The 1097445-nt window shown below is 43.1% G+C and overlaps 3 protein-coding genes and 1 long non-coding RNA gene across 12 annotated transcripts in view; 1 reads left to right on the forward strand and 3 right to left on the reverse strand.

Moving 5' to 3' along the window:
* Positions 1-128454: 128454 nt before the first annotated feature.
* Positions 128455-973084, reverse strand: grm4 (glutamate metabotropic receptor 4). 3 transcript variants are annotated; one of them, XM_033042492.1, is made up of 11 exons: positions 972377-973084; positions 863037-864036; positions 728656-728872; positions 587118-587253; positions 586041-586195; positions 558098-558238; positions 447638-447838; positions 364126-364265; positions 348888-349823; positions 164189-164435; positions 128455-128989 (listed from the first exon to the last, which is right to left on the reverse strand). In XM_033042492.1, the coding sequence occupies exons 2-11, from the start codon at positions 863562-863564 to the stop codon at positions 128940-128942; spliced, it is 2751 nt and encodes a 916-aa protein (XP_032898383.1). In that variant the 5' UTR covers positions 863565-864036; positions 972377-973084; the 3' UTR covers positions 128455-128939. The 3 variants fall into 3 exon arrangements, with proteins under 3 accessions (XP_032898383.1, XP_032898384.1, XP_032898385.1); XM_033042493.1 differs by lacking the exon at positions 972377-973084 and adding an exon at positions 971638-971720; XM_033042494.1 differs by lacking the exon at positions 128455-128989 and adding an exon at positions 137648-137753.
* LOC116986797 lies at positions 306331-316657 on the reverse strand. The gene is made up of 3 exons (XR_004415572.1): positions 316647-316657; positions 314449-314452; positions 306331-306398 (listed from the first exon to the last, which is right to left on the reverse strand). It is a non-coding gene; the product is annotated as an uncharacterized LOC116986797 (long non-coding RNA).
* A 54064-nt stretch (positions 973085-1027148) lies between the features above and the next one.
* LOC116986799 (ubiquinol-cytochrome-c reductase complex assembly factor 2) lies at positions 1027149-1040148 on the forward strand. Of its 7 annotated transcripts, XM_033042503.1 has the most exons (6): positions 1027151-1027444; positions 1029188-1029262; positions 1030887-1030956; positions 1032180-1032212; positions 1036269-1036319; positions 1039988-1040148. In XM_033042503.1, the coding sequence occupies exons 1-5, from the start codon at positions 1027307-1027309 to the stop codon at positions 1036277-1036279; spliced, it is 327 nt and encodes a 108-aa protein (XP_032898394.1). In that variant the 5' UTR covers positions 1027151-1027306; the 3' UTR covers positions 1036280-1036319; positions 1039988-1040148. The 7 variants fall into 7 exon arrangements, with proteins under 7 accessions (XP_032898388.1, XP_032898392.1, XP_032898394.1 ...); XM_033042497.1 differs by lacking the exon at positions 1036269-1036319 and having other exon boundaries at positions 1027149-1027444; XM_033042501.1 differs by lacking the exons at positions 1036269-1036319; positions 1039988-1040148 and adding an exon at positions 1034742-1035666 and having other exon boundaries at positions 1027150-1027444.
* The window catches only part of itpr3 (inositol 1,4,5-trisphosphate receptor type 3), a 196339-nt gene continuing 136865 nt past the window's right edge, over positions 1037972-1097445 (reverse strand). Inside the window, exons 30-58 of the mRNA XM_033042496.1 lie at positions 1094240-1094440; positions 1092202-1092453; positions 1091584-1091709; positions 1089715-1089840; positions 1088213-1088333; positions 1087010-1087191; positions 1086439-1086587; positions 1083244-1083352; positions 1080840-1080930; positions 1080001-1080176; positions 1077690-1077867; positions 1076580-1076752; positions 1074633-1074833; positions 1073329-1073439; positions 1070676-1070771; positions 1069081-1069182; positions 1066323-1066406; positions 1065777-1065878; positions 1063232-1063424; positions 1062497-1062622; positions 1060618-1060790; positions 1058501-1058665; positions 1055765-1055957; positions 1052422-1052523; positions 1048737-1048861; positions 1045361-1045526; positions 1043096-1043256; positions 1039873-1040034; positions 1037972-1038606 (exon numbers count right to left, since the gene is read on the reverse strand). Coding sequence (XP_032898387.1) covers positions 1038514-1038606; positions 1039873-1040034; positions 1043096-1043256; positions 1045361-1045526; positions 1048737-1048861; positions 1052422-1052523; positions 1055765-1055957; positions 1058501-1058665; positions 1060618-1060790; positions 1062497-1062622; positions 1063232-1063424; positions 1065777-1065878; positions 1066323-1066406; positions 1069081-1069182; positions 1070676-1070771; positions 1073329-1073439; positions 1074633-1074833; positions 1076580-1076752; positions 1077690-1077867; positions 1080001-1080176; positions 1080840-1080930; positions 1083244-1083352; positions 1086439-1086587; positions 1087010-1087191; positions 1088213-1088333; positions 1089715-1089840; positions 1091584-1091709; positions 1092202-1092453; positions 1094240-1094440 — 4239 coding nt within the window. The 3' untranslated portion in view covers positions 1037972-1038513. The remainder of the gene's footprint in view (positions 1038607-1039872; positions 1040035-1043095; positions 1043257-1045360; positions 1045527-1048736; positions 1048862-1052421; positions 1052524-1055764; positions 1055958-1058500; positions 1058666-1060617; positions 1060791-1062496; positions 1062623-1063231; positions 1063425-1065776; positions 1065879-1066322; positions 1066407-1069080; positions 1069183-1070675; positions 1070772-1073328; positions 1073440-1074632; positions 1074834-1076579; positions 1076753-1077689; positions 1077868-1080000; positions 1080177-1080839; positions 1080931-1083243; positions 1083353-1086438; positions 1086588-1087009; positions 1087192-1088212; positions 1088334-1089714; positions 1089841-1091583; positions 1091710-1092201; positions 1092454-1094239; positions 1094441-1097445) is intronic.

The following is a 1097445-nucleotide window of genomic DNA, read 5'->3' on the forward strand; positions in this document are numbered from 1 at the left end:
CCGCGCGCCACCACAGCTCTTCCCACTCCGAACACAGCCAGCTCCGCGATGTCAGGTCCGCAGGCTCCGCGACTGGAGCTCTCAGGCCGGTCCCGGCCGGAGGCCGCCGCCGGCTCCACAATGTTAGGCCTAACGACACCGGAGACCCGACAGTGAAAAAGTCGGGTCCCCGTACAGGGAAGAGACTAACGTCCCCCACCCCACCTCACAACCCCCACCCCACCTCACAACCCCCCCCCCACCCCACCCCCCCCCCCCCCCACCCTCCCCACATATACACAGCTAAAGAAAAATAATAAAAACTAGAGTCAAGGCGTACATTTAATAAGACAAAATGTTTTAAAAAGACAGATGGAATGTAGTCGAGCTGCTGTGTGTGAGGTATTTTTCAAGTTTGCAGATGAACTGACTTGGGAATACATTCATTATCCTTGAGCAGCTGACTTGTCTCAATTTTCTATGTTTTTGACTGCCCTGGTTTCACCCAAGGGTGAAAATTCAGTACAATTTAACTGACGACCAAGTCTGAGAAATAATTACTTGAGGCTGCTCTGAACTTGAGAAGATAGTGTGTTTGGTTTAGCAATGGGGAGATAGGAAGTGATGGGGAAGAGCAGCTAACTGTCATAGAAATAAGAACAAAATCAAACTAACTCCTAATGTCAGGCTCAAAAGCAATGAAGTATATAATCAAAGGACATACAGGAGCACGTTGTTATTTAAACCCCTTTGGGCTAATGACAAATGAGTCTAGCTAATCACAGTTGGAAGAAAGTAATGTTTTGTGAGGGTGCCTGACATTATTTCTGGAACACATATTGAAAAAAACTGTACGAGCAGCATAGTGGTGCAGTGGTAGAGTTGCTGCCTCACAGCGCCAGAGACCCGGGTTCAATCCTAACTGTGGGCGTTTGTACGTTCTTCCTGTGACCGCGTGGGTTTTCTCCGGGTGCTCAAGTTTTTCCCCCACACTCCAAACACGTATGTTTGTAGGTTAATTAGCTTCTGTCCCTTGGGTGCAGGGTGGGCCTAGTTTGTACAAGTGATCATTGTTAGCGTGGATTCAGCGGGCTGAAGGGCCTGTTTCTATGCTGTATTTCTAAACTAAACTAAGTTAAACTGTACCTTAGAAGGAGAAATTAAATGTACTCTGAATATATCGAATGAACCAGCTTTAAACATGAGAAATATCTGAGAAATTCACTATATTTTCCTACAACTGGAAATGTTTAAAGAATGTTTTCTATCTTAAAACACTTTTCATTAAGATTATTAGTATTTCATTATTTGCTTAATCTTGCTTTCAGTTTTCCACAATTTAATTCAATAATGCAATGAACTAGACTATAAATTGTTCCTTGCTCTAACATTATACAGTATGTCACTTTGACTGAGACTATTGGAAGAAGAGGAAGACATCTCGTTTGTAAACTTTGTCTTAGGTCTTCAAGGGCTGAGTTTATCTACGATACTATCAATCACAGTAGCTAATCAATACCATTTTTTAAAAAAACACAGAAAGCCACAAACAGTTGCCAATTATTGTTACTTCTCTGGGCTGAGACAGGTAACCAATGAAAGCTTGACTATGCTTCACGCTGTGTGAATATCATTGAACAACATTATTGATTATTGCCCAAAACCACCTTCTCATAATAACAGAAGATACTTCAATTTGATGAGGAATTTCCTACTGGGTATCTAAATAACACATAATTTCACTAATAGGTGAACATCAATGACCAACTGACAATTAGTCTGACCCGATCAGTCTGAAGAAGGGTCTCGACCTGAAAAGATGCCCATTCCTTCTCTCCAGAGATGTTGCCTGTGCCTCTGAGTTACTCCAGCATTTTGTGTCCACCTTCGATTTAAATCAGCAGCTGCAGTTCTTTCCTGATAATTATATTTTCTTTCTCCTGCCTCTGCCTCTGGCGGTGCTGTGGCGGCGGCGGAAGTGGCGGCGGCGGAAGTGGCGGCGCTGTGATACGGCTGCGGCTCGCCTGCAGTCTGTCTGTTTTTACTTTTTTGTGTTGTTTTTTTTTTTTGTCTAGTTTAGTAATTTTTTTGGTTATTAGGTGGTGTTATGTGTGTGGGGGGGGGGTGAAACAGGGCTTTCTGTCTCTTCCTTCGGGGGAATGCGACTTTTTTGTCGTATCCCCCTTCTCTTCCCCCGTCTGCGCTGAGGCCTAATGGCGGAGCTGGCGGCCTCCAACCTGCGACCGACCTCGAGGGACCGGAGGTAGAACCAGCCAGGACTCACCAACGCGAGGCTGGCCGTCTTCGAGCTGTGGCGACGTCCGGGCACCGGCACGACTCGGCGCTCCGGTGAGGGCGGACGGCGCGGGGCTGAGACACTCCCATGCGGGCGGCACGGCTACCGGCTGAAAGGCGCTCCCGTGTGAGCGGCCTGGGTCCCGGCTGGAAGGCGCTCCCGTGGGGGCAGCCCGGTGCGGGGCTGAGACGCTGTCGTGTGGGCGGCCCGGTGCGGGGCGGTGCTCCGGCGGCTGAGGCGGTGTTCTGGCGGCGGTGACCTGGATCCGGGGCTCGGTCGCGGGCCAGTGGATGACAATGTCGGGAGCTCGCAGGTCACAGGTTGGTGACCTGTTTTCCGGAGCACCCGTTGCAACAGCTGCGTCCGCTGGACTGGAGGGCGGTAGCTTCGACCACCCCCCGGGCCGCGGAGCTTGAACCACGGGACTGACTTACCATCGCCCGGTGGGGTATCGCCTCAGCGTAGAGGGAGAAGAGGAAGGAAGAGACAGCAACCCTAAGACTTTTGCCTCCATCACAGTGAGGACGTGTTTGGTGAACTCACTGTGGTGGATGTTAATTTGTGTTTATTGTGTGTTGTTATTATTATTATATGTATGGCTGCAGGCAACAGCATTTCGTTCAGACCGAAAGGTCTGAATGACAAATAAAGGATTCAATTCAAAAAAATAAAATAAAAGGATTCAATTCAATTCAATTCAATTCAATTCAATTCAATTCAATCAAGGTTTGCTGGTTAGGTTGTAAAAAGAAACAATATGTGTAGGAATCTGCTTTGCTCGTTTAAATTAGGAGGAGGTTGATTTCAGGCAATTGCCCGGGAGTTCTCAGAGCAGAGTAATGCAAGCACCTGTAGTCAGAATCAAAACCAGGGTTCTGGCGCTAGAAGGCTGCAGCTCCACCGTGCCACCCATGCAGAGTGTATGGGTCGAATGGCCTCATTCTGCTCCTATGTCCTATGGTATTCTGGATTTTGCTTATGGTTCTTCCTTTGTCTAGTTATTGGGTGACATGCAAGTTTCTAGACATTCATAACGGTAAATGTCCAGTCAAGTTTCTGAGGCGGCATGATTCTACAGTGCATTCAGAAAGTATTCAGACTCCTTCACTTTTTCCACAATTTGTTATGTTACAGCCTTATTTTTAAATGGATTAAACTATTTTTTTTTAATTTATCATCAATCTACACACAATACCCCAGAATGAAGAAGCAAAGAAGGTGTTTAGAAATGTTTGCAAAGTAATTAAAAAGAAATAATTGAAACATCACATTTACATAAGAATTCAGACCCTTTGCTTTGACACTCAAAACCAAGCTTAGGTGCATCCTGTTTCCATTGATTATCCATGAGATGTTTCTACAACTTGATTGGAGTCCATCAGTGGTAAATTAAATTGATTGTACATGATTTGGGAAGGCACACACCTGTCTATATAAGGTCCCACAGTTGACAGTGCATGTCAGAGCAAGAACCAAGCCATGAAAATGAAGGAATTGTCCATAAACGTCCGAGACAGGATTGTGTCGAGACACAGATCTGGGGAAGGCTATAAAACAATTACTGTAGCATTGCAGGTCCCGAAGAGCACAGTGGCCTCCATCATTCTTAAATGGAAGAACTTTGGAACCACCAAGACGCTTCATAGAGCTGGCTGCCCGGCCAAACTGAGCAATCGGGGAGAAGGGGATCAGGGAGGTGACCAAGAACCCGATGGTCACTCTGGCAGAGCTCCAGAGTTCCTTTGTGGAGATGGGAGACCTTTCAGAAGGACAACTATATCTGCAGCACTCCACCAATCAGGCCTTTATGGTAGAGTGGCCAGATGGAAGCCACTCCTCAATAAAAAGCACATGACAGCCCGCTTGGAGTTTTGCCAGAAGGCACCTAAACAAGATTCTCTGGTCTGTTGAAACCAAGATTGGACTCTTTGGCCCAAATGCTAAGTGTCACATCAGGAGGAAACCATGCGGAAACCAGGCACCGCTCATCACCTGGCCAATACCAAACCTACGATGAAGCATGGTGGTGGCAGCATCATGCTGTGGGGATGTTTTTCAGCGGCAGGAACTGGGAGTGGTCCGGATCGAGGGAAAGATGAACTGAACAAAGTACAGAGAGAGATCCACGATGAAACCCAGCTCCAGAGCGTTCAGGACCTCAGACTGGGGTGGAGGTTCACCTTCCAACAGGACAACAACACAAAGCACACAGCAAGACAATGCAGGTGTGGCTTCGTAATAAGTCTGTGAATGTCCTTGAGTGGCCCAGCCCGAGCCCGGTCTTGAACCTGATCGAACATCTCTGGAGATACCTGAAAATAGCTGTGCATCGACGCTCCCCGTCCAACCTGACAGAGCTTGAGGGATCCTCAGAGAAGAATGGGAGAAATTACTCAAATAATGGTGTGCCAAGCTTGTAGCGTCATACCCAAGAAGTTTTGAGGTTGTAATCGCTGCCAAAAGTGCCTCAACAAAGTACTGAGTAAAGGGTCTAAATTATTATGCAAATGTGATATTTCAGTTATTTCTTTTTAATTACTTTGCAAAAATTTCTAAACCTGTTTTTGCTTATTTATTATGGGATATTGTGTGTAGATTGATGATTAAAAAAAAGAAGAATCCCAGAAACAAGATTTAGTTATATGCAGGCGATGTACTTTTATACATTACTAACTCCCAAATTAGTATTCCAAATGTATTAAACCTTATAGAACAATTTGGTGCCTTCTCAGGTTATAGAATAAATTGGAATAAAAGGGAAATTATGCCAATAAAAGCTCAAGATCCTTCTCAACTCAAAAAAATTCCTTTCAGAATTGTTACTGAAAAATTTAGATACCTCGGAGTTTACGTGACTAGAAAATACACCTCCCTATTTAAAACAAATTTCCCACCACTAATTACTAAACTAAATGCCCACATTCAATTCTGGAAAACACTCCCTATTTTCCTTATAGGTAGAGTAAATGCCATAAAGATGATCTTCTTTGCACAACTCCTATATTTATTTCAATCAATAATAATAATAATATAATGGATGGGATTTATATAGCGCCTTTCTAATACTCAAGGCGCTTAATCAATACCGATATATCTTCCCAAAAGTTTTTTCAAAAAAATTGACTCTATTATTACAAACTTCATCTGGGACTACAAAACCCATAGAATACACAAAAGACATTTTTGTAAATCCAAAGAAAATGGAGGATTAGCTCTTCCTAACTTTCTTTACTACTATTGGGCGACTAACATCAAAAATATAATTTTCTGGATGGATGATACATGTCAACAGGTAAATTGGTTAAAAATGGAGAGGGAAGATTGTTTGCCCTTTAACATAGGCGCGATTCTTCTTTCTCCAATACATCTGAATAAATCAACGTATGAGCAAAATCCGATAATACACAGTACCCTACGTATCTGGAAACAGTTGAAATTAAGTCTCAAACTGAGAAATTTGTCTCTCCTAACTATTGCTAACAATCCCTTGTTTAAACCGTCTACTTTAGATAAGGCCTGGAAAAATCTAGGAATTAAAACGGTGGGAGACCACTATAAGAAGGGGACTTTCCTCTCTTTTCAAGAACTACAGGAGAAATATCATTTGAAAGCAAGCAATCTTTTTAGATACCTTCAAATCCACGATTATGTAAAAACATACACACAAGACTGTCGTTTTATGGGTCCAGATATACTAGACGATTGTTTGAATAGACATGCCGACACAAGTAAGATAATACCTTACATTTATAACACTCTCTTAAATGTGGATACCCCACCTTCTGAGATGTATAGGCGAGCATGGGAAGACGAGTTGGGTTTATTAATTTCAAAAGATATATGGGAGGTAAGCCTACTATACATACATTACTACTCTCTCAATGTCAGGCGTTCCCTGATACAATTCAAAATACTGTATAGGCTATACTATTCAAAGACTAAATTGAATAAGATCTTCCCAACTGTCTCCCCTATCTGTGATAAATGCCACCTCCAAGAAGCGACCTTAACCCTTTCCTTTGCATCCTGTATAAAGATACAAAACTTCTGGATGGGAATATTCGATATCTTCTCTAAAACACTTAAAATTAAACTGGAATCAGATACAAAACTAATAACTTTAGGTATGTCAGAGGGCTGTTCTAAGTTAACGATATTTCATAGACGCTTCCTTGACTATGGCCTAATAACTGCAAAAAAACTCGTACTCAAATTCTGGAAAAAGACAACAGTTCCCACAGTGAAGATGTGGTTTACTGACATGTCCGAGACACTACATTTAGAAAACATTAGGCTTGCTTTGGCTGAGAAAGCAGACCAATTCTTCAAAACATGGTCTCCTTTCACTGAATTTCTTTAACAACAGTATGGTTGAACACAAATTTAAAACCGATGCTAGGGATGGGTGAGCGGGGGGGAGGGGAGGAGGGAGGAGGAGGGGGGGGGAGGGGGGGGGGGGGGGGGGGGGGGGGGGGGAAGGACAGTGGGGCATATCTCCATCTTCTTTTTTCTCATTACTCTTTTTTCTTCTCGCACTTCTTTGGTAGTTCGGGGATCTTTTTTTCTCTCTCTTTTGCATTTTTCTTCATTCTTTCCTTTTTCTCTTTTTTTAAATTTATGTATTAATGTTAAAAATGAAGCTGTACGAAAACTGTATAACTTTCATGTTGATTGCTTTATTCTTGTAAAATTGCTTCTAATAAAATTAATTCAAAAAAAAGAAAAGAATTTAATCCATTTTAGAAAAAAGCTGTAACATAACAAAATGTGCAAAAGTGAAGGGGTCTGAATACTTTCTGAATGCACTATATGTTCTATTTAGCCCAACAGTCATTGCAATCAAGTCTACACAAGCTCCCAATTAGGCATGGAGAGATAAATATTGCAAAACTCTTGCTTTCTTTTTGTTCTCTAACTTCTCTTAGAAATGCAGACATATTTATCTTTGCATCCTCCAGCAAATAATTTAAAGTCAGCCAAACATAGGTTCACAACATATTCTATTATCAAGACGTTGTGTACCCATAAGATATTGTACCACTCCATAATTTGTTCTTCTTTTGAATGAATGGTGAATTTGTCAAGATGAGTTGAACCAGACTATTCATTGCAGTCACCACATGCATTTAATTGGAGAGCAGTGTGGAGTATTGCCAGGTAGAATGAGTGAGGATTCATTTACACATGTACATTAAAAGCTCCATCTAAACCATAGCTTCAATGGTTATCTCCATATTTTAATCAAAGTGTAATGTATTAAAATAAAGCACTGAAGCACGAACACCTGCAGAAACCAGATTTTCCATTCTAATTCATTCAATTATGCACTTAATTTTATGATTAGGGTGTGATAAATTAAAGTTGGTCCTGTATTGGTTTAAATATCTGTTTTGTGGTTGAATTATTGGAAGAAGATGTTCTATTTCAATGAATAGGCCTGAATGTGATTATTCCCCTTCATTTGCCTGGGTGTAAATGCTCCATTAAAAACCATCATGCTTAAATTTGAATTGCATTATCTTAAATCAAAATAAGCAGATGTCCCTGTGATGAAGGATTTCATTCATCTTATATTGCACCTCTGGAGTGAATTTAGTACTTGGATAAAAATTTATGGTGGTTTCAATTGTGAAGAAGATTTTTGTGACTGTTTTCGAAGACATGAATAACTTTAACCTGAATAAGTTGGATCAAAGTTTGTCCCTTAACCAGGAAACTTTGCCATAGTAGGTTGTAAAACTTACAAGTTATTTGACTGAAATTAAACACAATTCTCCAATGTGGACTATTCAGGGACAGTTTCTTCCCAACTGTTATCAGGCAGCTATCATCCTATCAACAACTAGAGTGTGGTCCTGACCTCCCAGTTACCTCACTGGAGCCTCTTGGACTATCATTAATTGGACTTTACTGGACTTTATCTTGCACTAAATATTATTCCCTTTATCATGTATCTGTACAATGTCTTAATTGCTGACAATCTTTCTGCTGACTGGTTAGCATGCAACAGCTCAGTACACATGACAATAAACAAAACTAAAAATAAACCAAACTATCAACGTGTTGCACAACTGTAACATAACACCTAGCTTTTATACACGATACCCTGATGGTTGAAGCCCACTATAACAAACACCTTCTTGACCACTCTATCTACCTGGTTCGCCACCTTCAAGGGACTTCTTGCACTCCTAGGTCCCTCTGCTCTACAACACTCCTCAGAGCCCTGCTATTCATAAGATCATAAGTTCATAAGATCATAAGATCATAAGTGATAGGAGCAGAATTAGGCTATTCGGCCCATCAAGTTACTCCGCTATTCAACAATGGCTGATCTATCTCTCCCTTCTAACCCCATTCTCCTGATAACCTCAGACACCTGTACTAATCAAGAATCTATCTATCTCTGCCGTAATTATATCCACTGACTTGGCCTCTGCAGCCTTCTGTGGCAAAGAATTCTACAGATTCACCACTCTCTGACAAAATAAATTCCTCCTCATCTCCTTCCTAAAAGAAAGTTCTTTAATTCTCAGACCGCTAGTCTTAGACTTTCCCACTAGTGAAAACATCCTCTCCACATCCACTCTATCCAAGCCTTTCACTATTCGATAAGTTTTAATGAGGTCCCCCCTCCAGCGAGTACAGGCCCAGTGCTGTCAAACGTTCATCCTATGTTAACCCACTCGTTCCTGGGATCATTCTTGTAAACGTCCTCTGGACCCTCTCCAGTGCCAGCACATCCTTTCTCTGTTGAGGTCCTGCCGTGGTTTGATTTCCCAAAATACAGCATCTCACACTCATTTGCATTAAACTGCATTAACCACTGACGTAACAATCATACAACCACTTTTTACGCCGGAAATAACTGACTCATATTTATAAAGTTTTGAAAATATTAAAACACAAAAGAAACTCAAAACAATTACTTTTGGACAAATACTGGACAAGTGATCTAATTTGATTATTTTTGAAATTCCATATCAATTTTTTTAATTCAATAATTCATAATATACTCAATAGTTGGGGATTGGTTCATTAAGATTTTGATAACTATTGACGATCTCTAATCTAATGCATTGCTCCTGTCTTTTCACTGTACCGTGTGACAATAATAAATCTAAATATAAACCTATCCCTAAGTCTAAAGTTTGAAGAATGGTCTCAAACACAAAACGTCACCAATCCATGTTCTCCAGTGATGCTGCCTGACCTGCTGAGTTACTCCAGCACTTTGCGTCTTTTTGTGTAGTAAGCTGCATCCGCAGCTCCTTGTTTCTACATCTAACCCGGAAGCTAAATCTATAAGCATCTACCTGACTGTTAAGGGCCTGTCCCACTTGGACGACTTAATCCACAAGTTTAGAAGAACCTAGACGAGTTGAAAAAAATGGCAAGGTCGTGTTGACTCGCCAAAGTAAAAGACCTCCTATGACCTCCTATGAATATGTCTACGACCTCCTACGACTATGTCTACGACTATGTCTACATCCTCCTATGACCCCCTCCCTCAACCTCAGTCTTCCACACCTAAGAACAACTACGACTAGCTACGAGTGGAAAATGATCACATGATAAAATGATGTCAGGTTTGCATTTGGTTTCTCGGGCCAGTTACCGACCTATGACTACCTACGACTACCATCACGACGTACTACGACCTACCTATGACCTACCTACGAGTAAAAAGTATACATTTATTCCATGCCAACCTTTTTTTTACTCTTGGACATTTTTCATCAGGCTGGAAAAAAAGCCGCGACCTACTTGAGGCCACGAGTACGAGGAGACCACTCACGAGCATGAGGAAGAATTACGAAGACCTCCTACGACCTCCTATGACCTTGTAGCGACCATGCTGCGAGAATGAGTCAAGGGCAAACTTGGCAGAGGTCGCCAATTAAGTCGTGAAAGTGGGACAGGAGCTTAAATCTATATTGCCGTGTCAGGACTAAAAAAGGTGATCACCACGAGTTGTGGTCCAGAACCAGGGTGAACCAGCCCTTTATTTCATCCAAAAGACAGAACACACTTGTAGGCTGAACAGAGACATGATAGAAGTATATCAAATTATGAGAGGCATACATAGACAGCTAGAATTTTCTCTTAGGATGGAAATGTCCAAAAGACAGAACACACTACAACACACTTGTAGTTTTCTTTTCCTTCCTCTTTCCACCTGTCCTGCATCAAATTTTTGACCTAGATTATAGGCGCAAGTGTATGGAGAGGAAATTGAGCCTACAACATTCTGACATTAAGTCTATCATGAACAAGAACTAAATCTTGGCATAAAGGTTAATTAGAATGTCACTAACATAGAAATTCTGTCTGCCTTACAGGGGTTTATGCTTTAGATGGAATCAGATGGCTTCAGTTACAATACAAATGATCCTTCCGCCCCAGTTTCTCTCTGTTCAATTTCCTGAGGCAGTTCATTGTTCACTGTGCAATAATTAGAAAATTGACCTTCATTGTTTAAAGCTGGAGGATAATCATAGACTTCTGAGAGAGATAAAATGGAAAATTACATGTTGTTTGTTCTAGAAACATTTTCTAACTTCCCTTATGCTTCATTTGTGATGCATTATCCAAATCTGGGATTGGGAGTTGCAACACTTTGGTGCTGCCACCCCCCACCCATGTGGGCCTGGATCACACTACCAGGCGTGGAGATGGAGGCAGATGAGATAGTGGTGTTTAAGAAGCTTTTAGATCGGCAGATGGAAATGCAGGGAATAGAGAGATATGGATAATGTACAGGCAGATAAGATCAGGCAGATCAGTTTGACTTAGCATCATGTTCGGCACAAATATTGTGGGCCGAAGGTCCCGTTCCCGAGCTCTACTGTTCTATGTTCACGAGTTCTCTGTATCCCACTTTCTCATCCACTTCCTACACACTAGTGTGATTTACAGAGGTGGATTAACCTACAAATCTTTGGGATGTGGGAGGAAATTAGACCACCCAGAGGTAACTCCGGGAGAACATGCAAACTCCGCGCGGACAGTGCCTGAAATCAGAATCAAATTTTAAAATTTAAAAATTAACCCGGGTTCTGGCGCTGTGAGGCAGCAGCTCTACCAGCTGCACCACTCTAGCACCTATTGGTTGGCTTTGTATTGGATTTTAATTTCATATCTCAGCCTTTGCTCGCAGACAGGTTACAAATTTAATTTTCATTATTTGCAACACTGAAGAAGGGTCTCGACCCAAAACGTCATCCATTCCTTCTCTCCAGACATGTTGCCTGAAGGGTTTCGGCCCGAAACGTCGCCTATTTCCTTCGCTCCATAGATGCTGCTGCACCCGCTGAGTTTCTCCAGCATTTTTGTGTACCTTCGATCTTCCAGCATCTGCAGTTCCTTCTTGAACAACATGTTGCCTGTCCCGCTGAGTTACTCCAGCACTTTGTGTCCAGCACTGAATAATTCAAGATTTATTCTTAGCTTCATAAAAATAAAGTAAACCTAGTAGAGAGATTAGATGCTGACCGAAAAGTCAGCTAATTAATCTAAAGGTTGAATATCCAACAATTGTTCAGTAAATTTATCCACCTTCTCTACAATAGCAAGCCAATTATTCAAAGTTTATTTACAGTTCAGGAATACCGTAGGGATAATTGAAGTAATTTGCACCCAAGGCCGTTAGCGGGAACTATTGGAACAAGTCTTTTGTCCCGAAGGTCGACACAAAATGCTGGAGTAACTCAGTGGGTGAAGCAGCATCTCTGGAGAGAAGGAATGGGCGACGTTTCGGGTCGAGACCCTTCTTCAGTCTTTTGGCCCACTGTGACTGTACCCTCACATACCAGGTACGTTGAGTTTTTGAACGGTCTTTCCATAAGGGAGGATATAGTTCTGATTTTACACCTTACCTCTTTCCAGACGATGGATTTTTTCACTGCAAATATTAGGGAGGCACGGTGGCACAGCGGTAGGGTTACTACCTTACAGCTCCATACACCTGGGTTCAATCCTGACTAGGGGTGCTGTCTGCATGGAGTTTGTACGTCCACCCTGTACGTCTTCCCACTCTCCAAAGACGAACAAGTTTGTAGATTAATTGGTTTTGGTACTGTATAGGATAGTGCTAGTGTACGGGGGATCGCTGGTCAGTGCGGACTTGGTGGGCCGAAGAGCCTTTATCCGCGCTGTATCTCTAAACTAAACTAAAGTAAACTGTTACGCTACAATGCTTAGAATCTATATTCTGCACTCAGGTATTTGCCTCTTCACTGTTATACTTGAGTGTGGCTTGGTTGTATTCCTGTTTAGTGTTATGTGCTTTGATTGGGTTGCACGCAAACAAAAGCCGTTCATTGTATTTTGGTACAGGTGACAATATTAAATCAGGAGCTTGGAGTACAAAAGCACTATCTGCAATCCAATCATCTTCCTGGCAGGCTAATGTGGTTCATGATTCCTCCAACTGTTCCCAACAGCAGAGCTTAACTTGGAACGAGGAATCAGACGAGAAAGTAAGCAAATTGCTGACTTATGCAATATGAGTATTTTCATCTTCAGCAAGAATTCCTAGTTGAATTTCCTACTGGTATCACTGCATTAAATTATTTAAAATCAGGCACCACCCCCCCCCCCCCCCCCCCCCCCCCCCACCGCCCAACCCCTTGTGTACTACCTCTTCTCCCATCTCTAGATTCAGGAATAGTTTCTTCCCAGCTGTTCATGGGCAACTGAACCATCACATCAACAACTAGACAACAGTCCTGGAGCTAATATCTACCTCACTGGAAACACTTGGACTATCCTTAATCAAACTTTTATCTTTTATCTTGCACTAAGCAGTATTTCCTTTATCATGTATCTGTACATTGTGAATGGCTTATTTGTATGGTCTTTCCACTGACTGGTTTGCACGCAATATAAGCTTTCCACTATGACAATAAACTGAACTAAACAAACTAAACTAAATTTCCAATACACTATTTCTGCTGTGTTAATATACTGCAAACACATTTACACGTGAGGATTTTTGTGTATCAATTTTATAAGAGTTATATCATCAAGAGTGCAAATCTCGATGTCCTTTCTCATGAATTCAACCGTTCCTTACAGATGTACGACTACACTTATTCTAAAGCTCTTAAGAGAAGAAATTGATATTTAGTATGAGAGTTCCACATTCAACTGTATCTGGTACATATAAATTAGTTTCAGTAAGCACGGCAAATGCTCTCAATATACTGCTTTGTCTCAGAATTTTTTATTTCGCATTAACATTTATCACACATGAAGTCCTCTAATAATTCCTGAGATTTTCCTAGCTTTAATGAGTTTGGTGTAAATTTTGCTCCAGATTGTATAACTTGTTTTATTCTTGTCAGAAGCTTCAATCATAATTTTTTTTCAACAGTGCATGATTTTTTTGGTTGAATCACAATTTTGTTTGCCTTGTGTTGTAACTGGCACACCTTATGACCAATATCTGTATCAATTTCTTGCAGCTGCCAACTCTTAACTGCATTACTGTGATCACAGTAGCAATGTGCTTCAAGGGACCACTGCATGCGTCAATCCATGCAACATTGCAGCAAATTTTCAAAAGTATTTAGTTTAGTTTAGAGATACAGCATGGAAACAGGCCCTTCGGTCCACTGAGTCTGCGCTGACCAGCGGTCCCCGCATATTAACACAATCCTACACACACTAAGGACAATTTACAACTTTACTGAAGCCAATTAACATTCAAACATGTAATTCTTTGGAGAGTGGGAGGAAACCAGAGCACCCGGAGAAAACCCACGCAGGTCACTGGGAGAACATGCAAACACTGTACAGACATCATCCGTAGTCAGGATCGAACCCGGGTTTCCGGCGTTGTAAGGCAGCAACTCTACCGCTGCGCCACTGTGCCACTACCCCCCCCCCCCCCCCCCCCCCCCCCTGTTACAATATAAAAAATGAGAGGTGATGGTAGAAAACATTTCCCTAATTCACAACTTGAGGACTGAAGATACGAACGGAGCAGATTCACCCCCAGTACAGTGTATGTAATATTGGTTGGGAACAGTGACTGTCTCTTTAAGGCTGGCATTCCCTTTCCGTGAATAATGTTCTCTGAATGCAATAATGTTCTTAGAAAGATCCAGAGAAACAGTCTGTAAACTGTAAATAAATCATAGCCTCTTTCTATTCTGCTTGTGTAGCATACAACCCAATGCTATAAACATTAAATACACTCATTGTAGGTAATCTCTAACCTACCGTCCCCAAGCCTCTCCCCTTTTCTACCCCCGTTCCCCCCCCTCCCCTCCCTTCCCCACAAGCACAAATCTTTCAGTGACTTGTCCAGTTGAATTTTCAGTGATGTGCGATCATCTGGAAATGATCATTATTTTCAAAAATTTAACTTCAGAAAATTTGATTTTCAATCACATTTTTTTTTTTAAAGCAGCACTGTGTGATTGAATTTCTAGCACCAGTGATTTTACAGGGCATTCCAAAGGCAATAATGCCTTTAAATCGATGCGATGCGTCACACGCTGGGAGCAATCATCTGAAGACTATCTTTCTTGTGAAAGTTTCTTCACCACACCTCGGCTGACCACAGTTTTACAGCAATAAAACGGCAACATGCAAAAATGAGTCAACAGCATGTTTTTAGCGCATAAATGCAAACTACACACTAACCTCGACTCTGAGCCTATGTGGCTGTCAAAATTTAAAAACAAGGAACTGCAGAATCTAGTTTACATTAAAAGACACAAAATGCTAGAATAACTCAGCATGTCAGGCAGCATCTCTGGAGAACATGGATAGGTGATGTTTTGGGTTAGGACTCAATTTCAGTCTGAAGAAGCATCCTAACCTGCATCGTCACCTATCCATGTTCTCCTGGGATTCTGCCTGACCCGCTGAATTACTCTGGCATTTTGTGTCTTTTTCTGTGAATGTGTTTGGTTGCACTGAGGTCTTCTGTTCTTTTGGCAATAGTGGTGTAGTTATTAATTTAGTGGTTTTTGTTGTTTATTATATACTAGACCAAGAGTAGACCAGTTGGGTCTGCTCCCCAACGCAAGATTCCACCACTCACCCATTCCCCCATTACAAGCCGTTCCCCCAACGCAATATTGCACCACTCACGCATAGCCCCCAACTGTGCAAGTGCGGCTCATTTCTCCTCATCCCCCAGCACTCCCTTCTCCTCTTTAAGAGAGGGAGGGGTTAGAGAGGGAGGGGGTAGAAAGTGAGGGTGGAGGGTAGAGAGGGAGGGCAGACAGGAAGGGGGTAGTGATGGAGGGGGATGGGAGTAGAGAGGGGGGGTAGAGAGGGAGGGGGTAGAAAGAAAGGGGAGGGGGATTTAAGTAGAGAGGGAGGGGGTAGAGGGGAGTTGAGAGGGAGGGTAGAGGGGGAAGAGAAGGAGGGGGTAGAGAGGGAGGTGGGTAGAGAGGGTGGGAGTGACGGTAGATAGGGAGGGGGTAGAGAGGGAGAGGGAGTGTAGAGAGGGAGGGGGGTAGAAAGGGTGGGAGTGAGGGGCATCTCCCTCCTCCACCCCCCCCCAATCGCCCTCTACCACCCCACTCCCCACCCCATCTCCCTCCTCCTCATTTCCTTCATCCTCATCCTCTCACTCCCATTCCCTGCCCCAGGACCTACCCAGGTCGTAGAGCAGCGGCAGGACCTGGAATTTGGCCTGGATCTCCACTGCCACCTGTGTTCCAGTGGGCTGGGCCCTGAGCACCACCCTTCCCGTCGGACATTGGGCGCCGGTAGCGGCCGCCACGTGAGTGCGCGAGTGCGCTGGAGTGCCCCTCCCTCCTGGTGTGTCCTGTCCTGCCTTGCGAGTCGCTTGTGACGTCACTCTGGGTTTTTTTTTCCGAAATGGGTGAGTTTTCTGGCTTTCTTTAAAAACTTTCAAGGATTAAAAAGTCCGGAAATATAGGTGGGAATGCGACGGGAAGATGTTTATCGCCTCGACGGGAAAAATGTGAGTAGAATGCGTGAAAATGGGAAGGTTGTGGCCTAGCGTTTGGAAGAAAATAGGAAAATAGGAATTGACACACACACATACACACACACAGCCACAAACAAGATAAAGAGTTTTAATAGATAGATAGATAGATAGATAGATAGATAGATAGATAGATAGATAGATAGATAGATAGATAGATAGATAGATAGATAGATAGATAGATAGATAGATAGATAGATAGATAGATAGATAGATAGATAGATAGATAGATAGATAGATAGATATAATTTATTGCCACACAGCCAGGCTGGTGGAAATTTGGGTTGTCTGCAGCGATACAATAATAAAGCACACACAACCACAATAAAACTGTAACACAAACATCCACCACAGCATTCATCACTGTGGTGGAAGGCACAAAATTTGGCCAGTCCTCCTCCATTTCCCCCCCGTGGTCAGGACCAGAGTCCAGAGTCAGTCCAGGATCGGCTCTTCCTCACCGGAGACCGCGGCTTTAGATTGTTGTAGGCCGCAGGCCGGCGGTCGAGATTTAAAGTCCCCGCCGCAGCCAGAAGCACCGTAGACCGCAGGGCCGGCGGTCGAAGCTCCCCTCCAGGGGTGATGGTAAGTCCATGCCGGACCCGCGGTAGAAGTTGGCCGCGGGCCGGCAGTGATGGCTTCTTCTTCCCCCGGGTCCCCAACGTGAGATCCCGGGCTGTAGACGCCGCACCAGCTGGAGCTCTGCAGACCGTGGCTTCAGGCTGCGACTTCAGGCTGCCGGCTGCCCCGGGCCAGCGAAACGGAGCGCTCCCCTCCAGCGAGCCCCAACGAGGGCTAACCCGCTCCACGACGAGAGTCTACGCTGCGCCCGCCGCTGAAGCCCCGGGCACGTCTCCGGGAAAGGCCTCGCCGATCCTTGATGTTAGGCCACGGGGGAGGCGACCTGGAAAAAGTCGCCCCTCCATGGAGGAGGCGACCGAAGCGGTTTCCCCCTCACCCCCTCACCCCCCCACACCACCCCCCACACAAGACACACAAAGAAACATTAAATACAGACTTTAAAACATACTAAGAAAATAAAAAAAGTTGAAAAACTGACGAGCTGCATGACATGGCTGCTGCCAGAGCAGCGCCCCCTCCGAAATATTATAGGGATTATATTTTATCAGCATAATATATTATTATATATTATTATATTATATTATTATATATTATACATATATTAGCAGCGCGTGTTGCATTTATAGGGTGATTTCACGAAAGGTCACTGGAGCGTAGATCCGCACCCACGTGACCGAAAATTTTAACTGGGGGACAAGCGTCACTTCCGGTACATGTTAGTGAATGGGAAAACACGCACTTTCACACCCGTTAAAAACATCGAAAACGGCCAGGTTTTGAGCTGCAAGTTACTGAGCCAGTCGGGGTGACCGTGAGGCACAGCTACCTAAATTTACAGTAAAAAAAAAAGATAGAAACTAAGGTAAATACAAGAGGGAGCTGAAGGGGCAAAATAAGCGGAAGTTGATAGCGGACATTTTTCGTGGAGATTTAAAGATCCAAAATATCGGGAATTATCGCGTTTGCTCGCTGCATTTCATCAAAAGTAAGGCATTATTGACTTTGTTATCTTTATTCATTTGTTAGATGAAAAGTATTAAAAGTTAGAAATCCTTCAGTAAAATTGCAAAATCGCCCATGGTTCTCGGGTGGGTTTTAACATGCAAAATGAAAACGCTTCTGAAGCTCCATTTACCATTTAAATTATCTGTGCCTCTGCCCCCCCATGCTGCAGATAAAAATGAGATAGCACCACATGGTGTAATACCTATCAAGAATTTGATGGTGTTATGGTGCTTATAGTTAGACCAAGTCTGTGCGCGCGCCTCTAAACTCGTAGGTCTATCACAAAATAATTCAAAGCAATCTATGATCACTGCCACACGCTTTCCAAATGTCCGCCGAAATTGCATGGGCATGGTTTTCCACAGAACATCTCTTTCAGGCCAAATAATTAACTTGGATATGCCGTAAAGGGCATCAATCCCACTAGTGAATACACGCGATACTGTGGCATTACTAGCGAGGAATCGATATGCAAGATCTTCATGAGGCACTGCAAGTCGCAGCTTCATCAAGACGATCAGCAACTGCTGAAAATGTGTTAGTGATTGTCTTTTGGTGAGCTTGTCCTTAACATAATAGAAGACCAGCATCAAAACTGCAAATGTTGGTAAACCTGTGTAGACCCTAACCTTTTTGTCATCCTTGGAAAGGCTTTCTTGTGTTAACTTAATTTGGGCTGCTTCTTGTCTAGCTTTAGTGAGCTCTTTATTTTTATTGTCTAGTTGTGCTTCCAGGACATTTTTTGGCTAATAATAAAATGTCCTGATTTTGTCAAATGAACAGCTGACAATTATACCATTCCTTAGCTTGCATCTGAGTAATTTATTTCAAGACGCATTTATGATTCACGGATATTTAAATGGTGAATGTAGCTTCAGAAGTGTTTTCATTTTGCATGTTAAAACCCACCCGAGAACCATGGGCGAATTTGCAATTTTACTGAAGGATTTCTAACTTTTAATACTTTTCATCTAACAAATGAATAAAGATAACAAAGTCAATAATGCCTTACTTTTGATGAAATGCAGCGAGCAAACGCGATAATTCCCGATATTTTGGATCTTTAAATCTCCACGAAAAATGTCCGCTATCAACTTCCGCTTATTTGGCCCCTTCAGCTCCCTCTTGTATTTACCTTAGTTTCTATCTTTTTTTTTTACTGTAAATTTAGGTAGCTTTTCCTCACGGTCACCCCGACTGGTACAGTTAATTGCAGCTCAAAACCTGGCCGTTTTCGATGTTTTTAACGGGTGTGAGAGTGCGTGTTTTCCCATCCACTAACATGTACCGGAAGTGACGCTTGTCCCCCAGTTAAAATTTTCGGTCACGTGGGTGCGGATCTACGCTCCAGTGACCTTTCGTGAAATCACCCTATAGGCTGCAGATAACAATTCCATTCTTCTGTGAGTACATATGACAATTAAAAACTCTTGACTTTCTCGATGACTCTTGATTTAAAGATAATACTGGATGTACAAAATACTTTCAAAAAAGTAATATATTTTAAACTTCCTCCTCCAACGAAAATAAAAACTAGGTTGATATTATAATATGTTCGACAATTTGTAGTATTTTTCAGGTGCAAATTTAATTTGAAGTCACCATGTTCATTCTTCAAATCTAAGATTTTCCTAAATTATTACTCATGCCTGCCTCATAGCTATTGGCTAAATTTGCCATGACAAATTATTAACTTCGGGTCTCAAATGATGCTTGCAATTGAGTAGCTTCTAACCTTTAGTTCCATCATTCAAAATACTTTGAAATTCTTTCATCCAGAAAATCATATTCATTTAGTCAGGCTACTGAACACTTATTTTCAGGTACATTTTACACTTTGCAACGAACTCATTATTGAATACACCAAGGCCTCATATTAATTCTAACTTGACTGACTGTACTTATTCATTGAAATGTGAGTCATTGCAGTCTGGAAACTGTGATTGCAATGGTAGTGAAATCATCAATGACCTCTTTCTAATCAGATCAGTCTGAAGAAGGGTCTCGACCCGAAACGTCACCCATTCCTTCTCTCCAGAGATGCTGCCTGGCCCGCTGAGTTACTTCAGCATTTTGTGTCTATCTTCCTAAACCAATCTGAGCTTCACATCTGCTTTTAGAAGACTATTGTCATCCACGTTGTTAAAGAAAACAAGGAAGTGCGCCTGTAGAAATAAAGAACTGCAGATGCTTAGTTTCGTTTACTTTAGAGATACATTGCGGAAACAGGCCTTTCGGCTCACCGAGTCAGCGCTCACAATGATCACCTGTACACTAGTTCTATCCTGCACACAAGGGACAATTAACAGAAGGCAATTAACTTATAAACCTGTACGTCTTTGGAATGTGGAAGGAAACCGGTGCACCCAGAGAAAACTCACGCGGTCATGGGGAGAACGTACAAACTCCGTACAGACAGCACCCGTAGTCAGAATCGAACCCATGTCACTGGCGCTGTAAGGCCCATAACTGTTCCACCCTATTTGCTCTGCCTAAGACCAAAATAAATTATAGAGAGTTGTGAATGCAGCCCCAAATATTATAAAAACCAGCCCATCCCTCCCCCCACATCAATTTTATTTACGCCTCACTCTGCCCCGGGAAAGCAACCAATTTAATCAACCTAATCCCCTCTGTTATTAGACAGGAGAACTTGAAGCAAAAGCTTGAATTTGTGTTGCACCGGGTTCAGACACCTTCCCGTTGTTATCAGCCTACTGAGAAGATCTCTCGCGTGCTAAGGATATATTCCTGATCTCCCAAACTATCTGGTTGCGGCCTTTGCATTTTGTTTTAACGTGTACTTTCTCTATGGCTATAACAATCTATTTTGCAATCTAATAAAAATGAACTGCAGTTGCTGATTTATACCAAAAACAAACACAAAATACTGGAGTAATCAGCAGATCAGGCAGCATCTCTGGAGAAAATGGATAGGTGATGTTTCATGTTTAAGAAGGAACTGCAGATGCTGGAAAATCGAAGGTACACAAAAGTGCTGGAGAAACTCAGCGGGTGCGGCAGCATCTATGGAGCGAAGGAAATAGGCAACGTTTCGGGCCGAAACCCTTCTTCAGACAGGTGATGTTTCATGTTGGGTCTGAAAAAGAGCCCTAACCCGAAAATCACCTATTCATTTTCTGCAGAGATACTGCCTGACCGGCTAAGTTACTCCAGCATTTTCTGAATATTTTTAGTTTACACTCTGTTTCTTCTTCCTCGTTTGCACTACCACAATTGAGATGATTTGTTATGTGATTAGATTTCAATTTCCTGACAACACCTGGGAAAAACTGTCCCTGAATCTGGAGGTGTGCGTTTTCACACTTCTATAACCTTTTGCTGATGGGAGAGGGGAGTGACTGGGTTAGGACTCGTCCTTGATTATGCTGGTGGTCTTGCCGAAGCAGTGTGAGGTGTAAATGGAGTCAATGGAACGGAGGTTGCATTGTGTGTTGGCTGGGCTGTGTCCACAATTCTCTGCAGTTCTTGTGGTCTTGAATGGTGCTGTTTCCAAATTAAGCTGAGATGCATCCTGATAAAATGCATTCTAGGGAGCATCTGTAGACATTGGTGAGAGTTTTACATTTTGCATTCTAGTGGCAAATAAAGCAAGAGTTTTATAGTTGATTTGATGTTCAACCTTGCTGGACTTCAGTCAAATAGTAATAACAAGGATAGTGAAGCTGTTTAGAACTGTTGCCAGATGATTCCTTCAGTCATCTGAGTTCTGGATACACTGATGGACATTCACCCCCTGAAGGTGAATCAGAAAATATCAGCGAGTCTGGTCCCCTGACCGCACTCAAACACACAAAGCAGTCACTTGGTGCACAGATAATAACCTCTTACTCAACACATCAAAAACACACAAACTCATCATTGATTTCAGACGTAAGGCACAACCCAAGACCCCCCTACTCATCTCAGGCGAACCCATATCCACCACTGACTCATTCAAATTTCTTGGCACTCACATAAGCAATAACCTCAAATGGAAAATCAATTCAAATCACATCTACAAAAAAGCAAACCAAAGACTCTTCTTCCTCCGCGAGCTCAAGAAGTTTAGAGTAAGGAAACACCTTCTAATCAAATTCTACACAGCCATCATCCAAAGCATGCTCACTTCATCAATTACAGTCTGGTTCAGCAGTTTAGACACTCACTCCCGTAATAAATTACAACGCATAGTTAACAAAGCATCCAAAATCATCAGCACTCCCCTTCCATCAATAGAATCACTCCATCACAAACGGTCTGTGTCAAGGGTGAAGAAAATCATCTCTGATCCCTCCCACCCAGCTCACCACATCTTCCACCTGCTGCCATCAGGAAGGCGCTACAGCTCACTGTCCGCCAAGACATCTCGATTTAAAAACAGTTTTTACCCACACGCAATCCGAATTCTGAACACACTATGATAACAGCACATATCCGCCCCATGCATGTACTGTATATTGTATGATGTTGTGTTTTATGTTATGTTTGACGGGAATCAGCCTACCTTGTAACATCCTGTACTGAACCTGAATTCCACCAGCTTGACTGTGTGGTCATTAAATAATCTAATCTAATCTAAAGTATTACCTTCTGAGAAACCTATTTCGAACAAAACTGGAACATCAGGTTAGAAGATCACATGTAAACAATATTTAAAGAAGATTGATGGTAGAAAGTTTTTCTATGTACAAAATATCCCTCATAGAGTATTAGAAGTGAAAACCCTGAAAATGTTCCACAACATGATGGGAGATTAGAGGATATGTATACACTATATCATACTTAAAATATATATTTATGTATGAAGCCTGCCAAAGAAAATGGAAGGAAAGTTGATTTGGTCCAGATTTAAATAAGATGCAATGAATACAAAGGAGAATTGTGGGGAACTGTGCATCGGAGATGTCCTCATTCTTTAGGGCATTGGAGATGCCTCATTCTTTAGATCTCTAGAGAAAATGGATATGTTACGTTTTGGGTTGGCACCGTTCTGTAGGGCAATTGCATTAGGGAGTAAAAACTGGAAGCAAAGAGAAAACAGGACAAAATTTGGCTGGCAACAGATGACCTCAGGCAAGGAGGAACCCTGATATAAACACAAAATGTGGGAGTAACTCAGCTACACAGGCAGCATCCCTGGAGAAGGAAAGGGTGATGTTTTGGGTGGAGACCCTTCTGAATGGTACAACTTCGGCATAAACCAGCATCTGCAGTTCCTTCCAACACAACTTCCCTGATCTGCTGCCTGGTGGCTAGTGACAGGCGTGAGCCCAAGATGGATACATCATTACAAACTGTGGAACTAGTTAACCAACCCTGAATGCAAGATGGTAAAGGAGTCTGAAAACTGTAATGTCCAGGTTCAGGAACAGCTTCTTCCCTATAATTATCTATGGCAAACTACAAACTCTGACAAAACGCCGTTCAATGAACTGCCTAGTTGCACTATGGACTTTGGTCTTTGTTTTTGTTTTTACACTATATATTTTTTTTATTTATTGAATTTTTTTGTTGTTTATTGTGGTATCTACTGAGTACTATGTTTACATACCTCTTGGCTCTTGACTGCTGACTCTTGACATGGACAGATTTACCACCCATTTGCTTTGAAAATAGTCAATAGTTGGAATTGGAGAGTAGATTGCTTCACTGCCAAATTTGGAGGATATTCCTGAAAGGTAACTCCAGAAGGCTAAATGATTAGTTTGGGTCAACAACACAAAATGTGGGTTACTGTGCTGTGTCAAAGAGATCATGGGAATTTTCTTTGACGATTAACAATAATTACCACCAGGTAGCTATTATGTTTGGACATATCAATGCCAGTTTCCACATATTAAGCTGGAAAGGGTGTAGAGACGATTTACGAGGATGTTGCCAGGTCTTGAGGGGCGGAGCTATAGGGAGAGATTGTACAGGCTCTGTCTTTATTCTTTGGAGCGCAGGAGGCTAAGCAGTGATATCATAGAGGTGCATAAAGTCATGGGAGGATAGGGTGAATGTGGAGAGTCTTTTTGCCAAGACAGGGAAATTAAGAGTTGGAGGGTGAAGTTTAAGGTGAGAAGGAAACGATTTTACTGAGACCTTGAGGGACATTTTTCTTACAGAATCATAGAATCGCACAGTACAGAAACAAACCTTTCAACCCACATTGCTCATGTTGACTCAAGACCAACCTGCCCGCATTTGGCCTTTTCCATTCCATAAATAATCCAGAGTGGTGGGTATATGGAACAAGCTTCAAGGCTAAGTAGTTGAGGCAGGTTCAATAACAGCATTCAAAAAAAAATTGGACAAGTATATAGATAGGAGAAGTTTAGTGGCATATGGGCCAAATGCAAGTATGTGGGACGAGCTTGGATGGGGCATCTTGGTCAGCACACGGCCATGTTGGTCCAAAGGTCCTGTTTCTTAGCTGTCTGACTGTATGACTACATGACTCAATAACACTTTCATCCTGACCATGATTGACATTTCAATGATTACATGACATGTTGATTCTCACAATGCAATGTCTGCCCACAATAATTGGAAAGTAAACTGAACCTGAAACAGATAATTCTTGATTCCTAGTCAAGTAGCTCTAATCCAGTCTCTGATATTTTCACAGCTAATAAACAAAATTAATCTTAGAAAGTGGAATCTACACACAAAATGTTTAAATTACCCTTATAGTTATTTGTCCAGATTATTAACAACCCAATTAAGAACGTTCGGTTTAGAGATACAGCATGGAAACAGGCTGTTCAGTTCACCGAGTCCACACCAATCATTGATCGCCCATTCACACTAGTTCTATGTTATCACACTTTCTCATCTACTCCCCTACAGACAAGGGGCAATTAACCTACAAATCAGGGGGATGTCGAGGGAAACCGGAGCACCTGGAGACACCCCAAAGGTCCCACGGAGAACATGCAAACTACACACAGACAACATCCGAGATCAGAATCGAACCCAGGTCTGTGGTGCTGGGAGGCAATAGCACTACCAGCTGCGACATTGTGCTGTTGATCTGTCATTTCCATTGAAGACAAGACAATTTTGTGAAGTGTGATAAAAAACGTTCATTTAATGATCAATCTGTCTAAAAAGGAAACTTTAGGGGTCGTATTGATGATGATCATGGATAGCTGTGATAAATTGCTTCAAGAAGTAATGGGTCAATGAATCCATCTAAAAGATAAAAATGTCAAAGAGAATCGTGGTGAAAAATGAGGGCATTAATATGCATCTCAGTAAAAAATGACAATGTGGTGAAAAGTCTTTCTGAGGAAACAAGTGTTCCTCTTGTACATGTCTGCACACTAGAGAAGTTTGAGAGTGAATAGATGAACATGAAAAGTCTCGCTGAATTGAGAAGGAATGTCACCATGTCACCATGACTGAATAAGAGAAACTGGAGCATCAATATTATTAATTATTTTAAATGTGATTAATTAGTGTTAAGCGAATCCCTTAAAAAAAAACAAATCTGCTGCAACAGACAATGAAGGAGGTTTAGTTTAGATGTCTGTCAGTAAAATGTGCCCTCTGTTACAATTTTTAGCGAAGCCAATTAACATACAAACCTGCATGTCTTTCTTCTTCTTGCGTTTGGCAGCATATGTTATGTAACACCCTCCAGGTGCTGTAGCCAGTTGAAGGTGCTGTTATCGAGGGCCGTGAGGTCTACCCCTCCACCAGGGGGCGGAGGACAATGCAGTCGATAATGGCACGCTGCGCTGTTTTCTGGTCTGCTCCACACATGCAGGCTGCTGATGAACGCAGCCCCCAGCGATGTATGTTGGCGTTGAACCGGCTGACCCCTGTACGGAGCCGTTTCAGGGCGACCCACTCTTTGCAGGGCAGGTCCGAGCTGGGTGGGGCTGTGGTGTTCGGTGCAACAGTGAATTGCGGAGGTCGAGAAGTCTGTTCCCAGCTGGTTCTCCATGGTCCTAATGTGTTGAAACTGGAGCCACAGAGGGTCGCTGTGTGATGGCAGAAGGGGCGACGAGATAACAGGCGTTGAGGTCCCAGTTGCTGTGAGTCCTAGGCGAGGTGGTGAAAAGGATATTTGGTGTCCAATGGGACCTTGCTCACCAGTTTATGAGTGAAGTACTCTCTGCGAAGCTTGGCGGGTGTGATACCTGCGAGCACCGGCAGTAGATCCGTCAGAGTAGGGCATAGGCAGCCAGTGATGATCCGCATGGTGTCGTTGAGGATGGCGTCTAGCTTGCTAGAATGAGCGCTGCATGTCTTTGGAGCGTTGGAGGAAACCGGAGCACATGGAGAAAAGCCACATGGTTGCAGGGAGACCTCCGTACAGACAGCATTCTTTGTCAGGATCGAACCCGGGTATCTGGCGCTGCAAGGCAGCAACTCTAGCGCTGTGCCACTCATATAGCTATGCCCTGTAGTGTTGAACATTTCTATCCTGGGGAAATGGTTCTGAAAGTCTATCCTATCTATGCCTCTGAATAGATAGGATTCTTCCCAGCTGTTATCAGGCAACTGAACCATCCTATCATCAACTCGAGAGGGGTCAGGAGCTACTATCCGCCTCATTAGAGACTATCGGACTATCTTTAATTGGACTTTACTGGACTTTTTCTTGCAATAAATCTTATTCCCTTAATCCTGTATCCATACACTGTGGATGGCTCATTGTAATCATATATACTCTGTCCACTGACTGGTTAGCACGCATCAATAACTTTTCACTGTACCTCGGTACATGTGACAATAAAGTATACTAAGCTAAACTGTGGTGCTGCAGGCACGTCTCTGATCATTCTATTCCATTTACCTTTTCCTCCGATTTACTCTGACCCGCATTGACTCTCCTCATTCTCCACATTGTGTCATCTTCCTTGGGGAATAATGACCAAGGCAGCATGACTGGGAGCAGGACTACATTGCCAAAACCATCATGTGAAGGCACACACTCATCCTTCTGCTTCACCACTCCGGCAGTCTCCAAATTGCCACAAAACCTGGAAGCTCCATACACTGCCTTATTCAAACCAAAACAAATCTTCAAGTATCTATTGGTCTCTACTAATAAAAGGTCGGCTGTCTATACATGTTGAAACTTTAATTTGAGTTGGATCTATGCTGTTCACATTTGTTTAGTTTAGTTTAGTTTAATTTATTGTTACTTGTAATGAGGTACAGTGAAAAGCCTTTATTGTGTGCTAACCAGTCAGGTGAAGGACTTTACATGATTACAATCGAGCCATCCAGTGTACGGATACATGATAAAGGGTTCAGTGCGAGATAAAGTCCAGTAAAGTCCGATTTAAAATTGTTCAAATGTCTCCAATGAGGTAGATAGTAAGTCAGGATCACTCTCGAGTTATCAGCTGAGAGGAAACTGTCCCTGAATCTGGAGGTGTGCATTTCATGTTTCAATACCTTTTGACTGATGGGAGAGGGGAGAAGAGGGAGTGACCAGGGTGTGACTCGTCCTTAATTATGCTGGTGGCCTTGCAGAGACAGCGTGAAGGCAATGGAAGGGAGGTTGGCAACAATGATGATAAGATCATAAGACATATGCGCAGAATTAAGCCATTCAGCCCATCAAGTCTTCTCCAGCATCTAATCACGGCTGATGTCCACTCAATGTTATGATGGGGTTGAGATTGCAATCTCTCTTCTCTGTATACTTGAAATAGTTTGTTTAGTTTAGAGAGTAAGCGTGGAAACTTCAACCCACTGAGTCCTCACCAACCATCAATCACCCACGCACTAGTTTGATGTTATCCCACTTTCGCATCCTACACACTAGGGACCATTTACAGAAGCCAATTAACCTACAAACCTGCATGTCTTACATACTGCACAATCTATGTTATCCAACTCTCTCATCCACTCATTACAATTAAGGGCATTTATTAAGAGGAGATAATTAACCTACAAAACCCACCGTCTTTGGGATGTGGGAGGAAATCGGAGCACCTGGAGAAAGCCCACGTGGTCACAGGGAGAAAATACAAACTCTGCACTGACAGCATCCGTAGTCAGGATCGAATCTGGGTCTATGGTGTGTGAGGCAGCTGCTCTAACGCAGCGCCACTGATGATCAAAGGTGTGCCGGTATATTTTCCAATATGGTGAATGATAGAATTTCTGCTAAATGTGTAGACATGCACATATTATAGCGCTATCCAAACAGTGAACTATGCATACCATAATGTAGTCATTATGTGGGAAGAACTCCAAATGTTTCCAGTTCTAAGCCACTGGAGCCAAAAATTCTCTGAACAATATTATGTGAACTCGCAATCATTGGCACTATTTACTTGATTAATTTCTAGCCTTATTTCAATTTTATTTTTCAAAAAACAAAACCATGGCTTCCCAGTACATCAAGTCCCAACCAAGAAATGCCTTAAATCAGAATGACTTTCAGAGTGAAGTCAGTCATTGTAACTCATGACTAACTATTTAGAAATGCATTATTTATTCAGTGTATATCAACTGCCAACCATGACAAAACAGGCAGTACTTCTTGATGAGATGAATAATATTGAGTTTGCATTAGCCTTGTAATGGACTTCACCTAGATAAAGTACACAGAAGGATATTTCAAGTTGCACACAAAGAATAAGATTTTTTTTAACTAAATAATTCCCACAATGCCCAATGTCAAATGCAGAGTTACAGATCATCTGTTTTGATGATATTGGCTCAGGTTTGATTAGTACGGGTGTCAGAGGATATGGGGAGAAAGCAGGAGAATTGGGTTGAGATGGGAAGATAAATCAGCCATGATTAAATTATGGAGTAGACTCGATGGGCCAAATGGCCTAATTGTGCTCCTAGAATGTATGAACTTATGAATACATATTGCCAGGGAATTGGGACCATTTAATCCAAAGCACCTTTCATGTTTCACTAAGAAAGAAAACTGGACCTTACTTCAACATCTTACTGGCAATATTGAAGTGGCATATAAATCTAAATTACGTACTCAAACCTCTGAGTAGACATACAAACCTGCAATTTGCTAAATGGATGTGGAGTTTTTAGTTGGATCAAATTCCAACAATTCCTACTTGACAGGGGGCCACAATAGCACAGCTGGTAGAACCGGGTTTGATCCTGACTTTGGGTGCTGTCGGTGAGGAGTTTGCTCGTTCTCCCTGTGACCGCGTCGGTTTCCTCCGGGTGCTCCTATTTCCTCCCACAGCCCAAAGACTTGCAGGTTTGTAAATTAATCGCCCTCTGTAATTTACATTTTGCAGATAAATTATCTCCAGTTAAAATAAGATGAGAGAGTAGGATGGCATAGAGCTAGTGTGAACGGGTGATCCATGGTTGGTGTGGGCTTGATGGGCTGAATGGCCTGTTTCCATGCTGCATCTCAAAACTAAACAACACTGCAGGATAGCTTTATCCCACTGTTTTAAAGAGCTTTCTGTACAATGGATATGAGGTTGATTACATTATTGATTAACATATTAGTGCTAATTTAATCAGCCCATTCTCTATACTTGCCAAGGGCTGGATGGACATAGAGAGTGAATGGAACGATTCAGACATCCCACAGTGGTGGTGACCTATCTGTCTAGTTTAGTTTTGTTTCATTTAGAGTTATAGCGTGGAAACAGACCCTTCGGCCCACTGTGTCCACGCCGAGCAGCAATCACCCATACACCAGTTCTATCCTGCACACTGGGAACATTGCACAGAAGGCAATTAAACCTACAAAGCTGCGCATCTTTGGATTGTGGGAGCAAACCAGAGCACCCATAGAAAACCCAGGCAGTGAAAGGGAGAACATACATACAGACTGCACCCGTAGTCAGAATCAAACCCAGTCTCTGGCACCGTAAGGCAGTAACTCTACCGTTGCACCACTGTGTCACCCCTGTCATATGAATATAGACTAATTCCTCACTATTTCAGAAACTTATTCAGAGAAGAATAATGAGATGTTTATCCTTCCTCAGTAGTATTAAAAACGTATTGTAATAATTTAATTGCCTTGTTCTCTGTTTTGGAAATTTGTTCCATTCATTCCAAGGATGGTATCAAACCTTTGTAAAATGTCCGTAATGATCTGCTCAGGTTAGAGATAACTTTTGCCAATCCAAAACTAGCACGTTAGCCATAACATGGTCAATGATATGGTAAGATATTGGGCCATTTGATGTACATCGATCAAAATCTTTGTGTGATAGCATTAGGAATTAATGAATGAATAATGAAGCTAACAGAGTCTTAGAATCATACAGCATGGAAACAGGCTCTTCAGCCCAATTTGTTTGTGCTGACCAAGATGTCCCATCCAATTTAGTCACATTTATCCATGTTGGGCCCATATCCCTCTTACCCTTCATATAGAAACAAATAACTACAGATGCTGGTTTATACCATAGAGGGACACAGAGTGCTGGAGTAACTCAGCGGGTCAGGCAGCATCTCTGGAGGAAAAGGATCCTTTTTCTCACGCATTGCCACCTGGCCGGCTTAGTAACTCCAGTACTTTGTGTCCATCTAAGCCTTTCCTACTCACGTACCTGCGTACAATAAAAAGGTTTAAGGTAAGAGGAATTGTAAAGTTAAATAGACCAAGCAGTTAATGACAATCATTTAATTTAATAACTTTATGTCTTATCTACTTCAGCGTTGAACTAAATGAAAGCAGTGGCACAAAAAAAATCCCACATAACCACCCTGTGAAGTGACATCCACGGAGATATTGTAAAGAAGCTCAACTCGAACAACTTTGAACAGATGAGGATAGCGATCTTAAAATGTGTTTTGCCTTACAGCATTGCCGCTGATACCAGGCAATAACTGAACTATTGATTTCTCTCATATTTCCCCTCATAAGATGGAAACCTTCATCTTCAATTGCTTCAGGTTAGCGGCACCCTTATTTAAAGGTGAAAATAATTGCTGTAAATTATAAAACAAGTGATTTGATATTTTTGTGAAATACTTTTATCTGTCAAGTATTGCCTTTTTAATCTTGTGACAGGGCTTATATCAAAATCAGCTTGAAAATCAATCAAGTCCACACTTGAACGTAAAAGATGGTTTCGCTATTTCTGCTTCCAGCCCTTCCACCTGATAAAACATTTTATTTCAACTTTCTGTATTCTGGATTTGATCTTTGATCTTTAAATGAAGATATCTATTAAGATTCTGTTGCAGAGTGCTCTGGGCACCTGAGAGTAGTATAAAGCAGAAAAGGCAATGTCGGAATGTAAAGGACTGATTAAACAGGTAGATTGGAAGGACACTAGGATTTGTGAGTAGAAGTTGTCAGATTTTCAGGTCCCTGTTTGATCAGGTCCCTGTTTGATCAGCCATAGAGTCACACAGCATGGAAACAGGCCTTTTGGCCCAATTTGCCCATGTCAACCAACATGCCCCATCTACATGAATCCCACCTGTCAGCATTTGGCCCATATCCCTCTAAACCTATCCTTTCCATGTACCTATCCAAATGTTTTTTCAAACATTGCAATAGTCCCTGCCTCAACTACCTCCTCCAGCAGCTCGTTCCGTACACCCACCATCCATTGTGTAAAACAGTTGCCCCTCAGATTCCTATAATGGTTATAATGGTTTTCCATCTTAGTGTCACTGACCTCCCCCATGTAGCTTTGTGAAACTATAATGTAGCCATAAAGCTCTGAATTGGGGATATAAGATCCTTGGTTCAAATCTGAGCTACAGACAATGCTTGGCATCATGTCTGGTAAGGAAAATGTGGGCTGAAGGGCCTGTTCTTGTGCTGTACTGTTCTATGTTCTATGGTCTAACTTCATAAAAGAGAAAAAAAATAATATCCCAATGTAAATATTTGCAAATGTTTACTTTAGTGATTTGATACATCACAGCATCCTATTACAAATACTCTGAGTATTTACTCTCACAGCATGATTTATTAAGTTTTATAAACTATTAAAGGGGTTTAACTACTTAATAAAATAAGCAGAGAAAGTGAACATAAGCTGTACCTACAATTAGGGTCAACCATTTAATTTAATCTTATGTCAATACCTCAGTCAATATTAGGCAGCAGAAAAGTAATTTTCTCTGAATTGTTTGTATCTCATTCACTGCTGTAAGTTTGAATTAGAATAACAGTGTTAACATTTCACTGCTGTCTGGCATTTTATTACAATGAATGGTCTATGCTCATGCATCGTCCATGAATGGTACTAGCCCTATTCTGTCTTTATATTAAGTCCTCAATCTTAAACCTTGACTAATTATGAGAGGAATAGATCGGGTAGATGCAGTCTCTTGCCCAGTGTATCTTAGGGGTAACGTTTTCACACAAAGGGTGGTTGGTGTATGGAACAAGTTGCCAGAGGAGACTGTTGAGGCAGGGACTATCCCAACAGTTAAGAAGCAGTTACAGAAGTATATGGATAGGACAGGTTTGGAGGGATATAGACCAAATGTGGCAGGTGGGACTAATGTAGCTTAAATATGTTGGCTGGTGTGGGCAAGTCGGGCCGAAGGGCCTGTTTCCATGCTGTATCGCTCTATGACTAAACACTGGAAATTCTCCCAGTAAATACAATAACAAATTCAGCTCTTATGACATAGAATTCTTGAAGGACAGAGACATATGCTCAGGCACATCGGTATAACATTTAAAAACATACAAACCAGACATGGAAATTAATATTTAAATAAAACCTGTACCATATTACTGTAGAGTAAAACAAAAGTAAGCTGAATGTATTAGTGTAGATAAATGTTTCCCTTTGATGGTAATTAAAACTTTTACTCCTTATTATTTCCAGAAAGTTTCCTCCATTAGTGCAGCACGGTGGTGCAGGGTTTTAGAGTTGCTGCCTCACAGTGCCAGAGAACCGGGTTCGATCCTGACTACGGGTGCTGTCTGTACAGAGTTTAGAATAGAATAGAATAGAATATAGAATAGAATAGAATGTCTTTTATTGTCATTCAAACAGTTTGGTTTGAACGAAATTGCATTTCTACAGTCTTAATATTACAAAAAAAAACAAGACCCACACTTAACACAATTTACACAAACATCCATCACAGTGAATCTCCAACACCTCCTCACTGTGATGGAAGGCAAGTCTTATTTCTTCCCTTTGTTCTTCTCCCACGGTCCAGCAGTCCAACTGCAACGTTGAGGCGACTGGGGCTCCCGATGTTAAAGCCCCTGGCGGGCGATGGTAAGTCCCATGGCCGTTTAAGCCGCGTCGGGCGATGTTAGGCCCCGCTCCGAGTCATTTAAACCCCGGGATTCCGGCGGGAGAAGTTGGAGGAGCTCCGAAAAGCGGTCTCCCACCAGGGACCTGCGAGCTCCTGATGTTCCTGTCCACCGGGCCTGCAGCTGGAGCCTCCGAAGCTCCGAAGTCGGGTCACAGCCGCGCTCCGAAGTCGGGTTGCAGCTCTTCCCGTTCTGAAGTCGGCCAGCAGTCCGCAGGCTCTGCAACTGGAGCCCTCAGGTTGGTTCCGGCCAGAGGCCACCACCGGCTCCATGATGTTAGGCCCAACGACATCGGAGACCCGACAGGGAAAAAGTCGGGTCCCCGTACAGGGAAGAGAATTAAACGGTTACCCCACCCCCCACATATATACAGCTAAAAAATAATAAAAAACTAGAATCAAAAACATACATTTAACTAGACAAAAATTTAAAAAAGACAGACGGACTGCAGTCAAGCCGCTGCCATTCGGCGCCGCCACACTCCAGAGTTTGCATGTTCTACCAGGTGGTTTTTCACCAGGTGCTCCAGTTTCCTTCCACATTCCAAAGATTTGCTGGTTTGTTGGTTAATTGGCTTTTGTAAATTGTCCCAGTCTATTTCTGCATTGTTACAGCCATCAGGCGCCTCTGGACTGATAAGGGCTTTCCCCAGGGCACTGAGTACAGGAATTGTAATGTCATGTTACAGCTGTACAAGACGTAATGTAAGACCATACTTAGGCTGCTGCGCACAGTTCTAGACTGCTCTGGGAAGGGTGTAATTAAACTGGAAAGGGTGCAAAACAATTTGCAAATATGTTTAAGAAGGAACTGCAGATGCTGGAAAATCGAAGGTAGACAAAAATGCTGGAGATAGGAAATAGGCAAATAGATGATGTGAGGGTGGGGGGAGGGGGAAGAAGAAAGGAATAGGAGGAGCCAGAGGGCTGAGGGAGAGCTGAGAAGGGGAGGAGACAGCAAGGAGTCAAGGACTACCTGAAATTAGAGAAGTCAATGTTCATACCGCTGGAGTACAAACTGCCCAAGCGAAATATGAGGTGCTACTCCTCCAATTTCTGGTGGTCCTCACTCTAGCCGTGGAGGAGGGCTAGGACAGAAAGGTCACCAATATGTTACTGGGACAGGAGGGTTTGAGTTGTAAGGTTGGATAGGTTAAGCATTTTTCCCTTAAACGCAGGAGGGTGAGGGATGACCTTACAGAGGTATATAATATCATGCGGTGTATTGATAAGGAGGATAACAATAGGCTTTTCCCCATAGTAAGGGCATCTAACACATGAGGGCATAGATTTAAGGTGAGAGAGAGAGGAAATAATTGAAAAGGTCCTGTGGGAGAACCTTTGCACAAAGGTTAGTGCATATAGTAAACCCTCATTTTCACAGACCTCTTTATAAGGGATTCTGGTTATGGCGGATGGACGTATCGACCTTCACCGCCAGACCGGACTGCCAATGCCATTCCCAGGCCACACCTCCTACTGCGCCAGTTTCTTGGCATGAGGGTAGATATCGTCATTTTGATTTGATCATTTTAATGATCAATGAGGTAGATGGGAGGTCACACACCCTAACTAATGAGAGGACGATTCAGTTGCCTGATAACAGCTGGGAAGTAACTGTCCCTGAATCTGCTTGTATGCGTTTCAAACTTCTGTACCTCTTGCCTGATGGGAAATGGAAAGGAAGAGGAAGGGGTGATCAGGATGAGAATGGTCCTTGATTCTTGCCGAGCGAAGAGTAGATTGAGTCAATGGAAGGGAGGTTGCTTTGCATGATGGTCTGGGCTACGTCCACAACTCTCTGTTCATACATTATATACATGGGGAAAAATATGAATGCTCTTTCTGTGCCTAATTATTACTGGGCGATGGTGTGTTGGGGGACTGTACCTCTCTTGAGCAGAATACAGCATTTACTGACATTTAAGTATGTTTACTGAAAACTAATTTTAAAAATATTTTAAAATATGAAGGTGGCATAATGTACCAGCAGGTAGAGTTGCTACCTCACAGTGCCAGAATCCAGGGTTCAATCCTGACCTCAGGTGCTGTCTGAGTGGAGTTTGCACTTTCGCCCTGTGACCACATGGGTTTCCTGTGGGTGCTCTGGTTTCTTCCCACATCCCAGGGAGTGGGTGAGAAAGTGAGATAACAAAGCATTAATGTAATCAGGTGATCAATGGTCGGCGTGGATTCGATGGGCCGAAGGGCCCATTTCCATGCTGTAACACTAAAACTAAAATCAAAATTCCCTGCAATCTATTCAATATATCAAAGCAGAAATCAAAAGATTAATGTAATCAAAGCTGAAAAGCCTGACTGTTCATAAAAAGTGTACTAGAAACATAGAAACATAGAAAATAGGTGCAGGAGGAGGCCATTCGGCCCTTCGAGCCAGCACCACCATTCATTGTGATCATGGCTGATCGTCCCCTATCAATAACCCGTGTCTGCCTTCTCCCCATATCCCTTGTACTGTAGAACATACCTTTAAAAGGGGAAAGAAACAGTAGTTAACTGCAATATGAGTCAGAAATATATTATGATGATTATGTGCCATGTTAAGTTAATTGCTTAAAACTTTTAAGAGTTAGTTTTTAAGAATTAGCAACAGAAAATGGCAGTCGGTTATGATGCGCTAATAAATATTTCACAAGCTCTGAGCTGGCAAAGTGAACCATTTCCCCAACACAGATGTTTGAATGTGTAAACATCTGGCCAATCCAATAAAGAAAAGCAATGTATAATAACTGTACAATTAATTAGCAACATGAGGCATTGAAAGCACTGACAGAGACATGAAAGAGATCTCCAAACTATTAATAGCAATAAGGGTAGACTTTGTAACATCGAGTTTCATTGAGTGTCGAAGTCATTCAGTACAACTAGATTATGTGACATTTATATTCAACAATTGCCTCGTCTCATTCTTAAACCTGCCTTTCTCCTTATATAGAAACACAGGGAACTGCAGATGTTGGAATCTTGAGGAAACTGCAAGTGCTGGAGGAACTTAGCGGGTCAGGCAACAACTGTAAAAGAAAATGGACAGGTGACATTTTGGGTCAAGACCCTTCTTCAGACTGGACACAAGGAACTGCAGACATTGGAATCTTGAGCAAAATGCAAAGTATTGAAGGAACTCAGAGGGATAAGCAACATGTGTAGGACATGCAATCTGCAAAAGGGCGGCATGGTGCCTTGCCTTACAGCGCCAGAGAACCGGGTTCAATCCTGGGTCTGTCTGTACAGAGTTTGCACGTTCTCCCCATGACCTGCGTGGGTGTTCTCCGGGTGCTCCGGCTTCCTCCCAGACTCCAAAGACATATAGGTTTGTAGATTAATTGGCTTCGATAAGAATTGTAAATTGTCTCTAGTGTGTAGGATAGTGTTAGAGTACGGTGTGATCACTGGTCAGAGTGGTCTCAGTGGGCCGAAGGGTGTGTTTCATTGCTCTAAAACTAAAAACACTTAAAACTAAGTCTCCTGATGCGAATCATTGCCTGTTCATTCTCTCCACAGATGTCTCCTGATCTCTTGAGTTCCTCCAGCACCTTGTGTTTGCTTATATCCTAATATACCTGTTTTCTTCTCTTACTTATCCAGCTTCAGCTTCTCCTCAAAATGCATCTTTGACGTCTGCTTACTGTTTGGTGCCGTGATTCACAATGTTACTGATCCCAGTCAAGATGTTTCTTCCGAGTTCAATATTTCATATATTCCATATTCCAAATTGCAGCTTCAAATATAATTGGATAGGTACCTTATCGCTGTAGCCTCTGGCAATGGATTCCCTTGTCTTAAAGATCGAAATCAGGACAGCTCAGGATGTTTTATTCTATGAGAAAAGGTGTCAGCCTACTCAGCTTTCCTGAGAATTAAAGTCTAATAAATCTAATAGCATTTTGAATGATCTGCTTGGTTCTCTTTTTACCACTCTTGTAGAGTCGTAGAGTCATAGATTAATACTGTGTCGAAACAGGCCCTTAGGCCCAAGTCGCCCACACCATCCAACAATGTCTCAGCTACCCTAGTCCCACTTGCCTGCGCTTGGTCCATAACCCTCCAAACCTGTCCTATCCATGTACCTGTCCAATTGTTCTTTAAACAATGGGATAGTCCCAGCCTCAACTACCTCCTCTGGCAGCTTGTTCCATTCACCATTCACTGTGTGAAAATGTTACTTCTTGGATTCCTATTAAATCTTTTCCCCTTCACCTTAAACTTATGTCCTCTGGTCCTCGATTCCCCTACTCTGGGTAAAAGTCTCTGAGCATCTACCCGATCTTAGAGATTTTTAAGCCATTTCCACTCCCTAAGTTCCAGTCAAATCTCTCCCTTCTCACCTTAAGCCTATGCCCCCTAGTGTTATAATCCCCCCCCCCCCCCCCGGGAAAAAGACTTTGAGCGTTCACTTTATCCATACCCCTCATGATCCTGTACACCAAATAATGAAAGGCCTATATATCGTGGACGTGGAGAGGATTTTTCCAGTAGAAGAAGAGCCAAGGACCTGAGGGCACAGCCTCAGAATAAAAGGATGTGCCTTTAGAATAGCGATGAGGAGGAATTTCTTTAGCCAAGTGGTGAATCTGTGGAATTCATTGCCACAGATAACTGTGGACACTAAGTCATCTGGTATATTTAAAACAGAGATTCATAGATTTTTGATTAGTCAGGGTGTCAAAGGTTACAGGGAGAAAGCAGGAGAATAGGGTTGAGAGGGAAAAGTAGATCAGCCATGATCTATGTGCCGAATGACCTAATTATGCTCCTCTGTCTTATGATCTAATGATCTTATCAATCACCTCTCAGCATCCTCTGCTCCTTAGAAAAATGTCCCAGTTTATCCAACTTCTCCCTTCAACCCAAGCCCATGCAACATCCTGTAGAAACTCTTCTGGACCCTTACCTGTTTATTAAGAATTTTAGTAATTAAACTAGACCAAGTGGGACCCATTGGGCCCCATCCCCCAATGTGGGAGGGCTGGTCCCTGAACCAATATTCCACCTCTCACCCATAGCCCCCAACTGTGAAGGCACGGCTGACGGGTTTCCATTGTGACATGACCCCCCACCACACACACTAACCCCACTCCCCCAAACCAACCCCACCCCCCACCACACACTCAACCCCCCCCCCCAGATTTGCTGCTAAATGAGATTCTATTGTGATGTACCCATTCCCCCAAAGCAACCCGTTCCCCAATGCAATAATCCCCTCCCTCATTTTAAATTAAAAAAAATAAAATCCAATTGCACTAAGATTAATGTGATATAGGTGCCACCGACAAGGCCATCTTTTGTTATCCAAATCTAATCATTAAACTTTGCTGTGCTGGGTTAGGCTGGCAGATTCTTTCCCCGAAGGACATTTGCTGTGAAGGACTCAGTGTTCTGGGATAGAAACATTGTAGCCGGTAGGGCATTATATAGAAACACAAGGAACTGCAGATGTTGGAATCTTGAGGAAACTGCAAGTGCTGGAGGAACTTAGCGGGTCAGGAAACAACTGTAAAAGAAAACGGACAGGTGACATTTTGGGTCAAGACCCTTCTTCAGACTGGACACAAGGAACTGCAGACATTGGGATCTTGAGCAAAACGCAAAGTATTGAAGGAACTCAGAGGGGTAAGCAACATGTGTAGGACATGCAATCTGCAAAAGGGCGGCATGATGCCTTGCCTTACAGCGCCAGAGAACCGGGTTCAGTCCTGGGTCTGTCTGTACAGAGTTTGCACGTTCTCCCCATGACCTGCGTGGGTGTTCTCCGGGTGCTCCGGCTTCCTCCCAGACTCCAAAGACATATAGGTTTGTAGATTAATTGGCTTCGATAAGAATTGTAAATTGTCTCTAGTGTGTAGGATAGTGTTAGAGTACGGTGTGATCACTGGTCAGCGTGGTCTCAGTGGGCCGAAGGGTGTGTTTCATTGCTCTAAAACTAAAAACACTTAAAACTAAGTCTCCTGATGCGAATCATTGCCTGTTCATTCTCTCCTAACTGCCTAACTGCCAGTGCAGATTTGAAGAAATCCAACTTTTAAATGTTACTTTAAAACTTTTTTAATCTCCCCCACTACATCCCTCTCCTTACAGCAATGTAAAAACACTCTCATAGCTTACAATGTAAAAACTCTCTCATAGCTTGTGTATTGGCAGCAGAGATCACATTGTGAAGTCATTTTCGGTTTTCGGAATCTTCATGGCAGCTTGTATAAATGGGATCCCATTGTGATTGGACGACTGTGAGATGGCATTGTGACATCAACACTGGAAGCTGCTGGAAGAGTCTCCCTTTCAAAGACAGATATTATTTTCCGTTAGCTTTTTTAAACCTTTAAATATCAATAACTTGTGAAATATAGCATCAAATCTGAAGGAAACTTATTACATCAATGACGGGAAAAAGCTGAGTAAGGTTCTGTAAAAATGGTCATGCTATTATGTACCGTTTTGGCAAAAATACAATCACACACTCACACACACACATAGAAACAAAATGAGACTTATAAGTATATAGTGAGAGGGGATCTTATAGAAACTTACAAAATTCTTAAGGGGTTGGACAGGTTAGATGCAGGAAGATTGCTCCCGATGTTGGGAAAGTCCAGGACAAGGGGTCACAGCTTAAGGATAAGGGGGAAATCCTTTAAAACCGAGATGAGAAGAACTTTTTTCACACAGAGAGTGGTGAATCTCTGGAACTCCCTGCCACAGAGGGTAGTCGAGGCCAGTTCATTGGCTATATTTAAGAGGGAGTTAGATGTGGCCCTTGTGGCTAAGGGGATCAGAGGGTATGGAGAGAAGGCAGGTACGGGATACTGAGTTGGATGATCAGCCATGATCATATTGAATGGCGGTGCAGGCTCGAAGGGCCGAATGGCCTACTCCTGCACCTAATTTCTATGTTTCTATGTTTCTATAGATAACAATAACGTGATATTACATTTTGTAAGCTTCATACCATCTCTGCACTACTTAGTTAGCAATAAAAATTCTAGAGCAATAGGAAGAAATTATATAAAATGATATCCGTCGATTGAAGTGTTTATTGATTTATGAGATGGATGAAATTCCTTGGGGTCATTCTTAAGCCTTTCTCAGGGAAGTGGAGACAGAATAAATGACCGGGGACACCATGAACATAATAGCTATTTAGAAATGGAATGTCTGAAAGTATCGACTTATTTTTCCATATTATTAACTATCCTGGCAATGAGCTACTATTGTAAGAATCTCTCTGGTTCTAATTTACTGTACTTTATCTTGCACTAAACATTATTCAAGTTATTCCCTTTACCCTGCATCTGTACACTGTGGACAGCTCGATTGTAATCATATATTAGCACGAAACAAAAGCTTTTCACTGTACCTCGATTCACGTGACAATAAACTAAACTAAACTAATCTAAAACTAAACTAAATTGTTTATACATTTTTTCTGCATAATCTTTCACACCCATCTGTTGTGTTATAAATACTTAAGCTCATTAAGTTTTATTTTATTTTATTTTATTATTTCAGGTTTCTCTGCCGTGTTAATTTCACTAATATTCTACTGTGTTCCTTATAAGGTGGGAGTAGACAAACTTTGGACCATTTATAGACTTTGAAGGTCTTGGGATACAGACAAATCATTGTCTCACCTATAATTCAGTTTATTTTCTGGGTTTGTCGTACAGTCATATAGCATGAAAACAGACCCTTCAGCCTAACTCCTCCATGGCAACCAATATGTCCCATTTGCATGCTTTTGACCTACATTCCCCTAAACCTTTCCTGTCCACATTCCTGTCCAAATGTCTTCTAAATGTTGTTATCGTACCTGCCTCTACTAGCTCCTCTGGCAGCACATTCCATATTCCCACCATCCTCTGAGTGAACGAATTGCCCCTCACATACCTATTAAAAACTTGCCCCTCTCCCGGGTCAGCATAGTGGCGGAGTGGTAGAGTTGCTGCTTTCCAGTGCCAGAGACCCGGGTTTGATCCTGACTATGCAAGCTGTCTCTACGGAGTTTGTGCATTTTCCCTGTGACCTTGTGAGTTTTCTCTGGGTGCTCCAGTATCCTCCCAAATTCCAAAGACCTGCACATTAGTAGGTTAATTGGCTTCTGTAAATTGCCCCTAGTATGTAAGCTAGAACTAGTGTAAGGGGGTTACTAGTCAGCGCGGATTCATTGGGTCAAAGGATCTGTTTCTACCCTGTATCTCTAAACTAAACACCTTTTAGTCTACTTTCTGGGTGAGTTTCATTTTTTTAGTGCGAGTAACAGCCAGTGCATAGAATAATTTTAATACAGGGTCATCATTTAAGATTCAGCTGGTGTTCCTAATGAATACATCCCACTGAACTGCAACATTTGCAAAAACAAATACGGCAATCCAGTTATTGAAGTCTGTGCGATCGACTGCTGTGCTGAAATAATGGCAAGTTTACTGCATTTAATTGGGTTTGGGAAGCTGCAGGAGACATGAACTGAAGCATTCAGTCAAAGACTTTCACACATGAGAAGAAAACTATCTCATCCTCCATCTCACAGTTGACTTCCACCTTATCCCATAATCTCTTGAGCTTTGTAAGATTGTAAGATTCAGATCCCCACACTTACATCGTCCTTGCCTCTCATTATGCCCTTGTATTTTTCTCATTTCAGTTAAGAAATCCCAATGGCAGAGCTCAGCAGATGAGGCTATAGAAACTAAAGCATATATGGGACCACTACCCATTTTCCTGCACCCTTTGTTCCAGAGCCACAAAGCTGGCCAAGGAATACGGCTATGGGAACGGGTCTGCCGGCTCCGGCCGGGCCGGAGTTCCATAGCTGCAGCCGCAGGCGGCGGATTCGACCCACCGATCAGTGTGGGTGTCCCGATGAGGTCGTGATCAGCCGCCTAACCCGGTTTAGGCACCACATTTATGGGGGGAAACCGGGGGGGGGGTTTTGTCTGGATTATAATGGGGGCCGGGCCACCAGTCGCTAGAAAATCGATGGTGGACCTGTATATAAAATAATTCTGCCCAGCACTCACATGCAGCATATCAGGTTCTGATACTACAGTTTAGAAGCAGTTGATGTACTTTGAGGGACGGAAGCTCATGCCAAGGTCGGGTAGATTGAAATCCTTGAAGGGTGAAATGAACTTTTCTTTGAATTGACAGTAAGCAACCAAAAGCTTTTCACCGTCCTCAGTACAGATGACATTAATAAACTAAACTAAACCAAACCAAACTAAACATTACATTTGCTGTATCACTCCTAAAGTGGTCAAATTTAAATTCCTGCATATTCTGTGTGATGAAGTCAACTGTTTTAAATGAAGTGTAATGTGAAGAACACAGATAAAAGCTATGGTTTAACATAGCATCAAATTAAATTTAAACATTAAGGTTTTTTTCTATTTTAAATGTGTACTCTATGGTGCATTTTAAACATTTCAACCATAAAATGTTAAGCACCTAGTTTATTCTTAAATCCAATAAATTGATTTAGATTACATTGGTTTATCTCAGATATGTATAACAGTTTTCAAAGTGTTTTTTTGGGAAAGGAGTGTAAAAGATAGTAAGAAATGTACTGATACTCTACAAATTCCTTCTATTTCTTTTTAGTAAGTGTTTCACTTTGCTTGCTTTCTTATTCAGGCATTTAATGTTAAATGTAAACACCAGGAAATATGTTGACAATAGAAATGGATTTTAAGGTCTTTACCTTTCTGAATAAAATGTATTAATTTGCTTAAGATGGACACAAAATGCTGGAGTAACTCAGCGGGACAGGCAGCATCTCTGGATAACCATTCCCGTGACTTTCAGTCTGAGGAAGGGTCTCGACCCGAAACGTCACCCATTCCTTCTATCCAGGGATGCTGCCTGTCCCACTGAGCTGCTCCAGCATTTTGTGTCTATCTTCGGTGTAAACCAACATCTGCAGTATCTTCCTACACGTATTAATTTGCTTGACACCTTCAATGTTGCAGGCAGATACTGCTGCCACCTTGATTGTCACAAACAAATGTAATTGAGAAAATTGTAAGGAGAGTAAATGTCCATTTTTGTCATGGTTACTGCAGATCATCGTCTTTCCTGTTTTAGATGTTGAATGGTAATTAATTTATCAAGTACTGACAACTTAAATCCTAAAGTATTTTGAGATTTAAGAAATGTTGGATGTTTAAGGAAGACAATCCAAGTGCAATTAACTAAAAATTGATCAAATTGAATTTGGTAAGGCTTAATCTGCTTTCCAGTGGGGTGTGACACGAAAGTATAGACTACCTACCATTAATCAGAATAACATTAACATAATTTTTATGGTTTCATTTGTAAATTCAAAGAAACATTCTCATAAGAAACTGGTCTCTGCTCCAGGTACAGAAATTTTCTCAATAGTAAACATTTGTAGTTTTAGTTTTAAATTTTAAATATACAATATGAAACAGGCCCTTAGGGCCACCCAGTCCGCATCGATCAACAATCTATCCTACACATTAGGGATCATTTACTGGTCAATTAACCTACAAACCTGCACGTCTTTGGACAGTGGGAGAAACCGGAGCCACTAAAGTTGATGAGTAAACATCATGGGGTCTTACATTCCACACCCTCGAAGATGTTCTGAACTCAGTATAGGAGGTGCCCTGGGGCATGGAGGCTGAACTTAACAGCGTGAGGTGAGGGACGGTGCGTTCACGGGTCGACGTGTTTGGTTTGAGGCATTGGTGGAGTGGACCATGGGAGAGTGTGAAGCAGAAGCCCTGAATGTGATGTCGCAGGGAGATGAGCAGTGGCGGACTGGCCTGGGTGTCAGCTTGCCCGATGGCAAGTGGGCCCCTGATGAAGTGGGCCCCCTATATCAAGTGGGTCCCTGATGAAGTGTGCCCCCTTTGTCTCCTGGCAACCAATATTTTTAGACCCAGTCCGCCACTGGAGATGAGTGTAGAATTTGGGATGAAGATAGATACAAAATGCTGGAATAACTCAGCGGGTCAGGCAGCACCTTTGGAAGAAAGGAATAGGGCAGAGGTGACGTTTCAGGTCGAGACTGAAGAAGGGTCTTGACCCGAAACATCTCCTATTGCAGGAATGTTGAGAGAATTCCAAATGAAGCTGGAGGCTCCATTTAATCAAGTAGATGCCAGGAGACTATGGCGGGGGCCTGAATACATTTCCATGGCTAAACATAGCCATCATTAGGTAATAATGTGAAAAATAAGTATCAAAATTAGTATCAATATAAATTAGATTATCCATAGCAAATTGCTATTAATGAACCGTTGCAAATGCGGGAAGAGGGATATTGCTTTACTTTAGGTTGTAACAACGTCAGGGGTTGTGTTTAACTGAACTGCTGTTCAGTTAGATTAACTTTAATAGCCTTGGCACTCTCCGGGGGTGAGTTTACTATCAGTCAAGAAACCAGTTCCAGCAATCACTTCCCATAAGCAATTAATCTGTCTGCAGGAATATCTACTTCATTGTTGCAGCACAACTCAAAGAACAATTGATCCCTGCCAGGAATTATTTCATCTGTTTCTGTACCTGAACATATTGGCATAGAGCTTGCTTTCTAGTTCAGCTAGGGACCAGAAAAGGAAAAATAATAAATATGGATGAACTCGTATGTGCGTTACGCACTTATTTGTGCAATGTTTGAACTGCCATTCTTTAATGTGGTAATTTTTTATCTCATTGACCCATGTGTATTGTAGCTTATAAAAGTGGCTAATTCCCATGGAGCTAAAGAGTGGCAAGCTTCCTACAATCATATTCATAAGGTCTTAAAACGTAGCAACAGAATTTGGCCATCGAGTCTGCTCCACCATTCAATCATGGCTGATGTATTTCTCCCAATCAACCCCATTCCCCTGCGTTCTCCCGTAACCTTTGACGCCTTTACTAATCCTGTTGATCTCCGCTTTAAAAATAACCAATGACTTGGCCTTCACACCCATCTCTGGCAATGAATTCCACAGGTTCACCACCCAAAGCCTAAGAATTCTTTCCTCAATATTAATTCAAACTGGTATATATTTGAAACCTAGAATTTTAAGTGGAACAGAAAGCAGTCATCTTTTCTGATATTTTACAGCACTTGAAGTATGAAATGTCTTTTTTTCTAAGCATGTCCGAGTTTTTTGACTGTCTGAATATATTTTCATGGCAACAACATAGCTACAATAAACATGTACTAACATTTAAAATGGTATGTTTTTAAACATGATCACCCGTTGCCCCCAAAAGGGTTTACTGAACTAGCAAAGCAATAGCTCGCTATAAGTTGGTGCCAGTGGAAAACCCACGTGGTCACAGGGAGAACATACAAACTCTGTACAGACAGCATCCGTAGTCAGGATCAAACCCAGGTCCCTGGTGCTGTAAGGCAGCAACTCCACTGCTGTACCATTGTGCTGCTCCTGAACATATCCATTATCCAAGAAATTGATTGAAACCATGTACCTGATTGAATATTCTTTAGAATATTATATTTAGTTTAGTTCCAATGCATTGTCAGAATGCTGAGTATATTTTGTTTTGCACTGTGTAAATAGATTTTACATATTGTGTCTGCAATGCATATTATGAATAATTTAAAAAACATAGACCATCAATCAGTTTCATCATGAAAGATTCTTAAGCTTCTGTTTACAGATAACACTCATGGTTATCCATCACCGAATTCTTCCATTTTAATTAACACTCCCACTGTTTCCTGACCATCTACCCCCTTTCCACCTACACACTATATTTCTACCACTACAGGCGGCACGGTGGCGCATCGGTAGAGTTGCTGCCTTACAGTGCCAGAGACCGGGTTTGATCCTAATAACGGATGCTGTCTGGATGGAGTATGTTCGTTCTCCCTGTGACTGGCATGGGTTTTCTCCAGGTGCTCCAATTTCATCCAACACTCCAAAGACGTACAGGTTGTAGATTAATTGGCTTTGGTAAAATTGTAAATTGTCCCTAATTTGTAACGGATCGCTGGTTTGCATGGACTGGGTGGGCTGAAGGGCCTGTTCCCGCGCTGCATGGTAAGATACGATACGATTAATTTTATTCATCGCTGGAGGGAAATTGGTATCACTAAATTAAACTAAATTAAACTAGAATAGGTAGACAACCCCCACTTCTACCCAACAGGCCCCTTCCACTTATATCCCTCCCTCTGGCTTTACATTTCAATCCTCACCTTCTCTCCTTATTTGACACCCTTTTGTCTCCTCTACATCTCCAGCTTTTATCACCTACTACACCCATCTGCCAATCACACTTCCCCCTCAGCTGTATCCACTTGCCTGGATTTGTTCACCACCAGCTCTCTTTCCCACCTTTGTCCATCCTGCTACTAATTCTAATTCATTGCCACAGCAGGCTGTGGGGGCCGCTAATGGATATTTCGAAGGCGGAGTTTGACAGATTCTTGATTAGTCCGGGTGTCAGGGGTTATGGGGAGAAGGCAAGAGAATGGGGTTGAGAAAGAAAGATAGATCAACCATGATTGAATAGTGGAGCAGACTTGATGTGCCGAATAGCCTAATTCCGCTCCATGAACTTATGAACTTATGAACTGAAGTCATGTCCTGAAACAAAATATTGCCTGTCCATTCCCTCCACAGATGTTGCCTCACCCATTGAGCACCCCAGCACTTTGTGTTTTACCATATGAAACTGACCCATTTACCATCTATTCCAATATTCCACCCTGTTTCAAAATTACCTTCTTCTTCTTGCGTATGGCGTGCACAGCCTAAAGTTGAAGGACAACTTGTTCTATTTGATCTTATTTGATTGTGCACACCAGGTTGATTGCATTCGTCGAAACAGGGCGGACCACGTGAAAGCTGCAATCTCCCATCCCAAAATTACCTTAATGGGCCTGTCCCATTTAGGCAATTTTTCAGCGGACTGTCGGTAGGTATGTTACAATACTCACCTTCAGCGGCGCTGCAATTCTGCCACTGGCCGTGTGCGCGATTTTGGCGCGTTTGAGGGGGGGGGGGGCAGGGTTAAAACGGGGGGTTTTCCCGACATGATCCTGAATTATATTTTGTTGGAGTGCAAGATGTTGCTGAAGAATCGTTCCTACGGCCGTTCTGTGTGTTTTTAAAAAAATTCACCCGACAAGTTAATCGCTGGAATGATTTTAAAATCAGCTTCTGAAGCCGTCAATGCCGACAACGGGGACGGATTTTATGGAGGACCAGGTAAAAGAAAGTAGTTTATTTTTATGTATAAAAGTGTTTCTTAAGATGTATTTAATTCACATTTTAAGTTGCGAAACTGTGATTTTTTCCCCCGAAGAACTGGCAGTGTATTTGCTGCCGATATGGGGGACTAAGTTCACCGCAGCCTGAACTTTCCAAATGGTCCCATTCCAGAAAATCCCACTCGCAAGCTGATTTAAATGGCCATTAATTTACAGGTATTAAACATTAAATTCCTTCCATTTGGCCTATGAGATTTTAAAATTATGTTATATTCTGAATTCTTGTGTGAATGTTATTTGGACACAGGCTATTTAAAAATGTTAATCTATTCTTAAGAAATGGATAGATGTTTAGATCTAGTAATTGAATTTTGTATTTAGCTACAATTAGGTAACTAACTAATTATATGCTTTAATTTCAAGTCATCTAAGTAAGATTGTTTCATATTTGTTTCACAATGCTTCAATCTACAATAACTGAAAATGTATTTCAGTTCTCTTAAATTTTAAGAAAGTTATCGGCTTTTAAATGTTCTCGATCACAGCTTTTGTGTTAAGTCAATGAAAAAGCAATACGGAACAAGATGCCAATTTCCGAGTATGAAAATGGCTATAACTTTTTTAATACTGAAGATATGAAAGTGAATTAGGTGTCAAATTAAACTTCTTTTTATGCTTTAACGGATGGGATAAATTAAAGACTTGATTTTTAAAATCTCAAAATTTTGTAACATTGCTACTCTCGGCAGCTGTCAAGTTGCTGGCAGTCACCAGAAAAACCGGGAATTGGAACGGCGACTGTCAGAGTGCAACACACACACACACACACACACACACACACACACACACACACACACACACACACACACACACACACACACACACACACACACACACACACACACACACACACACACACACACACACACACACACACACACACACACACACAATGTGGGAACTACTCGCGACCATGAAGGAGACTCACCAGATACCATCAGCGACCATGTGGCGAGCGCAGAGTCTCCTGCACGCGCCTAAAAAGTCGACTAAGTGGGACAGGCCCATAAAGGTTTAGATACAGTGACTGACTCATATTAAATCTAATAAAATTGACAGTATGTAATTATATCCCAAATAAACCTGAGTTTGAGGTCAATTCTTTGGGTATTTTTAAAGCAGAAATTGTTATGTTGTTGATTAGTAAGTGTGTCAAAGGTAATAAAGAGAAGGCAGGAGAATGGGATTGAGAAAGATAGATCCGCCATGATCGACTGAAGAGTAGACTCGAGGGACCGAAAATGAACTTATGTTCTGACTTTTGTGCAAAGATGAAGCATTGTTTGATAACGAGTTTTTTTATGCATTGCATCACTGTAGAATTCAATGTACGAGTACAATTGTAACTAGAATATAAAGAAAAATCATTGTGCTCATAAATGCAACCACATAGTTCAAGAGATCTCTAAATATGCAGGAAAATGTAATAAAGAAGGAACATATCACCATGTGGAAAACCACCACCATAAGGTAAAAATTCTGATGGCACATTTGGGTCATTTTGTTCTAGAACCTTCCAGCTGTTTTTCTTTACCGTTCACTTTAGTTTAGTTTAGAGATACAGAGCAGAAACAGGCCCTTTGGCCCATCGAGTCCGCACCGACCATCGATCCCTGCACACTAACACTATCCTACACACTGGGGACAATTTACATTTGTACCAAGCCAATTAACCTACAGATCTGTACGTCTTTGGAGTGTTGGAGGAAACCGAATATCTCGGAGAAAACCCACGTGGTCATGGGGTGAATGTACAAACTCCGTAGAGACAGCACCCATAGTCAGGATCGAACCCGGGTCTCTGGCGCAGCAAGTGCTGTAAGGCAGCAACTCAACCGCTGTGCCACCGTGCCGCCCTCTCCAAGGAGAGCTGTTATCTGAATCTACAGTCTAGTCCTGTAATTTATGCTTCATCCCTATGACCCTTTTAGTAAATGCGTTTTGCAGTGTTCAGAGGTTTTCATATATTTCAAAATATGCGGTGCCCACTATTGAACAGATTATTCAAGTTACAGCTGAACTGGTTTTTACTTAAAAAAATAGTGTTGCCTCTATACTTTATTATATTATACTTCTACTTACAAAGCCCAGACTCCCATGTCTCACCTGATGATATCACAAACCATCTCAACTCCACCTTGTCTACCTCCCTTAACATTCTGGCCCCCCTCAAAACAAGAACCGTAACTTTCAACACATCTTCACCCTGGTAGACACCTGCACTTCGTAAGCTGAAACAGACTGGTCGCCGACTTGAACGACTCACAAATAAATCATCTCTCACAGTCCACCATGAAGCTTACAAACTCCACCTCACTGACTACAAAGGTGCCCTCATTGCTGCAAAATCTGCCTACCTCTCCTCCATATTCACCGACCCCTGCCTAAACCACAGAACCCTCTTCTCCACAGTGGGCAACCTCCTCAAGCCTCGAGCCAACATTCTCCCTACCTCTACTCCGGATTTCTGCAACTCATTCCTCCACTTTTTCGCTGATAAAATCAGCACCATCTATCAATCTTTATCCCCTGTACCCGACTCCCCAGCATCTACTCCACCACCTACCAAGGCCTCTCCTTTCAACATCTCCACTGACCTCCTTACCCCTCCTCCACACTGTTTTCTCTCCCAGTTTGACCTGGTCACCCCTACTGAAATCTCCAAACTCATCAGCTCTTCCAAACCCACTACCTGCTCCCTCGACCCTCTGCCCACTCCCCTGCCTCCCCGTTCTCTGCCCCTACCTCACTAATCTCTTCAACTCCTCATTGTCCCAAGGAATTGTCCCCTCCGCTTTCAAAACTGCTGCTGTCACACCAATCTTAAAGAAACCTGGTCTTGATCCATCCTCTCTCATTAACTACCGCCCAATCTCAAACCTCCCCTTTCTTTCAAAAACCCTGGAGCGTATCGTTGCGTCACAACTTCATTCCCACCTCCTTGCGTATAACCTATTTGAACCTATCCAATCTGGCTTTCGCCTCCTCCATAGCACAGAAACTGCTCTCCTCAAAGTCCTCAACGACCTCCTCACCTCTGCTGACACTGGTTCCCTCAACATCCTCATCCTCCTCGACCTGAGCGCAGCCTTCGATACAGTGAACCATAACATCCTGCTCACCAGACTCAAAGACCTCGGCATTGAAGGCTCTGCACTCAGCTGGCTCCGTTCCTACCTTTCCAACAGATCCCACTTCATCTCTCTCCATAACCACACCTCTGCTACAGCCACAGTCACTCAAGGCGTTCCCCAAGGCTCCGTACTCGGCCCCCTCCTCTTCATCATCTACATCCTCCCTCTTGGTCAGATACTCCGCCACTTCAACCTGGACTTCCACTGTTACGCCGATGACACCCAGATCTACCTCGGCACCAAACCCCCTCACAACCCCGCCCACCCCCCCCCCCCCCCCTCTCCCATATCAACTCCTGTTTGTCAGCTATAAAAACCTGGATGCAACATAACTTCCTCAAATTCAACAGCGATAAAACAGAATTCCTCCTCATAGGCTCCAAATCCACACTCAGCAAAATCAATAACCCCACTCTCACCATCGACGGCACCACTGTCTCCCCATCTCCCCAGGCCCGCAACCTTGGCGTGATCTTTGATTCCACCCTCTCCCTTGAGCCTCACATCCGCCATGTCATTAAAACCTCCTTCTTTCACCTTCGCAACATCGCCAAAATCAGACCCTCTCTCACACCTCCCGCTGCTGAAAGACTCATCCATGCCTTCATCTCCTCCCGACTGGACTACTGCAACTCACTTCTCCTTGGCATCAGCTCCACCTACATCAACCGACTCTGACTCATCACCCACACCAAATCCTGGCATCACATCACTCCAGTCCTCAAACAACTTCACTGGCTTCCCATCTCCCACCATATCACCTACAAAATCCTGGTCCTCACCTACAAAGCCCTCCACCATCTGCCCCCCCCCATATCTCACTGACCTCCTCTCCCCCTACCAACCCTCACGGTCCCTCAGATCCACATCAGCCGGTCTCCTCTCCATCCACAAGTCCAACCTCCGCAGTTTTGGGGACAGAGCCTTCTCCAGGGCAGCTCCCAGGTTCTGGAACTCCCTCCCCCAACTGATCCGCAATTCCGTGTCCCTCACCATCTTCCAGTCCTGCCTCAAGACCCATCTCTTCACTTCTGCCTATCCTTAGCCCCACGTCCCCCTCCCTTTTCATCTGTGCTTGAATTGCCTCATATTGTGTTTTGAACTGAATTCTGTCTTTAATTTGTGTACTAGTCATGTCTCTACTATTTATTTCATTCCCTTACATGTTTTTCCTCTACTTGCTAAATTTTTGTAAGGTGTCCTTGAGACTCTTGAAAGGCGCCCATAAATAAAATGTATTATTATTATTATTATGTCCTGTTTGACGGTTTACTAAACTTATCTTGCCACTTATAGATATCAATTTCCTTGCCTTTCTGAACCTGCATCTCTTGAGAATTACAGTTTAATCACATTATCTGTTTAGACCAAATTGTGTCACTTTGCAACTCGCTGTTCGATATCATCTGCCACATTTTTGCCCTTCTCCGGAGTGCAAAGATGTGGCAGTGCTCCCGAGTGCTGGGACTGCCAACTTTGACTCCGGAGTGCTCCGGAGTGCTGGGTCTGCCAACTTTGACACCGTTGAGCTGTGGTCTGCGGAGCTTTCAGCCGCGGGCGGCGCTGACTTTAACATCGTGGAGGCCTGGGATCTTTCGCCAAGGTCGCCAGTGTTGGAGTTCCGCCCAGCTCAGCCTGTGGACTTCGGGAACCGCGGTCTCCAGTAAGAAGCGGCAGTTTCGGAAGTCCAAGCCGCTGAGAGTGTTCTTCCGACACTGGAGCTCCTTCATCCTGGCGAGAAGGCCTGAAACATTGGGCCATCCATAGCGGCGACTGCGGAGGCCTCATCAGGCCCGACCACGGATGAACAAGGGGAAGAGGACTGAACTTTTATTGCCTCCCCTCACAGTGGGAAACGTTGATTCTGCTGTGCGGGATGTTTTATGTTAAATTCTATAGTGTTGTATTTATCTTATTTGTGTACTGCATGGTAACTCAAATTTCACTGCACAAATTGGTGTATGTGCCAATAAATGTCCTTTGTCCTTTGTTCAACACTCCATGGCGTCTTGAAGTCTCTCACTATTTATCGCATTCACTGATTTTTGTAGCATCTGAAGATTTTGAAATCAGACACTGAAGATAGACATAAAATGCTGGAGTAACTCAGCAGGCCAGGCAGCATCTCTGGAGAAACAGTATTAGGTGACGCTTCGGGTCGAGACCCTTCAGTCTGAGAGTTAGGGGAGAGGGATGCAAAGGTACAAAGAACAAATGAATGAAAGGGACGACAAGGACAAATGAAAGCCAGAAACAATGATCAAGTAATACACTATTCAGGACCAGGACCAAATCATAGAAGTGATCTCAACATTTATCCCTGAGGAATGCCACGTTGTTCTTTCCATCACCACAAACTAAAAATCTGTCCATTATTATTGTATGTTTAGTTTAGTTTAATTTACAGACACAGCGGCCTACCAAGTCAGCGCCAACCAGCAACCACCCGGTACACTAACACTAACACTATCCTACACGCTAAGGACAATTTACAATTTTTACCAAAGCCACTTAATCTACAAACCTGCATGTCTTTGGAATGTGGGAGGAAAACGGAGGACCTGGAGAAAGTCCACTGATGGAACATTTGGGTCAATTTGTTCTAGAACCTTCCAGCTGTTTTTCTTTACCGTTCTCTTCTCTGTTATCTGAATCTACAGTGGTCACAGGGAGAACGTACAAACTCTGTCCAGATAGCCCACGTGGGCAGGATCGAACCCGGGTCTCTGGTGCTGTAAGGCAGCAACTCTACCGCTACGCCGCTTTTTTTGGTGTTTTTTGTGCCAAAGTTAATTTTGCAGCCATGCCCATTCTTAGAGACTGGATATCTTAGTTCAAATAGTATCAGATTTATAATCTGACTAACCAACGTTCAAGTTCTTATTTACCATTTAATTCCGTGAACTTCTTGTTAGTAACAATCCATTGTGTGCACTTTGCCAAATGCTTACTGCAAGTTTGTATACTGCAGTGTTTCCATTAACTCTCTTTTTTTCCCACCAGAAAACTTATTTAAGTTAGCATGAACTTCCTTCAGTAGCCAAGAGTGTTTTATTGCTACATGTACCGAAAGGGAACAATGAAGTTTTTATATGCAGCTGCACAACAGGTTTGTAAACACAGTAGGCCATTGATAATATAATAAATAAACATAAAAAAGACATTCAATAAATTAAAAAATTCCCAATATAGTGCAAAACAAAACAAAGCTCAAAGTCCCGAGTGCAACCAAGGCAGTTCGTAGTTTGAAGTTTAGTTGGAGTTTATAGTCTTCAATAGCCCGATGGTCGATGGGAAGAAGCTGTTCCTGAAGAAGGGTCTCGACCCGAAACGTCACCCATTCCTTCTCTCCAATGATGCTGCCTGTCCCGCTGAGTTACTCCAGCATTTTGTGTCTATCTATGGAAGAGAGAAGGGGCAGGCCAAAGGTGGGCAAATAATAGGTGGAGATTAAAAGCCAAAAAGTAAGAAATAAGAAGGATAGGAGGGGTGAATTGCGAAGCCAGAGAGTAATGAATATAGGTGGAAGGGGGCAGAGGGAAGGGGAAAAATGGGTGTAAATTCAGCTAGGGTAAGGGGGGGGGGGGGGGGGGGGGTGAGGTGATGCGGGACGGTGTTGTTTGTAGGTTAGTTACTAAGAATTGGAGAATTCAATGCTCAAAGGATCCCAAAACATCACTCATCCATTTTCTCCAGAAATGCTGCCTGACCCACTGAGTTTCTCCAGCACTTTGTGTCTTATTTTTGCAAGCGAGCATCTGCACTTCCTAGCGTCTCGGAGGATTAGAAAATCATGGGTAATGCCTCCGCGATTTCCAACCTTGCATTCCCCTGCAAATTGGGATGAATTCTACTTAAATCTAACCTTGTTCTTTTGAAGTGTGTGCAGCTATATGTACCACGATGTGTCTGACACCGTCATACCTTGTTTGGCTGTTAATTGGGACTCGAATTCCAGACTAGCTTTGCAGACACATTTGCTACAGCACGGACAATCTAATTTGTTTCATTTGGAACCCGTTCCGCTTTTCTTATTTCAGCGTATGGATTAGCAGAGCTCTCTGGGTGCATACACCTATTAAACCATTCAGTTCTCAATTTAGTTTCCTGAAATGTCCTCTCTTCTCTTAGCTGGCACATTGAGACTGACATTTGCCATTGCTTGCATTACTTTAACATATTGTTACTGGCATTTACCCTGGGTTTTATTGTGACAGGATCTGACAGAAACAAATTGCACCTAATACAGCGATGAGCTCATTGCATTTCATTATTTAAACTCGTTGTTTTGACGTGCTTGCACACAAATCTGTTAACAAACAACACAATACAAATGATAGTTTCTGCAAGATATTATAAACGTGGACAATGTGGCAATGAGGTGCTGAGACCGCAAGGGAAAAGAGGAGAAAAAAATGACAGTCTCAAAAATGTTTGATGTCTAATTCAGTGCAAAATTGCCTATTTGGAATGTGGCAATTAATTCAGAGACATTCATCTGACAGCAAACACAACGATACCTGCTACCAAATGAAGATTTATTGTTTAACTGAAGGAGTAGGGGGGAGGAACACTAGCAACTTTGCAGATGACACAAAGCTGGGTGGCAGTGTGAACAGCGAAGAGGATGCTAGGAACATTGAATGCAGTTTTGGTCTCCTAATTTGAGGAAGGACATCCTTGCTATTGAGGCAGTGCAGCGTAGGTTCACAAAGTTAATCCCCGGGATGGCGGGACTGTCATATGGGGAAAGATTGGAAAGAGTGGGCTTGTAATCACTGGAAATTAGAAGGATAAGAGGGGATCTTATAGAAACGTATACAATTATTAAAGGATTGGACAAGCTAGATACAGGAAAAATGGCCCCAATGATGGGGTAATCCAGAACCAGGTGACTGCATGGGGTTTCTTAGGGTACTCTGGTTTCCTCCCACACTCCAAAGACATACAGGTTTGCAGGTTAATTGACTTGGTCAAATGTAAAATTGTGCCTATTGTGTGTGGGGTAGTGTTAGTAGGCTGGGGTCGGTGGTCGGTGCGGTCTCCATGGGTCAAAGGGCCTGTTTCCGTGCTGAAACTCTAAACTAAACTAAACTAAAGTGATTGAGTTGTGGAAACAAGGAATACAGATATATAAGCAGTAATTCAGTAGGTCAGGCAAGTATGTATATCTGATGTATTGAGTCAGGACCCCTCCTCAGACTGATAAGATTCAAGATTCAAGAGAGTTTATTGTCATGTGTCCCAGATAGGATAATGAAATTCTTGCTTTGCTTCAGCACAACAGAATATAGAAGGCATAAATACAGAACATATCAGTGTGTCCATATACCATTGTATAAATATATATACACATGAATAAATAAAACAGATAAAGTGCAAATAATCTGATAATGGGCTATTAATGTTCAGAGTTTTGTTTGAGTTGAGTTCAATAGCCTGATGGCTGTGGGGAAGTAGTTGTTTCGAAACCTGGACGTTGCAGTCTTCAGGCTCCTGTACCTTCTACCTGAAGGTAGCAGGGAGATGAGTGTGTAGCCAGGAGGATGTGGGTCCTTGATGATGCTGCCAGCCTTTTTGAGGCAGCGACTGCGATAGATCCCCTCGATGGTAGAGAGGACAGAGCCGATGATGGACTGGGCAGTGTTTACTACTTTTTGTAGTCTTTTTCGCTCCTGGGCACTCAAATTGCCGAACCAAGCCACGATGCAACCGGTCAGCATGCTCTCTACTGTGCACCTGTAGAAGTTAGAGAGAGTCCTCCTTGACATACCGACTCTCCGTAATCTTCTCAAGAAGTAAGGCGCTGATGTGCTTTCATTATAATAGCATCAGTGTTCTAGAACCAGGAGAAATCTTCAGAGATGTGCACGCCCAGGAATTTGAATCTCTTGACCCTCTCCACCATCGACCCATTGATATAAAAGGGACTGTGGGTCCCCATCCTACCCCTTCCAAAGTCCACAATCAGTTCCTTGGTTTTGCTGGTGTTGAGGGCCAGGTTATTGTGCTGGCACCATTTGGTCAGTCGGTCGATCTCACTTCTATACTCTGACTCGTCCCCATTAGTGATACGTCCCACAACAGTAGCGTCGTCAGCGAACTTGTTGATGGAGTTCGCACTATGACCGGCTATGCAGTCATGAGTATAGAGTGAGTGCAGCAGGGGGCTGAGCACGCAGCCTTGAGGTGCTCCTGTGCTGATTGTTATCGAGGCTGACACATTTCCACCAATTCGAACAGTCTGTGGTCTGTGAATGAGGAAGTCGAGGATCCAATTGCAGAGGGATGCGCAGAGACCCAGTTCTGAGAATTTGATAACCAGCTTGGAGGGGATGATTGTGTTGAATGCCGAGCTGTAATCAATGAATAACAGCCTGACATATGAGTTTTTGTTGTCCAAGTGGTCCAGAGCGGAGTGGAGAGCCAGCGAGATCACATCCACCGTTGATCTATTGTGGCGGTAAGCTAACTGCAGTGGGTCCAGGTTTTTCTCGAGGTAGGAATTGATTTGCACCATGATCAACCTCTCGAAGCACTTCATCACCGCTGGTCGATAGTCGTTGAGGCACGTCACCTTGCTCTTCTTGGGCACCGGTATTATTGATGCCCTTTTAAAGCAGGTTGGAACCTCGGACCTCAGAAGTCAGAGGTTGAAAATGTCGGTAAAAACTCCAGCCAGTTGGTCCGCACAGGTTTTTAGAACACGACCCGGTATACCATCAGGTCCAGGCGCTTTTCGAGGGATCACCCCTCTGAAGTATTTTCTGACACAGGCCTCTGTGACTGTGACTGAAATACCATCACAGCGAATGGGGGCTCGAGAATGCACATCAGTATTCTCCCTATCAAAGCGTGTGTAAAACACATTGAGCTCGTCAGGGAGTGATGCTACGCCGACATTCGAGCTACCTCCTGCTTTCGCCTTGTAGGAGGTGATTGCATTCAGGCCCCGCCACAGTTGCCGAACATCTGTCTCATCCTCCAGCTTGGAGCAGAAGTCTCTTGTGGCCTTTTTGATGACCTTACCAAGGTCGTATCTTGACTTCTTGTAGACCTCTGTGTCCTCAGATATGAATGCCCGGTGTCTGGTCTTCAGGAGAGTGCGGATCTCAAAGTCAATCCAAGGCTTCTGATTGGGAAACACTCGGAAGGTTTTTGTCGGGATGCGGTACGCCACATGTTTCTTTATGAAGTCTGTAATGACTGTAGCGTATTCGTTCAGGTCCATTGCCGAGTCCCTGAACATTGCCCAGTCTACAGACTCCAAACAGTCCTGGAGTTGTTCCTCTGCCCCCCACCCCCCCCCCCCCCCCCCCCCCCCCCAGCTCTGTACAGTCCTCACCTCCTGGGGTGCGCTCTTTAATTGCTGCCTGTAGGCAGGAAGAAGCAGCACCGCGGTATGGTCAGATTTACCAAAGTGAGGGCGAGGGATAGAACGATAGGCATTCTTGATGGTGGAGTAGCAGTGGTCGAGGATGTTTGGTCCTCTGGTGCAGCAGGAGACATGTTGGTGGAAGTTAGGGAGCAATTTCGTAAGGTTTGCTTTATTGAAGTCCCCAGCTATGGTGGTGAACGCCTCGGGGTAAGATGTCTGGTGTTTGCTGACCTCGGGGTGCAGTTCCTCCAGTGCCAGACGGACGTCTGCCTGGGGTGGGATGTAGACCGCGGTCAGGATGTTGGAGGTGAATTCCCTCGGAAGGTAGAAGGGACGGCACTTCACCGCCAGATGTTCGAGGTGTGGAGAGCAGGAGTTGGACAGGACTGCCACGTCTGAGCACCACGCAGAGTTGACCATAAGGCAGACGCCCCCTCCTCTCCCTTTCCCAGATGCCTGCGTACAGTCCATACGGTGGATGGAGAACCCTTCAGGCTGGACCGCTGAGTCTGGGGAGCTGGGGGTGAGCCATGTCTCTATGAAACAGAACACAGAGCATTCCCTCAGCTCCCTTTGATAAAGCAGTCTTGCCCTTAAGTCCTCCACTTTTATCCTTTTATCTGTGTACAGTAGATGGCTTGATTGTGATCATGCATAGTCTTTTCATGACAGGATAACATGCAAACAAAAGCTTTTCATTCCAAAAGGACGTTCCTTTTGGAAGTTGGCTGGGCGAGGAGAGGGACCAGATGCCCAGCCAACTTTGTGCCCCAGGGGCTCCTTCTGCAGTCGACATTGAGGGCGCCGAATGTAAGACCTAGTTCACTTTCCTACTGGCCTTGCTAATCGCAACTCCTGCCAGTGGATAGGCCATTTACCCAAACCAATCCTCTCATAAGGTTATACATCTCTATAAGATCAGCCTTCTTCCCCCTGCACTCCAAGTAATAAAGTTCTAGCCTGCTGAGGCATTGAGTTCTGACAGCATGTCATAAATCTTCTATTCAGATTTGACTATCTGATTTTATTATCAGCCTCAATGCTAAGGCAGAGCCTTGGCAGTAATGTTAATAATTCCTTTCCCTCCAGGGACACAGTTTGACCCGTTCATTTCTTCCCGCGGTTAGTTTAATGTTCCAGATCAAAGCAGTCATAGTGATGCAGTGTGGAAACAGCCCCATAGGCCCAACTTGGCTCACACCAGCCAACAAAGTCCCAGCTACACTAGTCCCACCTGCCTGCGCTTGCTCCATATCCCTCCAAACCTTTCCTATCCATCTACCTGTCTAACTGTTTCTTAAATGTTGGGATAGTCCCAGACTAAACTATCTCATCTGGCAGCTTGTTCCATACACCCACCACCCTTGGTGTGAAAAGGTTACCCCTCAGATTCCTATTAAATCTTTTCCCTTTCACCTTCAACCAATATCCTCTGGTCCTCGATTCCCCTACTCTGGGCAAGAAACTGTGCATCTAACCGATCCATTCCTCTCATGATTTTATACACCTCTATAAGATCACCACTCATCCTCCTGCGCTCCAAGGAATAGAGTCCAAGCCTACTAAACCTCTCATAGCTCCTGAGCTATATCCTGAGCATTTGTCAGCACACTTTTAAAAACATCCCACTTGGCTGATGTTCCTTTTGACTTAAATAACCTGCTCCAGTCAACTTGAGCGAGACCTCTCATATCCTCAAAGTTGGCCTTACCCCAGTTGAGCATTTTAACACTCTCTGTTGGCCCTCTCTGTCCCTATCCATAACTATCTTAAACCTAATTGAACTGTGGGGGCCTCTACATACTGCTTGATAAAACTCTCATGGACACTTTTGAGGAATTGCACCCAATTTAAACACTTCACACCATGATTTTCCCAGTCAATATTGGGGAAGTTAAAATCCTACAACATCCTTATTTGACCTTCAGCTGTCTACAATCTCTTGTGTCTCCTTAAGCTATTTAGCCCTTTATCATAATACTCATAGAGTCATACAGCATTGAAACAGGGCCTTAGGCTTAACTTACCCACACCGACCAACATGCCCCATCTACACTAGTCCCAACTGCCTGCCTTTTGCCCATATCCCTCTAAACCTGTGCTGCCCATGTACCTGTCTAAATGTTTCTTAAACATTGTGATTGTCCATGCCTCAACTACCTCCTCGGGCAGCCTGTCTCATATACCCGTCACCATTTGTGTGAAAAGTGTTCTTATTAAATTTTTCCCCCTCATCTTAAACCTATGTCCTCTGGTTCTTGATTTCCCTACTCTGAGCAGGAGACTCTGTGCCTCCCATCATTTTGTACACCTCTATCTTCTTGTCTTGTCATCACGTTTCTAGGTTTAATTAGTCCAAAGATAAAAATGGCATCCGGGTAAAACGCTGTTGGATGCTACGAGGTGGTGGGGGGTGAAGTGGAAGAGGGGGGAATATGGTAGCTGCAGTATATGGAACAGGGTGGTTAAGTTTGCTCCTTCATTTTAAGCATGCTACTGTCTGACATTGGCAATGCAAAGGAAACCCTGTGTCATGACAGGGTAAATGCACAGAGACTTTTACCCATAGTAGGGGAACCGAGAACCAGAGGACATAGGTTCAAGGTGAGAGGGGAAAGATTTAATAGGAATCTGAGGGACAGCTTTTTTACACAAAGGGTGGTAGGTATCTGAGCAAGCTGCAGGAAGAGGTAGTTGAAGCAGTTTAACTATCACAATGTTTAACACTTAGACAAAGAGAGGATTAGGTTTAGAGGGATAAAGGCCAAATGCAGGCAGGTGGGACTAGTTTGTTGGCGTGGCGTGGGCAAGTTGGGCCGATGGAACTGTTTCCACACTGTATAATTCTGACTCTATAACTCTATGTTTACATGTTTAAGGATACAAGGAACTGCAGATGCTGGTTTACAAAAAAAGGCATAAAGCACTGGAATAACAATGGCATCTCTGGAGAACATGAATAGGTGTTCTATATGCTTTAAGTTTTTTACCAAAACTGTTTTAATATGAGTTTCTCGCAGTAAATATATTTAAAATGTATGCATACATTAGGTGATAGAATTTATCAAGTCCTGTTTCTATCACAAGGTACCCTGATTTTTTCAGGGATACGAGAATCACATACTATCATTTAAAATGAGCTCTTCCACAAAAAAATGCTTTGGAGTAAGTAGTCTCAGAGAAATGCATTGGTTCCTGTGAAAATCTGCCAATCTGCAGTGATTGTGGGATTTTTAATTGTGTTCTATTTTGAGCCAGACCTTTGAATGTTTAATGAACACCATTGAACTCGGCTGAAACTACCGAATATTCTCAAGCTATTGACTTGATATGTCTTCATACTAATTCAATTAGAAAGGAGGGCTCTTTGTGGTATTAGATCAGGGATCTTGATTTCACCAGAGATTTTTAAAGTGCTGGAATTTTGCACAGCCTTGAATATTTAGTCTAGTTCAATTATACATCCTCACAGCAATCCCAATTTTGAAGAGGCCATTAGATCCTGACAGTCCAATCTGTCTTCCGCAATTATATTAAATCTATTAATGAGTTAGATCATCTGGTCCCCAGGCTGAATGAAGTTGCATCATTCACAAGTAAAATGTGGCAGGAATTGATAAAATCTCACAATGATGTTCTTCCTGTTAATAAACCATCAACTCAAATCACTTCACGTATAAATCCTGGTTTCTTCTTAGCTCCTTTCCCTGACAGTCCCAATTCAGTCTTCATATTTAATACCTATCAACTTTCATCAAATCTGCCTGTTACCATTCGTTGCTGTGGTTACATACAAATTATGCTGCTGTGGCTAGAGTATCGTGAAAAGCATCTCTAGTGTACAGAAAAAATGTTCATATCAGAATAATGGCATTATGATCAGTGGCCAAGAATTTTTGGTTTATAGTGGTTCAAATCAATGTTTGAGTTTGAGTTTAGTTTATTGTCACATGTACCAAGGTACAGTGAAAAGCTTTTGTTGCATGCTAACCAGTCAGCAGAAAAGCAATACATGATTACAATCGAGCTGTCCACAGTGTACAGATACAGTACATGATAAAGTTTAAGGCAACATAAAATAAGTAAGTTCTGATCAAAGATAGTCCGAGGGTCTCCAATGAGGTAGATAGTAGCTCAGGACTGCTCGCTAGTTGGTGGTAAGATGGTACAGTTGCCTGATAACAGCTGGGATGAAACTGCCCCTCAATCTGGAGGTGTGCATTTTCACAATCCTATACCTCTTGTCTAATTGGAGAGGGGAGAAGAGAGAGTGGCTCAACATTCAGCAGCAGCGATGGCTTGAAGAATGTGTAAACTTTGGATGGAATGAAGGAAAAGCTACAGCATTAAATTTTGGAAACATCAGCAGTTTTGTAACTCCTCTGTACTACCTGGGTGAGGTCTGCTGTATGATTTTAACGGGCCGTGTGCAGAACAAAGCACCTGGGTACCTAAGGTACATGTGACAATAAAGTATAATTGAATTGAATTGAATTTGAAGCAAACACAAGGAACTGCAGATGCTGGAATCTTGAGCCAAAATCACAAAGTACTGGAGTAACTCAGCCGGTCAGGCAGCATCTATAGAGAACATGGGTAGGAGATGTTTCGGGCTGGGACCCTTCTTTAGACTGAGTGCTGTAAGCGGTGAGAAAGCTGGAAGAGTGGTGGAGGTGGAAGAAAGCCTGGATACAGTGGGGCTTGGTCAGCAGATAGGTGGACAAAGATGAAACAGCTGTGAGATGAGGAGAGAATGGATGTTAAATGTGAGGCTAGAGGAACCGGTATATGTGGAAGGGGATGTGGGGGGGAGGAGGGGGAAAGGTGGTGGTGGTATCATTGTGGTAGAAATGGGTGAGCATCTAAGTAGGAATCAGGGAGGAGAAAAAGGATGAACGAGGGGGTTGTTATGTTAGTTACCTAAAATTGGAGAATTCAACTTTGATACCATTGGGTTGGAAGCTACCCAAGTGGAATATGTGCTAACATTATTTGAGTTGGAGGAGCCCATATTTTAGATTGGTGGCATATGAACTAGTTTACTAAATTATACTGGCCAGGCAGGTTCTCAATTCAGTCCCTGAGAAATATCTAGTTTTCAAATTATTTCTCTACAGATTTAAGATAATTAAAATGGCGGCACATTGGCGCAGTGGTCGTGTTAATGCCTCACAGCACCAGAGACACGGATTTGATCCTGACTACAGGTGCCACTATTCTGTGTTTCCAAGTTCTTGCTGTAACCACATGGGTTTTCTCCAGGTGCTCTGGTTTCCTCCCACATTCCAAAGACGTGCAGGTTTGTAGGTTAATTTGCTTCGGTAATTTGTCCCTATTGTGTAGGATCGGAAACTGGGATTACAGAACTAGTGCATGGGTAATCTTTGGTTGGCAAAGACTCTGTGGGTTGAAAGGCCTGTTTTCCCACTATCTCTGAACTAAATTAAACTAAACTAAACTAAACTATCATATGCTGAGAGAATGGAGCGGCTGGGCTTGTATACTCTGGAATTTAGAAGGATGAGAGGGTATCTTATTGAAACATGTTAGATTATTAAGGGTTGGGACACGCTGGAGGCAGGAAACATGTTCCCGGTGTTGGGGGAGTCCAGAACCAGGGGCCACAGTTTAAGAGTAAAGGGGTAAGTCATTTAGAAAGGAGACGAGGTAGTACTTTTTCACACAGAGAGTTGTGAGTTTGTGGAATTCTCTGCATCAGAGGGCGGTGGAGGCTGGTTCTCTGGATACTTTCAAGAGAGAGCTAGATAGGGCTCTTAAAGATAGCAGAGTCAGGGTATATGGGGAGAAGGCAGGAACGGGGTATTGATTGTGGATGATCAGCCATGATCACATTGAATGGTGGTGCTGGCTCAAAGGGCCGAATGGCCTACTCCTGCACCTATTGTCTATTGTCTATTGTCTATTGTCTAAACTAAATTAAAAGAAGGATTAGAAAAAACCTTTCTGATGAAAACCTGGCTTTATTTAGAAATAAATTATATATGATTGCCTTTATCAAGAACAAAAATGTGATACCATTACTATCATGATGTTTAAGAAGCATTTAGTAGTATCACAAAATTTAAGAAGCATTTAGACAGGTCCATGGATAGGATAGGTCTGGAGGGATATGGGACAAACGCAGCAGGTGGAACTCGTGTAGCTGGCGTGGGCAAGTTGGAACAAAGGGCTTGTATCCATGCTGTATGATTCTACAACTCTGTGACAATATGATATTCATTTAAACGTTGTATTGGCCTGCATTAAGGGCTACATGACTTACTCTTATTTCATAAGTTTCATAAGTGTTTATAATAAGAATGTCATTGTTCCGTTGTTGGTGCATACTATATGACAATCAAGCACTTTTACTGTTGTTCATTTTGAACAATCCCTGTTGTTCATTTGGCTCTACACCCCTCCAAATCCCTGATGCGTGCCGGTCCTGCTGAGTGCCCCCCCATGAACTGTCTCCCTCAGATGGTCACGTCGCACATCGACCCGGCACAGACCTATTAGCACTTTATACTGCTTTAACTGTTTTTTTAATCTTGTTTCTCTGGGTGTCAAAATTTTTAGCTAATTAAGTCATTACATCGGGTGGAAGTTGCATTCCAAATCTCGTTGTACCTCTGTGCAATGACAATGACAATTACTATTATTACTATTATTATTATTATTACTATTATTATTACTATTATTATTATTATTATTATTATTATTATTATTATTATTGTTATTATTCTTCTTCTTCTTCTTCTTCTTCTTCTTCTTATTATTATTATTATTATTATTATTATTATTATTATTATTATTATTATTATTATTATTATTATTATTATTATTATTATCCTGTCCAAATGTTTGATTCTGTCCAGGACAGATGAAGTAGGGTGTCGGCCAGTCATGATACAAACAAAGTTAGCAACTTTCCGCTGGCTGATGATATTATAAACACAGTTTTGGTTGAGTTTCTCACTGGGATTGAACAGTCACTTGGAGTGTGAATCAGCTTCAGACACTTAAGCCGGGCATCGCTCATCACAATCGGAAAGCTTGTGAACTCGAAGGGACTCTGTTTGGGAAGGATTAGGAAGGTCAGTTAAGGTGGGAGGAAGAAGATTTGGAGTGCAGAGAAGTGATTTTTGTTTTGATGGTTGAGCAAAGATTTAAGAAAGATTAAGTTATTCAAGATCAAAGCTGAAAAAGAGCATTCATGGTGCTCTCCAGAAGTTAATTAAGTAACATAAGCTTCTGAGCAACGAGACAAGAATTATAGTATTATAGTATTATAGTATAGGTCGGCAGATAGAATTATACAGAATTAGGAGGAAAAATACTATGGGCGGCACGGTGGCGCAGCGGCAAAATTGCTGCCTCACAGCGCCAGAGACCCCGGTTCGATCCTGACTACAGAATCTGTCTGTACAAAGTTTGAACATTCTCCCTTTGAACATGTGGGTTTTCTCTGGGTGCTCCGGTTTCCTCCCACATTCTAAAGGCATGCATGTCTGTAGGTTAATTAGCTTCTGTTTATTGTCCCTAGTGTGAAGGGATTTATCGGGGTCGCTGCCTCAAAAAGGCAGCCAGCATCATCTGCGACCCACACCATCCTGGCCACATGCTCACTTCACCCCTGCCATCGGGAAGAAGGTACAGGAGCCTGAAAACTGTAACGTCCGGGTTCATGAACTGCTTCTTCCCAGCAGCCATCAGGCTATTAAACATTACATAAGCACTGAACTACAATAGACTATTGTTATTATTATTATTATTATTATTATTATTATTATTATTATTATTATTATTATTATTATTATTATTATTATTATTATTATTATTATTATTACACCACTATTGGGTTTTTTGTGTGTACGTATGTATGCGTGTGTACATGTATATATAAAACACTCTTGACTATTGACAGCACAGGCGATCACTGGTTGGTGCAGACTTGGAAGGCCATAGGGCCTGTTTCCACGCTATATCTCTAAACTAAATTAACCAAAATTATGCAATATTACAGAGAGAAGAGGCACAAGAAACTTCAGATACTGTAAAACATAAAGTCCTGGTAACTCAGCAGGTAAACCAAAGTAACTCAGCAGGTCAAGCAGCATCTGTGGAAAGAATGGATAGGCAACGTTTCAAGCCGATACTGTTGCTCAGACTTTTTCAGGTCTGGATCCCTCCTCAGATTGCCTGAGGATAGGTCCAAAACTGAAACGTCGCCAATCCAAACCTTCCACAGATGGCGCCTGACCCGATCAGTCTGAAGAAGGGTTTCGGCCCGAAACGTCGCCTATTTCCTTCGCTCCATAGATGCTGCAGCACCCGCTGAGTTCCTCCAGCAATTTTGTGTACCTCCGATCAGTTACTCCACTGCTTTGTGTTATTTTGGAGAGTAGCATAAGTTACAAGGGAAGAGTTTAGTAAATTTTCTATTCATCGCCTTGAAACTGAAAATGCAAGATAATTAAGCTGGATAGATCACGTCAATAAGAGAAAACAACTGGCTCTTCATTCATTTAAGGTTATAGGATTGGGCATGACTTTTCCTTCCAATGTTCATGTTGGAATTGTTCAAGTGCAAATAAATTAACTGATTGAATGATTCAGCATTGAAACAGTCCCTTCATCCCACTGAGTCCACACTGTTCATCGTTCACCCACTCACACTAATTCTATGTTATCCCACTTTCCCACCCATTCTCTAAAAATTAGGAGTTTATACATTAAACGTACAGAGTTTAATGTATAAACTCACACATCTTTGGGCTGTTGAAGGAAACCAGAACACCCAAAGGAAACCTATGTGGTCACAGGGAGAACGTGTAAAATCCACAAAGACAGCACCTGAGGTCAGAATCAAACCTGAGTCTCTTTAGCTGTTAGGCAGCGGCTCTACCAGCTGCGCCACTTTGCGCCAAATCTACTTCACAGTTCACAGTCTGTGCAGGAGATAAGTGTGATAGAATGAATAAATAAGAGACAGCACTGCATATTGGAACTTATCTAACAAACTTGAATCCCACCATGCGGACAGAAGGATTGATTGTGCTACTCAGCTGATTATACAAGCTATTCGGTTCTATAATTTTGTTCATAATTAAAGATTCAAATAACTCACTCCTGACCCATTCATGCAAAGCTACCATGTTCCCCAGCCATTTTGCCAACACCATTAGCATTCTGCCTGGTACCATCCATGTTTGCCTTTTGTAGTCTTCTAGCTATGATGTGTTAATACAGTCAGGAATTGATTGTTGGTCATTTAAACTACTTTACAAAAAGCCATTTCCTGTTCTCATCGTCTATCGTAAACCTGAAATGATGGTGAGTAAACAATAGCTTTTGTACAAAGTTGAAAAACCATCCCTACATTTAAAAAACGGGGATGTGTTCCTGAAAAATATTGTGTTCAGCAAAATGTCACAAATTACAAGGGATGGGTAAAATAAACCAGGGGTATTTTGGTACAGTATTATGCCAGGAGCAAAGAAAGCCATCGTATGTGTTAGGATGAAATTAGATTTGTTATTTAAAAATAAGTGGCATAAAAACAACAATTGCTCAAATGAACATTTATAAATACAAGAAAAACCAATTAATTCTTGTATGTTTACTCTACAGGACCTTCACCAGCACAGATAAATATACAATTTTGGTTGAAAGAATAGACTTATAGGAGACCTTTGAACTTTCTTTAATTGGACTTTATCGGACTTCAATGTAATATCTTTACACTAAATGTTGTTCCCTTTATCCTTTGCAATGTGGATGGCTTGGTTGTACTCATGTATAGTCTTTTTTACTAGATAGCACACAAACAAAAGCTTTTCACTGTATCATGTGACAATAATAATAAACAAAACTAAATTAAATTAAATTAAACTAAACTAAACAAACTATGCTTATGACATTAGTTTCCACAAGTGGGAGAGTCCAGGACTAGAGGGAGCAACCTCAGAATAAAAGGACGTACCCTTGGAAAGGAGATGAGGAGGAATTTCTTTAGTCAGAGGGTGGTGAATCTGTGGAATTCATTGCCACAGATGGCTTTGGAGGCTGAGTCATTGTGTATTTTTAAGGTGGATATGGCAGATTCTTGATTAGTAAGGGTGTCAAGGGTTAAGAGAAGGGTTGAGAGGGAAAGATAGATCAGCCATGATCGAATGGTGGTGTAGATTTGATTAGCCAAATGGCCTAATTTTGCTCCTATGACTAATGAACGTATGCACCCATGAAGGCAAGCATAACAAATGCCTTGTTTACCACTCTCTCTACATGTGTGGCCATCTTCAGGGAGTAGTCTAGAAGTGTGCAAACAAATAAATATCATGTGAAAGTCATGTTCAGGAAAAAAAACTTTGTGCATCCTGTTTTTCCACAGATTTGTGCTAACATGGCAATATATGGACAATCATGCCAGTTGGAATAGCACTGTTTACCTGTCTGACCCACTGAGTTCCTCCAGTGCTGTTTTCTTAATAATGTTGCTGCTTAACTGAGCTATTTGATCCTCGATAAATGTAAAAGGGTCCCGACACAATACATCGCCCATACATGTACTCCAGATGTCAGGCAGCATTTTGCTTTTGTTTCCTATGTCTTCACAGCAGAATATACCAATTAAAAATATGGGCAGACATTTTCATATTTCATATTTCCTAATGGCATATCAAGTAGCCATTTGGCTCACTGAGTGTATGTTGGCTCAAAGTCCCATTCTCAATCCTCTGCTTATTTACTCTAAGTCCAAACAGAAATATTGCTGTTTAAATCATCTGTATCACTGCTGCTGGAAATTCTGGGCCAATATGTGCGAAGAAATGATTATCAGATAGTTTTGTACAGCATCTGAGCTAATCGAATGTTGCCATTGATATCAATTGTCCAAGTGAAAATGACTCTTTATTATTGTCAATACTAATAATTGAACAGTGCACAATATAGCTACTGCACTATTTACAACATCGATTGCATAAATGAACAGCAGAATTCAAATTTATCCGGTGATTATTCCAACTGCTCCTGAAACTGTTATTTCTTTACTTCAAGATAACACATCAAAACCACAGCATAGTCTAATGGGACGATACAAAGTGCTGGAGTTACCCAACGGATCAGGCATCATCTTAGGAGAACACGGATAGTTAGTTAGTTAGTCTGAACAAGGGTTTCGACCCGAAATGGTGTCTATTTCCTTCGCTCCATAGATGCTGCCTCACCCGATGAGTTTCTCCAGCATTTTTGTCTACCTTAGTTAGTTAGTTAGTTTAGTTTATTGTCACATGTAATGAGGTACAGTGAAAAGCTTTTGTTGTGTGCTATCCTGTCAGCCTATACATGCTTACAATCAAGCCATCCACAGTGTACAGATACATGGTGAAGGGAATAATGTTTAGTGCAAGATAAAGTCCAGCAAAGTCCATTTAAAGACAATCTAAGAGTATTAAATGAGGTAGATTGTAGCTCAGGACCACTCTCTAGTTGTTGATGGTGTGGTTCAGTTGCCTGATAACAGCTGGGCTGAAACTGTCCCTGAAACTGAAGGTGTGCTTCCAAATTCAGGGACAGTTTCTTCCCAGCTGTTATCAGGTGACGTTTCAGCTGGGGAACCTTCTTCAGACCTGAAATGTCGCCTATCCACGTGCCCCTGAGATGTTGCCTGACACGCTGAGTTACTACAGCACTTTGTGCCTTCTTTTGTAAATCAACAACTGCAGTTCCTTGTTTCTACCAGATTAATGTGCTTCAATTTAGAAAGCTGGATAGGACCAATGAATTCTGGTAACCTCGAAAAATATTCCTGTGCAATACCTTCAATAGACCAGGCTCATTTATAGTCAGAAGTATTCAATCTCTTAGCCCAATGTACACTAATGATCATCTTAATCATCTCGATATTAGTTTAAATGTTAATCAACAAATACATTAAGATACTTTAATCAACTACCTCAACTTGTTTTTGTTTTATTTATTTCTTTATATAGATTAGTACAAGAACATCAGTTTAAGATTGATTCTATTATTAATATTTGGAATGATTGGTTAGCTATGACATGAAATTTATTCTTCCTTTATATTCACTCATTTCAATTGATCTGTTAATTTCATTGAGATTTACATTAATCATTGATTAATGCATTTTACAACTCCACACAAGATGAACAATAACACTTAGGAACTTCCTGCGTTAGTAATGTCATGACGTACGGAAATTAGACTTTATGGAAATTTCCCCAAACATTTTAAAGGATTTTTCACTCGAGTTATAATTCTAATTAAATGATTCATCAATGACTGGATACAGTATATATTCCAATCCTTTAATTATGTGTGGTGTTGGGATGATTATTCAATGAAATGAAAGAATTATAGTAAATGTATGTCGAGTGATATGATATGGGTAGCTATAAACATCTGATTTTTTTTAAAATTTAATTTAATTTAGAAATACATCATTGACACCAGCCTTTCGACCTACCAAATCCATGCCGACCAGTGACCACCTGTACACTCGTTCTATCCTACATGCTAGGGACAATTTACAAACTTGCATTTTACAAACTTGCATGCCTTTGGGATGTAGGAGGAAACTGGAGCACCCAGGGAAAGCCCATGAGGTCACAGGGAGAATGTACAAACTCCATACAGACAGTACCCGTAGTAAGGATCGAACCCAGGTCTCTGGCACTGTAGGGCAGCAACTCTATCATTGCGCCATTGTGCTGCCCACACTGTACTTGCTGGAACCGAAGTCTAAAAGAATAATCAGATTCAGTCTTCTGTATTAAAATGGATGAAAATAGATCATTGACAAAATTGAGACTTTCAATATTTTTGGAATACATTTGAAACTCAGATCATGACTAAATCATGACTGACTGATTGTTAGATTAAACAGCAATACCTTTCCTGAAATGAACAGTATGTACTTCTTGTTTAAAATAAAAAGTTATCAATTATGAGGAATGAAGATAATGCCTCAAATGAACTCCAGTCATATTGGGAATTATAATATGTTATATACTAGTCTGGAATAAATGTGGAAATCAATGTCCACAAAATTAACTGAGATTGTCTGCTCCATAACACAAAGCAATGGCATCCTAAAAATGGTTGTGATTGTCTAATCAATCCAGTCTTGCTGCAAGTATCTTTCCCTCAACCACTGCTGGCATAACACCCACAATACTGGACTTAGCAGGTCAGGTAGCATATCTGAAGTACATGTGTAGGAAGTAACTGCAGGTGCTGGTTTAAACTGAAGATGAACACAAAAAGCTGGAGTAACACAGCCTCTGGAGAAAATGAATAGGTCACCAGAGAAGGTGCTTGGGAAGCTGAAAGGGCTGAAGCTGGATGTCACCTAGACCGGATGGACTGCATCCTAGGGTTCTGAAAGAGGAGACTTTAGAGATTGTGGAGGCATTGATAGTAATATTTCAAGAATTACCAGAGTCAGGAGTGGTCCCAGATGATTGGAAAATTGCCACTATAACCCCGCTGCACAAAAAGGGAGCAAGGTAGAATAGTGGGAACTATAGGCCGGTTAGTCTGACATCGGTGGTTGGTAAGATTTTAGAGTCCATTATAGAAACATAGAAAATAGGTGCAGGAGTAGGCCATTCGGCCCTTCGAGCCTGCACTGCCATTCAATATGATCATGGCTGATCATCCAACTCAGTATCCCGTACCTGCCTTCTCTCCATACCCCCTGATCTCTTTAGCCACAAGGGCCACATCTAACTCCCTCTTAAATATAGCCAATGAACTGGCCTCAACTACCTTCTGTGGCAGAGAGTTCCAGAGATTCACCACTCTCTGTGTGAAAAAAGTTTTTCTCATCTCGGTTCTAAAGGATTTCCCCTCTATCCTTAAGCTGTGACCCCTTGTCCTGGACTTCCCCAACATCGGGAACAATCTTCCTGCATCTAGCCTGTCCAACCCCTTAAGAATTTTGTAAGTTTCTATAAGATCCCCCCTCAATCTCCTAAATTCTAGCGAGTACAAGCCGAGTATCCAGTCTTTCTTCATATGAAAGTCCTGACATCCCAGAAATCAGTCTGGTGAACCTTCTCTGCACGCCCTCTATGGCAATAATGTCCTTCCTCAGATTTGGAGACCAAAACTGTACTCCAGGTGTGGTCTCACCAAGACCCTGTACAACTGCAGTAGAACCTTATAAAGGATGAGGTTTCGGAGTACTTAGAAGTTCATAATAAAATAGGCCGAAGTCAGCATGGCTTTGTGAAGGGGAGGTCTTGCTTGACATATTTACTGGAATTATTTGAAGAAGTAAATAGTAGGACAAGGGAGAGTCAGTAGATGTTGTTTACTTAGATTTTCAGAAAGCCTTTAATAAGGTGCCCCACGTTAGGCTGCTAAGGAGGATGAGAGCCCATGGTATCAAAGGACAGGTACTAGCATGGATAGCAGGTTGGCTGGATGGCAGAAGGCAAAGAGTGGCAATAAAGGTTTTTTTTCCCTGATCGGCTGCCAGTGACTAATGGAGTTCCTCAAGGGTCAGTACTGGGGCCGCTACTCTTCACATTGTATATTAATGATTTGGACAAGGAGATTGAAGGCTTTGTGGCAAAGTTTGCGGATAATATGAAAATAGGTGGAGGAGCAGGTAATGTGGAGAAAGCAGTGACTCTGCAGAAGGACTCGGACAGGTTGGGAAAGTGGGCAGAGAAGTGGCAGATTGAATATAGTGGAGCAAAGTGTGGAGTCATGCATTTTCGTAGTAGGAATAAAAGCGTAGACTGTCGGAGGTGCAAAGGGACTTGGGAGTGCTGGGTGCAGGATTCCCCAAAAAATAATCTGCAAGTTGAATCGGTAATAAAGAATACAAACTCAATGCTAGCATTTATTTCAAGAGGGCTTGTATACAAAAACTGGGATGTAATGTTGAGGCTCTATAAGGCTGCATGTGGAATATTGTGAGCAATTTTGGGCACCATATCTGAGGAAGGATGTGCTGGCTCCGGAGAAGGTCCAGACGAGGTTTACAAGAATTATCCCAGGAATTAGTTGGTTAACATATGATGAGCGTTTATCAGCACTGGGCCTGTACTCGCTGGAGTTTAGAAGAATGAGGGGGGGATTGAAACATACAGAATAGTGAAAGGCTTGGATAGAGTGGATGTGGAGAGGATGTTTCCACTGGTGGGAGAATCTAAAATTTAGCCTCAAAATTAGGAAGGAGGTGAGGTGAAATTTAATTTGAAGGAGGGTGGTTATAGGAAGGAGGAGGAGAAATGTATTTTGTCAAAGGGTGGTGAATCTGTGAAATTGCAACTGAAGACTATGGAGGCCAAGTCAGTGGATATTTTTAAGGCAGAGATAGATTCCTGATTAGTGCAAGTGTCAGAGGTTATGGGAAGGCAAGAGAATGGGGTTAGGAAGAAGAGATAGATCAGTCATGATTGAATGGCGGAGTAGACTTGATGGACCAAATGGCCTAATTCTACTCATATCCCTTACGACCTTATGACCTATGGAGTACATGGATGGGCGATGTATTGGGTCGGGACCCATTTACAGACTGATCCTTTCCAAAGACGCTGCCTGACCCGCTGAGTTACTCCAGCAATTTTTGTCTTTTTTTGTAAATCATCATCTGTATTTCCCAGTGTCTACATCTTACATGAAGAATACATGTATTTAAAATTAAGGTTCTGTGGCGATGACTTAGAAAGTATATTAATTGTCATTTTGGATCAAATACCAACATAAATACCAGCACCAGCACCAGCACAGTGTATCTAGTATATTTTCAGCATGGGGAACCCATAGCTAAATTAATTATGGGACACTAATGTCAAGGGGAATTGATTCAAAATCAACTTCACTTACTCTTGGTCTTTAGTAGGTATCTGGATGACTGAAGTTCATTAACTGATGTCCTACAGGTAAAATCAATGCGTTCATGCAACTACAACTTGAAATGAAACTACAGATTCATTGTTGCTGCGTAGTCTCCAAAATAAGTCATAGAGTCATAGAGGGTCATAGAGCCGTACAGCATGGAAACAGGCCCTTCGGCCCAACTTGCCCATGCCAACCAACATGCCCCATCTACACTAGTTCTTGCATTTGGCTCAAATCCCTCTAAGCCTATCCTATCCATGTGCCTATCCAAATTTTTCTTAAACATTGTGATTGTACCTGCGTTAAATGTTGTGATAGTACCTATGTTAAAGCAGTACATGAGATAGTACCAGTAATGCAGAAACTGGAAAATGAGTTGAAGTCAATTGAATAAATGTTGAAGTCAACGTCTACGAGATTAATTCGGAAGGGAGAGGTGGCGAGTAGGTATCCAGGAGGGGGAAAACGCACATTTGCCAGTCAACAATCGGAACAACCTTGCACCCATGAAACCCTCTCTGTCACCAAAGCCCAGGACTGGTGCGACAAGCTTGATCTCTCCGCCCAATTTTCTTTCCATCAGTAAAACTCTCGTCCTTTCACCATGCGGGTTTGTAGGTTAATTGATCTCTGTAAACTGCCCCCTTGTGTGTAGGAAGTGGATATGAAAGTGGGATAACATGGAACCAGTGTGAACAGGTGATCGATGGTCAGTGTGGACTCAGTGGGCCCCAGGGACTGTTACCATTAATCAAACATCTTATTGACATGTGCTGTAGAGCACACCTTGATTAATGCAGCCAATACAATCTCATATTTAGTTCACCAATTACTTTTTCAACAACACTTCTGATGCTCTTCCTGTCCCCTGTTTGTGGCCACATTCTCAAAACTTAGATATTTTTAATCATATATGTGCAATCATTAGTGATGTGTCCATGAAGAGATGTGAAAATCAAAACTACATGGAAGGTGCCAGCCTCAATGATTACAAGGCACCTTAATCATGTCAACTTGTTTATTCAGAAGAGAGAATATGATAAAGTCTCTGTTAGAAATGCAGACATTTTTTATTAAATATACTACATAGCTAATGACGAGAGATTTGTACAGGCATTTAAAGATCAAAAAGGCAAGATTTGTAAACTCATTAACCATTTTTATTTCAAAACTAACTCAGCAGGTCTGGCAACATCTTACGAGAATATGGTGGATAGGGTCAGAACACTCCTTCCACCCTAACCCGTTGAGTTCCTCCAGCACTTTGTGTTTTGCTCAAGATTCCAGCACCTGCAGTTCCTTCAATCTCCACCAATTCTTGTTTGGATGGTTTTAATATAGCTTTATATATTAGTTTGTATATTTTAGTAAAACATCGAGTTTACTGAGGAACTTGCTAAGTATAGAAAAAGAGAACTGCAGATGCTAGTTTACAAAAAAGAAAAATTGCTTTGTATGTTTTGAATAAGTGCCATAATTGCAGCTAAAAATCTAAGGGTTACTAATAGTGGTTTTATCAAAAGTTTAATAGTGTTTTATTTGTCGCACATGCAACTGCTCAGTGAAATTCATTTTTCATACATTTTACATGCTGGCACTACCATTGTTGGTGCCATTATTATACAATATACCATAATATTCAAATTCCTATCTGGGTAATTAACTATATAATCAATTGGTATTTATTTATGTTTCAAAGGTTCAAAATGTATTCGTCATAAGGTGCAGTGAAATTAATTTACCATGCACTGTTACAATTAAATAAGGACACAATACACAACATAATTCAACAGAGACATCCACCACAGCATTCTTCACGGTGGTGGAAGGCAATACAGTTCAGACAGTCCTCCTCCTCCTCCCTTGTTCACCCGTGGTCAGGGCCCTGACCCTTCATAGTCGCCGGCCCGATGTTCAAGCCCTCTTGTCGGGATGGTCGGAACGCTGACGACAGGACAGGTCGAGCACACCCCACGGCCCGGAGCTCCCAAATCAGCCAACTCCTTATCGGAGACCGTGGCTTCAAGATGTTGTAGGCCGCAGGCTGGCGGTCGGAGCTCTTCTCCGGCGATTCCCGGCGAGGGATCGCCCGCTCCACGATGGAAGGTCTGCTCCATGCCTGCCGCCAGAATCTCCACAGACTGAGGCTCCAAGATGTTGTAGGCCGCAGGCCAGCGGTCAGAGCGCTTCTCCGGTGACCCCCGGCAAAGGGTTGCCCTGCTCCGCGATGTTAAAGTCCCCGCTGCGCCGCCGCCGAAGCTCTGGGCCCAACACCGGGAAAGGCCGCACCAAAGCAGCCTCAGTTTTTGCATAGCATTTTCTTGAAACTCCCACTATTACAAGTACCTGCAATCCCAGAGAAAAAGGTATGAGAAATACTGTATCTCTTTGCCGGACTATACAACAGAAGAAATATTATAGTGATGTTTATCATCATTGATTAATAATTGGTGTTAAAACCTGTGCCAAGGCAGAAAATTAGCTGAAACTGCTCTTTTTATGTATTGCTCTCTATTTCCCTGGGAACGAATTAATTGATAACAAAACTAAAAGAAAGGTGATTAACAAAGCCTTGCTAATGAGTTTTCAGAGAAGATGTGGTCAGGTAGACATAATGCGGTAATTATTTCACTATCTGGTTCATTGTTGCTGGTGTTAGGAAAAAACTCACTGGCGTGTACAAGCCTCATTACAGACTAATTAAAAACCAGTCCCATGGATGTAGCTTTTAAGAAAATAATCCATTTTAAATTCCTCTTTCTCGTTAAGATGTGAAAACTGCTGCACTCTCTACTCAGACATGAGAGGAGATTTCAGAGTTCAATTTAATGATAAGGATATATTATCAAGTGAAAGAAAATCTTACTGTGTCAAGACTATTTTCTTTGTGTAATCTTCTACTTGTGGATGGAAATCCTCTCTGGGATACTTTGCAAAAACAATATTGAGATTCAGAGGATATAATACAACGATACAATTCTTAACAATGTGCTGCTCATTTTGGAGCGGCACAGTGGCGCAGCTAGTAGAGCTGCTGCCTCAGAGGGCAAGAGACACAGGTTTTACACTAACCTCAGGTGCTATCTGTGTGGAGTTTGCATGTTCATCCTGTGACCATGGAGCTTTCCTCTGGGTGCTCCAGTTTCCTCACACATCCCAAAGACGTGCAGGTTTGAGGGTGAATTGTAAATTGCCTCTAGGGTGTAGAGAATGGATAGGAAAATGGGGTAACATAGAATGAGTGTGAACAGGTGATTGATGGTTGTGTGAACTCTGTAGGCCGAAAAGCCTGTTTCCGTGCTGCACCAATATTGAAAGTTTTGATCGCAAAAGATTGATCAGACTAAGCCCAAGACCAGTGTTGGGTAAGAGATGAATAGGCATTGAGGTAGATAAATCACAGTTACCCAGTGCAGTATAGTAAATACACGAATGACTATTTTATTAGCTGATTATTGGAGGTCTGAGTCAAGCAGGCTGATGTTACAAAGGCAGAAAATCCAATTTTATTGGAATGAATATCTGATTGAAAGCAAAAGTTTAAACAATCTGAGACACAAGAAACAGCAGATGCTGGAATATTGAGTAAGACACAAAGTGTTGGAGGAACCCAGTGGGACAGGCAGCATCTATGGATGGAAATGGATAATATATTAGTGTGTAGGGAGGTCAGTATCTGTGAATGACTGGAGGGTGTCCACCATCTTTGTAATCTCCTTCATTCCTGGGCATCCGAGTTGCTGAACCAGGCGGTGATGCGAACAGGCAATATGCTCTCTACTGTAAACCTGCAGAGGTTCAAGAGAATATTTGTAACCATTCCAAATATCCTAATCTTCATAGGCAGTAGAGGTGTTGATGGGCTATTCTTTATGATTGCGCATGGGTGATTTTTCAGGTCAAGACCCTTGTTCAGACACTGAAGAAGGGTCTTGACCTGAAACGTCACCCTTTCCTTCTCTCCAGAGATGCTGCCTGTCCCGCTGAGTTACTCCAGCATTTTGTGTCTATCTTCGGTGTATAACCAGCATCTGCAGTTCCTTCCCATACACATCTTCAGAGATATGCACACCCAGGAACTTGAAGTTGTTGACAGAGCAATTGCCTCTATTATCCACCTCTACTCTCTTGAGTTTAGGAGAAGAAGAGATGATCTTATTGAAGTGCTCAAAATGCTCACTGTTCAACCTAATTGCCTGTCGCATTTGTATGTTAGCTTTTAGTACTGGCTATCTCAAAGTAATCCAAAGTTACATTATTGATCTTAAGCATTCAGTGGATCCATAAGTTCCACATGCACATTCCGCATTCTAAAACATTTCTTTCGGGCATTCTGAAGGAAGCCATCTATTTGTTCTTATCCAATATAGACTCCATTACAGAGCAGTTCCTCCCTCTCACTTTGGCGATCTTTGAAGGCACCATCCATTAGAAAGCCTATCTGTTGATTGAAATTCCATTTGTAGAAACAAACATACCTTCGGCAATAAGATAGAACGCAAAGGACCTGGAGAGGTATCTTTAACGTGGCTCACTGTGGTTAATGGCAACTTAATGGAACTGTTCTTAAAGACCAATTAATTTCCAATAAATCTGTCAAGATTGATTGAACTTGATTTATGGTGATGATCTGGTAGTCAGGTTTACTTAATTTTAACAGTGCATTCCAATGAGAAACCTAAAACCACAAGTTTAGTTTAGGTTAGAGATACAGAGCAGAAACAGGCCCTTTGGCCCACCGAGTCCGTACCGACCAGCGATCCCCACACACTAGCACTATCCTACATACACTAGGGATAATTTACCAATTTACTGAAGCCACTTAACCTACAAATATGTACGTCTTTGGAGTGTGGGAGGAAACCAGAGCATCTGGAGAAAATCCACGCAGGTCACGGGGAGAACGTACAGACTCCATACAGATAGCCCCTGTGGTCAGGATTGAACCTGGGTCTCTGGCGCTGAAAGGCAGAAACTCTAACACTGCGCCACTGTGCCGCCCCTAATAACATAAGATGTTATTTATTTGCTTCAAAGTCATTGTAGAATTTGCAAAGAGAAATTTCTGTCATAATGTTATCAATAATGGAGAACTACATTTGTTTTCCTCATTTATTTTCTCCTATATAGATTGAAAGGTAATGTTCATTTATATTCCTGATGTGTTTTTTTATGAACTAAACCCATTAAGGAATGTGGAGTAAATGTGTGTGACAGACCCCATGAGAAAATTACTAACTGAGTGGAGGGACTGGTTCTAGGAGCCTGTGCCTGCTGCATCTACAGTTCGATGAACAGTCAACTTCTTCGTAGCTGCTACCCACATTCGACAAATCAACCTGTATCATATCACATCAAACTTCAAGTTCCAGTTGACTTACTCAATCTGTTGTCAGCTCGCTCGATTGTTCTGTGATAATCATAGGTCAATTCAGAGTTTACTTTAATTTAGGTTAGAAATACAGCCTGGCCATAGGCCCACTCCACACAGACAGCAGCCGAGGTCTGGGTCTTTGGTGCTGTGAGGCAGCGGCTCTACCGGCTGTGCCATTGTGCAATTGTGGAAGATTAATATTGACAGGTCCTCATTACTCTTTTAGCTTTCATTTATAGATACAGCATGGAGACAGGTCCTTCGGCCCACCGAATCCTCGTCGACCATTGATCACTCGTTCATGCTAGTTCTGTGTTATCCTACTTTCGTATCGACTCCCTACAGTCTAAGGGTAATTTACAGAGGATGTTTAACCCACAAACCTGCACGCCTTTGGGTTGTGGGAGGAAACCGGAGCGCACAGCGGAAACCAATGTGTTCACAGGGAGAATGTACAAACCACACAGAGAGGACCCGAGGTCATGATCGAACCCAGGACTCTGGTGCTGTGAGGCAGAGGCTCTGCCTGCTGTGTCATTGTGTCGCCCCCTCAACATTATTTCTGCTTTATCTAATTTTATTCTTTTCTCCCTTCAGTCCACTTTCCCCATCATTGCACCTATTTAGAAACTGGCATATCTGAAAAAAGGTTACAGTTCTGATGGAAGGTTGTTGGTTTGAAACACAGCTGCTTTCTGATCTGCTGAATATGCACAGCATGTTAGAAACATAGAAACATAGAAATTAGGTGCAGGAGTAGGCCATTCGGCCCTTCGAGCCTGCACCGCCATTCAATATGATCATGGCTGATCATCCAACTCAGTATCCCGTACCTGCCTTCTCTCCATACCCTCTGATCCCCTTAGCCACAAGGGCCACATCTAACTCCCTCTTAAATATAGCCAATGAACTGGCCTCGACTACCCTCTGTGGCAGAGAGTTCCAGAGATTCACCACTCTCTGTGTGAAAAAAGTTCTTCTCATCTCGGTTTTAAAGGATATCCCCCTTATCCTTAAGCTGTGACCCCTTGTCCTGAGATAAGGGTCTATTCTTGAGATAGACACAAAATGCTGGAGTCCTTCTTCTCCCCTCTCCCATCAGGCAAGAGGTATGGAAGTGTGAAAACACAGATTTCCAGATGAGTTCCGCGCCCACCATGACTTGGAGAGCTTCTACCGTCGTCTCCGCCTCACAGCGCACTTCCATGGGAAGGAGTCCTCGCCCCCTAATGATGACCCCTTTTCCCGTCTCCAACGCACCCCCTCCTCGTGGAACCCCCCTCAGAAAGTCCCGGCTCTGGAACTCTTCATTCAGAACTGCCGCCGCGACGTCAACCGCCTCAACTTCTCCACTCCCCTGTCTCACTCCAATCTTTCCCCCTCTGAACGCACTGCCATCGAATCTCTCCGCAAAAACCCAGACTGGGTCATCAAACCAGCCAACAAGGGAGGTGCCGTGGTAGTCTGGCGCGTCGATCTCTACAAAGCTGAGGCCACGCGCCAACTCTCGGACACCTCCTCCTACTTACCCTTGGACCATGACCCCACTGACGAGCACCAGGCCACCATTTCTAGCACCATCACCGACTTCATCAATTCCCACGCCCTACCTGACCAAGCCTCCAAACTCATCGTTCCCCAGCCCCGCACGGCCCGTTTTTACCTTCTCCCTAAAATCCACAAACCCGGCTCTCCCGGCAGACCCATTGTCTCTGCGTGTTCGTGCCCCACCGAACTCATCTCCACATACCTTGACACCATCCTATCCCCCTTGGTCAAATCCCTCCCCACCTATGTTCTAGACACCTCAGACACTCTCCGCCGCCTCCACGCATTCCACTCTCTGGGCCCTCACCCCCTCATCTTCACCATGGATGTCCGGTCACTCTACACCTCCATCCCCCACCAGGATGGCCTCAAAGCCCTCCGGTTCTTCCTCGACCAGAGGAGCAACCTTTACCCAGCCACTGACACTCTCCTCCGCTTAGCGGAGTTGGTCCTCACCCTCAATAACTTTACATTTGACTCCTCCCATTTCCTCCAAACACAAGGCGTAGCTATGGGCACACGCATGGGCCCCAGCTACGCCTGCCTCTTTGTCGGGTACGTTGAACAATCCTTGTTCAATGCGTACCAGGGCCCCATCCCCGACCTCTACCTCCGCTACATTGACGACTGCTTTGGTGCCACCTCCTGCACCCACACACAACTGACTGACTTCATCCACTTCACCACCAACTTCCATCCGGCACTCCAATACACCTGGACGATTTCCGACACTTCCCTACCATTCCTTGACCTCACCATCTCCATCGCAGGGGACAGACTCCTGACCGACATACATTATAAACCCACTGACTCACATGGCTATCTGGACTACACGTCTTCCCACCCTGCCCCCTGTAAAGACTCCATCCCTTACTCCCAATTCCTCCGCCTACGCCGCATCTGTTCCCAGGATGAGACATTTCATACCAGGGCATCGGAAATGTCCTCGTTCTTCAGGGAACGGGGATTCCCCTCCGCCACCATAGATGAGGCTCACACCAGGGTCTCATCCATACCCCGCAACACTGCTCTCTCTCCCCATCCCCGCACACGCAACAAGGGCAGAGTCCCTCTGGTCCTCACCTTTCACCCCACCAGCCGGCAAATACAACACATAATCCTCCGCCATTTCCGCCACCTCCAACGTGACCCCACCACTCGCCACATCTTCCCATCTCCCCCCATGTCTGCCTTCCGCAAAGACCGCTCCCTCCGCAACTCCCTCGTCAATTCTTCCCTTCCCTCCCGCACCACCCCCTCCCCGGGCACTTTCCGTTGCAACCGCAAGAAATGCAACACCTGCCCCTTCACCTCCCCCCTCGACTCCATTCAAGGTCCCAAGCAGTCGTTCCAGGTGCGACAAAGGTTCACCTGTATCTCCTCCAACCTCATCTACTGCATCCGCTGCTCTAGATGTCAGCTAATTTACATCGGTGAGACCAAGCGTAGGTTGGGCGACCGTTTCGCCGAACACCTCCGCTCGGTCCGCCTTAACCTACATGACCTCCCGGTGGCTCAGCACTTCAACTCCCCCTCCCATTCCCAATCCGACCTCTCTGTCCTGGGTCTCCTCCATTGCCAGAGTGAGCAACAGCGGAAATTGGAGGAACAGCACCTCATATTCCGTCTGGGGTCCTTGCGCCCCTATGGCATCAACATTGAATTCCCCCAATTTGGCTAGCCTGTGCTGTCCCCTCCCCTTCCTTCACCCTCTAGCTGTCTCCTCCCACCCGCCCATCCGCCCGCCCTCGGGCTCCTCCTCTTCCCTTTTTCCTTCTTTCTTTCCCCACCCCCCATCAGTCTGAAGAAGGGTTTCGGCCCGAAACGTCGCCTATTTCCTTCGCTCCATAGATGCTGCTGCACCCGCTGAGTTCCTCCAGCAATTTTGTGTACCTTTCCAGATACATGGACAGTTTCTTCCCGACTGTTATCAGGCAACTGAACCATCATATCACCAACCAGAGAGCGATCGTGAGCTACTATCTTCCTCATTGAAGACCCTCAGACTATCTTAGATCGGACTTTACTGGACTTTATCTAAATGTCATTCACGCTATTCCCTTTATATTGTGTCTCTACACCGTGGATGGCTCGATAGTAATCATGAATTGTCTTTCCGCAGACTGGTTAGCACGCAACTAAATCTTTTCACTGTACAGGCGACAATAAACTAAACTCGACTCAACTCAAAATGGATAAGTAACATTTCGGGTTGGGACTCTTCTTCAGACAGAATTCTTTAATTATTAAGAAAGTAATTCTTAAATCACTTTTCATGCTGTGTTAAAGAGTAAATGGGGAAGTGAATAAATCTAATTAAGATTCATATGTCTTTAATTAAGGAGATAATTGAATAGTGTGGAATACACTAGTTCCTAGATTATTGATAAAATGGAAAAGCAAGCAACAAAAATATACAAAGAAGAAATACAAAATTATTAAATTTTGTTTAATTTGAACCTCTGATCAAGTCACGTCAAGTTGAGTTTATGGTTACATGTACAAGAGCAGAGCAGTACACATACATTGCTTGCAGCAGCAACACAAGCACATAGACTCAGGCAACCGAAAAAAAGAATTATGCATAAATTACATCAATTCTAATTGAAAATACATAATCTCTACAGGACATTGGAAAGAAAAAAAAGGAAAACAATGGCGTTTCTGCAAAACTCAATTAGAAAACAAGGGCAGCACAATGGCGCAGCTGGAGTTGCTGCCTTACGGCGCCAGAGATCCCGGTTCGATCCCGACTATGGGTGTTGTCTGTACGGAGTTTGTACGTTCTCGCTGTGACCGCGTGGGTTTTTTTCAGGTACTCCGGTTTCTCCAAAGGCTTGTAGGTTAATTGGCTTCTGTAAATTGTGTTTAATTTGATCTAATTAGATCTAATTTGTATTCTATGTGTTGTGAGGGGATGGCAGATTAAATTAAGCAGTCAGGTCATGGAAGTTGGGTGTCAGGAGAGAGGCATCAGAGACCAACAAAATTTAGCTGCTGAATGTTTCTATAATCTTGTATGATGATGAGCCGTAGTTTTCCTGTTAACTTCATTTCGTTTCGTTGTCTCTAACTGAGACAATGACAATACATTTGAATACAACTTAGAATGCCCACCATCGAAGGGATCTACAGAGGGCGCTGTCTCAAAAACGCAGTCAGCATCATCAAGCATCCACACCACCCTGGCCACACTCTCATTTCATTCCTGCCATTGGGAAAAATGTACAGGAGACCAAAAACTGTAATGTTCAGGACCAGCTTCTTCCCATCGACCATCAGACTATTGAACACTACGAACTCCAACTAAACTACGAACTACAAACTACGCTATGGCTGCACTAGAGATTTCAGGATTTGTTTTGTTTGTGCACTTTTTGTTTTTTTTAATTTATTTAACTTTTTCTTTTCAGTTTATAAACCTGTTGTTCTACTGCTGCAAGTAGGAATTTCAGTATTCCATTTTGGTACATATGACAATAGAACAACTTTGATTCTTGGCACTTGACTCTTAAAGTGTAAGACCTGTGTGTAAGCTTAGTGGTCCCAAATTTAGTTCAGATTAGTTTAGAATTGTAGCATGGAAATAGGCCTTTCAGCCCACTGAGTCCATGCTGACCATCGATTACCCTTTCACACAAGTTCTAGGTTTTCCCACTTTTCCCATCCACTCCTTTTACATTTGGGGAAATTTCACAGATGTCAATTAATCTATAAACCCGCACATCTTTTGGATTTGGGAGGAAATCCACAGGGAGTAAATGCAAATGCCACACAGGCATCACCTGTTGTCAGGATGAAGCCCAAGCCTCTGGCACTGCAAGGCAGCAGCTCTACCCGCTGCTCAACTGTGATACCCCCATTACATCCGCACTTCCTTACATTACAAAAGATAACAGTTCCTTTAATGGATCCTTGGTAACATTGATTGGGAACGAGTGATCCTTTAATTACCATTAGAAGAATTTAGTATTATTTCCTGATGCGTTTTCTAACACGTTTACTTTTAAAATGTAATGAAAGTTTGATCTCTCCAGCTGAATGATCAACGACTGGTTGAAATGTTATCATAGTTTTAATTTTCAAAGACAGCTTAATTAAAATCCTATGGTCAAAATGTTTCAGATTTCTTTCCCTGTGATTTATTGCTTTGATTTGTTAGAACTTGTTTCCATTTATTTACTTTTCCAATTAAATGGCTTGGCTTCAGTCCAAGGGAATAAGCAGAGAATTATGGTTTGCTAGATCACAACAGCATGAAAGTGAGGAAAATAGCTTGTCTAATGGAAATGTACATCAGCATAAATTATTGTCAAATTACTGTTGGGTAAACAGATTATAAAATAGTTTTCAGATCAATAGCTGGATCATATTCATATCTGGTGAAACGAGATTGAATCAAAATGTTGCTTGCAGACAATAAATCAATCAGGGTAGTGATGAGGGAAGATTAATGATGTGACTCATCAAATGTGTTAAAGTGAAACATGCTGTTTTCTATCAAAGGTAAGTTACCAAGTGTATAGGATTTAACAATTATAATAATCTTTCAAACAATTTTGTCTCAGAATGTATTAGGAAAGTTGGTGGAAAGTACTAATAACTGAATTGAATTACTAAAGTATAATTTTATTTTATAACCTGATTTTTTAATTTTACTTTAGACTTCAGGCTTTAAAGATACAGCATGGAAACAGGCCCTTCGGCTCACCGTGTCCTCGCCAGGCAGCTCTATATACTGGCTCTATCCTACACAGTAGGGACAATTTACAATTAACAGCAGCACGGTGGCGCAGGATGAGAGTTACTGCCTTACATCGCTTTCAGCGCCAGAGACACGGGTTCGATCCTGACTACAGTAGCTGTCTCTACGGAGTTTGTACATTTCCCCCATGACCATGTGGGTTTCTTCCGAGATCTTCGGTTTCCCCCCACATTCCAAAGATGTACAGGTTTGTAGGTTAATTGGCTCGGTATAAATGTAAATTGTCCCCAGTGTGTGTAGGGTAGTGTTAATGTGTGGGGAACGCTGCTTGGTGCAGAGACGGTGGACCGCAGGGCTTGTTTCCACGCTATATCTCTAAAACTAAAGAAGCCAATTAACCTAAAAACCTGTATGCCTTCGGAGTGTGGGAGGAATGCTATACATAAATACAATCAAGTCAAACTCAAGTACATTAGAGAGAGCAAAGGGGAAGGTACAGAGTGCAGGATCTAGTTCTTAGCATTGCAGCACATCAGTTCCAGAGATACCGAAGAAAGACACAAAATGCTGGAGTAACTCAGCGGATCAGGCACCACCTCTGGAGTAAAGGAATAGGTGACGTTTTGGGTCAAGACCCTCTTCAGAGTCGAAACATCACCTATTCTTTTTCTCCAGAGATGCTGCCGAACCCGTTGAGCTACTCCAGCATTTTGTGTTTATCTTCAGTGTAAACCAGCATCTCCAGTTCCATCCTCCACGCTTTTGGAGTAAATATCTAAGTCCACTTTATATCATGAGAACATTTAGAAATGTTGCCAGATCTACAGGTAGAGAAGAGATTTGAAAGAGTGATTGCCTCAGATGACAATAGATCCTTCTCTGGGACTAGCATGTAAAGAGTCGACACACTCCAGTGCCATTTTAGTGTTTGGAATTTTATCAAGGACATTGAGCTATGCTGGGATAGGCTTTCTGTTTTTATCTGACTCAAGCACTGATCAACAAATCCAAGAATCATACAAATATTTCAGCAGGTAGACCTTGGGCAAGAAATTAGAAGTATATAGAATTTGCAAGAATAGTGAAAAATGAAGAGTGTTCGGAGTCGAGAGTATTTCATTGTCATATGTCCCGCAACTTGCAGCAGCACAACAGATACATAAACACAGGTCTCAGTAAACACCATAATAAACAACAACAAAAAGTTTGCCTCTCTCTCTGACGTGAGTTCTGTAAGATTTCCCCTCTGTGATTCCTGCTGCTCTCTGATTCTATCACTGTGCTTTAATGCAGACTTCGGTCTGAAGAAGGGTTGCAACCCGAAACGTCACTCATCCTTTCTCTCCAGAGATACTGCCTGACACGCTGAGTTACTCCAGCACTTTGTGTCCATCTTCACTAGAAAAAGTTCAGTATATTTATATAATAAAATAACCGAAACAAACAATAGTAGCGCGTAGACAAAAACAGTGCTCCCAAGTCTACTGTATGTAGTTTGGGGCATAATTGGAGGTTGTAGTGTTTAATAGCATGATGGGTGTAGGTTTGGCATCTTTGTTTGATGACAGTAATAAGAAAGATTCACCACCTGAATGATTGATGACTTTCTTCCAAAGATGTGTCTGATTTGATATTGTAGTGGCCATTTGGCCTATTTTGCATGTCATTGTGGATGGCATGTTCCTTTAAATTTTAGCCAGCCCGTTATAATGTGGGTGGGATTTTATGACGTGTCTTGGGGCGTGTTTATGCAGCTTAACTGCTTGCGTGTTAGTTTAGTTGGGAATTCGTTTTGGACAGGAGAGGGAGAAGGTTTATCCTTCGACCATGTCAAGCATGTCAAGCCTCATGTGAAGAAGAAGACACAAAGAGTTTTCTAGTATCTGAAGCAATGCGCTGGAGTTCGAAGAAGATAGCTGGAACAAGTCGGAAAACCTTGGATGTATCTTACTGTTTTATATCTACAATAAAGAAAATATTCATTAAAAGACTGTGTGCTGAAGCTTTATGAAAGTAGAAGCTCTGTAAGTCTCTGAGGCAGCTTGCATGCGTACCGAAGATATTCCCCTTATCCCCTCTCAACCAATTAGTGGCTAGGGAGTTAATTTCCTGAAAGATCTGAAAAATCTGCCGCTACATTAAGTCGAAGGATACCTCCAGCAGGGGGTAATTGCCAGTCCCAGAGATTGGGACAGAAGAAGAAGAAGAAGATAAGTAAAAGCGAACCTCCGGCGGGGGTAAATACCAGTCCCTGAGATAGGGACAGAAGATCGAAGTGCGAAGGCTGAGACCTAGGAGAGGTGCGGCCAGAGCAGGACGAAGGCTAAGACCTCGAAAAGGCGCAGCCAAAGAAGATTGGTTCCAATCGTGGAACTGAAGAAGATCTCGGCCAGGAGGAGCCTTGAGGTCTATCAACAGCATCGGAACGCATCGGAAGACGTATCACTGGATTGTGAGTACGAATTGATTATTACCTTTTGAATTAAAATTACGGTTTTAATTGAAAGAATTCTGTAATAGAGCTCAACAAGCTGTTTTCTCCAGCGTGTCTGGGAAAGGCAGACCGACCTTGGATTGTTTTGAATCAAAGAGATAAAGGAGCATTCCATTGGAATTAGCATCATTTATTTTGCACCTGGAATTAGAGAGAGGTTCTCTACATTATCAGTATGTTTTAGTTTTGGAAGAAATTGTTGATAATAACAAAGTCACTCAGAAGCAGAGACTTTTTTTCGACTAATTTAAAGACTTGGCAATCTGCCAAGACCTCTTTTAAATCATGAAGGAAGATGAGGGCAGAGCTATGCCAGAAGAGCTACATGGTGGTGAAGAAAGACCAGCCAGACAACTTAAACTCACTGAGAAAGGTCGAAGTTATGTTCTCAAGGAGGCTGAATTGGATAGGAACAAGTTGGGGAAGAAGATTAGAAAGCTGTTTGAAAGTGTGAAGACACTCATGGAATCAGAAGAGAACCAGGACAAGGTGGAAGAGAAATTACGCCTGATAAGTAGCCTTAACCATGAGCTGAAAGAGAAGCAGGACACACTGCTGGAGGCAGAGCGTTCTCCAGAGCGTGAAAGACATTTTAAGTGGGATTGTGAAAATACGGAGTATTATGATGAATCCAAAGAAGTTGTAGAAGGATGGTTAGAGCAAGTTAGCAAAAGTAAAGGTAGCAGAAAAGAAGATACTAAGCCAGAAGAAGAAGGTGATGAAATAGAACCGGAAGATAGTATCTCAAATGTATCTTCACAAAGATCAGGCCGTAAATCTGGTAGCTCAGCCAGTTCGGTTTCATGGGCTTCTGCTCGTTTGGGAGCAAAGGCTGAGTTAGCAGCGCTCTCAATAGAAGCGGATGCTATGAAGAAAAAACATGAGATGGCCCGACAGCAAGAAGAGATGATGCAACAGATGGCCCGACAGCAAGATGAGACAAAGCGACAGCAAGAAGAAATGGCGCGATGTCAGGAACAACTGGAATTAGATACAAAGTTGAAGGTGGCTAAAGCCAGAAGGGACATACTGGAAAGTGAAGGGTCTAGATGCAGCTCTAGATCATCAAAGGCGATAAGCTCTAGACAGAGAGCCAGACCTGCTCAGAGTGATTTGGCAGTTGAATCGATTCCACGGTCAAAGTCCACAGGATACCTTGGATTGGAAAACCTAAATAGGTTGAGTGAACCTTCAGCTCAGCAAATGGGTGCTGGACCGAAACTAGCTACTATAAGAACATCCGTACAAACTCGAGAAGGACCAGTGGACCAAGGAGAAGGGAATCAGGTTGGTCTATTGGCACTGCTACATAAGCAATCTGAATTCAACGAGATTATAGCTCGACGAAATAAATCTCTCATTTTACCACCAGTTGAAATTCCTACGTATGCTGGAGATCCTTTGGAATATGAAACTTTCGTGAGGGCACTGGAAGAGGTATTAGAGAAGAAAGTTATGGATGAAAAAGAGCGCTTAAGGTTTCTGGTGAAGTACACACAAGGAAAGGTGAAGGGGCTTGTGGAAAGTTGTCAGATGGAGCCAGACAACCAGGGCTATAAAAAGGCGAGAAGATTATTGAAGGAACGTTTTGGTGATGAACAGAGGATTGCGAATGCATACATTGAAAAGGCCCATGATTGGAAAGAAATCAGGCCAGAAGATGTGGATAAATTGAGTGAATATGCAATATTTCTGAGAAGATGTTGCAGCTCGATGAAAAATCTTGGCTATATGGAGGAAATTAATCTTTCAAGTAATATGAGAATCATCATTAGCAAGTTGCCCAGAAGAATGAGAGAAAAGTGGAGAGATAGGGCAGGTGAAATACGTGATAAGAGCAAACAAGTAGCCAGGCTACTAGACCTGGTGGAATATTTAGAAAGAGAAGTACGGTACATGTCAGATTCATGCAGCGGGATTATTGAAGAAGCCAAGCCACTTGCAATTTATAAGGGTTCTACCTATGTCAAAACTAAACAAAAGACAGGGCCTAAGAAAAGCAATTTTGCTACCAATATAATACCTGAGAAGGTGTTAGGTGGTGCAAAAGAGGATGCACCGACCAGAAAGAATGAATTCTGTCCATTTTGTGATGAAGTAGGTCACACCATAAGATGGTGTCGTAAATTTAAGGAAAATAAATATGAAAAAAAGATGGACTTTTTAAAAAGGAATGGAATCTGCTATGGATGTTTAAAGAAAGGGCACATGGTAAAAGACTGTAGGTGTCCAATAATTTGTGACAAATGTAAGCAGAATCATCCTGATGTGCTTCATACTGTAAAGAAAGAGCCAGATCATACTGAGCAGAAAAAGGAGTCAGCGGATGTAAATGCTATCACCTCGCCTCAAGTAACTGCACATATTGGGGCCGGAGAGAAAGCATGCATTTTCTCTATTTTACCAGTACAAGTGAGAAATAGGGAAACTAATGTAGTGTTGCAAACATATGCATTTCTGGATCATGGGAGTTCAGCTACTTTTTGCACAGAGAATTTGATGAGAAGGTTGGACATTACTGGAGAGAAAGTTAAAATTCAAATGCGTACCATGAATAAAGAAAAGGATTACCCTAGTTATTATATAACAAATATGGAGATATCCAGTTTGGATGAAGATAATTTTATTCCAATTTCAGAGGTTTTCACACATGAAACAATGCCTGTTGGTCGTCAAAATGTACCCAGATGTGAAGACTTACAGCAATGGCCTTACCTGAAAGAAGTCAAAATAACAAAGATAAATTCTGATATTGACTTACTTATTGGAACGAATGCCCTGAGAGCATTAGAACCTGTACAGATAATTAGGAGCCAAGGGGATGGACCGTATGCTATGAAGACCCTACTAGGATGGGTTATTTATGACTCCTTGGGTAAGAATAAGGAAAGCACCAGCAAAATGAATTGCCGTGCTGTTGCTGTTAACCAAATATCTACAGGTAAATTGGAAAAGCTGTTAATGAAGCAATATAATCATGACTTCAATGAAAGTACCAGCCAAGAACATGAAGAAATGTCTAGAGAAGAATTGAAATTCTTAGATATTATGAACCATTCAGTTAAGATGAAAAATGGACATTATTGTTTGGATTTACCTTTCAAGAAGGAAAGTGTCAATTTACCAAATAATCGCTATATGGCTGAACAGCGTATTCATGGTTTGAAACGTAAATTTGTTAAGAACACGAAATTTCAAGAGGAATATACATCCTTCTTACAGAATATGATTAATAACGATTATGCTGAAAGGATACCAATGAATCAACTATATCGAGATGATGGAGAGATCTGGTATATTCCGCACCATGGGGTGTACCACTCGAAGAAAGGGACATTGAGGGTGGTCTTTGACTGCGCGGCAGTCTTTAAAGGGACATCACTTAACAGTGAATTACTGCAAGGTCCAGACCTTACTAACTCGCTCCTTGGAGTTCTCATCAAATTTAGGCAAGAACCGATAGCTTTGATGGCTGATATCAGAGCAATGTTTTATCAAGTGAAAGTAACTGGTAAACATATTGATTATCTGCGATTCTTATGGTGGCCTGAAGGGGATGTGCAGCAAGACCTTGTTGATTACCGAATGAAAGTACATCTTTTCGGAGCAGTGTCATCTCCAAGTTGTGCGAATTTCGCTTTGAGGAAAACCGCAGAGGATAATAAAGATTATTTCCCAGAGGAGGTAATTTCCACTTTGAAAAATAATTTTTATGTGGACGATTGCCTAAAATCCGTATCTACCGAGTTAGAGGCAATTCAAATAGTGAAGCACCTAACCTTTCTCTGCAATAAGGGAGGATTTGTACTTACCAAGTGGGTCAGCAACAGTCGTGCTGTTTTGGAAAGCATTCCACCAGATGACAGAGCCGAAGAAACCAAGGTGATGGATTTAGACAAAGACAACTTGCCAATGGAAAGGGCACTGGGACTGCACTGGTGTGTGGAAACGGATGTGTTTAAGTTTAAATTGTCAATTCAGGAACGACCATGCACAAGAAGGGGTATCTTATCTGTGATTGGTTCAGTATATGATCCTTTGGAATTTCTGGCACCATTTACACTGCTAGCCAAGTTAATTTTACAGAATCTGTGTCGAGAAAAACTTGGTTGGGATGAGAGTATAACTCAAACATCCTTGCACAGTTGGACAGAATGGTTAAAAGACCTCCAAAAATTGTCAACGTTTAAGGTAGATCGGTGTATAAAGCCTAAAACCATTGGTAATATCGGAAATATCGTTAGGACGTCACGACCGCCGGAAGGGACGTCACGACCGCGGTGCCACAGGTCACAGGTTGCCACGCACTGCAAGGGAGCAGTGGACCAGACAGGAAGAGCGGACGGAATTACCACGGAATTACTACAGACAGCCAAACCAGTAGGTAATTTACGGCTGGGGTGAGTACTTTCCCATTTATAGGAGGTAGGATTATATAAATAAGGGGTGTATCAATACAGTAATCCGGGTAGGGGATTCTTAAATAGGACCAGTTAATTACTTATATAAGATGGGCGGCCAGGAGATGTGCCAATACTGTGAGATGTGGGAATTTGTCGACACCATTGATGTAGATAATCCCTACAGCTGCAGTAAGTGTTTGAGGCTAGCGGAACTCGAGCTCCGCATTGATGAGCTGGAGACCCAACTTCATACGCTGCGGAACATCAGGGAGGGGGAGTATTACCTGGATGTTTGGTGCCAGGGGATGGTCACACCGACCAGTTTAACTAATTCCGTAGTTAGTAAGCAAGGAAAGGAAGGTGTGGCCATAAGCGAGGCAGGTAGGGGGAACCAGGAGGAGATGCGGCAGGAGCCACAGCCCTTGTCCCTGACGAGCATGACCGAGGCTCTTACTCAATGTGAGGACGGGATCAGGGGCTGTGGGAGGGATGAGCAACCTGGCTGCAGCACCGTGGATCAGGGGGCCATTCAAGAGGGGGGAGTTAGAAGAAATGCCGTTGTGATAGGGGATAGTATTATTCGGGGGGTAGATAAGGTTCTCTGCGGCCAGCAGAACATGTCCCGAAGGCTGTGTTGCCTACCCGGTGCTAGGGTTAAGGATATCTCTGCAGTGCTGGAGAGAAATTTGCAGAAGGAGGGGGAGGATCCAGTGGTCGTGGTCCATGTGGGGACCAATGACATAGGAAGGACGAGGAAGGAGGATCTGCTGAAGGAGTTTGAGCAGTTAGGGAATAAATTAAAAAGCAGAACCTCGAGGGTACTGATCTCCGGATTGCTACCTGAGCCATGGGGCAAATCGGCGAGGGTACGTAAAATTAAAAAGCTGAATGCGTGGCTCAAAGACTGGTGTGGGAAAAATGGGTTTGGTTTCTTGGGCCACTGGCACCAGTACTGGGACAGGGGGGATCTGTTCTGTAAGGACGGACTTCACCTGAACGGTGCTGGGACTGGGGTCCTGGCAAATCATATAACTAGGGCAGTAGAGAGGTCTTTAAACTAAGTAGCGGGGGGGAGGTATCAAGGGGGGGTAATAACGGCAGGGGTAGAGGAAATAGAGCAGGGTATCAGTGGGGAAGCGGAAAATCAAAATGTGACAGGAGGATCCAGAATGTGTGAAGATAAAGCTCTAGATGTAAAAGGGGCAAAAACGGAAAGGAAGGGTAGTAAAAATCATCTGAAAGTGCTTTATCTAAATGCACGGAGTATTCGAAATAAGATAAATGAATTAACGGTGCAATTAAGTATATATAGTTATGATATCGTGGCCATTACGGAGACATGGCTGCAAGGGGATCAGGACTGGGAGTTAAATATAGAGGGGTACTCGACAATTAGAAAAGATAGACAGGAAAGAAAGGGAGGAGGGGTGGCCCTTTTAATAAGGGAGGGAATAACGGCAATAGAGAGGAAGGATATTGCGTTGAAGGATCAGGATAGTGAAACAGCTTGGGTACAGATAGAGAATAACAAGGGGAAAAAAACACTAGTGGGTGTAATTTATAGACCTCCAAATAGCTGTGACGCTGTTAGTCAGAACATAAATCTGCAAATAGTTGACGCATGTAAAAAGGGAACTGCTGTAATCATGGGGGACTTCAATTTTCATATTAATTGGGCAAACCAAACTGGGCAGGGTAGACTAGAGGAAGAGTTTATAGAATGTATTAGAGACGGGTTCCTAGAACAGTATGTCGCAGAACCGACAAGGGGGGAGGCAATCTTGGATCTGGTCCTGTGTAATGAAGCAGGATTAATTAAAAATGTCATAGTTAGGGACTCGTTGGGAACAAGTGACCACAATATGGTCGAATTCCATATTCAAATAGAAGGGGAGCAGGTTGAAACTCAGGCTAGGGTGCTTAGTCTAAATAAGGGGGATTATGAAGGTATGAGGACTGAGCTGATCAAAGTTGACTGGGATAGCAGACTCAAGAATAAGACGGTACATGAGCAGTGGTGTACGTTTAAGGATCTACTGTATAACCTGCAAGAAAAATTTATTCCTATGAAGAAAAAAAGGGGTAAGGGTAAGAACAGTCAGCCATGGCTCAGTAAAACTATAAAGGATAGTATTCGGCTGAAGGCAAGGGCATATAAGGTAGCCAGAGATAGTGGGAGGGCAGAGGATTGGGAAGCATTTAAAGGTCAGCAAAAAATAACTAAGAGATTAATTAAGACGGGGAAAATAGACTATGAAAGGAATTTAGCGAACAACATAAAAACTAATAGTAAGAGTTTTTATAGCTATATAAAAAGAAAAAGGGTGGCTAAGGTGAACGTTGGTCCATTGGAGGGTGAGACTGGAGAGTTGTTGGTGGGGAACATGGAAATGGCAAAGGCATTAAATGAGTATTTTGTATCAGTCTTCACCATAGAAGACACAAAAAATATTCCAACGCTGGATAAACAGGGGGCGGTAGGAATGGAGGAGCTAAATACTATTAAGATCACCAAGGAGGTGGTATTAGGGAAATTAATGAGACTGAAGGAGGATAAATCCCCTGGGCCTGATGGATTACATCCAAGGGTCTTGAGGGAGATAGCGGTGGGGATTGTGGATGCATTGGTGATAATTTTCCAAAACTCCCTGGAGGCAGGAACGGTCCCAGTGGATTGGAAAATGGCCAATGTAACACCTATATTTAAAAAAGGAAGTAAACAGAAGGCGGGTAACTATAGACCGGTTAGTCTAACATCGGTGGTGGGTAAAATGTTAGAGACAATTATTAAAGAAACACTAACGGGGCACTTGGATAAACATGACTTCATCGGACAGAACCAGCATGGTTTTGTGAAGGGGAAGTCCTGTTTAATGAATCTGCTCGAATTCTTTGAGGAAGTAACAACCCGGGTGGATAAAGGGGAACCGGTGGATGTGGTATACTTGGACTTCCAAAAGGCTTTTGACAAGGTGCCACATAAGAGACTATTGCTAAAAATAAACAATTATGGGATTGGGGGTAATATATTAGCATGGGTAGAGGATTGGCTAACAAATAGGAAGCAGAGAGTGGGGATAAATGGTTCATACTCGGGATGGCAACCGGTAACTAGCGGGGTTCCGCAAGGGTCGGTGCTGGGACCCCAGTTGTTCACAATTTATATAAATGATTTGGAGGAGGGAACCAAGTGTAATATATCAAAATTTGCAGACGATACAAAAATGGGAGGAAAAGTAGGGGATGAGGAGGATAGGAAGAGTCTGCAAAAGGATATAGATAAGCTAGGTGAGTGGGCAACAACTTGGCAGATGAAATTTAATACTAATAAATGTGAAGTCATTCACTTTGGGAAAAAAAATGATAGGGCAAGTTATTTTCTAAATGAGGAGGAGCTGCGTTGTAATGCAACGCAAAGGGATCTAGGGGTATTAGTACATGAATCACTAAAAGTTAGTATGCAGGTGCAGCAAGCAATCAGGAAGGCCAATGGAGTTTTGGCCTTTATTGCTAGGGGGATTGAGTATAAAAACACGGAGGTCTTGCTGCAGCTGTACACAGTATTAGTGAGACCACATTTGGAATACTGTGTACAGTTCTGGGGTCCATACTTAAGAAAGGATGTACTAGCCCTGGAGGCAGTGCAGCGAAGGTTTACAAGATTAATTCCTGCAATGAGGGGATTGACATATGAGGAAAGGTTAAGTAGGCTGGAACTCTACTCTTTGGAGTTTAGAAGAATGAGAGGCGATCTCATTGAAACATATAAATCGTGAGGGGCCTTGATCGGGTGGATGCACCGAGGATGTTCCCAATGATCGGGGAAACTAGAACTACGGGACATAGTCGCAGAATAAGGGGGGGCTCTTTTAAAACTGAGATGAGGAAGAACTTCTTCACCCAGAGGGTGGTTAATTTATGGAATTCACTGCCCCAGGGAGCAGTGGAAGCAGAAACGTTAAATATATTTAAGTCTAAAATAGATGTTTTTTTAGCTGCCAAGGGGATAAGGGGCTACGGGGAGAGGGCAGGGATATGGACCTAGGTATGGTTAGTATAGTAAGACCTGAGTGATCTCCTGGACAAGTGTCGATCGCCTGGATTGGGGTCGGAGAGGAATTTCCCGGATTTTTTTCCCGAATTGGACCTGGGTTTTTATCCGGTTTTTTGCCTCCCCCAGGAGATCACGCGGTTCTTGGGGTGGAGAGGGGTGATAGCGGTATAAAGGGGAGGGTAGTGTCTTGTGTTCTGTGTCTTGTGTCTACTGTTTGTGGGTAAGTGTGTCTGTTTAGTGTTCAGCCATGAGCGAATGGCGGTGCGGGCTCGACGGACCTGGTGGTCTACTCTCGCACCTACTTTCTATGTTTCTATGTTTCTAAATGCGCAACTGCATCACTTTTCGGATGCCAGCGAAAGTGGTTATGGGACTGTTTCATACTTAAGACTACAAGATGTAAAGGAAAGAGTGCATGTTGCATTCGTAATGGGAAAAGCCAGAGTAGCACCATTGAAGCAAAAGACGATTCCCAGAATGGAACTTACAGCAGCAGTCTTAGCTGTGAAAATTGACATAATGCTGAAAAAGGAACTGCAATTTCAACTGGAAGAATCTACCTTCTGGACCGATAGTACTACGGTTTTGAAATACATTAACAATGAAAGCAAACGTTTTATGACATTTGTTGCAAATAGAGTTTCCTTTGTACTAGGAGCTACTAATGTTTCTCAATGGAGATATGTTAATACAAAGGAAAATCCTGCGGATGAAGCCTCTAGGGGACAAACAGCAAATTGCTTTCTTAATAACAAGAGATGGATCAATGGGCCAAAGTTTCTTGGTAAGCCAAGTAGAGAATGGCCAAAGCTTGAACTCGGATTTGAAATCTCTACAACAGATCCGGAAATTAAACAAAACATTTTGGTGAATGTGATTGAAAAAAACTCATATGACACCGTGAATAGTTTAATTACCCACTTTTCATCATGGAATAAATTGAGAACATCGGTAGCCTGGTTTCTTAAAATAAAAACAAGATTGTTGATGAAAATTCGGGAAAAGAAACAAATAACAGAAAGTATCTTGGAGAAGAATCCTGCGGAAAGGGAAAAGGAAATCAAATTCCAGACGCAAGTTTTTGAAGCTTCACCTAGCCAACAGTGCCTATGTCTTGATGATCTCCTCAAAGCAGAAAATGCGATCATTTCTTTCTGTCAAAGGCAGAAATACAAAGAAGAGATATTAACATTACAAGCTGGTGGAGAAGGGGTAAAAAGAAGTAGTCAATTGTATAAGCTCGACCCAATTTGGGAAGGAGATCTTCTGCGGATGGGTGGACGCCTAAACAGATTGGCAATGCCTGAAGAAAGGAAACGTCCTATCATTCTCGCTAAGGACTTTTACATAACAACATTATTATTACGGCATATTCATGAACAAATTGGGCATGGAGGAAGAAATTACATGCTATCCCAACTTCGTAAAAAATATTGGGTTACCAAGGATAATTCAGCAGCAAGAAAGATAATAAAAAATTGCATCATATGCACGCGAGAGCGTGGGAAACTTGGTATACAGAAGATGGCAGACTTGCCTTTGGAGAGGATCACTCCAAACAAACCTCCATTCACAGATGTGGGGGTGGATTATTTTGGTCCTATGGAAGTTAAGAGAGGACGTAGCCTTGTGAAAAGATATGGTGTGATCTTCACTTGTATGGCGAGTAGAGCGGTACATCTTGAAGTTGCATCTACACTCGACACGGACTCATGTATTCAGGCATTAAGGAGATTTATTTGTCGACGGGGTCAAGTTACTTCGTTAAGATCGGATAATGGTTCGAATTTCGTTGGAGCGGATAGGGAACTAAAAAAAGCACTCAAAGACTTAAATCAGGTTAAAATCCAATATACTATGCTTCAACAAGGCATAAAATGGAACTTTAATCCTCCAATGGGTTCCCATCATGGCGGTATTTGGGAACGATTAATTCGTATGGTACGAAATGTGCTGCGCTCCGTTCTGAGACAACAAGTTTTGGATGATGAAGGGTTACAGACACTGTTTTGTGAAATTGAGGCGATTTTAAATGATCGACCTATTACGAAAGGTTCTGACGATCCTAATGACCTGGAAGTACTCACACCAAATCATATTCTTCTGCTGAAAACCATTCCAACACTTCCACCTGGGCTTTTTGTAAAAGAAGATTTGTATATGAGACGTAGATGGAAGCAAGTACAATATATGGCAAATCTTTTTTGGAGTAGATGGATACAAGAGTATTTGCCTTTAATCCAAGAACGACAACGATGGCTAAGGATTAAAAGGAACTTTGTTCCAGGCGACATTGTGTTGGTGGCTGACTCTACAGCATCTAGAGGTTCTTGGTTAATGGGTAGAATACTGGAAATCATGCCTGATGTTCAGGGTTTGGTACGTATAGTGCGACTGAAAACAAAAAACAATGTTTTAATAAGACCAATAACTAAGTTGTGCTTGCTTCTAGAAGGCGAAAGCGAAGATGGAAGAGTCGAGAAAGAATTGTGATTGCAGATATAGTGCATGCTATTTTTTCCTCATTAGTATGGTGGTTAGTATCCACGCCTGGCATGCGGGCGATCGCGGTTTGATTTCCTGACGAGGGAGCCACAGGGTTTTATTCCCTGATATTTTGATTTTGATTTTGATGTATGTTAAGCCTTAATGGCCACTTTTTTGATGTTATTTGGTAATTGCCTCATTATGTATTCGGAACAATTAGGGGCCGGTATGAAGTGGCCATTTGGCCTATTTTGCATGTCATTGTGGATGGCATGTTCCTTTAAATTTTAGCCAGCCCGTTATAATGTGGGTGGGATTTTATGACGTGTCTTGGGGCGTGTTTATGCAGCTTAACTGCTTGCGTGTTAGTTTAGTTGGGAATTCGTTTTGGACAGGAGAGGGAGAAGGTTTATCCTTCGACCATGTCAAGCATGTCAAGCATGTCAAGCCTCATGTGAAGAAGAAGACACGAAGAGTTTTCTAGTATCTGAAGCAATGCGCTGGAGTTCGAAGAAGATAGCTGGAACAAGTCGGAAAACCTTGGATGTATCTTACTGTTTTATATCTACAATAAAGAAAATATTCATTAAAAGACTGTGTGCTGAAGCTTTATGAAAGTAGAAGCTCTGTAAGTCTCTGAGGCAGCTTGCATGCGTACCGAAGATATTCCCCTTATCCCCTCTCAACCAATTAGTGGCTAGGGAGTTAATTTCCTGAAAGATCTGAAAAATCTGCCGCTACAGATATAGCCAGCAGTTTTAGATTATTTTTGTATTTCCATATCATGAAACCTCTTTGAACTGTGACTTCAATTAATACCATGCATAATTACCAACCCATTTCCTTCCCAATTGCTTTCCATGACAGTGATGTACGTCTGTAGGGGAAGACCTGCAAATGAAAACCATCCATATATTGTTAATGCTGACGACAGTAGTGTCTCCTAGAGATAAGTAATATTTCACAATTATTTTTGCATAAATCTGCAATGAAATTGCTGTTAACTTGTTTGATGAAGATAGACACAAAATGCTGGAGTAACTCAGCGGGTCAGGCAGCACCTCTGCAGAAAAGGAATAGGTGACGTTTCGGGTCGAGTCTCTTCTTCAGATGAAGAGTTGAAGGAGAAGGAAATTAGAGGTTACGAAAAGGTACAGAACAAACCAGAGCCAGCACTACTCACTCAAGAAATGTGGCACGTGGTGGTACATGGGTAGGATAGGTTTAGAGGGATATGGGCCAAATTAAGGAAGATGGGACTAATGTAGATTGGGCATGTTAGTCAGCATGGGCAAGTTGGGCTGAAAGGCCTGTTTCCACGCTGTATGGCTCTATCGCTCAGCTAACATGACATTTACCTTCATGAGACCAGCTTTTTGCCAAAGTTTACATCTTGACATGAAAAGCCAAAAACCCTTGGAATTACAGAGACTAATTTATGCAGGGGCACTTGTAAATAATTGAAAGAACAAATGTTGCAGTGTCGTAGCTGCCACTTGTTAGCCTCTTTGGCAATTCATAGCTTAAGGAAAAAGTATCCATATTACTTCTAAATTAATCCCCCTCAAGAGGAGCAGTAATGGATCTCCAAGGCCAGACTAATGGTAAGCTTTCCTTTATGATTGTCTTCCTTTCTCTCCAGAAGCGAATCAAGGAATTTGAGTTTGGTGCAGGGAAGTGGTGCAGAGGTACACAACAGATCAGAAACAAGGACTGTATGTCCTACTCCTGCTCTTATCTCTAATTGCGATAGTATCTGCATATGAAAGAAAACATGACAGTTCAACTCTGAAGCAAAATCTGGTCCTATTTGGAACAAGTAAACACAAGGAACCGCAGCTGCTGGAATCGTGCAGAGAACACAAAGTGCTGGAGTAACTCAGTGAGTCAGGCAGCATGCTTGGAGGGTATATACAAATGATGGAGCAACTTAGCGGATCAGGCAGCATCTCTGGAGGACATGGATAAGTGATGTTTTGGATCGGGACCTTTCTTCAGACTGATTGACTAATCATCTATCCATGTCCTTCAGAGATGCTGCCTGACCTGCTGAATTCCTCCACCTTTGCATTCTACCAATTGTAAGTACATTTGCTTCAGCTTTCTTGGCATGGTAATGGTAATAGACAATCAGAGATTGTGCTTGGCTGTCATAATGATCTTCTGGTTATGCAAATGTGAACAGAGAATGGTCTAGTGTATAATTCATGGTAGGCCTAAGGGCCTAACCAATGAACAATTCTATAACTATCTCCTGTTGAACTAGAGGACATAATTACAGCCAGTTTCCCTGAAGGAAGTGCAACTCAGAATTTATTGGCAGAAAGTAGCAAACATAGATGCCACAAAATAACAGTAGGACCAACAGATAATGGCGAAAATTATCAATTCCGTCATTCTCAATCATGCAACATGCATAAGCTCAAATTAGTGTCACTCATTCTCTCTGGAGCAATGGCATTCCTCATCGTTTCTAAAACCAATTTAAGTTGTGTTTGCCTGTAACTATTCCAACTACATTACACTTCACCTTAATTGGGGTGGTCTAGATTTAACTAGCAGACGTTCTCAGTAAGGTTGGCTTCAACGCTGCGTATCGCCCATGAAAAGCACAATTAGAGTTAGCTGGGCTTACATATTACCACCCAAGGATTGTCTTGCTGCCTGCATTAAGTTAAACGGTCACAAGTTAATTAAACATTGTTAATCCTCATCATTCTGTAGATTTACTAGCATCCTTTAATTGGATGTATTTTTTCATCCAAGATCTTATAAAATATCCCATTGTGTGGCTGGGATTTTGTTTTTGCTTCTTCGGGGACTGTGGAATTTACAATGCTATTTAATTCTCCATCTGCATGTCTCCGTAAATTGTTATATGATTCAGTTGCGGAGAATAAATATCGATTTAACATGCATATATTTCCTGCCTATATCTGCTTAGTGTTGCTGTCAGAACCTGCAGTCTTAAAGGTTTACAAACTGCAACGTTTCTTAGAAGACTCAAGGAACTGAAGGTGCTGGAATCTTGGGAAGAACACAAATGCTGGAGTAACTCAGGGGGTCTGACAACATCTCTGGAGGACACAGAAAGGTGATGTTTCGAGTTGGGACCCTTCCTCAGACTCCCGTGGATAGGTGATGTTTTGAGTCAGAACAGAAAGCAGATTTTCCCACCCCCAGGAGAGTTTAATAGAACAGTGCATCACAAGCCTTTCAGCCCACGACGCCTGTGCTAAACATGATGCTAAGACCATCTATTATCTACCTGCACATAGCCAATAACCCTCCATACCCTGCATTCACACGTCTACCCAAAATAATTTTAAATGCCACTGTTGCATGTACCTCAACCACCAACCCTGACAGCACATTCCAGGTACTCGCCAATGTCTGTGTAAAAAAAAACTTGCCTCGAACATCTCCTTTAAACTCTCACCTTATAGCCATGCCCTTAAAGGGCCTGTCCAATGAGCATGCGCCTGCATGCGGCAAGCGCGACCTAATGTGGTCGCTTGAGCCGTACGGCATGCGGCAAGCGCAACCAAACCAGAAGCGGGAGCCGCGCGGAGGTCGAGTGAGTGACACGGTGTTGAGGCGGCTGCGGGCCGGCGCATGCTGGTGGGACCGGCCCTTTAGGTCGCTCTTGCCGCATGGAGTCGCATGCTCGTGGGACAGGCCCTTTAGCGTTTGATTCTTCCATCCTGGGAAAACATTTCTGACTGTCTATCCTTTCTATGGCTCTCATAATTGTGGATGTTTGTAAGCTACCTGGAAATAATTTACACCATCAACTCACCTGAATTGAGGACTAGTTCCACAACCAGAGTCTGAAGAAAGGGTCCAGAACAAAACATCACCTATCCATGTTCTCCCGACCTGTTGAGTTACTCCAGCACTTTGTGTCCTTTTGTGCAAATCAGCATCTGCAGTTCCTTGTTTCAACATTAATTCCAGATTTGCTTGGCCTTTAATGATTATTGGATTAATTGTTTTCTTTAATTTGTTTTCAAATCTTTATAACTATTTTGTGCATGCACGTTTTGGAATTTAGAAAATTGCAGTGTTGTTCTGTGCCGATTATTCTTTTTTAGAGATACAACATGGAAACTGGACCTTCAACCCACAGAATCTGTGATAACCAGCGATCCCCGTACACCAGTTCTTTCCTGCACACATGGGACAATTTACATAAGCCAATTAATTTACAAACATGCACGTCTTTAGAACGTGGGAGGAAACTGGAACACCTGGAGAAAAGCCACGCGGTCACAGGGAGAACGTGCAAACTCCGTACTAACAGTCAACACCCATAGTCAGGATCGAACGCGGGTCTTGGTGCTGTAAGGCAGCAACTCTACTGCTGTGCCATTGTGCTGCCCTAAGGTCTGCTATTCCTTCAAGTTCTACTTGCAAACTTTACAACATGCTTTCATTGGAGCACTGATTTGGTATTGCCAGTAATTATATATCTGAGAAATCATAAGCCAGGCTGAACTATTGGGACTGCCTCTTCTTCAGCAGTTTCTGGTATATTGTGTGAGAGCTACAGAATGAGGCTTCGGTTCTGATGTGATTGAGATCAAATATCCTGCTGACATCTCATTAGTTACACTGGCATATGAAGAATGACCACTTTATTAAAGCAGCCATGTGCCTCCAGCACCTGATGACTCTCACCAGCTATATTCATGTTTCAGGAGAAAGGTAAAGAATGAGGAGATAAGCATTCCAAAAGAAAAGCATTGCCAGTTTCCACATATGCTTCACAATCACCCTTCCAATTTCTCTAAGTCTCAAAAATGATTGTCTGACCAGAATGAATACTAGGAATACCAAAAATATTGCCTTTGTCAAAATTGTGTTTCCACTAGTGGGAGAGTCCAGGACCAGAGGCCACAGCCTCAAAATAAAACATTGTATCTTTAGAAAAGAGATGACGAAGAATCAGAGTTGTGAATCTGTGGAATTCATTGCCGCAGAAGGCTGTGGAGCCCAAGTCAATGGATATTTTTAAGGCGGAGATTGATAGATTTGTGATTAGTACGGGTGTTAAGGGTTAAGGGGAGAAGAGCCAAGAGTGTTTTATTGTCATATGTCCCAGATAGAACAATGAAATTCTTACTTGCTGCAGCACAACAGAATATGTAGACATAGTACACTGTAAAAAATATATAATAAATGCGAGGGGAAAAAAGTACAGTGTGTATATATGCACATACTCACAAGTACACACACACACACATATATATAATATATATATATATATTATATATATATTATATATATATATATACTTACACATACTCATACATACTCAAAAAAAATCAATAGTAGTGCAATAATAATAATAATAATAATAATAATAATAATAATAATAATAATAATAATAATAATAATAATAATAATAATAATAATAATAGTCTATTGTAGTTCAGAGCTTATTTGAGGTTGTAGTGTTTAATACAAACATCCACCACAGCATTCTTCACTATGGTGGAAGGCAACAAAGTTCAGCCAGTTCTGCTCCTTGTTCACCCGTGGTCAGGTCCATAAATCCTCCCTAGTCGCCGCTACGGATGGCCCAATGTACAGGCCCTCTAGTCGGGATGATCCAAACTCCGACTTCGGGACGGACAAACCCGCTTGGAGGTCCCAACTCGGCATTTTCCTACCAGAGACCAGGATGTTATAGGCCGCAGGCCGACAGTCTGAGCTCCTCTCCGGCGATCCCCGGTGAGGGATCCCAGACTCTGGATGGTAAGTCCATGCCACGCCCGCGGCTAGGGTTCCTGTGTTCCTGCATTTGACACTAACACCATCGTGAAGTTTGCAGACGACACAACAGTGATTGGGCTGATTACCAATGGTGATGAAACAAAATAAAGAGCGGAGGTGCAGAACCTGGCGGACTGGTGCGCACGTAACAACTTGTCACTAAACACCTCCAAGACCAAGGAGCTGATTATTGACTTCAGGAGGTCCCATAATGGAGAATACGCCCCAATCTCCATCTACGGGGAAAGTGTGGAGAGAGTGTCCAGCTTTAAGTTTCTGGGCACTCACATTTCAGAGGACCTCACATGATCCACCAACACCGCTGCGCTGGTCAAGAAGGCACAGCAACGACTGTTCTTCCTGAGGACATTAAAAAAGACTGGTCTGCCCCAACAGCTGCTGACAACCTTCTACTGCTGCACCACAGAGAGCATATTAACGTATGGCATCTCTGTGTGGTATCTCAGCTGCACGGAGGCGGAGAGGAGAGCTCTTCAGCGCGTCGTCCACAGAGCGCAGAGGATTATTGGGACACAGCTACCAGCCTTGGAGGGCATCTACCACACACGGTGCCTCAGGAAGGCCGTCAGCATCCATAAAGACTCCTCGCACCCTTGTAATGGACTGTTCGAACTACTTCCCTCCGGCAGACGTTACAAGGCCTTCTACGCCCGAACCTCCAGACTAAGAAACAGCTTCATTCCCAGAGCTATAGCGGCTCTGAACCGGCCCTGCTGAGTGCCCCCCATCCCACCTGGACTGTCTCCCTCAGATGGTCACGTCGCACAGTTTATTTATTTTTTATTTTTTTGACATCGGTTGGAAGCTGCATACCAAATCTCGTTGCACTGATGTGCAATGACAATAAAAGATATTATTATTATATTATAATTATTATTATTATTATTAGAAGCTCCGCAGACCACGGTCCCATGATGTCAATGACACCAGGCCAGCATTCGGAGCGCTCCTCTCTGGCGACACCCGGCAAGGGCTCGCTCGCTCCACGATGGAAAGTCCACGCTGCACCTGCTGCCGATGCTCCGGGCCCGACTCCGGGAAAGGCCGTTCCAATCCACGGTGTTAGGCCGGGAGGGAGGCGACATGGAAATAGTCGCCTCTCCGTTGAGGAGGCGACCAAAAGCTGTTCCCCCCTTTCCCCTCCCCACCATCCCCCACACAAGACACACCAAGAGACATGTAAACTAACATTAGACACACACAAAAACCCTAAAAAAGCCAAAATAACGAACACGCTGCTGGCAGGGCAGCCGACTCGCAGCGCCGCCCACCGACCAATTCCGCTCCTGGATGTTCAAGTTGCCGAACCAGGTCATGATGCAACCAGTCAATATACTCTCTACTCTACACCTGTAGAAGTTCAAGAGAATCCTCTTTGACATACCGAATCTCCTTAATTTGCTCAGGAAGTAGAGGCGTTGATGTGCTTTATTTATAATTGCATCAGTGTGCTGGGTCCAGGAAAGATCTTCGGAAATATGCGCGCCCAGGAATTTGACATTTTTGACTCTCTCCACCATCGTCCATGATATAAACAGGATTGTGGGTCCTCATCTTTCCTCTTCCAAATTCCACAATCAGTTCATTGGTTTTACTAATATTGAGAGCCTGGATCATTTTTGGAATATCGGAAGGTAACCCTGAACTAAACGTGTTTCAGAAGAATTTACTCAATTACGGGCTAATAATGGGAAAAAAGCTCATACTTAAATTCTGGAAAAATGCACCTACACCAACAATAAAAATGTGGATATCAAATATGTTTGAAACACTACATCTGGAAGAGATGAGATTCCTCTTAGCAGGCAAAGCAGACCACTTCCAAAAGACGTGGTCTACGTTTTTGGAACTATTACAAGCATAAGGTGCAATAGTAATTTTTAAAATAAATAAATAAATAAATAAATAAATAAATAAAGGGTGCCAGAATCTGGCAACGGGGGGTAAAAAAAAAAAACCCCCCAACAAAAACAGACTTGGTTGGTAGTCCCCTTTCTGCGGAGTTTAATGTTATAATAGAGCGATTGTTTCTCCTTTCTTTTTCCTTCTTTTCTAGGGTCTACTTTCTTTCTTTACTTCCTTCTCTAACTTCTTTTCTAAGGGGCTTTCTTTTCTCAACACTCTCTTGCACCTTCACGACTCTTGCGCACTTTCCTTACTTCCTTTACTTCTATCTTTTTCTTAAAGCTCAAAAAATGAAGCGGTACAAAAAATGTATTAAGACATATGTGTTGTGTATTATTGTAACTTACCGTACTTCTAATAAAAAAAAAAAAAAAATTAAAAAAAAATTAAAAACTAATATTGAGAGCCAGCTTGTTGTGCTGGCACCATTTGGTCAATTGGTCGATCTCACTTCTATACTCTGTAATTTGTCCAACAACGGTGGTGTCGTCAGCGAATGGGTTTGTGAGGGAAAGATAGATCAGCCATGATTGAATGGCGGAGTAGACTTGATGGGCTGAATGGCCTAATTCTGCTCCTGTGACTTATGAGCGCATGAAAACACAAGGAGCTGGAGGAATTCAATGGGCCAAGTAGCATCTGTGGAGGGAATGGGCAGTCCCTTCACTATCTTTCAGCACTTTGTGTTTGCTCAATATTCCAGCATCTGCAGTTCCTTGTATCCCCATTGTCTTTGTCCTCTACCACAAGTCTGGGTTTAGATTTATTATTGTCACGTGTACCAAGGTACATTGAACAGCTTGATTTGCATACTATCCAGTCAAATCAAATAAAGCTATACACAAATATATGCAGGCAAAACTCGTGCAATAACTAGAGCAAAGGGAAAGATCCAGAATGCAGAATATAATTCTCAGCATTGTAGTTTAGTTTAGAGGTATAGCATGGAAACAGGGCCTTTGGCCTATCGAGCCCACGCCGACCATCAATCACCCGTTCACACAAGTTCTATGTTATCCCCACTTTCGTATCCATTCCCTACACATGCAATTTACGGAGGCCAAATAACTTACAAACCCGCACGTATTTGTGATGTGAGAGGCACCTGCAGCAACCCAGGCAGTCACAGGGAGAACGTGCAAACTCCACACAGGTCAGGGATCAAACCCAGGTCTCTGACACTGTGAGGCTCTACTAGCTGAAGCAAGAATTCCAGAGACAGAGTCCAATGACTGCAATGGAGTAGGAGAATTAGACAATACCCCAGTTTGTCACCCTAACATCAACTATCCATTTTCTCCAAAGATGCTGCCTGACCCGCTGAGTTACTCCAGTATTTTGTTTCTGTCTTTGGTTTAAACCAGCATCTGCAATTCCTTGTTATTATATTTTGTTTGCTAAATGCATAATTTGCACAGATCTCAGACTGAACAAAGACACTTTTGGTGTAACTTATATTCATGCATTAACTCTGTGTAACAAGCAACTTAACTATCTGATTTCCTCTGGAGCTGAAACTGATGACATGTCTTGCTTTTGTTTTGACAGATTTATTTTTGTAGATGAACCTTTACATCAGATCCTCCTCTGATTAAAACCTTTGTTAGATAGCTTTTAGGTTTCTTTCTGTTGGGTAGCAATCCTCAAACAAAGGCCAATTGATCTGACAAATGTGTTTTTTGGTTTCAATAAATATCACGCCACCTTTTAAAAGTGTCTCGCTTGTTTCTTTTGCCCTTATGACAACCCGGCTCATTTTTCTTTACAAATTATCATTGAAGCTTCAGAACTGTTTGCAAATCCAATGGCCAACGCTCAATAGTACAATGGTACTTTACGATCACTTGTACCTAGATACAGGGAAATTTCTTCATGGCAGCTAGAGATACAGCATGGAAATAGGCCCTTCGGCCCACTGAGTCCCACGCCGGCCAGTATTCACACATACAACAGTTCTATCCAACAAACTAGGGCATTTGTTATACAGAAATCAATTAATCTACAGACCTGGGAGAAAACTGGTGTAGCTGAAGTAAACCCACTGGTCCCAGGGGAAAAAAACATAGCTCCACACAGACAGCACCCATAGTCAGGATCGAACCCAGTCACTTTTTTGCATGGGGTTCAGTAACAATTTTGCTATACATGGGCACAATCATACTTAAGTTCAAGACTGTAAGAATAGTAAATTACACTTAGGCAGTACACAAGGCACACCACATTTCTGCTGCCATCTTGTACCCTTCAAGGTCAAAGTTGTTAAAAATGTGGAGTCTTAACTTGGCCTTAAAGGCCCGTTGTCCTGGCGACGGCGCTGGGTTGGGGTTGCAGGGGTCGCTCTGGCCAGACGATGTTGTTGATGTCCTCCACCACTGCTCCGCTGCTCTGTGCCACTGCAGGCCATGTCTGACCCGTGTACTCGGCCTCTTGGAGCGGCACCCTTAGCAATCAAGCTCCAGGCTGCTGCATGGCCTTCACTGGCCCACTCTGCTGGTACCTCGATCTGGACATGTCGACCCGCGAACGCAACATTCCCTTGCCTCACACGGCCACTGCTCAGCCTCCCTGCCTCGGAGCACCTCTCACAGCCAACCTCACAACTCCCAGAGCACCTCTGTGGGCATGGTAGGAAAGACCCCAGCCCTCTCACCGACACCATTTCTTTCATAGAGTCACACAAAATGGAAACAGGCCCTTTGGCCCGACTTGCCAATGCCGACTAACATGTCCCATCTGCCATAGTCTTTCCTGCCTTTGTTTGGCCCATATCCTTCTAAAGCTTTCCTATCCTTGTACCTGTCCAAATGTTTCTTAAATCTTATGACAGTACCTGCCTCAAATACCTCCTCTGGCAGCATGTTCCATGCATCTACCACCTTTTGTGTAAAAAGGTTGCACTCAGGTTCCCATTAAATCCCCCCCCCCCCCCCCCCCCCCCCCCCCCCCTATGTTCTCTGGTTCTCGATTCCCTTACTCTGGACAAAAGACTGTGCATTTCTCAATCTATTCCTCTCATAATTCTGTCCCCTTTATAAGATCACCCCTCATCTTCCTGCGCTCCACGTAATAAAGTCCTACCCTGTACAGCCTCTCCCTATAGCTTATGCCTTGGAGTCCGGGCAACATCCCTGTAAATCTTCTCTGCACCCCTTTCAGCTTGACAACATCCTTCCTACAACATGGGGACCAAAACTGAACGAAGGGCTGGAGTAACTCTGCAGCTCAAGCAGCGTGACTAGAGGACATGGATAGGCAACATTTTAGGTCAGGATCCTTCTTCATACTTGATCTTTAGACCTAATTACGTGTTACAATGTTACAAGCAATGGTATGACTTACTCATTCAATAGACCAAAAGTAAGAAGACTGAGTTCAAGTAAATTGGCACGGCGGTGTAGCTGTAGAGTTGCTGCAGACTGCGCCAGAGACCCGGGTTTGATCCTAACTATGGGTGTTATCTGTACAGATTTTGTACGTTCTTTCTGTGATCGGGCGTGGATGTTCTCTGGGTGCTCTGGTTTTCTCCCACGCTCCAAAGTGGTACAAATTTGTAGGTTAATTGGCTTAATAAAATTGTAAATTCTCCTGGGTGTGTAGGATAATTTTAGTGCATGGGGATCACTGTTCGGTGCGGACTCGGCGGGCTGAAGGGCCTGTTTCCGCACTGTGTCTCTAAAACTAAAACTACCTATCTATTTTTGATACAGAGCTTTCAGTGTCTGAGAAACATTGGCAAACACAGACATTCTTCAGAGAAATTAATGGATCAACTGCAAATTAATCTTATAAATGTATATTAATCATATCATCATATTACTACAGTTCTCAATGTATGAATAGTTTTTGCTCATCTTTCTTAGATTGGATCTGCTTTTCTTCTGTTGCTTTTAAATTGTCGTGTTAACTTTGGCATGGAACAACACTCTAAGACAGAAGCAGATTAAGGCATTGTTTAGTTTAACAATTGAACCTTGGCTAATTGCTCAAATGATTAATGGCCAATTATTCATTATCTTTTTCCTCGTCATTTTTAAGGTAAGTGATTTATTACCAGCTCAAGATAATAGATTAGGATTTTAAAGGTTGTTAATAAAGATGTTTTGGTTACATTTCCCACACATCTGATCACCCTGTTTATGAATTTGTACTTTTTTTTTAACAGTCTAGGTTACTAGATTCAAGACTTTCTTTCTTAATTTTGTTTTGTGTGAAATAGTTATTATCAACTTCCAGGTCTTTCAAAATATTGTTTAATTAAATATTGTAAGAGAGCAATTTTCACTCATATTGTAGGTGGAAGGTGTTTGGAGCAAGCTGCAAAGATGGTCATTAAGTCAGGTATTATAACAGTATTTAAAAGACAGGTACATCGATATGGTACATCGATTTCAAGGGATATGGGCCAAATGGGCAAATGGGACTAGCATGGATGGGGCATCAAGGTTGGCATGGATGAGTTGGGCCAATAAACCTGGTTAAATTCTGTATATCTCCATTACCTGAAGACAGCAGCTGTTCTTCATCCATAGTGTTACATTTGGCTAGACCAGGCCAACACAGTACAGTTTAATATTCATCCTGATCAGATCCACCAAGATGCTGTGATATCGGAAGATTCTGCAGGTAGATAGACACAAAAAGCTGGAGTAACTCAGAGAGACAGGCAGCATCTCTGGACAGAAGGAATGGGTGACGTTTCAGGTCGATACCCTACTTCAGACTGAGAATCAGGGGAGAGAGAGTCTGGGAGATAAAGAAGTGTGAGAGTTCAAAAGAGATGATGTTCAAGGAAAATATAGAAAAGATCATTGTTAGCTAGGAGAAGGTGACAACAAAGCAAACAGATAAAATGTAATCAGAGGGACAGTCAGACTGGTCAGAGGACTGGGAAGGGGGAGGGATGGAGAGAGAGGGAAAGCAAGGGTTACTTGAAGTTACAGGTCAAATTCATACCGCTGGGGTGTAAGCTGGCCAAGCGAAATCTGTAGTCACGGTGGCGCAGCGGTAGAGTTGCTGCCTTACAGCAAATGAAGCGCCAGAGACCCGGGATCGATCCCAATTAAGGGTGGTGTCTGTACAGAGTTTGTGCGTTTCCCTGTGACCTGCATGGGTCTTCTCTGAGATCCACGGTTTCTTCCCCCATTCCAAAGAAGTACAGGTTTGTAGGTTAATCGGCTTGGTAAACGTAAAAATTATCCCTTGTGGGTGTAGGATAGTGTTAATGTGCGGGGATCGCTGGTCGGCGTAGACCCGATGGGCCAAAGGGCCTGTTTCCGTGCTGTATCTCTAAACATAACTAAAACAAAATGAGGTATTGTTCCTCAAATTTGCGCTGGGCCTCACTCTGACAATGGAGGAGGCCTAGGACAGAAAGGTCAGTGTGGGGATGGGAGGGGGAGTTAAAGTGTTTATCAACCGGGAGATTATGCGGACTGAGCGGAGGTGTTCTTTCGACACAAAATGTCGCCTATTCCTTCTCTCCAAAGATGCTGCCTGTTCCGCTGAGTTACTCCGGCTTTTTGTGTCTATCTTTGGTGTAAACCGGCATCTGCAGTTCCTTCCTAAACAAGATTCTGCAGGTGTTCAGTTGGGAGACCTACCTACCCACTGGACCTCACTGACAAACCTTCCCCCTCCATTCACTGTTGAGGAGGAAACAGCCATACTTCACAAGAATGTTGCAAAGATTGGAAAATGGTACAAATGACTAGAGTTTGGATATGCTGAGGCTGTTTTCTTCAGAACTAAGGAGCCAGAGAGGAGGCACAAATGAGGTGTGTGTAATATAATGCTGGACCTAAACAAAGTAAAATAAATGACCAATGGACATTTGCAATGGAGGCTTAAATAAGGGAGCATTGGCTGAAAGTTATCAATAGAAGTATTAGTGGGGAGATGATGAAAACAAGTGAGACCAATGATAATACCATAAGATAAAGGATCCAAATTATACTATTCAGCCCATGGAGCCTGCGCTACCATTCGATCATGCCTGATCTATTTTTCCCTCCACCCCATTCTCCCCATAACCTTTGATGCCCTATTTCAGTCAATGGGTGGTAAGTTTCTGAAAGGATGCCAGAGACAATTATCATCTATGGATCAATGGTTCAATGGTACTTTATTCACATCTACCTAGATACAGTGAAATTTGTTTCCTTGCATACAATTTGGTAAAACATCTTACTATACATAGACGCAATCATTCAAGAATGCAAGAATAGTAGATTACACTGAAGCAGTACACAAAAGTCGCCACATTTCCGGCACTATCCCACATCCCTCAAGTTCGAAGTTGTTTAGAGTCTCAACTTAGCCTTAAAGTCGGTGGCGCTGGGTTGGAGTTGGAGGGACCGTCCTGGCCAGACGATGTATCGATGTCCTCCACTGTGCCGTGCCAATGCAAACCGTGCCGGATCCATGCACTCGGACTCTTGGAGTAGCACCCGATCTAATCGAGCCCAAGGCTGCTGCAGGGTCACCGAGGCCTGGATCCCGACATGTCGACCCGCGAATGTGCCGTCCCCTCACCTCACATGGCCACCGTGCCCCGGGGTGCCTGCAACAGTCGACATCACAACCTCCAGAGCACCTCCAAGGACAGGGGAAGTAACCCACAGCCCTCTCACCGGCACCATTCTTTTGCGCCGTCCGCTACTGCCGCCATCTTGAAGGAAACCACCACTGCCACCTCCATCTTGAAGGGTGTCAGAGGTTATGGGGAGATGGCAGGGAAATGGGGTTAGGAGGGAGAGATACTGTAGTTCAGCAATGGCAGAGTTGATTTGATGGGTCGAATGGCCTAAGTTTGCTCCTTATGGAGCAGGGCTGATGAAGTGGCTGCCTCTATGCTTCAGCACTTGAGACTTGTTTAGAAAGTACTTGGTTGTTCACTTGAAGATACCTGAGTGTAGAGCTGAGGACTTAGTGCTGGGAAGTCAGATTACGGCAGATAGCTCTTTTTTTCAATTGGCATATACATGATAAGACTAATCTCGTAACACCAGTACAAGAAGATTAGTTTTAAAAAGTCAGCAAGATTCACAATGTTGGGTCAGAATTAATTGTAGCCAGTGCACGAGCTGATTGATCGCCAATCATTAGTCTGGCAGATACCTATTGAATTTTCATGAGCTATTTCACAGAAAACTGGTATAAGCGAAGAGGGAAATAGTGCAGCTCTATCGTAAAGACCATCTGGGAGCTGGATATGTGAATGGTTATTTCACTGTTCTAAAAAACATGAACACTAGATTAATCTCTTTAGTTTGGAGACACATGATTTTCTCCAGCAGTTTGTTTTTTCGCTCAGCCTATTGATTCTGCACCTTTCTGGGAGGGGATCAGATAGGGATTTGTGGCAGTACAGTGTGGTACAGTAATCACAAACAGTTTGTTGTGTCATGATGCAGCTCCATAGGACTTTGTTTAGGCCACATTTGGATGCAATTCACGTCACCCCATTTTAGGAAGGATGTGAAGGCTTTGGAGAGAGGGTGCAGAGGAGTTTTGCCAGAATGCTGCCTGGATTAGAGGGTTACAGCTACAAGGAGAGGTTGGATAAACTTGAAACTTGTGAGGAGGCCATCATGTCACTCATTCCTTCTATCCAGACATGCTGCCTGTTCCACTGAATTACTCCAATATTTTGGGTCAGTCTTCGGTGTAATTCACCATCTGTAGCTCCTTCCTACACATACCAATGAATATGATATTGATATCCAAAGGAGAACCTAATCGCCTATTGTTCTGTAATAAATTTGTTAAGCTAAACCGTTGAAGTATTTTCTATGTAATTTATGAAATTTTACTTTTATTTTGGAGTCATAATCATACAGCTTGGAAACAGGCCTTTCGGCCCAACTTGCCCATGCCGTCCAACATGCCCCACCTACATGTGTTTAGTCCATATTCCGCCAAACCTTTCCTGTCCACGTATCTGTATAAATGATCCTTAAATGGTGTGAGAGTAATTTTTTTTTAAATGCTGCTGAATGCAACCCACAACAAAAATTCCTTTCTAACTTAAGCCTTTAAATATATGTTAAACTTTAGGCAATATATGTTAACCTTAACATGGCAAAACATAAAATCTAGTGATGAGATAAATGTTGTTGAAAATCCCTTAAATATGCATGCCAAAATAAAATTATCATATGCATTTAGAAAATTAGACACATTTTACAAAGAAGTCAAAATTCAAAAGCAGCTTTGACGTAGCCTTTATGACAAGTGACTTCAGCAAATTACTCTTATTGTATAGAACAAACCGTTCCCATCACAATCTATGCTGTAGGCATACTGAATACCATATTTTATTACATTAATAAAATACCCACAGTCAGAGATTAGAAATCCAAAGGATACTGACATAATTCATGATTTTGGCTATTGGTTTGATGATTTTTTCAGCATTTGCTCATTCTGCCTTTGAAGTCAAATGATTTTTATCCTAAAAGGCTTGCAGATCATTTAAAATAGGAAGGTTGGGTCTAGATATAGACAGATAGATAAAAGGCCTTTATAGAGTAGACGTGGAAAATATGTCTCCAGTAATGGAAGAGTCTAGAGCCCGAGGGCACAGCCTCAGAATAAAAGAACGTACCTTCAAAATAGAGATGAGGAGGAATTTTTTTAGCCAGACGGTGATGAATCTGTGGAATTTATTGCTACAGACGGCTGTGGAGGTCAAGTCATTGGGTAATTTTAAGGTAGAAATTGATAGGTTCTTGATCAGGAATGGCATCAAAGGTTACAGGGAGAAGACAGGGGAATTGGGTTGAAAGGGAAAAATAGATCTGCCAAGATTGAATGGCAGAGTAGACTCAATGGGTTGAATTGCCTAATTCTATTCGTACGTTTTATACTTACAACTTTGCAGGATCTTATACATTTAATTGGGAATTCATCTTTTGATAAATCGTATTGGTGTTTGAACTGGAAACTTAAATTCTATGCATACCATCAATTAAATATATCATATTTAATATAGTTACAATCCAGCCAAATTTAATACGGTGCCCTATGAAGAATACAATCATGATTATTACATTATATGAATTAACCATTTAAATTAAATACTATGTGAAAAGTTTCAAGAGCAAGAGTAACAAATCTATCGCCAATAGAAAGTTGATCTAAATACCAACAAACTGTACAGTAATCCTATAATATCCTGTTAAATTACTATCAGTTGCTTTGCCTATCAATTTTATAGTTTTAAAATGTCAGTGTTGAGAGTAGATACAAATTTAATGGGGTTTTTTCTGTGTTCCTATGTCCAGCAAGTTTACATTCTCAAGCAAAACCAAAAATCCTTTCTGGGCATCACAGTGGCACAGCAATAGAGCTGCTACCTCAGAGGGTCAGAGACCCGGGATCGATCCAGACTACGGGTGCTGTCTGTACGGAGTTTGTACATTCTCCCCGTGACTGTGTGGATTTTCTCCGGGAGCTCTGGTTTCACCCCACATTCCAAGAACATGTAAGTTTGTAGGTTAAGGTAATTATCTTCTGTAAATTGCCCCTAGTGTGTAGGTTGCGAAAATGGGATAACATAGAACTAATGTACAGGTGATCGAAGGTCATTGTGGAATCAACGGAGACTGAAGGGCCTATTTTGATGCTGTATCTCTAAATTAAACTAAACTAAATTAATACAGGGACTATCCAGGCAACATATTTTACTACTCAATTAAATACGTCTTATTCATATCAGACCAAATTACATTTCAGAGGAACACTTTGTGGACTTTACATTGTTGTCTCCGCCATCATTAACTGTGCCTTCTCCAACAAATTATTATCCCATCAACTGATTCCAACATAATCCTCAATCTATTTTAAGCTTGTCCAGAACCTCAGCATTCTGTTAAGTTAAGATTCCGCTAAATTCCCTACATGACAAGGACAATTTCCTACTCCTTCTGTAATGTTCTCACCTCTGTTCTGCCTCAACCTATGTGCCATTTAAATTCTCTCTGCTGTTATCCAGCTTTGACGATTCGAACATTCTTCTCCCATCTCTAGGCATTCTTCTCCCATCTCTATGCATTGTTGAGTTATCAAAATTTATTCTTCTACAGTAGCGAAAGCCCCATTTCACTGTAACCGAGTGCATGTGACAATTGTAAACCAATGCTGATATCAATTTCTGTAGATGCACCAAATCAACCTGGCATTTGGAGTGTTGCATGCAGTTCTGGTTGCCCAATTACAGGAAGGAAGTGGAGACTTTGCAGAAGAGATTTATGAGAATCTGTTTAGTTTAGTTTAGTTTATTGTCACGTGTACCAAGGTACAGTGAAAAACTTTTGTAGCATGCTATCCAGTCAGCAGAAAGACAATATATGATTATAATCAAGCCATTTACAGTGCAAAGATGCATGATACATAGATACATAGAAAATAGGTGCAGGAGTAGGCCATTCGGCCCTTCGAGCCTGCACCGCCATTCAATATGATCATGGCTGATCATCCAACTCAATATCCTGTACCTGCCTTCTCTCCATACCCCCTGATCCCTTTAGCCACAAGGGCCACATCTAACTCCCTCTTAAATATAGCCAATGAACTGGCCTCAACTACAATCTGTGGCAGAGAGTTCCAGAGATTCATCACTCTATGTGTGAAAAATGTTTTTCTCATCTCGGTCTCAAAGGATTTCCCCCTTATCCTTAAGCTGCGACCCCTTGTCCTGGACTTCCCCAACATCGGGAACAATCTTCCTGCATCTAGCCTGTCCAACCCCTTAAGAATTTTGTAAGTTTCTATAAGATCCCCCCTCAATCTCCTAAATTCTAGCGAGTATAAGCCGAGTCTATCCAGTCTTTCTCCATATGAAAGTCCTGACATCCCAGGAATCAGTCTGGTGAACCTTCTCTGCCCTCCCTCTATGGCAATAATGTCCTTCCTCAGATTTGGAGACCAAAACTGCATGCAATACTCCAGGTGTGGTCTCACCAAGACCCTGTACAACTGCAGTAGAACCTCCCTGCTCCTATACTCAAATCCTTTTGCTATGAAATATGATAAGGGAATAACGTTTATTGCAAGGTAAAGCCAGCAAAGTCCGATCATGGATAGGCTGAGGGTCATCAATGACGTAGATAGTAGTTCAGGACGGCTCTCTGGTTGTGGTAGGGTGATTCATTTGCATGGTAAACAGCTGGGAAGAAACTGTCCCTGAATATGGAGGTGTGCATTTTCACAATTCTTTACCTTTTGCCTGATGGGAGAGGGGAGAAGAGGGAGTGGTCAAGGCGTGACTCGTCCTTGATTATGCTGCTGGCCTTGCCGAGGCAGCATGAGGTATAAATGGAGTCAATGGAAAGGAAGTTGGTTTATGTGATGGTCTGGGCTGCGTCCGCAATTTGCTGCAATTTCTTATGGCCCTGGATGAATACTGCCTGCTTTAGAAGACATTAGCTCTGAGGATAGGTTGATCAAACCTGGATTGTTTTCTGTAGAACATCGTAAGTTAATAATAATATTTTTTTTAAATTGTCATTGCACATAAGCGCAACGAGATTTGGTTGAGGGCAGACCCGATAGAAAAATGTAAGATTATGAGAAGCATAAATAGGGTAGATGGTCAATACTTTCTTCCCATAATGGAATGTGCTATCAGGGTGATATCAGTACCATTCCAATTGCACTTATTGATCGACACTGGTTAGAAGTCCACTCGTCCCACAGTGTTAATGTTTTCACCTTTATGTTCAAACCCTTCCTTTACCTCAACATCATGCCCCCACCCACCCTTCCTCCATCTCTCCATGGAGTTTGGACGCCCTCCCGTAACCTGCATGGGTTTTCTCCGGGTGCTCCGGTTCCCTCACACACTTAAAAGGCATACAGATTTGTAGGTTAATTGGCTTTGGTGGACTGAAGGGCCTGTTTCCGCACTTTGATTATAAAATTTAAAAAAAATAAACTACCAAAATTAGAGGGACAATTTTAACAAAAAAAATCCTAAAACAAACACAGGTTCAGGAGTACTCCAACAGTAAAACTAAGTCTTGAATACAGAACGGAGGTCACAGAAAAACTTAATTAGGTAACAAACTAGGTCTTGATTACAGAACAAAATGATTATCCACAAGTTTAACTTAGTTGACAGTAGTTCCAATTTTCTATTCCAATGATGGGTGTATGCTATTACATAATCAATGAAGTCCCTGAAACTTGGGTGTCATCACTTGGGTGAACTTTTGTTCCGCCTTCCATCACGGTGAGGAATGTGTAGGAGTCACTGTGGTGCATGTTAATGTTAAAATGTATATTTTGTGTTCCGTTGCTTTTTATTTGTATGACTGACTTGGCAAATGAAATTCCTCGTATGTTGCAAAACATACTTGGCTATTAAAGTATTATTGTGATTGTGATTGAGACCACTGCTGCATTCTATGTCTCTGCTTTTAGGCTTTGTCTGGGGTTCCATGTCACCACATTAGTCCAATCCATATCGCTTTTTACAAATTATTAAGCCTATTCTTTCCCCTATATGTCCATTAAAGCCATTCCTTCCATTGCCTTTTCAGTAGCTGCCTGGTAGATATTGTATTCAAAAGGGAACTGCAGATGCTGGAATATCGAAGGTACACAAAATTGCTGGGGAAACTCAGCGGGTGCAGCTGCACCCGCTGAGTTTCTCCAGCAATTTTGGTAGATATTGTAGCTGTTTCAGCTGAAAGATGAATTATTGCTCTCTCCATTATCTAGCTGGTAGCCATTATGTACACAAGTATGTTATAATGCCCTGGAAAATATCAATGCTTTACATGGTGGATGGTGGGAACTCTTCTCCCTTCCACCTTTTCATCCATGCCTCCAGCGTAGCATTGGAAAAGTTTGGAGTCAGCTCTCAATTGTGATATTCCTTGCTTATTTGAACAAATTAATCAGAGCTGATAATACATGGAAATACAATCAAGCCTAGCTCAAGTACAATAGGTAGAGCTACAGAGTGCTGAATATAGTTCTCAGCATTGTAGCGCATCAGTTCCAGAGACAAAGTCCAATGTCTGAAATGTAGTAGAGGTGAATCGGGTAGAACCCTAGCTTATAGAAGGACCATTTAGAAGCCCAATAACAGAGAGTAAGAAACTGTTCCTAAGTCTGATGGTGGCATTAAGAGTTCCAAGTATTCAAGTGGAAAATTGCTTTGGGAGACTAGTGTGTAGAAAATAGTTCTCAGCATTGTAGCGCATCAGTTCCAAAGACTAAGTCCAATGTCCATAATGGGGTAGAGGTAAACCTTAGCTTACGGAAGGACATTTCACAAGCCTGATAAGAGAGGGGACCCCAGTTTCCGAGTCTGGTGGGCCACCCTTTCAAGCTTCTGTATCTTCTGCCAAATGGGAGCAGGGAGAAGAAGAATGACTGGGTTGGGACAAGTCTTTGATTATGCTGGGTGCTTTTCTGAGGCAGCGTTAAGTATGGATGGAGCCAACGGTGGGAAGTTGGGTCTGTGTGATGGACTGGGCCACATGAGCATTTCTCACTGTGTGCAAGATTCCCCTACATCACTTCTGTCTCAATAGCAAAGGTTCAGTCATATTTTTCTCATGATATCTAATTTTCTGAAAAGGTATTTTTAAAGGTTCAAGGTTGCTATAAATCAGCATAATGTATTCTTCTGGCTGCTGCTGAAATGATTTGAACAGGACACAATGAGTTATTATTGTAATGTTGTTTACCTGCACATATCTTGCTCTGCGAAAATGGCTTTTCCTCAGGTAATAATGGTGTAATGTATGTCTCAGTTCTACTGCAGAGCCGAGATGGGTAGTGATTACATAAAGCTTTGATGAGATCAGTCGGAGAGCACGGCTTCGGAATAACTGCTCCGAGATCCATTTATATTGCGGACACATCAGAATTGCTTCGAACTTCTGAAAAAGTATTTTTCATAACAAATCCAAAATATAAATCCTGACAGTTCTTGAGTTCATCCAATGAATAATTGATTCTGACATACAAATTAACCTACAAAAAAACATACTTTTATTTAATGAAATAAATATCCTGAAGTAGTTTTATTCTCACCTGTGCATAGTCAACAAAACCAAATTATTGTTGTCTAATTTCATTGATTTAAATCCTCTATTATACAACTGCAGTTTCTGGTCGTAAAGTCATACAGTGTGAAAACAAGCCCTTCGGCCCAACTTGCCCATGCCAATCAACAAACCCCATCTACTTTAGTCCCACCTGCCCGTATTTATTTGGCCCAACTCCCTCTCAACCTATCCTATCCAAACCTGTCCAAATGTTTCTTAAACATGGTTTTAGTGCTAACCTCAACTACCTCCTCGTCCCATACACCTACCACCCTTTGTGGAAAAAAGTTGTCCCTCAGGTTCCTATTAAATCTATCCAATCTTACCTTAAACCAATGTCCCCTGGTTCTTGATCCTTACCTAAATTGTTGCTACACCTGGAAGATACAGGGGCGGCACGGAGGCACAGCAATAGAGTTGCTGCTTTACAGCACCAGAGACCCAGGTTCGATCCTGACTACGGGTGCTGTCTGTACGGAGTTTGTACGTTCTCCCTCCCTGTGGCCGCATGGGTTTTCTGTGGGTGCCCCAGTTACCTCCCACATTCCAAAGACGTGCTGGTTTATAGGTTGATTGGCTTCTGTAAATTGTTTCTAGTGTGTCGGATAGATCTGGTGTACGGATGATTGCTGGTTAGTGCAGACTTGGTGGGCCGAGGGGCCTGTTTCTGTAAACTGAACTAAACTAAATACAAGGGATGGGAGGCCTTTTAAAAAAAAAAATTCAAAATGACGGTGATGTAAATCTGCGTATAATGCACCTTAACAAATTATATATCTGCCAGGAAAAAACACAAAATATGAACAAAGTAAGATTAACTATAACTAAAGACAGAATGCTGGAGTAACTCATCAGGTCAAACAGCATCTCTGGAGGACATGGATAGGTGATGTTTTAGGTCACGACCCAAAATGTCACCAGAGATGCTCCCTGACGTTGAGTTACTCCAGCACTCTGTTTAAAAAAAACAGCATCTGCAGTTCCTTGTATCGCTATGATTAATTATTATCCTTTCCGCGTCGCAAAGTGTGCTGCAACATTTTCCAATCAATCATTAAATTTTACAAGGTGTTTTCAACAAGCTTCTTCATGGTTTACTTGTCAGACTGAAATAATAGTTGCAAAAGAAATCGGCAAAGAAATGTGTTTGTAGTCAGAAACATTAAATGTACTTCCACTTGCAAGATTCAATTCCATTGCCGTTATACAGAGAACATGTTTTACTAACAACTAGAGATTAATTTGCAAGCAATATTATGTAATGTAATAGAATGATTGCAGAATTTTTGTCTGAATATATTATGCTGTTGATGAAGAGGTAGAGTGACAGATAATGTGGATGTGGAATGGGTGTTTCCACTAGTGGGAGTGTCTAAGACCAGAGGGCACAACATAATGTGTGGGAAGGAACCGCTAATGATGGTTTAAACCGAAAATGGACACAAAAAGCAGGAGTAACTCAGTGGGTCAGGCAACTTCTCTGGAGAAAAGAAATAGGTTTCGTGTCGAGAACCTTCTTCAGACTGAGGATCAGAAGAAAGAGAGACAGTGATGTAGAGTGATATAGAACAAATGAATGAAAGATATGCAAAAAAGTAACGATGATACAAATCATCTTTCGGGAACAGGGGTTCCCCTCTCCATCATAGATGAGTATCCCTTACTCACAATCCTCCGTCTATGCCACATCTGCACCCAAGATGAGGTATTCCATACCAGGACATCGGGATGTGCTCATTCTTTAGGTAACGGTTGTTCCCATCTTCCTTCATTGATGAGGCCCTCACTCGTATCTTCTCGATATCCCAGTTCTGCTCTTACTCCCCCTCCCCCTAGTCACAACAGGGACAGAATCCCTCTAGTACTTACCTTTCAGCCCATCAGCCATCGCATTCAACATGTAATCCTCCAACATTTTCACCACCTCCAACGGGATCCCACCACTAGTCACATCTACCCAGAGACCCTTCCCCCCACAACTTCCTGGTTAACTCATCCCTTCCCACCCAAACCACCCCCTCCCCAGATACCTTCCCCTGCAACCACAGGGGTACCTCCTCCCTCGACTCTGTCCAGGGACCCTGACAGTCCTTTGAGGTTAGGCAGAGGTTCACTTGCACCTCCTGCAACCTCATCTACTGTATCCGTTGTTCAAGGTGTGGACCCTTGTACATTAGCAAGACCAAACGTAGACACTGTTTCACTGAACACCTTCACGCAGTCTGCCTGGACCTACTTGATCTCCCGGTTGCCAAACACTTTAATTCTCCTTCCCATTCCCACACTGGCCTTTCTGTCCTAGGCCTCCTCCATTGTCAAAGTGAGGCCAAATGCAAATTGAAGGAACAGCATCTCATATTTTGCTTGGGCAGCTTTCAACCCAGTGGTATGACTACTGATTTCTCTAACCTCAAGTAACTCTTCCATTCCCTCTCTCTCCATCCCTCTCCCACCCAAGTCATACCAGTTTCAAAGTATTCTCGTTGAATCTCATTGTCTCTACTCATTCTCACCTAGCACTCAGTTAACAATGGCATGTTTGCTTTATCATTGTTACTTTATTTGCATATCTTTCATTCATTTGTTCTATATCTCTCGTTTCCCTTTCCCCTGACTCTCAGTCTGAAGAAAGGTCTTGACCCGAAATGTCACCTATTCCATTTCTTCAGAGGTCTGGCCCATTGAGTTACTCCAGCTTTTGTGTCTCCAAAGGGCACAGAATAAAAGGATGTATCTTTAGAATTGAGATGAGAATTTCTTTATTCTTTAGTCAGAGGGTAGTTAATCTGTGGAATTCATCGCCAAGCCATTGGGTATTTTTAAGGCAATGATTGATAAATACTTGATTAGTAAGGGTGCCAAAGATTACAGGGAGAAGGCAGCAGAATGAAGCTGAGAGGAAAGAAATATCAGCCATGATTTGATGGGTTGAATGGTTTAATTCTGCTCCTATACCTTATTATCTAAATGGTGGCCGACTAGGAAAAGGGGAGATGCAGCGAGACCTGGGTGTCATGGTACACCAGTCATTGAAAGTGGGCATGCAGGTGCAGCAGGCAGTGAAGAAAGCGAATGGTATGTTAGCTTTCATAGCAAAAGGATTTGAGTATAGGAGCAGGGAGGTTCTACTGCAGTTGTACAGGGTCTTGGTGAGACCACACCTGGAGTATTGCGTACAGTTTTGGTCTCCAAATCTGAGGAAGGACATTATTGCCATAGAGGGAGTGCAGAGAAGGTTCACCAGACTGATTCCTGGGATGTCAGGACTGTCTTATGAAGAAAGACTGGATAGACTTGGTTTATACTCTCTAGAATTTAGGAGATTGAGAGGGGATCTTATAGAAACTTACAAAATTCTTAAGGGGTTGGACAGGCTAGATGCAGGAAGATTGCTCCCGATGTTGGGGAAGTCCAGGACAAGGGGTCACAGCTTAAGGATAAGGGGGAAATCCTTTAAAACCGAGATGAGAAGAACTTTTTTCACACAGAGAGTGGTGAATCTCTGGAACTCCCTGCCACAGAGGGTAGTCGAGGCCAGTTCATTGGCTATATTTAAGAGGGAGTTAGATGTGGCCCTTGTGGCTAAGGGGATCAGAGGGTATGGAGAGAAGGCAGGTACGGGATACTGAGTTGGATGATCAGCCATGATCATATTGAATGGCGGTGCAGGCTCGAAGGGCCGAATGGCCTACTCCTGCACCTAATTTCTATGTTTCTATGTTTCTATGTTAATGGTGTCAAGTTCAAAACTTCTCAAATTGTTCAGTTCATTCCAGCTTCCTCAAAGCATAATTTTTATTACTTAAACTTTTCCATAAGATTCCATAAAAATCATCACAGGAGATCACATCGATCAACTGCAATGGGTATTTTGCATATTTCAAAATGCAGAATCATTGTAATGACAAGCTAAAAGGTGCAATTACATTTATAATGTTTTATATGGTTATTAACCTGGAATTGCTTATGTTGTTGTGGTCTTATTGCTTGTCAGATTGCAGCATTACATTTTGAAAGGAAAAGTGATCTTGAAAGTATACTTTTTTAAAATGGTACAAAAGACCATAATAGCTGCAAAATTGGCCATTTTATTAGTAGCAATTTGCCTCCAAATTTCACTGAGGTTGGTGATCCATGGCAGTCTGCAAATTAAAGAGAGTCACGAAGTGTGCATCGGGCAGCATGGTGTCTCAGCGGTAAAGTTGTTGCATCACAACGCCAGAGACCCATGTTTGGTCCTGAACAAGGGTGCTGTATGGAGTTTGTGCATTCTCCCTGTGACTGCATGGGTTTTCTCTGGGTACTCCGGTTTCCTCTCACACTCCAAAGGCGTGCAAGTCAGTCAGTCAGTCTGTCTGTCTGTCTGTCTGTCTGTCTGTCTGTCTGTCTGTCTGTCTGTCTGTCTGTCTGTCTGTCTGTCTGTCTGTCTGTCTGTCTGTCTGTCTGTCTGTCTGTCTGTCTGTCTGTCTGTCTGTCTGTCTGTCTGTCTGTCTGTCTGTCTGTCTGTCTGTCTGTCTGTCTGTCTGTCTGTCTGTCTGTCTGTCTGTCTGTCTGTCTGTCTGTTCCCCTGTGTGCAGGATAATGTCAGTGTATGAGATTCATTGGTTGACCCGGACTCGGTGGACCAAAGCAGGGTCGGGAAAACCCGGGGAGGGGCCAGAGGGGACACGTCCCCCCCATGTTTTGAGAAGTGGGGGACATCCCCCCCAAGTTTTTGTGATCCCGATTTTAAAATCTCCGCTTTTAGCGCTGGATTGAGCCTCCAAAGCCTCGAACGTGTGTGTGAGTGTGCGCATGCGCGCGTGGCTGCCAAGAAATTGTGTCCCCCGTCCCCTCCATGTTTTGATAGCGAGTTCCGCTCTTGGACCAAAGGGACAGTTTCCACGCTGCATCTCTAAAGTCTAAAGTGTGCATGCACAAAAAGTAAGTAATATTAGCAATTAATAAGGCTTCACAACAGCGGCTTTGCTATCCAAAGATAGACACAAAATGCTACAACGGGTCAGGCAGCATCTCTGGATAATATGGGTAGGTGATGTTTTGGGTTGGGACCCTTCTTCAGACTGATTGTAGGAGGGGGTTGGAGTAGGTGGGTGGAGCGGGGAGGTAGAAGCAAGAAAACACTAAGACATTATCTTATTAATAATTATTATTCTTATATTATTAATAATAAACCAAATAGTAGGATTGATGTCATAACTTCAATTTTTCAATATCCTTCTTTCTCAAATTCATATGTTACTCTTCCAGTAAAGTATTTTGGGGCCGAAAGATGTGAATGCGGTAAAGTCTCACAAACAGCAAAGTTGACAAATGAGGAAGTGAAGGGATAACCATGATTGCAAATGTATCATATGACTCTTTACTGGCAGGTTTAACATCTGACCTCAAGGATGCACCTCCAACTGCACAGCAATCTCTCAGTACGATACCATGTAAGGGATCTTGGGGGTTCAAATCCATAACTCGGCACACTCGGGGCAACACATTGGCGCTTCGGTAGAGTTGTGACTTCTGACCTCTGCCTTCTGACCTTGAGGACAGATCCATGAATAAGACAGCACTGAGGGACAATAGCTGATGGGCTGCGATTAGGTGGGTGGGAATCTATGGCATTGTCAGAATGTATATGGAAGTGAGAGATATTTGGTATCATGAAAGACGTGTGTGTGAGTGTGCATGCGTGTGTGGGTGTGTATGTGTGTACCTGTGTAAGTGTGTAAGTGTTTAGTCACTAGTGCTTTTACGTTGGAATTAACTAGCAGATTCATTGAGGTGACTGCTCATGGATGTCAAATTAGATGTGATATTATTGTCACCTCAGATCATTTATGCTGAAGAAACTATGATTCATTTTATTTTAAGTAAAGGGAATTAAGACCCATTAAATATTCATCAAAAATTATGCAAACGTTTAACATTAATTAAGTTCAATTATAATTGGTTCAAGATTATTGGATATTGTTCAGAATCTCAGTATGAATGTTTTTCACCTAATAAAACTCAGTATTTTCTCTGGATGATCCTTACATACATCCTTACATTGATCCAACAAAGGTTTGTTGCATGCACAACTCCACACTACGAGGGGCAGTTCGTCTGCAATAAGACTGAACAACTTACTTTAACTTTATGAAAATATAAAATTATTTTTGACTCACTTTCTGGGAGATACAGCACAATTTACAAGTGTGCAAAATAGTTGCAATAGTGCAATGCAGTAAGAATCTTACAAAAACATAAAAATAACATCAGTATTTAAGAAACGAAAGCAGCATTTCTTTCTAGCGGTGATGATATGATTTTCTCCAGGCTAGCAGAGGGTTACTGAAGATATGTAAGCTTGCAGCTTTCGTGTGTCAAAGATGAAGAACACGTCTTACCAATTTTCCGGTATTAAGCTAATAACTGTATCAAATGGAACCGGTAATGGTAATAAGTTTGTGGATTTGCTGAGGTATTGAACAATATCCAATAATCTTTAAGCAAAAGTAATTCAACTTAATTAGTGTTAACCATTTGCATAATTTTTGATATTTAATAAGGGTCTTAATTTCCTTTTCTTAAAATTAAAATGAATCATTGTTTCATCAGCATAAATGATCTGAGGGGCAATAATGTCACATCTAATTTGGTATCTATGAGCAGTCACCTCAATAAATCTGATAGTAAATTCCAAAGTAAAAGCAATTCATATCTACAAACCATGGATATTAATTATCATGGCACTGGCATCTTAATCATATTACACACACACACACACACACACTAGTATTAGATTCCAGCCATTCCTGGTGCCAAATGTAAACATCTAATTATAAGTGTGCTACCTGTTGGCCCACAGAATGCAAAGGATTCAATTGCACTATTTAAAGAAAAACAGGTAGGTGGAGGTCCCAAAATAACATGTCACCAAGTGCAGGCAGGCGGGACTAGTGTCAATAAGGCATGTCAGTCGACGTGGACAAGTTGGGCCAGTTTCCACACTTTACTACTCTATGCCTCCACTGATGGATTTTTGATTAGTAAGGGTCTCAGGGGTTATGGGGTGAAGGCAGGAGAATGGGGTTGAGAGGGAAAGATAGATCAATCGTGTTTGAATGGCACAGTAGACTTGATGGGCCGAATTGCCTAATTCTGCTCCTATAACATGAACTTTGAGAGATTTTGGTCCAAAGGTTAACTGTCAATTTTTATTTTTGCACAACTATGGTTAAAAAGCCCTTTTGAATAATTTAAAGATATCTAATGTGCTGCAATAAATAGTTTATTACTTTCTATTCATACCTGATCCTTTGAAAGTCTGCCATGTCTAAATATCTCCTCCTAGTCCAATTATTACATTGAAATTGGGCCTAATAAGGCCAGTTATGTATTACTCCACCAGGCTCATTAACATTCTAGCAATGATTAGACAGTCACGGCCCACTAAGGCAGTGGTGATTGCGAGAGAGTGGGGACGAGAGAGAGAGTGAGAGAGAGGAAGAGTGAGCACGAGAGAGAGGGTGAGAGAGCGGGCAAGAGAGAGGGGGTGGTCGAAAGAGAGGGGGGGGGGGAAAGAGAGAGGGTGAGAGAGAAGGGAAGGGGAAGGGGAGGGGGAGAGAGCCAAAAAGCCAGAGAGAATCAAAATCGGGATGCCAGGAACTCAGAGAGGCAATCAGGAAGAGATGCAAACACACTCAGCTACGGTTTACATGTTCCTCATTCAAGCAATTATTTGAAACACTTATCTTCTTAAACTAAAAGAGGTTAGTTATCGCAATTTTACGTTCTCCTCCCATAGAGAGAGAATAACTAGTGGGAAAACACGTCCCATTATGTAGAATGCATCCATTCACTGGAACTTATTCACTGCAAAGAAATCGCACAGACTTGCAAAACACTATTTTATTAGAAATGTTTTTTGTATAAAAATGAACATGCTCTACACTTTCCATTACGTATTCATAAACAACCAGGCACTGTACTTTTCATTGGTCAGGACATAAAGCAGACATTTTTTTTTCAGTCAGTTTGTGACATACATTGACTTGCCATCTATTTGGTGAGCACTTAGACATATTTCATTTCGCAACACATAGATTAATTTCAAAATCAATATAAATAAAAACAACTCTGACACAATCACGGACAACTTCACAAGATTTAAAGGGAGTTAATTCTGGTGACAAATCATCAAGGAATCAAAAGATCCAGGAATTGTCATCCTCCTTCCGTGCAGTTTGTCATCTTGGTATTTTGGGTCTCCAGGTGAACGTTAAGCTTGGATACAATCCTTTTACCATCAGTCTGTTGGAAACTCTGTAATGGCCCTTGTTAGCATCTGTAACGGGACATCCAGACCAACGATGCATCTGTCTTTCTTCAACTGTAAATTCTTGACAGACCCTTCTGGAGTGTCTTGTTCATTCAGATTGCATGATTACTGTAGCTGACATATGTTTGCTTGGTAGCCAATGCTGTAGAGAAAAAATAAACACCAAAGACACGTTAATGTCTTCATAATTAAAAGGAAACAATTCTGACACAATCAATTGTACAAAGTAATGAAAGGATAGATCAGGTAGATGCACATAATTTCTTGCCCAGAGTAGGGGAATCGAGAACCAGAGGACATAGATTTAAGGTGAGGGGGGAGGAAGATTTAATAGGAACCTGAGGGGTAACTTTTTCACACAAAGGGTGGTGGGTGTATGGAACGAACTGTCGGAAGAGATAGTTGAGGCAACGTTTAGACAGGTACAGTACATGGATAGGACAGGTTTAGAGGGATATGGGCCAAACGTAGGCAACTGGGACAAGAATAGATGAGACATGTTAACCGATGTGGGCAAGTTGGGCCAAAGGGCCTGTTTCCAAGCTGTAAGACTCTACGAAAGTAGCAGAGTCCCTCTTACTGATGTAAGTTATAAAATACTTTACAAAGGGAAATGATTGCTTGATTCTTCAGAAATGTCTCAAACAACTGTGCTACAAAAAACAAACTATATTATGAAAAGTTTCATGTATTGTATGATTATACTGGATTGTAAGCAAGTCAAAGCATTTCACTGTTCCTGGATACATGTGATTGTAAAGTAACTATTGAACCATCTATTTAATTTAAATTAGTTAATTCCTGAATGATCCCTGTGAGGCAACACATTTAATGAAAGTATTCGAAATGTTTGGTATTTGTTTATGCTGAGGTTAAATGAAGGATGTGATGTTTTCTATAACTAATTGATTGAATTTTAACAATGTCTTGATGTTCTCATTAACAACATCTTAATTGGAATCAAACGTTCTAGGTTACCATAAACGAGTGCATTGATGACCAGACAGAAGTCTGAAATGAAAAAGCTCCATAAAAAAAGATAAAAAGTAAAGATAAAAAGAAAAAGAGCACAAGATAAAAGAAAGACAAATTAGTGCTCTTTGATAAATTGATAATCCTTTAGGCTTTACTTTAGACTTCAGAGCGGAAACAGGCCCTTCAGCATATCTAGTCCCCGCCAACCTGCGATCACCCCGTACACTAGCACTATCCTACACACTAGGGACAATTCACAATTTTACTGAGGCCAATTAACTCTGTACGTGTTTTGGAGTGTGGGAGGAAACCAGAGCACCTGGAGAAAGGAAGGAAGCATAAGAAATACAAGTACAGTAATGGGACAGATAGAGTAACTGGGTGAAATAATATGGGAGTGATCAACTAGAGTATGCAGCAAAAAAAGATTCTGCAGGACGATAGGGAAGCGTTAAGAGTGCAAGAGTGTTTAATTTATAAGTCATGTTCACAAGTTATAGGAGCAGAATTAGGCCATTCGGTCCATCAAGTCTACTCCGCCATTGAATCATAGTTGATCTATCTTTCCCTCTCAACCCCATTCTCCTGCCTTCTCCCCATAACCCCTGACACCTATACTAATCAAGAATCTATCAATCTAGTGATGCTTTGGGTCAGGACCCTTCTTCAGACTGATCTAACAAAGCTAACATGAAGTAGGACTTCCTGGTTTTATATTTGTGAATGAAGCTAAGCAGTTGGAATGAGTAGCAATAGAAGAACCTTTTGGTGACAATAATGTTTAGTTCACTTTGATCTGGAATAGTCATGGAAAAGGACAAATCAAATTCCAGTGAAAAATTTCACAATCTGGGTTAAAGCTACTGTTATTAAACCTGTGATGTGACTCACCAAGGGTGGATGGGGGGAGAGCTATATGAAGGTGCAATAGGCAACATTCAGGAAGAATATAGTGAGAGTTTAGAGTAAATAGATCACCCTCTAAGAAACAAAGGAAGTCCCAAATATAAACCTTCCGAGATGTCATGAAGATTACAGGGGAGTATAACACCAAGAAAATGAAGCCAAATTCACCCTGACGTTGACATGAGTTACATTTCTTTCACTGTCCCAAATTTATATAATTCTACCAAAGAAAAATGCTCGATAATGCTTCGCAGCAGTAAATATTCAGGTTTCCGATAAATATCTGAATATAACATTAAGGCGTTTACATTATGGAAGAAGGATATTTTAGAAGGAAGAGATAACATTTCTAATAATGGGATGGTTAAAGGTACAATAATTACTGGCACTTTCATCATCTAAGATGGAATTGCAATGAATTAAAATCTCTATCCGTATAACTTTGGAAAGGTGATGTAACTAATGTTGAGCACAGATAAGCATTATCATGTAAATGTGGTGTATAATTCAATATAATGATGAGAGCCTTGTAGTAGTAATACACTTAATGGAAGAGTTGCTGAGAAATTAATGATAAGGCTATCAGCAGAACATTCCATGCACTAAAGCAAGATTTTTTTTTAGGTATAATGAATAGTAATTTTGTTTCAAAATGGCATCTAGTGCAAGCACTCACTTATGATGCGTACGTCACAGCTAATACCCAGCGGCAGTATACAAGGCAGTCTCACAGAGATCCCAAATTTTTATTCTTTTACTTTTGCACAGCTGAATATCCATTAATAACCTGGACAATACCAGTGCCATTAAAAGCAATCAACAATTACTTGCTGATTCCCTTTAAGGAAACCCCTCCATCCTCCTTCCCTTTCTTCACCACACCCACCTGGACTCGATCCAATTTCTCCCCTCCTCCTCCACTCCTCCTCTGGCTTCACAATTCGCAACTCTTCAATCCTTTTGTCTCACACCTTCTGTTTTAATCTCTGGCCTTTGTCCAACCATCTGCCTATCCTCTCGTCTTCGTCTTCCATATAGCTTTGCCCAATGCAATGCAAACTTGGTGGCTGCAGCCTTGCTGGTGGGAGGCCCCATCCGTGCATTGGAGGAGACCAGATGATATTGGTGATAGATACAATGTGCTGGAGTAACTCAGCGGGTCAGGCAGCATCTCTGGAGAAAAAGGATGGGTGACGTTTCGGGTTGGAATCTTTCTTCAGACTTAAATGCCACCCAAAACATCAACCATCCTTTTTCTCCAGAGATGCTGCCTGACCCGCTGAGTTATTCCAGCACTTTGTGTGCATCTGTAGTTCCTTCCTGCACAAATGATATTGATGTGTGACATTGATCAGCCCTGGATCTAGAATATTCTTCAGTCTGAAGAAGGGTTTCGGCCCGAAACGTTGCCTATTTCCTTGGCTCCATAGATGCTGCTGCACCCGCTGAGTTTCTCCAGCTTTTTTGTGTACCTTCGATTTTCCAGCATCTGCAGTTCCTTCTTGAACTCTAAAATATTCAACTTCAGATTGTTGCAATTTATATTGGGCAACAATAGTCTACTTTATAAGATCATAAGACACAGATTAAGAATTAGGCCATTCAGCCCATCAAGTCTGCTCTACCAGTCGATCATAACTGATCTATTTTTTCCCTCAACCACATTCCCCTACTTTCTTCCTGTCACATTTGACACCCTTACTAATCAAGTCCCCTATCGATCTCCGCTTTAAAAATACCCAATGACTTGGCCTCCACTGCCGTCTGGGACAATAAATTCCACAGATTCACTGCTCTTTGGCTAAAGAAATTCCTCCTCAATATTAATTCACACTAGTATACATTTTAAACCCAGAATTTTAAGTGGAACAGAAAACAGACTTGGCCTCCACCACCGTCTCTGGCAATGAATTTCACAGATTCACTACCCTCTGGCTAAAGAAATCCCCCCTCATCTCCATTCTAAAGATACAGCCTTTTATGTTGAGGCTGTGCCCTGAGAATAGTTGGGTTGGTTGACAGACAAGAGCAAGAGTTTAGGTAGATCAGCAGAGATAGAATAACTCACATTATAATGCTGACAGGTTGGTGTTCTATGGTACCATTACCATGGGTGTTTTAGCTATCTTTGAACTCTGTTGTGGGATTGCTGTAATACCCTTTGAACATTGCTATCCACAGCAGCAATGCCAGCAAAATCACCCGGGATGTTTAAAAATAATCATCCCTCAGTCAGTAGATGGCTTACCCTTGCTTTGTAATGGAAACTGGCAAGCCAACTATCAGACACTATATAATCGTCATGGAGTCCTATATCACCAAAATAGGCTGTTCAGCCCACAACATTGATGCTATCCCTTTTAATACATCTACACTAATGCCATTTGCCTGCATAGGTCTGTATCCTTCAATGTCCAACCTAACAATTACTTGCATTCTTGAGAGCATGTTTTCTAAGCAAAGACTATGATTGCAGGCACCTATCAGATAGTGAATGCACCATGCATTTCAAGAGTCAATTCCAAACATCTCATACTCCATCCTATTCCTATTCCTAACCCTGATCCTTGTCCCACTCCAGTCATTCCTTCTTCTCCCTGCTCCTCTCCGGCAGAAGATACAGAAGCTTAAAAGCAAGCACTGCCAGACACAGGAACAGCTCATGCCTCGTTGTTATCAGGCTTCTGTACAGTCCTACCATAAACTAAGGTACTCTCCGATTCACCTCTACCCCATTGTGGATACTGCATTTTGGCCATGAAACAGGCTTATTACAATGCTGAGAACTATATTTTAAACTCTGTATCTTTCCCTTTGTTCTATCGATTGTATTTGAGTTTGATTTGATTATATTTATGTACGGTGTTATCTGACCTGATTTGATAGCATGCAAAACAAATCTTTTCATTGAAAACTGTATTATTGTTATTTGTACCTCTAGCTAAATAAATCCTTCCTCATCTCCATACTAAAGATACGTCCTTTTATTTTGAAGCTGCTCCCTGAGAATAGTTAGGTTGGGTGGTAGACACGAGCATGCGTTTAGGCAGACCAGCAGGGATAGAATTGAAAAACTTTCATTGAAAAACATTACTATTGTCATTTGTCCCTCTAGCTGCAGAAATGCCTTTTCATGTTAGAATGGAGATGAGGAGGAATTTCTTTCGCTCGAGGTAGAAATGACAATAATAACGTTTTTCATTGAACCTCGGTAAAATGACAATGATAAATCTAAATCTATTGGCGACAAGTTGACAACGCATGTTTAAAAGTAACCATGCCTCAGTCATTAAGATTCAAGAGAGTTTATTGTCATGTGTCCCAGATAGGACAATGAAATTCTTGCTTTGCTTCAGCACAACAGAAAAAAGTAGGCTTAAATAAATGCAGAATAGAACTGATCAGTGTGACCATATACCAATTAATATATATATATACACACATAAATAAACAGATAAAGTGCAATGGGCTGTTAATTATCAGAGTTTTGTTTGAGTTGAGTTTAATAGCCTGAAGGCTGTGGGGAAGTGGCTATTCCTGAACCTGGATGTTGGACATTTCAGGCTCCTGTACCTTCTGCCTGAAGGCAGCGGGGAGATGAGTGTGTGGCCAGGATGGTGTGGGTCCTTGATGATGCTGGCAGCCTTTTTGAGGCAGCGACTGCGATAGATCCCCTCGATGGAAGGGAGTTCAGAGCCGATGATGGACTGGGCAGTGCTTACAGCACTTACCCAAAGGTTACTTCTTCTTCCATTGTATTGGAAGCTGGCATGCCAACCATCAGATGTGATAACACAATGTCACGGAGTCCTACCTCACAAAATCAGGCCTGTCAGCACATTGCATTGATGCTAACCTTGCCTTGCATAGGTTCATATCCCTTAATATCCAGCATGAAAAGTACTTGCATTTTTGAGAGTATGCACTCCAAGCAAAAACCTATCAGGCCAGTGAATGAGCCATGCATTTTATTAGCCGATTCTAAACATCTGCTGGCTAATCCTAATCTAAGTCCTCATTTCAATCCTTTCCACAGATCATAAGTGAAACATCATCATCCAGCAAAAGCCTTACCCTTTACGGGCTCAAAGTGCTCGAGTAATTCAGCGGGGCAGGCAGCATCTCTGGAGAACCTGGCTAGGTGATGTGGTGTATCAGAATCCTTCTTCACATTGTCCCAAGAGGAGCACTAACCAATAACATCAGCTATCCACATTCTCCAGAGATGCTGCACATAGCTACTGCAATACTTTGTGTCTTTTTGTTGTTGTTGTAAAGCAGCATCTACAGTTCCTTGTTTCTATGTTTCCCCTTTGTCAGCCACATACCACCTGCAGCCACTGAATTATGCAAAATGGTGTTATTTTCTCCACCATCAGTGTCTTCTTGCTCTTCCTCCATTACCGGTCCTGTTGTGCAAGTCTTGACTGCCCAGATGACTACAAGGATGAAGATGTGATGAGAGGATAGGGGGAAGAAAGAGGTGCATGTATATGCTAACAACAAAATCCAAACCAGATTGTATGAAGCAGGAAATTGGATTGTGAGAAGGAGTGGTCATCACGCTATTTGCTCTCGCTCCAGTAACTAATGACAGCCAACAACTTCCTTCGTAAATTCATAAATCATAGGAGCAGAATTAGGCCAATTGGCCCATTAAGTCTATGCCACCATCCAATCAAGGCTCTTCTATTTTCCCCTCTCAATCCATCTCATTTTCCTGCCTTCTCCCCGTAGCCTTTGATACCCTTCCTAATCAAGAACCTGACAATCACTTTAAAAATATCCACTGACTTGGCCTCCACAATGAATTCCACATATTCTGGCTAAAGAAATTCCTCCTCATGCCCTTTCTAAAGGTACGACCTTTTATGCTGAGGCTGTGCCCTCTGGACTCTCCCACTAGTGGAAACATCCTCTCCACATCCACTCTATCCAAGCCTTTCACTATTCAGTAAGTTTTAATGAGGTCCCCGCCTCATCCTTCTAAACACCAGTGAGTACAGGCCCAGTGCTGTCAAATGCTCATCATACGTTAACCCACTCATTCTGGGAATCATTCTCTTAAACCTCCTCCGCATCCTGTCCAGTGCAATGCTAGCACATCCTTCCACAGATATGGGACCCAAAACGGTTCACAACCTCCCCCCCCTCATCCTTCTAAACTCCAGCGAGTACAGACCCAGAGCCATCAAGCACTCTGGGTGTAAGGAAGTAGGTTCCTCCATAGTTATAAGTTATGCTGACCACTTTCCAGTGATGTTGGTCAGTCAAGAGACTGTCCTCTGCCAAGGCATGCATTAAGGTAAGCATTGGTGCATGCTGCGAACATGTAACTGGCTGCACCATGCAGATTGTGTACTGCCTTCAGTGGATGGATTAAACCCGCACCATAATCCAGTGTTGCAGGCAATTGCATTCAACTGCCTATGATTTGTGGCAGGTTTACAGTTGAACTATAGTTGTGCTAACCAAAGAAAAATAAATATTTTTGGTCGTTGATCGTTCTGAGCTGATTCAAAACGCATCCCTCAACATTGTGTAGTTGTGATGCAGGTCATACAGTGACACACATGCTAAATGCTTGCCCACTGACCCAGGCTTCAGAGCTACATCTGGTCAGCAAAGAAATGCCACCCCTTGGCTTATAACACATGCAAACACAAAATGGATACATGAATAAATAAATAATGTTGAAATACTCACCTGCAAAGCTGTCAAAACTCACCTCGTTATCCCTATTGCTGTACCCCAGGACACCATGCTGCGTGTTAAATTTATTGCCAAGTTCAAAACAATTTGAAAAGGACTCATTAATGTCTCTTTAAAGCATTAAATGAGTCAATAATTAGCCACCACCTGCAATAATTAAAACCTTGACTAGCTTTTAACTACACCTCCAGTAAATCAAGAAAGCGGCTAAGTTGCAGCTGAGTTCCAAAGTTCAATAAATTCAATCCTTGCCACCTGTCAACAAACCTGTTCTCGTGAATTAAATCCAGCAGTCACCATCTACCCACATACGTTGCCTCAAAAGCTTAACAACATCAAATCATAATTAAGAAGTCGCTAGTGAAGCTAATAACATGCTTTATATTCTGTAGATGTCAAGCGATAAAACAAAAGTGTACAATCTTCAGACATGAGAGGAAGTCAGTGGGAGAAATGTAACACCTTGCTAGTGAAAGTGACATGCGTTCATTTCTCTTCAACCCGATTAATGATTTATTCCTTCCAAAGCATGAAATGTTGTTCCAGCCTCAATAGATAGCACGATTCAAGGTAGTGGTGCATGAATTAAATGAAATCAATAAAAACGCAACATGATCTTTTACTAAGCTTGAGGTGGAACGGTGAAATTAGTACATTTTGTTACATTATTCATAAAGCCTGATTTGCTGTCAGGAACAATTAGACAATTTTTCAAAAAGGTGGCAGCACAAATAACTGCAAAAAAACTCAAGTCCTGTTGTTTGCAACTGATCTTGGACTATTTGCTGTCATGTTGGGTTGCAAGGTTTTAAATCAGAGTATCTTTCATTGATCTGGTGTCAATATTGAATTTGTCTTATATTCATCTCCAAAATAGCAGAATATCCATATATAGCTGGAGGAAAAACATGCAGAAGCTGAGAATCAGAAACAAAAACAGAATATAGGGTGGCCCAGTGGCACAGCTGGTTGAGCTGCTGCCTCACAGCACTAGAGGCCCACTTTCGATCCTGATCTCGATTGCTGCCTGTGTGGAGTTTGGATGTTCCCTCCATAACTGTGTGGGTTTCCATCAGGTTCTCTATTTTGTCCCACGTTCCAAAGACATGCGTGTTTGTGGGTTAGCTAGCCTCGGTAAATTGTCCCTAGTGTGTAGGGAGTGGATGCGAAAGCAGGATTACATAGAATTAGTGTGAACAGGTGATCGATGGTCAGTGCGGACTCAGTGGGCCAAAGGGCCTCTTTTTCATGCTGCATATTTCAATCAATCGATCAATCAAACGTTGCGTCAGCTGTGAAGCGCTTGAGTAACCCTGAAGGTGCAAAAGATATAAAAGTCCATTTTATTTTTAACTTCTCCATCTGGCATACCTTTGATAACAACTTTTATTTTATGTTACATATTCATTATGAATATGGCTGTGAATTATTAATTCCAATAATATATTCAATTCATAATACATGCAGTATATACAATTGTGACGCGTCTTTGTCTATGTTCATTTTATCATCAATGCAATACATTTTCTCACCAAGTGTCAAAGCCACTCAAGCATTCTTTCTTAAAGAATGCTGGCATGAAGCATTCGAGAGGCTGGTAAACAGGCCCTAGCCTCTGGCAGACTCGGCGACCGTTTCGCCAAACACTTACGCCAAGGCCTACTGGATCTTCCAGCTCCGAACCATTTTAACTTCCTATTCCCAAAATGACTTTTCTGTATTGGGAACCTATTCAGGGTGAGGTCACGTGCAACTTGGAGGACCAGTACCTCACGCTTGTGTAGCTTCCATCCCAACTGTGTGAACACGATTTCTCCAATTTTAGGTAACTGCTACAAAACCCCTGCTCCTCTTTCTCCCCTCCCCCCTCTCTCCCCTGTGCCTCACTTGCATTTGCACCCATTTCTCCCCTTCTCCTTCCCTTCCACCCACCTCCCTTCCTCTGCCTTCACATTCACAACACTTCAATCCTTTTGGCTGTCACCCTCAGTTTTAATCTCGGTTCCAACCATCTGCCTATCAAACCACCCCCTCGCCTATGTCCACCTATAACCTAGCACACTTTGTCCCTCTCCACTCTCCCAGCTTTCATTCCCAAGCCCTCCTCTGCGATTAGTCTGAAGAGGGATCCCGACCTGAAACGTCACCTATCTTGCCCTCCAGAGATGATGTCTGACACATTGAGTTACTGCAGCACTTTGCATCCCTCTTTGTGTCCTGTGGTTGCTGGGTCGCAGTTTGAAATATTTCAGTTTGTTCCTCAGTTCATATCCCAGCACCTTGGTAGACACAAAATGCTGGAGTAACTCAACGGGTGAGGCAGCATCTCTGGAGAGAAGGAATGGTTGACGTTTCAGGTCGAGACCCTTCTTTTGTGTCTACCCTCGATTTACACCAGCATTTGCAGTTCTTTCTTACACATTTTGTCCCAGCACCTTGGAATGTTCCAACCTACAGCCTTCACTTGCCAACGTCCCTTGCACTGGAAGACCAACAAGTTGCAGGCAGACCGAAGTATGGCCGTTCCCTAGTTGATGATCTACTGTTGTTATCAGTATGCCGAGAAACATTGTGTAGGAATGAACTGCAAATGCTGGTTTGCACCAATGATAGACACAAAATGCTACAGTAACTCAGTGGGTCAGGCAGCATCTCCGGAGCAAAGGAATAATTGACGTTTCGGTTCGAGATCCTTCTTCAGCTGCTGCTGGAAGATCAACAACTTGGGAACAACTCATAGCACAGAAGTTTTTGCTCCTCATTGGAACAGTGGTTCCCATGTCTTGGACCTTATGTGGTCCACCAAAAGGCTCAAAGGCTCGTCGGTCGTTGTGGTCTGTCCGATGACTCGTAGGTTGGCGGGACGGGGAACCCACCTGAAGGCTCGTCGCGCAGCGTAACCGGGAGCTAAGAGTGGGAGGGTGAACCGTGGTATTGAGATGGTCGGGCGAGGAGAGGAGAGAGACGTCGGTTCACGGGAACTGCTCCAGTACATCGAGCGCACGGGCTGACTGGACTTTAGACTTTGAATAATGGTGTTAAAAATGGTGGCGCCTGCACGTGTGATATTTGCAAAAAGAATTTCACTGTGCAGTTGCATATGTGACATATAAAACACTATTGAACTCTATCCCTGTTCAAAAGTAAAATACCACAAATGCTGGAAATTGAACGCGAAACAAACTACTGGAAACAGCCAATTAGTCCAGCAGTCATCCACGGAGTGGGAAATCGAGTTAACATTTCAGGTTAATGGTCTCACGTCAGAATGAGGAAACAAAGTTTTACGTGAAAATAAAAAGGAAACAGCGGAGAAGGCCCGAAACATCTCAGCAGGTCAGGCAGCATCTGTGGAAGGAGAAACAATCAAAGGTTTACATCTGAGAAATTGACAGAGGGAGGAGAGAGGTGCAAGCCAGCGGTGTTTTAAGTTACAAGTTGCTTCAGAATGGAGGGAGTAGGGCAAAGAACAAAAGGAGAAGAGACTAAACAGGAAAGTGGTGAGGGAGTTCATATGAAATAGGAGGAGAATTAGGCCATTCGGCCCATCTAGTCTACTCCGCCATTCACTCATGGCCCATCTATCTTTTCCCTCTCAACCCCATTCTCCTGCCTTCTCCCCATAATCCTGTACTAATCAAGAATCTGTCAATCTCCACCTTAAAAATACCCATTGACGGCCTCCACAGCCGTCTGTGGCAAAGAATTCAACAGATTCACCACCATCTGACTAAAGAACGTCATCATCTCCTTTCTGAAGGTATGTCCTTTTATTCTGAGGCAATGGCCTCCGGCCCTAGATTCTCCCACTACCAGAACCATCCACTCCACATCCATTCTACCCAGGCCTTTCACTATTTACTATACAGAGTTGGCTGATTAAGGTTTGAAGGGACTACTGAATATTGGTTTGGTGGAGTTGTAAATGGGAAAAGATAAATACAAACTGAAGTTAACAAATTGAAAAAAAACTCACAAATGGTAACAATTGGAGTTACAAGGCCACAGTTGAACTTGTGAAAGCTGTCTTATTCCCTCTTCTTTTTCCATTTATTCATATTTCCTTACAGCAAAGGAGATGTTTTAACCCATGACGTATTGACCTGTATTCTATTCCCCCTCACATGTTTAGTTTAGTTTAGTTTATTGTCACATGTACCGAGGTACAGTGAAAAGTTTTTTCTTGTTAAGTGCTATCCAATCAGTGAAAATACTATACATGATTACAATAACGGGAATAACGTTTCGAGCAAGATAAAATCCAGTAAAGTCCGATTAAAGATAGTATGAAGGTCTCCGATGATGTAGATGGGAGGTCAGGACTGCTCTCGCTACTGACGGTGCTGAAGTAGAGATGGTTGAAAGCTTCATTTACCTAGGAGAAAATATCATCAATAACTTGTCCTTACCCACCCATATGAAAGCAATGGCCAAGAAAGCACACCAACGCCTCAACTTCCTTTGAAGGCTAAGGAAGTTCGGTATTTCCCCAACAACTCTTACCAACTTTTACTGATGTACCATAGAAAACATATTATCGGGATGCATCACAGCATGCTTTGGGAACAACTCCATCCAAGGCTCATATCTGAGGAAGAATGTGCTGGTGTTGGAGAGGGTCCAGAGTAGGTTTACGAGAATGATCCCAGGAATGAGTGGGTTAACCTATGATTAGCATTTGATGCCACTGGGCCTGTGCTCACTGGAGTTTAGAAGGATGAGGGGAGAATTGATTGAAACTTTCTGAATAATGAAAGGCCTGGATAGAGTGGATGTAGACAATATATTTCACCTAGAGGGAGAGTCTAGGACCAGAGGGCATAGCCTCAGAATAAAAGAACGTACGTTTACAAAGGAGATGAGGAGGAATTTCTTTAGTCAGAGGGTGGTGAATGTGTGGAATTCATTGCCACAGATGGCGGTGGAGGGAAAATCATTGGATGTTTTTAAAGCAGAGATTGACAGACTCTTGATTAGTATGGGTGTTAGAAGATATGGATAGGGAGAAAGCAGGAGAATGGGGTTGAGAGTAAAAAATGGATCAGCCATGATTGAATGGCAGTACTCGATGGGCCGAATGGCCTATTTCGGCTCCTATAACATGATATGAAAGCATTGCAGGGCTGATTTGAAGCCGCTTTTGGTGCAGCTGTAAGCACTTTCACAATCTGCAGTACGTGTCCCTTTTGATACATCTTTCTCGATTTCCAAAGGCCTCTGTTGTTCGATTTAATTTCAAATGAACATGGCTGGCTAGCATTACATTGATCCAATTTATTTACTTAATTTACTGAATTAATTATTTAAAATCTAGCACCTTCGGTGGACTACATAAGAAGTGTTACACACAGTCCCTGGTACATAAATATAAGTGATAAATGGACCTTGTGGCAACATTCAGATGACCATAAAAAGGAAATATGGAGCAGATAATCCACAAAAACTAAAAACTGGATGTTCATCTGCATTTTATTTGCAATTCGCAGCCAATTTGTGTGAGCTAAATAACGTATTAAGCATGTTTTGCCATATCATGCTACACAAAATCCCAATTCCAACATACTTAAGTTATAGATCACAATTGTCTCAATCGGGGGAGCATTGGTTGAATGCTAATCAAGAATGGCTTAAATGTTGTTATGCTTAAAATCATTGACTGTGATGGAAAAAAGTTACCAGCATGTGCAGTATATTTGTATTTTCATAAACAGAGTTTCACATGTCATGTAATCTGCATTTTAATGAAAATTTGTCTGCTGTTTGTCTCTGAGCAAATTTGCACTATTTTGTAAATTGCATAGTTCGGGAGCTTTAATCTACATCAGAATGCACAAAAGCGCACATTTCCTGCATTTCAATCTCAATGGTTGAAGAGTCCATCTAAATATATGGTGGAACTTATTTTGATGTATGGTAATGTTCAAGCTTTATTTTTAATTATCTCACAACATGTATTTAATCAGTTTTAGCCTCAGTTTTAGTTATAGAGAAATACAGCATGGAAACAGGTCCTTCAATCTAGCAAGTCCGTGCCACCCATCAACTATCCTTTTACACTTAATCTACATTAAACTCATTTATTAATCTTTCCTCATTCTCATCAATTCCTCCACATACACTACTACTCACCTGCACACAAGGGACAATTTACATTGGTCAAATAGCCCACCAACTTGTATGTCTTTTGGGATGTGGGTGGAAACCGGAGGACATGGGAGAAACCCACATGGTCACAGGTAGAACGTGTAAACCCCACACAGACAGCACCCGAGGTCAGGATTGAATCCAGATCTCTGGCGCTGTGCCACTGTGTCGCCCCTGGATAATTTCCTAAAGAAAAAGGCCATTTCACCCATTGTAACTATGCTGCTGCTAAGAGAAGACATATCATCTCGCATCCAGTCCAATTTTCCCACCATCCTGCCCCTCTTTCGCCTTCCACCAACATCCCTCTCTCTGGCTTTACATTTCATTGTTACCCATTGTTATCCTACCACAAACAGAGAGCAGTACTGAACTACTATTTGGTGTATACTCTTGGTGTAATTGTATAGATGTATACAACTATACTATTTGGTTATATGGTGACCCTCGGACTATCCTTGATCGGATGTGTCGGAAAGAACTGCAGGTGCTGGTTTAAACTGAAGATGGACGCAAAAAGCTGGAGTAACTCAGCGGGACAGGCAGTATCTCTGGAGAGAAGGAATGGGTGACATTTCGGGTCAAGTCCCTTCTTCAGACTGAAAGTCACGGGAAAGGGAAACGAGGAATACTGTTTAGGCGATGATGTTGAGAGATAAAGAACAATGAATGAAAGATATGCAAAAAAGTAACGATGATAAAGAAAACAGGCCATTGTTAGCTGTTTGTTGGGTGAAAACAAGAAGCTGGTGCAACTTGGGTGGGGAGGGATGGAGAGAGAGGGAATGCCGGGGTTACTTGAAGTTAGATAAATCAATATTCATACCACTGGGCTGTAAGTTGCCCAAGCGAAATATGAGATGCTGTTTCTCCAATTTGCGTTTAGCCTCATGGGCCTGTCCCACTTACGCAACTTTTTTGGCGACTGCCGGCACCCATCATAGGTCGTTACAGGTCGCCGAAAAATTTCAACATGTTGAAAATCCAGCGGCGACCAGAACAAGGTATGACTCTTTGGGCGACTACTCAACACCATACAGGCTTCACCCCACGACATGTCACCAGGGTGTCGCCTGTATGATCGTGAGTAGCCTCCTCAGTTGCTCAACGAGTCATAGCGCCTTTCTGGTCACCGCTGAATTTTCAACATGTTCAAAGATTTTCGCCAACCTGCACTTTACTCTGACAATGGAGGCGACCTAGGACAGAAAGGTTAGTGTGGAAATAGGAAATTAGCAACTGATCGATCAGGTAGGTTCAGGCGGACTGAGCGAAGGTGTTCAGTTGGAGTTTCTTCCTATGTATCTGGACTGAATTGAACTGAACTGAGCTCACAATGGTCTATTTCATACCTTTTCATACGTCTAGTTTCCCTCTCCCCTCGCTCTCAGTCTGAAGAAGGGTTTTGACCCAAAACATCATCCATTCCTTTACCCCAGAGATGCTGCCTGTCCCATATTTTTGTGTCTATCCTTGATTGGACTTTACTTGCTTTACCTTGCACTAAACGTTATTCCCTTATCGTGTATCTATACAATATATTGTCTTTCTGCTGACTGGATAGCACGCAACAAAAGTTTTTCACTGTACCCCAGTACACGTGACAACAAACTAAACTGTAATCACAGTAACTATCTCCTTCTCATTGTGGTCTGAATACTTTCTTAATGCACTGTATAGACACAAAATGCTGGAGTAACTCAGCGGATCAGGCAGCATCTTTGGAGAAAATGGCTAGGTGATGTTTCAGGTCAGGATCCTTCTTCACATGTCTTGACCCAAAACATCACCTAAGAATTAAAAAACAAATTCAAGATCAGAGCTCTGTTAGAAAAACAATAAACGTTTGACTGGCTTGGAAGATACTGAGGAATAGCCATACTCAGAGAGAAAAACTTCAAGCATCACACATTTTGACAGCTCTCCATAAACTGATTTGTGGCCTGATTTAACAAAAAATGCTTCCACTTGTACTCTGCATTGAAAACACCTGTCTTCTAAACTTCAACACATCAATGTCAATAGTTGTATCTTTCCTGCTAAAGCAGGTTCATTTGTTTCAAAAAAGTCTTGACAAGATAGAGTGTGGTTCAGTGAGTAAAATTAGATACACTTCATGGAGGCACAAGGCACTAGAGATGTTGGAATCTACAACTACACACAATCTGTTGGAAGACCTCAATGGGTCATTTCTGTGGAGGGAAATGAGCAGTAAGCAAAGTTAGGGGCGGCATAGTAGCGCAGTTGGTCGAGCTGCTGCCTCAAAGTGTCAGAGACGCGGGTTTAATCTTGACCTCGTTTGCTGTCGGTGTGCAATTTGCACGTTCTCCCTGTGATCAGATGGATTTTCTTTGGGTGTTCCAGTTTCCTCCCACATCCAAAAGATGCGCGGGTTTGTTAATTGGCCTCTGTGAATTGCCCCTGGTGTGTAAGGTGTGAATGAGAAAGTGGAATAATATAGAACTAGTATGAATGAGGAATCGATGGTTGACGTGGACTCGGTATTGGGCCAGCATTGGGCCTATTTCAATGCTGGATCTATAAGCTAAACAGAGTACCCCATCCATCTCACCTCTTTATGCTAACTATATCTCCCCTTTCAACCTGCAGTTCGGATGAAGGACCCGACCCGAAATGTCAACTGTTCATTTCCCTCCAAGGAAGTGACCTGACCTGCTGAGTTCCTCCAGCAGATCTTTTTGTTGCTCTATATTCTATACTATATATGTGTTTGTGTGAAGGAATATAGTTGATGTAATAGAGTTAGCAACACATCGATTAACGTGCCAAACACATTTACTAAGTGGATTTTTCAAGATAAACTGGTATTGGTTATGACATCAATTCTGTGTAGCATTGGTAAAGGCGTTTCCAGATTTCAAGTTGCAGATGAATGGATTATTGCGATAGAAATGTATTGATATTGAGCTGCCATTGAGTCTGTGCTCACACAGAAGATGAGGTGTTCCTCCGTATAGGTGGCCATAGATAATTAGGTAGAAGTAGGAGTGAATATGAGTGCTATTTTAATTTTTTATCCCACTCCCCTTTGGATTAAACATCAAATTCTACAAGTTCAGGTAACCCGCATCCACTATATCAGAATTAGTTGGGTCATCCTGGATAGGACCATCTATCTCTCGCCATCACTGCCCCCCATTAACTAATCCATGAAATGATAGTGGTTCAGTTTTATCTCGTCATTACTTAGCCACTGGGCATGCTCTGCAGCACTATATTTAATAACTTTAACAGTCACTTTCTAAATGCTGGGGAAAACACAGTGGCGCAGCGGTAGAGTTGCTGCCTTACAGCCCCAGAGAGTGGGGTTCAATCCTGACTATGGGTGCCGTCTGTATGGACTTTGTACATCTTCCCTGTGACTGTGTGGATTTTCTCCAGGTTTCCTCCCACAATCCAAAGATGTGCAGGTTAATTGATCTCTATAAATTGTCCTTAGTGTGTTGGATAGTCTTAGTGTATGGGGTGATCACTGGTTGGTGAGGACTCGATGGGCCAAGGGACCTGGTTCCACATTTCGATTAACAATGTGCCAGCTTCTCTCCCCATCACCGCCAATATTAACAAACCCACCCAATAACGTCAGGTCCAGCTTCTCCCCAGGGCAACTCACTCACCCTATTGGAGATATTTCCTTTGCCCAGTCCTTTCCTCCCATCCCCCCTTGCCACTCAAACTAGTTTTCTTCTCCTTTCCACATATGACAATAAGTTGAATATCATTTGTTGAAGATCTTTTGTCAAAAATGGGAAAGAAAGAAACGTTAACTGTTTATCTCTCCATAAATGCTGCATGACCTGCTGAGAATTTTCAGGATTATATTTCAGAGACCAAAGACATTTTGGTTTGTAGCTTAATTGGCTGCTGTAAAATGATCCCCAATGTGTACGATTGAATAAGTGTACAGTGATCGTTGGACAGCGCAGACTCGATGGGCCGATAGGCCCGTTTCCATGCTGTGTTTCTAAGCTAAACTTTAGACCTTAGACTTTAGAGATACAGCACAGAAAGGCCCTTCGCCCTCCGAGTCTGTGCCGACCAGAGATCACTCTGTACACTGACACGATCCTACGCACTAGGAACAATTTACAATTTTAACTAAGCTAATTAACCAACAAATCTGTACATCTTTGGAGTGTGAGAGGAAACCAGAGCACCCAGAGAAAACTCACGTGGTCACAGGAACGTATAAACTCCAACACCCGTAGTCAGGATCTAACCCGGGTCTATGGCGCTTAAAGGCAGCAACTCCATAGCTGCACCACTGTGCCGCCCTTTGACTAAACTAAATTTCCAGTACCTGCAATTCTGATTATTTTCAAAGGTTTGAGTTTACTTATTTATGGATATGGTATTTAAATAACATTAGTTCTGCACACATTGTTTGCACCTACATTTTTTGTACACATTATCAAGGTGCACTCTCTAAATCAGTGGTTCTTAACCTTTTTGGCATACTACGCGCATACGCGAACAGAATACTGTATGTGTTATGAACCTTTGTTAGGTTCCTAAAAATGGGTTCAAAAAATGGATATGTTATTTATGACCCATTCATGTCCCCCGGTAAAGCCCCAAATGACCCCCAGGTTAAGAACCACTGCTCTAAATTAAATGTACTCTTCCCTTATATTTGTGGAGAAATTCATTACTGTTGCAGCTTTGAAACAACCTGTTTGCATTTGTATAAACAAGTTCAATATAATGACTGAGAAACTATGTGGATGTAATTTAGTCTCTGTTCCCGTGGCAGGAATCGCATCAACAGTATTGAATCGAGATATCTCCTTTGTGAATTATTACAATTCTCTTGAATGTCTTGTGAAAAAAACACGCCGCATGTCTAATTTCTTGCCTTTAAAATGACGATCAGATCACATCTACAAGAGGAATAGAATATTAATATGAAATAATTTTTTTGCTGTTCATCTAATTGTTCTGCTAAAAGTAAGTCTAATTACCCAAAACTGTAAAAGAATTGAACAAATCTACAAAAGGGATTTAGCTCCATGATTTAGGATCAATGTAAGTTTCAATGTTTTGATTTGACTAATCCATCTTCAGTTAATGAACACTTTGTTGGATAAGAAATCCTACTCCTGGATCATGTCATTGTTATATTCACTTTCTAAATGCTTTCATTTCACATGCTGCACTGTCATTAAGACTGAAGCTATATTTAATTTCATATTTCACATATCTTCAGAAATTTTTATGCTGTAGAATCCGTACAGAATTGAAAAAGTGAAATGGTTATTGTGTCGGATTTCAAACCTAATAATGAGTCTAAAGGGCCTGTCCCACTAACGTGTCCTTGGCACGCAAATTACGCGACCGCGTGTTCGCGTTGAGGCGCACGGGCATCGTATAGAAACTTATAGAATCTTATAGAAACTTACAAAATTCTTAAGGGGTTGGACAGGCTAGATGCAGGAAGATTATTCCCGATGTTGGGGAAGTCCAGAACTAGGGGTCACAGTTTAAGGATAAGAGGGAAGTCTTTTAGGACCGAGATGAGAAAATTATTTTTTACACAGAGAGTGGTGAATCTGTGGAATTCTCTGCCACAGAAAGTTCATTGGCTATATTTAAGAGGGAGTTAGATGTGGCCCTTGTGGCTAAAGGGATCAGGGGGTATGGAGAGAAGGCAGGGATGGGATACTGAGTTGGATGATCAGCCATGATCATATTGAATGGCGGTGCAGGCTCGAAGGGCCAAGTGGCCTACTCCTGCACCTATTTTCTATGTTTCTATGTATGGCCACGCGGGGCCCGTCCCACTTAGAAGCGCGGAGGGGTATGTAGTTGTGCGCGACATCGCGCGGGGCTCCGAAATGTTTGTAGTGCACGAAATCTTCGCACGCCAACGGACTGTCACAGAACTGACGGCCAAAGTGGGACAGGCCCAAGATCCTGGCACGACGCAACGTCTCACCTTCAACAGCAGCAGAAGCAGGCAAAATGCAGGAGTGACTTAGCGGGACCGGCAGCATCTCTGGAGCGAAGCAATGGCTGACGTTTCGGGTCAAGACCCTTCTTTTCAGACTGAAGAAGAGTCTCGACATGAAACGTCATCATTGCTTCTCTCCAGAGATGCTGCCAGTCCCGCTGAGTTACTCCTGCTTTGTGTCCATCTTCAAATGACGTCATGCGCTCCAGACGGCTGTTCGTACGCATGGAATCGTGCCCGACCTTCGCGGGACCGTCTCGGCTCAACGCGACCACGAGGTCGTGTAATTTGCGTGCCAAGGACACGTAAGTGGGACAGGCCCTTTAGTTTTTAATTGAGACTTTAAAGATACAGTGTGGAAACAGGCCCTTCAGTCCACCAGGTCCGTGCCGACCATCGATCACCCGTTCACATTAGTTCTATGTTATCCCAGTTTTGCATTCTATGCACTGAGGGCAATTTACAGAGCATACAAACCTGTACGTCTAGTTTTAGTTTAGAGATACAGCGCGGAGACAGGCCCTTTGGCCTTCCCAGTGCGCACCAACCAGCGATTACCGCACACGGACACTACCCCACACAAATTAGGGACAATGTACAATTTTAACAAGTCAATTAGCCTACCAGCCTGTACGTCTTTGGAGTGTGGAAGGAAACCGAAGAGAAATCCACGCAGATCACTAGAAGAACATATAAACTCCATACAGACGGCACCCATGGTCAGGATCTAACCCGGGTCTCTGGCACTGTAATGCAGCAACTCTACTGCTGCGCCATCGTGCCGCGTAAGTAAAGTCATTGGAAGGCAGGTGGAGACCGGAGTAAACCCACACGGTCAGAGGGAGAACGTACAACCTCCATACAGACTGTACCCAACATCAGGATCGAGCCCGTGTTTCTGCCGCAGTAAGGCAGCAACTCTACCGCTGCACCACTGTGCCGCCCGGTTCTGAAGCACATCTCAACATCAAACTGGTGGATATCTTCAGACCTCCTCCAGTCATTTTTGTACCTTGTGAACCAAAGAATCTATCTCAGAGTAGAATCTATCCAGACAATTGCTGTTTCTCTACATACAGTTCAACTGGGGGGAAAAACACAGTCAAGATCTTCAAAGAATTTGAAAAGTACAGACAGAAAATCAAATTGTATGCATTAGCTATGCTGAATTCCACCACTAAACAATGAAGAAAGTACTTTGAGATTCTTCAAACCTAGAACGTCAGTGAGAAAGTTCTTCAGCGCAGTTTCCTGGACCAATAGTTCCAGTCATAAGGCAGATAATGAAGATACAGCAAAATCATGATAATTCTAAACTTAGACGATACAAGATAGCGCCGAAACCAGGCGACTCTTTTGCGGCTGGTCCCAGGAGAGGATCTGCAATCATTCATTATAGAGTCAAACAGTCATACAGTGTGGAAACAAGCCCTTTGATCCAACATGTCCCACATATGCTAGACCCACCTGTCTGAGTATGGCCCACATCCTTCTAAACCTGTCCTATCCACGTACCTGTCCAAATGTTTCTTAAATGTATAATACCTTTCTAAAACTACCTCCTTCAACAGCTTGTACCATACACCCTGTAAAAATGTGTAAAAAAACCCTCAGGTTTCTATTTAATCTTTCCCCCTCACCTTAAACTTCTGTCATCTGGTTCTTAATTCTCCTACTCTGGACAAAGACTGTGCATTTACCCGATCTATTCCTCGCATGATTTTGTACACCACTATATGATCACCCTTCATTCCTCTCCAAGGAAAAAAATCCCAGCATGCCCACTCTCTCCATGCAGTGCAGGCCCTTGAATCCTGGCAACATCCTCGTATATCTTCTCTGCACCATTTCCAGCTTGCCAACATCTTTCCTATAACATGGTGACCAAAATTGAACACAATACTCTAAATATAGCCTTACCAACGTTTAATTGCATATAATTGCAACATGACCTCCCAAGTCATACTCAATATTCCAATCGCTCTACTCATTAAAATCTTTAATTCAACTGATTCCCTTCAGCCTGTATCTGTACACTATGCACGGCTTTATTGGAATCATGTCTAGTCTTTTCGCTGACTGGATAGCAGGCAACAAAAAAGCTTTTCACTGTATCCTGGTAAACGTGACAATAATCAACAAAACTAAGAAATAACATTCACAGCCAAGGAATGCCCAAATCTGCAAGAGAGGGGGAAGTTAATAATTATCCCTTGCTGTTCAATCAATTATTTAAACTGCCCTTCCGATTCCCACACTGACCTTACTGTCCTTGGCCTCCTCAATTGCCAGAGTGAAACCACACACAAATCCGCTGCAAAGCACTATACTGTTCATAGTGCCACTTAAAACACACCCTGCAGCAAATCACTGAAATGTACTCGATGGTTTCTCCAACATTATCGATTTGGAAAATGGATCAGTCAAATGGGAACGTCACGATATTCAACTTACCTTCTCAAAGTAGCTTAGAAGCAGGCCTAAGTTGTTTGAATATGGATTGAATTATAGCTATACTAACCCTTTAGTTTAAGAATAAGCGGTAAGCCACAGTTTAAGAATAAGGGGTAAGCCATTTAGAACAGAGATGAGGAAAAACCTTTTTCACACAGAGGGTTGTGAATCTGTGTAATTCTCTGCCTCAGAAGGGCAGTGGAGGCCAATTCTCTGGATGCTTTCAAGAGAGAGTTAGATAGAGCTCTTAAAGATAGTGGAGTTAGGGGATATGGGGAGAAGGCAGGAACGGGGTACTGATTGTGGATGATCAGCCATGATCACAGTGAATGGTGGTGCTGGTTCGAAGGGCCGAATGGCCTCCTCCTGCAACTATTGTCTATTAAAGATACTCTAGGAAAATCCTTCCATAAACTGAGATAATGTCCGATTCACCTCTACCCCAGTGCGGATATTGGACTTTGTTTATGGAACTGGTGCACAACAATACTGAGAAGTTTATTCTTGCCTTCCTTTTGGTCTACCTATTGTAGTTTAGTTTAGATTAGAGATTACAGCGCGGAAACAGGCCCCTCGCTCCACCTATTCCATGACTTCCAGCAACCACCCTGTACACGAGTACTATCCTATACACTAGGGACAATTTACAATTTTACCAAAACCAATTAACCTACAAACCTGTATGTCTTTGGAGTGTGGAAGTAAATCGGAGCATTCGGAGAAAACACACGTGGTCACGGGGAGAATGTACAAACTCCATGCTGACAGCATCCATAGTCAGGATCGAACCCTGGTCTCTGGTGATGCGAAGCAGTAACACTACCGCTGTGCCACTGTGCCAGGAACTTGTACATGTGGAGGTTTTACTGCAAAACCTGCCCAAGGATTCACATTTACAAGACATCCTCCAGGGTTGTAGAGCTCTATTTCTTGGATTCTCCTACCTCTGAAAAGGCATGTTGGAAGGAATATAGTATTTAGTTTAGAGATTTAGAGAACTGTGGGAGAGTCAAGGACCAAAGCGCACAGCCTCAGAATAATAGGACTTAAAGGAATTTATTTAGCCAGGGGGTGGTAAATTTGTGGAATACATTACCACAGATGGCTGTGGAGGCAAAGCCAATGGGTATTTTAAAAGGAGAGATTGACTGGTTCTTGATTAGTATGAGTGTCAAAGGTTACGGGAGAAGGTGAATGGATGGGGTTGAGAGGGAAAGAACAGCAACGATTGAATGGTGGATTTTACTTCGGAGTCACGTGAGTGACTACGTGAAGAGACCCCGTCCAGGCACACACGCATCATATCGTCAGACGCATAGCGACTGCAACCGCGTTGGAAGGAGCAGAGCCCTCCAAGCGGTGAGTGAAAGAAAACCTGAAGATATGTATTTTTACTCTCACTTCAGGCCATTTTTCTTCCGTGGAGACTGTGTGCTGGGAAACAGGCAAGTCTAATTATGGAGAAAAGTGGGAAAAGTAAAGGGAAGCGCACCGCAGCTAAAACTCAAGAGGACAGAGTGTCTGAGAGTAGCGGGCGCCCCGTTAAAAAGTCGGCTGTAGAAAAACCAGCGACTGCAAATACGGAAGAAAAAAGTACAGTTGAAACACCTATAGGGTGTAAGGCCAAAAAGAAAACAAACAGGCCAGTAGACTCGGATGAGTCGGACCCGGAGGTCATGTCAGATCGGGTCTCACAATTGGAATACCTCATGGGGAAAATGATTTACAAAGGCACACTCCACAAGGAGTACAGTTACCCCTACAGGAGAGCCAGCGTATGGAACACCCAGGAGAGGTCTTGGGAAACGTTGGCCTACAAGTGAGCTAGTGCCAAAAATGCCTGATGATGAAGAATATATGTGTTATAGATAGATAGATAGATAGCCTTTTATTGTCATTCAGACCGAAGTCTGAACGAAATTTAAGCAGTCATACATACAATACAATACAATAAAAAACAACAATAAACACATATTAACATCCACCACAGTGAGTCCACCCAACATCTCCTCACTGTGATGGAGGCAAAAGTCTTAGGTCTCCAGTCTCTTCCCTCCTCTTCTCCTTCTGCGCTGAGGCGATACCCCCCGGGCGATGTTACGACTGTCCCGCGGCTCAAACACCGCGGCCCGGGGTGGTCGAAGCTGCCGCTCACCAGTCCTGCTGACGCAGCCGCTGGCCCGCGGCCGAACCCCGGACTCAGGTCACCGCCGCCAGAACACCGTGCAAGCCACCGGAGCATCGTTCCAGCCCCGAGCCGGATCGCCCTCACGTGAGTGCCGTTACCGTCTCAGCCTCGGGCTGGGCCGCCCCGACCGGGCGCCGCTCCTCCCTCGGGCTGGGCCGCCCTGACTGGGCGCCGCTCCTCCCTCGGGCTGGGCCGCCCCGACTGGGCAGCGCTCCTCCCTCGGGCTGGGCCGCCCCGACTGGGCAGCGCTCCTCCCTCGGGCTGGGCCGCCCCGACCGGGCACCGCTCCTCCCTCGGGCTAGGCCGCCCCGACTGGGCACCGCTCCTCCCTCGGGCTGGGCCGCCCCGACTGGGCACCGCTCCTCCCTCGGGCTGGGCCGCCCCGACTGGGCAGCGCTCCTCCCTCGGGCTGGGCCGCCCCGACCGGGCACCGCTCCTCCCTCGGGCTAGGCCGCCCCGACTGGGCACCGCTCCTCCCTCGGGCTGGGCCGCCCCGACCGGGCGCCGCTTCTCCCTCGGGCTGGGAACGCCGTACCTCCCCGAGCTCGGCCACTCCGACGGGAGCACCGTTCCTTCCTCGGGCCGGCCGTCCTCACGGTAGCGTCACAGCCCCTCACGTAAGCACTGTTCCAGCCCCGAGCCGGGCCGCCCTCACGGGAGCGAGCTCAGTGCGAGTCCTGGCGGGCTCTGCCTCCTGAGCCTCGAGGTCGCCAGCTCCGCCATTAGGCCTCAGCGCAGACGGAGGCAGAGAAGGGGAATACGACATAAAAGTCGCATTCCCCCGCAGGGAGAGACAGCAAGCCCCGTTTCAACCCCCCCCCCTCCAAACAGAAACTAAAAACCAAAACTAGACTAACCAAAACGAAAATAAACAACCCAAAAAACACAAAACAAACAGGACTGCCAGAGAGCCGCTGCAGCCAGAGCCGCGCCGCCTAGCAGAGAGCCAGCACCAGAAATGTCTGAAGAAAGACAATACAGGCGTTGGTCTACAGGAGATCCAGCGTTAGCAGCAACCAAAAAAGGGCTGCCAGAGTATGGTTTTATGCAAGAGCCTGTGATACCCGAAAAAGGGTTTACTAAGCGTAGGCCTATAAGAGAGCCAGCGCACGAAACACCTGAAGAAGAAATACCAGGTGAACCCCACTATGAGGAGGAATATCCAGAAGATTCTGATAATGAATCATATGAGGACCAGAGCCCAATAATAGAGCTCAAAGTACCAGGTCTGGCCCAAAAATTCTCAAGTCCCAGACATAAGGGACAAACATTGCCAGAAGAAATAGCAGCAACTATAAATTACCTGCTTTCCCATCACTTAGAAGAACTAACGATGGATGAGACTATCAATAAATATGAAATCCCGCAGAATTGCGCACTGCTAGCAGTCCCAGCAGTAAACAGTGTAATATGGGGCTATTTGGGCACCGCAGTACGCGCACAAGAAATGAGGTTACAACGGGTGCTGAGATTAATGGGGTCAAGTATTGCGGCGTTTGCCAAAGACCTGGAAGAAGGACATGTGACACCGTCACAACAGGATGTTTTGGGACTAATGTGTAATGCACACTTCGAAATAAACTGTATTCGTAAAAGTGCTATAAGACCTAACATACATCCTAAGTTTGCAGGGCTCTGTAAACCATCAAATATACAATTGCCGAACTTACTCTTTGGAGAAGATCTAGCCAAAAGGGTGAAAGTCCTGAATGAAGAAGCAAAAACCGTGGGCATGATTAAACCACCGATGTTTGGCTGATCAGTTCGAATGCAATATCCATACCGAAGGGTGGCTGGAGCTGGTGAAGGAACAAGTCGCTCGTACCCGTATATGCGTTATTGGCGCACTGCTCCAGGACGTGGAGGACATGGCATTCCCACAAGGGGCAAGGTACAACATGTGACACCAGCAAACCCTGAGGTAGGTGGGTCTGGTTCTGAAAAAAACATATTAGATGTTTCACATTCGCAAGTTGGTGAAAAATAACATCTGATGCATTTAGACTGTGCAGTATTATGGGGTTCAGAATTGAATTCTACCCACATTTGAATCCTCCTACTCAACATGTTCCAAAGCGAATGCATGTTTTCTCTAAAGAAGAGAATAGAAACATTCAAGCAGAACTTGACATATTAAGTAGGAAAGGGGTTATTGAAAAAAACAGTTTATCAAAACCACCAATTTATATCTAGTATTTTTTCTAGAGCAAAAAAGGATGGTGGTTGTAGAATCATTCTTGATCTAACAAGTCTTAACCCTTTTGTACAGTATAAACATTTCAAAATGGAGACATTTACTAATGCTATGCAGCTAATTTCAAGATAATGCTATATGGGCAGCATAGATCTGCAAGATGCATATTACTCTGTGGCTGTGCATGGTAATGATTGTAGATATTTGAAATTTAACTGGATGAATCAATTATGACAATTCAAAGCATTGCATAATGGCTTAACCTCAGCCCCTAGACTGTTTACAAAATTGTTAAAACCAGTCCTAGCATTATTAAGAGCCCAGGGCCATTTGATAATGGCTTATTTGGATGATATTTTAATTGTGGGTGACACTGAAGCTACAACAAAAGCATCAGTATCAGAAGTGAAGGTACACAAAATTGCTGGGGAAACTTAGCGGGTGCAGCAGCATCTATGGAGCGAAGGAAATAGGCGACGTTTCGGGCCGAAACCCTTCTTCAGACTGATGGGGGGTGGGGGGGGGGAGGAGAAAGAAGGAAAAGGGGAGGAGGAGGAGGAGCCCGAGGGCGGGCGGATGGGAGGGTGGGAGGAGACAGCTAGAGGGTTAAGGAAGGGGAGGAGACAGCAAGGGCTAGCAAAATTGGGAGAATTCAATGTTAATGCCATACGGACGCAAGGTCCCCAGACGGAATATGAGGTGCTGTTCCTCCAATTTCCGCTGTTGCTCACTCTGGCAATGGAGGAGACCCAGGACAGAGAGGTCGGATTGGGAATGGGAGGGGGAGTTGAAGTGCTGAGCCACCGGGAGTTCAGATAGGTTATTGCGGACTGAGCGGAGGTGTTCGGCGAAACGATCGCCCAACCTACGCTTGGTCTCCCCGATGTAAATCAGCTGACATCTAGAGCAGCGGATGCAGTAGATGAGGTTGGAGGAGATACAGGTGAACCTTTGTCGCACCTGGAATGACTGCTTGGGTCCTTGAATGGAGTCGAGGGGGGAGGTGAAGGGACAGGTGTTGCATTTCTTGCGGTTGCAACGGAAAGTGCCCGGGGAGGGGGTGATGCGGGAGAGAAGGGAAGAATTGACGAGGGAGTTGCGGAGGGAGCGGTCTTTGCGGAAGGCAGACATGGGGGGAGATGGGAATATGTGGCGAGTGGTGGGGTCACGTTGGAAGTGGCGGAAATGGCGGAGGATTATGTGTTGTATTTGCCGGCTGGTGGGGTGAAAGGTGAGGACCAGAGGGACTCTGCCCTTGTTGCGAATGCGGGGATGGGGAGAGAGAGCGCAGTGTTACGGGGTATGGATGAGACCCTGGTGTGAGCCTCATCTATGGTGGCGGAGGGGAATCCCCGTTCCCTGAAGAACGAGGACATTTCCGATGCCCTGGTATGGAATGTCTCATCCTGGGAACAGATGCAGCGTAGGCGGAGGAATTGGGAGTAGGGGATGGAGTCTTTACAGGGGGCAGGGTGGGAAGACGTGTAGTCCAGATAGCCATGTGAGTCAGTGGGTTTGTAATGTATGTCGGTCAGGAGTCTGTCCCCTGCGATGGAGATGGTGAGGTCAAGGAATGGTAGGGAAGTGTCGGAAATCGTCCAGGTGTATTGGAGTGCCGGATGGAAGTTGGTGGTGAAGTGGATGAAGTCAGTCAGTTGTGTGTAGGTGCAGGAGGTGGCCCCAAAGCAGTCGTCAATGTAACGGAGGTAGAGGTCGGGGATGGGGCCCTGGTACGTCTCGAACAAGGATTGTTCAACGTACCCGACAAAGAGGCAGGCGTAGCTGGGGCCCATGCGTGTGCCCATAGCTACGCCTTGTGTTTGGAGGAAATGGGAGGAGTCAAATGTAAAGTTGTTGAGGGTGAGGACCAACTCCGCTAAGCGGAGGAGTGTGTCAGTGGCTGGGTATAGGTTGCTCCTCTGGTCGAGGAAGAACCGGAGGGCTCCGAGGCCATCCTGGTGGGGGATGGGAGGTGTAGAGTGACCGGACATCCATGGTGAAGATGAGGGGGTGAGGGCCCAGAGAGTGGAATGCGTGGAGGCGGCGGAGAGTGTCTGAGGTGTCTAGAAAATAGGTGGGGAGGGATTTGACCAAGGGGGATAGGATGGAGTCAAGGTATGTGGAGATGAGTTCGGTGGGGCACGAACACGCAGAGACAATGGGTCTGCCGGGAGAGCCGGGTTTGTGGATTTTGGGGAGAAGTAAAAACGGGCCGTGCGGGGCTGGGGAACGATGAGGTTGGAAGCTTGGTCGGGCAGGGCGTGGGAATTGATGAAGTCGGTGGTGGTGCTAGAAATGGTGGCCTGATGCTCGTCAGTGGGGTCATGGTCCAAGGGTAAGTAGGAGGAGGTGTCCGAGAGTTGGCGCGTGGCCTCAGCTTTGTAGAGATCGACGCACCAGACTACCACGGCACCTCCCTTGTCGGCTGGTTTGATGACCCAATCTGGGTTTTTGCGGAGTGATTCAATGGCAGTGCGTTCAGAGGGGGAAGATTAGAGTGAGACAGGGGAGTGGAGAAGTTGAGGCGGTTGACGTCGCTGCGGCAGTTCTGAATAAAGAGTTCCAAAGCCGGGACTTTATGAGGGGGGTTCCATGAGGAGGGGGTGCGTTGGAGACGGGAAAAGGGGTCATCATTAGGGGGCGTGGACTCCTTCGCATGGAAGTGCGCTGTGAGGCGGAGACGACGGTAGAAGCTCTCCAAGTCATGGTGGGTGCGGAACTCATTGAGATGGGGACGGAGGGGGACAAAGGTAAGACCTCTGCTGAGGACAGACCATTGGGTGGGGGAGAGGGGGAGGTCGGGGGGGATGGTGAACACTCGGCAGGGGTGGGAGTTGGGGCCAGAGGAAGGCAGGTGGGTAGACTGGGGACAGGGCGATGTGTGGGGGGGGGGGGGGGGTTGTGGGTGTTGGAGGAGTGGTGGGTGGTCAGGGGGTGGGGGGGGAGAGAGGGCTGTAATGTGGATGGGGAAGAGCGGGGGTGACATGGTTGGGGGGGGATGGGGAAGGGTCAGTGGAGCAGCCACTGAGGTTAGCAAGGCTGGGCAGACGGGCGCTAGGACCCAGTGGAGTTAAGTCCAGGAGAGTGGGAGTAAGCAGCGTGGAGGCTGCAGGCCCAGTGCAGAGTCCAGGCTCCAGGTAAGGCGACGGCTGTGGGTTGCTGGAGGGGGGTGGAGTGGCGCGGGTCACCGGACCCGATGGTCGGAGTCCAGTGGCGCGGGTCAACGGACCCTATGGTCGGAGTCGAGTGGCGCGGGTCACCGGACCCGATGGTCGGAGTCCAGCGGTGGTTGAGTCGGGGTCCGCGGGCGATGCGTGGGTGGTCCCGGTGGGCGGAAGGTCGGCGGGTCGGCGGCGAGATGAATCGGGTGCGTTGCGGCGGCCATGTTGGGGGAGCCCCGGTTCGGTGGCGATGCCGGGTCCAGCGGCGATGTCGGAGGAATCGGCGAGGGGGAGAAAGTCCGAGTTACCGTAGAAGCTGCGAGGCTGGGCGTCATCGGTCGGCAGGTGAGGGTTGACGGCGGCATCGATGTGGAGGTCAGTGAAGGCGGCGTCCCGGTGAGTATGGAAGTCGCTCCTAGTGGCCAAGATGGCGTCGCGGGACTCGGGCAGGCGATGCGGGCTAGAGTTGGGGCCCGGAGTCTGCGGGCGGTCGAGTCGCAGAGTGTAGGCGTCGGGAGCGGCCTGGAGTCGGGATAATTTAAGGTCCTTAGTGGAATTAAGGTAGGCCAGGAATTTTTTATTAAAGAGGTGGATCTTCCGGCGGATGAAATACAGCTATGGTCCGTTGCAGGTCTGGGTTAGTGAGGCCTGAAGTACAGGGAGTGTCGATGTGAGTATCAGAAGTGAAACTCGCATTTCAAAATCTGGGCTTTTTAATACATCCAGATAAATCTAGACTGTCTCCAAACAAAACAATTGATTACTTGGGGTTCACTATTAATTCAGAACACATGACAGTGACTTTACCCAAGGACAAAAATCTGCAGTTAATTGAGGGTTGTAACAGATTCATTACAGAGCATCAACTATCAATTAGGCAAGTGGCAAGCTTACTTGGCAAATTTATCGCTTCATTTCCAGCTGTGCAGTTCGGTCCACTGCATTACAGCAGCTGCAGCGAGCAAAGGTACAAGCATTAAAAAGACATTCGGGGCATTTTGATAGGCCCATGCAACTATCAGCAACAGCAATTGCTGATATACAATGGTGGATTAAAAGTGTTTCCTATTCTTCCAGGAAAATTCTGGTTGAATCACCTGCTATCATTCTACAGACTGATGCAAGTGCGCTAGGTTGGGGCGCTACTGATACCATTACCAGCTGTGGAGGTAGATGGAATGTGGAAGAGGAACCTTTGCTCAAAGCACATGGAATTAACTATCAAGAATTGCTAAGTACATTTCATGGGCTTAAAGCTTATTGCTCTAATGCGCAAAATCTGCATGTGCAGGTTCAGAATGACAACACTACGGCAGTAGCATATGTCAATCATATGGGTGGAATCAAGTCAGAAGCTTGTGACAGATTGGCAAACGTTATCTGGCACTGGTGTATTATTCGAAACATTTGGCTTTCAGCAATTTACCTCCCAGGTAAATGCAACATAATTGCGGACACCAGGTCACGAAAATTTAATGATAATACAGAATGGATGTTAAATTGTGACATTTTTTATAACATTGTTGAAACATTTGGAAGGCCAGAAATTGACTTGTTTGCATCTAGACTGAACCACCAATTGCCTCAATATGTTTCATGGAAACCAGATCCAGGTGCAACAGCGGTGGATGCATTCTCGCTAAATTGGGGTGGAATGTCTTTATATGCATTTCCTCCCTTTTGTCTTAGTAGGTGTCTACAAAAGATCAAGCAGGATGATGCTTCAGGATTGTTGGTGGTCCCAGATTGGCCTACACAACCATGGTATCCACTAGTGCTAAAAATGGTCACAGAACCTCTTATGCATATTCCAAGACAAGAAAACCTACTTGTGCACCCTGTAACTGGTGATTTTCATCCTTTACATGATCGTATTGATTTGCAGATTCTAAAAAGGCCATATCTCGGAAGAGGACTATCAGATCGCACTATGGATATAATTGGAGGAGCCTGGAGGGATAGTACCCAGTATGAAATGGGAGGTGTTTTGCTCAAGACAAAATATTTCATACCACACTGCAGACATCTCAGATGTTTTAGAATTTCTGTCAACATTACATTTTGATGTAAATTTAAGTTATAGTGCGATCAATACTGCAAGGAGTGCCCTCTGCATATTTATGGAGAGCATCAGAACAACAGGTTCTAGGATCACACCCCTTGGTCTGTAGGTACATGAAGGGAATCTTCAATGCCAAACCTCCCAGACCCAGATATACAGAAATCTGGAATGTGAGGGATGTGCTCATGTTACTTCGGGAATGGAGTCCCATTTCAAATTTGGCTTTAGACAAAATTACCATGAAGGTAGTCATGTTAATGGCATTAGTTTCAGCACAAAGATTACAGACATTACATAAATAACGTATAGACAGAATGGGAATGACAACAGAGGCAATTACATTCTATGCCTATGATTTACTCAAACAGAGCAGACCAGGAGTCACGGAGTGCAAATTGGTCTTTGCAGCATATCCTACGGATCCAAGACTATGTGTAGTGACACATTTAAAATGTTACATTGAGGCTACCAAGGACTTAAGAGGTGCAGAATCAGCATTGTTTATCAGCCATAAAAAACACATAGGAAAGTGTCAGTACAGACTATTTCTAGGTGGCTGAAGCAGGTGCTGTTGGATGCAGGAATTAATACTGTCAAATTTAAATCTCATTCCACCAGGGCGGCGGCAGAATCGGCGGCCAAGGATTTGAACGTTCCAATAGACCATATCCTCGCGGCCGCAGGATGGGCAAGTGAAAGGATGTTTCACAAGTATTACCATAAAGAGATTACAGACCCTGGTGTATTTGGTGGTGCTGTTTTGGATTCAGTATTAAATGTTTCCCAGTGATAAAAAAGGGGACAAAAGTGTTTTGTTATGATAAATAAAAACCAGTAACTGATTACATCAATGTTATGGTTGTATGTTATTGATTGTTTTTCACTCATTTAGAGTCAATCAATGCAGTGAGACGCCTGGATTGAATCTACGGCATGAAATCACAGAGCTTTAAAATCTTCACGTAGTCACTCACGTGACTCCGAAGTAAAATAGTAAGATTAAACAAGAACTTACCAGTTTGAAGTTTGATCTTTATTTTATGAGGAGTTACGTTGAGGGACTACGTGCCCTCCGCTCCCACCCTAATAAAGATCAACTGTAGGTTATGTTTGTCACGTAGCTTACTATTATGCTTCAGTAACTATCATCTGTGATTTCACACCGCTACTTTGAAGATTGACGCGTGTGCCTCAACGTAACTCCTCATAAAATAAGGATCAAACTTCAAACTGGTAAGTTCTCATTTAATCTTACTATTAAACCATTCAATGGGCTGAATGGCCTAATTCTGCTCCTACGACTTAGGAACATAAACCTGAAAAGACAGGGCAATTGTCTGGCGGGTGACCATCTTCACACAAAATTGCAGTGAAAAAAATGGCAACAGCGCTATGAGTGAATAAATCTTTGGTGCAGAAGGAAGCATTTAATCCCATAAACACTTTTTTTGGGATGGAAGCTGATGACTGGAGAAAAATTAGATAGGGACATTATACAATGTTAAAAACATTTCATGGATACAAAGTGCTTTTGTTGCTGACAGACCCTATTTAGTTTAGTTTATGATACATTTAGAACCAATCACTTCCTTCAGACCCCCTTGCTGTGCAAATTGATTTTATTTAGTGAGGCAAAATTATGTCCTGAAAATGTAGATGATTTGTTGTGTACTATTTTCTCTGGTTGTTGGCGGAAAAAAACCCGCATTATTTTTTCTTCCTCCACATCTTTCCAGTCGTAAGCCTTTGGATTCAAGCCTGACATTCGACCGACTTGAACTTCAACTTGAACAACAAACTTTTATTTCCAGCAAACTTGCAAAGATTTGATAAGATGCAGGAAAAAAAAATGGCCCGTTTTGATCGTCATCACAACCCCCTCCTTTTATACTCACGCCATCCAATCCTGCTAAGATGTTGGAGTAACGCCTACAACCTACATCCCCAGGAGTTCAATTGCTTTAATGAAATTTCCCAAAGGGAATGCGACAATCTTCAAACACTGGCTCTTCCCTAAAGGGTCAACACAGTATTTACTCAACATAAAGAGCATGACCGCTTTGACTGAAGGATTGTGCTAGTGCACGGGGTGGCCAGCGTGGACTCGGTGGGTTGAGGGGCCTGTTTCCATGCTGTATCTCATGTCATAACAAATAGAAGTAGAATTAGGTCATTCGGCCCATCAAGTCTACTCTGCCATTCAATCATGGCTGATCTATCTCTCCTTCCTAACTCCATACTCCTGCCATCTCCCCATAACCTCTGGCACCTGACATCTCTAAAGTCTCAATCTAACTTCTCTCCAGTCATCAACTTTTATTCACAACCTCTCGATGCCACTAATGTTTTGCTGCTTCAGAATGGAATTTGGCTAATCAATGTATGATATGGAGATCTTTAGATGAACCTTTGCAGATCTGAGTGAATGCTGTATGGAGCCCAATCTTCCATAGATCAAAAAATAAAGTCTAGGGCATCTGGAGCAAAGTCTTTAGTGGGATTCGCCGTAAGCATGAAAAAGTTATCATATTTCATACTTAGGAAAACTTATTCACAATGTTAGGAAAAAAACATCCTATCAACAACCAGGGAGTGGTACTGAGCTACTATCCACCTCATTGGAGATCCTCGGACTATCTTTCAGACTTCTAGTGCAAGAGTTTATCTTCCACTGAACATTATTCACTTTATCATGTGTCTGTAAACTGTGGATGGCTCAAATGTAATCACGTATAGTCTTTCCGCTGACAGGTCAGCACTAAAACAAAAGCTTTTCACTGTACCTTGGTACACGTGACAATAAACTATACACAACTAATAAACAATATTCTGAGAAACTGAAGCTGCTGGTCAAAGATCCTACCACTGAGTTACCACTAAACAACCATAACATCAGTGATGACCATTTCCAACAATCCAGTGTCCAACCATCTCAATGGTTTTTTATGTGTGGCACGGTGTGCAGTGGTTGAGTTGCCACTCTTTAGAGATACCATGTGGAAACAAGCTCTTTGGCCCACCGAGCCCACCAAGTCCAACAACGATTTTTTGGTTAACCATATTAACTTAAATACAGTTAATTGTTCCACAGCCTTCCCCATTCTTTCTTATAAAGCATAACCAACGCTTCTTATGGCAACATTCTGCGCAAAGCCTATCTATTTTGACACCTTCACCGAGTCACTTTATTTTCCTCTTGTTTGCAATCAAGACAAATAAATTAAAATTGCAACATATTGTGAGATATTTTTTGTAATTATAAAACAAATTGCTGCATTGCTTATTCAATCTGTAAGAAAACACTATCAAAGCTGAATAGATTAGCATTTTAAGTAACAGTTGGCTCTATTCATTGTGTTCATGCAGCTGGCTTTTAAAAAACATCAATTTAAAAATACCAAAATTATCTCAAAATTATTCCAATTAGAAAATTAACTGTGTTAAATTAAAGGATATTCCTTTTGATGGAAATGGCAGATAAATAACTTTCCGAACAATACATTCAATAATTATGTGGTAATATCTTCATCGCTTTTAAGGCAAATAATATTTTAATGACAAAAATATGTTTTACCTTGGGTTTCGAGATTTTCACATAGTTCGGTTTTGGCTTCTCCATTGGGGCGAAGATTTCCTTTCTGGGTAAACTTGTTGGACATTGTGGCTGCTGTCACGACAGCTTTTAGACTGCGCTTACGTCTCTGCACGTTCTGCTCTGGGTGGAATAGGATTACATAAACTTTGGGCATATACAGCATGCCTAGCGACACAGAAGCACTCAGATTTATGGAGATCGTCAACGTGGTGGTTTGAATATACATCTGAAAGAAAACAAAGGGAGAAGTGCACTTTTGAGTAAATGGGTTCCTGTTGTATGTATTTTGGTTTACAATTAGTTGCAGCAAGTTGTTGAGACGATACATGGATATCTCTTCATTACAAAGCTAACTACAATTCAAAGCATAAACGGAGTGCTGAAGTAATTAAAACATGTCATTCAGTAATCAAATGTAATATATTTGGATCTGTTAAATTGGCACCTAACTCTTCAGTTCACTTGAAAGGTGAGGATGGTATGTAAAAACGTAGAACCAATGTTAACAGCAACTTGTCCTGGACCACCCAGAAGCACCGGCCAATAAGGCACACCAACACCTCTACTTTCTTAGAAGGCTTAGGAAGTTCGGCAGGTTCCCAACAAAAATCTCACCAACGTCTATAGACACACCATAGAAAGCATCTTATCAGGATGCATCACAGCATGGTTTGGGAACAGCTCCACCCAAGACCGCAAGAAATTGCCGAGAAGTGAGGACGCAGCCCAGACCATCACCCAAACCAACCTCCCTTCCATTGATTCAATTTACACCTCACGCTGCCTCCGCAAGGCCACCAGCTTGATCAAAGACGAGTCACACCCCGGCCACTCCTTCTTCTTCCCTCTCCCATCAGGCAAGAGGTATAGAAGTGTGAAAACGTACACGTCCAGATTCAGGGACAGTTTCTTCCCCGCTGTTATCAGGCAACTGAATTATCCTACCAACAACTTGGGAGCAGCCCTGAGCTACTATCTACCTCATTCGTGACCCTCGGACTATCTTTGATTGGACTTTACCTTGTACTAAACGTTATAAATAAAGTTATTATTATTATTATTCACATTATTCCCTTTATCATGTATCTGTACACTGCGAATGGCTCAATTGTAATCGGGTCTTTCCGCTTGGTTAGCACATGATAAAAGCTTTCCACAGTACCTCGCTACATGTGAAAATAAACTAAACTCAAACTCAAATAGGGGACTGCAGATGCTGGGTTATCAAAGAGAGACTCAAAATGCTGGAGTAAATCTGTGGGTCAGGCAGCATCTCTGGGAAACATATTTAAGTTATGTTTTGGGCCGGGACCCTTCTTGCCAGTCCAAAATATCACCTATCCATCTTCTCCACAGATGCTGCCTGACCCACTGAGTTACTCCAGCACTTCGTGTTTTATTCTGTATACCAGCATAAGCAATTCTTTGTGTCTACAATTCAAAACAATTCTTTGGTTCAGCACAATCTAAGATGCTGTACGATTGGAAGAGTATCTTTTATTTCAACCTTTTGTAGCTTTGCATAATGTTTTTTTTTCCTTGTGTGATCTCCATTTTCATGTAACTATATTCAACTTTGCTCTTCTATAATGGCAGTCAATGCAGTAGGAAAGTAATTCACGAAGATTTTGGTTTTCTAAATGATCCAATGTTTAACTATAATCCAGGAAACAGCTTGGTTGCAAACTGACAAATCCCATCACAATCGGGGTTGGCAGATACAACAATCAACCATTCTAAAGTGAGCCTGCAACCATTTAATGGGAGCAGAAATTGTAGCTGGCAGACCTCCAGCGAGCACTTATCCCTCCTTATTTCATTAATTCAACACAAGTTCAGAGAAATGATAACACTGAAATGGACAGAATTAAGCTGGAATCAGCTCAATGCTCATGGCTCCCATCCACACTAACCCAAGTCCGATCAGGAGGATTGAATGTGCATGTATTCCACCCGAAGATTTGGGCGTTGAGGTATAACTAAGGGACAAGGCTTTAGTCTCAGTTACACAAATCACCGTGACAGCTTTTAACAAAGGGATGACTGGGAACAAATGCTCATCTCAAGGTAAACTTGAGCAGTATTTTTCTCTCTATTTCACTTTAACATCTCTGACAATCAAATATACTTAAATGAATTGAAGTAAAAATCATTAAAGAGATTTTTAAAAAAAAAAGAAAAACTTGAAGGTGCAATGAAATAATCGGAAGTAAGATTCACTTTAGAATTTATAGATACGGCACGGAAACAGGCCCTTCGGTCTCCCGTGTCTGCGCCAACCAGCGATTCCCATACACTAGCACTATCCTACACATTAGGGACAATTTACAGAAATTAACTGAAAACTTCTACGTCTTTGGAATGTGGGAGGAAGCCGAAGCAGTTCTAGGGAGAACATACAAACTCCGTACAGACAGCACCCCTAGTCAGGATCGAACCAGGGTCTCTGGCGCTGTAAGGCAACAATTCCACTGTTGCACCACTGTGCTGTCCGACGCACACTTGTGCCTCTTTGCAAGTTTCAATTATCTTTGTGAATATGAGATTTAAATAGTGAATACTGTTAATGTACCCAAATTAACAACATACTTCCACTCTCAGAAATCTTATTCGCTTCCCTAGACCAAACCTATTACACTACATTGAAAAAAAGATGTTAAAACAAATACCACATTAAAACATAGAAGAGTACAGTGCAAGAACAGGGCCTTCAGCCCATAATGTCTGTGTCGAACAGGTTGCCAAGACCAACTCTTATCTATGTGTACATAATTCAATTCCCTTCATATACCTAAATTATCTTAAATACCACTCACATCTGCCTCAACCTCCACCTCCAGCAGTGCATTCCAGGTATTCACTACCTTCCATGTAAAAAAACTTGCCCCTCTCGCCTGAAAGATGTGCCTTCTAGTATTTGATTTTTCTATTCTGGCAAATGACTTATGCAATTATTTGAGATTTGAGATTTGCGATTTGAGATTTTATATCTAAGATTTAACACAGATTAAATCTACATAGATTTAACATAGATTTAAATCAGACGGCAGTAGATTCAACAAAATATTTTTGTGTGATTTTTAACTTTGCATGAACCTGCATTCTGGGATCTTTCTTTAAATCAAGATTCCTGCATAAAAATTCAATCTAGCCAATTACAAAAATTGCCTTGTTTAGAACAACAAAATTTGGGTGTGAGAACATTTCACATCAAAAGTGTACAGAGGAGGTGAAAGTAAGCATGAGTGTACCACTTACAAGATTAATTTACTAAAAATGATTCAACAGTCTGGGATCAAATCAGTTAGCAACTCCAAAGTAGATAAAGGATACCTTACTGTGTTAAGGCCACATAGTTTGAATTTGATATTAATTCAAAATATTTTAATTGAAAAGTAAAACAAACATGATGAACTTTAATGAAAACTTTGTGTAATGGCATATTAAAAGGTCACTGTCAAGGTTAATTCATTTGCATAATTGCACATAAAATGAGCAATCAATTATAATGGCATTATAATTTGCATGTTGAAGTTATTGTTGAAATAATTGCCTGCTTTCCATATTTTCCCCACAGAATTGAATAATATCGTTGTTGATATTTTCTTGGCTGTCCTCAACAATATTCATGCTACCTCAAGCATGATTTATTTCTCATAAAGTTAATTCTACGTTTATCAGTTGTTTTTATTTGGAAAATGTAAAACTCCGGATAACATTTATCATTGTTTATTTTAACCAGGACATGATTTTGCTTCATCAACAACATTATTGGAGTGAATAATCACGCGTGGGCAAAGAAAATGGTATGCACCTTATTCTTTAAACAAGGTATTATTAGATCTTCATACAGTCTTAGTTCTGAATATCTGGGGTTAGTACCAGCTTGTTTCTGTTCTTCTGTTCATTCCCTTAGTTTTGCACCTAATTCTATCCCATAATTTAATTCCCCTTTTATTCCAATCATTTTTCTGAGCCCAAAAGATTGCACTTTTGCAAACTAATCTATATGGCTGCTCCATAATTGTCAGTAAACTGTAATTCTGGAATGTAGTAAGTCATTATGATTACTGTTTGGATTCATTATGTTGCTTGTATTGGACACATCCCAAGACTTACAAGATCTTTAAATTCCTAAATAATAAGAATCATTCAATGGAAACAAAAAGCAACAGATCGATTTTGAAGCAAAGCTACAACTCTGCATGATGTTTGCACGGGTACTGTTTAAAGGGCTATGGACCAAACATTGATAAATAGGACTAGCTTAGATGGGCATCTTGGTCAGCATGGATGTGTTGCATTGAAGGCCCTGTTTCTGTGCTATATTATTCTTCAGCTCTACTATACATGTCGGCATGATAGTTCCTAATAAATCAATCAAGAAAAAGATCATGTAGTATTGGAGGAAAATTAGGACATTCTGTCCATCGAGTCTTCTCCACCATTCGATCATGGCCGATTTATTTCTCCCACTCGACCCCATTCTCCTGCCTTCACCCAGTAACATTGTTTGCCTGAAAAAGAAAGATGATCCAAGAAGTCATTGGATTAAAACAATGCTCCTGTTGGTTTCTGGCCCATATCTCCATGTCTTTGAAGTATCATCTGTGTCTGACTGACATTGGAATATTTTTTAGTCACCTGAAGCAATTCAAATATAAAAAGCAATGCCGTGATATTGTCATTCCATTAAAATATCAAGTTATTTCGCATCCTAAAGGGCCTGTCCCTCTTAGGTGATTTTTCTGCGGACTGCTGGCGAGTGTCAAGCTCGCGGCACTCGCTGAACAACAGGCAAGCGCACACACACACACACACACACACACACACACACACACACACACACACACACACACACACACACACACACACACACACACACACACACACACACACACACACACACACACACACACACACACACACACACACACACACACACACACACACACACACACACACACACACACACGACAAAGGTGGGGGCCAGGGAAAGCGGGGGAGCGCTGTCTGAAATTCACACGGTGCAAAGTCAAGGTGATACTGACACACCGTGATGAACAGGAAGGTTAAGACGGCTAGCACAGTGGACGGTAAGTCCTTTAAACGATCGGGGAGGTGGGGGGAGGGGAGAAGAGGGGTGGGGGAGAAGCAGGGAGAAGGAGTGGAGACACTTTTAAGAAGCCAGACAACTTTCAATAAGCCAGAGATACACAGCTGTGAAGTTTGGCGGGCATTTAACATTACCGGTCGGTTTTGCTTGGTTCTGGAAACTCGTGCTTTTTTTTTCCCCAATGAGCCAATGAAAATGCCCGGTCAGCAAAGGAGATTAACTTAAACTACCTACGACTAGCTTGAATACCTACAACTACATGGCAACCCCACTACCACTGCACCTACGACTACAAAAGTATTGCTTTTCTCCATGGCGACTAATCTTTGGTCGCTGAAAAATTTTCAACATGTTGAAAAATTTGCTACGACCATACTGAGGCCACGACTAGTTCCCAGAATGCGGGAACTCCTCGCGACCATGAAGGAGACTCACCAGAGATCACCAGCGAACATGTGGCGACCATATGGCGATCATGAGGCGAGCGCAGACGCTCCTGCACTCGCCTAAAACGTCGCCTAAGTGGGACAGGCCCTTTATAGTAACCGCAGTCTTGCCGGCAACAAGATGAATATCCCTTTTATTCTCTTAAAAATCAAGAACATCATTGCTAGTTGCAAAGCATTCATTTTCATTCCATTCCTGTTTGAAAATACGTGTAAAGAACCTTTCAATTAGATATTCAAACAGGAAATGTCACTTTTTTTTATGTAACTAAGTATTGTAAAAAGCATGTAGATGAATGAATATATATTTTTAGTCTGAACTGTTTGTTCTGATATGTCAAAATTAATTTAGTTTAGTTTAATTTAGAGATACAGTGTGGAAACAGGCCCTTTGGCCCACCGACTCTACGCCGACCTGCGACCCTCGCACACTAACACCATTAGACACCATTATACACACACACTAAGGATAATTTAGATCATCACCAAGCTAATTAGCTTCCAAGCATGTATGTCTTTGGAGTATGGGAGGAAACTGGATCACCCGGAGGTAACCTGTGAGATCATAGGGAGAACGTGCAAACTACATACAGACGTTGTCAGGATTGAACCCGGGTCTCTGGCGCTGTGCCACCCTTTTGAATCCAGAGTTACGTGTTTTGATTGTTTGATTCCTGTAGGAGCATAGGCTAACAATCAAAATCTTTTGCACATTTATGCAAACGTTGAAAATGAACACAATATCCATGTAAAACAAAACGTTCTGTTTCCATTTCAGCTTTCTTTCCCACCCCCTCACAATCAATTTGAAGAAGTGTCTCAACCCAAAACGCCACCTGTCCATGTTCTCTAGAGTTGCTGCCTGACATACTAAGGTACTGCAGCATTTTGTGTCTATCTTTGGTATAAGCCAGCAAATGCAGTTCCTTGCAGTTCAAGAAACCCTTGCATTCCCTCTCACTGACACTCCCCCACCTTAATCGGCTTGCTAGTTTCATTGTTTGTATCCTTTCATTACCACCTCTTCCACAGCCAACAATAGACCATTGTGGGCTCTACCTTTGTTAGAAACATAGAAACATAGAAAATAGGTGCAGGAGCAGGCCATTTGGCCCATCGAGCCTGCATCGCCATTCAATATGATAATGGCTGATCATCCAACTCAGTATCCTGTACCTGCCTTCTCTCCATACCCCCTGATACCTTTAGCCACAAGGGCCACATCTAACTCCCTCTTAAATATAACCAATTAACTGGCCTCAACTACCTTCTGTGGCAGAGAATTCCAGAGATTCACCACTCTCTGTGTGAAAAATGTTTTTCTCATCTCGGTCCTAAAAGATTTCCCCCTTATCCTTAAACTGTGACCCCTTGTTCTGGACGTTCCCAACATCGGGAACAATCTTCCTGCATCTAGCCTGTCCAACCCCTTTAGAATTTTGTATGTTTCTATAAGATCCCCCCTCAATCTTCTAAATTCTAGCGAGTACAAGCCGAGTCTATCCAGTCCTTCTTCATATGAAAGTCCTGACATTCCAGGAATCAGTCTGGTGAACCTTCTCTGTACTCCCTCTATGACAAGAATGTCTTTCCTCAGATTAGGAGACCAAAACTGTACACAATACTCCAGGTGTGGTCTCACCAAGACTCTGTACAACTGCAGTAGAACCTCCCTGCTCCTATACTCAAATCCTTTGGCTATGAATGCTAACATACCATTTGCTTTCTTCACTGCCTGCTGCACCTGCATGCCTACTTTCAATGACTGGTGTACCATGACACCCAGGTCTCGTTGCATCTCCCCTTTTCCTAATCGGCCACCATTCAGATAATAGTCTACTTTCCTGTTTTTGCCACCAAAGTGGATAACCTCACATTTATCCATATTATACTGCATCTGCCATGCATTTGCCCACTCATCCAGCCTATCCAAGTCACCTTGCAGCCTCCTAGCATCCTCCTCACAGCTAACACTGCCCCCCAGCTTCGTGTCATCCGCAAACTTGGAGATGTAGCATTCAATTCCGTCGTCCAAATCATTAATATATATCGTAAATAGCTGGGGTCCCAGCACTGAGCCTTGCGGTACCCCACTAGTCACTGCCTGCCATTCTGAAAAGGACCCGTTTACTCCTACTCTTTGCTTCCTGTCTGCCAGCCAGTTCTCTATCCACATCAATACTGAACCCCCAATACCGTGTGCTTTAAGTTTGTATAATAATCTCTTATGTGGGACCTTGTCGAAAGCCTTCTGAAAGTCCAGATATAACACATCCACTGGTTCTCCCTTATCCACTCTACTAGTTACATCGTCGTAAGATTCGTCAGATGATTTACCTTTCATAAATCCATGCTGACTTTGTCCAATGATTTCACCACTTTCCAAATGGCTGCTATCCCATCTTTAATAACTGACTCTAGCAGTTTCCCCACTACCGATGTTGGACTAACTGGTCTGTAATTCCACGTTTTCTTTCTCCCTCCCTTTTTAAAAGTGGGGTTACATTAGCTACCCTCCAATCCTCAGGAACTACTCCAGAATCCAAAGAGTTTTGAAAAATTATCACTAATGCATCCACTATTTCTGGGGCTACTTCCTTAAGTACTCTGGGATGCAGCCTATCTGGCCCTGGGGATTTATCAGCCTTTATTCCATTCAATTTACCTAACACCACTTCCCGGCTAACCTGGATTTCACTCAGTTCCTCCATCTCATTTGACACCCGGTCCCCTGCTATTTCCGGCGGATTATTTATGTCTTCCTTAGTGAAGACAGAACCAAAGTAGTTATTCAATTGGTCTGCCATGTCCTTGTTCCCCATGATCAATTCACCTGTTTCTGACTGCAATGGACTTACATTTGTTTTAACTAATCTTTTTCTCTTCACATATCTATAAAAACTTTTGCAGTCAGTTTTTATGTTCCCTGCCAGTTTTCTTTCATAATCTATTTTCCCTTTCCTTGTTGAGTCATCACTGCCGGCTGTGATTTGTTCTGTTACTTTTCATACCTCTAGTTTCCCTCTCCCCTGACTCTCAATCCGAAGAAGGGTCTCAATCCGTAACTTCACCTATTCCTTTTCTCCAGGGTGATGCTGGCTCAAAGAGCCGAATGGCCTGCTCCTGCACCTATTTTTCTATGTTTTTCTATGTTTCTATGATGCTGCCTGACCCTTGAATTACACCAGCATTTGTGTCTATCTGCCGTTCCTTGTTATTATCAGACTTCCTTTGTTTTAGTTTAACATGGCCAAATAAAACTGGATCATGAACAGCTCTTGTTAGTGTGGACTGAGGCACGTAATCTGCATGATTAATATTCAGCCACACACACTGCGTTTCATTCTCTTCTTTATAAATTCACGATTGGTTTAGAGAAGTCTGCATTAAATGAAACCCTCGGGCTCAACCGGAAGTCATGACAAGCAAAGCTGAAGGAGAATTAAACACCTTCACCTAGATACAGTGTTATTTTATAAATGTGATTAGCAGAATGGGAACTTTAATATTGACCAAGTATTTCACAAATGCTTCAGGTTAGAATTATACCCAGTGTCATACAGCATGGAAACAGGCCCTGGGGCTCAACTTGCCCATGCCGACCAACATGTTCCACCTACACTAGTCCCACTTGCCTGCATTGGGCCCATATTCCTCTTAACCTACTTCATCCATGTACCTGTCTAATTGCTTCTTAAATGGTGCAATAGTCCCTGCATCAACTACCTCCTCTGGCTGCTCGTTCCATATACCACCACGCTTTGCGTGAAAGAGTTACCCCTCAGATTCCTATAAAATCTTTCCCTCTTCACCTTAAACCCATACCCTCTGGTTCGGGGCTGCGTCCGCTGGACTGGAGGGCGGCAGCTTCGACCACCCCGGGCCGCGGTGTTTGAGCCGGCCCGTTCGCGGGGTTCGGTGAGCCGCGGGACTGTTTGTGCCATCGCCCGGTGGGGAATCGCCTCAGCGCAGAGGGAGAAGAGGAGGGAAGAGACAGTAACCCTAAGATTTTTGCCTCCACCACAGTGAGGAGGTGCTTGGAGGACTCACTGTGGTGGATGTTAATTTGTGTTTATTGTTGTTTATTATTGTATGATTGTATGTATGACTGCAGGCACGAAATTTCGTTCAGACCGTAAGGTCTGAATGACAATAAAGGTATTCAATTCAATTCAATATTCAATTCAATTCAGAAATTGATTGTAACCTCTAGTTAAAGAACGATGGCAACTGCAATCATCAATATCTCTCTGTCTCTGTCAATTTTTCGCTCACTCTCGGCCTGTCTCTGTCTCTGTGTCACTCTTTCTGCCACTCTCTCGGTCACTCTCTCCGTCTCTCTCTCCCTCTCTATCTTTCTCTGTCTCTTTCTCACCATCAATTGCATAACACCAAAGGCCAAGAGAAAGCCATTGATATTACTCATGTCTTTTCAAACAGTTATGGAACATTTAAAGACATTTAAGCAATATTGGTATATATTTTAAAATTCTAGACGACAAATAAAATTGCACATTTGCATACCTTGAAAAAATGGTGCAATCATTTCAAAAGCAAAATAATTCTGACTACATCTGACTGGTCTGAAATCAGGGGATACATTTGCATCTTATAACTAATTAATACTTGGTTCCCAGGGATTGCAGCGATAATAAATATAGTAATAGAAACTCAGCGGATAAATCCTTTATGTGATTTGTCCTTGAGATAGAGCAGGCACACATCAACAGGGAAGAAAGATGAGTGGATAATATTAGGTAGAATTTATTGGAAATATAATTAAGTGCAGAGTGACTGAGCACTTTGAGGAACCGGAGTTGATTAGAGAGAACCAACATGGATTTGTAAAGATCACATCTCATAAACACACAGTAACTGAATTTTTCATGGAATAAACTAATATTGTGGACTGGGGAATGTTTCCAGAAATCATTTCAGCACTATTCTATAAACAACTGTTTATTGCTATTAAATCTTGTGGAATAGAAGACACCATATTGATGTGGTTGAACACAAAGTGCTGGAATAACTCTGCGGATCTGGCAGCTTCTGTGGAGGACATGGATAGGTGATGTTTAGGGTGGGGAGTGATTTTAGTAGCGGAGCTGGCAAAGAGCTGTGGCGGCTGGACTAAGCCTGGCAAGTATAGAAGTTGGGAGGTCGTGTTGCAGATATATAAAATGTTGGTGAGGCCACATTTAGAGTATTGTGTTCAGTTTTGGGCACCATGTTATAAGGAAAGGTGTGTCAAGCTGGAATGGGTGCAGAGAAGATTTACGAGGATGTTGCCAGGACGCGAGGGCCTGAGCTATAGAAAGAGGTTGAACAGGCTAAGGCACATCATTGGAGTGCAGGAGGATGAGGGGTGATCTTATAGAGGTGTAAAAAACTATGAGAGGAATGGATCAGGTAAACGCACAGAGTCTCTTGCCCAGAGTAGGGGAATAGAGAACCAGAGGAAATAAAGTGAGGAGGAAAAGATTTAATAGGACCTGAGGGATAACTTTTTCACAAAAAGGGTGGTGGGTGTATGGAACGAGCTGCTAGAGGAGGTGGTTGTGGCAGGGACTATTGCAACGTTTACGAAACATTTAGGCAGGTACATGGATTATATAGGTTTAGAGAGTTAATGGCCAAAGACATAGAATGACTCAATTGTGCATTCTAGCTTTGTTCAGTAATGACTGCTGTGTCAGTCTATTGAAACTCCTCTGAGAAATCCAAACACACCACATCAACTGATTCACCATTGTCTATTCTGCCAGGTACTACCTCAAATAAACTGTTGCAAATTTGATAACTATAAAAAAAAAATCATACATTTACACAGCATGGTCAATATCTTGAACACACTGAGGACCTAATCGAATCAGATACAATAATTAGTTTGAGACATTTGGACAGGCACTTAAAGAGGCTAGGCATGGAAGAATGTAGCTCTAATGTGGCCAAATGGGATCAGTGTAGATCGGTAAAAATGCTATCATGAATGAGTTGGGCCAAAGAGCCTTTTTCTCTGCTGTTCTTCTCGATGACTCTGAAACTCAAAAAAACACCTTGTATGACCTTTGTCCAGACCTATGATTGCTTTAAATAGTTTTGTTACCACTTATTTAATAATGAATTTATTAACAATATGGATATACAATAAAGAGCTTCTCTCCGAATTTCCTACATCTTGAGTTTGGTTGTAAGAGAGGGAGGAAAGCTGGAAAAGAGAGCTGGGGCGGGACAAAGCCTGGAAGTGATAGGTGGATAGAGGTAAGTGGGCGGTGTGTTGGCAGCTGGGTGGAGTAAGTTGACAAAAGATATAGTTGAAAAGGGTGTCAGTTAAGGAGAGAAAAAGAGTAAAATGTAAAATGGTGCGATAAAAGTGAAAGGGGACAGGCGGGAGTGGGGAGAAGAGATGCAGGGTAGTTCCAGTCTGAAGATGGGTCTCAACCCGAAACGTCACCTACTCCTTTTCTCCAGAGATGCTCTCTGACCCGCTGAGATACTCCAGCTTTTTGTGTCTATCTTCGGTTTTAACCAGCATCTGCAGTTCCTTCCTACACAGGATAGTTCCTTGTTCTTCAGGCGAATGGCATACCTATTTAGTTCTCTATGTTCCTTTGGACAAATGGAAGATGGCAACATTACAGTGTGCGTAACAGAAGTGTGGGCTTGCACTTTTAATTTCTTATCTAAAGCATGCATTTAAGATGTTGAATGATTCCAAAAAAAAATCCGAGGTAGGACTTACTGTCACAAACAGGTTTTTTTTAATTAAATGCAATTGTTGATTGTTGCCTTTCGTCTCCATATCGACAGGGAAACAAATTAACTGAAAAACGATTTTACAAATTCAATGATTCAACTTTGTTACAATTTGCACAGAGAATAATTGATTATACCTGAGCTGATGAATATCTTTGTCAAGCAAGAAGTCAGTAATGGACTGGGAGATGAATTGCTTTCCTCAGTGAAGTGTAGAAAACCGAATTTACAGACGTCATACAGGCCTTTAACATAATGTTACCTCCTCCAGGGTTATGTACATAACCAAATGAGGTACTGTAATTCAACGGCAAATTTAAAAGGATTATCTAATTTTGACAAATAAATTGAAGAAACGAATCTGGATAATTTATTCTATTTCTAATTTTAGCCCAAATTGCCCACATACATCGTTAGGATACATTTTCAGAATGTGCTTGGCATTATTGCATATAGACTCAGTGGGCTGTTTCCATGCATCAGGCTGCACAGTGGCGCAATGTTGCTGCCTTACTGCACCAGACATCCATGTTCAACCCTGACTGCGGGTACTGTCTACGGAGTTTGTGTGATCTCCCTGTGACCATGTGGGGTTTTCCCCGGGTGCTCTGGTCTCCTCCCACACTCAGATTTGTAGATTAATTGGCTTTAGTAAAATTGTAAATTGTCCCCAGTCTATAGGATAGTGCTAGTGCACGGGGAGTCCACTGGTCGACACAAACTCGGTGGACTGAGTTTGTGTCGACTTATCTCTAAAGTCTAAAAGGTGCTTAACTGGGTATTGTACTTATGTTATGGCAATAGTCTTATGCCCCTGTCCCACTTAGGAAACCTGAATGGAAACCTCTGGAGACTTTGCGCCCCACCCAAGGTTTCCGTGCGGTTCCCGGAGGTTTTTGTCAGTCACCCTACCTGCTTCCACTACCTGCAAACTCCGGCAACCACCTGCAATCTCCGGGAACCGCACAGATACCTTGGGTGGGGCACAAAGTCTCCAGAGGTTTCCGTTCAGGTTTCCTAAGTGGGACAGGGGCATTACAGGTCTGTATGCAAAAATAGAATCTCACTGTACCTTGGTGCACATGATAATAAAGGAATCATTAAACCTTTGAACATACCAAGTTTGAATTAGAAAGGGAAGTGCAAAGATGGCTGAAAATATGGTTAGATTGCCGGTTTTAAGCAGAATTTAGAGAGTTCTAAGAAATGTAGTCAGGGAGCCTGGTGACCTGGGGAGGAATGGAAGAAGGGAGAGGTGACATAAAAAGAACATTAAAAAAAAATAAACAAACACTTTGAGGACTGAATAGAGACCTTCTGGGAGTCATTAGATACACAGCCTCACAATTAAGGAAGTAGTTCCGTCATGAATTGCCGTTGTGAAGATAAATCAGGTGACTCCCAATCAACTTTCTAGGAGGACGTTTAGACCTTTTTTTAAAGAAATTTCACATTTGTTAAGAATTGAATAATTGATTAATAAAAAGATACAGTATAGCAACTGGGCCTTCAGCCCACCAAAACCACACTGACCATCAATCACCCGTTCACACTAGTTCTATGTTATTGCACTTTCGCATCCACTTTTGGGGCAATTTACAGAAGCCAATTAACCTACAAACTCACACGTCTTTGAAGGTCACTTTATATCTTCACTGAAATTTCCCCTTCTCGACAAACCTGCACATCTTCTTTGGGATGTGGGAGGAAACTGGAGCACCCGGAGAAATGCTATGCGATCACAGGGAGAACAGGCAAACTCCACACAGACAGCACCCAAAGTCAGGATTGAACCCAGTCTCCACTTAAGTTTCCCCTTCTTGATTGTTTAGTTTAGTTTAGTTTAGTTTAGAGATACAGTGTGGAAAGAGGCCTCTCAGCCCATCGAGTCCACACTGACCAGCTATCACCCATGCACTAGTTCTATCCCACACACTAGGGACAATTTACAGAAGCCAATCAAACCAAAAGCCTGCATGTCTTTGGAATATGGGAGGCAACTTGAGCACCCAGAGGAAACCCACGCAAACTCCACACAGACCACACCCATGGTCAAGATCGAACCCGGGTCTCTCGCACCAAGGCAACAAGTCTACCAACTGTGCCACTGTATCTTTATAAAACATTGCTTATCAAAGTCTTGGAAATGACTTAGATAAACAGAACGGTAAGATTTAAATGGCGGCATGTACTTTTCTTTATCATTGGTTATTTTGAATCCATCACATTTTCCTTAATCTTAAATGAATTCCCGAGTAAATTTCTATTTGTCCTGTTAATTCACTCCATCCCATATCAATATCACCCTTCACCCAACACGTAGCTTGGATGATTGTTAACAATGCACTGAGCATTTTGGCAATTTCAACTAGCTCTGGGTTACTTGGCAAAGTTTAGAAATATTTTGTTTAAGCCAATGAATTTAAAAACAGTAAGATCCCCACGTGCTGAAGGGGAAACTGATGAGAAGGAGTCCACTCCTATTGCAGCACACTGTTCTTCAATGATAATAGCTCACAACAGGACCTTGGACCAGTTCCCAATTCTTGGCAGGCACTTCCAAACAAAGACAGGCATCAATAACTAATTACACTATCACATTGCCAGATTTGCCTTTGAGGAAAAGATTACTTGAAGATCAAAACCTGAGATGTAGCACAAAATTCCTAGTCTACCAGGCAGCATTGATTTTTGCCCCTTTATTTGCTTCAGAGACTTGTGCCTCCTTCAGTTTCCTTTCAAAGCATTAGAAAATGCCTCTCGCACGGTCTTTGCAAAACCTTCCAAATTAATCAGTGGCACGGTGGCACAGCAGTAGAATTGCTGCCTTACATTCTCCCTCTGATTACATGGGTTTTCTCCAGATGCTCTGGTTTTCTCTCACAGTCCAACTTACAATAAATGACTCCATATGCAAAAAAACCCAGCTATCTGCATATTAATTCTCTTAAAAATAACAACTAATCCTGTAGATGCAAGTATATCATTGGGGTTATCGAGTGGGCACTTCCCTTCATTGGTGTTTTGTTGAGATAGGCCCACAACACCTCAGGAAGGCTCAACAGTTGGTTCTGGCATCCCAGAAAAAACACCCACCCCTTAAAACCTGCTCTCACCACCTCTGCTACCAGTCTACTAAATAAAGGAAGCTGTAGACAATTAGCTCATTCTAACCAATGCTAAACACCTGCATCCTATATTACCCTAATCCTGGCCCATCATTAAGTTCGTAACACCACAAATACCACCCTTGCATAAGATCGGGATACACTTGCACAGACTACAATTACAAAGAAATACACATATTGCATGTCATACGTTTCCTTTCTGCCTCCATCTGACCCAATTTCTTCTCCACCAAATCCACCTACTGCCTTGCTCTGCTGCCTCTGATATTTGCTTTACAGCCTGACTCAAACTCTGTCCACAAATTCCCAGCTCTCCAAATAGCGACGTGGTTGATCTCGCTATGAAACCTCTACAACCCAACTCTACTGGACATACTCTTGCTCTCTATCCTCGTTGATCCACTTCTGCTGCCAACTCTACCTTTTCCTTTCATATACCTCATCCACTAAGTTCTTCCAAGGCGTTGTCAGTTCTATAAAATACACTATCCTTTGACTAACTGACTATAACACTATATTAGGCCTCAAACTAGTAGTAATTATTTCCTGCGGAACAACAAGCTTTCCTCCCAAATCTACCCGCATCTCCCAATCATTGGCTCCCCGTAACTGGCCTGACTCATACCTGTCTGAAAACTTCCCCCCTCTACTTTTCTCTCCCTCATGGACAAAATGAATCACTACACTCTCAGTCCTGATGTCTACTGAATTCACCTGTACTCTCCTCCTCTCAATTGCTGCTGCTATGCACTTCAATACCTGGTTATGCCGCCAAGTATACTGACCCTGAGAAAGACTAGTCCTACATCCTGACAAAATATGCCTCAACGTTGCCACCTTGAAACACATGGGACACGCTGGATCCCCACCTACTCATTGTTTGAGGTTCAGCGGTGTTGGCAGCACATCATAAATAGCCCTTATAAAGAAACTTACATGGCCCACCTCCATACACCACAGGTCCCTCCAGCTAAACCTCCTCTTTTCTACACTTTCCCAGTTCATCCACTGTCCCTGCTTAACTTGAGCTGCTGCCCTTACACACCTCACTACTTTCTCCTGACGATGTACCTGCTCTACAACCAATTTCCTCCTCTCTGTTGGACCTGCCTTACTCCACACTGGTTTCCCTATGCTGAGCCCTGTCCCTGTCCCACTTAGGAAACCTGAACGGAAACCTCTGGAGACTTTGTGCCCCACCCAAGGTTTCCGTGCGGTTCCGAGGTTCCCAGAGGTTTTTGTCAGTCTCCCTACCTGCTTCCACTACCTGCAACCTCCGACAACCACCTGCAACCTCCGGGAACCACACGGAAGCCTTGGGTGGGGCGCAAAGTCTCCAGAGGTTTCCGTTCAGGTTTCCTAAGTGGGACAGGAGCATTAGCCTCCTTTCCCTTGCTGCACCCTACCAACAATGTCTGTCGGCCTCAGACTGCTTGTGCTTCTTCTACTGCCTGCTTTGAGTTCCACTTCATCCCTCTAGTTACACTCGGCTCCAGATTACTAACTAAGATATTCTTACTCCCTGATAATTGCATCTCTAACCAAATCTTAGCACACTTAAACTCCTCTGTTAGGCTGGACAACGGTAAATGGAGAATACCTTTCCCATACAAAGCCACATTAATAAGACACCGTGGAACTAATATATGAACTAACCAATCTCTCTAACCTTTTCACCTTAGAAATTGGCACCTCATATACTGTCTGCCCACATCAACCTAGGGAATAGCCCAAACTGCGAACACCACAACTTTAACTTGCCTGGAAGCCCTGATTTCTCTATCCTTTCTAACCCGTCAGTAACATCCTTTCTAAGATGCTGAACCTGGTCTGTGACATCCAACTTCCTGTTATACCATCTACCCAAACTTTTAACTGTTTTTTCCATTATATACAGGCTTTAATAGGAATCTGAGAGGTAACTTTTTCACACAAGGGTGGGGGATGTATGGGACGAGCTGCCGGAGATATCGCAACGTTCAAAAAACATTGAGACAGGTACATGGATAAGACAGTTTAGAGGGATATGAGCCAAACACAGGCAGGTGGGACTAGTGTAGATGGAACGTTGGTCGGTGTGGGCAAATTGGCTGTAGGGCTTGTTTCCACATAACAGTGGAACAGGAGGGGGGGGGGGGGTAGATGGAGATTATGAGCCCCAAGGGTATCCAAGTGTACCCTGCAACAGTGTCTCCAAGGATAATCGAGGGTGAGATGACTTAGGGGTCAAATTATTGAGATAAGATTAATTTGGGTGAAATTGGACAATGGAGATATCAAGGTGGGAAGTGATGGCATGCATGATATGTTACACCAGGAACTTACTTCAGCACTGCTCAATGTAAACACAATTATTCTGGGAATCAATGATAATCTCTCCCGGAAAAACATGGGCTAATTTCACTGGCACCACACCAATGTGCCAAGTAAGCACATACCAGAGTTGCTGCCTTACTGGGCCACACATCCGGGTTTGATTTCGACTACGGGTACTGTCTGTATGGAGTTTGTACGTTCACCCTGTGACCGTGTGGGTTTTCTCTGGGTACTCCCATTTCCATCCACACTCCAAAGACGAATAGGTTTGTAGGTTAATTGGCTTCGGTAAAAAAAATTCTAAATTGTCTCTAGTGTGCAGGACAGTGTTAGTGTACGGAATGATCGCTGGTCGCCGCGGATTCGGTTGGACAAAGGGTCTGTTTCCGCGCAGTATCTCTAAAGTCCAAAGAAAGGTGTAAAATTTCTGCACCATGGCAAAATGAACTGAAAATAGTTGCAATTGTGTTTCATTACAGTCAAGGTGCATTTTCAATAACATGGCACTGAAACTTTAAAAAAATGTCAAGGCTTTTTTTAATTGCTTTTTGTATTTGTTCTGGTGAAATGTACCATGAAACAGTAGAGTGTAAGTAATAAAAGTACCTGAGTAAGGACATTAATCTCCAATATAAGAACCTGCTAATACTGTACATAATTGTAGGTGATGAGCGTGAGTTGTAGTTTAAGGTACAGCATGGAAACAGGCCATCCAGCCCACCAAGTCCTCGCTAACCATCCATAACCCCTTCACACTAGTCCTATGTTATCCCACTTTCTCATCCAATTCTACACACTAGGGGGAATTTTGCAGCAACCAATTAACCAACAAATCCATGCTTCTTTGGGATGATGGAGGAAACCGGAGCACCTGGAGGAAAACCTCGTGATCACAGGGGGAACATGCAAACTACACACAGACAGCACCCAAGATCATGGAGTCACAGAGTAACTTAGCATGGAAATACTGTGGGCCCTTTGACCTGGCTCAACCATGCCGAACAAAATCCACACTAGTCCCACCTGCCCATATTTAGAAACATAGAAAATAGGTGCAGGAGTAGGCCATTCTGCCCTTCGAGCCAGCACCGCCATTCAATATGATTATGGCTGATCATCCAAAATAAGTACACCGTTCCTGCTTTCTCCCCATTTCCTTTGATTCTGTTAGCCCTTAGAGCTATATCTAATTCTCTTGAAAACATCCAGCCAGTGAATTGGCCTCCACTACCTTCTGTGGCAGAGAATTCCAGATTCACAACTCTATGGGTGAAAAAGATTTTCCTCATCTCAGTCCTAAATGGCCTACCTCATTCTTAAACTGTGACTCCTGGTTCTGGACTCCCCCAACATTGGGAACATTTTTCCTGCATCTAGCATGTCCAATCCCTGAAGAGTTGTATATGTTTCTATAAGATGCCATCTCATCTAAATTCCTGTGAATATAAGCCCAGTCGATCCATTTGGTTCATATCAATTTAAATATTTCCTATCCATGTTCCCAATCAGGATGAAACCTGGGTCTCTGCACTATGAAGCATCGCATCTCTCATCAGTGCCACTATGCTTATTTCAAAAGAATAAGCAAAATAATGCATTTTATATTAGTAAATCAAAAATTGTTTCAAGACTTCTTCATACTACAGTTGCAGAATGATATTGATGATACTGGAATAGGACTTGCATTGGGGATTCTCATTTAATATCAATTGGTTATGGAACCAGCCACCAGATATCAATTTTTTTTAAAAGGTAATCTTCTCACTATAAATCTTCATTACTTCTGAAGGAATATCATATGCCATGCTGACCAATGACTTTCATGATCATTCTTGTTCCAAAAGCTTAAAACATCCATTTATTTTGATAATTTTAACAGAAAAACATCATAATGGATTTGGGGCAAGAGAACTGGTGGAGCACCAGAAACCTGGGTTCAATCCTGACCTGGGGTGCTGTCTGTGTGGTGTTTGCAAATTCTCCGTGACCACGTGGGTTTTTCTGGGTCCTCCGGTTTCCCTCCACATTCCAAAGATGTACAAATTGGTAGGTTATTTGGCTACATTAAATTCCCCCTTGTTTGCAGGTGAGAATCTGGAGAGAATTGATGACGACATGGGCAAGAATAAAGTTGGATTACTATTTCTACCTCATGGGTTCTCGGCAAGGCCAGCAGCATAATCAAGGATGAGTTGCACCCTGGCCACTCCCTCTTCTCCCCTCTCCCATCAGGCAAAATGTACCGAACTGTGTAAAAACGCATACTTCAAGATTCTGGGACAGTTTCTTCCCAGCTGTTATCAGGCAACTGAATCATCCCACGACAACTGTGCTGAACTACTATCTGCCTCTTTGGTAACCCTCGGACTATCCTTGATCGCACTCTGCTGACTTTACCTTGCACTGAACGTTATTCCCTTATCATGTATCTATAAACTGTAAATGGCTCGAGTGGAATCATGTATTGTCTTTCTGCTGACTAGATAGCACGTAACAAAAGCTTTTCACTGTACCTCAGTACACGTGACAATAAACTAAACTAAACTATTAGATCAATGTTGGAATATTTTATATAGGTGATCGATGGTCAGTGTGGACTTGGTGGGCCGAAGGGCCTGTTTCCATGTTGTATCACTCTCTCTGGTAGTTTCTCTTGCACACTGAGTTTTTGACTGAGTCGCCTATGGAGGTCACAACATTAAAATTTAAATCAGGATTTGTGTTAATCAGCAAAATCTAACCATTTGTCATTACGGATTGATCTACCACTGAGACAGAAACGCTTTTCATTTCTGCTCCAGCCTGAAATTACTCAAGGCCAACAACAAGGGCTAAAAGCAATTCTACTTGGTACAAAATTGGTTTGTTTGTCTGGGTTTATGGGTCACATTGAAACTTCCACTTGGCATTGCTGTTGGTGTTTTTCTAAACTCCTGATTGTAATTTGGTTCAATATATAGTAAAAACCTGATTAAATAACATGTCTGAAGAAGGGTCTTGACTAGAAATGTCGCCTATCCATTCCCTCCTCAGATGCTGCCTGACCCACTAAGTTGTTCCAGCACTTTGTGTCTTCTTGTTAGAACCCGCATCTGCAGTTCCTTGGATCTATGTTATGTGATGAAATAGTTTATGCCGTGTGTGAGTGAGTGAGTGAGTGAGTGAGTGAGTGAGTGAGTGAGTGAGTGAGTGTGAGTGAGTGAGTGAGTGAGTGAGTGAGTGAGTGAGTGAGTGAGTGAGTGAGTGAGTGAGTGAGTGAGTAAATGTGTGAGTGAATGAATGAGTGTATGAGTGAATGACAGAATCTCTGGAGGGCATGGATAGATGTTTTGCGTTGGGACTGTTCTTTAGACTGAAGAAAGGTCTCAACCTGAAATGTCGCCTGACCCGATGAGTTACTCCAGCACTTTGTGTCTTCCTCAAGATTCCAGCATCTGCAGTTTCTTGTGTATCAAGAATCCAACTCAACCTGCCCCAGAAACATTCTTCTTTGTACCAGTTAAAATATGACATCGCCTGTTGGGATGGTCTGCAGGAATACTACTCTGAATAAATTTAATATATTCTTTTGGCAATTAGACGGACATTATAAGTCTTCCACGATTGAAATTCAATGAGAGACTGCGGGTTCTAAACTTGATATTGATTGGAGAGGCCTATCCCTACTGCTGCTATTTCTACTGTTGTGGCATTTCACATTATCTCTCATTGTCGAAGAGAATGCAGCAAATAAATATGATTTCATCAGCAGTATCTTCTCTTGTAGATGGGAAACTTATTCTATTAATAGCTTTAAAGTGGTTTTGATTGCATTGCTTACTGAATGTCCTGATTGTGCTGTGTCTCACATCTGTGCCTCGGTTTTAGTCTGACTTTTTGAAAACCAGAACTGATGGGAATGATATCACAGGCTGGGGGAATTCAATGTCTCGAAAATCCCATTTCATTCTAAATGAATCTTATCACAAACCACCTTGCACAGTACAATAACCCTATTCCGAGTCCTGAACCAGATACCAAATATAAGAAATGAGTTAGACAGTCATTAAATTGTTGTTTTCTTGTTATTCACTGCAATTTATTTTTTGCTTATCCAGAAGGTTTATGTTTCATTCTGGCACAAATTTGTTTTTGTATATTGTATTTCTTGGCAGTCAGAAATATTTGGAAACAGCCCATCTATTTAATTCCTTCAGAAGTATACTAATTCCTACAAGCAAGTGTAGAAGCAGTCTGACTGGTACAATGAAAAGTTATAATATTAGAGTCATAGTCATAAAGTAATACAGTGTGGAAACAGGCCCTTCGGCCCAACTCGCCCACACTGGCCAACAATGTCCCATCTACCCTAGTCCCACCTGCCTGCGCCTGGTCCATAACCCTCCAAACCTGTCCTATCCATGTACCTGTCCAACTTTCTTAAACAATGGGATAATCCCATCCTCAACTACCTCCTCTGGCAGCTTGTTCCATACATCCACAACCCTCTGTGTGAAAAAGTTACCCCTCGGATTCCTATTAAATCTTTTCCCCTTTACCTTGAAAGGATGGGGGAAAAGGAGCAAATAAGGTTGCCCCCCCCCAGCAACCGCACGTTGAGGGGACTGGACCCATCGGGTCCCACTTGGTCTAGTATCCCTCCAAAGCTGTCATTTCCATGTACCTGTCTAATTGTTTCTTAAACGATGCAATGGTTTCTGCTTCAACTACCTCCTTTGGGTAAAAGACTCTGTGCATCCACCCGATCTATTCCTCTCATGGTTTTGTATACCTCTATAAGATCTCCCCTCATCCTCCTATGCTCCATGGAATAGAGACCCAACCTCTCCCTATAGCTCACACCCTCTAGTGATATCCTGCCAATATCCTCGTAAATCGTTTCTGAACGCTTTCAAGCTTGACAATATCTTTCCTACAATCAGAGCCTGAATAAAATGCAAGACCTGTTTAAATCTGGCATTTAAGAGACTTTAGGAACAGCACATGGATATGCAGAGAAAGGATTATGTGCTAGTGGGTAAGAACTTGTCTTGGCACAATGTTAGGCTCGCATATTGTGGGCTGAAGGGCCTGTTACTGTTACTGTTCCTGTGGTGGAAACAGGTACCCTCACAACATTTAAGGAGAATCTGGATAAGCATTCGAATTGCCAAAGCTAAGGACCAAGTGCTTAGATGGGGTTTGTAAATTGGTTATTTCCTACTAACCAATTGTAGTGCTTGTTAGTAGTTGCTCTGCCTAATATGCGATGTATATTAAGAGTACCAAGATCTTGCTCACGTAATTCAGTCTGAGTAGCTGCTAGTTACTGTAATGTCCTGCAGACCAATGCTGTAATTGGACTTTAATAAATATGTGTTGTATCTTGATGTGTGTACGACGCGACTCATTACAGGGTTAGTATAAGCATGTGGTCATCATATACTTGATGGGCCAAAAGACCTGTTTCTGTGCTATACGATTCCACGATTGTTCTGGACTCTTATCTGTTATTTTGCCTTCTCCCAGGAAGTTACTTGGCATCCATGATAATTAGGAATTTTATACTACGATGCAAGAAACTTTGGTGTGTGGGGCAGGACCAATGGGCCTTTTCCTTACTAATGGAACATAAAACAGTACAGCACAGCAACAGGCCCTTCAGCCCATGATGCCTTAGCCAAACAAGATGCCAAGTCCAACTATTATCTGCCTGCGCATAATAACCATGTCCATACATTCCCTGCATATCCATGTGCCTATCCAAAAGTCTCTTAAATGCTACTATCATATCTTCCGGATCCACCACCCATGGCAGCGAGTTCCATGCACTCATCACCCTGTGTGTAAAAAAAACTTGCCCCACACATCTCCTTTAAACTTTGCCCCTCTCACCCTAAAGCTATGCCGTCCACTATTTGATCTTTCCAACCTGGGGGAAAAAAAGGTTCTGACTGAACCTTATACATGCCTCATAATTGTATATACTTCTATCAGGTCTGTGGGCTGTGTCTCCAGTTGCACTACAACTTTGTTGATATTTTGGATAAGTATTATGGTTATTAATTTATTGTAATTGTTTTTGTGATTATTTTATTTATCTGTGTGTATTGTGCGTTTCCAAGCTGCTGCAAATGAGAATTTAATTGTTCCTTTGTAAGTACATATAACAATTAAACACTTAACTTTTGATTTGCCTCATGATATTTGTTGTATGATTGAATTGTTTTAAACGATGGAGGTGACAGAAATTATAAATAATTACTAATCAAAACAAAATAGCATAATCCAAAACAAGAACTACATTTTAAATTGGTAACTGTACCTCTTAACTGACAACCGAGCACTAAATAACTACCTGGATATTCATCATTGATAACGCCATCATCACATGAATGCTGATGTACAACATTCATGTGATGAAGGGCTGCAGTGTGCAAAATCACAAGAAGTATAGATTGTGTAGATGCACAGAGTTTCTTGCCCAGAGTAGGGGAATCGAGAGCCAGAGGACATAGGTTTAAGATGAGGGGGGAAAGATTTAATAGGAACCCGAGGGGTAACTTTTTCACACAAAGGGTGGTGGGTGTATGGAACGAGCTGCCAGAGGAGGTAGTTGAAGCAGGGACTATTGCATTGTTTAAGAAACAATTAGACAGGTACATGGAAAGGACAGGTTTAGAGGGATATGGACCAAATGTAGGCAGGAGGGACAAGTGTAGATGGGGTATGTTGGTCAGTGTGGGCAAGTTAGGCAGGAGGGCCTGTTTCCCTGCTGTATGGCTCTATCAGGGATTTGCGGTCAGGGGAGGCAGCGGAGGCAGAGCCTCATCTGTCATACTCCCAATGAAAATAGCTGTTAAGAAAAGTAAAGAAAAATATTAATAAAATAAAATAAATATCAAGATTATTCCACAGATCTGTTATAAATGTCATTTCTATATGAATCTAATCATTTTTGATAGTAAAAATCGCAAAATTTGCGCAGCTCCGCTGCAAATACATGGAGAGATGAGAGGTGAGGCAGCGGAGAGGTGAGGCAGCGACGAGCTGAGCCTCCCCTCTGATTGCGCAACCCCTTAGAAACTGCATGGAGAGCGGGCAATAAGCGTGTGCCTGTTACCATCTCTATGTATGTCACCAAAGTAATTTGTGTAAACCCTTTCATTACATGTCCTTACCTTCCATAGTCCAGGTAACGTATTTCACATATAAAGATATTAAATTTGTGCTCGCTGGTCTCACATAAGACTGCATTGAAAAAGCTCCAGGGGAGGCAGCGATCACATCTGCCTCACAAAGGGGGCTTGTCTTGAGCCCAGTGGAGGAAGCACGTGCGTCAGTTACGTAGGCTCAGCCCACTTAATTGACGCTCCCTCACTCTCCCTCCACGTTAGCTAGCTTCAACAGCGGCGGCGCAGACCAAAGATCATGGAGCGGTACAAGATACCCCACTTGGGAAGGTAGACTTTGTCGGTACATTAGAAAGTTATTAGATTTTTTTAAAATAGGTCTATACTTATCACAATAATAAAGTCATCCAGGTGGCGTTATGGCGACTTAAGACGAGCGCCATTTAGATCCGCTCTGCTAAAATCGGGAAAACGGCCGAAAATTCGCAAGACGGACAGAAGAAAATCGCTTACCGGCAGACTTTGTTGTCGCGTAAGTGATGTCATCAGAAGTCGACCCCGGTATTTTAAATGACCGGTGGACCATACCCCAGAAGACTTCCTATATTTCATAAAGGACCTAAACTACCCAAAGTATCAAGGAAGAAACACCTAGTGGAAAGTGAGGAAGCCTTTGAAGAAGAAGCCTCGACCGAGTATGGAGCATCCCCATGAAAAAGCAGCAAGGCAACCTTTGGTGGAAGATACCAAAGCTTTATTGGGTGGGCAACTTGCGGTTGTAAAGTCGTACATTGCTGCTGGGAGAGCAGAAATCTGCGCAATTTTGGCTTCTCTATCGTGACAGAGTCATGTGCATTACGCACAGACCATGTTTGTTTAATGTCCTCAGGCAGTGTCATATCACCCATAATAATTCCTGTAACCAGGAGTGCTCATGAATGTGTGTTCATCTATGCAAGATTAAAGCTAGGCATTGGCTGGAGTGTTGAGCTACCAATTAGCATTGTGGGTGTCAAATTAGCTTCACGATGACTGATGTTATGACCTGAATAAACATGGATAAATATCACTGGGTTGGTGCCGACCTGTAGGGGGTATGGCTGCCTAGCCTGCAGCTGTCTGTTTTTCATTTATTTTTTCTTATTTTTAGTTAGTTTAGTGTTTTGTCTTTAAGGAGTTCTAGCTTTTTTATGTATGGGGGGGGGGAAGGGGGAAACTAATTTTCAGGGTCCCTACCTGGTCGGAGATGCAGCTTTTCTCCGGGCTGCACTTTCGACCCGTCCTCGCGGCCTACCAGCGGACCTGGAGCGGCGTTTCCTGAGGGGACCACCCGGAGCCTCGGCATCGGCATCGGCGGCGGCGGCTGCGGAGCTGCGGGTCCGAGGAGCGAGGGGACCGCCCGGAGCCTCGGCATCGGCGGCGGCGGAGCTGCGGGTCTGAGGACGGCGGTGCAGCGCTGGAGCGCCATTGCGGGGCGGGCGGTGCCTTGCCTGGGTCGCCGCGCTGGAACTCCGATGAGCTGGGACCGGCGTTAAAAACATCGCGGAGCTGCGGGCGGCGGCGCCGAACTTTACACCGGGAGCCTGGGATCTCGCGACGAGATTGCCAGTTGAGCTCCATTCGGCGCGGCCTTGTCGGCTCCGGAATCCACGGTCTCGAGTAGGGAGGCGGCCGTTCCAGGGTTCCCATGCCGCTGAGAGGACTCTCCCGACGCCGGAACATCATCACCCGGCGAGGACGGCCTGGAACATCGGGCCTCCGTAGAGGCAACTGTGGAGGCCTCAATAGGCCCGACTATGGGTGGACATTGGGGATGGGACTGGACTTTGAGCCTTCCCCCATAATGGGAACCATTGTGGGGGGATATTTTTATGTTAAAGCTATTTATTATTGTTATGTTTGTATTCTTTTTTATGTGCTGCATTGGCAAAAAGAATTTCACTACATCTAGGTGTATGTGACAATAAATCAACCTTTGACCTTTGAACCCCTGACACACCTCCAGTGGGTGTTAACAATGCAGATTTATAACCACACTAATTTGGCAGCCAACATGACGTGCACGTGGGTATTGATTGCTATGAACTAATTGACCTTCTGTACTGCCCAAACAATGCATGCAATCTTGCTGAAATTTGTAATTTGTTTCCTTCCTTATTTCAAAACATCAAACCAACTTACTTCAAACAGGAATGGTCCTCCCAACTTTATAACCAATTATTAAGAATCAATTATTTCCGACTATCAAATGAAAATGTTATTCTAATAGAGAAGGTTGATTGTGGTAGTACAGTCAACGTTGTGTATCCAATTTATTTTTCAAAAAACTTTCTGCAAAGGAGCCACAATGGAAATTTATTGAAAGGTGGAAATTTGTGGAATTAAGAAGGGATTATTGATATAATCTTAATTCAGAGGCAATAGGTAAAGACTTGGAGACACTAAGTGCTGGAGTAACTCAGCAGGTCAGGCAGCATCTCTGGAGAAAAAGAATGGGTGATGTTTCGAGTCGGATCCCTTCTTCAGACGATGAATGGTTGGAACTTTTTTTCATGTCTGAAGATGGGTTCCTATCTGAAAAGTCATCCATTCTTTTTTTCCAGTGATGGTGCCTGATCTGCTGAGTTACTCCAGCATGTCGAGTCTATCCTTGATATCAACCAAAATCTGCAGTGTTTCCTGCACAGGTAAATAATTCTGACACACGGGTGCTTTACAAAACACAAGGTGGCTTGGTTTTCATTAATTATTATTTCCAATTTTTTAATATCATTTAACATTTTATTTATATGCAGTTCTAGGTAACGGCATTATAATATTTGCAGATTATGTAAATGGTAAGTTATGAGTGAAAATAGTAAAAGGTTATAAAGCTGAGATAGACACAATGATGATAGAGACTAAGGTGGGTATGTGAGGAAATTTGGGAGACCTATATAACAACAAATAAATGACCTTTGCAAACTTAAGGAACTGAAATAACTGGTTTACCAAATAAGGCACAAAGAGTTGGATTAACTCAGCAGGTCAGGTGGCATCTCTGGAGAAAATGAATAAGCGATGTTCGGGTTGTGACCCTTCTTCAGACTGATTGCGGTAAGGGGAAGAAACATCCCCCTCACCTTTATCCACCTATCACTTGCCCGCTCGCATCTCTCTTCCCGTTTTCTCCCATTACTACAATCAGTCTGAAGAATGGTTCCAACTCGAAATATTAACTATTCACGTTCTCCCGAGATGCCGCCGAAACTGTGGACTTACTCCAGCACTTGGTGACATATGCAAAGTTTAGTTGAACAAAATGGATAGGAAAGGTTTAGATGGATGTGGGCCAAATGCAGGTAGTTCGGACTAGTGTAGATGGAGTATCTTGGTTGGCGTGGGAACATGAGAAGTTGAGAGAGAGAGGGGAGAAATGGGGATAGAGTGCAGAGACGGGGGTGTATGGAAGGTAGAGTGAGCAAGGATAAGGAAAATATTGTCTCCATATAGTTGGGCTGGCAGCAACATTTGACAGCCACCATCCATCATTCCAGCTGATAAATAGTTGGAAAGTTTCTGAGGCACAAACATGCTGCCAGAACCAATTTTCTTTACCTCAAAGGCTCGAGATCATTGTGATGAAGGAGGAAAATAACAAACAACAATTCATGAAATGCCTTTAGCCACATGTCTCATGTGTTTGCCAAAAAAAGGAGGTGAAGGAAATCAACGTTGAATTTCACCAGATATTGTACAGGACCATTACAATGGATCCATCCAATATAATTACAAATTAAAAAGTGACAATCATATGAAAACTAAACGGGTACAGCATCAAAAATATGTGTTTGCTCCTCCATTGCTCTTCAGTGCATTGTTGCATTGATGTGATTCTGGCATTAAGGTGGAAGATCAAGGTTGAAGAAATATAGCCTGAAGCTATAACATTGAGGTAGGATGATCAAGGAGGCAAAGTAGCTGCAAGCTCTGTAAGGCTGAAACTCTACTGCTGCGCCACCGTTCCAGCCCTACGTTTTCTTGAAAACATTGATGCAAATGGTAAATAAAAACACTCTGTTAAGATATAAGAACAAACTGTAACTATGGACTGAGGAAAAGCTATACAAAGAATAATAGAGCATGGAAACAAGCCCTACTGCCCAATTTGCCCCTGATCGCCAAAATGCTTTATCTATGCTTGTCCCATCTGTGTTTGGCCTATATCCCTCTAATCCTTTCCTTTCCATGTACCAGTCCAATGTCCTTTAAATATTGTTATAGTATCTTGCTCAACTACCTGCTCCGAGAGCTCTGACTGCCACCCTCTGTATAAAAAAGTTGTCCCTCAGATTCTTGCATATCTTCCACCTCTCCCCTTAAATCTATATTTGAAATTTGAAATAATTTGAAATAATTTAATTTGAAATAATTTAATTGTCACACAACCAAGGTCGGTGGTATTTGGGTTGCCAGCAGCGGTACAATAATAAAGAACACAACCACAATAATTTTTTTACACAAACATCCACCACAGCATTCATCACTGTGGTGGAAGGCACAGAGCTTGGCCAGTCCTCCTCCATTTTCCCCCATGGTCGGGACAACCACCCTCCACAGCCGTTGCTGCGGGCATCCAGATGGTAAGGGACAAAGTCAAAGTCAAGGTGAGTCCAGGATCGGCTCTTCCCAACCAGAGACCGCGGCTTCAGGCTGGTGTAGGCCGCAGGCCGGCGGTCAAAGTTTTAAAGTACCTGCCGTGCCGCAGCCGGAAGCACCGCAGTCTGCAGGGCCGGCGGTCGAAGCTCCCCTCCAGCGGAGATGATAAGTCCATACCGCACCCGCGGTAGAAGACGGCCGCGGGCCAGCGGTGGAAACTTCTTCTTCCCCCGGGTCCCCAACGTGAGATCCCGGGCTGTAGACGCCGCACCAGCTGGAGTTCTGCAGACCGCGGCTTCAGGCTGCCGGCTGCCGCGGGCCAGCGTAATGGAGCGCTCCCCTCCAGCGAGGTCTCACCCGCTCCGCGCCGAAAGTCCACGCTGCGCCCGCCGCTGAAGCTCCGGGCGCGTCTCCGGGAAAGTCGGCGCCGATCCATGCTGTTAGGCCACGGGGGAGGCGACCTGAAAAAGTCGCCTCTCCATGGAAGAGGCGGCCGAAACGGTTTCCCCCTTACCCCCCCACACCACCCCCCACACATAACACACAAAGAAACATTAAAAACACACTTTTAAACATACTAAAAAAATAAAAAAAGTTGATAAAAGACGGACACGCTGCCGACAGGCTGCTGCCAGTGGTTCTGGTTCTTATATATGTGGTGGTTCGTGGGGGGGGGGGGGGAATCCCCCCTCTACCCCCCCGGGATTTCCGCCCATGGGCAGCATTATAAACAAAGCCAGTGAAAGGGACATGCCCTGCAGAATATATGCTGTAAATTTGACTGGAGTTGAATAGTTAGCCCCAGGATGGAAAATGGAAACCTAGATTTAGCACATCAAAGTCCCCATTGGACAAATACTTGTTCTAATCTTCTGAAAATGCAATCTGCGGATGTTTCCCTAATGATTAGACCACCTCTCATCCCTTGGCTCTCGATAATAATCTCAAATTAGGTATGTTGCAAAGCCTACCTGAAGCGTCGCTGAATATCTGCCGCTGAGGTTGTGCGCGATTTTGGCGCCGTTTAGAGGGGGCGGGTTTAAAACGCGATTTTCTCTAAGCTGTTCCAATCGAAAATGTTCAGCCTAGTTAATTATTAACGAAAAATCGCTGATAGACCCCGTCGCAAAAGCTATTATTAGGTTTAAAGGCCTTGAATAATAGTTATAGTAGTTTAAAAATCAATCTTTAAACCCGCGACCGTCAGCAACCGCAGGGTCTCATAAAGAAAATAGCAGAAGGTAGGTTGTATATTTTTACATTCAAAAGGGCTTCTAAAGATCCTTTTATACAAAATTTAATATTGCGAGTAGCTCAATTTGGGCCCATTATATCGCGCAGTATTTTTCTCGGCATTTGAGGCACAAATCTACCGCAATGTGAACGTTCTAAACCAGCGCGTTCCACAGGGACCCACTGGAAAGCTGATTTAAATGGGCATTTATTTACAGCAATTGAACACTGAATTCCTTCCATTTGGCCTATAAATTAATGTAAATGAGATTTAAAAATCATGTTTTATTGTGAATTATTTGTGAATATTATTTGGACATTTAGGCTATTTAAAAATGTTAATCATTTATTAAGAAATGGATAGATGTTTAGATCTAGTAATTGAAGTCTGAAATTAGCTACAATTAGGTAACTAACTAATTATATGCTTTAATTTCAGGTCATCCAAGTAATATTATTTTATATTTGTTTCAGAATGCTTCAATCTATGATAACTGAAAATTTCATTCAGTTCTCTTAATTTTTAAGAAAGTTATGGGCTTTTGACTGTTCACGATCACAACTTTTTTGTTATGTCCATAGAAAATCAATAGGGAACAAGATGCTCATTTCCGAGTATGAAAATGGCCATAACTTTTTAAATACTTGAGATATGAAAGTGAATTAGATGTCAAATTAAACTTATTTTTATGCTTTATCTGATGGGATAAATTACAGACTTGATTTTTAAAATCTCAAAATTTTGTAACATTGCTACTCAAATCATCTGCAGTATGCAAGAAAAAGTCAGAAGTCAGCCCAGCTTCACTTCAGTTGGCAAATAAACATTTAGTTTAGTTCAGTTCAGTTCAGTTTCAGTTTAGTTCATTGTCACGCGTACCAAGGTACAGTGAAATGCTTTTGTAGCATGCTAACCAGTCAGCAGAAAGACAATACATTATTACAATCGACCCATTACAGTGTATAGATACATAGACACAGAAACATAGAAAATAGGTGCAAAAGTAGGCCATTCGGCCCTTCGAGCCTGCACCGCCATTCAATATGATCATAGCTGATCAAGGGAATAATGTTTAGTGCAAGATTAAGCCAGTAATGTCTGATCAAGGATAGTCCAATGGTCACCAATGATGTAGATAATAGTTCAGCACTGCTCTCTGGTTGTGGTTGGATGTCTCAGTTGCCTGATAGTTGGCTGGGAAGAAACTGGCCCTGAATCTAGAGGTGTGCGTTTTCACACTTCTATACCTTTTGGCTAATGGGAGAGGGGAGAAGAGGGAGTGGCCAGGGTGCGACTTGATTATGTTGTTGGCCTTGCTGTGGCAACGAGATACAAATGGAGTCAATAGAAGGGAGGTTGGTTTGTGTCGTACTCTAGGGTGCGTCCATAATTTGCTGTGTTTAGTTTAGATATACACCAAGGAAACAGACCCTTTGGCCCACCAAGTCCACGCTGACCATCCATTGCACATTCACACTAGTTCTTTGTTATCCCACTTTCTCATCCACTTCCTACAGCTGGGGGCAATTTACAGAGGCCAATTAACCTACAAACCTTGGGATGTGGGAGGAAACCGGATCACCCGGAGACACAGGATACTGAGCGCCCGCACGACAAGACTGAAAAACAGCTTCTACCATAGAGCTGTGACACTACTGAACTCTATCCCCCTCCCACATTGATCCCCCCCCTCTCTCTCACACACCCGCCAATACTCCTGTATGTTTATGGTTATAGTTAAATTTTTTAATAGTTCTTTTTTTTTTTATTGTATTTTTATACTTATATTCCTGTGCAGCTGGAGGACTGCTCCAACAGAATTTCGTTGTCTTGTACAATGACAATAAAGATTATCTTATCTTATCTTATCTAAAACCCACGTGGTCACAAAGCGGGTCAGGCAGCATCTCTGGAGAATCTGGATAGATGATGTTTTGGGGCAGAACCCTTCTTCAGACTGACACTGACTATATGATCATAAGCCTTTAAGACAGAAGCAGAATTAGGTCATTCAGCCCATTGAATCTGCTCCGCCATATCATCATGGCTGATCTATTTTTCCCTCTCAATCCTATTCTCTTGCATTCTCCCCATAACCTTTAACACCCTCACTAATTAAAAACCTAACAATCTGTTTTAAATATACCCAATAACTATATAATACCTAATAAAAAACACCCAATGATTTGGCCTCCACCACCATCTGTGGCAATGAATTCCACAGATTCACCACCCTCTGGTTAAAAAAATCATCCTCATCTCTTTTCTATTGACTATTGAATTCAATCTAACCAAATATTATCAGCAGGTGCAATGAATGAGCTCAATGCAAATTCCTTAAGCTCTTTCATTTAGTTTAGTTTAGTGATACAGCTCAGAAACAGGCCCTCCGGCCAACGAGTCTGTGCCGACCACCAATCCCCATACACTAGCACAACCCTACAAACTAGGAACAATGTACAATATTACTGAAGGCAATTAACCTACGATCCCAGTGGCGGACTGGCCAGGGTGTCAGTTTGCCCGATGGCAAGTGGGCCCCTAATGAAGTGGGCCCCCAATATCATGTGGGCCCCTGATGAAGAGGGCCCCCTTTGTCTCCTGGCAACCAATATTTTTAGACCCAGTCCGCCACTGTACGAACCTGCACATCTTTGGAGCATGGGAGGAAACCTGAGTGGCTGGAGAAAACCCACGCGGTCACAGGGAGAACGTACAAACTCCATACAGACAGCACCCGAAGTCAGGATCGAACCTGGGTCTCTGATGCTGTTAGGCAGCATATCTACCACAATGCCACTGTGCTGCCCTGGTACGGACGAAGCCCAAAGTGCATCTATCTTTAGCACAAAGTTCTGAATGAAGGATGTCAATCGATTAATGTTTTGCATCGTCTAGGATATCCAAAATTGTTCAAGTTTTAAGCAATTTAATCTTGACTCCACAGGAAATAAATTTTGAAGGCTGCACATAATGTGCACTGCTGCATTATAGCGTATGATTTAAAACAAGCAGCCAAGGACAATTTTTTATCCCTTGGTAATACCGTGTTTCTATTACTGAGGCATTCTTTATGGCAAGGTGGGGGAGAGGATCATTGATGTATTTGTGCAAACAGATGGCACTGTAGAGAGGGACAGGAGAAAATTGATGCAGAGGCAGTCATTATACGGAGATATCAATTGGGGTGAAGAATTGATCGAGCAACAAGGATACTCGAAGCAATAAATAGAAAGAACAAAACAAAGTAATTAAATAGAATTGTTCAAATGCACAGGAGAAACCATTCTTAGAGTGAATGAAGATTCCATAACATGAGCATCAGATTAAAACATGAAGAAGTCAAACAAACGGAATCTGATGAAGGGTCTCATCCCAAAACGTCACCTATTCCTTTTCTCCAGAGATGATGCCTGATCCTCTGAGGTACTCCAGCATTTTGTGTCCATCTAAACAAAACTGAAAGCTGTTTTGTAATTGACAGTGAGGGTTAATCATCAAGTACAGGCAAGTAGGACAAGCATAGATCAGGTCAGCATGGGCAAGTTAGGCCGAAGGGCCTGTTTCAGTGCAGTATAGCTCAATGGCTTCATGATTTAACCGGTTTAAAATAAAAACACATTTCTTAGAAATCTTACAATGTAAATGGATGTCTAGATGCCTGAAGATCGATGAAGTCTGGATACACAAGAAGCTGCAGATCAGGAATCCTGAATCAAACTCAGGAATCCTGAGCAAAATAGAAAATGCTGGAAGGAGTCAGTGGGTCAGGTAGCATCTGGGGAGGGAATGGACAGCAACATTTCAGTGCAGGAAGGAAATGCAGATGCTGACTTACACCGAAGTTCGACACAAAATGCTGGAGTAACCAGCAAGTCAGGCAACATCTCTGGAGAGAAGGGATGGGTGACTTTGCAGGTTTAGACCCGTCATCAGACTGAGAGTCAGGGGGAGTCTAGCCACCCTCTCCCCTGACTCTCAGTCTGAAGAAAGGTCTCGACCCGAAACATCACCTATTCCTTCTCTCCAGAGGCAACATTTTAGATCAGGACCCTTCCACAAGAAAGTTTGGTTTGACCCTATACTGCAGATGCAGTATAATGTGGATAAATGTGAGGTTATCCATTTTGGTGGCAAAAACAGGAAAGCAGACTATTATCTAAATGGTGGCCGACTAGGAAAAGGGGAGATGCAGCGAGACCTGGGTGTCATGGTACACCAGTCATTGAAAGTGGGCATGCAGGTGCAGCAGGCAGTGAAGAAAGCGAATGGTATGTTAGCTTTCATAGCAAAAGGATTTGAGTATAGGAGCAGGGAGGTTCTACTGCAGTTGTACAGGGTCTTGGTGAGACCACACCTGGAGTATTGCGTACAGTTTTGGTCTCCAAATCTGAGGAAGGACATTATTGCCATAGAGGGAGTGCAGAGAAGGTTCACCAGACTGATTCCTGGGATGTCAGGACTGTCTTATGAAGAAAGACTGGATAGACTTGGTTTATACTCTCTAGAATTTAGGAGATTGAGAGGGGATCTTATAGAAACTTATAAAATTCTTAAGGGGTTGGACAGGCTAGATGCAGGAAGATTGCTCCCGATGTTGGGGAAGACCAGGACAAGGGGTCACAGCTTAAGGATAAGGGGGAAACCCTTTAAAACCGAGATGAGAAGAACTTTTTTCACACAGAGAGTGGTAAATCTCTGGAACTCTCTGCCACAGAGGGTAGTCGAGGCCAGTTCATTGGCTGTATTTAAGAGGGAGTTAGATGTGGCCCTTGTGGCTAAGGGGATCAGAGGGTATGGAGAGAAGGCAGGTACGGGATACTGAGTTGGATGATCAGCCATGATCATATTGAATGGCGGTGCAGGCTCGAAGGGCCGAATGGCCTACTCCTGCACCTAATTTCTATGTTTCTATGTTTCTATGTTTCCTGAAATTATGAAATGCCTGTACGATATTTCTGAGGTGCAATGCTAAACTGGTACTATCAATTTGATTTTCCTCCAGTTTCCTCTCACATATAAGACTTTGGCATTTATAGATTAATCGTTCTCTGTAAATTGACCCCAGTCAAAGTAGAAGCGAAAGTGGAATAACATATAACTAGTGTGAACGGCTAATCGGTGTTCGGCGTGGAGAGCCAAGTGTTTCCATGCTGTATCCTTCAATGAGTCAATTGGTTCAAATACTATCTGCTGGTTTATTACAATGCTGAACCACTCCGGTTAGTTCTTGATAAACTTCAAGTGAGATCTGTGCTATATTATTAAGTAATGGTAACCATTGTATTTTTTCTTCTTCCAAAAAGAAAGTGCCTCCACTCATCTGCCAGTATGTTTCCACAGCTCTTACTAACAGATAGATCATGTACAGTATGAATATGCCTGTGAACGTATAGATACGACTTGCTTGCTTATTTTATCACAATAGATTTTCACAGAAACTATTCTTCCCATTTATTGCTTCGAATATCCTTGCCTAAAAAAGGGCTCTGACCCCAAATATCACCTATCCACGTTCTCCAGAGATGCTGCCTGACCTGCCGAGTTACGGTATTTTACTTTATACTTTCACATGAGGTAGAAATAATTTGAACTAAAATCAAAGCACTTTCACGTTCTATTGGTCTGTTGCTCCAATTGCAACCGCAGCGCCACCGTGCGGCCCCTCACCGTGCTGCCCCTCACCGTGCCATCCCTCACCGTGCCATCCCTCACCGTGCGGCCCCTCACCGTGCGGCCCCTCACCGTGCGGCCCCTCACCGTGCCATCCCTCACCGTGCGGCCCCTCACCGTGCCATCCCTCACCGTGCTGCCCCTCACCGTGCCATCCCTCACCGTGCCATCCCTCACCGTGCCATCCCTCACCGTGCGGCCCCTCACCGTGCGGCCCCTCACCGTGCGGCCCCTCACCGTGCCATCCCTCACCGTGCCACCCCTCACCGTGCCATCCCTCACCGTGCCATCCCTCACCGTGCCATCCCTCACCGTGCGGCCCCTCACCGTGCCATCCCTCACCGTGCCATCCCTCACCGTGCCACCCCTCACCGTGCGGCCCCTCACCGTGCGGCCCCTCACCGTGCCATCCCTCACCGTGCCATCCCTCACCGTGCGGCCCCTCACCGTGCGGCCCCTCACCGTGCGGCCCCTCACCGTGCCATCCCTCACCGTGCCATCCCTCACCGTGCCATCCCTCACCGTGCCATCCCTCACCGTGCGGCCCCTCACCGTGCGGCCCCTCACCGTGCGGCCCCTCACCGTGCCATCCCTCACCGTGCCATCCCTCACCGTGCCATCCCTCACCGTGCGGCCCCTCACCGTGCGGCCCCTCACCGTGCCATCCCTCACCGTGCAGCCCCTCACCGTGCCATCCCTCACCGTGCGGCCCCTCACCGTGCGGCCCCTCACCGTGCCATCCCTCACCGTGCGGCCCCTCACCGTGCCATCCCTCACCGTGCCATCCCTCACCGTGCCATCCCTCACTGTGCCATCCCTCACCGTGCCATCCCTCACCGTGCGGCCCCTCACCGTGCGGCCCCTCACCGTGCCATCCCTCACCGTGCGGCCCCTCACCATGCGGCCCCTCACCGTGCCCGTGTCTTGTCATTGTTTGTCTTTGTAAATATTATTTTTTTACTAATTGAATAAATTTAGTTTTGATATTTAAAAAAAGATCAAAATATATTTTAAAAACCTTGGGTAGAAATGGTCACATTCCTGAATATTGTGAATTAAGATAAAAGACTTTGTAGATGACTCTTTATCCTGACTTCACACTGATTGCTTCACTGGCATGGGCCTTGTTTCAGTAAAAGTCATTAACTAAAGACTGTATTCTAATGGATGCAGGTTAATGAGCCAAAACGTCTATAGCCATACCTCCTTGTTCAAACTGGATAGAAGCATTTCAAGATAATTTAGAAATTTCAATATTTGCCCCGTGAATTATTCTTTCCGTTAGCTACAATTATCATATGATAGATACTTCAGAAATATTTGGATGCTAATTTCATAAGTTCATAAGTTACAGCTAATTACGCCATTCAGCCCATCCAGTATACTCTACCATTCAATCATGGCTGATCTATCTTTCCCTCTCAACTCCATTCTCCTGCCTTCTCCCCATAACCCCTGACACCCATACTAATCAAGAAACTATCTCTCTCTGCCTTAAAAATATCGATTTACTTGGCCTCCACAGCCTTACGTGGCAAAGAATTCCACAGATTTACCACCTTCTGACTAAAGAAATTCCTCCTCACCTCCTTCCTAAAGGATCGTCCTATAATTTCCCCGGTTCTTGAATCCTGACAACATTATCATAACTCCTCTTTGCACTCTTTCCATTTGAGCAATGTGTGAGCAACCTAGTTACTACCTCTCTCATCAGTAATATACTGTATAGTGTTGCAATAGACCGAGTGAATCAGATGCAAAGAATCCGCATCTCTTCTGTTCTACTGATGACAGATTGGTACTGAAATATCCAAAGGTGAAATGAGCATTTGAAACAATAACATGAGCTACATCTCTTGAAAATCAGATAAAGAAAATTGGCAGTGAAGAACTGAGATAAGCATAATGGTCATGCGATTGGAAACACCAAGAACAATTGGTGGTGGCCCGTTGTAGACGACAATAGCATGGTTGTGCAGTCTCGTGTCTTCTGTGATCGAGTGTGGCTCACGAGACTGATGCACAAGCCACACACACAGGAGCAGTGGGGGCATATGAAGGCCGCTGTGGGAGGATTTAGGGTGGCAGCCTTCCTCCTATATCTGACCACTAACAAAAGATAGACAAAAAAAGCTGGAGTAACAGGGCAGCATCTGTGGAGAGAAGTAATGGGTGTCGTTTTGGGTCAAGACCCTTCTTCAGAGTGGGATAAAGGAACCGAGAATATACACAATGATGTAGAGAGATAAAGAGCAATGAATGAAAGATGTGCAAAAACGTAACGATGATAAACGAAATAGGCCATTGTTGGCTGTTTGCAGGGTGAAAACATGAAGCTAATGCGACTTGCGTGGGGGAGGGATGGAGAGGGAGAATGCCGGTGATACTCGAAGTTGGAGAAATCCACATACATATCACTGGGCTGTAAGCTCAACCCAAAACGTCACCCATTCCTTCTCTCCAGAAGTGCTGCCTGTCCCGCTGAGTTACTCCAACATTTTGTGTCTATCTTTTGTTTAAACCAGCATCTGCAGTTCCTTCCTACACATTTTGTCTGACACTAATGAGTCAGCTTCAGCGACTGTGGCGATACGAAAGAACAATACACTGTGCCGGCCCTGGGTTGTGTCTTGTCCAAAGTGAAAAATTCCAGCTGCCTTTCGGTAGCTCTCAGCTGTGCATGTTTTTCTCCCTCTATTTCATCCCAGGTTTCATTTCAGGGTGGCACAATGAGCAGCGGTAGAGTTGCGGCCTAACAGCACCAGAGATCCTGTCTACGGGTGCTGTCCGTATGGAGTTTGTACGTTCCCCCTGCGTCCACGTGAGTTTCCTCCGGGTGCTGCGGTTTCCTTCCACACTCCAATGAGGTGCAGGTTTGTGGGTTAAATGGCTTCTGTAAAATTGTAAATTGTCCCTAGTGTGCAGGTTAGTGCTAGTGTACGGTATGATCACTGGTCGGCGAAGATTTGGTGAGTATCTCTGTATTTCTCTAAAGTCTTTAAAGTCTAGCAAATGATTGAGTGTTGAGGACTGGTTACTCAGAATGGCAAAGTTATACAGCATACAACCAAAAATCTGCAAAGATTAGCAATGCATGGAGCGATTTTCTCGAATGGTCCAGGCATAGGGAATATTACTCGCCCATTCTCATGTGCTCACTGACCCATTCTCTGTGCCAGCATGCATTACACCTGTGCACTGGTTGCAGATGGGAATCATAAGCCAAGCTTGGTGGGGGATATATTTCACTGCTAGCTAGCCTGGGGCTTGATGGTTAGAAAACAATAACACAGAGACTGAACGCAGGATGAATGCATCATGACCATTACCGCAGACTTGCACAAAACTCACAGTTTGTGGTCACAAGTATGTCATTAAGCAGGAAAGACTGCAGAGAAGAATTATGAGGATGTTGCCAGGACTTAAGGGTCCTTATAGGTTGGGCAGGCTCGGATTTTATTTCTTGGAGGGCAGGAGACCGAGAGGTGATTTTGAGGTGTATAAATTCACGAGGGAAATAGATAGAGTGAGTGCACAGTCTTTTACCCAGAGGTGGGGAATAAAGAACCAGAGGACATAGGTTTAAACTGTGAGGGGAAAGATTTACCACACAACTTTTTCATTCAGAGCAGTGGGTGTATGGAACAAGCTGCTCGAGGAGGTAGTTGAGGCAGATAATATAACAGAATTTAAAATGCACTCGGACAGGTACATGGGTAGGAAAGGTTTAGAGGAAAAGCGCTAAATACGGGCAAATGGTTTAGTGCCGTTTACAGACAAAAATGGAAATTGACCCTTCAACCAACTGAGACAACGCCAACGATCTATTATCTGTTCACACTAGTTCGATGTCATCCCACTTTTGCATCCACTCCCTGCCTGTTAGGAACAATATTGCAGAGGCCAATTAACCATGCAGCCTAATTTGAGTGGCACAGTGGTAGCGTTGCTGCCTCACAGCCCTGGAGACCCTGGTTCAATCCTGACTACGGGTGCTGTATGTACGGAGTTTGCACGTTCTCCCTGTGACCGCGTGGGTTTTCTCCCATGTGTTCCGGTTTCCTCCCACACTCAAAAGACATACAGGTTTGTAGGTTAATTGGCTTCGATAAATTGTCCCTAGTGTGTAGGATAGTGCAAATGTGTGGGCGATCACTGGTCAGCGGTGGGCCGAAAGGCCTAGTCCCATGCTGTATCTCGAAAGTCTAACCTACAAACCCACACGTCTAATGGATGTGGAAGTAAAACAGAGCACCCAGAAGAAACTCACGCAGTCACAGGGAGAACATGCAAACTCCACAGAGACAGCGCACGAGGATAGGATCAAAACCAGGATGACGCCGCCATGAGGCGTGGTTGTACCAGCTGTACCACTGTGCTGCTCTTAACTTACTGAACAGCAAAAAGGGGCCAGGTCTAAAAATGATTTGTGTGAGATCCTTCAGCAGCCTAATTCTATCACACGTAGCTAAGGTGTCACACATGATGGAACTGACTTAACATAAGAGGATTATGCTTTTGTTGAGTTGTGGGAAGGCTTGGTTGGTGGCTAATAGAGAATGATTAGACATTCCCACTTCCATTTTTCACCCATGGCACAGAAAGTGCAATCAATTTTACGTCCAAATTTTTAACAGTATTTTCAATTGCCCTGCAGTGCATGGTTAACATAGCCTTATTAATTTTGCATCTGATCAAAACTTTTGAAATATTTTAATCTATATCTTTAAATTACTCCTTTAATAATCAGCAGAATATGTGTAAGCTTAGAAATGACAATAGCTTATGAATATGAACATGTTCTGCTGTCCTATCAGAGACATTAAGCCATACAATGTGAATGGATCAATGCCTTCATAAAATAGAACTGAGATATATATATATATATACAAATATTGCAATTATTTCTAGACTATAGTTTAAAATTGAAATTAGGTTTCCATTCCTCAAAGAATGACATGTGAATAGATTTTAACAGCTTTCATGAATTTCAATAAGGTATGAATTAAATTGAAAACCAATTACTTTCAAAATCTATAATCGGCTGAAACTTATTTTTAAAGTCTAACCGCGTGTCAACAACCTACATAGCATGAGCCTCTCTTTGTCTTTCAGGTGCTGACTCATCAGTCATGGGTGTCAGGGATAAACTCTTCTTAGCTCAGCTTTGAGGCAGCATATTAATTTAGTTCTAAAAACGGGATTGAGCTTTTTCAGCGTCTATTAATTAATCCTTTGTTAAAGTTGATCTGCCAAGGGCAACCCACAGGGCATTGTATGTCATGTGAATTTTATTATTTTGACCACTGCAGTTGAGGGCAGCATTCATTGTCCCTCAAATGTCCTTGGGAAGGTGATGCACATCTGCCTTCTTAAACCACTGCAGTCTGCATGAATTTACTTTCATTTTGCTCTCTGGCGGGAGTTTTGGGGTTTGATCTCCTATGAACAAAGATTTGGGCAGCACGGTGGAGCAGCGGTAGAGTTGCTGCCTTACAGCGCTTGCATTGCCGGAGACCCAAGTTCGATCCCGACTACGGGAGCTGTCTGTACAAGTACGTTCTCCCCGAGACTGCGTGGGTTTTCTCCGAGACCTTCGATTTCCTCCCACACTCCAAAGATGTACAGGTTTGTTGACTAATTAACCTACAAACCTTTACATCTTTGGAGTGTTTGTGGAAACCGGCGATCCCGGAGGAAACACATGCAGGTCATGGGGAGAAGGTACAAACTCCGTACAGCCAGCTCTTGTAGTCATGATGGAACAGATGGCTGCCATATCTTGGTGCCAAAACTTCTTGAATGTTATTGTCATTCAGACAATTAAAGAGGACTTCATTGTGTGAATAGTTTCTGGCATGTAGGCAAGAGAATGCTTTGGAGAATGATCAGCGTGTGAAATGCTCATGTGGCCATGACAGTTACATGGAATCGTAGAGCCATACAGCACGGAAACTGGTTTTGTCACCCAACTCATCCAGACCAAACAAGATGCCCCATCATAGCTAATCCCATTTTTCCATCTCTGACCTGTATCCCTGATCACTGATCGGCGTGGACTCAGTGGGCCGAAGGGCCTTTTTCCAGGCTCCATCTCTAAACTGAACTATATCATGTATAACAGTGGGTTTTAGATAAAATCTAAGCACAATGCATGAAGATGTTACTTTAAGCAACTGAATTTCTTGACTGGGGTCTCTTTTACTGTTCGGTCTGTAACTCTGTTGGTTGAGATAAGGACATTTGCTGCTCTCCAGTCCCTTGCTACCACGGCAAGCTACTTAAGCACAACCAAACACAATTCCATCCACCGTCACTGCTCAGCAGGAGCCAGCAAAAAGCAATCTAGAGAAGGAACTCTATTCTAGAAGGATTTATTCTTCTCTTGATTTTCAAAGACTAGTACACAATTGCTTCCAGTCTCACCAAACAGATCATTTAATACCATCTGTGAGTTGGAACATTTTGCACTGTTGCTTAGTACAACACCAGATGTTACCAAGGATCGTGAAAGAGACCTAAATCACAAAGGCACAAAACACAATCCCAACAATGAATCCGGAAAATATGAATACTCAAATGGAATAGGGGATGGAACAGATACATTTTATATTAAATATAAAACATACATTTGATATATTATATTAAAGAAGCTGCTTCTCCCCAATAACCATCGGGCTACTGAAACATCCTATCAACAACTAGACAGCAGTTCTGAGCTGCTAAAGGGCCTGTCCCACGGTACGAGGTAATTCAAGAGTTCTCCCGAGTTTTCCCGATTCGAACTTGGAGAATGTCCGTAGCGGGTCCATAGGAGTTTGTCGATGTCTCGCAGTACAACCGAGCCCACAGTCGGCTGCTAGAGGCACTCCCATGGTACGAAGGTGGAAGATGGCCGGACAAGGAATGGGAGGACAGATGGCGGATCGACTGGATGAAGGCGATGGCTGTAACGGGCCTTTATGGCCATTTGCAGCTAGGACTGTGCTGTGATATAGCGCAAAAGCCTGGCCACTCTTGCATATAGACCCAGTGAGCTGTTTCTAAGCACTCTATACTGAACCAGGGATTGGACTTATGTATGGCAATAATCTTACTGATCTGTATGCAAAAAATGAATCTCACTGTACCTTGGTACACATGATAATAACTTGGACAGCTTGGAAGCCGCGGTCTCCGGTGGGAAGGCGGCCGTTCCTGGCACCCCAAGCCGCTGGGGGTTCTCCTGACGCCGGAGCACCATCACCCGGCGAGAACATCGGGCGCCGTGGCGGCGACTGTGGAGGCCTCAATAGGCCCGACTTTGGGTGGACAAGAGGATGGGGACTGGACTTTGTGCCTTCCCCCACAGTGGGAACCACTGTGGGGCGATGTTTTTGTGTTTTGGTGTTGAACTTCTTGAATGCTATGTTGTATTTTTTTTATTAGTGTGCTGCAAGGACATCTGAATTTCCCCTGAATAAGGGGATTTATAAAGTCTAATCTAATCTAATCTAATAAAGGAACCATTGAACTATTGAGCATTTAAAGGACATTAGAACAGATATAGGAAAGGTTTAGCACCAAACATGGGCAAATGTGAAATGAAGCACCTGGTCAGAATGGAGGAGTTGGGCTGAAGGGCCTCTTTCCATGCTGTGTGACTCAATGATTCCAAATTATTTATCTGATTTTAAAATCCTGATCTGGAATACTCTTTCTCACTGGTATATGTTTATAAAAAGGTGTGCTTTAAGCTGCAATTAAATGTGTCAGTCAACACATCTTTTTTCTTTGGAGTGCAGATCATTACAGTATGTTAAGTGAAAGGGTGTAAAGCATTAGTTTATAATTAAGGTGTTACTCATCCTCTGAAAGTTAATATTCTGAGGCAAAGTCATCACAAATTGTGTCAGTTCTTTTCATGTCATTTTTCACTGTTAATAACAGAACCTTCACTGCTTTCTGTTAGAAATGTTCTTCAGCATTTTGCAGTCTGGATCATAGAATTTAAAAAAATCTGTCATACAAATATAAAGTTTGCAAAAACAAGCCAATTACCAATAAAATTGCATTTATATTTAAATGTAAATGCTCAATTGGCAAAATAAGATTTTCTTTGTAACACCTGCAATCTGGTGAAACAGGAGGAAAACCATTCAGTTCCAGGAAACTGATGTTGCAAAAATATTATGAATACAGAACGTATCTCACAAACAGCAAATCCATAGTGGGAGAGTCTAGGACTGGAGGTCATAGCCTCAGAATTAAAGGACGTTCTTTTAGGAAGATGAGGAGAAATGTCTTTAGTCAGAGGGTGGTGAATCTGTGGAATTATTTGCCACAGAAGACTGTGGAGACAAAGTCAGTGGATATATTTAAGGCAGTGATAGATAGATTATTGATTAGTACAGGTGTCAGAGGTTATGGGGGAAGGCAGGAGAATGGGGTTAGGAGGGAGAGATAGATCAGCCATGATTGAATTGCGTAGACTTGATAGGCTGAATGCCTAATTCTGATCCTATCTCATGATCATATGATCATAGAAACTGAACTATTCCTTAAGACACTCCATGCAAAAAACAATGTTCATTTGTAAGCTGGTATACAGAGAGACAAGCGCAACCTATGCAAAGATGGTTTTCTTGGTGGGCATCTACTTAAGCTAACAGGAAATCATTGCACAAAATATCTAATGCTTTTGGGCTTACAGAATTGTGTATTTAGACTACGGTATGAACTGCAAGGGGAAAGTTATGAGGGGTGACATAGTGGCGCAGCCAGTAGAGCAGCTGCCTCACCGTGCCAGAGGCCCAGGTTCGATCCTAACTTTGGGTGCTGTCTGTGAGGAGTTTGTGCGTTCTCCCTGTGACCACGTGGGTTTGCTCCGGTTTCCTCTCACGTGCCAAATCACATGTTGGTTGGTAGGCAAATTAGCCACTCGAAATTGCTACGTGTGTAGGGAGTGGATAAGAAAGCGGGGTAAGATAGAACTACAGTGAATAGAAAAACTGATAACAAGAAGTAGTCGCCCTCCTAACTTCACTGTCGTCCTGCTTAGTTTCACTGATTATGTCTACTCATTATCACCTGTTCCACAGCCAACAATGGACCATTGTGGGCTCCACCTTCCCTTGACCATCATTACTGGTTTTAATTTGTATCTTTTCTTACCTTTCATTCATTTGCTCTTGATACCTTTTCATAATTCAAGTTTCCCTCTCCCCTGACTCTCAATCTGAAGAAGGGTCTCAACCTAAAATGTCACCTATTCCTTTTCTCCAGAGATGTTGCCTGACCGGCTGCGGTTCTGCAGCATTTTGTGTCTATCATCGGTGTAAACTTGCATCTGCAGATCCTTCCTACACATTTTGTCGACCCATATATAGGTTGGATTGTATACTACATTAGATTGCATATCTCGTTGTGCTCACAGCATATGAGGAGATGCTTTTGCTTATCTTGAGGATTATTTTGTGTCTTTGACACCAAGCAACAATTTGATATTATTTGAATCTGTCCATCGACATGTGCAGGTGTCATGCAGTGACAACCTTGGTGGCTGTTTGCAGTACCAGTGCTGTACAGTCAGTACGAAGTTATCTACACAATGAGACATAAAACGTAGAAGAGTGCTGTACAACAACAGGCCACTTCGGTCCACAATGTCTATGCCGGACATGACGCGAAGATAAACTAATCTAATTTGCCTGCACATGATCCATGCCTCCACATTCCCTGCATATCAATGTGCCTATCCAAAAGCCATTTGGACCCCACTATCGTATCACCACCCCTGACAGTACATTCCAGTCAACTACCACCTTCTGTGCAAAAAACGTGCCCCGCACATCTCTATGGTTTGTGACTGGATTGTCCATCGTTGCTGGAAGTTGTTCATATACAGGCCGTGACCTGACAAGATCCCACCCAGCAAGGCCCACTGTTGCCATGGCAAGCTGAAGCCAGAGAGACTTCATTTAAAGCCACAATGAACTGCAGACGCTGGAATCTTCAGTAAAACACAAAGTTTTGGAATAACCTAGCGGGTCAGGCAGCATCTCTGGAGAAAAGAGGTGATGTATTGGTCTTCAGCCCAGGTCCCAATCTGAAGTGTTCTCCATGTTCTCCAGAGATGCTGCTTGACCCGCTGAGTTACCACAGCACTTACTGTTGGGGTTTTTTTGCAAACCAACATCTGCAATTCCTTGTCTCCTTTGTTGTTCTGTTCTTGGTACAAATTACAATTAAACACTCAACCCTTGCATCCTAAAAATCTCATCAATCTTTACTTGATGAATTAATTCATGCTCATTTTCTTGGCTTCCCACTCAATTACCACCACACAAATATGAAGTTGACAGTTAAGATATACATAAGATGCTGAAGCAACAGATCAGGCAGCATCTCTGGAGAAAATAGAGAAGTGACATTTTCTGTCAGGACCATTCTTCAGGCGTTATCTTATTATATTCAAAGTTAATAGTTCCTTTGTATGTAACACATATCTTACTTTTGGCTTTTTAAAATAGAGGTCCACCACCGATTTTCCGGCATCCTTGGTTCCTTAGCCTTTCTGGATTATCCGTTTTGCTGGACCAACAGAGATCACGGGCTCTGAAAGGAGTCCAATGATATCAGAATGGTCCACCTAGGTGGCCGAGGAGCCAAGATTTGGCCTTGGAAGTCGGCTATGGGAACAAATCTGCCGGGTCTGGCTGGGCCGGAGGTCCAGAGCCCTGACCACACGGGCAAGTTGCATGAACTCACCACAACCACACACACAAATTGATGGGCCGAGTGGCCTAATTCCGTTCCTACAACCTCTGAACCTATGAACAGTTAGCTTAGATACATGTGGTGTCAATTTCTATCCCAACAGGAGCCTTTTGAGTTTAGTTTGGTGCTTTATATTTTGAAATTAAAAGGGAATGCTCTAAAATAATTACAGATTTGAATGTCAACTTTTATCCGAATCCTAATTGAAATTCTGTGCTCTTCTCTGTTTTATATTTTTTCTTGAGATAAAGGGGAAAAATATGGAACAGAGTACTTAACTCACAAGTGAACCTTTTTCCCTTGAAGATATTGAAACTATAAAACTCCATAAATTAAATCTACCACCTCGACATAAATCACAGCTTAGATCTGAATGCAAAAGAGCTTTCTTCGTGAAAGAACAAGCCAGAACAACATGTAAGTAATCATTCCACAAAACAGGACAATTTACTTGAAAAAAAAAATCTGTTTTTTAATGTGCCTATTATCCTCAAAGCTTATATTATGCAATAACCAGGGATAATTAAATTAAAAGCATCTTAAAACAAGATATGAAATTACACTCTGCCAATTCATATTGACACCGTATAATTGAAAAAAAACAGGCCAAGTTGATGAGGAAAATATCTTGTCTTTAAGTAACTTTAAATGTTACTTAAGTGAATGTCACCTTTTATTGACTGTGGTAGTCAATTATTTTTCTTTGCTCTGTTTTATTTAGATCTGAATTTTGTTTCAGACAAACCTTTAATGTGCGAAAAAAATTGCTACTAATTAACTGAAAATTAAGTACAACCAATTCACCTTTAAGGCATATTTAATACTAAATGAGTAGATAAGTTCAAACTAGAATTAATACTTTCTTGTGATGATCATTTGGTATCATGGTTTTCATATTTTGCTTTATCTTATTTCTTGTTGCCTAATCTTTAATTACCATTATAAGACATTTGCAATTATGTTAAGAATAAGAGAGGAAGCAAGTAAAATATTTAGCATTGGACCAAATGTGCCTCATATCCAATACTTGGTTTCACTAGGGACTTCGGGCTTTGGTTTTCGATTACTATTTAAAAAAATCAAACTTTTTTTTGTTTGATCTATATTAGTAGTGTATTTAAAAAAAACGTGTTATGCTGCTGCAAGTAAGAATTTCATTGGATAAACAAGGAACTGCAGAGGGTGGTTAATACACAAAAGGATACTAAGTGCTGGCGTAACTCAACGGGTCAGACAGCATCTCTGGGGAAAATGTGTCGAAAGGAACTGCAAAGACTAGTTTATACCGACGATAGTTACTAAGTGCTGGTGTAACTCAGTGGGTCAGGCAGCATCTCTTGAGAAAAAAAAGGAGGACGTTTCGGGTCAGGACCCTTCTTCATACCCGATACGTCACCCGTCCTTTTTTTCCAGAGATGCTGCCTGACTCGCTGAGTTTACTCCAGCATTTTGTGTCACATTGTGTTTTGCTTTTGTTTACCTTCCCAGTTTAAAAGTGGATTAGGGCAGGTCATTTTCTGGATTTGAATTTCACAAAACAGTTATAATTCAGCTCCATTCTCACACTGGAGCAGAATTGCATAATGTTAATTCTGGTCAGTAGGGTTACAGTCATCAATATCACGCAACTCCTTTTTGTCCAAATGTAAGCCTTTTCTGGGCAGCGCAGTGGTGCAGCAGTAGAGTTGCTGCCTCACAACTCCAAAGATCCGGTACTGGAACGGTCCGCCAAGGCCACTGAGTGGCCGAGATACCCGACTTGGAAGTCAGCCTTGGACGTCGTCTATGAGAATGGATCTGCCACTGCGGCCGGGCCAGAGTTCCAGAGCTCTGGCCGCAGGGGGCAAATTTGACCACCAATCGTGCAGAGTCCCAATGAGGTCGATATCGGCCGCCTCACTAGTCCCAGGCACCACATTTTCGTGGGGACTTCCGGGGGAGATTTCAAGTGCACTCCTGTAACTGTGTCCGGATTAAAGGAGGTTCCGGACCACCAGTTGCCATAAAATCGGTGGTGGAGTTGTATTATGTCATCTTTTGAGTACTATGTTTACAGACAGCACTGCTGGCTGCTGCAAGTAAGAATTTCATTGTCATGTTTCAGTACAGATGACAATAAAACACTCTTGATTCTTGATGAATAACTGGGCTCTGATGAAGGGGTCCCACCAAGTAACTCGATGTCTTTTATCACAGGCGCTGCTTGGCAGGCTGGAAGTTGGCAGCATTCTGTTTTTGTAATAATCCACCAGGTTTGGCTGCCAGCCAGCAACAGGCCGAGCGACAGTGTTTAATGTGAGTCCAGGCGCTGAGTAGCAGCACATCTCGTCACTGTGAGGAGCATCACAGCAAGCCTGACCCTCGTCTGAGTGCCTGGCACATGCAGTCCTTAGCAGGAATCTACAAGCAGTGAGCAGAAACCTCGGCTAATTATCATCAGGCAACTGCACAGACCTGATGCAGGTTGCAAGGTTAAACTTCCAACCTCACAAACATAAACAAATCAGCCAGACATCCCAACAAAATCTCTTCTCACAAGCACTTCCAAACAAACTCGGAAGATTAATCTAAAAGGACGAGTGTTCTAAACAGCTAATTTGAGACCAAAGATAAACATAAAATGCTGGAGTAACTTAGGGGGTCAGGCAGCATCTCTGGAGAAAATGGATAGGCGACGTTTTGGGTCGGGACCCTCCTTCAAACATTTTATTATCGCCCAGTGGAATGATTAGTACCCAAGATGAAGCATACTGTTTTGGTGATTAAGGCATAGTAACGTATCTAGTATTTCTGATGCCTTGGATTATTGTAAGTAACATTGCACTTGTACAAAATGCACTTGACTTAAATGATCTGAAACCAATTTCTAAAATGTGCAGGAAGGAACTGCAGACATAAGGCACAGCGGTAGAATTGCTGCCTTACAGCAGTGCTGCCAACTCCCATGCATAGAGCGTGAGAATCACGCATTTGGCCGAATTCTCATGCTCTCATGCTGATCACAAATTTCTCACGCTCTGTCATGAGAAATCCTGTGATCAATGAAAAATTTCAAAACTCATATCATATCATCTCGTGTTGAAGTGCCGGGGCTGAGGGGCAGAGGGAAGGATGGAAGCCGAAGCAGTGACGGGGACAGATGCAGATGGGGAGCCGGGGCTGGCGAGTGTTTGCCGGGCTGGCAAGAGTTTGCCAGGCTGGCGAGTTGCACGCTGCAGCTCCAGCCATGGAGCAGCCTCAGTGGAAGAGTCCCGGGCTGTCGGAAGCGTCGGAAGCGCTGAGCCGCTGCCGTGAGAGTCTCTGTGCCGAATTCGCCCTGATTACTGGCATGAACCAGGTTGAGGACAACCAGTGTCTGCTGGAAGTAAGTACCAAGCACTGGGTAGACTCAGTGGAAGATAGTGGCTTTCAAATAGGGGTGGTTGGAGAAAGCATCCTGCTTGCCTGCTAGATTTTCACTTACTGTAACTGCAGGAAAAATGTTCCCGATATTGGGGGAGTTCAGAACCAGGGGTCACAGTTTATGAATCAAGGGTAGGCCAGTTAGGACTGAGATGAGGACAAACCTTCTTCACGCAGAGAGTTGTGAATCTGTGGAATTCTCTGCCACAGAAGGCAGTGGAGGCCAATTCACTGGATGTTTTCAAGAGAGTTAAATTTAGCTCTTGTGGCAAGTGAAATCAAGGGATATGGGGAAAAAACAGGAAAGAGGTACTGATTTTAAATGAACAGCCATGATCATATTGAATGGCAGTGCTGGCTCGAAGGGCCGAATGGCCAATTACTGCACATATTTTCTATGTTACTATGCTTGAGTATATGGCAATAAAACTCGACCACTTGATTTTGAAGCATTCATGCATGGTGGAGGTATAATGTACTCATAGTGATACAATTTAAAAACAAGCCCTTAGGCGCAACTTGCCCACACCCGCCAACATGTCCCAGCTACACTAGCTGGGTTTGGTCCATATCCCTCCAAACCTGTCCTATCCATGTATCAGTCTAACTGTTTCTTAAATGTTGGGATAGTCCCTGCCTCAACTACCTCCTCTGGCAGCTTGTTCCATACACCCTTTGTGTGGAAAAAGTTACCCCATAAAAAATTACCTCTTAAAAATACTTCAAACAAAAACATTGAAATCATACTTCTACAATGCACTAAAACATGATTTTAAAACATCAGATTTCAAAAAGTCCCTACCGTGGGAGGGGGGGACACCCCTCTCGCACACCCTCCACCACTCGGATGCTCCACTCCCTCGCCAGGTACCCCCAAGGCCAGTGATAAGTGATCATTCAGCCCCCCCCCCCCCCCCCCCCACTTCCAAAAATGCTCCGCAGCCTCTGGTTCAGATAGAGACACACTGCCAGGTGAGCGGGGAACTGAGGCCGGTTGTCCGTGATGTGTGGATCCCAATGCTCAGCACTTCGTGTTTCGCAGTTGGCTAATGTTATTGATTTGTAATTAGCCTGATTTGTAATTAGTTGACAAAACCTTAATTTAGTAATCTTGAATATCCAGGGGGATGGGATAAGTGTAATATTAAAATGACATGCAAGGTGTCAGGTTGTCTGTCACAACATACAGCCCCGATAACCCATTATTTCCCTCAGTTAAATATTGGGAAGGTAGCACTATTGTCATTTGCCACTCAACTTTAATGTTTGTTTACCTCACTGACTTTTTCTAAACCCTCTCCCCCAAATTCCTTTGATAGGTTGAATAGAAATGTCCCCAATCTCATTGTTTTATTAATTGAACACGTAGATGAACATCCTCAAGGAGTGTAATCCGATGGAAACTGATTCAGATGTGATGTTTAAGAGCTTGTTCAAAGAAGGGACATATTTTAAAGGAGTGACAGAGATACTTGCAGGGGAATGTGTTCGGGGGTTATTATTTGTTTTTAGTTTTAGCTTGAACCAGGACATCTGAAGATTCAAAGTTTAATATAGTAATTGTGCTGATACTGACTCCAACCAACCACATAATGAATATCATCCATTTTGGACGTTTTATTTTTCTGATGCCATTTAAACTTCACTTGGATTTTAATCACTTCAATGTAAAAGTAATTGGGAATGGGGAGCATTGGAACAAAAATTTGCCCTTGTTACATATTAACTGTAATATAATAATGTATGCATGTTGGTAGGTGCAATCAAAACAAAGATGTTTTTATCATTATTGTGTTATGAATACCACAGAATATATTATGTACTCTCAAGATCACATTTAATAGAATAATATTGCTTAAATATATAGATATATAGTTATTGGACTTTGCATTTTGGAAATTCCCAGCTGAGAGGAAGACAGCAAAATACTGAAAATATTGGGGGTGAAAATGACTTCAGGACAGTTTGTTAGGAAAATGAAGGAAATAGTAACAGAATACTTATACAGCTGAGTGAGTATAATTTTATGGATGAGAAATTGTGTTCAACCAATTGATGACTTCTTTGACAAAGTAACTAGCAGGTTAGATAACAAAGAAGCCAATGGACGTCACAAATTTTGTTATGCAAAATTTGGTCTGTGAAGTGCCCCATAAAAGATTACCGCATTAGATAAGCACCTGTGGACTTGAATGTAATAGGTTAAGTCCAGGGGGTCATATATGGGGCTTTATGTGTGGGCCAGATATATTGTCAGCGCAGAGGCGCTAGGGGCAAAGCCAAATGTGCCTCCAAAGTCAAGGTCTGGAATAGTACTAGGTGTGCAGTCAAAGCTGGGACAATGGGAGTGTTCAGCACTGGGAACCTAAGCAGATAAGCAGCTATGATCAGGTGTAAGGCTGGACTCAGGGTCAGCAATGAGAGAAGGTATGCAACTGGCGTCAGGGTCAGGAGTAGTACCAGGTATGCAGTGAGACCCAGATTGGTCAACATGGGCCAAGTGTTTGATTATAATCTGATTTCCATACATGAATATACTAAGATCATTCATGTGCTGCACCTGTTGATCAGAGCCTGGCTCTAATGTGGAATGTAATTAGGAATGTAATTTAGCCTAACCTTATTCATAGCTAATACAATTTAAAGCATAAATATTGCATTCAAGTGTAAATTACAAGACTCGCTACAGTATGCAACAGATTGCACAATTTCAAGCTGAAATATTCGAAAGCTCTGTACCAATGGGAGGGGAACACCCCCCTCCCACACCCTCCTATTTCTTCTATCCAGAGATGCTGCCTGTCCCACTGAGTTACTCCAGCATTTTGTGTCTATTCAAATTCTAAGATGTTGGATTAGGTCTCCCAAATTTAGGGCGGCACAATGACACAGCGGCAAAGTTGCTGCTTCACAGCACCAGAGACCCGGGTTCGATCCTGACCTCGAGTGTTGTCTGTGTGGAGTTTGTACTTTCCCCCTGTGACCGTGTGGTTTTCTCCAGGTGCTCCGGTTTCCTCCCACAATCCAAAGAAGTACAGGTTCGTATGTTAATTGGCTTCTGTAAATTTAACCATGTGTGTCGGATAGAACTAGTGTCTGGGTGATTGTGGTTGGCCTGGACTCGGTGGGCCGAAGGGCCTGTTTCCAAGCTGTATCTCTAAAACTAAAATTAAAAAGATCTTAAGTAACAGAAAAGCCCAAAAAAGTAAATACTTAACAATAGATCATTTCTATAGAAGTCTTAGGCATGATGCAAAGAATCGTGGATCATTTGTCTTCTCATGTATTGTTTCTTACACCATTCACTGCCATCCCCTGCCAACTCCCCATATCCTTAATGTTCCTTTCAGTTTTTTGAACACTTTCCTTTTAAAATCTATTTGCCGATAGATATTGCGCATAGTAGCAACTGCCTGTCTCAAAATAAATTCGACCTTTTTGCTCTGAACCCAAAGTTTACGACTTTGATGTCAGTCAGCTGTGGACCATCATTCTAAGATTTCTCCAAGAACCTATTTCTTTATTCTTCTGCTCGCTGAATACTTAAAACATCTAAAGCCGAAACACTCAAGTGTGCCTTTATTGCCTCTAGACTTAAATATTCCTACCTATTCTGAGCTGACTCACTCAGTCTGAGGATCATAGAGAACTTTGTGTTCTATGCAAGTACTAGACACTCATCCATTCTGTATTCAATTGGCTCCCAGTCAAAAGACATCTTAATATTAAAAGTCTAATCTTATTTTCAAATCCTTAAATGGATTTCTGTAGGAGCAAAATGGAAAGGTGGTGTTGGAAGTAACGGGCGATTAACTAAGACAGGTGCACACCAGGAGGCTAGTCAGATCTGATCTCCCAAGTGTGACTTTGGTACAGTTTTTATATTCTCAGATGACAAGATTATTCAGAAACTTGACAGTAAAATGAGGTCTTGCTCAGAAACCTGATAAACAGTAAAATAAGGTCTTAATTTCAGAAATTTGACTAACAATAAAACAAAGTCTTGCACAGAAATGCGATGAACAGTAAAACAAGGTCTTAATTTCAGAAACATGACTAACAATAAAATGAGGTCTTTCAAACAATAATGCAAGGTCTTGCAGACAATGGAACTAAGATAGTCTTAATTAAGAGACAAACAGAATGAGATGATTCTCCACGTCAAACTTTGTTAATAGTACATCCAATTTTCTGGTACAATGATGGGTGCACGCTATAGCATAATCAATGAAGTTCCTGAAACTTGTATGTCGTCACTGCGGCATTCCATGTCTCTACTTTCAGGCTTTGTCTGTGGTTCCCTGTCACTACATTAGCCCAATCCATATCCATATTTACTAATTATTAGCCCTCACTATTTTTTAACCCACAACATTTCCCCTGTAAATTCCCAAGCTCCATAACCCGCTTTGAGTTCCAGCAATCTTCTCAATCTGGCCTCGCAATTATTTCAGATTTATTTGCTTTCTCACAATGGCCATTCATTCAGCCCCTAAGGCCCTGAGGACAGAAAATTCTTCCCAAATCTCTCTCTGCTTGTCTATCTCTCTTTCTTTAAGAGAGTTTTTAAAGTCCATCCACTCTGGCCAAGCTTTTGACCACGTACCTCTTGTGATGGTTAAGGTACAACTGTTATGTGTAACTCGTGTGAAATAACTTAGGTTTTGCTGTATCTCACTGTTTCAAATATTTTTATAAATACAAACAATAGTCACAGAGTCGTAAGAAGTCATAGTCATGCAGCATGGATCAGGCCCTAAGGCCAAATTTGCCCATACAGACCAACATGTCCCATTTACACTAGTTACTGTGTTTAGCCCACATCACTCTAAATCTGTCCTATCCATGTACCTATCTAAATGTCTCTTTTAGATAGTTGCAATCTATCAAACAACAGATTGATAGATTGCAATAGTACCTACATCAACTACTTCCTTCGGCAACTCGTTCCATACACCCACAACCCTTTGTGCAAACAAAGTTACCCCATAGGCTCCTATTAAATACCCCCCCCCCCCTCATCTTAAACCTATGTCACCTATGTCCTCTGGTTCTCATTTCCCCTACTCTGCGCAGGAAGCTCGGCGTCTACCAGATCTACTCTCATGATTTTGTATACATATGTGATGAATTAAAATCCATGCCTTTTATTTGTTGTAGAAGTAGTAGGAGTAGAATTAAGAAAAACACAATTCCTCTCTAATGACTGCTGTGAAGCATCACATAATTTTGAATCCCTTCATTGCAAGCACTATGACTTGGTTGATTTGCACAAAAAATTACCCTGATGTTTTCAGCCTTAGCGTCCAGGGCTTCAATAGTTCCATAACTTCCAACATAACATTATTTCAGTAAATAAACCACAATTACAGCTTTCTGAAAGCATTTACTTTCCTCTCAATATAGAAGAACCAAACTAAGCACATTATAAATGCAAGGTAGACACATAATGTTGGAGTAACTCAGCGGGACAGGCAGCATCTCTGGAAGGAAAGAATGGGTGACGTATGCAAGGGCTCCATGTCTGAGGAAGGATGTGCTGGTGTTGGAAAGGGTCCAGAGCAGGTTTGTGGCTGTGGAGGCCCAGTCAATGGATATTTTTAAGGCAGAGATTGACAGATTCTTGATTAGTAATGGTGTCAGAGGTTATGAAGCAAAGGCAGGAGAATGGGATTGAGAGGGAAAGATAGATCAGCCATGATTGAAATGCATAGACTTGATGGGCTGAATGGCCTAATTCTGCTCCTAGAACTTATTGACATGATGGGGTGTTCTGGTGTTCTCTTTGCTAATTTGCATTCACATTCAATCCACTTAATTTGCAAAACATCAAATTCCCAACACACTGTGGACAATTTTACAAGAGGCCAATTAACCTACAATCCTGCATTTCATTAGGATGTGGGAGGAAACTGGAGCACTTGGACGAGATAGGGAAAACGTGCAAACGCTACACAGACAGCACACAAGGTCAGGATCGAACATGGCAGCAGCTCCACCAGCTGCACCACGGTGCTGCCGACATTTGTGGAGAATTAAGTAAAGTTCTTTCAAGATTGTCAGAGGAGATCCATGCAATTCTAATGTATTACATATTTTAGCATCTATAAGTGAGACGTTTGTTAAAATTCACTATCAATAAGCAAACTTTTTTTTTTCACAGTGCAATATTTAATAGCAATTCCCTTTGGTCCTCAAAGGAAGTTTCTTGATATAGCTGATCTATTCAACACTGAAGCACATTTAAATAAAATAAATTACAATTAAGCTTCTTGCTGAGATTCTTCACAGATCAGGTTTCCCTTTCTCCAAGGAATAACCAAATCGTTTAATTTTAATTTGCTTGTAAAGAACCTTTGCTTGTAAGAAACATAAATGAAAAACTGTGCAATTTAAATCACACAACACTAAGCCAATCTTGAAAGGTAGAAAGCGAAGATTTTTAAAACACAATGCTGGTTTGAGATTGTAATTGTCATGATTTATCAAAGTAAGCTGCTGAACAATTTCACAATTCATTGATGCATTCGGAACAAATAGTTCACAGATTTTCAACGTTTTAAAACTAGAGGATCAGAAAAATAACAGGTAAGAAATAGCAATTAGTTTAGTTTAGTTTAGTGATACAGTATGGAAACAGGCCCATGGGAGCATCGAGTTCGTGCTGACCAGCAATCACCCATACACTAGTTCTATCCGACACACTAGGGACAATTTACAGAAGCCAATTAACCTACAAACCTGCACGTCTTTGGAAAGTGGGTGAAAACCGGAGCACCCGGAGAAAACCCACACAGTCACAGGGAGAACGTGCAAACTCCGTACAGAGAGCACCCGTAGTCAGGATCTGGTTTGCTGGCCCTGTAATGCAGCAACTCTACCACTGCGCCACCATATCGCCACTGATCATTTATTTTCTGAAAACATTTCGCAACCAATAAACCCCCATGTAATGAAAAAACGTGCATGGTTTGTTCTTGTCTATTTTTTTCCCCTCTCCTGTCTTTTCCCAAATGAAATGACTTTTTTTGACTTCTACCACATCTGCACACTCAGTTACAGTTAATCAGCTTACTCAGTAGCGGTAATGCATGTATCACCCGAGGCAACTGATGTTCACCGTGTTATTAGACTGCAGGATATTATATTCAAGCCCAATCTTGTCCCCATTGAATGGTTGCCACCAACATGCTCGGAGATTGCAATGACAGGCAGGCGCTGAAAAAGGAACATGGCTTAACCCAATAAAGCCAGGAAAAATGTTAACGAGTGATAACAGTTACATCTCAAAACAGAGCAATCCATCTCAGTATCACATCAATGCTTCTTGTCAACAGAAAATATAATTTCCAGGATAGCTGCACAATCCAGATCAAAATAAAAAGTGCTGAAGGAATTCAGAAGGCGGGGCAGCACCTGTGATGGGAACGGACAGACAACAGATGAAACGTCACCCTAACCTGACGAAGGGTCCCTACCCCAAAGGTTACCTGTACATCCTTTAGACTTTTACTTTAGAGATACAGTGTGGAAACAGGCCTATCGGCCCATCGAGTCTGCGAATACCAACAATCACCCCGTATACCAACCTACACACACTAGGGACAATTTTACTACATATCAAAGCCAATTGACCTACAAACCTGTACGTCTTTGGAGTGTGGGAGGAAACCAGAGCATCCAGAGAAAATCCACGCGGTCAAAGGGAGAACGTACAAAATCTATGCAGACATCACCCGTAGTCAGGATCAAACCCAGGTCTCTGGCGCTGTAAGGCAGCAACTCCACCATTGTCACTGTACTGCCTTGATGCCCCACAGATGCTGCCTGACACGTTGAGTTCCTCCAGCACTGTCTTTTGCTCAAGATTCCAGCATCTGCAGCCTTGAGTTTGCATAATCCAAATGATCAGCAGACTTTATCATATTTATATATATTTCTACACAATATACAGAGGCCATTCGTCCCATTGTGCTTAAGCCGGCAATCTCATCAATTCCACTTGCCCATTTATTACCCTGCAACCTTTTCCCTCTCATGTGTCTATCAACTCCATTCTAATTCTCCTTACATGTTTGAGGACATTTTACAATAAACAATTCACCTTATAATCCTAACATCATTGGGATGTGGAAGGAAGCCGGAAACCAATGGGGCCACAGGGCAGCCATGCAAACTCCACACAGAAAGCACCTGAGGTCAGGATCAAACCCAGGGCTCTGGAGCTGCAAGGTAGCGGCACTACCTGCTGCATCACATTGCCATTTCAATGACGTAATTAATTGATCTCAACTGCAGATGATAAGTAGGCACATGTTACATTCTCCTTGTAATAATTATAAAATTATTAAAATATTAATAATTTAATAATAATATTATTACATACAATCATCTTGGGCTTGGAGCACAGGCTACAAAGGGGGTGGTGATGAAGACACTGAAACCCTGATGCAATTACAGAGCTTACAAGCAACCATTCCATATCACTCCGAATCATCCCAATCCGAAACGTCACCTATCCATGTTCTCCAGAGATATTGCCTCACCTGCTGATTAATTCCAGCACTTTTGTCTTTTTTGTAAAACAGCATCTGCAGTTCCTTGTTTATCCTTTCAAGCATTCTATCTGTCAAGTAGTCATACAGCACAAAACAGGCCATTCGGCCGAACTTGTCCATGTTGTTCAAGTTGGCCCATCTATGCTAGTCCCATTTCCCCACATTTCGCCCATGAAACTTTTCTTACCCATTAGTTGTTATATCAATTAAAATGTAAATTTGACACAATAGTCCAAGAGAACCTAAATGCTGGAATAGAACATAGAACAGCACATCACAGGAATGTCTACCTTCGATTTTCCAGCATCTGCAGTTCCTTCTTAATCGCAGGAATGGAAACAGGTTCATCAGCCCAACTTGCCCACACCGACCAACATGCCCCATCTACATTAGTTGCACCTGCCTGCATTTGACCTATAACCCTCTAAACCTATCCTATGCATCTACCTATCCAAATGTTTTTTAAACGTTACGATAGTACCTGCCTCAATTACCTCCTCCTGCAGCTCGTTCCATACACCCACCACCCTTTGTGTAAAAAAGTTGCCCCTTAGGTTCCTATTAAATCTTTCCCACCTCACTTTAAACCTATGTCCTCTGGTTCTCAATTTCCTTACTCTGGGTAAAATATTCTGTGCACTTCCCCTATCTATGCCTTTCATGATATTATACACGACTATACCAGACGTTGATTCTTACATATTTCAGTGTAGTCTGTGGATTAATTGGGAAACCTTTTTATTCTCAAAGTTAGTTTGAGCCTGTTATGTGTAAGTGACTCTGGTATACAGATTGCCACAGGTATTAAAGGTGTTCAGTTATCTTGCGATTACCCGCAGTTGAAATAATATCGAACCAAAGCCCTGACAAGGTAATAGCAGGATAATGAATGATGGTGCGAACGATGTTGATTGAAGAAAGAAGGCATTGATAGAATGCCACAGACTGATAGGTCATGAGGTTTTAACAGCAATTTCCCACACGTTGCGTTTCCAATTATACACATGCAGCTCATGTGAAGTGGGAATGAAAACCAGAATAAGATTCATAAGGGAAGGAACTGCACACTGGCCTCTGATGAACAGCAAACGTCCTTTTCAATGACTTTGAAAAGTTTAAGATAGGGCAGCACCGTGGCACAGCATTAGAGTTGCTGCCTTAACCATATAACCATATAACCATATAACAATTACAGCACGGAAACAGGCCACCTCGACCCTTTTAGTCCGTGCCGAACACGTATTCTCCCCTAGTCCCATATACCTGCGCTCAGACCATAACCCTCCATTCCTTTCCCGTCCATATAACTATCCAATTTATTTTTAAATGATAAAAACGAACCTGCCTCCACCACCTTCACTGGAAGCTCATTCCACACAGCCACCACTCTAGAGTAAAGAAGTTCCCCCTCATGTTACCCCTAAACTTCTGTCCCTTAATTCTCAAGTCATGTCCCCTTGTTTGAATCTTCCCTACTCTCAGTGGGAAAAGCTTATCCACGTCAACTCTGTCTATCCCTCTCATCATTTTAAAGACCTCTATCAAGTCCCCCCTTAACCTTCTGCGCTCCAAAGAATAAAGCCCTAACTTGTTCAACCTTTCTCTGTAACTTAGTTGCTGAAACCCAGGCAACATTCTAGTAAATCTCCTCTGTACTCTCTCTATTTTGTTGACATCCTTCCTATAATTAGGTGACCAAAATTGAACACCATACTCCAGAATTGGCCTCACCAATGCCTTGTACAATTTTAACATTACATCCCAACTTCTATACTCAATCTGGTGCCTTACAGCACCAGAGATCCGGGTTCGATTCTGACTACGAATGCTGTCTGCACGGAGTTTGTACATTTTCCCTGTGACCGCATGTGTTTCTTCCGGGTGCTCCGGTTTCCTCACATATTCCAAAGATACGCAGTTTTGTAGGTTAATTCACTCCCCTAAATTGTCTCTAGTGTGTAAGATAATGCTAGTGTTATCTTAGTCCAGTGATCACTGGTCAGCGCGGGCTCGGTGGGCCAAAGGGCCTGTTTCCACACAGTATTCTAAACTAAACTAAACTAAACTTGCAAAGGGCATCATCAGATAATTTATACAGTGGACGTAACAACTGTATGACTCACTCTTGTTCTCAACATATTAAAGTAGCACTTACTACATGAGCTATCCATTTTTAAGAACCTTAATATGAAATCAACCCTTGTTTCCACAATGCATCTCAAAAGTCTAAAGATGGTACCTGTCCAGCCTCAGTTACTTCAGCAATTTTGTATACCAGCATCTGCAGTTCCTTGTCCCCATAACTCCCTGCCTCTGGCTTCCAAACTCCAAACTTTCATCCCTCTTCCGACAACCAATCATCCCACCGCTACTCTTCTCCTCTTTATACTGGCTGCCCCCCCCCCCACCCCCACCCCCCCCCCCCCCACATCTCTATCCTCGATCCTGATGTAGGGTTTCCATCAACAGATGCTGCTTGACCCGCTGAGTTTCTCCAGCACATGGTTCATTACTCCAGGTTCCAGCCTCTGCAGTCTCCTGTTTTAGTTTAGAGATACGGCATGGAAATGAGCCCTTCGGGCCACCGATTCCATGCCACCTAATGATCACCCGTAGACTAGTTCTATCCTGCACACTATGGACAATTTACAGCAACCAATTAACCGACAAACTTGTACGTCTTTGGAATGTGGGAGCACCCGGTGAAAACCCACGCGATCACAGGGGGAATGTACAAACTCCATTCAGACAGCACCCAGTCACGATCGATCTCTGGCACTGTGAAGCAGCTATTCTACCACTGCGCCACTGTGTCTCCATTGTACCTATTCATGTGTCCCCCATTATACCCGTACAGATTGAATGAAACACGTGTTGTTTTGTTAATGTAACATTGAAGTAAATGCTTTTGGGAATTATTCAGGATTTTACGGAATTCTGTGAATAGCGGGCATGAATGCAAACAGGAACCGACTTCTAAATGACCATTCAAATGTAAATTGCAAGCAATAATCAGTTTTGAAATTAATAGGACAGCCTTGAAAACAAACAATGCTGTCAATAGAGCACAGGTTACTGGCACATTGCAGAAGGCTGCTCAAGAGATATGGCTTGTAAACTGACGTAACTGTGAGACGTTCTCATATACATCGGCCAAATGTAATAATGAGAAGCAGGCATCAGACACAGTCAGCTTAAGTTATTTTATACCCTTGTGACTGAGATCAAAGAACTTTGAGGGTGGTGCAGTGGTGCAGTTGAGTTGCCACTAGTGTGTTGGAAATTGTCGCTAGTGTGTGGGAGGGTGATCGCTAATCGGCGCTGATTCGGTGGACCAAAGCCCTGTGTCCGCACTGTATCTCTATACTTCCAAACCCAGATATATTATTAGGACATCAAATATGGTCTGAGGAATATTTGATCTTACGATAAAATAATTGGGATACAAAAGACACAAAGTTCTGGAGTAATTCAACAGGTCAGGCAGTATCTCTGGAGAACAAGGATAGGTGACATACCGGGTCGGTATCCTTCTTCCGACCACTTTGTGTCTTTTGTTTGTAAACCTGCATCTGCAGTTCCTTGTTTCTTCCTAATAGTTAGGGATAGTTGTGTGCTCAGAGAGTCAGCGTACACAACACTAATGTTGTGGGACACAAAGTGCTGGAGTATAGCGCACATGTTAGCTATACATGTGTTAGCTGTGTGGAGGATGCTAGGAGGCTGCAAGGTGACTTGGATAGGCTGGGTGAGTGGGCAAATGCATGGCAGATGCAGTATAATGTGGATAAATGTGAGGTTATCCACTTTGGTGGCAAAAACAGGAAAGTAGACTATTATTTGAATGGTGGCCGGTTAGGAAAGGGGGAGATGCAACGAGACCCGGGTGTCATGGTACACCAGTCATTAAAAGTAGGCATGCACGTGCAGCAGGCAGTGAAGAAGGCGAATGGTATGTTAGCATTCATAGCAAAAGGATTTGAGTATAGGAGCAGGGAGGTTCTACTGCAGTTGTACAGGGTCTTGGTGAGACCACATCTGGAGTATTGCGTACAGTTTTGGTCTCCTAAACTGAGGAAAGACATTCTTGCCATAGAGGGAGTACAGAGAAGGTTCACCAGACTGATTCCTGGGATGTCAGGACTTTCATATGAAGAAAGACTGGATAGACTCGGTTTGTACTCGCTAGAATTTAGAAGATTGAGGGGGGATCCTATAGAAACTTACAAAATTCTTAAGGGGTTGGACAGGCTAGATGCAGGAAGATTGTTCCCGATGTTGGGGAAGTCCAGAACAAGAGGTCACAGTTTAAGGATAAGGGGGAAATCTTTTAGGACCGAGATGAGGAAAACATTTTTCACACAGAGAGTGGTGAATCTCTGGAATTATCTGCCACAAAAGGTAGTTGAGGCCAGTTAATTGGCTATATTTAAGAGGGAGTTAGATGTGGCCCTTGTGGCTAAAGGGATCAGGGGGTATGGAGAGAAGACAGGTACAGGATACTGAGTTGGATGATCAGCCATGATCATATTGAATGGTGGTGCAGGCTCGAAGGGCCGAATGGCCTACTCCTGCACCTATTTCTATGTTTTCTATATTTCTATGTTTGTATGTCATGTTTTTGTAAACGGCATCTGCAGTTCCTATTGCCACCACTAATTTTATGAGTCTGGATATTTTGTCCTCAGACGTTTTTCAACCATCCATGGGAATTGATTTGTACCTGCAAAGGTTTTAGAACATTCAGAAGTATCTTGTCAGTTACTGTGTGCTCCTGTTGTAAACATGTTTTTCAATGCAACCACTTGTCAGACTCAAAATATTGAAGTACGCAATGTCATTGTAGCTATTGAAATTGGATTGAATCATCCGCTGTTATCTTTGTTCTGAAGAGTATAAAAACTCAATGTACTTTGCGCTCAGTGAGACTTAACTGAGAGGGCGTCTCAGAAAATGCTTGCTTTGATACTTTAGAGATAAAACATTGAAACAGGTCCTTCGGCCCAGCAGGACCTCGCCGACCAATGCTCACCCCGTAGACTAGTTCTATCCTACACACAAAGGCCAATTAACCTACAATCCTGCAAGTTTTTGGTATGTGGGAAGATACTGGAGCACTCGGAGGAAACCCACGCAGTCACAGAGAGAACTTCCTGGACCAGCCACATCAAACCGATAGCCACGAAAGCACACCAACATCTCTACCTCCTTAGAAGGCTTTGGAAATTCGGGGTGTCATCAACAACCCAGATTCAGATTCAGATTCAAACTTTATTGTCATTGTTCAGTGTACAGTACAGAGACAACGAAATGCAGTTAGCATCTCCCCAGAAGAGCGAACATAGAATATGAGCAATAAATATATATACGTACATACAGTCGTCGTAGCCAACTTCTACAGATACACCGTGGAAAACATCTTATTGGGAAGCATCACAGCCTGGTTTGGGAACAGCTCCATCCAAGACTGCAAGAAATTGCAGAGTTGTGGACGCAGCCCAGACCATCACACAAACCAACCTCCCTTGCATTGTCTCCATCTACCTTCACTCTGCCATAGTCAATCCACCAGCATGATCAAGGACAAGTCACACTTCCACTTCTCCCCTATCCCATCAGGCAGGAGATACAGAAGTTTGTAAATGCATAGCTCCAGATTCAGGAACAGTTTATTCCCAGCTGTCACCGGGCAACTGAATGGTCCTTGCATCAGCTGTGGTCCTGACCTCCCATCTTCCTCATTGGAAACCTTTGAACTAACTTTAATCGGACTTTATTGGACTTCATTGCTATATATTTGCGTTAAATATTGTACCCTTTATCTGTGCACTGTGGACAGCTTTTCGTTGCATTTCGGTACCTGTGACAACAATAAACTAATCTAAACTAAACCAAACAATGATCATATGGAAGTTTGGTCCTTTCCATATGTAAAGTTCCAAACTTGTACGATATTTGCTTAACTTCTTTGTATGTGTTGGTTTGTGCTGATCGGCAACATCAATTATTGTGCGGTAGAGTGTTAAACAATATGTTTTGCTCAGAAGCTCATTTTCATCATCATCGTGCATAAGAGAAGAATCTCCTAACTTGTATTTCTCACGTACATAATCTCTGTGTTCCATTACCTGCTCATATTTACAGATACTTACATGCAGTGCACACAAACTAAAAGCAATATCTGAAGATTTGGATACACCAAAAAATTGGTGAGATCATTTATAGAGATATGTCAACCACTAGTAAGCCAGATAGCTAATCTGACTTCTACTTCTTATGGTGTTAAGAAAAACAGTTCCCCAGAACTTGACTAATCCATTTGCCATTTCTCAAAATAAATCTTTTTTTGTAAATTTATTTGAAGGTTTCCAATTTTAAGTACAATTCTGCTAATACTGAAAACAAGCTGTAGAAACAAAGAACTGCAGATGCTGATTAATACACAAAGGGACACGGAGTGCTGGTGTTATTCCAGCACTTTGTGTCCTTTTGAATAATAAAAATAAGATCATATTAACAAAACAAAACATTGATTCTGAGATATTGCAAGTAAGCAGGCTAGCTTTCCATTCTCCCTGTACCTCATTGCACTTGTGAGAATTCAATAAACCCAATTTCACTTGATTTATTTTGCCAATTTAAATAAACACATACATAGAATGTTCCTGACACTTTCATAATCAGTGTTCCATTATCACTTGTTCCACACGTTCAGTCTTTTTGTCCACGAACATATTTCATTCCACTTTCCAATAAAACAGAACAGTTGGAATATTAATCTGTGCATTAAAGGTATGTTAATCTCCTTGAATGAAAATATAATCTGCAAAAATTAGTCATCCACTTGGTCCTTCCTTGTTTTGTTACTTTTAACTCCAACCAGCCGGCAGCTATTCTTATCCCTTTACATTTCCCCATTCTTTTTATCCCATTCTTTCATCTCATGGCCTCCCCCTCACTCTTTCCTGTGCACCCTAGCCCATCCTATAGCTTTCTGATTGTAGGACAGGGAAAAAATAAGTTACTTAAAATAAGTTTGGGTCACCACCTCTCTGACTCATCACCCATCGGTTCTACTGTTTGATACGATCCTTAGTGGTTGTAAAACCTTTTCAGATCAATTATTAACTGATATTCATAATTTCTACTGTGTTTCAGAAGCATGTACCCCTTTTCTTTCAAAGACACTAGAACTTTGTGTCTTCAGTTGTAAACCAGCATCTGCAGTTCCTTATTTCTACCCCTTTTATTTTATTATTTAACAAAGTTATCTGCCAAACACAAAAGTAACATGGGAATTAAAGGAAAGCGTATATTTATCTTCCAGCTCCTGTTGTACTTCATGCTCCTGAAAATTTACTGCAAGATCAGTGGAAAGCAGCGTCACAGGTAGATAGGGTGGACAAGAAGGCTTTTGACAGATAGGCCCTCATCATTCGGAGTATTGAGTATAGAAGTTGGGAGGTCATATTATAGTTATATGAGACATTGGTGAGGCCACAGTTACAGTAGTGTGTTCAGGTTTGGTCACCATGTTATAGGAAAGAAGTTGTTAAGCTGGAAAGGGTGCACAGAAGATTTACGGGGATGTTATCAGGACTCGAGGGCCTGAGTTATTGAGAGAGGTTGAGCAGGCTAGAACTTTATTCCTTGGGGTGTCGGAGGATGAGGGGTGATCATTTGCCCAGAGTAGGGGAATCGAGAACCAGAGCACATAGGTTATGTTGAGGGGTGAAAGCTTCAATAGGAACCTGAGTGGTACATTTTTAACCATTTTTTGAGTGGTCGATGTATGGAACGTGATGTTAGAGGAAGTAGTTGAGGCAGGTATTATCACACTGCTTAAGAAACATTCCGACCAGTCCATGGATGGGATAGTTTTAGAGGGATATGGGCCAAATGCAGGCAGGTAGGGCTAAGTATAGATGGGGCATGTTGGTCATCAGCCGAAGAGCCTTTTTCCATGCTGTATGATTCTATGACTCCAGAGTTGCCTCAGCGCAGACAGAATGTATAAAAATTGATCAGTGTAACATCAGATTTTAGGACATTGTGCAAATGAAGTTCCAGGCCACATACCCTGATTGAACTTCTTTAGTTGGATATTGCTTTCAGATAGGTAAATTTAAGACCTTACAGCCAACTCCAAATTAAATTCTATACAAAACGAAAAACAAGTATCGACAATTCATATCTCTTGTAAATACAATGCTTGTTATAATTTAACAAAATATGTTTATTTTGCCAACACTAATTGTCAATATGAAATGTACACTCATCCAATTTCTCACCTGGCTAAGCATTAATTAATCCATTACACATGAGCTATCTGAGAAATGTTTGCATAGGTTGTTTGCACTTGGAAGCTAACCTGCCATCTATTATTCCTTTATAGGTTCAATCATTTTCTCCCTATGGATTTGATTACAGATAGAATATTTGCAGCATTCAAATATGTAAATAATTTACTACCAAAGAAAAGCTCAGATGGAAACAGCATATAAATATTTTTGTGATATTATGAGCTATATAAAATTGGGTGGCACAGTGGCGCAGTCGTAGAGTTGCTACCTTACACCGCCAGAGACCCAGGTTCGATCCTGAATACGGGTGTTGTCTATATGGAGTTTGTACGCTCTTCCTGCGATCCCATGAGTTTTCTCTGGGTGCTCCGGTTTCCTCCCATATCCTAAAGACGTGCAGGTTTGTCAGTTAATTGGCTTCTGTAAATTAACCCTAGAGTGTAGGACAGAGCTAGTGTATGTTTGATTGCTGGTCACTCCACAAACTCGGTGGGCCAAAGGGCCTGTTTCCACGCTTTATATCTAAACTAAACATAACTGCATTCCAAACACTGACACAAATATCAATATTCTATACACTGTGCTGGAGTAACTCAGCGGGTCAGGCAGTACATCTGGAGGAAATGGACAGGTGATGTTTCGAGGGACTTTTCTCAGACTCGATGTAAAATATCACCTGCCATTCCCTCCACAGATGCTGCCTGACCCGCTGAGTTCCTCCATCACATGGTGTTTTACTCAAAATGCCAGCATCTGCAGTTCCATGTGTCTCCATGTTTTATATTGTATTTTGTACTTTGAAAGTTACAAATATTTAATAATTGTTCTTGCAGTCCCCATTTTACAATAAATTCTTTAATTTAGTTCTTCAGCATAACATTCAGTAAACTATAGGAACAGGTCAACTCAACAAAGTTCCTACTGGACATTTTGGTCCACAAGGGCAGAACAGTGCAGATGGTAGAGTTGCTGCCTCATAGTGCTAAGGACTGGGTTCGATCCTGACGTCGGGTGCTGTCCGTACGGAGTTTGTATGTTCTTCCTGTAATCATGTATTTCCCCAGGTGCTCCGGTTTCCTCCCACAATCCAAAGACATGTGGATTGCAGCTTAATTGGCCTCTGTAAATTTCCCATTATGCGTGGGGAGTGAATGGTAAAGTGGGATAACAGAACTAGACTGAAGGGTTGGCATAGACTCAGTGGGCCAATGGGCCTGTTTCCATTTTGTATCACAAAACACAACATTGACCTGGATTTTATGCTATGAAGCAAAGGAAACCCTATTGTCATTCATCATATCTACAATTGTTCATAGACACAAGCTTGTCGGCCAAGAGTTTTTCCAATTTAAGTTTTGAGTTGGCACAGTGTGATCTGCAGGACATGTCCAGAGATTCCATAGCCAATGAGATTGAAGAGATCTTTACTGAGCCAAGTAGACTACAAATATATGAGCAAAAACACTGCACTTAAATAATGTACACAATGTAAAATTAAGAGATCAGCAAAATGATGGGTTATTGATAAAACAGAAAAACAGATGATTTAAAAAAATACAAATTATGTACCATTAATTTTTTTTCTTAGGGAATGAGACTTCACACTAATGGCTTCATTTTTCAGGGCCTGGGAAGTTGTTCTGCAGAAATTATTATACTATGTTGTTAAAAATGTTCTTTTGAAGTCACCAGCTTTCATTTCTCAGCCCTTGTCTATCACCCAAGCAATTCCCCAAAGTTCATGGATTTGCAAGGAATGGAGGAGTATGGATCGTGTGCAGGCATATGAGATTAGTTTATCTTACCATCATGTTCAGCGTGGACATGGTTGGCAGAAAGGCCTGTTCTTGTGCTGCACTGTTCTATACTGATGTTCATGTCATTGCAATCTTTTGAATCCCAAGTCTATGGATCCCAAGTCAACGGCATACTTGCTGAATGGTATCTTATACTTCTGAACTTTCACCTTTGGCGGTGCAAATGTAAATTCCATTAATTGCTATGAGATTTAGTCTGTGACACTAGCAAATTTTACACCGCAGCTGATATCAATAAATAGGCAGCACGTTGACGCAGCGCTAGAGTTATTGCCTTACAGCATCAGAGACCCGGGTTCGATGTTAACCACGAGTGCTTGTCTGTACGGAGTTTGTACGTTCTCCCCGTGACCTGCATGGGTTTCCTCCCTCACTCCAAAGACGTACAGATTTGTAGGTTTATTGGCTTGGTAAAATTGCAAATTGTCTCTATAGTGTGTGGGATAATGCTTGTGTGCAGGGTGATTGCTGGTCGGCACGGACTCGGTGGGCCCAAAGGCCTGTTTCCGCACTGTATCTCTAAAGTAAACTAAACTAAATGCAATGTAGCCAGAGTATTTTAAAGGGCAATATCTTACACAATTTGCAGATGTGGTCACAAAACAGCCAATAAGACTGTTTAAAACAAATTGCTAAGATATTGGGAAATTCTAGAAAGCGTCAAAGGTACATTACACCAGTAAGTATAATATGATACAGTTTTTCAAAGTTGACGTAAAATAAAAAACAGGATGCCACAGAATTTCTTAAATGTTTGTACCAGGACCAGTATTAGTTTACCAAATGATTCCTAGAGCTTCTTCCCCTCTGTTATCAGGTTTCTGAACCATCTTTCCATGTTAGGGTACTATCTGATTCACATCTATCTCATTTCATATATTGGACTTAGTCTATGGATCTGATGCACAACAATGCTGAGAACTATATTCTGCACTCTATATCTCCCCCTTTGGTCTACCTATTGTACTGGAGTTTGCGGGATTGTATTTATGTATTGTCGTATCTGAGCTGAGTGCCCAACATCCAAAACAAAGCTTTTCACTGTACCTCGGTATACATGATGATAATAACCCTAAACATAAACCTAACTTTGGCAAGTGATATCTAGAGGAAAGTATTGTTGTGTTTGGCTTCAAAATTATCCACTGGCATTAGGTTGTATTGAAACGTATTATTAAGATGCAAAGCAGCTCCCAGCAATTATTTTTCCTGATTACTTTAGAGAGTTAAACTTCTAAAGGTTAGAATGTTCTGATGGGCTAGTTACGGATTGCCAAGGTGTCCATGCCAGTCCAAAACATCGTTCTTTCAGCTACACGCAAGAAAGTTGTATGTAGTAGAAAAATATTAGTAATAAACTATGTCGACAAAAAAAAACTAAAGTTGATGTTTCCCTAATGCCAGCATTCTTTTTATTAGCTTTTGTTTCCGGAAGTGGCGGCGCTGGCTGACAGCTGCGGCTCGCCTGTAGTCCGTCTGTTTTTTCTTTTTTTTGTTGTTTTCTTTTGTCCTGTTTTAGTTAAATTTTAGTTTATTAGGTTGTGTATGTGTGTGTGGTGGGGGGGAAACATGTTTTTTGTCTCTTCCTTCGTCTGAATGCAACTTTTTCTTGTCGTATCCCCCTTCTCCGTCTCCGTCTGCGCTGAGGCCTAATGGCGGAGCTGGCGGCCTCCAACTGCGACCGACCTCGAGGCTCCGGAGGCAGAGCCAGCCAGGACTTACCAACACGAGGCTGGCCGAATTCGGGCTGTGGCGGCGTTCCGGCGGCGGCGTTCCGGTGGCGGTGTCCCGGCTTCGGGGCTGGGGCAGCGTTTCGGCGGCGGCGACCTAAATTTGGGGTTCAGCTGCGGGCCCAGTGTACAACATCGTCGGGAGCTCGCAGGTCACAGGTTGGTGACCTGTTTTTCCGGAGCTCCCGCAACAAGATATTTAAAATATTGGTTATTTTTCAAATTATATTTCAGTTGTAGTTGTTGAAATGATAGTAATTTTCCCACTTCATACAGATCTTCGAGCGTTTTGATTCCCATTCTTTCCCATTGTATAAATGATTTGTCTATGATTGATGGTTTAAACGATGGGTTATTGGCTATTGGTATTGAGAGAGATAGGTTTCTTAATTTTAGATTCTGTTTTATTTGTTTCCATGTTCTAATTGTGCTATGTATAATTGGGTTTTTATTATAATTTTTATTATTCAGATTTATTGGTGAGAGGATAATCGCTCCTATATTACTCGGGGAGCAGTCCCCTTTTTCCATTACAATCCAGTCCGCCTGCTGGGCAGAATTGTCCAGCAGGTGAATCATATTTTTAATATTTACTGCCCAATTATAATACATAAAGTTAGGGAGCGCTAGACCCCCCCACTCTTTTCGTTTATTAAGGTGTGTTCTTTGTATTCTATGGGGTTTATAATCCCATATGAAATTTGTAATGTCTGAGTCCAATTTTTTGAAAAACTTTTTTGGGAGATATATAGGTATTGATTGAAATAGGTATAGAATTTGTGGTAAGAAAATCATTTTTATAGCGTTTATTCTGCCTATTAAGGACATCGGAAGTGTTTTCCAGAATTTAATCAAATTATTTAATTTCTTAAGTAAGGGATTATAATTGGCTTTAAACATATCCTGGTAATTTCTAGTAATTTCAATTCCCAAATATTTGAATTTTTCTGTAGCTATTTTAAAGGGGAATTTCCTGAGGTGTGTTGAGTCTTTTGGTTTTATCGACATAATTTCACTTTTGTTCCAATTTATTCTATATCCTGAACATGGTTGGCAGAAAGGCCTGTTCTTGTGCTGCACTGTTCTATACTGATGTTCATGTCATTGCAATCTTTTGAATCCCAAGTCTATGGATCCCAAGTCAACGGCATACTTGCTGAATGGTATCTTATACTTCTGAACTTTCACCTTTGGCGGTGCAAATGTAAATTCCATTAATTGCTATGAGATTTAGTCTGTGACAATACAAATTTTACACCGCAGCTGATATCAATAAATAGGCAGCACGTTGGCGCAGCGCTAGAGTTATTGCCTTACAGCATCAGAGACCCGGGTTCGATGTTAACCACGGGTGCTTGTCTGTACGGAGTTTGTACGTTCTCCCCGTGACCTGCATAGGTTTCCTCCCTCACTCCAAAGACGTACAGATTTGTAGGTTTATTGGCTTGGTAAAATTGTAAATTGTCTCTATAGTGTGTGGGATAATGCTTGTGTGCAGGGTGATTGCTGGTCGGCACGGACTCGGTGGGCCCAAAGGCCTGTTTCCGCACTGTATCTCTAAAGTAAACTAAACTAAATGCAATGTAGCCAGAGTGTTTTAAAGGGCAATATCTTACACAATTTGCAGATTTGGTCACAAAACAGCCAATAAGACTGTTTAAAACAAATTGCTAAGATATTGGGAAATTCTAGAAAGCGTCAAAGGTACATTACACCAGTAAGTATAATATGATACAGTTTTTCAAAGTTGACTTGTAAAAAGTTTTTTTTTGTCGACATAGTTTATTACTAATATTTTTCTACTACATACAACTTTCTTGCGTGTAGCTGAAAGAACGATGTTTTGGACTGGCATGGACACCTTGGCAATCCGTAACTAGCCCATCAGAACATTCTAACCTTTAGAAGTTTAACTCTCTAAAGTAATCAGGAAAAATAATTGCTGGGAGCTGCTTTGCATCTTAATAATACGTTTATAATACGCAACAACAAAATAGAGAGAGTACAGAGGAGATTTACTAGAATGTTGCCTGGGTTTCAGCAACTAAGTTACAGAGAAAGGTTGAACAAGTTAGGGCTTTATTCTTTGGAGCGCAGAAGGTTAAGGGGGGACTTGATAGAGGTTTTTAAAATGATGAGAGGGATAGACAGAGTTGACGTGGAAAAGCTTTTCCCACTGAGAGTAGGGAAGATCCAAACAAGGGGACATGACTTGAGAATTAAGGGACTGAAGTTTAGGGGTAACATGAGGGGGAACTTCTTTACTCAGAGAGTGGTAGCTGTGTGGAATGAGCTTCCAGTGAAGGTGGTGGAGGCAGGTTCGTTTTTATCATTTAAAAATAAATTGGATAGTTATATGGATGGGAAAGGAATGGAGGGTTATGGTCTGAGCGCAGGTATATGGGACTAGGGGAGATTATGTGTTCGGCACGGACTAGAGGGGTCGAGATGGCCTGTTTCCGTGCTGTAATTGTTATATGGTTATATGGTTATATGGTTATAACAGCTGTGTCCGCAGGACTGGAGGGCGGCAGCTTCGACCACCCCAGGCCGCGGAGCTTGAACCGGCCCGTTCGCGGAGCACGGTTGAGCCGCGGGACTTACTTACCATCACCCGGCAGGGTTACAACCACGGAAGCCTGGTTCACCTCAGCGCAGAGGGAGAACAAGGAGGGAAGAGACAGAGACTTTAAGACTTTTGCCTTCATCACAGTGAGGAGGTGCCTGGTGAATTCACTGTGGTGGATGTTAATTTGTGTCATTGTGTGTTTTGTTGTTTATTATTATATGTATGACTGCAGGCACGAAATTTCGTTCAGACCGAAATGTCTGAATGACAATAAAGGAATCTAATCTAATCTAATCTAAAGCTTTTATTAGATTTTTTGTACTTGAGAATGCTTTCTCATCTGAATATTTAATGAAGGAGCTGTCTTACAGTGCTAAGTATGGGTTCAATCCTGACTATGGGTGCCATCCGTATGGAATTTGCACGTTCTCCATGTGACCTGCATTCCAAAGTCGTATGGGTTTGTAGGTTGTGTAGGAAAGATGCTGGTTTAAATCGAAGTTAGACGCAAAACGCTGGAGTAACTCAATGGGTCAGGCTGCATCTCTGGAGAGAAGGAATCGGTGACGTTTCGGGTTGAGACCCTTCTTCAGACTGCTGACATTTCGGGTTGAGACACATTCCATCTCTCCAGACATGCTGCCTGTCCTGCTGAGTTACTCAGGCATTTTGCGTCTATTTTGGGTATGTAGGTTAATTGGTGTCTGTAAATAGTCCCTGTAGGATAGAACTAGTGTAAGGTCAGTGTGAACTTGGTGCTCCGAAGGGCCTGCTTCCACGCTGCATTTCTAAACTAAACTAAAGTGCTCATGAATGTCATATAAATTCAGGTAAACCAAAATAACATTCAATAAATTATTATACTGAAAAGGTAGGCACAAAATGCTGGAGTAACTCAGCGGGACAGACAGCATCTCTGGAGAGAAGGAATGGGTGACATTTCGGGTCCAGACCCTTCTTCAAACCGAAGACTGAACAACGCTGATTGTTATTCTGAGCTTATGCTTACCTATAGTGATGTGTATCTGACAGCAGTGATGCAGTGAATTAAAAATGTGATAGATTATTTTTATGTTTTATCTTTGGGGCAGCACAATGGCGCAGCAACAGAGCTGCTGCTTACACTGCCAGAGACCCGGGTTGGATTCTGACTAGGGATGCTGTTTGTATGGAGTTTGTACGTTCTCCCTGTGACTGAGTGGGTTTTCTCTGGGTGCTTCGGTTTCATCCCATAATCCAAAGACATACAGGTTAGTAGGTAATTGGCTTCGGTAAAAATTGTAAACAAGGATAGTGTTAGTGTATGGGGATTGTTGGTCATCGTGAACTCAGTGGGCCGAAGGGCCTGTTTCTGCGCTATATTTGTAAACTAAACTAAAGACTTTTTAAGACATATAAGTTCAGCATTTTGCAGGTTTTGGCCATTGCTATAAACATTAGCGTAAACAAGGAATAAGCTATAGTTGCTATTGATTTACTCATGAACAAAGAATCCCATAACTCATGCATGAGAACAGAACTTGAGGCTTGGTTTAAGAGGTGAATAATCCAATTGCTTTCCTTTTTGCATCCACATTTCTTTCAGAGCTGTGGTACCAATAAAATGGAAATGGAAATCCACTGCAGTTTTACTGGAAGGAATATTATTTTGACTCAACTTAGCCTGCGTTGGATTATGATATGTACATGTGCAACTTGCATGAATCATGCATTATTCCGGGCAGGGTGGTGAGACCAGGGTTTATTTGAGAATTCATTAAAACCATAATGAGATGATGATACAGTTGAAAGTAAGAAATTCCATGGATAGAGGGGTTGCTTCAAGCAAATCACATTTAAAAGAAACAAAATCCAGCTCACAAACTCTAAATATGTGCAATCAGTCACCGCAACAGCATTAATGGATTAATGAAGAATTGCTATGTGTTAAAGAAAATGCCGAACATTTTCGGTTGGCTAATATGCAAAAGACTGCAAATGCTCAAATCTTGAGCAAAACACAAAGTGGTGGAGTAACTCAACGGGTCAGGCAGCATCTGTATTTTTCTGACGTACAATTAATGTTCACTTGTCGATCTCGGCATCAAGACAAGGAGCCAAATGTGGTCTTTAGGTGACCCAAGAAACTGCAGATACTGGAATCTTCAGCAAAACACAATGCGAGAGGAACTCAGTGGGTCAGCCAGCACTATTAGAGGGAATTGAGTTCCGGGTCAAACTCTTCTTCAGGTGATACAGGTTAGAAATTAGGGGCTATTTGGTTCGGGATAAACAAACTTAATTCAGAGAAGATTGGAAGTAACATTGCATTTATGTGATAGTTGGTGTGAAAAGAGTAATAAAACAACAGCTTACATCTCTCCAAATTTTTTATTCTATAGAAGTCCATGAAATGATAAAAAATCAGGAATGATGTAAAGTGGACTGCCAATGTTCCAGCCTTTAACCTTCTCAGAACAGATTAGAGATACAGCATGGAAACAGGTCCTTTGGCAACCTAGTCAATGCCAACCATCGCTTACCCATTCACACGTTATCCCATTTTCTCATCCACTCCCTACACACTAGCGGCAATTTAGAGGCCAATAAACCTGAAAACCCACACATCTTTGAGATGTGGGAAGAAACCAGGGCACCAAGAGAAAACCCAGGTGATCATAGGGCGGACATGCAAACTCCACACAGATAGCACCCAAGGTCAAGGAGAAACCTGGGTGTCTGGAGCCGTGAGGCAGCGGTTCTACCAGCTGCACCACTGTGCCGCCCTTAGGCAAAAATAATTTTCCTTAAGATCGGTTTAATTACAGCAATGTATAGTGTGACAGCTGTTATCATAACAAAATTAGGATATCAATTGCATGGCTATGCTTAAATAGCAATAATTGAAACAGATTAATAAAACAAATAGAAGACTAATGTATGAGCCAGATTTCACCCACTTTGCCAATGGACAAAGCAATACATTATAATAGTTACTGTGCCACCATCAAGACTAATGCAGCTTAATGTATGCTTCAAGCATTGCTGATATCAGGGCAAAACATATCTTGAAAAGTAAGCATCATAACCAAACTGCATAAGCAGTTGCTTATTCTTGGTGCCTATGGCAAGAGGACTCATTTATAATGTAATGTATCACTTGTTCATTCATTATGTATATGCACAAGATCATTGAAGAATATTTTATCTAATCCCACGGAGAATGGCAATCCCTGGTGTGATATTGTTTTTATACAATGACTGGACTTAAATGCCTAACACATGATTGATGTAATTGCAAATGCATTATCGCCAAGTCCATATGTCACTTAATGTGGTCTCTCACCAGCTTTTATCAGAACGTTGAACCATGCAATGGCAAGGGTAGAAATAATGTACTTTATTGTTCACCCATTTAAAACTAAATACTTTAGTTTGGTTCTGAGATGCAATGTGGAAACAGGCCCTTCGGCCCACCAAGTCCGTGTCGACCAGTGATCCTGCACACTAACATTATCCTCCACACACTAGGTACAATTTACAATTATACTGAACCCATTCAGCCTACAAACCTGCACGTCTTCGGAAAATGGGAGGAAACCAGAGCACCTGCAGAAAACCCACACAGATCGCGAGGAGAACATACAAACTCCATACAGACAGCACCCATGGCCATGATCGAACCTGAGTCTCTGGCACTGTAAGGCAGCAATTCCATCGCTGCGCCACCATGCCTAATTTCTAATTAGAAGAATCTGAAGAAGGATCCTGGCTCGAAATGTCACCTATCCATGTGCCCCAGATTTGCTGCCCAACCTCCTGAGCTGCAGGGGGGTCAGGATGGGAGGGGAGAGAAAGCTAGAAGAGAGGAGGGTCAGGATAAAATGAGGCAGGTAATATGTGAGAAAAGTGATGGGGGGGGGGGGGGGGGGGGGGGTTGGGGGGCGGGGTGTGAGGTTGATAAGTGTATGGTTAGAGAAAGGCCAGAGATTTTTATCTGAGGAAGGGTTCCGACCCAAAACATCCCTATCCATATTCTCCAGGGATGCTGCCTGACTCGCTGAGTTACTCCAGCACTATATCTTTTTTGTAAACCAGCACCTGCAGTTACTTGTTTCTACTTCCTATTTAGAGTAGATCATAGAAACATAGATCGCCAAAGGAATCTTGGTGGTGCTAATATTTTTCAGGTGAGGGGAGGCAAAACTGGTTGGGTCAATTGGAAAGTATGGGAAGCATTATTTGGATAGCTTTAAGAGCCTTTTCAGAGCCCAAGACCAGTGAGAAACACCTTGGGTTTAGTTTGCTGTGATTTGATGTAGCAATTTAGATGACTTGACAGGTATTATGGAGGCAAGGCATAGAAGAATGTAGACCTAAATGGAAATAGCATGGATGGACAAAAAAGGTTGGCATGGATGTGATGGAACGCCCAGACATGAATGAAAGCCCAAGAGAGAGCAGATGTGGAGAGGATGTTTCCAGTAGTGGGAGAGTCTAGGACCAAAGGGCACAGCCTCAGAATTAAATGACGTAACTTTAGAATGGAGATGGGGAGGAGGTTATTTAGCCAGAGTGTGGTGAATCCATGGAATTCATTGCCACAGACAGTGGAGACCGAGTTAATGTGTATAATTAAAGCGAAAATGAATAAGTTCTCGAAGGGTGTTAAAGGTTACGGGAGAAGGCAGGAGAATGCGGTTAAGAGGAAAAATAGATTAGCTGTGATCGAATGATGGAGCAAACGCAATGGACTGAATGACCGAATTCTGCTCGTCCGTCTTATGATCTTATGATCGTATGATGGACCAAAGGCCTGTTTCTGCACTGTGCAGTGTACTGGACAGCACTACAGTTTAGTTTATTATTGTCACATGTAACAAGTACAGTGGAAAGCGTTTTTGCCGCGCGCCATCCAGTCAATGGAAAGACTATACATGATAGCCATGAAGCTGTCCACAGTGTACAGATACAGGATAAAGGGTATAACATATAGTGCAGCAAAGTCTGATTAAAGATAGTCCTTAGGGTCTCCAATGAGGTAGATGGGCGCTCGCACTGTAAAGAATGACCAGAAGAACGTACGTGTAGAACTTTAAATAAAAGGGAAAAGGTTTTGTTCAGAATTGAATTCCTTGAAACAGATGATATGTCAGCTTTGTGAACATATTGTTGGAGAAAGCCTGCAAGGGAAATATATTTGGAGGAGTGCAGTTGTTGATCAAGGCACATGTCTAATCATTGCAGTGAAAGGAGAAAAACAAGCTGCGGGTCACTAACATCTCAAGAGATAATGCCTACGGTGGATTGGGAAGTCAGGATACAGTTTCTCAATCAACAATTTTTACCTACTGCTTCAATGTTGGCGGCACGGACTCAGTGGGTCAAAGGGCCTGTTTCCACGCTGTATCTTTAAAATAAAGCAAAACTAAACTGGCTTTTAAGCCCATATTACTCGATATTCCTAAGAACTTGACACTTGAAAGGCACCAGAAACATGGCAACGGTGTACTGCCTCAGAAAAAAACAAGTTTTTATTACACAACAATTGTTGCACTCTTTTCCTGAAGCATGGTTTTGTTTATGCATGATATGATTTTACTGGATTGTATGCAAGACAAAGCATTTCACTGTATCCATGTGGCAGTAAAGTATCTGCTGCTAGTACAAATAAAGTGTGATAATTTACATGGTTTTAAGGATATTAAAAGCCAACTTGGGTGTTTTGCAGACTTTACTGCTTGTTAGGAAAGGCAATATCAAAATAATTAATGGGAGTTCGATCAGCACCATTAAAGAACTCTGGGCAATGGCTCCAGATCAGTGGCACAGTGGAGCTATGAACTGAGGGCATTAAGAACTGCATTGATCAGCAGGTAGTATGTACAAGTATTGCAAACAAAAAATCCACAATAATAAAATCCATAGCAGGTACTAGCTCAATGTTTAAGAAGCATTTAGGCAGGTACATGGATAGAACAGGTTCAGAGGGATATGGACCAAACGCAGATAGGTGGGACTAGAGTAGATGGGACACGTTGGTCAATGTGGGCCAAACGTCCAGTTTCCATGCTGTATGGAGGAAACCGGAGCACCCGGAGAAAACTCACGTGGTCACAGGAAGAACGTACAAAGTCTATACAGACAGCACCAGTAATCTGGATCGAACTCTGGCTTTGTAAGGCAGAAGCTCTACCTCTGCGCCACCGTGCTGCCCTTAATGAGATGTCAAGTTACACTAATTTCCCCTACTATTTTGTTGAATGTAGGGGTTAAATACAATTGGAACATGCAATCAAAGAATAAAGACAAAGCTTTGAGATTCAAAGCAGAATCCAATGTACATGAGTGAGATCACTGCAAATACCAGGTATAAATGTTGCAGAAACCACCCACTGCATGCATGTCGATTAGACATGACAAAATGTCTTAACTGTCAGAGATAAAAGGCACTTTTCCTCACATGTCATTCTAAAACAATGCGGCAGAAACAAACCAACTTCCAGTCTTCACATTTCTGTCCAGAGACGTTTTCACAATAAGAAGCACCAGAGAATAAGTCTACACTGAATTTGTAGGAAGAATGGGGAGTTTTCCTTACCATGGCAGAAAGAATATCAATTTCATTAAATATTAAATGAACTATAGTTAAATGTGTATATATGATTATCAGCACAGCAGCAGGTAACTTAATCATGGACAAGGATATCTGTCGAAATTAGCTGATCTAAATGCTATTTACAAGAAGGGGTGGCATAGTGGCACAGGGGTAGAGTTGCTGGCTTACAACACCAGGGACCCAGGTACGATCTTGACTACAGGTTCTGTCTGTTTGGAATTTGTTCATTCTCACTGGAACCATGTGTGTTTTCTCTGGGTGCTCTGGTTTCCTCCCACACTCCAAAGACACGCAGGTTTGTAGGTTAATTGGCTTCAGTAAAATTGTAAATTGTCACTACAGTGTAGGATTTTGCTAGTGACCGAGGTGAACGCTGGTCAGTGCGGACTCTGTGGGCCGAAGGGCCTGTTTCGCGCTGTGTTTCTAAAGTCTAAATGCAGTTAACTTGGGAAAACCTATTCAGGTACAACATTCTAGATTTGTATTTCACAGCAGTTAGTCAATAGAATTACCATACAATGTAGTTGTTTAAACCAATCAAGCAACATTAATTAGAAAATAGCATCAAATAGTAGAAAATTGAAGATGGGATAGAAAGAGGAGGTTGATAAGAATGGTTTAGAATCGCAGTTAGACATACTGCTCAAAAGTATATCAGAGTATCTACATGGTTATTGCAGATGATAAAGCTTGAATTCATGCTCCAAACCCAATCTACTCTAAAGGACACAAAATGCTGGAGTAACTCAGCAGGTCAGGCAGCATCTCTGGAGAAGGTGGATGGTGATGTTTCAGGTCGAAACCCAAAAAGTCACCAGTCTAGGTTCTCCAGAGATGTTGCTTGACCTGCTGAGTTACTTCAGCACTTTGTGTTTTGGACAGAGGTTTCAGCATGCTAGTTTAGTTTAGTTTTGTTTAGAGATACAATGTTGAAACAGGCCCTTTACCTCACTGAGTTCGCGCCAACTAGTAATCATTCCGTACAGTAGCACTATCCTACACGCTAGAGATAATTTACAATTTTTACCAAAGCCAATTAACCTACAAACCTCTACATCTTTGGAGAGTGGGAAGGAACTGGATTATGTGGAGAAAACCCATGCGGCCACGGGGAGAATGCACAAACTTCGTACAGACTGCAACCGTAGTCAAGATCAAACCCGGTTGCCTGGCCCTGTAAGGCAGCAACTCTACCACTGCACTACAGTGCAGCCCTATTAACCAATATAATATAAGAGAAGACAGTGAATGAAATTGGGTGAATTAAATTCAGATTAGATACAGAAGGAGAAATATAGAGAGAGAAGGATGAAAATTAAACAAAGAATTCTGAGGAAAATGTAAGTCAGAGAAGTGTTGAGACTCATATGCTTTAATAATGCAAATCCAGCACATTCATGACAAACAATGGGAAAGTTCATGAGCAGTTGGTAATTTTGAGGTTATGACAAGAATATAGGATAGAGATACAGCATGGCAACAGGGTCTTTGGCCCACCAAGTCCAACCATCACCCACTCATTCACATTCGTTCTATGTTATCCCACTTTTACATTCACTCCCTACACACTAGGAGGAAACCGGGGCACCTGGAGGAAACCCCACATGGTCACAAGGAGAATCTGAAAACTTCATGCAGACAGCACCTCAGGTCAGGATCGAACCCTGGTCTCTGATGCTGCGAGGCAACAACTCCACCAGATGTGCCTCTGTGCCGTCCTCAATATCGATGTTGTGATACCACTTATCCAGCAGGCAGAACACATGGTGTAGCTTGTCTTCACCATAAATTGCCCACAGTATTTTACCATAGAACATAGAACAGTGCAGCACAGGAATGGGCCCTTCAACCCACAATGTTCGTGCCGAACATGATGCAAAGTTTAACCAATCTCATCAGCCTGAACATGATCCATATCCCTCTATTCCCCGCACTTCCATGTGCTTATCTTAAATCCTCTTAAACAGGGGTGGGCAACCTACGGCCGGATCCGGCCTGTAATCCAAAATCAACCAGTTCGCAGGCGTATTTTTTTTTTTCAATTAGTTTTCACGACCTGGGAACTGCAGCCACTCCCAAGGCATGCAGGCGACCTAGGTGCCACAGCCAGTCCTGGGGCAGGCGAGCTGATCTGGGAATGCAGCCAGTGCTGGGCACGCAGGCGACCTAGGCCCTACAGCCAGTCCCGGGGCAGGCGAGCCGACCTGGGAACTGTAGCCAGTCCCGGGGACGCGAGCTGATCTGGGAACTGCAGCTAGTCACTGAGCACGCGAGGGACCTGGGAACTGTAGAAAACTAATTAAAAAACACCTGAAAACTAATGCGAAAAACAACACCACGTGTCACACTATGGCGATAGATGTGGCCTGCCATCCGCTCACAGACATGGGTCCTGGCCCCTATGCAGAACAAGGTTGCCCACCTCCACTCTTAAACACTATCCCTGGCAATGCGTTCCAGGCCCCCACCACTCTCAGTGTAAAACATTTGCCCTGCACAGCTCCATTAAACTTTCCCTCACTCTCCTTACAACGATGCCCTCCACTGTTGGATACTTCCACCCTAGGAAAAAGGTTCTGCCTGTTTACCCTAGCAATACCTCTTATAATTGTATATACATAATATTTACTGTAGGTACCAACCATGAACTCACTATTATTTTTTTGAACTATTTTCAGCATCATTGCAGCTGGAGAATGAATTCTATTAAATGGAAGCAAGAAGGTTTTACCCAATGGGTTCAGGCCAAAGTCAGTAAGATAAATGTGTAGGCCAACACAAGGAGTTAGAGCTCCATGATCAACTTGGGCGATGGGTTGCATTCCTATTTATCATGGATTCAGTTGCTGCAATGAATACAAATGAAGCATTTTAGTCAGCAACACCGCTCACATCACAGACAAGGGCATGGGTTTACTGTTATATTCTTGAGCGGATTAAGCATTGAAATATAAACTTCCCTGACCTTTGCAGTAAATGAAACTGGCTGCAGGAATTTAAACTCTGACAGTAGCTTGTACATTTTTGGAAACAGGCCCTTCGGCCCACCGAGTCCACGCTGACCATCGATCATCTATTGATACCATTTAACCCCATTCATCCGATATGAATCCTATAAGTGCCCGTTATGGAATCCACTTTCGCATCCATTCCCTACACATCAACGGCAATTAACAGAGGCCAATTAACCTTCAAACCCGTATGTCTTTGGTTTGTGGGAGGAAACCGGAGTACCTGGAGGATGGCCAAGAAAGCACACCAAAGTTTCTACTTCCTTAAAAGGCTTAGGAAGTTTGGCATGTCACCAACAACTCTCAACAACTTCTACAGATGCGCCGTAGAAAGCATTTTATCGGGATGCATCACAGCATGCTTTGGGAACAGCTCCACCCAAGAACGTAATAAATTGTAGAGAATTGTGGACAGAGCCCAGACCGTTACACAAACCAACCTCCCTTCCATAGACTCTGTCTACATGGCAAGGCCACCAGCATAATCAAGGACCAGTCTCACCCTCTTCTCCCCTCTCCCATCAGACAAGAGTTACTGAAGTGTGAAAACACATGCCTCCAGATTCAGGGACAGTTTCTTCCCAGCTGTTATCAGGCAATTGAACCATCCTATCAACAACTGGAGAGTGGTCCTGAACTACAGTCTACCTTGGACTATCTTTAATCGGACTTTACTGGACTTTATCTTGCACTAAGCATTATATACATTATCCTGTATCTGTACACTGTGGATGGCTTGATTGTAATCATGTATAGTCTTTACGCTGACTGGTTAGCACCAAACAAAAATGCTTTTCACTGTACGTAGGTACACATGACAATAAACAAAACTAAACTAAACTAAACTACTATCACACCTGCCACAACCATGACCCCTGCAGCGCATTCCAGACATGAATTACCGCGTGTAAAACATTTGCCTGGTACATCTCCTTTAAACGTTGCCTCTCATACTTTAAAGCTATGTATTCATCAGCATCTGGCATTAGCTTCATAGGTTTCCTCAAAATTGCCTTCAATGTTCACGAGGCCAGTTGTATCTTAGCATCAGTAAAGACCTAGGATATAAACTATACTTTCATTGAAAAATCTTACAGATTTATCATGACAGTTCCAATTTGTATTCAACTCCTTGTTTCAAAGCACAATGTTCTGGAGGAACTCTACGGGTCAGGCAGCATCTCTGGAGAGAATGCGCAGATGACGTTTTGGGTCGGAACCTTTCTTCAGATTGAAGAAGTCTGAAGGAAGGTCCCGATACTAAACCTGATCTGTCCATTCCCTCCACAGATGCTGACGGACCCCCCACGGAGTTCCTCCAGCACTTTGTGTTTTGCTCAAGATTCTAGCATCTGCTGTTCCTTGTGTCTCCCTCTTTCAATATCTGGCTCAGTATCTTATTTGGTTCTTTTGTGTTTGTGTTCACCAATAGATGGAAGTAGTGAGTTAGAAAGGCAAATTGAACCTATGTATCTTTTTGAACCATCTGTGCAATACACTTTTGTATCTGCCGGTTCCCATACTGTATTTGACAGGTGTGTCAGTAGGCACTGTAGATTCTAGCAGAAAACTATTGGGGAACCAAAGGTCGACATCTATTTGTGAAACAGATTTTTACCTTATATTTTGCCTTATTTTTACCAATAATTTATCTTCTCACACAATTTATTCAACTCACTTTGTACTTGCTAAGCTATTTACACAAGGCTACCTGCCTGCAATAACACAATAGAATTGGTACATTTTTGACTAATTAATAGTGAGTATATGACACCACAAAATTTAAAACTATATCCGTAATGAATTCTGGGAACATTATTCAATGTTCGCGGTGGGCGGCATAGTGGCGTAGCTGGCAGAGCCACCGCCTCACAGCTGGGTTTGGTCCTGGCCTTGGTTGCTGTCTGTGTGGAGTTTGCACATTCTCCCTGTGACCGCATGCGTTTCCCCCGGGTACCCCAGTTTCCTCCCACAACCCAAAGACGTGCGGGTTTGCCCCTAGAGTGGAGGGAGTGGATGCGAAAGTGGGATAACATAGAACTAATGTAAACTGGTGATCGATGGTCAGCATGGACTCGGTGGGCTGATGAGGCCTGTTTCCATGCTCTATTTCTAACCTGAAATCTCATTATTTTCTCAATTTTATGAGGATAATCTGATTAAAATCAACAAGGGTATAATAAAAGCCTCCAGTTCAGGAACAGCTTCTTCCAAACAACCATCACCATAAATACCAACTGATCTATGAACTACAAACTGTCTTGGTTATTCTGGCACTTTGGGCTTGTTTGCACTAATATTGAGGTTTTTCATCTTGATTGCTGATCATTTTTTGTTTATTATGTGATCTAACTGTGTTTACAGCCCTGTAATGCTGCTGCAAGTAAGAATGTCATTGTTCTGTTTTCAATCTATATGACAATTAAACACTCGATCTTATGATTACCTTTTTGACTACCCACATAATTGATGGTTTTCACTTATTCTCTGATTGTACCATTGAAATACACTGAAATAGTTCTTAAGCTTTTGTTTGGCTGTAATTATGAGTTCTTCCATGCCTTGCTTTGTCCTTTGAATAAACTTGCAACCAAACTCCTTATATCATATTTTCATCCATGTGAGGCACCTCGTTCAAATCACGGGGAACACAAATATTAAAGTGATGGACAGCATTGCTAAAACGGCACGGTGGCGCAGCGATAGAGTTGCTGCCTTGCAGCATCAGAAACCAGGGTTTGATCCTGACTACGGGTGCTGTCTGTATGGAGTTTGCACGCTCTTCTTGTGACCTGCCTGGGTTTTCTCTGGGATCTCGGGTTTTCTCCCACACTCCAAACACATTCATGTTTGTAGGTTAATTGGCTTGGTATATTTGTAAAATTGACCCTAGTGTGTGTAGGATAGTGTACTTGTGTGGGGATCGCTGGACGGCGCGGACTCGGTGGGCTGAAGGGCCTGTTTCCGCACTGTATCCTAAACTAAACTCAACTAAACTAAAGACATACAATTAAGCAGACCAGCTGCGGGAGGCAGTGCAGTGCACCTCGATGGTGAAGTGGGCCGCTGGAGTTCCTGCAGCAGCGAAGGGCTTGGCTGGATCGGGCACCGCTCCAAGGGGGCAAGCACATGGACCGGAGGTGACCTACAGCTGCACAGAATGGTGGAGCAGCAGTGGAGGACACCAACAGCTATGCTTGGCCAGGCCGAACCTGCAACGTTACCAGACATGGTCAGGTTAAGAAACTGCCTTCATGGTCAGGTTAAGAAACTGCAATTACAACAACTGAGACTTGAAAATGGCACCAAACCTGGCAAACTCTTGTATACCGTCTCAGTGTACTATTCCTATACAATTGTACTGAATCTAAGGTGTGCTTTTGTATAGTAATACTTGTACTGAACTGTTTGCAGAAAATAATGTTATTACATCTTGGTACATGTGGCAATAAAGTACCATTGAACCATTGCTAGTTGTTCAGAAATTCAGAAAAGAATCATGTGGCACCTAAATAGAATGAATGCACTGCACTTCAAAATATAATTTATTAAATACAAACAATAACATTCAGTATGAACAACCTTTCCTGTAAATTTGTACCGAACATTAATTTGTGAATGGGACTACAATATATCGATATATATTAGTAATACATCAGTTTAACAATTCACATTGCAGCTCCAAATTTTGTTACTCACAGGGACAATCTGAATTCATATTCTCTGTAAAACTGGATGCATTACATCGGTACCTTTGGACCTGATTGACGCCCAAGTCACTCAGCGTATTCCCCACATAGAACACTTAGCTGCATATTATGTCGATGTTATGAGATTGTGCTTCTAATCTTGTGAAGCACATCAACCTCAATGCAGGAATTGCCAAAACTGTGCTCCTGCAGTGCCAGGATAAGCACAATGTACATTACCTATTGAAGAATCTGACTTTAAACTTTAGAGATACAGCTCGGAAACAGGCTCCTTTGCCCCACCAAGTCCGCGCTGACCATCCATCAGTACGTTACACACTAGGAACAATTTACAATTTTTACTGATGCCAATTAACCTAAAACCTGCATATCTTTGGAGTGTGGAAGGAAACCAGAGTGCCCGGAGAAAACCCACGCGGCCACAGGAAGAATGTAAAACTCCATACAGACAGCACCTGTAGTGAGGTTCACACATGGGTAACTGGCGCTGTGAGGCAGCAACTCTACCACTGCACCATTGTGCCACCCATCTCTCTTAATCCATGAATAAGCATCTCTCTAACTTCTACAGGTGCACAGTAGAGAGCATGCTGACAGGTTGCATCGTGGCTTGGTTCAGCAACTTGAGCGCCCAGGAGTGGAAAAGACTGCAAAAAGTAGTAAACACTGCCCAGTCCATCATCGGCTCTGACCTCCCTACCATCGAGGGGATCTATCGCTGTTGCTGTCTCAAAAAGGCTGGCAGCATCATCAAGGACCCACGTCATCCTGGCCACACACTCATCTCCCCGCTGCGTTCAGGTAGAAGGTACAGGAGCCTAAAATCTGCAACATCCAGGCTCAGGAATAGCAGCGTCCTCACAGCCACCAGGCTATTAAACTTAACTCAAAGAAAACTCTGAACATTAATAGCCCATTGCACTTTGTCTGATTATTTATATATATATTCAATGGTATATGGTAACACTGATCTGTTCTGTATTTTTTTATGCCAACTATATTCTGTTGTGCTGAAACAAAGCAAGAATTTCATTGGGACACATGACAATACACTCTCTTGAATCTTGAATCTAGAATCTTGAATCTTGAATCTTGAGCAATGCATAAAGTCTTGGAACATTAACATTAAGAAATGTTAAAGGAATTGATACCAGGTCAATGTTGGTGTTTCATTTTCCTATTTCTTCATTCATATTCCACGTACTATAATATTCATTCTCACTTGTTGTGTGGTTCTTTAGGTTTAGGTTTAGGCTGATTATTTCCACACGTACTGGGGTACAGCTTTGTTTTGCATGCTTTCAAAACTGATCAGATATATCATACATACAGGTACAATCAAGTCAAACTCAAGTATAACAGGCTGAGCAAAGGGGAAGACACAGTGTGCAGAATATAGTATTCAGAATTGTAGCACATCAGTTCCATAGACCAAGTCCAATGTCCACTCTGGGGTAGAGATGAATCTGACTTATGGAGCGTATGGAAGGACCATCCATACTTTGTTCTGTTTAAAAAATCTACAGGTTTCAGACAAATGAGCAAGGCTGTGAATTGTGAAACACAAATTTCTCCAATAAAAAATCTCTCCTAAAAATGAAGATCCTAAAGTAAGCATATGACTAATGCACGGGTACAACTTGGTACTTTATGGTATCATTAATTTTCTCTTCGCGTTTCCAACTGTTGTAGTTTTTTATTGATATCATCAAAAATAAATCTATTGCTGTATTGTTTGTGTTATTTTAATAGGTTTGTTATGGTTAACACAAAACAAAACTTTTCTGAGCCTTAGCCTTTTCATTCCGCCTCAGTGTTATTGTAGTGTATTTCTGCAAACCCTTAATACTCTCAACCGACTACTGATGCATTCAGGATTGCAAACAATTGATTCATTGCAACTTCGTACAGAAGCAGCTGATGAGACATTATGGGCACGCTCTCCTTGCTACTATGCTGGTTCCTCTTAGTTACTTGGTGGAAATAACAAACGTAGAAATCCCAGTAAGGGACATAAACCGGAAGTGGCGGCGCTGTGAAAACGGCTGCGGCTCGCCTGCAGTCTGTCTGTTTTTACTTTTTTGTGTTGTTTTTTTTGTCTTGTTCAGTGTGGGCGTCCCGGCTCCCGGCTGGAAGGCGCTACCGTGTGGGCGGCCCGGTGCGGCGCAGAGACGCTCCCGTGAGGGCGGCCCGGTGCGGGGCTGGAAGGCGCTCCCGTGTGGGCGGCCCGGCTCCCGGCTGGAAGGTGCTCCCGTGAGGACGGCCCGGCTCCCGGCTGGAAGGTGCTCCCGTGGGGGCGGCCCGGTGCGGGGCTGAGACGTCCCGTGAGGGCGGCCCGGTGCGGGGCTGAGACGCTCCCGTGTGGACGGCCCGGTGCGGGGCGGAGACGGTGCTCCAGCGGCTGAGGCGGCGTTCTGGCGGCGGCGACCTGAATCCGGGGCTCGGCCGCGGGCCAGTGGATGACATCGTCGGGAGCTCGCGGGTCACAGGTTGATGCCTGTTTTCCGGAGCTCCCGTGGCAACAACTGCGTCCGCTGGACTGGAGGGCGGCAGCTTCGACCACCCCCCGGGCCGCGGAGCTTGAACCGCGGGACTGACTTACCATCGCCCAGTGGGGTATCGTCTCAGCGTAGAGGGAGAAGAGGAGGGAAGAGACAGCAACCCTTTTGCCTCCATACCAGTGAGGAGGTGCTTAGTGAACTCACTGTGGTGGATGTTAATTTGTGTTTATTGTGTGTTGTTTATTATTACATGTATGGCTGCAGGCAACGACATTTCGTTCAGACCGAAAGGTCTGAATGACAAATAAAGGATTCAATTCAATTCAATTCAATAAAGTGCTTCACTAACTCAGCGGGTCAGGCAGCATCTCTGGAAAACATGGATAGGTGACGTTTCAGATCAGGACTCTTCTTCTGACCCGCTGAATTACTCCAGCACTATATTGACCTGTTGAGTTGCTCCAGCACTTTGTGCCTTTTGTGCCGAAGTGCCTGTTTCCACTATGCATCTCAAAAGTCTAAAAGTCTTAATTGACAAGGCTGTCAGAGCTGGTCAAAAGGAATTTCATCAAAAGGAATTTTTGATATCAGCACATGCACAGTTAAGTGAGGAAGTCCACAATTAATCTGTTACTCTGCAGACTGCATTGTGTAAGTCTTCAAGTCTGCAATCTACACAGAAGCCTACATTTTGGCTGATAGCATCATTATTGCACCAAAGACAGATGAAAGATTTTTTTTCTTTAACGTGGAGTGACATTATAACATTATACGCCATATAATTTCATTATTGCGCCGAAGACATATGAAATGGATTTTTTAACCTGGATTAACTAGTCACATTATAAGCCATATAACAAACACTCTGTGAATAAAAATGTACTTACAAGTACAGATAATTATTTCAGACATCAATCTGAAGAGGGTCAAAGCTGCCACAGCCAGACTTAAAAACAGCTTTTATTCCCTACGAGTAGTAGCTTTACTCAATAACCAAAAGTCTGTAGCCTCCTTTTGCTCTGGTATTTTATTTAATTCACATGTTTAATCAATAATGCTTTATTATTAATGTTTAATGTTTCATGTCATTCCTAACTGTCACTGTATGTCATGCTGTCACTTGTGGGCAGATCACAAAGGCAAATTCCTTGTATGTGAATAGTTGGCCAATTCATTCCTTCATTCATTCATTCAACTAGAAACATTGTTTAGTTTAGTTTAGTTTAGTTATACAGCACGGAAACAGCTCCTTAGGCACAACGAGTACTCGCCGGCGAGCAATCCCCGCACAGTAACACTATCCTACACACACTAGGGACCAAAGCCAATTAACCTACAAACCTGTATATCTTTGGAGTGTGGGAAGAAAGTGGAGCTCACGGAGAAAACCCACGCAGATCACAGGGAGAACGCACAATCTCCGTATATACAGCACCCGTCGTCAAGATCGAACCCGGGTCTCTGGCGCTGTAAGGCAGCAACTCTACCGATGCACCACCATGCTGCACGTCTGTCCATTCCTTCTGCAGATGCTGCCTGACCCTGTGAGTTCCGCCAGCACTTTGTGTTTTGCTCAAGGTTCCAGACATCTGCAGTGTCTCCATGAAGTATTATTTTCTCAGCGGAAATTTAACGATGGAGACTTATTTAAAAGAAAATCTCTCTTCTATTTACTTTTCTCCCATTCTTTTCATTTTATTTTGGTCCTTGAACAATGATCGAAAGGATCGAAAACAATTTTCCTACTTGTTTTTCTCCCTGCTTTGCCAATGAGCAAACAAAATTGAAACCTTTTTTTAGTTACATGTGAAAAAAGGCCATTGTGCATAAGATCATGAGAGGAATAGATAGGGTAAATGCACACTTTTATACAGAGTAGGAGAATCAACAAGCAGGAGGAAATAGGTTTAAGGTGAAGTGGGAAAGATTTAATGGGAACCCAAGAGGAAACAATTTCACACAGAGGGTGGTGGGTATATGGAAGGAGGTAGTTGAGGCAGGTACTATTACCACATTGAAAGATACATTTGGACAGTTACATGGATAGGATAGGTTTAGAGGGACATGGGCCAAACACACAGGCAGGTGGGACCAGTGTAGATGGGATATGTTGGCTGGTGTGGGCAAGTTGGGGCAAAGGGCCCGTTTCCACCGTGTGAGGACGTGGCACTGATGGACGAAAGGTCGAAGCAAAGAAGTCGAAGCCAAAGAACCGAATGGATACGAGGCCGAAACGCCAATAAACCGAAAGATTACGAAGACGAAACGCCTACTAACCGAAAGGATGGGACACCTAAATGCAAACTTACCGAATAGCCGCTCTGGTGAAAGGGGGAGACGGGAGCGTGGGGTTCATTTTCCCACACAAGCCATAGGTGACTGGACAATCTGAACCCAAGCACCAAGTCGAAAGCGGCCGAAGGTATGCATCCCTCGGGACAGCCCCCACTCTCCCACGACCACCCTCCACGGGCTGCAGGTCGGGTGGAGTGGAGGTGTGGGACAATGTTTATGCCTTCACAGTGATGTGATGGACGCAGGGGTCTGGATCAATCGCTGACAAATCCCGCCCCCCAGCAACGTCATGTCCGTTATTGGACTTTTCTGTTGAGCGGCAGTCGGTCCTTTGGCTTGTAGGCGACGCCGCCTTTCGGGTAGGTGGCGTTTCAACAGAGCGGTCATTCGTTAAGTTTGCTTTTAGGCGTCCCGCCCTTTCGGTTAGTTTGCATTTAGGCGTCCCATCCTTTCGGTTAGTAGGCGTTTCGTCTTAGGACTCTTTCGGTTAATTGGCGTTTCAGCCTTGTTTCCATTCTGTTCTTTGGCTTCGACTACTTTGCTTCGGCTTCTTGTCTGTCGGCGCCACGTCCGGGTACCGTTTCCACGCTGTATGACTCTAGGACACTATTTCTATCTGGCTAATATTTCTTCAATTCCCAATTGCTAAACTTGTGCCTTCTCTCTTTTGTGGACCAAGTAGAGCATGTAGAAATATTCCAAAATACCTGTCTTTTTTGAACAGCGTTTTTGGTAAATGAAGAACCTATGGCCAAAAAGCATAACCATTACTGTGTAGGAAAGAACTGCAGATGCTGGTTTAAATTAAAGGTAGACTCAAAATTCTGGGGTAACTCAGCAGGTGAGGCAGCATCTCTGGAGAGAAGGAATGGGTGACGTTTCGGGTCGAGAAATGCCACCCATTCCTTCTCTCCAGAGATGCTGCCTGTCCCACTGAGTTACTCCAGCATTTTGTGTCTACCTTATACCAATTACTGTCATAGTTCATGAGCTGGGTTGAAGTTTCTGGAACAGCATAAGAAGATCTCTGGTGTGAGGGAAACATTTCTACAACTAAGATAGTTATCATAGTCTCAATGAGCTATATTTGATTGACACAAGGAACTGCAGATGCTGGTTTATAAAACTAAAAATACAAAATGCCGGGGTAACTCAGTGGCTCAGGCAGCATCTCTGGCGGACATGGATAGGCGATATTTCGAGTTGGGATCCTTCTCCAGCCTGATCATAGTGGAATGGTGGGGGAGGGGGGAAAGCTGGAAGAAAGTTGGGGGAAGGACAAAGCCTGGCAAGTGATAGAGGCATACAGGTGAGGGGGTTTGCTTGGCAGATGGGTGGACAAAAGTCAGAAATGAAAAGATGATAAACGGCTGTGAGATAAGGAGAGAAAAGGAGTAAAATATGAAGCCAGAAGAAGGGATATGGATGGAAGGGATATATTATTGGAGTCATATTTAAGGTCTTGAAAGTAATGATGGGAGAGCTTGCAATATTCAGCCCGTTATCCATCCTACATACTGAGGACTTGCTCTGCTTGACACAACTTAGGGGGCAGCACAGTGTGCAATGGTAGCATTGCTGCTTTCCAATGCCAGAAGCTCGGGTTCGATCCCGACTACGTGTGCTGTCTGTACGTAGTTTGTACATTCTCTCTGTGCCCGAGTGGGTTTTTTCCATGTGATTCGGTTGCCCCCACACTCCAATTAGGTTAATTGGCTTTGGTAACTTGTAAAGAAATTGTCACGTGTGTGTAGGTTAATGTATGAAGTGATCGCTGACTCGGCGCGAACTCGGTGGATCAAAGGGGGTGTTTCTGAACTGTATCGGAAAATGCTAAACTGCGTAGCCCAATACATATGGAACGGCATATCTGAGGAAGTTGGGATGGTGGGGTGAGATGACGATGGGGGAGAAAGATAGTTTCTTCTACTACTTTGGAACCAGAAGACCACCAATTCAAGTTTCACTCAAAAACACAACTTAGAGTAATTCACAGGGACAGTTAAAAAGGGTTTCAGGATTCAGTTGAACAGCAAGTATTATCATCAGTGGAACAGCCTTCATTTCCAACCACTTTTCTTATCTTTAAAGAAATTCAATTTTCTTTAGTGCTGCAACCATCCTGAAACTTGACAGCCTATTAGAAATGTCGCCCTTTGCGAATATACAAGAATAACTGAGCACAAAATAAGTGCACGTTTTTTAAATGTACTCTTAAGTGCACTCTTACTCCAATGACAAGTAAAGCAGAAATAAATGTAGACCACTCTGTCCGTTCCTCAAGTTGTGAAGTGCAGATGGAGCCAGTGGTGGGGAGTCTAGCCTGTGTGGTGGACTGGGCTACATCCACACTCTGTAATTTCTTGTGGTCTTCTTCTTCTTGCGTATGGCGTGCACAGCCTAAAGTTGTAGGACAACTTGATCTTATTTGATTGTGCACGCCGGGTTGATTGCATTTGTCAAAACCTGGCGGACCACGTGAAGGTTGCAATCTTCCACTCCCTTGTGGTCCTGGCCAGAGCTGTTCCCAAACCAATGTTGGGATCCAATCTAACATTCAGATTTGAGACAGGGCATCACATTCTATCATGACGTGCCTGCAAGCCAGACTGGATTTAGACTATAGACTTTTGAGATAAAGACTTAGAATTAGATACAAATTTAGACTTTAGACTTTGGAGTGGAAACAGGCCTTTTGTCCCACCGAATCCGTGCTGACCATCAATCCCTGTACACTAACACTATCTTACACACTAGGGACAATTTACAAGTTCAGCAAAGCCAATTAACCTTCAATCATGTACATCTTTGGAGTGTGGGAGGAAACCGGAGCTCCGTGAGAAAACCCATGGGGTCACAGGGAGAACATGCAAACTCCATACAGACAGCACCCGTAGTCAAGATCGAACCGGTTCTCTAGCACAGTAAGGTAGCAGCTCTACCGCTGCACCACCGTGCTACCCACAAAATCTGGCTCATTATTCTTTGCTGGAATCTACGTGTGGTTTCAAAGAGTCATTCAGTTTGCTTTATAAAACAGTCATTCCACACAACAGGAGATCATCAAAACAATTTAATCCAGATCCCTCTGAAGCTATCAGTTACAGTATTAACTTCTGATGCCTGCAGAGTAACAAGAACAGGAGCGGAAATAAAAAATGAACTGTGTGAATGGAATTCACTGCCATGGACATCTGTGGAGGCCAAGCCGGTTTTCCATTAAACGTTTCTCCCCACACCTTAAACCTATACCCTCCGGTTCTTGATTCCCCTTTACCCTATCATAAAGTAATGTCAGAAGGAATAGTAGAACTAGGCCATTCGGCCCATCAAGTCTATGTCATTCAATCATGGCTGATCTAACTCTCGCTCCTAACCCCATTCTCCTGCCTTCTCCCCACAACCTCTGACACCTGCCCTAATCAAGAATCTATCTATCTCTGCCTTAAAAATATCCACTGACTTGGCCTTCACAGCCTTCTGTGGCAAAGAATGCCACAGATTCATCACCCTCTGGCTAAACTAATGTATCCCAATCTCCTTCCTAAACGAATGTCCTTTATTTCTGAGGCTAGGACCTCTAGTCCTAGACTCTCCCACTAGTGGAAACATCATTTCCACATCCACTCTATCCAAGACTTTCACTATTCTGTATGTTTCAATGTGGTCCCCTCTCATTCTTCTAATCTCCATCTATCTATTCCTCTCAAGATCTTGTAGCTCAGGCCCTCAGGCCCTGGCAACGTCCTTGTGAATTTTCTCTTCACCCTTTCCAGCTTAACAACATCTTTCTTATAACAGGGTGAACAAAACTGAACACAATAGTCAAAATGTGACCTCAACAATGTATTGTACTACGTTAACGTGACCTCCCAACTTCCATACTTAACACTCTGACCGATGAAGCCAAATGTGCCAAAAGCCTTCTTGACCACCCTAGCCACCTGTGATGCAGCATTCAAAGAATTCTATAGCATTTGAACATGAAGTCCTTGACCCATAAGCGAAAAGCACAGTGTACTTTGTCAAGGAGATGGCACATTTTTCAATAAGTCTGTCAGTTTCTCCCCATTACATGCTGGCAAGCCTTTAATGTATTCATTGGCATCGCAAAATGAAACATCTGTGCTCTGAGTGAACAGAAAACAAATCCATTCTCACCAATACTCCTGTTGTTCAGAAGTGTTTATCATAAAATAGTTGATCACAATCACCACTTGCACTTATGCTGCCAATGCAGTCGTTTCATTGCCCCTTTGAGTGCCGGTTAGTTGCCAGTCGATGATTCTCTTGCCACACATATTTTTCCTCATAAATTAGCCAGAAGATGAATCCAAAAATAAAGCCTTTTTTCATCAGTGGATTTTTGTCACAGAAAAGGTGTCCAAATTTAAATCTAAATAGCGCTGGCTGATACATTATTCTGCCAGAAATATATATATCATCGTATTGCCTGCTATGATATTCAGATGTTTACTCACTTGCTGTAATTATTGCTGATTAATCTACGTTATGTTTACTGTTCCTATAATTATGAGATGGGGAATTATCTTTGGACCACGTCTTAATAAGATGTTCAAAATGGTTACGAAATCTCAATACATTCTCATTATAAACCAGATGCCACCTGACAGGGGGCAGACGAGGTGATAGTCGGTGATGGAGAGAGGATGGAAGCATTAGAGTTTGTTGTATTCATGATCTGTTGGTTGGCTGTTGTTTTGGGAACGTTGGACATGCCCTGGGAATCTGTAACTATCTCAATGTAATTATGATTAATAGTCACTTTCTTTTCAAAGAAAATTGGAGCCATATTTTGAGCTTGATTACACAGATTATAGTCATTTTGCCATCATTAAGGTGCGAAAATCATAAACGAGATACAGAGATTCAGAATTATGATTACATTCCAAGCATTAATTTAAAATTGTTGGGTTATATAGAAATGTAGCATTGCTGCCTAGTTTTCATGTAGCTTTACAATAAATGCTATCAGGGAAGTGGCACAGCAGTAGAATTGCTGCCTCACTTCACCAGAGACCCGGGTCGAACCCATGATCAGAAGCCGGGTGCTGTCCCTGGTGTGTTTGCACGTTCTCCCTGTAACCATGTGAGTTTGCTCCAGGTGCTCCGGTTTCCTCCCATATCCCAAAGACGTGCGGGTTGCAGCTTAACAGGCCCATTGTAAATTACCCCTCGCGTGTAGTGGGTGGGTACGAATGTGGGATAACATGGAACTAGTGCAAATGGGTGATCGATGGTCAGTATGGACTCGAGGGCTGAAGGGCCTGTTTCCGTTCTCTATCTCTAAACTAAACATTTTGCTGCATTGATGGAGATTGCTGACAGATTTACATTCTATCAACAATGAATTTTGATAGCCCACCATCGCTCCTTCTGCAAAATCCATACCTGCAGCATGGAAGCAGGCATTTCAGCCCACTGAGCATGCCGACCAGCGATCCCCATACACTGGTTCCATCCTGCACAGTAGGGACAATTTATCGAAGCCAATTAACCTACAAACCTTGATATTTGTGGAGTGTGGGAGGGCGGCACGGTGGCGCAGCAATAGAGTTGCTGCCTTACAGTGCCAGAGGCCTAGGTTCAATCCTGACTATAATAATAATAATAATAATAAATTTTATTTAATGGGCGCCTTTCAGACATCTCAAGGACACCTTACATAGTAATCGGAATAAAAACATATAATCGGAATAGAACAGGTAAAAAATACATCACTGAGACACAAATTAAAAACAGAATTCAATCCAAAAACAGAAAATCGAAAACACAGTGTGAAGAGAGAGCAGCGGCAGCCAAAGCGCGCCAGCGTCCACTCTCTCTTCACGGCAGCCATCTTGGACACAGACCTACAGGACTACAATGGGTGTTGTCTGTACGGAGTTTGTTCATTCTCCCCGTGACCTGTGTGGGTTTTCTCCAGAAGCTCCGATTTCCTCTCACACTCCAAAGACCTACAGATTTGTAGACTAATTGACCTGTTAATTATAAATAATCCATAGTGTAGGAATGTGTTGGTATGTGGGGATCGCTGGTCGCCACGGACTCGGTGGGCTAAAGGGCCCGTTTCCATGCTGAATTTCTAAACTAAACCAAACCAATCTAAACCTAGAGAAAACTCACGCAGTCACAGGGAGAACGTACAAACTCTGTACAGACAGTACCCATAGTGACGATTGAATCCAGGCCTCTGGTGCAGTAAGGCAGCAAATCTATCACTGCACCACTGTGTCACCCCTGTATCTTGTATTAAGGGATATAAGTCTGGTCTTAAATTAATTTATGACATTTAAGAAGCAATTGCAATGTTTAAAAAGCAATCCAATGGCAATCAACTTGGTAAAAAAATGTATTCCAATCATTACGGCCTCTCTTGTTCACGCTGGAAAATCTCCAGAAATGGAATTGTTTGGAGATGAGTTTTTAGGAAAGAATGCTAAACAGAAAATTAAGAATGAGACAACCACAACATGGAGGTTGGTGCATGTAATAGATCAACGTCAGCAAAAAAAGATAGGGGAGCCAATAAACCAGTGAGAAGCTGTCAGCAGGGAAGCTGCTAGCTGAGATATATGGTGATGTTGTCACAGATCTCCTGTATATCAGATCCATAATTCATTTTTTAAATATCTCTGGTTGTGGTATGAACTCCCCATTGCAAATCCACAACCTTCAATATTCTCATAATGTTTAACGCTAGCACAGATTTTCCTGCCATAGTTTTATTTTTTTATTAAATATCGTTTTTATTCTTTTTTTATGCATTGCTTATTCTTTCAAATGTATTTGTTTCTACCATGTGACTTTAAAAATACATCAAGTTTAACAGTTATATATTGTTTATGGCATTGATATATTTAGTTTATTGCGGCGTCACCCGATAGTCAGACCACTTACTGTCGAACCCTCGTCAGTGGTTACGAGGACTGTCACATGACATCATGGGTTAAGGGGAGTGTCCTGCTACATCAGCAGATCTTACCTTGAGATCACCAGTCAACAGGTAGCTGAGCTCGAGTCAACATCCTCGCTCAGAAGCAACAGCAATGACTCAATATGTTAGAGAGTCCCAACGCACATGTATGTCAAACTTATCTCAGTGAATAAAGTAACCGTTTGACCACGAAATTTGACACTTGTTACATTATTCACATTAACTTCGCAAGGCTCCCTTTCCCACAGCTTTTCATTAAATTAATGGTGTGGTTACATTCATTGTTAAGATACACCAAGTTGAATATAACATTGAAAGACACAAAAGGCTGGAGTAACTCAGTGGGTCAGGCAGCTTCTCTGGAGAAAAAGGGTGGGTGACGTTTCAGGTCAGGTGACGGTTCAGACCCTGACCCGAAACATTGCCTATCCTTTTTCTCCAGAGATGCTGCCTGACCCACTTGAGTTACTCCAGCACTTTGTGTCTATCTTTGGTATAAGCCAGCATCTGCAGTTCTTTGTTTCTACATGGTGAATAGAACACTGTCACTTTGAGGAATTGAGCACAGAACAGGAAGAGTGCCCAGCAAGTCAATCACACAGTGATGTATATTTCATTACGATACAATTGAAAATAGAATTTATCCAGGGTGAAATTCAATAATGACTCCTCTGAATCATTTTACATTGCTCAGTCTACAAATACAACTGGGCACTTCCTACCTTGAGCAGCACTTGGACATCTGGTATGCTTTCCAAGTCAGATGGAGAATAAGTGACAACATTAGATCACATTGTTCCATGAAGCCAATAATTCTTGGTTATACCTTAACAACTAGACTTCAACAATGTTGGGCTTTGACACCACTAAGGTAAATCCCATTATCTATTTTCTATTCTTTTCCCAATCCATTTTCCACCTAACTATTTTACCTGACATTCCTTCAATATTCCTTAGCCCAATTCTTTAATTAAATCTGGCCCCAATGATTCTTTGATCCTATGAATCTCCCTCTCATTGGTCAAAGCAAATTTCCCCATCAAATGCAATGTTAGTCCTGATCTTAGTTGGTCCTTCAATGGCTGAACTCGCATCTCTAAGCCCTATCGTCTGTGTCCCTCCTGATCTTTCACTGCCGTTGACCCATAGTTTAACTGTGTAAAGGCATTTTAAATTCTCATGTGACATTGGGATTGGGTTTCTGGTAACCTGGTGTTACAGCACGTGCTTTATGTTATAGACAATAGACAATAGACAATAGGTGCAGGAGTAGGCCATTCGGCCCTTCGAGCCAGCACCGCCATTCAATGTGATCATGGCTGATCATCCCCAATCAGTACCCCATTCCTGCCATATCCCCTGACTCTGCTATCTTTAAGAGCCCTATCTAGCTCTTTCATGAAAGTATCCAGAGAACCAGCCTCCACCGCCCTCTGAGGCAGAGAATTCCACAGACTCACAACTCTCTGTGAGAAAAAGTGTTTCCTCATCTCCGTTCTAAATGGCTTACCCTTTATTCTTAAACTGTGGCCCCTGGTTCTGGACTCCCCCAACATCCGGAACATGTTTCGTGCCTCCAGCGTGTCCAAACCCTTAACAATCTTATGTTTCAACAAGATCCCCTCTCTTCCTTCTAAACAGTTCTAACAGTCCTCTCATGTTCTAACAGTAATTCATGGGGTTGGTGCTCCTGTACTCCACCACATGCAATGGAGAAGGCATAATTTCCGTTTGGTAGTTCTTCCATTCATAACATTGGAATCAGAACTGAAAGATAATCAGTACATCACATAACGACCATGTATCATGCGCTCAATGGTGCAATTCATGAGATAGTCTGGCACACTCATGTGGAATGGCAGAAGATACCAAATGCTGTTGCATTCGTCACGGAGTGTCTGGGAAATGAGCCGAGGAATTAATACATTTGAACTAAAAACACAAAGTACTGGAGCAACTCGACGGGTCAGGCAGTATTTCTGGAGAACATGGATATGTGACATTACAGATCAGGAACCTTCTGTTTGAAGTTTGAAACATCGAAAAATAGGTGATGTTTTTGGTCAGAACTCTTCCTCAAACCGAGGTTCCTTACCTGAAACATCACCTATCCATGTTCTCCAGGGATACTGCCTGACCCGCAGAGTTGCTTCAGCACTCTGTCTTTTTTATAAACCAGCATCTGCAGTTCCTTGTTTCTACTAATTAATTTGAACAATGCACAAGATGTTGTCATTGTTTCTTTGAAGACAATAGAAGCCATAAAGAGAAATGGAGGCTGGCTTTTAGATAGGCACAAAGAGGCTTTTAGATAGGCACAAAGATATGCAGGGAATGGAGTGAAATGGATTAAGTTCAGGCATAATCAGGATCGAACGCTGGTCTCTGGCTTTGCGCGCACTCACACACACACACACACGCTACGCAGGCTTCAGCCGTGGGTCCTGTGGACTGTAATTACGGGGACGACGGCTCAGGCTTATGGCCAGCGTGGAGAAGCAGCGCTAAATCCAGCTCAACTCAGCCTGTCTCGCTGGGTTAACCTACAGCCCTGCCTGGACTGACGGGACCCCAGTCCGGAGCCGTGGAGCAAGTGCTGCTTCTCCACGCTGGCTGTAAACCTGGGCCATCGTTCCCATAAGTACAGGTAGGGCTGGTGGGTTAACCGGCAGAGTTGAGATGGATTTAGCGCTGCTTTTCTGCGCTGGCTGTGGGCCTGGGGGCACTGCTCCCGTCTGACTCCCGACGTCTCTGGCCACCCCCGGACGTGTGGGGCAAAGATCCTATAGCGGTGTGGGGGGTGGGGAGCGCTTGCGTGGATACGGGGATGGCCCAGTGGCAGTTCGGCAGTGATTGCAGTGCAGGAGACCCGGGATCGATCCTGGCTGCAGATGAGGCGCAGGTCTGTGTCCAGGGCTGCTGAGAGTGTTTTTCGCTTGTGACCTATGACCTGGGCATGCAATTCAAGCTCCGCTCTATGATCTTTGCTCCACCAGGACGTCTCCCTCCTCCAATCACCGCGCTCTATCCTCAGTCCCACCCCTCTACTTCCGCCTCTGACTGACACCTCCCTCCTCCAATCATCGCGCTGAATCATCATGGTCCCCCCCCCCATTGCCTGCTGACCGACGTGTCTCTCGTCCAATCAGTCCCACCCCCACTGTCTCGCGGAAAGCGGAGATTTTGCCGAGTTTTCAAATCCTGATTACAAATAATGGGAGGGGGGGGGGGGGGAATCGTCCCCCACCTCTCAAAACGGGGGGGGGGGGGGGGGGGGGGGCGGGGTGGGGGACGTGTCTCCCCTGGCCCCTCTGGGATTTCCACCTCCGCTAGTGGGATGTTTTATGTCTGAAAACAAAAGTAAAGCAGAGCCTGCATAGTTCTCAAAGAGATCACACAACACAGATGCTGATATTTTGTTGAAGAACAACCAGGGAAGGATGTCAAAAGATACGCTACCCACAGCAGTCGGACAACATCAACAAACACGATGGCTGCATCTCAATTGCAGTCCAGAAACACTTGAACTAGCTGCACATCTAACCATAATGTTCCACTCCATATAATACTGGCATATAATACTGGTAAGCTTCCTCATCAGTCTACTCTGTCTTTGACAAAACGATGAAAGGTGTCAGAGATGGGGCAGGCGAGAATTTTGGTTTGGGAACAGCTCCGTCCAAGACCTCAAGAAATTGCAGAGAATTGTGGACGCAGCCCAGATGTAGTTTTGATTAAATTTAAATTTCTTTATTTATATAGCACATTTTTAGTCAACTTGCATTGACCCCAAAGTGCTTCACATAATTACATCCACACACACAGGCAAAGGTGGGTGAAGTGTCTTGCCCAAGGACACACACAGGCAAAGGTGGGTGAAGTGTCTTGCCCAAGGACACAACGACAGTATGCACTCCAAGCGGGATTCGAACCAGCTACCTTCCGGTTGCCAGCCGAACACTTAGCCCATTGTGCCATCTGTCGTCCCTATAATTAGTTTAGTTAGATTAGTTTAGAGATACAGCGCGGAAACAGACCCTTCAGCCCACCGTGTTGGTGCCGACCAGCAATACCTGCACATCAACCTACCCTACAGCACAAGGGACAATTTACACTGATACCAATCCAATTAACCTACAAACCTGTACATCTTTGGAGTGTGGGAGCAAACCGACAATCTCAGAGAAAACCTACCCGGTCACGGGGAGAACGTACAAACTCCGTACAGACAGCTCCCGCAACTCTACCACTGTGCCACCATGGCCACCCATTCGGTTAGACCTATAATGGTAGTTATTTGTGAGTCACACCTTTCTGAACTCAATGACATTCCAACAGTTGCGTGCAAGTTAGGACATTTCACGGCGTTCGTAAAACATAATTTGCAGCGCACACAACAGCTTGATTTATGGTGATATTTCTGTACAATTGAAAAATATTCCCAGAGCTGATGAGCAAGTTTGTATATGATCAGATGGTTTCTTTTTTCTCCATCTCAAATCACAGCACAAAAGACAGAATGAAAGTAGCAATGTTGCAGAAATTACTTTCTGCAACACACAAAGTATAATTCTCCAATCTTGCTAACAACAATGAGAAAAACAGGTTTGTTGCTACCTCAAAGGTAATGACTAGTCTTGACAGCCCTCAACGTTTTGTTTAGTTTAGAGATACTGCGTGGAAACAGGCTTTTCGGCCCACCGACTAAGCGCTAAGCAACAATCACCCATATACTAATTCTATGTTATCCCACTTTTCCATCCTACACTCTTGAGGCAATTTACAGAAGCCAATTAACCAGATAAAATCAGATGTCATTTAGAGTTATGGTCATACAGCATGGAAACAGACCCTATGGCCAAACCCGTTCATTCTGACCAAGATGACCCGGCCACTCTAAAGAAGGGTCTCGACCCAATATAATAATAATAATAATGGATGGGATTTATATAGCGCCTTTCTAATACTCAAGGCGCTTTACATCGCATTATTCATTCACTCCTCACATATGTCACCCATTCCTTCTATCCAGAGATGCTGCCTGTCCCACAGAGATACTCCAGCATTTTGTGTCTATCCCCCCATCTAAGCTAGCTGCATTTGCCCACGTTTGGCCCATATTCCTCTGAATCTTTCCTATACCTGACCAAATGGCATTTCATGCTCAACAGTTCAATGGTTCCTTTACTATAACGTGTACTAAGGTAGAATGAGATTATTTCTTGTGTATAGATCAATATCGATTATTGCCATCCATAAGAACAATCTCTGATTAAGTACAGCATGCATCGAAACAGACCACAAATGGGTTTTGGTCCCATTTTCCAAGTCCCAGCTTCAGCTGGCCATGAAAGCCCGTTGCAGCCATAGTTCCTATCTGGATCATCCAGCGAACCTTTGTCCCTCTCCTCGCCTGGCCTTCAGCCATTGTGCCCAAAATTTAAAATAATAGGTGTGCTAATTCCTATCCTTGTTAGGGGTCATCTACTCTTTGGGTCTCTGCAACTTGAGGTCCATTAATCAAAAAACATTCATCTGCTTATATGTTCGGGAACTTCAATCAAACTGTATCCAGGTAGGATTCAAGCCACCTAGATTATCGGAAATGGGCATGAGATGTTGAATGAATTAAAATAGTACAGAACATGATCACTTCTATCCTTTGGGATTGTGGCTATATTTGGATAATATGTCAGATAGTATGTTGAATACCAAACACAACTGATTGCGTCATGGTCTGGTTCAGTAACTCAAACGCCTAGGAACAAGGCTGCAGAAAGTGGTGGACACTAACAGTACACTAACCTACACATATTAGAGATCATTTTTTCAACTTACCGAAGCCAATTAACCTACAAACCTGTACGTCTTTAGGTTGAGGGAGGAAATACGACCACATGGAGAAAACACACGTGGGAACCAAATATGTGAATGAGTTTAATGCATAACATTCCTTTAGCCTCTTTAGTTTAGTTTAGAGATAGAGCATGGAAACAGGCCCTTTAGCCCACTGCGTCTGAGCTATCCTACACACTAGGGGCAATGTATTATATTACTGAAGCCAATTACCCTACGAACCTGTACGTCTTTGGAGTATGGGAGGAAACCTGAGCACCCGGAGAAAACCCACGCGGCCACAGGGACAATGAAAAAGCTCCGTACAGACAGCACCCGTAGACTGGATTGAACCCAGGTCTCTGGCACTGTAAGGCAGCAGCTCTGCCACTTTGCCGCCCACATATTCATGTTGTGTGATGTAATGTAATCCATAAACGGCTACAACGTAACCCACAATTTAGGTCTATGTTGAAAGGGAACAGTTTCCATGAATAAAAATATATATTTTTTAATACAAAAACATTTAAATTCTATATTCTCAAAATTCTCTGTGGTATCAGGTAATTTCTCCTGTAAATTGACATGCAGTGCCAAGAATCACAATCTATTTCAAACTGACATTTTAGATAATGATGAAAGAATCTCTGCCACAAAAATGTGTCATCATCGATCAGAACTATATTCAAAATCATTGTCATACATCCACTGAGTTAACAACCCACCAATCGGCAAAAGTCTGCTTCAATATTGAAATTAAAAAAGACAATTTTGAGGAAAAATCCCATATGGGATTGTGTAGACACTACAAACGACATTAGCAAATCTCACACATAATTCATTATAAAGTCTGAAATATGAATAATAAATTGTAGACATTATAAATTTTAAATGTAAGAGCTGCTTCTACATAACTATCCAATTTGGATAGTTTATTGAAGCAGTTTTTGTCTTTCAAATTTCAAATAAAAATTGGATACTTATATTTTCATGATCAAATACAACATTCATTATACGATTTTTTTTCCTGAAATTCAATGTTCAGTTTTGTTCACAATGTTAGCTTTGTTTTCATGTTAAAATCAGTTTGAAGGCAACATTGGGTTCATTCTTCAATTCTTATAGCTATGTATGATTGCCTGATACTTATGAAAGGTGGTAAGCTTCCATCATATTACAACTTGAACTCATTACTTTGATTCCCTATTTTTGTCTTTTAGTTTAATGCCGTAAGGAGTAAGGATTGGGCCTAGCAGGGACAGTGATGTCAGGACTTAATTGGAGAAAGGGATCAAGAACTCTTGGGCAATAGACCATGAAGGCAGATCCTCTTTAAGTGATAATGAAGTTAATGTCATGAAGGTTTTCTTCTGCATGAACATCTCCACACCATCCCTGGGCTACGCAGACATAAAAAATAAATCAAGCAAGTTATGTTTAAATATGTATGCACACCAATGAAGATAATTGCACTTGTGTGGTATCCATAAACACATTACCCGTGAGAACTTAAAACTAAATTAATGTTCCTCAGGAACTGTGCAATGAACACTTTCATGATACTAAATGCTGGAGTACTTCAACAGGTCACAGCATCACAGGAGAAAAGGAATAGGCGACATTTTGGGCTGGAACTCTTCTTCAGACTGAAAGTCCTCCTCCTGTTGGATTTCTATCCTCTCTGGACATTTTCAAGCTAGTTTGTTGTGGCCTTCTCTATCTCTCAGTCTGAAGAAGGGTACCAACAATAAAACATCATCTATTCCTTTTCTCCAGAGATGCTGCCTGACCCGCTGAGTTTACTCTAGCTTTTTGCGTCTAACTTTGGTATAAATCAGCATCTGCACTTCCTTCCTACACACTTTAATGATATTATTCTTTTGTTTAACATGCATAAACAATGCACTTAGTGAGTGAGTTTGAAAAAATGTTATTTGCAGATTATGAATATATTATCTAATAACATGGAATATACACTGTTCAGGTAATTTAAATCTGTTATCTTAATTCTCGCTACACAATTATAGAACAAAATCATGAATTTACTCATCTAAAAACATGAAATCTTGGATTTTAAAAGTCCAAAACGTTATAAAATCAAGGGATTCATTGAGATATCATCTGGGTTGTCTTTCCGTGAAATAATCTCTGGAGAGGAAAGTATACCAAAATATGTTATTAGTCAAATGTATTAATAATTATGAGATTCTATGCATAATGAATTGATGTAGTATTAATGTTTTTATGTTCTAATTAGAATAAGGGGGCCAGTTGGGCATCAGTCACACAGGAGGCCTGGTCCCCCAACGCAACCCATTCCCCAATGCAATATTCCACTATTCACCCATTTCCCCCAATGCAACCCGTTCCCCCAACGCAATATTCCACCACACATCCATAGCCTCTAACTGCGCAGGCGCGGCTCATTTCCTCTCATCCCCGAGCACTCCCTCCCCCTCATCTTCATGTGTGGGAGGGGAGGAAGGGAGGAGGGGATGAAGGGAGGGGGGGAGGGAAGTGGGCTGTGTGGTGGGGGGGGGGGTGTGGGGTGGGAGGGGAGGAGGGGTGTGTGGGGACGAGGAGGTGTAGGGGGGAAGAGGGTGGTGTGGGGTGGGGGGGAGGTGTGTATGTGGGTGGGAGGCATGTGGGAGGGAGGAGGAGGGATGTGGAGGAGGGTGTGTGAGGGAGGGGGGTGTGTGTGGGCGGGTGGGTGTGTGGGGGGAAGGGGGGGTTGTGGGAGTGGGGGGGTGTGGCGGGAGTGTATGTGGGCGGTGGGTGTGCGGGGGGGGGGTGTGTGGGGGGGAGCTGGGAGGCATCACAGGAGAGAGGGAGGAGCCAGCGAGGGAGACCAGAGGGGTAGCGGCTGGAATTGGCGGTGTGATGGGGACTCACAGTGGGCGCTGGTTGCTGGTCGTTCTCCTCCACCGGGATCAGAGTCTCCGCTTTCCGTTTGGCGACATGTCCGACTCTGGGCTGGGCTTCCGACTCTGGGCTGGGCTGGGTCTCCCACGCTGGGCTTGGTCGGGTCTCCGAAGCTGGGCTGCTGCTTGGGGCGTAGCTGCATGGGGCTGGGCTGGTTCGGGTCCCTCAGAAAGTCAGGTAGGAAACCTCCGCCCGCCACCCTCAGCTCCAGTAAAGATACGATGGCACAGGAAGGGGCGGTCCATCCCGGGGAGTGACGGGGAAGAGACTAATCCGTGCGGCGCCGACTGGCAGGAGAAGAGATCGATTTGCACACGCGCGGTTTTTAAGATTTTTAAACCTTACTAACTTTTACGACATTCAACCGATCGGAACGTAACTTGGCGCACTCGCAGCACAGGAGAACGGTTAGAGAACTGCTTCGTAGTGTTATCGCAAACCGGTTTTGCGCAAATAGAAAGACCGCCAAACCGGAAGATAACAAGATCAGAGTTTAACTTATGTATTGATATAGATGGTTGGTAAGTAATGTTATTCTGAGAAAAATGGCATCCAATATATCTTTAAAGAAGGAGACACAAGGGACTACAAATGGTAGAATCTGGAGGAACTCACAAAGTGCTGGAGGACACAGCGAGTCAGGCTGCATATGTGGAGGGAAATGGACAATCAACATTTTGGGTTGACACCCGGCATTGGTATCCAGACCAAGGGATCGAACCCCCGAATGTTGAATGTCCATTTCCCTCCATGGATGTTTTTCCATCCACTGAGTTCCTCCAGTATCTCCTCTGGCAGCTCATTCCATATATAAAAAACATTGCCCCTCAGGTTCTCATTACATCTTTCTCCTCTCACCTTAAACCTATGTCCTCTGGTTCTTGATTCCCCTACTCTGGGTAAAAAGACTGTCTATCAATTCCTCTCATGGTTTTATACACCTCTTTAAGATCACTCCTTATCCAAAGAATAACGCACTCCAAGGAATAAAGGTCAAGCCTGCTCAGACTCTCCCTTGAGTCCTGGCAACATCCTCATTAATCTTTTTTCTATTCCTTTCCATCTTAACAACATTTTTATATAACAACATGTCTATTAATTATAGATTGTTTTTATATTTGAGGAAGCTTAACCTGGGGCAATTTTCTATTAAAAGTCTTCAAAAAAAATCCTTTTATATATTTAAAGATTTGAAGTGCAATACTTAAACATTATATAAATGAAAACTGTGTATATATAATATAACCTTCTTAAGTTCTAGGAACAAAATTAGGCCATTCAGTCCAACAACTTTACTTTGTCATTTAATTATAGCTGATCGAACTGTCCCTCTCAGGCCCATTCTCCTGCCCTCCTCAAAACCCCTGACACCTTTACTAATCAAGAATCTGTCAATCTCCAACTTGAAAATATCCATTGACTTGCCCTCGGCAGTCATCTGTGGCAATGAATTACTCAGATTCACCACCCTCTGACAAAATAACTTCCACCTCTTCTTCTTTCTAAAGGTACGTCCTTTTATTCTGAGACTATGATCTCTGGCCCTAGACTCTCCCACTGGTGGAAACATCCTCTCCACATTCACTCTATCCAAACCTTTCACTATTTAGTATGTTTCAATGAGGTCCGCCTTCATTCTTCTAAACTACTGCGAGTGTTAATTCTGGCCAAATTGGAGAGGCCAGGACACTAACATTGAGTAAAGGCTTCTGCACTGCCAGATCATTTGGTCAATTTAAATGTGCCTTCTGCAGAAATGGGACAAGCTGCAGAATGGTGCCAGTTTGTCTAGAGCCTAGATAAGAGTTGCAGGAAGAGAATGGAACAACTGCAGATTCTGACAATTAGGTGTAAATTGCATGGAACGGATTGGATGAATGCAAACCAGACACATACATTGTAAATAATGTTGCAACGCTTTACTTTGCTAGATGTTGATTGGGTTAAGTATTGAGCCTTGTCTGGGTTTCTTGAATATCAAGGCACATGTTGCGATGTTTGCTTCCTTTCAGAAGCTCCGTTTGAATACGTTGTATTAGTCACTGTATTATTGGGTTAGGAAAATGTCTATCATGTACTGTGTTAATTGATATCTGTTATTGGACTGTAAAGAGACCACCCCTATGTGGTTCGGCCCCTCAAGATTCGGGGACCTATAAAAGGCCGCTCCCCCGAGGTCCTGTGTCGATCTTCTGGGAGAACGCTTAATAATAATAATGGATGGGATTTATATAGCGCCTTTCTAATACTCAAGGCGCTTTACATCGCATTATTCATTCACTCCTCAGTCACACTCGGTGGTGGTAAGCTACTTCTGTAGCCACAGCTGCCCTGGGGCAGACTGACGGAAGCGTGGCTGCCAATCTGCGCCTACGGCCCCTCCGACCACCACCAATCACTCACACACATTCACACACATTCACACACAGGCAAAGGTGGGTGAAGTGTCTTGCCCAAGGACACAACGACAGTATGCACTCCAAGCGGGTTTCGAACCGGCTACCTTCCGGTTGCCAGCCGAACACTTAGCCCATTGCTTAGGACTGCATGACCTTCTGGAGTGTCTCTGCTTGAACGAGGCTAGGAGGGCTTGGCCAGGCAGATACGAGGATTGAACTCGCAGTGATTAGGTATAGTAGAGGGAACTGTTGTGTTTTTCCAAAATAAAGTTTAGATGCGCAAGTGCTTGACTCAGTATTTTATTGACTGAAACTAGACTGGGGGGATGCTTAGAACAAACTATATATACGAGTACAGGCCCAGTGCCGTCAAATGCTCATCATATGTTAACCCAATCATTCTTGGGATTATTCTCATAAACTTTCTCCAATGCCCGCACATCCTTCCTCAGCTATGAGGCCCAAAATTGCTCACAATACTACAAATGTGGTCTGACCAGTGCCTTATAAAACCTGAGCATTACATCCACTTGTTTGCAATAAGAAATGAACTCCAGAGAAGTGAATCATTTTCATGGATCAATGAATCTGATTTAAACTCAGAAAATAGTCCCATCCCAGTTGATTACTTGTGTTTTTACTGCACTTCGATGTTATATTAAACAAAACAATAAATTCTAGTTGGCTGCATTAGGTGTTAAAAAATGATTAAGATTGCAATCCTGAAACATTGATTTAAAAAAAAAATTTGAATATCTGATAAAAAACTAGCCTTAAAACAGCTATTGGGAAGAATAAAACATACAAAAACACCACTGACATAACTCATAGTGAATTAGTTATGCTTTTTGTGGTAGTTATACAAAAGGGTAATTTTTGAGAAATTTTGGCTAGTATTTAATCACAAGATTGTTTATAATGGAATTAATTAATTGAAGATGGACGCTATCTCGATGGAACAAAAATGATGAAGGAGCCCATTATCGACTTCAGGAAGCATGTCTGAGTACAGATTCAGATTCAAACTTTATTGACATTGTGCAGTGTACAGTACAGAGACAACGAAATGCAGTACATGGTCCCAATCGGTGTCTATGATGACAAAGTAGAGCACTTCAAGGTCGTTGGCATAACTATTACCAGCAATTGGTCATGGATCAACCACATTGAAGCGACAGCCAATAAAGCACAGCAAAGCCCCTACTTCCTTGGAAAAATTAGGGAAGTTGGCATTTCTCCAAATGCCCTTAACAACTTCTACTGTAGAAAGCATACTGTTGGGTTACATCACAGCTATGTTTAGAAATAGCTCTGCCCAAGACCGCAATAAATTATGGAGAGTTATAGATGTAGCTCAGTCCATCTATATTTCACGTTGCCTCGGGAAAACAGTCAACGTAATCAATGACCTTTCACACCCTGGTCTCCCAGCTCTCATTCGGCAGACGATACAAAAGCTTGAAAGTGCATAACATCAGACTCAGGAACACCTTCTTCCCCTCTGGTATATGACTTATGAATGGTCTTTCCATAAGGTAGGATACAATCCCAATTTTCCAACCTACCTCATCTCAGCTATTGGACATTTTCTCTGGACATGTGTTTGGCTTCATTATATTCATGTTGTACACAAAGTCTTCTTTATAATGGACCATAAAGGGTGGAATGGTATCTGTTGTTGCCAATTGTCTGCTATAACCGAGTAAGGTATTATCATTGTATAAGTGGTAGAACCAAACAACTGCAGTTGCTGGTTGATACACAAAAGGACACAAAAGGCTGTCAGCAAGTCAGCAGCATTTCTCTAATAAGGTGACATTATGGGTCGAGACCCTTCTTCAGACTCCTGGTCTGGAACTGGGCATGGAATCCAGATGTGTTGATAGCCCCGGCCTGCTGGAGACCGGGAGAGAGGCGAGGATCTGAGGAGTCAATGATTGCATGCAGTCGGAGTGCAGGTAAGATTCGGCGGTGGAGGTTGCGGAGGCCAGCACTGTGAGCGATGGGAGTGGTGGCGCAAGCTGGGCATTGCATGCACCGGAGGAGGCACGGGTGTCCGGTGCTGCAAGGGGTGGGGGAGATGGTGCGAATCCGGTTGGCGTCAGTAGATCAGTCCATTATAACCAAAATCCGTTATTAAGATGTCCACTAATACAAGGGTATTATCTGCTTTGATTGGATTGCACGCAAATAAATGCCTTTCACTATATCTCGGTACATGTGACAATAACAAATCTAAACCTACATTGCTGTTTAGATTTAAGACTCTTGTTTCAAATTAAACTAAATCACTTCCAATTTTGATATAGCATTCCTTTGCTTTATGATAACCCTTCCCTAAAGAACCCTCGATGATCTGATTGTTAATTACTTCATTCTTACTGTGCAAAGCAAGATCCAAACATAACCTGCCCTGTCAACATAGTGATTTAGTGTTACCAAAACCAAGGAAGTGCTTTAGAATTGTAATTCATATATCCAGGAAACAAGTAAAATACATCCAGTTTACATGCAAAATTCCACAAAAAATCAATATGTCATGGAGATAATATGTTTATTTTGGTAACTTGAGAAATCAATGTTAGCCAAGGTACCAAGAAGATCGACCACTGTTTTTATTCAAAATAAGATCTTGCATATCTAACTACATTGTCTTGGTTTAACAGTCCTGTCCTCAATGTCGTAATACACATAATCTTTCCATTCAGCCATAAGAATATTGCTACTACACCAGGGCCAACCATGATGACTGAAGTTTCACAAAACTACAGACAGAGGAGAAGCACAAATCCAAAGGTTCCCACGTGTTTCGCTGTGGTGGCAGCAGTACTCTGTTGGCTTGGGTACACCAACTGTGACACAAGCAATCTCCCAGAAATACTAGGGGGCCGAGGATTTAGTGGGAGGGAAGAACTGAAGGGAATCCACATTAGTCAGGAAATGGTGTTAGGTAAACTGTTGGGACTGAAGGCAGATAAATCCTCAGGTCCTGATGGTCTGCATCCCAGAGTACACAAGGAGGTGGCCCTAGAAATCGTGGATGCAGTGGTGATCATTTTCCAATGTTCTCTCGACTCTGGATCAGTTCCTGTGGACTGGAGGGTAGCCAATGTAACCTCACTTTTTAAGAAAGGAGGGAGAGAGAAAATGGGGAATAATAGACCAGCTAACCTTACATCGGTAGTGGGGAAGTTGCTTGAGTCGATTATTAAATATGTTAGAGCAGCACATTTGGAAAGTAGTGACAGGATCGGTCAAAGTCAGCATGGATTTATGACGGGGAGATCAAGTTTGACTAATCTTCAGGAATTTTTCGAGGATGTAACAAGTAGAATGGATAAGGGAGATCCAGTGGATGTGGTGTATCTGAACTTTCAAAAAGTCTTTGACAAGGTTCCACACAAGCGATTAGTGTGCAAAATTAGAGCACAGGGTATTGGGGGTAGGGTATTGACATGGATAGAGAACTGGTTGGAAGACAGGAAGCAAACAGTTGGAATTAACGGGTCCTTTTCAGAATGACAGGCAGAGACTAGTGGTGTCCCGCAAGGCTCGGTGCTGGGACCCCATTTATCTACAATATACATTAACGATTTAGACAAGGGGATTAAATGTGACATCTCCAAGTTTGCCGGTGACACAAAGCTGAGTGGCAGTGTGAGCTTTGATGAGGATGCTATGAGGCTGCAGGGTGACTCGGATAGATTGGGTTAGTGGGCAGATGCATGGTAGATGCAGTATAATGTGGATAAATGTGAGGTTATCCACTTTGGTGGCAAGAACAGGAAGGCAGATTATTATCTGAATGGTTACAGATTAGGAAAAGGGGAGGTGCAACAAGATCTGGGTGTGCTTGTACATCAGTCACTGAAAGTAAGCATGCAGGTACAGCAGGCAGTGAAGAAAGTTAATGGCATGTTGGCCTATTCAATTAAATCATACCACACATGGGTACAATCCATCCATACACAAGTACAACAGGTAATGTAAAGAGAAAAATACCAGAGTGTAGAATATAGTGTTACAATGTTATAGCATTACAGTAACGGAGAAAATGTGCAATGTTGGCAATGTGGTAGATTGGTGGATTGGGACTACACCATAGATCCTGTCTGATCAGTTGCCTGATAATAGCAAGGAAGAAGGTGTTTATGAATTTGATGGTACATTTACTCAAACTTTAGTATCTTCTGCTTGTTGGTATAGGGGAGAAGAGGGAATGACAGTGGTGAAAATGGTCCTTGGTTATTTAATTAGGTTAAGCTTAGAGCATGGAAACAGGTCCTTCGGCCCATCGATTCCATGCTAACCATTGATCACCCATTCACACCAGTTCTATGTTATTCCACTTTCTCATTCACTCCCTGCACACTAGGGGCAATTCACAGAGGCCAACTAACCTACCAACCAGCACATCTTTGGGATACGGGTGGAAACTGAAGTATGTGGAGGAAGCCCACGCAGCCATAAGGCAATCATGCAAACTCCACACAGTCAGCACCCAAGGTCAGGATCAAACCCGGGTCTCTGGCGCTGTGAGGCAGTGGCTCTGCCAGCTGCAACACTCTATTATGCTTTCCGGAGGCAGCATGAAGAAAGATGAAATTTAAAATTATTTCTCGCTTGCAGCTTAGAAATAAATCCAATATCACACATATTATATCTGAGACATTTCATTTTCTAATCTCTGCACCGAGAAATTCAAGTGGAAACATCCGCTCCACATTCACTCTCTCCGGGCCTCAGTTATCACGGTCACTTGGCTCCCAAAATGTAATGTGTACGAAGGAATTGTAGATGATGGTTTAAACCAAAGATAGACACAAAAAGCTGGAGTAACTCAGCAGGAAAGGCAGCATCTCTGGAGAGAAGGAATGGGTGACATTTCGGGTCAAGACCCTTCAGACTCAAAATGTATTTCCTGCCCCAACAGGTTTCCTCGTCAAGAACGTCAAATACATTTCCCCTCCCCTCCAGCAGGCCCGTGGATCGAATCTGATGGCAGCATTTTTCACTGCATGGTTGTCATTGCCCCTGTGCTATTCTACTGAACTTCTCAGAGTACCCCCTGGACCAGCATTAACTTCCACAGATTTCACTACTCCCATGTGTCAACATGTCCGGATTGAAGTGTCGGTGGAGCGGGCCGCTGGAGGCCCTGCAGCAGCCTGGGGCTCGATTAGATCAGGCACTGCTCCAAGAGGCCGAATGCACAGGTCAGTCACGGCCTGCAGCAGCACAGAACGGCGGAGCAGCGGTGAAGGACATCGACAACACCGCCTGGCCAGGCTGACCCCTGCAACTCTGACTCAGTACTGTTGCCAGGTCAACGGGCCTTTACAGCAAAGTTAAGACTCACACTGTTAACAATTCTGAACTTGACCGGGTACAAAGTGGTGCTGGAAACATGACGACTCTTGTGTACTGCCTCAGTGTAAACTACTATTTTTACACTCTTGTACTTAAGTATGATTGTGTCTATGTAAAGTAAGATTTTTACTGAACTATGCAAAAAAATTTCACTGTACCTAGGTACGTGGTAATAAAGCACCATTGAACTACCATTGATGGCGTTAAAATGTGCTTGTTTCCAGTGTCGATTGTCAGAAAAACTAAATAGGTTCCACTTTCAGACAAACCCCGAGGTATTTATGAATGAACTTCAAATTTAGAAACTGCAATATTTATTTCTTACCACCAGTTCTATTGTAGGGTCTTTGATCTGAAACTTATTTCTCTTTTCAGAGATGTTGCCTGACCTGCTGAATGTCTTTACCACTTTCTGTTTTTATTTTCACATTCACTTACCCAAGTAAATAAATTATTAAAATGTGCACACAACTAGATTTAAACTTCAGGACCACCAAACAACTTAATGCTTAGTTTCATAGTACTTATTTTAATAGACTTCCCAACATTGTGTTGTCAATAGATAACAGCAAAACTACAGGAGGTGCTTTGATTCATTGACACAGCATTTTGTAAGGATTTCTCAAAAAAATATAACTCTCTATTTACATAAATTCATCATTCATCTTAAATAAAGCTTTAAGAATTTAATCTCCAGTTATACTCAAATTATTTTTTTGGACAAAAATGTACCTTTCTCAGTTTGTTTAGTATTTTAGACATACAGAGTTAAAACAGGCCCTTCGGCCCACCAAGTATGCACCAACCAGCAATCACCCAGTGCACTTGTTCTATCCTAAATACGACAGACAATTTACAGAAGCCAATTAACAGACAAATCTGCATGTCTTTGGAATGTGGGAGGTAACCAGAGCACCCGGAGAAAACCCATGCGATCACAGGGAGAACATACAAACTTCCTAAATACAGCACCCGTGTTCAGGATCAAATCCTAGTCTCTGGCGTTGTAAGGCAGTAACTTTACCGCTGCAATAATGGGCCATCCAAATGGTCTGTTTGGCCAAATCCTCAAGCCATTTATTGAAGACTTTCGGTGGGTGGCGCGACTCTCGTCAGCAGCGGCCTCTGCAGTCCGTCTGCGTTTTTATTATTTTATGTCTATGTTTTTATGTAGTTTTTGTTATTTTTTGTTGGGGTATGTGTGTGGGGGGGTGGGGGTGGTGTGGGGGGGAGGGGGTAACTTTTAAATCTCTCCCTGCATGGGAGACCCGACCTTTTCTTTGTCGGGTCTCCGTTGTCGTTGGGGCTGCAACGAGGAGCGGCCTCCAACAGGAAGACCGGGACTGTGGTGCCGACTACTCACCTCACCGTCGCGGAGCTGGCCGAGTCCAGAGCGGGTGTAGCTGTGGTGGACGCTGCTGCGGCCCGACCCCCGGAGATTCGGTGGCTGCAACTGCGGGTCTGGCGGACGGTAACACCGGGAGCCCGCGGGACCCTGGAGGGAGACCGCTTTTCAGGGCTCCCGCAACGGCGACTTCTCCCGCCCGAGTTGCGGGGTTGAAGAGCTCCTGGAGCGGGGCCTTACACCATCGCCCCGCGCGGGTTGGAATGGCTGCGGGACTGCGAGCGCCCGCCGGGGCTCTAACACCAAGACCCGGTGTGCGACCTTGCATCACCCGGCGTGGCTTTAATGGCCACGGGACAATCGCCATCGCCCGCCGGGGGCTTTGACTTTGACTCTGACATCGGGGGGGGGGGGGGGGGGGGGGGGAGTGCAGTGGAGAGATAAGTTTTTTTGGCCTTCCATCACAGCAATGTGATGGATGTTTATGTAAATTATGTTGTGTCTTGGGTCTATTTGTTTGTAATGTATGGCTGCAGAAACGACATTTCGTTTGGACCTCAAGGGGTCCAAATGACAATAAATTGAATTGTATTGAATTGTATTGTATTGTATTGTAAAGAACCTCATAAACATTTCTTTCAGGAACCATAAGAAGAGGTTGGAATCTTGAACAAGTGGAACTCAGCCGATCTGTGTAGGGAATGGATGCACAATGTTTTTGTTTGGAAGAAGGGTCCCAACCTGAATCATCATCTGTTTTAGTCTGGAGATGGGGCCCAACACAAAACGTTGTCAGTAAATTTGAAATAGGCTCCTGTTGCAAAACATTGTCTGTCCATTCCATCCATAGATGCTGACTGACCCCAGCACTCTGTATGTTGCTCAATCATTTATCTTTGTTCATTCGGAAGGTGTAAGACCACCAGCCAAACAGGTAATTATTCCATTGTCCAAGTTGCCCTGATAAGACTATAACATTTGTATAGAATTGTCTGTATAACTCGTTTTCACCGAGTCCACGGCTATCAATGGACCATTTCCTTTATCATTGTTACTTTTGCATATCTTTCAATCATTTGTTCTATATCTCATGATATCACCATCTATATCTCTCGTATACTTTTCTCCTGCCAAAGAAGGGTATTGACCCAAAAAGTCACCTATCCTTTTCTCCAGAGATACTGTCTGACCTGCTGAGTTACTTCAGCTTTTTGTGTCTATCTTTGTTTTAAATCAGCATCTGTAGTTCTTTCCTACATATAACATTTGCTTGTTGAATAGCTGTAGATTTGGTCAATGTTACAGAGATCTTGTTCAGCTCATTCAGGGGAGAGTCAAGGCTTATTCAATTTAGTGTAGGACAGAAAGCATTCACCAGCAAAATGAGTAAAAATGCTGACACAAGATTCTGCAGATGCTGGAATACAGAGCAAAATTAAACTGTTGGAGGAACTCAGTGGGTCAGGCAGCATCTGTGGTGGGAAATGTACAGTCGACTGAAGAGTCTTTTAGTCTGGAGAAAAGGTGTCGACCCAAAACATTGACTGCCCATTTGTCTCCACTCTAAAGGGCCTGTCCCACCAGCATGCGATAGCATGCGTCTAGCGCGACCAAACGTGGTCGCTTAATGCGTACGGCCTCGCAGGATCGGTCCCACTTCGATCGGCGGAGGCGTATGGAGTTAAGCGGGGCTGGTCCCGACATCACGTGGGGCTCCAAAAATCTTGCACTGTCCGAAAATCCCGAGCGACAACGGCCTGTCGGCCCGCAGCTGCATTGAGTCTCGATGTCGTACGCAGCGTCTTGACGCCGTACGCCTAGCGCGTGGCGTTGCGCGATGACGTCACCACCCGGCGTGCCGTTGCATGATGACGTCACCGCCCGACGCCGTGCGACGTCCAAATTCAGTCGGCCCGCCTCCTGCCCAGCTGATTGGTGAGTATGATGTCGGGACCAGCCCCGCACAACTCCGTACGCCTCCGCTGTTCGAATTGGGACCGGCCCCACGCGGCGGTACGCCTCAAGCGACCACGTTTGGTCGCGCTAGATGCATGCAATCGCATGCTGGTGGGACAGGCCCTTTACTGCCTGATGCACAGAATTTCTACAGCAGTTTGTTTTATGCTTGAGCAAAAAAAACATGGTTTGTTCCCAAGAGCAGATTGATTGCTTTTTGTTTCACAATACTGTGCTGGCTTCATGTTTACAATAGCTTGGTGTATTAATCAGTGGCAACAGGATGGAATTTGAGAAATACAATTGCAAAATTTAATTATCACAGAAATAATCGATGTTAATCAGCTCAAGATCTGTGAATGGTTTGAATAAATGATCGTAACTTCACAAAAATGTGCAATGTTTTCCAGTGATTTAAGTTTAAATTTCTCAGTGCATTGAAAATATTGACCGCAAAGCTTATAAAACATGGTAATAGTTCTCCAGTAGACAATCGCATTTGTAATACTTAAATCTTTCCCAAAATCCTATAGATAAGAGTAGCACAATGGCACAGCTGGTAGAGCTGCTGCCTCACAGCGCCGGTGACCTGGGTTCGATTGCAACCTCAGGTACTGTCTGTGTGGAGTTTGTACATTCTTCCTGTAACTGCGTGCGTTTCCTACAGGTGCTCAGGTTTCTTCCCACATCCCAAAGATGTGCAGATTTGTAGATTAATTGTGCCTAATCTGTAGGGAAAAGATGTGAATGGGTATCAATGGTTGGCGGGAACTATGTGGGCCAAAAGGCCTGTTTGCACGCTGTACCTCTAAAAGACAAGAGCAATCAGTGGAAACCGTCATTGATATTTAATTATGCCAGGGGCTGTTCTTTTACCAAGGATAATTAAGAACCGGAGGACACAGGTTTAAGGTGAAAGGGAAAATATTTAATAGGAATCTGAGGGGCACCTTTTTCACCCAGTGGGCAGTGGGTAGATGGAACGAGCTGCCAGAGAAGGTAGTTGAGGCATGAATGAATGAATTAATTAATATTTTATTGGCACATGTGACGTGTCACAGTGAAATTATTTACTTTGGGTATGCAATAATCGCCACATAAAGGGCACCAACCAAGTTACAAAGTACCAACGCCAAGTCCATCTTTGTTCTCCCTCCTCCCCCTCCTCACGACGATCCCCCAACGGCGGGTCCTCCATTGTCCTTCCCCCTCCCTCACGGCAATACCCCAATGCCGGGACCTTCTTTGTTTCTCCAGGTACTATAACTACATTTAAAATACACTAGGACAGGTAAATGAATAGGAGGGATATGTGCCAAATGCGGGCACATGGGACTAGGGTTGATTGGGGATTTTGTTTGGCAAGCTCAAGTTTGGCTGAAGAGCCTCATATGATACGATACGATAGAACTTTATTGATCCCAGGAGTGAAATTGATCAGCCAACAGTCATAAAAAAACACAAAATACATGAAACATAAAATTAAAGTGACGAGTGGAAAGGCTTGTGGATGTGCATAGATTGAGGGGGGGGGGGGGAGGGCGGAGTCTCAGTCTACCTCACGACAGAAGGGGAAGGAGTTGTAAAGTTTGATAACCACAGGGAAGAAGGATCTCCTGTGGCATTCTGTCCTGCATCTTGGTGGAACCAGTCTGTTGCTGAAGGTAGTCCTCAGGTTGGCCAGTGTGTCTTGGAGGGGGTGAGCTGTATTGTCCAGGATGCTCCACTGTTTGAGGAACATCCTCCCCTCCAAGACTACCTCCCATCAATCCAACTCCGCCCTCAGGATGGAGCCAACCTTCCTGATGAGTTTATTGATCCTAAATCCGTGCTGTATGGCTCTATGACATCTGTGGGTAAAGCTGTTTTAGAAACTCCCACAAAAGATCGTGAATCCTGATATATTTTCTTTGCTGAAGGCATTTAAATGCAAATAAGTAGTGGTGATGCAGATGTTTGTATTTTTCGATAAACCCAAATTATAATGTCGTTTCAATAAACTTTTTTACTAAGGAAACCATAATTTCTATATTGCAAGCACATGTTAAATTACTTCATTATCAATTCATTTATCCCGATCGGTAGACTGTTTTGTTTTATAGACTTCACCAAATTGGACTGAAAAAGCTAACCTCACCAATTGTCTTCTGGTGACAGCCTCATTAATTCCCAAGCACAATCTTCATAAGCCTCAAATGTTCAAATTGTGCCAAGGTCTACCTTTTCACACTCCATTAATGCAACAGTTACTGTTATCATATTTCACACCTTCATTAAGTCTGTGGTCAATGGAGACAAATTTCTACATGGGCGATCTTTTCACTTAACTGCTGTTCTATTACAATTCATGAGGTCTGCTATCTCTCCCTAGTAAGAAAGCGTTACAAAATTAAAATATATATTATTTGAGCAATTGCACTTCAGTATTGTAAAGTATGCTACTTGATTATCCCACGGTCAAATGGGTGAGACTGGAACAAGTCCTGTCTGCAAAAACATGGAGAAAACTGGCAGCAAAATCAAGTTTCAGCTTTTCTGTTACATAAGGGGACATTGAGGCATGGCAGATGCATGAAAGATGAAGTTTAATGTGGATAAATGTGAGGTTGGCCACTTTGGTATCAAAAACCAAGGCGGAAGGCAGATTACTATCTAAATGGTGTCAAGTTAGGAAAAGGGGAAGTACAACGGGATCTGGGGGTCCTTATTCATCAGTCTATGATAGTAAGCATTCAGTTACAGCAGGCAGTGAAGAAAGCGAATGGCACGTTGGCATTTATGACAAGAGGAGTCGAGTATAGGAGCAAAGAGGTCCTTCTGCAGTTGTACAGGACCCTAGTGAGACTACACCTGGAATATTGTGTACAGTTTTGGTCCTCTAATTTAAGGAAGGACATTCTTGCTATTGAGGGAGTGCAGCGTAGGTTTACAAGGTTAATTCCCGGGATGGCGAGACTGTCATAAGCTGAGAGAATGGAGCGGCTGGGCTTGTACACTCTAGAGTTTAGAAGGAGGAGAGGGGATCTTATTGAAACATATAAGATTGTTGAGGGTTAGGACACGCTAGAGGCAGGAAACATGTTCCCGATGTTGGGGGAGTCCAGAACCAGGGGCCACAGTTTAAGAATAAGGGGTAAGCCATTTAGAACGGAGCCGAGGAAACACTTATTCTCACAGAGAGTTGTGAGTGTGGCAGAGGGCGATGGAGTACCCCGTTCCTGCCTCAGAGGGCGATGGAGGCCGGTTCAATGGATACTTTCAAGAGAGAGCCAGATAGGGCTCTTAAAGATAACGGAGTCAGGGGATATGGGGACAAGGCAGGAACGGGGTACTGATTGTGGATGATCAGCCATGATCACATTGAATGGCGGTGCTGGCTCGAAGGGCCGAATGGCCTACTCCTGCACCTATTGTCTATTGTCTATTGCACAAATGTGTTTTTAAAAATCATTCAAGCTGAATAATTAACAAGGATTGAATTAATCGTGTTCATACTCTTTTTTCAGGATGTTATCAGGCAACGGAACCATCCTATCAGCAACTAGATCTACCCCATTGTTGACCCTCAGACTATCTTTAATTGGACTTTAGTGGAGTTTATCTTATACTAAACAATATTCTCTTTATCTTGCATCTGTACACTGTGGACGGTTTAATTCCGCTGATTGGATAGCATGCAATAAGAAAGCTTTTCATTGTACCTTGGTACATGTTAGAATAAACTAAACTAAAGTAAACTAACTTTTTTTCTTGGAACTGGAAAATTCCCACTGAAATCAATTAGAGGAACAGCACTTCATATTCCACTTGGGGGCATTGAATTCTCAGTGGCGCAGCAGTAGAGTTGCTGCCTTACAGTGCAAGGGATCCATGTTCGATCCTAACTACTGGTGCTTGTCTGTATGAAGTTTGTACGTTCTCCCCGTGACCGCGTGGATTTTCTCTGGGATCTCCAGTTTCCTCCCACACACCAAAGACCTACAGGTTTGTAGGTTAATTGGCTTCTGTAAATTGTTAATTGTCCCTAGTGTGTGCGTAGGATAGCATTTATGTGCTGGCCGGCGTGGACTCGGTGGGCCAAAGGGCCTGTTTCCACACTGTATCTCTAAACTAAACTAAATCAAATAATCATGATCGGGTTGAAGGGCCTGTTTGTGTGCTGACGGACACAATGAGTGATGGAGTATTTGAGTTCTTAAAGTCCACCATTTACAAAGGACATTAGGTGTGTGGTGAAATAGTCTCTTCTTCGATTGATAAACACCAGCACCATGTGAGAAGTTCAATACTATTCAGAATGAAGCCGCCCACTTCATGGACCAGACACCCATTAGTTCAATTTGTGTTCCTTCACATCTAGTCCAGGCACCTCGAGGCAGATAAACCATGCAGCAATTTATCAAGATCTCTTCTTGTGTGTCTCCAACTTAAATTTAAAAGGGTCAATGAGAACATGCAATAGTGAGAACACAAGCGGGAGAGCACAGTAGCGCACTGGTAGCATTTCTGCCTTACTGCAACAGCGACCCAGGTTCAATCCTAACCATGGTTGCTCTCCGTACGCTCTGTCTGGGACCGGGTGGGTTTTCTCTGGTTTCCTTCCACATTTTAAAGACATGCATGTTTGTAGGTTGATTGGATTCTGTAAATTGTTCCTAGTGTGTAGGATCGTGCTCGTGTACGGGGTAATCGGTGGTCGGTGCGGACTCATCGGGCTGAAGGGCCTGTTTCCACGCTGTATCTCTAAAGTATGCAGGAGGAAACCGGGGCACCCGGAGAAAACCCATGCACGCAGTCACAGGAAGAACATACAAACTCCAAACAGACAGCACCCATAGTCAGGATCGAAAACACGGGACCCTGGTGCCGTAAGGCAGCAACTCTATCATTGTGCCATGATATGTGCCTAGACAAGAAGAACCAACCTAAATTTGTTTTTGTGTGTTTGGTTGAGTCTATGCTGTGATGCTGCTGCCAGCAAGATTTCTCATTGTATCTGTGCTTGGCCATACTTGTGTACATGGCAATAAACTTGAACTTTATCTTTACCACACAGACATAATAGTTTAAGACCTTAGCACCCTTGGAAAGGCAATAAATGCTGGCCTTGTCAGTAATGCCCACTTCGTATCAAAGAATAAATGATAAATTCATCACTCTGGTGTTTTTACAGTTTTTCGAGTACATTGGGTTTTGTAATTACTTCTTTGCTGACCTCGATTTTTTGCTTGAGCATCCATGAATCTTCCCAGCTCTCTAGACAACTTAAATAATCCACCTAAAACTCGATATTAAAAAATACAGGCTTTGAGGTTACACAATGTGAATATTAACTTGCAGCTGGTTAACACAAGGACGTTAATTCTACCCTGTACAGTAAATAAAGTCCCACACAGGCATATTAAATGATTGCATCCAAACATCCATAACACATAATTTCAAAGCAATACATATAGAAATGAATGATTCACATCCTATTCTATGCTAGGTTCTCATTTGCAACACTGATGCAATTATAAAGAAAGCACATCAGCGCCTCTACTTCCTGAGAAGATTACGGAGAGTCGGTATGTCAAGGAGGACTCTCTTTAACTTCTACAGGTGCACAGTAGAGAGCATGCTGACCAGTTGCATCGTGGCTTGGTTCGGCAACTTGAGCACCCAGGAGCGGAAAAGCCCAGTCCATCATCGGCTCTGACCTTCCTTCCATCGAGGGGATCTATCGCAGTCGCTGCCTCAAAAAGGTTGGCAGCATCATCAAGGACCAACACCAACCTGGCCACACACTCATCTCCCCGCTACCTTCAGGTAGAAGGTACAGGAGCCTGAAGACTGCAACGTCCAGGTTCAGAAACAGCTTCTTCCCCACAGCCATCAGGCTATTAAACTCAACTTAAACTAAACTCTGAACATTAATAGCCCATTATCTGTTTATTTGCACTTTACCTGTTTTATGTATTCATGTGTGTATATATTTATATAATGGTATATGGACACACTGATCTGTTCTGTATTCATGCCTTCTATATTCTGTTGTGCTGAAGCAAAGCAAGAATTTCATTGTCCTATCTGGGACACATGACAATAAACTCTTTTGAATCTTGAATCTTGAATTTAATGATTTAACAATTACCACAATCTCAATCTCTTCCATTCCTTCAGACTATTTCTAAATTTGTTCCAATTTTTATTTTAGGCCTCATTATATGAGCGTCACGGTGGGGCCGATCCTGACTACAGGTGCCATCTGTACGGAGTTTGTACATTCTTCCTGTGATCGCGTGGGTTTTCTCCGGGTGCTCCAGTTTCCTCCCATACTCCTAAGATGTACTGGTTTGTAGGTTAATTAGCTGTAAAACTGTAAATCGTCCCTAGTGCGTAGGATGGTGTCAATATGCGGACTGGTCAACGTGGATTCAGTGGGCCGAAGGGCCTGTTTCCGCACTGTATCTCTAAAGTCTAAAGTATATTTTAAACATTTCACAATAGCGTTATCAATTTGTTATTTTAATTTGCTTCTTTATGTTACTTTTACCATTTCAGTTTATTAATTTTAACTGATTTTGTATCATTAATCCAACATTGTGTGATATTAACCTGTAGGCAAGAACAGTTTTATCATGAAATTTTACCTTTTTACAATTGGATTAACAGCGTGTATTTATTTACAACTGTACTACAATTTTCCATTTGCAGATCCCTTCTGCATATTAAGTCGTGATTTATTTTCATCTTTTCATCTGATAATGCTAACAGTGCCAGAAAGGGAAATAAAAATAATTGTGAGCTTAATGACCACGCTATTATTAAAATGTAAAACCTATCTTCTCAAGGAGATGCTTTATGCATTATGAATTGATACCAGTCAGATGACTTATGCCATTTTACCGTTAGCTCATTAAGATGGCACTTTGCTGTCAACCTCGAAGCAAATTTCAAGAAATCGCTGTACTTTTGCTGTCGAAAGATATTAAACTCACCACTGAAAGCCCAAGCATTTACTGATGTAAAAATCCATTAACCACAAGATAGAAACAAGATGGGCCTGTTTCCATGCTTCTCTCAATCCATGCCATCCATCTTTCATCATGGATGAACATTTTTTAATCAAAATCAATCAATCAAATATATTTTTATATAAAAGTGTAAATACATGCAAAAAGCTGGAGTAATTCAGCGAGTCAGGCAGCATCTCTAGAGAAAGGGAATAGGCGATGTTTTAGGTTGCGACCCTTCTTCAAACAGAGTCGGGGGAGAGGGAACCGAGATATATGAAAAGGTGCAAAGAACATGGAAAAGGTACATAATGGCTGTGGAGGCCAAGTCAATGGATATTTTTAATGTGGAGATTGAGGATTACTAAGGGTGTCAGGAGTTATGGGGCGAAGGCAGGAGAAGGGGGTTGAGCGGGAAAGATAGATCAGATATATCAGAAAGATAGGACGGCGAATTAGACTTGATGGGCCGAATGTCCTAATTCTGCTCCTAGAACTTATGACATCAGGTAAGGTGGTTCGTATAGGCTAATTGTAGGGTAGGGATGGTGTAATCTCAAGTGATACTTCACTGTGAACTGTAGATCTGGTTAACCGACTTTTAATGGAGTGAGGAGGAAAAAGTGCTTGAAACTTGCCCTGAGTTTGCTGTGCTCTATGTTGCCTTGATGTACAACAATTGGACATTTACAACAATTAATTCCCAGCTGAAGGATGAGGAAACAGTTTCACCCAATGGCATGATCACCTAGTCCTGAAAATGTTTGACCATCACCGTGACAATTAGTCTATCGTCTCAAGCCAGCAGTTAACATCTTCAGCAACCATGGAATGGAACTGGAGTTTTACTTTTAATTGAGTAACTCTGGCATTTGGGTTTAGCATTCTTCTGAAAATGTCACGAGATTACAGGCATTAAATGATATGAATTGAAGACATTTATTACAAATTGAACAATCACCCTGAAGCATGATCGCGGTTAGCATGTATAACTACACAGATTCAGAGAATAAAAATAAAGTAAACATAAAATATGATTTCAACACCTCTGATTTAGGCACTTAATCTAATCCCACCTGTAAGTAAACAGAGAAATACAAGTTTTATTTCTAATTAAAACTTAATTAAAATGGACTGGAATTAAACAACTTGATAATCAATTGAATATCATAGTTAATTAACTTTAGTTATTCACAAAGGGTCCGATGTTTGAGGTTAATACCATTCCACAATTCCATATACCATTCACAATACCATTCCAGAGTAGCACGGTGGAACAGCGGTACCTTACAGCACCAGAGACCCGGAGTTTATACGTTCCCCCTGTGACTGTGGGTTTTCTCCGGATGCTCCGGTTTAATCCAACATCCTAGACTTGCAGGTTGGTAGGTTGGGTAGGCCTTCAATAAAAATTGTAAATTGTCCCAAGTGTGTAGGATAGTGTTGTTGGTTGGCGCAGATTTGGTGGGCTGAAGGGCCTTTTTCCATGCAGTTTGTATGTTTAAAGGCACAATGAATTATGTGGAGCTGCATTTAAACCAATATTAAATGCCAGCCAGCTACAAAACATGGTAGATAGTAATCAAAATTTCAAAGTAGGATTGCATTTTTGTAATGCACTTATGTACATGTTTGGCATTAATATAGGCTTCTGATTAAAAATAGGCTTTAGGAATAGATGATGCATCATTTATCAATGTATTCTGCATTGTCCAGGTAAGTAAGTTGTGCAAGCTGTTTAAAATAACTAGATTATTCACACATCTAAATTCTAATGCTCTCATTCTTTATCTGCCGTGCACGATAAATTTAACTTACTCATTTATATTCAAATGTTGGCTTCGTTTCTACTTTCATTCTTGTACACAAATAACATGTTTTGAACTTTTCAAACTCTTCGAAGCGCAGGATGTCGGTAATGTCAAATGCCAGCAATTGTGCTTGACAATTGGTACAGACTCTTTCCACAACAGAACTGGACAAACCGCTGTTTTAGCCTAGCGATTCATGGTCCATAAAACATTACAGCACAGGAATGTATGTGCCCACAATGTATGTGCCAAATATGGTGCCAGGTTAAACTGATCGCATCTGCCTGTACGATTCATATCCCTCTATTCCCTGTACTTCTATGTGCTTATCTAAATACCTCTTAAACGCCACAATCCTATCTGCCTTCCCCCTGGCAGTTCATTCCAGGCCCATATAACTCTTTGTGCCCAGCAAATCTCCATTAAACTTTCTCCCTCTCACTTTATAGCTATGCCCTATACTGCTGAACATTTCCACCATGGGAAAAATGTTCTGACAGTCTTATGCCTCAATAAATGTAATCTGTTTCTATCAAGTCTCCCCTCAACCTCCTATTAAAAGAAATGTCATTTTTAACCAGAATCTAATTCCTCTGGCTACACAATTCGCAACTATTCAATCCTTTTGTCTCACACCTTTCGTTTCATTGCTGGCCTTAGTCCACCCTCTGTCTATCAAACACCTTCCTCACCTGTATCAACCTGTTACCTGCCTGGGTTTGTCCTGCCTCTCTGCTCTTTCAGCTTTTTTCTTCCCGGTGCCTCAGAAGAGGGGTCCTAATCCAGAGATGCTGCCTGACCTGAGTTGCACTAGCACTTTGTCTTATTTTAAATAATAATTTAAACACTTACGCGGCAGGATAATTCCAGGAGCTCTGGTGATGTGGACAAAGTAAATAAATTCAGCCTAAATAGAGTTATAGTATCATACAGCAGGGAAACAGGCCCTTCAGCTCACCTTGCTCACTTTGACCAATATGCCCCATATGCCCCAGAATTTTTTTAAAATCTTGTATTCAGATTTTCACGAGCAATTCTAAATGTGTTTTCCACTGGAAGAGTTGGTGTTTTGGGATGAAGGTACAATCTCAACGCTTTGTTGACAAGAAGCTACAGAATTCTGGTCCAGTATCTTGACTTGAATGGTGATTGTGTGTTACTATAGAACTTCCAACAGTACAGCACAGGAACGGGCCCTTCAGCCCACAATGTTTGTGCCGTTACTCGGAGAGGAATTTGGGGACAACAGTGTTCCAATGTACTAGTTGTCCTTGTCTCTCACAGTGATGAAAGAGTCCGGCTTGGGAGCTATTGGCAAGAGCAATATAATGGATACACACCAAATGTGCAGCTGAACACCACATAGGCCATGAACTTGGCTGGACTAAGGTTGCACTAAGGACTGTGATTTATTTGATTTAGTATTGTGGCTATTAATTTAATTGACTTTTTTGTTTATTATCTGTTATCAATGTGTATTGTGTTTACAGGTCTGCTATGCTGCTGTAAGTAAGAATTTATTGTTCTGCTGTTGATACATATGACAATGGCAGTTGACACTTAATTCTAGATTCTTGACTTGAGATAAGTATAATTGCATCAAAACGCAAAAGAATGCTGCACTGCCAAGCACTGCCTAAATTATTTTGTAGATAGTTTTGTTTACTTTAGTTTATTGTCACGTGTACCAATGTACAGTGAAAAGCTTTTAGTTGCATGCTATCCAGTCAGCGGGAAGGCTATACATGATTACAAGGTACACAAACTTGCTGGAGGAACTCAGCGGGTGCAGCAGCATCTATGGAGCGAAGGAAATAGGCGACGTTTCGGGCCGAAACCCTTCTTCAGACTGATGGGGGGTGGGGAAAGAAAGAAGGAAAAAGGGAGGAGGAGGAGCCCGAGGGCGGGCGGATGGGAGGGTGGGAGGAGACAGCTAGAGGGTGAAGGAAGGGGAGGGGACAGCACAGGCTAGCCAAATTGGGGGAACTCAATGTTGATGCCATAAGGGCGCAAGGACCCCAGACGGAATATGAGGTGCTGTTCCTCCAATTTCCGCTGTTGCTCACTCTGGCAATGGAGGAGACCCAGGACAGAGAGGTCGGATTGGGAATGGGAGGGGGAGTTGAAGTGCTGAGCCACCGGGAGGTCAAGTAGGTTAAGGCGGACTGAGCGGAGGTGTTCGGCGAAACGGTCGCCCAACCTACGCTTGGTCTCACCGATGTAAATAAGCTGACATCTAGAGCAGCGGATGCAGTAGATGAGGTCAAACTCATGATTACAATCGTGCCGTCCACAGTGTACACTTACAGGATAAAGAGAATAACGTTCAGTGCAAGATAAAGTCCAGTAATGTCCTATTAAATATAGCCCAAGGGACTCCAATGTGGTAGGTGGTAGCCCAGGACCACTATTTAGTTGTCCATAGAATGGTTTAGATTGACATGGATGATATATATTACGATGATAGATTGGCATGTCAATCCATCAAATTATTTCATCATGGAGAGTGCCAAAATGCATTTGAGTTTTTGCCAACCACATTAATCTGTAAAATTAGTGTATGCATTGCTTTGCAGATTAATTAGTGCACAACATGTCATAACAATATAGTGATCATCATCTTCTGAGTTGCAATGAAGTCACATTTCAATTTATTCAAATTTATTTTTTTACAGATTGAGAAACAAAATGTTTAAGAGAGAAATCATCATGTTTCGGTACAAGCATTGTGGACTGAAGGGCCCTTTCCTGTGCTGTGCGTTTCTATGTTCTATGTACTCAAGTGCTGACAGCACCAAAGCAGTCTACTCCAACATGTGTCAGGGAAAAGCTTTCCAATCCAGTTACAAACATTTGACAACCTGAAGGAATTACATGGGGGTTAAGAACAACGCTTGGACATGCTCCTTGAGGTTTCATTATGAGCTCTGGCATCAAACGGCACCAACCCTATGCTTTGTCCATAGGTCTTCTGTTTGCACATCTAACTTCAAGGTGCATCAGTCGGAACGTACTTGAGTCTTCTTTACTTGACTGGATGGTGCCTACCTATTAGATAAGCTACACGTTTATTCCTGTGTTCTAACCCCGTCAGTATCCAATACACAAAATGCACTATCATTATAGAAAATATATATTTTTTATTCATAAGTTCTTAGTTAAAGGAGCAGAATTAGGCTATGTGTCCCTTCAAGTCTATTCCACCACTTAATCGTAGTTGATCTATCTTTCCCTCTCAACCCCACTCTTCTGCATTCTCCCCATAACCCCCGACACCCTTATTAATCAAGAATCTGTCAATCTCCCCCTTTAAAATATACATTGACGGCCCCCACGGCCATCTGTGCCAATGAAATCCACCAATTCACCACCAACAAAAGAGTTTCCTATTCATCTCCTATCTAAAGGTACGTCTTTTTATACTGAGGCTGCGTCTCTAGTCCCAAACCCTCCCACTAGGGGAAACATCTGCTCTTTATCCGCTCTATCCAGACCTATCACTATTTGGGTCAGTTTCAATGAAGTCCCCGCTCAACCCTTAAATTCTCAACTGAGTTGTTCACAGCAGCATTAAAGCAATTTCTCTTTCATTACTGATTACACCCAAAAAAACCTGGTTGTTGTGCCTACATCACGCTTAAAGTGTCTCTACCAAATATCTGAAAGTGTTAACCACTTGGTTCCATTTCCCCTTCATTCACACTGCGACAAATCCTTATTCAATAGCATTTGTTTCAAAGAGATTCTGAAGACATTTATCTCCAGTTTACTCAGACAGCCTACCCAACTTTCCCACTAATCCTGATCTTTCCTCCCCCTTGTTGTAGATCCTTTCTTTGCAATTAATCATCTACTTGCATAATTACTCTTCTCTATTTCCAGACTGTAAAGACTCCATCATCTCAGACGTCAGCCTTCTAACAGTATACGGACAGCAGTAATATTCAGGAGAACCTCCCTATCATCCAAAATCTCTTAAAAGCCACCACTGTATCTGCCTCCACCACCACCCTTTGGCAGTGTGTTCCATGCACCCTCTGTTCAAAATAACTTGCCTCGCTCACCAACTTGCTCCTTTCACCTTAAAGTTATGCCCTCGAGGCTTTTGACATTTCCACACTGGGAAAAAGGTTCTGACTATCTGCCCTATCTATGCATTGCATAATTTTACATACTTCTATCAGGTCTCCTCCCCTTAATGTTTGGATTCCTAGTGTTTTAGATTGAAGATCGTTCATCATTCCTTCACTGAAAGTCTTGGTGGTTCTTGGTTTCTATGTGTTCAAAGGCAATTGGAATCACATCATTGAAGCTCGAGTACCTGAGACAGCGGATGAGATTGCTCCCCAAAAGTTGGACTTTAATCATTCAGAGAGAAGATTTTAAGCATCCTTTAAGGATCCTACTGAATGGCAAGAAGAAAAGGCACAAAGTGATGGAATAACTCAGCGGGTCAGGCAACATCCTTAGAGAACATGGATACGTGACGTTTCGGGTCGGGATCCTTCTTCGGACCCAGTCTGAAGAAGGGTCCCGACCCATAACGTCACCTAGCCATATTCTCTAGGGATGATACCTGACCCGCTGAGTTACTCAAGCACTTTGTGTCTTTCTTTTGTAAGCCAGCATCTGCCGTTCCTTGTTTGTTCTGAATGGAAAGCCTCTACTTCATAACACAAGGTGAATTTTTGAAATCAACAAATCTCACTGAGTTATAATAGTTAGCGCAGGTACGCAATACATTGGAATTTCTTACAGCATTATCCTAAACATAGAAATGATCTGCCTGAAGAAAATTCAATTCAATACACAGCACGATATGAGGAAAACAGGATTTGTTTGGCGAGATAAAGTGATAAATAGATTAATTCAGCACAGAACACCACATCAGGCCACATTTGACACTCGCTTCACAGTGGGAACAATGATTTAGAACATATTGGCTATTTTTCAACTCAGAATGAAATATGGGAACATTCAGTTAAAAGCTGATCTGAGGATTTAACTTTTTAAAATATAAATATATAGTTTATTTTTCAAAGATAGACACAAAGCGCTGGAGTAATTCAGCAGATCAGACAGCATCTCTGGAGAAAAAGTGTGGATGAAGGAACTGCAGATGCAGTTAAAACTGAAGATAGACCCAAATTCTCCGGAGAAAAGGAATAGGTGATGTTTCAGGTTGGAACCCTTCTTCGGACCGAAGTCTGAAGTGGGGTTCTGACCCAAAACGTCACTTACTCTTTTTCTCTAGAGATGTTGCCTGACCCGCTGAGTTACTCCAGTATTTTGTATCTATCTCTGGAGGAAAATGGATGAGTGAAGTTTTGGGGTGGAAACCCTTCTTTAGACTGAACAGGTCTCAAGATGGGTCCCAACCCAAAACATCCTTTTTCTCCAGAGATGCTGCCTGACCGGCTGAGTTATTCCAGCACTTTGTGTCAATCTTTGGTATAAACCAGCATCTGCAGTTCTTTGTTTCTAGTTTACACCTAGTGTGTTTTTTTCTACATCCCCTCCAACCTAGAACTAAAGCTTCTCTACAAAAGAGTATTGCATTTCTGGTTACACCCACAAAATCCTGGTTGTTGTGCCTATAGCCTGAGTTTCAACTGGCTTTTACGTGACATCTTCAACATGCAAAACACCCTGATGATGGTGAAGGTACAAAAGGAGCTCTGGTATAAAGGAAGAGGTTAGGAAGGTACCAAGAACTCAGTCAAAGATAATAGCTTGGGTATAGTTTCAAAAGCAGGTGACAATAGTGCATGAAGTGGCGAGCAAGAGATGGATACTCATGGTGAGATAAAAAGAGTAGTTGAACATGGAGGATTTAAAGGCAAAGGTAGGGATTATACATCAACTGTGTTGAGAGATGTGCTTTGTGGCAGCACAGTGGCACAGCAGTAGAGTTGCTTCCTCCCAGCGCCAGAGACCCGGGTTCAATCCGGATTATGGATGGTATCTGCATGGAGTTTGTACGTTTTCCCTGTGACCGGGTGGGTTTCTTCGGTTTCTTCCCACATTTTCCAAAGAGGTACAGGCTTGTAGGTTAATTGGCCTCTGTAAATTGTCCCTCTCTATAGTGTGTCTCTGCACCGGTAGAGGATTGCAGAGGCCACGCTGAAAAAATGCATCTCTGTCAGGGCAGTTGTTGCTCAGCCTAAATGTTATTGTTGGGTCTCTACACATGAAATGCCACATATTACACTTGGTTATAGCAGTCAAACGGCAATAATGGACGCCACTTCCCCCACGATGGTCCATTATAAAGAGGGTTTACTGTACCCAATGGTGTGGCCTCACCGTTGTCTTGTACAACTGCAGCATACGTCCACAATATTCCATACTTTGGCTGATGAAGGTCAATGTACCATAAGCCTTCTTGACCACCCAACCTTCCTGAGACACTATTTTTAGGGAACGATGTACTTGCACTCCTCGATCTGTCTGCTCTACAACACTCATTCAGTGTGAAGGTCGTGCCCTGGTTTGACTTCCCGAATGAAACACTCACTGAAATACCATGAGATTTCCTGGGAAGATGTTTGGAATGAAACCCTGGCAGCATCATTTATACTGGATATGAGCCTAGTATTTCCTTGCCAATGCTTTCTCCTTGCCAAAGTCTGCTCAACACAATTTCAATATTTCTGAATCACTTGTGAATTTTTATTCTATTCGGTATTGCTCTCAAGTAACTTTAAAGACCTATTGAAGACAAATGACCATCTGATGTACCAGATGGAGGGAACTGTGAGCTTTATTTATCATATTAAACAGTCGCAGAGGTGGGTAATACAATATGTACACTCTAGTAGTCATGGTCACTCCCAGGATGATTGCCTGTCAAACCAAACAGCTGCTGATGGTGGCTCTACCATTTGCCCTCTTTCTTCCTTAATATTCTGCTCTACTTTCAAAAGTATGTTGGTTCTCCTTGAAGTACGAAATGCAAGCCAAACTTGTGCTAAACCATCAGGAGAGCTGTTCGTCAATATAGTGGGCGTATTTTCAGCACAATGAGATTATATACAGTTGCCGTCTTTAGACTTTAGAGATAAAGGGCGGAAACAGGCCCTTCCGTCCATTGAGTCCGCACAGAGAAGTCTCATGTACACTAACACTATTCTACACATTAGGGTCAATTTACAATGTTACTAACTCCAAATAACCTTCAAACCTGTATGCCTTTGGAGTGCGGGAGGAAACCGGAGCACCCGGAGACAACGCACGCGGTCACAGGGAGAACGTACAAACTCAGTACAGACAACACCTGAGGTCAGGATCAAACCTGGGTCTCTGGCCACTGTTGGGCAGCAACTCCATCCTTGAGCAAGCTGTCCCATCTACGTAAGCCCCACATGCCTGTGTTTGGCCCATATCCCTCTAAACCTTTACTGTCCAAATGCATTTTAAGTGTTGTTATAGTTTCTGCCTCAACTACCTCCTCTGGCAGGTTGTTCCATATACCCACCACCTTCTGTATGAAAAGGTTGCCCCTCAGATTCCTATTTCATCGTTCCCCCCTCACCTTAAGGAGGACTGAGGTTTTCTGGCATTTGCTCACCACCATGATAAACACAACATGGAGATCAGCAATACTGCAGTGGTCTATACTTCAACCATTCATTCATTCCATATGAGGAGCACTCATTGCCTATTGAACTGGAATGCCACTATGATCAAAAATGCTAGAAACATTTATTAGTCCTTCTTTCCAGAGTGGAAATGTCAAGGAATAGAGTCATAAAGTAATTCATTGTGGAAACAGGCCCATCGGCCCAACTTGTCAACACTGACCAACATGTCCCATCTCCACTAGTCCCACCAGCCTGCATTAGGCCCATATCCCTCAAACCTATCCTATCCATGTACCTGTCTAATTGTTTCTTAAACATTGAGGTAGTCCCTGTAAACAGACCCTTTGGCCCACCGAGTCCAAGCTGACCAACAATCATTAATTTTATCCTGCTGACCTAGGGACAATTTACAGAAGTCAATTAACCTACAAGCCTGCATGGCTTTGGAATGTGGGAGGAAACCGGAGCACCCAGGAAAAACCAATGCGGTCACAGGGAGAATGTGCAACCTTCATACAGACAGCACCTGTAGTCAGGATTGAACCCGGGTCTTTGGCAGTGCAGGCCGCAACTCTACTGCTGCGCCAATATGCCGCCCATGATACAAATTAATGCAGTTAATTCTATGTTTAATTGTGTTTAATTCTATGTTTAATTTAATTCTATGTTTTATGTTCTATGTTCTAGGCCTACTCCTTCTTCCGTCATATGAAATGTAAAAACATACAAATGGTGATCGAATGATCTTTGCAAAGACTTTGAGAATACCCTTCCACGGTGGCAGAGCGGTAGAGTTGCTGCCTTACAGCGTAAGAGATCCTGACTACGGGTGTTGTCTGTACGGAGTTTGTATTTTGTGCAGACTCGGTGGGCCGAAGAGCCTGTTTCCACGCTGTTTCTCAAAACTAAACTAAACTAAATCTTGCATAATTGTTTCAGCTGAGGATAGCCTTGCCTAGGGCAAAACACCATTTTATGTCATAACTCACATATTAATAAAGAATTCTAAACTACCACCAATTACTCTGTTAACAAGCAAATTCTACTACATTCTATTTTAATGATGTTGGCTTAAAGGTCTCATTAAAATATACACACAGGAATTTGGTGCAAACAAATTAACTTGTTGCAAGAAACAGCACAATTTTAAGGCTCTGAGCTGTTGCATTATAAATGGCATTACTTTTTATGTAGTTCCTTTTTATGGATCTTACAATGTAGTATTGAGTTGCGTAAAAAATATATAATTGCATTAACCACACTTCTGAATGGAATTTCAAATTTTAAAGAATTACATTATTAAAGTGGTTATCAATTAAACCAAAATAAGAAAAATATAGATATTACATTATATATAAATTATATATTTTAAAGTATAATATATATTTAATATGTATGTATATATATATTATATATGGCATAATATATTTTATTTGTTACATATCATATATACCACATATCATGTGATATATCTGATGTATAACAAATAAGACAATATCATATCACATATATTATAATATCCTTTAATATCTTCATAGGCACAGAATATGTTCCTTTATTTCTATCTCTGTTTCATTTATAACAGATTTTTTTTTTAATGTCCTTTCAGATATCGCTTTATTTTCACAGCACTTTCTTTTTCAGTAATATATCTTGTCGATGAGATGTACAGTTCATAAGATGTAATTTATTGTTATTCCACAGTCAGCTGGTGACTGAGTTGTAGACTCGATAGCGGGAACTCGGATTGTAACCTGAACAACCACTGCGTTAATTTGTAGCGTGGGGGCAGGTTGTGATGGATCTCAGTGGGGCTACTCTGTGGAATTCTGCAGAATGGGGCTTCATGTTGAAGGAGGAAATGAGAAAACTGATTGGCCTTTTCCAGTGAAATGCCTCCTACTGACTAACCATAACAGACTATGAAGCTCCAGGCATTGTGTGCATTGCTGATCTGGGCAGTAAAGTTTCTCAAGCCCCTTTCTTTTCTGCACAAAGCTGTTTTGACTTCATTTCATAAAAACACCAGGACTTAAACAAAGCTTAGAGAACGGAATTTTGGGGGCAGCATGGTGGCACAGCGATAGAGTTGCTGCCTCACAGCCTCAGAGTCCCAGCTTTCGATCCTGACTACGGGAACTGCCTATACGGAGTTTGTGCATTCTCCCTGTGACCACGTGGGTTTTCCTCGGGTGCTCTGGCTTCTTGCCGCACTTTAAAGACGTGTGGACTTACCTGGACTTGTACCTTGTCCTTTTACCATCCGGACGCCCGCAGCAACGGCTGCGGAGGGTTGAGGTCCCGACCACGGGGGAAAATGGAGGAGGACTGGCCAAATTGTGTGCCTTCCACCACAGTGATGAATGCTATGGTGGATGTTTATGTTAAATTTTTTTTATTGTGTTTTTGTGTGTGTTCTTTATAATTGTACCGCTGCTGACATATTCATTTCACTTGCACTTATTTGAATAACACCTGCCGCTCAATCACTGGCTGCCTGAAGCCCACCAACATAAACAACCTGCACCTCCTCGCTGGCATTGCCCCTGCTGATGTGAGACGGGAAGTCGCCAGCCGAGTAGAGATGACCAAGGCCACCAGTGATGAACGCCACCTCCTCTATGGACGTGTACCCCCGGCCCAACGGCTGAAGTCCAGGAGAAGCTTTCTCAGCCATGTCCAGCCCCTAATAACATCACGGGAAGAAACCAGACTCCAACTATGGACAAAAAGGCTTGAGGACGACCCCCCTCCTACTGACATGGGTATCCCTCCTTCTGAAGCCCTCCCTCCGGGCTCAGAAGCACCATGGGTCCAGTGGAAGACGCTCAACCGCCTGAGAACAGGAACAGGGCGATCAAAAGCTGCCATGGCCAGATGGGGCTATGAAACTGGCCAAACCACCTGTGAATGTGGAGAAGAGGACCATACAATGCAGCACTGCCTTGTCTGCCCCCTACTACCCAACCAGTGCAGCTCAAAGGATCTTGCAGTGTTCAACAAAAACGCAAAGGACTGTGTAAAGGAATGTGAAACTGTCATATAGTCAACCAGCTTCAAAGACTCGAAAAGAAGAAGACTTGCACTTATGTGCAATGTGACAAATAAACCGTATTGTATTGTATTGTTGTATTGTACAGGTTTGTAGGTTTGCAGCTAGTTGTAAACTAAACTTTTTTTTCTTTAAAGTTGAAAGGGAAAAGATTGAATAGAAACCTGAAGGGAAATTCTATCACACAGATGGCGATGGGTATATGGAACGAGCTGCCAGAGAGGGCAGTTGAGGCAGGTACTATAACAACATTTGAAAGGCATTTGGACAGGTACATGGATAGAATAGGTTTAGAGGGACACGTGCTAAATCCGGGCAGGTGGAACTAGGGTAGATGGGCATCTTGAGCAAGTTGGGCTGAAGGGCCTGTTTCCATGCTCTTTGACTAAAACTACCATGTTAAAGTGCACCTTTGAATTGTGTATTGTGCCTGAACGTCATCTCTAAATTCTGGAAGAAAGTCTAATTCAATAAATGCCACTCTAAACCAGAGTTAAATGAGAAGTTTTTACAAAACAAGGTAATAAAAATCTATGCAAGGGAAAGTAGAATTTTAATTGGTGAGCCACTTTGTAGGATATAGAATAAAATATGTACCAGAAGGAAAATTCTGACATACAATTGCCAAGGCTACAGTCGTTGTATTGAGTTTAGTTTAATTTAGAGATACAGCGCAGAAACAGGCCCTTTGGCTCACCGAGTTCGCGCTGACCACCGATCACCCATACACTAGTTCTATCTTACAAACGAGAGACAATTTACAGAAGCCAATTAACCTGCAAACCTGCATGTCTTTGGAATGTGGGAAGAAGCTGGGGCACCCAGGCAAAACCCACGCGGTCACAGGGAGGGAGAACGTATAAACTTCGTACAGGAGCACGTAGTAAGGATCGAACCCATGCCTCTGGTTCAGTGAGGCAGTGGCACTACTGGTGCACCACTGTACTGCCCATGCTCAAAGACAATATCAGAATGAAATATATAAATACGTTGAATTGTTATAAGTGCTTAGAAGTAAATTGAGTAGCCACCAAAACCAGGGCCCAAGGATTCCAACACATATGATGATCCACCATCAAGCTAACTTTCTAGTACACAGAATGGTACAGCACAACAACAGGCCCTTCAGCCCACAATGTCTTTGCTGAACATGATGCTAAGACCATCTCTTAATACCTGCACATAATCCATATCGCTACACTCCTTATGTATCCATGTGCCTATTAAAAAGACTCCTAAACGCCACTATCGTATCTGCCTCAACCACAGCCCCTGGCAACGCATTCCAGGCACACACCTGTGTAAAAATCTTGCTCGGGGACATGCCATTAATTATATATTTTCCCTTTACATTTGACCTCCCAGAGTGCAAGACCTCACACGTGCTGGGATTAAGGTCCATCTGCGATTTCGACACCTCTTTCTGCAACTGATCTATATCCCACTGTGCACCTTGAGAGCCTTCCCCACAGCCCACAACCCCAGCAATCTTGGTGTTATCTGAAAACGTACCAACCAACACTTCTATGCTTATGTCTAAGATATCGCAAACAGCAGAGGTCCCAGCGTAGATACCTGTGGAACTCCACCAGCCACAGACCTTCAACCTGAACATTGTCCTTTTACCACACCCCTCAGGAGTTCAGTTCTGTGTCAATCTGACCAAGTCACTATTAATCCCATTCATTTTAATCTTTTGGATCAACCTAACATGATGGACTCTATCAACAACCTTATTAAAATCCACATAGACATCATCTACCATCCTACCCTCATTGATCATTGTCACCACCTCAAAAAACTCAATCAAGTTGATAAGATGTAACCTGTCATGTACAAAGCCTTAATGCGTAGGAAGGAACTGCAAAGGCTGGTTTACATCGAACATAGACACAAAATGCTGGAGTAACTTAGTGGGACACGCAGCATCTCTGGAGAGAAAGAATGGGTAATGTTTCAGGTCGAGACCCTTCTTCATACTGTTGAGTTCTTCAAACTTACAAAACCTTGATGACTGTTCCTAATTAACCCATTCTCTTCCAAATGGGAGTAAATCCTATCCCAAAGAATCTTCACTAGCTTTCCTACCACTAATGGGAGGGTCATTGGCCTATAATATCTTGGATTTACTCTATTTCCCGGCTGAAATAAAGGAACAACATTAGATACCCTCCAGTCCTCTGGGACTTTGCCTGTGGTTGGAGAAGATGCAAATGTTATCTTCCTCAAGCATCTCGCAGTCTCCTCTCTTGCCTCTGTCAATAACCAGGGCCAAGTTCCATCAGGCCCACCAGGATTCATCCACCTTAATGCTCTTCAAGAACACCTCCTCCTCTTAATCTCAAATTGTCCTTGCATATTGGTATTCTCCACATTGATCTCACTGTCCTCCCTGTCCTTCTCCTTGGTGAAAACAGATGCAAAATACTTGTTTAGTACCTTGCCCACATTATTGTTTAAGAAGGAACTGCAGATGCTGGGAAATCAAAGGTAGACAAAAGTGCTGGAGCACCCGCTGAGTTTCTCCAGCACTTTTGTCTACCCACATTATTGTTTGTTCGTTTTTATATGTTGAGTTTGTTCAGTTTGAGTTTAGTTCATTGTCATGCCTACCGAGGAACAGCAAAAGGTTTTTGTAGCGTGCTAATCAGTCAGCGGAAAGACTGTTTAGAATCGAACCATCCACAGTGCATAAATATATAATGAAGGGCAAAACGTGGATAACATTTTGAGCAAGATAAAGTCCAGTAAAGTCTGATCAAAGATAGTCCGAGGGTCTCCTCTGTGTGTGTGTGTGTGTGTGTGTGTGTTTATTACAGCTTACTATGCTTACACATTCTGTTGTGCTGCCGCAAGTAAGAATTTCATTGTTCTGTCTGGGCTATGTAGAGGTCTGCAACTCACTGCTGAATGAGCAGTCATGGTGGAAACCCTCTTTTGCAAACTGCTCGTACTGTATGTGTAGCTGCAGACCCATGACCTGCAAGACCAATGACTTGGTGTGATGTGATTAAATGGGGAAGCCCTTTTCTCGGCAAGCATGGACGCGGTGGGTGGAAGAGCTTCACGCTGTGTTGTACATTCCCTATCATTACAGTACGTTTTAAAAATGTTGTTTTGGATAAATACTTGAAGAGAAGAAAATAACAGGGATCCAAGGAATGAGACGAGAGCTTGGGTTAATTTGATATTTGCACCCCAGGCACAGGAGGTTGAGTAGTTTGCTACTTTGCCGCCCAGTTCTATGAATAATGGAAACAAACGTTACAGAAATTTATTTTCAACCGAGGATTCCAAAGGACACTAAGAAGAGTCCAAGAATATCAGGAAGACTGACTGGCAGGAATGATGAAGATTGGCAGGTAATATGAAGTGAAAGGCCAAGAGATTGTATAAGCACGAACAAAATAAATGGATTGTCACAGAAGGGGTTGGATCAATTAGTAGTGAAGTGAGCTATTTGGTATTTGAGCATGTCAGAATAGTGGAATTGCTCAGCAGGTAGAATACATTGATTATTTTCTGCAGATGGTAACCACAAGACTGTCAGGGAACTAAAGGAGAAATTGCTCCAGGTAAATCTACATTCTGAAGTCTCCCACGGTACGATCTTAATTGCTGTACAAATTGGAAAAGATGAAATCTATTCCCTGCGCATCTTGAAACTCCACAAAAAAACCTTTTGGTGGAATACTGGATAATTAGTTGGCATATTTTAAAGGCCAAGAGTTTATGCACCAAATTAATAGTAATAGAAGAAAAATGCAAAGTTTGCTGTAACATTGGAACTTTGAACAGGTTAAGAATGTGCACCTCATGTGACATTATTAAGAGAAATTGGGATAGTGTAGAATGAGTGTGAATGGGTGGTCAATGGATGCAGTGGATTTGGTGGGCCAAAGGGCCTGTTTCCATCTCTAAAGTAAACCAATGGGGCAGCACAGTGGTGTAGTGGTACAGCACCAGAAACCCGAGTTCGATCCTGACTACAGGTACTTTCTATACGGAGTTTGTACCTTCTCTCACCCTCCCACACCCCAAAGACACACTGTTCGGAGGCTGGTTAGCTATGGTAAAATAGTAAAATTGTGTGTAGGATAGTGTTAGTGTACGGGGTGATTTCTGGTCTGCGAGGACTCACAGGGCAGAAGGGCATGTTTTCACGCTGTATCTCTAAAGTCGCTAGCATTTATTTCAAAAGGACTTGGATATAAAAACAGGGATGTAATGCTGAGGCTTTGTACAACACTGGTTGGACAGCATTTGGAAAATTTGGAGCAGTTTTGGGCCTTCTCTATCATTCAGTCTGAAGAAGGGTCCCGATCTGAAACGTCACCAGTTCCTTTTCTCCAGAGATGTCTATCCTCGGTATAAACCCAGCATCTGCAGTTCCTTCCTACACATATTTGTTGCATTGTTGTTTTACCATTTCACTTACAGTCAGTGTGTGATATAGCAATGCCTATTCATTGAACAGAAAATAATGGCACAGTATCTCATAGGAACAGGCCCTTCGGCCCACAATGTCCGTGACAAACATGAAACCAAATTAAACTAATCTCCTCGGCCTGCACATGATCCATATCCCTCCATTCCTTGCATAAACATATGCCTATCCGAAAACCTCTTAAATACCACAATCACATCTGGTTCCGCCACTACTCTTGGCAGTGCATCCCAAGTATACACCACCCTTTGTGTAAAAACTGATTTGATTGAACAGCATGTAAAACAAAGCATTTCACTTTATTTCGCTAAACGTGACAATAATGAACTTAGCCAAAATGCCCCGCACAACTCTTTTTAACTTTGCCCTTCTCACCTTAAAGCTAGCCTCTCTAGTCTTTGATATTTCCATCCTGGGGAAAAAGGTTCTGAATGTCTATCTTATATAAGCCTCTCAATTTTATATGCTTCTGTCAGGTCCCTCCTCAGTCTTCCAGCCCCTCAGCCAATTATTTATATGATACATGTATAACTTTTATAATAACTTGAATTTGATTGATTGAAACGTACTGCATCAAAACAGGCCCTTCGGCCCACTGAGTCCACTCCCTGCACACTAGGGACAATTTACAGAGGCCAATTAACCCAGACACCTCTGCACATCTTTGGGATGCGGGAGGAAACCGGTGCACCCGGAAGAAACTCACATGGTCACAGGGAGAACGTGCAAACACCACACAGACAGCACCCGAGGTTGGAATAGAACCAGGGTCTCGGGTGCTGTGAGGCAGCGGTGCTAGCAGCTGTGCCACCGTGCCGGCCTTGTGTTTAGAATAACATTTTGTGTTTGCTGAAAAATTTACATTCAACTGAGGTTCAAAATGAGTTTGCACTGTCTTTAACTACCTGTGGGACATCCTTTACAGTTTGTAACAAACTTCAGGAAATATTGAAAATCATTAATAATTAAAGGACTCTCAGCACCTTTGATTATGACGAATGGCATGCCTTGCATGATACATGACTCTCCTCACAACTAGGGCAAACTGTCTAAGCATTGTTTGATCAGGCAATACTTGGGGCAAGTTAAATATTTATACCATTCTGGACAGTATTATCAATGCTTCACATTCTTTATCTTAAATCTCCCTCCAATGACTTTATGTGTTCTATACTCTTATGCTTAGCTTAGTTTAGAGATGAAGCATGGAAACAGGCCCTTCGGCCCACTGAGTCCATGCCCACCATTGATCACCCGTTCACACTAGTTCTATGTTATCTAACTTTGCTCATCCACTCCCTACATACCAAGAACAATTTACAGAGACCCATTAACCTACAAAAACTAGGTGCTCAGGAAAATCACGGAAGAAGGTGTAAATCATGAGGCCTCAGATGATGCAGGCTTGAGACATCTCGAAGTAAGATAAGACAAACTTTTCTTCCCAGAGATGTCTGAGATGAGTTAAATCCTAAAATATTAAATTTCCCCAATTAGTTTAGTTTTGAAACAGGCCCTTCGGCCCACCGAGTCCACTAGTTTAATTGTATCCCACTTTCTCATCCACAACCACCATGGGGAGAAGGCAGGGGAATGGGGTTGAGAGGGAAAGGTAGATCAGCCATGATAGTATGACAGAGTAGACCTGATGGGAAGAATGGCCTACTTCTGCTCCTATCACTTACAAACTTACAGTTTGAACGGGGGATGGGGGAGGGATTTACAAAGGCCAATCAACAAATAAAACCACAAATTTTGGGGATGTAGGAGGAAACCAAGCAGTTGGAAGAAACCCATGTGGTCACAGGTAAAACGTACAAACTCCACACGGACAGCACCCGAGGTCAGGATCGAACCAAGATCTCTGGCGCCGTAAGGTAGAAGCTCTACCAGCTGCATGCGCTGTGGCACTCTGTTATCACCGATGAGAGGCCTGTTTGAATAATGGCACAAACTCAAGTTTAAAGTGAATTTAATCTGGATAAATATCATGAAAAATTATACTTAGAAGCTATTCTGTCTAGGTTGGCACAGTGGAGCAGGTGCAGATTTGCTGTCTAACAGCGCCAGAGACCCAGGTTCGATCCTGACCCCGGGTGATGTCTGTACGGAGTTTGAATGTTCTCCCCTTGACTGCGTGAGTTTTCCATGGGTGCTCTGGTTTCCTCCCACACTCCTGTCAATACGTCTTGCTTTGCACATCATACGTTAAATCATATCTGCCATGTAGCTGCCAATTTCATGTCTGCTTAACTCTTCCTGAAAATTTCTACCACCCTCTTCACAGTTTACAACATTTTTGCGTTCTGTATCCTCTTTAAACCAGTGCTACAATATGCCCTCTATATTCAAGTGATGGCCAATAGATATCAATATTATCATTATAACCTTCAACTGCAATTTTACTTGTTGATTTTCCTATTGTTTTATTAATGCAGGGACGCAGAAAAAATATTAAAAAAGCAACCCTGGTGCATATTTTGTCATTTCTGAGTCACTTTAACAAGACAGTGGAGAAAGGGTTTTTCTAAATGAGCAGTGGCTGCACTGTGCTTGTGGTTGACAATGGATGCCTGAAATAGAGTGTATTCCATTCACCAACGCTATTTCTCATCATAATGAAGACATGGCAAGATATTGTTGCTTTCTCACCTTTGACAGCGTGTGTCCATCACTATGCTAATTTCTCCACATTGAGCCCTTATCTATTTTAATGTTCTCCATATGTAAGAATTCTGTCATGCCAGCTCTGAAATTCAAAATAAATGACTTTTGCTGGCTATGCATAATTCATTTATTTAATTTCTAATGAGTTGACCGTCCATCTATAAACTAGGGCACTGCCCGATTCACCTCCACCCCATTGCGGACATGAGACTTTGTACATGGAACTGATCCACTACGCTGCTGAGAACTCAATTCTGCACTCTGTATCTTCCCCTTTGCTCTGTCTATTGTAGACTTTAGACTTTAGAGATACAGCATGGAAACAAGCCCTTCGGCCCACCGAGTCGGCGCCGACCACCGATCACCCTGTGCACTAGCACTATCCTGCACACGAGAGACAATTTATGAATTTAGCAAAGCCAATTAACCCACTAAACTGCACGTCTTTGGAATGTGGGAGGAAACTGGAGCACCTGGAGAGAACCCACGTGGGCACAGGAGAAGTACAAATTCCAAAAATAATGCACCCGTAATCAGGATCGAGCCCGGCTCTCTCGCACTGTAAGGCAATAAATTTACTGCCACTGTGCCGCCCTACTTGTACTCGAGTTTGGTTTGATTGTATTTGTATTGGATTTATTCGGATAGCATATAAAACAAAGCTTCTCACTATACCTTAGTAAACATGACATAAATAAACCAAGACCAAAAATTCCATGTATTAGTGAGATGTAATTTATTGCACTTAAAAATAAGTTGGAATTTGATGTTGAATTTGACTTGTATTTTGCAAACTCCTTGAGTACAAATATTGCTTTGTGTTTCCTTCATACCGTTAGGTATGGCTCCATATTCATGACAATGTCAGACAAAAAAACAAATCATTGCCAGGAATCGCCTCAGTAGTTTCTTTCAGTGTTAAATGTTTTTCTCTCAAAATGGGTAGTGTTGATGTGACAACACAAGAACAAAGGAGGAAGCAGCAACAACTACAATGCAAGGCTTCTGAAAAAAACAGAGGCCCAGGTTCGATCCTGACTGCAGGTGCTGCCTGTATGGAGTTTGTACATTCTTCCCTTGACCGCATGGGTTTTCTCCGGGTGCTCCGGTTTCCTCTGACATTCCAAAGATTTACATTTTTTGGTTATTTGGCTTCAGTAAAATTGTCCTGGAATGTAGGATAATGCTACTGTATGGTGATTGCTGGTCACTGTGGACTCAGGTGGGCCTGTTTGTGCACTGTATCTAAACTATCCATTTTCTCCAGAGATGCTGCCTGACCCGCTGAGTTACTCCAGTATTTTGTGTCTATCTTTGGAGTAAACCAGCATCTACAGTTCCTTATTATTATTATTTCAAATTTGACCTTTAATTTAACATGAAAACATTTTAACGTGAAAAATCTGAAGTTTAGTTGCCCGCTTGTGACATTTGACACTATTTTACAGCAAAAAACAGTTTGGCTGTTTACCTCTGGCAAAGACACCAAAAAAGACATTATCTTGTGAAAGTGAATTTCATTGTGAAAGTACTGTACAGTCTCTACAGATACACCAGCAAGCAATACACAGACATAATCAGAAACCTAATTCATGAACAATTTATTACATCTGCTTGTCAACTCCAATTTAAATAAGCCCATCTCTGATAATGAGATTGACACAAATATTAAAGTGTTCAAGACAGGCAAGGATGCTCGACAAAACTATTTATTCTCAGAAGTTGTCACAAGCTCAGCATCACAATGATGGTGAATCCAACAATTTTAGTCAAAATGTCGAGAAATAAAAAAAGCTCAGAAACAGGTGGCACAGTGGTACAGCAGGTAGAGCTGTTGCCTCCCAGCTCCAGAGATCTGGGTTTGATCCTGACCTCGGATGCTGTCTGTATGGAGTTTGTACATTCTCCCTTTGGCCACATGGGTTTTCACCGGGTGCTCTGGTTTCCTCCCGCATCCCAAAGACATGCGGATTTATAGGTTAAATGGCCTCTGTAAAATTGCCCCTAGTGTGTAGGAAGTGGATGAGAACTTGGGATAATGTAGAACTAATGAGAATGGGTGATCAGTGTTCGGCATGGACTCAGTGGGCCGAAGGGCCTGTTTTCATGTTGTATCTCTAAACTAAAAACTAAACATGTGGTGAAAAAAAGCTAATGTCATTGCCAGCATAAAACCCAATAAACCTTGAAGGAATCCTAAAGATCAACTATACGATCTCCTAAAGTGTATATTTCTGAATAGATTAGAGATATAATTGAGTTCCACCTGTCAAGTGCTTTTTTTTTTTTAAATGAGGCAACAGTGAATAGATTCCAAACAAGGAAGCAAGCAGTTATATTCTTCATTGAGGTGACAGCTGTCTAGGACAGTACAAGTTATCATAATGATCGAGATCACTGAAAACTCTCATAGTCAGGGAGTGGAAAGCAAGCTATAAACGATGATGAATTTGGAACCCCAAAGGTCAGTCTAAGCGTGAACAATTTTTACAGCATGCAGCTCAGAATTTCCGAAGATAATTTCTCAGAAATCAGCTTCGCTTCGTTTAGTTTAGAGATACTGCGCAGAAACTGACCCATCGGCCCACCGAGTCTGAGCCGACCAGTGATCCCCGCGCACTAACACTAAGTTAGGGACACTTAACAAGTTTAACAGGCCAATTACCCTACAAACCTGTATGTCTTGGGAGCGTGGGAGGAAAGTGGAGCACCTGGAGAAAACCCACAGAGGTCACGAGGAGAACATGCAAACTCCATACAGACAGCATGTATAGTCAGGATCGAAGCTGGGTTTCTGGCTCGGTAAGGCAGCAACTCTACCACTGCATCACTGTGCCGCCCCAATATATGCACATTAACATTATTACCATGGTGATACAAACAGAGAGCGGCACGGTGGTGCAGCGGTAGAGTTGTTGCCTCGACTACGGGTGCTGTCTGTATGGAGTTTGCACATTCTCCCCTTGACCACCTGGGTTTTCTCCAAGATCTTTGGTTTCCTCCCACACTCCAAAGACATGCAGGTTTGCAGGTTGATTGGCTTGGTGCAAGTGTAAATTATCCCTAGTGTGTGTAGGATATTGTAATTTGTGAAGATCGCTGGTCGGTGCGGACACGTTGGGCCGAATGGGCTGTTTCCATGCTGTACCCCTGAACTACAGGAAACTAAACAGAGAATATTATACTATTATAATTATGTCACAAGAACCTGTCAATCTCTGCTTTAAAATTTTCGAATGACTTGGCCTCCCCACCCATCTGTGATGATGAATTCCACAGATTCACCACCTCAGAACTGGTCTAGAAAGGCACTCAAATTGTATCAAAATTCAAAGACACCAGAGATAATACAAAAATTCTTGGCTTTGCTCACGGTTCTGAAAAGCTGAGAATTGGCAAATTGAAAATCTTATGGGTAGAATTAAAGCAAGATTGAAACATTAAAAATAATTTAAATGAGCAGCGTAAAGCAAAGATGGATTTAGTTTAGTTTAGTTTAGAGATACAGTGCGGAAACAGGCCCTTCGGCCCACCGAGTCCACACCAACCAGCAATCACCCCCGTACACTAACACTATCCTACACACTGGGGACAATTAATAATTTTTACAGAAGCCAATTAACCTACAAACCTGTATGGTTGGAGAAAACCGGAGCACCCGGGGAAAACTCACGAGAACATACAAACTCTGTACAGACAGCACCCAGAGTCAGGATTGAACCCAGGTTTATGGTGCTGTGAGGCAGCAGGTCTACTTCTGCACCACCGTGCCACCCATTTAGTTTTACTCTTAAAGTTGGAGGTCTGCCTTGAATAAAATCTTGCCCTGGAACATAAGAACAGCCTATAATCGAAACTGTGTGATGATAACACTGTGTTGGACATTTGAAAAGTAGCACTGACCCATTAGCAGATTTATGAGTTGGATAATTCCTCATCATTTTCATAAAAATATGCACGTAGAAACTATAAACTAAGGAATGGTTTGTGTGTTGGAATTTGCAAAAATAAAAAAAATTCTCTCCTAAAAACACTAGATTAAAAGGTATTATTCCATTAAAATGTGCAAATGTTCCAAAGGGTGTGGGCTGAACGACTGCAAATATTGTTAACACGTGTGAGAAGGGAATGCAGATGCTGGCTTGAACCTTTTGAAACCCTTCTTCAGACTGAAAGACAGAGGTGAAGGGGGGGGGGGGGGGGGGAGGTGGGTGGGGGGGGGGGGGGGGGGGTCACATAACCCAGCAGTATGAACATTGATTTCTCTAATTTTAAATAACTCCGGCATTTCCTCTCCCGCTCCCACACACTAGTTTTCCTACTAGTTCCACGGTTCGCATCTTTGGATCCCTCTCATTATCACACTTTCCCCAGCCAACTATGGACCATTATGGACTCAGACAAAGAATGCAGACAAGAATTACGAGGATGTTGCCAGGAGTCGAAGTCCTGTGCTATAGGTTGAGCAGACTAGGACTTTATTCCTTGGAGCGCAGGAGGATGGGGTGATTTTTTAGAGGTGTATAAGATCATGAAGGGATTAGATAGGGTAAATCTTTTATCTTGAGTAGGGAATCAAGAACCAGAGGACATACGTTTAAGATAGAAGGGGAAAAATTTAACATGGACCTAAGGGGCAACTTTTTCCACACTAAGGGTGTTGTGTATCTTGAACAAGCTGCGAGAGGAGATAGTTGAGGCAGGTACTATAACAACATTTAAAAGATATTTTGACAGATACATGGATCAGAAAGGTTTAGATGGCATATGGGCCAAACATGGGCAGGCAGGCCAAGTGTAGATGGGGCATCTTGGTCGGCATGAGCAAGTTGGGCCTGTTTTCATGCTGTACGACTCAATAAGACTTCCTGAAATAATAGCAGAATAGGTGACCTATAATGCCAATGCATGCCTTGCTACCTCTGTTACTTTATGAGCGAGATATACAGAGCACAGAGAAGTCTGGAATGATTTAACAATTTTGTGACCAATTTAGTAAGTATAACATTCTTCCTTGAAGTCCTTTTTCGCTTCTTGGAAATTCAATCATGCAGAGGGCATAAATATCTTGAGACTTGATTGAATTTCTGGGTCAATGGTCTGTTTTCCATTATTTAAAACAATGTAATTTACAATTTATCATCGCATCATGTACCTCATTTGCAGTGAATTTTAAAATTATTTCATTCTTTTCTAATACTTCAATGTTTTTGTGGAAATTATATAACATTTCTACTGTTACAGATTTACTCCACACCTGTAAGATAGTCTTGAAACACCACAGATTGGTTTGCCATGATTCACCGAGTCTTCTCTCTCTTCATTTCAAGCCTAACAACTTGAAGTATTAATTTCAATACCTGTTGCCATCAACCATGAAACAATATCAAATTTGTTAACACCACATTATCACCACTGAGCCCTTGACAGTGATATGGATATTATTGGAGAAGATTTTTTGGGACAGAATTCACTCATATACAGAATAGCAGAGACTTATTTGGCATGGCTTTTATGGGGTAGGTCCAACGTCACACACTTAATTGAGTTTTATTATTGAGGGCAGCGCAGAGGCGCAGCAATAGAGTTGCTGCCTAATGGGCCTGTCCCACTTAGGGGATTTTTTAGGCAACTACAGGCGACTAGTTTGTCGCCACATGTTCACCGGTGTTTGCCAGGAGTAGTCTCCCCAGTTGCGCAAAATGGCGTCGCGTCTTTCTGATCGCCGCTAAATTTTCAACATGTTGAACATTTTTCACCGACAGCGAGTTTGACGCCAATGAGCATAGCTTGACGTAGGTGCTGTCGTAGGTTGTCGCCAGGATGACGTAGGTTGTCGCCGGTTTTTCGGCGACCAGCTACGACTATGACAGTCGCCGGCAGTTGCCTAAAAAATCGCCAAGTGGGACAGGCCCATTACTGCTTCGGAGACCCGGGTTAGATACTGACTACGGGTGCTGTCTGTACAGAATTTTTCCATGCTCCCTCTGACCCCGTGAGGGGGGGAAAATTTTAACAGGAACCTGAGGCGTAACTTTTTCACACATAGGGTAGTGGGTGTATGGAACGAGCTGCCGGAGGAGATAGTGGAGGCAGTTTAAGAAACATTTAAACAGGTACATGGTTACGACAGGTTTAGATGGATGTGGACCAAATGCCGGTAGGTGGGTCTAGTGTAGATGGGACATGTTGGTTGGTGTGGGCAAGTTGGGCCGAATGACCTGTTTCCATGTTGTATGACCAGCAGAATCAATAAGCAGGGGAAAGCAGGTTTAAGGGCGATGCGTAAAGGAGATGCATGAAGCGAGTTTTTTTAAGACAAAAAGTGGTAGATACTTGAATCTCACTGTTAGGGGGGGGGTGGTAGGAGCAGGTACATTAACAATGTTTAAGAAGCATTTAGACTGGCACATGAACTGGCAAGGAATAGATGGGTTTGAGCCTTACGCAGTCAGATATGATCAGTTAGATTGGCATCATAGCCAGAGCAGACATGATGGGCTGAAGGACTTTTCCCTGTGTATTACAGTTCTAGGTATATTTTAGTCTTTAGGCTTTAGATACAGCATGGAAACTGGCCCGTCGGCCCACTGAGCCCAGGCAGACCAGCAATCATCCCGTACACTAACACAATCCTACCCAAGAGGGATAATTTACAATTTTTACCCCAGAAAATTAACCTACAAATTAGTGTGTCTTTGGAGTGTGGGACGAAGACGGAATACCAGGAGCAAATCCATGCGGTTACAGGGAGAATGTACGAACTCTATACGACAGCACCCGCGGTCAGGATGAAACCCGGGTCTCTGGCACTGTAATGGCACCTTTACACGGGGCGACTTGACGCAAGAGTTAACCAGAGTTCAACATCGTGGGAACCTCGTGCGATAACAGTGCGGCATTCGTGGACCACCGTGGACCACCGTAGCGCTAACGGCAGGTCATCGTGTAACTTGGTCACTCGGGAGAAAATTAAAGAAAATTTGAATTTCTCCAAGAGTGACTTGTACACTTGTGGTTGAGTATTGCAACATTATATGAACGTAGTGGCCAGTGCGATATCCGTGCGATATCCGTAATAACTCTTGCGGGTACCGTGGGAACTCCTGCGAACGGTGAACCCGGAAGCTGGACAGAGGGGACAGAAGGTGATTACATATTATCTTCAGTGGGATTGAATTTAAAAAATAAATAAAAATAAAGATTTACATCCGCATATGGACATCAACTTATTCGTGAGTTATGTTAATGAGATTCAAGAAAATAACTATAATCTTTAAAAGGGACTTTAAAAGGGACTTTACTGAAAGGTTACGCATTTTTATGGTCCGTGAGATATTTTTCACATGTACTTCTTTGAGAGATACAGGTCGGAGTCCTCGGGTCCAGGGGTCCGGAACGCTACCAATCAATGTTGTGCAGAGACCCGTGTAAGGAGTGAACTGCACATGCTGGTTTAAACCGAAGACAGACACAAAAAGCTGGAGTAACTCAGCGAGTCAAGCAGCATCTCTGGAGAAAAAAAGCTGATGTTTCGGGACGAGACACATCTTCAGACTCAATTCCGATTAGGATGTCTGAAGAAGGGCTCCGATTCGAATCGTCACCTATTCTTTTTCTCCAGAGATGATGCCTGACCCGCTGACTTACTCCAGCTTTTTATGCTTTTCTTCCCAGATCTGACTTACCTGCTGAGTTACACCAACATTTTGTGTCCTACTGTGCATATTAACCAGCATTAACCAGCGTCTGCAGTTCCTTTAGACATTACATAACTTCAGATTTTAGAGATATAGCGCGTGGGAACTCCTGCGAACGGTAAACCCGGAAGCTGGACAGAGGGGACAGAGGGTGACTAAAAAAGGTGGTCTCAAAAGGACACATGGGAACATGTGTCCTTCGAGGACGTCCCACCTAATTGTCATTGTTGGATAATCTTTTTAACAGGAACACTTGCAGAGATGGCTCCCAGAAAATCTCAAAGGAAGGGGGTAAAGCGGGTCAGAGATGTTTTTGCCATGCAGGAGAATGAGGAGGAGACGCAGCAAGAGAGACAGGTGGAGAGGCAACAGGAGATGCCACAGATAACACTGCCTGTGGGCTCCTTGGAGCAGGGAGAGGGTGAGCAAGGTTCGGCAGCCTGGCCAGCTGTTCGACCTTTAGACTTTCGCTTACCGCCGACACCTCCAGCCCTCCTTCTCATGGCCGATCATCGGTTCATGAGTTGGATGGGGTGCCGAATATTCTCCGGTGCCCGGGCCAAAACTCCTCAGCTGGCCCACCGGCTCGGTCAACGAATTGCCGTCGGCAAATTTGTCCCTTATTTTGACCCTTTGACCCTTATTTAGGAGTGAGAAAGTTGTCAACCCTAGTTGGCGTGGGCAAGTTGGGCCGAAGGGCTTGCTTCCGTGCCCAATTACTTCATGACTTTGCACAAATATGGTTAGAATTCTCAATTAATGCAGATAACTGTCTTGCTCTTCCGACCCCTGTGCATGCCTGGCACGCTTGCCAGATGTGGGCTTGGCGTGCAAGCGGCTGAGCAAATAGGGACCCATCTAGCAAGCCAGAAGGAGCTCAGAGGGTGGGTGGTCCACCGAAAGGGTCACGTGGGGAGAAGGGGGGGGGACGGTTGATTGACAGCGGAGGCGACCATTCGCAGGCAGGCGGCGACGACGTCACAAAGGGAGGGGTCGGGGAGGGAGCGGGCGGGCCAATGGGAGCGGGCGAGGTGGGCGGGACCATGCCCCCTTTGTTACTGTAGCGAGATGGAGGAGCCGTGGGCGCGGGGGCAGCAGCAGCAGCGGCGCCGCGGCAACAACAACAACAACAACAACAACAACAACAGCAGCAGCAGCAGCAGTGGCAGCAGCGGCAGCAGCGGCAGGAGATGCCTCTGGTTGCACTGCTTGTGCTGCTGCGCCCTGCTCTTCCTCCTTGTGACTCTGCAGGTCAGGCACTTTCTTGCTGCTCTGTCCCATTTGGAGACAGAGGCCCTATTGCCACCTCCCTACCCCCCTAGTCTGATCGGAGCAGATCACGGTGCAGGGATGGATCATCTGCGAGGCAGCAGTAAACACCCTCTCTGTAAAAGGTCATGTCCTTCCTTCACATCGTTTTTGCATTCACGTCCACGTTTTTAATGCAAGCTCCGAGTAAACTTGCACATTCCTGCCAATGGGTCTCTCTGCCCATATACTGCCAATGAACTTGCATTTACGTGGCGCCTTTCACCACCTTGGAAGATCATAAAGTGCAATTCGGCCAGTAAGTTAGGTTTGAAGCATTACAAATCAAAGCAAGTACTGGAATCACAGCATCTGTGGTTACTACTGGATAGATTAATAAAGGCACTCCCGTTATAAAAGTAAAACGAATTCACGAATTGAAAAGTTGACTGGTAAATGTGTGCACATGTAAGATTTTTATATGCATATGTGCAAGCTTCGTCTTTATGAATAGCGCCTGGGATAAACCATAGTTTAGACATTTAAATGATCGCCATACAAAAGTTATTAATTTATAAAAACTATTTTCCTCCATTTAAAAGTTTCCCATTCATTTAAAATCCAGTTGCAAACATTTTGATGGCTACGTTGCAATTTACTTTCTTGCCATAATACAGAAGACATTTGAGCCGATTCAACCAAGGGAGGATATATATAGTGTGTGAAAAAAAAAGTTACATCATTTGTGTCACGTGTAGTTCACGATGTTCATTCAAGATTTAACGCGACAGCTCGGGAAACGGCCAAGTCACTCGCACGAATAACATAAATGCCGAGTACCGTGGGAACTCTTTATCTACTGCCGTTATATCGTGCGAGACTCGTGCTGGACCACGACCTCTTCACTCTGGTGACATCTTGCGTCAACTCGCCCCGTGAAAAGGCCCTTTAAGGCAGCAGCTCTGTGGCTATGCCACCGTGCCATCCTTGTTGACTTTAAATAACATCTTGCCTAAGATTTATATTTGACTAGCTAGGCAGATGTTTCTTGTTTTTTGTTTTCATTTTTAACCTGCTCTTTCAGCAAATATTGCTGATCTTCCAGAAAATCCTTTTCTAATTCAGCTCTCACCTGTCATCGAAATCTTAATCATTATTATCCATTTTTCGTCAGCACTGAAAAATTTGATTAAAATATGCTTTGTTGCTTTTGGCTGTTTTCCTCTGAATATTTCCCTGTTTGATCTCCTGTGTTTATTGAATCTAACCTGGGACTTCATCCCAGTAAAACTGTCTGCTCTCCAATAACTTACAGCAGTGAGCCCTGGCAACAAAGCATGGATTTACAGATTGGGATGGAAACCAAACAGATGTGAAATTAACACATTTTATACCTGATTGACATAAATCCCCGGGAATCTCATTAAGACATTTTGGATCGACTCCAGGCATCATGAACACCTGTGAGTTTATAAAATTAGGGTGTGAGAAATATTAAGCCACTGCAGAATATTAAGGCCTACAAATTGCAAAAGGAAAAGGCTGACAGAGGTTGGAAGGTTGCATGGAAGATACTGAGCCTCAACAAATGTTCAGTTTCATGTAGAGATACGGGAAAGAAACAGGACCATCCACCCACAGAGTCCGCGACTGCCATCAATCACCCGTTCACACTAGTTCTATGTTATCCCACTTGCCGACCCACTCCCCAGGGACAATATTACAGAGGGCCAATTGACATACAAACCCGCACGTCTTTTGTATGTGGGAGGAAACTGGAGCACCCGGTCACAGGAAGAATGTGCAAACTCCACGCTGACATCAGGATCCTGAGGATTGGTGGGTAGCAAACGTAACCCCACTTTTTAAGAAGGGAGGGAGAGAGAAAACGGGGAATTACAGACCAGTTAGTCTAACATCGGTTGTGGGGAAACTGCTAGAGTCAGTTATTAAAGATGGGATAGCAGCACATTTGGAAAGTGGTGAAATCATTGGACAAAGTCAGCATGGATTTACAAAATGTAAATCATGTCTGACGAATCTTATAGAATTTTTCGAGGATGTAACTAGTAGCGTGGATAGGGGAGAACCAGTGGATGTGGTGTATCTGGACTTCCAGAAGGCTTTCGACAAGGTCGCACATAAGAGATTAGCATGCAAACTTAAAGCACACGGCATTGGGGGTTCAGTATTGATGTGGATAGAGAACTGGCTGGCAAACAGGAAGCAAAGAGTAGGAGTAAACGGGTCCTTTTCACAATGGCAGGCAGTGACTAGTGGGGTACCGCAAGGCTCAGTGCTGGGACCCCAGCTATTTACAATATATATTAATGATCTGGATGAGGGAATTGAAGGCAATATCTCCAAGTTTGCGGATGACACTAAGCTGGGGGGCAGTGTTAGCTGTGAGGAGGATGCTAGGAGACTGCAAGGTGACTTGGATAGGCTGAGTGAGTGGGCAAATGTTTGGCAGATGCAGTGTAATGTGGATAAATGTGAGGTTATCCATTTTGGTGGCAAAAACAGGAAAGCTGACTATTATCTAAATGGTGGCTGACTAGGAAAAGGGGAGATGCAGCGAGACCTGGGTGTCATGGTACACCAGTCATTGAAAGTAGGCATGCAGGTGCAGCAGGCAGTGAAGAAAGCGAATGGTATGTTAGCTTTCATAGCAAAAGGATTTGAGTATAGGAACAGGGAGGTTCTACTGCAGTTGTACAGGGTCTTGGTGAGACCACACCTGGAGCATTGCGTACAGTTTTGGTCTCCAAATCTGAGGAAGGACATTATTGCCATAGAGGGAGTGCAGAGAAGGTTCGCCAGACTGATTCCTGGGATGTCAGGACTGTCTTATGAAGAAAGACTGGATAGACTTGGTTTATACTCTCTAGAATTTAGGAGATTGAGAGGGGATCTTATAGAAACTTACAAAATTCTTAAGGGGTTGGACAGGCTAGATGCAGGAAGATTGCTCCCGATGTTGGGGAAGTCCAGGACAAGGAGTCACAGCTTAAGGATAAGTCGGAAATCCTTTAAAACCGAGATGAGAAGAACTTTTTTCACACAGAGAGTGGTGAATCTCTGGAACTCTCTGCCACAGAGGGTAGTCGAGGCCAGTTCATTGGCTATATTTAAGAGGGAGTTAGATGTGGCCCTTGTGGCTAAGGGGATCAGAGGGTATGGAGAGAAGGCAGGTACGGGATACTGAGTTGGATGATCAGCCATGATCATATTGAATGGCGGTGCAGGCTCGAAGGGCCGAATGGCCTACTCCTGCACCTAATTTCTATGTTTCTATGTTTCTATCACCTGGGGTCATGATCAAACCTAGGTCTCTGGCGCTGGGAGATGCCAAAGACTATAGAGATATACAAAAGTAGATATATATGAATAAATGCAGTATATATATTGAGTTGTTAGTTGAGTTTCGAGATACAGCACGGAAGCAGGCGTTCGGCCCACCAAATCTGCGCCAACCAGCGATCCTCGTACACTAGCACTATCCTACGCACACTAGGGACAATTTACAATCATATCAAGCCAATTAGTCTACAAACCTGTCCGTCTTTGGAATGTGGGAGGAAACCGGAGCACCCGGAGAAAACCCATGCAGGTCTTGGGGAGGACGTACAAACTCCGTACAGCCAGCACCCGTAGTCAGGATCAAACCTAGTCTGGCGGTGTCAGGCAGCAACTCTACCTCTGCATCACCATGCCGCCCCTGTATTCTATAGACAGTGTTATTTATCAGCAGCATTGATTGGTAGGAGTTACCCATATTCTACTCAGTTTTATGCAACCAACCTGTTAGAATTGATATGGCTCAGATAATGAATGATAACGTTTGGACTCTATGCTCAGTATTCCAAAGGCGAGTTAATTTAAACTTTCTCCAAAGATACTGAACAGTTAGGAATAATTCATCAGATGTCCTTTTTTACAAGTTAGATTGCTTATTGAGATGTTAATGCCCCAATCCTTGCATATTATGCAGAATCAAACATTCTTCAGAAACTCATCCTTTAAGAATAGCACGAGTATTCCTTAAAAAGAAAACTACAATTAGGACAAGTGGTTTCAGCAAATGTTTTCTTTTGGTTCTTGCAGAAGATTGATGAATGGTGACAGGAGCAGGTGGGAACTAACTTGTGAATAAGTAACACTGCAGCAGATGTGATAGACCTGCTGATCTTTTCCACGCTTCAGTCTTGCGATCTTCTATTTGTTCCACATAACTCCCTTATTTCGTTTCTTCTCGGGAATCTTCCAAAAAGAAACCATGAAGGTAGAGTCCCCTCCATTGAGTCTGTCCTGTGCCAAACTCTGGACATTGTAAGAAAGCATGCTTTGCACAAAGGATGATGCAGAAAAAGGTGAGATGTTTGATAGCAAAAGCACATACGTGGCATCCTTTAAGAAGCACCTTCCGTGGGGGCAGTCTAAACTAATGGGCCTCAAAGCCACACACAATACCACACGTTAGAGGCAGGAAACATGTTCCCGATGTTGGGGGAGTCCAGAACCAGGGGCCACAGTTTAAGAATAAGGGGTAGGCCATTTAGAACAGTGATGAGGGAAAACCTTTTCACCCAGAAAGTTGTGAATCTGTGGAATTGTCTGTCCCAAAAGGCAGTGGAGGCCGATTCTCTGGATGCTTTCAAGAGAGAGTTGGGTAGAGCTCTTAAAGATAGTGGAGTCAAGGGATATGGGGAGAAGGCAGGAACAGGGTACTGATTGTGGATGATCAGCCATGATCACAGTGAATGGTCGAAGGGCCGAATGGCCTACTCCTGCACCTATTGTCTATTGTCATTCATCAGTTCAGAAATCGTAGGTCACATGAAGTTTATGCCTGGGTTTTTATAGAATATAGAACATAGACCAGTACAGCACAGGAACAGGCCCTTCAGCCCATAACATCTGTGCCAAACATAATACCGAGATAAGGGCGGCACAGTAGTGCAGCGGTAGAGTTGCTGCCTTATAGCGCCAGAGACTGAGGTTCGATCCTGACTACGCGTACTGTCTGTACGGAGTTTGTACGTTCTCCAGGTGATCGTGTGGATTTTCTCTGGGTGCTCCGGTTTTCTCACACATTCCAAAGATATGTGGGTTTTCTAGGTTAATTAGCATATGTAAATTGTTCCTAGTGTGTAGGATAGTAGTGTACGGGCGATTGTTGGTTGGCAGAGTGGGCCCGATGGCCCTGTATCCACGCTGTATATCTAAACTAAACTGAACTAATATCACCTGCTTGTACATGATCCTTATCCCTCCATTCTATGCATATCCATGTGTCCGTCTGAAAGTTTCTTAAACGCCACTATCATATTTCTCTACACTACCACCAACAGCGCGTTCTAGGCCCCTCTGTGTAAAAAAGCTATCCTGCATATCTCCTCTAAACTTCCCATTTCACCTGAAAGCTATGCCTTCTAGTCTTTGGTCTTTGCACCTTTGGAAAAAGGTGCGGACTGTTTACTTCTCATGCCTCTCATAATTTTACATATTTCTATCATTTCACAGCAAATCCTTAAGAGTTCCAGAGAAAACAATCCAACCTCTTCTCGTAGCTAATACCACCTAATGCAGGCAATATTCTGGTAAACATCTTCTTCACGCTCTCCAAAGCCTCCACATCCTTCCTGAGGAGACTGAAGAAGGTCCATCTGTCTCCTCAGATCCTGGTGAACTTCTACCGTTGCACCATCGAGAGCATCCTTACCAACTGTATCACAGTATGGTACGGCAACTGCTCTGTCTCCGACCGGAAGGCATTGCAAAGGGTGGTGAAAATTGCCCAACGCATCACCGGTTCCTCGCTCCCCTCCATTGAGTCTGTCCAAAGCAAGCGTTGTCTGCGGAGGGCGCTCAGCATCGCCAAGGACTGCTCTCACCCCAACCATGGACTGTTTACCCTCCTACCATCCGGGAGGCGCTACAGGTCTCTCCGTTGCCGAACCAGCAGGTCCAGGAACAGCTTCTTCCCGGCGGCTGTCACTCTACTCAACAACGTACCTCGGTGACTGCCAATGACCCCCCTCCCCCGGACACTTATTATTATTTATTCAAATCATTTGCTATGTCGCTCTTCCAGGGAGATGCTAAATGCATTTCGTTGTCTCTGTACTGTACACTGACAATGACAATTAAAATTGAATCTGAATCTGAATCTGAATCAATGGGGAGACCAGAAGTGCATGCACGACAGCAAATGCACCATAACATGCAGATGTACAGAGATGCATCATGACTTCCAGACTCCTAGAGAGAAGAGTTAAACATACTGGAACTGATTCTAACACTGGATACTCTCGAACTTCAGCAGCCACACCCAAGCAGACACAAATTTCTGCAATGCGTCAGGAAGATGACAGAGAAACCAAACCTTGTTGCTTTTCAGGCACAGCACTATATTTGTAAGTAGATTTTCGACTACCTGGCTTTTCGAATTAGGAACACAGTCTAAAACAAGTAGTCAAGTAAATTCTCAAGGGAATCTCTTTTTTTCTGATATAGCAATCATCAAATGGAATTCTGAAATTCTTCAGTGGGAGTAGGTCAGGCTATACACATCCTATCTGGTACATGCTCAACTGGGCAACCAAGTAAAATCCTATGTTACAAGCACTCCATTCTGTAGAACGTATTTATTATCCTGGGGCATGCCTCGTAACTACAGTAGATGCAAGTCTGATTTAACCCTATTAGTGTCAGAGCTCATTGGACAGGACAAAGTCTGTTAATGTCAAACTGCCAGTTCCAGGTGAAAGTGGACTCGGTAACAACGAGATGTGTGAAGCTAAAATGTTAGTAATTCCGATTGACATGCTCCTGCATTCAATATTCATGTATTATTGCAAGATGGTTTACCATGTGCAAAGCTCTTTTTACCTTGGTGTAATGCTTGCAAAAAAGGAACAATGGTTTCACTGCACATTAGGTATAGAACATAGAACGTAGAAACATGCAACACAAGATCAGGCCCTTCGGCCCACAATGTCTGTACCGCACATGATGCCAAGACCACCACTTATCTACCCGCAGAAAACCCATATCCCTTCATTTCATGCATATAAAAATGTCGATCCAAAAGTCTATCTAATGCCATTAACGTATCTGCTGCAACCACCATCCCTGGCAGCGCGTTCCAGAGCTACCCTCTGTGTAAAATACTGGGCAGCACAGTACAGTTGATGCCTTACAGCGCCTGAGACCCGGGTTCGCTCCTGACCTCGGGTTGCTGTCTGGGCGGAGGTTGTACATTCTCCCTGTTGCCGCGTGGGTTTTCTCCAGGTGCTCCGGTTTCCTCCCACATTCCAAAGACGTGCAAGTTTGTAGGTTAATTGGCTTCTTTAAAGTGTCCCTAGCATGTAGGATAGAACTAATGTACGGAGTGATTGCTGGTCCACACAGTCTTGATGGGCCTGTTTCCATGTTGTACCACTAAACTGAATGTGCCCCGCACATCTCCTTTACACTTCACCCCCCCCCCCCCCGCCCCACCCGCCCCTCTCACCTTAAAGCTATGCCCTCTTGGTATCATAAATTCTGTACAGAATGGAAATTCTCTAATGCCGCATTCATCTTGGTTGTGATTATTTTTATTTTTATTTCTTAATTCTATTTTCCTTAAAATCCACATCAGAAAATCTGCAAAAAAGCGAGTTGAAACTCAAAGGAAGGAGCTGCATTTCTTTTGATCTTGTAGATTTGTATGTCCATTTCCCCACAAGATAATTCCTAGCAAGTGCTGCTACTCCAGAACCATCATTTTACAGCAATTGAGGTGGAAACCCTGATACACAAAGCTTGCAGCACATCCTCCGCTCTGCATGGACCGTCTTCAAAGCAGTTTTACTTGGAACCCATACATCAGGAGTCAAGAGGCAGGTAACCACTTCAAGACCAATGCACCAGATCTTCAGATCATACATCGCCGCTCTATTCAAGCTGTCAAATTTGCTTTGAGGTACTGCTGAGGTTTGTGCAGAAAATTAGGAAGCCTCGCTGCGGGATCACAGAGAATTTGTCCAAGTAAAACGGTTATTTTCTTCTCTTTTATCTTGAGGCAGCACTCGGAGATCTTCACTGCCATCCAGTGCTATGAGGGCTATCGACATGCTTTGAGAATATAAAGAAGCAAATCAAACATCTGAATAGATGTCTGAAGAAGGGTTTCGACCCGAAACGTTGCCTATTTCCTTCGCTCCATAGACTCTGCTTCACCCGCTGAGTTTCTTCAGCATTTTCGTCTACCATCTGAATAGAGGTGTGGAATATATCACTGAAATATTGGATTGGAATTAATAGTGTTTTGAAACACATTTTATCTTTATTTTTTTTAGTTCTAGGAGCAGCCATTCACCCCATCAAGTCAACTCCGTCATTCAAACATGGCTGATCTATCTTTCCCTCTCAACCCTATTCTCCTGCCTTCTCCCCATAACACAAACACTATCCTACACACACTAGGGGCAAGTTACAATGTTCCCAAAGCCAATTAGCCTGCAAACCTGCATGACTTTGGAATGTGGGAGGAAGCTGGGGCTCCTGGAGAAAAGCCACGAGGAGAATGTACAAACTCCGTACAGGCAGCACCCGTGGTCAGGATCGAACCCGGGTCTCTGGTGTGGTAAGGCAGCAACTCTACCGCTGCACCACCATGCCGCCCTAAACTACCAGTAGGAAGCTGGAAGGAACAGTCACAATTTTATAAAATGTTGACTACTTTCTACATTTGTAGCAAAGTCCCTGGAAGCAGGGCTTCACAATACAGAAAAAGTTTTCAACCACAAGAACTCTCAATTTTCCACATTGACTGATAAGCAGTGTGTCCTCACTGGGTCCTTCCTGAACTAAGGGAGTCAATTTTAGATAAGAAAACTTATTTTCATTCCCATGAACACACGACAGGCTTCACAAAAGAATTGTTGTCATAAATCGTTAAAGTCAGTGGAGTATAAAATAAGGTAGATGTTTCGCGCTGATTTCCTGTGGTTCTCATTGCCACACGACATGGTCAATACTGAAATTGGTCTCATTCAACACCCAAAAGTTTTAAACACACTTAAACATTCAATAGCTAAGAACAACATTGTTTCTTACTGTAGACACAAGGAACTGAAGGTGCTGGTTTACAAATGTACTGGTTTACAACACATTAAATTGCACCAAAATCATAAACATTGCTTTTTTTTCTCAATTCAAAGTCAAGCTAATAGGACTTGCCACCTGTTCTAAGCTATTTAGTTTAGTGTAGAGATACAGCTTGAAAACAGGCACTTCAGCCCACCAGGTCCACGCCGACCTTCGATCACACGTTCACACTTGTTTTCCGTTATCCCACCTTCGCATCCAATCGCTGCAAACTAGGGGCAATTGACAAGAAGCCAATTAAGCTACAAATCCGCATGCCTTTGGGAACGTGGGAGGAAACTGGGGCACCTGGAGGAAACCCACGCGGTCACAGGGAGAACATGCAAACTCCACACAGACAGTATCTGAGGTGAGGGTCGAACCCAGGTCTCTGGTGGGTGTGAGGCAGCAGTTCTATCTGCTGGTCACTGTGCCGCCCTATTATTTTAGCAAAAGATTTTACAACGGTTTCAAAGAGAACGTTACCACTTAGAGGGAGCAAACTCTATTCTTAAAACATTCATCTGCCTAGTGCTACATACATGTTCATTTTACTTCGGAGTCACGTGAGTGACTACGTGAAGAAGGCCGTCCAGGCGCCCGCGCATCATCTCGTCAGGAGGACGGACCTCCAAGCGGTGAGTGAAGGAAAACCTGAATGTAAGTATTTTCTACTTTCATTTTCAGGCTGCTTTTCTCCGGAGACTGCGTGCAGAGACACAGGCAAGTCTTATGTATGGTGGGAGGAAGAATAGTAAGCGCACCACAGTAAGCACTCAATAAGACAAAGTGTCTGAGAGTAGCGGGCGCCCGACTAAAAGTCGATTGTAAAGAAATAACTATTTTACACGGGGGGGGGAAAGTCCTGTTGAAACTCCCATAGGGAGCAAGGCCATAAAGAAGTAACAGGCCTGGAAGAACTCGGAGGAATCTTAACTATAGAATTTATAAACTGGAATTCCTCATGGGTAAAACAAACTCCAGAAGGAGTATAAAAGACGTGGGCTTAAAGAGCAACCGCATGGAACACCCAGAAGAGGTTCTGGGAAACGTTGGCTCAGATTTGAGCCAGCGACCGAAATGCCTGATGATAAAGATGAATATATGGGCTGACCTGACAGGGAGGCAGCACCAGAAATGTCTGAAAGACAATACAGGCGTTGGTCTACAGAAGACCCAGAATATGGAGCAGCACCCAAAAGTGGGCTGCCAATATACAGCTGAATGCAAGAGCTTGATGTACCTCAAAGAGGAAAAAGGGCTGGCCTGACACGGAGGCAGCACCAGAAATGTCTGAAAGATACTACAGACGTTGGTCTACAGGAGACCCAGAATATGGAGCAGCACCCAAACGTGGGCTGCCAATATACAGCTCAATGGAAGAGCTTGATGTACCGCAAAGAGGGACAAAAAAAGCGTAGGCCTATCATAGAGCTATCGCATGTAATACCTGATATGGAAATCCAGGTGAAACCCATTATGAGGAGGAATATTCAGAATACTCTGATAACGAATCAGTTGAGGATCAGAGCCAATGCAAAAAAGTGCCAGAGCTGGCCCAAAAGTTCTCTAGTCCCAGAAACAAGGGACAACCTCTATCAGAGGAGATTGCAGAGAGTATAAATTACCTGCTTTCCCATCAGTTGGAAGACCAAATTGTGAACAAATATAAAATCCCGCAGAACTGTGCTCGGTTAGGAGTTCCAGCTGTTAACAAAGAAGTGTGGAATTATATGGGCACTGCAGTAAGAGCTCAAGAAATGAGATTACAGCGGGTATTAAAATTAATGGGGTCAAGCATTACGGCATTTGCCAGAGATCTGGAAGAAGGAAATGTGACAACGTCACAACAGGATGTGATGGGAATGATGTGTAATGCACATTTTGGAGTAAGTCTGTGATAAGACCTAACATACATCCTAAGTTTGCAGGGCTTTGTAAACCATCTAATATATAATTGTCACACTTACTCTTTGGAGTGGTGCTTGCCAAAAAACTGAAGGTTCTCAACGAAGAATCAATAACAATCGGGATGATGAAGCCACCGATGTTTGGCAGCACAGCTAGAAGGCAATATCCATACCAAAGGGGAACTGAATACAACCCCAGGACGTGGAGGACATGGTATTCCCACAAGGGGCAAGGTACAAAAAGTGATATCGGTAAACCCTGAGGTAGGTGGTTCTGGTTCTGAAAGAAATATATCAGATGTGTCCTCCTTACAAATTGGGGGTAGGTTACAATTCTTTCTAAAATAATGGAAACTAATAACATCTGATGCATATATACTGTGCAGTATAATGAGGTTTAGAATTGAATTTTAACAGAATGAAAATCCCCTACTCAACATATTCCAAAAAGTATTCAATTTTCTCTAAAGAAGAGATTAGAAAAATTCAAATAGAAATTGATATTTTGAGTAAAAAAGGGGTAATAGAGAAAACAACATAAAAAACCTCACAAATCTCAAACCTTTTGTACAGTATAAACATTTCAAAATGGAGATTTTACTAATGCTTTGCAATTAATTTCAACAGAATGCTATATGGCAAGCATACATCTCCAAGATAAAGATCATAGATATTTCAAATTTGTCTGGATGACTCAATTGTGGCAATTCAAAGCTTTGCCTAATGTGTTAACTTCAGCTCCTAGATTGTTTACAGAACTGCTGAAACCAATCTTAGCATTGTTAAGAGCTCAAGGCCATTTGATAATGGCTTATTTGGATGACATGTTATTGTGGGAGACACTGAAGACATGGCAACAAGCCTCAGTTTTAAAAGTTAAACTTACATTTCAATAACTGTGCTTTGTGATTCACTGAGAGAAATCCAGACTGACACACAACAAAATAATTGATTACTTGGGGTTCACTATTAATTCAGAACACAAGACAGTGAGCTTACCCAAGGACAAAAAGTTGCAAGTGATTAAGGGTTGTAAGGAGCTAATTGCAGGCAAACAACCATCAATCAGTCAAGTAGCAAGTCTTCAAAAGGGAACTGCAGATGCTGGAATATCGAAGGTACACAAAATTGCTGGGGAAACTCAGCGGGTGCAGCAGCATCTATGGAGCGAAGGAAATAGGCGACGTTTCGGGCCGAAACCCTTCTTCAGACTCGTAGCAAGTAGCAAGTCTAATTGGCAAGTTAATTGTTCAGTTTGGACCACTGCATTATCAGCAGCTGCAATGAGCAAAGATATCAGGATTGGGAAGACATGCTGGACAATGCAATTAATAGGCCAATGCAATTAACTAACACAGCAATTGAGGATATAAAATGGTGGATTAAAAATGTGGATTACTCTTACAGGAAAATTCTGATTGAATCACCAGCTACCATTTTACAAACAGATGCAAGTGCACTGGGATGGGGAGCTGCGGATTCCATCTCAAGCTGTGGAGGTAGATGGAATGCACAGGAAGAACCTTTGCTCGAGACACATGGCATTAATTAGCTTGAATTACTAAGTGTATTACATGGGTTGAAAGCCTTTTGCCGAAAGGTACAACATTTGCATGTACAGGTTCAGATTGACAACACTACGGCAGTGGCACATGTCAATCACATGGATGGAATCAAGTCAGAAGCATGTGACAGATTGGCAAACATGATTTGGCACTGATACATTGAGAAAGATATTTGGCTTTCTGCAATTTACCTACCAGGTAAATTCAACATAATTGCAAATGCTAGGTCAAGAAATTTCAATGACGACACAGAATGGATGTTAAATCATGACATTTTCCACAAAATTGTGAAAAAATTTGGGAACACCAGGGGGTAGATGAGTTTACGTTAAATTGGGGTGGAATATTTGTATGCATTTCCTCCCTTTTGTCTCATCAATAGGTGTCTACAGAAGATCAAACAAGATTATGCTTCAGGATTGTTGGTGGTTCCAGATTGGCCCACACAAACATGGTATCCATTAGGGTTATAAATGGTGACTGAACCCATTATGGATGTCTTTAGACAAGAAAACCTACTTGTGCACCCTGTAACTGGTGAATTTCATCCTTTACATGATCGTATTGATTTATTGATTTGCAGATTCTAAAAAGTACCTATAAGCAGTACATTTCTTACATTAAGAAATGGGAACAGTTTCTTCAACATAAAATATTTCTTACCACACTGCAGACGCTTCAGATGTTGTAGAAATTTGTCAAAATTACATTTTGATGATAATTTAAGCTATAGTGTGATCAAGACCATCGGAACATCAAGTTCTTGGATCACACCCTTTGACTTGTAGATACATGAAGGGCATCTTTAATGCTACTTAGGGATTGGGATCCCATCTCAAATTTGTCGTTAGATAAATTACGATAAAGGTAGTCATGTTAATGGCTTTGGTATCAGCTCAAAGAGTACAAATATTACACAAGTTAAGGATAGACAGAATGGGAATGAAAACTGAGGAAATTACATTCTATGTCTATGACCTGCTAAAACAGAGCAGACCAGGAATCTTGGGGTGTAAATTGATTTTCAGCATATCCTGCAGATCAAAGACTTTGTGTAGTTACATATTTAAAATACTACATTGAGACTACCAAACATCTTAGAGGTGTAGAATCTGGATTATTCATCAGCCATAAAGCCACACAAAAAAGTGACAACACAAACAATTTCAAGATGGCTGAAGAAGGTGCTATTGGATGCAGGAAATGATACTGACAAATTTAAACCTCATTCCACCAGGGCGGTGGCAACATTGGCGGCCAAGGATTTGGACGTTCCAATAGACCATATCCTTCCGGTTGGGAAAATGAAAGGATGTTGCACAAGTATTATCACAAAGAAATTGCAGACCCTGGTGTATTTGGTGGTACTATTTTGAATTCAGTATTAAATGTCTCTAGAGATTAAAATGGGACGCATAATGTTTTACCATAAAATAAACCATTAATTAATTAAACTAGTATGATGGTTTGCATGTTATTGACTGTTTTTCACTCATAGAGTCGCCTGAAATCACAGAAGCTTTAAAATCTTCACGTAGTCACTCACGTGACTCCGAAGTAAAATAGTAAGATTAAACGAGAACTTACCAGTTTGAAGTTTGATCTTTATTTTATGAGGAGTTACGTCGAGGGACTACGTGCCCTCCGCTCCCACCCTAATAAGATCAAAGGTAAGTTAAGTTTGGATCACGTAGCTTACTATTATGCTTCGGAGTATATCATCTGTGATTTCACACCGCTGCTTTGAAGTTTGACGCGCGTGCGCCTGGACGGCCTTCTTCACGTAGTCCCTCGACGTAACTCCTCATAAAATAAAGATCAAACTTCAAACTGGTAAGTTCTTGTTTAATCTTACTATTCATCATCGTTGGAAACATTAGCGACGCAGTCCAAAGCATGTCAGAATATTTTAATGTCCCTGAATCTGCAGGATTCCGGGACAATTTCTTCCCAGCTGTGATCAGGCAACTGAATCATCCTCTCACCAACTCGAGAGTAGTCCTTACCTCCTCGTCTACGTTATTGGAGACCTTCAAACTATCTTTAATCGGACTTAACTGGACTCTATCTTGCACCAAACGCTATACCCTTTATTCTGTATCTGTACACTGTGAAAGGCTTGAATATATTCCTGTAAGTCTTGTCACTAGCGCACAACAAAAGGTTTTACACTGTATCTCGGCACATGTGACAATAATAAACTAAATTTAACTTTAAAAAGAAGATTTTCACCATTTAATGTATAACAAAGGAGACTGATAAATGCACCGAAAGGGTAAAATGTCACATTTTCTTTGTAATCCTGCAAACGGTTTGCTCAAAAACATTTCAAAATCAGGATTAAAGATGGTGCTTCCAACTTGTAAATGTTTGCGAAATTGGCCAATAATTTTTGGATCAGGGATGTTTGAATTATAATTCAAAGCTGTAAAGAAGGCACAGGGGAGAATAATAATCGTGCTGTGTGTCTTTTCAGTTCAAAACAATAACCCTGAGGGGATTTTCTGTCATTATTTATTTCCATAGCTCAGCATATAATTTCAATATTCATACAAAGAGGATCATAAATGTTTTATACCAACTGCATTCACTGGAGCCTCGTGCTGATCTTATTATAGACCACAGTTTTAATTATCAAAATATCAGGAATTTGATATCACATTAAAAATAAAATATCCTTGAATAAAGAATAAATATTTTGATATGTTTCGCCCTAAATTGTCAAATTGTGAATAGAAAGTAGTATTTTGCAATGGACATTACAGGCATCTCTATGTCGTAGCTGGCCATTTTTTGTCATGCCGCTTGCAGTTATGCAGGTGCACCACCAGTGTTCTGGCACCCTTGGTTCCAGAGCCTTCAGGATTATCCCAGTTCTATGATATCCCAGTTTTGCATCCTACACACCAGGGGCCAATTTAAAGAAGACAATTTACCTATAAACATGCACGTCTGTGGAATGTGGGAGGAAACCGGAGCACCCAGAGAAAACCCACGTGGTCACAGGAAGAACGCGAGATAACCCACGCGGTCACATGAAGAATGTGTAAACTCTGTATAGACAACACCCGATGTCAGGATTAAACCAGGCTTTCTGCCGCTGCCACTATACCATTATGTTGTGTTATTGTTTTTCTATGTCACTATATATTTTTAAGAATATTGCATCTCTTTTTCCTTTAAGATCGTATCTAATTCTAAGTGTGTGCAGGTGCAGCAATAAAAAGCAAGCAGCTATATTTACAGTTTGCTCAGCCTTGGAAAAAGTATAATCACAAATATAAGAACTAAAACAGCGAGTGCAAACATTAGGCTGGGAAAACTTTAAGTCCTGGAGAGTCAGAGAGCATTCCTGTCTCTCCTGAGTATGTGGGATAATTCAATTTAAAATAAAATAGTAGTTGATCATAATTTTAATAAATGAATAAACTCTGAGAAGATTTAGCAAGGACGGAGTAGTGGTAGTTGCACTTTTTGAATTTTATCGTATGGTAGTTTGACAATGGGTGTTTAGACTGTTCTGTTGTATTCAAGAAGATATCAATGCACCTGATTAATAAATATACATGTTACGTGGCTGGAAAACAAAATAATGCGTCTAACTTTTTAAATGGGTCAGTATGCCATACCGGCAAAAAAGCACAAGGTTTTTATAAGTGAAATGCATAATTTTGCATTACACTGCACTAAACCAAAGCCCAGAAATTCTATTAAACTTCTAGATGATAGAATCCTATCAAAATGAAAATGTGATTTATGCATAGGTTTCATACTTCATACTGCAAATCTGTGCAAAGTTTTCCAGGTGGAGGCCAGTGCGTATGTGCAGTGAAATGAAATGATGTGCCAGAGATTTTTGTATCATCGACAGCCGGGGTTGAGGGAAAACCAAAGAGTGGTGAATGCTGTGCCTTTATTTAACAAGGGTTGCAAGGTGAAGCCAGAGAACTACGGGGGAGGGGGGGGGGGCTCTTAGGGCTAAAGGAATCAAGGGATATGGGGGAAATTCCGGAACGGATTACTGACTTTGGATGATCAGCCTTGATCATATTGAATGGCGGTGCTGGCCTACTCTTGCGCCTATTTTCTATGTTTCTATATTTTTATGTTATCAGGCTTCTAAAAGATCTTTCTATAAGCTTTGAAGAGATTGGTATTTGTCCATGGAACTGGTGCACTATAATGCACCACAATGCTGAGAATTATATTTCACTTCCTCTTCGTTCTATCAATTGTACTTGAGTTTGACTAGATTGTGTTTATGTATATTAATATCTATCTGTTTGGATAGCATGCAAAGCTAAGGTAAATGTGGCAATAATAAATTTAAACCGATACCTGATTAGTGATAGTGTGCATTGCTTTACGCTTACGTCTCATGAATTTGATTACATTTTTAGAAGAGGCGGCCAAGAGGATTGATAAGTACAAAGTGGTTGTCTACGTGGACATTAAATATGATGGGTTGGTCCGGAGGTGATATCACATTGGATCGAGGGTGACCTGGCTAATTGGATACAAAATGGAAGGGGTTAAAGGAAGGTAGAGGAGGATTGCTATTTTTCAGATTGGAAGCCTGTGACCAGGTCTTCTCACTCTCTTGACGAAACTTCGGGGAAAACAATTGGAATCACCACAGGAATTATATAAATATGAATAACATTGTTTCCTCTTGGGTCTGTACAACCTTCCATTAGGTATGGTTGGATTCCTTTTGAATTAATGGTCGCAGGGATTGGCACTCGGTTACCTGTTGCGTGCATGTATGTATACACACATACACCCGCGCGCGCGCACACACCCACGCCCACACGCCCAAAGGCTCGGCAGATTGTGTGATCGGCTGGGAGCTGGAGGTCGGACACGAGGAGCAAGGACTGGTAGGAGGGTGAACCAGGGTAATGCCTCCAGTGCCTTCAGGTCAGCTGCAGGAGGTGCCCCCGGGACACAAAGATGGCTGGACAAGGAGAGGAAAAGGATGTCTGTCTGCAGGGACTTTGCGGAGACTGGACTTTGGACTTTGAATAATGGCACCAAAAATGGCAGTGTAAAATATGCAAAAAGAATTTCACTGTACAGTTGCATGTCTGACAAATAAAGCACTATTGGCCATTAACTATCGAGATAACCATTTATAACACAACAAAACCCACATTTGTTATCTAACCAAATGCAAAATAAAACGGCACGGTGGCGCAGCGACAGAGTTGCTGTCTAACAGCGCCAGAGACCTGGGTGTAATCTTGTCTATGGGAGCTGACTGTACAAAATTAGTACCTTCTCCCTTGTGGGACTGCGTGGGTTTTCTCCAGGTGCTCCGGTTTCCTCCAACACTCCAAAGACGTATAGGTTTGTAGGTTAATTGGCTTCGGTAATAATTGTGAGTTGTCCCTATTGTGTAGTATTGCGCTAGTGTACGGGGATCGCTGGTCAGTGCAAACTCGTTGGGCCGGTCTGTTTCCACGCTATATCTCTAAACTAAACTGAACTAAAATCATGAGATCTATTAGAATAGATTTTTCCATCAATATTTCTATATGAAAAGTTAGAAATGAAATGAATTCCTGCTTGATTGAATTTCCGTCACTTATTAAAAAATTGAATGTTACTTTCTTTTATGAATATTCAGAATAAGTAGCATTCTGTCATGTACTGGACACTACAACAACAAGAAAAAAAAGAAGTCATAAAACACATGAACTTGGTGGTGGCAATTGCAGCTGGTTCCCTCTGAGGGAGCAAGTATCTGTTGAATGTGTTAGCAAACTGGCTGAAAGGCATGAGAATATGCATTTACAGTGTAGAATCTTTGGAATATGTTTAACGTAGGTATGGCAGCTTTCCATATTAGTTTAGTATCTAGATTAGTTTAGTTTATTATTGTCGCATTACACTTTACTTTGGACTTTAGAGATACAGTGCGGAAACAGCCAAATAAGAGAAGTTTCTTACTTTCTTGCCCTTCGGCCTGCCGACTCTGCCCCGACCAATAAGAGATATAATATTGATAATAAGAGTTCAGTACTCAATATCACCACCAGTAACAATCATAGCAATAGCCAGAAAACTAAAAATATAGCAAGAAGTTAAGGACTCCTGGGTGTTCTAGCCAATTTCCACATTTAATTGGATTGCAGCTGATGAGAATTTTAACCATCTACCCTGCGCGCTCACACAACGTGATACAATTTTACTCAATAGAAAGCTATCAACCTTAATATGAATTCTTCAGATTACGATTGATAGCTTTCTATTGCATGCTTCCGTTTACTAAATGTTACTACCAGTCGTCAGGCCACATGTTCTATACTTAGTCATGTTATTTGCCAAAAAAATGCCCACTACATTTAAGTGTCAACGAGTACCAATTGTGCCCTCAATCTTTGTGGGTATTGTAAATCACCTAAATCATTGCCAGTGATATTTGCAATATGCTGGCAACTTTCAATACAAATGGTAGAAGATAAAATAAACAGTTTCGCAGCTAGTAGAGCTGCTGCCTTACGTTGCCAGAGAACTCGGTTCGATCCTGACCTCGGGAACTCTCTGTATGGAATTTGCACGTTCTCCCTATGATCCTTGAGGTTTGTTGGGATGCTCCAGTTTCCTCCCACATCCCGAAGACATGCAGGATTATGTTAATTGGCCTCTGTAAATTGACCCGAGTGTGTACACAGTGGATGCAAAAGTGTGATAACAGAGAAATAGTGTGAACGGGTGATCGATGGTCGGTGAGGATTGGTGGACAGAAGGGCCTGTTTCCATGCTGTATCTCTAAACTAAATTAAGCTAAACTAAACTGAACTGCAATCAGCTAATGGCAGATTCTATAATAAGGTGTGTTGTTGAATTAAGGAGTAAAATGAATTACTGAATGTATGGAGGATGGTTAAAGGGCATCAAATGTTATGGGGACATTTGATGCACATTTTAATGAATATACAATGCTGAAACATGAGGATGTTGGGCATGGAATGGAGATGCCTTTCTTTCTTTAAAACACACCCAGTGATGATATCATGCCTTTGTCCAGCACATGATGTACGACTTGTTGCAATCAAATCAAAAGGTTGAAGCTTATGACCTTTGTAAATAATTCACAATAAGGAGTACATTCTGCTGAAGGAAGCAGAGTATACGTGAATTGAAATGAATCTCCCAACCTCCAAGTTTGGGGTGGCAAGGTGGTAGAGTTGCCACCTTACAATGCCAGAGACCCGGGTTCGATCCTGACTTTGGGTGCGATCTGTATGGAGTTTGTACGTTCTCCCTGTGACCACGTGGGTGTTCCGGGTCCGGGTACTCCGGTTTCCTCCCACACTCCAAAGACATACAGGTTTGTAGGCTAATTTGGCTTCATTAAAAATTGTAAATTGTCCCTAGTGTGTCCTTAATTGTTATATGCAAGGAAGCAATTCTACCAGCTACACCCCTGTACGACTCTCAAGTTATAACCCAATACCGCTGATTTGGTAGTGGGAGGGGGAGAAAAAGGGATGGGGTTTGGAGGTGGGATTGTCTGAGAGAATCCATGATTCATTACGTTGTTTAATTTCTAACTTTTCTCTGATGATAAACCAGTAATTTAAAATGTAAGGCTCAAGGCCTTAAGACTGCAGTTGATGGTTTACAAAAGAAGAAAAGGTGCTGGAGTAACTCAACGTTCACACAGCATCTTGCTCCGCTAACTCGTGTTATCTCTGCCGCTCACTTCATAGAACCTGCCTGATGTGTTGAATATTTCCTGCACAAGTTATTAACAGCATTTACTATGTTTTGCTTTCAAAATCTTCAGTAGGATATTAATTAGAATATTAATTGAAATAGTCAAATAAAAACTATTTTCATTTAGACCTACTAGGGAAGATTGCTTTAAAATATTTGTTAACCAATTTTTTTTAGAAACAATAATAAGCTTTTATAACTTCAATTACTGTTTTATTGGCTATTGAAAAAGTATAATTTATTTTAAATTTGAAAAGAACTGCCCTTTATGCCCTGGATTGTAGTATCCATGAAAAAATTGGAAGGGAAAAGATCAAGGGATTTCAGTCTTTCAGGTTTTTGTAAACTTATATTTCATTTGAAGGTAATTCCTCAGACATCAAACAGTCTGGATAAGGGTCCCGATCGAAAACGCCACCCATCCATTTTCTCCATGGATGCTGCCTGAAACGTCGAGTTACCCCAGCACTTTGTGTGTCTACACACAGAAGTTAGGCGTTCCTATGTAACATCTGCAGATTCATTTCTTATGAATTATATACACCTTGAGCATTTTTCCCCCTATTCAATGGGACTATATTCTAAAGAAAATTATCAACACAGATTTGCAGTCTTATCTGCAATTCATACACACTGCATTTGGGACTGCCTGATCAGTACATTTACTCTTGGATTTCTCAGTCTTTTGTTATTAAACCTTTATTAATACACAGAGTGGGAATTAGATGAGGGCGGAGCAACAACCTATTTGGGAAATCACAGCTGTCTACGAATATAACCCACTAAACAGCAATATGAATACTTAGGAAAAAAAAGGACTGCAGATACTGGTTTACACAAAAGGACACAGTGCTAGAGCAACTCAGCAGGTCAGTCAGCATCTCTGGAGTAGTTGGTAGGTGACTTTAAACTTTACTTTAGAGATACAGTGTGGAAACAGGCCCCTCGGCCCACCGTGTCCGCGCCGACCAGCGACATTATAGGGACAATTTACAATTTTTACCCAAGCCAATTAACCTACAGCCCATACGTGGGGGTTGGGGGGGAGGGGGTGTGTGTGGGGGAGGGGGTGTGTGTGGGGGAGGGGGTGTGTGTGGGGGAGGGAGGGTGTGGGGGGGAGGGGGATGTGGGGTGCATGTGGAGGAGGGAGGATTTGGGGGAGGGGGAGTGTGGGGGAGGGGGATCCTTCAAAACCTTCATAACCTTTGTACTATTTCACTGATCGGAACGAAAATTATTTGACTTGCAGCAGAGGAGATTGGTGAGTAAAGTGGTGAAAAATCATAGTGCTATGGGGGATCATTTTTGCACAAATTTAATTACAACGCAGACAGGAAAAGAGAGGGAGAGGGACGGACAGACAGACAGACAGACAGACAGACAGACAGACAGACAGACAGACAGACAGACAGATCTGGCCCAACAAATCTTTTAATTCATAAATGACATTTATTTGCCCCTTAGGTCAAATGGTGTAAAATCTAACTGAAGACTAGGGTTGGTGGTGCACATATGTGTCAGGAATCTGAATTACCAGAGAAGTGCAAATGGGCCAAGCTGATTCTCAAAGATCCAACTGGCTTTGAAAAATGGTTTAAATCATTAATCCTAATTACAATTCAAATCTAAAAGATGGCTAATCAATGTGCTAATCCATTCTACATTGAGGCCAGACCCTAAGAACCACCAAATATTGTCTAATAAAATAAGCTCTTCATATAATACTTATTTATTCATTCACAGGTTGTGGACATTGCTGGCAATATTGGGTGTTTACTTGCCTTGTAATGAGATAGAGAAACAGATAAGGGGACCTAATTTGGGAGTTTAGAAGAGTTTACCCTCAACTCATGCTCGCAGCAGGGTCGACACGAGGTCCTAGGAGGTCTTTATAACTCTCCTTCATGCTCGAGAGTAGTCCCCGCGTACTTGAGGCCTCAGTTTGGTCGAGGCATTTTTTTCAGCATGCTGAAAATTGTCCGCGAGTAAAAAAAGGTCGCCATGGAAAAAATCGATATTTTTTTTACTCGTTGGTTTTGTCAAAGTAGGCCCTAGTATGTTGGCATGTTATTCGTAGGTAATCAAACGTAATCGAAGGTAATCGAGGGTAGTCGAAGGTAGTCATAGATAGTGTTAGTATAGTCGAAGGTGGTCGTCTTCACTCTCCACTATTCGGTGTCCAATCTTCCCGAAACTAGTCGAAGCTAGTCGAAGCTAGTCTTCAACATAGTCGAAGGAGGTCAAAGGAGATCGAAGGAGGTCTTCTGCATATTCGAAGGAGGTCTTTAACATATTCGTAGGAGGTTCTCTACATAGTCGAGGAAAGTCAAAGGAGGTGTTCTACTTCGGCGATACAGCACGACCATGACACTTTTTCATACTCTCCTAAACTCTTCTACACTCACAAATTAGGTCCCGCAGTGGGACCGGCCCTTTAAAGAGTCATACAGCATAGAAACAGGCCCTTTGGCTCAACTTGCCCATGCTGCCCAAAATGCCCATATACAATAGTCCCACGTACCCTCTTTTGGACCATATTCCTCTAAACGTTTCCTAGCAATGTACCTGTCCAAATGCCTCTTAGATGTTGTCAGAGTACCTGCCTCAACTGATCCTCAGGTAGCTCGTTCCAAATACACACCACCCTCTGAATGAAATAGTTTCCCCTCAGATTCCTATTAAATCTTTCCCCTTTCACCTGAAACCTATGTCCTCTGGTTCTTGATTCCCCTATTCTGGGTAAATAGACTGTGCATTCACCCTATCTAGTCCCCTCAGGACTCTATACACCTCTATAAGTTCACCCCTCCTGCGTTCAAGGAATAAAGTCCTAACATGGCCAACTTGTCGTTCAGGCCCTTGAGTCCTGGCAACATTCGTGTAAATCTTCTCTGTACTCTTTCCAGTTTAACAACATCCTTTCTATAGCAGGGTGACCAAAATTGAAGTCAATACTCCAAATTCAGCTTCACCAATGTCTTAGATAGATACAAAGTGCTGGAGTAACTCAGCAGGTCAAGCAGTATCTCTGGACAAAAAGGATGGGTGGCGTTTCGAGTTGGAACCCTTCTTCAGACTTTTACACTAGTCCCACCTGCCTACATTTGGCTCATATCCCTCTAAACCTATACTATCCGTATACATATCTAAACGTTTCTTAAACATTGCGATAGTACCTACCTCAACTACCTCCTCTGAGCGCACTGCAAAGTGTCCATTGTCTTGAAATCACCAGCATTTTGGAGGGAAGGTTAATTGATAATTCATTAGATTCAAATTATAATCTAATTCAGGAAGGTAGATGTAACCCATGACACAGAACACAGAACACAGAATGAAGAAGGGCCTCAACCCGAAACTTCACCCATTCCGTTTCTTCATAAATACTGTCTGCACCGCTGATTTAGCCCAGAATTCTGTGTTTATCTTCAGTGTCTGCAGTCCAGCATCTGCAGTTCCTTCCTACCGATTTAATTATCGTTCTATCATGTCCATGCATCTCTTCACATTTCTACAACATCCACCAGGAATTAAAATAAATAAATTTCTCCAAAGAAAATAATTTAAGGTGTCATCCAGTAAAAAAAAAGTCATACCTGTCCATCAGGTTAATAAATCTCTGCACATTCCCAATCATCTGAGATAAAGAGATGTCCATCTGTCTTTCAATCAGATAAGCTGTGGGGCCAAGTCAATGGATATTTTGAAAGCAGCGATAGATAGATTCTTGATTAGAATGGGTGTCAGTGGTTATGGGGCGAAGGCATGAGTATGGGGTTAGGAGGGAGTGATAGATAAAGTAAAACTTGCCATTTCTTAATTACAGAAAATAAATAAACCTATTTCTCCACATCGGTTAAACTTAAGTGTGTGAATGGCACTAAAATGGGTGGCATCGTAGATAGTGAAGATGGTTATCTAAAATTATAGTAGGATCTTGATCGGTTGGGCCAGTAGGCTGAGGAATGATAATGATGAATGCAGATGTGTGCAGAGGTTTTGCATTTTGGAATGTTAGGGCCCTGGGGATTGTTATAGAACAGAGGGGTCTGTGAGTGCAGGTACATCGATCCATGAAAGTGCCTTTGCAGGTAGATAGGATGGTCAAGAAGGCTTACGGTACATTGGTCTTCATCAGTCAGGGTATTGAGTATAGAATAGACACAAAATGCTGGAATAACTCAGCAGATCAGGCTGTATCTCTGGAGAAAAGTATGGGTGACGTTTTGGGTCAGAACCCCATCTTCAGACTTGAAACGTCATCTATCCACGTAGTTCAGAGATGCTGCCCGACCCGCTGAGGTTCACCAGCATTTGTGCCTTTCTTTGTAATCCAGCGTCTGCAGTTTCTTGTGTCAACTGTCGTTTAACTTTATAAATGTAACCTGAGACTTTGATGCCTGATTCTAGACATGCCCCCTTTCCCACTTGAACAAAAACATCCTCTACACATCCAATCTCTCTGGCTCTGTCAGAATTTTGTAAATTGTCAAGAAACACTCTCTCATCCCCTTCGGCTCTATATTTAGAAAATAGATTTATTGCACCTAATCTTTCCTTTTGGAAAAGCTCTTCCATCTCAGGACTGTCTGCTGAGTGTGTACCGCTCTACCTCTATGGCAGTATGTGAGATATACAGAGACTAAACGGTACACAACACTCCACAACGCCACAACTGTGGCTTACCACGCCAAGGCTCTGGGAGGGAGGACAACAGTCTAGGGGCCTTCTGCTGCTGGACATTGGGGGTAGGGTTTCGTGGAGACATCCCTCAAACGAGGGAAGGGATAGCACCTCAAGGAGTCACACGAGTGGCAAGGATTCCGGGTATAAATACCGTTTTTGGGAACACTACCAAATATAACACTAACAAATGTATGTGGAGCTGTGGAAAATGTCGGAGGAATTCTGCACAGTTCCTGTATTGTATGTTTGATCCTGAAGTTCTTGTATTGTATGTTTGATCCTGAATAATTAAATAGAAACAAAATGCTGGAGTAACTCAGCGGGACAGGCAGCATCTCCGGAGAGAAGGAATGGGTGATGATTCGGGTCGAGATCCTTCTTCAGACAAAGTTAACCTTTGTTTCTTTACTCAGTCCTCTTGCAATGAAAGATTGTTTAAAAAAGATACAGCATGAAACAGGCCCTTCAGCCCATCGAGTTCACACTGCACATTAATCACCCCTTCACACTATTCTATGTTATCCCACTTTCCCATCCACTCCTACACACTAGGGGAAATTTCAGAGAGGTTGATTAGCCTACAAACCCGCACGTCTTTGTGATGTGGGAGGAAACCAGAATATCTGGAGGAAATCCACCCAGTCACAGGGAGAACATGCAAACTCCGCACAGACAGCATAGGACATTTAGTAGAAGTGTTTTTTGGAGGCCATCGATAAGAATGTAAAGTTTAGAGTGAATGATTTTTATACAGCACCTGATTTCTATTCTTAAGCCCAACAGATATACCAGATTTTTATAATAGTTGAGGAAAGAAAAAAAGAGCGCACTGCAGTGTCCATTGTCTTGAAGTCACCAACATTTTGGAGGGAAGGTTAATTGATGATTCATTAGATTCAAATTATAATCTAATTCAGGAAGGAAGATATAACCCATGACACTTCTTTGTTATGTTTTAAGTACCCTTATTTGCAAGTCTCATTTGTGAGGCTTTCCACTGAGAAAACTGCTTCGCCAGCACATAGAATATTTAAGGTTGGCGATTGAGCCAAATCTCAACACACTGATAGCAGACCACCAGAATCAATGTAATTGGCTCATTAATTCATATTTCATGATTTTCTTAGAATAGTTTGATACTTTATGACAATATAAATGCTGATTGGAATATTGAATAAGAAAAATACAATTTAACATTTATTTCAAATTTCTAAAATGTCAATTCAGCAGTTCAGTGGAAATTGAAACATACGTTAATTTTTCTTTGGATTCTATTTAAGTGCCTCCAATTCTGATACATGTTAATATCTCCTGCTTTTCAGCTTAGAGACCAATTTCTTCAATGCCAAATTGTTATTGCGTGTGAAGTAAAGATATTCAATGCACATAGGGAATGGCATAGACTTAACCGATTAAAATATATAAACAGCAGGAAGAAACCTTGGCAACAAATTTAATGAATCAGTTTAAAAGCTGACTTCTCTCAGTCTAGTTTTTCTATTGCCCACGAAAGGTCCCTATCACAATTACATAGGGAAGTTCTGGATAAGGCTGGTATTATTTATTACTCCACATGCCTAGTAATGTTGGGATTCCTTCCTTTGGCTTTTTCATAGTCTCATATGTGGACTCATTTGCGCTATTAAATCCATTCATCATTTTAAAGTCCCCTCTCTCTTTCTGATTTACCAGAATGCTGCCTGGATTTGAAGGTTTCAGCTATAGGGAGAGGATGAATAGACTGGGATTGTTTTCTCTGGAACATTGGAGGTTGAGGTGAGACTTGATAGGTATATACAATTACAAGAGGGATAGATAAGGTAGACAGTCAGAACTTTTCACCCAGGGTGGAAAGGTCTAATACTGGAGGGCATAGCTACAAGATGCAAGGGGAAATGTTTACTGGAGATGTGTGGGGCATGTATTTTAAATAGAGTGGTGGGGGCCTGGAACGTATTGCCAGGGGTGATGGTGGAGGCAGATACGATAGATGGCAGATGTTAGTGGTGGTGTTTAAAAGGTTTTTGGATAGGCATGTGGAAGTGCAGGGAATAGAGGGATATGGATCATGTACAGACAGGTGGGATCAGTTTAACTTGGCTTCATGTTTAGTGCAAACTGTGGGCCGAAGGGGCCAGTTCCTGTGCTGTACTGTTCTATGTTGTTCTTTACATTCTATTTCCTGTTTGAGAGCAGAGATACAGACAGCTGAACTATTCCTGAGGCTTGGCTAATATCTCGTTACATATATTGAAAGGTACAGACCATTTCAGTTCATCTATTTATCCAAGAATGATGCTGACATTTGATGAGTACAAATACATGGGCTGTTGCCTTGTCTTGTAAATACCCAGATTCAACAGCACAATCCTTTGTGCGTCCAACCATAGTGAATTTTGTTTCCCTTTATCCTGATAGACATAAATATAATCTCGAGTAAAATTCAGTATATTGAATTGTTTTAGAAACTGAAATAGTTTAATACATTTTTCTCTATTTTCTGCAGACATCATGTAACACAAACTCTCCAAGGTCCACAAATGGCACAGTGGTGAAGCTAGCATTGCCTACAATGCAGGAGCCCAATCTAAGTGTAGCCAACCTACCCCTGTAGCTGAAACTCTCGAATCCAAACCACATTCTGGTAAACCTCCTCTGCACCCTCTCCAAAGCTTCAACATTTCCTGTATCGGGATGACCAAAACTGCACACAATATTCCAAATGTGGCCTAATCTCAGATACATTGCATTATTTTCATATATTTTCTGAATATCTCTGTATTCAAGAACAAAGGGAAACTGAGAGCTTAAACTGAATTATAAATTTGTTTTAATAAATTCACACTAAATCTTTGTTAAAAATGTTCTTGCAATTCACTTTTCATCATTCACAAAGTTTATAAATTATCTCTGAATACAAATCAATCCATCAGAACTCGATAGGATATAATTGATTCGCAAAGTTAAAGACACGTTATCTAGATGGCTCACGTTATCTACATTCATTATGACATATCTGAAAGTAAAGGTCCCTCAAAAGTTGGGATTCTAAGACTGGACTAGTAAAGGGAAGCTTAACTCCATCACAAATTCAGGTGTACTCTATATCTAATTTTTTGACAAATTGAATGAAAATCACCCTCTTTGTTATAGAGTCACGCAGTGTAGAATCACGTTCTTCAGCCCAACTTGCCCACACCTACCAACATGTCCCATCTACACTAGTCCCACCTGCCTGCATTTGGCCCATCTCTCTAAACCTGTCCTATCCATGTACCTACCTAAATGCTTCTTAAACGTTGTGGTAGTATCATTTTGTAGTGGGCATTTTTGACACCTGCCAAAATATAAAGCTGTAAAATTATTTCCATTCTTGTTTTCACATTTTGTTCTTAGAAAGGACAGTTTGCTGAAAAATGTTGATGTGACTCACTGTGTCTCCCATTAAAATCAATACAAGTTGATTCACTTCCAGCAGAACTTTAGAATAACAACTGCCTGGCAATTCACCTCCATTGTATTTCCAGATGCCAGTGAATATGCATGCAGCACTGCTTTGAATATTTGGATCCATTCAAGTCAAGAGTACAAAAGTACCGTCTACTATATTAGCCAATGGAGGACAACTTTCTAACTTCTTGTACTTGGACAATACGTTCCAGAACTGCACCAGATTAATTTCTTCTATCACATTGAGCAACTGTTCCCCATAGACCTCAAATCATATTCTTTCATTTTCAACAAGGCAAGAAAGGACAACATAAATAAGCAAACATTGCGAATAATCAAACAAATACTTGTTTTGCTAGGTCTTCTTAGGTTTATGTAGAGGTGTGAAATAGGAAAGTAGGATAGAAATTAATACATTTTGAATAATTTATCAATGAATATTCATGTCCTTAGCACAGTTGCTCATAAAACAACATTTCAAAAGAGGCAATCGTATTGGAAAACCATCTGAAGAATAGAACAGGGTGTTCTCCACTGCTCATAATCAACAACATCAATCTATTAGATCGTATCCCGACAAAACTCTGGAGGTAATCACCTTGATTTACAAGTTGCCCAAATGCTTGGGACGCTCCGTAAAATGGATGGCAATTTGGTTTTGCCTTGTATTTTTAAGTGCATGGGATTTGAATTGCATTCTGGACAGGGCCAAACCTATTGTGGTAAGCACACACCAGCAGGCTAAAGTTAAGTCCAGAAACACATCTTTATTTCTGGGGCACACTGTGGCAGGCATGAATGTAGCAACTTGAAGTGTCCCTTGTGCTGTGTGCATTGCCTTATCATTTCCCTATAATTTGGTGCACCAACCAGGCAGAGAAGCAACATCACTGCCCGTGCAATGCTTCCAGGGCATTAGTTCATAAGTCATAAGACCAGTAGGCCATTCGGCACATCAAGTCAACACTGCCGTTCAGTCATGGCTGATCTATCTATCACTTTCAACCCCATTCTCCTGCCTTCAACTGATATCCCTTGACACCCTTACCAATCAAGAATCTATCAATCTCTGCCTTAAAAAGTATACATTGATGGCCTCCACAGCCATTTGTGGCAATTAATTCCACAGATTCACCACCTTCCGACTAAAGAAATCCTTCCTCATCACCATTCTAAAGGTACATCCTTTTATTCTGAGGCTATGGCATCTAGTCCTGGACTCACCCACTAGTGGAAACATCCTCTCCATATCAATTTTATCCAGGCCTTTCACTGTTTGGTAAGTTTCAGTGAGGTCTCCCCTCGTCTTTCTAAACTTCAGGGAGTGCAGGCCCAGTGCCGTTAAACACTCATCATTTGTTAACCCAATCATTCCTGGGATCATTCTCGTAACCCTCCTCTGGACCTTCTCCAACAACAGCACATCCCTCCTCAGATATTGTGCCCAAAACTGCTCACAATACCCCAAATGCGGTCTGACCAATGCCTCCTGATAAATCTGATAAATGCCTTCAGATAAATATCTAGGTAACAGAGAATGTAAGTCACACTTGAGGGACCTCATTGAAACTTATCAAATAGTGAAAGAGCCTGTATAGAGTGGAGGTGGAGAAGATGGTTCCATTAGTGGGAGAGTCTAGAACCAGAGGGCGTAGCCTCAGAATACGTACCTATAGTAAGGAGATGAACAGGAAATTCTTTAGATGGATCTGTGGAATTCATTGCCACAGATGGCTGTGGAGGCCCAGTCATTGGGTATTATTTAGGTGGATATTGACAGATACTTTATTGGAAAGGGTGTCAAGGGTTATGGGGAGAAGGCAGGAGAAAGGGGTTGAGAGGGGAAAATCAGCCATGACTGCCTGGCGGAGTAGACTTAATGGACCAAATGGCCTACTTCTGTTCCCATGACATGAACTTAATGTCGTGGAACGCTCTGGAACAGGATGATGATAGAGCAAAATCTGAATCTGGTTATGTACTTTAGACAACAGGGAAGATTGTTCTGGGTCTTGGAGCAGTTTAATGCAATCTCCGGGGAAAGGGGGAAAGGGGGAAATTGGAAAATTGGGAAAAACTGAAGTCATCGCGATTCCTGATTTTTCTATCAAGAAATCCACCATTAGGATGCTCCAATGCTGGCCAATCTTTCAGATTTATAATTATCACCATTAATTGAAATAATTGCACCCATTGTTATCTGTCAGATGCAGCGTAAAGACTTGCAGTAATAGTGGGTACTTACTTTTTCTGCAGACTGAGCAGTCCCAAAAAATATTGGAATGAAGGCCAACCAGACAATGCAGGTGGTATACATGGTAAATCCAATAGGCTTGGCCTCATTGAAGGTCTCTGGAACCCCTCTGGTTTTGATGGCATACACGGTACAGGTGACCATGAGGAGCATGCTATATCCAAGTAAACAGATGAGGGAGAGATCGGAAATATCGCACTTGAGGATCCCACGAGCAAACTGCGGATTGGCAGTCTTTTGGTCGTCGTAGTCGATGTAGGAGTGGGGAGGGTCGGCAATGAACCAGATGCACACTCCCAGCAGTTGGACGGAGGTAAAACTGAAAGTTATCATGAGCTGCGAGGCTGGACTAATAAACCTGGGGGCACTGACCGACTTCTTGCCTTGCTCGAATATCCGATATATCCTGTTGGTCTTGGTGAGCAGAGCCGCGTAGCTGATGCTCATTCCCAGCCCAAGGAAGATGCGTCGCATGGAGCAGACGATCACGTCGGGCTCTGCTATCATCAGGAAGGTAATAGCGTAACAGAGGAAAATCCCGGTCAGAAGCACATAACTCAATTCCCGTCCGGATGCCTTGACTATGGGTGTGTCGTTGTAGCGTATGAAGGTCACGACGACAAACAGTGTGGCGATGATCCCAATAATTGCAAAAAATACAGGCGCAACCGCCCAGGGGGAGTACCATTCCAGTTTCACTATGGGAATTGGGTGGCATTCTGTGTGGTTGTCATTGGGTCTCATGTCAAAGTGGCAGACCTTACAATTGAACTTATCCACCTGGTATTGGTATCCATCACACAGTTCACAGTGCCAGCAACAAGGAATGCCCTTCACAATCTTCTTTCTCTCGCCTGGTTTACACGGGAGGCTGCAAATTGACACCGGGATTTGTCGGGAACTGGAGGGCCATTTCATTGCACGAGTCTGAAACGGGGAAAAAAAAGCCAATTATTCAATCCATTTGTGACCATGTTGTAAATATAGTTTAGTTGAGTTTACTTTATTGTCACGAGTAACGAGGCACAGTGAAAAGATTTTGCTGCGTGTTAACCAGTCAGCGGAAAGACAATACATAATTACAATCGACCCATTTACAGTGTATAGATACATGACAATGGGAGTAACGTTTAGTGCAAGCCGATCAAAGATAGTCCAAGGGTCTCCTATGAGGTAGATAGTAGTTCAGGAATGCTCCCTAGTTGTGCTAACTGTCCCTGAATCTGGGCATGTGTGTTTGCACACTTCTATACCTTTTGCTCGATGTGTGAGGGGAGAAGAAGGAGCGGCAAGGTTGCAGCTTGTCCTTGATTTGCATAAAGCTTTAAATTTTAGATTTACTTCTTCTGCTTATTAGTTTTGTCCTGTGTTCTCTATCACATGTGTTTTAGCTGTGTTGTCATGCGATTAAAATTGAAGTATTTCTCAATATTTCTGCTTTTCCAGATCTTGCATAAGTTTAATGTTGTCTCCCTTATTTTTGTATTCTATAGCTAGTAAATCTCAAACATTGTTCACATGTGCTTGTTTTATAGTAAAACAAGTCTGCTTGGAAACCAGATTATTGGGCCAATAGCAATAATTTGAATGTATCTTTAATATCATGAATTCAGTAAACAATGAGAGACAATATTTAGCTTTTTAGTTTTTGAGATGCAGCTTTGAACCAGGCCCTTCAGCCCACTGAGTTCATGCCGACCATCGATCACCCGATCGCCCACGTTCTATGTTACGTCACTTTCTCATCCACGCCATCCACGCCAGGGGCAATTTTGCAGCGGGCAATTAACCTACAAACTCGCACTTCTTAGGGATGTGGGAGGAAACCGGAACACACGGAGGAAACCCATGTGGTCACACGGAGAACGGGCAAACTCCACACTGCCAGCAACCGAGATCCGGATCAAACCTGGGTGTCTGACACTGTGAGGCAGCAGCTCCACCACCAGCTGTGCCACTGTGCCCGAGTGGCATATGGTAGTTAAAATTTAGAAATTGGAAACCTCTCCACTCAACGTCAGTCATCTTGTTATGGAAACACAAGGGGAAATTGTTTGGCCACTATCCTCACAAAGTTCTTACCAATGGATCCTGAAGTTACAAAGAAATCACAACCTTCTTGCTAGCCCAGTCATTAGTGCTCTGTAGTGTGGTGAACATAATTTGAAAAAAAGTTGCAAATTGATACTTGTTTTTAGTCCTGTGCCTGACATACTGTTGTGACATATCAGTTATTACAGTTCGACATATAACACATTGTTACAGATGCCAAGCAGTTTTACAAGAAAAACTTAAGTACCTGTCTTTAACATGAAACCTGAACATGCCAGTGAATCTAACTTCATGGAGTCATACAGCACGGAAACAGGCCCTTTGGCCCAACTTGCTCATGACGACCAAGATGCCCCATCTACACTTGACCCATCTCCCTGCCTCTGGTCCTTTCCAATCCATGTACCTGATCAAATGTATTTTAAATATTGTCATAGTATTTGCCTCAACTTCCTTCTCTGGCAGCTGTTCCATATACTCACTCACTCAGTGCAAAAAAGTGGCCCCTCAGGTTTGTATTAAATCCTTCCCCTCTCACCTTAAACCTATGTCCCCTGGTTCTTGATTCCCCTACTCTGGGTAAAAGACTCTGTGCATCCACCCTACTTATTCCCCTCATTATCTTGAGGTGATCTTGTACACCTCTACAAGATCATCCCTGATCCTCCAAAGAATAATGTCCTAACCTGCCTCGTCTCTCCCTGTAGCTCAGGCCCGCAGGTCATAACAACATCTTCGTAATTTTGCTTTGCACCCTTCCCAGCTTAACGACATCTTTCCCACAGCTAAATTATTAAAACTGAACACAATATTCCAAATGTGGTAAAGAGCTGTAATTACCCGGAATTAACCAATGCTATGACGGGAGATTGTGCAGTAAAGTTTCTTTCTGCTTCCAGCATGTTATGGCAGTTACCATGCACTTGCTGGCCATAGATGCACAGACACTGCACACAGTACAGAAATACTCTCTTGCAGCCTTAAACAAAATTGACCAGACCTCGAGACCTTGTTTCGATCCCGACTACGGATGCTGGTTGTACAGAGTTTGCATGTTCTCCCTGTGATTCGTGTGGGTTTTCTCCGGGTGCTCAGGTTTACTCCGACACTTCAAAGACGTACAGGTTTGTAGGTTAATTGGTTTTGATATAATTGTAAATTGTCCCTCGTGTGTGTTGGATAATGTTAGCATTTGGGGATTACTGTTTGGCGCGGACTCAGTAGGTCTAGATATAAAATAACTTTCTTATAAATGAGGGCCATCTGACTGGCTGCTGATAGTGTTGTACTTATATTGAACCTTTCACTGCCAGCGACACAGCTCTGCTCGACTGACTCTCAGCAACACAGTTGTTTATCTGTTGTAGTTAACAGACTGATATGTCACCATCTGCAGCTTGGAATGGCGCAGACTGTGCCTTTGGTCTTGTATGATTTATGATTGTGCTTATGTATAGTATAGTTTTACTGGATTGGCTGCAACACAAAATAATTACTTGTACCTAGGTACACACGACAATTAAGTCCTATTGAATGTCAATAGGGCCTGTTTCTATGCTGTATGACTGTGATTCTACGACCAAGGAAAGGTAATTGCGATCAGACACAATTACATTCAGATGAATATATACATCAGGAAACAGTAAACTAGATGACCTAATCTCCAAACTGGATGTTGATTTAAATTTAGGGTATTGGTAAGGCTCAGACATCATCCCTTCAGCTGGCTGATCATTTGGCAGGGCTCATTGCCAGTGCTGAGGGAGTTTTGTACAGCACCTGGTCTGTTAATGCAGCACTGCCTTTGAACATAATGTTCATCTGCCCCTCTGGCACTGCACTACAGAAACATTGGACGGATAGCATTCAATTTCCACAGGCAGCCTCTCCATCTACTGCCAGAACCCCAACAAAGGAGCAGTGGAATCCCCGGAGAAATGGCTGGAAAAACATTTTCTGAATTAAAAAAAATACACAACTCCTGTAATATTTTAATAAATTCTAATACTGAGAAGAGTATGGTGATCACTACTGTGGACCTCTGATTCTATTGCTCCTGCCCTTGGCAGTAGATAAGGTGCCTATTGTAATCAAAGACGCAAAGTGCTGGCGTAACTCAGCAGGTCAGACAGCATTTCTGGAGAGCATGGATAGGTGACATTTTGGGTCAGGACCCTTTTTCAGACTGACCCTTCTTCTTCTGTAGGGTCACAATACGAAACCTCACCTATCCATCTTCTCCGGAGATGCTGCCTGACCCGTTGCATTACTCCAGCACTATGTGTCTTTTTATGGAAACCATGCATCTGCTGTTCCTTGTTTCTACTTGTTGTAATTAGCCAGGAGCTAGAATCATGAATATCAATCAGGGACCAATGTAGTCAATTGGACCCCAATGACATACTCTAACTAGAAACTAGGAACTGCAGATGCTGGTTTATGAAAAAAAATACAAAGTGCTGGAGAAACTCAGTGGGTCAGGCTGTCTCCTTTTAAATGTGCACATTGCTTCTCTGGTTCTGCAATCAGTCACAGAACAGGCTTCGAAACACTATAGGAATTCATAACTACACAAAAAAAAACTTTACACTGCAATACATTCTCTTCCCCATCCAGCAGCCACGATCTATTCCCGTAGTAGATGTACTACAAATCCAGATCAATGGACTCTATAATCTAGTTCACAGCATAGTTAATTTTGACTATAAAAATTAACTTAGTATCAAAGCGTATTTGCTATTAAGCAAATCGCATTATTTTTTATGTATACCATGTCAACTTGGCTGCACACAGCTTGTCAACAGTGCAGTGAAAATAGTCGTGGTATATAAAGCAATACGGAGTGAGATGGTCATCAGAATGAATTTACACTGAGGAGTACAGGAACAGTTATATAAGACATGGTGAGGCCGCATTTAGAGTATTGTGTTCAGTTTTGGGCACCATGCTATAGAAAAGATGTGGTCAAGTTGGAAAGCGTACAGAGAAGATTTACGAGGATGTTGCCAGGACTCGAGGGTCTGGGGTGCTATAGTGAGAGGTTGAGCAGGCTAGGACTCTATTCCTTGGAGTACAGGAGGATGCGGTATAATCTTAGAGAGGTGTATAAAATCATGAGAGGAATAGATCAGGTAAACGCATAGTCTCTTCCCCAGAATAGGGGGATCGAGAGCAAGATAGGTTTAAGGTGAAGGGGAAAAGGTTTCATAGGAATCTGAGGCATAGCTTTTTCACACAAAAGGTGGTGAATGTATGGAACGAGCTGCCAGGGGAAGTAGTTGAGGCAGGGACTATTGCAACATTTAAGAAACAATTAGACAGGAACACGGATAGGATAGATTTCGAGGAATATGGGCCAAATGCGGGCAGGTGGGACTCGTGTAGATGGGACATGTTGGTCGGTGTGGGCAAGTTGGGCTGTAGGGCCTGTTTCCACACTGTATGACTATTACTCTCTCTATGATTCTATGTTGAAGACCTTTTTGTAATCCATTGCCGACTCACTGGTCAGCATGGACTCGGCAAGCCAAATGGACTGATTCCACACTGCATCTCTAAACAATCTAATCTAATCCATCCTGACACTGCTGAATAATACTGTGTTTCATTAAGTGACCTGTTGGGATCTAAAACATGTTGAATTCCAGCATTTTAACAACAATAGGAGTGGCATTAGCTGGTCTGTAATCTTTTGTTTTCTACCGAATTTATTACATAACATTTATTAACTTCCAATTCACATTGGATTGGTTCCAAAATTTTACTGCACCGCTTAACATTTTATATAAATTTCTTGTTAATATTTCCCTATGATCTTCTTTATTCCCCTTCATTGTTTTTGCTTATTTCTTACTGATCAATAATATTGTTCCAGTTCTTAAGTTGATCAAGTTTGGAACCATGATAAGTTTTTTTTTAAATCTTGTGCTATCATCCCTTTATCCTTGGATAGTTTTTCCCTTGTTTATATATTTCTGGATGAAATTCACATTTCAAAACATTGCTAGATGCTCATTAACGAGTAAATCTTTCAATCTTTTTCCACACAAGATCAATATTCCCCTCATGCTATTATTGGCTTTACTATGTTCAAAATTTAAGTTTACAACAGATCTCAGTCTCCAAAACAGCTTGTAAATTTCTATCAAAAAAGACACAAAGTGCTGATGTAACAGCAGATCATGCAGCATCTCTGGAGAACAGAGGGAGGCGATGTTTTGGGTCAGGACCCTTCTTCCTCCCCTTATCTCCTATTAAAGGACGTACCTTTAGAAAGGAGATGAGGAGGAATTTATTTGGTCAGAGGGTGGTGAATCTGTGGAATTCATTGCCACAGACGGCTGTGGAGGCCAAGTCAATGGATATTTTTAAGGTGGAAAGTGACAGATTCTTGATTAGTAAGGATGCCAGGGGTAATGGGGAGAAGGCAGGAGAATGGGGTTGAGAGGGAAAGATAGATCTGCCATGATTGAATGGTGGAGTAGATGATGGGCTAAATGGCCTAATTCTGTTCCTAGAACTTAGCCATGTTCTCCAGAGATGCCTCCTGCCCTGCTGACCTATTCCAGCACTTTGTGCCTTTTTTTGGTAAACTTGCTTCTGCAGTTCCTTGTGTCTCCATAAATTTCAATAATGTATGTGTTCACCATTCTCCAGAGGATTCCTCATTTACAGATCACTAATGAACCCTGCCTCCATAGGTTTAAGACAACTATTTTCCGAGTAGTCTCTGTGATTTATTGACCCCGTAAACCATCATGAACATCGTCTGTAAACACATCCAACAATTACTTTTGCCAACTTGATTTGGCCATTCTTTAGTTTAGTTTAGAGATACAGCGTGGAAACATGCCCTTCGGCCCACTGAATCCGTGCTGACCAGCAATTCCTGTGTACCAGCACTATTCTACACTCTAGGGACAATGCACAATCTTTACCAAAGCCAATTAACCTACACACATGTATGCCTTTGAAGTGTGGGAGGAAACCGGAGCACCTGGTGAAAACCTATGCGGTCATAGGAAGAACGTACAAACATAGGAAGAACGTACGTATACGGACAGCATCTGTAGTCAGGATCGAAAATGGGTCTTTGGCACTGTAATGCCCCTGTCCCACTTAGGAAACCTGAACGGAAACCTCTGGAGACTTTGCGCCCCACCCAAGGTTTCCGTGCGGTTCCCGGAGGTTTTTGTCAGTCTCCCTACCTGCTTCCACTACCTGCAACCTCCGGCAACCACCTGCAACCTCTGGGAACCGCACGGAAACCTTGGGTGGGGCGCAAAGTCTCCAGAAGTTTCCGTTCAGGTTTCCTAAGTGGGACAGGGGCATAAGGCAGAAACTCTGCTGTTGTGTCACTGTGCTGCCCCAGATATAGGAACAGAATTTGGCCACAGCCGATTGAGTCTATTCTGCCATTCAATCATGGCTGATTTATTTTCCCCTCTCAACCCCATTCTCCTGCCTGTTCCCCATAACTCTTGATGCCCCTACAAATCAAAAAAAGTGATTTGGCTCTGGACTTATTTCTTGATTAATTCTTAATTTCCTCCACAGATGCTACCTGACCCGCTGAGTTCCTCCAGCAATTTAGGACATTTAGGACTGAGATGAGGAAAAATATTTTCACCCAGAGAGATTTGAATCTGTGGAATTCTCTGCCGCAGAAGGCTGTGGAGGCCAATTCACTGGATGTTTTCAAGAGAAAGATAGATATAGCTCTTAAGGGTAACGTAATCAAGGGATATGGGGAGAAAGCAGGAACAGGGTACTGATTTTGGATGATCAGCCATGATCATGTTGAATGGCAGTGCTGGCTCGAAGGGCCAAATGGTCTACTCCTGCACCTAGTTTCTATGTTCATTTGTGTTTTGCTCCAAGCTTACGTTACTCAAAATGCAGACACTCAATGCGCATGTTAATGATGGAGATTTCATGTTCTCGATCTGAGAACACACCAATGAAGCATATTTGGGACACAACATATTGTGTCCAAAACATCATACAAACACACAGATGTTGGTGTGAAAGCTAGTCCAAGCCCTCTAATTAAAATTCAAGAGATGCTTATTATTTGAGTGTTATCTGATGTTATTTTTATTCCAATGTTTATTCCCTTTTAGAACATTTGCAATTTGATTCATAGTTTTTTTATGCAGTTGACATGTCATTGACAAGCTCATTTGTTTCATTCCCAATTTATATTTGCTTATCCTTTAAGGTTTTGCCTCATTTTAATCTAATTCTTCAAACAGTCATATGCTGAGAGAATGGAGCGACTGTCATATGCTGAGAGAATGCAGCGGCTGGGCTTATACACTCTGGAGTTTAGAAGGATGAGAGGATATCTCATTGAAACATATAAGATTGTTAAGGGTTTGGACACGCTAGAGGCAGGAAACATGTTCCCTGTTGTGGGAGTCCAGAACCAGGGGCCACAGTTTAAGGAAAAGGAGTAAGCCATTTAGAACGGAGACGAGGAAACACTTTTTCTCACAGAGAGTTGTGAGTCTGTGGAATTCTCTGCCTCAGAGGGCGGTGGAGGCAGGTTCTCTGGATGCTTTCAAGAGAGAGCTAGATAGGGCTCTTAAAAATAGCGGAGTCAGGGGATATGGGGAGAAGGCAGGAACGGGGTACTGATGGGGGATGATCAGCCATGATCATATTAAATGGCAGTGCTGGCTCGAAGGGTACTCCTGCACCTATTGTCTATTGCCTCCATCACAGTGAGGAGATGTTGGGTGGACTCACTGTGGTGGATGTTAATATGTGTTTATTGTTGTTTTTTATTGTATTGTATTGTATGTATGACTGCTTCAATTTCGTTCAGACTTCGGTCTGAATGACAATAAAGGCTATCTAATCTAATCTAATCTAATTGTCTATTGTCCAACATGTCAGGGGCGACATGGTGGTGCAGCGGTAGAGTTGCTGCCTTATAGCGCTAGATACCCAGGTTCAATTCTGACTGTGGGTGGTGTCTGCACAGAGTTTGTATATTCTCCCCAAGACCGAGTGGATTTTCTCCAGGTTTTCTGGTTTCCTCCCACACTCCAAAGATGTACAGGATTGTAGGTTAATTGGCTTTGGTTAAAATTTGTAAATTGTCCCTACTGTGTAGGAGGATAGAGCTAATGTACAGGGATCGCTGGTCAGCCAGAGGGCCTGTTTCCGTGCTGTATCCCAGAACTAAACTAAACTAAACAATCATATAATTTGACCTTTGTTGTCTCCTGAAATGTGAGCACATGGAATTCTTAATGTATCATTTCTGATTTAGCTTCAAGCAGAGCACATCGCCATGTCACAAGCAAACATCTGCCAGGACTCTTGCATGATTAGATTGGACAGCTTCACATTAAACACCTGCCAATGTGGCAAAACCAGTGTGGCGAATCTCTCAAAAAAAAATCACAGCAACTTGTTGCAGCTAACTCCTGACTAGGGGTCTGAAGAAGAGTCCTGACACAAAACGCCAACTATCCATGTTCTCTGCAGATGCTGCCTGACCTGCCGTGTTACTCTAGCACTTTGTGCCATCTTATGTAAACCAGCATTTGATTAGTACATGTGTCAGAGGTTATGGGGAGAAGGCAGGAGAATGGGGTTAGGAGGGAGAGATAGATCATCCATGATTGAATGGTGAAGTAGACATGATGGGCCAAATGGCCTAATTCTACTCCTATTCCTATGACCTTATGAGCATCTACAGCTCCTTGTTTCTAAAGAGATATTTGGACCTGCACATGGATAAGAAAGGTTTAGTGATATGGGCCAAATGCAGGCAGGTGGGACTAGTGTAGATGGGGCACCTTGGTCTGTATGGGCAAGTTAGGCCAAGGGCCTGATTCCATGCAGTATGACTATAGTTTGACAAGGGGTCTTTGATTGGAAACATTCACTTTCTTTAATCAAGAGTGCTACTTTACTTGATGAGTATTTGCAGGATTTGCAGTATTTCTTTTAGATTAACACCATTGGCATTTTTTTTATTTCCCATACCCTACAGATGCTGTTGGCACAAATTAAAATTCCTTTAGTTGTGTATTTAATTTTCCCACCACTTTGAATTTTCAAGTGACGCTTTAATATTTATATCTGCTAATTAACACCGTGGGAGTGTTCAATTCCTATATCATGTCTTGTGCTACACTGCAGCTCCTAGGGTGACCAAATTTTAACCAATTTAATATGGTCCTAATTCATTTTTATCTTCCAACAATGTTTATTTTAATGGCCATTTATTATTTGCATTGCTGAATTTTTTTGATGAGAGTCAAATTGAACTGGTGGATCTGCCAAATGAAAAAAACTGGCTGAACACATTTTGTTTTATTAATGGGATCCATCCCAATGTGTGTCAATCTGGCATTGTTAAATGTTTCATCAAGATAAATGGGTTTATAATCTCTACACATTTTAACAATGCCTTTGTTGATAGATACAGCATGGAAACAGGCCCTTTAGTAGGTATGTTGCAAAGCGTACCTGAAGCGTCGTTGAAAATCTGTCCCAGCCCGTGTGCGCGATTTTGGCGCCGTTTAGAGGGGGTCGGGTTTAAAACGCGATTTTCTCTAGGCTGTTCAAATCGAGGATGTTCAGCCTAGTTAATTATTAACGAAAATTCGCTGGCAGATTCCGTCGCTTGAGCTATTAATAGTTTTAAGGGCTTTACCAAATTGTTATAGCAGTTTAAAAATTAACCTCTAAACCCCCGACGGCCGGCAATCGGCCGGATCTCATACAGGGGACAATAGAAGGTAGGCTGTTTATTTTTACATTAAAAAGGGCTTCTTAAGATCCCTTTATACAAAGTTTAATGTTGCGAGTAGCTAATTTTGGGCCCATTATATCCCGCAGTATTTTTCTGGGCATTTGAGGGCACAAATCTACCGCAATGTGAACGTTCTAAACCAGCGCGTTCACAGGATCCCCCTAGAAAGCTGATTTAAATGGACTTTAATTTACAGCAATTGAACACTAAATTCCTTCCATTTGGCCTATAAATTAATGTAAATGAGATTTAAAAATCGTTTTATTGTGAATTATTTGTGAATATTATTTGGACACTTAGGCTATTTAAAAATGTTAATCATTTATTAAGAAATGGATAGATGTTTAGATCTAGTAATTGAAGTTTGAAATTAGCTACAATTGGGTAACTAACTAATTATATGCTTTAATTTCAGGTCATCCAAGTAAGATTATTATATATTTGTTTCAGAGTGGTTCAATCTATGATAACTGAAAATTTCATTCAGTTCTCTTAATTTTTAAGAAGGTTATGGGCTTTTGACTGTCCACGATCACAGCTTTTTTGTTATGTCCATAGAAAATCAATAGGGAACAAGATGCTAATTTCCGAGTATGAAAATGGCCATAACTTTTTAAATACTTCAGATATAAAAGTGAATTAGGTGTCAAATTAAACTTATTTTTATGCTTTATCTGATGGGATAAATTGCAGACTTGATTTTTAAAATCTCAAAATTTTGTAACATTGCTACCTTTAGCCCACCGAGTACATGCCAAACAGCGATCATCCGATTACACTAATTCTACGCTATCCCACTTTCTCACCCACTCCCTACACTCTGGGGACATTTTTTACAGAGGGCAATTAACCTACAAGCCCGCACGTCTTTGGAATGCGGGAGGAAACTGGAGCACCGGGAAGAAACCGGAGCACCAAGAGTAAACCTATGCAGTCACAGGGAGAACATGCAAAATCCACATGGACAGCACCTAAGGTCAGAATTGAACCTGGGTCTCTGGCACTGTGAGGCAGCAGCTGTACCCAATTTGATCAGATACACATCAGAGAACAGTAGTACAGGCAAATGCTTGAGGAAGAGTGGGCAGCACAGTGACTTGCTGCCTTACAGCACCAGTGACCTAGCACCCTACCGATGCTATCTGTGTGGAGTTTGAACGTTCTCCCTGTGACCATGTGGATTTTCTTTGGATGCTTCGGTTTCCTCACACATTCCAAAGATGTACAGGTTTATATGTTAATTAGCTTCTGTAAATTGCCTCTAGAGTGTATGATATAACTATTGTACGGGTAATTGTTGGTCAGCATGGACTCGATGGACCAAAGGGCCTGTTTCCATGCTGTATCTCTAAATTAAACTAAACTAAACGGAATACTTTAAGGAGAGTCCCAAAAGAAGGGAGACAGATACATAGAGGCAGGGAGATTTAACGAATAGATTCTCCAGGTTAGGGGTTTGGCTGTTGAAGGCAGTGTAGCCCATCAATCAGAAACAATGTCAGAATCAAGAGAGGTGGTGATGAAGTGGAGCTGTGTGTCATCTGTTTTTGTGGGACTCCACAGCATTGACAAATGTTGTGGAGTGTATCTTATGGACAAGAGAAAAGGCATAATCAGTGTCAAATTCTCAGGGATTGACAGAAAGTACGAAGGTTAAGAGTCCATCCAGGACTAGCCAGTAATGTTAAGAATCAAAACCAAACTTGGCAACCTCAACATCTCATATAAATAAAAGAACAGATTAAGTTGTATTAATATCTGAGAAATAAGGATCTGTGGGTGTCTATTTTTAAATGTGTGATTTGGGTTTTGGGCAGCACAGCTGGTAGAGCCACTGCCTCACAGCGACAGAGACCTGGGTTCAGTCCTGACCTTGGGTGCTGTCTGTGTGGAGTTTGCACGATCTCCCTGTGACCGCGTGGGTTTCCTCGGGGTGCTCTGGTTTCCTCTCACATCCCAAAGATTTGTGGGTTTGCAAGGTTAATTGATCCTCAGTAAATTCCCTCTGGTGAGAGGGTGTGGACAATAAAGTGGGATAACATAGAACCAGTGCGAATGGTGGATCGATGGTTGGCTTGAACTGGGTGGGCCGAGGCGCCTGTTTTCATGCTGTTTCTCTAAACTCTTAAATTCAAACCTCCAAAAAGTGACAATTCAGCAAATACCTCTCAAAAACTAACAGATACAGCGGAATGAGCCCTTCCAACCTGGCCAGCCTTCCTACCATTGAACGTAAAGATATAATCTCTAGTCTTTTATCTGCATGATATCATGGTATAGAATGTCACAAATACTCAACAGATAATCACTCAAGTGGTTTGATATTTGTGTCAAGGGAAAGCAGACCTGGTTCAAAGCACAAGCAGATGAACATTAAAAGTTGAAGGTGTGATGATAAAGGAGACTCAAAAATAAAATGTCACGATACTGCAGGGCTGTAATATTTCATCTCATGACTCCAAGCACAACACAAATACTGAGACATAGCTGAACCTAGAAAGGCATACCCGCAGACTCGCCAAGCCTGGATGGGAAGATGATTGAAGGGAGAAGATAATGGTCATAGATAATGGGCCACCACTGGTATTTATCAGGGTAATAGAGCAGTCACCAACTAATCAAACAGGCTGCAGTACAAATCTGTTTGACCCAAAGGAACAGCTGTCTCCTTCTCTGTGCAGTTGTCAGCAATTTATAACACCATAAACCTAACCTTGTTCGGTCACAGTACAGTATCAGACACTGAATATAATTGAACTGTTCTGCAAGCAGATGGAATGAACTCTGGCCTCTCAAAGGTCTCACAATGATGTACAACGTGAGGACGTGCACTCCTTGCCTCAATTCTGAGGGGAACAATAATAATAAGGCTCTTAGGCCTTTCTGTGTTGATGAATAAATAAAGGGTGGCACGGAGGCAGAGCGGTGGAGTTGCTGCCTTACAGCGCCAGAGATTCGGGTTCATCCTGACCTCCAGTGCTTGTCTGTAAGGTGTTTGAACGTTCTCACCGTGACCACGTGACTTTTTCTCCGGGAGCTCCGATTTCCTCCACCACTCCAAAGTGGGAGGAAATCCATGGCTAAATGGCTTGGTAAAATTGTAATTTGTTCTAAGTGTGCATCGGATAATGCTAGTGTGCGGGGATCGTTGGTCGGTGCGGGTTCGATGGGCCAGAGGGCTTGTTTCCACTCTGTATCTCCAAACTAAACTAAGATCTTCCTGAGCTTTCACACTGAAATTCAACATGGAAATCAAGGGGACACAAAATGCTGGAGTAACTCAGCGTTTGTGGAAGGAATGGATAGGTAACCTTTTATGTCAGGAAGAAGCAGCCAGACCCAAAATATCGCCCAGACATTCCCTCCACAGATGCTGCCCGACCCGCTGAGTTTCTCCAGCATTTTGAATTGTTCATGATTGCAGCATCTGCAGTTCCTTATCTCCACATGGAAATCAGGGAATTGCACTTCAAGTTTCCGTACTCCTCTATATAGGTTTATCTCATCGACAATCAAATATTTGGTAGGTGTGAGGCTGTGGTAATTAATAATTAAATGCACATTAAACACAACAAACAAATTAGGGCCTGTTCATTCACAACTTAAAAACTTTTCAAACTAAATTGTGTTCATTAACAATTGAAACATATGCAAAAGATTAATTTTTTGTTAAAGTCACTGTATTTTAAAATGATTATGAAATTAAAATTCTTGCTAGCAACACACTCCAATGACATGCAGGTTGGTAGGTTAATTGGCTTCGGTAAAAATTGTAAATTGTTCCTAGTGTGTAGGGCAGAGCTCGTGGATGCGATCGCTGGTCGGCTCGGACTCGGTGGCGAAGGGCCTGTTTCTGTATCTCTAAATTAAACTAAACTAAGAATCTGTCAATTTCTGCCTTAAACACATCAATTGACGGTTTGCACAGCCGTCCGTAGCAATGAATTCCACAGATTCACTAGCCTCGAACTAAAGAAATTCCTCCTCTTCTCCTTTCTAAAGGTACGTCCTTTTATTCTGAGGCTATGGTCTCTGGTCCTAGACACTCCCACTAGTCAGAAGGTGGTGAATCTGTGGAATTCATTGCCACAGACGGTTGTGGAGGCCAAGTGGATGTCAAATTTGTAAGGCAGAAATAGATAGATACTTGATTAGTACAGGTGTCGGGGGTTATGGGGAGAAGGCAGGAGAATGGGGTTGAGAGGTAAAGATACATCAGTCATGACTGAATGGCAGAGTAGACTTGATGGGCCAAATGGCCTAACTCTGCTTCTATAACTTCTGAAAGTGGAAACATCCTCTCTCCATTCATTCTATCCAGGCCTTTCACTATTCAATAAGTTTCATTGAGGACCCCTCATCCTTCCAAACACCTTTCTAAATAAAAACAGGCATGCCACTTACATTTAACCGAAGCTTGTTCGCCCATTGTCCAATGGCTGCATAAGTACGTGTGAAGTTGTCCTTCATTTGGTACTGGTAAATATCGTAATGGCCGGGGGCATCTCCATTTTCATTGAAGGTCACGGGGATTCCTGCGCTTCCTGTAGATAATGAGATAAGAAATGGTTATATTCGGTTGTAGCTTGTTCAAGTTAGGCAGAAGCATAAATTGCTTGCCCTGCACGTTTCTAATTAAGGGTTTTTCCTCTCATTTCTGAAACCCATTGAAATATTTCAAACATATAAATCCTCAGAGGAAGTGTCAGCATAGCGGGCGGCACAGTGGCGCAGTATTACCTCCTCCGGTAGCTCGTTCCATACACCCACCACCCTTTGTGTGAAAATATTACCCCTCAGGTTCCTATTAAATCTTTTACCCCTCACCTTAACCCTATGTCGTCTGATTCTCGATTCCCCTACTCTGGGCAAGAGGCACTGCGCATCTACCCGATCTATTCCTCTCATGATTTTGTACTCCACTATAATATCATCAGTCAACTACATCAGACAAAATGTAGAAACAAGGAACTGCAGATACTGGTGCACAAAAAAAAGACACAAACTGCTGGAGTAACTCAGCGAGTCAGTTATCATCTTTGGAGAACATGATTAGGTGATGTTTCAGGTTGGGACACTTCCACTCGGTCTGAAGAAAGGCCACGCCCCAAAACGTCACCTATCCATGTTCTCCATAAATGCTGCCTGACTCGTTGAGTTACCCCAGCACTTTGTGTCTCTCAATCCAGTACAGTTATGGCGGCACAGTGGCAGAGCTGCCGCCTCACAGCGCCAGGGACATTCCTGACCTCGGGTGCTGTCTGTGTGGAGTTTGCACGTTCTCTCTGTGACTGTGCCCGAGTGCTCCGGTTCCCTCCCACGTTACAAAGACGTGTAGGTTCATCGGTCTTTATAAATTTTCTCTAGTGTATAGGAAGTGGATACGAAAGTGGGGATAACAGAGAACTTGTGTGAGCAGGTGATCGATGGTTGGCATGGATCCAGTGGGTTGAAGGGCCTGTTTCCATGCTGTATTATTTAATCAACTCAATGGAGCAGTTCGGGTACCACAAATTTGTAGTTCACTGATCATTCTCAATTTGGAATATGGAACAAAAAGTAAATAAACACAAAATTCATAATTTTTTTTAAACTTTCCCGATGCATGGGAAGGTGATGCTGCTGCACGCTTGTGCAAAATCACAATGCAGATGATTTTCTACTAATGCAACTATCCGCCCCCCCCCCCCTACCCATGCCGTGGGGTGTCAGCTTAATTACATATCATTCACATTCTTAAGGAGGGGTGGGACAGAATTAATAGGAACCTGAGCAGCAATGTTGTGACACAATGGTGAATGGCTGCATGGAACGAGCTGCCAGAGGAGGTACTTGAGGCAGGTACTATCGCAGGTTTTTAAGAAACATTTAGACATGCACGTGGATCGGACAGGTTTAAAAAGATATGGGACAAACACAGGCAGATGGGACTAGTGTAGATGGGACATGCTGGTCAGTGTGGGCAAGTTGGGCCAAACGGCCTGTTTCCACACTGTATGACTCTATGACTATCTCTGACAAGCCATTTTACTCTCTGTATTTCTGATGCCATAAAGTACTGCAAATTATTCATTCCTGTTGCTTGATCCCCAATAGTTTTACCCTTTCTTGCTTAATTTTAAGTTCTCTTGACTAACTTCTACCAGATCACTGAAAAAAACTAAAGAAAGGCAAGGGCCTGAAGCTTCACCTATTATGTTCTCTAGAGATGCTGCCTAACCCACTGAGTTACCCCAGCGTTTTGTGTCTATGTTTTCAACCAGCATTTCCAGTTCCATGTTTCTACATCACATGAAGATAATACAGTGCTTGCAGCGCTAGAGGCTCGGGTTCGATCCTGACTACGGGTGCTGTCTGAACGGAGTTTGTATGTTCTCCCCATGGCCTGCAGGTGTTTTCACCGAGATCTTCGGTTTCCTCCCACACTCCAAAGATATACAGGTATGTAGGTTAATTGGCTTGGAATAAGTGTAAATTGGTCCTAATATGTGTAGGATAGTGTTAATTTGTGGGGATCGCTGTTCGCTGTGGACTCGGTGGGCCGAAGGGCCTGTTTCCCACTGTATTTCTAATCTAAAAAATCTAAACTAAACAAAGATCTAATCTAATCTAACCCACACAGTCATGGACATTCCCTCAAAGTATTTTATTCTTTGACATTTCCATCCTGAGAAAAAGGTTCTGACAGTCCACCCTATTCATGACTCAAAATATGATATACTTCTGTCAAGTCTCCCATCAACCTCTGGCATTCTAGAGAATACTATCCAAATGTGTCCAACCTCCCCTAGTTAATACCCCCTTGTTGGCCTCATGGTTGCCATTGACACTGTGGGCCAAAGGGTTTGTTCCAGTGTAGGAATGTACTGCAGGTGCTGTTTTACACCAAAGAAAGATACAAAATGCAGGAGAAACTCAGCGGGTCAAGCAACATCTCTGAAGGAAAGGAGCAGGTGACATTTAGGGTCTGAGAGTCAGGGGAGAGGAAAACTAAAGGTATGTAAAGGTACAGAACAAGTCAGAGCCGGCACAGATGGCCAAGAAGCCCACAATGGTCCATTGTTGGCTGTGAAAAAGGTGAGAACGAAGGGATACAAACAGTGAAACTAGCAGCATGACTAAGCAAAGGGAGGGATGGAGCTAGAGGGAATGCAAGGGTTACTTTAAATTAGAGAAATCAAAATTCATACTGCTAGGTTGTTAGCTGCCCGAGCAAAATATGAGGTGCTGTTCCTCCAATTTGCTTGCGGCCTAATGCCCCTGTCCCACTTAGGAAACCTGAACGGAAACCTCTGGAGACTTTGCGCCCCACCCAAGGTTTCCGTGCGGTTCCCGGAGGTTACAGGTGATTGTCAGAGGTTGCAGGTAGTGGAAGCAGGTAGGGAGACTGACAAAAACCTCCGGGAACTGCACGGAAACCTTGGGTGGGGGCGCAAAGTCTCCAGAGGTTTCCATTCAGGTTTCCTAAGTGGGACAGGGGCATAACTCTGACAGTGGAGGAGGCTCAGGACTAAAGGTCCGTATGGGAATGGGAAAGGAAGTTAAAATGTTTGGCAACATTTAATATACGTGAGGCTTTTTTAATGCACAATGTCAAAATACGTTAACCATTTTGAAAGGAAAGCTTTATCTTATAGATGCCTACAGTTTAGTTTAGGTTAGAGACACAGTGTGGAAAAGGCCCTTCAACCCATCAAGCATGTGCCAATCAGTGATCCCCACATACTTATACTATCCTGCACACACTCGGGACTCTTTACAATTATACCAATTTACCTACAAACCTCTACATCTTTGAAGCATGTTAGGAAACTGAAAATCCCACAGAAAACCCTTGCAGGGAGAACGTACACATTTTGTAAAGACAACACCCATACTGAGGATCAAACCCGGATCTATGGCACTGTAAAGGCAGCAACTCTATTGCTGCGCCACCGTGCCGCCCGTGCCACAAATTGTATTGTATTGTATTGTACAGTTCAATTACTGTTAAAGCACGTGTAGAAAGGATCACTAGGCACACATTACTGAAGAACCTAATAACTAATGAACAGTTTGAACTACTACATCTTTGTAACACTGCAATTTGTCCGGGATTTCTAATTTGTTTGGATATATGTTGTTTTATTTTTAGCAATAGATTGTAAAGCGAAGCTAAGTACATTACAGTGAAAGACTGATCAGCAGGAACAACACATCCTTAAAAGAACAAAAACTATAGTTTATTCCATGGTACCAATTATTTTGACCTTAAAGAATGACTGTTTGGTCCAATTTTGATTAAGTTAGTGGAATAATTCTTCAGGAAAATACTATTCATTATTTTTGGGAGAATTCAGCAAAACAAATGTTTCTATACTTGCCGGTGCAAACTGATCCTTTAGCCTTTGTGAAGACCAATAGTTTATCTGGTAATTGTTACTGGCTATACATGAGAGGCTTTACTGCCAACTGTAAATCTTCTCTAAATTGATCTTGCACTGTGACATATTTTTCCTCCTCAGTCATTCTTAAGCAGCAGGTAGACACTGGAATGTTAGTTACATACAGGCATGAATGGCAATGTTCTGTGTATACGTTTCCACAACATTTAAAAATATATATTATTTTGCTCTTCACTAATTTTAATCCTTTGTTTTATCTTTTTGCTTTTTTGTGTTCTGTAAGTCTTTGAATATCCCAATGATTTAGACTTTAGACTTCAGAGATAGAGCATGGAAACATGTCCTTCAGCCTACCGGGTCCATGCCAACCAGCAATCGCCCCGTACACTAATACTATCCTACACACTTGGGGTAATTTGCCGAAGCCAATAAACCTACAAGCATGTACATCTTTGGAATGTGGGAGGAAACCGGAACACCCGGAGAATACCCACGCGGTCACAGGGAGAACGTGCCAACTCTGTACAGACAGCATCCATGATGGGGATCGAACCCGGGTCTCTGGCGCTGTAAGGCAGCAACTCTACCGTTACGCCATTGTGCTGGTCAACTGTCACTGACATCAAGTCACTGTAGCTCACTGTCATTTTAGTTTATCAAACTCTCCTTTGGAAAGTGTGAGGATTATTAGCTCATGTTTGTACATTGAATAGAGTATTAATATAAAAGCTGAAATTTGATATTTAACAGACCAAAATCTAGGTCTCCTCCAACACACGTTCCTTTGACGTATTTTCACTGTATTTCAAATCCTTTTCAACGACTGGATTAATACATGGCGCAAAGTCATTTACAGGTCAGTTTTTTTGGCAGAAAAATGTCAAACGATTTCATTCCGACATCTGTTGGCAATGCCATTCATTGGTCACATTTGTTGGATTGCAATGAAAAGTGATTAATAAATATCTGACATTTGGAGCTACAGTTATCTAATCTCAAGATGGCTCAAGTCACTGACATCAAGTCACTGTAGCTCACTGTCATTTTAGTTTATCAAACTCTCCTTTGGAAAGTGTGAGGATTATTAGCTCATGTTTGTACATTGAATAGAGTATTAATATAAAAGCTGAAATTTGATGTACCCTCTGAATTTTAAAATTGTACTATCTTTGAATGAGCCGTTGATTCTGATGATTATTGATGATTTTATTAAAGGTGTTCAAGGCTGACAAATCAAAGATAGTCAGATCATCTTCCCCAAGGTGGAGATATCAAACACTAGAGGGCATAGCTATAAGGTGAGAGGAGAAAAGTTTAATGGAGAAATGCGGGGCACATTTTATTACATAGTGGTGGGGCTGGAAGCCATTGCCAGGGGTGGAGGTGTGATAGTTTAAGAGCTTTTTATGAGAGGAATAGATCGGGCATATGCATAGAGTCTCTTGCCCAGAGTAGGGGAATCAAGAATCAGAGGACATGGCTTTAAGGTGAGGGTGGAAAGAATTAATAGGAGCATGAAGTTTAACTTTTTCACACAAAGAGTGGTGGGTGTATGGAACGAGTTGCTTGAGGAGGTAGTTGAGGCAGGTACTACTGCAATGTTTAAGAAACATTTAGATAGATACATGGATAAGACAGGTTTAGAGGGATATGGGCCAAACGCAGACAGGTGGGACGTGTAGATGGGACATGAGTGGGCAGGTTGGGGCGGAGGGCCTGTTTCCATGCGGTAATATTCTATGACAAAGAAAGGCACATGGAAGAGCAGGAAATAGAGGGATATGGATCATGTACAGGCAGATGAGATCAATTTAACTTGGTATCATGTTCAACACAAACATAGTGGGCCGAAGGGCCCGTTCCTGTGCTGTATTGTTCTGTGATACCCATGATTCACTGGCAAACAAGCATCCTCTGACACTGCAACCCTGAGACAAATGGGAAACATTATTTGCCATGAAACGGCACAGTGTCACAGCTGGTAGAGCTGCTATGTCACACACCAATCGGGTTCGATCCTCACCTCGGTCTCCCTGTGACCGCATTTTAATCAAATTTAAACAAAATTATTAGATGATCTTGCATTAATAGTTGAAGTTAGTTCAGCTATTTTTCCAAAGAGGAATAAAGGAGAAAATTATCACCATTCACTGAAACTCCTACTCGTCAGTGTGGAATGCAGTTCAAAATGTAATTTAGAACTTGAGCCCAGAATCAACAATACTGCTTCATAGCAGCACTATGAGAACATTTAAACATGTAATAACAGCATTTAAAAGGCATTTGGACAGGTACATTAATAGGAATAATCTAGAGGGATATTAGTCAAATGTGGGGAAATTATTCCAGAGCAGATGGGCAACATGGTCAGCATGGACTGAAGGGCCTGTTTCCGTGCTGTTGGACTCTGCGACTTTATTTTAATTCTTTGGTCCTAACCTCAGTCTGTACATTCTCCCTGTGACCATGTGAGTTTTCTCCGGGTGCTCCAGTTTCCTCCCACACTCCAAAGACGTGCAGGTTTGTAGCTTCATTGGGCTTTGGTAAAGATTGTTAATTGTCCCGAGTGTGTGGGATTGTGCTAGTGTACAGAGATCGTGGTCCGAGCAAACTCCGTGGGCCGAAGGGCCTGTTTCCTCACTGTATCTCTAAACTAAACTTGTCCCCTTTGCCCGCATTTGACTCGTATCCCTCTAAACCCATGTATCTTTTAAATGATGTTGTAAATGTTTTGGAATATTTACATAAATGGAAATTCTTCGTACTAATTTTCTTTAACCTAGAAGATTGTGCATGTAGATAACATTTGAGAGTCTCATATGTGAACCTGCATAAGAATTGTTCGGACCCTTTGTGTCACGTGGGTTGAAGGATAGGACTGCCCTGTCTGCTCCAGATGACCACAGATTTATTACTTGTAGCTAATGTACTGAAATCGTAAAGAGGAATACATGGCAGCTTTCTTTTCCCTTAAACACAAGGTACTAAAACCAATTATAGTGTACTCATTGCAAATCTGGGTAGAATCAACCAGAGTGGGGATTAAATTTGAAATTTTCCATTGGGATCGAGCTAATGAACCCACAGCATAATATATATTGTTAGCACTTATCATGATCATGATTCATAATGGTTAACTCCTCCTTACGCCTGCTCTCTTAGCACCGTGTAACTCTGCTACCTAATGTACCAAAAAATTAATGAATATGTCCGATGGATATTAATTATGCAAAAGCTGTAATAAAACACCCTCTACTTTATTAATCAGTCAGTAAATGGATCAAGGAATAGCCGCGCGCAACTACCATTTTGTCTTTACAATAGATGCGGATTTGTACTAGAATATGGTCATTGAGGCTTCCAATGCTAGAGATAATGATTTAAAATGGAGGGAGGTTTATCATGCTATCTTCTTATTCTTCTCAGTTTTTAGCTCTAGTTTTAGAGGAACAGCGTGGAAACAAGCACTTTGGCCCAGCGAGTCCACGCCGACCAATGATCACCTGTACACCAGTTCTATCCTACAAATGAAGGGCATTTTCAGAAGCCAATTGAGGGAGTTAGATGTGGCCCTTGTGGCTAAAGGGATCAGGGGGTATGGAGAGAAGGCAGGTACAGGATACTGAGTTGGTTGATCAGCCATGATCATATTGAATGGCGGTGCAGGCTCGAAGGGCCGAATGGCCTACTCCTGCACCTATTTTCTATGTTTCTATGTAGACAAAAGTGCTGGAGGAACTCAGCGGGTGCAGCAGCATCTATGGAATGAAAGTTCAGAGTCACAAACATATCTAACCTACTTTTTCTCATGTCTTCGCAAGTGAGATAAAACCAATCTAAAATGGCCGAAGAAAATAAAACCAGCATTGACATATTTTCAAAGGCACCTTTTATGTCCTTCATTTTTTTTAATTTAAAAAATAAACTGTATTCATATTTAAAAAAATATATACAAAACAAAATCGTGCGAAAACTCTTATTATATTCTCACTGTCTATACATTCAGTAGTGTCACACTCACTTGTGTTTGCACCTATCTTTAAACAAACTACCCTTACCATTCATGTGGTCTGCTGAGGTGATATCCCTGCCCTTGCTTTGAGGGGTGGTCCCAGAGTGCCCCTCAGTGTCTAGCAGTGGAAGGAGCCTAGACTGTGGTCCTCCCCCACAGAGCCTTGGCGTTGGCTGCACCGAGTTTCACTGTGTCCCTCAGCACGTACTCCTGCCGTCTGGAGCGGGCCAGTCAGCAACATTCCCTGACGGACAACTTGCTCTGCTGGGAGACCAACATGTTTTGAGAAGAGCAAAAAGCTATCTTCACCGAGTTGGTGATCTTCCAGCAGCACTTGATGTCCGTCTCCAAATGGGTCCCCATAAATCAGAGAGTTCTGTGTTACAGAGTTCTGTGTTATAAACCGTGACAAGGACCAGAGGACATAGGTTTAAGGTGAGGGGGGAAAGATTTAATAAGAACCCGAGGGGTAACTTTTTCACGCAGAGGGTGGTAGGTGTATGGAATGAGCTGCCGGAGGAGGTGGTTGAGGCAGTTATCTTCGCAACATTTAAGAAACATTTAGACAGGTACATGGATGGGGCAGGTGTAGAGGGATATAAGCCAAATGCAGGCAGGTGGGACTAGTGTAGATGGGACATGTGGACAAGTTGGGCCAAATGGCCCGTTTCCATACTGTAAGACTCTATGACTTTATGACCCTTGCATCTTTCTCCCGACAAGAGCAGTGTCCAATTCACCACTACCCCATTGCATGGCAAATGGTACCCCATTTCTTTGTTCCCTATATCCTCTGTCCTCTAGTGCACCTGGGAGATTGTGTGTGTCTACCTTAGTGAAGACAGAACCAAAGTACATGTTCATCTCTACTGCCATACACCACTACCCCCAAAGACATTGGACTTTATGGAACTGTTGCACTACAATACTGAGAACTATACTCTGCACTCTGTATCTTTCCCTTTGCTCTACATATTCCATTTGAGTTTGACGTGATTGTATTTAGGTAGAGTGTTATCTGATCTGATGGGATAGATGTAAACAAAGCTTTACACTGTACCTCGGTGCAGATGACAATAATAAATCTAAACCAAAACCCTCACAAAGTACCTTATGAATAAGAGAAAAAAAGATCTGGTCTTAAATAATTCTCAAAATGCTGTCATGCTTATCAAGTCCTTGCGGGTGAGGAGTAGTTATAAATGGTTGCAGCTGTTAGCAGTCATTAAAATGCATGGGTAAAAGATGCAAAGTTTGACAAAAGTAGAGGCAATCATTGCATAAATGGGCAAGTCTGTCACCAGGGCCCAGAATATTTCACATGCACTCCAGTAAATTCTCAAGACAGTATTCTACATGATACGGAACACCTTCGCTCAGCCCGTGCAAACCAACCTGATCTCCCGGTTGCTTAAATTGGAGGAACAGCATCTCATATTTCGCTTGGGCAGCTTACAGCCCAGTGGTATGAATATTGATTTCTCTCACTTCAGGTAGCTCCGACATTCCTTCTCTCTCTATTCCACCCCAACCCAAGCCGCACCAGCTTCTCATTTTCACCCTACAAACAGCATTCCCTCTCTCTCCATGACTATAACATGACTATAAATAAGTTTATTGGCCAAGTATTCACATACAAGGAATTTGCCTTGGTGCTCCGCCCGCAAGTGACAACGAGATCCAGTGACAGTTAGGAATGACACATAAAACATTAAACATTAATAATAAAACATTATTGATTAAAACATGTGAATTTAGTAAATACTCGTGGATAAAAACTGTTTTTATGTCTGGCAGTGGCAGCTTTGACAGCCCGGAGTCGCCTTCCAGATGGAAGTGATTCAAAGAGTTTGTGGCCAGGGTGAGAGGGGTCAGAGATGATCTTGTCTGCTCGCTTTCTGGCCCTTGTAGTGTACAGTTCAGCAATGGAGGGAAGGTTGCAGCCAATCTAACTAAAGAGTGCGAACGAATACGCCACAGTCGTTACAAACTTCGTAAAGAAATGTGTGGAGGACTACATCCCTACAAAAACCTTCCGAGTGTTTCCCAATCAGAAACCTTGGGTGAACTTTGAGATCCGCACTCTTCTGAAGTCCAGACACAGGGCATTCACTTCCAATGATACAGTGGCCTACATGAAGTCCAGATACGACCTTGGTAAGGCCATCAAAAAGGCCAAACGGGACCTGCTCCAAACTGGAGGATGAAACGGCAGCTGTGGCGGGGCCTGAATGCAATCACCTCCTACAAGGCGAAACCAGGAGGCAGCTCGAATGTTGGCGAAACATCACTCCCTGACGAGCTCAATGCGTTTTATGCACGCTTTGATAGGGAGAATACTGATGTGCCTTCCCGATCCCCCATTCGCTGTGATGGCATTTCAGTCTCAGTCACAGAGGCCGACGTCAGGAAATCCTTCAGAGGGGTGAACCCAGAAAAGCACCTGGACCTGATGGTATACCCGGTCGTGTTCTAAAAACCTGTGCGGACCAACTGGCTGGAGTTTTTACGGACATTTTCAACCTCTCACTTCTGAGGTCTGAGGTCCCCACCTGCTTTAAAAGGGCATCAATTATACCGGTGCCCAAGAAGAGTAAGGTGACCTGCCTCAATGACTATCGACCAGTGGCACTAACGCCGGTGGTGATGAAGTGCTTTGAGAGGTTGATCATGGAGCAAATCAACTCCTACCTCGACAAAAACCTGGACCCACTGCAGTTCGCGTACCGCCACAACAGATCAACGGTGGATGCGATCTCGCTGGCCCTCCACTCAGCTCTGGATCACTTGAACAACAAAAACTCATATGTCAGGCTGTTATTCATCGATTACAGCTCAGCATTTAACACAATCATCCCCTCCAAGCTGGTTACCAAACTCGCAGAACTGGGTCTCTGCGCATCCCTCTGCAATTGGATCCTCGACTTCCTCATTCACAGACCACAGTCTGTTCGTATTGGTGGAAATGTGTCAGCCTCGATAACAATCAGCACGGGAGCACCTCAAGGCTGCGTGCTCAGCCCCCTGCTGTACTCACTCTATACCCATGACTGCGTAGCCAATCACAGTGCGAACTCCATCATCAAGTTCGCTAACGACACCACTGTTGTGGGGCGTATCACTGATGGGGATGAGTCAGAGTATAGAAGAGAGTTCGAGCAACTGTCCATATGATGCCAGCGCAATAACCTGGCCCTCAACACCAGCAAAACCAAGGAACTGATTGTGGACTTTGGAAGGAGTAGGAGGGGGAACCACAGCCCCATTTATATCAACGGGTCGATGGTTGAAAGGGTCAAAAGCTTCAAATTCCTGGGCGTGCACATCTCTGAAGATCTTTCCTGGTCCGAGAAAACTAATGCAATCATCAAGAAAGCTCATCAGCACAGTGGTAGTGTATCTCACAGTATCTCACACTGCCTTATGCCCCTGTCCCACTTAGGAAACCTGAACGGAAACCTCTGGAGACTCTGCGCCCCACCCAAGGTTTCCGTGCGGTTCCCGGAGGTTTTTGTCAGTCTCCCTACCTGCTTCCACTACCTGCAACCTCCAGCAACCACCTACAACCTCCGGGAACCGCACGGAAACTTTGGGTGGGGCGCAAAGTCTCCAGAGGTTTCCGTTCAGGTTTCCTAAGTGGGACAGGGGCTTACGTGGGACAGGGCATTACTGTGCCAAGACCAGAGTTCGATCCTGACCATGGGCGTTGTCTGTATGGAGTTTGTACGTTCTGCCTGTGACCAAGTGGGTTTTCTCCAGGTGCTCCGGTTTCCTTCCACCCTCCAAAGAAGTATAGATTTGCAGGTTAATTGGATTTGGTAAAATTACAAAATTGTGCCTAATGTGTTTGATGGTGTTAGTTAGTACACAAGGATCACTGGTCGGCACGGACTTGGTGGGTCGAATGGCCTGTTACTGCGCTGTGTCTCTAAGGTCTATAGTAAAATTGAAATGTTATAATAAAAGGAAAGGCAGGTAGATATTTCTGATACCCAAATATTCATCCCTCGACATGCCCGATGGTAAAAAAGATTAAGAGTTACCTCATTCATTCGCACAATGTAACATGATATTACATAGAAATTTGAGATTATCTTCGGCAGTACAACACTGACAAGATTTCAAAAGTAATTCACTGGTAATGCAGCACTTTGATATATCTTGAATATTTGATAATCTCTATAGATTTGCAAGATTATTTTATCACTGTGCTAAAAGTAAACAATGCCAAATTGAAACATCAGAATGAGCAAATGTCAGATTCAAATGTCAAAATATTTCCTTAACCTGATCCAATTAATTATTGACATTTTTAGTTGATAAAATGATCTGCTTTATCTACTTCCAGCATTGACATAATTCACTCATTCTGTACTGCACACCTTGCCAAATGCACTGAAAAGCAACAAAGACTGTGTTGAAACAAGGAACTGCAGGTGCTAGTTTTCAAAATAAAAAGATACAAAGTGCTGCAATAACTTGGAGGCACAGTGGCGCAACGGTAGAGTTGCTGGCTTATAGCACCAGAGACTCGGGTTTGATCCTGGCTACGGGTACCATCTGTGCGGAGTTTGTACGATCTCCCTGTGACTGCGTGGGTTTTCTCTGGGTGCTCCAGTTTCCTCTCACATTCCAAATATGTGCAGTTGAAGGTTAATTGGATTCTGTAAAATTGTCCCTATGTGTGTAGGATGGAACTAGTGTGTAGGTGATTACTAGTTAGGGTGACTCAATGGGCTTAACGGTCTGCTTCCATGTATCTCTAAATAAAACTACACTCAGTGGGTCAGGCAGCATCCCAGGAGAACATCGATAGGTGATGTTTTGGGTCGGGACCCACCTTCTGACTGGGTGGAATCGGGGTGCGTGACTTTACTTACAACTGGGACGGCATGATGGCGTAGTGGTAGAGCTACTGCATTAGCGCCAGAGACCCGGGTTCGATCCTGACTGCGGGTGTTCGTCAGTACGGAGTTTGTACCTTCTCCCCGTGACCTGCGTGGTTTTCTCCGAGATCTTCGGTTTCCTCCCACATTCCAAAGACGTACAGGTTTGTAGATTAATTGGCTTGGTGTCAATGTAAAATTGTCCCCAATGTGTGTAAGGTAGTGTTAATGTGCGGGGATCGCTGGTCAGTGCAGACTCGGAGGGCCGTAGGGCCTGTTTCCGCACTGTATCTTTAAACAAAACTAAACTACAACTGTGGGTGCCTTTTGATGATGCCATCACAACTGAAGGTGCATTGAAAAGAATGGCTCCATTAATTGTAATACATTTTTTTGCTATATAACTATCTGTCCAACATACTAAATTAAAATCCAGAACAATTTCTGGTTCCCCTCTGCTGGGGATGTGACTCCTAACTTTAGATTCTTGCTCACCTGCTATCTGCAGGGAGATAAGGCTAAAAATTCTTCTAAAAAGCACACTCTAAATTTTTAAACTATTCACAATCTGAATTCTTCAGTCTCCAAGCTACATTTTTAACGTTGGTCACAGATTCCAAAATTGCTTCACTCTTATCACCTCATCAGTAAGTTTGTATTCCATGAACATATTTATCTATTCTGATTCCGATTCAGATCAGATTTAGATTATCGTCATGCACACAGTGCAATGAAATTCCTTGTTCAGTTGAAACTCAGAATAGACAGTATACACACCAAGATAGACACAAAAAGCTGGAGTAACTCAGCAGAACAGGCAGCATCTCTGGAGAGAAGGAATGGGTGACGTTTCGGGTCATGACCCTTCTTCAGACTCTTTTTTTAAAACCCGGAACTCGTTGAGGTAGAGGCGGAGGGGAACGAAAGTGAGGCCTCTGTTGAGGACAGACCATTCCGTATCGGAAAGGGGAGCTGAGGGGGGATGGTGAAGACACGACAAGGGTGGGTTAGGGGTCAGAGGAGGGCCGGGGAGTGGACAGAGGCCGAGGCGATGTCCCACGTTACCATCCATTTTGACACCTCTTCCCATTCCCACATACTGAGGCTCCATAGTGCACTGGTCAGACCACATTTGGACACCATATCTGAGGAAGGATGTGCTGGCTCTGGAGAGGGGTCAGCGGAGATTTACAAGAATGATTCCAGGAATTAGTGGGTTAGTGTATGATGAGCGTTTTACACCATGGAGTTGAGAAAGGTGAGGGGGGAGTTCATTGAAACTTACAGAGTAACGAAAGGCATAGATAGAGTGGATGTGGAAAGGATGTTTCCACTGGTGGGAGAGTCTAGGACCAGAGATCGTAGCCTCAGAATTAAAGGCCGCACTTTTAGAAAGGAGGTGAGGAGGAACTTCTTTAGTCAGAGGGTAGTTAATCTATGGAACTCATTGCCACAGATGACTGTGGAGGCCAAGTCAGTGGATATTTTTAAGGCAGAAATAGACAAATTCTTGATTAGAATGGGTGTCAAGGGTTATGGGGAGAAGGCAGACAAATGAGAGTAGGAGGCAAAGATCAGCCATGATTGAATGACGGAGTAGACTCGATGGGCTGAATGGCCTAATTCTACACCTACAACTTGTGAAGGTGAACTCAGCTTTCTGTCCTTGGCCTCCTCCATTGTCAGAGTGAGGCCACACGCAAAATGGAGGAACAGCACCTCATCTTTTGCTTGGGTAAATTACAACCCAGTGCTGTGCTTCTGAACATCTAGCCTTCGGCTCACACTACAGCAACCCTGACATTATAATCAAACCCGCCGACAAGGGATGTGCCATGGTAGTCTGGCGCGCTGACCTCGACCGGGCTGAGGCCAGGCGACAACTCTCAGTCATCTCCTCCTGCTGATCCTTGGACCATGATCCCACAGATGAGCACCAGGCCTTAATCACAAACATCATTACTGATTTCATCACTTCTGGTTGTCTGCTTTCCACAGCCTTCAAACTTATCGTTTCGCAGCCCTACACAGCCCGTTTTTACCTTCTCTTCCAAATCCCCAAACATAACTGCCCTGGCAGACCCATTGTTTCTGCCTACTCCTGTCTCACAGAAATTATTTCCACATACCTCGACTCCATCTTATCCCCCCCTGGTCCAATCTTTCCTGACCTATGTCCAAGATGCCTGACATGCCCTTCCTCTCTTTAATGACTTCCGCTTTCTGAGCCCCCACTCCCTCATCTTTACTATGGATGTTCAGTCACTCTAAACCTCCATCCCCCACCAGGAAGGCCTTAAAGCCCTCCGTTTTTTCCTCGACCGCAGAACCATCCAGTTTCCTCACCATCACCAACTTCTCCTTTGACTCCATCCACTTCCTCCAAGTCCAAGGCATGGCTATGGGCACCCGCATGGGCCCCAGCAATGCCTGCTTCTTTGTAGGGTAGGTCAAACAATCACTGTTCCAGGTGTATGTTGGCCCTATCCCCAAACTCTATCTCTGTTACATTGATGGCTGCATCGGTGCTACCTCCTGCACCCATGCAGAACTCATGGACTTCATCAACTTCACCACCAATTTTCATCCTGCACTCAAATTTACTTGGACCATCTCCGACACCTCCCTCCACTTTCTTGATCTCACAGTCTCCATCAGAGGAAATAAACTATTGACTGACGTGCATTACAAACCTACTGACTCCCACAACTATCTCGACTACACTACCCATCCTGCTTTCTGCAAAGACTCTACCCCCTCCTCCCAATTCCTCCGTCTATCCCGCATCTGTGCTCAAGATGAGGTGTTCTATACTAGAACTACCGAGATGTCCTCATTCTTTAGGGAACGGGGGTTCCTCACCCCATCATAGATGAGGCCCTCACTCGTATCTCTTCGGTACCCCTCAGCTCCGCCCTTGCTCCCCCTCCCCCAAGCCGCAACAGAGACAGAGTCCCCCTAGTCCTTACCTTCCACCCCATCAGCCATCGCATACAACACATAACGCTCTGAAATTTACGCCACCTCCAAAGGGATTCCACCACCAGCTACATTTTCCCATCTCTACCCCTTTCCGCCTTCCGCAGAAACTGTTCCCATCGCAACTCCCTGGTTAACTCATCCCTTCCCACCCAAACTCTTATGTGGACTCTTATACATCGGCGAGACTAAACGTAGACTGGGCGATCGTTTCGTGGAACACCTTCACTCAGGCTCGTGAACCAACCTGATCTCCCGGTTGCTGGACACTTTAATTCTCCTTCCCATTCCTACAGACCTTACTGTCCTCAGTCTCCTCCATTGTCAGAATGAGGCTAAACGCAAATTGGAGGAACAGCATCTCATATTTCGCTTGGGCAGCTTACAGCCCAGTGGTATGAATATTGATTTCTCTCACTTCAGGTGGCCCCGACATTCCTCTATTCCTCCATCTCTCTATTCCTCCCCAACCCAAGTCGCACTAGCTTTACATTTTCACCCTACAAACAGCTTACAATGGCCTGTTTCCTTTATCATTGTAAATGATTTGCATATATTTCATTCGTTGTTCTTTATCTCTCCACATCAACGTCTATATCTCTCATTTCCCTTATCCTAACAGAATCATGGGATATGAGGAGATAGCAGGAATGGGGTACTGATTTTGGATGATCAGCCATGATCACATTGAATGGCGGTGCTGGCTCGAAGGGCAGAATGGCCTACTCTTGCACCTATTTGCTATGTTTCTATGTTTCTATCTGCCTACCAAACACCTTTTTTCACATATTCCTTTTCTCCAGAGAAGTTATCTCACCTGTTGAGTTACCCCAGCTTTTTGTGTCTCCCTTCCTCACCTGCATCAACCAGAGCTCTGGTCTGCCCTTCCACTCTTCCAGCTTTCTTCCCACGCCCCACAAAGTGAATTTGAAGAAAGGTCCCAACCTGAAACATCACCAATCAATGTTCTCCAGAAATGCTGCCTGTCCTGCTGAGTTACTCCAGCACTTTGCCTCTTTTTTATAAACCAGCAGCTGCAGTTCCTTGTTTCCTCAGCGTACATTTATTCAATGATTCAAGATACTTTCAATGCTTCATTGTCTAGTAATATACAATCATAATTGCAATTACAGCTGCAAAATAACAGACTAGTGCAAGACTGTAATTTCTTCTGTAATTCCACATTACTGCATTTCCTTTATGCCCTTCTCCTTATAATTCATTGTTGCATCATCCTATATTTTTCCAATTGGAGTTTCTAGTGGAGCTTCCACCCATCCCTGGAGTTTCCTCCTGTTAATGTATATATTTCAGCTCCAGGGTAATTTGTATAAGGGAGGCAGATGGCCCAGCCTGAGGCAGATACTGGAACAATCCTTCAGGGGTTTGCCAGAGGTTAATTTGGTGGACTTAAAGTCTGTACAAAGGTTTCTGTTCCTTGGGTACATCCCCATCCTCACTCAGAGCAATTGTGCCATACAATCTAAAGTGGTGGCGGCACTGTGACACAGTGGTGGAGTTACAGCGCCAGAGACCTGGGTTCGATCTTGACTATGGGTGCTGTCTGTATGGAGTTTGTACCTTCTCCCTGTGATTATGTCAGTTTTCTGCAGGAGCTCCGGTTTCCTCCCACATTCCAAATATTCCAAAAGGTTTGCAGGTTAATTGGCTTCTGTAAAATTGTCCCTAGGGAAAGAACTAGTGTGCGGTGGATCATTGGTAGGCGTGGACTTGGTGGGCTCAAGGGCCTGTTTCCACACAGTCTCTCTGTAGTCTAAAGAACAAGGTGACTGGAAGAGTGAGACGTAGTGGGAGACAGGGTCAAGCGAGTGGGGTGGGAGGGTATTATTTGAAATTGGAGAATTCAATGTTCATATCATTGGGTTGTAAGCTATTACAGAGCATGTTGTGAATGGGATATGCAATGATCCATGTCGCCATTAGATAAAGGGGGTATAGAATTGGTGTCTATACACAAGTGATCAGCACAGGAGAATTTTGGAAAAACGATTCCAAATATATTGTGAAAGTATTGTTTGCACAAAACATATAAATATGTAAAGCATAAATACTGAGGTCTATTACCCAACCGCTCAGTGGAAATGCATTTGCAATTTAACTGCAAGCCATACAAAGGGCACTTGTTAACTGGTAATTAGGTGAAACAAGATTCAAAGGTAAGCTCTGTGAAGTGAAGGAACAAACAAAAAGCAAGCTGTTCCCTTCCACCTGCACTGTGATATTTAAGGAGAAACCCTCCTGCTCCATCTCCTTCAGCCTGACTGGCTCGACGCAGGGACAGCTCTGCGGGATAGCGAGTGAGGGGGGGAGGAAAGGATTGGGGAGGGGTGAAGAGAATGGGGGAGAGGGAGGGAGGGGGAGAGAAAGAGGGAGAGGGAAGGAGGGGGGGAAAGAGGGAGGGGGTGGAGGGAGGGGGGGAGAGAGGCAGTGAGAGAGAGAGGCAGTGAGAGAGAGAGAGACAGGGGGGGGGAGAGAGGGGGGGGGGGGGGAGAGATTAGATTTGGAGACAGAACCTGATGTGACACCAACATTCATGCCAGTCAGTGTGACTGTGTGCATGAGCATGTGGTCTGGGGTGTTGTTTTGCTGACAAGCAATAATCACAATCACCAGCATAATAACCCAGAGCTGTTGGCATTGTGTGAAAACTGTTTTGTTTCTATCCGGGCTGAGAACAGTGTCAGCACGCCAGCATTGACTGAGGCATCACAGATCAGAAATCAATTGAAATTTCCCAAATAACAGCACCAAAATGAGTAGGAAGGAACTGCCGATGCTAGTTTACACCAAAGACAGACACAAAATGCTGGAGTAACTCAGCGGGACAGGCATTATCTCTGGATAGAAGGAATGGGTGGCGTTTCAAGGCGAGACCCTTCTTCAGACTGATAGTCAGGGCAGAAAGGGACACAGCGATATGGAAGAAGGGAGACGAGGCTCTCACCAGGGTCTCTTCTATACCCCATAACTCTGCTCTCACTCCCCATCCCCCCACTCGTTACAAGGGCCGAGTCCCCCTTGTCCTCACCAGCCGTCACATACAACAAATAATCCTCTGACATTTTCGCCACCTCCAACGGGATCCCACCACTGGCCACAATTCCCATCTCCTCCCCTTTCGGCTTTCCGCAGAGACCGCTCCCTCCATAACTCCCTGGTCAATTCGCCCCTACCCGCCCAAACCACCCCTCCCCTGGCACTTTTCCTTGCAACCACAGGAAATGCTACACTTGTCACTTTACCTCTCCCCTTGACTCCATTCAAGGACCCAAGCAGTCTTTCTAGGTGCAGCAGAGGTTCACATGCACCTCCTCCAACCTCATCTATTGCATCCGCTGCTCTAGGTATCAGCTGCTCTTCATCGGTGAGACCAAGCATAGGCTTGGCGATCGCTTCGCCCAACACCTCCGCTCGGTTTGCAATAACCAACCTGATCTCCTGGTGGTTCAGCACTTCAACTCCCCCTCCCATTCCGATTCTGACCTTTCTGTCCTGGGCCTCCTCCATGGCCAGAGTGAGGCCCACCGTAAATTGGAGGAGCAGCACCTTATATTTCGCTTGGGCAGTTTACAGCCCAGCGGTATGAACATTGACTTCTCCAATTTCAGGTAGTCTCTGCTTTCTCCTCACCTTCCCAGCTCTCCATCAGCCCACTGTCTCCGCCTCTTCCTTTCTTCTTCCCGCCCCCCCTCCCCCCCACCCTAACATCAGTCTGAAGAAGGGTCTCAACCCGAAACGTTGCGTATTTCTTTCGTTCCATAGATGCTGCCTCACCCGCTGAGTTTCTCCAGCATTTTTGTCTACCAGCGATATGGAAGGGTAAGGTGTGAAAATCAGACATCAAAGGGGAAGGTTGTGGCTTCAAGACATAAGCGTGGAAACAGGCCCTTTGGCCTACCAAGTCCATGCCAACCAATGATCACCCATACACTAGTTCTATCGTACACAGCAGGGGATATTTACAGAAGCCAATTAACCTACAGGTTGCTGAAAAATCGAAGGTTGACAAAAGTGCTGGAGAAGAAGGGTTTTGGCCCGAAACGTTGCCTATTTCCTTTGCTCCATAGATGCTGCTGCACCCGCTGAGTTTCTCCAGCACTTTTGTCAACCTACAAACCTGCACATTTTTGGAACATGGAGGAAAAGTAGAGCACCCAGAGAAAACCACACGGTCAAGGGGAGAACGTACAAATTCCATACATACAGCACCTGTAGTCAGGATCGAACTGGGTCCCTGGTGCTGTAGGGCAGAAACTTTACCCTTTCGCTACTGTGCCTCCCACGTATGGTTAGAAGGAGGGAGTACTTCATAAATCATTCGTTCCTGAAGCAAGGCTTTCTGTGCAGAAGTGCACGGCATTGAAAGGGTACTGCAGTGCACTGCAAACCCACCCTTAGTGGGTGCCAGAAGCTGGTCAAGGGCGGGTTGCAGAGAACAAAGAGGGGCCCGGCCTGGGGGCCACCAAGAGATCGATGGCTGTATTCAAGAGAGAGTTAGATATAGCTCTTAGGGCTAACGGAATTAATGGATATGGGGAGAAAGCAGGAACGGGGTACTGATTTTGGATGATCTGCCACGATCATATTGTACAGTTGTAGGACAACTTGTTCTAAAGTTGTGGGACAACTTGTTCTATTTGATCTTATTTGATTGTGCACACCAGGTTGGCGGCATGACTCACCCATTGCAGCGGCCCCTACAGCCTGTCTGTCTTTTTTTTATTTTGTGTCTAGTTAAATGTAGTGTTGGTGTTTTTTAATACTGGTTTTAAATGTGTATATGTGGGGGGCGGGGGGGGGGGAAGGGGGAAACCGTTTAAAATCTCTTCCCTGTACGTGAGACCCGACCTTTTCCCTGTCGGGTCTCCGTTGTCGTTGGGGCCTAGCACCGTGGAGCGGCCTCCAACCTGAACGACCCGGGGGCTCGGGAGACTGCGGAGCTGCGGACTACTCACCATCGTGGGGCTGGCCGGCCTCGGAGCGTGGGGAGCGGCGGTGACTCGCTGCTGCGACTCGACTCCAGGGGCTCGGAGGCTCCAGCAACGCAGCCGCAGGTCCGGTGGACTGTCGGGGTATTGGGAGCTCGCGGGTCCGGTTGAGGAGACCGCATCCCGGAGCTCCCGCAACACGACTTCTCCAGCCCGGGTTGGAACGACCCGGAGCTGGGTCGTACTTCGCCCGGCACGGCTTCATGGCCGTGGGACATTACAGCGCATGCCGGGGGCTCCAACACTGTGACTTTTAGACCGGGAGCGGGGCCGTAAATCGCCCGGCACGACCTAAAATGGCCGTGGGACTTATCATCGCCCGCCTGGGGCTTGGACATCGGGAGAGACATGGAGAACAGGGGAGAGAAAAGACTTTGCCTTCCATCACAGTGGGTTCACTGTGATGGATGTTTGTGTGAATTAAATTGTGTGTATGTCTGTAGGAAATTGTCTTTGTTTGCATGGCTGTGGAAACGGAATTTCGTTTGAGCCTCACTGAGGCTCAAATGACAATAAACATTGTATTGTATTGTATTGTATAGGTTGATTGCATTCGTCGAAACAGGGCGGACCACGTGAAGGTTGCAATCTCCCACCCCGGGACTACATTGAACGCTTGTAACTGTCGGCGCCCTAAACGTGGCGACTCTTTGCATACTATGTGAAGGGTACGCAAAACAAAAAATTTCACAGTGACATGTCACATGTGATAATAAAGTTACATTCAATCAATCAATCAAAGGTATTGTATGAGGAAGCTAAAGCCAGTAAATATTATCACTAAAATGCTCATTCCAGCCAAACTCCAAGCCTTTAAAGGACACAAGGTGCTGGAGTAACTCAGTGGGCCAAGGGACACAGCTGGAGAACATGGATAGATGACATTTCAGGTCGGGACCCTTCTTCAGATTGATTGTCAGGGTAGAGGTGAGGTAAGACAAAGCTTGGTAGGGAATAGGCAGACACAGGGAAGGGGAAGGGGGGGGGGTGGAGGGTTGACAGTTAGATGGTTGGAATAAAGAAAGCTCTCAACCCAAAATCTCACCCATCCATGTTCTCCAGAGATTTTGCCTGACCCGCTGAGTTACTCCACCACTTTGTGTCCGTTTGTGTAAACCAGCATCTGCAGTTCCTTGTGAAAGAACTGTTGATGCTGGTTTACACAGCAGATAGACACAACATGCTGGAGTAGCTCAACGGGTCTGGCAACATCTCTGGTGAAAAGGAGCCCCAGTCTGAAGAAGGATTCCAATCTGAAACTCCACCTATTCCTTTTCCAGAGATGCTGCCTGACCTGCTGATGTTACTCCAGCATTTTGTTCCTTGTTGCTACATTCAAACTCTAAGCAATTACCTGGTAATATCCATCATTGCTGTTTGTGAGATGGTCCTGTGGACATTTGCTTTCCTGATCCCCTACATTACTGCAATCTTTGTGCAATCATTTATAAGTTCTGCAATTTTCCTTGAAGCAATTTGAGATCTCCTGAGCATCTTGGAAGGTATGATACGAATGTAAGTTTTCTTGTGTAGGAACTGCAGATGCTGGTGTGCACAGAAGATAGACACAAAACGCTGGAGTAACCCAGTGGGACAGGCAGCATCTCTGGAGAAAAGGAATATGTGACATTTTGGATCGAGACCCTTCTTCACTTTTTAATTTCTTTATTCATTGAAGAATATGTGAGAGGATTCACAAGCAAACTCTGGAGCAATTGAAGAAGTTCATAAGTTATAGGAGCAGAATGAGGCCAATAGGCCCATCAAGCCTATTCCGCCATTCAATCATGGCAGATCTATCGTTTCCTCTCAACCCCAATCTCGTGCCTTTTCGCCATAACCCCTGACCCCCTTACTAATCAAGAACCTGGTAATCTCCGCCATAAAAATATCCATTGACTTGGCCTCAACAGCCATCTGTCGCAATAAATTTCACAGATTCAGCACCCTCTGATTAAAGAAATTCTTCCTCATCGTTTTATTTTGAGGCTATGATATTTGGTCCTAGACTCTCCCACTAGTGGCAACATCCTCTGTATACAGGCCTTTCATTATTCAGTAAGTTTCAATGAGGTCTCCTCTCATCCTTCTGCTGTCATCTTTTGCTGACCCTGATTTGTCCTGGTCTTTTCTTGCTTCCATTCCTCCCCTCTACGATCAGTCTGAAGAAGAGTCGAGATCTAAAATGTCACCTATCCATTTTCTCCAGAGATGCTGCTTGACCTGCTAAGTTACTGCAGCATTTCGTGCATATCAAGCACCTTAATGGCCACACAAAATTCTGTCTCCCTGATCACCAGATTGAAGGATATGGGCATGGGAATGAGAGTGTACGATTTAAAAAAAAAATTGAGACACTAGGAACTGCAGGTGCTGGAAATGTGAACAAAATACAAAGTGCTGGAGGAACGGGTCAGGCAATTTTTGTGGAGGAAACGGACAGGCAACATTTCAGATCAGGACACTTCTAAAAGAGGAAGACTGTTTAGGAAAGAAGCCTGAAGGTTTCTTTGCAACATAAAGGACGTCCTAATGACCTCTAGACCGATAATCCATAAAACCTGTTCATACCAGGCTCTGTTAATGGAATAAGGCTGAAAGGTTCCAGCACTTGTTCTTATTATTGATGAACACGTTAGTAAGCTATAATGACATAATGATTCTGCACATCCCTGAGCCTCTGCACTTGATTTTACACTAATCAACTTTACCCTCCATAGTCCATTTAAATATATCATCATATTGAAGTCAATGCACCATTTATACCATAACTGATGAACAGGAGATTTTGTTTAAGGCACGATACATTTTGAATAGAAGCAGAAGTAAGAAACAAAAACGATTTGACCAGAAGTGAAGTCATGGAATGAGACACAAAAAGCTAGAGTAACAGCGAGCCAGGCAGCATCTCTGGAGACGAGGAATAGGTAACGTTTTGGGTTGAGACCTTTCTTCAGACGAATGAGAAACACCAATAACCTGAAAGATCTTTTGCTTGATCTTCCTTAAATTTTTTTTTGAGATGTCAGGCAACGAGAATATCTATATCAATTAGAAATAAGATATACGTAACCTAGGAGTAGGAAAGAGAAAAGCTGGAAAGAGTGCAGAGATTTATGATAATTTTGCCAAAACCCATGGGGCTGAGAGGCTGTTGCTAGGACTTGAGGGCCTAAACTATAGGGAGAGGTTGGGCAGGCTAGGACTTTATTCCTTTGAATGCAGGAGGCTGAAGGGTGAACGTACAGAGGTGTATAAAATGATATGAAGAATAGATATGGTGAATGCAGGGTCTTATGCCCAGTGTAGGGGAATCAAGAACCAGTGGACATAGGTTTATGGTGAGAGGGGAGAGATTTAATAGGAACCTGAGGGGCAACGTTTTCACTCAGGGGGTGGAGGGTATATGGAACGAACTGCCAGAGCAAGTAGGCACATTATGCTGGAGTAAATAATGCACATAGTGCTGGCATAGGTCAGGCAGCATCTGTGGGGAAAAGGAATAGGTGACCTTTCAGGTCGGAACCATTCTTCAGAACTCTGACACGAAGCGTCATCTGTTCCTCATCTTCAGGGATGCTGCCCGATCCATTGAGTTACTCCAGCATTTTATGTCTATCTTCAGTATAAACCAGTATATGAAGTTCGTTCCAACACCAGAGGAGGTAGTTGAGGCAGGTACTACAACAGCAACTCAAAGACACTTGGACGCTATAAACACGGATAGGAATTAGGAATGGTTGAGGGGGATATGGAACAAACATGGGTAAATGAGACAAGCTTAGATGGGGCATCTTGGTCAGCATGGACGAGTTGGGACGCAGATTATTTGTCTTGCCACGTTGAGCCTCTCACATTGTGGTAGATATTCAGCCCTTTCTCCTGTGAGGTGGAAACCACAAGATGAAAGAGGAGGGAGCACAATGACACTGCGATCTGCTCACTGCTGCATGCAGAGATTAGCCACGGCAGATGGCGTGCCTTCGGACATTTGTCAGCTGAAGGATCTGGAGGAACCTGTCCTTCCAACTAAACATAAAACAGTGAAGTGGAAATATTATTCTGTTTTCTCCTACCGCAGCCAGAAAACATGGAGAGAACCAGAACGTTTTAAGTTAATGTTTACGTCATGACTGCCACATGACTGAGGTACAGTGAAAAGATATATTTTGCATGCTAGCCAAACAGATCAGATAATGGCTATACATAAATACAATCAAGTCAAACTCAAGAACTACAGATAGAGCAAAGGCTAAGATGCAGAGTGCAGAACATAGCTTTGTTTAGTTTGGAGATACAGCGCGGAAGCAGGCCCTTCGGCCCACTGAGTGTGCGCCAACCTGCGATCACTGTACACTAGCACTATCCTACACACTAGGGACAATTTACAATTTTCACCAAAGCCAATTAACCTACAAACATGCAAGTCTTTGGAATGTGAGAGAAAATCAAAGCACCCAGAGAAAACCCAAATGGTCATAGGGAGAAGGTACAAACATTATATGCAGACAGATCCTGTAGTCGGGATCGAACCTTGGTCTCTGGCGCTGCAAGGCAACAACTCTACCGCTATGCAACTGTACCGCAATTGCTGTTCTCAGCATTGTAGCACACCAGTTCCATTGACAAAGTCCATTGTCCACAATGCCAGAGAGGTGAACCTGACAATGTCATTGATTATGGAAGGACTGTTCAGAAGCCTGATAACAGAGGGGAAGAAGCTGGTCCTGTGTATGGCGGTGTACACTTTCAAGCTTCTGCACCTTCTGACAGATGGGCGCAGAGAGAAGAAGGAATGACCGGAGTAGGACAAGTTTTTGATTATGTTGGCTGCTTTTCCAAGGCAGCATGAAGTGCAGATGGAGTCAATGGTGGGAAGTCTGATAGATAGATAGATAGATAGATAGATATAATTTATTGCCACACAACCAGGGTTGGTGGAAATTTGGGTTGTCAGCAGCAGTACAATAATAAAGAACACACAATAAAACTGTAACACAAACATCCACCACAGCATTCATCACCGTGGTGGAAGGCACAAAAATGTGGCCAGTCCTCCTCCATTTCCCCCCCGTGTACAGGACCAGAGTCCAGTCAGTCCAGGATCGGCTTCCTCACCGGAGACCGCGGCTTTAGGTGCCAATCCCCGCCAAGAGATAGAAGGAAAGAATTCGGGAGACCAATTACCTGGCTGCAGCTCTGAGAGTTCTGGTGTTGTATACCAGATTCCTTCCAACGGTGACAAAGACCTACATTTATTTACCATCTTTAACGTAGTAAAATATTACACGTATTTCACAGAGCTCAATAATAAATCATATTTGTGGCCAAATTGCATAAAGAAACATTGAGATACGCAATCAACATTAGTAGACAAATAGGAATGTTTTAAGTGCCAGGCCAACATAAGAAGGTGCAGGGACAGATTTGGTTTGGTCAGGGAATTCCAGTGGTTGGTGGCCTGTGCAAGTGTGGGCATGGGTACCAGCAGTGAAACAAGGAGACATATAACTGTGGAGAGAGAGGAGGGTCTAGATGTGGCTCATTTATAAGGACAGTGGTGTGTTATATTGAAGAAGAGATTGATGAGAACATAACGGCGGCATTTTGATGCAGCAGTAGAGCGCCAGGAGCCCGGATTCAATCCTGATCACGTGTGATGTCTGTACAGAGTTCGTACGTTCTCCACGTGATCGTGTGGGTTTTCTCCGGGTGCGCCGGTTTCCTCTCCCAATCCAAAGGCGAGCAGGTTTGTAGGTTAATTAGCTTCTCTAAATTGTAAATTGTCCCTTGTGTGTGGGACAGTGCTAGTGTGTGGGGGGTCATTGTTCAGCGCAGACTCAGTGGGCCAAAGGGCCAGTTTCCACGCTGTATCTCTAAAGTAAAGTAAAAGTAAATTGAAGGGAAAGTGGCAGAAATTGGGACGAGTGAATGGTTGACAGCCGACAGAATCCGTACACACCAGTGGTTGAAGAAGGGTCTCGACCCGAAACATCATTTATTCCTTTTCTCCAGAGATGCTGATTGACCCACTGAGTTACTGCGGCTGTTTATGTCTATCTTCGTTGATAACAATTGTTCATCTGCAGCAAACAAGTGAGGAAGGCAAGTGGTGTGCGACCTTCATTGCAAGAGGATCTGTGCAGGAGCAAGTGTAAAGGGCCTGTCCCACGAGCATGCGACTGCATGTGGCAAGCGCGACCTAACGTGGTCGCTTGAGCCGTACGGCCTTACGGGGCCGGTCCCACTTCGATCGCCGGAGCCATATGGAGCTGGTCCCGACATCGCGCGGGGCTCCGAAAAACTGACTGTCCAAAAATTCCGCGCGGCAACGGCCTGCCGGCCCGCAGCCACATTGAGGCCATACGCACCACCTCGATGGGCGTGCGCAGCGTCTCTATGCCGTACGCAGCGTCTTGACGCCGTACGTCACGCGCGAACCTCCCGCGGACTTCACTCGAACTTCACGTCAACTCGTACGGGATCACTCGACCTCCGCGCGGCCCCCGTTTCCGGTTTGGTCGCGTTTGCCGCATGCAGTCGCATATTCGTGGGACAGGCCCTTAACTTGCTGCAGCTGTAGAGGGCCTTAGAGAGTTTTCTACGCACTTTTTGCTCTTCTTACCTGAAGAAGGATGTTCTTGTCAGGGAGAGTGAGCAATTGTGGTTTGCTAATCAATGTGATGGCAGGTTTGGCTTATGAACAGTGCTTGGGTTGAAAAGGCTTATATTCTCAATATTCTCAAAAAAGTAGGGATCTCTTGGAAACCCATAAAATGTTAACAGGACTGGATAAACTTGATGATGGGACGATGCTCCCAAAGGTAGTGGAATCCAAAACCAATGACCACTGCCTTGGATTGCAGGGTAAACAATTTGAGGTGCCACTGTGGCGCAGCTGGTAGACCTGGCTGCCCTCACAAGACCAGAGACCCGGGTTCGATCCCGACCTCGGGTGCTGTCTGTGTGGAGTTTGTAGTTTCTCACTGTGACCACGTGGGTATTCTCTGGACGCTCAGGTTTCCTCCCACAACCCAAAGATATGCCGGCTTGTAGGTTAATTGGTCTCTGCAGGAAATGTCACTAATGTGTGGGAAGTGGATGAGACAGTGGGATAGCATAGAACTAGCATGAACACTTGACTGATGGTCAGCGTGGACTCGGTGAGCCAAAGATCCTGTTTTTATGCTGTATTTTCCAATCAATTTAGAACTGAGATTTAGAATTGAAATTTCTTCCCGTGGAACGTAGTGAATTTGTGGATGTTTTCATTGCAGAGGTCAAATTATTATCTATTTTTGAAAAAGTGCTGGATATACAGTATTTTTAATGTTAAAGGGATCGAGAGAGAGGACAGGAATAGGATACTGTACCTCAGACCTTCACTGTGCCGAGGTACAGTGAAAAACTTTGTTTTGCATGCTATCTAAACAGATCAGGTAATGGCTATACATAAATACAATGAAGTCCAGCTCAAGTACCACAGATGGAGCAAAGGCTAAGATGCAGAGTGCAGAAAATAGTTTAGTTTAGTTTAGAGATACAGCATGGAAGCAGGCCCTTCGGCCCACCGAGTCCGCGCTGACCAGCGATCACCCTGTATAGTAACACTTTCCTACACACTAGGGAGTATTTACAATTTTGTTTTTATTGATGCCAATTAAGCTTTTTGGAGTCTGGAGTGTGGGAGGAAACCGGAGCACCCGGAGAAAACCCACACGGTCACAGGGAGAATGTACAAACTCCATACAGACAGCACCTGTAGTCAGGATCGATCCTGAGTCTCTGGCGCTGTAAGGCAGCAACTCTGCCACTACTCCACTATACCCCCTGTAGTGGATGATTGGCCACAATCACATTGAGTGGTATTGCAGGAAGGGCTGAATGGCCTGCACCTGCTTATAAGTTAAACATTACTAGGTTACCATGAACAAACCCAAGGTGGCAATGGATAGATTTCAGTCAAAGCCAGAATATCAATGTAATTGTTGACAGCTTCTGCCTTGTCTGTGACAGATAAAGTAATTTATTTGGATGGTAGTGTGTGGTGAGAGCAAGATAAGATGATGGTGACGAGATTAATCTCAGAGTATGAAGTCTGGGTGGGAAGGTCAGTGAAAAGGACAACTGAGGCTGTCACTTAGAACAAAGTAACATGAGGAAAGTCACTCGCCCTGTCGAAGATAACCAGGAAATCAGGAAATCAACCTCTAATTTTAAGTAACGTCTACCTACGCTCCCCTTCCCTCCCCCCTTCCTCCACCTGAGTCTTTTAACCAGTTCCACAGTTCTCCATATTGTATTCCTCTAGAGGTCACACCTCCCCTAACCAACACACGGCAGCACATTGGCATAGTGGCAGAATTTCTGTCTTATAGCACTAGTGGTGCTGTCTGTATGGAGTTTGCACGTTCACCCTTTGACCGCATGGGTTTTCTCTGCGTGCTCTGATTGCCTACCAGACTCCAAAGACATACAGGGTTGTAGGTTAATTGGCTTTGGTAAAATTGCAAATAGTCCCGAGTGTGTGTGCAGGATTTTGTTAGTGTGCGGGATAACTAGTTGGCGTGGACTCGATGGGCCGAAGGGCCTGTTTCTGCACTGAATCTAAACTAAATGATGGAAGATAGAACGGTACTTGGACTGTAGGAAGGAACAGCAGATGCTGGTTTACATCAAAGATAAACACAAAATGCTGTAGTAACTCAGCAGGACAGGCAGCATCACTGGATAGAAGGAATGGGTGAGGTTTCGGGTCAAGACACATCTGGTCCCTTCCCGAAACGACACCCATTCCTTCCCTCCAGGGATGTTGTCTGTGCCACTGAGCTACTCCATCATTTTCTCTCTATGAAGGGTACTTGGTGTCGGTAAGTTGTAAAATTGTCCTTAGTGTGTGTAGGTTAGTGTATGGGGTGATCTCTGGTTGGTGCAGACTGATTGGTCCGATGCGCCTGTTTGCATACTGTATCTCTAAAGTCCAAAAGTAACGATGACAAAGCATAGTCAGGCAGCAAAGATTTTGTGCTGAAGATATGAAACAATGGATAATTTATTGAGAGTGTGTTCTGGACATTTTAGCAGTGCTGTTAAAATTGCACCTGGTTTTAGAATTTTTAGATATTTGTTTAGTCTTTTAGAGATACAGCAGGGAAACAGGCCCTTCTGCCCACCGAGTGCACGCCAATCAGAGATCACCCCGTACACTAACTTACGCACACTAGGGACAATTTTACACCTGACAAGCCAATTAACCTACAAACCTGTACATCTTTGGGGTGTGGAAGGAAACCGGAGAACCTGGAGAAAACCCACGTGGTCACAGGGAGAATGTACAGAAAGCACCCGCGGCCAGGATTGAACCCCGGTCTCTAGCGCTGTAAGGCAGCAACTCTACCGCTGCACCACTGTGCTGCCCACATTAGAGGGACGTGTGCCAAATGCAGGCAAATGGGACTAACCCAGTTAGTCAACTTGGACGGCATGGACAAGATGGACCAAAGGGACTGTTTCCGTGCTCTGTGACTATGATTTAAATACAGATTATTTATTTTATCATCAATTATTGTATGTGGTCACATTGGTGGTCACATTTCTAATTTTATTTTCATTTCATTTTAGAACACCATCAACACAAGAAAAGTTCTATTTCAATGTAGCTTATTTTTTATATCTCTATAAGTAATTTAGTTTTGATATATAGATCGAGCCAGCACCGCCATTCAAAGTGATCATGCCTGATAATCCACAATCAGTATCCCGTTCCTGCCTTCTCCCCATATCCCTTGATTCCGCTAGCCCGAAGAGCTCTATCTTACTCTCTTTTGAATGCATCCAGTGAATCGGCCTCCACTGCCGTCTGAGGCAGAGAATTACACAAATTCACGACTCTCTGGGTGAAAAGGTTTTTCCTCGTCTCAGTTCTAAATGGCCAACCGCTTATCGTTAAACTATGGCCCCTGATTCTGGACTCCCCCAACATCAGGAACCTGTTTCCTGCATTTAGCGTGTCCAATCCCTTAATAATTTAATATGCTTCTATAAAATCCCCTCTCAACCTTCTAAATTCCTGTCCAGCTGTTTCATTCTTTCAGCATATGACAGTCCAGCTATGCCGGGAATTAACCTCGTGAACATACACTGCACTCCCCCAATAGCAAGAATGTCCTTTCTCAAATTAGGAGACCAAAATTGCAGACAATACTCTAGGTGTGGTCTCACCAGTGCCCTGTACAACTGCAGTAGGACCTCCTTGCTCCTAAACTCAAATCATCTTGTTATGAAGGTCAACATGCCATTAGCTTTCTTCACTGTTGTACCTGCATGTTTACTTTCAGTGGCTGGTGTACAAGGACACCCTGATCTCGTTGCACTTCCCTTTTTCCTAATCTGACACTATTCAGATAATAATCTGCCTTCTTGTTCTTGCCACCAAAGTGGATAACCTCACATTTATCCACATTATACTGCATAGAAACATAGAAAATAGGTGCAGGAGTAGGCCATTCGGCCCTTCGAGCCAGCACCGCCATTCGATATGATCATGGCTGATCATCCAACTCAGTATCCCATCTCTGCCTTCTCTCCATACCCCCTGATCCCTTTAGCCACAAGGGCCACATCTAACTCCCTCTTAAATATAGCCAATGAACTGGCCTCAACTACCTTCTGTGGCAGAGAATTCCACAGATTCACCACTCTCTGTGTAAAAAATGATTTTCTCATCTGCCGTGCATGTGCCCATTCACCCAACCTATCCAAGTCACCCTGCATCCTCATAGCATCCTTTTCACAGTTCATACTGCGACCCATCTTTGTGTCATCTACAAATTTGCTAATGTTACTTTGAATTCCTTCATCTAAATCATTAATATATATTCTAACTAGCTGCGGTCCTAGCACCGAGCCTTGCGGCACCCCACTAGTTACTACCTGCCATTCTGAAAGGGACCTGTTAATTCCTACTCTTTATTTCCCGTCTGCCAACCAATTTTCTATCCATGTCAATACCCTACCCCAATACCATGTGCTTTAATTTTGCTCACTAATCTCCTGTGTGTGACATTATCAAAGGCTTTCTGAAAGTCCAGATACACTACATCCACTGGCTCTTTCGTATCCATTTTACTCAAAAAATTCCAGAGATTAGTCAAGCATGATTTCCCCTTCGTAAATCTATGCTGACTTGGACCGATCCTGTTACTGGTATCCAAATGCGCCGCTATTACATCTTTAATAATTGACTCCAGCATCTTCCCCACCACCGATGTCAGGCTAACTGGTCTATAATTCCCTGCTTTCTCTCTCCCTCCTTTCTTAAAAAGTGGGATAACATTAGCTACCCTCAATCCACAGGAACTGATCCAGTAACTATTGAACATTGGAAAATGATCACCAATGCATCCACGATTTCTGGAGTCACCTCCTTGAGTACCCTGGGATTTATCAGCCATCAGTCCCATCAGTCTACCCAAAACCATTTCCTGACTAGATTCTCTGTCCCGAGTACATCTGGGAGATTGTTTGTGTCTTCCTTAGTGAATACAGAACCAAAGGACCTGTTCAACCCGTATGCCATTTACTTGTTCCCCATAATAAATTCACCTGTTTCTGTCTTCAAGGGATCCACATTTGTCTTTACTAATCTTTTTCTATTCACATACCTAAAGAAGCTTTTACTATCCTCCTTTATATTCCTGGCTATCTTACCTTCGTACTTCATATTTTCTCCCCGTATTGCCTCTTTAGTTAACTTCCATTGTTCTATAAACGTTTCCCAATTCTCTGGCTTCCCGCTCATCTTTGCTATGTTATACGTCTTTTATTTTTATTCTGTCCTTGACTTCCCTTGTCAGCCACAGATGCCTCTAACTCCCCTGAGAATCTTTCCTCCTCTGTGGATTGAAATGATCCTGCATCTTCTGGATTATTCACAGAAATTCCTGCCATTACTGTTCCAACGTCATCCCTGCTAGGGTCCCTTTCCAGTCAACTTTGGCCAGCTCCTCCCTCATGCCTCTATAGTCCCCTTTGTACAACTGCAGTACTGACACTTCTGATTTTACATTCTCCTTCTCAAATTGCAGATTAAAACTTATCATATTATGGTCACTACCTCCTAATGGTCCCTTTACCTTGAGTTCCCTTATCAAATCTGGTTCATTACACAACACTATATCCAGAATTGCCTTCTCACTGGTTGGCTCCAGTACTAGCTGCTCTAAGGTTCTGATAAGGTTCATCTACTCTGTCTCAACTCAATCTCCACAAAAACCAGCATTTGAATTGTCTCTATCCTTCAAACTTATTGTATTCAATATGTGTGCAGCTGCCACCTTACCAGCAATATATTCTTCAGCAATTACTCTGCAATCTGACTCCATGGCCAAAATGTAATTTTCAGAATGAATGCTTAGAAATTGCAATTTTCTAACTATTACAGGCAAACGTATTTATTGAATAAAGCTAATTAACAATTTCACATACAAGCAGGACAGATTAGTTTACTAATTTAATTCAGCTGGGCACTTTATGGGCCTTGATCTGGACAGCATTGTTAATTGAATCCTACTATTCTGCTTTCTTTTACTACAGAGGATAGTCAAATTATAAGGTATTTTACCTTGGTCATTCTCCCCTCCTGTGCACAACTTGGTGCATAATAATTCTCTCTGTGATACTTCAAAACTAAACAACACTACCTATTGCAAAATGCTAACCATGGGAACTGTACCATCACGTTCCCAGACAACAAAAATCAATCACCTCAGCTCCTGTAGCAGTTGCACTCGCATAAACATTATTAGATAAGGATTAAAGAGCCTGTCCCACTGTACGAGGTAATTCAAGAGTTCTTCCGAGTTCTCCCCTGATTTGAGCTTGTGTAATGTATGTAGCGGGTAGGTAGGACCTCGTGGATGTCTCGTTGTTCCCTCTTACACATTCTAGGCTTAGATGCTCAGAGTCGATCTTAACCTAAATGCTTCTATATTTTTAACGTTAAGTTTTATTAATCGTGAATTATCCAAGTTTAATACAGCAGCAGATCAAATGTTGCTTATGTATGGATCGAGAGGTAATATTTCATGGAGGAAAATGCAATGCATTTAAACAAGCTCACTGCATGTGAAAGGAGGGTCCATCACCATGGTAACAAGCTGCCTTGACAAGGCAGATTTAGATTTTGCCTAAGGTTGGATAATGTATGTGACGCTGGTGGAATGAGGATTTGTGGGGTTGGAGTTGGAGAATGACAACTTAGAGCAGCTTGTATTGGAGCCTACCAGAGAGATGGCAATTCTGGATTTAGTGTTGTCTAATGAACTAGATTTAATAATGGAACCATAATAAAGTTTAAACTGCAATTTGAGAAGGTTAAATCCACTGCTGATCACGAACCAGCATTTATGCCTATAACAACATGCAGTTTCTTACAGTTAGCAGTAGGCCGGACATCGAATAATGACGAGATGGAGTATTGGAAGAAGATTGAGAACATTGTGACGGTGTAGAACATAGAAACAAAAGGTGCGTGTGTAGGCCATTCGGCCCTTCGAGCCAGCACCGCCATTCATTGCGATCATGGCTGATCATCCCCAATCAGTAACCCATGCCTGTCTTCTCCGCATTCTCCTTGCTTCTGCTAGCCCCAAGAGTTCTATCTAACTCTCTTTTAAATTCATCCAAAGAATTGGCCTCCACTGCCTTCTGTGGCAGAGAACTCCACAGATTCACAACTCTCTGGGTGAATAAGTTTTTTTTCATCTCAGTCCTAAATAGCCTACCCCTTATTCTTAAACTGTGACCCCTGGTTCTGGACTCCCCCAACATCGGGAATATTTTTCCTGCATCTAGCCTGTCCAAACATTTAAGAATTTTATATGTTATCCTTCTAAATTCCAGTGAATACAAGCAAAGTCGACCCATTCTTTCATCATATGTCAGTCCTGCCATCCTGGGAATTAACCTGGTGAACCTACACTGCACTCCCGCAATAGCAATAATGTATAATGTCCTTCCTCAAATTAGGAGACCAAAATTGCACATAATACTCCAGGTGCGGTCTCACCAAGGCCCTGTACAACTGCAGTAGGACCTCCTTGCTCCTAAATTTAAATCCTCTCGCATTGAAGGCCAACATGCCATTAGCTTTCTTCACTGCCTGCTGTACCTGCATGCTTACTTTCAGTGACTGATGTATAAACACACCCAGGTCTCGTTGCACCTCCTCTTTTCCTTAATCTGACACCATTCAGATAATAATCTGCCTTCCTGTTCATGCCACCAAAGTGGATAACCTCACATTTATCCACATTATACTGCACCTGCCACTCACCCAACCTATCCAAATCACCCTGCAACCTCATAGCATCCTCCTCGCAGTTCACACTGCCACGCAGCTTTGTGTTATCCTCAAACTTGGAGATGTCTGGACAACAACCTATTTCTCAATGTCAGCTTGGCATTAGGAAGCGTAGCAGTACACTAATCATGTCTGGTAGCATTTCTGAAGACCATGCATAGGTAATGTTTCGGGTCAGGACCTTTCTTCAGACTAATATGGTGGTGGAGGGGAGGGGTAGGCAGACCTGAGAGAGTACAGGTAATAGGTGGATACAAGTGACAAGGGGTTTTGGCAGATGTTTGGAACAAAGGCCAGAGATTAACACAGGTGTGAGACAGAATGATTACAAAGTTGCAAATTGTGAAGCCAGAGGAAGGGATGTAGTAGGTGAGGGAGGGAAGAAAGAGGTGTGAGTCCAGATGGGCCACAGGGCAAAGTGGAGGGGAGGGGGGAGGGAGAGGGGGGTGCGGAGAAGAAAGTGGAGAGGTTGTTATTGATTCCATGTTCATAGCTTTGGTTCCAACCTATTACAGGTGTTCTCCCTGTTCTCTCCTCACCCCAAAACAAAAAATGTGTTTCTTTCCTTTTTCCAGGACTGATGAAGAGTTTTAGATCTGAAACGTTGACTTTGTTTTCCTCCCCAATTAATGCTGCCTGACCTTCACAATGTTCTCAGCATTTCCTATTTTTGTTGTAAAAAATTCTCAGACTGAAATTAAAATGGTGGATTAAGGCTATACAGATAATCTCCATGTGAAATTGAACTCCTTTGTAATGTGTGATAATGGATTGGACCATAGAGAACTTAAATTCCAAATCCCAAACAAAATATATTCAATGTTATGAAAGAGATTATCCACAAAATGTTATCCACAGAGATTAAGTTGAAAAGAGTGTCTGAAGATTTGAAAATATATATCATGCCATAAGGTAATTAGTGATAGGAGCAAAATTAAAGGAACATCCTTTAATTCTGAGGCTTTGACCTCTAGTCCTAGACTCTCCCACTAGTGGAAACATCCTCTCCACATCCATGCAATCGAAGCCTTTCACTATTCGATAAGTTTCAATGAGGTCCACCCTCATCCTTCTAAACTCCAGTGAGTACAGGCCCAGTGCCATTGGACGCTCATCATATAAGTTATCATCATCATCTACTAAGTTCTGGGATCATTCTTGTAAACCTCCTCTGGATCCTCTCCAGAGCCAGCACATCCTTCCTCAGATACAGTGCCCAAAATTGCTCACATATGTATTGAGTGTAAAAAGGTATTGTTAAATATTTAATTGGGGCAGTGAGGTGGCAGGTCGGTGAAGCCTGCTGAATAATATATTTTCAAAGTTTATGTGATTTTGTTATATCATTTGACAAACTGTGCTTCAAATCCATGAGGACTTTTCTGCTATTATCAAATGAATCATGAAGAAATAAAAACGTATCTGGGGGTGCCTCACAGTGCCAGACACCCTTGTCCGATCCTGGCCTTGGGGACTACCTGTGTGGAGTTTGCATTTTCACCCTGTTACCGGGCGGGTTTTCTCCGGATGATCCAGTTTCATCCCACATCCGAAAGATGAGCAGGTCAGAAGACTAATGGCCTCTAAATTATCCCTTGTGTGTAGGCGAGCAGTAGAATCTAGGCCAAGTTGATGATAATGCAGAGAATTGAAAGTAAATTGGATTAACGTAGGATAGGTGTCAATTGGTGGTGATGGTTGGTATGGACTTGGTGGACCAAGGGGTTTGTTTCAATGCTGCATCTCTCTATCTGACACGATTTGGTACAAGTTATAGAGTCATAGAGTCATACAATGTGGACACAGGGCCTTCGGCCCAACTTGCCCAAATCACCATCATGTTCCTTCTACACTAGACCGACCTACCTGCACTTAGCACAAATCCCTCTAAATTTATCCTCTCCATGCACTTGTTCAAATAGTTTTTAAACATTGTGATAACTACTTCCATCGGCAACTCATTCCATTTCCCAATTACCCTTTGTGCAAAAAAAGTTGCCCCTCAGGTTCCTATTAAATCTCACATTAAACCTATGTCCTCTGGATCTTGATTCCCCTACACTGGATAAATGACTGTGCATTTACCCCATCTATTCCTCTCATGATCTTGTGAACCTCTATAAGATCACCCCTCAGCCTCTTACATTCCAAGGAATAAAGTCTTAACATGCACAACCTCTCCCTATAGCTCAGGCCCTTGAGACCTAGCAACATCCCCATAAATCTCTGCACTCTTTCCAGTCTAACAACATTATTTCTAAAACAGGGTGACCAAAAATGAACACAATACTCTTAATGTGGCCTTGCCAATGACTTATATAACTGTAACATGACCTCCCAACTTCGGTACTCAATGCTCTGACTGATGAAGGTCAATGTGCCGAAAGCCTTCTTGATCACCCTGTCTACCTGTGACTCCATTTCCAAATTAATATTTAGGTCTTTTGAACATTTATCAGATAAAAGCAAGAAACACACACAAATGTGCCTGATTTATATAGTCAGCTGCCTAATAACTAGTTGAAAATTTGGAAAGAGGTAGAAGACTAGAGTCGGTCAAGTAAATTTCCTTTCTTGCCAGTCAGCGAGGACAAGTTACTTTACACTTGCAGTGTTGCTAAATAAGGTTAGTTTTAGCAATAAAGGGGCTGTCCCACTTCGGCGACCTAATTAGCGCGTTTAGAAGAGTTTGAAAAAATGACATGTTGAAGACCTCCTTCGACCTCCTTCGACTATGTTGAAGACCAACTTCGACTAGCTACGACTAACTTCAGGAAAATTGGACACTGAATAGTGGAGAGTTAAGACGACTTCCTTCGATCTCCTTCGACCTCCCTTCGACCTCCCTTCGACTATGATGAAGACTATCTACAACTTCCTTCGCTTCCTTCGACTACCCTCGATTACCTACGACTAACATGCCGACCTACTACCACTAAACCTACGAGTAAAAAAAGTATAGATTTTTTCCATGGCGACCTTTTTTTACTCGCCTAGCTGAGGCTTCAAGTACGCGGAGACCACTCTCGAGCATGAAGGAGAGTTACGAAGACCTCCTACGACCTCGTGTCGACCATGCTGCAAGTATGAGTCAAGGGCAAACTCACCAGAACTCGCGGATTAGGTCGCCCAAGTAGGACAGGCCCTTAAGACAATAGCAGCCATTTCTTTTTCCCCTCCTGCAAATCCTCATTGAGTCCATCATTGTTTTGCAAGCATCTTTCACTCTCATGTGGTTTACTGTCAACCTTTCCTCATCACTGCCAACTGTTTGGCAAGTCATTGGCCCAGGTCCAAACAGTTTTAACTTCAGAGCCAAGACAATATGTCCAAGGAAAGATTAGAACCACACGCATGAGAAATGGAGACAGCTTGTTACGCTATGCACCAAAAATGCTCCACTTCGGATACAAGGATCCGTTGGGAATGAGGCTGAAGTAGGGTCCCGATCCAGAACATAGAACAGCACATCACAGGAATAGTCTGTCCACACGACACACTGTGGAACGAGAGTGTGTCATTTCTAATTCAATGATGCAATGTTACTTTATTGTCACATGTACCGAGGTACAATGAAATGCATTGTTTTGCACACAACCTGGTAAAATCATACAGCAGACCTCACCGAGGCAGTTCACAAGTGTAGTCATGTGTCTGGAGCTGACAAAGTTGCCAAAGTTCACCAAATATCTTCAGCCTCAGGGCTTGCTCAGGCAGATACGAGGAATGAACCTGCGGTGGGATAGGTACAGTAGTTGAACTGTGATTGTGTTTTCTTAAAATAAAGAATAGTTGTTCAAGTGCTTGATTCAGTGATTTTTGACTGAAACTCGATTGTGGGGAAGCTTAGAATGAGCAATTTACACTCTAAAGGCCGCAACTCTACCGCTGTGCCATTGTGCGCCAATGCAAACAGAAGGAACACAATTGAACAGCAAGTACTGCAAGTTGTTGATGGGATGAAGGAGATTCATGTGTATGTGTGTGGGAGAGCACGATACAAAAGCAGGTCTTCCTAAAGAAAGTGAGGCCAACTTTAACAATATTTAAAGGAAACCCATCTGCTGCCACCATGGAACTTAGAACCACTTTGCACCTCAAATCAAGAACACCCAATCCCCACATCTATACCCCCCTGACACACCTAACCTCCACCCCCCTCCACGAGGAATATTTTTACTTGATCAGCAAGAAAATGGCTTCTGGACTGGTTGCACCATTGCAAGTTGTCCTTGCATGTATGGACCAGACAGCCTGAGGCTTCGCTTCAATTCAATTCAATTCAATTCAATTCAATTCAATTCAATTCAACTTTAATGTCATTGCACAAATACTAAGTATGGGTACAACGAAATGCAGTTTTGCGTCAGTCCGTAGTAGTAGTGCATATAGAAATTAAAAAAAAAAGAAGATACAGAATAATCAAAAATACAGAATAATTAAACAATGGGGTCGGAGGGACCGGAGAAATCTATCGGCGGGACTCCGAGTTCAGCAATGTGATGGTATAATTGTAATTGAACTTTGCAGCAGTGAGACTTCACACAAAAGACGCCTTGACCTGTGGTGCATTGTTGTATTAATTCACCTTACCCAGCAGGATGCATTTCCACGTCTGGGATTTCAAGCATGTCAAGTTTTTTTGTGATAAGTTTACTTTTGTTTGGAAATACAGCGTGAAAACATGCTGGTTCAGTGGACTTCGTTCCACTGAGTCCGCGCTGACCAACGATCGCTGTACAATATTTCTATCCTGCACACTAGGGACAATTTACAGAAGCCAATTAACCAACAAACTTGCACATCTTTGAAATGTGGGAAGAAACTGGAGCACCTGGAGAAAGCCCATGTGGTCACTGGGAGAATGTACAAATGTTGTACAGACAGCACCTGGAGTCGGGATCAAACCCAGGTCTCTGGCGCTGTAAGGCAGCAACTCTACCGCTGCGCCATTGTGCGCCAATGCAAACACAGAAGGAACAAAATTGAACAGCAAGTACTGCAAATTTACAACTGAGAGTCGTTGCCTAATTTCCTGAATCTGTTAAAAGATTTGAGAATTAATAACGTTGGAATTTCACAGGTAGCACAGTGTCACAGTTGGTAAAACTGCTGCCTCTCATCTCCAGAGACCCAGGTTTGATGCTGACATCAGGTTCTCCCTGTGACCATGTGGGTTTCCCCCAGGTGCTCCGGTTTCCTCTCACACAACAAAAACGTGCTAGTTTATAGGTTAATTGACCTCTGCAAATCGTCCCTAGTATGTAGGGAATGGTTGCGAAAATGGGATAACAAAGACCTAGTGTGTGAACAGGTGATCGATGTTTGGTGTATTTCCATGTTGTAACTTTCCGTCAGTCAGTCAGTCAGTCAGTCAATCAATCAATTAATCAATAAATAAATCAATTAATCAATTAATCAATCGGTCAGACAGTCAATCAATCTTCTTCTTCTTGCGTATGGCGTGTACAGCCTAAATTTGTAGGACAATTGGTTCTATTTGATCTTATTTGTGCACGCCGGGTTGATTGCATTCGTCAAAACAGGGTGGACCGCATGAAGGTTGCAATCTCCCACCCATCAATCAATCATTAACACTATTGTTTTTACAGCAGGATGTTATTCATCCGAAATGAACCCTTTCAGCTTTAAATATACTTTGTACAGCTCAGTGTTCTCCAGTAAAAATATGTTTTGAAGAGTTAAAAGAATATGTTATGCTTGCAAAGTTTCTTTCAGTTTTCTGGTCACATAAATATTGCTACTTTGCCATAATTAAGCATTATTAAACACATTGTCTCCATGGTCAGGGTGTGGACCATTTGGCAATTTGAGTATTGACTGAACGAAGAACAGATCTGCTGCACCGTGGGAAGCTGTTGCTAATTAATCTAATGCCCCTGTCCCACTTAGGAAACCTGAACAGAAACCTCTGGAGACCTTGCGCCCCACCCATGGTTTCCGTGAGGTTCCCGGAGATTCCCGGACGTTTTGGTCACTCTCCCTAATGGTCGAAAGTGGTTTCCGCGTAGTCGAGGCTTCTTCTATGTTCCTGCGATTATTTCAACAAAACCAAAATCGGCCTCAACTAAAAATAGGTTGCCATTTGGTGGAAGCCAGTGGAGTGGAGTTGCTATTTACTTACAGGCAGTTGAAGGCAATCTCCTTCACTGACCGGCCATTTTGATTGGCTCATTGGCGTTTGCAACAAAGATTCTGTAGGATCTTTGGTTTTCACGACCTAGAAGATCCGCCGGAAGGTAAAATGCCCGCCAACTTTATTAAACTTCTTAAAACTGTCTCCACTCCTTCTCCCTGCCCCCCTTCTCTCCCCCTTCTCTCCCCCTTCTCTGTCCTTCTGTCCCCTTCTTTCCCCTACTCTCCCTCCCTCCCTCCCGCGCTATCTAAAGGACTTACCGTGCTCTGTGGCAGCCATTTACCTTCCTCTTCATCGCGCAGAGAGCGCTCCTCTGCTGTCCCTGGCCCTCACCTTTGGGGGCGGGGGGTGTGTGTGTGTGTCTGTGTGTTTGTGTGTGTACGGTCGGTAGCAAAGATCCTGTAGGAACTTTGGTCAGTAGATGCAACTCACGCTTCGGTCGAGGCTTTCCAGGCAAGTGACCAAAACCTCTGGCGACTCATGGAAACCTTGGGTGGGGCGCAAGGTCTCCAGAGGATTCCGTTCAGGTTTCCTAAGTGGGACAGGGGCATTAACTTTCCATTTGCTAAGATTAATTATATCAAAAGGCCATCAAATTTGCAGCTGCAAAGTAAAGAGTTGGTAACTATAAGTACAGTTGCTATCTCACAGCACCAGTGATCCGGGTCAATTCATGACTGCTTCATGGAGTTGACCGATGTTCCCTGTGCCCAAATACGTGAGTAGAAGGGTTCCGACCCAAAACGTCATCTGTTCCTTTTCTCCAGAGAAGCTGCCCGGCCCGCTGAGTTACTCCAGCATTTTGTGTCCATCCCAAGCAGGTTAGGTTGATTCCCCGTTACTTCCCATACCTAATGACAGATGGTTTGCTGGATTAATTAGCCTCTGTAAATTGTCCCTAAGCATTATAATTGGCAGACTGTGGGAGCGACTGATGAGAATGTAAAACATTTTTTTTTAATTAATACGAAATTTAATTAATAAGGGACAGGGATTGCATTGATAGATGGAATACGCTTGATGGGCTAAATGGCCATCATTATCATAAGAAATTATGAATATTTATGCTGATGCAGTTTCATCATCACAAACAGGATATTTTTGTGCAACATTGAAGCAATGGCCAAGAAAGCACACCAATGCCTCTATTTCCTTAGAAAACTTAGGAAGTTTGACACGTTCCCAACAACTCTCACCAACTACTACAGACGCGCAGTAGAAAGCATTTTATCGGGATGCATCACAGCATGGTTTGGGAACAGCTCCTCCCAAAACCGCAGGAAATTGGAGAGTATTGTGGACGCAGCCCAGACTATCACGCAAACCAACCTCTCTCTTCCATTGACTCCATTTACACTTCATGCTACCTCAGCAAGGCCACTAACATAATCAAGGACGAGTCTCACCCCTTTCTCCCCTCTCCCATCAGGCAAGAGGTTTAGCAGTGTGAAAATGCATGCCTCCAAATTCAGAAATAGTTTATTTCCAGCTGTTATCAGGCCACTGAACCATCTTACCACTAATTGGAGAATGGCCCTGATGTGCAATCTATCTCATTGAAGACCTTTGGAAGATCTTTAATCAAACTCTACTGGACTTTATCTTATACTAAATGTAATTCCTTTTATCATGTATCTGTACACTATGGACGTCTCAATTGTAATCATGTATTGTCTTTCCACACACTGGTTAGCACGGAACAAAAAGCTTTTCACCGTATCTCGGTACATGTGACGCGTGACCAGCTGGCCGCCTGAAGGATTCAGACCCAAAACGTCACCTATTCATTTACTCCAGAGATGCTGACTGACCCGCTGAGTTACTCCAGCACTTTATGTCTATCACAGGAGTGCAGATATGTTTAAAATGATTATAAATGCAGGCTGAAGAAATGGCAATGCAAATTGCCCCACATTGAGAGAATTTGCGTTTGAACTTTTCATATTGATGGAAAAGGTTAAATAATGTGATCTTCTAAACTAGTAAATTCTTCTTGATGCAGTGATGCTTTGGCTGCTGATGTTGCAGATATGATAAGACTCTAGAGCCTCTATATGATTTATCACTGACAGCAGAAAGATAGCACCTTATCTTGTGGTAAAAGGACAGACAGAATGATTTGCAATATTCAGTCTGCCATTACTTATGAAACCTGTCAAAATATGACACAGCCGATCGCTAATGTTCCAATTCTTTAAGGCTTCAGTCCATAAATTTAATAATTCTATCTGCTGTCCACTTATTGCACTAACAATGTGCTCTTAGGTAACTCCAGTGGGTTTTGAGAAATACTTATAGAGTAATTCTTAAATTAGGCTCTCAGTTTTGCTTTGCCTCAAAGTAGTTTATGTTTTTTCCATCAAAGCAGAATGAAGAACACGACTTGGAAGTGAGACAGAGACACTGGTGTACAAAAAAAAAGACACAAAATGCTGGAGTAACTCAACGGGTCAGGCAGCATCACTGGAGAACATGGATAGGTGATGTTTCGGGTCTCGACCCTTCTTCAGATTTGAGATTGTGAGTCTAAGAAAATGTTTCAAAGACATCTTTAGAAATCTCCTAAAAAATATAACATGTCTTTGGGAATTCCTGGCCCATGACAGACAAGCAGTAATTGGGACGCCATTTGACAAGTCGTGGAGGTACCATCTCAGTAAGAATGGAGGAAGACACAAGGAACTGCAGATCCTGGTTTATACAAAAAATACACAAAGTGGCGGAGTATCTCAGTGGGTGAGGCAGCATCTCCCGTGAACATGGATAGGTTCTTGAGATTACAAGTCTGAATTCCTCATAAACTGGCTCATGATCTCCTGACTTTTAACAGGGTGTTGTACCATTTTGCTCCAGTAGCAACATTTAGTAGACATCGACTAAAAGATAACTGCACAGCATCGGAACAAGCCGTGCAGCCCACATTGTCTGTGCCACACATGATGCCAAGATAAACTAATGTCATCTGCCTGCACATGATCCATATCCCTCCATTCCCTGCATATCCACTTGGCCAACAGAATAGCCTTTTCTTATCGCACAGTAAGACTTTTGGATAGGTATATGGATAAGAAAGGTTTAGAGGGATATGGGCCAAACGAATGCAGGTGGGACTAATGTAGATGGGACATCTTGGTCAGCATGGACAAGTTGGGCCGAAGGGCTTATTTCTGTGCTGTATGAAACTAAAAGTTATTTGGACAGGTACATGGATAGGAAAGGTTTAGAGAGATATGGGCCAAACACGGGAGGTGGGACTAGGGTACATGGGGCATCTTAGTCAGCATGGTCAAGTTGGGCCGACGGACCTGTTTCCGTGCTGTATGACTCTACGACTCTAGTAATTGGGAATTTTTACAGCACCATTGGCAACGAGCGCGCTCTTGAAAGTTCACCAGAATTATAGTAAGCAACGAATACATCCATGGAGCTAATCTGCCCGCTGAGATTCAGTGTGAAATACTACTTTAATAAAATTCAATATGCCATTGCTGGATGCACCTACGTACCATGGTCCACAGGGGTGGAATTAAATCATTCAGATGTTACCTGCAGGATTTCACTGAGTGCTTGTTCAGCGCCAGGTTTGCCAGCACAATAACTGTGACTGTACTTTAATAGAAATCTATTCATAGGAAATTACTTCGCTGTCCAAGTGTTGCAATTTGAAGCTATGGAAATGCCCATTTTTCCTGCATGTTTCTTCTCAACTTGACAATGGTTTCGATTTTTCAGTCAGAAACAGCTTCCTTTAGGTATGTTTAAGAAAGAACTGCAGATGCTGGAACAATCGACCAAAAAATGCTGGAGAAACTCAGTGGGTGAGGCAGCATCTGTGGAGAGAAGGAATGGGCGACGTTTCGGGTGGAGACCCTTCTTCAGACAGATTCCTTCTCTCCATAGTCCAGCCTATTCCTTCTCTCCATAGATGCTGCCTCACCCGCTGAGTTTCTCCAGCATTTTTTGTCTACCTTCCTGTGGATATGGTCTGGTTACCTCATATTACTGATTATTAATTTATTCTATTATTGATTATTGACTGTTTATTTGCGTGTTATTGCATTAATGGGCCTGTAAAGCCACAGCAGTTAAGAATTCCACTGATTTGTTGCCAGTACATACGACAATTAAACATTCTTGACTCTTTTGGAGAATGTCACTTTGGATGTTTTTTTGCAGACATTGAGAGGAATGTATTCAGAATTAGATATGCATCATATAGAGTCATAGAGCCATACAGCATGAAAACAGGCCCTTCGACCCAACTTGCCCATGCCGACCAACATGCTCCATCTACACTCGTTCCACCTGCCTGCTTTTGGACAAAATCCCTCAAAACCTATGTGTAGGAAAGAACTGCAGATGCTGGTTTAAATCGAAGGTAGACACAAAATGCTGGAGTAACTCAGTGGGACAGGCAGCATCTCTGGAGAGAACGAATGGATGACGATTCAGGTCGAGACCCAGAAGGGTCCCTCCAAACCTACCTTCTCCATGTACCTGTCTAAATGTTTCTTAAATGTTGCAATCCTTCAACTAAATCTTCCGGCAGCTCGTTCCATACACCACCGCCCTTTGTACCAAAAAGTTACCACTCAGGTTCCCATTAAATCTTTTCCCCCTCACCTTACACTATAGGTCGGTGGGGGCGCTGCAATCCGGCAGCCCTGCCAGCAGCGTGTTAGTTTTTTCTATTTTATTAATGGTTTTAATGTGTCCTAATGTGTGTTTTTGGTGTCTCTCTGTGTGTCTTGTGAGGGGGGTGGTGTGGGGGGCGAAGAGGTTTTGGTCGCCTCCTCCACGGAGAGGCGACTTTTTCCATGTCGCCTCCCCCGTGGCCTAACATCGAGGATCGGTGCGGCCTTTCCCGGAGACGTGCCCGGGGCTTCGGCGGTGGAGCAGGCGAGCCCTCGCCGGGGGTCGCTGGAGGGGAGCGCTCCGTTCGCTGGCCTGAAGCCGCGGTCTGCGGAGCTCAAGCTAACGCAGCGTCCGCAGCCTGGGGTTCCTCGTTGGGGACCCGGGAGGAGAAGAGCTTCGACCGCCAGCTCGCGGCCTACTTTTACCGTGGGCGTGGCATGGACTTACCATCAGGACGGGGACCCCTGGAGAGGACCTCCGACCGCCGGCCCTGCGGTCTGAGGTACTTCTGGCTGCAGTGCGGCGGGGTCTTTAGATCTTCGACCACAGGACTGCGGCCTACACCAACCTGAAGCCGCGGTCTCCGGTGGGGGGGCACCAATTCAGGACTTACCTGGACTTTATCTGGACTTTACCTTGTCTACAGACCTGGACGCCCGCAGTGGTGGCTGCGGAGGGTTGAGGTCCCGACCACAGGGGAAAATGGAGGAGGACTGGCCAATTTTTGTCCCTTCCACCACAGCGATGAATGCTGTGGTGGATGTTTGTGTTCAATTTTTATTGTGTTTTGTGTGTTCTTTTTGCATTGTACCGCTGCTGACAAATTCATTACACTTGCACTTTATGTGCACGTGACGAATAAAACTGATTGATTAATTGATGTCTATGTTATGTTGTTATGTTACTATGTTATCTACTAAGTAAATACAAACACTAATTTATTTCTTATGCATCTTCCCAATTATATTTAACTGAGCTTAGTTGAGTTTAGAGATACAGCATGGAAACAGGCTCTTCGGCCCACCGAATCCGTGCTGACCAACAACCACCCGTACACTAGTTCTATGTTATTCCAGTTTCACATCCTACACACTAGGGACAATTTACAGACGCCAATGAACCTACAAACCTGCACATCTTTGGAATGTGGGAGGAAACCGGAGCACCCGGAGAAAACCCACACGCTCACATGGAGAACGTACAAACTTTACACAGATAGCACCCGTAGTCGGGATCGAACCCGGGTCACTGTCGCTGTGAAGCAGCAACTCTACCACTGAGCCACTGTGCTTCCCTTGTTTAGTTAGGGTTCCATTGCTTTTTTTGATGGATTAGCGTACAGTGCGTAATGCATTCACATTTAACTGGAAGTAATAAGTCACGGTTTCATATCCAATAGGATTCAATTTCCTGTGCTTATCTCTGCATAGATAGTCCTGGACATTGACCCTATTCTTTTATTCAGCTAAACTCGATTAACACAATACAGAAACCTCTTTTTCTCACTCATTTTACCTTCCTGCAATCTTTCTATTTCCTTTTTAATTTCCTCTCTGCACCTGCTTTCATTGTAATAAGCTGTTTCTTTGTCGGATCATTGTACATTCTGTAGCAGATACAGTTTTAGTTTCTTAAATAGATAGAGCATCTGGTCATTATTTAATATTTAAGTATAGTCCAGGATAAGCAAATATCTCATTACCCAGCATCATTTTCCCTCTCTCCTTATTGATATTCAATTATTAATAGCTCAAATAAGAAAATACATATTCTGACAACAAGGAGTTCACATTTTTCAAATGATTAGATTTTCCATTTTGTGGACCCTGTTTCTTATCATTAAATGTGAGAAGGAATTATCATAGCTTCATGATGTGAAAAAAGAAGCTTATTTGCCAAAGTCAAGACTATGCATTCAGCATTCAGAGTAGGTTGAATTTAAAACATATTATGCTGTCAGATGGGCCCACAGGCTTTTCCCCCCAGGTTTGAGTCAAGACTGATAGTCATACGGCACGGAAAAAAAATCTTCAGCCCAAATTGCCCATGTCAACCGAGATGCCCCATCTACACTAGACCGACCTGCCCATGTTTGGCCCAGGTCCCTCTAAACCTTTCCTTTAAAACGTACCAAATTACTTTTAAATGCTGTTATAATATTAGCCTCAACTACCTCCTCTGGCAGCTCCTTTCATACACCCACCACCCTCCGTGTGAAAAAGTGGCCCTTCAGGTTCCTATTAAATCTTCCCCTCTCACCCTGGTTCTTGATTATCCTCTTCTTAGGCCCCCTTCGGTCAAGGTTGCCCATGGGTGCCTCCAGGTGTTATTCCCTATATGGAGACGCCTGTGCGTGACTTTGTTTAACGTGGGGAGACTGGTGCACAGATAGCCACCCCGCGCTCCTTGACAGATCTGTGTCGGGATCCAGTGGCATGGAGTCCAAGACGACCGGAGAACCTTTATCCTACTCTGGGTAAAATACTCTGTGCATTCACCTTATCTATCCCCTTCATGACGTTATAAACCTCTATAACAGTAATATAAATATCGGACTTCCTGCACTCCAAGGAATATGTCCTAGCCTGCCAAATCTCTCCTTATAGCTCAGGCCCTCAAGTCCTGGCACCATCTCATAAATCTTTGCACACTTTCAAACTTAAAAGAGTTCATTGTGTTTCATTTTCATGTGCACCACGACTAGAACAATGAAATTCTTCCCTCACCCGTATCCACCGATCACTTGTTCGGCATTGCCTCGTCCCCAGCTCTTTTCCGGCTTTCTCCGCCCTGACTCCAAGCAGTCTGAAAAAGGGTCCTGACACAAAATATTGCCTGACCATTCCCACCACAGATGCTGCCTGACTCGCTGAGTTACTCCAGGACTTTGTGTTGTGCTCAAGATTGCAGCGTCTGCAGTTCCTTGTATGTCCATAATGAAATTCTTATTTGCTGCAGCCTTACAAGCACATTAAATGCAGCAACGCAACAAATTAATATTCAATAAATTAGCAGTTATTCTGGGTCTTTCTAGGTAAACCATGCCACAATAGTGCAAGTACACAGTGCAACTTTAGTAGAGCAGTTTAATATATCACTATAATAATGAAAGACCTGGATAGAGTGGGTGGAGAGGATGTTTCCACTAGTGGGACAGTCTAGGACCAGAGGCCATAGCCTCAGAATTAGAGGTAACTTTAGAAAGGAGAAGAGGAGGAATTTATTTAGTCAGAGGGTGGTGAATCTGTGGAATTCATTGCTGTGGCCTGTTGGGGAGATGGCGCCCGCATAGCGGACAAAAACAGACTGGACAAGCTGATCAGGAAGGCCGGCTCAGTGGTCGGGGCTGAGCAACGAACGGTCCAGCAGGTGGCAGAGGCCAGAACTCTGAACAAACTGGGTTCAATAATGACCAACCCCACTCACCCACTCCAAGCCCTGTAGGTGATCTAGAGCAGCATCTTCAGTCAGAGACTGATTGCACCAATGTGCAAAACTGAGAGACATAGGAAGTCTTGTATACCAGCTGCTATAAGGTTATATAATGCGCATAAATAACTGCACTTTTTTTCATTCATTGTATTTTAACTTGTATTTTAACTTGTATTTTAACTTGTTAAGTATGGAAGCTATTTGAGGAAATGTGTGGTGTTATGTCTGTCTTGAAGCTGTCGTGGCACTGTAATTTCCTGTAAAGGATTATTAAAGGTATAATCAATCAATAATCACAGACGGCTGTGGAGGCCAAGTCAGTGGACATCTTTAAGGTGGAGATTGACAGATTGTTGATTAGTACAGGTGTCAGTGGTTATGGGGCGAAGACAGGAGAATGGGGTTAGGAGGAAGAGATAGATCAGCCATGATTGAATGGTGGAGTAGGCTTGATGGGCCAAATGGCCTAATTCTGCTCCTAGGACCTATGAACATTTTCATTGGGAAAAGGTGAATTATTAACTAGTTGGACTTTAAATATTTCAGTAGAGGTTGAGAATTTATATATAGTTTACATTCCAAGTAAAATGCAGATATCACATCTAGGATATGGCTATATAGTGAACATTTAATTGCTCCTATCTTACATGCTTTTACCTACCAAATAAAGGACAACATTATCTGTATGATCTTTAGTTGGGATGAAGTGCGTTATTTATTGTCCCTTTTGTTCATTAGTGTCCTTGGAAATTAATTTCCTGTGAGTGTCACTCTTTCAGTTAGTCAAGGTCAGTAAATATCAGGTAGAAATTAATATTAAATATCTACTCATAGAAATCAGATTTGTGCATGAAAATCAAGAAAAAGTTCTGACTGGAAATGTGAAATAAAAGTAGGGATAATGTTTTTCCAGCGTTTTTTGATTTGCCCATGTTAATTTACAAATGTAATGGATAGGAAAGGTTTGGAGATATATGGGTCAAATAAAGGCAAATGGGATGAGCTTTGAAGTGTATTTTGGTCGGCATGGACGAGTTGTGCTAAAGGGTCCTTGGACTGTTCGATGTCTTGAGGGTAGATTAATGAAACATAGCACAGCACCTACTACTTTTAGTAGCTTTAATTCCATGGCTTGAAAGTCATATTCAATGCAAATTTGCAACATGGCACCACTTCAATAGAAGTGGCTCTGGTGAAATCCCATTCCAACATGGTGAATATTACCAGGGAAAATAAACCTGCATGTCTTTGGTGCATGAAGGAACTGCAAATGCTGGTTTACACAGAGATAGACACAAAATGCTGGAGAAGCACAGCGTGTCAGGCAACATCTCTGGAGAAAGGGAATAGGTGATGTTTTAGGTCAAGAACCCCTAACCAGACTGAGACTAACCTCAGTTTGATGAAGGGTCTTGATCAAAAATGTCACATATTCCTTTTCTCCAGAGATGCTGCCTCACCCGCTGAGTTACTCCAGCACTTTGTGTCTATCTGCATGTCTTTGGATTGTGGAAGGAAACCGGAGCACCTGGAATTAACCCACAGGGAGAACGTACAAACTCTGTACATATAGCATCCAAAGCTAAGGTTGAACCCAGTCTCTGGCACCATGAGGCAGCAGCTCTACCGCTGCACCATTAACTATTAACTAACGCATTTTATTTCCTTACATTGCATGAAAACATTTGGGACAATAAATATCATAAAAAAGAAAAAGGTGCTATTCTATGAAAAAAAGGAAAAAAATCTTCTGAAACAATGTTCTGTAGAGTTCCAGGAACTAACAAAATTGCATCCAATATATCAAACTAAAATACCATACAATGTCTACGAATTGTTTACAAATTTCAGCAGAGTTTACAGCATGTGTCATAAATTCTCTTGTTGGAAATAATGACCAGACATTAATACAGCAACAAACTGGTTTGTTTCTACCTATGAACTTGCAACAGGCCGTCAATTTTTGTGATGAAATAGATTAGGATAATAACTAGAGAGAATGCTTGACATTCAAACAACCCTACAAACTCCAGATATAACCATTCGGTTTCCAAAGATGAAAGTTAAAATGAACATGGATCTGAAGGTAATGAATTTGGACTATTATTGTCATGGTCAATAAAGGCAATTTTCAATAAAATCCATCTCTGACCAATTATTAGAAATCTGGTTTTTTTTTCTGGAAGATATCAGTGGATTCATCAAACAACCTTTTGTGCATTTCATAGAACAGCACAGGAATGGGCCCTTCGGCTAGAAATGTTTGTGACGAACATGATATCAGGCTAAACTAATCTCATCTGCCTGTACATGAAACATATCGCTCTATTCCTTACACTTCCATGTGCCTATCTAAAAGTCTCAAATGTCACGATCGCATCTTAAAAGCCTCTTAAAGAGAGCCTCTTTCAAGAGCTGCTAGATGTCCAAAATAGCTTCTTACGACATTGGACTTAAGCTATAGAACTGGCGCACTACAATGCTGAGAACAATATTTTGCATTCTGTGTCTTCCCCTTTGCTCTATCTATTGTACTTGAGGTTGACTTGATTGTACTTTAACTTGGCAGATCTTAATACCATCGATTTGATGCTAGGTGCCAATTTTTTTTTAAAAGGACACAAAGTGCTGGAGTAACTCAGCGGGTCAGGCAACATCTATGGAGCACATGGATAGGTGACGTTTTTGGTCAGGATACTTCTTCGGACTGCTAGTGGGGGGGGGGGGGGAGAAAGGTGGGATAGACGAGAGGCAGGACAAAGAATGGCACGTGATAGGTGGAACACAGGCGAGGGAGCTTTTTTGATAGGCAGATAGTTGGAACAAAGGCCAGATATTAAAGAAGGTGTGAGACAAAAGGTTTGAAGAGTTGTCAATTGTGAAGCTAGAGGAAGGAATGTGGATGGAGGGGGAGGAGAGAAATAGGTGTGAGTTCAGCTGGCACATGGGTAAGAAGGAGGGAGGGAAAGAAAGGGGGGTGTAGGGGAGAATGAGGGGTTGTAGGGGGTTACCTAAAATTGGAGTTGAGTTTGAGTTTTTAGTTTATTGGCACGTGTACCGAGGTACAGTGAAAAGCTTTTATTGTGTGCTAAGCAGTCAGAGGAAAGACTATACATGATTACAATCGAGCCATCTGCTGTTCCTCCTGTTTGCATGTGGCCTCACCCTGGCAATGGTGGAGGCCCAGGACAGAAAGGTCAGTGTGGGAATGGGATAGGGAGTTAAAATGGTTAGCAATCAGGAGATCCAGTAGGCCTTGGCTGACCAAGTGCAAGTGTTCAGTAAAACAGTCTACACTTGGTCTTGCCGATGTATTGACAAATACCCCTTTGGAGCTTAATGTTCTCAATAACCTCTTCCCTTACATAGGTATCACTGCACATATCCAGCAACAACAAGGTCCTGTGCCTTCTGCCACTAACAGCATTATTTAAAGGCCTTGACAATAATTTTGTGACTAGTTGATGTTTAATTTCTGCTGATTCCATCAGATATTGGTATCATCTAGAACTAATTCAACAGAAGTTACAAGGAAGGAATTGGAAATGATCTGCAGATATCTGTACATATCAGCTACGTATATCTCCATGTAGGGGCACATTAGTTGAAATTGCTATTCTGCTACAGAGTGATAGCGAATGAGCAAAGGGCACACAGAGTAGACAAAAAGACAAGAGGCGCAGGGTGGAATGATTCTGAGCAAGGGTCCACATTTCACCAGCAGTTCGTCCAAGTGTAACTCGGTAAGAAATAGGGGTCAAGAAATTGTTGCAAACCCCAGCATTGTACTTCTGGGCTATTGTACACCATATAATGTACAACATAACAGCTTTAGTCATGAGCCTGCAGTGCATCAGCAATGTCGTTTAGTTTAATTTAGTTTAGAGATACAGCATGGAAACTGGCCTTTCCGCAACCAAGTCTACGTCGACCCTTAATCACCCTTAAACTAGCTTTATCCTACATCTCAGGGGCAATTTAGAGAAGCCAATGAACCTACAGAACTGCACGTCTTTGGAATGTGGGAGGAAACCAGAGCACCTGGAGAAAACCCACACGGTCACAGGGAGAACATATAAACTCCGTACAGACATCACACGTAGTCAGGATCGAAACCTGACTGCTTCGCTTCTCTTTTGCCACCTGATCTGACTCTAATTCCATCCCATCTCCTGTTCTGACATTTTTCTCTTCATGTCCCTATCTTTAAATCTCAGTGATTAAATAAAGATGCTGTTTGTTAGAGATGCCTATTGTTCCAGACACCCAGGATTTTATCATCAGCCTGGACATAGTTTTGACCTGAAAGTTAAAGGGAAAGCACAGCATAATGTGACATGCCCCAGGACACTTATTCTTTAAAATTGATGATGTCAGAGAATGTCCTAATTATCACCCATCATGAAATTATGTTGTTACAACAAGAATTGGAATTCAAACGTTACTTTAATGTGAACCAATAACTTGTTCTCTAAGGCGTATGGAGAATTATTTTCCTACAATATCCTATATTATATTATGTTATATTATATTATTCTATAATGTACAGTAATTTTATAATTATATAATGTATTATTCTCTAGTGTGCTATAATATATTATAATTATATAATTATTCTATAATAATGAATATAATATAATATATAGATCGGTCTATATATTATAGTTCTATAATATTGAATAACATAATATAGGACATTATATTATTGTACATTATAATCTATATATATATATTATTCTATGATATAATTATTCTATATTATAGAATAGAATAATAGGTATAGTAAATTATATGCCCTTAGAAGGTATACTGAATTAACCATATAACCATATAACAATTACAGCACGGAAACAGGCCATCTCGGCCCTACCAGTCCGTGCCGAACAACTTTTTTCCCTTAGTCCCACCTGCCTGCACTCATACCATAACCCTCCATTCCCTTCTCATCCATATGCCTATCCAATTTATTTTTAAATACCAACGAACCTGCCGCCACCAATTCCACTGGAAGCTCATTCCACACCACTACCACTCTCTGAGTAAAGAAGTTCCCCCTCATGTTACCCCTAAACTTCTGTCCCTTAATTCTGAAGTCATGTCCTCTTGTTTGAATCTTCCCTATTCTCAAAGGGAAAAGCTTGATCACATCAACTCTGTCTATCCCTCTCATCATTTTAAAGACCTCTATCAAGTCCCCCCTTAACCTTCTGCGCTCCAGAGAATAAAGACCTAACTTATTCAACCTATCTCTGTAACTTAGTTGCTGAAACCCAGGCAACATTCTAGTAAATCTCCTCTGTACTCTCTCTATTTTGTTGACATCCATCCTATAATTGGGCGACCAAAATTGTACACCATACTCCAGATTTGGTCTCACCAATGCCTTGTACAATTTTAACATTACATCCCAGCTCTATTCTACAATATAGAATAATAAAATAATATAATATAATATTATAGATTATAATATAACTAATATAATTACAAATATATTTCACATGTATTACTTATATATTATGAGAATATATAATATTCTTGAATTTGAGGAAATACTTTTGGATGTCATTCGTATTGTGTCAAGCATTTGAACTGTGTAACACGCTGGTACATTTAAAGTTTAATGCTGAATAAAGATTGCATTCCAATGCCATGATGAATTCACACGACCTTCAGTAATTACTACCAAATTACCTCCATCACTAACCTTTGGGGGAAAAAAATACCAGTATTCCTCAGGGCCATAATTATGAAGATTTAAAATAAACTGCTGGTTAGACTAATTAATGTTGGAGCGACAGAGATTGTTTGTACTGGGATAGAGGAATAGAATGAGAAAGTGTGGTTGAGTTAAAAAACAATGCAGCGGCTCAGTGGTAGAATTCACCCGTCACCTTGTTCCATTGCCACTTACTCCATTCACCCACCAGGCATTCGAGTTATTCATTCAGGAGCAAGTCAATTCCTCTCCATCCTCGCAATTGAAGGCAATCCATGTCCTTCCGTACCACTGCCCTCTCTGATTATCCAGTCAAAGCAACAGTGACAAATCAATTCAATTAAATCCACACTGCCGAAAGTAAGATTAAATTTTGCTTTACCGAGGGCAAAACAAATTCATACATTTTAAATTTGGAGTTACATGTAAACCCAGATGCTGCCACCTTCGGCATTTCATTGCATTTCGGCAGAAACTTTCAGTTGCATTAAATCCACGCAGGTCACAACATTGCAATGGTCTGGCCACAGTCTGGCCACAGACTGAAGAATGGGCTCTTCTTGGACACACTGCGGTCTGGAAAGGGGTGCCTGCCGTGCTGGTTCTGCTCGTCCCCCAAAGACCAGTGACCATGCTCTGCCCGAATCAGCCGCTTCCCCTTTTCCGGGGCTACGTCCGCGCCCAGGTGATTTTGGAAAGGGACTACGCGCTGTCCACAGGTGCTGCCGTTGGGCACTGCGGGGATGGCATGTATCCTCAATAAGGATGGGGAAATAGTAATTTGATATTCAACATTCAAGAATATTTGCTTTAATCTGCATTATGGTGGTGGGTTTGTTTGTATTTTTGTACTGTACATATCATTTTTGTAAATAATTGATTTAAATTAATTTTGTTTAAAAAAAAAACAATACCAGAGACCGTGAAGAGGTGACGGGCAAGGAGTGAGGCCGGTGGGAGAGCAGAGGGAACCGGGGACTGGCCTACAGTGCCCTCAAGATCAGCTGTGGTGGCGCCCTCAGAGAACAATGGTGGACGGATGAGGAGAATGACGTCACTTCTAAGGAAGACGATGGCTGGATGCCTGCAGCAGCCTGGATCGGTCACCGTTCATACGAAAAAGAGCGCGGACAGGACTTTGAATTTTTTTTCCATTAGATTCCCTCCTGCACAGATCAGGCAATTGTACACTGTCCTCCCATCACCCAACAATCCAGGTCCACAACTCTGTGACATTTACACCTGATAATGCCCCAGGCCTATTGCAACATTTTCCACCAACCTCCAGCTCAATTCCATTCTGCAATCTATATACTATTAAAAGTCTTGACTTGTTTGTCTGTCTGTCTGTGATCTCAGCAGCTACGCGAAAATGGTACACAATAGCGAATTTTTTTTTGCAGAATCTTTCTCAGCTTTTTCCCGTGGTCATTCGTATCAAGTTTCTACACATTCTATGTTATATTTCACGTTATTGATATTTCAAGGTTTAAAAAGCCAACTTTAACAAGATTTTTACTGTTAAAATCCTCCCTGCCAGCTTCCAACAAACTTCGATACAAAGTTGCAATACAGGAACACTCTGCTTCCACCAACTTTTCACCTGAATGGGATATCACAGTCATCCACCCGACATTTGCACCAATGTTGCCATGATACAACACTTACTCCAGCTCCTGGTAGGACCGGAGGGTGAGGGTGAATTGGTGTTGCAATTGGGGAAGTGCAATTGGAATTTGTTTTAAAGTCCAGTGCTAGGGGATGCAGGGGACTGTTGGAATCTTACGTTCAGCAACGGGTTGAGTTGGGCGACCATGCCTCCCGTGGGGGGTATGAGTTAGTGGTGCAATTATGCCTTGGGGAACGGGTTGCGTTGGGGGACAAGGCCTCTCATGTGACAGGCCTTGTGACTAGACCAACTCCCAGTTGGTCTAGTATTCCAATAAATAAGAATTAATACAATTAATTGCAACTTCCTTGAAATTTATAAAAGAGATTGCTTTGGATTGGAGATGTGGAGTGGTGAACAAATAGTATGGAATAAATGAGGGAAGGGCAATAAGAAAGGATTGATTAACATGGGTAAATATAGGGAGATCTCCAAGAATCAAGACATTATATTTTAGTGTTAAATACTTGCATTTGCATTCCTTACAATATGGTGCATTGACTGAAACTATTCATCGAATACAAACTCCCTGCCCTTCAATGAAACTAAAAGCAAAGACGCATTGGGATAAACTACGTAAACCAACACAAAATGTGTGGAATGAGCTTCCAGTGGAAGTGGTGGAGGCAGGTTCGATTTTATTATTTAAAAATAAATTGGATAGGTATATGGACGGGAAAGGAATGGAGGGTTATGGTCTGAGTGCAGGTAGATGGGACTAGGGGAAAATAAGTGTTCGGCATGGACTTGAAGGGCCGAGATGGCCTGTTTTCCGTGCTGTAATTGTTATATGGTTATTTATGGTTAAAACGGCAGCCACGGTGGCGCAGCGGTAGAGTTGCTGCCTTACAGTGCTTGCAGCACCGGACACTCAGGTTCGATCCCGACTACGGGTGCTGTCTGTACGGCGTTTGGATGTTCTCCACGTGACTGCGTGGGTTTTCTCCGAGTTCTTCGGTTTGGCTTGGTGTGTGTGTAAATTGACCCTAGTGTGTGTGTGGAATAGTGTTAATGTGTGGGATCGCTGATCGGTGCGGACTCGGTGGGCCGAAGTGCCTGTTTCCGCGCTATATCACTAAACTAAAATAAACTAAACGAAAAAACGTAATTTAGTGTTCATAACTTTACGAACTAGTTTATTTAGTAATTTAATTCTTAAAATAAAGTATCTGAGATGATGATTGATTTCATACATGAAGTAGGAAAAGCGATTTTTCATTTCTGCAAAACCAATCCAATATTTGTCGTTTTACTTTGCAAGCTTGCTGTTTCATTATTCTTTATTAAAACATCACAAATCAATTCAGACAACCTCCATTAGAATCACAGCATTTGGTTAGAAGATGATTATACTTGTGATAATGCACAAAGCAATCTGTACAACTTATCTTACAGAACGGAAATTTTAGTGATATAAAAATATATATTTCTGCAACCATCATGAAGAAATTGTTTTTTTTGGATCACTATCAGCACAGTGGTGCCTTAAGGGCCTGTCCCACTTGGCCTTCATTCGCGCGCCATTTACGCGACCTGCTAGCGTGTGGGTAGCGCGTGGATAGCGCGGGGCAGGCGCATGGAGTGGTGTGGAGTAGTATGGACTTCGTCCTGCACGAAATCTTCACACGCCACCGGCCTGTCGTGTAACTGACGGCCAAAGTGGGACTGGCCCATTACAGTGCAAGAGACTCTGGTTCGATCCTGACTATGGCTGCTGTCTGTACGGAGTTTATACGTTCTCCCTGTTAACGTGTGGGTTTTCTCCAGGTGCTGCGGTTTCCTCCCACACTTCAAAGACGTACAGGCTTGTAGGTTTATTGGCTTCAATAAAATTGTAAATTATCCCGAGTGTGTAGGATAATGCTTGTGCAAGAGACACAGTTTCCGCACTGTGTCTTCACTACCACTGCTTCACAGAATGAGTTTTAAGATGAGAGGTAAGAATTTTGAAAGAGATTTGAGGGGAAGGTTTTTTCTAAAGCAGAGTGTTGGATATCTGATACTCACTTCCAGAGGAAGTGGTGGAGTCAGATACAATCACCACTTTGAAGAGACATTTAAATAAGTGTGCCTAGAATGATATGGACCTAATGCAAGCCAATAGTATTGATGTAGATGGGCTGGAAGGACTGCTTGGGCATGGTGGGCTGAAGAGCCCACTGTTGGGCTGTACTTCTCTGTGATCGTTTGTGCTATACAACTACATTCATACAGCTCATAAAAGTGATTGCATTTACAAGCCTCTGTTTTTACAAGCTTAATTGCAAGCTTAATTTAAATCACGCACAGAAAATGTTACTATCTGGAGATTAAAACACTGCATCTTAAATGTGCTGAAGAAATGCTTGCCCTTATATATTCATGAAAAGGCTACTAATTTTCTGGAATCATACAAAATTGATTACAGATTCCTGCAGGACATTTAATTATGAAATTTAAGCAATGAAATTACATTAAACAGTATTTATTTTAATGGCATTCCACACTAAAATTTGCAATATGTTTAATGAAAAGTACATTTCATCTTAATTGCAAACATGTGCTTTGACACAGCTGCACAAATCTTTATTGTTGAACAGCAACTCATATTCCACCACTTCGGAATGGTTTTCATTGATTTTCCTCCAACAGCACAAAAGATATTTGTGAATGGGATTATATTTAAGAATGTGTGAATGTGCGATAAAGGAAATACCAAGGAACTACAGATAACTACTGACAATGGAGGAGGCCCAAATGCGCTGGGCCTCACTCTGACAATGGAGTGAGTGTCAGAGTGAGGCCTAGCGCAAATTGGAGGAACAGCACCTCATATTTCACTTGGGCATCTTGCACCCCAGCAGAATGAACATTGACTTATCTAACTTCAAGTAGACCTTGCTTTCCCTCTATCTCTCCATCCCCACTCCCTTCACAGTTCTCCGACCAGTCTGAATGTCCCTGATTACGTTTTATCTCTGTTTACTTTGTTGTTACCTTCTTCTAGCTAACGACGTCAGGCAGAGCCATAGTGGTGGGTGAATCCATTGTCCAAGGTGCAGTCAGAAGATTCTGTGGCGGCAGGTGAGACTCGAGGATGGTCTGTTGCCTCCCTGGTGCCTGGGTTCAAGATGCCTCGGACCAATTTCAGAACATCCTCGAGAGGGACGGTGAGCAGCTGGAAGTAGTTGTGCATGTGGAGGAAGAGGAAGGCGGTTCTAGAGAGTTTAGAGAGTTAGGAAGAAGACTGAAAAGCAGGACTTCTAGGGTGGTTATCTCTGGATTGCTTCCAGAACCACGTGAGGGCAGAAACAGGGAGATAGGGGATCTGAATGTGTGGCTGGGGGGCTGGTGCAGAGAGCAGGGATTTATAGACCACTGTGATCTCTTCTGGGGTAGGGGTGACCTGTACAAAAGGGACAGGTTACACCTTAAATGGAGGGGGACCAACGTTTTGGCAGGCAAGCTTGCTAGTGCTACATGTGTGAATAGTGGGCGGGGGGGGAGGGCTGACAAATTGGGAGTATAAAGATGGAATTAAAGGGGAAATGAGTACAGGAAAAGTTACAAAAGATTCCCGATTAATGGGAAGAAAAGTTCGAGAAGGGATAAGAGAGTAAGGTCAGGGGCAATAGTGACCGGTGTGAGAGGGGAGGTGAATGCCGAAGTTAAAGTGTTGTATACAAATGCACAAAGATATAAAGTGGATGAGCTTGAGGTTCAGTTAGAGATTGGCAAGTTTGATGTTGTGGGAATTACAGAGACATGGTTGCAAGAGGACCAGGGCTGGGAACTGAATATTCAGGGGTGTACTAAAAGACCGCCTAAAATGTCCTGCACTTCTTAGCAATTCTATCCAAGTAGCAAAAAATGAATTGATGTGAATACATTTTACAGAGGCGGTGCACGACAAAGGCAGCTGGAACTATTTTAATATTCTTTGTTAACTCTGGACTGCAGACCACCTGAAAGGAAAGTGAAAGAAACTGCAATGGTAACTTACCACAGGGAGCTGGATGGATGTCTGAGAAATCAGCAGGGAAGTGAGATTAATATTACCAGGCCTTTCAACTATACAAGACCAGGAGGTATGAGATGATGCATGGTCTCATTTGGGGCTTTGTAACCCGAGATTTCTATGACTGGTTTGAAATGATTGTTAGTTTTTTTTCTGAAACAGAGTCACAGAGCATGGAAACAGGCCCTTTGGGTCAACTTGCCCACACTGACTAACATCTGACTGTGTTTGGCTCTCATCAACTCTAAACCTTTCCTATCCATGTACCTGTCCAAGTGTCTTTTAAATGTTGTCAGAGTACTTCCTCATCTACCTCCTCTATAACCTTACTGCACCTACCCACCACCTTCTGTGTGAAGTTGCCCCTCAGGTTCCAAATAAATATTAACCATCCCACTTCAAAGACGTGGATATTCCTTCGCTCCATAGATGCTGCTGCACCCGCTGAGTTTCTCCAGCATTTTTGTGTACCCACTCCAAAGACGTACAGATTTGCAGGTTAATTGGCTTCAGTAAAGATTGTAAATTGTTCCTAGTATGTAGGATAGTGCTGGTGTATGAGGATTGCTGGTCAGCATGGACTCGGTGGGCCAAAGGGCCTGTTTCCGCACTGTATCTCTACACTAAACTAAACTTTAAACTTACATGTATGTTCTCTAATTCCTGATTTTCCTACTCTGGGTGAAAAAATCTGCGTATTTACCCTATTTTTCCGTTGTCTTGATTAACTTGACATTAATTTTAAAATGTTGCTTCACTGAATAGAATTTGTTTACCATTGGCTTATAAACTGCTGAAAGGACAATTAATAAAAAGTTTGCAGCCCAAAGAGAGGCCTCTAACATGGAACTAATTCCAGACCACACCTTTATACAAGCAGTTTAAGCAGTCAGACTCGGGGTGGCATCGTGGCGCAGTGGTGGAGTTGCTGCCTTACAGTGCCAGGGACCCTAGTTCAATCCTGACTGTGGGTGCTGCCTGTGTAGAGTTTGTACGTTCTCCTCGTGGCTGCGTGGGTTTTCTCCGGGTGCTCCGGTTTCCTCCCACACTCCAAAGACGTACACGTTTTTTGGCTTCAGGTAAAATTGGCCAGTAAAAATTGTAAATTGTCCTTAATGTGTAGGATGGTGCTAGTGTGCGGGGATCGCTGGTCGATGCGGACTCGGTGAGTCGAAGGGCCTGTTTCTGCGCTATATCTCTAAATAAAAATCTCAAAACACAGACTCTGTGAAACAAAATATGCATAGGTTTTTCTTCCAGGGTCTCAATGCTCTGGGGAATAAATTGCTTCCAGAAGACTCAGGGAGAGCCCAGTAATATTCAAACTAGGTTTTGCATTAACCAATATCATATATGAGTCATTCAATATATTAATTTATTTAATGTATCAGAAAATTGAAAGGAATCTTATTATATATTCAGTGATACCCTACCATGGTTAAATGGATTCTCTTTAAAAAAAAATGGCTATGGAAGATTTGATGAACATGGTAAGTTTTAACATTACGACTGTTCGGCCAATTTAAAAAAATGCAAATTAAAAAAAATCAATTTTCACTTACTAGAACTCCAAATGAATTTGCATTTATGGTGATCATTCACCTTACTATTAAACTTGAACAATATGAATTGGAGAGATGCTGCAGAATGGCTGTGGTCTCTTCTTTACCATGTTCTGCACAAAGGCCAGCACAGTGCTGCTTTGGAGCATCAGAGAACTGGTTCACTCCTGACTACGGGTGCGGTCTGTGTGGAGTTGTACTTTCTCCCCGTGACCGTGTGGGTTTACTCCAGGTGCTCTGGTTTCCTCCCACATTCCGAAGACTTGCAGGTTTGTGGGTTCATTGGCTTCTGTAAATTGCCCTTAATGTGTAGAATGCGAAATTGGGAATACAAGTATGAATGCTCAATGGTCTACGTGGATGCGGTGGGATGGTTTCTACACTGTCTCTCTAAACTAAAACTACAAAATGGTTACAAAAACATGTAAGAAATCGCTGGCTGCCAAGGGAGATAGCCTGATGTTCTTTCCATTTTCAAGGACAGAAAATTCACCACAGGGACACAATCGTCTCATCTTCATTTATTTTATCCACCCTGCCATGGCAACTATTTATGTCAAAGATTTCGAGGAGGAAAATCTTCTCACATGCTTTGTTTAATGCATATTATAGAGGCCAGTCCTATTCAGGCATATTGTGCACATCATTATATTACGACCAAAACAGGGGAGGTGATATATGGCAGTCAGTCTAACTGTGTTGGTAATGAAGAAGGTGATTTGTTTTTATATTATCTCCAACAGATACAACTGCAAAATAAAATATATTTATCTTTTGTTCAGCTGCCCTGCAGCATTCGTGTGTATATGAAACAAATAGGATACTCAAAGCAACTTTAACCATTTCTCGATTTAAGTCACCAATAAGAATCTTATGTGCATTGGTAAGTCATAAATTTACTTCTGAGATATAATTCCTGTTAGACTTTAGAGATACAATGCGAAAACCTACAGGCCACTAACGATCAGCCTGTACACCACCACTATCCTACGCACTAGGGACAATTTACAATTTTATCAAAGCTAATTAACTTACACGTCTGACGAGCATGGGAGGAAACCAGAGAACCTGGAGAAAACCCAAGTGGTCAGAGTGAGCATACAAACCCTGTGTAGACAACACCAATAGTCAGGATCAAACCCTGGGTCTCTGGTGCTGAAAGCAGCAACTCTACCATATGTTGGCTTGATTGTTTACCAAAAAATTTGTGCTGTGATTTTTAATTGTCCTATCAGGCTATTTTGAAAAGAATGAAAAAATATAGTCATTTTTATGCTGAAAGTAGAAACTGTCAGATTCAGGTACAGTTTCTTCCCAGCTGTTGTCATGCAACTGAACCGTCCTCCCTCCAACCTGAACCAACTACCAGAGAGTGGGCCTGTCCCATCTACCTCCTAGGAGACCTTCAAGCTATCTTTAATAGGACTTTATTGGACTTTAACTTACACTTAATGTTATACCTTTTATCCTGTATCTGTACACTGTAGACGGCTTGATTGTAATCACGTACAGGCTTTTCGTTGATTGGAGTAACTCAGCGTTTCATTGTACCTTGGTACATATGACAATAATAAACTAAACTAAACTAGAAACTGTTCCTCAACCTCCTCAAAATTATTAGTCTCCAATAGTTTGCCACCCAGGGCAGTAGTGAAGCTTCAAACTTTGTTATTTTACCCAGGTAACATATTGAAAATGTTCAATGGACTGCATCATCTGCAATCATCAACTTTAAAGGAAATTTGTTGTTTTTTTCTGAATTGTAGGCCACTTTCAATCAGGGAAACCATGTGAAAGTAACCTGATAATAAGAGCTCATCACCTTAATATTCCACTTGTGATCCACATGGTGAAAGTGATAATTGTTTGCTCCATAAATTGAATATATTAGGTGCAATATTTGTCATTTATATGAAGTGCAATAATGAAGCCACTCTCTCAAGTTATGCATCACCGCCAATGCTTTGCATATCAACATTTACAATTGCAGTGGGATTCAAGGTTGCTCGGCACACAATAAAATTCCATCGCAAATTAAAGTTACATCCAGCCATTCATACTTTAAATCTTACTGCATTTCCACAAACATGTACAGAGTCAAAAGCCCCTAAACTACTCTTCAGAATATAAAGACGCACCTTTAGAAAGGTAGGGAGGAATTTGTTTAGTCAGAGGGTGGTGAATCTGTGGAATTCATTGCCACAGACGGTTATGGAAGCCATGTCATTGGGTATTTTTAATGCGAAGATTGACCGATTCTTTATTAGTACGGGTGTCAGTGGTTATGGGGAGAGAGCAGGAGAATGGGATTGAGAGGGAAAGATAGATCAGCCATGATGGAATGGCGGAGTAAACCTGAGGGGCCTAATTCTGCACCTATACTCCAGAGATGCTGCTTGACCCACTAAGTTACTCCAGCACTTTGAGTCCTATGAAATGGTTTTAGTTGTGGGAATATACTTCATTGAGATTTCAAAGCTCATTGAACTTGGGAGTGGTTAGGGATTTAAGATAAGCCTCTTCATATTGAATGTGGCCTGCCTGATGCCAAGGATAGGTCATTAAAATAGTAACAATGTCTGCAGTGCAATCCTCTGCAGCATCAGTTAATCTCAGGAAAATACAGTTTGCCCCAGGCAAGTTAAATCTCTGCTGAACTCTTTGAAAATTCACTCAGAATAAAAAAGAAAAAGAATGTGTTCTTAATTATTTGCTTTCAACAAAGATTTATTTGCAAGTCTACATTCTATCAAGTTGTATTTATTGATGGTCTTTTATTAGTCTTTTTAGTGGAAATGTACAGTAATACAATGTAATTATTGTTGACTTCATGAATCAGGGCGGCACAGGGCAGTGATAAAGCTGCTGCAGTACAGCGCAAGAGACCCAGGTTTGATCCCGACTACGGGTGCCGTCTGCGTGGGATTTGCTCGTTCTCCCTGTGACCACGTGGATTTCCTCCGAGTGCTTCAGTTTCCTCCCATCTCCCAAAGACGTGCAGGTTTGTCAGTTAATTGGCCTCTGTAAATTGCTCCCTAGTGTGCGTGGGATGCAAAAGTGGGATAACATAGAACTAATGTGGACAAAGATTGGCTTGAGGTGATCATAGAGCCTTGGAATACAAGGGGGCTCCTGTAGATTGGTGAGTTTTCAGCAGGTTTAGTGTTATTGGGGGCTGGGAGTAAGGAGTTAGATAAAAGCGACGCTTACTGGCAAGGTGCCTGGAATGGTTCTGCGTGTTGGTAGTACCGTGCTGGCCTTGAGATTGTTCAATGGTTGGACAGTGCAGTCCAGTTTAGCTGCAACATTGCGAAATGAATGACACCCCCCTGTGCATCTCTGAACTGAAATAACATTGAGGGTTGCAAAGATGTCTTGCCTCTATAAGTGCCCCCTGTTGAACTTTGAAAATGATGCAGTGTGACCCTGGAGTGTCCTTAGTCTGTTTCAATCGATTTTCAATCGCTGAGAAAGAAACACCATTATGCATTTGAATTCCAGACAGAACCACTTCCCCATGAGAAAGAATAATACTGTTGGAATCTCCTTGAGGCAAGTTTTAAGATTGGAATTATTAGAGATCTAGATGAACCATGCCAAAAGTAGTTCAGCGGCTTTTGATACTCCACATGTTTACGAAACTGAGATGAAAAAATATTAATGAGAAAACGCAACTTCAATTTGCAATGCAATTTCACGTTATGCAACTTCCTATACCCTTGTTGCTCATAAGTTCATAAGTCATGGCCTCTGGTCCTAGACTAGTGGAAACATCCTCTCCACATTCATTCTATCCAGGCCTTTCACTGTTTGGTAAGTTTCAATGAGGTAACTCTTCATCCTTCTAGGGTTGGGACCCTTCTTAGATTGATTGTACTGGGTGAGGGAAGGAAGCTGGAAGTGATATGGGTGCGGGACCAAGTCTGGCAAGTGATAGGTGGATACAGGTGAGTAGGTAGGTGGTGGGACAAGGCCATAGATGAAACAAGCATTTCAAATATGTTCAATTTGAATTCAAACATTCAAATATCCTGGAACTCAAATGTAATTGAAATCAGATTATTTCTCCGTGCTTTATTATTCCAATCATTTTATTTATCAATTTAAATGATTTTATTTATTTTGGATGAAAAGTCGGAAGACTAAAATACAACTAAACTTTATATTATATTATTCATGCTTAGTCAGTTTTATAAGAAAATATCTGGCAATTCATTTAATGGAAATAAATGGCAACTAAACAAACCTAATAACTAAAGTTATTAATCTATTTTGCAATGGTATGAGGGGTGTATATTTTAATTCAAGGCCAAGCCTATGTTGTTCAATTCTAGTCTTGGCCATCATGGGCGGCAGAGTGGTGCACCAGAGACCTCAATGCTTTCCTCTAGTGCTGACTGGGTGGTTATCCCCGTGACAGCGTGGGATTTCTCCGGGTGCTCCGGTTTCCTCCCACATCCCAAAGACAAAAAAAAAGAATTGTCACGAGTGGGTAGGGAGTGGATGATAAAGTGGAATAACATAGAACTAGTGTGGTTGGGTGACCAATAGTCGGCATGGACACAGTGTGCTGAAGGGCCTGTTTTACATTCCGCATCTGTAAACGATTAATTTGGTTAAAATATCCCTACATTTTTTGGGAAAATTAGATCATGTTCATACATTGTTCTTTTAAATTGAATGATGTAATTATTTCATTAATGATTCATGGAAATTATATTGCTGTTTCATATGGAAGATGTGAATAATTTACAATATGTAGTTATTAAATGTATCAAGTAATTTAGCTATGTTAAAGAATACAAGGCTTAATCCAATCCAGACATGCAATCGTGGAATTATAAATTTCCCATCATAAAAGCGCCGTACATTTAGTTTCAAATGAGTGTTTGCAACAATAATCAGGAATAATTTAACTCTTGTCCATGGAATTGTCAACTGAGGAACCAGCTGCCAAAGCCAGTACAATTGAGGCGGATACTATAACAACAATTAAAAGACATTTGGACAGGGACACACATCAGAAAGGTTTGGAATGATATCGGCCAAGGGCGGGTAGGGGGACTAGTGTAGATGGGTCATCTTGGTTGGTATGGGTAACTTGGGCCAAAGGGCCTGTTTCCTTTCTGTATAACCCACAACTCTATGTCTATGAAATTTATGGAGCTTCATGGACAAATGTAACTAATTTAGCTGGGGCATTTGGTCGGCATGGACAAGTTGGGCCAAAGGGCTTTTTACTCTATGGCTCTGAGAGATGTACAATAGAAACAAGCCTCTTAGCCCAGCAAGTCCATGCCAACGATCAAAAACCCATTCATACACTGATCCTGCTCCCATCAATTTTATGCTCCCCACATTCCCATGAACTGCCAATAGATTCTCCCACTCGGTTACACAAGGGGCAATTAAATTACATTTAATTTGATTTTGAAACATTTTTATGAAAGTACAATAATGCACAATATTTGGGAGCAATAATATTGACTATAAATTTAAGGGCAGTATGGTGGCGCAGCGGTAGAGTTGTGCCAGAGACACGGGTTCGATCCTGACTACGGGTGCTGTCTGTATGGAGTTTGTACGTTCTCCCTGGGACTGCATGAGTTCTCTCCGGGTGCTTCGGTTTCCTCCCACACACCAATGACAGGTACATAAGTTTGTAGGTTAATTGGCTTTGGTAAAATTGTATATTATCTCGAGTGTGTAGGATAGTGTTAGTATGGGGGGGGATTGCTGGTCAGCACAAACCCGGTGGGCCGAATGTTTAAACCTCTAGAAAAGTCTCTAAAAGTCGAAACTCTACAAAATTTCATGAATGCTTCATTAATCTAAATATACTTTATAATTTGCTAATTGTAGATATTTTCTTATTGATCCATTGAAGGAAAGATTCCCTTGCTGAAAGAAGACGGCCATTACTTAATATGTGTAGTAATTGAAATATTGGGTTGTATTAATCAGCAATTACCTCAATCACACTGTGGAAGGAAAAAGCCCCAAGGTTACGGGAAGAAGGCAAAAGAATGGGGTTGAGAGGAAAAAATAGATCAGCCATGATTGAAGGATACAGCAGATTCATTGGGGTTTTGTACACTGTACTATAAATTTACTGATCCTCTAGACTCAATAAGTTGATGTGTTCATGATAAGTAATAATTTCATAATGGAAATGGAATATGTAGCAGCAGGGGAATAGGTAGAATCCATGTAGCAATTCGCTGTGGTTCAATTTTGAGAAAAAAGTTCTCAACTTTTCGGCCACTTAAATAGTTCTTGAAGTGTTATCACTGTTATAACATGAGTCAACACACCTTTAATTCAGATTTACATTTTTATCTTTAGAGAGATATTGTACAGAAACAGCCCCTTCCTTTGGCCCTCTAAGTCCATACTGTCCATCAACCACCAAATTACACTAATCTTGCACTAATCCCATCCAAAAATAGGCACAACTTGCTGGAGTAACTCAGCAGGTCAGGCAGCATCTCTGGAGAAAAAGTATCGGTGACGGTTCGGGTTGGAACCCTTCTTCAGACTTCAGAAATCCGGGGGGGGGGGGAGCAACTAGAGGTAGGAAAAGGCCAGAACAAATCAGGGATGGCAACAGATGACCAAGGAAGGTTGGAGTCCATAATGGCTCATTGTTGGCTGGGGAAGAGGTGATAACGGAGGGATACAGGGATGTGTACAGTGGAGCTATTAGGACACTTTCAATGTCTGTCATCCCCCCCTGCATTAGTGGGGGATGACAGACAGCCTTGTTTACGACTGCAGACATCCAGACCATCCCACACATCCTGAATGACTGTCCCGAGGCTTTTCCCTGGGGGCATCAAAGCCATCTACCCAGTAACTGATGCTGTCCTGGCCTGGATGTCTACCCTTGATCTACAATTTTAGGCTGTGCACACCATATGCAAGAAGAAGAAGAATGCTGGACCATGGGCATTTTAATGTGATGTGGATAGAACATGGAACAGTACAGCAAGGGAACTGCCCCTTCAGCCCACCATGTTTGTGCCAAACATGATGCCAAGTTAAACTGATCTCATCTGCTGTGCATGATCCCTCCATTCCCTGCACTTCCATATACTTATCTAAAAACCTCATAAATGTCGCTATCTTATCTGCCTCCACCTCCACCCTGGATAGAGTGCATGTGGAGAGGATGTTTCCACTCGTGGGAAAGTATAGAACCAGAGGGTTTATTCACAGCCTCAGAATAAAAGGCCGTTCCGTCCGAAAGGGGATGCAGAGGAATTTATTTAGTAAAGAACCTGACAATCTCTGTTTTATAAATAGCCAATGACTCCACAACCATTTGTGGCAATTAATTCCACAGATTCATTACCTTCTGATTAAAGTACCTCTTCATCTCCTTTCTAAATGTGTGTCCTTTCATTCTGAGGCTGTGCCCTCTGTTCCTAGACTCTCCTACTCTCCTACTAGCAGAAACATTCTCTCTACATCCACACTATCCAGGCCTTTAGCTATTTTGTAAGTTTCAATGAGGTACCCGCTCATCCTTCTAAATTATAATAATGTCACCAACTGCCAATAGCAACCAATTACTTACTTGTGAGGATAGGGTGGGATGGGAGAGGAAGGGTGGCACTGATTGGGAAGGGACAAGGACCTTTGTACTTTACAAAACATGGTGAGAAAGTAATTTAAACATGAATTCACTTTGTATTTTGCCTGCCATGCGATTTGAACCTGAACTAACAGCCAAAGTTATGTAATTATAGAATCATTAATTTCCAAACTACTGACAACTAAGTTAACTGGAGCATGAGTCACTTGGGATGAGAGGGTTATTCTAATATTTTTCAAACATCTTTCAGTGTGATGGGATTTTTTTTTCCCCTCGGTTCCATTAATCTGCATCACCCCTTTCCATCATGATTCTGCTTCTTTGCATTTTGCTCATCCTTAATACCATGCAAACTATCCCGACATTTCACTTACTGTCAGCACTGCAAATGCCAAGGAGCAAGATGAATGGTGTGTTATTGAGGCCCTCCAACCCCTCCACTGACTCTTCACATGGAATAGTTCATAACCCATTTCCCTCATTGGAAACCCTCTCACTATCTTAAATCGGACTTTACTGGACTTTATCTTGCACTATACATTATTCGCTTTAGCCTGCATGTGAATATTGTGGACGGCTTGATTGTAATCATGTATAATCTTTCCGACTGGATAACACGCAACAAAAAAAGCTTTTACTCTGTATCTCGGTATACGTGCCAATATACTCAACCAAACTAAACTGTTTGTACCGAAGGCTGATTTTCCTACTTTCGTGGCTAATACATTTTTCATGTCAATCTAACTCATGGTTAAACCCACACTTTAAAGTTAACAAAATAGACATTTTAAAAACAGTGCTGTCAAGCTGCACAGTATAGATGGAATTTAACAGATTACACAAGAAGAGGTAGGGAGCAAAACCTTCATGACTCCAATATAATTACTGGGCTCCGATGACAACATAAGTGGTGCAAATGAAGATTCTAGTTTTATATACATATAAACATGTCAGATGTTAAGTGCTTTATATGAAATCCTAATTAATATTCTTTGCAATGGGTATAAAATTAACAATGAATTTACATTAGCAAACTTGCATTAATTTCTTTTTACCAACTGTAACAACTTAAAGGTTTCCAAAGCATTTGCAAATTTCCTCTTGACAGATACTGTACTTCCTTCGTAACTGACAGGCATATACATTTTTCCATTATTTCATCAGTTTCAGCACTAACCTATTAAAAAAGTGAAAAATTAATACTATCTGTCAGCAAGTGATAAGAGTCAAACGATCATAGAGTGTGGAAACAGGACTTTCGGCCCAACTTGCCCAATCCAACCAATTTGGCCAATCTGTACTAGTCCCACCAGCCTGCATTTGGGCCATATCTCTCTATCCATGTAGCCACCAAATCGTTTCTTCAATGTTGTGATAGTACCTGTCTCAACTACCCCTCTGACAGCTTGTTCCATATACCCACCACCCATTGTGCATCTATTCAATAGTGCAAAATGTTAATGTACATTAACAGAAGTCTCAAATAGAAATTTTGAAAGTGATGCAAAATAGTCGAGTCAAGGTCCTTTGTTATTCAGTCCAAAGCAAATAATCAGGTTTAAGCAAAAAATTCATTGTTCCGTTTCAGGACATATGACAATATGTCTTGATTCTCCTGTGTAACACAATGTTAATAAAATAGAGTTATGTTTTAGTTTAATTGGTCATTTTAGATTGCCGACCAGCGATCACCCATACACTAGTTCTATCCAACACACTTGGGACAATTTACAGAAGTCTACAAATTCTACAAATTCTCAAGTCTTTGGAATGTGGGAGGAAACCAGTGCACCCAGAGAAAAAACACACGTTCACAGGGAGAATGTGCAAATATATACTATTTCGTTTCTAGGGAACAGTAATTTGTGACCCAATTAATTGTAATTCTCGTGCACTTTTTAGAAAATGGTTGAAACCAAATGAACAATTGTAATCAGAAATGTTAAGTTTTAGTTATTGATTTTGCAGATTGCTGCAATGTTAAATTCAAATCCAATAAAACTGTTTCTGAAAAAATAATTCAAAATGGACATGGTTGCGCTGCTGTCAATAAACAATAAAAATAATTGTGTGACCCAAGTTCATAATAATAATTGATAAAATTCATTTAAAAGAAAATAAAACCTTCAAATTGATATTGTAATTAAAATCCAATAGGTTATTGTAATAGATGCCAATAGGTTATTGAAATAGACTTCAAAATGGGGTTAAGTGTCAGGGCTTGGTCAAATTGGGATTGCTCTCTTTAGAGAGGTGCCAGAGAGTCTGTAACTTGGATACAATTCATATGCAAAAAATCAGAAGCCTTGTCAATCTGGTGCCAAATGTATAGATTGGATTGAGTGGCTGCAAACTAGATATTCACCTTGTAAACAGCTTGTAAATAATGTTGCAGAATCTGACTCTGCTGAATGTTTATTGGATGGGGATGTTAAGCCTTGTCTGAGAGTTCTGTTAATCAGGGTAAATGTTTCTAAATTGACTTCATTTCAAAGTCCGTTGTGAATACAATGTATTGAACTGTTGTATCATTAGGTTAGGGAAACGTCTGTTATGTAAGGGGTTAATCAATATTTGTGATTGGGTAATTGAAAGACAACCCCCGTGTAGTTCGGCCCTCAGGTTCGCGGGTCATATAAAAGGCCGTGATCACGAGGCTCAGGGTTGATCTTCTGGAGGAACTTCTGGAGTGTCTCTGTCTGAGCAAGGCCTAGAGGGCTTGAACAGATAAACACAGGGATCAAACCCACGGTGGGGATTGGTACAGTAGTTGATCTGTGATCTGTTTTTGGTAAAATAAAATTTAGTTGATTCAAGTGCTTGATTCAGTATTTTTATCGAAACTAGACTGGGGGAAGCTTAGAAACGAGCAATTAAAAGAATCAATCAATCAATTATCAATGGGGGCTCATCCGGGATCTATAAAGACCCCCGAACACAAGTTTGCGGTCGAGGGTGTTGAACTGGTTCAATTGCGGGTGCAGAACTTGGGCCCAAGGTGCAGTTTGCGCACTAATTTTCGGCACCTCGTGAGTCGGTGAGGATCGATCTTTCGCGAGCTTGGAAAAGGGTCAAAACGAGATCATTAGAACAGAGTCTAGCAAGCACGGGGGAGTGATTAGCATGCCTTTGGGTTGGAGGCCCATAAAACCAAGCTGAGGTTACACGCCTTGGTGGGGTTGGGTGTAGGCCAATTTGGTTAGAGGCCTAATTTGGTTGTAGTTGGGCAGACTGCAGCTGCCTTTAACGAGAGCCTAGCGCGCTTCATCGGGTGTCGGGTGGCCCAAGGGTAAACCTGGTATCCAAATTAGGTGGGATATTAAAGACAGGTTCTATCGTCGATTGCTGCCTGGAGCGTGAATTGGAAAGCTGCACTTTGAAAGGCGGCATCGATAATTCACAGCGCGAAGCGTCAAGGCGCTGTATCCTCGGTACATTACCGGAGCGTGTGTCTGTGTGCATGTGTCTGAGTCCTGTTCGAAGGACAAGGAGCTTTGTAACAGGCTTGAATAACTTAGGTGTAGATTGGCCGGAATACTCTAGTTTGTTCAAGGAATTCAAATTGGGCAATCCAGCTTATTTGGGAGCCCACGTAGTAATACGATACACACTTAAATTTTAGGAGTTCCAGATCGTGTTTTCCAAATTTGCAGCGAAATTTCCAAATACTGGACTTCATCCTGAGGTTCTACGTAAGGTGGGATTCAAATCCCTGTATATAGGACTTCGAAGTTGGTGCGTGTCCGAGATCGATTCCGAATAGCGGTTGACCCTCAGTGAGTAGTGACCCTCTGATTGATTGTGGCTCAGTACCTGATAGCAAAGAGTACCTGAGAGATGGGAATCTCCCCACTTGAGGAAAAGTAACCTGAAGAGTGAAGGGTACCCCTAATTCTGTCGCACTTAGAGAAGAGGGATAGAGTCCAGGCTTCGCAGAGGGATAGTAGCATTTGGCAGGAAGAGTAGTCATTTAAGGGGATAGTAACCCTTGGCGAAGAGTAACCTAGAGGGGAAATCTTCAGAATCAGGGGGAGTGGCTCACTGTGTGATACGGCGTCGAGATCGAGTGTTCGTGAATTGTGCGCTAGTGCTTTAGATAATTTTGTAAATTGTAAAAATAGCTTTCTGTATCATTATCCAGATTTTGTAAATATTTCTGACTGTAAATAAATATTAGAGTAATTAGAAGTTAAGATTTAAAACATGTCTAATAGTCCCCGGACCGTCATTGTATTGCTGCTTATGTGAATGTTTACAGGTTGGATTTAAAACTTGAAGCAAGAGCGAGTGTAATTTAGGTATTTGTAGTGTTTAATTTATAGTTGGAGTGTTTAATTTAGATATACGTATTTGATTAAGATTGTTCTGGGTATCCGAGTCAGGGCGGTTCGATCAGGGGCTGTACACCTTCGATCGCTGCATCGAGGGGAGGAGTCATCTCACTGATTGATTGCACCACGGACAAGATTACATAGAGTGCATGGTTTATAGTAAACTAATGTTTGTTGTTTATTTAGGAGTGTGGCTGTGCATAATAGTGATTGGTGGTGTTTGCGGACTGTGTTAATTGCATGTTTGAAAACTATTTTTAGATGTTTTAATTGCAAAAAAATCATAAGATTGGAAGAGTGTGAATTTGTGGGAAATAGGAAACTAATTTGAATAAGGGAACAGGACTGGTGGGAAGAAGGAGTAGCTAGTTGTGAAGCTGTGATCGCTTTAAACCATTAGCCATTATCCAGGAGTTTTGGCAAATTTAGGGATAAAACAAAATATTTAAAATTCTATTTCAGGGATCGGAAGCATGGGGAATAATGTGGACAGGGATGTAACTGAGGAAGAGAAAAGCCCACTACAATTAATGTGTAATGAGGTTCCTCACGAAGCAGAGAAATGAAGAAATTTATCAGGAGCATTAAATAAGAAATTAGGGAATAAACTATGGCCTCTGGGAGGAATCCGAACGGTAAAGGGAATAAAATACATAGAACGAATCATTTGGCTGCATAGTAATAGTGAGGGTGCAAAAGAATTAATAGGGTTATGGAGAAAATATTTCCAGTATCGGAAGGCGAAGAAGGAGGTCAAGAGAATGGCTAGTTGGGAAAAAGCTATCGCTAAGCTTGGATTAGAATTAAAAGATGGTAAAATGGATCGACCTCCAGGTGGTGAGAAGAGCAGGAGTGGAGATAGAGGGGAACATTCAGAACAAAAGGAAGGTGGATCACCTGGAAGAAAAGGAGTCCCTATAACATTAAAAATTAAGAATCCGATGGTTGGTGTTGATCCCGAGGGGGAAGAAGATGCATATTTAGAGGAATGGACTAATACTAATGTCAGTAGAAGTTCACAGCTCCTACCATGTTCCTCTTGCGATCCACATGCTTCATTAGCACCGTGTATGACTTGTGTCCATAATATATATTTTAGACCTGCAGAATCCATAGCAACTGCGGCAGACTCTACATCTAAAAAGGTTTTGTCAACAGCGGATACTGAAGTACCAGGTCCTTCAAACTTATCCACGCCATCTCTGACAGATCGCCCAGTAGCTTAAGGCACCCGTAGTAGAACGAAAAGGTTAGCTCCGGTGTTTAAAGAGAAGGAAGGTATGCTCAATGTTGCACAACCACCAGAGTATTTCTGTTAGCCACAGCCACGGCAGATCACTCGGGTGGAAAGGAAGGACTTATTTGGGCAATATCGGGAAACCTTTAGTGAACCGGAAGACTTGTCGGAGGGAGAGACAGTGATTTTAGATACGGAAATAGACTTTGACATAACCGATAGCTTATTACTCGGACAGGTATCTTATAGGCAGTTATCAGTAAAGGAAGGAATAGGTATAGGACATTGAGGGAAGTTAGTGTAGAAATAGCAGGGGCTATGGCAGAAATATTTCAAATGTCATTAGAAACGGGAATAGTGCCGGAGGATTGGCGTACTGCGCATGTTGTTCCATTGTTTAAAAAGGGGTCTAAGAGTAAACCTAGCAATTATAGACCTGTTAGTTTGACGTCAGTGGTGGGCAAATTAATGGAAAGAATACTTAGAGATAATATATATAAGCATCTGGATAAACAGGGTCTGATTAGGAACAGTCAACATGGATTTGTGCCTGGAAGGTCATGTTTAACTAATCTTCTTGAATTTTTTGAAGATGTTACTCGGGAAATTGATGAGGGTAAAGCAGTGGATGTTGTGTATATGGACTTCAGTAAGGCCTTTGACAAGGTTCCTCATGGAAGGTTGGTTAAGAAGGTTCAATGGTTGGGTATTAATGGTGGAGTAGCAAGATGGATTCAACAGTGGCTGAATGGGAGATGCCAGAGAGTAATGGTGGATGGTTGTTTGTCAGGTTGGAGGCCAGTGTCGAGTGGGGTGCCACAGGGATCTGTGTTGGGTCCACTGTTGTTTGTCATGTACATCAATGATCTGGACGATGGTGTGGTAAATTGGATTAGTAAGTATGCAGATGATACTAAGATAGGTGGGGTTGCGGGTAATGAAGTAGAGTTTCAAAGTCTACAGAGAGATTTATGCCAGTTGGAAGAGTGGGCTGAAAGATGGCAGATGGAGTTTAATGCTGATAAGTGTGAGGTGCTACATCTTGGCAGGACAAATCAAAATAGGACGTACATGGTAAATGGTAGGGAATTGAAGAATGTAGGTGAACAGAGGGATCTGGGAATAACTGTGCACAGTTCCCTGAAAGTGGAATCTCATGTAGATAGGGTGGTAAAGAAAGCTTTTGGTGTGCTGGCCTTTATAAATCAGAGCATTGAGTATAGAAGTTGGGATGTAATGTTAAAATTGTACAAGGCATTGGTGAGGCCAATTCTGGAGTATGGTGTACAATTTTGGTCGCCTAATTATAGGAAGGATGTCAACAAAATAGAGAGAGTACAGAGGAGATTTACTAGAATGTTGCCTGGGTTTCAGCAACTAAGTTACAGAGAAAGGTTGAACAAGTTAGGGCTTTATTCTTTGGAGCGCAGAAGGTTAAGGGGGGACTTGATAGAGGTTTTTAAAATGATGAGAGGGATAGACAGAGTTGACGTGGAAAAGCTTTTCCCACTGAGAGTAGGGAAGATTCAAACAAGGGGACATGACTTGAGAATTAAGGGACTGAAGTTTAGGGGTAACATGAGGGGGAACTTCTTTACTCAGAGAGTGGTAGCTGTGTGGAATGAGCTTCCAGTGAAGGTGGTGGAGGCAGGTTCGTTTTTATCATTTAAAAATAAATTGGATAGTTATATGGATGGGAAAGGAATGGAGGGTTATGGTCTGAGCGCAGGTATATGGGACTAGGGGAGATTATGTGTTCGGCACGGACTAGAAGGGTCGAGATGGCCTGTTTCCGTGCTGTAATTGTTATATGGTATAGCAGATTCGGCCAGCGTGTGAATAATTCCCACATTATAGACACCCATATGCCATGGAAGCCCCATGAAATAATGGCAGTACTAAACCGAATCCCTGACAGGAAGAAATCCCCTGCTGCGTTTATTTGCAAACCACCCTGCGCGTATACCATGCAGACTCACGGGATCTGTGGGAGACCATATAACAGATAATCACTCCAGCTGAGAATGCCGGATTTCTCGTAGCCCTAGGATATTCTACTTATGAAAAATTAGCAGGTGCAATAATGGATGACAGTGCGAGGGAAGAGGCTTTTTTAACGGCCCTTGCAAGAACGTTTCAGAAACCAGGAAATTTAAGTCGAGTCCTGGAATTAAGAGCAGAAAAGGGCGAAGGAGCTGATGATTTTTTGACCGCTTTTCTAAGTTATACATAGATCAATCAGGTGATTCAGACAATCAGAATGGAGCAAGTTCCCCTCAATATTGTGCGGTCTTGTTGAGTTGTCTCCCCACTAGAATAGCAAATTTAATCAGAATTAATAACAGAAACTGGTCTGAGAGCCGAGCCAGTCAAATAGTTAGAGCTGAGAGATATTATTTGAAAGAGGGTAGAAACCAGAAGGATTATCCTGTCACCTGGAGGGAAAGTGAATGCACAGCAAAAGAAGAATTGCCAAAGTCTAATTATGTCCCAGGGATTCCCAGAGAGCCAGAAAATTACAGATTGGAAGAAATTAGGGTCCCAGATCACTCAGACTATCATTACCGTTATATTCCCAGTCTTGAGCCCATTTCAATGGAACCCAGGGGTAGAATAAGACCCCCAATGCTCTCTAACCAATGTTATATTTGTGGAGGGGTGGGACATTGGAGTAGGGCCTGTCCCATGAAGGAACTGGTGAAAGAGAAGGGTCAGAGAAGGGGTTTCCAGGATTACGAATTTAGAGATCCTAGAGAATATGGAGGCATCCGAAATCTAAGGACTTATGGGAGACCCTTTAATATGAGGCACTACTGGAACCCGAGAATCCAGAGAGAAAGGTGGTCTGAGTATCAAGAACCCAGAAGTCATATGCCATTTACTCAATCTAATCCATTCTCTCAGTCCTGACCCACCAACCTACCTTGGAGTTGTGGGCGTAAAAACATGACCTCTACTCCAGATCCCTCTCAATAATCTACCAGGATGAGCGGATTGGATTTACTGTTGTAGTAATAACTGGAAATGTTATGGAAGAACATTATAAACCCTCTCATGATTATCCTAGAGAACCCCTTAACGCAAAGAAGATTATAAAGCGAGGAGCTTGTTTCAACTGCATCCAACCCGGTCACTGGAGTAGGGGGTGGCCAGCGAGAAAGCAGAACATGGCTGGATTGAAGAAATATTAAGGAGCAATAAAGAGAGTAAGAAAAGAATGAGACAGTAGCTAGGTGGGAAAGATACCAACTAAAGAGGCACTAGGGAGAGAGAAAAATAAACTTACTGCAAAGGAGGAATGGGAGTGGGGAATAGAAGGTATTGCACTAATGTATTACTGAGTTTTGTGCCTGCAGGACAGTGGGTCAGCAAGAGACTGCCTGGGGTGTGAGGTAAGAAGAACACACAGACCTCTAAGAACAGAAGGAAAACAACAGGACGTAATGTAGCTCCCCAGGGAAAGGATGACCAGCCGGGAAGAATTGACACTCTCCTGCCCCTTAGAAACACTTAAGGGACTAGCAACTCCCCATTCCCTAGCAACAGACACCATTGTTAAAAGGAGAATAAAGGATCTGCCCGAGTGCCTAACCTCAGATCGCCTGGCTACTAGAACGACAAAAGGAAGTAGAAAAGAAACTCACTTCAAACATCCATGAAGTAAATAACATAAATGCTTTGTAGTGATTTTCGGGACGGATCTCACTCTGAAGAATTGTTTTCAAATGAAATATTTCTCTGTGATTCGGGGCAAAATACTCACTTTGCGCCAAAATGTAGTTATAAGTAAATTCCTTCGGAAAGGGCTTATGGGATATAGTCTTAGAATTATTGAAGAGTCGACTGTTAATCTAGCATTCTTCTTTTGTCTTACCCATAGGAAATAGTCCAAGATAGGACTGGACCATATGGTTACCATTAAGAAAGGAACAGAGCTTAACCAATATCGGAAATTAAGACTCACCCTGGGAATGCAAGGCGGTAGTATAAAATGATGAGGGAGATCGAAAGTTTATATGTTCCCCTCGATCGATACTAACCATCTAGAAGTAATTATAAGAACAAGAACCCCCAGACAATGAAGCCAATAAATAAAAAGACGAGACCGAGAAAATCAAATCAAATAAAGTACAATAAAGTCAATGGAATAAAAGCGAGAACCCCTAGACAGAGAACGAAGCCAACTTAGTAATAGTTAGAATAATAGTAAACATAGAAACATAGACATAGAAAATAGGTGCAGGAGTAGGCCATTCGACCCTTCGAGCCTGCACCGCCATTCAATATGATCATGGTTGAGCATCCAACTCAGTATCCCGTACCTGCCTTCTCTCCATACCCCCTGATCCCTTTAGCCACAAGGGCCACTTCTAACTCCCTCTTAAATATAGCCAATGAACTGGCCTCAACTACCTTCTGTGGCAGAGAATTCCACAGATTCACCACTCTCTGTGTAAAAAATGATTTTCTCATTTCGGTCCTAAAAGACTTCCCCCTTATCCTTAAACTGTGACCCCTTGTTCTGGACTTCCCCAACATCGGGAATAATCTTCCTGCATCTAGCCTGCCCAACCCCATAAGAATGTTGTCAGTTTCTATAAGATCCCCCCTCAATCTTAAAAGCTGACATAATGAGGGTGGATATAATAAAGAACCATCATGGTGGAGAGTTAGCATTATAACTAGTTATCAGAGTAAAGAGCATATAAATAAGAGGAAATGAAAGACAGACGGTTAAATACAGGGGGGAAACTTGGATTGTATTGGAATATCAGAGTCGATGTGTATTCGCCCAATAGATTTGAATTGTTTAACCGTTGATGGTAAAGAGGCTTATATTATCAAGGTGGAAATAAATTGTCCCTGGGTTTGGCATTTTTGATTGTACTTAGGATGAAATTAGTGGTATAGAAATTGATTGTTTAAATTTGAACAGCTGGGAATTCCACAGGAATTGTAATATCGGCTACAATGCTGTGGAATGAAGAAGAAGAAATGGCATTGAAATTCAAAGAGGCAAATTGAAGGCTGAGACTGAATTTGGTTGAATTGTATCATTTATTATGGTTTGCTTCAAATTAAAGTCAGGCCTTTAGGGGAATCTGGACTGAACCAAGCTGAAATGTATATGATTTCCTGTCACCAGGTATACATATTAACATTGTGTGACGGAGAAGGAGATTCCAGGTCGACCCTAGAGTAATAGAGAGTAGGTTAGGGAACAGATTGGAATATAATAGGCTTAATAGACAATACAATAGGGTTAGTTAGGTTCAAGTGAAATGGAAATAGCGAGTGTGAGGGAAAGCATGAGTCATAATGGTAACTTGCTTTGTCCCAAGTTTCTTAGGGTTTTTCTAGGGTCTAGGTTCGACTGTGGAAGGTGATGGAAGACTGGGCAGGAACACGGATGGAGGGAGTTCGCGCCCACGAAAACTCGGGAGGTGAAGACTCCTTAGACCGGACTTGAGAATTCATGCCCATGCTAACTCGGGACGCTTTACAAGATTCTGAGAAGAAACAACATCACCTTGTGTTGCTGATGGAAGGGAAATGTAAAGCACACTTATGTATATCTGGTTAGCTGATTACTAAGCCACTTTAATTATCATTTATGATGCGTTATCATAATGATAAAAGGAAGAAATGTTAATCCTGGCTAAATTGGACCAGTCAGGACTTCAAAATGGGGTTAAGTGTCAGGGCTTGCTGGGAGATTTGGTCAAATTGGGATTGCTCTCTGCAGACCTGAGACAGGCTGCGAGAGGTGCCAGAGAGTCTGGAACTTTGATACAATTAATATGCAAAGAAAAGGAAGCTTTGCAATCTGGTACCAAATGCATAGAATGGATTGTGTGGCTGCAAACTAGATATACACTTTGTAAACAGCTTGTAAATAATGTTGCAGATTCTGACTGCTGAATTTGAGTTGAAGATGAAGTTGACTTCATCTCGAAGTCCGTTGTGAATACAATGTATTGAACTGTTGTATCATTAGGTTAGGGAAATGTCTGTTATGTATGGGGTTAATCAATATTTGTGATTGGGTAATTGAAAGACAACCCCCGTGTGGTTCGGCCCTCAGGTTCGCGGGGCATATAAAAGGCCGTGATCACGAGGCTCAGGGTCGATCTTCTGGAGGAACTTCTGGAGTGTCTCTGTCTGCGCGAGACCTAGAGGGCTTGAACAGATAAACACAGGGATCAAACCCGCGGTGGGGATAGGTACAGTGTTTGATCTGTGACGCGCTTTTGGTAAAATAAAATTTAGTTGATTCAAGTACTTGATTCAGTGTTTTTACTGAAACTAGACTGGGGGGAAGCTTAGAAACAAGCAGTTATCAACCGTGTGCATTTCCTTTGGGTGCTCCAGTTTCCCTCCACATCCTAAAGATGTGTGGTTTTGTAGGTTAATTGGCCCTTTGTAAAAATGCCCCTAATGTGTGGGGAGTGGGCAAGAAAGTGGGACAACGTGAACGGGTGATCGATGGCTGGCTTGAACTCAGTGGGCCAAAGTGCCTGTTTCCATAGTGTACCTATGAAGAAAAACATTTCCAGACTTTCCCACATTATATGTGTTAATTAAAATTGGCTGATGGAGAGCTTCCAGAATTGGATTCAGCACGACTAAGCGTGGAAAAGATGACAGGAACAAAACAGCCAGAATTAAATGGAATCTTCATTGTGATTTTATCAGACAGGGAGAGATTGTTGTTAGCAGAGTGTAAAATAAGGCACAATCTTGGCTAAAAAAACACATAAAAACCCTTGGCAGATAAACAGGCAAGCAAACAACTGCGGCATGTGTAACAAAAATTCCCATGTCCTGCAACATTCAGCACACACATAAAAGAGACCCTGCCACACTCTTATAGATAAACTCCACGCTGTTTCATTAGTGGCAGAATTAGCATTTTTACTTCGAGACGCTTTGGTCTTTGTAATGCAATTATCTACCATCCAGCTCTTTTTCCTCTGATTTTCCTTTATCTCTTCCTTCAGAGTAAGATTCATTTCTTGTCTTGACTGTACAGGACGTAATTATTTTTCAAATCTGCTATTCTCTTCGGCTGTCTTGGGAACTGACTGCTTTTATTCTTAAAATGATGACTCGGCTCTCTCTTTTGTCTGGTTCCTAATTAAGTCTGTCATGCATTTCACATGAAGTTTGGTCTGTCCTTGATAGTAGTGCAATACCTGATATGGCAATTATCCAACAGATTGACTTGTGCCCTCGACTGCATTCTCTTCCACCATGCATTAACAAGGTAAATAAATACTTACCAGAGAGATGCCTGTAGCAACATTTAGCACTCTGATACGTGATTTGTTTGGATGGTGTTCTTCCGTGCAGTACTTTAAAAGTTGTTGATATTCACCTTAATTGTTTTATACTTCCCCAACAATGCACATACAGACATTTTAGGCTCTAAAGGGGTATAGCAGGGAAACAGGCCTTTTGTACCACCGAGTCCACGCCAACCACGATCACCCCGATCGAGAACCAGTGTACATAGGTTTAAGGTGAAGGGGAAAAGATTTAATAGGAATCTGAGTGGTAACTTTTTCACACAAAGGGTGATGGGTGTATGGAACGAGCTGCCACTGAAGAAGGGTTTCGGCCCGAAACGTGAGTCTGAAGAAGGGTTTCGGCCCGAAACATTGCCTATTTCCTTCGCTCCATAGATGCTGCTGCACCCGCTGAGTTTCTCCAGCACTTTTGTCTACCTTTGATTTTCCAGCATCTGCAATTCCTTCTTAAACACGAGCTGCCACTGTACGACTCCATGACACATTTGTGATGTAACTACAAATGATTATATTATGTTTGTTTTTAATGCGTTAGTCGAAAAGCAGAGAAACTGAGATTGTTAGTGGACTGTTGCAACAAATAACATTAATCCACACTCCAAGCAAGAACTTCTGGTTGGTAACTATTTCTGTACACTTACCAGAGAAATTGACTTTTCGGATGTATTCAAGAAGGATTTTGCCATCGATGGGATTCATTTTGGAACAAAGTCCAACATAGCCGTGGCAGAGGTCTTTATGCATGTTGTGCAAAGCATGTGCCATTGCATAAACTGCATCAATCACAAAGAGTACTTTCCCTTCTTGTTCGTAAGAATTATTCCGGCCAATTCTTTCCAAACCTAGCAAAAGACAAAGGCAAAAAAATAATTGGAATCATTATTTGTTAGCCAAAAACCCCCAATAAATAATCATGCGTATTGACAGCAATTAATTGTCAAGGCTTGGGGGAATGAAGGAACAGTTCCATCCACGACAGCAAGAAATTGCACAGATATGTGGACGCTGCCCAGATCATTACACAAATCAACCTCTCTTCCATTGGCTCCATCAACACTTAACGCTGCCTCGGCAAGGCCACCAGCATAATCGAGGACGAGTCTCACTCTGGTCATTTCCTCTTATCCACTCTCCATCGGGCAAGAGGTGCAATAGTGTGAAAACACACATCGCCAGATTCAGGGATAGATTTTTCCTCAAAGTTATCAAGCAACTGAGCCATCCTATCAACAGCTAGAGAGCGGTCCTGACTTATCAGGCTTAATAACTATCTAGCATCCAAATAAGCATCCAAATAAGCTCTGAACTATCTAGACCTGGAAGCATTGTTTTAGTCTTTGCACCATTAATGTTTGTTTGTCTGTGTGTGTGTGTATAATATTATATACATTATATGTTATATTTTATGTTAGAATTGTATATATATATTTAATTTTATATATATATATATACACACACATGCAGATAAGAATATATATATTAGACCAAGGGGGACCTCGTTCCTTCTGCGTTTTTTGAAGAACCGGGGATATGGGGACGGGGTGAGGGGGGAGGGGGATGACGTCATTCGTTGAGTGTGGAACATAGGGCAACAGGCCACGAGGAGCAAAGCCATTGTGATGTCATGAGCGAGACCATCTAGTTTATTTACCAAGTTATTTGAAGTTTTTGAGCATTTTCATAAATAATTCGAGAATTAATGCATGAAATTTTCAGATAAGGCAATTTTTGACATCACGCCGTAAATCTCTCTCAGAATATGTAAACATTTCACCGTTAGCATGTCGTGTTTTCGAGGAGATGTGAAACGCACACTAACATCGCACAATACACACACATCCAAGATCAGAGTTTTATGTATAAAGATATATTATATAAATATATATATAGGGGGGTTCCACATAAGGTCACTGGATCATAGGGCTCGACGCACGGAGCCGCTAAATCCAACTGGAAGACATCCGTCACTTCCGGTATATGTTATTAATGCTAGAAACGCGTACTTTCCTACCTGTTAAAAACCGCCAAAATGTTGAATTTTTGCGCTGAAAAACATTGTGGGAGTCGGGGCAAGTGTGAGAGACATGTACCCAACTTTAGAATTCCAAACGTGAAGCAAAATGAAGGTATAGGGAAGCGAGAACTGAAGGGACTACAGCAGCTAAAGTGCTTGGTAAACATTGAAAATATTAGGAATTATCGCGTTTGCTCACTGCATTTCATCAAGTAAGGCATTATTTGTGTTTTTTCTTGATTCCTTTGGTATCTAAAAATTCTCAGAAGTGATAAATCTGGCTGTAAATTTTTCTTCAGATGCATTTTCATGTTGTATGTAAAAAACCCACGAGAACCATGGGCGATTAAAAAAAATTACAGCCAGATTTATCACTTCTGAAACTTTTTAGATGCCAAAGGAATCAAGAAAAAACACAAATAATGCCTTACTGTTGATGAAATGCAGTGAGCAAATGGCCAATGTTCGCCAAACACTCTGGCTGTTGTTTTCCCTTCAGCTCTTGCTTCTATCTACCGTAATTTCTCCTCACTTTGGGAATTCTGAAGTAGGCTAAATGTCTCACACACTTATCCCGATTTCCATAATAATTTACAGCGCAAAAATTGACAAATTCTGCGGGTTTTAACGGGCCCGCTACGCTGGAAACAATGGTAAGTGCCTACCTGCAGTTCATCGCTTGTAATCCATTTGGAGTAGCGTAACAACAGTACGGGTCATGGGTCGTGACCCGACTGCTGTGAAACCTCCCTATATATGACATATATATATATTATAAATATATATATTATATATATGTGGTATTTCATGGTAAGCAGGTAAGTCTTTGAAGTGCAAAAGAGGAATCGCAGACGTAACTCAACAGGACAGACATCATCTTTAGAGGAAATGGATACCTGATATTATCGGACACAAAATGGATGCTGGTTTACAATAATACTGTAATGCTTACAACAATACTGATATATGATACAAATATTTTTAAAAAGGTAACAACGTGCTGGAATAATTCGGTGGGTCAGGCAGCCTCCATGGAGAAATCTGAAGAAGGATCCCGACAATAGGTTCCTTATTGTCATCCATCCATGTTCTCCAGGGATACTGCCTGACGCACTGAATTATGCCAGCACTTTGTTTCCTTTTTTTCTAAACCAGCATCTGCAATTCCTTATTTCTACAGGTGATATTATAAATTGGGAACTTTCTTCCGTCTGTGGCGAACTTAATTTTTCTTGACACGAAGTGCATTAACTCAAATTTCCATCAACCTTATTGCCAATCTGATGCATGTGCTTCATAACATACCAGCGGTTGAGATCACTGAGGGACACAATGAAATATAGAGAACCACTAAAACAAGCTTGGATGCCTGGATTAGGGAGTTTTATTTCAGAGAGAGGTGGAACATATTTGCATTGTTTTCTCTGGATTGATGGATGTTACGGGCAGACCCGCAATAATGAGAGGCCTAGATAGGGTAGACAGTCAGAACCTTTCTCCAAGGATGGAAAAATCAAATACCAGAAGGCATAGGTGAGAGGGGAAAAGTTTAAAGGTGATGTGCAGGGCACGTTTTTTTACACAGAGGGCGGTGAGTGCCTGAAACATGCTGCTGGGTTGATAGTTGAGACAGATATGATAATGACATTTAAGAGGATTTGGATGGGCACATGGATATGGAGGGATAGGGACTGTGAAGGTAGATAAGAGATGGCCTTGCCATCATATTCAGCACAGACATGGTGGGCAGAAGGGGCCAGTTCTAGTGCTGTATTGTTTTATGTAAAACCTTACTAATCTCTCTACTGTCCGAAATCTCATGATATACGAAACACATTTATTTGAATATAGATAATAGCAATGTAAATAATATAATTCTGTCATGATTTGTTTGGAAGTAGATTAAGCAGGTGTGTTGCGACTAAATATAAATGCATAAGCACATTCATAAAATGCATATCTTAAATATAACTTACATTTTTCCACTCACGAAGAATGCTTCAGCCCAGCAACATCTCAATAGGTCTATATATATATATATATATACACACAAAGAGCTGGAGTAACTCAGTGGGATAGGCAGCATCTCTGGAGAGAAGGAATGGGTGACACTTTGGGTCGAGACCCTTCTTCAGACTCCAAACATATATATATATGTGTATGCGTGCATGCATGCATGCGTGTGTGTGCGTGCGTGCGTGTTTGCGTGTGTTTGCGTGTGTACATCTTCATAGAAATGTAACCTGTTCATGTTCTCCAGAGATGCTGCTTGACCCGCTGAGTTACTGTAGAATTTGGTGTCTTTCTTGTACATCTCCATAGGTTTCATTTGATCTCTCTCCAGTACATTCACATCACTCCCCTACCATGGAGACCAGATATCTGCGCAGTGCTCATGTTTTGGCTAGTATCGAGCCCTCACTATGACTTTCAGTGGCTTAATTCAACTTCCATCCAGTCAATCACGCACATACCACCTCTCCCAATCCACCAAAGTAGGTTTAGATTGTCTGGCATCCATATCAATTTCATGTGTAATTCTAGCAAATTTGCAGCACATATTATTTTGTATGCCTTACCATGTAGCAAGTAAGTCTAATAATGGTCTGAATAAAGGAGGTTATAAATTTACGGTGTTACGTGATTGTGTATCTGAGAATTTTATTGCGTTGAGGATGTTATGATTGATTTTGAATAAATAAGTACTAAGATGATGCCTCCCATGTCCTCACTGTTACAATGTGACATACAGGTGCAAAGGGTCTCCCGAACACAGGCTTTGGTTTGTAAATCAGTCACCCATGCAGAAAGCTGTTTTCAAGGCTAAATTCAATTATCCTCTGTCAAAACATTAATTGGGTATGTGAAACATGTACATGGAGAAAACCAGTGCCTGTCAAATGCTTCTCTGTTCATTAACATGGATGTAAGCACTTCCACCACCACGTCTGTTTCTGATCAGATTTGATTCTCAGATTTGCTCTTTCCTGCAGCCCTTTGAGGAAAGATTATATTCTGCAGACTGTTGACCATCTTTTTCAATTCATTTCTTTCAAGTGCATTTCCATTTAATTGCAATGAAGCCAAATTCTGCAGAACAAGGGTGTAGAGCCATGATATGAATTACCAGATAATTCAATTAATAGGCTCCCGAAATGGGCTCCAAAAATATATAGTCTTAAAATGTTCTTTTAATTTGGATATTGGAAACAATTTTAAACCATCTGCTGGAGTTAAGAGCCATGCAGCTGAATTTTGTTAAGGCTGGAGAGAGTAAACAGGTGTGATTTCATGCAATGTGTCACAATCATTTTTTTTTCTCCTAATTGACAAAGTTATTATGATATAATCATTTCGGAGTGAAAGATACAATCCAATAAATTTATATTCTTTACCTGCATTTACAAAAGCAGAGGCATAAGATGTTGGTGAGGCCACATTTAGGGTATTGTGTTCAGTTTTGGGCACCATGTTATAGAGAAGATGTTGTCAAGTTGGAAAGGGTGCAGAGAAGATTTACGAGAATGGTGCCAGGACTCGAGGGTCTGAGCTATAGGGAGAGGTTGAGCAGGCTGGGACATCAGTTCTATGTTGTCCCACTTTCTCATCCACTCCCCACACACTAAGGGCAATTTACAGAAGCCAATTAACCTACAAATCCACCCTGTATTTGACTCGATTGTAATCATGATTTGTCTTTGTGCTGACTGGTTAGCACGCAACAAAAGCTATTCCCTGTACCTCGATACACGTGACAGTAAACTAAACTAAACTAGACTTTGGGATATGGCAGGAAACCCACATGGTCACAGGGGGAAAAGTCCACATGGACAGCACCTGAGGTCAGGATTGAACTGGGTTTCTGGTGCTGTGAGGTAGCTGCTGCTTTCTGTTTGGCACTTGCTTTCTCTTCTTTTTCTAATTTTGATAGAAATATAGAACTTCTAAAGTTCAATATGTCAATGGGATGCATTTGTACCACAAAACTACACTTGTAACTCACCATTGTGCCGTTAGGTGAGCAGGAGAGTGGGGTTGTTTGCAGTTGCAGAGGGAGGGGGCAAGGGCGGTACAGTTCCCAGTCTCAGCTCCTGTCCAGGGGGGTGGCCGGAGACGTCAGGAACAATGGGACACCGACCCCCAGGCCCACCAGGCCCACTGCAAGCACGGAGATCCCAGAGACCCACAGCCAGCAGCAACTCCAGCCCAGCCCCGCTCCAACTCCAGAGGAACACGCTCCCCGTAGGGGCAGAAGCTGATGGTGTGCAAGGTACGTCTTGTTCTTGGGGTGGCGGATGAGGGGGCGCAGCTCGGGCAGTGGGCGAACTGCCACTTGTCGCCGTAGCGGCCCATCGGGGAGCGGATTCCTCTGGAGTTGGAGCGGGGCTGGGCTGGAGTTGCTGTTGGCTGTTGGCCTCTGGGTTCTCTGTGCTTGCAGTGGGCCTGGTGGGCCTGGGGGTCGGTGTCCCGTTGGTCCTGACGTCTCCGGCCACCCCCCTGGACAGGAGCTGAGACTGGGAACTGTACCGCCCTTGCCCCCTCCCTCTGCAACTGCAAACAACCCCACTCTCCTGCTCACCTAACCCACCCCCCCCACCACTCTCTCGCGTAATGGCAGGTGATTGTCGCCTGCCCGCTGTTTCTGACGCTAAAGCCTTGGGATCGTTGCCCTTCGTGTTGGCGTGGAGGGGGAGGGGGGTATTGTGCTGTTTGATCGCCACCTATCCCAGGGACAGGGAGACACAGCGGCTTTTGAGACTGGTGGGCAATCACTTCCAAAGTTCTGCCCACACAGTCAGTACACCTATCCTACGCTTGTCTCCCGCACTAAGATCACCCCGCAGAGAATGATCCCAGCCTAACCCAAGAGCCATGTCACCCCAGACAGATTAATGACGCCCCCCCAACCTCTCTCCATCTCAACTCACGCCTGGGCACCGAAGCAACTCAGGAGGCGAACCCTGAGCTCCGTCTCACAACAATCTGATGTGCACATCCGTCCACATTCAAAGATTTAATCTCCCGTCTCCCCGCAGTGTGTAGACATGGCAGTAAATTCAATTAAAACATATCAAACCTGTGTGTTTCAAACAAATCATAAGTATAACTGCTCTGGCACTGGATGGTGCACATTTTCCCTTTGTAGGTCACATCAATAGATGCGGCCGTGCTGAATTATATCTTTAAAACAAAGCCACAGGATGGAGAGGTCTTCTTTAACACTGTTGCTTATTAAAACATAACACTGTTGCTTATTAAAACAAACCTTCAATCAGGATTGGCTCAAGAGTAACTCGGGAGACGAACTTGGAACATCGCAGAAATGACAAGTAAACGGCAAACTTGTCATACCCGTGGGAACTCGGTTAAACTCTTGATCATACACTTGCAATCTCGTACACAACCACGAGTCTTTCACTCGGGGTACCTCTTGCCTCAACTCGCAACGTGAGAACCAGCCTTTAACCAGCATCTGCAGTTCCTTATGTCTCTCTTGTGTTTTATCTTTCTTTTCCTAGTCATTGTCCAGAAATCCTCTGCATTGTCTCTCCATCACCAGCTTGCAAACCTTCTGTTATTTAACTAATTAACATCAGTTCTGGTCGATGGGTGACAGAAGTGTCTATTCTGTAAGTTTCAGAAGCATTACAGAATCACATCAATAATATTAAGCACTATTTCATTAATAGTAACAAAGTCTATTCTGATAGCATCGCAGGTGGTACGGAGGTGGATAAATATGTCATGCTGAACAATTGTGAAATAGACAAGTTTATTTTATGTTTTCTGACTGGAAACAGGCATTATTCTATAAATGTGTGCCAGCTGGTGTGGCTTATTAGCTACCTGTCACAATAACCTTGGGGAATCACAAGCAGGCATAGCGGTGCAGCGGTAGAGTTGCTGCCTTACAGCGCCAGAGACCCGGGTTCGATCTCGACCACGGGTGCTGTCTGTACAAAGTTTGTACATCCTCCCTGTGACCACATGGGTTTTCTCCGGGTTCTCTGGTTTCCACCCTCATTCCAAAGACGTATGTATAGGTTTGTAAGTTAATTGGCTTTTGTCCCTAGTGCATAAGATAGGTTAGTGTACAGGTGATCGATGGTTGGTGTGGACTCGGTGGGCCGAAGGGCCTGTTTCCACACTCTATCTCTAAAGTAAAAAAAAAATTTTCACTTAAGTTTTTATTGATTTTCCACAGAGATATATACAAAACAGTGCAACACCATCACCATAAATAAAACAAAATTAGAAAAACAACAATCAAAATAAAAAAATTAATAAATAGGGGGAAAAAAAGAGGTAAATAAATAAAAAATTGGAGTAAGGCCGTGTGGTTCACTTACTAAATTAAAAAAAATTACATTGATTAGTTATCTGGAGATATTTCAATATTCGCACATACTATTTAGTTCTATATAACACAGTCTTCCCATATCTAGCTCGACATTTATCTAGTTGGTGTCATGGCTCAAATAAACGGTCCATTTTTCCCAGATATTCTCAAATGAATTCTCCTTGACTCTCAAGAAATATGTCCGTTTCTCCATAGTAAAGATGTCTCGCACAATTTCTCGCCACTGTTCCTGTTTTGGGTTTTTTTCATTAAGCCACTGCCTGGTAATGGCCTTCTTACTTGATGCAAACAAGCAAGAAGCCCATTACCATCCCCCGCTTCCCACTAGAGCTTGGTAGAAAGCAGAGATGACCCGAGAGCCCTTCTGTTTGTATGCATCCACAATCATCTTGATCACATTATTTGAAGTTTCAACTAGTTCTGGCCTTATCTCTTTTGTAAAGTAGTCTCTTAATTGCAAGTATCTAAAAAAATCTTTGTTTTCGAGACCATACGTTGACTTTAAATCTTGGAAGCTCATAAATTCGCCATTTTCTGAAACTGTATACATTGCCTTTTTGTGCCCATTCTTTGAATCTTGAATCATGCACCCCTGGCTTAAACTTTGAGTCATATGCAAACCACTTCAATGCGTGAACCCCTCTTTTTAATTTGTATTTTTCCACTATAACATTTCATATTTTGAACGTAATTGCTACTATTGGATCCATAACATGTCTCAAAGCCTCTCTCAGATATTTGTCTCCCACCAAAATCTGGGTCTGGCAACCCTGTATCTCCCTTTCCATCGAGACTCATAATCAGGTCTACACCAACAAGCCAGAGGTCTGAGTTGAGCTGCATAAAAGTATTTCCTCAGATTTGGTAAAGCCATTCCACCCTTGCTTTTCAGCAGTTGAAGTGTTAACGTTTTATTCTTGTTTTTTTGCTATTCCAAATGAATCTAGAGATCATCTTATCCCAGGCTATGAATTTGTCTCGGGTAACATTAATTGGGAGAAATTTGAATAAATATAGTAGTTTAGGTAGGATATTCATTTTTACCGTTTGTATTCTGGCACTGAAGTCCAGAGGAAGGGTAGACCACCTTTCAACATCCTTTTTGATGTTTTCTTCAATTTTCTTATAGTTCGTTTCAAACATGTTGGAAAGTGTTTTGGTTATAGTTACACCAAGATACTGCATCGTTTTTGAATTCCATTTCAGATTATATGCATCTCTGATTTGTTGGGATGGAGAATAATTGAATGGAATAATTTGCGTTTTTGTTATATTCAGTTTTTACCCTGAGTAGTATCCATATGTTTCAAGTAGGTTCATTAGGTTTGGGAGACATATATCTGGTCGTTCAAGAAAAATAATGACATCATCAGCGAAGAGTCCAATGATATGTTCTTTCCCCCCTATTTTGACCTCCTGCAGGTCTTCTCTCTGCCTTATTACTTGTGCTAAGGGTTCAACATACAAAACGAAGAGAGTAGAAGAAAGATAGCATCCTTGTCTTGTGCCCCTCTCTAATTGGATCCTTTTTGATAGGTTTCCATTTACCTTAATCCTAGCTGTAGGCTCCTGGTATATTGTTTCAATGCACCAAATTGCATCTTCATTGAAACCAAATCTCCTTAGTACTTCATATAAAAATACCCAACTAACACAATCAAAGGTTTTTCTGCATCTAAACTGACCAGGACCATATTTGTATCCCTTTTTTTTTTTAGCATTATCCACAATGTGGAGGGTTATGAGGGGCAGGTATATCTCCACTTTTCTTTTTCCTTTTTTTAATCTTAAATTTTACGGCCATTCTACTTTGGTGGTTTAGGGGTCTTTTCTTCGTGCTTTTTCGAACTATCTTCTCACTTTTTCCCTCTCTTGTTCTCTTTCTCTTTTCTTTTTTCATTTTTAGGTTATAAGGTTTAAAATGAAGTTGTACAATAATTGTATAATCTTAGATGCTAATAAATGTTTTATCTTTGTACAATTGTTTCTAATAAAATTTTAAATTAAAAAAAATGCACAAACTCATCACAAATGTTGTTCCGTTGGTCCACAAGAATATAATGAAATTAATTTCAAGTAACCAATTGAGAAAAATTGTGGTTAAATGCCCTCTGTATAAATTACGTTTGACTTATTAATGGTTGACATAGTAAAGGAAAAAATACATTAACTTTGAATTAAACTTAGTGAATTTTCTATTAATTATTTATACCTAATGTGCATTAATAACTACCTCTAATTTCAGTTTAGTAATCAGGTTGATTGCACTAATGAGACATTAATTAACGTACTTCCTGGAGATAATTATACAAGGATTTAGAAAAGAGACTTGCTACAATACATCAACTTGTTAACATTTTGGAGATTATGCTCCCACGCATGGTATGAAAAAATTAGAAAGCCTCATCCATCAGGATAAGATTTTAATTTACATTGGTTATTAGATGATGCCTTAATTGCTTAGTAACTACATTTGCACTTAAATAGGGGGGAACAATAAGGGATAAGTTGTATTCGGTTTCAATTTCTATCAACTGGTATTTTCAAATTGAAAGATACTGTATGGAAATAGGCCCATCAGTCCACCGTGTCCATGCCGACCATCCATCACCCATCTATCTATCTATATTACTAAAAGTCTGATCTTGACCGCTTTTGGCCCACTGTGCTGCGATTCCGAGAGAACGCCGCCACCTATGGCCGTCATGTTTGGCCACCTCGCTCAGAGCCCCCCTCCGCCTTCCGGGACTAGAGGATTTTTCCCATCGATAAAAAATCAGAGAGATATTAATGTTTTTTTTTTAAATTGCCATTGTCTCTGCTGCCCCCGTTGGCGGCAGGGGGGAGGGACTATAAAACCTGGAAGTGTTGTCCCTCACTCAGTCTCTGCCAGACCCAGGAAGCGAGAGGGTCACAGCTCTCTGAGCTGCGATTAACACTGAACGCATATCTATTCCACGGTGAGTCCCCTCGATGCGGTTGTCAGGTGGCTGCAGCCCAATTGTTTGCCTCGCCTTTTTGACAAGTTTATGTTCACAAAATAAAATTTGGTTGTCAGGTGGCTGCAGCCCAATTGTTTGTCACGCCTTTTTAACAAGTTTGTGTTCACAAAATGAATTTTGGTTGTCAGCTGGCTGCAGCCCAATTGTTTGCCTCGCCTTTTTAACAAGTTTGTGTTCACAAAATTAATTTTGGTTGTCAGGTGGCTACAGCCCAATTGTTTGCCTTGGCTTGGCTTTTAAAATTGTTGCAACAGTTGCATGCCAGCCCAAGTATCCATTCAGCCCACAATGTCTATACTAGCCCTCTGGAAACCAGTACCTTCGGCCCGCAACACCCATACTAGCGCAACAGACAGCCCCCCCACTGGCGAGCAATATTGGAATTGGTGGGGAGGTGGAATATTACGTTGGTGACCAGCCCTCCCGTGTGATGCTGGGACCCAACGGGTCCCACTTAGTCTAGTTCACACTAGTTCTATGTTATACCCATCTTTTCACCCACTTCCTACACAGTGGGACAACGTTACAGAGGCCAACCAAACTACAAACCCGCACGTTTGGGATGTGGGCGAAAACCAGAGCACCCGGAGGAAACACATGCAGTCACAGGGAGAACGTACAGACTCCACACAGATGACACCCGAGGTCAGGATCAAACTTGAATCTCTGTCACTGTGAGGCAGCGGCTCTACCAGCTGTGCCATTGTGCCACCCTGAAGATACTTGGTCTTTTGGCCCAAAGTAATTTGTTGTTCCTTTACAACAAATTGAATTATGAGTATTCTGTTAAAAAAAAATTGTTCAGCAAATTGAAACTACTGACAGACAAGAAAGCATCTTGTCTGACAGACATGGCCAAATAATAAAGGATCATTTCCTTGCAAATTATTTATGGCATTTATGGCAGCACCAATCATGAATTGCAAGGGCCGGCGTTTAAATGGCTGAGTGCTATTTTGCAGGGGAAGTAGAGTGCCCTGATGTTTATCAGTGCATTTACAGGATCAGAATCATAGGATTACAAAGAAAAGATACAACTTAGTGCACCACTTCAGCGCAAGAGATATCCAGTTATTTTTCACTCACATGGTTTTTTCCATTAGTTTTGTTTTAGTTTAGAGATCAGGGAGAACATACAAACTCCGTATAGACAGCAACCATAGTCGGGATCGAACCTGGGTCTCTGGCTGCAAGGGCTGTAAGGCAGCAACTCTACCGTTGCGCCACCGTGCCGCAATATTGCTCCACACGCATGTTTGTAAAATGTGTGCAGGAAAATACAGGTCCATCACCGATTATCCGGCACCCTTGTTTCCAGAGCTTTTCTGGATTATCCAGTTTGCCATGCCAACAGAGGTCACGGCCTCCGAGAGAAGTCCAATGGAACTGGAACAGTCTGCCTAGGCCGCTGGGGAGCCAAGATACTGGCCCGCAAAGTCGGCATCAGAAGTCAACGATGGGAACAGATCTGCTGGCTCCGGTCGGGCCAGAGTAGCAGAGCCCTGGCCTCAGGGGGAAAAGTCGACCCACCGATCGGCCATGGAGGTCTCGATGAGGTTGAGATCGGCCACCTCACCCACCCTAGGCGCCACATTTTCAGGGGGACTTCCGATGGGGAGGGGAGAATGCAAGTGCGCTCTCGTGATTTTGTCCAGATTAAAAGAGACGACGGACCACTGATTCAGTAGCTGAACAATCAGTGGTGGACCTGTAATGGGTTGGCATATTCTTAAAAAAAAATAATTTACCACAATTATCACGGTGTAACATCTTCAAATATTTTTATTCTGCTTGGTTAAGAGTCAGGAGTCAGAAACCAAAGATGCCCATATGATATCAGTCGAGATCTAGAGCCGTTAGTTTTATTTAACCTCCTGCTTCAAAGTTAAATAACATTCTGAAATATGGCCTTGAAGTAACTATTAAAGGTCCAGAATAAATTGCCTTCTTGACGATCTGAAATCTGTCGCTGCCTGTCATGCACTACGGTATATGAAAAAGATTACCACAGATGTAGCTAATAATATAACCAATCAATAAATTTGTCTGATTTTTGTCTCACACGATGTTCCCCCACTGCGGAAAAAAATCTCCAATCTTGTCAAGTTCATGTTGTGATGGTTTCACCACTGGAAGAGCAAAGAACAAGGAGGCATTGCTGTAAAATGAAGCACAGTGGTGCAGCAGTGGAGCTGTTGCCTCACAGCACCAGAGACCCAGGCTCGATCCTGGCAATGGGTGCTGCCTGTAAAGAGTTTGTATGTTCTCACTGTGACCGTGTGTGGTTTTCACCGGGTGCAGAAAATATTCCTTTGTGGCATTTGTTCAACTCACTTGTGAAGATAAAATACCAGTCATCTGTTCCATTGAAGTCCATGTTAGGAAATGAACAACCTATGTTCTTCCACTGATTTAAGGCTGTCAACCAAAGATACACCTCTCCTCAAGAAAGTAGCAGCATTGACGAGGTGAGGTGAAATCACAGATTTGGATGACCTGATAAGTTGCTACTTATAACAGGATAGACATTATATTTTCTGTTGATTCAAATGTTCAGTGTGGCAACTCCAGAGCTATTTTAAAGCAAGCATTAGCACATTAACATGTAGACGGCAGCACTTTATTACAATTTCTACTTTGATATGCCAGCTTTTTTGATTGAGTTACCTATGCCATATGGAAGTGACATATTTGATATTCGCTGCACACCTGGATTTTCTGGAGAGTTACCAAAGAGACCAAGAGAGAATATTTCCTGAGGTACAAAATGTCAACATGTCCACCACTGTGTCCACTGTGAGAATAGACAAGTTTGGCAGGGAAACCTTTGAGTCATTCAACATGTGTGACAGATTTGGGGGAGAGTGGGTATAGTCCCACCATTCACAAGGCGGCACAGTGGCGCAGCGGTAGAGCTGCTGCCTTTACAGCGCCAGAAACCTGGGTTCGATCCTGACTACGGGTGCTGTCTGTATGGAGGTTGTACATTTTCCCTGTGATTGCGTGGGATTTCGCCGGGTGCTTTGGTTCCTTTCCAAATTGCAAAGACTTGCAGGTTTGTGGGTTAATTGGCTTTGGTAAATTTCCCCTAGTGTGTACGATGTGCAGGTAAGATAGCATGGAACCAGTGTATGGCATGGACTCGGTGGGCCAAAGAGCCTGTTTCCATGCTGTACCTCTAAACTAAACATTCCTCTCCCTCCTCCAACATCTCCACATTCACATTGCCGTGAAACCATATCTAATGCAATGGCAATACGTGCATGATTGCTTTCTATCATCCAGAACTCAGTTGTCTGTTCCAACTCAAGCCAAGATCCTTTCAACAAACACTCTAAGCTCGCTGCCCTACATTGGCTCCCTGTTAGTTAAAGTCTGATTTTAGACGGCCTTGCAGAGAAATGAATCCCAACAGAAGGCTTTGCAAAATTATTTCCTGTTATCCAGAGATACAGTGTGGAAACAGGCCCTTCAGCCCAATGAGTGCACGCCAACTAACACGCCAACTAGTTCTATCCTACACACTAGGAATAATTTACAAAAGCCAATTAACCTACAAACCTGCATGTTAATAATGAAGTTACTCAATTTTTTTAAATCAAGCCTGCACCTAAAGTGGTCATGAAAACTGGACCCAGACTTGGCTAGTTTATCCGTGAGGTGATGCAGGTTAAAATTCTTATTGGAGGAAGATTTTCCTTCATGCCATTGGTTCAACTCACTTTAGTTTAGAGATACAGTGTGGAAACAGGCACTTCGGCCCAACGAGTCCGCGCCGACCAGCAATCATCCGTACACTGGTTCTATCCTACACACGGATTGTTTGACTGCCCCGACCATGGGAGAATAAAGAGGAAAAAGATTGGACTATTTACAAAACCCAATTTACCTACAAACCTATGCGTCTTTGGAATGTTGAAGGAAACCGGAGCACCCGGAGAAACCCCACGCGATCGCAGAGATAACGTACAAACTCCGCACAGGCAGCACCCATAGTCAGGATCAAATCCAGGTTTCTGGAGCTGTAAAGCAGCAACTCTCCCACTGCGCTCCTGTAGCGCCCGGCATGGATGTACTTCCAGCAGCAGGGATAATGACAAAAGAAGCCAACTGTGGACTCGTCCATTCCCTCGATGTAATTCCAACATACATGTTTTTTTTGCATTACCCAGTTATGTTTGCCTGATTATAATACAATGCACCACACTTCATTGGTCACCTCTGATCTGACCAGCAGTAACATATGGCCTGGATAGAGTGAAGGTGGGGAGGATATTTCCACTAGTGGGGAAGTCTAGGATCAGAGGCAATAGCCTCAGAATAATAGGACATACCTTTAGAAAGGAGATGATGAGTTTCTTTAGTCAAAGTGTGGTAATGGGGAGAAAGCAGGACCTCGCAGTCCCTGGTTAGAGACTGACTTCGGGAACTCCAAGCTGCAGGAGCTTAGACCATCCTAGACGCGGGAGCTTCGATCGCCACGATGCGGAAGGCTGTATGGTAATTTGCATATCACTGTACCTTAATTGGTATACGTGACAATAAGACCTTTGAAACCTTTGAACCTTTGAAATATGAGTGAAGTTCAATTGTAACAGTTGCATGACATCTGAAATTTGCACACTTTATCACAGTCATGAGTATTCCCAGGCATCTTTTGTTCTTTGGGCATGTCAACATGGGAAGCATGATTGAGATTACCATTGTAATTTATCTGCTGGTTGAAGTTGTTATGCGTTGGCAATAAATCCATTGGGGGCCCTAAAGGTTTCTGATGTTCAAGATGTTATTTCCTAGCATTATTATTCATGACTAAAAAAGTTTAATATACAATAACCGCATACTTCCTGTTCAAGTGACAGCAACAGCATTCGATGCAATTTAAATCACGATTTCTACAAGTTTCTTGCAGTTACCCGATCTCGTTTCATTAATCTGTCAGGTTGATTTTATACGCTGAGTTCAATTTTGTTACGCAAGTGTTTTCTTTTTGGAGTGGTGTCTTCTGTAGATTAGCTGAGGACAGATTGTATCAAGTTCTGTTAACTCCTACAGTGCCTCTGAACTTGGTACATCGCAGTCCACAGTGAAACTGGACACACTTTCAGCTCACTAAACACGTAAACTGTGCAGCAGTGTTGAACTCTGAGGATTAACTTCACGAACATCACTTCGACTTATTATTTTATTCTTAATGCATGGTTGCTGCGTGTTTTCCACCAAGAATAATCCGTCTTTTAAATGAGACATCACACCATAGTGCTACATTCTCAATCAGATGGAAATAAAAAAATCCTACAGCACTATTTTGAAAAACGGCATTAATTATCCTTGGCATTCCAGCTAATATTTCTTCCATATTCAACATCTTAAAAATCTGACCTTTAACGTATAGGTCCACCACCGATTTTCTGGCACTCTTTGGTACAGATCGGGAAAGTTTAACGGATTATGGGCCAAATGGAGGAGTTAATATTGACCAAATTAAAAACACCATAAAATGGAGGATCCCTGCACTTGTCAGAATTGCTTAACCCTTGTCAGCTGAAATCTACAGGCTTCGGATGGCTCCAGCCAGTCTAGGCTCAGACTGGTATGCAGCATGGTGAAGAATCCGGGTGTTCTACTTGTTTCTCCTAACTTGATAAAATGTATAGCAGTTTTGCAAACAAATCTTAAATGCATCATTTCGATTAGATCGCTGCAAGGGCATTGCAAATAGTATAAATAATGTTGCGAGAGGAGTGTCCTGTTAATTGTTGATTGGTTGAAATGTTGAGCCTTGGAGGAACTGTTTGAATCCCAGGGCCCATGTTGCACTATTAATTTGTGTTTGCTTCCTTCTATACAAATTCGAATACAATTTATATCTATCTATCTATATTACTAAAAGTTTGATCTTGACCGCTTTTGGCCCACTGTGCTGCGATTTCCGAGAGAACGCCACGACCTACGGCCGTCATTTTTGGCCACCTCGCTCAGAGCCCACGTCTGCCTTCCTGGACCAGAGGATTTTTCCCATCGATGAAAAATCAGAGACATATTAATGTTTTTTAAAAATTCACCATTCTCTCTGCTGCCCCTGCTGGAGGGAGGGAGGGAGGGAGAGGGTGGGACTATAAAACCAGGAAGTGGTGTACCTCACTCAGTCTCTGCAAGATGGAGGTCACGTCTCTGAGCTCTGAATAACACTGAACACATGTCTACTCAACTGTGAGTGCCCTTAATGTGGTTTGAAAATGAAAATATGGTTGGTTTGAAGTAAAAAGGCACTGCCTGCAAATGGTTGTTTGGGGGTGTTTGGGTTGAAGTAAAAAGGCACTCTCTCTCTCTCCCCTCCTCTCTCTCCCCACCTCTCACCCCCCTCTCTCTCCCTCCCCCCTCTCTCTCCCTCCCCCCTCCCTCCTCCCCCTCCCTCCCCCTCCCCCCTCCATGCCCCCTCCCCCCTCTTCCCCCCCTCTCTCCCCCTCCTCTCCCCCCCTCTCTCTCCCCTCTTTTTCTCCCCCTCCTCCCCTCCATCCCCTCCCCACCCTCTCTCCCCTAAACCCCCCCTCCACACCCCCTACCCCCTTCCCTCCCCCTTCCCCCTCCCTGCTCCCCACCTCTCCCCCCTCCCCTCACCTCACCCCCTCTCTCTCCCCCTCTCCCCTCTTTCTCTCCCCCTCCTCCCCTCCCCCACCCTCCCTCCCCTAAACCCTCTTCCCCTCCACACCCCCTACCCTCTTCACCCTCCCTCCCCCTCCCTGCTCCCCACCTCCCCTCACCCCCTTTCAGCACACCCTCTCTCCCCCTCACTCTCACCCCCCCTCTCCTCCCCTCCCCTCTCTCTCTCCACCCCTCCCTCTCTCCCCTCCTCCCCCACCTTTCCCCCCTCACCCATCCTCCCTCTTCTCCTCCCCTCCACCCCCTCTCTTTCCCCTCTCTCTCTGTCTCTGCCTCTCTCCCTGTCTCTGCCCCTTCTCTGTCTGCCCTCACTCTCTACCCCCGCCCCCCCTCTCTAGATGTGACTGCAAGTTGGGGGCTATGTGTCAGTAGATAGGGTGGTTATGGGGTAAAATGAGTAAATTAATAATATTAATATAATATCAAGGGGGATAATTAGCGTGTGTGCGGGGGGGGGGGGGTAGTTAGTGTGTGTGATGCTGCATGCCGCCACCCCCTCCCACAACCGCACGTTGGGGGAACAGACCCAATGGGTCTGCACTTGGTTTAGTAAGATTATATTATTGGGTTAGGGAACTGTCAATTATGTACTGTTATTATCAATATGTTTGATTGGTTTATAAAGAGACCTCCCCCATGTGGTTCGGCCCCTTAAGGTTTGGGGACCTATAAAAGGCAGCCCCCATGAGGTCCTGTGTCAATCTTCTGGAAGAGCTCTTGGGCCTGCGTGACCGTTTGGAGTGTCTCAGCTTGCATAAGGCTAGAAGGGCTTGGCCAAGCAGATACAAGGATCGAACCCGCGGTGATTAGGTATTGTACAGGGGAATTTGTGTTGTTATCCAGAATAAAGTTTAGTTGCTTGATTCAGTATTTTATTGATTTAGTGCTTGATTCAGTATTTTATTGACTGAAAACTAGGGGGGAGCTTAGAACGAGTTATTTACATGGGGCAAATGGAACTCAGTTAAAAAGAACATCTTGGAAGAGTTGGGCTGAAGCGCCTACTACCATGCTATGACTCTATCCACAGTTTTACTTCTACGGTGTAGAAAAGAATTGCAGATACTGGTGTATACTAAAGATAGACACAAAATGCTGGAGTAACTCAATGGGGCAGGCAGCATCGCTGGATAGGAGGAATGGGTGTCGTTTCAGGTCAAGACTGTCTGAAGAAGCCTGAACCCATAACGTCACCCGTTCCTTCAATCCAGAGATGTTGCCTGTCCGACTGAGTTACTCCAGCATTTTGAATCTATGTTCTTATACTTTTCCAGATTGTATTTCACAAATCCAGCATTGCTTATTCTGTTTTATTTTCTTCTCCCTCCTCCTCTATTTCCATAGATATCCTCCTGTCTACACCTCCTCCTGACAGATAATGTGTAACAAACATATCTTCACCATCCTGTCAAAATTGGCTTGTGGAAAAGCTACTTTCCTGGAGACATCAGGTTATTTCAGCACTGTGTCTTTTTTGACCAAGAGGCGGAAATGGATCTCATCACTGATCTCCACTATTGCTGTGAGGTGACACTTGAGATTTGGCAAATGCTCCACTTTGACCAGGATGTTGTCATGGGCGACACGGTGACACAGCAGTAGAGCTGCTGCCTTAAAGCACCAGAGCCCAAGGCTCGATCCTGACTATGGATGCTGTCTGTATGGAGTTTGTACGTTCTCCTATGACCACGTGGGTTTTCTCCGGGTGCACCGGTTTCCTCCCACACTCCAGAGACATGCAGGTTTGTAGGCTAATTGGCTTTGGTAAAATTGTAAGGTGTCCCTGGTGTTTGGGATGGTGTTAGTGTACGGGGTGATCGCTGGTCGAAGCGGACTCGATGTGCTGAAGGGCCTGTTTCTAAAGACTGAAGGGAGGGGGATTGTTGGTGATGTGTGGTAGTCATACGTTGGTGAAGAACTTGTGTCTTCCAGTTACAACAACACTATTTTCAGTTCACTTTAGTGATGAAAATTATGATAGTTTGATGCTCAACCTTAAAGTATCATCTGCAAGCATTATCTGCGTACAGTAACTTGAAGACTGAGGTTGGACAAAGGGACACAAAGTGTTGGAGTAACTCAGTGCGTCAGACAACATCTCTGGAGAATCTATGGATAGGTGACGTTTCAGGCCGGGACCCTTCTACAGGCTGATTGTAGGGGGAAAAGCTGGGAGAGATGAGAGGCAGGACAAAGAATGATAGGTACAAATTGGACACAGATGAGGGCAGATGGTTGGAATAAAGGCCAGAAATTAAAACAGAAAGCTTGAGACAGAAAGATTGAAGAGTTGCAAATGTTGAAGCCAGAGGAATGAATGTAGGAGGAGAGGAGTGGATAAATAGTTGCGAGCACAGGTGGGACACAGGAGGAAGGAGAAAGAAAGAGGGAGGTGGAACGTGAGGGAGAAAGGAGGATTTTGTTGGACGTTACCTAAAATTGGAGAATTCAAATGTTCAAACCGCTGGGTTGCAAGCTACCCAAACGGAATATGAGGTGCTGTTCCTCCAATTTGTGTGTGGCCTCACTCTGTAAATGGAGGCGGAACAGAACACGGCCAGAAATTGTCCCTAGTGTGTAGGATAGTGTTAGTGCACGGGGTGATCAACGGTCAGCAGGGACTCGTTGGGCTGAAGAGTCTGTTTCCACGCTGTATCTCCCAAGTCTAAATGTAGTGAAGGTCGAATAGTTTCCCATTTTCTTCCAGATTAATTTCAGTCTAACAGGGATCTGGTTGGAGGTGAGATGAAGTACGGTACCAATGAAGATTGTAAGCATAGTTCATGTGACAATTCACATTGCTTGACCCCAGTATGCACTGCATCACCATTATCAAATCCACTGTGGATTATTTTTAACATATTTACATTTATAAAATCATTACCATCTGGAAAGGTTGCCTGATTCATGGAAGATATTACACACAATTATATAAAAAATGTGTTTACATGTAAACTGGAGAAAAAAAATGCCACTTTGCAAAATTAGCATAACATATAGCCAGATAATTATTATATTCAAAGAGGTGATTCTTGTTTGAAATGCTGTTATTAAACAACAGCTGGACAATAATAATTCTAGAAAACTGAGCAACTCTGTATGTCTATTTTACAGGCACAAACACAACGTGGGGCAAATGAGATGGAAATGGCAGATAGACACAAAATATTGGAGTAACTCAGTAGCTCAGGCCACAACTCTGGAGAAAATGAATTGGTGACGTTTCGGGCAGAAGCTTTCTTCAGAATGAAAGTAGAGGTGGGAGAAAAAACTGGAGGCAAGAAAAGGCCAGAACAAATCAGAGCTGGCAACAGATGACCTCAGGAAGGGCGGAGCACATTATGGTCCATTGTTGGCTGGGGAAGGTGTGATAACAAGAGAGATACAAGGAGGTGACCAATGGAACTGGGAAGATAACTATGGTGTGGGATGGGGGGAGAGAGGGATTACAGGAGTTACTTCAAATTAGGGAAAGCAAAGCTCATACCGTTGGGTTGTAGGCTGCCCAAGTGAAATATGAGGGTCTGTGCTTGCAGTCACCTGTGGCTGACCCTTAATGGTTCTGGCTTTTTCTCACCTCCAGTTTACTTCACCCCCCCCCATACCTTTCTTTCAATCTGAAGAAGGGTTCCAACCTGAAACATCACCTATTCTTTGTCTCTAGAGATTCTACCTGACCTGTTAAGTTACTCGAACATTTTGTGTCCATCGTCAGTATAAACCAGCATCTACAGTTCCCTCCTACACGAGATGGAAATGGTGTGTTACTCTGCAGGAAAACTCTCCAGTTAGCTGAAACCTTGAAGTCATTATGTTTGGAGATTAGAAGTTGGAGTTGGTTGCCCCAACATTGACTTGAAAACTAGTTGAGTAGATCTATCATCCGTACATATGCAGTTAAGTCTAGATTATCAACAAAGTTGTCTTTAAACTTTAGATTTTGGAGATATGGTGCAAAAATAGGCCCTTTGGCCCACTGAGTCCATGCCAACCACTGATCACCTGGTACACTAGCACTATCCTACACACTAGGAGCAATTTCCAATTTTACCACAGCCAATCAAGATAAAAACCTGCACGTCTTTGGAGTGTGGGAGGAAACCGGAGCACCCAGAGGAAACCCACAAGGTTATGAAGGTACAAACTCTGTACAGACAGCCCCCAGAGTCAGGATCGAATCTGGGTCTCTGGTGCTGTAAGGTAGCATCTCTACCGTGTGCTACTGTGCTGCCCTGTGTGGCAAACTATGCTTACATATTGTACATTTGTGGGATATTGTTATGTCAAAGAGTTTTTGGAGAAGTTAATTAGACTCTGTTTATGGTTAAATACAATATTGTTTTATTTGTATGGTTAATTTAATATTTCTCTTTTATTAGCAAGTTGACAAAGATGTACTGCTCATATGTAAGAACATAAAGTGCTGGAGTTACTGAGTGGGTGAGGCAACTGTGGAGGGCATGGATATGTGACGTTTCGGGTCAGGAAACCTTCCTGATTGTAATAGGGAGGGTGGGAAGAAAGCTGGAAAAGAGAGGTGGGTGCAGGATACTGCGGGGAGACTTGCAGATGGTTGAAGTAAGTAACAAATAATGTCACTAATGGTTTGAGTCAGGACCCTTTTTCAGGCTGCCTGACCTGAAATATTGCCTGTCCGTATCCGCTAGAGATGCTGCCTGACCCACTGAGTTACTCCAGCACTTTGTGTTCTTTGCAAGATTCCTGCATCTGCAATTCCTTGTATGTTTCATGATCTAACACTGACCAATTTGCTAAACTGTTTTTTTAAGCAATCTATTAGAACCTTATTTGGCTTCCACACAATCTTTGGCTTTTATAAACATGTTGATTGAGGCTTCAGTAATAATAGATTTTATAAGGTGAACATTTATGTTTGAATCAAAAACTGGTGGAAATAAATATCTCAAAGAAAATGTCATCAAAACACTAATTTCATTCCAGAGATTTTTGACATGCAAGTGCCAGTAGGGAGTGCCATTACGATATATTATTGAACAAATAATCTGTATAGGGCAAAGCAAATATAATTAGTAATCACATTTCTAAACAACTTCAAAGAAAAACAGCCTTTATTGCAAATCACTCTGTCTGCAAAATGCAAATGAACAGATTTCTTCTCAACATATGTTCTTCACAATATCTCTCCTTCCTTCTCTCCCTTAAGGTGTTGAATCTTTACATAGAACCTGATACTGCACCTGAGGTAATCTTGATTATTCGTGCGCCCACACAGCTAGCATCTCATCCCATGATGGAAGAACCATCAGCTGTCTCTCATCCTCTCTTCCCTTAGAACTAGCATCGCACAGAACTAGTGTGAACGGATGATTGATGGTCGGCATGGATTTGGTGGGCCAAAGGTGTGTAGGAAAGAGCTGCAGATGCTGGTTTAAATCGAAGATAGACACAAAATGCTGGAGTAACTGAACGGGACAGGCATCATCTCTGGAGCGAAGGAATGGGTGACGTTTGGGTCGAGACCCTTCTTCAGGCGTATGTCAGGGGAGTGGGCGGGACAGAGATAGAATGTAAGAGATAGAATCGGAGACAGTACGACTGGTGGGAGAACTGGGAAAGGGGAGAGGATGGAGAGAGTGGGAAAGCAAGGGCTATTTGAACTTAGAAAAGTCAATGTTCATACCATGGGGGTGTAAGTACCCAAGCAAAATATGAGGTGCCATTCCTCCAATTTGCGCTGGGCCCCACTCTGGTGGGCCAAAGGGCCTATTTCCATGCTGTATCCATAAACTAAACAACAAACTAAACTATGTTACTGTGCAACATGACCCAAGTGTTCTTCACTACTGGCTTTGCTAAACTTATATCTTCTCCATTTTCTCTGGTCCTTTTTATGTATTTCAAATCATCCACTTTATTGTCTCTTGCATTTGCACCTTACTTGTAGCCTTGTCTCCACTTAGCAACAATTTCAAGCTCAGAGTTGAGAGAGTATTCAACACAATTCAAGGATTCAGTTTTGTTTTGTTTTTTTAGTTTAGTTTAGTTTAGAGATACAGCCAGGAAATAGGCCATTCGGCCCACCAAGTCCATGCCGCCGAACGATCGCCTGTTCTATCCTGCACATACGAGGGACATTTTACAGAAGCCAATTAACCTACAAACCAGCACGTCCTTGGAAAGTAGGAGGAAATTGGAGCAACCGGAGAAAACCCATACGGTCACAGGGAGAATGTGCAATTCCACACAGACAGCACCCATAGACTTGATCAAATCCAAGTCTCTGGCACTGCAAGGCAGCAACTCTACCGCTGCGCGACTGTGCCGCCCCAATTTCACTGAGACTTTACTGGTCCAAGTAAATCAGTGACTCACAGGATGAAATTAAAGCAAAATTCCACCTAGTATTTCTAACATTACAGCTCAAAGCGTCATAGAAACACAAAGAACTACAGATGCTGGAATCGTGAGTCAAACACAAAATGCTGGAGGAACTCAGCGGGTTAGGCAGTCTTTGTGTAGGGAATGGACAGGCAACATTTAGAGTTGGGTCTCATCTTCAGACTGAGAGAAGTAGGGAGGAGAAAGCTGGAAAAGAGAGATGACGACAGGACAAAGCCTGGCAAGTGATAGGGGGATAAAGGGTGACTGACCAGTGAGAGAGGGTCGCACAGAACTCCCATTGGAGACTTGAGGAGAACCTCAAAGCAGGCAAACTTTGAGGAGACTTCGCACATTTTTGTTTGGTTTTTAGTCTTTTGGGCCATAGCATGGAAATAGGCTCTTCAGCCCACTCTGTCAAACAGTGATCATCCGTACACTAGTTCTATCCTACGCACTAGGGACAATTTACAGAGGCCAATTAACCTACACACCTGCGCGTGTTTGGAATGTGAGAGGAAACCAGAGCACCCGGAGAAAACCCACGTGGTCACAGAGAGAAGGTACAACCGCCATATGGACTGCACCCGTAGTCAGGATCAGACCAGGGTATTTGACACTGTATAGTAGCAACTCTACTGCCGCGCCACTGTGCCGCCCTTCAGAAATCACAGTAGAAATTTACTATTTACAAATGAACAGTAGTAAATCGTTCAATGCCTGCTCCATAGTAGTCACATGGGTCCACCATTGCGGAAACCCCATTCTGCTTTCTGGCTCATTATTGAAATGATGAATGGTGTGAAATCTGTACGTTTCCACATCGGATTATAACTTGCTAAAGAAAATACAGACATCATCTCAGCCACACATTCTTTCAATGTTGTGGTGAAGGTTAATTACCACAGATCAGTCTCCCTGCCTCTGTAAATGGACTATTGTCTTTGAAGGTATTTCCGTTCCTTGTACTGTAACACTTTATTTCCTTTCTCCAGTAATTTGGACTGGATTCCCCTCTTGATTTATACTTCCTTTCATTTCTCATACTATTAGTTTCACAGTCCTTCAATCAGATGAGCTAAGGAGGCAAAGAAAGGCTTTTTCTGTTCATTCAGTTCCCTGTTGTACAGTTTTCCTCCTGTGATGCCATTAGACTTCACCGTTAGCTTCCTTCACTGTGCTGTTAATAGCTTGCACTATCAGCAACATACCACAGAGGAATTTAAAAAAAAGACCCACGTGTGCAGAAACATGTCTTAATTGCAGCAGAAACCATTAAAAGTAATTTTACAGCAAAGGATTGTTCCCTGTTATGTGATACTTTATTCATAAGGTCTTGAGTTATAGAAACAGAATTAGGCCATTCGGCTCATCGTCTACTCCGCCATTCAATCGTGCTGTTCTATCTTTCCCTCTCAACTCCATTCTCCTGCCTTCTCTCTGACACCCCATACTAATCAAGTATCTGTCAATCTCCACCTTAAAAAATATCCAATGACTTGGCCTCCTCAGCCTTCTGTGGCAATGAATTCCACAGATTCACCACCCTCTGACTAAAGAAATAGCTCCTCATCTGCCTTCTAAAGATGCGCCTTTTCATTCTGAGGATATGGCCTCTGGTTCTACACTCTCCCACGAGTGGAAATATCTTCTCCACATCCACTCTATCAAGCTTTTCTCTGTTCGGTAAGTTTCAATGCGGAACCCCCTAATCCTTCTAAACTCCAGTTCTGGCCCAATGCCGTGAAACACTCATGGTATGTTAACCCAATAATTCCTGGGATCCCTCCTGTACAGCAAACCGTCGGTATTATGGACATCTTTACAACAGATTTCTGTTATTGTCGACAAACCTACCGCCAGGCCAGGCAGCAAACACCACCTCCTGCCCAAACCGCCTCCCCAGCCACTTCCACGCTGGACCTACTGCCACCACCACCGGCCCACATAGCTTCCTCGGCCGCTTCCAGCCCGAACCTGCCGCCACTGCCGCCACCCCTCACCTGTAATCTGGCCGCGACCATTAACCATTGACTCTGCTGATCCTCGCCTCTCCCCCAGCTGCCAGCAGGCCAGGGTCGTCAACTCACCTGGATTCCAGGCCCCGGTCTGGACTGAAGGTCTGAAGAAGGGTCTCGACCCAAAACACCACTAACTTCAGCACTTTGTGTCCTTTTGCATATTAACCGGCATCTGCAATTCTTTGTTTCTACTACTCATACAATGATATTCTATTACTTGGTAATCCTTTACACAATCATCGTGGACATAGAAACATAGAAGAATAGGTGCAGGAGTAGGCCATTCGGCCTTTCGAGCCAGCACAGCCATTCAATATGATCATGTTTGAGCATCAAAAATCAGTAACCCGTTCCTGCTTTTCCCCCTATCCCTTAATTCCTTTAGCCCTAAGAACTAAATCTAACTCTCTCTATAAAACATCCAGTGAATTGGCCTCCACTGCCTCCTATGGCAGAGAATTCCACAGATTCAAAGCTCTCTGGGTGAAGAAGTTTTTCCTCATCTCAGTCCTAAATGACCTATCCCTTATTCTTAAATTGTGACCCCTGTTTCTGGACTTCCCCCAACATCGGGAACAATTTTCCTACATCTAGCCTGTCCAATCCATTGAGAATTTTATATGTTTCTATAAAATTCCCTCTCATCCTTCTAAATTCCAGTGAATGCAAGCCCAGTCGACCCATTCTTTCATCATATGTCAGTTGAGCCATCCCAGGATTTAACCTGGTGAACCGACACTGCACTCCCTCAATAGCAATAATGTCTTTCCTCAAATTAGGAGACCAAAATTACACACGATACTCCAGGTGCAGTCTCACCAGGTTACTGTACAACTGCAGTTGGACCTCCTTGCTTCTAAACTCAAATCCTCTCGCAATGAAGACCAACATGCCATTAGCTTTCTTCACTGCCTGCTGTACCTGCATGCTTACCTTCTGTGACTGATATACGAGCACACCCAGATCTTGTTGCACCTCCCCTGTTCCTAATCTAACCCCATTCAGATAATAATCTGCCTTCCTGTTCTTGCCACCAAAGTGGATAACCTCACATTAATCCACATTAAACTGCATCTGCCATGCATCTGCCCACTCACCCAACCTATCCAAGTCACCCTGCAGCCTCATAGCATCCTCATCGCAGCTCACGCTGCCTCCCAGCTGTGTGTCATCTGCAAACTTGGAGATGTCACGTTTAATTACATCATCTAAATCATTAATATATATTGTAAATAACTGGGATTCCAGCACCGAGCCTTGCGGCACCCAACTAGTTACTGCCTGCCATTCTGAAAAGGACCCGTTAATCCCTACTCTTTGCTTCCTGTCTGCCAACCAGTTCTCTATCCATGGCAATACAATCTCTTGTGTGGGGCCTTGTCAAATACTTTTTGAAAGTCCAGATAAACCACATCCACTGGCTCTCCCTTATCCATTCTACTTGTTACATCCTCAAAAAATTCTAGAAGATTAGTCAAACATGACTTCTCCTTCATAAATCCATGCTGACTTTGACCAATCCTGTCACTGCTTTCCAAATGCGCTGCTATAACATCTTTAACAATCGACTCAAGCATCTTCCCCACTACCGATGTAAGGCTAACTGGTCTAAAATTCCCTGTTTTTTCTCTCCCTCCTTTCTTAAAAAGTGGGGTTACATTGGCTACCCTCCAGTCTACAGGAACTGATCCAGAGTCAAGAGAACATTGGAAAATGATCACCAATGCATCCACGATTTTTAGGGCCACCTCCTTGAGTACTCTGGGATGCAGACCATTAGGCCCTGTGGATTTATCTGCCATCAGTCCCAACAGTTTACTTAACACCATTTCCTGACTAATGTGGATTTCCTTCCGTTCCGCACTCCCATTAGATCCTCGGTCCCCTAGTATTTCTGGAAGATTTATTGTGTCTTCCTTAGTGCAGACAGAACCAAAGTACTTGTTTAACTGTTCTGCTATTTCCTTGTTTCCCATTATAAATTCACCTGTGTCTGATTGTAAGGAGCCTACATTTGTCTTCACTAATCTTTTCCTTTTTACATATCTAAAGAAGCTTTTAGAGTCATATTTTATATTCCCCACAAGCTTTCCTTCATGCTCTTTTTCCCCCTATTCATTAACCCCTTTTTCCTCCTCTATTGAGTTCTAAATTTCTCCCAGTCCTCCGGTTTACAGCCAATTTATATGCCTTTTCCTTGGATTTAACACAAACCTAGATTTACCTCGTTAGCCACGGTTGAGCCACCTTCCCCGTTGTATTTTTTCGACAGACAGGGATGAACAATGAAAGGTACACAAAAATGCTGGAGAAACTCTGCGGGTGCAGCAGCATCTATGGAGCGAAGGAAATAGGCAACGTTTCGGGCCGAAACCCTTCTTCAGACAGAACAATGTTTAGAGTTCATTCATGCAGTCAATTGGCTATAACGGACACCATTCCCAAGTCTATCCAGTCTCTCTGTGTAGCTGAAACCCTATAATCCAGGCAGAGTTCTAGTAAAAACATGATGGGCTGAATATCCTTCTTCATTGTCCCAAAAATACATGAGAAAAACTATAAATGATCTAAAGAAGATTTTAAAATCCAATTCAAATCCAATCAGACACAAAATGCTGTTGTAACTAAGCGAGACAGGCAACATCCCTAGATGCACCAATATCTGGGCCACGTTTCGGGTGGAAACCCTTCTTCAGACTCGTATGAGTTAACATTCATATGAGCTAAAATTACAAGTCTATTTGTAAATGGACCTTAGTTAGATATTAAACACACTTCAGGGATACAGTTCAGGGCTGAATATAAGGATTGGATTTCAGCACATTTTGGAAGCCATTGTTATATGTATGTAAATTTAGTCTTAACAACATTGTGTGGATGTTGGACATATGAGTTTCTTTAAAGTAGATTTAAATTCTAATTAGGTTGGGCAATATCAAAAAACAAGAGTTAGTTTTGTTTTAGTCAGTAATCTTCCAATAGAACTGGAGATATTCAAGCATTTGATTCCAGAAAAAGAAGAAATGGAAGAGAGGATGTAAAGGAAGATAGTCTAGAGTTAAATAGCCCAACTTGTCCATGCCGACCAAGATGCCCCATCTACGTTAGGGTTGTTGGGGGAGTGGGGATATATTGTTATCTAAAATTGGAGAATTCAATGTTCATACCTTTGGATTGTAAAATACATAAGCAGAATATGAGGTGATGTTCCTCCTGTTTGTGTGTGGCCTTAGATAAATACGAAGGACTGGAGTAACTCAGCAGGACAGGCAACATCTCTGGAGAAAATGTATAGGTAACAATTAAGGTCGAGACTCTTCTTCAGACTTGCGGGCCCAAACATCATCTATCCATTTTCTCCAGTGATGCTGTCAGACCCGCTGAGTTACTCCAGCACTCGGTGTATATCTTTGGTATAAACTAGCATCTGCAGTTCCTTGTTATTGTTTGTGGCCTTATTCTGTCAATGGAGAATGCCCAGGATTGCAAAAATGCTGAATTAAAATTAATATTTAATCAAACACATTTCCAAACTTTTCTTGAAACAGACAATATTTTTTATTTGCTATTTTTAACGAGTCATAGCTTAATTCATAAAATTTCATACAATATAGCACAGGAAACATTTGAGGAGACTGCTTGGATCAAATATAAATAATAACATCGGGGCCATCTTAAATGAGGGTTAACCTTATGATTGTGTAAAAGAAAATTAAGGAAAAGTTACAATAGTTTACCTGGCACCATGAGAAATTAAACTAATCATAAAATAAATGCCATCTACTAAAAAATCACTTGTTAAACCAACCCTCACACAACTGAGATAAATGTGTTTCCATCAGTTAGTATTTATGTCATGGTACCACATGATTTTGCGAATTGTTGCCATGGTAAGGACCTTTTATACAACATAAACCGAGCAAATTGTGATTCGTTGAAAGAATATTTCTTATGACAAATGCTTTTATTGGTGGTATTGGTCCTGGATTTTGCTTTTAAAGTCCTGTTCAAAATGATTTGGGTGCAGTGCATTTTGTAAATGACTATGCAGTCATACACTACGGAAACAGGCCCTTCGGCCCAAAGTCCATGTCGACCATGGCACTCTATCCAAGCCAGTCTCACTTACCTGCATTTGGCCCATATCCCTCTGAACCTTTTCTATCCATGTACCTGTCCAAATATATTTTAAATGGTGTTGCCTCAAGTAATTCCTTTGGAAGCTTATATCCACCATCCTCTGTGTGGAAAACTTGCCCCTCAGGTTCCTTTATTTTTTTCCTTTTACCTTAAACCTATATCCTCTAGTTATTGATTCACCTATGGTATGAAAAAGACTATGTGCATGATTGTATGCACCACTATAAGATCACCTCTCAGCTTCCTGCTCTCCAGAGAATAAAGTCCCAGCTTGCACAACATATAACTCAGGCCCTCGAGTCCTGGCAACATCCTCATAAATCTTCTCTACATTCTTTCCAGCTTGATGGCATTTCTCCTACATTAAGGTGACCAAAACTGTACACAATACACCAAATACCTCAGCCGTAACATAATATCGCAACTTCAATAGTCAATTATTTTAGTTTTAGTGTAGTATAGAGATACAGCATGGAAACAGGTCCTTCGCCGCATTGAGTCCAAACCGACCGGTGATCACCCTTACATAATTCTATCCTATACACATAGGGATAATGTTTACAGAAGCTAATTAGCCTCAAACCTGTACGCCTTTAGAACACTGGGAGAAACCCCAAGCGATCACAGGGAGAACGTACAAACCCTGTGCAGACAGCACCCATAATCAGGATTGAACCCAGGATCTCTGGCATTGCAAGGCCGCTGTGCCACCCCAAGTTCCATGATTGATGACGGCCAGCATGTCAACAGTCTTCTTCACCGCCCTATCTATCTGTGATGGAACTAGGTATGGAACAATTTCATGGAACTATGTAGCTGTACTTGATCTCTCTACTCTACCATATTCTTCAGTGTCTTAATGATACACAATGGATATCAGGTATACCTGAGGTGGAAAGGTGTAGCTTGATGATTGTGGATGAATTGTCAACCAAAAAGATTGTTTGGTGCAGGATACTTTCATCCAGATACAGAAAGTCACAATCAAAAATTATCTACTCAGCACCATTGTGCTGTTAATATTATAAAATGGTATCTCTTTGTCTGCCTGAATAATCGAAATGTTTGAACAGCATGAAATTGGTACATGGTAGTGATAAACTAAATTCACCAGAGAAAGTTAAACCTGATCCGTCTCAGCATAAAAGAGAAAGTGCTGGAGGAACTCAGCAGGTCAAACAGCATCTGTGAAAGGAATGGACAACCAATTTTTCAGGGTCAGGACCCTTCTTCAGTCAGGACCTGAATCATCATTTGTCCATCTCCTCCACAGATGTTGCCCGATCCAACGAGTTCCTCCAGCACTTTGGTTTTTGCTCAAGATTCCAGCGTCTGCAGTTTCTTCTCCGTCTCAGAATAAGTAGTAGAGATAAATTATTAAAGCTTAATTAGTTATAACTTGGTTTGCCTGTAAAATGCAATCATTCCATGCATCATTTCCCAAGCCAAAATTGAGATCACAACACAGCCTTAAGATACATGATTATTGTTGAGTTACAGACTACATCTTCATGGTTTAGATGCTTTTGCTGATGATGGTAATAACATTTGAATTACTTATGAATGTCAGTAGAATATCAGTTTAACTTTTTACTTTGAACTAAATGCAAGATATCTTTTTCTTGTTACCCAAATGGGTTTACCCAGTATATAGCCAAAATAGAGGGAGAAATGCTAGAATTATGTAGGATGGAACTGCAGATGCTGGTTTACACTGAAGATAAACACAAAATGCTGAATTAACTTAGCGAGACAGGGAGCATCTCTGGATAGAAGGAATGGGTGATGTTTCGGGTCAAACTGAGCGTCAGGGGAGAGGGAGGCACAGAGATAAGGAAGGGTAAGGCATGAAAACAAGATCAAAAGAGATGAGGTCAAGGAAAATGTGGAATAGATCATTGTTGGCTAGGAGAAGGTGGCGACAAAGCAAACAGAGATCCCATGTAATTGGGGACAGTCAGACTGGTCGGAGAACTGGGAAGGGGGAGGGATGGAGAGGGATTACTTATTTTCCTAGATTGTGGACAGGTAAATACCACCAGATAGTATGGGAGTGACCCTTAAGTAAGCGTAGAATTTCAAAATGTTGTCAATATCCACATCTCAGTATTATGTAAATGTTTCTGCAAAATGGGAACGTCACAGAGGCACAGCGGTAGAGTTGCTGCCTTACAGCGCCAGAGACCCGAGTTGAATCCTGACCAAGGGTGCTGTCTGTGTGGAGTTTGTTCGTTATCCCTGCGACCACGTGGGTTTTCTCCGTGTGAACATAGAAACATAGAAAATAGGTGCAGGAGTAGGCCATTCGGCCCTTCGAGCCTGCACCGCCATTCAATATGATCATGGCTGATCATCCAACTCAGTATCCCATACCTGCCTTCTCTCCATACCCCCTGATCCCTTTAGCCACAAGGGCCACATCTAACTCCCTCTTAAATATAGCCAATGAACTGGCCTCAACTACCTTCTGTGGCAGAGTGTGCTCCGGTTTCCTTTCACACTTCAAAGATGTACAGGTTTATAGGCTAATTGGCTTCAGTAAAATTATAAATTGTCCCTAGTGTGTATGATAGTGCCAGTGTACAGGGTGATCGCTGGTCGGCGCAGTATCGATGGGCCAAAGGACCTGTTTCAGTGCTGTATCTCTAAAGTATAAAACACACTTGAAGGGCAAACCAACAGAAGTAGGCTCTATCTACCATCCGTACACAAAAATGCTGGAGAAACTCAGCGGGTACAGCAGCATCTATGGAGCGAAGGAAATAGGTGACGTTTCGGACCGAAACCCTTCTTCAGACTGTCTACCGTCTAACTTGTTCTGAAGAAGGTTCATGACCCAAAACGGTGCCAGTCCACTCCCTCCTCAGATGCTGCCTGGCCCGTTGGGTTCCCCTGGCACTTAGTGTTTTGTTCAGGATTCCAACATCTGCAGTCTCTTGTGTCTCCAACCTGTTCTGCGACTCAGGGAGTACCTGACTGCTCTGTACGTAACTCCATTTTCCACAATGACTCAGTTTATCTTGTTCTCAGCAGCGTCTTGATCACACAATGTCCCATCCCTAAAGCATTCATTTTAAAGTCTTACTGCGAATGAATCTTTGCTGCATCCTACAGGTGTCAGTGGTTATGGGGGGGAAGGCAGGAGAATGGAGTTAAGGGGGAGAGATAGATCAGCCATAATTGGACGGCAGAATAGACTTGATGGGCCAAATGGCCTAAATCTACTCATATTCCTTATGACCTACCTCCACTCCTCTTCTCTCTTTATTTCCCCTCCCAAACATTAGGTCCTCTCCATCTTCCTACTGCCCATTCATCCTCCAGAAGGTTAAATCTTGCATCCCACTTAGCACTACCCACTGTGTGCCTCTCCAGCCCTCTCTCTCTCCCTAATGGGCCTGTCCCACTTAGGTGACTTTTTAAGTGAAGACTATGCGGTCGCCACATGTTCACGGGTGGTTGCCGGGTAGTCGCCTTCATGGTCGTGAGGAGTTCCCGCATTCTGGGAACTAGTCGCGGCCTCAATATGGTCGCCGCAAATTTTTCAACATGTTGAAAAATTAGCAGCGGCCAGAATTAAGCAACCATGGATAGTAGCGAGAATTCTCGTGCCGTAGGTGCAGTGGTAGTAGGTTGCAAGGAGGTCGAAGGTTCTTGTAGATTATAACCGGTGCTGACCGGTGAGTTTCATTGCCTCATTTGGAAAAAAAACCGTAAGCAGTAGTTTTCTGAACCAATGATAACCGACTGGTAATGTTAATGTCTGCCGAGCTTCACAGCCGTGTATCTCTGGCTTCTTAAAAGTTGTCTCCGCTCCTTCTCCTCCCTTCTCCCCCCCTCTTTTAAAGGACTTATGTGACCCTTCCGTACACTGTGCATAGCTGTCTTAATTACAGCGGCAACTTTCCTGTTCATCGCAGTGTGTCTGTATCACATTGGCTTTGCACCGTGTGAATTTCACTCAGACAGCGCTCCCCCCACTTGCCCTGTCCCCCGCCTGCGTAACGGGCTGGTGATGGAAGCGATGTGTGTGTGTGTTCCACACCGACAGTCGCCGGCAGTCGCCTGAAAAATCGCCTAAGTGGGACAGGCCCATAACTATCTATCTATTTAGCCTCTTCTTTAATTATCCCATTTAATCTCAGGCTCTCTGGTTCAGAGACAATGTTATCAGATATATTGTTTAAGGGCCTAGGGATGAGTTTCAACATAAGTCCATAGTTAATGTTAAAACAAATTACAAATATTTTTCTCCCTATTTTGTTCTTTAATTATATAGCGGATGCTAGCAACCTGAAAACAAATTATTCTCATGCATAATTCCCATTCACTTACCCCTGCAGAGAATCGTCCACATAGCCCAGTCCATCACGCAAACCAACCTCCCTTCCATTGACCCCATGGACACTTCACGCTGCCTCAGCAAGGCCACCAGCATAATCAGGGACAAGTCCCAACCCGGTCACTCCCTCTTCTCCCCTCTCCGATCAGGCACGAGATGCAGAGGTTTGAAAATGCACACCCCCAGATTCAGAGACAGTTTCTTCCCAGCTGTTATCAGGCAACTGAACCATCCTATCACCAGCAAACCAGAGAGCGGTCCTGACCTACCATCTACCTCATTGGAGATTTCCGAACTATCCATAATCGGACTTTATCTTATATTAAACATTATTCCCTTTATCCTGTTTCTACACACCGTGGACAGCTTGATTGTAATCGTGTATAGTCTTTTCGCTGAAGATAGACACAAAATGCTGGAGTAACTCAGTGGGTCAGGCAGCATCTCTGGCGAAAAGGAATAGGTGGCATTTTGGGTCGAGACGCTTTTTCAGACTGCTTTTTGCTGACTGATGGCAAGCAACAAAAAAGCTTTTCACTGTATCTTGGTACACTGGACAATAATAAACTTAACAAATAACAAATTATCCCAGGTTGTTAATTCTGATGCCAAACCAGTTCATTAAGCAGACCGTTAGAGTTTGCAACTGAATTGGGTGCCTTTCTTCTCAGTATTTGAGAAAGAGTGTTATATGATAGTGGTTTGCTGTCTGCTACTTTTGTCAAGCATGGGGAATCATTGATGAGTGAAAGCTTTCAACGTGATGAGTGAATGTACTGTGACAAAGATGAAAGATGGGGAGGTAAAAAAATGCATATGAGTCCCGGTAGCAGCCAGGTGCGCTGGCAGTCACACTGTGAAATCTACAGTATGTCCCCAACATTAAAGAAGCAGCGGTCTACGCTTCAGATCATTCAGTAGCAGCAACTCATTCTGAAATTGATATTCGTGTCAACGATGACTGCAAGATCATAGGAACTCTCTCTGTTGCTCAGTTTTAAAGAAATATTTTTGCTTATAATGCTTAAAGAATCATCTATGTCAAAGCAGAAACAAAGAACTGCAGATGCTGATGAATATACAAAAGTGCAAAAAGTGCTAGACTAACAGCAGTTTAGGCAGCATCTCTGGAGAACATGGACTCTGGGGAAGGTGACAATTCAGGTCAAGACACTTCTTCAGACTCATGTTTTGGGTCGCGGCTCTTCTTCAGACGTCACCTGTCCAAGTCTTCCAGTGATGCTGCCTGACCTGCTGAGTTACTCCAGCACTTTGTGTCCTTTAGTGTAACTTTGTCAATGTCATGTTTCTGCACTGTTTGCCCACTCGAATGCTAATTTAGTTTTGTTTATTGTTGTCACATGTACCAAGCTACAATGAAAAGCTTTTAGTTGCATGCTATCCAGTCAAAAGACTATACATGTTTACAATCACGCCATCCATGGTGTACAAATACAGGGTAGAGATATATCACGTTAGGTGCAAGATACAGTCCAGAAAAGACCAATTAAAGATGGTTCAAAAGTCTCCAAAGAGCTAGATGGGAGGTCAGGACCGCTCTCTAGTTGTTGATAGGATGGTTCAGTTGCCTGATAACAGCTGGGAAGAAACTGTCCCTGACAGGGGCTGGCATTACGACGAGCTAGCCCAGGCCTGAGATAAGGAGGAGATTCTGCCTGACCCGCTGAGCTACTCCAGCTGTTTGTGACCTTTTTTTGGAAACCAGCATCCGCCGCTCTTTGTCACAATGAGAGTGAACAAGTGTAAAGGTTGCCCCTGAGGTCCCTCATAAAAGTTTCCCCCCTCACCTGAAGCCTGTGGCTGCTAGTTTCAGAATCCTCCACCCTGGGAAAAACAGAGTAAACATTTGCTTTATCCATGCCCCTCATGATCTTGTAGACTTCAGTTAAGTCACTCTCCAGCCTCCTACACTCAAAAAAAAAAAGTTCCAGCCTATCTATCCTCTCCCTATAGCTCAAGCCCACAAGTCCAGGTAAGAAGCTGGTGAAACATCTTTACACTTGTTCCAACTTGGTGACGTCCTTCGTGATGATGGATGGCCAGAACTTCACACACTACTCCAAGTGTGGTCTCACCAATGACTTGTACAACCGCATCATAATGTTCCAACTTTCTGCAATGATAAATAATTTCTAGCATAGTGGATATTTTGGATTAATTTAATGAGAGATTCAGTGTGTAGAGAGTGGATCTAAGGTGTCGGGAGTGGATGAAAAAGTAGAAGAACATAGAACTGGTGTGAACGGATGACTGGTAGTCAACGTGAACTAGATGGACTGAAGGCTGAAGGCCCTGTTTCTATGATGTATCTCTAAACTAGACAAATGGGCACGCAACACTACAGTATAATACTGTCTTGTGCCTGTGCATTCCATTGTCAACGACATCCAACTGTGGGATAGGGATAACAAGTTAAGGGCCTGTCCCACGAGCATGCGACTCCATGCAGCAAGCGCGACCTAAAGGGCCGGTCCCACCAGCATGCGCCTGCATGCGGCAAGCGCGACCTAACGTGGTCACTTGAGCCGTACGGCCTCGTGGGGCCGGTCCCACTTCAATCGCTGGAGCCATATGGAGTTGTGCGGAGCTGGTCCCGACATTGCGAGAGGCTCCGAAAAACTGACCGTGTTTAAAAATTCCGCGCGGCAACGGCCTGCCGGCCCGCAGCCGCCTCGACACCGTGTCACTCACTCGATCTCCGCGCGGCTCCCGCTTCTGGTTTGGTCACGTTTGCCGCATGCCGTACGGCTCAAGCAACCACATTAGGTTGTGCTTGCCGCATGCAGGTGCATGCTGGTGGGACCGGCCCTTTAGGTCGCACTTGCCGCATGCAAGTCGCATGCTCGTGGGACAGGCCCTTTATACAGCCAGTGAAACTCAACAGGACGACAGTGAAACTAGTACGATGACTAGGGTGGGGGAGGGACGGAGAGAGCTTTGATTTCCAAAGCCTCCTCCGATACTATTACTTTAAGAGGATGACTCATCTGCACATTATATACTATTAAACATGTCCTAATTTAGGCTTGAATGGTTAATTAAGGGAAACTACAGTCTTGTAATTATTTTCATGGAATAAGATTTTCTCTTTCTTGCTAAAATACAGTCTGACCATAACATTCGCTACTCTTTCCATTATTCACATAATTTGTCTCTCAGGGGCTTTATAATTCTTAAGTAAATTTGATGTAGGTTACTGATTCAGTTCTGTCAGAGGGCCAACGCTGTTAAATTGCATCAAAGTGTATCAGAACAATTTTCTTACCTCATCACACTCTGAACTGTGATTAAAAATTGATTGTAACTGTTGATTATTGAATATGAACTTTTAAAAATAATTACGGCTATCATTCATAGATCTTCTATTGATCTGTTGAATAAACAGTAGTTGATCTCCTTCTTTAAGCTAACCGTAAGAGTACTCATTCTTCTACATAGGTGGCACAGTGGTGCAGCAGTAGAGTTGCTGCCTTACAGCGCCATAGACCTGGGTTCGATCCTGACTACGGGTGCTGCCTCTATGGAGTCTGTACGTTCTCCCCGTGATCTACGTGGGTTTTCTCCGGGTGCTCCTGTTTACTCCCACATTCCAAAGACGTACAGGTTTGTAGGCAAATTGGCTTGGTAAAATTGTATATTGTCTTTAGGCTGTGTAGGATAGTACTAGAGTACAGGGATCCGGAAGTGGCGGCGCTGTGAAACGGCTGCGGCTCGCCTGCAGTCTGTCTGTTTTTACTTTTTTTGTGTTGTTTTTTTTTGTCTTGTACAGTTATACTTTTGGTTATTAGGTTGTATTATGTGTGGGGGGGGGGCTGAAACAGGGCTTTCTGTCTCTCCCTTCGGGGGAATGCGACTTTCTTGTCGTATCCCCCTTCTCTTCCCCCGTCTGAGCTGAGGCCTAATGGCGGAGCTGGCGGCCTCCAACCTGCGACCGACCTCGAGGCTCCGGAGATAGAGCCAGCCAGGACTTACCAACGCGAGGCTGGCCGTCTTCGAGCTGCGGCGGCGTTCGGGCAGCGGCACGACTCGGCGCTCCGGTGAGGGCGGACGGCGCGGGGCTGAGACACTCCTGTGAGGGCGGCCCGGATCCCGGCTGGAAGGCGCTCCCGTGTGGGCGGCCCGGCTCCCGGCTGGAAGGCGCTCCCGTGTGGGCGGCCTGGCTCCCGGCTGGAAGGCGCTCCCGTGTGGGCGGCTCGGCTCCCGGCTGGAAGGCGCTCCCGTGTGGGCAGCCCGGCTCCCGGCTGGAAGGCGCTCCCGTGTGGGCGGCCCGGTGCGGGGCTGAGACGCTCCCGTGTGGGCGGCCTGGTGCGGGGCGGAGATGGTGCTCCGGTGGCTGAGGCGGCGTTCTGGCGGCGGCGACCTGAATCCGGGGCTCGGCCGCGGGCCAGTGGACGACATCGTCGGGAGCTCGCAGGTCACAGGCTGGTGCCTGTTTTCCGGAGCTCCCGTGGGAACAGCTGCGTCCGCTGGACTGGAGGGCGGCAGCTTCGACCACCCCCGGGCCGCGGAGCTTGAACCGCGGGACTGACTTACCATCGCCCGGTGCGGTATCCGAAGAGTCTGTTTCCGCACTGTATCTTTAAACTAAACTTTGTGAATCAGTTTTAACCTTCCTATTAATGATCGAACACAACTAGTGACATTTCTAGTAGTCATAGCTCACAGTTACCTTTCCTGGTGGGGTATGGTGGTTTTCATGAACACACATTGAGATACAAGTAGTTAGCAATTTCAAATGGTTTATGTGCACATTTAATATCCCTCCATCCAGTAGAGCTAAATGTCCCCTTGGCATTGTGACTTCGCATTCCTGCTTCGTTTAGGTAATTGATGTGGTCATTATTATTAATAAAGAATTCTTTCCACCTCTATATTTAAGATTAATGGGGAAGCCATGTGTCACTGATTTGATTTGGGACCCAAGTACATGGCAATGGATTGAAGCTATTGATTTATGGTTAGATTTAAAATTGTGTCCAAAGGGATACAAAGGTTCCGATTATACCATTGTAGAAGATTATGTTTCCCTTGTGAGAGATGGATTCATTGAAATACACAGCCACTTTTGCTCATATTAAGACATTAACATCCAGCATACAGATAACTTGCCGTAAAATGGTTGTCAACCATAAACACCGCAGCAATCTCCTAATCACACCTCAACTGTACACATAAAACATAGAATAGTACAGGGCAGCAACAGGCCCTTTGGCCCACAATGTTTGTGCCAAATATAATGGCAAGATATGTGTCGGAAGGAACTGCAGATGCAGATTTACACCAAAGATAGACATGCTAGAAATGCTGGATTAACTCAGCAGGTCAGGCAGTACCACTGGAGTAAAGGAATAGGTGACGTTTTGGGTCGAGACCCTTCTTCAGGGTCAGGAACGAGGGAAACAAAAGTTTTGAAAAGATACAGTACAAATTAGAGCCGGCACCGATGGCTAAGGAGCCCACAATGGTCCATTGTTGGCTGTGGAGGAGGTGATAACGAAGGGATACCAACAGTGATACTAGCAGTTTCTACCCCCCCCCCCCTCTATCTTTCAGTCTGAGGAAGTGTTCCTAAAAAATCTAGCCAAACCAAACCATTTTCTGCAACTTCTAACGATGAGCATATATCTTTATCACAAAGGCTATCGGATGACAAAAATCTCTGAGACCTGCTATTAGTACGTGCTTCCATTTATGTATGAAATTAACCTTCAATTCTTATCCACTTTTGAATATTTTTTTATATCTCCTCCTAAAACATTATCACTATTTCTTAGTTTAATCCAAAAGATTGCCTCTTAATTAAAATTTGCATACTAACACTATGATATTATCTTTAATTTAATTTAAAATGTGCCTTGCCAAAGCACCAGCACGCTTCAAAAGTAATTGGTAAGCTGTTAAACACTTTACTATATTCCGAACATAAGGAGAAATCTTCTCCTACTCCCATTCAGTCATCACACCCGTAAAAACCTTGGAACTACGATCAATCTAGGAATGCCCAACGTGTGGAAAAAGATGAAGATATAGGGCTGTGGAAAAAAGTAGGCAGTGAGCGATTAATGTTGGCAATAAAACAAAATATAAACACATAATAACATTGCATCCTCCAAAAGGCAAGACCAAGCGGAGACTTGACGACAGTTTCGCCAAACACTTACGCTCGGTCCGCCAAGGCCTACTGGATCTCCTGGTTGCTAATCATTTTAACTCCCCTTCCCATTCCCATACTGAACTTTCTGTCCCGGGCCTCCTCCATTGCCAGAGTGAGGCCACATGCAAATCCGAGGAACAGCACGTATTCCGCTTAGTAAGTTTACAACCCAGTAGTATGAACGCTCTAATTCATCATAACTTATACAAACTGTACCCTTCCCCCTCCCTACATTAAATGTCTGTTAACCAGTTCCACAGTTCACAACAATTCTCTTGGGATCACACCATCCCTAGCCAACAATTTAAAAATAAAGTTCGATAGAACTCTTAGGGCTAACGGAAGCAAGGGATACGGGGAAAAAGCAGAAACGGGGTACTGATTTTGGATGATCATATTGAATGGCTCGAAGGGCCGAATGGCCTACTCCTGCATCTATTTTTTTTAATGGTTCTATCAGCCTATCAAGGAACCACTCTGCTTGATGTCATCTGTTGCCGGCCCTGTTTTGTCCTAGTATTTTCTTGCATCCAGTTTCTCCCCTTATAATCAGTCTGAAGAAGGGTCCTGACCAGAAACGTCACCTATCCGTTTTCTCCAGAGATGTTGCCTGACCCGCTGAGTAACTCTAGCACCTTGTGTCTATGTATGGTATAAACCAACAACTGCAGTTCATTTTTATTACATTCTTCCTCAAAAGAGCTGTGTTTAATTTAGCAACTTCTCTGATCTCTCCGCTGATAGAACCTGGTTATTATCACCAACATTTTCTGCTTGAATCCAATTTGCTGCACCTTGTCTTTTTTTTTGCTCTGTTGCAACAGCAAACAGCTGACACAGACACAATAATCGAAATGGTTTTATGTGCTGAAAACTTCTGCAATTGAATGGAATATTTAATTGCCCCTCTCCACTCATCTGTAACCTGATCACTGCAATTACCTTTTTACACACAATTTAACTTTGATTCCTCAACCTTGGACATGTTGCTTTCTTTTCTGTATTTGTGCAGTTTCATTTCCTCCAAGCCCTATTCTTCCGATGAGCCGAGATGCACAACCCTTTCAACAGCGGTTACTTATTTCTCATTTTTGTTTACCTTTTCCCCAATGATGTACACGTTTGAACCCTTTCATTTGAACTTTGCTTAACCTCATGAGGTGAGGGGTGCCAGGGGTGTGGAGGGAAACAGATAGTGGATGTTCAAGAGGCTTTTAGACAGCCATGTGGGTATGCAGGGAATGGAGGAAGATGGATCATGAGCAGGCACAGGAGGTTAGTTTACAGTCTAACCTGGCCTTATGTTTAGTTTAGTTTAATTTACTTTATTGTCACGTCTACTGTGGTACAGTGAAAGCATTTTTGTTGCGTGCTATCCAGTCAGCTAAAAGACTACATCATTACAATTGAGCCATCCACAGTGTACAGATAAGGGATAAAGGGAAAAATGTATAGTGAAAGATAAAGTCTAGTAAAGTCTGACTAAAGGTCTGGCATGGACATTGTGGGCTGAAGCGCCGACTCCTGTTCTATGTTCTGTGGGATATAGATTATGTACAGGCAGTGGAGATTAATATATTGTGTAACTTGACCTCATGCTCGGCATGGACATTGTGGGCCGAAGGGCCTGTTCCTATGCTGTACTGTTCTATATTTTAGAATTTTTCCTTTTGACTTTACAGATCCAGCGTTGAAACATGCCCTTCGGCCCCACTGAGTCCATGGTGACCAGCGAATAACCCGTGCATCACCTTTACAGATCCAGCGTTGAAACATGCCCTTCGGCCCCACTGAGTCCATGGTGACCAGCGAATAACCCGTGCATCACACCACACACTAGGGACAATTTACACATAACAGAAGACAATAAACCTACAAAGCCGTGTGAGTTTGGAATGTGTGAAGAAACTGGAGCAGCCGGAGAAAACCCACGCGATCACATGGAGTATGTACAAACTGCGTACAGATAGCACCCGTAGTCAGGATCGAGCCCGGGTCCCTGTAGCTGTAAGGCAGCAACTTCACCACTGTGCCGCCCATTCCAAGGTATATGGATCATGTGAAGCCAGAGTACATCAACATATCATGTAACTTGGCCTCATGATTGGCATGGAGATTGTGGGCTGAAGGGCCTGTTCCTATTCTGGCGTGTGGGTGTGGCGGCGCCTAACGGCAGCAGCTCGACTACAGTCGTCTGTCTTTTTTTTAATTTTTGTCTTGTTAAATGCATGTCTTGAACTAGTTTTTATTATTTTTTTAGCTGTGTATATGTGGGGGGGGGGGGGGCTGTGGGGGAAGCCGTTTAATCTCTTCCCTGTGCGGGGACCCGACTTTTTCCCTGTCGGGTCTCCGATGTCGTTGGGCCTAACATCGAGGAGCCGGCGGCGGCCTCCGACCGGGGACTAACCAGAGGGTTCCAGTCGCGGAGCCTGCGGACCTGACATCGCGGAGCTGGCCGTCTTCGGAGCGGGAGGAGCTGTGGTGGCACGCGGCTGCGACCCGACTTTGGAGCTTCGGAGGCTCCAGGTACCTGGTGGGAGACCGCTTTTCCGAGCTCCACAACGGCAACTTCTCCCGCTGGAATCGCGGGGTTTAAAAGAACACGGAGCCGGGGCCTAACATCGCCTGGTGCGGCTTAAACGGCAATAGGACTCACCATCGTCCGCCGGGGGCTTTAACATCAGGAGCCCCAGTTCACCTCGACGCTGCAGTTGGACTGCTGGACCGCGGTAGAAGAACAAAGGGAAGAGATAAGACTTTGCCTTCCATCACAGTAAGGAGGTGTTGGAGATTCACTGTGATGGATCTTTATGTAAACTGTGTTAAGTGTGGGTCTTGGGGGGTTTTTTGTAATGCAAAATCTGTAGGAAACAAAATGTTGTTCAAACCAAGTTGTTTGAATGACAATAAAAGGCATTCTATTCCATCTATCTATCTATATTCTATGTTTTATATTGAATGTGTGAAAGAGATTATAGGTCATCTTGGCCTTGTCAGCCACCTCTGACTCCACAGAACTGGAGTGGAAGCATGACATTTTTATCTTGATGGGCTGCCTCAATGAAGAAGATAACTTCTGTGCTCTTTTGACGGAGGTCATTTATCAATGCAGTGTCCTATAGTCCAGATGTATCTCCAATGCTCTGGGAATATAAATTGTCGCATCTCGAGTGATGGGACAGAGGTTCATTTCCATCTGTGGATTCTCAAAGTGCCGAATAGTCCACCTCACCATGAAATAAATGACAATCTGCTCCCATGATAATCGTCACACAAGATCTCTGATTAATTTGACTTGTCCTTTACCATCTGGTGAGAAACAGTTGCTTTGAATGCAATAAAAGGGAACCCAAAGGTTTCAAAGGTCTTTTGTTGTCACGTGTACCAATTAAGGTACAGTGATATGCGTATTACAGCGAGATGCTGGTCTATATCAAAGATAGACACAAAATGCTGGTGTAACTCAGTGGGTCAGGCAGCATCTCTGGAGAACGTGGACAGGTGATATTTCGGGTCAGAACCCTTCTTCAGGCTGATTGTGTGTGGGGGGGGGGGGGAGGCTGGATGCAAGATAAGATGACCTTAGGCTGTGTGGCTCTCTGATAGGCCAATTGTTGGCGAGGGGCAGTGTGAAAGGGAACGGGAGAGGGAGAGAGGGAGAGAGGGAAAGCGGGAAAGCGAGTGGGGGAGATGGAGGATAGGACAGGGAGGCAGGATGAGGTGAGGGAGAGGGATGTAGGATCAGGGCCTAGAGTTGGGTGGAGGGGGAATGGTGAGATGCTAGACTTGATGGGATATCTGGAAGTATAATGGTCTAGGATTGGTGGGAAGGAATATCTGGTGGAATCTGGGCCTGGTTGGCGATGATAGAGAAAATGAATATTTGAATGAGGGCCTGAGATCAGTGCAGAGGACGGGATGCTGATATGGAGGAAGTAACTGTCTGTTTGATTGGGGGTAGTAAATTGAGGTAGAGGCGAACTCTGGAAGTTGGGGAACACTGGCTTTGGAGTAGATGGGAGTAGGGAAGGTTAGAAAAGGGTGGATGGACAAATAATTTGGTACAAACATGGTGGGAAGGAGCTATCTTTGTGCTCAGTGACTATAACTTTATAAGAATATAACTGTCTGTTTCTTTAAGAAATTGGAGGTGCAAAGGGACTTGGGATTGCTGGTGCAGGATTGAATCGGTAGTAAGGATGGCAAACGCACTGCTAACATTTATTTCAAGAGGGCTAGAATACAAAAACAGGGATGTAATGTTGAGGCTCTATAAGGCACTGGTCAGTCCGCATTTGGAGTATTGTGAGCAATTTTGGCCACCATATCAGAGAAAGGATGTACTAGCTCTGGAGAGGGTCCAGAAGAGGTTTACAAGAATTATCCCAGGAATGAGTGGGTTAACATATGATGAGCATTTGACAGCACTGGGCCTGTACTCCCTGGAGTTTAGAAGGATGATGGGGGACCTCATTGAAACTTACTGAATAGTGAATGGCTTGGATAGAATGGATGTGGAGACGATGTTTCCACTAGTGGGAGAATCTAGGACTAGATGTCATAGCCTTAGAATGAAACAACGTCCCTTTAGGAAGGAGATGTGGAGGAATTTGCTTTCATCAGAGGACGGTGAATCTGTAGAATTGTGTGCCACAGAAGGCTGTAGAGGCCAAGTCAATGGCTATTTGTAAGGCAGAGATAGATATATTTTTGATTAGTATGGGTGTCAGGGGCTATGGGAGAAGGCAGGAGAATGGGGTCAGGGGGGAGAGATAGCTCAGTCATGATTGAATGGTGGAGTAGACTTGGCCTAATTATTCTCCTATCACATGACCTTATAACTTTGTGAAAAGGATTTGCATAATGCAAGAAGGTGAGTTACTGGTTATGGTCACATACACACTGTGGCCACTTTAATGGTTGTAAGCAAAACTAACATTGCGCATCAGATTGTGGTGATTATATTGGATTTCCTTTAATATATGAGCAACCTCTTTGAAAATTGCTTGGGGCAGCTGGTTTTTATACTCGGAGATCATGCATAATTGACATAATTGATCAGTTGATAGACAGACTTATTGATACCATCTTGTAACAATGAGCCACATACCGTGTGACTTTATTTGTAAGTTAGACAGGTTGTAAACAGCGTTCTTCACTGGAAGTAGCCATTTATCGAAAATGCCGATTTTTAAGTACCGTAACACATTTTAATGACACATCCAGATCTGAAGTGACTTTTATTTTAATTTACATTTGAACATAAAGTGCTGTGGTCAAATAGGTCAGGAAGCCTCCAGCAACCAATTACTCCAGTGTCCAACAAACAAATGTAATTGCGTAGGAAAGAACTGCAGATGCTGGTTTAAATCGAAGATAGCTACAAAACAGAATCGAAGGTAGATACAGAGATCCTCTGGAGTAACTCAGAGGGTCAGGCAGAATCTCTGGAGAAAATGGAAAGGTGATGTTTCGGGTTGGGACCCTTCTTCAGACTTGAAACTTCACCTATTCCTTTCCTCCAGAGATGCCGCGTGATCCGCTGAGTTACTCCAGCATTTTGTGCCTATCGTGGGTATAAACCAGTTTATGCACTTCCGTGTTATTATAGATGGATTCATCTTACTTCAAAAAAATAAACAGATATTCAATATTAAAGACCAGGGCAAAAGATAATGACATGGAAACAGAGAGCTCTACAACATGGAAACAGGCCCTTCAGCGCACCTTGTCCATGCTGACCAAGTTGCCATGCTGGGCTTGTCCCTTTTGCTAGTATTTGGCCCACAACGCTCAAAAACCTTCCTATGCATATATGCGATCAAATGTCTTTTAAAAGTTGTGTATATAAAATCATGTGTGTACAAAGAGCGTGAATGTAAATTTATGCTAATACAGGAATTACAATACACTGAGGATCGTGAGAATACTGACGATGATATTTTGACAGCCTCGTTTCACCGGCATGAATTTCCGTAGGAATTCTTCCATCTTTCTGCCATGCTATTGACAGCTGATCAGCACACAGTCAAGGGAGGTCTTCAACTGGAGGAGTTGTGGATAGTGAGGAGGACCATTGCTAAAATTCAACTTTGATCTGCATTGACAGCATCCGAGATGTGTCGGCTTGTTCAGTCATGACACAGACTTCTTTGCAAATAGTGAACACGTGGAGACTTGCTTTTTTTAGGGTAGGACATAGAACATAGAACAGTACAGCACACGAACAGGTATTTTAGCCCATAATGTCTGTGCCGAACATGATGAGAAGTTAAACGCATCTCATCTGCCTGGATGTGATCCATATCTCTCAATTTCCTGCAAATTCATTTGCCTTTTAAAGCCTCTTAAGTACCACTATCGTATCTGCCTCCATCAACCACGTCTGCCAATGTATTCCAGGCACCCATAAACCTTTGTGTAAAAGATTCTTGCCGCACACATCTCCTTTAAATGTTGCTCTTCCACCATGGAAAAAAGGTTCTGTCTACACTATCAATGCTTCTAATAATTTTCAATACTTTCATCAGGTCTCCCCTGAGGATCTGGTGATCCAAAGAAAACAATCCAAATCTGTCCAGCGTCTCCTTACAATGAGTCCTAAAAGTATAAAATGTTTTTGACATAATTGCTAAATTGTATCATTGTGCTAAAGTACTCAAAAGTCTACGTTAGGAGTACAGAAACTTTCATCTGTATATCTATCTGGTTGAAAGGGTGTGAAAGGAGGATTACTGTTGACACTTGGGAATGGAATCACAACCAATGAATTCAAGTTGTGTGAACTCGCAGCAGAAAACTGTGGTTTGATGGGACGTTGAGTAAGTTTGTTTTTTTTCTTTACAGGGAGAGATTTATGTCACCCGAAAGCTTTCTACAGCGAATGATTAGTTAGGTTTAAGTTGCCACTGGTATTAATGTCTTTGGCAGGTCTATCCCCAAGTGCAAACAGCCTACATGAAAATAATGGAAAATTGAAAGAAAATGTAATTGCATTGCGATGGCGGAGGGTCGAGGGACATTGAGCCAAAATGTATGTTCTACTCCATCATGCATTGGAAAGTCCGTAAGACTTCTTGACGGTAAGCTAGTTATTTCCCAAATAAAAGTATAGAATAGAAGTTGAGCATAGAAGTTGGGAGGTCATGTTCACACATTCACAAGTTATAGGAGTAGAATTAAGCCATTCAGCCCATTGTGTCCACTCGCCATTCAATCATGGCTGATCTAATCCCATTTTCCTGCCTTCTTCCCGTCCTAATCAAGAATCTGTCTATCTCTGCCTTAAAAATAGCCACTGACAGTCTCCACAGCCCTCTGTGGCAATGAGTTCCACAGATTAACTACCCCGACTAAGGAAGTTCCTCCTTACCTTCTTTCTAAAAGAGCGCCCTTTCATTCTGAGGCTATGATCTCTGGTCCTAGACTCTCCCAACAGTGGAAACATTCACTCTGTTTATGCCTTTCATTATTCTGTAAGTTTCAATGAGCTCCCCCTTCAACCTTCTAAACTCTAGTGAGTAGAGGCCCAGTACTGTCAAACGCTCATCATATGCTAACCCATTCATTCCTGGAATCATTCTTGTAAACCTCCTCTGGAAACCTCTCCAGAGCCAGCACATCTTCCTTAGATATGGGGCCCAAATTGGCTCACAGTACTCCAAATGTGGCCTGACCAGCACCTTGTAGAGCCTCAGCATTACATCTCTATTTTTGTATTCCTGTCCTCTTGATGTAAATGAATTTGCCTTCCTTACCACCAATTCGACTTGCAAAATAATTTTTTGGGAGTTCTGCACCAGCACTCCCATGTCCTTTTGCACTGATTGATGGATTCTCTCTCCATTTAGAAAATAATCTACGCCTTTATTCTTATTACTAAAATGCATGACTCCGCACTTTGCTGTTATGAATTTCATCTGCCACTTCTCTGCACACTCTCCTAACCTGTACAAGTCCTTCTGCAGAGTCCTTGCTTCCTCTGCACTGCCTGCCCTTCCACCTATGTTAGCATTATCGGCAAACATGGCCCCAAAGCCTTCAATCCCCTTATCCAAATATACAACGTGAAGAGAAGTGGCCCCAGCTCCGACCCTTGTGGAACTGTTGCAGTTGTCTAAGACGGTGGTGAGGTTGTATTTAGAGTACTGTGTTCAGTTCTGGGCATCATGTTATAGGAAAGATGTTGTTAAGCCGGAAATGTGCAGAGAAGATTTACGAGGATGTTGCCAGGACTCGAGGGTCTGAGCTATATGGAGAGGTTGAGCAGGCTCGGACTCTATTCCTTGAAGCGCAGGAGGATGAGGGGTGGTCTTATAGAGGTGTACAACATCGTGAGAGGAATAGATAGGAAAGTCTCTTGCCCAGAGTTGGGGAATCAAGAAATGGAGGACATAAGTTTAAGGTGAAGGGAGAAAGATTTAATAGGAACCTGAGGGGTAACTTTTTCACACAAAGAGTTATGGGTGTATGGAACATGCTGCCGGAGGAGGTAGCTGAGGCAGGTACTATCGTAATGTTTAAGACATATTTAGACAGGTACTTGGGTAGGTTTAGAGGGATATGGGCCAAACAAAGGCAAGTGTAGTGTAGATGGGACAAGTTGGGCCGAAGGGACTGTTTTCATTCTCTATGACTATGACACTAAAAACTTTATTTGTGACTAGTTTTCCATGTCTAAACAAGATCATATGGTGGACAAGGCAGGATGGATTATTGATTGAACTGAAAGATACAGCACGGAAACAGGCCCTTCGGTCCATTGAGTCCACGCTGACCATTCACATATTCACACTATTTCTATGTTATCCCACAGATAGACACAAAAAGCTGGAGTAAGTCAGCGGGATGGGTAGCAACTCTGGAGAGCAGGAATGGGTGACGTTTCAGGTTTAAACCAGCATCTGCAGTTCCTTCTTACACTTTAATCCCACTTTTGCTTCCACTCCCTGCACACGAGCAGTAATTTATAGAGGACAAATATGTACTGTGTTAATCTCATGAAGAGGTTGCTTCCTTAAAGTTCTGGCATCATGGAGATACATTTGACTTGCATTGATGAAAATAATTGTATTTTTGCTTCATGGCTAAACTGTTATTCAGGGGAATGTGATGGATAGACTTAATGAAATGATTCAATGATACTTTATTTTCACATATACATAGGTACAGTAAAATTATTTGTTTTTGCATACAATGAGGTAAAATCATACAGCAAAGATTTAAAAATTAAAAATGTATTTATTTTTAAATTACGGGTTAAAAAAGGAGTACAAGAGAAGACTGAATATGAATCTATTAGTTTGGTTTAGAGATACAGTGTGGAAACAGGCCCTTCATCACAGTAGGAGGAGCCATCTTGGGGAATGGCTGCTAACCAGCAGCCATCCGTTTAATTCGCTTTTTAAAAAAGTTTTGAGTAAGTCCTGTGTTTCGTCCGTTGGAGAAATTGACATTTTAATGTGGGGGGTAGGGGGCAATTCTACTTCTAGGTCCCTACCTGGTCGGTGAGGCAGCTTTTTCTCCGGGCTGCCCGTCGACCCGTCCTCGTGGCCTACCAGCGGGCTTGGAGCGCCGTTTCCTGGCGGGGACCGCCCAGCACCTCGGCTTTGGTGGCGGCACAGCGCTGGGGCGCTATCGTGGAGCGGAGCGGGCGATGCCTTGCCTGGGTCGCCGCGCTGGATCGACGCGCTGGAGCTCCGGTGAGCTGTGACCGCCGAGATCAACACCTCCGGGCTGCGGGTCTGCGGAGCGGAGCGGGCGGCGCCGACTCTAACATCGGGAGCCTGGGTGCTCTAAACCGGCGCGGCCTCGTCGGCTTCGGAAGCCGCGGTCTCCAGTCAGGAAGTGGCCGTTCCAGGTGGCCCAGCCGCTTAGAGGACTCTCCCGACGCCGGGTCAACACCACCCGGTGAGAACGGCCAGGAACATCGGGCCTCCGTAGAGGCAATTGCGGTGGCCTCAATAGGCCTGACTTTGGGTGAACTGGGGATGGGGACTGGACATTGTGCCTTCCCTCACAGTAGTAACCATTGTGGGGGGATGATTTTTTTTTGTCTGTAAGTAAACCTGTTAGTCTTTGTCCAAGATGGCTGTCGGAAGGGAGAGTGGACGCTGGCGCGCTTTAGCTGCCGCTGCTCTCTCTTCACACTGTGTTTTTGATTTTTTGTTTTTGGACTGAATTCTGTTTTTAATTTGTGTTTCTGTGATGTCTTTATTATTTATTTTATTCTGATTATATGTTTTATTATTCTTGTTAATCTCTGTAAGGTGTCCTTGAGATTTCTGAAAGGCGCCCAAAAATAAAATGTATTATTATTATTATTATTATCCCACCGAGTCTGCGCTGGACAATGATCACTCGTTCACACTAGTTCTATGTAATCCCACTTCTTATCCACTCCCTACACACACGGGGAACTTTATCGAGGCCAATTAACCTACAAACCCTCATGTTTTTGGGGATGTGGGAGGAAACTGATGCACCCTGAGGGAGATACCTGCCGCACTGGCTTACATTTACCTTGAAGTCGCATTGAAAGCACATGGAGAGCACGTTCAGAACCAGTCTGAAGAAGGGTCTCGACCTGAATCTCGACCCATTCCTTCTCTCCAGCGACGCTGCCTGTCCCGCTGAGTTACTCCAGCTTTTTGTGTCTACGTTCAGAAACCGATTGCTTGTTGAAAATGTTTTATAAACCTGTCCCTTCATAAGCCGTATGTTTTAATTGGACCAGTGTGTATTCTGGAACGAGATCGAAGAGCAGATAAAAAATCCAGCAATGGAAATATATTTTAGATTAACTGAAAGATCAAATGATCACTTGTTGATTTGCTATGGGGTCAACATCATTTGGGTTAAAAAGTCACTGCACAAGGTAGATAACAAGGAAGATTAAAAAGAATAACACAATTTGTAAACGCTACAGGCAGCCAAACTACACAGATGGGTAATCTGAGTGATGAAAAGAAATTCTGTGAACTGCATTTTCACTTCTAATTTTGAATTATTGGATGGATGATATTCACTGTAGACTAAAGGCAGTACCATTTCCCAATGTTCCAAAAATGCAGACTGGTTTGAGAACCGCTCCACCAAGACCGCAAGAAATTGCAGAGAGTTGTGGACATAGCCCAGACCATCACACAAATCAGCTCCCCTTCCATTCACACTACCTACACTTCACGCTGCCTCGACAAAGCCACCAACATAATCAAGGACCAGTCTCATCCCGGTCTTTCCCGCTTGTCCATCTCTCCCATCAGGCAAGAAGTACAGAAGTTTGAAAATGTGTACCTCCAGATTCAGGGGCAGTTTTTTCCCTAGGTGTTATCAGGCAACTGAATAGTCCTCTCAACAGCTAGAGTGCGGTTCTGACCCCCCATCTACCTCATTGGAGACTATCTTTAGTCAGACTTGGTCAAACTTCAAAATTACATATCATTTTGACATTTGATCAAGCCTGATTAAAGATAGTTGAAACATCACCAATGTTGTACCGTTTATCCTTTATCTGGACACTATGTATGGCTTTATTCATGTGTAATCTTTTTTTGATTGGATAGCTTGTAAACAAAGGTTTTTCACTGTACCTTAGCAAACGTAACAATAATAAACGGAACAAAATATTTCTGATTATATTTAATGATTAATACAAAAATAATAGTGTGCATTGTTCACATCCTCTCTTTAAACTTATTCATATATATCGTTCAAGTGTAACATTAAAAAATATCAGACTGGCTAATGGTATTTTAATAGGTGATGGCACAGTGGTGCAGCTTGAAGAACCACTGCCTCACAGCTCCAGTACCTCTCATTCAATCCTGACCACAGGAACTGTCAATGCGGAGTTTGCACGTTCTCCCTGTGACCCCACGTGGATTTCTCCAAGTGCTCTGGTATTCCTCCCAAATCTCAAAACAGCACGGGTTAGTAGGTTAATTGGACCGAGTATGTAGGTCAGCAATGGGGTTGGGGGAGACCTTTTTGGGCCTTTCAAAGTTCTTATTTTAATATTCGCTGGTTCTTTTCTCTTGGAGGTAGACTCCAGCCAACATAGTTGTCATGGCATGGACACAGACCCATGGAACAGCTTCTTCCTCTCTGTTATCCGGCTTCTGAATAGTCCTTCCATCAGCTAGGGTACTGTCCAATTCACCTCTGCCCCATTGTGGATAATGCAACAAGCTGCAAACCATATTCTGCACTCTGTATCCTCCCCTTTGCTTTACCTGTTCTACTCGAGTTTGACCTGATTGCATTTATGTATAGCATCTGTTTGAATAGCATGCAATACCAAGCTTTTCGCTGTAGTTCGGTACACGTGAAATAATAAACATACAGTCGACTGAGTCTATGTCAACTATCAAGCACCTATTTACTCTAATTCTTTTAATTCTCTCAAACTTCGTTGAACGATTCTGATTTTAAACTGCCCCGATTGTCACGAGAAAGCTCTAGTGAGATATTTAAAGAATGCACCAGATCCATGCCCCAAAAGAATGGTCAAAATGGAGTCTGCTGTAAAGCAAAGCCAAATCAGGTTTTAGAAAAAATAATGTGCACCTCCATAACAAAGCTACAGTGAGTTATGACTGTGAGCTAGACCGACAAATAGAATTATTATCCAATTAATTTGATTTGCATTCTTTAATCAGTCACCTCTTGATACTTGTAATACTGACATCTTCATTGTAATTCAGAGCATAAAATTAATAAATAGTAGGTATGTTACAAAAATTACCTTCAGCGGCGCTGCAGTTCTGCCGCTGCCCGTGTGCGCGACTTTGGCGCCTTTGAGAGGGGGGTGGGTTTAAAATGCGATTTTTCTGCAGCCTATTCAAATCGATCTCTGTTTGGCTGTTTAGTTGCTAAAGAAAAATCGCTTCGACTGCCGTTTTATTAAGTTTATTAAAATTACCGCTGAATAATTTAATTGTTAGAGTAAATTAAAAATCATCTTCTAAAGCTGTGAACGCCGACAACAGGACGGATCTCACGTAGGGCACAAGGCAAGGTAGGCTGTTTATTTTTACATAAAAAAGTACTTCTTAAGATGCCTTTAATCAACATTTTAAGTTGCGAGAAGGTGACTTGGAGCCCATCCGAACCGGCAGTATTTTTCATGCCGACATGGGGCTCAAATTCACTGCGACCGCAACGTTCCAAACCAGCGCGTTCCACAAAATCCCACTCGCAAGATGATTTAAATGGCCATTAATTTACAGCAATTAAACACTAAATTCCTTCCATTTGGCATATACATTTATGACAATGAGATTTTAAAATTATGTTATATTGTGAATTCTTGTGTGAATGTTACTTGGACATTTAGGCTATTTAAAAATGTAAATCTTTTCTTAAGAAATGCATAGATGTTTAGATCTACTAATTGAATTTTGGAATTAGCTACAATTGGGTAACTAACTAATTATATGCTTTAATTTCAGGTCATCCAAGTAAAATTGTTTAATATTTGTTTCAGAATGCTTCAATCTATAATAACTGAAAATTTCTTTCAGTTCTCTTAATTTTTAATAAAGTTATGGCCATTTGACTGTCCTTGATCACAGCTTTTGTGTTAAGTCAATGGAAAAGCAATAGAGAACAATATGCTAATTTCCGAGTATAAAAATGTCCATAACTTTTTTAATACTGAAGATATGCAAGTGAATTAGGTGTCAAATTAAACTTCTTTTTATGCTTTATCTGATGGGATACATTGCAGACTAGATTTTTTAAATCTCAAAATTTTGTAATATTGCTATAAATAGCTGTACCTCGACAGAGATGCAATTTTTGTCCGTATCGTATCTCCGTCCACACTGTGGCCTAACATCGTGGAGTTGGTTACCTTTCCTGGAGACCGACCCGGTGCTCTAAGCCGCGGGAGTCTGCAGGACTTTAACATCGCGGTGCTTGCAATCCCTTTGCTGGGGATCGAAGCTCCAACCGCGGGAACTGTTGACTTTAACTTTGTGACGCCCGCAGTCTCTGGTAAGAAGAGGCCGTTTCGGGAGCTCTATGCAGCGGAGAGAGTTTCAACCGCCCCGACGCGGGAGTTTCGATCACCCCGATGAGGGCTTTGATCGTCCCGACAGCGGGAGAACAAAGAGGTTGAACTGCGGGAGAACAAAGAGGTTGCCTTCCATCACAGCGAGGAATGTGGAATCCGCTGTGGTGGATGTTTATGTTAACTTTTATGTGGTGGTGTGTCTTGGTGCTTTTCACTTAGTATGGCTGTATGGTAACTCAAATTTCACTGTACCTTAACTAGTACATGTGTCAATAAACTGACCTTGAAACCTTGAAACCATGAAAAAGGGAACACAAAATGAAGGAAGACTGTGTCAATGATTTCTAATAAAAAAGAATAATGCTGATAATGTATGGATAATAATATAAGAGCTTAGCGTTCATAGTCTTCAGCTGATTACAGACACATAGCCTACATGCTGCATTATTAATTTGGACTTTGGCCTGAAACAAAGGAATTTACAATGATTATTATAATATCTTTGGGATTCATGAATGCACTAATTACATTACTTTAGTCAGAGGGTGGTGAACCTGTAGAATTCATTGCTACGGATGGCTGCGGAGGCCAAGTCATTGGGTATTTTTAAAGCAGAGATTGACAGATTTTTGATTAGTAAGGGTATCAATGGTTTTGGGGGAAGGCAGGAGAATGGTGTTGAGAGAGAAAGAGAGATCAGTCATGATTAAATGGTGGAGTAGACTCGATAGGCCAAATGGCCTAAATCTGCTCCTGTGACTAATGAACTTATGAACAAGAAATGGGTTTCCCTTGATAGACACAAAATGCTGGAGTAACTAAACGGGTCAGGCAGCATCTCTAGAGAAAAGGAATAGGTGACATTTTGGGATGAGAGTTCCCTTGGTTTGTTTTAATGAAGTGAAGCCTGTTTAGAAACTGAGATTTCTACTATTTTGAAGAGGTTACTAGGGAAATTGACGAGGGTAAAGCAGTGGATGTTGTCTATATGGACTTTAGTAAGGCCTTTGACAAGGTTCCTCATGGAAGGTTGGTTAAGAAGGTTCAACTGTTGGGTATAAATGCAGGAGTAGCAAGATGGATTCAACAGTGACTGAATGGGAGAAGCCAGAGGGTAATGGTGGATGGCTGTTTGTCGGGTTGGAGGCAGGTGACTAGTGGGGTGCCTCAGGGATCTGTGTTGGGTCCTTTGTTGTTTGTCATGTACATCAATGATCTGGATGAAGGTGTGGTAAATTGGATTAGTAAGTATGCAGATGATACCAAGATAGGGGGTGTTGTGGATAATGAAGAGGATTTCCAAAGTCTACAGAGTGATTTAGGCCATTTGGAAGAATGGGCTGAAAGATGGCAGATGGAGTTTAATGCTGATAAATGTGAGGTGCTACACCTTGGCAGGACAAATCAAAATAGGACGTACATGGTAAATGGTAGGGAATTGAAGAATACAGTTGAACAGAGGGATCTGGGAATAACCGTGCATAGTTCCTTGAAGGAGGAATCTCATATAGATAGGGTGGTAAAGAAAGCTTTTGGTATGCTAGCCTTTATAAATCAGAGCATTGAGTATAGAAGCTGGGATGTAATGTTAAAATTGTACAAGGCATTGGTGAGACCAAATCTGGAGTATGGTGTACAATTTTGGTCGCCCAATTATAGGAAGGATGTCAACAAAATAGAGAGAGTACAGAGGAGATTTACTAGAATGTTGTCTGGGTTTCAACAACTAAGTTACAGAGAGAGGTTGAATAAGTTAGGTCTTTATTCTCTGGAGCGCAGAAGGTAAGGGGGACTTGATTGAGGTCTTTAAAATGATGAGAGGGATAGACAGAGTTGATGTGGACAAGCTTTTCCCTTTGAGAATAGGGAAGATTCAAACAAGAGGACATGACTTCAGAATTAAGGGACAGAAGTTTAGGGGTAACATGAGGGGGAACTTCTTTACTCAGAGAGTGGTGGCGGTGTGGAATGAGCTTCCAGTGGAAGTGGTGGAGGCATGTTCGTTGGTATCATTTAAAAATAAATTGGATAGGAATATGGATGAGAAGGGAATGGAGGGTTATGGTATGAGTGCAGGCAGGTGGGACTAAGGGAAAAAAGTTGTTCGGCACGGACTTGTAGGGCCGAGATGGCCTGTTTCCGGGCTGTAATTGTTATATGGTTATACATCCATCAGAATTATAGTGTGGAGAGATGAGAAAGTTCACCTACAGTTGTGTTGTCAGTGTAGATGCCCACCTCTATTTCTGTGGGATAACTAGGCCAGGTGAGGCATGCTACACACTGTAATAGGATTGTCCACACAATGGCTCTTCCTCCTATTAGTTTAGTTTAGAGATACAGCGCGGAAACAATCCCTTCGGCCAACCGAGTCCACACCGACCAGCGATCCCCGCACATTGTCACTATCCTACACACATTAGGGACAATTTACACATACACCAAGCCAATTAACCGACGAACCTGCACGTCTTTGGAGTGTGGGAGGAAACTGAAGATCTCGGAGAAAACCCACGCAGGTCATGGGGAGAACGTACAAACTCCGTACAGACAGCACCCATAGTCGGGATCGAACCCGGGTCTCCAGCGCTGCAAGCGCTGTAAGGCAGCAACTCTACTGCTGTGCCACCATGCCCAAGTCTACAGATTTAGGCCATTTGGAAGAATGGGCTGAAAGATGGCAGATGGAGTTTAATGCTGATAAATGTGAGGTGCTACACCTTGGCAGGACAAATCAAAATAGGACGTACATGGTAAATGGTAGGGAATTGAAGAATACAGTTGAACAGAGGGATCTGGGAATAACCGTGCATAGTTCCTTGAAGGTGGAATCTCATATAGATAGGGTGGTAAAGAAAGCTTTTGGTATGCTAGCCTTTATAAATCAGAGCATTGAGTATAGAAGCTGGGATGTAATGTTAAAATTGTACAAGGCATTGGTGAGACCAAATCTGGAGTATGGTGTACAATTTTGGTCGCCCAATTATAGGAAGGATGTCAACAAAATAGAGAGAGTACAGAGGAGATTTACTAGAATGTTGTCTGGGTTTCAACAATTAAGTTACAGAGAGAGGTTGAATAAGTTAGGTCTTTATTCTCTGGAGCGCAGAAGGTAAGGGGGGACTTGATAGAGGTCTTTAAAATGATGAGAGGGATAGACAGAGTTGATGTGGACAAGCTTTTCCCTTTGAGAATAGGGAAGATTCAAGCAAGAGGATATGACTTCAGAATTAAGGGACAGAAGTTTAGGGGTAACATGAGGGGGAACTTCTTTACTCAGAGAGTGGTGGCGGTGTGGAATGAGCTTCCAGTGGAAGTGGTGGAGGCAGGTTCGTTGGTATCATTTAAAAATAAATTGGATAGGAATATGGATGAGAAGGGAATGGAGGGTTATGGTATGAGTGCAGGCAGGTGGGACTAAGGGAAAAAAGTTGTTCGGCACTGACTTGTAGGGCCGAGATGGCCTGTTTCCGGGCTGTAATAGTTATATGGTTATACATCCGTCAGAATTATAGTGTGGAGAGATGAAAAAGTTCAGCTACAGTTGTGTTGTCAGTGTAGATGCCCACCTCTATTTCTGTGGGATAACTAGGCCAGGTGAGGCATGCTACACACTGTAAAAGGATTGTCCACACAATGGCTCTTCCTCCTATTAGTTTAGTTTAGAGATACAGCGTGGAAACAATCCCTTCGGCCAACCGAGTCCACACCGACCAGCGATCCCCGCACATTGTCACTATCCTACACACATTAGGGATAATTTACACATACACCAAGCCAATTAGCCGACAAACCTGCACGTCTTTGGAGTGTGGGAGGAAACTGAAGGTCTCGGAGAAAACCCACGCAGGTCACGGGGAGAACGTACAAACTCCGTACAGACAGCACCCATAGTCGGGATCGAACCCGGGTCTCCAGCGCTGCAAGCGCTGTAAGGCAGCAACTCTACTGCTGTGCCACCATGCCCTGTCATTGAACAGCAGCAGGGGTGGCATTCAGGAGAGTGCCATATAGTGGATCTTCTCAGCTCTTGTGCTTGGTATCTTGGGGCAAGAGGCTGGCTTGGGACCACCAGGGCCAGCATTACCTGACCTCTGCCTGTGGGCATGCTATTAGACCATGTGTGACCGAGGGCAGTTTGACCTGTGGAGATGGACATTTATGTCCAATTTATCATCAAACTCAACCAGCTGCACCACACTGCTCCACTGTGCGGCCACTAAAGTTAATTGTACAGAAAATCGGTTTTCAAGCATGGATCTAGTAATAGAGTAAGTGGCCCTCTGGGGTGATATCCCTTTTGTTGTTTGAGGGGTGTCCCCACCAGACTCTGCCCCTCAATGACCAGCAGCGCAAAGACCCTAGCCTGTGGTCCTCCCCCACAGAGCCTTGACATTGACTGCACCGAGCTTCGGTACGTTCCTCAGCACGTACTCCTGCAGTCCAGAATGGACCAGTCGACAGTGTTCTCTGGTTAGCGCACGTAGATAAGATATTGTTTACTTTATGTTGACTTTCAAATGGAACTGCTGGTCTCTTCAAACCTGCAACCTACCAGCGTCAAATATACTTTACAACCAACATATGCTTACAGATCAAATAAAGCATAGAACAGTACAGGAACAGGCCCTTCAGCTCATGATCTCTGTGCTGCACATGATGCCAAGTTTATTTCTGATTTACCCGTGCATTATCCATATCCCTCCATTCCCTGCTTATCCATATACCAATCTAAAAGGCTCTTATAATGCCACTATTGTATCTGCCTCAACCACCAATTCCGGCAGCGTATTCCAAATATACAACACCCTCTGTGTAAAAAGACTTGCCCCGCACATCTCCTTTAAACTTTGTCTCTCAAAGTTATGGCTTCTAGTATTTGAGTTTTCCATTCTGGGGGAAAGGTTCTTACTGTCTACCCTATCAATGCCTTCCTTAATTTCATATACTTCGATGTGGTCTCCCCACAACCTCCAGCATTCCAGAGAAAACAGTCCAAGTCTCTGGAACTCTCTGCCACAGAGGGTAGTTGAGGCTAGTTCATTGGCTATATTTAAGAGGGAGTTAGATGTGGCCCTTGTGGCTAAAGGGATCAGGGGGTATGGAGAGAAGGCAGGTACGGGATACTGAGTTGGATGATCAGCCATGATCATATTGAATGGCGGTGCAGGCTCGAAGGGCCGAATGGCCTACTCCTGCACCTATTTTCTATGTATCTATGTATCTATGTAAGTCTGTCCGACGTCTCCCTGTACCTAATATCCCCTAAACCAGGCAACATTCAGGTAATCATATTGTGCACCTTTTACAAATCCTTCCTGTAAGGGGGCAACCAGAACTGCATGCAATACCTCAAATGCGGCCGAACCAAGGTAAATGCAATGCTTTGAATTATTTAAATACCATAAATTTGTTGTTTCTTTAGCGAAAAATGCTACATTATAGACACATGCCCTCTTTTATGTTATTTGCCTAACTGCATGCAAATAAATTAGAAATATTCCTGCATCCTAGTTTGGAACAAATTTTACAGAAGCAAATGATTGCCAATAATTTAAGTAATTGATTTTAAATAATGTTACTTTAACTTGCTCGGCACCAGTTTTGTTTCTTATTAGTTCCCAATTAAATCCAAAGTAAAGTAAATTAGGGACAACACCAATGATCTGTTTAGGTACAGAAGGAAATGTGCCTGCTCATCCCTATGTCGATATGTTCAGTGTCTTTGTTATTTGGCAACACAATTAAGGCAAAGCATACTCTGCATGTGAACACTAATCCACTGCCAAATTCTCCAGATTGCAAAATATTATTACATGCCACCACTTGACTGCAAATTTATGTTATGTGAAAATGCCTAATGAAAATAGAAATGTATCTGGCAACAATGGCCATTATAAGGAACAAGGAACTGCAGATGCTGGTTTATAAAAAAAGTGCTGAAGTATCTCAGTGGATCAAGCAGTATCCCTGGAGAACATGGGTAGATGATGTTTCGGGTCAGGTCACTCCTTCAGGCTGATCAGGCTCATTAGTCCGAAGAAGGGTCTCAATCTGAAACGTCACCCATCCATGTTCTCCAGGGATGCTGCCTGACATGCTGAGTTACTCCAGCACTTTGTGTCTTCCAAAGAAAAAGCTTAGTTTAGTTTAGAGATACAACACGAAAACAGGTCTTTAGGTCCATGCTGACCATTGATCAACCATTCACATAAGTTCGATGTTATCTCACTTTCTCATTCACTCTCTACACACTAGGATCAATTTACAGTGACCAATTAATCTACAAATCCACATATCTTGGGATGAGGGAGGAAACCGGAGCACCTGGAGAACACCCACCTGGAAACCCACCTGGAGAACACGCACCTGGAGAACACGCACCTGGAAACCCACGCGTTCACAGGAAGAACATGCAAACTCCACACAGACAGCACCCAAGGTTAGGATTGAACCCAGGTTTCTGGCGTTCTGAGACAGTATCTCTACCAACTACACCACTGTGCTGTCCCTTTAGTAAAAGCTAGATTGAACGTTACAAAAAGCTGTGGCACCATGCAGACTAATTTATAGGTAAATATACTTTGAAGAGTGGCATTTTCATTAAATGATAAGATCACGTATAAATGGCATGATTATGCATGTGAAACCACCAATGATCATGCATAGTGAAGGTAGTAGCAGGCCTGATGAAATGTTCTACCTCAATGTCTGACTAATCATTCTGTTGTAGAAACAAGGAACTGCAGATGCTGGTTTATACTAAAGATAGACACTATGTTCTGGAGTAACTCAGCCGGTCAGGCAGCAGTCTGGAAGAAAGGTCCCGATCCGAAATGTCACACATCCTTTTTCTCAGAGATGCTGCCTGACCCGCTGAGTTACTCGCACACTTTGTGTCTATCTTTAATCATTATGTTGCTCATGAGAAACGAATCATAACTCCTAACTCAAATCGAGAAGATTTACGAGGATATTGCCAAGACTCGAAGGCCTGAGCTATAGGGGGAGGTTGAGAAGGCTAGGTCTCTACTGCTTGGACCACAGGAGGATGAGGGGTGATCTTATATAGGTGTACAAAATCATGAGCTTAATAGATCGGGTAGATACTCAGAGTCTTTTGCCCAGAGTAGGGGAATCAAGAAACAAGACAAACAGGTTTAAGGTGAGGGGGGGAAAGGATTTAATTGGAACCTGAGGGGTAACTTTTTCACACAGTATGGTGGGTGTATGGAATGAGCTGCCAGAGGAGGTAGTTGAGGCAGGTAGTATCGCAGTGTTTCAGAAATATTTGGACAGGTACATGGGATAGGACGGGTTTAGAGTGATATGCACCAAACGCAGGTTGGGATGGGATATGTTGGTGTGGGCAAGTTGAGCCGAAGGGCCTATTTCCACCCCGTATCACTCTATGACATTTGGTGTAACTGCATGGGAGAAGGTACAGCAGGCTGTTTCATCACCAGGAGAGCCATGCCTGACAATTGGCAATGTTATCAATCAATCTGTTGCTAGATGTCAGGGAGGGGAGGGGATGGAGATTGGGGGGGGATCGAGGGAATGGGGGGAGGGGGGCTGACTACACAATGCCCTGAATCAATGGTTTCTGCTGTATCAGCCACCTGACGCCTAGGAAGTCCAAAATGTTGAACAGAATTTTCTTTCCTACTTTGTTATAATCTTGTTAACATGTAGTGGATACTGGCCAGAAATTGGGCCACTGTAGAGCAGTCAAGCTGTCCGCACAATTGCAATGTCACCTCCACTTCCTCCACACTGACCTCACCAACTCTGCTGGGTTCAGTGGGGGAGGTAGTTGACAGCTGAGATTGCTGGCAGTGTAGTCTCAAGTATTAAATATTGAAAGGAAACGTCTCTAAATGCATATAGTGTATGTGGCCCTAATACACTGTAGCTGCAATGCACACAAACTTCATTGCAAACTGCAGTGAAGGCTACTGTTCAACGTCTGCACAAATGAATGTTTGTACTGCAACAAAAATGAAACAGTAATTTTTGGAAATATCTGATGGGCAACATTTAGACATCAGACTATCGAGATACTGCTCGGAAACAGACCTTTTCACCCACCGAGTCCACCCCGACCAGCACTTGCACTATCCTACATGATTTACAAATTTCACCGAAGCCATTTAACCTACAAACGTGTACATCTTTGGAGTGTGGGAAGCACCCAGAGGAAACCAACGTGGTCACAGAGAGAATGTACAAACTCCGTACAGACAGCACCCGAGGTTAGGATTGAACCCGGGTCTCTGGCGTTGTGAGGCAGCGTTTCTACCGCTGTGCATTGTGCCGCCCAAGAGCTTCATTGCACACCACTGTAAAGACTACCGATCAACGTCTTCACAAAATAATGTTTTTACTGTAAATAAATAGAATTCGGAATTTCTGGAAATATATGATCACCAACATTTGTGCTGGGAGAAACAGTTAATGTTTCAGATCAATAATCTTTATTCAAAACTGAACAGAGGATCAAACACTTCAAACTTTAACCCTGGAGCAACATACACAGTGTTGTAGTAACTCAGCGGGTCAGGCAGCATTGAAGAAGGATCCCAACCCAAAACGTCATCCAATCATTTCCTCCACAATTGCTGTCTGAACCGCTGAGTTCCTCCAGCACTTTGTGTTTTGCTCAAGATGCCAGCATCTGGAGTTCCTTATATCTTCTAATGTTCTATATTTTTCTCATGATGCACCCTCCATTTTTGCTGCCTGATCTTTCATTTCAAGAATGTCCTGCTTATATTTTTCATTCCTAACAATCATCCAATTTTCCATGCCCGTTTTTGACCTGTAAAGCAAAGGCAATCTTTAGGAGTAAACTTAATTATATTTCATCATAAATGGAATGAGATGTGGTTCATTATCAAAACATATCTCGGGATGAATGAGAAGAGATTAACTAAATAGTTTGTGTCTTAATCAGTCATTAAAAAAAAATTAACTAACACTTTCTTATACCTTATATCTTCCAATGTTTAGCTTTAAGAAAAATAATGCATTTCATAAATCAAATTTGATCTGATAATCATTATGCTACAATTAATCTACAACTAATTATATCTGTAATTAGTAGAAACAAAGAACTGCAGATGCTGGGTTATGCCAAAGATATACACAAAGTGTTGGTGTAACTCAACGGGTCAGGCAGCAAAGAATGGGCGATGTTTCGGGTCAGGACCATTCTTCAGATCCTTCTGCAGAAAGGTGCCGACACAAAACGTCACCCATGATTTTCCTCCAGAGATGCTGCCTGTATATCCGTAATTAGATTGGAGAACGTGCAAACTTCGTAGACAGCACCAGTAGTCAGGATTGAACCCGGGTGTCTGGCACTGTAAGGGAGCAACTCTACCGCTGCGCCATCATGTCGCCACTGAGCACAGGTTACCCTCGTTGTTATGGACCATGGAGGTGGGGTTGATGAGGTTTTACTGTGAAAGATGAAGAGTGTTTAATTGCCAAATGTACCGACCATGGAACAATGGGAATGTGGGAATGATGTCCGTTATTGCCAATGGCCTCTATAACCGAGTAAGGAATGCACTCCAACCACCTAACGGACATCCCTTGAAACAACAAGTTGTTGTCAAATACAAAGTTCTTTTTAACAGAGAAGTATGTATTTTAATAGAGTATCATTGGCACGTGTCGATCGAAGCAATTGCCTGTCAATCTCGATGGCCTTTTTGCAGCATAACCAACAGCATGTGTTCTTAAAGAGACAGTGGTATCTGATCACTGGTGACTCGACATCCACTATGACCAAAATCTGTCACAAAGTGGTCTGTAATAACGAGACTAGACTGTATTTTGTTTGTCTTTTATATCAGTGTTTGTGGTTATTAAGTGATTTATTTTGTGATATATTAACTATGCATGTTGTCTTTACACCCCTGTTATGTTGCTGCAAGTAAGAATTTCATTGTTCCATTGTTGGTACATATGGAAATTAAATAGTCCCGACCTTTTACAGTAAAACTTCTTGATCGGTACAAGTTGCATAATACCAAGTGACTTGTTTTAATCTCCCCTCTTAAAAATAACCCACGGAACAACAAAATAAATGCATGATCACATTATTACCACAAACGAAACCGTGTGATTTTCGTGCAGTAACTTTTTAAAACAGAAACTCCTGTTTTAAGAAGTGCAGTAACTTTTTAAAACAGAAACTCCTGGAGGTTTACCAGGATGCTGCCTGGATGAGAGTTTGCTGCATGTTTCTGTGTTCTTTTTAAATGGGCACTGCTGTAGAGTTCTCCCAGGGTGGAATGTTTAACATTTTCCTAGGGTGGAAATGTTAAAGGTTAGAGGACACTAGACAAAGTGCAGACCCGTTGCTCCCCCAACGCAAGATTCCACCACTCACCCGTTCCCCCAACGCAAGGCGTTCCCCTAATGAAATATTGCACCACTCACGCAGGCGCGGCTCATTTCTCCTCATCCCAAAGCACTCCCTCCTCCTCCTCTTCACCCTCCTTCTTCAATCCCTACAGATGGAGGGTGGTAGAGAGGGAGGGGTGGTAAAGAGGGAGGGGTGGTAGAGAGGGAGGGGGGTAGAGAGGGAGGAGGGCACAGAGGGAGGAGGAGGGGGGTATAGTGGGAGAGAGGTTAAAGATGGAGGGGGTATAGAGGGAGAGGGAGGGAGGGGAGGGGGTGGAGAGAGAGAACGTGAGGGGGTAGAGGGAGAGGGAAGGGGTAGAGTGGGAGGAAGGGAGGGTAGAGAGGAAGAGGGGGAGGGAGTGAGAGGGGGTAGAGAGAGAGGGGTAGAGAGGGGGGGGGAGGGAGAGGGTAGAGAAGGTGGGAGGGTAGATAGGGAGGAGGCATCTCTACCCCTTCCCATCTCCCTCCTCCACCCCCCCCCCATCTCCCTCCTCCTCATTTCCCTCTACTCCTCCCCTCACCCCCATTTCCTGCCCCGGGACCTACCCAGGTCATAGAGCAGTGCCAGGGCCTAGAACTCGGCCTGGTTCTCGTACTTGGCCCGGCCCTGGGTGTAGACTGCAGCCGTCGGCTCGGCCGCTGCCTGGGCTTCAGTGCAGGCCCTGACTTCATCTCCGGGCTCATCCCTGACCCCGGACCCAGGCTCGTCCTTGGTTTCAGCGGCGGCTTCTTTCTCGGCCCTGGTCACGGCCCCATCCCAAGCCCTGGGCTCGGCCCTCACTTCAGCTCCAGCACCGCCCTCCCCACCGGGCGTCGGCACTCCTCGTTCACTGCGAGCGCTGGTGTGCCCCTCCTTCCCAGAGTGTCCCGTCCTGCCTTGTGCATTGTGTGTGTCACTCGGGGTTTTTTTTTCAGAAATGGGTGAGTTTTCGGGCTGTTTTTAAAACTTTAAACAATTAACAACTTTGGAAATATAGGTGGAAATGCGACAGAAAGATGTTTATCGCCTCAACGGGAAAAATGTGGGTAGTATGTGTGTAAATGGGAAGGCTGTAGCCTAGCATTTGGAAGAAAATAGGAATTAACCAGATATTGACACACAAACACACACACACAGCCACAAACAAGACGAAGAAACATAGAAACATAGAAATTAGGTGCAGGAGTAGGCCATTTGGCCCTTCGAGCCTGCACCGCCATTCAATATGATCATGGCTGATCATCCAACTCAGTATCCCGTACCTGCCTTCTCTCCATACCCTCTGATCCCCTTAGCCACAAGGGCCACATCTAACTCCCTCTTAAATATAGCCAATGAACTGGCCTCGACTACCCTCTGTGGCAGGGAGTTCCAGAGATTCACCACTCTCTGTGTGAAAAAAGTTCTTCTCATCTCGGTTTTAAAGGATTTCCCCCTTATCCTTAAGCTGTGACCCCTTGTCCTGGACTTCCCCAACGTTTTAGTATTATAGAGATAGCTTTGAGGTGAGATGGGTAAAGTTTAATGGAGATGTGCGGGAGTGGGTGCCTGGCACGCGCCGCCACCAGTGGTAGTGGAAGCAAATAAGAAAGTAGCGTTTAAAAGGCTTTTAGATAGGCAAGTGGATATGCAGGGATTGGAGGAATATGGATCACATGCAGGCAGAGGAGACTAGTTTAAATTGGCATCATGTTCGGCATGGACATTGTGGGCCTGTCCCTGTGCTAGCTTTCACAGCATATACAGTTTAGTTAAGTTTAGAGATACAGCGCGGAAACAGGCCCTTTGGCCCACCGAGTCCACGCTGACCAACGATCCCCACAAATTAACAATATCCTACACACACTAGGGACAATTTACACTCCAATTAACCCACAAACCTGTACGTACTTTGGAGTGTGGGAGGAAACCGAAGATCTCGGAGAAAACCCACGCAGGTCATGTTCAAACTCCACACAGACGGCACCTGTAGTCGGTTTTCGAACCCGAACTAAGGCAGCAACTCTACCGTTCCGCCCAGTTAAGTGACATTGTTTAATATGTTGTTCTTACCATGAAACAATATTACTTTGAGTTGCAAGCCAGGTAAATTTCTTATGAGACCTGTGGGTTCCATAAATTCTGGTTTATTTAATTGTCCTTCATCAAAACAACATTACTTTTGTGTGAAACTAACTCTCCCTGGAAGACAATTATTGATTGTGTCTTACGCAGGCAATTACATCTCAGTCATACAATGTGTTTATGTGATGGTAAATTATTACGTGCAAAAAAGCCCAAAGTCCTTAGCGCAACCAAAGACAGTTCATAGTTTGGTTCGTGTTTTGTAGTGTTCAAGAGCCTGATGGTTGTTGGGAAGCTGCTGTTCTTGAACCTGATGCTCATGGTTTTCAGACTCTTTTCCCTTCTTCCCAATGTAGGAGTGAGATGAGAGCATACAGAGGCGGGAAGAATTTCTAATAGATGATCAGTCCCAGTGGAATTCAGATTTCCAGCATCTGCAAGTGGTTTTTTCACATTTTCATTCCTGCCTTAAGACCAGCTCTTCCACTTGTTCTGGAGGTGAAGGACGGAAGAATTGGTGAGCAGTGGGTCATTTGAAAAATCAGTATTGGACTCTGTCTCTGGAACAGGTGCACTACAATGCTGAGAACTATATTCTGTACTCTGTATCTTCCCCTTTATTCTACCTGTTGTACTTGAGTTTGAATTCATTGGATTTATTAATAGTATTGTCCAATCTGACTGGATAGCATGTTAAACAATGCTATGCAGTGTACGTCGGTACATGTGACAATAATAAACCTAAACTTAAACCAAAATTAACTAGTTCTGCGGAAACAAGCTTGGTAACTTCTGATGCAGTGAAAGATTTGGGGCAAATGAGCATTTTCTCGAATCCTTCAATCAAAGAATTTTAACGCAGGCACTCTATTTGGCACTGCATGCTTGATATTATATATTGAGTGTGTTGGATGGAATTTTTATCGCCTGTTTATCCAACTATGTGCCATTGGCTTGAAGTGCTATCCATTGCTGTACATTTTGGTATAATATTGCTCATTATCTTACATCCATTATTTTTTGTAGCTGAAGAATGGTGGGTGTAGTGGCCATTTGGCTAATAATGTGGGTCAACTCTCAACAATGATCTATCTTGTCCAGTCATGTGGATGCATCATATGGCTGTCGCTGGTAGAGTCGCTGCCTCCCAGGGCCAGAGACCCAGGTTCAATCCTGACCTCGGGTACTGTCTGTGTGGAGTTTGCACGTTCGCCCTGTGACCATGTGGGTTTCCTCCCACATCCCAAAGAGGTGCGGGTTTCTGGGTTAATTGGACTCTGTAAACTGCATCTAACATGTCGGGAGAGGATGAGAAAATGGCATAACATAGAACTAATGGGAACAGGTGATTGATGGACAGCTTGGCTTTGATGGGCCAAGGCACTAGACCCCCTGTACTAGACTTTCAGAAAATGAGTCCCTTGTTACTTAAGTACATATACGAGTAAAATCAAATCAGGAATATGGTTTCAAAAATAATTTTTTCTTTCCTCTCCTGATCTTCTCTCACTTTTCTCTGCTGAATACATTGGAATAGTTTCCATGGTTACCATCACCATAGAACAACCGGTCATTATTCGTTAGTAAGCATTAACATTGCATTATTGTAGATTACGTTGCCAAGAGAATGTCATTGCCTGAATGGATGATGGCAACAAAAATTCTCATCATATTTAACAACTTTCTAAAGAAGTACATGGAGTGCTATAAACTGCAATGGTGTGGATGGACAACTGGCGATCAGTCCAATTAACATGCTGTTTAAGAAAGAACTGCAGACATGCTAATGGACAACAAACACACAGCTTCAATTTCCACCTCCTTCAATGTAAATCTTCATGATACTGGGTAAAATTATTTTATGGATGGCATCTGAGATATCAGACTACATAGGGTACACTCTTACTTCACCAGCAAATACCCTAGGCATGAGGGGAAAGTAAAAAAATCAGTAACTCAACCATCTTCTTATTACCGAAGTCCAGTTCCAACATATCATGATGAAACAAAGTCAGATAGATTGTTCCAAAGGCCACTTCCAAGATGTACAGATGAAATGAAGTCAAATACGGTGGCATCTGATATGGTCGGATACGGTGGCATCTGATATGACAGTGGCGCAGAGGTAGAGTTGCTGCCTTACTGCGTCACAGACCTGGGTTCGACCCTGACTGTGGGTGCTGTCTGTACAGAGTTTGTACGTTCTCCCTGTGACCTGCTTGGGTTTTCTCCGGGAGCTCCAGTTTCCTCCTACCTTCCAAATATGTACAGTTTTGTAAGCTATTTGGCTTGGTAAAATTGTAAATTGTCCCTAGTGTGTGTAGGATAGTGTTAGCGTGCGGGGATCGTTGTTGGCGCAGGCTCAGTGGGCTGAAGGGCCTGTTTCCACATTGTTTCTCCCTAAACTGAACTCAACTAAACTAAACTAGCTGGAAAAAAATACAGCTGTATGTTGGTGGTCTGTTGGAGTGATAATCATGCTTTGAGGATAAGGGATATAAATATATATTTAAAACATTAGTTACTTGTGTGTGCGATGCCTCAGGGAATCTGCTCAAGTGCATACAGAATTGCAATATTAAAATATCATTGGGGATGTAATAATTTGTGTTGTATTTAATGATTCATGGGCTGTAGCTACTGCTGAGAAGGAAAGCATTAATTTCATATCCCCAACTGCAGCAGACAGAAGAGTTATTTAAGAGTAACCACACTGAGTCATCCAACCCACTCAATGAGGTGAAAATACCACAACAGTTCTAATAGTAATGGAAATGATTCATTGAGTGAACTAAACACAAGTGTGAGGCACAGTGGCGCAGATGGAAGATCTACCATTTAAGAAAAAACTGCAGATGCTGGTAGAATAATGCTGGTAAAAGAGTCTGAAGACGGGTCTCGACCCAAAATGTCGTAAATTCCTTCTCTCCATAGATGCTGCCTCACCCGCTGAGTTTCTCCAGCATTTTGTATCTACCCTGGAAGAACTACAGCCTTACAGCGCCAGAGACCTGGATTAATCCTAACTTTGGGTATTCTCTGTGTGGAGTTTGCAAGTTCTCCCTGTGACCACGTGGGTTTCCTCTCCTTTGTAGATTAATTGATCTCTGTAAATTATCCCTCATGTGTAGGGTGTGGATGAGAAAGAATAATAGCATTGAATTAGTGTTTCTAGATTAATCAATGGTCGGCATGGACTTGGTAGGCCGAAGGATCTTTTTTCCCTGCTGTATCACTAAACTAAACTGAACTTGATTTCCCCCCACCCTCCACCCCCTTGGATTCCTCCCACAACCCAAAGTCGTGTGAATTTGTAGTTTAATTGGCTTCGGTAAATTGCCCATAGTGTGTAGGGAGTAGATAATGTAGAACTAACGCAGATCGACGGTCAGCCTGGACACGGTGGGCCGAAGGGCCTGTTCCCATATCTTTCAATTTAATTCAAAAAAGTTCAAATGATCCACTATTATTGGACTGACAACTGTCACCGATAAGCTGATGAAAAAACAACGTTAGCAAATGACGTTTCTCTGCTCGTGGCCCCATCGAACAAATGATTTTGTCCTTTCAAGAACAATTAATGGCAAATACATAGATTAGATGCCCAATTCTAATCTTTGTTTGCTCTCTGAATGTGGAATATTTCTCACATAAAGTACATTAATATCAGTCTGCAGAAAGACTTTCCAGAATCAGTATTAAATCTAATTTATCTGTTAAGAGCTATTCCAACTGCCCATCAATGCATTAACAGCATTTTATTAAAGCTTGTGGTGTAAATGACAAGGGTGGTAGTGCTTTGACTCTTTAACTCAATTACTACCTCATTCTTTCTGCGCACTAATAGCAGGGTTTTTTTTAAATCTCAGTTACAAATTAATCTCTTTGTAAAATAACAATTCTACATTCCTAACAGAATGAGGATCAACAAGATTTGGTGTTGGAGTCAAGTTTCTTGTATAGAATTGTATAAGATTGCATTAAAAAATAAACCTCTTATTAAAATGAAAACATGAAAGATACAGATAAATACACACTATCATTATGCAGCAGCTCTATGGCACAGCTGATAGAGCAGCTGCCTCATTGCTCTTGTGATCTGTGTTCAATCCTGATCTCCAGTGCAGTCACGGAGTGTTCTTCATTCTCTGTAACTATGTGGGTTTTCTCCAAGTGCTCCAGCTTCCTCCCAAATACCAAATATTTTGCAAAGTGTCCCTTGTTCAGGCAAGTGTAGTGTAGCAGTAGGATCTGTGACATTTGTGGCATCACTGAAAGCAACTAACGCATGATTGGAACTTTAGCAATTCTATTGAAATAATTTACTGAATTAAACAGCCTGGACCTATTGGAGCCGCAAAGTTAAACATCAATTTTCAAAGTTAACATTCCATTCACATTAATCCATTATTTGCTGGAACAAATATTGTTAAAATTCCCGCGGTCCATTTATGAAATGCTTCTGCGTGATTTTCCATAATGTCCACAACATTGTCACAATATACAGAACAATAAAAAATGGGGGATAATCAGTAGCTGTATCCTCAATCTAAATTTTATTCACTTCTCGAGTATTATATTCCAGAAGTTGGCACGGTGGCATAGCGGTAGAGTTGCTGCCTTACAGCGCCAGTGGCCCTGGTTTGATCCTGACTACGGGTGGTGCCTGCATGGTGTTTGAACGTTCTCCCTGTCATCGCCTGTTTTCTCCCACAATTGCTTCCCACAGTCCAAAGACATGCAGGTTTGTAGGTTAATTGGCTTCTGTAAATTGCCCCAAGTGTGTAGGATGCAAAAGTGGGACAACATAGAACTAGTGTGAATGGTAGATCGATGGTCGGCGCGGACTCGGTGGACTGAAGGGTCTGCTTCCACGCTATATCTCTAAACTAAACTAAAGTTAATTTCCCTTTATCGAATAACATTTTATAGTGTGGCTAACTTCGTTATCTATTACACATTTCTCTTCACTCAGGGATAAACACTTTACTTGTTTACTCCACTCTAGATAATTTTTAATAAATGTAAATAGGTCACTCTAAAACTTCTACTTTCCTGAAAAAAACTCAATCAAACATCCCAAGACACTTAGCATAATGATTCCAGAGAACCAACTCCATTACTCAACTCTGCATCCTCTCGACGACAACAGCTTTCTTATGATTAATTGACCAGAACTATGAAATAATAAACCTGGTGAGTTATAAGCAGCACCTGCCATAGCAACAACACACACTCTTTCAGTTGAAGCTCTGACTAGTGATGTAACCAATCACTCTATATGTTTTCTTTTATTGCAGCAATATATTACATTTATATATTTAGCTATTATCTGCTCTAGATCTCATGACTATAATACTGCACTGGTGTTCTGAATAATATAATGCCTATACACCTGAACAAGATTCATCCTTGGGTAGAATAGTTCTGTGATACCTATCTGGAGTAATATCTACAGTTTAGGGGCAGCACAGTAGCGTAGCTGTACAGTTGCTGCCGCAGCACCAGAGACCCGGGTTTGAAGCTGACCATGGGTGCTGTCTGAAGGCCTACTCCTGCACCTATTGTCTATTGTCTGTACTGAGTTTTTACATTCTCCCTGTGACCGCATGGGCTTTCTCCGGGTGCTCCGGTTTCCTCCCACATTCTAAAGACATACAGGTTTGCAGGTTAATTGTCTTCTGTAAATGGCAAATTGGCCTTAGAGTGTAGGATAATGCTAGTGTACGGGGTGATTGCTGGTCAGCGTGGACTTGGTGGGCCGACGAGTCTGTTTCCACACTAATTTCTAAAGTCTAAAGGAAAACTATTTGTTAAAGTCTGTTTAGAACATAGAACATAGAACATATGCGTAGTTTTTTATAATAGAGCAACTGTTTTTCTTTCTTTCTCTCTTTTCTAGGGTCTATTTCTTAACTTTCTTCTCTAACTCTTTCTAATGGGCTTTTTTCTCCCAACACTCTCTCGCACTATCACGACTCTTTCTCACTTTCCTTACTTCCTTTATTTCTACCTTTCTTAAAGCTCAAAAAATGAAGGGGTACAACAAATGTAATAAGATATATGTGGTGTGTATTACTGTAACTTATTGTACTTCTAATAAATAAATAAATAATTTTTAAATTAAAAAGAAAAAAAAACATAGAACAGGATGGCCCTTCTGCCTATCATGTCTATGCTGGCCACAATGCCTATATAAGCATAAATAAAAATCTCTAATTCTCTCATTGAAAAGCATAGACTGAGCTTTAAACAAACAGCTAAAGTTTCATTCACTAGGTTTGGCAGGGAGTTGTGAAAATTTGTTGCAATTTACAGTGTGTGTGTTTTGTTTCACATGTTGTCAATTCTTCACTTCCTTCTTTGACATTTATCACTCTGGTTAAGTGCACCAAGCACAGATATTAAGGGGAATAGCCTTCTCTCAGTTCAAAAAGAACAGTTTAGTTTAGAGATACAGCCTGGAAACGGGCCCTTCAGTCCACCGAGTCCAAGCCAAACAGCAATCACCGGTACACTAGCACTATCCTACATGCTCGGGGCAATTTACAATTTTTGTTTACATAAGCCAATTAATCTACAAACCTGTTCATCTTTGGAGTGAGGGAGGAAACCAGAGCACCCGGGGAAGAAGCACGTGGTCACAGGGAGATTATGCAAACTCCGTACAGACAGCACCCATAGTCAGGATCGATCGCAGGTCTCTGGTGCTGTAAGGTAGCAAATCTGCCGCCGTGCCACCAGGTCTAATCACATTGTGGACAGTGTTAAATTGGGCATCCGAATAACCACACAGCTCGATGTGCTGGATGCTAATAGGGGATTTAAATCCTAAAGGATAAAAAGAGCAACAATTGAATGTCTTGCAGTTAATATAAACTAGAAGTGAAACATTAAAGTGTTGCCGCTGAAGTTCAGCTTTTATTGCAGAGGTATGTTTATGTACTTACACTTATTTAAAATATATTTCTGCAATAATGGCAATAATATCAATTATTCTTATCCAAATATTTTACCTGCAGACAAATTTGGATGCTTCTTTTTTTTGCAGTGCCACATATCAGAAAAGCAGAATGCATTTAAGACCAGGACCAGTTCAAATTGAGCGCAGAAATCCATTCAGTTCACAATTCATCCTTGCTGTAATGCTGATCTCAATTGAAGGAAGAGGGTGATATCATACCTCGTGCAATGTTCTTGGAGCAGTAATTCTCTCATGATGCTGCATTTCTTAAAGGGACCTGATTCAAAGGGTCCCAGGTCATTGCTGGGCTATCCACCAAAGTAGTTCTGAAGAAGGGTTTCGGCCCGAAACGTCGCCTATTTCCTTCGCTCCATAGATGCTGCTGCACCCGCTGAGTTTCCCCAGCAATTTTGTGTACCTTAGGTCCACTTTATATGTTTCTATCTGCTCCTCTTGGGCTCCTCATCACCCTCTATTGCTTCAAACTTCACCTTCACTGCATTCACCTCCATTCCTTCTTCTAGCTTCACAATTCTCAACTCTTTAATCCCTTTTGTCTCAAACCTTCTGTCTTTTCATCTCTGGCCTTTGCCCTACCATCTGCATATCAATAAACCCTCCTCACCTGTATCAACCTATTCCCTGCCAGTCTTTGTCCTGCCCTTCCTCTCTTCCAGCTTACTCTCCCCCCACCCCACCTCACGCAGCCCATCCCCAAACAGCGTGACGAAGTGTCCCAACCCAAAACTTTGCCTATCCATGTTCTCCAGGGATGCTGCCTGAGCCACTGAGTTACTCCAACACTCTGTGTCCTTTATTGTTAATATAACTAACACCTGCAGTTCCTTGTTTGAGCATTTATTCCCCCATCACTTTCTTATAGTTTTGGTTTCACCTAAACTACTTAACTTCAATTTTTCATACACGCCTAATGCGGACATGAGTAAATGTGACAAATTTTAGATTTAAGTCGGGTATGTTACCCTTAATTGTCTGTGGCACTAAGTTGTGAAAAAATAAAGTCTGTGTCGATCTGGGAGAATGCTTTAGGGGTTCTCCAATTAAATATGACATAAAGGTTCATAATTGTGGTTATTGAAGCCTGATCATTTAGCCCCAAGCTTTTCCTCAGGGCTGTATCCTGAGCATATCTGCATCATAAATAGGCGTCTTACCACCATAAGGTCTATTGATCTTATGGTGGAAAGAAAACCACTTATGATTTGATGATAGTGAAATATTCAACCTCATTTGTAATCATCCATGCAGTGATGCAATCTACATTCATATTCAGTAAAACCTAAATAACGTCAAGGCATTTGTGACATGCAAGTGAAGGATGGAATTGCAGATGCTGGTTTATACTGAAGATAGACATAAAATGTTGGAGTAACTCAGAGGGTCAGGCAGCATCTCTGGAAGAAAGGAATAGGTGACGTTTCGGGTCGAGACTGAAGAAGGTTCTCGACTGTAAACGTCACCTATTCCTTTTCTCCAGAGATGCTGCCCGGCCCGTTGAGTTACTCCAGCATTTTGTGTCTATCTTCTGTGACACATAACTACTCATAAGATAGAGTAGTTTCAACAGCTAAATGTACAACTGCTTCCCTTGATTTTCAATGATATTATCATAACTATTGTAGATTGCTTTGCAGCACCAGAGACTGTAACATGGTGACCAAAACTGAACACAATACTCTAAATGTGGCCTCACGGACGTCTTATATAATTGCAACATAACCTCCTTACTTCTATCCTCAATAATCTGACTGATGAAGGCCAATGTGCCCAAAGTGTGGCCAACCATATCCCAAATGATTGCATATGATGCAGTTTCATAACCATCATCCCCGAATGAGCAATCATCACTTTCAAACTTGTATTTCTTTTTTTTTCTTTTTTTTTCTTTTTATCAGAAGTATGGTAAATTACAATACTACACAACCCATATGTCTTAATACATTGTTTGTACCGCTTCATTTTTTGAGCTTTAAGAAAAAGATAAAAGTAAAGAAAGTAAAGAAAGTGCGCAAGAGCCGTGAAAGTGCAAGAGAGTGTTGAGAAAAGAAAGCCCCTTAGAAAAGAAGTTAGAGAAGGAAGTAAAGAAAGAAAGAAGACCCTAGAAAAGAAGGAAAAAGAAAGGAGAAACAATCGCTCTATTATAACATTAAACTCCGCAGAAAGGGGACTACCAACCAAGACTGTTTTTGTTATTTTGTTGTTTTGTTTTTTTGTTTTTTTTTACACCCTGTTACCAGATCCTAGTACCTTTTCTTTATTTATTTATTTATTTATTTATTTTTAATTACTATTGCACCTTATGCTTATAATAGTTCCAAAAACGTAGACCACGTCTTTTGGAAATGGTCTGCTTTGCCTGCTAAGAGGAATCTCATCTCTTCCAGATGTAGTTTCAAACATATTTGATATCCACATTTTTATTGTTGGTGTAGGCGCATTTTTCCAGAATTTAAGTATGAGCTTTTTTCCCATTATTAGCCCGTAATTGAGTAAATTCTTCTGAAACACGTTTAGTTCAGGGTTACCTTCCGATATTCCAAAAATAATCCATTCTGGTTTTGGTACCAGTTTTATTTTAATTAATTTTGTAAAGATATCAAATATTTCATTCCAGAATTTTTGTATTTTTGTACAAAAAACGAAAGAATGCGCTATGGTAGCTTCTTGACACAGACATTTATCACAGATGGGTGAGACATTAGGGAAGAGTTTATTTATTTTAGTTTTTGAATAATATAGTCTATGTAATGTTTTGAATTGGATGAGAGTATGTCGTACGTTGATCGAACATTTATGCACCTGTAGTAAGTGATTAACCCAGCTCTCTTTTGAAATTTTTATAGCTAATTCTTGTTCCCAGTCTCTTCTAATTCCATCAGTTGTGGGTATTTCTATGTTTAAGATGATGTTATATAAGTACGATATTAGATTCGCTGATTCCGCCTTTGTCTTTATTGCTTCATCCAGTAAGTCTGTAGGCATATTATGATAGTCTTTTGTGTATTTTTTCAGATAATCACGAATTTGAAGATATTTAAAATATTGATTATTTTTCAAATTATATTTCAGTTGTAGTTGTTGAAATGATAGTAATTTTCCCAATTCATACAGATCTCCGAGCGTTTTGATTCCCATTCTTTCCCATTGTATAAATGATTTGTCTATAATTGATGGTTTAAACGATGGATTATTAACTATTGGTATTAAAAGAGATAGGTTTCTTAATTTTAGGTTCTGTTTTATTTGTTTCCATGTTCTAATTGTGCTATGTATAATTGGATTTTTATTATAATTTTTGTTATTCAGATGTATTGGTGAGAGGAGAGTCGCTCCTATATTACACGGAGAGCAGTCCTCTCTTTCCATTACAATCCAGTCCACCTGCTGGGCAGAATTGTCCAGCAGGTGAATCATATTTTTAATATTTACTGCCCAATTATAATACATAAAGTTGGGGAGCTCTAGACCACCCAACTCTTTTTGTTTATTAAGGTGTGCTCTTTGTATTCTATGGGATTTATAATCCCATATAAAATTTGTAATGTCTGAGTCCAATTTTTTGAAAAACTTTTTTGGGAGATATATAGGTATTGATTGAAATAGGTATAGGATTTGTGGTAGAAAGATCATTTTTATAGCGTTTATTCTGCCTATTAGGAACATCGGAAGTGTTTTCCAGAATTTAATCAAATTATTTAGTTTCTTAAGTAAGGGATTATAATTGGCTTTAAACATATCATGGTAGTTTCTAGTAATTTAAATTCCCAAATATTTAAATTTTTCTGTGGCTATTTTAAAGGGGAATTTCCGGAGGTGTGTTGAGTCTTTTGGTTTTATCGACATAATTTCACTTTGTTCCAGTTTATTCTATATCCTGAGAAGGATCCAAAGTCCTCAATTAAATTTAATATGTTTGGTATACTAATTTGTGGTTTTGTGATGTACAATAGTACATCATCGGCGTATAAAGATATTATGTTATTTGAGTGTTTTGTATTATAACCATAAATATCCGGGTGTGTTCTTATTTTTTCAGCAAGGGGTTCAATTACCAAAGCAAATAACAGCGGTGATAATGAACATCCTTGTCTATTACCCCTTGATAATTCAAATTTCGTGGATAGTATATTATTAGTTAGTATTCTAGCCGTGGGTTTGTTATATAATAATTTTATCCATGCGATGAAGTTCTCTCCATTTGGAATTTTTGCAATACTTTAATCATATAATCCCATTCTACTTGATCAAACGCTTTTTCTGCGTCCAGTGAAATGATAGATAACTCTTGGTAATGAGCTTTATGTGAATGCATTATGTTAAGCAAGCGTCTCAAATTATTGAATGAGTGTCTCTTAGGTATAAATCCTGTTTGATCCTCATTTATTAATCTACTAACATACCTGCTTAGTCTTCTGGCTAGTGTTTTCGCTATTATTTTTTGATCCGTATTTAACAGAGCAATAGCTCTATATGATCCTGGTTCTTCTATATTTTTATCTTTTTTAAGTATTAATGTGTTCGTTGATTCTGCTAAAATTCACCTCAAAAACATAGCAAGATTAAGAGGACTCATGTCAGCTCAAGACTTAGAAAAACTTGTACATGCCTTTATTACTAGTAGGCTAGATTATTGTAACGGTCTCCTTGCAGGTCTTCCAAAAAAAACTGTCAGGCAGCTACAGCTTGTTCAGAACGCTGTTGCTAGAGTTCTAACAAAGACCAAAAAATTTGAACACATTACACCAATTCTTAAATCCTTACATTGGCTCCCTGTATGGCAGAGAATTGATTTTAAAATCCTGCTGCTCACCTATAAATCACTACATGGTTTAGGGCCAAAGTATATCACTGACATGCTTCCACTATATAAGCCTTCTAGACCGCTAAGATCTTCTGAAACCAATCTGCTAGTGATTCCCAGAGTAAATACAAAACATTGGAAAGCAGGATTTAGTTACTATGCAACAAATAGCTGGAATAAACTTCCTGAAGATTTAAGACTTGCCTCAACTTTGACCACTTTTAAAACAAGACTGAAAACTTTTATGTTTACTTTAGCTTTCAGCTAAATCTTAACTACATTGCACTTTTAACTTTTGCACTTTTTATAATGCATTTTTAATTTTGCTTTTCTTTTCTTTTAGTTCTTCTATTTTATTTCATTTTATTATTTCATTTATTGTATGACATGTTTTTATGTGAAGCACTTTGAGTCTGCCTCGTGTATGAAATGTGCTATATAAATAAAGTTGCCTTGCCTTGCCTTGCCTAATGTTTCAGGTAATCTTTGCTCTTTAAAAGCATATGTATACATTTTCTGTAGGCGTGGAGTAACTATGTCATAAAAGGATTTATAGAATTCGTTACTGAATCCATCTGGTCCTGGTGATTTTCCGTTCTTAAGTGTGTTTATTGTGTCTTCTATCTCCTTAGACGTAATTTATGCTCCCAGTTCCTCTTGTTCCCTCAGTTCTAATTGAGGGAGATTACAATTATCCAGAAATTCTGAGACTTTATTATTGTCTATTGACGTTTTAGATGTATATAGATTCTGGTAAAATTGAGCAAATCTTTTATTGATATCCTTGGGTAGTGTTAATAATTCCCCTCTATCTGATTTAATCTTTAGTATTGCATTCTCTTTTTCCCGTTTTTTCAATTGGCGTGCTAGAAGTTTGTGGGGTTTGTCCCCGAATTCAAAATGTTCTTGTTTAGTAATTTGAAATAGTGTTATAACTTTCTCTGACAACAATTTGTTTAGCTTGAATTTCAATAGTAGAATTTTATTATGTTTATCCATAGTTGGATCTTTAGCATTATCTGTATCTAATTGTTTTATTTGTTCTTCTAAATGTCTTTGTTCATTCTTAATCTTTTTATTTTGAAAAGCTTGAAATGAAATAATGACTCCTCTAATAAATGCTTTGAAGGATTCCCATAATAGCGTGGGGGATATATCTGGTGTATAATTTATCTCAAAAAATAGGTCCATCTGTTTTTTTAGATATATACTCCCTTGTGGGTCTTTTAAAATTTGCGAGTTAAACCTCCAGAACGATTTATTCATAAACATTCCTTCTAATTTTAAAACAAAAGTTAACGGAGAGTGGTCTGAGATCGCATTGATGTGGTATTTAGGGTTCATAGTATGCGGAATTAATTTTGTATCCACTAGAAAATAGTCTATACGTGAGTATGTCTTGTGTACCGTTGAATAAAATGAATAATCCCTTCCCGTCGGGTTTGCAATCCTCCAAATGTCTGCTATATTTGTGTTTTTTATATATGTATGTAAGAGTTCACTGGTTTTAGATTTCATGTTACCTCTTTGTTTTTGCATCGATTTATCTAGATAAGGGTCTAAAACACAATTGAAGTCTCCTCGAATTATAATATTTTGATAATTAAATTCTGCAATTATATTCAAAATTTTATTAAAAAATTGAGGATTATCAAAATTGGGCGCATAAATGTTTACCAGCGTAATTGGCGTAGTATTGATGTCTCCTGTTACTATAAGGAATCTCCCTTCCTTATCTGATATAATATTCTTTGATTTAAATGGTATTCCTTTACGAATAATGATTGCAGTGCCTAGATTTGGAAGTGAATGAAGAGTGAAATGTTTGGCCTATCCAGTTCGCCCTCAGTCTCGTCTGATCTTGGTGTTTAAGATGCGTTTCTTGTAGAAACGAAATGTCCGTGTTGTATGATTTCAACTGAGCTAGTATCTTACCCCTTTTAATAGGTTCATTAATACCCCTTATATTCCAACTACATAGTGTGATTCCTCCCATTTTCTTTTGATTGTCGTCATGCATTTTTACCAATTTTAATGACCTTATTTATTGCGGTGCGTCCATACCACAGGACTCTGGTTATTTGGGGGGCATTTATATTATAGACTTCTTTGGTAGCTCCCTTCCGCGATTTTCCTTAAAAAAAAAACACATAGATGTGACCTATTGTGATTTAAAAAAATAGAACAAGTAAATTTACAGTGTCTGAGCATTCGACACTGTAGTGAGTGTCCCACTCGACTGTGGGATTCGACATACCGCTTCCGGTGTAGATGTTATGAAGTTAGCCCCGCTGCCTTTATTACCCTAAACCTAGGAGGTCGATACCATTTCCAAATTAGTTCTATTTCACCCAGTTACACTATATATATATGTTTCATTCCGACTTATCAAATCTAATCATATATTCAATTACCTATATTCCTCACTCTTTATCTATTAACTATTTATAATCGGTTTTAGCTTTGTTAATAGTGAGCTGTTCGCTGAAAGGGTTAACCAGAGTCAGGCTCCTGGAATTATGCCAGGTGTCTGAGTCTCCTCCCCTCCCCACTCAAGCTGCGAAACACATAAGATTAGTGTTGTCTGCGTTATATAGCAGGCAACGCATTTTTACAATTGTTACCATTATATACCTCAAGTTAGTTTCCATTATTATTTCTATATTAGTATTGTTAGTTATTAATTATTATTAATTCTCTATATTTTGTGAAACTATGTAAGATCGTAAAGCGACACTTGTCCTTGTAATGTTTTCCCCATTCAGCTCAGCCGATCGTCAACTCCCATGCCTTGAGTTGAATTCCACAATGTCCAAGGGGAGATAATAATGTCTAGACACTTCTCGTGGAAAAGCTGTTGCATTTAATAATTTTTAAAGATTGGTGTTATTTCTCTTTTCTTCTAATATTCTCTTTGAGGGAATAAGCAAGTTAGTTTGTTCATAACGTCCCTTTTCCTACGCTGTGAGTTCTGCCACGATTTCGTGAGCATATTTAAGAGATGCTACCGAATTAGTAAATGTTTTTGAAACTCCCTTGTAAGTAATACGCATCCTGGCCGGATAATACACTCCGCATATGACTTCCTTGACACCGTAAAGAGCTTCTCTTGTCTGTGAGAACATTCTTCTCTTTTGCACAATCTCATAAGGGTAGTCCCGTAGGAGTTTGATAGAATCATTTCTGTACATCATCTTCTCTCCGTGTTTAATTTTTTTCATCAGCTCTTCCACTGTTGAGATATCCCGAAGTTTGATTATGATCTGTCGTGGATAGGCTTGGTCTCCTTGTGATCTTGGTTTAAATCTGGGTAGTCGATGTGCTACTTCAATTACAGGTGCCTCAGGTAGCTTGAGTACGTGTTTGATTAGATTGGCAGTGAACTCACAGGCATTGTCCCCCTCAGCTCCCTCTGTTACTCCACGTATTCGTATATTTTGGCGTCTTGAGCGAGCTTCGAGGTCAACACATTTATCAGAGACTTTTGTTAGTTGACTCTTGAGGCTGTCTAATTCTAACTTCATCGCCTGCATATCTCCGGTCATCTGTTCCACAACAGCTTTCATATCTTTCACCGCAGTTACATTTGCAGAAACAGTTTCATGCACAGCCTCAAACATCTTTGTGGTCTCTTCTGCCACCTTATTAATTTTCCCCGTTAATTCTTCTTGCACATCCTCAACTCTTTTTTGCAGAGCCCCAATGCCCTCAAGGATTTTTTGATTACCGGCTTCCATGTTTTCCATCATTTTTAAATTTCCAGTTTCAATGTCCTTTCTCAAGTCTCTTACCGAGTTCTTTATCTCCTCCATTTCAGGTTTCTCTTTTGTGGCCATCTCAGTCTTAGATCGTGTAGCCATTCCAGAGACCACTTCAGAGGTCAGCTGTGCAGTTTCTTGAGGTTTCTGAGTCTTCAGCAGGTGTTTTGTAGCTTTCCTCTGTGGGCTCTGACCTGAAGACGTGTTTTTCATTTTAAATGACTTTCCCTCCGTTAAATTCACGGCGCTTACTGATGATGTCATCAGCACAGCGACCCGGTGCTCCGGTAGGTTTTTAAAAACGGTCCCGACCTCCAGACCCGATTTTTACGCGAAAAATCGCGATTTTTTCAGCGGAGCTAAAAGATTTGCGACTGCTAGCAGAGCATCACGCCACCGGAAGCCCTCAAACTTGTATTTCAAAGTTGCTCTTACATGCTTTCCATATCTTATAAAAATTACTCATATAACCAGATATTTTTTTTCTAAAAATAAATCATTCATTTTTGAAGTCCCGAATGAAGCCAATCAACATGAAGTCGGCCGACTGATTCTGGGATAATGAAAGCATCACGAAAAAGCATTTTCTTTGCGGTTGACTAAAGATAAGTGTCATTATAAAAAGACCAATGAATACATTTTTCACAGATGAGATTCGATGGTGGCGCTCAAGAGATTTTTAGATAGGCACATGGATATGCAGGGAATGGAGGGATGTGGATCACGTGCTGGCACTGGAGATTAGTTTATTTTGGCATCACGTTCGGCACAAACAATGATGGTCAAAAGGATTGTTCCTGTGCTGTACTGTTCTATGTTCCATGAGATGGCAGATTTGTTATTCTGTTTGCCCAGAGGGTGACTTGGGCCACAGGGGAAGCTGCGGAGCCGGCGAACCGCGGTGGAACTCAACACCCGGCAGACCACGGCCGACCGTAAGACCTGGCAAACCAAGGTCGAATGCAACACCTGGCAAACCGTGGCCTGCTGCCCAGCGTAACCACCGAGCCGGCCCATGGGGGGAGCTGGCCCTCGGAGGACCGAGCTGGAGGACTCAGCAGACTGCGGCCTGTAAATGAAGACCGCTGAGCCGCAGCTTCTGACCCCACCTCCCCAAGACCGGAGGACGGGAAGATGGAGCCGGTAACGATGACGGATGCGATGGGAGAGGATCAAGTCTGGGAGGAGAGGAGTGGGAACTGGGGTCTGGCTTACCGCACCCTCAAGCTCAGCTATGGGTGCCCCTGCCCCCTCCCCAGGGTACAAAGGTGGACGGGTGAGGAGAGGACCAGTTGCTAGTCGACCAAGGGAAGGCAGTGGCTGGAGGCCTGCTGCAGCCTGGCGCTTGCCTGAATCGGGCACCGATCATAACAACTAGTGCATGGACTGGATTTGGAAACTTGTGCCAAAACATGGCACTCCTTTCATGCAGGCTCAGTAGACTATTTCAGTACCATTGCTAATTGTGGATGGCATGGCAATACTCTACTGGCCTGTTGATAAGAACATAATTTCACTGTGCATTTGCATTTTGCCCATGTGACAATAAAGTACTATTCAGCCATTAAAGTAGCCAGCAGAAGCATCTTAGGGAAATATACTTTGTTAATGTCTAATAATATTATTTCAAGCTTTTCTTTTGCTCTTCTGAGCGAGTGAGATGGGTATGTACACCAGGGCTCAAACATGCTGGATTCCTAATGATCTGTCCTAATGAATGTTGATGTATAGTTAATATTGTTCCTCGTAAATATTTTCTAATTATATTTGCAGGATGTAGGCTGATTACCTTTTTGAAGTTCTCTTCATTACACGTCATTTACCATGTCCAGCCCCAGTCATTTTCAGAGCAACGGGAGGAAAATATTATTATGTTAAGTAGATTATGATTCAACATTTGTTCGAGAAAAATAACATTTTAGACTAGACATACAGTGTGGAAACAGGCCCTTCGGCCCACCAGGTCCGCGCCAACCAACGATCACCCAGTACACTCGCGCTATCCTACACAGTAGGGACAATTTATAATTTACTGAAGCCAATTACCCTCTTTGGAGTGTGGGAGGAAACTGGAGCACCCTGAGGAAACCCACGCAGTCACAGGGAGAACGTGCCAACTCCACGCAGACAGCACCCGTAGTCAGGATCGAACCCAGGTCTCTGACGCTATGAGGCAGCGGCTCTACCAGCTGCTTTACTGTGCCACCCCAAGCAAGTTTGCTTCCAAACAAATGACAGCTCAGTTAAAAGATTTTCACCCTTCTCTTCAACCATTCTATCGGTTTGCTCATATCTATCGGGATTAATTTCTCCAATCCATTATTCCATTTATGGCTTGTCAAGCATCTCCCTATTTTATCCCTCCATTAATGCTACCGTGCCTTTTAGTATCTTTGTCCTATGTTTGAGAAAACCCACCATAAGCACTTTATCAGTTTATTTATTCATGTGTGTATATATTTATATAATTGTATTGTATTGTATTGTATTCAAATTTATTGTCATTGTCTCAGTTAGAGACAACGAAATGAATTTCCCTTACAGGCAGTATCATAAAAATAAAAAAAAATAAATAATAATAAAAAATAAAACATATTAAAAATAAAATAGAATTTAAAAAAAAGCACAAACACTGAAAGTCCATGACACAACATAACACAGTGGCACCAAGGTGAGGAAGGCACCATAGTCCAGCCAGCCTCCCCTCCGTCTAATGGTATATGGACACACTGATCTGTTTTGTAGTAAATGCCTACTATGTTCTGTGTGCTGAAGCAAAGCAAGAATTTTATTGTCCTATCAGGGACACATGACAATAAACTCACGTGAATTTGATAAGCTTTTCACCCTCTGTACCTTTTTGCTCCTCTTTGATCAAGCTTTGACCATCAGTCCTGTTATCTTCCAATGTGGCTCAACATAAAAAATGTTGTTTGAGAAAGAGCTTGTGATATTTTTGAGAAGTATAAAAAATGCAAGCAGCTGCTGATAAATATTGTTTTAAATCAAATAATTTTAAAGACCATGCAGTCTTGGATTTGGATATCAACGCAATAAAGTTAAGGAGTAGAGTACAACACTTAGACACAAAAAGCTGGAGTAACTCAGCGAGACTGGTAGCATCTCTGGAGCGAAGAGATGAGTGACGTTTCAAGTCAAGACCCTTCTTCAGAGTGGTTAGGGATAAGGGAAACGAGAGATATAGATGATGATGATGTAGAGAGATAAAGAACGATGAATTAAAGATATGCAAAAAATTAATAGATGCTGCTGCACCTGCTGAGTTTCTCCAGAGTTTTTGTGTACCTGCAAAAAATTAATGATGTTAAAGGAAATAGGCCATAGTTTGCTATTTGTCGGGTGAAAATGAGAAGCTAGTGCGACTTGGGAGCGGGGGGGGGGGGGGGGGGGGGGGGGATAGAGAGAGAAGGAATGCCGTGGCTACCTGAAGTTAGAGAAATCAATATTCGTACCACTGCCTGAGTGAAATATGAGATGCTGTTCCTCCAATTTGCGTTTAGTCTTACCCTGACAATGTACGAGACCTAGGACAAAAAAATCTGTGTGGGGATGGGAATTAAAGCCAAGAAAAAAAAAGACACACCATGCTGGAGTAATTCAGTGGATCAGGCAGCATCTCCGGAGAAGATGGATAGGTGATGTTTCAGATCGGGACAGCTGAAGTCTGACTTCTGAAATCTGAAGAAGGGTCCCGGCCCAAAATATCACCTATCCATGTTCTCCTGAGAAGCTGCCTGACCCGCTGAGTTATTTAGTGTCTTCTTAACCTTTTCTGTGTCCTATATTCTAAAATATAGAAACAAGGCAATTTTATCAGCTCTTACATTTTCTGACCTTTACATTTGTTTCAAGAAATAACAAAATAGCTCTCCAATTTACTGGTGGAATTTAAATTTTAAACATATTTTAAATTTTACTGGAATATTTAAATGTACTTTAAATGTGCATGGTGTGTGCACCTTTGACAGTGAAAAGTGAAATGATACAGTACAAAACATAACTATTATGAAAGTCAATGTATTTCCAGATAGTTATGAATTCTAATACTCTCCTCAAGAAAAAAATATGTCCAACATTTTATTCATCTGACACAATATCAAACCATATTTTTTAAATTGTTCTATAGTTCCGTTCTGTTGGTCTCTGAGACGCGCAGGGTCTGAAATGTTAAATGGTTTTCTACTCCATCTTATGTGAAGTTAATGAAAGTATCCTTCTCCGCAACACCAATGCCAGGGTCATTGATCCTAAATCATTTACCCTTTCCTTTTGGAGGCTGGAATCCTTAATCATTTACTTTGTGCTTTCAGAGATTTATGTTTAAGTCCGTAACTACTGTTCATCAACCAAACAAGGGGTGGCACAGCTTGATCCCGACTACAGGTGCTTTCTGTACGGAGTTTGTACGTTCTCCCCGTGAGCTAGTGGGCTTTCCCCGGGAGCTCCGGGTTCCTCTCACACTGCAAAAACGTACAGGTTTGTAGGTTAATTGGCTTCGGCAAAAATTGTAAATTGTCCTTCATTTGTAGGGTAGAGTCAGTGTACGGGGATCGCTGGTCGGCGTGGGACCAGTGGACCGAAGGGCCTGTTTCTGTGCTGTATCTTTACACTAAACTGAACTAAAACTAAGATGATCAGTGAATTGACATTCATAAACTCTCAGCAGTTCCATTTATTAATGCAGTAAGTGTAATCACTGCTCTATCCAAGAATTGCAACACATCTGCATCAAATAAGGCACAAATCTATGCAAAGATTGTAATGGGTGCATGTTTAATGGTTTAATGGATGAAACAAAATGTATTGTTCGGAAATGTTAAATGCTCATAGTATAGCAACTAAAATAACTGAAAATAACTACATCGAGTCTACTCTGCCATTCATTCATGGCTGATCTATCCTTCCCTCTCAACCCCATTCTCCTGCCTTCTCCCCATAACCTTTGACACATTCACTAATCAATAATCTCCATTTTAAAAATACCCAATGACTTGGCCTCCACAGTCGTCATTACTGCGATGAATTCCATAGGTTCACTACCCTCTTACTAAACAAATTCCACCTCAAATCACCTCAGAATTTTAGAAGACATTTGGACAGAAATATGGATAGGAAGGAGTTAGAGGGCTATGGACCAATTGTAAGCAAATGGGACTCGTCCAGAATGTCAACAATTGAATGGAGATGATGGGTTGAAGGGCCTGCTTTCATGCTGCACAAACTCTTGACTCTCTGTAGTCAATACTCCCACAAATGTTGACCACACTCAACCAAACATCGATTTCCACCCTTTAGACTGCAGGATGCTAGATCTATAAACTCACAAATGACTGTAACTTTTGTACAAGATTTACAACTTATTCAAATGTGACAAGAGATAGAGAGCATTCCATTGATCCAAAAGAAATGAAGATAGGTTTTGTATCTGTAATAAAAAAGAAATGGGTTTCGGTAATGAGGAGATCAAATCAGTTCCTCAGCCTGAAGCTTCTGAATTGTTCCATGCTTAAGTTCGGACTGAATGACAAAAGATCTGTTTAAGTGTTGAGATGTGGCATACAGTATGTTGCAGTACAATAAATATACAGATTTTAAAGATTATATTTTGAGAAAACAAATTTGTCTTTATTACTCCGATTCAGATTAGTTTATTGTCATATACACCAGGGTGCAATACAATTCCTTCTTTACATGTAAAGTTCATAGTAAAGAGTACACACACAGTAATGATAAATACAACAATAAATACAATGACTAAAGAAAACAGCAAAATGGTGCAAGATTGTGGTGCCATTCAATTGGGTATAGGGAAGAAAGCTGAAAGACTGCAATTCAATGCTTTTTTTATTATGTATTCATTTGTCTCATGTTAAGAATGCAATGGAAGTGCAGATACCTTTGTGGCAAGTACCTGCTATAACTTGTTTTTCAAATCAAGTCAACTTACATGATAGCAGTGTTTTTTTTTGTGACAGTCCGCAATGGTTTGCCATTTGTTAAAAAATGTAAAAAAGATTTTTAGAATTTTTAATATTGCAGGACTCAAGGGTATGAGCTCCAGGGAGAGGTTGAGCAGGCTGGGATTCTATTCCTTGAAGCGGAGGAGGATGGGGAGTGATCTTTCAGGTATAGAGCATCATTAGAGGAATAGATCGAGTAGATGCACAGTCTCTTGCCCAGAGTTGGGGAATCGAGAACCCGAGGATATAGGTTTAAGGTGAAAGGGGAAAGATTTGATAGGAACCTGAGAGGTAACTTTTTCACACAAAGGATGGTGGATGTATGGAACGAGCTACCAGAGGAGGTAGTTGAGGCAGGGATTATTGTAACATTTAAGAAACATTTAGACAGGTACATGGATAGGGTTTAGAGGGATATGGGCCAAATGCAGGCAGGTGGGACTAGTGTAGAAGGGACATGTTGGTCAGTGTGGGCAACTTGGGTCGCAGGGCCAAGAGCTTAATGACTCTGTAGTAAGATTACTAGAGTTTAAAGACTAAAATGCATTAATTAAATTAGGAGGTCAAGCCCTTAGACAGCTTAAGCAGCTTATAGGATGGTGATCTGCTATAGGCACCAACAGCAAGGATCGATTATGTACGGTTATTCAGGGGTCTTGTAGATCTTGCATCCTACAGGCTAAAGTGGAGAAATTAATGTTTTGTGTAGTATGGATCTGCATATATGAAATAATTAGCTACTTGTTAGAGGCATAGAGTCCGAGTCTACACAGAACAAAAACTGCATCGACAGGTTTCTTCCCATACTCCAAAGACATACAGGTTTGAAAGTTAATTGACTTCTATAAATTGTCCCTCATGTGTAGGATAGAACTGGAGTGTATGGGTGATAGCTGGTCGGTGCAGACTCAGTGGGCCAAAGGACGTGTATCCACACTATATCTTTAAACTAAACTAAGCTACTCCATTTGTCGACCAAAGATTTGTCAAAAAAAATCGAACAGAAAAACCACCTATTCCTTTTCTCCAGAGATGCTGCCTGACCCGCTGAGTTACTGCAGAATGTTGTGCCTATCTTTGGTGTGGACCAACATCTGCAGTTCCTTCCTACACAAATCAGTCATTGGTGTACAAGCAAGAATATCCCTTTAAAATCCTGACATCTTGCTATTCTCCATTACCAGCCATTAACTGGTTTGGGATTTAAGACACTATAAGGCATCTAGTAATGCTGATTCCTGGAAAATATTCAGCATAATATCGTTCAATTTTGATCGCCTTGTTTTTTTCAATCCAAACGACAGAGAGGATAATGTTTATTCTCCCTGCATTACAAAATAGAGAATTTGTATGCAACATAATTTATATGTTTACTACTGTCACTGAAGTGGTATATTTGACAGCTTTTTGTTAAACATGCAGTAGTATTTAGCAACCAGCCTATCAATAGTGTGCAGCAGTCATTATTATTTCTATCCTTTCTCTGTTGCTGAAGACAAGTGTAATTTTGTTGCTGGTACTTTACCATTCAGATAAGCAGAGAAGCAGCCTGCATGGTATTGACAGTGCATGCTAACATCTTTGCCTTTTGTTGTATGGTTGCATGCTGGAACAGACAAGGGAGAGAAGAAAAAGCCTTCTAATGATCACACCGTGATGAAGCTTGAAGGACTTACATTCTCAATCAGCCTTCAAAAATAACAGAGAAAGCATCTCCATGTATTTTTCAACAGAAAAGATGACGAATGGCAGATTTGAACAAAGGAGTCCTGAATAACATGAAAATATTACAAGACTGGTGAAGCGTGGTTGTGGAATAAACTGAATAAATTAGTAGTCAGGTCATTCCAAATTTGAATGCTTTTATAGGAAGGAACTGCAGATGATTGTTAAAATGAAAGATAGACACAAAAACCTGGAGTAACTCAGCAGGTCAGGCAGCATCTCTGGAGAAAAAGAATAGGTGACGTTTCGGCAGAGACCCTTCTTCAGATTGATAGGAATAGTTGATGTTTCAGGTTGACACCCTTGTTCAGATTGAAGAAGAGTCTCAACCTGAAACGTCACCTATTCCTTTTCTCCAGAAATGCCATCTGACCTGCTGAGTTAGTCCAGCTTTTTAATGTATATGCACGCATTTATATAAACGTATAATTGATTGGTTGAAAGATGGCATGGATTGAAAGAAGTATGGAAACAGGCCCTTCAGCCCTGCAAGTAGAACAGGAAAGAAATTACTTTCATACTTACCTATTGCAAGCAAAATCCAGAGTTAACATAGTACAAAATAAAACAAACTCACAGCACTGTTGTAGAACCTCAATATATTGTTTGACAAGGAAGTTGTGATTGAATTGAATTGAATTGAAAGGTACAGCATGGAAAGAGGCCATTCAGCCCACTGAGCCCATGCCCACTTATTGATCATCTGTTCTCACTAGTTCTATCTTGTCACACTTTCTCATCCTCTCCCGACACACTATGTGCAATTCACAGAGGCCAATTAACCTACAAATCCACATGTCTTTGGGATGTAGGAGGAAATCGGAGCACCTGGAAGAAACCCACATGGTCAGAGGGAAAATATGCAGACTCCACACAGACAGCACCCAAGGTCAGGATCGAACCCAGGTCTCTGGCTCTGAGAGGTAACAAGTCTGTTAGTTGTGCCACTGTGCTCCCAATATTTTACTGATAATTATTGTACTTCTGAAGTGAGGAGGTACATGCCTTTCCTTCAGATGTCAGCTTTAGTTCCAAGGTGCTCTGCTTACCTATCTGTGGCAGATTATGTCTGACATGCAATCAAAGCTGAGAGTTCAGTGCAGTGCTGAAGAATGTGCGGCAGTGGTAAGTGTGAGGCTTTAATTGTTTTTCAAGTAAATGTAATAGGTTAAATATGCTGCTTCTTGAAGGTGACTATACAGTGTCCTACAATCAATACCATTAAAACTAATTTACCATACGCCCACTCGCACTCAATAGAAACTGCTGTAGTGTTTGATTGGGCACTTGGCCATCCAGATTCAACATTAAATTGAATAATTCCAAATGAAAGCAACCGGTCCAATTTATTCAAACACTTTTGATGGTTGTTGTGTTGTTGAATTCAACTCCTCCTTTGGACCCATAGTTGTTTCTTGACTTAGAATCATAGTCATAGAGTCATACAACACGGAAACAGGCTGCAAAGCCCAACTCATCCATGCCGACCACAATGGCCCATCTAAGCTACGTTTGGCCCATATTCTTCTAAAGCTTTCCGATCCGTTATCTTATCTCACTAACGTGCCCTCAGAGTTGTTTAGACCACTTCAAACAAGGATCTCCACCAACCATAAAAAAGAAAAAATGCTGGAGTCAAGAGTCAAGAAAGTGCTGGAGTCAATTGTCATGTGTCCCAGATAGGACAATGAAATTCTTGCTTGCTGCAGCACAACAGAATATTGTAGGCATAAATACAGATCAGTTCAGTGTGTCCATATACCATAGAATATATATATATACACACATAAATAAACCGATAAAGCGCAATAGGCTGTTATAGTTCAGAGTTTGTTTGAAGTTGTGTTTAATAGTCTGATGGCCATGGGAAAGAAGCATTTCCTGAACCTGGATGTTGCAGATTTCGGGCTCCTGTACCTTCTACCTGATGGCAGCAGTGAGATGAGTGTGTGGCCAGGATGGTGTGGGTCCTTGATGATGCTGGCAGCCTCTTTGAGGCTGCGACTGCGATAGATCCCCTCGATGGTAGGGAGGTCAGAGCTGATGATGGACTGGGCTATGGTCACAACGTTTTGCAGCCTTTTCCACTCCTGGATGCTCAGGTTGCCGAACCAAGCCACGATGCAACCGGTCAGCATGCTCTCTATTGTGCACCTGTAGAAGTTCAAGAGTGTCCTCCTTGACATACCGACTCTCCGTAATCTTCTCAGGAAGTAGAGGCGCTGATGTGCTTTCTTTATGATTACATCAGTGTTCTGGGACCAGGAAAGATCTTCGGAAATATGCAGTATTCAGTAACTCAGAGTAACTCAGCAGGCCAATACATCTCCTTTACACTTTATACCCCTCTAGTCTTTGACATTTCCACACAGGGGAGAAAAGGATTTGAATGCCTTCCATATCCAAGTCTCTCAAAATGTTATACACTTCCATCAGGTCTCCCCTCTGCCTCTGACATTCCAGAGAAAACAAAATCTAAGTTTGTCCAACTTCTCGTAATCGATACTACCCTCTAATCAGTTCAGCATTTTTGTAAACTATGAAATAAATTCTATGAAGTAGACTTTGCTTAAACAGCCTCCTAAATGAAGAAGTTATCCCCCGCTTCTTTCCTATCTCCTGAAAGGATGGAATGTGATTAGGTTGGCTATGTGTGCAGCATAGGGTGTAACGTTAGCAAAGATGCCCTGGATGAAAGCCGTTCTTTTGGCCACTTTAAAACCATAACCTTTCTTCAAACTGAGGTAGTCAGACTTTGGCGGAAGATTCCTAACCCGAAACGTCACCTACTGATATTCTCCAGAGATGCTGCCTGACCTGCTGAGTTGCTCCTGCATTTTATGTCTTTTTTGTAAACCAGCATCTGCAGTTGCATGTCTCTGCTCTACAAATCTCTATGCACTAGTGAAGGGAGTGGGTGCGAAAGTGGAAGAACATATAAGTAGTGCGATGGTCTGTTTGCCGATCAGTGTAGACTGTGTAATTGGGAAGATCCACACCTGCACACTGCATATAATTACAAAACTTTGAATTTAATCATTGAAGGTATTTGGCATTTGAATAAAAAGTTTGATATCGATATGCATCATGCTGCGATGTTAAGGATGTGTTGTCCTGAAACTGTACTCAATTTCCTTCAAAGATAGACACCAAATGCTGGAGTAACTCAACGGGTCAGGCAGCATCTCTGGAGAAAAGGAACAGGTGATTTTTCAGGCCAAGACCCTCCTTCAGATTAAGAGTCAGGGGAGAGGAAAACGAGAGATATGAAAAGTTACACAGAACAAACGAATGGAAGATATGCAAAAGGACAAATCAAAACCAGCAACGATGATCAAGGAAAGGTGAAGCCCACAATGGTCCATTGTTGGCTGTGGGGAAGGTGATGACGAGTGATAGAAACAGGGAAAATCAGCAGGACAACAGCGAAACTAGTACGACGGATATGGTGGGAGAGAGAGTTGATGCAAGGATTACCTGAAGTTAAAGAAATCAATTCTCATACCGCTGGGTTGGAAGCTGCACAAGCTAAATGTGAGGTGCTGTTCCTCCAATTTGCATTGGGCCTCACTCTGACAGTGGAGGAAGCCCAGGACATAAAGATCAGTATGGGAATGGGAAGGGGAGTTAAAATGGTTGTATTGTCTTTTGATCTGGCTGGTTTCAAGGGCACATCACAACAATGTAGACTTCAGTCTGGGCGGTGGAGTGATGTCTTGCTGTCTCTTTGCAACTTCACCTGATGCCAATAGAAAGTGAGTGCCTGTTAAACAGGTGCTCATGCCTCTTGATCAATGAATTAGTCCTTCATGGCCACACATCCCAGATGGCGAAGGAGAGCTGCAGATGTCTGCTCCGTGCTGCTGAGAGGAGTAGCATGGAAAGCTTACACCACTCTTAATCAGTGATGTGTGGAGAGCAAACGGGCACTTTGTCATTGCAGAAGAAGTAGAGGAACTCAGGTCGTGGGGGTGGGAAGGACTTGCAGGTGAAAGACACCAAGGAGAGGAGGAATCGGCCAGCGCACTGGCACAGTGGTGGGGTTTCTCCTTACAGTGCCACAACATGGATGGATGATGTTTCATGTCAGGAGCACTTGACAGCACTGGGCGTGTACTTGCTGGAGGTTAGAAGAATGAGGGGGAACGTCATTGAAACTTATCGAATAGTGAAAGGCTTGGATAAAGTGGATGTGGAGAGGATGTTTCCACTAGTGAGAGAGTCTAGGATTAGAGGTCATAGCCTCAGAATTAAAGGACTTTCCTTTAAGAAGGAGACAAGGAAGAATTTATTTAGCCAGAGGGTGGTGAATCTGTGGAATTATTTGCCACACAAGTCAATGGGTATTTTTAAGGCAGAGATAGATAGATTCTTGAGGTGTCAGGGGTTATGTGAAGAAGGCAGGGAAATGTTGTTAGGAGGGATAGATAGATCAGCCATGATTGAATGGCGGAGTAGACTTGTTGGGCCGAATGACCTAATTGCTCCTATCACATGACCTTATGTCACTTCTTCTGAAGAAGTGTCCCGACCCCTCCTTTTTCTCGAGAAATACTGCCTAACCCATTCACTTACTCCAGCACTTTGTGTCTATCTTTAGTATAAACCATCATCATTCTTTGTTTCCAGTCCTTTACTATCAAGGAGCCAGGGACTGTCGTGACTTCCAGCATATGACTTGATTGAGTCGAACGTTAAGAATCACAAGTCCGAGGCTCAGTTGTCATCTGTGCGATCTTTTCTGTCGCAAGGCACCAAAATGGAAAAAGCGTTTGTTCTTCTTTTAATCAGAGCAAATCCCAACATTAAAAAAAGAGAAGAAAAGTATTGAGACGAGAGATCGAGTGCCTCACACAGATGAGAGTGAATGACTGTGCTTGTTTGCTTTCTCTGCCCTAAGCTGTGGCAGAAAGACCTTACTGCCCTGTTTGTTTTAAGTCAGTGCTGTCAACCTGCTAAAGGTTTTATTACCGGGGGATCACTTTGCTTGTTTGTTCAAGTGACTGGCTGATGGTCTGTGAATTCTCAGCCCCCACGACTAAGTTGTCAGAATTGTACCCGAGGGTCACTTGTCGTTTGTCTGGTCGGTTGTCAGTTTGAAAATATTATTGCTTTGCAAATTCGCTGGTGTCGAGGTGGGGGATTTGACCTTGTGGCTCATGGAGGGAGTTTAGTGTTCAGAGAGTTCAGAGATGCAGCGCAGAAACAGGCCCTTCGGCCCACCAAGTCCATGCCGACCATTGATTACCCCGCACGCTAGTTCAATGTTATCCCACTTTTGCATCCTGCACACTAGGGACAATTTACAGAAGCCATTCAACCTACAATCCTGCACTTCTTTGGAATGTGGGAGGAAACCAGTGCAACTGGAGAAAGCCCATGTGGTCACAGGGAGAACGTGCAAACTCCGCACGGACAGCTTTTGAGGTCAGGATCAAACCCAGGTCTCTGGCACCGTGAGACAGCAGCTCTACCTGCTGCACTGCAAGAAATGTTTTGAACTCGTAAGTCCAAATAATTAAACACACAAATATCTTTAAAGTATTTCAATAACATATAATTGATAACAATTTCATACTATTTTGTGGTTTTAACAACTGGCAATATAACATAAAGCCTGTGAGTAATCATGAGAAAAAATAATAGTTTTAGTTTTAACATAGAACAGTACAGCACAGGGACAGTTGTTTCAGCACAAAATGTCTGGCTGAACATAATACCAACACCAAATGATATCTGCCTGCACATAATCCATGAACCTCCATTCTTTGCATATCTGTCCAAAAGTCTCTGAAACACCACGATTGTATCTGCCTCCTCCACCATCCTCGGCAGCACGTTCCAGGCACTCACCATCCTCTGTGGGAAAACCTGCCCTGCATAGCTCCTTTAAACATTGCCCCTTTCACCCTATAGCTATGCCTTCTTGTATTTGATTTTACAATCCTGGGGAAAATTCTTTCCATCATGGCAACTGATGGCAGCATACAATCCAGTGGTATGAATGTTGATTTCTGTCATTTCAAGTCACCCCTGCGTTCCCTCTCTCTCCATACCTCCCCCACCCTGGTCGTCCTGCCAGTTCCACAGTTCGTATCCATATATCCCTTCGTCATCACCTCGTCCACAGCCAACTATGGACCACTGTGGATTCCACCTTTCCTGGGTCATCGGTGATGGCTCTAGTTTGTCCTGCACCTTTTCCTACCTCTAGTCCCCCCCCCCCCCCCCCCCCGCCCCCCCGACTCTCAGTCTGAAGAAGGGTTTTGACCCAACACATCTCTTCCTTTTGTTCAGAGATGCTACCTGACCTGCTCAGTTACTCCAGCATTTTGTGCCTATTTCCAGGCTGCTGTAAAAGAATACTCATTGAATGTCCAAGGGACATTGAACCTCATTGTGGAGATGATTATTCTCTCTGAAACCATATATCAGCTTAATTTTGACCAAGGGGTTCTTTCTGTAGGTTGGCATGGACTGTAATCCTGTAATCTTTCCTGAAGAGGTATGAATTGAGGAAGGATTAGGTTCATTGGATTCTGAATGCCTAACAGGTCCTAACAGGTGCTTACTATAAATATCCAAATTCTTGTCAAATGACCTCAAAAAATGCATGGTGTGATTGCTGGTTCATTGAACCAGCTTGTCATTCTCAAACATTCATACATCCACATTGCCTGTTAATCTCTGCTAAAGGAGTTGGCTCTTCCTGATTAAAGAGCTTCCATTTCCCCTAACACAAGCAGCGTATTGAAAATTGCCACCAACACCCCATGCATAATCAATTTATTGTCAACAATTGTTTGCTATGTAAAGCAAAACTACTCCAATATGCATTTGAAAAATAATTCTGCATGAAGAATATAATGATTTTGTGTCAGAAGTTCATGTTGTACAAAGACAGCTTTAAAAAAGTTAAATTGGTGAAATATTTTAGTCTAGCTTTATTTAGTTTACAGATACAGCATGGAAACATGCCCTTCGGCCCATTGAGCCCACACTGACCATCAATCGCCCATTCACACACATTCTGTTATCACACTTTCTCATCCACTCTCTACATACTAGGGAGTTATCCATTAAAACGAAGGAGAGAAATAAGAAAGATGAGAGAAAAGTGTTAGAGGAATAGATTACGTTGTGTGGTCCAATGAAGTGTCCTGTAAATATGCAGCGTATTGGGAACAAACAGGATAGGTTTCAATTTGGTTTAGTTTATGGTCACATGTACCGAGGTCGAGTGAAAAGCTTTTGTTGTGGCTATCCAGTCAGTGGAAAGATCATACATGATTACAATGGAACCATTTACAGTGCATGATAAGGGAGTAATGTTTAGTGCAAGGTAAAGCCAGTAAAGTCCGATCAAGGATAGTCCGAGGGTCACCAATGAGGAAGATGATCGTTGTTCAGGACTTTGCTCTTGTTGTGATAGGATGATTCAGTTGCCTGAAAACAGCTGGAAAGAAACTGTCCCTGAATCTCGTGGTGTGCGTTTTCATACCTTTTGCCTGATGGGAGAGGGGAGAAGATGGAGTGGCCAGGATACGACTCGTCCTTGATTTAAGAGAATGACATAATGTTTAGCACTAGCTGCAATTTACAGGCCAATTAACCCACAAACCCGCATGTCCCAGGGTTGTGGGAGGAAACTGGAGCACCTGGAGGATATCCATGTGGTCACAGGGAGAACGTGCAAACTCTGCATAGACAGCACCCGAGGACAGGATCGAACCCGAGTCTCGAGCACAGTGAGGCAGCAGCTCTCATTTTCATGCACTTTTTTCTCTGAATTATGTTGCATTGTCCCTATTTCATATCTTCTTTATTCACCCATCAGTGAAACAACATGCATCCCATGGAAAACTGAGCCATTGTCATCTTGCTATGTTCATTCTTTTAATATATCTCAAACACAAGAGCCAAATAGTTCATTTTTTAAATTCTAACCAATAAAAGGTCCACTATTGATGTGCTGTGTGATTGTAACTCAGAATGTTCAGTCATTAAATGTGTTCAATTAAATTGAAATGGAATTGGATTCCTTAGTCCTGATAATATTATGTCTGATTACATTTTATCATAAATAATGGCAATTTAATTCAGTTTGTAAAAGTCTCTTTCAAAATGCAGGAGAAGCCTTTCTGTCTCTCAGGCATTTTATATTATTCAGTGAGAGTGTAGTTGATCTGTACTTTAACCTCAGCTTTTCCCTTTAGTGCTACATTCTTTTATAATCTCGTCTATCTAAAAAAGCCCTGATTTAAAAAGATACGTAGATCAAGCAGTTGTTCCATTTAGTGCGTTATGCACTCCTACGACCACTTCAATGAAGAAGTGTCCCCATCTGATCTCCTGAGTGCTCTCAGACGGATTTTAATTGACTCCCTGCTGGTAGAAATTCATCACATCAATCCAAAAATCCATTAAAACCAGGGAGCAATAAGAAAGATGTCAGTATAGCATCAGAGGAGTAGATTAGGTTGTTTGGTCCAATGTTGGGTCCTACAAATATGCAGTGTACATAGAGCATACTGGATAGGTTTAAGAGAAGGACATGGTATTAAACAGTAAAATACATTTAAAGGCACAAAGTGCTGAAGTAACTCAACAGGTCAGGTGGCACACAAAATTGCTGGGGAAACTCAGCGGATGCAGCAGCATCTATGGAGCGAAGGAAATAGGCGACATTTCGGGCCGAAACCCTTCTTCAGACTGTCAGACTGGGGTAAAATGTCAGGTGACATCTTTGGAGAACTTGGATAGGTGATGTGGTGGGTCAACCTGGAACATCACCTATTTATGTTCTCCAGAGATATTGCCTGACCTGCTGAGTTACTCCAGCATTCTGTGTCTATCTTCTACGTTGCCTGACCTGCTGATTATTCCAGCACTTTGTGTCCTTTTGTGTGTTAGCCAGCATCAATATTCCCTTGTTTCTACCAAAATACATTTGGAGGAGTCAGGATTTATGAGCATGAAAAGTCTCCATGATCTCTGCTGGGTAATACCATCTAGTTCACCATGTCTCCCCACAACTGCAGAGAACACAATCTCGGACTGTCCAACGTCCCCCTGCAGCTAATATCCCCTAATATAGGCATCATTCTGGTTAACCTCCTCTGCACCTTTTGCAAAGCCTCCACATTCTTCCTGTAATGGGGTAACCAGAACTGCATACATTATTCCATATGCAGCCTAACCAAAGTCCTATAAAGCTGTATCATGACTTTGTGATTATTATACTAATGGCCTGACCTATGAAAGCAAGCATACCATATGCCTTGTTTACCACCCTATCTATTCATGTTGCTATTTTCAGGGAATAATGGACTTGGATGCCAAGATCTCCCTGTACATTAATGCTGTTAAAGGCCGTGCCATTAAATGTATATTTTCCCACTTGCTCGGATTAAACGCCATCTGACATATTTTCCGCCTTTTTCTGTAGCTGATCTATGACCCAGTGTATACTTTGTCTTAATTTTGAAACATTTTAAAGAGAAAACCAACATAGATGTGCAAAGAGGAAGCCATGTTGAAGAATGTGGTGTAAACTTTAAAGAGTTGATTAAAGTAATAGTCAGGGGAATTACTTTGATTGTTATTAATGTAGACTCTCAGATAGCATTTGACACTGCTAATGACTAAAGTTAAAATTCATGCAAATGAAGGCAAGTCATTGACCTAATTAGAGAGTAAGTTAAGCAGGAAGAGATGGAGAGTAAAGATAAAGGGTGAGCATTGAAACTGATTGGACAAGGCAGGTGATATCTCGTGAGGATTGGTGTTGGGGTTTTAAACATTTACCACAATAATGAATGGAGGTTACAATCAGTCATGATGGACCAGCAGGCCCAACTATCCCAGATGACACAATGATAGGCTGCTTTGAAATTAGTGTAAACAGATGTTAAAATTGCAGCTATTAATGGGGCAGCACGGCGGTAGAGTTGCTGCCTTACGGCGCCCAGAGACCTGGGTTCGATCCTGTCTACGGATGCTGTCTGTGTGGAGTTTGTACGTTCTCCCTGTGACCGCGTGGGTTTTCTCGGGTGCTCCGGTTTCCTCCCACACTCCAAGCGCGTGCAGATCTGTAGGTTAACTGCCTTCTGTAAATTGCCCCTAGTGTGTAGGATACTGCTAGTGTACGGGATGATCGCTGGTCGGCGCGGACTCGGTGGGCCGAAGGGCCTGTTTCCATGCTGTATCTCCAAAGTCTAATGGATCTGGAGGCAAATGGGCAAAACTCTAGGATGTGGATTGCAGTGCAGACAAATCTAAAGCCCATCCACTCTGGAGCTAAAAAGAAAAAAAACTTTCAAAGTGATGAAAAGCTTGAAGTTGTAAAATTAAAAAATGCTTAAAGATCTGTGTAGGAAAACGTTATATAGTTTGGATGCAAATGGACAATCAATGGCTATGGAAAATTAGACCTTTATGTTCTGATAACTAAAATCCAAGACACAAATAGCTATGCTATAACCATAGAAAGGCCTGGTTAACAAACACCAGAGAGCTATTCTGGACAATATACATTTACACAAGAACATTGCCTTTGGCCTGAGGGGAGCATAAATTAGCAAACTTATAGCTGGAATCCAATTGTGAAATGACACAAACAGGGGTAGTATTCCCTGAGGTTTATAGAATTAGGTAATATTTTAGCTGAGAATCTCAAACTGTTGACAGAGAAACAGAGAAAATCAACGTAGGTTGGTGTGGTCCAGAAATAGAGCCATGTCCACCACAAGTTTAGTTTAGAGGTTTACTTTAGCGATACTGCATGGAGACAGCCCTTTGGTGCACTGAGGGCACTTTGACCATCAATCACCCATTCACATTAGTTTTTAGTTTCGTTTAATGACACAGTGTACGAATAGGACCTTGGGCCCACTGAGTCCACGCTGACCACCCATTACCTATTCAGACTAGTTCTTAGTTTAGTTTAGATGCAGTGTTGAAACAGGCCCTTCGGTTCAACTGAGTCTGCATCAACCATCGATCACCCAATCATACTAGTTCGTAGTTCAGTTTAGTTTAGAGCCACAGCATGGACATTGGCCCTTTGGTCCACAGAGTCAACACCAGTCATCTATTCACACTTGTTGTACATTGTCCCACTTTCTCATCCATTCCCTGCACACTTGGGGCAATTTACAGAGGCCAATTAACCTACAAACCTGCACGTCTTTGGGATACGGAAGAAAACTGCAGCACCCAGGAGAAGGGGAGAACATGCAAACTCCACACAGACAGCACCTGAGGTTAGGATTAAACCTGGGTCTCTGGTGCTGTGAGACAATGGCTCTACCAGCTGTGCCACTGTGCCACTGCCTCACAGCACCAGAGTTATTTTTTAGAAACACACATTCATGTTAGTATGATAACTGCTTAAAATCTGTGTTGCAAACAGCAAGTCAGGTTTACTCAATTGCTAATTTTAAATTGGTGGCAAACTAAGTGAATAAAGAATTGAATGCGAGACTGGACATAAACCACTGAAAGGTAAATCAGCTTTAAGGAACAAAAGCGGGAACAGAGTGGCACATCTGGCAGAGCTGCTGCCTCAGTGCCAGAGATTCGTGTTCAATTTTTATGTGGGGTTTGCATGTTCTCCCTGTGACTGTGTGGGTTTCCTCTTGGTGCTCAGATGTCCTCCCACATCTGACAAGTCATGTGGGTCTGTCAGTAGGTTAATTGGCCTGTGTAAAATTGCTCCTAGTGGGTAGGAAGTGGATGAGAAGTGGGATAAAATAGAACTGGTGTAAATGGGGGATCGATGGTCGGCGTGGACTCGATGAGCCGGAAGACCTGTTTCCATAAATAGGCACAAAGTGCTTGAGTAACTCAGCGGGTTAGGCAGCATCTCTGGGGAAAAAGAATGGGTAATGTTTCGGATTGGAACCTTCTTAAGGCCTGTTTCCATGCTGTATCTCTAAATTAAACTAAAGTAGAATATGTGCCTCTGTCTTTCTAATCCTTTTGGACCTGCACTTCTAACACGCCACAATTTAAATAATTCTCAAATCAATCCTTTCTGCCCAAAGAGACAACTTCATATTTACCTGCCTTGAAAAAATGCACATTTTCTTCCATCACAGAATCTGTTCTTTGTCTTCATTTGTAAAACAAGTCACTGAATACAGATAAATCTTGACATGTGCTCAAATGTAAGTGAACTGATTCACCCTTGCATACACAATTACCAAGATGTTCTTGTCACTTCCTTGAACAATCATTAATTAGTATTTCACTGCAGTTCGTCCCTTAACCAAAGTAATGCGCATGATGCATTCCAATACCATGGAGCCAGTCTTTCATGATTGCTTTATGAAGCATGAAAAGCTAGCTCAAGTCAAAATAAAACATAATGCTGACTGACTATCGCTATAATAGACCAAGATGATGAGCAGTTAATGATGTTTCCATAACTGTCAATGTGTCTATTAATTAACTAGCGAGGAATGGACAAGGAGAGAGAGTTACTTTACTTCTAAGGAGCAATGGGCTTTATATATTAACTTATTTACCAGTCATTTTTCCTTAATAGTTTGGCGCAAATCATTCGGTATCCTAGAATCAATGCCGCAATATAGTGGCACAGCGATAGTGTTGCTGCCTTAAGGGCCTGTCCCACTTGGCCGTCATTTACACGACAGGCCATTAGTGACTGACGCGCGACTGTCGCACGATGGTCGCGTGCGTCATCATGCACCTTCAAATATTTTATCTGCTCTGCAAGTAGAATTAGTCAGCGTATTGACATCATTTGTTAAGTGAAACATTTATAAAATTAATGTTTGATGGAAAAATTCATTTACTTTTAAACTTTCTGAAATACTCCCAACAAACACAAAATTGTATTCCATTATAGCAGTTTGAGGGTTTGAATCCAGCTTCAGAATTAGTTTGCAATTTTTTTTTTAAATGGTGTTAATAAAATTGTTGGTGGTTATTTAAAAAAAAAACTAATTTGGTTACTAGTGTTCTTTTAGGATATAAAATCTGCAATCCATACCTGGATGTTAACTTTTGAAACATCCTTAACTAAGGATGTTTCAAAAACACTTATTAAGGTGTTACTCTGAAGGCATTACTCTGAAAGCATTGATGCTTATGGCGTAATAATTTTCTCATTGTGGCCGACTGCATGTGGGCGGCGTGTGGTGGCGCATGGGTACGCACGGTGACGTAATCATGCATCACCACGCACTACACGTACGAGGTCAGGACGTCAGCGTGTGACCGCAGTACATCTGCCTGCGTAAGCGATATACGCCACGCCGGTGGCGTGCGAAGGTTTGTGCAGCACGTAATCCTGGAGTGCCGCGTGATACCGCGCGCAACTCCATACTCCTCCACGCCTCTCCATGAGCCCGTCCCGCGCTACCCACACGCTACCCATGCATCACAACACGACGACCAAAGTTTTGGAGGTCGCGTAAACGGCGTGCAAATGATGGCCAAGTGGGACAAGCTCTTTACAGTGGCAGAGACCCAGGTTCAATCCTGACTACAATTCCCTGTGTAGGGAGATTGCACGTTCTCCCTGTGACCGCGTGGGTTTTCTCCGGGTGCTCCGGTATCATCCCACTCTCCAAAGACGTGCAGGTTTGGAAGTTAATTGCCTTTGGTAAATATTATAAATTGTCCCTAGTGTGTAGGATGGTGCTAGTATATGGGGATCGCTGGTCGGCGTGGCCTTGGTGGGACGAAAGGCCTGTTTCTGCGCTGTATGAACTAAACTAAAGTATTTGCAGTCATCATTGATATGGCAGTGCTCAACACTGAGGAGGAAGCAGCCCACAACAATCTATTGACAGCTGCAAAATGAACTTTTTCTTTTCTTTTTCCTGCTGTAGGAAGAATGTCATTACGCCGGAAAGAGTGCAGAGAAGATTTTGGAGGATGATGCCAGGACCCCAGGGCGAGAACCAGTGGGGGAGGTTGGGCAAGCTAGGACTTAATTCCTTGGAGCACAGGAGGCTAAAGGGTAATCTTATAGAGACAATATAGATGATCTTATATAAACATAAGGGGAATAGATAGGGTGAATGCACAGTAACATTTACCCAGGGTAGGAGAATCAACATAGGTTTAAGGTGAGAGGGGCCTGATTTAATAGGAACCTGAAGGACAACTTTTTTACTCAGAGTGGAGGTGGATATGTGGAATAAGTTGCCAGAGAGGATGGTTGAGGCAAGTACAATAACAGCATTTAATAGACTCTTGGAAAAGTACACGGATAGTAAATGATTTGAGGGATATGGGCCAAATGCAGGCAAGTGTGACTAGTGTCAATGGAGTATCTTGGTCCATGGGCAGTTTGGGACGACAAGCCTACTTCCATGCTATATGACTCTCCTTTACAGCTTTCTCCCCCCCTTCTATAGTCAGTCTGAAGGAAGGACCTGACCTGAAGTGTTGTATGTATAAGAAGGAAGTTCAGGTGCTGGTTTAAACTGAAGATAGACACAAGAAGTTGGAGTAACTCAGCGGGACAGGTAGCGTCTCTGGAGAGAAGGAATGGGAGACATTCCCTTCAGAGTCATAAAACAAGGAAAAAGGCCCTTCGGCTCAACTTGTCCATGCTGACCAAGATGCTCCATCTACACTAGTCCCTCCTGTTGAAATGTTTTTTAAATGCTATTGTAGTACCTGCCTCAAGTATCTATTCTGGCAGCTTATCCCATATCCCATAAAAGTTGCCCCTCAGGTTCCCGTTATAGTTGTCCTAAACTTAGTGCTGGAGATCGAAGGCAAGTGAACTCAAGCAGTTTTGTTCTGATCTTCGGGACCTGGAGAGAAAGAATGGGTGATATTTCGGGTCGAGACCCTTCTTCAGACTTTCTCCAAAAATGCTGCCTGTCCCACTGAGTTACTCCAGCATTTTGAGTCTATCTTTAGTGTAAACCAGCATCTGCAGTATTTTCATACGCAGGAAATACTCCCAGCTTCCTTAGAAAGGTTGGAAACTGCAGTCCTCTGAGAGGAAGGAGAAAGGTGAAGGCAGATAACCTTTATTAAAAATAAACTCTTTGCTTTTATGTACTTTTTTTTCAGAGTATTAATTTTAGTATTAATCCTTAAACCTACCAAGGTGCACTTCAAGGGCTGCTTAGCCTTCCAAAATCGATGATATTTCTGGAATGAATAGCATACAAATCCTACATTATATGTTTTTTCACATATTAATATAATTTCATGCACTGTTCAAGGTTACAGGGGAGCAGCTGACTCATTGGGCCTGGTTCCAAGGATATTTATCGTAAAAGCCAAAGACCTGGCCACGTCTCCACATTAGGATGTAGAGACCTCCAATATCCTATATGCCTACAGCACCTTTGAATTTTAATCCGACACAGCTATTTATGAATGACATTTATAAACATACATGATTGCATGCTCCACCATCATAAATACCAAAATATTTGACCATCATTTGAAAAGAAAATTATATTTTTGCAGTGTAACTAAAATGTAAATATAAAGCCACAAATTCATTACAATGCATGAATGGAACAATATTCTCTCCTGAATGCATTCATGTATCTAGCTCATTAGAGACGTTCAAACTATCTTTATTTGGACTTTATCTTGCACTAAATGTGATTCCCTTTATCCTGTATCTGTACAGTGTGGACGGCTTAGTTCAGATTCAGATTCAAATTTATTGTCATTGTGCAGTGTACAAGTACAGAGACAATAAATGCTGTTAGCATCTCACGCAGAACACGGGTGCAAACACAGAACAATGGAACAGTTGTAATCATGTATAGTTTTTTCGCTGACTGGATAACATGCTAGAAAAAGCTTTTCACTGCACCTTGGTATGCGTGACAATAATAAACTAAATTTAAAAAAGCTAAACTGATCAGAATGGTTGAAAAAAACAACCCTTCGGCCCATGGAGTCGACGCTGACTATCGATCACGCGTTAACACTATGTTAATTCCATTTTCGCATTCACTCCCTACACAGCTGCACATCTTGAGATGTGGGAGGAAACTGGAGCACCCGGAGGAAACCCACGCAGTCACAGGGAGAGCGTGCGAACTCCACACAGACAGCACGCAAGGTCAGGATCAAACCTAGGTCTCTGGCCCTGTGAAGCATTGTACCCACTGTACCACTGTGCTACCCCTTGGAAACCATGGCAAGATTTTTCTCCTCGAAAGAAAGTATTTTCGAAAGTCATAAATAAATGATATATGAAATGTAAATAACATTTTGAATACTTTAAATCAAAATGCACAATAGATTATGTGTACAAGTAGAAGGTTGGTTAATAATTTTTAAGAATTCAAATAAAATGCAAAGTAAGTTTCAAATACCAAAGACCACAACATCCGTGGAACAAATATTCATTACCGCTCCCTCACATTCTTTATCCTTCAAATTAACATGTGTTGGTCGACAGCACAAGAGTTCAATAAAACGTTAACTTTTACATGTAAATTGTAAATATATACAGGTGTGAGCTTTTCCTTGCACAATAAAAAGAGATCTTCCTTATATAGGTGATGAAGGGTCTCAACCCAAAACGTCACTTACTCCTTTCCTCTAGAGATGCTGCATGGCCCACTGAGTTACTCCAGCATTTTGTGTCCATCTTAGGTCATAGGTGATAGGAGTAGAATTAGGCCATTAAGTGATAGGAGTAGAATTAGGCCATTCGGCCCATCAAGTCTACTCCGCCATTCAATCATGGCTAATCTATCTTCCCCTCTTAACCCCATTCTCCTGCCTTCTCCCCATAACCTCTTTGGTGTAAACCATCATCTGCAGTACCTTCTTACACACTTCCTTATTTAGTTACTGTTTCTCTGTTATAAAATCGATGTTCACTCGTCCTAAATTATTCATATTCTATTATGTCCCTCTATGTTAAAACCTATTTAGATGATTTCATGCTCCAGATATTCCATTAAGGAACACAGTAAGCTTCGCTCTTATTTGAATGAGGTATGGTGACTGTTTATGGAAAGAACAATATTCTAGACTGGTTCAGATACATTGACCTAGACGAGGTTTTGTGAAAACAAGAGCAATGTAAAAAATGGTCAGAAAAGTCTGTGTCGAAAAAGGCCTTTAGAACATTATTTTTATCAAAGTGCATGAAGCGTATCTAAGATAGACACTAAAAGCTGCAGTAACTCAGCAGGACAGGCAGCATCTCTGGAGATAAGGAATTGGTGGGGTTTCAAGTCGAGACCCTTCTCGACCTGAAACATCGCCCATTCCTTCTCTCCAGAGATGCTCCCTGTCCCGCTGCGCTACTCCAGCTTTTTGTGTCTATCTTCGGTTTAAACCAGCATCTGCAGTTCCTTCTTACACAAGCTTGTATCTAACAGTCACATGAATAACAGTTCAACCATGAAGCAAAGAGGCAATTGTTTTCATCAATGCAAGTCAAGTGTATCTTCAGGCCAGGAATTTAAGGCAACAACCTCTCTGTGAGATTAACACAGTACATATAGATTTAAAGAAAATGCCTTTGGGATAATATTAACCTATTATATTTGCTTTGGTGCTTCCTATTATACCAATAAAACTCGACAATGATGTGACCATTTATAAATAAAGATAAAATAAAACCAATGTAGCCCATGGGGTTTTGGTACAAAAGTGTCAAGAAATAAAGTCAGACAAATTATATACACAAAGTCTGTAAAATTATGTGGTAACATTACTGACACTTGGTACTTTAGGAAGGATAGAGGACATAGCTTCAAGGTGTGGGAGGGAAAGATTTAATAGGAACCTGGGGGGTAATTTTTTCACACAAAGGGTGATGGGTGTATGAAACGAGCTGACAGAGGAGGTAGTTGAGGAAGGTATTATCGCAACGTTTAAGAAACAGGTACATGGATAGGACAGGTTTAGAGGTTTATGGGTGAAACACAGGCAGGTGGGTCTAGTGGAGATGGAACATGTTTGCCGGTGTTGGGCGGAGGGGCCTGTTTCAACGCTGTATGACTCCATGACTCCATAACAAGAGGAAACTGAATTGTTGATGACTGTGAATTTAAACCATGAAAAAATGTAAAAGAAGGAGGTGGTCTATTAAATGGCATCAAAGTAACTGGGGATTTAGCAAAACTGAGCCAGGAGAATTGTTCAATGCATGAGCAATTCAAGAAGAGAAATAACTAAGTACATGAGCCATCATTCATAGCTTTTGGAAACCACAAATCCACCAGAGTTTTTCTCAACAAGGTGTCATAAAAGGAGTGAGGTTTGTCCCTGTATTTGTGCAGAAACAAGTAAAAACGTATTTTATAATTATGGATTTGAAAATACCGCACAGTTCCCTCTTCATTGGAGACCCTTGGATTATCTTTAATTGCACTATACTGGACTTTGATTTGCACTAAATGTTATTCCCTTATCCTGTATTTACACACTGTGAACGGCTTGATTTTAATCATAATTATTCTTTTCGATGAATTGATCGATTGAATGATAGGTTATTATCACATGTGACATGTCACAGTGAAATTCTTTGTGTTGTTTGCAATACTCAAAGTATGCAGAGTCGCCACATATAGGGCACCGACAAAGTTACAAAGTGGGTAACATGCAACAAAAAAGATTTTCATTGTACCTCGGTACATGTGACAATAATAATAAACAAAACTAAACACTTAAATTCATAATACAGTAATTTTGTAATGCTTTCATCGGGACAGACATGGCATCTATCTGTTGTAACATACTTCCATGAAACACAATAAGATAATCCAATTGTTTAATAACATGATTTCATTTTGAGGAACAATAGTTCAGGCAAATTCTCAATCGAGCCCCACATCCAAGTGAAATCATCCCTCCCCAACCTCGACTAAGAACATGGATATCACCCAAGCTAGTCCCTGACTCACTTATCAACCACAACCCAACACCACTGGTAGTTTGACCTCCCACCCGTCCACTAATGAATCCACCTCCTCAATTTACCAATTATACAACACTTCCCCCCGACAATCGTCAATCAAAAGCTCCCCCTCCCACCATTACCCACACTGATCACTGCCATACCTCCCTTCCCACTCCCAATGCACCTCCACCATCACAAAACCACATTCCCCCTTCATCTCACCAATCCATCTTCAGTCCCAGACTGACTTGATTTCCTTTGCATGTTCCTCACTGACAAAGCATGCCAAGGAACAGCCTCACTTCATGCAAGGATGATTCTTTTAAACGTTACAGTGCAGGAACAGGCCCTTCAGCCCACCGAGTCAGTGCCCACCAGCGATCACACCATACACTCGCACTATCCTACTCATTAGGGACAATTTACAGAGGGACAATTAGCCTACAAACCTGCACGTCTTTGGGATGTGGCAGGAAACCGGAACACCCAGGGAAAACCCATGCCATCACAGGCAAACGTGCCAACTCCACACAAACAGCACCCGAGGTCAGGATCAAACCCGGGTCTCTGGCGCTGTGAGGCAGTAGCTCTACCACTGCACCACTGCACCGCCCAGATTCATTAACATGCCTTAGACTTCACGTGGTATTCCAAACAGTGAGCCTGGGTGGCTTGGAATTTGTTGATTAGATACACATTTGTCAACAGAAACTATAGTGAGCAATAGGTTTTCTGTGGAAACAAGTGTTCGATGGTTCGCTACTATCATGTGTACAGACATACAGTAAAATTCTTCCTTGGCAAACAGTTCAGTAAAGTATTGCCATAGCAAAACTCAATCCCCAAAAGTACAAAGAGCATAGAAATAGTCAACTGCGATCGCATGCAAGAGTCTTTAGTGTCCACAATTATTTTCTTTGTGATATGCTTGATTTACAGCAAGTTCGATTTGTTTGCAAAGAAAATTATTCCATAATGCAAATTTACTCCCAATGGGATTGTTTTTAACTGTAATCTTTGAAGTATTTTATATCGTTGACCACCTCACTGAGTAAATAACAAAGCACAAATGGAAGAATAAGAACAGCCTTTTCTCATTGTAAACACAACGACCACAGTTGTGACATCAAGTCACTTCCTTTCTCAGTTTTTAAAAATAAAACTGCAAAAGTCTCTTTTCTTTACACATATCCCATGCTAAATTAAACACTGAATAATTCTCTCGTCAACAGCTCATTTTATTTATGAGCAGAAGCCTGCTGATTTTGGATAATATTTGTGATTTACTGACAAGAGTTTTGCTGGAGATATTCACCATCAGAGTATGGAACTTCAAGACAAAAAGAAATATCAGAGCTGAGGGGGAAACATATAAACATGGCTGAGTCTATAAGATGGATAAAGGTGTCATGGTACCTGTACACTTTTTAACGTGGCTTCCTCGTTTAAATCCATGTCGGCTCAGCTTGCAGTTGAAGTTTGCTTCCCAAAATTCTGCGAACCAAATGTTTCTTCTGTTATTCTCCAGAGTGCGGCTCATGAAATAACGATCAAAACCTGCAAAATGAAACGTTCATTAGTCGATCGTGTTGCTTATAATTCCAGGCAACTATCCATGAATAACGGTGATAAACAATTAGTTAGAACAAAGACACATAAAACTAAATACAGCACAGAAATAGGCCCTTTGGCCCACAATGTCTGCAGCAAACATGGTGCCAGCCTAAACTAATTTCCTCTCTACGATATGATATGGAGTCTATAAGATGGATTAAGGTGTCATGCTACCTTTCTCATGTGATATACGAAATGATACGATAATCTTTATTCATCCCCGGAGGGAAATTGTCGACCTATCTATAATCCCTTCATTCCCTGCCTATTCGTGTGCCTGTTTAAAGGTCTCTTCAATGCCACTGTCTTATCGGCATCCACCACTATTCCCAGCAGTGTGTTCCAGGCACCCACCACCCACTATGTAAAAAAATCCTGCCCTGCACATCTCCTTTAAATTTTGCCCCTCTCGCCTTAAAGCTATGCCCACCAGTCTTTGACATTTCTAGCATAGGAAACAGGTTCTGCCTGTCTACCTTGTCTACCCTCCCATACCATGTGCCTTCTGTGCCACTCTTTCTACATGTTTTGCCACTTTCAGGGAGCTATGTTCCTGGACCCCAATAACCCTCTGCACATCAATGCATTTGAGGGTCTTGTCATCTTTCTACCTCCCCTTACATTGAACCTCTCAAACCTCACACTTGCTCAGATTAAACGCCAACTTCTAGTTCTCCACCCATTTCTATAGTTGATCTATATCCCATTCATACTTTGACAGACTTCTTCACCGTCTGCAACTACAGCAAGTTTGGTGTTGTCTGGTTCACCCACATGAGATAAATGAAAAAAAATGGACTGATTATATAATGGTGTAAGATGGCTGACAAAGATAAACTACAATAATAATCTATCTCTCTGAATTTGGTATTGATTGTTATTGACTTATTATTGTCACATGTCCCAAGGTACAATGAAAAGCTTTTGTTTGTGTGCTATCCAGTGAAAGCAGATAACACTATTCATAAATACAATCAAACAAGACACAAATGCAACAGGTAGAACAAAGAGAGATATACCAGTGGGCAAAATATAATTTACGATTGTCTAAAAATCTTGATAGAATTGCACACAAAATGCTGGTGTAACTCAGCGGGTCAGGCAGCATTTCAGGAGAAAAGAAATAGGTAATGTTTCAGGTCGAGAACCTTCTGAAGAAGGGTCTCAACCCAAAACGTTACTTATTACTTTTCTCCAGAGGTGTTGCCCGACCTGTTGAATTACTCCAGCATTTTGTGTCCATGTAAATTGCTCGTATCTAAGCTTCCCCCCCAGTCTAGTTTCAGTAAAAACACTGAATCAAGCACTTGAACAACTAATCTTTATTTTAACAAAAGTGCACAGTTCAACTACTGTACCTATCCCACCGTGGGTTCGATCCACGTATCTACCTGATCAAGCCCTCTAGGCCTCGCTCAAACAGAGACACTCCAGAAAGTCACAGTCCCAAGCGCTCTCCCAGAAGATCGACGCTGGACCTCGTGGTAGCGGACTTTTATATGTCCCGGGACCTCGAGGGGCCGAACCACCTGGGGATGGTCTCTTAATAATCCAATTACAAATATCGATTAACCCCATACATAACAGACATTTCCCTAACCCAATAATACAGCAGCTCAATACGTTGTATTCAAACCGGACTTCGCAAGGAAGCCAACTTAGCAACATTTACCCTGATCTGCAAGAAACACAGACAAGGCTCAATACCTCATCCAATCAACAGTCGGCAAAATAGAACTCTGCAACATTATTTACAATTATTCACAGGGTGTAGGTCTGGTTTGCAGCCATCCAATCCATTCTATGCATTTTGCACCTAATTGACAGGGTCTACAGATTTTCTTATTCTTTTCTTGCAAATTGTATCTAGGCTCTAGACACACTGGCACCACTCCGCAGCTTGTCCCAGCTCTGCAGAGAGCAATTCCAAATTGACCAAATCTCCCAGCAGCCCTGAAGCTTTTACTCCAATTTAAAGTCCTAGCCTCTCCAGGCCAGGATTAACATCCATCTTCAGTGTAAACCAGCATCTGCAGTTCTTCCCTATACAATGATAGTTTTGCAGTTGGATTAGAGATTTAGAAGAGGGGAATAATAGTATCGGATGATAATAAATCTTCATTTGAGCCCAGCATACAAAGAATCGCTAAACCTCGCACCATTTTGACACTTGTGTGCATATACTCTATTGCAAACGCTATAGTGATTAGAGTCATACAGCATGGTAACAGAACCTTCAGCCTCACTTGCCCATGTCGACATACTTGCCCCAACTCTCCTCCAGCACCTTGTTCCATACGCCCACCACCCTTTGTGTAAAAAAGTTGCCCCTCGCATTCCTATTACATCTCTCTCCCCCCAACGCCAATTTAAACGTATGTCCTCTAATTCTCGATTCCTTTATTTTGGATAAAAGACTGTGCATTTACCCAATCTATTACTCTCATGATGTTATACACTTTACCCCATCGATTCCTCTCATTATCTTCATGTAATTGAAGTCTCTAACTTCTTCTTATCCCAGTTATGTTTTCTTTTCAGTGGGTGACTCTTCAGTGCAATTGGTAGCATCAGTTATTCAATATGTTTTCAAGAGAGATTTAGCTCTTAGGGCTGATGGAATCAAGGGACATGGGGAAAAAGCAGGAAAGGGGTACTCATTTTGGATGATCAGCCGTGATCGTATTGATGGTGGTGCTGGCTCGAAGGGCCGAAGGGCTTACTTCTGCGCCTATTTTCTATGTTTCTAATACTTTCCAGTTCATGTGATTCCAGTTCAGAATTAGGCCCTTCGGCCCATTGAATCTACTCCACCCTTCAATCACGGCTGATCTATCTTTCCCTCTCAATCCTATTCCCCTGCCTTCTCCCCATAACCCCTGACACCAGTACTGCTCAATAATCTAACAATCACTGCCTTCAAAATATCCATTGAATATTCCAGTGTTTTTGCTCTCCACCCCACCCCTCCCTTTGCATTAATCTCCATAAATAATCCATGACTTGGAAGTCATTAGATTCTCCGATCACATAGGGATTTGAAGTTGGGCTCAGACTCTTCTGTTCTGACAACCACACAGAGGGACTTCCAGCAGATGTTGCTGGGAGCTATCACATTTTCTCTTCTGTTATCCAGAGGCTGATTGCAACACTTGTCATTGCTCGTAACTAACTCGAGGGTAGATGAAAGATCAAACAGACTTGATGCAGCTTATCTGCTCATTCAGATAATGCACAAGAGTGAGATTCTGGCTGGTGTGGTATCAAGACATTTAATTTGAATAGCCAGTAATTAATTTTGCCAGAAACTCAATAGCATAAATTAAAGCTGATTGCAAAATATAAATTAACTGTTAGGAATCAAGTTCCAACTTTGCAAAGCTAACGATAACTGAATACTCACAAATGGAAATACATTAGAAATGTATACATGTACACTGCCATTTAATAATTATTCATATTTTCCCTTAAAAATATTTTTTCCATTAAAAATATGTATATTTATTAAGCGAGGTGAGGCAGCATCTCTGGAGAAAAGAAATGGGTGATGTTTCGGGTCGAGACCCTTCTTCAGACTGAAGAAGGGTCTCGACCCAAAAAGTCGCCCATACCTTCTCTCCAGAGATGATGTCTCACCCGCTGAGTTATTCCAGCATTTTGTGTCTACTTATGATCCCGATGATATCTCACCCTCCAGCCTTTTGTATCTACTTTTCGATTTAAACTAACATTTGCAGTTCTTTCTTGCACATACATGTCTTGGCATCATGTTCGCCACAGACATTGTGAGCCAAAACGCCTGTTCCTGTGCTGCTCTGTTCCATGTTCTCAATGATTCACTGATTGAGTGTGAGTGTCAGGAAGTCATGATATAACTTTAGAGAACTGGCTAGGCCACATTTGGAGCTATGTGCTACATTTTGCGAGCATTTCTGCTCATCACATTACTGGAAGGACGTGGAGGCTATGATACTTTATTGTCACGTGTATCTGGGTTCAGTGAAATAATTTGTTTTGCATCCAACCTGGTAAAATGATACAGTAGACCTTACATATGCAGTAAACAAGTGTCGCCTCGTTTTCGCTGCAGGTTTCTGCTTGCAACAGATTTCTTTCCAACTCACCAAATCACATCATGAACTAAAATTATAAAATCTACGTTAGTTCTTGAGTTTTTATTGACTTTTAGTCTTATTTAATAGTCAGGCACACTTCATATTTTTATTTTTTGGTACATGTGCAATTAGAGTGAATCAAAGAGGATTCAATGGCAACTTGCTCTCTGTGTCTCTGTTATTCATGCATTATTCCCTGAGCTTGATAACCTATCATATGTAAAACATTGACTCCTCTGTGCCTTTTATGTTTAAAGAGTCCCATAATAATATTCTAGTTACTATGATCTAATACAATGCAATATTTAGGGGGCCAATAGATAATATTCACAGAAAATGGAATATTATAACATTATTTAAACAGATTGTGTATTTATGAACTGGCACGATTCAAGTGTTAAAAGACTAATTTTAGCAGTTCTTGAGGCAATGTATACCACGATATGTATTCCAATATCATGAATATTAGATTATCCTCTACCTTTACATGAACACTATCCCTAATTAGATGTGCTACTGAAACGCATCAGTCAGTTTATTCCTGTAAAACCCTGAATCTGCTGGGTAATAGCCTTGCACGTAACAGGAAATTCCAAGCAAACGCGTAACATAATGATATGCGTTTTTACTGTTAACCTGCAGTTACTTCTCACTTTTTTTTTTGTTCCAATCATACAGTGTGGAAACAGGCCCTTCGGCCCAACTTGCCCCCCCCCCCAAACAAACATGTCCCATCTACACGTCCAACCTGCCCGGGTTTGACCCATATCCCTCTAAACCTGTCCTATCCATGTACCTGTCTAAGTATTTCTTAAACATTGCGGTAGTACCTGCCTCAACTACCTCCTCCAGCAGATTGTTCCATACACCCACCACCCTTTGTGGAAAAAAGTTACCCCTCAGGTTTCTATTAAATCTCCCCCCCCCCCCCCCCCTTCTGTTAAATTCAGCAATAATAATTGGTGATAAATTTTAATGTCTAAAATCAATGCAGCAAAAACAGCAAAATATAAAATCAATGAAGTGACCATTGTGCCTCCCTTTTAAACTGTTCCCCTCTCACTTTAGTTTAATTTAGTTTAAAGCTATCATCCAGTCTTTGAGACTTCCACACTGGGGAAAAAAGGTCTGACTGTCTATCCTATCCAAGTCTGTCATTATTTTATAAACTTCTATCAGGTCTCCCCTCAATCTTCGACATTCCAAAGAAAACAATCCAAGTTTGTCAACCATATAGGAGCAAACAGGAATTTCACAAAATATTAGTTCCCGCTTCTCCTTTCATTTAATATTTTACCCTAAATACTTCCCACTAATATTTTAGGTTATCAAGTAAATGGGCAGACAGTTTATAAATTTGCTTTCTTACCCATTCACCTCCCCAGATAGAGTCACCTACAATCCCACTTGGCCAGGCCGATGTTGTAATGTTGCTAGGACAACGAGCCTTCATGACCAGATGCACTTTAGAGATACAGCGCGGAAATAGGCCCTTCGACCCACTGAGTCCACTCCGTCCAATGATCACCCTATACCCAGAATTACCTAGTTGTGCGTTATCCTACACACTAGGGACGATTTGCAATTTTACCAAAACCAATTAGCCTACAAACCTGCACACCTTTAGATTATGGGAGGAATCCAGAGCACATGATCACAGGGAGAATGTACAAACTTCGTACAGACGGCACCCGTAGTCAGGATCGGACCTGGGTCTCTGGCGTTGTAAGGCACAACTCTAACGCTGCACCACTGTTAAGCCCCATTGCTCTACTGTGCCGCACCTTAAAGCAACTTGGACTTTGAAAATTGTGCCAAAACCTGGCGGCTCTTGTACATGATCTCAGTGAACTATTTATATACACTTTGTACATATGTAGGATTGTGCATATATACAGTAATAGGTTGCTGAACTGTACACACAAAAGAAAATAATGTCACTGTACGTGACAAAAAAAAAACTATTGACCATTGAACACAATGTCTGTGCCAAACATGATGCCAAGTTAAACTAATGTCTTCTGCCTGTACGTGATCCATGTCCCTCCACATCCTGCATATCCATGCGGACAAATTTGGGTTAAAATATTTAAAGCATTCTTATAAACTGCACAGAATTCTCATTTAAATTGTTTGTATCAGGCAAAATGCTGAAATAAACAGGCTAGAGGCATTTTTTGGATTTTAGAAATTTAATTAAAGTGCCTTTGTCCTTTAGGTTTGTACTTCTAAGAGTGATTTACTTCTGGTTAATTTGAACTGCAAACCCAGAGAATGCCCTTGAAGGTAGTCTCTATCAAAAGCTACAAATATGTTGTCAAGCACCCAATGTTTGCCTGAAATGCTTGCAGGGTGAATGATTCCAGTGACAGAATTGGGAAGCATGTTGTCACACATTTACATTTAAGTTGAAGGTTAGAGATACAGCGTGGAAACAGGTCCTTTGGACCACCGAGTCCCCGCTGACCAGCGATCACCCTTTCATACTAGTTCTATCTGAGGCATTGGGGACAATTTACAGAGGACAATTAGCCCGCAATCTTGCACGTTTTTAGAAGGTGGGAGGAACCAGAGCACCTGGAGAAAGCCCACGCGGTCACAGGGAGAACGTACAAACTCCGTACAGAAAGAAGCACCCATAGTCAGGATCGAACCCGGGTCTCTTGACGCTGTGAGGCAGAAACTCTACCGCTGCTCCACCTGTATTAGAAGTAGTCAGAGTGTGCAGATCATGAAGACAATGTGTGAATGGATGCCTCTAACTTAAACCTTGCAGATTCAGCCAAAGCCATGTGGATCCAGTATTTAGCAGCAGGAAACCTTCACTCCAACTAATTGTTCACGGATTACTTGGTTGATTTACATAGTGATGGGTTTAAGACGCTGTTTGTTGTGCCCAAAGCTTGTGACAGTTTTTCCTGAAGGGGCAGAGTCACTTTAACTAAAAGCAATTGTGTTTATAGACAACATTGCTCTGATTACCATTTCCCTAGGACTAGAATTAGATTAGGGCCAGTAGACGACATCGTCGGGAGCTCGCAGGTCACAGGTTGGTGACCTGTTTTTCCGGAGCTCCCGCAACAACAGCTTTGCCCGCTGGACTGGAGGGCGGCAGCTTCAGCAGCTTCGACCACCCCGGGCCGCGGAGTTTGAACCGGCCCATTTGCGGAGCTCGGATTCAGCCACGGGACTTGCTCACCATCACCCAGCAGGGTCACAACATCGGAGGCCTGGATTGCCTCAGCGCAGAGGGAGAGCAGAGAGCAAGGAGGGAAGAGACAATTATTTTGGGACTTTAAACTGTGTTGAGTATTTGTTTTGTTATTTATTCTATGTTATGACTGCAGGCTAAACCATGTTGTTGCACTGAAAAGTGCAATGGCAATAAAATTGAATCTAATCTAATCTAATTAGGACAAAAAGGAATGTGTGCATAGAGCCTTCAGTCTGAAGAAAGGTTCGGACCCGAAGTGCTGAAGTGGATAACCTAACATTTTTCCACCTTTTGTAACTGGTAACACATGATCAAACAAGGAACCTGAGTGCACAGTGGGAGCATGTCTATGTCCCTTTATCATCTTTATGTCGTGATGGTCCTATTGCCAAAACAGTCATGATGCATCAATTGTGTACGAAGGAACTGCATTTGCAGGTTCACACCGGAGAGACACAATATGCTAGAGTAACAGCAGGTCAGGCAGCACCTCTGGAGAAAATGAATCGGATAGAAAAAAATCTTCTTCAGTCAGAAGAAAGGTCTGGACCCGAAATGTCATCTATTCCATTTTTCCAGAGATGCTGCCTGACCTGCTGAGTTACTCCAGCATTCTCTCATGAAGCATCAATTGGTGTGTCTTCAATACTTCACTGACCACATTAAACCAAAGGGTGACTACTGATAGAGCAGAGCCATCCACTATTCATCTGAACCTTGACTCTGATGTTTATCATGTGGACATGAAGGAAAAAGATACATAATGGAGGCTGTTTGAACGTCTGGAAACAGAATTGCTGCCTGCAAGCAATGCTTGATGTACAGAACTGAGGGATCCTTGTAAGCACCATGGTTCACATACAAGGTTTGCTTTGGGTCCGTGTGTGCTGTAAAATGGCACAGCTTTGTGGGCTCAGCTCTTGCCGATGACAGGAAACCAGCAGGAAGAAGGGAAATAAAGAGGAAGATTTGGGAGAAAAAGAGAGGAGATGGAAGGGGCAGAAGAGGACAACTAAGAAAATAGGAAAAGTTAACGTGAGAAGGAGGAAAAAGTGCTACAGTAACTCAGCGAGTCAGGCAGCATCACTGGAGAATGTGAATAGGTGATGTTTCGGGTTGGGACATTTCATCTGAAGAAGGGCCCCGACCTGAAACGTCACCTATTCATTTTCTCCAGTTTATGTCCTTTTCTGCAAACAAGCAATTGCACTTCTTTATTTCTACAAAGTTAATGTTAGGTTTATTTCAAGAAGGCCAATGAAAGAATGTCTCAACATGTTGCACCTGTATGTTGCATAATCCACTTCACTGCACCCTTTCCAGCTTGACAACATCTTTCCTATAAAAGGGTGAGCAAAACAGTGGACTCACACCACTCTGGCCTTACGCTCATCTCACTCCTGACTTTTTTTTCTCATTTATTATATTGTTTACAGAATACCATATTTACATGTTCTGTTGTGCTGCTGCAAGTAAGAATTTCATCACTCTCTCTGGGACAATATGACAATAAAACATCCTTCACATTAAATTGGTAATGTAAACCATAGAGTTACCAAATGAGTGAATACTACTTATACTGTTAAATATAACAACACCATTGATTTTCTTCAAACCTAACTATAATTAGAGTTCCAAAGACATTTGGCGTGAATCCGCATTAAAGGTTATTATGGTCATGATATGGGTGGCAGCATCTTTGTGAAGAGCGAAGAGAGGCTGGCTAATAGAAGACAGAGGTCAGGCACAAAACGCTGGAGTCACCCAGCAGGTCAGGCAGCATCTCCAGAGAAAAAGAGGAGGTGACGCTCTGGGCCAGAACTCTTCTTCAGACTAACAGAATAGTTTTGTGTTTTGATTAGCGTGATGTAACAAATGGTGTGTCAAATGAATTGGTGCTGGGGCCGTAACATTTCATAATGTAGATTCAGCAAGTAATTGGAAAAGCTGTGTGAATGTCATAATTTCATGCAAGGAGAATTATATACTAGCGTTGGGTTGTTCTTGCTTCATTTATGTAGGTCACTTGTTACACTGCATTTGGGTTAGAGCCATAGAGCACAGAAACAAGCCCTTCAGCCCAACTCATCCATGCTGACCAAGATGGCCTATCTACGCTAGCCATATTTGCCCCTGTTTCACCCATATTCTCAAAAGCTTTTCTATTCATGTGCATCGTCTACTCTTCGATTCAATCATGGCTGATCTATCTTTCCCTCTCAACCCCATTCTCCTGCCTTCTCCCCATAACCCCTGACACCCGTACTAATCAAGAACATTTAAATGCTGCTATTGCTATTATTAATAAATGATGAAAGGCCTGAATAGAGTGGATGTGGAGAGGATGTTTCCACTAGAGGGAGAGCCTGGGACCAGAAGTCATAGACTCAGAATAAAGGACGTACCTTTAGGAAGGCGATGAGAAGGAATCTCTTTAGTCAGAGTGTTGTGAATCTGTGGAATTCATTGCCACAGACGGCTGTGAAGGCCAAGTCATTGGGTATTTTTAGGGTGGAGATTGATAGATTCGTGATCAGTTAGGATGTCAGAGGTTATTCGGTGAAGGCTGGAGTATAAAGTTGACAGGGGAAAATAGATCAGCCATGATTGAATGGGGGAGTAAATACACTTGATGGACCGAATGGCCTAATTCTGCTCCTATAACTTATGACATTGTTATTGTGCACATTATTGGTGCCATTTATGGGAAGAATGAATTTTGTTGGAAGCAGCTCAGAGAATGTTTTCCAGAGCACTACCTGGAATGGACAGGTTGGTTTATGAGAAAGATTGGACCAGTTAATAGAACTTCAAACAAAGAACAGTACAACACATTTGGTCCACGATGTCTGTGCCTAACGTGATGCCAAACTCAACTAATGACTTCCGTCTGCATATGATCCTAATCCCTCCATTCCCTGCATATCCATGTGTCTACCTAAAAACCTTCCACAACCACCCCTAGCAGCGCATTCCAGGCACCCACCACACTCTGTGGAAGAACCTTGCTCCACACATCCACTTTAAACTTTCCCTCACTAACCTTAAGGCCCTGTCCCACTTTCCCGAGTTACTCACAAACTCTCCCGAGTTTTCCCCTTGATTCGAACTCGGGGAATGTCGGGAGCGAGCTCGTAGGTGTCCGTAGATGTTTTGTAGCGGCTCGTAATGCCAGCCATATGAACTCAGGGCATCAGGTATGAGCAACGACATATGAAAACATGACGTACACTGTTTTCATAGACTTTTAGTTTAGGTTGCAGATACAGCATGGAATCAGGTCCTTCAGCCTGCTGAGTACATGTCGTCCATCGATCACCCATCAACACTAATTTAATGTTATCGCACTCTCATCCACTCCCTACACGCTGAGAGCAATTTCCAGACGCCAGTTTACCTACAAACCCACATATATTCGGGATGTGAGAAGAACCAGGAGGAAACCCATGTAGTCACAGAGAGAACGTGCAGATTTCACACAGACAGCACCCGAGGTCGGGATCGAACCCGGGTCTCTGGTGCTGGGAGGCAGCAGCTCCACCAGCTGCGTCACTGTGGCACTTAAGACTTAGTGCATGAGGGCAACCTGCCTTAGATACAACAAATGATGCTGTGCGTCTGTGAACTGGAGCTGTATATATCTGAATTAATTTAAAGCAAACAGTCACTACTAAGCTTTAAAGCCACGGTATCCCTGTCACTTATCGTATGAACCAATGCCATCTAGAGCAGATCTATATTCTAGCCACAGAGAAATCTTTGTGTCTGTCAAAACGAATAAGTGACTAATTGCTTGCACACCATAAGCTCGAATGCAGCTCAAATAATAATAATAATAAACTTTATTTATAAAGCGCTTTAAACAACCGCAGTTGCCACAAAGTGCTGTACATGAGAACTCATGGACAAAAAGTTATTACAAACCATTAAAAACCGTAAAACGAAGGACTAAAAACAGTAAAAATTAAAAGACATTAAAAGCACTAAGAACAGGAGCAATGTCTCAGCCAGTGTCGAAAGCCAGAGAATAAAAATGCGTTTTTAGGGAGGATTTGAAGATGGACAGTGAGGGGGCCTGTCTGATGTGCAACGGCAAGGTGTTCCAGAGTGCCGGAGCAGCAACAGAAAAGGCTCTATCCCCTCTGAGCTTCCGCTTAGACCGTGGTACCTCAAGGATTAAAGATTAAAACGACTTCCACCTGACTACAAAATGCCACATAACAACTAGCTGACAAGCCAAGGGGAAAACCATAGCAGCTATCTTTCAATTGAAACCATAAAAGCAGAGTCTGTTGAGTGATAGATGTTATGCGCAAGAATACATATATTTTTTTACACAATTTAAGCCGGAAAGATTTACGGAATGTTGCCAGGACTCAGGGGCCTGAGCTACAGGGAGAGGTTGGGCAGGCTAGTACTTTATTCCTTGTGGTTCAGGAGGATGAGGGATGCTCTCATAGAGGTGTACAAGATCAGGAGAGGAATAGACAGGGTAAATGTGCAGTCTTTTTCCCATAGTAGGGGAATCAACAACCAGAGGACAGATTTGAGCTGAGGCGAGGTGGGTGGGGAGGAAGATTTAATAGGAACCTGAGGAGCAAATTTTTTCACACAAAAGGGTGGTGGGTATATGGGACGAGGTGCTTGTTTCCTTTAGATTTAGTTTGAATTGTAGACTAGTTGCAGGAGAGATGGGTAATTGAGGTAAAATGCATTATGTGATGGTTAGCCTGAGATGGATACTAGAATAAGTCCAATCATGGATTATGAAATGTGCAGGTGCAGGATGTTGGGACATTATTTTATTGGCCTTCTTGAAATAAACCTAACATTAACTATGTAGAAACAAGGAAGTGCAGTTGTTGGTTTACCCGAAAAGACACAAAGTTCTGAAGTTACTCAAGAGGTCAGGCAGCATTTCTGGAGAAAAAAACACATGTAAAAAACACTTGGACAGGTACCCGGATAGGATATGTTTAGAGGGATATGGGACAAATGCAGGCAGGCGGGACTAGTGTAGATGGTGCATGTTGGGTGGCATGGGCAAGTTGGGCCGAAGGGCCTGTTTCTATGCTGCATGACTCTATGACACTGTTACATAACAATGCACCGGAGCTTAGACAACTGAGAAGCAATTGAGTGGACATTGCCACAATGTATGCGCAATGTTACATGACAATCTACAGCAGCTTTCAGGTGAACGAGGCTTTAGCATTGCCAAGTCGAGATCTCCAAGCCTCCAGAACCCACCGACAACCTGCCCTCAAATCACATTCTTATCGATGAGGTGAACCCTTCCAGTAAAGAGCCATCTCTCAGATGATCAACAAAATCCAACGCAGCATGAAGTCTTCGACTGCAGATTGAGATCCGACTCCACCAGAATTAAACATTTACTTGTGGACTGCTGGATTGCCAAAAAAAAACAAAGCACTAGAGTAGCTCAGCGGGTCAGGCGGCATCTGTGGAGAACATTGACATGTGATGTTTCTGGTTGGGACCCTACTTCAAGCTTCCCCTGAAGAAGAAGGGTGTCACCCTGAAACGTCGCCCATCCATGTTCTCCTGAAATGCTACCTGACCCGCTGAGTTACTCCAGCACTTTGTGTCCTTTTTACTTATTTACTTACCTATTACAGAAAAAGCTATGTAATCGATAGGGTACAAGCTAGATGAAAGCAAAGCAATTCCATGAATCCCAATCCTCCTCTTATTCCTTTGCATCCCTTTCTGAATGCCCCATCTGCTCACCCTTTGATCGTTTTGCAGTTGACCAGACTGGAGGTAATTTCCATTGTCCATCTAACCCATCAACAAATCAGGGTTCACCCACCCAGGGTACCCACACTGTCACCTACAGAACATGCAAATTCCACACACACCGTATCGAGGTCTGGTTCGAGTTAAAAATCACTTGCACCAAAAGAAACTTAAAGTACGAGAGAAAATGTTGGCCCTGCTTCCCCGTGATGGCTTTGAAAGAAAGCCTGACAGTGCTTCCCATAACTTTTCAAAAGAGTACTGCTGGAAGTTTTACAACCTCACGTACTTCAACAACACTTTCAAAATTATGGAATCACTTTTCACCACCTTCCAGGCAAAGAGCGAGAAAAAATTGTTCTCATTTCCCCACTAAATCTTCTGCCAATGATTTAAAATGTGTTATTGACCCAGCCACCCAGAGGGGCCAAATTTCCTCCATCTAAATCATCAAAACCACTTATCTGCTTGAAAACCTCCATTAGGTGGGACTATTAACATTTGCCACTCCAAGGTAGAAGGCATTGACTTTTTCAACCTCCCTTCATCACTCAATTCTCTTGTGCATCCCTTCTTTACAATGTATGTTATTTCCAACAATTGATTCCACCAAATTCAATTACTATGCTGTTAGGATAATATATAACAGAACTAGTACTGGTGAACAATAGTGAATTTCTAGATGACTAGTTTTATCCACATTTCACATACCTTTTCGAACTGAACTCCATATGGAGATCAGAACCATACATGGTGTCCAAATTGGGATCGAACCAACATTCAATTTGTGTTTAAAATCATTGGAATTAGGTTTAGGTTTATTATTGTTACATGTTTCGAGGGAGAGTGAAAAGCTTTGGTTTGCATGCTATCCAATAGGATCACATAATTTAACTTTAATTCCCAATCTTTTCTAATAATCTCTTTTACAAAGGAGTGATCGACAGAGACTGGCAGACATTGCTCAGTCCATCATAGGCCCTGCTTCAAAACGCTAGCCAATATCACCAATAACCCACACCACACCGGCCACACTCTCATTTCACTCCTACCATCAGGAAGAAGGTCCAGGAGTCCGTAAACCGTGATCTCCAGGTACAAAAACAGCTTCTTCCCAGCAACCATCAGGCTCTTGAACATTGCACAACACTAACCTCCAACTATGATCTTTTATGGACTGTGTCTTTAGTTACACTGTGGACTTCAGCTTTGCACTATTATGGTTACCTACCATTACAGTTATTCAAGTTTTGTATCATTAATTATTATATACTTATCTGTGTGTTTTGCATCGACAAATCTGTAAAGCTGCAGCAAGTAAGAATTCCATTGTCCTGTTGCTAGTACATATGACAATTAGACATTTAGTTTAGTTTAGTTTAGTTTAGAGATGCAGCATGGAAACTGGCCCTTTAACCCACCAAGTCCCCGTCAACCAAGGATCACCTGTACATTAGTTCTATGTTATCCCAGTTTCACATCCGACACGCGAGAAGCCAATTAACCAACAAACCTTTACATCTTTAGAATGTGTGAGTGAACCAGAGCACCAGGAGAAAGCCGACACGGTCACTGGGAGAACGCACAAACTTCGCACAGGCCTGGGTTAAATCCTGACTACAGGTGCTGTCGGCGCGGAGTTTGTACGTTCTCCCCGTGACCGCGTGGGTTTTCTCCACGGTACTCCGGTTTCCTCCCAAACTCCAACAAAGTACAAGTTTGTTGGTTAATTGGCTTCGATAAGAATTGCGAACTTTTATGTTTCCCCTAGTGTGTAGGGTAATGCTAGTGTACAGGGATCGCTGGTCAGCATGGACTCGGTGGGCGTGGGCTGAAGGGCCTGTATCTCTAAATTAAACTAAGCTAAACTAGACAGCACCCGTAGTCGGGATCGAATCTGGGTCCCTGGCACTGTAAGGTAGCAGCTCTACCACTGTGCCACCCCCTACATTCTTGACTCTCTTGTATCACTTGGCCTTCTGACTGAACATTTTCAATTCACTGATGTATATTCTAGTCTTTATATTCTGGTGTTATTAGTGATGTATATTCTGGTTCTGACATGTGCCATGAGTCACATTTGTGCACATTAGGTTTGAGTGCTCTGCAGGTCTTGGCAGGGGGAGCACTGCTGGTTTCCACCAGAACTCTCCCCATCAAACTCTTTATATTTTCCTTTACTCTTTTGTCCTGCAGTTACATTTAACAATCTACTTCACTGCTCCTCAGTTCTGTCTGTTCCAATGAAAACCCCAGTGATTAATTCGCTTTTTTATAGCATAGCGGACGAGAGTGGCCACTTTATCCGTGACATTTTTCCAATTTTTTAATGCAAAATGTATATTTTGGTTTGACAACAAAATCTACTTACAACCCTGGTAAAATAAAGTTCACCAATAATCCACCACAATAATAAGTTGATACGTTATCGACTTGAGCATGAAACTATAATGAGTTGAGAATGCAATTTTAAGTTAACTTAACTGTGATTAGAAAAGTTAATCTCAAGGAATTAGTTTAATTTAGCAACATGTCTGGCACATATATTACAGACCCATTCCTATGCTGCACTGTTCTATGTTCTCCACTTACTCACAGAAGGAGGAGAGTGCCTGGAATACGTTGTCAAGGGTGGTGGTTAATGCAAAGACAATAATGGCATTTAAGAGAGATTTTTGGGTAGGCACCTAGATATGCAGGGATTGGAGGGATATAGATTACGTGTAAACAGATAAGAGTTGGGCTTGGCATCATGCTCGGCACAGAGATTGTGGGCCGAAGGGCCTGTGGTGATTGAGGCAAATATGATAGTGGCATTTAAGACTTTTGAATAAGCATTTGGGTATGCAGGAAATGGTAAGTGATGTGAATTATGTGCAGGCAGCTAAGAATTGGTTTGGCATTACGTTTGGCGTAGATTTAGACTTTAGACAAGAGATACAGTGCAAAAACAGGCCCTTTGGCCCACTGAGTGCACGCCGACCAGCGATCACTCCGTACACCAGCACTATTCTAGACACGGGATCATTTACGATTTCTACTGGTCAATTATCCTACAAACCTGTACGTCTTAGTCACAGGTACAGCACCCGTAGTCAGGATTGAACCTGGCTCTCTGACAATGTAAGGCAGCAGCTCTACCGCTGCGCAGCTGTGCCGCCCAGATATTGTGGGCCCAAGGGCCTGTTCTAGTGGGAAATGTATTCAACACAGCATTAGTTGCAATATTTTTAAATTTCAGTATTTAGCGATAATTTCCATCCAACTAATATTTGCCCTTTTCTGTAGTAAGGTTTTATTTGGGGTTAAAAAAAATCTCTCAATGTAAGCTCAATGCTGCAGTCTGTCCTTGAAATGAAACAAAGTGACTTGAGGGAAGAAGAGTAACTTCCATAGTGCACTTAACACAAAACCTGATGATTGTTAGTTTAGCTTTATTCCTAAATGCTTGCTTCATTGATCTGCGGCAGTAGGTGGAGAAAAAGGAAGATTTCAGTACAGTTTGACCCAGACTACAACAGTCATTCTGTGAAAGAAATGGAAAGCTAATCAATTTGATCACACATTAACCTGCCATTGTTAGCAATTCAATTTTGTTGTAGAATAGAAGTTGTTTTGAACTTTAAATTGGAATTCACATGGTGGATGGCTTCAGGCACAATTCAGAACTTGGTAGTCACAGCAGGAAGCCAGTATACTATCTCCACTATGAGCATGTGAAGCCTCAAGAGAAATGAATGACTATCTTTTAACAGCACATGTAAGGAATGTGGGGAAGGAGTTGAGAATCCAATTGTCATAATGCAGTTAACTTGTGATTAAATGGAAGATTAATCAGTCACAATAGTCACTTGCAATATTAATGCGAAGATCAAAGCTGGAATTAGTCATACAGCACGGAAACTGGTCTGGGCCAACTTATTCAAACCAACTGCCAAGGGTGTCAGGGATTATGCGACAAAACCAGGAGAAAGGGGTTGAGAGGGAAAGATAGATCAGCCATGATTGAATGGCACGGTAGGCTTGATGGGCCATATGGACTCATTCTGCACCTAGGACTTATGAGCTTATCGACAAAGATGGCCCATCTACAGTGGTATCATCTGCCTTTGTTTGGCCGATTTCCCTCCAAACCTTTCCTATCCTTGTACCTGCCCAAATATCTTTTAAATGTTGTTATAGTATCTGCTTCAACTACCTCCTCTGGCAGCTCGTTCCACATACCCCCACCATCTGGTGGAAAATATTACCTCTCAGGTTCCTATTAAATCTTTCCCCTCTCACCTTAAATCTTTTAAACATATATCATCGCAACTTATCATTTAAAAATATTACTAATCAAGAGTAAACCTGGTGAGCAATTGATTGTGCCAAGTTTTCAAATGAGAGAAATGAAGATAGATTTATATGGAATTTTGAATAACCTTTAAAGCACACAAATCACTAGATCTAAGGCCAGATGGTAATGCTCTACACGAGATTCCATTAAGTAATTGCTATGTTGGAAGATGCAGCTTTGAAACAGGCTTGACGGCCCACCGAGTCCAGGCCGTCCAACGATCACCTGCTCACACTAGTTTTATGTTATCCCACTATCTCTTCCACTCCCTGCAAATTATGAACATTTTACAGAGCCCAATTAAGCAACACACCTGCACGTCTTTGGGATGTGGAAGGAAAGCTGAGCACCGAAGGAATCCTATCCGGTCACAGGGAGAACGTGCAAACTCCACCCAGGCTGCACCTGAGGTCAGGATGAAACACAGGTCTCTGGCACTGTGAAGTAGCGGTCAAGTTGCTGTCTTACAACACCAGAGACCCGAGTTTGATCCTGACCACAGGTGTGGTCTGTGCAGAGTTTGTGTGTTCTCTTCGCATGCTCCGGTTTCCTCCCACATTCCAAAGACATTCCAAAGATTCCAAAAACGATTTGTAGGTTAATCGGCTTCTGTAAACTGTCCCTGGTGTATAGGATGTGGAACTGGGATAACATAGAACTAGTATACAGGTGATTAATTGTCGACAAAGATTCGGGGTGCAGAGGGGCCTGTTTCATGATGTATCTCTGGCTGATCTATCTCAATGAAAATATACAAAAGAAAAGTACAGATGCTGGAAATCTGAAATAAAATCAGAAAGAGGTGGAAAGCTAAGCAGGCATCATCTGTGGCAAGAGTTTGTTAATATTTAAGTCAAGTATCTTTAGTAAGAACTGGGAAAGAGATTAAATGAAAGGTAGTTTTAACTTACAGAGAAGGCGGCAGGAAATATGGATGGGCCAGGTGGAATATCTGGTATTGGTTTTGGTTTATTACTGTCATGTGTACTGAGATACAGTGAAAAACTTCTGTGTGAACAGAACAGAAGAGAACAGTACAGCACGGGAACAGGCCGTTCGGCCCACAATGTCTGTGCCGAACATGTTGCCAAGACTATCCAATGTGCTATCCAATTAAACCAGATCATGCTATTCATGAGTAGTCATGCCACACACTGGTGCAACGAGTCAAAAGGAACTGCATATGCTAGAACCTTGAGTAAAACACAAAGTGCTGGAGTAACGCAGCAAGTCAGGCTGCGTCTCTGGAGGACATGGAATAAGTGACGTTTCGAGTCGGACCCGAAACATCATCTATCCATGTCTGCTGAGATGCCATCTGACCTGCTGAGTTACTCCAACGCTTTGTGTTTTAAACAAGTACAACACTTAGTGCAGAGAGGAGGCATAATTGCTCTAGCTTGTCAAACTCCTTTATAGAGGATTATGTTTTGAAAATAAATCTCTTAAAAAGATTCGAAACTAAACAAAGTTTGCTTCCAGTTCCTCGTGCTGGCGAGAGCAGGAACAGGGAGATACGGGACCTGAACGCGTGGCTGAGGAACTGGTGCACGGGGCAGGGATTTAGATTCTTAGATCACTGGGATCTGTTTTGGGGAAAGGGGGAACTGTACAAAAGGGACGGATTGCATCTTAACAGGTGTGGGACCAGCATTCTGGCAGGCAGGTTTGCCACTGCTACACGGGTGGTTTTAAACTGAATAAGGGGGGTGGGGTGTCGAATGGGCTAGTGGAGGATGGAGTTAAAGGGAAAGGGTTTCTTAAATGTGTGAGCGTAGAGACAGAGGGGTGTAAAATGAGGGTAGAAGCAATAGGTAGCAAGGTGAAAAGTAAAAGTGGCAGGCAGACAAAACCAGGGCAAAAATCAAAAATGGCCACTTTTCAACAAAATTGTATAAGGGGTAAGAGTGTTGTAAAAACAAGCCTGAAGGCTTTGTGTCTCAATGCAAGGAGCATTCGTAATAAGGTGGATGAGTTGAATGTGCAGATAGCTATTAATGACTATGATATAGTTGGGATCACGGAGACATGGCTCCAGGGTGACCAAGGCTGGGAGCTAAACATCCAGGGATATTCAATATTCAGGAGGGATAGAGAGAAAGGAAAAGGAGGTGGGGTAGCGTTGCTGATTAGAGAGGAGATTAACGCAATGGAAAGGAAGGACATTAGTTTGCAGGATGTGGAATCGGTATGGGTAGAGCTGCGAAACACTAAGGGGCAGAAAACGCTGGTGGGTGTTGTGTCCAGGCCACCTAACAGTAGTAGTGAAGTTGGAGATGGTATCAAACAGGAAATTAGAAATGCGTGCGACAAAGGCAAAACCGTTATAATGGGTGACTTCAATCTACATATAGATTGGGTGAATCAAATTGGCAGGGGTGCTGAGGAAGAGGATTTTTTGGAATGTATGCGGGATAGTTATCTAAATCAACATGTAGAGGAACCAACGAGAGAGCAGGCTATTTTAGACTGGGTATTGAGTAATGAGGAAGGGTTAGTTAGCAGTCTTGTTGTACGTGCCCCCTTGGGCAAGAGTGACCATAATATGGTTGAGTTCTTCATTAGGATGGAGAGTGACATTGTTAATTCAGAAACAATGGTTCTGAACTTAAAGAAAGGTAACTTTGAGGGTATGAGACGTGAATTGGCCAAGATTGACTGGCAATTAATTCTAAAAGGGTTGACGGTGGATATACAATGGAAGACATTTAAAGACTGCATGGATGAACTACAAAAATTGTTCATCCCAGTTTGGCAAAAGAATAAATCAGGGAAGGTAGTGCATCCGTGGATAACAAGGGAAATCAGGGATAGTATCAAAGCGAAGGATGATGCGTACAAATTAGCCAGAAAAAGCAGCATACCGGAGGACTGGGAGAAATTCAGAGACCAGCAGAGGAGGACAAAGGGCTTAATTAGGAAAGGAAAAATAGATTATGAAAGAAAACTGGCAGGGAACATAAAAACTGACTGCAAAAGTTTTTATAGATATGTGAAAAGAAAGAGATTAGTTAAAACAAATGTAGGTCCCTTGCAGTCAGAAACGGGTGAGTTGATCATGGGGAACAAGGATATGGCGGACCAATTGAATAACTACTTTGGTTCCGTCTTCACTAAGGAAGACATAAATAATCTGCCGGAAATAGCAGGGGACCGCGGGTCAAAGGAGTTGGAGGAATTGAGTGAAATCCAGGTTAGCCGGGAAGTGGTGTTGGGTAAATTAAATGGATTAAAGGGCGATAAATCCCCAGGGCCAAATAGGCTGCATCCCAGAGTACTTAAGGAAGTAGCTCCAGAAATAGTGGATGCATTAGTAATAATCTTTCAAAACTCTTTAGATTCTGGAGTAGTTCCTGAGGATTGGCGGGTAGCAAACGTAACCCCACTTTTTAAGAAGGGAGGGAGAGAGAAAACGGGGAATTACAGACCAGTTAGTCTAACATCGGTAGTGGGGAAACTGCTAGAGTCAGTTATTAAAGATGGGATAGCAGCACATGTGGAAAGTGGTGAAATCATTGGACAAAATCAGCATGGATTTACAAAAGGTAAATCATGTCTGACGAATCTTATAGAATTTTTCGAGGATGTAACTAGTAGCGTGGATAGGGGAGAACCAGTGGATGTGGTGTATCTGGACTTCCAGAAGGCTTTCGACAACATCCCACATAAGAGATTAGTTTACAAACTTAAAGCACACGGCATTGGGGGTTCAGTATTGATGTGGATAGAGAACTGGCTGGCAAACAGGAAGCAAAGAGTAGGAGTAAACGGGTCCTTTTCACAATGGCAGGCAGTGACTAGTGGGGTACCGCAAGGCTCAGTGCTGGGACCCCAGCTATTTACAATATATATTAATGATCTGGATGAGGGAATTGAAGGCAATATCTCCAAGTTTGCGGATGACACTAAGCTGGGGGGCAGTGTTAGCTGTGAGGAGGATGCTAGGAGACTGCAAGGTGACTTGGATAGGCTGGGTGAGTGGGCAAATGTTTGGCAGATGCAGTATAATGTGGATAAATGTGAGGTTATCCATTTTGGTGGCAAAAACAGGAAAGCAGACTATTATCTAAATGGTGGCCGACTAGGAAAAGGGGAGATGCAGCGAGACCTGGGTGTCATGGTACACCAGTCATTGAAAGTGGGCATGCAGGTGCAGCAGGCAGTGAAGAAAGCGAATGGTATGTTAGCTTTCATAGCAAAAGGATTTGAGTATAGGAGCAGGGAGGTTCTACTGCAGTTGTACAGGGTCTTGGTGAGACCACACCTGGAGTATTGCGTACAGTTTTGGTCTCCAAATCTGAGGAAGGACATTATTGCCATAGAGGGAGTGCAGAGAAGGTTCACCAGACTGATTCCTGGGATGTCAGGACTGTCTTATGAAGAAAGACTGGATAGACTTGGTTTATACTCTCTAGAATTTAGGAGATTGAGAGGGGATCTTATAGAAACTTACAAAATTCTTAAGGGGTTGGACAGGCTAGATGCAGGAAGATTGCTCCCGATGTTGGGGAAGTCCAGGACAAGGGGTCACAGCTTAAGGATAAGGGGGAAATCCTTTAAAACCGAGATGAGAAGAACTTTTTTCACACAGAGAGTTGTGAATCTCTGGAACTCCCTGCCACAGAGGGTAGTCGAGGCCAGTTCATTGGCTATATTTAAGAGGGAGTTAGATGTGGCCCTTGTGGCTAAGGGGATCAGAGGGTATGGAGAGAAGGCAGGTACGGGATACTGAGTTGGATGATCAGCCATGATCATATTGAATGGCGGTGCAGGCTCGAAGGGCCGAATGGCCTACTCCTGCACCTAATTTCTATGTTTCTATGTTTCTAAACACGTCAACCATCCTTTTTTCCCACAAATGCTACCTGACCAACTGAATTACTCCAGCACTTTGTGTCACTCTTTGGTATAAACACGCATCTGCAGTTCCTGGCTTCTACCTTAAAGGAGGAGATTTTCTAGACCATTTTAAAAGGCTTTTAAATGTTCATTACATTTCTATCAGCCCGAAGTCATATGTGAGACAAACCAGCTAAGGACAGCTAAGAAAGGACATTAAGTGAACACTGCAGATTTTTAAACAACTGGGTATTTTCAATAGCATTACCACATATACTAAAATGTTAATCAATTGAATTTAAATCGCTCAGCTACCAGGGTGACACAGTGGCGTAGATGGTAGAACTGTTGCCTCACCGCACCAGAGACAATGGTTCTTTATAATCATGTGTACCAAGGTACAGTGAAATTCTTTTTTTTGCATACAGATCAGTAAGATTATTGCCAAACATAGGTCCAATCCCCAATTAAGTACAGAATGCACAGAATCACCCCACTGAGTCCATATGCAGAAGTCGCCATGTTTTGGCGCCATTTTCACATTCCCAGCTGGAGCTGGTTATAAAGGCCCGTTGCAGCCGTTGCCTTTGACCGTCCCACTCCTCGCCCGGCTACCTTCAGTGTTTGTGTCCCTGGGACACTTCTCACAGCCGACCTTGAGGGTGATGAAGGTAAAAACTCCTTTCCGCCCTTTGTCCAGCTTTCGCCACTGCCGCAGACTCCCGCCACTCACCTCTCCAAGCAGGAGATGAGCCTCAGACGAGGCTCCCATTCCAGGCGGTGCTCCCGGTTCTGCAGATCCAGACCTGCCTCCTGCCGGGGCATGGCAATGGCACGCAGCCCGTCATGACCTGGGTTCGATCCCGACCTCAAGTGCTGCCCATGTGAAGTTTGCACGTTCTCCCTGTTGGTTTTCATCGAGTGCTCTCACATCCAGTTTTTCTCACATCCCAGAGATGTGCAGGTTTGTTGATTAAATTCAAAGTCGAACCAAGGTCTACGAGGCTATGAAGTGCAGCGCCACTATTTTAACAATCATCAGCAAACGTCAATGGAAGACATCTTAGAAGGGTTCCGTCCCGAAACATCGCCTATCCACATTCTCCAGCGATGCTGCCTGACCTGCTGAGATACACCAGCATTTTGCGTCTTTCAATGGAAGACAATTCCAGTTGATCACTTAGTTACAGAACTCAGGTTAGATATTAAAAGAAACAAACGTCTGATGTCTGGACTACACAGTACATGATCTTCTGTGAGAATTATGGCACAGAACTCCAGATGATAGGAGTAACTGCCACCTGGATTCCACATTGAGGTAGATAGTCATAGAGTCATACAGCACAGAGACAGGCCGTTCGGCCCAACCTGCCCATGCCGACCAAGATGCCCCAACTGCACGTCCCACCTGCCCATAATCAGACAATATCCCTCTAAACTTCACTGTCCATTTATCTATCCAAATTTATTTTAAATGTTATTATAGCACCTGCCTCAACTACCTCCTTTGGCAGCTCGTTCCATACAAGTGACATTATAAGTTCCTTATACCCATTAATAGTTCCTTGCCCCTCAAATTCCTATTAAATCTTTCCCCTCTCACCTTAAACCTATGTCCTCTGGTTCTTGATTGACCTACTCGGGGTAAAAAAACTGTGCATCTACTTTTCTATTCCTCTCATGATTTTTACACGTCTATAAGATCACCTCTCATCCTCCTAACCTCAAGGAATAAAGTCCTAGCTGCTCAAACTCTCCCTGTAGTTCAGGCCCACAGGTCCTGGCAATTTGGTCGTTTTTATTCTGTAAGTAAAACATGAAAGTGTGCAACCCGACTTCTGTAACTTGAGGGACACTGGTAGCATATGAATATGAGTATGGATGCATGACGAAAATTTTTATTCTGAGTACAAGAGACAACCTTGAACGTGTGATGTGAATATTGCAACATTAGCCAGCTTGAAAATTAAATGCATTGCAGTTTTTTTCAGAAAGCCCACAAAAAAATGTCTTGAAAAACACAGTTAATGAAACACCATCTGTCAGGGACAGCTTCTTCCCAGCTGTTATCAGACAACCTAACCACTCTATCAACAACTAGAATGCAGTCTTGAGCTGCTACCTACCTCATTGGAGACCCACGGACTATGTGTAATCAGACTCTTCTGGACTTTATCTGCACTAAACAATATTCCCTTTATCCTGTATATTGTTTTTCCACTGGTTAGTATGCAAACAAAAGCTTATCACTGTACATCGGTACACATGACAATAACTAAAGTTCAGAACCTTCCTTCTTGAAGACCAGTTTTGATGTGACAATATGATCGGACGGATCTGGGGAGGGTTGTAGAGCAGAGGGATTTAGGAGTGCAGGTACATAGTTCATTGAAAGTGGCACCACAGGTAGATAAGGTGGTCAAAAAGGCTTTTTGCACATTGACTAGTCAGAGTACTGATTATAGAAGTTGGGAGATCATGTGGGTGAGGCCCCATTTAGAATGGTGTGTTCAGTTCTGGGCGCCATGCTATAGGAAAGATACTGTCAAGCTGGAAAGGGTGCAGAGAAAATTTACGAGAATGTTGCCAGGACTCGAGGGCCTGAGCTACAGGGAGAGGTTTAGTGGGCTAGGACTCTCTTCTTTGGAATGCAGGAGGATGAGGGGTGATCTTATAGAGGCGTACAAAATCATGCGAGGAATAGATTGGGTAGACGCTCAGAGTTTCTTGCCCAGAATAGTGTAATCAAGAAACAGAGGACATAGGTTTAAGGTGAGGGGGGAAAGATTTAATAGGAACCTGAGGGATAACGCTTTCACACAGAGTGTCGTGGGTGTACGGAATGTGCTGCTGGAGGAGGTAGTTGAGGCAGGTACTATCACAACGTTTAAGAAATATTTGGATAGGCACATGGATAGGACAGGTTTAGAGGGATATGGACCAAACGCAGGCTGGGGTCACTAGTGTAGATGGGGCATGTTGGTCGTTGTAGGCAAGTTGGGCCGAAGGACCTGTTTCCGCACTGTATGATTCTATACAAGATTCCCCGTAGACAATTTCTGCAGGTGGTCACCTGTCTGTAACCATAGCAACCGTCTTGATCTATATTATCACTTCTCAAATCCCGCAATAGGAACCCAAGTTGACACGACAAATGTAACACGGTGTATGTTGGAAGCAGTGCCAGATGATCCACGCATGTACAAACCATGCTGCTTAATAAAGTAAGGAAAAAAAGTCACAAAGTGCTGGAGTAACTCAGCGGGTCAGGCAGCATCTCTGGAGAACATGGATAGGCGACGTTTCGGTTCCTGATCCTTCTTTAGACTGATTGTAGAAGAAAGCAGAACACCCAACAATTAGTCTGAAGAAGAGTCATTTTTTAAAAAACATTTTTAGTTTTAGAGACACAGCATGGAAACAGGCCCTTTGGCCCACTGATTCCACGTCAGCCATCGATCACCCGCTCACACAAGGTGTGTTTTCCCACCCACATCACTGGGAGCAATTTATAGAGGAAAATTAGCCTACCAGCCGTATGTTTTTGGAGGGAGAAAAGCATGAAACGTCAAGCAGCATCTCCAGAGAACATGGAAAGCTGACGGTTCAGGCTGAGATCCTACTTCAGGCTGATTGCTGAACAAAGCAGAACACCCAACAATTAGTCTGAAGAAGAGTCCTGTTCTCCAGGGATGATGCCTGGCCTGCTGAGTTACTCCAGCATTTACTGTTTTTTTTTGTAAACGAACATCTGCAGTTCCTTGTGTCTGCTTAATAACATGATCCTTTAAAAAAAAAAACGTATGTTCATCACAGAATCACGATTTAGGAATATGCTATAAATGAGAATTGACAATAGAAAAAGGAACAGCAGATGTTGGAATCATGGGCAAAACACAAAGTGCTGGAGGAATTCAGTGGATCAGGCAGTATCTGTGGAGGAAAAGGACTGACAACATTTCAGGTCCGGACTCTTCTTCACTCTGATGGATGGTCCTGAACCAAAACCCCATCTGTCCAATCCCTCCACAGATGCTGCCTGACCTGCTGAGTTCCTCCAGCACCTTGTGTTTTGCTGTAAATAAGAATAGAAGTCTACAAAACCTACTGATAAGACGATAAGAACTAGTAGCTGGATTAGGCCATTTGGCCCATTGAGTCTGTTCCGCCATTCGATCATGACTGATTTATTTTTCTTTCTCAACCCCATTCTCTTGTCTTCTCACCATTACCTTTGATGCCCTTACTAACCAAGAACCGGTCAATCTCCGTTTTAAAAATACCCAGTGAATTGGCCTCCACTGCTGGCTGAGGCAAAGAATTCCATAGATTCATCACCCTCAGGCTAAAGATATCTCTCCACGTCTCCGTCCTTTTATTCTGAGACTGTGCCCCCTGGTCCTAGACACTCCCACTACAGGAGACATTCTCTCCACATGCACTCTATCTGGGCCTTTAATTATTCGGTAGGTTTCAATGAAATCCGCTCCCCCTTATCCTTCTAAACTCCAGCGAGTGCAGGTCCAGATCCAGGGATAGAATCAGGGACAGTTTCTTCACAGCTATCATCAGACAAATGAACCATCATATCCACAACTATAGAGTCTTTGAGCTATCTCATTGGAGACCCTTGGACTATCTTTAATCGGAATTTACTGTAGTTGATCTTACCCGTTATCCTGTATCCATACACTGTGGACGGCTCAAAGGTAATCATGTATAGCCTTTCTGCGGACTGGACAATATGCAACAAAAAGCTTTTGACTGTACCTCGGTACATGTGACAATAAACTAAACTAAGCTAAACAGAGCCATCCAACGCTCATCATATGATAACCCAATCATCCCCTGGATCATTCTCGTAAACCTCCTCTGGACTCTCTCCTAAGCCAGCACATCATTCCTCAGATATGGGGCCCATAACTGCTCACACTATTCCAAATGTGGCCTCAGCCTAATAAAGGAAGTGAAAATATAAAAGAAAGCATGATGATTTCATCTTAATTAAATCACTGGGCCTGTACTCGCTGGAGTTTAGAAGGATGAGGCTGAACCTCATTAAAACTTACAGAATAGTGACAGGCCAGGATAGAGTGAATGGGATGTTTGCAACAGTGAGTGAGCCTAGGACCAGAGGCCATAGCATCAGAATAAAAGGATATATCTTTAGAACGGAATTGATGAGGAATTTATTTAGTCAGAGGGTGTTGAATCTGTGGAATTCATTGCTACAGACGGTTGTTGAGGCCGTCATTGGGTATTTTTTATGAAGAGTTTGATAGATTCTTGATTAGTATGGATGTCAGGAATTATAGGGAGAAGGCAGGAGAATGGGGTTGAGAGGGAAAGATAGATCATCCATAATTGAGTAGACTTGCTGGGCCGAATGGCGTAATTCTGCTTATGAACTTAATTTGCAAATATGTTGGCATTATTGATAAACAATGAAATGGCAGGTCTAAGGCCAGAGTCTCGCACCTTGGACTGACACCCGTTTGGGAAGGATCGTGACGGCTCCCACTGCCACCTCTTCCTGTTGTAACACCGGCGTGACCTTTGAACCCCAGCTGTCTGACCCAACCCACAGGAAGTGGCCGGTCTGATTGGCCATCTTGGTTGCCTCCAGCACGCGCCTGAATAAGAGGAGAAAAACAGGAAATAAATTACTTTCACGCCCATCCACTGCAAACAACATCCATGGGTGGCACAGAACATAGAAAAACATTAGGTGCTTGGATAGGAAGGTTTAGAGGGATATGGGCACGATGACCCTTTGGCCCACAATGTCTGTGCCGAACACGATGTCAAGCTAAAGTAATCTCCTTTGCCTGCACGTAATCCATATCCCTTCATTGCCTCCATATCCACACAACTCCTAAACACCACTATCATATCTGTCTCCATCACCAACCCTGGCATCTCATTCCAGACACCCACACCACGTAAAACAAAATCCCACACATCTTCTTTAAACTTTGCCCCTCTTCACCTTAAAGTTATGTCCACTAGTTTTTAACATTTCCATCCTGGGAAAAGGGTCTGAATGTCAAGCCTATTTATGTCGCTCGTAAGTGCAGATACTCTGTCAGTTCTCCCCTTAAATCTTGGCATTCTGAGAAAATAATCAAAGTTTGGCCAACCCCTCCTTGTAGCAGGGGCGCCATGGAGTTGCTGCCTTACAGTGCCAGAGACCAAGATCAAACTTGAATCCGGGTGCTGTATTTTATAGAGTTTGCACGTTCTCTCTGTGGCCGAGTGGGATTCTGCCGGGTTTCCCCCCACATTCCAAAGGCGAGATGGTTTGTTGGTTAAGTGGCTTCTGTAAATTGTCACATGTGTGTAGAATAGAACTAAAGGGTGATCGATGGTTGGCGCAGAATTGCTGTGCTGAGAAGCCAAGCGTTAAATTAAACTAAAGTTGTGTCCTCTAACCTTTGATATTTTCACCCTGGGAATCATACTTTCCCTGTCCAGTTTGCTCTAACGTAAACGTTGCTAACAAATTCAAAGCCTCACAAATTTGATGCTTTGCTCATCTACAGTGTCATGACTTACCTGATGTCATCTTCATTTGCAAATATAATGACGCCTCGCGCATTGGGGGTTTCTAGCAGACGCCTGATAATCTTGTGAAACACTTCACGCTTCGGGTCTCGGGGAATCTTCAGGGACTGGGCCACGCAGACTCCACCTGGAATGAGAGGGTTAAAGGGAAAGGTTGAATTGGAGAGCGGTATGGATTTGTAAAATACGATGGTGCATGGTAAACTTGGACGGTCATTGTCTCACAGTCAACAAATGTAAAATTATTTCAGTAATCAATGATGTTGGAAAATACTAACACCAGAGCTTGGAGGATAGCTAGAAAAGCAGCAGAATTAACTCTGTCTGAAGAAGGGTCTTAACACAAAATATCACCCATTCCTTTTCTCCAGAGATGCAGTTTGACCCGCTGACTGACTCCAGATTTTTGTGTCTCTCCTCAGTATAAACCAGCATCTGCAGTTTCTTCCTACACATACAGCAAAATTAAACACCCCACTCTTTTATTCAATGAGAATTGCCATGCAGGAGAAAGGGAAAAGTATGGGTTTAGTTTAGAGATATAACGTGAAAACAGGCCCTTCGGCCCACCGAGTCTACACTGACCAGCGATCCCCGCCCCGCACATTAACACTAGCCCACACGCACTAGGGACATTTTACACATACACCAAGCCAATTTACCTACACATCTGTACGTCTTTGGAGTGTGAGTGGGAGGAAACTGAAGATCTCGGAGAAAACCCACGCGGTCACGAGGAGAACGTACAAATTCCGTACAGACAGCACCCGTAGTCGGGATCGCACCCGGGTCTCTGGTGCTGCAAGTGCTGTAAGGCAGCAACTCTACCGCTGCACAACCGTGGCCACCGGGGGTTTATTTTAATCATTGTACTGTAGTTTAATATCTTAATGATTTTTAAATGTTGTCATGTAATTGTTAGTTTTTTTAATTGTTTTTTTAAATTGTTTACATCTTTAATAATAGTTTTAAATTTCTTTGAATATAAAAGTAATTGAAGAATTGAGGGCAGCACAGTGGTGCCGCTGGCAGAGCTCCCGCCTCACAGTTTGCACGTTCTCCCTGTAACCACGTGGTTTTCATTCGGGTTCTCTGGCTTCCTCATGTCTAAAAGAACAATCTATCAGAGTCTTGTGTCTTGTAGCTGATTGAGCAGCTTTACTGGTGTTACAGCACTGCTTTGAATTGGGAATACCAAATGAGTTTCAAATCAATGTATGTGTCTACTTATTTGTACTTGGGGTGCATGATGGCCTTCATTCAATGTCAAAATCATATAGTCATAGAGACATACAGCATGGAAACAGACCCTTCAGCCCAACTTGCCCATGCCGACCAACATGCCCCATCTACAAAGTCCCCCCTGCCTGCATATTGCCCATGTCCCTCAAAAATGTTCCTATCCATATACCAGTCCAGATGTTTTTTTTTAATATTATGATAGTGCCCGCCTCTTCTGGCAGCTCGTTTCATACACCCACCACCCTTTGTGTAAAAAGGTTGCCTCTCAATCCAAAGTCTAAAGTTTCAGGTTGCTATTAAATCTTTTCCCCCTTGCCTTAAACCTATGTTTTCTGGTTCTTGATTCCCCTACTCTGGGTAAAAGAATCAATACCTTAGCTATTCCTCTAATGATCTTATACACCTCTATAAGTTTGCCTAAAACATCCTCCTGTGCACCAAGGAACAGAATCCTAGCCTGCTCAACCTCTCCCAGCAAATATATTTTAAAGCATTCAGAACTGGTGTTTACTTCAAATCAATAATACATTAGGAATTCCACATATTCATGAGCTGGCCATGGCTTAAAATGTATTACAATACGAAACAATGTCGGCAATGACTTCTTAAAACAGTGGCAGAGTTGTGAATTGTCTTCTTCTGGAAAGTGTTTGGATTATTTTCAGCTAATGACTGCTGCCCAGATGGTGTGTTGTGTATTTTCTAAACAATAAAATCTTGCAATGCTTTTGAACAAACAGAAAACAAATGCATAATTTTAACTTTTCACTACAGCTCAAGACTGTGTCAGAGGGAATACTCTACATGATAATCCATTATGTTCATAAAAGGCTTTCTCATATTAAGAGATTAATGGAATTAACATTAATTGGAATACAATTATTAATTTTATGATCCTTAGATGAATTATTTGAAATTGAACTCATTATATCTGTCAGCCATCTTGAAGCCTTACACATTATTGAGATTAATTTCAGGATGGATTCATTCTTTTTTTTTTTCAAAGTTTTACATTTTTAGAGATATTGCAATACTTTATATGTGCATGTAAAGATTTTCTAGAAAATAATATTTGTGGATGACAAATCGTACAACTTATTACAGGGAACTAACTCTCTTTTTAATCCAAACTCACACATTGGGCAGTAAGCCTCTACATTTTAAGAAGTAAGCTCTCCGTAAAGATAGTCAGAATAAGTTTTACATTTGCCTTTCTGCACAGTTTGGTTTCTACCAGGGCTCTTTTAGATATTGGCATTAAAGCAATAAGTTGGCATTAGGTTGTAGTCAATTTCTGATAACTTGGCCTTTTTTTCTAGACTTAACCTATTACCTGTCCCCAAACCCAGTTCTTAACAAGTTAAAATTCAAGCCATTGCCTAGTAATAGTGTTTTAGTCTCTGGAAATTGGTTTGCAATACTCTCTGTGTCTGAGATAAGTTTTTGTTGACACACAATGTAATGTAATGAGAAATGCCTGCGGCAGTTTGGATATTTTGCTCACAGTGGCATTATCAAAATGAATTCAAACACAAAAATGTCAGAAATACTCAGATGGTCAGGCTGTGGGAAGAAAACAAAGTTAATGTTTCATTTTGAAGACCTTTCATAAGATAAATATCCATTTGTGAACGTTGCAAGAATCTTCCTCAACCCTTGTCTGCCTATTATGGCCTATTACCTGCCAGACTTGGTCCTCTCATCCTCTCATCCTTTCTTCCTTCTTTCTCCTCCCAATCCAAATTGGGTTCAACCCCAAAAAGTAGAAACAAAGAACTGAAGATGCTGGTTTACAAATAAATAACATCATGTTGTTTCAATGATTTACATAATTCAGAGTGCTGTGAAGGATGGCAAACTGGCGCAGCGGTAGAGTTGGTGCATTGCAGCACCAGTGACCCAGATTCAATCTTGACTGCGGCTGTTGTCTGCATGGAGTTAGTACATTCTCCCAGTGACCGCATGGGTGCTCAAGTTTCCTCCCACACTCCAACGACATGCAGGTTTGTAGGTTAATTGGCTTCTGTCAGTTATATAATTGTCCCTAATGTGTAGGATAGTGCTAATGTACGGGGTGATTGCTGGTAGGCGTGGACCAGGTGGACCAAAGGGCCCATTTCCACTCTGTATCTCTAAAATCTAAAGTCTAAATCTAACAGTAAGAGCCATTCTTCAGATTCAAGTTGCAAAGTACAATAGGAAAGTTAGATCTGGTACCATTGGCAACATTCCATTATTCCCACTCCTTGTGCTACATTCTCTTTTCCTTAAATAAAAAGACACAAAGTGCTGGAGTAACTCAGCGGGTCAAGCAGCATTGCTGGGGAATATGGATAGATGACTATTTAGATTGGGACCCTTTTCAGACCATGCTGAGGCCAGACATCAGCCATCTGACACCTCCTCATACCTAACCTTTGACATACAAACAAAGGCAATTATCTCCCAGATTCTTACCTCATCACCTCTGGTGATCTCCTCTCCATCACCCCCAATCTTATCATTCTCCAGCACCGCATGGCCCTCTTCTATCTCCTCCTCTAAATCCACAAATAGGACTGCCCTGGCCGGCCCATTGTTTCTGCCTGCTCCTGCCTCACTGAACTCATCTCCACATACCTTGATTCCATCCAGACAACTTTTAATAAATTTTAGCGGGCATTTAACATTACCAGTCGGTTTACTTACCTTTTTTTTCTCATCGAGCTTTACCTTCAACTACCTTCAATTACCTTTGATTGCCTTCGATTACCTATGATAGCATTACGACCTACTCCGACCTACCTCGACTAAACCTACGAGTAAAAATATATCGATTTTTTCCATGGCGACCTTTTTTTACTAGCGGGCATTTTACAGCATGTTGAAAAAAATGGCGTGACCTAGCTGAGGCCTCGAATACGCGGGGACTACTCTCGAGCATGAAGGAGAGTTACAAAGACCTCCTAGGACCTCGTGTCGACCATGCTACGAGTATGAGTCGAGGGCAAACTCTTCTAAACTCGCCAATTAGGTCGCCGCAGTGGGACAGCCCCTTAACTAAACTATGAACATTCTTGGTTGCACTAAGGACATTTGGTATTTTGCCCTGATATTACAAACATAGAAAATAGGTGCAGGAGTAGGCCTTTCGGCCCTTCGAGCCTGCACCGCCATTCAATATGATCATGGCTGATCATCCAACTCAGTATCCTGTACCTGCCTTCTCTCCATACCCCCTGATACCTTTAGCCACAAGGGCCACATCTAACTCCCTCTTAAATATAGCCAATGAACTGGCCTCAACTACCTTCTGTGGCAGAGAATTCCAGAGATTCGCCACTCTCTGTGTGAAAAATGTTTTTCTCATCTCGGTCCTAAAAGATTTCCCCCTTATCCTTAAACTGTGACCCCTGGTTCTGAACTTCCCCAACATCGGGGTTACCCCAATATTGGGGTTTTAAATTTATTGAATTTACTTTTTGTTTATTATGTTTTATGGGAGTACTGTGTTTGCAGGCCTGATAAGCCCCTGTCTCACTTACGTGTCCTTGGCACGCTAATTACGCGACCTCGTGGTCGTGTTGAGGCGCGACGGTCCAGCGAAGGTCATGCGCGATTTCATGCTTCCGCACAGCCGTCTGGAGCGCGTGACATCATTTGAAGATGGACACAAAATGCCGGTGTAACTCAGCGGGACCGGCAGCATCTCTGGAGAGAAGGAATGGATGATGTTTCGGGTCGAGACTCTTCTTCAGTCTGAAAGAAGGGTCTTGACCCGAAACGTCATCCATTCCCTCATCTCCAGAGATGCTGTCGGTCCCGCAGAGTTACTCCAGCATTTTATGTCTATCTTCAATTTTCTTGGCCCCGCTCTGGGAATAGTAGTGGGTGCGGATCCGGACCGCAACGGCCGTGAGCCCCAGGCCAAACTTGACGATCGTTTGCCTGCTTCTGCTGCTGTTGGAGGTGAGATGTGCGTCGCGCCAGGGTCTTGGGCCTATCCCACTTTGGCTGACAGTTACGCGACAGGCCGTTGGCGCGCAAAGAATTAGTTCGCTACAAAAATTTCGGAGCCCCGCGCGATGTCGCAATGTCATGTACCCCTCCGCGCTTCTCAGTGAGACCAGCCCCGCACGGCCATACGATGCCCCTGCGCCTCAACGCGACGACGAGGTTGCGTAATTTGCTTGCCAAGGACACGTAAGTGGGACAGGCCCTTTATGCTGCTGCAAGTAATAATGTTTGGTAGCATTGTTAGCTCTTCTGACAATTAAATATTCCTGACTAGAATTAAAACAATTCTGCCCAGTTGCTGACAAGTTTTGTCACACTTGGCACCATGTTTTCCCTTTATTTTCTTCTTCCAGATGCATTTCTCATTTCACAAAAAAATGTAAGCTTTGTGAGGCATGTTATGGGTAGATTAGATTCTGTGCTCGATCAGTCTAAACATGTTTGAATATCCCTGCAGTGGTGTTCAAAAATTAATTTTCGTTCCTGACATTTGTTTAGTGCTTTAAAACTGTAATTATCTCGATGGATCTCTTGTGCTACTGCAATGAACCACCGTGGAGCTCATTTGATTTGTTGTTTAATTGTTACGAAGCAATTCAAACAATAGTTTGGGGAATAAAATAAATCAATGACAGATAGTTGTTTTTTCTTCAGCAGCCTCTTATCAAGACAAGGCTTTACAACCATCCAGATTCAAAGCCATTGCAGATTCTACTGTTAAACTTCATGAACATCCATATCAATAGTACTTCAACAGAACCATAATAGTATTACAATAGTAATAGTACTATAATAGTACTATATACTTTAATACTTGAGATAGACACAAAATGCTGGAGTAACTCAGCGGGTCGGGCAGCATCTCTGGAGAAAAGGAATAGGTGACATTTCGGGTCGAGACCCTTCCTCAAATGGAGAGTTAGGGGCGAGGGAAACTAGAGGTATGTAAAGGTACAAAGAGCAAATGAATGAAAGGCATGAAAAGAACAAATCAAAGCCAGCACCAATGGTGGCCAGATGTGACTGTTGGGATGGTTTGGGTCTCTATATCTCTTCTCTTGTACATGGAAAGTGGGCACAGGAAAGTGGCTTGTCAAAGCATTATCTAGGGTAACATGGTCCAGCAGAGAAGACCTTTGCAAACTCCTTGTTGTCATTTACATGCCTCCTTCATCATTGCACATCGCAGTGCCCACAGGTGGTAGTGCCGCTGCCTCACATCTCCAGGGACCCAGGTACAATCCTGAACATGGGTACTGTCTGTACGGAGTTTGCACGTTCTCTCAAACAACATATGGGATTTCGGAAATGGCGCCAAACCATGGACAACATATGCCATTCTTGCCAGCGACGACTGCAAATGAATATTAAAATAACCCAAAATGTAAAAATTATGAAGTAAATTTTGCCAGGGCTTGGCATGCTAAACAGTTGCAAGACAGAGTTGGCATGATGCATGGCAAGTAATGGAAATGTAGTTTGCATTTCCACACAATGACACTATTTCATGTACAGGTTAGAGATTATTTTCTGATAAGTGATCCTTTACTTGTATCACTCCTTACTCTGTCACTAATATTATTATCTACATTTTATTGACTTTGATATGATCAGTTTCTAAAATTCTATTTAGTTTCCCTTACCATTAATTTCCCACCATAATATGTTCATGAATTATAGGAGAAGAATTAGGCCACTTGACCCATCAAGTCTACTCTGCCATTCAATCATGTCTGATCTATCTTTCCCTCTCAACCCCATTCTCCTGCCTTCTCCCCATAACCCTGACACCCATACTAATCAAGAATCTGTCAATTTCCACCATAAAAATATCCATTGGCTTGGCCTCCACAGCCACTGTGGTAATGATTTCCACAGATTCACCACCCTCTGACTAAAGAAAATCCTCCTCATCTCCTTTTCTAAAGGTACGTCCTTTTATCCTGAGGCTATTGGATCTGGTGCTAGATTATTCCACTAGTGGAAACATCCTCTCCACATCCACTCTATCCAGGCCTTTCACTATTCGGTAAGTTTCAATGAGGCCCCCACTCACTCTTCTAAACTCCAACGAGTACAGGCCCAGTGCCGTCAAATGCTCATCATGAGTTAACCCAATCATTCCTGGAATCTTCTCGTAAACCTCCTCTGGACTCTCTCCAATGGCAGTACATCTCTCCTTAGATATGGTACTATAGGTACCGCATGGCATGGTAATGGTAGATATTATAGGTAAGGTATGGTAATATCATTGTAAGAATTAATACTTCACAAACTAACTCATTATCGTTGCAGTTGAAACAATGAATTGCAGATGCTGGCTGACACAAAAGGAGACAAAGTGCTGGAGTAACTCAGCAGGCTCGGCAGCATCTCTGGAAAACATGAATAGATGACGTTTCGGGTTGAGACCGTTCTTCAGACTGAACCCAGCTCTCTGGTGCTGTGAGGCAGCGGTATGTCTAGACATGCCAATGTGTCAATATTTTAATTCACAATTTGTTTGTATTCTGCACACAAGATATTGACATATAACCTGGAATTGATAAAGATAAGATGTGTTCGTTGGGCATGTTGTCATGTCCTAATAAATAATAAAGGAGTCCGTTTATGTATAAAAAGAAAACCTACTTGTCAATGTTACTGAAATCTAGAGCCTCATAACAAATTCCAAGCCTCTGCTTTGTGTTTTGATTTTCTGGCACTGAAATCCCCCCAGTCCTGAACTACAGTACATTGTGTTTGCTACAGTTCTTGCTCTTAACTTGGTCTCTGGCCTTGTCAGAATGAATACGCTACCTGTGAGACATTGTACTAACTGGACTGCCCCCTTGCTTCCGAAACGCTTTGATGGTTTTGACCTCACAGCTTCACTGTCTGTAATTGTACAAGCAATTGATGTTTTAATCATTTAAATCACTGGCTTTTTCTTTCCCCATGAAAGCTTCACAAAGACGATGGGCATTGATATCCAACTCATGAACGAAAGAATGCTGAACTCACAGTTGCAGAAGTAATATGTTCCAGGCAGATATTTTGTTTCAATAACCCACAATCGATTTTATATCAGATTCCCCTTCAGAGTGACAAAAATATGTATTTTTTCCATTATTTGCAGAAATGGGCAACAGGAAGCCTGGTTTTATCTTGCTGGCATTGCTCTCATTATATAGTCATAGTCAGAGTCATACAGCACAGAAACAGGCCCTTCAGCCCAACTTGCCCATGACAACCAAGATGCCCCATATACACTACTCCCACCTGATTATCTTGGCCCATATCCCTCTAAACCTTTCCTTTCCATGTTCCTGTCTAAATGTCTTTCAATTGCTGCTCTAGTACCTGCCCCAACCCACATCTCAAATACAGGCCAGTTGGTAAGTTAATATGCATGTACTGTATATGTGTAGGAAGGAACTGCAGATGCTGGTTTACACCGATGATAGACACAACATGCTGGAGTAACTCAGCGGGACAGGCAGCATCTCTGGAGAGAAGGAATGGGTGACGTTTCGGGTCGAGATACTTGAAGTGTCTCGACCCAAAACGTCACCCATTCCTTCCATTCCAGAGATGCTGCCCGTCTCACTGAGTTACTCCAGCATTTTTTTCTCATGTATATTACCTCTCGTGTAGCTGCACTGGAGCAGCGGGAGAATAAATGAGCTTATGTGAAACAAAAGGTTACAGGGAAATGAGATCGCTGTGAGAACAAGCTGAATAGCATGCTACATGTAATAATGTGATCTCAGAGTTTGTCCCTGCTGTTAACGTTGACTTTCTTGAACGTGAGTTAATTACATTTCTGTGAATCAATTTCACTGGGGAGCTGGCAAAAAGGTAAAACGTGACAATCAATATGACCTCCTCTCCGTGCAATACTGTCATGAGGGCCGTTGGTCAAACTTCCCATTGTGCTACCGTGAGCTCAATTATGTCCAAGTCAAATTTAAAATTTGGTTTTACACCTAAAACCAGCCCCGTGTCACGTACTGAATGTGTGCCTAGTCACAATATTCTCAAGATATCTTGCACATTTACGATTTGTATTTCAACCATTGGTTTCATATTCTTATTTCTGCGTTAATACAGCGAAAAAATATTCACAGAGAGGTGCCACATAAAGAGATTAAAGGGTGGACTAATAAATCCAAGTGATGTTGGTGTAACTCTGTGGGTCAGGCAACATCTCTGGAGGACATGGATAGGCAACATTTCGGAAAACTAAACATCGCCTATCCATATCCTACAGAGATGCTGCCTGACCCGCTGAGTTATTCCAGCACTTTGTGTTTTGCTCAAGATAATAGTCATATAATAGCACAGATAAAGGCCCTTCGGCCCAACTTGTCCAAGTCGACCAATATGCTCCATCTATGATAGACCCTCCTGCCCATGTTTGGCCCATATCCCTCTCAACCTTTCCTATCCTTGTACTTGACAATTTTTAAATGTTATTATTGAACCTGCCCCAACTGCCTCCTCTGGCAATTTGTTCCATATACCCACCATCCTGTGTGAAAAGTTGCCCCTCAGATTCCTATTGCATCTTTCCCTTCTCACCTTAAACCTACAGTATGTCCTCTGGTACTAGATTGCCAAACTCTGGGTAAATTCACTCAATTTATTCCCCTATTAAGACCCAATTAATCCCTATTGCATATCAAGCTCCATAATGAACAAGATGTAAGATTTAATGATTAAATCATTGTTAGATAAGGAGTAATCTTCATTATTCTATCAAACTTTAGCTGTTGTGGTAATTTTTTCAGAGTGTAAAGAGTGTTGTTTAGTTATTTGAAGTTGGCAACAAAATGATTAATACTTGCTGTTTTGTTGTCAGCAATAATAGATCTCTTTATATAAGTTCTTAAACAGAAGTGAATAGAATATGCCAAGCATTGCTATTATATCATGCACAGTGTCTTTTTTTTTTTTGCTCTGCTTATTATACTTGGCTTGATAGTATTCATATATGCACCATCTAATTTGTTTGTATGGCATACACATCAAAGATTTTCTTTGTACCTCGGTACATGTAACAATAATAAATCTAAACCTAAACCTACTTGCAATTCTCTTGAAAGGAACCAATGTCCCTTTACTAGTTGCATTGAGGCACCACCATTTCCATTTCCTTGACCCCACAGCCCACCAGTGGGATTCCTAGTTCCATTAGTTATAGAGTTGTACAGCATGGAAACAGGCACTTCCGCCCACCTGGTCCAAACTGTCCAATATTAGGCTGGTCCCGCCTGCCCACGTTTGGCCCATATGTCCCTCTAAACCTATCTATGCACATGTCCTACATCTGGAGTTCCTTATTTCTCCAAAGCCAAGTGGTAAGTCAGGAATGACCAGCACAAACTCCCTACTATTATTCAGGTGTCATCTTAGGGCCTTTCTCATCCATCCAGCTCCCCCTCCACACATTGAAAGCATGGTGGCGCAGCGGTAGAGTTGCTGCCTTACATCGCCAGAGTCCTGATTACAGGTGCCGTCTATTCAGAGTTTATACGTTCTCCCTAATGACACCGTGGGTTTTCTCCAGGTGCTCTGGTTTCCTCCCACATTCCAATGATGCGCAGATTTGTAGGTGAATAGGCTTCTGTAAATTTTCCCTGGTGTGTAGGATAGAACTAGCGTATGGGTAATTGCTGGTCGGTGCCGCCTCAGTGGGACGAAGGGCCTGTTTCCACACTGTATCGCTAAACTAAACTAAACTAAACCTGGTCTAACTAAATTATGGGATATACATGAATGCCCAAAATGGCTACTCTTGCTCTCATGCTTCTTAATAACAATTATGTACTGAAGTGCCAGTCTAAATTTGTACCAAACATCTTCATGCATAATAGGCACAATAGAGCATTTCATAAAGTCCCCCATGGTAGGCAGATTCAAAATATTAAGATACAATGGATTAACAATGACTTGGTCGTATGGATGCAGAACTAGATTACTGATAGATGACAGAGGGACAATATTCAGGCTGGAGGTCTGTGACCAGTGCAGTTCTGCAGGGCTCTGTGCTGAGACCTCTGCTGTTTACGATATATATAAATGACTTGGGCGTAAACGTAGACGGGTTGGTTGGTAAATGTGCAGATGACACCATGATTGCTGGGATCTTGGACTATGAGAAAGGTTGTCAAGGTATACAGTGGGATACTGGGGTCCAATAAATGGAAGATTAAGTTTAATCCAAGCAAATGTGAAGTGTTGCATTTTGGGCAGTCAAATGTAAGTGGAACATGGACAATTAATGGCATCACCCTCAACAGCAATGGTATACAGAGGGATCTTGGGGTCCAAGTCCACGACTTCTTGAAAGTAGCAACACAACTGTAACCTACTCGAGTGGTAAAGAAGGCATATGGTATGCTTGCTTTCAAGGTTTAGGACATCGAGAGTCAGGAAGTCATGATGCAACTTCATCAGGCATAGGTTAGACCACATTTAGACCACATGTGTGCAATTCTGGTCACCCCATTACAGGAAGGATATGGAGACTTTGGAAAGGGTGCAGAGGAGATTTACCAGAATGATGCCTGGATTAGGGATTATCAGTTGCATGAAGAGGTTGGACAAACTAAGATTGTTTTCTCTGGAACGCCACAGGCTGTGGAAAGACCTGATATAAGTATATAAAATGGTGAGAAGAATAGACTGGGGACACAATCAGAACCTTCTTGTCACCAGGGATGTCGAACTTTCTTCCAAGTAGGTCTTGAGATCCTTCTTGATCTTTTCTCTCTGATGCTACAATATATTAAACCCCATTCACCTGTGAAGAACTGTGATCTGATGGTGCTTGCTATTTAGTTTTGGGGCACTATACTGTGCACTATATTGTACACTATTCTGGGCAGTGGGCAGGCGCTATAGACCTGCATGGGAAGGTAGACGCTCCCGCCCCCACGAGTCTCAGGCAGATGGGGCTTGTCAGCCTGGGAAGGCAGTCCATTTAGGAGAGGGAAAACTGATTTAAAACCTCCACTGCCTTGTGGCCATATCCAGTCATGGCAAGGGCTCCAGGAGTAACCTCAAGAAAATCCGGAGTCGGAGCCCCTAGGGCAGTTCGTCGTTGTCTACAACCTCGCTCTGGCAGCTCCTGCGACGGCGCTGGTGCAAAACTGTAACGGCCCTGCTGTTCCTTTGGATCGATCAGCGACGTGGAGAGGGGGGACGTGCTGCATGGGCAACAGCCTGTCCTCCACATGACATCGCCCAGGCTTGCATCCGACCAGGATGCATCACCAATGGTCAGTCATGACCGAGGGGGGCCTACTTACTACTGTGCAGAGGATGGAAGCTGATCATAAGAAGTAGAAGTGAAGAATTGTCACATTGACCAAAAGGAAATCCTTAGTGACAATGGTGGACTTAAATTAAGTACTTAAACTGTTGTGGTCAACTGATGGAAGTTGTTGCAATTTTGATGATTAACAGCTGAGGTGGTGAGTCAATGGGACATATATCACAGAGTATGCCCCCGTATTGCAATTTAAATGATTAATATTCAGTGAGCGTCACATGTGTTTTCTTCCCATGAATGATATTCCCTGTCAGCAGTTTGTGAATCGATCCTTCACTTAGAGGCATAATAGCAATTTTCAACAAAGGATCAGCAGCAACATAACATTCCCATTATTGCAAGTCTCATAAATACTGTGCCACATCACCACAAAATGCATTTATCGAATTGCGTTGGCATTGGTAATCGAACTAATCTGAAAAAGTTTCAGCAAAAATGGGTTGACAGCAGCAAATCTCTACGGTAATCCCACAGGTTACAAAGACCTTAGACATACACTCGCCAAACACTGCAGTTGATGAAGGAGAGGAAACGATTTAGGAGTTAGTTCAATTAATCATACCTGTTGAAAAATTAAACCTATTGGGGATGGGGAGACAGAGAAAATGAAGAGGACACTGGAGACTTCCGAAGTCGTCATCAATGGAAGGTTTCTCTATTGAAAAGAGAAAGGAAAACCATGATAGGAATTTAAGACGAGGAGGACATGAAGCTGCTTGAGGTGGTTGCAGGAGCGATCATTGCTGGAATGTAGCCAGACTTCATTGACAAGAAAGCTAGTGGCATAAGGGCAGCACAGTAGGAGAGCAGTAGAGTTGATGCCTTACAGTGCCAGAAACCCAGAAATCCTGACTACGGTTGCTGTCTGTACGGAGATGTTATATTCTCCCTGTAACCACGTGGGTTTTCTCTGGGTGCTCCGGTTTCCTCCCACACTCCAAAGATGTGTGGGTTTGTAGATTAATTGGCCCTAGTGTGCAGGATAGTGCTCGTGTAAGGGGTAATCGCTGGTTTGCACAGGCACAGTTGACCTAAGGGGCTGTATTTCTGATTGTCATGCGTAGGAAATGGTGGGATATGGATTTGTACAGCCAGATAGGAGTAGGTCTTGGCATCATGTTCAATACAGAAATTGTGGGCCAAAGGGCCTGTCCTGTGCTGTACTGTTCTATGTTCTATATAGAACAGGTCAATTAAATTCTTACTCGAAGCAGTTTAACAGGCCCAGAAACGCAATGTGCACAGTAAATATAAAACAATTTTTTAAAAAGTGAACAATTCAATAACCACACTTCCCTCACGCACTATTGCAAGCAGACTTTCATTGCTTTGTCCTACCAAGTTAAAGTTTTGGAGGAAATATACAAAATACATAATCAGTTAAAAACATTGCAAAACAGAAACACAAATATTTTAATATCTAATATAGTCCTAAAGTGAGAAATGTCCTTTGAAAGGCAGATGCAATAACTCTGCCTTAATCCTAAATCCTTCTGAAATGCAAGAGATGAGGCATTTTAATTAACCTACGCCCATGGCTATTTTTTTTAATTCTGTTCGACCAAATAGGCAGTTAATTTTTTCATCCCCCACCTCTGGTGAAATTCCTGCAGATATTTTCCGCCACCGAGACTGTGACCAGTCAGAAGAAAAGATGCAGCCTCTTCTCATAGTCTTTGCCTTCACTTCACAGATTTTTTTTTAACAAAGTACTATAATTGGAAGAGAATCTCCCCTTAGCCCAGTTGAAGGCTCAGTGAGTTCTTCATAAATAAGAATGGTGAATTTAACAGCTGCGGGATACAGTGATGCAGCCAAGTAGATAATGATGTATTTGCAATGGGCACATTTCTGTTGCTTCTGTCTTTGTTACTGATATTCTTTGATTTCCTAAGTAATGGAAGATTCTCTCAACTGTAGACATATAACCTCCAGATATTTTCAAGTTAATTTAATCACCTTAATATTGTGCCCAAATAAAAATTAAATAGAGGTGGCACAGTGGCGCAGCAGTAGAGTTGGTGCCTTACGATAACAGAGACCCATGTTCGAATCTGACTATGGGTGATGTCTGTATGGATCGTCTATGTTCTCCCAGCGACCGTGTGGGTTTTCTCCGCCCGGTTTCCTCCCACATTCCAAAGATGTGCTGGTTTGTAGGATAATTGGCTTTTGTAAATCATTCCTAATGTATAGGATAGAATAGGTGGTTGGTGTGGACTTGGTGGGCCGAAGGGCCTATTTCCACACTGTATCTCTAAACTAAACTAAAGACTGAGTTTCAAAAATTCACCTCATTCGCGCGCGTCCAGGTGGGTGGGTGGTAGGTTTATTATTGTCAGGTGTACTGAGTTACAGTGAAAACCTTTGCTTTGCATGCAAACCAATCAACTCAGATAATACTACATCGAACAACAACCAACCCAAATTCAAGTACAAGAGGTAAAGGAAAAGTGAAGATACAGAGTGCAGAATATAGTTCTCAGCTTTGTAGCACACTGCTTCCAAAGTCCAATGTCCTCAATGAGGTAGAGGTGAATTGGATAGTATCCTAACTTAAGGTAGGACTGTTAAGAAGCCTGATATCAGTGGGGAAGAAGCTGTTCCTGAGTCTGGTGATACGTGCTTCAAGTTTCTATATCTGCAGCCCAACAGGAGCAGGAAGGAGGAGGAATGACATTCTTGATAGTGGTTAGATGCAGTAGCCATGAGAAATCAACACCTTAGGAATACTAACCCTGAACTATTAGTTTGGAGCAGCAAAGGGGTGCAGCGGTAAATTTTGCGCCTTACAACACCAGAGACCCGGGTTCAATCCTGACTAGGAGTGTTGTCTGTACGGAGTTTGTACGTTCTTCCTGTGAGCGCGTGGATTTTCTCCGGGTGCTCCAGTTACCCCCCACACAACAAAGATGTCTAGATTTGAAGGTTAAGTGACTTTGGTAAGATTGTAAATTGTCCAGTGTGTAGGACATTGCTAATGTGTGGGGTGATCGCTGGTCAGTGCAGACTCGGCAGGCCAAAAGGGTCTGTTTCCATGCTGTATCTCTAATGTCTAATTCTAAAAGTCTAACGAGTCAAGATCAAGAGTGTTCTATTGTCACGACCGAAACGGAACAATGTAATCTTTCGGTGTAAATCAGCATCTGCAGTTCCTTCCTACACAATGAAATTCTTACTTACAGCAGCACAACAACAGGTTTGCCAACACAGCATTCTATAAATAATATAATAAACAAACAAATAAACCGTACCCTAAATAAAGAAAACGCAATCTAATGTAAAATACATTACAAAATCCAAAGTTCCTAGTGCAACCCAAGCAGTTCAGAGTTTAGTTGTAGTGTTCAATTGTTGGGTAGAAGCTGATCCAGAACCTGGTTGTTACGGTTTACAGACCATTATAACTTCTTTCAAATGGCAGGATTGAAATGGGAGTGTGGCCGACCAGGGTGGTGTGGGCCTTTGATGAAGCTAGCTGCCTTTTTGAGGCAGTGCCTCTTATAGATACTTTTTTTTTTTTTTTTTTTTTTTTTTTAAATTTTTTTTATTGGAGATAGGTACATAGGTACATAGGTACATAACCTATTTACATAATTACACTTACATTTTTGAATTGATAATATTGTCAATTATTATTACATTGTCTCCAATACTTTTTGTCTTTTTTTTTTTTTAAACTAGATAGAACTAAAGAGATAGATGAAGTAAAGAATTAAAAGAGAAAGAAGAAAAACAAAAACAAAAACAAAAAAAAAGAAAAAAAGGAAAAAGATAGTTAAAGAAGAATGGAAAAATTTATTAAAATAAAAAAGACTTCATTCGAGATATATTCGTACATTTCAGAGTATAGTATTTCATCCATTCTTTAGCCCGCGTGCTAGTCAGGTTCCTGAGCTGAACCATTCTGACCCTTTAAATAATCAATAAAAGGAGACCATGTTCCAACGAATAATTCCTGTTTGTCCAACAAGGAAAATCTGATTCTTTCCACGTTTAAGGTCTCCGTCATTTCTATAATCCACATTTTGATTGTGGGGGCCGTAGGGCCTTTCCAAAATTTTAGGATTAATTTTTTTCCTGTTATTAAACTATAATCAATAAAGTTTCTTTGTGTTGTTCTAAGTGTTTGATTTAATTCTAATATTCCGAGTATTGTTAATTTTGGATCTGGGTCCAATTGTGTGCTGGTTACTTTAGATATTATACTAAAAATATTTACCCAGAATTTTTTAATTTTTATACAGTTTGCAAACATATGAGATAATGTAGCTTCTAAATGTTGACATTTATCACATATAGGTGAGATATGTTGAAAAATGTTATGTAGTTTTGTTTTTGAATAATGTAACCTATGTATTACTTTAAATTGTATTAGAGAATGTCTGGCGTTTAATGAACAGATACTTTTGAAGGTGGGGAGATCAGTACCCATGATGAACTGGGAAGTGTCCACAACTTTTTATAATCTCCTTCGTTCCTGGGTAATCGAGTTGCTGAACCAGGCTATGATGCAACCTATGCACAAGGGGTGCATACAATAGAAACATAGAAAGTCGGTGCAGGAGTAGGCCATTCGGCCCTTCGAGCCAGCACCGCCATTCAATATGATCATGGCTGATCATCCACAATCAGTAACCTGTTCCTGCTTTATTTATCTATATCCCTTGATTCTGTTAGCCCTGAGAGCTGTATCTAAATCTCTCTTGAATAATCCAGTGAATTGGCCTCGATTGCCTTCTAGAAACATAGAAAATAGATGCAGGAAGAGGCCATTCGGCCCTTCAAGCCAGCACCGTGTGGCAGAGAATTCCACAGATTCACAACTTCACAAAAGTTTTCCTCATCACAGTGCGGCTGTATCGTGGCTGTATAGCCAGCATCACTGACCATGTGGAAGATGCACTTGTACAAATTATCCTCACAAAAAGAATGACTTCAGTGACTTGCCTCCAGACTTCTTCACAGCTTTGAGACAGACACAGGGAGAGTGGGTACCTTTACTAAGATTAGATTAAATGTGCAACTTTGGAGGACTTTGAACTTGGATTCAGCACCCATCTCTGCAACTGGATCCTCGACTTCCTGACCAACAGACCCCAATCAGTGAGGATAGGGCACAAATCGTCGTCTACGATGATCTTCAACACTGGTGCTCTGCAAAGATGCGTTCTCAGTCCCTTCCATCGATTCCACCGCTTCACGCTGTCTCGGCAAGGCCAGCAGCATAATCAAGGACGAGACACATCACGGTCACTCCCTCTTCTCCCCTCTCCTACCAGGCAAGAGGCTCAGAAGTGTGAAAACGCACACCTCCGAATTCAGGGACAGTGTCTTCCCAATTGTCATCAGGCAACTGAACCATCTTATCACCATCTAGAGAGTGGTCCTGAGCTGTTATCTACCTCACTGAAGACCATCAGACTATCTTTAATCGGACTTTACTGGACTTTATCTTGCACTAAATGTTATTCATTTTATCATGCGTCTGTTCACTGTGGATAGCTCGATTGTAATCATGTATTGTCTTTCCGCTGACTGGTTAGCACGCAACAAAAGCTTTTCACTGTACCTCGGTACACGTGACAATAAACCAAACAAAACAAAACTAGAAAAGATAATTAAATGTGTGATCAAACGAAAACCGTTCAATAGTCAGTTCATTCCTGGCACCAAAGAAGATGTTGGCATTTGTTAAACCAATATCCAACTCCCAGGATTGCAGTTCAACATTTCCTCAGAGCATTCTCAACCTAAATCATTTTTATTCATAATTTTCCAAAATCAGGAATGTTTGCTAAAAATTAAAATTTTTGATCTGTGGCAACAACCACACTGATAATCAAGCCCATGTTACTCAGTGGCAGTAGCCACAAGGAACGGTAGGTGCTGCCGTTCTCCTGTGCCCCAATGGCAACAAGTGCGAACCAGCAAGCATCTCCAAGAGGAGATGGTTCAACTACCTGTCCTTGATCTTCAACAAAATAATTGCAGAGTATCCCACTATCGACATCACGGGGATCACCATGAAGCAGGCGCCCAGCTACAAAATGCCACATTAAACACGAAACACAAGAAAGTCTGCTTTGGCGGACCAGGCGGAAGAGATCTTTATGAACCAACGTCTGGAAAGGCGACGCAGCAATGCATTGTGGAATGTGAAGGGCTAGTCGGAGCACTAAAGATGACACGGCCATCCACTGCAGCCAAGAAGTCTCCAGCCATGATGATTTTACATACCACTAGACTCTGACTTCTGCAGCCGAGAGGGTTGGGTTGTTACAGTGCAACAGCTTCTCCACCTTAAACTCATTCATGCATAGGTTTAACCGCCATCATCGTTACCGACGGGCCAAATACAGTAAATATAATTTAGTATATATTTATTTACTGAAGTTAGTGAACTTAACCTTGCCGATATAGTCTCCATACACAAATTAACAAATTGTCAGTGGAATACCCCATGGGGACACGTGTATCCCATCCAGTGTACAACTCTTTATCCACTCTCTCAAACCATTCTTCTCAAGAGCTGGAAATAGCAAATGAATCACAAATTCCTGCCGTGGGCTTGCAGGGTCTTGGGTAAAGGCTTTGAAAATGGGTTCTATGTTTGCTTGCTGTCCCCTCTGAGACTGAGGTTCTATTTTCAATCAGCTTTGTCTATGTTGGATGCTAACCTGGGACAAGGATCTGAAATGCAGCATCTGTGCTGACTATATCACTGTTAGAAATTATATTAATTAACAAGAACATGATTGCAACCACTCTCTCATGTGAAATAAATAGGAATCTAAAATTCCGAGGTGCATTGCCATTATGCTCAGCTAGAAAATTGCAAATGCCTTCTATGGCCGGTGTGCAAATAGCAATTTCCTTCTAAATGTTTTATGACATTTGGAAAAGTGCAGGCCATCTGCGAATACACTCACCTGCCTGGTTCTTATTATGCCTTGACAATAGAGTGAGATAGTAATCTTACAATCAGCCAAGCTGAACCTGATACATAGGCCTGCATTTAATTGGAAAGGTGGCAAATTTCAATCCTCAGACACAGAACAAGTTTGGCACAGCTTTCTGACCCATTTTTACTCTCGTAACTTTGCACGCTGCTTCACAGACGAGTAGGATATGACAACCAGCTATGATTGAACAACAAGCTGCTGCATTTGTAATACAACACATTTCTCATTCCCAACCCACAATTATAAGGTATGAGATAAACTGGACTTATTTACTTTAAATCAAATGTATTTGCAAAAGCTCTCTTTTGCATGAGCAGAAATGGACTGTAACATTTCACTACACACTATTATTTATTTCAAGGGAAAGCTAAATAATGAAGAAAAATGAAATGCAAGGTTTTACAGGCAGAGGTTAGAGGTTTACAGGCTGTTGGCTCTAAAATATGTCTTCATCGGAAATGCAGGGTTCCTTTCTACTGGCTTGAAAATTCCCAATCTGACCAGGCCCCTCTTCCTCTATATCTATTCATCGCCAGCTGCCAACTTGACATTGACTATACCATTCAAGAGTCATCCTTGATTATGCTGGTGGCCTTGCCGGCATAATCAAGGACTTGTCTCTACCCGTTCAATCCCTCTTTACCCCTCTCCCATCAGGCAAGAGCTACAGAGGTGTGAAAATGCACACCTACTGTTTCAGGCACAGTTTCTTCCCAGCTGTTATCAGGTAACTGAACCATCATTTCAACAATTAGAGAGCACTCCTGACCTCTCATCTACCTCAGTCAGACTTTAATCAGACTTTACTGGACTTTATCTTGCACTAAAAGTTATTTCTTTATCATGTATCTGTTCACTGTGGATGGCTCGAATGTAATCATGTATAGTCTTTCCGCCGACTGGTTAGTACGCAAAAAAAGCTTTTCATTATACATAAGTACACGTGACAATAAACTGAACTAAACTCAATGTGTCCACTGGTTTTACTCACTCAAAACTGTGCTACTCCGCATTTGCAGAATTGCAGTCTCTGAGCTCCAGTCCCATCACACCAACAATTGTTTTGCAACCTTTGTTCTGAGATTTCCCCAGCTGGTAGAGCCGCTGCCTCACAGTGCCAGTGACCCAGGTTCAATCCTGACCTCGGGTGCTGTCTGTGTGGAGTTGGCACGTTCTCCCTGTGACCACGTGGGTTGTCCCGGTTTCCTCCCACATTCCAAAGATGTGGGGGTTTGTAGGTTAATTGGCCTCTGTAAATGGCCCCTCGTGTACTGGATGTGAAAGAGCGATCAAATAGAACTCGTATGAGCGGGTGATCAATGGTCGGTGGGCGAGGTGGCCTGTTTTCATTTCATTCAATCAATCATATCATCTAAAAAGGAATTTGTTGTTCAAAAAGTAACTCCTGACTTATTGGAAGAAGCAATGAATATTGAAGCTGACTCACAAAAATTAATATCATATTTATATAATAGTATTCTAAATATAGACCTACCATCGACAGAGGTACTTAGAGAAGAGTGGGAACGGGAACTAATGATAAAAATTACGAAGGTTAAATGGGAAAAATACCTGATATATATTCACAAATGTTCAATTAATGTAAGACATAATCTAATTCAATTTAAAATTGTACATAGATTATATTATTCAAAAACAAGATTGAACAAATTTTATCCAAATATATCCGCCACTTGTGATAAATGTCTAGCCCAAAAGGCAACTATAACACACTCCTTAGTTTCCTGCATAAAACTTTATAGATTTTGGAATTATATTTTTGAAATATTTACAAAATTATTCAAGACAAGAATGGAACCTAATACTGAAATGATTATATTTGGCGTAATGGAAGATGGGAATAAATTGAACACATCTCAAAATCTATTCCTTAACTATGGTTTAATAATAGCAAAAAAATCAATTCTTAAATTTTGGAAGGGTACATCAATACCAACGCTTAAAATGTGGATTGCAAGTATGTTGGACACCACTCATCTTGAGGAAATGCGATTCCTCCTAATGGATAAATCAGACCAATTCATAACGAGTTGGTCTCCATTCGTCGTTTTTTTGGAATCATATGGTGCAACACAATTGTAAAAAATAACTTTCAGGACTGGACGAGGGTTGGTCAAGATTATAAATAATGATCTCCTTTTCTTTTTTATTTTATTTTATTTTCTCTATTCTCTCTCTCAACTTTCTTCATTTACTCGTTTTCTTTTTTCACACACTATATATTTCACATCTTTCTATCCTTTACTATCTAACTTCTTTTTCTTATTCTAATCTTTTTTCAGTGTAATAAAAAAAAAAAAAAGAAGTTGTACATAAAATGTATTATGAAAATATATATTAGGCACTTTGGTGCCATATGACTGTACTTACTTCTAATAAAATAAAATATTAAAAAAAAAAAAAGGAATTTGTGATGTAGAGGCATTTTCTCATGGTAAAGTGTAATTAATTCTAAAGGGACAGTTTTAACAGTGAGGCTATTGTACATAGGTTGGTACTTGGTGGACAGAAGAATCCAATTTAAACTTTTGAATAACATGACTTGCAGGTTCTAATTATATAATTGGAATTCAACGTTGTTTATTTTTGTAAGGCCCAATTTCCCTGTGGAACGTGATCTAGCTGTGTCTGAACACAGGCAAAGAAAAATGGTGTGAAGGAATATGTCAGTGACGTACACTAACCTCATCCTAATTGTCAACTGTGATTAAAAGACTGAAATAAGCCAATATGTGTGCAAGCATGGGGAGAGAATGGATGATAATACAGTCATAGAAGTCATACAGCCTGGAAACAGGCCCTCAGACCCAACTCGCCCACACCAGCCAACTTGCTCCATCTACACAAGACCTGCATTTGGCCCAATCCCTCTAAATCTATCCTATCCAACCACCTGAACAATTTACATAAAAGAATGTAAATAAGCTTAAAATAAGCTTTAAATAAAATAAACCGTTTTATTTTACCATAGTTTACCGTGAGAGGGGAATATACGGTAAACTATAGAAACAATAGCTTGATTAAAATTGAGTGAAGAATGTCCAAATTGTAGCAAGAACAGCCAGCTATAAGAAGTGAGTAGGATGAATTTTAGAATTGTGATCTACGGCCCTGTGCGCATTAAAGGGAGTTTAATAGAAAAAAAACCTCAGGGTAATAACGACATTTTAATAAGCAGTTATCATTGTGCGTTAGAATTCAAGCTCACAGGCTAGGTTGAATAATTGTCAAGCTCGACAACAGAGAGAAGCATGCCAGTTGTATTTCTATGATTTTCTTCAGATGCTGTCATCAATATGCCAGTGTATAATAGCCCACACTGTTACCAAGGTGGATCGTTTCAATTGACACCTCATTCTTGTTGACACCAGGTGCATGGAGTCAAGTGAAGTTCATTGCAATTAATATTAACATTGAAGGCTATAATTATTTTTAATTATCATATTATCCTAATCAAATTCTCAAGTAGTCTATCAGTACGAATGACGGCTTAATTGCAGATGGCCAATGTGCAAGAAATCCATTTTCATTTCTATTTCTAAACTTTACTGATATGATTGGATGAAGTGTCATATATGTTCTTGCCTTCAGACCAAACAGACATAACTTGTGATTATAGCTGTGATTTTAAAGTTTGGAACTTTGGAGGAGTTTGGCTGAGATGGCCTTTAGAATTGATTTCAGATGTAAACCCTGAATGGATTTATTGCAGTAGAACTAAGCCTTGTCCACTATTGTGCCAACTAGTCATAAAATGGACAAAGGGGCAATTTCAAGGACAAATGTTTGCTTCCAAAGACATCCAGGAATTAAATCAGGAGGGCAGGCCAGTGGTCGTGATTCCAGCATCTGCAGTCCTCTGAGTCTATATTTTTCATATGTTCTTTGTAGCCATTTAAAGCAACTGCATATCCCACAGTGAACGGCACAGTGGTGCAGCGGTAGGTTGCTGCCTGAGAACGGCAGAGAGTTGGGTTCAATCCTGACTATGGGGGCTGTATCATTCAGTCATTCAATCATTCATTCAAGTCAATACGGAGTTTGTACATCCTCTCCATGAGCTCCGGGTGCTCTGGTTTCCTCCCACTTTCGAAAGGCGTGCAGGTTTGTAGGTTAATTGACTTCTGTAAATTGTCTGTATCTAAAAAACTAAATGAGGAAACTTACATCTTCTTTAGGCACCCAATACGAATGGTGTGGTATAAATGTAGAGAGAAGCCAGAGACAAAGCAAAAAACCCCAGAAATACTGGAGGAACCAAGCCAGTTAAACAGCATCTGTGGCAAAATAAACAATTCAATGTTTCCAGTTGATGGTCTTTCCTCAGGAAGGGGTGGCTGTTCTGCAGTTCGGAAGAAGGGTCCCTAACCCGAAGCATTACCTGGTTTCTTTAGAAAGTAACTTCATGTTGTCCACATACATGCAAGTGGGCAAAAAATCATCCAAAACAGATGACGAAGTGAGGTGCAAGAAATGAGATCACTCTCCCAGTTAATGTTAATTAGAACCTAGGGCCTAATTTCAGGCTCCTATTGAGGTGCATGCTCCAAGTAGGCACCAAAATCATAGAGTAAAAATGAACCACCAAGACAACCCTGCTCCATTATTTATAATAATACTAGAGGCAAGAAGGTCCAGAGATTATATCATAAATCTCAAGGACTATGTGCAATGACGCAATTAATAGGTGATCGGGTAATTTGTGCATGAAGAACATAGCCTGGAGAGCAAAGGAAAGCACAAAAGTTTGAAGATTGCTTTGACAGAAGGTAAATAGTCCAACTTTACATACACTGCAAACCAGAGCACCCAGAGGTCACAAGGCGAACGTGCAAACTCCACACAGACAACATCTGAGATCGGAATCAAAACCAAGTCTCTGACACTCTGAGGCAGCAGCTCTACCCGTTACACCACTATGCCACAGTAGCATTGTGTCAATGTGTTTCTGTGAGTTTTTAACAGTAATTCCATCAATCCTATTTCCTCACCAACTTCCACAAGGAGTGAATTTCAGTAACCAACCTACACATCTCTAGGGGGGATCCAGAACACCTGGAAGAACAGGGAAACTCCACAGAGGCAGCACCAGAAATCAGGATTGAATGTGTGGTGCTTAGCGCTGTGAAGCACCGCCACTACCTGCTACGCAATTGTGCCATTCCAATTGTAGATCCATCATATCTTCTCGGTTTAAATATTTCTCAAAATATTACAACACCCATGTTTACAATATTGACATTGGCAAATACATGCAAGAATTCAAACTGAGATCAAATTTCTTTTTTTTTGTCAGGAGTTTGAAAACAAAATATTGTGAATCTGGAAATCAAGTTAGCAAGACGTGCAATTCTCTGGGTTGAACTAAATTGAAATCTGTTCAGTGATAAGCCAATTGCTGATTATAATTAATATCCAAATTAAAAATTGGATGCCAGTAAAATCAAACAAAATCCAATATGTTGATAAATATAGAACAGCATAAATAAGTAAACATCATATTTAAGTAACAGAGCTCAAATATTGAATTTTAATTTCCACATTACTTTAAGATGCACAAAATCGAAGTAGGGGTCATATTATTTGTCTGATGACTGTTTTGGAAATTGTGAAGTCAAAGTATAATGTCAACTTGTGTCATGATATTTCAATGCCTGTCCTTGATATGTTGTGACAATCCAATCTTCCATTGAGTAATTTCATCCTTAATTTAATTAACCTCCAATATTAGGATCGCTTCAATAAAACTTTGCCAACAAACACTAAATCACTTTTACAGACTAGTAGCATTTATACATCAATACAGCACAGCTGAATAACGAATATCATAAATAAGAGCAAAATATATAATTTGCATTCAATGACTGTTAGATACTGATCGGCTTGTCAAGCCATTGTCATAGTTAAGATATACAGTATAGCTGGTAGAGATTGGGTGAGGACAATGAAGAAGTAGGAACAAGCAGAAGGGGTATCTCATGTGAGATGTTAATAACTTATTGATGAAAAACCGAGGCATTGGAATATAGAACGTAGAATGGTACAGATACAAAATGCTGGAGTACCTTAGCAGGTCAGGCAGCATCTCTGGAGAGAAAGGATGGTTGACGTTTCCAGTTAGAATACTTCTTCAGTCAGAAAAAGGGTCTCGACCCGAAACGTCACCCATCCTTTTTCTCCAGAGATGCTAAGCATCTGCAGCTCCTCCTTTCTACATGGAACAGTACAGAAACAAGCCCTTCAGCCCACAATGTCTGTGCCATACCTGATGCCGACCAATCTTATCTGCCTGGACATAATCTATATCCCTGCATTCACTGCATATTCTCATATGCTCATCCAAAAGACTCTTAAATGCCATTGTTGTATCTGGCACCACCACCACCAACCCTGGCAGTGCACTCCACTATTCTCTGCATAAAACAATTATCCTGCATATCTCCATTAAACTTGCTCCCTCTAACCTTAAAGCTATGCCCTCAGGTCTTTGATTTTTTTCATCCTGGGAAATAGGTTCTGATCCTTTCTATGACAGATGTCTATCTATCTAAGGTTCCGTGGATCATTTTCTATTTACGTTTGAGAAATTTGAGAAACTTCAGGGCGGCATGGTGGCACTGAGGTAGAGTTGCTGCCTTACAGTGCCAGAGACCTGCGTTTGATCCTGACTACGGGTGCTTGGCTGTATGGGGTTTGTATGTTCTCCCTGTGACCTGCCTGGGTTTTATCTGCCATCTCTGGTTTCCCCACACACTTCAAAGATGTACAGGTTAGTGGGTTAATTGGCTTGGTATAATTGTAAATTGTCCCTAGTGTGTGTAGGATAGTGTAAGTGTGCGTGGATCGTTGGTTGGCACGGACACGGTTGGCCGAAGGGCTTGTTTCTGCGCTGTATCTCTAAAGTAAACTGAACTAAAAAAGCCAATTAAATAGAGAGATTGTGACCTGTCGATTGCCCATGAAATGGGGTGAAATGGAATTGAATTGGTTTTATTGTGGATCAGTCAACAATCTGCAGTTTACAGACCATTGGATTTAACAGTAAAGTTAAGCTTCCAATTCAAGTGATTGCACTGAAACTTGTAACAATATTGCAGTTCTGGCCGCCCAGCTATAGGAAGAATGTCATTACGTTGGAAACTGTGCAGAAGAGATTCACTGGGTTGTTACTTGGATTTGCGAGCTTAAAGAAAGTTTGTATAGGCTGCGACCTAGGTCTGAAGAAGGATCTCGACCCGCAACATCACCCATCTATTTTCTCCAGAGAAGTTGCCTGATCCGCTGCGTTACTCCAGCACTTAGTGTCTATCTTAGGCTGTGACTTTTTTCTTCGGAGAATAGGAGGCTGAGGGTGACCTTGTTGAGGTGTACAAGACCATGTGGGGGATGAAAAAAGATGGAGGATTCTAAAAGCAGAGGGCACTGGCCTTTTGTGTGCTCTAACCCTCCATATGTGTGCCTCTCTTTGCTAATATTTCTGGGTCTTCAGGCTTATTTTTTCATTTCATGTGTTAACTAAGAAATCCCCATTCATCCACAATGGGAAATAATTCATTATCTTCCTGCCTTTGTAAATATTTGAGTTTACATCTGACACCTGCTACAGTTTGTGGACTTGACGATGTCTAACACAACAAATGATGGATTTTCATGATACTTCAATGGAAATGTTCTTATTTTGCATGTTTTAACCAACATATAACCTGTTGTTTCAAGAGGCAATAGTGGCAAGTAACTATTAAAGGAAATATTGAATACATCCAGATTTTTATGGCAACTTGAATGGTCCACATCAGCTGAACAAAGGCAGTTTACAACATGGTGTTCAAAGAGTGACAGATCCTGTTGACTATTTAATTGGCCATTTAACTTGTAAACATCACTCAATCCAACAATCAAGATCTAGAAATTACATTGCATAGCACTGCTTTTCATTTTGATCATATACATTTGACCTTACCTGCATCAAATCACACTAGGTGCCATTTTCATGTATAATCACACCAAGTGCAAAGTTGAATTTTCATGCACTATCCATGTTCTCGATAGTTTCCCAGCACGAGGCAGGCATTTAATGATATCATTATACAATCAATGCATATTTCATCCATCCAAACATACCTTTGAGTTTAAAAATTCTCTGAACAACTGTTGTGGAACAGTCTCTGTGGAGACCAGAAGCATATTTATCTATTTTTCTTGCTATGTAAACAGATTCTGCAGATATAAGAATGCTTTACCAAACAGCTTCATGGAGTCACGCAGCATGGAAACGGGCCCTTCTACCCAACTCGTGCATGTCAACCAAGATGCCTCTTCTAAGGTAAGTCCTATTTGCCTGCGTTTGGCCCATATCACGATAAATCTCTTTCGGGTAGACATACTGTTTTGTTGCCTGATTCTAAGACTTGAAGACGTGAAGGAGTTTTGTGTACACTTCAAAGACACACAGAGTCTCTTGCCCAGAGTAGGGGAATCGAGAACCATAGGAAATGGGGAAGGGGAAAAGGTTTAATAGGAATTTGAGGGGTATCTTTTTCACACAAAGGATGGTGGGAGTATGGAACTAGCTGGAGGTAGTTGAGGCAGAGGTAGGGACTCTACCAATGTTTAAGAAACAATTAGATAAGTACATGGATAGGACAGTTTAGGAGGGATATGGGCCAAACAGAGGCAGGTGGGACTAGTGTAGATGGGACATGCTGGTCGGTGTGGGCAAGTTGGGCCAAGGGACCTGTTTTAATGCTGTTTGACTCTGTGCTGGAGTAACTCAGGGGGTCAGGCAGCATCTCTGGAGAACATGGATAGGTGATGTTTCAGTTCGGGAAACAGTTATCCCTTTGAACCTTATAAAGTCTTTATCATCCACCATAGTCATAGAGTATACAGTGTGAAAACAGGCCCTTTTGGCCAACTTGCCCACATTGACCAGCACGTCCCAGCTACACTAGTCCCACCTGCCAGCATTTGGTCCAGATCCCTCCAAATCTGTCTTATCCATGTACCTGTCTAACTGCTTCTTAAAAGTTGGTATTAGACCCAACCTCAACTACCTCCTATGGCAGCTTGATCCAGACATCCACCGCCCTTTGTATGAAGTTACCCCTCAGATTCCGATTAAATCTTCTCCCCTTCACCGTAAATCTATGTCCTCTGGTCCTCGATTTACCTACTCTGGGCAAGAGACTCGACACAATCCATTCCTCTCATGATCTTATACACCTCTATAAGATCACCCCTCATCCCCCTGTGCTCCAAGAAATAGAGTCCCAGCCTACTCAACCTCTGCCTATAGCTCAGACCCTCTAGTCCTGGCAACATCCTCGTAACACCGTCTTCTCTAATTGCCAACAGTTTGAAGCTCTTAAATATTTTCACCTCTTGAAATGATACATCAGCGTCTCTTCTGCACCACTTCTCAAAAATTGCCCACGTTAATTATTTTTTAAGCAAGTACTGAAAATGAATCAAATCATTTGGCTTTATAGTCAAGGTATAAAAAAGTTCACGAAGGTCTTAATTAATTTCACTTCAATTTTGAGGTTTAGTAGATGTTGCTTAATCTTTGCCAGCGATCACCTCACTTAGACACAGTCTATTCCTCATTATTGCATTCAAATTCATGCTGTCCATCACAAGATCAATAAAATGGCATTGAGCGTCCAACATTTAATTCCTTGCTGAATTTGGATTCCAAGAAATGCAATTGGTGATGTCGAAAAGCTAGAATGTAAAAAGATGATAAATTTTCCTCATCAATTCATGGGAGAGAATAAATAATTAGAGAGTGTATAGCGATGATAGAGAAGATTGCATGTTTAGGAATGGCCTGGTCAATTTCACATCCATGTTACGTACAAGATGGGAGGTAAGATGGATGGAAGTATAGGTGACATATCTCCTGCCTTGTTTTTCTTTTAGGTTCAAATAAAGCATAATAAAAGGAAATCTGTTCTAATGCTTATACAGTACATACTAATGGAAAATCCATCATCAAAGGGAAAAAGATACATGGGGCCAAATCTATGACTTCTGTAAATAAGGCTGGCACAGTGGAGCAGCAGTAGAGTTGGACCACGGTTCAATCCTGACTTTGGGTGCTGTCTGTGTAGAGTTTTTATGTTTTCCCTGTGGCCACATGTGATTTCTCTGGCTGCTCCTATTCCAAAGACGTGCAGGTTTGTATGTTAGAAAGACACAAAATACTGGGGTAACTCAGCAGGTCAGGCAGCATATCTCGAGAAGAGGAACAGGTGATGTTTCGGGTCAGAACCCTTCTCGGAATCCTTCTTCAAAGAAGGATTCTGGCCCGAGGTGTCACCTATTCCTTTTCTCGAGGTATGCTGCCTGACCTGCTGAGCTACTCCAGCATTTTGTGTCCATCTTCAGTATAAACCAGCATCTGCAGTTCCTTCATGCACACCAGGTTTTGTAGGTTAATTGGCTTCTGTAAATTGTGCCTAGTGTGTAGGATAGAACTAGTGTACAGGTGATCACTGGCCAGAGCAGACTCGGAGGGCCAAAAGGCATGTTTCCACGCTGTATCTCTAAACTAAATTAGCATAGAAAATATTGTCAGTATGATTGATTACAGAGCTGAATAAACAAAAAACAAACATTACAAACTCCAACTTTGATGGACAGCAACAAAAAAACTGTTTTCAAATCTATCGATAAATGTGCATTACTAGTTCATGGAGTGAGAAAGAGTGATCAATAAGTTAAAAACACTGATAATAGTTTCATGAAGGATGCAAAGAAGGGACATTCTTCATCTCAATATGATTAAATCTAAAAGTTTGAAACAAAATACGATTTTAAATGCTTTTTGTTGCCATGTAATATCTCAGATGCAGGAAGTAAAAACATAATTTCCATAATAGTAAAAGATCATTTTTTAGTGCAACAATAAAGACAGCCAGGAAAACACAGTGATAGCTTTAATGTTATGCCAACATAATACTGGTTAACAATCATTGCTGCCTTCAGGCCTTACTACTTTAAGAATTTGTCACATGACTGACTACTCTCTCCCTTGAACCTTTGTTGAATATGAAATTCATGTAATCTTTGAGCCCAAGTGAATACCAAAGAAAAAAGTGTGAAAACGCATAACCTCCAGGTTCAGTCGCAGTGTCTTCCCAGCTGTAACCAGCCAACTGAACCATCCTATCACCAACCAGAGAGTGGTCCTGACCAGTGGCGGACTGGCCAGGGTGTCAACTTGCCCGATGGCAAGTGGGCCCCTGATGAAGTGGGCCCCTGATGAAGTGGGCCCTGATGAAGTGGGCCCCCTTTGTCTCCTGGCAACCAATATTTTTAGACCCAGTCCGCCACTGGTCCTGACCTCCCTTCGACCTCATTGGAGACCTTCAAACTACCTTTAAATGAACTTTACTGGACTTTATCTTGCACTAAATGTTATTCACTTTATCCTGTATCTGTAGACTCTGGACGGCTTGACTGTAATCACGTATAGTCTTTTCGCTGACTGGATAGCACACAACAAAAAAGCTTTTCACTGTACCTCGGTACGCCTGACAATAAACTAAACTGAAAACTGAAACTTTTCACTGTACCTCTGTACACGTGACAATTAGCTAAACTAAACCAAGAAGTGTGAATTTGCCGGTGGCTACATGTCTCTGTGGAATTACAATGATATCCAGATAATGTTGGGTTTTATTTTGCAGTGTCTCGACCCGAAACTTCGACTTACAACTTGTGCCTCTGCAGATGCGACTTGACCCAATGAGTTCTTCCACCGTTCCACTACAGTCTCTTCTGTCGAGTCTGAGTTTTAATTTCGGATCAATAAAGTAACCTGATTGTGAGCTTGAAATACGGCTATTTTCCCATTATTTTCAGGGAGAAAAAATCAAATTCTACAGTGATACATAGAAAGCACTGAAGGATTGAATGAGCTGCATCAGATAATATCTTTATGAAGACACCAGATTGCACTACAACAAATGATTTGTGTTAGCGACAGCATGAAATTCTGTTGAATGGGTACACAGACTTGTCATTCCCAGTGTTTTCGAGATCTATTTTACATGAGCTTCACATTCAACAGACTAGCATCGAGGACAGAAGGCAATGTTTATTGCTGAGAATAGATAAAGATGTTGAAAAACAAGTAGATAAATACTCAGTCAGAATTGGAAATTCAAACTAGTGAAAACACCATTACAAAAGGCAAGAGGCCTATTCAAAATGTACCTTTTCTTCACTTTGAGGAGAAGTCTGATTACTTCTTACTTCTCTCAGATAAACAAAGAATACTCTCCCAAACTTCTACAGTAAACTTGGAATACTTCATTAAACTGCTACAGGTGTACAGGAATGACTAAACTGACTGGTTGCATCTCGGACTGGTTCGCTAACTTGAACACCCAGGAACGAAGGAGGCTGCAGAAAGTGGTGGACATTACCTGGTCCAGCACTAGCATTGTCCTGCCCACCATTGAAGGCTCGCCTGAAAAAGGCTCGCCTGAAAAGGTAGGGGGGACCTCATTGAAACCTACCGAATAGTGAAAGGCCTGGATCGAGTGAATGTGGAGAGGATGATTCCGCAAGTGGGAGAGTCGAGGACCAGAGGCCATAGCCTCAGAATAAAACCACGTACCTTTAGAAAGGAGGAGGAATTTCTTTAGTTAGAGGGTGGTGAATCTGTGGAATGCATTGCCATAGAAGGCTGTGGAGGCCGTCAATTGATATTTTTAAGTGAAGACTAGACTGTGGGACCCGTTGGGTCCCTGTCACATGGGAAGCCTGGTCCCCCAACACAACCTGTTCCCCAACACAACATTCTACCACTCACGCCTATTCACCGCCCATCAAATCCACCCCTCCCTGTCCCCCTCTCCCTCTACACCCCTCTCTATCCCACCTTGCCCATCACCCCAGACCGCTTCTACCCCCCTCCCTACCCTACTACACTCCACCACTGCTCTACCCCCCCTCTCTTTCCCCTTCCCTCCCTCTCTTTCCCCTCTCCCTCCCTCATCCCTCTCTCTGCCATCCCTCCCTCATCCCTCTCTCCCCCCCTCCCTCATCCCTCACTCCCCCTTCTATCGCCCTCCCTCCCTCTCTCTCTCATCCCCCTCTCCCTCTTCATCCCTCTCTCCCCCCTCCATCCCTCATCCCTCTCTCCCCCCTCCATCCCTCGCTCATCCCTCTCCCCCCCCCCCCTCCCCCCCATGATGTGGGCCATGTTGCGATGCTCTCACTCTCCGTGTAACGGTGCGGTGTGTTAGGGCCGCTCCCGGTGTCTGCGCCCGCGGGCAGGAGCCGCTGGAGTGCTGCCCATCCTGGGACCCGTGGTGTCCCTGGACAGCGGGTAGACAGCGGGGCTCGGCACTGCCCCCCCCCCCCCCCCCCATCTCTACCACCCCATCTCCCTCCTCTCCATTTCCTTCATCCTCCTCCCCTCACTCCCATTGCCTGCCCCAGCACCTGGAACTCAGCCTGGTTCTCGTACTTGTCTCAACCCTGGCTGTAGGCGGCCGAAGCATTCACGGACCTGTGCCTCGACGGAGCCGGGCTTGCTGTGGTGGGGGCGGGGTGAGGGTGGCGGGCGGCAGAGCAGGAAGCGGAGGCTGCGCTGCAGGGGCTGCTGCTTGGGGCGGGACTGCTTCGGGTCCCTCCGAAATTCCGGTTGGAAACCTCCGCCGGCCATCCTCTGCTCCACTAAAGACGTGATGGCGCAGGAAGGGGCGGACCGTCCCAGGGAGTGACAGCGGAAGAACCGTTTTTGCGCAAATAGAATGACCACCAAACCGGAAGATAACAAGATCAGAGTTTTAGTTATGTATAGATTGATAGCTTGTTGATTAGTATGGGTGTCAGAGGTTAAGGGAAAATGGTGTTGAGAGGGAGAGAAAGATCAGATATGATTGAATGGTAGAGTAGGCTTGAATGGCCAAATGGCCTAATTCTGCTCCTATAAATTATGAATTTATGAACTAATATAATCCATGACCCAACGCATCCATGCCTCGTTCTCATCTTATTGCTACCATTGGGAAGAAAGTACAGGAGTCTGAGATCCATGACCTCCAGGTTCAATACCAGCCTGTTCCCATCATCCATCAGCATCTTGAACCACACCGCATATGCCAACCTCAACAACGATCTACTATGGACTTTGTTTAGGTTGCACTGTGTAATTAGCTTTAGACTATTATCATTCAGTTCCCTAGTATTACTAATAATTTATTGTGTTATTGATTACTTTATATTAATCTGTTGTTGCATTAATATGCATGCAACGCTGCAGCAACTACAAAATGTAATTGTTCTGTTCTTGTTGTATATGAAAATTAAACACTTGACTCATAAATTGAGGTGAATGTTTGTTATAGACTCTTTATCACAAGTATATCATTCCAAAATGGTTGGAGACCAACATGTAAACATTATTTCACATGTGGTCTCATCAGTCATAAATATTTAGATGAGAGCTTACTTTTAGTTTTTAGAGATACAGCGTTAAACAGGCCCTTCGGACCGCCAAGTCTACGCTGACCAACAATCATCCGTGTACTAGTTCTATGTCACACACTAGGGACAATGTACAGAAGCCAATTAACCTACAAGCCTACATATCTTTGGAGTGTGGGAGGAAACTGGAGCACCCGGAGAAAACCCACACGGTCGCAGGAAGAACATGCAAAGATTCTGTACAGACAGCACCCACAGTCAGGATCGAACCCGGGTCTCTAGCGCCATAAGGCAGCAGCTCTACTGCTGCACCACCTTGCCATCCCCAATATTGAAGACATTTTGTAAAAGAGAGCTACAACTATGATGCCGAACATATCAGCCAATCTATCAACACTGCCATCCATGACATGAATCAGAAATTGGACATTCACTGCCTCTGACAGCACTATACAATAAACTCATATCTACCTCTAGTTTAATTGTCCACCAGCAATTCAAATGCTGACATACAGTAGTTTCTCCCAAAGGGTTTCTTCTCTATTGTTGTAATATTTGATAAAGCATTGTACACCTTTCCATTAACTAACATTGTGCTTCCAACGTTATGTGCATTGTTTATGATGCTATTGTTTGCATAGCTCACACCTTTCTTCTAAAACTTGTGGATATAATTTTCTCAAAGTATGCCAAAAATCTCTTTTACCTGCATGCATTCTCTACATTTACAATCTGTTATCTGTTTATCTTTCTTCTGGAATTGCTTGCCTTTTCCTGCAAATAAATCAAACAGATTGCCCATCCTGAGCCAAGAACAGTGATTCCAATTCCTCCGATCCACATTGACACCTAAAGTAACAATGATTTCCCTGAGAATTTGAGAGTCTCCAATCATATGGAAAATTATGTCCAGTTTCAACAAACTATTTAAAATTAACATACTGTACCAATATCAGTACGTTATTTTTAAGAGTCAGGAGTCTTGAGTGTTTAATTGGAGTCACAGTCATACAGCGTGGAAACAGGCACTTTGGCCCAACTTGCCCACAACGGCCAACATGTCCCATCTACATTAGTGCCACCTAACAGCGTTTGGCCCCATTTCCCTCTAAACCTGTCCTATCCAAGTACCTATCTAAATAGTATCTGCCTCAACTACCCCCTCCGGAAGCTCGTACCATACACCCACAATCCCTTGTGTGCAAAAGTAACCCTCAGTTTCCTATTAAATCTTTCCCCCCTCACCTTAACCCTATGTCCTCTTGTTCTCGATTCCCCTACTCTGTGTAAGAGACTCTGTGCATCTACCTGATCGATTCCTCTCATGATTTTGTACATGTCTGTAAGATCACCCCTTCATTCTCCTGCGCTCCAAGGAATAAAGTCCTAGGCTGATCAACCGCTCTCCATAGCTCAGGCCCTCAAGTCCTGGCAACATCCTAGTAAATCTTCCCTGCACCGTGTGACATGTCGACTGTTTGGTCGTCAGTAATCGCCCAAAGAGTCGTACCTTTTTCTGGTCACCGCTGGATTTTCAACATGTTGAAAATTTTCGGCGACCTGCTGCAACTATGACGTGTGCTGGCAGTCGCAGAAAAAAATTGCATAAGTGGGACAGGCCCTTTATCGTCACATATACCCAAAACAGAACAATGCAATCCTTATTTGCAGCAGCATAACATGCCTGGCCCCTTAAGTTAAGGTATACTTGCAACATATTACAACTGTGAATTTTTTATATACGGCAACAAAGTTGTCAGTTCGGAATTGTGTGGAGATTGACATTGCTGCTGCAAGCTCAATGTTCTCATCACATGAATGAACTGCTGGCTACAAGGTATGTATTTTGCCAATGGACACAGATAAAAACCGCTTCCACAGATTAACCCTCAACCACAAAACTATCCTGCAGCACACTAAAATAATTGTGTTAGACAATAGATATTCCAGGTCATTCACTTTGAAACTAAACTCTATTGCAAACATTTAACACACTTCCAGATCCTGTGGAAGTAGTGACAATTAATGTTCCCACATTGAACACAGAACAGACAACAACAGGTCCTTTAGCCCACAATATCTGTGCCAATCAAGATGCGAAGCCCATCTTTTATCTATCTGTGCATAACCCATATCCCTTCGTATCTATGACGGGTGTCAGAGGTCTTCAGACTGTTCAATGTTCATACTGCTGGGTTGCAAGCTACCTAAGCGAAATATGAGGTGCTGTTCCTCCCATTTATGTGTGGCCTCACTCTGACAACGGAGGAGGTCCAGGACAGAAAGGTCCATGTGGGAATGGGAGGGGGCGTTGAAATAGTTGGCAACCGGGAGCTCCTGTTGGCCAAGGTAGACCAAGCATAACCATTCAGCGAAATGGTCGCCAAGTCTACGTTTGGTCTCACCGATGTGCAGGAAACTACAGCAGGAACACCGGATGCAGTTAATGAGGTTAGAGGATGTACAGTGCATTGAGAAAGTATTCAGACCCCTTCACTTTTTCCACATTTTGTTACATTACAGCCTTATTCTAAAATTGGTTACAGTCATTTTTTTTATCATCAATCTACGCACAATACCTCATAATATAAAAGCAAAAACAGGTGTTTAGTAATTATTGCAAAATAATTTAAAATAAATAACTGAAATATCACATTTACGTAAGTATTCAGACCCTTTGCTGTGACTCTCAAAATTGAGCTTTGGTGCATCGTGTTTCCATTGATTATCCTTGAGATGTTTCTACAACTTGATTGGAGTCCACCAGTGGTAAATTTAATTGATTGTACATGATTTGGAAAGGCACACACCTGTCTATATAAGGTCCCACAGTTGACAGTGCATGTCAGAGCAAAAAGCAAGCCATGAAGACGAAGGAATTGTCTGTAGACCTCTGAGACAGGATTGTGGTGAGACACAGATCTGGGGAATGGTATAAAACATTTTTTGGAGCATTGCAGGTCCCGAAGAGCACAGTGGCCTCCGTCATTCATAAATAGAACTTTGAAACCACCAGGACTCTTCATAGAGCCTGGCCAAACTGAGCAATCGGGGGAGAAGGGCCTTAGGATAGAGACTTACTAACATATTCAGGGAGGTGACCAAGAACCCGATGGTCACTCTGACAGAGCTCCAGAGTTCCTCTGTGGAGATGGGAGAAACTTCCAGAAGGACAACTATATCTGCAGCACTCCACCAATCAGGCCTTTATTGTAGAGTGGCCAGACAGAAGCCACTCCTCAGTTAAAGGCACGTGACAGCCCGCTTGGAGTTTGCCAAAAGGCACCTAAACAAGATTCCCTGGCCTGATGAAACCAAGATTGAACTCTTTGGCCTGAATGCCAAGTGTCACGTCTGGAGGAAAATAGGCACCGCTCATCACCTGGCCAATACCATATCTACGGTGAAGCATGGTGGTGGCAGCATCATGCTGTAGGGATGTTTTTCAGCGGTAGGAACTGGGAGACCAGTCAGGATCGAGGTAAAGATGAACGGAGCAAAGTATAGAGAGATCCTTGATGAAAACCTGCTCCAGAGTGTTCAGGACCTCGGACTGGGGCAGACGTTCACCTTCCAACAGGACAACGACCTAAAGCTCATGTCCAAGACAACGCAGGAGTGGCTTTGTGACAAGTCTGTGAATGTCCGTAAGTGGCCCGGCCAGAGCCCGGACTTGAACCCGATCGAACATCTCTGGAGGGACCTGAAAATAGCTGTGCATCAACACTCCCCATCCAACCTGAGAGAGCTTGAGAGGATCTGCAGAGAAGAATGGGATAAATTACCCAAATACAGGTGTGCCAAGCTTGTAGCGTGATACCCAAGAAGACCTGAGGTTGTAATCACTGCCAAAGGTGCCTCAATAAAGTACTGAGTAAAGGGTCTGAATACTTATGTAAATGTGATATTTCAGTTATTTGTTTTAAATTATTTTGCAAAAATTTCTAAACACCTGTTTTTATTGTGGGCTATTGTGTGTAGATTGCTGATAAAAAAAATGAATTTAATCCATTTTAGAATAAGGCTGTAACGTAACAAAATGTGGAAAAAGTGAAGGGATCTGAATACTTTCTGAATGCACTGTACATGCGAACCTCTATCTAACCTGAAAGGACTGTCAGGGTCCTTTAAACATTACCCCTCCCACCTCAAGCCTATGGCCTCTAGTATTTGATTTTTACTATCCTGGGGAAAATGTTTCTGACCGTCTACCCTATCTATGCCTCTCATAATTTTAAATACAAAATTATTATTTAATTATTATGAATTATAATATAATTACTTCATACTCAATGAAACACACTACTCCTCGAGATACATAGAGATGCCAGTGGTGCTCACACATCAAGCAGTTTGGCGAAACCAGAGAAATTAATCATATTTCTACAAAGCATTCATTGGTACAAATTATAATAACTGATTTCTACATTAATTACATCTTAACTAGTCAACAGCTGGACTTCAAATTGCCTGTTGAGATATTAATTAAATTCACTCACCATCTCGAAAGCTGGAACCCGTATTTATGAGCAATAAACTGCACTGCAACCTGTGACATTTACTGATGGAGGTCTGTGCCAACTACTATAACACATTTTTGCATGCTATTTTTAAATTCATGTTATTGATTATGCACACCAATTATTAAAGGTTAGCAACTAATTAATAATAAATGTCCACATTCATAACATCAACGCTTTTTGGAAACTATACCACTTTGGAATATTTTTCTAACAGCCCTCTTACAAATCAGCATTGCATAATGGATTGATTGATGTTCCATGAATTATCACTTTGATGTGTTAATAATTTTTCTGCTACACATTTATTTCTGTTCCTGATGGGTGCAAACTACAAAAGCAAACCCATTAAACTCCAGCCCAAGGCACTCACGGTGTAATGCAGGTCCCATCTGTTTCGCTAACACTGAAAGTAATGTTTCTTGAATGTATAAGGCACAGTGGCTTTATTATTAATCTCATTACATTGGAGCCAACAATAGAATTCTGATCTTCTGCCCATTATAACCTATAAAATCTAGTTCGGATTCAGTGTTTCCCCTTGGTGTCTTTCCTTGAATTAAAGTATCATGTACCTCATTGATATCTTTAAACTATCTTTAATCAGACTTTACAGAAACATAGAAACATAGAAAATAGGTGCAGGAGTAGGCCATTCGGCCTTTTGAGCCAACACTGTCAATCAATGTGATCATGGCTGATCATCCAAAATCAATATCACGTTCCTGTTTTTTCCCCATATCCCTTGATTTCATTAGCCCTGAGAGCTAAATCTAACTCTCTCTTGAAAACCACACTCAGTAACATACCCTTTATCCTGGATCAGTGCACTGTGGGCGGCTTAATTGTGATCATGCATTGTCTTCTCGTTGATGGGACAGCACGCAACAAAAAAGATTTTCACTGTGCCATGTGACATACTTATGGGTTAACATATGATAAGTGGTTGACTGCACTGGGCCTGTACTCGCTAGAGTTTGGAAGGATGGGGGGGGGGGCTCATTGAAACTTATTGAATAGTGAATGGCCTGAATAGAGTGGGTGTGGAGAGGATATTTCCTCTAGTGGGAGAGTCTAGGATCAGAGGCCATAGCCTCAGATTAAAAGGACGTAACTTTAGAAAGGAGGTGACGAGGAATTTCTTTAGTTAGAGGGTGGTGAATCTGTGGAAATAATTGCCACAGACAGCTGTGGAGGCCAAGTCATCGGGTATTTTTAAGGCGCAGATTGACAGATTCTTGATTAGTAAAGGTGTTTGGGTTCATGGGGAGAAGGCAGGAGAATGGGTTGAGAGGTAAAGATAGATCAGCCATGATTGAATTGTGGAGTAGACTTGATGGGACGAATGGCCTAATTCTGCTCATATAACTTATGAACATGAATAATAAACTAAACTAATAATATTGATGTCATGGAGAGATGTACAGCAGAAAAACAAGCCCTCGGCTCTTAGGTTCTGTGTCAACTAAGCATCTATTTACATTAATCCTATTTTTATTCCAATCAGATTTCTATCTACTGGCCCCAGATTCTACCGATTATTTAGTGTGGGATAATTTACAACGTGCACAATGTGGGGATGTGGGAGGTAATACATGTAGTCATGGGAAGATCGTGCAAACTCCACATCGAGAGGTCCCAAGATCAGGATTGAACCAAAATCGCGATGTTGAGAGCCAGTATTCTGCTTGCTTTGCCATTGTGTCAATCTATATATTATTTTCTATCTTTCTTACTTCTTAAACAATAGAGTGATATGTACTGTTTTGTAAACTTGAAGCACAGCATGGATAGGTTAGGTTTGGAGGCATATGGACCAAATGCAGGCTTGATTTTAGAGATACAGTGTGGACACAGGCCCTTGGGCCCACCAGTCTGCGCCGACCAGCGATAACCTTGTACACTAGCACTATCCTATATTATCCACTAGGGACAATTTACAATTTTACCGAAGCCAATAAACCTGCAAACCTGTATGTCTTTGGAGTGTGGGAAGTAACCAGAGCACCCAGAGAAAACCTATGTGGTCACAGAGAGAACGTGCAAACTCTGTATAGATAACACCCATAGTCAGGATTAAACCTGGGTCTCTGCGCTGTAAGGCAGCAACTTTACCACTGTAATGCTGTGCCGTAAGCAGGTGGGACTAGTATAGATGGGGCATGTTGGTCGGTATGGGCAGGTTGTGCTGAAGGGCCTGTTTCAATGCTGTATGACTACAATGCTATGAATCTGCAGCTCGATATCTATCCTTTGATTTTTTTTTCACGAGGCAATAAGGATTATTTTTCATATGCAATTTTCATACATGGGGTAGATACAATCAGGCTCTGGGGAATTTAGCCTTTCAAAACATTATTATTTTCATGATTTCAGTTTGAAATATTAGGTTCTCCCCCTTTGCCAGAGTATTTAGTTCCTTGCACTGCAGATACTGTGTCTGCATTCTCCACTGTGAAAAGCACTGTAGAAGATTCAATGAACATATTTCCCATTATTATATTTCTATTGCAATTAATTCTTTGGCCATTGTTAATGGTTGATATAACCCTTTGCCAACTATTGCAAAGTTCATTTTATATTCCCTTTTTCTCACCCCATTATTCTTTTTTTTTAATCTCTCTGCGACATTTTATTAACAGGAATAATAGAGCCAGGACTAGGGCAATCTACGATTCTATAAATTCACAACTCATATTTCCTTTTTTAGCATAAATTTGCAAAATGAACCTTAAGTCCCCTAATATCAAAAAATCTATTGATTCCTTTCCAGCATATATCAACCAAACGAGCTTCCATCGCCTTCCGGGATATAAAATTCAAAAGATTCACTCTCCTCTGTATGAAGAATATGATTTTTAATCAAAATCCTAAAAGGCCAATTCCTATTTTGAAACATTGCCATCCAATTACAGGTTTCCCATCAAAGAGAAAACACCATCCCTGTACTCCCTATTAAGCCCCAGAAAAGGATTCATGTCGGATCTCCTCGAATGTGCAGGTGAGTCACAGCTTAAAGGAAGGGATGATTCTGCAGGAGTTAGTGTCACCGATCCCAGGCTCAAGAATACATTTAATAATTTCTAGAATGGACAGAATGTAAAATAGCAAGCAAAGTTGAAGTTTAGGCACAAGGATATAAAAAAGACACAAAGTGTTGGCGTAACACAACGGGTGAGGCGATATCTCTGGAGAACATTGATAGGTGAGGTTTGTGGTTGGGATCATTCTTCATACAATTCCTCTGAAGAAGGGTCCCGACCCGAAATATTGCCTATCCATGTTCTCCAGGGATACTGTCTGAGCCGTTGAGTTATTTCAGCACTTTGTATCTTTTTATTACCCAGAAAAAGTTTGTATCTTTCAATTACATCTCTTCTTAACTCACAAGAGTATGTGGCCCACCTTCTAGATATCTCCTCATTGGACATGACGCATGCACAAAATCGGTCCACGGAGGACACGATCTTCCAAGCATCACTTTCAGATTGGATCACCTTGACAATAAGAACACCTATGCTAGGATGTAGACACTAAAAACTGGAATAAATCAACGGGTCAGGCAGCATCTCTGGAGAGAAGGAATAGGTGACATTTCAGGTCGGAACCCTTTTTCAGAATGAACCAGTCTGAAGAAGGGTTCTGACCCAAAACATCACCTATTCTTTTTTTCCAGAGATGCTGCCTAACCCGTTGAGTTACTCCAGCATTTTGTATCTATTTTCGATCATAGCCATGGGGTCTCCTTCTGCAATTTGCTTCCTAGACTTCTTGACCAGAAGCCTTCAGTTAGCAAGAATTGGTCCAAACATTAATTTCACCTTGCCCCTCAACACTGATGCTTCTCAAAGCTGTGTGCTTGGTCCTCTGGTCTACTCCCTGTACACCTACGACTATGACCAAGTGTATTGCCTACGCAATCTTCAAAATTGTCGATAGCACTATTGTCGTTTTGGAACATCAACATTGATAAGACGGCATACAGGAAAGAGATTATTTAGTTCAGTTTAGTTTAGTTTAGAGATACAGCGCGGAAACAGGCCCTTCGGCCCACCGGGTCCACACCGACCATCGAACGTGTCCAAAGACAGGCAGCTTGATTTGTTACTAACACCTATGAGAGAGAAGCGAGTGTCACCAAACTTCTGAATTCTCTGGGGTGGAACCCTCTCCAAGACAGACGTGAAGCTCACCGTTTGACCTGTTTTTACAAAATGTTAAATGGTCAGCTCGACATAGACTACAAGACCTACACTAGACCCAAACCAATTAGGAGCAGACGAGGGCATTCGATCCAATTTGTGATCCCAGCTACAAAGACAGATGTATACAGCAATTCGTTCTTCCCCCGCACAATTAAAGCATGGAATAATCTCCACCCAAATATAGTTACCTAACCAGATGCAACTAAATTTAAAGTAGCTCTTTCTTCCCAATAACCCTTTCTGGCTTAAGCCCTCCCTTCGCCACCTCCAGTTTAAATTCCATTTAGAATATTTTGGAGGACCAAGAAACCAAGAACCAAGAAGAACCAAGACCAGCAATCCCCGCACATTAACACCATCCTACACACACTGGGGACAATTTACATTTATATCAAGCCAATTAACCTCTAAACCTACACGTCTTTGGAGTGTGGGAGGCAACCGAAGACCTCGGAGAAAACTCACATAGGTCACGGGGAGAACATACAAACTCCGTACAGACAGCACCCGTAGTCGGGATCGAACCCGGGTCTCCGGCACTAAAAGCGCTGTAAGGCAGCCACTACCACTGCAGCACCCTTGATGGAAAACTTTGTGTCATTGTGAGTCAACACAACCTTGTCCCCATCAACAGAGCTGTTGTAGAGATAGTCAAAAGCTTCAGGTTCCAAAGCTTCCATATCACCAGCAATATAACCTATTCCCTTTCCTCTAATGTGATGATCAAGAAAAGGTTATAGATTCATACAGCACAGAAACAGATAATTTGGCCCAGCTTGCCTATGCCAGCCAAAGTGTCCCATCTGCAATAGCCCCACCTGACCATGTTTGGTCCTTATCCCTCTAAACTTTTCCGATCCGTGTACCTGTCCAAATATCTTTAAAATGTTGTTAATGTATCTGCCTTAACTTCCTCCTTTGGCAGCTCATTCCATATGTCCATATGTGAATAAGTTCCCCCTCAGATTCCTATTAAATCTTTCCCTTTTTACCTTCAAACTTCTGTCGTCTGGTTCTTCATTCCCCTACTGGGTAAAAGACTATGCATCCACACGATCTATTCCATTCACTTCTCATCCTCCTATGCTCCAAGAAATACAGTTCTAGCCTGCCCAACTTCTCCCTATAGCTCAGGCCCTCAAGTCCTGGTAACATCCTCGTAAAACTCCTCTGCACTCTTTCCAGCTTAACAACACCTTCACTACAGCAGGGTTATTAAAACTGAACATGATACTCCAAACATGGCCAGCCCAACTCTAACTCTAACTGCATACTGTCGTTTTGTCCTTGGGCAAGACACTTCACCCACCTTTGCCTGTGTGTGAATGTGTGTGAATGTGTGTGAGTGATTGGTGGTGGTCGGAGGGGCCGTAGGCGCAGATTGGCAGCCACGCTTCCGTCAGTCTGCCCCAGGGCAGCTGTGGCTACAGAAGTAGCTTACCACCACCGAGTGTGACTGAGGAGTGAATGAATAATGCGATGTAAAGCGCCTTGAGTATTAGAAAGGCGCTATATAAATCCCATCCATTATTATTATTATTATTATTAACTGTGGCCTCACCAGCACCTTGTACTGCTGTAATATAACATCCCAACTTCCACACTCAATAAGTGCAGTAGCATACTGTTTTTAGGTATGTCACTTCCTTCTTGAACGTGGTTGATCTTACAACAGAAAAGCTTGAGCGATGCAGGCTCTGATTTATTCATGAGCTGTGGACCTTACTCAGAATCAAGCTACATTTAGAGACTCACTGTGCGCGCTGCAACTCCTGTGGAGATAACATGCAACTGAGCGATCCCAAGTTGCAAATATTACTGGGCCACCACCAATCTTCCGATAATAATCTTCCGGCAAATCTTCTTGAATCCACCTGACAAAATTACGAGAGCGCACTTTAAATACCACCCCCCCCCCCCGCCCCCCGCCATCCTCCCCACCGGAAGTTCCCCTGAAAATGTTGTACCTAGGCCGAATGAGGCGGCTGATCTCGACCTCATCAGGACTTCCGCACCAAACACCAGGTCGAATTTGCCTTCTGCAGCCAGGGTTATGGGACTCCGGCCCAGCCAGAGCTGGCAGATCGGTTCCCATAGCCGAATTCCAAGGCAGACATTGCAGACTTTATGACATTTCGGCCTCCTGTTGACCCAGGCGGATCGTTCCAGTACCGTTGGACCCTCTCGGAGGCCATGACCCATGTTGGTCCGGCAAAACGGACAATCCGGAAAGGCTCTGGATCCAAGGATGCCGGAAAAATCGGTGGTGGACCCGTATTCCAGTATTTACGGATGGTTTTCCAAAAGCAACAGTTTACAGACCCATAAGTAATAGGCAAACAGCACAACACTCTGTTTCTCATTCAGCTTCATTGGTCCAATGCAAATCCACTGCCTAATGACCAGAAAGGATAAGTTTTATGCATTCATATGATTGGATTAGAAATTTTACGGTCTGCTGAGCGGTTAAAAATGCACTTTGAAGCTGCAATAATGAGGTTTCTTGGCTCTAACCACAAATTTGATCAGGCATTTGACTTAAGACTTCACTTTAGACTTTGGACTTTGGAGATAGAGTGGAAACAGGCCCTTTGGCCCACCGAGTCTGCGTCGACCAGTGACCACCCCGTACACTGGCACTATCCTACACTCTAGGGACAATTTACAATTTGTTTTACCATTGCCAATTAACCTACAAACCTGTACGTATTTAGAATGTGGGAGGAAACCGAAGCACTTGGAGAAAACCCACGCGGTCATGAGAGAAGGTACAAACTCCGTACAGACAGCACCCATGGTCAGGGTCAAACCTGGGTCTCTGGCGCTGTGTGGCAGCAACTCTACTCCTGTCCCACTGTGCCGTCCCCAAAACAGGTCAGTTAGCTTAGTGGAATTGCCAGTTGAGTCTCTGAGTCGAGTGATGTTAAACCCTGCTGAGAAACCCAGGGGAAAATGAGTCCATGTTATCCAGGAAGTGGCCCCAGAGCAGAAGCGTCCTCGTCGCAGGGCTGGAAACTGGAAGTATCCTGAGTTAATTCTGCAACCACCATCATCTATTGCAACAAGTGATGGCTTCCATTGATTGTCGCCGGAAGCTTGCGTCCTTTTCAGGACGGACAATGACAGCGAGGTCAACATTTGTAACAAGACTCTGATTATTACCAACCACTTTCTGTTATTTGCACTATCAGTTTATTTATTCATGTGTGTATATATTTATATCATGGTATATGGACACATTTATCTGTTTTGTAGTAAATGCCTACTATTTTCTGTGTGCTTAAGCAAAGCAAGAATTTCATTGTCCTATACAGGGACACATGACAATAAACTAACTTGAACTTGAACTTGAACTTGAAGATGGACACAAAAAGAAGAAGTTCCAGGATGTGATGATAATTGATTAGCCCACATGTTTTCACAGTGCATTACAAATTTGGGACCTAAATAAGATGTGCTTTACTTACTTTCTATCCTTCAGTTCCTTTCCACTCTTGTGGTACTGATTTACAGACTCCGCCACCACCACCACTCCCATGTACTCATTTGTACAATAACAATATTTACAAGACACTTGGGCAGGTACATGGATAGGAAAGCTTTAGAGAGAGATGGGCCAAATACGGCTATGTGGGACTAGCTTAGACATGGGATCTTGGTCCGCTTGGACAAGTTGGGCTGAAGGGTCTGTTTCAGCGCTGTATGACTCTATGACTATGACAAGGAGCTGCAGATACTGGTTGCAAAAAAAAAATCACACAAAGTGCTAGAGTAACAGCGGATCAGGCAGCATCTCTGGAATACATGGAATCATTCAGGTCGTTTCTATAACCGACAGCTAGCTACACCGCGGTGAAAATTATATGTTGAAACATCCAGGTGAAATTCTACCTTCTCTTATTAATGCCTCAAGTACATGAAGCAAGGGAGACAGGAATACATTTGCAGTATATACAGCAGCCCTCACCCTGGGCTCTGGCTGTCAAAGCTGACACCAAGGATGAAGGCTTGAGAATATTTTGAACATGCACAAACATTGACAATCACCCAGGCACGACTCATTAACAAAAATACTAACAAAAAATTAAAATTAAAGAAAATTAAATACTCAAAAGCCCTTCCACACGCTTAAATGTATTAAGCAAATTTAAGTTAAATGAACTGTCAGATAAAATGGTAATTACCTTCCAATGATAAAATATCTACTGTACAATGGATGCTATTGGATTCAAGCCTATGCCATCTACTTCATTGCCTGAATCCCATTCCTGTGCACATTAACTATAGATTTACAACATGCGTTGGTTTTTCGTAACCGTCAATCCAATTAGCTACTGAGGGCTTTGAATTATTCTGCTCGCACCACCGCAGGCATTGAGTTGTACATCTACCTACTCTTGCATTAACATTAAACCTAATTTCTGTTGTACCGTTGTTCCGAATTGTAAGGTTATTTCCTTCATCTTTGAACTGTCTACAGTGGCACAACTGGTAGAGAGGCTATCTCACATTTCCAGCCACCCAGGTTTGATCCTAAGCTCGGGTGCTGTCTGTGCGGAGTTTGCATGTCCTCCCTAAGTCTGCGTGGGTTTCAAATCCCTGAATATAGAAATACCTCCGTTAACCAACTCCTGAAAATGTACTTCCACTCGTCCTAATATGTCTTTTAATTGGCTCCATGAGAAGTTGATTGCACTCCATCAAAGGTTGTCCTGCAATGCAAGTTATTATTCTTGCTTCCTTTTAGCCATTAAGTTTCCCAGGGTCTGTTAAGTTTCTGAAGACTTTTTAAACTATTTTCTTAGCAGTAGTTTAGACGACAGTGGAGGCTAAGTCATTGTGTAATTTGATATCGGAGACTGACGGGTTCTTGATTGGGAAGGGTGTCAAAGGTTAAGGGGAGATGGCAGGAGAATGGGGTTGAGAGGGAAAGATACAGTAGATCAGCCATGATCTATGAACCCACGATTAATTAGCTGACACTCCTCCAAAGAGCAGATCACGAGCACGCTCCCAGACCACTTTCACCAACACCAACATCTGAATGGGTTACAGACTTCTATAAATGGTAACCAAATGGTGTCCACTCTGTTGAACATAACGAGTATTTAACCTTTCCTGTTGGTCCTTTGCGATATCATAAAACAACAATGATATTCTATGTATTATTTACATACATGTCTGGTGGTGGCATTCCTCTGATATCTGCTCAACCAATATCCAAGATTAATCCATAGTGCATTCAACACAAGTCTGTAGTAGATTATCGTTGCTAAATTGGGTTGTGGCTATTGTTCTGCAGTGTATAAGATCCTGATTGTTGATAAAGCCACAACTAAACTACTGTTTTAGTCATCCTGCTATGGGAAGAATGGCATTAAACTGGAAAGAGTACAGAGAAGATTTACATGGACTTGAGGGGCTGAGCTATGGGGAGAGGTTAGCTGGCTAGGACTATATTCCTTGGAGCACAGGAGGCTGAGGGGTAATCTAATCGAGGTGAATAAAAACGCCTTGGGAAGGGAATAGATAGGGCAAATGCACAAAGTATTTTGCCCAGAGTAAAGGAATCAAAAGCAAGCGGACATGGGTTTAAGCTGAGAGGGGTGAGATTTAATGAAGGGTGACTTTTTCACTCAGTGGATGGTGGGTAAATGGAACCAGCTGCCAGATGACATATGATATTTAATAAGATATTCCAACAGGTACATGAATAGGAAAGGTTGAGACGGATCTGGATCAAACTGGGCAAATGGGACTGGTATAGGTGGGGCATCTTGGCTGTCATGGAAAATTTGGTCTGAAGGGCCTGGTGTACAACTCTGGTTGCTGGGAAGAAGCTGTTCTAGAACCTGGGGGTCAATGTTTTCAAGGGTTCTGCTAATTTCCTACCAATTTGAAGATTAAAAAACACTACCTTTTCATAAAAAAAACCCAAAAAGTTCTGGAGTAACTCAGTGGGCCAGGCAGCATCCCTGGATAAATGGATAGGTGATGTTTCGGCTCAGGATCCTTCTTCAGATGACTGAAGGTCCGAAGAATGGTCCCAACCCTAACATCACTTATCCATGGTCTCCAGGGATGCTGCCTGACCTGCTGAGTTACTCCAGCACTTTGTGTCAACTTTGTTATAAACCAGCGTCTGCAGTTCTATGTTTCTACATGCTGCTTGACCTGCTGAGTTACTCCAGCACTTTGTGTCTATTTTTGCAAACCAACATCTGCAGTTCCTTATATCTACATTCATAATTTTTCATAATTATGCTTTAGTTTAGTTGGTGGCTAGTTTGGTTTTATTTTTTAAAAAGTAACTAATTTTGCAAGTTGAATGTGTGTACTTAAGGAATCAATATCAGTAAACCCATCCATTTTCAATTCCAAAATTCAATACTTAATTTTCTTCATTGAATTACCGTTGTTGTGATGACCTATATTTTACTCGGCTACATTTTCAAATGGCATATTTGCAAGCTACAGACCATATTCTCCAGTGTTGGACTGGCATAGCCCTTCCTCAAAAATAATCCGATGCTTCCGTCCATGCTGACAGGTGAGCAATCATCCATATTAATTCCATCTTCCATCACTTGCCCCATGGCCATCTATGCCCACGTGCTTTAAGCAAGGATTTGTGTAGGCGATGAAAGAAGAGAGTGTAACAACGCGTGAATCTATTGGCTTTAGGCTTCAGAGATTTTATTTTTGTTAGATAAAATTTCACCCTATTCAGGATTGATTGTTGGAGAGTCTGACAACTAATAACGTTAATAACAAAACACCCAGCAATGAAGGAGATTGCGTATAGTGGTGCACACTACCCAGTCCATCACGGGTACTGACCTAGCCACCATCAAATGGGTCTGCTTCAAAAGGGTAGCCAGCATCATCAAGGACCTACGCCACCCTGACCATGCTTTCATTTCACTCCTGCCATCGGGAAGAAGTTAGAGGAGCCTGAAAACTGTAACGTCCAGGTGCAGGAACAGCTTCCTTGCAACAACTTTCAAGCTATTGTACACCACAAACTCCAACTAAACGCCAAACTACGAACTGCTCTGGTTTCACTGGAGACTCCAGGCTTTGTTGTGTTTTTGCACTATGTATATTTTTTAGTTTATTTAATTTTTTGTTGCTGATTATGGTAAGTACTGAGCACTGTGTTTACATACCTGTAGTGCTACTACAAGTAAGAATTCCATTGTTCCAATTTGGAACAACGGACAATACAACACTCTTGACTCTCGACTAATAGATTTTTTAGAGATACAGCGTGGAAACAGACCCATTGGCCCACCGAGTCCGCACCAACCAACGGCCACCCGTTAACTTGTTCGATGTAATCCCAGTTTTGCATTCTGCACAGTCGGAGCTATTTACAGAGGCCAATTAACCCGTAAACCGGCAAGTCTTTGGAACGTGAGAGGAAACCAGAGCACCCGCAGAAAACCACAGGAAGAACGTACAAACTCCGTACAGATACCGCCCATAGTCAGGATCGAACCAGGGTCTCTGGCACTGTAAGGCAGCAGCTCTACCGCTGTTCCACTGTGCCGTCCCTATTGAAGTTAGGAAGAGAGGTGGTGATGAGGAGAAGCTGAATGTTGCATTAAATGTTCCTGTTATTTCATGTACAATGTGTACATGGATTATAGAGGAATTTTTATAGGCCCTTTTATCTCATTGTTGATTGGAAATGGCGTACATGATGTACTGCCCTAATCTTGGCTTGAGACAAAACACCAGGGCTTTGGTCCAATGGTAGTAGGTGGCAGCTTGAGATTATTAAGATTTTTTCCTGCACTTCCAAAGGTCCTTAACCTGCAAATGCAGTGTTCAGTCCATGGTCTGAAAGTCTGTTTTATAAACGTAAGGAATTGCTGGAAAATACACACAAAGCTTAGGAGCTTAATTCTTCAGACAATAACTATTTTGGTTGAGCTTAGTTTAGAGATACAGCATGGAAACAGGCCCTTCGGCCCACCGAGTCCATGCCGACCATCAATCACCCATGCACACTAGTTCTTTCTTATCCCACGTCTGATCCACTCCTTGCACACTAGGGGCAATTAACCCACGAACCTGCACATCTTTGGGATGTGGGAGGAGGCCAGAGCACCCGGAGGAAACCCACACGGTCCCATGGGAGAACGTGCAAACTCCACACAGCCAGCACTCCGAGGTCAGGATCGAACCCACGTCTCTGGCACTATGAGGCAGCAGCTCTACTAGCTGCGCCACGATGCGGCATTAGAATATTCCCAAAGTAATTTCTCAGCTTTACAAGCTCTTAAAACTTTACAATCTTTCAAGGTAGATTTATGCACACGAGAGAGATGGAGAGAATAGGGATGGCAAGAGAGTGCTTTAAGATGTCGTTCAAGGCAATTCCCTTCATCAAAACTGTTTATAATTCACGTGGAAGGGAAAAGTCAATGAACACTGGAAGCGAAGAGTTAGATTGACAGATTGAATGAATACAACTTAACATGAAAGTTGAGTGTGCATATGAATTTTCTCTGCTTGAAGTCGAGAAAATGAAGTAGGAAAATGCCTTCAATTTTAGCCACAACTTTGATTCATATGGAGTATTTTCGCAGCTTATTGACAGATAGAGGCCAAATAGGCCATGAAGTCTACCCCACACTTAGATGGCTTATCTATCACAACTAAACTATCCCTCCCATTCCCTCAGCACATTACACTTGTAGCCACGTGATCTTATTTAAGAGGTGCCTCACACACAAAATCTATTCCTATTCTTATGCAGACTGAATTCACATTTCTGATCCTCCTGAATCTGCTCAACTGGTAAAAATCTAACAGGGGCATTTGAGAGCCTTCATTGCTCCATTGACCCTTGTCCAAGTCGACATTCTTTAAAGTTAAATAGACTAAGCTGATTCAGCCCGAAAGTAATTTACAATGAACAAAATGCTTTTTAAGTGCAATAACCATAGTACTGAAAATATTGTATAATTAATTGCTGGTTTTCAAGGTGATATGTCTGAATTTGTAAGCTCCACTCATAAGCAAGACTCTTTCTGTAATTGCCTCTAGCACCCAATAAACTGCCTTTACGCTGTTCAACATAGAACATGGGACATTACAGCAGAGGAACAGGCCCTTCGGCCCACAATGTCTGTGCCGAACATGATGACAAGGCCAACACTTATCTGCCTGCACATGATCCACATCTCTCCATACCCTGCATATCCATGTGCCTATCCCAAATTCTATTAATTGCCACTGTCATATCTTCCTCCGCCACCACCCATGGCAGCACGTTCCAGGCACTCGCCATTCCCTGTGTAAAAAAAGCATTGCCCTGCACATCTCCTTTAAACTTTGCCTTTCTCACCTTTAAGGGCCTGTCCCACTTACGTGTCCTTGGGACGCAAATTACGTGACCACGCGGTCGCGTTGAGCCGCGATGGTCCCGCCAAGGTCGGGCGCAATTCCATACGTACGCACAGCCATCTGGAGCGCGTGACGTCATTTGAAGATGGACACAAAGCTGGAGTAACTCAGCAGGACCGGCAGCATCTCTGGAGCGAAGCAACGGGTGATTTTTCTGGTCGAGACTCTTCTTCAGTCTGAAAAGGAGGGTCTTGACCCAAAACGTCACCCATTGCTTCTCTCCAGAGATGCTGCCGGTCCTGCTGAGTTACTCCTGCATTTTGTGTCTATGTTCAATTTTCTTGGCCCCGATCTGGGAGGAGAAGTGGGGGCAGGACATTAGTTCTGCGACTGGCCGTTGATTTTGGCTGACGCAAAGATTTTGTTCACTACAAAAATTTCGGAGCCCCGCGCGATGTCGCGCACAACTACGTACCCCTTCTAAGTGGGACCGGCCCCGCGCGGCCATACGATCACGAGGCCGCGTAATTTGCATGCCATGGACACGTAAGTGGGACTGGCCCTTAAACCTATGCTCTCTAGTATTTGGCTGTTCAATTTTACAACTCATCTAAACGTCGAATTAAAATTGAAAACCTTTCTCTGCTGCAAGACAATTAGCAATCTGTGTCATTTCATAAACTGAAGGGAAACAGAATGAGCAACAAGAATGCAAGAAAGCAGGTGTCAATTTTTAATACAAATCTGTATGATCAATCAATGCATGTCATTATAACACATTTTAAGGGCTTGATTCAAGAAATAATGCGAAATATGCAGAAAATATAGCCAACTGCAATGGCAAATACATTACTTGAGATGCTGCTCATTAACTGAATGAAAAGCTTAATAGAGACACAAGAAACTGCAGATGCTTGAATCTGCAGTGAAACTCAAAGTACTGGAGTAACTCAGCAGGTCAGGCCGCATCTGTGGAGGAATGGACAGACGACGTTTTGGGTTGAGACCCTTCTTCAGACTGATTATTGTAAGAGGGAGAAAGCTGGAAAAGTGGTGGGAACAGGACAACACCAGGCAAAACCGAGGTACAGTGAAAAGCTTCAGTTGCACGCAAACCAGTCAGCAGAAAGGCAATATGTGATTACAATGGAGCCATCCATAGTGTACAGATGCAGGATAAAGGGAATAACATTTAGTGCTGGATAAAGTCTAGTAAAGTCCAAGTAAAGATAGTCCAATGGTCTCCAATGAGGGAGATAGTAGCTCAGGACCACTCGCTAGAGGCTTTACTGTTCTATGTTTTATGAAACGTCGCCCATCCATGTCCTCCACAGATGCTCCCTGACTAATTGAGTTATTACTGCACTTTGTGTCCTACGCAAGTCTCATAATAGTACCGGGTAAATTACTTCCCCCTGTACTTCTTCGACACGTCGTTCCTCCCCCCACCTCCCCATGACGCTTTTCTCCAAAGCACCAACTATTGGCCCGGATTCGGGACACTGTTTATCTCTTTAAGGCCAGTGATGCAGGATTATTCAGTAGCACTTAGTTCTTAAGGCCTCAGGGTTTACGTGGTAGATTTGGGACCAAAGCAGATATCAGCCTGCCGTGTAATAATTGATTAACATATCTCGATGAGCACAAGAGAATTTCCAACCCAATGTTCCTTGGTTTTAATTAAGTAAAATGAAAAGAACTGATAGTCCCAAATCTGGTCAAAGTCAATTAATCTGCAAGCACCATTCAATGACATTCAATTCTTGAATAAGTACGATAATTTAAAATAAGAGATATTTTAGCCATATGCATTGTTACCTTAGATCTAACGTCACATTTATTATAATTCACAGCACCCAACGGATTTTGACATGATTAATGATATCCTTCAATACACATCTTTTATAATGATCACACTGTCGCAGTAATGTAATGATGCTCCCATCTGAAGTATCCTGAAAGATTAGATAAGTCATTAAATTTTCTGTGATGTTTTTTCAGCTGTGAAAATGGGAGTCCACAAGAATAGAATTTAAAATAAATTCTACTCTTTTCACTAAGTTGAAGTAATTACATTTTGAAAACTATTACTTTATGCTTGACTAATCTTCTGGAATTTTTTGAGGATGTGACAAGTAAAATGGATGAAGGAGAGCCAGTGGATGTAGTGTATCTGGACTTTCAGAAAGCCTTTGATAAGGTTCCACACATGAGATTATTGTGCAAAATTAGAGCACATGGTATTGGGGTAGGGTATTGACATGGATAGAGAATTGGTTGGCAGACAGGAAACAAAGGGTAGGAATAAACGGGTCCCAGAATGACAGACAGTGGCAAATGGAGTGCCGCAAGGCTCGGTGCTGGGGCCGCAACTATTTACAATATATATTAATGATTTAGATGATGGGATTAAAAGTAACACTAGCAAATTTGCAGATGACACAAAGCTGGGCGGCAGAGTGAACTGTGAGGCGGATGCTCGGAGGTTGCAGGGTGACTTGGACAGGTTGAGTGAGTGGGCAGATGCATGGCAGATGCAGTATAATGTAGATAAATGTGAGGTTATCCATTTAGGCGGCAAGAACAAGGAGACAGATTATTATCTCAATAGTGACAGATTAGGAAAAAGGGAAGTGCAACGAGATTTGGGTGTCCTTGCACAGCAGTCACTGAAAGTAAACATGCAGGTACAGCAGGCAGTGAAGAAAGCTAATGGCATGTTGGCCTTCATAACGAGAGCATTTGAGTATAGGAGTAAAGAGGTCCTTCTGCACTTATACAGGGCCCTGATGAGACCACCTCTGGAGTATTGTGTGCAGTTTTGGTCTCCTTGCTATTGAGGCAGTGCAGCGTAGGTTCATGAGATTAATCCCCGGGATGGCGGGACTGTCATATGCGGAATGAATGGGCCTGTATTCACTGGAATTTAGAAGGATGAGAGAGGATCTGAAAGAAACATATAAAAATTTAAAAGGACTGGACAAGCTAGATGCAGGAAAAATGTTCCCAATGTTGGGGGAGTCCAGAACCAGGGGCCACAGTCTAAGAATAAAGAGAAGGCCATTTAAAACTGAGATGAAAATAAGCTTTTTCACCCAGAGAGTTGTCAATTTATGGAATTCTCTGCCACAGAAGGCAGTGGAGGCCAATTCACTGGATGAATTTAAAAGAGAGTTAGAAAGAGCTCTAGGGGTGAGCGGAATCAAGGGATGTGGGGAGAAGACAGGCACAGGTTACTGATTGTGGATGATCAGCCATGATCACAATGAATTTGAAGGGCCAAATGGCCTCCTCCTGCACCTATTTTCTACGTTTCTATGATATTGTATTTATGTGAAAATGACAACGTTTTCAAATTAGATACAAGGAATTGCAGATAATGGAATCTTGAGTGAAACAGAGCACTGGAAAAACTCAGTGGGTCAGGAAGCATCTGTGGAGGGAATAGACAGGTGACATTTTGGGTCAGGACCCTTCTTTAAGGTTGATTAAACAACCGGCCAATCATCCCCTGTGATCTGTAATCTATCGGTCTGAAGAAGGGTCTCGACCCAAAACGTCACCCATTCCTTCTCTCCAGAGATGCTGCCTGACCTGTTGAGTTACTCCAGCATTTTGTGTCTACCTTCGATTTAAACCAGCATCCGCAGTTCTTTCCTACATAGTCTGAAGAAGGCTCTTGACCCACACTGGGTAAATGAAGAGGCTAATTCTAGAGATACAAGGAATTGCAGAAGCTTGAATATGGAGCAACAAAAAGTGCTGGAGGAACACAGCGGGTCAGGCAGCACCTGTGGAGGGGCTGGGCACACATTGATTCGGCCTGGGGCCTTTCTTCAGACTGCTAATTCAAGAACAGCTAACTCCAGACCATTTTAATTATCAGCACCATCTTTCACGTATCTGTCCACTGTGGATGAGCCACTTGTAATCATGTATTGTCTTACCGCTACTGGCAAGCACGCAACAAAAGCTTTTCACTGTACATGTGGCAGTAAACTAAACACATTTTATTTTCTAGTATGCATTCAAGTGTGGTAGCAAAAACATGGAAGGTTATTTTCACTTCCATTGCTATGAATGACCTAGGTCCAATTCTGCAGTGTTTGGCGACAGAACAATGGAATTTCTAAGAGGATAATGGTGGTAGCATTTCCAATCTCTTCTTTCTGATAATGTGAGTGCTTATCTCTCAGTGAATGTAGTGCCAGGTGCCATCTACAACATCATAGTGAAACATAGTATAGAAATTGGAAGGTCATGTTACAGTTGTATAAGACAATGGTGAGTTCACATTTGGACTACTGAGTTACAGGAAAGATGCTGTCAAGCTGAAAATGGTGCAGAGATTTACAAGGGTGTTGCCAGGACTCCAGGGTGTGAACTATCGGGAGAGGTTGAGCAGGATAGGAATTGTGTATAGGATAGAAATAGGATAGAATATATAGAGATGTGCATAATTCAAAGGGAAATAGATCGGGTAACTGCACATAGTCTTTTTCCCAGATGAGGGGAAATCGAGAATGAGAGGATATAGGTTTATGGTGAGGGGACAAAGATTTAATAGGAACCCAATGGATAACCTTTTTACACAAAGGATGGTGGGTATATGGAACGAGCTGCTGGAGGAGGTATTAGAGGCAGGTACTATCATAACATTTGTGACATTTTGACAAGTACATGGATAGAATAGGTTTAGAAGGTTGTGGCCCAAACACAAGCAGGTGGGACTCGTGTAGAATGGGCATGACGGTCAGCGTGGACAAGTTGGGCTGAAGGGCCTGTTTCCACGCTGTATGAATCTATAACACCATGACCCTATCTGGTAGCACTGCTGCCTCAGTGTCTGAGACCCGAGTTCAATCACCTTTTCTGCTGTCTGTGTGGAGTCCGCACATTCTCTTTGTGACTTCATAGAACATAGAACAGTGCAGCACAGGAATGGGCCATTCCGCCCACAATGTGTATGCAGAACATGATGCCCAGTTAAACTGATCTCATCTGCCTGAGCATGATCCATATCTCTGTATTCTCTGCACTTCCAAAAGCCTCTTAAGCACCACTATTGTATCTGCCTCCACTACCACCCCTGGCAGTGCATTCCAGGCCTCCACCATTCTCTATGTTAAAAAAACTTGTATTGGACAGGCTAGATGCAGGAAAAATGTTCCAGATGTTGGGGGAGTCCAGAACCAGGGGTCACAGTTTAAGAATAAGGGGTAGGCCATTTAGGACTGAGATGAGGAAAAACTTTTTCACCCAGAGAGTTATGAATCACTGGAATTCTCTGCCACAGAAGGCAGTGGAGGCCAATTCACCGGATGTTTTCAAGAGAGAGTTGGATATAGCTCTTAGGGCTAACAGAATCAAGGGATATGGGGAGAAAGCAGGAATGAGGTACTGGTTTGGGATGAACAGCCATGATCATATTGAATGGCTCAAAGGGTCGAATGGCCATCTCCTGCACTGATTTTCTTTGTTTCCATGTTTCTGTGAATCGGACAGTCCCCTAGCTTATGGAAAGACCGTTCTGATCATAAGAATGATATTCAGTCCTTCCATTCATCCGCCACTGGTAACGAGAAGTTCAAAGGCTTTCAACAAATCTTTGTTTCACAGCTTCAGTGGACATGTCTATCCTTAGGATGTCTTCCTCAATCTTTACTGTGACAGCTACAGCATGAACAGAGAGAGATTCTTCCTTTGCTCTCACAGAGCCCTCCTTAAAGGAAACAATGCCCCAAAATAGGTCATGATTGAAGTCAATGAAAGGGAACCACAGAAAGCCTCACACAGAGAAAAAATCCATCCATTATACATAAAGTACACACCTACATTCTTATATGTCCATAACGCTACCAATATACAACCAAAGGATTCATTTTTAAAATGCACTCCTATTGTCATTGTGCAAACATCAGTTACTTATGTTTACCTGTAATCATGTATAGTCTTTCCGCTGACTGGATAGTACGCAACAAATAAGCTTTTCACTGTACCTCGGTGCACCTGACAATAATGAACTGAAAAAAAGACCTCGGGGATAACACTTCAAGGAAGTAATTCACTGATCCTAAACTAGTTTGCAATTTAACGATCCTTTATAAATACCAACTATTCTCCTTCATGGAGAATGGCTTTTAATTTACCCAAAGCAAGTAAGTCAATGACTGGATTATATTTTTTAATTGCACAGTTTGAGACCAGGCATCTGCTGCAAGTCCAGCAGGTCAGTGGAAAACCGCAAAGAGTCATACAATGTGGAAACAGGCCCTTCGGCCCAACTCGCCCATGCCGAAAAACATGCCCCATCTACACTAGTCCCACATGCCAGCATTTGGCCCATAACCATCTAAATCTATCCTATCCATGTGTCTGTCCAAATGTGTCTAAAATGTTATGATCTTACCTGCCCCAACTACCTCCTCCAACAACTCCACCACCCTTTGCGTAAAAAGTTACCCCTCAGTTTCTTATTAAATCGTTCACCACTGTCCTCTCGTTCTTGATTCCCCTATTCTGGGCAAAAGAATACCAGTGCATTTACCCAATCTATTCCTCTCATGATTTTGTACACCTCTATAAGCTCATTCCTCTGTGCTCATAAGAATAAAGTCCTAGCCTGCTCAACCTTTCCCTTCACCTCAGGCCCTCAAGTCCTGGCAACATCCTCTGAAATCTTCCCTGCACTCTTTCCAGCTTGACAACATCTTTGCTATAACATGGTGACTAAAACTGAACAATGTTAGATGTCAGCCTGAATTATTCCCTTCATGCTATAGTGTGGAATCTTATATAAGCTGAAGCTTCTGGTAAAAGCCTCACCTACAAAACAGCAACTCCAGCAGAAGCAAATTAAAGAATCAGCCTGGTGAATGCATCTGCATATGCTGGAGGATTGTTTATTTACTATTGAGGTTTTGTATTATATTTTATAAACTATAATATATTTCGGCCTTCATTAGAAACCATAGAGTCATACAGCACGGAAACAGGCCCTTTGGCCCAATTCATCCATACCGACCAAGATGCCCTATCTAAGCTATTCACATATCCCTCTAAACTTTTCCTATCCATCCAGCTGCCCAAGTATCTTTTAAATGCAGCGATGGTACCTGCCTCAACTACCTCCTCTGGCAGCTCGATCCATACATTCACCACCCTCTGAGTGAAACGTTGCCCGTCAGGTTCCTATTAAATCTTTCCCATCTTACCTAGTTCTTGATTCCCTTACTCTGGGTAAAAGACTATGCATTAACTGTACTTATTCCCCTCGTGATGTTTTTACACCTCTATAAGATCACCCCTCAGCCTCCTGCACTCCATGGAATACAATCCTAGCCTGCCCAAGCACTCCCTATAACTCAGGCCCTGGAGTCCTGGCAGCATCCTCATAAATCATCTCTGCACACTTTCCTGCTTAATGGCATCCTTCCTGTGGCAGTATGAGCAAAACTGTACACAAATACAGCCTCACCATCATCTTTAACATCGACAACATAATGTCCCAACCTCCATGCTCAATACCCTGACTGATGAAGGCCAATGTGCCAAAACCCTTCTTTACCTACCCAAATATCGGTGACACCACTTTCAGGGAACTATGAACCTGTACTCCTAGATTCCCATAAAATATTGTTAAAATCCTAATGCTCACATTTAACACTGTATGAAGTTGCCTAGTTGAATAAAATACTGTCAATTGTATGCAGCATTTATAGACCAAACAAATCACTATTGATATATTGATTGACCACAGTGGAGAAAACAATTAAATTTATATAACAAATTGTTAAACAAATTACCGTTAAACAATAACTTGACAGATCTGTCGATTTTCTGACTTCCGAGACCAAAAGACTCTTGGACTATCTTTAATCGGACTTTACTGGACTTTATCTTGCACTAAACGTTATTCCTGTTATCCTGTATCTGTACACGGTGGACCGCTCGATTGCAATCATGTTTAGTCTCTCCACTGATTGGATAGCAGGCAACATAAAAGCTGTCACTGCACCTCGGTACACGTGACAATAAACTAAACTAAACTAAAAAAAATGAAACTAAACTTTGTGCCTTGCTTTTTATGAATGAAAACACACTAAGGATCTTCAGCAGGTTTAGCAAACAGAAGACGTAAGTTGTAAAAGGTTCTGCACAGTTGGCAGCAGAGTGGTGCAGCTGGTACGGCAGCATCCTCACATTGCCAGAGACTAAGGTTCAATGCTGACCTCGAGGCCTGCATGGGGGGAGATTAAACACTTTTCCCATGGCTGCCGAACTTTCTGCTGGGTGCCCCGGTTTTCTCCCACATCACAAAGATGTACGGATTAGTAGGTTAATTCTCCTCTATCATTTCCCCCAGTGCGTAGGTGAATGGTAAAATTGCAGAGAATAAATGATGAGATTAAGGTAGGATGAATATAAATGGGTGGTTGATGGCTAGTATGGGCCACGGGGTCTATTTCTATGCCATCTCTATGTCTCTGTTCAACACTATAAGATGAAGGGTAAAGGTTTTGGCTGACATCTCTCCCTCAATTATTTTCACTGTAAACAGACTGAGCGAGAGTTATATCAATGTTCTTTTGGTATCCCGTTGCAGGTTTGATGTAAGATCAGTTGAACTTCAAGAAAAACAATGTTAAGAGGTGAAAACAAGACAAGCTATTGATGACTAAAAGCTTGAACAAGGTGATAGGTGTGGCCATTAAAAATAGTTATAGAAGGAATTCAAGGAGAGACCGGCACAGTGGCACACCAGTAGAGTTGTTGCCTTAAAGTGCCAAAGATCCGGGTTGATCCATTCTCTCTGTGATAGCGTGGGTTTCCCCTGGGTGTTCCGGTTTCCTCCCACATCCCAAAGACGTGCAGATTTGTAGATTAATTGGTTTCTGTAAATTGTTCTTCGTGTGCTGAATCGAGCAGGTGATCAATGGTCAGCATAGACTCGTTGGGCCGAAGGTCCTGTTTCCACGCTGTATCTCTAAATTAAACTAATGGGATACAAAGGTAGGATTTAATGAAGTAGCGGGATAAAGGGAAGTTGAAGGTTTGGGGAATATTTCAGAGATTGCAAGAACAAGGGGGGGGGGGATTAAGTGAAAATTAAAGCTTTGAACACAGTAGAAATTAACTTATGGTCAAATGCACGCAATCAGCAATTCATCACACTGTTGCAAAAGTACAGTTCCATTAACAACAACGGGATCAAACTTTGGAATCGCAGTAAAGCACACAGACACTGAACACCTATACGCAGTATGCTCTGCCCTACGCAATCTCCCAGTTGCCAAACTTTTTAACTCCCCTTCCCATTCTGACCTTTCTGTCTTTGGCCTCCTCCACTGTCAGAGTGAGGCCACGCGCAGGTTGGATGGACAGCACCTCATATTTCACTTGGGCAGCTTACAACCCAGCGGCATGAATTGATTTGGAATTTGATACGGGAAATTTGATTTTTGCTCATTTCAAGTAATCCTTGAATTCCCTCTCTCTCTGTCCCTCCGTCCCCCTAGTTTCACTGTCGTCCTGCTGAGTTTCACTGTTTGTATCACACAATATTATCACCTTCCCCATTGCCAACAATGGACCATTGTGGGCTCCGCCGTTCCTTGATCATCGTTGCTGGCTTTGATTTGTGTTTTTGCACACCTTTCATTCATTTGTTCTATGTGCCTTTTCAAATCTCACATTTCCCTCCCCCATTCCCTCAGTCTGAGGAATGGTATCAACCCAAAACATCACCTATTCCTTTACTCCAGAGATGCTGCCTGACCCACTGAGTTACTTCAGCTTTTTGTGTCTATCTGCGAAGAAACGATACTAAGTTGATACTATATGGACCAAGAATTTATCCTTAAGAACGTAAGAATTATAAGCAGGAGCTGGCTGTTTGATTCTTCATATCCTTTCTTCCACCATTTAATGTCATGGATAAAGGTTTAGGCAAACACCATATTCCTACAATAACTGCACATCTCTTGATACATAATACCTACAAATCCAATGATTTGTGCTTTGAGTTTACTGAATGATTTAATTTAATTTCTACAGCCCTCTTGGATAGAGAAATGCAAAGCGGGTGAAGAAATTTGATAGAAAGAGATGTATAGTCAAGTGTAGATATTTGATGTCAGAATATATACCTGCCATCACTGCACATGTACAAGATTTTATTTAATTACTGAGAGAAATGGATGATACTGAGTATGGTTATTAAATGGAGTTTTTTCCATGAACAAGGGAACTGAATGCAAACTGTACAAATCTCTCCCATAACAGAGTTAAACACATTCAATAACATTTTATTTGGCATTCTCAACACCAGAGTAGGTAGCCCATTATTAAAATATGTTTTAACTGGCCTAGTTTTTTTCTTTGTTGCATACATGGATCTCTTTTGAAGTAGCGCGGTCATTCAGCAGAGATTCTTCACTTACAGCTGATACTCACAAAGACAGAAGCAGGTGCAGGTTTGTTCAAATTACATGTAAGTGCTAAAGCTGCAGAGATGGCTTCAGCTGCATTGTCATCTTGCATATGGAATAAATTCTGCATTCCGCTTGGATGCAATTGTAGTCACCTCAGGGAATTATTAGGTAGATATGTTGCACCTCTTTCTTGTTTCTCTAAATTTACTTTATGATTATGTGAAGTAGATGCAGATAAAACAATTAACGCTGCCAATTAAAACAGTGACAAATCATCTGCACAAAGCCATCATTCGGAACAAGATTGACAATCACGGTGACAAGCGTGCATAACGATGATTTGATGTTATCCGGCAACTGTGAAACTGGCAGAGCATCAGAAAATTAGCCGAAGGCGGACAGCACAAGGCAAGATGAACAATCAGGAGCTCTATAAGGTTTACTTAAAAGTAGCAACCAAAGCACTATGCTCTACATAGCTGATTCAACACAGAGAAGCATTTTCTAATGCTATTTAGAAAAATATATACACAAACCGAAGAAGGTGATATGAGAAAAGTCAAAATTTAGTTTAGTTTATTATCATGTGTACAGTGACAAGCTTTTGGTGCGTGCTAACCACAGTGGAAAGACAATGCATGATTACAATTGACTATCCACAGTCTATAGATACATGATAAAGGGAATATAATGAATAACGTTTAGTGTAAGATAAAGCCAGTAAAGTCCGATCAAGTCCGGTCTGAGAGTCTCCAGTGAGTTAGATAGTAGCTCAGGGCTGCAAGGGGTTTTCAGGAGGTGGATGGAGAATGGCCCAATATCCAGTGCAAAGCATGCAAAGGAAATCAAGTAAGACTTAGATTTTTAAAAAGGACACAAGGTGCTGGAGCAACTCAGAGGGTCAGGCAGCATATGTGCAGACAATGGAATGGTAATGTTTCAGTTCGGGAGCCTTCTTTGGACTTCGATCAAGGCTGGTTCAACATACACAGAGCATAAAGCCAGGGATTTGGCCAAAAAGCACAAGGATGGGTTTAATAGTGGCTATGGATAAAATTGGGGGTAAAATTGAGGAAGGAGTTGGTAGTTTATTCGGGAATTCCAATCGTCAATGATGAAGAAGGGTGAGGAATGTAGTGGTAGAAAGGAATTGCAGATGTTGGTATATATCAAAGATGGACACAAAGTGCTGGAGTAACTCAGCAGGTTAGGCAGAATATCTGGAGAAAAGGAATGGATGGCATTTCGGGTTGGGATCCTTCTTCGGGCTCTGAAGTAGGGTCCCGACCCAAAACGTCACCAGTCCTTTTTCTGCAGATTTGCTGCCTGACCCACTGAGTTACTCCAGCACTTTGTGGCTTATCTGCGGAATGTAAGGTTAGGATTGTGGTGGCTCAAGGGATGGTGCATAGGTCAGACAAGTCTTAGTTTAGTTTATTATTGTCACATGTACCGAGGTGTAGTGATAAGCTTTAGTTTGTGTGCTGGCCGGTCAAAGAAGACTATATGTGATCATAATCAAGCCGTCCACAGTGCACTGGTCTGGACATTGGGGATGGAGAGAGCCAGGTCAACAGGGGGAGAATAATAGAGTACGCATCTTCCAGGAAGATGGCCTACCCAGCCAAGATCCCAGTTCAAGCAACTACCTCTCTTCGCACAAAATCACGGAGGTTGGGAAAACCTTCTTCAACATAAGGGGTCCAGAGAATGCAGAGGAATTTTTAAAATTCTATGTTGCACTCAGATCTAATAAAATAGTCACTATTTCCCATTTTATTAGAGTGTCAGAAAAGATAATAGCCACCAACATTGCAGTCTTCCCAATCCATGTACTATGACACTCCCAATTAGGGTAGCACAGTGGCGCAGTGGTAGAGTTGCTGCCTCACAGCACCAGAGACCCGGGTTCCATCCTGACTACAGTGCTGTCTGTATGGAGAATGCACGTTCTCCCTGTGACTGCAAGGGTTTTCTCCGGGTGCTCCTGTTTCCTCCCACACTCCAAAGAAGTGAGGGATTGTAGGTTATTTGGCTTCTGTAAAGTGTCCCAAGTGTGTAGGATAGTGCTAGAGTACAGGGTGATCACTGGTCGGTGCGGACTCGGTTGGCCGAAGGACCTGTTACCATGCTGTATCTCTAAGGTCTAAAGAAACTGCCCCTGAATCTGGAGGTATGCATTTTTTGCGGACTCAGTGAGCCGAAGGATTTGTTTCTATGCTGTATCTCTAAAGTGAAGTCTGATTTTGAATTTTATACAACAACCATATGCAGAACATCTTACTGAATGCCTTTTAAACTCAATTATGTCCACCTGCTCCCTCCATAGAACTTGGTAAATACACCGCTAACCATATCTTCCAACTTTTCTTACAAATAGCGGTGTCTACTCTGCTTAATCACGTTGCAATGTTCAAATACACTGCATTCACGTCATCATAGGTGGTTGCTGTATTTTCTTCACTACAGATAGCAAGTTAATATACTGTCAAACTTTTCACTTCCTAAAAAACTTTCTCAACTAAAAAAACTCATCCAGGCAAATTAACAGTTCGCTGCAAAATTCACAAATGGCTTTTTATGCTCTTTATCAACTGTGTTGGCATCCATATTTGCAAACATATCTCATAAACCATATAACGACTGTCTCGACGTCATTTGGGGTAAACATAAATCCATGAAGGACAAATGAATAGAAAGATGAAATAAGGTGGAAGGAAGCTTTTTCGGATGAGAAATAATAATTTAATTTAAATCCACGTAAAATAGGATAATGCATCAAAGCTGTTAGTTTAAAAAAATGCACAGTGCTGTAATAACTCAGCAGGCCAGGCAGTATCTGTGGAGAAGATGGATGGGTTGGGACCCTTCTTTGGGCTGAGTGCAGTGGGAAGGTGGGGGGGGGGGGAGGGGGAGGAATAAAGCTGGAAGAGAGACGAACAAAGTCTGGTGAGTGATAGGTGGATACAGGTGAGGGAGGGGGGCTTGACTGGCAGATGGTTGGACAAAGGCCAGAGATGAAAAGACAAAAAATGCTGGAGCAACTCAAAAGAAGCGTTATTCTTTGCCGAGTCTCCATTCCGTCACCTTCAACACAATTAAGGACAGCTGGGACATAAAACCTGTGGCCAAAACATGATTATCTGGTTTGTGTCCTTGGTCAAGTTCAATATCACACCTCGATGAGTCATAGTGCTAATCCTGCTCATGACGATATCAAAGTATGGGTTACATCTACAGTATATTAGTACGGCAACAGTAGATGCAGGAACCAGCTTTTATTGATTTCCATTGCAGATGGCCTTGAAGCATGATTATGAATGTATTAGATAATCCCGACAGAAGACAGAGCCACAGCCTGAGCTATAGATATCTAAGAATAGCTTAACTGTTACTAAGATAACTATTTTTTGGAACTGGTCAACTCCAGAAGGTATTTGCATACAAAGGTGCTCTTTATCCATATCTAGCTGCTTAGCAAATCCATGCTGATTAAAACATACCAAGAACCCGCACGAAGGCTTGTCGGCAGCAAGACTGGGAACGCACCTAAAGGCTCATCGGTCGATGGGACTGGGCGGGAGCTGGAGACGTCGGGAGCGGGGAGCAAGTAGGAGAGTGAACCGGGGTAATGCCTCTAGCGCCTTCAAGGTCGGCTGCAGGAAGTGCCCCGGGACACAAAGATGGCCGAGCGAGGAGAGGAGAAGGAATTTGGTTAGCGGGAACTGCTCCAGTACATCAAGCTAGCGGGCTGACCGGACTTTGGACTCAGAATAATGGCACCAAAAACGACGGCGCCTCCATGTGCAATATATGCAAAAAAAAATTTGACTTGCATATGTGACAAATGAAAAACCATTCTACTTCAACCTCTGTCACCCCAGAGAAAACAATCCAAGTCAATCCAACCTCTCTTGGTAGCTAATACCCTCTAATTCAGATTCAGATTCAGATTCAGATTCAACTTTAATTGTCATTGTCAGTGTACAGTACAGAGACAACAAAATGCAGTTAGCATCTCCCTGGAAGAGTGACATAGAATATGAGCAATAAATACATCTATTTACATGCATACAGTCATAGTGTTTTCCTTGTGGGAGGAGTGTCCGGGGGGGGGGGGGGGGGGGGGGGTTGATTGGCAGTCACCGAGGTACATTGATGAGTAGTGTGACAGCCGCAGGGAAGAAGCTGTTCCTGGACCTGCTGGTCCGGCAACGGAGAGACCTGTAGCGCCTCCCGGATGGTAAACAGTCTATGGTTGTGGTGAGAGCAGTCCTTGGCGATGCTGAGCGCCCTTCGCAGACAATGCTTGCTTTGGACAGACTTAATGGAGGGGAGTGAGGAACCGGTGATGCGTTGGGCAATTTTCACCACCCTCTGCAGTGCTTTCCGGTCGGAGACAGAGCAGTTGCCATACCATACTGTGATACAGTTGGTAAGGATGCTCTCGATGGTGCAGCGGTAGAAGTTCACCAGAATCTGGGGAGACAGATGGGCCTTCTTCGGTCTCCTCAGGAAGAAGAGACGCTGGTGAGCCTTCTTGACCAGAGTTGAGGTATTGTGGGTCCAAGAGAGGTCATCGGAGATGTTGACCCCCAGGAACCTGAAGCTGGAAACACGTTCCACCTCCGTCCCGTTAATCTAGGCAGATTTCTGGTAAACCATCTTTGCACCCTTTCTAAGGCCTCCACATCCTTCCTGTAATGGGACGACCAGAACTGCACGTGATACTCCAAATGTTTACAGTCTAGTAAAATCTATGTCAGGTCAAATTGACTCCTGGTTTTCAAACCTTTGTTCATAGAATCTGAGATATTTTGACAAATAAGTGGCGGAACCAAAATCCATTATGGTTTCTAAATAGGAAAGTGAAATAAAGTGACAAAGGAAATCAGCGGAAAAGTTAAATGGTATTAAGTAGTCAGTTCTTTCAGACAGGACAGGTTGAATGTAATAAATATAAGATGACGGAGAAAAAGGGGTTTTAACATTGTAAAAGTTGTACAGCATTGAAACAGGCTCTTCAGCCCACTTTGTCTATACTGACCATCACATCCATCTATGTGTAGGAAGGAACTGCAGATGCTGATTTACATTGAAGATAGACACAAAATGTTGGAGTAACTCAGTGAGACAGGCAGCGTCTCTGGAGAAACGGAGTGGGTGACGTTTCGGGTCGAGATCCTTCTTCAGACTTCAGGGGGAACCTCATTGAAACATATAAAATAGTGAAAGGCTTGAGTAGAGTGGATGTGGAGAGGATGTTTCCAATAGTGGGAGAGTCTAGGACTGGAGGTCATAGCCTCAGAATTAAATGATGTTCTTCTAGGAAGGAGATAAACTGTAATTTTTTTAGTCAGAGGTGGATGAATCTGTGGAATTCTCTGCCACAGAATGCTGTGGAGACAAAATCAGTGAATATATTTAAGACAGAGATAGATTATTGATTAGTACGTGTCAGAGATTATGGGGAGAAGGCAGGAGAATGGGGTTCGGAGAGATGGATAGATCAGCCATGATTGAATGGCGGAGTAGACTTGATGGGCAAAATGGCCAAATTCTGCTCCTATCTCTTATGATATTATGTTATGAAGCCCCTCTTTTGTGTTTATGATTTTTATGGCAACTAACTAAACAATACGATACAACTTAATTTATCCTGGATGGGAAGTTGGTCTGCTAACAGTAAAAATATACAGTTACAAGACATTGAAGGTGTCGTGCATATTAATAATAATTAAATTAAAGTTACCAGATTTTGCACAGCATATTTGCAATATTGCACTCATACCCACTATCAGGTTGATTAAATGTGCCATGTAATTCACTATCTAGTGGCCAGCATGGTGATAAACAAATGTATTATTTATTCAAGTGTCCCGAAGCTGTCTATCACATTCACAGATGTAGGTTGTTCTACCTTGATTGATTTTGGTATGAATTCACTATGCCCCATCAATATGGGATTGCATATGTATGGTGGTATATAAATTATAAAGAAACATTTGAACAATAGACCACTGATGTAGTTTGCAAGCCGTAGAGTTAAGAGTGATCATCTGCAAACATCAACAGAATCCGTGGATGCAAGCAACCTTGCAAACTCCCCAAAGAACATTGCTTCAAGGATTATTTAGGACAAAAAAACGACACAACGTGCTGGAGTAACTCAGCGAGTCACGCAGCATCTCTGGAGAACATGGATTGGAACCCTTCTTCAGACTTCACATGCTGTTTCATGCAAACCAGCAGAAGATTTTTTTTTGTAAACCAGCATCTGCAGCTCCTTGTGTCTTGATTATTTGGGGCCTGTGACAGTTGAAGGCAAGACTCAGACTCTGAATTTGAAATCGGAATAAAGGGGCAAGCCAATAGTTGAATTCATTCATGTTTGTGTTTTAAAAGCCAGAAAAAAGAAAACAATTCCCCATGGTTTTACAAGACTATTTTCAACATTATAAATCAATTATTCTGGATTAGTTTTTGATTAGTCTTTAATCTTTGATTAGTACGGGTGTCAGGGGTTGTGGGGAAATGGCAGGAGAATGGGGTTGGGAGGGAAAGATAGAGAGCCATGATTCAATAGCAGAGTAGACTCGATGGTCCAAATGGCCTAATTCTACCCCAATGATTTATGAACTTATGAAAATACAAACAAAAGCTTCCTTCGGGTGTAACAATTTCACTTAGACTTTGCTTGCTATTTTAGATTTGTCCATTCAAGAAATTATTAAATGTATTCTTGCACCTGGGATCGGCGACACCAACTCCTGTGGAATCATCCCTATCTCTAAGCCTTTAATCCTGTGATTAACCTGCATGGTGCAGAGCGGATCCAACATTGCCACCTGTGGTTCAGAGCACAGAACAGTACAACACAGGAATAGGCTCTTTGGCCCACAATGTCCGCGTTGAACACGATGCCGTCAAACTAATCTCATCTGCCTGCACATGATCCATATCTCTCCATTCCCTGGATATCCGTGAGTTTATATTAAATTCTCTTGATTTGTATCTGCCTCCAACACCACCCCAGGTAAATTTGCTCTCTCGAGAAGGTGGAGGAGTCCACGTTCAAACAAGAGGTGCAGTTTCTTCATGGAGCCCTGGTCAATGATTATTCTTCACTAACACCACAACTGACTGATTGTTGACAATCTCACTTTGCTTTGTATGGAATTGCTGTGCACAAACTGACATACAAGTCTTCCAAATAAAAAGTGGCAGATCACTCCTGATTTTGCTTCTCTGCTCCCACATTCTAAACACGTGCAGATTTGTATGCTAATTGGCTTCTGTAAATTGCCCCTAGTGTGTAGGATAGAACTAGTGTATGGTTGATCGATGGTAGGTATAGACTCAGTGGGCCGAAAGTCCTGTTACACGCTGTATTTCTAAAACTATCTCCTACAAAAAGCAGGGAGATTCACTCTCTGCCAAAAGCTGTCAAGAAGGATGACATGTTCTGTACAAGAAGGTGAAGAATCATCTACTTTGGGCTATCAGAGATTCCAAGAGAAACTTTAGACTTTTTTTAACTTTAGACTTTAGAGCAACGAGAGAAACAGGCCCTTCGGCTCCTCGGCCCACACCGACCCATGGTCACCCTGTACACTAGCACATTAGGGACAATTTACACTTTTACCAAAGCCAATTACCGTACAAGCCTTGTACATCTTTCCAAAAATGTGCGGGTTTGTAGGTGAATTAGCATCTGTAAATTGTTCCTAGTCTGTGGAACAGAGTGTGTGATCGATGGTCGCGTGGACCTGGTAGGCCGAAGGGCCTATTTTCATGCTGTATCTCTAAACTAAACTATGGCACAAAAGGCAAGAGTTTAATAAAGTAGGAGATAAAAGCAAGTTGAGGGTTAAGAGAATATTTCAGACTGCAATAACAGGAGGGGATGTATACAGGAGCAAATGAAAATTGCTTCCGTAAAAAATTGTTCCCAGTGTCGGATAGAACTAATGTACAAGTCGTCGCTGATTGGCATGGACTCATGAAACATAGAAAACAGGTGCAGGAGTAGGCCATTCGGCCCTTTGAGCCAGCACCGTCATTCAATATGATCATGGCTGATCATCCCAAATCAGTACCTCGTTCCTGTTTTCTCCCCATATCCCTTGATTCCGTTAGTCCTAAGAGCTAAATCTACACTAACTCTCAGATACGCCGAAGGGCCTGTTTCCGCACTGCATCTCTAAAACTAAAAACTAATGTATACTGTTCACTCCATGAGCTTCCTGCAAACAGGGAATTTCATTGCACGCTGGTGTATATGACAATAAACTAACCTGAATCTGAATCCATTATCCCTTAAGTGAGACAATGTTTTTGTGGAATAGTATAGTGATCTGCTGTTCCCCACAGGGATTTCAGAATTATGCTACGGCGAATTTTCTATCCACTTAGTAGTGCTCTTCTCTTGCATGTCTGTGTAGATTTATATGCTCTGTATTGTGTAGTGCAGTCTTTATCTATAATCTTCCACCCTCAGAATACTGGAGCTTCTCACTGTCCCAAGCAAGATAGCAGAAATAGAAAAAATCCAGTTGTGCGAGTGATATGGTGACAAATAAAATACAGACCAGCACGAATTACAACGTGTAACTTAATAGCGTTGTAATTCACTGCTCTCATGTTTAGCTTAGTTTAATTTAGTTTAGAGATACAGCAGAGAAACAGGCCCTTCGGCCCACTGAGTCCACGCTGATCAACAACCACCCGTTCACTAGTTCTATCCTACACACTAAGAACAATTTACAGAAGCCAATTAACCTACAAACCTGCATGCTTATGGAATATGGGAGGGAACCGGAGTGCCCGGAGAAATCCCACATGGTCACAGGCAGAACGTACCAATTCTAAACAGAAAGCACCTGTAGTCAGGATTGTACCTAGGTTTCTGACGCTGTGAGGCAGCAATTCTACCGCTGTGCCACTGTGCTGTCCATGTGGTCGATGTTATTGGCACAAACACTTAAGAATATTAATAACTATGGATAATACCAACAAAAAAAAGTTTAATTTCCTCATTGGACAATCTCCTACCTATCATCTTCGCAGGGATATTAATGGGCCTGTCCCACTTAGGGGATTTTTTCTGCGACTGCCGGTGACTGTCATAGTCGAAGCAGATCGCTCGAAAACCGGCATCTGGACCCCCCTACGACAATGTCTACAACAACCTACCTCCTAATCGACGGCAAGCTACCGACAACCGGCGATCCATATCAATCAATCAGATTTATTCACCACATACAGAATAAAGTGCAGCAGCGGTACAATAAAAAAAGAACACACAATACATAATAAAAATTTAACACAAACATCGACCACAGCATTCTTCACAGTGGTGGAAGGCACAAAGTACAGTCAGTCCTCCTCCATTGTTCCCCTGTGGTCGGGGCCATAAACCTCCGCAGTCACCGCTGCGGGCGGCCAGATGTACAGGCCCTTTCATCTGGAAGGTAAGTCCCGAATCGATGCTTCACTACCGGAGACCGCGGTTTCAGGATGTTGTAGGCCGCAGGCCAGCGGTCGGTGCTCTTCTCCAGGGATCCCTCGCCGGTGATCCCTGGAGAAGAGCTCCCGGCGAGGGATCCCGCTCCAGATGGTAAGTCCACGCCGCGCCTGTGGCGAGAAGCTCCACAGATTGCGGCTTCAAGATGTTGTAGACCGCGGGCCAGTGTTCGGAGCTCTTCTCCTCCGGGGATCCCCAACGAGGGATCCCAGGCTCTGGACGTCACGCCCGCGGCTAGAAGCTCTGCAGACCGCGGCTTCAGGCTGAACAGAGGGCGATCGGAGGACTACCTTCTGGCGACCCCAGCATGGGTTCGCCCCGCTCCGCGGTGATAAAAGTCCACGCTGCGCCCGTTGCTGAAACTCTGGGGCCGACTCCAGGAAAGGCCGCACCAATCCATGGTGTTAGGCCGCGAGGGAGGCGACATGGAAAAAGTCGCCTCTCTGTGGAGGAGGCGACCGGAAGCGGTTCTCCCCTTACCCCCTTCACCACCCCCACACAAGACACACCAAGAGACATTAAAACACAAATGTGAACATGCTGCTGGCAGGGCAACCATCTCGCAGCGTCTCCACCGACCAGTGGGATGTGCACCTACGACCACACCTACGACAACCCACGTCCACCCGTGACAAGCTACGACAAGGTGACGTAGGTTGCCGTAGGTAGTGGCCAATGGAAGTCACCGGTCAGCACCAGCGACAACCTATGTCATCCTGGCGACAGCACTGCGTCAGGCAACGATCGTTGGCGTCAAGCCCATGGGCGCCGACTGTTGCCGAAAAGTTTTGAACATTTCAAAATTCAGCGGCGACTAGAAAAAAGGTACAACTCTTTGGGCGACTGAGGAGACCAAACAGGCGACACCCCGGCGAGCATGTGGCAACAGCCAAGTCGCCTAAAAAAATCGCCACGTGGGACAGGGGCATAACTCAGTTAATATAATCACATGAATTGAAACATTGCAATGAAACATTGAGCAGAGCAATACCACAAACACATTAGGCTAACCATGATCTTGAGACAATAAAAGAAAAATTTAGGCTAATACTAGGAAATTATACCAAGAAAATACAAGGAAAATATTAGGTAGAAACAAGGAACTGCAGATGCTGGTTTATACTAGATAGCCCCCGATTCTCGTTTTGTGTCTATCTAGGAAAGTATTATTTGCAAACAACAGCAAACCTCCCGGGCTCATCATTGATTCACATATGATGGCACAAACTTGCATGTGTCAAAGTATAGCTGGCAGGAGGAAGCAGAATAAACCAGCATGATACAGAAGTAGGATATACCGAGATGCTGCTTGTCCCGCTGAGTTACTCCAGCATTTTGTGTCTATCTTTAGCTAAGCTTTTCAAAATTGTTCACAAAACAAAAACTTAATCAACAGCAACATAAATGTGGTCTAGCCAAAGTCTTATGGAATTGCACATGACTTCGTGTCTCTTATAGTCAATGCCCTGACCAATGAATACAAGCAGGTCATACCCTTTCTTGAGGGATTGAGGAAGAATTATTTGAAGAACTATGGAGAAGGGCAGGATTGCTCTCTCAGCGGCCAGCTCAGAGCAGGGTGGCACAATGGTGCAGCAGATAGAACTGCTGCCTCAGAGCGTGAGAGACCCTGGTTCGATCCTGACCTTTCTTGTGCGGAGTTTGCACGTTCTCCAAGTGACTGCATGGGTTCCGCCGGGTGCTCAAAGACGTGCGTATTTGTAGGATAATTGACCTCTGTAAATTGGCCCTCATGTGTAGAGAGAGTAAGATAAAATAGAGCTAGTATCAATGAGTGATCAATGGTCAGGATGGACTATGTGGGCCGAAGGGCCTATTTCCATTCTGTATCTTTGAATCAATCTGATAGCCTGACTGGCACCTTTGTGGTATCCAGCTTGGGTGCATCCATGCTACAAATACTTTAATGATAGGCTTTTTGTTTACTAACATTATGAGTGGAGAGGCAAATGGGGTTACAGAGTTAAAGTATTTCAGTGGAAATAATCGCTCGATGAAGAGACTAGCCTTTCATGGGAAACCATTACATACTCACAACATAGTCACCAAAAGTAAACTCACTTCTCAGGCCACAATTATATTATAAATCACAGCACTCCAAGCTTAATAACTGACAGGAGGATTGAAAAACAGATATGAAATGTCAGGTCAGTTGGTGCTCCGGAGCAACTCGTGGAATGGATTCTGTTCAATTTGGTGACAGGAGTGAAGATTGTGTCGCAGACATTAACATTGCCATTTTGATGAAAATAACACAACCCTGCCACGATTTGCTCTCTTGCCATTAAAATGACTGCAAAGATAAGGGACTGAGTAAATACTCTCAACTAAGGCCATGAAGTACATAAATATGCATGTTGAAAATTGTTGGAATACCTAACATATAGAATACTTAATAGAAAAGGCTGGAAAAGTTAAGTGAGGCCAGACAAAGCCTGGCAAGTAATAGATGGATAAGGATGATGAGGTTTTTGATTGTTAAATGGTTGGACCTGAGGCAGGTACTATTGCAACATGTTTCAGAAACATTTAGACAGTGAATGGACAGAATAGGTTTAGAAAGATATGGGCCAAACGCAGGCAGGTAGGACTAATGTACGTGGGGTATGTTGGTCAGCCTGGGCAAGTCATGCTTGAGTATAGTTGAGTTTAGTTTGGTTTAACTTTAGTTAGCTATACATCTCCATGACCCCATGACTCCATAATTAAAAAAAAAACAATGTGCACTCAGTGGGGTCAGGCAGCATCTCTGGAGGACATGGAGATAGTGGCAGCCTTAAGCCGATTGGACCAATTGCTCCCAATTGGGCCCTGCGCCTAAGGAGACCCCACGCTCGAGTAATCTACTCTCGGCTCGGATAGATCTACCCCGGGTGGAGGGGGGAGAGAGGGGTGTAGAGAGAGTAGAAGGGTGGAAAGGGAACAAAGGGGTAGACGGGGAAGGGATGTGAGGGTGAATGGAGAAGGGGGAGAGGGGCAGGTGGGTCGTTCTCTCACAGTCCCGGGGCAGCGCTCCCGCCTCTACAGTCGGCGTGCTCCACGCACACAGCCCCGGCTCCACCCCTCTCTCTCCCTGGGGAGACGCAGTGAACAATACAGGGAGGGCCGGGCCGGGGATTGGGGGTGGGAGCAACATTTATAAATCTCAGCCTCAGCTCACACCTGTCCGCCCGGACCCCGGCATCCGCTCCCGCCACCAGCCCCCTCTCTCCCTCCCTTCTCTCCTTCCCTTCCCTCCCTCACCTTCTTACCTCCCTCCCTTCTCTCTTTCCCTCCCTCCTCTCTCTTTTCCTTTCTCTCCTTCCCTCCATCCGTTCTTTCTCTCCTTCCCTCCCTCCCTTCTCTACTTCTCTCCCTCCTTCCTTCCTTCCTTCCTTCCTTCCTTTTCTCCTTCCCTCCCACACACACATAACGCACAGCCAACTAACACACACATCATGTACACACAACTAACACACACACAACACACACACATACACACACACACGCACACACACGCACACATATGCACACACACGCACAACTAAGTTAGGATGGGGTAGAAGCCCAAAGGGTAGGATGGGGCTGAAGCCCAAAATTTAATGCCTGGACTGGTTTTTCGCCAATGGTTATTGGTTTTCCAGGATCTAGTTAATTAAATAACAGTCACTAAAACAAGTGGTATTGTAACTATGTACTTTTCAGAGGTGATCTATACATTTTGTTTGTTACGTAGGCTTACGTATGCAATTTTATATGAAAATGTAGCTTAGATCTGTTTGGGTCCATTAACTCGCATGCACTTTTTAAGCACACATTTTGATTACTTTCCATTCTACCATAGAGAAATAAAGTCTATAATAGACTTTATTTATATTCCTATGATTCTACAGACCTTGGCTGGGAACCTGGGGCTCACCAAAACTGTTCCCAATTGGGTCCCGCACCTCCTAAGGCCGGTTCTGGATGGAGAGGTGACGTTTTGGGTCAGGATCCTTCTTCAGACTGTTTATACTAAGGGGGAGAAGACTAGAAAAGTGAGGTGGAGACAGGACAAAGTATGGCAAGTGATAGGTGGATACTGGTGAGGGGGTTATTGTTGGGTGGATGGTTAGACCACGGCTGGGGATGAAAAGGAGACAAAAGGTTTTGAAATTAGGAGAGAAGGAGAGTGCAATTTGAAGCCAGAGGGGGGGGATGTAGGAGGAAGGGGATGGGGTGGTGGGAAAGGGGAAAGGTGAGCGGAAAAGTGGGAGAAATGGGTGAGCCCCCGGTTGTGGTACAGGAAAGTGAGGGTTGTAAAAAAAGGAGCGGGAAGGATACAGCACGGAAACAGGCCCTTCAGTGAATGAGTCCATGCCGACCATCGATCAGCCGTTGACACAAGCTCTATGTATTCCCCTTTTCTCATCCACACCAGGGGCAATTTACAGAGACCTTAAAACCCAATCAATCTTGAGACCCACATGTACTTGTATAGTGGGAGGAAACCTTTGCATCCAGAGGAAACCCATACAGTCACCGGGAGAACATGCAAACTCGAGGTGAAGATTGGACCCGGGCCTCTGGCGCTGTAAGGCAGCAGCTCTACCTGTCGTGCCACTGTGGCCACCTTTGGGTTGTTACCTAAAATTGGAGAGTTCAATGTTCATACCGTTGGGGTTGTAGGCTAACCAAGAGGAATGTCAGTTCATCCAGTTTGCATGTGGTCTCACTCTGGCAATGGAGGAGGCCCAGGTTAGAAAGGGAGTATGGGAATGGGAAGGGGAGTTAAAATGGTTAGTGACCGGGAGATCCAGCAGGTCTCATTCCGCATTCTTCTATGCGATTCAATTCTTCCAATTCTTGTCTGGTAAATGGCCAACTCAACAGACTGATTGGCACAAATTGTTGGAGTAATTCAGAGGGTCAGGCAGCATCTCTGGAGAAAATGGACAAGTGAGGTTTCGAGTCGCAACCCTTCTTCAGACCTGACCTGAAATGTCACATATCCATTTTCTCCAGAGCTGCTGCCTCATCTGCTGAGTTACACTAGCTTTTTGTGTCCATCTTTTGGTATTAACCAGCATCTGCAGTTCATTTTTATTGCATTATTTCAGCAGAATGACTGCTTGCCATGATGAAAAGTCTCACACAAAGAGCCAGAGAGAAGGAGATCTGCTCCAGAAAAGACAGAGTAAAAAGGTGGTCATCTCCTTGGACAGGCAGCTTCCATCTCCATTTCGACTTTAGGCCTCAGACTTCAGTGACACAGCACGGAAACAGGCCCTTCGGCCCACCCAGTCAGGGCCGGCTAGCAATCACCCCTTACACTAGCACTATCCTACACACTAGGGATAATTTACAATTTACAGAAGCTAATTAACTTACAAATCTGTACGTCTTGGGAGTGTGAGAGGATACTGGAGCCCCCGGACAAAACCCACGTGGTCACGGCGAGAACATAAAACTCCGCACAGACAGAGCCCGTAGTCAGGATCGAACCGGGGCGCAGTAAAGGGCCTGTCCCACTTTCATGACCTCTGCCGAGTTTACCCTTGACTCATACTCGCAGCATGGTCGTCACGAGGTTGTAGGAGGTCGTGGGTAGGTCGTAGGTAGGTCGTGATGCTAGTCGTAGGTACTTGTGGCATCAAGTAGGTCAGGGCATTTTTCTAGCCTGATGAAAAATGTCCATGAGTTAAAAAGGTTGTGAATAAGGTCATGAAAGTGGGACAGGCCCTTTAGGCAGCAACTCTACCTCTGCCCACCGTGCCGCCCATTTGCCTGAATATTGGGAAGTGAAGCCAGTAGGAGTTACATCTAAATCTGATATCCTCTTGTAAACAGGCAGTCCAATTTAAATGCACTCACAAAGCTCCCCACCATTCCCACAGCATGAAAGCAACTAACATGCAAAAGATCAAAAGCACAAATAAAGTAGTTGCAAATCATTTTACATTTTTTAACTCCCCTGCACATCATCGGGGAGTGCATGGAGCATGTTGGTCAGGTTGGGCAAATTGGGCCGAAGGGCCTGTTTCCATGTTGTATGACTAGTTCAGAGTGGAACCGAGAGATAGACTGAGTTCCTCCCCACTACTATGACAAAGTCTGAAGAAAGGCCACAACCTGAAACGTCGTCTGTCCATTTCCTCCACAGATCTTACCTGACCCGCTGAGTTCCTCCAGCACTTTAAGAAATACCGTTGAAGAAACTAGACAAGTATTTTCCACATTCACGCAAATTTCTCCTTACCAGGATTTTCTTTTTCAAATTGACACATTTAAAGTAAATATCCATATTCAAATCACAAGATGAAGGAGATTTTGTGAATGTGCTAAGTGTTGACTATTGACACGAACAGTAAGTTTTAACCCAAAATACATTTTAAATGTCGCCTAGACACTGCTGACTCATAGCTAATAGATCCATTTGTCCCTAGAGGATAACATGAATTGAAGAGGAGGCAATATAAATTTACTACCTTGTTAAATTGTGGGTCTGATTGGAAATGAAGTAGGAGCAATAAATCTGTTAACCTACCTTTAGTTAAAGAGGCTGTGAAAATGTCTAATGGAATAGTTTGATAACAACAAACTAGTCTATCTAATAAAGTCAATGTTATGTAAATTTCTCTAAAGAGCTTGTGTCAAGAGATATTGCAGTGCTTGGAATGGTTAATTGAGTGGACAAAGTGTTTCAGGCCAATTAATTTTTGTACAACCCACTGTTACATGATTCCCATCTACACACAACCAACATTCATTAGGCAAGATCACGTATGCTTGGCATGATTCGATGTTAGCGTCATGATCAGGTAAGAGTGTTGTCACTGTCTGGGTGGATAGAATCATAGTCATACAGCGAGGAATCAGGCCCTTCGGCCCAACTTGCCCACGCTGACCAACATGCCCCATCTACACTGGTCCCACCTGCCCACACTTAGCCTATAATCCTCGAAATCTAACTTTGCTTCACAGTTAATGAATCCTCATATCAAACTACTTAAGCCCCGAATTGACTTGCTGTTTGTAATCCCAAACTCTTAATCTTTAACTGATCTCTTCACAACAAAGTGAGAAATTGGCCCTCACTTGTCTCTGGATGAGAGGGAAAGGTTATCGGAAAAAAATTGACTCTTTAATGAAAATGAAAAGTTCTGAAGCACCATGAGTGAAGGACTTACACGTAATAACCCTTCTTCTGAGGCTACTTTATCACACCAGTTATCACTTCTCCAGAAAATGTTAAGCTTCCGAAAATCTCCCAAGACACAGACTCAGGGTGCAGTCTGATCTCTCCTAGCAAACGTACTAAACAAAATCGATATATAACGTATTCTGGAGACACAAGGAACTGCAGATGCTGGTTTACAATAAAAGACACAAATGCTGGATTATTTAACAGGTTAGGCATCATCTCTGAAGAACATGAACATGTGACGTTTCGGGTCTGGATCCAAAACATCAGCTTATCATGTTTTGTTCTCTAGAGATGCTGCCTGACCTGTTGAGTTACTCCAGTGTGCTTCTCATAATGTACCCTACATTCATTAGATTCAGACTGGTTTGTCAGGTACATGAATCAAAAAGGTTTAGAAGGATATGGGTAAAACCTGAGGAAATGCAATTTGGCCGGTATGGAATATCTGGTTTTAGAAGGTATATCAATAGCAAATTACTTACTAAGACCTCCCTTTGGATTTGTTTAGGGATGGTCAAGTCAGATCTACTGGACTGAATGTAGAGACAGAGAAATGGAGATGCTGGTTTATCAAAAAAGACAAGGAGTCCGTGACGACCAGCAATCACCCCGTACACTAGCACTGTCCGACCCACCATGGACAATTTACAATTTTACCTAAGCCAATTAAACTACAAACCTGCATGTCTTTGAACTGTGGGAGGAAACTGGAGCACCCAGAGAAAACCCATGCGGTCACAGGGAGAAAGTACAAACTCCGTACAGAGAGTACCCGTAGCCAGGATCAAACCGGGGTCTCTGGCGGTGTGAGGCAGCAACTCTACCGCTGCGCCACGTGCCACACCAATGGATAGCAAGAGCATTAATTATGGTTATTAAGATAGCTAATAACATTTATTAAGAGCACAAAGAAGATTTACAAGGACTCGAGAGCCTGAGGGCGGTTGGACAAGCGTGGATTTTATTGCTCAGAGTTTGGGAGATTGAGGAAGCCTTTACGATGAAGTATAAGATCATGAAGGGAGTGGTAGCTGTGTGGAATGAGCTTCCAGTGAAGGTGGTGGAGGCAGGTTCGTTTTTATCATTTAAAAATAAATTGGATAGTTATATGGATGGGAAAGGAATGGAGGGTTATGGTCTGAGCGCAGGTATATGGGACTAGGGGAGATTATGTGTTCGGCACGGACTAGAAGGGTCGAGATGGCCTGTTTCCGTGCTGTAATTGTTATATGGTTATATGGTTATATGGAAGGGCACATGTAGGCTGAATGTACATGGTCTTTTTCCCAGGTTTTAATGTGAGAGGGGAAAGATGGAACAGTGACTTGAGGGGAAATTTCTTCACAAAGAGGGTGGTGCATTTATGAAACAGGCTGCCAGAAAAAGTGGTTGAGTCAGGCACAATAACAACATTTAAAAGGCATTTGGACAAGTACATGGATAGATTTCCTAATGTAGGCAAATGGGACTAACTTAGATGGGTGGGGAATTGAGTCTGAACAAGGGTTCTGACCCGAAACGTCACCTATTCTTTGTCTCCAAAGATGTTGCCTAACCCACTGAGTTACTCCAGGATTTTGTGTCTACCTTCACTATAAACCAGCAGCTGCAGTTCCTTCCTACACAATGGAGTGATATGGATCATGTGCAGGTGGATAAGAGTTGTTCTTTGCGTAATGTTCGACATAGTCATTGAGGGCTTGCTGTATTGTTCGAAGTTACATGTTCAATGTTAGTTCTGCACTGGTTTCAATGGTCACAAGCATCATAAGATTGGCTTTTATATTTCCGTATTCGGCATTCTGTCCCCCAGTGACTGCTGCGAGAAGATGTAGAGTTGACAATTTCTAACCCAACTGGGAAATTAAGTTAGAGCCACGTATCTGGAGAATTTTCACAGACAGCTTCACGTTCACACTGCTGCCGTGCTCAGCATTCTGCTCATTCTTCGGGGAATGCATTATTCTAATTGCTGCAAGAATTGGTCGCAACTCTTTTCCCCCTACTGTTTCTCCAGGATGAGCTCAAAAACTAATTGCAAAGTTTGAAATTGGTCAATTCTACGAACTTTCAACAAATCAAAATGTTTCCAGTTTTATTTTAGGAGCAGTCGGATAGGGTTGCTAAAACAAAATCTTGAACAGGTGTGTTAAAATGAGGCAAATGAAAGATTTATAGGCCATTTTATTAAATTATAAACTGTGCAACAGTACCAAGCATTTGTTGATCCAATTATGCCTGAAATCTGTTCTTATTTTGCTTATAACAGGGTTAATTAAAATAAGATGCAAAAACCGTTTTCTTGTTTCCACTAACAATACACCTTCATCAAACAAAGATAAAAAGGACGGCATGGTGACGCAGAGGTAGAGCTACTGCCTTACAGCGCCAGAGACCAAAGTTCGAGCCTGACTAAGGGTGCTGCCTGTGTGGAGTTTGTACATTCTCCCCATGACCATGTCAGTTTTCCCCCCACACTCTAAAGACATACAGGTTTGACTTTGGTACAAATTGAAAATTGTCCCTAATGTGAAGGATAGTGCTAGTGTATGGGGTGATTGTTGGTCAGCGTGGACTCGGTGGGCTGAAGAGCCTGTTTCTGTGCTGTATCTCTAAACTAAAGTGCTGAAGTAACTCAGCAGGTCAGGTGGCATCTCTGGAGAACATGGATGGGTGAAGATTCTTCTTCAGACTGATTGTGGGGGAGAAAGCTGGAAGAAAGGAGGAGCAGGACAAATCCTGGCAAGTCATAGGTGAATACGGGTGAGGGGGGGAGGGGGATTTGATAAGCAGCTGATTGGGCAAAGGCCAGAGATGAAAAGACAAAATGTTTGAGACGAATGGGTGGAAGTCATGAATTGTGAAGCCAGAGGATGGAATGTCGGTGGAAGGGGAGGAGGAGGAAGAGGAGAGGAGAAATAGGCGCAAGTCCAGGTGGGGCATGCAGGGCGATGGGGGAGAATTGGGAGGGGGCGGGGAGGTTTTGTAGTTATCTAAAATTGGAGAATTCAGTGTTTATATCTTTGGGTTGTAAACTGAAACTATTAAATTCACAATTAAACATGCACGTCTTTGGAGTGTGGGTGGAAACTAAAGATCTCGTAGAAAACACATACGGTCACGGGGAGAATGTACAAACTCTGTACAGACATCACCTGTAGTCGGGATCAAACCCGGGTCTCCGGAGCTGCAAACGCTGCACCACCATGCTACCCCATCAACATTTCTTTCAAATATTGTTATGGTTCCTGTCATAGTATCGCCTCAGGAAGCTCATTCCTTATTCCCACCACCTTCTGTGTAAAAAAAAGTTGTCCCTCAGGTTCCCATTAAATCCATGCCCTCCAGTTCTTAATTCTCCAACAATAGGAAAAGGTGTAACTCAGCAGGTCAAGCGACATCTCTGGTGAAGAAGGATAACTGACATTTTGGGATGGGACTGCAGAAAGCTTTCGGCCTGAAGCATCACCTATCAATGGCACCTATTCGTGAACAGGAAGCGCCCGGCGTCTGAAGCACCGAGGGACAAAGATTGGCCTGGCAACAGAGAGAGGAAGGCTTTGGTGAGTAAGGAGGGCTGTCACTCGCGTGAGTCACGGCAGTCGGTCGGTTGAGGACACGACGCCAAGAACAAAGGGGGATCTGGCGTAGGGGTGATGACTAGAACATAGTGGAACTCGGCGGGGTGGGGTTGGGTGGGGTTGGTGCCAGGGTAGGCGAGAAGGAAGAGGGATCATCGGGACTATATTAAATACTTTTATAACTTTGTCGGTGCTCTATCCATGGCGACTCTATGCATACTTGTGTACTGTCTGTAAAACAAAGACTTTCACTGTACCAAGTACATGTGACAATAAAGTATCAATCAATCAAAATCAATCAGTTCCGAGTAGAATTTCAGAGTAGTACGGTAACTGAGATTGTGCTACTTCCTTGTGAGTGAAGGAAATGAATGCAAGTTGTTAGAGTCCAATTGTCTCAGAAACGACACTCGATCATTAATCCTACTTGAACCTTGAGTCCCAAGCATCACCTCATCATGATCAAAGAGGTAAAATTTGCAGCATTTATCTCTGATGGTGACGGGTGGTGAAAATTGCCCAACGCATCACCGGTTCCTCGCTCCCCTCCATTGAGTCTGTCCAAAGCAAGCGTTGTCTGCGGAGGGCGCTCAGCATCGCCAAGGACTGCTCTCACCCCAACCATGGACTGTTTACCCTCCTACCATCCGGGAGGCGCTACAGGTCTCTCCGTTGCCGGACCAGCAGGTCCAGGAACAGCTTCTTCCCGGCGGCTGTCACTCTACTCAACAACGTACCTCGGTGACTGCCAATCACCCCCCCCCCCGGACACTCCTCCCACAGGAAAAACACTATGTCTGTATATATGCTAATGTAAATATTTATTCAAATCATATGCTATGTCGCTCTTCCAGGGAGATGCTAAATGCATTTCGTTGTCTCTGTACTGTACACGGACAATGACAATTAAAGTTGAATCTGAATCTGAATCTGATGTCCATTGTAAAAAAGGCTGCAGTATTGACAGAGCATCGAATGATTGGGTTTGAAATATCCACATTGAAACGTGAAGCCACCAGATGTGATGCACAAAACATCAAAGACAGAATGGAGCCTCTAATTGACATCTCATTGACAATTTGATTGGATATACTTCACATTTATCATGGCCGTTTAACAAAGGTCAGAGGTTGCACTCAAAATCTCCAATCTATATCATGAAAGGACATTATTAGGTGGACAAATGATATCGGGAAAATGTCAGATGCACTAAGCTATCTGTAGCAGAGTATTTCCTGAGCCAGTTTATTTGGAGTATTGCTTGCCGTTCTGGTTGCCGTGTTACAGGAAGGATGCGCAGGCTTTGGAAAGGGTGTAGAGGAGCTTTTTCACGATGATGCCTGGATTAGGGGGTATTAACTACAGAGAGAGGTGAGATAGACTTTACTCTGGAACGCCAAAGGTTGCGGGAAGTATGAGCGGCATAGATACGGTAGACATTCAGAACCATTTTTTCAGGATGAAAATAGCAAATATGAGAGAGTATAGTAAGAGGGCAGAGTTTAAGGGAGATGTGCGGGGCAAGTTTTGTACACAGAGAGTGGTGGATGCCTGGAATCCGCTGTCAGGCGTGGTAGTGAGGCATATACGATGGTTCCATTTAAGATACTTGTGGATAGGCATATAAATATACATGGAATGGAGGAATAAGAATTGGGCTGCCAGCTAAGAGTTGGTCTTGGCATCATGTTTGGCACAGACATTGTGGGCCGAAGGGCGTGTTCTTGTGCTGTACTGTTCTATTGCCTTAATTTCAGGCACAGTTTCTACTGGATAGTACAATACAACCAACAATCTGCCCTTGAGAAATTAGTGCAGGTTTAGTTTAGATATACAGTGCAGGAACAGGCCCTTCAGCCCACCAAGTCTGCGCCGACCACTATCCTACACGCACAAGAGAAAATTTACAATTTTTATCAAACCAATTAGCCCACAAAAGCTGTAGACCTTTGGAGTGTGAGAGGAAACTGGAGCTCCAGGAGAAAACCTACGCAGGTCACGGGGAGAACGTACAAACCCCGTAAAGACAACAACCATAGTCGGTATCGAACCCAGGTGTCTGGCCCCTCTACGATTGTGTTACCGTGTCGTGTCATGCTAATGGATGGAATTTCAAGGCTAAGGATTTAAATGACAAACCAAAGGTTGGTGATAATGTATTTCTTGAAATGTAATAAACAACTTCCGCCCAAAAACCTCACGCATACTGGGTGTCAATGGGATTAACAAGTCAGTACAAGTAATCAGCGTGAATTCATGTCTGGATTTGTCCCCAAAGCGTTTCAAATGATTGCTCATCAAAGTTGTCAGAATAAAACACATTCACCAACTATTCTGAAGCTGTTAAACTCAGGTCATTCTCATCAAAATAATTTTGTTCTGATATTGTTTGAACGTCAAACAAGATCTTTCTTCACATATAAACAAATTAAATTTCATGACTATTGTGTGAGAATCAGATCCCCCAAACTATTTGGTTTAAGAAATAATTCAATATCTTTGATCATGAGTCCGAAGACATAGGAGCAGAATTAGGCTATCAATTCTTAGGTTATAGGAGCAGAATTAGGCCATTCGGCCCATCAAATCTACTCCGCCATTCAATCATGGCTGCTCGATCTTTCACTCTCAACCCCATTCCCCTGCCTTCTCCCTGTAACCCCTAACACTCTCACAATCAAGAACCTGTCAATCTCTGCCTCAAAAATATCCATTGACTTGGCCTCGTCTCCGTTCTAAATGGCTTACTCCCTATTCTTAAACTGTGGCCCCTGGTTCTGGACTCCCCCAACATCGGTAACATGTTTCCTGCCTCTAGCGTGTCCAAGCCCTTAACAATCATATATGTTTCAATGAGATGCCCTCTCATCCTTCTAAACTCCAGAGTGTACAAGCCCAGCTGCTCCATTCTCTCAGCATATGACAGTCCCGCCATCCCGGGAATTAATCTTGTAAACCTACGCTACACTCCCTCAATAGCAAGAATGTCCTTCCTCAAATTAGGGGACCAAAACTGCATACAATACTCCAGGTGTGATCTCACTATGGCTCTGTACAACTGCAGAAGGACCTCTTTGCTCCTATATTCGATTTCTCTTGTTATAAAGGCCAACGTCATTCGCTTTCTTCACTGCCTGCTGTACCTGCATGCTTACTATCATAGACTGATGTACAAGGACCCCCAGATCCCATTGTACTTCCCCTTTTCCCTACTTGAAGCCATTTAGATAATAATCTGCCTTCCTGTTTTTGCTACCAAAGTGGATAACCTTACATTTATCAGCATTAAACTTCATCTGCCATGCATCTGCCCACTCCCCTGACCTATCCAAGTCACCCTGCATTCTCATAGCATCCTCCTCACAGTTCACACTGCCACCCAGCTTTGTGTCACAGCAAATTTGCTAATGTTACTTTGAATCCCTTCATCCAAATCATTGATGTACATTGTAAATAGCTGCGGTCCCAGCACCGAGCCTTGCGGTACCCCACTAGTCACTGCTTGCCATTCTGAAAGGGACCCGTTAATTCCTACTCTTTGTTTCCTGTCTGCCAACCACTTCTTTATCCATGTCAGCGCTCTACCTCCAATACCATGTGCCCTAATTTTGCCCACTAATCTCCTATGTGGGACCTTATCAAATGCTTTCTGAAAGTCCAGGTACACTACATCCACTGGCTCTCCCTTGTCCATTTTCCTAGTTACATTTTCAAAAATTTCCAGAAGATTAGTCAAGCATTAGTCAGGTTTGGAGGCATGTGGGCCAAACACGGGCAGGTGGGACTAGTGTAGATTAAATGCTGGCCGGTGTGGGTAAGTTGGGCCGAAGGGCCTGTTTCCACGCTGTATCAATCTATGATTCTATGGCCTCTACCAGGTCACCCCTCATCCTCCTGTGCTTCAAGGAATAGAGTTGTAACCTGCTCAATCTCTCGCTGTAACACAGGCCCTCGAGTCCTGGTAACATCCTCGTAAATCTTCTCAGCACCCTTTCCAGCTTGACAACATCAAGCTGGACTTGAGCAATATTTAGTAACAACTTGGGTAATGTTGAGTAATATTGAGTAGCACAAGTAATATTGAGTAACAACTTGAGTAATATATTACTTTCCATTCTCCAAAATGGTGCAGTCCATGAGGGAAGTAATGCAATGGCAGTTCAGTGTTGCTTGACATCCTCAATCAAGACCACCAGTGGGTTTCTGCTGTGGCTGGCTTATGGCCAGAATGATCATTGGCACATCACACAGTAACCCATTAGCACACCATCTGGGACATCAACAAATTTATAGCTTGGTAAATCTCAAGTGACTAATCATTCAACGAGGATCTTCAAGTTAAGCTTGGTTTTGGGCAATAATGTATGGTATATATAAAAGCATGCACTCTAGTTTTAAATATTTTAAAACATTTCATTTACTAAGGAAACAACAGTGAAACTATTAAATATACCTTTACACATTCTTTACATGAAGTATTTTCTAGGTGAAGAATTAACTCTCTTGTTAAAATTGCATATTAATTGTGATAAACCATATCATTACCCTTAATTACTCAATTAATTACATTTTAATGCAATGAAAAATGGAACAATATTGCTCTATATTTCTGACCAATTGAGGTTCTTGTAAAATGTCTTTTTTTTTGTATTTTGCAAATAACTAAAGCCTCAAGATCCACACTTTCGTAGTTTCCTAATTGCTTAAAGAAGCATAGAGAGGGGGAGAGGGAGAGGGAGAGAGAGGGAGAGAGGGAGAGAGAGGGAGAGAGAGGGAGAGAGAGGGAGAGAGAGGGAGAGAGAGGGAGAGAGGGAGAGAGAGAAGGAGAGAGGGAGAGAGATAGAGAGGGAGAGAGAGAGGGAGAGAGAGGGTGGGAGAGAGGGAGAGAGAGGGAGAGGGAGAGGGGGAGAGGGTGGGAGAGAGGGAGAGAGAGGGAGAGAGAGGGAGAGAGAGAGGGAGAGGTAGAGAGAGGGAGTGGGGGGGGGAGAGGGAGAGGAGAGGGAGAGGGAGAGGGAGAGGGAGAGGGGGAGAGGGAGAGGGACAGAGGGGTAGAGACAGAGGGGGAGAGACAGAGAGACATTTTATTTGAGAGGTAATGCACAATCTTGCCAAGATAATAAATTGCTGATTGAGGAAAAGTTTTCTCTTGGGAGGGCAAAAGATAGTAAAAACAGGGTCAATTATTCTAATGATGCTTGCATTGAGGGAAGGATTACTGTGGGAACCTTGAGGGCCACCTTATAAAACATGACTAACTAACAACTGTCTTGACACCATCAGCAATGGCAAATGAATGTTACAGCATTAAAAGTGGCTAGAAACCTGCAAAAAATACAGACAAATAGCTCACTGATTCTCCCGTTGTGCTACAAAGCGGATAACTTTATTCTACACACTGTGGCTTTCCCTTCGTTCTACCGAGTTTGACTTCAAATATGGATACGGGACCACCACCAATTTTCCAGCCCCTTTGATTCCAAAGGCTTTCTGGATTATCCGTATTGCTGGACCAACAGTATTCACGGCCTCCGAGAGGTCGTGACCAATCTTAGAACAATGAACCCAGGCTGCTCAGGGGCCGAGATACCGGCACGCAAAGTCCACTATGGGAACGGATCTGCCGGCTCTGGCCAGGCTGGAGTTCCACAGCCCCGGCCTCAGGAAGCAAATCCGACCCACCGATCAGCACGGAAATCCCGATGAGGATGAGATTGGCCACCTCACCCGACCTAGACATCACATTTCGAGTGTACCTCCGTGATTCCAAGTGTGCTATCGTAATGTTTTCCAGATTAAGGGAGGTGTCGGACCACCAGTGGCCAAAAAATCGATGGCGGATCTGCAGCATTATCTGGATCGATTGGATAGCATGCAAAGCAAAGCAAAGCTGTTCACTGTACCTGGGTGCATGTCACAATAATAAACCTAAGCTAAAACATAATGAAATTTGACTTAAAACTGGGAGATCTGTCCATGCTGTGCCCTTGTGGATTTCTCCCTGCATGAGATACAAAAGCATCTTATGTTGATGGCAAGGGGGGGGGAGAGAGAGCACAAAATTAAAGGGATAAAAAAAATCAGAGATAAACTTTTAAATTTATATTGCCCCGAAGTGGATTGTTCACAGCTACTCTCTTGCATTAAAAACTTGGTGGAGAAACAATTCCTCGGTCTTTGGAACCGTTGCAGAACTCAAGGATGAGGTATTTCTCAAGAAAAACAAAGTGCTAGAATAACTCAATGGGTTAGACAGCATCTGTGGAGGGCATGGATCAGACGATGTTTCGGGTCCGTACCCTTCTTCAGACCTACAGACGGGGAACAGTGAGAGAGGGTCTCACAGAACTTCCGTCGGAGAGAGGAGAAGAACATCATGCCAGAAAGTAGGAATCATCTCAAGTTTTAGATTGGAGATGGAGCATGGAAACAGGCCTTTCAGCCCAGCTAGGTCACGTTGACTATTGATTACCTGGTCTGAAGAAGGGTCTCGGCCCGAAACGTCACCCATTCCTTCTCTCCAGTGATGCTGCCTATCCCGCTGAGTTACTCCAGCTTTTTGTGTCTACCTGTTAACCACTAGATCTGTTACCCCTTTTTCTCATCCACTCACTAGGGTACACAAAAATGCTGGAGAAACTCAGCGGGTGCAGCAGCATCTATGGAGCGAAGGAAATAGGCAACTTTTCGGGCCGAAACCCTTCTTCAGACTGCATTTCTTTGGGATGTATGAGTATAAAAACACGGAGGTCTTGCTGCAGCTGTACACGGTATTAGTGAGACCACATTTGGAATACTGTGTACAGTTCTGGGGTCCATACTTAAGAAAGGATGTACTAGCCCTGGAGGCAGTACAGCGAAGGTTTACAAGATTAATTCCTGCAATGAGGGGATTGACATATGAGGAAAGGTTAAGTAAGCTGGGACTCTACTCTTTGGAGTTTAGAAGAATGAGAGGCGATCTCATTGAAACATATAAGATCGTGAGGGGCCTTGATCGGGTGGATGCACCGAGGATGTTCCCAATGATCGGGGAGGCTAGAACTAGGGGACATAGTTGCAGAGTGAGGGGGGGCTCTTTTAAAACTGAGATGAGGAAGAACTTCTTCACCCAGAGGGTGGTTAGTTTGTGGAATTCACTGCCCCAGGGAGCAGTGGAAGCAGAAACGTTAAATATATTTAAGTCTAAAATAGATGGTTTTTTAGCTGCCAAGGGGATAAGGGGCTACGGGGAGAGGGCAGGGATATGGACCTAGGTATGGTTAGTATAGTAAGACCTGAGTGATCTCCTGGACAAGTGTCGATCGCCTGGATTGGGGTCGGAGAGGAATTTCCCGGATTTTTTTCCCGAATTGGACCTGGGTTTTTATCCGGTTTTTTGCCTCCCCCAGGAGATCACGCGGTTCTTGGGGTGGAGAGGGGTGATAGCGGTATAAAGGGGAGGGTAGTGTCTTGTGTTCTGTGTCTTGTGTCTACTGTTTGTGGGTAAGTGTGTCTGTTTAGTGTTCAGCCATGAGCGAATGGCGGTGCGGGCTCGACGGACCTGGTGGTCTACTCTCGCACCTACTTTCTATGATTCTATGATTCTATGTGGGAGGAAAACAGAGCACCCAAAGGAAAACCACGCGGTTACTTGGAAAACGCACCTGCTCCACACAGACAGTACCTGAGGTCAGGATCGCACCCAGATCTCTGGCTTTGTGAGTCAGCAGCTCTACCAGCTCAAGTACTTCCTTTGAGTTGAGTCATAGAGTCATAGCCATATCCACACAGTGACGCATCGGAAGAGTTGTTAGAGTCATACAGCGTGGAAACAGGCCCTTCGACCCAACTTGCCCACGCCGACCAACATGCCCCATCTACACTAGTCCCACCTGCCTGTGGTTGGCCCATTTCCCTCTAAACCTATCCTATCCATGTACCAGTCTAAATGTTTCTTAAACGGTGTGATAGTCCCTGACTTAACTACTTTCTCCAGCAGCTCATTTCATACACCCACCACCCTTTGTATAAAAAAGTTACTTCTCTAGTTCCTATTAAACCTTTCACCCTCATCTCAAACCTATGCCCCCTGGTTCTTATTTCCTCGTCTCTGGTCAAAAGATCCGATCTATTTCTTTCATGATTTTGTACACCTCTATAAGATCCCTTTCACCCCTCATCCTCCTGCGCACCTAGAAATAAAGTCCTAGCCTGCTCAACCTCTGCCTATAGCTCAGGCCCCCCAAATCCGGGCAACATCCTCACAAATCTTCTCAGTCTTTCCAGCTTGACAACATCCTTCATATAACATGGTGACCAGAACTGAACACAGTACTCTAAATGTGGCTGCATCAATGTCTTATATAACTGTAACGCAACCTCCTAACTTCTATACTCAATAAGTAGACACAGAATGCTGGAGTAACTCAACGGGTCAGGCAGCATCTCTGGAGAGAAATCTCCAGAGATGCTGCCTGACCCACTGAGTTACTCCAGTATTTGTGTCTACCTTCGAGTTAATCCAGCATCTGCAGTTCTTTCCGACACATTGTATACTCAATACTCTGACTGATGAAGGCCAATGGGCCGAAAGCCTTTTTGACCACCCTATCTACCTGTGACTCCACTTTCACGTGAGGACGGTATCCCATGTCCAACTCATTATCTTGTGCCAGTGCTGCCATCTACAGGGATCCTTTGACTGTGCACCAAAATCCTTCTGTTGCTCAATATTTGCAAGGGCCCTATAATTCATTGTGTATAATTTACCTTTACGATACTTCCCAAAGTGAATCCTCTTGACATTATCAGGATTAGATTCCATCTGCCTTTGCTTTGCCCATTTTGCCATTTCTGATTCAACAGTGTGGCACAATTTGCATGCCAGTGATGAATTGCTCACAGTTGCAGAACACAAAGTGCTGGAGTAATTCAGCTGGTCAGGCTACATCTCTGGAAAACACAGATAGATGATGCTTCGGGTTGGGATCCTTCTTCAGATGACCAGTCTGAAGAAGGATCATGACCCAAATCTTCTCCTACTGTCTCCACACTCCAGACATGATGAGTTACTCCAGCACTGTGTTCTATGCACGATTCCAGCATCTGCAGTTCCTTATCCTCACAGTAACTCCCAGCTTTCCACATTTGAACGTGTACAGAATTCCCAAATCATTATAATTTCTTACCAAAATAGGAATGAGCTCTAATGGGGGGTTTTTTTTGGAGGTCAATTATTATCTTTGGAGTGTATTGTAGGTAGATCCATTCATTATATTCCAGATCATTAATTTAACTTTCTCTTTAATTCCCCCACCATACTGTCCTAACTTAACCATGCCTTTTTAACAATGGCTTCCAAGAGTCAAGGCTAGACAAAAATGTTACGTATATAACACAAAGTGCTGGAGAAGTTGAGTGGGTCAGGCAGCATCTGTGGAGGGAACGGAAAGAAGACATTTTGGCTCAGGACCCTTCTTCAGTTTGAAGAAGGATCCCAGCCAGAAACATCGCTAGTCCTTTCGCTCCACAGATGCTGCCTGACCCGCTGAGCTCCTCCAACACTTTGTGTTATGCTCAAGATTCCAGCATCTGCAGTTCCTTGTATTTTCATGTTATATGTATAAATAGATAATCCAATCATTTTATCTCAATTCACTTCATTGCACCTCAAGTATTTTTTTAAGATAATCCAATGCACTCAACCCAAAAGTGCATTCCACTAATTTGCAATATAATTTAGCCGAATCTACGGTGTGTTAATTGTTCATCAGCATGTTAATTAATTAATTTGATTTCAATGGATTGAATTTCAGAGATAAAATACAATATACTGTACTTAACACTCCAGGATGCACAGGTTTGTAGGTTAATTGACTTTATGTAAAATTGTAAATTTTCCCGAATGTGTGGTGGTAGGGTCGTGTTAATGTGCGGCGATCGCTGGACGGTGCAGACTCGGTGGGCCGAAGGGCCTGTTTCCTTGCTGTATCTCTCAACTAAAAAACTAAACTAAACTACTAACCAGGGTCAATTTGCAGATAAAGGCTAGAATTAATTATTAAAAAAGAGAATAAATTGAAATTGACGCATATTGTTTGCTATCCTTGTTTGCAGTTCTTGTTGAATGTTCATAAAAGAGAATATTTGTTGCAAAAACCTCTCCATTGTAGCCTATGGCTTGCCTGGAACGAGCACCACTCATTATACCCGCGAGCATGGGTGGATTCTGAAAATTGTGTCAAAAAGCTTGGCGCCTCTTGCTCGCAAGATCGGTAGACTATTGCTGTATAATTTGCTGATTGGGTATGGCTATACTTTACCGGACTGTCCGTAAGAAAATAATTTCACTGTACATTTGCACTTTGCACATTTGACAACAAAAGCATCAATGAACCATTTATTTTAAGTCAAGGGTTGCTTATGCAGTTTTGCAATTGAACATTTAATGAAAAGTGATGATTTTACCATTGAGTAAAAGCCACAACATTGACAAATAAATCATGAACTCTCCCAAGAACGCCAGTCACTATTAATTTCCTTTGTCCTGTGTTTCTCTGCTCCAAGTATGGAATTTCGTCTTGAAGACATCAGCAAAACAATCTGGTCCCTGTAAGTATGCATTTTGTTACTATGGTGCTGAATATGACCATAAGGACCATAAGGTATTTGTTTAGTTTAGCGATCACCCCCACGCAAATTCTATCTTAAACACTAGGGACAATTTACAGAAGCCGATTAACTTTCAAACCTGCACATCTTTGGAATGTGGGAGGAAACCAGAGCACCTGGAGAAAACCCACGCGGTCACAGAGAGAATGTACGAACTCCATACGGACAGCACCAAGGTCTCTGGCACTGCAAGGGAGAAGCTCTACCGCTATGTCACTATACCACCTTTTGACCAATGGAATATGTCAGACTAGCAATAATGGATGCTAGATGGTATTAGATTTAGGTTTAGGTGCATTATTGTCACATGTATAGTGAAAAGCTTTGTTTTGTTTTAATTTAGTTAAGTTTATTGTCATGTGTACCGAGGTACAACAAAAAGCTTTTGTTGCGCGCTACGCAGTAAGCAGCAGGCATGATTACAATTGAGCGATCCACAGTGTACAGATGCATGATAAAGGGAATAACGTTTTGTGCAAGATAATGTCCAGTAAATCCCGATTATCGATAGTCCAAGTGTCTCCAATGAGGTGCATAGGAACTCAGGAGCACTCTAGATTTTATTACTTATTACAGATACAACACAGAAACAGGCCCATTGGCCCATTGATTCCGCGCCGTCCAGCAATCCCCGTACAACAACGCTATCCTACACAGGAAAAATGTACGTTCTTTACCAAGACCAATTAACCTGCACACCTGGAATGTGGGAGGAGTGTTGGGAGGAAATTGGAGCATCCCGAAAAAACCCACGTGGTCAAGGGGAGAATGTATAAACTCTGTACAGACAGCACCCATTGGCAGGATCGAACCCGGGTCTCTGGGTGTACAAGGCAGCAGCTCAACCGCTATGCCACTGCGCTACCCCAACTAGTTGTTGATAGGATGGTTCAGTTGCCTGATAACAGCTGGGAAGAAACTGTCCAGGAATCTGGAGGTGTGCATTTACACACTTTGAGGGGTAGAATTAGGCCTTTTGGCCCATCGAGTCTGCTCCGATCTATTTTTCCTCTCAAGCCCATTCTCCTGCCTTCTCCCCGTAACCTATGAATCTCCACCTTACAAATACCCCTTGATCCCTTTAACTACAACAACTAACAACTACAATACATTGAACTTCTTTTATCGAGTAAATAACATAGGGTACATTTTTGTTGCCACTTACGGCTGCCACTTATGGCTATGATTTTTGGGCATCTTACTCAGAGTCCCCCTCCGCTGTGCAGGACAAGATGATATTTCCCATCGATTAAAAATAAAGGAGTTATTAGTGTTTAAAAAATATTGAGATTCTCTCTCCTGAAGGCCACGCCCCTTCCGGAGGGACTATAAAACCCGGAAGTGTTGAGTGCCTCAGTCTCTGCAAGATAGGGGAGTGAGAGGGTCACATCTCTCAGTCTGAGCTGTGAATAACACTGAAAACATTTCTACTAAACTGTGAGTGTGATTTTACTGACCTTGAGTGCCCTTAATGTAGTTTGAAAATGAAAATGTGATTGGTTTGAAATAAAGCACAGCAAATGGTTATTGGTGGTGGTTGGTTTGAAATAAAGCATGATTAAAAGTCTAAACTTGACAATTTCTTGTTTGCACTATATATTGATTTTAGATAAAACGCTACCACTTACGGCTGTGATTTTTGGCCATCTTGCTCAGTCCCCCTCCGCTCATCAGGTGCAGAGGATTCTTCCCATCAATAAAAAATAAAAGTGTTATTCGTGTTTAAAAAATGTTGAGAATCTCTCTCCTGTCAATCATGCCATGAAGGCCACACCTCTTCTAGTGGGAGGGGGAGGGATTATAAAACCCAGAAGTGTGGGTGTGGCTCATTCTCTGCAAAATGGGGGAGGGAGTGGTCACGACTCTGTCTGAGCTGTGAATTAACTGAACACACTGAATGTCTACTGAACTGTGAGTGTGGTGTTTTGTGTGGTTTTATGGTGGTTTCACCCAGCTTGAAATGGTATGAAACTGTATTTTAATGTGGTGGCCTTGCATCCTGCATGAAATGGTATAAAACTGCACTTGAATTTGGTGGCCTTACACCCTGCTTGAATTGGTATGAAACTGCACTTGAATTTGTTGGCCTTGCACCCTGCTTGAAGTGGTATGAAACTGCACTTGAATTTGGTGGCCTTGCACCCTGCTAGAAGTGGTACGAAACTGCACTTGAATTTGGTGTCCTTGCACCATGCTTGAAGTGGTACAAAACTGCAGCTGAATTTGGGGGGCCTTGCACCAGGCTTGAAGTGGTATTAAACTGAAATTGGATTTGGTTGCCTTGCACCCTGCTTGAAGTGGTAAGAAACTGCACTTGAATTTGGTATCTTTGCACCCTGCTTGAAATGGTAGGAAACTGCATTTGAATTTGGTGGCCCTGCACCCTGCTTGAAATGGAATTTCAAGGAATAGCTGTGAGTCAACTGCCAGCCCACCAGCCGTGAATGAGCAGCCAGCACATCAGGCTTGAGTGACTGAGCTGCCACCCCAAGAATCCATTTGCCCTCAATGTCCATGCTAGCCCTCTGGAAACCAGTCCCTTCAGCCCACAACACCCATACTGGTGCTCCAGAAAGCCCCCCCCACTGGCCACCAATATTGGAATTGGTGGAGAGGTGGAATAATCGATTGGGGGACCAGCCCTCCCGCGTGAACATGGGACCCAATGGGTCCCACTTAGTCTAGTTCAGTCTAAATATGAAGAAAAAAACTTCATCCTAGTCTCGACTTTGAAAAAATATTGAACAAGGAATGTGGAATCAATCAAACAGCTTGTCCTGTCCTCAATTCTATAACACAGTATGCTGTTTAATTCCTTGGGCATTTTGTGCAAATTTCCAATCAGTTTTATCAGAGTATTTCAATCTTTTGCATAAAATTGAGACTTCAGCAGATGAAATACTAAAGGAAGCCAAATCAATGTTTTTAGTGTTTAATCTGCAATGCATTTTCAAGAAGGATCACTTACTAACTCAGCTATCCTCTTTTGCAGTGGTAAATTGTTTTAGATTAGATTTTTCAGTAACTTTTTTTCAGCCACATCAGCAAGAATAAATGGTTATAAAAGCCCACAGAGAAACAAGGCTTTAGAGAGAGTACAGTCTCGCCTATCAGCCATGTTTCTACAGATTCGACATTCAACATAACCTTTGGTCCACTGCTACGCTTCGACTAGGTCCCATACCTGAGGAAGGACGTGCTGGCGTTGGAGAGGATCCAGAGGAAGATTACGAGAATTATCCCAGGAATGATTGGGTTAACATATGATGAGTGCTTGAAGGCACTGGGCCTGGAGTTGGAGGATGGAGTTTAGAAGGATGAGGAGAGACCTCATTGAAACATACCAAATAGTGACAGGCCCGGATAGAGTGGATAGATTGATTGAACCTCGGTCTCTGACACTGTAAGGCAGCAACAGTGCCACCCTGCTATAACACTTGAAGTAGAGAGAGAGAGAGAGAGAGAGAGAAAACGGGCTAAAACAAGGAGGATGAATCAAAGCACAGATTTGGATAAAAATAACTTGTAAAGGATCCAAGGTTCCACTATTTAAAGCTTCACAGTTGTGTCTTTGTGTGGGTTTAAATGAACCTTCAATGCCTTATTACAATCATCTTGTGTAGAACCATGTTTATTTTGCAATTTAATCAAAACACAAAGACATTTTCATTAAGAACACTCTAACAAAACAACTTTCAACATTTCAAAGGAGGGTCCCGATGCAAAATGTCACTTATCCATGTCCTCGAGAGATGCTCCCTGACCCGCAGTGTTGCTTCAGCTCTTTGCATCCTTTTGTGTCAAGTTGCATAGGCAGTTACTTTTTTTAATACATTTTCATTGCTCCAGTGTGAATCTCCTCAAGGTATGCCTACTTTGAAGAAGTTCTCCTCCTCTCTTAGGGAGACCCTCTGTTACTGGTCCCCCTCTGTGAATCCTGCTTCTCTCCTACTCTATGAGCAATCTGAAGGGTCCTGACATTACCTATTTAAGTCCTCCAGAGATGCTGCCTGATCTGTTGAGTTACTCCAACACTTTGTGTCCTTTGGTTTTTAACATACCATATTTGCCAGGGGAGTAGATGTTTCCTACAGTAAGGGCCTATCCCACTTGCGCGATTTTTTCAGCAACTTGCCAGAACCCGTCGTAGTCGCAGCAGGTTGCCGACATTTCGTGTGGTGACTCTGTATGGTCGTGAGTAGTCGCCCAAAGAGTCGTACCTTTTTCTGGTTGCCGCTGGATTTTCAACATGTTGAACATTTTCGGCGACCTGCTGCGACTATGATGGGTGCTGGCAAGTCGCCGAAAAAAATTATGTAAGTGGGACAGGCCCTTGAAAGATCTTTTGAGGAAAAGGTATTGGAATGTAAGAATGCTGAGAAGTCATTCAGGGACTTAGTTAAAGTTACTCATAACTGTTGGAATCATACACAATGAAGTGCATGAAGCGGCGGAGGGGTGGTAACGGGGCGCAGCAGCCAGAGACCCGAGTTCAATCCTGACCAAGGGTGTTGTCTGTACGGAGTTTGAACTTTCTCCCAGTGACCATGTGGGTTTTCTCCGGGGCTCCGTTTTCCTCCCACACTCTAAAGTCATGCATGTTTGTAGGTTAATTGGCTTCTGTAAATTGTAAACTGTCCCTAGTGTATATGATCGTGCTAGTGTACGGGTGATCGCTGGTCAGCGCAGACTTGGTAGGCCAAAGGGCCCTGTTTTCACGTTGTATCTCTAAACCCTAAAGATATAATATACTTCACAAACTACAATGTATTCGCTGAACCGTACACCTAGGCAGAAGATATATATATTAATCTTTGATGTGTAAGATGTTAAGGGGCTGTCCCACTTGGGCGACCTAATCCCCGAGTTCTGGCGAGTTTGCCCTCGACTCATACTCGCAGCATGGTCGACACGAGGTCGTAGGAGGTCTCTGTAACTCTCTTTCATGCTCGAGAGTGGTCCTCGTGTATTCGAGGCCTCAGTCGAAAAATGACCGCGAGTAAAAAAAAGGTTGCCATGGAAAAAATCGATACTTGTTTTAATCATAGGTTTAGTTGTAGTAGGTCGTAGTAGGTCGGCATGTTAGTCGTAGGTAATTGAGGGTAGTCGAAGGTAGACAAAGGTAATCGTAGATACGTCTTCTACATAGTCGAAGGAGGTCTTCAACATGACATTTTTTTCAAACTCTCCTAAACTCTTCTAAACTCGCTAATTAGGTCGCCCAGGTGGGACAGCCCCTTTTGAAATTATAAAGGAGCAAGAGTTTAATGTAGAGCATTGAAACCATAAGGGCTCGGAAATAAATTGAACTAAGATGGCTGGTCGTTTGGAGATTAGGGACTTGGGATGCTAAGGTGGTTATTAGCAAGATAAATGGATTTCCTGTGAGATGGATTGTATAATGATTGCAGAAAGTGATGTATTAGTGCAGAGCAAAGAGAATCCCCACTGTATTTTATTTTAAGTGCGTTTCCTCTTGAATCATCACTTCTGCAAAATTAATAAAACAGTAAGATTAACAGGGATGACTACTGTAAGCATTTTCAATTACTTACAATATAAAAACAGTTTAAAACTCTCCTACATAGTCAGTGGATGTCCGTTTTAATTTTCCCTTTCACGGGCTCAAAAACCAAAAATATTTGGGTTCAAAATACGGGCTGAAAAGATGAAATACGAGGGGAAACTGGCCAGGGATATAAAGAGGGACAGTAAAAGCTTCTTTAGATATGTTGGGAAAAAGAGTTGCAAAGTCAAATGTGGGTCCCTTGAAACCAGACACGGTGAAATTATTATGGGTAACAAGGAAATGGCAGAAGAGTTGGACAGGTACTTCGGATCGTGGCTTGCTGCGGGCCACGAGATTTTATCCGGCCCACAGCATGCTCTTAACAAGTTACGTGCAGCGGACTATTTAGCGGGTTCTGTGCTAATGATATATAACATCGCCCCAACTTGCTCCGCCCATCCCGTCTTTACTTGCATGGCTGCCTCTCACACTGTTACTCCAGCTTTTTGTGTCTATCTTCATGTTTCATTATGTAGTGTACTTGGATGAAAACCTTTCACCAGCATAAACCCAGGGATAAATACGCTTGGGGCAAGAAAAACTAAGTTTTCCAATATCCCAATACACACATTAGCAGTGTAGGAAGTTGAAAATCTGACTATAATTCAAGTCGCCACTGCTGCTGCAAAAAAAAAACTTATACAAATAATTTATGAAGTTATACTGTATAATCCATGAAGCTACAGTATTTCCTAAAGTTGAGACAGAATGGAATAAGTTGCAGTAGTGGCACTGTGGCGGTCCCTGGGGGGTAGGCCACTTGATAAGGCATCGGCCACCCTGTTAAATTTGCCCTCAACGAACCGGATGGAGGCAGTTGGCGTATGTGTCCGAGTACACTACCTCCATCCGGTTCGTTGAGGGCAAATTTAACAGGGTGGCCGATGCCTTATCAAGACCTGCAGTCCACACAGTTCTCCAAGTCGGTGAGGGGATCAACTATTCCGCCCTGGCAGCCGCTCAGCTTGTCGACGAGGAGATGGCCGCCTATCGTATGGCGGTTTCGGGCCTGCAGTTGGAGGATGTTGTCTGTGGCCCTGGGGGTACCACGCTGCTGTGCGATGTCTCCTCTGGAGTTCCGCGACCCATCGTCCCCATCGCCTGGCGGCGCAGGGTGTTTGACGTGCTCCATGGACTTGCACATCCCTCCATCAGGGCGACAGTAGCCCTGGTAGCCTCCCGCTTCATGTGGCACGGGCTGCGGAAGGAGGTTGGACATTGGGCGTGCACTTGCATCCCGTGCCAGACCGCCAAGGTGCAACGACACGTGCACGCGCCATTGCAGGAGTTCCCCATTCCTCATAAACATTTCAACCACATTCACGTGGACATCGTGGGGCCGCTGCCGTCGTCCCAGGGCATGACGTATCTATTCACCGTTGTGAACCGCTTCACGCGGTGGCCTGAAGCCATTCCGCTACAGAATTCCACAACAACCACCTGTGCTCGAGCATTGTTGGCGCACTGGATCGCCCGGTTCGGTGTTCCACTGGACATAACTTCCGACCGGGGGCCTCAGTTCACGTCAGAGCTGTGGTCGGCACGCCTCCTGGGTGTTCGTCTGCACCACACGACGGCGTACCACCCGCAGTCGAACGGCCTAGTGGAGCGGTTTCACTGGCAGCTTAAGGGTGCCCTGAGGGCGCGGCTCACTGACCCAGACTGGGTAGACGCTCTACCGTGGGTTTTGCTGGGGATACGCACCGCACCCAAGGAGGACTTGACCTCCTCCTCCGCCGAGTTGGTGTATGGGTCGCCATTAACGGTGCCCGGGGAGTTCATCCCGCCAGCACGTGGCCAGGTGGAGCAGCCTTCGGACGCTCTGCAACGTCTTCGGCAGACGGTGGGCAAGCTGGCGCCGGTGCCCACGTCTCGCCATGGGTCCTTCCGTCCGCACGTTCCCTCTGCTCTGGAGGACTGCCAGTTTGTTTTTCTGCGCAGGGATGCACATCGGACACCTCTACAGCGGCCGTACGAAGGTCCCTTCCGGGTCTTGGAACATGGCTCGTCGACGTTCGTCCTGGACATGGGGGGTCGGCGTGAGACCGTTTCAGTTGCGCGGTTGAAGCCAGCACATATCGATATCGATCGGCCGGCGCTGGTAGCGCTGCCCCGAAAGCGAGGGCGGCCTCTGCCTCCTCCTCTGGCTACTTCGTCCCCCGCACTTGTTGACCAGGCGCCTGTTCCGGGGCCGAGCGTTGTGTGCACCCGGGCTGGCCGCCGTGTACGCCCTCCTGTCCGTTTCGTACCTCGGGTACTTGGGGGGGGGTCCTGTGGCGGTCCCTGGGGGGTAGGCCACTCCTTGGATCATCACCCTCGCCGATTGAGGGACAGGGGCGTTGGTCTGCCACGGGGTTTCCTGACGACTCCCTAGGGTTAGAGATAAGGGTGTCGTGGTGTGTACTCAGACTGCTGGAATTAAAAAGCTTCTTTTGAATCCGCCTGGTGTCCGGTCTTTTCCTGACCTTGACCAGGCCACTACAGCACGTATGATTTAAAATAAACCCAATGGTACCCTTTTCTGCCTTCCAATATTTTTTCACTTACAACTCTAAAATCAAACTTTGCAAGTCACGGCAAAGGCAAAATTGCGATTTGAGTTTGCGCTTGAATTATTCAAACGAAGATAGCAAGTTAAATTTGCCCTTTTTTACTGGAAACATTGAGCTTATACTTCTCCACCATTCCCTATACAATATTTACCTTAAGGGTGGCACAGTGGCACAACTAGTAGAGCTACTGCCTCACAGGACTTCGATACTGACCTCAGGTGTGTCAATGTGTAGTTTGCATGTTCTCCCTGTGACCGTGTGGGTTTCCTCTGCATGCTCCGGTTTCCTCCCACACCTCAAATCTATGCGGGTTTGTAAATTAATTGACCTCTGTAAATTGACCCGAGTGTGCAGGGAGTGGATGTGAAAATGGGATAATATATAATTCGCGTGCACAGAAGATCGATGGTCGGCGTGGACTCGGTTTCCATGTTGCGCCAGTAATTCATGACATTCTGGTAACATGTCAGCTCTTAATCTATAACGCTGTATCAGACGTATCAAGCTGTCAGAATCAGCAATAGTGATTATCATAAGGTCATAAGGAATAGGAGTAGAATTAGGCCATTTGGCCTATCAAGTCTACTCTGCCATTCCATCATGGCTGATCTATCTCTCGCTCCTAACTCCATTCTCCTGTCTTCTCCCCATAACCTCTGACACTTGTCCTAATCAAGAATCTATATAATCTGCCTTATAAATATCCACTGACTAGGGCTCCACAGCCTCCACTGTGGCAAAGAATTCCACAGATTCTCCACCCTCTGACTAACGAAATTTCTCCTCATCTCCATACTAAAAGAACGTATTTTAATTCTGAGGCTATGACCTCCAGCCCTGGACTCTCCCACTCATGAAGACATCCTCTCCACAACCACTTTATCCAAGCCTTTCACTATTCTGTATGTTTCCATGAGGTCTCCCATCATTCTTCCAAACTTCAAGGAGTACAGGCCCAGTGCCGACAAATGCTTATCATAGATTAACCTACTCATTCCTGGGATCATTCCTATGATAGACACTAGACAATAGGTGTAGTAGGCCATTCGGCCCTTCGAGCCAGCACTGCCATTCAATGCGATCATGGCTGATTATCCATATCAGTATTCCGTTCCTGCCTTCTCCCCATATCCCCTGTCTCCACTATCTTTAGGAGCCCTTTCTAGCTCTCTCTTGAAAGTATCCAGAGAACTGGCCTCCACCACTCTCTGAGGCAGAGAATTCCACAAATTAACAACTCTCTGTGTGAAAAAGTGTTTACTCATCTCCATTCTAAATGGCTTACCACTTATTCTTAAACTATGGCCCCTGGTTCTGGACTCCCCCAACATTGGGAACATGTTTCCTGCCTCTCACGTGTCCAAACCCTTAATAATCTTATATGTTTCAATAAAATATCCTCTCATCCTTCTAATTTCCAGAGTATACAAGCCCAGCCACTCCATTTTCTCAGCATATGACAGTCCCGCCATCCTGGTGAATTAACCTTGTGAATCTACACTGCACTCCCTCAATAGATTACATAGAAACATAGAAACATAGAAAATAGGTGCAGGAGTAGGCCATTCGGCCCTTCGAGCCTGCACCGCCATTTGATATGATCATGGCTGATCATCCAACTCAGTATCCCATCCCTGCCTTCTCTCCATACCCCCTGATCCCTTTAGCCACACGGGCCACATCTAACTCCCTCTTAAATATAGCCAATGAACTCGCCTCAACTACCTTCTGTGGCAGAGAATTCCACAGATTCACCACTCTCTGTGTAAAAAATGATTTCCTCATCTCGGTCCTAAAAGTCTTCTCTCTTATCCTTAAACTGTGACCCCTAGTTCTGGACCTTCCCAACATCGGGAATAATCTTCCTGCATCTAGCCTGTCCAACCCCTTAAGAATTTTGTAAGTTTCTATAAGATCCCCCCTCAGTCTTCTAAATTCTAGCGAGTACAAACCGAGTCTATCCAGTCTTTCCTCATATGAAAGTCCTGCCATCCCAGGAATCAGTCTGGTGAACCTTCTCTGTACTCCCTCTATGGCAAGAATGTCTTTCCTCAGATTAGGAGACCAAAACTGTACGCAATACTCCAGGTGTGGTCTCACCAAGAACCTGTACAACTGCAGTAGAACCTCCCTGCTCTTATACTCAAATCCTTTTGCTATGAATGCTAACATACCATTTGCTTTCTTCACTACCCGCTGCACCTGCATTCCTACTTTCAATGACTGGTGTACCATGACACCCAGGTCTCGTTGCACCTCCCTTAGAGTCATACAGCACAGAAAAAAGGCACATTTGTCCAACTTGCCTGTGCCGACCTGTGCCCCATCCACACTAGTCCCACCTGCCTGTGTTTGACGCTAATCCCTCTAAACCTCTCCTATCCATGTACCTGTCCAAATGTCTTTTAAATGTTGTCATAGAACTACATCGTCTGGCAGCTCATTCTATATCCCACCCACCTCTGTGAACATGTTGCTTAATCCAGCAATTTTAACAATCTTTCAGAATCCGGTAGAATAAATAGTTTTCTCAATTCATTTCCCCTGGCATCTCCCGTGCATTTTTCAATATGTTTGCCAGATGGAGATTGAGAAGAGTAAACATTTAACATTTTAATGGAGCTTGTCCAGTGAAGCTGACAGGAAATGAATGCAGAGTAGCACAGTTTAGTTTAGTTTAGTTAAGTTCCATTGAGTTTAAAGCTACAGCATGGAACTGAGGCTTTTCGGCCCAACAAGTCCATGTGGACCATTGATCACCCATTCACACTACTTCTATGTTATCCCTCTTTCTCACCCACTCCCTACATAACAGGGGCAATTATACAGAGCTTAATTTAGTTTAGTTTATTGTCACGTGTACCGAGGTACAGTGAAAAGCTTATGGTGCGTGCTAACCAGTCAGTGACAATACATGATTACAATCAAGCCATCCATGGTATACCATGATAGTGGGAATAACGTGCATAACATCTAGATAAAGTCCAGTAAAGTCCGATCAAAGATAGTCTGAGGGTCTCCAATGAACGACTACTTTCTAATTGTTCGCCATTTCAGACAAATAAGAATCCAGATAAGTGTGAGGTGTGGTGTCATGGGAAGTCAAACCGAGGCAGGATCTTCACAGTGAATGGTGGTTGGACCTAGGAGGGTGATGTGGAGCAAAGGGATCTCGGATTCCAACTACACAATTCCCGAAACTGGCGTTGCAGGGAGAAAGGGCGGTGAAGAATGCTTTTGGCAGATTGGCTTTCATCAGTCAGAAATGAGAATAAAAGTTGAGTTGTATTACAGATGTACAAGAACGCTGGTGAGGCCGCACTGGGAGTATTGTGGTCAGATTTGGTCACCCTGCTATTAGAAAGATGCAATTAAGGTGTTAAGTTGAAAAGAGTGCAGAAATGATTTACAAGGATGTTGGCAGGACTTGAGTGCCTGAGAGGTTGGGCAGGCCTAGTTTATTCCTCGAGGTGCAAGAGGCTGAGGGGTGACTTATCGAGGTGTATAAAATTATAAGGGGAATAGATATGCTGAATGCACAAAATATTTTTTCCAGGATGGGAAAATCAAGAACCAGAGAGCATAAGTCTAAGGTGAGAGCGGAATGATTTAATAGGAATCTGAGGAGCAACTTTTTCCACACAGAAGGTGGTGACCTAATGGGGATGCCTACTGCCATAGAAAATAGTCGAGGCAGGTACAATAACAACATCCAATAGACATTCAGACCAGAACATGAATAGGAAAGGTTTCAAGGGATATGGGCCAAAAGTGGGAAAATAGGACAAGCTAAAATGGGGCATCTTGGATGAGTTGGGCTGAAGGGCCTGTTTCCGTGCTGTATGACTCTAATATTCAACCAGCTGGGCAGCGGTTCACTTGCCTTTTCATCAGAGTTCCGATCATGTTGAAAGGTTTTTGACCTAAACCATCAGCTCTGCTTCCCTCACCATTGGTGCTGCCTGTTCCCTTGAGCATTTCCACTATTACTTATATCGTTTCAAATTACTGTCATTTGCTCCTGAGCAAAAGAACAAATTAAAGGTTGGACTGTAGGTTGTCAGAGAGAATGAATATTGTATGCGCAGGATGGTCCTCAGGCAACTTGACATATAAGAAAAAAAGCACGAGTTTTCACCCAAACCAGGAAGTGATCACGACTAAAGAAATGCAAGATGTCATCTTGTTTAAGTCAAATTTTAAAAGGGGGGGGGGGGAGAGAAATATGTACCATTCTCTCTCTTATGCTCTATCCATGGTTTCAACAGAGATTATATATTAAGAATTGATCTTCATTGTCATCTTTAAGAACTTAGGCAGGCCGTTAAATTGCAAGGTCCTGCAATCAAACAAACCCATAACAAAAAAACATAACATGACAAAATCGTAACATAACAATCACAACAATCATAACTAAATACAAAATCCATAACAAATAGATATAACATAACAAAAGAAAATCCATAAATTACAACCATTAATCTGAAATTCTGAATTTTATAAAGCAACAAAAATCTAAATTTGAATAACTTTTTTTCTATGCATGATATATTTGTATATATTTTTATTGTGAAAATGTGTTTACATTTTCTATTTGATTTCTGCCTTAATTACTTTTTCCTTGCAAATCTTCCACTTTATCTTGAGCTTTGTTCAAATTATGGTGAATGTTAGTTTCTTCTCGTTGGCAAAATCATAGTTTGCACTTTTTTTATAATCGTCTTTAAACATTGAGCTTTTGTTTCCAAAGCTGTCATGTCCAAGAGGTTGTAAGATTATTTGTTTTAAATGCTCTTTATAACCATGATTTTGTTGTTTTACTTCAGAGCCACAGCACGGAAACGGGCCCTTCGGCCTACTGGGTGCGCGCCCACCAGCGACCACCCCCATAAACTAACACTATCCTACACACAAGAGACAATTTGCTTTATCAAAGTCAATTAACCTCCAAGCATGTGAGTCTTTGGAGTGTGGGAGGAAACCAGAGCACACAGAGAAAAGCCACGCAGTCACATGGACAACGTACAAACTCCATACAGACGGAGATGTTAACTCATACTATACTTGTTAAAAAGCAGTAAAGGAAATTGTCTAACATTGCAATGCACAATGTTCAAGATAAATTTCCAAAGTACCTCCAAATTTCACTGAAACTTTCAAAAGAACAAATATCTGTCCTCGTGGGAAACAAAAATGCAGGAGAAACTCAGCGAGTGAGGCAGCATCTATGGACCGAAGGAATAGGTGACGTTTCGGGTGGAGACCCTTCTTCAGAATCATGAACTGCTGACAAAGTATCTTTTGTTTTTTTCTCTCAAGTAAGTTTGGTTTATAATCATGAACAGGTTAAATATTAATAAACAAGTAATATTAGCTCCGCAAGTGTGCACTGAGCAAATAATCACTAGTCTAAATCCCACTTGGCTAATGCCCAGAATATGTTGAAGCTAAGAAGCAGCAAATATTTCTATGAATATTAACATTTCCGATTGTGTTTTGCACAAATGTCTTTTTCTCAGTTTTCAGTTTTCTTTCTTTTCACTGTCTTGTAGAACTTTTGTGCATTTTACATTCTTGTTTAAAAATTGGGAGACAAGCTACATATATACACACACACACACATATATATATAAATACATATATACACACACATTTATAACATATATATTTATACATATATAAACATATAATCTATATGTATGTATGTGTGTGTATGTGAATATGTGTGTGTGTATATATATATATATATATACACACACATACATACAATATATATACATGCAGTGTTATACCAATGGGAAAATGTTACTGTGGAGAAATCTCCCACTGTGCCGTGTGTGGTGACACAGCGTGCTGTGGCTGTACCCAAACAGCTGGCCTGCCGCGGATCTGGGAACCCGACTGGAGAGGGAAGCCTAGCGAGCCTGGCCCCTGCTCGCCCCTGAGACCGGAAATTGGAGAGGAGGGGGGGAAGGAGTCGGCGACGGCGGCGGACGCTGGAAAAGGACCCGGTAAGAAGAACCGGGGAGGTCTTAGCTTCCGAACCCTCAAGGTTGGCTGCAGGAGGTGCCCCCAAGAGAGCAAGAGCCCCCAAGAGACAACAGGCCGCGGACGACTGGAAAGGAGGCGATGGCTGCAATGGGCTTCGAGTCCAGCTGCAGCTGGGACAGTAAATTGGAGCCAAAATGGCTCGTCTTGCATATAGTCTCAATGAGCTACTCTGTACATTCTGCCCTAACTGGGGGATAGTGGTTATGTTCGGTGATAGTCTTGCTGATCTGTGGGCAAAAAATGTATTTGCTGTACTTTGTTGCACATGGTAATAAACAAACCATTGAACCAAGGTGCAGTGAAATACTATTTTTGCATTCAGCTCAGCAAGCCAATACTCAGCAAGCAAAATTCATAAGCACAATCCTCGGGTTAGTCCAGAAAATATTATGAGCTAAAAACTAAGTTTCTCCACAGCCCAAGTGATGATCTTGCAGAAAGTCTGAAAGAAGACCATATTTATAACAAAACTACATGAATCTAATCTCTCAAACAGGAGTTCCTCTTTCAAAGATTTTAATATCAAAGCTCATTATGAAATTCCTGTCAGGATACTCATTCCCTGTGGGAACATTGCCAGGAGTCTGCCAAGTGTTCTAGTGGCAAGTATTTCATACTGTGGTAAATTGGCCCTTTTACTATTTACAGAGCTTGTTATACTCTACATGTAAAATACACACATTGATATTCCAAACAATTTCCACGAGGAGTGAGATGGGGATAAATATTTGGAAGCGTACTGGAATTAGCAAGAGCTATAAAATGATTCATTAGCCTCATTAGGTTAACAGTAAACCCTGGCTATAACGGACCATTGGGGGTGGGGAGGGGATGGTGTCTGTTTTTGCAGATTGTCCACGATAACCGAGTGAGAGGGGGTAAAGTTTAACCTAAGGCCGGGAGGGATGAAACGTGGCATTGTGGGCAGGGTTAAACAAGTGGGAATTCACAGGGCGGGGAACCACAGAGCCCCCGGCCCCACACGCCGTGCACCAGGGACTCACGCTGCCTTCATGCTGCTCGCTCGCTCTCTCTTGTCCCGCAACCAGAAGCTCCCGCCACGTGACGTCAGCTCGTTGGGTAATTGGCAGAAGCGGGGGGGCTGTTGCAACGAGAGCCTCGGTCCACTATAACTAAACCTGTTATATAGAGGTCCGTTATTGTGAGGGTTTACTGTAATGCTGATGTTTAGTTTATAGATACAGCATGGAAACAGCCCTTTCAGCACACTGTTCAAACACGGTTCATAGAAACATAGAAACATAGAAAATAGGTGCAGGAGTAGGCCATTCGGCCCTTCGAGCCTGCACCACCATTCAATATGATCATGGCTGATCATCCAACGCAGTATCCTGTACCTGCCTTCTCTCCATACCCCATGATACCTTTAGCCACAAGGGCCACATCTAACTCCCTCTTAAATATAACCAATGAACTGGCCTCAACTACCTTCTGTGGCAGAGAATTCCACAGATTCACCACTCTCTGTGTGAAAAATGTTTTTCTCATCTCGGTCCTAAAAGATTTCCCCCTTATCCTTAAACTGTGACCCCTTGTTCTGGACTTCCCCAACATCGTGAACAATCTTCCTGCATCTAGCCTGTCCAACCCCTTAAGAATTTTGTACGTTTCTATAAGATCCTCCCTCAATCTTCTAAATTCTAGCGAGTACAAGCCGAGTCTATCCAGTCTTTCTTCATATGAAAGTCCTGACATCCCAGGAATCAGTCTGGTGAACCTTGTCTGTACTCCCTCTATGGCAAGAATGATCATCCGCTCACTCTAGTCCGATGTTATTCTATTCTCTCTTCCACTCCCTAAACATTAGAGGTAATTTATAGAGGCAATTTAACCCACAAACCCACACATGTTTGTGGGAGGAAACTGGAGCACCCAGAGAAAGACCACAATGTCACAGGAAGAAGGGGTGGAGTGAAATGATGTCATTTCATGTGGTTAATAGACAGTTCTTACATTTTATTTTAATGTCTGCTTTGACCTTAACGTCAAACAAAATCCTCCAAGTGGAGAAGATTTATGAGAATGTTGAAGGACTTGAAGCCTGAGCTACAGGGAGAGGTTGGGCAGGCTAGGACTTTATTCCTTGGAGCGCAGGAGGCTAAAGGGTGATCTTATAGAGGTGTATAAAATCATGAGGGGAGTGGATCGAGTGGATGCACAGTCTGGGTAGGAGAATCAAGAACAAAAGGACATAGGTTTAAGGTGAGAGGGTAATGGGCCTGTCACACTTACGCCATTTTTCAGGCGACTACCGACGACTGCCAAGTCGCAGCTGGTCGCTGAAAAAACGGCGACTGTCAGAGTAGAACACACGCACACATATACACTTCGCTTCCTTCACCAACCAGTTATGCAGGCGGGGGACAGGGCAAGTGGGGGGGAACGCTGTCTGAGTGAAATTCACACGGTGCAAAGCCAATGTGATACAGACACACACCACGATGAACAGGAAGGTTGGCACTGTATTTAAGACGATGAAAGCAGTGTACGGGAAGGGTCAGTTCCGTTAAAAGATGGGGAGGAGAGGGGGGGAGAAGGGGGGAGAGGGGGGGGGAGAGGGGGGAGAAGTGGGACAGGGTGTGAAGAAGGAGTGGAGACAACATTTAAGAATCCAGAGATACGCAGCTGTGAAGCTCGGTGAACATTAACATAACTGGTTGGTTATCCTTGGTTCTGAAAACTACTGTTTACGTTTTTTTTTCCCAATGAGCCAATGAAATTCACCGGTCAGCACCAGAGAAAACCTGCAAGAACCTATGACAACCTACGGTCTCCTGGCGACCCACCAACACTGCACCTACGGCACGAAAATTCTCGCTACTCTCCATGGCGGCTTCATTCTGGTCGCCACTAATTTTTCAACTTGGACAGGTACATGGATCGGAAAGATTCAGTGGGATAGGGGCCAAACATGGGCTAATGGGACCAGCATAGATGGGGCATGTTGGTAGGCATGGCCAGGTTGAGCTAAAAGGCCTTGTTTCCATGCTGTATAACTCCATGCTTCAATGCAGAGTTCCAATTGTTTGTTTTTTCTCTAGTTTTTGTTTAGTTTTAGAGACACAGGGTGGGAGCAGGTCCTTCTGCCCGCTGAGTCCATGCCAAACAGCAAACACACAAATACTAGTACTATCCTACACACTAGGGACAATTTACAGAATCTAATTAACACACAAACCTGCACGTCTTTGTAATGTGGGAGGAGGCCAGAGCACCTGGAGAAAACCCACATGGTCACGGGGAGAATGTACAATCTGCACACAGACAGAACCCGAGGTCAGGATCGAACCCGGGTCTCTGGTGCAGTGAATAGAATAGAATAGAAGAATAGAATAGCCTTTTATTGTCATCCAGACCGAAGTCTGAACGAAATTTAAGCAGTCATACATATAATATAATACAATACAATAAAAAACAACAATAAACACATATTAACATCCACCACAGTGAGTCCACCCAACATCTCCTCACTGTGATGGAGGCAAAAGTCTTAGGGCTGCAGTCTCTTCCCTCCTCTTCTCCTTCTGCGCTGAGGCGATACCCCCCGGGCGATGTTAAAACCTGTCCTCGCGGCTCAAACACCGCGGCCCGGGGTAGTCGAAGCTGCCGCTCACCAGACCTGCTGACGCAGCCGCTGGCCCGCGGCCGAACCCCCGGTCTCAGGCCACCGCCACCAGAACTGCCGTCCCAGCCCCCGGAGCATCGTTCCAGCCCCGAGCCGGATCGCCCTCACGTGAGTACTGCCACCGTCTCAGCCTCGCGCCAGGCCGCCGCTCCTCCCTCGCGCCAGGCCGCCCCGACTGGGCACCGCTCCTCCCTCAGGCTGGGCCGCCCCGACCGGGCACCGCTCCTTCCTCAGGCTGGGCCGCCCCGACCGGGCGCCGCTCCCCCCTCAGGCTGGGCCGCCCCGACCGGGCACCGCTCCTTCCTCAGGCTGGGCCGCCCCGACCGGGCACCGCTCCTCCCTCGCGCTGGGAACGCCGTACCTCCCCGAGCTCGGCTACTCCGACGGGAGCACCGTTCCTTCCTCGGGCCGGCCGTCACAGCCCCTCACGAAAGCCCTGTTCCAGCCCCGAGCCGGGCCGTCCTCACGGGAGCGAGCTCAGTGCGAGTCCCGGCGGGCTCTGCCTCCTGAGCCTCGAGGTCGCCAGCTCCGCCATTAGGCCTCAGCGCAGACGGAGGCAGAGAAGGGGAATACGACATAAAAGTCGCATTCCCCCGCAGGGAGAGACAGCAAGCCCCGTTTCAACCCCCCCCCCCCCCAAAACACAAACTAAAAACCAAAAACTAGACTAACCAAAACGAAAATAAACAACCAAAAAACACAAAACAAACAGGACTGCCGGAGAGCCGCTGCAGCCAGAGCCGCGCCGCCACTAGTGAGGCAGCGGCTTTACCAGCCTCCGCACTGTGCCACCCGACTAAAGTCCTCTAATGATTCCAAAACTCAGAAACCTCTGTTGCAATGATACTTGAAGAAGAGTTAAAAACATTTAACACAAAAAAACAATATAAATAACAAAGAAAGCCACACGTAACCAGTGGAAAGAAGAAAAATGATGCTGTTTGTGCAAGCTATAATCTAACAAGGAACTGATCCATAATTAATTTCAATAGATGAGCTGAAAGTAATTTCTCATTAAGGTCAAATTTTATCAATCTGCAAACTTCAAATGCAGACTTTATTTCATTAAAGAGACATCACAAGACTTCTAATTTCACCATTCATTGTTTGAAATAGAACCTCTCCATAGAATCATATGCAGCTTGGAAACAGGCCCTTTGGCCCAACTTGCCCACACCGACCAACGTGGCCCATCTACTCTAGTCCCACCTGCCTGCATAGGCCCATATCCTTCTAATCTAAACCTATCCTATCCGTGTACTTGCCCAAGTGTCTTTTAAACGCTGTGATAGTACCGCATCGACCTCCTGAGAAAACAGGAAACAGTCTGAATAAGGGTCCCGCACAGAAACATCATCTATGCATATTCTCCGGAGATGCTGTCTGACTCGCTGAGTAACTCCAGCACTTAGCATGGATATGGTAGCGAGTTTGAGTGAGAATATGATCGGAGAGCAGGAGAGCAGCAGGAATCACAGAGGGGGAGCTGTCAGAGAGGGTCTCACCGAACATCTTACACCCACCTGGGACACAAAATGTTTTGGTCGTGTTTTAAAGTGGTATATTTACCAGAATTACTTGAGTCAAATAAGATGCAGGTCTGGCTAGGGGAAACTCCATAGTCTTGTTCAAGGAATCAGTAATGAATGGGCTTAGAACAAAGTGCGACACAGAAGGATGGCACTGTGGCACAACTGGTAGAGTCACTGCCTCACAGCACCAGAGACACGGGTTCGATCCTGATCTTGATTGCTGTCTATGTGGAGTTTGCACATTCTTCCTGTGACCGTGAGGGTTTTCTCCAGGTGCTACAGTGAACAAAGGGGTGGCACAGTGGTGCAGTGGTCGAGGGGCAGCCTTACAACGCCAGAGACCCGGGTTCAACCCTGACAACGGGTATTGCCTGTACGGAGTTTGTACAAATTTCCCTGTGACTGCGTGGGTTTTCTCTGGGTGCTCCGGTTTCCTCCCAGACTCTAAAGATGTGCAGGTTTGTTAATTTTGGTAAAAATTGTAAATTGTGCTTAGTATGCAGGATAGTGCTAGTGTACAGGGATTGCTGGTCGGTGCGGACATGGTGGGCTGAAGGGCCTGTTTCCACGCTGTATCTCTAAAGTCTATTGTTTCCTCCCACATCCCAAAGACGTGCGGGTTTGTAGATTAATAGGGTTCTGTAAGTTGCCCCTAGTATGTAGGGAGAGGATAAGGAAATAGGATAACATAGAACTAGTGTGAACGGGTGATCGATGGTCAGCGAGGGCTCATTGGACTGAAGGTACTGTCTTTATGCTATGTCTCCAAAACCAAAATAATGCATGCAGAGGCCCAGCCTTCAGATGACCAGAATATTGTAGAAATAAGGAACTGCAGATGCTAGTTTACAAAAATAGGCACAAAGTGCTGGAGTAACTCAACGGGTCAGGCAGCTTGTCTGGAGAACATTGATAGGGGGCGTTTCAGGTCGGGAACCTTCTTCAGGATGATAGTTCACTGAACATTGTTTTTCCCGAGATGATCCTCTATGTGTGTACGACTCTGCTCACTCACTCAGTCAATTCCTCCCAGCAGTGAGAACATTACTTCAACCACAGGACTCACACGGATTCCAAAGAGGATGATTTAACTCTGATGCACATGAACTTTTTGATGTCATCCCACACCAGAGACTACTTCGGAAGCTTGACTTCTATGGTATTCATTCCAACACGAAACGATGGATCTCCAGTTTCCTGACAAAACGTCTTCAGCGTGTGTGTGTGAACGGAAAGAGCTCCAATTGGCATCCAGTGTTGAGTGGTACACCACAGGGCACAGTACTTGGCCCACACCTATTTTTGCTTTACATAAATGACATCCATGAAAAAATTGCAAGTACGACCAGACTTTTCGCTGATGATTGTTTGCTGTACCGTCCAATTAAGTCAGCTGATGATGAAGATGCTCTCCAAAAGGATCTCGATACTATGGTTGAGTGGTCACAACAATGGGGCATGCAGTTCAACCCTTCCAAATGTGAAACTATGCGTGTCACCAGAAAGAGGAATCCAGGCAAAACATCTTACAATATACTTGGTACCACCCTTGAAGAATCCAAACCAAGTATCTTGGCAGCAAATTGCAGAATGATCTGCGTTGGAATGGTCAGACTCATCATGCAACGGTGAAAGCAACAGGTGTCCTAAACTTTCTGAGGCGCAACTTTCATCATTGTTCAACTTCTGTCAAGGAGAAGCTATACTTCACCCTCGTTAGACCTCATTTGGACTACGCAGTTGCAGCATGGGACCCATACACAAATAAAAACATTTCTTCCATCGAACGTGTCCAAAGACAGGCAGCTCGATTTGTTACTAACACCTATGAGAGAGAAGCGAGTGTCACCAAACTTCTGAATTCTCTGGGGTGGAACCCTCTCCAAGACAGACGTGAAGCTCACCGTTTGACCTGTTTTTACAAAATGTTAAATGGTCAGCTTGACAGATTACAAGACCTACACCAAACCCAAACCAATTAGGAGCAGACGAGGGCATTCGATCCAATTTGTGATCCCAGCTACAAAGACAGATGTATACAGCAATTCGTTCTTCCCCCGCACAATTAAAGCATGGAATAATTTCCACCCTACTATAGTTACCCAACCAGATGCAACTAAATTTAAAGTAGCTCCTTCTTCCCAATAACCCTTTCTGGCTTAAGCCCTCCCTTCACCACCTCCAGTTTAAATTCCATTTGGAATATTTTGGAAGACAAAGAAACCAAGAACCAAGAACTAAGGATACTGGCAAGCAAACATTTTCAATTGGAGCTAAACTACTGAGCTAATACATAGAAACAACACATTGCAGATAGACACAAAATGCTGGTCAGCGGGTCAGGCAGCATCTCTAGAGAGAAGGAATAGGTGACATTTTGGGTCGGAACCCTTCTTCAGACTCAGGTTCCGCCTGAAGAAAGTCTGAAAAGGGTTTGGATCCAAAATAGTGCAAGTGGTGGGGGATCGCTGGTCAGTGTTTTCACGGCGGGCCGAAGGGCCTGTTTCACTGCTGCATCTCTGAACTAAACTGAAGATGGGACCCGACCCGAAACGTCACCTGTCCATGTTCACCAGACATGCTGCCTGACCCGCTGAGTTACTCCAGCACTTTGTATCCTTTTCTGTAAACCAACATCTGCAGTTCATTGTCCACACTTATTTCAGAGCATTCTCTGTGAGGTTTGACTGGACAATGTGGCAAAAACATGCACTCATCGTTCTATCTTCATACATATGCACAGGTTTTTTGCTATTCATCAATTTCATTCCAACCTCGCCAAGATTATTGCAATCTTGTGCTGGTAGGAAGACATCCCGTGTGGTAGCATCTTAGGTAGAGTGATTACTGCTTGTCTTGTAGCTAGTTTGTAAAGTGCCTTTGTCCAAAACCCTGTTGTCAATTAACGTCACAATTTTACAAACCAGCTGCACCATTCAAGTCTGCGGGACAGAGCTTTTATTGACAACTGATTTCCTCACGGAATAAAACTAACAACTGAAACTAGAAAGCCAGTAACAATCTGTCAAACTGACATTGCACCATAAAGAAAAAGATCTCACAAGAAAAATGTTAAACTTTGGGCCGAGTCGGATGTTTGATAGCTTTGATTAAAATCAACAAAGATTCCAGCCTTAATTAAGTGGGATAAGTTGAAGGGGTGATGGGGAATTTATCAATAACTCAGGTTTTGAATGACAATTAACTTGCTTGAAACAAATTTCAGATTGGACCTTAAACATCCATCTCACTGTCCTGCACAAAATAGGTAGGAAACCTATTTGTGTGACTGACTTGGCAAATAAAATTCCTCGTATGTTGCTAAACATACTTGGCTAATAAAGTATTATTGTGATTGTGTTATTATAAGAAAGATGTTGTCAAGCTGAAAAGGGTACAGAGAAGATTTACAAAGATGTTCCCAGGTCTAGAGGGTCTGAGCTACAGGGAGAAATTGAGTACGCTGGGACTGTATTCTTGTGATGGAGTGCAGTAAGATGAGGGGTAATCTTATTGAGGTGTATAAAATCATGAGAGGAATAGATCAGGTAGATGAACAGAGTCTCTTGCCCAGAGTAGGTGAATCGAGGACTAGACGACATAGGTTTAAGGTGAAGGGGTAAAGATTCAATTGGAATCTGAGGGGTAACTTTCTCACTCAAAGGATGGAGGCTGTATGGAACAAGCTGCCAGATGAGGCAGAGACCATCACAACACACTCGCCAAAATGATCCCCCAATGAAACCTATCACCCATTTCCCAGAACAAGGTCTTGCGTGACTCCATTCCTATTTGGATTCTCTATGTATAGTTTCAAGTAATCCTCCTGGATGCAGCTAACAAATTCTACCCCATCTAGGCTGCTGGCACTAAGGTTGCCCGATCCAGGCAAGCCCCAGGCTGCTGCAGGGCATCTAGTTATCGTCTCCGTCCGGATCACCAGCGAACCGTCGTCCCTCTCCTTGCCCACCCCGACCACCTTCAACCTTTGTAGGCCTTGATGCATGACCCAAAGCCAAAGGCTTTTTACTGCACCTCGGCATAGTTGACAACAAACTAAACTAAATAAACCATGAGGGCACGGAAGGTAAGACCCTGGTTCACTCTCTTACTCTCGCGCCCCCCCATCGCCGGCTCACTCTGTCCTCCCCTCAGGTTCTCCGATCCTCGGGGTGCGAACACAGGGCCAGACTCAGCAGCTCCCTCTATAGGTCGCAGCCCACCGCCGCAGTCAATATTGGGGATGCAAGGCTTCAAGAGTCAAGAGAGTTTCATTGTCATATGTCCCAGATAGTACAATGAAATTCTTACTTGCAGCAGCGCAACAGAATATGTAAACATAGTACACTGTAAACAATCATAACTTCATCCATGAGAAACTGGCAAAGTGATTGTAACCTGCGATGGGTCACTGGAATGGAGTGACCCAAGGCTCAATTCCAGCAGAGCTCTAACATGCAACCTATGCCACCTGTTCCACACTTGCAAACAGATGGAGATTAATATCCCCTGTACAATCCAACTGAGCTGCCTTCAGAGAAAAAGCAAGGTTATTTACCTTTACAATCAATTAATAGAATGCAAATAATATTTTACTCAGAGGTGTTGGAATCAAGAACCAGAGGAGTGGGTTAAGGCGAGAGGAAAATAATTAATCGGAACCCGAGGGGCATTTTTTCCACACAGGGGTTGGTGGGAATATGGAATGACCGCCTGAGGAGCTTTTTGAGGCAGGTGCTAAAACAACATATAAAAAACATTTGTACAGGCACATGGATAGGAAAATATTAGATGGTGGTGGGCCAAACGCAGGCAGGCGGGATTAGTGTAGGTGGGGCATCTTGGTTGGTAAGGGCATGTTGGGCCGAATGACCTGTTTTCATGCTGTACAGTACTCTGATCAAAATGAATTTCATAAATCAGGAACATTTTAATTTTAAGCTTAATGCCACTATCTTATCTGCCTCACACCATCACTGCTGACAGAGTGGTGCAGGTGCTCAGCATTCTGTGTAAAGATTATGCCCCACACATCTCCCTTAAATATTGTCTCTCTCTCCTTAGGGCAGTGCCCTCTCCTCTGGGACAATGGTTCTGACCTAGGGCCAACCCTATCTATCGATCTTATATACGTCTCCTTTTAGCCTCCAACACTCCAGAGAAAACAATCCAAGTTTATCCAACCTCTTTTTATAGTTAATCCAGATAGCTTTCTGAATAACCTCTCTGCACTCTCTCCAAAGTCTTCAAAACCTTCCTGTAATGGGACAACCAAATGTTTAATTTAGTTTAGTTTAGAGATACGGTGTGGTAACGTGCCCTCCGTTCTATTGAGTCCACGCCGGCCAACAATTACCCACACGCTAGTTCTATCCGACACACTAGGAACAATTTACAGAAGATAATTAACCTGCACAGCTGCACGTCTTTGGAATGTGGGATGAAACTGGAGCACACAGGGAGAACGTACAAACTCCGTACAGGCAGTACCCGTTGTCAGGATTGAAATCGGGTCTCTGGCGTGTGTGAGGCAGCAACTCTACTGCTGTGCCACTGTGCAGCCAACTGCACACAAAGTTCCTAATGCAGCCTAACCAAAGTCCTATAAAGCTGCAACATTATGCACATGTGTTACAGCATCACACACCTAACCCAGAGAGCAGAGGGTGAATTTCAAATACAAGCGAATTCAATCAACTTAGCACCGATGTAAGACATTACCATTGCATTAAAGTAATTTATTCAGCTAATCAACTGATTTTTGTGAGTTTTTGACACTTCCTGAGGTTTATACAAATTTATACATGTAAATGCATCTACAAGAATATATTTTAAAAATGAGCCAAACACTTGGGTCACGAGGCACAAAGATTGGACATTATTTTATGTTGGCATTACGGTAGAAACACCGATTTAATTAATTATCAAATTAAGTTCACTAATCCTTATGAAGAAGGAATACATGATTCAACTTCACATCAACATTCCTTCTCAAGCATGATGATATCATAAATTATAAAGCGATGGTTTTCTAAAGAATGGTCATCAACTTAAAGCATTAACTCTGTTACTCTCTCCGGAGCTGTTTGAAATCCGCTAAGGGTTTCCAGCCTTCTCTGCTTTTAGTTTCTCAGAATCCCAAAGTACTCAGTGAGGATAATCACACACACACATCCCTGCAAAACTGTTGGTCTGAAGAAACATTGAATTAAAATGTTTGATGGTTTAAGTCCAATCTCCACCTCCCCAAAAGGAGCCAATTGATCGTATTTGTCAATAAGGCAAGAGTGAGCTGGTGTTTCAGCAGAGAGTTTATTGGTCTGCTCATGTTGTGAAAGCACCAATGCTTGTAGTGAAGGAGAAAGGGGTTTAAATCTGAAGAAGGGTTTCGGCCCGAAACGTTGCCTATCTCCTTCGCTCCATAGATGCTGCTGCACCCGCTGAGTTTCTCCAGCATTTTTGTGTACCTTTAAATGAGCATGTCAGGTTCATAAGGTCATAAGTCATAGGTGATAGGAGTAGAATTAGGCCATTCGGCCCATCAAGTCTGCTCTGCCATTCAATCATGGCTGATCTATCTTCCCAACTTAACCCCATTCTCCTGCCTTCTCCTCATAACCTCGGACACCTGTACTAATCAAGAATCTATCTATCTCTGCCTGAAAAATATCCACTGACGGCCTCCACAGCCTTCTGAGGTAAAGAATGCCACAGATTCACCACCCTCTGACTAAAGAAATTTCTCCTCATCTCCTTCCTAAAAGGATGTCCTTTAATTCTATGACCTCTGGTTCTAGACTCTCCCACTTGTGCAAACATCCTCTCCACATCCACTCCATCCAAGCCTTTCACTATTATGTATGTTTCAATGAGGTCCCCCCTCAATCTTCTAAACTCCAGCGAGTACAGGCCCAGTGCCAACAAACGCTCATCATAGGTTAACCTGCATTCCTGGGATGGCATGGGTTCTGGCATGAACATAGTTTGTTAAAGAAACAAAAGTACTGCGTTGAATTTCAGATTCATTGTGTGAAACCGATACCATTAGTCTGAAGAAGCATCTCCAACCTAAAACATCGTCTGCTCATTCACACCACAAATGTCGCCTGACCTGCTGAATTACTCCAGCAATTTGTGTGAATAAAAAATATTCTTACATTAATCTTTATATTCATTGGAATCTATTGAACATCTCTGCTCCATGAGAGTGAAATTGCTGTTTAATTAACTACCTTACAATGCTAACTGGGCCAATAGTCAAAACACACCAACACCAGCAAAAATCAGCTAAAACCTCCCCTCAACAACTGTAAGTACTTGATGTCAGGAGACTGATTGCAATGCACATAATGTCATTGAGGGCAGAGAAAGTAATTCAAAATTGATTAAGTATTAGCCTATAAATTCCACAAGGGACCAGTTACATGAATGATAATATTTCTTGGAAACTGCTTGAAGATAGATTCAGCTTCTTGTCAGATGGTTAACTTTGGATTCAATTTGCTATGTGCCCAAATATGTGGAACTGTGCATATATTTCCTCTTAATATTTTTTTCCTGAGGTTGTAATTCTTCTCCAGAATGATAATTGCGCACAGCAGCTCAGAAGTTATGTTCATACATTTTTTTTAAGATGGGGAAACACTCTGAAGCGTAAAATCTGAATGTACAAGCAGCGCGCCGGGACCTGAGACTCGCTCGCAGCGGACCAACGATGGAGGACCCGCCGGTAGGCCCGGCTCGCCCACCGCGGACTCCGACCTCGGCCCTGAGCACCACATCGAGGAGAGCCACTCCGCCGAGAGTGATGTGGGGCCCGAGAGTGAGGTGGGACCCGAGAGCAAAGTGGACTGTCGATAACAGTGGGGGACCCAGAAAGGGGCTGCCAGGAGCAAAGGGGGGCCCAAGAGCGATTAGGGGCCTGAGAGCGAGGTGGACTATCGAGAACATTGGGGGGACCCAGCAAGGGGCCGTCGACAATGAAGAGGTCCCGGCGGGCAGGGGGGGAGGGAGGAAGGTGGCGGGGGCGGGGGCTGCTGCCACGTGTGGTGCCAGGCAGAAGAAAAGACTGTTCGATTAACATCAGCAACTGTGTCGGCGCTGAAAAGTGTCGACACTTGCATACTTGTATGCAAAACAAAGCATTTCACAGTACCTAGGTACGTAACAATAAAATATCTTCGAACCTTTGACGTTCAAGGATCTTGCACTGAAGACAATGTAAAATAGATTTGTAAGAGGTTTTTCGAATTACACAAAGTATTTTTTTGCATAGTTCCCATCAGGGATGGAAGAAAAGACAGAGCTGAACGTAGAATATAAAATTGGAGATAGTTTGAATGCTGGGTTCAATGCAGAAGCTCGACATGTAATTTTGCCAAAGAACTCAACACTTAAAGACTGACTGAGGAAACTTGATGTCAAGCTCACAATAAATTGGCAATGGATAAACAGAGCAGGAAAGTACTATGACATGACAGAAATAATCAATAGGATAGAAATATCATGACAGGAAAATGTTAAAAGGCACAACGTATACTTACAGGGAGTCTGTGCTCTACTAAAATCCCAATGTATCATTTTCACTGTGATGGAGCATTAATTCAGTGCCATCGGATAGTAACAGATTTTGGAGCAGGTTTCTAGATTGCCGTAAAACGGAAAACATGGACCAGCTAGCAATGATCATGGCTTGATAGGACAATATGAAATTATGAGAGGCATAGTAAGAGTAGACATGTCAGCAGCTTTTTCCCCCAGGGTGGAAATGTCTGCAATGAGAGGGCATAGCTATAAGGTGACAGGGGAAGGTTTAATGGAGATGTGCAGGACAAACCTTTATTACACAGAGAGTAGGGGGGGGGGGGGGGGGCCGGGGGGTGGTGTTGGTGGTGGGGGGGCAGATACAATAGTGGAGTTTAGATGCTTTTAGATTGAGGTGCAGTGAATAGAGGGATGTGGATTATGTACAGGCAAATGAGGTCAGTTTAACTAGGCATCATGTTCGGTATAAACATTGTGGGTCCTGTGCTGTACTTTTCTGTGTTCTATTCAATGTTCTATAAAATACAGTGTTTTTCACAAAGTGGGGGGTTTTCCAAATTGCAAATCGTATTCAATGCCAACTAGCACAGTTTGTAATATTCCATATAAATATATCTCAAAGTTCAGAAGACCACAACTCACAGCTTGTCCTCAGCCCTGCCAACACCCAAGCCCAACACATTCCTTAGACTTTAAACTTGAGATACAGCGTGGAAAGATGCCCTTCGGCCCACCGAGTCCCCGCTGACCAGCGATCACTCCGGTACACCAGCACCATCCTACACACCAGGGACGATTTACAATTTTAATGAAGCAAAATAACCTACAAAAACTGTACTTTTTTGGTGTGTGCGAGGACACCCGAGCACCCGGAGAAAATCCACACAGTCACAGGGATAACGTACAAACACCGTATAAACAGCACCTGTAGTCAGGATCGAACCCGAGTGCCTGACACTGAGGCAGCAGCTCGACTGCAGCACCACTGTGCCGCCAAAAACGTTTGTTGATATTCTATTCAGGTACTATCTCGTTGTTTAAGAAACATTTGGACAGGTACAATGATAGGATGTTTTAGGGGCATATGGACCAAATGCAGGCAGGTGGGACTGGTGTAGATGGGGCACGTTGGTTAGCAAAGGCAAGTTGGCCTGCCCCACGTTGTATGACTCGGACCCTATGACTCCTGCTGCTAAACTCATGCTGTTCTTTGTTACTAAATAAAATATTGTTTTTTTTAATTACCTTCTACCGTCTGTTTTACAAAATATTAACCCACATTATTGTTTAAAGCAGAATTTCAGAAAAATATATCAATGTAACCAATGTCCCCAATCTGAATACATCTCGCACATCATCAAAAACCCACACCACACTGCTCTCACTTCATTCCTACCATCGGAAGGAAGGTACAGGAGTCTGAAAACCGTGATCATCAGGTTCAAGAATAGGTTATCCCAACAACCTACAGGTTCTTGAACACGGTACACCACTGGCACTACACTAACCTCAACTATTAACTTCTACGGCATGTCTTTGTTTGAACCAAGGACTCTGAGTTTTGTTTGCACCAGTATTTTGGTTTTTAATTTACTAATGTTTTTGTATATTATATATTTCTACATGTATTGTGTTTACAGGCTTGTTGTGTTACTGCCAGTAGAAAAAGCCATACAACGTGGAAATAGACCCTTCAGCCCACCTTGCCCACGCCGACCAACATGCGTTACCTACACTAGTTCCACCTGCCCGCACATGGCCAATATTCTTCAAAACCCATCTTATCCATGTACCTGTCCAAATTACTTAAATGTAATCACAGTACCTGCCACAACTACCTCCTTGGGCAACTCATTCAATATAGCCACCACCCTTTGTGTTTAAAAGTTACCCCTCTGCTTCCTATTAAATCTTTCCCCCCTCACCTTAAAAAGTAAAAATTTAATTGATTCATTATTGGTACATATGACAATTAAACACTCTTGACAACTTCAGCGAATTCAACTTCAAAACAAAGTAGGCAAATGAAGAAACCCCAGAAAGCATCAATGGTGCCAAAGTGGAAGTTGTTGAGAGCTTCAAGTTCCTTTTTGTTAAAATTACCAATGAGCTGCTGTGGACCAGCCCCATTGATGCGACAGCTTAAAAGACAACCAATGCCTCCACTTCCTGAGGATGCTGTAGTAACTCAGCGGGAAAGGCAGCATCACTGGAGAGAAGGAATGGGTACGTTTCCGATGGAGATCCTTCGAAGAATACTCCAGCATTGTGTGTCCATCTTTGATTTAAACCAGCATCTGCAGTTATTTCCTACACATAGAAATCATACTTGTCAGGTTACATCACAACTAGGTTTGGGGCCAGCTCTGCCCAAAATTACATGACATTTCAAAGAGTTGTAGAAGTAGATGTGGATGTGGATGTAAGTGCAGACACCACCATTGACTCCATCTAGACTTCACACTGCCTTGGAAAAGCAGCCAATCCCAAAGACTTGCCCCACCCTGGTCATTCCTCATTCTCCTCGCTCCCGTCGGGCAGAAGGTACAGAAACTTGAAAGCATGAACCACCAGACTAAGGAACAGCTTCTTCCCCTCTGTTAACAGGTTTCTGAACTGTCCTTCCATCAGCTAGGATCCTGTCCGATTCACATCTACCCCATTGCCGACATTGGACTTTGTCTCTGGAACTGATGCGCTACAATGTTGAGAACTATATTCTGCACTCTGCATCTTCCCCTTTGCTCTGCCTTTCGTACTTGAGTTTGACTTGATTGTACTTACGTGTGGTACATCTGATCTGTTGGAACTATCGCATGGAAAGCAAAGCCTTTCACTGGTGTTCGATACTTGTGACAATAATAAACCTAAACCTTGCAGCTTATTTTCTGCGTATGTGATGATCAATTCCTTTACAAATGCCCAGGGCAGCATGGTAGCGCAGCGGTAGAGTTGCTGCCTTACAGCGCTTGCAGCGCCGGAGACCCGGGTTCGATCCTGTCTACGAGTGTTGTCTGCATGGAGTTTGTACGTTCTCCCCGTGACCCGCGTGGGTTTTTTCCGAGAGCTAAGGTTTCCTCCCACACTCCAAAGACAAAGACGTAGGTAAATTGTCTTGGTAAATGTAAAAATTGTCCCTAGTGTGTGTAGGATAGTGTTAATATGCGGAGATCGCTGGTCGGTACAGAACCGGTGAGCCGAAGGGCCATCAGTAAAACTTGTATAAAACTTGTATCTCTAAAACTAAAAACTAAACAACTAAACTACATATCTAGTTAATGCAATTAAATCAAAACAACCAAAACAGCAAAGAAAAGTCCTGAAATTATTATTAATAGCAATCACATGAACCCAACTTTAACAAGTTTCAAAGGGTGCCAATAAAACGCTAGTGGTACATGCAAAGCAATGCAACGGTGCACTTTTGGAATGAAGTCGGCTTTTCTTGTGGTGTATCTGGTATTGGGTATCTCACACTAAGAAAGGAAGATGAGGGTCAGGCTGTTCCCCAAGAGGAATTTTTAAACTTCAGACGTCTAAGCAAGATGTCTTCTTGATGATATGGAATAAACACACTCTAGTCTACTGCCTCAAACTTGCAACTTTCGATAAAGCAGCGACATTAGCCCACTGGAGCATTGTTTCCTCACAGTTGACTCAATCCTCTCAGCACAACTGCAGTGTTGAAACAGCTGATAAATAATGAATGCGAGAGCGGGGGAAGATGTTGAAAGGGGCATTACTCCCAATACCAGACCACCACAAGAAAAGCCGACCATTCCAAAAGTGCTTTCAACTGGATTGGGTTATTGTATAAAGGGAAAGCCCTTGGGTGTTTGTAACAGTTGAAATCATTGGAAATTATGGCAAGCTATAAATAATGAGCCAGATCTTCCAATAACTAGCACACTGCTAGCGACATGCTTTTGGGGATCATGCTCTTACTTTTGACCTGCACCAGGACTTTATCTCTATACTGGTGACAGCAGCGCAGAGAAGATTAGTATCGCTTGGCGTCATGTTCGGCACGAACATTATGGGTCAAAGGGTTATACTGCTCCATGTTTTATGTTCTAAGGAAAGGTTGATCGCTTTGATGGGATGGCACCCTATCCCCCTATTAGTCACCGGGAGATAGAGAAGAAAATATGTGGAGAGGTCACAGTTAGCTGCAGGAATTATGGGGTCATAATTATGTGGGACTTAATGTTGACGGGGACTGCCATCGTGCAAAGGGCTTGAATGGATGGAATTTATTAAGTACGTTTAAGAAAATATTCTCAATCACTATATTGATGGTGGTACTGCAAAAGCACCAAACTTGACATCCTCTGCGGAAATAAGGCTAGTTAGTTTATCTTGCCATTATGTTCTGCACAGGCACTCTAGGCTTAGTTTAGTTGAGTTTAGTTTAGTTTAGACTCAGCCCACCGAGTCTGTGCCAACCTGCGATCTCCGCACACTAATGCAATCCCACACACACTGGGGACAATTTATAATTACACCAAGCCAATTATCCTACAAACCTGTACATCTGTGGAGTGTGGGAGAAAACTGGAGATCCCGGAGAAAACCCTCACAGGTCTCAAGGGGAACGTACAAACTCCATAGAGACAATCACCTGTAGTCAGGATCGAACCCGGGACTCTGGCGCTGTAAGGCAGCATCTCAACTGCTGCGCCACTGTGCCGTCCTGTATTTCTCTATGTTCAATGTTGCATATGAATTTAAAACCAGGGCATGAATGATGGATTTTTTTTTAAACTGGCTTCAGGCAAAAAGAATAAATGCTACACTGACTTTGAGCTAATTGCCAAACCCCTTTGGAAATGTCATCGGAAGTGATGATGTACAAAATAGAAAATGTCACGTTAGAGCAGGTGGAGACTACAGAAGCACGCACTCAGAGCAGGGTATTGGAAGCCTAATATTAGCTTGTACTTTGTGTCCCTTTTGGGATCGCTTGATATTCCAAACAGATATTTAAATTGGAGAATGTTTCCAATTACCATAGAACAGTACAGCACAGGAGTGGGCTGTTCATCCCACAATATTTGAACCAAACATGATGCCAGGTTCAATTGATCTCATCTGCCTGTACATGATACATATCCCTCTATCCCTTGCACTTCCATGTACCTATCTAAAAGCCTCTTAAAGGCCACTATCGTATCTGCCACTACCACCCACCCTGGCATTGCTTTCCAGATCCCCACCACTCTTTGTATAAGCTTTACCCCGCACATCTCTGTTAAAATACCCCCCCCCCCCCCCTTCCACCTTAATGCTATGGCCTCGTGTTGGATATTTCCACCCTGATAAAAAGGTTCTGACTGAAGATCCTTTTTATGCCTCTCATAATTTTATATACACTCTGTTACTGTTTCATTTGCATGAAAATTATTTGGTTTGAGAACAGAAGCAACCATAAATAACAGCAAGGACTAAAGAACATAAATATCTTACTGAAGGAAAGAAACATAAAGTGGTGTAGGAACGTAATGGCCCATGATTTTCAACTATCAACATTTTTGTTTTCTTTACTTCCATTCCTAATATCAAATATACGTTTTTAATAATGGCTCCCAAACCTCAAAGCTAGTCAAAAATGGTATATGTATATAACAAACTGCTGGAGAAACTCAAGGGGTGAGGTAGCATTTTTGTGGAGAGAAAGGACAGGCAGTGTTTTGGGTCAGGACCCTTCTTCAAACAATCAGACTGAAGAAGGGGCGGCACAGTGGCCTAGCGGTAGAGCTGCTGCCTTACAGCGCCACTGACCCATGTATGCTCCTGATTAGGTGTGCTATCTGTACAAAGTTTGTACATTCCTCCTGCAACTGTGTGGGTTTTCTCCGGGTGCTCCAGTTTCCTCCCACACTCAAAAGACATACAGGTTTGTAGGTTAAGTGACTTTGGTGGAATTGTAAATTGTCCCTAGTGTGTAGGATTGTGTTAGTGTACGGAGGTGATCGCTGGTTGGCGAGGAGTCGGTGGGCCAAAGGGTCAGTTTCCACACTGTATCTCTAAAGTTTAAAGGATTCCGGACAGTCCATTCCCTCCACCGATGCTGCCTGACCTGCTGAGCTCCTCCAGCACTTTGTGTTTTGCTGAAGATTCCTGCATTTGCAGTTCCTTGTGTTTTTTTTCTTACTGAGCAACAAGAATGGGCGTCTGAACATATCAACTGTTCCAAAATCGAAGGGGAAGAAAGGAAGTACAGGAGCTTGTAGCTGCAACTTTAAAAATTCAAATAGTAAATCACTTGGAAAGAGTTAATTATTCTGGAGTGGACAGAAAAATTGGAATCGGGATACAGGAAGATGGATGCTTGAAAATTTAAGAAAATTATTAGAGTTTCCCACATCTTTAATCAAGATCATGGCAGTGGAGCAGCCCAATTAGTCAGCAAATGCGAGATTTAAGTGAGAACGAGAGATGAATTACTTCCTGCGTTATGTTTAGTTTACAGATGCAGCGATGAAACAGGCCCTTCGGCCCACCGTGTCCGCACTGACCAGCGATCCCTGCACACTAACACTATCCTACACACACTACGGACTATTTACAATTATACCAAGCCAATTAATCTACAAACCTGTACGTCTTTGGTGTGTGGGAGGAAACCAGAGAACCCGGAGAAAACCCAGCTAGGTCACGGGAAGAACGTACTAACTCCGTAAAAAACAGCACCCGCAGTCAGGATCGAAACCGGGTCTCTGGCGCTGTAAGGCAGCAACACTACTGCTGAGCCACCGTGACGCCCAATATGTCAAGCGACAGAGTCAAAAATGAAGCGTTTTATTGTCATATGTAACAAAAAAGAACAATTAAAGTGTGGCGGCACAGTGGCGCAGCGGTAGAGTTGCTGCCTGACAGCTCCAGAGACCTGGGTTCGATCATGACTGTGGGTGCTGTCCGTACGGATGTTATACGTTCTCCCTGCAACCGCATGGGTTTCTGTCCGGGTACTCCGGTTTCCTCCCACACTCCAAAGGTTAATCGGCTTCTGTAAATTGTCTCTAGTGTGTACGATGCGAAACGGATAACTTACGGCTAGTGTCCGAGAGATCGTTGGTCGGTGCGGTCTCAGTGGGTCATACAGCCTGTTTCCATGCTGTGTCTTTAAAGTAAACTAAACTCCATTTCCAATATGTATTCCGTCGGTTGATAAATAAGGGAGCACTATCGAAATGTATGCACAAAGAATCATCTCTTTGAGACGGCTGTTAATGTTAATTCACAATCCCACATCAGAATAAATTCAGACAAAAGCATTCAGGCGCTCATTTTAAATTTCCTATTAAATAATGTAAATGGCCAAGGTACTTGATATGAAATTACCATATCTTTGGAATAAATATAAATTTCAAATGATTCCATTTTGTATTAAACGACTTTCTTTGCATTAAGATGCTAAATATCTCAGACTTCGAATAAATTGTGAAAATGACTATAATGCACAGTCTTCTAATTGTGATGCACTGTATACTCTCAGGATCTTTTTGTGTATATTTGCTTAAAATCCCATTAAGTTCATTTGGAATATTTGCCAAATTCAAAGCTCACCAATATTGGAAAAGTTTTTTATCTTGATAAATCTATTCTATTAAATTATGGGATGCATTTTCCAGTTAAGCGTCTCCCTAGATACAAGTAATGGTTCAGAAAGTGTTTAGTTATTCTTAGAATTAGCATCCAGCTGTTCAGCTAATAAACATGCATCATTGACAAGGCATGTGCGACTCATAAAAATCTTTCAAACTGAACTAATTGTTTATTTTGGCCTAATAGCCTGCTGAAATCTGCCCACATTTCAATCATGAGAAATGGTCACAATGGATTCCAATCTATGTAGAAACAAGTAACTATAGATGTTGGTTCACAAAACTAGGACACAAAGTGCAGGAGTACCTCAGCGGGTCAGGCAGTATCTCTGGAGAATATGGATAGGTGGCATTTCGGGTTGGCACCCTTCTTCAGACTGACATAATTGTCCGAAGAAGGATTCTGACCCAAAACATCACCACCATGAATGCTGTCCGACCCTTGGATTCAATGGGATTTTGAGTCAGTCCATTATTTACAATGAAGAGTCAAAACAAATAAACCCACAAACCCTCATATAAACCCACAAACTCCAGACACGGAGGCGGTCAGGTGAGAAGAGGGACATCGGTTCAAGGGCCGAGCCGGTCGAAATCGACGGAGGAGGCCCTGCAGAGGCCTGGGGCTAACCTGTATTAGGAGCCGCTCCAGTACAGCGAGCGCGTGGACTGGATTCTGGACTTTTTATAAATGGCACCAAAATATGGCGATTTGTGCATATGAGAGCAATGCAAAAATAATTTCACTGTGCAGTGCATGTGTGTCAATAAACAATTGAACCATTGAACATGCACGCGCATGCATGCACCCACCCACCCCCTCACCCACCGACCCCCGCACACACACACACACACACACACACACACGCACACACTATTATTGTGCAGGCTGTGTGCACTGTATCAGAATAAAATGTTCATGTACTTCTGGCTATGTCTATTTTTAATAATCTAACAATTTGACTTGCTATGCATTACACGATGCAATTTCCCTGCAAGATATATCAGCACTTCATCATTAAAGATTACTTATTCACTTAGTTCATGAAAGATATGCATCTGGGTCAGACAGACCCTTACGTTTAATGCTCACTTCAAATGAATTATGTAGATGTAACTGGAAAGTAGGCCCAGATCATTTATACAATAATTTGGCTTAGCTGGTGAAACTTGTAAATTGGTGTCAGAAGGTTGTAACCTTAAGCCACAGAGTAGGCTGACTCTTGAACCCAATCTCAGAGGGGCGACATTGTGCAGCAGTAGAGTTGCAGCCTCACAGCGCCAGAAACCTGGGTCCGATCGTGACTGCGGGTGACCTCGTGGGTTTTCTCTGGGTGCTCCAGTTTCCTCCCACACACCACACACAGGTCTGATGGGTCAATTGGCTTTGGTAAAATTGTAAATTGCCCCTAGTGCATAGGATGGTGATAGTGCAGGAGGGTGATCGCTGTCGGCGTGGACTCGGTGGGCCGACGGGCCCCTATCCTCGCTGTATCTCTAAAGTAAACTAAACTAAAAGTGAAGTACTAAGGGATTTTTTGAGCATGGCAATTCACTGCAGTGCTTGGTAATATATTAGATAATAAATGGAGGTGCCATCAGTCTTTATGAGCATTACTTTCAGTGTTGCTGTCAGGCAAGATGTCTCTGAGAGATTTAAGGCATTTTATAAATAATATTCAATCACTCTCTTGGTACATCTAGACTATAGTGGGAAAATCAAGATGCCATCCTACGTTTAAATTTGGTGATCCTTGTTAGAAAGTCAACATCTGTCAAAACCATGTGAGGATGTGTTATGAGGTGCCCCCCCCCCCCCCCCCCCCCCCCCCAATTTTGATGCATTCTAGCCCCTTACACTATCTGAACATTAAGCTGTGGTACTGACAAAATATCGAGCAGTCTGTCACATTTTCAAACAGATGGCTGTGGAGGGCAAGTCGGGTATTTTAAGGCGGAGATAGGCAGATTCTTGATCAGTACGGGTGTCAGGGGTTATGGGGAGAAGGAAGGGGGATGGGGTCTGGAGGGAAAGATAAATCAGCCATGATTGAATGTCAGGGTAGACTTGATGGGCTGTAGGAACTTATGATAGACACAAAAAGCTGGAGTAACTCAGCAGGTCAGATAGTATTTCCGGAGAAAGGGAATAGGTGACGTTTTGGGTTGAGACCCTTCTTCAGACTGAAGGTATGAACAATATAGAAATAGTTTAAATCACACTGGTTGCAGTGCTTGACAAGTGGGTGCAGGGGCGGAAAACCCGGGGGGGTCTGAGGGGACACGTCCCCCCCATGTTTTGAGAGGTGGGGGACATCCCCAAGTTTTTGTCATCCCGATTTTAAAATCTCTGCTTTTAGCGCTGGATTGAGCCTCCGAAGCCTCGCGCGTGTGTGAGTGTGCGCATGCGCGCGTGGCCGCCAAAAAATTGTGTCCCCCGTCCCCTCCATGTTTTGATAGCGAGTTCCGCTCTTGAGTGGGTGGACAGTTGTCCAGTGCGCACTTGCCCGGATATTTGCACAGTGAGGAGTCTTGAAATCTTTCAGTTCCTTTTCTTTTCCTTTCCTTTTCCGAGACAGTTCCTCAGGATTGAAGATTTCTTGCTTCCACACCAGCAATCGAACAGAACGGACTGAGCAACATGTTGGCCCAAAGGAAGACTAAAATGATTGATCACCAATTAACTGAGTAATTTCTGGTGAATTCGAACAACAATCTCTGTTACTGTGGCTTAGAATTTTGTCACACTTTTGAGTGCAGCATTGTGCCTCTATCTTCATGGACATTTCCCGGGAATCTAAATTGCTATAACCGAGTGGCTTATCCACATTGCAGTATCTAATATACCAAAAGACCAGTCCCAAGCATTGCATGCATTTATGTAAGCAATACACTTTACATAACTTTTCTTCAAACACAGCGTGCCTTTAAGTTATTTGATAGCTGTTAACTGCATTTTGCATAATAACAAAGGAACAGTTTTATCAATAAACATTAATCACAAAAATTGGTATATTAATTTCCATTTGCTGACTCTCTAATCATCTTTTAATATGTTTATTAATTGCAGTAGAAAGTATTTTTATGATAGTCCCCAATTTACCTTCATGTTGACAAGGAGAAATCATTCAACAAAATTCATCCATGATTGGACTGCAAGGTATTTGTCTGATTGAATAACAATCAAGCTTTTCTTGCAGTAATCATTTGCCATAATATCCCATTACCATACCTTTTCCTCATCACTAACTCAAATTGTATTAGCAAAAATGCCAGTGCCTTCACCTTACTGCAAATGAAATGGTAGATATTTAAGTAAAGAATAGACTACATTATACTCAAGCAGTTTAAGAAGGGTTTCGGCCCGAAACGTTGCCCATTTCCTTCGCTCCATAGATGCTGCTGCACCCGCTGAGTTTCTCCAACACTTTTGTCTACCTTCGATCTTCCCGCATCTGCAGTTCCTTCTTAAATACATTATACTCATATTTGCCATCCGTGCAGTATAGGTTTCAACCTCCCAGTACAAAACACATCATGGGTTTTCCAAAATATGGTCAATGCCAATGACACAATGGAACACAGTGATAGAGGTGCGTAAATACAGTGCAGAAGAAGATCCTTTCACCCAATGAGCCCACACCGACCAGCAATTACCCCGTACACGAACACAATCCTACAGACGAGGAACAATTTACAATTGTCCTTCCAAAGCCAATTAACTTGCACACCTGTCTTGAGAGTATGGGAGGAAATCGGAGAAGCCAGAGAAAACCCACGTGGATGGGCATACTAAATCCGTTTAGGCAGCATCCATAGTCAGGATCAAACCCGGGTCTCTAGCGCTGTAAAGGGCCTGTCCCACTGTACGAGGTAATTCAAGAGCTCTCCCGAATTTAAAAAAAATCAAACTCGTGGTAAGTATGTAGAATGTATGTAGCAGCTATGTCGGAGCTCGTGGATGTCTTGTAGCGGCTCGTAATGCTAATGGCAGGTACTCGGGAAACATGGTAACTCGTGAAGTTTTTTCAGTACTGTGAAAAATGTCTACGAGAGCCCCGAGTACCTACAAACGGCTATTACCGTTATTCTCCGCGTTCGAATCAGGGGAAACTTGGGAGAACTCTTGAATTACCTCGTACAGTGGGACAGGCTCTTTAGGCAGCAACTTTACCGCTGAGCTGCTGTGCCCCTTGAGTCTCTCTTCCATTAGTTCGCAAGGCAATGGTTGACCCAACGCCACCTTCTGCCTTAAAACCTCATCACAAGGAACTGCAGGTGTTGGAATCCTGGTAGAACACTGTTTCCTGGGATGGCAGGACTTTCATATGAAGAAAGACTGGATAGACTCGGCTTGTACTCGCTAGAATTTAGAAGAATGAGGGGGGATCTTATAGAAACTTACAAAATTCTTAAGGGGTTGGACAGGCTAGATGCAGGAAGTTTTTTCCCGATGTTGGGGAAGTCCAGAACAAGGGGTCACAGTTTAAGGATAAGGGGGAAGTCTTGTAGGACCGAGATGAGAAAAAAAAATTTCACACAGAGAGTGGTGAATCTGTGGAATTCTCTGCCACAGAAGGTAGTTGAGGCCAGTTCATTGGCTATATTTAAGAGGGAGTTAGATGTGGCCCTTGTGGCTAAAGGGATCAGGAGGTATGGAGAGAAGGCAGGTACAGGATACTGAGTTGGATGATTAGCCATGATCATATTGAATGGCGGTGCAGGCTCGAAGGGCTGAATGGCCTACTCCTGCACCTATTTTCTATGTTTCTATGTTAACACAGGGTCCAGGAGTAACCCAGTGGATCAGGCAGCCTCTGTGGAGGACGTGTACAGGCAACATTTCGGGTTGGGACCCATGTTCAGACAAATAATCTAAGAATCTCGTGTGTATAGTAATGAATTGATTGATCATAAATAGCTGCTGAAAAACGCTTCACATTTCTGCCTTCCTTGTAACTTTCAGTTCAGAATGCACCTGAAAAAGCATTTTTTAATGGAAAAGGAAAGAAAAATTAGCAGGTGAATTGTAAAATGAACAGTCACAGGTCAGCACATCTAATAATAGTACCAACATGCTGCTTCACACAAGTATTGCCCGATTATACTGGGTCACTCTAACAATGCAGCACATTTCCATATTTTACAAATGAATAATTGCATTAAGGTCAAGAGTCAAAAGTGTTTAATTGTCCTATGAACCAGAAACAGAACAATGAGATTCTCACTTGCTGCAGCTTTTTACAGGCACATTAATGCAATAGCACAACAAATAAACGTACACTAAACAATAATACAATAAATTATAATTTATACTAGGTAACCAGACCATAAGGCCTGGATAGAATGGATGTGGAAAGGATGTTTCCAGTAGAGGGGGAGTTTAGGAATGGAGGGCACAGCCTCAGAATAAAAGGACGTACCTTAAGAATGGAGATGAGGAGGAATTTTGTTAGCCCAGAAGGTGGTGAATCTGTGGAATTCCTTGCCACAGACGGCTGTGGAGGTCAAGTCATCGGGTATTTTTAAAGCAGAGATTGATAAGTTCTTGATTAGCAAAGGGTCTGTCCCACTTGGGCGTCATTTGCGCGTAATTTTCGCGACATCATTTACGCGTCATGACGCGCACGTCATGCCGCAAACATGATGCGCGCATAGTGCGTGGTGACGTAAGCAGTGACGTGCGGTCGCGCGCGGCGCCCCAGGATTTTGGCGAAGCAGATTCGATGGGCTGACTGCCGTAATTCTGCTCCTATGTCTTATGACAATGAGTGCAAGCTGAAGCACTTAGGACAAACCTTAAACAAGGTCCATGGTAGTTCATGGATGAGGTAGGGTTGTGGAGTTACCGACCTGTTGGGTGATCAACCAGGTGTGATACAACCTGTCAGTACACACTACACGATACACCTATCAAATTTCAATGGAATTATTCAGTGACAAGCCAAATCTCCTCAAAACTCTGAGAAGGTGGAGGCATTGATAAGCTTTCTTTGTGCTTGTCACATGACAGATCATCAAAGTTGTGCACGCCCAGGAACCTGAAGCTGTTGACTCTCTCCAGCACCGTCCCACTGACAAAGTCAAGATCATGGAGCCTTGTCTTTATTGGTGTCATGGGATCTTGACTTGGATAACTGACCACATCCAAACAAATCTTCCCGGAGTACCTCAATCTAAACATCGTAGGTGGCGCAGTGGTGCAGTCCACAGTGGCGCAACAATCACTCATACACTAGTTCTATCCTCCACACTCGGGACAATTTACTGAAGCCAATTAATGTACAGACCTGCATATCTTTGGAATGTGGGAGGAAACCGGAGCACCCAGAGAAATCCCACGCAGTCACAGGAAGAACATACAAACTCCATACTGACAGCACCCGTAGTCAGGATCGAACCTGCGTCTCTGGCAGTATAAGGCAGCATCTTTACTGCTGCATCACTGTACCTCCATATGCATGGAGATTAAAAATGCTGCAGTTGATCTTTACCAGAATCCCAATTACTTTGGTAGCCAGAGATAATCACACATCCAAATCACTAAACATATATGGGTAGGACAAGTTTGGAGGGATATGGACCAAACGTAGGCAGGTGGAACTAGTGTCGCTGGAACATGTTGGCAGTTTGGGCAAGTTGGGCCGAAGGGCCTGTTTCCACACTGCATCACTCTATGACTCAATGGCTCTAATGTACTTTCTTCAACTGGGAGTGAGACTTAGATACTACGTCTCCCGTCTGAATATTTGTGGACATATGGCTACCAGATGCATAATGTACCTCAAGACTACATTCATTCTCTTTAGTTCTTCCCTTGAGGCACAGTCCTGCCACAATCTGATGCAATTGGTATAGATGAGATGCTATTGAAAGCGGATGAAGAAGCCATAACATCCAGCTGCTTTTGCTTCTGCATTTGCAGGAGTTTTAGCAGAGAAATGTGTCCATAAATGTAAAGCAGACAAATGTGTCCACTCTTCAGTGGAGGACGTTGGAAGATAAAATCAAATGCCCGTTTTAATGCGATGAGAACTTTGTAAGGAGAAAGTTATATCTCATAAGGCTCCTTACAGTTTAAGAATACTGCTCCATCACCGATTTTCCGGCAACTGGTGGTCTGGTACCTCCTTTAATCCGGACAAAATTACAGAACGAACTTGAAATCCCCGACGGAAGACCAGGCCCGGGTGAGGTGGCCGATCTCAAGCATGTCAGGACTTCCGTACCGACTGGCGGGTCGAATTTGCCCCCTGCGGCCGGGATTCTGGAACTCTGGCCTGGCCGGAGCCGGCAGATCTGTTCCCAAAGCCGACTTCCAAGGTCGCCTTTGCGGGCTGGTATCTCGCACCCCCACCCCTACCCCCATCCCCCGGCGGCCTAGGCAGACTGTTCCGGTACCGTTGGACTCCTCTTGGAAGCCGAGAGCTCTGTTGGTCACCAAAACAGATAATTCAGAAAGGCTCTGGAACCAAAGGTGCCAGAAAATCGGTGGTGGACCTGTATTAATTTATGCTCATTATTAACGTGGCATGGGATGGGTTTTACAAAGTATGCACCACACCTTAAAGAGGTACTTTTTATAATTGATTGAAAAAAATAGCATGGAAACAGGCTCACCAGCCCAGGTCCAGCGTCGACCATCAATTACCCGTGCACTAGTTCCATGTTATCGCACTTTCGCATCCACTCCCTACACACTATGGAAGATTGGCAGTGGCCAACTAACCCACAAACCCACACGTTTTTGGGATGTGACAAGAAGCTGGAGCAAACCCATGCGGTCGTGGGGAGAATGTACAAACCTCCCACACAGATTGTGCCTGAGGTCGGCATCTAACGCTGTGAGGCAGCAGCTCTACCAGCTGTGCCACTGTGCCACCCCATCACTATACAGTATATTCTCCATGTGTTGCTATTCCCCATGGATATTGATCAGCTCTTTGTTTTTCGTCCTGAGGATGTGGAGTTTGAGAAGAGAGAGGCTGCAGCAACACCACATGAGCCAGAAGACGATGTATGTGCAGAAGAAATATAAAGAATAAGGAATTCTTCAGTCACATGACTGTGTACAGTTGATCTTCAGCTCTCTACACACCATTGCCTGAGGGATACAGATTCCCAAAGGAATTTGCCAGCAATCTACACCGAATGCTAGTATCCAGAATTTTAGTTTAGTTTAGAGATACAGCATGGAAAGAGGCCCTTCGGTCCACTGAGTCTTCACAGACCAGTGATCCCTACACATTAACACTATCCTACATACTCTAGGGACAATTTATATTTGTACAACGCCAATTAGGATGTAGTGTACCATTACAAACCACATCTTCCCATCTCCTCCCCTTTCGGCTTCCCTCCATAACTACCTGGACAATTCGTTCCTTCCCACCCAAACCACCGCCTCCCCTGGTACTTTCCCTTGCAACCGCAGGAAATGCTACACTTGTCGCTTTACCTCCCCCCTTGACTCCATCCAAGGACCCAAGCAGTCTTTCCAGGTGTGGCAGAGGTTCACCTGCACCTCCTCCAACCTCATCTATTGCATCTGCTGCTCTAGGTGTCAGCTGCTCTACATCGGTGAGACCAAGCGTAGACTTGGCGATCACTTCGCCCAACACCTCCGCTCGGTTTGCACTAACCAACCTGATCTCCTGGTGACTCAGCACTTCAACTTCCCCCTCCCATTCCGAATCTGACCTTTCTGTCCTGGGCCTCCTCCATGGCCAGATTGAGTCCCACCGCAAACTGGAGGAGCAGCTCCTCATATTTTGTTTGGGCAGTTTACACCGCAGTGGTATGAACATTGACTTCTCCAATTCCAGGTAGTCCTTGCTTTCTCCCTCCTTCCTCTCCCCTTTCCAGCCCTCCCACAACCTACTGTCTCCGCCTCTTCCTTTCTTCTTCCCGGCCCCCCCCCCCCCCCTCTCCACACATCAGTCTGAAGAAGGGTCTCGACCCGAAACGTCACCTATTCCTTCGCTCCATAGATGCTGCCTCACCCGCTGAGTTTCTCCAGCATTTTTGTCTAACTGTAAACCAAGATGTCTTTGGAGTGTGGGAGGAAACCGAAGATCTCGGATCAAACCCACGCATGTCACAGGGAGAACGTACATACTCCGTATGGACAAGCATTGTACTCAGGTTCGAATCCGGGTCTCTGGGGCTGGAAGGCTGTAACTCTACCGCTGCGCCACCGTGCTGCCCATGTAGAATGGAGAAACAAAGAACTGCAGATGCTGGCTAATGCACAGAACGACACAAAGTGCTGGAGTAATGCTGCAGGTCAGACTTCTGAATCTGAAGAATGGACTGGACCCAAAACATCACCTCTACATGCTCTCCAGGGATGCTGCCTGTCCTGCTGTTACACCTGCGTGCTGTTGGACCTGCTCCTACCTCAAGGTATTCGACTTCCTGACGAGCAGGCCCCAAGTGGTGAGAATTGGCAGCCACACCTCCTCCTCACTGATCCTCAACACAGGCGCACCACAGGGCTGTGTGCTTAGTCCTCTCCTGTACTCCCTGTTCACACACGACTGTACTGCTAAGCACAGCTCCAACATCATCTTAAAGTTTGCTGACGACACGACCATCCTGGGCCTCATCACAGACAATAATGAGACGGCCTATAGAGAGGAGGTAAAGGCACTAAACAGCTGGTGCCAGGAAAATAACCTCTCTCTCAATGTCAGCAAAACTAAAGAGATAATCATGGACTACAGGAGACAGCAGGGGAGTGGACTTCTCTCCATCCACATCGGTGATGCTGAGGTTGAAAGTTCCTCGGTGTGCACATCACTGACGACCTCTCTTGGACACTGCACACGGACACAATAACTAAGAAAGCCCGCCAGCGGCTCTTTTTCCTGAGAAGACTGAGGAAGTTTGGCATGAACACCAGCATCCTCACAAACCTCTACAGTTGCACCATCGAGAGTCTGCTGACGGGCTGCATCACAGTCTGGTACGGGAACTGTTCTGCCCACAGCCGCAAATCACTGCAGAGAGTGGTGAAGGCGGCACAGCACATCATTGGCAACCGTCTCCCGGCCTTTCAGGACATTTTCCACCGGTGGTGCCTGCGGAAGGCATACAGCATCATCAAGGACCACAGCCACCCAGCACGCAGACTGTTCTCCTTGTTACTGTCAGGCTGACGATATAGGAGCATGGCTGCACGTACCACCAGACTTAAGAACAGTTTTTATCATCATGCCATCAGGCTTCTGAACTCATAAACACATCAAATATGTTGATTATTTTATTTATTATTGTCTTTTACCTACCAATGTCACTTTTATCTTATCTTTTTTTTACCTTAATTTTATCCTTGTAATATTATTGCTGAAGTGACCTGTTGTCTTGTCAAACACATTTCATTGTACCGTTGACCCTGTGTTAACTTACCAACGACAAATAAAATTGAACTGAACTGTAGGCAGGAGGACGCTCCCCCGGGACACAAAGATGGCCGGGCGAGGAGAGGAGAGGAACATCGGTTCACGGGAACTGCTCTGTTACATCCAGCGTGCAGACCGACCTGACTTTGTACTTTGAATAATGGCACCAAAAATGGCAGCGCCTGCATGCGTGATATATGCAAAAAGAATTTCACTGTGCACTTGCATATGTGACAAGTAAAGCATTAGTGAACTATTGAACTTTAGTGCAAAATAATTCTTCATCGGTGTTACACAAGCTTTCTTGCAGAGCACAAAAATCCAGCTGAATGGTCAGATACACTCAGTATGTAACACAATTTCATTTGTTGTGTGAAACCATTAAAGGATAAACAATCATCATTTCTCCATTCCAGTGCTCCAGTTTTAATTTGAACAAACACTGAAAAGCTAAAATATGGAGACCATTGGCGAAAAGTTAATCCGAAAAACAAAGCAAATCTCCAGAAAAATCTGCTGACATTATCCTCTGATGATGCAGGGAGTTTGATGTGCCTGCATGTTCAATATAACAACATTCGCTCATGAACGAGACTGCCAAAAAGCGTATGTAGAAACAAAGAACTGCAGATGCTGATTTATACCAAAGATTGACACAAAGTGACAGAGTAAGTTAGCGGGTCAGACAGCATCCCTGGAGAAAAAGGGTGGTTGTCGTTTTGAGTCGGGACTCTTCTTCAGGCTGAAGGTGGGGGGGGGAGATCTGGAGGCAAGAAACGACCAGGATAATACAGGGCCAGCAACAAATGATCTCAGGCAGGGTGGGGCCCTAGTAGGCCATTTGTAGGCTTGAGAAGGTGTGTTCTCAAGAGGGATACAATGTGGTGAACTGTGGAACTGCTTCAATGACTACGGTTGAGGGCAGAGGCGGGGGGGGGGGGGGGGGGGGGGGGGGGGGTGGGGGGGGGGGAGAGAATGTAAGATAAGATCTATCAGGCACAAAGCCATGCTGGTTTTTGGCACCTGTCAATACTGAGCGATGGTAGCACCAAGTAATTTGATTTATTTTTGCTTCAATGAGAACATCAAGATGCTCCACACGACTGCTATGTTAATGTGCCAGTGTCACAATATATTGACACCCATCTCTTTCTTTTCCTGCTGGATTCGCATGCACAAACAATGCCAAAACCTAATTATTAGAGTAGGCAAATCATCATTTTGCAAATATAATTCCAAAAACAGAAAATAATAATGCAAAACAGAAAACAAAGTGGCATATCACAATATACAAATGAAAAGCCACAACAATCAATGGCTGTCAAGTTATGTGTCGGAAGCAACTGCAATTGGCTTAAACCAAAGATAGATACAAAATGCTGGAGTAACTCAGCGGGAGAAGGGTCTCGACCCGAAACGTCACCCATTCCTTCTCTCCAGAGATGCTACCTGACCCGCTGAGTTACTCCAGCATTTTGTGTCTATCTTCGGCTATCAAGTAATGTGCAATTAATGTCATTCAAAGAACTTCTGTCTTACTTAATTTCAATTATTATCTATTCACTTAAAATAATTCAGGAACTTAATGTGAAGACACAACAATACCCAGTTTGCCATTCTGAGGTTATCTAATCGGTTGACTGCGTGACTCTGACACAACAAGTGAATATTTTGGTCCAAAATGTTCGATAAATCTTAATTGCACATTAAAACACAATTCTGCTGATAATCGCTCGAGAGAAAAAATAATGTCTTTCATGTCTAATTTTGAACTGCTTCGATAGAACGCGAGATCAGATTACAATATTTGTATCTTTGAAATAGTAATTCACTCACAGCTCGGAGGTAATTTGCACGGTGGTAAAATATATCGCTGCATTTCACATCTACAGAACGTGACCAATTGTTGCAATAAGAGTTTAACGCTGCTATGTGTACAATAACTTGCTTTACAATCTGTCGTTGCAATAACTTTTACACGTGGCATCAATTGCTACTTTGCTCTTTCATCACCCTTCATTTTGTTCTTACCTTCCTTTCACACAGAAGGCCGTGAAACCAGAGCATTTCATAGTAACTGAGAGTTTTTCTTTCTACTCAATCTGTAAAAACTGGCATGCAGTTTAAACCATTTTGCAGTTTAATTACACTGATGATCGTCAAGGATAAAGAATACTGACCGTCTTCCCGAGATTTCTGTATGAAGGCTTCCACTCCGCTCTCTCCATAGTTTCCCTCAGAGGCAAGGGTAGACACATAATTCCACCGCAGTGCTTTGACAATGTCGACCATAGCCTGTGCCTGGAACGTGTCCGAGGGAACCACACGAGAGAAAAAGTCGTACCTTGTGTTGTCACTAAGTTCTGGGGCTGTGGATGCATAGCTTATCTGAGGAATCTGCAACAAGGAAAACACAAAAATGAACATAGGAATCTCAAGGTTTAGTTTAGTTCAAGATTGACACAAAATGCTGGAGTAACTCAGCAGGCCAGGCAGCACATCTGGATAATGGGTGACTTTTCGGAGTCGAGAACCCTCTTCAGACTGGTTTAGTTCAGTTTAGTTTAGAGATAAAGCATAGAAACAGGTCCTTCAGCCTACCGAGCCTGTGCTGACCAGCAAGCCCCGTACACTAGTTCTATCCTAAACACTGGGGACTATTTACAGAAGGCAATCAGTTAGAGTGAGGGGGGGAAGGATTTAATAGGACCCTGCGGGGTAACCTTTTCACACAAAGAGTGGTTGGTGGGTGTATGGAACGGGCTGCCAGAGGAGGTAGGTGAGGCAGGTATTATCCGAAGGTTTAAGAAACATTTAAACAGGTACATGGGCAGGACAGGTTTAGAGGGATATGGGCCAAATGCAAGCAGGTGGCACTAGTGTAGATGGGACATGTTGGTCGTTGTGGGCAAGTTGGACTGAAGGGCCTGTTTCCACGCTGTATGACAAAATGATTCTATGACAAAATGTGTGAGATAAGGAGATAAGGATAGAAGAGGTGAAAATTGAGTGGGGCAATATTTTTTCCTCCACACGCTATTCCTTGGATCTTTGCTGAAAATTGGCATGATATAGAAATAAGCTCAATTTATGAATTTTAAGAATGAGTCAGAATTTATAATAAATATCTTCACAATAAACAAAAAATTATTCAATTATACATCCTGCAGTTTTTTCAAAAGTACTTCATATCATTATTCTGGCATTGCCATTATTTCATTTTAAATAGTTATCGTGATTTAAGAATTTTTTTCAGTGCTCTGCATTTCACAGTTTAATGGAAGATTAAAATATTGTAATATAATTGGTTTTCTTAACGTTTCCAATAATATTCATAGCACTAGCTATAATTAAAATATCCTAGTATTATTTCAATGTAGATATGCTTATTAATAGTTTTGCCAGAACTACAACTAATCCTAAAAATGTGCTTATTCAAGTTGTAGAGCATAGGACAGTACAGCAGAGAAACAGGCCATTCTGCCCACAATGTTCATGCTGAATATAATGGCAAGTTAAACTAATATCCTCTGCCTACACTGCACGTGACCCGTATCCCTCTATTCCCTGCATATCTTTGTGCCTATCCAAAAAGCCTCTTAAATGCCACCTACATCTATGCACCCACCACCACCACCTCTGGCAGCAGATTCCAGGCACTCACTGGGAAAACTATCCCCGCACACCATGCCGCTCAAATTAATTGAGCGGCATGGTGGTGTAGGGGCAGAGTTGCTGCCTTATGCCCCTGTCCCACTTAGGAAACCAGAACGGAAACCTCTGGAGACTTTGAGCTCCACCCAAGGTTTCCGTGCGGTTCCCGGAGGTTTTTGTCAGTCTCCCTACCTGCTTCCACTACCTGCAACCTCCAGCAACCACCTGCAACCTCCGGGAACCGCACGGAAACCTTGGGTGGGGCGCAAAGTCTCCAGAGGTTTCCGTTCAGGTTTCCTAAGTGGGACAGGGGCATTACAGTGCCAGAGACCCGTGTACGATCTTGATGACAGGTGCTGTCTGTACAGAGTTTGTGCGATCTCCCTGTGACCGCGTGGGATTTCTCCGGGTGCTCCGGTTTCCTCTACACTCCAAACACATACAGGTTTGCAGGTTAAGTGTCCCTAATGTGTGTAGGATAGTACTAGTATATGAGCGATCGTTGGTCGGCGTAGACTCAGTAGGCCAAAGGGCCTGTTTCCATGCTGTATCTCTAAAACTAAACTGCTTTAAACTTTGGCCCTCTCATCTTAAAACTATGCCCTCAGTCTTTGACATTACCGTCTTGGGGAAAAAAGGTACCGATTGTCCATCCTATCTATGCCTCGCATAATCAGGTTCGCCCCCCTCAAGCTCCGAAGCTCCAGAGAAAAGTTGTAGTTAACTGTCACAACTTATCTGAGTGCATTCAGTTAAAATTTAGATGAACAAATCGTTTGAACCTAGAATTAAATGAGCAAGATACAGAGCATGTTGGTTCGGGAATGCTGCACTGCGGTGGCATGAAATGTTATACAGAAGTTCCTTCGGTTCTCTCAGGCAGTTGTAAAGGTTCACACACCATTATTTCAAAGAGAAACAGGCGTGTTCAGATTGGCGTCCTAGACAATATTTCTTCTGCAGCGGAATTATCTGTGTGTGGGAGATTGCCATATGTCAGTTTGCTCTTGTTTCCTGCATTAAAGCAAAGACCCCCACAAGGATTTAATTAGATATGAAGTGCTTTGGGTTGACTTTAGTTGATGGAAGGCATTGCATTAAATACAAACCTTTCTACATTTATTTGCTACGTCTTTTGAATGTTAATTCCACAATTCTGTAAGATCATTCTTACGACAAAATGACAAGTTTTAAATTACAGGTTGTACAGAGGCACAGGTCTCACTGCGCCAGAGACCTGGATTCAATCCTGACCTCAGGTGCTGCCGGTGTGGAGTTTGCACGTTCTTCCTGTGACCGTGTGGGGTTTGTCCGAGTCCTTCTGTTTCTACCAGATCCCAAAGACGTGTGTTTTTATAGGTTAATTGGCCCTCAATAAAGTGCCCCATAGCATGTAGGGAATGGATGGGAAATTGAGATAAGATAGAACTGTTTTGAAGGGGTCGGTATAGATTTAATGACACTAAGAGTCTGTTTTCATGCTATATTACTCAACTAAATTAAATATGTGCTCCAGAAGATCAGATTTAGTGCCCATGATTTTGAGAAATCATTGAATTAGTTCCATCCCAGTCTGTCCCTTATCCCACTGCTCCCTGTTCTGTGCACCAGCATCTCATCAAACAAAGTCATTGACTCGATTCTACAAAATACCTTCAGGGTTTAACATGTGCCAGGATACTCCATTTCTGGTGGCAGCTATGATTGCTAAACAAATAAGGACCAGGTTGAGTTTGTTTTATGGATGCTTTATGAGAATGTCTATGTGAGTTGTCCTGCTCCAACTCAAGCACAAAATTCCCTCCAACGAGGACCCTGCCAGGTCTCACTCGAAACGGGCGGCACAGTGGCGCAGAGGTCGAGAAGCTGCCTTCGAGCACCAGAAACCCAGGTTCGATCCTGACTACATGAGCTGTCTGTACGGAGTTTGCATGTTCTCCAAAGACATACAGATTTGTAGGTCAATTGGCTTTGCTAAAGATTGTACATTGTCCCTAGTGTGTAGGATATTGCGAGTGTACAGGGTGATTGATGGGCTGAATGGCCTGTTTCTGCACTGTATTTCTAAACTAAACACCCAAAGTCAGAGATGCTGCCTGACCCGCTGAGTTACTCCAGCTCTATGCCTATCTAAAAGCCTCTTAAAACGCCACCATTGTATCTCCCTCCACCACACCAGGATGGAAAGGACAGAAGAATGTTCATTAAACACCAACATCTCAGGAGGCTGCCGGCATTTCCTGAGACCAGGAGCAGGGAGCCTAGTTGTGATTAATTGGGATTCTCAGAAACACTGGACCATCCTTCACTGGGAAGTATTCAAGTCAAGAGTTGGAGAGATTTAAATTAATTCTTAAGTTTTATCGAAGGATTTTGATCTTTTTCCTCCTCTGGAAGACTGCAGATTTTAAGCCATTTCCAGCATCTTAACAGGATACAAGAACAACGTATCACCACTGATTGACAGATGGACTTACTCTCAGCATCATTAAAAGGATCTCGGGGTTAATTTTAATGATCCGCTGGGTTTGAGCTTAACATGATAATGAGGGAGCATACCTTGTGGGAAACTGTCCACACCTTCTCAAAACCTGTCGACAGATCTCAATATGATCTTTTTATTTCAAACAGGCTGTGTAGTTTTTCTCTAATGAAATTTAGAGTCAAAGCACAGTGGGGTGGCACCATGGTGCAGCGGTAGAGTTGCTGCCTTACAGCGTCAGGGAACCGGGTTCGATCCTGACTACAGTGCTGTCTGTATAGAGTTTGCCCGTTCTCTGCATAGGTTTTCCCCTGGGTGCACCGGTTTCCCAATACACTCCAAAGCCGTGGAGGTTTATAGGTTAATTGGCTTCGGTGAACATTGTGAATTGTCCCTAGTGTGTAGGACAGTGTTAGTGTACGGGGATCGTTGGTCGGTGCAGGCTCAGTGGGCCGAAGGGCCTGTTTCCATGCTGTACCTCTGAACTAAGCATCATATCGGTATGAAAAGTTGCCAAACAAATCAGAGCCGGCTCTGATCACAACTGGATATTGATTTCTCTCATTTCAAGTAACTCTTGCACGCACTCTCTCTCTGTTCCTCCCCCACGCAGGTCGCCCTGCTAGTTCCACTGTTCACATCTGTATTTCACCTCTTCCGCCGCCAACAATGGACCATTGTTGGCTCCACCTTTCCTTGGTCATCGGTGCTGGCTCTCATTTGTTCTGAGCCATTTCATACCTCTAGTTTCCCTCTCCCCTGACTCTAAGTCTGAAGATGGGTCTCGACACAAAACATCACCTATATCTTTTCTCCAGAGATGCTGCCTGACCCGCTGAATTACTCCAGCATTTTGTGCCTAACTTCAGTGAAATATTATCATGGTGGCTAGCCAAGTAGTTTGGCAGATCGTGTTACAGCTTACAATAAATGGTGTGAGGCTTTTCCTTAGTATAGTAATTAGTGAATGATCGTTATCTAATTACGCGAATGATTTCAATTCATTGGCAAAATGTTGCTTCAAGGCTGCCCAAGGAGCAAAACACTTCCAGTTTAATAAATCAGGAAGAAAAACCCGATGTGGTTTTTCCGGTAGACTTGTTCGCATGATGACTGCTGATCCATCGAATCAGCTAATTCCATGACACATACTTCAAGAGATTCATGTCCTGCCTCATCAATCTCCCTGTAGAATAGCCATAATTGCTCACTTGTCAACATAGCTTCCTCTCTCCTTACAGTCAAGCTAGTCTCAATGGGGATCACAGAGTCATAGAGACAAACAGCACGGAAAACAACCCCTCGGCCCAACTTATCCACACTGACCAAGATGTCCCATCTAAATTAGTCCCATTTGCCTGCATTTGGCCCATATCTAAACTAGCGTTTCTCAACCAGGATTCCCCGGACGCTAGGGTTCCACGAGAGGTCGCTAGGGGTTCAGAGAGAAATTGTGATAAATAGGCTATTCATATGTAAATGCATTTTTTCAGTCATTTTTGTGTTTAATTTCATATTCGCAATTTTATTATGCACGTACAGCACCACCTGGATTCGCATCCATTTCTGCCCTTCCCCCTCCCCCCATCAACCTATATTCCTTCCTCGTGCTTCACAATTTGTACCTCTTCTGTCCTTATCTCACACTTTTTTGTCTTTTCACCTCTGCCCTTTGTCCAACCATCTGCAAATCAACCCCCCCCCCCCCCCCCCCCCCCTCCTAATCTGAATCCCCTATCACCTATGATTATCCCATATTCTTCTAAACCTTTAAGAAGGAACTGCAGATGCTGGAAAATCAAAGGTACACAAAAATGCTGGAGAAACTCAATATCTTCGCTCCATAGATGCTGCTGCACCCGCTGAGTTTCTCCAGCATTTTTGTATACCTTCCTCTAAACCTTTCCTATCCATGTACCTGTCGAAGCATCTTTTAAAGTATCTCGAAAGTCCAAACGCTATCATAGTGCCTGCCTCAACCACCTCCTCTGGCAGCTCGTTCCATATACCCATCACCCTCTGTGTAAAGGTTGACCCCTCAAGTTCCTATTTAATCATGCCCCTCTCACTTCAATCATATGTCCTCTCGTTTTTGATTCTCCTACCCTGGATAAAAGATATGCCCCGTGGAACTCTGATAACGGTCCTTATAGGATCCAAGATGCACCCAAGCCAGGCCACTCTCTGCACGCTGGTCCCAGAAGTGGATCTGCAATCATTCATTACAATCGCTCCACTTTTTAAAATCTCTACCCCACTGTTGATGGCTCGATTATAATCATGTATAGCCTTTCCACTGACTGGTTAGCACGCAACAAAAAGCTTTTCACTGTACCTCGGTGCACGTGACAATAATAAACAAATCTTAGTATTAGCTGGCACTCCATTTCCTTCTTTTTTTGTGATTTCAAGTTCTGCACAACCTTCCTGGTATATTCTGCCATTTGACTGCCCATGGAGTTTTCAGAAGCATTATGAGAATTTAAGATCATAATCAATTAAAACCCTGCAATTCTGCTCATTGCGCTGATAATTATTTATGATGCAAATCAGTCCAGATCTACGTAAAAGTAACAGGAATCGCAATATATATTTTTAAATAGTTTTATTTTTAAGGAAAACACTCTTTATTCTTCAAAGAGAAACACAGTGAAAGTGTCTCCCGGTTGCTAACTATTTCAACTCCCCTTCTCATTCCCATACTGACATTTCTGTCCTCGACTTCCTCCATTGCCAGACCGAGATCGCAGGCAAACTGGAGGACCAGCACCTCATATTCTGCTTGCTTAATTACAACCTTATGGCTTAACCAGTGAATTGCCCAATTTTAGGTAATGAACCTAGGCGATTTTAGGTAATTGCCCAATTTTAGGTGAAGAGTGGCACGGTGGTACAGCGGTAAAGTTGTTGCCTTACAGCACTTGCAGCGTCGGAGACCTGGGTTCGATCCCCAACTACGGGTGCTGTTTGTACGGAGTTTGTACATTCTCCCCGTGACCGCGCGGGTTTTCTCCGAGATCTTCGGTTTCCTCCCGTATTACAAAGACGCCAAGATAAATTGTCCCTAGTGTGTGTAGAATAGTGTTAAAGTGCTGGTCGGTGAGGACTCGCTTGGGCTATAAGGGCCTGTTTCCGCACCTAATATCTAAACAAAAAAACCTTCTCTTTCTGGTGCCCCACGCAGATTAGTGCCCATTTCTCCACTCCACCCCCCCCCCCCCATCCTCATCCACCTCTATTCCTTCCTCTGGCTTCAAATTCTCACCTCTACTATCCTTATCTAACACTTTTTGTCTTCATCTCTGGCCTTTGTCCAATCATTTGCCTATCAAATACCCCTCTCACCTGCATCCACCTATCACGCCAGACTTTGTCCTGCCCCCACCTCTCTTCCCCTCCCCCTCCCCCACAATCAATCCAAAGAAGGGTTCCAACCCGAAACGTCATCTATCCCTGTTCTCCAGAGATGCTGCCTGACCCGCTGAGTTACTCCAGCATATTGTATAGAAAAAATCTGCAAGGATGTTGACCAGACTGGAGGGCCTGAGCTATCGGGAGAGGTTAGGCAGGCTAGGACATTATTCTTTGGAACGTAGGAGGTTGAGAGGTGACCTTATAAAATCATGAGGAGAATAGACGGGTTGGATGCACAGAGTCTTTTACCCAGTGTAAGGGAATCAAGAACCAGAGGACATAGGTTTAAGGCGAGATGGGAAAGATTTAATAGGAACCCGAGGGAGAACATTTTCACATAGACACAGGTGCGACTAGCAGTGATTTGGCGCCTTGGTTGGCAAGGACAAGTTGGGCCAAAGTCTGTTTCCGCACTGTTCGACTCTATGATACAATCTTTCCTCACAGCTACAGGTTTACAACATCTCCTTTCCTCACCTCTGCTATTGGTCATGTCCAATTTTCCAGTGCAACTTCCCAGCTCTTAAATATGATGTTTTTATTTATAAATAAAACATTTCATTTGCGTTTTTAATTGCCACTTTGACCTGCTTGGCTTCAATGAAAGATCTTTGGACCTAACGTCCAAGGATCCTCTGCCCCATTATATCTCTCTATATCATACTTACTAAAGCATCTGTGTAAGCTTTGAAGTGAAACTTCTTTGCCGCTTAGTCTGAGAGTCACACAGCATGGAAACAGGCTCTTCAGTCCAACTTGCCCATAGACCTCTAAACCTTTCCCATCCATGTGACGGTCCAAAGGTCTTTAAAATTAATTACTTGGCATGAGTTAGCTGTATTAGTGCAGTCGATAAAAAAATGATCTCAGAAAAAAAAATTCAGTCTTGTCCATTTCAGTCGCAGTAAACTTTTAACAGTGTGATAGATCATTATTACTGCAAACCAATCTCCACAGCACTAAAAGTGACCATTACAAATGTGGACTCTCAGTCTCCCATGTTTTTAGTGGTGTAGATTTTGCAAGTACCTGTATAACATTTCCGTGTTCTTTTGTTGCAATTTTTTAACCCAATGTTTCTTTCTCCCTTTTCCTATCTATTCCCATTCTGATATTGATTTTCCTTCTCATGTCTGCAGTCCCTTCTAAGGTGAGTAGCGCAATGTTTAAAGAAGATTTGGGCGGCACAGTGGCGCAGCAGTAGAGTTGCTGCCTTACAGCCCCGGGTTCGATCGATCCTACCTATGGATGCTGTCTGTACAGAGTTTGTACATTCTCCTTGTGCTCCGGTTTCCTCTCACCCTCCAAAGACATACAGGTTTGTCCTGTTTTCATACCTTACCCTTTGTCGTGTTTTCACACCTTACACCTCTATGTATCTCCCTCTCCCCTAACCTCAGTCTGAAGAAGGGTTTCAACCTGAAACATCACACATTCCTTCTCTCCAGAGATGCTTGTCCCGCTGAGTTACTCCACCATTTTGTGTGTATCTTTGGTTTAAACCAGCATCTGCAGTTCCTTCATACACATTTGTAGGTTAATTGGTTTTGGTAAAATTGTAAATTGTCCCTAGTGTGTAGGGTAGTGCTAGTGTGCTAGTCGTCACGGACGTGATGGGCCAAAGAGCCTGTTTCCAGGCTGGAACTCTAAAGTAAAATCGACTGAGATGTGTAGGGCAAGAAGTTTTTTGTTTAAGGGGTGGTGGTGGAGGTAGATTAGATTAGAGTTTAAGAGGGTTTTAGATAGGCACATGGATATGCAGGGAAACTGGGTGGGGTGTGGTGTGGGGTGTTGGGGGCGGTGGGAATATTGAGTCAAATTAGATTTGTTTATCTTACCAAGATATAGAACAGGTACAGGCCTTTCAGCCCACAATATCTATGTTGAACACCTGTTACCGTCCTGTTGTACATTCTATATTCTACTAGACCAAGTGCAGACCCGTTGGGTCTGTTTCCCCAACGCACGTTTGCGGGGGGGGGGGGCTGCGGCATCACGCTCACATTAACCACCCCCCAAACACACAGGTGGGGGGAGGGGAAGGGGGGAGAGGGGAGGGGGAGAAGAGGGGAGAGAGGGGAGGGGGAGAAGAGGGGAGAGAGGCGAGAGGAGGAGGAGGGGAGATAAATGGAAGAATGGGGAGGGAGGGGGAGAGGTGTGGGGGGAGTGGTGCAAGTGGGAGAGAGGGAGGGGCAGAGGGGTAGGGGGAGTGGTGGAAGAGGGACAGAGGGGTAGGGGAAGAGGTGGGAGAGAGAGAAGAGCGAAGGGGAAGGGTGGGGGAGAGAGAGGGGTGGAGGGGTGGGGTAAGGGGGAGAGAAGGGGAAGAGTGGGGATGGAGGAGAAGAAGGGTGGGGTGGTGGTGGAAGAGGGACAGAGGTAGGGTGCGGGGGGAGAGAGGGAGGGGGGTGGGGGGAGAGAGGGAAGGGGGTGGGGGAGAGAGGGGGAGGAGAGGGAGAGGGGTAAGGAGAGGGGGATGAAGAGGGAGGAGGAGAGAGGGATGGGGAGGGGAGGGGAGGAGAGAGGGGAGGGGGAAGGGGAGGAGAGAGGGGAGGGGGAGAGAGTTGTGGGGAGGAAGAAGGGAGGGGAGGAATGGGATGGGGTGGGGAGAGAGGGGGAAGAGTGTGGAGGGAGGGGGAAGAGTGGGGAGGGAGAAGGGGGCGGGGAGAGAGGGGTGGGGGTGAGAGGAGGAGGGGAGGAGAGGGAGAGGAATGAGGAGAGGGAGATGGAGAAGGGGAGGAGAGAGGGGTGGGGGAGGGGGAGGAGAGAGGGGGGGAGAGGTGTGGGGGAGGGGGGAGGGAGAAGGGGGGGTGAGGGAGAGAGGGATGGGGTGGGATAAGGGGGAGAGAAGTGGAAGAGTGGAGAGGGAGGGGTAGGGGGAGTGGTGGAAGAGGGACAGAAGGTTAGGGGGAAGGGGGCGGGGGAAAGAGGGAAGGGGGTGGGGGAGAGAGGGATGGGGGTGGGAGGATGAGGGGGAGGAGAGGGAGAGGGGTGAGGAGAGGGAAACATAGAAACATAGAAATTAGGTGCAGGAGTAGGCCATTCGGCCCTTCGAGCCTGCACCGCCATTCAATATGATCATGGCTGATCATCCAACTCAGTATCCTGTACCTGCCTTCTCTCCACACCCCTGATTCCTTTAGCCACAAGGGCCACATCTAACTCCCTCTTAAATATAGCTAATGAACTGGCCTCAACTACCTTCTGTGGCAGAGAATTCCAGAGATTCACCACTCTCTGTGTGAAAAATGTTTTTCTCATCTCGGTCCTAAAAGATTTCCCCCTTATCCTTAAACTGTAACCCCTTGTTCTGGACTTCCCCAACATCGGGAACAATCTTCCTGCATCTAGCATGTCCAACCCCTTAAGAATTTTGTAAGTTTCTATAAGATCCCCCCTCAATCTTCTAAATTCTAGCGAGTACAAGCCGAGTCTATCCAGTCTTTCTTCATATGAAAGACCTGACATCCGAGGAATCAGTCTGGTGAACCTTCTCTGTACTCCCTCTATGGCAAGAATGTCTTTGGCAAGGGAGATGGAGAGGAGGGAGGAGAGAGGGGTAGGGGAGTGGAAGAGAGAGGGGAGGGGGAGAGAGGTGTGGGGGAGGGGGGAGGGAGATGGGGTAGGGGAGGGAGGGGGAAGAGTGTGGAGGGAGGGGGAAGAGTGGGGAGGGAGAAGGGGGGTGGGGGAGAGAGGGATGGGGGTGGGAGGAGGAGGGGAGGAGGGAGAGGGCTGAGGAGAGCGAGATGGGGAGGGGGAGGAGAGAGGGGTGGTGGAGGGGAGGAGAGAGCAATGGGGGAGGGGGAGAGAGGTGTGGAGGTTGGGGGGGAGGGATGGGGGAGGGAGGGGAGGAGGGAGATGGGGAGGGGAGGGAGGGGAAAGATTGTGGAGGGGGGGGGGTAGGGGGAGGGAGGGGGAAGAGTGGGGAGGTAGAGTGGGAGGGGGAGGGGGGGAGAGAAATGGAAGATTGGGGAGGGAGGGAGGGAGGGAGGGAGGGAGGGAGGGAGGGAGGGAGGGAGGGAGGGAGGGAGGGAGGGTGGTGGAAGAGGGACAAAGGGGTAGGGGAAGGGGTGGGGGGCAGGGGAGGGAGGGGGAGAGAGAGGGGTGGGGGACGGAGAGGGAGAGGGGTGGGGTAAGGGGGAGAGAAGTGGAAGTGGGGAGGGGGGGTAGGGGGAGTGGTGGAAGAGGGGTGGAGGGGTAGGGGGCGGGGGGAGAGAGGGAAGGGGGGTGGGGGAGGGGGGAGTGGGGTGGGAGGAGGAGGGGGAGGAGAGGGAGAGGGGTGAGGAGAGGGAGATGGAGAGGGGGAAAAGAAAGGGGTGGGGGAGGGGAGGAGAGAGGGGAGGGGGAGAGAAGTGTGGGGGAGAGGGGAGGGAGGTGAGGAGGGAGATGGGGTAGGTGGTAGAGGGGGAAGAGTGTGGATGGAGGGGGAAGAGTGAGGAGGGGGAAGTGGGTGGGGGAGAGAGGGAAGGGGGTGGGGGGAGGGGGAGGGGGAGTGAGGTGTGGGGGGGGAGGAGGGAGATGGGGTAGGGGAGGGACGGGTAAGAGTGTGGAGGGAGGGGGAGAGGGGTGGGGGGAGAGAGGGGAAATAGTGCCCTCCAGCCTTGGAGGGCATCTACCACACACGGTGCCTCAGGAAGGCCGTCAGCATCTATAAAGACTCCTCACACCCTTGTAATGGACTGTTCGAACTACTTCCCTCCCGCAGACAATACAAGGCCTTCTACGCACGAACCTCCAGACTCAGAAACAGCTTTATTCCCAGAGCTATAGCGGCTCTGAACCGGCCGTGATGAGTGCTCCCCATCCCCCCTGGACTGTCTCCCTCGGATGGTCACGTCACACAGCTTATTTATTTATTTTACTTTTCTTTTACATCGGTTGGAAGCTACATACTAAATCTCGTTGCACTGATGTGCAATGACAATAAAATATATTATTATTATTATTATTAGTGGGGAGGGAGAGGGGAAGGGGGAGGGGTAGGGACAGTCCATCTGTTCCCCATTCCCTATCACCCCCAATCCTCTTTCTCTATTCCCACACACGTGATGACGCGCTTCGACACAGGCTGCGGGGGTGGGGGGAGGGGCTGGGGCTGGTGCAAAGGCATATGTAAATGGATCCATTCCGATTGGACATCTGTGAGCATCGGGCATTGTGACATCACACGATGGAACGTTCACCAACATTATATGGGTGAGAAGCCAGTTTTTTTTGAAATTTTGGAGGGGGGGGGGGGGGAGAAGGATTTTATTAAAAATGTGTACATAAACATGCCGAAATTTAATCAGGAGTGGATACTTGGAATGAAAAGTGAAATCTCTACCGAAATGGAAAAAATCTCGGCGATTCTGCGTCTGGTGTTGGCGTAGCAACGAATTAAAGGCTGGCAGCCACAAGTCAGGCAGACACACACACACACACAGTTTTAAATATACATAAATAGATAGATGTTCTATTGTTTTACAATCTGGCACTGCCAACTTCACAACCTTTGAAACTGATGGAGGAGATGCACAGTTATTATATTTCCCATTCAACTCATATTATGGACATTTGATTTCCCTTATTACCTAATTGATTACATTTTACATCAATTGATAACAATCAATTTAGATCTTCAGCAACTTGATATGAAAAAGAACAAAAATTTAAATAAAGCTCAAAACACCCAATAGCAAGTCTAGTCACTGATGAATTCCCTGCCAGAGCAAACCATTAAGAAACATAATCGTCATTAGCCTGGTCTGATTGCAATGTTGATCCATTACTGAACTAAAACAATGGTAAATATTTTTCTCTTCCTGCTATTTTTTTCTAAATTAATCACACACCGACGATCTCCATCACCATATATTTAGGTCTGTTCCAGTTCTTGTACAACGATTTCAAGCTAAAATTTCCATATGATTATACGTATCCAGATTTCATGAAACAGATTGGTGGCGCAGCGGTAGAGTTGCTGCCTTACAGCGCCAGTGACATGGGTGCGATCCTGACAACAGGTGCTGTCTAAACGGAGTTTGTATGTTCTCCCCGCGACCTGCATGGGTTTTATCTGGGTGCTCCGGTTTGCTCCCACACTCCAAAGGCGTACAGGATGGGAGGCTAATTGGCATGGTATGAATGTAAGTTGAACCTAGTGCGTGTCGGATAGTGTTAGTGTGCGTGGATCGCTGGTTAGCACGGACTTGATGGGCCGAAGGACCCGTTTCTCGGCTGTATCTCTAAACTAAATATGAAATCGGATGAAATTCTGCTTGCCCCTTTTTTTTGTTTTGTAAATATTACTCACTGTTGAAAATTATCTGTACATTTATGAGATACAATCATGGAGTTAGACTGTAAGCATCGAACAAACAAAAAACAGGAATGGTCTGAGGTATCACTTCTTTGATAGGAAATGGGAAAATGTGATTCAAAAGTTCAAGATTTTGCATGTCTGAATTATATTAATTGCTGCTGTAATTTGCCAAAGTTATGGGAGATATCTGCTCCCTTACCTTTCAAAATGATGAAGGAATGATAGAGAAGGACACAGAGTACTGGAGTGAGCAGTAGTGATTGGTGAGCAGTAATAGTGATCTATCGCACTGTTATAAGTTTACTGAGACTGAAATGGAAAAGACTGAAATCATTTTTTATCTACTGCACTAACAGAGCAACTTCATGCCAAGTAATAAATTTAAAAGGCATTTGGACAGCTACATAGATAAGTAAGGTTTAGAGATCTATGAACAAGTCAGACCGAAAGGCCTGTTTCCATGCTGCCTGACTCTGAGACTCGAAGCAGTTTTGTGTTTACTTCAAAGACGCCCAGGGCCTCTTGGCCAGAGTAGGGGAGTCGAGAGTCAGACGGCATAGGTTTAAGGTGAGGGCGGTAAGATGTAACAGGAACCTAAGGGGAACATTTTTCACACTAAGTGTGTATGGAACAAGCTGCTGGAGGAGGTAGTTGAGGCAGGGACTATTGCAGCATTTAAGAAACATTTAGACAGGTACATGGATAGGATAGGTTTAGAGGGATATGGGCTAATTGCAGGCAGGTTGGGCTAGTGCAGATGGGACATGTTAGTCGGCGTGGGCAAGTTGGGCCAAAGGACCTATTTCCATGGTGTATGACTCTTATACAGTACAGACTTACTGGAGTAACTCAGTAAGTAGCATAAAATATGGTTAGGTGACGTTATTGATCGAAACAAGGGTCTTGGGGTGACGCCTGTATGGTATTCTGTCTCTTGAGACTCTTGAAAGGCGCCCATAAAAAATAAAATAATTTTTTTTATTATTGAATAGTCGCCCAAAGAGTTGTACCTTTTTCTGGTCGGCAGTGGATTTTCAACATGTTGAAAATTTTCGGTCACCTGCTGCGACTATGACGGGCGCCGGCAAGTCGCCGAAAAAAATCGCATAAGTGGGACGGGCCCTTTACCGTTTTAACACTTTACCTTTTATCAAGACTAAGACTGATCTTCTGCCTCAATTCGAAGCTCCTTCATTTTCCCATATCCTTCGTATGCCTTGTTATCAGAAATCTATGTTGCTCATATTCTCCCACGTGGTCATGGGGAGAACGTACAAACTCTGCAGAGACAGCACCCGTAGTCAGAATCATTATGATCATCACGAGTTATAAGTGACACTATTTTAGTTTACTGAGTCACTGTGGGTACAATAGTTTCAGAGGAAGTTAAAACATTCAATCCCTTTCAAAATTGCTAGATTTCCTCGACCCAAAAAAGCAAACATAATATTTGCAGCCTAATCAATATAATCCCCATTGGTGATAAAACTCAAACTGGATGTATGATCACTTTTGTTGGCAACTTCTGTCTCAATGTATTTTACAAAAGACTGAAAATCCAAATTGGTCGGAGGGTGATTTTTATTTAAATTCTGAAATCTTTGATGAATGTTTATAAATTCGGAATAATATCGTTGAATTGCAACAATTCAATGAAACAAAAATTCCAAACCTTATCTACAGAGGTTGCACACGATAGAGGCTGCAGTGAAATCCTAAATAAAATAATATGATTCATCTGGTTTGAACAACGAAAACACCAAACAGATGGAGACAAAGGAACTGCAGATGCTGGAATCTTGAGCAAAACACAAAGCTCAGGAAGAACTCAGGCAGCACCTGTACAGGGAATGGACAGATGACGTTTCGCGTCGGATCCCTTTTTCAGACCAAAACACTAAGCACATGCCAATTTACTGCTGCAATTTGTTGAAAATTACAAGCAGGACATGAATTCTAGTTCAATGGTTCTTTATTGTCATGTATGCATACTGTAGCCCAGTGAAATTCTTTTGCACAACCACAAATGCATGGTCGCCATGTTTTGCCGCTGTTTATTACCGTATATTATTTGGAATGCCCCCTTCGGTTTATAAGATATAAGATATATTATAGTCTAGAGAACTCTACACCCAAGACAAAACCTAATGTGATTTCAGCCTTGTACTGCATGAAGAAACCCAGCAACTCTATGTGTAAAAATCAATGTCATTTTAAGTAAAATTATATATAGGCACTGCCACATTCTTTTGGCAAGCCCAAATGTTTCATATCAATGACCTTTCATGATTTATTTCTCGTGTCCAGCATCTGCAGTATTTTATTTTTTGCAGTAAATTTGACTTTGCAGTTTTGCCACATCCAAAGAATTCATTTTAAATGTCAGATTTCCAGCAAAGGACATGCTCTTCTTAGAAAAACTTAAATTACCGTCAATAAAAATGTATTGAGTGCTTTTATTCCCTTCTTTCCCGAAAAACACAACTGGTTTCCCAATTAGTCCAAGAGTCATACAGCGTGGAAACATGCCCTGTGGCCCAATTTGCCCACACCAACCAACATGTCCCATCTACACTGGTCCCACCTACCTGCATTTGGCCCATATCCCTCTAACCCTATCCTGTCTAATGTTTCTTAAATGTTGCGATGCCTCAACCACCTTCCATACACCCACCACCCATTGCGTAAAAAAGTTACCCCTCAGGTTTCTATTAAATCTTTCCTCAACTTAAACCTATGTCCTCTGGTTCTTGATTCATTTACTCTGGGCAAGAGACTGTGCATTTACTCTCAGAATTCCTCTCACAATTTTGTACACATCAATAAGATCACGCCTCATCCTCCTGCACTCCAATAGAGTCCTGGCTGTTGTTGACTGACAACGTTTAAATGTGTTGAATTGTTTTAACTAATCATCACACTTAAATATTGCGAGGAATGCATTTTAAAGGATTTTTATTTAAATTTGGGTTGTTTTTCCCCCCCAGATAGATGCTAAATTCAACTTAAATAAAGAGTTAAGAAAACAGAAACCTTTGCCCACATTCTCAGGGTTAAAGGTATAGTCTTTTCGATGACTGGAGAGCAAATCTTTTCACTGTACCTCAGTGCACAAGACAACAACAAACTAAACTAGAAGACTTTGAATGTCACCATTCTGTTGTTGCACTTAATACATGAGGAATAAATCATTTCAAATGCCAAAAACAGTGGTGACAATGTAATACAGGTTACCAATTTACTACCCAAGGTTAAAACTGGAAGTGTTACTTTAATTTGTCATTGATAGAAACAAGGGGGGGGAGGGGGGGCAACTTCCAAACATACTCTCACATGAGAAAGACTCTTATAAAACAGGCCTCAGTTATAGTCTTAGAATTATGGAGTCATACAGCACGGAAATCGGCCTTTCAGCCCAATTTGTCTATGCCAACCAAGATGCCCCATCTATACTAGACCCACCTGCCTGTGTTTAGCCTGCATCCCTCAAAATGTTTCTTAACCATGTACCTGTTCAAATGTCTTTTAAATGCTGTTATTGTACCTGCCTTAACTACCTCCTCTGGCAGCTCATTCCATATACCCACCACACTCTTGAGTGAAAACATTGCCCATCAGGTTCCTATTAAATCTTGTCCCTCTCACATTAAACCTACTGTATGTCCATTAGTTCTTGATTCCCCTCTCCTGGGTAAATGACTATGTGCATTCACCGTATCTATTCCCCTCATGATTATATATGGAGAGGAAGGGTTTAGAGGGATATGGGCCAAATGCAGGATGGTGTGTTTCATAAATGGGTCATCTTGGTCGGCATGGGCAAGTTGGCCCAAAGGGCCTGTTATTCTGCTGTATGACTATAATATCACCACTCAGCCCCCTGTGATGCAATGAATCAAGTCCTGTCCTGCCCAGCCTCAGGGCCTCGAGTTTTGGCAACATCCTTGTAAATCCACTCCGCACTCTACCCTGCAGAATGATATTACAATAAAACCGACAACATTTTTTTCTGACAACCTACATAAAACAAGCACTATAAAAAAAAAAGATTAACACTTGAAGGCTGCTGTGAAGTGGATGACGCACGTTTGCGGCCATATACTCAAAATGGAAATGACATAGAATTTTATACTGGAACAGACAACAGAGGGTGAAGATACATGACACCATATCTCACCCTCTGCACCTCAGTACAGGAGCCCCTCAGGGCTGCGTCTTGTCACCCTGGTTATTCTCACTCTACACAAATCAACTCACATCCCAGTATAGTCCAGTTAAAATATATAAATACGCAGATGACACAACCATCATAGGTCTCATCTCTAACAACAACGAAACAGAATACCGCACTCAAACACACAAAGCAGTCACTTGGTGCACAGATAATAACCTCCTACTCAACACATCAAAAACACATGAACTTATTATTGATCTCAGACATAAGGCACAACCCAAGACCCCCCTACTCATCTCAGGTGAACCCATATCCACCACTGACTCATTCAAATTTCTTGGCACTCACATAAGCAATAACCTCAAATGGAAAATCAATTCAGATCACAATTATAAAAAAGCCAACCAAAGACTTTTCTTTCTCCATCAGCTCAAGAAGTTCAGAGTGAGGAAACATCTCCTAATCCGATTTTACACAGCCATCATCCAAAGCATGCTCACTTCATCAATAACAGTTTGGTACAGCAGTTTAGACACTCACTCCCGTAATAAACTACAGCGCATTGTCAACAAAGCATCCAAAAACATCAGCACTCCTCTCCCATCAATAGAATCACTCAATCTCAAAGGGTGAAGAAAATCATTTCTGATCCCTCCCACCCAGCTCACCACATCTTCCACCTGCTGCCGTCAGGAAGGCGCTACAGCTCACTGCCCGCCAAAACATCACAATTTAAAAACAGCTTCTACCCACATGCAATTCGAACTCTGAACACTCTATGACAACATCACATAGCCACCTCGTGCATGTACTGTATACTGTATGTTGTTGTGTTTTATGTTTTGTTTGACGGGAATCAGCCTATTGTGTAACATCCTGTACTGAACATGAATTCCACCAGCTTGACTGTGTGGTCATTAAATAATCTGAATTTGAATCTGAATCTGAATCTGAATACTGTCCAATTATTCGGATTCTCAGAAACCATCCTATCCAGACGATAAAACAACAATACTGAATCACTGTCACAGGCATTTTTGTCCACTTCCTCTAGCCTCTAATCTTTCTTCCTTGAACAAGTACCACGACAATAAATAGCAACCAAGAGTTTCGTCATTTTTGACAAGTTGTAATTATTCCAGTGCATGGCAGTAAGGTGACTCAGTGCGCCACAAATTATAGAGGGGTCCATTTGATCGTAGCTCGAGTGCCTTAAGCAGAAGATTTATAAAATGATAGAATCATAAATCTGACAACTCACAAATCACCCCTCATCTCAAACACCATCAGGTAAAATGAGCATTGAGCTTTCTGTGTAGACGTTGTGCATCATTGTTTACATACTGTAAGACCTCACACTAATAAGCAACGGTGTGGGACTGACCTAATGGCAAGAACATATGGTTCCATTAAGTCAGTCATTAAAAGGAGATGCAAATTGCTGGAGTAACTCAGTGCGTCAGGCAGCATAACTGGAGAACCTGCAAAGGCGACGTTTTGAGTCAGGACCTTTATTCAAAACCCTGTGTCTATATTTCATTAGGTTCATCTCAAGTATATTTTCATATAATATATAACAGTACAGCACAAGAATAGGCCATTCGGCCCACAATGTCTGTGCTGAAAAAGATACCAAGACTGAGACTTATCTGCCTGCACACAATCCATATACCTCCATTGCCCGTATATCTATGTGCCACTCCAAACGTCTGTGAAATGCCATAATCGTATCTGCCTCAATCACCACTCCTGGTAGCAGGTAGCAGGCACTCACCACCCTCTGTATAAAAAACCTGTCACGCACATCTCCTTTACACTTTGCCCACCTCACTTCAAAGCTACTTTCACCATCAGAACACCGGCTGTCTATATCTCAAAGAGCTGCTCACTCATTTCCACTTTGAGCAGATTTAAGGAGAATATCCTGGACATCTGGAATTAACGTGCAGGATTAGCTCGCTTTCTATACAATAACGCACATCAGAAGACAAAAGTGCTATCTATTCAATTCTATCCTAACAAAAAGTTAGACAGGTTTGTGTAGTTGAACCTGTCAACTTAGCAGTATGAGAAAAAAAGTGTCCCACTGGAATTTACTCCTAGAAAACTATCCTTCATTGCGCAGTGTGCGGCATGGCACAGTGGTAGAGCTGTTGCCTTAAAGTGCCAGAGAGCAGGGTTCAATCCTGTCTAAGGGTACTGTCTTTCTGGAGTTTATACATTCTCCCTATGACCATGTGGGTTTTCTCCGGTTTCCTCCCATGCTCCAAAGACGTGCGGGTTTGTAGGTTAATTGGCTTCTGTAAATTGTCCCTAGTGTGTAGGATAGCACTAGCGTATGGCGTGATCACTGGTTGGTGCAGATTCGGTGGGTGGAAAGGGTCTGTTTTCATGCTGTGTCTGTCTCTGTAACTAAACTAAAGTGTTGCCCCCAAGGCTGTATCCATGGTAACCATGGCCTTCATTGAACAGAGGGACGTTTTGGACATGAGACTACAAGAGTACAAACAAAGACAAGGATTTGTTAGACATTAGAACTCACAGGGTTGGTGAAGTCAGAAGCAACTCATTGCCTTCCCTTCAATTCTAGATGCTCTTTGTAATCTTGTAACCAATGGAGTTAGTTTTAGTTTAGTTCTTAGTTTTAGCTTTAGAGATAAGGTGACACAGTGATGCAGTGGTTGAGTTGCTGCCTCACTGTGCCAGGATCCCAGGTTCACTCCTGACTAATGGTGATGTCTGTATGGAGTTCGTACTCGTTTTCCCTGTGACAACGTGGCTTTTGTCCGGGTGCTCCGGTTTCCTCCCAAATTCCAAAGATGGACTAGTTTGCAGGGTAATTGGCTTCTGTCAGTTATAAATTGTCCTTAATGTGTAGGATTGTACCAGGGTGCAGGGTGATCTCTGGTCGGGACAGACTTGACGGGCCAAAGGGTCTGTTTCCATGCTGAACCTCTAAAGTCTAAAGATACGGCATGGAAACAGGCTCTTTAGCCCACCAGTTACACATTGATCATCAACCACCCATTCACACTCGTTCTATGTCATCCCACTTTCAAATCAGTTTCCCACATACCAGGGGCAGTGTACAGAAGAAAATCAGCCTACAATCCCACATGTCTGGCGGCTTGATGGTAGTCATGTAGTCTTTGCTCTGACTGGATAGCACGCAATAAAACAGATTTTCATCAATTATATACTTGCATTTACACAATCAGTTTTTATATGCTTGTTAAAATGTAGATATCTTATTATTGCATATGGAGTTAATTATAGTCCTTCGCAAAAGTGTGTATAAACAGTTTAGATACTACTTTGGCTTTAGGCTTGTTCTTGGTTGAGCACTTATCCTGGTGTTGTAGCACAAGTATTTTGTGTTTTAATAGTAATTTAACTGTACCTCAGTGCACGTGATAATATTAAGCTACACTAAACTGGAGGAAACCCACGCGGTCACAGAGAGAACGTACAAACTCCACACTAGACAACGCCCAAAGTCAGGATGCAAACCAGGCGTCCGGTGCTGTGTGGCAGCAGCTCCACCAGCTGTGCTACTGTGCCTCCGTATGTGCAAGGAATAAAGAGTCTAAAGAAAGTGGTCTTATATATAGGTGTATAAGGTCATGAGGGGAATAGATAGGATAGATGCACAGAGGTTTTTACCCATAGAAGGAGAATCAAGAACCAGAGGACCTAGGTTTAAGGTAAGAGGGGAAAGATTGAATATGAACCTGAGGGCCAAGCTTTCCACACAGTGGGTGGTGGGTGTATGGAATGAGCTGCCACAGGATGTAGCTGAGGCAGGTGCTATAGCAATATTTAAAATACATTTGGACAGGTGCATTAATAGGAAAGGTTTGGAGGGATATGGGACAAAGTTGGGCATCTGGGTCTAGTGCAGATGGGGCACCTTGGTTGGCATGGGCAAGTTGGGCCGAAGGGGCTGTTTCCATGCTGTATGCTCTATGACTGTAAACTGTCTCTCAGTCCCTCTGTGTCTCTCACTCCCTCTGCATCTCTCATTCCCTCTCTCTCTCTCTTGAGTGACTGCGAGTGCTGTCTGACCAGTCTGTATAAGACTACGGAGTCTGTACGTTCTCCCGGTGACCATGTGGGTTTTCTCCGGATGCTCCAGTTTCCTCCTACACTCCAGAGATATACAGGAGAGCCTACAAACCCCGCACAGACAGCACCCATAGTCAGGATTGAACGAGGGTCTCTGGGGCTGTAAGGCAGCAACTCTACCGCTGCGCCACCATTTGTGGAAAGATTCCTTTGAAGTTTGCATAAAACGCCATCACTTCAGTCCGATTGTGACTCTTAACGCCAACCATCCTTCCGCCTCCACAGATGCTGCCTGACCAATTAAGTAACTCCAGCAGTTTACTTTTAGGTTGTGCTTCTGAAACCTCTATACAACTACTGAAGCAACTAAACACGTAGCATTAAGGCAGGAGTGACTAATGTTTGGAGCAAAAACTGACCATCCTTGTCGAATGTAGTAAGATGCTCAAAAGCAAAGTGCAGTGCAAATTGCACATCTTTTCATGCTCCCTAACCCCAAGGGCAAATCTATAATGCATCAGCACATTTTTATTTCCTAAATCAGCTTTCTGAAGAGCCCGAGTGAAGTTGTCATCAATTGTAAAATTAGGAGCAATTTAATGTTATTTAAATAATTGGAAATAATCCAAACCCATCATTTATTGGTCACATATGGCCAACAGAAAGACAACACCAATATTTCAGTCTGGGCCTGATTCAAATCCAGACACCAGGAACGATAGATTGGTGCCAAATTAATGGTGGGTTTTCCTATTAGTCCTTATAATGGAGTGACATTTTCTTGCATATAATATAAATGATATGAGAACTCATCAGCACAATCTTGATTGATGAAGGCAAGGTTCCATTGTGATACCAACTATAAATTTTAATTAGTAAGGGTTATGGGGAAAGGCAGGAGAATGGGGTTGAGAGGGTAAGATAGATCAGTTGAATGGCAGAGTAGACTTGATGGGCCGAATGGCCTTATTCTGCTTCATGAACTTATGAAATCAGTGCCCATGTCATGCCACCTGAACTACCTGGTCCATACCAAAGATAGACACTAAGTGCTGGAGTAACTCAGCGGGTGAGACAGCACCTCTGGAGAATATGGGTGGATGACGTTTCGGGTTGGGACCCTTCCTCAGACTGATTGCAAGGATGGCATGAAAGAAAGCTAGGAGTGAGGAGGGCAGGACTATCCCTGGCCGATAATAGGTGAACACAGTCGAGGGGGTATCCTGATAGGCAGATTGTTGGACAAAAAGAGGGATGATAAAAAACAGGCATGCACCCAAAACGATAAAGAGTTGTGAATTTTAAAACTTTGGGTAAGAAAAGTTGTGAATGATATAGGGAGGTTTCACAGCAGTCGGGTCACGACCCATGACCCGTACTGTTGCTACGCTACTCCAAATGGATTACACGCGATGAACTGCAGGTAGGCACTTACTATTGTTTCCAGCGTAGCGGGCCCGTTAAAACCCGCAGAATTTGTCCATTTTTGCCTGCAAATAATTATGGAAATCGGGATAAGCGTGAGACATTTAGCCTACTTCAGAATTCCAAAAGTGAGGAGAAATGACGGCAGATAGAAGCGAAAGCTGAAGGGACAACAACAGCCAGTGCTTAGCGAACATTGGCCGTTTGCTCACTGCATTTCATCAACTAAGGTGTTTTTTCTTGATTCCTTTGGCATCTAAAAAGTTTCAGAAGTGATAAATCTGGCTGTAATTTTTTTTAATCACCCATAGTTCCCGTGGGTTTTTACATACAAAATGAAAACGCATCTGAAGAAAAATGTACAGCCAGATTTATCACTTCTGAGATTTTTTAGATACCAAAAAGGAATCAAGAAAAAACACAAATAATGCCTTACTTGATGAAATGCAGTGAGCAAACGCGATAATTCCCAATATTTTCAATTCCAATATCTGAACGGCCAATGTTTATCAAGCACTTTAGCTGCTGTAGTCCCTTCAGTTCTCACTTCTCTATACCTTCATTTCGCTTCACTTTTGGAATTCTAAAGTTGGGTACATGTCTCTCACATTTACCCTGACTCCCACAATTTTTTTCAGCGCAAAAATTTAACATTATGGCGGTTTTTAACAGGTAGGAAAGTACGCGTTTTTAGCATTAATAACATATACCGGAAGTGACGGATGTCCTCCAGATGGATTTAGCGGCTCCGTGCGTCGAGCCCTCTGACCCAGTGACCTTTCGTGCAACCCCCCTATACCTGGAGGAAGGATGGAGGGGGAAGGGGGAAATCAGTGCATGGTCAGCCAGGGTTAACGGGAGGGGAGTGAAGGGGTAAAAAAAAAAGCGGAGGGGTGGTTTGGAGAGAAAGAGGAGGTGGGGGGGGGGGGGGGGGGGGTGTTTGTCGAAGTGACTGAAAATTGGAGAATTCATGGGTTGTACGTTTCCCAAACTACATGGCCCATACCATGGGTACCAGTGATCCTTAAAGTAACCTGAATTTTATCAATCTTTGTAGGTTAATGAGCCTCTGTAAATTACCCCCAGTGTGGAGGGAGTGGAAGGAAAAGCGGGATGACTTAGGACTAGCGTGAACATTGAGATCCGTGTGGATTCGGTGGGCCAAAGAGCCTTTTTCTATGCTATATCTCTGAATTAAACTAATCTCTGGGATTTCAGCCCATCGAGTCCACTCCAACAATCGATCACCCATTCACGGTAGTTCTATATCATCCCAAGGTGCAAAACATGTCCATCAGCCTGACAGTGGATAGTGGATAGAGGAAACTCACGTGGTCACAGGGAGAACATGCAAACTGCACAGACAGCATGCGAGGTTAGGATTGAACGTGGATCTCTGGTGCTGCGAGGCCACAGCTCTACCGCTGTGCCACCCGCCCAGTGCTACTTAAACAAGGTTATAACAGTCCCATTCCTATTTATTAAATATTAAACCATGGAAACAGTAGAAGGATTGGCATGGGTTTGGATGAGTATTTTGCAATCCTGTTATTTACAAACTTTACTTGCCTCAAACCACTTTTCTTTTGAGATAAGGAACTAGTTCCCATGTGGGAATTGTTACAACAGGCTCTTCCTGGACATTGCAGGGCACTCAGGAAGCATAGTTGCAATTCTTAATATATGTAGGGCCATTAAAGAATGCAAAGGAAATTACACGAAAATGACCTAGATGGATGCCTGGAAAGTAAGAAATTGTCACCTAATGCCTGGGGCACAAAAGTCACAAATTAAGGAAATTCAGACCTTGTTGGAAAACAAAAGATGGTAATATCCTAAAATAGACACAAAAAGCTGGAGTAACTCAGCGGGTCAGGCAGCATCTCTGGAGAAAGGGAGTAGGTAAAGTTTTGGGTCGAGACCCTTCTTCATACTGCTATTATCCTGACTGTTCAGATCATGGCAAGAAGAATTTTTCTCAGGTTTGAATCGATTGATTGATACGGTGATCTTTAGGCCGGCACGCAGTCCATGATCACCCGTCCACACTCGTTCCATGTTATCTCACTTTTGCATTCATTCACTCCCTATACAGTAGGCGAATTTTTTGCATAGGCCAATTAACCTGCAAACCCGTACGTCTTTGGGATGTTTGAGGAAACCGGAGAACCTGAAGGAAACCCACGCGGTCACAGGGAGAATGTGCAAACTCCCCACACAGACAGCACCCGAGGTCAGGATCGAACAGGGAAGGGGGTCTATGGTGCTGTGAAGCAGCAACTAACAGCACACAGGTAAACCTGAAATAAAGCTCACAACAGTCACAAATCAGCTTTTTGAAATGTCACATTCTTTACAGAAATAGGAAGATGCAGGTTCATGGTTTTATTGTGTACAAACATGTTTGGTAACTGCAAAGGGGACTTAGAGGTTGACAGAGCTGTAATTTATTTTGCTGTACAGATTGGTGGAGACATTCATTGGCAGACTCTTTAACGACAAATTTCCTGCATAAAGATTCCCCGCTGACAGTACCTCAAATGTATTGAAAATGCGACAATACATTCAATCTCCCATCACAATATTAACTTTCTGCACACATGCTGAACTGTAGGGCACGACAAGTTCATTCTTTCTCCATAAAGCCTTCTACTATGCTGTTATTAACAGAAACAAAGGCCTGTTACATTCAGCCTAAATGCTTAACTCTTGCACACTATTCAAACTCGTGATCTTGGTTCAGCAACTCGAACACCAAGGAACGACGAAGATTGCAAAATGTGGTGAACGCTGCCCAGGTCCATCACTTGTGTTGACCATCGAAGGAATCTGCAGAAGTTGTTGCCTCAAAAAGGCAGCCAGCATCATCAGAGACCCAAGCCACCCTGGCCATGCTCTCATTTCACTCCTTCCATCAGGAAGAAGGTGCAGGAGCCTGAAAACTGTAATGTCCAGGTTCAGGAGCAGCTTCTTTCCAACGACCATCAAGCTATTAAATACAACAACCTCTGATAAACTCAGAACTACATAGACCTGGGGACATTGTCTTTGCACTCGCATTGTTTAATATGGGCTGAATGGCTAAACTCTGCTCCTATAACGAATGAACTTTTCAATATTGGTGAACTGTGAGGGTTGCAGTGTAACCTTCAACAAAAACTACTTGGCATCTTAACAATGCAACGGGGTCAAGGGAAGTGTCGCGGCCCTGTTTCCACAAATCTTTCCACCACCACGCACGAGAAACACAAGATGCGCAAGACACCATTGTATGCAAATGCCGAGAAATGTGTTCAGCTCAGCTCTTGTGATGTGGACTCGATAAGAAGAACAATGCAATGACAAGACTTGACTTTAGAAGAGTGAGGGCCAACGTTAATTGGAGGAACAGCACCTCATATTTTGCTTGGGCAGCTTCCACCCCAGCGGTATGAACATTGACTTCTCCAACTTCAAGTAAACCTTGATTTCCCTCACTCTCCATCCTTCCCCTTTCCCGGTTCACCGATCAGTCCGTCTGTCCCAGATTTCATTTTATCTCTGTTTGCTTTGTTGTCACCACCTCCGAGCTAACAATGATTTATTCTAAATTTTCATTGATCATCTCTCTTGATGTCTCGTTTTCACACACTTTATCCTTCCTTATCCCTGTGTCTCCCTCTCCGCTGACTCTGTCTGAAGAAGGGTCTTGACTTAATACGTCACCCATTCCTTCTATCCAGAGATGCTGCCTGTCCCGCTGAGATATTCCAGCATTTTGTACCTACCTTGGGTGTAAACCAGCAGCTGTTCCTTCCTACACATCTTTACTCTCCTTTGAAATAGTGCACAGTATTTTTACACCACCATAGAGAAAATAGGGACTTGATTCAACATGTAGTCTGACTAAACTGAACCTCCAACACGACACCATTCACTCAAAAAATGAAATGGACGAACAGCCTACGCATTTTTATTCAACTTGCCGAGATAGGACTTGAATCCTAACACTCTGACTCAGAAATGAGAATGTTACTAACTTTGTCTCAACTGACAGCAGGATATAAACAAAGCTGTTACTTTCCAATCTTCAAATTATATTTTCTGCAGAATTATTTAAAGTACGTGAATTCTTCAGGTATTTTAACAATTTCTTTCTTGGAATTATCCTTAACAATCAAATTATTTGAAAAGAATGCTTCAAAAATCTGCATGGGGAAATATAAATATGAATGTAAAACTACTTTTAGTGGGCCTACCATTTCTTATTTACTCTGCATCTCTCGAGAATAAATGTTCTGGTGCCTGACACAAACTTTAGCAAGCACACTTTCCATTAAAAATGTGTTGAAATGACTTTTCACTACAGATTTTTTTTAAACGAATTCACAAATGCAGCAACTATACTTCCATGCAAATATTGCCACTGTCGTTTTGTCATAATTCATAAACACTTTAGCATAAATTTCTTAATAATTTCATTTAAATTATTCCTTATGTTCATCCAAGCAAAATAAATATCAGATTCATTTTGTTGCGATGTTACGTTGCCCTTGAGGAGCTGTCAAACAAAGCAAGAGGAAAATCATCTTGCCCATGGCAAAAGAATGCCTGGGAGATTTAAATGTCCTGATGTAATTTGCCACTGAGTAAAAAAGTTGGCAGAATATGGCATTTGGCCAGTGTGCAACAGATCAATGTCGAAGCAAAGAACTGCAGATGCTAGTTTATACCAAAGACCGACCTCAAGTGCTGGAGTAACTCAGCGGGTCAGGCAGCATCTCTGGACGTTTCGGTTCAGGACCCATCTTCGGACTCACATTTCGGGTTGGGACCCTTCTTCAGACTGAAGAAGTCAACACCCAAAACATTGAGAGATGCTGCCTGGCCCGCTTAGTTAAAACAGCACTTTGCATCTATCTTTGAGCAACGGACCAATGCAGGAGACAGTCACCAATGCAGAAAATTCTGCAAAATTATGGGACTTTGGTTAGGTCGCAGTAATATTGCGTGCAATTCCAGTCGCCCTATTACAGGAAGGATGTGGAGGCTTTGGAAAGGGTGCAGAGGAGATTTACCAAAATGATGCCTGGATTGTGGGGTATTTGCTTAAAGGAGAGGCTGGACAGACTTGGATTAGAGTCATCGAGTCAGAGAGTGATACAATGTGGAAACAGGCCCTTCGGCCCAACCTGCCCACACCAGCCAACGTCCCAGCTACACTAGTCCCACTTGCCTGCGCTGGTCCATATCCCCCCCCTCCCAAACAGTATTGGTTACTCTGGGAAGGGAAACCAGGGAAACCTGATGATCCAAAATGATGAGAGGCATAGACAGTCAGAATCCTTTTCCCGCAATGGAAAAAATTAAATACTAGAGGGCATGGCTTTATGGTGAGAGAGGCAAAGTTTAAAGGAGAAGTTCGGGGCAAGTTTTGTACACTGAAGGTAGTGCTTGCAACCACTGACTGCCTGGAACGTGCTGCCTGGAAGGTGGTGGAAGCAGATACGATAGTGACTTTTAAAATACTTTTGGATAGGCACTTTGATATTGAGGGAATGGTGGGATGTGGGTTATGTACAGGGAGATAAGTGCTCCAGCACTTATACAAACCTCTAGGTCTTTGGAGTGTGGGAGGAAACCGGAGCATTCGAAGAAAACCCATGCGGTCACAGGGAGAATGTTCAGCACAGGGATTGTGGGCCAAATGGCCTGTTCTTGTGCTGCACTGTTCTACATTCTACTAGAAATCAAGCAAGATTGGAATCTGCTCAACTCACGAGCTTACATCATGGAGAAGCATGATGGGAAGAAGTGAACAGCAGTAAATAGATTTAGGAACTGTTCAGTCTACAAGGCACAGCTAAAGGCATAACGATAAACATCGGAGTTTATAAACCAGGCTGAGGGAAATAATACGGATCAGGAAGTAGAGGTGCAGGAAAGAACCAGATGCTGGTTTAAATCGAAGGTAGACACAAAATGCTGGATAAACTCAGCAGGACAGGCAGCATCTCTGTAGAGAAGGAATGGGTGTCGTTTTGGGTCAACACCCAGAGATGCTGCCTGTCCCGCTGAGTTACTCCAGCATTTTGTGTCTATCCAGGAAATAGAGGTGTTCTTTCTTGCTCCCATTTGCAAGATAAATTGAGAATGATTTTCTAAATAACAGGGAACAGAAGGCTTACGGTAACTCTGGGGAATAAAACATGATGATGAAAGATTACAAAGAAACATTGATCACTGAATTGTCTCAAAAATGTAAAATCCGCATGAAAATATAAAAATGTCGTGGGTCCTGCGAGTCATTGAAATACTTTGGGTCATGGAATCATCGAGTCATACACCATTGAAACAGGCCCTTCGGCCCAACTTGTCCATGCCGATCAAGATGCTCCATCTACGCTTGTCCCAGACGCCTGCATTTGGCCCATATCCCACCAAACCTTTCCAGTTCTCTCAGAGTGTTTCTGAATATTACTGTTCAGGGTTTGAGTTATCCTTGTTTGAGAATCTCACCGCTGCTTTATGAAATTGCCTTTGGGTGTTGTTGAAATCCAAGACAAGCACAAAATTCCCTCCAACAAGGACCCTGTAAGGTCTGACTCGAAACGGGGCTGCACAGTGGCGCAGCGGTAGAGATGCTACCTTCGAGCGCCAGAGACCCAGGTTCAATCCTGACCACATGTGCTGTCTGCACAGAGTTTGGACGTTCTCCCTGTGACCGCGTGGGTTTTCTCTGGCTGTTCCGGTTTCCTCCCACACTCCAAAGATGTACAGGTTTGTAGGTTAATGGCTTTGGTAAAAATTGTACATTGTCCCTAGTGTGTAGGATAGCGTTAATGTATGGGGTGATCGTTGATCGTCGTGGACTCGTGAACCAAAGGGCCCGTTTCCACTCTGTATCTCTAAAGTCTAAAGAAACCGGGATCATTCTTTCACCTCCACAGATGCTGCTCGATTCCTGCTAGGTTCCTCAGGCAGTTTGGATTTTGGTCCAGATTACAGCATATGCTATCTTTCATATCTCCAGTTCCCATTAAAACCTGATTTGAATTGGAACCTGATTTTCGCAGTCCTGTGTGTTATGGTTGCCCAGCCCCCAGCTGTTCGTTTTTCACTCTTTTTTAAATTTTTAGTGAGTTTTAGTATTTTGTTTTTGGAGCTCTAGTCTTTTTTATGTGGGGGGTGGGGGGAAGGAAGCGGGAAACTACTTTTCAGGGTCCCTACCTGGTCGGCGAGGCAACTTTTCTCCGGGCTGCACTTTCGACCCGTCCTCGCGGCCTACCAGCGGGCCTGGAGCGGCATTTCCTGAGGGGACCACCCAGTACCTGGGCTTCGGCGGCAGCGGCACAGCGCTGGAGCGCTATTGTGGAGCGGGCGGTGCCTTGCCCGGGACGCCGCGCTGGAGCTCCGGTGAGCTGAAGACCGCTGATGAAACATTGCGGAGCTGAGGGTCTGTGGAGCAGCCAGCTGCAGGCGGCGGCGCTGAACTTTTCATCGGGAGCCTGGGATCTCTCGCCGAGATCGCCAGTGGTGGAGCTCCATCCGGCGCGGCCTTGTTGGCTTCGGAAGTCGCGGTGTCCGGTAAGGGAAGCGGCCGTTCCAGGGTTCCCATGCCGCTGAGAAGATTCTCCCAACGCCGGAGCACCATCACCCGGCGAGAACGGCCTGGAACATCGGGCCTCCGTAAAAGCAACTGCGGAGGCCTCAATAGGCCTGACTATGGGTGGACATGGGATGGGGACTGGACATTGTGCCTTCCCTCATAATGGGAACCATTGTGGAGGGATGTTTTTATGTTTACATTTCTTTATTACTGTTATGTCTGTATTCTTTCTTTATGTGCTGCATTGGCAAGAAGCATTTCACTACACCTAGGTGTATGTGACCAATAAAATAACCTTTGAACCTTTGTATATCGATTAAAGGACTTGGACTTTTCCTAGCCTGCATCCTCCATTCCTGCCAAGAGCAGGTTCAAACCAGAACTGACACATTCGCATTGCAATCTGGTAACTTTGCAGAACAAGGAGAAACCAGCCATCTGAGTTTGTCCAAGAGCATTTATCAAAGCATCTTAATCCGTGTATCAAAACTGACACTGAAGCACGCAGTAAGGAAAAGGTAGCTAATAAAACTGAAGAGGAGAGAAGGTTAATTATCAAGCCTTGCAAATTAAGACATAGCAATTGTGGTGAACAATGGGAGGCCAAATTCTTTCAGACCTAAACGCAATTCAAGTCCAAATGGAGAAAGCCACAAAAAGTTGGAGTAACTCAATGGGTCAGACAGCATCGCTGGAGAAAAGGAATAGGTGACGTTTCGGGTCGAGACCCTTCTACTCAAATCCAACTGGACCTGGCTTCCAAAGAGATTTGGTGCACTTAATTCAACTGAAGAGCCACTTGCCTCCTTGCGTTGGAAGCAGGTGGGAATAGCATAGGGTGGCATAGTGGTGCAGCGGTAGAGTTGCTGCCTCACAGCATCAGAGACCGGGATTCGTTCCTGACCTCAGGTGCTGTGTGTATGGAGTTTGTACGTTCTCCCTGTGACTGCATGGATTTCTCCGGGTACTCCAATTTCCTCACACACTACAAAGACTTGCAGGTTTGTAGGTTAATTGGCTTTGGTAAAATTGTACCTATTGTGTAGGATAGTGCTGGTGTACGGAGTGATCGCTGGTCGACGCAGACTCTGTGGGACGAAGGGTCTGTTTCCGCGCTGTATTTCTAAAATCTAAAGCGAGGAGTCAAGCAAAAGTCTTTCAGCGATTCGCTTCATACTCAAACGAACGGCAAAGTAACTAAAAAGTGCAAGAGAAAGATTAACGAACATTGGAGAGAGTGTGTTAATGGCTCTTTGAGATTTGTGAAACTTCTCTAAAATAAACGAAGAATGGAAATTATTTTAATTATATTTAAACGCTGGCCTTTTAAACGATTCAGCAAATTGTTGGCTGACATTTTCTTCCCTAAGAGGCAAGCATTTATTTTTTTTAAGTACGTTTTAGAAGATTTTTTCTCACACGTAAAAAACGACAGGGTGGCATGATTTATAGAATAAACTATGATGCAGCACTTTGTGTCCATTTGAAATGGGTTTTTAATTCAAAATATGTGAAAATAAAAACTCACAATAAAATTGACAATTCAATATGACAAACATTATATGTTAAAAAATTAATAACCTTTGGAGAACATGGTGAATGCAGCATGGAGAAAATAAGAGTTTGGAGTTTGCACGAAGGGTTTTGACTCGAAACGTTGCCTATTTCCTTTGCTCCATAGATGCTGCCTCACCCGCTGAGTTTCTTCAGCATTTCTGTCTCCCTGTGACCACGTGGGTGCTCTAGACGTGCGGGTTTTTAGATTAATTGGCCTCTGAAAAACTGCACCTTGTGTGTAGGAAGTGGACGCAAAAGTGGGATAACATAGAACTAATGTGATGGTCGGTACGGACACAGTGGGCCGAAGGGCCTGTTTCCCGACTGTATCTTTTTAATCAATCTATTAATCAAGGCAATCTGGAATTCTATCACCTTTATAAAACACCAAGATAAAGTTTGAACATTGTCCTGTCAGATTTCGAAATTATATTAAAATCTGAAATACGCTTTGGCAAGATTGATTTTGTTTTTTATTCCTGCTGTTACACACAGGAAATTGCACTTATTTTGAGAATATGTTCTACATCCTGTAATAACCTAGGTTTGCTTGTAAGAACACGGGCCATTTTCATACTCAGAGTTCAGTGCATTCGGAAATTTAATTGCAAGCTGCAAACATCAATTTTAAATGTTTAATTGCATACATTATATATTTTATTTCTACTAATGGGTTTATTTCCATTTATATCTATATTGAGAGTGAAATTCCATAATAATCCAGTAGATCCCCAAGGGTAGAGAACATGAAGTAGTGGAGTAACTCAGCAGGTCAAGCAGCATCTCTGGAGGACATAGAAGTTGAAGTTGTTGTCCCGTCCCAAATTGTCACCTCTCCTTTCCCTCTAGAGATGCTGCCTGACCCGATGAGTTACTCCAGGAATTTGTGCTCTATGCAGTGTTTCAGCATCTGCAGTTTCTTATGTCTCATCACACCAAGAAATGAAGGCTGCATCAATCTTTAGCTGCCTGCAATTATTTCTTCTTTGCCGTCTGAAATAAATTGCTGGAGGTTTGGGGCATGATTGCCACACCTGATGTGTAGGAAGGAACGGCAGATGCTGGTTTAAACCAATGATAGACACAAAAAGCTGGAGTAACTCAGCGGGACAGGCTGGAGAGAAGGAATGGGAGACCCTTCTTCGACCCGAAACGCCACCCATCCCTACTTACCACATCTGATGATGGATTAAGATTCAGCATTTCATTTGGTGCTGGAATATTGAGTGATTGGTGATATTGTGTTCTCTATTTTCACGAGACAATTTTCACTGACCCTGTAGACTCTTTGAGGAAATTTACTGGATACCACCATTGAATGTGGCCCTATCACTTGCTGGATACAGTTTTTCTCACCTTAAAGACGCACTGAATTTGTAGCCAAACAGGGCTCAACACTTGGCAGCCTTCTCATTGGCAATTAAGAAAAGGGCAGCAAGTTGAAAATGTTTCCCCATTGATGACCCATGAACGTTTAAAAATGTTTGATTAGACTCATAATCTTGCTGACAAGGCACTTTTAAAATGAGTATAAATTACATGCAAAAATTACAGTTTAGGATGAAGTGAAGTGAAAAAAACAATCAACGCCAGAAAGCTCTGGCTCATTTAAAGGCTGCACATACCATACAAATCACTTACATGACAAGATCTATTACTTTGTAACACCCAATGCATTCTTTACTCATTATTAGGCTGTGACTGAAAACCAATTTTCCAAAACAACGGCAGTATATTAACCCGGGTATCAGAATCTTTCAGAGGGCATTTTATCAGGATGCACCACAACATGGTTTGGGAACAGCTCCATCTGCAAGAAATTGCAGACAAATGTCGACGCAGCCCAGATTATCACACAAACCAACCACCCTTCCCCTCCATCTACACTTCACGCTACCTCTTTCAAGGTCATCAGCATTGTCACCCCCTCTTCTCCCCTCTCCAATTCAGAGACAGTTTCTTCCCTGCTGTTATCGAGTGGTGCTGGCTCGAAGGGCTGAATGGCCTCCTCCTGCACCTATTTTCTATGTTTCTATGTTTTCTATGTAACTGAACCATCCTACCAACAACTAGAGAGCAATCCTGAGCTACTATCTACCTCACTGGAGATCTTTAATCAGACTTTACTGCACTTTATCTTGCACTAAACGTTATTACAGTTAGACTATATCTGTACACAGTGGATGGCTCGATTGTAATCATGTATAGTCTTTCTGATGACTGGTTAGCACGCAAGAAAAAGGTTTTCACTGTACCTCAGTACACGTGACAATAAATTAAACATGACTTTTCAGAACATCAGTATGCCATGTGCAAATAAACATCCCATTTGGCCCCAATTCAGATTAGGAACCAGCTTGTGCAACAAAATTTGTAACTAGCAGCATGTACACAAGCAGTACATGATAACTTTATTACCTGTATCATGCCATGATAGATAACTCAAAAAATATTAAGCATGATATGGAATTGCAAAAGCTGGAATCTTGAGCAAAACCCAAAGTGCAGGAGGAACTCAATGGGTCAGGCAGCATCTGAGGAGGAAATGGATAGACAGCGTTTCAGGTTGGGACCTTTCTTCAGATTGGACAGATGATGTTTCAGGTCGGGACCCTTCTTCAGACCACACAAAAGGATGCAAAGTGCTGGAGTAACTCAGCAGATCAGGCAGCATCTGTTGTAGAATGTGGATATTACATTTCTGGTTGAGACTCTTCTTCAGACATTTCTTCTGAGGAAGGGTCTCGACCAAAACGTCACCTATCCATGTCCTCCAGACATGCTGTCAGACCTGCTTGGTTACTTCAGCACATCGTGTACATGATGTACATCATCCTCAACTCTCCTCTTCAGACTCGAGTCGAAACGTCGCCCATTCCTTCTCTCCAGAGATGCTGCCAATCCTGCTGAGTTACTCCAGCATTTTGTGTCTATCTTTGATTTAAACCAGCATCTGCAGTTCCTTCCTACACATCTTCAATGCTCCCTTCAGTCCTGCCCCTCGGTAGGTTTGTGTACTCCCATTGATGGCAGCTTTAAGAATATGGTCACAATTCTATGATAAAGATGGTGAATCTTTTATGCTCACGCAAATGAACCACAGCACCACCTAAAGGCGTCCCCAATGTTAAGATAAAATGTAGACAAGGTAAGATTGATTTATCATCAATGAAATCTGACATGAGTTAATCCCATTAAAAGTTTTTTTTTCCCAAGTACTGAGGGATCCAAGATCAATGTAATCAAGAGTAAGTTGCGCCAATAATCATTTTGAATGTAAATACCAACATTCATAGCACTTTATAGATAATCTCATATCTTGTCATGGTATGTCAACAAATACTCTCATGAACTTCTACAGGTGTACAGTAGAGAGCAACAACTCTGGAGAAAAGGAATAGGTGACGATTCGTGTCGTGACCATTCTTCAGACCTGAAACGTCACCTATTCTCCAGAGATGTTGTCTGACCCACTGAGTTACTCCAGCTTTTTGTGTCTATCTTTGGTTTAAACCAGCATCTGCAGTTCCTTCCTATACAGTAGGTGTGTGTGTGTGTGTGTGTGTGTGTGTGTGTGTGTGTGTGTGTGTGTGTGTGTGTGTGTGTGTGTGTGTGTGTGTCTGACAGACACATAACTTTTATTATAGGTTTTACAGAGTATTATGTTTACATATCTAGTGCTCTGCTGCAAGTAAGAATTTCATGTTCTTCCAAGACAATAAAACAAACTTAATTTGACTCTTCACATTATGAAATTCTGTAAAAGTCCTTATATATCGCATTGTTTAAACATGCCAAAAAAAAGAGATCTAATTTCTAGCCAATTCATGTACATTGAAGTTACATGCAACAAAAAATAGGATAGATGCCCATCTTCTGAATAATGATTCCCTCCCATTGAGTTTTAGGAACAGATGAGTGTGAAGGCAGACTGGTGAACATATTGTTTGCTCAACGGGTTCTGATGGTCTTGTTATTCATTTATGATTCGGAACTCTAATGTATCGACACAGAACTGCTACCAATTAAAAAAAAAGAATATTTGTATAGATTTATGCTTTTCCAGATGCACTTTACTAATTATAACATGGGCATATTATTCTCTGCTGTACAGGACTCCAACTATGCAACTGTCATGGTATGATCTCAAAAGATGCAATAGACAAGTTTTTTACAAAAGCAGAGAAACTATATATTTTGTGTCTTTGAGGTTGGATTTGTGCCTCACAAAGAATATTGCAGAATGCACAAAATCTCTTTTAGCGCTGTAGATTTTTACAGATGCACCGTAGAGAGCATATTATCGGGATGCATCACAACATGGTTTGGGAACAGCTCCATCCGAACACTGCAAGAAATTACAGAGATTTGTGGACGTAGCCCAGACCATCACACAGACCAACACCCCTTCCATTGACTCAATTTGCACTTCATGCTGCCTCGGTAAGGCCACCAGCATAACCAAGGACGAGTCTCACCCTGGTCACTCCCTCTTCTCCCCTCTCCCATCAGACAGGAGGCACAGAAGCGTGAAAACGCACACTTCCAAATTCACGGAAAGTTTCTTCACAGCTGTTATCAGACAACTGAACCATCCTACCACCAACTAGAGAGCAATCCTGAGCTGCTCTCTACCTTAATGGAGGCCCTCGGACTTTACTGGACTATCTTGCACTAAACATTATTCTCTTCATCCTGTGTCTGTACACTTTGGTCGGCTCAATTGTAATCATCTGCAGTCTTTCCGCTGACTGGTTAGCACACAACAAAAAGCTTTTCACTGTACCACGTTACACGTGACAGTAAACTAAAAGTATATTTCATTCAACAGTTACAGTAGATATCAGAATTGTATATTCATCAAGGTTGTAACTAAGTATCTGTTTCGATGATTTTGTGCACTAAAAAAAAATCACATTTGAACTATCATGATCAATGGCTTTTGAATAAGGTAAAATAATATTAGATTCAAAATAATCCATCCGACATTTTTATTTCTTAGATCAGGGTTAAAATCTTTCAATTGCAATTAGTTGTTCCTAAAAAAGTGGGACCATTAGAATTTGATGTCATTAATTTTCTGACATTATTGTATATGACTGGTTTACAAGACTGAGTTTCAAGATGGTTTCCAACCCAAAGGGTCAACTAACTACTCTTTATCCACTAATTCCATAACATGATGGTATCACTTAAATAAATATGTGATCACAATAATAACAGGCAATGCAACTTTTAACATTAATGCCTGTTGCATCAGACATTACTTGTTGATGGTTGGTGGAGATACGATAGTGGCACGTAAGAGAATTTTGCATAGGCACATTGATATGCACGGAAGAGAAGGATTTATGTTTTGTGCAGGCAGATAAAAAATTGTCTTGGCATCATGTTCAGCACAGACATGGGGGGGGGGGGGGGGGCAAAGGGCCTGTTCTAGTGCTGTAACTCTTCTCTGCTCTATGTTCTAATGATCTATGAATTAACTTGGAATTTATGAGGATGTTGCCAGGACTCGAGGGTCTGCTATAGGGAGAGATTGAGTAGGCTGGGACTCTATTCCTTGGAGCACAGGAGGATGAGGGGTGATCTCATAGAGGTGTATAAAATCATCAGAGGAATAGATTTTGTAGATGCACAGTCTCCTGCCCAGAGTAGGGGAATTGAGGACCAGAGGACATGGGTTTAACGTGAAGGGGAAAAGATTTAATAAAAATCTGAGGGGTAACTTTTTCACACAAATGGTGGTGGGTGTATGGAACGAGCTGCCAAAGGAGGTAGTTGAGGCAGGAACTATTGCAACATTTAAGAAACATTTAGGTAGGTTCATGGATAGGACAGGTTTGGAGGGAGATGGGCCAAACGCAGGTCCAAGTGTAGCTGGGACATGTTGGCCGGTGTGGGCAAGTTGGGCCGAAGGGCATGTTTCCACGATGTACAACTCTTTCACTTACATTTTCCTTTGTACCGAATAAATCAGCATCGTTCCTCATGTTGCAACAGTGATGGCAGGTGGAGTGGTTACTTTTCATCGCTGGAATTTGCTCAGAACTATGCGTCTGGCAGTGGCTCGCTTGGAATGTTCCACTGGCAGCGCCAAAGTCCATGACAAATTGCTGATGTAAATGAGACAGCAGGAATCAATGAGCAAAGCCATTTGCATCTCTGGCACTGCTCCAGTGGAAATCATCATAAATAGCATTACTTGGCGGCAAGAAGAGGAAAGAAACAGCAATGAATCATTGAGTTGGAGTTCAAGGCAACTTCTCAGCCAACAGAGCAGCTCATGTCTACACGAGGAAGACCTGGAAACATTCAGGCTAGTCAACGATAATTGGTAATTAACGCCATCCATTGCTCACCCATTCACGTTAGTTCGATATTAACCGACTTTCACATCCACTCCCGACACACCTGGGGAACTAACCTACAAACGAGCACTTTAGTCAGAGCGTGGCGATCTGTGGAATGCATTGCCACAGGCGCCTGTGGAGGCCAAGTCAATGGATATTTTTAAGGTGGAGATTGATAGATTCTTGATTAGTACGGGTGTCAGGGGTTATGGGCAGAAATTAAGAGAATGGGGTTGAGAGGGAATGATAGATCAGCCATGATTGAATGGAGATGGAATTGACTGGATGGGCTGAATGGCCAAATTCTGCTCCTACAACTTATGAACATAAAATTGGAGCACCGGAAGAAACCCACGCGGTCACAGCGAGAACGTGCAAATTCTGCACAAACAGCAGCTGAGGTCAGGATCGAACCTGGGTCTCTGGTATTGTGAGGGAGGCAGCAGCTCTACCTGCTGCGCCACCATGGCCACCATTGGAATATTCTCCATTGGTCGAGATGAATGCAATGCCGACAAACTCTCAAGAAACGCAACACCATCCAGGACAAAGCAACCTGTTGACTTGGCACTCAATCCACTACCCTAAACATTCATGCCTCCCTTCACTGGAGCACTGTGGATGGCATAGGTACAAACTGCAGTTACTTGCTCAGGCACCCCTTAAAACATCTGCCGTCTACCGCCGTAAACAAGGGCAGGTGCACGGGAACACCATCACTCACAGCTTCCCCTCCAAGTCAGACACCATTTCTAGCTTGGAAATTTACCAGAGAGAGACACAAAAAGTTGGAGTAACTCAGTGGGACAGGCAGCATCTCTGGAGAGAAGGAATGGGTGACATTTCGGGTTGAGACCCTTCTTCAGACTGGTTAGGGATAAGGGAAACGAGAGATAGACGATGATGTGGAGAGATAAAGAACAAAGAATGAAAGATATGCAAAAATGTAACAATGATAAAGGAAACTAGCCATTGTAAGCTGTTGGTACACAAAATTGCTGGGGAAACTCAGCGGGTGCAGCAGCATCTATGGAGCGAAGGAAATAGGCGACGTTTCGGGCCGAAACCCTTCTTCAGACTGATGTTGTAAGCTGTTTGTTGGGTGAAAATGAGAAGCTAGTGCAACGGGTGGGGGAGGGATAGAAAGAGAGGGAATGCTGGAGCTACCTGAAGTGAGATAAATCAATATTCATACCACTGGCCTGCAATCTGCTCAAGCAACATATGAGATGCTGTTCCTCCAATTTACATTTAGCCTCACTCTGACAATGGAGGAGACCTAGGACAGAAAGGTCCATGTAGGAATTGGAAGGAGAATGAAAGTGTCCAGCAACCAGGAGAACAGGTCGGTTCAGGCAGGCTGAGCGAATGTGTTCCGTGAAACTATCGCCCAGTCTGCGTTTGGTCTCGCAGATGTATAAGAGTCCATTCCTGAACAATGGATACAGTCGATCAGGCTGGAGGTGCAGGTGAACCTTTGCCTAACCTGAAAGGACTGTCGCGGTCCCTGGACAGAGTCGAGGGAGGAGGTATAGCGACAGATGTTGCATCTTCTGCGGTTGCAGGGGAAGGTACCTGGGAAGGGGTGGTTTGGGGGGGAAGGAATGATTTAACCAGGGAGTTGCAGAGGGAATGGTCTCTGCGGAAGACGGAAAGGGGTGGAAATTTACCAGCAGTAACTCGTCATTGCTGGTTCCAAATCATGGATATCCTGTCCTATATTAAATTATTTCTAATAATTAATAACTCTGTTTTTGAATGGCACTTGACTAATGAATAACAAGATCAGCACTCTATCATACAAAGTGGACAACAATATTAAAGGAAGACATAATGTGCTGAAGTTACTCAGCGGGTCAGGCAGCAACTCTGAAGAATATGGATGGGCGACGTTTCAGGTCGGAACCCTTCTGCCCACTGAACACTGCCCAGTCCATCACGGGATCTGACTTCACCACCATCAAAGGGATTTACAAGAGTCGCTGCCTGAGAAAGGCCGGCAGCCAGCATCATCACAGACCCACAACCACTCTGACCATGCTCTCATTTCACTCCTGCAATCATGAAGAAGATATAGGAGCCTGAAAACTGTAACATCCAGGTTCAGGAACAGCTTCTTCCCAATGTCAGGCTATTAAATTCTACAACCTCCAAATAAGCTCTGAACTACATAGATAGGAAGAGTGTGTGCGTGCGTGCGTGTTTGTGTGCCTGTGTCTCTGTATGTATATAGCCATACAAAACTTTGATTTGTTTATTATATTCTTTACAGAGTACTATGCCGTGCTACTGCAAGTAGGAATTTCATTGTTCTGTCTGGGACATATGACAATAAACCACTCACAACTCTTCACCAGACATCCAGGCTGGTTTAGGAAACCAGCATCTGCAGTTCCTGGTTTCTACAACAAAATTATGCGATTTCTCAAAAAAAGGATAAAACAGATTAATAATTAATTAAATAATTAGGTCAAACAATGACTGATGTCTCGTAGACTTTATGTCTGTTATGGTAATTGAAAGTCACAAAATAATTGCACTCAGATTGCAGTCGATAGGTTCTTTGGAAATCACTGTTGATCGGTTTAATAAATAGCCACGACTCTCTCTAACATAATGCACACTATCATATAAACTGCAAAATTCAGAGAAAAAGTCACATCTAGAAAAGGGGGAAGCATCTTATAATGCGGTGTGTTGCAATTTGGTTTTGTACACAAGCTTCTGATAGCAATCAAACCATCAGGGTGGTATTAGCCTCTGTATGAGCAGCTTGAGAGTTGCCGTTCAAGGACAAATAGTCTTCTCTGCCATTCCCCCATCTACAAATCTATGAAGGGTTGTGGAGACATAGAGCACAGAAAGAGGCCTTTCAGGTCAACTCATCCATGCCGACCAAGATGCCCCATCTAAGCTAATCCCATTTTGCCTGCGTTTGGCCCATATCCCTCTAAACCGCTCCTATCCAAGTACCTGTCCAAATGCCTTTTAAATGCTGTTACAGCACCTGCCACCACTATCTCCTCTGGCAGATCATTCCATACACCCCACACCGTCTGATTGAAAAGGTTGCCCCTCAAAATGCTGGAGTAACTCAGCGGAACAGGCAGCATCTCTGGAGAGAAGGAATGGGTGACGTTTCGGGTCGAGAACCTTCTTCAGAAACACTCTGTGCATTCACCATATATTTTTCCCTCATGATTTTAATTGTCTGGATATACATACTCCACTGTCCAAGACCCCCTCCACTGGAGAGGAAATAGCACTGACCAGTGATTCTCTTGGCACTGAATGATAGATCTGTCCCTTGTAGAAAGAGAATGAATTATTATGATTCATGAGAATCATGGGAGGAGTAGATCGGGTAGATACACAGAGTCTCTTGCCCAGAGTAGGGGAATTGAGAACCAGAGAATATAGCTTTAAGGTGAGGGGGGGAAGATTTAATAGGAACCTGAGGGGGTAACTGCATGTAACCGGGTGCATGGAACGACCTGCCAGAGGAGGTAATTGAGGCAGGTACTTTTGCAATGTTTAAGAAACATTTAGACAGGTTCATGGATAGGACTGGTTTAGAGGGATATGGGCCAAATGCAGGCAAGTGGGACTAGTGTAGATGGGAGATGTGGGCATGTTGGGCCAAAGGTGGCATTTCCACGCTGTAAGACACAATGACTATGATTGTTTAGCAAACTTCCTTGTAAATGTGCAGGAAGCCATGATCACAATGAATGGCAGTGCTGGCTCGAAGGGCTGAATGACCGCCCCCTGCATATTTTCTATGTTTCTAAGCCTAGACTATTCTCAAAAAAACAGATGAAAAGTTCAAAATTGTACACGCTAACAAAACTTTTTATTGAAGGAAATGAAACCCATAATATCTAAATAACAACATGGTATACGGTACTAATAAGGGCGGCACAATGGCGCAGCAGGTAGAGCCACTGTCTCACAGTGCCAGAGACCCGGGTTCGATCCTGACTTCAGGTGCTGTCTGCAAGTGTTTGTATGATCTCCTTGTGACCACGTGGGTTTCCTCTGGGTGCTCCGGTTTCCTCCCTCATCCTAATAACGTGCAGGGTTTGTCAGTTAAATGGCCTCTGTAAAATTGCCCCAAGTGTAGGGAGTGGATGCAAAAGTGGCATAACAGAACGAGTGTGAACGGGTGATAGGCGGTCAGTGTGGACCTGGTGGGCTGAAGGGCCTGTTTCCATGCTGTATCTTTCAATCAATTAATCAAACACCACAGTTGCGTTCTTGAGAAACCTTGTTAGTGGGACCTGTTTCCCTGCTGTATCTCCAAACTAAACTGAACTTCCACCGAGATCTGCTGGATCTCCCTGCTGGATCTCTCAACTTTAATAAACCTGTATGTAATTTAAGCAGTAATTGAGCGTGCAACTGCAGAAAAGATATGGAAAAACATCCATTTTAATGGATGTTCTCTATTGTAAACAAACTGTTCTCCACAGGGATTAATTTGTGTCAAGCATTCTCTATTCATTGTAGAGGGAATGAATTAGTGCCCATGTAAACAATCCCTATATTCAGACTTTCCCCATTAACAGGGCACTAGACCATGATGTACAGTATTTTTAATAGGGACAGTAGGAATTCTGCAATGCTCCCCAACAACTCATTATTGTCAGAAGCAGCAATGATAGCAGGAGCCATTTGTCAAATTTATATATAAAATTGAGAGGGGAAACAGACTTACAAGTAAAAATGTTCCAAAATGACTTTATTTATTTTTCAATGAGAATAAGCGAGTTCGGTATTCCGACTGCGCATGTCCAGGTCATAGGTCACAAGCGAAAAACACTCTCGACAGCAGTGCCGCGGCATAGACAAAGACTCCATAAACTCCACGGCTCCGGGCTGGTGTCCCATCAGTCCAGGTAGGACTGGTAGGTTAACCTGGCGAGACAGGCAGAGTTGAGCTGAATTTAGCGCTGCTTCTCCACGCTGGCTGTGGGCCTGGGGGTGCTGCTCCCGTCTGACTCCTGATGTCCCTGGTCGACCCCAGACTGGTTGGGGGGGGGGGGGCACACGGGAGGGGACGGGATGGTCTAGAGCAGCGGATGCAATAACACCTCCGCTCGGTCCGCATTAACCAATCTGATCTCCCTGTGCCCGGCTTCCACCGCCCTCTGAGGCAGAGAATTCCACAGAAGCACAACACTGTGAGAAAAAGTGTTTCCTCATCTCCGTTCTAAATGGCTTATCCCTTATTCTTAAACTGTGGTCCCTGGTTCTAGACTCCTCCAACATCGGGAACATGTTTACTGCCTCTAGCGTGTCCAAACCATTAAAAATCTTATATGTTTCAATAAGATCTCCTCTCATCCTTCTAAACTCCAGAGTGTACAAGCCCAGCCGCTCCAATCTCTCAGCATATGGCAGTCCCGACATCCCGGGAATTAATCCTGTAAACCTACGCTGCACTCCCTCAATAGGAAGAATGTCCTTCCTCAAATTAGGGTACCAAAACTGCACACAATACTCCAGAAAGACCTCTTTGCTCCGAAACTCGACTACTCTTGTTATAAAGGCCAACATGCCATTCGCTTTCTTCACTGCCTGCTGTACCTGCATGCTTACTTTCCTAGACTGATGAACAAGGACCCCCCAGATCCCGTTATACTTCCCCTTTGCCCAAATTGACGCCATTTAGACAGTAATCTGCCTTCCTATTTTTGATACCAAAGTGGATAATCTCACATTTCAAAATATTTCCTGCTAGAACCAACAAATAGATAGGAGACAGGAGTCTGACGAAGGGTCTCGACCGGAAACGTCACCCATTCCTTCTCTCCAGAGATGTTGCCTGTCCTGCTGAGTTACTCCAGCATTTTGTGTCTACCCAGGAAACAGCTACAGTTTAACCAGAATTTAGGAAACAAGAAATTTCTAATTATACAGTAAATCCAGTATTTGATGTCTTTGGAAAGATTCCTTGGTATCCAGCATGTACAGTTCCTCGTTGCTGAGATATCTTTGATCTGGTGCTGGACTAACTCTGCGGGTCAGGCAGCATCTCTGGAGGACATGGATAGGTGACGTTTTGGGTCGGCATTAAGAAGGGTCGCAATCCAAAATGTTGCCTGTTCATTCAATGCCTGACTCCATCAATTACTCCAGCACTTTGTGTTGAAATGACTGATAGACATTCAAAACGGACATGATTCTTTCATGCTAGAATCAAAAATATAAAATCAATAGGAAAGAGACTCGTACAGTTTGAGCATGACTCATTGGGGTGGGAGATTGCAACCTTCACGTGGTCCACCCTGTTTCGACTAATGCAATCATCCCAACATGCACAAACAAGATCAAATAGAATAGAAATATGACCTACAACTTTAGGCTACGCACGCCATACGCAAGAAGAAGGTAACTTCTCATTGATAGAGTAAATCCTGTACCTAACGTCTTCGATCTGAAAATTCTTTCTTCACGCTGAGAAGATTCTTCCTCCCAAATACAGAGTATTAACAGCAATTTTTTAATGTAATAGATTTTCTGTATTTGCAAGTTTTATGATTTTGGTTGATAATGGAAGTTTAGTTTAGCCTAGTTTAGATAGAGCGTGGAAACAGACCCTTTGGCCCACCGAGTCGGCGCCGGCCAGCAATCCCCGTACACTAGCACTATCCTGCACACTTGGGACAATTCACAATTTTACTGAAGCCGATTAACCTACAAACCTCTACACCTTCGGGATGTGAGATGCGAGAGAAAACACGAGCACCCAGAGAAAACCAACACCATCACAGGGAGAATCTACACACTCTGCACGGACAGCACCCAAAGTCAGGATCGAACCGGGGTCTCCAGTGCTGTGAAACAGCAGCTCTACCACACTGCACCACTGTGCTGACCTGTACTGTGAAGATGGGCCCCTACCTAAAAACGTTACATCCATGTCTTCCTGAAATGCTGCCTGACCCACTGAGTTACTACAAGGCTTTGGGTCTTTTTATTTCAATTTCATATGCGCTTCAAAGATTCAAAATCTATCAGTCATTGTGTTGATTTAAGTGCAGTAAAGTTCGGAAAGTAGATCGACGTTCAATAAAATAAAAATAGTGTTTTACAATCCTTTCTCCTCTGTGTGTTCTTGAAGAATTAGGCGGTAAAATGTTATGAACAAGATGGATAGTGCACCTCAGGCAGGTACTTTTATTCATCATTGCCTAATCATGCTGGAACGTAAAGGCGAGAACCGGCCTTCAATATTTCTTCAGCTGTAGAACATAGAACCACGAAGCAAGTACAGCAGAGGAACAGCACAGTGGTGCAGTGGTAGAGTTGCTGCTTTACAGAGCCAGGTTTGACCTGGTTTGATCCTGGCAATGGGCCCAGTCTCCATGGAGTTTGTACGTTCTACCTGTGACAGTGTGGGTTTTTCTCCAGGTGCTCCGGTTTCCTCCAACACTACAAAGATGTACAGGTTTGGAGCTTAATTGGCTTTGGTAAAATTCTCAAATTGTCAAATTGTCCATAGTGTGTAGTATAGTGTGTAAGATAGAACTGGTTTGCGGCTGATCTCTGGTCGATCCGGACTCGGTGGGCTGAAGGGCCTGTTTCTGTGCTGTATCTCTAAAAGTAAAAGTATCTAAAAAAACAATCCAATCCAAAAACAAAACTCCATGTTTGGTACTTGACCATATTCACGATTCATTTAAAAAGTACAGCAAAGGAATAGGCCCTTTGGCCCACAATGTCTGTGCTGAACATAATACCAAATGAAACTAAACGCTTTCTGCCTGCTCGAGATCCATATCCCTCCATTGATGTGCCTATCGAAAAGGCTCTTAAACACCACTTTTGTATCTCCAAAATACAAAGTCCTCTTCATGTTCTTGGTGAGTATCTCATTCGAAAATTTCTGACAAGTAAATATGGTCGGAGAATTGGAAATTATGTGACTGATGGAGTACAGTTCAAGAGGTGCAGAGATTATTAATTTTGCTGTGAAACCTTGTTAAATGAAAGCAAAAATATTTCATACAGTTTTGTACAAAGTGTACTTTGCCAGAAGGAATTGGAATTGAAATGCTAAATGATACTCTTGAAAAAAAAGTTAGAATAAATAAGGAGTAGTTCTGCCTCGCCAACAGTCTGTTCTTTTTTATCCAGTATGTGTTAAAAAAGTATGTTTTAGTAATCCTTGGTTTGTTTTATGGGGGGAATGGGGGGGGGGGGGTTTGGGCAAAACTTTATTTTCAATCTCTTACCTCGACGAAGATGCAATTTTGTTTCTATAACCGTATCTCCGTCCCCACTGCGGCCTAACATCGTGGAGTTGGCAGCCTTTCCTGGAGACCGTCCCGGCACTCCAAGCTGCAGGAGTCTGCGGGACTTCACTGGAGTTTGGAAGGATGAAGGGGATCTTATAGAAACATATAAAATTATGAAAGGACTGGACAAGCTAGATGCAGGAAAAATGTCCCCAATGTTGGGCAGGACCAGGGGCCACAGTCTTAGAATAAAGGGGAGGTCTTTTAAGACTGAGGTGAGAAAAAAACGTTTTTACCCAGAGAGTTGTGAATTTATGGAATTCCCTGCCACAGAGGCCACAGTGGAGGCCAAGTCACTGGATGGATTTAAGAGAGAGTTAGATAGAGCTCTAGGGGCTTGTGGAGTCAAGGGATATGGGGAGAAAGCAGGCACGGGTTATTGATAGGGGACGATCAGCCATGATCACAATGAATGGCGGTGCTGGCTCGAAGGGCCGAATGGCCTCCTCCTGCACCTATTATCTATGTTTCTATGTTTAACATCGCGGAGCTTGCGATCCCTTTGCTGGAGATTGAAGCACCGACCGCAGGGCCTGTGGACTTTAACATCATGAAGCCCAAGGACTCTGATAAGAAGAAGCTGACTCTGGTGCTCCATGCCGCGGTGAGAGCCCCGACCCGGGGGCTTCAATCATCGGCTGCAGAGGCTTTGATCGCCCCGACTGCCCTGACACTGGAAAACAAAGAGGAAGAAGATGGACCTTTATAGCCTTCCATCATAGTGAGGAATGTGGAATCCACTGTGATGGATGTATATGTTAACTTTTATGTGGCTGTGTGTCTTGTTGCTTCTCACTTAGTACGGCTGTATGTTAACTCAAATTTCACTGTACCTTAATTCACAATTCAGCCCCGACTGCTAGGGGAGAAGATGGAGAAGATGAAAGTGGATCCATCACTGGTACTGTGGTGTTTGGATTACCTTTCCCTCAGACCACAGTACGTGCGCCTACAGAACAGTGTCTCGGGCACCATCTTGAGCAGCACAGGGGCTCCACAAGGAACTGTGCTGGCTCCGTTCCTGTTTACCATCTACACAGCGGATCTCCAATGTAACACCAACAGCTGCTTTTTGCAGAAGTTTTCGGATGATACAGCTGTTGTCGGCCTCATTAAAGGGGGCAATGAGGAGGAATACAGAGACATAATAAGTAACTTTGTGGAGTGGAGCGCACACAATAACCTCCATCTTAACACCATAAAAACAAAGGAGATAGTTGTGGACTTCAGGAGGGGGAGGAGGAGGACTCAAGCAACGCCGATCACCATTAAGGGCACTGAGGTGGAGGTGGTCGCTAATCACAGGTACCTTGGGGTGCAGCTTGACAGTGAGCTGAACTGGAAGTGTCATATGGAGGCGGTGTACAGGAAGGGACAAAGCCGACTGTATTTTTTAAGGAGGCTGAGGTCATTTAATATCTGCCAACCCCTACTGTGCAGTGTCTACCATTCAGTGGTGGCCAGTGCTCTGTTTTTTGCTGTGGCCTGTTGGGGAGATGGCGCCCGTATAGCGGATAAAAACAGACTGGACAAACTAATCAGGAAGGCCGGCTCAGTGGTCGGGGCTGAGCAACGAACGGTCCAGCAGGTGGCAGAGGCCAGAACTCTAAATAAACTAGGTTCTATAATGACAAACCCCACTCACCCACTCCATGCCCTGAAGGTGATCAAGAGCAGCATCTTCAGTCAGAGGCTGATTGCACCAATGTGCAAAACGGAGAGATATAGGAAGTCCTGTTTACCAGCTGCTATAAGACTTTATAATGCGCATAAATAATTGCACTTTTTATAAATTAATTGTATTTTAACTTGTATTTTAACGTTTTTTTAACTTGTTAAGTATGGAAGCCATTTGAGGAAATGTGTGGTGTTATGTTTGTCTTGAAGCTGTCGTGGCACTGTAATTTCCTGAAAAGGATTATTAAAGGTATAATCTGAAACTGACCTTGATCTTGACTTTAAATCAATGTTTTTTTCTGTAAATTTCTGTGTTGCTCGAAAGTTGCCATGAGAATTTGCTTGGGCTCTTTTCCTGATGCTAATTTGCAAGCGAGGTTGATGCTGTGAGAAAGGATTGATAAGTAATACTCAAATTTAATGTTGAAATGTAACTGCATGCCAGAAAAGAATTGACTGATCATTTGCTATGGCCTTGGATCCTGCTAAATGAAGTATAATTTTGTTGGTCGAGATATAGAAAAGATATCGAGTTTATGTGTTTAGTTCATTGTCACGTGTACAGAGGTACAGTGAAAAGCATTAGTTGCGTACTAACTAGTCAGCGGAGAGACAATACATGATTACAATCGAGCCATCCACTGTGTACAGATACATGATAAAGAGAGTAACATGAATAACATTTAGTGCAATATAAAGTCCAATAAAGTCCGATTAAAGATAGTCCAAGTGTCTCCTATGAGGTAGATAGCAGTTCAGGACTGCTCTCCAATTGGATGAGGTATGTTGGGGAATACGGGCTGTTCAACGATCTGATAACAGATGGGAAGAAGTTGTTCCTGAGTCTGGTTGAGTCTGAAGATACAGTTTTCAATCTTCTGCCCTACAAGAGCGGGAGAAGGAGGAATGACCGGCGTAGGAAAGGTTCTTGATTATGTTGGCTGCTTACTCAAGGCAGGGTGATGGGTAGATGGTGTCAATGGTGGGGAGTCTGGTCTGTGTGATGAACTGGGCTACATTCACAGCTCTCTGCGATTTTGTGTGGTCTTGGGCAGAGCTGTTCCCAAACCTAGCTGCGGCTGGTTTTCAAGGCCAATGCAAGAGTAGAAGATGCGGTATAACACCAGAGAGAATTGGCCCACTGCTTTTGAATGTTGCACACGCTGCTTTGCTGGAGGAACATAAAAGCATGGTGCCAAGACGCTTCGCAATTATACGCAGAATAGATAGCGGAAGAGTGTGGCTCGAGTACTGGAAGCTCTTCCACTGATCTGAGTTGGCATCTGTTGGCTGCAAGGCGCAACAATGCAAGTGGCATAGTAATCACTGCAAAACACATGCTTATTCTACCTGCTGCTTCTGGATACATGGAAGAGTATATATTCTGATTCTTTGGAAAAAACAATATATTTTGACGTCTCCTTAACAACAGCAGGAGAAATAAAGAACCTTGATAGATATATCCTGTCCAGACTTTAGACACAAAATTCTAGAGTAACTCAGAGGGTCAGGCAGCATCTCTGGAGAAAAGGAATAGGTGACATTTCTGGTTGAGACCCTTCTTCAGATTGAAGAAGGGTCTCAACCGAAATGTCACCTATTCCTTTTCTCCTGACATGCTGCCTGACCCGCTGTGTTACTTCAGCATGTTGTGTCCATCGGTGTAAACCAGCATCTGCGTGTCCTTCCTACACACCTTCCCCAACCTCCTTGCTTTCCCTTTGCTCCTTTTCCCAATATTAGTATTCTCATTAAAAAATACTTCATGCATCTGTGTAAGCTTTGAAGGGAACACAATTCCTTCATGATAGAAGGGTCACTGCAGAAGGGCCATTCAGCATGGAAACAGACCCTTCAGCCCAGCTCATCCATGCCAACTAAGACGGCCCTTCTAAGCTAATCCCATTTACCCGGATTTGGCCCTTATCCATCTGAACCTTTCCTATCCATGTCTTTTAAAGACATTTCACACAGTGGGTATATGAAACAAGCTGCCAGAGGAGGTAGTTGAGGCAGGCACTGTAACAACATTTAAAAGATATTTGGACAGTTACATGGATAGGAAACGTTTAGTGTGATATGGGCGAACTGCGGGCAGGTGGGACAAGTGTAGATGGGGCATCTTGGTTATCTTGCACAACTTGGGCTGAAGGACCTATTTTTGTGCCATATGACTCTATGAATAATTATTGTTATTGCCCAAATGTTCTTATTGTTATCACATGTTGTTATCATTTTATATACCAATTCATGCTGCCTATAACTTTCAACCTTATTTCCAACCATCTTGCCATTTGTGGGATTGTACGCATCTTTACCATCATGTCTAAAAAAACGCAATATTTCGCCAAGGGAGTAAGCTATATCTTGTAATGTTAAGATTCCAATCACAAAAATACCTATCAACCATTATGATTTTTATCAACCATTCTATTTCCTTAAATGTAACCAGGCTATACTCAATATGTGGGAGGCGTAGTGAAATTCTCTTTAAAAAACACCATCTGGGTGTCATTGTTGAACTCACATTTTTAATATTTAACGTCCCAGTTTTCTTCAGGGAATTACAATTCCTTTACAATGTTATCATCACTTCTTCCCTCAAGCAATTATAGAGAATCCTCAATAAAAAAACAGACTGGATAATTCCAAAGAGGTATGTCTTGGAATTAAAATATCTGCCGAGTAAATATTATGGGACGGCACAGTAGCACAGCGGTAGGGCTGCTGCCTCACAGCGCCAGAGACCCGGGTTTGATCCTGACCACGGGGCCTCCTGTACGAAGTTTGTACATTCTCCCTGGGACCACGTTGGTTTTCTCCGGGCGCTCATTTTCCTCCCACACTCTTAAGACTCACGGATTTGAAGGTTTATTGGGTGCAGTAAAATTGTAAATTGTCCCTAATGTGTAAGGTAGTGGTAGTGAACGGGGTGATCGCTAGTCACCAAGGACTTAGTGGGACGGAGGCCTAATTCCGTGCTGCATCTCTAAAGTATAAAGTAAATACTACCGCATAAACTGATGGACTTAAGCCCTTAAAGCTGAAGATTTGCAAAATCATTAATCAAATTACTACATTCTACAAAATACATGTAAGATCCATTTGAGGTGTAATTATTTCTGCATCAGGGTATATTCGTGAATTAATTTTCAAAGGCATCTTTCCACCTTCAAGCACATCAATAAGACTCCATGCACACTTCAATAGCACAGAGCAAGATAAGCAACAAAGTCACTGGATGGTTCACCTGATGTTTCTTTTTAAGTTGAGAATCAAGCAAATATTCTTACAATCTAATGGTTTGAACGTTGAATTCTCCACTTTTTGGTAACTGAAACCCCCCCCCCCCCCCCCCTCACCCTCCTTCCGAACTCCCCCTACTCCCCCCACCCGGACACATCTATTTCTTTCCTTCACCTACATTCCTTCCTCTTTAAATTGCCCCTAGTGTGTAGGGAATCGATATATGAAAATGGGACAACATAGAACTAATATGAACGTGTGATCGATGGTCGGCATGGTCTCGATGGGCTAGTGGCCTGTTTCCATGATGTATCTCTAAGCTTAACTACTTTAATTAGTCTGAAGGATTGTCCTAACCTTAAAGCTCGCCTGTCCGTTCCTTACACAGTTCTGCCTGACCCTTTGCATTCCTCCAGCACAGTTCCGGGTGTCTCCAGAGTGACATATTATGGTCCTTTGACTGCCTTTTGTGGTAACATTCAAAGCTTCAGTGAGTATTCAGTAAAACAAATTAGATGTCATCCAGTTAAACACTAGATACACAAACCCTCCGTGTAATACTCTTTATTCAGTTCACTGCCTTTTCTAAAAACTGCTTGTTATTTCACACAAGCGTAAAACTCTTGATAGGCAAAACTCTGGAACATTGAGTACAAAGTTTAAACACTCTTGGTTAGACATGTGAAAGATGGGTATACCGTTCAAGTGAAATGAGAATTATGATGGTCTCTTACACATTTAGAATATTCTATAATTAAAATTTTATTATTGATTAATTGATTGCCACAGACGGCTGTGGAGGTCAAGTCACTGGGTATTTTTAAATCAGAGAATGATAGACACTTGATTAATAAAGGTGCCAAAGGTTATGAGGAGAAGGCAGCAGAATGGAGTTGAGGGGGGAAAATAGTTCAAGCCATGATAGAAGGGTGAAATGTACTAATTCTGCTCTTTTGTCTCATAGATCGATTTATTGAAAAATACAGTTTCAAGATGGTGGCAGCAACGTACAGATGGAAGAATCTGTGAGGAAGTTGTGAGCTTGGTTACCGTGGCCTTGGGAAGGCTCTGGGAGTTCCGTGGTTGGCTGTAGGAGGCGCCTGGGGCACGGAGGCCGGGCGGTGGTCACGGGAGGTGAGGGGAAAGCACGCCCGTGGGTGGAGGTGTCGGTGGAGTGGGTGGAGGTGTCGGTGGTTTGCTCCGGGTGCTCTGGCTTCCTCCTACATTTAGTTTAGTTTAGTTTATTCCCATGTTTACGGAGGTACAGTGATAAGCTTTTGTGTGCTAACCAGTCTGTGGAAACACTATACATGATTACAATCGAGCCATCCACAGTGTACAGATATATGATAAAGGAAATAATGTTTAATGCAAGATAAAGTCCGATTAAAGACAGTCCGAGGATCCCTAATGTGGTAGTTGGTACCTTTCTATCATCCCAAAGACATACAGGTTTGTCGGTAAATAGGCCTCTGTAAATTGTCTAAGGAGTGGATGAAAAAATGGGATAGCGCAGAGCTAATGTGCACAGATGAATGGTAGACTCGCTGGCCCGATCAATCAATTCTTCCATGCAAATTGAACAGCGTTTATATAAACATAGACAATAGACAATAGGTGCAGGAGTAGGCCATTCTGCCCTTTGTGCCAGCACTGCCATTCACAGTGATCATGGCTGATCATCCACAATCAGTACCCCATTCCTGCCTTCTCCCCATAACCCTTGACTCCACTATCTTTAAGAGCTCCAGCTAACTCTCTCTAGAAAGCATCCAGAGAATTGGCCTCCGCTGCCTTTTTTGTGCCTTTCCACTGCCTCCACTGTTTATTTCAGAAGGAGCAGTTTTGTACATGTTAATAGTACAGCTGCTCTGGGAATTAAATGATTCTCCATCACAATGAATAGCCAGGAACAATTTTTAAGTAGATGATCATTCATCTTCATATTCAAGGTCAGAACCTTGAACAAATATACTTTCAATCAAGAGAAAATATCTGCAGCAATCAGTTTAAGAATTTTCCCATCAAATTTATCTCACTGCCTCCTTCCCTGGTGGTGGTTGACTTCCTGTGCATGGAGCTGGGTAACGAGTGTCAGCATACTATATATATGGAGATGAAAACTAAAAACATTCTTCCAGGCCATTCGCTCTTCCCCGTTCCTCCATACCTATGCAGACACATACACAAACTCTCACACACACCCCTCACACACCCACCCACTCTCTCACACACTCTTAACACACCCACCCACTCTCACATACACACACACTCTCACACACACACACACACTCTCTCACATACACTATCACACACCAACCCACTCTCACACACACACGCTCTCCAAACACTTACATACTCCCACTCTCTCACTTCTCATTCCGAATGGTGAGCAAGGCACTTCTTTCTGTCTCCCTCTAAAGTATAATACAGTAACAGTAGGTTGCCTATTATTAACTTGAGATGCCACTGCACATACAATGAAGCCACGTGCATCAGATGCCTTGAAGGACCAAAAACTCACTGAAGCAAGCTGCATTGGATGCAATATCAAACTGATCTGAGCAGAAAGAGCGACTGACTGCAAATATGATTATTCCGTGTGGCTTCCAACTATTTATAGCAATCCATCCTATACACATAATTATGTTATTAGGACTGATATTAAAGGACATTTGGACCGGTACATGGATAGGAGAGGTTTATAGGAATATGGGCCAAATGCAAAACATTTCACACAGAAGGTGGTGGGTCTATCGATCGAGCTGCCATGGAAGGGAGTTGAGGCAGGTGCTATAACAACATTTAGTTACATGCATAAGAAAGGTTTAGAGGGACATGGGCCAAACGCAAAAAAGTGGGACCAGCGTACATGGGGCATTGCGGTTAGCATGGGCAAGTTGGGCCAAAGTGCCTGTTTCTGTGCTGTATGACTCTGTGACTAAGTGTTACTGTCTAAATATCTTTTAAATATTGTTTCTTACTTGACACACTACCTCCTGCAGCCTCTAACTTTCAACCTTTTTACCAACCATCTTACCATCTGTGGGATTATATGCAATCTTTATCGTCATATTTACTGACCTGAACAGAATGTAAGTAAAGGAGCAATTCCGCAAAATTATATCACGGCATTTTAAAAGCATTGATTGAAAGATACAGCAGGGAAACAGGCCCATTGGCCCACATGGACCACAACCACGCACCATCGATCACCCGTTCACACGGGTTCCATGTTATCCCAATTTCGCATCCACTCCCAACGCACTACGGACAATTTACAGAGGCTAATTAACCTACAATCCCGCACGTGTTGGGATGTGGGAGGAAGCCCATGCAGTCACAGAGAAAGCGTGCAAAAACTGGTCATGATTAAACCTGGGACTCCAGTGCTGTGAGGCAGAAGTTCCACCAGAAGCACCAGGGTGGCATTAAAACAGGCTCATCCCCATAACATTATTTCTGAAATTTCCAAAAGATTGAGATTTTCTATTGTGAGCTCCAAAGAACAACATTATTAGGATTTCCTCTGTTCTCCTGGCGACCAGCAATTAACCTGACAGATGAGAGCTGGGGAATTAGAATTTTCGGGCAGCACAGTGGCACAGCTGCTGCCTCAAACCATTAGAGACCCAGGTTCAATCCTGACCTCGGGTGCTGTCTGTGTGAAAGGTTTGCACAGTCTAAACCTTTCCATTCCATGTAGCTGTTGAAATGTCTTCTACTGCAAATGTCTGTTATAGCAATCTTTTTTTTCGTATTTTTGTTAGTTGCTTAGATTTTTTTTCCCCCAGTTTAATTAATCTCGCTTAGACCAAAACCAAATGGTGTTTTATCAAAACAAATGCTTCTTAATTTAATATCAATTTTAAATATTTTTGAAATAAATGGTTTTGATCAAAAACAGTGGAAGTTGCCTTTGACCAGGAGATGGTTATTCATTAGCTTATATTAATAAATTGCATTTATAAAATATTTAGTAACCTTTCTGTAATATTAAAAAATCTTCAAAATTGAAAATCTAGTTTTTAGATTTGTGGATTAGAATCTAGTTCAAAAACTTTTATTAAACTTTTTGTCGTCACATTAAAAACAGCACTGGTGTTCACTCCCAGTGGCTCAGTCACTGTTATCAGGCTACTCCACTATGTATAAGGGTTGTATCACCAGGGGATTGTTAGGTGCTGTGCAGGCATGAAAGGCAAGTATGATTGGAGTATTATGCCCCCGTCCCACTTAGGAAACCTGAACGGAAACCTCTGGAGACTTTGCGCCCCACCCAAGGTTTCCGTGCGGTTCCCGGAGGTTACAGGTGGTTGCCGGAGGTTGCAGGTAGTGGAAGCAGGCAGGGAGACTGACAAAAACCTCCGGGAACCGCACGGAAACCTTGGGTAGGGCACAAAGTCACCAGAGGTTTCCGTTCAGGTTTCCTAAGTGGGACAGGGGCTTTTTTTTTAATTTTTTTTTTTTTTTAATATTTTATTTTATTAGAAGTAAGTATGGCACCAAAGTGCCTAATATATATTTTCATAATACATTTTATGTACAACTTCTTTTTTAAGGGAACAAATTAGTGCTGCCAAAGAGTCTCGTTCATTGGATCAGCTCTTGGCTTTATATCCACCCGTCTTGGGATTTACAGTGTTCATAGGCACGAACATATTGTAGGCACAAGGTCAACAACTGCAAATAGACACAAAGTGCTGGGGTAACGGGTCAGGCAGCATCTCGGGAGAAAGAGGATGGGTGACGTCGCAGGTCGGAACCCTTCAACAGAACATTGTGACGCAGCAGTTCTACCAGCTGCACCACTGTGCCATCCTATCATTGTTCACACAAGTTCACGCAAGTTATAGGAGTGGAATTAGGCGATTTGGCCCAGCGAGTTCACGCCTCCATTCAATTATGGCTGATCTCTGCCTCCTAATCCCATTTTCCTGCCTTCTCCCCATAACTCTTGACACCCATTCTAATTAAGAATTTGTACATCTCTGCCTTCAAAATAACCACTGATTTGGCCTCCACAGCCCTCTGTGGCAATGAGTTCCACAGATTAACAACCCTCTGCATAAAGAAGTTCTTCCTCACATCCTTTCGAAAAGAGCGCCCTTTAATTCTGATGCTATGACCTCTGGTCCTAGACTCTCCCACCAGTCCTTTCCACATCCTCTCTATCTATGCCTTTCATTATTCTGTAAGTTTCAATGAGGTCCCCCTCAACCTTCTAAACTCCAGCGAGTGGAGGCCCAGTGCTGTCAAACGCTCATCATATGCTTACCCACTTTTTCCTGAAATCATTCTTGTAAACCTCCTCTAGACCTCCAGAGCCAGCACATCCATCCTCAGATATGGGGCCCAAAATTTCTCACGGTACTCCAAATGCAGACCAGAGCCTTATAGAGCCTCAGCATTACATCTCTATTTCAGTGCTGACTATCCAGGATCTCCATTGTCTATGGACCTTCAACTAAAGCAACCCCATTTGTGATTCATTGCCATGTTTAAAGACATAACAGTGCCTATAAAAAGAAAGTAGGCCAGAAACAGGAGATCGCCACATGATTGGATTCATGCTTAATGTTTTCACATGATGTTTCTCTGTCCATTATTTTAATGATAGGTTAATTTGTTGGATGTCGCGAGATTGACATTGGGTACACATGCCGATTAGGGTGTCATGAAATGGTGCACAGAATTTATCTGCTAATCTTGCTAGCAATTACTTTCAGCAAAAGTCCCCGTGACAATTGAACTTGAGTTTCCTGGGGCATTTTTGGACTTTTTTTTTTTCTCTCTCTAAATTTATGCCATTAAAGTTCGACAGAATATTTTCAAGTAGGTTTTAAGGATTAAGACCTGCAGGCATGCAAAAAGTAGGGCACCAAAATTCACTAGTTCAATACTTCTGCTGTTGTCAAAATACCCTCACATTTCTTTAACATAAAGCCAGGATCTAGGACTCAGCAATCTGGGTGACACAGAGGTGCAACTGGTAGAGCTGCTGCCTCACAGCACCTGAGTCCCAGGTTCCATCATGACCTTGGCTACTGTCTGTGTGGTGTTTGCATGTTCTCCCCATGACCACGTACTCTGGTTTCCTTTCACCTCCTAAAGACTTGCGGGTTTGGAGTTTAAAGGGCCTCTGTAAATTTCCCAATAGAGTGTCGACGTGGATGAGAAATGTGATAACATAGAACTTGTATAAACAGGTGATCGATGGTCAGCGGCCAAAGGGCCTGTTTCAAGGCTGTATCTAAAATAAACTACAGATGTGCCATGGAAAGAGCTTTTCCGAAGAGCTCCATCCAACGCCAAGAAATTACAGAGAATTGAGGATGTAGCCCAGACCATCAAACAAACCAACCTCCCTTCCATTTACTCATCACGCTGCCTCAGAAAAGCCACCAACATAATCAAGGACAAGTCTCATCCCGGTCACTCTCTCTTCTTCTCTTTCCCATCGGGCAAGAGATACAGAAGTGTGAAAACGCACACCTCCAGATTCAGGGACAGTGTCTTTCCAGCTGTTATCAGGCAACGGAACCACCCTATCAACAAATAGAGAGCTGTCCTGAGCTCTATATTTCACTCTACCTCCGGAAAGCAGCCAACATAACCAAGGACCATTCCCACCATAGTCATTCCCTCTCCCATTGGGCATAAGATGCAAAAACTCGATAACAAATACCACCAGATTCAGAGAAGCTTATTCCCCACTGTTTTCAGATGACTAAACAAATTTCTCACAATAAAAGGTTTGTATTCCCGATCTCCCAATCTACCTTATTGCAAACCTCACACTTTTTACCCGCACTTTCCCTTTAACTGTAACACTGATCAGTACTTTCTTCCCTTTCTCTTTCAATACCCTGTTGTGTATTGTTTTTTATTGTAATCGTGTATGGATTTTTTTTTACCCTGTGAGCATGTAAAGCAAATGTTTTTCATTGTATCTCAGTACATATGACAATAATCCAATACTGCCGTTAAAAGAATGATTTTAACACATCCCATTTGGGGGCTTAAGAGTCAGCAAGCAAAGCATCAAATCCACATCAGTGTGAAAATTAAAGTTTCAGTTCATTTACCCATCAGCCATGCACATTAGGCACAGCATGTCAAGGAACCTTGAATCAGGAAAAACCTTTTAAATTTCAACATGACATTATGCTGTGGTACAAAATTCACTGAAGGAAACAAATTGCAGTGCAGGTGTTGTTATTAGAGTCATACAGCATGGAAACAGGCCCTTTGTTCCAACGTCCGTGCCAACCAAGATGCCATATTCTAAGCTAGTGCCATTTGTCCACATTTGGTCCATGCCCCTCTAAACCTTAGATAGACACAAAATGCTGGAGTAACTCAGCAGGCCAGGCAGAAAATGGACAAGTGATGTTTCAGGTCAAGACCCTTCTTTCGACTTCAACCCCAACCCAAAAAATCATTTGTCCATGTTCTCCAAAGATGCTGCCTGGCCCGCCGAGTTACTCCAGCATTTTGTGTGCATCATTGGTATAAACCAGCATCTGGAGTTCCTTTTTATTATATTCCCTTTAAAACTTTCCCATCCATATACCCGTCCAAGTGTCTTTTAAATGTTGTAATTGTACCTGCTTCAACTAACCCTGGCTTCTCATTCTATATACCCACCACCCTCCGACTAAAAAAGTTGCTCCTTGGGTTCCTATTAAATCTTTCTCCTCTCACCTTATTCTGCCAATGACATAGTGCAGACAGTCAATTGCAGTGAGATTGTTAATGTTTTAAGATACATATGGAATCAATGGATATGAGGTTAGTGCAGGATATTGGTGACATGGTAAAAGTTCAACCAAAGGCTTATTGTGTGGCAGAACAGGTCGAAGAGTGGAATAATTATACTCTGTCAGTGAACATACTTATTCATTAAATGCTCAAACAACAGAAAAATTTCTTATTTTGCTGCACCTGCAAAGGTCAATTGCATTTGTCTGAAAACTCTGAGGAAGCAGTGTTGCACAAAACGCATCTGACGCTCCGGAATCTGAGGACGTAAATAATGTGTGAAGACTTATTCAGGCATGGTTAAAGGTCATCAAAGTTTGAGATGTGACTGCACTGTGTAATATAGCAAACCTGAATGACGTCAAATTTCGATGAATCTTTAGGCCACGTTGTTGATAGTGTTCCAAATATGTACAAATATGGATATTCCTTGATTTTCAAATCCTTGCTTTACAAAGTTAGACCCTCTGGGGTATGCGTCTTCAAGTTACTAATCTGCCTTTTGTTCAAATAAATATCGTTAGATACAGTGAACCCTCACAACAACGGACTTCTAAAAAACAATTTCTGGTTACAGCGGACCGTGGCTCCCGTAGCACATCCCCCCCCCCCCCCCCCACCCCCACTTCCGCCAGTTACCCGATGAGTTGGCGCCACGTGAAGGGAGCTTCTGGTTGCAGGAGCGAAGAGAGCGAGCAGCATGCAGGCGACGTGAGTACCAGGCCCCAGGTCTGTCCCAGGCACAAGTTAAGCGTTTAGATTGGCACAATGGCACAGAGGTTGGTACTGTGGTACTGCTGGCAAAGTTGATGTCTCACAGTACCAGAGACCTCGGTTGGATCCTGATCTCAGCTACTGTCTGTGAGGAGATGTACATTCCCCCAGTGATCACGTGGGTTTACTCCGGGTGCTCCGGTTTCCTCTCACTTCCCAAAGATGGGCAGGTTTGTGGATTAAATGACCTCTGCAAAATCTCTGGCGAAAAAGGATGAGTGATGAAAAAGGATGAAAAAGGTTGGGACTGCTTCGGCAGTAAGCATCTAGCAAAGTGTTGGTTTAATGGAATAAAACATCTCACTACATTCACTTTATTACATCTTCAAAAACTACCATACCAAGGTGGAGCTAGGTAGCCTATTATGGAACAGAGTGGGAGAAACTTTAAAGGTGCAACAGAAATGCCCGGATTTATTTTACATCTTGACCACAGCTTACTTTAAATGGGTCACTTAGCTCAGTTAGTACACGCAGGAGAATGTAAATCACCTCAAAATGCCAACAAAGTGTAAGAATAGCATATCACTTCAAAAAAAAAAAATCTTTGATTTAAATTTAGATTGGTGACATGTTTCACAACCAAAATTAGGCAAGAGTTCCATTCTACATGGATAAAGAAGACATCATATAACACGAAGGAAAGATGCCTGTACGAAATTTACTGTGTGTACTGAGATAGAGTAAAAAGCTTTATTTTGCATGCTATGCGTGCTATACGATCAAATCAGATAACACCATACATATAGCAAAAGGGAAGATACAGACTGCATAACATAGTTCTCAGCATTGTAGCGCATCAGTTCCAGTTACAGAGTTCGCCTAATGCACACAATTGGGTAGGGTGAACCGAATAAACAATCAATAGCAAATCCACAACAATAACTCCAACTTTGGTAGAAACGTCCCCCAAGCTCCTGCGACAACGGTTTTCCCCTGATCCAACACCTCCTGCTGTCAGGTGAGTAGAGTCTCACAGTGCCAGAGACATGGGTTCAATTCTGACTTTGGGACCGATCCTTGTGGCATTTACAAACTCTCTTTGTGATTGTGCAAGTTTCCTTTGGCTGTTCTGGTTTTCGCAGACATGTGCTTAGGTCAGGTAATTAATTAGAATGAATCAATAGAATCAATTAAATAATTAATTAGAAAAAAAAAAGATTAATTAGAATTGAATAAAATATCATTGATTAGCCATTGTGAATTGACTCAAAGTGAGTGTGTTCTTGTGTGGTAGAATAGTAAGATTAAACGAGAACTTACCAGTTTGAAGTTTGATCTGTATTTTATGAGGAGGAACGTTGAGGGAATACGTGAAGAACCCCGCTTACGACGCATGCGTGTCATCCTTCAAAGCAGCGGTGTGAGGTCACAGAAACACTATAATGACCTAATATAGTAAGATTAACAAAGAGATAGCAGTTTAAGATGACTAATCGAGGGTGGGAGCGGAGGGCACGTATTCCCTCAACGTTCCTCCTCATAAAATACAGATCAAACTTCAAACTGGTAAGTTCTCGTTTAATCTTACTATTTTACTTCGGAGTCACGTGAGTGACTACGTGAAGACTTCAAAGCTCTGTGACCTCATGCCGTGGAACGAGTCCATGCTTCACAACTGCCTTGGTTGTGGGGAGAATGATGTTAACATCATTAAACATAATACGATATTGAAACCCAACTGTAAAAATATTAATTCCAATTATTGCCCCTATTTATGCGGTGAATTATATGCAGAACTTAAAATTGTTTCTGCAATTCTTCCAGGTTCAATAACTGGTTTGTTATAAAGTCGTTGGATAGTTTCCTCCGTTGACCATTCTACTGTCTTGAGGGTTTTGTCCATTGGTACGTCCAGCTTCATAGCTGCCAATGTAGCTGCAGCCCTGATGGAGTAAGATTTAATTTCTCCTTAGAGTCCACTCCAGCCTTTGTCAGGACTAGCTTAGCCATTTAGAGATGATCTGGACTGTCACTGTTTTGAGTGGCTATTAGTAGCTGATAAACGTGACATTTCTTCCCTCTGATGATCTAGCATACTTCATGTATGATAGTAAATGAGTTATAATACAGCAACGACCATCTGTCGTATAGGCTCTGTACTTTGTTTTTAGGCCTGCTGACCCCTGTCTGTTCGGTTTGACCCTTTGATTGATGTGACATGTTTAATTCCCTGATGAAATCATCATGTTGTCCAGCCTTAGTTTCTGTAGTGACTGGACTCTTTGCGCCGTGACCAAGGCCATCAGCATGACTGTTTACATAGTCAGTTTCTGTAATGACAGAGCTGTAGCTGGAGACCAGTTTCTTAACTTGGTCAGTACAAAACTCACATCCCATATATGAATGTACCTAGTTCTTGGGGATTAATTTTAACATGCCCTTAATGAGTTTTGTTACCAGTGTGTGTGTCCCCACAGAATGTCGCTCTGTACCTTCGACAGGTATGTAGACAGAGCACTCCTGGCGCAATTGTGGTACTATGACTAAGCCTCTCATCGTAATGGAGGCTTGCCAGGAATTCCAGAACAGATGGCTGTTTATAGATCTGTGGGTGATAATAGTTATGAACGTACTTCCTATTTCTAGAGAATACCAAGTACTGTTGAATGAGTGGACTGTCTGCGACCCGCTGAAAAGATTCCGCCTATGGTCCGTCAGTCCTAGGTGTACAAGAGGTGCTTTCAATTGTACAATAAATAGGTTAATATAGATAGTAACATGGGTAACTCTCCATGTTGCTAGAAAGAACCAGTAAGTTAGGTCTATGATGGATGGTGATGAATGGTTCTGCCTTCTACCACCGTTGTTTATAATATGTTGTTTATTCTCATATGGCTGCAGGCAATATCATTTCGTTCAGACCTAAATGTCTGAATAAAATAAGAATTCAATTCAATTTACAAATAGAGTTGGCCAGATAGTCACGTGGTGTCGGTAAGTTTCTACCCATAGTTGACATACTACTCCCGGTGTCCATAAAACTGGTCACTGTTAATGTTAGGTTATGACCATGCCTAACAAATGTACCCACGTCTAGCGCCATAGTGGCGTCAGTCGGTTACTTCATTAGCCTGTCAGAATGACCCATAAATTGTTTGAATGACGCGTGACTGCGTTCAGTAATTAGATAATGTCTGATATTATATGGCTGGCACACAGTCCCTATGCCAATTCTACTAGCAGTCTGATGGATAGTTAGTTCCCTGCCAGTCTCCATTAAGGCTGTCCATATTACCAGCAAAGTCAGTGCCATGTGAACTGTGTTAGCAGTGAACCGCAGATGACCTGTAGTTTAACACATCTGTGGGTACCTCTAATTGGTAATCTAGCCAGCATATCTTGATACAATGCTTGCCAAATAGTACCCTAGGATCAATACAGAAGATGACACAAAGTTCCCATCTGAAAGAATATAAGTACGAAGTTCCATTAACCTAAGATGAAGTGGCAACCACCTCTGATTATGATAAGGATATTTAGTACACGAATTTCTGTGATTCTTATTGGATGTCTCCATAACATCTATAATGTGTGTACGTAGTTTAATAATGCTTCAATTTGTTGCTTCCTTGTCTGAATGACGTTCAGTTCAGTACATGCTGAACTAAGGAGCAAGTAATGAATACCTCCACATTCTATATCAGTGGTTTGGGAGGTTCCAGGTTTGCATATAAGGCCAGTGCATCCTGGTGAACTAGTGTCATGTTTATTTCTAATAGAGCGGCCGTTAATATCCCGCTGATAGGACTTTAGAACTTTCTTTCGGTTCAATACCTTGTCCTGTTATGTTTTTGGTTACTGCTAAGACTAAAGGATCCAGCAGTCCAATACAATTCCTGATAGATAGCATTCCCATCTCAGGATTACACAGTAATGTCTGTTCCAGTAATGTCTGTTTCAGGGGAACAAAAGCACACCTGTGAGTAAGGCTAACTGGTCAGATTTGAAGCCAGCATCCTGACCAACGTGTCTCCAAATACTTCAGTTAACACTGGCCACATTCAGAGCCCCACAATTTCCCGGAGGTAAATGTCTTGCCAACACCTCAGCAAAGGTATTGGCTTGCAGATGATGTGTAGACATGTACTTTTATCCAACCTCTCCTGCCGACCTTCGTGCTCTCGGGCACTAGTCGCACGCGGTTTTTGCCGCAGCCGGTCCCCATGCCTACGGGCACTGGTCGCTCCCGGCCGCCCCATATAATTGTGCCGTTGCTCGCAGTCCCGGTACTCCCCGGCACCTGTCGCTGACGGCCGAACATGCTGCAGCCACTCGTACCGGTTTCCCAGCTCCGCGAAAGTGGCCGCTGCTGGCTGCGCTATATCCTGCAGCTGCTCATCCTTACTTCGGTATCGGTAAGTATTATCCGGAGGCTGTTTCTCCACATCACTTTCGCAGTGATGTACTTTGCGCTTTGCCTTCCCGCCCGGTCTAGGATTTGATTTTCCCGGCGCGGGGTTTAAATCCGGCACAGCTGATGTCTCCATACAAGTTGCCTGTGCCGGCGGCTGCTGCTGCAGGTCCCCGGCACCTTCGTCACTGACGTCCTGCAGCTTCTTTACAGCCTTTCTACGCGTTGCTCTGTCCATTTCCTACACAGGGTGAAATGCAGAGTCCACTTTCTCCCCTCCTTCAGGGTTATGTAAACCTGTGCCTTGGTCAGGGTCTGACCAAATTTGGTCCTGCCCACTCTCCTCCGAGGAGTAAGAGATATCTTGCGGCCCCACACGGGGTACCGCTGTGGGACTTACCTTTTGCCCACTGTGGCTAGCCTCCATATTTCTGGGACTGCCACCATGGAGGAGCTCCTCCAGCCGTTTTGGTGTGATTTGCACTCGCTCCCTTTCGGGAGATGGTGGTGCTGATTCTTTCTTTCTTCCACCCGTTTTGGTGTGATTTGCACTCGCTCCCTTTCAGGAGATGGTGGTGCTGATTCTTTCTTTCTTCCACCCGTTTTGGTGTGATTTGCACTCGCTCCCTTATTGGGAGATGGTGGTGTCGACATTTGTTGCTGTGCCTCTCGCTCCCTGCTGCTCTGTCCGCTCGTGGCTGCTCCTAAAACCCCTCCAACCGACCCCCAGTGCGCACGGGCACTGGTCGCTCGCGGCTATTCAGAGTCGGACTCCTCGGTCAACGACTCTGATTATGCCTACCTCTCCCGACCAGCCGGGGCCGGCACGGGAGCGAAGTTGGGAGGAAAAATCAGGAGGGAAAGTCGGGAGCAAAAGTCGGGCGCGAAAACCCGGGAAACCCGGGGGGGGGGGGGTAAGTCTGGCACAGCTATTCCCATTACGGGAGTTCAGCCTGTTGCTGCTGTCTGTTCCCCCCCTGCCTCTGCGGTGCTCCAGCGGGTCCAACGTGTACTCAGTGCTCTCGGGCACTGACCGCTCGCCGCTATTTTTAGACCTGCGGAACCCCTGTTAACGCGCCAGTTCCGCACCTTCCAGCCCCTCGGACCCATGAATTATTAAATCCACTAAACGACTTGTGGGGCTGTTTCCGGGTTGTCGGGAAAACTGCTCCAGCGACCGTTGTCCTAGCGCTAAAGTCGGCTCCGTTCCTGTTTAAAAGCAATTAACGGGCCCCGGCCGCTGCTGGCTGCCTGCAAATCTGCAGACTCTCCCCAGCCAGCTTCATCAGCCTTCTAGATAAAAAAGGGTAAGTAAAGAAAACGAAGTTCCCTTACGTTCCTGTTGCAGGTTCAACCCCAGCCGATTTGGAGGAACGTCCTTCCTCCAGCGATGACGAGTTCGAATCCGTGTAGCGATATGACACGCATGCGTCGTAAGCGGGGTTCTTCACGTAGTCACTCACGTGACTCCGAAGTAAAATCAGACGCGAGTTGACACGAATGGGTGGAAAAGAAATGGGACTGATCTAGGAATGGTGCACATGGGTGGATGATGGGACAGCATACACTGTCTGCATAACACATTATCACCTACCCTACACCCTACAATAGACCATTGTGGGCTCCACCTTTCCTTGATCATCATTGTTTTTTGCATATCTTTCATTAATTTGTTCTATTTATCTTTCAAATCTCTCATTCCCCTTCACCTGACTCTCAGTCTGAAGAAGGGTCTTGACCCAAAACATAATCTATTCCTTTTCTCCAGATATACTGCCTGACCCACTGAGTTACTCCAGCTTTTTGTGTCTATCTTCAGTGTAAATCAGCATCTGCAGTTCCTTCCTACACATGGACTTAGTTTAGTTGAGTTTATTGTCCCTGTACCGAGGTACAGTAAAAAGCTTTTTGTTGCGTGCTATCCAGTCAGTGGAAAGGATAGACATGATTACAATCAAGTCGTCCACTGTGTACAGATACAGGAGAAAGCGAACAGCTCTCAGTGCAAGATGAAGTCATGTAAAGTCCGATGCATGATTGTCAGAGGGTCTTCAATGAGGTAGATGGTGGGATTGTGTGATGGTCTGGGCTGTGTCCACTATTCTCTGCAATTTCTTGCGGTCCTGGATGGAGCTGTTCCCAAACCATGCTGTGATGGCAACCTCATGGTGTGCCAAAGGGCCAGTTTCCATGCTGTATGTTTCTATCATTCTAGCATCCAGGAACTCAATAGCCTTAATGTTATCAAGCTGGCTGAGCAGCAAATCTCACTGAGGAATTTCCACAAACTATACACCAGGAAACAGAAAATAGGATTTATATTTAATCTCCTAAGCATTGCAAAAGGTGTTAAATAAAGGCCAAACAAACATGCGTGATTAAGAGAGAAGCTAAAATATCAAATAAATATCTCAAAGTATAATTTCATTTTAAAATCTATTGTATTTTAAAACATTCACGCAAGGGAATTGCAAAACGCATATATAACATTGTTTTAAGGTCAAAGAGTTTTCAAAGGAGATGCTTAAAATATAATAAAAATTAATTTAGCCCACATGGAACAAAGCATAAAATTCTAATGCACATTAGAGTGAAACTGGCTCATGAATAAACCTAAATACAAAAGTTTGGTTTAGTTCAGAGATGCCGCATAGAAACTTCTTCCCACCAAGTCCACACCAACCATGGACCACCTGTTCACACTAGTTCTATGTTATCCCACTTTCTCATCCATTCCCTACGTATTTAGGGCAGTTTGCAGAGGCCAATTAATTAATCTACAAACCTACATGTCGATGAATTGTGTGAGAAAACCCAGAAGCAGATGAGACCCGTGCAGTCATAGGGAGAACGTGCATAGAGAACACCCAAGGGCAGGATAAAGGATGTGTCTCTGGCATTGTGAGCCAGCACCTATGCCACTGTGCCACCCCAATTGCTATCAGTTTTACAGAGCATAGATTGGAAAGATCATAATTTCCCAGTAATTATGACCGCAAATTCCTGAGAGCAGCTCCTTACCAAATCATCCCATCTACAACATACTGTCCTCATTCTAAGGCCAGAGCCCTCTTTCTATAATTTTGGCTCACTTCATGCACATAATGTGAGCTTTGGCAGCAAAATCCACATTGAATCTTCTTCATGGCGTCAATATTTTACAATCCTCTAATCCTGTCAACACAACACAGTGGAGCAGCGGTAGAGTTGCTGCCTTACGCTTGCAGCACCAGGTTCTGATCCCGACTACGGGTGCTGTCTGTATGGAGTTTGTACGTTCGCCCCGTGACCTGCGTGGGTTTTGGCCGAGACCTTCGGTTTTTTCCTACACCCCAAAGACGTACAGATTTGTAGGTAAATTGACTTGAAATAAGTGTAAATTTTCCCTAGTGTGTGTCGGATTATGTTAATGTGCGGGGATCGCTGGTCGGCACGGACTCGGTGGGCCGAAGAGCCTGTTTCTGCACTGTATCTCTAAATAATACTAAATGCAGCAAGGTCAGCATTTCATTGGTCCAAAACTTTAATCTTTATTAAATTAATTCATTCTTTGCAAATTAACAACAATCAATCTTTTCCCAACTCCAACTGCAATCTATCTATCTATATATTACTAAAACCCTCGTCTTGTTTGTTTGTATTTATGCGTGTGTGCATGTGCGCGATATTCCGAAACCCCGCCAAAATGGCACACGATAGCGCTACAATTTTTGGCCTCACCATTGTCCTGGGATGTAAAAGAATCTTGTTTGTTTGTATTTATGCGTCTGTGCATGTGCGCGATATTCCGAAACCCCGCCAAAATGGCACACGATAGCGCTACAATTTTTGGCCTCACCATTGTCCTGGGATGTAAAAGAAGCAAGTTTTGTTCGGATTAATGTTATATTTTACAAGTTATTGTCATATTAAACGTTACCAAAAACACTTTAAACCACTTTCCCACTTGCCCTGCCCGTCAACAGCATTTGACGTCACAATGACGTCACAATGGGATCCCAAATCTCATTTACATTTTTAAAAAGCGATTTTAAAAAGCCGTTTTATTCAAATTCTTCCATTCCCATTCATAATTACGTCTCAACAGGGAACCCATCAGCTGCGCCCGCGCAGTTGGGGGCTATGGGTGAGTGGTGGAATATTGCATTGGGGGAACGGGTCCAATGGGTCCCACTTGGCCTAGTTATATTTTAAATCTCATGATTAAACATAATTGCTTGGAAATTAATTGCCTTATAAGACTGAAGTACAGTGAATCGGGGAGCATTTTGTTTAAAGGCCTATTTAATAACTTATAATATTACATTTCCCTATTCACAGTGTATTTAACTGTGTAGAAACAAGGAACTGTAAATGCTGATTCACAAAAAGACACAAAGTGCTGGAGTAACTCAGGGGGTCAAGCAGCATCCCTGGAGAACATGGATAAGTGACATTTCCGGAAGTGGCGGCGCTGCCCAAGCAGCTGCAGATCACCTGCAGTCCGTCTGTCTTTTATTTTATATTTTTTTCTTTTGTCCTGTTGTTTAGTTTATTTCGTCTATTTTAGTTGTGTAGTTATGGGGGGGTGGAAGAAACTGTTATTCGTCTCCTCCTCCTTTTCTTGTCGTATCCCCCGTCTCCGTCTCCGTCTGCGCTGAGGCCTATCGCGGAGCTGGCGGCCTTCAACTGGGACCGACCTCGAGGCTCCGAGCTAAATCGGAGCCAGGACTGGCTGACTTCGGGGCTGTGGTGCCGTTGCGGAGGCGGCGACCTAACTTCGGAGCCTCAGAGGCTCGGCCGCGGGCCCAGTGGACTCAGCCACAGGCCCAATGGACGACAACGTCGGGAGCTCGCAGGTCCCAGGTTGGCGACCAGTTTTCTGGAGCTCCCGCAACGACAGCTTTGTCCGCTGGACTGGAGAGTGGCAGCTTTGGCAGCTTCGACCGCCCCGGGCCACGGAGTTTGAACCAGCCCGTTCGCAGAGCTCGGATGCGGCTGCTGGACCTACCATCACCCGGCGGGATCCCTATATCGAAAGCTGGATCGCCTCAACGCAGAGGGAGACGAGGAGGGAAGAGACAAGGACTTTAAGACTTTTGCCTTCCATAACAGTGAGGAGGTGTCTGGTAGACTCACTGTGGTGGATGTTAAACTGTGTTAAGTGTGTGTTTTGCTATTTTATTCTATGTTATGACTGCAAGGTATACAAATTTGCTCAAACTGAAATGTCTGAATGACAATAAAGGACACTTTACTTTGAGTCGGGACCCTTCTTTTGACTGGTGACGTTTCGGATTGGGACCTGAAACATCTCCTATCCATGTTCTCTAGGGATGCTGCCTGACCCACTAAGTTATTCCAGTATTTTGTCTTTTTTTTTTAATTTAACGGTGTCCTTGCAGGGGATGCTGATCCATTTTTGTTAACTTTCTTTGATTCTTGGCTTGAATTATTTAATGAAACACGATCGCCAGGGTGACATTTTAATAAATCAGTCAGAAAATGAAGAATCATTCCTATTCTCGCTTTAATATGGCATTCGTACTCATTTCATTGCGTTGGGTTGAGTACAGCATCAATATTTCTGGTGAATAATGTTATTTCAAGAGACAAGTCAAGTGTCGAGAGAGATAATTTTCACATGCACCGAAATTGGAACAATTATATTATTGTAGAAACAAGGAACTGTGAATGCTGGTTCACAGATCATAAGGTCATAAGACATTGGAGCAGAATTAGACCATTCGGCCCATCAAGTCTACTCCACCATAAATCATGGCTGATCTATCTTTCCCACACAACCCCATTCTCCTGCCTTCGCCACATAATATTTGGCGCCCTTATTAATCAAGAACCTATCAATTTCAACTTTAAATATTCACAATGATAGCCTCCACAGCCATCTATGGCAACGACTTCCACAGAATCACCACTCTCTGGTGAAAGAAATTCCTCCACATCTCCATTCTAAAGGTACGTCCTTTTATTCTGAGGCTGTGCCCTCTGGTCCTAGACAGTTCCACTAGTGGAAACATCCCTTCCACATCCACTCTATCTCGTCCTTTCATTATTCCATAAGTTTCAATGAGATGCCCCCTCATCCTTCTAAACTCCAGCTAGTACGGGCCCAGTGCCATCATACATTCCACCAATAAACAGATTGGAGAAAACATTGTGGTTTATAATGAACCTAAACTTAGGGTTCAGATCCTGAAAATTGTTAAGGAATGATCAGATCACATACCAATAATTTAAAAAAATCAAGATTGATTCAGAAACAAATATTAATAGGAAATTAAATGGTAAATTTCATGATTTATTTTACAGTGAAGAGAATGATATTCCTGAGAGATCAATATTACTTGTCAGTCAAGTAAGAAGTTCATGTATAATGGAGAAAGTAGAGAGCCATAGTTTATATTATTTTATTTTATTTTATTATTTTATTGTTTTGGGTATTGAATCGTCAGCAATTTCAAAATCAAAATCAAAATCAAAATCAAAATACAACTTGGAGCTCTTCTACCGTCGCCTCCGCCTCACAGCTTTCTTCCATGGGAAGGAGTCCTCGCCCCCCACTGATGACCCCTTTTCCCGTCTCCAACGCACCCACTCGTCGTGGAACCCCCCTCGTGGCCATCGTCCGGCTTTAGAACTCTTCATCCAAAACTGCCGTCGCGACATCAACCGCCTCAAGTTCTCCACTCCCCTGTCTCACTCCAATCTCTCCCCCCATGATCGTTCTGCCATCGACTCACTCCGCAACAACCCAGATTGGGTTATCAAACCCGCCGACAAGGGAGGTGCCGTGGTAGTCTACAAAGAAGAGGCCACGCGCCAATTCTCGGACACCTCCTCCTACCTACCCCTGGACCATGACCCACTGACGAGCACCAGGCCACCATCTCCAGCACCATCACCGACTTCATCAACTCCTAGGCCCTGCCCGACCGAACCTCCAACCTCATCGTTCCACAGCCCCGCACGGCCCGATTTTACCTTCTCCCCAAAATCCACAAACCTGACTGTCCCGGTAGACCCATTGTCTCTGCCTGTTCGTGCCCCACCGAACTCATTTCCAAATACCTTGACTCCATCCTATCCCCCTTGGTTAAATCCCTCCCTACCTATGTTCAAGACACCTCAGACACTCTCTGTCGTCTCTGGGCATTCCATTCTCTAGGCCCTCACCCCCTCATCTTCACCATGGACGTCCAGTCACTCTACACCTCCATCCCCCACCAGGATGGTCTCAAAGCCCTCCGGTTCTTCCTCGACCAGAGAAGCAACCTATACCTAGCCACTGACACTCTCCTCCGCCTAGCGGAGCCGGTCCTTACCCTCAATAACTTCACGTTTGACTCCTCCCATTTCCTCCAAATACAAGGCGTAGCTATGGGCATACGCATGGGCCCCAGCAGTGCCTGCCTCTTTGTCGGATACGTCGAGCAATCCTTGTTCAATACGTACCAGGGCCCCATCCCCGACCTCTACCTCCTCTACATCGACGACTGCTTTGGTGCCACCTCCTGCACCCGCACACAACTGACTGACTTCATCCACTTCACCACTAACTTCCATCCGGCACTCAAATACACCTGGACTATTTCCGACACTTCCCTACCATTCCTTGACCTCACTATCTCCATTGCAGGTGATAGACTTCTGACCGACATCCACTATAAACCTACTGACTCCCATGGCTATCTGGACTACACTTCTTCCCACCCTGCTTCCTGTAAGGACTCCATCCCCTACTCCCAATTCCTCCGTCTACGCCGCATCTGCTCCCAGGATGAGGCGTTCCACACCAGGGCATCTGAAATGTCCTCATTCTTCAGGGAACGGGGGTTCCCCTCCTCCACCATAGATGAGGCTCGCACCAGGGTCTCTTCCATACCCCGCAACACTGCTCTCTCTCCCCATCCCCCCCACTCGCAACAAGGGCAGAGTCCCCCTAGTCCTCATCTTTCACCCCACCAGCCGTCACATACAACAAGTAATCCTCCATCAGTTTTGCCACCTCCAACGTGACCCCACCACTCGCCACATCTTCCCATCTCCCCCCCATATCTGCCTTCCGCAAAGACCGCTCCCTCCATAACTCCCTTGTCAATTCTTCCCTTCCTTCCCGTACCACCCCCTCCCCGGGCACTTTCCCTTGCAACCGCAAGAAATGCAACACTTGTCCCTTTACCTCCCCCCTCGACTCCATTCAAGGACACAAGCAGTCGTTCCAGGTGCGACAGAGGTTTACCTGCATCTCCTCCAACCTCATCTATTGCATCCGCTGCTCTAGATGTCAGCAGATCTATATCGGTGAGACCAAGCGGAGGTTCGGCGATCGTTTCTCCGAACACCTCCGCTCGGTCTGCAAGAACCTACCTGACCTCCCGGTGGCTCAGCACTTCAACTCCCCCTCCCACTCCGTATCCGACCTCTCTGTCCTGGGTCTCCTCCATGGCCAGAGCGAGCAACACCGGAAATTGGAGGAATAGCACCTCATATTCCGCTTGGGGAGTCTGCATCCTGCGGGCATGAACATTGAATTCTCCCAATTTTATTAGTCCTTGCTGTCTCCTCCCCTTCCTCAGCCCTCCTGCTGTCTCCTCCCATCCCCCAGCCTTCGGGCTCCTGCTCCTTTTTCCTTTCTTCTCCCCACCCCCCCACCCCCGATCAGTCTGAAGAAGGGTTTCAGCCCGAAACGTAGCCTTTTTCCTTAGCTCCATAGATGCTGCTGCACCCGCTGAGTTTCTCCAGCTTTTTTGTGTACCTTCAAAATCAGCAGTTGAGTTATTTGAGAATTATTGATTTATTGAAATATCCAGCATGGAGACAGGCCTTTCGGCCCACCAAATGCAGGTTGACCACCAATCACCCCCTTCATAATATTTCTATAGTGTCCCACTTTTACTGGGCGTTTGAAGTTTGCATGTTCTCTCTGTGATCCCATGCATTTCCTCCACTCTAAGGACAATTTTAACCAATAAACACACACATCTTTAGGAGGAAACCCAAAATGGTCACAGGGAGAACGTGCAGACTCCACACAGACGGCACCAGAGGTCAAGATCAAACATGGATCTCTGGTGATGTGAGGCGGCACCTCTACCAGCTCTGTATTGTGCCAACCATATTGTGATAGACCAAATGTTTGTTTGTTTCCCCCCTCCCCCACCTCACCCCACCCGAACACAGTAATTGCCCATCTAAGCATAACCTTTCATAACCTTACATTTGGTAAATTGAAATTGTACATTTACTGGTTCTGAATAAAGATCTTCATCGTGAAATGTCAACTCTGTTTCTCTTTCCACATACACTGCCAGAACTGCTGAGTGATTTCCAACATTTTCTGTCTCTGTTACATTAGAATGGTAGTTGTATTACTCGCCCAGGTTAATGATCTTAGTTTAGTTTAGAGATACAGCATGGAAAGAGGCCCTTCGGCCCACTAGTCCACGTTGATCACACTAGTTCTATTTTATCCCACTTCTCATCCACTCCCTGCACAATAGGGGCAATTTACAGAGGGCCAAGTAACCTATAAACCCGCACATCTTTGGGATGTGGGAGGAAACGGGAGCACCCAGAGGTAACCCACGTGATCACCGGGAGAACGTGCAAACTCCACACAGACATTGCCCATCGTCAGAATCAAACCTGGACTTCTGGTGCTGTGAGACTACAACCCTACCAGCAACCCTACCACCCTCCGTGCCACTCTAAAACCTTAAGTCTGAATCCTTTTAGAGAGTAAAAGGCGGTTAAGTTAAAGAAAAGAATGGAATGCTGCATAACGGCCAGAATGGTTAAAGATAGACACAAATGCTGGTCTAACTCAGCAGATCAGGCAGCATCTCTGGAGAAAAAAAAATCTCCAGAGATGCTGCCTGACCCGTTCAGATACTCCAGCATTTTTGCCTACCTTTGTTATAAACCAGCATCTGCAGTTCTTAAGTTTCTCAATTTAGAATTAAATTCTAGAAGCACAAAACTGCCAAATGGTTGTGAAAATTGATTTGGTTCACTAACTTGCTGCAGGATAGGAAATCTGGCCTCTTTAACCTTTCTGGCCTTTATTTGATGACAGATGCACAGCAATATGGTTAGGCTATTAGCTGCCTGTTAAAATGACCCAACATGCCACACAGTTCAATGATAATTAGATATGGACAATGGATGCCATTCTTGCCCATGAACCCTACATGTCATGAACTAATAGCAGGCAGCATCTCCATTGCAAATGTAAAATGCTGAGGCTCAGAGAGACATTTTCCAGCATCAGGTCTGTGTACAGCACCATGTGCAAGGACTCTGGAATCCTCCTGAGAACAATACAGCGCAGGAACAGGCTCTTTGGTCCCCAAAGTTATGCTTGTCGACTGCATCTATGCCCCTCATAATTTGATATACTTCTATCAGGTCTTACCCGAACTTGCAACACTCCAGAGAAAACATATCAAGTCTTTCCAACCTATCATAATTATTACCCTCTAATTCAGGGTGCCTTCTGGTAAAGCTCTTTTGCACCTTCTCCAAAGGCTGCACATCCTTCCAGTAATGGAGGGACCGGAACTGCACACAATAGCTACTCCCCAAAACGTAGACTGTCCTCTCCCTAGAGATGCTGCCTAACCTGTTGAGTATTTTGAGCATTTGTTCTTTTTGCCTTAAAGCAGATCGACTTTCCTCAGCATCTGCATTCAAATCTCCTCCACAAGTGGATGGCACAGTGGTGCAACGATAGAGATCTGCTTTACAGCACCTGAGACCCGGGTTCGATCCTGACTAGGGGGCCTGTCTGTACGGAGTTTGTACATTCTCCCTGTGACGGCATGGTTTTCTCCCACACTCTAAAGACGTGCAGGTTTGTTGGTTGATTGGCTTCGGTAAAGATGATAAATTGTCCCTAGTGTGTAGGATAGTGCTAGTGTACGGGGTGATTTCTGGTCGGCATGGACTTGGTGGTCCGAAGCGCCTATTTTCGCGCTGTATCTCTCAACTAAACTTCCTGTTAAATGGTTTATTCTGGAGACATGGATACCTAATAAGGGTTTCGACCTGAAACATTCAATTTAGTTTATTGTCACGTGTACCGAGGTACAGTAAAAAGTTTTTGTTAGGTGCTAACCAGCCGGCAGAAAGACAATACATGATTACGATCGAGCCATCCACAGCGTGGAGATACATGATAAGGGAATAACGTTTACTGCAAGGTAAAGCCAGTAAAGTTTGATCAAAGATAGTCCGTGGGTCCCCGATGAGGTAGATTGTAGTTCAGGACTGTTCTCTGGTTCCACAATTCCTTCTTCCTCTGCAGATGCTGCACTACCACATCCAGCAGATAGATTGTTGCCCCAAGTTCCAGCATCTCCAGTCTCTTGTATCCCTAGTATTTATGTATCTTGGCCCATTTGAGACTCGAGTCAATAATGGTAGCACCATAATGTTAAAAGTAGGGGTCTAGGTGATGTTAATGCCGCTAAATATCAAGAATAAGTCATCAGACTATCTTTACTTGGTACTTTTGTGACACAAATAATACTTGCCCATGCTGAAAATTGTCCAGGGCTTGTGGCATGCAGAGGTTCATTTGTCGAGGATGTCCAAATAAAATAGTGTGCTATCGTCAAACATCTCCACTGCTGAAGGTCATCTATGAAGCACTTGATGATTGAGCACAGAACAACACCCTGAGCAACTTCAGCAGTAATGTCCTGGCATTTTCCCAGGATGGAAATTGTAGTGTATATAATGGTAACTGTAACTTTAAGAACGGAGTACTGGGATGATATGATTTGTGTCATGAGATATACAATATCTTATCAATCTCGTGAAAATGTGCGAGTATGCGCAGTGTACTTTTGTAAAATATAGAAGACCCACACTGGCAACAGCGTGTACTGAAAACCTGTGCTTGTTTCTATCTACATGCTGAAGCCATGATATCTTACAATGGGGACGAGGATCGGATAGAGTTTGTGAACTCAATCTTTCAATACAGTACAGGAATGTTTTGCAATATGCAGTATTGTTTAACATTTTAAACAGCAAATACGAAGCTTTGTCGCAGTTGTTTGCGAACTGGACACTATAGGCCGCAGATCCTTCTATGCATGGGACTGTAGTTTAAAACAGCAGCTGTACAAATCTTCTGGAGTTTGTCAAGCTATCTTTGTGTTGTGTCTACGGGGCAAGATGGCATCCTTGGGATACATAGGCCGACTAGGTACTTTCGACAAGAACTGTGAAACATTTATCTCGTACTATGAGCAAATGGAAATGTTTTTTATTGCAAATTACATTATTGAAGCTGAAGAAACAGAGGGATAATCAAGTGCAGGTAAGAGCACAAAACAAGGCCACCAAGTATTAAAAAAAAGCATTCTACCAACTGAACTTGGTCCTGAAGTTTATGAAACTCTCCCCAACATCCTCGCCCCAGAGAAAGCAAGGAATATTTCATTGGAGGCAGATATGATAGGGGTATTTGAGAAACTTTTAGACAGGCACATGGATATGCAGGGAATGGAGGGATATGGAAGGATATGCAAGTAGGTATGTGTTGGCATTGGCATCATGATCAGCACAGGCATTGTGGGCCGAAAGGCCTTCTCCCGTGCTGTATTTTTCTACATTCTCTGTTTTATGGTTGCCAAAATTCAATGAGTAATCTAAAACATTTAAATACTTTGGGAATGAATTAGGGCAGATTTCTCACGGCAAACCAAACTCCCTATGTCATAATCTTATTTATTGAACATTTGGTGAGATGCACCATCTGACTATGGGTTTCTAACGAATGCGGTGTTACCCACAATGTCCATGGTGGATGGTAATTGCTTTCCAGCCTCTGTAAGAGGGATGACTTGGAAGGAAAGGAGCTATGTTGTTAGAGAAAACCAATTTTAATGAGGCAGCTTCAGGCTTGAGACTTATGGGGTGCCATTTATACCCGCAAGAGGAGTTTGCAGACTGTGCATCATTAATGATGGCCTCCGACACACAGTGCTTCAGCTCCAGAATTATTTAATGCATTTTTAAGTGATCCGCCGATCATGATGGAGAGACAGTACAGGAACCCACTCTGTAAAATAATCAATTTTTACCAAATTGATTAAATGCCTGCCTTTAAAAGTCAATGGGCTAGTAATCCATAAAGTGTTTAGAATTGCATGCTAAAATGGCACAGTGCATGGAAGTGTTTACATGCAGGGATAAGGGATTTTCTTACAGATATGATGTGCAAAAGGACTACTAATCGCGGAGAGTCAGCAAATTACTTCAAAAACTGCATGAACGTAGCACGAACTTTAAAATGCAATCTTCTCTCAGGGCGGGTGCTACAAAAACGCTGGTTGGAACATAGATAAGTACAGCGCAGAGGAGCAGTCCCAGTATTGGGTTCAGTTTTGGACACCCTGTTACAGGAAAAATTTTGTCAAGCTGGAAAGGGTACAGTAAAGATTTACGAGGATGTTGCCAAGACTCAAGGGGCTGAGCTACAGGGACAGGTTGAGCAGGCTAGGCCTTTATTCCTTGCACTGCAGGAGGAGAAGGGGGTGAGCTTAGAGAGGCGTTTTAGATCATGAGAGACCAGTGCAGTGGCTCAGCTGGTAGAGTCAATGCCTCACAGTGTCAGAGACCCATCTTCAATGCTGACCTCGAGTGCTCTCAGCGTGGAATTTGCTCATTCTCCCTGTGACCACATGGGTTTCCTCCGGGTGCTCCAGTTTCCTCCCACATCCCAAAGAACGTGCAGGTTTGTGGGTTAATTGTTCTCAGTAAAACTGCCTCAGTTATGTAGAAAGTGGATGAGAAAGTGAGACGAACAGGTGATCGATGGTCGGCGTGGACTCAATGGACCAAGGGCCTGTTTCCATGCTGTATATCTAAACTAAACTAAACACTAGAATGACTACTCCAGCATACATTAACACTACAACTATCGATAAATTTGCACAACAACAATTTTTAGCATTCAGGAAAGCATTGCATGCTGTGCTTCTGTGTTAAATGTGAGTAAAGTATCAGTCAGCTATTTCCCACTCTTGGTGTTTCTTTCTTTTAACAACAGCCGTGCTGTTTGCTGTCGCTTCCATTCTCAGTACCCGTTGATTAATTAACCGTGAGTCCGGGTAGATTTTCAGCGCTACACAAGATTTTTTTCTCCCTTTTGTAAGTACCAATCTTCTGGTTCAAGCTTCGACTCTCCTCAGTCTTTTGATTTCCTTTGGTCGTACTCCCACTTTCGTAATCGTCTTTACTCCCACTGTTGGATTTTCCATCTCACAATTACACTCCCACTCCTCCTTTTAAACAGTTACACGTCGCTCTCTTTAATCTTACGCCCACATGCCTGCTCCTGCTGAAAATCCATGCATGTCAAACTTACACAGAAAAAGCGGAAATCTCTCTCAGAAGATTGGATACCTCGAGTGCAATGTTTGTTCTGCATAAATGTATTCCATACTTCTGTAATATTGATGCCTTTATTATTGGCGCATCACACATTGCTGATTCTCTTGACAACAACTCCAATGGTGAAAGGTGCAACACAGGAGCACACCAACAACTATAGTTTCTTTCATTTTAGTGTAAGGTTCATTAGCAGAATTACACCATTTGGCCCATCATGTTTGCTCCATCATTCGATCATGGCTTATCTACTTTTCTCTTTGGAATAGAGATTAGTTTAGAGATAAAGTGAGGAAGATAGAGCTCTGGGGTCTAGTGGAATCAAGGGATGTGGGGAGAAGACAGGCACAGGTTATTGATTGGGGACGATTAGCCATGATCACAATGAATGGCGGTGCTGGCTCGAAGGGCCGAATGGCCTCCTCCTGCACCTATTTTCTATGTTTCTATGAAACAGGCCGTTCAGCCCACCAACTTCACTAGGGACAATTTACAGAAGCCAATTAACCTACAAACCTGCATGTCTTTGGAATGTGGGAGGAAGCCGGAGCACCCGGAGAAAACCACACGGTCACTGGGAGAATATACAAACTCCGTACAGAGGGCACCTGTAGTCAGGGTCAAACCTGGGTCTCTGGCGCCGTGAGGCAGCAACTTAACCTCTGTGCCACTGTGCAGGGAATGGAGGGATATGGATCACATGCAAGCAGAGGGGATTAGTTTAAAAGGACACAAAGTGCTGGAGTAACTCAGCATGTCAAGACCCTTTTTTCAGGTCTTGTTTCATGTCAGGACCCTTCTTCATAATCCAACCATGTACTTGTTTCTGCATGGGGATTAATTTAACGAATTAATGATCAGCATGGATATTAAGGGGCTGAACAGCCTGTCCCTGAGCTATACTATTCTATTGTCTATGTTTGTGGATATAGCATTGATGTCATCTTTCCCCTGCCTTGAAATGCCTGGCATTGGGACAGCCTTGCCAGATGAAAGGGCAAATGAGAAATAACATGGGCCTGTTCCTTTGCTGTGCTGTTGTACGTTCTATAAAATGATAATTGGGTGAATGAATAGTTTACTGAAAAAAATCACAAAGTGATCAATTGTACAAATGTGGGCCATTGAAAGACGAGTACAAATCAGTACAAACATGACAATTGATCACAAAACCAATAACTGACTAAAGATGATTACATTTTTACTGCAGAGTTCTCTCATTCCTTACTGAAAACCAATTCAGAACTTGCCTTTGCTCACCAAAGTTTCTATATAATATCGTGATTTTGACCAGTGACGCATACTGTATAAGAATCAAGAAGTAAAAAAATATTCTGCACTGCATTCAATAAAACACACCTGGGTCTCAGGTGTGTTTAATGTGGACATTCCAGTGATTCCTCTCAAAATGCCCAAATAACAATGGTACAAATATATTATATGCAACAATTCTGCTGATAAAAATGTTAAAATGTGAGGAGGGAACTGAAATCAGGCGATGTCTTGATATGTTGAAAAGTAGGTGGTAGAATGGGGAAAGTTTGTTGTGTGGCATATTTTAATATGCAATAAGCAAAGTGTCATATGTTCGTAAGTTGTAAGAGCAGAATTAAACCATTCAGCCCATCAAGTCTACTCCACCATTCAATCATGGCTGATCAATCTTTCCCTCTCAACCCCATTTTCTTTCCTCACAACTTTTGACACCCTAACTAATCAAGAATCTGTCAATCTCCATCTTAAAAATATCCAATGACTTGGCCTCCACAGCTGTCTGTGGCAATGAATTCCACAGATTCACCACCATCTGACTAAAGAAATTCATCCTCATCTCCTTTCTAAAGGTACGTTCTATTATTCTGAGGCTATGACCTCTGGTCCTAGATTCCTCCACTGGTGGAAATTCAATTCACTCAAGCCAGGTCTTTCACTATTTGGTAAGTTTCAATGAGGTGACCCCTCATCCTCCTAAACTCCAGCGAGTACAGAGCCACTGCCGTCAAACGTTCATCATATGTTAACCCAATCATTCTTGGGATCATTCTTGTAAACCTTCTCTGGACCCTCTACAACGCCAGCACATCCTTCCTCAAATATGGGGCTCAAAACAGCCCACCAAGTCCACATCGACCAGCAATATCCTACACACTAGGGACAACTTCACCACTTACCAAAGCCAATTAACCTACAAACCTGTACATTTTTGGGGTGTGAGAGGAAACCAGAGCTCCTGGAGAAAATTCATCTGGAGAACGCACAAACTTCCTACAGACAGCACCCATTGCCAGGATTGAACCTGGGTCTCTGGTGCTGTCAGGCAGCAACTCCACCGCTGCGCCACTGTGCTGGCCTATGGTCAGTTCTCTATACGTTAGCACCCGTCCAGAAAATGCTGCAGTAAAATTTCAATAGTAGTGCAATTGTTTTGTCCAGTGTGATATTCAACCCTACTGGTCTGATAAATGTAAGTTCACATTTACTTACAGCACCATCTTCTTTTACTGAGACAGTGTCGTTTAAATGACCAACACACAAAATATATTCTTTGGAGAATGTAGATAGGTGACGGTTTAAGTTTGGAACCCATTTTCATTCTGATTGTAAGGGTCCCAAACCGAAACGCCACCTGTCCATGTTCTCCAGAGATGCTGCCTGACCCGCTGAGTTACTTCAGCCATTTGTGTCTATCATTGGTATAAACCAGCATCTTTTATCAGATGACCTTTTTAATCATACAAAATATATTTGTTGTCCTCTCTGAATTAAATAACCTCTTGCGGCCTCAAATATAACTTAGCGTTAACCACCTTGCGCATGAAAATCAGCATCAGGACCTTTGTAAGATTTCTCGACAGGCAATGATTCCAGGTTCTTAGTGCTGCTACTCTCTGCCACTTCTCATAGTTCTGGCCTCAACACTGCATTAGAGGCTTCAGCCAAATTCAACAGTCAAGTCGAGAATCAAAGATTCCTTATGTGCATAGCTTTAAGGTGAAAAGGACAAAGTTTAAAGGGGATGTTCCAGGTAGGCATACAAATCAGGTCTCTTTATAATTGACTAGGCATTGGACCAGTCCTTATTTTCCACATAAAGCATGGTGTGTGCCTGGAATTCGCTGCCAGGGATGGTGCAGGAAGCAGATACAATAGCGACATTGAAGAGGCTTTTATAAACACAGTGGTGCAGCGGTAGAGTTGCTGCCTTACGGCGCCAGACACCCGGGTTCGATCCTGACTACGGGTGCTGTCTGTGCGGAGTTTGTACGTTCTCCCTGGGACCGTGTGGGTTTTCTCCGGGTGCTCGGTTTCCTCCCACATTCTAAAGACACACAGGTTGTAGGTTGTCCAAGAAGGAACTGCAGATGCTGGAAGATAGAAGGTACACAAAATGCTGGAGAAACTCAGCGGGTGCAGCAGCATCTATGGAGCGAAGGAAATAGGCGACGTTTCGGGCCGAAACCCTTCTTCAGACTTGTAGGTTGTAGGTTAATTGGCTTCTGTAAAATTGTCCCGAGTATGTAGTGTACGGGTGTTTGTTGCTCAGTGTCGACACAGTGGGCTGAAGGGCTTGTTTGCAAACTTTCTATAATGTAAAATAATTACCAGATGGATGTGCAGGGAATGGAGGGGTGTGGATCATGTGCAGGCAGATGGGATTAGTAGTAGCTTGGCATCATGTTCGGCACAGGCATTGTGGGCCAAAGGGCCTTTCTGGGCGCTGTACTGTTCTATGAACATTACATCGACACTTCAACAACGCCAGCTTGCACTCCAGCTTATTGGTACATGTGTTGTCACATGTGCCGAGATAGAGGGGGGGGAACAAAATTTACTTTAATTTTGAGTCTTTCTGACCACCAACATTTCTTATTCCCTCACGATTTAAAAAAGTATTCCACTTTTTTATTTTTTCGCCATCAAATTAGATAATCTCACAAAGGTTTCCACATAATATACTTGTCGTTTAAGGGCCTGCCCCACTTGGACGTCATTTGGCGTCTCACCACATGCCATGCGCACGTCACGACACGTACATAACGCGTAAATGATGTAGCGTCTTGCATTGTGACGCGTAAATGATGTTGCGTAAATGACACGCAAATAACACCCAAGTGGGACAGGCCCTTTACTTCTAAATCCTAGATAGTGGGTGCAATGTTTCCAATAGGACCAGAGGATGCATCCTCAGAATAAAATTATGTGTCTTCGGAATGGAGATGAGGAGGAATTTCTTTAGCCAAAGGATGGTGAATCTGTGGAATTCATTGCCAAGGATGTCAGTGGAGGCCAAGTCACTGTGCATTTTTAAAGAGGAAATTGATATGTTCTTGATTAGAAAGGCCATCAAGAAGGCAGAAGAATGGGATGGAAAAATAGATTGGCCATGCTCGAATGGCGGAGCAGACTCAATGAACCGAATGCTTAATTCTGCTCTATTTTAGTTTAGGGAAACAGCGTGGAAACAGGCCCTTCAGCCCACCGGGTTCACGCCCACCAGCGATCCCCACACACTGACGCTATCCCACAAACAAAAGGAAAAATTCACAATTGTACCAAGCCAATTAACCTACACACCTGTATGTCTTTGGATTGTGGGACGAAACCGGAGATCCCAGAGAAAACCCATACAGGTCACAGGGAGAACGTACAAACTCCGCACAGACAGCACCCATAGTCAGGATCAAACACAGGTCTCTGGTGCTGAAAGGCAGCAACTCTACCACTGCACCACCGTGCCACCCATGCCTTATGATCCTCTAAATCCTCTCTACATCCTTCTCCCAACCCACACTGGCATCTGGCTATGAAACAGTTGTGAACATTCTGCCAATTTGCCTTTTTTAGTTTAATTACTATGATTTGGTTTGATTGTTTGGCAATGTTATTTGAAAGCAACAATGCAAATGGAATCTAAATTGGTGCCAATCCTAATTCAGTTTATTTAAGCCTGTAATCCATGCTGGTATGAAAACATGTTTAGAGATGCAGCACTGAGCCCACAAGTGTGTTAAATCCACTTCACATCTTTTTCAGTCAATCAACGGGATAAAGGTTTGTCACCTCCAATTTACGGACAAGATAATGCTAGACTCCAACATTTGTCGCATTACATCATTTTGGGCCAAGCAAAAAAAATGAGATCTGGCCACCATTTAAATAACATGAATGAGTTTCCAGCAACTTCACATCCAATTCAAACTTTCTGTAGCAGCTAATTTCAGGCATTTGACTTCAGGAAAATGGAGCCCAGGAACAATCATAACCCAAGAAGGACTGGGGTAGTTTTCAACCCAACGGTATGAACGTTGAATTCTCCAGTTGTAATTAACAGCCCACTTTCCCCCCCTCTCTCACCAGCCTCACCTTCCCCCCTCAATCTTTCTTTACCTTAGAGATACAGCGCCGAATCGGCCTCTTCGGCCCACTGTGCCCGTGTAGACCAGTGATCACACCCATCCTAGCACTATCCGACGTACTAGAGACAATTTACAATATTACCAAAGGCAATTAACCCACAAACCTGTATGTCTTTGGAGTATGGGAGGAAACCAGAGCCATGCGGCCACAGGGAGAAGGTACAAACTCCGTACAGACGGCACCAGTGGTCAGGATTAAACCCAGGTCTCTGGCGCTGTAAGGCAGCAACTCTACCTCTGCGCCACCGTGCCGCACCAATGTCCCCATCCCCACCTAGGTGCACCCACATTCTCCCACTATCCCATCCCTTCCCCCACCCCATTCTCACCCTGTCCCCTTCCATCCATATCCTTCCCACTAACTTTACTTTTCACTACTCTTCTCTCCTTATCCAACACCCTTTTGTCTCCTTTTCATCTCTAGTCTTTGCCACCACAGTAGTCCAGCCTTCGATCACATCTACACAACATCCCTGCCGCTGATCCCACTTACAAATCCCACTTGATAATACACTGGTCAACTCTACAGATCCCAACCCCAAATGGTGGGCACTAATGCTCTCCACCGTTTTGCTTGCAAAATATGTTCACTGTCTCGGGAACCCACCACATTAGAAAAAAGACACAAAGTGCTGATCAGGCACATTCAGATTTGTTACTCTGAACTGTTACTGATACTTGGAATTGCAACAAGAAGACAAATTGAGGAATAAGCCAAATTGTTCAGGGAGGAGCTACAGATGCTGGTTTACACTGAAGATAGACACAAAATGCTGGAGTTACTCAACAGATCAGGCAGGCATCATCTCTGGAGAACATGAATAGATGACGTTTCAGGTTGCGATCCTTCTTTATTAACTACATTAGGAGTTTTTTTTGGACAATTGTCTCTAAGCATGCAAAAGAACCTCAGGATAGTACTTACTCAGAGTCCCTAAGGCAGTGTGGTCCAGAAGTAGCTATTCCATGCAGAGGATATAATATTCACCGTACATATTACTAAATTACCCAGGGACATCGACCAAACAAAAAGATGATAACAGTCATTGTTGCAAGGGCATGATTATAGTACTTATTGATAGAAGGGTGTGATTGCATGGTTCACTGAGTGAAAACTGTAATCTTGCCCTCCTAGAAATGATTCTAGTAATACTGTCCTTTGACAGGAGAGTACAATTATAAGATCTATTCACTGCACAGTTTAGACGTAAGAAGGTTATGATGTGTGTGTGTGTGTGTGTGTGTGTGTATTGTGTTTAACATCGGGATCATGTGCAATATTTGCACATTCAGATTTGTTACCTTGAACCGTTACAGTTACTTGGAATTCCAACATAAAGACAAATTGAGGAAGAAACCAAATTGTTCAAGGAAGATGCTGGTTAACATCATAGACACAAAATGCTGGAGTAACAGCAGGCCAGACAGCATCTCTGGAGAAAAGGAATAGGTGACGTTTGTACATTCTCCTTGTGACCGTGTGGGTTTCTTCCGGGTGTTCCGGTTTCCTCCCACACTCCAAAGAAGGGTCTTGCCCCAAAACATCACCTATTGCAGCATTTTGTGTCAACCATACAAACCTGCACGTCTTTGAAGTGTGGGAGGAAATCGGAGCACACAGAGGAAACCCACATGGTCACAAGGAGAATGGACAAACTCCGTACAGACAGCATCCGTGGTCAGGATCAAACCCAGGCCTCCGGCGCTGTGCCACTGCCACCTTATTCTTAATTAATCTTTCCCACAATCACCTTAATACTAACATCTGCAGTTCATTGTATCCACAGCACACACAGCACCTTGGGAAGAGAATTCCCAAGGAGTTATAACTCTTAAAGTAAAAGAATGTTTTCTAATGATGACCTCTTGACCCCCCCCCCCCCCCCAATCCCCACTCAGAAAAATCTGTCCATCTCTACGTTTAAGAGACATTTGAACAAGAACATGGATAGGACAGGTTTCGAGGGGTATGGGTCATGCGTGGGCAGGTGGGATTAGTGTAGATGGAGCACGTTGGTCGGCATGTGCAGGTTGGGCAGAATGGCCTGTTTCCACGCTGTATGACTACGACTTTCCAAGATTCCATGTCAATAAAAACCTCTCAGTTCTTCTCAAAGGCCAACATAATCAGAAGCTCATTAGACAGCCTGTATATTCCAAGATACAATTTAGTAAATCTATACTACAACATCTCCCAGGGGATTATATCCTTCCTTATATACAGCTACTCCACACAGAGAAGGTTCTTTATAATCATAAACCAAAATTTCACTCTGGGAGATTCACAAGTTATAGCAGTAGAATTAGGCCATTCGGATCATTGAGTCGACTCTGCCATTAAATCTCTGCCTCCTAATCCCATTTTCCTGCTTTCGTCCCATAAACCATGACACATGTTTTAATCAAGAATTTGTCTATCTCTGCCTTAAAAATATATATTTTTAAATCCACTGATTGTAGTGATCTTAAACCTCACCTCAATTCAAAGCAAGAAGATGAGACACTAAACACAAAACGCTGGAGTAAATCAGTAGGTCCGCAGCATCCAAAAGGAATAGGTAACGTTTCGGGTGGGGACCCAGCTTCAGAGTTCAGACTTCTCAGAGGGTGTGAAAAAGGATTCCGACCCGACACCTATTCTCCAGAGATGTTGCCTGACCTGCTGAGTTATTCCAGCATTTTGTGTCTATCTTCAGTATACACCAAAATCTGCAATCAGTCCTTCCTACTCAATTCAACCCAGGTTTAACGAAAGCACATATATATATATTTTTAATCAGTTTAGAGTGACCAAAAACATTATTACTCACAAAATTAATCTGTTAGGTGTTGTCCACGTTGTTGTAATCTTGAAAATGCAGCAGGACAGGGTTCTGCTTTCAACAATAAACTAAATGGAACAATCATGTGTTTTAAGGTGCAATTGAAGGATTAGGGTTGACAGGTAACTGAGTAAATCCCCTGTTAATCATTGAGTATCACTGTCAAGAGTGAAATACTTTCTGAACATTATTTTGGAACATGTATCAACATTCAGTCCCACGACTCAAAGGCAAACCATTTCCCCTACGTTAATGCAAAATTACTGCTCTCTTTTCAAAAAAAGGCTCTTGGATATATATGAATATAGAGTGGAAACAGTTGATTAGTACGGATGTCGTTGTTTACAGCGAGAAGGCAGGGAAATGGAGTTGACAAGGAAATATAGATCAGCCATAATTGAATGGCAGAGTAGATGGACTGAATGGTCTAATCATGCTCCTATATGCTCATGAACAGGCCCTTCGACCCAACTTACCCATGCTGACCAAGCTATCTCATTCACACTAGCCCCACCAGCTCGCATTTGGCTCATATCCCTCTAAACCAGTGGTTCTCAAATGGGGGTACGCGTACCCCTGGGGGTACGTGAAGGCACTCCAGGGGGTACGTGAGATTTTAAAATATAGGCCTACATATATGTAGGCCTATATTTTTGGGCTGGTTAGGGGGTACTTGGCTGAAAAAATATTTCACAGGGGGTACATCACTGAAAAAAGGTTGAGAACCACTGCTCTAAACCATTCCTGTCCATGTACCTGTCCAAATGTCTTTTAAATGTTGTTATAGTACCTGCCTCTGGCAGCTCATTCCACATTCCCACCACCCTCTGTGTGAAAAAGATGCCCCTCAGATTCCCAAGAAAGACTTCTTGCCGACACTGTCTAACTGTGCTACTTTCTACTTGCTACTTTCAAGGAACTGTGTACCTGCATACACAGATCCCTCTGCTCTGCAACATTGCCCAGAGCCCTGCCATTTACTGTGAACTTTCTTGCCCAAAAACATTGTCAATGCATCAATGACATTTGCATGGCTGAAAAAAACGCTTTTGTTAGTTGTGCATCAAGCAACTTCAAAAAAGTGGATGAAATTGGAGTATTTTCACATGCCTCAGTGGGTTGCAAAGAAATGTGCTCCCTCTCTACTCAGAATTAACCCAGCTTAATGTGTTTGTTTGCCTATTAAAGGAAATCCCATAGCATTTGTTTGTGAAATCAATTCTTTCATTAACTGTCTCAGCTCATCTACCTGATCAAATGATAAAATCCACACTCACTGTTATTCTTAAATCTTAATGCTGTAGCAAAATAATTGTTGTCATTTTCGTTTAATTTGGTTTAGTTTAGAAGTACAGCATAGAAACAGGCCCTTCAGCCATCCGGGTTCTCACTGACCATCGATCATTCACACTTGTTCGACGTTATCCCACTTTCACTCACTCCCAACACACTAGGGGCACTTTACAGAAGCCAATTAAAGGGGCTGTCCCACTGTGCCGACCTAATTGGTGAGTTTAGGAGAGTTTGAAAAAATGTCATGTTGAAGATCTCCTTCGACTATGTTGTAGACTAGCTTCGACTAGCTCCGGGAAAATTGGACACCGAATAGTGGAGAGTGAAGACGCCTTCCTTCGATCTCCTTCAACTATGATGAAGACTATCTACGACGACTACCTTCTATTATCTTCGACTACCCCTCGATTACCTATGAATAACATGCCGACCTACTAAGACCTATGACTAAACCTACGATTAAAAAAAGTATAGATTTTTTTCCATGGCGACCTATTTTTACTCGCGGGCATTTTTCAACATGTTGAAAAATACGCCGCGACCTAGCTGAGGCCTTGAGTACACAAGGACTACTCCCAAGCATGAAGGAGAGTTACAAAGACCTCCTAGGACCTCGTGACGACTATGCTGCGCTGCGAGTATGAGTCGAGGGCATACTCGCCAGAACTCACGGATTAGGTCGCCGCAGTGGGACAGCCCCTTAACTAACAAACCCATGTGTCTTTGGGATGTGGGAGGAAACCAGAGCACCTGGAGGAAAGCCACATGGACACAGGGAAAATGAGCAAACTCCACACAGACAGCACCTGTGGTCAGGACCAAACACAGGTGTCTGGCACTGTGAGGCAGTAGCTCTACGAACTGCGCCACTGTGCAGCCCATGTTAACGACTGTTTCACCGACACCCATTAACGTGGAAACAAACACTATAAAATAGAGAAACACAGAACTGCAGACGCTGGTTTACAACAAAAAAGCAAAGTAGTGGAGTAAAGTAAAGGGTCAGGCAGCATCTCTGGAAGATCACATCACCTATATACGTCCTCCAGAGATGCTGCCTCACCCGCTGAGATACTCCTGCACTTTGTACTGCTAAAATGTATTCGTTTTATTCAAATGGCAATCTTGCATTTTCTCCAAAAGACTCAATTAAATGTGGTTGTTTGTAATTGAATGAAATTCATTTAAAAATTATCTGAAGAATGTTCAGAAAGAGGCAAGGATTGAGATGCATCCGTTTTCTGGTCTACATTAGACACCACATCAGTTCACTTTCCAAACTGCACCAAGGTTATTGCGATACCGGCTTCAAGCAAAGTAATGACTGCCAATGGGCATAAAGTTTTGTGTATTTTAAATCCTCATTTAACTATTTTGACATCAAGCCTAATTAACCACCCAATTAGAAGTTAATTTATCATGAGAAACAGTAACATTAGAACGTGTATGTCATAATAGATTTATTTAATGATTCAATGATACTTTATTGTCACTTGTACCTAGTTACAGTGAAATGCTTTGTTTTGCACACAACCCAATAAAATCATTCAGCAGACCTCACCTAGGCAGTGCACACCTGTTGCCGCATTTCTGGCACCGACAAAAGACTTTAGACTTTAAGGGTGGCACAATGCCGTAGAGATAGAGTTGCTACCTTGCAGTGCCAGAGAACTAGGTTTGATCTTGACTATGGGTGCCGTCTTTCAGGAGTTTGTACGTTTTCCCTGTGACCGGGCAGGTTTTCTCTGGGTGCTCCGGTTTCCTCCCACATTCCAAAGACGTACAGGTTAGGTCACAAAGTCATAAGTGACAGGAACAGAATTAGACCATTCGGCCCATCAAGTCTCTGATGGCCCATCAGCCATGGCTGCTCTATCTCTCCATCCTAACCCCATTCTCCTGTCTTCTCCACATAACCCCTGACACCCGTACTAATCAAATATTTGTCTATCTCTGCCTAAAAAATATCCATTAGCCTCCACAGCCTTCTGCGGCAAAGAATTCCAAAGGTTCACCACCCTCTGACTAAAGAAATTCCTCCTCCTAAAGGAGCGTCCTTCAATTCTGAGGCTATGACCTCTACTCCTAGACTCTCCCACTAGTGGAAACATCCTCTCCACATCCACTCTATCCCAGCCTTTCACTATTTGGTTAGTAGTAGGTTAATTGGCTTCTGTAAATTGTTCTAATGTGTAGGGTAGAACTGGTGTGCGGGCTGATTGCTGGTCGGCAAGGACTCAGTGGGCTGGAGGGCCTGTTTCCACACTATATCCCTAAAGTCTAAATATATTTCTCAAAAGCTTTATGTTCTAAAGGTTGTAGAAAGCTTCCAGAATTCTTTCCCCAAATTCCAAATATACCTTAATAGAATAATTAAATATAAATTTGCATTTTATATTCCACTTTCATGAATTTAGGGCATTTCAAGCATCTTACCGCTAAAATAGTTATTTTTAAATAACTGACTTTGAAGTGCATTCATTAGTATTCTGAAGGAGAATATGGCAGCCAATTAGTTGGTGACCTACAAATAGCAATCAAACAACAAGATGGTGAGGAACAATGAACTGCTTGTGTGTCAGGTAGTACTAGTGTATGGGTGATCGCGGACTCGGTGGGCCGATGGGCCTGTTACCACACGGTATCTCGGAAACTAAAACCTCTATGGCAGCATTCTCACCAATGCCTCACAGTCACTTTCCCCAGACCACCCCTTCAATTAGCTGTAGGCTGCAGTCTGACACTGGGTCAAAAACGTATACGTGCTTCCCATGGATAGTCAGGGACTTCTATGGTCAGTGAATAAGACAGCCACATGCAGCCACATGGGGGACAGTCTAGGATCAGAGTCTAGGCCCAGAGGGCACAGCCTCAAAATAAAAGGAGGTACCTTTAGAATGGAGATGAGGAGGTATTATGTTAGCTGGGGATGGCAAATCCATGGAATTCATTGCCACACAAGGCTGTGAAGGCCAACAGGTAGACCAAAATACTGGAGTAACTTTTTGCCTTTTTCTACTTTAATATGATGAAGCTAATTTTGGCACGTCAACAGATCAAATATTATTTTGGTGCCAGAAGTCATTTTGATATCCGAGCATTACACCAACACGATTAATTATCAGGTTTGTCCTGTTCACACTATAGCTATGATTAAAAATTCATGCAAAAATAACTTCTTCCCCAAAGTAAATGAGATCTTGCAGTAGATTTTATCTAATTTGGCTTGGTGGAAATGGGGTGGTTATGGAAGTGAAATGAAGGTTTTGGACAATCTTCCTCCCAATTTCCACTGAGTAATCAAGGATTACACAAAGGTAGAAGAGATGGATACATGGAACGAGCTGCCAGAGGTGCTGTCTGTGTGGAGTTTGTACGTTTTCCCTGTGACCACGTGGGTTTCCTCCAGGAAGTCCGGATTCCTTCGACATCTCAAGAGTTGCGGCTTTGTCGGTAAGTTGGCCTCCGTAAATTGCCTCTAATGTGTAGGGAGTAGATGCAAAAGTGGGATAACATTGACCTAGTGTGAACGGGGGAATCAATGGTCGACGTGGACTCGATGGGCCAAAGGGCCTGTTTCCATGCTGTATCTCTAAACTAAAATATAACAACATTTAAAAGAATTTAGACAGGTGCATGGCAAGGCAAAGTTTAGAGGGAAATGGACCAAAGGCTGGAATGTGAGACTAGCATAAATGGGGCCTTCGTTACCATGGACTTCGGGCCAAAGGGCCTGTTTTCATGCTGTATGACTCTTTGAGTATACATTGCTAATCCATGTAAATTTTGTCTTCCATTGAATCCACATCCTATTTTAGTGATCTATTGACCAGAAGTTAAGACAAAGATGTCCTTCATAGTAAACCCAAATTAATAATCACCTGATTATCATCTGAAAAATCATCTGATTTCAATATTATCAAGAGATTAAACATAATTGATTAACCAGTCATTTAAACCATAAGAGATTATGGTTTAAATGACTGACTGTCATGATATTAACAATGGTTGATTCCATATCTGAAACCTATGGATTAACATACACAGTGAATACTAAGGCTCTGGGAAGTGTTGTAGCTCAGAGGGATCTAGGAGTGCAGGTACATAGTTCCTCTAAAGTGGCATCACAGGTAGAGAGCGTGGTCAAGAAGGCTTTCAGCACATTGGCTTTCATCAGTCAGAGTATTGTTGGGAGGTTAAGTTGCAGCTATATAAGACGTTGGTTAGGTCACATTTAGAGTGTTGTGCTCAGTTTTGGGTACCATGTTATAGGAAAGATGTTGTCAAGCTGAAAAGGGCACAGAGAAGATTTATGAGGATGTTGCCAGGACTCGAAGGCCTGAGCTATAGGGAGAGGTTGAGCAAGCTGGGTGTCTATTCCTTGGAGTGCAGGAGGATCAGGGGTGATTTCAGAGCTGCACATATTCATGAGAGGAATAGATTGGATTGTGAGCAGTTGTGGGCCCCTTATCAGAGGAAGGATGTGCTGGCGTTGGAGAAGGTCCAGTGGAGGTTTACAAGAATAATCCCAGGAATAATTGGGTTAACATATGATAAGCGTTTGAAGGCACTGGGCCTGAACTCGCTGGAGTTTTGAAAGATGAGGGGGGACCTTATTGAAACATTAGTGAAGGCCTGGATAGAGTGGATTTGAAAAGCATGTTCCACTCACGGAAGTGGCTAGGACCAGAGGCCATAATCTCAGAATAAAAGATGAGGAGAAATTTATTTAGTTAGACGGTGGTGAATCTGTGGAATACATTGCCACAGACGGCTGTGGAGGCCAAGTTGCTAGATAATTTATAGGCGGAGATTTTACAAATCTGTAAGGGTGTCAGGGGTTATGGGGAGAAGGTAGGAGAATGGGTTTGAGAGGGAAAGATAGATCAGCCATGATTGAATGCCAGAGTAGATGGGTCGAATGGCTTAATTCAGCTCCTAGAACTTATGAACCCAACTTTGGGTGCTGTCTGGGATGAATATTCTGGGATGAATATTCTGCAGCGTGACTTTAGAGAGCTCGGAAAAATGCTGAAAAGCAGGACCTCCGGGGTTGTTATCTCCGGTTTGCTTCCAGTTCCTCGTGCTGGCGAGAGCAGGAACAGGGAGATACGGGACCTGAACGTGTGGCTGAGTAACTGGTGCACGGGGCAGGGATTTAGATTCTTAGATCACTGGGATCTGTTTTGGGGTAAGGGGGAACTGTACAAAAGGGACGGATTGCATCTTAACAGGTGTGGGACCAGCATTCTGGCAGGCAGGTTTGCCACTGCTACACGGGTGGTTTTAAACTGAATAAGGGGGGTGGGGTGTCGAATGGGCTAGTGGAGGATGGAGTTAAAGGGAAAGGGTTTCTTAAATGTGTGAGCGTAGAGACAGAGGGGTGTAAAATGAGGGTAGAAGCAATAGGTAGCAAGGTGAAAAGTAAAAGTGGCAGGCCGGAAAATCCAGGGCAATAATCAAAAAGGGCCACTTTTCAACAAAATTGTATAAGGGGTAAGAGTGTTGTAAAAACAAGCCTGAAGGCTTTGTGTCTCAATGCAAGGAGCATTCGTAATAAGGTGGATGAGTTGAATGTGCAGATAGCTATTAATGACTATGATATAGTTGGGATCACGGAGACATGGCTCCAGGGTGACCAAGGCTGGGAGCTGAACATCCAGGGATATTCAATATTCAGGAGGGATAGAGAGAAAGGAAAAGGAGGTGGGGTAGCGTTGCTGATTAGAGAGGAGATTAACGCAATGGAAAGGAAGGACATTAGTTTGCAGGATGTGGAATCGGTATGGGTAGAGCTGCGAAACACTAAGAGGCAGAAAACGCTGGTGGGTGTTGTGTACAGGCCACCTAACAGTAGTAGTGAAGTTGGAGATGGTATCAAACAGGAAATTAGAAATGCGTGCGACAAAGGCAAAACCGTTATAATGGGTGACTTCAATCTACATATAGATTGGGTGAATCAAATTGGCAGGGGTGCTGAGGAAGAGGATTTTTTGGAATGTATGCGGGATAGTTATCTAAATCAACATGTAGAGGAACCAACGAGAGAGCAGGCTATTTTAGACTGGGTATTGAGTAATGAGGAAGGGTTAGTTAGCAGTCTTGTTGTACGTGCCCCCTTGGGCAAGAGTGACCATAATATGGTTGAGTTCTTCACTAGGATGGAGAGTGACATTGTTAATTCAGAAACAATGGTTCTGAACTTAAAGAAAGGTAACTTTGAGGGTATGAGACGTGAATTGGCCAAGATTGACTGGCAATTAATTCTAAAAGGGTTGACGGTGGATATGCAATGGAAGACATTTAAAGACTGCATGGATGAACTACAAAAATTGTTCATCCCAGTTTGGCAAAAGAATAAATCAGGGAAGGTAGTGCATCCGTGGATAACAAGGGAAATCAGGGATAGTATCAAAGCGAAGGATGATGCGTACAAATTAGCCAGAAAAAGCAGCATACCGGAGGACTGGGAGAAATTCAGAGACCAGCAGAGGAGGACAAAGGGCTTAATTAGGAAAGGAAAAATAGATTATGAAAGAAAACTGGCAGGGAACATAAAAACTGACTGCAAAAGTTTTTATAGATATGTGAAAAGAAAGAGATTAGTTAAAACAAATGTAGGTCCCTTGCAGTCAGAAACAGGTGAGTTGATCATGGGGAACAAGGATATGGCGGACCAATTGAATAACTACTTTGGTTCCGTCTTCACTAAGGAAGACATAAATAATCTGCCGGAAATAGCAGGGGACCGCGAGTCAAAGGAGTTGGAGGAATTGAGTGAAATCCAGGTTAGCCGGGAAGTGGTGTTGGGTAAATTAAATGGATTAAAGGCCGATAAATCCCCAGGGCCAGATAGGCTGCATCCCAGAGTACTTAAGGAAGTAGCTCCAGAAATAGTGGATGCATTAGTAATAATCTTTAAAAACTCTTTAGATTCTGGAGTAGTTCCTGAGGATTGGCGGGTAGCAAACGTAACCCCACTTTTTAAGAGGGAGGGAGAGAGAAAACGGGGAATTACAGACCAGTTAGTCTAACATCGGTAGTGGGGAAACTGCTAGAGTCAGTTATTAAAGATGGGATAGCAGCACATTTGGAAAGTGGTGAAATCATTGGACAAAGTCAGCATGGATTTACAAAAGGTAAATCATGTCTGACGAATCTTATAGAATTTTTCGAGGATGTAACTAGTAGCGTGGATAGGGGAGAACCAGTGGATGTGGTGTATCTGGACTTCCAGAAGGCTTTCGACAAGGTCCCACATAAGAGATTAGTTTACAAACTTAAAGCACACGGCATTGGGGGTTCAGTATTGATGTGGATAGAGAACTGGCTGGCAAACAGGAAGCAAAGTGTAGGAGTAAACGGGTCCTTTTCACAATGGCAGGCAGTGACTAGTGGGGTACCGCAAGGCTCAGTGCTGGGACCCCAGCTATTTACAATATATATTAATGATCTGGATGAGGGAATTGAAGGCAATATCTCCAAGTTTGCGGATGACACTAAGCTGGGGGGCAGTGTTAGCTGTGAGGAGGATGCTAGGAGACTGCAAGGTGACTTGGATAGGCTGGGTGAGTGGGCAAATGTTTGGTAGATGCAGTATAATGTGGATAAATGTGAGGTTATTCATTTTGGTGGCAAAAACAGGAAAGCAGACTATTATCTAAATGGTGGCCGACTAGGAAAAGGGGAGATGCAGCGAGACCTGGGTGTCATGGTACACCAGTCATTGAAAGTGGGCATGCAGGTGCAGCAGGCAGTGAAGAAAGCGAATGGTATGTTAGCTTTCATAGCAAAAGGATTTGAGTATAGGAGCAGGGAGGTTCTACTGCAGTTGTACAGGGTCTTGGCGAGACCATACCTGGAGTATTGCGTACAGTTTTGGTCTCCAAATCTGAGGAAGGACATTATTGCCATAGAGGGAGTGCAGAGAAGGTTCACCAGACTGATTCCTGGGATGTCAGGACTGTCTTATGAAGAAAGACTGGATAGACTTGGTTTATACTCTCTAGAATTTAGGAGATTGAGAGGGGATCTTATAGAAACGTACAAAATTCTTAAGGGGTTGGACAGGCTAGATGCAGGAAGATTGCTCCCGATGTTGGGGAAGTCCAGGACAAGGGGTCACAGCTTAAGGATAAGGGGGAAATCCTTTAAAACCGAGATGAGGAGAACTTTTTTCACAATAACTTTTTTCTTCCTGTCAGCGTGTGGGTTTCCTCCAGGTGCACTGGTTTCTTCCCACACTCAAAGATGTGCAGGTTTGTAGGTTAATTGGCCTCTGTAAATTGCCCCTTGTGATGATGTGAAATGTGAAAGAGAGATAACACAGAACTAACAAACAGATTATCGAGGACTGTGAGTGATCACTTTAACCATGTCCCACGTGATCTTGTACACCTCAACAAGCTTTGCTCCAAAGAAAAACCTGCCTGCCTATCCAACCTTTCCCCATAACATCATACAAACTTGTATTGGCCTACACAGTGTTTGTTTCTTTACAGATACTATTCAGATGGAAATGTTCTGAGCTGGTGCATACTGTTTTATTGGAACATATTTATTGGTAACATGGTGTTAACGAAAACATATCTGTCGATCCCTTTCAGCAGGGTAACGCAATGATTCACATTGAATAATTCATTTGGCAGTGTATCTGTGGAAATGTTCTGCTATTTCAACACAACAAAGTTAGAACCCAAGACATTGGTGGTTTAAAATACATTCCAGATCTTGGGTTGTGTTTGCCATTGCTATGCTTTTCTCTGATACATTAGCTCATACCACGAAACATAATGTATGAGGAATATCTGTCCTCCACAACCATAAGACAGCTTATGCTGTTCAAATCATGCCACCCCTTAACCAACTGGTAACCTCCTCACCAGTTACAACATGTATATGTGGCAGAGATAGACACCTGCTTCAGGGCGGCACTAATAGAGTTGCTGCCTTACAGCACCCCAGGCCCAGGTTCAACCCTGACTATGGGTGCTGTCTGTATGGAGTTTCTACTATCTTCGGTGTAAACCAGCAACTGCAGTTCCTTTCTACACAAAGAATAAGCAATGTTGCTTGTCACCTTCAACAAACATCCTGTGGGAGTGGAGCTGACCTTCAGAACTAATGGAAAACTGTTTGACGCACTGCAGAACCAAAGTCACCCTCGCCCTGTTAATCACACATCATTGTGCAGGAAATACTAGCAATTCTGCCCATGCTTAGAGGCCAAGCACCAAGCCATCACTCACTCACTGAAGTGTACATGAGGATTGGCCTTGCACCCAGTATTAGCAAGAGAATGGTCCACTGTCAACCTACCAAATAGTGAAAGGCCTGGATAGAGTGGATGGGGAGAGGATGTTTCCACTAGTGGGAGAGTCTGGGACCATAATCCATAGCCTCAGAACAAAAGGATGAATCTTTAGAAAGGAGATGAGGAGGAATTTATTTTTTCAGTGGGTGGCGAATCTGTGGAATTCGTTGCCACAGAAAGCTGTAGAGGCCAAGTTAATGGATATTTCTAAATCAGAGATTGATAGATTCTTGATTAGTACAGGTATCAGGAGTTATGGGGAGAAGGCAGGAGAGTACAGTTGAGAGGGAAAGATAGATCAGCCATGATTGAATGGTGGAGTAGACTTGATGGGCTGAATGAGCTAATTCTGCTTCCATGCCTTATGATTTTATGATAGCAGGCATTTAAAACAAGCAGGGCTGCACAGCTGCAACTGTTGAAGCTGCTGCCTCATAGTGCTAGTGACCCAAATTTGATCCTGATCTCAGGTGCTGTCTGTGCAGGAGTTTGCTCAGTCTCCCTGTGACCTTGTGGGTTTTCTCTGGGTGCTCCGGTTTCCTCCCACATCCTAATGACGTGTGGGTTTGTAGGTTAATAGTCTTCTGCAACTTTCCCCTGGTGTGGAGGGAGTGGTTGAGAAAGTGGTATAACATAGAACTATTGTGAACGGGTGAACAATGGTCAGTGTGGCCAAAGGGCTTATTTCCATGCTATATTTTTCTATTCAATTTTAAAGAAGCAGTCTTCAAGCAAAACCCATTTCAATGTAAATAACAAGCAGTAATCAATTTTGAAATTAAAAGGAAAGGCACAAAGTTCTGGAGTAATTCAGTGGGTCAGGCTGCCTTTTTGAGGCAGCGCCTCCTAAAGATCCCATCGATGGTGGGGAGATCAGTGATGGAACAGGTGGTGTCTACCATATTTTGTAATCTTCTTCATTTCTGGGCATTTGAGGTGTCAAACCAGGCCAGTCAATATGCTTTCTGCTGTACACCTGCAGAAGTTCAAAGGAGTATGTACCGACTTACCAAATCTCCTCAAAAAGGCATTGATGGGTTTTCTTTGTGATTGCATCAACGTGTGGCTCCCAAGGTAGATCTTAAGAGATATGTAGGCCCAGGAACTTGAAGTTGTTGACCCTTTCCACCACTGGCCCATGATGACGTCATGTTCTTAGACCCTCAGCTTCCCTCTTCTGAAAGCAACAATCAGCTCCTTGACCTCGCTGATGTGGAGAGCAAGCTTAGCCAATGAACCCAACTACCCAGGAGCCAAGCCCTAATAAGACCAACGTCCACATCGCATAGGACACATCATTCACATGCTCAACATAAGATGTACTAAATTGATTAATCACTCCAAGCTCTGTAGCAGAAGGAGATTATCAGACACAAGGAGAAGGGAAAAGATTTGAGGATGTATTCAAAACCTTCTTGAAGACATGCAACAATCTCAGTGACACCAGAGGGAATCTCAGATTCACGTGCATTCAAAATGGAGAAACAGCATTCAGGATGGTATTGAAAATTGAGTCCGAATATCAAGAGCATACAGATGTTTTGTGAAAATGGTAGGAGCAAATCCCCTTACAACTGTACACCAATGCCATTAAGCACCTCTTTCCCTATCTATGGGGGGTGTTTGCAGTTCCTGCAACAGCTTTATTAGCCTCCTAAGAACTAACAGACCTGGAATGGAAGTCAGGTCACCCTTAATCCCAATGCACAATCCCAGAGGACGAGTAAGCACGACATCTTTTTTTAAGGGATTCATCATATATTCCCCCTATAATTCCTGATTTAAGTCCTGTTGATTTCATCTCTCACTGGAGCTGCTGGTGATTTAGAGAGGGAGCTAAACATCAGACTTCCTGATTCCACCAAAAATAAGTTGATTACATTTTGTTCCCATCCAGGTTAATCACATTATTCATTAAACTTTGGAAACTATCAAAAACTAATGGGTTTCTGAACCAACCCAAAAGCAAATAAAATTCCAACGCCCAAACTCATATTCACTCACCAATCCGGAGCTTGCTAACTTACAAGAGTTAAGCAACCGCTATTTTAAAATGTTTATCTGTTTTCAATTTTGACCACAACATTCTGCCTGTTTTTATTTCCGTTAGCTCACCTCAAACATTATAACCATTGGTGATATCCATTCTCTTTTAATTCTAACCTCATGAGCATTGTCAGAGTTAATTGCTCCACCATTGTAGGTAAGTGTCGAAACAAGGAACTGCAGATGCCGGTTCACAAAACATGACACAACGTGCTGGAGCAACTCAACGGGTCAGGCAGCATCTTTACAGAACATGGATGGGTGACGTTTTAGGTTGGTACCCATCTTCAGTAGTAGGAGGTGAGAAAGCTGGAAGAGAGGTGGGGGTGGGAGATCCGTAGCTGGGAGAGAGGTGCAGGTGGGAAAAAACCTGGCAAACACAGAGTGCTGGAGTAACTCAGCAGGTCAAGAGAACATGGACAGGTGACCTTTCCGGTCGAGACCCTTCTTTAGTCTTCAGTCTGAAGAAGGTCTGGGCTAAAAACGTCACCTGTCTTTAGTCAAAGAGTGTGGTGAATCTGTGGAATTCTTTGCCACAAAAGGGTGTTGAGGTATCCACTGACTTTTGCCACAAAAGTCAGTGGATATTTTTAAGGCAGAGATAGATTTTTGATTAGTACAGGTGTCAGAGGTTATGGGGAGAAGGCAGGAGATTCGGGTTAGGAGGGAGAGATAGATCAGTCATGATTGAATGGCAGAGTAAACGATGGGCCGAATGGCCTAATTCTATTCCTATCACTTATGACCTTAAGACCTTATCCATGTTCTCCAGAGACGCTACCTGACCCAACACTTTGTGGCCTTTTGCGTATTAACCAGCATTTGCAGTTCTTTGCTTCTACATTTGATGGATGGATACAGGTAAAGGGGGGTTTGATCAAATGCCACCTACCCATGTTCTCCAAAGATGCAGCCTGACCCGAGTTACTCTTTGTGTCTTCCTTTGCTAAGGTACTAATTTCTGGAGTCCCATCTTTAATCATTTTGATTCTGTTCATATCTTACACCCTTTTTAAAGAAGCTGCTTATAATTTGCCTCTTTAACTAAGTGCTTTGTCTTTCACTCGAATAGCCCCATGTGTTTCAAGGGAAATTATTCTCTTATGAGACAATTTCTTGCATTGAAAACAAGTTTGGCCTTTAGACTTTAGAGATACAGTGCGGAAACAGGCCCTTCGGCCCACCCAGTCTGTACCGACCAGCGATCTGCCCATAAACTAACAGTATCCTACATACAAAGGATAATTAATTTACACATTTACAGAAGCCAATTAACCAACAAACCTGTATGTCTTGAATGTCGGAGGGAAACGGAGCACCCAGGGAAAACCCATGTGGTCACAGAGAGCTTGTGCAAACCGAGTGAAAAAGTTGCCCTTCAGGTTTCTATTAAGTCGTGCCCCTCTCACCTTAAACATACGTTATATGTTTTTGATGTTCTGCATCCTGGCTACAAGACTTTAGAGAAACAGTCCCATCAGCCCACCGTATACGCGCTGACCAGCGATCCCCGTAAACTAGCACTATCCTACACACTATGGACAATTTACAATTATTTTACTGAAGCCAATTAACCTACTAATCTGCACATCTTTGGAGGTTGAGGGAGGAGACTGGAGTACCCGGAAAAAACCCACACAGTCACGGGGAGAGCGAACAAACTCTGTACAGACAGCACCCACATTCAGAATCGAACCCGGGTCTCTGGCACTAAGGCAGCAACTCTACCGCTGCACACTGTGTTGCCCAAGTTGTTGAAGTTGTTAACCAAAAGATGAGAACATATTTATTTTCCACCATGAATAACAATTTGTTGCGTAACTAACATCTGTAGAAATCCTGTATTTAAAACCTACTTACATGTAATTTATTTTTGCAGATTATTAACAATGAAGACTTTTGTCACAACAAAATTATTTTGAACCCTTCTTCCTGGAGTAATTATGATGCAATAATAAACAACTCACTTGGAAATCAATGTGCTAATGTTGGCCACTGTCTAAAAAATACTATCTTGGATGCACAAGAAATAATAGGTTTTGCCATCTTATCCAGAGAGCAGTCTAGTCAACATGTCTCAGTAAAAGATGTTTAAAATCTGAATCACTGATATTGGCAAATGTCATTATCTGCAGATTTTCTCTATTTCATTTTCAGAATCTTATATCACTGCAATTCAGCAATACAGTTCATTAATTATTTATTCACTTGCACAAAAACAGCCAAGCAATAGTCTCCACACACAGCAACAATAAAACATGGGGTGGAATTCTCAGTTGTAGGATGAACATGAAATGGCAGATAGAAGTGACAATTAAATGGAATATTTTAAGGTGCTTTCTTTTGTATGGCTTTGAGTCACACAGCACCAAAACAGACCCTTCAGCCCAACTTGTTCATGCAGATCCAAGCTAGTTCCATTTGCCCACATTTGGCCCACAACAATGAAGGACCCGGTGTGTGTGTGGGGGGGGGGGGAAGAGAAAGAACAATGGAGGACCTGGCATGGGGGACCGCTGTGAGGGGAGATAAGAAAAGGAGGAGCCGGCGTGCTTTGTAACTTTGCCAACGCCGTAGGTGGCTGCTATTTGTACACATTGGGTATGCCAGCAGAGAATGTCACTGTGCCTGGTCACATGTGACCATATAGTATTCCATCCAATCCATTCCATCCCTATCCACGTAACTGTCCAGGTATCTTTTAAATGCTGTTATAGTGCCTGCCTCAACTACCTCGTTCCATAAACCCACCACCCACCGAGTGAAAAAGTTGCCCCTCGGGTTTCCATTAAATCTTGCCCCTCTCACCATAAATAGATATGTTCATATGTTTTTGATGTTCTACACCGTGGTTACAAGACTTTAGACATACAGGTCCATCGCCCACCGAATCCGCACTGACCAGCGATCCCCGTACACTAGCACTATCCTACACACAACGGACAATTTACAATCTTTTTCCTGAAGCCAATTAACCTACAAACCTGAACATCTTTGGAGGTCAAAGGAGGAAACTGGAGCATCCGGAAAAACCCCACAGTCACAGGGAGAACAAACAAACTCTCTACAGGCAGCACCCATAGTCTGGATTGAACTTGGGTCTCTGGCGCTGTAAGGCAGCAACTCTACCGCTGCACCATTGTGCCGGCCTCGCTGTGCCCTTGTTCCGCCTTCTATGCATTCACTCTATTTCTTCCCCTCATAATTTTATACACCTCAATAAGATCACCCCTGAGCCTCCTGCACTCCAAGGACTAAAGTTCCAGTCTGCCCAACACCTCCCTACAGCTCAGGCCCTCAAGTCCAAGCAGGTCTTGGCCCAGTGGTGGATCTGCTCTTCCCAACCTTAGATTGTCAAAGATACCGTGCAATTTTACTTCGGAGTCACGTGAGTGACTACTTGAAGAACCCCGCCACGGCGCATGCGTGTCATATCGCTACACGCATTGCAACAAGTCACAGCAAGGGGGAACGACGTTCCCCTAGCGGCAAAATTTGAAAGCCAGGAACAGCAGGTAAGGAGACTCTGTGTTCCTTCCACTTACCTTTTAGGTGGAGACATGGACCGGATCCATGAAGGCTGCGGTAAAGCTGGCGGGGGAGAACCGTGGAGTTGCGGGCAGCCGGCAGCAGCAGCCAAAGGCACGCTAATCTCCCGTAATGGTAACAGCTGTGCCCGACTTTCGCTCCCTACTCGCTCCCGCACCGGGCCCGGCCGGGCGGGAGAGGGAAGCAAAAATTAATGTTCCCCGCGCTGGGTTTTTCACAGGAGGGGAAGCTGGACAAAATAGTGTCCACAAGTGCTGCGAGTGAAGCTGGCTGGGGAAGACCGCGAAGTTGCGGGAGCCAGCAGCAGCTGAAGGCACAAGCCCCGTAAGGGATCAGCTGTGCCGACTTTTGGTCCCGCGCCGGCCAGAACACCACGGCCGGGCGGGAGACTATTTAAATGGGGCCGTTGACTTTTGGACAAGTCAATAACGGCAGCAGACGGGGTGGAACGACGTTCACCCGTAGCGACAATTTCAACCTGGACCTGCAGGTAAGAGCTGCGGTCTTTTTGTGTTTTACCATGCTGATTGCAGGTGGAAAAACCAACGGGCTGCGACAAAGCTGGTTGGCTAGATGGGATCAGCTGTGCCCGATGTCGCCTCCACACCGGCCATATCCACTCCACGGAAGGGCAGTAAGGACAAAGCTGGAGAAGGAGGACCGCGGAGCAGCGGGCAGCCAGCAGCAGCAGCCAGCGGCACTCGGATCACCGATAGTGGGATCAGCTGTGCCCGATGTGGCCTCCGCACCGGCCAGATCCACACGGCGGGGCGGAAAGGCTAGACACAAAACAAACAAGGTCGTGGACTCAGAGGAGTCCGACTTTGAACAACCGCGGGCGGCCAGCGCCCGAGAGCGCTGGAGCCGGATGGAGCGGTGTATGGAGCTTTGCTCCAACGTGACAGACTCCGGGAGATGGAGTCGGGTCACTGTGGGCCCTATAATAAACCCACAGCAGTACCTCTTGAAGGGCTGCACAGTGCTTCTACCTCATCAGAGGGGAGCACTGCGGGTCAGTTCTGGGCTGACCTGGAAGAGGGGTCCGCAGAAGGAAAGACAAGTGTGCAGGGGGTGCAAGAACAAGAGAACCTACTGGAACCCACTACAGCCAAAGACAGCACCCCCACGCACCCACCAGCAGAACTGGTGAAAGCTCGAAGGTCCGGTACCCAAAACATGAGTCTTTTTAGGCCATGGCCCAGGCCGGCCTTCTTGGAAGATGCGGGGACCTCCAACGCCAACCAAACCGAAAATCCAGACCCCAGCGCGACAACAGCAGCAAAGAACCTACAAAAAGTAAACCTACCACTGGTAACTATGGAGGTAGGTGGGTCTGGTTCCCTACAATATACAGGGATCACGGAGGTTGGGTGGAGATTACACTCTTTCTGAATGCATGGAGCATGATAACAACCGATACTTACATCTTAAGCAGTATCCAGGGATATACAATAGAGTTTATACACAAGTACAGCCCTCCAGTTCAACATATACTGAACCGAATGTTCGTGCCTTCTGATAAAGGAATATCAAAAGCGCAAGCTGAACTGAAGCGGCTTTACATAAAAGGTGTAATTGAGAAAACTCAACACGAACCATTAGAATTCATGTCCAATATATTTATCAAAAACAAAAAAGATGATGGTTATCGCATCATCATAGATCTGACAAAATAGATACCTTTGTTACTCCTTAACAATTAATTTCCAAAGGTTACTTCAATGGCCAGCATCGATTTAAAAGATGCTTACTATTCAGTGCCTATACGAGGTGACCACAGATGTTACTTAAAATTCAACTGGATGGGACAACTCTGACAGTATAAAGCACTGCCAAATGGGTTATCATCAGCCCCAGGCTGTTCACAAAAATTTTGAAAACAGCCATAGCGTTTCTACGGAAACATACTCACATGGTCATGGCATATTTAGATGACATACTCATTGTGGGCAAAACTTTGGAATTGGCCAAACAAACTGTAACAGCCACAAAAAAGTTATTGGAAAACTGGGATTCATTTTCCATCCAGTCAAATCTAAACTAACGCCTTCCACTACTATGGACTATCTGGGGTTTCACCATTGACTCAGTTCACATGTCGGTGACTCTGCCTAAGGGAAAGGCTAGAGATTTAATAGAGGCTTGCAATAACCTCACTGACATCAGCAAACCATCCATCAGATTGGTAGCAAAGTAATTGGCATAATGATGGCTGCCTTTCCAACCACACAATTTGGACCTCTACATTACCAAAACTTACAGAGAGCAAAATACAAGCACTCTAAATTATGCAGGTCACTTTGACAGATCTATGAAACTACCAATCAAGCTAAAATGGAACTAAAATGGTGGATAGATAACATCTGGCTTTGTTCCAATCCAATCATTGTCAGTAACCCTTCCATGGTACTACAAACTGATGCCAGTGCACTTGGGTGGGGAGCCACCAATACCATCACCAGCTGTGGAGGTAGATGGACTGCCCAGGATGCATCATTATTACTCACACTGGGCATAAACTACCTGGAAATGTTGGGGCATTACATGGCCTAAAGTCATATTGTACTGGGTCATATCACCAGCATGTTAGACTACAGATAGACAATACCACCGTGGTAGCATACATTAACCACAGGGTGGAAACAAATCGACATCATGTGACAATCTGGCTATACAATTTGGCAATGGTGTATCCAGAGAGATATTTGGATATCAGCCACTTACCAACCAAGAAGACTAAATTCAGTGGCAGACACCAGGTCACGCAAACTTAATGAAAACACCAAATGGATGTTGAATAAAATAGTATTTGCTGATATCACAGCAAAATATGGAACACCAGATATCGATTTATTCGCATCTAGACTTAACCACCAGTTATCAAATTATGTTTCATGGGAACCAGACCCTGGGGCAGCGGTGACAGATGCATTTTCGCTGCATTAGGGGGGGGGGGGGGGGGGGAATTGTTTATTTACGCATTCCCTCCTTTCTCCTGCCTCATCAGTCGGGTATTAAGGAAATACAACAAGACTCTGCATCTGGTATTGGTAGTACCCGATTGGCCTACACAACCATGGTTCCCAGTGGTATCAAACATGGTATTAGAACCATGTATCACCATCCCTCATAGACCAGATTTATTGCTACAGTCTATATCAGGGAGTGGGCGATGCTCTGCCATAAAAACAACATCACCTACAGAGACATGAACATCCCGTCTGTTCTGGAATATCTGGCAGGCCTCCTCTATGATGAGGGGCTCAGTTACAGTGCCATCAACTGCGCCAGAAGTGCCCTATCGACTTACCTATGGCATGGGACAGAGCATTACACTGTTGGGACTCACCCACTGGTACAAAACTTATGAGGGGAATTTTTAATACTTTCCCCAAGAACCAGATACTCCCAATTATGGGATGTAAGAATTATCCTGAAGATGCTCAGGAATTGGTCTCCAGCAACAGTTCTGTCCCTACACAGACTGACATTAAAACAGTCATGCTAATGGTATTGGTCACGGTACAGAGGATACAGTCAGTGCAAAAACTAGACTGGACAACATGACTTCCTCAACAGAAAATATTACGTTTCATATTTATGAGTTAGTAAGCAGAACAGAAAGGGATCAGCAGGCCTCAATATACAATTAGGTCATACCCAACAGATGACCGTCTGTGTATAGTAAGACATCTGTCGTTATTCATGGAGAAAACGAAAATCCTAATAGGCAATGAAAAGGCACATTTTGGTCAGCCACTAGCAACCACACGAAGAGTGACGATCCAGACCATCTCAAGATGGCTGAAACAGGTGCTAACACAGGCTGGGGTGGATACTAATATTTTAAAATCTCTTTCCACCAGGGCTGCAGCCACATCGGCAGCGATACAGTTGGATGGACCAAATCCTCAAGGCAGCAGGATGGTCTAGGGAAAACATTCCAATTATTTTATAATAAACCAGTAATGAAACCTGGAACGTTTGCAGAAACAATTTTAAGTTCTGTAAATTAATTTAAACCCATAAAAAGGGGTTATAAATTTGTGTTAACAAATTTTATGATTTCAATGTCAAATTCATGTCCAAATTATGTTAACACAATTCCTCCTACAGTCAAGGCAGACGTGATGCATGGACTCGTTTCCACGGCATGAAATCACAGAGCTTTAATATCTTCATGTAGTCACTCACGTGACTCCGAAGTAAAATAGTAAGATTAAACGAGAACTTACCAATTTGAAGTTTGATCTGTATTTTATGAGGAGTTACGATGAGGGATTACGTGCCCTCCGCTCCCACCCTTGATCATATACTTAACTGGTACCTCTTCACTAATCTTACTATGTTTAGTCATTACAGTTATCTGAGATTTCACACCGCTGCTTTGAAGAATGACACGCATGCGCCGTGGCGGGGTTCTTCACGTAATCCCTCATCGTAACTCCTCATAAAATACAGATCAAACTTCAAACTGGTAAGTTCTCGTTTAATCTTACTATTAGTTTGTCTTGTCTAATTATTTGAATTAATGAATTGATGAATGAATGGAGGAATGATACTTTATCATCACGTGACATGCACAGTGAGACTCTTTGTTCTGTGTACACAAATATGCAAAGATCGCCACATATTGGGCTCCGACAAAGTTGCAAAGTATTCTATTTAGTTCCCAATGTTCCCCCTTTGTTCTCTCGGTGGTCACCCCCCAATGCCAGGTCTCTCTTTATTCTCGGCATCGCGTCCGGCACCCATCGCATCTGGCACCCATCCGGCCTCCGCACCATCGCAATAATCTCAACCAATATTTTTGAGTGTATGAGGTGGTGAGCCGTTGCCAATCTGCTGGGTGGGCTTAACTAAAAATGTTTTTTTTCTTATTTACAAATTTGTCTACAAGTTGCTAGAATCTGGCAGAGACAATAGTCATATCCAAATATCAAAAGAAATAATTCCTTACAATAACAATGTATCACAAAATGATTCATCACACACTTAGTCTTTAAAAAGGTTTTTAATAAGCCAAAGCAATTCTATTTTAAAGCTTCTCATAATTTAGGATGCGAGTAAGGGGTTTGCTACATTAATCCACTAGTTAGGATGAATTATTATGATGTACTTAAGGAATACAAAGTATTATCTTATTTAGATGCTGCACTAATTAACTACTGATGACCCAGTGCTTAATGATTTGTTCTTTGAATAAAATGTTTTTTTTAATTAAAGCATGTCATTTTATCATTTCTATCTAATTAACAAAACAGAGTTGCTCAATGCATTGCACCGCATTTCAAACTAAAGGAATCAGATTTCAGTAAGCTTAAGCTTTAATTTTATTTAAAACCATTCACTTTGAGCATAGTTATCTGAAAGTGGTGACACAGGCCGATAGGGTGGTAAAGAAGGCTTTCAATACATTGGCCTTCATTAGTCAGGATACTCAACACGTTTATGAGGCTGCATTTGGAGTACTGGGTCCAGTTTTGGTCACCCTGCTACAGGAAGGATGCCATTGAGCTAGAAAGAGTGCAGAGAAGATTTACAAGGGTGTTGCTAGGACTCGAGGCAGAGCTATAGGCAGAGGTTGGGCAGGTAAGCACTTTATTCAATGGAGCGGAGGAGGCTGAGTGGTGATCTTAAAGAGGTGTACAATATCATAATTGTTATTAAAAGTTTAACATAGTTTAGTTCAGTTTATTATTGTCACATGTACAGAGGACACAATATAAAACAATAAAGTCTGATGAAGAGACTCGACCCGAAACCTCACCCATTCCTTCTCTCCAGAGATGCTGCCTGTCCCGCTGAGCTATTCCAGATGTTTGTGTCTATCTTAAGTAAAGTTTACCTTGCAAATAGTTTAACTAAACTTTCAGTTTAACTAAACTTTTTGTTGCGTGGTATCTAGTCGGCAAATAGACTACACATTTTCATTGATTGATTGATAGATGTCAGGGGAAACAGTCGTTTGGCCCACCAAGTCAACGTTGACCATCGATCACCCATTCAAACTAGTTCTATGTTATCCCACTTTCTCATCCACTCCCTACACACGAGGGGCAATTCACAGAGGACAATTAACCTGTAAACCCACGTCTTTGGCTCGAGGGGCCGAATGACCTACTCCTGCACCTATTACCTAGTGTCTATTTTCTATTGTGTTGTCGGAGCACCTGGAGCACCAGAGGTCAGATGTAAACAGGTCTCTAGCATTATAAGGCAGCAACTGTACCAACTGTGCCACATTTAAAATTGATTTAAGGTAACAAAATCTCAGCTGGTTAGTAACACAGCATCATCAATGTCAGGTAATTTTACACATTTTAAGCAGAGAGACTGAAGGAGCTGAAAGAAGGAATATTGTTCCTTACTACAAGGGGTGGCACAGTGGTAGAGTTGCAGCCTCACAGCACCAGGGGCCCGGGTTAGATCCTGACTACAGGTGCTGTCTGTACAGAGTTTGTACGTTCTCCCCATGATCACGTGGGTTTTCTCCAGGTGCTCCAGTTTCCTCCTACACTCCAAAGACGTGCACATTTATGGATTAATTGGCTGATAATGGAAATTGTCGCTACTGTGTAGGATAGTGCTAGTGCACAGGTAATTGCTGGTCGGCGCGGACTCAGTGGGCCAAAGGGCCTGTTTCCATACTGAATCTCTAAAGTCTGCAAGTCTACAGTACACATGTACATAAGAATTATGTACAAATATAATTATGTAAGGATGATGTATAGAATATTGACATTATTGATGACTGAACTTGAGAGTTGCAATGAGCTGCAGAGTTTTGAAACATAGAGCTGTTTTAAATATGTCATGCCTTGTCTTTCTTTGACCCATGTTGAATTCAAAGAAATAAATTGCAGCAAAAATTGTGGAAAATATTCAGCCAAACTATCTGATTGGATTCCTCAGACTGTTTATGCATGGATAAAATGGAACATGGAACACAACAGCACAGGTACGGGCCCTTCTGCCTGCACGTGATCCATAACCATCCATACCCTGCATAAACCACGTGCCTATCTAAAAGCCTCTTAAACGCCACTATTATATCAGCCTCAACCACCACTCCTGGAAGTGCGTTCCAGACACCCACCGCCCTCTGTATATTAAAAATAGCTTGAAGTCACTGTCCAAGGTACTCTCTTATTGACAATGCAAATTATATTTTGCCTTTTAACAGTAATTCAAATGGATTGAAGTGTTACATTAATAGTTACCAATTAAATCTGCCACAGAAATTAGGTACAATTTTTAATGATGCACTAAGTGTTGAGTTTAGTTTAGAGATACAGCGCGGAAACAGGCCCTTCAGCCCACCGAGACCGCGCCAAATAGTAATCCTAACACATTAACAACGCCCTACACACATTAGGAACAATTTTACATTTTTACCAAGCCAAATAACCTACAAACCTGTATGTCTTCGGAGTGTGGGAGGAAACCCGAGGATCTCTGAGAAAACCTATGCAGGACACGGGGAGAACATAGAAACTCCATACAGACAAGCACCCTTAGTCACGATCGAACCCGAGCCTTGGCGCTGTAAGCTCCACCAATACGCCACCATGCCACCCGTCATTTTTAATGACAATTCTTTCTGTCTTTTTTCCTGACATCCTAATTCAGTGTAGGATAGAATTGGAGCGCAGGGGATTGCAGACTCCATGTGCCAAAGGGCCTTATTCCACGCTGCATCACTAGACATAGGGAGACTGACCATTTATGGCAGACCACAAACTAAGAGAAAGATGTTATTTGGTCTGCCCACAACTTGTTGGTCTCCCAGAACAGCCAGATGTCCATCAGGGAATGTTGCAGGGCAGCACAGTGGTAGAGTTGCTGCCCTACAGTGTCAGAGATCCAGGCACTTTGTATCATTTTATAGAACTAGTGTGAATCGTTAGTTTGGTATGGAGTCAGTGGGCTGAAGGGCCTGTTTCCATGCTATATCTCTAAATTAAACTAAACAAAACATTTTCCGTTGTAAGCTTAAAATCCATGAGCTATTATATAGTAACTTGTTATTCAATTGAAGAAAGAGATGGCACAGTTCAGTCTAGAGTACTAGTGTGAATGCGGCAACAAAATCTATATTGCCGTAATCAATCAGATTTAAGAATTGTTAATGAGAGGTTCTGAGATTTTCCCTCAAAGTGTCAATTACAAAAGTGTATTAAGTATCAAATTGGGTACAGGAATTAGGAAATTAAAAACCGAATTAGAAAGTCAGAAAAAGAGATTAAATCTTATTATCTTATTATGTAGTTAAAAATAATTTTCTGTTCTAAATACTTAGTGCATCATTAAAATGGTACTTAATTTCTGTGGCAAATTTAACCAGTAACTATAAATGCAGGTACTTCAATCCAATCAAATTACAGGCCAAAGAGTAAAATATCAATGTTGCAAAGTTAGTAAGAGAGTGAGATATCTCAGGCAGTAACCAAGTCTGCTATTATTCTTGCTGCAATTTTAGTTCTTCAACTTCGATATTGTGCAAAGAATGAGACGATGTGGCATTTTTGTAATCGGCTTCATGTTTCAAAACTCTGAAGTTCATTGCAACATTCAAGCTCACAGCGGTCAACATTGCATACATCCTTCTTGGCAGAACACTCAGAATGGATCATTTGAACTTAACTTCTCCTCAATGGAAACTAACAAAAGGAAATACATTAACATGGCGACATGGTGACAGAACATAACAGTTCCACAGTCTCCACATTGTTTCTCTTGAGATTCCACCTTCCTTAGCCAACAATAGACCAACAGGCAATGCCCTGCCCAAGGTTATTTGATGTTGGCCCCGATTGGTCTTGGTATTTTCTCACCCCCAACTCGTCATCTCCTCCCCCTCACAACCCCAACCCCACCCCCCTAGTTTCAATCTGAAAAAGGATCCTGATACAAAAAGTATTTTTCTCTCCAGAGATGCTGCCTGACCCGTTGAGTTACTCCATGTGTCTATCTCTGTTCAAAACACTTGTCTGATTTGAACACAGTCTTTCAACGTGAATTAAAATCATCCATGGGACCAAGAGCAAGCCAAGCATCCTTTGAGATTGCTTTGTCAATTGATTAGAACATTAATGATATAATCATTAACCTCTTCCTCAGTTGAACCCAAGGAATCAGAGCATGATAGGCTAGGAGGCTTCTCTATCCTGCCCCACCACTCAATAAAATCATAATTGATCTTTAAGCTTAATTCTAACTTTCCCAATGGATTTCCATGTTGCATAACTCTGCAAATAATTCATTGCTGCTTTGAAATTCAGAGTCTTGTTGGAAAAAGAATTACAATCTTCTGTGTGAAGTAGTTTCTAATCAATTCAGTCCTAATGGCAGATCCCTTACCCTGGGCAAAACACAAATTGCTGGACGAACTCAGTGGGTCAGGAAGCACCCGGGGAGGGAATGGCCAGGTGATGTTTCAGGTCTGGACTCTTCTTCAGACTGAAACATCACCTGTTCCAGATGCTGCCTGACCTGCTAAGTTCCTCCAGCACTTATGGTTTTGCTCAAGATTACAGCATCTTCCGTCTCTTGTGTCTTCCTTACATTAAAATTGTCTGAATTCTCCTGCTGGGAGAAACACTCTCAGCATTCAATCCATCAAGGCCTTTAAAAAATGTCAAGCTTAATTCAAATGCTCTCTCATTCCACAAAATGTCAGTTATTATAAACTTATTTTGGTAAACCTGATCAAATGGACCCATTCCTATCCAGAGATGCTGCCTGGCCCGCTGAGTTACTCCAGCATTTTGTGTCTATCTTCAAATGGATCTAAACACTTGTCCGAGAAATCATTTGCACTTCTAATCCTATTTCTCCTTAGAGATAGAGTCATGGAGTCATACAGCATGGAAACAGGCTCTTCGGCCCAACTTGCCCACACCGACCAACCGACCATCGGCACTACTCCCACCTGCTTGCGTTTGGCCCATATCCCTCTAAACCTCTCCTATCCATGTACCTGTCTAAATGTTTCTTAATCATTGGAATAGTACCTGCCTTAACTACCTCCTCCGGCAGCTCGTTTCGTACACCCACCACCCTTTGTGTGAAAAAGTAACCCCTCAGGTTCCTCTTAAATCTTTCTCCCCTCACCTTAAGCCTAGGTACTCTGGTTTGCGATTCCCCTACTATGGGCAAGAGATTTTATGTCTCTACGCAATCTATTCCTCCCATGAGGAACCATGGAGACCAAGATTTCAGGGGTGATCCCATCCAAAACCCAATTGTAACACTATTCATGTACTCTTGAGCACCAGCTTCTTGCCATTGTCTTCCTAACCAATTTTCCTAGTGGTCATTGAATGGTCACCTAGTGGTCACCTATTAAGGGAGCATCTTTGATAACATTATTTAAAACAGACCGGCCAGAATTCGAAAGACGCTACTACAGTCTCCTAAGAGTGACGGCGGTTTGGCACTTCCTGACTTTAGGCGATACTACTGGGCAGCTAACTTGCAAAAAATCCTGTACTGGATGAATGATGATTGCGACCACCTACCGACCTGGGGACACATGGAAAAGGCGAGTTCACATCTCCCGTTGCGGTCTGTCCTATGCTCTCAACTCCCCCTTTCTATAACATCTGCGGGTGCAGGCCCAATTGCGTCCCTCTCGCTCAAGATATGGAGTCAATTTAGGAAAAACTTTGGTTTACAAGGCCCTTCCATCTTGACCTCACTGCTTAAAAATCACATCTTTAAACCTTCAAGTACAGACTCCGCATTCAAAACCTGGCATAGTAATGGCATCAGTAGTATCAAAAACCTATACAGGATGGTATTTTTTCGTCTTTTGCGGAGCTTTCGTACAACTCTAGCCTCCCAAACTCCCACCTTTTTCGTTTTTTCCAGATTAGGAATTTTGTGAAGAAGCGGGTCCTGGCTTTTACAACCCTGTTAGCCCGGAGACTGATTTTGCTTAACTGGAGACTTACCTGTCCCCCGACACACGCCCGCTGGATCAAGGAGGTTTTCTACAACTTAAAGCTTGAAAAACTTAGGTTCTCTCTCAAAGGCTCTACCAAGACATTCCTAGATACATGGAACCCTTTCCTGGAACTTGTTAACTCTCTTAACTTGATTCCGGACTTGGAAGAGGACTGAGTGCCCTCTATCACAGTTCTGTCTTATTGCAGCTGCTATCCCCTCAACCCCAGCCACCCCCCCCCCCCCCCCCCCCTCCCTCCCCACAATTGTTTTTATTTTATTTTATTTATTTATTTATTTATTTTTTATCGTATTTGTGTGGATGTGTACGTATGGGAGTGTTGTTTGTTCCCGGGTGGCGAGGGTGGGTAAGGGTAAGGGTTTTGAGGGTCGTTTACATACTGTTGTACAATTATGTCCTGATTATCACTGTCTGTTATCATTGTATATATGCAAATTGCTGTTAAATTCAAAATGCAAATAAAAAGATTTAAACTAAAACAGACCAAAGAAATTAGCCAATGAGGCCAAGTCGAAAGATGCCCTTCAAATCAACAGAAACAAATAAAATAAAATACATGGTTTAATATGGTAGAGCAGCAAGATTTTATTGGAAGATCTAGGTCATAATTTTAAACTGAGTTCAATGCAAAATGACAAGACGCAGTGACTATGGAATCATGCCCAGCCTTTCATTTTGGCAACCAACAATTGCAAAATAGAACTGTTAAATATCTGAGTTAATGAAATAATGGAGCATTATATGTGATTCAAAGATCTCTAATGAAGGCATGATTACTGGCACCGGTTATCAATATTGATAGTACAACTATAAAGATTGCATCTATGCCCATATTCACTGCACTTGGTAATTAAGCCAATTCCATGGGTTATACAGTGGTACAGCATGGAAACACGCCCTTTGGCCCAACCAAGAAGCCCCATCCAAGCTATTCACATTTGCCTACTCATATTTCATATGACAACTTTGCAGTTACCTACTGTGTCTACTGTGTAAAGTCATCAATCCTCAAGACATCGATACATTAATAAATAGAATCAATTAGTGAAGTAATTTGTAAGGCACAGAGACAGGACACTTAGCCCATCAAGAGTATGCTGGTTCTATGCAGAGCAATCTAGGCCCTTTTAGACGTTGGCCTTTAGAGATACAGGTTGGAAATAGGCCAATCTGTCAACCAAGTCCATGCTGACCAAGGACACTAACACTATCCTACACATTAGAGAAAATTTACAATTTTTAACGGAGCAATGAACTTACAAACCTGTAAATCTTTGGGGTATGAGAGGAAACCAGAGTACCCAGAGGAAACCCATACAATCACAGGGAGAACATACACACTCTGTACAGACAGTACCCCTAGTCAGGATCAAACCCACGTCAGGATCGAACTCCACCATTGCGCCACTATGCCTCCCTAGTCAATGCAATAAAATGCTTCCCTTCTCCAATTAGGCATGGGCCCGGCAACAGGCCCTGCTGTACAGACCCTTAACACAATTTGAATCCTGAATATAGAATATAGATTGTTAAGGGCTTGGACACGCTAGAGGCAGGAAACATGTTCCCAATAAATAAATTTGGTAAGTATATGAACGCGAAAGAAATTGAGGGTTATGGTCTGAGTGCAGGTAGATGGGACTAGGGGAGAATAAGTGTTTGGCACGGACTAGAAGGGCCGAGATGGCCTGTTTCCGTGCTGTAATTGTTATATGGTTATATGTTGTGGGTGTCTAGAACCAGGGGCCACAGTTAAAGAATAAGGAGTAAGCCATTTAGAACTGAGGTGAGGAAACACTTTTTCTCACAGAGAGTGGTGAGTCTGTGCAATTCTCTGCCTCAGAGGGCAGTGGAGGCAGGTTCTCTGGATGCTTTCAAGAGAGAGCTCGATAGGGCTCTTAAAAATAGCGAAGTCTGGGGATATGGGGAGACTGATTGGGGATGATCAGCCATGATCACATTGAATGGCATCGAAGGGCAAAATGGCCTACACCTGCACCTATTGTCTATTGTCTATTAACATCTTAAGGCAATTAAAAGCAATAAAAATGCAGAACAGAACAAAACAAAGATAGAAAAAGCTGGAAACACTCAGCGGGTGAACGAGCACATCCAACTTGAAATGTTAAATCGGTTACCCTTTCCACAGATGCTGCCTGACTTACCAAGTGTTTCCAGTACTTTTTGTTTTTATTCCAGGATACCTGCTGCCCAAGTAAAGAGCTGCCTTCTGACTTAGAACTGACAGAGAAAAAAAATTTAGGAAGTATCCAGGCCACTTAGAAAAAAAGACATTCAGTAGCTATAAGAAAATGTATTTTAATTTTTCCATGTTCCCATTTTCTTGCAGCTGCCTTTTCTTTAGTTCAGTTTGTTTTTTTGTCACGTGTACCGAGGTACAGTGGCAAGCTTTTGTTGCATGCTTACCAGTCAGCGGGAAGACAATACATGATTGCAATCGAGACATCCACAATGAACAGATACATGATAAATGAAAAAACGTTTAGTTCAAGACCAGTAAAGTCTGATTAAAGATAGCCTGTTAACCAATTCAAGAGTGAGTGAACACAAGATTCACACCATTATTTGGTTCAGGGCAGGGGAGGGGAGGGTGGAGTGGGAGGATGGTGTGCAGGCAGCATCTTGAAGTTAAGCACAAGATCATAACAATGTTTTCAATGTAATGCCTCGGTCATCATTTTAGACCATAACCAGTTCACCCACCCTGCTCAAAATGTCAGGATAATGCTAGTGAGATGGAAACTCAATATTGGAATCCATTCTTTCCCTCCAACTTGTGCTCAATTACTAGGTGTCTGTTTGATTCCAAGATAATTTTATTATATTAAATATTTTATTATATTAGATATTTTACTTTGTTACAGAAACAACGACCAAAAAGAAAGTCAATCAGTTAGTTTAGCTTAATTTATTGTCACGTGTACCGAGGTTCAATGAAAAGCTTTTGTGGTGTATTGACCAGTTAGCGGAAAGACAATACATGATTACAATCAAGCCATTCGCATTGTACAGATACATAAGGAAAACACTTTTAGTGCAAGATAGACAGTAAATTCCGATCAAAGATCCGAGGGTCTCCAATGAGGTAGAAAGTAGCTCAGGACTGCGCTCTAGTTGTGGAAGGATAGTTCAGTTGTCTGATAACAGCTGGGAAGAAACTGTCCCTGAATCTGGAGATGTGAGTTTTCACACTTCTATACCTTTTGCCCGATGGGAGAGGGGAGAAGAAGGAGTGGCCAGAGTGCGACTCATCCTTGATTATGCAGCTGGCTTTGCCGAGGCATTGTAAGGTATAAATGGAGTCAATAGAAGGGAAAAACAGCTGGAGTACCTTAGCAGGTCAGACAGCATCTCTGGAAGAAAGCAATAGGTGACGTTTCGGGTCAAGACCCTTCTTCGGACTGAGTCAGGGGAAAGGGAAATGAGAGTTATAGACGGTGATGTAGAGAGATATAGAACAAATGAATGAAAGAAATGCAAATAAAGTAACTATGAGAAAGGAAACAAGCCATTGTTAGCTGAGTGCTAGGTGAGAATGAGCACAGACAATGAGACTCAACAAGGCAACTTTGGTATGACTTGGGTGGGGGAGGAATTCAGATAGAGGAAATGCCGGGGTTACTTGAAGTTCGAGAAATCAGGATTCATACCACTGGGTTGAAAGCTCCTCCAATTTGCATTTGGCGTCACTCTGACAATGGAGGAGGCCCAGGGCAGAAAGGTCAGTGTGGGAATGGGAAAGGGAATGAAAGTGTTTGGCAACCGGGAGATCAAGTAGATCCAGGCGGACTGAGCAAAGGCGTTGAGTGAAGGCAGGTTGGTTTGTGTGATGGTCTAGGCTGCGTCCACAATTCCCAATTCCCCAGTGGCTTGCCTGACCTCGGAGTTGCCAGGTATTTAAAAGCAGCCGCAAAGCTCCAGAAAAACAATTATTCTCAGATAAACATCCGGATGTGTCAAAGAGCAAGTGTCCTGCAAATGCACGAGGCTGTGATTAATTACATCAATTACACCTTGTGATCTTAACAGCTGAGTTCGGCAAAAGAAGAATACATGCTGTTAACTGTTCTTACCAAGAACAATATAATGCAGGAATTTTAAATTCTCCCATTCACCTGGCATAATTTCAGTAGATCTGAAAAAAAGGTGGTATGGAAAGTAGATTGGAACTTCATGGGTGCCGAATTAGGCCATTCGGCCCATCGAGTCTACTCCACCATGCAATCATGGCCGATCTTCCTTTCCCTCTCAACTCCATTCTCCTGCCTTCTCCCCATAACTTTTGAGATCCTTACTAATCAAGAATCTGCTCAACTCCACTTTAAAAAAAAACCCCAATGACTTGCCGTCTGTGGCAATGTATTCCACAGATTCACCACCTTGTGACTAAAGAAACGCCTTCTCATCTCCTTTCTAAACATAGACTATTAGACTTTAGAGATACAGCACGGAAACAGGCCCACCATGTCCGTGCCGACCAGCTATCAGCCCGCACGGTAGCACCAAGGACAATTTTGCAACTTACCAAATCTGTCAATCTCCGCATTGTATAGGAAGGAACTGCAGATGCTGGTTTACATGGAAGATAGACACATATTGCTGGAGTAACTCAGCAGGACACGCGGCATGTCTGGAGAGAAGGAATGGATGATATTTTGGATCGAGACCCTTCTTCAGACAGAGTCAGTGGAGAGGGAGTCTAGAGATATGGAGGGGTAAGGTGTGAAAACGACAGTTCAAAGCAGACGATGATAAGGAAATGTAAAATGGTTCATTGTTAGCTGAATGGAAGGTGACAAGGAGGCATACAATCAGTAAAATTAATCGGAAGGACAGTGAGAACTAAGGCGGGGGAGGGATGGAGAGAGAGCGAAAGCAAGTGTTACTTGAAGTTAGTGAAATCAAAGTTGATACCGCTGAGTTGTAAGCTGCCCAAGCGAAATATGAGGTGCTGTTCCCCCAATTTGCGTTGGGCCACACTCTGACAGTGGAGGAGGCCCTTTGACAGGACATGATCTCCCCTTTGCTTAGCACTTCAGCTCCCACTCCCATTCCCACATTGACCTTTCTATCCTGGGCATCCGAGAGAAAACCCTCGTAGGTCACGGGGAGAATGTACAAGCTCCATACAGACGAAACCCGTAGTCAGGATTGACCCCAGGTCTCTGTCACTGTAAGGCAGCAACTCAACCACTGCACCACCTAAAGTATTCTCCCCATCACCCTGAAGATGTGACGGATTAGTCCTTATGTACTGGACTAATGTAATTCAGAGGTTCGGAGCAATTAGACTTGCTACTTGCGACATCATTTCAATTCCCATCACAGCTGGGAATTTAAATTAAGTTAATTAAATAAAACTTGGAATAAACATTTCGTATCAGTATTACAAAACCAACAGATTGTCATAAATGTCCATCTGGTTCACTAATGTTCATTTTGGAAGAAAATGTGATATTGTTATCTAGTTCAGATTATAAAAGACTCCGGGCTCAGTGTGTGGTTACCCTTAATTGTTTGTATTAAACCTAGATGACAAATTAGAAACAAGGAACTGTTGATGTTGGTTTACAAAACAAAACCACAAAGTGCTGGAGGAACTCAATGGGCCAGGCAGCATCTCTGGAGAACATAGGTGATGTATCAGATCAAGGACCCTTCTTCAGACCAACAAATTGCCTGATTGATCATCTGGCACCAATCTTATGTCCTGGACTTCACATGATTGTCCATGTTGCAGACGGAGTGAGGTAGGGAGGGGTGACGGGGGGGGAAGATGGGTGAGGAGAGAAGATGGAGGAGAGGTGAGGAGGGGAGATGGGGTGAGGGGAGGGGAGACGGGGGGTGGGGTGAGGGGAGGAGACGGAGGCCGGGCGAGGAGGAGAGACAGGGTGGGGCCACGGAAGCGAGAGGAGGGAAGGGCTATTTGTGGAGAATTGGAAATGAATGAGGAAGATGGGTATGAGTGTGGAGGGGAGGTAGGTGTGGTTGGGGGGGAGATGGGTATGGCTTGGGTGCAGAGGTACAGGGAAGATGCTTTCAGAGGAAGACTGCTGAGTTGACACATCGGAGACCCCCTTACTATCTTTGATCATACTTCACTGCCTTTATCTTGCACTAAGCATTATTCACGTTATTCCCATTATCATGTACCTGTACACTGTGGATGGCTCGATTGTAACCCTCTATTGTCTTTCCGCAGACTGGTTAGCACGCAACACAGGCTTTTCACTGCGCCTCGGTACACGTGACAATAAACTAAACTCAGACAATCAGATAATAGGGATTTGGTGGGTGGATGGGGGTCAGTCGTGGAGGCAAATGGAGAATGCAGAGTTGATTGTAGCGAAAATAAAGAACTCTCCTCAAAAGAGGATCTATCTGGTGGAACATAGATAGCTCAGTCTCCCTGTCAAGGGAAGCTCAAGCTGCCTTGTACCAACCAAACTAAACCTGGCCTCAACCCCAGAACAAAGACCAACAATGTTCAGACGTGACGGGGAGAAGGCAGGGGAATGGGATTGAGAGGTAAAGATGGATCAGCCATGATTGAATGGCGGAGTATTTCAAAATCGGGTCGATGTAGAAGTTATTTATAAATTAATGCTGCAAAGTGTAATGCTTTGCCATGCAAGTGTAATGTCAGTTCAAGTGTTTAATTAGGTGCCGCAGACGTCTGTGGAGGCCAAGTCAATGGCTAATTTTTTAGGCGGAGATTGACATGTTCTTAATTAGTAAGAGTGTCAGGGATTAAGGGAGAAGGCAGGAGAATGGGGTTGAGAAGGAAAGATAGATCAGCCATGATTGAATGATGGAGTAGCCGTGATGGGCTGAATGGCCTCATTCTGCTCCTATCATTTATGACATATGCCCACTAGAATTGTGAAGATGCCATCAGAACATGAATGGGACGTACACCAACATACTCAGTAGGCTCCATGTGTACGAGCATCAGACATCCAGGGACAAATCAGAGATTAACAGCTGTGGAATTATAAATTAAATTTATTGATTCATTTGGAACTTTACTTAGTCTATAAAGGGTAATGGTGCCCATGAAATCACCAAAATGTCATTAAAATCCAGCTGGTTCACCAACGTAGTCCAAGGTGGGATACCCACCATCCTCACCAAGGCTGTCCAACATCAGCATGCTTAACCCTTCACTATACCTTAAGGTGGAGACACAAAGAACTGCAGATGCTGGCATCGTGTGCAAAACACAAAGTGCTGGAAGAACTTTCAGGAGGTTTCGTTTCGGGTCTGAAGAAGGGTCCAGACATACAACAGTTGTCGTAACTATCCTTCATAAGAAGCCCAAGAAACTGTGGGAAACCTCTTTAATCTCCGCTGCCAAGAAGGGCAGCACAGTGGCGTGAGGTAGAGTTGCTATCTCACCGCGCCAGAGACCCGGGTTCGATCCTGACTACATGTGCTGTCTGTGCAGTTTATATATTCTCCCTATGATCATGTGGGTTTTCTCCAACGTTACAAAGACGTGAATGTTTGCAGGTTAACTGGCTTCTGTGAGTTGTTCCCAGTGTGGAGGATGCAAAACTGGGTTAACATGGAACTAGCAGTAGGGGCTTGGTGGGCCGAAGGGCCTGTTGCCATGATGCTAAACTAAACCAAATTAAAAAACTAAACTAAAACAAGAACAAGGGCAGGAAGTTTGTCTGAATACCACTAATTGTAAACTCACCTTGGATCCACATGCCACCTTGACTTGGAAACAGCTTATTGAGTCAAGGTCATGCATTTCTCTGCATCACCTTCATAAAACACAATGCCAAAGGCAGCAATTCATCACCACGCTCTCAAGGGCAATAGATCCTGGCCCCGCCAGCAATGCCCACATCTCACATATGAATACGACAAAGGCATGGTACATTAGGCCATAAAACCATAAGACATTGGAGCAGATTCAGCCCATTCATCCCATCGAGGCTACTCCACCATTCAATCATGGTTGATATATTTTTCTTTCTCAACCCCATTCTCCTGCCTTCTCCCCATAATCTTTGACACCCTTCCTGATCAAGAACCTATCAATTTGCACTTTAAAAATATCCAGTGTTGGCCTCCACCGCCGTCTGTGGCAATGTATTCCACAGATTCACCACCGTCTGGCTAAAGAAATTCCTCCTCATCTCCATTCTAAAGGTACATCCTTTTATTCTGAGGCTGTGCCCTCAGATCCTAGACTCTCCCATTAGTGGAAACATCCTCTCTACATCCACTCTATCTAGGCCTTTCATTATCCAGCAGGTTTCAATGAGTTCATTAATCTCACATTTGTTATCACACAGGCAAAGACCATTCATCCCATCAAACCTGTGCTACCCTCCAAAGCAATCCACTCAATCCAATTCATCAAACTAAATACAGGTTGACAGTGAATCTCCATTTCCGATAACAAGAGCATCGGTGCCAAAAGTTCATCTGCATTTGCCCCTTTGAATCCTAATTGAAATATTGACCGTGTAACCTATTTGACAACTCTTTCCTGAGCAACAATGCGACAACATTGTGGCACAGTTGGCAGAGTGGCTGGCTCACAATGCCAGATATCCGGGTTCAATCCTGACCACGGGTGCTGATTCTGTGGAGTTTGCACGTTCTCCGTTTCCGAGTGGGTTTCTCCTGAGTGCTCAAGTTTCCTCCCACATCCCAAAGACTTGCATGTTTGCAACTAATTGGCCTCTGCAAGTGGCCCCGCGTGTGCAGGGAGTTGATGAGAAAGCGGGATAACATGGAACTAATGTGAATGGTTTACATGGACTCGGTGGGCCGAAGCACCTGTATCCATGCTGTACATCCAGAATAAGGGATAGGATCGATTGTAACTACAGAAGGGTTTTCCTGCTGATTTAAGTTAAATTTGCAGTGTGGAAACAGGCTGTTCAGCCCATCGAGTCCATGCTGACCAGCAATCACTCATACAATAGTTCTATCCTACACACCTGGGACAATTTATGGAAACCAGTTAACCAACAAACTGGCAAGCCTTTGGAATGTGGGATGAAACCGGAGCACCCAGAGAAAACCCATGCAGTCACAAGAGGGAATGTGTAAACTCCGTACAGACCAGGCACGTACCATCAAGATAGGCAGTACCTTCCCTGACTAAAATTATAAAATGGTAATTATTAAATATAAATAGTAAATGCACGGGAGAATTATGCCTACTTAAGAGATCGATCTCTTCGGTAGGCATAATAACCCCTGCCTTTCCTCCGCAGTACATGTCACATGCAAAAGTATGTGCAACGCATGTGCCGTCGACGGTGCTTCTAGCCCTCAATGTCAACGGTCTATAAATCGGTAGACAAAAATGCTGGAGAAACTTAGTGGGTGAGGCAGCATCTATGGAGCGAAGGAAATAGGCAACGTTTCGCGTCGAGAACCTTCTTCAGACTGATGTGAGGGGGGGGTGCGGGAAGAAGAAAAGAAGAGGCGGAGACAGTGGGTTGAGGGAGAGCTGGGAAGAGAAGGAGAAAGCAAGGACTACCTGAAATTGGAGAAGTCAATGTTCATACCGCTGGGGTGTAAACTGCCCAAGCAGAATATGAGGTGCTGCTCCTCCAATTTATGGTGGGCCTCACTCTGGCCATGGAGGAGGCCCAGGACAGAAAGGTCGGATTCGGAATGGGAGGGGGATTGAAGTGCTGAGCCACCGGGAGATCAGGTTGGTTATTGTGAACCAAGCGGAGGTGTTGGGTGAAGCGATCGCCAAGCCTACGCTTGGTCTCACCGATGTAGAGCAGCTGGAATCATTTGTAGATCATAACCTTTGTAGAAATTACTCCTCAGATTTGAAATTTGCTTCATTTAAAAATATGACTGTTTAAACTGCTTTGTTTGCTGAAAGTATCTGATGCTTGGTTGGAAGAGAGGCCCCACTGCTCAAAACGTTGATAATTTACTGCTAAACCCGTTCAGAAAAGAGGCTAAGGGAGTCACATAAATTATGAAATATAGGTTGATAGTCTAATCTCCCTAAAGCAACGGTATGACGAGAAACTATGATAGGACTTCATATCTTGACTTGAGCTTAGGACTGTAGAAGAGGTTTGGTTTAGTTTAGATTAGTGATACAGTATGGAAACAGGCCCTTAGGCCTACAAACCCATGCCAACCATCGCTCACCTATTCACTCTAATTCTGTGTTATCCCACACACCCACTTCCTATACACTAGGGACTATTTACAGAGACCCATTAACCTACAAACCAATATGATCGCAATACTCATTGTCCTGACCAACGAAGACAAGTGTAACATTTTATATCTTTTCACCTTACAGAACTGTTGGATCCATAATTAAAATTTGAAATGTGTACTGTGTTATTTCCTGTCCCTATCGCCCCATTATAATTTTATTTCATGTTAAGCTAGTGCAGTAAGCCATCGTTCTAAAACAAATATAGGATATTCTTCGAAATGTTCAATCACCCTATCTTGCAGAGCAAGGATTACATTAAAAGTCCTATTCACTCACCCACGCCACATTGTCCTGCCCCAGATTCCGTGCTCATCAGCATTGAGAGGATCCACAATATAATTCATTGTGTAACTTTATATCATTTCAGCACTGCTATGTTGGAGCTTGATACCCAGGACAGCCTTTTACAGACACTTACCTCGATGGAGATGCGATTTTTCTCCGTGTCGCATCTCCGTCCCCTCCTATGGTCTAACAACGTGGAGTGGTGAGGCCTTTCCTGGAGTCCGGCTGAAGCTTCAAGCCGCGGGTATGGCGCGGATTTACCAACACGGAGCATGGGATCTTTTGCCGAGGATCGCCAGTGAAGGAGCTCCGACTGCGGGGCCTGTGGACTTTAACACCGTGAAGCAGCGGTCTCCGGTAAGAAGAGGCCGACTCTGGAGCTCCATGCCGCGGAGTGTTCCGATCCATCCCGATGCCGGAAGTTTCGGTCATCCAGACGAGAGGACTTGAACAGCGAACCGTCGGCAGCGGCAAGTGCAGAGGTTCAAGGCCCAAGGCCCCGACCACGGGTGAACAATGAGGAAGATGCCTGAAAGTTATCGCCTTCCATCACAGTGAGGAATGTTGATTCCACTGTGGTGGATGTTTATGTTAAACTTTATTTTATGTGCTAATTGTTATGTGTATTTTTGTTTTCATTTAGTATGGCTGTTTGTTAACTCAAATATCACTGTACCTTAATTGGTGCCTTAATAATGTGACAAACTTGAACTTGAAAAGTCGTTGTAGTTTAGTTTAGAGATACAGCGTGGAAACAGGCCCGTTAGTCCACATCGACTGGCCATCATCCGCACACTAGTTCCTTTCTACACACAAGCGACAATTTGCAGAAGTAAAATTAACCTACATACCTACATGTCTTTGGAACGTGGGAGAAAACTCACACAGGTCACAGGGAGAACGTGCAAACTCTGTACAGACAGCACCCGCAGTCAGAATGGAACCAGGGTCTTCGAAGGCAGCAACACCACCGCTGCGCCACTGTGCCATCTCTTAAATGCCACTATCGTATCTGTCTCCACTACTACCCCGAAGCAATGCATTCCAGTTACTCAAAACCCTCTGGGGTTTCCCTGACCATCTCCTTCAAACTTTGACTCTCTCACTTTAAAGCGATGCCCTCTAGTTTTTATAGTTTCCATTCTGGGAAAGAGTTTCAGATCATCTACCTCTCAATTATATATACTGTTCTCAGTTCTCCCCACAACCTCCTCTCACCTTAAGGCTATGTGCCCTTGTTATTTTTTTATTTTTTTATTTCAGGATTTATTTCTGCTGGCTTTTGCTATCTTTATAGGACTGCTTCATGCTTTCCAGACCTCTTTAAACATGTTCATGACTGCAACAAGTGGCAGATGCTGAACAACTCCTGACTTCAAGGGCTCACCCAAGGAGGCTGCATATAGGGATTGTCATTCAACCTGCCAGCAACTCCACAGAACAAAGCTTTAATGTTTTGTTAAACACAAAACATTAGGTACAAACAAACGCTGCCTTCTCTTTTAAAAAAAAAAAAAAATTGTGGACACCATTCACTTTACATGCAAATTGCTGAAAGTCAAAAATGGCTTTGAACAAAGATCACATTTGCAGCAACCAGAATGTATTTGGAAGGAAAGGAAATCATTATTCTGAAGCAGCAATCAGCAAATATTTCCGAGCTGCATTGTTACTGAGCCAATTACGGACACTTCAAACTGTGACCAGTAGTGCAGGAAGTGTTGTTATTGATCGAGGGGACGTCCTGATGTGTTGAACTATGAAAATTCTGGTCTCAAGCAAATTGAATAAAAGGTAGAAGGTAGATTTGATGTTGATTCTCATAGGAATGAAGTATATTCATTCCGCAGCTTTGCCAAAAACTTGGATCTCATTAATTGATTAAAATTGTTTTCCAATTCCATAAGGATAATTTTAATATTTATCAATGATATAGAATGAGAAACCTCTCCACTTTTCCCTGTCGCCTCAAGTTAAAAGGAGAGGAGAGCAAAGCTCAATGTGGAATGAACATTTATCCAAAGGCGCTGCCTGACATGCTGAGTTAATCCAGTGCTTTGTGTCTGTCTTTGGTATAAACCTGCATCTGCAACCTCTTCCTACACATCCTGAACATTTATCCGATGTGTCACCTGTCCATGTCCTCCAGAGACGCTGCCTGACCCACTGAGTTACGCCAGCACTTTGTGTCTTTTGTTATAAACATCTGCATCGGCAGTTCCTTGCTCCTCCTGAGAATATTTATTCCTTGTTCAACCAAGATGCAAACAGCTCTGCTTATTTACAAAACAGTGGGTTGGTGTGCAAGTTATTTATAAATTAGCACTGCAAAGTGTCATGCTTTGCCATTAAAGTGTAATATCAGTTCAAGTGTTTAATTAAGTACAACAGACGGCTGCGGAGGCCAAGTCAATGGATATTTTTAACATGGAGTTTGACAGGCTCTTGATTCGTAAAGGTGTCGGGGGTTATTGGGAGATGGCAGGAGAATGAGGTTAGGAGGGAAAGATAGATCAGCCATGATTGAATGATGGAGTAGACTTGATGGGCTAAATGGCCTAGAAGTTATGAACATATTTGTCAAATGCATCGGATGCGAATCCAAACAATGAAATTCTTACTTACTGCAACTTTACAGGCATATTAGCCGTAGCAACTGTAAATAGACACAATACATTCAGTTATTCTAAGTAAACTAGACTTTGATAGTATAAAATACAAAGTTTGTGGATCAACAGTATTATTGCAAGGTCCGTAGGGTTGTGGTTAGGGTTACGCAGGGTGATTCAAGACCTGATGGTTGATAGTAAGAAATTGTTATTCTTGTACCTGGAGGTAACAGTTCTTAGGCTCCTGTATCTTCTTCCCAAAAGTAGCAGTGAGATGAGATGAGAGTGTGGCTAGGGTGGTGTGGATCTTTGATAATATTAACTACCTTCTTGAGGCATTGCTTCCTGTAGGTCCCTTCACATGTGGAGGGGTCAGTACCTGTTATGGACCGGATGTTGTCCACCACTTCCTGCAGCCTCATTCATTCTCAAGTTCCTGAATTCCTGAACGAGGCCTTGGTGCTTTCCACCGCACACTTGTGGAAGTTTGATGGAATATTTGGCGACATACCAAATCTCCTCACACCTCTGAGGAGACAGAGACATTGGCAAGCCTTTTTTTTGTAATTACATTAATGAGCGGAGGTCCAGAACAGATCAGAGGTTTGAACGTCCAAAACCTTTACACTGCTGCCATCCCACTTGTAAAGACAGATAGATACTTGGTCTTGCTAATGTTGAGTAACTGAACTGGCATCCAATTCTCCCCTTCCCCTGACATTTCTTTCTCTGGCTTCACAATTCATATCTCTTCTATCCTTCTCACACCTTTTGCTTTTCATCTCTGGTCTTCGTCTAACCATCTGCCTTTCAAAACCCCTGCTCCCTTCACCTGTATCCTATCACTCGCCAAGCTGAGGTATTTAAGAGAGAGTTAGAAATAGCTTTTAGGGCTAACGGAATCAAGGGATATAGGGAGAAAGCAGGAACAGTGTACTGATTTTGGATGATTTCAACCATGATCATTTTGAACAGCGGTGCTGACTCGAAGGGCCAAAGGACCTACTCTTGCACCTATATTGGTGCACTGGTATTGTTTCTATGTCTTGTCTCTGCTATCCTCCAGATTTCTCCTCTTCCACCCCCACAGCACAATCAATTTCAAGTGTCCCGACTCAAAACGTCACCTATCCATGTTCTCCACAGATGCTGCTTGACCCATTTAGTTACTCCAGCACTGTGTTTCTTATTTTGTAAACCAGCATGGTATGGTATGGTATTTTGTCACATGTACCGAGGTATAGTGAAATTCATCTTTGTATACGGTTCAGTACAAGTATCATTATACATAAGCACTTAGACACATCTTAGATAAGCATCTCAGATACAGTACAAGTGAATAGCAGTAGTACACTGACACAGTATACAGATACAGCTTGGTGCCATTTTCAAGTCCCAGTTGTTGGAAATGCAGGGTTCTTGACCTGACAATGAAGGCCCATTGTCCTGGCGTTGTTGCAGGGTTGGCCAGGCTTAGTGTAGTCGTGGTGTTCTTCAGCATTGCTCCACCACTGGAGACTACATCCAGTCTGCGTGCTCGGCCTCTTGCCTCAGCAACGATCTGGACCCACTACAATTCACTCCATTCAGTGGTCCAGCATAGAGTGGAGAGCCAGCAGGATTGCATCCTTCCCTGATTGATGGCCTGTCCACAGCATTGCACACTGTGGCAAAAGGAGAATTGGAGTTGGTCCAGATCTTTACCAAGGCATGTGTTGATTTGTGTCATAATCAACCTCTTGAAGTACTTCATCAACTGGACATGAGTGCTACTGGTTATCATTGACACAAGTCCCTTGCTCTTCCCGGTCACCGGTATTGCAGACGTCCTTCTGAAGCAGGTGGGGACCACAGAACATCATAATGAACGGTTGTCTATGTCCGCAAAGAACCCTAGCCAGTAGGGCCATGTTGGTTTTGAGAATGTGGCCAGGTACATCATCAGAGCTAGACACTGAGGGTTCACGGAGAGATTGGCCTGTCGGTGGGAATGCGACTGAGGTCGGTGGGAATGCGAGCAAAGAAGCACAGCAATGTGCTGGAGTAACTCAACGGGTCAGGCCACATCTCTGGAGAATAAAATATGGATGATGTTTGGAGTCCAGGCCCTCCTTCAGTCTGAAGACTGGGTGGGTGGTACAGTGGTGCAGTGGTAGAGTTGCTGCCTTACAGCGCCGGGTTCCATCCTGACTACAAGTGGTGGCTTGTACATTCTCCCAGCGACCGCGTGGGTTTTCCCCCTGGTGCTCCGGTTTCCTCACACACTCCAAAGACGTACAGGTTTGTAGGTTAAATGGCTTCAGTAAATATTGTAAATTGTCCCTAGTGTGCAGGATAATGTTATTGTCCGGGGTGGTCGCTGGACAGCATGGACTCGGTGGGCCGAAGGGCCTGCTTCCACGTAGTATCTCTAAACTAAACTCATCATTGTCATTTGAGCTACTCAGTTTCACCTTGTAGGAAGCTCTTGGTATTTTTTTTTTTAAATCACAGCAGAAAGCTCTCAATATGAAGTATTTTAATTGACATTCCACATTTCTGGATGAAAATCCATTCCCATGAAAATCTAAGTGATAATTATTTTAAGATTATGTGTCAATCTTCCAACATTTGTCCCGATTATTCATGTTTAAAGAGTGTCAATGATCAATTGCTCTGTTTATGTAACCAAATCAGGTCATCATTTTTAATCCATTTAAATATAATAAAATCTCATTGATATGGATTTCTGTGATATTCTTTATTTGCACAGCTCTAATATAATGCAGCATTCAAAATTAATTATGTGAAACCAAATACTATTGCAAATTAGTTCAGGGAAAGGCAAAATGGTTGTTAAACGCAGCCTTTGGGGATGGTCACTAAATCATGTCAAGTATAACATTGTAACATTATTAGTCTGAGTGAATCTTATTCAAACCATTGCACACTTGGCAATAAAATAAATATCATCATCCACTGTGCATTTTCATTTTTTTAATTTCCTTTTCACCCTGAATATTTCTTACTTCCATGAACTTTCAAGTTGAGGTTCTTTCGCACAGAAACTTTCCCGCAGACTCTTCAGGTGATTTATGAGATACCTTCCAGGGTTTGTTTTTTTTAAACAATCAAATTCAACGCCTTATTATACTGTAATGCTTTTTTTTTTTTCCAACTCCATTAATTACCTGACCCACTTCCAGAACTCTGCACAGTTGTGATGCTTCCGTTCTCTCATCCTCCAAATTGTGACTTCTCCAAAATTTAGTGACCATCCCAAATCAAAATTGGGCTGCTTTCATATTTTAGTTTTAGAGATGCAGACTCATTCGGCCCACAGAGTCCACGCCAAGCAGCGATCCCCCTTACACTAGTTCTATCCTACACACTAGGGACAATTTACAGAAGCCAATTAACCTGCAGGTCTTTGGAATGCGGGAGGAAACTGGAGCTCCCGGGGAAAATCCACACGGTCACAGGGAGAGCGTGCAAACTCTGTACAGACAGCGCACGTGGTCAGGTTTGAACCTGGGTTTCTGGCTCTATAATACAGCAACTCTCCCACTTTACCACTGTGCCCTCAGTCTTCACTTACTGATAGACACAACCTTGTTATTTTTCCCTCCCGATTCCTTTCAGGTAACTCTTAACTCCCTGTAAAGCCGAGGAACACGCAGGAGATGCTTAGATTAAATCAGTTCTATGCATGTTTCTTATACAAATTCCTGCTATGCTATTACACCATATGACCATGAGATATAGGAGCAGAATTGTGCCATTTGGCTCAGAGAGTCTGCTCCGCCATTCAATCACAACTGATCTATTTTTCCCTCTGAACCCCATTCTCCGCGTAACCCTTGACACCCTATTATGTCAGCAACTTGACAGTAGAGAAAATTGGATCAGTCCGAGATGAAAGATCAGCACATGAAAAGGCACATTAAATGAATGCTGTGGTAAATAACTCTCATTTCTTCTGAGAAGTCACTGATGCAAATATTTTATTCAGCTTGCTTGAAGTGCCAGAATCTAATTGCCTGACATACACAGAAACGTCTTTGGTTACTGATATGAATTGAGAGTGAATTTCGAGACTTTAGAGATACAGTGCAGAAACAAGGCCCCACCGAGTTCTTGCTGACCAGCGATTACTCCATACACTAGCATTATCCTACACATGTGATACAACTTACAATTCTACAGAGGTCAATTAATCTACAAACCCGTACGTCTTTGGAATGTTGGAGGAAACCCAGGTGGTCTTGGGGAGAACGTACAAACTCTGTGCAGACTGCACCCGTCGTCAGGAACAAACTCAGATCTCTGGCATTACCGCTGTGCAATTCAACATACAACATTACCGCTGTGCCACACGAGAATTTTGAGAGCAAATTTAGGCTGGTGTTTTGACGAATAGATCATGAACAATGCTGAGACACAGGTCTGGAATCATTGCAATCTTTCTGTTTTCTATTTATTGGGGGAAAGGTGACTTCAGACAATCAATGCATTAAGGAAACAAGATACATACGTAGTTGATATTAAACAGGTGTGCTGAAACGGTGCACCATAATCATGCAAAATTAAGATGTGGTTTGCACTCAAAATTAATCACTGGACATTACAGGGAGACGGTCCAAATGAGATGCAAGTTTGCCACATATGTGACTGAGGAATTAACCAACTGTTATTACTCTTTCTTTGGTAGCTATGGTAAGATTATCCTGAGCAGCCGGTGAGTTTGGACAGTTGAAAATAAATTCCCATTTCACACTGAAAATGAAATAAAAAGATGGGCTGGTCAAGGTCTTGGAAGTGAGCTGACATTAATTTCCACAGGTCCACATGGTTTCAAACCTTTTCTTCATGACCATCATGATCCCCTTTATCACCCTGTATCAAAACCACTGCCATCACTGATCGGCAATTAATCTTGGACCAGGCAGCCGACTGCTGAAACTACACACCCATGCTTCTGAATGTTCTCTATTTCCAGGTTAAGCTTTCTTTGTTAATAGAACATAGAAAAGTACAGCACAGGATCAGTCCCTTCAGCCCACAATGTCGGTGCCGACCATGATGCCAAAATAAACTAATCTCATCTGCCTGCCCGTGATCCATATCCCTCCAATTTCTCCATATCCATGGGCCTATCCAAAAGCTTCTTAAATGTCACCATCATATCCGCCTCCTTCACGACCTCCAGCAGCACATTCCAAGCACCCTCCACACTTTGTAGGGGCCAAATGCTTTGCCCACACATCTTCTTTAAACTCTGCCCCACTCATCTTAAATTCCCTCTAGTCTTTGGCATTTCCATCCTGGGGAAAATGATTCTGACCCTATCAATGCCTCTCATAATTTGCGTCTCTCAATCTCTGATGCTCAAGAGAAAACAATCCACATTTATTCAACATTATAAGCATAGAATTCAATTTATATAGCTTGACAGACTCAACTTTTTATTTGCATGGATTTAAACTGCTATGTACTAAAATACATTGAAACACTCCTGTTTTGACACTGAAACACAGCCACGTCATATTAGTGCTGCTTCTTCCAAGATTACATTAAATAACAGACAGTACCAAAACAATATTTTCCCGAATGTACTATATAGTAAATAATTTTTTCAATGTTTTGAAATACAATTCTTCACACTATAACACAATACAGGAGACATATTCCAAAGTTTGAATCTACACCCTCGTTACAAGATGACTCTAAAGTGGCTGGAAGGCAGAGGAATGGAAAGGTCAAATCAATCACTACTCAATAATCTATCAAAATTGTGATAACACCATACAAATTCACCAGCTCAACTTGGTTCCATATACAATCTTCGTAGTTTGTGGAAAAAGTGTTGTTATTGATCAAAGTTGTTGATTCTATTTTGATTATTATTGAATCAATGTGTTTGATTTAGTGGGTGGTGCTTGATGGAAATTGAGTAGACAATGCTCATCCCCACTCAACTGAAATGCTTAATGCCATGACTTGACCATCCATCCCCTCTTTGCAAATCTTTATAAATATAGAACCTGCACGCAAAATTGCTCTCTAGAGTTCTCAGAGGAGAAAGAGTAAAACCTGTTCCCCAAAGTTCTCAGATAACTAATGATGGGATAAATTCTGATTTGGCAATATAGGTTCCATAACTTGCTTTATAAAGAATTAGTCAGAGAATTGGGAAGAGTTTAAAGGAGGTGTGTGGAGCAAGAATTAGTTAATCTAATTTCTGCAGTTCAACAATAATAAAAAACGGTTAATTTAAGTCATGTATATTTTTGGAAAGTCATTAATGTTGTACAATATTGTAACATTTCTCCAGGTAAAACTTAATTGCATTATACAGAAATACAATCCGTTTTCATACAAAAATCTGAAAAATATCAAAAGATAATTTTTCTTCAATAAAACCCTGTAGATCCATCATTTGATTGGCGTTGCCTCAGTAACAACAAAAATATATACTTCAATAGGAAAGGCTTACCTTAAAAAGACGCAATATGTTGGCCACCATTATGGATACAGAACTTGCTGATGCACCTATAACTCCCACCACTCGCTCTGGCTTGGTAATGATTGGTGGTCCTCCGCTCATGCACTTCACATCGGTGCTGTCTTTCTCAATCAGAGCTTGGACAAAGGTCAAAGACTGCTCCAAGGCGTGGGTGTCCCTGGAACACGTGTCGAGGATCCGAGCACCCAGTGTTATGTTGGGAAGGAGTTCCAGATCGTTGTTGATCCTGTCCAAGGCAAACAGCATCGCTTCCAACCTGTGGATCCCTTTCTCTTTCTTCAGCTGCCCACAGTTAGCACCAGACCCACTCCGTGAATGCACGGGGAAAAGCCCCCCCAGGGCTATGTCCCCATCAATCCTAATGGAATTCATATGGGGACGCGAAGGTCCTTTCGGCTTGCCGATAACTGGGACAAGCCATTGAAAACTAAACAGAAATAAAAACAATGATAAACACTCAGACCAAAAATAGAGATCTCTTTTACACGCCATTGTCATGGAATAATCATTTCTGGCATAATGCTGCAAGGAAAAAAAAAATATTGTCTTTGAGTTGCTGTGGAGTTTGGGGTCTATGCAATCATTTCGTATCCGCTTAGAAAGCACCGAACAAAAGGAAGAATTTGCCCATCAAGCTCTTCAAAAGACATCTGTGGAGGAGTTGAAATAGGCTCACTTATTTTTTGCTGCATATTTTATTAAGCATTGCTGAGGTTTGTAGTTTTATTTTAAATGTTCACTTGTCAAGAGCGCTTGCAGTGTTTATTGTAGCTCTTTTAGTTTCCTGTTGTGTTTCTGCTTTGCATCAGTTGGTAGAAATTCTCCTGAGATTTATGAACTAGTTCACGTGCCTCCTGAACCAAGCTTGTTAGCCCTTTCGCTCCCACTGAAATAGTTCCAAAAGAGGCAGAAATAGGATGTCCTGTCATCAGTCATCAGACTCAAAGGTTTAACATGATGCACAGCATTCCTGAGAAAAAGAGAAAATAAGAGTCAAAACATTTTGAAAACAACAGCTATTATTCAATGAATATGACAGGTTATAGAGTGAAAGTCCATCTGTAGTTTTTTTTAATTTAGATAAATTAAAGATATACAAGGTTTAAAAAAAAAAATCAATCCTAAAGTACATAATTGGAAACAAAGACACCAGGAACTGCAGATGCTGGAATCCTGCATAGAACACAAAGTGCTGGAGTGACTTAGCGGGTCTGATAGCATCTAGACTTTTAGATTTTAGAGAAACAATGCTAAAAAAAGGCCCTTCGACCCACCGAGTTCACGACGAATAGTGATCACAACATACACTAGCATGACCACACTAGGGACAATTTAGCTGAAGCCAGATAGCCTACAAACCTGTACGTCTTTGGAGTGTGGGAGGGAACTGGAGCACCATGAGAAAACGCACGAGGTCACTGGGAGAACGTAAAACTCCGGACAAACAGCACCCGTGGTCAGGATCGAACCCGGGTCTCTGCTTTCCACATAAATGTCCATAAGGCTAAAGACAAAAAGCCCCAACACCATTATTTAAGAACCAAGGCCATAATTAGGCATGGGGTTCGACAAGACTCGTGACAAAGGAAGGAGTCAAGATATAAAATTAAACTTTAAAATATTTGCAATTTCCCCTTCCAAGCAATTTCCCCTTCCCAGTTGCTTGAACACTAACCTCAGCAACTGTGAACTTCTATGCAATGTCCTTGGTTGTTGTAAGGACTTGGGTCTCACGTGCTATTATGGTTATTAATTGCATTTTACAGGTCTGTTATGCTGCAGTTAAGATGTTCATTGTTCCATTGTTGGTACATATGACATTTTAAAACTCTCAACTCAAAGGTGAATCAGCCAGTACCCTAGCTAATGGAAGGACCGTTCAGGAGCCTGATAGGAGTGGCGAAGGAGCTGTTCCTAAACCTGGTGGAATGTACTTTCAAAGCTTCTGTATCCTCTGCCTGCTGTGAGCTGGGAGAAAGAATGGCCAGGTTAGAAAAGGTCTTTGATTACGTCAGCTGCTTTTCCAAAGCAGTGTGAAGGGTAGATGGAGTCAATGGTTGGTATTTTGACGGACTGGGCTAGGTCTACAACTCTTTGGCACTTCTTGCAGCCTTGGGCAAAGCTGTTCACAAACCAAGCTGTGATGCAATCTGACAGTATGCTTTCCATGGCCCATCTGTGGATGTTTGCAGGAGTTTTCAGAGTCTCCGGAGGAACTAGAAGCATTGATGTGGCTTGGCTGTCACTTCAATGCAGTTAGTCACCAATAAAGATAGTTTGTGACATTGTAGCATGATTGTACACAGCAAACCTCGCAAATCAACATAGTCTGACTTTTTCATCAAATAGTCATCTTTTAAAGGAAAGCTCATTCTACATAAATAAAAAAATAATAAATTATTGCAAATTCCGCGCAGGTCTGGTCAGATCTGCTGAGCATTTCCAGCATTTATTTTTTGTTTTTCATTTCAGATTTCCAGCATCCAAGTGCTGGAGTAAATCAGCAGGTCAGGCGGCATCTCTGGCGAGAATGGATATGTGATGTTTCGGGTCTGAAGTAGGGTCCCACCCTAAAGTATAACCTATGCACAGTTGTATAGTTGCTGCCTCACAGCGCCAGAGTCCTGGGTTCAATCCTGACTATGGGTGCTGTGTGTATGGAGTTTGTACGTTCTCCCTGTGACCACATTGGTTTTCCCCTCAGGTGCTCCGGTGTCCTCCCACACTCCAAAGACATACAGGTTTGAAGGTTAATTGGCTTCAGTGAAATTGTAAGTTGTCCCTATTGTGTAGGATAGTGCAAGTGTAAGGGGTGATTGCTGGTCAGCATGGACTCAGTGGGCTGAAGGGCAGATGTATAGTACATCTCTAATGTACTAAAATACTATCCATGTTCTCCAGAGACATTGTTCCTCACCCACTGTGTTATTCCAGCACTGTCTTCCTATGGTTGATTTGGGTTGTTGGGCAACAATTATAGGGCAAGGTAAATAATTAAACTATGAAAATCTGCAATCTAGATAGGTAAGCAAGTCATGCCTGACCAAACGAACGGAATTATTTAAAGAAATATTGCAGTGTTTCGAAATTGGCATGTCCAGTTTAGTTTATAGTCACGTGTACTGAGGCACAGTGAAATGCGTTTGTTGCGTGCTGACCAATCAGCAGAAAGACAATACAGGATTACAATCGATCCATTTACAGTGTATAGATACATGATAAGGGAATAATGTTTAGTGCAAGGTAAAGCCAGCAAACTCTGATCAAGGTTAGTCCGAGGGTCACCAAAGAGGTAGATAGTAGTTCAGCACTGCTCCCTGGTTGTGGTAGGATGATTCAGTTGTCTGATAACAGCTGGGAAGAAACTGTCCCTGAACCTGGTGGTGTGTGTTTCTACACTTCTATACCTTTTGCATGTGTATATATTATTCAAAAGCATTTTAATAAAAAGCAGTTGGAGAATTTGCAGTCTCTCACATAATTGGAATATCTGTTGGGGAGATGGCGCCCGCATAGCGGACAAAAACAGACTGGACAAGCTGATCAGGAAGGCCGGCTCAGTGGTCGGGGCTGAGCAACGAACGGTCCAGCAGGTGGCAGAGGCCAGAACTCTGAACAAACTGGGTTCAATAATGACCAACCCCACTCACCCACTCCATGCCCTGAAGGTGATCAAGAGCAGCATCTTCAGTCAGAGACTGATTGCACCAATGTGCAAAACTGAGAGACATAGGAAGTCTTGTATACCAGCTGCTATAAGGTTATATAATGCGCATAAATAACTGCACTTTTTTTCATTCATTGTATTTTAACTTGTATTTTAACTTGTATTTTAACTTGTTAAGTATGGAAGCTATTAGAGGAAATGTGTGGTGTTATGTCTGTCTTGAAGCTGTCGTGGCACTGTAATTTCCTGTAAAGGATTATTAAAGGTATAATCAATCAATAATCAATCAATCAATCAATCAATGTGATGAATAATGTTGTTGAGTTTATGTTGGAGCCAATCTTCTGTTTACTCCATTGTATAAATAATCTTAACTTTGAAGCTGATATATTCATGAATACGTCCACAATCGTGAATCGAAAATAGAAATTGAAAAAAGTGAAAAGATGCAGGCTTTGAGAATTGGGAGCTTTTCTCACTGGATCTAAAAGGTTTAAGAATAATCTAATAGAAATATTTGATATTATTCTGGTTATGTTCGGGTAAACAGGGATAAGTTGAATTTTCCTATCACAAACACAGTAAAACAGACTGAATGTGTGGGAAGGGACTGCAGATGCTGGACTGAATTTGAGTCTGAAGAAAGGTCTCGACCCGAAATGTCGCCTATGACTTTTCTCCAGAGATGCCATCTGACCCACTGAGTAACTCCAGCTTTGTGTCTAACACAGACTGAATATTGTTACAAATAAATTAAGTGGGAGTGAGGACAAAGTCTTTAGATGAAGGGCAGTTAGAGCATGGAATGTCAATTATAAGTTAGTTTAAATTAATTAGCTTGATTTAGTTTAAGGATGGAAACATGTCCTTCGGCACACCGAGTCCACACTGACCACCCGTTCACACAAGTTCTAAGTTATCGCACTCTCTCATGCACTCCTGAAATGTTAGGAGAAATTTTACAGAGGCCAATTAAACTACAAACCCGCAAGTCTTTGGGATGTGGGAAACCGGAGCACCTGGAGGAAACCCACGCGGTCACAGGGAGAACATACGAACTCCATGCAGACGGCACCCCAGGTCAGGATTGAACATGGGTCTCTGGTGAGGCAACAGCACTGCCAGCTGTGCCACTGCTATTGTAAAAGCAGAACCAGTTTATTGTTTTAAAAGGAAATTGTGCAACTGCTTACAAATCCACGAATGAAGTGCAATATGTGGCAAAATCATTGAAGTCAATGAAGAAGAAATTTATTCAGAGTGAAAATTTCCAGCTAAGACCAACATTGTATATTAATTGTGCTATTTATAACTCCTAGATCATCCAATTCCCTTGCTAGCATCACTTCAGGACACAATGAGAACAAATGCTTCAGTGATTTCAGCGTGGACAAATTATCTAAAATGATCTGTTGAATTGAGTTGGAGAGAAGAGGGCGGCAATCCTGGTGGTCCGGGCCTGGGGACAGCTAGGAAGCCAATGAGAGTGGGAGAGATGGTGGATGTTAGTGCTGCTCCTTGTGGGAATTGACACACTGCCATGAGTAGTGGTTGAATCAGATAAGATAGTGGCTTCTAGGTAGGCGCATGGATATGCAGGGAATGGGCAGTAATGGATCAGATGCGGGCAGGGGAGATTAGATTAAATTGGCATAGTCTTCGGCATGGACATGGTAGAGCACAGAACAGGACCTTCAGCCAACTATCTTTGTGCCAAGCATGAAGCCAAGATGGACGATTGAGTTGGATATCTTCTCAATGGCTAGATCGGCTCAGAAGGGATCTTACTGATTAAAGCAAGTTAGTGTTCATCGTTGCTGAAGACTAGCCACGAGAAATGTGGACAGATCACATTGTGCCACATGGGGTGGGGCCAGCCATTCTTCTGAGCAGATCTGTGTGGCAGGAAGTCAAGGATAATATGGGGCCCAAGAGTTATAAGCAAGAAAAGAGCACTCTGGTACTGGGAGGACAGAAAACCACCCATGTCCTCATTCTGCCAGCAGATAGATTAGGGCCTAGGAGAGTTGCCAACAGCCTAGATTGAAAGAGATGCCTATATTTTAAAAGAGAAAATGGCCATGCCCTGGAAAATTGGTAACAGATACCCTATTTATCTGATAAACGTCCCAATACAGACAACCAACCTACCACGGCACACAAAGGATGAAATGTCAAAGATGAAAGGTCAAAGGTGCAAGATCAGAGGGGGAAAGTTTAAAGAGGTAGGGTAGAGTTTTTAATTACCCAGAGAATGGTGGATGCCTGGTATAAGAACAAAATAGACTAGATGACATAGCTTCAAGGTGTCAGGGTCAAGCTTGAAAGAGGATGTGCTGGGAAGGATTTTATTTTAGATACAGGGTGGCGTTTGCCTGGAACACACTGCCAGGGGTCGTGGTGGGATCAGATATTATAGTGGCATTTAAGAGGCTTTTGGATAAGCACATGGATATGCAGGGAATGGAGAGATATGGATCATGTGTGGGCAGAGGCGATTAGTTTAATTTGTCATCATCATCGGCATGGACATAGCACAGTGCAGACCCTTCAGCCTGCAATGTTTGTTTGTTCTTTTTTAATTAATTTATTTATTTATTTATTTTAATTTATTTATTAGAAGTAGACATATTATAAAATGTAGTTACATATTATAGTAAAAAAACTTTTCATATACATCAGTCATACATTATTAAAATTTTCCATTATCAATTACTTCTGCTTCTAGTATTTTTATTTTTTATAGAAAGAGGGAGAAAGAGAGGGTAGAAAGTTACAAATAGTACTTTATAACGTAGGTTATAAAGTATAGCTTTTCATCTGGTCCTGAGTTCAAGTTTCAGTTGGGTCCTCGTGCTGTGCCAATCTATCCCTTCAGTTAGTTAATGAATGGAGCCTAAATTTTATGGAAAAGATCTTGTTTGTCCATTAAGACAAGTCTAATTCTTTCTAAGTATAGGGTCTCCGACATTTCCGTAATCCACATTTTAATTGTGGGGGTTGTAGGGCCTTACCAAAATTTTAATATTAATTTTTTCCCGGTTATTATACTGTAGTTGAGGAAATTTCTTTGGTTTGTTGTGAGTGTTAAGCTTTGTTCTGATATTCCAAGTATTATTAATTTTGTGTCTGGGTCCAGTTTTGTATTAATAACTTCTGAAGTTATTTCAAAAATATCAGTCCAGAAATGTTTAAGTTTTATACAGTTTGCAAACGTATGTGTTAAATTAGCCTCTAGATGTAGACATTTATCACAAATAGGAGAGATTTGTGGGAAGATTCTATTTAGTTTTATTTTAGAGTAGTGTAGTCTATGTAAGACCTTGAATTGTATTAAAGTATGTCTGGCATTTAATGAACATTGATGTATTTGTTGTAAACTTTCGTCCCACATATCTTTCGTGATAGGATGACCTATTTCATTTTCCCATTTGTATCTATGTGGTTCGGTCGGTGGTACCTCGTTGTTTAGTAGGGTGTTATAAATATAAGCTATTAGTTTTTCAGTATTAGGATGCTTGTTCAAACATTCATCAAGAATTTCTGATTCCCTATTCCTGTAGACTTGTGTATTAGATTTAACATAATCTCTAATTTGTAGATATCTGAAGAAATTATTTGAGTGCAGTCCATAATTCTGTTGTAACTCTTGAAATGAAAGAAAAGTACCTTTCCCATAAAGATGTCCTATATTTTTGATTCCATAATTTTTCCATTGTGTGAAACCTTTGTCCATAAAGGATGATTTGAATAAAGGATTATTTACAATGGGAAGGCAGAGTGGTATATTATTTAATTTTAAATCTTTTTTTATTTGTTTCCAAATTCGTATTCCACTATGTATTATGGGGTTTTCTTTATAGGTTTTTTTGTGCAGTTTTGTGGGGGCAAATATGATCGGTCCAATTTCAAAAGGTAGACAGTCTTCCTTTTCCATCATTAACTAATCTGGTTGTTGATCCATTTCTTCCAGCCAGAAATTCATGTTTTTAATATGGACTGTCCAAAAATAAAATAAGAAATTTAGCAAAGCCAAAACTCCATTTATCTTTGACTTACATAAATGTTTTTTACTTATTCTATGATTCTTATAATACCAGACAAAACTTGTAACGATGGAGTCGACTTTTTTGAAAAAAGTTTTTGGGATATATATCGGAATTAATTGAAGTAGGTACAGCAGTTGCGGTAAAAAAATCATTTTTATAGCATTTATTCTCCCAAGCATAGAAATGGGGAGTGTTTTCCAGTATTGAATATTCTTATGTAGTTTATTCAGTAATGGTGGGAAATTTAGTTTAAATAAAGAGGTATATGTCTTAGTTACATAGATTCCTAAGTATTTGAATTTATCTTTAACTATTTTAAAAGGGGATTGTTGTATTGTATGTAAATTGAATTTTGTTATTGGCATGATTTCACTTTTATTCCAATTAATTCTATATCCCGAAAACTGACCAAATTGAGTTATTAGATTTAATAGGTTTGGAATACTAGTTTCTAATTTTGTAATATATATTAGTACATCATCTGCATATAAGGAGATTTTATTCCTTGTGTCTCTAGTATTATATCCAAATATTCCTGGATGGTTTCTAACGCTTTCTGCTAGGGGTTCGATTGCAAGAGTAAATAATAGTGGGGATAGTGAGCATCCTTGTCTACAGCCTCTAGAGAAATTAAATTTAGTTGATAACATTTTGTTTGTTAATATTCTAGCTGTTGGATTAGAATATAACAATTTAACCCATGTACAGTACTTCTCTCCTAGTTGAAATGTTTCCATCACCGAAAATAAATATGGCCATTCTACCTGGTCAAATGCTTTTTCAGCATCTAACGAGATAATTGCTAGCTCTGCATTAGGGATTCTATTGGCCTGCAATGTTTGTGCCAAGCATGATGCCAAAATAAAATAATCTCATCTCTGTACATGATCCCTAACCTTCTATCCCCTGCACTTCCATGTGCCTATCCTAAATTCCATTATCATATCTGCCTCCACCACCATCCCTTGCAATATATTCCAATCCCCAACACTGTGTACATAAAACATGCCAGCTGACTAGTCCCGCACATCTCCATTGAACTTTCCCCCTCTCAATTATGCTACGCCCTCCAGTGTTGGACCATTCCACCCTGGAACAAAGGTTCTGACTGTCAACCTATCCATGTCTATCATAATTCTATACACTTCTATCAAGTCTTCCCCTAACTTCCAATGTTCCAGAAAAAAGAATCCAAGTCTATCCAACCTCTCTGTATCTGAAACCCTCTAATCCAGGCAGCATTCTGGTAAACCTCCTCTGCACCCTCTCCACTGTCCCCCTGGTAGTGCATTCCAGGCATCTACCTCACCATGTATAAAGAAACACTTTTGATAGTTTTGCTTATTGTCACATGTGCCGAAGTACAGTGAAAAGCATTTCTGTTGCGTGCTAACCAGTCAGTGAAAAGACTATACATGATTATAATCAAGCCATCCACAGTGCACAAATACAGGATAAAGGGAATAACGTTTAGTGCAAGATATAGTCCAGTCAAGTCCGATAAAAGATAGAGCTAGTGTCACCAATGAGGTAGATCAGCATATTCAGCTGAAGGGCCTGTTGCCATGCTGTACTATGTTCTATGTTAAGGTCAGGTGATGGCCTCGTAAAAACAGAGTCCAGAATTTCCACCATACCTTCACGTGTTGTTGTTAATTTTCTGCCACTGTTTATGTATGGTCATGGAAATAATAGCACAGGAAAAAACCACTCCAGCTCACCATACCTGCTCTCTGATAACGCTTGTTAACACCTTACATGAACTTTCTTCATACCGAACAAAAGACGTGGCAAGTTTAAAATGCAATCACTTGCTCGCAGTTGTTATATACCACCCATTTCACAAGAGTTTGTTACTTACAATCCTGTCCCACTTTTCGGGATAATGGCTACATTCAATCATGTGTTTTGTAGTTTTGGCTACTCAGATCCATTTATACCCGCTGTTTCGTTTTCTCTGGCCTACTTTTGAACATAAATGACTTTAGTTATACATATATCAATTGCATACGGGCCTATCGTTAAACCCCATTTCCCTCAGTTCTCACTGGTCAATTTACTGTCCACCTGCACAACACTTTAGACGAACATCAAAGCCAATACACAATACACAATGGGTGCAGAAGGAGGCCATTCGACCCTTCGAGCCATTCAATGTGATCATGGCTGATCATCCCCAATCAGTACACCGTCCCTGCCTTCTCCCCATGTCCCCCGACTCCGCTATCTTTAAGAGCCCTATCTAGCTCTCTCTTGAAAGTACCCAGAGAACCGGCCTCCACCGCCCTCTGAGGCGGAGAATTCCATAGACTTACAACTGTGTGAAAAAGTGTTATCTCATCTCTGTTCTAAATGGCTTGCCTCTTATTCTTAAACCGTGGCCTCTGGTTCTGGACTCCCCCAACATCGGGAACATTTTTCCTGCCTCTCGCGTGTCGAAACCCTTAATAATCTTATACATTTCAATAAGATCCCCTTTCATCCTAAAGTATACAAGCCCAGCTGCTCCATTCTCTCAGCATAAGACAGTCCCGCCATCCCGGGAATTAACCTTGTAAACCTATGCTGCACTCCCTCAATAGCAGTAATGTCCTTCCTCAAATTAGGGGTCCAAAACTGCACACAATACTCCAGGTGTGGTCTCACTCGGGCCCTATACAACTGCAGACCTCTTTGCTCCTATACTCAACTCCTCTTGTTATGAAGCCCACGTTTGACTAATCTACCGTACCCTCAAGAAAAAAAAGATTTTTTTTTAAATCATTGTGTTTTTTCTAACATGAGACAATATTTATATCATAGCGTCACAGAAATAAGACTATTACACAGACCTCATCCTCAAGCATGCCATTAAAGCTGCAACATTCATACCCCACAGAACATAAAAAGTTGAGATAATATCTTCCAAAAATGATAGTACTTAACAAATGGTCATAGATTTTTTTTGTTTATTTTATTATCTATTGAGTATTGTGTTTATATATCTGTTGTGTTCCTGCAAGTAAGAATTACATTGTTCCGTTCTGGGCATATCAGTTCAGTTAATTGTAACGTGTTCTGAGGTACAGTGAAAAGCTTTTTGTTGCGAGCAGAAAGACAACAATCGAGTCATTCACAGTGTACAGATACTTGATAGGACACTCTTGACACTATGACAAAACACTCTTAATTCTGGAGTTGTAGATTAAGTCTAACAGCGCAGAAACAGGCCCTTCGGCCCAACTCGTCCATGCTGACCAAATATTCCCATCTAAGCTGGGCTGCATTTGGTCGACATCCCTCAAAACCTTTCCCATCCGAGTACATGTCCAAGTGTCTATTCAATGTTGTTATTTTACCTGTAAATAATATCTATACCATATACACTCTGACCAGTTTTCAAGCATCTGCACTGTTGAAGCTTAGAGGGCAAACTAAAGTTGTAATTTGTAACTATCGATTTGAAAAGATCAATTGCATCCAAAATTAGATCCATCAATAATACATTTTGAGACTATTTGGTTTATAATAAGGTGAGAAAAGACAATATTAAAAGTACAATCAATGTTCCCCTTGCATTCTATAAATTGGAATTGTGCTTTGTATTCTCTAATGAACATGGCACTGATATTGTATAGGAAGGAACTGCAGATGCTGGTTTACGCCGATGATGGAGTAAAAAAGCTGGAGTAACTCAGGGGGCAGCCGGCATCTCAGGAGAAAAGGAATAGGATGTGTCACCCATCCGTTTTCTCCACAGATGCTGCCTGACCTGCTGATTTATTCCAGCATTTTGTCTATCACTGATATTGAATACTTTTCCATACAGTTGTCCAATCCCTGTATAAAGGTCAACAAAGTTAGATGCGCTGGGTAACATAGACATATAGAAAATACTGTAGGTGCAGGAGTAGGCAATTTGGCTCTCCGAGCCAGTACTGCCGTTCAATATGATCATGGCTGATCGTCCAAAATCTGTACCCAGTTCCTGCTTTCTCCCCATATCCCTTGATTCCATTAGCCCCAAGAGCTACCCTCTTGCCCATTGTCACACACTCCATCTGAGAGTAACCATATTTTCTGTCCATTGCGAAGTAACAAGACTAATGCACTATATCCCCAAGAAGAAAAGAATGTTTGAAATCATTGTGCTTTTCCTAATACAAGGCCATTTATATTATAGAACCACAGGAAAATAAAACATTAAAAATACTTTATTCTTGAGAATGCAATAAAGGCTACATTATTCATACACCAGAAGAAATAAAATTTCTTATGAGAAAATACCTTCCGATAGAGTTAATACAATAGGTCTGCACTGTGCAGATACATGATATTGTGATGCTCTGGGTGATTACTTGCCAGGTTATAACCTGTTTGGAATTGAAACTTATTCCTCCAGAAAGATGCCTCTTAAAATCCATCCCTTCCCCCTTAACATTCAAACCCTACCTACGCTTCATTTGGCTCCATATATCCTTTTATGGTTTGGTGTCAGATTTTGTTTGATAATGGTCTTGTACATTCTCCCTGTGACCTCAAGGGGTTTCTCCGGGTTTCCTCCCACATCCCAAAGACATGCTGGTTTGTAGGTTAATTGGCTTCTGTAAATTGCCCCTAGTGTGTAGGGTGCAAAACTGGGATAACATAGAACTAGCACACGGGTGATTGTTGGTCGGCATGAACTCGGTGGGCCAAAGGGCTCGTTTCTACACTTTTATCTCTATTGCTGTAGATGAGGAATTATAATAGAAAAATAGATGCAAAGGAAAGGTGACTAAAGTATGGATAGCTTGCACAGTGAGACCACTATTTATGCACACTTGACATGGGTCCAACAGCTGAGACCAATATGATGGACAGCATACTTCCAGTAGAATGAGTAGATCCACACACTGTACACCACATTGGACACTCATCACCTGCAAGATAGCACTTCTACAATCCAACTTCAGTCCTTCAAAAAACTCACTGCAGCCGATATCAACTCATCACCAAAGATAGACACAAAATGCTGCAGCAACTCAGTGGGACAGGCAGTGTCTCTGGAGAGAAGGAATGGGTGAAATTCTCGACCCGAAACATGGGTCTGAAGAAGGGTCTCGACACGAAAAGTCACCCATTCCTTCTCTCCAGAGATGCTGCCTGTCCTGCTGAGTTACTCCAGCATTTTGCGTCTATCGTCGGTTTAAACCAGCATCTATAGTTCCTTCCTACACATTTCCTCAACTCATCACCTATTCATCTTGCATACATCCAGACAGCCTTAATCCTCTTGTTTTCAGTTACTAAAATGGCTTCTTCCCATGATATAAAAAATGATGTTAGTACAAACTAAGTAACCCTTTCATTGTGCTGTTTTTTAAAATCCTAAACTCCATATGTAAGAAACATCATATATTTCTCTGATTTTCCCCAATTAGAATCAATGCACTTAGACTTTAGACATCAGACTACCATCCATATTCAAGTTCATTCGTTGTTTTTAGGACACAGTGCTGAAATAACTTAGCAGGTCAGGCAGCATCTCTGGAGAACAGATAAGTGATGTTTCAGATCGAGATCCTTCTCGACCCAAAATGTCACCTAAACATGTTCTCCAGAGATACTGCCTGACATGCAGAGTTACTCCATAACTTGGTGTCCTTTTGTGTATTAGCCAGCATCTTTAGTTTTGCGACACAACATGAAAATAAGCCCTTCGGTCTACTGAACCTACCCTGACAATCGATCACCTGTTCATACTAGTTCGACGTTATCCCACTTTTGCATCCACTCTCTACACACTAGGGGCAAGTTGCAGAGGTCAATTAGCCGACAGACCCGCACATCTTTGGGATGTTGGAGGAAAGTGGAGCATCCGGACAAACCCACCCGGTCACAGATAGAAGGTACAAACTCTGCACCCGAGGTCAGGATCAAACTAGGGTCTCTGGCACTGTGAGGCAGCAGCTCCACCCGTTGTGCTACTGTACCACCCCCAGCTGCGCCTTCTCAGGAAACTTCATTTTCCCATTCACCAAGCAGATAAAAACACGAGATTTCTCCAGAGGACAGGGTGTTGATGGTGATTAATGGGATGTCATAGTGTCGATGGTGGCGATCAATGAACAGCATCTTGTCTTGTTTCTAGCCACAGGTAGCCATTGGACTCAGTTTCAGGAAACTAACCTTTACTGTTTTGGTCAGAACAGCCTAATCCAGTGGAAGGTGATCCCCTGCAACACTTTTCTTTCCAAAGTGCTTCCAAACTACTGCGTATTTCCAATATTTTCGAAGTAGAAACAAGTAACTGCAAATGCTGGTTTACAAAGGACGCAGAGTGTTGGTGTAACTCAAAGGGTCAGGCCGCATCTGTGGAGAAAATGGATAGGTGATGTTTCAGGTTGGGACCCTTCTTCAGTTACCATGTTATGTGCTGTGTGTATTTTTGCTTTTTTATTTAGTATGGCTGTATGGCAACTCAAATTTCACTGTACCTTAACTGGTACTTGTGACAATTAAAGTGATTCTTGAATCTTGATGTTCTCCAGAGTTGCTGCCTGACCTGCTGAGTTACTCCAGCACCATGTGTCCTTATATCCATTATTCTCTTTAGACTTTAGAGATACAGTATGGAAAGTCCCTTCACCCACTGAGTCTGCGCTGACCAGTGATCCCCATACATTAACACTTCCCTACACACACTAGGAATAATTTTACATTTACACCAAACCAATTAACCTACAAACCTGCATGGCTTCGGAGTGTGGGAGGAAACCGAATATCTCGGAGGAAACACACGCAGGTCATGGGGAGAACACACAAACTCCGTACAGACAAGCACCCGTAGTCAGGATCGAACCCAGGTCTCTGGCACTATAAGGCAGTAGCTCTCCCGCTACACCACAGTGCCACCCTAAGGTATTGACTCTGCCTCTCAGCAGATGCTGCCTAAACTGCAGAGCGTTCCAACATTTCCGGCTTCAGTTTCAGATTTCCAAGAGCTACAGTTTTTGTTTCAACTTGAAGACGCATTTGGGCTTTGCGAGACCCAAATATTATGCACCTTCTTTGCCAAACCACCAGCGTTCTTTGGCAGCAATTGCTGTCATGAATTGTGCCAGTTTCAAAAATCAGCGTTCTGCTCATTTTTCTTGGTAATTAGCTCAACCACTGAAGGTCCCTGCAGCCAAACTCAATGTTTGCATCAATTTCACAACTTTTAATTATACTTGAAATAATTTTAATTACCCCAATAAATTCAAATTAAAACCTCAACAACTAAAGCTCTCTCTGGCCAAAATGATGTCCACTCAGTTCAATGGAGAAATCATGTTAAAGCAATACATGGCACAGACAAAGATCATTCAACCCAACTCATCCATATTGTACAAGATGCCCATTCAAGCTGGAGCAGTCCTGAGCTACCATCCACCTTATTGGAGACCCTAGGACTATCTTTAATTGGACTTTACCTTGCACTAAACATTATTCCCTTTATCATGTATCTGTACAGTGTGGATGGCTTCATTGTAACCATGTCTTTCTGCACGCAACAAAAAACTTTTCACTGTACCTCTGTACACGTGAATAAACTAAAGTAAAAAAACTAAAACGATGTTTGGCCTATCTCTCTCAAACCTTGTATACATGTACACACTGCAAGTGTATATTAAATGTTATTGGACTTGCCTCAACCACTTTCTCTGTGCAGTAAACATAATATCTACACTCTCATTGACACCTCATTCCATATATGCACTACCCCTTGGGTGAAGAAATTGAAACTTTCTAAATTTCTTTCTAAACCTTTCTAAATTATTTCCCTCATAAACTTATGTTTGCCCCTAGCTTTTGATTTCCTTACACAGGGTAAAAAGTTCTGTGCAATCACCATTTTTCCAGCCCCTCGTGATTTTATGCACCTCTACAAAAGCACCCTTCAATCTCCTACACAGCAAAGAATAAAGTCGTAGCCTGCCCAACTTTATAACGCAGGCCCTCAAGTCCTGGCAACATTCCCATCAGTCTTTGTAATTTTTCCAGCTTAATGATGTTGTTCCAATAACAGGGTGACCTAGACTGTACACAATACTTCAAGTGTGGCCTCACTTCGACAACTGCAACATCATACTCCGGCATTGTGTGTCCATCACTATTTCCAGCTGTATAACAATAATTTACAGTGCTGAGGTCCTGCATTCTGCACCCTGGTATTTTTTTCTCTTTTCTCTACCCATTTGTTATACTTGTGTTTGTCGTGATCATATTTGTGTATAGTATTATCTGATTTGTAAGCTTTTTACTGTACCTCAGTGCATGTGACAATAATAAGCCTAAACGTTCTTGCAATCAGGGATGGAAAAGGAGCGATGCAAATACGAAAGTGAAATATTGATTTGATCATCATTTATATGATGTTGCTTTGTGTGGAAAGACAGGTTATTACAATGGTGAGAAAGTCACTTCAATAATGGAGCAGTTACAATGAGGATGATTAGACTAGACCACCTCCATCGTGCCAGTGCCAAAACACTCCACTGCGGCAAGCCTCAACGACTTCTGCCCAGTTGCACTTACCCCCATCATCACCAAGTGCTTCGAGAGGCTGGTCCTGGCACACCTCAAAAGCTGCCTACCCCCCACACTGGATCCCTATCAGTTTGCCTACCGCAAGAACAGGAGTACGGAGGATGCCATCTCAACGGCACTTCACTCCGCCCTCTCCCACCTCGACAACAGAGACACTTACGTAAGAATGCTGTTCATCGATTACAGCTCAGCATTCAACATCATTATACCATCAAAACTGATCACCAAACTCGGTAACCTGGGCATCGACCCCTCCCTCTGCAACTGGATACTGGACTTTCTAACCAACAGACCACAGTCTGTTAGGTTAGACAAGCACACCTCTTCAACCCTCACCCTGTACACCGGCGTTCCACAGGGCTGTGTGCTGAGCCCCCTCCTCTACTCCCTCTTCACCTATGACTGCACACCTGTACATGGTACTAACACCATCATCAAGTATGCAGATGATACAACGGTGATTGGCCTCATCAGCAACAACGATGAGCCGGCCTACAGGGAGGAGGTCCAGCACTTAGCAGCATGGTGCGCTGACAACAACCTGGCCCTTAACTCCAAGAAGACCAAGGAGCTCATTGTAGACTTCAGGAAGTCCAGGGGCGGCACGCACACCCCCATCCACATTAACGGGACGGAGGTGGAACGTGTTTCTAGCTTCAGGTTCCTGGGAGTCAACATCTCCGATGACCTCTCTTGGACCCACAATACCTCAACTCTGATCAAGAAGGCTCACCAGCGTCTCTTCTTCCTAAGGAGACTGAAGAAGGTCCATCTGTCTCCTCAGATCCTGGTGAACTTCTACCGCTACACCACCGAGAGCATCCTTACCAACTGCATCACAGTATGGTATGGCAACTGCTCTGTCTCCGACCGGAAGGCATTGCAGAGGGTGGTGAAAATTGCCCAACGCATCACCGGTTCCTCGCTCCCCTCCATTGAGTCTGTCCAAAGCAAGCGTTGTCTGCGGAGGGCGCTCAGCATCGCCAAGGACTGCTCTCACCCCAACCATGGACTGTTTACCCTCCTACCATCCGGGAGGCGCTACAGGTCTCTCCGTTGCCGAACCAGCAGGTCCAGGAACAGCTTCTTCCCGGCGGCTGTCACTCTACTCAACAACGTACCTCGGTGACTGCCAATCACCCCCCCCCCCCCCCCCCCCCCTCGGACACTTAATATTATTTATTCAAATCATTTGCTATGTCGCTCTTCCAGGGAGATGCTAATTGCATTTCGTTGTCTCTGTACTGTACACTGACAATGACAATTAAAATTGAATCAGAATCTGAATCTGAGATCACGTCAGAACACCACAGCCCGGTAATCAATTCTATTAGCTCAGAACTTCATGTTGACCTCCATAAGGTCACTCCTTGTCCACCTGCACTCCACAGAATAAAGTCCCAGCCTGCCCAACCTCTCCCTACAGCTCAGGACCTCGAGTCCTGCCAACATCCTCGTAAATCTTCTCTGTACTATAACAGCTTGTAAGCTGGAAAATGATGGAGAGAAAATTCATGAGGATATTGTCAGGACTTGATGGCCTGAGCTACAGGAAGAGGTTGAGCAGGCAAGGATTCCATTCCATAGAGAGCAGGAGGATGAGGGGTAATCTTATAGAGATGTATGAGATGAATGAGATGAATAGAGGGTAAATGCACAGAGTTGTTTACCCAGAGTAGGGGAATCAAGAACCAGAAGATAAAGATAAAGATAATTTTATTGATCACATACACACCTAGGTGTAGTGAAATGCTTCTTGCCATGCAGCACATAAAGAAAGAATACAAACATAACAATAATAAAGAAATTTAAACATAAAAACATCCCCCCACAATGGTTCCCATTATGAGGGAAGGCACAGTGTCCAGTCCGCATCCCATGTCCACCCATAGTCGGGCCTATTGAGGCCTCGACAGTTGCCTTTACGGAGGCCCGATGTTCCAGGCTGTTCTCGCCGGGTGATGTTGCTCCGGCGTCGGGAGAATCCTCTCGGCGGCTTGGGAACCCTGGAACGGCCGCTTCCCTCACCGGAGACCGCGGCTTCCGAAGCCAACAAGGCCGTGCCGGTTGGAGCTCCACCACTGGCGATCTCATCGAGAGATCCCAGGCTCCCGGTGTAAAGTTCGGCGCCGCCGCCTGCAGCTGGCCGCTCCACAGACCCGCAGCTCCACGATGTTTATCCCGGCGGTCTTCAGCTCACCGGAGCTCCAGCGCGGCAACCCGGGCAAGGCATCGCCCGCTCCGCTCCGCGATAGCGCTCCAGCGCTGTGCCGCCACTGAAGCCGAGGTTCTGGGCGGTCCCCTCAGGAAACACCGCTCCAGGCCCGCTGGTAGGCCACGAGGACGGGTCGAAACTGCAGCCCGGAGAAAAGCTGCCTCTCCGACCAGGTAGGGACCCTGAAAGATAGTTTCCCCCTTCCCTCACATAGAAAAGTCTAGACCACCAGAAATAAAACACTTTAACTAACTAAAAATAAAAAAAAGAGATGAAAAAGATGGACAGCTGCTGGCTGGGCAGCCATACACAGGACAGCGCCACCTAGAAGATATACGTTTAAGGTGAGAGGGGAAAGATTTAATAGGAACCCGAAGGAAAACCTCATTTTACTACACAAAGGATGGTAAGTATGGGCAATGGGCTGCCAGAAGAGATAGTTGAGGCAGGAACCATCACAACATTTAAGAAACATTTGGACAGGTACGTGTATAGGAAAGATATGGAAGCATATGGGCCAAACGCAGGCAGGTGGAAATAGTGCACATGGGGCAAGTTGGTCGACGTTTGGCAAAAAAGCCTGTTTCTGTACGTTATGACTATGTCTATACGACACTTTCCAGGCTAATGACATCCTTCCTATAGCAGGGTGACCGAAACAGAACGCAATGCTCCATAGCAACTGTTTGTATCTTCATGTTTGGGCCGTCAATTGCCTGTCGAATTTCGTCGAGTGATGTGAAACGGGTGTAATTGTGCTTCACTTTGAGAAAAGTTAATTTTGAATCTGAAACAGGCTACATGTTCGAATTTCTGGGCATTTGTCTTTTAAGTGGATTAATGCATCTGTTCTAATAGTGGTCCAAGGAGTATGACGGAATAGCCTTCAGCATTCTCATGATACCATTACATCCAACAGTTTCGAAGATATCACTTTTATTGTGCTATAATACCATTTATTGAGTTTCGTGTCCCCTGGCTATTTCTATGAACAGATTGTCATGCCTCCATGAACAGTAATATTAAGGTCACATAATGTGTTGATAATCTCAATGCTCTTGATCAGCTGTAGAGCTGGGATCTTATTTTGATGCGTTCCCATATATCGAGCACTGCATGCGAATAAAAACGATGAGAAACATTGGATCTCTTAAGTAAAGAATATCCCTTTTAATCTAAAGTAAACTATATTGTAACAGCACTCGATGGAAACATTGCATGGGAAGGAGGTGCAGTTGTTTAGGAAATTGTAGAATGCCCTATTGGTTACATGCAAATATTTTTTTTTCTCACTTGCTAATTATGAAATAAAAGGAGTCCATTCTGTCCATCAGATCTGAGCCAGTACCCGAAGGAGCTAAACCCATCAAATTCATTCTCCCACCTATAATTTCCCTGTAGCCCTACAATTTGCAGCATCTTCCCTTTGATACATTTTTGTTGATATCTATACTAAAGAGTAATTCATGGTGGTCAATTAAACTACCTACACACATTTAGTTTAGTTCAACGATACAGCGTGGAAACAGGCCCGTTTGACCCAGCGAGTCCGCGTCAACCAGCAATCACCGCACACAAACACTGCACCACACACACTAGGGGCAATTTAACTAAAACCAATTAATTTACAAACCTGTGCGTCTTTGGAGTGTGGGAGGAAACCCGAGCACCCGGAGAAAACCCACGCAGGTCACGGGGAGAACATACAAACTCCATACAGACAGCACCCGTAGTCACAAACCCAGATCTCTGGCGTTGCAAGACAGCAACTCCACCGCTGTTTTGCCTCATATCTACACTAAAGAGTTATTCATGGTGGTCAATTAAACTACCTGCACACAAATGTATTGTTAATTATTGTACATTACTATGTGTTATTACGTTAATGGACTTCTTAAGATGCAGCAAGCAAGGATGGCACAGTGGCACAGCTGCTCCCCCACAGCATCAGACACCCTGTTTCGATTCCTGATCACAGGTGCTGTCTGTGTGCAACTTGCACCTTCTCCCTGTTACCCCGTGACCCCTTGCCTTTCCTCCGGGCGCTCCGGTATCCTCCCACATCCAAAAGACGTGCGGGTTTGTACATTAATTGACTTCTGCAAATCGCCCCTCATGTGGAGAGATTGGATGAGAAAGTGGGATAACATAGATCTAGTGTGAACGTGTGATCGATGGTTGGTGTGGACTCAGTGGGCTGAGGAGTCTTGCAGCAAGGAAACAGGCCATTTGGCCCATCTTGCTATGCTGTTCCATGTGCCCCCATCTACACTGGTCCCACTTGCCCACGTTTGGCTCTTATCCTTCTAAACCTTTCCTATCCATGTACTTATCCAAATGTTGTTATAGTACCTGCCTACTACTACTACCTCCTGCAGCTCATTATATATATATACACCTATGTGAAAAAGTTGCCCGTCAGGTTCCTATTAAATCTTTCCCCTCTCTCCTTAAACTGATGTCCTCTGGTCCTTGATTCCCCTACTGTGGGTAAAAGGCTGTGCATTTACCCTAGCTATCCCCTTCATGATCTTATACACATAAGATTGCCCCTCATCTTCCCGCACTTCAAGGAATAAAGTCTTAAGGGGCTGTCCCACTGCGGCGACTCAATTCGCGAGTTCAGACGAGTTTGCCCTCGACTCATACTCGCAGCATGGTCGACACGAAGTCCCAGGAGGTGTTTGTAACTCTCCTTCATGCTCGAGAGTAGTCCCCGCGGAATCGAGGCCTCAGCTAGGTCGCGGCGAATTTTTCAACATGTTGAAAAATGCCCTTGAGTTAAAAAAAGGTCGCCATGAGGAAAAGGTGTGCGTGCGTGTGCGTGTGCGTTCGATTTGGCTCGCAGTTTCATCGCCGACAGTCGATCCAGCTCGAGGTTTTTCAAGAGAGTGCCCTCGAGCTTGAAAGTCGAAGACAGAAGCTGTAAAGTCGGTAAAGTCGCGTCAGAGGGACAGGACCTTTAATCTGCCCAACTAGTCTACCCTGATCTTGATTAGTACGGGTGTCAGGGGTTATGGGGAGAAGGCAGGAGAAAGGGGTCAATTTAAGCACAACCTACAAAAAAATGTAATCACCTTTAGAACTGCTAAGTACATTTTGATGAAGGTCATATATTTTTTACGTACTTTTGTACGCCATACACTCCAAACTGTCTCAGCCTATCAGCTTTATTATAACTACATCACACCATTAGTCGTGACGTATTGGGGATTGCAGAATGAAGCATTTCAGGAGAACACTTACATAAACAAATCCATTTATATTCTCAAGTATTATGTGTGGAGGTTTGACAAGGAGCTGAAATCATCAGAAATTAAGCTAAATATTGCATAATTTGTGGTGCTCCATCCACTATTGTCTGCAAAGTATTGTAAATACAATAAACTTGATTAAATAGTCTGGTGCCACGAGATTAACACTGTGCCAATCCATCATACCAAGGCATTGGTGGAGAGGTGAGACTTTAGAGACAGCGTGGCAACTGGCCCTTCGGCCCACTGAGTCTGTGCTGACCAGCGTTCACCTTGCACACTAGCACTATCCTACACACAAGGGACAATTTACAATTTACAGAAGCGAATTAACCTACAAACTTGCTTGTCTTTGGAGTTTGTGTAAAAAGCAGAGCACCCAGAGAAAATGCACGCGGTCACAGGGAGAAGATAAACAGCACCCATAGTCTGGATCAGACCAGAGTCTCTGGGGCTGCAAGGGAGCAACTCTACTGCTGCACCACTGTGCCACCCCCTAGTATTTTAACTGTGGGTTTTTTTGCAATAATAATTGATTACAGTGATAAATGTTTGAATGGTGATCGATGGCTGGCATGGACTTGATGGTCTGAAAGGCCCGTTTCCATGCCGTCTCTCTAAACTAAAAATCTGTTCATTGTACCTGCCATTATGTGGCTTGTGGAATGTTCCTTCACGTTAACCTTGATTCGAGTGTTAGCCTTTTTAACCATGAGTAAAAAATGCCAGCAGCAAATTGTCTTCACAGTCATTGCCGACAGATGGCACAATGGGCTAAGTGTTCGGCTGGCAACCGGAAGGTAGCTGGTTCGAATCCCGCTTGGAGTGCATACTGTCGTTGTGTCCTTGGGCAAGACACTTCACCCACCTTTGCCTGTGTGTGTCCTTGGGCAAGACACTTCACCCATCTTTGCCTGTGTGTGTGAATGTAATTATGTGAAGCACTTTGGGGTCAATGCAAGTTGACTAAAAATGTGCTATATAAATAAAGAAATTTAATTTAATTTAATTGAATCTTCAGTTTATCCTTGAAGATGGGTCAACCAGGTTGAAGGGTAATTTTACGTCACTGATACACTAGTTCCATAAAAGGCAGTTGTCTCCATACCTGTTGGAAATGGAGTAGTTAAACGGCAGTTAAAATATGGATCAGGATTTACGAGCAAAAATCCTGATTTTAAGCTGCTTATTTTCAGTGGATGTATAGTTTTGCTAAAAAATATTGAAATCAAGTTGTTTGAAAGGGGAAAACCAGTCTTTCAAGCCAAATTTTATGGGCTGCATAAAATAATTTGCCTTGTTCCAAGTTTCCACACACACAGCTGTCTAGCTCCAACTTAAAATAGAGGTTTGTGTAGGAAGGAACTGCAGATGCTAGTTTAAACCAAAGATAGACACAAAAAGCTGGAGTAACTCAGTGGGACAGGCAGCATCTCTGGAGAAAAGAAATGGGGGATGTTTCGGGTCGAGACTGAAGGGTCTCAACCTGAAACGTCACCCATTCCTTCTCTCCAGAGATGCTGCCTGCCCCGCTGAGAAAATAGAGGTTAGTGCCTCTATGAAAGCCTGTATGTTAGATTGGAGTAACATCACTAGGATTAGACATCATGTCACCCAGAGTACTATCTTCATAGCAAATGTGAAGATATACTGCTATACTATTCTGACCATTGATCCTATCTATGCCACTTATTGTATATACACTTTTATCAGGTCTCCCTTCAGTCTTCAACGCTCCAGAGAAAACAGTCCAGGCATGTCCAACCACTAATTGTAGCTAGTAACCTTCTAAACCAGACAGCATCCGAATAAGCACCCTCCCCAAAGTCTTGATGTCCTTCCTGTCATAGGGTGACCAAAATTACACAATAGTGTGGCTCTGATTAATAGCATCCAAAAACAAGTTCCCTGTGCATGAACAGTGGCTAGATATACTGTGCTCAATTTGCCTCAAGGTCAACAACCTCTCCCACAATGTCAAGCAAGCTGAAGGATCTAGTTAATGACTTCAGGAGGCATGGTGGAATACTTAGCCCAATCAGCATCATTGGTACCAAGGTAGAAATGATTCAGAGCTTCAAGCTCCTTGGCGTAAATGTCACCAAAGATCTGTCATAGACCAACTACACTGAAGCATCAGCAAAGCAGCGCACCCACGCCTCTACTTCCTCGGGAGACTGAGGAAATTCGCCAAATCTCCAACGACTGTTCCAAACATCTACAAAAGCACCATCGAAAACCATACTGTCAGCTTGGTTTGGGAACAGCTCTGTCCAAGGTTGCAAGAAATTGCAAGGAGTTGTAGATGTAGCCCAGTCCATCTCACAGACCAGACTCCCCACCATTCACACTGCCTCGGGAAAGCAACTCACATAAACGATTTGTCCCACCTCAGTCATTCCTTCTCCCTGCTCTCATCTGGCAGCAGGTAGAGAAGCTTGAAAGTGCACACCACCAGAACCAGGAACAGTTGATTCTTTCCCTCTTTTATCAACCTTCTGTACGGTCCTTCCACAAGTTGAGTACAACCCCGATTCTTCAACCTGAGAAATATATTCTGCACTCTATATCTTTCTCTTTGCTCTATTGTACTCAAGTTCGGCTTGATTGTATTCACGTATAGTATATCTGATGAGTTTGGAAAGCAAGCGAAACAACGTTTTTCACTGTACCTCGTTACATCTGACAATAATAGACCTGCACAAGTAGAGAATGTGGCTATGTGCTGTTTAGTTCAGTTTAGAGATACAGCGTGGAAACAGGCCCTTCAGCCCACCGAGTCTGTGCCAACCAGTGATCCCCGTACAATAGCACGATCCGACACACAAGAGACAATTTACCATCTTTACTGAAGCCAATTTACCTACAAACCAGTACGTCTTTGGAGTGTGGGAGAAAACCGGAGCACCCGGGGAATAACCCACATAGGTCACGGGGAAAACGTGCAAACTCCGTGCAGACAGCAACCGTTATCAGGATCGAACCTGGGTCTCTGGTGCTGTCAGGCAGCCGCGCATACGCTGTTGTTTGAGCATACGTTACATTTCCACAAGTATTTCTTTGAAAAAATAAATTTGAAACCGACCATCATCAACTTTTCAATGGAGCAGAAAAAATATCGACTAATTGCTTCCTCAAAAACAAAAGTTATCTGCCTCTCAAGAGATCGCTCAATACAATTTTTAGTGAACCAAGGAAAGCTATAGCATCAGCATATTATGAGCTCTGGTGTCAGACGGATCTGAAGTAGTGTGAGGCTTGCAAATGGAAACAAAAATCCATACTTTACAAATAATTCTGCAGTGGAGCGGTTACATGAGAGAATAACAACATGTTTTAATGAGAACTCTGAGAGCAATTTCTCCAGACGAGTTAAAATAAAATTAAGGTTAGGTATCAGCCACACAGTGTGCCATGGCAAATTAAGCAAAGGTTCATCAGACTTAATGAAGATTCAATTATACGTCAATACATGTTGCAATGTTGGAGAGTGCATAGATAGAATGACTAATAGTGCTAACAGCGCGACGGTGGGCGGTGCGACTCTCGTCAGCAGCGGCCTCTGCAGTCCGTCTGCGTTTTTATTATTTTATGTCTATGTTTTTATGTAGTTTTTGTTATTTTTTGTTGGGGTATGTGTGTGGGGGGGTGGGGGTGGTGTGGGTGGTGTGGGGGGGGGTGGGGGTAACTTTTAAATCTCTCCCTGCACGGGAGACCCGACCTTTTCTTTGTCGGGTCTCCGTTGTCGTTGGGGCTGCAACGAGGAGCGGCCTCCAACAGGAAGACCGGGGGCTCTGGTGCCGACTACTCACCTCACCGTCGCGGAGCTGGCCGAGTCCAGAGCGGGTGGAGCTGTGGTGGACGCTGCTGCGGCCCGACCTCCGGAGTTTCGGAGGCTGCAACTGCGGGTCTGACGGACGGCGACACCGGGAGCCTGCGGGTCCCTGGAGGGAGACCGCTTTTCGGGGCACCCGCAACGGCGACTTCTCCCGCCCAAGTTGCGGGGTTGAAGATTACCTGAGCGGGGCCTTACAGCACCGCCCCGAGCGGCTTGGAATGGCCCGCGGGACTGCGAGCGCACGCCGGGGGCTCTAACATCAAGAACCCGGTGTGCGACCTTGGATCACCCGGCGTGACTTTAATGGCCGCGGGACAATCGCCATCGCCCGCCGGGGGCTTTGACTTTGACTCTGACATCGGGGGGGAGAGTGCAGTGGAGAGATAAGTGTTTTTGGCCTTCCATCACAGCAATGTGATGGATGTTTATGTAAATTATGTTGCGTCTTGGGTCTATTTGTTTGTAATGTATTGCTGCAGAAACGACATTTCGTTTGGACCTCAAGGGGTCCAAATGACAATAAATTGAATTGTATTGTATTGTATTGTATTGTATTGTATTGTAACATGCATCGACTAAGCTAAGATATTGATGTAGCATTGAAACCTGTGGCCTTTCTGTGTCATGACCTGTTGGTGGATATAGAAGCTCCAAACAAAACAATCAAATGTACAATTTTCCAATATCAATATAGGCAAAGCAGTAGAGCTGCTGCCGCACAGCGCTAGAATCCCGGGTTCTATCCTGACTACGGATGCTGTCCCTACGGAGTTTTATGTTCTCCCTGTGACTGGCGTGGGTTTTCCCCGGATGCTCCGCTTTCCTCCCACACTCCAAAGGCGTACAAGTTTGGAGGTTAATTGCCTTCAGGAAATTGTAAATTGTCCCTAGTGTAGGATAGCGCCAGCGTCCCGGGTGATCGCAGGTCAGCGCGACTGGGTGGGCCGAAGGGCCTGTTTCCCTGCTGTATCTCTAAAAACTATACATGGCCAATGTTGAGATATCACAATACAAAGGGGCAGCATAGTGGCTCAGCAGGCAGGACTGCCGACTCACAGCGCCAGAAAACACCGTTTGATCCTGATCTCAAGTGCCACCTGTACGGAGTTTGCATGTGCTCCCCGTGACCATGTGGGTTTCCTTCCACATCCTAAAGACGTGCAGGTCTGTAGATTAATGGGGTTCTGTAAATTGTCCCCAGCGTGTAAGAAGCGGATGTTAAAGTGGGATCACAGAACTAGTACGACCGAAGGTCGGCATGGTCTGAATGGGCCAAAGGGCCCGTTTCCATGCTCTGTCTCTAAACTAAACAATCTTTACATCAATCGGAGGAAAGCTTGACTGTTTTCACCAAGGATATGAAAGCATGGATAAAGTGATATAGATGAGATTAAGGGTCTTGGCCATGGAGAACCTCTGGGTCTTGACCATGGAGAACCACTGGATCTTGGCCATGGAGAACCACTGGCCAACAGGTTGTGTCCTTCCTTGAGGAATGACCCATCATATAATATCAAGGAAAATAACACCTCATAGGTTGCAATAGAAGGCAATGCTGCCCAGGTCAATGTTACAGGGCAGCACAATGATGCAGCAGTACAGTTGCTACCTTACAGCTCCAGAGACCCGGGTTCGATCCCAACTAATGGTGCTATCTGTACGGAGTTTGTACATTTGCCCTGTGACCGTGTGTTTTCTCCAGATGCTCTGGTTTCTTCTCACATTCCAAGGACGTGCAGGTTGGTAGGTTAATTGGCTTCCATAAATTGTACCTAGTGTGCAGGATAAAAATAGCACGAACGGCTGATCAATGGCTGGAGTGGTTTGATTGTCAGATGGGCAGAGTGAGCAACAAAGCTGAAAAGAAGGCAAAAGGGTGTCAGGTAAAGAAAGGGGAGGAGTGAACTGCAAAGCCAGAGTGAGAGGTATGGATGAAAGACGGAGGGGGATGAAAAGGTAGATAAAAGAGTAAAGGGGATCTCGGGGATGGGAGCCGAGGAGCAGAAAGGAGCAGGGTGACTGGGTTTAGGGAGATGCCGGGAGTAATGTGAGCGCATGGGATGGGGACATGACATGAAATTAGAGAATATATAAATCTCATCTGTGGTGCAAGCTTGAATTATATAACTTTTCAAACCTGATCTAAAGGAGCCACAACTCTTTTCGTATAGGTACTGGAATGCCGAGACACGCACGGGTTTGACCCAGTCAGGGAGGTGGAAGACAAACTCAAATAAAGAATAGATCAGGAAAGCATTGGCGGTTGCTGGTTTTCAAGATAGGCACAAAATGCTGGACTAGCTCAGTGGGTCGGGCAGCATTTTGTGTGTCTTCTGTGTAAATCAGCATCTGGAGTTCCTTCCTACACATTTTGTCTGCTCCACTGCAAAATCTCCTCAAGCTATGAAAAAAAGAAGGGTTTCGACCCGAAAGGTCACGTGTTCTTTATATCCAGAGATTCTGCCTGACCTGCTGAGTTACTCCAGCGTTTTGTGCCCAGCTTCAGGAAAGCATTTGCCACGTTTAGATCATTCTTGACATTCAATAAAAAGATATTTCCAGAGCAGTTCCAAGTTGGAACTTGGAATAATCTTATCTGTTGTAAAGTACACAAACAAATTCTTAACTGAAGCCTCGAGTTTTTGGCAAAAGATTGAAAATGATTTGCTTGAACTGAGTAGAGGCGCATTTCTCCCCAGTTTGGACCGTTCCCCAAGGTACAGAAGCTTCAAGTCAATTTTAGCAGACTTTAAAGGATCGAGAGATCATCACACACAGAATAGTGAAAGGCTTGGATAGATTGGATGGGGAGAGGATCTTTCCACTAATGGGAGAGTCTAGAACGAGAGGTCATAGCCTCAGAATTAAAGGACGTTCTTTTAGGAAGGAGATGAGGAGACATTTCTTTAGTCAGAGGGTGGTGAATCAGTAGAATTCTTTGCCACAGAAGGCTGTGGAGGCCAAGTAAGTGGAAATTTTTAAGGCAGAGATAGATAGGTCCTCGATTAGTACAGGTGTCAGAGGTTATGGGGAGAAGGCAGAATAATGGGAAGGAGATCAGCTGTGATTGAATGGCGGAGTAGACTTGATGGGCTGAATTGCCTAATTCTGCTCCTATCACTTATGACCTGAGTTGAAGTAATGTGCAATGGCGGTGACAGGCATTGCAATGAGGCAATTACATGACTCTATTTCCTTACACCTTTGCAGTAAGCATGCCAGTCGATACCTCCAAAGCTCAGAATGCGCCAAACTGAAAGAGGCTTCACAGAATCGTGACACCCACTTGGTAGTTAGAAATTGTATTGGTATCATCTGTTATTATAAATGGCATCTGGAATACCAAACTTTAAAGATAGTGTGGAAACAGGCCCTTCGGCCCACGCTGACCAGCGATTCCCATATACTATCCTACACACTAGGGACAATGTACAGTTTTACCGAAGCCAATTAACCTACAAACCTGCACGTCTTTGGAGTGTGGGAGGGAACCAGAGCACCCAGGGAAACCAACGTGGTCTCAGGGAGAACGTACAAATTCTGTACAGACAGTGTCCGTAATCAGGATCGAACCCGGATCTCTGGCGCTGTAAGGCACCAGCTCCACTGTGTCACCCTTACATTTTTCTACAATAAAACAATGTCCTAATCTGCTGTGGCAGTAGTTAATTTACATTTTTATCAGTAATCAATACTCATGGAAGGAAGGTGGGGAGATTAATCCAACAATAACATAGTGGCGTGGGAAGTAACATAGCCTTGAATTTTTTTGAGCTAGCTCTTGATTATATGTACCATGGTCAGCTAAAAAATGGTTTTGTAAACCATTCCCAAAGGTGCAGTTCTCAACATTTCAGTGGAGCATTAATGAACAAAATAACTGGTTTGCTGTGTAATTGGCAACCCAAGATTTTATTGGGGCTTTTTATTCTCTATTTAACAAACCGAATCAAATACATTTAGGGAAATTCAAGAATCGACAAATGCATCAGCAGAAAACTTTAGTCTTAATTAAACTTCGGTACACAAAAATGCTGGAGAAACTGAGCGGGTGCAGCAGCATCTATGGAGTGAAGGAAATAGGCAACGTTTCGGGCCGAAACCCTTCTTCAGACTGAAGAAAGGTTTCGGCCCGAAACGTTGCCTATTTTCCTCGATCCATAGATGCTGCTGCACCCGCTCAGTTTCTCCAGCATTTTTGTGTACCTTCGATTTTCCAGCATCTGCAGTTCCTTCTTAAACATATCAATATAACATCTGCAGATACAAGAAGCTGCAAACACAGAATGCGGAAGGAACTCAGTGGGTCATGTAGCATCTATGGTGGGAATGGTCAGGCGACATTTCAGGTTGGGTCGTTTTCTATCCGTTCAGTCTGAAGAAGGGTCCAGATTGGAAACATCAAGACCGGGCAGCAAGGTGGCGCAGTGGTAGAGTTGCTGCCTTCCGGCGCCAGAGACCCGGGTTCGATCCCGACTATGGGTGCTGTCTGTACGGAGTTCGTACGTACTCCCCTGTGATTGTGTGGGTTTTCTCCCGGAGGTAAGGTTTCCTCCCACACTTCAGAGATTTGTAGGTTATTTGGCTTCTTCAGTAAGAATTGGAAATTGGCCCAAGTGTGTCGGATAGTGTTAGCGTACGGGGACTGCTGGTTGGCACAGACTCAGTGGGCTGAGGGTAGACAAAAATGCTGGAGAAACTCAGTGGTGAGGCAGCATCTATAGAGCGAAGGAATAGGTGATATTTCGGGTCGAGACCCGTCTTCAGACTGATGTGGGGGGGGGGGGGGGGGGGGGGGGGGGTAAGAAGAAAGGAAGAGGCGGAGACAGTAGGCTGTGGGAGAGCTGGGAAGGGGAAGGAGGGAGAAAAAAAAGGACTACCTGAAATTGAAGAAGTCAAGAAGTAAACTACCCAAGCGAAAAATGAGGTGCTGCTCCTCCAATTTGCTGTGGGACTCACTCTAGCCATGGTGGAGGCCCAGGACAGAAAGGTCGGATTCGGAATGGGAGGGGGAGTTGAAGTGCTGAGCCACCGGGAGATCCGGTTGGTTAAAGCGAACTGTGCGGAGGTGTTGGGCGAAGAGTTTCCCCATTGCATCGCTAAACTAATCACCTACCCATTCACTCCACAGATGCTGGCTGACTAATTGAGTTCCTCTGGCACTTTGCCTTTTACTCAATAGAACATGCGTAGTGTTGAACAGCGGATCTGGGACAATACCAGACATATCTTCGAATTAAGTGATTGCACTGGATTTAATAGAAGTTAAATGTCGAAATTAGCAGAGCTAAGTGCTCCCACAACTAACTTATTAAAGGAAAGCTGTGCATTCCCAACACATCCGTTTGGGAATGTTGGTAGAGAACAAGGTGCCCAACAGGAGCAGAAAGTCCCATGAATATTCCAATACATAAATATGTTCAAGCTCAACTGAAGCATTCAAGAGACAGATGAAGAATGTGCATTTTTTTGTGTTAATGAAACTGGCCAAAGAGACCCAACTCTTAGAGAAAGCATTTGGATATCTGACCAAGTTGTTTCCAATGTGGCCAACATTGAATTTGGTTTGAGTGCTCCTGGGAAGTGTTTACTACGCGGGAGTCCACATAGTTTAGTTTAGAGATACAGGATGGAAACAGCCCCATCATCCCACCGAGCCCATGTCTACCATCGATCACCCGTTCACACTAGTTCAATATTATCCCACTTTCACATCTAGTCCCCCCACACTAGGGGCAATTTTACAAAGGTCAATTAACCCGGAAACCTGCACATGTTTGGGATGTGGGAGGAAACCAGAACACCTGGAGGAAACTCACACAGTGGCAGGGATAATGTACAAACTCCACACCAACAGTACCGGAGGTCAGGATCAAACCCAGGTCTCTGGTGCTGTGAGACGTTGGCTCTGCCGGCTGTGCCACCCAAATATCACTTGTATAACTAGATGTATAATAACTAGATTTTCAAACAAATTATATAATAAGACAGGAAGCTTTAATATAACATATTCAATAAGAGCAATACCTTCTTCTACCATAAGAATGATGCTTTCTGTGAGTTGCTACAAATACTTCAGACGGTGTGGTGGCACAGTGGAAGCGTTCCTGCCTTACAGCACTCGCAGCGCCAGTGACCCAAATTCGATCCCGACTCCGGGTGCTGTCTGTATGGAGTTTGTACGTACTCCCCGTGACCGCATGGGTTTTCTCCGAGATGATTGGTTTCCTCCCACACTCCGAGACGTACAGGTTTGTAAGTTAATTGGCTTGGTATAAGTGTAAATTGTCCTTAGTGTATATAGGATAGTGTGAATGCATGGGGATCGCTGGTCTGTGCAGACTCGGTGGCCATGTTTCTGCGCTGTATCTGTGAACTAAACTAAACTCTCACAGAGTCTCTCAGTCTTTCCCAGCAAGGATCTGTCTGTCTCAGTGGGAGCAATCACATTGTAGGTGTGCACTCTGCTCTCTGGGCTCTTTTATAAATAAAGAGGGCCGAGTTCTTCAGTTTAATTGGTAAGCTGGCCTCCAGTGGCAGAGTATATCAAAGGGAGAAAAGTACCAGAACCAGTCAAACATACTGAAATTTGGACCACCAGTTTAAATCAGAATACTACAAGCCTGACAATACCTTTCCCAATTGAAGAATACCTGGATGTTGCTAAGAGACTCCATTTATAACTCTCGCTGTTCTCGACAAGGCCAGCAGCATAATCATGGACAAGTCACACCCTGTCACATCAGCAAAAAGCACACGATATCTCTTCACCACATAACAAAATAGAGCAACTTAAAGTAGTTTTGTAATTCCATGCCTTTGCATGTCAAGCTAAACTGGCAATACGATCAGAAAATATTTTAAATTCAAACAATCGCCCGAGTTTAGCAAACAAAGTGATGTTTGTTTATGGCTTAAATAATGAACTCAAAAAGTTTCCTTCATAAGGATTTGCAATAATCGAACTGGACCCGTCATCATCTGGCCAGGATTACTCATTACTCACAATGCACAAATTCACAGCATTAAACTTGCTCTTACATAGAGTCATGGAGCAGTACAGCATGGAACCAAGCTCTTCCATCCACCTTGTCCACACTGACCAAGTTGGCATATTGAACTAACCCCTATGCATGCATGTGATCCCAAAACCCTTTAGACTTGGGATACAGCGTGGAAGCAGGCCCTTTGGCCAACCAAGTCCGTGCCAACCACCGATCACCTCATACACAACCACTATCCTACACAGTAGGGATAATTTACAAAAGCCAATTAACCTACAAACATGTATGTCTTTGGAGTGTGGGGGAAAACCAGAGCTGCCGAAGAAAATCCATGCTGTCACAATCAGGATCGAACGTGGGTCTCTGGCGCTGTACAGCAGCAACCCTAACGTTGCATCACTCTGATGCCCTCTAAACTCTTCCTATCCAGATCTGTTCAAATGTCTTTTAAAAGTCGTAATTGCATCCGCTTCTATAGATTCCTCGGGTAGCTCACACTACTAAGCCATATGACATTTCTCACACTGTCATATGGCTTAGTAGTACATAACTAAGTTGAAGAACGAATTAGAGAACTGGGAAGGAAGGTTAGGAGTCTGGTCTAACAGGAGAAATGTAAAGCCACCTATGAAAGATCTGAAGGACCAAAATAATGGATGCTTTATTTTCATTCAGAAAAAATATTTGGATTAGGATACATAGAAAGACAGAAGTGTCCCTATGAATTAAAGCTGGATAAGAGACGTCAGGAAGATGACCAGTTTGTAAAAATAATCACGCTGTGGGATAGAGTTGATTAATTATACGGCGTGGAAACAGGCCCTTTAGCCCACAGAGTCTGTGCCTACCTGCGATCCCCGCGTGTTGAAGGTGTTAAGCATGCCTGCCTTCATCGGAATGTGGTTGAGTACAAATGTTGGCCCAATCCAAACAACATGCCCCATCTACACTAGTCCCACCTGCCCGCACTTGGCCTAAAACCCTCTAAACCTGTCCAATTCATGCATCTGTCCAAATGTCTCTTAAATGCTATGATAGTACCTACCTCAACAATCTCCTCTGGCAACTTGTTCCATTTACCCACCATCCTTAGTGTAAAAAAGTTACCCCTCAGGTTCCTATTAAATCTTTCCCCCCTCACCTTAAACCCATGTCCTCTGGTTTTCGATTCCTCTACTCTAGGTAAAAGACTGTGCATTTACCTGATCTCATGGTTTTGTACAATGGATAGAATTCTTGCCACAGAAAATTGCGGAAGCCAAGTCGATGGATATTTTCAAGGCGGAGATTGATAGAATCTTGATTAGTACGAGTGTCAGGGGTTACGGGGAGAAGGCAGGAGAAAGGGGTTGAGAGGGAAAGGAAGGTCAGCCAAGATTGAATGACAGAGTAGACATGGGCCTAATGGCCTAATTCTATAACTTATGAACGTCCAAGATCACCCCATCCTGCACTCCGAAAAACAAAGTTCTAGTCTGCTCATCCTCTCAAGACCAAAGAGTTGCTGAGGGCAGTGACAATTTGGAAGAGTTAAAGATATTAATGAAGCAAGTGGTTGGATGATTTTATAGCTGGAAAGGCACAACTTCTGATCTGTTGACATTGGGAAGTTAGTGCACCGGGTGTTCACACAGAGAATGTTGGAGCAAGAAAATGGGAGTCAGGATGTAAGAGATGCTTACATTTGTAATCTTGTGAGAATAGAATAGCTGCTTTAAATCAGAGGAGCTTGATGCCGTTTCAACAATTGACCTTGTATGCCTTTACTAACAATGGAAATCGCGGTAGGCAGCAACTACCCATGCTGCCTCTATTGTAATGATCGATTGCCATGGTGATGCAGCGAATGATGCCAACTATATTCTATCCTTTACTGCCTCATGTCAAAGGACAAAGAAACGTTTAAGATACGCAGTATGCTAGGTCCAACCATCTCCAGCTAGTCCATCAATGTACTTCCATCTCGCACAAGGTCAGAGGTGGGTGGTGTACCCTGATGATTGCACTATTTTAACTCAATTTGTAACTCCTTTGCAAATAGAGCAGTTGCTCTCTGCTACCAGGACCAATGGGGGACAGTTTCGTGGAATTTAAAAGATGTATAAACTGTATTGAACAATTTGTATAGCCTCCGAAAATGTCGGATGAATTTCTCGCACGGATCACACATTGTATATATTTATTACTTGGACAGGGGCCGCATGAGTGGCACGGGTGGGGGACAGTTTTGTGGAATTTGAAAAAATGTATAAACTGTATTGAACAATTTGTATAGCCTCCGAAACGGTCGGATGAATTTTTTGCAGGGTTCATGTATTGTATATATTTATTACTTGAATAAAGTCTATTTTGAAATAAAAATGGTAGAGCACTTCACTACCACCCTCTGCCTCCCAACACCAAGCCAGTTTTCTATCCAACTGGCTTGTTCACCTGAGATCCACGTGTTCTAAAATTCCCATCTATGACTTGGAACTTAGTGTCTTAACAACACTATGCAGTCCCTTCACCAGAAGGACTCCAGCCTTCGAGAAGGCAGCTCCCCAACATATTTTCAAGCGTAATTAAATAAGCGCGATAAAACCCCACATTCTGCAAAATGTACAAATCAAAAGCAGATGCCCTGCATTAAATGACTGTGGAATCAAGTGTTGAGTGGGTTCTTGATATTTGGCTACACATTTTGATTTAAGTAAAAAGACTTAAAAGGGTTAATGAAATAATACTTCACAATCAGGCACAACATTTTGAAGCAGCAAAGATCAAAAACCTGTTACGGCATTAATGCTTATCAATGGTTTTTTGCAGTTAACAACAAGAGTGCTTTACTCCTTAGCCTTGAAGGCATCCATGAGATAGCTTTCTATTGCTAAATACATTGATTTTCTCATTCATTATCTTGCTTATTATCAGCATTTATATCATAGTACTATAATCTAATTGTGCTCTTTTGTCCAGGCCTCTGCAAAATATGCAGTGACAGTAGGGATATGGATCATGTGCAAGCAGATGAGATGAGTTTAACGGCACCATGTTCAGCAGAGACGTTATGGGCTGAAGGGTCTTTGAGGACTGTGCTGCTCAATGCTCTCTATTCTATATGCAGATCATGAACTCCAAGTCATTAGTTGAAAGGCAGAAAGCTAAATAGTCACTTTTCTAATACCTCTGTTATTTAACCTTTCACTAATTCTTAACTCTTTTGCAAAGGCGTTCTCCATTTAAGTCAAAGAGGTGACAAATTCCCGAAACCAATTAGCAATAGCGATCGAGCCTAAAGCGACTCTAATAAAGCCAATTTTCATTTCATACCAACACTTTCACTAACATTAGCAGAGGAAATGTCATCCCAGAGTTAGTTTTTATTAAATATCAGAACATTTATTTCACCCAACATTATGTTTAGGTTGAAGGTAGACACAAAATTCTGGAGTAACTCAGCGGAACAGGCAACATCTCTGGATATAAGGAATGGGTGATGTTTCGGGTCGAGACCCTTCTTCAAGTGTACCGAGGTACAATGAAAAGCTTTTTGCATGCTATCCAATCAAATAATACTATACATAAATAAAATCGTGTCAAACTCAGGTACAATGGGTGCAGCAAAGGGTGCGACAGAGTGCAGAATAGAATTTGCAGCTTTGTAACACTGAAGCTCCATGGACAAAGTCCAATGTCTGCAATGGGGTAGAGGTGACTTGGACAGTACCCTAGCTCATGGAAGGACCATTTAGAAGCCTGTTAACAGAGGGCAAGTGCTGTTCTTGAGACTGGTGGTGCACACTTCCAAGCTTCTGTGCCTTTTTGCCTAACGTAACATTGTAAATCTGCTTTGAAAATTCATCTTGGAAGAATCACTGCAAAGCTAAAATAATGTAAAATATACCACACAAAATCAAGAATAAGTTGTTCAAGTTATTAAATATAATATTGTAAATACTATTCTATAATAAAGTTTAGGTACGCGTTGAGCAATCAAATTATGGATTTTTCCACGAGCACATTTTTTTGTCCAAACCTTCACCTTTGAGGACACCTCCTCCAACGTGATCTACTCCACATGCTGTTCCCAATGTGGCCTCCTATGCATCAGCGAGACCAAGTGTAGACTCATCGAACATTTTGCTGAATACTTACTGGATCTCCTAGGTGCTAACCATTTTAACTCCACTTCCCACACTGACCTTTCTGTCCTGAGCCTCCTCCATTTCCAGAGTGAAGCCACACTCAAACTTGAGGAACAGCACCTCATATTCTGCTTGGGTAGCTTACAATCCAACACTATGAACATTGAATTCTCCAATTTTAGGGTGCCTCTAACCACCACCCCCTTCCACCCCAACCTCACTCTCCCTGGCTTCACAATCAGCAATTCTTCAACCCGGTCTCACACCTTCTGCTCTTATCTCTGGTCGTTATTCCAACCATCTGCCTATCAAAACAAAACCCTTGTCCATGTCGACCTATTACCTGCCACACTTTGTCCTGCCTCTCCCCTTTTGCATCTTTATCTCCCATACAATCAGTCCAAAGAAGGGTCTCGACATGAAACGTCACCTATCCACGTTCACCAGAGATGCTGCCTAACCTGCTGACTTTCTCCAGCATTTTGTGTCCTTCCATTCAGTACTATTATCTTGCCCTTTCATTCAGCTATGGTTCTTTTTGCTTGCAAGTTTAGCCAGAACAAGTCTGGCAGTCACAACCACAACACAAAAGAAAATTGGTGTCTGCCAAGGATTAGACATAATCACAAAATAATCCTGATATACAACAACTCCACAGGGTTGAAGAGAAAATAACAACAGTGCAATGGTTCTTTATTGTCACGTATGCACAGCATGGTGAAATTCTTTTGTACAACCCACAAATGCTTAGTCACCATATTTTGGCAATGGTTACAAAGGAAAAAGTCCAAGATCTAAAGTCATTTGAAAGAAAGTGTTTACATGATTCTTCAGATACATGGACATTTCCTCTCTCTGGCAGTGTGCCCGATCTCCATTTGAAGGAGAAAGATTGCTGCTCAGTTATCTTGCCTACAGCAGAGATCTCTGACCCAACCATCCCAGAAGATGCTGCCTCCTGCACTTCCTCAGAAAAAATATTGATAATGCATTATTATCCAAAGACATTTCAAGGATGTGTTTGTGTGGTAATCCAGTCACTGCTGATAGTCTTTGATCCACGTGATATTGGATGAGTGTGTAGGAAGGAACTGCAGATGCTGGTTAAATACTGGATGGTCTGTCTATTTACCAGATATGGAATTCATTACCACAGATGGCAGTGGAGGCCAAGTCATTGGGTATTTTTAAAGCAGAGATTGATAGGGGCTTGATTAGTAAAGGGTGTTAAAGGTTATGGGGAGAAGGCAGGAGAATGTGGTTGAGATGAAAAGAATAGATCAGCCATGCTGGAATTGCAGTGCAGACTCGATGGGCAGAATGACCTAATTCTGCTCCTGTGTCTTTTGGGATGGTTGTGCTCATGTATGGTATAATTGCACTGGAAAGCACGCAAAATAAAGATTTCACTATACATCCAGATAAATGACAATAGTAAACTAATCTGTTGCTGCTCATTGTCTGATTTGCACACTATTCACATGCATAGTGTGCAGATCACCGATCATTTAGCACTTAGCTCTGTGCCCATCCAAAAGCAATTGTATCTGCCATCAGAGATGTCTAAGAACTCTTGCATTTTCTCAGTATTCCACTTTGAAAACAATACATTATTATGCTCTCAAGGTCAAAGTTCGTTGTTGAACTCGCAGAGGAACCATCTCAGGCACCGACTTTAGTTTACAGAACAAATAAATCATGGGTTTGTGACTGATAGGTTTATTGGTGTTACATGTACCAAAGCACAGCAAAAAGGTTTGCTTTGTATGCTGTATAATCAAATGGGGATAATTCTCTATATGGTGTGCATAGTGTGCACAGTGGTGCTGTGGTAGAACTGCTGCCTCCTAGCGCCAGAGACCCGGGTTCGATCCTGCCCTTGGGTGCCGTCTGTGTGGAATTTACATGTTCTCCCCGTGACCACATGGGTTTCTTCCGGGTGGTCCGGTTTTCTCACACATTTCAATGACATGCAGGTTTGTAGGTCAATTGGTTTCTGTAAATTGTCGCTGGTGCGTGGGATAGAACCAGTGTGCGGGTGATCGATGGTCAGCGTGGTCAGTGGGCCAAAGGGCCCGTTTCCAAGCTCCATCTCTAAACGCAACTAATAAATACAATCAAGCTGACCTCAAGTACAAGTGGTGGAGCAAAGATACAGAGCGCAGACTATAGACCTGTGCTAACGGTGAAATGGCATCCAAAACTGGTGCGCTCTAGTCATGGCCGATATATCCTCTTCATCCAACTGAGAGTACTCTCTCATCCGCTGGAAATTATCCAGATATAAACCAATGGCTTTTCAGAGCCATCTTGTGTTTAAAGATACAGCTTGGATACAGACCCTTTGGCCCACTGACTCCACGCTGACCATCGAACACCCGTACACTAGTTCTATCCTACATTCTTGGAACACCACAACACCAACCCCATAAGGTGATGCTTGACAAGATGCTCTGCCTGTCAGAGTTATGGATGAGCAAATTTGCAGACTGTAAAAGATCTCTGGAAAACACAAATGTCTTTTCTCGAGCTCTATTCCTTAGAATTCATTGCCACCGACGGCTGTAGAAGCCAAGTCAATGGATATATTTAAGGCGGAGATTGACGGATTCTTCATTAGTATGGGTGTCAGGGGTTATGGGGAGAAGGCAGGAGAATGGAGTTGAGAGAGAAAGATAGATCAGCCCTGATTGAATGGCAGAGTAGACGTGATGGGCTGAATGGCCCAATTCTGCTCCTATAACTTATGAACTTGTATTCAACATGCACTTTACTTTTGCAGCAGTTGGTGCCATGGAGCCGAGGATACTACTAGATTTGGCAACAATTTATTATAATAACTCAACAATATCACATTAAAGCCTATGGCCTAGAAAGCACATCAATGCCTCTACTTCTTCGCAAGTTCAAGGAAGTTTGGCGTGTCTCCAATAACTCTTACCAACTTCTACAGATGCACCGTGGAATGCATCACAACTTGATTTGTCAACAGTTCTGCCCAATACTGCAAACTAAAATGGTGATTTATGTAATTGCAGAGAGCTGTGGATGTGGCCATGTCCATCACACACACCAGCCTCCTCTCTTTCAGCTCCATCTCCATCTCACACTGCCTTGGGAAATCATAACCGATGACCATTTGCACTTTGGGCATGCACTCTTCCACCCTCTCTCACTGGACAGAAGATTCAAAAGCTTCACAGTGTGCACCACCAGACTCAGAAACAGCTTCATCCCCACTTTCAGACAACTTAAGTCCTCTTATAAGCAAAGGTATGGCCCGGATACCCCAAACTACCTCATTGCAAGCCTTGCATATTTTTTATCTACACTTTCTCTCCAGCTGTTATGCCATAATGCTGAAATGCTATATTCTGCAATCTTGTGTTTTCTCTTTGTACTACTTGTGCATGACTTGATTGTACTCATGCATAGTGTGATTTGAGTGGATAGCGTGCAAACACCACTTTCACTGTATATCACCGTGTCATTGTACAAGTAACAATAATAAATCAATATTTCTACCAATGTCCACATGGTGTACCTTCAGCTCAGAAATATTAATCAAGGCAAAAGCGCAAGTAATGGTTTATTGCCTTGTCTTGAACTGGTACAAACCTTTAGTTACCGTGCAGTAGAACTGCTGTATATTTTTCATCAAGATTTATATCTCAAATATAGGCTTGTTTTCTCCCCCCCCCCCCCCCCCCCCCCCCCCGTCTACTCAACATTTCATACAGATTCTTTGGGTATTCATCTCCCAAGGCTCCTGTATCCAATAAATCATCCAAGTGTACAACAACCCTGGGAGTGCCCAACAGCAACCTCTCCGTGTTTCAATGAAAGACAGCAGATACTGGCAAAGCTACAAAGGGTGGTCAATATGAATACGCTCTGTGTGTGCTGAGGGACATTAACTCTTTAGACTGCTCCTCCAAGGATATCTATCAATATCCACGACTCAAAATCTTGTACTTAAAGATTTGGATACATTCCAGGAATTAGACTATTAACAATCAGCTTGAAACCAAATATTTCAGTTTAGTTTGGAGAAACAGGCCCTTCAGCCTACTGAGTCCAAGCTGATCATTGATCACCCGTCCCCTCTTCACACCAGTTTGGTTGTCCCTCTTTCTCATCTACTCCGTACACATTAGAGGCAATTTTACAGAGGCCAATTGGCCCCCAAACCCACGGATCTTTGCAATGATGGCGGCACTGGCTTAACAGCTGCGGCCCACCTGCAGTCCGTCTGTTTTTTTCTTTCGTTTTGTTCATTGTCATGTTTTAGTTAATTTTGTTTTATTAAGTTGTGTATGTGTGTGGGTGGGGTGGGAGAAACATGTTTTGGTCTCTTCCTTCGGGGGATGCGACTTTTTCTTCGGTCGTATTCCCCGTCTCCGTCTGCGCCGAGGCCTAATGGCGGAGCTGGCGGCATCGGAGCTGTAGCAGCAACAGCAGCAGCGGCGGAGACCTGACTCGGCACCGAAGCTGTGGCGGCGGCAGCAGCAGCAGCGGAGACCCGGCTCGGCCCTGGAGCTGTGGCGGCGGCAGCAGCAGCAGCAGCAGCGGAGACCTGGCTCGGCCCTGGAGCTGTAGCGGCGGCAGCAGCAGCAGCAGCAGCGGAGACCTGGCTCGGCCCTGGAGCTGTGGCGGCAGCAGCAGCAGCAGCGGAGACCCGGCTCGGCCCTGGAGCTGTAGCAGCAACAGCAGCAGCAGCGGAGACCCGGCTCGGCCCTGGAGCTGTAGCAGCAACAGCAGCAGCAGCGGAGACCCGGCTCGGCCCTGGAGCTGTAGCAGCAACAGCAGCAGCAGCGGAGACCCGGCTCGGCCCTGGAGCTGTAGCAGCAACAGCAGCAGCAGCGGAGACCCGGCTCGGCCCTGGAGCTGTAGCAGCAACAGCAGCGGCAGCGGAGACCCGGCTCGGCCCTGGAGCTGTAGCAGCAACAGCAGCGGCAGCGGAGACCCGGCTCGGCCCTGGAGCTGTAGCAGCAACAGCAGCGGCAGCGGAGACCTGAATCGGCACCGAAGCTGTGGCGGCGGCAGCAGCAGCAGCGGCGGAGACCCGACTCGGCCCTGGGGTTGTGGCGGAGGCAGCAACCACCCGCGGAGTTTGAACCGTTGCCTCGGCGCAGAGGGAGAACACAGGGGAAGAGACAGAGACTTTAAGATTTTGCCTTCCACCACAGTGAGGAGGTGTTTGGTGAACTCACTGTGGTGGATGTTAAATTTGTGTTGATTGTGTGTTTTTGCCATTTTTTAAATTATATGTATGACTGCAGGGAAACAAAATTTCGTTCAGACCGAAAGGTCTGAATGACAATAAAACGAATCTAATCTAATCTAATCTAATGTGAGAGGAACCCCATGCAGTCACAGAGAGAAGGCACAAACTCCACACATTCAGTAACGGAGTTCAGGATCGAACTCAGGTCTCTGACACTGTGAGGAAGCAGCTCCATCAGCTGTGCTAACCCACAGAATTTACGTAGACTACAAGGAACAAAGGCCAATGAGGAAATCTAAATATACTGTACATTTTCTAAGATACCCAGAACATAGGGAAAATGCATCATAAGTATACAATGGCCATATGGCCCTGGAACCTATTCCAATATGGTATTGACTGATCGAATGCCTTGTCTAATTTCCAACCCATATCCTCACTGTTTAAATTGTGGCAATCTTAACCTTAAAATGTCTTAGAGAGAGCAGAGAGAGAAGGTGTCACAACATTTCCAAAGGAATGAACAAAACTACTTCAGAGTAGGCACACCTTGAAAAGATTTGGAAGTGTGGTAGCAGAAAATTGCTGCAGATGCTGGAATCTAGAGAAACAAACAATCCGTAGAAAGAACTTAAGATAGACACAAAAAGCTGGAGTAACTCAGCACGACAGGCAGCATCTCTGGAGAGAAATAATGGGTGACGTTTCGGGTCGAGACCCTTCTTCAGACTGGTTAGGGATAAGAGAAATAAGAGATATAGATGATGATGTAGAGAGATAAAGAACTATGAATTAAAGATATGTAACAAAGTAACAATGATAAGTGAAACAGGTCATTGTAAGCTGTTTGTTGGATGAAAACGAGAAGCTAGTGCGACTTGGGTGGGGGAGGGGCTACCTGAGGTTCGAGAAATCGATATTCATACCACTGGGCTGTAAGCTGCCCAAGCGAAATATGAGATGCTGTTCCTCCAATTTGCATTTAGCCTCACTCTGACAATGGAGGAGATATAGGACAGAAAGGACTGTGTGGGAATGGGAAGGAGAAATAAAGTGTTTAGCAACCGGGAGATCAGGTAGGTCAACGCGGACTGATCTAAGGTGTTCAGCAAAACGATCACCCAGTCTACGTTTGGTCTCACTGGTGTATAAGAGTCCACATCTTGAACAACAGATACAGTAGATGAGGTTGGAGGTGTAAGTGAACCTCTGTCTAACCTGAAAGGACTGTCAGGGTCCCTGGACAGAGTCGAGGGAGGAGGTATAGTGACAGGTGTTGCATCATCTGCGGTTGCTGGGGAAGGTACCTGGGGAGGGGGTGGTTTTGGTGGGAAGGGATGAGTTAACCAGGGAGTTGCAGAGGGTACAGTCTCTGTGGAAGGTGGAAAGGGGTGGAGATGGGAAGATGTGGCTAGTGGTGGGATCCCGTTGGAGGTGCCGAACATTTCGGAGGATTATGTGTTGTATGCGACGGCTGATGAGGTGAAAGGTAAGGACTAGGGGGACTCTGTCTCTGTTGCGACTGAGGAAGAGGGAGGAAGGGTAGAGCTGCAAGGTACCGAGGAGACATGAGTGAGGGCCTCATCTATGACGTGAGAGGGGAACCCCCATTCCCTAAAGAATTAGGTCATCTCGGATGTCCTGGTATGGAACACCTCATCTTGGGCACTAGATGTGGTGTAGACGGAGAATTTGGGAGTAGGTGATAGAGTCTTTGCAGGAAGCAGAGTGGGAAGTAGTGTAGTCGAGATAGTTGTGAGAGTCAGTGGGTTTATTATAGACTTCAGTCGATAGAAAGAACTTAGTGGGCTGAGCAATATCTATTGGGAAATGGGCAGTCGATGTTTAAACATTCAATTCCTTCCATGGATGACGTACAGGTTTGTAGATTAATTGGCTTTGGCAACATTGTAGGTTGTCCCTAGTATGTAGGATAGTACTGGTGTACAGGATGATCGCAGGTTGGCACAGACTCGGTGGGCCGAAGGGCTAAAGTCTAAAGTCCCTCCAGGAGATCGTTTGTTGTTCTAGATCCCAGCATTTGCAGTCTCTTATATCTCCTTGAAAATGCTCCATGACTGAATGTCAAGGACTTCCTGGGATAGAGAACTTAAGATTTACAACCCGTATGGAAAATACTTTCTTTCCCATATATGTCCAATTGGCTAACCTTGTCTTCTTAAACTATTAACCCATTTTGAGGGCTTTCAGCTGAATGAAACACCATCTGCCCCATCAATCTCTCTCAGAAATATTTCATGTTTCATTGAGATCATATCTCCTTCTAAACTTCAGTGAGTATAAATTAATTTTCCTCTCAGACAATTTTATTTGCCAGGAATCAGTCCAGACAACTTGCACTGCACTGACTCCAAGTTTAAATCACTGTGCAAGTATGGAATCCAACACATCAGAAATTACATATTTGGTTCCACAACATCCCTGTATAATTGCAGCAGGACATCCTTACCTTTGTACGAAAACCCTCTTGGAATAAACACCAACACACCATTATCCTTTCCTAACTGATTGCAGTAATTGTAGTCCCAAAGAACCGCAGATGCTGGTCTACCAAAAAAAGTGCTGGAGCAACTCTGGAGAACTCCAAAGACGTACAGGTTTGTAGGTTCATTGGCTTGGTATAAATGTAAATTGTCCCTAGTGTGCGTAAGATAGTGTTAATGTGCGGGGATCGCTGGTTGGCGCCAACTCAGTGGGACGAAGGGCCTGTTTCTGCGCTGTATCTCTAAACTAAACTAAATTAAACAACACAGATAGGTGACGTTATGGGTCGGGGGTCCTGACCCAAAACTTTGCCTATCCATGTACTCCAAAAAAATGCTGTCTGACCGGCTGGGTTATTCCAGCACTATTTCTTTTCAGCAATTGTATTTTTATTTTAAGTAATTATACAATTATTTTCTGTGCAACATGGGCATATCAACGTTTCCATTTACCGTACTATTTCCCAAAAACATTGAAAAAAGTCATCTGTGTTTACATTCTTCCTAACAAAGTCAACCCAATCAATTGAATACACTGCTTATCTTTTCCATGGAAGGGGGATCAATAGCCAGAGGGCTTCGTTTTTAAGGGCAGCATGGTGGAGCCGCTGCCTCAACAACGCTAGAGACCTGGGTTCAATCCTGGCCTTGTGTGCTGTCTGTGTGGAGTTTGCACATCCTACCTTGTGGGTTTCCTCCCACATCACAAAAACATGCAGGTTTGTAGGTCGATCTATGTTGGCCTCAATTCCTCTTTTGTGTCAGTTCACGATAACCCTCGACCTTGCAAATATTTAGCTGCTCTCTAATGGTATTGTGGTTGTCCCTTTAAGTGCTGGCTACAGGGATAGCATCTGCATGATTAAATGTCAGCAGCTGCAAGAACATGCAATCAATAGAATTTATTGAGCTGAAAAAGACACTAAATGAGATTACAGAGGGAAACCCAACAAATGCAATTTCGGTGAACCTTACGGTTGAAGATTGTAATCTTTACAGAAGTTTCACAAAGACCATTAGCGTGACCACAATGCTGTTTTTATTCCATTAAGAGCAAATAAAGCAACTGCTAGGCTTTATTTCCATCTGCCTCGCAGCTCAATTTTCCAGAAAGAGGTGCAGGAAGGAATTGCAGATGCTGGTTTAAACTAAAGGTAGACACAAAAAGCTGGAGTAACTCAGCGGGTCAGACAGCATCTCTGGGGAAACGGGAAATAGGCAACGTTTCAGGTCGAGACTCGTCTTCAGACCCGAGAGTTTTATAGTATTCATTGCCAAGCTGAATATCCATAGTATATTCAGGTCTGTACCCGACTCACTCCGGAAGCAGGTGTGGAAAGCTGGAAAACATGGCCACCAGATTCAAGAACACCTTCTTCCAAGCAACCATCAGGCTCTTGAACACTACACAGCACTAACCTCAGTAACTATGATCTTCTGTGGGCCATGTCTTTGGTTTCACTGTGACCTGGCTTTTGCACTATTATTGAAACTCAGAAAAACTATGGCCCAACAACAGGCCCTTCAGCCCACAATGTCTGCGCCAAACATGAGGAAAAGATAAACTAACCTCGTCTGCCTACACATGTTCCCGCATCCCCCCCATTCCCTACATATCCACGTGCCTATCTTAAAGCTTCTTAAAAACCACTAACATATCAGCCTCCACCACCACCCCTGGCAACATGTTCAAGGGACCCAACTCACTTTGTATGAAATACCTACCCCAGACATCACCTTTAAACTTTGCCCTTCTCACCTTAAAGTTACGCACTCTAATCTTTGACAATTCCATTGTGGGGAAGGCGGTTTTGACTCTCTAACCTACCAATGCCTCATGATTTTTATGTGTACCTAATATTTAGTTGATTTTAGAGACACAGCCCAGAAACAGGCCCTTCAGCCCACCGAGTCTGCGCCAACCAGCGATCCCCATACACTCGCAATATCCTACACACTAGGGATAATTTTGCAATTTTACCAAAGCCAATTAACCTACAAACCTGTACCTTTGGAGTTTGGGAGGAGACCAGAACACCCGGAGGAAACCACGCGGTCAGAGGGAGAAGGTACAAACTCCGTACAGATACCACCCATGGTCAGGATTGAACCCAGTTCTCTGGCGCTGTTAGGCAACAACTTTATCGCTGCGCCACCATGCCGCACCTTAGTATTCATTTATTGAGTTTTTGCATTATATATATTATCTGTATGGTAGAGTTTAAGTGTTTAAGAGAAATTAAGTGTTTCATTTTCTATTGTGGCACGCATGACAATTAAACACCATTGACTCAGTATAAAGGACTCAGCTGCAAGGCTGAGTTTGCAGCAGATCTCGACCTTGGTCTCACCCATCTATTTGTTGTTGATGCATTAGCCCATGACAGTGTCAGCCCAGTAATCAATGCAGGTTTTGTAGGAGAACCTTTATAAGGCTGCATGCACTGCCACAACCTTACACACAATTACCTGACAACAGACGGAGCAATGAAGAGATTGCAGGGCTTTGAAAACCACAATAATTTGTACCCTTAGTGCCAGGCACATCCCGCCTCTATCATTATAGCAAGCCGAAGTGCAAGCTCTAGTTCAACAGGAGTGAAATAGTGGGCTGCAAGCAACACCAGATACATTCAACAATGAAAAATTAACCTTGAGATGTCTACATGCATGCTGAACAATGACAACAGTACAATACAGACCGTGTTATGCATCCTAACACAAGGTAGCATCTCCACAATGCTACTGTGGCACATTCTTAATGAGGGTGGACAGGTAAACTACTAAAATAGACACAAAATGCTGGAGTAACTCAGCGGGCCAGGCAGCATCTCTGGAGAGAAGGAAGCGGTAACGTTACAGGTCAAGAACCTTCTTTGCAGACTGAAGGTCTCAACCCAAAACGTCACCTATACCTTTTTTCCAGAATCTGAAGAAGAGTTTGACTCAAAATGTCACCAATTCCTTTTCTCCAGAGATGCTGCCTGACCCGCTGAGTTACTCCAGCATTTTGTGTCTATCTTCGGTGTAAACCAGCACCTGCAGTTCCTTGAAACACAGTTAAACTACTAATGCAAGGAGGAAGGGGCTCCTTGAATATCTTCATCTTCAACAATGGTGCAAACCAAAGGTTCAAAGGTCAAGGTTGAAGGGGAAAATCAACCATTTTCAGCTTCAAGTGCCAAGTGGAAGATATATCTAGACCTCGTCCGGTGGCATCAACGGTCACAGAAGCTAATTAAATGTAATCCATTCGATGTGAAGCAATGGATGATTTCACTAGGGGCAGAGGTGACAGGCTCCTGGCAACCTTGTAACCATGTGTAACGCCGAAGGTGGCCTTCAGGAACAGCAACAACAGTAGACAAATAGTGAAAAGTTGGCCAAAACCACCCACCTCATAAAATACACGATAATTCGAATGCAGTCACGTATCAAAGTGAAAAAGATTTGCAGCACCATCTGAATATTCATAAACCAGACACTGAGGGGAAATATTTTAACTGTGTGAGATTTGTAGTGCCAGGTTTGATAAACAAATTGATTTGCATCATCATCTAAAAATTCACAAACAAAATATTTCTGTTGTGAAGGATCGGGCTGATCCATCACAACCTCTCTGCAGCCTCTCGTGTTCCTACGTGTTGGAATTGCCGTACCAGGCCATGATGCAACTGGACAGGGTAGTGGGACCAACTTAACATCCAATCAATATTCCATCATTGTCACCAACACTGCGTCGGGACGCTTCTCTGTGTTTTTTAGTTTATTTAGAGATACAGCACGGAAACGGGCTCTTAGGCCCACCGAGCCAGCGCTGATCTGCGATCATCCCGTACACCAACACTATCCTACACACTAGGGACAACTTACAATTTTACTGTAGACAATTAACCTACAAACCTGAACATCTTTGGAATGTGGGAGCAAACCAGAGAAAACCTGGAGAAAACACAGACTGATGATAAAGTCCTGATGATAAATTATCAGACTCCCACAGCTTAAAACAGAAACAATTGCTGAAATTTAGAAGGACACGATGTGCTTGATTAATGGGCCTGTCCCACTCACGTGACTTTTTCGGCGACTGCCGGCACCCATCATGGGTCGTTGCAGGTCGCCGAAAATTTTCAACACATTGAAAATCCAACGGCAACCAGAACAAGGTACGACTCTTTGGGCGACTACTCACGACCATCCAGGCCTCACCCCGCGACATGTCGCCACTGTATTTTCCTCAGTAGTCTCCTCAGTCGCCCAAAGAGTCGTAGCGTCTTTCTGGTCGCCGCTAGATTTTCACCATGTTGAAAATTTTCGGCGACCTGCAACAACCTACGACAGGTACCGGCAGTCGCCGAAAAAGTTGCATAAGTGGGACAGGCCCATAACACAGAGAGTCAGACTGCTTCTCTGGACGTTTCAGTTCGGAAACCTTCTTCAGACTGATTGGAGGGGGAAGTTTTGGCTTGTCTTGTCTTGTGGTCATCACTCCCAAAGAGTCCACCAGGGACTATACTGGAAGTATCCTACACCCATTATACTGGAAGTATCCTACACCCACTAGGGACAATGTTTACATTTACTAAGCCAATTAACCAACAAATCTGTACGTCTTTGGAGTGTGGGATGAAACTGAAGATTTCGGAGTAAACCCACGCAGATCACGGGGAGAACGTACAAACTCCATACACACAGCGTCCGTAGTCAGGATCGAACCGGGTCTCCGGCGCTGCATTCGCTGCGCCACCGTGACTGGTGGGAAGAAACCAGGGAGAGAAGCAATGCAGGGCAAAGTGTGGCAGCCAACAGATGGAATTTGTCGGGAGAAACTGCAGGCGCTGGTTTAAACCAAAGACAGACACAAAATGCTGGAATAACTAAGCGGGCCAGGCAGCATCACTGGAGAAAAGGAATAGATGACGTTTCAGGTCGAGACCCTTCATCAGACCTGGGTCTGAAGAAGGATGTCGACCCGAAACATCACCTATTCTTTTACTCCAGTGATGCTGCCTGGCCCGCTGAGTTACTCCAGCATTCTGTGTCTGTCTTTGTTTTAGATAACAGGTGGATACAGGCGAGGGGAGGGTTTGATCGGCAGATGGTTGGAACGAAGGCCAGAGATAAAAGCAGAAGGTGTGAGGCAGGATTGAAGCATTTGCTAGAATAATTGCTGGCCGGATCTGGCAGAAAGGGCTTTCATCTGAAACAATGACTACATTTCACACTCCTCTGCTGCTGCTCCACCATTTACTCATTCATCCCTTTACAAAACACTGTCCTGCGTACTTCTCACAATCGAGACAGATTTCTTGTTTAAAGTGCTCAGATTTGTACAATGCATCAAAATATTAGGAAGCAGGGAATTTGTGTTGGTGTGAACCATGATAGAGGGGGGGGGGGGGGTAGTGATTTCAATTAAAGTCAAATAAAGCAACATGAAAAATGTAATGCCACCAATGAAATGGGATACACAATTTGCATTTGCTACCTAACATTTCTAAAACCCAATTTAAAGAAATCATAATATGCTGTGAAAAATTGCAGTGAAATTATCAAAGCTCCCACTGTACTATTTATGTCTTTAAACTTGCGTGGTGCTAGTGCTGGGTTTGTTAGCCTCAGGCAGGCTGATTGATTGAAAGGACTATTCCTCTGCCACATATGAAATTTGCAAAATAACGTCCCATCAACCATGGTAGATGCTGTGTTCATTAGCGCCTTGTAAATGGAGGGCAATCACCATTTGCCTATGAAAGGGACTCGTTTATAATTTGGACATAATTGTCGACATATGCATTCAAATGCTCCTTGGATCAGTGCTGATCCTGTCTCTCTATCCACATTGGGAATTCATTCCGGGATGTGCAACCAAGTGGAAATAAATAACAAATTGCAAATCTAGATTACTTGATGCGTTATGGGATTAGGAAAAAACTCTGGAGTATTCTTTTTGTGGAAGAGATTTCATTCCAGCGAGCTTTTAATCAATGTGTGTTGCTGGAAGAAACAAGCTTTGTGTTTAAAGATCCCTGCGTTCTTATGTTCTTTTATACAACCCAGCCACTTGATCCAAACTCATTTCTTGTGAATCAGCAGGAACATGCATCCATAAAACATAGAACAATACTGCACAGAAACAATGTGTGTGCCCAACGTAATGCCAAGATAAACTGATTTCATGAATCTATCAAAGCCTTGAACTGCTGATGTAAAAAGTTTCTATTGGCCCAGTAATCTCATCTGCCTGCATATGATCCTTATCCCTCTATTCCCTGCATATCCATGTGCCTAGATAAAACCCACTTAAACACCACAATCATATCTGCCTCCATCACAACTCCTGGCAGCTTATGCTAAGTACCAACCACTCCGTAAAAATAAAACTCGCCCCACACACATCTCCTTTACACTTTGCCCCTCTCACCTTAAACCTCTCCCCTCTGGGGAAAATGCTTCTGAATATCTACCCTCTTGTGAATTTATGCACCATCAGGTCTCCCTTCAACCATCGATGTTCCAGAGAAAACAATCCAAGTCTGTCCAACCTCTCCTGTTGGATAATACCCTCCAATCCAGGCAGCTTTATGGTAAACCTCTTCTGCACCCTCTCCAAAGCCTCCACATCCTTCCTGAAATGTGGGGACCAGAACTCAAGTCAAGAGTGTTTTATTGTTACACGTACTGAAACGGAACAATGTAATTCCTACTTGCAGCAGCACAACAGATATGTAAACATTGTAGTTTGTAAAACCCATAATAAACAAACAGTGCAGCATATATAAAAACAAGCAGACAAATAAACAATAATCGTGCAAAGTCAATATAGTTTGGAGCATATTTGGAGGCAGTAGTGTTTAATAGCTCAATGGTTGTAGGGAAGAAGCTGCTCCTGAACCTGGACGTTACAGTTTTCAGGCTCCTGTACCTTCTTCCCGATGGCAGGAGTGAAATGAGAGTGTGGCCATTGTGATGTGGGTCTCTGCCTTTTTGAAGCAACACTGACCAGCGATCCCCATACACGAGCACTATCGTACACACCAAGGACAATTTACAATTTCACCAAAGCCAATAAAACACACCTGTATGTCTTTGGAGTGGGGGAGGAAACCGGAGCACCCGCAGAAAATCCACATGGTAATGGGGTGAACATACAAACTCTACCAATGTGCCGCCCTTCTCATCACAGTTCACTGTTCAACAGCAGAAAAGGCTAATTTCAAGGCCATTAAATCTAGCACATCCTGGATCTAAATTAGAATTTTCCCATAAAAATAGAAAGCATGATAAAATGTGTTTATCCCATGAGAACAGCCCTTCAAGCCTGGCTTTCATCCATTGTATGACTCATTAAATCAGGTCACTACCTTGTGATATGCGCAGTGAAGCCGTACCAATTATTACTGACCCAATATACCTTGATTTTCACAAACATGTTCACCATTTTCTTCTCCAATTAAAACAATTACTAAATGTGTAGGAAGGAATGGCAGATGCTGGTGTACACCGAAAATAGACACAAAATGCTGGAGTAACTCAGCAGGCACATGCAGTATCTCTGGACAGAAGGAATGGGCAAAGTTTTGTGTCAAGAAACAATGACCAAATGGGCAGAAAATTGCTGTTCCCTTTTAGCTAAAAACCATGAAACTAATTATCTTGTCACCTGAACAATAATCTTTATATTTCCAATCATTTAAACCAGATGATTCCATTTATACCTCACGCTGCCTCGGCAAGGCCAGCAGCATAATCAAGATTGAGTCGCACCCTGGCCACTCCCTCTTCTCCCCTCTCCCATCAGGCAAAAGGTGAAAGGCAAAGAAGTGTGAAAACGCACACCACCAAATTCAGGGACAGTCTCTTCACAGCTGTTATCAGGCAACTGAATCATCCTACACAACCAGAGAGCAGTGCTGAACTACTGTCTACCTCTTTGATGACCCTCGAACTATCCTTGATCAGACTGTGTTCAAAAGGGAACTGCAGATGCTGGAATATCGAAGGTACACAAAATTGCTGGGGAAACTCAGCGGGTGCAGCAGCATCTATGGAGCGAAGGAAATAGGCGACGTTTCGGGCCGAAACCCTTCTTCAGACTGATGGGGGGTTGGGTTGGGAAAAGAAAGACGGAAAAGGGGAGGAGGAGGAGGAGCCCGAGGGCGGGCGGATGGGAGGGTGGGAGGAGACAGCTAGAGGGTTAAGGAAGGGGAGGAGACAGCACGGGCTAGCCAAATTGGGAGAATTCAATGTTAATGCCATAAGGACGCAAGGACCCCAGACGGAATATGAGGTGCTGTTCCTCCAATTTCCGCTGTTGCTCACTCTGGCAATGGAGGAGACCCAGGACAGAGAGGTCGGATTGGGAATGGGAGGGGGAGTTGAAGTGCTGAGCCACCGGGAGGTCAGGTAGGTTATTGCGGACTGAGCGGAGGTGTTCGGCGAAACGATCGCCCAACCTACGCTTGGTCTCACCGATGTAAATCAGCTGACATCTAGAGCAGCGGATGCAGTAGATGAGGTTGGAGGAGATACAGGTGAACCTTTGTCGCACCTGGAACGACTGCTTGGGACCTTGAATGGAGTCGAGGGGGGAGGTGAAGGGACAGGTGTTGCATTTCTTGCGGAAATACAACTGTACTGGTTTTACCTTGCACTAAACGTCATTCCCTTATCATGTATCTATACACTGTAATTGGATCAAATGTAATTGTATTGTGTTTTTGCTAACTGGTTAGCACGCAACAAAAAGCTTTTCACTGTAACTGTAAACTATCTATGCCCCTCAATTTCATGCACTACTATCAAGTCTCCCTTCAACCTCCAGAGAAAACAATCCAAGTCTATCTAACCTCTCCCTGTAGCTAATGCCTCCTAATCCAGCTATCATTCCAGCAAATCTGCTCTTCACCCTTTCCAAAGCGTCCACATCCTTCCTGTAATGGGACGACCAGAATTGCTTGCAATGCTCTAAATGTAGCCTAACCAAAGTCTGATCAATCTGCATTTCAAATTCCTGACTCAAACTCAATGTCCTGATCAATGAAGTCAAGCCCACCATACTTTATCATTATACTTGCGTTGCTACTCTCAGCAATTTGGACCTCGAGATCCCTCTGTACAGTATTGTTAAGAGTCTTGCCATTAATTGTATATTTTCCCCTTACATTCAACCTCCAAAAGTGCAACACCTTAAACGAGGGCGACACGGTGGCGCACCTTACAGCGGCAGAGACCTGGATTTGAGACAGACTTGGGGTGCCGCTCTGACCGCGTGGGTTCTCTCCGGGTGCTCCAGTTTCCTCCCACAAGCAAAAGATGTACAGGGTTGTAGATTAATTGGCTTCAGTAAAATTGTAAATTGTACCCAGCGTGCAGGCTAGTGTTCGGGTACAGGGCGATCGCTGGTCTGGGCGAACGGTGAGCCTGTTTCCGAGCTGTATCTCTCATTTAAAGTTGCATCAATAAAGTTCCATCTGTCATTTCTCCACACATTTCTGATCTGTAGCTATAATTTGACAGCCTTTTTCCACAGTCTGCGACCTCAGCAACCTTGGTGTTACCTACAAAGTTACTAACCCACCCACCTATGTTTACATCCAAGAATAATTTTCTCATTTTAGTTGCAAATAGCTTGTACTTTATTTTTTTTTAAATGGGTCCCCTCTTCCGAGACTACTTATTCATGGAAAGCAACAGATCTGGCAAGCCATTTAATTTTGCAAATTTGGACGAGATTTTCTCTTGTTCTTCCAAGCAATATAGTCCCTACTCAATCTCTTTCATCCAGTCAACCAACCCTCTTGCAACTAACCAAGTGAATCTTTATCCAATCTTCTATGACAAGGACATCCTTTCTAAGATAATAACTGTACACAGTACTCCAGGGTCAGTCTTACCAATGTCCTATGCACCTGCAATAATAATTCAGCATGCCTGCAATCAAACAATGTCTAACAAGCTATTTCTTCTCCCAAGTGCTTTCTCAATGCCGGGCTTTAATGACATGCATAGAAACACACCTAGATCGCTTTGAAGATCAAGTACCTCATCTCATCATTTATTAGTCATTCTGCCAGCACCAGATCTGGCAAGCTATTTAATTTTGTAAATTTCGATGAGATTTTCTCTCATTCTTCCAAGCAATATGATCCCAAACCACTCAATCTCTTTCGTACAGTCATCTGGTGTTGGCAGTGTGGCACAGTGAAGCAGCGGTAGAGTTGCTGCCTCACGGCACCAGAGACCCTGGTTTGATCCCAACTGGTGATGCTGTCTGTACAGAATTTGTACGTTCTCCCCGTGACTGCGTAGGTTTTCTTCTCCAACTTCGGTTTCATCCCACACTCCAAAGATGTACAAGTTTGTAGGTTAATTGGCTTGGTATAAAGGTAAATTGTTCCTTGTGTGTGTGTAGGATTAAGTGCCAGTGTGCGGGGATCGGTGGTCATTGTGGACTCCATAGGCCGAGGGGCCAGTTTCCATGCTGTATCTCTAAACTAAACTAAATTAATGCAGCACAGGAACAGGCCCTTCGGCCCACAATAAAATACTCTTCTGTTAACCGCACCAAAGTGCAGGAACTCACATTTTTCCCCCTCTTCCTACCAGCTTTCTCCCCTCTACTCCAACCTTGAAGAGTGCCAACACTAAGCTAGGGTGGTGGGTTTATGGAGCGAGCTGCCAGAGGATGGAGTTAAGGCAGGTACTATACATTTATTAAAATACAGGCGGGTATGTGGATGGGTAAAGTTTAGAACATGGGCCAAATGGGACTAGCGAAGATTGTGAAACTTGGTTGGCATGGATGAGAGGGGGAAGGGCCCGTCTCTGTGCTGTTCAACTATGGCCATTGATAGCGACTTGGAGATCATGGAGGAATATTTTTTACTTACTGCACTTGAAAGATTCATCCAACAGAACAACTAGGCTTCCTCCTCGGCACTGCAGTGCCTGCAATGAGGCCAATTTAGCCTGCGTCAGAAGTACTGCCACAATTGCTTCTCATCTTCCCTTGAAGTAACAAATGATTACAGTCCTGTCTTTGAACAGCATCCAGCCATTGTTGGTAGCTCAGTGCAATAAATCAGATGTCTGGCTCCATAGACGACGCGGTGGTCAGACAAGAAGAACATCTATACTGATACGTGTGTGTTCAGTGGCCAAACTCAGTTAATCAATCTAAGCCAGAGGCTTGGATAAGCTCTTGGTCAAAGCCATGCCAAAGAATACAATGCCAATGATCACAGGTGGACTTCTATCAGCACCTCTAACTTGGATAGTACCTCAAGAGAAAAAGGGAAGCCACAGCTAGAACAGAAACTACAGTTAGAACAGAACAGAAGAGTACAGGAACCAGCCCTTCTGACCACATCATCTGTGACAAACAAGATGCGAAAATAAACTAATCGCAACTGCCTGCGTATGACCCATATCCCTCCATATCTTGCATATTCATGTACCCATCTCAGAGCCTCTTAAATAAGTCTATAATATCTGCCTCAACCACCACCTCTGGTGGCACATTCCAGGAACCCACCACCCAAAAAATAAATGCTGCCCCTTTCTTTAAACTTTGTACTCTGGTCTGACATTTCCACCCTGACATTTCCACCCTGGGAAAAAGGCTCTGGCAGTCAATTGCATCAATGTCACCTCAATTTTACATACTTCCATTAGGTCTCAACTCATCCTTCCGCATTCCAGCAAAAACAATCCACTTCCGTCCAACCTCTTCTTATGGCTAATGCCCTTTAATCTAAACCTACCATTCTGGTAACCTCCAGTCTGAAAAAGGGCCCCGACCCAAAACTACACTGATCCATGTTAGCCAGGGATGCTGCCTAACCCCCTCAGTTACTCCAGCATTTTGTGTCTTTATTTTTGTAAACCAGCAGCTTCAGTTCTTTGTTTCTACCTTTTACTCTATCACTCGGTAGATCTCTTCCACACCCTCTCCAAACCATCCATGTCCTTCCTGTAATGGGGCAACCAGAACGGCATACAATACTACAAATGCGTGAAAATCACGACAGGAATAGATTGGGTAAATGCATAGTATTTTGCCTACTGTCGGAGAAATAAAGAACCAGGGGACATAGGTTTAAGGTGAGGGGGAAAAGATTGAATAGGAACTGAGGGGTAACTTTTTTTTTTACACAAAGGGTGGTGGGTGTACAGAGCAAGCTGCTAGAGCAGGTAGTTGAGGCAGGTAGTATTTCAACATTTAAGGAACATTTAGACAGGTACGTGGATAGGATAGATTTAGAGGGATATGGGCCAAGCGCAGACAGGTGTAAATGGAGAAGGTTGGTCGTGTGTGCAAGTTGCACATGAGTTTTCTCTGGGTGCTACGGTTTCTTCCTACGTTCCAAAGATGGACAGGTTAGCATGTTAATTGGCTTTGATGAATTGTAAATTGCCCCCAGTGTGTAGGATGGTGCTAATGTACAGTATGAGGTTATCACTGGTCAGGCTCAATAGCTGTTGCCTGAAAATCCTTGCCGGACAGTGTAATGAAGGAAATAATAGCTGAGGATTATGGCACAGACAAAACATGAGCATGCAATGCATGGTTTACTCTGCAGAAGAGATGCTTTGCTCCCATTTACTACATCAGCAGGAGAGCCCTGGGAGAGCGAGACAATTGGTGGTGGCACAGTGACACAGCAATAGAGTAAAGGGCCTGTCCCACGAGCATGTGACTCCATGCGGCAAGCGTGACCTAACGTGGTCGCTTGAGCCGTACGGCCTCGCGGGGCCGATCCCACTTCGATCGGCGGAGCCGTATGGAGTTGTGCGGAGCTGGTCCCGACATCGCGCGGAGCTCCGAAAAACTGACCGTGTTCAAAATTTCCGCGCAGCAACGGCCTGCCGGCCCGCAGCCGCCTCAACACCGTATGTCACACGTGAACTTCCGGCAGACTTCGCTCGAACATCATGTCACTCACTCGACCTCCGCGCGGCCCCAGCTTCTGGTTTGGTCGCGCTTGCCGCATGCAGTCGCATGCTCGTGGGACAGGCCCTTTACTGCCTTACAGCACCAGTGACCCAGGTTTGACCCTGACTACGGGTGCTGTCTGCATGGAGTTTGTACTTTCTCTCTGTGAGCACGTGGGTTTTCTCCAGATGCTAGAATTTCCTCCCACTTTCCAAAGAACTGCAGGTAGGTAGGTAAATTGGCTTCTGTAAATTGTAAAAACAAGTCCCTAGTGTGTAGGATAGCGCTAGTGTACTTTGCGATCGTGGGTTGGTGTGAACTCGGTGGGGCAAAGGGCGTGTGCGTTTTCACACTTCTGTATCTCTTGCTTGATGGGACAGGAGAGAAGAGGGAGTGTCCGGGTGAGACTTGTCCTTGATTATGCTGATGGCCTTGCTGAGGCAGCGTGAAGTGGAGATGGAGTCAGTGGGAGGTTGGTTTGCGTGATGGTCTGGGCTGCGTCCAGAGCTCTTTGCAACATTGTAAATGCAGAGAATATATTGAGACAATTGTCCTGGTGTTTCCTCTACACACAATACTACAGTTGTGCACAAAGCATTGTAGTGAAAGGATTCTCAAAACACGACACTTTCGATCATCACAATCAAATAAGACCAGTGTTATTGACAACACTGACAATTCCCATCAATTTAACAGAGTCATCTAAACCAAAAGGGCAAATGGCAAATGAGTCTGCATTGTAAAAGGTCACCTGCAGTAGAAGCTTCTTCCCTACAACCATCAGTCTATTAAATACGACAACCTCCAAACAAGCTCCAAACTAGAGACATGGGGGCATTATTTTTGAGTTTGCACTATTATAGTTTATTTATTATATAACATGCACATACACTAAACCAGCCGACATCTCTCTGCTATCAATCATGTGAAAATGAGTCGGGAGTTAGTGTTTTATTGTCACATGTCCCAGACAGAACAATGAAATTCTTACTTGCAGCAGCACAACAAAATCTGTAAACATAATACTGTATTCTGTAAACAATATACTGAGAAGAAAAAAAAGTTCAGTGTGTATCTACACAAATATATACGTACTTACACATAAATAGACACACACACACATAATAATAGTGCAAAAAAGTCATCAATGTGCATGATGCCCACCTCTACATTAGCAACAAAAATCGGAACAGGAATAAAACCTTATCTCCAGCCTTTGTCGAGAACAATAAAGAGCAAACCCCACAAGAAGTTATTCAGGAGACGATACCTCAAGAGTCCCAACTGGGACACCTTGTGCTGCTGCTGCGTGTGTGCGTGTGCGTGTGCGTGTGCGTGTGCGTGTGCCTGGCTAAATTGTCAATAATGTGCACATTTATTATATCAGTGCTGGGTCTCACAGGGCATAGCCAGGCTTTCTATACACTACATGGGTAAAGTGCCTGAGTTATGAATCTGTGCCTCACAATGGTATGAAGCCATTCACACTTGTACCAGGGATGTGATGCTGTGGTTTTATAAGGCATTGGTCATACCATATTTGGAATATTGAGAGCAGTTTTGGGTTCCATATCTGAGAGGGATATGCAGGCGTTGGAGAGGGTCTAGGGAAGGTTTACAAGAATGAACTGGGGATGATTGGGTCAGCGTTCGACTAGGACATGCCTTTAGAAAGGAGATTAGGAGAAATTTGCATAGTCAGAGGGTGGTGAATCTGTGGAATTCATTGGGTATTTTTACAGCAGAGATCAATGCATTCTTGATTAGTAAGGGCGCCAACGGACACGTGGAGAAGGCAGGAGATTGGGGTTGAAAGGAAAAAATAGAGCAGCCATGATTGAATGGCAGAGTAGACTTAATGGTCCTAATGGCCTAATTCTGCTCCTGTGACAGGAACTGAACAGCTGACCATTCAATCAATAAGGAGCATTGTAGCAAGTCAGAGACAAGGTTGTGGCCACACACAGCAAAGAGATGTGACCCACCTCTCCAGGTTCTCTCTCTCTCTCATCTCCCTGTAACCATGTGGGTTTCCTCTGGAAGCTCTTGTTTCCTCCCACATCCCAAAGATGTACTGATTTGTAGGTGAATTGGCCTCTGTAAATTGTTTCCAACATGTAGGATAGGGCTAGTGTAATTGCTGGTTGGTACGGATTCTGTAGGGCCTGCTTTCACTCTCTATGCCTGGGTCTAAAGTGCGGATTTGTAGATGAATTGGCTTCTGTAAATTGCCACGAGTGTATAGGATAGAACGAGTGCATGGGCGATTGCTGGTCGGCGTGGACTCGGTTAGCCGAAGGGCCCGTTTGCATGCTGTATCACTAAAAAAAACACAACTGGTTGAAAGGAATAGAAATGGTACTAGCAAGGGAATCTCAGCGAGCATGTGTAGAATGAATTAGCATGTTGATGGGATTAGATGATTAGAAGATTCATGCAGAGTATTGATGTTGGCATCAGAGCAAGAGGCTAAATAGCTTTGTGCTACAAATATTCTGTAATACACAGTAAATGCATTTGTGACTTGCAGAAACAGGAAACATAATTCCAATTGGAAAGCTTGAGGGAGAAGTTGGTAATATTGGTGTATGTTCAGAACTGGTCTTTAGAGTAAGAGATAATTCTGGCAAGAGCCACTGTCAAATAATAGTTATTTTCTAAAAAACAAAATTAGGATCTGATGTGAATAATTAATTTGGATGCACAACAATTATGATCAAAATAGTTTTTAAAATAAAATGTTAATGTATTTAATTCTGCCAAAACAATTGCCCGTTATTACCCAATGATAACTTTCAAATGTTGACAAAATGGGAGTCTTACAAAATGAAAAAAAATACTTCAAGTAAGGTCTCCTTCACACCAGCAAGACCGAGCATAGAATATATACAGTAGGTGACTGTTTCAAACACTTGCGTTCGGTCTGCTGGATTTCCTAGTTGTTAACCATTTAAACTCCCATACCCATTGCCATACTGACCTTTCTGTCGTAGGCCTCCTCCATTGACAAAGTGAGGCCACATGCAAAATGGAGGAACAGTACCTTATATTCTACTTGGGTAGCTTACAATCTACCAGGCATCCGACCAGCAATTTTGTTGCACTCACCCCAATGCCACCCCACCCCCCTCTCTATACCCTACATCACCACCTCAGTGCGCATGCATTTCACTCAACATCCTATTCACCATGCTCCTTCTCCCCACTCTATGCTTATCTCCCATTCCCATATTCACCTTTTATCCCCGCTTTCACCTTCCCTTGTCCCTTTGTACCCATATCCCTCTCTCTGCCTTTGCTTTTCACTCCTCTTCTCTCCATATCTGACACCATTTAGTCTCCTTTTCACCTCTCACCAATGTCACTTTCTCCACCCATTTATCAAACCCCCTCCCCTCAACTGTATCCACCAATCTCTAGCCAGAGTTTGCCCACGACCACCACTTTTTTTCCAGCCCCCACCCCCCCCCCCCCCAGCACTCTGAAGAACCCAACCTGAAATGTAATCTGTCCATTCCGAACACAGATGCTGCCTGATCTATGTTCAAGCATTTTGTTGTTCCATCATCTGCAGTTTGTGTCTCTTAAAAATGTATGAATTATGTGGTTTGGCTTTCAATAGAAGACAACGAAATTGCTCAAAATCTGGATTTGCTGATAGTCTGGTTGATGCCCTGCAGTTTTTTTAAGAACAAATTAATTATTGCCATACATAACTTGCATTTATTTAGCATCTTAAGCATATTCTTGAGGCATTCCAAGTCATTTTTTATCCAATTATTATTTATGAATTGCATTTGCTACTCCCCTGTAAATGAGACAAAAACATACCAACCAGAAGTTTAATAAATAATGTCTTAGAGATGTACAGAGCAATGTCAATGCTTAAAATTGTCCTGACTGGTAGAGATACAGTGTGGAAGCTGGCCCTTCAGCCCACCGTGTCCGCGCCGACCAGCAATCCCCGACCAGCAATACTATCCCCCCCACACACACACACACACACACGAGACAATTTACAATTTTATCAAGCCAATTAACCAACAATTCAGTCAGTCTTGGTAGACTGGATATAAAGCGTTCCATAACTAGCCTCTCAAAGCATTTCATGATGATGGATGTCAAGACCACTGGACAGTAGTCTTTTAGGCATGAGATATATTTTCTTTGATACCAGGATGATGGTGGTCTTCTTGAAGCAGGTGGGTACCTCAGAACGGAGTTGGGAAAGATTAAAGATGCCCATGAATACTCCCACTAGCTGTTCCCCGTAGCTACTATAGACACATCCAGTAACTTCAGCTGGCTCGGTTGCTTTCCATGGGTTCACTCTCAGAAAGGCTGATCTAACCTCTGCAACAGTGACCCTAGGAAGAAGCACGCTTGAGTTTGAAGGGATGGTGTCACCGCCCTGTTGGCCTTCTGCTCAAAGCGAGGATAGAAAGCATTCAGCTCATCAAGTAAAGTCGCACTATCACCAATGACGTTGCTATGCAGCCAGTTATCATACTCAGACCTTGCCACATTCGGCGTGTCCGAGTGATTATACTGGGACTCCGCTTTCATCTCTTGGCACCCTTCTCTCCAACACTGTTTGCTTAGATTTTGCTTTGTTTTCTAGAAGCAGGTCGCACTTGAACTCACTGGTCTCTCAAATGCATTTACACAACAAATATTGACACATAATCAATGTCAGATGCAAACTGAGCTGATGGAATCAGGCATTAATGCATCTCGTAACTTGGCAGTGGGCTCACGGAGACATTATGAGCAGCAATAATGCAGTAATGTGGCAGGATGAAAAAGCGTTCTCATGACATGAACAAAAGCATTCTTGGAGCATGTTATGGCCTTGAAGAACCATCCTTTATTTAATACCGACTTCACTATATCAACATAGATTATTAGACTAAAGGTGGGAACGAGCACTAAAACAACTAATAAATTGCTCCATTCCCTCCATGGACTTCAGCAAGGCATTTGATAAGATTCCAGATGGTAGGCTGCTCTGGAAGGTTAGATCTGATGGGAGCCAACTAGATGAAGAATTGGTTTCATGGAAGGAAGCAGAGCGGAGTGGTGGTAGGTTGTTTTTCAGACTGGAGGCCTGTGACCAGTGGTGTGCCTCAAGGATCGGTGTTGGGCCTATGACTGTTTGGGGTTTACATGAACAATTTGGAAGAGAATACACAAGGCATGATTAGTCAGTTTGCAGATGATACAAAAGTAGGTGGTATCATAAATAGCAAAGATGATTTTTTAAAAATGCAGCAGGATCTTGACAAGCTGGGCAAGTGGGCTGAGGAATGACAAATGGAGTTTAATGCAAGTCAATGTGAGAGGTGTTGCATTTCAGGAAGTCTAACCAGGGTAGGACCTTCACAGTGAATGGCAGAGCCTTGGGGTGTGTTGTAAAGCAAAAAGGTCTAGGACTGCATGTACATTGTTCCTTGAAAATGCTACCACAGATTGGGTGATCAAGGCAGCTTTTGTTACATTAGCCTATGTCAGGATGTTGGAATTTAATACGAACCAAAGGGGCAATGTTTTCCAGAGGGTGGTTGGTATATAGAACAGACTACAAGAGGAGATAGTTGAGGCAGGTACTATAACAAATTAAAAATACATTTGGACAAGTATATAGATAGGAAAGCTTTGGAAAGATATGGACCATGGGAATGGGGGCAAAGGATAGCAGATATATATTGGCCCACATTAGTTAGGTCCCATCTCAGAGGACCCATTAGTAAATCCCAATTGGCCTCAATATGCCAGACATTGGGCATTAATGGGAGACAGGGAACCACAGCCACTGGATGCACAACATGTTCAGAGGTTGTTGCCATTATGCTTGCCTGTCGGAAAAGTTACTTTGCATTGTGTGATACTGAAATAAACCTTTTGAAAAAATGAAAACAAAGCAGGGAGCGCACTGCACCTCTGTGCTTGTGACAATAAGCTAAACTCAACAACTGGATCAGACGATTGCATCATGGTGTGTAGCAGCAATGCCTGGGACAATTCTAATTAAATGATGGGCGTGTACAGTGATTGAATTGTGACACAGGCAATGCCATTGTACGCCATGGCTTGATCGTCTGATCTAGATGTATATGAGATTACATCACCAACATGCATCAATAGAAAGGCAGGAAGCGAGGCTGAAACTGTTACCCAGTTCCAAAGATGCTCCCGCCAAATGACTTGGATTGTAGGTATGTATAAGAGTCTTGACCCCCAAACATCACCTGTCCCTTCCCAGCCTGGACAAAGGCTTCAAACCGAAACGTCACCCATCCTTTATCTCCAGAGATGCTGCCTGACATGCTGAGTTACTCCAGCACTTTTTGAACCATCCTACCAACAACTAGAGAGCAGTCCCGAGCCACCCTTTATTATGTAAATGCAAACCCCCTCCCCCATCATGAATAACACACCCCTGAATCAATGGGAGCAATGTGGCGCAATGTTTTTTTTAAGTTGCCTTTTCGCCCTTTGCGCGAAAACAGCGATTGGTTTTACTTTCAGCTTTCCATGTTGTCAATCGCAATTAGTCACTGCCTTCAAATTAAATCGGAGCAAATTCCCCGTTGAGTTTATTTCCATCCAGCAAGGACACAAAAAAATTCTGTTCAGTTAGTTTATGTTTTGCTTGCTTTGTTTTTCCAATCACTGAGGTTTGCTCACTTGAGTGTTTCCCTGGCTTTGTGTCAATGCTATTTGGCATTCAGTTTTGAATTCATTCTGCCTGTTAAAGGGCTTCTAATGTTCTGCCTCGTTCTGTGTGCCAGTCCTTTACAGTTTGATCATGTTCCGGGAAATAAATCATGTTCAACACATCATTGATAACATTTCCCGCTAAAAAGTGTATTTTACTTATACTTTAAAATTATCTGCATTAAACAAATTTGAAATCTATAGCCATTTTGATGTACCTGTAAATTTGTTTGATTTTCTGCAATATTTACCAATTGACATGCAATTTCTGCATATTGTGCTGCATTTTGACTTCCAACTAACATCATTAAAATCAGTTTATTCATGTTTTAAGTATAATTTCCTTTATAAAAGCAAGCAATTGAACGTGTAGTATATAACAGTTTAGCCCAATTGCACAAAGTGCTGGAGTAATGCAGCGGGTCAAGCCGTATCTCTATAAGCCGTGTTCTCCAGAGATTCTGCCCGAACTACTGAGTTACACCAGCACTTTTTTTTGCAAACCTACATCTGTGGTTCCTTGTTTTTTCAATTGCACACCCATTTTTCTTGCCATGCATCCAGTAAAATTGGCTGTATTAACAGCAACAATAAGAGCAGATGATCTGTTGCAAATTAAATGGCAAGAGGGCAGCACGTTGGTGCTGTGGTGGAATTGCTGCCTTACAGCGCCAGAGACCCGGGTTCAATCCTGACTGCGGGTACTATCTGTGTGGAATTTAGACATTCTCTCTGTGACCGTGTGGGTTTGTCCCCAGGTACTCCGGTTTCCTCCCATGTTCCAAAGACGTACAGGTTTGTGGGTTCATTGGCTTTGGTAAAAATTGAAAATTGTCCCTAATGTGTAAGATAGGTTAGTATGAATAAATATCCAACCATTTTCTAAGACCCTTTGCACGTAGCATGCAAATTAAATATTCCACTAGACAACAGCAATGAAAAGGCTACACAGTTTTGAATCATCGCAAGTATCAACAAACAATCCAAATTAATTTGAATGATGTTCTACAAGAACATGTTTTTGATGAAATAGGCATTCTCTGCTGTATTTACTTTGCGCTGTCAGCAATTGTCTTAAAAGGTCAAACGTCAATATGCCCATCAATATTAATAACATTGTACAAGTCCCATTCCCACATTAACATTTTTTATGCATTCATTCCAGATAGTGTTAAAAGTATTCAGTAATTCTGTCAAGTAACACGTACTTCCTTTCATTAGTAACCACTGACATCAGCTAAATTCTAATCAATCTGCAGAGGCATAGGAAGAGTTCAATCATATTTATTGCTAATATACAATTCCACTATAAGTAATGCACATTCAGCTACAATTGCATTGGATTGAAAAGTTAAGACAATCTTTTTCAGTCAGAGAGACAAGAGTAGATAAATTAATAATAATCTAACTGTGATGGATTGTATCCAACAGCCGGTTAAAATATTGCGATGAATATTTTAGATCTAATGCGTTTTATTTTTTAAAGCAAGATTTGAAATCTTGATTTGATTCCCAGAGATAAAATGTAGGTAATAAAATGTTTAATTAAATTTAATGTGTGTAATAGAAACAAAAATAAGAATTACAAAAAACAAAATTAATTTCAAGACATCAAAAGTAATGTTCTACATGAAATCGATCTCTTGCATTAATCAACTGCAGGCTAACAAACTTAAAGTAACCCTTGGATCCTTCTCTCTTTCTCACTCGCTCTCTGTCCCTCCCTCACCTTGGTCCTCGTACGAGTTTCACTGTCGTTCGGTTGAGTTTCAGTCTGTATAAATCATTATCACCTATCCCACAGCCAACAATGGACCATTGTGGGCTCCAACTTTCCTTGATTATTGTTGCTCTTCGCACAATTTCCATCCACTTGTACATTGTACTATGTAAGAAACCATTAATCTCCTGTTTAAATGAGTACCGTCCTGTAGCACTGACATCAGTCATCATGAAGTGCTTCGAGCGGCTAGTCAAAACTCACATCTGCTCCCTGACACCTTTGACCCTCTTCAGTTTGCATATAGACCAAACAGGGCCACGGACTATGCCATCGCAACTCATACTGCGCTCACCCACCTGGACAAAGGGAATACATACGTGAGAATGCTCTTCATTGACCACAGCTCGGCATTCAACACTATCATTCTCTCGAAACTCGTCCCCAAGCTCCTAGATCTTGGACTGGAGACCTCCATCTGTGGCTGGATATTCGACTTCCTGATGGACAGGCCCCAGGTGGTGAGAATTGGCAGCCACACTCTTCCTCACTGATCCTCAACACAGGCGCACCACAGGGCTGTGTGCTTAGTCCTCTCCTGTACTCCCTGTTCACGCACGACTGTACTGCTAAGCACAGCTCCAACATCATCTTAAAGTTTGCTGAAGACACGACCATCCTGGGCCTCATCACAAACAATAATGAGACAGCCTATAGAGAGGAGGTAAAGGCACTAAACAGCTGGTGCCAGGAAAATAACCTCTCTCTCAATGTCAGCAAAACTAAAGAGATAAAATTGGACTACAGGAGACAGCAGGGGAGTGGACTTCTCTCCATCCACATCGGTGATGCTGAGGTTGAAAGTTCCTCGGTGTGCACATCACTGACGACCTCTCTTGGACACTGCACACGGACACAATAACTAAGAAAGCCCGCCAGCGGCTCTTTTTCCTGAGAAGACTGAGGAAGTTTGGCATGAACGCCAGCATCCTCACAAACCTCTACAGTTGCACCATCGAGAGTCTGCTGACGGGCTGCATCACAGTCTGGTACGGGAACTGTTCTGCCCACAGCCGCAAATCACTGCAGAGAGTGGTGAAGGTGGCACACAGCACATCATTGGCAACTGTCTCCCGGCCTTCCAGGACATTTTCCACCGGCGGTGCCTGTGGAAAGCACACAGCATCATCGAGGACCACAGCCACCCAGCACGCAGACTGTTCTCCTTGTTACCCTCAGGCAGACGATATAGGAACATGGCTGCACGTACCACCAGACTTAAGAACAGTTTTTATCATCATGCCATCAGGCTTCTGAACTCATAAACACATCATATATGTTGATTATTTTATTTATTACTCTTTTACCTACCAATGTCACTTTTATCTTATCTTATTTTTTTTTACCTTAATTTTATCCTTGTAATATAATTGCTGAGGTGAGCCGTTGTCTTGTCAAACATTTCATTGTACCGTTGACCCTGTGTTAACCTACATTTGACAAATAAAACTGAACTGAACTGTATACATCTCATTCCCCTGACTCTCAGTCTGAAGGGTCTCAACCCAAAACATCACCTATTCCTTTTCACCAGAGATGCTGCCTGACCCGCTGAGTTACTCCAGCTTTTTTGTGTCAGTTGCGGGCTACCATAGGTGCATTCTCAGTACAAACAAAAATAATTTTCATATAGTTCCATAGAATCTCAACATCTGGAAAATGGAGGATTGAGGTGATCTTGGAGCATTGAGATAAATATGGAAACATAGAAAATAAGTGCAGGAGTAGGTCATTTGGCCCTTCTAGCTAGCACCGTCATTCAATATGATCAAGGCAGATCATCCACAATACCTCGTTCCTGCTTTCTCCCCATATTCCTTGATTCTATTAGCCCTAAGAGCTACAGTATATCTAACTTGCTCTTGAAAACATCCAGTGAATTGGCCTCCACTGCCTTCTGTGGCAGAGAACCACAGATTCACAACTCTGAGTGAAAATGTTTTATCGAAGTCATCATGCAGCCTCATAGCATCCGCCTTGCAGCTCACACTGCCACCCAGCTTTGTGTCATCCGCAAATTTGGAATGTTACATTTAACTTCCCTATAGAGTGAGTGTGAGTGTGAGTGTATATCCAATTCCCTGATGTTCTATACTCTAATTTTGCACAATGATCTCTTGTGTGGGACCCGTGTCAAAGTCTTTTTGAAAGTCCAAATACACCACATCCACTGGCTCTCCCTTATCCATTCTACTTGTTACATCTTAAAACATTTCAGAAGATTTTCCCTTCAAAAATCCATTCTGACTTTGACCGATCCTGTCACTGCTTTCCAAATGTGATGCTATTCATGTTTAATAATCGACACAAATATCTTCACCACTACCGATATACAGCTAACTGGTCGTTATTTCCTGTTTTCTCTCTCCATCCTTTCTTAAATGTGGGGTTACATTAGTTACCCTCCAGTCCACAGGAACTGATCCAGAGCCTGTAGAACATTGGAAAATTATCACCAATGCATCCATGATTTCTAGGGCCTCCTCGAGTATTCTGGCCATGGGGATTTATCTGCCTTCAATCCCAACAATTTACCCAACACCAATTCCTGACTAATGTGAATTTCCTTCAGTTCCTCCCTCCCGCTACATCTTCAGCCTCCTAGTATTTCTGCGAGATTGGTTGGGTCTTCCTTAGTGAAGACAGAACTAAATTACTTGTTTAACTGGTCTGCCATTTCCTTGTTTCCCATTATAAATTCACTTGTTTCAGACTGTAAGGGACCTTTATTTGTCTTCACTAATCTTTTCCTCTTCACATAGCTTTTAGTCAGTTTTTATATTCCGTGCTAGTGTTCTTTCATGCTCTATTTACCCCCCTCTTAATTAACCCATTTGTCCTCTGTTGAATTCCAAATTTCTCCCAGTCCTTCAGTGTGCTACTTCCTATGGCCAATTTATATGCCTCTTCCTTGGATTGAACGCCATCCGTAATTTCCCTCGTTAGCCACGGTTGAGCCGCCTTCACCATTTTAATTTTACGCCAGACAGGGATGAACAATTGTTGTATTTCATTCAAGAGACACAAAATGCTGGAGTAACTCAACGGGACAGTCAGCATCTCTGGAGGGAAGGAATGGGTAATGTTTCAGGTTGAGACCCTTCTTCAGACTATGAATTGTAATTCATCCATGCGATCTTTAAATCTTTGCCATGAGATAGAATCAGAGTGGCTTCACACATCAGAATGTTGAAATCAGTGAGGTCCTTTTAACATGAAAGTAAAGGAGTTTCATGATCGAGAAAGGGGGCTGAAACATCTGGTTGTTGAACGGTTGGAGTGAAGAGTCATCCGGGTATTGAAGAGTTGGAGTGGATGATCTTGGAACATCTGGACATTGGAGCTGGAGGGGGCAGTCATGAAATTTCTGGATAGTCATTGAGTGATGCAGTGTGGAAACAGGCCCTTCGGTCCAACTTGCCCACATCGGCCAACATGTCCCAGCTACACTAGGCCCACCTGCCTATGTTATGTCCATATCCCTCCAACCATGTCCCTTTCTAACTGTTTCTTAAACGTTGGGATTGTCCCAGCCTCTACCACCTCATCTGGCAGCTTGTTCTATACATCCACCACCCTTTGTGTGAAAAAGTTACCTAATAGATTCCTATTAAATCTTTTCCCCTTCACCTTGAACCTATGTCCTCTGATCCTTGATTCCTTTACTCTGGGCAAGAGTTTCTGTTCATCTCCCCGATTTATTCCTCTCCCCGATTTATTCATCTCCCCAATTTATGATATTGAAAAGTTCAGGATGTCTTTCAACATTGGAAGTTTGAAATTTTGACATTGGAAGTTCAGGAGAGGCTTTCAGCCATCAGGTCGGCTTGCATGTGGGGCAGAAGCATTGGGATCATTGAAAGATGTTGGACACTAGAGGGCTTGAAGCATCTGGAGGGCTGGAGGGATTGGAATCTCAGAGTCTGGAATATCAGGGGATTGGAGGATTGGAGTCTGGAGCAGAGGGGATTGGAAAAATGAAGCAGTGAAAAACGAGAGATCAGAAGATGTTTGCTGCTTTGGTGTGGCTTTGGAACCAGGCGACACAGGGTTGGCTTTGCTGGTGTGGGCGAGGGGGGGGGGGGGGGGGGGGAGGGACATAAAACAGTGCAGGATTGTTGAAGCAAACTAGTGAGGGGAGGGGTTCAGGACCATGAAACATACTGTAGAACAGTTCAACACAGGAACAGGCGCACAGGTAACAAAACAGATGCTCCACTACCCCACCCCCATACATTTGGTTGCACACCCATTCCTCCCACCATCTCACCGCCTCTCCCCCCCCCCTCCTGTTCCACATCTATCTCTTGCCTTGGTTTCACATTTCACACCTCTTCTCTCCTCACCTTTTCTCACATCTTTGTCTTTTCATCTCTGGCCTTTTAGTCCAACCATCTGCCAATCAAACTCCACTCACCCGAACCTATTGCTTTAAAAACATACACAAAACGCTGGAGTAATTCAGCAGGTTGGGCAGTACCTATGGAGAAAAGGAATAGGTGACGTTTCGAGTCAAGAACCCTTCTTCAGACCTGAAGAAACGTTCCGACCCAAAACACCACCTATTCTTTTTCTCCAGAGATAGTGCCCGACCTGCTGAGTTACTCCAGCATTTTATGTGTATCTTCAATATAAACCAGCATCTGCAGTTCCTTCCTACACATTCCACCCCTCTCTTGCCTGGCTTAGTCCTGCCGCCAACACTCTTCCATCAGACATGCTCTCTGACCCACTGAGTTACTCCAGGACGTTGATTTTTTTTTTTGTAAACCAGCATCTGCTGTCCCTTGTGTCTACATTTTGCACAATGGCGTCACAAGGTGATCATCCAGCCACATCTGGTGTTATGCCTTTATATTTCCCCCATGCCAACTCCTACGGCAGATAATAAATGGAGACAACTAATTTTGCAATACCATGGGATTGCAAAGCCGAAATGTGTTGTGCTCATTTTCAAGAAGCAGAGTAATCATTTGCTTTGCAGTTTATCTAAAAGGCAACCGATAAGTGATCGTTCACTCTAACAAAATATTGTGTGCCGCAAATACAAATATATTTCTGCTTCTGTTTGACATTTTACAAAATAGCACCTCCTAGTTTTTTTATATAAGTAATCTGATACAGATCGTCCTTTGTTTTTCTGAAGATAAGGTGCCACGCGGCAGAGGCCTTCCCGAGGCGCCGCAAAACCAGGAACCTGCCCGGAGGGCCCGAAGGCTCGGTGGACCGCGGGTGAACCGGAGTAATGCCTCCAGCGCCTTGGATGAAACCGGCGCCCCCGGAACAAAAAGAGGCCGGGCGAGGAGAGGTACGTGGGTTAGCGGGCCGATCCGGTCAAAGGTGATGGAGGAGGGTCCTGCAGGAGCCAGGGGCTTGCCTGGATCGGGAACTGCTCCAGTAGACCAAGCGTGCGGGCTGACCGGACTTTGGAAATGGCGCCAAGAGATGACGGCGCCCGCAAATATGCAAAAAGGATTTCACCGTGCAGTTGCACATGTGACAAATAAAGTACTGTTGAACTATTGCTTGTGGCAAATTGCTTTCTTGAATAACCCATGTATTTTCAATGATGAAAATACTTCTGTGATAAAGTCCGAGTAAGAGTTGTTGTAAATACATCGAGGAATAATAAGTTATTTCGAAATCAAAGTGTATAATCTGTAGGGGTCTTACAGATATTCTAATCTCAAATCTACTCTGCTCGTCCTAGCTTTGGAAGTGATATTGCAAAAGCCTTGCTGAATTTCAGCAGTGTACTTATAGGTGGTATATTAACTGTAGGCTTGATGAGCCAATGGCTTTGGATGTTGGACGGGGGATTCATAAGGTAACTGCGTTAACCGATACATGAAATGCACGTACCTTGAGTTCTTCATTCATAAGGTCATAAGTGATAGGAGCAGAATTAGGCCATTCGGCCCATCAAGTCTACTCCGCCATTCAATCATGACTGGTCCATCTCGCACTCCCAAGCCCATTCTCCTGCCTTCTCCCCATAACCTCTGACACCTGTACTAATCAAGAATCTATCTATCGCTGCCTTAAAAATATCCACTGACTTGACCTCCACAGCCTACTGTGACAAAAGAAAAATCCACAGATTCACCACCCTCTGACTAAGGACCCAATTTCGCTCCTTACCAGCAGAGCTACCCCACCCCCTCTGCCCACCTGTCTGTCTTTCCAATAGGACATGTAACCTTGAATATTCAGCTCCCAGCTCCGATCCTCTTGCAGTCACCTCTGTAATTCCCACATCATACCTACTAATTTCTAACTGTGCTACAAGCTCATCCACTTTGTTCCTTATATTACGGCTTTCTAATATAATGCCTTTAATTTGTTCACCGCTCCTCCTCTCACACTGGTCCCTATTTTACCTGACCTTACGCCCTTATCCCTTCTTAACCGTTCCGTCCTATTACCTCTGGAGACTTCTATAACTTTTCCTGCACTATCTTTCCCTTTAGCTCCACCCATACACTTCCAATGTGTTGAGCACATTCCAAATGAGTAGCACTAAAATGTATGCACTAAACGTGTGAAATTAGAAACAAATTAGCACCTACATCTGAAAATAGCTCGAGCTATGCAGTTCAATTTCACAACTACCATCTTTGCACTTACAATGCCTCCCTTTCCCTGCCAAAGCTAACTCTGATATTAGTCACATTTCCCTATTCATTTTTCTCTGGAGTTTAATTGTTGAACAGGTTCTAATAGCTTTTGTAAAAGCCAGGCCTCAGTAATTGGAGAAAAGGAAAAGTAGCTTACGAAGGATATAATTGTGTTCAAAAGCACATCCAAAAGATGGCCAGTGAGACACAGTGAAGTTAAAAGGAGTATAGCAGTAATTATGTAAAGGAGTAAAGCAGTTTATGTGACATAAACAAAATACCCCGAGTAGACGGTCTTTGGTTGCACTACAGACTATGGTTTTTGCACTTTTATCTCAACTAGGATTATGGTTATGTTATTCTATTTGACCATAATGTGTGTTATGCTGCAGCAAGTAAGAATTTCATTATTCTGTTGTCAGTGCATATGACAATTAAACACTGACTCTAGAGAACAACTAAAGAACGAACAAGAATCTTTAAAATTGTTATTATCTCAGAAACCAGGAATGATTAAAGATTGGTTTAGCAGTCAATAATTATTCCCTTGAAGTGTTCTTTAGACAAATACAATAACATCCTCCATCAATGGAAATAATCCACACAGATTTACTGATATCAACAAACAAAAGTTTCAAACAGACTGAAAGGGCTCATAATGGAGTAATCCCCAAATGGATGATATATTTCCTAAAACAGAAAGACAATCTGCAAGTAATCAGTGAAACATTACAAATTATCACAATGCATTCACTGAATGCTGACAGTCGTAGTGAGAGCCTGGAACACTGCCGGGTATGGTGGTGGAGGCAGGTACAATAATGGCATTTAAGAGACTTTTAGATAGACACATTGATATTCAGGGAATGTAGTGAAATGGATTGGGTGTGGGTAGAGAGGAGTTATCTTAGTTTAGCTTTAGTTTAGTCTTGAGACACAGCGTGGAAATAGGCCCTTCGGCCCACCGAGTCCACACCGACCAGTGATCCCCGCACACCAACACTATCCTAAACAATTTTACAATGATACCAAGCCAATTAACCAACAATCCAGTCAGTCTTTGGATTGTGGGAGGAAACCCGAGATCCCGGAGAAAACCCACGCAGGTCACAGGGAGAATGTACAGACTGCGTATAGACAAGTACCCGTAGTCAGGATAGAACTCGGGTCTCTGGCGCTGCAAGGCAGCAACTCTACCACGGCGCCACCGTGCCACCCTTGCCAATGATCTTGGCATTGTTATCAGCACAGATATTTGGGCCAAAGGGCCTGTACCCATGCTGTATTGTTCTATGGTAGACCATAAGACATAGGAGCAGAATTAGGACATTCAGCCTATCAAGTCTACTCAGCCATTCGATCATGGCTGATCTATTTTTCCCTCTCAACCCCAATGTCCTGTCTTCTCCAGTTTCCTTTGACACCTTTACTAATCAAGAACTTATCAATGTCCACTTTAAAAATACCCAAAGACGGCCTCCCCAGCCATTTGTGGCAATGAATTCAATAGATTCACCAACCTCTAGCTAAAGAAATTCCTCCTCATCTCCATCTAAAGGTACGTCCTTTTATTCCAAGGCTGTGCCCTCTGGTTCCAGACTCTCCCATTACTGTCCACTCTATCAAGGCCTTTCATTATTCAATGCATGCATGATTTGTTGACATGATTTCATGCATGGGCAGAGGGGGAATACCAAGCACAGCAAAACAATGTCGTTGGTCGAAAGCAACACACCTGATAACTATGTGCGCAGGAAGGAACAGCAGATGCTGGTTAACTCCAAAGATAGACACACAATGGTGGAGTGACTCAGCCAGTTAAGACTTTTGCCTCCATCACAGTGAGGAGGTGCCTGGTGAACTCACTGTGGTGGATGTTAATTTGTGTTTATATGTATGTTTTGTTATTTATTATTATATGTATGACTGCAGGCAACAAAATTTCGTTCTGAATGACAATAAAGGAATCCAATCCAATCCAATCCAGTTAGGCAGCATCTCTGGAGAAAAGGTGACATTTCAGGTCGAGACATCTTCTGAAGAAAGAAGTCTGAAGTAGGGTCACGACCCGAAATGTCACCTTTTCTCCAGAGATGCTGCCAAACTCAGAGTTACTCCAGCATTTCATGTCTACACCTGATAACTATTTGTATGAGGAGTATTGTCAAATTACAGCTGAAGTGTAATTCAGCAAAACCACTTACTTTGAGAACAGTGACACTTGTGTAGTAGAAAGATGCCGGGGACATTCATCTCATTCAGGCTGTGTACAGAGCCACAATGCTGATCTTTGATGTCAGCATACCGAATTATAAAGAGAGTCTGTGCAAAAGGAGACTCTTGAACCTTAAGAGGAGGGTCATTGAAGAGAAATATTAAAGAACAAGATGTCAAAGGAAAGGATAATTCAGAGAGCTGGAAAAAAGCACACAGAAGAAAAGTGGTGATGAAAGGGTGCAAGTTGGCACATTGCTGTGTTAGGCACCAGAGGGCATTTAACATTCAAACATACGCTGCAACCTTCGAAACAGGAGAATCTAACAAGATGGTGCAACTATTTTAAACAGTTCCTCATCATTTCATCACTTGTGGCGACACGGTGGCACAGCAGGAGAGTTGCTGGCTTAGTGCCAGAGACCTCGGTTCGATCTTGATCTGTCTGGAGATTGTATGTTCTCTTCGTGATCTGCATGGGTTCTCTCCAAGAGCATAGTTTTCCTCCCACACTCCAAAGACATGCAGGTTTGTAGTCTAATAGGCTTGGTAAAATAATAAATTGTCCCGGGCGGAGGAGGCTAGTTTTCGCACCGTATCTTTAATCCATGCAAAAATGTGCCTAAATTCAAAATCCTCATCCGCATAGACAAAAGACAGCAGTACCAATTCCATAGCTCCACGCAAGTAGGAAGACAAGTCGACGTAGGGGTAAAGGTGTGCTTGCTTTCATCAGCCAAGGTACAAGAAGCAGAGAGTCATGCTGCAGCTTTGTGAGGCCATGAAATTGGCAGCATTTGTGATATTGCCTGTGGACTTTAACATTCCGAAACCCACGGCCTCTGGTAAGAAGAGGCCGACTCGGGAGCACTGAGTCGCGGAGACAGTTTCAACTGCCCCGACGTGAGTTTCGATCACCCCGACGGGGGCTTCGATCGCCCCGTCTGAGGATGGTTTGACAAGTCTCGACCGCGCGAGAACAAAGGTTGAACTTTATTGCCTGCCATCACAGTGAAGAATGAGGAATCCACTGAGGTGGATGTTTATGTAAACTTTTATGTAGTTGTGTCTCTTGTTGCTTTTCACTTAGTATGGCTACTCAAATTTCACTGTACCTTAACTGGTACTTGTGTCATTAAACTGACCTTTTATCCTTGAGTTCCAGCTGCCTGGTTACATGAATAATGTAGCGTGGTGCTGGAGCAGTGTTGCTGACCGACAGCATCAGAAACTTAGGTTTCATCCTGACAATGGGTGCTGGCTGTGTAGAGTTTGTATGTTCTCCTTATGACTGTGTGGGTTTTCTCCGGGTGCTTTGGATTCCTGCCACACACCAAAAACGTAGAGGTTTGTAGGTTAGTTGGCTTCTGTAAACAAGAAATTGCCCCGAGTGTATGTAGGATTATGCTAGTGTACTGGGTAGTCGCTGGTCGGTGCAGACCTGGTGGGCCAAAGGTCCCGTTTCCATGCCGTTTTGTCTAAAACCTAAAGGCTTTGGATGGGGCGCAATGAATGTAGGTTTGTCAATGTTTTTGGAGAGGGTGAGAGATTTACCGGAATGCAGCCTGTATTAGAGGGTATTTGCTCCAAAGAGATGGTGGATAGACCGGGATTTTACTTCTCTGAAGCATCAGAAGCTGTAGCAGTATAGAAGTAGAATAAAATTATGAGGCATAAATAGGGAAGACGGTTCGAACCTTTTTCCCCCCTGGGTGGAAACGTCGTAGACTAGATGACATCGCTTCAAACTTCAAAGGGGATGTGCCTTTGATTTTTGGATAGTTTTTAAATTAATGTTCATAAATTGTAAGAGCACAATTTGGCCATTCAACCAATGAAGTCTATTCTGCCATTTAATCATGGCTGACCTATCTTTCCTTTTCAACCCCATTCTCCTGTCTTCTCCCAATAACCATTGGCACCCTTACTAATCACAAATCTGTCAATCTCCGCCTTAAAAATAGCCAAGGACTTGGCTTCCACAGCCATCTGTGGCAATGAGTTCCACAGATTCACCACCCACTGACCAAAGAAATTCCTTCTCCAGGGCGGCATGGTGGCACAGCTGCTGCGTTGCTGCCTTGCAGTGTCAGAGACACCGGTTCGATCCTGACAATGGGTTCTGCGTATGGAGTTTGTACGTTCTCCCCCTGACCGTGTAGGTTTACCCTGGGTGCTCCGGTTGCCTCCCACTATATCTCATTGTTGGTACAATAATAAGCCAATATCAAGTACCAGAGAGTCTGTCAAAAGAAAACTAGTTGTTTTTCTATTAAGGGGGAGAGCAACCTAGTTGCAAGGAGAAATACCCAACATGTCCCTTCTGTATATTTTTGCTTGTTTTATACCACCAAAAAGAAAAAATATTTTGCATTTCATAGGTTTTTTGTGTTTGGTTTGGATTAATGCAGATGCAGCCAAGAATGCAAGATAAAGCCTTGATTTAAAATGCAGTTGATCAAATTGCACTCAACAGCCCATGTTGTGCAGGCTTTGGACAGGTGTGCTTACTGGCTGCTCAAGGGAGAAGAGGGAAATAATTTTGATTTAATTACTTCCTTGCCTTGAAGCCACTACTTCTCCCAACATCATACCACCTGAGCAACAATTTTATATTGTTGAATTAAATAGTCCAATAGTTACTGTAGTGCAGCGCATAGAGCTTCTGCCTCACATCACCAGAGACTCTAGTTTGATCTAGGCCTCAAGTGCTCTGTGTGTGGAGTTTGCACGTTCTCCCTGTGACCGTGCACGTTTCCTGCGACATCCCAAAGACGTGCGGGTTTGGAGTTTAATGTGCCGTGGTGAATTTTCCCAAGTGTGTTGGTAGTGGATGCGAAAGTAGAATAGAACCAGTGTGAACAGGTGATCGATGGGCAGTGTGGAATCTCTGGGCTGAAGGGCCCGTTTCCATGCTGCATATCCAAACCATCTAGAAAATAATCCAATCAATATATGGTTTAATACTTTCAAATGGATCAGATGCATTTCCATAGATCTGCTAGCAAGCAACATCTGGAGGCAGGTTTGGAAAACTTAACATTAGAGCATAGAAGCCAAACATTATTTGCATTCATCCATCTTGCAACTAACCATGGCCAAAAATTCAGTTATCCCATACTTTGCTTGTAACAGGTTTCAATGTTCAAGTTTTTCACAGATGATTTTCTCATTCTCCAAGGAAATTGGTTATTTTATATTCCAATGTCTCAAAACTAAATTGGACATCAAGTAGTGGTGGTACTAGTCTACAACAGTCTTGCATTGTAATATTATTAATTCTGAACATCCATTCATAATTTGAATGCATTATGGATAAAATATAAAGTCTATTGATGATTTTTTTCTTGATTGCAAAATAGGATATGATCGATTTAACTAGTATAACTAAACAAATTGAAAAAGGTAAGCAGAGTTCACAAATTAAACATTGGGTTCAAATGCTTGATACCAAATCTAGTGCCTGCCTACTTTCCTTTTAGGGAAAAGCACAAGTTACTATAAAATTGAAATTATGAATTTGGGCGTTGCAGGGCTAGAATTACTGCCTTATAGCGCCTGGGCCCCAGGTTCGATCTCAGTTTGTACATTCTCACTGTGACTACGTGGGCTTTCTCTGGATGCTCCCGTTTCCTCCCACATTCTAAAGATGTGCAGGTTTGGAGGTTAATTGGCTTCTTTGGCAAGACGACACAGTTGAGTGAAAATTAATTCTTTATTTAGAATGATAAACAAAGCGTTTCTTCTCAACCGCGTTCTCAGTCAGCAAAATACAACTAAGCTCCTTCTACGCGGGTGGAGCTCGACCGATTAACAATCCAAAAACCCGCAAAAACTTGCCCGCGGTCACGTGACCCAGCCAATAGCGAGGGTTCGTGTTGCCCCAAGCCACCACTAAGTGCCGCTACACTTCTGTAAATTGCCCCGGGTGTTTAGGATAGAACTAGTGTATGGGTGATCATCGGTCAGAGCAGAGTAGGTGGGCAGAAGGGCCCATTTCCACACTGTACCTCCAAAAGAAGTTAAAATCTCTGGTTTAAGTTATAGAATCTCACTTGGCTCAACTGACAAACATTTGATGAATACTTTAAATTCAAAATTAGTTTTAAGTGACAAGGTTTTGGTGATCCCAATCAAAATACACAATGTGTTCAACGCAGTCACCTTTCACAATTGACAATTAGAAAAGCAGTTTAATTATTTGCTCTCATTATGATGAGGAAATATCACCCCAGCGCAACAATGATTTAACTTTCAAAAGTAAAGTTATTTACGACCAGCAGAAGTCCGATAGTCACAAATTATTGAATAGTTGTATCTATTTCTTTCAACCCATTATCCATAATCATTGTAAATGTTCCTCGGTTGCTTATTTCACGGTTCTTTTCTTACTTGAAGTTCGTATTCTTTCCTTGTTAAGATGCTTAAATACACATTACAATGAAGGGATGAGTTGTAGACAATGAACATTGATCATGTAGGATATCTACACTTAAAATTCCAAGCACAAAATGAAACCGCACTGAAAGGCTGTTTTTTAAGTTAAGAAACTCACGTTGCAATATGAAGTGCAGCACCAAGATGGGGGGAAATAAAAGAATAAATGGTAATGCTACGATACAAGTCTTTAGGTGCAGGTTTATTATTGTCATATGTATCTAGGTACTGGGAAAAGCTTTCCTTTGCATCCGATCCAAACAGATTAGATACACCATATATAAATGCGATCACGTCAAACTGAAGTACAATAGGTAGAGCAAAGGGGAAAGAGGGAAATTAAATTTGGACAATTAAAATTGATCTTCGCTGAAAATTAGGATATCTATGCTTAAAATTCCAAGCACAAAATGAAACTGCATTTAAAGGCTTTATTAAAGTTGCAATATGAAGTGCAGCACCAAGATGGGGAAAGTAGCATTAAACAAGAAATGGTAACCATATGGTGCAAGTCTTTAGATGTACATCTATGTTATTAATGTCACATGTACCTAGGTACAGTGAAAAGCTTTATATTGCATGCTTCAAAAACAGATCAGAAAATACTATACATAAATGCAATCAAGTACAATAGGTCAACCAAAGGGTAAGATACAGAGGGCAGAATACCATTCGCAGCTTGGTGGCATATCAGTTCCACAGATGAAGTCCAATGGAAAATCAAACAGTGCCCTAGCTTATGGTGGGACTGCTCAGTATCCTGATAACAGAAGGGAAGTCATTGTTCCAGAGTCTGGTGGTGCATATTTTCAAACTTCTGTACTTTCTGGCAGATGGAATAGGTTTTTTAAATTTGCAGATTCAAGGAGACAAGAAAAAGCAAGTCCTATGAATGTGTTGACCAGGAGAATAAGTTGGAATTGAGGGAAGAACAATAACTAGAGGAAAACCTGACAATTGCAGCATTGCTTTGGGAATTTAGTTTTCTTATTTAAAAACTAACCTAATTATTGGAATGAAAATGTACTGTAATTAGAGAATAATTTCTACAATTCTATAAAGGAGTAGCATAGCAGCACAGCTAGTAGAACTGCTGTCTTTCAGCATCAAAGACTCAGTATCGCTTCTGTCCCCGAGGAGCTCTGTGTGGAGTTTGCACACTCTCCCCGTGACCGCGTGTATTTCTACTGGTTTCCTCCCACATCCCAAAGGTGTGTGGGGTTGTAGGTTATATTGCCCCTTGTACACAGGGAGAGTAATGTTAAAATGGGATAATAGAACTGGTGTAAATGGGTAGACAAAGTGCTGGAGTAACTCAGCGGGTCGGGCAGCATCTCTGGAGAAAAAGGATAGGTGACGTTTCAGATCGGGACCCTTATTTAGACTGAAAGTAGAGGGAAGGGAACTTGAGGTGAAAAAAAGGCCAGAATGTGTGAATGGGTGATCGATAGTCAGTATGGACCATGCGGGCCGAAGGGCCCATTTCCATTATGTATCTTTTAGCAATTCAATAAGTAGAAAGCATGTACACATCTTAATGTTTTGCTGCCAATTTATACTTTAAAACCACTCATCATAATTAGCCATAGAACAGGCTTAGATTTCACCATTACACAAACCAATCTCCCTTCCATTGACTCCATCTACATTTCAACCTACCTCAGCATGGCCACCAGTATAATCAAGGGAGAATCTCACCCCAATCACTCCTCCCCTCTCCCATCAGGTAGGAGACACAGAAGTGCCAAAACGTATACTTCCAGATTCAAAGACACTTTCTTCCCAGCTGTAATCAGGCAAATGAGCCATTCGATCACCAACAAAGGACATCTCCTAACCTCCCATCTACCTAATTGGAGACGCTCAGACTACCTTTAAATCGGACTTTACTTGCATGCTACATTATTCTCTTTATCATGTATCTGTACACTGTGGATGGCTCGATTGTAATCACCTATAGTCTTGTGACTGGATAGCATGCACCAAAAAATGTTCACTGTACCTTGGTACACGTGACAATAAGCAAAATTGAGCCAATACTCAATGCAATGCTAAGGTAGATTCAGATTCAGATTCAGATTCAATTTTAATTGTCATTGTCAGTGTACAGTACAGAGACAACGAAATGCATTTAGCATCTCCCTGGAAGAGCGACATAGCAAATGATTTAAATAAATAATAATAAGTGATAATAAGTGTCCGGGGGGTGGGGGGGTGATTGGCAGTCACCGAGGTACGTTGTTGAGTAGAGTGACAGCCGCCGGGAAGAAGCTGTTCCTGGACCTGCTGGTTCGGCAACGGAGAGACCTGTAGCGCCTCCCGGATGGTAGGAGGGTAAACAGTCCATGGTTGGGGTGAGAGCAGTCCTTGGCGATGCTGAGCGCCCTCCGCAGATAACGCTTGCTTTGGACAGACTCAATGGAGGGGAGCGAGGAACCGGTGATGCGTTGGGCAATTTTCACCACCCTCTGCAATGCCTTCCGGTCGGAGACAGAGCAGTTGCCATACCATACTGTGATGCAGTTGGTAAGGATGCTCTCGATGGTGCAGCGGTAGAAGTTCACCAGGATCTGAGGAGACAGATGGACCTTCTTCAGTCTCCTCAGGAAGAAGAGACGCTGGTGAGCCTTCTTGATCAGAGTTGAGGTATTGTGGGTCCAAGAGAGGTCATCGGAGATGTTGACTCCCAGGAACCTGAAGCTAGAAACACGTTCCACCTCCGTCCCGTTAATGTGGATGGGGGTGTGCGTGCCGCCCCTGGACTTCCTGAAGTCTACAATGAGCTCCTTGGTCTTCTTGGAGTTAAGGGCCAGGTTGTTGTCAGCGCACCATGCTGCTAAGTGCTGGACCTCCTCCCTGTAGGCCGACTCATCGTTGTTGCTGATGAGGCCAATCACCGTTGTATCATCTGCATACTTGATGATGGTGTTAGTACCATGTACAGGTGTGCAGTCATAGGTGAAGAGGGAGTAGAGGAGGGGGCTCAGCACACAGCCCTGTGGAACGCCGGTGTTCAGGGTGAGGGTTGAAGAGGTGTGCTTGTCTAACCTAACAGACTGGGGTCTGTTGGTTAGAAAGTCCAGTATCCAGTTGCAGAGGGAGGGGTCGATGCCCAGGTTACCGAGTTTGGTGATCAGTTTTGATGGTATAATGGTGTTGAATGCTGAGCTGTAATCGATGAACAGCATTCTTACGTAAGTGTCTCTGTTGTCGAGGTGGGAGAGGGCGGAGTGAAGTGCCGTTGAGATGGCATCCTCCGTACTCCTGTTCTTGCGGTAGGCAAACTGATAGGGATCCAGTGTGGGGGGTAGGCAGCTTTTGAGGTGTGCCAGGACCAGCCTCTCGAAGCACTTGGTGATGATGGGGGTAAGTGCAACTGGGCGGAAGTCGTTGAGGCTTGCCGCAGTGGAGTGTTTTGGCACTGGCACGATGGAGGTGGATTTAAGGCACGTGGGGACAACTGCTTGGGCAAGTGACAGGTTGAAGATGTCAGTCCAGACGTCTGTCAGCTGCGCAGCACAGGCCCTGAGCACGCGCCCAGGGATGCCGTCAGGGCCAGCAGCTTTACGTGCATTAGTCCTACTCAGTGCCACGAATACGTCGTAGGGGGTGAGTGTGAGGGGTTGGTGATCGGCAGGTAGCACAGCCTTGATGGCTGTCTCTAGATTGTCCCTGTCGAAGCGGCCATAGAAGTGGTTAAGCTCCTCAAGGAAGGAGGCGTCGCTGGATGTGGGGGTGGTGTTGGAGGGTCTGTAGTCCGTGATGGCCTGGATGCCTTGCCACATGCGTCGGGGGTCGGAGTTGTTGTTGAAGTGCTCCTCAATCCTGAGCTTATGGCAGTGCTTGGCCTTCTTGATGCCCCTCTTCAGGTTAGCCCTGGCTGAACTGTAGGCTCGAGCATCGCCTGACCTGAAAGCGGTGTCCCGTGCTTTCAGCAGTAGCCTGACCTCGCTGTTCATCCATGGCTTCTGATTCGGGAATATGGTCACCTGTTTGAGGGAGGTGACACTATTGATGGTGGAGTTTATAAAGTCCAGAACAGAGGATGTGTAGGAATCAATGTCCGTGTGGGAGTCAAGGGTGGCCTGGGCTGCAAACGCCTTCCAGTCAGTGTTTCCAAAACACTGCTGAAGTGTGAAGTCCGCTTCCTCTGACCAGACTTTAACTGTCCTCACAGTTGGTTTAACCCGTCTGATGAGTGGGGAGTACTTAGGGAGCAGGAACAATGAGACGTGATCAGACTGACCAAGGTGGGGGAGGGGGATGGCTTTGTAAGCTTCAGCCATGTTGGTGTAGACTTTGTCCAGTGTCTTGTCTACTCTAGTGGGGAAGGAGACATGTTGGTGGAATTTGGGGAGTACAGTCTTCAGGTTAGAGTGATTGAAGTCACCCGCAACAATGAATAGATGCTATTTGCATGACTTTGTTTTGGAAATTGATCAGACCATTGATCAGTAATTGTAGACAGCATCTCCTGGATACAATTCTCCAACTCTCCTCTACTTGAGTGAGGCCTTCCAAAGAAAGAGCCCCCCCCAAGGAGCTTAACCAAGATTGTCATAAAACCTCTTGCCGATTCCATCAAGTAGTGTGTTAATTGGATAGGACAGGTTTAGAGTGATACAGGCCAAATGCAGACAGGAGGGGCTAGTGTAGATGGGACATGTTGGTCGGTGTGGGCAGGTTGAGGCGAAGGGCCAGTTTCCACACTGTATGACTGTGAATATAATTGGAGTCTGGGAAGTAGTTTTTGTATTCAATTCTAATACCCAAAAAGACAGATCATGGCTGGTTTCAATATTTGTCCCCAATGTCTCTTAAAAAGCTTTAAATTTAGTTCAAGTTTAGAGGTACAGCATTGAAACGAGCTCTTCAGCCCACCGAATCCATGGCGACCTCAATCATTTGTTCACATGAGCTCTAGGTTATCTCCTTTCTCATTCACTTGCTACACACTAGAGGCAATTTTACAGAGGTCCACCAATGTACAAACACATGTGTCTTTGGGATGTGGAAGGAAACCAGAGCACCCATAGGAAATCAATGCGGTAATGGGGGGAGAACGTGCAAACTCCACAAAGAGAGCACCCAAAGTCAGGATCGATCTCAGGTCTCTGGTGTGGAGGCAACAGTCTACCTACTGCACCACCATGCTGCCTCAGTGAGTGCATTTCCACTACAACTTACTGTAAATACTGCAGGTTTCCAGCTGAATTTAATTGATTTCAACTGAACCTTTTATCAATTATAGAGCAGATTGCATTGAAACAACTTAAGGAAAGCAGTTTGATTTCTATTGAATTTCAGGTCGTATACAATATTATCAACATCATTGTCAACAGTCTTGGTTTTAAAGAAGATGCCAAGAAATGTATCTGCAGGGAGAGTATATTTATTTTTTAATTTTAATTTTTCATTAGCCAGTTATCCCAAAAAGGAGCAACCCAACCAGGGCATCTTCAGCCCTGCCTACTCCCTAGATCCCGTCACCAGTCCATCGGTTACAGACAGCAGAGCCACTCCTCCCCTTGCGGACTCTGGGTGGAGTGTCGGTGCTCCTTACCCTCCGGATCCTGGCTACAAGAGACGCTCCACTGCTCCCTCTACCCTCAACAGGAACGACGCTGCTCTTGGTCTTGGCATCCTTCTCCAGGTCGTCCAAAAGGACCTGAGCTGACAGCAGTCGTTCCCCTTCACCCCTCCTTCTGAGGACGAGGTTCAGAGAGCTGGTGAGCCCGTGTAAATTCGGCCACCAGAGGGACTCAGGGAGTCCCTCTGGTGCCAGGTCCCGAGGGAGAGAAGGGCTGGTTTCATAGAAACATAGAAAATAGGTGCAGGAGTAGGCCATTCGGCCCTTCGAGCCTGCACCGCCATTCAATATGATCATGGCTGATCATCCAACTCAGTATCCCATCCCTGCCTTCTCTCCATACCCGCTGATCCCTTTAGCCACATCTAACTCCCTCTTAAATATAGTCAATGAACTGGCCTCAACTACCTTCTGTGGCAGAGAATTCCACAGATTCACCACTGTGTGTAAAAAATGATTTTCTCATCTCGGTCCTAAAAGACTTCCCTCTTATCCTTAAACTGTGACCCCTTGTTCTGGACTTCCCCACCCCTCCCACAGTTTCTACCTCCAGATGTGTGCTCTGCACCTCATCCTGGGTGGGTTGCTCTTGGGCTTCCTCAGATGCATGATGCATGATGCAGGACTCCCTCCCCAAAAGGAATCTCCTCCTTCTCCATATCACCCGAGTGGCCCCCATCGCCACCCTCCCCAGAATACCCTCCAGAACATGGGACCGGGGCCCGAACCAGAGGGCGGGAGTCTTCCTCCAACACAGTACTCCCCTCCCCCCTGGAGGATCCCCGTTCGTCCCCCTTCCGCTCCTCCGAGAGATTTCTCCTATTTTTCGATGGGGAGGAGCTCACAGGGTCTGGGGTCACCTGAGCTACCTACCCCTGTGGCACCCCCTCCTCCCACCCGATCCCCATCACCCCTGGCTGGATTATGGGGCTTGCAGATTCCCTCACGGGAGGTGATGGAATGGGTGGAACGACCTGGTCCATGGGGGTTTTGACCCCCATGTGCTTCATCGCCACCTTGCCCCCCTTCTTTTGACCCTCTGCTCAACCCCAGGGTTCCCCGACTCAACTACAAGGGAGGGTTAGTGGCACCCGAGGCTGGATTTGGGGCAATTCCTCGGAATATGCCCCACTTCCTTACAGGCATGGCACCTTGGGTGCTCCCATGTCCAGAAGATGGTGAAATCACACCTATCCTGCCGGACCCAGAAGCGCCCGTCAACTACCTCCTCCTGGTCCAGCAACATTCAGTATTCAGTATTTACTTTAATGTCATTTTAACTGAGTACTTACATACACAGATGAAACGAAAAAATTGTTTCTCAATCAGTTCCCGTCAGTGCGGTTAATAAAAACAGAATACATACATCTTTAAAAATTAAAATTACCATATCTAAAATAGGCCTAAAAAATTGAAATAAAAACAGACATTCACAGGAGGTGACGGGACGGAACATCAGCTGGTGCCAGAGGGAAAGAACGTGCCGCAGCTCCTCCCTGCGGAACCCCTGGGATATCGGGGTGATGTCCGTGAGTACCTGCCCCAGGGTGTGAAGGTGGGGAAGGAGAACCTCATTTGTGATGCAGGGTGGGACATTGGACAGGACCACCCGCTGAGCGTTGACCGCTAAGGGATCGACCTGCAGGAATGTTCCCCCCACTGAGATCCCTTTACTCACGGCCGCGTTCACCCCCTCAACACTCGAGGAAGAACACAGCCTTCCCAAACATCCTTCCCACATACAGGATGCCTGCGGGCTTGGCTGCCACGGTAGCCGAGCAGTCCTCCAGTTCATCTGCAGGGTCAAGTAGCACCTTATACCATGCTCGAAAGGCAGGTTACTCATAGAGAACCAGGCCCCCAGAGGAGCAGCCGAAACAGCTGACCCTGCATGGTATCCAGGGCTACAATTTAAAGCACAGAACTTCAACACGTTGACACACGGTTCATATGGCACGAGGCCAAGTTCAAACACAAAAACAAATGGAACAGTTCGAGGCAGGGTGGCAATTGGTGTCGCCTCGAACGTTGATAATGGCGGCTCCCCCGAACAGCTGCTGCATCACCACCTCTTCGCCAGACTATCTCTCCTCTCCTGCATTCCATGGCGAGCTGCTGACCTTCGCAGGCAATCCCAGCCATTCTTCGTAGCACCTACAGCAACGAAAGGGACCTGCCTGCAGTCTAGTTGTTGGAAGCCTCATCTCCCTCAGTCTTACATAGAAACATAGAAACATAGAAATTAGGTGCAGGAGTAGGCCATTCGGCCCTTCGAGCCTGCACCGCCATTCAATATGATCATGGCTGATCATCCAACTCAGTATCCCGCACCTGCCTTCTCTCCATACCCTCTGATCCCCTTAGCCACAAGGGCCACATCTAACTCCCTCTTAAATATAGCCAATGAACTGGCCTCGACTACCCTCTGTGGCAGGGAGTTCCAGAGATTCACCACTCTGTGTGAAAAAAGTTCTTCTCATCTCGGTTTTAAAGGATTTCCCCCTTATCCTTAAGCTGTGACCCCTTGTCCTGGACTTCCCCAACATCGGGAGCAATCTTCCTGCATCTAGCCTGTCCAACCCCTTAAGAATTTTGTAAGTTTCTATAAGATCCCCTCTCAATCTCCTAAATTCTAGAGGGTATAAACCAAGTCTATCCAGTCTTTCTTCATAAGACAGTCCTGACATCCCAGCAATCAGTCTGGTGAACCTTCTCTGCACTCCCTCTATGGCAATAATGTCCTTCCTCAGATTTGGAGACCAAAACTGTACGCAATACTCCAGGTTTGGTCTCACCAAGACCCTGTACAACTGCAGTAGAACCTCCCTGCTCCTATACTCAAATCCTTTTGCTATGAAAGCTAACATACCATTCGCTTTCTTCACTGCCTGCTGCACCTGCATGCCCACTTTCAATGACTGGTGTACCATGACACCCAGGTCTCGCTGCATCTCCCCTTTTCCTAGTCGGCCACCATTTAGATAATAGTCTGCTTTCCTGTTTTTGCCACCAAAATGGATAACCTCACATTTATCCACATTATACTGCATCTGCCAAACATTTGCCCACTCACCCAGCCTATCCAAGTCACCTTGCAGTCTCCTAGCATCCTCCTCACAGCTAACACTGCCCCCCAGCTTAGTGTCATCCGCAAACTTGGAGATATTGCCTTCAATTCCCTCATCCAGATCATTAATATATATTGTAAATAGCTGGGGTCCCAGCACTGAGCCTTGCGGTACCCCACTAGTCACTGCCTGCTATTGTGAAAAGGACCCGTTTACTCCTACTCTTTGCTTCCTGTTTGCCAGCCAGTTCTCTATCCACATCAATACTGAACCCCCAATGCCGTGTGCTTTAAGTTTGTAAACTAATCTCTTATGTGGGACCTTGTCGAAAGCCTTCTGGAAGTCCAGATACACCACATCCACTGGTTCTCCCCTATCCACGCTACTAGTTACATCCTCGAAAAATTCTATAAGATTCGTCAGACATGATTTACCTTTTGTAAATCCATGCTGACTTTGTCCAATGATTTCACCACTTTCCAAATGTGCTGCTATCCCATCTTTAATAACTGACTCTAGCAGTTTCCCCACTACCGATGTTAGACTAACTGGTCTGTAATTCCCCGTTTTCTCTCTCCCTCCCTTCTTAAAAAGTGGGGTTACGTTTGCTACCCGCCAATCCTCAGGAACTACTCCAGAATCTAAAGAGTTTTGAAAGATTATTACTAATGCATCCACGATTTCTGGAGCTACTTCCTTAAGTACTCTGGGATGCAGCCTATCTGGCCCTGGGGATTTATCGGCCTTTAATCCATTTAATTTACCCAACACCACTTCCCGGTTAACCTGGATTTCACTCAATTCCTCCAACTCCTTTGACCCACGGTCCCCTGCTATTTCCGGCAGATTATCTATGTCTTCCTTAGTGAAGACGGAACCAAAGTAGTTATTCAATTGGTCCGCCATATCCTTGTTCCCCATGATCAACTCACCTGTTTCTGACTGCAAGGGACCTACATTTGTTTTAACTAATCTCTTTCTTTTCACATATCTATAAAAACTTTTGCAGTCAGTTTTTATGTTCCCTGCCAGTTTTTTTTCATAATCTATTTTTCCTTTCCTAATTAAGCCCTTTGTCCTCCTCTGCTGGTCTCTGAATTTCTCCCAGTCCTCCGGTATGCTGCTTTTTCTGGCTAATTTGTACGCATCATCCTTCGCTTTGATACTATCCCTGATTTCCCTTGTTATTCACGGATGCACTACCTTCCCTGATTTATTCTTTTGCCAAACTGGGATGAACAATTTTTGTAGTTCATCCATGCAGTCTTTAAATGTCTTCCATTGCATATCCACCGTCAACCCTTTTAGAATTAATTGCCAGTCAATCTTGGCCAATTCACGTCTCATACCCTCAAAGTTACCTTTCTTTAAGTTCAGAACCATTGTTTCTGAATTAACAATGTCACTCTCCATCCTAATGAAGAACTCAACCATATTATGGTCACTCTTGCCCAAGGGGGCACGTACAACAAGACTGCTAACTAACCCTTCCTCATTACTCAATACCCAGTCTAAAATAGCCTGCTCTCTCGTTGGTTCCTCTACATGTTGATTTAGATAACTATCCCGCATACATTCCAAAAAATCCTCTTCCTCAGCACCCCTGCCAATTTGATTCACCCAATCTATATGTAGATTGAAGTCACCCATTATAACGGTTTTGCCTTTGTCGCACGCATTTCTAATTTCCTGTTTGATACCATCTCCAACTTCACTACTACTGTTAGGTGGCCTGTACACAACACCCACCAGCGTTTTCTGCCCCTTAGTGTTTCGCAGCTCTACCCATACCGATTCCACATCCTGCAAACTAATGTCCTTCCTTTCCATTGCGTTAATCTCCTCTCTAATCAGCAACGCTACCCCACCTCCTTTTCCTTTCTCTCTATCCCTCCTGAATATTGAATATCCCTGGATGTTCAGCTCCTAGCCTTGGTCACCCTGGAGCCATGTCTCCGTGATCCCAACTATATCATAGTCATTAATAGCTATCTGCACATTCAACTCATCCACCTTATTACGAATGCTCCTTGCATTGAGACACAAAGCCTTCAGGCTTGTTTTTACAACACTCTTAACCCTTATACAATTTTGTTGAAAAGTGGCCCTTTTTGATTTTTGCCCTGGATTTTCCGGCCTGCCACTTTTACTTTTCACCTTGCTACCTATTGCTTCTACCCTCATTTTACACCCCTCTGTCTCTACGAAAGAAAGGAGGCTTAAGGGCCTGTCCCATTTGGCCGTCATTTGCGCGCCATTTACGCGACCTCCAAACATTTGGTAGTCCCGTTGTGATGCACGGGTAGCGTGTGGGTAGCGTGGGACGGGCGCATGGAGAGGCGTGGAGTGTGGAGTTGTGCGCTGTATCGCACGGCGCTCCATGGTTTCGTGATGCACGAAATAGTCGCCCGCCACCGGCGTGGCGTATCGCTTATGCACGCCGACGTCCTGACCTCGTACGTGTAGTGCACGGTGACTCATTATGTCACCGTGTGTAACCGCGCGCCGCCCATACGCAGTCGGCCCGCCTTTTACGCGTCATGGATATAAGCGAGCTCGATTTAAAAATTTGCAGTTTCGTAGAGAAAACTACGTGGTGAACACCAAAATACACTAAACCAGAAAGTGCAAAAGTGAATTGATGCTTCAATGGCAATGACTGCTTGGGTCCCTGGATTGTGGGTAAGGAAGAGGTTAAAAAGACAAATGTTGTATCTGCTACAGCTGGATGAACGAATGACACGAGAAGGGGTGCAGTTGGTAGAAATGGAAGAACAGACTGAAGAGTCTCGACCCAAAACATCAACCATTCCTTCTCTCCAGAGATGCTGCGTGTCCCGCCGAGCTACTCCTGCATTTTGTGTCCATCTTCAATTTAAACCAGCATCTGCAGTTCCTTCCTACAGATTAATTTGATCTGCAGCTTGCTACTTTTCATTCACCTCCTTTTTTTTTTTTTTTTTTAAAAGGGCCATTACATCTGCAGTTTTCCAATCGCTACCACCACTCAAGAAACTGGAACATTTTAGAAAATCACCATAAATATCATAAACTGGGTAAATATCACAAACTGAGCATTCAAATGATGTCACGCGCTCCAGACGGCTGTGCTGACGCATGAAGACGCGTGATGACGCTCGCGTCAGTCACTACCGGTGTAAATGACGGCCAAGTGGGACAGGCCCTTTAGTCATCATCTCCAAGCTCCAAGGCCGCAGAAGGTCGAGACGGTGCAGGTGCAGAAAACCTCCCACACTGCACGAAAACCAGACGGGTCAGCACCGATGAGGTTCCGGATGCAGTTGTAAATGGCCAGAAAGATTTTTCTCCCCCTTTTTGGTTCGCAAACAGTTTCCTGGCAGCTGCAGTTGTGGGAACTGTGCAGTCTGCTGATAAGACTCAGTCCCAAAACACTGAAACTTTTAAAACAAGTCTCTGCAGTGTCGCAGCGATACACAAAGATGTTTAAAGTATCACTGTATCCCCTCAGAATTCCATAAGGTGATAAAACACAAGTTCTTGTGTCTGGACGGGAGCCTCGCGTAACCAGCTTGGAGGGGGGTGATGGTATTGAACACAGAGCTGTAGTCTAAACAACAGCCTGGCGCAAGTGATTTTATTGTCCAAGTGATCCAGTGCGGAGTGGAGAGCCAGTGAGATCGTATCCTCTGTTGACCTGTTGTGACAGGTTTAGAGGGATAAGGGCCAGACCTGGGCAAATGGGACTACGTTGGATGTGGCATCTTGGTCAACATGGATGAATAGGGCTGAAGGGCCCGTTTCCAATGTTGTACGACTCATGACTATGTGGGGCCATATCTAAACAATGTAGAACTTTAGTTTATTGTCACATGTATCAAGGTACAGCAAGAAGCTTTTTGTTACATGCTAACCAGTCAGCAGAAAGACTATGCATGATTGCAAAAGAGCCGTGCACAGGGTCTGAATAAGGGTCCCGACCTGAAACATCTCCTACTCCTTTTCTCCAGAGATGCTGCCTGACCCACTGAGCTAATCCAGCTTTGTGTGTGTGCAGCTTCAGTGTAAACCAGCATCAGTAGTTCCTTGTTGTGTCTACCTTCGATTTAAACCAGTGTCAGCAGTTCCTTCCAACACAGATGTACAGATAAATGATGTAGAGAATAATGTTGCCCGATTACAGCTGGGTAGAAACCATCCCTGAATCTGGTGGTACGAGGTTTCACACTTCTGTATCTCTTGCCTGATGTACTAATCTGGAGTACTAGTCAAATATAGTCTACATTTTCTGCTCGGGGCTCCGGAATAGATTTAAACCCAAAGCTTTAGCACTCAAAGGCAAGCTGCAATGACAGAATCAAGGTTAATACTCTAGTGAGGAAACTTTTAAATCAACATTTAATCAATATGGTAGCTTTAATTGCACAGTATAGGGGAAATGTAGCCAAACTTCATACATTAATGCTAAATCCAACCTCTTTTGAGAGGAATTATAATAAAATAGGTACCATGCCGTTCATTTGTAAATTAATTTTGTATGCTTGCAGCTGACTTTAGATAAGTAGTACTACGCTGCATTTTTATCCCATTGCAAAAGTCTGGCAAATTCGCCATTGGCTTCTGCGGGTACAGAGTACGCAACCATGCATCTTCTCAAACCATCAGCTCAAAAAACCTTCCATGACATTTAGTGGTGGAAATGCACCTTTACAGGGCTTTGGTTAGGCTGCATCTGGAGTATTGGAATGGAATGCATTGTTGGCACATGTGACTAGGCACTGAAATGCTTTACTTGCATACCTAATGTATACAAATTAATTTTGTGATTGCGGTTCTGGTCACCCCAATACAGGAAAGATGCAAAGGGTTTGGAAAGGGTTCAGAGGAGGTTTACCAGAACAATACCTGGATTTGGGGAGTATTAGCTGTAGGTAGAGGTTAGACAAATTTAGATGGTTTTCCCTGGAACACAAGATGTCGCAGGGAAATCTGAAATTATATAAAATTATGAGAGAACAGATAGGGTAGAGAGTCAGAACATTAGTATTTGATATTTCCATCATGTGGGAATAGAGGACATAGCTTTAAGTTGACAGGGGCAATGATTAAAGATGTCTTTGGGGGAAAAAATGTAACGTTTCAGGTCGGGATCCTTGTTCAAACCCAACATGTCATCTATCCTTTTTCACCAGAGATGCCGCCCAACCCACTGAGAAACTTTGTTTGTGTCCATTTTACATTTATGTGGATGTTGCCAAGACTTGAGGCTGAGCAAGAGGGCAAGGTTGCGTAGGCTGGGACTTTATTTCTTGAAGAACATGGGCATCTATCATTGGTATAAATCAGCATCTGCAGTTCTATGTTTCTCTTTTAAAGGGCAAGTATTATTTTTTTCAAATAAACAGAAGGCAATGAGTGGCTGGAACATGCTGCTGCGGTTGGCGGTGATGGAGGCAGATACGATAGATAGACTATTTTGGAAACATTTAAGGGGCCATTTAAGAGAATTCTGGATAGACAGGGAATGGAGTGGTAGGGGTTGTGTGCTGGTAGATAAGAGATGGTCTGGGCATCATGTTAGACACAGACATTGTGGGCTAAAAGGCCTGTTCCTGTGCTGTCAGAAATCACATATAGTCACTTGCACTGAATATAGTGTGACTGTAAAGTGTAATCATTTTGAATTTCCTTCTACAGATAGCAAGTTACAGAACAGTTACTGCCATATTTTCTTTTTAATTCATACAACCAAGGAAGAATTGTAAGTGTTAAAGTGGAAAATAGTTCCAAATATTTAGTACAAAGCAAGATTGTGTATATATCTACAATAATCATTAATATCTTAAAGAATGGGGCTACATGCACATACAATTTCAATCAGAGGTTGTTTGGCAGTAATTAAGATTTTTCCCTTGCACTGGGGCTGGAAATCCCCATTTTCCTTCTTTTCAACACGTTTTGTAGATACAGTATCAATGAAAAATAGCCAAACTCAACAGTGCTTTATTGTCACCAGTGCACTGCAGTGAAATTATGTTTTCACACATCACAGATCACACATGCACGAGTCTCCATATTCAGCACCATTTACAAAAGCACAAAGTTCGGTCCATGGGCACAATGTGTCAGATATCGGAGCGGCTCCCGATCCAGGTAAGTCCCAGGCTGCTGCAAGGCCTCCTCAATCACCCTTGACCAGCTCGGCCCACGAACTGACATCCCCCTCCTCACCCGATCGCCTTTGCCAATGCTAGAGATCTTGTAATCAAAGAATCATGTGAAGGTATTTCTCTCAACCTTATGGCGATGCAGTTGATGCTTAATAAAGGGATGGGTGTGATTCTGAAACTGAATTCCAAGAGTGGGCAAGAAAGTGGGATAACAGAACTAGCATGAACAGGTGATAGATGGTCAGCGCAGCTCGGACATGGTAAAACAAAGAACCCGTTTCCACACCATCTCCTAAAATCCACTGCAAGTCTCTTAGCAAGGTATCAGTGCAAGACAGCAATCCCCCGATTTCTAAATTTAACAGCAGGTGTAGATATTCGATTAATACTGCAATCAGACCATGGGTTGCACTGCACTAAAGCACTTTGGATTTGCAAGGAGTAACGTTGTCATGGGGAGTTGCTGTGCAATAATACTCAGTCAAGCTAATGCTTTTCTAATTACTGTAAGAAATCAGAATTCATACATACATGCCAATTATCAGCATTTCATGTAAACACAAAAGCTTTCAGTCAGCTTAGAGTGAAGCTCTGAGACTTATGCTCGCAGTTTAGTTTATTGTTCATGTTCACAAGTTCTAGGAGCAGAACGGTCATCGGCCCATCTACTCTGTCATTCAATCATAATTGATCTATCTTTCCCTATTAACCCCATTCTCCTGCCTTCACATCATAATCCTATGTCATGTATGCCAAGGCACAGCAAAAAAATGGTGTTGCTTGCTAACCAGTCAGCGGAAAGCCATCCAGAGTACATATTCATGATAAAGAGATGAATGTTTATTCCAAGATAAAGTCCAAGTAAAGATAGCATGAGGATCTCCAATGAGGTAGATAGTAGTTCAGGACTGCTCTATAGTTATTGGTAGGTTTTTTCAGTTGCCTGATAACAGCTGGGAAGAAACTGTCCCCAAATCTAGAGATGTGCTTTCACACGCGATAACTCTTGCCTGATGGGAGAGGGGAGAAGAGCGAGTGACTGGGGTGAGACTCGTCGTTGATTATCCTGGTGGCCTTGCAGAGGTAGCGCGAGGTGTAAATGGAGTCTATGGAAGAGTATGGTTTGTGTGATGGTCTGGGCTGTGTCAACAATTCTCTGCAATTTCTCATAAGTGTGGCTGTTAAGATACCAGACAGATCTAGCCCTACATTTCCAAACACCCCTGGAACTAATGGCTATAACCACCTTTTGATACTGCAGGAAGGAGCATTAATCACTGCTTGCAGCAAAGCTGTTCCCAGTTTAATTTTTGGGAATACACAAAGAGAGAAACAGATGGATATAAAGTGGTGGAGTAACACAGGTCAGGCAGCATCTCTGGAGAATATGGATAGGTGACATTTCCTCCAGGTGCTACAGTTTTGTCCCACATTGCAAAGACATTCAGGACCGTAGGTTAGTTGGCCTCTAAATTGCCCCTAGTGTGTAGGGAGCAAATATGAAAGTGGGATAACATGAAACTAGCATGACCGAGTGATTGAAGGTCAGTGCAGACTCAGTGGCTGAAGGGCCAGTTTCCACGCTGCATCCTTAAACCAAGTAGGATCTTAAAATTAAGATGAATTGAGGAACTGCATATGTTGGTTTATAGAAGAGACAAAGTGCTGGAGTAACTATGGGTCAGGCAGCATCTCTGAGATCCAGGCAGGGACCCTTTAGACTGATTGTGGGGGGAGAAGGAGGAGAGCAGAAAACAGGAGGAGATAAACACTTTTTGTCCACTGAGCAGTGAAGATCAAGGAAGTGCAAGATCTGTTTGGCAAGAGGAAAGCAAAATGGGTCAACAGACAGAAAAATAAAAATAAATTGAATGGAAAGGGAAAGAAAGGATGAAAGCGGTTCAGACTCAGCTATATCAATAGGTCAGGAGTCACCGATAGGCCAGATCAATTAAAGCAAATGCTCTTCACTGTGCAACATTAATTGGGTTTTCACACCAAACCGAGATTCATGGTCAACACCCTGGGACTAGATTTAATTCCAGGTAACATAAAAAGTCGGATTTAAAATTCAGTGGATCAACATTTCGGTGAAGGTCTAGCCGTCCCCCCCCCCTCTGGCTTTAGTCAGGCCTTGAAAGAGGTAAGTGACTTCCTGAACGGGGAAGCACACAAACGTCGGTTGCAGAGTCTAGCACAGCTGTCCAGACTTGGAGGAGTTCAGCTCTGGCTCAGCGACGGACCCCATCGTACACCACCTCTGTTATGTCAATGTTAGTTAACACGGCATCCCGGCAAAAGCTGTTCCAAAGCAGAAAACTCTGCTGCCGAGTTATCAGGCTGCGGAGTAAACGGTGCCAAGGTGTGCTGAAATAGTCAGGAAGGAAGGAATATGTGGATCCTGCCCACAGGGCTCTTTCCATCTAGGACCGACACAGACATGGGGAAGGAACCTGTTGCAGATCACAACCGTCATGGGGTCCACCAGGATATGTGCAAAGTCCTTTCAATTTGTATAAAGATCACCTGAGATGCACTTCTTGCCCAGTGGGGGGAATGGTCCAGGTTGAAGGGACGTCAGATTGCATTGAATTACCATTCACAAAGTGTGGAAGGGAACAAGCTTTAAAGTCAACATTTAAGAAACAGTTGGCCTTGTCGGGGAGAATTTATACACAGTTCAATGGGAGCTGCACCTGGATCAAAGTCCTGGCATGCACAGGGCACCCAGCAGGGTGACGTTATCAGAGTTTAGCTCTTAGAAAAGTCAGAGGTCTCACAAAAGTACAGATAACCGTGGCCTTCCCCACAGGCGACCATAATACTCCCCCCATAGGCAAAGGCGGGAGTCATCTGGAGTCCCTCTCCCCCGAGCTTATCTGCTTGAAGGGGCTAACAGACATAACATTGGCAAAGCACCAGTATCGACCTTCGCAGGGAAGGAGTGTCCATTGACAGTAACATATACAGAAGGATCTGTTTCAATGCAGGTCAGGAAAAAAGCGAAAACACAGTTGAATCACCATGGGAGGAACTCGTATCAGAATCAGGGAGTTCATCTGGCTGGTACTGGGAACCAGGCGCGCTATCACAGTCCGCAAGGTTGTTTAGTAGGAGCAGGGACAGGTTTCCCACGCGATCGACAAGCTGCAGAAAAGTGGTTCAGCTTCCGCAGGAATTACAAGTTTTACCCTGCGCTGGGCAAACGTTGAACTGGTGGGAAGAGAAATTGCAATTTGGGCGGCGACGAGGGGTGACCTTAGCGGGTGCAGAGGCGGTGAACCGGCATGGGGGCTATTGATCCGCGGTGGCCAGCAGTACGGTGAAATGATGTCCTGGGACACCGTTTGAGATCGGAGCCAACAGCAGAGGCCATGCGAGCGGCATGCATGGCATCCCTTAGCGATATATCAGGCTTCATCAGGAGCTCGTCACGCAGCTTAGAGTTTAGGAGACCGTTGACCAGGACGTCCCTGATCATTTCGTCCGGTGTTATCGCTTCAAGGCGGGCACCGCCGAGCCATATGTCGCAAAGAGGCAATGAAAGCGTCAATGTGCTCACCGGAGTCTGACGCCTTGTGAAGAACTTAAAACGCTCAATAATGTATGGTGGGTATATCGCATAGGGCAGTGAATTTGGCTATGAGACATCCCGGGTCGTTGCGGTCTCCGGAGGGGCGAACTCGAACGATGCATAATGTTCCATTGCCTCCGGACCAGCCAGGTTGAGGAGTAGGTGAGCCTGTACCGCAGGAGTGGCACCAGGATGAGCGATCGCGATATAGTGTTCGTAGTCGCGCTGGAAGACAGTCCAGCGGTGCACGATGTCCGCGTCAAAAACGAGCGTGTCGGGACGACGACACGAGTTGGACATAGTAAAAATGTTGAGCAGGGGACACAACTGGGATAAAACAGTTTAATAATAAAATAAAAAGCGATGAACAGGAGACGCAAAGTCTACCGCGCTGACACCCTGTAAAAGGACTTACTTGACACACAAAGTTTTACTGCATAACTTTATTATAGGCAAAAAAACACAGGAGGAGATAAACCTTTTTGTCCACTGAGCAGTGAAGATCAAGGAAGTGCAAGATCTGTTTGGCAAGAGGAAAGCAAAATGGGTCAACAGACAGAAAAATAAAAATAAATTGAATGGAAAGGGAAAGAAAGGATGAAAGCGGTTCAGACTCAGCTATATCAATAGGTCAGGAGTCACCGATAGGCCAGATCAATTAAAGCAAATGCTCTTCACTGTGCAACATTAATTGGGTTTTCACACCAAACCGAGATTCATGGTCAACACCCTGGGACTAGATTTAATTCCAGACGTATTTAATTACTTGAATTTAAAGTCCCTTGGCCTTGTCGGATTTATATTTAAATCCCTGGATCAGTGGATCAACATTCTGAATCAAAGGTCTAGCGAGTTAAACCCCAACCCCCCCCCCCCTCTGCTACCAGCCCCAATAAATCCTTGAAGCAAGAGAGTCAAGGTGAAGCAACTGTACAAAATCAATGGGGAAACAGTGCAGCACCCACAAACGTCGAGGTAACAATTGCTAATCAGAGCCATTTAGTCTAGCAATAGGTCATCGAGATTAGGAGCGCCAGTGTTGAGCTGCTGCCTCACAGCGTCGGAGACCCAGGTTCAATCGCAACCTCTGGTTCTGTCTATGTGGAGTTAACATGTTATCCCTACGACTTCATAGATTTCCCCCATGTGCTCAGGTTTCCTCTCACATCCCGAAAACATACATGTTAATAGGTTAATTAGCTTTTGTAAATTGCTCCCGATGCCCAGGGAGTAGATGAGAAGGTGGGACAACAGAACTAGTGTGAATGGGTCAGTGATAGTCTCTGTGGATTCCAGCCCACAGGGCCTGTTTCCATGCCATAGGACTACATAACATTATTTCATTGGGGAAGAGGCAGAAAGAGTTAAGCGGGTGTCAACATTTCACAACATTAACTTCACCTGGGGTCCACCAGGATATGTGCAAAGTCCTGAAACTATTACAATTGTGTATAAAAATCACGAGGAATCAATCAGGTAGATGCACAGAATCACTTGCCCAGAGTGGGGGGAAATAGAGTACCAGATGACATAGGTTGAAGGTGAAGGGGAAAAGATTGCATATGAATCCGAGGGGTAACCTTTTCACACAAAGGGTGGTGGATGTAGGGAACAAGCTGCCAGTGGAGGTAGCGAGGCTGGGACTAGCCCAACATTTAAGAAACAGTTAGACATATACATGGATAGGATTAGTTGAGGGATAAGGACCCGGATGGGAGGAGAGGGGAGGAGAGGAGAGGAGAGGATAGGGGAGGAGAGGAAACACAGGCAGGTGGGACTAGTGTAGCTGGGACATGTTGGCCGGTGAGGGCAAGCTGGGCAAAAAGGGCCTGTTTCCACACAGTATCACTCTGATGCCAGGGCTATCTGGATCCCAAAGTGAACTTGCTCTTATAATATCAGTTTATCTAGATGATTCAAAACAAGTTTCTGAAAGCTTACATTAAAATTTGTCTAATTTACCTATATACTAGCTCCTTGATTAGAGCAAACTTTGGAAATGATCATTCCTGGATTCTTCATTCTATTTTTGTGATTAGTTTGGAAGTGTGCAGGAGGAGAAAATTTAAGATTGGAGTTAAGGGACTGCAAATACTAGTTTACAAAGACAAAGTGCTGGAGTTACTCAGTGGGTCAGGCAGCAGCTCCAGAGGTGGATATATGACATTTCAGGTCCGGACCCTACTTCAGACTGTGATGGGGAGGGAAAGAAAGCAAGAAGAGAGGTGGGGCAGGACAACCTGGCAAATTTCCTCTTCAGTCTCAAGAATGATCATCTTGCATGAAAAATCAAGAATGGATCCACCTTGGTAATTATGCCATGATACACATCCCGCAAATTTGCAATCAGAGGCATTTTTATATAATCAGGACGAGGGTGATAACAGGGAGTAAAATCACCATGAAGGGAGTTGGGAGTACAGTAACTTACAGAATTCATTGGACTAGCAACTTTGCAAATGCCTTTGTACATAATGCAATACAAAGGTTGATAGATGTTAGAAATTCTGGAGACATTTCACAGTTCTTATGGGCAACACAATTCCATACTCTATCTACCTTCCTCACAACCCCCCGCCCCCACCAAAATCCAGAAACACTACATCCAGATTACATCTTTAACATGAAGCTTCTAACCAAATTTTCTTGTTTGCGCACAAGAGCATTTCACATTTCAACCTCTGAAAATACAAACCCCAAAAACTGTTTATTTTCACATCAGAAAGGCCAGGTTTTGGGAGTCAAAATCAGACAATGGCTAGTTTTAATTGGCTTTATAAACTTGCACCTTAAAGCAATTTGGATGGTACCCGTAATAGTTACTGCAGGGTTTCATGCAAGTTGAGTTTACAGGATCCCAAAATATTTTTTAAAAAACAGAAAAGGAATGGTTTTCCAATATCCTGACCAATCTTCAAAAAATACCATGTGATATGAATTGTAGTGCCTTTCGCATTTTTAATTGTCAATCGTCTTGTGTATAAAAGGGTGGTCATATGTTCTTGTTAAAATATCTACAATTCAAATTACTTCAAGGAACTAAAGCCTTCAGAATATCCTTGGGTCAGGAAGACAGGTCTTTTGACACAAGTTGCTACCTTCAATTCACAATACGCTCTGATAATTAGAAAATGTCACCTAAAGATTTGCTATTTCGTACAACATTTTATTTTTACTAGTTAAAAATTCACAAATGCAGTCACTGGAACACAGGAAACATTTACACGAGGTAACGTCTGCTTATTTAAACCCCAATAAATCACATTAGTCAATAACAATAAGGAAAAATTGCCCCTCAGTCACCAACTGGTTCAAATACAGTAAACCTTCATGTGAGACCATGGTGGGAATAGTGTCCATTATTGCCAATCGTCTGCAATAACCAAGCAAGGGATTATCATTGTTTAAGTAGTCAAAATAAGGAATTGTAGGTGCTGGTTAATATACAAAAAGACAAAGTGCTGGAGCAACTCAGCGGGTCAGGCAGCATCGCTGGAGGAAACAGACAAGTTGACATTGAGTCGAGACCCTCGTCAGCCTCTCTCGGCCTGGAACTGGGGACGGAGGAGAGACGAGGATGGAGTCATTGGTTGCGTCCCGCAGGCGACCAGAGTTCAAGTGAGGGTCGGTAATGGCAGGCACAGTCTGGGCAGAGGGTGGCATCAACAGCCAGCCTGAAGCAACCAGGGTGGCATCGGCAGGTCCATCAGCTATAACCAAAATCCATTAAAAAGATGTCAAATGAAGGCTTATCGTAGGACATTCAATGGAACTAAATGTTGGGAGGCGTCTTAAACCTGCAATAGATATTTTTAATCCACTTGGTGAAGGTGTCCATGGGCTAATATCTCTCCCAGGGGGTTCAATGTTTGGATAAATGAAGTATTCACTTTAAGTAAGCAATCGGCAAGAGCTTGAATTTACTTTAGACTTCAGGGTATTGCATTAAGATAACCAATAAAATGAAATAGTTTGTCCAAGAGTTTACTCAATTGCCTTGCGGGTCAGGAAGCAATTTTACTGGAGTAATCCGTTTATAGAAATGTAAAAAAATAGCACAGTGTTTAAAAAGTTGGCTGAACGCAAAGTACTCTGGGATGCACACTTTTCTGGGCATCTACAAGATCAATTGGAAATTCAGCTCCTTGTTCTCCAGGCATAAGTCTCAAACTAACCATCACAGTTTAGACTTCAGAGCTACAGTGCGGAAACAGGCCCTTTGGCCCAACGAGTCCATGCCAACCATCGATCACCCCATGCTTTAAAACTATACTGCACAATAGAGACAATCTTTACCAAAGCCAACTAACCTACAAATCTGTAGGTCTCTGGAGTGTGGCAGGAAACCAGAGCACCCGGAGAAAACCAATGCAATCACGGGGAGAACATACAAACTCCATGCAGACAGCACCCGTAGTCAGCATCGAACATGGGTCTCTGGCACTACAAGACAGCAACTCTGTCACACCTCTGTGCCACCCTAACCTCTTAACTCATTTGCAGAATCTCTTCATTAGGTGGTAACACCATACTGTAGCTGGAAGTGTTGGCTTTGTGGCTGTATGTCCTTTTAATAACTGGATGCAAAGAAAACAGCTACAGGGTACATGTAGGAAACAAAACATTTGCAACTCGCCTGTAGTGACAGAGGCCGATATGACACAGAAATCTAACATTATTCCGAAAACTTCACAACTGAATTTATTGTTAAGAGACTTTCATGAACAACATTGTAAGACACAACGATGTTTAATGCCAAATGAATGACAAGGAGCAATTTCTGTCTTGAGAAATTATCTTGTCAGGAGACGGTGACAGCTTATTTTTTATTGAACATTTAGTTTAGAGATGCAGCATGGAAACAGGCCTTTCATCCCGCCGAGTCCACGCAGACCAGCGATCACTATCCTACACACTAGAGACAATTTACAATTTTAACCAAAGCCAATTAACCTATAAACCCGTACATCTTTGGAATGTGGGAGGAAACCAGAGCACCACATGGCCACAGAAGGAATATACAAATAGCACCCCTCATCAGGGTCAAAGTTGGGTCTCTGGAGCTTTAAAGCAGCAACTCTACCGCTGCACCGCGGCGCTGCCCCTTTTAAAAACCCCACAATGAAGTTAAAATGCAATAGGAAAGAGGAAGTAAAGAGTATATTTAAATAACCATAAACCAAATAAAATGTTGTTGATTGTATTTAAAAAAAGCTTCAAATAGTATGTAGTTCATTGCATTAAAAGCCTCATTAGATTAACTGCAGATAAACGCCGCACTATATCATTTGCTTCTCTTCTGGCTCGGCGAACAATCCTGCTCAGGTGGACGGAACCTACCCCGCCCACTCATACTCAATGGCTGGCAGGTATTATGTCCTGCCTAAAGCTCGAGAAAATCAGGTACTCACTTCAACATTCAAATGGAAGGTTTCAGAGAGCGTGAGGACCTTTTTTTAAATGCATTCCAGACTTTGTAAATGCTTGATCATCAAGCACAGTTTAACAGCTTAACAGTCTACCCATTCATTTATCGTGGATTATTGTTGTGACAGGCTGATATTTGCATATGCTCACTGGCAGTGACTGGGGAGGGGTTATTTTTGGTATCTCATTTTTCTTTTATTGTTGTTGTCTTGTTATATGTTAGCATAAGTTGTTCTTTATTTATTCTTTTCGTACATTCTGTCTGTAACAAATAGACTTTGCACTTTGTTATGTCCTGAAAACTAAATTTAAAAGATTTTGATTTTTTTTTTTTTTTTTTTTTTAAAAAAAGCCTCATTTTAGGCTTCAGATTTTATTATCTCTCATGCCTACCCAAATATACAACAATAATAATAATGGATGGAATTTATATAGCGCCTTTCTAATACTCAAGGCGCTTTACATCGCATTATTCATTCACTCCTCAGTCACACTCGGTGGTGGTGAGCTACTTCTGTAGCCACAGCTGCCCTGGGGCAGACTGACGGAAGCGTGGCTGCCAATCTGCGCCTACGGCCCCTCTGACCACCACCAATCACTCACACACATTCACACACAGGCAAAGGTGGGTGAAGTGTCTTGCCCAAGGACACAACGACAGTATGCACTCCAAGCGGGATTCGAACCAGCTACCTTCCGGTTGCCAGCCGAACACTTAGCCCATTGCGCCAAACTTTGAGATTATGATCCCCTCATAATTTTCTCACATCTCACTCGATTTGTTCCTGAAAAGTCACTGTATTCAGTGCAGCAACTGTTTTTACTACTTAAAGCATCCAAATCTTCCAGCAGTGCAGATGGGCAAGACTTGGTGCAGAAACATCTTCAGTTTTGAACCATTATAACAATTAAGCGATTAACCCACAAACAATTTGCAGGATGACTACTAAAACTGGTGGGATAAACTGTACAAATGTGGCCAAGTTCAGAACATGGATAGGCGACTCTTTAGGTCCTGATCCAGCACTCATCTATTGCATCTGCTGCTCTAGGTGTCAGCTGCTCTACATCGGTGAGACCAAGCGTAGGCTTGGCGATCGTTCGCCCAACACCTTCACCCGGTTCGCAATAACCAACCTGATCTCCTGGTGGCTCAGCACTTCAACACCCCCTCCCATTCTGAATCAGACCTTTCTGTCGTGTGCCTCCTCCATGGCCAGAGTGAGGCCTGCCGTAAATTGGAGGAGCAGCGCCTCATATTTCGCTTGGGCAGTTTACACCCCAGCGGTATGAACATTGGCTTCTCCAATATCAGGTAGTCCCCGCTTTCTCCTTCTTTCCCCTCCCCAGCTCTCCCACAGCCCACTGTCTCTGCCTCTTCCTTTCTTCTTCCCACCCCTCCCACATCAGTCTGAAGGGTCTCGACCCGAAATGTCGCCTATTTCCTTCGCTCCATAGATGTTGCCTCACCCGCTGAGTTTCTCGAGCATTTTTGTCCACCTTCGATTTTCCAGCATCTGCAGTTTCTTCTTAAAAATACTCCAGCACTCTTGTCTTTTGTAAACCAGCATCTGGAGTTCCTTGTGTCTAGCATCTCCCAGGAGCCTGGTTTATGAAAGCAAGTCTTGTTTATGAAAGCAGGAAAAGAGATGTGTGTTGGTCTCTCTACGTGAAACGTCAGGAAGAAAGGTCTTGACCTGAAACATCACCTATTCCTTCTCACCAGAGATGCTGCCTGTCCTGCTGAGTTACTTCAGCTTTTTGTGTCTATCTTCAGAAGAGAGATAGTTTTATACAGAAGGTAATCCAAGATGGGAATCTGGAAATAATCAGCCTGATACCCTGACGTACTGCATGAAATGCAGATTAAACCAGAAACCCATTCAGGATTCAATTCTGTTTCGCCATTCAGCAAAATTATGGCTGATCAGACATGTCAGTAAATCCTGATACCCAAACTGTAACCAAATCTTTATTCACCTGATCTTTATAGAGATCTCACTCGCCTTTCTAGAGGTGAAAATGGAAGGATAGTCAACATTATTAAAAATCAAAGGAAAATTATACAGACATTATTTAATCCTAAAATGGCAGAGTAAAGAATTTCCATGGGCTTTTTACATTTTGTCAAGAGAATTGTAGAGAAATCCTCTAACATTCTCCAACAGTGAAAAGATTAGATTGCCTTTATCAATATTTTACAAACATAAGCTGCCAGAGGGCACGTCGATACATAAAAGGCCTGTAAACCTATACTTCTGCGTTAGCCTCAGCCCTTAGATTTTCCCACTTTTTTGAAAATTTAATGAACATTTCTTTTTTTGCAAGAATATATATTTGCAAATAAAGCAGTCTGGGAGTTCCATTAGGCTGTATTATTGTTCAGAGAACAAGGCAGCACAATATGAAGCCAACATGCCAGGTTTTAATCCCCTTTGCCTTCACATGATCCATTTCTCTCCATTCCTTTCATATCCATGTGCCCATCCAAAAGCCTCTTAAATGCCATCATAATATATGCCTTCATTTGCCGAGCCCTGCAGCACATTCCAGGCACCCAGCACCCTCTAAGAAAACTTACCCTGCACATCTCCTGTAATTTTTTGCGTGAGAAATTTTTCCGGTCTCGAGGCTCTGACAATTTTCCATCTCAATTTTATAGACAGTAATTTTGCGTGGTCTCCACTCAGCCTCCGGAGAAAATGATAAGTTTGTCTGACCTCTATAACTATTGAAGCATTCGAAAATGCTGGCTAATAATGTCGGTTCGCGATACATAAAATACAAACAATGTATGGAAATTCAAGCGGAATTAAACTTCATGGAGTCAGAGAGTGAACAGCGTGGAACAGTCCCTTCAGCCCCACTCGTACATGCTGATCAAGTTGCTTCCCACTTGCCTGTGTCTGGTTCACACCCTTCCTATCAGTGTACCTGTCCAAGTGTGAATTAAATGTCATAATTGTAGCCACCTCTTCCACTATCTCCGACTATGAAAATGTTGCCTCCTGGGTCCCCTTTAAATCTTTTCCTTCTCAACTTAAACCTATACCCTCTATATCATGACTTGACTACCCTTGGGAATAGACTGACTATTCATTTTATCTTGTCATTATTTGATATGGATAGGAAAGGTTTATAGCGATATAGTCCAAATGACACTAGCCTAGATAAGATATATTGGTCAGCACGAACGAATCGGGCCACTTGTCTTTATATCCTGCCATACGGTCAACCACCCACCCCCCCCCGGAAAAATTAGACCCAACCCATCCAGCCTCCCGTGTACCTTAAATAAGCCCAAAATATATATATACACACGCGCTATATCCACGTCAATTTTTGCACCCTATCTAGCTCAATGACTTTCCCCCCCAAAGTTATTTCGAAGGATCTTGACCAAAATGTAACCCATTCACGTTCCAGAGGCTGCGTGACCCGTCGAGTTATTCCAGCACCTTGTGTTCGACACTATCCCAACATCTGCAGTACCTTTCCCTCTCTCTATCAACAAGTTGGTATTGGCACTAAAACTACAAAGTCTACGCTTTGATTCTGCAATCGTCTCCCGATTCATAAAAAAACAGGTAATAGACGCGAGTTAGTTGAAAACTGCCTTCAAAGCTTGATTTTAGATAAAGCAATGTTCAAAGGCTACTCACAAATCACAAAAGCCATCTGGCCAAACCCATTTATTTACAATTTAACACAATTAGTAGATTGAATTGTGAAGAGTCGTGACCCTGGTAAATCAATCGCCATGCCTCGCGGCTACTGGACTGCGTGTTGAACAAGTTGTGAAATATTCACACCTTTTTCTGATAACCCAACCCCCTTAACTATGTTTTCCTCTCCACAGAAGCTGCCCGCCCTGTTGAGCGTTTTCCAGTATGTTGTCTCAATTTTACATCTCACTGCACCGGGGGGGGGGGGGGGGGGTGGTGGTATGGTTCAATAAGATAAACATGAGTAAATTAGAAGTCTTCCCTCCAGTGGGTAGTTTGTGACGCGGCGCTACCCGCAAACGCATACTGCATAAAAAGTCTTAAAACTCAACAGATGCTTATATCTGTGCCACACTGCCGGCGAAGTGGTTGATATAAATATGTTCATTACTGTCAACCTCCATTTTGCTTTTAAGTGAATGACTCGCCTCGTGCACATTCTTATAACAAGACGCTTGCAGCTACTTAATATTAAGTCCACAAGCAAATAGATATGGCGTTTTAAGAACGTAGTGTCATTATCTTACTGATAATCTGGCAACACTTTGCAAATAGCAACTTCGCAAAGATAAATACCATATCGTGGGCCGCTTGCAACCCAGCGGTATGAATATTGATTTCTCCACCTTCAAGTAACCCTTGCTTTCCCTCCACCCTCGTTCTCCGACTAGTTTAATTATCCTTCTGATTAATGTTACTGATTAATGTCACCTTCCCCTACTAACAATTAACATTTCCTTATCATCATCTGCTTTGAACTGTCGCACCTTACCCATCCATATCGCTAGTCTCCCTCTCCCCGAGTCTGAATAAGGGTCTTGACCCGAAACATCACCCATTCCTCCTCTCTAGAGATGCTGCCTGTCCCGCTGAGTTACTCCAGTATTGTGTCTATCTTCGATGTAAACTAGCATCTGCAGTCTCTTCCTATATATACACACACCATGTCTCAATTGGATATTGCCGTTTGATCCTCAAATTGATCCAGGACGGAAGGGGTTAATGCCCGCTTGGGTGAAGTGATAAAGGCTTCTATAATAAATCTATCCGAAAGAACGTTCATAAGTAGATTATTCTGACCCGCGTTGCAAATTGCTGTCAGGGGCAGCCAGGAAATTCCAATCATTATTAGATTATAAACACAGTAAAACCTTGTCCCCCCCCCCTCCTCCCCCTCTCCCTTTTGCACGCCCGCCTCCAACCAAAGAGCATATCTGAAGGAATAATTAGAACTGTTTAAAATGTCCAGACCAACTCCCATTTCGTGCGTGACATCCTGCACGGTGCGCGCTTTGCGAAACAGAGCAAGCAAGCACAAGGGGGTAATTCGGCACCCTGTTACACACCCGCTGCCCCGCAACCCGAGGTAGCGCTGATCACCTTCTGACCAGACCAACATCTCGCCGAATTCTCCTCAAGTGGAGAAAGGCGTTTTCTTTAAGCCTGCTTTCAGATCTTCAATATTTAATCGCGATGCAGAGAAATATCGAGTAGCTATCACGCAAGATAAATCAATGCCAATGCTTTTGAAAATAAAAGTCACATTTAAACAAGGCAGCGATTCCCAAAACCATACAGACTGCATGGATTGCCTTTGCTTTCTTAGTTACGCGGTTCCTTAATTCCACCACAACCTCATTTGCTTCCGTTTCCCCCAGTCTTTTAATTGTTGTTGACATGTCCACATCTGTATCAATACCATTAGACACCCGAATGCAATTCTAGGAATCGGCTTTATATACAAATATATAAATATATATATAGAACACGTCGACTTCTTTATAGCAGTTTGCATTATGGATTTCCATCAGTTTAAAAACTTAACCAATCATTTTTTATTCCGGCTTGACATGGTGCGCGCGAATCATTTGAACATTGCTTCTTAAATCGTGACAAACCTCGGGAGCACGGCCGCCAGGAGCGCGTATTAATCAGAGGAAAAGCAAAAGAGCTTTCCGAAATTGCCTTCCTGAAACTCCAGGCTACGACGGATCTTTCCCACCGTAGTCTAAAGTTCTGTCCGCGTTCCTTCCATGCACGGCAGCGAAGGGTTTAACCAACGCATCCGTCATTTCAGCACCTTGGTCAGATCCTACCCATGCGCCGCCTGTTAGTTTCAAGACCGCCCGCCCTGTGTAATTCATGGGGTCTCCTTCATTTTCGCAGCCGCTACACTTGGGCTAGTATGTGTTATTAATTAAATATGAGGTTAAGCAATGTCCACCCTTGCTGGAAATGCAATCCCGGGAGCTTCTATACACTGCAGATCCATACTAATTCTAATATAAACTGGGTTTTTTTTTTTAAACTTAAAAAAAAATCCAATAATTCTCCGCATTCCCGCCATTAGCCACCAAACCAAGGAATCCCCCTTCGGAAAACTGTCATATTTGCCGTGAGGGGTACGAGATACGCGGATTTCTCCAGGGAAGCGAGTGGCGCTGCGTTTGGAACTTTCTTTGCGGTTAAATATCACCCATTTGCAACCTCCCTTCTCCAATAGTTTGTGCATAGTGATGGATACAGAGCTCCCACCGATTGCTTAGCAAACTAGAGCCCGCTACAAGCTGGGAACTCAGATCTCCGAAGATTGCGGGATTTTTTTTTAAATCAGGAGATAGGTAAATATATTCCTACCTTGAGTCGCGATAGTGTGCCCGAGGTTGCTAAATACGGCGATTGTAGCAGCGTACCCAATTCGTCTGTTGTACTGGGTCCGGGTACAGCTATTTTTTCCTCTCTCGCATTCACACACACACGCAAACTCCAGTGTTCGTCTCTGATAATCTCCTGGCTGTTATTGCTCGAAGCAAGAAACCGCGGGCTCGCCCACGATGTTGGCACGATTCACAGTCTAAGTAGGCTGGAAAGTACCCATGGATAAAAACCAGCACATCTCCCAGGGCCGTTTAGCGCCTTGCCATCCCTCCACGCCAGCGATTCAGGTGGAGAAACGGAGCTTAACGGTATAAATACCCGACGCAACACGACACGTCTTGTAATGAATGCCTTCGGCGCCCAGAGTCACTGCAAGAATCACCAGATACCGGGGAACGCCAGGCGGTGAGATCCCAGCATTTCCCACTTTAGCGTTTCCACTCGCCACGACCACAGTACAGTACAGTCCCCTTAAGGTGATCGAATCCCTTCAACTTAGCATAGCAAAAAAGATTCTCGTATTACCCAAAACCACAACAACAAAAACGTTTTTTTCATGGACAGAGAATCGCGATTTAAAAAATCGATCTGGTTCTGCAGCAAATCAGCTGCTTTCGGAATGAAATTTTACAACTGGATTCTGCTCTTTAGATCCAGACGTTCATTTAAACCGAGCCTAAGTCTTGATTGGTGACCACAATCACACAGGCGTTTTAAAGGAGCATCATACGTGTTTCTGCAAACAAATCGCCGTCCCATCGCCGTTTGGAATCGCATATGGAAATCTTGGAGCACGCCTTACTGCCCGTCGACTTAAAACTAAAGCGTTATCTTTGTAGGCGTCGTCTGACATCTGTGGCGTGCAGTTTGTATCAGATGCAGTATCGGTTTTTGCACTCTGGTGCCTGCCAATGTAATCTCAGTTCATTCCTGAACCACCTGGGATTTGGTTGTACTGGGCTGGTTTAAAAATCTATCGCCATAGTAACAAGTACCCACAATAAATCTCACTAAAAAACCCACTAAACTTGTTTCCAACCAAGCATACGTCGTAATGAATGCTGCAAGTGTATGTAGATCTCATTAAAAACAAAAGCCAGCCGCAAACCCAACATGTCGTCTGCTTTTGAATGCCACGGTCCAATGTTAATTGAGGAGGTGAATAAAATATTTATTTCTCATTTTGCAAGTTGGAGCGATCCAACTTGAGCAGAAGTTCACAAAGTGCTGGAGTGACTCAGCGGGTCAGGCAGCGTCTCTAGAGAACATGGGAGGTGACATTTCGGATGGGGACCGTTCTTCAGACTTACGTGAAGAGAAGTTGACGCGATTCAACCACGAGGCTCGGGTGGGGCCGGATTTGTGCTGAACATGATTAAAATAATAAAGAATAGGAGCGTCTAAACTTCACACGTCAAATAGACCCCGGTCGCATTAAGCCCCTGCCCCACTTAGGAAACCTGAACGGAAACCCTTTGGAGACTTTGCGCCCCACCCAATGTTTCCGTGCGGTTCCCGGAGGTTGCAGGTGGTTTCCGGAGGTTGCAGGTAGTGGAAGCAGGTAGGGAGACTGACAAAAACCTCCGGGAACCGCACGGAAACCTTGGGTGGGGCACAAAGTCTCCAGAGGTTTCCGTTCGGGTTTCCTAAGTGGGACAGGGGCTAGGTCTCTGCACCCCTTCAGTATATTCAATCGGCGGCACAGTGGCGCAGTAGTAGAGTTGCTGCTTGACACAATCCAGAGATCGGGGTTCGACCCTGACTACGGGTGAAGTCTCGACAGAGTCTGTACATTCTCGCTGTGACTGCGTGGGCTTTCTCTGGGTACTCGGGTTTTCTGCCACTTGTAGGTTAATTGGCTTTAAATCGTTCCCAGTGTATAGGATAGTGTTAGTGTGCGGATTCGGTGGGCTGAAGGTCCTGTTTCCGCGCAGCACCAAACCTGATCAGCGCAACTTTAGATTGAATGTTCAGTTGGACATTGTAAGCGGAGAACAGACTTTAATTCACCCGAAAACAGAGATTTATTCTGCGAAAGTATAATTGGTCATCCAGCAATCTTATTCTCCTGCTGAGGGAAAGGGGCGAATCGTTTTTCTGGTTGCCTACCTCCATACAAAGGTACAGACCTGAACTGAAGCATAGAAAGATGGGTTCCGACCCGAAACGTCCACAGATGCTGCCTGACCCGTGAAATTACTCCAGCACATTGTCCCTATCTTTATAAACAATACTGCTTCCTTGCTTCCACTAGAGGAATCTCTCCTTCCTTTAAACATTTCAATGAATGGGAATGTTGTGGCCGCGGTAAAAAAAAAAAAAGCCTTACATCTGGCTTTATAGATAAATAAACAACGCGTTCAAGGAAGGGTCTTCATTTGTTTAAACCGTACACTTACCCACACAATTCGTCCGCGTGTTCAACACAGGACACGCCGTCTGCCCATTCCCTTCACAGCCGCTGACTCGTCTGACCCGCTAAGTTCCGCTAGCATTTTCTCTTGCTCTAGATTGCAACACCTTCAGTTTCTTGTGTATCGGACAATGATCTCGCATATTGTCCAATTTGCATTCTCTACGTTTAAATAATTTAAATCAGATGGGAGGAAAGAGGCAGGAGAAAAACAATATTATTAAATCTACCTTAACATTAACCGAGGCAGAGAATTTGATTGAAATCAGACATTATCCGAATTAAGTTAAATGATTGCCGATATTGGCATCAGCGACTCCCTGGAGCAGCCCACTACGCTCCGATTAACACGCGCCCAAGCACGATGTTAAAGGATAATTACTACAACTGATTTAGATAGTTAACCTCCAAGTGACAAGTCCAATTAATCCACCTGTAACTAATTTAATATCGACTCGATCTCTAAAGGCCAGGCTGTTTGTCAACACGCAACGCCAAACAGATAAGCAGACCCGTGTTTGTTTTTTTCTATCGTAGAACAGGTTTGCACAATTGTGAGGCAAATCATCCCAGCATGATATTGCATTGTTCATAAATTCATAAAAGTTTGCAACTGGATGCTGCATCTGTTTGGAACGCGGCGGCGAGAGTGGCGCTCTGTTTTGCGGATTGAGGCGCCGTCTAGCGCTCACATCTGCCTCAGCTATCGATTACTGGGTTTGTTACAAGACTCTGATCAGGCGGATAGTCTCCCCGTGCGAATCTATATATCCCCGAGCGTCAAATAAACATCTCCAGCACGTCAAATAATACTCCTGCATTATCTAGCCACGGCAGTTACTACTCACCCAAACCTGGTTTAAAACGCACAAGAGTCTCGACCCGAAATGTCACCCATTCCTTCTCTCCAAAGATGCTGCCTGTCCCGCTGAGTTACTCCAGCATTTTGTGTTTATCTTCGGTGTAAACCAGCATTTGTAGTTCCCTCCTACACTTTTATAGTCAGTGCAGTTGTCTGGAGAAACACAGGTAGGGCGAATATGATGGTCGTTATCCCAATTTTTTTTCCACAATGAAAAAGTGCAGATTATTTGAAGCAAAGACACAAAGTGCTGGAGTAACTCAGCGGGTCAGCAGCATCTGTCTGGAGTAACTCAGCGGGTCAGGCAGCATCTGTGGAGAACATGGGTAGGTGACGTTCAGGTGTGGTCCCTGTTTCAGACTGGTTGTGGTGGAATGGGGGAGGAAAGCTGGAAGAGAGGTAGATGGCAGTAGATGGGGTTGGAAAAGGTCTATGGAAACATAGAAAATAGGTGCAGGAGTAGGCCATTCGGCCCTTCAAGCCAGCACAGCCATTCAATATGATCATGGCTGATTATCCAAAATCAGTGCTCACTTTCTGCTTTTTCCCAATGTCCCTTGATTCTGCTAGCCTTAAGAGCTAAATCTCTCTCACTGTCTCACCTGGAAGGGTTCCTGGGGCCCATGGATGGAAGAGAAGTGTAGGGACAGGTGTTACATCTCCAGTAGTGTCTGGGGAGGGTTTAGGTTGGGAATGAAGGGATGAACAAGATGAGCAGTTTCGTTTAGAGATATAACGTGGAAACAAGACCTTCGGCCCATCAAGTCTGCACCAACCAGTGATCCCTGTACTAGCATGACCCTACACCACTAGTGACAATTTACAATCTTTATCAAAGCCAATTAACCGACAAACCTGTACGTCTTTGGAGTGTGGGAGGAAACCAAAGCACCCAGGGAAAATTCACGTGATCACGGGGAGAACATGCAAACTCCGTACAGACAGTACCCATGGTCAGGATCGAACCTGGTTCTCTAGCGCTGTGAGGCAGCAACTCTACCACTGTGCGGCCTGAGTTGAGGAGGGAGTGGTCTCTGTGGAAAACAGAGAGGAATGAGGACAGGTATGGCTGGTGTTGTGATCATGTTGAAGATGTCGGAGAATAATGTATTGAACACAGAGGCTGATGGGGTGAAAGGTGAGGGTCAGGGGCACTCTATCCCTGGGAAGTGCAGAACTGTGGTTCACAGAAAAAACACGGGTAGGGCTCCAACCACAACAGTAGATGGGAAGCCATTTTTACCAAAGAAAGATGATATCATGAACTGCTTCACCTGTTGAGCAGGTCCCTTCTTTGAGCAGCACTGTGGTGCAGCTATTTGATCTGCTGCCTGACAACGCCAGAGACCCAGGTTCGTTCCTGACATCGGATGCTGTCTGTGTAGAGTCTGCATGTTCTCACTGAGACAGTTTGGGTTTCCTCCAGGTTCTACAGTTTCCTCCCATATCCCAAAGGCATGCGCGTTTGTTGGTTAATTGGTCTCTGTAAATTGTGCCTAAGCATAAGGTCATAAGGAATAGTAGTAGAATTAGGCCATTCGGTACATCAAGTCTACTCTGCCATTCAATCATGGCTGATCTATCTCTCCCTCCTAACCCCATTCTCCTACCTTCTCCCCATAACCTCTGACACCTGTACTAATCAGGAATCTATCTATTTCTGCCTTAAAAATATCCACTGAAGGCCTCCACAGCCTTCCAGCAAAGAATTCCACAGATTAACCACCAAATAAATATCTCCATCTCCTTCCAAAGCGAATGTCCTTCAATTCTGAGGCTATTACCTCTAGTCCTCAACTCTCCCATTAGTGGAAACATCTTCTCCACATCCACTCTATCCAAACCTTTCACCATTCTGTATGATTCAATAAGGTCCCCCCTCATTCTTCTAAACTCCAGCGAATACAGGCCCAGTGCCAACAAACACTCATCGTAGGTTAACCAACTCAGTCTTGGGATCATTCTTGTAAGCCTCCTCTGGACTCTCTCCAGAGCCAGCACATCATTCCTCAGATATGGTGCCCAAAATTGCTCACAATATTCCAAATGCAGCCTTACCAGCGCCTTATAAAGCCTCAACATTACATCCCTGTTTTTGTATACAAGCCCTCGTGAAATAAATGCTAGTATTGAGATTGTTATTTTTACTAACAATTCGACTTGCAGATTAACTTTTTGGGAATCCTGTACCAGCTCTCCCAAGACCCTTTGCACCTACGATTTCTGGATTCTCACCCCATTTAGAAACTAGTCTAAATAGCGCTTTATTTGTCTATACCGCTTTATTCCGACTACTAAAATGCATGACTCCACACTTTGCTACATTATATTACATCTGCCACTTCTCTGCCTACTCTCCCAACTTTTCCAAGTCCTTCTGCAGAGATCCTGCTTTCTCTACACTACCTGCCCCTCCACCTATTTTCGTATCGTCCGCAAACTTTGCCACAAAGCCTTTAATCCCCTTGTTGTGTTGGGATTAATGGGGAATGTGTAGGGAGTGAATATGAAAGTGGGATAAGACAGAACTAGTGTCTTAAGAAGGGTTCTGATGCTGCTTGACCTACTGACTTACTCCAGCATTTTGTGACTATCTTCGGTATAAACCAGCATCCTTCATACACATAGAACTAGTGTGAACAGGTGACCACATTTGGCCCATATCTTTCTAAACCTTTCCTGATAATGTACCTGTCTAAATGCCTTTTATATGTTGTGATAGTTTGTAAATTAATTAGTATTAGGTTACCACCTTTAAAACAATATTTAAACAAAGTAATTGACAACCTGTTTATACTGATTAAGTTTTTATTTCTGATTATGCAGTAGAAAATTGAAACATAACTTTAGGTTTGGAAGCTAGCAGGGTGTCTATCCTAATTTGCACTTGAAATTCTGATTTTGCTTAAAATGGAATCACTGCATCACAAGTCCTCTAGCATATTAAGCTGTGGGCGTTATCTATAAATACAGGGGTGCAGAGTCACTGAAGAAAGAAAGGCACATATTGGCCATTAATTTATAGCAAGGAATAGATCTCCAAGCTACAAATCACCATGTGTTGTTTGCTGATTTGCACCTCTCCAATATTTCCTTTGTGAATGTGACATTTCACACTTAAGCTCCCTGTGACTTCAGGAAGTTGCTATATTTGTATATTCATTGTTTTCAAACTTGCTGCAATTAATTGTAATAACTAATAGTTCAAATACATTTTAAACGCTATAAGTAACTGCATATGATTGGCAAAACTCTTTTGCCCACAAAATATACAAAGATACCAATTTTTCAGCTTTAGACATAGTGTGAAAACAGGCCCTTCGGCCCACTGAGTCCGTGCCGACCAGCGATCACCCCTTACACAAGCACTACCCTGCACACTGGTGACAATTTACAATTTTTACCGAAGCCAATTAACCTACCAACCTGTACGTCTTTGGAGTGTGGGAGGAAACCGGAGAACCCAGAGAAAACCCACGTGATCACAGAGAGAACGTACAAACTCCAGAAACAGCACCCGAAGTCAGGACTGAACCCAGGTCTCTGGCACTGAAAGGCAGCAACTCAAATGGTGTGCCACTGTTCAGCTGCTAAATAATTTCAGGAAATTCTAGAAATGGCATTTTTATTTTGTTGTTTACTTCCTCCCCACAATCCCCCACCACTTCTCTCACATATTAAATCTTTTTACCCTATTTATTGCTGCACTGATTTGAATTTACCTAGATCTTTGAATTTACCTAGCATATTTCAACTCTCTTTTGAGATCAACCTTAGTTTATTTCTTAGTTTTAAATCTCATTGATTAAGGAGATATGGTTCATCTCATTATATCATGACATTACCAAAATCTCAAATACCATGTTGTCCTCATCTGTTTGATTACCAGCTTAACTATATAAACAAGGCAATAGATGCACAAGATGTTCCAGTTCAGCAGACTCGGTCTCCCTCTCCCTGAAGACCAGGCGTGGCGGAAGTTCCTGGAGGACCGCTGCAGAATCAGGGGACCCGTCTGGAGGGGGGGCTCTGAAGCTTGTCTCCTGCTCGCCCCCGAAGACTGGGAAGCGGAGGGTGGAGAGAGTCAACGACTTTCGTCAGAGGGTGGTGAATCTGTGGAATTCTTTGCCACAGAAGGCTGTGGAGGCCAAGTCAATGGGTATTTCTAAGGCAGTGATAGATAGATTATTGATTAGTACAGGTGTCAGAGGTTATGGGGAGAAGGCAGGAGAATGGGGTTAGGAGGGAGAGATAGATCAGCCATGATTGAATGGCGGAGTACACTTGATGGTCTGAATGGCCCAACGCTACTTCGATCACTTATGACGACGGCGGATGCTGGACAAAGGGTCGGTAAGGAGAACCGAGAGTCTTACCTTCTGCGCCCTCAAGGTCAGCTGTGGGAGGCATCCCCCCCCCCCCCAGGGGCATGAAGGCTGAAGGAAGCTGGGCGAGGAGAGGGACAATGGTTCGCCAGACGATCCGGACGGAAGCGACGGCTACAACGGGCCTTTATGGCCAACTCCAGCTGGGAATGTGAAAATGGTGCCAAAATCCTGGCGACTCTTGCACATGGACTCAGTGGGTTGTTTCTATGCATTTGGTACTTAATTGGAGATTGTACTTATGTATGGCAATAATCTTACTGATCCGTATGCAAAAAAAAGTGTTTCACTGTACCTCGATACAAGGAATAACTTAGGTATTTGCTTTTAGTAATAGATTTCTGACAGCAAAGATAATGGTAAAGAATCATTTTGTGCCAGATTTTATGGTCATCATTGCGCATATATAAAGCAAAATAATAATGATTTCTAAAGTATGTGGAATATCCTGATATGAGCTCACATCTGCTGTCAATTTAAAGGAATCCCATGTATCTTTCAACAATAATTCAACCAAATTGGATATGTATCCTACACTAATTAACTTCTTGGAATTCTTATGCCTACCATACCAGGAAGTTAAATTATCGCTATAAATCTATGTAATAGCAGAGTTCAAAATAAAAGTTGGAATTTACAAATACAAGGTAAAAGCTGATACATAAACACTAAAAGAAACACTTATTTTATTATTGTGATACATACTATATTTTAAAATCAGTCACAGGAATGTTACTCCATTTGTTAAAAAAAAGTAGAATTTTATAACTTCAGTATCCAAGACTGCAAGAAATTGCAGAGTTGTAGATGCAGCACAGACCTTCATGCAAACAAATCTCCCTTCCATCGCACTTGACGCTGTCTCAACAACGCCACCAGCATAATCAAGGACCAGTCTCGCCCCGGTCACTCACTCTTCTCCCCTCTCTCATCAGGCAGGAGGCACATAAGTGCGAAAACCTATACCTCCAGATTCAGGGCCAGTTTCTTCCCAGCTGTAATCAGGCAACTGAACCGTCCTCTCGCCAGCCAGTGTGTGTGGTCCTAATCTACCATCTACCTCAATGGAGACCTTCGAACTATCTTTAATAGGACTTTATCTTGCATTCAATGTTGTAGTCTTTATCTGGGAAATGTGTACGGCTTGATTGTAATCATGTATAGTCTTTTTGCTGACTGGATTGCATGTAACAAACAGCTTTTCACTGTATCTTGGTACACGCTACAATAATAAACTAAACTAAACACAATCAAGTCAAACTCAAGTACAATATGCAGAGCAAAGGGCAGGGTACAAAATATAGTTGTGGACTAAAAACAGACAATTGATGGATAAATTGCATGTTTATTACGATTTCTTGCAACAGACTACATAAAGGAAAGGGCTTGAATAAGCATGTTCTTGTTGAGTAGCACATACCTGAAACATTACTGTATTTGAACATTGAGCCTTCAATCAATATACTTGTTGACACGCTGCAAACTCTTCAACTAAGGGTGGAACATTGGCACAGCTGGTAGAACCCTGGGTATGATCCTGACCTCGGGTGCTGTCTGTGCGGAGTTTGCACGTTCTCCTCTGGGTTGAGTTTCCGCCAGTTTCCTCCCACATCCTAAAGACTGTGGGATTGTAGGTTCTCTGAAAATTGCTCCTAGTGTGTAGGGAGTGGATGCAAAAGAGGGATAACATAGAACTAGTGCAAATGGGTGATTGATGGTCGGCATGGCCTTTTTCCATGCTGTATCTCTAAAAAAAAGTCAATTCAGAGATGCTGACCAATTTTTAGATGGATTTTAATTCAACGAGTTGTTAAAATAATAAATGTTATTACACAAAGAGGCACAACGGAGAAAGAAATGTTTGTCATAATGACAAAACTCAAGCACAATTTGGTATTCTGCAGCAGTTATGAAGCATATTCATAGTAGCACTCTCTTCAACACTCTACAGAAGCATTCTTGATTCATAATTGACATAGAAAGTAAAATTACTCAGATACAAAAATGTGGACTTTGATTTAGTTGAAACAATGGTTTCAGTTCAAATTCTGAAATGAACACGTAAAATATAAGTCATCATCAGAAGATATAAAGCATCAAGATACTTGGTGCTTTATTTTGCGAGTCTAATTTATTAAATTTACTAAAAAGCGCTATTGCATTTCTGTATGACCAATGAGGAGGTTATTTCAGTACAGTTATAACAAAGACCATAGAACAGTACAGCACAGGAACAGGCCTTCCAGCCCACAATATCAGTGCTGAACATGATGATGTCAAATGAATCACCTCTGCCTGTAGGTAATCCATATTGCTCCATTCACTGCATATCCATGTGCACATCCAAATGCCTCTTAATTACGACTGTCATATCTGTCTGTACCTCCACTCTCCATGTAAAAAAACATCCCCTACACATCTCTGAATTTTGACCCTCTCACATTTCCACCTTTGACATTTCCACCCTGGGAGAAAAGGGTTCTGATTATCTACCCTATCAAAATCTCTCATAATTTTATAAACTTCATTCAGATCTCCCCTCAACCTCTGGTGTTCCAGAGAAAACAATCAAAGTTTGACCAACGTCTCCTTATAACGCAGGCAGCATTCTAGTAAACCTCTCCAAAGCCTCCACATTCTTCATAAGTTCCAGCAGCAGAATGAGGCCATTCAGCCCATCAAGTCTACTCCGCCATTCAATCATGGCTGATCTATCTTTCCCTCTCAACCACATTCTCCTGCCTTCGCCCCATAACCCTTGACAACCATACTAATCAATTCTTACATACCTTACTTTCATTCTTCCTGTAATGGGGTGACTAGAACTCCACATAGTTGTCAGTGTCCACAATCCAACATTCTTCTTTTATAGCCTGGAGCTCTCAGTGAAGTAGGCAACCGAATCATGCTGGAGCCTAGTAACATTTCACAACTTGCAACTGCAGGTACATCTGTATTCATCTAAGAGTGAATGCTGCATAATCCATTTAAATATAATACAAATTATATGCAGTTGAAAGTAATATGACCCGCCCACCAAAACGTAATGCAAGGTTCCAATTTTACTTTTAATCTCAAAGTAAGCAGATACGTCATCCGTAATACTAATGAAAGGGAGAAAAAAAAAGAAGCAGCGTGAAGGATATTTGAAATGAAAAGACATAAAGTGCTGGAGAAAGTCAGCAGGTCAGGCAGCACCTCTGAAGAAAATGGATAGGTAACATTTCAGATGGAGACCCTTCTTCAGACTGGTCTTCAGACTGGTCTGAAGAAGGGTCTTGATCCGAAAGGTCAGTCTGAAGAAGGGCTGTGATCCAAAACATAATCGTTCCATGTTCTTCAGGGATGATGCCTGACCTGCTGAGTTACTCCAGCACTGTATCCTTTTTGCATATTAACCAGCATCTGCATTTCTTTGTTTCTACATTTTGACTAATACCCTGCAAAATCTCCTCAAGGTATGCCTGCTTTGAAGAAGTTCTGCCCAAGTCTGAAGAAGCGTCTCGACCCAACATGTTACCTAGCCATGTTCTCCAGGGATGCTGCAACTTTCCCACACCGACCAACATGTCCTGAGTACATTAGTCCCATCTACCTGCGTTTGGCCCATATCCCTCTAAACCTGTCATATCCATGTATCTGTCTAATTGTTTAAATGTGTCCTTTGGTGTATTAACCAGTATCTGCAGTTCCTTGATTCAAATGTTTATATTATGTTAATTGGAAGACTGTTGAACAGTAAAATGTGCACATCATACATCTGATGACACATTACAAGGTAGGATGAAAGTAAATGATTGGTAAAAGCTATGCAATGGAAACTCGACTGTGACACTGTGGATTAGTCAGAAAGATTTTGTTGAAGATTATACCACCTGGGGGATTTAATCAATTATGAACTGAGAATTTCTAGTATCTAATACCATGAACAAATCTACATCTGTTGCAGTGCAGTCTAATGCATTTCTAAACATGATGCATTAGTATAGGAAGGAACAGCAGATGCTGCTTTACACCAAAGATAGAACAAAATGCCTGAGTAACTCAGCGGGTAAGGCAGCATCTCTGGAGGAAAGGAATAGGTGCCGTTTCGGGTCGAGACCCTTGTTCAGACCTGAAGATGGGTCTTGACCCGAAACGTCACCTATTCTTTTTCTCCAGAGATGCTGCCTGACCTGCTGAGTTACTCCAGCATTTGTGTCTATCTATGATGCATTAGTGTTCGTTATGCCCCTGTCCCACTTGGGAAACCTGAACGGAAACCTCTGGAGACTTTGCGTCCCACCCAAGGTTTCCGTGCAGTTCCCGGAGGTTGCAGGTGGTTGCCGGAGGTTGCAGGTAGTGGAAGCAGGTAGGGAGACTGACAAAACCTCCGGGAACCGCACGGAAACCTTGGGTGGGGCACAAAGTCTCCAGAGGTTTCCTAAGTGGGACAGGGGCATTAGCGTATTTATGCAAACACTTGTGGTGTGACATGCAAAGGGTTAGAAAGTCAACTGGACATCACATTGCAAATGGGGTGTGATCAACACTATAACATGGCACAGCAGTGATTATGATCGGGTGAGGGTATTTTACTCCTGGGTGTGATCGGGTGAGAGTATTAACACGGGGGGGGGGGGGGGGGGGCCGGCAGGGGCCTGGGGCTTACCTGGATCGGGAACTTCTCCAGTAGATTCAACGTGCGGGCGGACCGTGCTTTAGACGACGCCAAAACATGGTGGTGCCTGCATGTGTAAATATGCAAAAAGAATTTCAGTGCAGTTGCACATATGACAAATAAAGCACAATTGAACCATAGACTTGTGACGAGAGGTTTGCAGAGACTTGGGAAAGATTTAAGCGAAGTATTTAATGGGGCTGTTTACAGTGAGTGGGAAAAGATGCTTTCCAGTTTTAAGAACAAATTGGATATAACAGAAATTATATAAAATATTTCACATGAAGTATGATGGAGGTTAATGGGACTCTCTACATGAAAGAGCGAAGTACTTTAAAAATCACTCGAATGAGTACTTGATGTGCTTTAAAACATGTTTTGCACCAGAAGCATTGCAGCCATTTTAAATTGGCTGATATTTTTCAGCTGTTAAACATTCAAAGGGCCAAACAGACACTTCTGTGCCATGAGGTTCTATATTTCCATTAAAAAATTCCACAAAATATATTTTGCATTCATAATTAAACATTAATTTAACATTCTTAATAAAATTTAATTTCTAACCTACTTACTGACAACATCAAGTTATGCCTTTAATACATCAGAAAACATAAAATAAATATGAATAACAATATAGTGAATAATCTTTGTCGGAAGGAACTGCAGATCCTGGTTTATACTGACGATATACACAAAATGCTGGAGTAGCTCAGCGGGTCAGGCAGCATTATCTGGGGAAAAGGAATAGGTGGCTTTTCGGGTCTGAACCCTTCTTCAGACTGATAGAGATGGTCGGGGGAATTGGAGGTAATGTAAGTAAAGGCCAGAAGAAAACGGGGCCAACAGCAGTTGACCACAGGAAGGGCGTAGTCAATAATGGCACATTGGTGGCTGGGGAGGATGTGTTGATGACAGGGACACAAGGATGCGAGCAGTGGAACCAGTAGGACCATTATAGTGGGGTCATGGGGGAGGGAATGCAGGTGTTACTTGAAATTAGAGATTTAAATTAATTAAAAATAGAAATTAGAGTATAATATAGTTATAGTTGTCCAGTCTTTCTAGATGCATGTTAATATCAGAGAACACAGAGCTTGGCCAGCTATATTAATTATATTTAATTTCAGGGATCACAGTTCAATAAATAAACAAAGCGCACAAGAACATTCAAATGTGATTGGAATGCACTACCTATCCCGTGAGTCTGTTCCACTAATAAATTAGATTAAAACTATTCTGCCATCAATTCCACATAACCTCCTGTACACCACATCGCTTAAGAGAGCTCTGTCAACCAAAGTTATCAATCTTGTATCTAGAATTAACAATAGGCCAAGCAGAAACACAATTTTCAACACACATCTGCGTGTTAAAGATTTACTAAAAATCACTTGAGACAGGCTTGGCTCGGATTATAATACCTTGTCACAGATTCCCAGCCAGCTGATACAGTTTCCCAAATAAGGCGACACAGTGGCGCAGTTGGTAGAGCTGCTGCCCGGGTTGGATCCTGACCTTGCGTGCTGTCTATGTGGAGTTTGCACGTTCTCCCTGTGAGCGTGTGGGTTTCCTCAGGGTGATCCAATTTGAAAGACATGTGGGTGTGTAGGTTAATTGGTCTCTGTAAAAATAAAATGCCCCTGGTTTGCAGGTAGTGGATGAGAAAGTGGGATAACAGAGAACTAGGTGATCGATGGTCGGCATGCACTCGGTGGGCTGAAGGGGCTGTTTCCATGCTGCACCTTAAACGAAAACAATATTTTTAGTTTAGTTTAGTTTAGATACAGCATAAAAACAAGCCCATCTGGCCCACCAGAAGTCCACATCAAACATTGATCACCCATACATTAGTTCCATGTTAACACAATTTCGTATCCTATGAACTCGGGACAATTAACAGAAGCCGATTAACCTACAAGCGTGCATGTCTTTGGGATGTGGGATAAATCCATCTGCCAAACTAGTTTAAACCCTCACCAAAGCATGAAAAAGGCCCCTGCCTCCACTCAAGTACCAACCATCCTATTGTTACAGGTTGCAAATAAAGACTCAAAGTGCTGGAGCAACTACTCAGCCGGTGAGGCAGCATCCCTAAAGAAGGGTCTCGACCCGAAACGTCGCCCATTCCATTTCTCCAGAGATGTTGCCTCACCCGCCGAGTTACTCCAGCATTTTGTGTCTACCTTTGACTTAAACCAGCATCTGCAGTTCTTTCCTACACAGGTCAGGCAACAATATCCCTGGAGAACATGGACAGGCAATGTTTTGGGTTAGGACCCTTCTTCAGACTCTGGTATAGGTTGCTCCTGGCCCAGAAACTATTCCAGTGCCTCATAAATCCCTGGGATGATCTCCCTGCACTACCTTTCCAGCCACACATCTTTCAACCTTCTATTATTGATGTTTTTTGGCATATGGCACTAGATGATCACAAGATTATAAATGTTGGGTCCTCGCTGAGCCATACAACACAGAAACAGACCCTTCACCCAACTCATCTAAGCCAAATAAGATGGCCCATTTAAGCTAGTCCCATTTACCTTTGACTGATTCAAAGGAATTCCCATTTCCCCCCTCCCACCCTAGTCGCCCGACCAGTTGCACGGTTTGCATCCTTGTATCCCTCTTGTATCACACCTTTGCCAGCCAACAATGGGCCATTATGGGCTCCACTCTTCCTGAGGAGATCTGTTGCCTTAATTGATTTGTTTTGGCTTTTTTTCGCCTCCAGTTTACTTCCCCCACCCTCTACTTTCAGTCTGAAGAAGGAATCTAACCAGAAACATCACCTAATATTTTTCTCCAGAGATGCTGCCTGACCCACTGAGGTACTCCAGAACTTTGTGTCTATTTTTGGTATAAACCAGCATCTGCAGTGCATTCCTACGCAATCCTAATCCTTAGGGTTTACTTCAAGATTGCATGACAAATACTTACCACTTATTCGCCCCTCTCTGAGCACCACCGTGAGTGTTCTTTCACACCCCAGTCATTCCTTCTTCACCCTGTTTCTGTCGGGCAGAAGATACAGAAGCTTGAAAGCGTGCACCACCAGACTCAGGAGCAGCTTCTTCCCCTCTGTTATCAAACTTCTGAACGGTACTGTCCGAGTCACCTCTATCCCATAGCGGACATTAGACTTGGTCTCTGGAACTGGTGTGCTACAATACTGAGAACTATATTCCGCACTGTATCTTTCCCTTTGCTCTATCTATTGTTCTTGAATTCGGCTTGAGTGTATCCATGTTAGTATTATCTGAACTAATTGTATAGCATGCAAAACAAAACTTTTCACTGTACCCCAGTACATGTGACAGTAATAAGAGTCAAAAATGTTTTATTATCATGTGTCCCGAAACAGAACAATGAAATTCTTACTTACAGCAGCACTACAGGTTTGTAAAGATAGTATGCTGTAAAACCCATAATAAATATCAAAGAAAAGTTCAGTGTATGTATATGTAAAAATAAACAAATAAATAGACAATAATAGTGCAAAAATAATGTCCTCAAGTCTACATAGTTCTGAGCCTATTTGGAGATTGTAGTGTTTAATAGCCTGAAGGTGGTAGGGATGAAATTGCTCCTGAACATAGACGTTACAGTTTTCAGACTCCTACACCTTCTTCCCGAAGGCAGGAGTGAAATGAGAGGAGGCCATGTGCAACTGAATGTGCACTCCGTTGTTCACAAGCTTTGGTTTTAGTTTAAGAAATATGTAACAAAATACATAAGCACAAGTTGTGCAACTTTCTGGCAGCTAGTTTCAAAATCTCTCGATGTCGTTGGCAAAGACAGCTGAAAGTGACATTGAAATCCCTGAAGTATTCCAAGTGGCGCTTGAATTTGTTACACTCATGAAGCATACTCCCAGTTGACCGTTTACTACTCAGTTCAATGGTAAAGGAGGCGTCTGCTGAAGAACTGTCTGTGTCAATGGTAGAATGACTCACACTGATTAGTGCCAAGTAGAACCTAATATTTCTCCTCAGTTACTTGATTTCCAACAATTGTACACATTACTTATCAGCTAGAAAATGCATCCTATTATTCCAGTGTATGCTCTTTGCATACTTGAAGTATTCATCCAGAAAGGTATTTCTAAACCGTGAATTTTATTCATTTTCTGTTTACCAGCCTGAATCTTTCATTTTAACCCATTTTATTCTTTCCTCAAACAAGAACATTTTGAAAATAAAATGAAATCCTAAAACGACATTGATTGGTTTGCTGCAGTTCCAAAGATTTAGACACCTTGCCTTTCAGTAAGAGTCCATTATTTGTGTCTAACTATAATCGGACTTCACTGGACTTTATCTTGCACTAAACATTACAGTTACCACCAGGGGGCGCCGCATGAGGCAGCCTCGCCAACAGTCTATCTGTCTTTTCTTCTTTTTTTGTTATTCTTAGTGTGTTTTAAAAGTTTGTGTAAATGTTCTCTGGTTTGTTTTATGTGGGGGGTGGGGAGGGGGGTCAGGGAAACATTTTTTCAATCTCTTACCTTGCCAGGGACGCGATTGTTTTCCAGATCGTATCTCCGGTCGCTCTGCGGCCTAACATCATGGAGTTGGATGCCTTACTCGGGACTGACTTTGAGCCCCACCGCGGGGAGGTGGAGTTACCATCGGAGCCTGCGATCCCTTGCCTGAGATCGACGCTCCAACTGCGGATTTCACCATCGAGGAGCCCGCAGTCTCGGGTAGAGACCGATGTCAGGAAGCTCCAAACGATGCAGAAGATTCGACCAGCCCCGACCCGGGGTCCGATCGTCTGGCGAGGTGGAGCTGAGATTCCCCCACCCATGCAAGAGCTTGATCACCCTGACGCGGAGGGTCCGACCGCCGGCCATGGGAGCCAAGATCGCACCATCAACGGAAGGCTCGAGGCCCCCGACCGCGGGAGAATAAAGAAGGGAAGAGATTGAACTTTTTTTTCGCCTTCCATCACAGTGAGGAATGTGGAGGAGTCATGTGGCGGATGTTTATGTTAAAATATATTTTGTGTGTTCTGGTGCTTTTTATTGGTATGATTGTATGGTAAATGAAATTCCTCGTATGTTGCAAAACATACTTGGCGAATAAAGTATTATTATGATTATGATTATGATTATTCACTTCATCATGCATCTGTACACTATGGATGGGTTTGATTGTAATCATGTATTGTCTTTCCGCTGACTGGATAGCACACAACAAAGAGCTTTTCACTGTACCTCGGTACACATGACAACTGAGACTACGTGACCGACACTACGCCGACCAGCGATTATCCCATCAGCACTATCCATCGCACTAGGAACAATTTACAGAAGCCTATCAACCTACAAACCTGCACGTCTTTGGAATGTGGAAGGAAACTGGAGCACCCGGAGAAAACCCATGCGGCCTCAGGGAGTGTCTGCAAGCTGTACAGACAGCACCTGTAGTCAGGATCAAACCCGGGTCTCTGGTGCTGTAAGGCAGCAACTCTAGCGCTGCACCACTGTGCCGCCACGCGGCAAAGATGTAAACATATTTGTAGGCGGCTATTGACGTAGATGGTAGAGCCGCTGCCTGACAGCGCCGGAGACCCCGATTCAATCCTGACCTCAGGTGCTGTCTACATGGAGTTTTCACATTCTTCTATGACTGCATAGGTTTCCGCCCGGTGCTCCAGTTTCCATCCACATCTAATAGAGATGAGCCACTGTAAATTGCTCCAAGTTTGTAGATGAGAGGTGGAATCTGGGGATAGTCGATGAGAATGTGGGGACATCTGGTCACCACATTATCAATTCTGGCCGCCCCATTACAGGAAGAATGTACAGGCTTTGGACCGTGTGCAGGGGAAGTTTACTAGATCAGGGAGTATAATCTACAGTGAGAGTTGAGGCAGACTTGCATTGTTTTCCCTGGAATGGCAAAGATTGAGGGGCGACCCAATAGAAGTATATACAATTATGAGAGGCATAGACAGGGTAGACAGTCAGAACCTGGTCCAGACCTTGTGTGCTGTCTGTGTGGAGTTTGAACGTTGTCCCTGTAACTGCGTGGGTCTGCGGAGGAACCCTGGTTTCCTCCCATATCTCAAAGGCATTCAAATTTGTAGATTAATTGGCCTCTGTGAATTGCCCCTAATGTGTAGGGAGTGGATGAGGATGTGGGATAACATAGAGCAAGTGTGGGCATTGATTTAGACCACTGAAGGGGCTGTTTCCATACTGATATACAGCGTGGAAACAGGCTCTTTGGCTGTCACCAGCACTATCTACACTCGGGATAATTTACAGAAGCCAATTAACCTACAAATATGTAGGTAGACAAAAGCGCTGAAGAAACTCAGCGGATGCGGCAGCATCTATGGAGCGAAGGAAATAGGCAACGTTTCGGGCCGAAACCCTTCTTCAGACCCCTCTTTGGAGTGTGGGAGGAAACCAGAGCACCTGGAGAAAACCCATGCGGTCACAGGGAGAACATACAAACTCCGTACAGACAACACCCATAGTCAGGATCGAACCTGAGTCTCTGGCGCTGTGAGGCAGCAAATCTACCACTGTGCCACCCTCAACTAAAGTGTATCTTTCAAAAAAGTTTTTTAAAGTCTTTGCAACTCTCATCCAGAAATGGCAATTGGTGCCAGATCAACTATGAATTTTGAAATCTGAAATCGTTAGAATTTTGCTAACTCAAGCGTTAGTGGAGCTTGGGGACAAATGAATTAAATTAGGTCACAGATCTGCCTTGATCTCACTGATTGTCAAAGCAGCCTCAAAGAGCCAAGCCTTGTTTTTACATTCTGTTATGAAAGACATGGCAACAGCATAGATAAATTCCTCATTTATCACTCAAAGTAAATAAGATCAGTACAAACTGTATAATTAGAAAATATATGTGCTCAGAGTGTCAATCATGTTTTATTAAAGCGATTTGTAAATTTCCTGATAGAAGTATGAAATATTATGAGAGACAGATATAGGGTAGACAGTCAGAAGCTTGGAGGTGTCGAAGACTAGAGGGCAAGTAGGTGAGAGTGGCGAAATTTAAAGAAGATGTGCAGGACAATTATTTTTACAGAGAGTGGTGGGCGCCTGGAACACACTGCCAGGTGTGGTGGGCGCCTGGAACACACTGCCAGGTGTGGTGGTGGAGGCAGAGACGATAGTGGCATTTAACAGGTTTTTAGATAGGTACATGGATATGGAGGGAATGGAAGGGAGATGTGATTAGTTTATCTTAGTAGTATGTTCGGCGCAGACATTAAGAGCCTTTTCTTGAGCTCTTCTTGTCTATGTTCTATGTCTATGTACTGTTCCATGTACAGTTGCTGCTCTAATAAAGATCACATTAATCGTGTTTTAGGTTATCTATTGATCTTAACTAAATAGAAAATGAACTAAATTTTTATTTTAAGTGAAACCTTAAAGCTTACAAATAAAAATTACCATCTTATTAGACAATGCCTCTAGAATTATTGTAAAGCATATTTGGTGATTATTTTCACCCCACCCAACAAAATATGTTGTCTTACCACTCCTTTGTCTCAAAACCATTTGAGAATGAGAAATCCGATTGGGAACCTACAAGATTGCTCATAAGGAACTGCAGATGCTGGCTTATACTAAAGATAGACACAAAATGCTGGAGTAACTCAGCGGATCAGGTAGCATCTCGTTAGAACATGGATAGGTGATGTTTCAGGTCAGGACCCTTATTCAGACCAGCATCTGCAGTTTATGTTAATAAGTTATCGGAGCAGAATTAGACCATTTGACCCATCTTCTGCCTTCCCCCTGTAACTTTTGATGCCTTTACTAATCAAGAACCTATAAATCTCCACTTTAAAAATGCAAAACGACTTGACTTCTACAGTCGTCCGTGGCCATGAATTCCACAGATTCACTACTCTGTGCCCGGAGTGCTGGACCTGCTGCACCGACATCATGGAGCTGCGGTTTGCGGAGCTCCCAACGCGGGCGGCGCTGATCAACAACGCGGGATCCTGCGACTCCGCCCGGCTCGGCCTGCGAACTCGGGAGCTGCGGACTCCGGCTGCGGGAGGCAGCTGATCAGGAGGTCCGGGGCGCTGAGGAGGAGGATGTTCACCATCGGGGATCGGCGTCGGCGTTCCACCAGCCCGGCGTGAGGGCCTGAACAGCGGGCCGCCCGGTGCGGCGACTGCGGGTGCTCGGAAGGCCCAGACCACGGATGAACATCTGGGAAGATCGGAGGGGAGGCTGGCTGGACTATGGTGCCTTCCTCACCTTGGTGCCACTATGTTATGTTGTGTCGTGGACTTTCTGTGTTTGTGCTTTTCTTCTTTTTTTAAATTTTTAATTCAATTTTATTTTTAATATGTTTTATTATTTATTATTTATTATTTTTATGATACTGCCTGTAAGGAAAATTCATTTCTTTGTCTCTAATTGAGACAATGACAATAAATTTGAATACAATACAATACAATACTCTGACTAAAGAAATTCCTACACCTCCTTTCTTAAGGTACATCCTTTTATTCTGAGGCTGCACCCTCCGGTTCTAGATCCTCCCACGAGTGGAAACATCCTCTCCACATCCTCTCTATCCAGGCCTTTCACTATTCTGTTAGTTTGTAATGGGTCATATATTGATTGACGCATATAAAATATTGATTATTAACAATTACTATTTTAACATAGTACTAACTGTGGCATTTGACTCTATCTCTCTGAATTGCAGTACTATATATTTTTTCCATGCAACATAAAAAGGACCTAATTTCAGCTCATCAAGTTTATACCATCCTATTCATAATTTTCCTTGTAGTCTATTCTCCACACATTCCCACCAACTCCCCCCAGATTCTACCGCTTACCCGCACACTGAGGGCTCTTCACAGCAATCAGGTAACCTGCCAACAATAATATCTTTGAGATATAGGTGGATCATCTGGAGAATATGCACAGAGGGAGAATGTGCATCTGGAGTTAGGACTGATTCCACAGCCAGAGAACTTGACTGTGAAAGAAAGCCAGAGTATTAAAGCGCCTTGAGTATTAGAAAGGCGCTATATAAATCCCATCCATTATTATTATTATTATTAGAGTAACAAAATCCTGTCATGACACAATAAGCCGGTCTTTTATTTGATAAAGTAACCTTATTTTTAGTCTGGATTACTGACAGGTTTGTTTTTGAATCTTAGAGAGAGAGATACTAAGATCACCTTATGTTAAAATATCTTTGTGTTGGAAGGAACTGCAGATGCTGGTTTAGATCAAAGATAGACCCAAAATGCTGGAGTAACTCAGCGAGTTAGACAGCATTTCTGGAGAAAAAGAATATGTGACGCTTCTTCGGTTCCGACCCGAAATGTCATCTATTCTTTTTCCCCAGAGATGCTGACTGACCCACTGAGTTCCTGCAATATTTTGCGTCTATCTTCCTTAAAATGTATTTGCCTGAATCCACTGTTTTCTTGTCCAGGCAGATTAAATTAAAATTGCTCTTGTTGATTTAACTGCTGTTTAAGATGACCAATAACATTTTGGCTTTATAGTTTCTTTTTTCAGTACTTTACACAAATCTAGCTTATTTCCTCTGGCCAATATTAAGGACTTGGTTGATTATAAAGTGAGCACTAGAGCTATGATAAACTAAATGGCGGCAAGAAACAACTGTATAACTTTGTCACTTAAATAACATTGGTCTCCACTCTATCACAGTCATTTGTCTGTTCTTTCCATCTGGCTGCAACTCGCTGTAATGACACAGTGGCACAATGGTAGAGCAGCTGCCTCACAGCGCCAGACACCCAGGTTCGATCCTCGTTACGGGTGCTGTCTGTACGGAGTTTGTACATTCTCCCTGTGACCACGTGGGTTTTCTCCGGGTGCTCTGGTTCCTCCATACATTCAAGGACATACAAAGCCAGCTATGGCAATGGATCTGCCGGCTCCGGCCAGGCCCGATTTCTAGAGCCCCGGCTGCAGTCAGCAAATTCGACCTGCCGATCACTACAGAAGTAGCGATGAGGTAGAGATTGGCTGCCTCACCTGGCTTAGGCGCTACATTTTCGGGGGGACTTCCGGGGAGGGGGGAGGATTTTGTCTGGATTAAAGGAGGTGCCGGACCACCAGTTGCCGGAAAATCTGTGGTGGACCTGTATTTGCATCAAATATATAAAATTGTTTTTAATGATGATAGTCACATTATCTGTTCATTCTTGCTCCGAGTATTAAGGAAACATATTGATGGAAGATATTAACTTCTCCATCACATTCTAACCATGCTTGGAAGAGTGATAACAAAACTAATTCCAGAATTGAAATAAGATTACTGAATGCTAAAATAATAGAATATTCTGCGGCAGCTGTTAGGGAATTGATTACCTCCTCTCAGATCCAGGAAGATAACGTTAGTAATTATTGTTCATGTGTGATTTGGGGCCACATGATAAAACTAGATCATTTTTGTTCCTCATTGATATAAACCAAACTAATTTATTAGTAATACTTCAGGGAAAACATTACACACGCTTTGTTTAGAAGTTGTTTCCTCTTTGGGGATTGTTGCTTCCTGAAATGTGGCTGCGACATGCAAGACAATTAAATGCTAGCAATGTACTGGAGCATTTGGAAACAAAGAACTGCAGATGCTGGTTTATACCAAAGATAGACTCAAAGCGCTGGCGTAACTCAGCGGGTCAGGCAGCATCTCTGGAGAAAAAGGATACGTGACGTTTCAGGTCGGAACCCTTCTTTAGACAGAAAGTAGGGTATACCAAAGATAGACACAAAATGCTGGAGTAACTCAGCGATACCAAAGATAAATACAAAGTGCTGATGAGTGCTAATGAGTTCAAAATGCTAATTCCAAGATTAATTAGGGCAGCTCAATGGCACAGCTGGTTGAGCTGCTGCCTCACAGCACCAGAGACTCGGGTTTGATCCTGACCTCGGATGCAGTCTTTGTGAGGTTTGCATGTTCTCCCTGTACTGCGTGGGTTCCCTCCGGGTGTGGATGACACTATTTTTTACTGTTGGAGCCGTTACAGCCTCTACATAATTGCCCATACAGTTCTGTTTCATTTTGCAACAAGATGAATTCAGGACCATGAGAAAAACTAGTATAATAGATAATAAAAATATTTAATAGACAACTCTCTGTTCAGAAAGATGTGGAGAAAAGGAAGATGTGATGTTTCGGGTCGAGACCCTTCTTCAGAATGAGAGTCAAGAAAGAGGGAAACGAGAAGTATGAAAATGTACAATCATACCTCTTTGTATCTTTGTACCTTTTCATACCTCTAGTTTCCCTCTCCCCTGACTCTCAGTCTGAAGAAGGGTCTTGACTCGAAACGTTCTCTATTCCGTTTCTCCTGAGATGCTGCCTGACCCACTGAGTTACTCCAGCATCTTCAGTGCCTATCTTCAGTGTAAACCAGCATCTGCAGTTCCTTCCCACACGGCTTAACTCTGTTGCATGGGCAATTCAAAGTGATTGAATATTTCTAAATATTCATCTCATACTGCCTGAATATTATAAATATCAATTTAATTAGATTAATGATGAATCACCAATAATGTAAATTACTCTATAGACCTATATCCTTTCGGCTAGCACATCATTCTTTATAAACCTCACTCAGAAGTTCTTGATGTACAGCTTTGAACAAAGAGAAAACTTTAATATTTTAAAATGTTTGGTAAATTCTATTTCATATATCACACACATGACCTTTCATAGATAATTAAATATGATTATATACTTTTGTATAGGTACCCAGTAAGTACTTAGATATTACATTTCATTTCTGAAAAGGTTATTACAGGAAAAAGAAAAGAACAAAAATCTCATTACTATTGGAATATCTTGGGTTATTTTGCTTTTTGCAAACCTGTCCCACTTAGGAGAATTTTTCGGCGACTGTCATAGTTGCAGCAGGTCGCCGAAAAAACGGCGACTGGACCCCCCTACGCCAATATCTACGACAATGGCTACAACAATCTACCACCTAGTCGACGGCAAGCTACGGCAAGCTACCGACAACCAGCGACCCATTAGGACGTCCACCTACAACCACACCTACGACAACCTACGTCCACCCGTGACAAGCTACGACAAGGTACGACCCTGTCAGCGACAACTGAAGACAACTTAAGACAATTCAGTCGCTGGTACCTGTCGCCGGTTGACTTAGGTTGACATAGGTAGTCGCCAATGGAATTCACCAAAGTCAGCACCGGCGACAACCTATGTCATCCTGACAGCACCTACGTCAGGAGAAGTCAAGCTACACTCATTGGTGTCAAGCCAACTGTCGCCGAAAAGTTTTGAACATTTCAAAATCCAGCGGCGACCAGAAAAATGCTACGATTCTTTGGGCGACTGAGGAGACTACTCACGACCATACAGGCGACACCCCGGCTACCATGTGGCGACAGCCTAGTCACTTGTAGTCACCTAAAAAATCGCCTAAGTGTGACAGGGCCATAACTATGAAATGTTTAGCAGCTTTGTCCCCCCCATTTTAGTGCAACAAGAATAGCAAAAGGTTCTAAAGAATTATGCCTCATGCACCAATTGTGTCTCAATTGATCATTTTGATAGCTAGAACTTTTTATCCCAGGGTTGAAATGTCAAAGACTGGAGGGCATAGCTTTAAGGTCAGAGGTGGAAAGGTGATGTCTGGAGCAAGATTTCACACAGAGGGTGGTGGGTGCCTGGAACGTACTGCCAGGCACTGGTAGTGGAGGCAGATGTGATATTGGCATTTAAAAGACTTTTAGACAGGTATGTGGAAGCGCAGGGAATAGAGGAATATGGATCACTTGCAGTCAAAAGAGATTAATTTGCATTAATAAATTCATGTCATAGGAGCAGAATTAGGCCACATGGCCCATCAACTCTAGTCCACCATATCTTTCCCTTTCAACCCCATTCTCCTAACGTCTCCACATAACCCTTAACACCCTTACTAATCAAGAATCTGCTAATCACTGCCTTAAAAATACCCAATGATGGCCTCCACCGCCATCTGTTGTAGTGAATTCCACAGATTCATCACCTCTGACAAAATTAATTCCTCTTCATCTCCTTTCTAAAGGTATGTCCCTTTATTCTGAGGCTGTGCCCTCTGGTCCTTGACTCTCCCACTAATGGAAATATACTCTCCACATAAACTCTTAGTGTAAATGTACACCTCCATAATCAGGGACAGTTTCTTGCAGTTGGATGAGGGGAAGTGATAGGGTGAATGCCAGTTTTTAACCAGAGGCAGAGAATCAAGAACAAGAGAATAATAGGTTTAAGGTGAGAGGGAAAATAATTAATAGGAACGTGATGGGCAACGGTATCACATTGAGGTGACAATGGGCAATAGACAATATGTGCAGGAGTAGGCCATTCGGCCCTTCAAGCCAGCACGGCCATTCAATTGAATTATGGCTGATCATCCCCAATCAGTACCCCGTTCCTGCCTTCTCTCCATATCCCCTGACTCCGCTATTTTTAAGAGCCCTATCCAGCTCTCTCTTGAAAGCATCCAGAGAACCTGCCTCTACCGCCCTCTGAGGCAGAAAATTCCACAGGTGGTGCATAGATGAGCGAGTTACCAGAGGAGGTAGTTGAGGCAGGTACGATAACAACATTTAAAAGACGATTGAACAGGTACATGGATAGAAAAGTAATCTGTGGAATTCAATGCTACCGATGACTGTGGGTGCCACATTATTGGGTATCTTTAAACCAGAGATTGGTGGATTTTTGATTAGCAAGGGTGTCAAGGGTTATAGTGAGAAGGCAGGAGAATGGGATTGAGAGAGAAAGATAGATCAGTCACGATTGAATGGTGTAGTAGACGTGGTGGGCTAAATGGCCTAACTCTGCTTCTCTGTCTTATGCTTTTGAAGTTTGGAGTGATCTGGGCCAACACAGAGTGGTGGGACCAGTGTAGATGGGGTATCTTGCTCAGCATGGGAAAATGTATCCATGCTGTATGACTCCATGACTCTATTCTGAACACACAATGAATCGTACTTGTGTAACTTAACTCAAGTTTTTTTTGTCTGAATACCTGTGGTCTGGTTGTCAGCAAGATTTACAGGTCAACACATAAGTTACAACCTTGGTTCGACAAAATCAGGATCTGTCGCCAACAGCCTTTAAACGCATTTAACATTAGAATCAAGTGTCAAGAGTGATTAATTGTCAATATATACTGACAACAGAACAATAAGCTTCTTATGGGCCTGTCCAACTTAGGCGACTTTTCAGGCGACTGCAGGAGACTATGCAGTTGCCACATGGTCGCCACATGTTCGCGGGTGGTTGCCGGACAGTCGCCTTCATGGTCGTGAGGAGTTCCCGCATTCTGGGAACTAGTCGCGGCCTCATTATGGTCTCCGCGAATTTTTCAACTTGTTGAAAAATTAGCGGCAACTAGAATGAAACCACCATGGAGAGTAGCGAGAATTCTCGTGCCGTAGGTGGGTCGCCAGGAGGTCCTAGTGGGTTGCCAGGTGGTCGAAGGTTCTCTTAGGTTCTCGTAGGTTGTAGCTAGAGCTGACCCGTGAATTTCATTGGTTCATTGGGGAAAAAACCGTAAGCAGTAGTTTTCAGAACAAAGGATAACCGACCGATAATGTTAATGTCCGCCGAGCTTCACAGCCGTGTATCTCTGGCTTCTTAAAAGTTGTCTCCACTCCTTCTCCTCCCTTCTCCCCCTTCTCTCCCCCTTCTCCCCCCAGTAAAGGACTTACCGTACACTGTGCTTTTTAGCTTCTTAATTACAGCGCCAACCTTCCTGTTCATCGCAGTGTGTGTCTGTATCACATTGGCTTTGCACCGTGTGAACTTCACTCAGAATAGCGCTCCGCCCGCTTGCCCTGTCTCCCGTCTGCATAACAGGCTGGTGAAGGAAGCCATGTGTTTGTGTGTGTGTGTGTTCCACTCCGACAGTCGCCGTTCCAGTTGCTGGATTTTCAGGTGACTGCCGGCCTAAGTGGGACAGGTCCATTACTTGCTGCAGCATGGCAGACTTGTGAACTCAAGACTCATAGATGACGTATAATAAGCAAAAAAAACTGCAATAATTCACCAAAACCTTCAAAATGTGGTTTCTCATTCTTCCCCTAACAAGCTATTTGATCTTTCATAACGATTGAATATCGAACAGGATAAATGTCCTTAATGATAATGGATCAATTCACAAAATTGACAAATTGAAGAACTGACAATAAACAAAATGGATAAAGGTGATACTTTCAAAAGGATGGAGTGGGCATTGTGTCAATCAAATTGGAATGAAAATGGTTATTGTTTTATATGGGGGTGTTCAAGATAAATTATAACATGGTGCATGGCCAATTGCCAACAGAATTATTCACCTGCACTCTTGGGAATAGACTATTCTCAATGAATGGCAGGTAAGTGGTGTTCAAATGTTAAGTAGATTTCAAGACAATTTAACATGAGGCAGATATAACTTTGAAGGTAATACTACCTTAAAGGAAGTAGCAGACCAGTGCTTATATTGTGTAGGAAGGAACTGCAGATGCTGGTTTACACCAAAGAGAGACACAAGATGCCTGAGTAACTCAGCGGGTCTGGCAACATCTCTGGAGAAAAGTAATGGGTGACGTTTCGGGTCGAGACCCTTCTTCAGACTGAGAGTCAGGGGAGAGGGAAACTAGAAGGTACAAAGAACAAAATAATGAAAGGTATGAGAAGAACAAATCAATGCCAGCAAGGATGAACAAGGAAAGGTGGAGGGACGGAGAGAGAGGGAATGCAAGGGACACATAAAATTAGAGAAATCAATAATCATACCTCTGGGTTGTAAGATGCCCAAGAGAAATATGAGGTGCTGTTCCTCCAATTTGCATGTGACCTCACTCTGACAGTGGAGGAGGCCCAGGACGGAAAGGTCAGTGTGGAAATGGAATGGGGAGTTAAAGTGTTTGACAACCGGGAGATTATTTGTAAGTGTAATAAAAGAATATTGAGTGGTTCTGCTTTGTGAATTTTGATAGATTTTTCTCCACTTGAATGGGTTCTGGTCAAATTAAGTAATTAGAGTATGCATAGGAAGCTGAGGATCATCTATTAATGAAGTGGACTTGAGGGAGGTACATGAAAAATGTGTGGAAGATTGAGTGGCCATTAAATCAATGCCCCAACAAGAATCCATTGAATCATACATGCTTGTCAATGTTCTAAGCAAATTGTTCTTATTTTATAGCGAGTAAACCATGGAGATTATGGGCCACAATCTTTTGATCCAACTTCTGTAGTAATAAGCACGATGCTCAAATGATAACAGAGAATTGTCACCAACACCAAAATTAATTATAAAAGTGCACAAAGTGCTGAAGTAACTCAGTGGGATGGGCAATATCCCTGCAGAACATTGACAGGTGATGTTTCAGGTTGGGACCCTTCTTGAGTCTGATCGTAGGATGGGGTGGAGTAAAAAGCTGGGAGGTGGACAAAGCATGGCAGGTAATAGGTGGACAGGCGATGAACGGTTTTTAATAGGCAGATAGTTGGAACAAAAGCCAGAGATTAAAGCAGAGGGGGGTGAGACAGAAGGATTAACGAGCTGCGAATTGTGAAACCAGAGGATGGATTATAGGAGGTGGGCAAGGGGAGAAATAAGTGTGAATCCAGGTGGGGCACAGGTGGGGGGGGGGGGGTGAGAAAGGGGGTGAGGGGATGTGGGGGAAAAGGGGAGAGAGAGGGGGAGGTTGTTAGAAGTTACCTAAAATTTCAGAATTCAATGTTCACACCATTAGGTTGTAAGCTGCCAAACGGAACATGAGATGTTCTTCCTCCTGTGTGCATGTGGCCTCACTCTGGCAATGGAGGAGGCCCAGGACAGAAAGGTCAGTGTGGGAATGGGAAGGGGAGTTAAAATGGTTTATTAACGGGGAGATCCAGCAGCCCTTGACGGTCCGAGTTAGTCACGATTAGCAGTACCCACACCAGATTCCGAATGGGTAGCACGTTGGTTGGAAAGAAACACTTCAAAACGTAAACACAAAAAAATTGTACGATTTATGCAATTTGATCTAATTTTTAGTTCTAAGAGTCAATGAAAAAAACATTTGAATGATGAACAGCTGAGAAACAGAGAAACAAAATGAACCAAAGAAGTTCCTTCAGTGAAATTAATTTTGACTTTCAATACAATCCTTGTAATGAATGCACCTGGATATAGAAAAATAAAATCCTCACTCAAATCCGTAGTTAAACGGTGTTTTGTGGCTAATTCTTTGATTTTTCTATTTATATTTTCCACTGCTTGGCTGCAGGGTCACTTGTTAGTTCAGCTCCCACAGAGAAAATGGATTGTGTTTGTCAACCGTATAGAGCTTTTAAGAACCTGTCAAGTGGATTGAGTTCGATTTTTGGTTCCAAGCCTTGGAAGAACATGTAGGCAATACAAAAGAGCAATGCAGGGTCTTAGAGGATTGATGTATGGGACAAGTTGCAAAAAATTGTATTACCACCATGAATGCTAAAGATTTAGCCATGATTTCACTGAACATTACAGCACAGGAATGGGCCCTTCGGCTCACCAAGTTCATGTCACCAAAGCAGAATTAGGCTATTTGGCCCATCGACTCCACACTGCCATTCAATCATGGTTGATCTATCTTTCCCTCTCAACCTCGTTCTCCTGCCTTCTCCCCGCAACCTTTGACACACTTATTAATTAAGATCATGTCAATCACTGCTTTAAAAGTACCAGTAACTTGACCTCCACAGCCATCTGTGTCAGTGAATTGCACAGATTCGCCTTCCTCTGACTAACGATTAAAATTGATACAAGGAAGCTACTTCCTCTGATGAAGAAGTACAGAGCAAGGGAACATGAATGAAGATTAGAAAACAGCATTCAGGTGTGAAAATGCAGGGATTTGGGTACTTTGGGAAATGGCAGGTGTCTGTGAAAGACTGGGCTTCACTGATGGTCACAGTACATGGGAAAGGAATGGAGGGGAAAGGAATGGAGGGTTATGGTCTGAGCGCAGGTATATGGGACTAGGGGAGATTATGTGTTCGGCACGGACTAGAGGGGTCGAGATGGCCTGTTTCCGTGCTGTAATTGTTATATGGTTATATGGTTACATTGCAAGGTGCTGGAGACCCATGTGACCTAGCTGTGGGCACTAAGTCTGGGTTCCTAAAGAGGTTTTTGTTATGTTTTAATACACTGACACTTGTTCCGTGTCTGTGATTGGTCCAGAGGGGTTGCCTTCCTCTGTATGTTTCTACTTTGTACTACTTGTTTCTGTGCACTGAATAGGTGGCGTGATTGGTCTAAAGGGGTTGCCTTCCCCTGTACTTTCGCGCCGTTAATTTATAAGGGTACATGAGGGTGATTGTTTCATTAGGGTGGGCCGGTTGTCTTTCCTTCTGTTCTGTTTTCGCGAGACTGCTGAAGGCTCGAGTGAGTGGATCCGAGGCTGGCCCCGCGGTTGTGTACAAATAAAGAAAGGGTTTGGACTCCAGTGTTTGACTAAGTGGTTTACTGAACCAGACTAGGGAGAGACTATTAGATCCGGAATCAACACAGGAATCAGTACATATTATATTCCATGAAGAGTCATATCCTTCTAGAATTCTCTAACTAAAAACGCTGTATAAATAACTTGGAGATTTCAAGCCCCTTGATGGAAAGATTGTACTGGTATCAAGGGATAAAGAGCAAAGAACAGTATTTGAGTAGAGATGTAGATCAAACATGATCTAATAAAATGGTGGAAACGGCTGGATGGGGTGAACAGGCAATGACGCATAATCAAAATGCATCACTAGAACAATCCTGATGCACCAACTACCACCAAAATCACTCAAAGAAGAGCCAAAACTCCTCCGGGCTGCCAGGTTAGGTTAGATTTATTATTGTCACATGCATCCAAATAAATGTACTGCATGCTTTACAAACAGATCAGATATTACATACGTCAATACAATCAAGTCAAACTCAAGTACAATAGAGTAAAGGGAAAGAAACAGGGTGCAGAATATAGCTCTCAACATTTAGTTTAGAATAGTTTCGAGATACAGGGCAGAAACAGGCCCTTCGGCCCACTGAGTCCACTCCAACCAGCGATCCCCATGCATTAACACTGTCCTACACACTGGGGACAATTTACAATTATACCAAGCCAATTAACCTACAAACATATACGTCTTTGGTGTGTGGGAGAAAATCGGAGAAAATCCAGGCAGGTCATGGGGAGAAAGTACAAACTCCGTACAGACAAGCACCCGTAGTCAGGATTGAACCCGGGTCCCTGGCGCTGTAAGGCAGGAACTCTACCACTGCGTCACTGTGCCCCCCCAGCATTGTAAAGCATTAATTCCATGGTCAAAGTCCAATGTCCGCAATAGGGTGAAGGTGAATCGGACAGTACCATGGAAGAAGCCTGATAGCAAAAGGGGAAGAAGCTGATCCTGAGTCTGGTGGTGCTTGCTTTCAAGCTTCTGTGTCTTCTGCCGAATGGGAAAAGAAGGAATGACCAGGGTGGGACAGGTCTTTGATTATGTTGGCTGCTTTTCTGAGGCAGAGTGAAGTGTAGGTGGAGCCACTGCTACATGCTGGGTTTAATGTACATGTAGTTGGCAGGCAGGGGAATTTAAACAACAGTAATTACATTTATGCAAAATGCCGCTAACAGCTTCATCATGTAGATATGGCTGCAAACTTGACATAATTATTTTATATTAATAGAAGCATAAATTTTGGAAAAATTTAGCAGGCCAGGCAACATCCCAAAAACATACGGGTTTGCAGATTAATAAGCCTCTGTAAATGTCCCCTAAGAGTGTAGGGAATGGATGAAAAATTGGGATAACAGATCTAGCTTGAATGGGTGATCGAAGGTTGGGAGGGACTTGGTCAGCTGAAGGGCCTTTTTCCATGCTGTATCTCTAAACTAAACTAAATCCATTCAAGACCGCAAGAAATTGCAGAGAATTGTGGACACAGCCCAGACCATCACACAAACCAACCTCCCTTCCGTTGACTCCATTTACACCACGCTTCCTCGGCAAGGCCACCGGCATAATCAAGGAAGAGTCTTCATTTAAGGAACAGTTTCTTCCCAGCTGCTCTCAAGCAACTAAACTATCCTACCAACAACTAGAGAGTGGTCCTGAGCTATAAACTATGTCAGTAGAGACCCTTGGACTATCATTAATTGGACTTTACTGGACTTCATCTAGCACTAAACGTTATTCCCTTTATCTTGTACCGGTACATTGTGGATGGCTCGTTTCTAATCATGTATAATTTTTCTACTGACTGGTTAGCAAGCAACAAAAGCTTTTCACTGTACTTTGGTACACATGACAATAAACTAAACTACGCAAACGTAAACTAAAGAAAATAAAAAATACAAACAGGAATATGCAATATTGTGTTTACATGCCTGTTATGCTGCTGAGAGTAAGAATTTTGCATAACAATTAAACATTTGACCACTCTCTTTACTTTTGACCATTCAGTAAGATCATGGCAGATTTCTTATATCATCACCACCTTTCAGGGCTACCTTATATCCCTTCAACCCCTAAACATCCAAAACCTATTGATATCTGATTGAATAAACTCTGCAACTGAGCCTCCATAGCTTTCTTGAGAAGAGGATTCCAAAAACACATGACCCTCCAGGTGAAGTTATTTCCTCCCACCCCGGGAGTGAATTTTTCATCTGTGACTCCTGGTTCTAGACAGGAAGCATTATCCCTGCACATTCCCTGTCAAGCTATGTAAGGTTTTTACCCATTTCCATGGGATAATCATTCAATCTTCAAAACACTAGATGCCCTGTTAAGAATAAATAGTGAAAGACCTGGATAGAATGGATGTGGAGAGGATGTTTCCACGAGCGGGAGAGACAAGGGCCAGAGCCGACAGCCTCAGAATAAAAGGACATACATTTAAAAAGATGAGGAGGAATTTCTTCAGTCAGAAAGTGGCGAATCTGTGGAATTCATTGTCACGGAAGGCTGTGGGGGCCAAGTCAATGGATATTACAAAGACGGAGATTGACAGACACTTGATTCGTAAAGATGTCAGGGATTGTGGGGAGAAGGCAGGAAAATGGGGTTGAGAGGGGAAGTTAGATCAGCCATGAATGGATGGTGGAGTAGACTTTAGAAACATTTTTTTTTAGAGATACAGCGCAGACAGAGGCCCTTCAGCCCACCGAAGGTACCATTATATCAGCCATTTAACCTGCAAACCTATATGTCTTTGGAATGTGCGAGAAAACCGGAACACCTAGAGAAACCCCATGCAGGTCACGGAGAGAACACACAAATTCCGTACAGACAACACAATGTAGTCAGGATCGAACCCGGGTCTCTGGCACTGTAAGGCAGCAACTCTACACATCCATGCCACCTTAAACATGATGGGACAACTGTCCTAATTCTGCTCCTATAACTTATGAACAGTGAAATCAAAATGTCTGCCTCCATCATCACCCAAGACACCCCTTCACTACTTCTTGTGTAAAAAACCTGCTCTGCGCATCTCCTTTAATCTTTGCTCTCTCCTTAAGTTATGCTGCCCTCTAGCCTTTAACATTTCCATTCTGAGAAAAGATTCTGACTGTCGTCCCCATCCAGCCTCTCATAATTTTATATAGTTTTAGTTTAATTTTAATTTAGAGATACAGCGTGGAAACAGGCCCTTCGTCCCACCGAATCCGCGCCGCCCGTACACCAGTTCTATCCTACACTCTGGGGACAATTGATAGAAGCCATTTAATCGACAAACCTGCAAGTCTTTGGAATGTGGGATGAAGCTGGAGCACCCGAAGAAAACCCACACGGTCACAGGGAGATCGTACAAACTCCTTATAGACAGCACCTGCAGCCAGTATCGAACCGGTGTCTCTGGCGCTGTAAGCCAGCAACTCTGAGCTACTGTCGTGCCCTTATACCTCTATGAGGTTTCCCCATAACCGCCAATGCTCCAGAGAAAACAATCCAAGTTATCCACCCATTCTATTAAGCAAGTTATTGCAGAAATCCATCATCACCAACAAGATATTTAGGTAAACACAAGCAAAAGCCATTAAAAAGTTGGAAGTAATATGTCAAATGTGCATCAAATGAAAAGCATTGAAATTTTTATTACTGGTATTTCATGTATAAATTGAGCTGTATGCCTTTCATTAAAGTCAGAGCTTAACAATAATATGAAAGCAGAGTTTGCGGTAAATGAAAATAGCATGGAGGCAAGCTGGGGTGTTAATTGATGTTCCCATGTGCTTAATTAAAATGTCATGCCTCACTGTAACTTAGTGCATCAAATATAATTGAGTCACCAGTTTGATTCATTTACAAGATAAATATATGCAGGGGACAACTTTTATTAGTCTGCCACAAAGAAATATAGAAGTATTCAATAATATTTGATTTTATAGAGGTGTATAAAATCAGGAGAGGAATAGATCTGGTAGACACACAGAGTCTCTTGCCCAGAGTAGAGGAATCAAGAACCGGAGGGTATCGGTTTAAGGTGAAGGGAGAAAGATTTTATGGAAATCTGAGAGGTAACTTTTTCACTCAAAGGGTGGTGGGTTATGGAACGAGCTGCCGGAGGTGGTAAATGAGGCAGGGACTATTATGATGTTTAAGAAGCAACTAGACTAAGTGGGACCCGTTGGGTCCCAGGTTCACACGGGAGGGTTGGTCCCCCAACGCAACATTCCACTTCTCCACCAATTCCAATATTAAATCCATTTAAATCTATTTTATGTCAAGTCAATCCATTTCAAGTCAAGTCAAGCACAGGGCAGGCGGGGCCAGCCAACAATACAATCCATTTGCTTTCATTTCAGGTGAGGTCAAGCAAAGCAAAGACAAAGCAAAAGCCAAAGCACAGGGCAGACAGGGCCAGCCTACAATACAATCCATTTGCTTTCATTTCAGCAAAAGCAAAAGCACAGGGCAGGCCAAACAACTCATTTCATTTCCATTTCCGTTTCAATTTCAAGCACAGGGCAGGCCAAACAACTCATTTCATTTCATTAAGGGCTAACAAATCATTTATTGCAAGCACATTAAGGGTTAACAAATCATCATTCATTGCAAGCACATTGCTGGCTAACAAATCATTTATTGCAAGCACATTAAGGGTTAACAAATCATCATTCATTGCAAGCACATTGCGAGCTAAGAAATCATTTATTGCAAGCACATTAAGGGTTAACAAATCATCATTCATGGCAAGCCCACATTTCTGGCTAACAAATCATTTATTGCAAGCACATAAAGGGTTAACCATATAAAGCAAATAACCACATAAACGACATAAAGCACATAAACTGTAGACTCACAGTTCAGTAGACTCTCAGTTCAGTAGACTCACAGCAGAATCAGAGTTGTGGCCTCTCCCTCGTGATCTTTCAGTGACTGACTCACGTCCAGGCATCCGGGGTTTTATAGTCCTGCCCTCCCTCTGGAAGGGGCGTTACCTTCATCATGGTGACAGGCGAGAGGACTAATCAGCTGATCGCAAGATTTTTTCATCGATCGGAAAAATCCTCGGGGCTGCCTCAGTGGAGGAGGACTGAGTAAGATGGTCAAAAATCATAGCGATATAGGGTAGTGTTTTTTTCTAAAATCAATATACAGCACAGACAGGAAGTGGTCAAGATGAGACTTTTAGTTATATAGATTAGGCAGGTACATAGAAAGGGCAGGTTTACAGAGATATGGGCCACGCGCAGGCAGGTGGGTCAACTGTAGAAGGGACATGTTGGTCGGCATTGGCAAGTTGGGCCAAAGGGCCTGTTTCCACACAGTATGACTATAACTCTATGACTCTAATAGAAATACTACCAATGGGTAACTAATTTCTTAATTGATATTAAATACGAGAAAAATAAATATTTCAGTTTTTCTATGGATTTAAAGACTTCCTTACAGTTCATAAAAGTAAAAAACGTCCTTAATATTTTCTTCTCTGCTTAAAACAATATAATTGACATTTCTCTAATTAGTTTTGATTAGAGATGCAACATGGAAACGGACCCTTCAGTCCACCAAGTCCGTGCTAACCAGCGATCACCATACACTAGTTCCATCCTACAGATTAGGGACAATTTATACAAACCAATTAACCTACAAACCTGCACGCCGTTGGAAAGTGGGAGGAAACTCCACACAGACAAGCACCTGTAGGCAGGATCAAACCAGGGTCTCTGGCACTGTGAGGCTGCACCACTGTGCTACCCCTAATAATGCAAAGGAAAACTGATGCCAGCGATTGTAATCACATAGTGTCTTTTGTGTGACTGGATAGCACGCAAGCAAAAGCTTTTCACTGCACGTAACATTAATAAACTGAACCAAACTGAAAGGGGAATATAAGGTGCACAATACATGCAAATGGCCTGGGAGCATATAAAAAATTCTAAACATTTTATAGTGTATTTATTTTTGTGCAACTCTACCAGCTGCAATTCTCCGTCAGTGAAAAGCGATGCTGATGATTTATCAGAGATTTCATGCATAACCTGACGCTATACAGCTCATTACACCCATAGGATTCGCTTCCCAACGTTTTCTGTTAAAGGACAACTAGATTTTTACCATTATAAAAAGTAAAACATTGGCATTGCACCTTTATGATGCAAATTGAAAACAAATCATTCTTGATTCTACTGCCTAATGTGTAATTTGAGTGCCTACAACCATATAAAACCATATAACCATTAGAAACAAGAAACTGCGGATGTTGGTTTGCAATAAAAGACATAAAGTGCTGGTGTAACGCAGCGGGTCAGGCAGATCTCTGGAGAACATGAATAGGTGACGTTTCTGGTCGGGATCCTTCTTCAGACTAGCCATTATTTAATTAGAAAATTCAGATTATCTTCTAAAGTAAGTAATGACATTTTTATTTAATTAGGCAGATTAAAATAAAATATAGGTTTACTTTCAACCATGTTTTATTCAGTGTAAGTTAAGTAAGTTCAGTGTATGCTTAAATTTGAAAATATTCCCAAAACAAGTATTCGAACACAAACGTTAACGTCAAGCTTGCCCCTATACCATTTGAACATTCAGCCAACATTACAAATAATTTTGTACTTTGATAAATGGATTTGCAGAGAGCCACCAATGTAGGTTGCTAGCTCCAATTGTAGATGTCTTCCATCTCTCACAGAGGGCGGCACGGTGGCGCAGCGGTAGTGCCAGAGACCCGGGTTCGATCCTGACTACACGTGCTGTTCGTACAGAGTTTATACATTCTGCCTGTGACCGAGTGGGTTTTCTCTGGGGTTTCATCCCACACTCCAAATATATATAGTTTTGTAGGTTACTTGGCTACGATAAAAATTGTAAATTGTCCCCAGTGGGTGGGTAGGATAGTGCTAGTGTATGGGGATCGCAGGACGGCGAGGTCTCGGTGGGCAGAAGGACCTGTTTTCGTGCTATATCTCTAAAACTAAATCTCTATAAAACTAAGAGGTGCATTTTGCCTTGAGTAGTCTTTATGGATATTATACATGAAGTTCTCCCAACATTTGAGAAATGTTTACGAACAGCACAACTTATAAATACAGAATTGACAAAGTTTTAGAAATTGCACTGCAGACTTCAGTAGAGATTGTTGGAAAAAGCAAAGCAAAAAGGGGCAGAGGGGAACGATAAGTCCAGGCAGATGTTCATATGGGAGCAGGTAAGTGTGTGGTACAGTAGCACAACTGGTAGAGCTGCTGCCTCACAACACCAGAGTTCCGGGTTTGATCCTGACCTCAGGTGCTGTCATTGTGGAGTTTGCACGTTCTACATGTGACTGCATGGGTTTCCTCCGGGTAATCTGGTTTCCTCACATATCCCAAAGACATGTGTGGTTATGTGGCCTCTGCCTATTGCCCCTCGTGTGCAGGGAGAGGTTGCATTAGTGGGGTGATAGAACTAGTGTGTCATCACTAGTTCTATGTAGATAACGCACAACATAGAACTAGTACTGACAACACACTATGTGTGTTTTCAATGGACGACATGGGTTCAGTGGACCGACGTGCTTGTTTCCATCCTATATCTTTAATCTTTCAAAGACCCATAAGTCAATACCAGAACTTTGGCCTGTAGATGTGGATGATGTACCACATGAAGTTCAGTGAATGCAACTTCAACTGTTACATTCAGCCAACTACACTCGTGGTCTCACTATCAAGGATCTTAATGAATCATTAGGGAAGGTCAAATTAATTTAATGAAATAAATATGCATTACTTACCTTTAATCAGAAATGATGAGTATGAAAGAAGGGACTAAAGAAGGGTCCCAAACCAAAACGCCACCTATCCATTTTCTCCAGAGATGCTGCCTGACCCATTGAGTTACTCCAGCATTTTATGTCTATCTATGGTGAGTATGAAGGTTCGAAAGTATTACGAAAAACTGCTTGTTTCATGAATACCTATGAAAACAATCCTTACCCCCTCTGTTCATATGGACCCACAAAAGGAGTCCTAGATTTGTTCAGCATAGAAATTATTTCTTAGCTTCACCACACGCATACACTAATCCCATTCGTCCACAATACACTATTTTGTATAAGAACCTGAGGGATAACTTATTCACACAAAGACTGGTGGGTGTATGGAACGAGCTGCCAGAGAAGGTAATAGAGGCAGGCACTATCGCAACATTTAAGAAATATTTAGGCAGGTACATGGATAGGACAGGTTTAGAAGGATATGGGCCAAATATAGGCAGGTGTGGGCAAGTGTAGATAGGACATGTAGATCGGTGTGGGCAAATTGGGCCGAAGGGTCTGTTTCCACACTGTATAACTCTATGACTATGACACATGATTTTCCTGTACCTAGCCTGTTCAAGTATCTGTCCAAAATGACTCTTGAATGAAGTGATTGTATCTGATTCTACCACCTCCTCTGGCAGCAACTTATAAATGTCAACTGCACTCTGTGTAAAAAAAACTTGCTCCTCAAATCGCCATTAAAGTTCCTTCCTTTCTGTGATAGCAAATTCCATAAGTTCACTTCCATCTGAATCAAGAGAATCAATTTTGGGGTGGCACAATGGCGCAGCACTAGAGTTGCTGCCTTGCAGCACCAGGTTCGATCCTGATTGCGGGTGCTGTTTGTACAGAGTTTGTATGTTCTCCCTGTGATCGCATGGGTTTTCTCCGGGTGCTCCAGTTTCCTTCCACATTCCAAAAACATACAGGTTTGTAGGTTAATTGGCTTCAGTGAAAATTGTAAATTGTCCTTCGTATGTAGGATGGTGCTCATGTAAGGGGGGTGATCGATCGCTGGTCAGCACGGACTCGATAGGCTGAAGGACCTGTATCCGTGTTATAACTCTAAAGTCTAAAATTCTAAAGATGTGTCTCATCCCAATTTTAAATCTTTTGCCAAGTATCCAGAGACTGTGAACTTTACATTCCAGACACCAAAGCCAGGAAAAAAAATTCAGTATATCCAGCTCTGTCAAAGTGTTATAAGGTCCAATTAGTCATAGAGCTATGCAGCTGGAGAAACAGGTCCTTTGGCCCAACTCGTCCATGCTGACCAACATGCCCAATCTGAGCTCACCCCGTTTGCCCGCATTTGGCCCATATCCCTTTAAACTTATCCATGAACCTGTCCAAATGTCCTTTGAATGCTTTTTTGTACCTACCTCAACTACCTCTTCTTGCAGCTCGTTCCATACACACACCACCCTCTGAGTGAAGAAGTTGCCCCTCAGATTCCTACTAAATCTTTCGCCTCTCACTGTAATATCAGATATATCCAAGGACATTGTGGGAAACCAGAGGAAATTGCGGGAGCCCTGGTTGAAATTTACGAGTTGTCTTTAAATATAGGAATGGTGCCGGAAGACTGGAGGGTGGCAAATGTTCTGCCTCTGTTTAAGAAGGGCTGCAGGGATAATTCCTGGAACTTTAGGCCAGTGAGCTTAAAATCTGTAGTTGGAAGGTTACAAGAGGGCATTCTGAGGGATAGGATGTACAAGCATTTAGACAGACAAGGACTGATTAGAGATAGTCAGCATGGGTTTGTACGTGGGAGGTCGTGTCTCACAAACCTGATTGAGTTTTTTGAAGACATGACCAAAAAGGTAGATGAGGGCACAGCTGTAGATGTTGTATATATGGGCTTCAGCAAAGCATTCGGCAAGGTTCCGCATGGTAGACTGCTATGAAAGGTTAGAACGCACGGGATCTAAGGAGAGATTGCTGAATGGACAGAAAATTGGCTTCATAGAAGGAAGCAGAGGGTGATGGTGGAAGGTTGCTTCTGTGACTAGTGGTGTGCCTCAGGATTCGGTGCTGGGCCCGTTACTGTTTGTCATCTATAGCAATGATTTGGAAGAGAATAGACACGGCAAGATTAGCAAGTCTGCAGGTGATACCAAAGTGGTTGGTTTTGCAGATAGCGAAGATGGTTGTGAGAAATTGCAGCAGGATCTTGATCGATTGGCCAGTTGGACTGAGGAATGCTTGATGGAATTTAATACAGAGAAATGTGAGGTGATGCATTTTGGGAAATCTCACATGGGCAGAACCTACACAGTGAATGGTAGAGCTCTGGGCAGTGTGGTAAAGCAGAGGGGTCTGGGAGTGCTGGTGCATGGTTCCTTGAAGGTGGAGTCACAGGTTGATATGGTGGACTAAAAAGGGTTTTGCACATTGGCCTTCATCAGTCAGAGTATTGAATATAGCAGTTGGGAGGTCATGTTGCAGTTGTATAAGAAATAGGTGAGGCTGCATTGAGAGTATTGTGTTCAGTTCTGGGCACCATGTTATAAGAAAGATGTTGTCAAGCTGGAAAGGGTACAGAAAAGATTTACAAGGATGTTGCGAGGGTTAGAATGTCTGATCTATAGGGAGGAGTAGGCTGAGACTCTATTCCTTGGAACGCAAGAAGATGAGGGGTGATCTTAATGAGGTGTATAAAATCATGAGGAATAGATGGAGTCGATGCACTGAGTCTCTTGCCCAGAGTAGGTGAATCGAGGACCAGAGGACATAGGTTTAAGGTGAAGGGGAAAAGATTTAATGGGAATCTGAGGGGTAACTTTTTCACACAAACAGTGGTGGGTGTGTGGAACGAACTGCCAGAGGAGGTAGTTGAGGTAGTGACTATTCCAACATTTAAGAAACAGTTAGACAGGTACATGGGTAGGACAAGTTTGGAGGGATATTGACCAAACACGTGCAGGTGGGACTAGTGTAGCTGAGATATGTTGGCCGGTGTGGGCTGGCTGAAGGGCCTGTTTCCACACTGTATCACTCTATGATTGTATGACTCCATAAACCTATGTCTTCGGGCTCTTGATTCATATATCTTGGGTAAATGACTGTGCATTCACCCCATCTAATCTCCTCATGATTTTATACACTTCAATAAGGTCACCCCTCAGTCTCCTGCACCGCAAGAGATAAAGTTCTAACATGTCCAATCTTTCCATATAGTTAAAGCCTTCCAGTCCTAGCAATATGCTTGTAAAGCTTCTCTGCACTTTTTCCAGTTAAATGATTCTTCCTGTAGCAGGGTATTCAAAACCAAACACAGTGCTCCAAATGTGGCTTCACCAATGTCTTGTACAATTGTAACACTCATTCATGACACCTTGCATAGAAGCATTTTTTCAACAGCACATCATGCAAACATTGCAATGCATTTACCAACAGTCCCTTTAGACTTCAGAGGTACAGCGTGGCAACAGGCCCTTCAGTAAAAGAACAGCGTGAGATGTCAAGAAGAATGGGACAATCTCGCTTAGAAATGCTGCCCATCTTCCTAATATGCAGCTAAATTTATGCCAACATTGAGTGGCACAGTGGTGCAGCGATAGAGTTGCTACCTCACAACGCCAGAGACTTGGGTTCAATCCTGACCACAGGTGGTGTCTGTATGGAGTTTGTACGTTTTCCCTATGACCGCCTGGGTTTCCTCCGATTTCCTGTTTCCACGCTATATCCCTAAAACCTTTTTTTTTAACTTAAATTTGCAGATACAACACAGTGAGAGTTTGATACTGCTCATCGCTCATTTCACTGCAGCAGGCAGAAGCTTCTGATCATTACAAGTGTTAGTGCAAAAACCTCATACTTGTGCCCAACAGCTTCAGCTTTCTGGCATCTCAGCTCATCTCGCTGCTATCAGGAGTCTGCTTCCCCTGTGGCCGGGGCTTTGTGAGTGCCAAGGCCATCTGTGCTCGAGCAGATTACTGGGCAAGATAATCCCCTCCACTGGCACTGAAAACTGCTGCAAAATACTTATCATCTGTCAAGATGACAGCTTTTGTACCACTTCAACAGTCCTACTGGACTTTAGCAGTCTGAAGACCCAAAATATGTTCATAAGTTCATGTCATAGGAGCAGAATGAGTCCATTCCGCCCAGAGTCTATCCCGCCATTCATTCATAGCTGATCTATCTTTTCACGCCTGTTTCAATGCTGTATCTTTAAAAACAAACAATGTTGTCATGATTACAGGCAATGAGCTAAAGCTTGCAGTATGTTGCCTCCTGGGAGTCCAAAAGATTGTCATCTCAAAAGGTAGTTATCTTTAGAGTAAGACTCCTTTTATGCATTGATTGTCAAATATTACTGATTTTCCCCATACGATTTCAGCTGAGTTGTCGCATGTGTTACAATTAGTCAAGTGAATATACGCCACTCCATCAGGCCGCAGAAGGCCTCTGACCCGAAACGTTGTCTGTCCATTCCCTCCACAGATGTTGCCTGGCCCATCGAGTTCCTCCAGCACTTGTTGTTAGGTTCCAGCAGCTGCAATTCCTTGTGCTCCATATACAAGCTCTGTGAAATAGGCAACAGGAATTGCTTGTTACCAATTGTGTGGTTCAACATCACATAGCATCACACAACAGTGAAAAAGTATTTTCCAGAACATAGAACAGTACAGCACAAGAACAGGCCCTTCGGCCCGCAACGTCCATGCCAAGCATGATGCCAAGACCAACTCATTATCTGCACTTAATCCAAATCCCTCCATTCCCTGTATATTCAGATGCCTAATCAAGGCTCTAAAATGCTACTATCGTATCTGCTTCAACCACCAACTCCGGCACTGCATTCCAAACACTCACCATCTTCTTTGCAAAAAAAGTTGCCAAAAATTATTAGTGAGATTCTCTGAAAATCTATTTTAAGTGCTCAAAGCCAAATTAAAAGATTAAATTAATAAGGTAAATTCTGCTAAAAATTAATTCCACCAGCATCACAGCTCAGAAAAGTGGCCACATCTAATTAAGGCCATTGAGGCAATTTTCCCGAGGCAGCTCTCCCGAGGCAGTTCTCCCTTGACTCTCAGTCTGAAGTGTCTCAACCCGAAACGTCACCTATTCCTTTTCTCCAGTGATGCTGCCTGACCCGCTGGGTTACTGCAGCATTTTGTGTCTATCTTCGGTGTAAACCAGCGTCTGCAGTTCCTTCCTACATATGAGGTAGCATTAGTTCAACTGTCAAACAGTATCATGAAAGGAGCGGCATAGTGGCACAGCTGGTAGAGTCGCTGCCTCACAGCACCAATGACCCAGGATCGATTCTGACCTCAGATACTGGCTGTGTGGAGTTTGCACGTTCTCCCTTTGACCGTGTGGGTTTCCTCCGGGTGCTCCGGTTTCCTCCCACATCCCAAAGACGCTCCTAGTTGCTCCTGGTATGTAGGGAGTGGATGAGAAAGTGGGATAACATAGACCTAGTATGAACAGATGATCAATGTTGCATGGACTTGGAGGGGCGAAGGGCCTGTTTCCAAATTGTATGTTTCAATCAATCAAAAATGCAGACATTCGGCTAAATAATCTAATATCTTATGAATTGATACGTACAGAATATAAGAGAATCATATTAATGTTGTCTTGTTATCAACAACAATTATTATCATTTAAAAATAATACATGTAAAAAAGATGAAGGAGGCTGCTCTAATTAGAATTTTGTTCTAATATTTGACAATCTTAATCTATATTTATATTTGAATTTGTGATCTGGAAGCGTCTTAATGCTTGGACCAAGCTTTTGTAATGATTTCTAAACAATTTAGATAACCTGGCCATATAATTTAGTTATGAATTTAGTTTTAGATTGATAATGCTGTTTTTGTATGAATGAGTTGTGTAATTGATTTTGTTTGATGTAGATACAGATTTGAAACAGACTCTTCGGCCCACCATGTCCAAGCAAACCATCAGTCACACGTTCACACTAGTTCTATGTTATCTCACTTTCTCATCCTCTCTCAATACACTGGGGGCAATTTACAGAGGCCTATTAACCCACAAACCCGCATGTCTTTGGAAGTGGGAGGAAATCGGAGCACTTGGAGGAAATCCACGTGGTCACAGGGAGAACATGTAAACTACACAAGGGCAGCACCCAAGGTCAGAATCAAAGCAGAGTGTCTGGCTCTGTGAGGCAGCAGCTCTATCAGTTGCATCACTGTGCTGCCCGATTGGAAGCACAGACAAAAATGGTGCTGTATTCCAGAATCAATCCACTCTGTTGCGTAAGTTATTTATCAAATCTGTACATATTTTTAAAATAAATTTATGCGGTAATAATAGTCCAAATGTTATTTTTACCAAATCAGCATAGATTGTACCGAATGGTGTTGCATTCTATAGTATTAATTCCTCAAATTATACATAGAAAAACAGCATAATTACTCTCTAAATTTCACATTGATTGCTCCACGAGGAAATATGTGTCATTTGTTTCAATTAACTAAAATTAGGTTAGGCCAATAACATGCCTCCTTGATGTTTGAATTATGTGATGTATGTTGCAAATGTTGCAATATGTCTTCACAAATTTGTTTGCATGGGTGTTTTAAAATGTGGTGCTTATTAGGAAAATGCATTAGTGTCAGAGATCCGCAATTGCATTAATTGAGCGCTTGATATGAATATTCATGGAAAGCATTCATTTCTTTATTTCACGTTGCTCACAATTTAATGGCCGAACATTTGGTAAATTTGCATTCACTACAAGATGAACCTTGATGGGTATTTATTAGGAAGAGGCAATAGGCTGCTGTAGAATCACATTGAATTTTAATTTTTTTTGTGTGCAAGAATTAAATCCCAGTTGTACTTGGATGCTCAGACAATTTCACAAATTGTACATTTTCCGTTGTGGGATTCATTAGAATGAACACCCCTGGGTTTAATATAAATTTATCATTGAGTAATACAGAATCTCTGGAAGATATATTTAGATTCATAGAGTCATACAGCGTAGAAACAGGCCCTTTAGCCCAACTTGCCAATGCCAACCAACAGACCACATCTACACTAGCCTCACCTGCTCACATTTGGTCCATATCCTGTCCAAATGTTTTTTAAATGTTGTGATTGCACCTGCCTCAACCACCACCTCCGGCAGCTCATTCCATATACCTACCACCCACCACTGACCACGGATGCTGTCTGTGTGAAATTTGCATATTTTCCCTGTGACTGTGTGGGTTTCCTCCGGGAACTCCGGTTTCCTCCCACATCCCAAAGACATGCGAGTTTATCGGGTAATTTGACCTCTGTAAATAGAACAAGAATGAACGGGTGATCGATGTTCGGCGTGGATTTGGTGTGCCAAAGGGCCTTTTTCCATGCAGTATCTCGAAATTATGGGGCATGAGGGGATTAGAGGAGAATCTAAATGAAATTTGGGCAAAAGTTCTTAGGTTTACAACATGTTAAGTGGATTTTCAAGTCCAGTTATACTAGAGAAACTTAATTATCTGGAAATTTCATCTGTATTTTACATTTTAATGTCCTACATAATCAAAGTTTATGGGAGGTTCTCCATACTACGATTCACAGACACACTAAAACTGTCGAGCACACATTGTTATATTAACCAACAAGCAGATCCTGTTAGCTGTGCTTCTATGATTTTTCTTTAAACAGGGAGAGGTGATTTACAAACTGGGTCTCAACTGTAGAAACAGGTCCTTACAAGACATTGGGAATCAAAAACCAGAGGACATAAGTTTAAGGTGAGGGGGGAAAGATTTAATAGGAACCTGAGGGGCAACTTTTTTAGGGTGTTAAGTATATGGAACGATCTGCCAAAGAAGGTAGTTGAGGCAGGTTCAGTCACAATGTTTATAAAACAGTTGAACAGGTACATGGATAGAATAGGTGAGATAGAATAGACTAGTGTAGATGGGGCATGTTGGTTGGCATGGGCAAGTTGGGCCAAAGGGCCTGTTTCCATATTGTGTGATGCGATGACTCTATGACAATTGAAGTCATGTTGTTAAAGTACTAGAACCTTTGCAGATGGATCCTTCACATTGGAAGCTCTTGTTTTTGTTCTTAGACTTGGTAATTACCCTCAATAACCATCACTATCAAACTCCACTTGCTCTCCTGAAAAGATTTTGTTGGTCAGCGGAAAGACAATACATGATTACAATTCACCTATATGATACATAATCACCTCCCACTGCACATATTTCTGACCCCCTAATTTCTTCCCCAATTTCTTCCCAAACCTCTCCTCTGATCTTCTATCTGCTTCCAAATCATCTCCCACTCTTACCTATGGGAGTTATAGGTGGAAGGCAATGGGAGGCGGAGGGGCAGGATAATGGGAGAATTGGTGGCATTAGGGTGGGGGGGACACAGGTAAAATGCTTGGGGTAGAAGGGTGGGTATTACCTACGATGAAAAAATTCCATGTTCAAAATTAAAAACTTACATGTGAAACATTTCTATTAGTGGGGTGGCACAGTGGTGCAGCGTTAGAGTTGCTGCCTTACAGCGCAAGAGACCCAGGTTCAATCCTGAATCTGGGTGGTATCTGTACAGAGTTTGTGCATTCTTCCTGTGACCACATGTGTTTTCTCCGTGTGCTCCAGTTTCCTCCCACACTCCAAAGACTTACAAGTTTGTAGGTTAATTGGCTTTGGTAAAATTATAAATTGTCCCCAGTGTGTACTATAGTGTTAGTGTATAGGGTGATCGCTGGTTGTCATGGACTCGATGGGCCGAAGGACCTGTTTCTGTGCTGCATCTCTAAAGTCCAAAACATCTTTCATCTTTTGAAAATAACATTGCTAACAGACATGAGAACACTCAGCAACTTTTATTTCCCAATTAAAATTGAAGTTTTAAAATTAGACAATGTTGGTTTGTCTTTTATTTCTTTGATCTTGGAAAATTAATTTTACTTAAAGCAGATTAAAATAACAGTTTGAATCACTTGTACAATATCAGCAAACAGAGTGTACTTACACTAGCGGGTAAATTCCATTCCATGTTTGAAGATCTCGATTAAGCCACAGTGAGCACGGTATCAACTGTTAAACGTTGTCTGACCTTTATAACACTATTGATGTGGATACTCATCGTAGTGGTACTTACTCTCTCTGTTGTGCCACACGCAGAGGCATTAGAGATCATCATGAATAAAATATTTACCCTTTGCAACTATTTATGTATTAGAGAGAGAAATGTTACAGTATTATAGCCGCACCTGCAGAACAGCAAGATTTGTGCGCTAGAGATTTGATTTAAAATCCAAATATGGAAATTATTATTTATTTGGAGATGGACTGTTTGGAAGGTGTTTGGTCTGCATGCAGTTTTTCATTGTTCAAAGTTAACTTGTCATCTATGTAACAGGAAGGAACTGCAGATGCTGGTTTATTCCAAAGATAAAGCATTGGATTAACTCAGCGGGTTAGGCAGCATCTCTGGATAAAAGGATATGTGTTATTTCGGGTTGGGACCCTTTTTCAGACTGAAAGTAGGTGGGGGAGGGGGGGAGAACTGGAGGTGAGAAAACCAGCTTTGAGTTTTTCCAACTTGTTCCTCTTGTTCTCTGACTCTACCCCACCCCACTTTCAGTCTGAAGAAGGGTCCCGATCCAAAACGTCACCTATCCTTTTATCCTTTTTCTCTAGAGTCTGACCCACTGAGTTACACCAGCACTTTGTGTCTAACTTGTTATCTACTTTGTATTACAAAAGAAAACAAGGTCATGTTATTATTACAGATGGAATATACCTACAATATTTCAGGTTTTGATTTCAGATTTTGATTGTAAAAGTAGAATGATAAATAGAATAAAATGGTACATTTTAATCAGGGTGGGGGGAAGCTGGTTTGTGAGATGGACAGTTTCATCCACAAATCCATCTAATTTCTTCAATGGTTCTTTATTGTCACGTGTACAAAACCAGTGAAATTCTTGTTCTGCATCCAGATCAGTAAGATTATTGCCAGACATAAGTGTTAGCCCCAGTTAAGCACACAATGCATAGAAACAGCCCAGAGTCCTTATGCAACATACGCCAAGTGTTGGCGCCATTATCAGAATCCCAGCTGCAGCAGGTCAAAAAGGCCCATTGCGGCCATCACTTCCATCCAGATCGCCAGTGAGCCTTCATCTCTCCCATCACCCGGCCACTTTCAGTATGGCCGGGGGGAGTGTCTTCCTTAGCCGACCTTGAGGGCGAGGAAGGTAACACCCCCCCTCCTCCACCCTCTCCGGTTCGCCTTATCGGCCCCTTGTCCAGCGCTCGCCACCATCGGCGACTGCCTCCACCCTTCTGTTCGGGTGGGAGCAGGAGACAAGCCACGGACGAGGCTACCAATCCAGGTGGGTTCCCCGTATCCGCAGCGGGTGAGCCAAACCTGTTGCCTGCCAGGATATGGGAACGGCCCTTCAGGACTCTCTGCCGCACGTGGCCGTTCAGGGGCGTGTAGTCTTGGGCAGAACTGTTGCCAACCAAGTTGGTGTGCATTCCAATAGGAAGTTCTCTATGGTGTATCTGTAGAAGTTGGAAAGAGTCGTTGGAGGCATGCTGAACCTCCTTGTTATTCTGAGTAAGTAAAGGGTTCGATATGCTTTCTTGGCCGCGGCTTCAATGTGGTTGGTGCAGGACAAATTGTTGGTGATGTTTATAGCTCAGAACTTGAAGTTCTTGACCATTTCCATGACAGCACCAATGACGCTGACAGGGGCATGTACACTACCTTGTTTCCTGAAGTAAAAAGCTAGCTCCTTCATCTTGCTGACATTGAAGGAGAGGTTGTTGTCTTAACAACATGTTATTAAGCCCTCTATTTAAATACATATCTATGTGTAAATACAAATGATAGAATTAATTGAGTTTTTTGTGACGGTGTTTCCAAAAGGGTCCAAAGTTATTTCAACCCACCAGAAATGTTTGCCCAGATGGACTGGGGAGAAAGGTGGGTGCTGATAGGCAAAAGAAAATGAATGGAGAGTCAAAATACTTCCTAACAAATAATAGAATAGTCCAATATGCCAAGGCCAGTTTGGCGGCAGGGAAATTCATTAAAAGCCTTGATGCAGAGAAAGCAGTTTTACAATCTGCCAGCAACAACATACGACGTCTGAGACTGCTACATTAATTGGCAAACTCAGAGGTGACAAAGTGGCTGGAATGTAAAAAATATCTTTCCAAGGTCCTTGATCTCAATTGTCATACCCGAATGAGCCTCTGCCACTCTGCTGTAGATACCAAGGATATCATCACAGGTCAGTAGGTGCAATGGAAAACACTAAGTTGATAAAAATGAGAGCAAAATAATTGACTACAACCCATAGGAGATCTACAGGAATCTCTGCAGGTATCCGGCATCAGAGACCAACACCACCCAGGCCACGCTCTCATTTCACTCCTGCCATCAGGAAGAAAGAACAGGAATCTGAAAACTGTAACATCCCAACAACCATCAGTCCATTAAACACTACAACCTCCAATAAAGCTCCAAACTACATCGACTTGGGGCATTGTTTAGGTCTATTATATATATATATATATTTATATATATATATATATATATATATATATATATATATATATAATTATAGAATGTGTTTACATATATAACATCTATATAACTAAAAGCCAGAGAGCAGTGGATGCAGGTTCTCTGGATGCTTTCAAGAGAGAGCTAGATAGGGCTCTTAAAAATAGCGGTGTCAGGGGATATGGGGACAAGGCAGGAACGGGGTACTGATTGGGGATGATCAGCCATGATCACATTGAATGGCGGTGCTGGCTCGAAGGGCCGAATGGCCGACTCCTGCACCTATTATCTATTGTCCATAAAAGTCTCATCTTGACCACTTCCTGTCTGCGCTGTATATTGATCTTAGATAAAACGCTACCCTATATCACTATGATTTTTGCCCATCTTACTCACAGTCCTCCTCCGCTGAGGCAGCCCCGAGGATTTTTCCAATCGATGAAAAATAAAAAAAGTTATGAGTGTTTAAAATTTTTTGAGACCAGCTGATTGGTCCTCTCGCCTGTCAATCACCATGATGAAGATAACGCCCTTTCCGGGGGAGGGGGGGCAGGACTATAATACCCCGGATGCCTGGACGTGAATCAGTCACTCTGGAAGATCGCGAGGGAGAGACTACAACTGTGATTCTAAGCTGTGAATCAACTGAACTGTGAGTCTCCAATGTACTTGCAATAAATGATTTGTTAGCCTTTAATGACAATGCAATGAGTTGTTTGGCCTGCCCTGTTATTGAGTGCAATGCAAAAGGGAAATGAAATGACAATGCCATGAGTTGTTTGGCCTGCCCTGCGCTTGAGACTGCATTGCAAAATGGAAATGAAATGACAATGCCATGAGTTGTTTGGTCTGCCCTGTGCTTGAAATGGCAATGCATAATGGAAATAGAAATGAAATAAAATGAGTCGTTTGGCCTGCCCTGGGCTTGAAATGGAAATGGGTTGTTTGGTCTGCCTGAAACCACTAATTTCGGCAAGGCCCCTAGTAGCCGAGAAACCAGTCGCCTTTGCCAAAAAATACCCGTATTAGCCCAGGAGGAGCATTTTGGCCCAAAAGGCTCGTGCCAGGCCAGGAAAAGTCCAGAAAAAGTATCTTTCACTGAGATTTCACTCCGATTTTTTTTAAAGTCCCTTCGCCCCATCAGGCCTGTACTAACCCAGGTTTCCCTTCGGCTCATCAGTAAGTGTTCCCCCTGTAAGTATTCCCCCTGCAACCTCACCCCAGTATTTTTCTCCCTCCCTTCATTGGCTTCCTGTGAGATCCAGACCAGGATAAATTTTTAGATTAGATTAGATTCCTTTATTTGTCATTCAGGCCTATCGGTCTGAACGAAATTTTGTTGCCTGCAGTCATACATATAATAATAAATAACAAAACACACAATAAACACAAATTAACATCCACCACAGTCAGTTCACCAGGCACCTCCTCATTGTGATGGAGGCAAAAGTCTTAAAGTCACTGTCTCTTCCCTCCTTATTCTCCCTCTGCGCTGAGGCGACCCAGGCCTCCGATGTTGTTACCCCACCGGGCGATTGTAAGTCAGTCCCGCGGCTCAACCGAGCTCCGCGAACGGGCCGGTTCAAGCTCCGCGTCCCGGGGTAGTCCAAGCTGCCAAAGATGCCGCCCTCCAGTCCAGCGGACGCAGCTGTTGCCGCGGGAGCTCCGTAAAAACAGGTCACCAGCCTGTGACCTGCGAGCTCCCGACGATGTCGTCCACTGGCCCTCGGCCGAGCCCCGGATTCAGGTCGCCGCCGCTGGAACGCTGCCTCAGCCACCGGAACGCCGCCTCAGCCCCGAGTCGTGCCGACGACACCGGAGCACCGCCTCAGCCCCGAGTCGGGCCGCCGCCACCGGAGCACCGCCTCAGCCCCGAGTCGGGCCGCCGCCACCGGAGCACCGCCTCAGCCCCGAGCCGGGCAGCCGCCACAGCTCCGAATTCGGCCAGCCTCGCGTTGGTAAGTCCTGGCTGGCTCTGCTTCCGGAGCCGCGAGGTCGGTCGCAGTTGGAGGCTGCCAGCTCCGCCGTTAGGCTTCAGCGCAGACGGAGGCAGAGAAGGGGGATACGACAAGAAGAGTACACATTCCCCCGATGGATGAGACAAGAAAACATGTTTCACCCCCCCCCCCCACACATAACACAACCTAATAAACTAAAATTTAACTAAAACAAGACAAAAAAAACAACAAAAAAAGTAAAAACAGACGGACTGCAGGCGAGTCGCAGCTGTTAAACAGCGCCGTCACTTCCCCATTTTCCTCCTTCATTGCTGTAATCTGCGTTCCCGCTGCCACCGGCGAGGCTCCCGCTGCCACCGGCGAGGCTCCCACTGCCACCACCGCTGAGGCTCGTTTGGCCCAGATAAGCCTGGCTTCACCAGTCCCCTGAGAGGCCTGAGGGGCGAGTCGGGCTTACCGGGGCGCATTTCAGTAGGCGGCGGCGCAGTTGTTCGGCGGATGGAGCGGGCCCGCAAAGCCCCCCGGGATACGTGTTATAATTAAAATGATTGCAAAACAAAAGAGCGTGAAGATAGAGCGTGAAGTTTCTAGGCAGCAACGCCTCGATGGACGGCACTGTTAGATGTTTATACTTGCAATAAATTGAATGATTGTATAACGAGAGGGACGAGTATGCAGCTGTGGGGGGTTGCAGACTCTGCAGCAACTCATTGATTGACAGCACTGTTAGATTAATTTATACTTGCAATAAATAGAATGATTGCAGGGGAGGAACGAGTTGCATGCTCGGCAACTACCCTGCAAGCTCTGCAGCAACTCGTTGACTGACGGCCCTATTAATTTATACTTGCAATAAATAGAATGACTGGAAGAGAGAAACAGGCAAGGAGTTGCATGCTCAGCAATGTAGCCACACGTTGACTGATAACATTGTTTGATTAATTTATACTTGCAATAAGTAGAATCATTGCGACTGAACAAGACTGACAACTATCGTGGAATCAGCCTGACATGTGTCTTGGCCAAGGTCTACAAACGCTTGATTCTCAACCAGATTAAGGTTGCTGTTGACCTGAAGCTACGTTACAATCAGAACGGCTTCAGAGAGAAGAGGAACACACTCACACAGATCCTTGCCCTCCGAAGAATCATTGAGGTGAAGAATAACAACCTGCCGGTCGTCCTAACCTTCATAGACTTGAAGGTGTTTGACTCGATTCATCGATGCAAAATGATGAGGATTTGAAGGCTTACGGTATCCCTCCTCGTCTCCTTAGAGCAATTGAGGATGTATACTTGGGCACCACGGCCAAGGTTGTCACCCCGGATGGCGAGAGCAAAATGTTTGAGATCCTCGCAGGGGTCTTACAGGGAGACATGCTGGCACCCTTTCTCTTCATCATTGTCCTTGAATATGCCATGAGGCAGGCGCTCAATCACCCCAAGGCATTCGAGAAGAATCGGGCCAGTCAACTTGTCAGACCTCGACTACGCTGATGACATCTTCCTGCTGTCAGACCAGATTAGGGATGCACAGGAGCTGCTTGACGAGGTCGAGACGGAGTGTGGGGAAGTGGGCCTCCACCTCAATGCCAATAAGACGGTGTATATGCGTACAATGTGGGTGATCATGAGCCTCTCAAGACCAGTGGCGTTGCATCTCTCAAGAAAGTGGAGGACTTCAAGTACCTGGGAGCGAGGATGCAGAGCTCCGAGAATGACATCAAGGTCCAGAAAGCGCTTGCATGGAAAGCCCTCAATAACATAGGGAAAATCTGGATGTCTCGTATGTCTGAGGGTCTCAAACTGAGATTCTTCCATGCAACTGTAGAGACTATATTATTGTAGGGTGTGAGGCATGGACTCTCACTCGAGCACTGTCCAAGTCTCTCGATAGTACCTACATCCGAATGCTCAGAAAAGTTCAAAATGTCAGTTGGGAGGACCACAACACCAACGCCCTGCTCTACAGGGAGAATCCACCTCTGACCGAAAAGCTCAGGTCGAGGACGAGGCTCGCTGGTCACTGCCACCGCCACCCAGAAATACCAGCAAACAAGGTTATGTTGTGGGAACCCACCCATGGGAGACGTGACCCGGGACGGACAATCAAGACGATGTCGAAGACGTTGATGGAAGACGCATGTGTAGAGACAAAATAGGAGCTTGCCAGCTGCATGGAGGACAGAGATGTGTGGTGCGTCCGTCACCGTGCCCGTCGGAAACCAGTACCACTGCGTCGCTAATGTTTTCAACGATGATGAATGAATGATTGCAATAGAGGGGACCAGTATGCAGTTTGCAAGGAATGTCATGCTCGGCTCTGCAGCCACTCACTCATTAACAGCACTGTTAAATTAACGTATACTTGCCATAAATGGAATAATTGCAAAACAAGAGAGGGATAAGTGTGCAGTTTGCAAACAGTTGCATGCTCGGCTGTGCAGCCACTCGTTGACTGACAACACTGTCAGATTAACCAATACTTAATAAATAGAAAGATTGCAAGAGAAGGAACGAGCATGCAGTTTGCAGGGAGTTACATGCTCAGCTCTGCAGCCACTCATTCATTAACAGCACTGTTAAATTAACATCTACTTGCCATAAATTGTAAAACAAAAGAGGGACGAGCATGCAGTTTGCATGGAGCTGCACTTTGGCTGCAACCACCCGATGATTGACAGCTCGGGCGGTGCGTCCTGGGGCGCATGCGCCGGGCCTGGCCAGGCAGTGGGAGCGGGCATCCGGCGGTCCATCCCTCCCTCGTTGTGGGCGAGCAGCGGCTGGAGGGGCCGGGCGGTCGCACGGAGCGTCTTCTCACCCACTGCCACTAGCGAGATGGCGGTGACGCGGTACCGGCGGTTCCTCCGCCTGTGCGAGGAATGGCCGCTCGACCAGAGCAAAGGCGGCCGCGACCTGGGCGCCTTCCTGCGGCAGCGCGTGGCGTTGGCCTTCCGCGAGGGGGAGAGCACGCAGGTAACCCTGGCAACGGAGGGGGGGCAAGTAACCCTGGCAACGGTCGGTGGAGGGGGGCAGGTAACCCTGGCAACGGAGGGGGGGGCAGGCAGGTAACCCTGGCAACGGAGGAGGGGGGCATGTAACCCTGGCAACGGTCGGTGGAGGGGGGCAGGTAACCCTGGCAACGGTGGGGGGGCATGTAACCCTGGCAACGGTCGGTGGAGGGGGGCAGGTAACCCTGGCAACGGTGGGGCGGTAGGTAACCCTGGCAACGGAGAGAGGGATGAGCATGGCAACGGGGGAGGGCAGGTAACCCTGGCAATGGGGAGGGGGGTGAGCTTGGCAACGGGGGGAGGGGGGGCAGGTAACCCTGGCAACGGGGAGGGGGGAGCTGGTGGGGAAGTTAAGGGAATGGGGGCTGGTGGGGGGTGAGGGCTGTTGGGAATGGAAGGTGTTGAAGAAACTGGAGGGGGTGGGTAAACTAAGGGAACTGGGAAGGAGTGGTGAGGGAGGGGGCTGAGAGGAGGGTGCAGGTGAGGAGAGAAGGGGCTTGGGGAAAGAGGAGGGTGGTCCAAGCCTGACTGGTTTCAGCCGAAAAGCAGTCGTACAAAAATAGCCTGCAGCTGTTGGATGGTGTGGGCCGATGGGTCTATTCCTGTGCTGTTATTCCCGTGCTATTCCTATTCCTGTTGTCTGCAGCCTACTTACCAAAGTCAAATATTTGAGGGTAAGGGAGAAAGCTATATCAAGCTTCCTGAGTTGTCCATGACAAAGTCCCAAACTGACTTGGTGCAACCTCAGACCAAAAGTGCTGCCTAATTTTGAAGGCATCATGAATTGCATTAAACCCAATTTTACCCTGTTTGACCCATTTAACCCTGCTTGTCACTTCAAATTTCGGGCTTCCAGCTGAACAGTTTCTTCAGAAGCTGTGCACTTGATCTAATTAAAAATTTTTGAGCTCAGATGATTATTCCCATCTTGATTGTTGCATTTGCCTGCTTCGAATAGTTAAGAGCAAAACAATAGATACTGGAGGAACTCGGAGGTTCAGGCAACATGTAGAGGGAATGGACGGATGCCGCTTTGGGTAGGGACCTTCAGCCTCATTCCCTCCACAGATGCTGCCTGACCCACTAAATACATGCAGACCTTGTCTATTGCTCCAAATTCCAGCACCTGTAGTTCCTTGTGTCCCCATAAGAGTTATGAATTGGTTATGAAATACTTGAGGCACTGCAGATGTAGCTGATGTTATACAACTGCTTGTGTACTTCCTGCACTGTGATTATTCAGCACTGTTGAATCATTTCCTGCATTTCACTTGCTTTAAAATATCTTGGGACAGAAAGAGAAGCAGTCAATGTTTCAGGTCTGGAGACCACTGTGAGAACTGGGAAGGAGACTAAAACAAATTGGTTCCCATTTGGATTCACCCTAAAGTACGTTGAAAATAAACACAAAAAAAATCAAAATTAGCAACCAATCTTAAATCAGCAAGCACATAGATGATGCTGAATGGGAATTTATACAAGATATTGTGGTATAGACTTTTCAGCTAAACAGGCAGACTATTTGTCACATGGGTTGTGTTGAATGAGAAACCTGACATTTAAAATATACTCTGCCGTTAATTTAAGTGGTGTCCAGAAAACCCACACTTCATGTAAAAAAAAGTTTTATAATTTCTATAGTATGCGCACTTCACTTGATTTCTATATATTATTGTGCTTGCTTAATTTCTGTTCTTATTTTGTTCAGATTGCAGATCCAGAGAAGTGTGACCAGATGTATGACAGTTTAGCCAGAATCAACTCTGCTTATTACAAAAACAAGGTACTGTCAGTTGACCATTTAAGTCCTCACCTTCACACCCCAAACTTATTGCTAGATTACAGGAAATTAGTTGGGTATAATCTGGTCCAATGAAGACTGACTAGAATTGATATCACCACAGAAACAATAACATGAATAGCTGGACAGAAAAAGTAAAAAAAAAACAAAATAGCCAAAGTAATCTTTTTGTACTTGATGAAATATTGACATTGATTGGGTTCAGATATGGTTAGAATGTAGATCAGTTTTTTTATTTTGAGTATAAAATTTATGGGGAATAGTTATTCCTTTTGCTGAATTGTTTAAAGTGGCATGGCCTACCTTCCTTCCTGCTCACCAGGACCCTGTTTGCCATGCTACTTTCCCGTACATTGTGCTCTACTGCTGACCGGGGCCCCAGATGCTGCATTTTTCTCTAATCTTACCAGATTCACTGGGAAATTTATTACAATATTGTGTAACATCTTACAAAAAACTTTGATTTAAAATTGGGGTATTAATAGGATAAGATGTCCAATAGTCTGGAAGTTCCACAAGTCTAACACCACCAAATCCCAAGCATGCCGTATAAGCATGCTCCAGTGTCTGTACAGAAATTTGCCAGAGGGAAGATTCACCAGGGACAAACTGAGCAAAACGATGAAAGTAAGCTTACACATATAAAAGACAGTGAAAGCTAATGGCATGTTGGCCTTCATTGCGAGAGGATTTGAGTTTAGGCACAAGGAGATCCTACTGTAGTTGTACAGGGCCCTGGTGAGACCGCACCTGGAGTATTGTGTGCAATTTTGGTCTCGTAATTTGAGGAGGGACATTATTGCTATTGAGGGAGTGAGGTGTAGGTTCACCAGGTTAATTCCCGGGATGGCTGGACTGACATATGATGAAAGAATGGGTCGACTGGGCTTGTATTCATTGGAATTTAGGATGAGAGGGCATCTTTTTGAAATATAATTTTTTTAAAGGATTGGACGGGCTAGATGCAGGGAAAATGTTCCCGATGTTGTGGGAGTCCAGAACCAGGGGTCACAGTTTAAGAATAAGGGGTAGGCCATTTAGAACTTGAGATGAGGAAAAACGTTTTCACCCAGAGAGTTGTGAATCTGTGGAATTCTCTGCCACAGAAGGCAGTGGAGGCCAATACACTGGATGTTTTCAAGAAAGAGTTAGATTTAGCTCTTGGGGCTAAAGGAATCAAGGGATATGGGGAAAAAGCAGGAACAGGTTACTGATTTAAGATGATCAGCCATAATCATATTGAATGGTGGTGCTGGCTCAAAGGGCCGATGGCCTATTCCTGCACCTATGTTGACATCCGTGTAGCTGACGTCTGTTTATCTGTGCCCTAATTAAGTCCAGAATGCGGTCGTACAGGAAATATTCAAATTGCAAGTGGAATGGAAATAGAATATTGAGATTAACAAGAAATTTGATCACAGCCTCTAATCCCAGTTCTGTTGAACCCCTTTTTCTGCATAGTTTCAACCCATTAAAAATTGAATTCCTATATTTTCAGAGTTTAAATGTTTTAATTGCATTTATAATGCCAGAATATCAGAAATCTTAATTTTTGGAGTAGGCAAAAACAAACAATATTTAAGTGAAAAAACTTATTTCATTTCAGTACCCCCGTCTCAGAAACACATGTTTTACTGGTGTGACAGTGGAAGAATGTCGAATGGTTCTTGCAACAGGTAATAATTCCAGACTTTATCATCAGATAGTTATTGAGTTATTTACCTTCTGGTAAATGATTTAAAAATGGAAAGGGATAAAAGCAAAAAAAGTTACGAAGTTATAGTATTACACAGCATGGAAGCAGGGCCTTCAGCACACAGCGTCTGGGCTACCATCAAGCATGCAATTAAACCCATTTAACTGATATTTCCCAATAATCCTACCATCTCCTTCCCCCCCAAGAATCTTCACGTCATTACACACCACTGACAAGTTACAGAAGCCCGTTAACCTAGCAAGCCGCATATCTTTAGAATGTGGCAAGAAATTGGAGAACACTGTCATAGGTGACATGCAGACTGCAGAGGCAGCGCTGAAGGTCACGATTAAACGCCATGTTGATGGATCTGTGAGGCTGCCCTCTAAAAGTTTCACTACTGTGCGTGCCATCCAGACTGATTTGGAAAATTTTAATCACACATGTTAACTTGCTGGACGTAATTTTTTTTCCCAGATGTACTTTGTTTTTCATTTTACAAATGTAAAATTATTTTATATCGTCTCGTACTCATTTTTTTTAGAAAGCAGAAACTAGGATCTGATTCTCATTGTGTCCTGTTTCTCAGTAGTATCACTGACACATTCACTGAGCATTGGCTATTTATCGTCCTGCATTGAAGGGATATTCTATGATTTCAATTTTTGTTTGGCTCTTAACACACTTACTCATTCTTGTTTACCACCATCGAATCCCAATTCATGTTTAACATTGTAAAAATACGTATTCATATCCCTACTTTGCCTCGTATTACTCTGACCTGTACCTTCTGCTGCTGAGGCTCAAACTAAGATTTATTTCTTGAGTATCTGCACCTCTAACATCCTCCAAGAGATCTTTGATCATGTCTAAAGTAATCAACTTTAACATTTCTTCATATAGCAATGTCAAACATTGTCTGGTAAAGCACCGCAAGACATTTTGCAACATTAAAGTTGATATTTAACTGATTGTTCCATTACATATTTTACATCAAATTAATACATTTGAGAAGTAGCACGTTGAATATTCCGATACCTCAGTTGATATTGAACCAAAATTTTAATTCAACTCCAATCTTTGAATTAGCTGCTGTCGGTTAGTTTGATATTTAAGCTGCTGCAAGTGATTTTAATGTTTCCAAAGTTATGATATTCCCATGTGTCAATTGTTGTTTATCATTGTTTTATTATTTGTTGATAGATAATATGAAACAAATGGAAGAAATGAAGAAAGGTATGTGGAAAAAGCTCAGAGAAAAGTTTGCAGGGAAATCAGAAAATGTCACCAAGGAATATGTCTAACCTTTGCATAGGATTGAAACTGTAATTGGCATTTATAATAGTTGATAAAATATAATAATAAATGTCTGATTCTAGACATGACTTTTTGAATTATACAATTATTGATGGAAATCTATAAAATTCAAAAATTTAATTTTGATATTTTGAAATATGCCAGTACATGTGTTCAAATGTGAAAGTCCATATTTCAAAATATAAATAAATCCAAATTTTCTTTTAAGTTTAATAAGAAAGTTGTGATACTCAGAGTACCACAACCCAAGGAAATTATTACATAAAATGAGCATAGATAATTTTAATGGGTGCAATTTTAAAGGAACTAAAAGGCACCTAAACAAGTTAAAGAAGTGCAAAGGACGATGTTTCTGGTTGTTAAAGGCTGATCACCTCGATCTATAAGCTGCTGTAATGATGGCTATAAAGGCAAGGCACCCTTTTGAATGAAGTTTTGCTAACGATTTTAAAACAACTTCTATGGACAACAGTTCTGAAACAGTCTCTGCCTTTTTGCAACAAGACACTTGCTCTCAGACTTAAGTGATCGGTAACATTTATATCGTCTATCAGACCTAGCCCTGAGCATTGACAATCTTAAATAAGATAAACGTCTGACTAGCCTTGATGGCAATACTATAGGTGAATTGCCTCAACATGCAGTTGTCATCAGGGGCTAGAACTGATCAAGGATTGTTGACCTGAACAATCAACTGCTTCTCTTTCTCTTGCAATGTGAGCCATTTTCTCTTTAAGATGTTTAGCATCACGGGGGGTAAAACAACAAAAACAGACTTGGTTGGTAGTCCCCTTTCTGCGGAGTTTAATGTTATAATAGTAGAGCGATTGTTTCTCCTTTCTTTTTCCTTCTTTTCAAGGGTCTACTTTCTTTCTTTACTTCCTTCTCTAACTTTTTTTCTAAGTGGCTTTCTTTTCTCAACACTCTCTTGCACCTTCACGACTTGCGCACTTTCCTTACTTCCTTTACTTCTATCTTTTTCTTAAAGCTCAAAAAATGAAGCGGTACAAAAAATGTATTAAGACATATGTGTTGTGTATTATTGTAACTTACCGTACTTCTAATAAAAATAATTAAAAAAAAAAAAAAAAGATGTTTAGCATCAGTTCCAACTGTTTTTTTGACATCATCTTGCAAAATGTTAACTCGTAAATTGTCAAGTAAAGGGATAAACATATGTAGTCACTATATCCGAGGTCAGAAGATGCTATGAATTGCATATAACTGATCCTTCTTAATTACTGGGTCAGATTCCTTTAACAGATGATCGAAGACACTAATTAATTTTATATACAAATATGAGAATGCGCCGTTAAAGAAGATGGCTCACCCCAACCTGCTTTAGAATAATTTCTGGTGATGCTCATGTTGAACAAAATAAATTAATCAAAGTGGGTGCAATTGAACACTGACATGTTTTGGATTAAATTTTGTTTAAAACTTGCTTTGGGAGCATTTCTGCAGGAACTACAGAATTGTAATTCTATATATATATAATTTTAAAACAATGGTGAATTGTTTTTAGAATAAAATATATTAAGCAGTATGAGTTTCTAGTCATTTAAAATCTGGGGGTGAGTCAATCACACTTTCTCAAGGAATGTACTGTCATTTTACCGTAGGTTTGCTTTCAACACAGTCAGTATAGAGATTTTAAACAAATGTTAACTTCCTCAGAGTCCATAGCAATGTTGGTTACCAGAAATCTTGTGGTACATATTATAATAAACATGCAATAATGCACTGATTGACATTTAAATAAATGTGCAAAACATCCCATATTTCGTGCAGAAATCTGCAGAGGAAAAGTGATGATGAAATAGGAAAATGGCAGCTGCCTGATTTTCCATCTTGCCATGTGTCTGAGCACTTCCCTGGGTATTTCAGTGATAGATTGCTTGGAAACCGTAACATCCAGCATTCAATACTGTGTGCCACCCGTTTAACTTTGTGCCAATGGGCCACAGATTGTTTGCAGCAGTAAATATTCTAAACTCACTGCTGGCTTGCAGAAAACACACCCAAGTTTTTCCAGATCAGGCAATGTTGACTTGCTGCCTGCACATGTCCGCGGCCAAAATGGCAAAACCTAGCTTGATAGAAGGAAGTTGCATGGAATAACGCTAAAATGTGGGCAGGCCAGAATAGTTCCTGTCACAAAACAGCAGTAAAAAGTTTGAAACTTGGCACAACCTTTAGCTAAGGCTTAACCGAATGTCAGATCTGTCAAGCAACATGAATGCTTCTAAATATTGCAGACATTGAGAAATATTTTTAAATCAGCAAAATTACAAATACACAGAAAATTAAACATTTTTAAAGTAAAAACACAACAAATGAAAATCATTTTAAACCATTAAGGGCATTTACAGAAAAAATATTCACAAGATGAAATCTTTGCAGATATTTCCCTCCTTTCAAGTAAACAAACCTACAGTTTCTCTGCAGCTCTAACTTGGCACAGATTCAGAATGCAGTTTCCATGAGGAATTGCCTGGCGATTACAACGAGTTGTTCGACAAGGAACGCAACATTCGAGAAATTGGGAATCGGCAGTGAAGAATAAGCAGAAAATCACCGTCCACTTGAGGGACTCCTGAGTGCACCTAATATGAAAAACTGCAGTATCACTGGCATTTTCCTTTTAAATTCCAGCCTGGTATATTGATAATTTCCTTCCGCCATCCAATATCTGTGGCATCCTTTACTGAGCCTCGACATGTCTAACATTCACAGGATTACAGGATTGTTAAATAGTTACTTGGATGATACACTTCTTTTAATACAAGCTGTTTACCATCTTAGATGGACGAGACAATTTCTATATCTCATCCCCACCTATCACACCTGCTCTACTTCACCTTCTGGTTTGCATACATTTAAATAAATGCAAAACCAAACGATATAATCAATTAGAAATGTTATCATTATAATTTATTTTGTGAAACATGCAGATGAAGAAAACTAGCAATCCTGGACTTAAACTACAGGCTATCTCCTTTATACCACCATACCTTGCAACATACTTTCTCCTGGTAAACCTGTATGTGCCATAGACTTCCTGTTAGGAATCCCAATGTATCCCTAATTGAGTCTTTGACATTTGAATGTATCCTTTGTGGCTGTGAAAGATTTGAAAGAGCAGAGGGATATTAAAAAAATTACATCTCTCAAGTATTTCAACCATAGCACATCGACACTGCCTTTGATAATGGCATATAACTGCTGAGCAGAATCATACTTTTAACTACAATGCCTAAGCCTCTTCCTTCCAGATCATTGTATCTTTAAAATTCTGAAGAGCACTGTGAATCAGAAGGAAATTCCATTTTAACAAGTTTGCTTTTCGTTTAAATAAACTTATTGTACAATAGTTCATGAGACTCAAGCACAAACATGATATCAAAAGTAATTATTTAGAAATTATGTTTTAATGCCCACCCCCTGATAATTTTAATTAGTGCGGGCCATCTCTCCATTCACGTTAACATAGACTTTGTTTAGACAGATCCATCTTAACAGAAGAATTACATGAAAACTGTCTCCTGGATACTGGAGTAACTAATGAACCTTGAGCAAAAAAACAAGGTGCTGGTAGCATCTTTGGAGGGAAATGGGCAGACAATGTTTTGGATTTATACCGTTCATTTGGACTGGGAGAGCAGAGGGGAGATAGCCAGTATGAAGTGGCAATGGTGAAGGATGGGGCAAAACCTAGCAGTTGATGCCCCAAAGTGATGCTGCAGTCTGAAGAAGGTTCCCGATCCAAAACACGACCTGTCCATTCCCTCCACAGATGCTGCCTGACCGCTGAGTTATTCTAGAACTTCGTATTTTACTCCAGTATCCAGTTCAGTCCTTTAGCAGATTGACTATTGAATGATACTGAAATAATCTGAACAATGCAGTCAAAAATACTTGCATATACTTACAGATTTGGTGAACAGAACATTTTCTTCTGTTTGAACACAACAGGTTACTTCTGATGTAATATTTGCACATAAACAATTTTCATTTGACAAAAATGTAATTATCAAGTAAGCTACTTTCAAGTACAGGCCACCTACTTTTGGTGCTATAAAAATCATTATTATTGCAGTTTAAATATATATTTGGATTTTGAATAAGAATTGCCTGATGGAGACACGAGAAACAGCAAATGCCACCTGACCCACTTGGCTAGCTTACAACCTAACGGTATGAACATTGAATTTTCCAATTTTAGATAACCAACAATACCTCAACATCCCTCCCCTCTCACCACCCCTCCCCTCCCTTGAGCCCCACCTGAACTCGCACCTATTTCTCCCTCCTACATCCTTTCATCTGCTTCACAATTTGCTTCTCATTCATTCTTCTCTCATGTTTTTGGCTATAATTTCTGTCCTTTTATCCAGCCATTTGCCTATCAAAAATGTCCTTCGCCTGTGTCCACCTATGACCTACCACGCTCTGTCCTGCCTCTCATCTCTCACAGCTCACTCCCCCACTAAAAAGTCTGAAAAAGTGTCCTGATCTGAAACCTATCCATGTTCTCCAGAGATGCTGCCTGACCCACTGAGTTACTCCAGTACTTTGTGTCCTTTTGTGTAAACCAGCATCTGCAGTTCCTTGTTTCAACATTTAAATTGCAAAAAGCTATATTCTTGAGCATAACACAAAGTGCTGGAAGAACTCAGTGGGTCTTGCAGCATCTGTGCAAGGAATGGTCAGAATTGTTTTGAGTTGGGAACCCTCAGACTGAAGTGCCTCGTGTTCTTTACCCTGCAAGGAGATTAGACTAATATTCACTTTTTTTTAAAATAATTCTCTAATTGCACACATGCAATAGCTTTTCATAATCAAGAATGTTCCAATCTGCAGAGCAATTCTTATTGAAAGAAGAAACTAAAGGCCCTATCAAAAAGAAAACAAACATTTTAATAAAATATCAACAGAACTAGACTAAATGGTTATTGACCTTTGCTTTCTTTGATTCCATTTACAGAAGATTTTGAATTGCGACACCATTTTACCTTGTTGGAAATCATTAAAAAGAGTAACTCAATGTCATTATGCTTGACTATAATCCTCAGAACCAATATAACCTGTTTTAGCCAAGAGTTGTGATAACAAATGAAGTGGATTTCAAGCATAGAGGGCATGTCGAGGGTACATTTGAAATACTGTTCCGTAGTATGCCACTGCCTTTAAACATGTGCATTGTAGAATCTACTGTATTATCCCATTGCATTCACCGCTCAATGATGAGGAGGTTTTTCATTCATCAATGGGGCATATTAAAATATCATAAAATTAGAAATACCTATACACTTTGGTCCCATTAATCATCGATAAATCTTCGTCCAGATGGCTGGATACTTCGGCACTTATGGAGCAACTTGGAATCATTTTACATAAATGTAATGATGTGCTTTGTTGCCTCACAGTTTGTCATAGCATAAAATTATAACAAAATACTTTGCCATCCAATAAATAGTTTAAAATTAAGTTTTATTGGAATACATCTTTAAAGTGGACAGTGATAATTTTTGTAGATTCCATACTGAGACAATGCTTAAATATTAGCAATGGCATTGCATATGCACATTTAGACTTGGCTACGGGGAGTGCACATAGACACAGCTCATTCCCGAGGTTTTGATTCAATTATGAGGCAACACTGTTCAGTCCCCTAGTCCAGTATTAAATTTGCAGGTTTAGAAACTGCAGTTTAATGATTTTGATTCAAAACATGCCTCAGCAGCCGAGAAAGGAAGTTAGTACAGTAGTGGAAGATTCAAAGTGGTATTGTATCTCTGCCGAGGGAGGCAAATCAGATCTCTTCAAGTTTTCCAATTTTACCAAAATGTAAAACAGATATTAATAACTTTGTACATCACAAGCTTTCAAAATATATAAAACCCACAGTAAGAAAATAGTAATAAGTCACATAAAATATTGCACCTGACATAATCACCAAAACCTGATCAAACCAATTCCCTTCCCCAAGAACTAAACTCATTTTTAATTTACAAAGTATTAAATTCACATGTAGTTTTCAAAATGTAGTTTCCTTAATGTTAGCATCTCTGCTGTGGCCCTACAGAATATTATAATGTATTTCATTTGGTTATAATTTACCATTTAGTTATTCTTTTGTTGCAGAGCAAGATGTTAATAATACACAATATTCTTAGACAGTGATATTGTGGACACCAATCATAACGCCATGGAATTTTCATGCTTTGGCCACCTGATGGTTGGCATTAGTTGGATTGCCTTGTATATCCACAAATCCCATTCTCTGTCTTCGCTTCCTTTGTTCTGTCATCTAAAAAAAGGATAATGACATTTGAATTCAATTAGTTCAAAACTAGGTGCTTAAAAAATCATAGTTCAATAGTAGCAAATGACAAGTTTCTTCTGTAAAGGAAAAACAAATCCAAGGCATAGTGGCAACAGAATACAGACAAAATGTAATAAAAAGGAATGACAGACGCTGGTTTATACTAAAGATAAACACAAAGTGCTGGAGTAACTCAGCCGGTCAGGTAGTATCTATGGCGAAAATGGATAGGTGATGTTTCAGGTCGGGATCCTTCAGTCTGGTAATAAGAACCCCTCTTCTTTAAAATCTTTCTGATACAGAATGAATTGCCCTCAACAGGGGTAGCTTTGTACCCTTCCACCCCCACCTCACCAATTTCCGGGCTCGGTGTGACATCGCTGTGACATGGCTCACCGCCTCTGGCCCTCTTCAGTGGAAAGGAGTCCTTACCGCCCAGAAATGACTACATAAATCGCCAACATTCCTCCTCTTGGACCTTTTTCTTTCTCACTGCCGGTGAGACGTGAACCGTCTTGACACTTCTACTGCCGTCAGCTACTCCAATCCCACCCACTCTTATTTTAAAACTGTCTAAAGAAGGGTCCCGATCCAATGGTCACCTATCCATATTTTTTTCTGGAGATGCTGCCTGACCAGCTGAGTTATTTCAGCATTTTGTGGCTGTAAGAGATTGTGGATGTTGGAATCTGGAGCAAAAAACATACAGCTGAAGGAACGCAGCGGGTCAGACAGGAGTGGAGGCCAAGGGATGGTTGTCCTGTTTGATGGAGAACCTGCTTCAGTTCCTAATGGTGGGTCTTCACCCAAAACATTGACCATCCGCTTGCCTCCACAGAAGATACGATGGAAGATTCAGCATTTGGTCACATTAGCTAGCAGAGTTGCTGCCTCGCAGTGCCAGAAACCCAGGTTAAATCCTGATTGTTCAACCCTGATTTGCGGTGCTAGCTGTGTGGAGTAAAACATTTCATCTGATGACCCAGCTGGGTTTTCTCCAGTATTGTAGTTTCCTCCCAAAGTCATGTAGAGTGGTGGGCCACTGTAAATTGTCCCTAATATGTAGATAAGAGGTAGAATCTGGGATTGTTAATGGGATGTGGGGAGAATTAAAAAATGGGATTAATGTATTGATTGATGGTTGATGCTTAATGCGGACAGTGGGTTAAATGGTAAGTTCCCTTGTCGTATCTCTCCATTGCTTTGTAACTTTGTTACGTTGCAAGAAGTGCTTTTGTTTTAAGTTCTTACCTGTTCCTTTAGATCTGTAAGTTGATTTGTGAGGACTGTTACCAACTTCATTGTAAAGTATAGCTTGTCCTGTAAATTTCGAATTTCGTTCTGTTCTCCTTCCCCTTCATTACAGACCAGGGACATGGCGCGCATGCGTGGAAACCAATCCAGGTTTTTGGTCTACAGCAAGTAAAAAGGAACAATAAGTAATGTTCAGTTCACCATCTTTGGGAATGGGTCAAAGCATCTCCAGCATATTAAATCCATGGAATAAAAAGGAAATTGTATTTACAATGTTCCTCTCCTTTTTTACTGGGCAATACAAAGGCTTCATAGTTAAGTAGAAAAATACAGCCAATTCCCACACAGGACCGACACAAAAAAACATAAGACCGTAAGACTTAGAAGCAGATTTCAGCCATTCAACCAATCAAGTCTACTCTGCCATTCAAGCATTGCTGATCTATTTTTCCATCTCAACCCAATTTTCCTACCTTCTCCCTGCAACCTTTAATACTCTTAGAAGGATGTCGAACAGAAACGTCAACCATTCCTTTTCTCCGGAGATGCTGTCTGGCTTGCTGAATTACTCCAACTTTTTGTGCCTATCTTCGGTTTAAACCAGCATCTGCAGTTCCTTGCCTATGAACCTCAGTTTTAAAATACACCGTTTTTTAGCCTCTATTCAGTATTTCTTTAATATAATTTCACTGAGTACTCGCATACACAGAGGAAACGAAAAAACGTTGCTCAATCGGTTTCCATTCAGTGTAAAAATAAGAACAAAAAAGGATAATACATAGAGCTTTAAAAACAAATTAAAATTACCATTTTTAAAAGAAAGTAGGCCTAAAAATTAACAATATAATAAAAACAGTCATTCTGATCGACAGTGGCTTTACTTTGACAGGTGCCTAACTGTCAAAGTATTGGCGCGGTTGGATGTGTGGATGAGCGATATTTTGGGAGGGGACAAGGTCCGTTAATCAGTCTTATTGCCTGTGGGAAGAAGCTGAGGAGCATCCTGCTGGTTTTGCAACTGATGCTCCTGTACCTCTTCCCAGATGGCAGAATGGAAAAGATGTGATGTGATGGGTGGTAGGGGTCCTGGATGATGGAGATAGCTCTGCTGATGCTCCCCTTCTTGTATATCTCCAGCAGGAAAGGGAATGGGGCACCGATAATCCTGCTGGCGGTCTTCACTATCCTGTTTAGTTGATATTGTTCGTAAGCCTTGCAGCTCCCGAACCAGGACGTGATGCCGTAGGTTATTATGCTCTCAATTGTGCCCCTATAAAAGGTTCTTAGATGGGCAGTGGGGAGACCTGCTTTCCGCAGTCTCCGGAGAGGGTGGAGTCGCTGTTAGGCTCTTTTGACCACTGACTGCTGTGGTGTTGGTCATAGAGGTCAGGTCATCCGACAGGTGGAGTCCTAGGAACTTCACACTGCTGACCCTCTCCACAGCAGTTCCATCAATATACAGTGGTGTATGGTGTTGTTTCCCCGCCCTCCTGAAGTCGACCACCATCTCCTTAGTTTTTCCCACATTGAGAGTGAGGTTATGGGATTTGCACCATCCTGTGAGCAGCTCCACCTCCATCCTGTACGCCGACTCATTATTGTCGCTAATGAGACCCACCACTGTTGTATCATCAGCGAAGTTGTTGATATAGTTGTTATTGAGTCTAGCAGTACAATCATGTGTAAGCAGACTAAACAGCAGGGGGCTTAGGACACAGCCTTGGTTTTTGATGTCCGACTGCCCACCCTGACTTTTCTGCTGCCGTTGTGATAGAAAGTTAAGGACCCAGTTACAAGTGCCAGTATCCACCCCTAACAGCCTCAGCTTCTCCACCAACTGCTGTGGGATGATTGTATTAAAAGCAGAGCTGAAATCTATAAAGAGGATCCTGACATAAGTATTTTTCCGGTCGAGGTGTGACAGTGCGAGGTTCAGTGTTGTGGAGACTGCGTCCTCTGTGGACCGGTTGGCTCTGTAAGCGAACTGCAGTGGGTCTAGGTCGGCAGGGAGACAATTTTTAATATGCTGCATAACCAGCCGCTCAAAACACTTCATTAATATGGGTGTGAGAGCCACTGGCTCTACTACAGCCATCTTTGGCAATGAATCCCACAGATTCATCACCCTTTTGCTGAAGAAATCCTTCCTCGTCTCCCTTTTAAAAGTACGCTCTTTTATTTTGAAGCTGTGGTTCTAGGAACCTCTGGTCTTACCTAGGCCTCTCTATCTAGGCCTTTCACTGTTCAGTGGGTTTCAATGAGATCCCCCTCATCTTTCTAATCTCCAGCAAGTACAGACCAGAGCCTTCAAAAGCTCCTCATACGTTAACCCAACCATGTCCAGGACCATTCAGTAGGGAGTCACCAAGAAACCTGCATTAACAGCAGTGGTGATCAACACACTTTAGATTGATACTGGGAGAATCTCATTATTTATAAAGTTATGCCAGGGGCTTTTTTTTCATCTACTTGACAGATAAGACACTTATTTGGTATTGAGGTTTTAAACATAAATTCAAGGGCTCACATTGGTCTAAAACTGGTCCAAAACATTGCCGCAATCCAGTTTGTAGTGAGAAAAAGTCCATTTGGGAAGAACAACTGTACAGATATTTGTGCCACACACCGATGTTTGAAAGAAATTCAATGTGAAATTAAAAAGCTAAGTTAACAAGTAGATTTAAATATTGGAGGATAGTTATATATAACTAAAAAAAAGCCAGATGATTGTGCGTTTAGGTCAGGAAATAGGTAGCAAGATAAACAACATGTGGCAAGTGTTCTGCGGCATGTCAAGATGATTTAACTAACGATCCACACAGCATTTGACTGTGAAAGGTTATTAACAGCTTGGAGTTAACACCTTTGATCAGGTTCCCAGCTGCAGAATAAGCCTCCAATCAACTGCCGTGTCATCTTCAATCGCGAAGAAACCTTCAAATCTATTCATCATGGCTTGAAACACTACCTGTTAATAGGTGTTTGACTGCCATAGGAGGTGGTTGAGACAGGTACAATAGCTGCATTTAAGACACTTAAATGGATAGGAAAGTATTTGAGAAATATGGACCAAATGCTGGCAAATGGGACCAGATGAGATGGGCATCTTGGTCGGCATGGGCGAGTTGGGCCCAAGGGCCTGTTTCGTACTGTATTCTGCAATGACTAAATGACAGGATTAAACAGAATACAATATTCCTTTTTAAAATTAAAATGTTACCTTTATCATTTGAGCAACATAGCTTTCTGGCCCGGTGTAATCAGTCTTTTTCTTCACATGAACCAACACAATGAAGTATAAATAATTCCAGATATTGTGTTCAATTTTAATGTGCTCTTCAAATGACACTGTCTTGTTGTCAAACTTATCCCGTTCAAGGCCTGTACGTAAGAACAAAAAAAATTAAAGTTTACTGAGCCCAGCAACAAGCTGGTTTGATTCCTTCTGGTTCTGTGGTATGTTTTGATGCCTCCTTGCACAAAGGAATTGAGATCATCAGCAAAGCAGCAGAGGAGAGAACATGCTGTCAAGTGTCAATTGCAGCATTTAATATCCCCTCTGTAGACCTCACCCTGTCTCAATCTACTTATTGCCTGCAAAAAGTGCTGCAAACATCAGCTGTTGATAAATATTTCCTGAAGAGACACAAAGAACTGCAGATCATGTTTGGGTTTATTATTAGTTTAATTTAGTTTAGAAACAGTGTTGAAACAGGCCCTTCAGCCCACTCCAACCACCGATCACCCATTCACACTGGTTCTATGCTATCCCATATTCGCATCCACTCCTGACAAACTACGGGGAATTTTACGGAGGCCATTTAACCGACAAACCCGCACGTCTTTGGGATATGGAAGGAAATGGGAGCACCTGGAGGAAACTAATCTTGTCACTGGAAGATCCTGCAAACTCCACACGGACAGTCCCCGAGGTCAGGATTGAATCCGCGTTTCTGGTGCTGTGAGGTAGAGCCCTATCAGCCGCATCAGGTGTTGTCACGTGTACTGATGTACGGTGAAAAGCCTGTTTTGCATGGCAGCCAAATAGTTCAGATAATACTATACATTAATTATATCAGATCAGACGCAGTAAATAGTCAAGTACAATAGGTAGAGCAAAGGGGAACATACTGAGTGCAGAATTCTCAGCATCATGGCACATTCATTCCATAGAAAAAAGGCTAATGTACTAAATGGGATAGACATAAAACAGACAGTACTGTAGCTATGGAGGGACCGTTCAGAACCCTGATAATGGGGGAAGACGTTCCTGAGTCAGGTTTTCAGGCTTCTGTACCTTTTACTAGACAAGAGCAGGGATGAAGAGGAATGACTTGGGGTGGGACGTCTTTTCCGAGGCAATGTGATATGTAGATAGAGTCAATGGTGAGAAGTCCGATGCTGAATTACCCAAAAAAATCACAAGGTGCTGGAGTAACTCAGGTGGTCACGCAGCATCTCTGGGGGAGATAAATAGGCAACATTTCAGGAGGGATAAAGAACTCCGAGCTGTCTGCAAACAGAAGCAGGGACAAATCGTATTTTTGTTAGGAACCTGCTTGGGGCTTCTCAGCATAAATGAGGTGTCTAGATGTTTGAGTGGTGATAGCCAAAAGAAAGATTCCCAATGTATTTTCTGTAGCGTAATTCCGCTTTGAATTGTTTGGACTAGTATTTATTCCTGCTGTTAGCTATAAATTTTTCTCTCCAACGTTAATGTCCATCTTAATGCCTAGGTTGAAAAGGAACAAAAACAGTTTATGTGGGATGGGAGTTTGATTGTGTGAGAGGTGAAATACTGTTTTGTATTGAGACCGCTGCTGTAAACTTCAGTGGTGTCCATGGGGGTCTCTGAACAGACATGGGCATCTAGATTCACAGCTGGGTCTAGAGTTGTGGATGGGGCTGGAGGAATGAGAGGGAGAAGGCTAGCATCCATGGTTGGGTTGCCAAGTGGGGAAGTGGATGGGTTGGATTAGTTTTGGATGAGCGTGATTTTGGTTGGGGATTGGTTTTGATCCAAACATTTTAGTTTGACACAACGTAATTGAAAATGTGGTCACTTAAGGGTGAAACACAATAATCAAGTCTTCCAGGATAATTGGTATAACTCTGTACACGTGACTAAAATAAACCTAAACCTAATTTGATCTATTGTGGTCTGCTAAATAGGATGTTTTTACACATGAGATAGGAAGAGTTCAGGGCCATCTTTTGACATTGAGTATTTTGTAAAGAGGAGATTGATTGATTGATAGTAAAGGTGTCAAAGGTTACGGGGAGATGGCGGTTGAGAGGGAAAAATAGATCAGTTCTGCTCCGATGTCTTATAATGAAGTGCAGCTCACAGTGTTTAGAATGTAATTCATTACACTAAGGGAGTAGGTATGATGTGACACTTTCATCCTTAACATTTAATTAGCTACAATTCTTTGCTAATTGTTCTCTACTTTTTGAATATGAATTACGACAGGCTTGTACATACCACAGATAAAGCAAGTCGACTTGAGGGTTTCTTCCTTCTTTTGCTTCTCACTTCTCAAATCAGCAAAGGTGTCAATAATAACGCCAAAGATCAGGTTCAGTACAATGATGATAACAATGAAGAAAAACAGCAGATCAAAGATAACACGTGCAGGGAACAGTGCCTCCTGGAACAAATCAATCAGCGCAGGGCGCAGGTAATCAATCACTGTGTCTCATAGAAACATAGAAAAATAGGTGCAGGAGTTGGCCATTCGGCCCTTCAAGCCAGCACCGCCATTCAATATGATCATGGCTGATTATAAAAAATCAGTACTCCGTTCCTGATTTTTCCCCCATATCCCTTGATTCCTTTAGCCCTCAGAGCTAAATCTAACGCTCTTGAAAACATCCAGTGAATTTGCCTCTAGTGCCTTCTGTGGCAGAGAATTCCACAGATTCACAAAATAAGTTTTTTCCTCTTCTCAGTCCGACATGGCCTAATCCTTATTCTTAAACTGTGACCCCTGGTTCTGGACTCCTGCAACATCGGGAACATTTTTCCTCCGTCAAGCCTGTCCAATCCTTTAAGAATTTTATATGTTTGTGTAAGATCCCCTCAATAGCCCTAATGTCCTTCCTCAAATTAGGAAACCAAAATTGCACACAATTATCCAGGTGCGGTCTCACCAGCGTATAATTTGATAATCCACAGGTATAATTTGAATAAACTGCTTAAATTTTAGAGAAATTCATCAGAGATCTTGCAAGGAAAAAGTTGTGTTGCAAAAACTTTGCAGGAATCGTGCATAGAAAATTCTGTCTGACTGATTTGATTGCTTTTCCTGACCATGTCTCCCCTGATTCTCTTCCTCTCTGCCTTCCGAGTTTGGTACTCTTTATTCCTGTACCTTATCAAGAAGAAACTACTCTGAAGAAGGGTCCTGAATCAAAACAGCATTTATCCACGTCCTCCAGAGATGCTGCCTGACCTGCTGAGTTACTCCAGCATTTTGTGTCATATTTATTTTTCTTCCTATTTGTTGGACCTTCTGCCTGAGACATTAGCTGTTTTTCTTTTATGAGTCTGCTTGGGGATCAACCGGAAACGTCGGTATCCATATTCTCCAGAGACGCTGCCTGACCCCAGCACTTTGTACCTCTTTTTTTTTTTATAAACCAGCATCTGCAGTTCCTTGTTTCTCCACTTTGTTTTGTGATGACTTGTTTCTTTCTCTTGCCTTGTCCCTTTAGTTTACTACCCTCTAAAAAGAATGTAACTTTTAATGTTTTAAGCCAATTATTAACGTTATTCTCTTTCTATTTTAGTTCTGGTGTTTCTAAATAAAACTTTATGATCCCAACATTGATATGCTTCTTTCCAATTCCGCCTGGTCTTCAATTAGATTTTAAACCACATGAAAAGAAACAATTTAAAAATAAAAGCTTTTTTTTAGTTTTATCTTTTCTTCCTCCAAGTTTGTGCATGTGTGTTCTTTTCTTGGAAACCCAGTGCTCTGAATAGTCCCAGGTACTATCCACAATGCCTCATTTTAGGATTGTAAATACAAACAAATGCTGAACTCTGATGGTACAGATGGGAATTGTACATAACGAAAGTGCACTGGGGAAGTGTACATTTGCCTCTGGTTTTCTTTACGTATAATTCCCATCTGTACCATCAGAGTAGATGCCAAATAACAGGATGGGCTAATTTACTCAGCCATATTAGATAATGTCGGGTCTTAAATCACTTGTCACATTTATGTGGCTTTTAATGACGGACTCGTAAGCCATTTTAACAGTGCATTACAGCTGGTTTATAATTCATTCCTCATGCTATGGGGATTGGGAACTAACATGAACATTCTTAAGAGATGAAGATAAAACGTTGGAATGGATTATATTCAACAAGCTTTAAAACAGGTGGTCTAAATTGGAAAATAATTATTTTTTTTTAGTTTGTGTGATAGACATCAATGCTAGTTATCTTCCCATATACATCCTTGTTGATATTCAGTGTTTTGAAACAATTATAGGTAGAATATTGTAGAGACAAAAAGGTGAAAAAAGTAATGAGTTTTAATCTTTCCAATTGTAATAATATTGAAATGATTAAGTTTATGTTTAAGAGTAAATATAACTTAAAAACAAGTAGTAGTTGAAAGATTTCCTGAAGTATATGGGATATATATCAGCTACAGAAGTGGGCAGAGAAATGGCAAATGCCATTTAATCCAAGTTAGTGCGAGGTGTTATACATTGGGAATTTGCATGTTAACTGAAAATGTACAGTTAAGAGCAAGACTCTTAACAACATTGATCTACAGAAGGATCTTGGGGTCCAAGTCCATAGGTCAGTGAAAGCAGTGAAAGTGGCAACACAAGTAGATAAGAGTGGTAAAGAAGGCCTATTGTATGCTTGCCTTCATTGGATGGGGCATTGAGTATAAGAGTCAGGATGTCTTGTTGCAGCTTTATGGAAGTTTGGTCAGGCCACATTTGGAGTTTGGTGTGCAGTTCCGGTCGCTCCATTACAGGAAGGATGTGGAAGCTTTGGAGAGGATGCTGAAGAGGTTTACCAGACTGCACCCTCGATTGGACATTATTAGCTATAAGGAGAGGTTTAGAGACAAAAGAGGAGCTTGCCAGCTGCATGGAGGACAGAGATGTGTGGTGCGTCCGTCACCATGCCCGTCGGAAACCAGCACCACTGCGTCGCTAATGTTTTCAACGATGATGATGATGATGAGAGGTTGGACAAACTTGGATTGTTTTCTTTGGAATGCCGAAGATTTAGCAGAGACCCAATAAAAGCAGATAAAGCTATGAGAAACATAGGTAGGGTAAACAGTCAGAACCTTTTTTTCCCCCAGGGTGAAAATGTCAAAGACTGGAGGGCATAGCTTTAAAGTGACGGGGGCAAAGTTTAAAATGAGATGCATGGGGCAAGGACTTTTACACAGAGATTGATGGGTGCCTCTAGGGATGATGTTGGAGGCAGATACATTAGTAGCATTTAAGAGGCTTTTTGATAGGTACATGGATATGCAGGGAATGGTGGAATGGATCATGTGCAGGTAGAGATTGGTTTAATCTGGCACAATGGACATTGTGGGCCAAAAGGTCTGTTCCTGTACTGTACTGTTCTATGTTCTATCCACGAGGGGACTCCATAATCCCAGTGACAAAAGGAACTGCAGTTGCTGGAATTCTGAGCAAAACACAAAGTGCTGGAGGAACGCAGAGTTCCTTCAGCACTGTGTTTTTATCCATAACCCCTGGCAATGCTTCATATAACAGTAAACAATTGTGGTAACCGTTTGAGAGATTTTAAACTTCAGACTGAGAATGTGAGACTAATGTTTCCATCAGGCTCATTGTGAAGACTTACTTACATCTTTAGAAGGTTGCCTAAGAATATCTCCGACCCCACCTCCATTACGTAAACCGTGGTTCAATACTGTTACTATACACATCAAAAGAGTGTCACAGGCTCGCTCTTTGCCACTCTCTTCTTCATCTGTAATGGCAGAAGTTAGATCAATTATAAATTAGACTGTCTTTTGCACACTATTGAAAATAGTAATGATTAGTAATTAGCCGGTATGTCCCATCCAATTGTTCCCAGGGTAACCTTTTTTTATGAAAGTTAATCGCTGGAGGTTTACACTCCTCAATATTCTGAAACCCTTCATGAAGTGATCTCTCGTACATTCAACAAGCCATTCTACTCACTAGTTTTTAGTTCTCAGAGTTCACCCTTGCTCCAAAGACTATTCCATGTACCGTAAAAGCAGGTTACCCCCAATTATTGCCAATGTTACAAATTCTTCCCCCCCCCCCCCCCACACACACACACACCTATAAAAACAGGGTTGTAATGCTGAGGCTTTATAAGACACTGATCAGATCACATTTGGAGTATTGCGAGCAGCTTTGAGCCCCATATCTGAGGAAGGCTGTGCATTGGAGAAGGTCCAGTGGAGGTTTATGAGAATTAACCCAAAAATAATTGGGTTAACATATGATGAGCATTTGACGGCCCTGGGTCTGTGCTCACTGGAGTTCAGAAGGATGAAGGGGTGGGAGATTGCAACCTTCACGTGGTCCGCCCTGTTTCGACAAATGCAATCAACCTGGCGTGCATAATCAAGTAAGGTCAAATAAAACAAGTTGTCCTACAACTTTAGGCTGTGCACGCCACACACAAGAAGAAGAAGAAGGATGAAGGGGAGATCTCATTGAAACTTAATGGGTTTTTACTACAATCAGAAAGTTCCACAGCTACTATTTTAGATAGTAACTTTTTATTCCAGATTTGTTTAATTATCTGGCAGCACAGTGGCGGGGCAGTATAGTTGCTGCCTCACAGCGCCAGAGACCTGGGTTTGATCCTGACTGCGGGTGCTGTCTGTATGGAGTTTGTATGTTCTCACTGAGACTGCATGGGATTTCTCCTGGTGCTCTGGTTTCCTCCCACATTCCACAGACATGCAGGTTTGTAGGTTAATTGGCTTCTGTAAATTGTCCCTAGTGTGTAGGATTGTATAGAACTAGTGTATTACTGATCATTGGTTGGCACGGATTTGGTGGGTTGAAGGGCCTAATTTCACACTGTATCTCTAAACTAAGCTAAACTAAAGTAATCTAATTTTAAATTCCCTTGCTATCACCCTGGGATTCAAACCTGGAACAATAGTCAGGGCTTATGGATGCTAGACCAGTGAGCGAACCACAATGCTATTACACTCCCTGATAGTCCAATGCTCTGCGAAAACATATTTGTCTCTTTTCATTACTGCTTGGCTCATTTTAGTCACCAGTAAATGGAGAGGTTGCAGAGAAGAACCTGCACCTTGACAGATGATCCACACCCTCTTATCTCAAAATCAATACTTTCCAATCAATTTAATTTCAATGCCAACATCAACAATCCGTTTCAATTGATTTAATGTTGGCATTCACAAAGTACTGAAATAAATACCAGGGCTATCTTCTCCCACACATCAGCAAAGCACCAGCCTCACTGAATTTCACATCCAATGGTATTATTCAAGAACTTGAACTTGCACAAGGATTTTAAATGGCTGGTGCTTGGATCTACTTCTTCATTCATCCAATAACCTCAATTTTATTGATGAATTTAGCTCCATGTACCTGCTTCCTGTCGCCCCCTTTCCCCAGCAGTCCTCAGCATAAAGGACAATGGGGAATTACCCAAGCAGTTAATAAGTGATCACAACCAAAAGCAGATAGATTGCTCACTCATATCATTGCCGTTTCTACTTTGTATAAAGGTTGCAGCCTCATTTGCTCACTGATCCTTTAAGTAATTGCGACAATGTAAATATAATTTCTTCCTTTAACAACTTGCATTTTAAAGTAGATAAAAGGTTTTAAAGTGTGGACTGTTGAAGAAAATACTAATGAATAGCATCAGATGAGATGAGTGCCAATGTTCCTCAGAGTCACACATCATGGAAACATGCCCTTGGGTTCAACTTGCCCATGCCGCCCCAGATGCCCCATCTACGCAAGACCCACCGGCCTGCATTTGACCCAAACCCGTCTAAATCTTTCCTATCCATGTACCTGTCCAAATGTCTTAAATGTTGTTATAGTACCTGCACCAACTACTTCCTCTGACAGCTGTTCCATATACCCATCTCCTTCTGTGTGAAAAAAAGTTGTCCTTCAGGTTCCTATTAAATCTTTCCCCTCTAACCTTACACCTATGTCCTCTGTTTTTTGATTCCCCTGCTCTAGGTAAAGGACTCTGTGCGGGACAGACCTGGGTCTGATGAGGGGTCTCGACCCGAAATGTCACCTATTCCTTCTCTCCAAAGATGCTGCCTGACCCGCTGAGTTACTCCAGCATTTAGTGTCTATCTTCGGCGTAAACTGGCATCTGCAGTTCCATCTTACACATCAATAAAATACACATGGTTGTGTTTTCAATTACATTTCAGTAGCATCGTCTATTTAGATCCTGTGTAACTTGTGGATGATGTTTCAGATTGCGGAAAAACAGAAAAGCAACATTTTTATATAAAGTAATTCAACATGCATCTTCTGCTGTACAAAGGCCGACAAGATCTGTGTGTTTGGGTGCATTCGTTTTACGTAGATTGAATTGTAAAGTGCAGACATAGAACTATACAGCGCAGGAACACCTTGCGCATGCCAGACAAGATGCCTGGTTAAAGTAAACTCTGTCTGCACATGATCCGTATCCCTCCATTCCCTGCATATCCATGTACTTGTCTAAAAGCTTCTTGAACGCCACTATGGTGTCTGCCTCCACCACCATCCTTGACAGCGGGTTCTAGCCGTTCACCACTCTCTCTAAAATAAAATATTGCCCCGCGTATGTCCTTTACACTTTGCCCCTCTCACCATAAAGCTATACCTTCTAGTCGTTGAAACTTGCATCCTGGGAAAAAAGAGCTGACTGTCTACCCTATCCATGCCTCTCATAATTTTACAAACGTCGATCAGGTCCCCCCCAAGCCTCTGATACTCCGGGAAAAACAATCCAAGTTTGTCCGACCTCTCCTTATAACTAATACCTTCTAATCCGGGTAGCATTTTTATAAACCTCTTCTGCACCATCTCAAAAGCTTCCACATGTTTCCCGCAATGGAGTGACAAGAATCGCACACAATATTTCATTAGTGGTCTAACCAAAGTCCTATAAAGCTGAAACCTGACTTCCTGACTCTTACACTCAATGTCCCAACTGATGAAGGCAAGCATACCATAAGCCTTCTTTACCACTCTATCTTCTTGTGTTGCTTCTTGCAGTCAGTGTGAATCTGAATCCCCAGATCCCTCTGTACATGGGTCTTGCCATTAACCATATACCTTGCCCTTTCATTCAATCTGTCAAAGTGCAACACTTGCTCGGACTAACTTCCATGTGCCATTTCTGTAGCTGATCTATATCCCTCTATACACTTTGACAACCTACTGCACTGTATGAAACTCCACTCATTTTGGTGTAGTTTGCAAGCATACTAACCAATCCATCTACATATAAATCCAGGTCATTTATATATATTGCAAACAAATGTGCGATACCTTGATGTGGATTCTCCTGAATGCCTGCAACGCAATTAATATCATCCGCAGCACATGTGTTAATGAAATCCTTCATTGCCATTCCACTGAGATCAAAGGGACCTAATTAACAATGACAAAAATATATATTTCACATGTAATCTGTTCAAAAATTATTGCCTCGTGCACCTCACTCTGCTAGGGTCCCCTATTCTCAACATTTGGTCTTAGAAGATTCTTGTTATGAACAATATCATTTCATTGTATTGTTTTTCAATTCAGAATGCATTTTATTTATCTTTTTTAAATCGCAAAATTATACTTGGCACCTCCCACATATCAGCCCTTGAAAATAAGAAAGACATATTCACAGCACCTATCACAACTTTGGGATAACCAAAGGCACTTTATATCCAATGAAGTACAGGTTTTTAGAAACAAAGAACTGCAGATACTGGTTGACACAAAAGGACACAAACTGCTGGAGTAACTCAGAGGGCTGGGCAACATCTCTGAAGAACATAGACAAGTGATATTTCGGGTTAGGAGCCTTCTTCAGGCAGTGCTGTTACTGTTGATAATGATGAGATTCAACAGTCAATATGTGTACTGGAAACTTCCACAAACACTGATATAAAAATGACTTTCAGAATAAAAAGATAGATGCACCTTTAGAAAGGAGATAAGGAGAAATGTATTTAGTCAGAGGGTGGTGAATCTGTGGAATTAATTGCCATAGATGTCATTGGGTATTTTTAAAGCAGAGATTGATTAGTAAAGGTGTCGGGGGTTATGAGGAGAAGGCAGGACAATGGGGTTGAGAGGGAATGATAGATCAGCCATGATTAAATGGCGGAGTAACTTGATGGACTGAATGGCCTAATTCTGCTCCTATGGCATGAATTTATGACTTTGGAATCTGTTTTGGCGATTTAAATTTTCAACAGCAGACGAGAAATAACATTGATTCTTCAAAATAGCCCTCGGGGATATTGTGTGATCCTTCGTGGGAGAAAGTGCAGCCTTGATTTTATACGACACATTAAAGTGGACAATACAGCTCTCAATCAATGTTGTGGTACTTGTCTGGACTTTAATGCTCAGATGTCAGGGCTGAGACTTGAACTTATAAGTTGTGGCTCAAAATCCAAATTGCTACACACGGCACCAGAGACAAGAGTTCGAATTAATCAAAGTCCAGAGTCAAGATAGATTTACGAATTAACCCAATAACACCCCTCCCTTTATGCGGTGAAAACAAGGATACTATCACACTCAATGACTCTTCTTGCAGCCAAATAAGGAACTTAATGGAACATAGAATAGTTCAGGATCAGGCTCTTGTGCCAAACATGATGTCAAGTTAAACTGATCTCACCGCTTGAACGTGATCCATATTCCTCTATTCCCTGCATATACATGTGCCTATCTAAAAGCCTCTTCAACACCACTATCGTATCTGTCTCCACCACCACCTCTGGCAGCACATTCCAGGCCCCCACCACTCACTGTGTGAAATACTTGCCCGCACATCTCCATTAAACTGTTCATCTCTCACCTTATAGCTATGCCCTCTAGTGTTGAACATTTCCACCCTGGGAAATAGGTTCTGACCATCCAGCCTATCTCTGCCTCTAATAATTTTATATACTTCTATCGTCTCCCCTCAACCAATATTACAGAGAAAACAATCCAAGATTCTCCAACCGCTCCTCCTACCTGAAACCCTGTAATCGAGGCAGCATTCTGGTAATCCTCCTCTACAGCCTCTCAAGAAACTCCACATATAAAGGAACTCTGTTAGTTAATTAGAAGGGTGACTTTAGTTCCATCCAAGATAGCAAGCAATTTCAGAGATTTGTGGACGTAGTGCCGACCATTGCGCAAACCAGTCTCCCTTCCATTGACTCCAAATACACTTCACCCTGCCTTGGCAAGGCTACTAACATAATCAAGGACAAGTCACTCCCTCTTCTCCTCTCTTCCATCAGGCAAGAAGTACAGAAGTTTGAAAGCACATACTTCCAGATTCAGGAGCATTTAGTCCCAGCTGTTCTCAGCCAACTAAATGGTCCTCTCGTCATCTTGAGTGCAGTCCTGACCTCCCAACTACCTCATTGGAGACGTGAGCTATCTTTAACTGGACTTTATCAAACTTCAATGCTATATGTTTGCACAAAATGTTTACCCATTATCCTTTATCTGTGCACTGTGGACAACTTCAAGTTCAAGTTCGTGTTTATTGTCACATGCATCGATTAAGGCACAGTGAAATTTGAGTTACCATACAGCCATACTAAGTGAAAAGCAACATGTATTGTATTCATAGGTACACAAAATTGCTGGAGAAACTCAGCGGGTGCAGCAGCATCTATGGAGCGAAGGAAATAGGCGACGTTTCGGGCCGAAACCCTTCCTCAGACTGATGGGGGATGGGGGGGAGAAGGAAGGAAAAGGGGAGGAAGAGGAGCCCGAGGGCGGGCGGATGGGAGGGTGGGAGGAGACAGCTAGAGGGTTGAAGAAGGGGAGGAGACAGCAAGGACTAGCAAAATTGGGAGAATTCAATGTTAATGCCATCCGGACGCAAGGTCCCCAGACGGAATATGAGGTGCTGTTCCTCCAATTTCCGCTGTTGCTCACTCTGGCAATGGAGGAGACCCAGGACAGAGAGGTTGGATTGGGAATGGGAGGGAGAGTATTGTATTCATGGTCAGTTTTTGCGTTTACTGTATCTTGGTGCATGTGACAATAAACTAAACTAAAACTAAAACTAGCTGTACTTCAGCAACAAAGGGGATTTTGGACAAATTAACTAATCCTTTTATTACTTAAACGCAGCCTAAGTTATATTTCTAATGTACAGCTGCCTTCATTCACAATAGACACAAATATTAACACAGCCTGTGCCAAAACACTGCCTACAGAGGAAACCTTGAGTGGCTGATGATAGAGGCACAGTGTACAAGCAGGCCCTTCGGCCCACCGGGTCTACGCTGACCAGCGATCACCCATTTACACTAGTTCTATCCTAAACACTATGGGCAATTTACAGAAGCCCATTAATCTACAAACCTGCACTGCACCCTTTTGGAGTGTGGGAGGAAACTGGAGCTCCCAGAGAAAACCCATGCGGTCGCAGGGAGAATGTGCAAACTCCATATAGTCAGGATCAAACCTGGGTCTCTTGAGCACCCAGAGAAAACCCACACGGTCACAGGATGAACATACAAACTCAGTACAGGTTTGAACCCATGTCTCTGGCACTGTTAGGCAGTAACTCTACCACTGCGCCACTGTGCCTTCATCACTATCTCGATGAATATAGAGACGTTGCAAAAGTGGTCGAGTGCCAAGCTAGTTTTACCTGAAGACTTTCTGCTTGGTAACCTGTCAACTTCTAAAATGAAGTCATCCTTCAGGAAGAGGAAGCCCACAATGGAGAAGAGGTAGACAAGGATGAGAGCAAGCACGGCCGTCAGGAGGATGGAGCGGCCATTACGTGTAACACTTTTTATGACGTTAAACAGAGTCTCTTCTCTGTAGATCAGGTCAAACAGCTGAAAGACAGAAATAGACAAGACAACAAGGTTAGATCTGTCCGTTTTGAACCATGTCTTTTCAATCTAACTTCAAGCTCCTGGCCACGCATATCTCTAAAGATCTGTTTTGGGCCCTGCATGTTGATGCAATCATCAGCGCCTCTACTTCCTTAAAGTCTGAAAACTGTGAACGCCAGGTTCAAGAATAGCTTCTTTCCAACAACCATCAGGTTCTTGAACATAACACAACACTAAACTAAACTATGGTTTTGGTTTCACTAAAGACTTTGGGCATCTTTGGACTTGTATTGGGGTTATTATTTTACTGAATTCTAGTTTATTATATGTTATCTATGAGTACCGTGTTTACATGCTATTTATACTGCTGCAAGTAAAGAATTTCATTCCGTGATCGGTACATACGGCAATTAAACACTCTTGACTCCTATTTAGTTTTGTTTAAAGATACAGTATGGAAACATGCCTATCGACCCATCAAATCCATGCCAGCCGTCGACCACCCACTCACACTAGTTCCATGTTATGCCACTTTCGCATCCACTCCCGATATACTAGGGGCAATTTATAGGAGGCCAATTAACCGACAAACCTGCGTGTCTTTGGTGGAATGTGGGTGGAAAACAAAGCACCCAGAGGGAGAAAGTCCAAACTCCACACAGACAGCACCCAAGATCGGGATTTAACCCGGGTCTCTGGCATTGTGAAGCAGCAGCTCTACCTGCTGCACCACTGAGCCGCTACAATGATCTTGGTCGAAGAAAAGAATGGCCTGATCTGGTAAATTTGCACGTAAATTCTCCATTACGTGCATCTGCATTTGAGCTTCCTAACAGTGAATCATAAATTATTTCTGTCTGGAATGCACTGCCGGGGGTGGTGGTAGGGGCAGATATGTGAATAGCATTTAAAGAACGTTTCTATAGGCACATGGATGTTCAGAGAATGTAAGGATCTGGGTTATTTGCAGGCAGATAAGAATTGATTTTGGCATCACGTTTGGCACAGACTTCGTGGGCCGAAGCGCCTGTGCTGCACAGTTTTATGTTCTACATTAAAAAAAAGGAATAATTTAAAATCAATCTTAGAAAATATTGTGATACCTGTGTACAACCAAATGTTTAAAAGGAAAGGCTGGTTAGTACTACTATGCCTGATCAAGGATTGGTTCAGGTTGGTGGTGTGATCACAAGGTGGAAAGATAATTTAACTAGTCAATAATTAAAACTCTTACTTTAATCTTATCCCATTCCATTCTAAACATATCTCTAAAAACAGCTAGATTGACATATTATTACAAGATTCATTTATAATTTACTTTCCGACCGTAATATTAAAAACAAAATCTACTTAAATACAATGGTGAACAAAATGCAGAATTAATTTACCTACACATTTAAAATCTATCTCCGACTTCAATAAATACTACATAAATGCTACCTCTTTTTAAATTTTTCCTTTTGTTTCTATTTGGAAATATTACGTTATAAGCAATAAATCAACCATTCCAAAAAGCAACAGGGGTGAGATGAAATGTTAGTCATAGAGTCATGCAGCACAGAAACGAGCCCTTCAGCACAATGAGCCCACGCGGTAATGGGGCTATCCCACTGTACGAGCTAATTCAGGAGTTCTCCCGAGTTTCCCCTGATTCAAACTCGGAGAATTACAATAATAGCCGCTCGTAGGTACTCAGGGCTCTCGTGGACATTTTTCAACGTTGAAAAATCTTTACGAGCTTACCGCGTTTCCCGAGTACCTGCCGTTAGCGTTACGAGCCGCTAAGAGACGTCCCGAGCTCCTACGTATCCGCAACGTACATTCTACGTGCTTACCACGAGTTTGATTTTTTTTTAAACTCGACAGAGCTCTTGAATTAGCTGAATTAAGGGGACAGCCCATTAAACCTTTCCTATCCATGGACTTGCCCAAATATCTTCTTGAGTCATTGAGGCACACAACACGGAAAGAGGCCCTTCGGCCCATCTACACTAGTCCCACCTGCCTGCATTTGCTCCATATTCCTCTAAACCTTTTACATAGAAACATAGAAATTAGGTGCAGGAGTAGGCCATTCGGCCCTTCGAGCCTGCACCGCCATTCAATATGATCATGGCTGATCATCCAACTCAGTATCCTGTACCTGCCTTGTCTCCATACCCCCTGATCCCTTTAGCCACAAGGGCCACATCTAACTCCCTCTTAAATATAGCCAATGAACTGGCCTCAACTACCTTCTGTGGCAGAGAATTCCAGAGATTCACCACTCTCTGTGTGAAAAATGTTTTTCTCATCTCGGTCCTAAAAGATTTCCCCCTTATCCTTAAACTGTGACCCCTTGTTCTGGACTTCCCCAACATCGGGAGCAATCTTCCTGCATCTAGCCTGTCCAACCCCTTAAGAATTTTGTAAGTTTCTATAAGATCCCCCCTCAATCTTCTAAATTCTGGCGAGTTTCTAGGTAGTTGTCTGGATGACTTTTGTTCTTTGAATATTCTGCAAAATCATCTCTGGATATAGTTATTGATGAATATATAACATACCAGGATACTATAGAAGAATTCATGCACAAAAAGCCCCAGCACACTTGTCACAATGTATCCAATGTGATAAAGGAACTCCATGTCCATGATCATCGCTTTGTATCCAATGATAAATTTGCCACCGTTGCCCACAAAACCGACAAGATATACAATTTTGTTGATGAGCTGAACAGAAAAGAAAAGTTAATTATTAGCATAATATTGGACAACAAAAAGATTACAATATTCATGTTGAATGGCAACATAAGTTTGTGTGAACTGTCAGAGAGTAGTATTGTTTCTGTTGATTGATGTTGATTTAGACCACAAGACATAGGAGTAGAATTACGCCATTCGGCCCATCAAGTCTACTCGGCCATTCAATCATGGGTGATCTATTTTCCCTCTCAACCCCATTCCCCTGCCTTCTCTCTGCAAACATTGACACCCTCACTAATAAAGAACCTATCAATCTCCACTTTAAATATACCCGATGACGGCCTCCACTACCGTCCGTGGTAATGCATACCACACTCCCTGACAAAACAATTTCCACCTCATCTCTATTTTAAAGGTGTGTCCTTTTATTGTGAGGCTGTGCCCTCTTGTTCGAGACTCCTAAATCTAGTCCTAGATTGACCACTTCAGCTGGATTGATGTTGATGCTGAAAAGTAGTTTGATAGTTTAGAAACGGTGGCGGTGACAAGACAGATAATGTTGAGGTGGATACAAGGAACTGCAGATGCTGGTTTACAAAAAAAGACACATAGTGCGGGTCAGCATGGTGACGCAACCGTAGAGTTGCTGCCTTACAGCTCCATAAACCCGGGTTTGATCCTGACAAAGGGTGCTGTCGGTACAGAGTTTCTACATTTTCCCTGTAACCACGTGGGTTTTCTCCGGGTGCTCCGGTTTCCTCCCATGCTCCAAAGATGTGCAGGTTTATGGGTTAATTGGCTTCATTAAAAAATTGTAAATTGTAAGATAGCACTAATGTATGCAGGTCTGTGCGGACTCGGTGGACCGAAGGGCCTGTTTCAACGCTGTATCTCTAAAGTCTAAAGAGTGATTAATCGAGTCAGGCAGCATCTCTGGAGTTCATAGATAGGCAACACTTTGGGTCATGACCCTTGCAGTCACGCAAGTTCAGTAAGCTTGTGGAAGTAAATGCTTTGTTTCTATTAATGCTGCCAACTGTACTGTTCACCTAAGAAACAGCATGGGTTTAGGATAGATCCTTAGCATATGCCAGAGGAAACATGCAGTGGCAAGGAAAGAAAATGGCAGCTGATAATATGGCTAACTGGTTAGTTTGGTAAAGAACCAGGTGAGTGGACCAGTTTCATAAAAAGACACAAAGTGCTGGAGTAACTCAGCGGGTCAGGCAGCATCACTGGAGAACATGGATAAGTGACGTTTCGGGTCGGGATCCTTCTTCAGACTGGATGACCAGAGTGGTGTTGTAAATGAATATAGTATTTGCCAATTCACTCCAGCAGATAAACTGAAATGTCATATCGTTTATCAACCATGATTAAATGCCTGCAATAATTTTATATGTAATTTCTATGACTATGTACTGGGTCTGCTAATTGTCTAGTGAAGGCTCCGTACATTGATTTATTCTATTGATTCTTTAGATGTTAGACATGCAGCACAGAAACCGGCCCTTCGGCTCACTGAGTCCTCACCAACCAGCAATCACCTTGTACACTAGCACTATCCTGCACACGAGGGACAACTTACAATTTTACAAAAACCAATTAACCTACAAACCTGTATGACTTTGATGTGGGAGGAAACTGAGCACCCGGGGAAAACCCACGCAGTCACAGGAAGAACGTACAAACTCCGCAGAGACAGCACCTGTATTCAGGATTGAACCCGGGTCTCTGGCGTGGTGAGGCAGTAACTCTACCGCTGTGCCACTGTGCCGCCCATAAAATTATCTGGATATTTATCTCACTATTGCACCAAATAATAGATTAGGCAACTAAACAAAAACGATACATTTTGCAAATAGAATACAGTTTACAGATAAAGAATTGTTTTGACATTGAGATTAATTAGTGGATCTACCAAGTGCATTCTTTACATGATTCAATATAATTTTGCTGATTGTCATCTTCATACTTACATTGAGTAATCCCAGTGTTAGCAACGTATGGCCTATTCCAATGTAATATATCGATCGAACAATCAGTGCTATTATTAATGGTCTGAGTCCATATCTCTTGGCAAACAAAGAAACTACTGAGAAGCCTATCACGCCCCAAAAAACAAGCGAGAGAAAGGATGAATCAAATGCTCCTGCGGGGAAAACAAAAGAGAATGGATCATTTCCACGCTTCTGGCCTGAACAGATTTTGTTCATGAGTAACAAAGTACAGAATAAGGTTGTTAATTAAAATAGCTGGTACAATCACAACATTTAATAAACATTTAGACAGGCACATGGATAGGATAGGCTTCGAGGGATATGGGGCAAACGCAGGCAGGTGGGTCTAGTGGACATAGGTGGGAAAGTGAGGTAACCTTTTCACACAGCTGGTGGGTATATGGAACGAGCTGCCAGAGGAGGTAGTTGAGGCAGGTACTATCATTACGTTAAAGAGACATTTGGACAGGTACATGGATGGGATAGGGTTAGAGGAATATGGACCAAGCATGGGCAGGTGGGACAAATGTAAATGGGGTCAGCATGGGCAATTCAGGCTGAAGGGCCTTTTTCCACACTGTATGACTGTGACTTTAACCACTTCCCTGAGGCCAAAATAATGTGAGTCATCTAAGTTAATCATGATGATCATAGAAAATAGGTGTAGAAGTAGGCCATTCAGCCCTTCGAGGCCGGCACCGCCATTCAATATGGTCATGGCTGATCATCCAAAATCAGTACCCCGTTCCTGCTTTCTCCCCATATCCCTTGATTCCATTACCCATAAGAGCCATATCTAACTCTCTCTTGAAAACATCCCGTGAATTGGCCTCCACTGCCTTCTGTGGCAGAGAATTCCACAGATTCACAACTTTCTGGTTTACAAAGCTTTTCCTCATCTCAGTCCTAAATTCTTGGGACTGAGATGAATAAGGACTTCTTAAATAAGCCCCTTATTCTTAAACTGTGACCCTTGGTTCTGGACTCCCCCAACATTGGGATTTTTCTTCCTGCACAAGCCTGTCCAATCCCTTAAGAATTTTATGTTTCTATAAGATATCCCCTCATCCTTCTAAATTCCAGTGAATATAATGATCATGGATAAATGTCGTATTCCTTCACCTCACTATGTGAAGAAGGGTCCTGACCCGAAACATCGTGTATCTGGATCCTCCACAGATGTTGCTCTTTGTGTTCCATACAAGATTGCAGTTCCTTATGTCTCAAGGCATGTCTCTGATTTAGGTACCTCCAACAATTCTAGTATATTTGGTTCTAGTTTTAATTAGTATTATTTTTTATTAATCAGTCATTAGTACTATTTCAGTGTTATCTATGGGGTATCTTAATAGCTAGACTTTGGAATTAAGGCTAAACAATACAGTGGTGAAGCAGGTAGATCTACTGTCTCAGCGTCAAAGGCCCGGGATGACCGTAAGTGCTGTCTGTGTGGAGTTTGCACGTTCTCCCTGTGATTATCTGTGTTTTCTCTGTGATGCTCTATTTTCCTCCCATATCACAAAGAAATAAAGTTTAGTAGGTTAATGGGCCACTAAATGCCCTTATGTGTCGGTAGTGGTAGAAAATAAACTAGTTCATGGTAATGCGTGAAGAATATTTTTTTAAATGGGATTAATCTAAGGTGGATGGTTAAAAGGTTGGTGCTTACTCAATGGACTGAATGGTTTGTTTCCATATTATATCTCCCTATATAATTTATTTGAATGGCAAAGTACATGGTCTTTATCTGGATTAAATGTTAAAAGCAAGGTCATTCATTTAGTGTTAGTCCAAACCGTCATGGATTTATTAATCCATGTAGAAATTGTTTGCATCACGTAATCCATGAACAGCCTACCCATTGAAGTTGCTTCTCCGTATGGATAGAAAAAGGCAATGACAAGGTTGATGAACACGGCGAGGTTGAAGGAGATACTACCCCACAGCGTCATTCTCCTGGAGAACCAGTACAGCAGGGGCATACCTAACCAGAAAAGACAACAGTTATGAAAGCATGAAAAATAAGATCAGTAGTAGTGTAAATACAGCACAGTAGCGCAAAGGTAGAGTTGCTGCCTTACAGTGCCAGAGACCCAGACTTGATCCTGACAATGGGTGCTGTCTGTATGGAGTTTGTACATTCTCCCTGTGACCACGTGAGTTTTCTCCAGGTTCTGCCGTTTCCTCCCGCACTCCAAAGACGTGCAGGTTTGTAGGTTAATTGGCCTCTGTAAATTGTCCCCAGTGTGCGGGATAGGGCTAGTGTATGGGGTGATCGCTGGTTAACCCACAGTCCCAGACACCCAGGTTTAATCCTGACCACGGGTGCTGTCTGTGTGAAATTTGCACGCTAATGCACTATCGACGGCGTGATTTTCCTTGACTGAATAACATGCAAGCAAAAGCTTTTCACTGTAGCTCGGTGCACATGACAATAACAAACTAAACCAATTAGGTCCAGCCAACCCCTACTCCACTCGAATCCCTTCCCATCATTTCTTATCTAAATCTATCAATGTAACAAATTTCCCAACGTGAATGCAAAAGTAGTTACCGCTCTGAAACACAAAAATATTTTTGGACGAGGTCTTACTTCTGAGTTTCTTCTGCCATATCATCTCGTTGTAGAGGAAGTTGGTCATTTCAAAGAAGTCGCTGACTTTGCTGCCTTGTTCATCCTGTTCTGTAGTGTTGATGATCCTCTGCTTGGACTCGATGGTTAAATATTCACAGATGGTGGGCATGGGAAATACAATCTGCTCCATGTTGCGATCATTCCGAATAATCTGGCAACCCACAAACACACGTGGAGGAAACAGTTAATGCACTCTAATACCATCGTGTTCCCTGCTGCATTGTCCCCAACCCAATCCACACATTTAATACAGGTCCACCGAATCCTCGCCGACCATCGATTCCCATTCACGTTATGTGCAGCACACTGGCGCAGTGGTAGAGTTGCTGCCTTACAGTGCAAGAGACCTGGGTTCCATCCTGACTACGGGTGCTGTTTGTACGGAGTTTGTATGTTCTCCCTGTGACTGCATGGTTTCTCTCTGCTATTAAACATTTTTGGCTCTTGCAATGTCTTGAGCATGCATAAAAATCAGCTGCTGCTCATAAGTAAATTCTTAAACCCTGTTTTTACCAGTCCATCTGATTAAATTCAATTAGATTTATTTACTGGATGTACTTCAATTCAGAATGTTCAGTGACCACCTGGACTCCACAGTGACCGCCTGAGCTGATCTTTGACTATGCACCATTTGCAGATCTAACAGTCAAGACTATCACCATCTTGTTCTTGACTGAGTGGAGTTTGCACGTTCTTTCCGTGACTTTGTGGGTTTCCTCCGAATACACCGGTTTCCTCTCACATCCAAAGACATCCCAAAGATCTCTGCAAGTTGCCACTAATGTACAGGAAGTGGATATGAAAATGTAATAACAGAACTAGTGTGAACCGGTGATCGATGGCCGGCGTGGACTCAGTGGGCTGAAGGGCCCGTTTCCATGCCTAAAGCTCTAGAAATATTAGGTTTCATAACATTTTAGAATTAATTTTTTTATAATTTTCCTCCACCAAGATGAGAATAATTAACTTATTTTAAAGGAATCCTAAAGGTGTCCAAGAACCATGAAGATTTATTATCCTTGATCATTGTAATCTATCATCTTATTGGCCAAAAAGGCAGCATCACTGAATGAAACAAACTTACACTCCCAAAAGTTAAAATGGCAAAACACAAAAGAGACATTTTTCGCACATTTGGTAAAATTTCATTATTGGCTTATTCTGACCACAATTGGAATTGATATCCCAAATGGGTTTCAGATTGGGATAGATTAACTTAAGTAGACGAAAAGACCAAGAACTGTCTGCTGTATAATATATTGCAATGCGATTTCTCGTAAATGTGAATGGAATTTGAGAAATATGAACTTAAAATTATTTCATTGCTCATTTTTATTTGAATGAGGTAACAAATATTTTATAACAAACATCATTCATATTTGAAACCAGAGGCAAACCAATGTGCGCAATGTGGTAGCTCCAAACAACTATCGCTGCCTTTGATACGAGGATGCTTAGTTTAGGTTAGTTTATAACCATGTACTTCACGCTGCCTAAACAAGGACCAGTCATACCCCGGTCACTCCCTTCCACCAGGCAAGAGATAGGGAAGTTTGAAAACGCCAGATTCAGGGACAGTTTCTTCCCAGCTGTTATCAGGCAACTGAACTGTCCTATCACTAACTAGAGAGGGTTCGTGACCTCTCATCTACTCATTGGAGACCTTTAAACTATCTTTAATCAGACATTACTGGACTTTATCTTACACTAAATTTGATTCCCTTTATCCTGTATCAGTACACTGTGGACAGCTCGATTGGTTCGGCAATTTGAGCGCCCTGGAGAGGAAAAGACTACAAAAAGTAGTAAACACTGCCCAGTCCATCATCGGCTCTGACCTTCCTTCCATCGAGGGGATTTATCGCAGTCGCTGCCTCAAAAAGGCTGGCAGTATCATCAAAGACCCACACCATCCTGGCCACACACTCATCTCCCTGCTACCTTCAGGTAGAAGGTACAGGAGCCTGAAGACTGCAACAATCAGGTTCAGGAATAGCTACTTCCCCTCAGCCATCAGGCTATTAAACCTGGCTCGGACAAAACTCTGATTATTAGCAACCACTTTCTGTTATTTGCACTACCAGTTTATTTATTCATGTGTGTATATATTTATATCATGGTATATGGACACATTTATCTGTTTTGTAGTAAATGCCTACTATTTTCTGTGTGTTTAAGCAAAGCAAGAATTTCATTGTCCTATACAGGGACACATGACAATAAACTCACTTGAACTTGAACTTGTATAGGCTCTTCACTGACTGGCTAGCATACAACAATAGTTTTTCATTGTACCTCAGTACACGTGATAATAATAAACTAAACTACATTTTAAAATGGTCTTTTGGTATATTACACATTTCTTATTGTTTCTACGACCATAATAAGACTATGGCCCAGGATTTTTAATCCATAGCATAATATTAATTAATTTGTTGGATAAAAGCTAGTCTTTGCCTCCCACATGGACAGGGTGTACTGCCCAACCCTGTTCAGACCTTACCTCTATCTGTGCCGTGTGCTTTGAGTAGTAGGTCAAAGGATCTTCCTCCTCTTGAGGAACCTGATTGCCAGATTTCAGCATTTGCATATTATTGAGCATGAGCTGGAAAAAATTGGAAAACTTGTTAAATCATCAATTCACAGATTTATTCCTGCCATTTATCAGTAACCTGGTGATAATCTGCACATTTTACATCATTTGGCGCATGTTTAATTTAGAGATGCAACATGGAAACAGGCCCTTCGGCCCACCGAGTCCACGCCAGTACACCTAGACACCAGGGACAATTTACAGAAGCCAATTAATCTACAAACCTGCATGTCTTTGCAATGTGGGAGGAAACTGGAGCGGTCAGGGAAAACCCACGTGTTCAAAAGGAGAACATATAAACTCTGCACAGACAGCACCCATAGTCAGATCGAACCTGGGTCTCTGGTGCTGAGAGATCGCTGCGCCACTGTGACAAACACCAATTCTGATGGAGATTTATGTACTTAAGCATGAAGATTGTGCAAACAAGCGTGTTTATTAAATTCACTGACTCACCTTCGAAATGCCTTCTTCCACCTCCTCCTGCACACGTTTGATTGGCTTCAACAACTGCTGCAGCTGTCTGTTGTGGCGGGACAACTGGAAGACAAGATAAAATTAGACATGAGAGATACAGCATGGAAACAGGTCCTTCGGCCCATCGCATCCATGCCGACCACCGTTCACACCAGTTCTATGTTATCCCTCTTTCTCATCCACTCCGGGGGCTCTGCATTGCGAGGAGCAATTTACAGAAGCCAATTAACCTACAAACCCACACATCTTTTGGATGTGGGTGGAAACCAGAGCAGCCGGAGGAAACCCATGCGGTCACAGGGAGAACATAGAACTCCGCACAGACAGAACCCGTACAAAAAAGTGTGCAAAAAAAGTGTGCAAAAAATTAACAATGGTAAAGGAAACAAACGATTTTTGGCTGTGTGTTAGGTGGGAACGCGTTACAGCCAATGAAACCCAACAAGACAGCTTTGAAGGTGGCTCAACTTGGGTGGGGAGGTAAGGGGGGGGGTGCAAGGGTTACTTGAAGTTAGAGAAATCAATACCTATGCTACTGGGTTGTAAGCTGCCCAAGTGGAATATGAAATGCTGTTCCTCCAATTTGCATTTGGCCTCACTGACAATGGAGGAGGCCAAGGACAGAGAGGTCAGTGTGGGAATGGGAAGGGGCGGGTTGTTCAGCCTAAATGCAGTAACCCAGATTATCACACAAACCAACCTCCCTACCATCGACTCCATCTGCACTTCATGCTGCCTCGACAAGGCCGCTCGCATAATCATGGACCAGTCTCACCCCGATCACTCTCTCTTCTCCCCTCTCCCATCAGGCAAGAGGTATATAATTTTGAAAACGCAAGCCTCCAGATTCATAGACAGTTTCTTCTCAGCTGTTATCAGGCAACTAAACTGTTCCTCATCAACTAGAGAGCTGTCCTGACCTCATTGGAGACCTTTGAACTATCTTTAATGGGACTTCATTGGACTTCAATGTTTTATATCTTTGCACTAATTGCTGTACCCTCTCTCGTGTATCTTTGCACTGAGGACGGCTTGATTGTCCTCGTGTATAGTCTTGTTACTGTATCACGGTACACGTGACAATAATAAACTAAATTAAACTAAACAAACAAGTTCTATTTTAAATGGAAAAGAATCCCACAATATCCCATTTTGTGGTGGTAACTGTTTTTTCTCCAAAACTATTAACAGTTCAACAAATAATTCATAAACGTAAAGAAAAACTCCAATAATTCATTATCCAACTGCTTGGACATTTCAATATTTCATCATCTGGCTCAATAGGGTTGCTGCAGTCTCACGCCACTCTCTAAAGTTCCTTTCCCATTAAATGTACCTACTTCACTAGAAAAATATATTATTCTATTGTGAAACATCTTTTACAAAATGTGTAGTGAGGTATTAAGAGAAATAACACCCAACTATCCAGATAGTCCATCAATCAATCACTCACCAATGTCTCGAGCATGCTGGATTGTTGAATTTTTACTGTATTCATTCAATTGATGAGAATTATATAACCTTGGTTTAGCTAACAGCACTTTCAACATGGTTAGTAGGTTGAGTTCCAATCTCACTCACTACCACCCCTGGCAGCGCGTGCCAGGCACCCACCATCTTCTATTTAAAAAACCTGTGCGCTAATCTCCTTTGATCTTTGCTCCATCTCACTTAAAACTATGACAATTCCACCCTCGGATAAAAGGTTTTCACTACCCTATTTATGTCTCTCGTTATTTTATATTTTTCTATCAGGTCCCCCTGAACTTCCTTGAGTTTCAGAGAAAACAATCCAAATCTGTCCAACTTCACTTTATAGCTAATTCCCTTTAATCCAGCTAGCAGCATAGTGGCACAACAATAGAGCTGCTGCTTAACAGCGCCACAGACCTGATTTTGATCCTGACTACAGCTGCTGGAGTTTGTACATTGTTCCTGTGATCCCCATTGGTTTTCTCGGGTATGGCTGGTCATCGTGGACTGGCTGGGCTGAAGTACCCATTTCCAGGCTGTAAGTATAAGATCGGTAATTGTGGTGCAGCGGTAGAGTTGTTACCTGACAGCGCCAAAGGCCTGGGTTTTCTATCCTGACCAAATCATGAGAGGACTAGATCGTGTAGATGCACAGAGTCTCTTGCCCAGAGTAAGGGAATCGAGCACCAGAGGACATGGGGTTCAAGGTGAAGGGGAAAAGATTTAATTGTAATCTGAGCGGTAACTTTTTCACACAAAGGGTGGCGGGTGTATGGAACAAGCTGTCAGATGAAGCAGTTGAGGCTGGGAATATCCCAACGTTTAAGAAACAGTTAGGCAGGTACATGGATAGGACATGTTTGCAGGGATATGGACCAAGCACAAGCAGGTGGGACAAGTGTAGCTGGGAAATGCTGGCCGGTGTGGGCAAGTTGGGTCGAAGGGCTTTTCCACACTGTACCACTCGATGGCACTATGATTGCCGGTGCTTCCTGTACAGAGTTTGTACGCTCTCCCTGTAACCGTGTGGGTTTTCTCCTGGTCCTCCCACATGCCCAAAACAAACAGGTTTGTAGCTTAATTGGCTTCTAAAATTGAAAATTGTCTCTAGTGTGTAGGATAGTGCTAGTGTACAGAAATCGTTAATCAGTGGGCTGAAGGGCCTGTTTCTGCGTGTGTCTCTAAAGTCTAAATTAGAGTCTAAAGAGAACAAAAAAAAGGGAAAATTATGACATTATATAAAATAAAATCCACTCAGCCTCACCTGCAACGCTAAGATATAAATATTATGTCCCACATTTCTTGGGGAAACCTCGGAATTCTCACATTCTTTTTCTTGGTTGTAGGCTTTCTGTATAACGTCAACCTTGAAGAGGCAATGTTTAAAGAGTCATTGAATACCAAGGCCAAGCATCCACTGGCCTTATTAGAACATAGCTTTCATATTTTCCCGTTTTCTAAGCAAGAAAAATCAAGGGACAATGGACAGCAAGAGATTTGGAACAAAAAGATGAAGTTTTTCTGTTAAAATCAGCCACTGTTCTCTGTTAGCTAACCCCTATAAAACCGATCACAATAAGTATACCTTTAAGTCAAGCTAAAGCTTCCAACCCAGCGCTATGAATGTTGCTTCCTCTAATTTCAAGTATTGTAACTCCTGCATTCCCTCCCCTCCCTCTCCCTCCCTCCTCCCCCCAGTTATCCTACTAATTCCACTGAAGACGAAAATGCTGGAGAAACTCAGCGGGTGAGGCAACATCTATGGAGCGAAGGAATAGGTGACGAGACCCTTCTTCAGACCCATCTAGTTCCATTGTTCGCTTCCTTGTATCCCTCTTGTTATCACACCTTCCCCAACCAACAATGGGCTATTATAGGCTCCACCCTTCCTGAGGTCATCTGTTGCCGGCCACGAGTTGGTCTGGCCTTTTCCCGCCGACAGTTTATTTCCCCCACCACCACCACCACCCCCGTCCCCCCTCCCCTCCCACCCGACCTCTGCTTTCAGTCTGAAAAAGGGTTCCTACCCAAAACGTCACCTATCCTTTTTATCCAGAGATGCTGCCTGACCTGCTGCGTTACTCCAGCTATTTGTCTACCTACAAGAAATGTGGAACCCACTGGTGTAACTCATTTTTGAGTACAGGGTTTGGCTGAGCTAATTTAGTATAGACTTTTACAAATTCTATGAGCTTTCATCGGGAATATATATATATATATATATTGTGCAAAACAACATATTTTAGTATGTACGAGGGGTTTTGCCTGTTAATTTGTGTGCAGTATTAAAAATTCAGTCGTATGCCTGAATGCTGGACTGGATATCCTGATGTGGATTTCAACCTGAAATGTGCAAAGTGATAGACTTGTTGTGAATGCCTATTATGTTTTGTTGTGCTGAAGCAAAGCAAGAATTTCATTGTCTGATCAGGGACACATGACAATAAACTCTCATGAATGTTGAATCTTGAAAGTTTCTGACTAAAAGGAACTGAGTGCAGGTACACCATTCATTTTCGGGCACCTTTGGTTCCAGAGCCTTGCTGGATTATCCATTTTGCCGGACCAACAGAGGTCATGTAATAATAATTCAACAATACACCTCTGACCCACTAATTTTACACCAACAGTGTCACTAAAGCACCATGGACTGCTAGAAACTTAAATTAACAAAGAAGTAAACAATTAACTCTTTCAGGACAGAGGCACACGTCCCGAACAAGTAGTGCACACGCAATACTCCGGCAAATTTGTCCAGAATAACAGGTGCCGGACCATCAGTTGCCAGAAAATCGGTGATGGACCTGTAATACTAATGTTATATTAATACTCGTTCTGATTAATAGTTAAGGCACTCACCAGTTCTTGGGGCCTCATATTGAAGAGGATTCTCTCTGCGCTTTCAGTGTCATACCTACTTTCCATAAGTCCAAGTAAAAGCTTTGAAGCATTATCCTGTTAATAAAAAAATAAAGGCCAATAACTGGCGTTTAGAGGCTTGTAGGTAGGCTCATATATACACAGGGAATGGCAGGATATGGATCGTCTTATTAGTAAGGGCATCAAAGGTTACGGGTAAGGGGCAGGAGAAAGGGGTTGAGGGGGAAAAATGGATCAGCCATGATTGAATGACAGAGTAAACTTGATGGGCTGAATGGCCAGATTCTGCTTCTATGACTTAAGAACATGAATGGTGGAGATGAGTCAATGGGCTGAATGGCCTAATTCTACTCCTATATAGTCTATGTGCTCGCAGATGACATTAGTTTAACTTGGCCTCTTGTTCAATATGGTGTTGCAGTGGTACAGCGCCAGAGACCAGGGTTCGATCCTGACTAAGGATGCTATCTGTACAGAGTTCGTATAGTCTCCCTGTGACCGTGTGGGTGTGCGTGCTCCAGTTTCCTCCCACGTCCCAAAGACGTGCTGGTCTGTAGGTCAATTGGCTTTAGTAAATTGTAAATTGTCCCTTGTTGGATAGTGCTAGTGATCGCTAGTTGGCGCGGGCTCGGTGGGCCGAAGGGCCTGTTTCCGCGCTGTAACTCTAAAGTCTAAAGACATATTCGGCTGTTGGGCCTGCTCCCGTGCTGGAGTGGTCTATGTCCTTTGTTCGAACTGTGTATTTGATGTCAGTATTGGCAGTCAAAAGCAAACGAGCTTCAATAAATTCTGAATTGCGTTATCCATCTGCAAAGTATTCCCCTTGGAATTTATGATGCATATGCATGATGGCCGAGGCAGATACAATAGTGGCTTTGAAGAGACTTACAAAAGCATGTGCATAGGCAGGGAATGGCAGGATGTGGATTAGGACAGATTCGGTGGGCCAAGGGCATGTATCCACGCTGTATCTCTGAACTGAAGATTACTCATCGCGGTAATAGGCCCTTCGGCCCGACACATCCATACCAACCGCTCTAAACTAGTCCCATTTACCCGTGTCTGGCCCAAATCCCATTTTAAAAAATCCTGTCTATGTACCTGTCCAAATTAATTTTAAATGTTGTCATTGTACCTGTCTCAATGACTTCACATGGTAGCTGAAGCAAGCACAACATGACATTTAAAAGACTATGAACATTTCCCAAAACAGGCATCTCTCCTCTCTTTTCTTAGTTGACTTCTTGTCCCTACTTCAAACATGTCTTAATACATCTGATCCTGTCTCCAGATGAGATTTACAGTGGACAAGAAATGTGTTTTTTAAGCCTGATCAACTTTAATTAGTGAGACTGAAAACTTTGGAAAATATTATGTTTATCAGATCTACAAAGTCAAAAATGCCGGGAATGGAGGGATATGTATTGTGTGCAGGCAGATAAGAGTTGGTCTTGGCATCATGTTCAGCACAGATATTGTGGGCCAAAGGGCCTGTTCCTATGCTGCACTGTTCTATGTTTTACATTCTAAGTTAACTTTTCTATGATTGTAAGATTTATGGGCTTTTATATTTTAATATAAATTTAAATTTGTACTTTCCTGCTTCACATATCAACATATATATCACAGGAATACATAAAGATAGCCTGGTAAAATCGTTTAATCAATCTCATTCACATACACCACTGATTGCAGGCTGATCAAATGCAGATTAATAAATGTTATCTATCGCAGATATTTTTTAAAGATGCTTAATGGGATTAAGCTAATATTGCACAGTTTACAGAGTCAATAAATGTCAAGATTGTCCAGGAATATATTCAATATAATTTTAATCGTCACCGACATCAACTAACTCTCAATAAAAATATCTGTCCTGAAATTGACTCAGCAAGAAATAAATATTAACCCCGTCTTCTCTCGCCATCATTGATCAATAACAACACTAGGACAGCACAGTGGCACAGCTGGTAGAACCGCTGCCTTACAGCACCAGAGAGCTGGGTTAGATCCTGACCTCGGTGCTGTCCGTGTGCAATTTGCACGATCTCCCGGTGACCGAGTGGGTTTTCTCTGGGTACCCCGGTTTCCTCCCACATTCCAAAGACATATAGATTTGTCAGTCAATTGGCATCGGTAAATTGTAAGATTGTAAATTTGTCCCTCGTGTGCTGGATAGTGCTAGTGAACGGGATGATCGCTGGTCGGCTTGGGCTCGGCGGTCCGAAGGGCCTGTTTCTGCGCTATATCTCTAAAGTCTAAAGAATGGGACTGGGTGGGTACTCCTACAGAATATAAGTGTCATTAATGTGGTAATGGTGATATAATTCACAGACTATGGCCACACTGCCGCTGTGGTAATGGAAACCTATCAGTTGGGTTAGATCTTAAAGTTGACTTCTGGCACATGTGGGAAGTGGATGCAATAGTGGTATAACATAGAACTAGTGTTAACAGGTGATCGATGGTCGGCATGAGCTCAGTGGGCCGAAGGGCCTGTTTCCATGCTGTATCTTTCAACCTTTCAATCAAAATTCCACACTAGAAACATTTTACAGTGTAGCTTTAGTAGTGGATTGCAGTGAAATATTGGATGACATTTACTGTCAGTATTCACGACAGTTCTGCTTACCTTTAACTGCAGCACCAGATCCATCCTGTACTTGCAGAGTGGGCTGATATCGTTCAGTATCAGTGCCGTAATAATGTCTATGCCATTGCACTCGTGCGCTACAATGCAGGTCTGGAAAGTGAAATAAAATAAACTGAAATATCTTACGGCAGAGAGGAGGAAGTACATTCAAAGTTAGTAATTTAGTAAAACTCTGCTTTACATCAACCAATAAAGGCCAAGTTATTAAATGTTTTACTAAAGGTTTGCAATAGGATTTGCAATTGATTTATTTCCTTTCCCCACTTCATGAACTTCCCTTGTTTTGTTTGACTGAAAGATGCACCATGCAAACAGGTTCTTCAGCCCACCGAGTCCACACCAAATATTGATCACCCGTTCACACTCGTTCCATTTTCTCATCCATGCCTTACACACAAGCAAAAATGTATAGAGGCCAATTAACCTACAAATCCACACATCTTTGAGGTGTGGCAGGAAACTGGAACATCTGAAGAAAACCCACGCAGTCACTGGGAGAACATGAAAACTCCACACAAACGGAACCAGAGGTGAGGATTGAGCCCGTGTCTCTGTGAGGCACCAGCTCTACCAGTGCTCCACATAGAAACATAGAAAATAGGTGCAGGAGGAGGCCATTCGGCCCTTCGAGCCAGCACCGCCATTTTTTGTGATCATGGCTGATCGTCACCAATCAATAACCCGTGCCTGCCTTCTCCCCACATCCATTGATTCCACTAGCCCCTGGAGCTGTATCTAACTCTCTCTTAAATCCATCCAGTGATTTGGCCTCCACTGCCCTTTGTGGCAGGGAATTCCACAAATTCACAACTCTCTGGGTGAAAAAGTTTTTTCTCACCTCAGTCTTAGATGGCCTCCCCTTTATTCCACTCTGTGTTTCTTAGTGTTTTTCGAATATTAGTTATGCCTAATATTCCCGAAATAGCCTTCTATAACTGAAGTAGGTCCACACTTGAATTGAACCAATGTATGGACATATCATTTGTTTTTTTATGTCAAACGAAAATCCCCACTGTACCAAGAGTCCAAAGTTAACCCGTAACTATGTGGATATGGTTCAATGATACAGGTCCACCACCGATTTTCCGGCAACTGGTGATCCGGCACCCCCTTTAATCCAGACAAGTTACGAGAGAGCACTTGAATTCCCCCTGAAAATGTGTCGCCTAAGCTGGGTGAGGCGCCCAATCTCGACCTCATCGGTCTGGCAAAACGATAATGCAGGAAAACTCTGGAACCAACAAACGGTGCCGGAAGTTCGGTGGTGGACCTGTAATGCATACCTGGTTTTCATTGCAAGGACCCTGACAATACTCTGTTAGTGTCTCGAGTGTCTGATTAATAAGGTGCACGTTGTTCTCATTGATGTACAGTCCAAGCAACCCCAGACCTCCCGTCGTGCTTCCACACATGATATCCAGAAACTGCAGCGTCTGACAAACTAAGTTGTAACTTGTCTTGTTGTTTTGACAGCGGAGCAGGTTCTGTTGAGGGGAATCACAAAAACAATCAAGAGAATAAAGCAGCAAGTCCTTGCACCAGTGAACACAAGGCAAAGTCAGATATGGACAATGGTTTTGCACAGAACACAAGAAAACAGGAGCACAGGAAGGTCACCAGATTCCTCAAGCTTGCCCCATAATTCAATACGATCATGGATTTCTTTCCACATTCCAAAGACGTAGGTTAATTGCCTTCGGTTAAAATTATAAATTGTCCCTCGTGTATAGGATAGAGCTAGTGTACGGGTGATCGATGGTCAGTGTTGACTCGGTGGGCCGAAAGGCTTGTTTCCACACTGTATCTCTAAACTAAACTATCTCACTTCCCTCTTCTCCAAGTCCGCTGGCATTTCAGAAAAAGAACTGGTCTATGTAAAGGGCCTGTCCCACATGGGCATCATTTGCACTTCACGCAGGTGGCGCACAAAGGTTTTGTGAATCCCAAAATCCGCACGTCACTACCTACGTCACCACGCACCATGCTCGCGTAATGCACACCATGCGCGCATCACGTGTGCGTCACGACGCGCGAGTCGTGCATCGTGACGCGTAAATTATGTCGCGTAAATGACGCCCATGTGGGACAGGCCCTTAAGTAAACATATTATTTCCCCAGTTGAATCAGGACACCGAATAATAACAATGGGTAGACACTACCCGGTCCATCACAGGTACTGCCCTCCCCACGACCGAAGGGATCTATTGAAGGCACTGGTTCAAAAAGGCAGCCAATATCATCAAAGGTCGACACTACCCTAGCCATGCTCTTATTTTATTCCTATCATTGGGAAGAATGTACAGGAGTCTGAAAACTGTGACCAACAAGTTCAAAAATAGCTTATTTCCAACAACTATCAGGCTCTTCAACACTATACCATACTAACCTTGACCAATATGACCTTCAGCTCACTTCTATGGACTGTCAATGGTTCCACTACTGACTTCGGTTTTTGCACTTGCATTACGGCCATTATTTTATTGAATTTTTAAAGAAATTATTTTATATTATCTGTGTGTATTATGTTTACAAGCCTAAGATACAGTAGATGCTCCAGAGACACTGCCTGACCCGCTGAGTAACTCCAGCTTACTCTTCGGTTTAAACCAGCATCTGCAGTTCCTTCCTGCACATGTTTACAAGCCTGTTAAGCTGTTGCAATTAAGAATTTCCTTGTTCCATTGTTGGTACACATCTCAATTAAATGCTCCCTCGCTCTCTCTCTCACTCTCTCTCTCTCTCTCTCTCTCAATCTCTTCACTAAAGGAAATACATTTATGAGAGGCATGGATAGAGTACGCAGTCAGAACCTTTTTGAGTTAGTATAGCTCGAAGGGCTAATGGAATCAAGAGATATGGGGAGAAAGCAGGAACGGGGTACTGATCTTGAATGACCTGCCATGATCATATTGAATGGTAGTGCTGGCTCGAAGGGCCGAATGGCCTACTCCTGCACTATTTTCTATGTTTCCACAAGGTGGAAATGTCCAACACTAGAGGGCATAGCTGTAAGGTGAGAGTGAGAAAGTTTCAAGGAGATTTGCAGGGCTCGTTTCTTTTACACATGAGGTAGATGTTAGGTCAGAACCGCTCTCTAGTTGGTGATAGGATGGTTCAGTTGCCCTGGAAGCTCTGGAACTCCAGACACCAAACAGCCACTCATCTGCATTCACTTCTGTTTGTGATGTTATGATTAACGCAGTCACTGATGCGACTCAGCATGGACTAACCTGAAGGTTGCAGTTATGGTTTTCACACAGGAGCTGTAGAAACCGTAGAATAGGTTGCATTATTGCTACCGCTGGACTTATTTCAGCTTCCTTCAGCCCGGGTTCGATACCTGCTGACTTGTTCATCTGTGATCTGTTATGAGCAGTTTCCAGCAAAAAATGGACATCTTTTCCTAAATGGGAAACAAGCAATGATTGAAACTCATGACGAATAAAGTTACCCTCGCTGTGTAGCATTAGTGTCAAGCACATTATATATTGTACAAAATTCGTTCATCTGTTCGGGGAACAGATGTACAGATTCATTAAAAGAGGAAACAAAGTGGTTTTCTAAGGTGTTAATCTATTTGTAATCAATTACGCACGGCATGGAGTGAATTGTTTGCAAGCTTCATAATGCAATTCTTTTGAATTCCCTACTTTCTTTATCCTTAAGGGGCTGTCCCACTTCGGCGACCTAATTGGCGAGGTTAGGAGAGTTTGAAAAAAATGTCATGTTGAAGACCTCCTTCGAATATGTAGAAGACCTCCTTCGACCTCCTTCGACTATGTTGAAGACGAGCTTCGACTACCTATGACTAACCGGGAAAATTGGACACCGAATAGTGGGGAGTGAAGATGTCCTCCTTCTATCTCCTTCGACCTCCCTTCAACTACGATGAAGACTATCTACGGCTACCTTCGACTACCCTCAATTACCTACGACTAACATGCCGACCTACTACGACCTACTACGACTAAACCTATGACAAAAAAAAATATTGATTTTTTTCCATGGTGACCTTTTTTTATTCGCCACGACCTAGCTGAGGCCTCGAGTACACGGGGACCACTCTCGAGCATGAAGGAGAGTCACAAAGACCTCCTGCGACCTCGTGTCGACCATTCTGCGAGTATGAGTCGAGGGCAAACTCGCCAGAGCTCGCGGGTTAGGTCGCCCAAGTGGGACGGCCCCTTTATACTTTTGACAAACGCTGAGATATTAGCTACAAAACAAAGCAATTATTACGTGGAAAATTGCAGACGTTTAAGAATAAAGATGCCTTTTGAAAAAATCAGATTTGTTCTTTAGTCTAAATGCCAGTGAAATCCTCGAGCCTTTTTGCTTACCTCCTGTGGTGCCTTGTGTTTTGTCCTGTGTGTCCTTTGTTATTTTGCTTCCCTGGTCATTCATGTTGACCGAGACGGTGGCTTTGATTTCTTGCTGAGCCGTCTTGATCCGATTATTAAGTACCTTAAAAAACTTCTCTGATTTTCTGTCACCAGTCATAAGCGCATGGAAAGAATTCTGGAGACAAAAAAAAATATTTATATATTAGCAAGCATGTACAGTAGAAAAGTTCATAGATCAAGTACAGGTCCACCGCCGATTGTCTGGCAACTGTTGGTCCGGCACCTCCTTCAATCTGGACAATATTATGAGAGCGCACTTGAAATCCCCCCTACTCCCCCCCTCCCCCCTTCGGCCCAGCAAGTTCATGCCAACCATCGATCACCCGTTCACACTGGATCTGTATTATACCACTTTCTCATCCAGTCCCTACACACTAGGGACAATTATAGAGAGGCCAATTCATCTACCAACCCACACATCTTTGGGATGCAGGAGGAAACCGGAGCACCCGGAGGAAACCCATGCGGTCACGGTGAGAAGGTACAAACTCCACACAGCAAGCACCCAAGGACAGAGTCGAACCCAGGTGTCTGACGCAGCTCCATGCTGAACGACTCTGTAACTAGTTGCAGCAAAATCTCTCACAAAATATCCTGACAGAACAATTCAGATTTGAGGCATTGCCAAGGTGTCGCAATCCAATTCTACAACATTGGTAGAAATCATATGGTCACAGAGCCATACAGTGTGGAAACAGGCCCTTCGGGCTAACTTGCCCTATCTACACTAGTCCCATCTGCCCACATTTGATCCTTATCCCCTCTAAATCGATGCTAACCATGTACCTATCTAAATATTTCAGAAATATTTTGATAACGCCAGCCTCAACTACCCCCTCCGGCAGCATTTTCCATACACCTACCACCCATTGTGTAAAAATGTTTGCCCTCATGTTCCTATTAAATCTTTCCCCCCTCACCTTAAATCTAAATCCTCTGGTTCTTGATTCCCCTGCTCTCAGTAAAAGACTATGCATTCACCCAATCTATTTTTTTAGGAATACAGAGCGGAAACAGGCCCTTTGGCCCACCAAGTCCACGCCGAGCAGCGATCACCTCATACCCCAGAACCATTCTACAGATTATGGACAATTTTACCGAAGCCAATTAACCGACAAACCTGTTGTGATGCGGGAGGAAACCAGAGCACCTGGAGAAAACCCATGCAGTCACAGGGAGAACATGCAAATTCTGTACACACAGCAGCGGAGGTCAGGATCGAACCCGGTTCACTGGCACTGTAAGGGAGCAACTCTACTGGTGCGCCACTGTGACACCTTATCATACTCTTGTACCCTTCTGTACGATCACCCATCTCTCATCCTCCTGCCCTCCAAGGAATGAACATTGATACCTCCAGTCTATGAAAATACACTGCCACTACCGGTACCCGGACGTGGCGCCGACAGACACGAAGCCGAGGCCAAAGAAGCCGAAGCCAGAGAACCAAATAGAAATGAGGCCGAAAGGCCAATAAACCGAAAGAGTCCGAAGACGAAACGCCTACTAACCGAAAGGATGGGACGCCTAAATGCAAAATAACCGAAAGGGCGGGACGCCTAAAAGCCAACGAATCGAAAAGCTGTGTCGCCTAAAAGCAAACTTTTCAGAAGGGGGAGACGGGAGCATGAGGTTCATTTTCCCACACAAGCAATAGGTGATTGGGCAATCTGAACCCAAGCACCAAGTTGAAAGCGGGCGAATGTGTGCATCCCTCGGGACAGCCCCCACTCTCCCACGGCCACCCTCCGCGGGTGGAGCGGAGGTTTGGGACAATGTTCAGGCCTTCACAGTGATGTGATGGACGCGGGGGTCTGGATGAATCGCTGACAAGTCCCGCCCCCCGGTAACGTCATGTCCGTTATTGAACTTTTCTGTTGAGTGGCAGTCGGTTAGTTGGCCTGTAGGCGACACCACCTTTCGGGTAGGTGGCGTATCAACAGAGCGGCCATTCTGTGAGTTTGTTTTTAGTCTACGCAGCTTTTCGGTTCGTTGGCTTTTAGGCGTCCCATCCTTTCGGTTAGTAGGCGTTTCGTTTACGTAATCTTTCGGTTTATTGGCGTTTCGGCCTCGTTTCCATTCGGTTCCATTTGGCTTCGACTTCTTTGCTTCGGCCTCTCGTCCGTCGGTGCTATGTCTGCTCACGGCCACTACCAACCATGTCCTAATGTATCTGAATTAATGTTCATTATTTCAGAGAACAATCAAAATCTATTGAGAGATTAAAAATTAAGACTATTCCACGTACCTGAATTTCAGTGTTTCCTCCATCCAGCAGAGCAATGGCCAATAAAACACTCTCCTGGAAAATCTTGTCACCATTGGAGTTTATGATGAGATCTGACACCAGTTTTGTGGCTCCTTCTCGGTCGAGACGACACTGGATCAGAGCTATGGTGCTCCAGTCCTGAGGCTTGTCGGGATCTTACAGAAGAATAAAATTAAACTTTGTCTTTTTGGTAAATGTATGGAACTCATGCAGGGATTGGAAGGATATGGATCACGTGCAGTCAGAGGTGATTAGTTTAATTTGGCATCATGCTCACCTCACCATGGTCAGTGTGGGCTGAAGGGCCGGTTCCTGTGCTGTATTGTTCAAGGTTTTTCCTTTGATTGAATTGATTGATTGAAATGTTTGTGGGCTGGAATCTTGATTGAACGATGCAGTGAAGAAACAGGCCCTTCGGCCCATTCAGTCCATGATGACCATTGATTACTCGTTCACACAAGTTCTGTACTATCCCACTTTTGCACCCACTTCTAACACACCAGTTTTAGTTTTAACGATATAGTGTGGAAACAGGCCCTTAGGTCCACGTCAACCAGTGATCACCCAGAACGCTAGCACTATCCCACACACTAAAGATAATTTACAAATTTACAGAAAACAATGAATCTACAAACCCTCATGTCTTTGGGATGTGAGAGGAAACCCTACATGTTCACAGTGGAGAACGTACAAACTCCACACACACAGCACCCATGGTCAGGATCAAACCCGGGTCTCTGGTGCTGTGAGGTGGCATCTTTACGAGCTATGCTAACACTATGTTAATGTTAGCCAATGTTAATGATCTATGTTAATACCTGTGAAGCAAAGATCAGTGCAGTCGTTTTTTGAATTTGTCTTCTTGTTATACAGGTAGTTGTTCAGAAGAGTTTTTCTCAATTCATTTCCCTGTAAGAAAAGAATCATGAGATGAGCATAGAAGTTAAAATGTTCAAACATGTTTGCAGCTACAGTAGTAACTACATCTGGTTTAACAAATGTGGCATCTGAACAGTAAGTTCCTTTTCAATTGGAAAGAGAGAACTTAATGACATCGATGTAGAATTGGTCAGCTGCACTAAGTTCCTGGGGGTGCAGATCACAAACAGTCTGACCTGGTCACAAAACATCAGATCACTAGTTAAGAGAGTGCAGCAGCGGCTGCACTTTCTGCGCCGGATGAGAAGAGCTCACCTCCCCCATCCCGTCCTCACCACTTTCTACAGGGGCACCATAGAGAGCATTTTGACCTGCTGCATCTCTGTCTGGTTTGGGGACTGCAAAGCCTCCGACTGGAAGTCCGTGCAGAGAGTAGTGGGGACGGCTGAAAAAATCATCGGGACTTCTCTTCCTTCAAACCGGGACATTGCGTGCAACCGTTGCTTGTCCAAGGCCAACAGCATTATAAAAGACCCCACACATCTCCAACATGGACTGTTCACTCTGCTGCCCTCAGGCAAAAGGTATCGCAGTATAAGGAGCAGAATGGCCAGGTTCTGCAACAGCTTCTTCCCCAGAGCCATCAGACACTTGAATTCCATGTAATGTGCCGCCACCATTATCTATTTTATCTTTTTATCTATTTTATCTTTTTATCTATTTTATCCTTTTGTTATTTTATGTTGCACGGTGAGCCAGATGCAACATAATTTCATTCAGACTTGCATTTGTTGGTGTATTTTTGAATGACAATAAAGTCTTTTGATTTGATTTTGATTTGATTTTGATTTTATAACACTTCAAGTCCAGTTCAGTCCGAAGCTAGAGCATTGTCGTCGATGAGCTGAAACAAGTTTTGATGCAAGTCCATTTCCTTTCAAAAGTGTTGGTTCTTGTGGAGAATGGAGCATTTTGCATTATGGAAACTGTAGGGATAAATGGAAGGGCCACGCAGAGTTGGAGTCCAAAGTTACATGTGATATATTAAAACAGGTGTGCACCAGGAGACCAGTCAAAGCTGATCTCCTGAGCTCGATTTTGGTACTGATTTTATATTATCTGTTAACGAGATTACACAGAAACTTGGTTAACAGTAAAATTAGGTTAAGATTACAGAATAAAATGATTATCCACAAATCTAATTTAGTTGACAGTAGATCCAATTTTCTGTTACAATGATGGGAGCACGATATAACATAATCAATGAAGTCCCTGAAACATGGGTGTCATCACTGCTGCATTCCATGTCTCTACTTTTAGGCTTTGCCTGTGGTTCCCTGTCACCATATTAGCACCATCCACTATTTAGTAGTTATCAGCCCTCACTATTCTTTTCCCTACAACAGAAACCAAATGTACACTGTGATTTAAATTATTAACAGCTCTATTGCTTTAGAGCAGAATACCACACGATTAATTTTTCACATGTTTACACAGCTTAAGATATAAAAATCAGCGTCCATTCTTTAATCTTCTACCTCAACCTCTTTCCCGCCTGATTCCTCACTTACCATGGTGTCCATAATGGTATTGATATTTAAACAAAACAAATTCCCGTGAGATGCTGGAATTCTGAAATAAAATACTGAAAATACTCAGAAGGACAAGCAGCATCTGTGGAGGGAGAAACAGTTCATGTTTCTGATCTTGGACTCCACCTGAAATTGGACGTGAGATGATAACTCTGCTTTTTATCCAGTGCCCAATCTTAGTTTAGTTTTAGAGATACGGCGTGGAAACAGGCCCTTCGGCCCACCAAGGTCGTGCTGACCAATGATCCTCATAGGGACAATTTGAAGAAGCCAATTAACCTACACATCTGCACATCTTTGGAGCGTGGGGGGAAACGGGAGCATCCGGCGAAAACCCACGCGGTCGCTGGGAGAATGTACAAACTCCGTACAGACAGCACGCATAGTCAGGATTGAACCTGGGTCTCCGGTGCTGTAAGGCAGCAACTCTACCGCTGCGCCACTGTGCTGCCCCTTTTCTGTGTCTCCACTATTTTCTGTTTTTAATAATCTAAATGCCTTCACATAACCCTCACGTGGATATGCAGGGAATGGAGGGATATGGATCCGACTGTGGAGATTAGTTTAACCTGGATATGTGCAGGCACAGGAGATTAGTTTAACTTGGCCTCATGTTCAACATGGACATTGTGGGCTGATGGACCTGTTCCTGTGCTGCACAATGTAAAAGCATGCCTGTGATTTGATGGGGCATCTTTTGTTGATCTCTGTACAAGCGACAACACATGCACTTGAATAGTTTTGCTTTTACCCGATCTCCAAAGCTGCACTTTTTGACCAACATTTCTTGAAGGATACGAAGAACTTTAATGCAGAGCTTTTCTTCTGTTGACATCAGGTTCTTAGTATGTTCGATTAGCCTAGAAAAATAAACAGATAATAACAATAATCTCCCTCTCCCTCCCCTCTCTCTCCTCTCCCTCTCCCCTCCCTCTAACCTACCCCACTCCCTCCCCTCCCCTGACTTGAAACATCACCTATCCACATTATTTTGTACAAGTACATGAACAGGATAGGTTTAGAGGGATATGGGCCAAATGCAGGCAGGTGGGACTACTGTAGTTGGGGCATGTTGGTGTGGGAAAGTTGAGCTGAAGGGCCTGTTTCTACGCTGTATGACTATGATTCCATGAATGCTGCCGCAGAGTTACTCCAGCACGTTACGTCATTCCATGGTAAACCAGCATTTACAGTTCCCTGTTTCTATATTCTATTTTCCTTCCAGTACCACTTACATTTACAGTTTTGTAGATTAAAACTACGCCTCTTAGAAAAACTTTGAAACACCTCAAATTCTGATTCATACTTCACAATCTACATGCTGTCTTCTGCAGCATTCAAATACAGAAACAAATTATTCAGGCATTCAAATTCAGTGATTTGCCTGCTTAAATTCGGCTGCACAGTGAATCACCATTCTATCAAATACAATACTAACCCATATTTTCCACATGTATGCAAGGGTTTAGGTCATAAGGTCATAAGTGATAGGAGCAGAATTAGGCCATTCAGCCCATCAAGTCCACTCCTCCATGGCTGATCTATCGCTCCCTTCTAACACCATTCTCCTGCCTTCCCTCCATACCCTCTGACACCCATACCCGTAGAAACCAGTTCCTGTACTACTTTAAGAGTATAGAAGATGGCTGTTTCAAAAACTTATGTGCTGCAAGACTTTTGCAGACTTTGCAAAACTATTACTTGGCCACTCAAAGGCAGTGACTTTTTATGACATAAAATAATGGTCTTGTTAAAATGAGTTACTGGCTTTAAGCATACAGCTTCCAAACTATGATAGATCATTAGAACAGAGTCGAACTCACCCACTTTTTTTTCATCTAGTGCTTACTCACTTGGCTAAAAACCTGTTGCCTTGTCAACAAGGGAGGCGTCGGCATTATTTTTTCCAGTCATTGTGTTTGTATAGAACTTGTTTGATTACAGGGTGCATTGTATTTTAATGTTCTGTTGTGGGTTCAGAACGGGACACTGCAGGAATTAGACATTGTCAAAAGTACAGTGGCGCAGCAATAGAGTTGCGGCCTCACATCGCCAGAGTCCCGGGTACGATCCTGACTACGGGGGGGGGTGTCATAGTTTGTACGTTCTTCCTGTGACCATGTGGACTTTCTCCGGGTGCCCTGGTTTCTTCCCACATTCCAAAGACAGCAGATTTGAAGGTTAATTGGCATCTGTAAGTTACGTGGCTAAAGGGATCAGGGGGCATGGAGAGAAGGCAGGTACAGGATACTGAGTTGGATGATCAGCCATGATCATATTGAATGGCGGTGCAGGCTCGAAGGGCCGAATGGCCTACTCCTGCACCTATTTTCTATGTTTCTATCCCTAGTGTGCACGGTGGAACCAGTGTAAGGATGATTGCTGGTCGGTGTATTACCAATAAGAAGAGGATGGATGAACTTGGATTGTTTTCTCTGGAATGTCAGAGGTTGAGGGAAGACCTGATAGAAGAATATAAAATTAATGGAAAAGTGAGACTTTTCCAGTTAGTATTTCTAATGTGTTTAATTTAATTTAGAGACACAGACTGAAAGCAGGTCTATTAGCACACCAAGTCCATGCCAGCGAGCATTCACAATGGTTCTGTTATGCCAATTTCTCATTCATTGCCTACAAGCAGCAAAATTACAGAGGCCAGTTAGTCACCAAACCCGCTCATCTTTGGAGCGTGGGCGACAACTAGAACGGCCAGAGAACACTCACACAGTCACAGGGAGAACATGCAAACACCACAGAAACAGTACATGAGGTCAGGATTGAACCCAGGTCTCCAGTGTTGTGAGGCAGTGGCTCTACCAGCTGTGCCACTGTGCCATCTCTAATTGTTCTGAGCTCTTTATCTCAGAAAACAACAAAGTTCAACAGTAATGCCAGTTCTTCCTTTGGCAGCAGCATAAAGAAACATGAACAACAATGGAAAGGGGAAGAAGTCACTCAGGACTGGAAAAGGGGGAATGTTCTTTCATTAAAAGCCGATATTGTTCACTTATAGAAGATCCAAAAGTTCTAAAAATTTAATCGTGGAAATATGTTTCAAAATTGTCACAAAAATGCTTCCACTATCATTTTAGTTGAGCATCTTTATACTTTTTTCTTTAAACTTCTAAGTGGTCAACAAAGTATCTTATCCATTGATATTGCACTACCTGCATTAACATGCCAAATTAAATAGGAGAACAAGGTCCTATATGATTAGAGAATGAATGTATTACATTGGAGACACAAGGAACTGCTGATGCTGGAATCTCGAGCAAAACACAACAGGTCAGGCAGCATCTGTGGAGGGAATGGGCAGGCTGTAGTGAGTCTGGGTCAGGTCATGGTTGAAGAGCAGCAGCGATCAAGTTCCCTTCACAGATGCTGCCTGATCCACTGAGTTACTCCAGCTCTTGATGTGTTGCTGGTAATAAGGAGCCACAAGGAACTGCAGATTTTGGTTTACAAAAAAATAACACACGGTGCTGGAGTAACTCAATGGGTCAGACAGCATCTCCAAAGAATGTGGATAGGTGATGTTTTGTGTCATGAGCCTTCTTCAGATTGATTGTATGGAAGTGGGGGGATGAACGGTGGAAGAGAGGAGAGGCAGGACAAAGCATCTTGATCAATTTGAAGGGTCCCAGCCCTAAACATCACTTATCCATGTTCTCCAGAGAGGAAGAGGAGTCCAGACCCAAAACATCACCTATCCTTGTTCTCCAAATATGTTGTCTGACCCACTGAATGACTCCAGCACTTTGTTGGAAGAAAGGTCACAACCCGAAACATCACCCATCCATGTTCTCCATATAAGCTGCCTGATCCGCTGAGTAATTCCAGCACTTTGTGTCCTTCTCTGACATTGATAGTAATGTTTTGTATCAGCATAGTACTGGGTAGATCATTCATTTATTTTTCTCCACTTGATCTGGATTCTTACACTTACTTAGAGATAAATTTCCCACTTTCACACCGATCCCTGGCTTCCGTTCCTTCTGCGAACAACAGCTCTGGCCTATGCATGACATCAACGAGAACAGAGAGCTCAGCTTCCACCAGTGGTTGCAGTCGGTCTTCCAGAGTTATAATAATATCCTGGAGTAAATCAAACAAACATCACAACTGGAAGCAAAATAAAGACCCGAGTGCAGGCATCATTACTCAAGAAACAATGCCTACTGAAGTTCTTCCCGAGTTTAACCATTGTCTGCAATTGAAACCACTCTGATGCAGCTCCATAGGACTTTGGTTAGAACACATTTGGAGTATTGCGTGCCGTTCTGGTCGACCTTTTACAGGATAGACATAGACGCTTTCGAAAGGTCTTGGTCAGCAGTTCTGATCGCCCATTACAGGAGAGATGTAGAGGCTTTGGAAGGGTCTTGGTCAGCATGGGCAAGTTGGGCTGAAAGGTCAACTGTGCCGACCCTTCGACCCAACTTGCCGAACTTGATCCGTGCTGTATGACTCTATGACTCCATTGGAATGACAGTGAAGGTGAAGGAGCAGCAACACACCTGTAGCTTTTCAATGATGTTCTTGTAGTCCCACTGCTGCGGCGGGCCTCCCGAACGAGGGAACGAGCGCGTGTTTGCCTTAAAGCTTGGCGCATTTCTCTGCAATGTCAGTGACTGGCTGTTCAACAGGTTGCCTGCCTGAGCATCCAGGTCCATCGGAAGGTGTATCGAACGGCTCTTTGCTGTAATAAAAATCCATAACGTTACAGACGGCTGTGGAGGCCAAGTCATTGGGTGCTTTTAATGGAATGCTTAACAGGTTGTTGATTAGTAAAGGTGTCAAAGGTTACGGGGAGAAGGCAGGAAAATGGGGTTGAGAGGAAATATAGATCAGCCATGATTAAATGACTTGATGGTCCAAACGGCTGAATTCTGCTCCTGTGTCTTATGAACCGATGAACTCATAAAGGCATCACTGACTTTAAAGCAGAGTGGGGTGATCTGCTCAGCACACTGGCTTTCACAGTCTCCTGTGACACTCCTGTGCATCTGCGTGGAGGCAACAAACTGCAGATCTTGGTTTCCAAAAGAAGACACAAAGTCTTTGGTCTAAAGAAGGGTCTTAACCCGAAATGTCACCCATCCACGGTCTTCAGGGATGCTGCCTGACCTGCTGAGTTAGTCCAGCACTTTGTGTCCACTCGTTTCATTACACACAAAATAACCAGCTAGTTTAAACACCTATAGAATAGTATAGAACAGTACAACACAGGAACAATCCCCTCGGCCCATAATGTCCATGTCAAGTTAATGTTAACATGCTGCCAATTTAAACTGATCTCCTCTGCCTGCTCATGATCCATATCCCTCTGTTCCCTGCAGAGCTATGTGCCAGCCTATGAGCCTCTTAAACACCACTATCACACCGACCTCCACCACCAGCCCCCGGCAGCATGTTCCAGGTGCCCACAAACCTCCATGTAATAAAACTTGCTGCCCCTTTAAATTTGCCCCTCTCACCTTAAAGTTATGCCCTCTAGTCTTTGACATTTCCACCCTGGGAAAGGTGATATAGGCCTAATGGGACTAGCTTATTTGAGGCATCTTGTTTGGCCCTGTTTCCGTGCTGTATGACTAATGATCTACTAATATCCCGGATTGAAAGCGAATCCTTCTCCATTGACAGCTGCCATGGCATTTTGTGGTCGAATGTTTCATTTATGTTAAATTCTGATCTTGTACATGAAAGGTCCTTCATCTTACCCATCATGGCTAACGTCCGAATGCAGTTTTCCACGGAAGGCTTTTGCTGTTGTTGTAGCCATGAGCAATCTAGAAGTCGGCATGTAGACTGCAGTAGCTGCACTACAATGGACTGGTGTGTCTGAAAGACAAAACAAGCAGTCAATATGTATTGGGTTTAAAATGGGACAAGCTACAAGAAATTGCAGATGCTATTCTAGTTTAATGTTTGCCATCCTGGTTTGATTTGCAAATTACAGATGCCTATTTTTCTTTAATTGTATTTCTAATGAGATCTAGATGACTTCTTTGTCTGAAAGATTGTATACATTAGATTTTTTTTTTAACTTTCGATCCGGATGGTTAATAATTGCATAGAATATAGAAAAGTACAGCACAGGTACAGGCCCTTTGGTCCACAATGTCTGTTTCATACATGATGCCAAGATAAACTATTCTCATGGTGCATGGATAGGAAAGGTTTAGAGGGATACGGGCCAAACGTGGGCAGGTGGGACTAACTTAGACCTCAGCAAAAGCCATGATATCTGATCCAATAACTTTGGTGAGCTATTTGCATTGAGGTCATTGCAAATGAGGCATGATTTTTTTAATTTTGAATTTGTGATTTTGAATTTTAATCTGCTGATTGTAGGTTGATCAGGAATTTACTGGCACAGAAGACAGGTAATGGTCTGAAGAGAGGAAACACGGCTTTCCCCAACAATCCCAGGAATGAGTGATAAGCTCTTGAGGGCACTGGGCCTGTACTCACTGGAGTTTAGAAGGATGAGGGGAATCTCATTGAAACTTGCCAAATAGTGAAAGGCCTGGATAGAGTGGATGTGGAGAGATTATTTCAACTAGTGGGAGAGTCTAGGACCAGAGTTCATAGCCACAGAATTAAAGGACTTCCTTTAGGAAGGAGATGAGGAGGAATTTCTTTAGCCAGAGGGTAGTGAATCTGTAGAATTCATTGCCACAGAGACTGCAGAGGCCAAGTCAATGGCCTCTGCAGGTCATGACAATAAACTCTCTTGAATCTTGAATGTTGAATGGATATTTTTAAGGCAGACATAGATATATTCTTGATTAGTACGGGTATCAGGGGTTATGGGGAGAAGGCAGAATGGCGGCATGGTGGCGCAGCGGGAGACCTGGATTAGATCTTCACTTTGTACGGCCTCCCCGTGACCCATGTGGGTTTTCTCCGAGATCTTCGGTTTCCTCCCACACTCCAAAGACGTACAGGTTTGCCAGTCAATTGGCTTCATGTAATTGTAAATTGTCCCTCGTGTTTGTAGGATAGTGTTAATGTGCGGGGATCGCTGGTCGGTGCAGACTCGGTGGGCCAAAGGACGTGTTTCAGCGCTGTAACTCTAAACTAAACTAAATGGGGTTAGGAAGGAGAGGTTGATCAGCCATGATTAAATGGCAGAGTAGACTTGATGGGCCAAATGGCCTAATTCTGCTCCTATCACATATGAACATGAATTACCGATGAAGAATTGCAGGGGAATTACCTGCAGTGATGTGCTGTTTTCAGAGAATGGAGAAGTGAAGAATGAACTCATGGTATCCATGGCAACGTTGACCACATATTTCTCCAGAACCGTGTCTGAAACCCTCTTCTCTCTTTTATTACAAACCTTGTACAATTGAAAGGAAACATTAATCGCATTAAAATAATTTCAAGTTAATTAGTTGATTAAAACTCTGCAAAAATAATGAAGACCAATTATTGTTTGTTCATGTATAGAAACATTTACATGAATTTTCAAATATACTCTGGCAAAACCACAGACTGAGCTGCACAAAACCTTAATCTAATTGTTACTTTATTATTCACAGCATTTGAAATGAGATGTTAAATAATTGAAAACTACAAAACATAAAACCAGGGGCCACAGTTTAAGAATAAGGGGTAAGCCATTTAGAACGGAGAGGAGGAAACACTTTTTCTCACAGAGAGTTGTGAGTCTATGGAATTCTCTGCCTCAGAGGGCAGTGGAGGCCGGTTCTCTGGATACTTGAGAGAGCTAGATAGGGCTCTTAAAGACAGTGGAGTCAGGGGATATGGGGAGAAGGCAGGAACGGGGTACTGATTGGGGATGATCAGTCACATTGAATGGCGGTGGTGGCTCAAAAGGCCAAATGGCCTACTCCTGCACCTATTGTCTATGGTCTTTGTTTCCAAAAAATAGGTTTAAATGAGCTGAAAACGCAGTGACATGTTTCAGGACATAGGTTTGAGGTGAAGGGGAAAAGATTTAATAGGAATCTGAGGGATAACTTTTTCACACAAAGGGTGGTGGATGTATGGAACAAGCCACCAGAGGAGGTAGTTGAGGCTGGGACTATCCCAACATTTAAGAAGCAGTTTGACGGGTACATGAATAGGACCGGTTTGGAGGGATATAGACCAAGCGCAGGCAGGTGGGACTAGTGTTGCTGAGACATGTTGGCCGGTGTGGGCAAGTTGGACCGAAGGGCCTTTTTCCACACAGTATCATTATGACTATCTTAATCTCTTCAATTTACTAAAACATACATAGCACAGAACAAATTATTTTACTTGTTAGGTTCAGCTTCAAATTCATCATAAGATCTGACAATTGTTGATCAAACGCTGCTTTGTAAAAATGTAACTTTATGAAAGGATAAATTGGAATTAAATTACTGTTATGTTATTAGTTTTCCAATTTAGTTCTATAGATACAGCGCGGAAACTGGCCCTTTGGTCTGCGCTGACCAGCAATCACTGGTACACTAGTTCTATTCTACATACCAGGGACAATTTACAGAAGCCAATTAATCTACAAACCTGTATGTCTTTGGAAAGAACGGAGCACCCGGAGAAACCTCATGTGGTCACAGGGAGAATGTACAAACTCCGTACAAACAGAATCCAGAATCAGGATCGAATCTGAATCTCTGCCATTGTAAGGCAGCAACTCTACCATTGCATTACTATGCCGCCATTATTCTTTGAAAATTATTCACGTCCACTCCCTAGTATGTACGGAGAGGATATGAAATTGGGATAATAATGAACTAGTGTAAAGGGGTAATCGGTGTTGACTCATTGGGTCAACAGGCCTGTTCCCATGCTGTATGACTCTATCTCCAATATGTTATCCCACTTTCTCATCCACTCCCTACACACTCGGGGCAATTTTACCGAAGACAATTAACCCATAAATCTGGAATTCTTTGGGGTGTGGCAGGAAACCGGAACACCTGGAGGAAACTCATGCGGTCACAGGGAGAATGGGTGAACTCCATATAGACAGCACCCAAGGTCAGGACCGAACGTGGGTCTGGCACTGCGAGGCAACGACTCTACCACTGTGCCTCTCTCATGTTCTGTATTACATTGTGCTTTCACCTACCAGTGCTATATCTACAGTGAAGTTCTCAAAAAGTTTCCAGATGTGGTTGCTTGTGTAAATCTCCTTCATTTCCACTTCTGTGTCCACGTAACAATGATTCACAAAGTTGACATAGGCTATTTTCACCTAATATATATAAAAATAAAAACTGTAAATGTAAAGACATTTATATCAGAGCAGCCATTTACATCTGAAACATTGAAGGTTTACTGGAGACTTGATGGAAGTATATAAAATTAGCAGAGGCACAGATAGGGTAGACATTCAGAACCTTTTTCCCAGGGTGGAAATGTCCAACACTAAAGGCATTAAAGCACAAAGGTTAAACTTTACTCTTTGGGTTTATCAATTCAAGTGCATGAATTGATAAACTCACCTGCAAGTCTACAATAACAGTTGCTGAAATGTATTCTATTTTGTTTTACACTCATTTTTTTTCTCTGATTTGGCATCATCCATTTATGCCAAAGTTTCAAATTAAAGGTCTTTTGAATGTATTGATCATTTTCCTCGTTCTTCATCTGCTTTAGCCTGCTTCATTGCCAAATGAGTTGCAGCACTAGATTGGGAATCATTTTCTAACAATGTTTCGAAGAACGCAAAAACAGTGGGGAATACCTCTGTGATGCAATCTTCATGCGTGACCACTCGTACAATGTCCTCCAAAGGCAGCAGGGATGTACATTTGATTTCAGTGTAAACGTTCTTGCCCTCGGCACAGGCTGCAAGCAACTCCACCAGTGAGATGTGATACGCAAGAGGGCTGTTCTCTTCCACGCCATCTCTGGCCGCATTCATCATTTCCAACATGGTCGCAAAAGAAGCCTTGTCATTGTAGAACACCACAACATCATCTCCCGCACTGGTCAGCTATTGAAACAAGACAAACCATTCAAAATGAAAGAGTCTTCCTTTAGTTTAGTCTAGCTCAACTTAGTTTAGTTTAGAGATACAGCATGGAAAAAGGACCTACAACCTCCTGAGTGTGCCAACCACCCATACACTTGTTTAGTTTAGAGATACAGCGTGGAAACAGGCCCTTTGGCACACTGTGTCCACACCAACAAGCGATCCCTGTACACCAGCACTATCCTACACACTAGGGACAATTTACAGTTTACAGAAGTCAATTAACCTACAAACCTGCATCTCTGGAGTGTGGGAGGATAACAGAGCACCCAGAGAAAACCCACAAGGTAACAGGGAGAACGTACAATCTTTGTACAAACAGCACCCATCGTTCAGATCGAACCCAGGTCTCTGGAGCTATAAAGCAGCAACTCTACCGCTGCGCCATTATGCCGGCCTCATGGTTGGAAAGATAGACACAAAATGCTGGAGTAATTCAGCAAATCAGGCAGCATCGCTGGAGAAAATAGATAGGTCAGACTGAAGAAGGGTCCTGATCCAAAACGTCACCTAACCATTTTCTCCAGGGATGCTACCTGGCCCGCAGAGGTACTCCAGCATTTTTGTATCTAACTTTGGTATAAACTAGCATTTGCAGTTCCTTATTTTTATATCTCATGGTTACAAGTTAGATGTTCAAAGTAAGTGTGATAAATAGTCAAAGACTATTTGATGGTCATATGTACCAACAACAGAACAATACATTCTTACTTCCAGCAACATTACAGACCTGCACCCACAGTACTCACAGATAACATTATAATAAAAAATATCAGTAACTTAAAAAAAACAATATTAGTGCAAAAAGCCCAAAGTCCTTTGTGCAACCAAGACTGTTCATAGTTCATAGTTTAGCTTAGTTTAGTTTATTGTCACGTGTACCGAGGCACAGCAAAAAGCTTTTTATTGAGCGCTATCCAGTCAGCTGAAAGACTAGACATGATTACAATCAAGCCATCTACAGTGTACAGATACATGATAAAGGGAATAACTTTTAGTGCAAGATAAATTCCAGTAAAGTCCAATTAGAGAAGGTCCGAGGGTCTCCAATGAAGTAGATAGTAGTTTAGGACCGCTCTCTGGTTGGTGATAGGATGTTTTAGTTGCCTGAAAACAGCTGGGAAGAGACTGTTCCAGAATCTTGAGGTGTGCATCTTCACACTTCTGTACCTCTTGCTTAATGGGGGAGGGGAGAAGTGGGAGTAACCGGGGTCAGTCTGGTTCTTGATTATGATGGTGGCTTTGCCGAGGCAGTATGAAGTGTAGGTGGTGTCAATGGAGGTTTAGTTGGTGTTTGCAGTGTTCGACAACCTACTGGTTGCTGGGAAGAATGTGTCGGAAGGAACCGCACATGCTGGTTTAAGCTGAAATGCTGGTTTAAACAAAATGCTGGAGTAGCTCAGCGGGACAGGCAGCATCTCTGGAGAGAAGGAATGGGTGACGTTTCGGGTCGAGATTCTTCTTCGGACTCTGAAGGGTCTCAACCCGAAACGTCACCCTTTCCTTCTCTCCAAAGATGCTGCCTGTCCAGCTGAGCTACTCCAGCATTTTGTGTCTATCTTCGGTTGTTGGGAAGAAGCGGTTTCTGAACCTGGAGTCTACGGTTTCAAGACTCCTGCACCTTGATAAGAGTGAAATGAGAGTGTGGCCAGGGTGGTGTGGGTCTCTGATGCTGCAGGCTGTCTTTTCGAGGCAGTGTCTTCCAGAGATGCCTTCAATAACCTCAAGAGCCTTTAGCTGTTCTTACCTCTGTCATCACCATGTCTTGGCACTTCTTCACGTACTTCCCCTCAGCTATGATGATGGTGTGCAGGAACTCGAGGTACTTGACATGGCGGCCATGAGTCGCCGAGCAGTGCACAAAGTGCTGCAGGACCGTTTCGCTAATCTCCGAGCACAGCTGGTAGTTGTTCATGAAGATGTGCTGCATAGTCTCTGCCTCCAGGAGCTGAGGAAGGAAGGAAGGATGGATGGAACTCATCACTGCTGTTTGAAGGACACCACGTATCATCTTACCCCACATTACACAGCAACAGTCTTTACTTTAGACTCTAGAGATACAACACAGAAACAGACTCTTCGGCCCACCGGGTCTGCGCTGACCAACGATCACCCCGCACACTAAAGGGCCTGTCCCACGAGCATGCGACTTGCATGCGGCAAGCGCGACCTAAAGGGCCGGTTCCACCAGCATGCGCCTGCATGCGGCAAGTGTGACCTAACGTGGTCGCTCGAGCCGTACGGCATGCGGCAAGCGCGACCAAACCAGAAGCGGGAGCCGTGCGGAGGTCGAGTGAGTGACACGGCATCGAGGCGGCTGAGGGCTGGCAGGCCGTTGCTGCACGGAATTTTTAAACACGGTCAGTTTTTCGGAGCCTCGCGCGATGTCGGGGCCAGCTCCGCACAACTCCATACGGCTCCGGCGATCGAAGTGGGACCGGCCCTGCGAGGCCGTACGGCTCAAGCGACCACGTCAGGTCACACTTGCTGCATGCAGGCGCATGCTGGTGGGACCGGCCCTTTAGGTCGCGCTTGCCGCATGGAGTCGCATGCTTGTGGGACAGGCCCTTAACACTATCCTGTACACAAGGGAGAATTTTACAACTTACCAAAGCCAATTGACCTACAAACCTGCACGTCTATGGAGTGTGGGTGGTCACCAGAGCACCCGGTGAAAACCCATGCGGTCACAGGGAGAACATGCACACAGACACCACCCACAGTGGGTTTTCTCTGGGTGCTCCGGTTTCCTCCCACATTCCAAATATATGCAGGTTTGTCGGTTAATTGGATTCTGTTAGCTGTAAATTGTCCCTTGTGTGAATGATAGTGTTAGTGTGGACATGGTGGGTCGAAGGGCCTGTTTCCACGCTGTATCTCTAAAGTCTAAAGTCAACCCTGTGCTTGGGGAGGGGGGGGGAGGGGGGGGGGGTTAGAGCCAGGAACAGGTGAGTGGGACTGGATTGGTTAAACAAATTGGTCAGCATGGAAGGGTTTGGCCGAATTGCCTGTCTCCATGCACCATGGCTCAAAGTAGCCCATTCTGATCAGTAAACCAGGTAAATCCAGACACTATGTAAAACAAAACCAGCAATCTGGCCCCCTCTTTTCTCTCTCGTCTCCTGCCTCCATTCATCATCTGCCTGCCTCTGCCGCCCAACTCCCACCAGTCTCACCCTATCAGCCGTTGCATATAACACATAATCCTCCAACATTTTCGCCACCTCCAACGGGATTCCACCAGTATTCACATCTTCCCATCTCCACCCCTTTCCGCTTCTGCTGAGACTGTTCCATCCGCAACTCCATTCATTCTTTCCCACCCAAACCACCCCCTCCCCAGGTACCATCCCCTGCAACTGCAAGAGATGCAAGACTTGTCTCTATACCTCCTCCCTCGACTCTGTCCAGGAACCTCGACAGTCCTTTCAGATTAGGCAGAGGTTCACTTGCACCTCTCCAACCTCATCTACTATATCCGCTGTTCCATGTGTGGATTCCTATAAATCAGCAAGACCAAATGTAGACTGTGCGATCGTCTCGCTGAACACCTTCACTCAGTCCGTCTTGGCCTACGTGATCTCCCGGTTGACAGACACTTCAACTCCTGCTTCCCATTTCCATACTGGTCTTTCTGTCCTGGGCCTCCTCCATTGTCACAGTGAGGCCCAATGCAAATTGGAGGAACAGCACCTCATATTTTGCTTGAGCAGCTTACAACCCAGCGGTATGAATATTGATTTGTCTAACTTCAAGTAATCCCTGGATCCCCCCTCTCTCCGTCTTTCCCCCACCCTAGTCTTCGTACTAGTTTCATTATCGTCCTGTTGAGTTTCATTGTCTGTATAATTCATTATCACCTAGCCCACAGCCAACAATGTGGGCACGATCATCGTCACTTTTTGCAGATCTTTCATTCATTTGTCCTATATCTCTCTATAACACCGTCTATATCTCTCATTTCCCTTTCCCCGTGACTCTTAGTCTGAAGAAGGGTCTCCCCGAAACATCACCTCTTCCTTTCCTCCAGAGATGCTGTCTGACTCGTTGAGTTTCTCCAGCTTTTTTGCGTCTGTCTTCTGTTTAACTAGCATTTGCAGTTCCTTCCCACATAGTCTCCCTCCCCTTCCTGGCTTCATATGAAAGAGCTAATAGTCAAATCTAATAGTCAAATCTAAAATGGAATCGTTCTTCTACAAAAGCATGGTCTAGTAGAAAAAAAGAATGGCTCGGTGCCAAGTTCGAATGGCATTGCAAATTATATGGAACACAATATGGAGGACAGGTTGTCTTTTCAATAAAGACATTAAGATGGCAGTCTGCGTAATAACATGTGCTTCTTTTCAAGGCCATAAAGAAGCCAAGATTTAAAAAAATAGCTGATGCTCCAGAGATAAGTAATAACTTGTTATTGGATGAGCTTGATTTTGACCCAGCTTTCCTATATTCTTAAATGCTACAGAATCTTTCAGTCATGCCATATTCAGACTTGGTAGGAGTGTTTTACTGATAAGAAAAATGTATAATTGTGCTAACTTCCTTTGTTCTGTGAGTGAAGCCCGAGAAGCGCTGAGCAACGTTTGTGCTCATTGTAGATCTTTGCCACTCCCGTCTGACGAATCAATTAAAGATTGCCATGGTTTACCTTTAACAGTTTTTGTTGCTATCTGCTTTTTAAGAAACAAACATAGGCCCATCATTTCTTCACCCTTCCCCGGTCCATCAAACACCTTTCGCTACACATTACTTTCCCTCTCTCTCCATCCCCTCCCCCTTCCCAGTTCTCCAACCAGCCTTACTGTCTTCGACTACATTTTATTTCTGTACCGCCCACTCCCTTGACATCAGTCTGAGGAAAGGTCTCGACCCGAAACTTCACCCATTCCCACTCTCCAGAGATGCTGTATGTCCCGCTGAGTTACTCCAGCACTTGTGTCTATCTTCGATTTAAAC

The sequence above is a fragment of the Amblyraja radiata genome, chromosome 24, assembly GCF_010909765.2.
Source record: "Amblyraja radiata isolate CabotCenter1 chromosome 24, sAmbRad1.1.pri, whole genome shotgun sequence".
NCBI lineage: Eukaryota > Metazoa > Chordata > Chondrichthyes > Rajiformes > Rajidae > Amblyraja > Amblyraja radiata.

Coding starts and splice junctions, on each gene's coding strand:
- grm4 (XM_033042492.1), bottom strand. CDS start 863,564: ATGACAATGGCGTGTAAAAGAGATCTCTATTTTTGGTCTGAGTGTTTA. Junction 587,254..728,655: donor ACAGAAATCTCGGGAAGACG/GTCAGTATTCTT, acceptor CTCTCATTCCAG/GTGGAGTCTGCGTGGCCCAG. Junction 128,990..164,188: donor TGAAAATCTCGAAACCCAAG/GTAAAACATATT, acceptor TTTTCTCTACAG/CATTGGCTACCAAGCAAACA.
- LOC116986799 (XM_033042497.1), top strand. CDS start 1,027,307: ATGGCGGTGACGCGGTACCGGCGGTTCCTCCGCCTGTGCGAGGAATGG. Junction 1,027,445..1,029,187: donor GCGAGGGGGAGAGCACGCAG/GTAACCCTGGCA, acceptor TATTTTGTTCAG/ATTGCAGATCCAGAGAAGTG. Junction 1,032,213..1,039,987: donor AATGGAAGAAATGAAGAAAG/GTATGTGGAAAA, acceptor CCTTCATTACAG/ACCAGGGACATGGCGCGCAT.